This window comes from Pimephales promelas, chromosome 9 (genome assembly GCF_988280905.1).
Source record: "Pimephales promelas chromosome 9, fPimPro1.hap1.1, whole genome shotgun sequence".
NCBI classification, from domain to species: domain Eukaryota; kingdom Metazoa; phylum Chordata; class Actinopteri; order Cypriniformes; family Leuciscidae; genus Pimephales; species Pimephales promelas.
The window spans coordinates 29,230,651-30,384,083 of NC_142777.1; the positions used below are offsets into that span (position 1 = coordinate 29,230,651).

The window sequence follows — 1,153,433 nt, forward strand, 5'->3', positions numbered from 1 at the left end:
AATGTGAGCGTGACTGCACTGTAAACTGCCATTCATCAACAGACACCGGCTTTGTATTTCAGACACCGCGTCTGCAGGCGTCTCTCTCTCTGAAATGGTGGCCATAAAGGCTCATGAAGGATGCTTTAAGAAGAACAGACTATGCATAATAAAACTCAAGAACAGTTTCAAGCACCTCTCTGGAGATCCAAATCACTAAATAATTAAGCAAGCTCTCGGAAGTTCTGCGTTAATATTGTGCAATAAGTGAAATGGAGGATGCTGGGAGGTGACGAGACAGATGCAGGGCTGAAGGTGGGAGAATCTCCTCGATCTATCAAAACTCTGCAATTAGAAATGAGTTACAGCAGCTTCCGTATGCAACAGCCTTAGCAGCACAGATGGAGTTGTGAAAATCCTGTCAGGACTTTATATAGCGCACTCAGATTTATTTGATTGTTTTGGTATCAGTATGCATCTTTAAATTCTTGAAATCAGAGTTATTATGACACACGATTATACCAATCGTCCTCTGAATAGCAATAAAAATAGAGTGGGTGCATGCATTTAATTTCAATTTGATGTACATTTATCTGTTTGATTCATTGCCACCGAGAACATGAACACCAAAGAGCCCCAGCTGTTTGTATGTTTGTTTTAAACACTGGTTTGATAATTGGAGCCTCCCACACCAATTAAAATGGTTTTTGTTTTCAGCCAAGTCAATTTAAGCTTGTCATTCTTGATAATATTGTTTTAATGTTACAAACACTTGGTATTAGTGTTAGTTGACAACTAATTGGTAACACTTCACAGAAAGGCTCATTAGTTAACAGTAGTTAATGTAACTAACATGAACTGAGGAATACATTTAATACTGTATTAATTCATCTTTGTTAACATTAGTTAATAAAAAAACAGCCGTTCATTGTTCGTTCATGTTATTTCACAGTGCATTCAATAGAATGGTTAATGCATCTCAAATTTAATAAAAAAAAAATATCTTCATTTGTGTTCCGAAGATGAACGAAGGTCTTACTGGGTTGGTACAGCATGGGGGTGAGTAATTAATGACTTCATTTTTATTTTTGGGTGAACTAACCCTTTAAGTGCCCATCCAAGGAGAGTTTTGTACAATGTACCTACCTTTCCAAGCAGACAGATGGCAACTACAAATTAAAAGTGATTCATGCTTATCATTACCAAATAATGGGGCAGCTTGAGCTCACAGGAATATCATGGTGTGACGACTTTGTGAAATGTGAGTGAGACTACCACCTTGAGATGATACACTTTGGGAGCAGATGAAAAACAAGCTTGAAGCTTTTTTATTTTCATTACTACATTGAATCAATGTAAAATCACTTACCACTTTCAACAACACACTCTTTAATGTCTTCTGACTCGATGGTGCTCTAAGTGGAGGCATCCTGCAAACTGAATATGCAATCATTTAACATTTTTATGTTATTTTGCATTTTAATTGTTTATTAATAAAGATGAAGTTGACGATGCTGACTCGCGATCTTCACAGTAGGCTAGTGAATGCGCCAGAGAGTGCAAATGCACATTTCATTTCATAAGCAGAGAGCAATCTGTTTGGTTTAGTTTCTGTTTGAATTTGTTCTGTTAGCAAGTTGACATTTCAATATAGACATACGTTTCAGGTCTGTGAAGTAGGCTATACTTATACGCTGAGTTTATGTTTATGAGACACGCTCCAGTTCAGGCGCCGGCGCCTGCGTGTCGTGATTATCTATAATTGTTTGCTTTTACTTCTTGTATTAAATCCAGGCAATTGGTTGATGAAACATTGATTAAAATAAAGATAAAATCGAAACGAAAATGAAATTCACTTTAAATAAAGGCTTTGTGCTTTTCTCTTTGAGGTCTGTTTAAGTTTTAAATCCATCTTTTAGTGCCACTTCAGAGCACTCACGTCCGAATAACGGAGCACTGTCACGTCTGTAACATTGTTTTTTCCTCATAAATGCAAACACGAAAATTAAAATACAATGAATATTTTATGTTCTGTGGAGAGCCAACCCTTCCTCATTGTATTTGCGCAGTGTAATTCACAGAATTACAAAAATATATATTTTGCCTCCTAAAAGTTTAAGATTTTTTGTCACACATGGCTACCATTTTATTTTGCATATTGGCCTGGGACTGACTTGCTACGCCACTGGATACACCATAACGTATAACAAATTCATTGTAATTAAGAGTTATCACAAAAGTATATAACAATAAACCAGTTAACAACATTCATTAGAAGGACCCATCGCCCAAACAAGAATGATAAAGTATAATTAGTTAACAAAAGAAGAAAGGGAAAAAACAAAAAGAATAAAGAAATAAAATCAAAAGAAGTGGTATTTTCATCATAGAGAGACCCAAGGCCCAAAATAACAAACTAAAGCCTCAGTCTAACGATATAAAACAGCAACGTAATTAACCTAACACAAAGGAAAGAAAATAAACTACAATAACGCTTACCTAAATATGCTCTTTAAAAAAAAACCAGGAGAAGCATCCAAAGAAGTTCCCAAACAAAAGAGCAGGCCTCTCCTGCATTACCACTTTCTAAATAAGACACACAACCAAAAGAAACATGGCAAGTATATTTTGATCTGGCAGGAAGTCTGAGTCATTGCGACCGACCCGAAGCTGCGACCCTTTGCTCTGTCAACGCTTTTAAGTTTTAACAGAATCGCCAGCCGATTATCCAATTACAGCTGGCAGGCTGTTAGCAAATCAACGATGATCTGAAACCCCAGAAGAAGAAAAAAACATTACAAAGTATACACAAACAAACGTTATAAAGACTTGAGAACAAACACATAACGTAACAGATGCTTAGTAATAATAACCTACCATTTTGTTGGTGGTTTTCGACAGCCTCCTAGATGTTTTCTTGATACTCAGGTGTAGACTCCCATTCAAAAAATCCTAGAAAGATTAAAAAGCAATAAGTTCATAATCGCCTATTGGGACCTTAATACAGATTGCTAGAAGTTGGCGATCCACTGGGAACCATCACCGGAGAGCAAAACGCTGTCGACCCCTTGCTATCTCTGTATGTATAGCAACATGGTTAGCGTTTGCCAGTTAGCTTAGTATGTTATGACTTTAGAGATGGCAACATGTGTTGATTTGTTGGTAAAATGTTATGCGCTGCTTTCTGTAACAATGCTAGATGGAACCACAGATATTAAGTTCAGTTTTACAGATTTTATAGCCTCCAGTGACCTCTTGCTAAATTATCTGTGTCGATAGCAATATGTGCTTGACAGGCTAACAGCAACCATACAGGATGCCTGAATTTCCTACGGAATAATATCTAATGTTCTAACTTTGCTCATTTCGATAATAATGCTATATAGAATTACAACTGTTAACTTAAGTCCAGTTTTACAGATTGTATGTAATTAGCTATTGAAACTACTTATTGATAATTGACATGCTAAGTTAACTCGCTAGCTTACCTTAGAGCAGACATATGTATGCTTATTAATCTTCGAGGCATTTAGCTGTGGGTGAGGTCTCCCACATTGCTTAATCCATTGTCGGCATATTTCCGCTTGGGTCTTGGGCTTTGGAAAGGTGAAAAAATAACCCCTCCCTCTAAACTTTTGGGTTACCTGGTGTCAGACTTTTAGGTGCCATAGGTGCAAAGTTTCACCATCTTGCTGAAATCGCAAAGTTTGAGGGGGGTTCTTCTCCTTAGTTAAAGACAAAGTTAAATCGTATTAGTAGTATTTTGTTCATTATGTCATCTCAGCAAACAGGCCACTAGAGAGATTCACCGATATGAGTGTTCATCTCATTTTGGATGTGATTGTGCAACTTGCCATACCAGCACTCCACCAGTATAAACACAGCTGGGATCAGACTGTAATATCATGAGCTTTTCAACTCACCCATGTTACTTTCGGTGTCTAATTATAATTTATCGCTCACCTTCTCTCCTGATTACCAACACGGTGGGACTAAGAAAAAAACACTTGATTGATCGGCTCTTAGGACCGTGTTCAGTCAGCGTGACTATTCAAACTAAGCGTAGCACATTACAACTTTCGGTTTAAAGAGAACAAGCTCTAATCTCCATGTTTCTATGAGCTCTGCATTCAGTCTTTCTGTCAGCCTGTCCCTCTCCATTCAGCTCGGGGGGGGGGGGGACGATTGGTCAAAATTGTAAGGCTAAATAAAAGCCATGTTTGGGCTTTGCAGGGGGCGCTTTCGGAGGCAAAACACTATTTGAAGCTGGCATTTCTGTCAAGCACAACAGGGATTAGGTTTTAGGGAGTGAGCTGATCCGACCACCAGGAGAGGAGAGCGAAGCTGCCTGTGTTTAGAGAGGCTGATTTGGGCTACAGAAGCTGATATGGAACAGTAGTCACAGACTCTTAAACGCAAGATGGGGAAACGGAAGGGTTGGGCACCATCAGTATAGTCACTTGCAGAAATGTTACACAACTACAGCAGGCAGGAAATGGGCAGAGGATCATAGATGGAATTTTTAGTGGGTAGATGATTCTTATTGAATGCTGGAAAAATATTCTACACCTGTTAATGAGATACAGATCCATGTGACGATTTGCATAGAGGAAGACCGTGATTCATTTAACTCCTTAATGGTTATCTGATGGGACCTGTGATGGGTTCAAACTGGATTTATTGCCCGGGTGAACTGAGGTTGTGTTAGAAGCTCTTGCAGGCAGTAAGTCACACAGGCTGGCGGTAGTTTTGACAAGCAATTTCTACATTTCACGGGCTTCACTTGCCTCTATAATCAAGACTGAACAGAATATTCACACTGTGTTGCTGGTATCTCAAAGTATGTGATGTTAGTTTTGGCATGTGTATGTTTCATTCGTCAGAATCCTGTTTAAGAGCATTGATCTTGACCTTATAGAGCAATTTCTCAATGCATCTAACTTGACTTAATCTTTACACATGCATTCAAATGCTCAGGCATTTCGTTGGTTCAGTTTTTCAAAATAAAGTAGATATTCAAAGGAAATTTCACAACCATTACAAACATACAGTCGACACTGTTGAACCCAAAATAATTTTTAATGGTACTTTCATTGAAAACGTGGCAATTAGAGCCACATTTTCTTTATCAGACATGAAAAATATTAACAATTTCACTTGTGTAACTTTAGTGTGTAATGTTGCTGTTTGAGCATAAACAAAATCTGCAAAGTTACAACACTCAAAGTTCAAAACAAAGGGAGATTCTTTATTTTATTTTACAAAAATCGCTTTTTAAGGACTACAACAAACGGCTAGTAGGGACTACAATGAGCTTTTTCAGGGGTTAGTGACATCACTAAACCTAAAATATACATAAACCACCCGGGAAAGTGATTTACAGATTTTCATGACAGAATATGATAATCAATGACTAGATAGATGGTAGATAGTTAACTCCACATCAGCTACATTCATCCACTAGCCATTCAGAAATGTCCTGTTGCATTCCACATTTTGTCAATTTTTATCCAACTACGGTTTAATCATAAAAGGCTAAAAGTTTTTGAAATTCTCAGTGCTTGTCTGAATGAGGTAATCAGATCTGCCAACACGGGGGTTCTCAACCTTTTGCAAGCTGGGCGCCACCACCAAAGCTGGTTCATTGCAGATGCATTACAAGTACATACTTCTGTAAGCGTTTCATGAACATTTTTGTTGGCTTCCCACTGCCACAGTGTTTACTTTTCACATCCCTGGACATCTAGACCTGCTCGATCTTTGAGCTTCCTCAAAGCCTCCGACCAGATCTGGTCCTGAAAATGCTTCTTGAACAAAAGACATGACAAAAACCCAGCCTGAACCCTGTCTCACCCCCCTCCACTCTTCCTTTCACTGGAACACCTTGAGTGTAGAGAGAGAGAGAGATGTATAATAGGTGCAAAAGTGAAAAGCTCTTTGACCCCCCGTGCCGCTGACAATCTGCTTGTCTGAGTACGTGTGCGATGAACTACGGCTGCACTCAGACTCTGTCATACAACAAGCCCACGCATTCCCTGCCCCTTTGCTGTATTTTAAATAAAGGGCATCTGGAGAGAGCAGTGACCTGTCAAAACCTCCACAAAGCCACACATGGATGTGACAAACTGCACAAGACAACACTGCCCCCACCAGGAGTCTGAATTCACTGAGTCTGCGAGTAATCCTGAAATCTTTCAATAAAAAAAAATACCGTTTTGCTGCAGGCAGTAGATTATCAGGTCTATGCTATGAAGGCGTACATTCTGTAAGTGGTAGGATAAAAGGATGAGGAGTGTATTAGCCCAGTGTCGGTACAACAATATGTCACAGGAGTGAATAAAAGCATGATTGAATTGTGATCAACTAGGGAGAGAATACTGGAAACACAAAGTAAATGTGCTTGTAATATAATTTCACACAAACTGCAATTGAACACCACGGGAGCATCACGATCTTACTTTTGGTCTACTGAACCATATAATAACAGTTACCAGAATAATATTACAAGTTTAAATAGGTTAACGACCAGGCGGCACACTAAAATGTCTCCCAGACCAGCTGTTTGGCTCGAATTGAGAGTTAGAAAAGTTAGAGTTAGAGAAGAGTATTCCTCTGACTCCCATTAAGGGACACTCAGCCTGAATAGACACTATATCAACCTAGTAGTTTAAAGTAACCTGTGGGCAGAGCTCTTTTGGATAATAAATTACATTCTGGGGAGATGCCCAAACAAATATACGCCAACTAGCAACTGAGCCATTTTGAGCAAACGGGCAGGATTACCTGAAATCTTTCTTCAGATAGAGGTCTAAATTCAGGATTTGGGAGGAGCTTGTTCATCTAATCCTGTTAATCATGGATTAGATGTAAAAATAGTTTTGTTCTGTCTTACCATCAATTTACGCAGGACATTTTTTAACATCTATACTCCCATCCCCTTGCCAAAACTAGTCCCCAGTCACTCTCTCCATCCTCCTTTACTTCCTGCTTTCCGTTCCCAGTCTTTCAAAAGCTTTGTCTTTGATGCTGCACACGTCACATGCCTCAGTTTCCCCGGAACAGTTAGACAGACTGCTGTGAGAGACAGAAACAAGAAGAGAGAGAAAGCTAGAAAGTAGTAGAACGGAAAAACTGGAAACGATCCCAAACTGCAAGTTGACCACGTCCAAATCTTGGAATTTCTGTACTGCTTGAAGATCTTTAAAGGGTCATTCCACCTCTGGGAAGATGAATATGTATATAAAATGGGTAATTTATGTAGAAAAAAGTGAAATTATTTTTGAATTTGGAGCTTTCTAGACGTATTTTTGCCTTATGTGGATGAAAGACAACAACTCCCAGAATGCACTTGCTTTGCTGCCCTAGGAAAAGCAAGGCTGCCCTAGGAGGCCACGCCTACCGGTAACCACTCAGTAGATAAACAACAAGTCTAGGCTAGTCTAGTGAGTCGCCGTGATGAGTCTGCCTGAAAATGTGTTTTGAGATCGCCCAAAATGTCCGGGATTCGGCTTTTGCGTTCTACAGTCCTCATTTATCATGTTTACTGTGGCAAGCAGGACGAGTGAGTACCGTGTGGAGAATGACGCGACGTCGGTGGCGTGATTACCGATGAGCTACTCCTGTGAGACGTAAGTTACTGGTCTCATATCTCTCACGGAGGAGCGGGAATTTTCTTAGCAATGTTAAAACACCAATCAGAATGAATTCAGTTAGATTGCAACAAAAGCTGTGCAAGTAAACATGCATGGCGACTGCAGAAAGCAAAAGCTGAATCCCAGACATCGAGGGCCGGACATGTCTGGGGAAAAAGAGGATGGTAACCCATAAAGTTACTACTCTGCTTTTTCCACAGAACTAGAGCCTCCTAGCTTAGCTTCCAAAAAAGATGGCTGACACTATGTGTAATCCCAATCCTCCATAATGCATCCGTCTGCGTGTTCAGTAGCTTCGTCCATATTTTCAAAAAGTTTCTGCTGGTGAACTCAAACGCACTGGCACTGATCTGTGATTGGTCTGTTAGCGCATTGGGCCCAATCCCCTCTGGGCGGGTTTGAAAGGGTGGGATCTAGTGCTTGTAGTCTTTACAGAAATCCTTACACTTCCCCCTACAATTTGGCGTAAAATGACGATTTTTGTGTCATTGTAGGAGGAAGTGAAAAAGGTAAATAGCAGATTTCTCTCATCTCAGGGGAAAATGAGAGTGTTGCACGACCATTCAATAGTATGACTGGGTTTCTAACAATGGAAAACAAATGCGAATGGGTGGAGTGTCCCTTTAATATCGGCAATATAAATAGAGCTCATGACATTTTTTTTAGTTGGCTAAACAGTGACATAGACTAATTATACTGATTCTATCAAGCATCTGAGGAATAGATGGTGATTTTGCACTAGGATGTACTTAATGATGACCACTATAAATCTTTTGTCATAAAATCTTTTGTCTTTTGCCTTGAAACGAATCGATGTGATGTGAAATTGCATTAGAATTAAAAGCATTAGACAGTATCTGCTTTGGCAATGTAGACTGCCACACATGAATTACAATGAGATCTTGGCAAGCCACGTGTTGCTCAAGCATTAAACGGATAGTTCACCCAGAATATAATGCTGTCATTATTTACTCAACTTCACCTTGTTCTTAACTTTTTCCATAATGGCAACAGTTCGACTGTCACTCACACTATCCACTCAGCCATCAGCACCAGATCAACCCACTCGTTCGTCATCACCCGAATTCTAATCACCTGCACCTGTTCACCCTCATCAGCATCACCATATCAAGCCTGTACTCCCTCCAGTTCACTGTCTGGTCTTGTTATATGTTAGGCACAATTTTAAGCTCTCCTCTTTTTCTTCGCCATATGAAACCATTGTTTTGCTTATTTTTTGATGACTTTTCATAATATTGTGGAAAACAAAACACTGCAAAATTTTATTTGCATCTGCATCCATTGCATTTCATGCTGTTTTACTCCCTTTACCGCATCAGAACATCGACATTTGGTAGTTTCAGGAGTGTGTAGTGTAAATGCAAAAATCGGACACAGGTCACTTTTAAAAGATGGTGTAAGCGGGGTGTCAAAAAAAATTGGATATAGTCAATTTTTATACAGACCTGCAGTGTATATGCAGCCTAAAAAGTCAGACTTGCAGCTTAGAAGACTTACCATCTTACAATTTTTACTAATATCATAGTTAATAATATTTTGACTGAATATTTTAACACTATTCCCTCAAAATGTTTTTCCCCCTGGTGTTTTTAGGAGACTCGATATGAATTAAATCAGTAATTTGATTGACAGCTTGTAGCAATGCTTTTTGTGAGATGACAGCTTGAAGAGTAGATGATAGGTGTGCAAGCATTACTTCTGTCATCAGACTGAGAAGCCAAAGGTGTTTTGACACATAAAAACAAGACATAAAGGCTATGAGACAAACAAGAAGACAAACAAAACAACCTCTGATAGCACTGTGATCCAGAACTCTCTTGCCCGGAAAGACGCTCCTCCTCATGTTTTACCAGCACACAGAGAAAAAAAATCTCTGAAATGCTCATTATCAAGTCTGCAAACCGACACTGATTATGAAGGTCCCCACTGTAAACAGTTCAAATCTATTGTAGACATGTGTGATTCCTGATTCGACCCACATGAAGCAACTCTTTCTGCTGCATCCACTGCGCTATCCCTCCGCAAACATATTCTGCATAATAATCATGCAACGAGTATCATCAGAGAGGAGCAGGCTGCTTTCCAGGTTCGAAGCTGCGTAGGCCAGTTTTTTGCACTTGAAAACAATCTCAGAGGAATGCCTAGAGTAGCTAAGATGATGCAAGCTGTACATTTCAATGATTTCCAACAGGCTTTGATAGCATCTACCATGACAGTCCCTAGAAGAGCAGATCGAATGCCGTCGGAAATCAACAGCTCTGAGGTCAAATCGGGAGATTCTCAAGGAAACAATGTTTGTTTGCACTCTATCAGAAGAGCAGACAGACTCGCGATGGATTTATGTCAGCATTCACAGACGTTGCAAACAGGATTCTCCACATCTGACAGGACTAGCGTGGACTCTCCACTGTCCAGAGTGTGTTCAAAGGTGCCAGTCAGCCTGCACGTGCAGAAGAGCATCTGAAGGGCAGTGGATAAGGCGACTACACCTCTCTATCATTGCGAGAGGAAATTGGATGGCAGGGTGTGAGATGAGCCATTTTCCAGCCCAATTGTTAGTCAGTGGCTGGAAGGGCAGTGTGTCAGTGGCAGCAGGTAATCCTGCCTGGCCCTTCCTGCAGCATCAGGCATTATTCAAGGCTCTGGGGGATCAGTCATTACCAGTGGTAATGTCCTTCCTCTACTTCCTGGCTGCCAGCAATGAACATTAACATGCTCAGGGGCCAAGAGACCTGATTGCTTTCCATTTCTTTTCCTCTGTCTTTAAGCCTGCAATTTCTTTATTTAATCTTTACTTCATTCAGTTTTCATTTTTTTTAGGTAGATGTAACAATAGACATTTTCCTTTCAACTTAATGTCGCTCACGCAAAAGCTTTATTTTAAGAGACAGAATGAAACCTGCATTTGTTCATTCTTTCCCTGTTTGTTTGAAGAATTAAAGGGATAGTTCACCCAAAAATGAAAATTCTATCATCGTTTACACACCCTCAAGTTGTTCCAAACCTCTATGTGTTTATTTGTTCTGCTGTACACAAAGGAAGATATTTGGAAGAATGTTTTAATCAAACAGATCTCAATCCCCATTGACTACCATAGTATGTATATGGAAGTCAATGGGGATTGAGATCTGTTAAAACGTAAAAAAGATTTTAGCGGATGTGCCTTTTGTTTTGGGGGCTTAAAGACGCAAAAAAGTGAAACCACCCTCCAGAGTGAAAATCTCGGAAAGCTCACAGTGGCTCTCGTCACGTATGCGTTTACATCACATGCGCCAGTACAGGAAAATAACAACCAATATGTCCGATTATTTCCATACGTCGGGCCTTCACGTTGCCCTAGCATCTCTGATATACATATAAGAGTCTTTTCAGCAGTTGTACAAAATAATGTCAGATATTGCTGTTGTTGAGGTAGCTAACGTTACTTTCTAATAGTCAATCCGTTTCCAGTTCACACCGGCACACGCATGCCCAGTGTTGGTGAATGCTCACGTGATCTGCGTTTTCAGTCGTTTTAATGTGGACGGAGATCAATTCTAATACGCAGATAAAACACTGGTGTAGACTGAGATCGAATTCATTTTCATTCGTTTTTAGCATGATCATATTTGCCTTTGTTAGAGATTTCTGCTAATGTTGTACTGTTTTAACCCTCCTAAAGTTGTCCTGGTAGATGTGACATGTTTGTTTACGGTCTGTTTATGTAGACAAACTATGCCTGCTGTATCTTTCACACTGTGAACTTCACCTACAGTTACACATTGCATGGGTCTCACACAAGACCGAATATGCAGCAGGAGCCGAATGTAATACAAGCAGTTTCTCTACACGACAACTGTCATAGCTTAATCTGACATGTCACTCCTGTTCTGTTCAGGCATCTGCTGAGAGGGAAGTCAGACAGGTGGGCCTTAGAAGACAGAGGTCGAATCTGACACAGACAGACAGTCAAGTGAGCACCAGTGATGTCTGAGAGAAGCAGCTGTCTTCTTGTCCTTGATCGGTATGGTTCATACTCAGATAAAACTCAACCAAAAACAGGAAATTAAAGGAAAAGTATTTGGGTAAGAGAAAAGCAAATTCTATAAAATGTTTTGAAGTGAATCAGTGAATCTTGAATAAGCAAATTACTTAGCAAAGCTTGTAAAAAGTTTTAACTGTCAGTATTTCACTCAGCTAAGTCTGAGCTTCTTAAAAGTGGAATCCACTAGAGTCTTGCAGGAGAGAACAAAACAATTGACGACACACGAGGGAGAATCACTGGAAAGTAGCCTACGCTAGAGATCCTACAGGCAAACAATCAGGAGATCACAGAAACGTGTCCGTTGTTCTTGTTCAAGGCCAGACATTGCGGGAAGTGAGGTGAGTGCAAGGTCTGCGCGTAACTGTTTCGTCCCGCTAGGTTCTATTCCACACTCTGTGTTCACCAGCTCTCTGCTTAGAGTGATTTTATTCAAGAATACTTCATTCTTAACTTATTTAATTTTGTTAATTGCCAGGGAAACATTTAAAGTGTTCGTGCAAGTTTTTAAAAAAAATCAAATATGTATATTTTATTTTATTTCAGCTTTATTTCAATTAAGGAAAACAATAGTAACAGTTTTAGTTAACAATAACTACACCGGGCCCGCCCAAAACTTACACCAGTAGTTGAGTGCCGACAATTTGTTTTTATAACACCACAGAGTCTGTACACTCACCTAAAGGATTATTAGGAACAGCTATTCAATTTCTCATTAATGCAATTATCTAATCAACTAATCGCATGGCAGTTGCTTCAATGCATTTAGGGGTGTGGTCCTGGTCAACACAATCTCCTGAACTCAAAACTGAATGTCAGAATGGGAATGAAAGGGGATTTAAGCAATTTTGATCGTGGCGTGGTTGTTGGTCTGAGTATTTCACAATCTGCTCAGTTACTGGGATTTTCACGCACAACCATTTCTAGGGTTTACAAAGAATGGTGTGAAAAGGGAAGAACATCCAGTATGCGGCAGTCCTGTGGGCGAAAATGCCTTGTTGATGCCAGAGGTCAGAGGAGAATGGGCTGACTGATTCAAGCTGATAGAAGAGCATAGCATTTGTAAAGCCACAACACACACAACCTTGAGGCGGATGGGTTACAACAGCAAAAGACCCCACCGGGTACCACTCATCTACACTGCAAATAGGGAAAAGAGGCTACAATTTGCAAGAGCTCACCAAAATTGGACAGTTGAAGACTGAAAAAAAGTTGCCCGGTCTGATGAGTCTCGATTTCTGTTGAGACATTGAAATGGTAGAGTCAGACTTTGGCGTAAACAGAATGAGAACATGGATCCATCATGCCTTGTTACCACTGTGCAGGCTGGTGGTGGTGGTGTAATGGTGTGGGGGATGTTTTCTTGGCACACTATAGGCCAATTATTTTGCCAATTGGGCATTGTTTAAATGCCATGGCCTACCTGAGCATTGTTTCTAACCATGTCAATCCCTTTATGGCCACCATGTATCCATCCTCCGATAGCCACTTCCAGCAGGATAATACACCATGTCATAAAGCTCCAATCATTTCAAATTGGTTTCTTGAACATGACAATGAGTTCACTGTACACAGTCACCAGATCTCAACCCAGAGCATCTTTGGGATGTGGTGGAATGGGAGCTTCATGCCCTGGATGTGCATCCCACAAATCTCCATCAACTAAAAGATGATATCCTATCAATATGGGCCAACATTTCTAAAGAATGCTTTCAGCACCTTGTTAAATCAATGCCACGTAGAATAAAGGCAGTTCTGAAGGCGAAGGGGGGTCAAACACAGTATTAGTATGGTGTTCCTATAATAATCCTTTAGGTGAGTGTATTTTGCACTGCTGTGGGAATATTATACAACTGTCTGTCATTCCAAATTAAAATGGAATAGAAGAAAATTATTATTGTAACATAAAAAATATGCACTTCAGCTCATTTACTAACTTTTACATCGACTCTTTAAGACACAAAAATGGCTGACAGCATCACTTATATTGAATACGCTCCATCACAGCATTGCTGCAGAGGAGATTTGAAGGAGAACACCACCGGCTGGCTCGACAGATTTGCTTCCAGTTTATCTTAGTCTCAGTTAAGTGGGAGAAATGCATGTCCCACATACCTCACACAGTTGCGTGACGACATCCAGATCTCCATTGTGATAAATTATGCCTGCATCCTTTAATGCATTCTTGTGTCTTGATTTATTTATTTATTTTACTTCAGGAGGCGAAATGTGTGCTCCCTACACATTCCTCATGGTGAGCTGCATTAGCATAAATCCATTATGCAAGCAAGGTGGTGTGGCTGGGAGTGCATCATAAGAGAGGAGCCCTATTTATCTATTTATAGCATGTACCTGGCATCTGTACGACCAGCCTGATCGCTGTCTGCCAATTAACTCAGTAGTGAAGTCCGACTGCAGTTGCGGTACAGAGGGCAACCTGCAAGGTAAAAGTTAGTTCTGAACTGCTTGAAGTGCTAATGACAAGTACCTTCACAGTGATTACTGTCTGATGTAGCCAACATACTAATAGCAAATATCCTCTGTGCATACAGATACGCGAGACCATCTTTATTGGTTTAGGGTGGCATTAGGAGTAAATTAATAATCTCACATCACTGAAAAAAGTTGATGCTCACTCATCAAATGAAAATGAAGAGAAATAGCAATAGCAAAAATATTTCTTATTTTCAACAAATACAATGAATCTTGTTCATGAAATTAACAGACAAGCCCTAAAGTCAAACAAATATTGGTGCAGGAAATGCTAAGTGCATGTGCTGGGGAAACAGCAATGAAAAGAAAGTTGATTAAACCACAAATCTGAAAATCTGAAGCAAATCTCTGGCTAGTCAACCAGTGAACTTGCAGACCAACCATGGTGGAGGAAAATTAAAATCAGTTCATCATTCATTCGTTATTAAATCGATTATCACAGTTAACAGGTGGTTGCTAGACACTATTGCTGTGCTTTCCTTCACTGTCCATTTGAAACAATGGTCATTAAACACGGCTAATTGTGCAGAAATAATGAATGCCTATTTTAGAGTTGATAACTGATGCTATATTCACTTGTAATGTTTAGTTACTATCATCTAAGTTCGTTCATGTATGACACGTATTCCCTATATTTTTTGTTCATAATATTTGCCCAACAAGCTTAAATATTAGTTCAAAATTAAACATTTTCTATTAAGAATATTTAATGCTCTGATGGTGTGTGTTTTGTAAACATTTTGCAATTGTAAAAATAATGCCAAAACTTTGATTAAATATCAGATCAAAATATTTTAAAAAAAATATAAAATTTAAAGCTGAATAATTTGTGTGACAGTGATTTTTAGTAGCCTTCACACCACTTAATTGACTTAACATAGCAAATTGGAAAGAAAGAGAAGGAAGTGATATAATTTGAGCTTTCAAAAGTTAGCAAATGCTACTTTAATTGACCAACTAACCATTTCCTACTGTATGTAGAAACATCAATTTGTGGACTTGCGCAGCTATTTTGAAATATTTGACGTAACAATTTTAGTATATCTCAACATAATATTTGCAAGGTAATTGCAAGGTTGCCGAGAGACAGATGAAGATCAGGATAAAGTTCAAATGCAGGGTTAAATAATAATTCAACAGGCAAAATAACAGATGGTAGTAGCAGCAACAAAAACAAGACCAGACAAACACTGAGTGGTGCAACTCTTGAAGGGGTGTGCACAAGACTAACATGACACCTTCATAATCATGACGTGACATATGTTATATGAAGGAAGTTTTATGCATGTTTGTGACAAATGTCATTAAGTGTCATTCACTCAGTTATGCCATTTTAATGCAAATATGACATTGTTTGAGATGTCTTATGTGTTATGACAAACCCTAACCCTAACTGAGTAATACACTGGCTTGACTTACTGATGCATAAACAGTATTGAACGATTTAGAGAGAAAGATTAACTGTCTGAACTTGAACAATAGGCTACACATCAGAACTTGTTGCTTGGTAGCCCAATCGATTTATTTCCAGACATTCCTCGAGGCCAGTTCTGTATTGGCCCAAGTTGAGAAAATAGTCGTAGGTGAAATGTTTGGACCATACAAAACTTTGGGAAGTTGTGTTGGCGCATTTCCAGAGAACATAAAAAGAACCCATTGTTTCTTCAGAGGCTCGGATGAAGGAACTAAAAAATACTTTTGTGTTGATTTGTACATCCGAACACTGATCAACTGCCATGCTTCGCTCATTTGCAAGCCATGATGTCTCTTGAGTAACTACTCAAATCGTAATCGTACATCCAAACTCATTTTCTCATGGGTGAGCCAAAGTCTCTGGGCAGGTAAAGCAGAGAAAGAGGAGGTTACCTTTCCTCCGTATGACGTCATACAGGGGAGATTCAAGATCAGCCCGTCTGAGCTTTCATTTTCTCAAAGGCAGAGAAAGATTAGCCTGCTGTGCCCTCCTACGCACTTCCGCTCAATTTCATTTTCCTCAAATGAAACGTACTAGAGTCTGGTTGAACCAGGCTAGAGAAAGATAGCCAACGCTTATGAATGTCTAGCCACGGGGGACCATGTACAGGATAGGGGAACTCATGCTGATTTAAAAAAAAAAAAAAAACTCAGAAAGTGAAAATTTCATGTCATGGGACCTTTAAAAACAACTTTCCAAAATAAAAAGACTCCATTGCGGGGTTTTTTTTTTAGGAGATTAGAATGGTAAAATTAATTCTTTCCAGTGCCAGGCTATACTTGGCATGCAACTGGTGACATTGGTACGCTGGGCCTGGTGCACTTATTACATGCAGCAGAGTTGTGTGCTCCACAACCTATTGAATATCTTTCTAGCAATTTCAGGGGCGTCAGACAAGCTTCCCTGCATAAAGCAGAAGCAGCCTTTGACTGACGTTATCTGAGGCTAACACTGTTCCGCACTCTGCAGACTGCTATTGAATTTCAATACAGCACGGTTCTCCTTGCCATTTTGTCTGGTCCGATTTAGTGTTGTGGTGGTATTTGTAATCATGAGCAAACAAACAATATCACAGGTAATTGTGTCTGGTGAGTTATGGAATTTTTTCACTTGTCTAACTAGAGGGCCAGTGCCTGCTTATGACTATTTGCATATAAGTGAGTTGTGCATTTGTTTCGGTTAGGTTTCACCATGCTCAGAGCGGCTAACAAGAGAACCGATATTTATCTGCATGATGGATTACTCTGTGTTCAAGTGGTTGAGCTACAGGAACTTTGTGAGTGAAGGATCAGATAGGCACTTTGGCCGTCTAAGTAATGGGAAGTCAGTCAGGTTGAAAGTGTAAAGTTTTTCGAAGTACCCAGTGATGGAAATGAGTGACCAGATGTGTCTTAGTGCAACTGGAAGTTCTAAAGCAGGGGTTTTGAACTGGTTTTACATTGGACACTCTAAGGCCGTGTGTCAACCAAAGCGTTTTCAGCCAGCTGAAAACGCCAGATGCTCTGCTGAAGACAACCGTGCTTTGGGCACTTGAGAGCGTTTTGGCAGCGCAGCGTTTTTTTCCATTGAGACGTTTCGTTGCTATGATACAGAATATCTGCAGAACACTTGTAACTGATTTCGCAGAAAATTTGTTTCATACTAAAAAAATATTATCCATGATCCATTTTGTTCGGTTAGCCCTGTTGGTTGATGTCGTTGTACATAAAGAATGTTGTGACAGTTGGTCAGTGTGGTATTAGTCCCTCCCCTCCTCCACTGTGATTGGACAGTTGGGTAAAAAGTGACAGTAATGAGCACTGCGTTTTATCCAAAGTTGAACATTTTTCAACCAGAGCGTTCAGCGCTTCAGCGTAAAAAAAAAAAAAAAAAAAAACGCTCAGCGCCTCATAACGCTCAAAGCGTTGAAAAAACTAGGCGCTCCTATTGAAAACGTACGCCAGGCGCGTGGAAAAACGCTTTGGTGGATACACAGCCTAAGTGGTGATCAACATCAAAATTGTTTAATAGTAAACAAAAATGTATTTAAAATCAAACATGTATGCATATTACCATGAACTGCATAAACCTAACAATATGCAAAATGTTTAACATGACATACACTACTAGCATAAAGAAAAGTTAAAATATTTATAATGTATTTGAATGAAGTTTCTTATGCTCCCCCGCCTGCATTGATCCAAAATACAGTAAAACACAATTTATTTATTTTTTATTATTATTATTATTTATTATTATATTTTAAAATTTATTCCAGTGATGGCAAAGCTGAATACTCAGCATCATTACTTCAGGATCACAGGATCCTTCAGAAATCATTCTAAGCTGATTTGGTGCTTAAGAAACATTTATTATCATCGATCAATCTAGAAAAACTGCTGTGCTGCTTTTTGTGGAAACCATGATACTTTTTTCAGGATTCTTTAAATTCAAAAGAACAGCATGTATTTGAAATCTTTTATAACATTATAAATATCTTTACTGACATATATATATAACATATTTAGATAAAGCCTCAAAAATATAAGCAGTTTATTCTGTCTTTTAAAATTATATTAATATATCACAAACCCATACCCACACACAATTAAAGTTGCATGTTATTATTTCCATTTAGCATTGTTTTTTTCCCTGCTGTCTGGGACCTTATAAGAAAAAACCTCGGGCCCATTTTGGGTTATGACCCACCAGTTGAGAATCATTTCTAAAAGATTGCAAACTACCCTCAGGTGCCCTTGCATTAATTCCAGACACAGGAAATGCTTCATGAATGTCTAAACTCATAAATAAACAATGTCAACCTATGCCGTTTTACTTGATACTTCATTCCTTACCTTCGTTTGCATAATTGAGTTGCATGATTGTGATATGCTTGCTGGAGGCTCAACTTCTATACATCCACATTTTTTAAACGAAATCCACACAGCTATAGCACAACAGAACAAGTATCCAACGTGTAATCTGGCATTCTGTTCCCTGATGCCACAAAACATTCTGTTTGTAATTAAAGTCTAAATAGATGGCACTGCGGAACAACAAAGTCCTCATTTAAATCCTAACTAATGACATTGCAGTTAAGTGGACTCAGAGCCCCAGAGGTATCACAGCAGGAAGAAAAAAAAATCTCATTTTAAAAACGCTTATACTTCTGATGCTCTTTTTCTGCTGCTCACCATTGAAATGCTTATCTTCCGATGTGGATATAAGTGCATGCGGGGAACATTACATCAGACACACATTTTGGAGACAAAGCACAGCAGGTGCATCTGCAGGGCTATGCAAATCATCCCACAATGTGAAGACGAAAGGATCAAGGAAGCTCAAGAGCGAGTTTACACGTACAATGATGGTGGAAAATATGTGCATTTGCTGTCGTCTTTGAGCTATGGTTACTAAGCAGGCATTCTTTTGAGAATCCAATTACAGCTGAGACACTTAATGGCTTTAGGTAGTTAAAAGTAAACATCTGATTTTGTCTGAATCTTTGAGGTGTTGGACATTTTATTACACACTGTGTTTTTCTCAGTATGAGAAACGAAAACGAGGCTTACGTGATTTTGAGTCCATTTTGTTTTTGTCTCTCTCATCCATAGTCTATAATTCATGAGTGAAATAAATAATTTGTCATCTAGGTGGTCTGAAAAAGTTGGTTTTAGCTGGGGCTGAACATTGATCCTCGGCATTGATCGTGCACCAAGGTGTCGAATTTAATTGGGGGGAATTCAAGTCGATGTCAGCTGGATTTTACTCTCTGGACAGAAGTCTATCATGCATGTAAAGTTATTGTTTATTAGACATATACAATTGAACAGGGCTTTTTGAGTTTAGTTTAGCTCAATCACACAGTTTAATTTTGCTGCTGGACTAAAAACACTGAGCCTTTTGAGATATATGCATTTTGCTATATATAAATTTATGTGGATTGTGTACTGGCTCATACAATACCCGTCTCCATTCCTCTATCTCTCTCTCCTTTAGAATTGATTTATCATTGTAAAGGTGCTAAATAATAAATCAAATGCTGACCGAAGGGCTCTAAAAGAGATCCTGGGCAGAACTGATCGAACAGGGTTAGAGAAGCTTCACTAACACTAGAAGGATACAGGACAGGATTGTGTCTGGGTTAATGTTGACTTGGTGAAAGAAAGCATGTTTTGTATGCTATTCAATCTTTTTTTCTACAATCAGTGACTCTTCATATAAAGAAATTGGTTTCTGTGCATCACAAGGCTGCATGATTTGTTATTCCAGGAATTGTAAGCTTGTAATTTTAAAGGGAATAGATGGGAATGTGTATTTTGCCTTTTGAGTCGGTTCTTTCAATAAGTCCATCTGCAGTTCGCCCTGTGTTATTTCAACACATTCTCATCCTTTGGCGTCATATACAAGATTACACAAAAAACGGACACTTTTCAAAGTCTGTGAGTGTAGCACCTCTTAGCGGCCAAAGGGAGCAAATACACCTCAACTTTTACCGCCGCGGCAAAACTGCGGCGGTAAAAACCACATTCTAGTTGTCTACCTACTGTGGGTGACGCCATATGACATTTTATCGAAATACCACGCACATGGCACCCTTTAGCGTCAATATAACACGCACTGTTATAGGTTTAGGTCTGGGGTAGGGTCTGCGTCTCATATTGACGCTAAAGGGTGCCATGTGCGTAGTATTTCTACAAAATGTCATATGGCGTCGCCTAATTGACGCCAAAGGATGAGAACGGGCTCGTTATTTACAGCATTAGTAGAAAAAGATTTTCTTTCTTTATGTACTGTAAGAATATGGAAGCACTTTATAATGAAGAATCAAATCGAATTTAAATCTAATCAAATAGAGAGCTTGTATAAATAGAATAAATTCATGACAGGAACGACTAGTGTATTTGAATCATAACTATTTTATACTTGGGATCAAAACTGCATATCTCACTTGAAACATTATCCAAGTATGATATGATAAACTTACCGATTCACTTTCCAGTGTCGATAGCGTAATGTTGTACGATATGTGTGTTCTTCCGAGATTCTTTTGTTCGCACTTTGATCCAGCTTCAAGCTTCAGTTTATGCGCCTGTAAAAGCCAGATGGCGGTCATTGTGTGGAGAGCAGTCTCTGTGTTGCTTGTGCTGGGGCTGATAATAATGTCATTAGCTTCTCTAACACACGCTGGAATAGTTTGTTGTATCATCTCCCCACTTCATGCCCATTCTAATGTGTTTTTCTAAGAAAAGTGCTGATAGTCGGTCTTATTACAGCCATTCTTCTGATGTGACTGAATGGATGTCAGCACTCCCTCATCACAGCAGCCAGACAGACGTGCTTATTTTCTCAACACTCGAGGCGGAGGATGGCGAGTCTGTCCACGCTAGTCCAGAGGTATTAATGGCGTTCATTTTGTGACCGGTTGCGTACATGACAGTTCATTTTCTGCATGGTCTCACAAAAGTCGATACGATCTTGTAAAGACAAATACCAGATAGCGCCTTCCCTAACTGATGCCGTTTTCAGAAGAAACATTAATCAAAGAGGTTGGATGTGGAGGTGCGCAGCCCGCCCAGTAAGTCTTTACGCATTAATAAAGGAAGCAGATGATCTATGAATGAATTCACAGCAGATGCTGCTTTCATTATTGTTGCATGCTGCCAAGTGCCACTAGGGCCGGAGATGAAGAGGGGGGGGGGGGGGGACGACGACTCTGCCGAGGCCTCTGTGGAGCTTATTCCTTAGGAGCTTATTCCAATACTGGTCAGAGTAATAGCTCACCGCAATGTTAATCTACAGTCGCGCTCTCTTTTAAAATGGATGTGCTCTTCATTTTCTGCACTTGTGAATTCCGCAAATTTAACGCCAAGAAGAAAACCCTGATGTGTAGCGTGTGGATAATCATTTTTACAGGGCAAAATACCTCTCTACGATTCAGACAGCCTCCATCTGTCTCGACTTGCATGACTGTAGAAAGGCTAAATGAGATTTCATATTTCAGGCAATCAACAACATGACATAGTTACTAAAGACTAATGTTACACATCAAGATATTTTGTCTGCAAAACCTTGCAAACATACCTTAATACAGGCAGCTACCTTCTAAGACAGCATTCTAACTCAAATGCAGTTTCATTAATGACTGATTCATACATTGCTCTCAAAAAAAGCCTGACTTGAGCTATTTGCATGACATATGGAGCTGCCGTCTATGTTGCTAAACTAATGCTTTGTCTAAAATAGCCTACATACTCATAAATATTGGGTAAACTAGTCCATTTATAATTAGTCCTATTAGACTTGGAAACCACCCTTTTAAACTTTTAAACACGACTTTGTCATAACACTTCACTTGAAGGGGTGTGCATAAGACTAACATGCGGCACCTTCATAATCATGACATGACATATGTTGTGAATATGAAGGAAGTTTTATGCATGTTTGTGACAACTGTCATTAAGTGTCATTCACTCATTTTGAATGCAAATATGACATTGTTTGAGACCTTGACGTAAATCAATACATCATAACCTGTCTGTGTCTTTGTCATGACAACTTGACATTACTAAGACAACACAACCTGTCATAAACATGACATAGCCGATTAATTATGAAACTTAAGAAACCACCTAGCTTTATTGGTGAACATTACATTAAACTGTCAGGTGGTTGGTTTTGACATTGGCTGCCATGAATCCATTGTGACAAATTCAATTAGTAGGTCACGAAAAATATTCATGACACAGTTATAATGGCCTCATGACACCCAATGTCAAAGCCAACCACATGACAGTTTAACTTAATTTTATGTGAAGTTGTCATGACAAAGACACTGACAGGTTATGATGTTATGGTTTATGTCAAGATGTCATAACAAAGACATCTTAAACAATGTCATATTTGCATTCAAAATGTCATTATTGAGCGAAAGACTCTTAATGGCAGTTGTCATAAACATGCCCTACTTCATATTCAAGACGTCTTGTCATGGTTATGAAGTGTCATGAAGAAAATTGTTTTTTTCTGCCAACTGTTTAGCCAAATTACTTCTGTACATGCACAAACGTAAATCTTTGTCAAAGCAAAGAGCTAGACAAGAAAAATACATAAAACTGTTTTCCAGGAGAAAAGCTACAACAGAACTTTGATATTCTCGATCGATACCTTGAAAACAACCTGGCATCTCAGCACCACTCTTGGCTGAAGCATAATGTGGGCAATTTAAGGATGTGTTATTTTTAGTCTTCTTCCTGTTTTTCTTTCCTTGAGTAAAACGTATTTTTCCCTGTGTAAAATCTTTGACATTATGTAGCTGTTTTCCTTGTAAACTATGCTAATTTAAAGAAGATTCTTTTTTGATTTCCTGTAAATGGACAAAGACAGCTGCAAACGTAGTATAAAAAGGCATTGTGAACAGCCTGTGTACTTATCTACAATAACTGACAGGCACTCCATTCTCCACATCATCCATATGCTCAAGTACACTGACTATAACTAATGCAACATCTGTTATTTACAAGCAAGTATTTTGTGTTGTTAGCCAGAGAGTCAAATAAGAGAAAGCTAGAAGCTGCAGTTTAATTTGTCTGCTGTTCTGTGAAGTAGACTGTCATGATGCTGATACACAGTAATAGTGTGTGCGTGTGTTTGCGTGTGTGTGTGTGTGTGTGTCTTTCATTCTTAAGATTAGTGTCTTGGCAATCTGAAAAGTAACAATCTTCATGGGGTTCTGTATAACAAGGACGTTTGAAAATGTCTGATGTGAATGAGCTTGAGCACACAGGAATGGTTTCTGAATACACACATTACCATGGCAATATAAAAAAAGACGTGTGCGTCTATAGATCTTTCAAGAAGCCCGCTGTGCAAAAGAGCCACGCATGACAGTATTATAATGACGATGACTCATCAAAAGATTTAAAAGATGTCTGAGAATGTACGTGAAATGAAGACACTGACATCAAACTGCGTCTTAATCACCATTTATAAAGCTTAGAATTAATATTTGGCATCAAGACCGTCATTGGCCTTGATGTTTTCGCTTTGGGATAAGAATTGGTATTATAGTCTTAATGGTTATATTTTAAGAGGTATTACTGAAGCAAAAACGGAAGAATGTTTTGCTAAAATCAAAACAAATGTTTTATTCTTTACACATTCGTTTCCAATTAATAGTCTAAAATCCAGATGGATGGATGGATGGATGATATTGTTTTTAATGTACAGAAGATATTGCATGATCCGTACTGATGAAGCAAAACAATGCGCAATACTGCTCTGACCATAATTGCTGTTGACGTGATACCCTTGGTGAACCAGCATCCTTGCCAATGAGCGACCAATCTCACAGCTTTAACCTTATCACTCTGATAACCTATAGTGTATCAGATCCAACCTCCAGGCCACTATCTGTCCACAACCATGACTTAGTATTACACGGCCCAATCCTGCAGCCGCTGACCGGGAGGCCTGGTTTGGAACGTAATGAAAAAGTGATAAGAGTTCTTTATTATATCTCTGCTGGCTGTTACCATTCAGAAGGTCTAGCATAATTAATGAGATGAGGAGAGATGAAAAAGAAGGGGTGAGAAAGGGAATTAGAGATAGTTTATCGGAAAGGTACGGTTTTGCTAATCTTCAACAAACTGACAGTAAGCCACAATTGGCCTATCACAGAGAAAAGATCAGGAGACAGCTTAATGTGTCATAGTTTCCATCTTGTGTGCATCCTTAACTTTTATACAAGTTAAACTCAGTCAACAACATTTGTGGTATAATGTTGATTACCACAAAATATTATATTGACTTTTCCCTATTTTGACCATACGTAAATATTCGCCTTTTTAGGGCCCCCTTAAACGTCGGTAGATGAGGTTATGGGATCCTAACTCTACCCCATACCTAAACCTAACCCTAAACCTAACCCGTCACCTGACTGACGTTAAAGGTAAAGCGTCAGTTGTATGACGGCCCGGGATCGCCATCTACCGACGTTTAAGGGGGCCCTAAAAAGGCGGATATTGACGTATGGTCAAAATACGCCCCAAGACGTCAGTTATATGACTTTTTGGGATGAGACTGTGTTACTCCACACTGCCCTGGGAACGCCTCGGGATCCCCGAGTCAGAGCTGGCAAATGTGGCTCGGGAAAGAGAAGTTTGGGCTCCCATGCTGGAACTGCTGCCCCCGCGACCCGACCATTACTTTAGGTTACCATTGGTCGGTGACCATCGGTCGGTCATGTACGTAGCACAAACATTGGTGAAACTGCATCTCAATCATTACCCTCAACACTACGGCAACAGCCAAAGGACAGAGAAGAACTTGCTTGTCAAAAGTGGCTGAAAAAATGTAAACAACTTAAAAAAAATGTAAATACACAGATGATTTACAGAGACAATTCCTGTGTTCCTGTAGAATGCAAAGCTGGCACGTACGTGTCAGTGTCAAATAAAGGTGCTAGCGACCTAGATACACATAAGGAATGTATACAAGAGAACATCAGGAAGACTGAAATATTTTTTTTTTACTGAAATAGTGATTTTTATATGGAAACTGATTTTTTTTTTTTTTTTTAACCCCAGACAAAAATATTTCACAATTAATTTAGAGGGTAGAATTTTCATACGGTTAGACTTTGTGAGAGGACTTTGTGGACTACAACTCTTCGCTGCTTTCGACGCGTTTGATATACGACACACGAATCAAGAAAGAACAGCCTGTTTTAATGGTGACATTTAGGTACAAAACACACAGGCATCTCGATCTAATTCCTTAGATTATCTCACCGTAATTTGTGGGGGGGAAATGTGTTATGAACGTCACATATGCGACGTGTAGCTAGTCTTTTGTTATGTCTATTCAACAACTGCTAGCCAAAGAATCATACAATATACTGTCAAACTCGTTACATGAGAAATTATGTGTTCACATTCATGGCACAATTCAAACGGGATCAGAAAAAATTATTTTATCTTATTCACTTGCATTGACGCGTTTTCAACCTAGAGGTCCACTTGGAGTTTTACGGATGGGCGGGACTTACTAGCTCTATGGAGTAAACGGAACAGCAGCATATTTGCATTTAAAAGGACACACAAAAATGGCGTTTTAGCTCGACAACGTTTTTTGCGGTAATCAACATTATGCCATATTCTGTGCATAATCTGTAATAAATATTCTTATAAAAGAGAGAGCTAATACTGTTGCTTTGTGAGTCTTCGCTTTTAAGTGTCAATTGGAATATCCTGTAGCGCAAAAATAAACTTATAGACAGCTGTCAAGAGGAAGCTGTCACAGTCTTCGTCTGCACCATTCTGTCTTCGTCATCTTCACTACACTTCCCAGCATCCTCTTGTCTCCACACCTGAACTCACTCCCTCAATCATTCCCCTGTTCATCGTGATTATCATCTGTGTCACCTGTCTTCACCTCGCTAGTGTTCATTTGTATCAGTATTTGGTTCTCTGTTTGTTCAGTCCGTGTCGGTCAATGATAATGTTACCATGTTTTTGTGTGTGTACCCGTTGCCTGCCTGAACCTGTTTGTTGTTTTATTTTTGAGTAAATCTTTGAAGTGGAGCCTTTTTTGCATCAGTCTTTCTTTATCTACACCACATTCGTGACAGAAGCGGTTTGCAAGCATGATTTGTTTGATTTATTTATTTATTTATTTTTTTATCTTTTGGAAACCATTTGAAAATGACAGTTAGCCACAGGGCATGGAATAGTCATGGAATAGCCTTTCCCCAACCTACAGAGGAATAAATGCACACTAGTCACACCATGTTGTTTCCGCTCGTGATGTTTTTGCATAAACACGTCCACAGGCTGCTCTCTCAGAAGCTCCTGTTGATTCATACAACCAGTTACCACCATCCCCTATCATCCCCTATCATCCTCCTGTCCAGGCATTGGTATTTATGCACAGCCAGGAGAGTGTGTGCCCAAGGACTCTTTGAACCCCCAGTTGATTTGGCTCATATAGTATTATCATCACTGAAGAAGACCTGTTGTTAAAAGTAGCTATTGAGGGTGAAAATGCATTCCCTGGGGAAAACTTTCACGGAGCTTTCCAAGATACTCACACAGTCATTCAGAAAGTATTTCTTTTTTGTGTTGCACACACCTTTTAGAAGACTTTGGACATGTGCGATCGATAACCATTTTCATTTTCGACAAGCTGCTTCAAATGTGAATACAAGTGAATCTGTACAAGCCAGACACATAAATACTTTTTTTTTTTTTTTTTTTTTGACAAAACTTGGCTGTTTTTGATTTTTTCAAAACAGTTACAGTTCGGTGAATAGAGGCTATAAACAGATCTCAGTTCTTTGAAACTGTTTCTCAGAAACAGTTATTTTTCTCTGTTGGTATTGTTCCTGATGAAGACCTGAATGGACGATATAATGCAATGTTTGGTAGATACATTCTTGGAGCTGCAGTTTCGATGTGCGGGCCATTATTTTTCTTTGCTCTTCTCTCTCATACCACTGGAAAATCTGATTAATTGTAGTCAATCAGTTAATTCAGATAGTTGTAAACTTATTTATCTGTTCAAGTTTTCACCTTAATTAGATTTATACCTAAAAAAAAAACTACATATACACTACCATTCAAAAGTTTGCATTCAGTGTTTTTTTTTTTTTTAAAGCAGTTACTTTTACTCACTGATCATAATCATTTATAGTAAAGGCATCATAATGCTACAAAATGTTTCTTTTTAAAATAAAATGTATAATGGATTAAAAAATAAACATATTTAGGAGAAAAGTTTCTTGAAGATCAAATCAGCAATTATAAAGATTTCTGGAGGATTATGTGACACTGAAAATCAAATTACATTTTCAAATATATTCAAATATTTTGAATGGTAAAAAATATTTCACAGTTTTTACTAAATGTTTTATCAAATAAATGCAGCCTTGATGATCGTAAGAGACTTCTTTCAAAAAGATCAAAAAAAATCTTGTCAACCCCAAAGTTTTAAACAGTAACAGATTTAGCTGTTTTTCATTAATTGTTTGTAGTGTAGCTAACTAATTCTAATAACTAATAACTATACAGTAGTTAAATTTTCAGCAGCTTATAGCTCAAAAAGCCAGCAATGTTTCAAAGTGAAGACTTGCTGTATAGTAATTATATTTCTGAATTAGCCCCACCCCTTTGCCCTTTCATTCCCAACCATAATCATCATCTAGCATCCACCTGCATTAGCAATCCATTCCCTGGCTAATGCACTGACTGGTTAAAAGATTCTGACTGTGACAGGACTTTCAGCAGATGGCAGTTACACTGCATTTGTGCAGCAGTGCATGGAGGAGCTGCAGGGTCTTGGATAATGGCTAATGGTGAGTGCCAAACACTGCTAGTCTGGCACAGATGAGGTGCCGGTGTGATCTCAATCATAGCACAGGAAAGCTGGCTCCGACTAGACAAGCACAGATGCCTGTAAGCATTGATCTCATGTCACATTACACTGGGGCTCTTACAGCTGCCTATGAGTTAATGCTCAAAATTAGCGCCACACACCGATGCAATGGCATAACAACTCCATCATAGACAAAATAGACTTGGTAATTCATCTCTAAATAAGGTTTATGATGCCTCCAGCAATCCTCACATGACATGTCGTATAAAACCCATTTGCTAAAAGTGATGTGGTAAATGTTTTTGATAAACCCGACACACTGTCATAGCAACACTGAATCTACTAATGGGGTCAGTCTGGGGGTGGGGTTTCTGTTTGTTTAACCAATGGTATGTGAGTGTTCAGGAAACATGTTTGAAAACAGTCATTGGCTGAATACAGATTAGCATATTAGCATGCAGGACTTGTGTTTAAGATGTTTAAGAATGTATTTTTTATTTTATATTATGTAAGGGATAATGTAGGCTACATCTAGCCTGTTGTTGTTACCCCTGACAGGGTGTTTGAACCCCTCTGAATGGGTTTATTCTGTGATAACAACCTGGATCTTATTACATGGCTACTTCCCACATAAGTTAATAATTATACATGAACTATTGCTTTGAAATATTTTATTAGGTATTTAAATGCGAAGCTTTTAAAAGCAGAGCAGTTGCTCTCTAAGTTCAAATGGACAATTAAGGGATACAGTGGCATTTCGCACAATAAATAATTATATAACAAATAACACAGGCTTATCCTGGTTACTGAAGTCAGCAGGACTATAGCCTACTCTTTCTATGAACGTTTTTTCTTAGTGGAAGTTTTGCATTTGGTGAGCTAATAAATTACTCAGTCGAATCAATATTTTGTGTACAATTTTTTAATTATGTCATCCAGTACTCGCTCTCTGGTTTCATACAAATGCAGCTGCTGCCAAAGGCTATTGTTTTGTAGGCCTACACTGTTGGATTATAAAATACAAACAGGTGCGATTTTAAAACAATTGAATCTAAAAATCAATATCTCATCTCCAATTATATATGTGGCTAAATGCTGTGTAATAAGTGGCATGACTGCATGCCATATCTTTTAAATCTCCGTCTATTTTGAACTTGCCACGCTGCAACTGCTCTCTCCACAGAACTTTTGCGTTTTAAAGACCTAATAAAATATTTCAGCTCAGATCAATACTCATGTCTAACTATTATAAGAGAGATATTATTAGGCTATCCTCCACTTCGAGTCAGAGTCCTCGTCACCCTGTCGGGAGTTTATTTTGAGAGAACAACTGGCTGGATACGTAGGCCTATCCCTTAGCTACTTAGCCATATTACTCAGCGATAATTTTAAAGTTGGATATATAACTGTACATCCAACTGAACCTGAGTACTGTGTGTACAGTGGTAAAGCAATACCATATAGCAAATCTTGGCAATGTGATTGTTCATATTGTCGCAAAGTGTAACAATTTTATCGCACAGCACTCTATTGGATATCCGACTGAATATAGCTATACTCAGGTAAAACAATATATACTAGTAAATCTCAACGGCTCAATTGTTTATATCATCACAAAATATGAACTTTATGTTATTGGCGACTATTTATGAAGTTGGACATAGAGTATTGGGCTAGTTAATATATCCAAGTTAACCCGCATACTACTCACGTAAGGTGATGGTCTAGAAAATCTCAGCTTCTTGATCTGCTAAATGTGACTATGATGTGAGTCTTGCATGATATGCTAAAATATTCTAAATATTAACATACATTTTCTGTAAATCTGCTTTGAAACAGTAGTTTGAAAAGCACAATACAAATAAAACTGACATCTTTTCTTCAGTATTGTGAATATATCTGACTGGATTTTTGGAAATCTAAAAAATGTTGAGTGTAGGTATAGGGACTTGGTTCTGTCCATCGGTTGTTGATTGGATGGAGGCAGATCTGAATGTAAGCTTGCAGTCGACTGTAAAAAAGTGTTTATGTTGAATAAATTAGAGAAATCATCGTTTCACCAGAATATCCAGTTCCAAGGATGCACACATGAATCTTTCACAATAATCTTTCACAAGAACACATTTAGAAAATAGAGTGAGTATTAATTTCATATGGCTAATTTAGTAAGAGTAGTATATACACTCACCGGCCACTTTATTAGGTACACCTGTCCAACTGCTCGTTAACACTTAATTTCTAAGCAGCCAATCACATGGCGGCAACTCAGTGCATTTAGGCATGTAGACATGGTCAAGACAATCTCCTGCAGTTCAAACCGAGCATCAGTATGGGGAAGAAAGGTGATTTGAGTGACTTTGAACGTGGCATGATTGTTGGTGCCAGAAGGGCTGGTCTGAGTATTTCAGAAACTGCTAATCTACTGGGATTTTCACACACAACCATCTCTAGGGTTTACAGAGAATGGTCCGAAAAAGAAAAAACATCCAGTGAGCGGCAGTTCTGTGGGCGGAAATGCCTTGTTGATGCCAGAGGTCAGAGGAGAATGGCCAGACTGGTTCGAGCTGATAGAAGGGCAACAGTGACTCAAATAACCACCCGTTACAACCAAGGTGGGCAGAAGAGCATCTCTGAACGCACAGTACGTCGAACTTTGAGGCAGATGGGCTCCAGCAGCAGAAGACCACACCGGGTGCCACTCCTTTCAGCTAAGAACAGGAAACTGAGGCTACAATTTGCACAAGCTCATCGAAATTGGACAATAGAAGATTGGAAAAACGTTGCCTGGTCTGATGAGTCTCGATTTCTGCTGCGACATTCGGATGGTAGGGTCAGAATTTGGCGTCTACAACATGAAAGCATGGATCCATCCTGCCTTGTATCAACGGTTCAGGCTGGTGGTGGTGGTGTCATGGTGTGGGGAATATTTTCTTGGCACTCTTTGGGCCCCTTGGTACCAATTGAGCATCGTTGCAACGCCACAGCCTACCTGAGTATTGTTGCTGACCATGTCCATCCCTTTATGACTACAATGTACCCAACTTCTGATGGCTACTTTCAGCAGGATAATGCGCCATGTCATAAAGCTGGAATCATCTCAGACTGGTTTCTTGAACATGACAATGAGTTCGCTGTACTCAAATGGCCTCCACAGTCACCAGATCTCAATCCAATAGAGCATCTTTGGGATGTGGTGGAACGGGAGATTCGCATCATGGATGTGCAGCCGACAAATCTGCGGCAACTGTGTGATGCCATCATGTCAATATGGACCAAACTCCCTGAGGAATGCTTCCAGCACCTTGTTGAATCTATGCCACGAAGAATTGAGGCAGTTCTGAAGGCAAAAGGGGGTCCAACCCGTTACTAGCATGGGGTACCTAATAAAGTGGCCGGTGAGTGTAGTATACAATGCTAAATTCAGCTGTTTTACCTTAACTGTTGAATCTTTGTAGAAAAAAAGAGTAGAAACATGTTCATATGACTATCATAAGTTCATACGCTGTTTTTAAAAAAAAAAAAATAAGTTCAAGTTAAGGACAAAAGAAAATTGTTAGGAGCCTATTCCCTTGTGTGTCTTACTAAAAGCCAGCAGTCTGAGAAACATAAACGCTTGCCCTATAGACATACAAGCCGTTATCATAATAATTGTCGTTATCAAAATAGCAATATCCTTTTTAATGGCATATTAGCTGGATAAACAGGCAGAGTAGCATTGAAATGATTTACATCTCCATTTAACTAAATGTTCCCTCGTTGAATATTTAAGTGCAGAATCTAAGTTTGTTCGGTGACAACGCATAGAAGCTTTTGAAATGAGCAAATCTCATCCTCACTATCTCAGGCGTTGATAAAGAGCTCATTTTCTCATCACCACTCCAGCACTCAGTATCTGTCAGAGCCAACCAGGCCTCATTTAATCAGATTCTCAGTTAGAAAGGAAGAAACTCTGGGTTAGGTGTGTCCAATGCTCCCCGCGAGCTGAAATGCCAGGATGAAATATTTCTAGCCGTCTGTGATAGAAAGCTAAATACTCTATCCTCACAGGAGGCACATGGTGGCTGCTGTCTTTAATGAAGCGTGCTTACTGCATTCAGCCCCACCTGAGAAGAGTTAGGGGCTAGAAAAATACACTTTTTGGTCTCAGTAGGTGGGAGATACATCTTCCTTTGTGGTGGATATAAAGGTGAAGTAAAAAATAGGTCAAGCACGATAACATTAATCTCGAAGACAATAATAAACAAGTGAGGGCGCTTGTTGTATTATATAGTGCTCCCTAGCACTGTGCCACACATGTGACTTGATATCCAGACTTTGAATTTCATGTTTAGGTTTACGCTGTGTCAAAGGAAGATAGCTTGTGTTATGCTGGAGTCTAGTGTTCAAAGAGATGAACTGCGCCTTGTTTGTGTTCACTAACGAATGTATTGTGGAAGCTTTTGGGTTTGCACGGACAGACATTACTCTTATTTTCTTTAGATTTCTTTAATTTGTGATCAATTTAATAGAATTGTCCAACATTTATGTAAATGTGGAGAAATAGCAACACTGGCTCTGCCGATTAGGTGAGTCTGAGGCAGGGCTTTCAATTTGTTTAACCAATAGAAGAACGAGGTTGTGTTCCAGAAACATAATTGGCTAAAGTTCGATTAAGTTGGCTGAATTTAGAATAGCAAATTAGCATGCAAGGCTAACTACATCTTTTTTGGCAAGAATTTCACAAAGTAGCCTAATGCATGTAAACTATATTATTGCACAGCTCTATACAAGTTGGATAAGAATATATAACTTTATATGCATATACTAGGGTAGAGCGATGTATGCTATTATAGTAAATCATTCTCAACTGCTCAACTGTTGCCAAAATGTGGCAAAAGGTTCTATATATATATATAATACTGGCTTATTTCATTTTTTTTTCCAGTGATAAAGTGTTTATACGCAGTTTAACATTTAACTAAAATAAAAAATTAATTTAAAAAAATTAATTGAAATTAAATCCAAAAATTGATCCCATGATGGTAACCAGTAGCGTCTCCTGGCTGTAAATATATGTAGAGCAGAGTTAATGGCATTAATGGTGCTTTTTATTTATTTATTTTTTTTGTCACTTTGTTTTTGGCTCTAAAAGTAAGACTGGTGCCAATAAGGTCTCTTTGCACCAAATTGCAATTGAATCTTGGCTGCCAGCTGTGTTTATAACCCTTATGTGCGTCATAATAACTGAAAGACTCACCATCAGCCAGCTGCTTTTTACATGAATAGAGTTACTGTGCTCTCAAAATTACCATTAAAGCTGAGCAAGTCATTTTAAATAGTTATAGCAAACACTATATAATATGTAAAATACAGTTTTAATAATGGCATTATGACTAATGAAGCCTGAAGTTACTGAAGTTAGCTTATGATCTTACATAAGATATTGCATCAACTCATTCACCTCATGAAAATTCACAAAGAACAAATAAGCGGCAACCAGTTTCTCCACTCCATCTTATTTCTCCAGTCTGACAGCAGGCGTCTGATTCACACAGGATCTACGTAATGAATGATCAATGTAAAGCTACCTGCTGAGACTGATAGAGGAGGGGGAGTGTGAACAGCCTCTAAAACTCCATACTCGAACAAACTTTAACAGGAGCGAGTAATATTTAAAGTAAGTTGAAAATAACATTAGCCCCTTGTCCTTTACAATTTCAATATTCCATTGGGTGGATTTGAACAGATTTATAGTTTTAGTCTTACTTTTTATTGTAAAAATGATAAAAAGGCACCAAAATCAAACTAATACACATTCAACAGCAATGTACTATAGCAGTACAAACATTGTTGGAGTTCAAATGTTGTGCACAAAATCAAGCTTTACAAGTGTTACATGACAGGAATCTAAAATACAGTATTTTCGTGTTATGTTTTGGTTCAGAGCAATAACTGAGGCTGCAGGATCGCTTATAGCTGTTTGTCATGCAAAACAAATAAGAATCCATACTAGTAAAATAATAACATTGTATATCTATACTGTAATTCACTGTAACAAGCACAAAACAGAAATATACAGTCATAAAGGCACATATGTCAGTTGGTATCACAATATGTTAAAAATGACATTGTAACAAGGAAGAGAAATGTCTAGGTTGTGCTAAAAAAAACATAGGATTGGTCTGTGCTTTTTTAGTTTAGATGATACTGGCCAACTCTGTCTACCCAGAATCCTCAGAGACAATCAAGAGAGCTGACAACTTCCTGGAATACCTACAGGATAGGGAGGGAAAAGACAGAGTTTGAAGGCAACACTTCCATACTTTAGGCTAAGTAAATGGATATATCATTTTATATACATTTTAACATTACACTCACCTGCAAGTTTGTAAACAAATAAGAGAGTGCAATGAAAAGCTTTTGCTCACGTTCACTATATCGCCAGCAATGAATCGCTTGACCTATATCCACAAAAAGAGATTCTCTTATTAGTCATTTTAATTACCCATAAACTGATCATATTATTCAAACTCACTAATGAGACCTACCTTGGACTTTCTGTTGAAATCCACCTGCTGCATTGCCTATGCAGAAGCATCCCTGCTCAAAGCTGATCTGATCATATTTTTCAATGTTGGCTAACAAAGTGCCATTTACAGGCAGGTATAAAGTGCTTCCATTGGGCTCCCAGCTCTCAGAGTAGTACACACCTCTCTGGCCATCAATCGAGACAAAACCACCTGGAGGTAAGACAACTCGCAGGAGTCAAATTCATTACATTTACGATTAAATGTAGACTTACAATTCTTCCTAAAACAAATTTTATCAATGTAGTAAATCCTATATCAGAATAATCAAATTTTAAAAGGATCTCTCTGCTAAAAAGCCAACTGGAACTATGAAATGCCAGATTGATGCATGTTCAGTTGGAAATACTTAATACATATTGTATTAGCAATTGTATGAGATAAAATATGTATGTACAGATTACAGAATAATCTATATACAGATAAAATTAGTTTTCCATTTGTATTTAATGTAATGATTTAATTTAAATACTTATATTTATATTAGTGTTTTAATTATTTTTAAGACTTGGGAGACCTACTGTAAGTTCAAAATCTTTTGTATGAAACTCGACACATAACCGTTATGTGTCGAGTTTAATACAAAAGATTTTGAACTTGCCTCAACTCACTTAGTTAGACTAAGAGAGTCATACTTACGTTTCCTCAAGTTCTCTTTGGAGGGAAAAACTTTAGGACCATCCTCCTCGTTGCCATTAAAATTATTCCCATCATTTCGTTTACGTTTACTGGGTAAACAGATGGGCGACATTTCAGTAAATCCATTAATCGATTTCATATGTGTCTGACAAACGTTATTCGACAGTGGTCCATTCGGGTCCATGATTAACAATAGTTTACAATAATGCGGACTTTTTGAATGTACTAGCCTTTAAATTACTACAGTAATTTACATGCAACTACAATATTCGTGCATTTGAAGCAGTCCGTGCTACACAGGATACTAAATATAAGACACTGTGACAGTGTCTATATGAAATAATTTAAAAACGACACAAAGTAAATACTGTTTATAGTTTACTAGGATGTGAGAAGCGCGAACCAAAAATCAAAACAATGAGCCGCGAAGGAGTGTTCTTTTAATTTTTGCCTGATTTAAATTGTTCATTTTTAGTGTTTTTTTCTTAAATATATGTGATAAATATTTGAATATATTCACCTTGAAGTACTATAACATGTTATAATAAAAGGAACGGATTATTCTTAATCATGTATTGATTGTGACAATACCCAATTTACTATCAGGCACAACGTCGTGGGCTAACAGCGAGGGTCCTAGCAGCAGATCCGATGTGACGTATTTCCCTTTTTCGCATGCCTCTTGGATTGAATGTGGCTCGGAGCTATCATTTGAGTCACAAATAATATTTTATTCCAGCTTTAACATGTTTAAAATCGAGGGACTTGGGCCGAAGATGGACCCGGAAGAGATGAAGAAGAAAATGCGCGAGGATGTCATCTCGTCTGTTCGCAACTTTCTGATTTATGTTGCGCTTCTGCGAATCAGTGAGTATCAATGCGGTTCTTGCACGTATTTGGTTAGATTATGCACGTGTGTTCGTAAAAACTGAAATCATGTTTGTTTCTTTTTGCTGAGTTTCCCGAGGCACTGTTTGAGACGTTTTGATTGATGATCTATCAATTAACGTTATATGTGGTCACTATGGATATGATAGAGGTCACCTTTGAAGTATATTATAGGCAGTGTGTACAGTAAGAACTGATTTAACTCTGAAGCAAGTAGAGCCACGTCTATCCATGTCGATCAAACGGTTTATGTTAATAAGTGGCTTATTGTTTTTCAGCACCGTATGTTTTGAAGAAGCTTGACAGCATATGAAACTTAACCATGGACAGAAACATTCCCTGTACAGATGAGCATGCAGGACCTGGACGATGCTGCACAGTCACTTACAACGGAAGTTACAGTTTAATGATGAGACATTGTAACTTAATGTTCTTTTTATTTTCTTTTTCTTTTTTTATTAGTTGCAATTGAATGTACTTAAATTTGTTCTCATCCAATCTCAATTGCAAACAAGAGATGTCTACCAGAATGTTGGCATGTTCACTAAGGTCTAAGCAATAAATTGTTCATCAGTTATTCGCTTTGACAGAGTTGCAATTTGAACTTGGATCATAGAGCTAAGATTTATATGATTTGCTTCAATATAAAAAAAAAAAATTCCTGTGGTACATTTAGATTAATTCTTACACTCGTAGTGGAAGTGTTATATAACAGAAGTGTAAAAAACTGAACATGCATTACAAATGATTTCATTTTAAAAATAAAATTATTTAATAACTATGTCATTCACATTGTATTTAATTCCTGATGTTTAGAAAACGTGACTCAGCTACTTGAAATGTGCTTCTCCATGAGATGCCAAATACAGGAGTTTCGATAAATCTATTATTGTTGCATAAATAAAAGCCATAAAATTAATTCAATGTATTTAATCAACAATTTGGAGGGTATAAATGCCATTTGAGTTGAATGACTTCAAATGTGAACTACCATAGTAGAACAAATGGGCAAGATAAACGTATCAAAGCATGTTATTCCAGTAATAATAGAAATTATCCAGGTGAAATAATTCTAACGTGTTTTATCCACTTTAATTTCATTAACGTTCATGTAGTGCATTTAATGGTTAGATGTCACAGTACTGGCTTTTTTTCCTGTTAGTACAAGGCACAAGCAAGAACACTACATTTTCAGTTCACTGGGCATTTCAGAGTCTGTCAAGCCTGCCAGCAAGTTGTTTGCAGTGAGTTCACTCATGACGTCACGTGTGGAGTACGTAGCGCTTCCGATGTGAGGGAGGACCACTGCAAAACAGAATACAAACCAAGTGAGACCATGTTTTTATTTTTCTTCAATATGACTTACTGAGATTTAAAGCTCACCACAGTTTTTAAGAGTTAGAAGTGGGTGTCCAGTGGGCAGAGGTTCAGGGGTTGTGACGTCAAGCCCGGCTGCTGCAATCTGACCACTGCTGAGGGCTTCAAACAAGTCCTCTTGATTCACAACTGCCCCTCTAGAGAAGGGAGGATACAGTAGTTTTCAGGTTATAGCAATAATGAATCAAACAAGTTCCACTTGTGCTGTTTTCACTAGTGAGGTATACCTGCTGGTATTGATAAAGATTGAAGTTTTCTTCATCTTGCTGAAGAAGGTTTTGTCACAAAGGCCCTGAGTGTCAGGAGTCAAAGAACAGGACACCACCACAAAATCACTCTCGCTCACCAGATTGTCTAATGGCACTGCAAGAGAGAGGGGAAGATGAGCCGAGAGGCCATGATACAATCTTCAGATTCCTTCTAAATCATTGATATTCTTAATAAAGGCTAGATGTCTCGTCCACACTGCTGGCCAATGAAGGTCGACGTCCGCACCTGGAGGCCATTTTGTCACAAGCAGTGCGCACATATGGGCAGCTCCTGTAGCGGCAGCCAATCATTTTATTCGTTCCGAATGGAATAAGTAGCTGTGTTTATTGCAGCCCTGAGAGGACTACAGACACTCGATTTTTTATACTCTCCTTTTCAGAGTACTTACATTTTAAATATGTATTTAAATATAAAAAGAGTTTAAACAAATTTGGGGAAACATGTTTTAGAAAAAACCTGCCTACCCTGCCTTTAAGTTAATTCTATTAACTGACACAACTATTTATAATGAATTATACGAAGTTATGATTAATTATTCATATTTCCCTTTTGAGCTAATCTGCAAATATGAAGCAATTTCTTTTCCTACCATATTCCCCATCAACCTCTTGGGCCTGAGGTTTGGGCTGTCTGCCAGTGTACAGCAGTCTCTTCACACCAAACGGCTTAAGTCGTCTTGCAATGGCCAAACCTACAAATCACAGATTAAAAAGAAAATCTGTCAGGTCCAATAGACAGAATGCTTTTCATTTGTGAAAATGTATTTCTCCCTATAATGATATTGGCAGATACAACTGGTCTAAAGTTTTCACCTTCATCGTTTTAACAATATAAATAGGGCGATGTCTTCAATTACGAGAGATTACACTACATATGGTGACGAGGTTACCCATGTTAAGTGACTTGTTTGCACTATAAATGCCATTGAATTTGTCACTGAAGGAAAACAACAGATGGTGTATGAATCAGAGCAGATGCATTTGTAGTTTATTTATGGTACTGAAGGGAGGAAAAAAATGCATCCTTCCTGCCGTACCTATGCGGCCCAATCCAATCACCCCGACAGTACTGCCCGAAAGACCATAACCACACAGCCACAGAGGCTTCCATGTACTCCAGCCGCCACTGAGAGAGATTGGGAAAATATGAATATTTAATTAATAAAATAATAGAAAAATTAGATATAGGTAATAAATTATTACTGACTGCTTTAAATTCCAAGATTTTGGAATAAAGTCACCATAGTAATTATTTTATTTATTTATTCATATTTATGTGCCCTCATAATCTTTATTCTAAATAACTTCCCCATCCCTCTTGCATCTTTTCTCTAAAGACTTGTTAACTGGGCTGGCACGACGACGGGACAACCTGTCACTCACATGAAATCACGGAGAAAAACACTTTGTTTATGTGTCTGACTTACTTTTTCACTTCTTCTACACCCTCGGGAAGACGTCGGGCAGTGGTCAAAAGCAGAGCCACTGTTAGCTCAGCAGTAGCATCCGTCAAAACATCAGGAGTGTAGCCTACTCTTATACCTCTGGAATGAAGAAAGAGAGTATTTGCGTTAAAATTGTATGACCATTCTTACTGATCAATCATAATTGATCCACTGTGTCATCCTGTCACAAACTCACCGTTTCTTTATCTCATCTATAGCAAGGTGGTCAAATCCAACAGAGAATGTGCTGATCACTTTCAAGTTGGGACCTGAGCATATTTAATATGTGTGTTATCGATATTACCTAATCAGTATCTTCACCTACAGTTGTTCTAGGTTTGCCTTACCAGCAGCATCCAAGACCTCAGTATCAATTTTGTCTGAGAGTAAACAGAGAATCCCGTGAGCACCTGCCACCCCCTTCAGAAGTTCTGCCCGGGGCACAGGCTCATCAGAGTCCCACACTGACAAATTACACCTGCACATAGAGGGGAACAACACTGGCGTAACTTTACGTTAAAACTCTTGTAACTGCCTTCAAAGATCATTGAGGTTCACATGCTGCCAATGAACACGTTGTTTTGACGAGACAGTACACTACATCCTCCATAGAGAGCATCTGAGATATTTAACACATACAAAATTTGCATATATTGCATGCATGCATACTACTACTAGAGAATATAAAGTTTCGTACAGGCCGGATTTTTGGAGTATTTTCATGCCCTCCTGGGGAATGCGTCTCGTGACGAACACTTTCAGAATCTGCTGTGCGCTCATCCTGCACAATTAAAGGTTAAACGGATGGAATAATCGGATATAATTCACTTCGAAACTGGTAACAACAGAAATCCAGGACAGACTTCCCTTATATTTACAAAGGTGGGGAGCACTAACGTGACAGTGAGCTAGAGTCTAGTTCAGCAGGCTTTAGCGCTATCTAGTGGAGCGGATGGACAACGCAACGTGCTTCTCTGAGGGACTTTCATTCGGATGATAGTTTGATAGGGTTTGAAAATGTACTGTAAATTGCGACAGGTACATTTAACGTTTTGTCTTTTTAATGTTAAAAAAGTTGTGTTTGTATTGCTGGACATTTATTTTTCTCATAGGGGGTAGCTAGGCTACGTTTCGTTTCGCCGTGTATGTTTTGTGGCTATGTGTTGGGCTTGTTTAATTTTAATTTTCTGCAGGTTTTGAGGTGTTTGTTGACTTTAGTTCATCGGGAGTGTGGTGAGTGTAAACGGACAGGAGGTTTGATGGTTGTCACGAGGGCGCTCGGTGAATCTGCGGCCATTTTAACCGGTAAAAGCGAACAAACTAAAGTCATTTTGACTTATTAAACAAATTTCATGTTGTAAGCTTGATGAATTCATTTTATAAATTGTATTAATGTTTTATTCATCGTGGCAATCGTTGTCTTTCACAGTATCTGCTGCTGGAGCTTGGTGTAGCAAAGTTTCTACTTCTGCTTTGAAGGGTACTAAGTGTGTATTAGGCCTATACACTGATATTGTACTTGTGAATAGGTTCAGATTCACGCTGGTTCTTCTGTTTTCCCTTTTTAGAGGCTGTGGAAAGACTTTCTTTACAGGTCCCACCTTGTGAGTGTGTTCATCAAGAAGAGCTTCAGAGGTTCTCTGATAATTTTGGCCCTTTGTTTTTCACCTATTCTTTTCAAGTAAGTGCTTCCTTACTGAATAATCCATCAGTAAATTTGTATTTGGTAAAATAAATTTGGCTTTAATTCTTACAGTATTACGGTGTTGACTTTTTTCATGTATACTGGTAGTCACAAATTATATGTAATTTGATTTATCTTGGAAAGGCTTCTAGTCAGTCAGTGGAGGAAGAGCAGTCAAATATCCAAAAATGTCTGCACAGACTCAGTCTTGTTCATGCACAGGTGAGACCAGTGGTGTTTATTTGATACATGCTTATTTCAAGTTTGATCATTCATTTCCTACAAATATTGAAATAATCCAAAACATTCACCATTAAAGGATTAGTTCACTTCAGAATTAAAATTGCCTGATAATTCCCTGGTAACCCCAACGCATCCAAGAAGTTATTGTCTTGCTTTCTTCAGTCGAAAAGAAATGAAGGTTTTTGAGGAAAACATTCCAGGATTTTTCTCCATAGAGTGGACTTCAATGGTTATCAACTGTTTGTAGGTCCAAACTGTGGTTACGGTGTAGCAAAGGGCTCGATATCTAGCGAAAAGATTGGTCGTTTTCTAAAAAAATATACATACTTTTTAATCACAAATGCTGAACTAATTCTTTAAGATTAATTATGTTTTATAAATTTAGAATTTTTAATTAATATTAATAATGAGTAAAACTATTAATATTTTTTTATGTTTTAGGTGGAAATCAACTTTGAGATTAGGACAGATTCAACAACACACAAGCAAACGTTCAGGTTAACTGAGTAAATATTTTCACTTCCATTCAAAAGTTTGGGATCAGTAAGACTTTAAGATTATTATTTATTTACCTTTATAAAGCAATTGGATCCGTTAAATTTTTCATGTTTCTAAATGCTATTCTTTGGGACTTTCTATTCTCTTAAAATCCTTTAAAATGTATAATGATTTCCACAGAAATATTAAGCAGCACAAGCATCTTCAACATTGATAATGATAATAAATGTTTCTTGAGCATCAAATCAGCTTATTAGAATGATTTCATTTGACACTGATCATTTGAGTAATGATGCTGAAAAATCAGCTTTGCCATCATATAAATAAATTACATTTTAAAATATATATTGTAGAAATGGTTCTTTTAACTTTTACACAATATTACTGTTAGCTGTCATTGTGATCCAGCCAAATAAGAGACTTTTCAAAACCAATCAAATTTTACAGACCCCAAATAATAATAATAAAGCTAATAAAATAATAGCTTATTTTTATGTTTTTGTTGCTTTTACTCATTGATGTCCTACAGGTCTACTCATATAAACCTTCTCATTATTATTATTTTTTTTATAATAATCTTTATTTGTTTTGTTTTTTTATAGTGGACAGAAAGGAAGTAAAGTTTCAGTGATGGATCACAGCATTCAAATGGACGCTGCCGCATACGGACAGTCAGTTGTGAAATTTGTATTGAACAGAACAACTTGGTTTCAAGCAGAATCAACACACCTGATTGGCTATTCTGTTTTAACACCTTGAAAATCTGTCTTTACTTGCATTTTTTCTCTTCACACTTTGCTTCTGTAATTTTATTATGAAGGAGTCCATTCTCTGTGCGGTGTTTTCCATCCTGTCCACAAATGCACCCAGTATTAGGAGACACACTGAGTTGTGTGCTCCCTTCTGACATAATAGAGGCTGGACTGTGTGGAGAACTGCGCATGGTTACCATGGCAACACTTGCACCCTGTATGGTGCAGTATTCCAACTGGCCCACTCAGCTCTCATGCATACGGATATCCTTTGTGATGGTCACATAATAATCGTTACTGTTATTTAAGAGCATGCATATCATTTTAGGCTGCTTGCCTTACAAATATGCTTGGTCTTTTTTGGTAAAAAAAAAAAAATATTGTGATTCTGATGCATTATTCATATTAATGAACAAAATAGATATTTTCCTTAACATTCATCACACATGCTAGTGTACAGTCCATGTGGGATGCCTCTAATGCAACAGACACAGATGAGTTTCCTCCAGAGTTTGGCTGCTTCACTCTCCTGGGCAGATCTCGGCCTTTCTAAAGTCTGTTGCATGGAAGCACAAAACATCCAGGGTAAATGACAGGGTTAAATGGGGAAACTGAGAGCCAATTTGATCACTACGCTGTAATTTTATGGATGGCAGCCTTGCTGCAAAGCATAAAGGGCACTGTGCTACAAATCACCATTGGCTTTGAGGCTAAATTTGTTCAGATGGCTATCCAACATGTGTATATTATATTTAATTCTGGCTTTTCCCTTTTATAGGCTGTTTGTGTTCTGATGTCGAATTCTCTGTTGAAACTGACTGCAGTGAGGAAACAAGATGTAGTAATGCTATAAAGCAGAACATTGAGCCAGAATTGAGCGGTGCTGTAGAACAGACTCTGACTGTCTTCATTTTCACTCAGTACACTGACCCCTTCCACTCCCAGATCACTGACTTTATAAGTGTGTTTCATTTGCTTGGCCAGTCATGCAGACATCTTAAGGTTTTAATATTTTCTGCTGAGGTTCTGCTTTTAAATATGTCAGTCAGTGAGGAGGTTTTCGAAGGAGAATTGGATGCAGTTCTTTGGTACAACAGAGATCAAGTGAGGGCGACTCTACAGTCTACCATGAAAAAAACGCTGAAAGGATTCCAGCGGAGACGCACAGTAAGATTTGTCTGCATGGAGTTTACGTACACTACAGTTCAAAAGTTTAGGTCAGTAATTTAAATATATATTTTTCGAAAGAACTGATGCAGCCGCTCTTGAGAAGCTGCGCTGGCTGAGTTCTCCGGCTACTCTCGAATCGCTCTCGCGGTACTTTGATAGCATACGTCACAGTCATGTGGAGTCAGCGCTGCATCAAGTCAGACAATATTTCTAACCGGCATGCACTGCTTCAAGTCAGGCACCGATCGGTCTGCACAGAGCTGCATGAAGTCGAATAATTTTTTTACAGTGAACTTTCATATATAAAAAATGCGCAGGATGTGCGTGTTCACTTAGATCTGTTACACGCTACATGAAAGATAATTTCCAAAATTCCATAATTGGTGCGATTTTGAAAGACGTTTATAATGTTACAACATTATTTCTGTTTCATATAAAGGCTGAAATGTTGATCAAATTGAAAAAAAAAAAATATCACGGTTTTCACAAAATAATAAGCAGCACAACTGTTTTCAACATTGATATTAACAAGAAATGTGATCACCAAAACAGTATATTGGAATATTTTCTGAAAGTGAGTGAAGTGAAGACTATTGTAATCACTCCTGAAAATTCAGCTTTGCCATCACAGGAATAAATTACATTTTAAAATATATTAAACCAGGAAACATTTTTTAAATTGTAATCATTTTTCACAATATTACAGTTTTTACTGTGTTTTTCTTCAAAAGCATGCAGCCTTGGTGAGTATAAGAGACTTTCAAAAACATAATAAAATCTCACTGACTGTAAACTTTTGAATAGTGTTATACATGGAAAAATTGTGACACTTGTTGAAAAAATTGTGACAAAATTGTGATTTTTTTTTTTTTAAACACGACTGATCCATACATATTTCTGTGTGTACTTCAGGCCAGGCAGAAGTTGGATTCTGCCAAATCCATTGTCCTGAGCTCAGTGAACAGTATAATTGCCAGCAGCAGCAGTGAAGAGTTTCGAAGAGCCTGTTTTGATAGCATGCGGGTATAATATATGACAATAGCTTATACCGGTTCCCAAAACACCCTATTTTATGTGTCATTTCACTTCTTATTCTCAAGAACAGTGCTTTATTGTTTGTTAAAGTTGTTTAAAATGTTTTGAACTGGGTTTGTTTTAGGTCAAGAGCTCCTGCGAGCTACGTGTATCTCTACAACAGTCGCTTCAAAGCATTGTGGAGGGGCTCTTTGCTGAAAAGCGCATGTGTAACAATGGAATGGTGCTTTTGCAAACCTTGTTTTAAACTATTTCATTTCTGCATTCTTGACTTTGCCGCCTTTATGAATGTTTGTGATTTTAAACTCATCAGAAAGTGGTGGCGGCTGTTGGCCCTGAACAAAGTGGTCTTGACAGCTGGGAGGAAGGTATGTTTTCATTCATGAGTTTAATAGCACCACAGAAATAATTAATAGAGTTGGTCGAGATGATATTTGGTTGATTCATTTTATTTTATTTTTTTTCTTCTGCATTTGAAAATCCATCAGAACTGCCTTCTAAGAGGGTTTACTGTGACCATGAGTCCTTCAGCTTTATCCCTAACAAGAGGGAATGCTCAGAGCCGTTCTCTGAGAATTCAGACGCCTTCGTGAACAGTGTCTTTGAAGCAGAAAACATCCAGAGAAGTCCCCTGTCCTCTATACAGCATCCACAAAGTCAGCTAACTGGAATGATCACAGACATACCCTCAGCGCTGAGCCTGGCTAAACTAAATAATGAACAGGTGGATAATTATTGTAAATACTGCATGATGCTTATTCAATCTGATAGTTAGCCCAGAACTCAATCACAAAAGATGTGTATACTGTGCATATCCTAATTGTTTTGTTATCTCCATTTGTAAAGGTGGAGAAGCAGTGGCTTCAAGAGCTTGAAAACTTTTCTGATTGGGACTGACAAAAAAACAGTTGCTTTGTTCACATCTTCGAAAACATGTTGAAAGAATTTTAAAAACTTTGTATATTCTATACCACTATGTTTAAGATACAAGTGTTTGTTGTAATTTGTAATTTAATTGTATTTTATTTGTTAATTTTTAGGCTACATTAAACGCGTCAACTGTTTTTAACAAATATATCCTAAATGCTTGTTAATTTTATGTTAAACTTAGTAAATCTAGGATTGTATATATATATATATATATATATATATATATATATATATATATATATATATATATATATATATATATATATATATATATAAAGAGTTCAGATGCAAAAGCCTCTAAGTGCCATTTGAAATTTTCTTCTAGAATGATCATTTTTATCAAGCTTGTATATTTAAGTTCAGTAATTTCACTTAAATGGCAATTATAATTACATATTAATTGATATTTAAGTGAAATTACTGAACTTAAATATACAAGTTTGATAAAAATCATCATTAAAGAAGAAAATTTCAAATGGCATTTAGAGGCTTTTGCATCTGAATTCTTCATATATACACTGTAAAAGTTGACTTAACTTTAAAAAAAAGTGAGAACCTGTTACTTGTTAAGTAAATTAATGTGACTTCATGCAATGGGCTATATGCACGCATAAGTTCCGCATTTGACGTAAGGATGCTCGTCCATTTCCGGTTGTGTAGATTAAAGCGGAGGAAAACCGGAGAAAACGGGATTATGGCAGAGTCTTCAATATTTACTGTCCTCCCGTCTTTGAAACGAAACGTACATACGTTTAGATGTAATTTTATATATAGTTATGTTTATTTAATATAATTTTAAAAAGAAGCATAAACACAACGAGGGGTGTCTGTTTTATCTGTTTTTGTGACTAACGTTTCATTAGTATAACCATGGAGTATAAAATTCAATATAAATTCTCGGTATTGCATTGGACTCTATGATCGGCGGAAGTTATCGAGCATCCCTAATGCTTCACCGGAAATAACGCCGTGCATAGAGCCCATTGAAGAAAAAATCTATGGAATTGTCAAGTCAATTGTCAACTTAATTTTAGCGTGAGCATAAGAAAATTATTTTAAAAACATTACAAATAAAAATTCTACCATCCCAAACTATCAAAAGTTTGGAAACATTGCTATTTTTATTGTTTTTAAAATAAGTCTTATGCTCATCAAATCTGCATTTATTTAATAAAAAATACAGGGGAAAAAACGGTTGTATCGTAAAATATTTTAAAAAATATTGTTCTTCTGTTTGAATATACTATAAAAATATAGTTTATTTTTTGTGATGCAAAGCTGAATCGTCATCAGCCATAACTCCAGTCCTCAGTGTCGCATGATCCTTCAGAAATCCTTCTAATATGATTTGATACTCAGTTATTATTGTTTGAAATAGTTGTGCTGCTTAATATTTGAATAGAACGTTACCAATTTTGAAACCATAAAAATATAAAATGGGTTTGAATTTCTTGACAGCCATGCTCAAGCAATGAGCTCCTCCACTAGTAGACCGTTCTGCTAGTCTGCAGACACAGTGGAAATAACGCTCTCTCGTCCAATCACTCAGGATCTCGCGAGCTCTCCGTCTTCACTGAATTCAGTCAGTGTTGTACTGTTGCTTTTCGTTATGGACTGTGTTGAGTTAACCGAACACCACAAACACATAATGGACTGAGCTTTATAAAGGTAAAGCATGCTTAACGAAGTGTAATTTATATCCGCTTCTGTGTGTAACATATATGTAAATACTACTGTAGCATCTTGCTAAGCTGTAGCTGTCAGGCTAGGCTATCTCTATATGGCTCTGGGCTAACTGACACCGGCTGCAGTCAGATTCAGTTAGCAGTGTGTGTTGTTTACTGAACGGCAGTCTTCACTAATCTGATAGATATTAAAGTAGTCGCAGGTTTAGACATCTGCTGCTTGACTCACGGACGGGGGATATCTAGCCGGGTAATTTACTGATATCATTGGGGGATAATTCTAAGCTTATGCTGATCTAATTAAGCATGTTAGTGTTTATACTGTCAGAACTGGGTTTAAATATCGCCCTAACTTCGACTTTTACTGAATTGAAAAGGTATTTATGTAACTGTTCTCTTGGATCCCTCTGTCACATTTAGCTAATTAGCTGATTTAGTGTCGATAGATAGATTCATTGATTCATTTCAGCAAGTTATTTTAATATCCAGTGATGTGTTGCATTTTGTTCATAGAGATCTGACAAATGTCATGTGGTTGTACACATGATGATCATGTTGCTCTAATTGGCTTAATCTAATGTTTTAAGACCAGTGCACAGTCCTTTTTTAACCATTGATATTCTTTATTTTGTTGTACATGCATTCAGGGCCATTAATTTACTAACATCATATAATGTAAATGTCCAGCAGGATTCAGTGTGTGCATCTTCAGGATTTGCCACAGACAGGATGTTCCCCTGCCTGGCCCATAGACCATGGAAAGTCCTCTGCCGGGTCTATCTGCAACAACGAGCTCCTCTGTCTCAGAGACCCTTCAAAATAGCTAAGCCATGTTTTGGTAAGTAAAGTGTTGTGACTTGTGTTTATTTTTTCATTCTTGGTTTCATATCTTCTCATTCAACATTGGTTTCGATTAGATGCAATAATCCTAGACTAGAGTTTAGATGATTCTGATTACACAACTGTGATTCTCAATAGGTTGGCAAACTGGAGGACGGGTGCACAAACTCTGGTTTAGCTTTCCCGATTCCAGAGTCACTTCCTTAACATGGACACAGGTCCAGAACTGTTCCACATCAAGCGGTGGTAAAGACGGATCTCCAGCAGGCCCTGTAGAGCCAAAACCCACTGAGAAAGCACAAGCTGCACAGCCCTCTTCAAAAATAGCTGGTAATAAACTGATAGTGATTCCGCATCATCTAATGTTTCTTCAAAGGCATTTGAATGGTGTCTAAAATTAGCTAATTTATATTTATAGAATATTTGTTTTCTTACGTTTTAATGCACTTTGATTACATGTAAATAATGTTTTTGTAAAAAAAAAAAATTTAATATATATATATATTTTTTTTTTTTTTTTGGACCTCTGCTAATTTATACTGGTATTGTCTTTGCCCTTTTTAGGTGCTAAAGTTAGCTCTGGTAAGGGAATATAATATATGTGTGGAAATTATGATTTAATATAACATAATATAATAATATAATATTTTTTTTACATTTGAGATTCCAAACCTCAAGGTCTGACGAAAGCGGAGAGCATTCAAGTGAAAGGTAGTTATGTATTGTTTTACTCTCAGAAAATCCAATAAGAAAGTATATCATTATTCTATTTATTTTAACTATCACTCTATGTTTCTTGTGTTTTTAGTACGGGCTGTCCTGAAAAAAAGGGAATATGGCATCAAATACACCCAGAATAATTTCATCACTGCGGTTAGAGCTATGAACGAGTTCTGCCTCAAACCCAGGTACCTTTATCAAGTGGAAATTTTGTAGGTTGCAGTTTGCTGTCCTTCCACCATGTTTACATGGGAGTCTATGCTTTTTTGTGTGTGTTCAAAGTGACCTTGAGCAGCTTAGGAAAATCCGCCGTCGTAGTCCCCATGATGACACAGAAGCATTCACTGTCTTCCTGCGATCAGATGTGGAGGCAAAGTTTGTACAACTATCTTACACTACCATTCAAAAGTTTGGGGTCTGTAAGATTTTTTTTTTTGAAGTAATTCATACTTTTATTCAGCAAAGACTATGGGATTCTATTTCAAATAAAAATACATTTCACGGTTTCCACAAAAATATTCAGCAATACAACTGTTTTTCAGTGTTGATGCTAATGTTGAGCACCACATTAGCATATTAGAATGATTTTTGAAGGATCATGCGACATTGAAGACTGGAGTAATGATGCTGAAAATTCAGTTTTGCCATAACAGGAATAAATTACATTTTAATATAGATAGTAAAATAGAAAAAAAAAAAATAGATTTCACAATATTACTGTTTTTACTGTATTTTGATCAAATAATTGCATCCGTGATGAGCATAAGAGACTTCTGTAAAAACAATCAATTGTCGTACTGACCCCAAACTTTTTTATATGATTAATTAAATGGTAATTTGTATGTATTGGGCATCAGGTGTAAGTATCTAAAAATCGTTTGTAGAGAGGTCAATACACATATTTTTGGTCTTCTCTTTTAGGGCGCTGGATGTATGGGGAAGTCAAGAGGCACTCACTCGAGAGAGGAATCTCAGGAAAGAAGTGGAAAAAGAGTACCAAGAAAGTATGTCATTCTCTCATCTCTCACTACATGATTTGCATTCTGCTGTTTTCATGTCGTCTGTTGACTTAATAACCATTTGTACTTATGTTTATCATTCAAGACACATTTAGAAATCAGCAGTTGTTGAAGGAATACAAAGACTTCTGGGGAAACACAAAGGTAAGAATAAGGTCAAACCTCTCACTAATTTTTTATGTTTTGTTACTATTTCCCCTGTCCTCATGATTCGTGATATTCGTAATCTTCTGTCCCTTTCTTGGTCCTTTTCATATTTGTCTTGTATGGTCATGCTGCTCTTATTTAATCTCAAAGGCAAGCAGTGAATATGATGTGTGTACATTGTGCTTTCAGCTAACTATGTTTTTGATATTGTGTGTCTCCTTTAGCCTCGGTCTAGGAAGAGAGCAACATTTCTTGAAGGGCCTGGAAAAGTGGTGATGGTAGCTATATGCATGTAAGCTTAAGTTTGTGTTACACCACCATCAATATCAGGGCCATCCACCTAGAACCAGAAAATGAAGGAGTTCTATGCATAAAAGAAAGGAGAAGCCAATCCAATGCTCAATATATATTAGATTAGATTAAGAATATTGAATTACATGGCATGTGCTCTCACATGATGTTTAACACACTCTGTGTTGTCTTTCAAACAACCAGATACGTGTCTAGACAAATTATGTGTTGCTTGTGGAAGCCATTTTAGTGTTTTCTGTGAATTTTGTAATCTGTACACCACCGTTCAAAATGTCATTTAATGTTTTTATGATTTCTGATCTACTGCAGCAATTAGTATCCTCAATTCCCCCAAATTAGTAAAAAGTCTCACTGAAAGGAAAGATGATGTGACACTGGGATCAAAAATACAGAAAAAAATAATATTGTGAAGAACTGTTTTTGACTTTAATATATTTTAAGTTGTAATTTATTCCTGTGATGATATAACATAATTTTCAACATCATTACTCCCCAGATAGCACACATTAGTATGCAAGATGTCTGTTAAAGATCAATTCATTACAAATCATTTTTTCATTATAAATCATTACATCTTAAAGACATCTTCTAAACGTATATTTGACATCTGACAGGAAACGTCCTATGGACGTATTGCAGATGAGCAAACACTAAAAAATATATCTTCCAGATGTAAACACACACATCATGTACGTGTGCTATCAGGGTCACATGATCCTTCAGAAATCATTATAATGCTGATTTTCTACTCAAGAATGATTTATTATTATCAATGTTGAATACAGTTGTTCTGCTTAATATTTTTTTGTGGAAACTGACAAAATTTTCACAATTCTTTGATGAATGGAAAGTTTGAAAGATCAGTGTTTATTTGAATTAGAACATTTTTGTAATAATGTACAAGTCTTGTCACTTTAGATCAGTTTATTGCATGAATAAACTTTTGAGTGGAGATCTAAATGTCTAATTTCACTTTTGTAATCTGCAGAAATGGACTGAATTTTTTCTTCAAGCTGTTGGCATGGGTATATACAGGTTCTGCCAGTATGTTTTCTGAAGCCATCCACTCGCTGGCGGATACCTGCAATCAGGTGAGGTGGAATTCATGTTTGTCTTATCACCTTGGACCTCTATGACATTGCTACAAAGGATTATTTAAAAATAAATGAAAGACATATAAACATGTTCCTTCTTTTAATGAATGCCTTTAACTCTTAAATCTCTCACAGGCTCTTCTTGCAATAGGCATCAGTCAATCTGTCCGTAACCCAGATGCCATCCATCCGTATGTATAACTTAAGCAGTCTGATGCCTCCATGTTGACCTCCATATCCACTGTTGATGTCTAAGCCTACATTCCTTTCTTTATAAAGGTACGGCTTCTCCAACATGCGTTACATCGCCTCTCTCATCAGTGGAGTGGGCATCTTCATGATGGGGGCTGGCTTGTCCTGGTATCACGGCATTATGGGACTCCTGCACCCTCAGCCAATTGAATCGCTGCTCTGGGTTAGTAGAGTCCGGTTAGAACTTGTAGATGTGCATTTATTTGATCAAAAACAGTAAAATCAGTAATATATATGTTTTATTATTTGGAAAAATCTACTTTTAATATACTATCTATTATTTTTGTGGAAACCCTGAAACATTAATTTTAGGTTTCTTTGATGAGAATAGCAAGTCAAAAAGAACAACATTCATTTATTTAAATTGAACTCTTTTGCAACATTATAAATGTTTTTAATTGATCAATTTTAATGTGTCCTTGCTGAATTGAAATGCAATTTAAAAAAATCTTATTGACCTCAAACTCTTGAACAGTAGGGTATATAGCTGTTTGTCAAATATTTTGTTTCTTTTGTAGGCATACTGTATTTTAGCAGGATCTCTGGTGTCTGAAGGAGGTGAGATGTGGTGTCTTCTGTCACGTTTTTATTAGCTTTCATAAAGGTTTGACTGTCACTAATATCATCTATCTGCTGATTTCCCATAAAGCTACACTATTAGTGGCCATTAATGAGATCAAGAAGAGTGCACGTGAACAAAGCTTGTCCTTTTATGAGTACGGTATGTACCTTTCGTTGACTATTATAGCTTTGACACAGTTTGGAGATGATCAGTTTTGATAGTTTTTGTTTGTTTGTGGACAACAGTGATGCAAAGTCGAGACCCCAGCACTAACGTGGTCCTTTTGGAGGACGCTGCCGCTGTGCTCGGAGTGATGCTGGCAGCTGGATGTATGGGACTCACGTCTCTTACAGGTAAAAATAAACTCAATACATGTATTAATAATACATGACTTTTGAATTCAGGAAAGTAAGCGTCATTGTACCAGACCTCCCTGTTTCATGCCAACTGTCATTCTTCCCTTTTTCTATTGTCTCGACCACAGGGTCAAGTTTAATAAGCCTATGGGATTGAGCTTTATAACCTTGTAAGAGCAGTTGATGCTCTTTTTAAGCTTTGTAAATCCACCTCTCTATACGCACTACTCGCACTCTCACAAAGTCAACATCTACGGCTGCCCAGAAGCTGGTTCCTCTTGCCCTGTGGTTGTCATGGCTTTGTGGGAAATGTGTGTAAAGATCTGGAAAATACTCTATTCAGTAAACTTCCTTTCATGCTTGAGAACAGCCCTGATGGCAAGTTTGGCTCATTTTATTATCTGGTGCTTTACTACAGTATGTTATTGAAGTTTAATCAACCATGAAACTAGCAGTGTTATTTACATAGCAGAGTTTTTTTAAATGGCACTTTCGTTTCTACCACTAGAGGTCTCTATTTTGCATCCCATTTCACATTAGTTCAAGGTTTGAGATCATAAGAGTCTTATGAATGTCGAATCAATATTTATTTGATCAAAAATACAGTAAATGCTGTTAAATTCAGAAATGTCATAAATGTAATTCATTCCTGTGATGCTAAGCTGAATTTTTTACAGCCAGGATGCTCAAAAAAACATTTGAAAATTAAACCATTGTACTGTCTATCCCCAAGAATTTTTGGATGAATAGAAAGTTCAAAAGACCAGCATTTATTTTATATAAAAAAAATATTTTGTAACATTACTGTCACTTTTGGTCCTTGCTGAGTAAAAGTATCAGCAGAGAATGTCTAATAGACGGGCTCTGGTATCAGTTTCTTTCAAACAAACAAAAGAAATCGTACTGACCCCAAACTTTTGAATGGTAGTGTACTTCTGCGTACTAAAGAATTTACTTTGCTGTTGATGATACATAATTTTGAGAAAGTCGTACGATAGAATGGCAGTTAATGTGTCAATGTTATCATCTAGCCAAATGGATTATCTTAAGATTCATTATAGTTCATAATTGTAAAAATCTGCTGGTGCCATTGCAGCTTATACACAGTTTAAAAATGTTTAAACAAATACCAACTGTTCCATAATGCAATGGTCTGTGAGGTAATATATCTTATTCATAGTAGATTCTATATTACTTTGACAGTATATCATCAGCACCTTTGGGTTTTACAAATACTTGTCTCTCACATTCTATTTTCAGACGGATAGTACATGACTTGCAGACAATGCAGCTCATGTCAATAATTGCCACTGTTTCATTATTACCTGCATTGATCCTCTCTCTCTCTTTCTCCCTCTACATAGGTAGCCCCTACTATGACAGTCTTGGTTCTCTGGGTGTGGGCACCTTGTTAGGAACAGTGTCTGCGTTCCTCATTTACACTAACACTGAGGCTCTGTTGGGCCGCTCCATCAAGGCTGAGCATGTGCAGAAGCTCACTGAGTTATTGGAAAACGACCCTGTTGTCAGGTCAGTCCTCTGTGTGTACCTGCAGTCTACTGAAGAAAAGCTTAATCAGCAAACAAGCTGCCATCTTACAGATCATAACAGTACTTTAATTCGGCATGAAATGGAAGATGCAATAGTCTATTGTTCACCATTGTGACTTTATTTGCATGAAACGGCTTTTCAAACATGAAAAAAAATTGACGGGACTTGATTTTGTCCATCGGTTGTGGTTTGCTAATGAAGTCATGTGAGTGACAGGTCCTGCTTTTGTGTCAGGAAACACGTCGTCAGAAGAAAAGGGGTTTCGCTTAATCAAGTTATTTTGATTAAAGATTACAACATGAATTACAAAAAAATATTCGGAAAAAATAAATAATTTATAATGAATGAACACTGCATTATTCCATTAAAAAAGGACTTTAACGCAGAAGCAACCTGCTTCAAATGCTTTTCAAATTCAGGCAAGCATGACATTCTCAAATATAAGCTTGCTTGTTCAGATTTACATCAGTGTACGTTCTTGCTTTGATGGAATTAGATTTGATGTCCTCACTGCAGGTCATTTTGTCTCCAGGGCAATTCATGATGTCAAAGCCACAGATATGGGGCTGAGCAAAGTGCGCTTCAAGGCAGAGGTGGACTTTGATGGGCGGGTGGTGACGCGCTCATACCTGGAGAAGCAAGACATTGAACAGATCCTGAACGTACGTGCTGAGAGACAAGGCTTCTGATCTGATTCAGATCATCTGACATGACTGTAGTGTTTGCTTGAGGTCTATCTATGGTTGCGTAGAAGCTACAGTAACAGCAGTTTTAACAATTGATGGTAGTTTTTTGCTTAAACTATTTTTGTGACCTCTGCAAATCAATTGTACAATCATATGTGCTTAGAAATGTGTGTTTTTGGCCTGCAGGAAATTCAGCAGGTGAAGACACCAGAGGAGCTGGAGAACTTTATGCTGAAGCACGGGGAGAACATCATTGACACCTTAGGAGCAGAGGTGGACCGTCTGGAGAAAGAACTTAAGGTATCTGATGAGACTATTGTTCAAAATCTCTGTATCTCCATCTCTGTAACTCTCATTAGACAACCATGATGTATGGTTAGCTGTCAGAATAAATTCAATGGATGTATGTGGAATTTGTGATCTTTCTTTTTGCTTATGAATGCATTTATAATTTGTTCGGATATTGTTATAATTAACAAAAAGGAGATGTATTTCTAAACCATACACTTCCATTCAAAAGTTTTTTTTTAATGTTTTTAAAAGAAGTCACTTATACGGTATTTTTTGTTCAATAATACAGTAAAAAACAGTAATATTGGGAAATATTATTGCAATTTATGTTTATGTTCATAACAATGACTGTTTTAATTATTCTTTAATTTGAATTTTCAGCATCATCAATCCAGTCTTCAGTGTCGCATGATCCTTTAGAAATCATTCTAGTTTCTTTATTGTTATCAAAACTGAAAACAGCTTAATATTGTAGTGGAAACCACAATGTATACTTTTTATAGGATTCTTTGAAGAATAGAAAAGTTCAAAAGAACAACATTTAGTTAAAAAAAAGGAGCATTTTTGTAACTATATAAATGTCTTTACGGTCACTTTTGATTAATTTAATGGATCATTGCTGAACAAAAGTATTAATTTCTTTCAAAAATATATATATATTACTGACGTCAGACTTTTGGAAAGTAGTGTATGTGATGGATCGAATGTCTTTTAGGACAAGTTATTACTTTTTTGTCTTTATTTTTCCTCGACTGACTCCTGCTCTGTATCTTCAACAGCAACGTAATCCTGAGGTGCGGCATGTGGATCTGGAGATTTTATAATGCCATGATATGGGGATCAGGATGAAGTGGAAGGAGAACCAATCTAATCTCAAGCAACCTCCCGTCCCGTTCTCTCCCAAATAGCAGCTGAGCTCTTATGTTAAACCTATCCCACATCAACAAAGCACTAACCTGTACATGGTTTGTTGCTTGTTAAAATAGCAACACATGGAGACATGGCCAGTCATTGGATAATAGGTCTAGATGGTAGTTTGTACTACCAAAACCTTAAAAACATGTTCATGATTATAAAAGGACCATTGTCTTGTTTCATTTTACACTTTGCTAACGAAGCAGCATAAACAACAGAGATCTCGCATAACACCAAGCTATTGGTGAAAAGGATATCTCTATAAATAGTTCACATAAAGGGTAAATTGTCTATTCTATTACTCTATTGCTTTCTGGATTCCCAGAGATGATGGCATGTTCAAGCAATGCCATTATCATTGAATGAAAAGAGATAATGTGTTGAATGCGAGTAAGTTACAAAAAGGATAAACAGTCATTTTAATCTACTGAAGAGGAAAAAAACAGTTTAAATAGTTTAAAAAACTTTAGATTATTTTGTAATTTCCGATTTGAATTGTACTAATAACAGATTTAAAAACAAATGTGTATTCTAAACTATATTGATATATTTATCAGTAATGACAGAACTATAGAACCAAATAGGGATCTTTAGCCCACCTGATGAAGACTGCTCTGATCTTCACATCCTTCCTATGCTAACAGTACTGATGTCCTTATGCTGCTTTTGGGACATTGTTTACGCTCTATTTCTGTGTGAATGAATGAAGAAAACCATTGTAGAAGATCAGCAAAGACCGATCCATGTTTTTAAAGCCACTAAAATACATTCTGGGTGTGCATTGTTGATTTGTCACCTAGTTTGTGAACACTATGGGCCATATTTTTTTTCCATTCGAAATAATTCTTGACTGTGAAAATACAATGGTTTTAATATATGAAAAAGAAGCATTCAGCCCATTGAAATACCTTCATTACACATGCAAACAATACATTTTGTGGTAGTTATTTCAAGTAGTTAAGTCTAACCTTGGGGGTTTTAAACATTGTAATGTGATCAGACATCAGAGCTTTGAAACTTTCTCAGCTCCCCTTAGGGAACAGTCATCTAATGCAGGTTGGATGAACACCTTCAAGGTTAGAAAGTTCACAATTGTTTTTGGAAAAGGCTGTAAGACTATATATATTTTTTAAATATGTTTATTTGATTTGATTGGATCTTTGAGCTGTTTGGAGCTACTGAAGAAAATTGATTAATAAATTGCAGTTAATTTATTAAACCACTGAATAGCTGTCCTTTTTATGAATCTGCACTAATGTGCACCAGTTTGGGGTAAGATTTCTTTTTATGAAAAGATTTAACACTTAAGAAAGGATGCAATTAATTGATCAAAATTACATTAAATGCATAGTGTTTTCAAATAATTGTTTGTTTTGGATTTTCCTTCACAGAATTAATTACATTTTAAAATATATATTTATATATATATTAAAAATCTGTTCTTTATGTAGGCTGTAATTTAACATTTCTCTTCAAAAACACGTCATTGGCCAGCAGACTTATCAATATTCCTGTCTTATATGTTGATTGAAATAACATTGGCACTGTAACCTTCAATTACAAAGCCGTTTCTAAAAATAATGGAGCCATACTGATTTCCACACCTCAAATGTAGCATCAGATAGGCAACCTTGTTTTCAGTTTGCAGTGTACATGATGCATCTAAGCAGCAGAGAGGTTGTACATAGGCTGTGTGTCAAATTTTTATTGAGCAGCCTACCTAGACAACATTTGCGAGAGCACTGTGAACATTTGTCTCGATTGCACCCTCAGGTTCCAAAACTGCTTTCTATGTAGGAAGCTGCACACAAGGCATCGAGACACAGCCATGGACATGTTAAACGTGCGGCGCATCTGTGATGGTGATCATGAAGAAAAGGTAGAGACACTGCGGCTGAACATCGGATGAGGGTAAAATCACGTCTGTGAAGGTATAGTGTTTTTTTTTTCTTGTGATCAAATGGATGTTTACTCGACAAATCGTAGAAAAAATATATACATTGTCGTTGACATGCTTATATATCATATCAAAATAAATCACTGATTCTGCGGAGGTTCTTTTGAAATGTGGCGATTTCGTACATGGCGCCCAATGTTAAATTAGCTTTTTATTTGTAAAACAGATACGATATATTTGTGTTTTGCTCACAGTATCATGAATATGTCAGGCTATTTAAAATACCTGAATATTATATTCCGTTTGAGTTTAACTGATATATATCCCGTTTGTATACGCTTGTATCTTTTGAATTGTTTATCGACTGTCTATTTGATAGATATTCGTGTGAATATGCCTATTGTTATTGATGTTTGTTGTAGAAAACACAACAATAGGGGGCGCTATCGGTCTTGTCTTGATTGCCAGGTCCTCCTTTAATTCAGTAATAATGAAAGAATGAATGAAAACATCACGCTATGTGTCTGTTATTTTACCTTTCAGTATTGTCATTCGGCTAACCTTAATGTGTCACTGGCTGTGTCTGGAATACCTAACGAGCTGTCTACCTAGACAGCATTAGGGGCATCATATCCACATTATGAGCCATTTTATGATGCTCATACAAATGGTGTCAAAAAATGCTGCTCTTGCTCGCTAGATTTTGAGAGACAGCCAGTGTTTTTTATGTACCCTCAGTAGACATCACGCACAGATTGTTTACTCTGAGCTTTGAGCCTCTTTACAATGCTGCCTTGTAGAACCCAGAATCAAGCAGCATTGTACAGGGCTATGAAAGCTCAGAGACACACTTCCATGTCAGCCTGGCTGTTTATGAAGGATTTCTGCCAACCTCGAGTATATTTATTGGTGATTATTTTGTATCATTGAGATTTACACTTCTTTTAAATATTAATAGATTTGAAGCTATGTTTAATCAGCCCTGTAATTGAACTGAAAAGTGATATTCGTACACAGACATTAGCTCATCCTGTTTCGATGTCTTGCAATTTGATTCCTGCGTAAGTTTGAATAATTAAATATACCGTACGTAATTAGAAATCTCTGATTGGCTGGAAAATAAAAACACTAATATATATTAATATATATATATAATACGTTACTAATAATATCTTTTATCATGTGGTCTTTTTTGTTGCTCCTGATCTTCTCAGTGGGGAACAGCATCATTCGTTTTGAGGTTTACCTGATAATGCTTTGAATTTTGGTTCATGCTGGGATCACATGACTCAGAAAGATGATATGCCTCTCTGAACCAGTAGTTAATTTACTTAATTGCTATATTTATTTACAGCAACAGACAGCGTCCATGCTGTTGGATTGAGTAATGTTGCCAGACATCTGTTGGCATGTGACAAAAAGCCTTCGCTGTAATAAATATTCAAATAGCAAATATGGTTAAAAAAACTCTGTAGACACAAATTAAGTTTTCTAACAAAAAACAAAATGTTTTATTCACAAATAGCAGTTCTTTCTGCATCTCTTGTTTTATACATGGCTTATGGGAGTGGAGATGGTGTTGGGAAGGGGTTGCAGGCACTTGAAGAGGACCTCAGTGAGAACAGCTGGAGCAGGGCTGGAGACCGTTCTCGTTGCACGCTGTGCACTTCAGAGCTTTGAAGGAGTCTGTGAAGCAGTTGCGAAACACAGACATTTTGCTGCCATGGCACATAGGGCACGGGACAAAGGCAAATCCCCCACACGTCTGGCATGTGTCGGGGTGCTGAACCCTCTACGATTGGACAGAGAGAAATGGGAATGAATTTTAATTACACGCTGGACCCGTGTGCAGATGCTCTTTATGATACAATCTGAGTGATGCTTTATTTATATATTATAAAATAAGTAGGGCTGTCAAACGATTAATCGCATCCAAAATAAAAGTTTGTGTTTACATAATATATGTGGGTGCACTGTGTATAATTATTATATATATATATATATATAAATACACACACATGCTTGTATATATTTAAGAAATATATATATAACTAATATTTTTTTCTTAAATATACATGCATGTGTGTGTGTGTATATATATATATATATACTTTTATTTTGGATGTGATTAATCGCGATTAATCATTTGAAAGCCTTAAAAGTAAGACAAGTACAAGCTTGTATTTTGGGCTGCTCTGCACTGTATGTTTTTTATTTTATTTTACTAAAAAGTGTATGTCATTATTGACACTTTGTTTGAGAATAGCATATAGAAAGGTATTTAAATCTATACATTTGTAGAAAGTGTAATGCAAATAATATTAATCACTGATATAGTTGAATGACAATGAATGACCAGCAATAATAAACATTTCCTCTCATAAGTGGTTCCGTTTTCCTTGATAAAATAAACCATGGCAATAAACCAGATTTGGCTTTATACTTGTGCAATTAGAACCAACACTTTAAACAATGCTGGGTTGTTTTAGTCCAAATCTGGATCAAATTATGGATAAAAATATATACATAATTCAAAATTTGAACCCAACTTTCACTTTCAACTGTAATTTTTTTAACCCAACATTTGGGTTTGTCCATATTAGACCCAAATTTGGGTTGAAATAACCCAGCACTTTTTAGGGTAAATTTCTGTCTTGTGTAAAAACATATGAAGAGTTCAGATGCAAAAGCCTCTAAATGCCATTTGAAATTTTCTTCTTTAATGATGATTTTTATCAAACTTGTATATTTAAGTTCAGTAATTTCACTTAAATAACAATTAATAGGTAATTATCATTGCCATTTAAGTGAAATCAGCAAAATTAAATATACAAGCTTGATAAAAATGATCATTCTAGAAGAAAATTTCAAATGGCACTTAGAAGCTTTTGCATCTGAACTCTTCATATATGTAGGCTATTGGTCTTTACTACACTTAAAAATGATGGTTCTTTATTGAAATTTATGGTTGAACCTTTAACATGGAATGTTTTAAATGCAAAAAATGTGCCTTATGGTGACATTTCACACTACACCCTTAAAAATAAAGGTATAGGGGTTACTGCAAAGATGCCATAGAAGACCAATTCTGGGTTCCCCAAAGAAACGTTCAGTGAACAGTTCTTATAAGAATCTTTTTTTTTTCTTAGTGCGTGGAACATTTTAAAAAAATCTAGGTTAAAAAAGATTCTTCGTGGAACCAAATGCCAATAAAAAAAACCCTTTAATTATTTTGGTTCTTTTGAGAACTGTTAACCCAAAATGGTTATTCTCTGCAGAAAGTCCCTTTTGGAACATATTTTAGTGTCAAATATCAATATGTACCTCAATTTTGGTGAGGAGATCCTGAAGCTCCCCTAATTCATTCATTGAAAGTATTTTCTCTGCACCCTGGATGTGCAAGACATATGCAAATCATTATCCAGAGTTCAAACATTAGCATAATGATGTTCAGTATGAATAGTTTGAACGCTGACCCCTAGGTAATGTCCATCAATGAAGACCACAGGCAGAGAGGGAGGTTCACCCACTCGTTTGCAGCGTGTCTCCAGTTCCTTTCCGTATTCACTGTCTAAAGCGATGTTCTTCTCTATGAACTTCACCCTGTGGTTCTGAAAGATCTTTCGGACCAGCTCGCATCGCTCAAACGTAGTCCTGACCACTCGAAAACTGGTGGTGTAGATTACAATTCGCCCGAACTCGAGAGTCAGTTCTGGCTGAGAGAAAGAAAACATAGAAGTCTAGTGTTAGACAAGAGTCTCTCTCTCAAAGTTATCCATCACATCTCATTGATTCAATGAGTGAGCAAAGGAATTTGCAACAAAACATTCAGAATTAAAAGAATAGATCAGTTCAATATCTTTAAAGCTGCAAATGAATAGTAAAATCAAAACTATATTGTGTGTACAAGATTTTCAGCAGCTTTAGGTAACATGAGGCAACAGCTGAACATCTATTGATTTTGTGAGTCACTGTTCCTGAGATTTACCTTTCTTTCTTGGAAGAGTGAAGCTGTTTTTTTCCTTTGCAAAGAACAAAAATAGACTCAACCTTCACACATTTTAAAGTGAGGATGGACCTGCGCTGTCTTATGTAACGTTGTGTTTGGCTAACGTGATCTTACTAGCGGCTTTTAGCCTACTAGTTGAGGAAAAATTCTCAAATTACAAAAACAACACTATTACAAGCATAGAGCAAAAGTCAAGCTAATCAAAGCATGACGTGCCAATAAATAATTTAATTTATAGTGCACTTTGATCTACAGCGCATATTAAAGATATTGTCACACTGATTTTTACCATCCTTATCTGACATAGCAGCTTATAAATCGTTTACACATATCAGTCAAAGGTTGTGGTTTGCTTTAGCTGCTTTGATAAATAAAGATTCAATGTTGCAGGAGAAGAAAATACAGTGTCTCCAATGCATTTGGACAGGAAACTTAGGGCCTGTTTACACGTGAAATGACCAGGGCCTGTATCAGAAATGCTCTTAAGCTTTGACTTAAGTGTCAAAAAATTCCTAGTAAAAAGTTGGACTAAAGAGGGTAAGAGATTTTATAAAGAAGGTAAAAGCAACTTGCAGTGAAGTCTCAGACTGATTCTTAAGTGCTGACTGAGGTGAAAGTTAAGTGTTGCAAACTATGGACTACAATGACGTCAACCCAAAATGGCTGCCCTCAACCACTGAATCACCCTTTATATTCTCACGTTTACATTTACAACTTGCATTTATTCATTTAGCTGGCGCTTCCATCCAAAACGATTTACAATTGCTATATATACTGTATGTCAGAGGTCGCAGGCCTCTGGAGCAACTAGTTTAAGTCTTGATATATTCTTAAAATATATTTATACAGCCCCAGAGGTTTAAATAGCAATATTTTGGCACTAACCACACCAACATGGCCAAAAGTGATGTGCAAACATTGTTGTTGTTTTTTATTTTATTTTTTTTTTAATTTTTATTTTTTTTGCTTAAACCATTAAAATGTTAGGGAAATATATATATATATATATATATATATATATATATATTAAAATATGAAGAAGGAACAAAACATCATTGCATCATTGCTCTAACTATAAATGAGGAGACATATCAATATAAATGGATTCCGTAGCATCAACACTTCATTTGTAACAATTTTGCACAATGCAAATCCATTTTTTTTTAAATAAATGTAAATTCAGTGTCTTAAATAGCCTAAAGGATTTTATAAAATACATAAAATGATTGTTGTCATGCTGCTGTGACTTTATCCTTGCAGGCTCATTATTGGATGATTCACAGGTTGGGGGAAGCCATTTTGGGTTGACATCATTGGTTGACAATACTTTTTTTTGGAAATAGGTTCATTTTACAACTCCCCCAGAGTTAAACGATTGAGTTTTACTTTTGATTTTTGAATCCATTCATACTGCCATAGATGATAGTTAATGAGACCAGAAACTGTCTGGTTACTGATATTCTTCAAAATATCAGAAAATCGGATGAATGGATTCGAAAATGGTAAAACTCAACTGTTACTCTGAGGGAGTTGTAAAATGAGCCTATAGTTCCAAAAAAAAAGAAAAAAAAGAAAATAAAAGTGGAGTATATCCCTTTAAGAATCAGTCTAGACTTTGCTGAAAGTTGCTTTTACCCGCTTTATAAATGTTTCCTTGTCTTAGACAAGTCAAGAATTTTTCCTAAGAATGTTTTGACACTTAAGACTATTCTTAAGACCATTTCTGTGAAGTTTTATACATGCCTTGGTGTAGGCTAAATCCTCTCCGAAACGCATTTGAGACGGATTAAAATCCGATCGCTCAAACCACTTCAGGAGTCTGAAATGCATTCCGGATAAAACTGAACAAGTCTAATTGCATCTGCTCTGCGCAACAATCAATGCAAAAATAAAGTGTGTTATAGACCATTTTGCAAGATGTAAACACTGGTCCAGAAGCACTTCCTGTGATAAAATACAACTAACAGAACATATAAAACTTCATCAAAAAGTTAAACAAACATCTTTAAGATGTTTTCTTTACATGTGAAATAATGAAAACAGTTACAAACTGAAACAGGAAGTGTTTCTGGACAGTGTTGTTTACATGTTGCAAAATGGTCTTATGACGTGTTTTAGCCTGATCATGTGACAGCACGCATTGCCGCAAACGAGCAGCTGAGCATCTCTTCATCAAGCCACCGCGCAAATAAAACTGAAAGTAAGTCGCAGACTCAACACACAAACACACAATCCTCTTCATTAAAAGTAAAGAAACTAAATTATCTTACCAGTGCTTTAATTAGAACATTTATGTAGCTTTTATAAACGTGCTTCAGAAAAAAAGCAGCACTGGTTTGCATCTTGAGAAAAACAATAGCACTGAAATATTTTAAGCTGTCTGTGCAAATTGATTTCAGTTAAAACAGCTCAAACATGCATTTTAGTCTTGGACTAAACATGCCTTGTATATGAAACTGGGGGTATATGTTGTTTTCATTGGATTTATGAAAGTCCGTTTAATCCCTGTTTACCCCCTGTTAAAAATGATATAGAATTACAGCACTGTTTTAGTGCTCAACAACAAAGCATTGGTCCAGAGAATACATTAAAATGATTAACTTAGCCAAAACACTTAAAGAAATGCATCATTAATCTTTAATCGTACAGTGATCTTGCTTAGTGGGACAGCTTGTTTGTCTGACCAAAACCTGAGAGAAGGTAACAGGCTCTGTAACCAATAGCGGCTCAGGAAAAGGGTTCTGACCCTGTTAAGGACACACGAAAAAATTCTTGAAAGCTTTTGAGCAGCTGTCGATAGTCTGCTAATGGCAATGTTAGCTTTTAATGTGCATTGACATCCACCGTCAGGGATTAAAGATTTTAGAGATGCTTGAGAAAGCTGTCCCTCTATGACTTACCCCATTGTTTTTAGCCAAGTTATCAAAGCGTATTTGGCCAGCACTGACTTTGTGCTTGACTCCTCGAACCGTTCCATTTTTACTGAGGATATTCACTCGTTTGGTACCCAACACTTTGTCTCTTCCCCCTGCAAACATCAGCAAGTCATCGGGGTCACTTCCGCTGTCATCCAGCTCCGAGCCCAAGAAGTGTCCGTTCGCCTCCCCGGTGGTGGATGGAGTGCTGGCCCGGTCTGCCTCGGAGCAGCTGGTGCAGTCTGAATCCAGGGAATCCGATGGCCCTTCATCCTTGAACATCTCTTTCAAAACCCGCCCGCTGTTCCCCGAGGCCACCCGGAATCTCACCCTCTTCTGCCTCTTTCCATCCTCCGGTGTCAACAAAGCCTCCTCCATTGCGTCGACTTACATGGTCCAAAAAGAAAAAGGCATTTTAATCCCTCGGATTCATGGGTGGATGAATATAATTAGCCCCGGGTTTGCTCCATGATGTCCCCTGGAGCCCAGGCACAGCGAGCAGATCTGGAAAGAGGCAGATCTGTGCGTTACCGTCAGCCTCACCACCCGTGTTCCTGTACATGTTAATAATGCATGTGGCCTTGCCATGGTTACTGAGAAAACCGACCATGAAGAAACTGATAGTCTTTTTAAATAATTTATCACGCCATAGATTTGTCTCTTTTTGACAATGAATAGCCTTGACTCATGTCTATGTCATGTCAAACGTGTGCCTGTCTTTGTGACCTTTAGGTGTAAAGAAAAAAATCTTTCATTTGCTCACACTCATGTCGTTTTTAACAGGTAAGTCCAAAACATCTTCAAAAAAAAAAATTCTACAGTAGAAAGAATCGGTCCCACTTTAGATAGGGTCCAGTTCTCACTATTAAATTACTATTAACTGCAACTTTTGCCTCAATAAACTCTCAAAAACTGCTTATTAATACTGTAGTTAGTACACTCTAAAAATGCTGGGTCATTTTAACCCAACTTTGGGTCAAATATGGACAAACCCAAACAAAATGCAGTTAAAAAATTTAACCCAATGGCTGTGTTTGTCCATATTTGACCCAAAGTTTGGTTAAAACAACCCAGCAATAGTTGTTACATTTAGGTTTTGGGTAGGATTAAGGGATATATAGAATAAGGTCATGCAGAAGTCATTGATACAGTGTGAGATTTATAAGTACTAATAAGTAGACAATATCCTAGCAATATGCATGCTAATAAGCCATCTTAATAGTTAGAATTGGACCCTAAACTAAAATGTAACCAAAGAATCATATTTGACTTGATGACAGAAGATTCATGGTTGAATGTTTTTGGTTGAACATTCCTCTTTAAAAATTGTTTTATGTTTGTTAGTTGAGACAGCAAGTGCATATATATAAATTGAGAGGTGCATTGATTTGGTTTGGAAATTTTCACCAGTTAGACGTTCTAAATCTTTTATGATTGCTTGTCAGGAAGATGGAGAGACTTTTTTCTTTTCAATTATCTACTGTGGTTCCCAATGGAGCTCAGAGCTTCTTAATGCACTGCAGTTTCATGCCACTTAGAAGATTGCGCTCGGTCTGCATGCAAACACCTGCTGTGCTTGAGCATGAGGTGAAATGGAGCTCAGCTGTCATTGGCTGGCATTTTTGCACCCATCCGCCCTCCAGTGGGGGCTGCAGGAAGCATTTCGGCTGTTGTGTGAGTACTACAGCACTGCAGAAGTGGGCCGAGCCATATTGTGTGTGCCAGAGCGCTAGGCCGACTCACACCTTGTGCACAGTGACAAGAGTGATGAAAAATGACTTGTGATGAAAATGTGATACATTTTCTGTACTAGACAAAAGGCCTTTTAAGTGAGCATGTTTTAAAGAAATAAAAATGTCACATATAGCAAAGATTCTTTTTCAAATCATTGATGTTAAAGGTTTGTGGCTTGTTTTCATCTATTACTTTAGAAAGTCATATTTGTGTAAATGGACAATTTTAAATTGAATGAATTGAATGAATTTTCAAGCTTGGGACCAGTAAGATTTTTATGTTAATGTTGTATTTGATCAAACGTAGAGTCAAATCAGCTGTAATGTTCTGAAATATCGATACAATTTTCTTGATTCTTTGATGAATAGTTGAAAAGAACAGTATTTATTTGAAACATAAATCTTTTGTTACAATATAAATGTCTTTATTGTCAAATTTGCAATGACACCAAACTTTTGAACGGTAGTGTTTTAATGTAGGCAACCGACTGACAAGCAAGTGTAGGAAATCATAGTTTGTGACTGTAATGTAGCACAATTGGCTCAAAGACTGAATATGTTCACTGTAAAAAATAATCCTGTAAAAAAAACAGTAAACTACTGGCAGCTGTGGTTGCCAGCATCATACCATTAAAATACGGTGTGTTGCTGATTTTGTGTTAGAGAACATATAGCTGTTAAATTAAAGTTTTAAACTCTAGCTGACAATACGGTGTTTGCTGTTAATTTCAAAAACAGTAACACACCGTATTTTTACGGTATGATGCTGGCAACCACAGCTGGGAGCGGTTTACTGTTTTTTTACAGGAATATTTTTTACAGAGTTGAATGTGTTTCAACAAGAAATACATCAACACAGGAAAGGAGCATTGACATGTATCTGATTATTTTAAGGGCAGATTATTTATGTAACACCTTTTAAATTTCACATTCTTACTTGAGCATCATATAAGATTACAAATAAGTTATTTTATGAAGTAATGGCTTCAAGAAACTATAATTGCAAATGACAGACAAACCTCTTGCAGTGGCCTCTTTGTGCCCTCTCATTTATCATGCTTCATCTGTCGGTTCTTACGAAGTCTATCAGCCACTCCCTAAAGGAGTTATCTGAGTTAAACACAGTCAGATGAGATATGCATTGCATTTCAAACAGTAGCATGACAGTTTAAAAGAAAGTCTCATTTAGAAGTCGCAAATGAACCAGTGCCTGTGTAACCCCTCACACCCGGGTCCTACTCGCCCCGCTCCAAGCGGGCCTCGAACCCGGGTCTCCGGCATGAGAGTCAGGCGCGCTAACAAGGAGGCTAAAGACTGCAGCCTCTAGCGTCTGTCGCTAGAGCGCCTATTGAGATCGGGGAGTGAGGTTTACTCGCGCAGCAACTACTAGCTGGCCTCCGTTACACTCACCCCCCTAAACCTCACTCTCATCCGGGTCACGGCACCAATGTAACCCCTCACACCCGGGTCCTACTCGCCCCGCTCCAAGCGGGCCTCGAACCCGGGTCTCCGGCATGAGAGTCAGGCGCGCTAACAAGGAGGCTAAAGACTGCAGCCTCTAGCGTCTGTCGCTAGAGCGCCTATTGAGATCGGGGAGTGAGGTTTACTCGCGCAGCAACTACTAGCTGGCCTCCGTTACACCTGTATATTCATGCAGTAACTTGCTTGTGACTGATGAATATATTGGGCTGCATTTCATTTTGAAGTTCAATATATCATCCGTTTCCAGCCATATGCCAATATACTCAGATAGAGGAATACATTTTATTCATGGGCTTTTACGATTTCCTCAAGACTATATGGTGAACCATGATCTGGTGAGCTCATCTAAAGTACAGTAGGTCTGCCCATGAACATTTAAATCCATCCCTCATTATGCTCCAGCTCAGAGTTTTCTCTGAAGTCAGTGTCAGTTTTGTATGTTCCCAGGCATCTTTCACTCACTGATCTCTCACAAAATGATATGTTATGTCAGAGTTTGTCAGTGTCAGTGTCAGTGATTAGTGCTCAAGCCTCACCATGTCTATTATTAATGTTCCTGAATCAACATCCTTGTTGATATGGCAAACATTGCTAACCATCCAGTCAGGCTGGTTATGGTTAGCAGTTGGGTTTGAAGTATGATTGTTTGATCGGATTGAAGATTGAAACTTCAAGATCAGGACATTGACAAAAGAATGCATACTTGAAGAAATCCAAAGAAAGGAAGGTCTCTTGTTTGGGGAATTCTTCAATAGGGAAAGGATTGAATGTTTTGTATATATATATATATATATATATATATATATATATATATATATATATATATATATATATATATATATATATAGACACACATAGTTTTAAAGGATGCATTATCAAATTTTATTTTGTTTATTAAAATCCTGTTTTCAACACCTGTCGTCACCATTGGACCAAGCATGATTAAGTCATGTCCATGCGTCACAGAGATGATTGACCCAACCAGCTCATCATTTTTATGAACAATGCAGATTAATATAAATCCATGTTGTCTACTTATTTAGCCTTAAATCCAATTCAGTGGAGCATTTGATGTGATTTGTACATATGGTTTAATAAACAAAATAAACGAACTTCAGAGTCGCTCAGGATTTTATAAGAGGATTGTTGAATTGTATGACTGATAAATAAGTTGTAGGCCTTAATATGGTTTAATAATTGAAAAGGTGCTCTCAGGCAATTCAAAATGTGAGGGTTCAATCTTTCACAACAAGTCCAACACCAGCAGGGGGCAGAGTCTGAACTTACTGATTAGTGAATTGCTACACTTAGCCTACTCTACTTATTCTTAACTCGATAGGTCAGGGGCTGGATTTATTAAAAACATGTGGGAGCCGAGTTGATCATAGAGACTATTGGTGCTAATGGGAAATGCGTCACGGCCTAGAATGTTTCCTCATTCAGGTTGCACTCAGTATTTTTCCTAATTAACAGTTACAGTTTAACAATGAATTAACACTTTTGCACTACTGTTAAAATCACAATTATTTTTTACAGTGCAGGCTGAAATTTGGATTGGACTCCTTAATTGATCAGTCTCTGTCTGGGTTCATGAAAGGGATCAATATTCATCTTATTCTTTTTTTTTTATTATTGATTATAATCACCTTCTCAATAATGACAATCTAATACTATTTGAAGAGTTTAGATGCAAAAGCCTCTAAGTGCCATTTGAAATTTTCTTCTAGAATGATCATTTTTATCAAGCTTGTGTATTTAAGTTCAGTAATTTCACTTAAATGGCAATGAAGATTACCTATAAATTGTCATTTAAGTGAAATTACTGAACTTAAATATACAAGTTTGATAAAAATCATCATTAAAGAAGAAAATTTCAAATGGCATTTAGAGGCTTTTGCATCTGAACTCTTCATTTGTTGATTATAATAAAGCGTTTGATACAGTAGAACACAAATTCATGTTTGCAATATTAGAATATACTTTAAATTATACTTAACATTAAAATATATACTTAAAATTACAACCATGTACACCGAATGTAAAAGCTCTGTTAAAATGGTTAATGGGAGTATGGTTAATGGTTAATGGGATTCAGGTAGGTTTTTTTTTTTCTTTCTAGGGGCATCAGACAAGACTGCCCAATCTCACCGTTTCTTTTTCTGCTCCGCTTAACTTTAATCCGATTATCAGCAGTACAAAAAGAAAGGTTGACTCTTGGTTGCAGAGAGATTTATCCATTTATGGTCACGTCTTATTGTCTAAATCTGAAGGTTTGTCAAGATCTGTGTATAGCTCTATTTGTACCCAAGACATTTACCAAAGAAGTTGACATGTTGTTATTTGATTTTTAAAAATACTCAAAAATATATTATGCACTTTTAAAATAACTTGGCTTAAAAAAATAATTGCTCTATGTGGAATATTTTCCTTAACCATTTAATTAATCAACTTGGTGGTATACATTTGTTTTCCTTAGATGCAGTTTTAATATAAAAAACACCTCTTTCTTTATCTAATTTTCACAAGCAAGTTTTTTTGACATTGCTTTTAAACTTCTCTCCTATATAGGTATATTACACACCGAAGAAATACATTACTTTTAAGACATTGGTTTCAGTCTGATATACTATTAGTTAGTCAGTTGTTGAATTCTGATGGACAAACTGTCCTGAGTATTACTGTCTGAAACTTAAGTGCCATATTTCTGTTAAAGAATATGGCATTGTCATGAAGTCTGTTTCTGCCAAAATATTATCTCTATTCAAAAATTATAGGATTAACACTGCAAAGTCTCCAAACATTTGTTTTTAGATCAACTTGATTTAAATAAGGATAAATGCAGTAACCAATTGAGCAGATCTCAGTTCTAAGTCGGTATTGTGTATCAAATAAAACCAAAGAAGTGTCTTTTAAAATTACTCACAGAATATATGAAAGACACATTAGCGTTTTCATCGGGATATTGTGAAAGAGTCTTTAGTGCACTTATTTTTTGAAAGTCACTGATCTTCAATCTTTTGTTTCGGTATGAGATGTATCGATTTGGTGTTAAAATGAACTGCAACCTTGTCTTAAATTTGAAGAGTTCAGATGCAAAAGCCTCTAAATGCCATTTGAAATTTTCTTCTTTAATGATGATTTTTATCAAACTTGTATATTTAAGTTCAGTAATTTCACTTAAATAACAATTAATAGGTAATTATCATTGCCATTTAAGTGAAATTACTGAACTTAAATATACAAGTTTGATAAAAATCATCATTAAAGAAGAAAATTTCAAATGGCGCTTAGAGGCTTTTGCATCTGAACTCTTCATTTGTCATCTGCCTTCATTGACTTTTAAAATTTGTTAGTTAAAATGTATGTTATCGATATGTTTCTATTATTAGGAAAATTTCATATTCATCAAACTAAATAGAGTAACTCAAAACCTAACTTTGCTCATTTTAAATCAGCCTTTAAAATGCATTTTGAGTCTGTAAAGTAAAAAAAAAAATCGAAAGGCCCAAAGATCTCTCCTATAAAGGAATTTAATAGCTATGCCCTGTTTCAAGTTATACTTACCGTATCAAATGTGAAAATGTGTCAAGAACTTGATGTAATTTTTTCATTGGCGCTAGTTCATCTGTGTCGACTTGGTGTGGTGTGTTCCAGGCTTTAAAGGTACTATATGTAGTATAGCGGCCTGTATCGATGATGTTTCAGATTGCAACCAATTTTTACAAGAGCACTCGCACGTGGTTCACAAATATGCACCTAGATACAGCTGTATACTGACCAGCACAACATAAGCCATTTAATAAAGGTACCTTTATTAATTCAAATGTATTTATTTGCTATTTGATCCAGTCTTTTCCAGATAACATAAAATACCCAATCGCGCAGCACGCCACACCATGCATTATAGCCTTATATGAGTAAAAATAAATATGCATGTTTTTAATTCTAATTCGATTCCTCGATCAATATCTGTTGTGCATGCTGTCTTTTCACCCAGGCTTTAATGTCTCAGAATCCTCAGCTATTGTTAGAAGATCCATCAATTCCAAGGGGCCTTTCTTATTGAATCAGCTGATAGGTTGCCAGCGCTGTTCAGGACAGATGGTGCCACCGACTGTTGATTGAGTGACAAGCATTGCTCTTGGTACTTTCATGAGTCCTATTCTAGTCCAGTCCATCTCAAACTCATATACTGATGCCGTTTAAAACTAAAAGTATAATCTCTTTCTCAATTCAGACATTCAACGAATCAACCCAAAAGAATCAACATGTTATTCATAAATACATTAGGGCTGTGCAAAAATTAATTGCGATTAATCGCATCCAAAAAAAAAGTCTGTGTTTACATTATATATTTGTGTGTGCTGTATATAATAATTTTGTATATATAAATAAACACACATGCATGTATATATTTAAGAAAATGTGTTATTCATATATAAAATATTTAAATTTATATAATATAGATTATGTATTTATAAATACAGAATTTAAGCGCAAATAATTCTTAAATATATACATGCATGCATAGGTATTTATATATACAAAATAATTATATACAGCACACACAAATATATTATGTAAACACAGACTTTTATTTTGGATGCGATTAATCGCAATTAACTTTTGCACAGCCCTAAAATACATACATGAGCATTCCTTTGAATATTGAATGGTCCCAAGAACATGCAGTGAGAGACTGTCAATAAGTGTAGATGACACTCATAGCCTCCAGTGAGTGCAGATGTTGTGTGGTCTGACAGGAATAGAGTATTTGGATGGCTCATGGGCTCATTTATCACAGAGATGGCCTCTGACCACATGCTTTGAGCACAAATGATTCCAGGCCCTGTTTACTGGAGAATAAGATGTCACTGTGTGGCTTGAACTTTAGTGCATGTAATATGAATGAGTTATGAGGATTTAATGTGTTGAACTGCTTTTGTGGGTAGTGTTTTTCCCTTTACTTAATTTACATCTGATAGATAGATAGATAGATGGATGGATGGATGGATGGATGGATGGATGGATGGATGGATGGATGGATGGATGGATGGATGGATGGATGGATGGATGGATGGATGGATGGATGGATGGATGGATGGATAGATAGATAGATAGATAGATAGATAGATAGATAGATAGATAGATAGATAGATAGATAGATAGATAGATAGATAGATAGATAGATAGATAGATAGATAGATAGATAATCACAACATTTTTTTTCTTTTGTCAAATCAACTTAAATAATTGATGTAGTTCAGATAACATAATAGTTTGAGTTTCTGATGCTTAAATCAATCTCCTTCATTGTATTAACTCAATTTTTCCAGTTCAATTAACTCAAAATTTTAAGGCAACCAGGTTACTTCATTTTTTAAGTTAAACCAACAATATTTTTTTTACAGCATAGTTTTTTTTAGTTTATTTATATAAGAATATGGTATGTACAGTGTCAATGCAATTTTCATATTCTAAATGCACCGTTTATGCAGCTTTATTCCCCCAAATGTTCCTCTGATCATTTTTGAAAAAGAAGAAGACTGATCTATTTATATCTGTCTGTGAATGAGGGAGCGCGTGTCTGTGTGTCTATTGAGAGAAGTCATTATTTAGACTGATATGTGCTCAAAGATAAAACCACAGCAAACATAATCAAAGAGGCAGGCATCTTGTCTCTGTTGCTAGGCAACCTCAGGAGCAATAGACCCAAATCAATGCAGGCGGGTGGATGCTTGATAGAAAGCCCAAAAACCTTTTGCAATAGGGGCAAGAAATGTTATTATTTGTGGGTTGAAATATCATAGATCTTGTATTATCAATACAATAGTGTCTGCAATAAAAGAAAATTGAGATAATACTCAATGGATGTGGATGCCTTATTCGGATATTTAGGGAGTGATAAAGGCAGAAAATGTGTTTATAAAAATTGTAACCATTTGAGTGGTGTTCTTTATTTATTAATTTAACTGTATTCATTTAATTATAACAACAGCAATGCTATCAAAACCAGTGGGCCTAAGGAACAGGAATGGAGAATTCTGCAACATGTGGCTTGTTGAGAGCAAATCCTCAGAATTCAGCAGCAAACCCATCATGTTTTCCGGCTGAAGGGTAATATGGGAGGCAATTGCAGAGTCGTGATTGCTTCAGGGCCTAAAATAAAGAAATAGTGGGCTGTCATTGTCTCTGCAATCCCCCTTCGAAACAATGAGAGTAACTGCAGCAGGGAATCTCCTGAAGACCTTTCCACACTGAGATCATATTAGGGGACAGTATTTTCGATCAGTTTTTATTTAGCATGGTAAAACTCGCATTTTGTATATATATCAAAACATGCTTGCATTTGTTATATAGGAAATATAACTTATTTAAGATATTGATGGTTTTCAGAGTGAGAACGACTAGCTTTCACGCGTTATTTCGAGTCGACCCCCCCTCTGCGCTCTTAGTTGGCACGGTCCAATTTGTGAATCGGCAGAGCTCGCTCACATTCAGTGTTTCAAGCGTATCGATTCCTGTTCGTGCTGGAGAGATTTCGCTTTCAGCTCCGCGCGCTGATGCTGGAGCGTGTTATCGAGTGCGGAACTGCCGCGGTTCATCAACAACAACATGAATTCTAACCCTAAATAAATGGTTACCGGTCACGGGAGTGGGGGAAAGCTACTTTGGTTACTGTCACCGGCGCTTAAAATCCCTAGACGGGTGAAGAGAGAAACGCAACTGGGAGTTTTAAGCGTTTAACGTTAGTTGACAGGTGGACCAATGCCGCCAGTTCAGAGAACTATGTCGGATCTCCGTTCCCGTGCTGAAGGTAAAACACGTTTAATTCGCCGATCTGTGTCAATCTGTATCTGTCATCTTGAGTTTCTTGACATGTGTACAATCTTTCTCGTGCTCGACAACTGTTGCGAGAACACTTACTGAAGATTGCTTAGGGATTCATTGCGTGATTCTAGGTTACAAATAAGTTCTTTCACAATTGCTTTCAAAGGCAGTGGCAGCATTTTGTGAATGTGAGATGCATAAAGGATCGCTTGCGACATTTACCCATATGGTTAATATAATAAACTGTGATCAGCTTTTATTATTTATCTACATCCATAAGCGTTTTTGTTGACATTCTGTAGGGTGAAGTAATAGGTAATGTACAGGCAGTTCAGGAGTGTGTGTGTGTGTGTGTAATTATTATGTAGTCTAACCTTATTTATATTATATTTGTGTTTTAGTTTGTCATAAAGTTTTAACTTAACGGTGTGTAATGTCAGATTAGTTGTTTGTAGCTGTTTTCTTACTATCTGTTTGTTACCATTTTCTTCCTGGTCCTACTTTGCATATTAATTCTCCAATGAAGATGATGCTCTCCTAGTCCATATGTTCACAACATCAACCCCCAGTTTCACAGACAAGGCCTACAGTAAGCCTAGTTCAAGACTAAAATGAATGTTTGAACTATTTTAACTGAAAGCAACTTGCACTGACATATCGTAAAGGGTTAGTTCACCCAAAAACAAAAATTGTGTCATTAATGACTCACTCTCATTTCGTTTAAAAGCCCGTTCATCTTCGGAACACAGTTTAAGATATTTTAGATTTAGTCCGAGAGTTTTCTGTCCCTCCATTGAAAAGTAGACCATGTGACAATGACATCAGTGGGTTAGTTAGTATTTTTTGAAGCATCGAAAATACATTTTGTTCGAAAAATAACAAAAACTATGACTTTATTCAGCATCGTATTCTCTTACGGTTCTGTTGTCGAGCCGCATTCGCGAGTCCGCATTGACGCTGATGACGCAAGACGCTGCTGACGTCTATCTGGTATTATAAAATTTAAATGCCCTAATTGAACAAAGGCCTAATCCTGGCTTAATTTTAGCCCTGTCTGTGAAACCGGGCCCAAATGTCAATATCACATGTCTTTAAAAAATACCTACAGGTAGTGGGGGATTTTGGCTTTTAGTTCCTGAGTTTTGAAACCTTAAAGGATGCATCTCAGTGATTTTGATTCTTTTGAATCTCATGTTTCGGCAAGTTACATTACGCCAGTTGGTGGAGTCAAGTGATGTTTTTTATGTGAATTATTCACTCAACCGATTCGTTCACGTGCAACCTTTATAATAATTTGAGTAAAATTGTACAGCCATTCTAATATAACTATATAAAAAGACAACTACAATAAAATAGCCTGTGCCTTGTATTTAATGTTAATTCATGAATGTGATTCGGCTACATAATAAGGAGCTTAAATTATTATTATTATTAATAAATGTCGTCTTTTTGTGTTGTTGGGTGCAAGAATCAATGAAAAATTAATGCTGTATCTGGAATTACCTTACATTGTCGTCGTCTTGGCGCTGGCTATAGGCAGAACTGTGGATCGTACCACACAAGTCTTCCAATTACCACATGGGTTTGCCAATCTGGTTCTGTCCGTTACAATTAACTTCTACAAATGAGTGTGTGACCTTGCACATTAAGATATAATCGGATTTTCTCCAGTCATTGTAAAAAACAAGCTAACAAAACTTTCAAACTAACGTTAGGGAAGCCGCAATAGGTATCATGCTGCCTCCACCTAAGCTCCGCCCACAAAAAAAGGTCACCGTCAACTCAAAATTGGTCTATTGATGAGGAGTGTTTATTCAGTAGGTCTACTGTCTATCCAATGAAATGCTCCATAACAGCTCGCGCTCAAATCCTATTGGCTCGTGTTTTAGTCACAGTCTTGCAAGGCAGGACAGCAGTCTCGCACTTCGAAAGGGAAAGACTGAAGTGAACGGAATATGAATCGGCATCAGCAAGTTGCTCGCTCCGAAGTGCTTCACCTGCAGTATTTGGGTATGACGGAGACTTTTTCTCTCATGTATTTGTTTAATTTGTTTTTGAAGAATAGAGATGTGAAAAGGTGTGTGTAAGCCGGGCGATGTTCTTTGCCTGATGTATATTGACAGACTTGACTCAGTCTCTCGTGCTTGTTTGTCTGCATCCTGGATAAAATATCATGCTTCCAGTGACCTCCCTTGTCAACAACCAGATTGCTCGCTTGTATCAGAGTTTGATTTGCAGTCAACGGGCTGACTAGAAATAATGTTTACTGATTGGAATGTCAGCGTATTTGAACAATTTCACTTCCTTGTGCCACTGACTTGCTCATACTTGGGGAAAATTAGGTTGGGAAAGAGTATTTCTCCAATGCATCCTGTTATGCTGGATTTGTCATAGATGTGTGTGATCACTACAGTTGGAAGAGAGTCCATACACTTTACTTTAATAATTTAGCAGGCTATGGCTGATTTCACTCTTTTCACAAGTGCTGGTGAAAATGCAATCTGGAAGACCGTAACCAGCTCTCATCATTTTTCAGTTTAAAAAGCGGCTGGCTGGTTTTAACCTTGGTTTTAGAGAACGTCATGTCTCCTGCTGCCACATTTACCGTGTTTGAAAAGTATCCTGTTCGTCAGTGCAAGCATTTCCCAGCACTGAGCGATCAATAAGCCTGCATGTCCGTCAGGCCTGTGACCTACGCCATACCAGTTTGAATGAAAGCAAGAGACCAGTTTTGAACTGCATTTCTTATTGCTGCTTGCTCTGGTTTCGCTTTCTCCACAGACCTTGCTGTGCGGCACAATGTGTGCATGTCGTCGTTGTCTTTTTGTAATCACTGCAGTGCATCAGGCTGGCTCGTGGCAGGGCAGGGCGGGACCTTGGCAGAACATCGGACCAATCCGCTCATACCCTGTTTCACCCTCCCTCCCACTCCACCTTCACCACCTCCTCCTCAGCCTCCATGTGTCTCTTTGCTTTGGGTATGTCAGAGCTCTTGTCGGACCTGGCTGGGGCGTTTGCCAAAGCAGCCTTATCTGTTGCGGTCGGTAAGCGGAGGTGGCGCGATTATCGGATTGTAGGCAAAGATCACAGAGAGAAGCCCACACCGATGGCAGACCTGCTGGGGCTTTTTTTTAATAGTCTGATCAAATTCATGTCCATAAAAACTTATTTTATGGTCCAGCCCAGAGCCCAGCCAGTATCTGCAATGCAGCTGCAACTTTTTTCCTCGAGTTAGACAAGACAGGCTTTTTAAAGGTGGAGTTACGGTAATGATTACCGCTGTCAAAATAGTTCCCATCATCTTCCATCGATTGAACAAAAGGATAGCCCGCCTGACAGGCTGAAATTCGTGTAACTAGCACAAACACAATAATTTATGATTATGGCTTCTTTAAAACTGTCTGTCTCTCACTTCTGCTCTAACTACTCTTTTGTTTGCCTCGGCCTACGTCGTATGACGCGTTGCTTGCTAGAGGGAAAGGCGTATTCCAGAACCTTGCACATTTTCATCAAAATCTCTACATCAAATTAGATTTCATTAGTAATTTCTACTTATGTGTTTTTAAAAGACCTCTGCAGACAATTAAAAATATTAATTCAGAAATAAATTCAACCTGCATGTTGCTCTTTAAATCTGCTGTCTAAACTTCTAATTGTATCTCTATCTGTATCTCACAGTAATGTTATTTAACAACTCTTTCTCACACACTCAACTTGTTTGTATTGTTAAAGCACCTGGGATTTAGGGCTGGAATGGTGCGTCAACATTATCGATTACATCAATTAGTCGATATGCTTATTATGTCGATATTTGGACTAGTACAGTCAAATTTTACACAGTTCTAGAATACGGTTTTCAGTCCCATATTTTGTGCTTAATACGGCTGCGTTCATTCTGCGTTTCATGAGCTCCTGTGGCTGTGAGGCACACGGCTCAAACGTACTCTCTGCAGACATTTACAAAGCATTAACAGTCTTAAATACACTGTTGGTGGTTATTTAAAATATCTAATGGGTCGTTTCAATTGTGATAAAACGTCACAATTTTATGGACATGTTTGATATTGCTATGGTTAGTTAGAATGTGGTTGTGATTTGAATGATCATATTCAAGCAGTACTATACTTTAATCTAATGACTGATCAAAACATTTCAGGATCCACACTTGTAAGCAGTGGATGCTGTAAATCTCGCAGCCATAGTAAACAACTTTGCTCATTAGGCCTAGACATAAGCTTTTTATGATAAATAATATTAGGTAACGCTCATACATCTAGGTTATGGTTATTATTTATTGTAAAAATTGTTGGTTCTTCTTATTTACTGTCTGTAAATTAACAGGATTAATAATCTATTCAGAACAAAAAAAAAAATTGAATAACTGGGGAGGATTTTTATTTTTTTTTATTTTTAGATTATTTAATCAGGAAAAAAAAATTATTGATAGATGAATCGATTTCAAAATAATGGTTTGTTCCAGCCCTAATGGGATCGTTCAGATCATTATTGGCCTTTTTAGGCTGTGTTCATCATTTGTGCAGATAATGGCTATAGAGTTGGTGTCAGACAGTCACATCGTCTGTGTCCAGCAGACTGAGCGTGTTTCACAATGCGGCTGGTTTGCTATTTTTACCCTGACACATTTGAAGATGGATGTTTCAGATCTGTCAGTACATCTAATGATCCCTCGTTCAAGAGGCCTGAAATAGCCACATTGTATTTGACAATTTACACTCCCAGTAATGAAAGCAGTGTATGTAACCATATTTGAAATAGCCACGTACTGTGATGACGACTTTATTGGTTTGTCCTCTCTATGACTTAATGGCCATGCAAATCATTATGGAGAATGCAGTGTTACGTTTTTGTTAGCCAGCCACACAGATGTTTTTGTTCTTCTGTGTGATAAACTGTGACGTTATGGAGAAGTTGAAGTCACAAGTAAACCTATGCACTAAACCATTCTGCCTACCGTGATTTTGCCATTAGCTTTAATTAGAAAATCCTGCTTTTCTGTTCTCAGCAGTTAAAATGTTTGCAATTTTGAGATGTTCAAGCCATGTAGTTAGTCTTTCTGTAAATAATATAGACATTGACTAACTTATTCCATTCTTGAAGGGATAGTGGACCCACGGTAGGGTAGTGTATGTACTGTAAGCGGTAGTATGTCCTCTATATAATGAAAGTGTTTGTTGCTGTTTTGGACCCCATTGACTTTCACTGTAGGCAAAAAAATAAATAAAAATTGTTTATTTATTTGGCATTTCCCTGTGCTGATTTTGTGGGAAATTCTGTGAGATGGATTTAAATATGCTAAACCCATTTATTGGCAGCTGAAAACAAATAATTCTTAAACATGCAAATCTGCTGAGCTTTCAGCGAATAGTTCTGCAGGCACTGATTCCTTATTTGACTGATTTTTATGCTGCATTAAGATTAAATGTTTGGCCATGTGCTGTTTAAAATATTTGTAATTGGAAATTTATTATAAGTAGTGATCATTATTTGGTTACATTACATTTTGGGTTTTCAAAAGCTAATAATATTGGATGAGAATTGAAGAGTCTGTCGGGATTATATGTAGTGCTGGGTGGTTTGACCAAAAATTTATATCACCTTTTTTTTTTTTTTTTTAAATTAAGCCGGTTTTCCGGTTTGTTTGTTTTTTCCATGCATAATCAGGTGTTCAAAGCATTTTCTGGTTAAGAGAGGAATTACTGCAATAAATTGACTTCGGATGGTCTATTTTATTGTCATTTGTTAAGAGTGTAGAATAGAATAGCGCCCTGTATAACCTAAAATTGTTATTAACGTTTTAATAACTTTCTTATAACCAAGAAATAACGTTTATACAACGTCTAAAAAACATTGTTTTGTTGTTGTAAACATCTAAAAAACATCTGTAAAAAACATTTGTAAAAAACATCTATTTTTGTTTTGTTTTTTTGTGAATGGATTGTACACATAGTGCATGAAAACATGCTTCATCATTCATGAATCTCTTCCTCTCTCTTTACTGATCACCATGTTAATCCTTCATTTTTCCCGCCCCTCCTCCCTTGCCTCAGACAGTCCTAGTTAGCTTCAGCTCAGCCTCAAGGGAACAGAGTGAGCGAGGAGAGGGATTCTGGGTCTTAATCATTATTCAGTCGCCTGGCTCTTGCTGGTCTAGGATGGATATATAAGTTGATTCTTCATTTCCACCTGATAGTTAATTCAGCCGTGGATGCTCATCAGCGGTTACATGTTATCTGTTCATAGAGCAGTTAAATTCTCTCAAGATGAGAATGCGGCTTCATGAATGCATGTTATATAGCATGTGCTAATAAATATTAATCCAGGCTAGATGAATGATGCAGATGTGGGAGATGCCTTATTTGAAGCAGTCGTATGGATTTATTTATTCATGTTGAAGCATGCACACACACACATGCACTTTGTCACACATTCATACTTGACATTTTAACCTATTCATCCACACATATTGAGCAGAATACATCAAGACAGATTTGGTACTAAAGCACATGGCTGGACCAAATGTCAACTCATATGTCCTCATTACACCATCCCTGTTTCTTGGGGAAATAAATTACAGTCTCTTTAACTGCTTAAACAGCCTCAGTATCTTGGTGTACTGCGATTAACTTTAAGTCAGGTCACTTTCCCAGGAAAACCCCGCCGGGATTACCTAGCGTTAACTGTGCTTACCAAATGGCCGAAGGAGCTGTTATGTTTTCAATATATGTTAATGTAAAAATTCAGCAGTTAATCTCCAAATTAATGTAGAAACAACATATAGATATACACTCACCGGCCACTTTATTAGGTACCCCATGCTAGTAATGGGTTGGACCCCCTTTTGCCTTCAGAACTGCCTCAATTCTTCGTGGCATAGATTCAACAAGGTGCTGGAAGCATTCCTCAGGGAGTTTGGTCCATATTGACATGATGGCATCACACAGTTGCCGCAGATTTGTCGGCTGCACATCCATGATGCGAATCTCCCGTTCCACCACATCCCAAAGATGCTCTATTGGATTGAGATCTGGTGACTGCGGAGGCCATTTGAGTACAGCGAACTCATTGTCATGTTCAAGAAACCAGTCTGAGATGATTCCAGCTTTATGACATGGCGCATTATCCTGCTGAAAGTAGCCATCAGAAGTTGGGTACATTGTGTTCATAAAGGGATGGACATGGTCAGCAACAATACTCAGGTAGGCTGTGGCGTTGCAACGATGCTCAATTGGTACCAAGGGGCCCAAAGAGTGCCAAGAAAATATTCCCCACACCATGACACCACCACCACCAGCCTGAACCGTTGATACAAGGCAGGATGGATCCATGCTTTCATGTTGTAGACGCCAAATTCTGACCCTACCATCCGAATGTCGCAGCAGAAATCGAGACTCATCAGACCAGGCAACGTTTTTCCAATCTTCTATTGTCCAATTTCGATGAGCTTGTGCAAATTGTAGCCTCAGTTTCCTGTTCTTAGCTGAAAGGAGTGGCACCCGGTGTGGTCTTCTGCTGCTGTAGCCCATCTGCCTCAAAAGTTCGACGTACTGTGCGTTCAGAGATGCTCTTCTGCCCACCTTGGTTGTAACGGGTGGTTATTTGAGTCACTGTTGCCCTTCTATCAGCTCGAACCAGTCTGGCCATTCTCCTCTGACCTCTGGCATCAACAAGGCATTTCCGCCCACAGAACTGCCGCTCACTGGATGTTTTTTCTTTTTCGGACCATTCTCTGTAAACCCTAGAGATGGTTGTGCGTGAAAATCCCAGTAGATTAGCAGTTTCTGAAATACTCAGACCAGCCCTTCTGGCACCAACAATCATGCCACGTTCAAAGTCACTCAAATCACCTTTCTTCCCCATACTGATGCTCGGTTTGAACTGCAGGAGATTGTCTTGACCATGTCTACATGCCTAAATGCACTGAGTTGCCGCCATGTGATTGGCTGCTTAGAAATTAAGTGTTAACGAGCAGTTGGACAGGTGTACCTAATAAAGTGGCCGGTGAGTGTAGATGAGATACTTGTTTAATGGAATCTGTTTCCTACAACTACTGATGTATGGATGAAAATGACCCCCCCCCCCTCCCAATTTAAAACATTTATTAGGCTTCAAGTGAACTTAAAGCAATCCTCACATGAACCCTTAATAAATGTCATATTTACATGTGCCCTTCCTGTCTAATAGGTAGGAAATGTACAGAATTGAATGAAGTTATCAAACTTACTTTTGTTCTTTGACTGTTGTCACTTTAAGACCTGCAGCTGCTTACAGAGACCAATCTGACACGCTTCTCATTCTCTCATAACTCTTTACTTTCATTTAAGACAGTATTGAACTCATTTAAGACTGCTCATGTGACGAAACTCGACAAAACATACTTTTTGGGATAATTGACTTCATGCACAGCTGCACTACTTCCTGAATTTAAGCCAGCTCCTTGTTTCCTGTCTGCCAGTATTGGCCAAATTGATTAATTCAGGTGTGTTTGACCTCAGCAGGGGCGGAGTGGGACCAAAAAATCTACCGGGAAATTTCGTAGACCACTGGCCCTCGTCGCCGGCACGATTAGCCAATAACATTTACAGTTTTACTGATTTAAAGGGAACTTTGTTGTACTAGTATGCTGGAGTAAAGTTCATAAATGGTCGTTCTTTCCCATAGTATTTTCTAAACGTAGTTGGGTGGACTCTGTGCCTCTAGGGGGGTTCGGGGGCATGCTCCCCCGCAAGAAAATTTTGGACATTTTAAGGTTATAATGCATCAATCTCATGCTCTCTGAGAGATCGAAATTAAGACCCATGAACTGCTCGTTGAACAAAGAAAAAACATTAATTTGTACCAGGACAATAAAGAGGGCTCAAATATTTTTTTAGTTATGAGTCTCAGTTTGCATTACATTATCAATGGTGTTTTAGGATGCCAAACAAATGAGTATTTCAAAAGTATATTTTAACCTACATTTCACTATAATATAGGAAAATTAAAATACTTTTGTCCTAATTTCTTCACTTGCAAGAAATAAACCCTTGAGCTTTTATTTAGGAGAAAACACCAGATGATCGCGAGAGCAAAGTAATCACGCAGAACAAACTGGATGCTATTCTAATGTCAGTTATTATAATGGCGCAACGCCATATGGTTTCAATTTTAGTTCGTTGGCAAAATATAACATAAAATATAAAATTAGGTTAACATTTTACATCTTTACATATCTGTGTTGGGAAAAGGGAGAAGAGCGAGTTCGGCATGGCGGATTCGAACTCGCGTTCAGCGCATCAAAAAGCTGCATTCAAACACTTCACGCCCTACAACCTACGCCACTGAGGCTGTTCTATGACGGGTGTCGTTTTGCTGTAAAGATAGGCATTTAGTGCAAATATATGCTCAGTTATAAAAAATGTAAAAAAAAAAAAAATTATTTTCCTCCCTTAGCTTGGGCCATGGCAAACTTCCAATAAATAAATTTTATCAGACCGGGCCGGCCCTCGCGGCCTCGTAACACTACCGGCCCACCGGGAAAACTCCCGACTCTCCCGATTGCCACTCCGCTACTGGACCTCAGTAGTCACGGCAACAATAATCAGACACACCTGAATTAATCAAATTGGCCAATAATGGCAGACAGGAAACAAGGAGCTGGCTTACGTTCAGGAAGTAGTGCAGCTGTGCATAAAGCCCATTGTGTGTGTTATTGTTCGTTCAAACACGAAATAGGCTAACTCTCTGCACACGATACTGATATCTTTCTGTGCATTACGTGTGTCAGGATATTCTTGTCACACTTTAATGGTTTAAAAGCATTTGCATGAATAAGAGCGCGATGTAACGGTAGCTTAGAATGATAGAAAAACGAATGCTGCCTGTGTTAAATATTTAAACGCATTAAACTAGATAAAAATGTATCGCATTCCGTTAACGTTGACAACCCTACTTTTAACACGGCAGGAGTCCAATAAAGCCACCAGTTTATCTGTCAAATCTTTATTAACCAACATTAGCGTTTATATCGGAGCGGATTGTGGAGCATTTAAGTCGCACGGTGTAGCACACAACTGACAGGAACAGCTGACAGGTGGAGAACAGTGATTGGATCTAAAACACTCTTATATCCATCGTTGTAATTCACCAGACAACCAGATGAAAGCCTGCAACACACAGTAGACACGCATTTGTGCAGTGCAGAGCTGCTTAAAGAATATTATAGATTATAGAATTGAACTCTGTGTGACCGTAACCGTATCAAGGACTCTGATACAGGACTGATAACCCACAGACTTAATTGTTTCTTCTAATTATTGGAAAAAAAAAAAAACAGACTTTGTATAAATAAGCTTGTTTTCATGGAGGTCTGAGGGTGTCAGATTTCAACAATCTTAGACATTGTAGTTCTTTACTGGGAAAAAATCCCTTCAATGCTGTGCTCTGTATATATTTTTGATCTAGTAGCCCAATTTCATAGCCTGTTACAAAAGCCTCGGAGACTTGAGTGATAGAAAGCAGTGATTTTAGCCCATCACCCTTGAGGACGTAATCAATACATGGCGCCATGCAGTGAACTACCAACATAAAGCCATGTATTTGCTGTTTTCTCCTCTCTGATCTCTCTGTTTCTCGCTCGTGTTGGTGTTGATGTCCCCGATCAGACATGGCCTTGTGTCATTCAATTCAACAGATGCCCCCGTCAGCTGTCCGGCCTGCCAGAATATGTCTTTTTTTACGCCTTGAGTGATTAGAGCTCCAAACAGGTGGTAATGGCATTCTTTGTTGTTTCTGTCAAAATGCCACTGCATCCATTTAATATCACTGGTGTTGACAGCCGCACCTCTAATCCATTCCTTCCTTTTAATGGAGATCAATGGAAATGAAGACAAACTAAAATGTAGGAATGGGTTCATAATTCATAGCCAAGATATCTTGTTTTTTCCTCCTCCTGTATGTCATGTGTGGGGATCTGTACACAAGAAAGGACCATGGTTTATATAATCAATCATTTAAAAACATTATTGAATCATTCTGATGAATCCTGTCCTGACTGAACCCTTGAATCTGTCAGATTGGTTACAGATTCAACATCTGACCACAAGATCATTTTCCCGTTATTACCAATCACACATAAAAAAAAAAAAAAAACGTTGACCAAAATCGTGTTTTTCATGATCAATCTGTTTTTTTTTTTTTAGGGTTGACATATTGCTGCCAAAGTACTCGCGGCACTTACCCACACCTAAAGGAAACTTTAATTATCACATTACGCAAACGCAACATCCAGTTATAGCACTGGTACAGTTCCATAAGGAAACGACTGTCCTGCATTTTGATAAGAAGCTTTCAAAGGCTTGTTGCCTGCATGCTTGTGTGCTCAAAGAATGGAGTGACAATGCACTGGAAGAGGGATTAAATGGAAACGCATCTGCTTATGTTGATATCCCAGCACAACTCAGTGTGTCAAAGGTTCTTCAGAGTCAAAGACTGACTGAGTATTTAAAGCTCCGTTGAGAGGCACTAGCAAGTATTGTCAGTGTTAACTGAAACTACAGCTCATTTTCATTCATTTAAATAAAGCTGAAATACTGTAAAACGTCAAATAATAGCCCGGGCTTTTATTTTCCCAAATCGTCAAACTGCACCAGCTTGTATTTTTGAGACTGGCGTCTATTTGAGACCGGCCTTTATAATTTAGTGTCGAGATGTTGAAACTGCGGAAACTGCGGTCTTCGAACCTTTTACTATCTTGTCTATTGATTTTGATTAATATGCTCACGAGAGAAAGCAAGACAGCGAGCGCTCGTTTTGTTTGAAGACGCGAGAGTGCACGGCCGTGGCTCTCTCTCCCTCTCTCTCTGCTGGTTATGCGCCCTGTCAAGCACAGCAGTCCTTCTACTCTACATCACTCACCAATCAAAAAAGGCTTTGGCGGGGACGAGAAGCGGACGATCTGACGGGTTTTAGAAGATTAAAAACAACCCTAAACTAAAAAAAAGTAACTCTATTTGAGACCGGCCTTTATTTACCCAAACCTGTAGCCACACCAGGCGTTTAAAAGCGGTCTATTTGGGACTCGAATACTATTTGAAGTTTTACGGTAAAATAGTAAAAAAAAAAAAAAAGTACAAAAAAAGTTTTGGAACTCGTCAGTTTCAGGTTGATGTTTTGGTTTCTGGTTTGTTTCATTAGTTATCATCATGAATTGATGGGGACTAGATATGTTGAGTCTTTTTGATATGTTGAGTTTTTTAATTTTTTTATTTTCATCCTTTCGTGGAGGGGGCAGGAAATATAAGATATTCTTCATCCTGCCTCCTTTTCATCATGGTTTATAAATTACATAAATGAGAATGATGAAGTAAGCTAATGGAAATATCCATGAATGAAATAAACATAAACTACTACTAAAATAAATTAGATGAAAAACTTACAAATCCTTAAAATGGTTGAAATTCTTAATGGTTGAAGTACTAAAATTAATAAAAGTAAACTAAAATAAATAAAAGCATAATAGAAATACTATTAAAAAAAAAGAACAAAATTACTAAAAAACAAAACAAATGAAATTACATTTAAATGAGATTTTTCAAATGCTAAAATAGTATAGAAATAATACTAAAACAACATAGCGGAAGCACCAGTGGGATTAAACATGACCAAGAGGAAGCTCCATGTTAAACAGGAAAGGCCTGTTAAGGTGGCCGAGTAATTAAAACCACAACAAGCAAAAATAGCATCACGAGAAGCTTTAAGAACATGAAAATAGCACAGTTATGTAGCGGGATCCTTTCTTCCATCCCCTCACCAACTTATTCCAGGACTGAAATATATTTTCTCGATCAAGCTAATAAGCATCATATGAAAGCACCTCCAAATTCCCTATCAAAATTCATGTAATTACACCATTTCACTGCTTGTATTGCTCATTTCCTTTGACACTATATGTTTGCTCTCTCTCAGCTATAGATGAAGGTTACTAAAAATAGTCATCTCACCTCCACCCTCAATGTTTTGATCAACAAGCCACCACACGATCCGTGCCTGGCCATCGCGGGTGAGTTACGCAACAGCCCACCCAATGACCGCACAGGATGAAAGGCTTATTGGATTCCCCGAGGCTCAGGAGGAACTCTCCAATAGCACAGGCTTATATAGGTAGCCCAGCTGGAGCCTGAACTTCATCTGGCGTGATACCGGTGCTAATCTTGCTAGTGCTGGTTATATGAGGCATGACTGGCCGCTAAACTGCAGCAGATGCTAGCTCCAACAGTGCTAATGTAATTCAACCGTGGGAATGAAACGGGACCAAATGATACACACTGTTGCTATTTAGGCTAAACTAATGGTCACCATGACGACAATAGCAGCAAACATTAAAATAGCTAGTATAAATTTCACAGGTGTCCTCTGAATCTGCATGCGAGTCTTAAGGGCTTCCCCTGGTTTGCCATCTATTCTTGTTGAGGTGAGATGTAAATAAAATGTAAATAACCTTATGCAAGGGCAAGAATTAGGTCAAACTATTTTAGGAAAACTGTACGCCTCAATCACCACCCTTGTTTGCGTAGGCAGAAAACTGAAAATGAATGCAGTGCAGAGGAAATTTTTGTCATCTCTTGGCTTGGGCAGGGCAGCCGGGGTCAAGACTCAACCTGAACACTAGCTGAGACAGCTGGCCCCGCATATACGACAGCAGGAACTGGAGGTGAGACGAAGGGCATGACAACGGCATGCTGAGGGCAAGTGCCCTTCTTTCCTGTAAATAAATGGAGACCAAAAGAACCCGGCATATCATGGGACACAACTGCAAAAAAAGATACTAAAGCCTAGTTCACTCTACGTGATTTTAAGCCCGATTTAAGCCTGATTTGCAAATCGTTGAGTCGCCGACAAGTCAGGGTGTTATCGCGTGCAAATTGCGGGCGATTAACGCTCGCCAATCCATTAGTGTGAAAGAGCCAACAACGCACCAAAGACAGCTCGCAGACAGGTCACCGAGCTCAGAAAAATATCTAGCATGCTAGATATCTCGAGCAGTCGCGCGACTCAATCTCAGTGATGTCATGAGTACAGCCAATCATAGCAACGCATGGGTTGAGGACACCAGGTAAATCTTACTTTTTCTTTTCTTTTTTGCATTTTTTTTTCTCAGAGCAGATCGTCGAGCAAACAGTGTGCAGCACTAGTTTCTGTCTGACGTCCATATTCGTGTGTTGTGTTCTTCTCTGCAGTTTCGCGTCATTTCTGGTTTGTTTTATTGCGTGGTTTTTCGTGACAAAACATGGTTTCTAGACCAGATAGAATCGTGTTGTCAACTCGTTATTTGTTTGATTATTTTCAGGATTTAGACCGTACTATAGTACTGAAACAGCTCTCATTGAGTCACAAATGATATGCTCTTATCATCCGATCGTGGTTGTATCTCTATGTAGTGTGTTGTTAACTCGTGTAGTGAGTTACCTCCTGTTGTGGATCAATCACGTTGTGTTGTGTGGTGTGAACAGCTAAACAACTTGAACACTCATGATTTCACTGAGAGCAAGTCATGTAGTGTGAACTGCACAGTTCAGCCCGACATTTTAAAATCATGTAGTGTGAACTAGGCTTAAAAGGAGCACTGACGCCTATAGTTTTGGGGAAGCTACTTCGCTGCTGTAGCTTGACTATTCCTAATTTAAAGACGTTAAAATACAATGACTTGAACATACAGGCTTAAAATAAGTACTAAACAGAACTAAAAAAAACCCCAGATAACTATACATTTAGCTCCAAAAATGAACAAGTGACACAGCAGTGTTCATAAAGGTCCCTAAGTAATGAATCCGTAAATCTACTTTTTGGACAAAACTATGTCTGGGATCAGTTTTTATTTATTTTTTTGTTGTTGTTTCTTTGTTTTCTATTCTGTTCTGCAAAAATGCATTACATTGATCAGTGAATAAATTTCCATTGTTGCAGAAGATTTCTATTTTAAATGTTCTTTTGAACTTTCCATTCAAAGAATCCTGAGAAAAAAAAAGTCTACAAAAACATTAATTAGCCCATTGGTTTGCAAAAATAAAGACATGTTTCAGCATTATTATTTTAAAATATATTAATAAATAAAATAAAAAAAAACAATTAATTATTGTTTAAAAAAAGACACTAAACACATTAATGGTAGTGTAATTAAAATGATCAGACCATTTGTACAAAGTAAATCAGTTCTCTAAAGCGTTTTACAAAAATCCATCCACACATGAACCAGTAAATAAAACCGTAGCAAAATTCCATGAAACACATTTTAAACAGATGTTAAACATTCTTCAACATCTTTGGCTAGAAATAAAACAACATAGAGAGTCAGCAGATTAAGAGGGCTTCCCATTTGATCAAATGTACTACCACATTAAGGACAGAATCCTGTATAATTAATGACTGCAGATGGAGCTGGGAGAAAGGAGGATCATAAGCTCGGAGTGAGGAGATAGTGTCTGATGCAGTGACTCTGTATTTCACACACCTACTGAGAAACCAAACTGAAGAATGCAGTAAAGGACAAAGTCATGGAGACACCACTAAAATGAACCTAAATAATCCAAACTCAGTGCAGCAGTTATCAGAACAACCAGAAAGTCCTCCTCTTGTTTAAGAGAATGCTTTGACTTCAATGGTGCAAGAGGTCATTATAGTAGAGAGCCTCAGCTCGGTTGGCTGTAAAGTTTGCTTGCACAATGCTTAAGTAGTACAATACAAAACAATAACACTAGCATGTTGGGGGGGAGTCTGTATCTGTGTATTATTAATACTGCACCATAATCATAATGGAGCAGAATCAAAATAATTTTGTTGAAACCCATACTCAGTTCCAGGAGGAGATTCCTGATAAAGTAATCTTGCATTTCACAGTGCAGAGAGTGGCTTTCATTGTATTCTGCTCCTTCCGTTTCACATCTCTTTTCCTCTAGAGACAGTGACGTTCAGGTTCAGTGTCTGACACACATTTCTCTATGTGATCTTCTCGTAGTATTCCCTCATCGGCGCGCTGCCTCCCTCTGCACTAATTTCATTAACTCCAGGCTAGTTACGCCTCAGCTAAACAGATGCCAACAGTCATCCAGACACAAGATCAGCCTCCTGACACCTCTTACTCTTCCTGTTTTAGCCATTTCTAATCGTTTTACTGAATGTCACCAAATCTGCATTTTGACCTTGATATAGTCTCTTCTCTTCTGTTATTTTTAGTCTTTTTCTAGTTCTTTTCCATTAATAGTAGGGGTGTAACATACACAAATCTGACAGTTCGGTACCTCGGTTTTGACGTCCGTTTTTGGTTCAGCAAAGGGAAGGAAAATAAACAAAATTGCATTTTTTTTATATTAACCCTTTCAGAATTAAGTTTCTGAAAAATATAAAAGTACATTTTCTCAGCTCATGAGGCTTCTATATAGACCATTTTGCAAGATGTAAACAACACTGGTCCAGAAGCACTTCCTGTTTCAGTTTGTAACTGTTTTCTTTATTTCACATGTAAAGAAAACATCTTAAACATGTTTGTTTAACTTTTTGATTCAGTTTTATATGTTTTGTTGGTTGTATTTTATCCCAGCTTTTATGTAGTGTTAAAAAACTGAAACAGGAAGTGCTTCTGGACCAGTGTTGTTTACAACTTGCAAAATGGTCTATATGAGACCAAATGTCAAAAACTTTCCAACAGTACCATTTCAACTTTCATTTTGAAAGTTGTTTTACAGATTTTGTTTTACAGATTTTGCACATTGTTTGTCACAAACTAAATATCTTCGAATCAATCAATATTAGAGTTATTTTATTTGTGTGCACCTTTCTTGCTTTTTTGGATCAAAACTTTTATTGGAATGCTTTTGCTTTATAGATTGCAAATTTGCTTATTTATAACAAAATAACCCTAGGAATAGAAATAAAATGAATATATAAGCTAATATAGTGCATCAATTTAGCGAAATAGTTCATTTCTCTGACTAACAAGCGGTGGACACTGAATGACTTGCCTGAGGTAAATGAAATGCTACATTTGTGGGATATTGTTCACAAGCTGGTTTAGTGATGTCTTTCCACTGTTGAAACATGATTGAGCGATTGCACGTGATATAACACGTTTCAGTTAATTCAACATAACTTCAGTTCATTCATGTTTAGGAAGAGTTGATCGCGTTCAAACTGTGGCGTCTAGTGATCTGTCACGCCACATTAAAGAGCGTCAAAACGGCATTTATTGCTTGAATTTCGTGATAAAATGAACAATTCGAAAAATGACACTTTTCTTTCTAATTGAAAAAAACAAAATGTGGAGCATATAGCGATTACTGGTGGTGATTAAGCTACAAATCTGTATTTGTCTTGTACACACGTTTCACCCCTTTTTAATCAAATGTCAAGGAAGAAAAATTTGTTTTGTGACCTAAGGTTAAGGGAGGTCAACATTAACCATGGGTTTGGGCTGGGGGCGCTTGAGAGTATCACGATACATAACGGGTGGTGTATCATGGTTTTTCAGTTCAGTTTGAATATCGCTACACCCCAATTAATAGTAATTATAATTCATAAAGAATTAGATGTCAATATTTAATTAATGTAACTGATGTACATGAATATCATACATGCACAACTTGCTCTTCATTTAAACAAACAATGAGCTATCCAAAGAATTAAAACTCATGAGTTGCAACATAGGATAATGAAATAATCTTTATAAAAAAAATAAAAAATCTTTAGGAAAAATTGATGTTCAAATAAAAGTTGAATTAAATACAATCACAATATTTGCAATTTCGATATATTATCATATTGAATATATCATCCAGCCCTACATCAGCCAACAGGTCTGCTTTGGAGGTCACAGGCAGCCCATGGTTGCCAACGCCATGAATATAAGAAGGAATGAGAACAGGTGCCGACAGAGTCCCCTCTCTCTGAAAGAAAGGACGGAGAAACAACAGGAGAAAGAGAGAGAAATGACAAACTGTGAGAGACAAAGAGTAACAGCAAGTGAAAAAGGAAGCCATTGGGGAGGAAAAGAAAGAGAGCGCGAGAGGGAAGTGTCACCAGAGGGGAAGCCTCCGGGGCAGGATCAATGGTGGCAGGAGCTGTAATGAGGTTGGAGGGAGGCCAGATTTCAGGATTATTGCTTGTGTCAGCCAACAGACAGGCAGCCAGAACAATGGCACAGGGGTCACACACTCCAGAGGGGTGCCCGCTGGAGGAAGAGGGGCACAGAGTCCCTATTCTTGACTTGGCACTCTCTGATATGGCCCGAAAGACTATTTGTGTGTGTGAGAGACTGGCCAAATGCAGTGGGAAAGAAAGATAGCAAAAGGGAGACAAAATGTGTGTCATTCTTCCTTTGGCACACAGAGACATTTCTCTCCAAAAAAAAAAAAGGGACATTATGTTGATAGAATCACTTCCTGACGGCAATGCCTTATTTTGACATTCTGTCATGAGTGATTTCAAAACTCTTGTATTTAGATATTGGCACACGTTTGCCACATGACAACTTTACTGAAAACTAGGCTGAATAGGCTATACTAAAATTAAATGAAAAAATAAAAAGTAGTTAATCGAACTTGAATAATGATTCTGAATGCACAATATTGCTACCATATTGGCTATGCTCTGATATTACAATTTTTATTTATTTATCAGCATCAGACAATTGAAATTGAATGGTCGTTTCTCCTATTTTTACATTCAAGTTACCATTGCTGTCATATGCTCACTTAAAGTTTAAACAGGTGAACATAGATCCATTAGCAACATGACATCATGACTTTTGCGTAAACATATACGCCACTTTCGAGTCAGGTGGCGTGTTAACTCTACGCATTTTGAGCTATCCGTGTGTATCCGCGTGTATGCGTATATGTCTACGCCATTAACGTCCGCGTCATTCCGCGTGTCTGTACACGCAGTCAAATCTCCAGTCATAAATGCCATTAACCCCAGTGACGGTTAAGTTTAGGGACGGGGTTGAGGTAAGTCATATCTTTTTTTTTTACCTAGGATGGTGAGGGAACAGTCATAAATGCCATTAACCCCAGTGACGGTTAGGTTTAGGGACGGGGTTGAGGTAAGTCATATCTTTTTTTACCTATGGATGGTAAGGGAACAGTCATAAATGCCATTAACCCCAGTGACGGTTAGGTTTAGGGACGGGGTTGAGGTAAGTCATATCTTTTTTTACCTATGGATGGTGAGGGAACAGTCATAAATGCCATTAACCCCAGTGACGGTTAGGTTTAGGGACGGGGTTGAGGTAAGTCATATATTTACGTATATAACGTTAAGTCAACGGCGTTCATAAACACGCTGAAAGGCGATTATGCGTCTTGATAGCACGCCAAAAATGGAAATACGAATTGGCGTGTCATACACACGCTACTTCATGAGATCAGTCTGCCATTAGAGAGTAAGTTTCTCATGCAGACCATGTCACATGTCCAGACCAACATCATCCTCAAATGGATTACAAGTTGGCTACAATTTACCCACAAAAAAATAAAAAATAAATGCTTTAAGCAAACGTGGCCACTGTTGATCTAAAACATGGAAATTCATTTTAAAAATGCTGCTACGAAATAAGTTGAGAACATTCTTTATTCATGCATGGCCACAAAATATATATTTTTTGAGTGAATTAGTATAACCACAATGAGCATCCTCTGACATTGCCTCCCTCCTCACTGTCTTTGCACTCTGAAACCTTAACCTCCAAATGTGAGAGAGCATTGAGATCAGAGCCTTTGGTCACCCGCTAGACCCGCTGACTCATAGCCCACGTGTGTCCGTGCCATCCGGAATTCCTCTTTTCACGTTTTCTTCTCTGCCGCTGTATGTCACGTATCTCCTCAGCTCTCCATCCGTTCCGCTCCACTGGCCACTGTACTACGCCTACAGAGAGCTCCCTCCATCTCAGCAGGGATTTCCCTCCTGTTTGATCCGGACTCTTTCAGCCCTAAAGAGCAAACAGTTTTGGTTTTAACTCGTCGTGTTTATAATCCCTTAAGTACTTGTGCTTAATTGAAAACCCTTGGCCTTGATCACCCCTCTCAGCTCCTGCCCTCAGCACATGTCATTATGTATATTGTGAATCATGGCTTTCAGATTAATGATTCATGTCTGTGTTATTTTTATTTATCGTCACGGCTGGCTAGATAACAGAATGTGATCATGAACGTATCAGTTGACTCACAACGCAAAACAACAAGGGATGTGCAAAAGCATGTGGATGAGTGTTTTTGTATCATTTGGACTGCGTTTATATAGCGCTTTCAGTCTTGAAGGTCTCTAATAAACAGGGTAAATGTGTGCAATAACCCCCAAACGCACCCCTCGTAGAGTCTGCATGACACAGTCATGTTTATTTCGTTGGCGTCTGCCACCCTTATTGTCTGTGCTGCCATGGGGGCGGCAGTTATCTGATCAATTGCTGCTGTTTTTAGTTTGGAGCTCGGACAAAGTGACCCAAATTTACAGGTTATTGACGGTGCTGCCTGTCTGTAGTATTAAGGTTAGCTATAGCTTACCAAAACTGCAAGCAGTTTACATTTATTCATTTAGCTGACACTTTTATCCAAAGTGACTTACAATTCCTATAAATGTCAGAGGTCGCATGTCTCTGGAGCAACTAGGGGGTTAAGTGTCTTGCTCAGGGACACATTGGTGTCTCACAGTTGATTCGAACCCTGGTCTCTCACACCAAAGGCATGTGTCTTGTCCACTGTGCCATCACCACCACGAATTATAATAGAAAAAGTAATCAAAAAAATCAAATCAGATAAAGCAGAATTAATTCAATTGACTGTCAAGAAGTAGTGACTTTGATTCTGAGGACCCTCCTAAAATGAATTTGAATTGTTCTTGAATGAATGAGTGTCAGATTTAGGACCGTTGCTGTGCTATAATAGAGCTTGACTGAGATGGTGAACCATCATAGGCATATCTGACTTTAATTCTAGAGGTCAAGTGGTCAGTGAAGTGAAGGTTGGTACTGAAAGCATATCCTGACAGCACAACATTGATCATATGATGAGAGTAGCCAATTTACTGTGTGCCATCTAAATTATTAATCAGTGCAGTTATTATTTATTTATTAGGCACTGTCATGAATGGGTCTGTTGTGTTTACACATGGAGAGTTGTTTCACTCAGTAGGGTATTGTGTGGTGTTAGCCCTAGATGAAGTCAAGCTAGATCTTATTCTTATTAATATTGAAGGTTAAAGCTATAACTTTATTTTAGATAATAATAATACTAATAATAATAACTTGAAAAAGTTGGATAGAATCCTTTACTGTTAATATTACATTGTACTATCTGACAGGGTTTCCTGTATAGTTTTACAGCATTTTTTATTTTATTTTATTTTATTTTATTTACTAGACCAGGTTTTTTTTTTTTTATACCAGATCTCAACCCAATAGAGCATCTTTGGGATGTGGTGGTGGAACTTCATGCCTTCGATGTGCATCTCACAAATCTCCATCAACTGCTATAAGATGCTATCCTATAAATATGGGCCAACATTTCTAAAGAATGCTTTCAGCACCTTGTTGAATCAATGGCACGTAGAATTGAGGCAGTTCTGAAGGCGAAAGGTATTAGTATGGTGTGCCTAATAATCCTTTAGGTGAGTCTATAGCTTAAGCAACCTTAACTGTGACAAGGGAAACGTTATAAGATAGTTGTATATCTCTGGTGTCCAAAATCCTGCTCCATATCATGTGTGCATGTGTCCACATTACACAGCATTTTCACTTTCTAATGGACATTCATCCATTCCCCAAAACAGTGGAGAACAGTGTACTACCTACTTCCTAAAATACAACATTTTTAGCAAAGCTTTGCTAGAATAAAACCAAAATGTTATTTACCTCATTTAAATAATTTAGAATGTACATTATGGGCACATGGGGATATTTTGTCAAATGTTGCTAACCTCTGACATCAGTTTCCTCCCCAAAGTAGCTTTAGTCAAGTAAAACCACTCACAATCACACATACAGCGCCAGCTACACTTAAACGTCTCACTTCCTCTGTGTCTATAGGCTGTCACTTTGCAGTTATTTTAACCCCTTTAGTGTCTACGTCTTAGTTACGTCTCACTCACTCTCTCTCTCTCACACACACACACACACTCCAAATATGTTTTTAGCTTTGACCTCTTTATTTAGTATGCCACAGACATGTTCAGTATGTGAAGCATTCAGTCTTACAGCTTCAGCTGTGTCGTGTCAAATACATTGAACAGGTAAAATAGCTCTTTGAAGGGAAACTCCTTTAGGGAGTGTAGTGTTAATAGTCTTAAGCTATTAGACATTTTAGGTGAAATGTGTCTTGTATAAAACTCTTGTTGCATTGCCATGTTTAGACTTCACACCCTTCATTGAAGATAATGACTGTTATAATGACTGTATACGGGTGTTTCTGTTGTGTTGCTTTTGGTTTGGTTGTTTATGCACAGGAGTAGTTCACCCAAAGTGGAAAAAGACTGCTTTTATTTTACAAACTTGTATACTTATGCTTAATGATGATGATTAGATGATTATTATTATTACTATAATAAATACTGGCTTACATGTTTGAAATGGGCAAGTAAATAGTTTTTTCTTCATTTGAACTATTAGATTTCTGTTGATGTACATGTATATGAGACTGGATTTTGATGCCAGCTTTTATCCTTTTCCAAGTTGTGGATTGTTGATTTACAGCCATTTCCACTGGTTATTTATTTTCATTAATTTTTTTTTTTTTTTTTTTTCAAAACCAAGTTTCTTGTAAAGCTTCTAGGTTTGTATATTGCAAGGATACCACAAGTTTATTTGAGTGTGGCCTGTAATAGACTGAGCCACCAGTAGTGTGTGTGTGTGTGTGTGTGTGTGTGTGTGTGTACTTGTCTACCTATCTAAGAGGGGACTTTGGTGTCGTTACACACTCACCAACAGGGGACCGCCGAGGGAAGTGGGGACATTTTTCAAGTCCCCTGTTAGTTATGCCTTAAAACATGTTAAAATCAACAAAAAAACGCTCTGGTGAATTTTTTACATTTTTGACCAAGTGGGGACTTGCGAGTGTGTGTGTGTTTAAGCCCATACTCAGCAGCGCTCCTGTAGGCTGGAGCAAGAACTGCAATGGCCCATTAACACACGTCGTTCACACTTCTCTATTGTCTGAATGCCTTGCTGTCCCAGAGGCTCTGAGACTGTAGAGCTGCTTGTGAACTGGCTGCTTATAGGAACTTTCAGTAACTTTATAATAACTGCATGGTATTAATCATTAGTTAAGCATTAGTGAACTGATAATTCACCATTTATTAAGCATTAAAATACATTAATAAGCAGTATATATGTAAATACAGCTATAAATGTTTTTTTTCTTGTTTTAATAGCATATCTATAATGTGTTTAATAATTGTATTTTCATACTTTATTAATGATCAATTTACATCTAAATGAAGTATAGCATTATTTACAAACCAGTTATTTAGGAGTTGTCAGTGGTTCATAAGATCACTTAGAATGTGTGAGTAAATTATATATATATTATTTTTAGGGCCGGGACTCGATTAAAAAAAAATCTAATTAATTAGAGGCTTTGTAATTAATAAATCGAAATTAAGCGCATTTTAATTGCATAAATATTTGAACTGAGAACAGTGAGAAGATTTTTTTTCACATGGATTTTTAGTATATCATTTAATAATGACTGAATACATAAGCTTAAGCAACAAAATATTGTTTATTTTTGTTCAACCAAATCCAACAGACCAGTGCAATTGTATATGTTTTGCGTTGAGGTGAAACTTGAGGGTCGATGTGATATGCGAATTCCTTGTTGCATAGCTTGCACACAACAACCATGCTCTTAATGACGCTTCCATCGGTTCATTCTTATAACTAAATTTCCCATCCACAGGACCAACCGAAGGGGTCTCGTCAGCGTCTTCGTTCATGTTCACTGCTTTTTTTTTATTAGCTGAGGCATAGACTGTAAAAAAAAGTCATGAACGCTAGTTGGTGCTCCAGTATTATCAGTCCGCCCAGGGCTGGACTGGGACAAAAAAATCGGCCTGGGCATTTTGGCCCAGACTGGCCCACTACATATGAACATACACACAACTGAACTGTGTACGCCCTTGAATATGTATACCAACAACTCCTATTAAAACCACCAACCCCATCTAATGAGTGAGATGAAATAACTACTAAGTTTAAAATACAATTCTCCAATTGCATTGGCAATACCAGTCTTTCTCACAAGATGTTTATATATTAACTGTATATTAACGCCACATTAATTGTGGCGTTCCGCAAGGCTCTGTTTTGGGCCCTAAGTTATTTTTGTTATATATAAACGATATATGCAAAGTGTCGGATGTTTTAAATTTTATTCTTTTCGCGGATGATACAACAATTTATTGTTCTGGCCCAAATCTTACAGAGCTTGTGTTGGTGGTAGAGAAAAAATTGTATAAACTAAAGAATTGGTTTGATTTAAATAAATTGTCACTAAATTTAAATAAAACGAAATTCATGGTATTTAGTAATAAAGAGTTAAATAATGAGATCAGGATTACTATTAATAAAAATATTTTAGAAGAGTAAATCATATAAAATTTCTTGGAGTAATTATTGATTGTAAAATGACATGGAAACCGCATATTTTTAATGTTCAGAAGAAAGTATCTAAAATGATTGCAATTTTGTACAAGTTGCAGTATATCTTGAGTAAAAATGCATTACATTTACTTTATACTTCACTTGTTACACCATACTTAACGTATGGTATTGAAATTTGGGGAAATACATACAAAACTAGAACTAATCCAATCTTTTTATTACAAAAATTTTATTAATACTTTATTTAAATAGTCGAGACCAATAGCGTTTTAAGGGGAGATGTTTAAAACCAATCTAATATTGCCAGTTTTTGTAATTTAATTTAAAAGCTATTTTAATCTATGAAAAACAATTACTTATCTTGACAAATAATCAACCATATACATAAGTTTTCAGTGCATGTTTTTATTTTATCTTATGAGACCAAACAATGCTAAACTATATTAATATATAGTTTGTGCCATGGCAAATTGTTTTGGCTGAGGGCAAAGTGAAGTTTTATAACTTTATTATGTAGGCTATTTAACTTTAACTTTGTAGCCTATTAGAGAGCCTACTTATGTTTAACTGAATTGTTTGCTTTATTTCTCATTGTATAGCTTATTATAGCCTACCTATTAGGGTACTTATACCTTTGAACGGGATATTAGCATTAAAACTGACATTTAACAAAAAAAGAGACATGGTTGTGTAATTTTATATATTCTAAAATATATAAAATATTATATTACTATTCATTCTCTTCACTGTATGTGTACGTATAATACAATAAAACGACACAACCCTGTCTGTTTGTTAAATGTCAGTTTTAATGATAAATAATGTTATATATTTTTAAAATGAAAACAAAAAGAAGCAGGTTTGTGTTTTAGCTATATTTCGTGTTGTTATAAATATATTATAATCAATGTGCGTTGCCTGAACCACATTTGTGTGGCCATTTATATGTTTTTGATAATAATTATGTTCATTTATAAATGAAAAGAGGCACAGTGGTGTTGATGAAAAAAGGCCGAGTTGATAACCGGAGTAGCCGCGTGCTGAGTGACGCGATCAAGAACGCGCTGTTAGCAGCGTCCTCTCGTCCTCGGGAGTTTGTTCTCTCGAGTCGAACTTGGCAAGTCCGAACTACCAAGGACGCAAGTCCGAAGTTTGTGTACTTGGTATTGAGAAACGACCAATATTGACCCACGTTCTGTTTTCTATCATGGGACCGCAGCAAACGAGCTGTGGCCTCGCCTGACAAGATTGAGTGAACAGGGTCCAGGGAGCAGTTTTTCCGTGAGCGGGAATTGAAAAACCGGAGTGGACCATGAGCAAAGTGATTACAGAATGCTTAGAGTGGAGAGAGTAACGTGCTTTCGCTCCACTCCAGGCTTTATCACATCCCCCCTCGGCAGGGTGAATACGCATCATCTTTCCTTAATTTAAGACCTATTCAAACTAAAAATAAGACATTTATCACACTGTTTGCGAAATGAAAGCCTATTTACGGCCTTAAAATTATGAAAAGTTAATTTAAGACATAAGGACAGACGGGAACCCTGCAATTGACGGATATCCGTCATAGACCCGCTGCAATTAAAGGAAATCCGTCGAAGCGACGGAGAACTTTAATCCCTGTTTATGTTTCGAATGTTTTGATTGATTGATTGAATGATCTGTAAATGACCAAACCGAATAAATGAAATATAGTATTGGTCAGCGCACCTCTGTCCCTCTAGGGGGGTTCGGGGGCATGCTCCCCCGTAAGAAAATTTTGTGCTTTTTAAAGGGTTAGCTCACCCAAAAATGAAAATTCTGTCAGTATTTACTCACCCTCATGTTGTTCCAACCCCGTAAGACCTTCGTTCATCTTCAGAACACAAATTAAGATATTTAAGATATTAAGATCGCTCCTGCATACTAGTCCATAGGCTTCTTGAGGGAATGACACTTGCTGTCCCCGAAAATACATTAAAGACATCGTTAAAATAGTCCAAGTGACTTCAGGGGCTCAATCTTAACTTTATCAAACGACGAGAATATTTTTGTGCACAAAAACAAACAAAAATAACGACTTTATTTCAACTATTCACTTCCTTCTCCATGGGCCTGTAGTCAGTTAACGTAGTGTGATTGCGTAGAGCTACGTCACACGAAGGCTCACTATTGGCCGACGCTGGTCATGTGTGTGATGCGTGTGACGTATAATAACAGAAGCTTACGCTATTAAACTAGTAACCTGACTCGCGCAGAGGGAGAAATAAACGAATAGTTGAAATAAAGTTTTTAATATCTTATCTTCTCCTCCTTCAATACAGCAAGGTTCTAACAGAGACAAACACTTCTAAAAGACATGAATGAATGTGCTGTGATTATATCCCACAACCCCAACCAGCTATCTGGACAGTGATTGGGTCTCCAGATTACTGTTGCTACAGAAATGCTAATTTCTCTTTGGAAACAAACAGACGCCTCCAAATATGTTAAATGGGGTGGCTGTCAGTGATGCGCGGGTCAATGTATAAACAACCCGCAACCGACCGACGTTTTCAACTACCCGCCCGCAACTCGGACCGCAAAAAAAAAGTAAAAAAAAAATTCTAACCGACCCGCTTCCTGACCGCATTTTTTAAAAGTAGTAAATGCTCATCGGAGCGTTATTGGGCCATAGACGTGTAACAACAGCATCGCAAGAAGACGCAGGCCTACACATAACAAAGGCAAAGCCAGCACTTTGGTCATCATCTTTCATTATTTCAGCAAATGTCTTCCACACTTTTACTCTTTCTATTTGTGTATTTGCGGAGCTTCCACTCCCAGTCTTCACCTTTTCTCTTGCCGCCTCCATCTCTCTGCAGACTGTAGCGATCATAGATATGGCCGGTTCGTGAACGAATCGTTCTTTTGAACCGGTTCTTTTTAGTGGACCGGTCGAACCAGTACACTAAATCGAACTGAATCGTTCGAAACAGTTCGCGTCTTGCGTCAGTGCTGATCCACAAGTTACTAAAGTTACTCACTTTCAGACATGCCTGACAGTCCCTCCGAATCGAAGTAAATCAATATCCTGAATTATATTTTACTCCAGTAACTCCAACAGTTCACTGAACCGAGACATGTTGGTGCCACTGTTGAGAGAAGTGATGAGATGAGCACAAGCAGCTGATACTGCACATACCGAACCCACAGAGACAACAGTTCTCGAATCACCGGTATAGAACCGACTCCGAGAACTGTTTGGACTGAGCTTGTGTGCTATCTTCGTGCCAGTTATTCAGCCAATAATGTGTAGGACTGTATGTTTCATCAAAAATTGTGTCTAGTACTATATTAATACAAATGTTTAATTGGCTTTTTTTTTCAAACGACCCGACCGACCGCGACCCGAATATCATTAAAAACATTTTTGGGTGACCCGTAACTGCGGGTAACCGCGGGTGACCGCAGGCACCCGCTCATTTCGGATCAACCCGCGCATCACTGGTGGCTGTTACTTACATTGGTAAATACTGCTGTTATAATAACACTTAATTTTGACCTTATACACTGCAAAAAACAAAAGAAACAAAAAAAAACAAATATAAAAGTAAATTTAAGACTTAGTTATAACATAGATTTTGTGATAGATCTTATTATTTACTTCAGATTAGTTTTAATAAAATATATTTATTTTAAATGTCCCAAAGAAATAAACACCATATAACTTTCAGATTATTTTGTCTGCAACATTTTATGTAAGTCATTAAAAGTCCTGTTACAATTCCCGTTTAACAATTAACAATACATTTTTACTCCTGTTAATTTCATATTGGTGTATTTCACCTGGGGTAGTCTTACACCAAAACAAAACAACAGCAAAAATTAATTTAATTAAAAATCTAAGAAAATTATGTACATCGAGCCACATTTACACCTGTTATTAACATGAATTTTCATCAATCTGATCACAAGAAATTAAAAAGACAAATGGCTGTTTACACATAGTCACTTTAAACGTGTATGTCACCATGTGTGATTGGATTTCAACCTACTTGAAAGTGTTAGGTTTCTGTCTGTGTTTTGTTCCTTTTTTGTCGGTTCTTATCAGTGTATGGTTTTTCAGCTCATTGTGGTTTTACCAATGTACTTTAAATAAACTGGACTGCTCCATTTAAATACAGCTTTTATTTCATCCTCGTTTTCAATCATCATGGCCGAAAGTAGACAAGATCAAACTCATTCAGATCCTGATTACATCTGTATATCATTGTCCCAATATGATTGTATCTAAAAAAATATATATAAGTTAATGCCAAGTGTATAGGACCTTGTTTATTTTTTTGAATCAGTGAATATTTACATACATACACATTCAATCACTAGTTTTTGTTGCTGAGAGGTAGACAGTAAAACAACAATATGGTAATCTCTACAATATCCTCGTTTATGTTTAAAAATATAAATAAGTTAAAAGATAGAAAATCATATCATGGTTTTAGCTTTGTTGTGTTCCTAGATCCATTTACCACATCCATGTTTTAGACATTCCAAATATGTATTATCAAGTATTATCAATTGTATAAGTTTTTGTATTTGAGCTAACATATCTGTTTAATACTAACAGTCTGAGTAAGTAACATTAAGCTCTCAAGTGTCTGCTTACTAAAGCAAGATTTATGACATACTCATCATATTTCATTTATTCCCCACCTGCTAAAACAAGGGCTGTCTTAGAAAATGTTAATGTGTTTAAGTATAAACATTGATATATAAACGTGTAAAAATACATGTGGTGTGATTTGACTGTATTGTAAACAGCTCTGCTAAATTACAGAGCTGAGGGCTATTTCATAAAACCAAGATAGTGGATTAAGCCGGGATTTTCCAGATATCCTGGCTGAATTAAGCCGGGACTCGGTTTCACGAAAGCAGTAGCACATAAGTTACCATGGCGTTTTATTCTGTGCAGCTAGCCTGCTCCAGACCAGGCTAACAGCCAGGCTCAGTCAATCCTCGTGCCTTATCTGTTCAGTCAGCGGTCACGCCGATCAGAATCCAATGTGTTTTGTCAGTTATTCCGTTTTGTCATCTATAAGTTCAGCGCAATTTTATCAGTCTGCATTAAAATACCTCAGATACATATTGGCATTCAGTCAAGCATAGCCTATTATTGTAACATTATGATGGTAGCCTACCATTATTAACTATAATAATAATTATCCATATGGGCATTGTTACTATTCAATTGTGTTTTTGAAGACAGATAGGTCTTTAATAGTCTATTGTATGTGATGATGAGGGAATTAGAGAAATGGCTGATAAAGAAGCAAAAGTTTTGTCAATGAAGTTTTGGCATGCCCATTTTTGGATGACATCTGATGAAGCACTTATATTGAGAAGGCCTTTCAGACGTGAAAGAGTGTTTCGGGACAGGTCCGACCCATTGGCTTTTCCCGACAATTACCTGCAAGAGCAATAGGGTAGAAGTGGAGGAAAATGCCCCCCTTAAGGAAAATGTGACATTACTGTAAAGCAAAACATAAATGTGACTAGAATTGCCATCCCAGTTTTGAGTGTCTTTGGCAGGAGTTATTTACCAAATATTAAAATTGCTCAACCTTCATAATTAATTTGTTTTTTGACTGAAAATATTTTTGTACAAAGAGGGTGTTTTGCCCCAGCGGTGGGGTAAAACACCCCCCAAGGTGGGGTAAAATGCCCCCTTTCTTACCAACCAGTTTCCTTCATAGATCAACAGCAAAATGAACATAGTTTTTAATCTCTAAAAGTAAAAGACAAGTAATGCAACCTGTAAGACGTAATGAAACGACGTCTCTCATGACATTGAAACAACGTTGATTTTGCTCATCGAATTAACGTTGAACCAACGTCAGACGCGGCATTCTTCAAAGCTAAATAAAAATCGAAAATTGGTTCGCTTTCATAACGTTGAAACAACGCGTTGATTTCAAGTTGATTTTCCGTTAGTTTTGAAAGAATGACGCGTCTGACGTTGGTTCAACGTTAATTCGATGAGCAAAACGATGTCAGATCAACGTTGTTTCGATGTCATATTTCCACGTTGATTCAATGTCAGTTTGCTATCTGGGCTACATTTTGATGTTAAACCCACTACTGTTTTATGTCTGATCTCATGACATTTCACACTTTTTTCATACATATTTTACAATAATTCATACGAGTGCGGTCGTAATATTTAGATTCCTCATAAAATGCATACGAATCGCTGAGTTTTTACCTCAATTACATCAGAAGTAACTGTAAATAAATTACAGATAAATTAAAAGTAATCCCTTACTTTACATTTTCAAGGAAAAGTAATGAAATTACAGTAACTAATTACTTAGTAATTAGTTACACCCAACACTTGAAGTATGGCGCACGCAACTTATCCATTGTAGCATCAATGAATCTGTGATGGACTGTGTGGTCTGTTGAAGAAAGCTGTTGACTCCCACTTATCTGAATTACTTACACCTGGCTTGACATAGCCGCTCCTCCTGAGCCTGGTTTGGCCTTTGTGAAACTGATAAAGCCAGGATGCACTGATCACACTAGGTCAAGCCCAGCTTTATCTCTTATCCTGGATTTCTAAATTCTGCTTTTGTGAAACAGCCCTCTGATTGAAACATATCCCAATGGCTGTGATCGGACGCTTTCTCACTGTGTTTTCAGTCCCTGAGTGGACTGAGCTGCAACCCCCACTACCTGGAGGACATTAGCATCTCTATGGAGAACGGCTTCAAAGGCCAGGCTGTGAAAGTTTACCTTAGACCTAAAAATACACATGCTTAAACAAGTCATCCTATACTTAAAACACTCTGAGGACTCTGCATGTATTTTTTTAGAGATTCAACAAGAGGAACTATTAATATGAGCTTTCGTTTCAGATGTGGTATAAAGGTTTAGTTAAACCAACAAAAATATGAATGCCCATGGTAATCTGCTACATCCCTATAACATCATTTGATTTATAAATGAGCAGATTTTTTATTTATTTATTTTTTTACATTGTGGTAAATTACTTTTTTCTGTCTTTTAAAATCTTTTAAATAGTAAATTAATTGGGGTTATACCAACGTATTGGTGAGTAAACAGTGAACTAGATTAAATATGCATGGAACTCCAAATAAACAACACATGGTCCAGTACTTTCTTAAAGGGATAGTTCACTTTGAAATTAATTTTTGATGTGTTTTATCTTACCTCAAGGGCATTCAAGATGTAGGTGTCTTTGTTTCCACAGTATTTTCAATTTTGACATTTTTCAGTCAAACCGTTGTTGTCTATCAGTCATACACTGGAGGCTAAGGGGGTCCACCAAAAAGCATGCACAGAGAAGTCCAAATTAAACATGATTTAATGACTCGTAAATGTAAGTACACATTGATGGCCTAAGACACGAAACGAGCGGTTTGTGTGAGAAAACCAACAGTATTTATATCGTTTTACCTCTTGTAATCACAGTGATCTGAATCTGTTGTTCAATGTCCAACTGAACCGAACTGAATCAGTTCAATGTTACGCCGGAAGTGATCGCTTGCGTGTGACGTCACTCAATATTTACACAGAGATTTCGGAAGTTTTACCTTTTACTAAACATATTTAGATATCCCGAAATCGTCTTCCATTGCGGTTTGGACTTCTCTGTGCTGCTCTTTGGTGGACCCCCTTCACCTCCAGTGTATGACTGATCAACCCGATCTCACGACCAAGTCGTACGAATTCGACGAATGATTAAAAAGTGGCTAATTCGTAACAATTCATACGACCTCACACGTACGAATTAATAAGATTTTGCTAAATCGTACATATTTTACGAATTGGCCAATTCGTATGAATTCGTACGAATGACCCACCCCTGACCCCACCCCTAAACCTAACCATCACGTGGGTTTAGACAAATCGTAGGAATTAGTACGAGTGAGGTCGTACGAATTAGTACGAATTAGACACTTTTTAATCATGCGTCAAATTCGTACGAATTGGTCGTGAGATAGTGTTGGACTGATAGACAAGAACGGTTTGACCAAAAAATGTCAAAATTGAAAATACTGTGGAAACAAAGACACCTACATCTCGGATGCCCTTGAGGTAAGATAAAACATATCAAAAATTAATTTCAAAGTGAACTATTCCTTTAATGTCGGTAATTTAATGCATTCAGTAATCTGAAGTAACCAATGCTATTATAATACATTAATTAAGTGTATTTATCTTATTCATATGAGCTCATAAAAACACAACCGTTTATAAGTTTATAGTAACTCTTAAAAAACACAACCTCATTGAAAATGGGTAGCACTTTATAAGTTTCCATTTATTAATATTGTTTTTTAACCAAATTAATGAAAATGAACCAACCACTTATTTTTTTACTAACATTAAGTTTTACTAACTTTTTTTTTGTTGTTTAAATAATTTGTTGGTTAGTTAGTAAAGTGAGTAAGGGATGTAGGCTACATCCAGCCGTCTATTATCGCAAAATAAACACTGAGAAGGGTGAATGACCCAGATGTGAAGTAGCCATATAGTAGCAGCTATTCACTAGTGTGAATTGAGTTGTTTTAGTTACAAAAAACAGCAATATCCTTTCATTGACATAGTGCTTAAAACTATTCTTTTGGAATGTGTGGTTAACGATTTACATTCAAGCTAGGTAAATTTGCCTTTACATATGATAATCACAGGTGATTGCAGTTTAGTAACTTCCTGCATGTTTTTATCTCGCTAGACCAGGTGTTAATAGACTACATTAAATGCTTCAATTCACTAGCAGATATACTAGCAGTGAAACAATCAGAGGCAGAATTAAGACAGAAAATCATATTGTTGTTGTAAATAAGCTATTCATCTAAGCGGATTCATTCATCAACTATTTGTAAATAACCTGTTCAGTTGTAACAAGTGTATCGACTGTTTTTGCTTCGGCACTTATTATATTGTCTGCTCTACTCTTCGCAAAAGCTGGAAAAACATTTTGGCCACAACTTAGGGACGTGAAAAGGGCTGTCACTCATTTACTTCACCTTACTTTATAGTTAATTCAACGTTTACATACTGGTGGTTGATGTAAAACGTTAAAAAAGTTCAAGTAAATAGGATTTTTAAAAGTAAAATACTTTTGTTTAGGTTCATTATGTAAAAAACAGGAATTTTACTTTTTAAATGGTTAGTTCTGTGGATATCTTAATAATATGTTATCTGTTTCTCTATGGCATTTTATTTAAAAATCTTTAATCCCAATCAGAGCATTTGAGCAAAGATTGCATTGCGCTCGACCCAATCCAAGCAAACGTTCCACTTGTGTGCCGCTCACACTCACATCTGATCAAATCCCGCTCCTACAGGTTGTTTCTCTGTGCTAGATATATCGTTCTCTTTGTCATAAACTTCTTGATCAAATGTCTTAATTGCAGTTGGCTTATGGATAACAGTTAAGATATTTGTGGATTTAACATCCTTAGCTCTTTAACCTAAAAAATTTATTAATCTTTGTGAGGAGCGCATGTAAGCAACCGGTAATTATGAATATTTTTTAACTGGAAGTTATTACAAGCACTCACTTACGTTTTCTTATTTTGGGACAAAAAAACAACAACACAAAAATAACATAAACATGCACTTCCATTCATCATCTGAGCCACACCAAATAAAAACAAACATACATTAAAAAATACACTGTGGATATTTTGAAAACATCTTAAAAAATTGAATTAGGGACTGACTGGACATGTAAGGGGTGCAATTGTTAGAAATTATTTTTGACAGAATCAAAATGGTTTCAGTAATGGTTTTAGCTTTGTTGTGTTCCTAGATCCATTTACCACATCCATGTTTTAGACATTCCAAATATGTATTATCAAGTATTATCAATTGTATAAGTTTTTGTATTTGAGCTAACATATCTGTTAAATACTAACAGTCTGAGTAAGTAACATTAAGCTCTCAAGTGTCTGCTTACTAAAGCAAGATTTATGACATACTCATCATATTTCATTTATTCCCCACCTGCTAAAACAAGGGCTGTCTTAGAAAATGTTAATGTGTTTAAGTATAAACATTGATATATAAACGTGTAAAAATACATGTGGTGTGATTTGACTGTATTGTAAACAGCTCTGCTAAATTACAGAGCTGATTGAAACATATCCCAATGGCTGTGATCGGACGCTTTCTCACTGTGTTTTCAGTCCCTGAGTGGACTGAGCTGCAACCCCCACTACCTGGAGGACATTAGCATCTCTATGGAGAACGGCTTCAAAGGCCAGGCTGTGAAAGTTTACCTTAGACCTAAAAATACACATGCTTAAACAAGTCATCCTATACTTAAAACACTCTGAGGACTCTGCATGTATTTTTTTAGAGATTCAACAAGAGGAACTATTAATATGAGCTTTCGTTTCAGATGTGGTATAAAGGTTTAGTTAAACCAACAAAAATATGAATGCCCATGGTAATCTGCTACATCCCTATAACATCATTTGATTTATAAATGAGCAGATTTTTTATTTATTTATTTTTTTACATTGTGGTAAATTACTTTTTTCTGTCTTTTAAAATATTTTAAATAGTAAATTAATTGTATATCGCCTACTTTCTTTAAATGCTGCACCATCCCATAGTTTGATATTATTTTTGAACTTTTCCTTTATTAACTTTATCATGTTTTATCTGCCATTGATATAGGTTTGTGTTCTGTGCTCTATTTAAAATGCATGCAAAATAATACTAATTATGAAAAGTACTTTTTCCTGATCCAGTTGATGTTTACAACTGGATTTAAAACTAATTTACCAACAGATTCTACCCTTATGTTAATCTAGCTATTTGATTTCAATCACAAAACATTTGCATAACAGAACCAATAGTAATGTTGGCTAACTGTGGTTTATCCGATGGCCCAATCACTGCTCCGATAGCAGAACGTATATCTCTCTATTCCAGGTTCCTAATTCACACTTCATGTTTGGCATTTGGAAGAGCACAACTTTAGAAGACTTCAACGAGATTGTTTCCTACATTGGAGAGTTATCTTTCTATTATAGTTTAAAGATTTATCTACCTACAAGATCCCAAGATCCTAAGCGCACTGAGCCATTTCTCATCTCACTTTTTTTCTTTCCGAAGTAAAAGGTAAGTTGTACATTCTAACTTCATTTTATGATGATTTGTAAATGCTAACATTATACAATGTTTTTGCATCCTCTTACAATGTAAATGTGCATGCAGATTGGTATTATTGATATTCAGTTTCTTTTTAAAATGATTTTATAAAAATACTTGATATAAAAAGTATAGTAAAAATGTAGTAAATTATCAGCCACATTGTCATCTTTTCAATAAGTTATTGTCTACACAATTCTAAGGAGTTTTTTTTTAGAGTATTTTCTATTTTTTTTTTTTTTTTTACTTAGCATATGCACTATATCCTGCATAAAATGTTCTTATATTTCACAGGAAAATGAGACCCAAAAGAGTTTCTCCTGAAAAGGAAGCCTTGTACTTCATTGCTTCGGGGAAAGATAAAGACACATTCGAGAAAAAATTAATGTGTGAAGAGAAAGGTAAGTTACGGCATTCAATTCTGCCATCAGTATGACTTTGCAAAACTTAATTAAAAGCTAAGTTTGGTCTCTAAATAATGTCGAATGGTTGGGTTTAAAATGTGTAGCTAAAAACAACAGGCTGTTAAAAAAAAACACAAGAGAAACAAAAAAACATGATTGAATCAGTTAAAGGTGGATTTATATCTGTTTTCCTGCCTGTATTTATGCTAGCTGCTGATGTCCAAATTAAACTCCATTGTGTAGATGTGCGAGTGATCTTGATATTATTTGTATGTAACTGCCAGTTAGACTCCGGGGGCCTGTTTAACAATGGAAATTATCAATATTCAGTGTCATGATACATATGAGTTTTGTAGTTTTGCACTTTTAGATGTAGATATCGTATTTGTTTTCCAAGCAGGGCTACCATTTAAAACAGTTTAGACAACCTTAACAACTTTATGAATCTTTTCTCATACTTAATTTACACTTATTTATACCCAATTTATTAGGTTTTGGAGTAATCGCCACAAAACATATTGAGCCAGGAGAATTCCTACTGGAGTATGTTGGAAGACACATGGCTGGATCTGAAGGAGAGACCCTGCTCAAAGACTACTCAGCTGAAGATGCAGTTTTTTTTATATTTCTACTCCTTTCAGGGACAATCTTACTGGTAAGATTAAATTAATGAATGTTCTAATGAAGTATAATTACATCATATTATGGTATGTTTATATACAGTGTTTTTAAAATATTTCACCATACAGTGTTGATGGCAGTAAAGCTACAGAAAATCTCGGACGATACATAAATGATGACCACATCAAGCCAAACAGCAAAATTAAAATAGTAAGTCTGTATTTAATGTTTTCGTATTGTTTGTCTTATTCTTTGTTTTAATTACTCCTTTTATAGAGCCTCATCTTGATTGTAGCATTATTTGACATTACAAACTAGACAGTTGTGGGTCTTTCAAATGTTGTTGTTTTTGTTTTCAAATGTGTGTTTGTGTACTTTTGTGACCAACAGATAATGGATGAAAACAAAATGCCACATTTGTGTGTATTTGCGTTAACAAAAATCAAGCCAATCATACCAAAGAAAAAATCATACCAAAGCCTATGGACTAGTATGCAGGAGTGATCCAGCTCTCAGATTTCATAAAAAATATCTTAATTTGTGTTCGGAAGATGAATTAATGTCTTACGGGGTTGAACAACATGAGGGTGAGTAAATACTGACAGAATTTTCATTTTTGGGTGAACTAACCCTTTAAATGCTTTGCTTAAGTTGATGAAGACCTCCACTGTGTATTGCTTTATCCTCAGTTGCAGATGTAATTTTTCCTATGAGTTCAATTAATGCCAAAGCAGTTAATCTTTTTTATCTCTAAAGCCATATTGTTTTTCATTGAATAATTTGTGTTTTTCTAAAAAAAAAAATTAATTTTTGAGCAAACAACTTTTCAAGGATTTTAGAAAACCGAGAGAGCAATGACACTGGTCTGTAGTTGTTAAAGTGTAGTTATACATTTCTCCCAGCCCTGCAAATCTGGTCCTCTAGTTATAAAGGAGCCCAAAACCCTTTAAAATCAGCAACAGACCAGTCTGACCAGTTAGACAGTCTATCTCAAACCAATAGACTATCTAGTTTAAGCCCCCCCCCCCCCTTTCTAATAGATTGATCAGATAGCGCCCCTTTAATCTTTTCTATTTTACCTGTTCATAATCATTTTTGCATGAATTGAAACGCATGATTGTTCATGATTTTCATGCATGATTTAAATTGTATTATATTACATTATTATTATTCATGTATTTAATTTTATTCATGTATTTAAATGTATATATGTAAATGTAATGTGTTTGAAAATACACAATAAACCTTGAGCAGTTAAAGCTTCAATTGTTCTTTTTTCTATTTCCTATAGTGCTACTGTGCAACCTGTAGAATATGTAGAAAATCCATAGAAATATTATTTTAACTGTTAAATAATACTCTATTTCTACGGATTTTCTACATATTCTACAGGTTACACAGTAGCACCAAATAAATACAATAACATTTCATAACTTTATAATACTATACAGTATTATTAAAAATTAACAGTGTAATACTGTACTTTAATATGGTAAGAAATTACAGTAAAATAATGTTATTTGATTTTACAGTATGCTTAACAGTACTGTAGTTAGTGTTAAAGTAATTTTATTGTTGAATGAAATACAGCAAGTACTGGATAATTGTTGCCAGTAAGTTACTGTTAATTTGACAAGACATTTTTTTACAGTGTATTTTATACAGAATATAAAAAAAGGATAAAACATAATGGACAGATGTGTTGGGAAATGTCAGTTGTATTAACAATATGGCATTAAAATATATTTTGAGCCACCAATCCTACTCCTACCCCTAAACCTACCCCTAACAATTCGTTAAAACTACGTAAACTAACGTTACAATTATGAAGAAAAACGTGACTAACAGAAAAGTATAATCACAATAATATATTTATTGCGAAAATGTCAAAACCGCTACCAAAAGCCGTTCACATGAAGATGCTTTGCAGTCGCAGTCCTCTCTGGCAACATTGTAATAGTTTTGTATGAAGTACAGAGCAGAATTTAAATTAATAATCAATGAAAATGTTCATCCGGCTTCAGTTCGCAGCTTCGCACTATTTCAAAAGAACTAAACCAACCGTCACAGTCCTTCATGTCTCAATCTGTGATGAGGCAGGGAAGAGCCAATGACCATTTGATATCTCTGCCGTAAAACACGACGTATCGCTTCTCAAGGGCGTGATTTTTGAATTTGAATTCATCACCAGCGCGGGATTTGACGTGTACGGTTGCTGCTGAGAATGGAGGCGAAGATCACGACTGGATAAAAGGTTGAATTAGGATTTTTTTCTTGTAAACAACGTAGGCTATGGATTCTAAAGATTTGGATTACATCAAACTAATAAAATTGATGTCTTTTGTGAATTTATGTTTTGTTTTATAGGAGAAAACACTTTCTGTGCCTCACGGCAAATAAACTATATTACAAAATGGTTAAACGAGTAAAGTTAAAGAATGTATTTTTAAGGTTTTATAGTGTATTGTTTAACACCATGCAGGCGAAACGAGCAAAATGTTAATATTTATGAGTATTATATCAATAAATGAGACTGAAAACGTAATGAATAAGACAGTTGAATGCAATAGAGTCAAAACATAATGCTACGATTTTAATATGCATAAATTGTGATATGTACAAATGTGTACATCGGTGGATTTGTTCAAATGTAAATAAATTACGTTTTTGTGCTGTCAATAACGTAAATATTTTACATTTTAGTTCTGTAAATACGTCAGTATTATACGTTTCTGCGCATATAAAACGTAATTATATGTACGTATGATAGAACTACACTTTACGTACAAATGCATACGTATTCTCATGAGATCACATTGGATTTTAGTCGACTAAAATATAATGGGTTTAGTTAAATTGTAATGCGTTAATTTAGAATTTAGAATAGAATAAAATGTACAAACCCATACACTCCCGAAGAAAACATCTATTAACCTATTAATATAAATGATTTAAAAGTCTGAACATGCAATACAGATACGGATTTAACTACTGTGATTTAAAAAATATCTTAAAATTAAATAAAAACCACTTTTCCTAAAGTACAACACAGCCTTTTCAATGGATGATATACAGTATGCATTCTTTATAACCATGCATACATCCTTCTTTATTCTTTCAAGCAGAAATATTCTTTGTGTAAATTAAATATAATTAATCCTTATTATACTAAAGCTATTAACAAACTGTGATTGCTTTTCTCTTTTTCTTTGGTTGCTTGATCAATATTAAGGACACAGACCACATTATGTTTGATGCCACTTTCACTTTAAGATGTCGGATTATTTCCAATGACATGCGGATCCAATTGCACTGATGCACATCCGATACACTCACAACTGTTTAAGACATAACCGACATAATTTACATGAATACTGTCCAAAGCGGACATTTAAAGCACTCAATAACCTTGCCCCTTCATATTTATTGGACCTTCTTAATATCTATATTCGATCTCGGACTTTAAGATCGTCTTCCTCGCTCACTCTTGTTCTCCCTAGAACCCGCACTACTTCTATGGGGTCCCGGGCTTTTAGTTTTGCTGCTCCTTATTTATGGAACCTGCTGCCACAGGATGTGCGAAACAGTGAAAGTATTCATGTTTTTAAATCTTGCCTTAAGACCCATCTTTTCCGGCAGGCTTTTATGTTTTATGTGATTTATATGTGTGTTAGGGCTGGGCAAAAAAAATTGATTTTTCGATTAATCGTTTTTTAAAATGTGGCCGATTCAAAATCGTTTCTCAACGGCCTCGAATCGATTTTTTCCATATAAAGGGCTCGCGGACGCGGTGCGGCGTCTTCTCGTCTCACTGCACTAGGCAAGCACTAAGCTAGGGTTGAAACGATTCCTCGAGTTACTCGAGTTACTCGATTACAAAAATTCCTTAAGGCAAAAAATCTGCCTCGAAGCCTCGTTAAATGACGCAGTTCCTATGGCGCACGCAGGGATCTGATTGTTTCACACGGACCGTTATTCAGGAAGCACACCACAGCGCATGATACATATGACTTCATAAATTGCAGAGAATGTCTAAAGTTTGGGATCATTATATGTTTATAAAGGGAGAGAACAAGATGCAATGTGTCTGCAAAGTAGACCTGGCAGGGCTGCCAACTCTCACGCATTCAGCGTGAGACTCGCGCAATTCGATTTTTCACGCTGCGTGTATATCCCTTCGGTCAAATGCCTGAAAGATGAGTTCGTCTATAGATCTACCTGTTGAGCCACTCGTGATCGACTAGTTTTACCGCCGCATATTAATTCGCAAGTTAAAATATCCTGTAATCTAGTGCGAGCGCGCATGCGAGATGTTGAGCTCCTAACCGCGGCTCGCGCACGACGGCAGAGAGGTAAGCGAGCGCGTGCACCCATGTCTCTCTCACGCGCCAGTCAGACCAATTGCGGCAATTCATCATATGCTTAAACTTTTATGTAGCCACGCAACAAAAATTTCAGCATACATTCACCGGGACGTGATGGAGGAACAAATATTGTGAGACACACACACACACACACTCTGATGTTTGTCTTGAGATTACAGTTGAAAAAGTCTGATTCTTATTTATAATTGTTTTATTTCCATTTATTTATTTTTTATAAATTGTACACATTTGTGTACCTGTTTGGGTTGATATTTTATATTAATATATTTTTGTTTCCAGGTGGGTAATTTGCAGAAGGTGCAATCCTTTTTTTGTAATGTTGTATTAAGAAGACAAAACTAAGGCCAAATGGGCTTTACTATTTAAGTTTGCTACATGTAACAGGTTTTACAGTAAATTGTTTTAACTGTATTGTTATATAATTGTTGGCACTGGCACTTATAAACACGGGTAAAAATTGCAATAATTAGTTGTGGAGCCAAATGTTGCAGTTGGAATAAATACCTCTATTTTCTTTTAAATAAATAAAAGCCAAACACCTTATCATTTTCGTAATACATTATTTGTTTTGGTTGCTTAAAAACACACATAAACAAATTATCCGATTACTCGATTAATCGATCGATTAAGTGCTAGATTAATCGATTACAAAAAGAATTGATAGCTGCAGCCCTACACTAAGCGCTGCAGCTGTCGATACACACTTGCGTTTAGGAGTCGGGACACGACGAAATATTCACTTGCACAATCGGGCCAGCATTGCATCGTAACCTATGATGGTAACTAACGTTTATAATTTTCACGTCTTTTTAAGTTTTAGTTTAAACATTCAAGCAATATTAAACCATCCCGTGCTCGCGCACTCTCAGAGATGTCTTTCACTGCGTGCACATACAGTAAAGCCAATCTGCCTCAAACAGCTCGCCTGAAACAAACGTTTTATCCCTGGATTATATCGCTTTAGCAGTTAAAAACACGCAACATTATGTCAAAACTCTGGTATTGGTGAGTAACCTCGTAAAGACAGTCTAATGTCTTAAATAAGCATTAAACGCGTGTGACAGACAGACAGTACAAATGAGACAGGGATCCGTTCTTAAAGTGAACGCAGCCATATGTGTCTGTCATTAATTCTGTTGAATTAAAACAACAGAATATAGCATTAATTCTAAGCAATCAGAATTAATAGCCTTTGTATTTAATTCAGTCTGGACTAAAAAGACTATCCAGTGTTATTTTACATTGGATTACTTTATTCAGTTTCTGTAGTATTTCTGACATACCAAAAAAACTCTTTATTCTATTCTATTTATTTGCTACTTTTTTTCAGTTTAATTCGAAGATTGAAATCAAGCTTCCATGTGTTACTTAAACTCTTAACAAAAACAAAAACAAAAAAAACCAAACATTTAGGTAAGATCAACGTTAAAAAAAATGTCTAAATATTTATATTTTTATTTATCTATATCTATCTCCAGCCCATTCTCACTCCCAAGGCGTCACCTAACTGACGCCTTGGGAAGCATTTGGACATGCTTCAATATCTGACGCTTTAGGCGCCCTTTAGCGTCAGTTAGATGACGCCCTAGGATCGCGTGTACCCTACCCCCACCCCACACCTAAACCTAACCGCGTCCTCTAACTGACGCTTTCCTTTAGCGTCAGTAAGATGACGCTGTAGGATCGCGTCATGTAAGTGACGCCTAAAAAGGGCGCCTAAAACGTCAAATATTGAAGCATGGTCAAAGGTGACGCCTTGGGGTGAGAATGCGTTGCTATCTCAAACATAAAATAACATGATCCTGTTTGATCAAGCTGTGTGACTGTTCTGACTTTTTTTGCATATTGCATCAAAATCCTGTCTATTCTTTGTATGCATTTAGTGTATCTAGAATAAAAAGAGTTTTATATACAGGTTTGTGGCTCTTAAAAAACTTTTGCTGGTAATTTACTCACCCCCATGTCATCCAAGATGTTCATGTTTTTCTTTCCTCAGTCGAAAAGAAATTAAGGTTTTTGATAAAAACATTCCAGGATTTTTCTCCATATAATGGACTTACATGGGAACCAGACGGTTAATAACAGTTTCAGATGCAGCTTCAAATGTCTTTAAACGACACCAGACGATGAATAAGGGTCTTATCATGCAAAACGATCGGTTATTTCAAAACTTATTCCAAAAATGTAACTTTTCTAAGGACAAATGCTAGCCTTGCTCTATTCTGTCAGGCGCGTTTGTAACGTCACGTATTACGTAATTACGTTCAAAAGGTCACGGGCGACGTAGCCGGAAGTACAGAATCAAAATCGTCCGACATCGTTGTTTTACCTTTTAATTACTTTTTTTGTAAACAGCGTTTGAGTTAGTTTGCACGTTCAACCTATGCGTTCAACTTGTAAACACTGACTCTGTACTTACGGCTACGTCGCCCGTGACCTTTTGAACGTAATCCTGCTGCCGCCACAGAGTGCCATTTAGTTTTATATAAAGTTTAAATTATTTTATTGTCTCAAATCATTGATAATGTATACTGACTTTGCCCTATGCTGCAATAAATTTAGTTTTGCATTCATTTACATAAATCAGCTGCTTGAATGACAATTGCTGATGTAATTGGGTTTTCATGTGAGATTCTCAATTCATTCAGTTAACTGATGCTCTGAGGTAGTTTTCAGACTGCAGACTCAGCAACGATTGTATTTAATTGTACAGTACAATTATAACATAGAACAAACATCTTCATTTCATGTCATTAAACATAACAATATTGCTGCCCATACACTGATGAGAAAGTGTGAGTCCGGTGTGCGATACTTGGAGTTGTCCTAGACGTGGCGCAGCGCTGCGCTTCTCATTCGGTGTGCGACCCCCTTTACGGATGTGTATTTCACTGCCACTTCAATTCACTGTTCACACACACACACAAAGTCCCCACTTGGTTGGATAGATATCATTCAGAAAGTTCCCTCTTGGCTAGTGTGCAGCGACACTTCTGTGTTAATACATGTATATGTTAGTAATATAGACGTGTGTGTGCAATGGCACATAACTATGGCAAGTAAATTGTTAGGGACTGCATAACAAAGCATAGAAAGTATATGAAGAGAGAGCGTTAAATAAGAAAAATAGTATATATATATACATAATGTATATAATAGATCAACGCATTCTCATCCTTCAACGTCATATAGAACGCTAGTGACAAAACGGCGCTATACTACGCACATGGCACCCGTTATCGTTAATATAACACGTGCTGTGAGGGCTAAGTTTAGGTGTGGGGTAGGGTGTACGTGTCATATTCACGCTAAAGGATTTATAACGTCTTGGGTTCGCGTGTTATATTAACGATAAAGGGAGCCGTGTGCGTAGTATAGCGCCGTTTTTGCATATAGCGTTCTATATGACGTTAAAGGATGAGAACGGGCTGAATAGATATATAATTTAACTGTAATGAAGACATATTTCACTGCCAGTTCACACACACAAAGTCCCCACTTGGTTGGATAGATATCGTTCAGAATGTCCCCTCTTCGCCAGTGTACAGCGACACTGCTGTGTTAGTAATATATAAATATATAGTTTTAGATCGGTAAAATTGTTTATGTTTTTAAAAGAAGTCTCTTCTGCTCACCAAGGCTGCAATTATTTGATAAAAAAAACAGAAATATTGTGAAATATTATTACAATTTAAAACAGTGTTTTTCTATGTGAATATATATATATATATATATATATATATATATATATATATATATATATATAATGTATATAATAGATATATAATGTAAGCGTAATTAAGAAAGATTTCACTGCCAGTTCACACACACACACACACACAAAGTCCCCACTTGGTTGGATAGATATCATTCAGAATGTCCCCTCTTTGCCAGTGTACAGCGACACTGCTGTTAGTAGTATAGAAATATATAGTTTTAGATCGGTAAGATTGTTTATGTTTTTTAAGAAGTCTCTTCTGCTCACCAAGGCTGCAATTATTTTTTTTTTAAAAACACAGTAATATTGTGAAATATTATTACAATTTAAAACAGCGTTTTTCTATGTGAATATATTATACACAGTATATATATAAATATATATATAAATATATATATCTATATATATATATCTATATATATATATATACATATATATATATATATATATAATAGATATATAATGTAAGCGTAATTAAGAAAGATTTCACTGCCAGTTCACACACACACACAAAGTCCCCACTTGGTTGGATAGATATCATTCAGAATGTCCCCTCTTTGCCAGTGTACAACGACACTGCTGTTAGTAGTATAGAAATATATAGTTTTAGATCGGTAAGATTGTTTATGTTTTTAAAAGAAGTCTCTTCTGCTCACCAAGGCTGCAATTATTTGATAAAAAAAAACAGAAATATTGTGAAATATTATTACAATTTAAAACAGTGTTTTTCTATGTGAATATATATATATATATATATATATATATATATATATATATATATATATATATATATATATATATAATGTATATAATAGATATATAATGTAAGCGTAATTAAGAAAGATTTCACTGCCAGTTCACACACACACACAAAGTCCCCACTTGGTTGGATAGATATCATTCAGAATGTCCCCTCTTTGCCAGTGTACAGCGACACTGCTGTTAGTAGTATAGAAATATATAGTTTTAGATCGGTAAGATTGTTTATGTTTTTTAAGAAGTCTCTTCTGCTCACCAAGGCTGCAATTATTTGATAAAAAAAACCAGTAATATTGTGAAATATTATTACAATTTAAAACAGCGTTTTTCTATGTGAATATATTATTATATTATATATATATATATATATATATATATATATATATATATATATATATATATGAAGAGTTCAGATGCAAAAGCCTCTAAGTGCCATTTGAAATTTTCTTCTAGAATGATCATTTTTTTCAAGCTTGTATATTTAAATTCAGTACTTTCACTTAAATAACAATGAGGATTACCTATTGATTGTAATTTAAGTGAAATTACTGAACTTGAATATATAAGCTTGATAAAAAATGATCATTTTTGAAGAATATTTCCAACGGCACTTAGAGGCTTTTGCATCTGAACTCTTCATATATATATATATATATATATATATATATATATATATATATATATATATATATATATATATATATATATATATATAATGTATATAATAGATATATAATGTAAGCGTAATTAAGAAAGATTTCACTGCCAGTTCACACACACACACAAAGTCCCCACTTGGTTGGATAGATATCATTCAGAATGTCCCCTCTTTGCCAGTGTACAGCGACACTGCTGTTAGTAGTATAGAAATATATAGTTTTAGATCGGTAAGATTGTTTATGTTTTTTAAGAAGTCTCTTCTGCTCACCAAGGCTGCAATTATTTTTTTTTTAAAAACACAGTAATATTGTGAAATATTATTACAATTTAAAACAGCGTTTTTCTATGTGAATATATTATATACAGTATATATATAAATATATATATATATATTTATATATATATATATATATATATATATATATATATATATATATATATATATATATATATATAATGTAAGCGTAATTAAGAAAGATTTCACTGCCAGTTCACACACACACACACAAAGTCCCCACTTGGTTGGATAGATATCATTCAGAATGTCCCCTCTTTGCCAGTGTACAGCGACACTGCTGTTAGTAGTATAGAAATATATAGTTTTAGATCGGTAAGATTGTTTATGTTTTTAAAAGAAGTCTCTTCTGCTCACGAAGGCTGCAATTATTTGATTAAAAAAACAGTAATATTGTGAAATATTATTACAATTTAAAACAGCGTTTTTCTATGTGAATATTTTATATATATATATATATATATATATATATATATATATATAATGTATATAATAGATATATAATGTAAGCGTAATGAAGAAAGATTTCACTGCCAGTTCACACACACACACACACAAAGTCCCCACTTGGTTGGATAGATATCATTCAGAATGTCCCCTCTTCGCCAGTGTACAGCGACACTGCTGTGTAGCAATATAGACATGTATATGTTTGAGCATTATATAATGACACACCCACACACACACACATATATGTGTATAAGTATGTATAAGTTACAATATGAAGACAAGATTTCACTGCCAGTTCACTTCACTGTTCACACAGACACACAGTTCAATTGCAGGCTATATGAGTCCCCTGTTGGTAAGGTAGACATCGGCCAGAGTTTCAGGTCCCCACTTGGCATGTTTTTTTAAAAATAAAAAAATGCATATTTAAAGTTATATTATGAAAAAAGACCTTAAAAGAGAATTTTGTACGTCCTTTTTGTTTCTTCAAAATGACCAGAAACACTAGTCCCCTCTTGGCCAGTGTAGAGTGATAGTCCCCTTTTAGTAATATAGACGTGTATGTGTGTGTGTGTGTGTGTGTGTGTGTGTGTGTGTGTGTGTGTGTGTGTGTGTGTGTGTGTGTGTGTGTGTGTGTGTGTGTGTGTGTGTGTGTGAGTGTGTGAATCGATTTGAGCTGCCCTTCTTTCATTCATCTGTTCCCTTGGGCTCAGTGTGCCTGTAATATCGCACATTTCTTTTTCCACTGGCTGTCACCAGCCCTGATAATGACTTCATCTGGATATCTGGATTGATTGATTCTATTGACCATGATAAACACATATTTATTTATTTATTAATATTTAAAATGTTTATTTATAAAAATGTGTGTAATTTAGTTTTTTGTTATGACCATCTTTATGTTGGCAGCTAAGCTACTCCACACGCTGCACAATGGCTTCGGCTAGAGGTTATAGGTCAAGTCTTAGACTTCTCTGAGTCTGACACTTGGTAAAGACATAATCTTTAATGTAATCTTGATTTGTTTTCACTGTCTGGGATATCTGAGTTTTCATAGCATAAAAAGCCATTGCTTTTATAAAACTAAAGCGGTTATTATTAATAATTATAGCTTAATGCTCCTTTATTTTAATTTGACTCAATTCCTCTATCTCTTCCTCTTTTCTTTGTCTCAGGTTATGAAAAGACCGAAGACACTTCAGAGAAGACTTCTCTAGCAGACCAGGAAGATTCCAGATTAATATTCCTCAATCAGCCCCAGTTTACCAAATTCTGCAATAACCGTGTCAGGTAAAGCCACACTCACACCTGTGCTTCTGAATGAACAGGCCGTCATGGTGAGCATTTCTAGGCGGTGGATGAAGAGTGTTGACTACAAAAACGTATTTTATTCAATACTAAAATATAGTGATTGTGGTGTTCATTAACATGAAATAAATACTATTTTTTATTGAGTAAGGATCCATTAAATTGATAAATATTGACAATAAAGACATTTGTTACAAACTGTTCTTAGATTTTGTTTGCAAAAGGCCAAAGAAAAAAAGTATTGCAGATTCCGAACTATTTTCGACATAATAGTAACAAATGTATCTTGAGCAGCGATATCATATTAGAATGATTTCTAAAGAATCATGTGACACTGAAGACTGGAGTAATGATCGCACAAGAGTAACTGATGTATTGTATGTAATTGTAATATTATTGCCCATTTATTTTTATTTTTTTTATCAAATAAATGCAGCCATGATGAGCGTAAGAGACTTCTTTCAGAAACATTGTTGGCAGAAAAATGTATCACAATAAAACTAGTGTGAGCTGTATTTGACAAAAGAGGAAGTGTTGCCATTTTCCAGCCGCCACAACGGATCACTATGTCCAAGTTACATATACTCATAGTGATTGATAAGGTGATGTATGGCAGACAGAGGGGAAGTTGGGGAAGGTTCTGTGGTTAATGTATGATTTCTGCTGAATCACATGATGAATATGTTAAAGAGAGAGTTCACCAAAATTGTGTCATTTATTTACAAGTTCAGTTTGTGTCAATTAAATGAACTAATTAAGAGTAGGGATGGGTACTGTTCATTTTTGAACATATTTTACTTCAATAACTGTAAATAAACTGTTTTTTCCCGCTTTCAACTAAGCTAATTTGTAGAAGTGTTATTGACATTATGCCAGAGCTGCCTTGGTCACTGTCTGCCATTGTCTGTGATACTTGATTATTAATAAAAACAACCATTTTAGCAATAATAAAAAGATCATTTCTATTAAATGTTTAGTTTTCCAAGTAATCAAATGAAGACATAAAACATTAATTTAATTGATATTTTATACTAAATTAAACCGCGCATCTCCGCCACTCATTCACACAGAGACACGCAGAGCTTGCAGGATTCCTGTTCAAATGGTCTTATTCTCGCGCCTAGATGCATTCTCAGGTACCGGAATTTGGCATAGATTGATTTAATCTGAATATGTACTCGGTAGTACTACCGACGTAATTTGGTTGAGTACCCAACTCTAATTTTGAGCAAATGGTTTGTTTTGAATCTAGTGTGAATTGGTCTAAGATGCTATGTCTTGTCAATTACCATTCACATAAGTTTTTTTGTTTTTCTCCCATCTTGCAGTGAGAGTGCAATCATTCAGATGAGATGTCACTCTCAGACTGCAGATTTTCAGCATTGAAACCCAAAATCTATTTGATCGTTCCATCTGCATCTAGTGATCATAACGGCACTCATTATTAAAGGGTTAGTTCACCCAAAAATGAATTTTTGGGTGAACTAACCCTTTAATGCTGTAGTCTGATTATTGCATTGAATACCAATGCTAAGTTTTGCTGTCTCATGTCTGGACTGTTTATCAGTACTTCTAGCTTCACTGTATATAGAGGGCTGTCCCTTGTGCAGTGGACTGTCAGACCAGGTTAATGTTTGCGTTCCTGCAGCGTTAGAATGGCGACTGGGAAGTCCTGCTTAATTATGTGTATGTGTTTTACGATGTAAGCTGCCATGAAAAGAAAACAGGTTTTAGTTGTAATGGACTTCTGTAATGTTTTGCTTGTAATCATTGTTCATTTAGAAAGATCACACGCAAGGGTCAAGATATTATTTTCATTTCCTGCTGCATTTGTTTGCTTAGAAACAGTAGGCCTATCATTTAATTTAGTATTTCAAATGCATGTTGTGTTCCTTCATAAAACTAGATGTCAGCAATTTAAAAGCTTTTTTTTTTTTAAAGTTTCATGCATTTAAAATTTCATCCCTGACTCAGAAGTCTAAATATTATAGCAAAAGGGGTCAGTGTATAAATGACCTCCTTTATGATTGGCAAACCTTGGCTAATCATGTGTCTGCAGTAAACTGACAATAACTACGCTGATGATACAGTTATTGTCAGTTTACTGCAGAAACATGAATCTCAGCATGTGCCAGTGGTCGACGAGTTTGACAGTTCTTTGCTTAACACCTTTAAAACCAAGGATATGCTTATAGATTTAAGGAGAAAACAACCTGGTTCTCCTCTACCCACCTATATAAACAGAATCGCATAGAGATGGTAGAGCAGTATAAATATCTGGGTATAGTGATAGACAGTAACCTCAAATTTGACATTAACACAGAGATTATCTGCAAAAAGGGACAATGACGATTGTACTTCCTAAGGAAGTTTAAAGGAGTAGTTCACTACTTTTGCTGATAACTTACTCACCCCCATGTCATCCAGAATGTCCATGTCATTCTTTCTTCAGTTGAAAAGAAATTAAGGTTTTTGATGAAAACATTCCAGCATTTTTCTACATATAATGCACTTCAGTGGGAACCAAACCGTTCAAGGTCCAAAAGAGACTTTCAGTGTAAACTGCAAACTGTTCAAACTGGCAATCATTTGAGCTTATAAAACTTAAACTTTCTTAAACTTTGTCTTAAAGTTCATTATATGGAGAAAAATGCTGGAATGTTTTCATGGTTTCCTTAATTTCTTTTCGACTGAAGAAAGAATAACATGGACGTCTTGGATGACATCGGGGTGAGTAAATTATCAGGAAAAGTTTTTTTTTCAAAAGTGAAATACTCCTTAAACTCTCTTAATGTCGATAAGGTTATCCTGTCTTTATTTTATAAATCTTTTATTGAATCTGTTCTTAATTTGCTTTTATTGCCTGGTATGGGGGCATCAGCTTGAGGGAGAGAAAAATAAGCCATATTGTGAAGGTGGTTGTCAAGTTAACAGGCTGTCCACAGGTTTCCTTGATAAATATTTATGAGAGGCAGGTTATGAGGAGAGCAGATGCCATATTGGACTGTGTAAATCATCCCCTTCATTGTTCTTTTGAGGTCCTTCCCTCAGGTCGAAGATTTAAAACTAAGAACTATTAAGAACTATTTTATACCAAGTGCAATTCGGTTGCTAAATTTGCACAATTCTATGACCTAGATGAGTAATAGTGTAAAAGTGTTTTTAATTAGTAGTTTGTGTTGTTTATTGTATGTGGTGCTTACCTTTTGTCATCTGTATGTTTACCTGGCTGCAAGCCAAGTTTCCCTTGGGGGACAATAAACTGACACTGAACTGAACTGAACTGAACCTTGAAACTCTATATTTGTTATTAATCAGTTCAGGTCAGTATGGTTACCAACCATAATGGTGAGCACCACGTACTCTCACTGTGGCCTTACTTCTTTCAATAAAGAGCCTGGCTTGAACCAAGTCACACAGCTTCAAAATGAATCATTAACATCATAAACATTGGGCAAAAAAGAAAAAAAATTACAGAAAGGTTACAGATTTTGTGCTTGGAATGAATTAGAGTATGTACTCCTACCGTTCAAAAGCACTACCGTTCAAAAGTTTGGGGTCAGTAAGAATCTCTTTTATTATTTATTTATTTTTTAAAGGATCTTTTTCAGCAGCGGCGCATTAAAGTGAAAGTGTGACTATTGCTGTATTGCTCAAGTTTGTGGGCACTTTTGGTGTAATCACAAAATCTATGGCCACCTCCAGTACTAAATTAAGTTATTTTTCAGGTCTTAAAGTGACAGCAGCCTAATATATCTCATTAACTATTTCAGTCCTATCCAACTCTTGGTGATTCTATGGTCATCTCTTGCCATTTATGAGAGACTGACCATGAATTTACTTGGCAATGATTTACTTACCATCTCCAGTTCATCGATACTACGTTTTTGAAAGGGAGCAGGAGCACCCAGAGCAAACTCACTATTCCAGCTTCTTGCTGTGAGGCGAGTCAGGCGACAGTGCTACCCACTACCCTCTAAGCTATTGTGCCGCCCGTAGCCTAATATACCTGCTGCCAAATTATGAGATAATATTACATTACATTTACAGCATCTATATGGCAGATTTCCCCCCATGGTATCAATGTCAAAATTGTGGCCTGTAAAAATGCTGAGTAACTTTGCATAACCATTAGCCAGAGTGGCTGGTGAGTGGTGAGCAAGAAAGTTAATGTCAAGCCCTGAATCTATGTATACATATCTATGGTGTTAATTGACCATGTTTTAATCAATATTTCATATTCATTGCATTGTTTGACAATAGAAAAATAAACAATATGTCAATAAGAATAGCGGTATTGTTTTCTTAAAACTAATATGTACTCGATTACAGGCGCGAATCAAACAAATGTAAAAACCTCACTGTACGCAGAATGCAAAAACAACGCAATGATGGCACATATATTAGCATAAGATGTCATCTAACGGGGGGGAAATTTGTATCACAATTTCTACAAAAATATTAAACCACACAACCAAACTCTGTTACTGAGAAATGTTTGAGCAGCAAATCGGTATATTAGAAAGATTTCTGAAGGATCATCTGACACTGAAGACTGGAGTAATGATGCTGGAAATTCAGCTTTGACAACACAAGAAAAAAAAAATAATAAATGCAGCCTTGGTGAACATAAGAGATTTCTTTCGAAATCAATTCTAGTACACAATTCTACTGACCCCCAACTTTTTTTGTCTTATCAGGAAACATCACTATATTATGATTGAACGATACATGTAATTGCTAGCTAATTATGAATGGCATTTTTACTTCTAGAACTCTTCATGTGCTTATGGTTGTGACATTAAGCTGCAAAAACAGGTCACCAACTTTGGCTGTAACAAGTGGCCTGACTTTGTGTGATGAATGATAAATAGTTCCACTTCCTACACACTGCTCTTTTGAAATAAACAAGTTAAATATACCATCATGGACCTTTTTGAGAGCTGTTTGTGTTAGATTAAGCCTTTATTTACATACGCCATTGTGTGGCTGATGTGAACTGTTGGTGAAGTTCAAGTTGTTACTCCTAAGTGCACCTACTATTAAAGCTGATCAGGTAAACAGCTACTGCTATATGTATAGCATAGCTGTCAACCCTCCCGTTTTTTCCGGGTTTCTCACGTATTTTATCTCTGTTCCCGCTGTCTTCCCGTTTTAGTATTTTCCCGTAAAATATCCCGTATTTTTACGCTCTGATTGTGTGAGACGTACAAGTTTGGACCTATATTCGGCTTGACGTCGTTCATATTCGGATGCAGCACTGCGCGCGCTGGCCGGAGACACATTGGCTGCGTGCGTCTCAGCTGCGTGGCGTGGCCGTTTTTATTTTAATGTCTATGGTTTTTATTTCGGCTCCCATGTTAACAGATTAGAGCTTGCACACTGCCTGCGTGACACGCGCAAACGCGTGCATGCTAGAAATAGAACCAGATGCCTATTTTCCACGCGACACTCAAGCGTGTTGGAAGCGTTTCCAGGCCAAAAAAAAACGATGTTCATATGTCAAAAATTTCCATTATTTTTGCCTATATATATTTTCATGTCATTTTTTAAACAATCGAGTCCTGGTGTCCACTACAGAGGTCATAGCATAACATAGGAATAATTTTTTTTTTTTCATTTGTTTCTTATGCTCTTAATAATGTAAAAAAAAAAAATCCCTTATTTTGGCTACGGATTCCGGGAAATCTCCCTTATTTTCAATGTTCAATGTTGACAGCTATGATGTATAGCATTGCTGTAGGCCTTGCAAACCAGTTTAAAAGGAAGAGGGATCACAAAGAATTTATTAACACATGCTTTACCTAAACAAACACAGCCTTCTGGTGTTTAGAATATAGCACACATGCCAAGTTATATTAAATTACACAAATGTACACCTCAAACAAACACATTATTAACATATCTCCTAACACAGAATCCTTCTATTATAAACAAAAAAGAACATATTTGCTCCACACACTGTGTGCCTTAGACCAAACAGCAAAGTGATGCGTTTGCAAATGCTCCACCACCAACAAAGCCGCAATTAAAAGGATTAACATCACGTGGTTAAACCTTGAGGTGCATTTTGATGAGCGGTTACACTAGTCACCCCAGTGACTGCCTGATGAGCCAGCGTCCTGAAGCCCTCTTGTGCGATACTTGTTTGTTTAAAATCATGATGACGCCAAGTAGTGCTAAACGAGCTGAGCGTGTGGGCTAAGCAGCTGGCTGAGGTCTAGAAGCAGACCTAGATCTGGTTTCTGGGGTCGTGTAGAGGAAATGAGAGGAGAGACGCAGGTCATCTCTCTCTCAGCTCCTTTGTGAGAAAGCTATTTGCTGGTATGTCATGTTAAGATTGACATCCACCTAAATATTCATAATTGTATTTCAACTTTGTATTAGTTGCCACTGTCATGAAGATCGAGCTTCATATACTAATTGAAAATGATTCATTTATGCATTTACAATGGTAACAACAACCCCTTGCAACTTTTTTTAACTTTTATAACTATAAAAGGTTGCTGACAGATGAATTTTGCTGGTGTTTTTTGTCTTATGTCGCTTGATTTCTCAACTAGATGCACTGGATTTTTCTTTTTCTTTCTGTGTGCTTGATTGAATATGAGGACAGATGAAGATCTTACTCTTCAGTCTTGCTCTCCTCCATGAATTTGAGTTACCCAGCAACATGGAAATGTGTTTCTTTATCTGAGGAACAGTAAAAGCTACTGTTAGCCACCTGACGCACGCAGCTACACCGTTCAAAAGCTGAAAGCTTGCCAAGAGAAAAGCAAGAACGACAGGCCCCTGACAGAACTTTCCATCTCGTACAGTGCTGCTAATTGCTGGGCTGTGGTGTGCGGTGTGCCGTGGACTGATACACATCTCTGAGAAGACCGGATCAGTGAAACGTAGAGGCAGTGAGAGGACACAGATCAGTTTCCACTTTAAGGACGTTCACACTTCACAGACTGTCAGTCTCCCCAATGTGCCTTTTATTATATTGTGTTGTATTTTATATTACATATATATAATTGTGAGTCATTAATCAAAATAAAATAAAAAATGAATTCTGATTGAAATTTAATATTTTGGTGGGCTGATATTGTATTTTATAAATCAATTAAAAAAAACGAATGAAATTGTATTTTATGTTTTAATGTTAATTTTAAAATGATCTGTTAATGAAATGCTAATTTTTTGGTGGCTGAGAAAATTGTATTGTATTTTTTATTTTGTAGTTTACAATATATCAATTTTTTGGATATTCTAAATGAATTTATATTATATTTTAATTTATATACGAATCATTAATTCATAAAAAAAAAAAATCTATTAATCTGATTCTGTTCCGTGTTCTGAGAATATTGTCTTGTATTATGTTATTTTTTTAATATTATATTTTGTTTTAAGAATTATTGGTGAATACATTTTAAAAACCAATATTCCGAGTGTTGAGTGTTGAATGAGTGTTTCTTGGTGGATCGTTCTTTTGGAAAGTGTGTGGATAAAGAGGCAGGTGTCCGGGTTTAGAGTGGGATGTTTATCTCAGTCTAAAGTGGCTTCGCTGTCTTGGACCTAATGTGTGTGTAAATCAGTCGGCGGAGATGGAGGTTCTGGCAAGCTCCCACCATAGTTCACTCAAACTCAGAGCTCTTTACAGCCCAGTCTCTCTCTCCTCATCAAACTTAGCTGTTCTTTATGGTCATTAACTGCCTCTCTCCATCACTCACTGTGTGTTTGTGCGTGTCTTGGGATGCACTGAAACTGAGTTTGGCTTGGGGGAGAAAGTTTGATTCACTATGTGAAACCAATATCACTATTTTAGTGTAATAGTGACCAACTAAAAGTAAAAACTGAAAATGTGAGAACTAAATGGATAATAAATAAAAAGTCAGCCCAGTCTGCAGATGATCTCAGGTGGTTTTATATTGTGGTCACTGGTCACTGTTGGAATGTAACCACCTTTCTCATTTCCTCTGTCTTTTCTTTCTCTCATACAGCACTGCAAAGTACAACGTTCTTACGTTTCTGCCTCGGTTCCTGTACTCTCAGTTCAGAAGAGCAGCCAACTCCTTCTTCCTCTTCATCGCACTTCTGCAGGTAAGACTACAACGTCAATCCTTCAGGGCAGGAGTACTGATGACAAGCTGGAGAGATAAGGACTGTCAGCTCTCACGGGCGCAGATAGACATCTGTCGGATTCCCTGACCCGCTGTGATCAGATACTGGGTTTCTTAAGTATATAGGACTGATAAAAGAGCAGGGTGAAATCGATCTCTGGTTCAGACCAATCAATCAATCAGACAGACAAGACTGACAGACAGTCAAACCAAGTGTGAAAACCTCAGTGTTACAGTGCATTATATTACACACGTGAATGCCAACGTTGTTTCAAACTCCACGATAACACATTAAATTGATCAAAAGTGAAAGACATTTAAAATTTCCAATAAAGGTTTAACTTTCTATTCTCCTGGAATCCTGAAAAAAGGTACTCAGAGAGCCTTGTTGCCAGTGCCTTGAAGGGCATAATAGAGATTAAAAACACAATAACTTACTGACCCCAAACTTTTGAATGGTAGTCTACTGTACTTGCACTTGTTTCGAAACTTTAATAAATTTTGGCTCCACTGCATCTGTGTAATTACCAGACCGCGCAGTCATCGAGGGCTCCAGAGTGCTATAGACGTGCTGTTCTTTTAGAGACTGAAGAGCCCACGAATCCACCAGCGAACAACCTGACGTGACCCTGTGGATGCACATTAAAGAGCCCCTATCATAGCATTTGAAATGTTCCTATTTTTGTTTTAGTAGTTCCCAAAAATAGTTTAACATGCATGCAAGGATAAAAAAAACACTGTATTTGTCTTATAATAAGCATTTATTTTTTAACTGATTTGCTCAACGACTCCCAAATGATTTGTTCGACGATTCATTTTCCCAAACACCTCCTTTGAGAGACGCGAATCTGCGGCGATTGGTCAAATGACCCAGTCAGTTGTTATTGGTAAACCGTAGGCAGAGACTGTCGGCAACGGAACGCCCATAACCAGGATTATAGCTTGTCAAGTGTTGAAAATTGTATATATTGTTTGAACAAACGTGTCAGAAAAAGAGCACTTTCCACACGGTCCCTTACTCGCGTCTCCTTAAAGAGCGAGCTTTCCCGGCGAAACTCACATTGCAGGGGCTTTTGAGGGGCAGTGCTTATTATATAGAGCGAAGTCATATTTGGCTAAGTCGTTTAGGAGGTAATTTTTATTGATCCATTTTTCAATGAATGTCTGGTGAATATCAAAAACAAAACTAACTTTACCCCGCTTAGAAGCTGTGCGGAGTGTACACAACACAATAACTATATTGTGCATGCGACAGAAAACATAACAGCAAACATTATTAATATAACCTACAGATTGTGATTCGAAGGAGGACGAACCTGATCCATATACAGTACACTGGATTGCAAATACTACTCGTTGCAAATGTGAACTCTGACCACTGATTCTTCACATGCTCGTCCCTGGACAATGGAAACAAGTGGCTGAAATGTCTTTGCAATGTAGAAAACAGCGTCTTCTCGACATGATGCGATTCAGCTGAAGTTTTTGAATGTTTTCTAGACGTCACGATGTAACAGCTAATGACTCGTTTCAAAAACAATTCATTTCATAGACTCAGAGTCGATTCTCACTTTTGAAAGACAATAACTTTATATACGGTGCACTTTCAGATATAAGTCTTTGCAGGATGTTTTCATTCCCTTAGAGCTATATTCCACACTACACGAACAGTCATTTTCAAAAGTCCATGATAGGTGCTCTTTAAATAAATGCCTCTGTTTTAAGGTAGCTGAATCGATGACCTGGGGGGAAAGCGAGATAAAGAAAGAAGAGAAACTGAAAGAAAGGAGAGTAAAACAGAGAGTCAGGTGGCTTCGAAGCGCAGGTTCAGTGTATCTTCATTACGCCTCTGTCAATGCAGTGACCTTGAATGAACAGGCGTACTGTGAACGAGAAAAACAGCAGGGATGGGTGTGTTGTGGCAATAAGGGGGCCAAGGTGAAGTTTCATCAAAACTGCTCACTTCCATCACAATGCTACTTTTGGAAATCCCATCATAATCAAGGAGACATTTTTAAGGTTCCATGACGATCGACTGCTCTACGTCTACGCCACTGTGGGTTGGTTGTGAGCGTACTCTCCTGTTTAAGTGAAACGTAATGCAGAAGGAAAAGTGTGTTGGCATCGGGTTAAAAGGATTCCGTTTCGGGTTTCCTAATGTACAGTATATCTCTGCATTCTCGGCCTCTTACTGAACCGTTCACTTAAAGCTGACACTTTATCTGATAGGGACACTTTCCAAAGACGTTCCGCTTTTTGATATGTAAAAGTTCTTGTGGAATGAATTCTATTATATATAAGCTTGTGGGCCCTATCGAACTGCCTGACCGGCACCTAACCAGCCTGGACTAGTCTGGAAATTCATGCTGGTCTAAGCTGATCTCTTCAGCAGGGTAGACAGATATGTCATATGCCGACTTCTAAACATCCATCAGAGTCACTGCTGCTGACTTTCTGATGGTTATTGCCATTCCCTTAGGTTGCTTTCTTGACCTACCGGTGATAAATACACACACCACCAGGATGTAGACCCTCAGGCTGTGTTATGATTCCTGGGGTACAAAACAAGAGCTGTTTATCAAAAAAAAAAAAAAACCTGAGTGTTTTTTCCCGAGTTCTCCGCAAGGCTTTCATTATTTTGTGTTTGTATTCAGGTCCTGTAGGTGTGTGAATGTCCATGTTTTGATTTTTGATATGGTGGAGGGAGGAATTAAAGAACATAAATTCATGTCGCCATTTTATTTTTTTCTCCGCAGCAAATCCCTGATGTGTCACCAACAGGGCGATGGACAACACTTGTGCCGTTACTCTTCATTTTGGTGGTGGCAGCAGTGAAGGAGATTATAGAAGACCTGGTGAGAGCATAAAAACATTTTTGATGTTACACTAACTTGCTGAATAAATGCAGAAATACATGTGAACTCCTTTATACAGATGGTCAGATGTTCTTGTGCCCACTGATGCTCAAGATGCTCTTTGAATTATCTTAAATTGTGCTTTTTCAGTTTATCTTAATGATTTTTTCTTGTTTGCAGTAGGGATGATTGTTAATGAGTGATTAATGAGAGAGAACTGTGCTCTACTTGTAGATTTTATTCTCCTTTGCCCTCACAGCTGTTATATTACCGTTTTTAGACTTTGTTCAGGTATATATGCTTTCCTCTTCCCGATAATTCAGTCACACACTCTCGTGAATCACGTACACTGCAGAATGGATCTCACTCCCATTAGCTGAAACATTTTCCAGTCAATAAGCTTTTCTTTTTTTCCTGACCTGAACTATCATCTCATTTAGATTGCAAATTATTTCCAAAAACTCTTTGCATAGAAATTTACATAGAGGAGGGAATACTGAGGTAAAACCACCAGCCCAAGTGGATAGGGATGGGACGATTACCGGTTTCACGATAAACCACGATAAAATATACTGACAGTATTATCGTTTAAAATTGAATTATCATTAAATCCGGGTTTGCGCAGCACGCAGTGTTTATTTTAAATTATTATTCGAGAAGGAATGGCGGAAGGCAGTGACCGTGCTCGGGAGATTTTTCAACCTTTTAAGAGGACCAAATCTGAGGTGTGGTCATATTTTAGCTTTTACAAAAGTAGGGAAAACTTGATCGAGGATGGTCACCCCGTCTGTCGAACAAAAAGTCACTGCAATAGAAACACTTCAAATCTGCTGAGTCATCTTGTGTGACCATCACCCAGTGTTGTAACACAAGGCAAGTTAACTTTAACCTCAATAGCAAAACTACGTCTGGGAAACATGAATTGTTCTTTTGAGTCGAATCATTTTGTGAAATAGACGTGAAGCTTCCGCGAAGAAAAGTTCGCAGCAAGTGGCTTTGAGCCAAAGACGGACAACTTCAAACAAGACTATTATTAAGAGTGTCATTTTAAGGGATAGTAATGTATAGATACATCACTTTATGCCGATTTTATTTTTACCACATAATTAAAGGGACATAATTATATTGAATTGATAATGAGATTAGCTAATGTTTTAAATCTTACCTGTTTATAAACTAATTTTCTAAAACAATCGTCCAGACAAGATATTTCACACCAATATTATCAAACTCTGTAAACAATAAATCAACTTTGATTTCATTTTCAATACAATCAATGACGGCAAGTTGTATTTGAATGAAACGAGAACGCGCTTCCGTTGTGATATGGATGTGCGCTGTGTAATAATGCGTTGCTATTGATGACAGTCATTATAAAGAAGGAAATGCCATAGAATAGAGCTGCTTGTTTTATTTGTTTTTTGTTGATTTTCAAATACAAAATTTGTTGAAATGTTTTCAGTGTGAGCATCAGTTCCTTTTTGGAAAACTTTTAACAAATTTTAACAAAACCTTGATAATATTGATAATCACTAAAATTTTGGACACTATAATTGTGATATGAACTTTTCATTCCGTCCCATCCCTACAAGTGGATCCACCATTGTGCATTGAGCCTGAAATCAGAGCCTGCTCTCCCGGCTCCTCTCTAGACAGCCATCCGATCACATCACGTTGGATGCTGTGGTCAGAATAACCAGCTCAGCTTTTTATGGGTCTCTGATGTGTTATTCAAATCTGAGAGGTCAAGCTAGCTCTGGAAGTAAAGGTCATTTGATAAATTCACCACTCTGCTGTCATCTACCGCTCTGCTGTGAATGGTCAGATGACCTTAGCTTTTTTTCCCACTTCAAGTAAAAACACGCTCTAGTATTTAGAGGTGTCCCATAAGGCGAGAAAAGGGCTTCTATTGTTACTAGCTGGCTTTATTTAGCTGGATATATTTGATCAAAAATACCGTAAAATCTGTAATATTTTGAAACTTTATGACAATTTAAAATAACTTTGTTGTAAATTTTACTTTGTTGTATTTCCATCTGTTCTAAAATGTAAATACGACAGTTTCAGCAACCATTCATTCTAATATCATTCTAATATACTGATTTGGAGCATATATATATATATACACACACACACATATACATACTGTATATGTCCCCAAACTTTTAACAGTTGTTTAGTTTAAAGTCACACTTTTTGTTTGGTACTTTCTTACTGTGTCTTTTTATGTGAGTTTCAAAAGAAGCCAGCAGGCTCTGCTATAATCCTTAACTCGTCATAATCCAGCAGCTCTAACAAAGACGAAGTCTAACAAAAAGAGGTGACGCACCAGTGCTCTCCACACCGTGGCCTGCTTATCAGCTGCACCCCACTGTACTCCGTTAATCCAGCTGGGATTTGGTGCTGCATTTTACCACAAACCCAAACTGCTGTCTCCTCTTCCCTTTCGGGCCTTGTTTTACTGTTACCTATTCCTTCCTCTTGCTCTTATGTTCACTGCAGACAAGCCATCAGTTAGATTAGATGCATAATTAAATCATCACTTCCCTCCACAGAGCCTGATCTCTGCTCTGCTCTGTTGTGGTAAAGGAAAGAGTAGGGGAAATGGAAACTGAGGAGAGTGTGAGAAAGGGAAAGACAGAGTTATTCAACGCTGCACCAGAGCTGATCTGGATGATGAATGGGATGTGAGACCTGAGAACTTTTTCTTTCTCCTGCTGAGTCTGAGGGGAGGTCATGTGACATGGGCTGCTCAATAAGCTCTCCAGTAATATGAATGAGGCTGTTTGTCACATTTCATATCCTTTTAATATAATATAAATTTGAGAGAGATGCAAGAAGGGATAAAGGGAAAGGCTGGAGAGACACAGCCTGCAATGATTTTTTTTTTAATTTTTATTAGCAACCATTTTTTTTTTCACGTTGTGTATATACATCAGTGTTATTTTAGTATTGAGTACTGAGATGCTGTTATATCAATATTGAATTATTTTTTTATTTTAAAATTTTCTGTTTTCATTCTAATTTTACAATTTTAGTCATTTAATTTAATTAATTTTTTGTCTAGTTTTTATTCATTTGGTTTTCATTTTAGTTATTTTACATTTCTGCTATTTAGTTATTTTATGCATCAAGTTCTATAAATAAATACAAGCCTAATGGCATATTAACCAGTCATCCTGGATGAAGAGTGGTGACATGGGACATATTTTACCAGTGTTGGCCAGGAGGATGATTAGGCAATCAGAGAGCACTGAAGGCAAGAGCACAGATGAATACAGTATGTTTTGCTTTAAGAGGCTAATCAGGGTTTTCAGATCACTCTCACTCATTTGCATTCACTTAAAGTGGTTCAGTTTAAAGCAGGTCAAACAGCTCTTGTAATCTGGCACAGAAAAAAGTGCTTCAACAGACTCTTCTCTTTTCGATTAGCACGGTGTTATTGATCATTATACCGGTGAAACATCACTCTTTTGCTAAATAGATTTTTGTTTGATATTTTTCTTATGACTTTTTGTTGAATGCATGCTGTAATTTACTTTCTGGTAGTAACTGTGCTTGTAAAAGCCAATATAGTATACTTTTCTTGTTGATGTTTAGGGGTTTCAGAATCTATTCTCTTGGTAAATTATTTTATAGATATATTTCTATTATTTTACTTATTTTATTGATGATTTACACTTTAGCAGACAATTATAAAATCTAAACAATTCCATGTCCATCCATCTAAAACTATTTAAGTTTTTTTCAGCAGTTGAGGCTCATTTGATTTTTTTTTTTAATCATTTATTTATTTTTAATTAGAATTTTTATTTGTTTGTTTTCAGAAGCGTCACAAAGCTGATAATGTTGTTAACAAGAAAGAAACACAAGGTAAGACAATTGTTTGCTCACTGGTCTTCTTTAAAATCCCCATATATTTGTCTGATTAGCTCAATTTTCTTCCCTGATTTCCCATTGAAACAAAGTTGAGATGGGACGTAAACAACTTTTATTTTTTATATAAATGGGCAATAGCGTTAGTTTGCCTTACACGCATGAGCTAGTTAAGACATTTTGCTTCTAGAGAGCAATTGACTGGTCAAAGAATCAGACATGTGCAAGTAGAGGATGAGTCATCATCAGTGATTAGGGACGAGAACCAATGGTGCCAGGACCGTATTGGAATTGCTGATTTATAGGGTGCTTCTCAAACAGAAGGCTGCTTCCTACTGAGGCATCATCCTTCCTAGTTCAGTCCTTCGAAGGCTTGTGGCCTTGAGTCCTCCTCAGCATTAAACGCTTGAATGAGATGGTATAGGAAGTGTGCAATGCTACATCATAAATGTTTCCACCTCGTGGCCACCGCACAAAATTTTTAGCTTCATTTTGGGAAAATGCTTTGTATTACAAATCTTTATATTAACTGGCTTTTTATTAATAGAGTACAGTTAATGGCAACCGTATGTGGTCTCCCAGTGCCCTACATTATTGGCAGTTTAGTGTTAAGGAAAAAATTTTCAGTAAAACAAAAGATAACATCTACAGTATATCCTGTCCGAAAACATCATTTTTGTGTTATATTTCAAAATAAACAAGCTCAGTACCGTCTCGTTTGCTCATTTTAATATGTGCCAACTGGAATGTGGGTGATTTAAGGTGGCAAAGGATATGTCCTTCAAAACCGGCCGAATGAAGGATGCGAATCGAAGGCTGCCTTCCTAGGATGCTTCAAACGGTTGGCCTTCAGTGAGGTTTGATGATGTGGCAGCTGAGATTTGCAGCCTTCGTAGGATACAGCCTTCCGTTTGAAAAGCACCCATAGTGTCATGGTGTCTAAGTTGGGTCTGTCTTTTCTTTTCTTGTTGGTGATTTTCTCTCTCTCTCTCTCTTTCAGTATTGAGGAACGGCGCTTGGGAGATTGTACATTGGGAGAAGGTACTGTAGATGATGTTCCCATCATACTGACTGCTTCAATGAGCTCCTGAATGAAAACAAGTTGACATGTTCTTGGAAAGAGAGTGAGAGAGGGAGTATGCATATAAAGATGCCCTCTGGTGTAAACCAGTGCAGGTTTGGTTTCAAAAACAAATGCTTTGGTGTTTTCTGTAGAGGATACTTCCCTCTCCACTCTTTTTCTTTTCTTGATACTCAGCTCTTTAGGTTGAGTCATAGGGGTAGAATCTAGCCAGGCTGACTCTTACGTTCGGTCACCATAGAGATCTTAATAAAGCCAGACACAGAGCGGCTTTTTAATGTGTTAATAGAGAGTAAAGCTAATTAACTTTATGGGAACACACGGTCCATAATTATAATCATAATATAAAGGAAATGACTGGAGAGTGGAGATGTAATTACCTGGTGACTGGGCACTCTGTTACTGTTTGCTATATTAGTGCACATCTGCAAGAGGGCATTATCTTGTGCCCTGGTGACTTCACAATGTCACAGATTAGGATGTGATGTCATCAACCATGACTTCTCACAGTTCTTTAGTATATTAATTTCTGATGCTGCAATTCTTCTAAGTTCTGCTAGAATGGATAAGAAAGTAAAATAGGTTTCTGCTTTAGTTCTCATTTGAATTTGAAATCTTTATTTAAAATAAAGTAAATAAAGTATATAAAAATATAAAACAATGTTTTAAACATAGGAGAAAACAACAACAAATGATCAGCAAACAAAGTAAACTTCTTTCCTGTTATACTTTTTTTACATGTGCGAAAAGGAGTAGGAAGAAGTAAAACTTATATACTCCTACCCCCCTTAACAGTCATTCAATTTACAATTTTTATATTATTATGTTGTTCTATACATCTACACACACATATATATATATATATATATATATATATATATATATATATGCATACTTGCATACTTACACACTTGCATATATACATACATATATGATATATATATATATATATATTTTTTTTTTTTGTATTTTTTTGCTGCTTGAATATGTACATAATTGAGGTCAAATACATTGTAGTGACCATTGACAAGTATTCATTTATCTAACCTCAATTATGTAGTTATTCAAGCAGCAAAAAAACACAAACAAAAATAAGAAAACAAACAAAGAAAAACAACAATTAATCATTAAATCTTTGCAACATAAACATAATTTATGGAGCTAGTCTTCTTGTTGCCCATCATTTTATGAAACCACACTGTGACAAACTTTTGAATTACAGTGCACAGAATGAAAAATGCATTTTTAATATACTTATACTTATAAATGTATATATGTGTTCAGTGTATATATATATATATATATATATATATATATATATATATATATATATATGAATGGTATATCAATTTGTACATGTTTAAGTAGCTCTCCACTTCGAATCAAAATAGCAGCTATGAAGCAGCGTTCTCCTACTGGATTATGGCTAAAAAGATGATTAAAAATGCTAATCCAAAAAGATAAATTATTTATTTGCACAGAGAATGTTATTGATGAAGGCCTCATTTTAAATGACAGGCTCAAATGAGAGCTTGTGTTTGGATCCAAGCACTTCCTGAATGAAATATGTCAAATGCAAGGTTTTGAATTGATTACTAGTTTGTGTCTTACAGGTTATGGTTGGAGACATAGTTAAAGTTAATGGCAAAGATTTCATACCAGCAGATGCAATACTGCTGTCGTCCAGGTAGACGAGTCCACGTCATCAGAAGGGACCCAGTCCATCCTTATGCCCCTGTCTTACACTCAAAACCCAAAGGAAGTGTTGATTAATAGGCTAATAAGATAACCCTGAGATAAGGCCCAACAGTAAATCAATGCAGTGGCATTATACTGTTAATGGTATCAAATTAGGTTTTTAAGATTCTGCCATTGTTTACTTGCCTTATGTTGTCCCAAACTCAAAAGTCACATGGGTTTAGAATAAATAAATGGCAGAATTTTCATTTTTGGGTTGAATTGAATAAGTCAAAATCAACACTTCCTTTCGCAGATGTTTGCTTATTGGTTAATACTACTGACCTGATGACATTTGTCCAACACTATCCCCTTCACTATCAAAATCCATTTGCCTCAAGTTGTCCCAAAGTTTCGAGAGTCTTTCAGACATGTATATCAGTAAATTGGCATTTTAAACTCTTTTTTTTTTTTTTGACTTTACTGATGGTTCAGCTTGGTTTGAATGGGTTTTGAGCAGTGGACATCGTTTTTTTTTTCTCTCTCTCTGTAAAGATTAAACATTTGTGTGTTTTTGTCTCTTCCCTATGTTCTTCTGTGTGCTCTTCCTCCTCTATCCATCTTATGTCCGTTCCTTCCTGTCATCTCCACCTGTCACCCTCCACTCCCACCTCACGTGATGAACAACCGTCTCCTGACTTCTCTCGTGTCATTCCCCTTGCACCGGGGCTACTGTGTAAATGAAGGTTTCGGTAGGGGAGGTAGTCCGAGCAGCCAATGGAGATCACCTCCCAGCCGACCTCATCCTTCTGTCCTCCAGGTCAGGAACAGCTCCGGTTTGCATGTGGGTCTAGTGGGAAGGGGGTGCACAGGTGGAAAGAATCTGTTACTCTAATATTTTGCGCTCTCCTTTTTTTTTATCAGCTTTTGATGCTATTCTTAATTATACCATGTTTATTTTTATCCATTCTCTGATTGATGTTGGGTTTTAGCGCTGGGTGATATACATTTTTCTGTCTGTATTCAAAAAATTTTGATATAACAATGTATATTTAAGATAAATCTATAAATCTCCACCTCCAACATCCTCACACGCAATATAGCCGACTAGCCGAGACCACTCCTTTATGTGTACAGATGTGACGTAATGACGCAAAGACATTTCCCATGGAAATCCAACAGTCCCACTGGAATTAAAAACATTATTACAAGCTTACTGCTTTGAATCGAGCTACGGCAAGCAGATAGTGTTGAACACTGGCTGGTTGTATGTATTTTCTCAAATATGTATTTTGGTTCAATTTTAACCCCAAAAAAGCTACGGACTGCAGCTTTAAGTATATCGTCAGCCACATCATAGCTGCTTGTCATTCCGGAGGTCACATTTGTTGGCTGCATATGTCATAAAGAATGTCTTATTTCAGAACAATAGCTATGGATATTACGGAGGATGCAGCCTTCGAAATGAGACACGCCTCATGTGTCTGAAAATTGTGCAATCAAATGGCCTATTTACAATATCACGCCTCTGTAAACTCAGATCATTGTTAGACCACTTTTAGGCGTGAGATTCGAGCACTAAAAATGAGTTGACGGGGCACAAATTTCTCAGAGGACAGTTCTGTTCATCTCCCAACAGAAAATACTGATGAAGCCCTTTTCTTTAACTGGACAGTTGTGTATTACAGACCTTTGTTTTATGCTGGAGATGCTTCAGCAAGTGCACACAAGAAAAAACAAAGCGCTTCTCTAACACAGCTGTAGAAAAGGCCCATTGAATGACTGCAAATGTCACAGCTGTTTGCACAATGCATGGTTTCAGCAGGAGCTTGGACTCTGCATGCGCTCACATCACTACAATGTTCAGTATTGTGATGTACCTTTTTAGAAACTTGCATTGTTCGTACACCAAATCTGAGATATAATATTAATGCACTTTCACTCTTATAAACGTGACGTTTTGGTGGGGACTATTGATATCCGTTTTTGTTTTGTATAGACCCAAAGCAGAACACTCTTTTCTGATAACTTGTTTAAATTCTGTATGGGGACCAGCTTTTCTGTTAAAGCTTGCTGTCGTTTATTAAAGGAGAGATGTGTAACAGCTTTGGCCCTGTGTGCTCGCTATCCTGCTTTTACTCTTCTCTGTATTAATGCTGAATGTTCATTTGTCTGATGTGCTGCATCTTTCCTTTGTTGCATGTGGAGGATGTCACTAAAAATAAAAACAGCTGAATGCATGGCCATAAACAAAGATGCATTGACTGAAAGTTTCCTAATGGGTGCAAAATGAAGGTTCTGAGGGTGTCCCATTTGAACAATATTTTTTTAGTTTTCAAGTACTAAAATGCTTAAGTAATTATAATGGCAAAAATTTTAACATAAAACTACTTGCTCTTGAAAACAAAGCATCTTTGATTATAGGGCTTCATTTAGCTGTTTAGTTTTGTATGAGGTGACCCAACTTTTTGTTATATTATATTTTGTTATATCGTCTATTATATTAATTATATATATTAAACTTGATGTAGTTACATATTTTTTGTTGTTTTAGATGATAAATTATTAAGATATACTACCGTTTAAAAGTCTCTTATGCTCACCAAGGCTGCATTTATTTGATTAAAAAAACAGTAGTATTGTGACAGTATTACAAGTCGAAATAACTGTTTTCTATTTTAATGTACTACTGTGCTGGCAAAACTGAATTTTCAGCATCATTACTACAGTCTTCAATGTCACATGATTCCATACACAATCATTCTATTATGCTATTTATATAATTGTTTTTATTTTTTTTATAAAAAAAAAAAAACCTCATGCTTTTCAGTAGTTTTTGAGGAATAGAAAGTTAAACAGAAAGCATTTCTTTGAAATGGAAATCATTTGTAACATTATAAATGTCTTTACTGTCATCTTTGATCAATTTAATGTGTTCTCGGAAAAAAAAAAATGCAGGAAAAAATCTTACTGACCCTAAACTTTTTAACGGTACTGTATAACTTTATATTAATATTTAATATAGTTAATTAAACTTCAAAACATTCTTATGGTAGAGCCATAAGTAATCAATGATTTACCATAATATTGCTGTTTATCCTAGTGAACCTCAAGGAATGTGCTACATTGAGACCTCAAATCTGGATGGAGAAACTAATCTCAAGATCAGACAGGTGAATTCTTTGCTCTTTTCATGTAATACTTGCTGTTGTTTTTCAGGTAGTTTATCAGTCTGAATTGTATTACTTTTTGTGTAAACGTGTTTTTTGTTGTACTCAGGGTCTGCAGATCACTGCTGACATTAAGGACATTGACAGTCTGATGCGTATCTCAGGACGGATGGAATGTGAGAGTCCCAACAGACACCTCTATGAGTTTGTGGGCAATATTCGCCTGGATGGACACAGGTAAGAAAAATGCCTTGTGAAATTTGACTTGAAATGCTGAGGCTGACTTCAGCCTTGTATTTTATTAGTCTGAAATATTGATGAGCTTGAGACAAGTTAATTTCAGCAAGATGGATTCGATCGAAGTTTGAAGAATTAAAATGACTCCCTGATACTTTCGAGACGGGCTATTGAAGCCAGGTTTAAATGTGTATTGATGTTTAGCGAGGAACAAAGCTGTACTTTATATAATCAGAAATTGTTGTGCTTTCATTAAACCTACCTTGGTGCAGTTATTTATATCAAACATCACATTCTCCTTCTGTTATGCTTAAAGGGTCATTCCACCTCTGGAAAGATGAATTTGTATTTAAAATGAGTAATTTATGTAGAAGGAATGTGAAATTATGTTTGAATTTGGAGCTTTCTAGACTGAGAAAAGCCAGAAAAAGTATTTTTGGCTTATGTGGATGAAAGTCAACAACTCCCAGAATGCACTTGCTTCTCTGCCCTAGGAGGCCACGCCTACCGGTAACCACTCAGTAGGTAAACAACAAGTCTAGGCTAGTCTAGTGCGTCTCGGTGATGAGTCTGCCGAAAATGTGTTTCGAGATCGGCCAAAATGTCCGGGATTCGGCTTTTGCGTTCTAGGGTCGCTATTCATCATGTTTACTGTGGCGAGCAGGACGAGTGAGGGCCGCGGGAAAATGACGCGAGGCTGGTGGCGTGATTACCGTTGAGCAACACCTGTGAGAAATAAGTTACCAGTCTCGTATCTCTCACGGAGGAGCAGGAATTTTCTTAGCAATGTTAAAACGCATATCAACCGATCACTTGTTTAGCGTTCATGTAAACACTACATTCAAATTCACCAATCAGAATGAATTCAGTTAGTTTGAAACAAAAGCTGTGCATGTAAACAATGCAGAAAGCAAAAGCTGAATCCCGGACATTCGAATCCCAATCCTCCATAATGCATCCGTCTGCGTGTTCAGTAGCTTCGTCCATATATTCAAAAAGTTTCTGCCGGTGAAATCAAGCGCACTGGCACTGATCTGTGATTGGTCTGTTAGCGCATTAGGCCCAACCCCCTATGAGCGGGTTTGAAAGGGTGGGAACTAGTCTTGTTGTCTTTACAGAAATCCCGCTCTCTTACACTTCCTCCTGCAATGGCGTAAAATGATGATTTTTGTGTCAATGTAGGAGGAAGTGAAAAAGCTAAATAGCAGATTTATCTCGTCTCAGGGGATAATGAGTGTTGCTTGACCATTCAATAGTATAACTGGGTCTCAAACAATGGAAAGCTTAATGCAAATGGGTGGAGTGTCCCTTTAATGTTTTTGGTGGGATTCATTGTTTAAAGTGGACGAATGGCGAAATAGTCATGTTTGCTCTATATTTAGCACTCTACCACTGGGCCCTGATCAGATCTTGCCGCGAGGAGCTCAACTCAGGAACACACAGTGGGTGCACGGTATCGTGGTCTACACAGGGCACGACACCAAACTCATGCAGGTGAGTTGTCCGTTTCAGTCCACTTTAGTCATATCCCAAATCCAGCTTTATCCTGAGAAACCCTGATGATCTGTGTCCACCAGAACTCCACACGCCCGCCTCTGAAGCTTTCCAATGTGGAGCGCATCACCAACTTTCAGATCCTCGTGCTTTTCGGCTGTCTCTTGGCCATCTCGTTGGTTTGCTCCATCGGCCAGACCATCTGGAAGTATCAGTACGGCAATGACGCCTGGTACATGGATCTCAACTGTAAGAACCAGACCCCTCCCTTCCTTCTGTCATGCTAGACCGCTTGCGCGTCTATGTGTGCTTTCATTTTTTTTCGTCAGTAATTTTTGTCTTCCCTCTATGTAACATGCAACAAATATGCATTGCATATGTGAATATTTGTCAATAAAAAGGGAAAGGAGAATCTTTCCCTTTTAGTTCTAATATGCATAGACACGTGAATGTATAAATGGTTGAATATCACAAACGCTGCTGTACTATTTTTCGTTCGTTTTGTTATCAGCTTCCTTTCTAACATTCTGTTTGGTTTGTGTTTTTTGTTTCTTTGTTGTTGTCATTTTCTTAACAGCTCCAGGTAACAACCATTTAAAACCCTTGGCCATCTGTGAATGACCCCTCCTTACTAACCCCTAACTGAAGCTCAGCTTTTGCTAAGCTACCGAAGCCACTTATATGGTTGCCCTACTTTGAGGGGGTAATTGCAGAGGACTGCACACACACACCAGGAATCCAATGATAGGTTTTTCCCCTCCAGCTCTACACTGTGTAGACCCTCTTAATGCCTGATGTCAAAAAACTTGCCCCCCCCTTCCTTTATTTTGGTGACACGTTAAACACTTCGCAAGCTCAGGCTTCGGCCACGCCAGCGTCCTTTTGCTCGTGCCTAACTAATGAGGCATGACAGTAAGCCTCGGACCCAAAGAAACACACGTGGAGAGGAGCAAGTTACCCAAGGGCCTTGTCAGAGCAAGAGTTTGAAATGTATTCCCGTGTGGAAGCAGAAGACCCTGGAGGTCAAACCGTGACATTTTCTAAATGCCCCCCTTTTCCTCTTACCCACCTCCTCCTCGTTCTGCTGCGTTTGTTTTACTGGTGCTGGCAGACGAGGCTGAAAAGGCTCTCTCTGGAGGAGATGAGCAAATCCATGCTAATAGGCTTAATGTTTGGATTGTAAAAGTTTGATATTAAGAAATACAACACCGCCATTCATTTTTAATGAATAGTGATGGGAACATCTGTTGTGTGCCTGGAGCATCGCAGGTGATTTGAAAAAAGAGATAAACAGACAATTTTGCGCACCAACGAGATGCGAAAATGTTACATTTGCGTCAGGAGCCATTTGCAAATTGATTAACATGTCACCACCATCATTATTCTTGATTTAAATAGGAGGGGCTGTTTGTGTCCAAATCGATCGCAGCTTGTTTTATGGCCTACACGGTTCCCTACTTGGTATGCTCTGTGAGTTCTTTGAAAATGTTGTCAAATGCTGAGATGCACCACCGTGAATGCTGGGCTCCATCTGTAATTATTCACATCCACCGCAATCATTTGGAAAGGAAATATCAATGATGTTGGGCGTCATGTGAGGTAACGGTGAGGTCATAAAGCAGGTATCCATCATGAAATTGATTATTCCTCTAAAGGAGGGGGACTTGGTCTTCTATGTTTTTTGTTTGCCGTCCTAGTGGAACCGTAAAAGCGAGAGGTGGCATTGATTTGTTGTTTACATGCTTTTGCTGGTCATATTTACGATATAAACCAAGGACACTTCCTGCTCTTCAGTCAGAGGTATGATCAAGATGGTTTATAATATCTGGAGGGAACTACACTACCATTCAAAATGAAGCTGTGCCATCACAGGAAAAAAAAAACATTTTAAAATGAGATTAAAATATATAAAAAAGAAAATCATTGTTTTAAATTGTAATAATATAATATAATATAATTGCATAAGAGACTTCTTTCAAAAACATTTAAAAATCTTACCAACCTCAAACTTTTGAATGGTAGCAGAGACTATTTATACAGAGACATGCCAAATCTTCAATCCTTAATACAATTATACAGGGAAAACCCTGTATAACCAAAGATGGGTTGTATGCACATGCCCCGCCCCTCCCATTGGAAAGCCAACCGTCTGCTTTTAACAGTCCAGCCGGGAAACATTTAAGCCTATCGTCTGGTTCCACCGACGCATGCGCACAGTTGAGGTTTGCGACAGCGGAAAATACGTTACAGTTTGAAAAGGCGGCAGATTTGATATGCAGTGTATGTGTGTGTTGTGTAAATATCAGACATCCCAAGTCTCCCGGAAGTTCCAGGAGTCTCTCGCAGATTGATAGCGGCAATGACCACAAATTAGTTAAAATCTCCCGGAATCTAGAGCGAGCAGTATAAGTATAACCTGTGGGGGAAAAGGCGTTTTAAACCTTATTTTGGGGCAAAGTCATCAAACTTTTTCAGCGATTTTTATCATATTTTATTACTGTTTGTATAAAAGCAGTTTTTATGTCCCGATGACCAGTGAAAGTGCAGCTGCCCATTCATTTAGATAGGAGCCTGGTCTTGTTAGTCCGAAATAGCTGTCCGGAGGCGCTGCCAAGATGGTGGCCTAGTGGCATGACTTGCCTAAAAGGACTTTGATGGTAGTGTATCTATGTAGTTTAGAGTGCCGAAGTGATGACGTCACTTTGTAAGACAACTCGGAAGTTAGCGGCGCATGGGTTCCCTCGATCGAAAAGCTATGCATTTTCCCCACAGACTTTTGGAAAATCGCAAAAAATAAGATCTGTGTTCAACAAAGGGTTGTGACCCTTACACGTTTTGTCTTTCAAAGATAATCTTAGATAAACAAGTTTATTCAAAATTTATTCATTTTGAAGCCTATATAAAGTTTTTAAAAAACACAAGCAGACCCAATAAAGTTTTTAAAAAAACACAACCTGGTTATAACGGGTCTGTTTTATGTCATAGATTAAAACGTGAAAATATTTAGAGGCTTTGTTAACCACAGACCTTATTTCAGGCGATTTTGCAAAAACCCATTCAAAAATCCCATAGACTTTAGAGCGAGGGAACCGGGAGTGCTAAAATGCTAACTCACTTCCGCGTTTTGGCCTACAAAGTGACGTGATAACTTCAGCACTCTTTTGCCATTCATTTCAGTGCTAGTTGCACAAGTAAGAAATTTGAAAACTATTTAGTCGGAATACCAACTACTTTTTTAAATGGATGTCAATGGAGAAAATCCTTTTTGCATAAAGATGGTGTAGTTACAACATCTGCAAAGTAACTGGGTCAGGCTAACCAGCCAACTCTTGACCTCTTGGCCATGATTGCATCTGTTTGGTTTTGTTCTGCTGGACATCAGGATAGGATTCATCCCTAGAGGTGAAAACAATGCAGTATGCTAAGGTTTCCAGATTGGGTTAGCAGGCGTACACACGATGAATACACACCTTCCACTCATTAATCTAAGCATTGCACACTTCAAGCAGATGAGTAATTATTCATAATTAATAATTCATTTGACTTTGAACCCCTGTGATGTTTTGGCTTTGGCTTCTGTCCCAGTAAGTATCCAAATCAATGCACATGGCTCTATGCAGATTGAGCTACTGTATGGACTAGAGCACTTGAGAGCTGCAGTCGTTTGTTATGCATGCGCACCACCTGCATCAACAGTCACCCATGTTGAACTCCTGACCATGAAATAACAGGTAGCAGGTTTTGTGCTGCACAAATGCTGACGGGTGTCTTGAGAAGTGCTGACCCTACAGCGTGACTCCTTGCTGCACTGATGTCACTGGACCTGCAGTAGTTTAGAGAGATACTGTACGTGCTGCATCTTCCACTGCTTCAGAATGCTGCTGTGAGCATATGTAGATGGGTGGATATTAATGATTAACCTTGGTCTCATTTGAACTCATTTATATTGAATGCAGAGAAAGGATTTATTGCTTCTTCATATATATATATAGCAGTTTATACATAGAAAACAGCTTCACATTAATTAACAAGACTAGAAAAGTATTTTAAGAGTAGATGACTGTTCAACAGTCAAGCAAGAAATAAGTTGTTTAACTTAGTATGTACTCATTTCCAGTGCAGCAAAAATCTTCCAACAGGAAAGGTCTTCTTCAGCCGACAAACAAGAGACCGTTTCAAACCTTCCAAATTATTGAAATATCTCTAAATGTCACATCTCTCTTTTCGGCTTCACATTATGGGAAGGTACTTTGGACTGAGTCCCCCTTCTTTACATTGAAACATCCAAACTGATTGTCTTCCTTCCCACCACTAGCCAAATCCTCTTCCTCTCTGTGTGAGTCAGTTCCAATAGCGGTTGTATGATTGCCCAGCCTCTTTAGTTCTATGATTCTGTATGGAAAAGCACTCCCTCTCCTCCTAACTGCTCAGAAAGAGCATTATTGCACTCTGCGGACCCCTCCCCCTGCCCCCCCTCCCCCAGGTAAAGCTTTTTATTAATACTTAAAGTCAACACGAAATCAAAATTAAACCCATTCACCTTAACTCGTTGGTCTCACCATTTCATGAGTGGTTGATGTTAACCAATAGCCAATTTCTTTTTTGATTATTGATGCACTAAAACAATCTTACAGACCTTTTGAATGGTAATTATTTTGAAACAAGTCTTAAGGATGCATTTATTTGATTGTAAAAAACAGTAAAAACAACATTATTGTCATTACTGTTTTAATATATTTTAAAGATGCTGAAAATTCAGTCTTCAGTGTCACATGATCCTCCAGAAAGCATTCTAATATTCTAATTTGTTGCTCAAGAAACATTTATTATTATCAATATTGAAAACTGGTGGTACTTAATATTTTTGTGGAAACCACGATACATATTTTTCAGGACTCAGCATTTATTTGAAATAGAAAACATTTGTAACATCATAAATGTTAAAGTGCGTCCTTGTTGAATAGAAGTATTTAATAAAAAAAAATACCCCAGTTATTTGAACAATTAGGGTTAAAAGTAAAATGGGTTGTGATTGTTGTTTCATGTTGACTTTAATTCTGTCTGAGCTGTCTTGTGTCTGTGGTCTTGTTTTTATCGAGTACACTTTTTTTTTTCTTTGTGCTGCTCTCTTTGTTAAATTTGGTGTTTAAGATAGGAAATCATGATCACCCACCCCAGTGCATTGTGGGTATTGCTTTGAATTTTGCTCATATTGCCAAGGCTTCTGCTATGTTGTCAAAGACTCAAGAGTCAGCTTAGCTACTAATTAATGGAGACATAATTAGAGAATTGAATGTAAATTCCTAGGTTAGAGTCTTATCGGAGAGATTGGTTGAAAGATTTGAATTTGCTCAGATTAGTGTTTGCACAACGCTCGCACAACGCTAGTGGAGCATTGTGGAAACGTTGCAAATTAGACCCAGATGAGCTTGTGGCATTGTCCTTCCATCATCCCTCCCAAATTCAGCCCATCCCATCATGCCTTTCCTTGCTCAGAAACCTGTCTTTCACCTCACTTCCACTTTCTCCTCTTCCTTCCCTCGCTTTTCTTTTTCCAGATGGTGGAGCAGCTAATTTTGGCCTGAACTTCCTCACCTTCATCATCCTCTTCAACAACCTGATTCCCATCAGTCTTCTGGTGACTCTAGAGGTCATCAAGTTCGTCCAGGCTTTCTTCATCAACTGGGTGAGTGCGAGTCTGAGCCACAGGAGCTGTTCCTGCTTGATGAATCTGCTGTCTTTGAAATGCAGACTGCTTAAACCTCCAGGGCCAATCCTAGAAAACTTCACAGCCCAAATGAAAGTGGAGCTTTATCAAAATAACCCATATGAAGATGCCAAAATTGGATTTAGGGCAGGGCGCTTAAAGCACAGATGCAATGGAGTTTTAAGTTCTCACTGAATGGCAAGACTTTTGAGTGGAGGTTGCTTTGATTGACAGAGTATGAAAATAAAAGAAGTGTTAGTCATGTTTTGGAGTCCAGATGGCAAGGTATTAATAAAAAATGGTTGTGAATATTAATTTACACTGTCATTTAGGACACTGACATGCTGTATGAAGCCACCAACACACCAGCTATGGCCCGGACATCAAACCTGAATGAGGAGTTGGGACAGGTACTGATTGTTCTCAATTTTCAATTTCAGAAATAAACAAAAGTGGATGAATGAAAATGAAAAATAAAACCAATATTTTGATTTGATTTACCTTTGCTGTGATCACTTAAAGGTGCATTGCGCAACATTTCATGTTAAAAATACCCCGTACATGCTTAAACAATTGCCTGATGGGCTGAATGAGCCAGTAAAATAAATAAGAGGGATTCGGGACGGAGTTTGAGACTGGGCGTGATGTCTGCTTACTTTTACCTAATTTACTGTAGTTTATTGCTCTCTTGTTCCTAAAACCAGGTTAAGTACATCTTTTCGGACAAGACGGGCACCCTGACCTGCAACGTCATGCAGTTTAAGAAGTGCACGATTGCAGGCGTGGCCTACGGGTAAGGCTCTGTTTCACATTGCTTTAATAATCAGTAGATTGCACATCTGGCTCTAGCTGTCTTGTCCTCAGCTCCCTTGTTAGCAGCTGCCTCGATGCTTCCCTGCACACCCAGAGTGATTCTATAAATATCAGAGAAGGGGACTCGCAGATTTTCTTCTTTTTTTTACATGCTCAGATAGGAACACAGCATTTCAGGTTGACTATTTGTCTAATTTGGGACGTTTTTATGTCTATTCTAATTCTAGATGTAGAAAATTGTGTGAGGTTTTACATTTATAAGCCTAAAGTTTTGTGAAAGATTAGATTTCCATTGTGCTATGTGAGTGTTTTTGAAGAAACGTTTCTCAGCGTGTGGCAGATGAGACAATGATGGCATAGCTCTCTTCCATATCTGTGTCTTTGCTTCTCACCAGATAGATTTTATGATCACAGTGATGTTTATGGTAAGCAGTTTACGAAAGATGAGGCATATTGGGCAAGGTCACGTCAGGGCCACGGCACTGAGATTATTGGATGTTTACATGCACAAGGTCTCTAGATCTTATCACAGACACGCCATCCATCACAAAATACAATCTTGTATTCACATTCATGCTTAATAGTGCCTCTTTACGTTCTTCTTTCAGAGAATAAAGCACATCTAAATGATCAGCATTAGGAGCAGCATTAATCCCATTAAATCAATTAAAACTCTTCTGAGGTCAGGAGATTCAAGAGGCAGTTCCATTGTGACACTTAAAGGAAAACACTTGGTGGAAATATTCAATTCAAAATGTTGAAATGTATTTAGATTTCCAGTGCTAATGCTTGCAAGACGGCAAACGATTGTATTTATTTTTTTAGGGTTTTAATGCTGTATTACACTCACCTGAGGCACCTGTCACACTTGGAGTTTATTCTCTTTATATTGAGCCAGGAGGTCAGTCTGTGATGTTTAATTTCCCTATTGGTCTAGAATTGTCTTCTGACATTTGGTACACAGAAAAAAATATGTGGCGAGCTTTTTGTTTCTGGTCTTGTTTTCTGTGTGCTGTTCATGAGAATCAACACGCAAATAAATAGAAATCGCGATTCATTATGCCAATGTTACAATGATCTCATCACTGACCGATTTTATATGATGATTTTCATAGTCATTTTATACTTGATCAAAAGTTTGGTGTCAATTTTGTTTTCTTTTTTTTCTTTTATGCTCACCAAAGCTGCATTTATCTGATAAAAAACAGTAATATTGTTTTCTATTGTGATATATTTTAAAATGTAATTTATTCCTAACTAAATTTTCCTTACATGATCCTTCAGAAATCATTCTGATGTACTGATTGGGTGCTTAAGAAACATTTTCTATTATCAGTGTTGAAAACAGTTCGGCTGTTTAATATTTTTGTGGAGACTGATTAAAAAAAGAAGGAATTAACATTATAAATGACTTTTACTGACTTTACTGAAAAACTGACCCCAAACTTTTGAACAATATGTCGTCTGAACGTCCGCACGTTACGTTTAAGAGAATATAATCAGCGAGATCATGCACAAGATCAAGCTCATTCGCTCACCCTCTAATTCTACATCCTTGACCTTTGCACCAGGCAATGCTGATCCCTCCTAAGCCTAGCCTGGGAAAACCCAGACAACTTCCGGCAAATTTAGATTTGCTCTGAAAGTTAGTCTGGCAAAGAGCTCATTCAAGCCCATTTCCAATCCGTCGAAATCGGGGCACCAATCAGAAGCATTGGGGGCGGGCTTTACACGATGACGACAGCGCTGGGAATTTGAAGCAGATTTTGTAGCCTACATTACATTACTTGGATGTCGCGTCGAACATCACTCGTTCGAATCAGCCATCGCGTCTGTTTTAAGCGATTTGAACGTTTCTTTTTTGTTAAAAACCGAGCAAAGAACAACACTCGGAGATGTTTCTCCGCCACTCTGCATATATCATCTCCTTCATCGCTCTGATTGGTTTTGGATCTATCCGCGATGTCCGTTGGTGGCGCCCCTCTGGAAATGATTTGTCTATGACGCTTTGCCAGACCAAAACTCAGTTACAACTGAGAATGGTCTGGTTTTCACCAGGCTATCCTAAGCCAGCATCATTCCTCAAGCCATTCTTCTAGATATTTCTCTCTACATAGAGGGATCCCTCTGCTTATCCATTGGTGAAGTCATCATGGTACCCGTTTATTCTCTCTCAAGTATGTTTTATTTTAAACTGGGCCACTGTATATTTCAGAAGTGAGTCGTCCTCCACCTCCTGAATATTGATGCCATATTTTATCAGCTTCAAATAAACTTGGTCCCGTTTGATGATGCATCCCTCCTCTTCCCCCACATCTCCTATTGCTGGGCATCGGAGCGAGTACAGCCACCAAACCAAGTCATTGATGTTTTTGAAGCGTGACATCTTTTCTTGCAGTGAGTGGAGAAACTTGGCACAAGCCCAAAGGAAGAGGTTGATGTGAAATGTAGCCTAGATTTTTGACTTGACATGTTTGTCGGACTGGAAAAACCTACATGCTGCTAGTGTAGCATGTTGGAGTTCTGGTGTTAATGTTGAGATGAGCTGACATCTTTTCACTAGACCTTGCATTTTATGTCTCTTTTGTGTTTCTGTCCGAGTTGAATTTCTTGAATTTCTCAGATTTTGCGTTCACGTCTTCATTGAAAACTCTCCCCTTTTGCCAAAAAAATCTCAAGGCATCTCCACAGTGACTACACTAATAACACCAGCACACAATTTTATATCTCAATTATGTTCATTTACACTTCTAAACCAATCTCGTTCATTTAGTAAACAAAGGTTTGGTCTGCCGGTGTCATATGTAGACCAAGAGGTCGAAAAGTTGGTTTTGATATAATCTCAGATGTCATATCTTTGAGTTGTTTTATTTAAGCTATTTTAACATTTTTTGGCTGTTTTTGTCTAATATGTTATTTTACTTTTGTTTAAATAAAAAAAAATGTAGTTTTTGTTAAAAATAAACAACATCGTACTGTAGACTTGCACACGTGCTGGTGTCTGTCAACATTGGACCGTTTTCTATCCTCATAGACTAAATTTAAGACATTTAATAGCCATTTGTCTCACGTACAAGGAAGATTTGACATTGTCACAAAAGCGTGCGATGTGTTTTGGCTCCTCATGACTCTTTCCCCCCTACTTGTGTTACGTTGCACAGCTAAGTAGAACAGTAATTAATGAGGAAATCCCTTTGGCTAAAGATGTTAATTAATTTAATGAGATTTCATGGAGACATGATGGCCAAAGTGCTCTTTAGCCCTCAGCACTAGAGGAAATTATTGTATCTGATCTCATTTTTTTTCTTTTTTTTTTTTTCTTAATTCTTTGCTTTTGGAACTGTCATAACTGTGTTTGGGTTGTAAGGCTGGGCAGTCTTGCTTGGATAATTTGCACTTCCTTTTCTTATTTATAGGCCTACATCAGGGTCTCCTCTGGCCCCATCTCCTTTGCGACTTATTAAAAACACATTAATGTGTGGCCTTGATCTAGCTTGGCATATTACCTAATAGCATTATCTAATGTGTGAGTATGCAAGGGATTTAAGAAGAAACCATTGTAGGAGCATAGAGTGTAGTCTCGGGCAGAGACATAGAATGATTAACAAACAAAATGATTATATGGTGCAGTACCAGGAGTTCTGCTTTCGCCTTTTGTTCATTGTTTGTGAATTGTTGTGTGTTAATGTCCAGCTGTACTCACCCCACCCCCAAATATCTCTCCGATTAGACATGATCTCATCTGTGCAACGAACATGGAAACTGATAAACATTTCCCATTTAGGTCAGGTGGAAGTAGGGGGTCTGAATCCATATTTTCAGAATAAGAGAAACATAATATATTCTATTTGTTTATGTTATTGTATAGCTAAATTGCCAAGTATATTCATTTACCAAACAGATTTTTATTGAACAACTTGGGGTTCAACCAGAGTTGGAGTCTTGATCCTTTATAATATGAATGTGACTTCAGTCTTAGTCTCATTACTTTAAAAAAAAAGTTTTTTTAAATGCTGCAGTAATTTCAGCATTTTTTTTGGTATTTTGGTTAATTAATACAAAAATAAAATAGTCAGATAAGATTTTACGAAATGGATTTTTTGGAATATTTACACAAATAAAATGTGATATTTAAATGCTTTTATGATCTAAGCACTGTAGTTTAATTGTTGAGGGCAAAACAGTGCAATGCTACAAATAAACATTTCTCAATATCCCAATACTGTAAGTTGCTCCTAATATGTGTTCATCTTGAAATATTGCTAACAATATACTTACTGAATAACTTATTATTATGTTTACTTCATAAAAAATGTATTAAAGATTTCACAGAAAATAGACACATGCATCACAACCTGAAGGGGAGTGTTTTAGAATACTAAAATGTCTTTTCCTAGGTAATTTGATGACAGAAGGCATGTAATAGATTGTGCAAAATTTGGATTATGTTGGTAATTTAGAGGTCTTTTAGGTAAATTTGATTCCAACTTTGATTTCAGTTCTTTGCAATGTGTTGTTTTTGACTGACAAGGCTGGATTTAAGCCTTAGAGTCAAAAAGTCGATTGTGGATCTGGACTTGACTCCAATTCTGGTTTGAACCTGCAACATTAACAGCCATAATCTTTACCAACTAGGCTGCACCACCTTTTTTAACAAGTACTTTTGAGAGTCTGTTTGAAGGGAGCTGAGGTAGTGAAGTTCTGCAGGGATACTTTGGTGCGAGTCTCTCAGGTATCCTACTGCTTTTCTCTTCTTGTTGCTCTAAGCTCTTTTTCTCAGTAACAACCCAAAAGGCTCTGACACGGCTAGCATTTGTCTTTTTTAAAACATGCTTGTTTTAAAAGACCCAAGTCCCACCCGTCTGCTGAAATCTGTTTTGTTTGGATGCTGAAGAAGTCGTCGAGTTTAATACCTGCAGGACTTGTGTTGGCCTATATTAGTGTAAATGCACTGTGCCCCCCTGCTGAAATGCAGTTCTTATGTTTCAGCGTACTAAACAATTCTCTTGCCCCTGAGGCTGATGGTACAGAGTCAGATATGTGCATGACCAGTCAACCTGCCTTTTGTATTTTGTAGTTTCGGTCAAGTCATAATTCGGGTTTGAAATACGCCACATGAAGCACTAAGGTCAATGCTAATGCTTTTTACCCAATAGGGCAATATTTTGTCAATGTAGGATCATTAATAGCTTATTGGACATTTACAGATTTTTTTTCTTTCATTTTCCAATTTCTTTTCCTTTCACTTTTCTTATTTAATCAATTTTCTGTTTGTTTTCCTTTTCTCTTTTCTTTCTTTTTGTTTTCCTTGCTTTTCTGAATTTATGTATTCCTACATTCATGACAAACCCCATTTAAAAAGTACTATGGCTGCACCATGATAAATTGACCGTATCAGACCGTAGTACTTTGATGTATACCATGATACTGAATGATTTCCATATTCACGGACCATGTAAAGGAGACTTCAAATAATACGTGACATGGTACATGTCCACAAATCTACAGGATGTACTATGGTTGGGACTTCTAATACATGTGACACGTGGCATTTGTTATTATTGTGTTGTGCACATTGCTCTTCCAAAACGATTTCTACAATACACACAACTTTTTTTTTTATTTCCCTAGTGTGCTATTCTCCCGTTGTGTCATAATATTAACTCTGCTCATTCTAACTTTTTCCCTCACCAGTGTCTGGTCCCTAAACACATGGTTAGGCCAATGTCCACTCATATTACAATTAACAAAGCCCTCAACAGCGAATCTGTTGACCTGAGCAAAGATGCGAGAATAATGTTTTCCTGTCAAGCCGGCAGCAGTGGCTGTGTCTCCCCATCCCAGCAGAATCGGTTTAGCAGCCAGCAATTCATCCACTGCCCCTCCGCTAGCACTAGCTTGTCTTAGTCTTTCTAGAAAATGTAGCCATTCCAGTATTCATCTAATTATTTGGCTTACTTTGGATTTGTGCTCTTTTAATTAACTGTAGTCACAGTTCTTGGTTAGTTATTCTCCCTTACCCTTCAAATTCATGTGAGGTCTGTTGCATTAAGTCTGATTATTTGTTAGACAATTAGTATGGATAAATATTAGAGTTTTACCTTGCAGTGAATACATTTTTAATCATTAATTTTGGATTAATGCTTATGCATCTCACAAAATCCCTTTAATGAATTTTTGTCTAACTTTTCTTAACGTGTTGCCAGGAATTAGTTTTGAGAAATATAAATTGGGTTTATTGAGATGCATCTGTTCATGTTAATTATGAATTAAAGCATAAATATAATAATATATTGTCACTGCTTTCTGTTCAAAGTATATCAATAAACCCATTTCTATAGATGTGATGTATTGCACTGGCAGTCAGAGATGGGTAAACGTGGTCATTTGGGTTGTGTTTTTGTCTGTAACTCTCTTCACTCCACCCTACAGTCATGCAGCTGAAGTTGAGGATGGTAGTTTTGCGGAGGAGGACTGGTAAGGAGCAACACCATTGGCTGTATGTTTTATGCTTCTGTGATGTGTTCTTGCTGTGATGCCTTGTGAGGAATGTGGTTTGAGCCCTTTTCTTGTGATGTGGTTGTGTTTGTTGGACTTTGTCTGCACTGTGTCACCCTAAATTAGTGTGAAGACAGGTTCCTGTTGAATGTAAATTAAAAGGAGCTGTTGTCTGATTTTCTGTGGTGTGCTGGTTTGATTGAATAATATAAATCTGTTGTTTTTGGCTGTTCTGTATGGTTGAGACAGCAGCAGGTGTTTTCTATTGTAGAGTTTGTCTTTGATTTCTCAGCTCAAACTTGTTTAATATAGAATATTTTTTTGTATATGAACCTCTCTATGGTGTAACTTTTGCTAAATATATAGAACCTAGTAACTGTCAAAAGTTTGGAAATGTTATTATCTATTGTGCAATGTGGTGCATTGTGGGAGTTGTTGTCTTGGATACAAATGCGTCCTTTCTCATTTTCTGTCTTTTCTCGGTCAAGAGGGCACCAAATTCAAAGATCCTTTTGCATTTCGACTACATATGATCCACTTTCTTTAAAGGTTAATGTTGAAATGGGTGAAATGCTCCTTTAAAAGCTTGTCCAGTAAGAGTCCTTACATGCTGGAATGCCTGATTGGTGTTCATATTTGCAAAGTCCTGCTCCAGTTTGTTTTTATAATTATTTTTCGCTTTAAAGTTTTCATTTTTGATATCCTGATTTCTTTTTTTTAAACCAGTGGAGTCCTTTTGCCTAAAGGCAAGTTTTCTCTTCTTGAAAAGATATTTTATCTGTGGATTAATCCATGGTTTTGAGTTGAAATATGCCTGCTTTGCAATCTCTTTGAAACTACATTGCTTGGCGGAGGAATAAATGTGTTATAACTTTATATTTTTTGTTGCTGGTGTTTATTTTATTTTAGTAATCGTTTTATAAAAGCTCTGCTCTGCCTCGTGCCTAACAACGGCCCTTAGCTGTTCTAAATTCACTGCAAAACACAGCTTTGTATGGCTTATTGCTTTATTCAACATTTCAAAAAAATTGTTTGATCATGTAACACTGAAGACTGGAGTAATGATGCTGTAAATTCAGCTTTCCTTTCCCATCACAGCAATAAATTACTTTTTTAAATGTTTTAAAATATTTCACAATATTATTGTTTTTACTGTATTTTTGATCAAATAAATGCCGCCTTGATGAGCATAAGAGACTTTTCAAAGATACAAAATATTTAATGTTTCAACTTTTCATACTTTTTTGACAGGCGCACTGTATAGCAAATGTTACGCCATTTTGCAAAAGTTTTCTAATTTCAGTCTACTCTATGGTTGATGTCCCTATGTATCCTGTAGTTAAAGGTATGCTTAAAGAACACAGTGATGTACTGTATATAGATTTGTGACCAGTCTCCAGGATTGAACTTTTAGAAAGCAATGCATATCATGACACACTTTATGATTTGTAACTGGAACAGCCAAACTCGTGACACATTAATTTTAGACAACACTACTAAAATATAAATGGAGCTCCAGCTTGAAAATTGTACTTTCCATTTGGACATTACTTAAATCTCCCTCAGAGCATATATGAGAAGCATAAACCCTGACTGACATCACTTTATGTGGTAAAATTGTTCTGGGTTTCACCCCAAATTTCACCCCAAATAAGAAAAAATAAAAATCATATTCTAAATAAAAACTATAAAAGACTGTTCTCATTTGCTGCTAAATATATGAAGAGTTCAGATGCAAAAGCCTCTAAATGCCATTTGAAATTTTCTTCTTTAATGATGATTTTTATCAAGCTTGTATATTTAAGTTTAGTAATTTCACTTAAATGGCAATGATAATTACCTATGAATTGTTATTTAAGTGAAATTACTGAACTTAAATATACAATTTTGATAAAAATCATCATTAAAGAAGAAAATTTCAAATGGCATTTAGAGGCTTTTGCGTCTGAACTCTTCATATATTATTTACATTTATTTATAACATTAATGCTGTACATTACTCACCCTCAAGTTGTTCCAAACCTGTATGAGTTTCTTTCTTCTGCTGAACACAAAAGAAGATATTTTGAATAATATGGGAACCAACAGCTGATGGACCCCATTGACTTCCATATGATAATAAAAAATAAAAGACCATTCTCGTTTAATGCTAAATATATATTATTTACATTTATTTATAACACTGTACATTATTAATATTTACTTTACTGCATTTATACTGATTACAATTTCAATGTATAATATTTTATTTTTACTTTTTTTATATAGTACGCTTTCTAAATGTACATTTATTGTTACAGTAGCAGCGTTATAAATTAAATCAATCTTCCACATCCAGCATGGACCCCATGAGGACAATTTGCACTTAGTGAACGGGGCTCAAGAGATAGTGTCCCTAGAAGAGCAGGATTCCTGTGGAGAGAATTCAAAGTCATATTGTGTGCATTAGATTGAATATCTTCGTAACTCAAATATTTTACAAGCCTATCAGATATTGATATTAAAATCTTTATCTTTAGCAAGTCTGTCAGGTTTATCTAATAAAGCCTAGTAGGGGTTTTATTGCACTCAAACTATAACATATATATCAGAATAATGTTTCTACAAATTGAAAATGGATTTTCGTAAAATGAAATTAAATAATGAATATTAACTCAGACTCTTTCTAGAGCAGAATCCTGAAATTGAGTTTCTTTTGTGGAAAATCCAAAAGAAGAAATGCTGATAACATTGGACCCCATTGACTTTTATTGTAAAGACAAAGGCACATTTTTCAAAACATCATCTTTTTGTGTCCATAGAAAAAAACAAGGAAAGTCATACAGTTTTGGAAGGACATGGAGGTGACATTTTTTATTTTGGAGTGGGCTATTTGTCTAACTAAATATGTATTTTAAAGGGATAGTTCACCCCAAAAAGAAAATTGTCATCATTTACTCCCCCTCAAGTTGTTCCAAACCTGTACATTATGAGTTTCTTTCTTCGGCTGAACATAAAAGAAGATGTGGGAACCAACAGTTGATGGACCCCATTGACTTCCATATGGTAATAAAAATAAACTATGGAAGTCAATGGGGTCCATCAACTGTTTGGTTACTGACATTCTTCAAAATATCTTATTTTGTGTTAAGCAGAAGAAAGAAATTCATACAGGTTTGGAGTAAATTATGATGGTTTTTATTTTTGGGTGAACTATACCTTTAATAACAAAAAAATGAATGTAGTCTCAATGCAGATAGATCAAGCAAATGCTGTTTTGCAAATTTAATTTAACTGCTGAGTATCATTTTTATTAAATAGTTATTTTTGGAGTGTAAACAAGTTGTGTGTGTAAAGCAAGAATAAAAGCATACATAACAAATAATGATGGCTGAAAGGACTGGGTTCCTTGTAGCAAAACAATTGTTTGTTTGTTTTTTCCAGATAAAAGCTTCTGGAGAATTTCATCATTAACTTGTGCACTGTATATGCAGTATCTGTCTTTGGCTGTGAGCATTAAGTCTGCAGGACATGATTGTAGCTTCATTTGAGCGGTGAAGCCATGTGCAGGGGAACAATGGAAGCGTGTTTGCATGTGTCTTGTGGGAGTTGTGTAAGCAACACTGACATATGCCTCGTGCCCTTCCACCTCTGCTGTTTACTTTGTTTTTCCCCTCTCACAAACATGCTCACATTTAAACAATGGTGAACTGCTTACTTTTCAGTGGAGCTGTAATAGGAAATGCTGCAGTGGGCTGTGTGGTGCGTGTGAGAGAGAGAGAAATAACGTGTTTATCTGTTATAGTCCATTATAGTTCAATACTGCAGTAGATTGCGGGAGGGATATGAATGAATGAGCAAAATAGGGCCATCGAGGGCTGATAACTACAGTGTCGCATTCAGTTTCCATGGAGACGATTGTCCGCTGGGCTTTGGATCACCAATAACACAGAGGCACAGAGGCTGTCTTCAGAATGCAGTAGCGTGCACTGTCTACTCTGAATACTGCTTACTACTTCTATAAATAGCATGTGATGCTATATGCATTATGTAACGTTAAGCATTTCTAGCGGTTCTATGCACCATCATTGTCACATGACCTCATTACTTATGTTTAATTGAGCCAAAGTTATCTCGAAAATAACACACAAAATTATGGTGGCACGCTAATTTTGTATTAAAGTCTTGGGAAAGTCAAATGATGAGTTAGGACGTTAAAAATTGCAATAATTATTATAATGCTTCCTGCTCATTCATGATGTTTAATTTGTGCAGTGTTATCTGCATTTATTTGATCACAAATACAATTTTTAAAAAGTACAATAAAATATTATTACAATGTAATAACTGTTTTTCTTTTTTAATTAATTTGTAAATGTAATTTATTCTTGTGATGGCAAAGATTCAGTGTCACATTTTAGAAATCATTCTAATATGCTGATTAGATGCTTAAGACCTTTAAAATATATATATATATATATTAATTTAATTTTTTTGTGTGTGTTTTTTAATAGAACGCTCAAAAGAACAGCGTTAATTTGAAATGGAATTCTTTTGTAACATTAGAAATGCCTTTACTGTCACTTTTGATCAATTTAATGCATTCTCATTGAATAAAAGTATTAATTAATAGGAAAAAGAGGAGATTAGAAATGAATAGGAAGCTGTAAACGTACATTTATTATTTTATAGTATGAAATATGCTGTGTCATTGTATTTCTATGTGTATATGCACCCTAGCTTTTGCTCAAAGCTCTCCGTCAGTGCGGCGGCAGAGATCCTAATGTTCACGTTGCATGGTATGTGGCTTTTTCTGTTCGGAAACTACATTTTCTGCTGGTTGCACATTCGGACTGATGTTTGACCAATGCATTTTGACACGTTTGAAAGCTGAACCTTTTTGTGTGTGAGTTAAAGGAGCATGTCTGCACGTATCGCTGCACGTATCGAGGTGCTGAGAGACAGGAAATTTGAAGTTGGGTTTTTGCTGAGTCAGCACAGTGATAAATTCGATTTTTATCCTCTTTCACAATGCCCCCCTATGATTTTGTCCTTATCTCAGCATGACATCTTCAGTCTATGAGATGAAGCTCACCAACCAATCATCTGCAACATGTTTGATCTAATGCACCGGTGAGGTGAACAATGCTGTACACTCAACCCAGTGGAACGAAACATTGCATTTCCACCGCCAAGCTGCAAATCTCACCCAACAGATTTATATGGTTCTGATTTCTGAGGCTGCCGCTGCAGTCAGATGCTCTGATCAAATGTCCTTTCCGCACTGGCTTGGGAGAGGGTTAATGTAGTATTTGAATTGGTTCTTAAAAATGTCATGTTCAGCATACGGCCATAGATATGTCCACTACTGAGCCATTGATTGGCCTGTATATCACAGACCTACTAATCAATATCCTTCCTAAAAATGCTTTAGTCTGCAAGCAAGGTGTAAATTCAGTGGGTGGTCACATGATGTTTGCATCCACTCTAAATAGATGTTTCATGAATAGCAAGTGGATAGGTTTCTTATGATGCGAAAGCTTTAGTGTGTGATAATAATGTGGGACTAATGTTAAAGTGGGAATCGGGGTGTTTGGGGTGCCAAAGGTAAGGAGCAAGGCATTTGAGGGAATTAATATTAATGTTTGAGAAAGATGAACTTTCCCTGGGCTTTCTCTTTTGCATATTATTAATATTGATGAGACCGCCCTTTATAATCGTCTTAGTTTATTTGCATTAATAAATGTTGCTTAGTCACGTGTGTGCATTAATTATACTTTTACTTCATGGATGCATGCAACACTTGTTGCTTTTGTTAATTTTAACTTAATGTAATTTAGTTGAATGCTCATTTATTTGTTTACAAAAGTTAGATTGAATTTGAAGAATCATTGGCACCCCCTGCAGTACCACTGCAGACCCCCTAGGGCTCAAATATGTACTGGAAATGACACCTCATAAACAAACATACTGATGCTTAGCAATTGGATTGGAGACAGTTTATTTTCCATTATGTTTCAGGTAATTTTTACTGCAAATGGAAAATTGTTGTTTTTTTTTTTTTAGTGAAGGGAGACAAAATGGCCCTTTTGTTTATAAATGAGAGCATTTGCTTCTGTATTTATCTCTGTCTTCCTTCATATCTCTCTTTGTACGCAGTCACAGCACTCAGTCCGCAGAGGAAGCTGGATTTAATGACCCCAGCTTACTGGAAAACCTCCAAAGTAATCATGTAAGTACTGTAATGGCATCACAGCTGCTCAGTCATGCCCAGCCAGCCAGAAATTTACACACAGGCTCTGATATCCACACGCTCCCCACTCCCACCTTCACAGCTCTTCTTGCTCATATCAGCTCTGTTCTGCCCACCTTGGGGGGTTTAGTAGTGTACAATCACAAAACTAGGCCTTTTGTCAATGTTAAGGCTAGTTCACACCAAGGATGATTACTGTGATAAAGAGTTTTAGAAATCGTTCGATATATAGAATAATAGCAGAGTTCACACCACAATTATAACGGTATAGACTCACTTTCAGAAAGATTTTTTTTTTCCAGCTGATGAATGATAAAAAACAACCATTGACATTGACAACCATTCAGAAACTGTCCTAATTTATAGAGCTTGAGCATTTAAAGCAGTAGATGACATAAGTTCAGAGCACGCTTAGAATAAATAGAATGATATTTTGCGTTGGTGTGGACACTAATATAGTTATCGTTATTGTTATCTATAAAGTTATCATTCTTGGTGTGAACAGGCCTTTTATTTCCTACTGACATGAGACTTTTTCCTTGGTTTCACAGATCAGGCTTAACCTCTTAACTGTCATCCCCCCTTTTTTTGAATAGACATGAAAATGCACATTTCGAACTTAAATGGTTGTAATTCAAGAATGCTTTGGAATATAGACATATGATTGGTCTTGTTTTAAAGAAGACATTTGGCAGGTTTTTGTAGAAGTGAAATAAATTAAGAAAGTGAAACAGAAAAAAAGTTATAGAAGTTTGAGTTTATGGAAATGTACAATGTAAAAATATTAATTATTCATATTTTACATAAAATATATATTTTCAAAACCTGGGCTACTCTAGAAAGATCAAAGCTAAAAATCTGAACAAGTTGAGTTTCAAATTTTAGGTTGATATCTCAAAAAATGAGCTTTCAGTAAAATTTAGTTTGTGCGCAGTACCAAACTTTTCCACTAGGGCACAACCAGACTCCATTACTGCCCATATAAGGGCGATTGCATTTCCATTCGTGTTTTGAGTGATATGAACCATTATTTTCACAATTTTCATACAATTTCTGAAGTAAAGATCCTATTCAGAAGTAGCATGGGAAGTTTGGCAGATTTTGAAATGAATTGAACCTCTAAGAAACACATACAAAGAACACGAATGTAAGTCATAGCTCGCTGCCAAGTCACAAATGGTGAATTTATTATTTTTTTCTTGATATTTCAAACTTTTCAGACCTTTTTTTCCAAAATAATTAAATGGATTCTATCTTTTGAACTTTTGGCATGAAAACAAACTGAGGTATCTACCATTTTTTCATGATTTTTCATGTTTACTGCTATTTTTAAATAAAGGTCTGAACACGCCTTATGAGTATGAAAATATTCTTGTTGCATATTGATAAATTATGGCTCCTCTGTAATATATTTTGAAAATCAGTCACCAAATATGTAAACTAGAGATTGTAAGCTTTCAAATGATATATAGTTTGTATGATATATAGCTTGGATAGTTCACTTTTGAAATACATTTTTGGTATGTTTTAGCTTACCTCAAAGGCATCCAATATGTAGGTGTCTTTTTTTTCTGCAGTAGTTTCAATTTTGATATTTTTAGGTCAAACCGTTCTTGTCTGTCAGTCCTATAATGCAGGTCTATGGTCACCACCTCAAAGAGCATGCACAGAGAAGTCCAAATTAAACATGATTTAATTACTTGTAAATGTAAGTACACATTGATGGCCCAAGACACGAAACAAGCAGTTTGTGTGAGAAAACAAACAGTATTTATATCGTTTTTAACTTTTGTAACCACAGCCACAATGCACCCGCGCCATCACTTGGACGTGGCTGTGATTACAAGAGGTGAAAACGATATAAATACTGTTTGTTTTCTCACACAAACCGCTCGTTTCGTGTCTTAGGCCATCAATGTGTACAGTACTTACATTTACGAATCTGACTTTCATTAGAGTCCTGACCGATTATCACAACTTAAGAAAATTACAAGCTGTTCAATTTTGCTTTTCAACTTTTGCTTTCAGTCTGCTAAGCATGCTTGGAGAAGTGAGATCGTAGTGAGGAGTATTACTGTAAATCATCTGCATAGCTGTTAAATAAATTATACTGTATGTTGTTGCAGATTCAAGAGGTAACACATAAGTTGTAACCAATTCATGTCTGTTCAACAAACCATCAAGGATGAGTTTTATTTTAAAGATGAATATGTGTGGTCTTTTTCTTAGTTTCTTATGCTTTCGTTCTTCCTACACAGCCCACTGCTCCAGTCATTAAAGATTTCATGACCATGATGGCTATCTGTCACACGGCTGTCCCTGAACGCACCGACAACACGATCACCTACCAGGCTGCTTCCCCAGGTAAGTCAAAACCATTGGAGCTTTCAGTTGTTCTAATAAAATGAATTATGTGACATGCAGATTAATTACAAATATAACTGTTGAAGAAAAACCCACAGAGGAAGATTTTCCTAATGTATACAGTACCGTTTGATATTTCAATACTGATTTTTTTTCAGTAAAAATTGATTAAATGATCAGAAATGACAGTAAATACATTTATAATCTTATAATTTAATGAAGCTTCTATTAATTGGAAGAGTCCTGATTTGTTCTGTTTTTATTATTATCATACATAGCATTCATCATGGGTAAATATGTTATATATTTGAAATATATTACAATATAAAACAGTTTATTTATTTATTGTGTGTGCATAAGAGACATATTTAAAAAAAATCTTAACCTTATAACCTTAAAAAAATCTTACTAACCCCAAACATTTGAGTGGTAGTGTATGTATTCAATAGATACTTCTTTATATATAGCAAATACATCTATAGATGTAGTTTTACTAATGTGGAAACTGATCCACAAATGGATCATTGAACTAATTTCAGGCTCTCAAACAACAGACAGCTGGTTGCTGTTGATGGAGTACAGGAAGTGAAGAGGGCAGCCACAGCATGATCTTAATTTCCTGTTCCTCTTTCAAATGATTCTGGTTTGGTTTTCCAATCTCTAGCAGACATCAGTGTTGAGCTGAGAGACAGTGTTCAGATGAGACAGATCAGTGTTGTGTATCTGTTAAGTTGCCTGATAACAGATATAATTTGTTCGTAAGACATTCATGAATGTGAAATAATGCAGGCAAGGAAACAGATGAGTTAATTAATGCAGGTTCACTCTCTCCCGTGCTTGCGTTTGACACCTTCATGGTTATGCATAATTTATCTTTTTAGCATTTGTCAGAATTTATCCCTAGCTTTGAGGCTTAGCGAGACTGGTGACCCATTTTAATTTCACGTCTGTGCAGCGGTGCGTTGAATATTAGCCAGACCACGTTTGAGATAAATGGAAAGCATGGCCGGATGATTTTTGTAGAGACAGCTCGCAGGACAAAAGGTAACAGCAGGTTTTAGTAGTGCCACCTCCTCGCCAACAGTTCGTCTGCTTAGTGTGTGAACAAGAAGTCAAATACCAGACGCTTTTATCCAATGTGCCTTAACCGCCACCTGCCTTCACCAAATGCTGTCTTGTTCCACAGATGAAGGTGCATTGGTTCGGGCAGCAGAAAACCTGGGTTTCGTGTTCACTGGGAGAACTCCAGACTGTGTTATTGTGGAGTCGGTAAGTAAAGACGTTGTGGGAATTGATGATGAGTTGCAGTGGGAACGTGACTCGCCCTCTGTCATGCTGCATAGCTCACTCACACTTTGCACTCTGGAGAACTATTAAAGGCAATTTGTGCGCCAAGGTCCCTCTTCAACAGATCCATTATATCCTTATTATAATGTACGATAGAGAGGAAGCCATCGCAGACCTGTGGCAACTTCATTTTTATATACTAATAAATAACAAACATTCTTTCTGTCTGAAACAAATAACCCTTTTACGATCTTTTCTGCACTGCTGATCGGCAAGGATGCTACTGAATCTGCACTACTGTGCAAAGATTTTTTTTATTGAGCAACCGCAGATTTTTACATTGTTACAAAAAATTCTGTTTCAAATCAATTGTTCTTTTGACGTTTCTAATCATCAAAGAATCCTAAACAAAATGTATCACGATTTTTCACTGACAAATAGTAAGCAGATCAACATTCAATATTTATAATATGTTGAAAGTTGACATTTATAATCATTATTTATATCATCATAATCATTATTTTAAAATAGAAAACAGTTAAATTTGAATAATATTGTGTTTTTTCCTTTCATCAATGCAGCCTTGGTGAGCATAAGACAAAAACTATTTTGAATAATAATAACTTTGGAATAATAGTGTATTAGTAGCTGTAGAAATTAAATGTTTTTTATTATTATTATTGTAAATTGTTACCATGATATTTTACCCAAGTTGTTAGATTGAAGACTGAATTTAATATTAATTGAATCTAAATTTATGAACAAATAAGTTACATGAGTTGGTTCTTTTACTGAATTGCCCAAAGGGATATTAATATAAAAACTTGCTGATTGCATCTCAGCAGTTGCTGAATTAACATCTGACCTACTTTACTGGATACAAAGAGTTTTATTGTAGTAAATGGTAACACTTTATTTCGATAGTCCACTTTAGACATTCTACTAACTATAAGTAACTTTTCAACTACATGTCAACTAACTGTCATTAGAGTATTAGTAGACTGTCAGCTTAATAACTGATAACAATTTATTTTGTTGGTCCCCCAACAGACATAACCGAACAGTCTACTGTCAGCCTACTATAATATACTAATACTCTAATGAGAGTTAGTTGACTTGACATGTACAGTAGTTGAAAAGTTTCTTATAATTAGTAGAACGTCTAAAGTGACTATTGAAATATAGTGTAACCCAAAAATATGTAGGAAACACTTCTGTACATCATTAAAGGTTGGTGTGTCTTTAAAACCTTTTTTTAGTTAAAAACAAGTACTTCTGTTGATTTCAAATGAAGGAAGAGCTGAATTAAAGATACATGGTCTTTAGGTTTTATATACCCCCCCCCCCCCCCCTTTTGTTTTCTCACTCTTTCTTTAGTTGTAAAGAAAAAAAGTAAGAAATTTTACAGCACTGGAGGCGGATAGTGAGAGTGACGGCCGACGTGCTTAAGATATCTGCGCAGAGCTCTTAATAGAAACTTGCTGAGTGAAGATTAGAGAGAATTTAATTAGTGAGACAGAAAGCACTGCTGTTTTCTTAGACCTGGGAGCGAGGAGTCACACTTTGCAACTGTAATTGGTTAATCTGATGCCAGCGCCAGGGGAAGAGTGCAAGACTTGTGCTCCCTGGTCTGTTACACTCTCTAATTTTGGCCCTTTAGTGCAAGACAACTCCCATCATCATACTTGCTTACCTCCATAAGTCACAGAGGCCAAAAAAAAAGCAATTAAAAGTTTTAATTTCTTGCTCCCTGCTGTCAAGATGAAGTTCAGTCTTTCAAAATTAGTTAAGAGAATGGTAAAGATCTCCAACTGCTAACCATGCATGACACAACAAGATTTCAATGACAACTGACTTTATTGTAATAGTGTGTGATGCAACAAAATCACAGCCTAGCTATATATAGACCATTTTGCAAGATGTAAACAACACTGGTCCAGAAGCACTTCCTGTTTCAGTTTTTTAACACTACATAAAAGCTGGGAGAAAATATAACCAACAGAACATATAAATATGAATCAAAAAGTTAAACAAACATCTTTAAGATGTTTTCTTTACATGTGAAATAAAGAAAACAGTTACAAACTGAAACAGGAAGTGTTTCTGGACTAGTGTTGTTTACATCTTGCAAGTTAAAAGTTCATATATAACTTGTATTCATGTAACGAAAGTAAAATGGTAAAATATCCATTATGTGATTTATACAGTGTGTTGCTTGAAAAAAAAAAAAAGCTTATTGTCCAGTAATGGAGAAAGATGCTGTAAAACAACATCTGCCAGCAAAGGCTAACGGTACAGGGCTAAACAGTTAAACCTTGACCTCTTGAGACATAATGTTGATGCTTTTCTGTCTTACAGCTTGGAGAGGAGGAGAAATATGAATTGTTGCACGTTTTGGAGTTCACAAGGTAAATTATTGCAGCTCAAGTAGGCTTTTCTGATGTTTTCATTTTCATTGTCAAGTGTTCAGCTCTGCCCATTCATTCTGCTTGATAGAAAATAAAACACCATGATGGTTTTGCTGTATTTCGGCACCATGTTTACTCATAGTGGGGATGATTACGATAGTGTCAGTGGTGATGGATGATGATGGTGTTTTGTTTTCCTTCCCAACAGTACCAGGAAGAGGATGTCAGTCATTATGCGGATTCCATCAGGAAAGATCCGCCTTTATTGCAAAGGGGCTGTGAGTATCTCATAGTCTGTTGCTATGGAAACAAAGAGCCGCCAGACGCTTGCAACTAAACCCTACTGTAGAGTGCTTTTCTCTTGTGAAGAAGTGAAGAGCCAGACAGATACACAAAGCACACTGCCTTTGCACAGACTATTATTTCGGTATTCAAATAATCCATGTTATACATGTTCTGTTAAAACCTGCTAAAACCTTGCTCTATTTCCTTTGAAAATAATTTGTGCAAAAATCGACACACAATTGCACAAAGTTCACAGTAATTGTTAATTAAAAGCTACAAGGCAGTTTAAATCAACATTATAGATAAGAACAGCTATTTACATTTTAGGTTCAAATTAGGGCTAAAACTAAATGTGTGAACAACAACAAATATTTTATATTACAGACAAAGTCTTGACTAATCTAACCAATTTTTTATTCATTTTATCAATCAGTAATTTTATTCCTAAAATAATATTGATCTGTGTATGTGCATGTAGGAAATGTTGAGAGTATGTAATAAAATCTGGCAGATCTCAAATAGAGAATGATGGGAAGATATGTTTTTCCTCCCACATCACATCCCAGCTGTTATGTGATGCATTAAAACCGGATCAAATATTAAAGTGTTATTATAAATGTGTTCATAAAGCATGTAGAATTAGTCGGGCATATGTTATCACTCTCTTTTCCTCTGCGTTTTAGGCAGCACAGAGTTATGAATTATGCCATGTTTTTGTCTCCCAGGACACTGTGATCTATGAGCGATTAGCAGACAGCTCCAGATACAAGGACATCACCTTGAAACACCTGGAACAGTTTGCCACAGAGGGTGAGAGACAAGCACACCTGTCTAGTAGCTGCTTTCTCTCTTCGGTTCATCTGTAATCAAATGTTAGTCTGTTCTGCTCCCACAATCCAGTTAAATCACTGTAGGTGTTGATGGTGGTTGCCAGATCCTCTCATAGTGAGACTGATGTGAAATGTGTGTGCTTGCCTTCAAAGCACTGGCGTACTGCAGTACTTCTCTCTTATGAAGACGCCGCCCCCTGGTGGAACTACTGAGATGTGTCAGCCTCATAGGAACCTCAAGCAATCAGTAGCTTTATCTACCATGATACCCTGCATGAATAATTCATGTTGCACGGAGATCATCCACTCAGCTGTATTAGCATCAGTCTAAAAAACAGACGATGGCTTTCTTCTTCAGAAAGATTAGAAGAAAGGGATTTTTTGAGGGCAGGAAGATGTTGAGAATTAGCATATCTAAGAGAAGCTCGTGTATTCATCTTTGTGCGTTTTTGCAGGTCTGCGCACATTGTGTTTCGCTGTGGCCGACATCTCAGAGTCGTCCTACCAACAGTGGCTCGAGGTTTATCATCGCGCCTCAACGTCTCTCCAAAACAGGGCACTCAAGATGGAGGAAAGCTATGAACTGATTGAAAAGGTGAGGCCGCATACAAATAGCTATTCTAGTGGGAACAGATAAAGTGGTCTCCATACAAAGGTCACAGAACCTTCCAGAACTTTGTGTTCTGCAATACTAAGCCAGAAACTGCAGGGGAAGGGAATGTAGTATCATTTCTTATTTCTTAATTTTTTGTACACAGATGGTTCGGCACAAACAAGTACCAAAATGTTTCATGGTTTACCTTTCACATATCAAACCATAACTTTTTGGATGTGTTGTGGATGTTACCATGTCACCATAGTTTTTTAGAAGTTTGGTGTCAGTAATAATATTAATAAAAATATTATTATTATTATTATTGTGTTTTTGTTTTTGAAGAAATTAATACTTTTATTCAGCAAGGGCAATCGAATTGATCAAAAGTGACAGTAAAGACATTTATAATGTTACAAAAGATTAAATAAAATGATTTTCTATTTAACTTTCTATTTCTCAAAACAAACCTACAAAAATGCATTACAGTTTCAATAAAAATATTAAGCAGCACAACTGACATATTGAAACGTTACATAAGTAATGTAACCGCAGTAATGACTGCTAAAAAAAATCCATTTATATTACAATAGAATGGTTATTTCGCATTATAAGTGTTAAAATTTATATATTTCACAAATGGCATGTACTTCTGAGAGGTTATTCTGAAGTTCAGTTTTCTCCTGTGGGGGATTAGTTTGGCAGGTCCCAGAACAGTTTCTTAGTTTCAGTTTGATCAACGAAGGCTGGGTTGTCTCTGCACGCATGGCATCTGAAGAAGTATACGATTAGGCTCAACCCATGAGGAAAGCGCAGTAGTGGACCTGTGGAAAGTTAGGCTCTGGAAGTGATCGTCAAACATGGCCGACCACCATCATTAATCACTGGCTGTAGCAGCGTTGCCAACTTTTCGGAGATAATGATTCTAATCAATCATTTTACATAAAAGCGTCTCGTTTGACAGCTGTAACTACATCTTTCTATCAGCAGGTGGCAGCGGTGGCACCTTATGTTCCTGTTGGAAAATAAACCCCTGAAACATTCGATTTTCTGTCTTGAGAATAAAATAATTTATGCACAATTTAAATAATAATTTTAAATTAAATTTACATAAAATGATTCTTGACATTCCCTTTGAGGGCCTCAAAATATTAGTTTTTAATACACTCCCATTTAAAAGATTCTTACAAAAATAAACTCACCATGCTCACCAAGGCTATGTTTATTTAATCAGTAAAACAGCAATATTGTGAAATATTACAATAGCTATATTAATATGACAATAACATGTAAAATAATTGTTTTCAATTGTAATACAGTATATGAATTTGAAAATGTAGTTTAATCTTGTTAGAGCAAACCTGAATTTTCATCATCATTACTCATTACATACATCATTACAATTTGATGTTCAAGAAACGTTTTTTTCTTCTTATAAATATTGAAAACAGTTGTCCTGCATAATATTTTGTAAAAACCGTTATTTAGTTTTGCACTTGCCTTAAACATTTTATTAAATATTTTTGAGTTTATCTTCCAAAATTAGCGTCTCAGCTCACATTTTATATTTAATCTCTGCCAAATCTTACAGATTCTCTGAAAAAGAGTATGATATAAAGTTAGGGTGACCATATTTTGATGACCAAAAACCAGGACACTCGGCCCAGCAAACACATGGGCCAACTCAAATGATACTCGAAGTTTACTCAAAGATACCTTATTAATTTCAATACATTTAAAGTAGGTTATGCCTCCTCTGTATGGATAGAAAATTGTTATATTGTTATATGAAAACAGGACATGTCCTGGGAAAACAGGACAGTTGGTCACCCTAATAAAGTATCATATCAGAGCCCCTGCTCACCACATTACGGATCAGGTTTACAGGAGGCCGTTTGCTCTCGCTTTCTTTTTTCCTCCTTTGGTGCAGCTGACTTTCCTCTTCGGGGTCCTGTCAAAATCCTGTCCGCTCCAAATAGGATCACGGCTGGTCAAAGGGCTGGGGGCTTCCTGAGAAAAACACATTAACAGTCCACAGTCTCTCTCTCTCTCTCTCATATACACATAACTGAGTCTTTGTGATCCAAGCATGAGATACATTTCTCGAATGCCCCTCTGGTCCTACATTTGCATCTAACTGTAAGGATCGTCATCTGACTGTAGGAACATAAGGGATTTCCAACAGTGGTTCTAGTCTTTCACTTCACAGTCTCTCTACTCATTGTTTGAAATATAAATGATCAATATGTCATGCTCATTTATTTATTTATTTGGTAAGTAGCTGTGTAATGAGCGAGTTAATGTAAAATCAGCTGGTTGTTATCACAAAATAAACCCCAACAGGGGGATACAAGATCCTGTTCACCGGGATTGTTTTCTAATTATGACTGACTGATTGTACATTATCCTTATTTTTAATCTGCTTAAAAGGCTTTATCAGTTCTTTGAATCTGAGTGAAATGAATGTGTCAAGTCACCTTTATTTAGAAATGGCTTTACAATACATATTTCAAACCAGCCTCAAAACAACAAACGGGAAAACGACATAATGCAAACTTCTTCATAAATTACGCCCGTTTCACACATACTCCGTTTGCAGTGCGTATGCGGTCCGTATTTTTTTCCGTACCCATGTTAACAGGTTAGAGCTTTCACACTGCACGCGGATGCAGTCCGTCGATCCGTTCCAGTTGCGGTGCGTATACAGCAGTGCAGAGATCGTTTCCGTACCGAGTCTATTTCTGCTGTGCTGCAAACGCAGAAATAAAGTGACAGCACACGGTTCGTGGTCAAAATGAACTCAGATTGACCTCGAAATGTAGTAGTTTCACCATAAATGCATTTAATTCAATAAAATGTAGTAATCTCTCCATAAAGGTATTTAATTGTTTCATATTTTTACTTTAAGACATCTTAATATACAAGTAATGCATGGAATTGTATGCATTCGTTGTTTAAATCGTGTTTAAACGAGCATGCGTCCATTCAAGTTTGTAAAAGAGAATCGCAAAGCCATGGCAAAACTTTTATTTTAAAAAAAGTTACTGCATATGGTGAACATATTTTGATTACCAAAAACCAGGACACATGGCCCAGAAAACAAATGATACTCGAAGTTTACTCAAAGATGCCTTATTAATTTCAATACAATTAAAATAGGCTATGCCCCCTCTGTGGATAGAAAATTGTTGTATTAAGACAAAAAATCAGATAGGCTTCTCAGAGGATACTCAACATGTTTTATTATGACAGGTTGGTTTAAAAAATAATGAATGAAATAATGATTAAAAAATAATGTCTCTTCTGTATTAGAAAAATAAATATATCAATTTTAATTAACTAAAAGAAATACCTTCAAATTGAACAAAAATACCTCTCACAAACGTACAAAAACGAACTCGTTTCCTTCCTCTTTATCCTGTTTTTCCTCCTCATCCTCCTTGTCTGCTCATCTCCTATATTTTGCTATAAAGCTGATCTTTTCCAGCATTTTTTTTTTTAAACCAGGACATCACTTTATAAAAAACGGCCAGGAAGGACGTGAAAACAGGATAACGGTCACTGGTCACGCTATTGCTGCATAACTTCTGATTTTGAAATAAAAATAGCGAGTGTTTGTGGTACAGCTCACGCAATGCAAACGCAGCATATGTGAAAGCACTTTAGCGCGTGCGGCTCCTGTACCGGATACGCACCGCAACACTCACCGCATACGCACTGCAAACGGAGTATGTGTGAAACGGGCGTTAGACTATCAAATTCTGCTGTAAAGCAGCTCTACAAAGACAGTATTTCATAATTGATTAACTGTACACACACAGTAATTGAACTGAACTGAATCAGCAATGAACTGACTTGAGTTGCTCTACAAAGACTATAGTGTCAGCTTGAGTCAGTTCAATGTTGTCAAATCAGTTCAGTAACAGTGTCTGTGTTGCAAAATTCATCAATTATGAAACAAATTAGAATGAGCTATAAAGCAGCTCTGCTGACAACAGCTTAAGATTGTTCTCATTCACAGTGTCATTGCAGTCAAATTGATAATGCCTTATTACTGAATATTCAATGTATTTTATAAGCAAACTATAGGTGACAGTGGTAAAGAGCACAAACTTCATCTGATGACAGAAATGGAGAATAAAAATAGCAGGCTCAATCAGTGGGCCAGTGCTCCTCTGGTCAATTAAACGCACATTGTGTGATAATGATTCCAGGCTGTCATATTTGTGGATTATATTATTTAAAGTTTCATCTAGCATGCATCACGGCAGCATTTGATGTTTATTTATATTATTAATAATCTTTTTTTTTGTCTTTTTCACGGCAGAATCTGCAGTTGTTGGGGGCCACAGCCATTGAAGACAAACTTCAAGACAAAGTACCAGAGACCATCGAGACCCTCATGAAAGCCGACATTAAGATCTGGATCCTGACTGGAGACAAACAGGAGACCGCCATCAACATAGGTGAGTAAAACATATAACGGAGTGTTTGTATTGATATACACAGATAGCTTCAAGCATCTAGCGGCCTATACGAGCACTTTCGCAACCTGTGGGCTTCATTTTTCTTATTTTAGTTCTCTTTAGTTCTTACAGACAAGGTGCATCAGGTTTTTCTCTTATATTTTGACATTAACCAGTGAGTATGTTTCTCCCTAATTTAAATGATCAAAAATATACACGATCCTTCCCCAGACCTCTCTCGCTCTTACACTCAAACAAACATAGCCCTGCCTGACCGGCTGTCGCACAGGTACAAGGTGTTTAGTTTCTTTCCTCATCCGAAAGCTGATGCAACGCATGTGTCCTCGACCCGTCTGGCACTACGTAGTCTGTCCCTACAACCACCACCAGCTTTCAAAACAGACTACGGTCCCCCCTCCTATTTTCCTGTGATGTGGCATCTCATATTAGCCCGACAGCTGTGCGAGTCGTGCGACTACCAATGTGGCTTTTGAACGGGCCTCAGGTTAAACGCTACAGTCAGAAAAACAGATCTTGACAGAGCGCAGTCTGTGGCCACCTACCAACACTGATCCTGAATCAGCCCATTGTGCCCACCGGCCAGCTGTGGCGCGGCTTGAAAACGTACACGCTCTGAGAGGAAGGGATTTTTACTGTACCTCTGCTTGGCCCGGAATGCACTGTAAATTAGAGACGCCCATGTCTGTGTTTACTTTGTATTTTTTTGCATTTTTGTAATTTATCATTTGGAGAAATTGGAGGATGACAAGAGTCTTCCAGGTAGAGGTGATGTGGACAAATGGACTACGCTAGCAGTTTTTTTAAACTTAGTATTTTTTTTAGCATTTCTTATATAATGATCTATATACTGTGCGAGGAAATATTAAGCATGAGAAAAAATATTTATTATTTTTTTATATTTAAAAATTAAAAATATAATAACAATATAATGCTAAAAATATAATACTAACTGTATCATTGTACTAAAGTAAATATTGTACTAAAGTAAATTGTTAAAATATCTGAAAAATAGATGCGCTTCACAATGCCATCTTGCACTCTTTAAAAAAAGTTACATTTAAGTAAATTTAAATTGTTGAATGTGAATTTAAACAAAAAAAATATATTAACATTTAATATATCTAAACATTAATTGTAATAATGATTTACAATTTGTCTTTTTCTCAATTTTCGAATTCTCGCCTTTGTTTTTTATATCGCCTGTGCATAAACTCGCTAGCTTCGGTGGTAGATCAAGCTATAACGGTGCTGTGCCGTCTATATTGGATACGCAGACTCTGGGTCGAACATGTATGGGCGAATCATTCCGGTTGCCATTTTACAACATTGGACGTTTTCAAAACAATTTGTCCCAAGTGCATCGACGGGTGAGTTGAAACTCATTATAATATGCAAAACTGTTATCAACTCACGCCCATAAAAACGCTTGGTTTTTCAGCTAGGCTCAAAACTAGTGTACAAAATAGTCTATTACTTATTGCATAGACTATGTTAAATACTTATTAAATACTTTTTGAATGCAAAAACCAAGCGAACGTCATAAGTTGACCTCAGACAACAATATAATAAAATTTAAAAAGCCAGTTCATGACCCCTTTAATGTCCTCTGTGTTTGCTTCCGTATAACAACGTGCTCGAATCGGAGCAATAAATCGGAATTGAGCTCTAAAGCTCGCAGTGTGAACATAGCCTAACCTCTTTTGTCACTTTCAAAACATGAATCCATATGTTAACACCACAGCGTGTTTAAAAATATAAGGTTTCTCCATTTCCCACACGTGCGCTCTTCAGAAACATATGAAAACCTATCAGAAGTGAAGTGAACCCCACCACTGTGAAGTCAAGCGCAGTTTAATCTTGGGTTAGCGGGTACTTAGAGCTGTTTGGCCGCCTCTCGCGCAGAGTACATGAAACCGCTCCAGTTCTTCTCTCCGCACTAGCCCTCTGACGGCCTTATTAATGTATCAGGCCATTTAGCAGAGAGTTGGAGCGAGGACATGCGAGCTATCCACACTGCTGCTACCACTGGGCTGTTGCTCCTGGCCACTGGGTGCCACTGTGAAGCCTCAGAGATTAAAGCCCAAACAAACAGCATGCGGCCAACGCAAACAACTCAACATGCCCTCTTCTAACCCACAGCCGCTGCCAACAGACAGAATGAAAACCCACCCTGCAGCAGCACGGAGCCAATGCAACCGCTGAGTGTAACCTCAGTGCCTCCTTTCCAGATTCATACAGAACTATGCTGCATCATGCAGGTGTCACAATGTAAAATCTATGCTTTCTACCAAGGGTGTTTTAGTTTAACTGGGTTGGACATTCGACCACCAGGAGTTAGAATGAAGCTGAGGAAATATTGCAAGGTTTGGGTCACTGTCAGGAAACCAAATCTGTTTTCCACACAGACAGGAAATTTTGGTGAATATGCAAGTTTGAAATCAACAGGAATGACATGGCAGGACAACGGGCACACAAATACATACTCATTCATACTCTTGTTGAATTTGGTCAATTTTTTAATGGCGCAGTCACATTTCCTTAAGGGTGAAGTGTGTCATCTTTTTTTTTTTTTCTGTTGAAATGTGCAAAGTCAGATACAAGGCAACCATTCACCAACTTGGGGCCTTGTTTGGGAAACCTGTTTTGCTACGGTGTCACTAAATTACATGCCTTGCGTTTAATGGTGTAAATTATTATCTCTTATACTACTAACTAACATTATTATTGGATTTAATGAGTGAAGTTGACATGCACAGGTTTTATAGACCATTTGGGAGCAGACCTCACAGTTACATCACTTGTAGGGATGTCAGAGTCATGACAGAGTCATATTTGTCTAAAATAATTCTGGATTTTAAGCTTCAGGATCATGAATACTTTTATTCTGGTGTCACCATTGTCCTATGCATTGGGTTATCAACACTAAGCCCAAGCCTATTCATTTCCAACCCCGATGATATACCAAATATATTATTTTAAAAAACAGTAAAATAAGATGTACCTTTTACCATGTCTTGGAGTATCACAATAATATTGTATTGTGAGTTCAGTATCGTGATATGTATTTTATCGTGACATGAGGGTATAGTTACACCCCTAATAACTTGTAGCTGTGTGTGCATTGTGGTGGCAGAAAAACAGTGGTAACAAGTGGAGGAAATAAGAAAAAAAATCGGAATGAACATTTTTATAGAATATGAATAATACTTTTTTTTTAATCTCCAGGTGTCTTTTTAAGTTATGATTTTGACTATTTATTTAGAAAAAAGTTAGATAAAATAGAAAATTAAGACATTTTACTTGTATAATGTATAATGGTATAAAGTTCATGACGGCAGCAACATTTATGAATTTATTTATAATCTCCAATCCAGTCTTCTTGATGCTTCCAAGATCAAGTCATTATTGCTGCATGTCAGTGAGCAGCCTTGGTAGGCAGAAGACATTAGGTCAATCCGACACATGATGCAATTTACTTTAACTACTGCTTTTAGACTAGTCTTTTACACTTATTTAACACTAATGTTCCAGTAATTCTTGCAATCTAAAAGCACACACACACAAACTCTTCCCCATGGACATCACTCCCCAAATACTGAGGTGTCGGTAACCTATTAAAACGCAAGACAATGTGTTCCACCCCTTATGTTGTTTAGACAAATCCTGATGGATGATGGGATGCCGTGCTTTTTTTATCGGCCCACTGTCAGCTCTCCAGTTGTGATCTCATACGAACAGCGAACAGGCATGTTAAAAACCAATGCAATTTGGGAGTCTTAAACTCAGGTCTGCTGTAAACTTTAATCACAATATGTGCTTTTCACTCATCAATTAGTCATTTCTTTTATCTGTTGCTATGGTTATACATCGCATATCTTTGGAATGTTGATGTATTGCTAACATACTACGTTGCGGCAAACCATTCGTCATTTGTTCGAATGCCAAGCGAGTTGTTTTTTTTCCCCACAAACATACCATATGTTTTCAAGCTTAGTGAGAGGTTTAAGTAATGAGTTTTCTAACTTTCTTTTCTTTTTTGTCTCGTAGGACACTCCTGCAAACTGCTCACGAAGAACATGGGCATGCTGGTGATAAACGAGGACACCCTGGATGTGAGTACTGAATCAGAGGTGTATGTTTATTTGAAAAACCAGTTACATGTCACCATTTATAACGCAAGCTCTGAGAAGAGATGAAAAAACACGGCAGCTGACGGATCGCTTCAGGGCCCCCCGCACATCAAAGCATGTGACATAATTCCCAGTCCGACTCTCTTCCAGAACAGTTATAGATTTTGTTTTGAGTTTTCATCCAAAGCTTTCCCCTCCGGTTTCGGTCTTTTGCTCTCTCTCTCGCTTGTTCTCTGAAAGAAAGGAGTAAAGAGATACAATGGGGCCAAAAAGTCTGGAGCACTTTTTTGGCATTTGCATAATTTTGATTGAAAAGTGATACTTATTTTGTTTTATATTAGACTAGTGTTCTAAAGTTGGGTCAGTAATGTTCTTTTAAGAAACTAATACTTTTGATCATCAAGGATGGATTCAATTTATCAAAAGTGACAGTAAAGAATCCTGGAAATAGTATCAGTTTCCATAAAAATATTAACACTAGAAGTGCCAGAATTCCAAAACTACTAGAACGGCCACAGACGGTCATTTTGAACGTTAGATTCAAAACACTGTTGACGAATAATTTTCGTAATTATTTTCGTCAACCACATTTTTTCAAAGACGGAAACGAGATGATAACTAAATAAAAACTAGGTTTGAATGACAAAAACTATGACGAAAATGTTAGATAGTGACGATTTGCGAAGCGATCAATAGGCTAATAATAATAATAATAGGACTAGCAGAACTAGTGAACAGCCCGTGCAGCAAAACAAACAGCGCAGGACAGGGCAGCAGAGCTCACCAGGATCATCCGACATGAATGAAACATCTGGATCCGCCGTGTCTGATGATAGCAGCCGTCTCTTTTTCCTTGATTTGGACTCTGACTCTGAATCACTCTCTAATGAGGAGGAAAACTTGCACCCAGGAAACGTCGCTGTCACTTTCCACCTCCGATTGTTCCCCTGCATCTGAATCATCACTCATCAAGTTCTGAAGCATCTCCAGGGCCATGGTTCGAGTCATGTTCCTCCTCATTCGCTCATTTATTTTAGACATTTTAGCCTTGCAATATATATATATATATATATATATAGGCTATATAGCCTATAGGTAACGTAAGTATTATAGATAACTGTAGTCTGGTTTTATTTGCTTATTTCTGATCAACAACTAATGTAGAAATTATTATATAGCAAACACTGAGGTGACCAGACGGACCTTTCTGTTGGCAGTTGAGAGAGAACACGATCAACCGCGGGATATTTAACAAAAAAATACCGCAAAATTCAGTGCGGTCAATATGACCGTCTATGGCCGAAATAGGTAAATATGTTAGTTTTTTTTTTTGTTTTGCCTTACGTTTACGCAACTTAATTTATATGAAAAGCATTTTAAATGAAAATACAGACAATTTTAGGAAAAGTCAGGTACCAACAGGATTTTATTATTTTTTTCAACAAAGTTATTGTAGATATAAAATTCAAAACGGTCAAAATGACCGTTGTGGCCGTTCTAGTGTTAAACAGCTCAACTCGCAAAAAAAGCACAAATCACCAAATCAGCACATTAGAATGATTTCGGAAGAATTATGTGACATTGAACTCATTGAATTTTTTTTGTTGTTGTTGCCTATACATTATTCCAGAGAACTTTATACTAAATAGCTTTATACTAAATCTCGTAACGCCAGTGGATCCTCGAACTGTCAGCAAAACTAGCTGTAGATCCACCCACCTCAATAGTGAATGAAGTGCTACAAATTTTGAAGAACGTCTCTGCTCGTTTCCATTATTTCATTATTACTTTGGGACCCTGCTCTATGTGTTGTTCATATGGCGCTTATAGGAAAGAGAGGGATGTGGTCGCACCGCATGGAGCCGTTTAAATGACAGGAAGGGGCCGTGTACTTAGAACAGAGGTTTGGGACCCTCTTTTATATATACACACACATGCACGCGGTAAAGGCCAATAACTCCCTGATTGGAGAATCTATTCTGTTTGCCGCGAAACCGAAAAGCCATCCGCTTTAAAAGAATGAACCCGTTTGAAATGTGCACACCTTCACTCTACAGGTCAGCTGGCCCCTGCAGGGAGGGTCTTGTCTGTTGTGTGTGGAAGTTAAGGGCTCTAGAAAGCATTTCACGCAGCTTGCACACATGCAACGTAACCCCTGATCGGGTGTGGCCGGTCCCGCTGTGGGGTGGGGGTGGGGTTTAGGCGATGACGGACGCCTCTCAGTCTGTCAAACAGCCGTTTATCGTGATCGATGGAGCGAAAGAAAAAGGGGAGAGAAATAAGAGGCGTTCTCCATAAAGCAGACAGCCGCCATTTGAAATGTCAGCGCCCGGTCTCCCATGCATATGCAAACGCTTATACAACACACGAAAAGAAAACAAGGAGGAATTCTCTGAGCGCTCAGAGGTCCGGCAGTGGTGGGGATTCGCTGTGCTCTCCGATTGCAGGAGAAAACAGTCCACCTCCCTTCCCCTCGGTCCTTCTCTTGTTTTTTTGCGTTTAACAGATTCAACATATTAAGGAAAACAAGATGGATGAAGGAACTCACTCATCCGGCCCGGAGAGAGGGGTTGAGTTCTTCACCGGACGTCTGAGTGGGGTTCATTATCTCAGTGGAGGAAAATGCAAGGCACTTTGGGATAGGTCAAAGAACAGTAACTCAATAATCACATTAAATATGCGGCAGACCGCAGTGCTTTCTGCTGCTCACAGATGAAAGAGAGCTCGTGTTTGCAGATGAGTTGAGAGAATGGAGAGATTGTGGAAGAGCACAAAGGAGGAAAGAAATGGGGGTAAAAATAAAGACATGCACTGAGCATGTATTTTAATTTAATTTAAAATAACCATTTTCTTACCTTTGTAGCTTTTGATTTGTCCTCTTTTGTGGTCCATTAGTGAGTTTCATGAACCAATAAAGTCATGATTTAATTTCAGCCCCTTTATAGGTCGCTGAAGGCGATAACTGTTGGTTGCTAGTTGATGGACACAAACTGAATTTGTGCTTGCAAAATTGTTTTTGTCATTATAATCACTATTTGATTTTTATTCATTCTTAACAATAGAAGTTGTTTTCTCAAGATCTCAATTTAATTTTCTTATGATCTCATAAAAAAGTTCAAGTTAAAAAAGTTAAATTTTTGCTGATAATTTACTCACCCCCATGTCATCCAAGATGTCCATGTCATTCTTTCTTCAGTCGAAAAGAAATTAAAGTTTTTGATGAAAACATTCCAGGATTTTTCTCTTTATAATGGATTTAATGGGAACCAAACGGTCCAAATGAGAGTTTCACTGCAAACTGCAAACTGTTCAAAGGGCTTTAAACGATTCCAGACGATGAATAAGGGTCTTATCAAGCGAAACGATCACTTATTTAAATAAATAAATAAATAACAAAGTTTAAGTTGTATATGCTCAAATGATCGCCTTGCTCTGTTCTGTGATGCACGTTCGTGACTCTCTCTTTCTTCAAAATGAACAAATCTTTTTCCGAGTCATTTAGTTCATGAAATGACTTCATCAACAAATGAAACAAACAAATTGATTTGTTAATTTTAATGAACGAGTTCGAAAGTTATTTTGTTAATCAAGTTTTTTGGCGTATCGTGAGAGGACAATACACACACACACACACAAAGAAACATGCATGACCTCTTAGGGTTTCTGTAGCAAAGTCATAACCCTGATGAGCTTTTTCTGCCATTTAGATTCCGGTCTTTTTTCAATATATGTTACTTAAAGAATAAAGAATCTGACATTTTTCTTGTTCATCAACCAAAATGAACATAAAATCGACATAAAGTATTACAACCATATTCTATTTTTCTTCCATAGCTGGAGAGTTGATTTTATCAGGCAGTAGTGCGCAAGTGGGTGTCCATTTAGGCATATTTATATACATATGTGAGTGTATGTATGCACTTGCAGTCTTCAATCTGTCATTACTTCATTGCATGCAATGGCCTATATGCACATCCGCTCCTTGTTTATAATGTCCGAGATCACGTGCTTGAGTTCAGGCATCTCGGTAAAAGGCTTTTCAAAGCGCCTAAATCAGCTGTTATCTGCTGGATTTTGGCAGTGTGTGGAAGCGCTGATGCACTGTATATCCCTTTGATGCCTTCTGCCCGCTTACAAAGCAAACACTCTTGAGTCATCACGATTCGGTATGCTCACACAACCATAACACAGAGGCCTGTTTAAGCCAAGCTTCCTAAGTGGAGACTGGGAAATGGTGACTTGTGAGGAAATGGATGACATTGTCCTCTCATTAGTCTTCATAAGCCAACTTATCATCTGATTTTATACTTTTGCAGACTTACTTATATATATATATATATATATATGAGGACACCTACGGAATGGAGGCCACATTTTAGAGAAGCTCTTACAGCTGCACTTCTCTCTCGTTCTCTGAAACCTGAGGCTTCTCTCTCTTTAAACCCTTGGCTTCTCTCTCTAAATATTTCCTTTGAGCTTGGGTTTCAGAGTCTTGTTATGCCAGGGGAATGTTGATTGGTCCCCAAGGTGTAATCTCACTACCCTTAGGCATCTGCCCTCCTCAACACACATGCACACACACATTCAGGTGATCATCAGCATTGAACATAGTACTGTTTAGACAACTATAATGGGATCTCCCTGGACGTGCTAAGAACCCAACCGGACCCTGGAAAGGGCAGGACACATTCTCTCACAGTCCTTGTCTTGTTTTGATTCGGGTTTTTTATTTTTTTTTTTTTATTCATTTATCATGTATCATCCAATAGTGGCTATTTAACATTGGTATTTAGTTTCTGTCTAATTTAAGGCTTTGTCAAAAACAATTGTTTAATTAGTATTTATTTAAAAGCAGCAGATTATCCCCATCTTTCACCATTACAGTTTTTAGTGTTATAATAATAAGAATAAATAACTTTTTAAAATAACACTGCTATCAAAAGTAATTATTTAATCATTATTTAATCATTCATTTCTGCATGTATATATATATACATAATGTGTGTGCAATGCATGCATGCGTATATGAATGTATACTGTACATTCAATTTCAATTCACATTCTAACCTATTTGTATTGCACTTTTCACAATACATATTTCAAATCAGCTTCATAGACAATTCATGTCTACATTACATCTTAGATTGATATGTTTTTAGATGTGACTGTGTCCAAGTAATGTATTTCAGAAATACATTCAGTACATAATACAAATCACACAGTTAGCTAATAACGTATTAATTTAAACAATTTATTAATTTAAGACGTAAACAATTAGCTCATTGAAGTAATGAATTCATGTTTTTAAGAAATGATTAGGGTATATAAAAAATGTATATATTTATTTGTGTATATACATATACATATATTACACATCTTTCATTATTGTATGTTTATAAAATATTAAATCTGATTTATTATTCATTATATTATATCATGTTACATTACATTAGTATAAATTTATATAATATACTATAACATTTTTCACTTTTCTGTAACATCAGCAGCTTTTTGTTTTTGGTCATATTTTCTGTGGATGTCTTCTGCGTACTTAAATGACGGGAGTTAACTTCAAATGTCTGTGTCATTAAGCCAAATATGGTGTCATTTAGATTTACTTTTAAATTGTTTAGTCTTCGCTCCTGTCTGCTCAGCATAAACCTTTTTTTTTATTAGTTATTGTTTTATCCCTCGGATACAGAAGAGCTTGTTTGTGTCATGGTCTTCACTTAGTTGGAATTTGAAGCCAGAAAACATGTTAGACAGCTGTTGAACAGGAGCTGACAGACAGAGACATGCACAAGTTTGTTTACCCTCAATGCTCAGGGATTTAAAGCTGTGAGGACCAGCCTCCCTGAGCAAAGACTAAATTTCTGTTGAAATGATTCACATTCACTCATACACCGTGTCTACACCAGAAGTGAGTGGCGCAACGCAACAGAAGCAAGTAGAACCCATTATAATAAGTGATTCTGTCTACACTAAATCCCCGACAGTAAATTGAGGCTTTGTTCTATTTTTAATGAACAAATGCATTTGCAAAAGTCGCTTTGTTGCGTCCGGTGTAGACACTGTGTCAGATCTGCTATAGGTAATATAGGGGAAACCAATTTATTTATTTTTTTGGTAGTTGTGTCCAGATACGGTGAGCGGTGTTCCCTCTACTCCCGGAATTCGGGAGTTTTATGAGTGCCCTATCATTCCTACACATGAGAGCCAGCAGATGTGTGATTTTATGGGAAATTTATATAAAGTACAGCAGCATTAATCCAAACAAAGAAGCGTCCTCCCACACGTCCCGAATCCCTAAAATAACAGCTTCTTACTACGAGGTATATTTTCTGCTGAAAGTACAATTTTCGCCATTAAAACTTCATATAAAACAACAGTCAGGTCAAGTCAAAGATCCCAATTTTTCTTTGGCCCAGTCAGTGTTCATTAAGATCTTCCAGGTTTAATCAACACGCAGAAATATTCCTGGCTCCCGATTTGAGCCCATGCAGCTGGGACAGAACATTCCTTTAAAATAACCCCTAAACCCAGACGTATGCTCTCTTCGATTGCTTTACCAAAACGAGAGTGCGAGAAGAGGGAGGTCTGCAGCTTTGCTAGTGCTCAGGGTACATTCCTATGCTGTTGTGTTTCCTGGTCATGGCCATTGAAAGGCCTTGTTCTAACAAACGAACCATCACACCCAGCTTTGGCTTTACTCTCTCCGTAATGAAGCGTGCCGTGTGTGCGTTCTCACTTTGATGCCCTGTGCATTGACAATAAACAGACGTAAACCCCATGTGCAAAAGTGTCTGGTACTCTGCTTGCAAAATCCCATGTTATTATTGGGATTGATGACCTTGGCGTCGAAAAAGAAAAGGGGGAAATTATCCCAGTGTTCTTGTGTGGTTTCTCATCAGACATCTCTGAACAGTTTTATGATTTATTGCATTACAAATCCCTATCATAATGAATTCATTCTTTTGAGTTGCACGGGTTTCAGAGAAATATTTACATTCCGGCTGATTTAGTCAGTTATACAATTGTAATAATGTCATTTCGCATGAAATGTTTATCAATATTATACGTTATTCTGTTCATGTTTGTGTGCAGGGTACCAGGGAGACCCTTAGCCATCACTGCGGCATTCTGGGAGATGCTCTGCACAAGGAAAACGACTTCGCTCTCATCATAGATGGGAAGACGCTGAAGTACGCCCTCACTTTCGGGGCACGGCAGTATTTCCTGGATTTGGCTCTTTCCTGCAAGGCTGTGATATGCTGCAGGTATGTAACAGTAACAGTTGAAAATCAGAAATAATAACTTACTAACTGTAGCAAACGCTTACAGAGTATCAAATGTTAAAGATCCGTTGAGCCAGGGGTTTTCATAATGGGGGCCATATGGGGGTCCATGAAAAGTTCCATATACAAATAATACAACTACATTTGAATTGAGATATTTCTTTTATATTTTAATATTGGGCATAAAAAAACAAAGAACTTAAGTGGGTACTTGAACGGAAATCGTATCCAGATAATATTTCAGTTACTTTTGGCTTAAGTCGTCATTTAATTAGTAATTTAGTTAGTAATTTAATTTTGGACACCAAGTGATAGTATATTTTAAAATATTTCATATATAATGCTTAATGTTTTTCTTACACAATCTGAATGGCTCTCGCAGCATGAAAATGTCAAGCTCCCTTTCTATTTTATGAAGGAGGTCCATCACAAGGGTGTTATTTGTATTTGATTGTCCTTGACATCAGAAACTGTTGCTACAAATCCAAGTAGAGGAAAAGAAAATGTGGAAATAATGCCTTCGGTTTTCGTACGTATGTATTTTTTTTAATGAAAGAGTCCAGTTATTACAAATTTTCTCTGTAATCAAATTATTTTAAATGTTTCCATTGTTGAACCAAAATACACAGGAAGTTATACTGTCATGCTCTGCTTAAATTTTTACTATTTCACAGGTGGGTGTAAATATCTTTGTGGGTTAAAGGGATACTCCACTTTTTTTGGAAATAGGCTAATTTTACAACTCCCCCACAGTTAAACAGTTGGGTTTTACCGTTTTCGAATGTATTCAGCTGATTTTCTGATATTTAGAAGAATATCAGTGAACAGACAGAGTATATTTTGTTCCTACTATGGAAGTCAATGAGACCAGAAACTGTCTGGTTACTGATATTCTTCGAAATATCAGAAAATCGACTGAATGGATTCGAAAACGGTAAAACTCAACTGTTTAACTCCGGGGGAGTTGTAAAATGAGCCTATTTCCAAAAAAAGTGGAGTATCCCTTTAATTACCCTTTTTGTCCTCCAGGGAACTGACGGCATCACTGACCATTTTTCTACACTTACAAAAACATCAAGTGACTGGCAGACAATTACAGGGAATTGCCGCTGCACTGTTTAAGGAACAAATTACCTTCCCTTTAGGTCACAACCTTCCCAATAAACATAATTATACTAGCTCTCAAAGCAGCAATTTACTAATGAGTGTTATTTTTTATAATAGTAGATTGTGAATATCTGACAGACATTCTGACTACAAAGTTAAACTGTGTGTTAGCAGACTAGAATGAACCATTCCAAAAAAACGCTGCACAGAGAAACATATGAGGAACCAATTGAGCGTGACAAGGATCTGCCAAAAATCAGTGTCAATTTCCAGAAACAACGCACACCACAGGTGTCACAGCCATTATGCAATGCGTGATGTAATCTATCCGCTCTGCTTTTGCTCACTACACACACACACACACACAAGGACAGCCACACGGTGTCCAGAGGAGACCAGATTTGTGGCTGTAGATGAATGAACGTTAAACTGACTCCAGAGGTCTCCTGCTATATCGGCAGCAATCTCCGGTTCACTGGAGAGTCTTACATCACTCTACGTTCATTGCTTATAGGATGACCTGTGAATGTTAAGCCAGGGTAAAACCCCTGAGGAGCTTTTCTAGCCAAAGGCGAGACCTTAATTTCATTTGCTGACATGAATGATACAGTACTGTAATGTGCTGCTAGTATTTGTATATGTTTTTTAAAGGTCAGGGATTCTGGGCTCATGTCGACCATCTTCTTAATCGCAGATTTGCCAGGTTTGGGCATCTTTAAGGTGTGGATTCATCCGTTCCGAAATATTATAGTCCGTTTTCCTGGAAATATCCAACCGGGCTTGGGAAATGAATAAGTCCTGGAACGTTCTATAGTAAATAGACATTTTTCAAGTTTTCTGGTTTCTCTAAAATATTTAAACAGCTGGAAATATGTGCAGAACTTCTGTAAAACTTGCTTGCAGTCTATGTAAATGTTCAATTTGTGAGTCACTTGTTCCTTTAATTCAGTCCCCCCTAAAAAAATGATCCAATTACTAAATAGTGAGTGTTATTTTAAGAATTAATAGGACACACACTCCAATTATTTTAAAGAAATAAAAACTTTTATTCAGCAAGATTCATTCAATTGATTGAAAGTGTAAGTAAAGACTTGACAAAATGAAAATTTCTATTTCTGATGAATTCTGTTCTTTTGAACTTTCTATTCATCAAATAATCACAAATGTTTTTCACAAAAATATTTTTTTATTTTTAAGAGATGTTTCTTGAGCAGCAAATAAGTATATTAGAATGATTTCTGAATGATCATGTGACACTGACGATTGATGGCTTTGCTATATCACAGGAATACATTTTCAAATATGTATTCAAATAGAAAACAAGTTTCTTTCTGTTTTTTAAAGACTAAAAAAGTGTGACATTTTTCTTTCGAAAGACAACGATGGGAAAGTTTTTAAATGGAAAACCAGAAGCTATCATTTTAGGTGCTAATTTACTACAGTATTTGAGCAGTGAATTTCAGTGATGAGAGTTTGAAGTCCTCTTTTTGAAGACTAAATTCATCCTGAAGTTGAAATGTGACAACAGCTGTTGAGGTCACAACACACGGCTAAGAAATCAAATGGTTGTCAGCACTAATAATTGGCAACAAGAAAAATTGCTTCAGATCCCTCTTTAAAGGGACCGTTGCAAATACACAAAAATGCTGTAAATCCCTAATTTATTTCCTTGTGAAAAGATATAAAATGGCAATTTTAGCCATAGAGAAATGTTAAAAATAATGTTTTAACATCAGAGCAAAGTTTACGCAATTTTTATTGATTTATTTATTTATTGCAGGGTTTCGCCTCTGCAGAAGTCTGAGGTGGTTGAGATGGTGAAGAAACAGGTGAAAGTGATCACTCTGGCCATTGGCGATGGAGCCAATGATGTGGGCATGATCCAGACTGCCCATGTGGGTGTTGGCATCTCTGGAAATGAAGGACTACAGGCTGCCAACTCATCAGACTACTCTATTGCACAGGTGAGAAACCATCAAATTACACTTGTAAAATATATATATATATATATATATATATATATATAAGAATTATATACTATATATATATATATATATATATATATATATATATAGTATATAATTCTTCTAAACCTGAAGCAAGTGTCTGTTCTTTATTTAAACTAACACTTCTGTCTCATGTCACTACTATGTGACTCCCAGAAAATGAATCTGGTTCTAGATTATGAATCTAGGTTGAAAAGTTAAAACCTGTGGCTCGTAGATTCTGCAGTATGAGATACCAAAACAGGTCGGTCTGGTCGGTTTACATAGCTGGGGTGTTCTCTTACTCAAACCCCTGCTAACGGTGAAATGAGACCTGTCCTTCTTATGTAAACTTAATTAAAAGATGTTTTGTAATTCACAGATTTTGATACAGCATAATCTTCATTGTGCGTTTAGCAAAAGAAGAGCTCAAGTATCATGGATCGCTGTCAACATCGCTCTCTATCTCTTTCCCTTGTTTCACAATGTTTTGTGCCATTCATGGAAACATCCCTCCTCACACTTGTTTTTCTATACTGCCCCGAGCAGTCCATTCACTGGCCTCTTGCATCGGATTACTCAAGAAAGCATCTTGTCTTTTCTTAAGTGCCTCCGTCATATTGTTGGTAGAAACGGGTGGAGGTGCTGGGGAATGCAGATAGGTTCATAGAAAGTCATTTGAACTGCCTTCCAGCAAAATGGCTCATATGTGATATGCTGGATCAGACGCCAAACTTTTATGTACACTACTGTCAGCTAGTATGCATACATCATCTTCAAGGCTTTTCACAATGTTGCTTCTCATCAATTGTTAAACTAGATGAAGATCTATCTGCTATTCATATATACAGAGTATGTACGTGTATGTGTGTGTGTGTGTGTGTGTGTGTGTGTATATATATATATATATATATATATGAAGAGTTCAGATGCAAAAGCCTCTAAGTGCCATTTGAAATTTCACTTAAATGGCATTGACGATTACCTATTAATTGTCATTTAAGTGAAATTACTGAACTTAAATATACAAGCTTGATAAAAATGGTCATTTTAGAAGAAAATTTCAAATGGCATTTAGAGCCTTTTGCATCTGAACTCTTCATATATATATATACACAGATATGCACGCTGCCCTGGAAAAATAAGTTGCTGTTTGGATTTTAATGGCAAATGCTTAAGAATCTATGATTGGATCATTATTGCAGTAATTATTGTGTGTCTAGCATGTTATGTGTTTGGCAACCGTTCTTTTTAACCCTAATTGATGGTGTGTGTACCATTTCAGTTCTTAAACAACCATGTAGAAATACACATCATGGCCATATTCCAGGATGACAATGTCAAGACTCATCAGGCTCAAATTGTGAAAGAATGGTTGGGAGGGAGTCCAGACCTTACATTGATTGAATGTCTTTGGGATGTGCTGCAGTAGACTTTAGAGAGTGCTTGAGTTTGCATTTTCAATACAAGATATTGACCAAAAATGAATGCACCTCTTGATAGAAAAATAATTGTTGTGATGTTATTTCCAGGATGTATGTATGTAATCTCAGAACGGAGCTCTTTCACAGACTACTGGTGCTCCACCATCACTGCTGTATTACAGTAATTTGTTGAACAGTGTATCTTGAGTTTTGTTTGAGGTGTTCTTTTGAAGATATGATTATATTTGATTTATGTGCAGTTCTTTATACTGTGCTTCAACCCCACATCAGGCCCTCTAAAGATCAGCAGAATTTAAGACTCCACTGTTGTCTGTCTGTCATCAACTCGCTCTCCTCACATCCAGAGGTCAAACACCCCCTGTGCCCCTCAAAAGCCCTCCGTACCCCTTACATTCCACCCTGCCGTTCCCGCCTTCATCACCCAGCAGTTTGTTTTACAGGAATGATGTTTATAGCATTGTCACGTTCATGGTGCTCTTGAGGAAATATAACATGGCATCCCTAGATCATTGATAGCGCCTTTGATCATGTTTACATGGAACACATTACTTGTTTACACTGTCATGGAGGGTCCAGTAAACCAGTAATCTTGAGCACCTGTACGAGTTCATCTGTTTGCATTTCACATTTATGTCTGCAATAGATTATAGTGAGTGTGTTTAACACGCACAAACTTACATCCGTTTACACTTTGCAACTGATAACATGTCAGTTGCGTTCTTTTATTGGTTCAATTTCAGAAACTCAATTTTTAGGGGGGCTTATTTAGTGAGCAAAGCACATCTCTGCACTGTAAAAAATATTTTCAAGATTTGTTATCACAACATATTTTCTTTTGTCAAATCAACTTTATAATAATTTATTTAGTTGAGATAACTTATTATTTTGAGTTTCTGATGATTAAATTAAACTCAATCAATTAAATTAAACTTAAAGTTCAATCAACTTAAAATTTTAAGGCAAGTTACTTACTTTTTTAAGTTAAACCAACAATATTTTTTTTACAGTGTAGTAATCACAACATTTTTTCTTTTGTCAAATCAACTTAAATAATTTATTTAGCTCAGATAACATATAATTTTGAGTTTCTGATGGTTTCCTTCATTGTATTAACTCACTTTTTCCAGTTCAATGAACTTAAAATTTTAAGGCAACCAGTTTACTTACTTTTTTAAGTTAAACCATCAATATTTTTTTTTACAGTGTTTAGATTTTGACGATTTTTTGAATTTTCTGCGTACTATTGTTTTGCATGTAAAATCATGCAGTGTTCGCTCTCTCTCCACCTAAGCAGACGTGAAGCAAAAGTGGCGTTTTGGCCTTTTGGCATGTGGTGTGCTAAATTTAACCATTTATGAAGCAACATTATAAACTGGAGTGATTACTCATTTACTGTTTGAAAAAAGACATCTTTCTGGCTTGGTGAAAGTTAAACACTGTGACGGCAACACAAACAGCACTTTATATTCAGTAAATCTGAAATCAGAATCCAGATGATTTAAGTAGTTTGTATCTACAGTTTGGGTGTTGGGTTTCGTTCTGATTAGATTACGTACCATTTGAATCTAAATTTTTCTTTCTTAGATTTCATGACGAGGAGATTTACAATCATTTTCATTGACCAGCAGGTCAAGCTAATAAACTTTTTATTATATGAGGCAGATTTAAAAAAAAAAATACTTGGTGTAGTAACCCAAAAATCACTTTGTTTTCTTTTAAAGCTGCAAAAGCTTTTCTCTATTCCTCTGCTTTTCAGCAACTAACAAAGTCTTACAAGACAGATTGTTGCTGGAATATGGGTGAGAGTGTTAGTCTTTTCCCTGAACTCCAGGCTTCCTGTTGCCCAGCATGGAAGATTGTCTCTTTATTTTCGAATCCAAAAGAGCTGTCTGTGTTGGCTGGGGAACTGCAGATCTTGTGTAAACGATAGGCCTTAATGAACTTATCTCTGTCCTCCCTTCTCTCTCGCAGTTCAAGTACTTGAAGAATCTTCTGCTGGTTCACGGTGCTTGGAATTACAACCGCGTTGCCAAGTGCATCCTGTATTGCTTTTACAAGAACATTGTGCTGTACATCATTGAGGTAAGAAAGTATGAAATTAAGTTGATTTTCAACTGTCTACTTCACTCATGTTGTTTCAACACTCATGCAACATACAGTACAAAATGGATGACTAAGCAGCACCATGCCTGTTATTGTATTAACCATTAATGCCTATTTCAAGGAGATTGAATGACCGCTCTTTGATGAAATTAACTGACATTGAATGCATGTCGGTAGCGGAAAGTCTCCGTCCTGCTGTAGGAATGCGGGGTCTGTCGATGTGAAGCCCACAGGCCATCCGTCTGTGATTAGTATTTGACAGTTTCCAGGCCTGGTGCTGATAGCCGGTTCAGAGACCTGACCTGACAAGTTAAAGGGCTGCTATCAGCACCAGCTTTATCATGAGGGGTGTTTGGCAGTTTTGATCTAGAACACATTTGTTTTAGGAGACATTACACCTTGAGGACAATCTTTAGGTTTCCTTGAGCTAAAGAAGAGATACTAGTAGACTAACGGTCTGGAAGCAACATTAGACCATTTAAGTCTCTTTATTTAATGTCACAGGTCTCTGAAATGCATTAAATGGACCTTTGCTCATGCTAGCAGGCAAAATGTAAAGCATATGACCAGATGTAAACATCTTATGTTCCATTTTCCTTGGTGGTGTTGGCTAATGAGTTTGAAAATCATAATTACAATATGATTTGGGCTTGATTATTGCTGAGCAATTAATGGACAAATACAAGACACTTTTTAATCTCTAATGCTACACTGTAAAAAATATTTTCAAGATTTGTTATCACAACATATTTTCTTTTGTCAAATCAACTTAAATAATTTATTTAGTACAGATAACATATAATTTTGAGTTTCTGATGATTAAATCATTCTCCTTCATTGTATTAACTCACTTTTTCCAGTTCAATGAACTTAAAAATTTAAGGCAACCAGGTCACCTACTTTTTTAAGTTAAACCATCAATATTTTTTACAGTTTACCAAGTAAAGAGTAAAGCATTCACATTAGCTGTGCAGTTGATGCTTTATCCATGCATTTTATCATTCTTGCAACTCACTAAGATTTGAAACATGCCAACACCAGTATTCATGAGCTACAATCCCAGCAGAAACATGAGCACTTGAAAAATCTGTCTTTTTTCCCCCTCTGCCCTGTTGCTTTTGTGTGCCATTTGACCCATGGACCCCTTTCCCTTCATCTTGATTTTGTTTTATGGGCTGTGGTTAATCTCTGAAAAAGCCCCTTAGATTTCTCTGTGTTGGCATCCAGTGCTGCTGTAGATTGTGAGAACAAGAATGAGGAGATGAATCAGGACTTTTCTTCTACCCTCACTGAATGATACAGGCTTTTTCCTGTTTACACACTTCTGTGCTGCTTAGATGTGGGAAGCTGCTGTGGTCTTTGTTCTTAAATGTAGTGAAGTCATGATGCTTTTTTCCTTTATTTTAAAATTCAGTGGATTGAAACCTGTGAGAATCTCTGAGCCCTGTTGCTGTTAGCAATTATCACTCAATGAATATGATATTTTAAACATTTTTTGTACAATTCGTGCAGGGTGGCTTTCATGTACTTTTCTTTTGGGTTTTGCCGTGGGGTTGGTGTATTGTGTTCCACAATGAAAGTTCCCCTTGAACACAAACATTTCTGACTGTGATCGCATTTCGCCCTTGCTCATCAATCAAGAAACAAGCATCGCTTTCCTTCTCTTTTTTTTTTTTTTTCTTCATTTGCATAAGAAGTGGCACAGGAACAGCTAAAATGGCCTTACCCGAACACACCCTCCAAATACTTCTAGCCACTTTTCCTTTTTGTCCTTTTCTCTTTAAGCTCTGCTTTTGAATCTCCTAGAGAACTGAAAAGCACCCAGCTCCTGGAGGTGAATGTATCTCCTTCTCAACCCATCTTTTGTTATGAGCAGAAAATGCACTCCCCTTCTTCATAAGGGGCTTTTTAAATATAATAGGCCAAAGCTTTACTGTTTCCTTGCCTCATACCAAAAACACCTCTGTTTTGTAAGGTCCTGACATTCTAGACACTTGCTTCCCAAGGCTCGGTTAAAGGGATACATTTGTCAGCCTAATAGGTTTACATTTTAGTCCGTGAAGACTTTTCTACATCTCATTTTTTCCAGGGTTTTACCTTATGAAAGTGAAATAAGGATGTTAGCCATTTTAGCCTTCTCAACGTGTGGTTATATGTGCGCATCTTAGATTTCTTTTAAGCATACAGTGTTGAAGTCCTAAATGCTATATTACAGTACTTTTACCAAGGGTTGTCTACCTGCCGAATTCAAAACAAACAAAGACGTCATTTCAAGGTATCATAGCTGCATTTCTGTCACAGAATCGATTTCAAAATGTTACCAGAAATTTCTCAAAGGGGTCCTATTATGCCCTTTTATGAAGTATTGGTTTAGTTTTTGGGGTGAACTAGAATATGTTTTCATGCTTGATTGTTCAAAAAACTAATTATTTTCTAAACGCCGATTTCGATGAAGCCTTCCCGAAATACGAAATGTGCTGTGATTGATTAGCTGGCCAAGGGTGTTATTATTGTCACCGCTTAGTGTCCCGCCATAACTGAGTTCTTTTTAGTGTACATATTAAGGTTATTTCATACCATTTTGAGCCCGATTCTGACCTTGACGTGTAGAACGGTTTTCATGCACAGACTTTGCAAGAACGGATTTCACCAGAAATTTCAGAGTGGTATGTTTTTTTTTGTTTGTTTTTTGGTATGTAATTTTCTTATACATTATAGATACGATGTTATCCACCATTTAATTGTGATATATGTTGGAAAATTAGGTAATACAAGCAGTAATCGATCCAAAACCATGGTTAATTTTCCTAAGGAATGGTGAACCGTATTACAAAAGCAAGAGCTTACAAAAGCAACAGAAAACAAGCTGTTCTCCATAAAATGTGCAGTGCACAGATAAACGTTGGAGTTATAATGTTCAGGAACAATGTTTAAAATAAATTAACCACTCTAAGGCCGTGTGTCAACTAAAACGTTTTTAGCCAGCTGAAAACGCCAGACGCTCTGCTGAAGACACCGTGCTTTGTGGGCTTGAGAGCGTTTTGGCAGCGCAGCGTTTTTTTCCGTTGACACATTTCGTTGCTATGATACGGAATATGTAGCACAGTTTACTTGTAACTGATTTCACAGATAATTTGTTTCATACCAAAAAAATATTTTTCATCCATTTTGTTCGGTTAGCTCTTCTGGTTGAGGTTGTTGTATAGAAAGAATGTTGTGACCAGTGGTGGAGGAAGTACTGAATCTCAGTACTTAAGTAAAAGTACAAATACCCAGATAAATATTTACTTTAGTAAAAGTAGAAGTAACACAATGACAACCATACTTAAGTAAAAAGTAAAAAGTACTTTATTTTAAATGTACTTTAAGTATTAAAAGTAAAAGTACTTGCATAACAATTTATTATCTTAATGTCTATTTTCTAATGATTAATAAAACATTTAATTCGAACTCATTCAACCTAGCCTACTCCTATAATGATGTTCAATAATGATGGAAAAAAATGTCACCATTTCTGAAACAAGCTTGCAATTAGGCAATATACACATCATGCTTATCCTTACTATATGTTAATAACTATGTTTGGCAGTAAACGAGATTAATTTATGGTGTAATTCTGAACCTCTTGGCTTGCCATAATCCAAACCAAACCAAACATATATTACACACGGTGTGTTTCCTATGCACGTAAAAACAAATTTTCGCGTATGAGTTGCACGATAAACACACTGCGTGTGAGACGCATTTAGTGTGACCGGGTTGATACTGTATCTATGGCAACCAAACGTCACTGGTGAGACAAACGTGCAACGAACGGACGGTCAGATTACGTTTTGGCAGGGGAAAAACTGATCAGAAAATGTAACGAAAATGTAACAGAAGTTGTAGAAATGTAGTGGAGTAGAAAGTATAATAATTGCTGCAAAATGTAACGAAGTAAAAGTAAAAAGTAGGCACTATTTATTGTACTTAAGTAAAGTAAAGATACGTGAAAAATGTACTTAAGTAAAGTAACGAAGTATTTGTACTTCGTTACATTCCACCACTGGTTGTGACAGTTGGTCGGTGTGGGATTAGTCCCGCCCCTCCACTGTGATTGGACAGTTGGGTAAAAAGTGACAGTGACGATCACTGCGTTTTAACATAAAAAACATAAAAAAATCTTACAGACCACAAACTTTTGAACAGTAGTGTATCTGGGTGGTGTGCTTATGAATTGTGTTCAGACAGTTCAAATCAGTTTCTTGGTTTCATTTCGGTTAGTATTGTCTCTAAAGGCCAATTAATACTTCTGCGTAGGGTGCGCGCAGCAGGTATGACGTAGCATACGCACAGACGCGTACCATACCGCATACCCTTCGCCGTAGCCTGACGCACACGTCCTCAAATATAACTACACATCGCGACGACGCCGACAGCAAGATCTGTGATTGGTTGGCTTGGTAGCATCGCATTTCCTCCTACGCATTTCCGCACGTACCATCTCCTCGGATGTCTTCTCTCATTTCTGCCTTTTAGTTTTAGTAATTTCACTAAAATTAACTGTTTTTTCACCTCAATAAGCTTCAACTCCAACATGATCCGCTCTCTTTCAGTCCCCATTGCTTGTAGTAACCTAGCCGTGAGGAACCTAAACACAGTGGAACATTAAAACCCTCCGCCGCCAACTAGTGTTTCGGAGCAGCACTGCAGAGCAACCAAGACCTGAACGCAGAAGTATAAATGTACACTACGGCGTACCCTCGACGCAGAAGTATAAATTGGCCTTAAGCTCCCTTAGCTGTCTATGTGGGCAGTAGACTGCACGAAACTCACTAGGTTTTGGAACAGAGTTCTAGAGTGGTTTGTATTATACCATATGTAACCACACCATGGCACATGATCTTACTTGCATTGTCAGACAAATACTGAACGTTTAGGTTAGCTTAAACATTTGACATGCTGGTTTGTTTAGTCCCTGGTTTGTGGTCTTACATTCTTTCAACATGAGCAAAAATTAACAGGGGGGAAAAATATTTCATTGGATTAGCCACTTTGAGACATGCAAAAATCCTCCCTTACACCCAAATTGCAGCGCTTGCTGTCATTATCCTGCTGGGCTCTTGAGAGCTTGATTGACAGCTCTTCAGCAGGCACCAGCAGGGCTGACAGACAAGTAGCATTTCTGAGGTAATTACAAGAGCCTCATTCAGGCAGAGCAGCCGGCTTAAGAGAAAGACTGCAGGCCTGAGAAGAGGTAGTCTCACTGGTGCCATCAATATAAAACACCCAACTGGTTCTTTCCATTCTTCTGTCACTCACACTTGCAATTCAATTGGCCATCTTTATTGTCTTGCCTGCATTTTCTTAGGTTTTCTAGAGATTTTGGGGGTTTTATACTACTGTTCAAAAGGTTGGGGCTATTTTCAGTTTTACGTGATCCTTTTGAAATAATTCTAATTTGCTGATTTGGTGTTCTTATTGGTGTTGAAAACAGTTGTTCTGCTTAATATTTTTGTGGAAAACCTGATGCTTTTTCCAGGAATCTTTGAATAGAATGTGCTGAAGAACAGCTTTTGTTTTGAAATAATGTTCTATAATATAATAAATGGTTGGAAAGCTTTTGATTGGTAGTGGGACATGAAAAAAATCTACAAAATGTATAGAACTTATGTAGCCCCGCCCCCTTTCAGTGCTGCGCTCGTTGTGTTCTGTCTTCCGGTTTGTATTTCCACAGCATGAAGGTAAGATCTTGTGGATTTATGAATGAACAGCTTAAAAATGTTCCCCATCTACTGACATTTGTTATGACATCCGCTTCAAACATTACAATTCCAATGATAACTTTCGTTAGCTCTACAAGTAAATCTACTTCACCAGCTAATTACTCAACATCGATGCCATAGAAATATATAGAGCTACCGCAAAAACGAAAGTTCAAACACAAAAATTCTTAAGATTCGTGTGATCTTGTTTCTCTTGTGCTTTTTTTAACATTCAGTGAATTTGATTTTGCTATTTCATTCTGCTTTAACAGACTTTTAAAAGACCGATATCATGAATTTATTGACTTAATTTTTTGTAATTACAGCTATCTTTTTTTAAACCAAGAACAAATATCTTAGTCTTTAAGTAAATATAAATTGTTTTTTTATTATTATTTATCTATTTGCTTTAGGACAATGGTGACACAAAATCTGATAATTTATTTGGAAGCACTTTACCCTGTTACTGTAAAATAAACCCTATTTTACTAACCCTGAACCTACCTCTAAACCTTAAAGGACAAGTTCAGTATTTTACACTTAAAGCCCCGTTTTAAGATCATTTCTGATGAAATATAATGGTTAAGATTGAAATTTGGACACATGCTGCTGGCCTGAGATTTTCGGTTTCTGTGGTTGCACCCCACCTCCACAATGGTTGCATTGGTGCACTGATACAATCCAGACCTCTCTGTGAGTTTCACGTCTTTTTAAACTAAAGTTTAATGCGTTTTAGAAAGGATTGTTCCCGTAAACCAATGCATCCATTGTGGAACCACAGAAACTGAAAATTCTCGGGCCAGCAGCATGTGTCCAAATTTTAATCTTAATCTTTCCATTTCATCAGAAATTATCTTAAAACAGTTACCATCTTAAACAGTTACCATACACTACTCAGTTTTTTCATGGGAGAGTACACTTTTAAGTACATTGAAAGTGCACGCTGTTATTTTTAGATGACGTTGTTGCACGTTACTTTCTTGTACTTACTATACTATAACAGTAAATTATGCACAATTACAAGTAACTAACCATGAATGTAACTCTATACTAAGCACTATATACTATACTAAGTAGTTAATTAATATTGCTCAGTATTTAAGTATGAAGAGTTCAGATGCAAAAGTCTCTAAATGCCATTTGAAATTTTCTTCTAAAATGACCATTTTTATCAAACTTGTATATTTAAGTTCAGTAATTTAACTTAAATGACAATTAATAGGTAATCTTCATTGCCATTTAAGTGAAATTACTGAACTTAAATATACAAGCTTGATAAAAATGATCATTTTAGAAGAAAATTTCAAACGGCACTTAGAGGCTTTTGCATCTGAACTCTTCGTATAACTCCTTAACAGTAACTCCTTACATTTCTTGTAAATATTTATTTGATTTTGTTGTTGTTTATAATATTTCTTTTTCATATTTTTCTTGCACAGTATAAATTGTGTTTTTCATCTTGAAAATATGTAGCTGCCTTTTATGTTTTATGAAGCTTTTGTTTTGAATAGGGAGTTTATGGTTTCTAGCCTGATGGGATAGCCAGTGGGGACCTTTGTGAGATACCAGGCTATCTTGAATAAGCATCCTACTAAAAAAAAAGAGCTAATACTAGTTTAAAGTGATCAAGCTGGGATTTTTACAATGCAGTAGTTTGTTTATTGCTGGTCTAAGGTCTGCCAGATTCACACTGGACCAGCTGCCATGTTCGAGAGGACAGCTAAGCTAGTTTTAGCTGGATTTTCAAGTAGAGACATGGTAAAAGAGCAAAGAGGTGCTGTCTTTCTTCCCGCCCAACCTTGTACAGAGGACGCGGGTGGAATCACTGATTTAAAAATTCCCTGAAAAATACGGCAAGAGCCCCTCTGGACAAGTCTCATGGGGACACACGATCTCGCTCTCTCACACACACACACACACACACACACATCTTGCTTTTTCAGATTGTGCAGCGGAGGGTAGAGGGCAGTCACACCTCCACGCCAAACCTCTCTGAATGAGCCAGAGGAGGAGAAGAAAGAGAGAACCCTCCACACTATGTCCTCGCTCCCTAATGAGCAAATCAATGAATCTGTCTCATTGAAGGAAGCTGGAGAGGGGCACTCACAGGACCCTGAGGACCAGGCCAAAACGCTCTCTCATATGCATGTACTGCTGCTCATGAATAGAGGCTTTATTTTGACTTAGCACAACAATATCCTGCAGCCCGTAGCCCCTCAATGAAGCAGACTCTCATTAATTCAGCTCTCTGACCCACCTGTTTGACTACCAGCATGCTGTTGGCCACTACTATGTGGTGTTTCGTGCGGCCTTTGATCAAATTGTGTGTGTGTGTGTGTGAGGGATTTCTCAAGTCCAGAATTTGCTTGAGGACGAAAACAACATAGTGTGTGTGATGTGACATTGGTCATTTATTCATGTTGCTGTGTGCAAAAGGTTTTCAGAAGCAGCAAATCTCTTTTAAAAACAATATCACGGTAGAATGCACCTGATGGAAAGGAAAATGGGAGTCGGATCGGGGGAGTGCGGCCAATCCTCCTCTCTTCCTCTCGAAGCGAAGCGGCCTGAGGGGAGGGGTGACAGACATTTGTTTTGGGAACATTTTCACGCATTGGCTCGCTCTATTAAATGAGGGGCTGGTGTATGAGGACCGGCGGGAGCTGCAGTCGGAGGGGGTCCTGTCAAAACCCCCAAAAATTTGTAGCAATTCACGCTTTCATAATGGAGTTAAATGAAGCGGGGAAATGTCCGCCTGCCCGTGGCACTGCGCAGTAATCCTGGGGTCTGCTCAACAGTCGAGTCTCTCACACACATCCACACAGATATTTTCACAATAAATGTGGTCCAAAATACAGCAGAAAGCAAAAGTTGAGCGGGCTTTGACTCAAGTAACGGATCATCACTCATCACTACTTTGTATTCATGGAAAAATCCTAAAAAATAATTATTGGTTTCCACTAAAAGATAAAGCAGCACAACTGTTTTCAACCTTTTTTTAGCAACAAATCAGCAGATTGGAATGATTTCTGAAGGATCACAGAGAACTGGAGTAATGATGCTGAAAATTCAGCTTGGCCATCACAGAAATAATGACCTTTTAACTATATTAAAACGATGTACTAATTTTAAATTGTAATAATATTTCATAATACTTCTACCCTATTTTTGATCAATTAAGTACCGATTTGGGAAGCATAAAATTACACACCCCAAACTTGAATGGTATTTTAAAATGGTGAACATATTTGGAGAACTGTCTTATTAAAATTGTATATATCAATGACCCTTTGTTCTGCCATATCTGATTTGTCTTCATTTTTCCATTCTGACACTGGATTTTTTACTATGATTGTTTTTTCCACTCTAAATTGCTGTCTTTATAACAGCTGCTGTGGGATATTATCACATTCTCCAGTTTCTACATGACTATGACAGAGTTATGTGTCAGACAAGTTGAACTGATAGAGGTATTAAGTGATGAACTCCATGGCATATGGTTTAGATATACATTTTTCTCTCTTCTCGTTTTCATTTGTGGTCTTCTCCCTGGTCCACCCTCAAACTCAATAACTCACATCTTTCCTTTTTTTAAATTGTTAAATCTAGTCATTTTGCGCTGTTTTTGTACTGTTGTAATTTGTGCTATGTGATAGAAAGTCTGATCTGTGATCAGTTGTTTCTGCTATGAAACACTGGGTGGGAAAGCTGGTACGTTCTGATCCCCTCTTGCTGAATTCATGGGATCTGTTGAAGTCCTCCCCCCCCCCCCCCCCTCCCTCTCTCTCTCTCTCTCTCTCTCTCTCACTCACTCACTCACTCACTCACTCATACACACACACACACACACACACACCCCTCCAGCACTAACGCCCAGGGCTGTCCGCTGAGTAATGATGTGATAAGTCCGGGTTGTGGCTTCGCATGACAAGATAGTGGAGCTTCTCTATGTTTAGATGTTTTGAAAACCGTAGCAGTATATTTGCAATAGCAGGAGCTTAACTGTTCTTACATATCTCACATATCTTTACATCAAAATATACTGTAATATATGTTATTCCATTCATTTATTTAAATGTGTATCAAAAAAGTAGGCTATTGAATACATTTTTTTTAAATCTTTTTATATTAATAAGTTTATTTTTTATGTAATAAGTATTTTTTATTTATTTTTATTGGTCTATATTGGGTTGTTTGTATTTCTTTGCTTCCTTGCATTCAAAAAAATATTATTTTATAAAAATGTACAGCAGTATTGTTTTCAAGAGTGGTCTCTGACTTTTGGTCCCCAATGTATGTATGAAAAAGAGACCCAAAACTTAATTTTTCCAGCAAGACTGATCTTGGAACAAACCATTTGCAGTGATCCAGTGTATGAGACTGTAGAAAGGCCTGATGGGGTCAGTTCACTGCCGGTTTCATGAGAGATCACTCTCTCTTGGGTAATTTCGAGCACCGAGAGGCCCCACAGAAAACAACAGCCATCGCTCAACCTAAATTAAAATCCGCTTGGAGCCAGAGTTAAGCTCACACAAAGTGGGGAATATATGATTAATGATGGTATATATTTACCTTTTAGTCACACATTTATGTAGTAATGATTATCATATGGTCTGTCATTGCCCTTTTAATATGTTACCATTTCCTTTAGGACAACCTGGGAAGCATATAGTTACTTTTTTTTTTATTTTGGGGGGGTGGGGGTCAATGCATTTCATTATATGTACTAAACGACTGGTTTTGTTTCTTGTTTTTGAATGCTTTTTTTTCCTCCGTTGGTTTCATATTTATATATTTATAAACTAAATATTATTAGTGTTATGTTGTTATTATTATTAAATATACATTTTTTAAATAACATTTTTGTCATTTTTACTTCTTTTTCTCCCTTATACCTAAGAGTAAAACTGTGAATCCTGTTCTAAATATTGACATGGGTCATTTACCAATTGATATATTTTTGTCTTTCAGATCTGGTTCGCGTTTGTGAACGGCTTCTCCGGTCAGATTCTCTTTGAGCGCTGGTGTATCGGCCTGTACAACGTGGTAAGTGTGTGCGTGCATGTGTTTGCGTTCGCACATCTGTGTGTGTGATTTACTCTCCCCTCTTCATTACTGTGAGAGGGAATGTGTTAAAACACCTCCCCTGTATCGCTCAGGCAAGAAACTCATTAGCCGCGGCACCCCAGACGGCTCCTTTGCTGCGGCCCATGTCAGCGCCATCATGAAAAATCTCCCTCTTATTTATGACCGCTTGTCAAGTCCATATTCCCTCCGTGCGCAGAACTATGTCCTGAATGTGCTGCAACAACAGACTCTCATACCCGAAAGAACCGAGTTAAACAGGTCAGCGGTGGATGATAAAGGAACAGGTTGAATCCAGCCACATTTAAACACACACACATGGCCGTTTGGGTGGAGTCCGATGAACTGGGCTGCCTTAGGGTTTAGTGATAGGAATTGATCATGTTAATTAACATGTTTTCAACAGGATGGAAAGTTATTCCGAAAAAAGAAGGAAAAAAAACGCTTCGGGTGGAGGAGATTTTTCCACCTCGCATAAACAATCGAAGATACGCAGCAGGAAAAATGACTTGGCCACCCGACTCGCTGATTGTCCCGAGAAATTATTTCTTTACGCCTGAACAAAGAACAAAATTTGAACACGGCTTCCCGTCAGACCCATGTAATGGATCATTGGCGTTGTGAGGCCCGTAACAACTCGGACCGGTGCATTCTCTCTTTATCTGAGAGAGGAGGAATTCCATCACGTCAGAGAGGGTCTGTCGGATGCAACAGGCCGAAACCACCCCTGAATGGAGAAGCCCAGCAGACCATGTCAACCACAGCCAGGCAGCTCCAGCTGGGCCAATGAGAGACACTTACTTTAGCCGACCCCGCAACCCTCCCTGGACCATAATACCACCCCTCTCGCTTTCAACAGCTGCTGCATGAAGAAACGTTAGAGCACCGCAGATAAATGAAAGCATCCAGGAGATCTGCTAACAGGCTGCAGGCACAGTGGCAGATGTTCGTTCAGAATCGTTTTTGCACATGGAGCGCAAATATGATAAATGCCAGAAAGTTACATGCTCATTGAGCTGCACCAAGCAAGCAAACGAAAATGTCTGGTGCTCAGGCTTGGAAATAGTCCTTTTTGACTGCTTTGAATTTTTAGGTGTTTATTTTTGGGGGGGGATTTATTTATTCACTTGGTTTTCATTCATGCATTTTTTTGTTCTTTAATTCGTCCATTCGGTTTTCTTTCGTTCATTCATTAATGTATTTAGTTTTTATGTACTGTATTTCTTCAGTTTTCTTTCATTTACTCATTCGGTTAAGTTTCATTCAGTAGGTTTTCTTTCATTAGTTAATTCGGTGTTCCTTCATTCATTCATTCGATGACAACTTTTGACTAATATCTGAGGATATCATCTCAGTGGTGGGGGGAAACAGTAGTCTGAGGTCCCGTCCACACTATTGCGTTTTCGTTTAAAAACAGAGAATTAAAACGAATATGGTCTCTGTCCACAACACCGTTTTATCTGCGTTTTAGATTTGATCCACATTAAAACGACTGAAAACGCGAATCACGTGACCATTCACCAACAGTGGGCATGCGCGTGCCGGTGTAAACAGTGGCTGACGAATCAGGGAAGGACACGTCATGACTGATGACAACCAATCATAGAGCCGAGCGTCAGCCTCTGCGTCATCGTTTCTAAACTCTTCCGTTTTGTCCCGTCTACACTAAAACCGGTTTAGTCTGGACGGGAGGTGCAAACATAGCAAAAGGTCTCATAGCAAACATAGCAAAAACGCAGTAGTGTAGACGGGGCCTGAAACTACTAATGAATTATTGTTTTACATTTTGGAGTACAATTTATTTTCATTATAAATTATATAATATATAAGTTATATTATTTGCATGATTAAACATTGTTTCATTTGTTTAGTTTCCAGATTTTTTTATTTAGTATTTCAATTCTTACATTTTCTGTGATTGTGTATTTATTAGATCTTTACGGCTTTGCCTCCTCTGACCCTTGGCATCTTCGAGCGTTCCTGCAGGAAAGAGAACATGCTCAAATACCCTGAACTCTACAAAACCTCCCAGAATGCAATGGGCTTTAACACCAAGGTAAGTACACAAGTGAAAAAGCATGCCATGTAAATCTAAGTTTAGCTGAACCTCCATTAGGGATTGTGCTGAAGAGATTAACAGAGCATTGATTGGGGAATGATTTTAATGCCCGATAAACATATTTATAATTGTAAAGTATTAAAGATTCTTAAAACATAAAGCACAAGGTAGTGATTTTGTGAATTTTCATTGCTGGCGATGACCCTGTAGACAGGTCATGCTGTGTAGGACACTTTGCTGGCCTGTTTGGTGAACAGTTTGGCACCCTGACTAAAAGCACCACTGAACAAACAGATCCTCTTACGACTCTCCCCACCGTAAAAAAAGCAGGTCAACAGCAGGACCATGTTGGTTTATGCATCCATTAAACTCTCCCTCTCTATCAGCCTTTCTGCTTATCTGAGATGTCTTTGAGTGTTCATCTCCCTTTTTAGATGGTCATAAACTCTTCCAAGCCAGTAATGAATGTGAAGCTTTATCCACAGTGTCTAATATGTTTGCATATGAGGATACTCCTGATTTAGTCTTTCAAAATGATGAACTCCACCTCTATAATGTGTGAAATGTCAATGTGAGAATAGAAGAGTCAAAGTTTTATCACATTTCTACTTTTTATGGACATTTACTGGATCTGTAAAGTAGTTTCAATTGTGATATTTTTAGGTCAAATCGTTTATAATGCAGGTCTATGGTCACCACCTCAAAGAGCATGCACAGAGAAGTCCAAATTAAACATGATTTAATGACTCGTAAATGTAAGTACACATTGATGGCCTAAGACACGAAACGAGCGGCTTGTGTGAGAAAATAAACAGTATTTATATTGTTTTTACGTCTTGTAACCACAGCCACATCCAAGTGATCTGAAGGCGCTTTGTGTCTGTGTTAACGAGAGGTAAAAACAATATAAATACTGTTTGTTTTCTCACACAAACCACTCATTACGTGTCTTAGGCCATCAATGTTTACTTGCATTTACGAGTCATTAAATCATGTTTAATTTGGACTTTAATTTTAATTTGAGGTGGTGACCATAGACCTGCATTATATGACTGATAGACAAGAACGGTTTGACCTGAAAATATCAAAATTGAAACCACTGCGGAAACAAAGACTCCTACATCTTGGATGCCCTTGAGGTAAGCTAAAACATATCAAAAATGTATTTCAAAGTGAACTATCCCTTTAAGTCTATATAGGACAATTATCCTATATAGGCCTCTCTAGGTGTCTGTGACTGCTGGCTTTGCGTCTCTCTGTGTTAATAAAGCTGTCTGGTCTTCAGCCCGGCATGTCTGCGCTGGTGTCACCTCACAGCACTGCTCCACAGGCGTGGAGACCCATTTACCACCACACTGTCACGGATTACACACAACACAGCCCCTGGGGTCAGGAGGGAGAGAGAGCGAGAGACAGATTTACTGGCCATTTGTAACACAAACACCATAATTCTTACTTTAATTGTTCAAAAGGGAAAAAGCTTTAATTTCAAAGACTATAATATACAATAAAATATACAATTCTTTCCTATTTATATATTTAAGTAAAAATCTGATTTACAAATAGAAGTGTTCATGTAGATTTTATTGGAAACATTAGACATGTCCGCCTTCCCTGTTTCAGATTTCTATGTCATCTGTGTACAGAACAGACACTTTATTTGTTAGTCAAGGTCAGTTTTTGCGAATGACTTGTCTCGAAATGTCTCGTTCACACAGAAACTTACAATAGCATCTGTATGAACGTGAATGCACTGTGAACGTAGCCCAAGTCTCTGTGGAAGCAGAGAGAGAAGATCATGTATTAGTTTGGGGAGGAACTGAAAGGATGTTAAATATTTAGGTTTTTTACCCACAGTGTCCCTTTTCACTTTGAATTACTAAAGTCTCCCTAATAACGGCAAAGCCCCTCGGAGACCCCTGGATGGCTGTTATTGCACTCATTCAATGCACTGCGTTCTCCATCCTCTTTCTCTCTTTCATTCCATCCCCGTCCGGCATTATTTGTAGCCCAACATAGTTGGAGAAGGCTTATTAGGGCGTTTGGCAATAGTTGCCGTAAAATAAAGTTTATCCTTTCATGCTAGTTTAAGCAATTAAGCTGTCACACAGAACGCAGCGCTTAGCTTCAGGCAGGACAGACGGCCATTCACACCTACATTCTTAGGAACATGCTTAGAAACGGAGGAGTTTGGGGCCTCCCTGTGACAAACGATTATGAACGTTTATTGATTTCATTAGCATTCATTGCAGGACTGTGTGTGTAATGTACTGGGCGAGGGAGAACAGGTTGTTCCCCATGTTACTTGGACCGTGTTTTGTTTGGGATTGTTTGCTTGGGCATTGCTATGTGGTTGCTAAGGTGTTCTGATTGATTTTTTAATTTCTTGAATGAATGTTCTAGGTGGTTGCTAGGTCAGAAGAACAAAAGTATTCTCAAGTCCCACTTTTAATGTAAAGGTGTGGTCACATTTACAGCACTTTTTTGTGGCCAAAATCCTGTCATTTCAATAGGATTCCACCATAGACTGTAAAAAATATGGACAAAGCGTCTGTGACGTCACCCATAGACTCTCTGAAGAATGGGTTTGAAGCTGTTTATGGGGGGTATGGGCGGCGCCATACTGGAAAATCTTGGAAAAATACAAAAGTTTCAGAAAGGATACAGAGGTGGTATGATGTGTCATGGCCAAGACGTCAAATTCACTCGGCGCAGCCCGTTATCAGCTGTCAATCAAAGTTAACCGCCCTTATTTGTCATACGTTTTATATCTAAATATGATCTAAACTAACGAATTAGAAAAAAATTAACCCCCCTCACAGTTGTCAGGCACACGGAACATATTGAAGATTACAATAAAAGTCCATGGGACCAAACTGTAAACATATGAATTTATGCTGTGAAAACAGACATCATAACATGACGTTTATGGATATTTGCTCCCTTTTGGGACCGGCCTCTAGCGGATTTGAGATGTATTGCAGTTTATCGCACTTCCGGGTAGGCTTCATCTTTTAGATTAGAATGTTGCCGCTTGGATTCCACGCAAACTGGATTTTTGCCACGTAATTTTTGCAACAAATTGTTAATGAGAATTCGGACTTGTTGATAGAAAGCCGCTTTGTTTGTGCTTCATGCATCACAACACTGTTGACCTTTTTTTGCCTGAAAATGTATCTGCGTTAGCTCACCACGATTTTATTATGTGTGTGTGTGTGTGCATTGATGTTTATTGCTTACTATGAGAAAAACTTAAGTATGACCTTGGCAAACACCACTAATTCTAAAGAATAGGAGGGGTGTGCCACAAGTGACCTTCTGTGGGTGTAGGAACGGCCCGACTGTCTGCGGGCCAGGGCCCTGAGCTTTGTTTTGCCGATACCGGAGGTGAGAGGGTCAGGGCATGGAGGCCAAGAGGTCGTACAGGGCCTCTGTGAAACAACACGGAACAAGACAATCTCAGGGTATTTCTTTTTTTTTTTTTCTCACTCTCTCTATTTTCTTTCATTTCTCTTCATCCCATCCCCCTCAAGAGATTTCATGGCCTCCACACACTGTTAGCTTTGGAAAAACTTGTGGTAGTGGTGTTAGCGCAAAGAAACTGAGTGTTAACGTACAGATTTTCAAATTCTGTATTTTTAATCAGTACATTTCTGCTAGACTTTGGGTTACCACCTAGTGACAGTGAAGTAATGGCCGCTGGAAAAGCACAGGAGATTTACAGATCTCATAGTTTTGAATGAAGTGTGTGAGAGATTTGATTTTGTTTGAGTAACTTGTTAACGTTCTCATTTGTCCACAGGATTGTTTATTTAACATTTGTTAATACAAAATTACATTCTATTAAATGCTGCTTCTACTTTACAGTGATTTTAAAATTATAGTTCATCACTTAAAAATGAAATTTGTGTTGGTTTCTCGCATAGTTTCCTCGCAGAAATCTATTATATGGGAGTCCTTAGTCATAGAAATAATAGTGTTGGAGGGACATTAGTGTAGAAGTTGACACAGTTTCACTTTATTTTGATGGTCCCTTTAACATAGGGTGACCAACAGTCCTGTTTTCCCAGGACATGTCCTGTTTTCATGGTTGTTTTTATAAAATGCTGAAAATTTCAAAGATCAGATCTACAGCAAAATATAGATGGGCAAACGAGGAGGATGAGGAAGAAAAACAGGATAAAGAGGAAGAAAACTAAAGATATAAATATATTTTGTTAGTTCGTTTTTGTAAGTTTGTGAGAGCTATTTTTGTTCAATTTGGTGGTATTTCTTTTAGTTGCTTAGTATTTATATATTTATTTTTCTAATACAGAAGAGACATTATTTCTATCATTATTTCATTCATTATTTTTGAAACCTGTCATAATAAAACATGTTGCATAACCTCTGAGAAGCCTATCTGAATTTGTGTCTTGTAATATAACCATTTTCTATCCATAGCTTACTTTAAATTTATTGAAATTAATTAGTCTTCTTGGAGTAAACTTTGAGTATCATTTGAGTATCTGTTTGCCGGGCCGAGTGTCCTGGTTTTTGGTAATCAATATATTCTGTTAACTAAGTAATGTTGCACCTACATGTCTACTAACTTTAATAAGAGTTTTAGTAGTTCGTAGGGTTAGAATAAGTTGACATGTACTTGCAAGTTACATATAGTCAGTAGATTGTCTGTTGGAGGAGCATCACAATAAAGAGTTAGCAGATTTGAAGCAGACAGTCTGAAAAAAACTCTAACGGCAGTCCGTTGACATGTAGTTGCAAAGTTACTAATAGTCAACAATGTTTAAAAGAGAGAGACCAAAATAAAGTGATACCGTTAACGATTTAAAAAAAACTATTCCTTTTTAGCAACTGTGAATCATTTTTATTTTAATTAGAAAATAACCAGTTAAAAGGATGAATTAATTCATAAATTGGACCTCACTGCCATGCAAATTTTGTTTATTACATTTATTACAATAAAATGTAAAAATCATATGGAGAAATGTATTTTTATTTATTTTTTAGTGAATTAATGTTAAAAAGAAATTGACCTTTTAATTCCGTTGACTTTCAGAACAAATATTATGCTGTTTTACTTATAAATATAGTGGTAATCTGTTGTGTCTCTGGGCAGTGAACAGTCTCAGTCTTTGCAGAGGTGAAAAGAGCAATGCTGGGGGGGAAATACAGGGTTTGGAAACTAGACCTGTGACGTGCCTGATTTCATTTCACTGCTGTTTCATGCTACATCGCCCATTAGTGTTTTGATTGGCCTTGTCTTTGCATAATGTAAATTCAAAACAAGGCGGTTTTGGAGAAGGATATTTGTTTAAATGGCACATCCAAAGTCCACACGCCCATGTATACAGACGCGGACACTCAAAGACTTCATGTCGTACCTGTGTAAGCGATAGTTTTTCCATGCTCCCAAATAACCATGCACTGTAGCGACACACTCATACATCTTAATTTCTTAAACTTGTCTGTGTTTGTACTAAAATGATCCATGAGGATTTGGGTTTTTTTTTTTTTTTTAAGAAATTCGATGAGGCAACTAACTGCTGGGAAAAAGAAGGGATGGCGGAAAAACACCCCTTACTGACATCTCTCATATAGTTGGCTTGCCTTCCTCTCCCTCTTTCTTGGTCTCTCCACACTCACAGGATATACAAAGTGTCTGTCAGCGGGGTAGCCATTGAGCAGGGAGGCCTGACAAACCTTCCACTTAGCCTAGCGCTGAGAGTGCACAAAGGCCCAGGGTCAGGGGTCACCGACAGGGTTAGGGTGGCCATCATCTTTCTCATGCCTCTCTTTTTTTTTTCCTCCTCCACTCTGCTGCAGGTCTTCTGGGCTCATTGTCTGAACGGCCTGTTTCACTCAGTCATTCTCTTCTGGTTCCCCCTCAAGGCCTTCCAACATGGTAAGCACACACACACACACACACTACTTTTAGTTTTGTTTTTTTGTTTTTAGGTCAGTGGGTGTCATAGTGAAAGACTGGCCTACTCTCGCTTCAGCTTAATTGCTTCTCATTGGCCACCATGAATATCTCAGATCATTCGCTCCTATATACACACACACACACACTTTCTCCATATCCACATACTCCGTCAGCAATAGTTAATGGCAGTGGTTTTAAAAAAATATTCTGATAACTTTATTAATATACTGTAATGAATGGGAATGAGGGATGGGTCTGTTAAAGGGATACTCCAATTTTTTTTGTGGGAAATAGGCTCATTTTACCACTCCCCCAGAGTTAAACTGTTGGGTTTTACCGTTTTCTAATGTATTCAGCCGATATTTTGATATTTAGAAGAATATCAGTAACCAGACAGTTTCTGGTCTCATTGACTTCCATAGTATATTTTGCTCCTACTATGAAAGTCAATAAGACCAGAAACTGTCTGGTTACAGATATTCTTCGAAATATCAGAAAATCGGCTCAATGGATTTGAAAACGGTAAAACTCAACTGTTACTCTGAGGGAGCCTATTTCCAAAATAAGTGAGGCTTCAATAAAGGATGCTTGTTAAACTTGAGAACTAAATCAGTCTGGATTGTGAACAAATCATTCATAAGTTTTGTGAAATTGATCCGCTTATTTAATTTAAAATTTCAACTCAACAGAATGACTCAAAAATCACTATTCCTCTTGCTAATGTGCAAAAGAGAGCAAGGACAGATATTGTGATTTTTCAGTCATTGACTTGTATTTTTGGTGTTTAAATTTACCCAAATATATCATACACTTTTAAAGACTTGGATTGTAGCTTTCAAGTCATATGGACTACATATATGGTGTTTTTTTTTTTTTTTTTTATGTCATTTCAAAGCTTGACAGTAAATAATGAGACCATTCTCTCTCTTTTTTTTGTATAGTTTAATAAATTGCTCTATGGTCTTTACATGTCTTCGTAAGTGTAAGCATGCATAAATGAGTGTCAAGTATGTGAACCGAGTGTGTGTGTCAGCACAAATATCTGGCTGACTGCAGGACCACACAGTCAGAATCAGACCTGCTCTTTAAACAAAGCACAGGAGACTCTCTCTGACTGACAGTCTGTCAGCACCACACACACATACACACACCTTCCTGATCCACATGTGGTGTCCGTTGTGTTTCGTTGTGCCAGAGTGCTGATGGTTTTGGATCATCCGGAGCGGAATCAAAGAACTTTCAATCAAAGTTGACTAATGCTCCTGCACTAAACCACACTGGCATGTGTGCACTTTTGCGTACGAGTTTCCCAGATTTTAGGCAACCTTTACTATTTAATCGGAAATGTTTGCTGAAGCAGTTAGCACGAGCCAAAAACTATCATCCTGAAAACTCGAGAAAACCAAGCTTATCTATACGGTCAATTAATCCTCAATGGTTTGGGGAAATCCTCTCGAAAACCTCTGTATACGGCTGTCATCAGCTCTTTTAACACCCGCCATTACCTTTTATTCACATGACCATTGGAGCACAGGTGTGTCATGTGAGAAGGATGCTTTGTTACAAGCTTGTTGGTACAGATTAAACTTACATAAAAGCTTTTTTGGTCTTTTGCCACTCAGTATGGGAAATGGAGAGAAAGAGTGAATTCAACTAGACCATTGATCTGACCCTCGATGTGCATAAAAGCTTTGAAGAGAATTCAAATAAAAAAATTGTAACCAATGTTAAAGAAAAAACACGCCATCAACAGAATTTGTAGCATAATGTTTTTGCTTTAATTCTTTTTGGGTGGTTTCTTTCAATGTAAACAGTCTTTGTCCTGGTATTCTTGTCTTTAAACATGTGCGTTAGAGCCCTCTTGAGCTCAACATCTTGATGGAGTATTATCTAGCACCGTCCCTCTGACCTGTGTATGTACGTATGTGTGTTAGCATGTGATCCTTCACTCTAAAAGCTTTCTTGTTGATTCTCCTCACAGATACCGTCTTTGGAAACGGAAAGACACCAGACTATCTCCTCTTAGGCAACATGGTTTATACAGTAAGTGCATTTTGGCCCTCAGATCCTCACAAAGCACTGTCTGTGTCCTGCCCGTCGCCCGACACTTTGTCCCGGTTGTCCTGCTGTGAAATGTTCCTTCTGTGCTGAGTCTGGCTGCACTGATGATTTTCACTCTCTTTTTGCCAACTATTTATGCTCACTGTTTGGAAGTTCCTGTCAACCGACTGTCTCTCATTAGGTCTTGGGTCTTTATAATCTAATCTGTTTCTGTGTGTATGCAAACTCAGATAAGAACATGTCTCTCTCTCACACAGTTTGTTGTGATCACGGTGTGTCTGAAGGCTGGGCTGGAGACGTCGTCCTGGACCATGGTGAGCGTTTGGATGACTCTTTCCATGCCTCTCTCTCTTTTGTGTCCCATTTCACTGTGTCCTCCCATTTCCTTTCACTTCATTGTCCATCCATCAGTAGAAACACGGTCCTCCACCCCTTCTCACTCCTCTCAGCCACCCTTTTCTTCTGCAGCTGATGTCATGGAAAAGTTCAGAGAATTCAAGGATGATGTCATGTTGCATCGCTAATGAAAACATTTTATTCAGATATTCAGTTATAGTGCAGTGCTGAAATTGTATTACTATTAGATATTGTATTACTATTATTACAGTTCTTGCGAGCCAAAAACTCAGCATAAAATGTAATCAAAAGCAATGATGTCATCGTAATGCAGTATTTGCATGTTGAATTTGAACTTTTTTAACCAAATGTACTCGCCTTTACAATCTGGCCTTGTGCATGTGAAAAATGTGCACGATTCAGATGCGGAAAGGTCTTTTTCACTTTATTTTGCGAGTGTAATTTTCTCAAAATCACATGTTTGTGTGGTTTTGGAACATTCACATGTGGTACCAATGTTTCACATGTGCAAATTTCAAGCCTCAAATGCTTACTGATCATGTGATTAAACAAAAACACATGGGTGTAACATGCTCCCATATGTGCACACATGTGATTTAGCATGTGTGTGTTAAAGGTTTTTGTTATGTATGTTACTCGTTTCAAATTATAATGCATCACTCAAATGAGGTTTTGTTCTGTCTTGAGTATCAGGCATTAATATCAGCAGAGTGATGTCTCTCCTCAACTCGAGTGTTTTCTCTAATCTTTTCTGACTTCTAGTTCAGCCACATTGCCATCTGGGGTAGCATTGGATTGTGGGTAGTCTTCTTTGGCATCTACTCCTCTCTCTGGCCTCTGATTCCTCTTGCCCCGGATATGTCAGGAGAGGTAAGTCCTTACAGTTACAGTACAAGTGACAACAAAAACTCTACAAACCTACTCTTAAAAATTCATCTAAGAAAGAATGCTGAAAAAACTTGCAAAGGTTTCCACAAAAATATTAATTATCACTTCTCTGTTTTCAAAATTGATAAAAAATAAATGCTTCCTGAGAACCAATCAGGACTGTGTGACGCTGTTGACTGGAGTAATGATGCTGAAAATTCATCTTTGCCATCACAGGAATAAATTATGTATTATATATATATATATATATATATATATATATATATATATTAATACTGTAATAATATTTTACAATTTTACTGTTTTTACTGTGGTTTTGCTCAAATAAATGCACCATTAAAAAAAAACTTCAAACTTTTGAACAGAAGTGAATGTTTTTTAATATCCCCTTTTTTTGTGCGCACTCTCGTCACTCAATAATAAATACATAAAATCAAGCTAGCTTAAAATCAAGTATCTTTACTTGAAGTATATCACAGCCTTTAGTAGGTTTTAGCAAATTATTGGGATGCATTTACAGTAACAACTAAAAAAAGTACTGCAAGTTAAGAAGCAGACACACATTTTAATCTCAATAATTTAAATCTAACAAATAAATCTGTATTGATGCTTTGTGTGTTGCTTTTAAGGATTATATTAAATTGATTATAATTTGACTAAGTAATTTGAATGTAGTTATTTGATTATTTTTATGAACAACTTTTTTCTTTGCACTTTCGTTACGTATTTATTTATTATGTATATATATTTATTATTATTAGTTTGTTTTATTCTAAATACAGCTGAGCTAAAAAAAAAATAAATAAAAAAAAAACACACACACACACAGCCCATCCTCACCCCTGGGGTTCTTGGATGTGTCAGGTGATTTAAAACACGCACAGACCACCCTCTCTCTGGCCTGGGGCTCTACACTATCTGTGCTATAATCTGAGCATTAAGAGTTTGTGTGTGTTCATTAGGGGGAGCAGGACTCAGGAAACTCTACACCTCCGTCAGGCCTCGGGGCACCACAGGTCTCGGCTCTTTTCTCACCTCATAATCTCCTAATGGGGTCTAATAAGCCCTATTTGTGTCACCTGTGAGGAAGAGCAGTATGAAAACATCAACATCAGCTTGTGTGAGAAAAGAGTCCTGGATTCCAGACTGAACACTTATGTGTTTTTGTATGGGTTTTGTTGATTTTTGTTATTTATTTACAATCTGGACATCAATATGAGAGCACTCTGTTCGCACACGTTGTTGCTGTTTTCTACATACTCCCAAAAGAAAAAAAAAAATTATCCCAGCATCTGGCTTTGTGAAACAGTAGCCTCTTCCTCTCACGTGTGTCCTGCACACCCGTCCTGAATGGCCAGTCAAGTGGGCTCTTTTATCAGCTCTTTCACTCTACATGTAGGGTAGTAGAGTAGATCAGACCCCAGAGGCTCAGGGTAACTCAATGCCGAGGGGAACCATAGCAACAGCACTAAAGCAGAGCATGGGGGACACCTGAGAGAGGGCGCACCTGAACAGACCTGAACCCTGGGCCACCTCACAGCCATCTCTGACTGTGGCCACTACTCGCTGAAGAGAGAGACTAAGAAATCGAAAAATCAATAAATGACATGTCACACTGTTAAACCTATTTAGCTGAATTGCCACACTCACACATCATTATTTGGACATTGTTTTGAAGTGCCATGGAGCCATAAAATTACCATAGTATATGTATCAATTATTATGGTATAGTATCGTTCAGAAATTTGGGGCCAATAGGATTTTTTTAAATGTTTTTGAAAGAATTTTCACCAAGGCTGCATTTATTTGACCAGCAATGCAAAAGACATTTAATATTGTGGAATGCATTTTTACAGTTTAACATACCCGTTTTCTATTTGAATTGTATTTTTATCCATACAGTAATTTATTCCTGTGATGACAAAGCTGATTTTTCAGTATCATTATCCCAGTCTTCAGTGTCACAAGATCCTTCCAAAATCAATATAAAAATAAAAAAATAGTTATGCTGTTAAATATTTTTTTGTTGAAACTGATAAAAAAGTGCTGCCCAGAGACCGAGAGAAACCATGAAAGTGTGGGACGTGTTTTTTGCACCGTTCATGACATCATTGACAGCATCTCATGTGTCCAGGCTGCACTTTATTGTCAGTTTAGTAGAATCGAGTTGCTGTACATCCTCAAATAATGAATGTTAACAATATACTCTGCCGCAGCAGTTCAGATCTTATCACACCATGTCCCACTCAAGTCAACTTAAGATACTGTGCTCGACATCAAGAGCCTACCGATTAACCAACTATCATCTCCCCTGCCATTACAAAGCTCTTCTCTTTTCACACACCTGTTAAAAACACACACACATTCAGCCAGCCATGTCATGAATGCATTTCTGAATAGATGCACATAACATTCGGCATCCAAAGGCATGCAGGATTTAGATAACACTCTAAAGAAAGTCGCAGCGGATAAAACAAGCCCTACAACGATGCATAAAATAATCTATAGGTGGCAGAGACGTGATGTAACCGTTAGATGTAGCTGCATTGAAGGGGTTCTGTGGTGCATTCCTCTCCATTCTTCCATTGAATGCAGCAGACAGGTCTGTTTTATTCAAGTGCACCTGGTATCTGTGTGAGACAGGCCATTCATCTTGTTCCACTCTCTTTGATGTACGAGATTTCACCTTTAGAGCCTCTCTCTCCCTATCAAAAAACTACTGCTGCTCTTGTTACACTGCTTACTGGAAACAGTGTGTATGTGTGTGTGAGCCCGTCTTCTCTTTTTGAAACTTCATGTTCATGTCATTATCATTATATTTACTAGGGCCCAAAAGAAACACATTTATACATTATATAATTATTTTTAGTCATTTCCTCCCTAAATTAAATTATTTTTCATTACAAAATTATATTATATTTTTGAATTTCAGAATGACTTTTTTTTTTGGTTTGCCTCTGTTGCTTTAATAACAGTGGCACTCAAGATGCATCCACAAGTTTGCATAAGACTTTTTTTTTTTCCCAGCATGATTTGATATGATCCAAATAGCATCTTATGATACAATGGAAGTAAGAATATCTAAAATGAGTTCACATGATCTGATCTGATGCCACAGATTTGCTTATTTAATTATAGAGACCTAGAAATAGTATATAAAATGTTCTTTATCCTTTTATGTCATAAATTGATTTTACATTTTTTTCCATAGGAGTCCTAGAAGTTGCTGTTTATTTCCAGGTATAAATTAGATCCTGGTTTAAATTAAATTGGGTCCTGGTTAACCCTATGTTGTGGGGAATACCAAATGTCCAGTAGTTTTTGACCTTGTGGGGAAATTGTTTGCTCCGAATGAGGAAAACAACTTATAAATCATACAGAATGATGTCTTTAAAAAATTTTTAAAGAGTTTTCTGTGATAGGTAGGTTTAGGGCCAGGGGATAGAATATACTAGCCTAGAAATCTAGACGCACCCTAGCGGCAGCAAAAATTATTTCGCAGCCAGTGTGGTCTAGCAACTCTCCATAGACGTTTTAGCTGGAAAAACCAAACTCTGGTCAGGCCAATCACATCGTGTCTAGAGTTGGCGGGCGGGCTTAACATAATGACGTCAGAGTTGCGACGGTTCACTGCTACTTGAAAACAAAAAATGTCTGCTGCTGGCGAACAGCTGTCTTTCGATTCGGCTTTTGAATTTGAACTTAAGCTTTTCTTTGAAACCAGAACAAAGAATAGCACTTGAGTCATTTTTTTTAAAGATGTGTGCTGAGTTTTGCCGACTAGATACGTTAAAAGTTTAATACATCAACTTGCTCCGCTGGTGGGAAAACACATGGGACTCAGCCGTCACCTTCTTCGTTGCTCTGATTGGTTGTAGCGCTATCCAATTGCGTGCTGAGAGAATTTGAAAGACAACCGTTTATCCCGCCCATCGGATTGAGCCCTGTCAATGATGAGTTCCCAGACCTAACATATTGATGTAGATCTGGTATGCCAGGCTAAGAATATAGTTTGTACAGTAAAAAAAAAAAATCATTGTCAATGGAAAATCCCTGTAAAACCCAACGTGTGTGTGTGTGTGTGTGTTTGTGTGTGTGTGTGTGTGTGTGTGTGTGTGTGTTGTGAATAAATGGTTTTCCCCAACCGAGTGACTAATTTTCTACACACTTGTTTATTTAAGTTCCTTGTATTTTCTGATTTTTTTTCCTAAATTTCCCTCAGTCCATGGTGATTGTTCCATGCTGAGAGTGGAACATGGGGGTGATAGGATATTAGATTGTTTTCCATACTGGACTCTCAAAGACCTTCTGATGTAAATACTTCCATCTCTTATGCTTTGAGATGACAGCAGCCAAGAATTGGTGTATTTGCAGGCCCTATTGGAATTAGATATCTCTTTCTTGCTTTTCTTCTCGCTCTTTCTCTCTCTCTCTCTCTCTCTCTCTCTCTCTCTCTCTCTCTCTCTCTCTCTCTCTCTCTCTCTCTCTTTCAAATACCACAAACATTTAGATGGGAATCCAGGCGTGTATTTCACCATCTGGTCCATCGGGACTTTGCTCTACACATTCAAAACCACAAACCGTCCAGAGGAACATTGATAAAACATTTGCAATTCGGTTGTTTATATACACAAGTTGACAATAGACGTTTTGACTGACTTGGCTTATATTAAAAGCATTTTTGAATTAATTGCAAGTGGAATATTTATTTTTTTTGGGAGAAAAGGCCAAAACATTCTGTATTCTTCTTGCACATGACTTTGTGTGTGTGAACGTGGATAAAGCCGGCTTGGCGCAGGCGTTAGTATTAAGTCCCTAAAGCCAAAGGGCCAGGCTGAGGGTGAATGACCATGTCTGAATTGTTCTCATCTCATATTTACCATCACAATGGATGGTATTAACATTCTTCGGCCAACATTATCACTGGCCGGCATGAGCAGCCAAACTCTGCTGTTTCACTGCACCACTGATTAGTGCACCCAGGCATTGTTAATCCATCCCGTCAATCACCAGAGGAAGTCACCACGTGGGTCTGAATGATAAACAGCCAGATTCAGTTCCCCTGTTTTAAGCGCTAATAGAATCTGTCAACGTTTGCTTTCAGGTTTTGAAAGACCTGATTGAAGATTTTAAATGGTCTGTTAGTGTGTACTTTTGACAAAGCAATTTAATGAAGATTTGTGTACATGTCAACTTATTTACAGTGTGTGCTTATAATGAGTTTGTTTTTGTCTGATTCCCATTTAGCATCAGTTCTTGTCCAAGTTCCAGTTACAATATGGCCAAATCCTACAGGGTAACATTATCGTCTAATCCCATTCAGTGGTACCTTTGATGGCTGTAGTCAAATCCCTTCAAATTGCACAAATGCCAGCTTTGGAGAACTAATTCAGTGCTTTGATTGCTTTTGGCAAAGGATGGGAACTTTTGTGTGTGAGTGTGCATATCTTTGCACAATTGAGCATAATTTTTTAACTGTTTAATAGTTTTGAAGCATTGGATTTGTTGCTGGTCCTAGATGGTCTACCAGCTTGGACCAGCTAAAAACAAAGTCCTTCCAATTTAAACTGCTTTTTTTAACATGGCTTGCTAATGGCCTCATAGAAACTACATGTAACACAGTTACCAGCTTAAACTGGGGTTTTCCAACAGCGAAGTTGCATGATGTGGGCATGTTTGTTTGAGAATTTGTCCGGCCGACACAGAGGGAGTCGATGTCCTGTCAAAATAGTCGACGCGGACACCCTTGACTGCCAGTCGAGACTAGGCCACTGCGGTTTATTATTCTGTCCTAAAAATACACCTACGGCCTGCAGTGCACGATCCCAAAACCAAGCTGGATTTATTGTATTTGTTCCAGAATTTATTCTACTTGTTCCATAGAAATTGTTGAAGAAAACCAATATACTGCATGAAAATATTGACTTTATCATTTTAAATTGTAAAATTAGTGGTATAATGAATGTATTTGTTGATTTTTAATAGTATTTATAACACACAACTTAACAGGAAGTTTGACCTTTTACTTATATAGTTAATGTCTTTGAGCCCCTCAGATCGTGTCTGTTTGTTCAACGCATTGGCCTCGAATGAAAATGATTAAACTGCTATTATCAAAGAGAAAATTACATGTTATACCTCTGGGACTGTTGGATTTCAGCACGACATGAATATCTTTTCACCCGTGCACAATTTTCTCTAATTCCTCTTGGCAACACCGAACACTTGTTTCATTCAGGGTCAAAGATGACATTAATAGGGTAGAGGAAGCCATTTTGATTTCCAGTCATTTGAGATTTCCTGCCTCCCTGATGTTTTGTTTGACATCAAAGTCTATTTTCCTGTAATAGTGAGTAGATTAGCTAATTTGGGAACACCTGAAACTTTGGTTTAGATTGCTGCAGGCAGGTGTGCCTCTCGGCTTTGTGCTAGGTCCTTTACTGGTTTAGATTACAGGAAGATGATTTGTCTTGGAGCGCCGAGTTTAAACAAGTGGCACAACCACGTATGTTGAGTAGCATTGCAAGGGGGCGGATCGGTGCTCTTTGACATTTAATGACAGGTATTTTCAACACAGCTGGGCCAAAGCAAACAGGATAAGCGCAAACGACTGCATCTCACACCCCAGTAGCCTACGCCAGAATATCCCTGTCTTGTGAATCAGATTCAGTGGAACCACAGAGAACCCTTTCTTCTCTCTCTCTCTCTCTCTCTCTCTCTCTCTCTCTCTCTCTCTCTCTCTCTCTCTCTCTCTCTCTCTCTGTCTCTCTCCCCAGTTTCCTTGCCTGCTCACTGGCTTTCACACTGTTCAGTTTGGATGTTTGTGTTAAGATGTTTTATAATTATCGGATAGATTGATGTCTTAGAAGATTTTAATATCATTACCTCACTGTTTTTCTCGGTATCACCCAGTCAAAGACAGATGAATCTCTTCGCTGCATGTTTATTTAATTCATGGGTATATTTTGGCAGATGAGTGTTTTGAGACTGCCTTGCTTTGGCTCTCGTTTAGGATTCATTTGTTTTGGTTGTGGAAATTTTTGAGATAACAAGTTTATTCTGTTCCAATTTGGAATTTTTGGGAAATCTATCCTGCTCCAGATATGAACTGATTCAAGTAATGAAGACTTATGTGTCTGAGTTTTGCACTTAGTACCATGCAGTGCTTTCTAAGACTTATGATGGTAACATCCGGTAATCTTGACCGTGATAACAGATAGTGCTGTTTATGCATACCTGAGTTCATCTATTGTTTTTTTTTTTTTTTAATATGACACTAATAATGGCCTGAAAAACATTTTTTCCTAACCACTTATTCTCAGCCCGGGTTAAAATAGTTTAGCAGAAACATTAAGCACTTTGAACTATTTGCGTTGGTATCTATGCAGTGATTAAGTATTTCTTTAGTTTTACTTTCATATGCATTTCATATTGTCACACACATTTAAGTAAGATGTCATTTTCACCCCCTTATTTATACTAAAATGCTTACTTATATTTAGGATATGTGCTAACCGCTTGAATTTGAAAGAAAGCTTATATAACATAGGGATATATATGAAATTATATAATGCTACACATATGCTTTGAAAGATTCTTTGAACTGTTTTGAATTACTTTAACTTTACTTTTGTAAAATTATGAATTTCTTTACTTTCACTTTTGATCACTTTTAATAAGTTCTTGCTGAATAAATGTATTAATTTATTATTTTTTATTTTTTTTAAACTGTACTGACCCCAAACTGTTTATTTGTTTTTATATCGCTTTACGTTGTCATTCTTGACAAAAATTCTTGTCAGTTGTTTCTTTTTGTGTCTGTGTGTTTCTGTCAGTCACACACAGCCAAGTATGATGAGCCCTTTTTAAAAATATGGTGACATCTTACTCCACTGCCTCCCATGTATCATATGAAGCAAAGGCATTCTGACAGGTCAGGTCATCATTTGGGAGCAGGGCTTTAGAAAGGTGATCTGGGTAGTACCATTAGCAGTTGAGATCAGTACTTTAGATGACTGCCACTCTCATCTGGCTCCCATTCCTCCTTTCTCATCTGTCACACATACACTTTTAAAGTTACATCAGAATACATCTAGTTTTGGTCAGATTGTTGGTTGAAAGCTGAGCTCTTTGTAGTACTGATGTTCTGAGGGTCCAGCTAAACGGTTTTAGGTTTAGAAATCAGTCTCAGATTCTGTCTGGTGCTCTTTCTCATGTGTCTGTCTGTGTGCTCTTTCCAGGCGGACATGATGTTCAGTTCAGGAGTATTCTGGATGGGTCTGATCTTTATTCCCATCACCTCTCTGGTGTTTGATGTGGCCTACAAAGTGTGAGTTGAGTTTCTTCAATGCCAGCCATGCAACCCTTAACTTCCTCCTATATGGTCACCAGAGGTTGACCCTATATTTTTCTCATGTATAAAATGTTAAAAGCATTGATGTGTTATTTAAAATGCTTACTATTTGTGCATAAAAAACAGACAAAAATTATGAGTGCAATTACTAAAATTAAAAATGGTAAACAAGAAGAAATTGTTGCCTCCAAATGGATTAAAAAAATAATAATTTTGCTTCATAGAGCCAAAAAAATACATGGTGCAAAATGTGTAAGGTGCACTTGAATTAAAAGCTAGCCAAGCACAAGCAGATGTTCTACAAAATAAATATATATTTTGCTTTTAGGTCAAATGGGGATGTTTGGTGATAGTCTGATACCCCTTTGCTCATACCACTAAACATTACTACAAAATGCTTACTATCGTTTCAATGGATAAAAACATTTTTTGTGTGTGTTCAATTTTCCTCAGTATGAAAAGGTTGTGCTTTAAGACCCTGGTTGATGAGGTGCAGGAGTTGGAGGCGCTTTCCAAAGATCCAGGAGCTGTGGTGCATGGGAAGAGGTGAGGGCCATTCCTCGTGAATTCCTAATAAAACCGAACAAGCAAAAATTGCGGTTTAGCAGGGATCACCTCCAAGTGTAAACGATCCTACTGGCTGCTCTCCCGGCTCATTCTGTCTCCTCTCACTGGAGACACATCTGTCCAGCAGGAAGTTTGTCTTTAATTCAATCGCTCTTCTGTTGGAAGAGAAATTAGACTTATGCGCATAATAATGTCTGTGTCTGTGTTTCTCTTTTGTTTCCTTCCCTGTAGTTTGACCGAGAGAGCCCAGCTCCTGAAGAACGTCTTTAAGAAGAGCACTGTCAGTCTGTACCGGTCCGACTCCATGCAGCAGAATCTACTCCGTACGTCAGCGACACTCATGTGCTCCGCCACGCACAGCCACATGGACACAGACACGCCAACATGTTCTCCACAATGCAAACATCACAAACAGACTCATGCAGAATCACTGATGCACACACACCCCTCCATTCCCATCTGCAGCATCAAAATGCAGGTTCACTCTCACACGCAAGGGTTTATGGACGTGCAACTGCAGGCACTTACTGAAGGACAAACCTGAACCAAAGCCCCTAAAAATTTAGGATGGTTGTTCTTGACAGCTGCAGATACCAAGTAATGTAGCCATAATATCACTCGAAAGGAACAGCTGCAAACAAAGCTGGAGCTAGACAGTGAGATGGCACCACCTCAGGCTGTTTTTGGGCACAGGAACGCGAATCGCATGCTTTTATCAGTTCATAAAATGGGCCTTCCGCGTTAAATCTGGAGAATTTTGCTGGGGATATTGCAGTCCAAAACTGACTGATTATTAAAGCTGATTCATGAGGTCATGCATGTACAGTCACAGAGTTCACACATACACACACTGTCTTATTACATTACTAACATTTTCTCTCTGGATATGCTGTTGTACTACACTTTCCATGTGCTTCCTTTCAGTGGTTTTCAACTGGTCAGGCAAATCCTAAAATGCAGCTAAGAATAAACAATCATGCATATTTAGGATAGAAAAATCAGGCAAAAATATATACGTAAAAAAATATATATATATAAATAAATATTTTTATTATTATTATTTATATATATATATATATATATATATATATATATATATATTCTAAATTGTTTACTTTTTGTATCAGACAGTTATTACTGTGGATGATGTGCAAAGTGAAGTCTGCCTCCTGAAGCTTAACCAGTTGAAACCCCTTGCCTTTTCATTTCTTTATGGTTTTACATTCATGTTTCTTTTCTGTTTGTTGCCTCTCTTTATTTGCTCTATTTTTTTGTGTTTGCTTTTAGGTGAGGATGGGGGACGTTCTTTGATAGTCTGACGTTATATGCATTCTTCCCTTTAGCTCATACCGCTAAACATTATTACAGTTGCCTTAACAAAAACAATACATATTAACACCATAATTAAACCTGCATTGTCCATCACGTCTTTCCCATTCTCCACCTGTGCATGTGCTGCTGTGTTTTGATTGACAGGCAGAGTCATGTTTAATCATTTCAATTTGCCACTATCATTCCCTCAATGCATTGCCCTCCTCGGCCTCTTGCATGTGCCCCCTCAGGCCAGCAGGTAGAGGTCGAGTCGATTGAGACATAAGGTGAGTCATAGAACAAAGAGCCAATCCCAGTGTGCAGTGCTCTAGAGACAATAGCGCTAGTTATGAGTGACAAAATTAAAATGACTAGAATTTGAATAGATAGTGTATTCTACTTGGAGTTTTTTTTTTTTTTTTTTTTTTGCTTCAAAGACTTCATTGACCGCATTTGATGAAATAAGCCACATATCTTCTTCGAAAAAGTAGTTGATTCTTTTAGGTAGAATCAATAATCAGACATTACAACACTCACAGTGTCTTATTTCCTGCCAACTTCCATTTGGAGTCTGCCAAGATAATTACTATTGACTACCCCAATCATCCCAGCCAGCCCACCCACAGTGCCATAGCACTTCCCAAGGTCCCCTCTGAGACCGATTTGAATTTTTTTGTTTATTTCTGGAAGCAAGCAGTGAGGACGTCTTGCATACTGATGTCTTTTTGTTGCGTCTCCCTGCAGACAACAGACCTCATTTAATTTGGACCAATACAACTACTTTCAGCCATTTTGGTCCCATTAGTTTATGTAGGTCATTGTAAGGCCTTATTAGACCCCCCTATTAGACTCCCAACAACAGGACACTCTGTGAATAATCCACACAGCCCTTGAATTCTTTTTTTATGAGTTTACAGACAATGTTCCTTCTATGTTCTTGGTTTCCCTTTGTTTTGATGGTTCCTTTAACACATTCTGTTGACTATAAGTAATGTTGCGCCTAAATGTCTACTAAGTTTAATTAGTGTTAATTGAGTAATAGAGTAGACTGTTAGAGTCCAAAATTCTCGTCCGGTATTTTTTGCACATTGGAAAAAAAAATACAACCTCACGGTTTGTCAATCACGTTTACACAATGCCTCCGAATTTTTCATCCGCCATTAACAAAATTCGGATCAGGTTCGGTTTTCTGGATTTTTCGCATCCATAGCAAGCATTTTGAGGTGTTTTGAGAATTCAGAGCCACCGAATAATTTTTAATATAATTGCATAGTACATAAAATAAATAAACATTTTAGGGCTGTCAAACGATTAATCGCGATTAATCACATCCAAAATAAAAGTTTGTGTTTACATAATGTGGGTGCACTGTGTATAATTATTTTATATGTATAAATACACACATGCTTGTATATATTTAAGAAATATGTTCATGTATACTGTATATAGATTTATATTTATATATAATTTATTTTATATATAAATAATATTTTTTTCTTAGATATACATGCATGTGTGTGTATTTTTATATATAAAATAATTATACACAGTGCACCCACATATATTATGTAAACACAAACGGATGCGATGAATCATTTGACAGCCCTAAAATATTTGTATAATTGATAATAATATTATTTAGATATATAGAGACCTTATATTGTTATTTATTTAAGGAGATATAAATGAAACGCTTAAAATACTTTTTGTGCTGTTCTGCACGCATTTACCTTATTTTCTTCGTCAAAATATGACCGCGAGTTGTCATATTTATTTAGTTGTGATGTTAAGAAATATTGTCTTTTTCTTTTTTAGAGCACACCTAGGTATTGGGGTTATGATTTAAGAGAAGGCTTGTGCTAAAGAAACACAAAATTAGATTTTTTTTTCTCATGCTTTAATGTTTTTATTATGATTTAATTTGTATCACTTGTCCCCTAAGATTTCCAGCAGAATGTTTAGTCGAGTGTATTTATCTGATGCATGTTTTCTGGGTCCTGTTTACAGATGGCTACGCATTCTCACAGGATGAGAACGGAGTGCTCTCCCAGTCTGAGGTCATCAGAGCCTATGACACCACCAAGCAGCGGACCAATGAGTGGTGAGCTCCGGCTCGCTGGACCCCGCCCCTTCTCAGCGGTCACTCGACTTTTTAAAGGCTGACAGAAAGCGGAAGCCTGTCAGTTTAACTTTGGCCAGCCTAGGGCACCCTGGGCAACAACGGATAGGACAAATGAAGCGGTATGAGAAAGAGAAAATCAAGTTCTGTTGTGCTGTAGTTGTATGTTCGACAGCACACACTAGCACTGTGCTAGCATATTTTTGCCCAGCCTGCGGTCAGTATGGTTTCTGATCTGTAAAACAGAGGAGAAGAGCATCAAAAATTGACTCTCCTCTCTCCTATGAGTGTTACAGCCAAAAATGTGTTGGTGGGGGTGGTGATAACTTTTGTGGTAATGGTCTTTGACTGTGACTTCCTAATCATTAATGGCACATAAACACTCCCTTTTGGTTTTTTAATGTTTCGGTATTTTATTTTCATCAACAACAACAAAAAAAGACCTATCCCAGATCACTGGAAACTTTCAAAGAACATTATGAATGCAGTCCCTCTTTTAAAAACAATATGTATTTAGAAATAATAATTAAGGGTTAACCGGTTGTTTTTACACTCCTCAAATGCTTTCTGCACTAATGAAAACTGTTTTTTATTATTTATTTATTTTTAGATTCATCTTAACTCTCATGTACCAAGGCCTTACATTTGTTGTTGCCTTCAGCCAATTATTGGGAATATATTTAGTTTTTGATTTGTTTAGATTTTGGCTTTATCGTGCCTGATTCTTCAGACCTTTTTAGCTTGCACGTTTTAGCGTTAGTTTTTACTTTAGTTTAGCAGCGTTTCAATGGCTTTCTTGAACACGTTTCTGCATTCCACGTCTTACACGGCTGCAATGATCACAAAGGTGCCTAACAGGAACTCTCTTTTTTCCCCCAGTGAGATAATATTTTCCGAGTCTCTATCTAGGCAGCGTTGTGCACGTTAGACCAAAATACTGATGTATCAGGCTGCTACGCGAGCGTAATGAACCTCGGCCCCGCTTATGCGTCCAGCTCCTCGAGTGAATCTCTTTTAGACCATCAGACGTTCACCATAATGTTTATTTGACTTAGAACACAGTGATAATCCCTCAAGTATAAGTGCCATTCGCATAGAGGAGGAACGGAGGATTTCGCCAGACCCACACAGTATCGATCCAACTTTGTCTGTATAGTTATTTTGTGAATTTGTATTTTTATATTGGACTGAGTGTGACTTTTTTGGACTGATCTGCTTTGTAATGAAAACGTCGTCCCTCTTTTTTTTGTGGTTCTCCTTCAGAAACTGGTCGTGGTTCATGAGCTTACGTCGCCTGTGACTTCAACTGTCTTGTTCGTGCGTTGGTTTTCTTCTCCCTGTGGGAGAGCACGTTTTGTATAGTGCGTCTGCGCAACGTGTGTCGTCTGCATGTGCATGTGTGCTGCGTGACTGCGTGAGAGTTTGTGGTCCCGTCGGTATGCATGTCCGTTTAACTGTATTACAATAGTTCTTGAGAGATTTGAATGAGGATGTGTGTGTGTGTGTGTGTGATGTCCTCTTTGTCCGGTTGTATGATGCTGCTTGTTTCGTCCGTCTGCACGACTCCAGGTATACTAACGGTGAGCTGTATGCCATTGCATGGCCCTGTACATCAGCAGGCGTGTGTGTGTGTGCGTGTCTGTATGTATCGGTTTGTATGAAGCTCTGCTAAAGCTTGACCAGAGATGTTGCACAATGCACTCTTTTATCTTTTATGTGATGAATATTCTCTTTATGTAGTTCATATCAGTTGCAGTATTATTTATCTGGATGGATGTACTGTACGTGTTCTTAATTTAGTTTCAGATCTCAGTGTAACTCTTCTTCTTCAAGCCGAAACGTCTTTTATTTAACTCGACAAGAAAACATTAATGGCTCTGTGCATTTCGTTCCTTAAGCTGTGCTTTTTTCTGTGGGTCATCATCCGACTCGAACACTGGAAATATGATGTGACGTTGGTTAAAGGCTTGGACTGTTGCTTTCCGAATTTCCCGTCTGTCAAAGTGACTGATTGCATGAGTGGAAAAGTTGTTCTTGGTTTAGCCTAAATGTTAATCGTACGCTGAATCTCTCTAGTGTTGGTCACTTTAAAGAATGAAAATGCACTTTGATATGGTTTTGAAGTCTCTATTGGGTGTTTTCCTTTTTTGTTTTCTTTTGGATCTTTTTCTTTTGTCTTTTTGTTAAATGATTGTTTAGCATGTTGGAACTGCAAACTTTTTAGTGTTTTGTCTTTTAACTGCCATGAAGGACTACTGAAATAAACTTTACAACTGAAGAGCTCTTCTCTCATGATTTATTTTTTTTTTCTGTTAATTATATCCTGAAGAATCCTCAAGGCTATCCAAGATATATTAGCACTGGATCAGTATTGTAGGAGGCATCAGGAGGATTTGTCAGTACAGATCGCATGGCTCTCCGTTGGGGATTCATTGAACACAAAGTCATGATTTGGCAATAATCTGTTTTGTTTTCCGCACCATAAACTTCCAAGAGCTTATATCCTGTCTAGACCGATGCATTTCTAACTTTAGCAAACATTTCCCTACAAATACAATCATAAATCTCTGCTTCTGGCCGCTATAGTGTTTGTGCCTTAAAAAGCGAGTAACCCGTTTAATACGGTGCATTGGTTTTCATGTCCTCTTTTAAAACACCTTTGAGATGTTTCACCAATCTGCACAGCATTTGTTAATACGTTCTTCTTCAAAACGCGTGCACACTGCTGTGCCCGTCCTCTTGAATGGGCAGTTAGGGCGTTAAAATTGACCTTGATGTCTTGTTTACAGCTAGCAAAATCTGTTTACTGTTTAATCATGAGAAAATTCTGGCTCAGCGCTTCCCATGAACACCCAGTGTATTCAACAAATGTTTGTATGTTCAGAAAATATATTGTGCAAAATATGTTTTACTACTGTTCACAGGTTTAGGGTCAGAAAGATTGTAGCCCTCAAACCGTATTCACTTTACAGCCCTTAATCCTGTAATTGTGAGCCTAACTTTTATTTATTATAAAAAAAAAAATTATATGTTAAATATAATTAAATTATATGTTTTTTTTATTTTGGGGGTATTTTTTCATTTATTTACTTCAAAAAGTACCACATTTTCTATGTAAATTAATTACTAGTTTTATTTTATTTATTTTTTTAACTACATTAAAATATCATCAATAAGTTCTTAGAGCTAAAACCTAAAGAGGAAGTGACTTTGCTGACTTTTTGGCTCATTTTAGAATGCTCTAAATTGCAGTTTTTACCATTCATTTCTATGGGTGCCCATTTTTGACCCAAATACAAGATTAAGGAGGGTTTTTTTCACCCACTTAACATTGTAGAATTGAGTCAAAAAAAAATTATGTTCTGGAGGCAAACTTAGGAAAAGTAGCCAAGTCTTGTACCGCTCAGATAGACGGAAGTATTTTTTTTTAAATAAATCAAAACTATTTTGCCCTCATTTGTCCAGAATACGGTTTTAGGGTTAAATAAGTGTCTGATTTCTGATTATTATATTTATTATAAGTGTCTGATTATTTGGTGAATATAAAGTTTAAAAGAACGGCATTTATTTTATTTTTTGTAATATTATAAATGTCTTCATAAATTTAAAGCATCCTTGCTGAATAAAAGTATTCATTTTTATTTATTTTTTTATCTTACTGACCCCAAACGTTTATTATGTATATTAAAAATCAAGCATTTTCGGTGTCTCATGCAATGCACGGAATTTAGCTTTCAGTGAGGACAGAAAAATGACACTGAATCTGGTCATCTTGTGTGGCATTAAACAGGATGCGATATCAATCTAAACAGGACAAGGCGGAAATTCGTCAAATAAATTACATTTAGACATTTTACATGTTCTCTCGGTTAGTGACATTAATAGAGTTGTTATCTATTACATATTTTAATAACAGGCGTATATTTGTTTTGGCCACGGTTTATGTAAATGAATCCACTGCTAGGTCCCTAGAAGGAATTAGTCCATGGATTAAAACAATTTTTCCCGTCTTTGGTAATAGTTTTCTGGAATGTCACATATTCTAAATCATCCTGTTCTAAAATGGAACGTCTTATGTCAGTGATGTCATACAGTTTCTTGAATGTGTCATTCAAATCTAATGCATTACTGTTGTTGGGGAAACCAACTAAACACAGGCGAAAGATAAAACGGTTTAATTTAGCTCAAAAACACTGTTGGTTAGAGACCGTAATACTTAGTTGAAGGCCGTCTCGTCACATGATGCGTTTCCAGCTGGACTGTACATTTAGATACACCTGATCATTTACAAAAAAAAAACATCTGGTATCAAAAATAACAACATACAAACCGTTTAAATCTGAGCCAATAGTGGCTTTCAGCTTTCTACAAATTATACAAAGAATGAATGCTCTCCAAACATTAAAAACAGAAGTTTCCCCAAAGGTAGCTGTGCATTCATCTGACGTTAACATGTGTTTCTAGTGTGACTGATAGTCTATGTATTAATAGCGAGAGTAACACATGATGAATGCCTGTTTTAAACATTATGAACTATCTTTGTCTCAGTCTGGCAATTAAACCTTTAATCTAATACCATTTCTATAAAACCCTCATTCATACATGGCACTATTTGTGTGCACGACCCCTAAAATGGGACTGAGATTGTCATTGTCTTATCTGGCGTTCTTCCTAAGTGTGTAATTATATAAAATGACCTCAAATACAAAGGCTGAGTGTCAACTGTCAACCAGCTGGAGTTTTCAAAAATAAGACGCCTTTTATCATAGAAGCGGATTGGAAGTGCATACAAGATATGATCAATTGTAGATATAGGTGCTTTGAAGTAGGCGTCCATGTTCTGGTGTGTTGTGTCCAGCACTTGAGTGTCTGTCAGACTGATCGTCCACTATCTCAGCAGCTTAAGCGCTCCACACGGCTCTCGAATTCCAGCTGCGGTCTCGCAAGTGCCAGTCAAGCTATTAGTGCCTGTTTCCTTGTGCGGGAGCCCCTGTAATACGAGTCTACAACAGGGCATTGTGAATGACCGGCTCTTTGGTGTCCGTCTCCTTTTCTTTTGCGGTCAGCTCTGGCTGAAGTCAGCAAATCCCTTGTTCCCAGAGAACGGTTCCTGCGGGAGAGGAAAGAAGTATTGTTGTGGCAGGAGGAACCCGGAGCTTTGCAGGGTCTGGTGGTGCATCTGTAACTGGCTGTGACCGTGTGAGTTACTGGCCTGCTGGGAGGTGTAAGGTGGTGGAGGCAATAAGGGCTGCGTCGGGGTCACGGACACAGGAGTGGACGCTGCGGAGGACGAGACCATCAGGAGCTGCTGTTGCGAACACTGCCCCAGCGTGTCGGCCCGGCCCAGGGAGAAGCGACGGACCGAGCTCCCTCCTCCCGCTGAGCTGGAGCTGGTGGTGGCCGTGCTGGACTGTCGGGACGGCGTGCGCAGGCTGGGAGGAGCCGTGGTGAAGATCATGGGGATGGTTTCGCCCTGACTGCGCAGTGAGAAGCGGATCGGCTGCTGGGTGGGTTGCTTGGGTCGCAGGCAGGTGCAGCAGTACACGGCCACCAGAGAGCCCACCACTACAAACGCCACGAAGATTGAGCCCACCATCAGAAAGGGCACGTAGATGGGCTCTGGAAGAGAGAAACGGCACGGGACACTTAAAGGAGTTGTTCGCTTTTCAAAAAACTTTTGTTGATCATTTACTCACCCCCATGTCATCCAAGATGTCCATGTCTTTCTTCGGTCGAAAAGAAATAAAGATTTTTTGATGAAAACATTCCAGGATTTTCCATATAATGGACTTCATTGGGAACCAAACGGTTCAAGGTCCAAATCAAAGGGCTTTAAACGACACCAGACGATGAAAAAGGGTCTTATCTAGGACCCTTCGAGTCATGACTCGAAAAAAGATTTGATGAACGAGTTTGAACAGGAGAGTCACGAACGCTCATCTCAGGACAGAGCAAGGCGAGCATTTGTGCTTATAAAACGTAAACTTTTTTATTTATTTTTGAAATGGCCGATCGTTTCGCTAAATAAGACACTTATTCATCGTCTAGTGTCGTTTAAAGCCCTTTGAAGCTCCACTGAAACTCATTTGGACCTTGAAGTGTTTGGTTCCCACCGAAGTCCATTGTATGGAGAAAATCCTGGAATGTTTTCATCAAAAACCTTCATTTCTTTTCGACTGAATGGATATCTTGGATGAAGTAAATTATCAGCAATTTTTTTTTTTTTTAAAGAGAACTACTCCTTTAATATTCAGTCAAATTAACAACTTTTATTATACATATATATACAAATTAACAATCGGATTTATTATACAAAATCGATTAACACCGCAATGCTGTCACTGTTTTGAATCGACTGAATTGAATCAACGTTATACTAATACAAGTATACGACCCCATAGAAATCAATTTGACTTTACTTTGAATTTAGTATTGTCATCTAGTCTTATAAATTATGGTTTCACATTTTTAAATTCCTTGTTGCTTAATATTTCATCTATTGCTTGTTATTAAATGGAAGGTTTATTTAATAGCGAGCTGAATAATGTCAATGAAACATTTTCTTTAAAGGGAATCTTTTTACAGCTTAATATATTTTCTATTTATTCACATTAATTATCTTTTCAATATATAAATTGGCAGAAACCTCATTTTAAATATTCAAAGCACATGTTCCCGCTGTTTGCTTGAGATAATGGCATTAAAACTCACCAAATGAGTTTGTTTACCCAGTTAAAGTCAGTGTAAACTGAATGTTTAATCATATTAAGACAGCTGGACTGTAAAATTAGGAATGGTGATCATTAGGTCAATACAGTTGACCGGTCTAAAAGATCTAAGTCATTAATGAAGCCTTTATCAAAATATAATGATTTGATGAAACAATATTTACTTTGTTCATGAATGTGATTAGATGTGTAATGTATACATTTCTTCTTAAAACACTGCAAACATTTCAGGTTTAATTGGCTTCCTGCAGTGCTTGCACTTTTCAACCACTTTGAATTGAACTGATGAGTAAGAAATCAAAAAAAAATTGGAAACTTCTAAAACTGAGTAAAAACTACAAATTATTGTGACAGAATACAATGATGAGAACATTTTCTCCATGCTGTGGCTGTATAGAGAGAGTGCATGTGTGTCAGGTTAACCTCTGCTCTGCTCAAATAAGTCTGTCAGACATTATAGCAAGTGCTGGCATATGAGATCCCTTTATGGCTGCTGGTATTTTATCTGAGTAAAACATTGTGTAATCTCACTCTTCAATCTTAAAACCCAAAATATCACTGTTATGAAATTATGTAATGTAATAATTGTGCAGGCAACAAGTAAACTATTTTAAGTAGGCTAATTCAACCAGATGTCAGTACTGATTGATTTAATATGCCCATTTATCATAAAAAAAAAAGTTTTTTGTTGTTTTTTTTTACAAATTTGTTTTTAAAAAGTTAATAGTTAGAGGAACTACTTTCAGTACTCTTGCAGGAATAAAATTTTTCTACTGAGAACTTAATAGTAGACTTATGTTTGTTCAGTTTAGTTGTCTGAATCATATACACAATGACGAATCTTTTTATTAAATCTGTGGTTAATTTAACAGCTTTTGATTTATAAGTTTATCTGGGCCCTACGTGCAGCATATTGCGTGTCGTTCTCCACTTCTCTGTCGTTCGTGCAGGTTCCCTGATCGAGACGCGCATCCGGGGCCGCGCAGCAGTAGCGCAGCGAGCAGCTCCCGCAGCACACCGTTGCGTCCGCCGTATCAAAGTCCTCCGGACACTGAAAACCCTCATGGTAATTCCCAATGCTGTCTAGCCAGCCGTGACAGTACTCTCCCCGGGCATCAGATATCCGCAGATTCCATGTCAAGTACCCCAAGACTAGGCAGTTCAGCAAGCGCACCATACCGGCAAGATGCGCTTTAATTATGCCGGTTCCTCTCAAACGGAGCGCGCCCGATAAACTGGCGTTCTGGGGTTAAACGAGCTTTAAACGAACTAGCAATGATTTGGGAAAATACTCCATTAGCTCATAAGATTTAAATCAGTCACTGGGATTAAATCCAAGGATTGTTGTCCAAATCCAATATTGGGAATCATCCAGCTCCAATCAGATTGTTTTAAAATAGGCAAGCGTTATCACTTCCAGAAATTCCATGATTCTGTCCGCATTTTATCCGCTCCCGCTGTTTACTGACATTTTAGTCTTGCAGACTTCTCATCAAACAGGCGTAACGTTGCTTTTAATATCCACCTATGGATTTAAAAACAATTAACTGTCACCTAGACGAGCTGTTATTTATCAAGGACTGGTAAAACACTTTGCTGTCTTGCAGTTCTTCCTCGAGAAGTTGTGACTGCTCAGAAACGCGCGCGCTTGCTCTGAAGCGACTTTTCAAATGTGCTGCTCTGCTCTCGTAAGTTTGTTTCAGACTCGCACACGCTCTGTTTCTGTGACGCGCGCGCAGTTGGCTGGCCGGACGCGCGCATGGTTTCTGCGTCCTGTTGCCCGGGGAGCGCAAGAGTGACAGAAGTGTCTCATCTGGACCTGATTCATGTGTAGTCTCTGTCCAATATCTTTAATCTTTATAAGAAAGGTCTGTTTCTTTCATTTTGTTTGCCCAGGTTTTTTTTTTCATTACCAAGATGTTTTTAGCTTAGTCTTTGGAGTTAAAAATCAAATATTTCATATTTGGTAGGCTAATATGTATATTTTTGGTTTTCATTTATTTAGATGTTTGAATTCACAGAATTATGGGTTATTCGCTCAGTCGTTTGGAAAGCGGTGATCGTGAGCGGAAACGTTATGTTTTGCTGTTAAATTTGTCATGTTGTCGCCCTCTTCTGGCAATTTTGTATTTTCTTATAGTTTTTTTTATTTTTTATTTATATATGTATAGGCCTATTCCTCTCTATGGGCTTAAATTGTCATAATCATTTTTATACATAGGCTTGCATATAAAACAAAATTAATGAATGTAGTGAACAATGAATTGCCAATCAGAAATGTGTTTGGCAAGTTCAGTGACTTTTATTACAGTCTGTCAATAGATGCTGAGAATGGAAAAGTAAAATGAGAAAAAAAAAACGAATGAATGAAAATGAATTACTAGTGTTAATTATTCAATCAATTCCCCTTTTCGCCTATTCGTTTCTGCATTGTTCAGCAGAGACCCCCAATATGTCCATAGAAGACTTGGAAATGTTTGGTGCCAAAAAGGTATAGCCTATCTTATGTTTTTGACATATTTTAAAATGTTGCAGAACATGTTCATTGTGGTAATATTAATGTCAGACGTTTTTAACTTCATACTCATTCAGTGTCCCTGTGGTTGCAATGTTTGTGGTTTAAGGTTAATAACAGGTGATTGAAGTGTGGTCAAAATTTTGTTTTGTCTCACATGTTAAGCCACTTACGCCCCTTTAGCTTCAAGCCCTTTATATACACATATGTATAGCCTATGATACACAATTACAAATGTAGTTCACCCAAAATTAATTATCTATTTTGAAGAATGGTGATTTTTTTTTTTTTTTTTTTTTTTTTTTTGCATGGATATGGAAGTCTGGGCCCATCAAATGTTTGTTGGTTACCCCATTCTTCAAAATATCATCTTTTTTGTTCAGCGAAAGAAAGAAATTCAAACTTGAGGGTGAGTAATGACAGATTAAAAAAATTCTGGGTGAACTAGGCTATCCCTTTAAAGACCAGAGTAATAATTGATTCCATTCTCACACTCGCTTGATGTTCATGTTGCCAAATATCATAGGCAACATCACGTCATCTCTAAGAGTAATTAATATCGAGTATGTTTTAGATTATTTATGGCCAGTTTAGCTTGGCCAATATTATACCGCTGCAAACGAAAATAGTTCTTCCAACAAAGTATCAAGCTTTAGGTCCCGCCAAGTAACGCATGAAAAGTGGAACGGACTACCAGCGTTTTCCCCTTCTGCTCAAAGCGCTCTATACTCACTTGGCTCCAGTCCAGCTCCACTTCGGCTTTTTCATTTCCCGCTCCCTGCACACTAGTAAGAGAAAACAGCCGCAAAGATAAAGTCTGTTCTTCATTTGCTTCTACCCAGCATTGGAGAAATGATACAGTAGCCCTGCTTCTGAATCTCGGGCAATTACAGTTAAAAAATATATTTGTATTTATTTCATAACACAACATAGGACATGTAGGGCCTACTTTAAATTAAATTACATTAAATTTAAATACACATTTGTTTGTTTTTATCAATCTATTTAGGCCTACCCATTATTTTATTACACCTTGTAAATGTGAAGTTTAAAAATTAAGTTTAGTCTATTGCTTATTGCATTTTTTTTTTTTTTTTTTTTTTTTTGTATTTCCAATATATAAGTCCTAATGTTCAGTTTCAGTAAAGTTCAACCTAAAACAACAACAAACACCTAAGAATACCCAAAATAGACAACATGGCTATGCGAAACAACATGGAGGGGATCTTGAACACCTCTAAATATCATCTTGCACCTGTCTCTTCTGACGCTCCACTGATGGGAGCGCGAGCCTGACACGCACCGAGTGGCAAGGCGCGCACGCGGGTGCCGCCGGTATTCCCCTGTTGGTAGAATAAAGCCAGCGCGTGCTGTTACCGCCAGGGGATTGGAGCAATGACTTGTCAGTAAAGTCACCCACCCTCTGAGTATCTCAGACAGAGTTAGAAGTGTTTGAGACACAGAGCAAGGCGGCGAGACACTGGGATAACCGATATAACCAGACCGGGACAGAACGACACCCAAGTCCCAGGGAGATGGAGGAGGAGATGCTACCAGCAGACGAAGGTCTCTCTGCGCCCAAAATCTGCAGGCAGCAGCAACACAGAAGCCCGTACAGCTCCCTCAAGACCTTTCAGAGCAAGCGCGCGGCGGGCAAGGCGAGATATGACAGACCCACAATGGTGGACATCCCGCAACTCGCAGAGCATCCTCATCACCTCAGTCATCATCATCAGCAGTATTCACAGCGGGCGCCGCTTCCTCAAGCTTGCCTCTCCATCAGTAGCAGTCAGCAGCACCGTCTCCCCTGTGAAGTCAGGCCCAGCAGCAGCAGAGTCGCGACATCCAGCGCGGCGGCATCAGCGGTGAGCGCCGCGGCATCATTCGGCTGCCAGAGGAGGGTCGCCGGCCAGGAGTCGGGCAGATACCCGGCGGGTCGCGCCGAGATCAGCCACCAGTCTCCAGACTGCACGTATGGAATAAGCTCAGGTAAGTGAAGTTTGCCTAAGAAACTTTTATCCATGAATTCATCACGAAGCTGCAACTTTGAACAACCGAATGGGAAAAGGGATGCGTGTACATTTTCCTTCAAATAGTAATTATTAACGCATCTCACGCGAGTGCATGGATATTTTGAGACCCACGCCCATATTATGCGACTTATTCGAGCATTGTCGGCATGATTAATTTCACAACATACGAATGAAAACAGTGAATGTCATAATACACCTGCACTAATGTGTTCTTAATATTTCATGGCCTACACGTTGAGATGACATTCTGAGACTTCTGTATATTTACCAAAATCTTGCTTTATATCTTTATATCACTAACACAAGTGGTTGACTCCTGCTTGGGTAATTCCTGATTTTAAAAATAGAGCATGAGTATTAATAAAATAAATACGAGCATAATGAGTATCAATAAAATGTAAACACTGGTCTTATGATGATAGAGATGATCTATATATGAAAGTCTCATCAAGTACTGTTAGATTTCTTTACATGCTGCATTTATATTCTCCCTGCATGCATTTGTGGAGTGTCTTGTTTTTCTCACCAACTTAATTGAGTTACCTAAACTTCAACTTCAGTAATTGTTTTTTTCTTTCGTTTATTTGTTTTTTTTTTGTTGTTACAAGAAGTTGTTTTCATTCATCAGAGCCTCAGGCCTTCCCAAATTATTTTACAGCAGGGTGCCTCAAAGTCTGTGCAAACATTCAGCTGATATTTATCTCCACACAAGTTATTAAATTACATATGGAAAGGTTTAAGATCAACCGCGAACACTGTTTGTCTTTTAACATAGTGTTTAACATGCATTGTGAAATTCACCTTGACATCAATAAAAGGGTTTCAGGCTGTCCACTAAATATTAAATGCACTTGTTGAAGAGACGACACAGTGTTTGCAATCCAGATCAGAGTATAAACAGTACCTTCTAATTTCATACCAAGCCCTTTTGGTTTATTGTTATAGAATATCCACTGCGAAAATAATCCATGGGGGATTTTTTGGCCAATCAGACAGTGCTAATGGTTTCGTCTTTCTAGCTTTGGGGAAATGAGTCGTAGACACCCAAGGACACAGCTCTGAGATCAGTGCAATAATCCAAATTGCATTTAAAAGCTCCTCCAAAGGGATTGTGATTAAAACAAATGTGGCTCATAAATTTGGCTCTGCGGCACATGTTGTGTTTAATGAAATTTCATGAGCCTCACTCTGCATGGCATAACAGAGGAAGAAAGAGAGGGAGTGAGAGAAGGGGGGAAAAGGGGAATGAGGGAGCGGGAAAGATAGAGGAGAATGATATCAAAACCATCTTGCTGGGGGTAAACAGAGAAGCTGCGCATGTTAATAAATGGCCACATCTGCTTAAGCCTGATAGACACATCCAGGCGACGGCAGAGGCTGGAGCCCGTCAGTCACACGGCTGCCACTGCGACTGCATGAGCTGATAATTGTCTGCCCTGTGTCTTTGTGTGAGGGGGGCAAATTCATAATCATCCTCTTAAGATTCTGCATCTGGGCGCGGCCAGAAGGCTGTGGGGAGACAGAGTAATTGAATGCGGATGGTTGGTCAGCATTTTCCTTTTATTAATCTCTCTGCTTCTTCTCATCATATTTAGAGGATTTGGAAGAAATTAACAGTGTTTATATGAACAGTGACACCATATAAATTAGGTGGGTGGGTGTGTGCAGATTCACAGCGTCCTTATCTTTATCTTTATCTCCTGAATCTGTAGGCATGCAGAACCTAGTTGCAGATTTTAAATCCAAATGATGGAAAGTGTAAATGAAGGACAAGAAGCACATAAAAAAGACTAATAGATCATGGAACATAAAGACACTGTGCAAGCATGCTGTGGTGATGTTAGGCTAAATTGAAATATGAAATGGTTTAGTAAATTAATAGATTATTAGTTAACTCTAAAATAGATTGTTATAACTATTTGATGTGGAAAAAAAAACAGAATATTACAAAAAACATTTGAGGAACTAGCAGTAGCCCTCAATTGGGTCATGGGGTCTATATGACCCCAATCGAATTTTACTTAATAAAACAAAAAGCTTCCCTTCATCTCAGTGGAATAAGATTTTGTGACTTTTCATACATTATCTATCTATACGCACACAAAAAACTGGGCTTGATTTGGTTGTTGTGAAGGTATGTAAAAAAAAAAAAAAAAAACGTTTACACTTCTGGTCTTCGGGCTCAATATGACCCCACATTGAAATGAATGGGAAATGTGAAAAACTAAATATATTTTCTTCATGTGTCCAAAAAAAATCAACAAATAAAAATACGGCATAAATCTGAAATTTTTTACACTGAAATGAAGGCCTAGTACTAGAGCATAAATGCAATGTATCATAAAAAAAATAATATTTCACATGCATGCTAATGGTGTAGTTGAGGAATTGTGTGGTATATGGATACAAAAGTACTTTATATCTCCAAAAACACAGCATTAATGAATAGATGAGAAGTAAACAAACAAAAAAAAAGATATATTATTTGTATGATTAAAAATGTATATTTTTTGTGCAATTACTCAGTCATTTGTTGGGGTCATATAGAACCCAAAGCCCAGAAGTGTAAACAGGAAACGAAGACCATTTGAAGGTTAAAAGGATATTTTATTTCTTCCTAAGAAAGAATATTAGGAGAATATATGAACATTTTGCCTAAAAAAAAAAACCTGTGGTCAGCATTGTATAAAAGTTATGCTCTTCTTTTATTCTTTATGCATGTTTTGAATCTATGGTTAAACTATTTCTTTGAATATAGAAAATGAAAATAAATCCGATGCTTATTTATGTGTAATTTCGATCTCTCCTCAGAAAACCGGCTCATATTGGATGCGTTTGCCCAGCAGTGCAGTCGCGTGCTCGGCCTCCTCAACAGCAACGGACGGCTCCTTGAGCCCCAGCCTTCCCTGGCCCATCCATCCTCTTCCATCTCCACTCTCATAAAACAGGAGGACAGCTGCCCATCTCCCGCTTCTAAGCCCAGGTCGGAGGACTCATCTCTGGAGAACGCAGGTGAGGAGACCCAACGGGGCAACCACTGGAACCAGCAGCAGACTTCCGCTTTCCTCCGGATTTTCACAGAGTCGCTTCAGAACTACCTTCTATGCGGACCCCAGTCATCGGACAGTGAACGGGGTCGTGCAGTAGACGCTGAGCCGGTAGCATCGGGGTCCCCCAGGCAGAACATGGGTGGCTGGACTTCACCAGCACCGTCAGAGTCCTACGGACATCCTTCGTCCACACTGCCCGAGGAAGACGAGGAGGAGGAAAGTTGTTGTCCACGCTGTATGGAGCTGGAACAGGAAGTTCTTAGTCTACAGCAGGACAATGAGGAACTGAGACACAAACTGGACAACATACCAGGTATTAAGTGTTATTTGATGATTTAGTTTTACTTCAATCCTGATCTTAGACACAGAATCCACTACAAGATTTGATAGAATATTTTTGTAAGAATATTCACTATATTATTATTACTGTCCTTAGCTACTTTTAAAATTGCGTAATGTAACACGCTAAATATTTATTGCATTTGCTGGAGACAGTAGATCGTGGTTATATCAGTAGATTACATACATTTGTAATAAGTATAGTTTATAAATCTGTTTTAAGGTCTTTTTTTTTCCCAAAAAAAAGTTTTATTTAAAAAGTTTAACGTTTGAAAGCAAAGAAATCAGGACAGTCATAAATAATGTTCTGTAAAATACAACTATTATTATTATTAAATATTTTCCTTTAAATATAATTTTACATTACAATAGTATTATTGCAACTATATTTTCTTAAATATTATTTTTTTATGATTTAAATAATAACAATAATAAATAATAATTTTTAAAATAAATGTAATAATTATTATTTTAGTCATATTAAATGGAGGAACGCATGTTTTCCTCTTTTTTGTCCTTAGCTGTTTACATACCTGGCTTTAATGGAATAATGGAAAAAAATTCAGTTTTGGATGCTTGATGCTTTTGTAAAAATACCCTTTTCACAATATATTTGTCACCTGATTCATTTATTTCACTACTGAAAGTGTCCAAAAAGGGTCATCAAGACAATGATGTATGTACTCTCATAATTTCCACTATGAAGGGGGAAACCCCAGCTTTTTCTAAGCCACGGATAGTATCAATGCATTGCATTCATTAATTTCATAGTTGAATTGTTTATTTCATTTGGTACAAAACTAATTAAAGACATTAATTAAAGACTAATTAATTAAAGGAAATTGCACATTGCACCTTTAACAGTTCATTGTATTCATCTTATGTGCAACAGCTCAGCTTGGTTGGTTTAAATGAAACTCAAAGTTCTTCAACCAACATTTTTTTGCTGGTTTTGCCTTCGACAGCTCCTTGCCAGAATGTTTTGGACTTCTTTAAGACTGTTCTTCAGCACTACAACCAATTTGTGCAGCCCCAGTCCGAAGAGCAGCTTACCGAGGTGAGCCTGACAGAAAATTAAAATAGTCAGAGAAACCACAGTGAGACAAATTTATGAAAGACACTGTTACCATGGAACATGAACTGAAACTGTCATTCAAATGAAGGTCTAATCTGGGGTTATGAAAATATCACTTTGACCGACTGTTACATAAAACTATAAGCAACAGAATCTTTTAGCATTCCAGTAAAGTTTCAATTCTTGTTGTTTTTTTTTTTAGCTACAATATTTAGTGCAGTGTCTGTTTAAATGTTAATGCATTAAAGCACATTAAAGATTAAAATCAGCATTAAAGATTTTTTTTCCCTCTGCCATCTATAATCTTATAATCTCTGTCTTCTCTAAATAGGGCAGTAAACAGCTACTGGGGAACTATCCTCTTTTCATCACCAATAAGCAGTGGGACGAGGCTGTCAACTCCTCAAAAAAAGATGGCCGGCGGCTCCTGCGTTACCTTATCCGGTTTGTGTTCACCACAGATGAGCTGAAATACTCATGCGGTCTGGGGAAGAGGAAACGTTCGGTACACACAGGGGATACGGGACCGGAGAGACGGCCTCTTAACCCCGTCAAGGTCACTTGTCTCAGAGGTAGTGAGCGAAAAGAATTTTTAGAGTGTGTTCACACTTCGCAGGTTTGCTTGGATTAAAACGAACTCTGGTGTGATTGCTCTGTTAGCACGATTCTTTTGATTAAGTGTGAACGCCGTCATCCTAACATTGCATGCACCAAACAAGCTGAAACCGTGGCTCTCGTCGGCTTCGGTGGGGTTTGTTTGACTGAAATATGAACGCAACACAGAACAAAAACATCCAAATGAACCAAAAACTGGATGTGATGTGACCCTTAAAGCTCAAGCATATACTAGTTGAAACCATAGTTGAAACCACGTCGTCTCTGAGAAGATCCTTGTTGGTGTATAATGGAAGAATTCCTGCCGCTGTTTTGACACCTTTACTAATTTATAAGATGTTCGTGAGTTCACAGCTGGTAAAAATAGAATCATATGTGTGCACATACAATGAGCACATTTAGCCCAGATCACCATTGTATTGGATGTTCATTAACAAAATATATATTATGAAAAAAGGTTTTTTTTTTTGCTTTGCTTGTATCTTTAGGTTCGGTGTTTAAAATAACAGTATGAATGCTAAGTGAACCAGGACTTAAAGGAGTAGTTCACTTTTCAAAGGGCTTTAAACGATTCCAGACGATAAATAAGGGTCTTATCAAGCGAAACGATCACTCATTTAATAAATAAATAACAAAGTTTAAGTTTTATAAGCTCAAATGCTCGCCTTGCTCTGTTCTGCGATGCACGTTCATGACTCCTGTTCGAACTCGTTCATCAAAATGAACGAATCTTTTTCCGAGTCAATTCGTTCGTTTCGTTTGTTGAATGAACCAATTGACTCTGAAAAAAATTGACTCGGAAAAAGATGAACGAGTTTGAACAGAAGAGTCACGAACGTGCATCGCAGCACAGGGCAAGGTGAGCGGTTGAGCTTATGAAACTTAAACTTTGTTATTTATTTATTAAATGAGCGATCGTTTCGCTTGAAAAGACCCTTATTCATCGTCTGGAATCGTTTAAAGCCCTTTGAACAGTTTGCAGTTTACACTGAAAGTGTCTTTTGGACCTTGAACCGTTTGGTGCCCAGTAAAGTCCATTATAAGGAGAAAAATCATGGAATGTTTTCATCAAAAACCTTCATTTCTTTTCGACTGAAGAAAGAAAGACATGGACATCTTAGATGACATGGGGGTGAGTAAATTATCAGAAAAAGTTTTTTTTAAAAGTGAACTACTCCTTTAATGTATCATTTTCTTTTTTTGGTTCGGACCAAAAAGAACCAAGAGAACCGAACTACAAGTGTGAACACACCCTTTTTTGATTTTAGTATTTGGGTGGCATTTATTTGAATCAGATTATCAATGTGATAATTATTCAAACTTAATTTTAAAATCTCACATGTTCTGTCTATCTCTCTCTCATCTCTGTCCCGCGGTGTTCCCTCTCTCAGAGTTTATCCGGATGCACTGTGCTTCTAATCCTGACTGGTGGATGCCCTCTGAGGAGCAGATAAACAAGGTCTTCAGTGATGCAGTGGGGCACGCGCGGCAGGGCCGTGCTGTGGGCACTTTCCTGGGCAACGTGGGCAGCGGCAGCAGCAGCAGCGGTAGTTTATACATGGAGAGCTATGACGGGCAGCTCTCTCAGGATGATCTCTATCTCAAGGGCACACAGAATGGCCTGGGGGACTAAAGAAGACATACATCCAGTGTTTTCAGCACTCAAGTCGTGGATCAAGATGAGGAGTGAGCCCTACTGTCAGTCCAGATCAGCTAAGACAGAGATTGCAGCACTTACGGATAAATATAATCCTTATTTCTTCCTGTCAATACATTCCAGGGAGTTCACACCTACCCGGTGAATTATGTGGGATTCTTCCATGCTTTGTTGTAGAACTCTGTGTTAAATGGTTAGTAGTCACTAGAAAGCAGAGTTGGTTGGATGCTTCAAAATATCAGGTTTGTTATTTGCTCCTTTTCCAAATTCGTTCCATCGAATGTGATTAAGAACATGATCCACTATAGCAACATGAATGTATCCGTTCTTGTGTCAGATTGGTCAGAAGTTCATAAAGACGGCCTATAAATGAGGTGCTGTTATGATGTTCTGTTATTCTGTCTGATAAGGTTGAATTTAAAGTCGAGCACCCTATTTTATTATCATGTGATGTTGAATAATCTGTGACGTTCATAAAAAAAAAAAACCTCTGATAACGCAAAAATCAGTTTCTTAGTGGCTGCAGGATGAAAATACTCAATTTGTCCGCATCGGTGACTGCAGATACACTAATCTGTCATAGGCAATTATTTGTTGTTTGGCTTCCTTATCTTTCCTCTGACTTTAAAGGTCCAACAAGGAGGCAATGCTGTTTGGAATTTGTGTTGCTGCTAGTTCAAGATCATGTTTAAAGGATCAACCCGACATCATTTATTTATATTCTGTGTGACTGCATAGAAACTACATGAAATGCCTTAAAAAGAGACACCATCTACCACTTGGAACTACAAATACTGCCAATTCAGACTGTTGATAATCTCTTGGTGTTCATGTTTATTAGTGGCCTCTGGCTGTTTGGGTTTTCAAACAAAAGAAAAATGGGTTTGAGAACTGACCATCTTTCTTTAATGCCTTAGACAAAATTTCCGTCTGTGAAAATGTTTATACATCCAGGTCATTGTGTAATGTCTGGTAGAATTTAGTCAAATGTCATTTAACATTTTGAATTCATTCTCCATGGCACTTCATCAGATATCAGATGGTTGGAAATCCCCAGCATTTAAACCTGTTCACACATCAAAACTCGTAAACATTGAGGGAGTTTCTTATCTAAAGATCTGTGGTCTTGTTCATCTGCTACTAATGGCTACTGAATCGCAGTACAAGTTCACATGTTCATGTTTCAGCTTCATGCCAGCGATTCACAAACATTAAACGGCTGATAACGAGATGTGTCGGAGTGGTGTAAAGTCTTCAAAATGTGTTACTACCAAGTTGCTGTTGCCTTTGACTACCAGACATACAAAAGCTTCTGTTGTTGTGAAATGTAGCCTGTTGTGATTGTACAAATCCATGGTGATTGGAAATTGTTAGTCTTCTAGTCTATTCAAAGAATGTGTCAACACTGTGAACCCCACCAAAAGTGATGAGACTGTTTCCCCCCCTACTTATTAATGATATTTTCTTTTGAAACAGATGCATTTATGTAATGTGAACAAAAATGAAAAAAAGAAAATGAAACAAAAAACTGATTCAGACAATGCCATCTGTGTTGTTATTCAATAGTAGTGACTCTATTAATTCCAGAAATTGAACAATAGATGGCAGTAGACAACAATAAAGCCATTGCAACATTTCTTTGTGAAACCAATTCAAAGCCTGTCAAATTCACTTCAGTGTGGATAATTGCAGATGTCTGCTGGATGAGCATGCGCAGAATTGATTAAATCATTCAGAAGATGTAGCGTATTATTCATGATAAAAAAAAGATTGCAAAATTAGGTCCAAAATGAAAAGTGCCTATTAAACCAGCCAGCTAACAAGAGGGAGCAAACCATTTTATACTGGTTTAAACTCTTGTTGTTTTGAACATGTGTTATTCAGCATCCACTGTTTGTAAATTAAGTCCAGTTATCTTTTCAACTATAGTATGTTGTTGTGTAATGCAGGCATTTCCAGGCATTGCGTAATATGTGGCTGAAACAAGATTACGTTCTGCCATTGGGAAAAAATTTAGGATACTTTAGCAGAGATAGCATCAAACCCCACCCCTACACACTGACCCATCATCACTGTCCTGCATAGGGTTATGGACTTGAAATGGTTTACTAACAGAGTGGTTGCATCCGAAATCGCATAGGCCTACTTACATACTATATAGTCGGTGAAAAACAGAATGTGACAAAAGAATGTGAAATTCATTTTTGGTATGTTTTAGCTTACCTCAAGGGCATCAAAGATGTATTTTTGTTTCCACAGTAGTTTCAATTTTGATATTTTTAGGTCAACTGTTCATGTTTGTCACGGAACGAGCGGTTTGTGTGAGAAAAACGAACAATACTGTTCGTTTTCTCACACAAACCGCTTGTTTCGTGTCTTAGGCCATCAGTGTGTACTTACATTTACTAGTCATTAAATCATGTTTAATTTGGGCTTCTCTGTGCATGCTCTTTGATGTGGTACCATAGACCTGTATTATATGACTGACAGACACAAACGGTTTGACCTAAAAATATCAATTGAAACTACTTCGGAAACAAAGACTCCTACATCTTGGATGCCCTTGAGGTAAGGCAAGCTAAAACATAACAAAAATGTATTTCAAAGTGAACTATCCCTTTATATAGAAAACGTTTTAGTAGTCGTGAAGTTAATAATTAAACATACGTACCTACTTGAGAGTATGCGATTTCAGACAGAGCCATTCAGATTCTTACTCGTTCAGTGATATTTTTCATCATTATGCCAGGTAAAGACATTGCAAGTCATTGTATCATTCACCCATTCGATTTACTCAGCAGTCTACCGGAAAATGCCTTTATTAAAATTTGTGTGCATCCAGAAATTTAAGCACTGTTCAACAATGACGTTTTCAGTTCTGAAACTTACAGGATGTTCTTATAATATGATGACCTCGTAGATGTCAAAAGCTCAAGGAAAATTTGATTTCTCAGTTCATCACCCCTTTAATATTCCCAGTTCATTCAATTCATTCATGAAATATGCCTCTATCCTTAAATAATAAAAAAAAATCTTATCAGACCTTGATAAAAATCTCTGTAGAATGCAAGTAACCCAGAGTGCAATCTCAGTCAAGGGTTACTCAGGGGCCGTTTCCCAACAGTGGGTGTTTTCAAACCGATGGGCGTTTTTCAACCACTTAACTCAATTTGCTCTAAACCCCGTAGAGTAAGGGTTTAGAGGTGGGGTTCGAGATTAACCTTCATATTTTTAGCAAATCGAGTAACGTTGTTAAAACGCCCACTGGTTGGAAAACGAAGACACCTGAAACTACTTAAACCTCCGACTCGTTTAGGGAAGGGACGTGTTCATTGTCCAACAAATGAGATGCTCCTTTGCAAGATCCATGAAAGTGAACGAGTTAAGAGAATTAAAAAAAAAAAAGGTTTGTTCAAATAACCGATTCGCTCACCACAAGGATTCACTCAAAACTCTTGCACGAAAGAAACGCCACATTGGAGCTGCTTCAGCGTTTCTCCGTTAGGTTTTCTCACATTCTGGCGTGCTCTCTGATTCCATGTCAAGGTAGAGCTCAAACTAGTGATCTCTGCCAGATTATTCATTATGTTTTAATATGAACCATTCCATAACGGATTTGAGCTGCCTTTCTCTTTAATTCTGCTGAACACTTTATTGCGGAGCCCCCACAAAATGTTGGAGGGCGGGCCGCGCAGCAGCAGCGCAGTGAGTTGTCAAAATCTTGTGGAGGTGACGCCGAGGGTCCACAACGCCCACTAAAGTAAATTGGTGTGGTTTGCCTCGCGAGGGATTATTTATTATCATCAGCGTTGCGATTGTGGTTGTCTTTTTGAATTGAGCTGAATGATAATGCAGCGATTTCGCTTTCTGCAACTTCGGGCGGCGGACAGGCGCAAGGGCGCGAGCAGTGCATAGATATCCAATGCGCAAGTGTCATTCTGTTGGATAAGCCCAAACAACTGCGTCTCCATCTGCACCGGGATGCCTCTAATCAGCCTGGACGACGATGATCAGAGATGGGTCCCGACGCATGTCAACGTGACCGTGCTTCGCGCGAGGGGTCTACGGTCGAAGGGCAAGCAAGGCAGCCGCTATGTTTACACTATCATCCAGGTCGGCAAGGAGAAGTACACCACCGGCCTGGTGGAGAAGGCTGAGGAGCCGCAGTGGAACGAGGAGTGCTCGTTTGAGCTCCAGCCCGGGCTGCTGGAAGCGGGTGGGACGAGCGCGTACCCGCCCGGGAGCAGCAACCTGGTGCTCACCGTGATGCATAGAGTGCTGATCGGGTTGGACGTGTTTCTCGGACAAACTATTGTTCCTCTCGACAGAGTTTTCCAGGAAGGAATGTGTCCTAGAAATGAGTGAGTAGAGCTAATAATAGGATCAATTAATGGGCCTTTTTGGTCGAGGGCCTCTTAAGACTTTTGTCCGTATGGTACAGTGGCATCAGTTACCAATAGTACTGCATGATTACCACATTCACGTGCCAAGGCATTTACACGAGATTCCAATGGTTTGCTCGTCTTAGCTAGTTTGAGTTGGTCTCTCCCAGTGAACATGAGTATCCAAAACCCTATTAAACATTGCAATTTATATATATATATATATATATATATATATATATATATATATATATATATATATGTATACTAAAATATAGGCTACTTAACTGAAAAAAAAGAATTAAAAAATTAAATAAAAATGGTACCAATTTTAAATAGAAGTGGGAAACATAAAAAATGAATTCAAAATATTGATAAAAACAACTATCTCAATGATACTATAATTACACGGATTTTGGGTACATGACCTTTTAGTGTTGTTTTACTGCTTCTCCGTCATTCCCACATGACAGCATGAAAGAGTGATTGTAAAAAAATAAATAAAAAAGAAACAAAGTGTAGCCTTATGTTCTATATTTATAGTTATCCTAGCCTTACAAGTTAATGTAATTGAATGTACTTTTAAAGCATAAGAGCTTTCCTTGTTTTCCAGTTGATATAGTCCTGGGATATTTGACACAGTCATGCCAAAACCGTGAGCCTGTGATTTTTGGATGGAAGAAATTCTGTGCTCCCATTTCCCAGTTGGACAGACGTTCACATTTGCAACATAATAAAACTGCAGGAAGATTCTTTGGCCTGCCACCAAAACTTAACCTAAACTACTGATGTCACATGCAATATTAAACACACGCATGGTGGTCAAAGCCACACAAGCAATCTATGGGAAGTGCAAAACCAACACTGTTTTGAATTCCAGAGTAATGGGATATGTTTTTACAGACACAATAACAGCAACATACTTGGAGGGGCATGCTGCGTCTAGTCCTCACCAGTACTGGCACAGAGTCATGCCTGCACACAGGGTAGTACCAGTGTGTGTCAGAATGGTCACAGAGTCCGACTGAAGCTCAACAAACACACGTTTCACTGCAGTCCAAGACAGACGTAACCTTTCCGGAATCTTGGCCTTTTTTCAATGTTCATTTTATTTGAAGATCTTGTTTAGAAGCTTCCACATCTAATGCAGATGTAGTTGAACTACATATCTAGCAGTGCCATCATTAGGAGTAAATCATTTGTCATGGGAGAGGAGGGAGAGAGGTAGGTGGGGGCCACTTGACTAAAACTCTATAAACAAGTGAGGGAGGAAGTCGCTGAGCCATGCTGAGCAACAATAACAAAGTTATTTTCACATTCGATACATATCCTTTATCCTCACGTCCACCATTCAACTCTCAAATTCACACAATGTGCAACTAACAAATCGATTTAATTAAAAAAAACACCTTCAAGATGTTAGTAAGCACCAAATTGTAATTGAATTCAATTTTATAATATATAAACATATAATATTTTTATCAGTAGCATGTTACTTTTTGTTTTGTTTTTTGCATGGTTTTTTTTTGTTTTTTGTTTTTTTTTAGCCTGTGCAAAACATGCTGCAACAATTTTTGCCTGTTGTCCTTGCAACCATTTACATCTTCGGGAGCCACAGGACAACTTGAAAGTATTTAAATGAGCTAGAGGAGATACAGTAGGAGCTATAATGTAGAATAACGACTATAATCTAAATCAGTTTCTCAACTTTGATTAAACTCATTCTGCCTCAACTTTTTTTTGTTTTTAAAGATCTTCTACCGCAACCACCTTGAACATCACACTGCTAAGGTCAGGTGGCTGGATTTGTCTAGTAACAACATAGCAAATGGATTTGTCATGTCAACGTTCAATATTTATCTTGACGAACTTCCATTTTCTAATTACTGTTTGCACTGCCATGTAGGCCTCAGTATTTCAGGTCACATGGAAATGGAAATGTCCATCTCTACACACACTATTCTGAATCTGAATCATCACATGTCATTGTAGGCGTGAGGCTGTTCTGCACATCTGGATTTAATTGAGCTCGGAGTTGCACCTCTTTCTCCCGCTTTTTCTCTCTCTTCTGCTGTCTCCCGGTTCAAGGCGTTTGTCTTGGCTCTCTGCACGTGTGCGCACATGAGGTGCTCTGTGGTGTAGCGGAAATGGAGGAAATAGTTTCACCACTGGTTCTCTGTGAGACAAAGGGACGGCGCTATCCTAATGCAGCAACATTCGTTCAAGAGCCCCCCGCTTGTGTTTGCACTCCTGTATAGGTCATAGCGGTTAGCTTTAGTGTGGTGCAGGAAATTGTAAGTTAATGTTTTAAAAGATGAGGCCATCAGTGAGCGCATCATTTTAAGTGTAAAAGTTCAGCCCAAAATTGTTGGGGTTTTTTTATCACTGATCAAACATTTGGGGTCCATAAGATTTTAAAAATGTTTTTGAAAGAAGTCTCTTATGCTCACCAAGGCTGCTTTTATTTTATCACAGTGTTGCAGCTTTTACTGTATTTTTTTTTTAAGTATTATTATTTTTATTTTTTTTATCTAATTAGAATTTTAATATAATCTGGATATTTTCTTGACTGCCTTAATGGGATTCTTATTTATGTTTATCACAAAAAAGTAAGAAATAAGAAAAATATAAAAATAAGAAAAATATTAAATAAATATAAAATATAAATAATATATAATAAATATTATAATAAATATAAAAATACGAAAAGTAGGGATGATTGAACCAGAGAACCAAAATTTTCTCTGATATGGTTTTTCATCTAATGAACCATAACTGATAAATTACCAGTATTACAATTCTATAATATTTGTCTAAATAATTGAAAACAGTCATTTTTAATAATACTGTACAAGTTCATTTATTTATCAAAGCATTAAAATGTACAGCATTTGCTTGAGATACTTATTAAAGCAAACTGTATTAAAATAGTGTGTTTAAACATTAAAGTGTGCATTATTAGATAATATAAATTAGCTTTTAGATCATGGTTTTCTTTTTTTCTTCTTTTATGCTTAAGATGGTTCAAGCTACACTCCAAGGCTGGTCGAAAGGAGAAGGAGCGAGGAGAGCTGCAGGTCACCATCCAGTTCACCCGCAACAACATGACCGCTAGTATGTACGACTTGACCGTAAAGGACAAGCCTCGTTCTGCATTTGGGAAACTGAAGGACCGCGTCACAGGAAAAAAGCGAGGAGATATGGAGTCCTCCTCTGCCATTTTACCCGGCCGCTACGCTGCCATATCAGGGTCCGTAGGCCCTCCGTTTGCAGGAGATGGTGGACCCGATGATCCAGGCGAGGAAGAGGTGCTCGATGAACACCGAAACAAGGTAAAAGACTTCTTCTTTAAAGGGAAACTTCGCAAGAATTCAGACACACGGTCCTGTTCATCACTGGCTTCAGACAGTAGCATGGCATCGTCCGCTGGGGATCCATTCATCCCAGTAGAGCTTTCCAGAACACCTGTCTACAGCAGCAGAGTGATGGAGCCCTTCCGTATGGACACTGAAGCAGGGATAAAAGGTCAGTCAGCTAAAAGAATATATAAACAGAATCATTTATGATTGATCATTTAAATAATATGGCCTCCAATACAGTAGTTTATGATAATTTACTCGCCCTCATGTCGTTCCAAACTTATATTATTTTCTATACTCTATGGATCAAAATAGGATATTTTAAAGAATGTTTCAACATCTTTTTGTCATAAAGGTTCAAAACAACATTAGATAGCATTTACTTTAATTGTGTGGATAAAGCTATTTTTTTTCCTTTAAATATCTTCTTTTGTGTTTCACAGATGAAATAAATTTGGAACGACATGGGGGTGAGTAAATTAAGACCGAATTTTCCTTTTGGGGTGAACTATCCCTTTCAAACACTCCTCAAATGTCTGCTGGACGCCTACCGATCTAAATTCTGTGATTTGTGTCTTTTAAAGTGATGACCCACAAGCGTGCACACAGTGATGAAGCCAGTAAGATCACGGGTGTTCCTCATCTAATCCCTGCTGTGGAAAACCTAAAAGGTCAGAGCATGGCGCTCTCCAAATCAACCCTCTGCATCAACGGTAGCCATATCTACTCATCCGAGCCTGCAAGCCCCAAGAGTCCAAGCACCATCCCGGCCAAGCTCTCCCTGCTGGAGAAATGCGCACCCCTTTCCCGCTCTCTCCAGAACCTGACCCGACGTGGCGAGGACTCACAGAAGAGCGACGGGAGACGCTGGTCCATTGAAAAGACCAAGAAGGAGGACGGGGAGATGGATGGAGCTCAGAGTCAGACCCATGGGGCCGCCACTCCAGAGGGGAAGCCAGTGCAGGCCGCTGGACCCGTGGAAGTGGTGGATAAAGGGAAAAAGCTGAGGAAAACTCTGTTTTCTAGCGGGAGGAGTGACTCTCTCCCAGCCAAGCCGGAGCAGAGCCAGATTTCTGCTCCTCTTGAGGGCAGACGCAGAGGATGGTTTGGCTCCGGTGACTCGCAGAACAAGCCAAGGTGAGTGAAAGCACGGCTACTAGGTTTTATGTTACAGTACAAAAGATGTCTGACTTTGCACATGTATCAATATCATCAATAGCCGGCGCCGCTCACCATGATCTGTATTTGACTGTCAGGCGTTCTTCAAAAGGGATACTTTGTTTTTAAGGGAATGGCTTTGAATGTCAGCCTTCATTTTGGTCCTCAATGAATATTCTTAGAAAAAAGAGCCTTTCAAATTTGCTGATACAACAGTTACTGCAGGAGCTTTTTCCATTTCATTCCTTTATATTGCTCTTGGTTTGCAGAACATAGGTCAAGACATTTTTCAAAGAAGGGCTTGTTAATGTGTGTTTTCATCCATAAAAATTGTCAAGTTCCACAAATTTGTTGAAGCATTCTAAATCATCAGCTCTTTTCTTTCTTTTTTTTAACGAAATGTCCTCTTATATTAAATTGATTTTATTTTATTTTACCTTTCAGTAATTTCATCTTTTTGTTTAGCAGCATGTTTTTTTTCCCCAAAACATCCCGTTTTATTTTTATTAGTTAGAGTTAGGGGTGGGTGTTATGGCACATCTTATGTCACAATAGGACTAAATTTATTTCACAAACAATGTCTCAATATATAGTTATTTTTGCTGGAAGAAAGATTGTTACAAAAATATTAAACTAATATACAAAACTTGTATAACTAATGTAAGTCAAATGTTCTCAAGATTGCTGAAGACAAGTAAACAGTCAGTACTAAAATAAGAGCTAAGAAAAACTAACAAATAACTACAGTAGAACAAACCTACACATTAAATAAACAGTATTTTTTTTAGGTTCAGCTTTATTCAGTTTCTGTATTTCTTCTATTAGAAAGTCATCAAATGTGAAATATTACACTACATTAAGTACACATACAGCAGCAAGCGTATTACAAAAGGCTGTTAGTGTTTTAAGACCTATACAAATCTTATTTTCTCTCAATTGTTTATGTTTGCGTAAGACACAACCAATTGTGTTTACCCAAATACATTTTGACAAGCACAATAAACCACGAAAAAGTTCTGAATTCATTACTTATGTTGTGTGACAGATAGCTTTATGTGTGCGCACAGAAAACCGTCTGTCAAAATGCAAATACCGATTTAAATTATTTTGTCGCATCTTATTGTGATTAAATGGTTTAAAATCGATACGATGCAACGTCAAATGAGCGATAGGGCTGATAAGCCAAAATTTCAAGTCAGATTTCTACCGGTTTATCGTGTCTACTGAGTAAATCAGCCACCCCTAATTAAAGATTTTAGGATGAAAGAAAACACCTTTTCCCACCCCTATTGCTCTTTTTCAATTGTTCAAGCTAAACCAACAGTATTTATGTTGGAACACAGTTTGCAAGCTTGTCAAAACATGCCAGACACTTCCGCATCAAAACATGAACAAATTTGAATCCAAAGGCAGTTTTTCTTCTATAAACGGGTGTCTCTGTAATAGAGAAGAACTGTCTCTCGCCCCTCACCCATAGTTAGGTGATATGGCCCATTACACACTATGACTAAGAGGACTACTTGTGCCTTCCCTCCACAGGCTGGGAGTCTCTCCTAAGGTAGAGAGCAGCTCAGACACCCCCTGTCAGATCCCTTTCTCCCCCAGTCAGCCCCCATGCTCTCTTCCCCTCAGTTGCACTACTGGCTTGGTGTCTCCCCCTAGTGGCAATCACACCAACCCATTCACCCACTCTTCCCCAACACCCCCTTCCATCTCTCCCTCCAACCCATTCCTCACGCGACTACAGCAAAACCCTTTTTTTGAGGATCTTATAGCCGAGGAAGCACTGACGTCTCCGACTGCTGGTTACTGTTCTCTAAATTCCAGTCTTTATCATTATCCAGTCGGATCCAGTCCCCTCCGTAATGGATTGTCGAACAAAATGTCTGCAATAAAGCGGGAAAGACCCAGGAGTATGTCCAGGCAGAGGTCTCTTCCGGCCATGATGCTTGAGAACCCAGAAGCAAACTCAAACATTAATCCGAACCACTCTCTGTCTGAGAGGGCTGGGGAATGGGATGATTTTGAAGCATTTGCCTCAAGCCGTCTCAAATCACCAAGTGGAACTCCAACAAGACCTCCATCAGCACTGTTTCTTTCACAGGAACCAAATACAAACCAGATGGTGTTTGTAAATGATAAAGCGATTGGTTTAAGAGTTGGCGAAGTTGATATGGGTATTTCAAAGCCATGGGATCTGCCTCCTCTACCACCACGTAAAACCATGAGAACCCAAGTGATCACAATGGACAGCTGGTTAGAGAGAGCCCAGGAGCTGGCTGTGCAGAAAGAGGCCTGCTTTCTCTCCCAGACTGACTTTGCCTCCCTTCAGCGTGTGAGAGACGGAGACTTGAAGAGGAGCTCTCAGATTGTATGTGCAGATAAAGAGTTGCATCACATTTCTTCAGTAGGGTATAACAAGATGGAAGCAGAGTTGAACAGTGATACCAAACTGAACCAATTCATGTTTGAGGAAGCTACAGGGCAAGATTTCCCTACAAACAACGCTTGTGGCTCTCCAAATGGTTTCGGTGAAGATGCACTTGGAAGCTCTGAATGCGAGAACACGGTACCTGAAACACTTTGTTTTCCGTCTGATTGGGAAACCACAGTGACGGAATCACTTTGCAGTTCACCTCAGACCCAACTCAAACACAATTCAGAATTGTCCTGTGAAGTAAAGGTCTCCAATGAGCAACAACTACAGACTAAAACCAATGGCATTGGTTTGTTGACCCTCTCCCCTAGAGATTCGAACAACAATACAGATATTACTTCTGAGTTTGCTTTCATTGATTCTGAAAGTTCACATTCGGACTTGCAACCACCTTTTGAAATGAATAAAGAAGTTGAAGCATCCAAGGTTTCTTCACATTTGCACTCTGGCTTACCTGAGGATATATCATCCAGAATGGCATCTGAGTTGAAGATGTTTTCACCAAGGAACACTCCTAATGATAGCACAACACATTTGTCTGACTCGCAAAACCATAACCATTGCTCATCACCTTTTGAGAGATCTCGTGAAGGACTGGAAGGACAAAAACCCGACCCCTGTGAACACCAGAACACCGCTTCAAAGTGTAACTGTGACTCTCAAGACGTGGCTGATGTTCTCTTCAGAAACGACATCACTGTGATCACTCAAACATTCTCCAGCACTGCGACAACTCAAATCCAACCAGAGATGGTGGAAGACAGTTGCATCTTACTCACTACGCCTAATGAGCCTAATGTTAATTTAACAGAAGGTAACCTAAACTCTGAAGTCTGCTTCTCAAAGAAAAACGAGGTCACGTTGGATGAACAAATCAGCTTTGAGGACTTGCATGCTAGAGTAGCTCCAAGAAATTCCAGAAGCCCCTATTCAACAGAAGTCAGATCAGCCCGCATCAGACCACACTCAACCACAAGCTCACCCAAAACTGTCTCTTGTGCTGACTCGATCCCAGGCTCTAATAATCCTGCATCAGACCTCATTTTGCATGATCTTTCCTCTTCACCCACCCCATTAGCTGGTACTAATTCCTGTCTCCGCCTTGACCCTTCCCTTCCGGCAAAGCCCCCAAACGAGATGCCCAGCATGAGTTCCACATGCTCCTCCACAGCCCAGTCCCACGTTGATGCACCGCTCTCCCTCTCACCTGAGGAGACACAGCCAGCAAACGTCCTCCTGCCCCATGAGGAGAGCAGGTGAGACCTCACTGCCTTTAAAAGTGCACTCACCTCTGCTCTCACCTGAGAAATGAATTCATTCTCTCTCAGTTTGCACTCACAGCTTGCTATAATTTGGACTTTGACAAATGTGCACCATCTCTTATTATGTTTCCTCCTGGTTTGCTCATGCTGTGTTACCTTAGTTATTTCATTTTTCATCTTTTCTGTTGCTTTATTCAGTCTTCATTCTGTTTTGGTAGACACACCGCAACACATCTTTCCTTGTAGAGGAAACTAAACTTACCATAAAAATAGTATATGTGACAGTGTTGTATTGTTTGCATCAAGTGTTTATGAGAGGTTTGATGTGAGATATGTTTACTCTAGTATCATTGTTTTTTAGTTTGTCAGTATTGTAAATGAGAAATCATCTTAAATATCTTCTCCTTGACTCCTTTTTTTCTTACACTTCTAAAAATCTTCTACGAAAATCTACTTCTACTGAAATTCAGTAATCTCACGTCACCTTTTAGAAATGACCTCAACAAAGTCTTAGTGCTCATTTGCCAAGATGTGACTTTTAGGAAATATTTGATATTTTTTCAGTTTTAGTTTTAAATCAAGGTTTAGTGATTTTTGTTAGTGCTTTTGTATTTGTATTAGTGCGCATTTTATTCAAAATCTATATAGCTTTATTTATTTATTTAAAATTTGGCTTTAGTAATTTTTGTACTTATAAAACTTAAAAATTAAAAATGCTATTTTGGCAACTAACTAAAACAAAATAAGTTGAAGTTTTTCATCTAATATTTTATATTGTGATTTATTCCATGTTAATTTCAATTTACGAAAAAGGATTTTTAACTCCTTTTTTTAATTAACTCTCCAAACAAGTTGATGCTTAAAGGGTTAGTTCACCCAAAAATGAAAATTCTGTCAGTATTTACTCGCCCTCGTGTTGTTCCAAACCTCTATGTGTTTATTTGTTCTGCTTAACACAAAGGAAGATATTTGGAAGAATGTTTTAATCAAACAGATCTCATTCCCCATTGACTACCATAGTATGTATTTTTTCCTATGATAGTCAATGGGGAATGAGATCTGTTTGATTAAAACATTCTTCCAAATATCTTCCTTTGTGTATAGCAGAACACAAACACATAGAGGTTTGGAACAACATGAGGGTAAATAAATACTGACAGAATTTTCATTTTTGGGTGAACTAACCCTAATGATCTCAGTTTTTTTATGACACAGCAACTCTTGAAATTGTTAAAAAAAATTGGCATTGCTAACATGATTTTACAACAATCAGCTCCTGTCATTTTTTTTTTAAAGATAGCATGATATTTTGCACAGTTGGCACATGATTCTGGAACGTATGTCATTGGAAAAGTTTTTGTCTAAAGTATATGTTACTTTTAACCATTACTTCTTCAACTATTCGCTATTGCTTGTGCTATACTCACTAACTCACCAGGAATTGCATAACCAAAAAACATGAGATTTAGTAAGAAAGTAGCTGAAAGTACAAAATGTCAACAGAGTACTGGTTAAACCATGCTAAAGACCTTAGGTCTACATAAATACTTAATTTATCTCCTTTTTGCACCGCTGCACAGCCCTCACCCAGTGAAGCCGTTGACAAACACGACTGTGCAGGGAGAGAAGAAACCTGAAAGCCGCTCAGTTCTGGAAAAACTCAAGTCCACCATTAACCCTGGAAGATCTGCACCAGTAACCACTGCTGAGGATGAGCAAAACCAGGTACTGAAAGTTTCATGAAGTAAAGGTGCTTTAACCAAACAAGGTTAAACCAGTAACCTATTATTAGATGCCTTAATAGTATCAACAAACACACAAGATGTCTCTTCTACTCGACCTCACAGATCAATTTTTGCTTAAGTTTTTTATCAGTGATATCTGTTGTTTAGGTTCTCAGTATATTATATATGGATTGTGCTGAGTGCACTGTCAAGATAATGAAAGAACACAAGTGATCGAAAACCAGCTGAAACGCTTAGTTTCACAAGTAGTTTTAGTTCATTATGCTACATAACATTACTGTCTTTCTCTTGTAAACATGACTGTGTTTCTGTTTCCTGTGCAGCTGGCTCTGATTGAGGCCCGGGCTCAGTATCAGAACATGACCAACATGGAGCTGATAGCTTTGCTGCTTCAGCAGGAAATGGACGTCAAGAAGCAGCGAGCTGAAACTGAGGTGCAGGAGGCGTTATTGGAGAAACGTGAGGCCGAACTGAAGAAGATGAAGGTTCAGGTCAGAGACCTGGAGGACTACATTGACAAGCTGCTGGTGCGCATTATGGAACAGACACCCACCCTGCTGCAGGTACGCGCAAGACCAAAATGACTACGGTGACCCGCTCCGTTCTGAAAACACTATTGATCTAAAGCCATTTGTGATGCTCCATTAAATTTCAAAACTGCCAGATTCACGTAGACACGATAAAGCTTTGCATGCTTTTTACTGGACTTCCAAATCCACAGTCATTGACGTTTAGCATACTACTAGTCATTATATGAGCACAAGACAGTGGTTTAAAGTAAAAAAAAGGATCTGCAATATTAAATGTCTTCCTGTTCATGAATATGCTAATTTCCATCATAAGGAATAATAAGATCTGGGATCTTTACGCATCGGTATACCAAAATGTTATACATATTAAACATAAAAAAATGTCTCACGAAAGTTATGAATCTAAAAGAAACACTGACTTATTTAAATATCACTTTAACACCCATAATTTGAAGTAAAATAGAATAATAAAATTATACTAAAAAACTGAAATTTCTTATCTATCTTTCAGTCCTCCAAACATTTCCAAATCTCGAGAAAATATTGTTTATTTGACTACGCATTGTATTGAAACGAATATGTTACACTGTTCAGTATGAATCAAGAGATTTAAAAACATTAGTAATATTTAATACATATGTAGCCTAATACACCTTGTGTCAAAGTTGATGTAAAATATTTCTTTCAAAATATTCTGTACTTGTAAATAAATGTTACTTCTTGATAGCTTTAAAAGCACCTTAATGCGCATTATGGAAAACCGTTGTGCTTGAGCCAGTCGGCTTTACCACACTGAAGCCGCTGATATCAGTGCATGCTCACTTCCATCAAGCACAAAAGCAGAGATTGTTTCTGCAAACATGTACACTATGCAATAAAACAAACTGCTAAGCTTTAGCTTAAGTTGATATATGCGCCACAAAATATATTCATGAAGCCTTAGCACTGCTGAATACTTTGATCATCGCTAAAGTAGCAAATTTAGTGATATGCAAATGCCTAAGCTTTCTAAACCACAAAAGCAATGTTTATTTTTAAGTTAAAAAAAAAGATCTGTTTATGTTGTATTGCATTGTAATTTCATTGTGTTGTTGTGGCTTTTTTCAAATATATATTCCGGTGGTGTCTTATACCATTGTTTTTGTTCCGTTTTTAAGGTTAAAGTGTGAGATTTTTATTCCGTATTCAGTGTTTCCTCATTTATTCTTCTGATGAAAACTATGAGGTTTTGTCACACAAGATCATCAGTTCTATGTCTCAGTATTGGATATAAAGAAAGTACAGGGCTGCAGTTGATTTTGTTGACTCGCTGCAATCAAATTTGTATTTGTATCAAGGAAAATAAACATTTTTAGTTCTAGTTATACAGCCCTCAGTGTTCCCCTGTGTGTTTGAGGAAAAAACATGTTGCACTGTGACTCTTCATTTTTCTTTTTGAACACCATATTGCAATGTGCCTCTGGATTTTTCTTTTTTTTTTTTTACAACATTCACATTTGTAATTTCTTATTTTATTTATTGCTAATTATTTCAAACAGCTTCATTTTCAAAGTTATTTGAAAATAAAGTTATAAAATCATTTGGTGTCTTTTGGTTTGAGTTCTTTATGGAAGAGACATGTAAATACCATTATGTCTAAGAGATTTAAGCTTAATCTTCAGGGTTTCTCAAAAGCATCGAGAGCTAAGTTGATTGTAGAGAGTAGACCATTCGTGGCAATGGTTCTACTTGGGCCGACGATGCGCACTCACTTCCACGTCACTTCAACTATCACGGTGATGCTTTATTTGATTGCCACTGGGTGGCACTACTGCGCTTTGAAGATGATTTATTGTACTTTGTGCTGAAAGGGATTGTTCAACCAAAAATGAAAATTGTCATCATTTAACTATCCTTATGTTGCCCAAACCTGTATGTACGGAAGCGTTTTGCATTCACTTGAGAAAACAAAATCTACTCTGAATTTTTATGAATTAACGAGTTAATTATCTCAGAATTAAGAGATTTTTTTTTTCATGGAAAAGTAAGTTTTTGCTCTGTTTTTTTCTGAATTAACGAGTTAATTCTCACAATTATGAGAATTTTTCATGGAAAAAAAGTTTTTGCTCTGTTTTTCTGAATTTCTGAGTTTTTGAGATAATCAAGTCATTAATTCAGAAAAACAGAGCAAAAACTTTTCCATGAAAAATGATCTCGTAATTCTGAGATAATTAACTCGTAATTCTGAGTTAATTCAGAAAAACAAGTGAATGCAATACACTTCCGTATGTACAGGACATTGTACCAACATTCTTTAAAATATCATTGTTCAACGGAAGAAAGAAACTCGCATTACATTATTGGTACAACATAAGGGTGAGTAAATGATGACAGAATTTACATTTTTGAGTGAACTATCCCTTTTTTCCTTTTTTTATATTAGGCCTACATTAAAACAGCCTTTTATAGTAAAAAGTACATTATTATGGATTTTACATAGAAAAAGTTTTACAGTTACCTGATTCCTCACAGCAGCATTTCTCATAAAAATGTGTGCAGATGGGTATCATAAAATATTAATGTTGTGGGAATCCAAGTTTAAACTGACAGTGTATCTGCTTGCATTGTTCTTTGAGCTTTTAACATGTCACAGTAAGGCAAATTTGATCATAACAATTCCTACAGGAATAGTGGAAACTGAGGTTTACATTCCTGGTTTGGGACAATTATCTCTGGTGATGGGACAAACATGAAGATAACCCAACTAAGGTGCAACAACAAAAAATACATTTCATGTCCCTATATATATATATATATATATTATATATATACCCTGTTTGTAGTTATGACATTTGATTGGCAAAGAGTTAAAAGGCTTTACTATTTAAGAAGGAAACAACAAATATTAATTATAAAAATGTTTATTTTAAATTGTATATCATTCAACACAGATTTGTCTGAAGATTAAATGTTTGGTTAAAATGTAATATGAACCATGAATCTCTTGAATGTATAAAATTATTATGATTATATGTAACTATTCAATACTGTTTATCAGTTAACTGTGGTTAAAAACCTTTTTAAATTCTAATATCTAGGGCTGGGGGTGGAAAAAAAATATATCATATTTTAAGAATCATTTGAATATTGTTACATATTGAGTACATTTCTTCCTACAAAACATTAAATGGTGTTTGTGCCTCTGTAATATAAGCACAGCATGCATGACATTTGGAGATAATTCATTAGATCTGCTCTGAATGATTAATTATTCTATTACATGCACTGTCCCAACCAGCACACTCTTATCTTAAATGCTGTCAGCCAGGTGGCACCATTTATTATTGGTTTCCAAATTGTTTGTATGGTAAAAATTATTCAAGAGATGAAGAGTTCAGATGCAAAAGCCTCTAAGTGCCATTTTTTAATTTCACTTAAATAACAATGAAGATTACCTATTAATTGTCATTTAAGTGAAATTACTGAACTTAAATATGCAAGCTTGAAAAAAATGGTCATTTTAGAAGAAAATTTCAAATGGCACTTAGAGGCTTTTGCATCTGAACTCTTCAGATATACATTTTATGATTAATTTATTTAATTATTAAAAATAATAATTTTTCAGAATCATTAATTTAATAATTTGTGTGCCTGTGGTTTACAGTATTAACAACTTAAGGTCTATTTTGTTAAACTGTAGCTATTTTTCTAGATATGCAAATTATTTTGCCCAACTTCAAAGTTCTCAGAAGCCAGGAGATTGTTTAAAATGCTGTGAAAATTTTTGATTGAACATTGTGATGTAAATATGTCAGACTTTTGCCATAATAATGTGCTCTATCTGCTTTGTCCTGAGTTCAACAGGAAACTACCCTTCCCATGAACCTCTGCGAGCTATTGCTTCACTAGTTTCGTACCCGAGTTGACTATTCTTACAAATTCTGACTCATGGACATTTTTATTATTTAACATCACTCCACCGCTGCTGAGATGGCGGAATCTGCGTCTTGCCCGGTGTTTCAGCTGGGAAAACCGCGTTACGAGCAGGTAAAGAGTTTGTCGCTATCTCAAAGTGCATCTTTGTCTGGTGAAATTTGATGGGCGTTGATAAACAACATATGTGTGCAGATGCCTTTGCATTGCTCCAGCACTGGACTACGAAAGTCACCCGTTCCTCGCGCTTTTTTGTGCGTTTTGCCTTTTGTCCATGGCATCATTGCAATATTGTTGGCCAATGCAGTTGTTCGTGATGAGCGAAACTGGTTTTTGCACCGTTATAATGAAACCCTTAACAGATGTCAGATGCATGCCCAATAGCGTTTCTTTTTATTTGCAAACAAAACAGAAATTGACTAGGGGAAGATTGATTTGTTTTTAAAACGCGGTTGAATACAAATTCACTAATCACTTTTATTTTTGCATTACGTGGGAGTGATTTCGCGGAACATTATTAAAGTTCACAATTTTTTCTTGAAAGCTGAGAAAAAAATGCCATTCCTCCCTGTTTAATTTTCTTTCTAAAACATAGCCTATGTGATTATACACCGGACCGGATGAACTCAGACTTTCAAGTTTTGCCTTTTAATAGTGGAGCATGTTTTGCAAAACGATTACAAATAATCGTCTCATCAATTGTATTATTTGCGAAATCTCACGCGCTCGTGTCGGTCAAATGAATGACCATCTATTTAAGTCCTGTTGCCTCCATGGAAACGGTCATCCTAATTAACCCGTTCAGACCCAAATTGTGTTCCACGGAGTAAGGAATATGACCAGTTTATGTAAACTGTGAATACTGCCATAAATGATATAATCAATCAAAAAATAGTTTATGATAATATTTTAATAGTTGTTTCTGATGTCCATTCTGGATAATCATGCTCAGTTTTTGATGGAAGTTTCAATAAGACTTAAAATAAAATATGCTAATGCAGAATTATAGTAGATTCAGGTTGTTTTTTAACAAATCAAGTTATTTTCTAATAGCCTATCTCTCTATTATTAGACTAATAGCTTGAATTCCTTATTGATTTTGAATTAATTTCTATATATTATAAATGTCAAGTCGTCACCTTTATTTATAAAGTGCTTCAGAGAGTTTGGAAGCAGCTTTACAGTGATAACAGGAAAATGATGCATGAAGTTGGTTGATTCAGTTCTGTTCGAAAGATCATATTAAAATATTATATAAAGTAGTTCTTCAACAAAACAAAGCAAAAAAAGTAATCATCTAGCTCAGTTCAGTTCTCATAGAACAGCATCAGTACAGTCAGATCAATAATATTGTTGAATATTAAGTGTCCCCCATAAATGTTATAAATGTATCAAATTGTAAACATTTAGTAGAGACAATCACCCACATCTACCTGCACATTATCTCCTTTGCTTGCAAAAACAGTGATGCAAGTATGGTGCAAAAATGATTTCGCTTTTTTTAAACAGGATACAAATATTAGTTGATTATTTCTGAAATCACATGTGTTTTGCAGTAGTACATTATACAACTGTTTTCTTGCATTTAGACCCACTGCCCATTACAGTGTGCATTACAGTACAAATAGTTTGTATTAAAAACAGTTTAGTAAGATGACTGCACTGATATTAATCTAGGAAAACCTTTCTTTCACATTGCATTTAATAAAGGGCAGGATGGTATGGTATAATTTGCCTTTCCTTTGTTAGTCTCCCGGTTATATATGTTGTTTCTGAATGCATCTCAATAAAATATTGTGGTCAGTGTTTATTTTAGTGTAATCATTTGTTTCATCTGATTATATGCTGTCCAAATGAGTCTGCTTTGGGTCTTCAGGGAATACTTCTAAAACAAAAGCTCTGAAAATACGTATGGTAATATGCATTCTTTTGCCTAAGAAAGCTCCACTGAGTATTCATTATATTTGTGCCTTTCATCACTCTCTGCTAAGATTGGATCACAATCTAATTGATTTTTGAGATGAGCACATGCGCATTAATGCACAGTTATCTTTTTTATTTCTGCTGCCTTTAGGTGAAATCAATGCAGCTGAAGGATATGGGTGTATGTTTTCTGCCTGCTCCATCTCTGCTAACTGTGTTGCATATTCTCTGGGGAGCAGAATCACATGCATAATTAACAAGTCTTCTCCAGCACACATGCGCTCGCATAGCTCTCCGCAACCGCTTTGAAGCAAGTGTCTGTAACCCAGAAATAACGTTATATCCAAGTCCATTCAGATCAGCAGTTTTTTTGCTCTCTTCGCCTTATATTGCAAGATAAAATGGATTTCAGCTAGTGAGATGAGCCACACAGGAGCTGTTTTCTCATGTAGGAGCAGTTGATTGAGGCTTCCTTTTTTTTTACTCTGTTCTTTGCCAAATAAACCCTTGGCATGCTCAACCATCGGGCCTCTGAAACAGTTGGCTCTCAGAAAAGCGCTTGCATTGCTCTCCGGGGTTCAGAAGCAGTGGGAATGTTGATGTAGGCAGTCGTCGCTCCGCACAAACTGCCAGTGCATTGTCATTACATCCCTTAGATATTTCAGTCTAACTCTAAACTAAAATTAGAATACAGTCTCTTGACAATTTATGGCACAAAGCAGACCGTTTTAAGCATTCTTTGCTTTGTGCTGTCAGCAGGTTGTCCTGTTTGCATCTTTTCTTTATAGGTTCTGGCTGACAGTGTAAGTTTGTTAAACTGAAGTAATGTTTTTCTTCTTCAGAGCACATTTCTTGGCAGGTTGAGACATTTCATTGACATCATTGATCCTTCAACTTTGTTTGTGACAGAGGTATGGGAATCTTTTCTATGTTATTGTAATTGAGGTTAATAAAACAATGAGTTGCGTTGAACTTTTCGTTCTTCTATAAAATATACTGTAATTAAGTCATGGCTAGGGCTGAAACGATTAGTCGACATTGTTGACAACGTCGACAATAAAAAAATTGTCGTCGAGTAGTCGTTTGATCTAACGCGACCTGTTATAAGGGCATGCAATATCGCGATTTGACCGCTACGGCGCTGTGGCGCTAGAGTGTAATGCAGCCCAAATGCAAAAAGCAGTGGAGCTATTAAACAATGCTTAGAGAGCATTTGTAGGCCTATGTGATTTGAGTTGGACTGAAATCTGAAAACTTAAAGAGAATGACCTGTTTAGTTGGCTCAAATTTCATTAAAACATCTATTTCAAAACCTGAACTGATTTTCTTTTTTCATATTATAGTAAGAATATGTATGACTCAATGTTTTAACTAATTGAAAAAGCTGAATAACCGTTCCAAACTTACTGATTAGCTGGCAAAATAATTGACGATTAATCGTTCGAATAATCGTTAGATTAATCGATTATCAAAATAATCGTTTGTTGCAGCCCTAGTCACGGCTAAGAAGAATGAATGCTGATTCTTATCAACTAATGAATAATTCTGGATAAGTCTACGGTCATATACCTTTCGGATTTCTCTTTCATCTCTATAGAGTCGTTTAAAAGAATGTATCAAACTCCTGGATGATTTCAAGCAAGGGAATCTTCCTTCAGGAATAACAGATCACCAGGTGAAGTCGGTTAACGCATGTAGTTGGCCTGGCCCATATGTGGTGCAGTGTTTTATAACTGCTTGTGTTCTGTGTTCAGCTCTGGGAGGCTCAGAAGGTAAAGCAGGTGAGACTTGTGCTCATTGCTCACTTTCACTTTTCAATGATGGTTAAAATGACAGGCACTGACTCATCTACTTTCAGGCCATCATTCATCCCGACACCGGTGAAAAGATATTTATGCCTTTCCGCATGTCAGGTAAGAGCATATGAGGAGTCCAGGGAATTGAAATCCTTTACCGTGCCTTGCATTTCTAAAAATAAATTCTATTTAAAATAAATGCTGTTCTTTTGAATGGTCTATTCATCCAACAAATATCACAATTTTTTAAGCAGCACAACTGTTTTCAACATTGATGATAATAAGAAATGTTTCCTAAGCACCAAATCAGCATATTAGTACCATTTCTGAAGATCATGTGACACAGAAGACTGAAGTAATGATGCTAAAAAAAATCAGCTTTGGAATACATTTAATCTTATAGGAGTAGTTCACTTTAAAAAAAAAAAACTTTTGCTGATAATTTACTCACCCCCATATCATCCAAGATATTTTTCAGTCGAAAAGAAATTAAGGTTTTTGATGAAAACATTCCAGGATTTTCTCCATATAATGGACTTCAATGGGAACCAAACGGTTCAAGGTCCAAATGAGAGTTTCAGTGCAGCTTCAAAGGGCTTTAAACGACACCAGGCGATGAATAAGGGTCTTATCTAGCGAAATGTTCGCTCATTTCAAAAATAAATAAAAAAAGTTTAAGTTTTAAAAGCACAAATGCTCGCCTTGCTCTGTTCTGTGATGAGCGTTTGTGACTCCTGTTCAAACTTGTTCTTCAAAATGAACAAATCTTTTTTCGAGTTATGACTCAAAGGGTCCTAGATAAGACCCTTATTCATCGTCTAGTGTCGTTTAAAGCCCTTTGAACCTGTACTGAAACTCTCATTTGGACTTTGAACCGTTTGGTTCCCATTGAAGTCCATTATATGGAGAAAATCCTGGAATGTTTTCATCAAAAACCTTAATTTCTTTTCAACTGAATTAAGAAATACATGGACATCTTGGATGACATGGGGGTGAGTGAATGATCATCAAAAGTTTTTTTAAAAAGTGAACTACTCCTTTAAAATGTATATTAAATAAAAAGTTATTTTAAATTTCAACACATTGTCACCTCCTCCATTGTAGTAGAAAACCTAGTTTGACTGTAACCATCAGTTAAGATGTATAACCATTATAGATGTAGTTATGCATGTGTGCAACAGTGATTGCCTATATTACAACTTACACCATAATACAACTGCACCATAATAAATTTAAAATTAAAGTATATATATTTTTTTAATTAAGTCAGGTTATTTTACTCTGATCTGATTTGTTGTTGCTCTTTTTCTTATGGATGCATTTCACAGGCTATGTCCCGTTTGGAACGCCAATCGTAAGTCTTCAGTTTGCTTGTTAAAAAAAACGATCAAAGTGCATAAAGACCACACATATAGAGAAGCCAATCATTATTCTTTTGCAAGTGTTGACACAATCAAATCCATCCAAAGCATGAGAGGTGTTGCAATATATTGAGTTTCTAAAGTCTGTAATAAACCTTTGGTGTAAATTATTAACCAGCCTATGGCAGTATGCCATGGCGTCGGTTGCTAGTTCAATTGTTAACATGAATTGTTAAATTATCCTTAACTGATTCTCTTGCAGGTTGTTGGTCTCCTCCTTCCAAACCAGACTTTGGCCTCGACTGTGTTCTGGCAGGTAAAGTGGCTTGTTCCCATCATTTGAGCCTCTCAATGCCAGGAAACATAAAAGCTGCCTCTCCATCATCATCAGTATCCCAGCAGCTACTGTTTCACAGAAATACGTAATTAGTCTAAAGTAGTCCTAGTTAATCCGATTTCCTTTATATATTTCAGAGAAAGTAAAACATTTTCATCAACCACTAGTTTAAATGTCAAGCTAACCCCAAATTTTTCTCTTACAGTGGCTCAACCAGAGTCACAATGCCTGCGTGAACTTTGCCAACCGCAATGCCACAAAGGTACGGTTTGACACGGTCTTGTAATTCAGGTCAGGTTTTTGAGGTCTAACTATTGCAATGCCTTTGCAGATGGTCATTCAGTGAAGCGTTTCTTCTTCTCGATTCCATTTGAATGATCATTGTTGTGTCCTGAGGGCCAGGCGTCTGTTGCTGTTCTGCATCTGACTGTTGTTCAAAACCATCTGAGTTTTTTTTTTCAGTGCACAGCTTTCTGTGGGACATTTGCTGAATCTGAATGTTGATGATTGTTTTCTTTTCCCCAATGTCATCTTTAGCCAACTCCAACCTCAAAGTTTTTTCAGGGATACCTGGGAGCCGTCACCAGTGCAGTTTCAATTGCAGTACGTATATGATGTGCAAGTTTTGTCTGAGATTCATTTTATGTGTGATTTACGATGTAAATGTACATGTTTATTATTGTGAAGTAACCTCTAAATGAGCTGTGTATAAATGTTTGCCCTTATATGAAATGAGTAGCCTATGAAAATAATTTTATATATTAGAAAATTAATTTATGATTATATAAAAATAGCTAATACCCCTCAGTGGTAGTAATGTTCTAGTATACCATAACATCTTGATAACGTTGTACAGTTTCACATGCAAATGACATTTAAATTCTCCTGTAATATTCTTTCTTGTAGGTGGGTCTGAATGTACTTATCCAGAAATCCAGCAAATTTAACCCTGCCACCAGACTGTTGATACAGAGGTTTATCCCCTTCCCTGCTGTAGGTATGTCCTTATAAATACACTACACTGAGCTCCCCCTGCTGTCAGTAAGAAAGCATGACACACATATTTTGAGGTTTGTAAGTTACATGATGTTTTTGAAAGAGGTATTTTATGCTCATCAAAGCTGCATTTATTTTGTCAAAAATACAGTAAAAATAGTTATGAGATAGTATTACAAAGTTAAACAACTGTTTTCCAGTAGCAATTACTCCAGGCTGTAGTGTCACATGATCATTCAGAAATCCCTCTAATATGCTGAATTTCTACTCAACATTTCTTCTTCTTATTATAATTATTATTATCAGTGCTGAAAACAGTTGTGCTCCTTAACATTTTAGTGTAAACTGTGAGAATTTTTTATTGATTCTTTAATCAATAGAATGTTCAAAACAGCATTTAATTGAAATATAATTTATGTCTTTATATTGTTACTTTTAATCAATTTAACACTTAAATTATTTCCACCAAAAAAGGGTAGTGTATTTAATCAAGTACATTGCCGAATAACAGACAAATGGAGATTATATCAGATTATTTTCACCAGTGCAAAGATGAACAATTCTCCTTTCACAGAAACCGGATGTCATGGTTTTGTTCATCATTAAGATCTTTGTATGTTTTACTTCTCAGCCAGTGCGAACATCTGTAACGTGGCTCTAATGAGACACAATGAGCTGTCTGAGGGAATAGATGTGTTGGACAGCAACGGGAATGTAGTGGGATCCTCACGGATAGCTGCCAAACATGTACGTATGTTAGTTATACAGTTGGGACACCCCAATTTCATATGAAGAGTTCAGATGCAAAAGCCTCTAAATGCCATTTGAAATTTTCTTCTTTAATGATGATTTTTATCAAACTTGTATATTTAAGTTCAGTAATTTCACTTAAATAACAATTAATAGGTAATTATCATTGCCATTTAAGTGAAATCACTGAACTTAAATATACAAGTTTGATAAAAATCATCATTAAAGAAGAAAATTTCAAATGGCATTTAGAGGCTTTTGCATCTAAACTCTTCATATGTTGATGGCACTTTTGCCTTGAATGTGTTTTTTTTTTTACGTTGTTTTATTTTCAAATCTTATTATGTAGCTATTAGTATATATATTATAGACATATTTTTAATCTTACAAACCATTTTGCACTGTTACATAAATTTTCAAAAGTAATCTTTTTTTTTTTTTTAAATATGCATTTTTAATCAGGCACTCATAGAGACGGCTCTGACGCGTGTAGCTCTACCGCTGCCAATCTTTGTCCTTCCACCAATCATAATGGCCTTCTTGGAAAAGTATGAAATGACTTGGATTTAAATTAAACTCTGAACAGGAATGAATTGTTATGAATTATAATACATATTATTGTAATAGTAATTATGTTATTATGAAATAATTGTTTAATTGAGTCATGAGAATGTGTTTTCACTGTCCTCCACCAGGCTTCCCCTGATGCAGGCCCATCGCAGGATGATGCTGCCTGTGCACAGTTTAGTGTGTCTGGCTGTCTTTGGCCTGTCCTTGCCACTGGCCATCAGCCTCTTCCCTCAGATGTCAGAGGTACTGCAGCAACACCTGCATCCCTTCAACACAATTGCTGCAGCGGGTTTCATTTTGTCTGTCGACCTCTTGCCATTAATCTTTGTGTGTGTGCTCTGAATAATAAATGTTTTAGCAGGGAATTGCTTGCTAATCATTCTTTGCTCCTCACAGATCGAGGCATCTCACCTTGAGCCGGAAATTGCCATGGCAACAGATTGCAAGGTGCTGACTTACAACAAGGGACTGTGATGAAAGAGAGAGAGAAGTTGAATCAGCTGTCTGAGATTCCCAAGGATGTGTAACATAACAGGTGCAAACAGTATTGAGGAAAAAGCATTCTGAGCAATAGTAACCCTTCCTTAACTGCTGAGCCATTTATCTGTTTTTAAAGAACTATTAATGAAGTAATAATTACAGTATTTACCATTTTACTGACAACTATGACAGGGAGGAAACAAGGCCTTATATTAAATGGTTTTGTAATATAATAAAATAAAAGATTATATATTGATGTTGATAAAATTAATGATGACTAATTATAGTAAAGTGCAGCTTTAAATTTTTAATTATTCTGTTATTATATGGTCAGTGTGTGCACTTTAATGAAAAATAATTGTAATTACTGTTAATTACTATTAACTGTTTATTTGAATGTCACACTTTTTTCAGGGTTTTGAAAAATATAATTTTTTGTTATTTTTATGTGTACATGGACAAGGTTTTTTGTCCGTAAGTATTAACATTTTAAAACTAATTATATTGCAATATTACCACAATTATATGATTGAACATTGTACTATTTCTAAGGCTATGTGGTCTATTGAAACATTGAATATTTTTTATAGTTAAGTATCAACTTTGAATAATTTTTGATAAATATAATTTTCTTTTAGTTTGATTTCTCAATTATTATTATTTTCTTCAAATGATTTTCAATATATTTTATTTTAAACTTATTGACTTAATATCAAAACACCATGTTGTATTATCTTTACTCAAGTGAAAAGAGCTTATAAATAGGACATTCTGGATACAAACAGCAGTATAAAACACACATCAAAAATAATCGCATTTCCAAACCATAAATCAACATTTCTCACTCATCTCCATCCTGTTTCTTACTCAGCCGTTTGTGTTTCACAACAGTCCTCCAGGTCAAAGGTTCACATTCACAATTCAAAAAGGATGAGCAACATTCTTGACATTCCTTCTCATGTTTTTCCAGCTTATCCGTCTCTGGATTGCAAAAGTGGATTTTGAACTAGGAGGTTGCATCAACACAAACGGCTTCATATAAAAAACCTTCATCGGATTAGAAAAAGAATGTCTGGCTTGAGCGACGGTACCATTCGGTATGCAAAAAGTCACGCTGTACATTCACAGTACAAAAAGAGCATGGGTCTGACTTGAGCACATGCAACAGGCTAGTCCTTCCTTCCCATTCACATAAAATTCACATTATATGGTTGAACATACAACGTTAGACAACATCTTGTATATGCAAAGGTGATGCATTAATAATGCAATATATATATATATATATATCATATATCTATTTGAGGATCCTTTGACATCCGTTATGGCAAAGACTGGGAGTGCACAAAACATTTTACCTCAATGTAAGCACTACAAGCTACATGATAAATACTTTTCAACAAGTGCTTAAAAATAACTAATGATACCCAGGATAATTCAGATGACTGAGGTTATTAACATGCATGACAACTGTGGGGACTTTGAGTTTAGAAATTACTTCCCTTTTACGCTAATCTTGGACCAATCTTGTTCGTTCTTTCCAATCAATAAAACTGACCTTAGATCAACCTCAAAGTGCAACTTCTATGAATACTGTATGACTAAATAAAAACACTGGGAGAGTGTGAAGGGTGCGAGTGTGGATGCGAATGTTGAATGGGACAAGACACTGCTTGAGTTTGCCCCAGGAGGAGTTCCTTCTCCCTGGATAAACATGGTCTGCTGATCTGCTGACTGTGGGAATGGTAGAGCCTCATGAAGGACAAAATAGAGTGAGCCAACCATAAAGTTGTTACACACCACAGAGAGATCTGCAAAGAGAGACACATTTAGGATAATGCATTAACATGTAAAATATGCATATTATGTTGAACTGTGATCTCAGACCGAAATACAAGTCACTTGCATTCAATTACTTCTTTACCTGTGCACAATTGAGCTCAGAGTAAAACGAGGATGTCTCAACATCCAGATATAGAGGAACAGACTGTGACTCAGCACAACTGCAGAGAAAGAGAATCAGTGAATATTTCACTATGTAACGTTATATAGTTTTCACTATGTAACATTATGTCATTTAGTCCAAGTCAAAAGTCAGGTCAACTTTATTTATATAGCGCTTTTAATAATACAGATAGTTTCAAAGCAGCTTTACAGTGACAGCAAGAAAATAATGGAACAAAGTTTGTTTCTAGAAGAAAATCACATCATAGTCCAGCTTAAGTAAGTTCAGTGAATGCTCATTTTTGTTGTAAAAAAGTTATTAATTTATTTAGTTAATTTAAAGCTGCTCTGGAGAAAACCATGACGTCATCATCCAGCTCAGTTCAGTTCTCATGTCATTGCAGGCAGATCAATAATGCTGTTGAATATTACATGTGCAAACTTGACATTAGCTTGCAGATTCAAGGCATGCTGTACCTGTAGGGTCTGGTGTTGTCATCCGTAACAGTGTTGCACCAGGACACCAGACCCAGGGTGAGGGTGACACTGGCCCCACCAGAGAGGAACAGCACACATAGACTCAACAGCAGTGTGAGGAAGGCAGAGAACAGCGTGCTGCAAGAAAAAAAGGGAAAATAAAAACCTATGAATAACAGTTTAGTTTCTGATATGTATAAGGCATAATTTTAAATATTATAATTGCAAGTTTTGTTTTATACTCATTATATTTTAAACTATATATTATTTATATTATACTAATGCAAGTCTCAGTGTGCAGAAATAATCGTGAATCGCTACTTTTTCAAATGAATCACTGCTTTTTTTTTTTTTTTTCAAAAAGGAATCGCTAAGTTTTTCAATCCATTGGTCGGTTCGAGAGATTCGATTAAAAGACAGACACAGACAGACGTTCCTATAATAATAATAATACATTTTGAAAATAAGTATAATTACTTGTGTATGTGTTCATTAAAAAACATTTTAATAAGTTAATTTAATGTTATTTATACACGAATATATTAAATGTATATAGCTAATTTAATATTATTTAGTTAATAATTTAAATATTGATTGTTTTTTTTTTTTTTTTTTTTTGCTCAGATATAACAATATATAGTTGCATTTATTTTTGATAGACATGCCAAATCAAGTTTCTACTTTTATGTAGATATGTAATTTTATCATATAATGTTTTTTATCATTATTTTATTTTCTGTAAGTCACATTATCACTCACTCGTCATGCCGTCGAGTGAGGTAGAACAGGCTCCTCCAGCCCTGGACTGCGCCATACAGCACCGTAAACACACCGACAAATGTGGCAAACTGGCAGGCGGCCAGTGGACCCCATTGTTGCACCACCAGATGAGTGACCGCTTTGGACTCTCCTTCGCCCACCGTGAGGTTCTCCGTCCTCCAGAAGCCTTGACTAAACAGCGCGCACCTCCCCTTGAAAGCAGATCCGTTGAGGGCGAGCGGCACGACCACCAAGAGCCCAGCGATAACGGACAGGGTGTGGGCGGCGCAGTGAGCCAGCAAGAGTCGCCGATCCAACTCCATGTACCCGAAGATTAGTTTAGCCTGTGGGTAGAGGAGTGTAGCTTACCTGTGGCAAACTCGATGTTTGTTCTCGACAGTAAATGTAAACTGTACAGTGGAATTTTACAGCACAACAACACAGAGAGTGTATTTGTGTCTGGACTCCTCCCCTCCGGCGGCGGGACGGTTACACAACGGTTCTTCTCTGACTTTTGAGTGTGACGGCGGGCTGCGCGTGACGCTGATGACGTACTCTCTCATCACCACAAGATCCGCACGTACGCGTAAAATACGAGGTGAAATCTTAGCTGACTTTGTGTTGTATCAAATATGTGTGTAATTTATTTAATTCAACGGTATATTTGCAAATCTCAGCAAAAGTGGGTGTGGGGTTTTTTCATAATATTGGAAGCTTAATAGTCAGTGGATCAGCGCTGTGTTATGTAAGGCTGATGACAGCCCAAACGTACAACAACCCAAAAATGGGTCATCATCATTCGTCATGCAAAGACTCTCTAAATCTAACGTCACACTAGCTGTTCTTACAAATGGAAACGGTCAGACCCACTTTATAATCCAAAAATGGCAAGTTTAAAACCCACCTATGGGCTGAAATATGTGCCACCAGAAACTGAATTTGAACCATTTATATTGGAATTTGAATGGCTAAACTTGAATAATTGCATTGAAAAGCTGAATTTAAATCACATAATTTGAAATTGTATTGTTTAATTAAAATTGAATTTATTCAAAAACTGAATCTGAATTGTATAATTTGAAATTGAATTTATTTGATCCTCACTGAAAATTAGTGCGGAAGGTGTGAATCTTGGTTTGTAATACAATAATATTTATATTGTACATTTTGAGATTGTCATACGTTCTTTCTTTGCTAGATTTCTTTATTGTTTATTGTAATAAGAAAAAGTTAAATAAAAAAACATTCAGTCATATTAGACTTTCTCAGACTTCCTCTGCTTTCTCTGAAGTTACTGAGACAGACATCCGGGTAGTTGGAGGATAAAGGAAGAGCAATGGAGCGCAGATCGATAGATAGGCGCACAGGACTCCTCTTGGGCCAATCAGCACCAATGTTTTGGAGCACAGTCGCACAGTATGTTACTATCATAGATATCATATAGAGACTAGATACCCCATTGCCCGCTGGAAAACGAGAAATCCGGTCGCCATCTTGAACCGGTCGTATTCCTACTAGTCTGTTGCGTGGCTGGCAGCAGATAAGATGCCAGAGCACTGTGGAGCATTTTCCTGTTCTAATCGCCGGACCACCGAAAATAGTGATTTTCACAAGTAAGTCTTAACATTACTGTACTATTGGTTGTATTTTGTGAATAGAATATTACCAGATAATCGAGAAGGAGCAAGGATATTTGCTATTATTGTACTGAAATCGTTGTGAAATGCTGTTTACTGCATCAGCCTGTGTTCACCCGGCATGGAGAGGTGGGGTAACTGTTAAAGTAATTATTACAAGAGCTTCTAGGTTATCAGATAAGCATTCAACTGCCCTGTAGGTTGTTTGTGTGTGCGCAGATCAGGAAGCAACGTAATGTACACGCATGACAGCGATGCGCAAGTTGAGTTACCCCTCCAACTTCTAGTTTTATTGATAACCTATATCTTATCACGTGCGACTTGGCTATTGATATTACAGAAGTCCTGTGGTAAAATTACATTAACTTACTCCATCTACCCTTGTAAAGTTAATCCGAATAGGGCTTTAGTCTCGACATTTTACCCTCCCACATCCACATACAATAAAGAAGGTATAGGCTTAATGTTGTCCAAATTTAATTTTTTAGAAATTACTGATACAAACATGTTGAAAAGCTTCTTCTCAATTTTTATTACAGGTGGCTGCGTTCGGTGGATTCGGTGGCTGCGTTCTGTACGTGTGTGTGTGTGTGTGTGTGTACGTGTGTGTGAGAGAGAGCCTCCATTTTTGCACTCAGGTCTAAGTCTCATGGCCCTCTATCAGAATCCAAAGTTTTGAGAAGATTGAAGAAATTTAATTTCTCGCCCAAAAAAAACGACTGTCGTTGAGAGATATTTATAATGGCATAAATGCTACGTGGGATCTCAATATCTCAGCTCAGGAAGGGTCTAGAGCCTCCATTTTTGCACTCAGGTCTAAGTCCCATGGCCCTCTATCAAAATCCAGAGTTTCAAGAAGATCAGAGAAACTCAAAATTTCGACCCAAAAAAAAAAACCCCGCAGTGTTACCCCTGTCGTTTTTTTTTTGTTTGTTTGTTTTTTTGTTTTTTGGTGCGAAAAAATAAGTTTCTCCAATCTTCTTGAAAATCTGGATTCTGATAGAGGGCCATCGGACTTGGACCGGAGTGCAAAAATGGAGGCTCTAGACCCCTCTAGAGCTGATATATTGAGATATAATGGCATTAATGCTACGTGGTATCTCAATATCTCAGCTCTGGAAGGGTCTAGAGCCTCCATTTTTGCACTCAGGTCTAAGTCCCATGGCCCTCTATTAGAATCCAGAGTTTCAAGAAGATCAGACAAACTCAAAATTTCGACCCAAAAAAAAAAAACGAGTGTTACTCCTGTCGGGTTTTTTTTTTGGTGCGAAAAAAAAGTTTATCCAATCTTCTCGAAACTCTGGATTCTGATAGAGGACCATGGGACTTAGACCTGAGTGCAAAAATGGAGGCTCTAGACCCTTCCAGAGCTGAGATATCGAAATTCAAAATTTCGACCCGAAAAAAAAACGACAGTGTTACCCCTTTCGTTTTTTTTCATTTTTGGGTGAAAAATTAAGTTTCTCCAATCTTCTCAAAACTCTGGATTATGATAGAGGGCTGTGAAACTTTGACCTGAGTGCAAAAATGGAGGATCTAGACCCTTCCAGAGCTGAGATATCGAAATTCAAAATTTCGACCCGAAAAAAAAACGACAGTGTTACCCCTTTCGTTTTTTTTTTTCATTTTTGGGCGAAAAATTAAGTTTCTCCAATCTTCTCAAAACTCTGGATTATGATAGAGGGCTGTGAGACTTTGACCTGAGTGCAAAAATGGAGGCTCTAGACCCTTCCAGAGCTGAGGTATCGAAATTCAAAATTTCGACCCGAAAAAAAAACGACAGTGTCACCCCTTTCGTTTTTTTTTTTTTCATTTTTGGGTGAAAAATTAAGTTTCTCCAATCTTCTCAAATCTCTGGATTCTGATAGAGGGCTGTGAGACTTTTACCTGAGTGCAAAAATGGAGGCTCTAGACCCTTCCAGAGCTGAGATATCGAAATTCAAAATTTCGACCCGAAAAAAAAAACGACAGTGTTACCCCTTTTGTAATTCCCTCGAAGCACTGGCAGACACAAGTGGTTTTCTTGCTACAGGTTTATTTGAAGCTTATTCTCCAAGTTCACCGTGAAAACTAAACACAGTGTAACGAAAAAATAAAAAACACATTAGCTTGGAATGAACATGCAATGACATGCGTAGCATGTAAAATAACGTTCACCAAAGTAAAATACAGACACAAAACATACCTCGTTGGCTGCATGCCGTACACAAGGGAATAAAGAGTTTTCTTAGATAGCTGACATCCACTTATAACAACTTTAACACCTTTATCAGCACATTAAATTGTCCGTGCTTCACTTGCTGTTAGCTTGCGACTCTCACTCACGAGTGTCCCAAAAGGCTTTGCGAAACAGCGCGGAGACTTCAAAATAAAAGCACTTGCAAAACAGCGCAGAGACTTCAAAATAAAGGCACTTTACTCTTACCAAATAAAATCACTAAATGATACTAAATGCAATTTATAATTCTAAATTATAACATTGGTTGAAAACAAAGTGTACATTATTATAATGTTGCGACAATTACACCTTTCGTTTTTTTTTTCATTTTTGGGGGAAAAATTAAGTTTCTCCAATCTTCTCAAAACTCTGGATTCTGATAGAGGGCTGTGAGACTTTGACCTGAGTGCAAAAATGGAGGCTCTAGACCCTTCCAGAGCTGAGGTATCGAAATTCAAAATTTCGACCCGAAAAAAAAAACGACAGTGTTACCCCTTTCGTTTTTTTTTTTCATTTTTGGGCGAAAAATTAAGTTTCTCCAATCTTCTCAAAACTCTGGATTATGATAGAGGGCTGTGAGACTTTGACCTGAGTGCAAAATGGAGGCTCTAGACCCTTCCAGAGCTGAGATATCGAAATTCAAAATTTCGACCCGAAAAAAAAACGACAGTGTTACCCCTTTCGTTTTTTTTTTTCATTTTTGGGCGAAAAATTAAGTTTCTCCAATCTTCTCAAAACTCTGGATTATGATAGAGGGCTGTGAGACTTTGACCTGAGTGCAAAAATGGAGGCTCTAGACCCTTCCAGAGCTGAGATATCGAAATTCAAAATTTCGACCCGAAAAAAAAACGACAGTGTTACCCCTTTCGTTTTTTTTTTTCATTTTTGGGCGAAAAATTAAGTTTCTCCAATCTTCTCAAAACTCTGGATTATGATAGAGGGCTGCGAGACTTTGACCTGAGTGCAAAAATGGAGGCTCTAGACCCTTCCAGAGCTGAGATATCGAAATTCAAAATTTCGACCCGAAAAAAAAAATGACAGTGTTACCCCTTTCGTTTTTTTTCATTTGTGGGCGAAAAATTAAGTTTCTCCAATCTTCTCAAAACTCTGGATTATGATAGAGGGCTGTGAGACTTTGACCTGAGTGCAAAAATGGAGGCTCTAGACCCTTCCAGAGCTGAGATATCGAAATTCAAAATTTCGACCCGAAAAAAAAACGACAGTGTTACCCCTTTCGGTTTTTTTTTTCATTTTTGGGCGAAAAATTAAGTTTCTCCAATCTTCTCAAAACTCTGGATTATGATAGAGGGCTGTGAGACTTTGACCTGAGTGCAAAAATGAAGGCTCTAGACCCTTCCAGAGCTGAGATATCGAAATTCAAAATTTCGACCCGAAAGAAAACGACAGTGTTACCCCTTTCGTTTTTTTTTTTCATTTTTGGGCGAAAAATTAAGTTTCTCCAATCTTCTCAAAACTCTGGATTCTGATAGAGGGCTGTGAGACTTTGACCTGAGTGCAAAAATGGAGGCTCTAGACCCTTCCAGAGCTGAGATATCGAAATTCAAAATTTCGACCCGAAAAAAAACGACAGTGTTACCCCTTTCGTTTTTTTTCATTTTTGGGCGAAAAATTAAGTTTCTCCAATCTTCTCAAAACTCTGGATTCTGATAGAGGGCTGTGAGACTTTGACCTGAGTGCAAAAATGGAGGCTCTAGACCCTTCCAGAGCTGAGATATCGAAATTCAAAATTTCGACCCGAAAAAAAACGACAGTGTTACCCCTTTCGTTTTTTGTTTTTTTTTCATTTTTGGGCGAAAAATTAAGTTTCTCCAATCTTCTCAAAACTCTGGATTCTGATAGAGGGCCACGAGACTTTGACCTGAGTGCAAAAATGGAGGCTCTAGACCCTTCCAGAGCTGAGATATCGAAATTCAAAATTTCGACCCGAAAAAAAAACGACAGTGTTACCCCTTTCGTTTTTTTTTTTTTCATTTTTGGGCGAAAAATTAAGTTTCTACAATCTTCTCAAAACTCTGGATTATGATAGAGGGCTGTGAGACTTTGACCTGAGTGCAAAAATGGAGGCTCTAGACCCTTCCAGAGCTGAGATATCGAAATTCAAAATTTCAACCCGAAAAAAAAACGACAGTGTTACCCCTTTCGTTTTTTTTCATTTTTGGGCAAAAAATTAAGTTTCTCCAATCTTCTCAAAACTCTGGATTATGATAGAGGGCCGTTAGACTTTGACCTGAGTGCAAAAATGGAGGCTCTAGACCCTTCCAGAGCTGAGGTATCGAAATTCAAAATTTCGACCCGAAAAAAAAAAACGACAGTGTTACCCCTTTCGTTTTTTTTTTCATTTTTGGGCGAAAAATTAAGTTTCTCCAATCTTCTCAAAACTCTGGATTATGATAGAGGGCTGTGATACTTTGACCTGAGTGCAAAAATGGAGGCTCTAGACCCTTCCAGAGCTGAGATATCGAAATTCAAAATTTCGACCCGAAAAAAAACCGACAGTGTTACCCCTTTCATTTTTTTTCATTTTTGGGCGAAAAATTAAGTTTCTCCAATCTTCTCAAAACTCTGGATTATGATAGAGGGCTGTGAGACTTTGACCTGAGTGCAAAAATGGAGGCTCTAAACCCTTCCAGAGCTGAGATATCGAAATTCAAAATTTCGACCCGAAAAAAAAACGACAGTGTTACCCCTTTCGTTTTTTTTTCATTTTTGGGGGAAAAATTAAGTTTCTCCAATCTTCTCAAAACTCTGGATTCTGATAGAGGGCTGTGAGACTTTGACATGAGTGCAAAAATGGAGGCTCTAGACCCTTCCAGAGCTGAGATATCGAAATTCAAAATTTCGACCCGAAAAAAAAACGACAGTGTTACCCCTTTCGTTTTTTTTCATTTTTGTGCGAAAAATTAAGTTTCTCCAATCTTCTCAAAACTCTGGATTCTGATAGAGGGCTGTGAGACTTTGACCTGAGTGCAAAAATGGAGGCTCTAGACCCTTCCAGAGCTGAGATATCGAAATTCAAAATTTCGACCCGAAAAAAAAACGACAGTGTTACCCCTTTCGTTTTTTTTCATTTTTGGGCGAAAAATTTAGTTTCTCCAATCTTCTCAAAACTCTGGATTATGATAGAGGGCTGTGAGACTTTGACCTGAGTGCAAAAATGGAGGCTCTAGACCCTTCCAGAGCTGAGATATCGAAATTCAAAATTTCGACCCGAAAAAAAAACGACAGTGTTACCCCTTTCGTTTTTTGTTTTTTTTTTCATTTTTGGGCGAAAAATTAAGTTTCTCCAATCTTCTCAAAACTCTGGATTCTGATAGAGGGCCACGAGACATTGACCTGAGTGCAAAAATGGAGGCTCTAGACCCTTCCAGAGCTGAGATATCGAAATTCAAAATTTCGACCCGAAAAAAAAAACGACAGTGTTACCCCTTTCGTTTTTTTTTTTCATTTTTGGGCGAAAAATTAAGTTTCTACAATCTTCTCAAAACTCTGGATTATGATAGAGGGCTGTGAGACTTTGACCTGAGTGCAAAAATGGAGGCTCTAGACCCTTCCAGAGCTGAGATATCGAAATTCAAAATTTCAACCCGAAAAAAAAAACGACAGTGTTACCCCTTTCGTTTTTTTTCATTTTTGGGCGAAAAATTAAGTTTCTCCAATCTTCTCAAAACTCTGGATTATGATAGAGGGCCGTTAGACTTTGACCTGAGTGCAAAAATGGAGGCTCTAGACCCTTCCAGAGCTGAGGTATCGAAATTCAAAATTTCGACCCGAAAAAAAAAAACGACAGTGTTACCCCTTTCGTTTTTTTTTTCATTTTAGGGCGAAAAATTAAGTTTCTCCAATCTTCTCAAAACTCTGGATTATGATAGAGGGCTGTGATACTTTGACCTGAGTGCAAAAATGGAGGCTCTAGACCCTTCCAGAGCTGAGATATCGAAATTCAAAATTTCGACCCGAAAAAAAAACGACAGTGTTACCCCTTTCATTTTTTTTCATTTTTGGGCGAAAAATTAAGTTTCTCCAATCTTCTCAAAACTCTGGATTATGATAGAGGGCTGTGAGACTTTGACCTGAGTGCAAAAATGGAGGCTCTAGACCCTTCCAGAGCTGAGATATCGAAATTCAAAATTTCGACCCGAAAAAAAAACGACAGTGTTACCCCTTTCGTTTTTTTTTTTTCATTTTTGGGCGAAAAATTAAGTTTCTCCAATCTTCTCAAAACTCTGGATTATTATAGAGGGCTGTGAGACTTTGACCTGAGTGCAAAAATGGAGGCTCTAGACCCTTCCAGAGCTGAGATATCGAAATTCAAAATTTCGACCCGAAAAAAAAACGACAGTGTTACCCCTTTCGTTTTTTTTTTCATTTTTGGGCGAAAAATTTAGTTTCTCCAATCTTCTCAAAACTCTGGATTATGATAGAGGGCTGTGAGACTTTGACCTGAGTGCAAAAATGGAGGCTCTAGACCCTTCCAGAGCTGAGATATCGAAATTCAAAATTTCGACCCGAAAAAAAAAACAACAGTGTTACCCCTTTCGTTTTTTTTTCATTTTTGGGCGAAAAATTAAGTTTCTCCAATCTTCTCAAAACTCTGGATTATGATAGAGGGCTGTGAGACTTTGACCTGAGTGCAAAAATGGAGGCTCTAGACCCTTCCAGAGCTGAGATATCGAAATTCAAAATTTCGACCCGAAAAAAAAACAACAGTGTTACCCCTTTCGTTTTTTTCATTTTTGGGGGAAAAATTAAGTTTCTCCAATCTTCTCAAAACTCTGGATTATGATAGAGGGCTATGAGACTTTGACCTGAGTGCAAAAATGGAGGCTCTAGACCCTTCCAGAGCTGAGATATCGAAATTCAAAATTTCGACCCGAAAAAAAAACGACAGTGTTACCCCTTTCGTTTTTTTTCATTTTTGGACGAAAAATTAAGTTTCTTCAATCTTCTCAAAACTCTGGATTCTAATAGAGGGCTGTCAGACTTTGACCTGAGTGCAAAAATGGAGGCTCTAGACCCTTCCAGAGCTGAGATATCGAAATTCAAAATTTCGACCCGAAAAAAAAAACGACAGTGTTACCCCTTTCGTTTTTTTTCATTTTTGGGCGAAAAATTAAGTTTCTCCAATCTTCTCAAAACTCTGGATTATGATAGAGGGCTGTGATACTTTGACCTGAGTGCAAAAATGGAGGCTCTAGACCCTTCCAGAGCTGAGATATCGAAATTCAAAATTTCGACCCGAAAAAAAAAAGACAGTGTTACCCCTTTCGTTTTTTTTCATTTTTGGGCGAAAAATTAAGTTTCTCCAATCTTCTCAAAACTCTGGATTATGATAGAGGGCTGTGAGACTTTGACCTGAGTGCAAAAATGGAGGCTCTAAACCCTTCCAGAGCTGAGATATCGAAATTCAAAATTTCGACCCGAAAAAAAAACGACAGTGTTACCCCTTTCGTTTTTTTTTTCATTTTTGGGGGAAAAATTAAGTTTCTCCAATCTTCTCAAAACTCTGTATTCTTATAGAGGGCTGTGAGACTTTGACCTGAGTGCAAAAATGGAGGCTCTAGACCCTTCCAGAGCTGAGATATCGAAATTCAAAATTTCGACCCGAAAAAAAAACGACAGTGTTACCCCTTTCGTTTTTTTTCATTTTTGGGCGTAAATTAAGTTTCTCCAATCTTCTCAAAACTCTGGATTATGATAGAGGGCTGTGAGACTTTGACCTGAGTGCAAAAATGGAGGCTCTAGACCCTTCCAGAGCTGAGATATCGAAATTCAAAATTTCGACCCGAAAAAAAAAAACGACAGTGTTACCCCTTTTGTTTTTTTTTTCATTTTTGGGCGAAAAATTAAGTTTCTCCAATCTTCTCAAAACTCTGGATTATGATAGAGGGCTGTGAGACTTTGACCTGAGTGCAAAAATGGAGGCTCTAGACCCTTCCAGAGCTGAGATATCGAAATTCAAAATTTCGACCCGAAAAAAAAACGACAGTGTTACCCCTTTCGTTTTTTTTTTTTCATTTTTGGGCGAAAAATTAAGTTTCTCCAATCTTCTCAAAACTCTGGATTATGATAGAGGGCTGTGAGACTTTGACCTGAGTGCAAAAATGGAGGCTCTAGACCCTTCCAGAGCTGAGATATCGAAATTCAAAATTTCGACCCGAAAAAAAAACGACAGTGTTACCCCTTTCGTTTTTTTTTTTTCATTTTTGGGCGAAAAATTAAGTTTCTCCAATCAAAAAAAACGACAGTGTTACCCCTTTCGTTTTTTTTTCATTTTTGGGCGAAAAATTAAGTTTCTCCAATCTTCTCAAAACTCTGGATTATGATAGAGGGCTGTGAGACTTTGACCTGAGTGCAAAAATGGAGGCTCTAAACCCTTCCAGAGCTGAGATATCGAAATTCAAAATTTCGACCCGAAAAAAAAAACGACAGTGTTACCCCTTTCGTTTTTTTTTTTCATTTTTGGGCGAAAAATTAAGTTTCTCCAATCAAAAAAAACGACAGTGTTACCCCTTTCGTTTTTTTTCATTTTTGGGGGAAAAATTAAGTTTCTCCAATCTTCTCAAAACTCTGGATTCTGATAGAGGGCTGTGAGACTTTGACCTGAGTGCAAAAATGGAGGCTCTAGACCCTTCCAGAGCTGAGATATCGAAATTCAAAATTTCGACCCGAAAAAAAAACGACAGTGTTACCCCTTTCGTTTTTTTTTCATTTTTGGGCGAAAAATTAAGTTTCTCCAATCTTCTCAAAACTCTGGATTATGATAGAGGGCTGTGAGACTTTGACCTGAGTGCAAAAATGGAGGCTCTAAACCCTTCCAGAGCTGAGATATCGAAATTCAAAATTTCGACCCGAAAAAAAAAACGACAGTGTTACCCCTTTCGTTTTTTTTTTCATTTTTGGGCGAAAAATTTAGTTTCTTCAATCTTCTCAAAACTCTGGATTCTAATAGAGGGCTGTCAGACTTTGACCTGAGTGCAAAAATGGAGGCTCTAGACCCTTCCAGAGCTGAGATATCGAAATTCAAAATTTCGACCCGAAAAAAAAAACGACAGTGTTACCCCTTTCGTTTTTTTTCATTTTTGGGCGAAAAATTAAGTTTCTCCAATCTTCTCAAAACTCTGGATTATGATAGAGGGCTGTGAGACTTTGACCTGAGTGCAAAAATGGAGGCTCTAGACACTTCCAGAGCTGAGATATCGAAATTCAAAATTTCGACCCGAAAAAAAAACGACAGTGTTACCCCTTTCGTTTTTTTTTTCATTTTTGGGGGAAAAATTAAGTTTCTCCAATCTTCTCAAAACTCTGGATTCTGATAGAGGGCTGTGAGACTTTGACCTGAGTGCAAAAATGGAGGCTCTAGACCCTTCCAGAGCTGAGATATCGAAATTCAAAATTTCGACCTGAAAAAAAAAACGACAGTGTTACCCCTTTCGTTTTTTTTCATTTTTGGGCGAAAAATTAAGTTTCTTCAATCTTCTCAAAACTCTGGATTCTAATAGAGGGCTGTCAGACTTTGACCTGAGTGCAAAAATGGAGGCTCTAGACCCTTCCAGAGCTGAGATATCGAAATTCAAAATTTCGACCCGAAAAAAAAAACGACAGTGTTACCCCTTTCGTTTTTTTTCATTTTTGGGCGAAAAATTAAGTTTCTCCAATCTTCTCAAAACTCTGGATTATGATAGAGGGCTGTGATACTTTGACCTGAGTGCAAAAATGGAGGCTCTAGACCCTTCCAGAGCTGAGATATCGAAATTCAAAATTTCGACCCGAAAAAAAAAAGACAGTGTTACCCCTTTCGTTTTTTTTCATTTTTGGGCGAAAAATTAAGTTTCTCCAATCTTCTCAAAACTCTGGATTATGATAGAGGGCTGTGAGACTTTGACCTGAGTGCAAAAATGGAGGCTCTAAACCCTTCCAGAGCTGAGATATCGAAATTCAAAATTTCGACCCGAAAAAAAAACAACAGTGTTACCCCTTTCGTTTTTTTCATTTTTGGGGGAAAAATTAAGTTTCTCCAATCTTCTCAAAACTCTGGATTATGATAGAGGGCCGTTAGACTTTGACCTGAGTGCAAAAATGGAGGCTCTAGACCCTTCCAGAGCTGAGGTATCGAAATTCAAAATTTCGACCCGAAAAAAAAAAACGACAGTGTTACCCCTTTCGTTTTTTTTTTCATTTTTGGGCGAAAAATTAAGTTTCTCCAATCTTCTCAAAACTCTGGATTATGATAGAGGGCTGTGATACTTTGACCTGAGTGCAAAAATGGAGGCTCTAGACCCTTCCAGAGCTGAGATATCGAAATTCAAAATTTCGACCCGAAAAAAAAACGACAGTGTTACCCCTTTCATTTTTTTTCATTTTTGGGCGAAAAATTAAGTTTCTCCAATCTTCTCAAAACTCTGGATTATGATAGAGGGCTGTGAGACTTTGACCTGAGTGCAAAAATGGAGGCTCTAAACCCTTCCAGAGCTGAGATATCGAAATTCAAAATTTCGACCCGAAAAAAAAACGACAGTGTTACCCCTTTCGTTTTTTTTTCATTTTTGGGGGAAAAATTAAGTTTCTCCAATCTTCTCAAAACTCTGGATTCTGATAGAGGGCTGTGAGACTTTGACATGAGTGCAAAAATGGAGGCTCTAGACCCTTCCAGAGCTGAGATATCGAAATTCAAAATTTCGACCCGAAAAAAAAACGACAGTGTTACCCCTTTCGTTTTTTTTCATTTTTGTGCGAAAAATTAAGTTTCTCCAATCTTCTCAAAACTCTGGATTCTGATAGAGGGCTGTGAGACTTTGACCTGAGTGCAAAAATGGAGGCTCTAGACCCTTCCAGAGCTGAGATATCGAAATTCAAAATTTCGACCCGAAAAAAAAACGACAGTGTTACCCCTTTCGTTTTTTTTCATTTTTGGGCGAAAAATTTAGTTTCTCCAATCTTCTCAAAACTCTGGATTATGATAGAGGGCTGTGAGACTTTGACCTGAGTGCAAAAATGGAGGCTCTAGACCCTTCCAGAGCTGAGATATCGAAATTCAAAATTTCGACCCGAAAAAAAAACGACAGTGTTACCCCTTTCGTTTTTTGTTTTTTTTTTCATTTTTGGGCGAAAAATTAAGTTTCTCCAATCTTCTCAAAACTCTGGATTCTGATAGAGGGCCACGAGACATTGACCTGAGTGCAAAAATGGAGGCTCTAGACCCTTCCAGAGCTGAGATATCGAAATTCAAAATTTCGACCCGAAAAAAAAAACGACAGTGTTACCCCTTTCGTTTTTTTTTTTCATTTTTGGGCGAAAAATTAAGTTTCTACAATCTTCTCAAAACTCTGGATTATGATAGAGGGCTGTGAGACTTTGACCTGAGTGCAAAAATGGAGGCTCTAGACCCTTCCAGAGCTGAGATATCGAAATTCAAAATTTCAACCCGAAAAAAAAAACGACAGTGTTACCCCTTTCGTTTTTTTTTCATTTTTGGGCGAAAAATTAAGTTTCTCCAATCTTCTCAAAACTCTGGATTATGATAGAGGGCCGTTAGACTTTGACCTGAGTGCAAAAATGGAGGCTCTAGACCCTTCCAGAGCTGAGGTATCGAAATTCAAAATTTCGACCCGAAAAAAAAAACGACAGTGTTACCCCTTTCGTTTTTTTTTCATTTTAGGGCGAAAAATTAAGTTTCTCCAATCTTCTCAAAACTCTGGATTATGATAGAGGGCTGTGATACTTTGACCTGAGTGCAAAAATGGAGGCTCTAGACCCTTCCAGAGCTGAGATATCGAAATTCAAAATTTCGACCCGAAAAAAAAACGACAGTGTTACCCCTTTCATTTTTTTTCATTTTTGGGCGAAAAATTAAGTTTCTCCAATCTTCTCAAAACTCTGGATTATGATAGAGGGCTGTGAGACTTTGACCTGAGTGCAAAAATGGAGGCTCTAGACCCTTCCAGAGCTGAGATATCGAAATTCAAAATTTCGACCCGAAAAAAAAAACGACAGTGTTACCCCTTTCGTTTTTTTTTTCATTTTTGGGCGAAAAATTAAGTTTCTCCAATCTTCTCAAAACTCTGGATTATTATAGAGGGCTGTGAGACTTTGACCTGAGTGCAAAAATGGAGGCTCTAGACCCTTCCAGAGCTGAGATATCGAAATTCAAAATTTCGACCCGAAAAAAAAACGACAGTGTTACCCCTTTCGTTTTTTTTTTCATTTTTGGGCGAAAAATTTAGTTTCTCCAATCTTCTCAAAACTCTGGATTATGATAGAGGGCTGTGAGACTTTGACCTGAGTGCAAAAATGGAGGCTCTAGACCCTTCCAGAGCTGAGATATCGAAATTCAAAATTTCGACCCGAAAAAAAAAACAACAGTGTTACCCCTTTCGTTTTTTTTTCATTTTTGGGCGAAAAATTAAGTTTCTCCAATCTTCTCAAAACTCTGGATTATGATAGAGGGCTGTGAGACTTTGACCTGAGTGCAAAAATGGAGGCTCTAGACCCTTCCAGAGCTGAGATATCGAAATTCAAAATTTCGACCCGAAAAAAAAACAACAGTGTTACCCCTTTCGTTTTTTTCATTTTTGGGGGAAAAATTAAGTTTCTCCAATCTTCTCAAAACTCTGGATTATGATAGAGGGCTATGAGACTTTGACCTGAGTGCAAAAATGGAGGCTCTAGACCCTTCCAGAGCTGAGATATCGAAATTCAAAATTTCGACCCGAAAAAAAAACGACAGTGTTACCCCTTTCGTTTTTTTTCATTTTTGGACGAAAAATTAAGTTTCTTCAATCTTCTCAAAACTCTGGATTCTAATAGAGGGCTGTCAGACTTTGACCTGAGTGCAAAAATGGAGGCTCTAGACCCTTCCAGAGCTGAGATATCGAAATTCAAAATTTCGACCCGAAAAAAAAAACGACAGTGTTACCCCTTTCGTTTTTTTTCATTTTTGGGCGAAAAATTAAGTTTCTCCAATCTTCTCAAAACTCTGGATTATGATAGAGGGCTGTGATACTTTGACCTGAGTGCAAAAATGGAGGCTCTAGACCCTTCCAGAGCTGAGATATCGAAATTCAAAATTTCGACCCGAAAAAAAAAAGACAGTGTTACCCCTTTCGTTTTTTTTCATTTTTGGGCGAAAAATTAAGTTTCTCCAATCTTCTCAAAACTCTGGATTATGATAGAGGGCTGTGAGACTTTGACCTGAGTGCAAAAATGGAGGCTCTAAACCCTTCCAGAGCTGAGAAATCGAAATTCAAAATTTCGACCCGAAAAAAAAACGACAGTGTTACCCCTTTCGTTTTTTTTTTCATTTTTGGGGGAAAAATTAAGTTTCTCCAATCTTCTCAAAACTCTGTATTCTTATAGAGGGCTGTGAGACTTTGACCTGAGTGCAAAAATGGAGGCTCTAGACCCTTCCAGAGCTGAGATATCGAAATTCAAAATTTCGACCCGAAAAAAAAACGACAGTGTTACCCCTTTCGTTTTTTTTCATTTTTGGGCGTAAATTAAGTTTCTCCAATCTTCTCAAAACTCTGGATTATGATAGAGGGCTGTGAGACTTTGACCTGAGTGCAAAAATGGAGGCTCTAGACCCTTCCAGAGCTGAGATATCGAAATTCAAAATTTCGACCCGAAAAAAAAAAACGACAGTGTTACCCCTTTTGTTTTTTTTTCATTTTTGGGCGAAAAATTAAGTTTCTCCAATCTTCTCAAAACTCTGGATTATGATAGAGGGCTGTGAGACTTTGACCTGAGTGCAAAAATGGAGGCTCTAGACCCTTCCAGAGCTGAGATATCGAAATTCAAAATTTCGACCCGAAAAAAAAACGACAGTGTTACCCCTTTCGTTTTTTTTTTTTCATTTTTGGGCGAAAAATTAAGTTTCTCCAATCTTCTCAAAACTCTGGATTATGATAGAGGGCTGTGAGACTTTGACCTGAGTGCAAAAATGGAGGCTCTAGACCCTTCCAGAGCTGAGATATCGAAATTCAAAATTTCGACCCGAAAAAAAAACGACAGTGTTACCCCTTTCGTTTTTTTTTTTCATTTTTGGGCGAAAAATTAAGTTTCTCCAATCAAAAAAAACGACAGTGTTACCCCTTTCGTTTTTTTTTCATTTTGGGGTGAAAAATTAAGTTTCTCCAATCTTCTCAAAACTCTGGATTATGATAGAGGGCATTGAGACTTTGACCTGAGTGCAAAAATGGAGGCTCTAGACCCTTCCAGAGCTGAGATATCGAAATTCAAAATTTCGACCCGAAAAAAAAACGACAGTGTTACCCCTTTCGTTTTTTTTTTCATTTTTGGGCGAAAAATTAAGTTTCTCCAATCTTCTCAAAACTCTGGATTATGATAGAGGGCTGTGAGACTTTGACCTGAGTGCAAAAATGGAGGCTCTAGACCCTTCCAGAGCTGAGATATCGAAATTCAAAATTTCGACCCGAAAAAAAACCGACAGTGTTACCCCTTTCGTTTTTTTTTCATTTTTGGGCGAAAAATTAAGTTTCTCCAATCTTCTCAAAACTCTGGATTATGATAGAGGGCTGTGAGACTTTGACCTGAGTGCAAAAATGGAGGCTCTAAACCCTTCCAGAGCTGAGATATCGAAATTCAAAATTTCGACCCGAAAAAAAAAACGACAGTGTTACCCCTTTCGTTTTTTTTTTCATTTTTGGGCGAAAAATTTAGTTTCTTCAATCTTCTCAAAACTCTGGATTCTAATAGAGGGCTGTCAGACTTTGACCTGAGTGCAAAAATGGAGGCTCTAGACCCTTCCAGAGCTGAGATATCGAAATTCAAAATTTCGACCCGAAAAAAAAAACGACAGTGTTACCCCTTTCGTTTTTTTTCATTTTTGGGCGAAAAATTAAGTTTCTCCAATCTTCTCAAAACTCTGGATTATGATAGAGGGCTGTGAGACTTTGACCTGAGTGCAAAAATGGAGGCTCTAGACACTTCCAGAGCTGAGATATCGAAATTCAAAATTTCGACCCGAAAAAAAAACGACAGTGTTACCCCTTTCGTTTTTTTTTTCATTTTTGGGGGAAAAATTAAGTTTCTCCAATCTTCTCAAAACTCTGGATTCTGATAGAGGGCTGTGAGACTTTGACCTGAGTGCAAAAATGGAGGCTCTAGACCCTTCCAGAGCTGAGATATCGAAATTCAAAATTTCGACCTGAAAAAAAAAACGACAGTGTTACCCCTTTCGTTTTTTTTTCATTTTTGGGCGAAAAATTAAGTTTCTTCAATCTTCTCAAAACTCTGGATTCTAATAGAGGGCTGTCAGACTTTGACCTGAGTGCAAAAATGGAGGCTCTAGACCCTTCCAGAGCTGAGATATCGAAATTCAAAATTTCGACCCGAAAAAAAAACGACAGTGTTACCCCTTTCGTTTTTTTTCATTTTTGGGGGAAAAATTAAGTTTCTCCAATCTTCTCAAAACTCTGGATTCTGATAGAGGGCTGTGAGACTTTGACCTGAGTGCAAAAATGGAGGCTCTAGACCCTTCCAGAGCTGAGATATCGAAATTCTAAATTTCGACCCGAAAAAAAAACGACAGTGTTACCCCTTTCGTGTTTTTTTTTCATTTTTGGGCGAAAAATTAAGTTTCTCCAATCTTCTCAAAACTCTGGATTATGATAGAGGGCTGTAAGACTTTGACCTGAGTGCAAAAATGGAGGCTCTAGACCCTTCCAGAGCTGAGATATCGAAATTCAAAATTTCGACCCGAAAAAAAACCGACAGTGTTACCCCTTTCGTTTTTTTTCATTTTTGGGCGAAAAATTAAGTTTCTCCAATCTTCTCAAAACTCTGGATTATGATAGAGGGCTGTGAGACTTTGACCTGAGTGCAAAAATGGAGGCTCTAAACCCTTCCAGAGCTGAGATATCGAAATTCAAAATTTCGACCCGAAAAAAAAACGACAGTGTTACCCCTTTCGTTTTTTTTTTCATTTTTGGGGGAAAAATTAGGTTTCTCCAATCTTCTCAAAACTCTGGATTCTGATAGAGGGCTGTGAGACTTTGACCTGAGTGCAAAAATGGAGGCTCTAGACCCTTCCAGAGCTGAGATATCGAAATTCAAAATTTCGACCCGAAAAAAAAACGACAGTGTTACCCCTTTCGTTTTTTTTCATTTTGGGGTGAAAAATTAAGTTTCTCCAATCTTCTCAAAACTCTGGATTATGATAGAGGGCTGTGAGACTTTGACCTGAGTGCAAAAATGGAGGCTCTAGACCCTTCCAGAGCTGAGATATCGAAATTCAAAATTTCGACCCGAAAAAAAAACGACAGTGTTACCCCTTTCGTTTTTTTTTCATTTTTGGGGGAAAAATTAAGTTTCTCCAATCTTCTCAAAACTCTGGATTCTGATAGAGGGCTGTGAGACTTTGACCTGAGTGCAAAAATGGAGGCTTTAGACCCTTCCAGAGCTGAGATATCGAAATTCAAAATTTCGACCCGAAAAAAAAAACGACAGTGTTACCCCTTTCGTTTTTTTTTTTTCATTTTTGGGGGAAAAATTAAGTTTCTCCAATCTTCTCAAAACTCTGGATTCTGATAGAGGGCTGTGAGACTTTGACCTGAGTGCAAAAATGGAGGCTCTAGACCCTTCCAGAGCTGAGATATCGAAATTCAAAATTTCGACCCGAAAAAAAACCGACAGTGTTACCCCTTTCGTTTTTTTTCATTTTTGGGCGAAAAATTAAGTTTCTCCAATCTTCTCAAAACTCTGGATTATGATAGAGGGCTGTGAGACTTTGACCTGAGTGCAAAAATGGAGGCTCTAAACCCTTCCAGAGCTGAGATATCGAAATTCAAAATTTCGACCCGAAAAAAAAACGACAGTGTTACCCCTTTCGTTTTTTTTTTTCATTTTTGGGGGAAAAATTAGGTTTCTCCAATCTTCTCAAAACTTTGGATTCTGATAGAGGGCTGTGAGACTTTGACCTGAGTGCAAAAATGGAGGCTCTAGACCCTTTCAGAGCTGAGATATCGAAATTCAAAATTTCGACCCGAAAAAAAAACGACAGTGTTACCCCTTTCGTTTTTTTTCATTTTGGGGTGAAAATTAAGTTTCTCCAATCTTCTCAAAACTCTGGATTATGATAGAGGGCTGTGAGACTTTGACCTGAGTGCAAAAATGGAGGCTCTAGACCCTTCCAGAGCTGAGATATCGAAATTCAAAATTTCGACCCGAAAAAAAAACGACAGTGTTACCCCTTTCGTTTTTTTTTTCATTTTTGGGGGAAAAATTAAGTTTCTCCAATCTTCTCAAAACTCTGGATTCTGATAGAGGGCTGTGAGACTTTGACCTGAGTGCAAAAATGGAGGCTCTAGACCCTTCCAGAGCTGAGATATCGAAATTCAAAATTTCGACCCGAAAAAAAAACGACAGTGTTACCCCTTTCGTTTTTTTTTTTTCATTTTTGGGGGAAAAATTAAGTTTCTCCAATCTTCTCAAAACTCTGGATTCTGATAGAGGGCTGTGAGACTTTGACCTGAGTGCAAAAATGGAGGCTCTAGACCCTTCCAGAGCTGAGATATCGAAATTCAAAATTTCGACCCGAAAAAAAAACGACAGTGTTACCCCTTTCGTTTTTTTTCATTTTTGGCCGAAAAATTAAGTTTCTTCAATCTTCTCAAAACTCTGGATTCTAATAGAGGGCTGTCAGACTTTGACCTGAGTGCAAAAATGGAGGCTCTAGACCCTTCCAGAGCTGAGATATCGAAATTCAAAATTTCGACCCGAAAAAAAAACGACAGTGTTACCCCTTTCATTTTTTTTTCATTTTTGGGCGAAAAATTAAGTTTCTCCAATCTTCTCAAAACTCTGGATTATGATAGAGGGCTGTGAGACTTTGACCTGAGTGCAAAAATGGAGGCTCTAGACACTTCCAGAGCTGAGATATCGAAATTCAAAATTTTGACCCGAAAAAAAAACGACAGTGTTACCCCTTTCGTTTTTTTTTCATTTTTGGGGGAAAAATTAAGTTTCTCCAATCTTCTCAAAACTCTGGATTCTGATAGAGGGCTGTGAGACTTTGACCTGAGTGCAAAAATGGAGGCTCTAGACCCTTCCAGAGCTGAGATATCGAAATTCAAAATTTCGACCCGAAAAAAAAACGACAGTGTTACCCCTTTCGTTTTTTTTCATTTTTGGGTGAAAAATTAAGTTTCTCCAATCTTCTCAAAACTCTGGATTATGATAGAGGGCTGTCAGACTTTGACCTGAGTGCAAAAATGGAGGCTCTAGACCCTTCCAGAGCTGAGATATCGAAATTCAAAATTTCGACCCGAAAAAAAAAACGACAGTGTTACCCCTTTCGTTTTTTTTCATTTTTGGGCGAAAAATTAAGTTTCTCCAATCTTCTCAAAACTCTGGATTCTGATAGAGGGCTGTGAGACTTTGACCTGAGTGCAAAAATGGAGGCTCTAGACCCTTCCAGAGCTGAGATTTTGAAATTCAAAATTTCGACCCGAAAAAAAAACGACAGCGTTACCCCTTTCGGTTTTTTTTTCATTTTTGGGCGAAAAATTAAGTTTCTCCAATCTTCTCAAAACTCTGGGTTATGATAGAGGGCTGTGAGACTTTGACCTGAGTGCAAAAATGGAGGCTCTAGACCCTTCCAGAGCTGAGATATCGAAATTCAAAATTTCGACCCGAAAAAAAAACGACAGTGTTACCCCTTTCGTTTTTTTTCATTTTTGGGGGAAAAATTATGTTTCTCCAATCTTCTCAAAACTCTGGATTATGATAGAGGGCTGTAAGACTTTGACCTGAGTGCAAAAATGGAGGCTCTAGACCCTTCCAGAGCTGAGATATCGAAATTCAAAATTTCGACCCGAAAAAAAAACGACAGTGTTACCCCTTTCGTTTTTTTTCATTTTTGGGCGAAAAATTAAGTTTCTCCAATCTTCTCAAAACTCTGGATTATGATAGAGGGCTGTGAGACTTTGACCTGAGTGCAAAAATGGAGGCTCTAAACCCTTCCAGAGCTGAGATATCGAAATTCAAAATTTCGACCCGAAAAAAAAACGACAGTGTTACCCCTTTCGTTTTTTTTCATTTTTGGGGGAAAAATTAGGTTTCTCCAATCTTCTCAAAACTCTGGATTCTGATAGAGGGCTATGAGACTTTGACCTGAGTGCAAAAATGGAGGCTCTAGACCCTTCCAGAGCTGAGATATCGAAATTCAAAATTTCGACCCGAAAAAAAAACGACAGTGTTACCCCTTTCGTTTTTTTTTTTTCATTTTTGGGGGAAAAATTAAGTTTCTCCAATCTTCTCAAAACTCTGGATTCTGATAGAGGGCTGTGAGACTTTGACCTGAGTGCAAAAATGGAGGCTCTAGACCCTTCCAGAGCTGAGATATCGAAATTCAAAATTTCGACCTGAAAAAAAAACGACAGTGTTACCCCTTTCGTTTTTTTTTTCATTTTTGGGCGAAAAATTAAGTTTCTTCAATCTTCTCAAAACTCTGGATTCTAATAGAGGGCTGTCAGACTTTGACCTGAGTGCAAAAATGGAGGCTCTAGACCCTTCCAGAGCTGAGATATCGAAATTCAAAATTTCGACCCGAAAAAAAAACGACAGTGTTACCCCTTTCGTTTTTTTTCATTTTTGGGGGAAAAATTAAGTTTCTCCAATCTTCTCAAAACTCTGGATTCTGATAGAGGGCTGTGAGACTTTGACCTGAGTGCAAAAATGGAGGCTCTAGACCCTTCCAGAGCTGAGATATCGAAATTCTAAATTTCGACCCGAAAAAAAAACGACAGTGTTACCCCTTTCGTTTTTTTTTTTCATTTTTGGGCGAAAAATTAAGTTTCTCCAATCTTCTCAAAACTCTGGATTATGATAGAGGGCTGTAAGACTTTGACCTGAGTGCAAAAAATGGAGGCTCTAGACCCTTCCAGAGCTGAGATATCGAAATTCAAAATTTCGACCCGAAAAAAAAACGACAGTGTTACCCCTTTCGTTTTTTTTTTTCATTTTTGGGGGAAAAATTAAGTTTCTCCAATCTTCTCAAAACTCTGGATTCTGATAGAGGGCTGTGAGACTTTGACCTGAGTGCAAAAATGGAGGCTCTAGACCCTTCCAGAGCTGAGATATCGAAATTCAAAATTTCGACCTGAAAAAAAAAACGACAGTGTTACCCCTTTCGTTTTTTTTCATTTTTGGGCGAAAAATTAAGTTTCTTCAATCTTCTCAAAACTCTGGATTCTAATAGAGGGCTGTCAGACTTTGACCTGAGTGCAAAAATGGAGGCTCTAGACCCTTCCAGAGCTGAGATATCGAAATTCAAAATTTCGACCCGAAAAAAAAACGACAGTGTTACCCCTTTCGTTTTTTTTCATTTTTTGGGGAAAAATTAAGTTTCTCCAATCTTCTCAAAACTCTGGATTCTGATAGAGGGCTGTGAGACTTTGACCTGAGTGCAAAAATGGAGGCTCTAGACCCTTCCAGAGCTGAGATATCGAAATTCTAAATTTCGACCCGAAAAAAAAACGACAGTGTTACCCCTTTCGTGTTTTTTTTTTCATTTTTGGGCGAAAAATTAAGTTTCTCCAATCTTCTCAAAACTCTGGATTATGATAGAGGGCTGTAAGACTTTGACCTGAGTGCAAAAATGGAGGCTCTAGACCCTTCCAGAGCTGAGATATCGAAATTCAAAATTTCGACCCGAAAAAAAACCGACAGTGTTACCCCTTTCGTTTTTTTTCATTTTTGGGCGAAAAATTAAGTTTCTCCAATCTTCTCAAAACTCTGGATTATGATAGAGGGCTGTGAGACTTTGACCTGAGTGCAAAAATGGAGGCTCTAAACCCTTCCAGAGCTGAGATATCGAAATTCAAAATTTCGACCCGAAAAAAAAACGACAGTGTTACCCCTTTCGTTTTTTTTTTCATTTTTGGGGGAAAAATTAGGTTTCTCCAATCTTCTCAAAACTCTGGATTCTGATAGAGGGCTGTGAGACTTTGACCTGAGTGCAAAAATGGAGGCTCTAGACCCTTCCAGAGCTGAGATATCGAAATTCAAAATTTCGACCCGAAAAAAAAACGACAGTGTTACCCCTTTCGTTTTTTTTCATTTTGGGGTGAAAAATTAAGTTTCTCCAATCTTCTCAAAACTCTGGATTATGATAGAGGGCTGTGAGACTTTGACCTGAGTGCAAAAATGGAGGCTCTAGACCCTTCCAGAGCTGAGATATCGAAATTCAAAATTTCGACCCGAAAAAAAAACGACAGTGTTACCCCTTTCGTTTTTTTTTTCATTTTTGGGGGAAAAATTAAGTTTCTCCAATCTTCTCAAAACTCTGGATTCTGATAGAGGGCTGTGAGACTTTGACCTGAGTGCAAAAATGGAGGCTTTAGACCCTTCCAGAGCTGAGATATCGAAATTCAAAATTTCGACCCGAAAAAAAAAACGACAGTGTTACCCCTTTCGTTGTTTTTTTTTCATTTTTGGGGGAAAAATTAAGTTTCTCCAATCTTCTCAAAACTCTGGATTCTGATAGAGGGCTGTGAGACTTTGACCTGAGTGCAAAAATGGAGGCTCTAGACCCTTCCAGAGCTGAGATATCGAAATTCAAAATTTCGACCCGAAAAAAAACCGACAGTGTTACCCCTTTCGTTTTTTTTCATTTTTGGGCGAAAAATTAAGTTTCTCCAATCTTCTCAAAACTCTGGATTATGATAGAGGGCTGTGAGACTTTGACCTGAGTGCAAAAATGGAGGCTCTAAACCCTTCCAGAGCTGAGATATCGAAATTCAAAATTTCGACCCGAAAAAAAAACGACAGTGTTACCCCTTTCGTTTTTTTTTTTCATTTTTGGGGGAAAAATTAGGTTTCTCCAATCTTCTCAAAACTTTGGATTCTGATAGAGGGCTGTGAGACTTTGACCTGAGTGCAAAAATGGAGGCTCTAGACCCTTTCAGAGCTGAGATATCGAAATTCAAAATTTCGACCCGAAAAAAAAACGACAGTGTTACCCCTTTCGTTTTTTTTCATTTTGGGGTGAAAATTAAGTTTCTCCAATCTTCTCAAAACTCTGGATTATGATAGAGGGCTGTGAGACTTTGACCTGAGTGCAAAAATGGAGGCTCTAGACCCTTCCAGAGCTGAGATATCGAAATTCAAAATTTCGACCCGGAAAAAAAACGACAGTGTTACCCCTTTCGTTTTTTTTTTCATTTTTGGGGGAAAAATTAAGTTTCTCCAATCTTCTCAAAACTCTGGATTCTGATAGAGGGCTGTGAGACTTTGACCTGAGTGCAAAAATGGAGGCTCTAGACCCTTCCAGAGCTGAGATATCGAAATTCAAAATTTCGACCCGAAAAAAAAACGACAGTGTTACCCCTTTCGGTTTTTTTTTTTCATTTTTGGGGGAAAAATTAAGTTTCTCCAATCTTCTCAAAACTCTGGATTCTGATAGAGGGCTGTGAGACTTTGACCTGAGTGCAAAAATGGAGGCTCTAGACCCTTCCAGAGCTGAGATATCGAAATTCAAAATTTCGACCCGAAAAAAAAACGACAGTGTTACCCCTTTCGTTTTTTTTCATTTTTGGCCGAAAAATTAAGTTTCTTCAATCTTCTCAAAACTCTGGATTCTAATAGAGGGCTGTCAGACTTTGACCTGAGTGCAAAAATGGAGGCTCTAGACCCTTCCAGAGCTGAGATATCGAAATTCAAAATTTCGACCCGAAAAAAAAACGACAGTGTTACCCCTTTCATTTTTTTTTCATTTTTGGGCGAAAAATTAAGTTTCTCCAATCTTCTCAAAACTCTGGATTATGATAGAGGGCTGTGAGACTTTGACCTGAGTGCAAAAATGGAGGCTCTAGACACTTCCAGAGCTGAGATATCGAAATTCAAAATTTTGACCCGAAAAAAAAACGACAGTGTTACCCCTTTCGTTTTTTTTTCATTTTTGGGGGAAAAATTAAGTTTCTCCAATCTTCTCAAAACTCTGGATTCTGATAGAGGGCTGTGAGACTTTGACCTGAGTGCAAAAATGGAGGCTCTAGACCCTTCCAGAGCTGAGATATCGAAATTCAAAATTTCGACCCGAAAAAAAAACGACAGTGTTACCCCTTTCGTTTTTTTTCATTTTTGGGTGAAAAATTAAGTTTCTCCAATCTTCTCAAAACTCTGGATTATGATAGAGGGCTGTCAGACTTTGACCTGAGTGCAAAAATGGAGGCTCTAGACCCTTCCAGAGCTGAGATATCGAAATTCAAAATTTCGACCCGAAAAAAAAAACGACAGTGTTACCCCTTTCGTTTTTTTTCATTTTTGGGCGAAAAATTAAGTTTCTCCAATCTTCTCAAAACTCTGGATTCTGATAGAGGGCTGTGAGACTTTGACCTGAGTGCAAAAATGGAGGCTCTAGACCCTTCCAGAGCTGAGATTTTGAAATTCAAAATTTCGACCCGAAAAAAAAACGACAGCGTTACCCCTTTCGTTTTTTTTTTCATTTTTGGGCGAAAAATTAAGTTTCTCCAATCTTCTCAAAACTCTGGGTTATGATAGAGGGCTGTGAGACTTTGACCTGAGTGCAAAAATGGAGGCTCTAGACCCTTCCAGAGCTGAGATATCGAAATTCAAAATTTCGACCCGAAAAAAAAACGACAGTGTTACCCCTTTCGTTTTTTTTTCATTTTTGGGGGAAAAATTATGTTTCTCCAATCTTCTCAAAACTCTGGATTATGATAGAGGGCTGTAAGACTTTGACCTGAGTGCAAAAATGGAGGCTCTAGACCCTTCCAGAGCTGAGATATCGAAATTCAAAATTTCGACCCGAAAAAAAAACGACAGTGTTACCCCTTTCGTTTTTTTTCATTTTTGGGCGAAAAATTAAGTTTCTCCAATCTTCTCAAAACTCTGGATTATGATAGAGGGCTGTGAGACTTTGACCTGAGTGCAAAAATGGAGGCTCTAAACCCTTCCAGAGCTGAGATATCGAAATTCAAAATTTCGACCCGAAAAAAAAACGACAGTGTTACCCCTTTCGTTTTTTTTCATTTTTGGGGGAAAAATTAGGTTTCTCCAATCTTCTCAAAACTCTGGATTCTGATAGAGGGCTATGAGACTTTGACCTGAGTGCAAAAATGGAGGCTCTAGACCCTTCCAGAGCTGAGATATCGAAATTCAAAATTTCGACCCGAAAAAAAAACGACAGTGTTACCCCTTTCGTTTTTTTTTTTCATTTTTGGGGGAAAAATTAAGTTTCTCCAATCTTCTCAAAACTCTGGATTCTGATAGAGGGCTGTGAGACTTTGACCTGAGTGCAAAAATGGAGGCTCTAGACCCTTCCAGAGCTGAGATATCGAAATTCAAAATTTCGACCTGAAAAAAAAACGACAGTGTTACCCCTTTCGTTTTTTTTTTCATTTTTGGGCGAAAAATTAAGTTTCTTCAATCTTCTCAAAACTCTGGATTCTAATAGAGGGCTGTCAGACTTTGACCTGAGTGCAAAAATGGAGGCTCTAGACCCTTCCAGAGCTGAGATATCGAAATTCAAAATTTCGACCCGAAAAAAAAACGACAGTGTTACCCCTTTCGTTTTTTTTCATTTTTGGGGGAAAAATTAAGTTTCTCCAATCTTCTCAAAACTCTGGATTCTGATAGAGGGCTGTGAGACTTTGACCTGAGTGCAAAAATGGAGGCTCTAGACCCTTCCAGAGCTGAGATATCGAAATTCTAAATTTCGACCCGAAAAAAAAACGACAGTGTTACCCCTTTCGTTTTTTTTTTTCATTTTTGGGCGAAAAATTAAGTTTCTCCAATCTTCTCAAAACTCTGGATTATGATAGAGGGCTGTAAGACTTTGACCTGAGTGCAAAAAATGGAGGCTCTAGACCCTTCCAGAGCTGAGATATCGAAATTCAAAATTTCGACCCGAAAAAAAAACGACAGTGTTACCCCTTTCGTTTTTTTTTTTTCATTTTTGGGCGAAAAATTAAGTTTCTCCAATCTTCTCAAAACTCTGGATTCTGATAGAGGGCTGTGAGACTTTGACCTGAGTGCAAAAATGGAGGCTCTAGACCCTTCCAGAGCTGAGATATCGAAATTCAAAATTTCGACCTGAAAAAAAAACGACAGTGTTACCCCTTTCGTTTTTTTTTTCATTTTTGGGCGAAAAATTAAGTTTCTTCAATCTTCTCAAAACTCTGGATTCTAATAGAGGGCTGTCAGACTTTGACCTGAGTGCAAAAATGGAGGCTCTAGACCCTTCCAGAGCTGAGATATCGAAATTCAAAATTTCGACCCGAAAAAAAAACGACAGTATTACCCCTTTCGTTTTTTTTTCATTTTTGGGCGAAAAATTAAGTTTCTTCCATCTTCTCAAAACTCTGAATTCTAATAGAGGGCTGTCAGACTTTGACCTGAGTGCAAAAATGGAGGCTCTAGACCCTTCCAGAGCTGAGATATCGAAATTCAAAATTTCGACCCGAAAAAAAAACGACAGTGTTACCCCTTTCGTTTTTTTTTTCATTTTTGGGCGAAAAATTAAGTTTCTCCAATCTTCTCAAAACTCTGGATTATGATAGAGGGCTGTGAGACTTTGACCTGAGTGCAAAAATGGAGGCTCTAGACACTTCCAGAGCTGAGATATCGAAATTCAAAATTTCGACCCGAAAAAAAAACGACAGTGTTACCCCTTTCGTTTTTTTTCATTTTTGGGGGAAAAATTAAGTTTCTCCAATCTTCTCAAAACTCTGGATTCTGATAGAGGGCTGTGAGACTTTGACCTGAGTGCAAAAATGGAGGCTCTAGACCCTTCCAGAGCTGAGATATCGAAATTCAAAATTTCGACCCGAAAAAAAAACGACAGTGTTACCCCTTTCGTTTTTTTTCATTTTTGGGTGAAAAATTAAGTTTCTCCAATCTTCTCAAAACTCTGGATTATGATAGAGGGCTGTGAGACTTTGACCTGAGTGCAAAAATGGAGGCTCTAGACCCTTCCAGAGCTGAGATATCGAAATTCAAAATTTCGACCTGAAAAAAAAACGACAGTGTTACCCCTTTCGTTTTTTTTCATTTTTGGGCGAAAAATTAAGTTTCTTCAATCTTCTCAAAACTCTGGATTCTAATAGAGGGCTGTCAGACTTTGACCTGAGTGCAAAAATGGAGGCTCTAGACCCTTCCAGAGCTGAGATATCGAAATTCAAAATTTCGACCCGAAAAAAAAACGACAGTGTTACCCCTTTCGTTTTTTTTCATTTTTGGGCGAAAAATTAAGTTTCTTCAATCTTCTCAAAACTCTGAATTCTAATAGAGGGCTGTCAGACTTTGACCTGAGTGCAAAAATGGAGGCTCTAGACCCTTCCAGAGCCGAGATATCGAAATTCAAAATTTCGACCCCAAAAAAAAACGACAGTGTTACCCCTTTCGTTTTTTTTCATTTTGGGGTGAAAAATTAAGTTTCTCCAATCTTCTCAAAACTCTGGATTATGATAGAGGGCTGTGAGACTTTGACCTGAGTGCAAAAATGGAGGCTCTAGACCCTTCCAGAGCTGAGATATCGAAATTCAAAATTTCGACCCGAAAAAAAAACGACAGTGTTACCCCTTTCGTTTTTTTTTTTTCATTTTTGGGGGAAAAATTAAGTTTCTCCAATCTTCTCAAAACTCTGGATTCTGATAGAGGGCTGTGAGACTTTGACCTGAGTGCAAAAATGGAGGCTCTAGACCCTTCCAGAGCTGAGATATCGAAATTCAAAATTTCGACCCGAAAAAAAAACGACAGTGTTACCCCTTTCGTTTTTTTTCATTTTTGGGGGAAAAATTAAGTTTCTCCAATCTTCTCAAAACTCTGGATTATGATAGAGGGCTGTGAGACTTTGACCTGAGTGCAAAAATGGAGGCTCTAGACCCTTCCAGAGCTGAGATATCGAAATTCAAAATTTCGACCTGAAAAAAAAACGACAGTGTTACCCCTTTCGTTTTTTTTCATTTTTGGGCGAAAAATTAAGTTTCTTCAATCTTCTCAAAACTCTGGATTCTAATAGAGGGCTGTCAGACTTTGACCTGAGTGCAAAAATGGAGGCTCTAGACCCTTCCAGAGCTGAAATATCGAAATTCAAAATTTCGACCCGAAAAAAAACGACAGTGTTACCCCTTTCGTTTTTTTTCATTTTTGGGGGAAAAATTAAGTTTCTCCAATCTTCTCAAAACTCTGGATTATGATAGAGGGCTGTAAGACTTTGACCTGAGTGCAAAAATGGAGGCTCTAGACCCTTCCAGAGCTGAGATATCGAAATTCAAAATTTCGACCCGAAAAAAAAACGACAGTGTTACCCCTTTCGTTTTTTTTCATTTTTGGGCGAAAAATTAAGTTTCTCCAATCTTCTCAAAACTCTGGATTATGATAGAGGGCTGTGAGACTTTGACCTGAGTGCAAAAATGGAGGCTCTAAACCCTTCCAGAGCTGAGATATCGAAATTCAAAATTTCGACCCGAAAAAAAAACGACAGTGTTACCCCTTTCGTTTTTTTTTCATTTTTGGGGGAAAAATTAGGTTTCTCCAATCTTCTCAAAACTCTGGATTCTGATAGAGGGCTTTGAGACTTTGACCTGAGTGCAAAAATGGAGGCTCTAGACCCTTCCAGAGCTGAGATATCGAAATTCAAAATTTCGACCCGAAAAAAAAACGACAGTGTTACCCCTTTCGTTTTTTTTTCATTTTTGGGCGAAAAATTAAGTTTCTTCCATCTTCTCAAAACTCTGAATTCTAATAGAGGGCTGTCAGACTTTGACCTGAGTGCAAAAATGGAGGCTCTAGACCCTTCCAGAGCTGAGATATCGAAATTCAAAATTTCGACCCGAAAAAAAAACGACAGTGTTACCCCTTTCGGTTTTTTTTCATTTTTGGGCGAAAAATTAAGTTTCTTCCATCTTCTCAAAACTCTGAATTCTAATAGAGGGCTGTCAGACTTTGACCTGAGTGCAAAAATGGAGGCTCTAGACCCTTCCAGAGCTGAGATATCGAAATTCAAAATTTCGACCCGAAAAAAAAACGACAGTGTTACCCCTTTCGTTTTTTTTCATTTTTGGGCGAAAAATTAAGTTTCTCCAATCTTCTCAAAACTCTGGATTATGATAGAGGGCTGTGAGACTTTGACCTGAGTGCAAAAATGGAGGCTCTAGACACTTCCAGAGCTGAGATATCGAAATTCAAAATTTCGACCCGAAAAAAAAACGACAGTGTTACCCCTTTCGTTTTTTTTCATTTTTGGGGGAAAAATTAAGTTTCTCCAATCTTCTCAAAACTCTGGATTCTGATAGAGGGCTGTGAGACTTTGACCTGAGTGCAAAAATGGAGGCTCTAGACCCTTCCAGAGCTGAGATATCGAAATTCAAAATTTCGACCTGAAAAAAAAACGACAGTGTTACCCCTTTCGTTATTTTTCATTTTTGGGTGAAAAATTAAGTTTCTCCAATCTTCTCAAAACTCTGGATTATGATAGAGGGCTGTGAGACTTTGACCTGAGTGCAAAAATGGAGGCTCTAGACCCTTCCAGAGCTGAGATATCGAAATTCAAAATTTCGACCTGAAAAAAAAACGACAGTGTTACCCCTTTCGTTTTTTTCATTTTTGGGCGAAAAATTAAGTTTCTTCAATCTTCTCAAAACTCTGGATTCTAATAGAGGGCTGTCAGACTTTGACCTGAGTGCAAAAATGGAGGCTCTAGACCCTTCCAGAGCTGAGATATCGAAATTCAAAATTTCGACCCGAAAAAAAAACGACAGTGTTACCCCTTTCGTTTTTTTTCATTTTTGGGCGAAAAATTAAGTTTCTTCAATCTTCTCAAAACTCTGAATTCTAATAGAGGGCTGTCAGACTTTGACCTGAGTGCAAAAATGGAGGCTCTAGACCCTTCCAGAGCTGAGATATCGAAATTCAAAATTTCGACCCGAAAAAAAAACGACAGTGTTACCCCTTTCGTTTTTTTTCATTTTGGGGTGAAAAATTAAGTTTCTCCAATCTTCTCAAAACTCTGGATTATGATAGAGGGCTGTGAGACTTTGACCTGAGTGCAAAAATGGAGGCTCTAGACCCTTCCAGAGCTGAGATATCGAAATTCAAAATTTCGACCCGAAAAAAAAACGACAGTGTTACCCCTTTCGTTTTTTTTTTTTCATTTTTGGGGGAAAAATTAAGTTTCTCCAATCTTCTCAAAACTCTGGATTCTGATAGAGGGCTGTGAGACTTTGACCTGAGTGCAAAAATGGAGGCTCTAGACCCTTCCAGAGCTGAGATATCGAAATTCAAAATTTCGACCCGAAAAAAAAACGACAGTGTTACCCCTTTCGTTTTTTTTCATTTTTGGGGGAAAAATTAAGTTTCTCCAATCTTCTCAAAACTCTGGATTATGATAGAGGGCTGTGAGACTTTGACCTGAGTGCAAAAATGGAGGCTCTAGACCCTTCCAGAGCTGAGATATCGAAATTCAAAATTTCGACCTGAAAAAAAAACGACAGTGTTACCCCTTTCGTTTTTTTTTCATTTTTGGGCGAAAAATTAAGTTTCTTCAATCTTCTCAAAACTCTGGATTCTAATAGAGGGCTGTCAGACTTTGACCTGAGTGCAAAAATGGAGGCTCTAGACCCTTCCAGAGCTGAAATATCGAAATTCAAAATTTCGACCCGAAAAAAAAACGACAGTGTTACCCCTTTCGTTTTTTTTCATTTTTGGGGGAAAAATTAAGTTTCTCCAATCTTCTCAAAACTTTGGATTCTGATAGAGGGCTGTGAGACTTTGACCTGAGTGCAAAAATGGAGGCTCTAGACCCTTCCAGAGCTGAGATATCGAAATTCTAAATTTCGACCCGAAAAAAAAACGACAGTGTTACCCCTTTCGTTTTTTTTTTCATTTTTGGGCGAAAAATTAAGTTTCTCCAATCTTCTCAAAACTCTGGATTATGATAGAGGGCTGTAAGACTTTGACCTGAGTGCAAAAATGGAGGCTCTAGACCCTTCCAGAGCTGAGATATCGAAATTCAAAATTTCGACCCGAAAAAAAAACGACAGTGTTACCCCTTTCGTTTTTTTTCATTTTTGGGCGAAAAATTAAGTTTCTCCAATCTTCTCAAAACTCTGGATTATGATAGAGGGCTGTGAGACTTTGACCTGAGTGCAAAAATGGAGGCTCTAAACCCTTCCAGAGCTGAGATATCGAAATTCAAAATTTCGACCCGAAAAAAAAACGACAGTGTTACCCCTTTCGTTTTTTTTTCATTTTTGGGGGAAAAATTAGGTTTCTCCAATCTTCTCAAAACTCTGGATTCTGATAGAGGGCTGTGAGACTTTGACCTGAGTGCAAAAATGGAGGCTCTAGACCCTTCCAGAGCTGAGATATCGAAATTCAAAATTTCGACCCGAAAAAAAAACGACAGTGTTACCCCTTTCGTTTTTTTTTTCATTTTTGGGCGAAAAATTAAGTTTCTTCCATCTTCTCAAAACTCTGAATTCTAATAGAGGGCTGTCAGACTTTGACCTGAGTGCAAAAATGGAGGCTCTAGACCCTTCCAGAGCTGAGATATCGAAATTCAAAATTTTGACCCGAAAAAAAAACGACAGTGTTACCCCTTTCGTTTTTTTTCATTTTTGGGCGAAAAATTAAGTTTCTCCAATCTTCTCAAAACTCTGGATTATGATAGAGGGCTGTGAGACTTTGACCTGAGTGCAAAAATGGAGGCTCTAGACACTTCCAGAGCTGAGATATCGAAATTCAAAATTTCGACCCGAAAAAAAAACGACAGTGTTACCCCTTTCGTTTTTTTTCATTTTTGGGGGAAAAATTAAGTTTCTCCAATCTTCTCAAAACTCTGGATTCTGATAGAGGGCTGTGAGACTTTGACCTGAGTGCAAAAATGGAGGCTCTAGACCCTTCCAGAGCTGAGATATCGAAATTCAAAATTTCGACCCGAAAAAAAAAACGACAGTGTTACCCCTTTCGTTTTTTTTCATTTTTGGGTGAAAAATTAAGTTTCTCCAATCTTCTCAAAACTCTGGATTATGATAGAGGGCTGTGAGACTTTGACCTGAGTGCAAAAATGGAGGCTCTAGACCCTTCCAGAGCTGAGATATCGAAATTCAAAATTTCGACCTGAAAAAAAAACGACAGTGTTACCCCTTTCGTTTTTTTTCATTTTTGGGCGAAAAATTAAGTTTCTTCAATCTTCTCAAAACTCTGGATTCTAATAGAGGGCTGTCAGACTTTGACCTGAGTGCAAAAATGGAGGCTCTAGACCCTTCCAGAGCTGAGATATCGAAATTCAAAATTTCGACCCGAAAAAAAAACGACAGTGTTACCCCTTTCGTTTTTTTTCATTTTTGGGCGAAAAATTAAGTTTCTTCAATCTTCTCAAAACTCTGAATTCTAATAGAGGGCTGTCAGACTTTGACCTGAGTGCAAAAATGGAGGCTCTAGACCCTTCCAGAGCTGAGATATCGAAATTCAAAATTTCGACCCGAAAAAAAAACGACAGTGTTACCCCTTTCGTTTTTTTTCATTTTGGGGTGAAAAATTAAGTTTCTCCAATCTTCTCAAAACTCTGGATTATGATAGAGGGCTGTGAGACTTTGACCTGAGTGCAAAAATGGAGGCTCTAGACCCTTCCAGAGCTGAGATATCGAAATTCAAAATTTCGACCCGAAAAAAAAACGACAGTGTTACCCCTTTCGTTTTTTTTTTTTCATTTTTGGGGGAAAAATTAAGTTTCTCCAATCTTCTCAAAACTCTGGATTCTGATAGAGGGCTGTGAGACTTTGACCTGAGTGCAAAAACGGAGGCTCTAGACCCTTCCAGAGCTGAGATATCGAAATTCAAAATTTCGACCCGAAAAAAAAACGACAGTGTTACCCCTTTCGTTTTTTTTCATTTTGGGGTGAAAAATTAAGTTTCTCCAATCTTCTCAAAACTCTGGATTATGATAGAGGGCTGTGAGACTTTGACCTGAGTGCAAAAATGGAGGCTCTAGACCCTTCCAGAGCTGAGATATCGAAATTCAAAATTTCGACCCGAAAAAAAAACGACAGTGTTACCCCTTTCGTTTTTTTTTTTTCATTTTTGGGGGAAAAATTAAGTTTCTCCAATCTTCTCAAAACTCTGGATTCTGATAGAGGGCTGTGAGACTTTGACCTGAGTGCAAAAATGGAGGCTCTAGACCCTTCCAGAGCTGAGATATCGAAATTCAAAATTTCGACCCGAAAAAAGAACGATAGTGTTACCCCTTTCGTTTTTTTTCATTTTGGGGTGAAAAATTAAGTTTCTCCAATCTTCTCAAAACTCTGGATTATGATAGAGGGCTGTGAGACTTTGACCTGAGTGCAAAAATGGAGGCTCTAGACCCTTCCAGAGCTGAGATATCGAAATTCAAAATTTCGACCCGAAAAAAAAACGACAGTGTTACCCCTTTCGTTTTTTTTTTTCATTTTTGGGGGAAAAATTAAGTTTCTCCAATCTTCTCAAAACTCTGGATTCTGATAGAGGGCTGTGAGACTTTGACCTGAGTGCAAAAATGGAGGCTCTAGACCCTTCCAGAGCTGAGATATCGAAATTCAAAATTTCGACCCGAAAAAAAAACGACAGTGTTACCCCTTTCGTTTTTTTTCATTTTTGGCCGAAAAATTAAGTTTCTCCAATCTTCTCAAAACTCTGGATTATGATAGAGGGCTGTGAGACTTTGACCTGAGTGCAAAAATGGAGGCTCTAGACACTTCCAGAGCTGAGATATCGAAATTCAAAATTTTGACCCGAAAAAAAAACGACAGTGTTACCCCTTTCGTTTTTTTTCATTTTTGGGGGAAAAATTAAGTTTCTCCAATCTTCTCAAAACTCTGGATTCTGATAGAGGGCTGTGAGACTTTGACCTGAGTGCAAAAATGGAGGCTCTAGACCCTTCCAGAGCTGAGATATCGAAATTCAAAATTTCGACCCGAAAAAAAAACGACAGTGTTACCCCTTTCGTTTTTTTTCATTTTTGGGTGAAAAATTAAGTTTCTCCAATCTTCTCAAAACTCTGGATTATGATAGAGGGCTGTGAGACTTTGACCTGAGTGCAAAAATGGAGGCTCTAGACCCTTCCAGAGCTGAGATATCGAAATTCAAAATTTCGACCCGAAAAAAAAACGACAGTGTTACCCCTTTCGTTTTTTTTTTTCATTTTTGGGCGAAAAATTAAGTTTCTTCAATCCTCTCAAAACTCTGGATTCTAATAGAGGGCTGTCAGACTTTGACCTGAGTGCAAAAATGGAGGCTCTAGACCCTTCCAGAGCTGAGATATCGAAATTCAAAATTTCGACCCGAAAAAAAAAACGACAGTGTTACCCCTTTCGTTTTTTTTTCATTTTTGGGCGAAAAATTAAGTTTCTCCAATCTTCTCAAAACTCTGGATTCTGATAGAGGGCTGTGAGACTTTGACCTGAGTGCAAAAATGGAGGCTCTAGACCCTTCCAGAGCTGAGATTTTGAAATTCAAAATTTCGACCCGAAAAAAAAACGACAGCGTTACCCCTTTCGTTTTTTTTTCATTTTTGGGCGAAAAATTAAGTTTCTCCAATCTTCTCAAAACTCTGGGTTATGATAGAGGGCTGTGAGACTTTGACCTGAGTGCAAAAATGGAGGCTCTAGACCCTTCCAGAGCTGAGATATCGAAATTCAAAATTTCGACCCGAAAAAAAAACGACAGTGTTACCCCTTTCGTTTTTTTTCATTTTTGGGGGAAAAATTAAGTTTCTCCAATCTTCTCAAAACTCTGGATTATGATAGAGGGCTGTAAGACTTTGACCTGAGTGCAAAAATGGAGGCTCTAGACCCTTCCAGAGCTGAGATATCGAAATTCAAAATTTCGACCCGAAAAAAAAACGACAGTGTTACCCCTTTCGTTTTTTTTCATTTTTGGGCGAAAAATTAAGTTTCTCCAATCTTCTCAAAACTCTGGATTATGATAGAGGGCTGTGAGACTTTGACCTGAGTGCAAAAATGGAGGCTCTAAACCCTTCCAGAGCTGAGATATCGAAATTCAAAATTTCGACCCGAAAAAAAAACGACAGTGTTACCCCTTTCTTTTTTTTTCTTTTTTGGGGGGAAAATTAGGTTCCTCCAATCTTCTCAAAACTCTGGATTCTGATAGAGGGCTGTGAGACTTTGACCTGAGTGCAAAAATGGAGGCTCTAGACCCTTCCAGAGCTGAGATATCGAAATTCAAAATTTCGACACGAAAAAAAAACGACAGTGTTACCCCTTTCGTTTTTTTTTTTTCATTTTTGGGGGAAAAATTAAGTTTCTCCAATCTTCTCAAAACTCTGGATTCTGATAGAGGGCTGTGAGACTTTGACCTGAGTGCAAAAATGGAGGCTCTAGACCCTTCCAGAGCTGAGATATCGAAATTCAAAATTTCGACCCGAAAAAAAAACGACAGTGTTACCCCTTTCGTTTTTTTTCATTTTTGGCCGAAAAATTAAGTTTCTCCAATCTTCTCAAAACTCTGGATTATGATAGAGGGCTGTGAGACTTTGACCTGAGTGCAAAAATGGAGGCTCTAGACACTTCCAGAGCTGAGATATCGAAATTCAAAATTTTGACCCGAAAAAAAAACGACAGTGTTACCCCTTTCGTTTTTTTTCATTTTTGGGGGAAAAATTAAGTTTCTCCAATCTTCTCAAAACTCTGGATTCTGATAGAGGGCTGTGAGACTTTGACCTGAGTGCAAAAATGGAGGCTCTAGACCCTTCCAGAGCTGAGATATCGAAATTCAAAATTTCGACCCGAAAAAAAAACGACAGTGTTACCCCTTTCGTTTTTTTTCATTTTTGGGTGAAAAATTAAGTTTCTCCAATCTTCTCAAAACTCTGGATTATGATAGAGGGCTGTGAGACTTTGACCTGAGTGCAAAAATGGAGGCTCTAGACCCTTCCAGAGCTGAGATATCGAAATTCAAAATTTCGACCCGAAAAAAAAACGACAGTGTTACCCCTTTCGTTTTTTTTTTTCATTTTTGGGCGAAAAATTAAGTTTCTTCAATCCTCTCAAAACTCTGGATTCTAATAGAGGGCTGTCAGACTTTGACCTGAGTGCAAAAATGGAGGCTCTAGACCCTTCCAGAGCTGAGATATCGAAATTCAAAATTTCGACCCGAAAAAAAAAACGACAGTGTTACCCCTTTCGTTTTTTTTCATTTTTGGGCGAAAAATTAAGTTTCTCCAATCTTCTCAAAACTCTGGATTCTGATAGAGGGCTGTGAGACTTTGACCTGAGTGCAAAAATGGAGGCTCTAGACCCTTCCAGAGCTGAGATTTTGAAATTCAAAATTTCGACCCGAAAAAAAAACGACAGCGTTACCCCTTTCGTTTTTTTTCATTTTTGGGCGAAAAATTAAGTTTCTCCAATCTTCTCAAAACTCTGGGTTATGATAGAGGGCTGTGAGACTTTGACCTGAGTGCAAAAATGGAGGCTCTAGACCCTTCCAGAGCTGAGATATCGAAATTCAAAATTTCGACCCGAAAAAAAAACGACAGTGTTACCCCTTTCGTTTTTTTTCATTTTTGGGGGAAAAATTAAGTTTCTCCAATCTTCTCAAAACTCTGGATTATGATAGAGGGCTGTAAGACTTTGACCTGAGTGCAAAAATGGAGGCTCTAGACCCTTCCAGAGCTGAGATATCGAAATTCAAAATTTCGACCCGAAAAAAAAACGACAGTGTTACCCCTTTCGTTTTTTTTCATTTTTGGGCGAAAAATTAAGTTTCTCCAATCTTCTCAAAACTCTGGATTATGATAGAGGGCTGTGAGACTTTGACCTGAGTGCAAAAATGGAGGCTCTAAACCCTTCCAGAGCTGAGATATCGAAATTCTAAATTTCGACCCGAAAAAAAAACGACAGTGTTACCCCTTTCTTTTTTTTTCTTTTTTGGGGGGAAAATTAGGTTCCTCCAATCTTCTCAAAACTCTGGATTCTGATAGAGGGCTGTGAGACTTTGACCTGAGTGCAAAAATGGAGGCTCTAGACCCTTCCAGAGCTGAGATATCGAAATTCAAAATTTCGACCCGAAAAAAAAACGACAGTGTTACCCCTTTCGTTTTTTTTTTTCATTTTTGGGGGAAAAATTAAGTTTCTCCAATCTTCTCAAAACTCTGGATTCTGATAGAGGGCTGTGAGACTTTGACCTGAGTGCAAAAATGGAGGCTCTAGACCCTTCCAGAGCTGAGATATCGAAATTCAAAATTTCGACCTGAAAAAAAAACGACAGTGTTACCCCTTTCGTTTTTTTTCATTTTTGGGCGAAAAATTAAGTTTCTTCAACCTTCTCAAAACTCTGGATTATGATAGAGGGCTGTAAGACTTTGACCTGAGTGCAAAAATGGAGGCTCTAGACCCTTCCAGAGCTGAGATATCGAAATTCAAAATTTCGACCCGAAAAAAAAACGACAGTGTTACCCCTTTCGTTTTTTTTCATTTTTGGGCGAAAAATTAAGTTTCTCCAATCTTCTCAAAACTCTGGATTATGATAGAGGGCTGTGAGACTTTGACCTGAGTGCAAAAATGGAGGCTCTAAACCCTTCCAGAGCTGAGATATCGAAATTCAAAATTTCGACCCGAAAAAAAAACGACAGTGTTACCCCTTTCGTTTTTTTTTTTCATTTTTGGGGGAAAAATTAGGTTTCTCCAATCTTCTCAAAACTCTGGATTCTGATAGAGGGCTGTGAGACTTTGACCTGAGTGCAAAAATGGAGGCTCTAGACCCTTCCAGAGCTGAGATATCGAAATTCAAAATTTCGACCCGAAAAAAAAACGACAGTGTTACCCCTTTCGTTTTTTTTTTTCATTTTTGGGGGAAAAATTAAGTTTCTCCAATCTTCTCAAAACTCTGGATTCTGATAGAGGGCTGTGAGACTTTGACCTGAGTGCAAAAATGGAGGCTCTAGACCCTTCCAGAGCTGAGATATCGAAATTCAAAATTTCGACCTGAAAAAAAAACGACAGTGTTACCCCTTTCGTTTTTTTTTCATTTTTGGGCGAAAAATTAAGTTTCTTCAATCTTCTCAAAACTCTGAATTCTAATAGAGGGCTGTCAGACTTTGACCTGAGTGCAAAAATGGAGGCTCTAGACCCTTCCAGAGCTGAGATATCGAAATTCAAAATTTCGACCCGAAAAAAAAACGACAGTGTTACCCCTTTCGTTTTTTTTTCATTTTTGGGCGAAAAATTAAGTTTCTCCAATCTTCTCAAAACTCTGGATTATGATAGAGGGCTGTGAGACTTTGACCTGAGTGCAAAAATGGAGGCTCTAGACCCTTCCAGAGCTGAGATATCGAAATTCAAAATTTCGACCTGAAAAAAAAACGACAGTGTTACCCCTTTCGTTTTTTTTCATTTTTGGGCGAAAAATTAAGTTTCTTCCATCTTCTCAAAACTCTGAATTCTAATAGAGGGCTGTCAGACTTTGACCTGAGTGCAAAAATGGAGGCTCTAGACCCTTCCAGAGCTGAGATATCGAAATTCAAAATTTCGACCCGAAAAAAAAACGACAGTGTTACCCCTTTCGTTTTTTTTCATTTTTGGGCGAAAAATTAAGTTTCTCCAATCTTCTCAAAACTCTGGATTATGATAGAGGGCTGTGAGACTTTGACCTGAGTGCAAAAATGGAGGCTCTAGACACTTCCAGAGCTGAGATATCGAAATTCAAAATTTCGACCCGAAAAAAAAACGACAGTGTTACCCCTTTCGTTTTTTTTTCATTTTTGGGGGAAAAATTAAGTTTCTCCAATCTTCTCAAAACTCTGGATTCTGATAGAGGGCTGTGAGACTTTGACCTGAGTGCAAAAATGGAGGCTCTAGACCCTTCCAGAGCTGAGATATCGAAATTCAAAATTTCGACCCGAAAAAAAAACGACAGTGTTACCCCTTTCGTTTATTTTCATTTTTGGGTGAAAAATTAAGTTTCTCCAATCTTCTCAAAACTCTGGATTATGATAGAGGGCTGTGAGACTTTGACCTGAGTGCAAAAATGGAGGCTCTAAACCCTTCCAGAGCTGAGATATCGAAATTCAAAATTTCGACCCGAAAAAAAAAACGACAGTGTTACCCCTTTCGTTTTTTTTTTTCATTTTTGGGGGAAAAATTAAGTTTCTCCAATCTTCTCAAAACTCTGGATTCTGATAGAGGGCTGTGAGACTTTGACCTGAGTGCAAAAATGGAGGCTCTAGACCCTTCCAGAGCTGAGATATCGAAATTCAAAATTTCGACCTGAAAAAAAAACGACAGTGTTACCCCTTTCGTTTTTTTTCATTTTTGGGCGAAAAATTAAGTTTCTTCAACCTTCTCAAAACTCTGGATTATGATAGAGGGCTGTAAGACTTTGACCTGAGTGCAAAAATGGAGGCTCTAGACCCTTCCAGAGCTGAGATATCGAAATTCAAAATTTCGACCCGAAAAAAAAACGACAGTGTTACCCCTTTCGTTTTTTTTCATTTTTGGGCGAAAAATTAAGTTTCTCCAATCTTCTCAAAACTCTGGATTATGATAGAGGGCTGTGAGACTTTGACCTGAGTGCAAAAATGGAGGCTCTAAACCCTTCCAGAGCTGAGATATCGAAATTCAAAATTTCGACCCGAAAAAAAAACGACAGTGTTACCCCTTTCGTTTTTTTTTTTCATTTTTGGGGGAAAAATTAGGTTTCTCCAATCTTCTCAAAACTCTGGATTCTGATAGAGGGCTGTGAGACTTTGACCTGAGTGCAAAAATGGAGGCTCTAGACCCTTCCAGAGCTGAGATATCGAAATTCAAAATTTCGACCCGAAAAAAAAACGACAGTGTTACCCCTTTCGTTTTTTTTTTTCATTTTTGGGGGAAAAATTAAGTTTCTCCAATCTTCTCAAAACTCTGGATTCTGATAGAGGGCTGTGAGACTTTGACCTGAGTGCAAAAATGGAGGCTCTAGACCCTTCCAGAGCTGAGATATCGAAATTCAAAATTTCGACCTGAAAAAAAAACGACAGTGTTACCCCTTTCGTTTTTTTTTCATTTTTGGGCGAAAAATTAAGTTTCTTCAATCTTCTCAAAACTCTGAATTCTAATAGAGGGCTGTCAGACTTTGACCTGAGTGCAAAAATGGAGGCTCTAGACCCTTCCAGAGCTGAGATATCGAAATTCAAAATTTCGACCCGAAAAAAAATCGACAGTGTTACCCCTTTCGTTTTTTTTTCATTTTTGGGCGAAAAATTAAGTTTCTCCAATCTTCTCAAAACTCTGGATTATGATAGAGGGCTGTGAGACTTTGACCTGAGTGCAAAAATGGAGGCTCTAGACCCTTCCAGAGCTGAGATATCGAAATTCAAAATTTCGACCTGAAAAAAAAACGACAGTGTTACCCCTTTCGTTTTTTTTCATTTTTGGGCGAAAAATTAAGTTTCTTCCATCTTCTCAAAACTCTGAATTCTAATAGAGGGCTGTCAGACTTTGACCTGAGTGCAAAAATGGAGGCTCTAGACCCTTCCAGAGCTGAGATATCGAAATTCAAAATTTCGACCCGAAAAAAAAACGACAGTGTTACCCCTTTCGTTTTTTTTCATTTTTGGGCGAAAAATTAAGTTTCTCCAATCTTCTCAAAACTCTGGATTATGATAGAGGGCTGTGAGACTTTGACCTGAGTGCAAAAATGGAGGCTCTAGACACTTCCAGAGCTGAGATATCGAAATTCAAAATTTCGACCCGAAAAAAAAACGACAGTGTTACCCCTTTCGTTTTTTTTTCATTTTTGGGGGAAAAATTAAGTTTCTCCAATCTTCTCAAAACTCTGGATTCTGATAGAGGGCTGTGAGACTTTGACCTGAGTGCAAAAATGGAGGCTCTAGACCCTTCCAGAGCTGAGATATCGAAATTCAAAATTTCAACCCGAAAAAAAAAACTACAGTGTTACCCCTTTCATTTTTTTTTCATTGTTGGGCGAAAAATTAAGTTTCTTCAATCTTCTCAAAACTCTGAATTCTAATAGAGGGCTGTCAGACTTTGACCTGAGTGCAAAAATGGAGGCTCTAGACCCTTCCAGAGCTGAGATATCGAAATTCAAAATTTCGACCCGAAAAAAAAACGACAGTGTTACCCCTTTCGTTTTTTTTCATTTTTGGGCGAAAAATTAAGTTTCTCCAATCTTCTCAAAACTCTGGATTATGATAGAGGGCTGTGAGACTTTGACCTGAGTGCAAAAATGGAGGCTCTAGACACTTCCAGAGCTGAGATATCGAAATTCAAAATTTCGACCCGAAAAAAAAACGACAGTGTTACCCCTTTCGTTTTTTTTTAATTTTTGGGGGAAAAATTAAGTTTCTCCAATCTTCTCAAAACTCTGGATTCTGATAGAGGGCTGTGAGACTTTGACCTGAGTGCAAAAATGGAGGCTCTAGACCCTTCCAGAGCTGAGATATCGAAATTCAAAATTTCGACCCGAAAAAAAAACGACAGTGTTACCCCTTTCGTTTTTTTTCATTTTTGGGTGAAAAATTAAGTTTCTCCAATCTTCTCAAAACTCTGGATTATGATAGAGGGCTGTGAGACTTTGACCTGAGTGCAAAAATGGAGGCTCTAGACCCTTCCAGAGCTGAGATATCGAAATTCAAAATTTCGACCCGAAAAAAAAACTCTGGATTCTAATAGAGGGCTGTCAGACTTTAACCTGAGTGCAAAAATGGAGGCTCTAGACCCTTCCAGAGCTGAGATATCGAAATTCAAAATTTCGACCCGAAAAAAAAACGACAGTGTTACCCCTTTCGTTTTTTTTTTTTCATTTTTGGGCGAAAAATTAAGTTTCTCCAATCTTCTCAAAACTCTGGATTATGATAGAGGGCTGTGAGACTTTGACCTGAGTGCAAAAATGGAGGCTCTAGACCCTTCCAGAGCTGAGATATCGAAATTCAAAATTTCGACCCGAAAAAAAAACGACAGTGTTACCCCTTTCGTTTTTTTTTTCATTTTTGGGCGAAAAATTAAGTTTCTCCAATCTTCTCAAAACTCTGGATTATGATAGAGGGCTGTGAGACTTTGACCTGAGTGCAAAAATGGAGGCTCTAGACCCTTCCAGAGCTGAGATATCGAAACTCAAATATTCGACCAGAAAAAAGGTTTTAGGGAATGTATTCAAATATAAAGTAAGGTTATTTTTAATACATTCACATTGTGCTGTTAAAATGACTGCTTTTGTGTAAGGTTTGTACATTTTTGTTGGATTTGAAATGTCTGCAGACTGGTGTGAGCACTAAGGATGAGGAGCCCAGAGCTGAATCCTGGAAGTGGTCCCATGGATGAGTCCCTCCATCTCTCCAACTGCCCTTACGAGAACCTCGATGGCTCCATCTGCCCTTATTGCCTCAGATTGAGAAGCGCTTGCAGTAGCACGTGGTGTTCAGCGCCTGTAAATACATGCTTGTAGTTTGAATAAAGCTTTGTTTAATGTGTTGTTGACTTGTATATGTATTTGTTTGTGATGGTTATTTTTATTTTTTGGACATTTAATTGAAGTTTCCTTCATGATAAAAACTACTTTACTGCACTCAGCTGGGGCCCCTGAGTCCTTAGCACCAAGCGCCATCCCATAATTCCACCGCCCACGAACCCACTATTTTTATAATGGCATAATGCTACGTGGGATCTCAATATCTCAGCACTGGAAGGGTATAGAGCCTCCATTTTTGCACTCAGGTCTAAGTCTCAAAGTTTCTCCAATCTTCTCAAATCTCTGGATTCTGATAGAGGGCTGTGAGACTTTGACCTGAGTGCAAAAATGGAGGCTCTAGACCCTTCCAGGGCTGAGATATCGAAATTCAAAATTTCGACCCGAAAAAAAAACGACAGTGTTACCCCTTTCGGTTTTTTTTTCATTTTTGGGCGAAAAATTAAGTTTCTCCAATCTTCTCAAAACTCTGGATTATGATAGAGGGCTGTGAGACTTTGACCTGAGTGCAAAAATGGAGGCTCTAGACCAGCCTTTCTCAAAGTGGGTGCCGCGGCACACTGGGGTGCCCCCTGACTGTGTCAGGGGTGCCGCCAAAAAATTACGTAGGCTAAAAAAAAAATATATATATATATATATATATATATATATATATAATAATAAACATATTTGAATTTACATATTTACATTCTTCTTTTTAAACATATGAACGTACATAAATTGTAAATTCATTTTAGATAAATATATAAAATGAAGCATAAACATCCGTCTCACAAGACCGAAGCAAGACACAAACACAACTTGACGCAAGTGACGGAATCCATAGCAACGCGTTATAGCAACAACACTTCAGACTGACAGAAACGTAAAAATAAACGTGAATTTAGGCCACTTCAGTTACAGCATCATGGATCGTTTTTTGAAAAGAAAATCCCCACAAGAACCGGACAGTTTTTCTGTGAAATGGAGCCTCAGCCTACTACTTCCTCCTCCAGCTCTGAATCGGCACCAAAGGTCGCAAAGGTAACGTTAGACAAGGCTAAAATGAGAACATACAACGACAGTTAGGCTACCTAAAATTTGGCTTCATCAGTGGTACTGGGGATGCAACATGCCCTCTCCGTTTGTGTCTAACTTAAGACACCTGACCGTCTCTCATCCATCCCTGCCTAGATAGGGCGGCTGTGTGCATCGCACCAGGCTCACGTCTGGTCACCCCCACCGCCGGCTTGTGTGAGCGCGTATGCGCGCTGCATGCACGCATGTAGATCTTTCTCCCTCTCTCGTTGTGGATTATTGTTTGTGTGTGTGGGTGTATGTGTATGTGGGTGTGTGTGCATGCGCATGGCACGGATGAAAACAAGCACTATATGGTAAAACATTCTTGCTTATCTCTGGTGCATTTTTTTAACATGCATATTTTTCTTATCGCATTGTATATATATATATATATATATATATATATATTTTTTTTAAATATATATATATATATATATATATATATATATATATATATATATATATATATATATATTAATGTCTGCCCCTTTTTAATTTTATTTTAACTGCATCCTGCACTTCATTTGAGTTCTCCTGGTCTGGATTTGTTATTGGGTTCTTGTATTGGGTGGCCCACCTCTTACGGTTTTATGGCATTTGTGTCTCTGATTAGTTATTTTGTGAATTACTTTGCAAACCTGTGTTTTTAAAGTTTTTATTATTATTGTTATTACAGTTCATATTATGCTCTGTTCATTGCTGTTCTGTCTAACTAAACAAGACATTTGCATTTACATTTGGGTTATGCAGTGTTTTTAAATGATATTTTACACTGGGGTGCCTTGTGATTTTATGCACTTTTGAAAGGTGCCCTGACTGAAAAAAGTTTGAGAAAGGCTGCTCTAGACCCTTCCAGAGCTGAGATATCGAAACTCAAATATTCGACCAGAAAAAAGGTTTTAGGGAATGTATTCAAATATAAAGTAAGGTTATTTTTAATACATTCACATTGTGCTGTTAAAATGACTGCTTTTGTGTAAGGTTTGTACATTTTTGTTGGATTTGAAATGTCTGCAGACTGGTGTGAGCACTAAGGATGAGGAGCCCAGAGCTGAATCCTGGAAGTGGTCCCATGGATGAGTCCCTCCATCTCTCCAACTGCCCTTACGAGAACCTCGATGGCTCCATCTGCCCTTATTGCCTCAGATTGAGAAGCGCTTGCAGTAGCACGTGGTGTTCAGCGCCTGTAAATACATGCTTGTAGTTTGAATAAAGCTTTGTTTAATGTGTTGTTGACTTGTATATGTATTTGTTTGTGATGGTTATTTTTATTTTTTGGACATTTAATTGAAGTTTCCTTCATGATAAAAACTACTTTACTGCACTCAGCTGGGGCCCCTGAGTCCTTAGCACCAAGCGCCATCCCATAATTCCACCGCCCACGAACCCACTATTTTTATAATGGCATAATGCTACGTGGGATCTCAATATCTCAGCACTGGAAGGGTATAGAGCCTCCATTTTTGCACTCAGGTCTAAGTCTCAAAGTTTCTCCAATCTTCTCAAATCTCTGGATTCTGATAGAGGGCTGTGAGACTTTGACCTGAGTGCAAAAATGGAGGCTCTAGACCCTTCCAGAGCTGAGATATCGAAATTCAAAATTTCGACCCGAAAAAAAAACGACAGTGTTACCCCTTTCGTTTTTTTTCATTTTTGGGCGAAAAATTAAGTTTCTCCAATCTTCTCAAAACTCTGGATTATGATAGAGGGCTGTGAGACTTTGACCTGAGTGCAAAAATTGAGGCTCTAGACCCTTCCAGAGCTGAGATATCGAAATTCAAAATTTCTACCCGAAAAAAAAACGACAGTGTTACCCCTTTCGTTTTTTTTCATTTTTGGGCGAAAAATTAATTTTCTCCAATCTTCTCAAAACTCTGGATTATGATAGAGGGCTGTGAGACTTTGACCTGAGTGCAAAAATGGAGGCTCTAGACCCTTCCAGAGCTGAGATATTGAAATTCAAAATTTCGACCCGAAAAAAAAACGACAGTGTTACTACCCCTTTCGTTTTGTTTCATTTTTGGGCGAAAAATTAAGTTTCTCCAATCTTTTCAAAACTCTGGATTATGATAGAGGGCTGTGAGACTTTGACCTGAGTGCAAAAATGGAGGCTCTAGACCCTTCCAGGGCTGAGATATCGAAATTCAAAATTTCGACCCGAAAAAAAAACGACAGTGTTACCCCTTTCGTTTTTTTTCATTTTTGGGGGAAAAATTAAGTTTCTCCAATCTTCTCAAAACTCTGGATTCTGATAGAGGGCTGTGAGACTTTGACCTGAGTGCAAAAATGGAGGCTCTAGACCCTTCCAGAGCTGAGATATCGAAATTCAAAATTTCGACCCGAAAAAAAAACGACAGTGTTACCCCTTTCGTTTTTTTTCATTTTGGGGTGAAAAATTAAGTTTCTCCAATCTTTTCAAAACTCTGGATTATGATAGAGGGCTGTGAGACTTTGACCTGAGTGCAAAAATGGAGGCTCTAGACCCTTCCAGAGCTGAGATATCGAAATTCAAAATTTCGACCCGAAAAAAAAACTACAGTGTTACCCCTTTCGTTTTTTTTCATTTTTGGGCAAAAAATTAAGTTTCTTCAATCTTCTCAAAACTCTGGATTCTAATAGAGGGCTGTTAGACTTTGACCTGAGTGCAAAAATGGAGGCTCTAGACCCTTCCAGAGCTGAGATATCGAAATTCAAAATTTCGACCCGAAAAAAAAACGACAGTGTTACCCCTTTCGTTTTTTTTTCATTTTTGGGCGAAAAATTAAGTTTCTCCAATCTTCTCAAAACTCTGGATTATGATAGAGGGCTGTGAGACTTTGACCTGTGTGCAAAAATGGAGGCTCTAGACCCTTCCAGGGCTGAGATATCGAAATTCAAAATTTCGACCCGAAAAAAAACGACAGTGTTACCCCTTTCGTTTTTTTTTTTCATTTTTGGGCGAAAAATTACGTTTCTCCAATCTTCTCAAAACTCTGGATTATGATAGAGGGCTGTGAGACTTTGACCTGAGTGCAAAAATGGAGGCTCTAGACACTTCCAGAGCTGAGATATCGAAATTCAAAATTTCGACCCGAAAAAAAAAACGACAGTGTTACCCCTTTCGTTTTTTTTCATTTTTGGGGGAAAAATTAAGTTTCTCCAATCTTCTCAAAACTCTGGATTCTGATAGAGGGCTGTGAGACTTTGACCTGAGTGCAAAAATGGAGGCTCTAGACCCTTCCAGAGCTGAGATATCGAAATTCAAAATTTCGACCCGAAAAAAAAACGACAGTGTTACCCCTTTCGTTTTTTTTCATTTTGGGGTGAAAAATTAAGTTTCTCCAATCTTTTCAAAACTCTGGATTATGATAGAGGGCTGTGAGACTTTGACCTGAGTGCAAAAATGGAGGCTCTAGACCCTTCCAGAGCTGAGATATCGAAATTCAAAATTTCGACCCGAAAAAAAAACTACAGTGTTACCCCTTTCGTTTTTTTTCATTTTTGGGCAAAAAATTAAGTTTCTTCAATCTTCTCAAAACTCTGGATTCTAATAGAGGGCTGTTAGACTTTGACCTGAGTGCAAAAATGGAGGCTCTAGACCCTTCCAGAGCTGAGATATCGAAATTCAAAATTTCGACCCGAAAAAAAAACGACAGTGTTACCCCTTTCGTTTTTTTTTCATTTTTGGGCGAAAAATTAAGTTTCTCCAATCTTCTCAAAACTCTGGATTATGATAGAGGGCTGTGAGACTTTGACCTGTGTGCAAAAATGGAGGCTCTAGACCCTTCCAGGGCTGAGATATCGAAATTCAAAATTTCGACCCGAAAAAAAACGACAGTGTTACCCCTTTCGTTTTTTTTTTCATTTTTGGGCGAAAAATTACGTTTCTCCAATCTTCTCAAAACTCTGGATTATGATAGAGGGCTGTGAGACTTTGACCTGAGTGCAAAAATGGAGGCTCTAGACACTTCCAGAGCTGAGATATCGAAATTCAAAATTTCTACCCGAAAAAAAAAACGACAGTGTTACCCCTTTCGTTTTTTTTCATTTTTGGGGGAAAAATTAAGTTTCTCCAATCTTCTCAAAACTCTGGATTCTGATAGAGGGCTGTGAGACTTTGACCTGAGTGCAAAAATGGAGGCTCTAGACCCTTCCAGAGCTGAGATATCGAAATTCAAAATTTCGACCCGAAAAAAAAAACGACAGTGTTACCCCTTTCGTTTTTTTTCATTTTTGGGGGAAAAATTAAGTTTCTCCAATCTTCTCAAAACTCTGGATTCTGATAGAGGGCTGTGAGACTTTGACCTGAGTGCAAAAATGGAGGCTCTAGACCCTTCCAGGGCTGAGATATCGAAATTCAAAATTTCGACCCGAAAAAAAAACGACAGTGTTACCCCTTTCGTTTTTTTTCATTTTTGGGGGAAAAATTAAGTTTCTCCAATCTTCTCAAAACTCTGGATTCTGATAGAGGGCTGTGAGACTTTGACCTGAGTGCAAAAATGGAGGCTCTAGACCCTTCCAGAGCTGAGATATCGAAATTCAAAATTTCGACCCGAAAAAAAAACGACAGTGTTACCCCTTTCGTTTTTTTTCATTTTGGGGTGAAAAATTAAGTTTCTCCAATCTTTTCAAAACTCTGGATTATGATAGAGGGCTGTGAGACTTTGACCTGAGTGCAAAAATGGAGGCTCTAGACCCTTCCAGAGCTGAGATATCGAAATTCAAAATTTCGACCCGAAAAAAAAACTACAGTGTTACCCCTTTCGTTTTTTTTCATTTTTGGGCAAAAAATTAAGTTTCTTCAATCTTCTCAAAACTCTGGATTCTAATAGAGGGCTGTTAGACTTTGACCTGAGTGCAAAAATGGAGGCTCTAGACCCTTCCAGAGCTGAGATATCGAAATTCAAAATTTCGACCCGAAAAAAAAACGACAGTGTTACCCCTTTCGTTTTTTTTTCATTTTTGGGCGAAAAATTAAGTTTCTCCAATCTTCTCAAAACTCTGGATTATGATAGAGGGCTGTGAGACTTTGACCTGTGTGCAAAAATGGAGGCTCTAGACCCTTCCAGGGCTGAGATATCGAAATTCAAAATTTCGACCCGAAAAAAAACGACAGTGTTACCCCTTTCGTTTTTTTTTTTCATTTTTGGGCGAAAAATTACGTTTCTCCAATCTTCTCAAAACTCTGGATTATGATAGAGGGCTGTGAGACTTTGACCTGAGTGCAAAAATGGAGGCTCTAGACACTTCCAGAGCTGAGATATCGAAATTCAAAATTTCGACCCGAAAAAAAAAACGACAGTGTTACCCCTTTCGTTTTTTTTTCATTTTTGGGGGAAAAATTAAGTTTCTCCAATCTTCTCAAAACTCTGGATTCTGATAGAGGGCTGTGAGACTTTGACCTGAGTGCAAAAATGGAGGCTCTAGACCCTTCCAGAGCTGAGATATCGAAATTCAAAATTTCGACCCGAAAAAAAAACGACAGTGTTACCCCTTTCGTTTTTTTTCATTTTGGGGTGAAAAATTAAGTTTCTCCAATCTTTTCAAAACTCTGGATTATGATAGAGGGCTGTGAGACTTTGACCTGAGTGCAAAAATGGAGGCTCTAGACCCTTCCAGAGCTGAGATATCGAAATTCAAAATTTCGACCCGAAAAAAAAACTACAGTGTTACCCCTTTCGTTTTTTTTCATTTTTGGGCAAAAAATTAAGTTTCTTCAATCTTCTCAAAACTCTGGATTCTAATAGAGGGCTGTTAGACTTTGACCTGAGTGCAAAAATGGAGGCTCTAGACCCTTCCAGAGCTGAGATATCGAAATTCAAAATTTCGACCCGAAAAAAAAACGACAGTGTTACCCCTTTCGTTTTTTTTTCATTTTTGGGCGAAAAATTAAGTTTCTCCAATCTTCTCAAAACTCTGGATTATGATAGAGGGCTGTGAGACTTTGACCTGTGTGCAAAAATGGAGGCTCTAGACCCTTCCAGGGCTGAGATATCGAAATTCAAAATTTCGACCCGAAAAAAAACGACAGTGTTACCCCTTTCGTTTTTTTTTTCATTTTTGGGCGAAAAATTACGTTTCTCCAATCTTCTCAAAACTCTGGATTATGATAGAGGGCTGTGAGACTTTGACCTGAGTGCAAAAATGGAGGCTCTAAACCCTTCCAGAGCTGAGATATCGAAATTCAAAATTTCGACCCGAAAAAAAAAACGACAGTGTTACCCCTTTCGTTTTTTTTTTTCATTTTTGGGGGAAAAATTAAGTTTCTCCAATCTTCTCAAAACTCTGGATTCTGATAGAGGGCTGTGAGACTTTGACCTGAGTGCAAAAATGGAGGCTCTAGACCCTTCCAGAGCTGAGATATCGAAATTCAAAATTTCGACCTGAAAAAAAAACGACAGTGTTACCCCTTTCGTTTTTTTTCATTTTTGGGCGAAAAATTAAGTTTCTTCAACCTTCTCAAAACTCTGGATTATGATAGAGGGCTGTAAGACTTTGACCTGAGTGCAAAAATGGAGGCTCTAGACCCTTCCAGAGCTGAGATATCGAAATTCAAAATTTCGACCCGAAAAAAAAACGACAGTGTTACCCCTTTCGTTTTTTTTCATTTTTGGGCGAAAAATTAAGTTTCTCCAATCTTCTCAAAACTCTGGATTATGATAGAGGGCTGTGAGACTTTGACCTGAGTGCAAAAATGGAGGCTCTAAACCCTTCCAGAGCTGAGATATCGAAATTCAAAATTTCGACCCGAAAAAAAAACGACAGTGTTACCCCTTTCGTTTTTTTTTTTCATTTTTGGGGGAAAAATTAGGTTTCTCCAATCTTCTCAAAACTCTGGATTCTGATAGAGGGCTGTGAGACTTTGACCTGAGTGCAAAAATGGAGGCTCTAGACCCTTCCAGAGCTGAGATATCGAAATTCAAAATTTCGACCCGAAAAAAAAACGACAGTGTTACCCCTTTCGTTTTTTTTTTTCATTTTTGGGGGAAAAATTAAGTTTCTCCAATCTTCTCAAAACTCTGGATTCTGATAGAGGGCTGTGAGACTTTGACCTGAGTGCAAAAATGGAGGCTCTAGACCCTTCCAGAGCTGAGATATCGAAATTCAAAATTTCGACCTGAAAAAAAAACGACAGTGTTACCCCTTTCGTTTTTTTTTCATTTTTGGGCGAAAAATTAAGTTTCTTCAATCTTCTCAAAACTCTGAATTCTAATAGAGGGCTGTCAGACTTTGACCTGAGTGCAAAAATGGAGGCTCTAGACCCTTCCAGAGCTGAGATATCGAAATTCAAAATTTCGACCCGAAAAAAAATCGACAGTGTTACCCCTTTCGTTTTTTTTTCATTTTTGGGCGAAAAATTAAGTTTCTCCAATCTTCTCAAAACTCTGGATTATGATAGAGGGCTGTGAGACTTTGACCTGAGTGCAAAAATGGAGGCTCTAGACCCTTCCAGAGCTGAGATATCGAAATTCAAAATTTCGACCTGAAAAAAAAACGACAGTGTTACCCCTTTCGTTTTTTTTCATTTTTGGGCGAAAAATTAAGTTTCTTCCATCTTCTCAAAACTCTGAATTCTAATAGAGGGCTGTCAGACTTTGACCTGAGTGCAAAAATGGAGGCTCTAGACCCTTCCAGAGCTGAGATATCGAAATTCAAAATTTCGACCCGAAAAAAAAACGACAGTGTTACCCCTTTCGTTTTTTTTTTCATTTTTGGGCGAAAAATTAAGTTTCTCCAATCTTCTCAAAACTCTGGATTATGATAGAGGGCTGTGAGACTTTGACCTGAGTGCAAAAATGGAGGCTCTAGACACTTCCAGAGCTGAGATATCGAAATTCAAAATTTCGACCCGAAAAAAAAACGACAGTGTTACCCCTTTCGTTTTTTTTTCATTTTTGGGGGAAAAATTAAGTTTCTCCAATCTTCTCAAAACTCTGGATTCTGATAGAGGGCTGTGAGACTTTGACCTGAGTGCAAAAATGGAGGCTCTAGACCCTTCCAGAGCTGAGATATCGAAATTCAAAATTTCGACCCGAAAAAAAAACGACAGTGTTACCCCTTTCGTTTTTTTTCATTTTTGGGTGAAAAATTAAGTTTCTCCAATCTTCTCAAAACTCTGGATTATGATAGAGGGCTGTGAGACTTTGACCTGAGTGCAAAAATGGAGGCTCTAGACCCTTCCAGAGCTGAGATATCGAAATTCAAAATTTCGACCCGAAAAAAAAAACGACAGTGTTACCCCTTTCGTTTTTTTTTTTCATTTTTGGGCGAAAAATTAAGTTTCTTCAATCCTCTCAAAACTCTGGATTCTAATAGAGGGCTGTCAGACTTTGACCTGAGTGCAAAAATGGAGGCTCTAGACCCTTCCAGAGCTGAGATATCGAAATTCAAAATTTCGACCCGAAAAAAAAAACGACAGTGTTACCCCTTTCGTTTTTTTTCATTTTTGGGCGAAAAATTAAGTTTCTCCAATCTTCTCAAAACTCTGTATTATGATAGAGGGCTGTGAGACTTTGACCTGTGTGCAAAAATGGAGGCTCTAGACCCTTCCAGGGCTGAGATATCGAAATTCAAAATTTCGACCCGAAAAAAAACGACAGTGTTACCCCTTTCGTTTTTTTTTTCATTTTTGGGCGAAAAATTACGTTTCTCCAATCTTCTCAAAACTCTGGATTATGATAGAGGGCTGTGAGACTTTGACCTGAGTGCAAAAATGGAGGCTCTAGACACTTCCAGAGCTGAGATATCGAAATTCAAAATTTCTACCCGAAAAAAAAAACGACAGTGTTACCCCTTTCGTTTTTTTTCATTTTTGGGGGAAAAATTAAGTTTCTCCAATCTTCTCAAAACTCTGGATTCTGATAGAGGGCTGTGAGACTTTGACCTGAGTGCAAAAATGGAGGCTCTAGACCCTTCCAGAGCTGAGATATCGAAATTCAAAATTTCGACCCGAAAAAAAAAACGACAGTGTTACCCCTTTCGTTTTTTTTCATTTTTGGGGGAAAAATTAAGTTTCTCCAATCTTCTCAAAACTCTGGATTCTGATAGAGGGCTGTGAGACTTTGACCTGAGTGCAAAAATGGAGGCTCTAGACCCTTCCAGGGCTGAGATATCGAAATTCAAAATTTCGACCCGAAAAAAAAACGACAGTGTTACCCCTTTCGTTTTTTTTCATTTTTGGGGGAAAAATTAAGTTTCTCCAATCTTCTCAAAACTCTGGATTCTGATAGAGGGCTGTGAGACTTTGACCTGAGTGCAAAAATGGAGGCTCTAGACCCTTCCAGAGCTGAGATATCGAAATTCAAAATTTCGACCCGAAAAAAAAACGACAGTGTTACCCCTTTCGTTTTTTTTCATTTTGGGGTGAAAAATTAAGTTTCTCCAATCTTTTCAAAACTCTGGATTATGATAGAGGGCTGTGAGACTTTGACCTGAGTGCAAAAATGGAGGCTCTAGACCCTTCCAGAGCTGAGATATCGAAATTCAAAATTTCGACCCGAAAAAAAAACTACAGTGTTACCCCTTTCGTTTTTTTTCATTTTTGGGCAAAAAATTAAGTTTCTTCAATCTTCTCAAAACTCTGGATTCTAATAGAGGGCTGTTAGACTTTGACCTGAGTGCAAAAATGGAGGCTCTAGACCCTTCCAGAGCTGAGATATCGAAATTCAAAATTTCGACCCGAAAAAAAAACGACAGTGTTACCCCTTTCGTTTTTTTTTCATTTTTGGGCGAAAAATTAAGTTTCTCCAATCTTCTCAAAACTCTGGATTATGATAGAGGGCTGTGAGACTTTGACCTGTGTGCAAAAATGGAGGCTCTAGACCCTTCCAGGGCTGAGATATCGAAATTCAAAATTTCGACCCGAAAAAAAACGACAGTGTTACCCCTTTCGTTTTTTTTTTTCATTTTTGGGCGAAAAATTACGTTTCTCCAATCTTCTCAAAACTCTGGATTATGATAGAGGGCTGTGAGACTTTGACCTGAGTGCAAAAATGGAGGCTCTAGACACTTCCAGAGCTGAGATATCGAAATTCAAAATTTCGACCCGAAAAAAAAAACGACAGTGTTACCCCTTTCGTTTTTTTTCATTTTTGGGGGAAAAATTAAGTTTCTCCAATCTTCTCAAAACTCTGGATTCTGATAGAGGGCTGTGAGACTTTGACCTGAGTGCAAAAATGGAGGCTCTAGACCCTTCCAGAGCTGAGATATCGAAATTCAAAATTTCGACCCGAAAAAAAAACGACAGTGTTACCCCTTTCGTTTTTTTTCATTTTGGGGTGAAAAATTAAGTTTCTCCAATCTTTTCAAAACTCTGGATTATGATAGAGGGCTGTGAGACTTTGACCTGAGTGCAAAAATGGAGGCTCTAGACCCTTCCAGAGCTGAGATATCGAAATTCAAAATTTCGACCCGAAAAAAAAACTACAGTGTTACCCCTTTCGTTTTTTTTCATTTTTGGGCAAAAAATTAAGTTTCTTCAATCTTCTCAAAACTCTGGATTCTAATAGAGGGCTGTTAGACTTTGACCTGAGTGCAAAAATGGAGGCTCTAGACCCTTCCAGAGCTGAGATATCGAAATTCAAAATTTCGACCCGAAAAAAAAACGACAGTGTTACCCCTTTCGTTTTTTTTTCATTTTTGGGCGAAAAATTAAGTTTCTCCAATCTTCTCAAAACTCTGGATTATGATAGAGGGCTGTGAGACTTTGACCTGTGTGCAAAAATGGAGGCTCTAGACCCTTCCAGGGCTGAGATATCGAAATTCAAAATTTCGACCCGAAAAAAAACGACAGTGTTACCCCTTTCGTTTTTTTTTTCATTTTTGGGCGAAAAATTACGTTTCTCCAATCTTCTCAAAACTCTGGATTATGATAGAGGGCTGTGAGACTTTGACCTGAGTGCAAAAATGGAGGCTCTAAACCCTTCCAGAGCTGAGATATCGAAATTCAAAATTTCGACCCGAAAAAAAAAACGACAGTGTTACCCCTTTCGTTTTTTTTTTTCATTTTTGGGGGAAAAATTAAGTTTCTCCAATCTTCTCAAAACTCTGGATTCTGATAGAGGGCTGTGAGACTTTGACCTGAGTGCAAAAATGGAGGCTCTAGACCCTTCCAGAGCTGAGATATCGAAATTCAAAATTTCGACCTGAAAAAAAAACGACAGTGTTACCCCTTTCGTTTTTTTTCATTTTTGGGCGAAAAATTAAGTTTCTTCAACCTTCTCAAAACTCTGGATTATGATAGAGGGCTGTAAGACTTTGACCTGAGTGCAAAAATGGAGGCTCTAGACCCTTCCAGAGCTGAGATATCGAAATTCAAAATTTCGACCCGAAAAAAAAACGACAGTGTTACCCCTTTCGTTTTTTTTCATTTTTGGGCGAAAAATTAAGTTTCTCCAATCTTCTCAAAACTCTGGATTATGATAGAGGGCTGTGAGACTTTGACCTGAGTGCAAAAATGGAGGCTCTAAACCCTTCCAGAGCTGAGATATCGAAATTCAAAATTTCGACCCGAAAAAAAAACGACAGTGTTACCCCTTTCGTTTTTTTTTTTCATTTTTGGGGGAAAAATTAGGTTTCTCCAATCTTCTCAAAACTCTGGATTCTGATAGAGGGCTGTGAGACTTTGACCTGAGTGCAAAAATGGAGGCTCTAGACCCTTCCAGAGCTGAGATATCGAAATTCAAAATTTCGACCCGAAAAAAAAACGACAGTGTTACCCCTTTCGTTTTTTTTTTTCATTTTTGGGGGAAAAATTAAGTTTCTCCAATCTTCTCAAAACTCTGGATTCTGATAGAGGGCTGTGAGACTTTGACCTGAGTGCAAAAATGGAGGCTCTAGACCCTTCCAGAGCTGAGATATCGAAATTCAAAATTTCGACCTGAAAAAAAAAACGACAGTGTTACCCCTTTCGTTTTTTTTTCATTTTTGGGCGAAAAATTAAGTTTCTTCAATCTTCTCAAAACTCTGAATTCTAATAGAGGGCTGTCAGACTTTGACCTGAGTGCAAAAATGGAGGCTCTAGACCCTTCCAGAGCTGAGATATCGAAATTCAAAATTTCGACCCGAAAAAAAATCGACAGTGTTACCCCTTTCGTTTTTTTTTCATTTTTGGGCGAAAAATTAAGTTTCTCCAATCTTCTCAAAACTCTGGATTATGATAGAGGGCTGTGAGACTTTGACCTGAGTGCAAAAATGGAGGCTCTAGACCCTTCCAGAGCTGAGATATCGAAATTCAAAATTTCGACCTGAAAAAAAAACGACAGTGTTACCCCTTTCGTTTTTTTTCATTTTTGGGCGAAAAATTAAGTTTCTTCCATCTTCTCAAAACTCTGAATTCTAATAGAGGGCTGTCAGACTTTGACCTGAGTGCAAAAATGGAGGCTCTAGACCCTTCCAGAGCTGAGATATCGAAATTCAAAATTTCGACCCGAAAAAAAAACGACAGTGTTACCCCTTTCGTTTTTTTTCATTTTTGGGCGAAAAATTAAGTTTCTCCAATCTTCTCAAAACTCTGGATTATGATAGAGGGCTGTGAGACTTTGACCTGAGTGCAAAAATGGAGGCTCTAGACCCTTCCAGAGCTGAGATATCGAAATTCAAAATTTCGACCCGAAAAAAAAACGACAGTGTTACCCCTTTCGTTTTTTTTCATTTTGGGGTGAAAAATTAAGTTTCTCCAATCTTTTCAAAACTCTGGATTATGATAGAGGGCTGTGAGACTTTGACCTGAGTGCAAAAATGGAGGCTCTAGACCCTTCCAGAGCTGAGATATCGAAATTCAAAATTTCGACCCGAAAAAAAAACTACAGTGTTACCCCTTTCGTTTTTTTTCATTTTTGGGCAAAAAATTAAGTTTCTTCAATCTTCTCAAAACTCTGGATTCTAATAGAGGGCTGTTAGACTTTGACCTGAGTGCAAAAATGGAGGCTCTAGACCCTTCCAGAGCTGAGATATCGAAATTCAAAATTTCGACCCGAAAAAAAAACGACAGTGTTACCCCTTTCGTTTTTTTTTCATTTTTGGGCGAAAAATTAAGTTTCTCCAATCTTCTCAAAACTCTGGATTATGATAGAGGGCTGTGAGACTTTGACCTGTGTGCAAAAATGGAGGCTCTAGACCCTTCCAGGGCTGAGATATCGAAATTCAAAATTTCGACCCGAAAAAAAACGACAGTGTTACCCCTTTCGTTTTTTTTTTTCATTTTTGGGCGAAAAATTACGTTTCTCCAATCTTCTCAAAACTCTGGATTATGATAGAGGGCTGTGAGACTTTGACCTGAGTGCAAAAATGGAGGCTCTAGACACTTCCAGAGCTGAGATATCGAAATTCAAAATTTCGACCCGAAAAAAAAAACGACAGTGTTACCCCTTTCGTTTTTTTTCATTTTTGGGGGAAAAATTAAGTTTCTCCAATCTTCTCAAAACTCTGGATTCTGATAGAGGGCTGTGAGACTTTGACCTGAGTGCAAAAATGGAGGCTCTAGACCCTTCCAGAGCTGAGATATCGAAATTCAAAATTTCGACCCGAAAAAAAAACGACAGTGTTACCCCTTTCGTTTTTTTTCATTTTGGGGTGAAAAATTAAGTTTCTCCAATCTTTTCAAAACTCTGGATTATGATAGAGGGCTGTGAGACTTTGACCTGAGTGCAAAAATGGAGGCTCTAGACCCTTCCAGAGCTGAGATATCGAAATTCAAAATTTCGACCCGAAAAAAAAACTACAGTGTTACCCCTTTCGTTTTTTTTCATTTTTGGGCAAAAAATTAAGTTTCTTCAATCTTCTCAAAACTCTGGATTCTAATAGAGGGCTGTTAGACTTTGACCTGAGTGCAAAAATGGAGGCTCTAGACCCTTCCAGAGCTGAGATATCGAAATTCAAAATTTCGACCCGAAAAAAAAACGACAGTGTTACCCCTTTCGTTTTTTTTTCATTTTTGGGCGAAAAATTAAGTTTCTCCAATCTTCTCAAAACTCTGGATTATGATAGAGGGCTGTGAGACTTTGACCTGTGTGCAAAAATGGAGGCTCTAGACCCTTCCAGGGCTGAGATATCGAAATTCAAAATTTCGACCCGAAAAAAAACGACAGTGTTACCCCTTTCGTTTTTTTTTTCATTTTTGGGCGAAAAATTACGTTTCTCCAATCTTCTCAAAACTCTGGATTATGATAGAGGGCTGTGAGACTTTGACCTGAGTGCAAAAATGGAGGCTCTAAACCCTTCCAGAGCTGAGATATCGAAATTCAAAATTTCGACCCGAAAAAAAAAACGACAGTGTTACCCCTTTCGTTTTTTTTTTTCATTTTTGGGGGAAAAATTAAGTTTCTCCAATCTTCTCAAAACTCTGGATTCTGATAGAGGGCTGTGAGACTTTGACCTGAGTGCAAAAATGGAGGCTCTAGACCCTTCCAGAGCTGAGATATCGAAATTCAAAATTTCGACCTGAAAAAAAAACGACAGTGTTACCCCTTTCGTTTTTTTTCATTTTTGGGCGAAAAATTAAGTTTCTTCAACCTTCTCAAAACTCTGGATTATGATAGAGGGCTGTAAGACTTTGACCTGAGTGCAAAAATGGAGGCTCTAGACCCTTCCAGAGCTGAGATATCGAAATTCAAAATTTCGACCCGAAAAAAAAACGACAGTGTTACCCCTTTCGTTTTTTTTCATTTTTGGGCGAAAAATTAAGTTTCTCCAATCTTCTCAAAACTCTGGATTATGATAGAGGGCTGTGAGACTTTGACCTGAGTGCAAAAATGGAGGCTCTAAACCCTTCCAGAGCTGAGATATCGAAATTCAAAATTTCGACCCGAAAAAAAAACGACAGTGTTACCCCTTTCGTTTTTTTTTTTCATTTTTGGGGGAAAAATTAGGTTTCTCCAATCTTCTCAAAACTCTGGATTCTGATAGAGGGCTGTGAGACTTTGACCTGAGTGCAAAAATGGAGGCTCTAGACCCTTCCAGAGCTGAGATATCGAAATTCAAAATTTCGACCCGAAAAAAAAACGACAGTGTTACCCCTTTCGTTTTTTTTTTTCATTTTTGGGGGAAAAATTAAGTTTCTCCAATCTTCTCAAAACTCTGGATTCTGATAGAGGGCTGTGAGACTTTGACCTGAGTGCAAAAATGGAGGCTCTAGACCCTTCCAGAGCTGAGATATCGAAATTCAAAATTTCGACCTGAAAAAAAAACGACAGTGTTACCCCTTTCGTTTTTTTTTCATTTTTGGGCGAAAAATTAAGTTTCTTCAATCTTCTCAAAACTCTGAATTCTAATAGAGGGCTGTCAGACTTTGACCTGAGTGCAAAAATGGAGGCTCTAGACCCTTCCAGAGCTGAGATATCGAAATTCAAAATTTCGACCCGAAAAAAAATCGACAGTGTTACCCCTTTCGTTTTTTTTTCATTTTTGGGCGAAAAATTAAGTTTCTCCAATCTTCTCAAAACTCTGGATTCTGATAGAGGGCTGTGAGACTTTGACCTGAGTGCAAAAATGGAGGCTCTAGACCCTTCCAGGGCTGAGATATCGAAATTCAAAATTTCGACCCGAAAAAAAAACGACAGTGTTACCCCTTTCGTTTTTTTTCATTTTTGGGGGAAAAATTAAGTTTCTCCAATCTTCTCAAAACTCTGGATTCTGATAGAGGGCTGTGAGACTTTGACCTGAGTGCAAAAATGGAGGCTCTAGGCCCTTCCAGAGCTGAGATATCGAAATTCAAAATTTCGACCCGAAAAAAAAACGACAGTGTTACCCCTTTCGTTTTTTTTTCATTTTGGGGTGAAAATTTAAGTTTCTCCAATCTTTTCAAAACTCTGGATTATGATAGAGGGCTGTGAGACTTTGACCTGAGTGCAAAAATGGAGGCTCTAGACCCTTCCAGAGCTGAGATATCGAAATTCAAAATTTCGACCCGAAAAAAAAACTACAGTGTTACCCCTTTCTTTTTTTTTCTTTTTTGGGCAAAAAATTAAGTTTCTTCAATCTTCTCAAAACTCTGGATTCTAATAGAGGGCTGTCAGACTTTGACTTGAGTGCAAAAATGGAGGCTCTAGACCCTTCCAGAGCTGAGATATCGAAATTCAAAATTTCGACCCGAAAAAAAAACGACAGTGTTACCCCTTTCGTTTTTTTTCATTTTTGGGCGAAAAATTAAGTTTCTCCAATCTTCTCAAAACTCTGGATTATGATAGAGGGCTGTGAGACTTTGACCTGAGTGCAAAAATGGAGGCTCTAGACCCTTCCAGAGCTGAGATATCGAAATTCAAAATTTCGACCCGAAAAAAAAAACGACAGTGTTACCCCTTTCGTTTTTTTTTTCATTTTTGGGCGAAAAATTAAGTTTCTCCAATCTTCTCAAAACTCTGGATTATGATAGAGGGCTGTGAGACTTTGACCTGAGTGCAAAAATGGAGGCTCTAGACCCTTCCAGAGCTGAGATTTTGAAATTCAAAATTTCGACCCGAAAAAAAAACGACAGCGTTACCCCTTTCGTTTTTTTTTTCATTTTTGGGCGAAAAATTAAGTTTCTCCAATCTTCTCAAAACTCTGGGTTATGATAGAGGGCTGTGAGACTTTGACCTGAGTGCAAAAATGGAGGCTCTAGACCCTTCCAGAGCTGAGATATCGAAATTCAAAATTTCGACCCGAAAAAAAAACGACAGTGTTACCCCTTTCGTTTTTTTTCATTTTTGGGGGAAAAATTAAGTTTCTCCAATCTTCTCAAAACTCTGGATTATGATAGAGGGCTGTAAGACTTTGACCTGAGTGCAAAAATGGAGGCTCTAGACCCTTCCAGAGCTGAGATATCGAAATTCAAAATTTCGACCCGAAAAAAAAACGACAGTGTTACCCCTTTCGTTTTTTTTCATTTTTGGGCGAAAAATTAAGTTTCTCCAATCTTCTCAAAACTCTGGATTATGATAGAGGGCTGTGAGACTTTGACCTGAGTGCAAAAATGGAGGCTCTAAACCCTTCCAGAGCTGAGATATCGAAATTCAAAATTTCGACCCGAAAAAAAAACGACAGTGTTACCCCTTTCGTTTTTTTTCATTTTTGGGGGAAAAATTAGGTTTCTCCAATCTTCTCAAAACTCTGGATTCTGATAGAGGGCTGTGAGACTTTGACCTGAGTGCAAAAATGGAGGCTCTAGACCCTTCCAGAGCTGAGATATCGAAATTCAAAATTTCGACCCGAAAAAAAAACGACAGTGTTACCCCTTTCGTTTTTTTTTTTCATTTTTGGGGGAAAAATTAAGTTTCTCCAATCTTCTCAAAACTCTGGATTCTGATAGAGGGCTGTGAGACTTTGACCTGAGTGCAAAAATGGAGGCTCTAGACCCTTCCAGAGCTGAGATATCGAAATTCAAAATTTCGACCTGAAAAAAAAACGACAGTGTTACCCCTTTCGTTTTTTTTCATTTTTGGGCGAAAAATTAAGTTTCTTCAATCTTCTCAAAACTCTGGATTCTAATAGAGGGCTGTCAGACTTTGACCTGAGTGCAAAAATGGAGGCTCTAGACCCTTCCAGAGCTGAGATATCGAAATTCAAAATTTCGACCCGAAAAAAAAACGACAGTGTTACCCCTTTCGTTTTTTTTCATTTTTTGGGGAAAAATTAAGTTTCTCCAATCTTCTCAAAACTCTGGATTCTGATAGAGGGCTGTGAGACTTTGACCTGAGTGCAAAAATGGAGGCTCTAGACCCTTCCAGAGCTGAGATATCGAAATTCTAAATTTCGACCCGAAAAAAAAACGACAGTGTTACCCCTTTCGTTTTTTTTTTTCATTTTTGGGCGAAAAATTAAGTTTCTCCAATCTTCTCAAAACTCTGGATTATGATAGAGGGCTGTAAGACTTTGACCTGAGTGCAAAAATGGAGGCTCTAGACCCTTCCAGAGCTGAGATATCGAAATTCAAAATTTCGACCCGAAAAAAAAACGACAGTGTTACCCCTTTCGTTTTTTTTCATTTTTGGGCGAAAAATTAAGTTTCTCCAATCTTCTCAAAACTCTGGATTATGATAGAGGGCTGTGAGACTTTGACCTGAGTGCAAAAATGGAGGCTCTAAACCCTTCCAGAGCTGAGATATCGAAATTCAAAATTTCGACCCGAAAAAAAAACGACAGTGTTACCCCTTTCGTTTTTTTTTCATTTTTGGGGGAAAAATTAGGTTTCTCCAATCTTCTCAAAACTCTGGATTCTGATAGAGGGCTGTGAGACTTTGACCTGAGTGCAAAAATGGAGGCTCTAGACCCTTCCAGAGCTGAGATATCGAAATTCAAAATTTCGACCCGAAAAAAAAACGACAGTGTTACCCCTTTCGTTTTTTTTTTTTTCATTTTTGGGGGAAAAATTAGGTTTCTCCAATCTTCTCAAAACTCTGGATTCTGATAGAGGGCTGTGAGACTTTGACCTGAGTGCAAAAATGGAGGCTCTAGACCCTTCCAGAGCTGAGATATCGAAATTCAAAATTTCGACCTGAAAAAAAAACGACAGTGTTACCCCTTTCATTTTTTTTCATTTTTGGGCGAAAAATTAAGTTTCTTCAATCTTCTCAAAACTCTGGATTCTAATAGAGGGCTGTCAGACTTTGACCTGAGTGCAAAAATGGAGGCTCTAGACCCTTCCAGAGCTGAGATATCGAAATTCAAAATTTCGACCCGAAAAAAAAACGACAGTGTTACCCCTTTCGTTTTTTTTCATTTTTGGGCGAAAAATTAAGTTTCTTCCATCTTCTCAAAACTCTGAATTCTAATAGAGGGCTGTCAGACTTTGACCTGAGTGCAAAAATGGAGGCTCTAGACCCTTCCAGAGCTGAGATATCGAAATTCAAAATTTCGACCCGAAAAAAAAACGACAGTGTTACCCCTTTCGTTTTTTTTTTCATTTTTGGGCGAAAAATTAAGTTTCTCCAATCTTCTCAAAACTCTGGATTATGATAGAGGGCTGTGAGACTTTGACCTGAGTGCAAAAATGGAGGCTCTAGACACTTCCAGAGCTGAGATATCGAAATTCAAAATTTCGACCCGAAAAAAAAACGACAGTGTTACCCCTTTCGTTTTTTTTTCATTTTTGGGGGAAAAATTAAGTTTCTCCAATCTTCTCAAAACTCTGGATTCTGATAGAGGGCTGTGAGACTTTGACCTGAGTGCAAAAATGGAGGCTCTAGACCCTTCCAGAGCTGAGATATCGAAATTCAAAATTTCGACCCGAAAAAAAAACGACAGTGTTACCCCTTTCGTTTTTTTTCATTTTTGGGTGAAAAATTAAGTTTCTCCAATCTTCTCAAAACTCTGGATTATGATAGAGGGCTGTGAGACTTTGACCTGAGTGCAAAAATGGAGGCTCTAGACCCTTCCAGAGCTGAGATATCGAAATTCAAAATTTCGACCCGAAAAAAAAAACGACAGTGTTACCCCTTTCGTTTTTTTTTTCATTTTTGGGCGAAAAATTAAGTTTCTTCAATCCTCTCAAAACTCTGGATTCTAATAGAGGGCTGTCAGACTTTGACCTGAGTGCAAAAATGGAGGCTCTAGACCCTTCCAGAGCTGAGATATCGAAATTCAAAATTTCGACCCGAAAAAAAAAACGACAGTGTTACCCCTTTCGTTTTTTTTTCATTTTTGGGCGAAAAATTAAGTTTCTCCAATCTTCTCAAAACTCTGGATTATGATAGAGGGCTGTGAGACTTTGACCTCAGTGCAAAAATGGAGGCTCTAGACCCTTCCAGAGCTGAGATATCGAAATTCAAAATTTCGACCCGAAAAAAAAAACGACAGTGTTACCCCTTTCGTTTTTTTTTTTCATTTTTGGGCGAAAAATTAAGTTTCTCCAATCTTCTCAAAACTCTGGATTATGATAGAGGGCTGTGAGACTTTGACCTGAGTGCAAAAATGGAGGCTCTAGACCCTTCCAGAGCTGAGATATCGAAATTCAAAATTTCGACCCGAAAAAAAAACGACAGTGTTACCCCTTTCGTTTTTTTTTTCATTTTTGGGCGAAAAATTAAGTTTCTCCAATCTTCTCAAAACTCTGGATTATGATAGAGGGCTGTGAGACTTTGACCTGAGTGCAAAAATGGAGGCTCTAGACCCTTCCAGAGCTGAGATATCGAAACTCAAATATTCGACCAGAAAAAAGGTTTTAGGGAATTTATTCAAATATAAAGTAAGGTTATTTTTAATACATTCACATTGTGCTGTTAAAATGACTGCTTTTGTGTAAGGTTTGTACATTTTTGTTGGATTTGAAATGTCTGCAGACTGGTGTGAGCACTAAGGATGAGGAGCCCAGAGCTGAATCCTGGAAGTGGTCCCATGGATGAGTCCCTCCATCTCTCCAACTGCCCTTACGAGAACCTCGATGGCTCCATCTGCCCTTATTGCCTCAGATTGAGAAGCGCTTGCAGTAGCACGTGGTGTTCAGCGCCTGTAAATACATGCTTGTAGTTTGAATAAAGCTTTGTTTAATGTGTTGTTGACTTGTATATGTATTTGTTTGTGATGGTTATTTTTATTTTTTGGACATTTAATTGAAGTTTCCTTCATGATAAAAACTACTTTACTGCACTCAGCTGGGGCCCCTGAGTCCTTAGCACCAAGCGCCATCCCATAATTCCACCGCCCACGAACCCACAATTTTTATAATGGCATAATGCTACGTGGGATCTCAATATCTCAGCACTGGAAGGGTATAGAGCCTCCATTTTTGCACTCAGGTCTAAGTCTCAAAGTTTCTCCAATCTTCTCAAATCTCTGGATTCTGATAGAGGGCTGTGAGACTTTGACCTGAGTGCAAAAATGGAGGCTCTAGACCCTTCCAGAGCTGAGATATCGAAATTCAAAATTTCGACCCGAAAAAAAAACGACAGTGTTACCCCTTTCGTTTTTTTTTTATTTTTGGGCGAAAAATTAAGTTTCTCCAATCTTCTCAAAACTCTGGATTATGATAGAGGGCTGTGAGACTTTGACCTGAGTGCAAAAATTGAGGCTCTAGACCCTTCCAGAGCTGAGATATTGAAATTCAAAATTTCGACCCGAAAAAAAACGACAGTGTTACTACCCCTTTCGTTTTGTTTCATTTTTGGGCGAAAAATTAAGTTTCTCCAATCTTTTCAAAACTCTGGATTATGATAGAGGGCTGTGAGACTTTGACCTGAGTGCAAAAATGGAGGCTCTAGACCCTTCCAGGGCTGAGATATCGAAATTCAAAATTTCGACCCGAAAAAAAAACGACAGTGTTACCCCTTTCGTTTTTTTTCATTTTTGGGGGAAAAATTAAGTTTCTCCAATCTTCTCAAAACTCTGGATTCTGATAGAGGGCTGTGAGACTTTGACCTGAGTGCAAAAATGGAGGCTCTAGACCCTTCCAGAGCTGAGATATCGAAATTCAAAATTTCGACCCGAAAAAAAAACGACAGTGTTACCCCTTTCGTTTTTTTTTCATTTTGGGGTGAAAAATTAAGTTTCTCCAATCTTTTCAAAACTCTGGATTATGATAGAGGGCTGTGAGACTTTGACCTGAGTGCAAAAATGGAGGCTCTAGACCCTTCCAGAGCTGAGATATCGAAATTCAAAATTTCGACCCGAAAAAAAAAACTACAGTGTTACCCCTTTCGTTTTTTTTCATTTTTGGGCAAAAAATTAAGTTTCTTCAATCTTCTCAAAACTCTGGATTCTAATAGAGGGCTGTCAGACTTTGACCTGAGTGCAAAAATGGAGGCTCTAGACCCTTCCAGAGCTGAGATATCGAAATTCAAAATTTCGACCCGAAAAAAAAACGACAGTGTTACCCCTTTCGTTTTTTTTTTCATTTTTGGGCGAAAAATTAAGTTTCTCCAATCTTCTCAAAACTCTGGATTATGATAGAGGGCTGTGAGACTTTGACCTGTGTGCAAAAATGGAGGCTCTAGACCCTTCCAGAGCTGAGATATCGAAATTCAAAATTTCGACCCGAAAAAAAAACGACAGTGTTACCCCTTTCGGTTTTTTTTTCATTTTTGGGCGAAAAAATTACGTTTCTCCAATCTTCTCAAAACTCTGGATTATGATAGAGGGCTGTGAGACTTTGACCTGAGTGCAAAAATGGAGGCTCTAGACACTTCCAGAGCTGAGATATCGAAAATTCAAAATTTCGACCCGAAAAAAAAAACGACAGTGTTACCCCTTTCGTTTTTTTTTCATTTTTGGGGGAAAAATAAGTTTCTCCAATCTTCTCAAAACTCTGGATTCTGATAGAGGGCTGTGAGACTTTGACCTGAGTGCAAAAATGGAGGCTCTAGACCCTTCCAGAGCTGAGATATCGAAATTCAAAATTTCGACCCGAAAAAAAACCGACAGTGTTACCCCTTTCGTTTTTTTTCATTTTTGGGGGAAAAATTAAGTTTCTCCAATCTTCTCAAAACTCTGGATTCTGATAGAGGGCTGTGAGACTTTGACCTGAGTGCAAAAATGGAGGCTCTAGACCCTTCCAGGGCTGAGATATCGAAATTCAAAATTTCGACCCGAAAAAAAAACGACAGTGTTACCCCTTTCGTTTTTTTTCATTTTTGGGGGAAAAATTAAGTTTCTCCAATCTTCTCAAAACTCTGGATTCTGATAGAGGGCTGTGAGACTTTGACCTGAGTGCAAAAATTGAGGCTCTAGACCCTTCCAGAGCTGAGATATCGAAATTCAAAATTTCGACCCGAAAAAAAAACGACAGTGTTACCCCTTTCGTTTTTTTTCATTTTGGGGTGAAAAATTAAGTTTCTCCAATCTTTTCAAAACTCTGGATTATGATAGAGGGCTGTGAGACTTTGACCTGAGTGCAAAAATGGAGGCTCTAGACCCTTCCAGAGCTGAGATATCGAAATTCAAAATTTCGACCCGAAAAAAAAACTACAGTGTTACCCCTTTCTTTTTTTTTCTTTTTTGGGCAAAAAATTAAGTTTCTTCAATCTTCTCAAAACTCTGGATTCTAATAGAGGGCTGTCAGACTTTGACTTGAGTGCAAAAATGGAGGCTCTAGACCCTTCCAGAGCTGAGATATCGAAATTCAAAATTTCGACCCGAAAAAAAAACGACAGTGTTACCCCTTTCGTTTTTTTTCATTTTTGGGCGAAAAATTAAGTTTCTCCAATCTTCTCAAAACTCTGGATTATGATAGAGGGCTGTGAGACTTTGACCTGAGTGCAAAAATGGAGGCTCTAGACACTTCCAGAGCTGAGATATCGAAATTCAAAATTTCGACCCGAAAAAAAAAACGACAGTGTTACCCCTTTCGTTTTTTTTTATTTTTGGGGGAAAAATTAAGTTTCTCCAATCTTCTCAAAACTCTGGATTCTGATAGAGGGCTGTGAGACTTTGACCTGAGTGCAAAAATGGAGGCTCTAGACCCTTCCAGAGCTGAGATATCGAAATTAAAAATTTCGACCCGAAAAAAAACGACAGTGTTACCCCTTTCGTTTTTTTTCATTTTTGGGTGAAAAATTAAGTTTCTCCAATCTTCTCAAAACTCTGGATTATGATAGAGGGCTGTGAGACTTTGACCTGAGTGCAAAAATGGAGGCTCTAGACACTTCCAGAGCTGAGATATCGAAATTCAAAATTTCGACCCGAAAAAAAAAACGACAGTGTTACCCCTTTCGTTTTTTTTCATTTTTGGGGGAAAAATTAAGTTTCTCCAATCTTCTCAAAACTGTGGATTCTGATAGAGGGCTGTGAGACTTTGACCTGAGTGCAAAAATGGAGGCTCTAGACCCTTCCAGAGCTGAGATATCGAAATTCAAAATTTCGACCCGAAAAAAAAAACGACAGTGTTACCCCTTTCGTTTTTTTTCATTTTTGGGGGAAAAATTAAGTTTCTCCAATCTTCTCAAAACTGTGGATTCTGATAGAGGGCTGTGAGACTTTGACCTGAGTGCAAAAATGGAGGCTCTAGACCCTTCCAGAGCTGAGATATCGAAATTCAAAATTTCGACCCGAAAAAAAAACGACAGTGTTACCCCTTTCGTTTTTTTTCATTTTGGGGTGAAAAATTAAGTTTCTCCAATCTTTTCAAAACTCTGGATTATGATAGAGGGCTGTGAGACTTTGACCTGAGTGCAAAAATGGAGGCTCTAGACCCTTCCAGAGCTGAGATATCGAAATTCAAAATTTCGACCCGAAAAAAAAAACTACAGTGTTACCCCTTTCTTTTTTTTTCTTTTTTGGGCAAAAAATTAAGTTTCTTCAATCTTCTCAAAACTCTGGATTCTAATAGAGGGCTGTCAGACTTTGACTTGAGTGCAAAAATGGAGGCTCTAGACCCTTCCAGAGCTGAGATATCGAAATTCAAAATTTCGACCCGAAAAAAAAACGACAGTGTTACCCCTTTCGTTTTTTTTTCATTTTTGGGCGAAAAATTAAGTTTCTCCAATCTTCTCAAAACTCTGGATTATGATAGAGGGCTGTGAGACTTTGACCTGAGTGCAAAAATGGAGGCTCTAGACACTTCCAGAGCTGAGATATCGAAATTCAAAATTTCGACCCGAAAAAAAAAACGACAGTGTTACCCCTTTCGTTTTTTTTTATTTTTGGGGGAAAAATTAAGTTTCTCCAATCTTCTCAAAACTCTGGATTCTGATAGAGGGCTGTGAGACTTTGACCTGAGTGCAAAAATGGAGGCTCTAGACCCTTCCAGAGCTGAGATATCGAAATTAAAAATTTCGACCCGAAAAAAAACGACAGTGTTACCCCTTTCGTTTTTTTTCATTTTTGGGTGAAAAATTAAGTTTCTCCAATCTTCTCAAAACTCTGGATTATGATAGAGGGCTGTGAGACTTTGACCTGAGTGCAAAAATGGAGGCTCTAGACCCTTCCAGAGCTGAGATATCGAAATTCAAAATTTCGACCCGAAAAAAAAACGACAGTGTTACCCCTTTCGTTTTTTTTTTCATTTTTGGGCGAAAAATTAAGTTTCTTCAATCCTCTCAAAACTCTGGATTCTAATAGAGGGCTGTGAGACTTTGACCTGAGTGCAAAAATGGAGGCTCTAGACCCTTCCAGAGCTGAGATATCGAAATTCAAAATTTCGACCCGAAAAAAAAAACGACAGTGTTACCCCTTTCGTTTTTTTTTTTTCATTTTTGGGCGAAAAATTAAGTTTCTTCAATCCTCTCAAAACTCTGGATTCTAATAGAGGGCTGTCAGACTTTGACCTGAGTGCAAAAATGGAGGCTCTAGACCCTTCCAGAGCTGAGATATCGAAATTCAAAATTTCGACCCAAAAAAAAAAACGACAGTGTTACCCCTTTCGTTTTTTTTTTTCATTTTTGGGCAAAAAATTAAGTTTCTCCAATCTTCTCAAAACTCTGGATTCTGATAGAGGGCCACGAGACATTGACCTGAGTGCAAAAATGGAGGCTCTAGACCCTTCCAGAGCTGAGATATCAAAATTCAAAATTTCGACCCGAAAAAAAAACGACAGTGTTACCCCTTTCGTTGTTTTTCATTTTTGGGCGAAAAATTAAGTTTCTCCAATCTTCTCAAAACTCTGGATTATGATAGAGGGCTGTGAGACTTTGACCTGAGTCCAAAATAGGAGGCTCTAGACCCTTCCAGAGCTGAGATATCGAAATTAAAAATTTCGACCCGAAAAAAAAACGACAGTGTTACCCCTTTCGTTTTTTTTCATTTTTGGGCGAAAAATTAAGTTTCTCCAATCTTCTCAAAACTCTGGATTATGATAGAGGGCTATGAGACTTTGACCTGAGTGCAAAAATGGAGGCTCTAGACCCTTCCAGAGCTGAGATATCGAAATTCAAAATTTCGACCCGAAAAAAAAACGACAGTGTTACCCCTTTCGTTTTTTTTCATTTTTGGGGGAAAAATTAAGTTTCTTCAATCTTCTCAAAACTCTGGATTCTAATAGAGGGCTGTCAGACTTTGACCTGAGTGCAAAAATGGAGGCTCTAGACCCTTCCAGAGCTGAGATATCGAAATTCAAAATTTCGACCCGAAAAAAAAAACGACAGTGTTACCCCTTTCGTTTTTTTTTTCATTTTTGGGCGAAAAATTAAGTTTCTCCAATCTTCTCAAAACTCTGGATTATGATAGAGGGCCGTTAGACTTTGACCTGAGTGCAAAAATGGAGGCTCTAGACCCTTCCAGAGCTGAGGTATCGAAATTCAAAATTTCGACCCGAAAAAAAAACGACAGTGTTACCCCTTTCGTTTTTTTTTTTTCATTTTTGGGTGAAAAATTAAGTTTCTCCAATCTTCTCAAAACTCTGGATTCTGATAGAGGGCTGTGAGACTTTGACCTGAGTGCAAAAATGGAGGCTCTAGACCCTTCCAGAGCTGAGATATCGAAATTCAAAATTTCGACCCGAAAAAAAACCCCACAGTGTTACCCCTTTCGTTTTTTTTTTATTTTTGGGCGAAAAATTAAGTTTCTCCAATCTTCTCAAAACTCTGGATTATGATAGAGGGCTGTGAGACTTTGACCTGAGTGCAAAAATGGAGGCTCTAGACCCTTCCAGAGCTGAGATATCGAAATTCAAAATTTCGACCCGAAAAAAAAATGACAGTGTTACCCCTTTCGTTTTTTTTTCATTTTTGGGCGAAAAATTAAGTTTCTCCAATCTTCTCAAAACTCTGGATTCTGATAGAGGGCTGTGAGACTTTGACCTGAGTGCAAAAATGGAGGCTCTAGACCCTTCCAGAGCTGAGATATCGAAATTCAAAATTTCGACCCGAAAAAAAACCCCACAGTGTTACCCCTTTCGTTTTTTTTTCATTTTTGGGCGAAAAATTAAGTTTCTCCAATCTTCTCAAAACTCTGGATTATGATAGAGGGCTGTGAGACTTTGACCTGAGTGCAAAATTGGAGGCTCTAGACCCTTCCAGAGCTGAGATATCGAAACTCAAATATTCGACCAGAAAAAAGGTTTTAGGGAATGTATTCAAATATAAAGTAAGGTTATTTTTAATACATTCACATTGTGCTGTTAAAATGACTGCTTTTGTGTAAGGTTTGTACATTTTTGTTGGATTTGAAATGTCTGCAGACTGGTGTGAGCACTAAGGATGAGGAGCCCAGAGCTGAATCCTGGAAGTGGTCCCATGGATGAGTCCCTCTATCTCTCCAACTGCCCTTACGAGAACCTCGATGGCTCCATCTGCCCTTATTGCCTCAGATTGTGAAGCGCTTGCAGTAGCACGTGGTGTTCAGCGCCTGTAAATACATGCTTGTAGTTTGAATAAAGCTTTGTTTAATGTGTTGTTGACTTGTATATGTATTTGTTTGTGATGGTTATTTTTATTTTTTGGACATTTAATTGAAGTTTCCTTCATGATAAAAACTACTTTACTGCACTCAGCTGGGGCCCCTGAGTCCTTAGCACCAAGCGCCATCCCATAATTCCACCGCCCACGAACCCACTATTTTTATAATGGCATAATGCTATGTGGGATCTCAATATCTCAGCACTGGAAGGGTATAGAGCCTCCATTTTTGAAGCCTCTCAAAGTTTCTCCAATCTTCTCAAAACTCTGGATTCTGATAGAGGGCCATCGGACTTAGACCTGAGTGGATCTAGACTTAGACCTGGAAGGGTCTAGAGCCGCCATTTTTGCACGCAGGTCTAATTCCCATGGCCCTCTATTAGAATCCAGAGTTTCAAGAAGATCAGAGAAACTCAAAATTTCGACCCAAAAAAAAAAAAACGACAGTGTTACCCCTGTCGGGTTTTTTTTTTGTTTTTTGTTTTGTTTGTTTGTTTGTTTTTGGTGAAAAAAAATAAGTTTCTCCAATCTTCTTGAAAATCTGGATTCTGATAGAGGGCCATCGGACTTAGACCTGAGGGCAAAAATGGAGGCTCTAGACCCTTCTAGAGCTGAGATATTGAGATATTACGTTACGTGGTATCTCAATATCTCAACTCTGGAAGGGTCTAGAGCCTCCATTTTTGCACTCAGGTCTAAGTCCCATGGCCCTCTATCAGAATCCAGATTTTCAAGAAGATCAGAGAAACTTAAAATTTCGACTGGTGTTGAAGGACTAAATTTGTAACTGAAATCTGGTAATGTGGCAGCTTGAATGATCATTTTAATGCACTTCTAATGCATTGTAGTCTGGTTTTGTATGGCTAATGTGCTGTCAAGCAGCTTCTTTGATGCATTCAGTTTTTTTCATCAGTAATCAAAAAACATGTTAAAAAGCTGTGTTAACATAAATGGGATAGGGGAGATAAAGGGAGGGTTTTTTTACGTGATAAATCCTGAGGTTGGTCAAGGTCGTCTGGTTATAAGATGTCGAAGAGAAGAACAAATTCTTACAAGAATGAGAATAGGACATACTGGACTAAACAAAACATTACAGCTAATAGGAAAACATGAGTCAGGAAATTGTTCGATATGTAATGTGCCAGAAACACTGGAACATGTTTTTATGATGTGTAAGAAATTTAAGAGAGAAAGGGTTTTAATGAAAAGGAAAATAGAGAGTAACACCAGGATAATTGAGCGAGTGCAGGTTTTTTTTTTTTTTTTTTTTTTTGGAGCTAGTGATCATCAAGCACAATATATCTGGAGGGTGGCGGTAGTGCGCTAAGTTAGTCCGCATCCGCCGTTAAGCAGTCAAAGAGAAAGAAGAAGTATTGCCGATTGTACAGCAGCAACCAATAGCCACGAAGAAGAGTGTAAGAATTGTTTCTTTAGCGTCCCAACCAAATTTTCCTCATTAAACTGGCTTCTCAAAGTAGACTGCAGCGATTTTAAAGCTTTAACTCTATGGACGAAACGGTAAAAAAGACATTTAGCCTGTGTTGTTTCCTTTTATATGAGATAAAAGCGGGGCAATTTACTGATGCATGCTGTGATTGGGCGCAGTTTTAAGTTCAATGAAAAGATCTGGTTAGATTTTAAAAAAGTTATGTGACTTTAATTATGTAAACTCGTTTGCACGCCCTAATATTTTGTGTGCCCGTTTGCTTGGATTTATTTATTAGAAAGAGTTTAGATGTGTGATCACTGTTAAAACTCTGATTGATTGGTATAACAGCTAAGACCAGCCTAAGGTGCTTTGTTGGTCTCCCTGCATGTTTAGGCTGGTCCGCTTGTGGTTTTAGAGTGTACTGGGAGGGTTTTTTTTACCTGGTCATGCTGGGAGACCAGCTACACCAGTTTGGCTTGGCCAGGATGGGAGACCATTCTAAACCTTCTTAAATCAGCATGCATTGTTTTGACAGATTGATCTCCTAATGCAGAGATTGTGGTTACATTAAAGTGTCTATAATGCAGTAGTTTTATGTTGTCATCACTTACAAAATGTGTGGCAGGCTTTAGATCCTACTGCAGGGGACGATGGGTCAGAGGCAGCGGCCAGTGCTTCGTCATGTTTGGGTGCCACCGGAGGATCATCTCGTTCCCGTTTGGACTCACAGCTCCAGGATGCCATTCGGTTAAAGACAGAGGGGAATGGATTATACCGGGAGAAAAATGTGAGAGCTGCCATCGGACGTTATCATCGTGCCTTGCTCGTTCTCCGTGGCCTGGACTCAGAGGTGAACTCTGTCCTGCAAGGGTTTGGGGCTCAGGTGCCTAAACTGAGCCAGGAGCAGGAGGACCTGCTGAGGAGCACTCAAGTTGACTGCTATAATAATTTAGCAGGTTTGTAATCCTTACAAAGAAGTACTTTGGCAGTGTGGCATGGCAATGCTGTGGTACTGAATATCACAACACTAAAACGTTATAATTTTGCAGACAATTTTATCCGAAGCTTCTTTCTAAGCATGTTCACAGAATTTCTTATTGCACAGGAATTATCATAGTATTATTATTGGTCAGACTTTATCATGCCATTTAGGTTATTCAATTCCCATTGGTTTAAATCCTCCAAACCAAATGGAAATGATTTGCTTTCAGCCTTTCCTGGTGCTTTTCATATCACTTAAACCTTTAACCCTAGCATTTTTTCCATGTTAGTCATACAAGAAACTGAAGATAAGAGTCCTACAAACTTAGTCCTACTACTACAAGATTTTGCTTTATAATACACTACATGTTTATTTTTTTTATTTTACTAAGAAATTAGTACTTCTGTTCAGCAAGGACACTTAATTTATTCAAAATGACAGTAAATAACATTCCTAGCAAAGCTTTCTATTGAAAAAAAAATTCTGTTCTTTTTAACTTTCTATGCATCAAAGAATCCTGGGGGTAAATGTATCACTGTTTCCACATGTTTGGAGTAATGGCTGCTAAAAAATCAGCTCTGCCATCACAGGAAAACGTTACCCTTTTTAAAATATATTTGTAAATTTTAAAATTTTTACTGTTTTTTGACCAAATAAACGCAACCTTAGTGAGCATAAGAGACATCGTATACATCTTTAAAAACTTACAGACCCAAAACAAACCCTTTTGTAATGTATGCAAAACTTATCTGGAAAGGCATTTTCAGCTTGACCTATTTCTGTGTCTCACAGCATGTTTGCTGCAGCGAGAGGTGGTGGACTACACCCGTGTGCTAGAGTACAGTCTGAAAGTGCTCCATTGGAGGGCAGGGGACATTAAGGCCCTTTACAGAGCTGGAGTGGCTTCATTAGAACTGGGTGATGCTCCGGCTGCTCGACAGTACCTCATTCAGGCCAGCAGAGGGAAACCGAATGGTAAAAATCAACCATATCCCACACCTTTTTTTGTCTATTTCATTCTTTTCTAATCTGCACCATGGTTTGATTTTCAGGCAAACTATTTGGAGTGCATCTATTAGTAGTAAATTGTGACCGAAACTGCTGTGGACGTTATTGAGTGTACTCATTCTATTCCACATTGGACCAGCCAATGTACACTGAACGGCTGTTAGTGGATTAACGTAGGTTGTAGTGATTGATGGTTTAGGGGGCAATTTCAGATTGGCCGTTATAAACTGACTGATACAGTTATAAACTGAATGATTATAAACGCACAGAAATCTAATTGAGAAAAAGATTTTTCTTTTTAGAGAGAATACTAGGCTACTTGTTGCAATTTAAAGGAGAACTCCGGGGAACAATGAACCTTTGATCTAATAAAACATCTGTACATAGTCAACCGTTCTCTGAGATTTGTTTTCATGATAATCGATTGTAAAGAGTTTTATCTCGAAAAACTGTTTAGTGTATAATGCTAGTAATGGGGGCATTGACTAAGTAAAAAGAAATCGCTAGTTTATACCACTAGCAAGGCTCAAAATAGCCCCACACTAACGCAGTAACATAATGAGGCTCCATACATGCAAAACGAAGCATTGAGAACTTTTTAAGTGTACAGACCGTTTAATAAGAAGATACTTTATGAAGACAGTTCACTTACGTGAAGCCATCTTAGGAAATAGTCTTGATAAGTCGATCCCCGAATGCCGTTCATACAGTTCAGAAGTTCGTTGAACTTCATACAGTTCAGATCACTCAGCACGACGTTCGTGGTTTGACTTATCGAGACAGATCTCATTCCCCATTGACTACCATAGTAGGAAAAAATACATACTATGGTAGTCAATGGGGAATGAGATCTATTTGATTAAAACATTCTTCCAAATATCTTCCTTTGTGTTCAGCAGAACAAATAAACACATAGAGGTTTGGAACAACAAGAGGGTGAGTAAATACTGACAGAATTTTCATTTTTGGGTGAAATAACCTTTTAAATTATTTGCCTGGTAATTGAATTAACCAAACAGTCAACAGTGCTGCTGTGTAACTCAAGATTTATTTACTTTGATTTAAAAGGCATATTTACATTATAAGTGTTTGCATGTCCTAGTAGATAAATGTATGTGTGAATACTACAGTATTTGAAATACTTTTTTGTAGGTGTCAAGAAGTGTGCAGTAAAAAAAAAAAAAAAACTCCCTTAAAAAAGTTTTGGAACTACTGGTCTAATTAATATGCTGCCAGGGAATTTCTGATACAGTTTTCTCAGGGGATTCAGCATATGTTGAATTTTGAGCCTGTTACGTAATGTAGTGTTGTTACGTTTTGTGGATTGATCCATTTTCTTTCAGATTTAGTAAGATCAAACGCTTAGGCAGCTTTCGATTGAACTGCTCGGTTTCACATCAAATTCATGTCAATGCTTTGATTAAAATTATAATGCCATTAATTTTATCCTGTTCTTTATTTTTAGATGCCGATGTAAAGAAACAGCTGCAGCGGGTGGAGGAGAGACTCAGCCTAGACTACCAGAAAGAGAAGGCACTGTACAAAGGCATGTTCAGCAAACAGAAACAAGGCGAGGAGCAGTTAGCAGAGGAAAAGACACAGAAACTGGTCTAAATGTACTAATACATCAGCAGGAACATATGTCAAGTTAAATGAACTTCGAGTTGACCGCATCTTGAAGGAAGTGGGATGTTTTTCCTCGGGGCATGGTTAATTTGCTGCATATGGCATTTACTGGTGTTGAAGGACTAAATGTGTGACTGAAATCTGGTGCAATGTGGCCGCTTGAAAGATCATTTTAATGCACTTCAAATGCATTGTAGTCTGGTATTGTACGGCTAATGTGCTGTCAAGCGGCTTCTGTGATTCATTCAGTTTTTTCCAGCTCTAGTATGTTACTTCTGATCTTTTCATTTTTCAGATGAAAGTTGTCTTGTTTTTTGTTTGTTCATCCTAATAAATATTTTTGGAAGAACCCAAAGCCTAATTTGTTTGCCATTTGAAATTGAATACTCAAACAAGTTGTTAGATTGTTAATGGATTATACTAATATGATTAGAGAAATGCTGTGATAAGACATTTATTATAAGTCTATGGCAGCAGAGTTTTGTTTGTGAGATACACTCACCTAAAGCAGGGATTCTCAACTCCAGTCCTCGCGACCCACTGATCTGCATATTGTGTATGTCTCCCTTATTTAACACACCTGATTCAGATCCTCGGCTCGTTAGGATAGACAGAGTCTATCCTAACGAGCTGAGGGTCTGAATCAGGTGTGTTAAATAAGGGAGACATACACAATATGCAGAGCAGTGAGTCACGAGGACTGGATTTTAGAACCCCTGACCTAAAGGATTATTAGGAACACCTGTTCAATTTCTCATTAACGCAATTTTCTAATCAACCAATCCCATGTCAGTTGCTTCAATGCATTTAAGGCTATTTTTACACGGAAACGATTCTGAAAAGAAAACGCAAAAGTGTCGTTGCGTCATCACTTTTTATTCTGCGTTTAGACGAGCGTTTTGTGTGGGAAATCCGCATGCAAATGGTGACGCAAAAGTGTGTGAAATTCAATGTAGTATGCAATTCAGGTGGCTAGGAGTGCATACTACAACAACACCAAGTCCACGCGCCTGCGTACAACCTTCACTGTCATGCAGACTTTCGTGTTTTTACCGTTTACACGGGAATGCGGCGGTGGAGCGTTTTTAAGATTTCCACTCTGGAGGGTGGTTTCACTTTTTTGCGTTTTTAAGCCTCAAAAACGCCGTCGCCATGTAAACGAATGGCACATCCGATAAAGCGTTCCGAGCGTTCTCGTGTAAACGTGGCCTAAGGGTGTGGTCCTGGTCAAGACAATCTCCTGAACTCCAAACTGAATGTCAGAATGGGAAAGAAAGGTGATTTAAGACATTTTGAACGTGGCATGGTTGTTGGTGCCAGACGGGCCGGTCTGAGTATTTCACGATCTGCTCAGTTACCGGGATTTTCTCGCACAAAAATTTCTAGGGTTTACAAATAATGGCGTGAAAAGGGAAAAACATCCAGTATACGGCAGTCCTGTGGACGAAAATGCCTTGTTGATGCCAGAGGTCAGAGGAGAATGGGCCGACTGATTCAAGCTGATAGAAGAGCAACTTGGACTGAAATAACCACTCATTACAACCGAGGTATGCAGCAAAGCATTTGTGAAGCCACAACACGCACAACCTTGAGGCGGATGGGCTACAACAGCAGAAGACCCCACCGGGTACCACTCATCTCCACTACAAATAGGAAAAAAGAGGCGACAATTTGCAAGAGCGCTCCAAAATTGGACAGTTGAAGACTGGAAAAATGTTGCCTGGTCTGATGAGTCTAAATTTCTGTTGAGACATTCAGATGGTAGAGTCAGAATTCGGCATAAACAGAATGAGAACATGGATCCATCATGCCTTGTTACCACTGTGCAGGCTGGTGGTGTAATGGTGTGGGGGATGTTTTCTTGGCACACTTTAGGCCCCTTAGTGCCAATTGGGCATCGTTTAAATGCCACGGCCTACCTGAGCATTGTTTCTGACCATGTCCATCCCTTTATGGCCACCATGTACCCATCCTCTGATGGCTACTTCCAGCCGGATAATGCACTATGTCACAAAGCTCGAATCATTTCAAATTGGTTTCTTGAACATGACGATGAGTTCACTGTACTAAAATGGCCCCCACACTCACCAGATTGAGCATCTTTGGGATGTGGTGGAAAGGGAGCTTTGTGTCCTGAATGTGCATCCCACAAATCTCCATCAACCGCAAGATGCTATCAAGATGCTAAGATGGGCCAACATTTCTAAAGAATGCTTTCAGCACCTTGTTGAATCAATGCCACGTAGAATTAAGGCAGTTCTGGAGGCGAAAGGGGGTCAAACACAGTATTAGTATGGTGTTCCTAATAATCCTTTAGGTGAGCGTATTTAATCCTATTGTACCACAGAACTCTTCACTCAGCAGCAGCAGTCATTGCCAAGCAAATCAATCAGGATCATGTTAAACTTGAAATATTTTTATTGATATTTCATCATGTTTCAGCACTTTAACAATCTTTTCAAATTATTTAATATTTTTTTTCAAAGTCCTGAGCATGAGTTTAAACAACATGTTTTTGGTCGGTATATACTTTAATGTATTTTTTTAAGCATAATATATGTTCATAGTAAAAACAACACCAGCACCACTATGACCATAAGAGTGCACAGACCACAACACAGCATGGCATGCAGGTTATAAACAAGCAGAATGAGAGTAAATTGTAAGTTTGGAAAAGTTGGCAACATAGTTTCTCCCATTTTTAAAATGTTCTCACTATTCTTTCTTTTTTGACTTGTGATTTTTATTGAAACTGAGGGACCTCATAGAGCCAAACACTTTCCTTCCAAGGTCACGGAACGACCTGGAACGAGTGAGAGGAGCTGATGGCGGTGGCGAGGGTGAGAGGGATGGAGACGAAAGAGGAGAAAGGGAGTGACTGCTCCCCTCCAGGCTCTGAGATCGAGAGAGATGGAAAAGACTGGCAGTTGAAGAATGATGTTTCTCCTCCTTTCGCACCAGATTGCGAGCACGTTCAGAGCCTCGTCCTGCACGGCTGATCTCAAATGAGGAACACCACTGATTGCTTTCTCGTTTCTGAGAATATGGATCGAGAATTCCCTGAGACTCACTTCGAAATAATGCTCGTCTGGACAACCGTAGGCTGGAACTCCGACTGTCCCAACTTGTTCCTTTCTTTTTCGAGTTGTTCCCTCTTTGATCTTGCCTACTGGACGATGTTTCTTTCAACGAGGTGTGCCTCCAACCAAACCCTCCAGCTCTCTCGTCATCCTCCTCCTCCTCTCTTCCCCAAAAACGTGTTTCTAACCCCTTCCAAAACTTTCCACCCTTTTTAGGTGTTTGAGTGCTCATTTCATCCTCCCATCCGGTGCCATAGTCTCTGCCCGAATAGCTACTCACCGTAGATGCACGGATGAGTTCTCTGGAGGCATGTTTGCCCTGGTAGAGCCTCTCTCCATCCCCACTCCTCCTCCATCCTCTATCTTGAGGCCTCCATCCAGCCCCTGCATTCTGCCTGAGAGACCCTCCACGAGGTCGAATGGGACCCTCCAGTGGGGAACTACATGGATGAAAGCGTGGAAGAGAGCACTGAGATGGGGAGTCACGCCGAAATACTGACAGCTGGGCAGGAGTGAAGGGGGAATTTGAAAGTAGCCGAGGAGGGGAGTGGACTCTTGTGTGGGAAGAGCCAGGAGATTCAGCGGGATCTGACTGATTATGTGGGAAAGGTAGGATGGGAGAAGAACGAGTAGGCGTGGGTCCAGAATTGTCCGAATGAGGGCTACCTGACTGCGATGTCATTGCCGAATGGCAATCCGAGTGAGAAACTTGTAGGCGATGTTGTTGAGATATGTAATCCTGTCCTGTGCCTGCACCTGTCCAGGCATTTGATGGTGGTGTCAGATTAGTTAGTTCTAATCCAAACGGGTGCTGAAATGAAGACCGGGAAGAGTGCAGAGTAGAAACGTTACTTGGAGAAGCAGAACCTGCACCTCTTTCTCGTTCATTCCTAAAACATTCTGTATCCAACTCCACCCCCTCCTCCATCAAACCAAGCACTACAGATCTTGGCAGTCCAGACACACGAGAGATCTCACATACAACTGCAGAGTCCTCATTCATTTTGGGAGGGCTTTCTGGAGATTTGACAGGAGGACAACCCTCTGCCTCTTCCCTTGAGGCTCCACTCCAGTCTAGAGATTTGGAGAATCCCACTGGACCAAAGGTCTTTCCAGTTATCTCCAGAGACCCACGATGGTTCACTGAGGAAGGGCAGGTGGAGATCCTTGGTCTCCTACTCCAGTTTGGAGTGCTGGTGATGGTGGAAGTCGAAGAGGAAGGGGAAGCAGTTGGAGTGACTAAGTTGGCGGAGAGATGCCCACATGATCCTGAGACCTCTTCTTTCAACTTTTTAGCATCAAAACTCAAAGTCTTGTTCAGGTTTGGATTTAGGTTCAAATTCAGATTCAACTGGAAACTGATGTTGAAATCCTCCCCTGTCACGGAGGGCAAGTTTCCAAGGTTGATGGAATTGCGATTTGCATGTTTACCAATACTGCTGAGGCTGACTCTCGCTGAATTACCCAGGATAGACTTACAAGGAGTCGCACTACCTCCTGATAGGCTGGAGGAGGAAGCACTTATTGGGTGGAGTCCCTCATAACCTGCAATGTTTATTTTTGGTCCACGATTGGAAGTTTCAGCAGCCACCCTGCAGTGATGCTGATGGACTAATCTGTTGATGTACTTCTCCAGCTGAGTAAATGAAGGAGAGGCTGGGGGCTTTACAGGAGGTTGATCAAGCCCTGGCTCCACAGGCTGCTCACTCTCTGGACTGGGCAAGAGGTGGGTGGGGTAAGGTTCCTGGCAGGTCATGAACAGGGGGCTCTGGAGGGCCACAGCATGGAGTGGGCTAGGGTAAGGGTACACCTCTTTTGTCTTTCGAGAAACTAGGTCAGAGCAAAATTTTGGGTCCAGCTGAATCTGTGGACTGGAGTTGGAAGAAGGTAGAAGAGAGCCTGGGTGAAACCCTCCCAAACTGGAACAAAGGTCTGTTAGGAGCATGAGGCTATTGAGCTCAAGATCCCCTGTTCATAAAGAATAAAAAAGTATTACTATTTCCATTCTCCTTATTTACTATACAAATAAATGATCTTCTTATTTCAATTAGTGGGATAAAAAAAACACCAAATTATAACAAAAAGAACCTTTGTATATTTAGTATATAAATATACATGCGTGTGTGTGTGTGTGTGTGTATACTATAAATAATAATTGGGCGTTTTACTTATTTGTTGTCCTTTTGTTTTGAATTCCTATTCTCATTAAATGCTTATTACTGTTATATAGGATTTTTACAGTATGATGTATAATATTTAAATTACATTAAATGAAAATATACAATAATAATGTACAACAAATACTATATATACAATAATAATGTACCACAAATACTATCATCCTGTGTAAGTATTTTTAACAAATCTTGCTTATATAAATAGGCAAATCTTTTGATTTTTGAATAAAACAAACAAAGACCTCTTATAGCACAGATTTAAGATCATACCAGTCGAAAAGGGCCTCCTTTCTTGTTTCTCGACTGTGCCCCCAGGACACTCTGTACCAAGAGATTCAGCCTCCCTCCAGTGATTGGCACTATGATCCAGTGAGCGAGGCCTACGACTGACTTTCACTGACCCTCCAGGAGCCGCCTCGCTGGATACAGAGTAACAAGAGTCTGACAGAGAACTTCCACTGACCGAGTAAAAACCTGTGGACAAGAGAATGATAGATGCAGTTAAGAGTGTTAGGGGGTGAAGTGCTTCAGGGGTGACACGTGATATAAATGATGGGATTGCCATAAAAAGCTAGGGTTAATGTTTGCCAAACTAAAGAGAACTCTCATAAACTCAGAAACTGTGTGCCATGTTGAAGTTAAGAGGTCAACACTGAATCATTTGTTTCAAATATAGCCCCAGGCCATTCAAGCTATGAGTCATATGCTTCTGTGAAATGTGTTGCAATTTCATGCAGGGCTCATTCTTCAGAGATGGCTTAAAGGATAACTGCTTTTGATTTAGACATATCACATAGTTTCACTGATTGATGAATCTCTGCAAAGTTTATCCAAACAGGTTCCAGTGTGTTGTGTAAGTTTAATCTCATCACGTAGAGCTAATGTGTGTGTGTGTTTTGTATGTTAGAATATAGCCTCCTATCCCATTTTATTAGCAGAGACAATTATAATTGAGTCATATACCGAACTATTAAAACTTAAAACTTTTTTTTTTGTCAGGGCATCTAAACAGTGATTTATTCTCTATTACATTAATATATACACTCACCTAAAGGATTATTAGGAACACCATACTAATACTGTGTTTGACCACCTTTTGCCTTCAGAACTGCCTTAATTCTACATGGCATTGATTCAACAAGGTGCTGAATGTTTAGAAGTGTTGGCCCATATTGATAGGATAGCATCTTGCAGTTGATGGAGATTTGTGGGATGCACATCCAGGGCACGAAGCTCCCGTTCCACCATATCCCATTCATTTTAGTACAGTGAACTCATTGTCATGTTCAAGAAACCAATTTGAAATGATTCAAGCTTTGTGACATGGTGCATTATCCGGCTGGAAGTAGCCATCAGATGATGGGTATATGTTGGCCATAAAGGGATGGACATGGTCAGAAACAATGCTCAGGTAGGCCGTGGCATTTAAAACGATGCCCAATTGGCACTAAGTGGCCTAAAGTGTGCATATAAAACATCCTCCACATCATAACACCGCCACCACCAGCCTGCACAGTGGTAACAAGGCATGATGGATCCATAAATCACCTTTCTTTCCCATTCTGACATTCAGTTTGGAGTTCATGAGATTGTCTTGACCAGGACCACAGGCCTAATTATTAGATAATTGCATTAATGAGAAAATGAATAGGTGTTCCTAATAATCCTGTAGGTGAGTGTATATATATAATTGAATATAATAAATACATTTATTAAGATTCAATTAATTCTAATTTGCTATAGTTGCTATAAGTTTTGTTGTAAGCATTGTGTACGTCTAAGAACTGAATAGTTTTTTTCTATACAAGAAGATCCTCAAGTTTAGGATCAGTTTATTTTTCTTTTTTGTACGTTGATTCAGAAAGGATACACTTGACTTTTACATTGTCACAAAATTATACTTTTGAATGTTCTATTCATCAAAGAATCCTGAAAATAAAAAAAAATGTTTCATGAGCACTAAATCAGACTATTCGAAAATTTCTGAATTTTTGATTGGAGTAATGTTGCTGAAAATTCACTTAAATAAATCACAATTTATAAATTGTAATAATTCAAGGTTTAACATCTCTTCATCCAGGTTTTGACGAGCACTGCTGTGCTGAATGTCATGCAACACCAAATAGCCGCTGTGACTAAATAATTATATAATGAACCAAAAAAACAAATACTAAAAAGGGGAAATAATACTGTGGAACAGTGACTAATCACACAATTCTCTTTCAGTGAATATAAACAGCTTAGAGAAGCACCTCTGTTAAATGTCCAAGTAAGCACACAAAAAAATATTTTGAAGTGCTCTTTACAAAACAGCAAAAAGTTTTTTTTAAATGAGGAATTTATGGTATCAGCACCTGAGCTGGGTCTAGAGTCGCAGTCAAGCGGTGTAGTGCCAGGGAAGTCTGGGGTTTGAGAAGACAGCAGATCAGATGGGACATCCCAGGACAACGTGGACCAACGTGAGCTTATCCCCTCTCCTGAAGTGCTGAGGCAAGACAGATCAGGGTTTGCAGAGGACAGGCTCTGAAACAGATGGAGGGTTCATGTTACTACAAGATACGGTGATAACCCAAAGACCCTGTTTACACCTGGTTTTAACATCATGAATGTATTTGTAAATTGTACTTGTGTCTAAATGCTAATTCGTCATGATGAATCACAGACAGCAGCAAAGCAGCAAACCTACTCACCTATCATTTGACTATTTCAAGAATGGTATTAGTAGAAATTACCATCTGATTGAATACATACATAATGCACACATCACTGAACATCAATGCCTAATATAAACAAAGTGACAAACAGATAATGTGCAATTCGATTTTTTGCACTTTATCAATTGTAAAACACTGACGTAATGAATGATTCATTTAGTCCTGAAATCAGAGATCCTATCCTCGAAATATGATCACAGCTGGTCACTGGAGAAGATGCATGTAAACCAGGTGTAAAAACAAACATTTGTCTCGGCTGACCAGATCAACCCAGACCCATACAAGGATCTGTGATGTATATATTTACAAAACAGTACACCTAAGCCACGTTGTTAGCTGGTAACTTTATGATGTCTAAGCCTGCTTTTCTGAGAGGACTTCTTTAAAGGACTAATAACTGAGAACAAATCAAGGGAATGCTTTTGCTAAAGTTAAGTTCACTTCTGCTCAGAAGTTTTAAATCGCTTATCAGCATGAAGCTACTGGGTTTAGCTGTTTGTGATCCCCAACCTCCCCCCATCACAAGGAATCTCCCCTTGCTTAACTTCTGAGGAATCCCATCAAACCAAGTGACTATTGTGCATATCCTGTTAAGTCCGATCAACCTTCTGTCAGACTTTAACCCAGACAATGCAGGTGATGCATTGACGAAATGAAAAAAACTGGGGGAGGGCGGTTAATAAGCAGAGAGTGGAGAAAGACAGATGATGAAACAAAGGAGAAAAGGAGAAAAGAAGGGGGGATAATGGGTACTGAAAGGCAGACTTTGACCAGGCTTATCTCTGCTCCAGCAGTTAACCCACAATTCCTGGCTTGGACTACAAAACTATATATGGAAGGTAAAACATATGTAAAAGTGAGCAGGATATTCGGGAGGGGGGGTGAAGGTGGAATACTCATGGAGGGGAGCATAAAGCATAAATAGAGTGATAAAATGAAGAGTTTGGAGAAAAGTAGAGAGCACGGGGGATGGGTTGCCTAGTGAGACAAACAGCATGAAGGAGGCATCTCTTATGTGAGACCCCCACCACCACCACTCCTGGATATAACTGCCTCCCCCACTTCACTTCAGAGAACTGTCAGGCCTCTCTTCTCTTCCTGCCCTCTCTCTACGTCTCTTTCTCGCTCTCCTTCTCTTCTCCTCGCCCACACATCCGATTCAGCAGCAATACTTTAACTCTCTCTTTACTGATGGAATATGAACGAACACGTGAATTGACACTTCCACGTGCATTGGACAACAAACACTTATTTCTCACTTTGGTAGTCAGGTCAAATTTTTCGAACGCAGAGCAAAACTGCTTTGAAACGATATGCGTTGATTTGACTATCACAAAACATAAATAAACTTAGAGTGTAAATTCCCTCTAAAGTCCCTAATTCGTTCACATAAACATCTAGACAGAATCTATACTGCATTATCGTGGTATACAGTTGCAATTTATTTCATTTCACCGGGATGGGGCTTGGAAGAAGCATTTGCTCAATAGGGGAAACCTGATATGGGTCTTACACAGGGTGCATTGGCCATTTTCCAGCTACCGATCAATTCATGGAGTGCTCTGGCACATGGAAACTGCATTTCATGAGGCTAATGATGCAAATGGACATAAAATAATGAAAATAATGAGGTGAATGGCTATCAGCTCCATTGGCAGAGGAGTTACTCATTCAATTCCCTCACTGACACAGTAAAATGGTTTAACGTCATATATTATAAAAACAAGGTGAGTCTTGAGGGAAGAAGATGGAAGGCACCCTTTCAGCCTTTGACTGAAAAACATATCATATTGTCATAGGCTAATAAAACAACGCCAGTAAAATGAAAGACTATAGTAGCTGTGAAAACAGATACAGCATTCAGCCATAGCTCAGCAGTCCATCCTAGTGAGGGGTTAACATTTCAGTTGCTCTGCATGGCACACCCCCGTTCTACATTTCTCTGTCCATTTCCCTCTATCCGCTCTTTCCCTCAGCATGTATCAGAGGAGAGGTGATATCTGTGACGCCCGACAACAGTAACATTTTTCCATGTGGTGTTTATGCAAATGGAAGTTACGTAGGTGGAGAGGCAACAACATTGCCCTGATGATGACTCACACTTTTGTCTCATGATACATATTGCTGTTTCTCATCCGCATATTTTGCTAGACTGAATGACTACTTGTAAGTGTCCTTTAAAAGCCTTTTGAAGTTACGAAAACAATTTTGTATGCCATGAAAGAAAATGCTCTTAATCACATCACTTTGATCTAGGAGATCATGGGTAATTATATAAATGTCCAATAATAAATGAGGGACATGAAAAATGTGAGATATTTATGAGCTAATTGGCACTATTAAATGCATTTCAAATTGGTGGCTTCACTTGAGTTCACTTGCACACTGCCCCACTGTCCATTATATAAAAACCCACAATGGTGCTTCTATTGTCAACTTCTCCCATTACACAAGCACATACCTAAACAGCACCTGTTATGTGTCCTCCATACCTGGTCAAGAGCTCTGCCACATCACCATAACAAAATCAACATTTTGTTATTAAAACATTATGCCTGTCCAACATACAGACAGTGCGTGTAGATTAATCTATACCCTCTTAATCTACAGTGCATCATTTGTCACATGACCATATCAATTAAAAAGAGCCCTTTCACATACAGCTGCCTACTTTTGAGATGCATATGAAAAAATTAAAAAGCATTTTTATGCAAAAAATGTCATTTGCATGCCAAAGAAAATTCATTATTTAACATCAAAGCAAATTTATACATATCTAAAAATATAGCATGTATGTTGGTGAATTGCCAATGGGGGAAAAAAAGTTAAAAACATTTTAAAAACGTATCAAATTATTTAATTTTTGAATAAAGCGGTTTTCATAAAATGGGAAAAAATTGTCAAAACATTTTATCATTAGGTTACTTAAAACTACAAATGCAACTACAAAATGTTGAATTTAGGGATCCACTATCGGTTATCAGCTTTCAAATATAAAGAATTATCAGTATTGAATTACAATGAGAAATTTAGAATATTAAAGAATTTGTTCACCCAAAAATAAAAATTCCGTCGTTAATTACTCACCCTCATGTCATTCCAAACACGTAAGCTTTCTGGCCCCTCCATAGACAGCTATACAACAACAACTTGTAAGGCCCAGAAAGGTAGTAAAACATTGTTAAAATGGTCCAAACAATTGTGTTCCGATGACGAACGAAGGTCTTACGGGTTTGGAATGACATGAGGGCGAGTAATTAATGACAGAATATTCATTTTGGGGTGAACTATCCCTTAAAGCATTTGCTAGTTTCTGCAAAAATGAACCATTGGAATGCGAGAAAACATTTAAATAAAAAGTATGAAAAAGGAATGAGAAAAATATATTAGTAATTTAGTTGTGTACATTAAAAAACGCATATAGATTCAACTTACCCCCAACAAATATCTTTTCCCCAAAAAGTCATATTTCTATATTTTATGGATGCTTGCTAACTACAGTTGATAACCACATTATTAAGGCATATTTTTTTTAATTTCTCTTAGAAAAAATTACACAGCTTACCCTACTGTCCCCCACATGACTCCACTAAGAGGTATTTACATTTTTCAAAGGTGCAAATAATCTGCATTGTGTGTGCAGTAGAGCAGTGGCCTAAAATAGCAATGCACTCCAACTCAACCTTGACACGTTGAAGAAAAAGGTGTGTACAATTCTGAAATGTAAACACAGTCAGCAGCAGCTCCTGTAGGTGCTCATGCAACCTGAGCTCCACTGGATGCCAGTGTCACCAAAACGTTTAGCAAGTGCCACCAGCAGGGTTCCACCTCGACGACGAGATCAAAGTTACAATTACAAGGAACATTATATTCCTGTGGTATTTTCCCACGTCCCCACTGACCTGTTGCCTGCGGGAGGTTGCGGCACCATCCTCGGCGGCGCTTTCCAGTCCTTCCCCCTGGTGAGCGGGCGCTTCATTCACGTCCAGTACCGCATCCACCATCTCCAGTTGTCGTCCTCTGAGAAGGTCCAGCTCCATTATGCCTGCGAGAGTGGCTTTCAGTCGCTCTCCGATGCGAACCCGATCGCTCCCTGACCATAGCGAATTCACACAACCGCGGCGTCCGGCCATTGTGCGCGCAAAATCGGTTTTCAAGACAGACACTGTGGTCGCCGTTGAACGCGGAGAGCTCACTCACAGCTCGCCTCTAGCCAGAGTCCCGACTACCGACTGTCAATGCAGCGTGAACGCTGTGCGACATGAGCAAGCACCAGAGCCGATGCTTAAAATTCAGAGTCCGTAACAATGTGTCTTTGCTGCTCACGAAAATGCAGAATGGAGGCGACTCAACTTTCGCTAGGAGGCACATGTAACAAAGGCATACTTTCAAGGTCTTAATTTATTTTACACCCCCGAATAATCCGTCCCCACCTAACCATTTTGAGGCGCCAGAATCATCACGTCAGCTATCATTCGGTTCATGATGATGTGGATTGAATCATATGCGACAGTCTTGCACACAGCTCATTGCTGTAAAGAAAAGAGTATGAATAGGGCGGAGTTAGAACATGAAAGCTCGCTGCTGATTGGCCGGGGAAGTTTTCGAACAGAATGGACTAGTTTTTTTAAGAGGAATGCGAATCTAGTAGTTGGTACGATATAGTGTAGCAGCTAGTAGGCTTCTGAATAACATTTACACGCAAAAAAAATATTATATATTTTGTGTTTTTGTATTGTGTTTATTTATTAAATTGAGGGACTGAACATGTGTGTTGTACTACAGATTGATTTATTCAGCCCAATGACTCGATTCAATTTGAATTCAAAGATTCACGCGCTTCACATGCGAGAAAAATGATTCAGTGCATGAAAAGATTCGATCATTTAAAACATTTCACGTTCTCTTATGAATCACTAGTAGTTTAATTATGGGATCACTTTCAAATACGCAAATAAAGAAAAACAAGTGATGACCCAGATTGTGATTTATAACGAGTATGCTGTTACTTTAATGACGTATTAGCCTACTCTGTGTGTTTTCCCAAAATGATCAAATATCCGCTTGCTTTGGTTGGTTTCAAACATAGACGGTTTCAAATAGCAGCTCCTGTCGGAGACAGAAACAAACCAAGACTTTCTAACCAGCAGGTGACAGTATCTGACTGCCTGTCAAACTGCGTCTTTACTAACAAGACCTCCTTCGGCAGGGTAGCCTACAACGAGCCTAAAGGCACTCACTACTCCCATTTGGTATGATTGCAGAACAAAATATGATTTTTTTATATATTTTTTTTATTAAAAATTGATGGAGCAACATATTTTGTGTGAAAATTAAATATAAAATTGATTTATTTTGTTAAAAAAAAACTTGTTTCTTCTGGTTATTTTGATATAATAATTTATTTATTTTTTCAATGAATATGGCACTGTCATTAAAATGTTCATTTAAAAAAAAACAGAAGCAAAATTATTTTACATTCTGAAAGCGAAGAGATCCTATGAAAATTTATTATACATAGCTTTACAGTTGTAACAAATAAATATATTTTATGTAGCCGTGTAAAATCAGTTTGTGTTTGTAAAACAATTCCAATTCCAATTCATCTGACTGCAAAAATGTACTATTATCTAAGAAGTTCAAAAGAAATATTTATTTTATTAAACAGGCATATAACACAAAATGTTCTTTACATCCAGCTATTCCTTTCCTTTTTCATCACTATGTATTAAACTACACTAACTATTATAGGCAAACTTCCTCCTGAAACCATGAACTGAATGTGAAACCGCAAACTCCAGCAATTCTTATCCATTTCACTTTCTTCCCATCCTCTTTTCCCACAGATTTACTTTTGTTTATAAAATCGGCTATTTTGCCTATAGGCTACACTGATGAGCACAGTCAAGTCAGATCCATCAAAACGTATTTTTCACCTGTTTTCAACCTGCTTTGAAATTTTAAGGTATAGATTTAAGGCAACCCATCTGAACCAGTGAGATGTGTTTTGTTTAACAAAAGAAATTCTGTGTTGTTTCATGTCAGGCACATAATATTGTACACTGTTTCTTTTGTATCTCCCTGACCTCATTGAGAAAGGGGGCATGGAGAGGATGGGCCTTAGGGTAACTAGAAAAGAAAAAGTGGCTTTTGCTCCAAACTCTGAGGCGCTTGGACTCCGTTTCACTATGCAGCCTGTAACCATACTAACCTCATTGTGTTTGGGGTTCAGTCATCTCACTCAAAAAACAAAAACAACAAAAAACAAAACAAAACAAGAGATAGTTCATCTAAAAATAGAAATTCTGTCATCATTTACTCACTCTCATGTCATTCCAAAACATTCCTCTCCGGAACATAATTATACAGGCTGTTTTTATTGTGTTTATTGTTTTTTTTTGTTTTTTTATCAATAAATGTTTTTATTTATGTTAGTTGTTTTAGATTTGTGTGAAAATAAATCATAAAAGTGGTAAAAATCTTACAAATCTACCCCACACGTGAAGTAAAAGTTCATCAGCATGGGGCAAAAGGCACATTGATAAAAATACTCTCTAACATGTTTTCAAAAATGTCTAAGTTAATAAGTTCAAACCAATCACTTTAGCAAAGTTTACTATTTTCGGTTTATTTAAATAATTAATTTTTGTTCAGTAAATATACTGTCATTAAAATGTTAATTTTAAAAATACATTAAAAAAATTAAAAAAAGGAAAGTATCTGAAAGCATTGAATGAGGTCCCATAATACTTTAACAAAGCTTTCCAATAGTAACAAATAAATATGATATTTTATCATATTATATATAATTAATATCATATTTTTAATAATGATAGTTTCATTATAAATTTGGTGATTATCTTTAAGGTGGAAACACCAAACTTGATATATTTACCATCTGAATCTAACCATGTCATGTCAACAAATGGAAAAGTCAACCAGCTGTTTTTGTGCTATAGTGCTTAAACAGACCGTCAAATGCAAAATTTAAAACCTATTGACCTCCATTGTGGCCATATATGTAACCCCTCAGGTCCTACTCACCCCACTCTGTGTTCGGGCCTCAAACCGGGGTCGCCGGTGTGGGAGGTGGGCGCGCTAACAGGGACGCTAAAGACCACTGTAGTGTCAGTTGCTAGTGCGCCTCTTGAGATCAGGGGAGTGAGGTTCATCAGCACAGTTTACACTCACCGTCCTAAACCTCATTCCCATCTGGGTCACACTACCAATGTAATCCCTCAGGTTCTACTCACCCCATTCTGTGAAGGCCTCGAACCCTGGTCACTAGCGTGGAAGGTGGGTGCACTAACCGCAGTCTCTAGCATCAGTCGCCAGTGTGCCTCTTGAGATTGTGAGCTTTACTTGCACAGCTCTCGCTCTGTTACACACACACACACACACACACACACACATATATATATATATAGCCTACAAACAATGGAGATCAATTGGCTTCAATTTTATTTATTTTTTAGTTTCCACCATTATACCATTCATTAGTTCCACACCTTCAAAATATCTTTTGTGTTCTGCAGAAGAAAGTCATTCAGTTTTGGAATGACACGAGGTTGAGTAAATGACAGAATTTAAATTTTTGGGTGAACTGCCTATCCCTTTACATCACACATATGCTATATTAAATGTATTCAATATGAACTGCAATAGTTGATGGCCAAAACAATTTATAAATATCTAAATAAAATTACATTGTATTTTATGCAGGCTATAGGCTTATGTTTAAAAATAAAGACATAAAATAACAGACTGCAATTCTGTTAAATCTTTTTCAATACTAATAATAGCCTATATTAAAAACGAGGCATACAAGGTCTACGTGTTTGTCCCGTTACTCCAGTTCAGTGAACTCTCAACAGTCACACGTACATCAACACATCTGTTGTTCATGTTCACTGTGGTGGTGTTACACAAACGCTGATGCCGTAATTATTAATTGAGCTATCAAGGCACAAAAAAGCGGGCCTGAACTTCAAATAGCCGGTGTCTATGAATGTTGCGTTGCGTTCATTATTAAACCAGCGCGAGGACAGGAGAGGCTGTGAAGAGGTTTTGAAGAGCTTATGTAACGGCTAATATCATCACAAGGTCTTTAAATACACAAGCACTTCTCATCTTTTCACACTTCAGACTGTCCTCCCCCTACCCCCCTACACACATGTATAAAGCCCGAGCGCCGCGAACTGAAAGTAGGCATTCGAGACAATCTTCATCCGAGGGCACTTCGTCAGCCCGGGCACAGCCTCCTCCTACCACACCATCGTACACGTCTCCATTCTCGTCAATCCAGTCAGAATGCCTCCCTACGAGAAATCCATGGAAATTATGCCTTTCAAGCAAAGGAAGTGCCTTGGTAGGTCATGAATTGACAACAACATTCAACTTTTTAGATTTTACTAACTCCTACGTCGCTTGTTTTACATTGTTGGGAATGTTAATTTCATGTTTTCTAACTTTATATCTTTTTAGCTAAAGATAATTTTCCACAACGCAAACAATTGCTATTTAGGCCTTTCTCATATTATTTTCTTATTTATTCTTATTGTTTTATATTTATCTTAAGGAAAGCTATTTTCAATGATTAGAAAATAATAATAATAATAATAATAATAATAATAATAATAATAATTGTTCTTCCAATGTAGAAACAAGAAAAGATGAAGTCTGCACAATTCGGTCTAAGTTCCCCAACAAATTACCGGTGAGGTGCCTTTTTGATTATGGAATGTTTAAACAACAATAAAACAGCGTCTATTTTTAACATTATAAATGTGTATGTTTTGTATTTTAGGTAATTGTGGAGCGATACCTTCGGGAGACAAAGCTTCCCCTACTGGACAAAACCAAATTTCTCGTCCCATATGAGTTGGCATTAGGGCAGTTCCTCAGTCTACTCAGGTGTGTAAACTCTCTCAAAAATAAAAGTACATGCAGTTTTGGACTTGTCATCTGACTGTTTATGCAGCAGAGAATGAGTCAATGCATGTTTTCTTAAGTCAGTATTGAATACATGTTGTGTGAACAGTGAATCATGAATGTTTTGCCCTATTACCACGTTGTTTAGGTCTTTGGATGTCTGTTATGAAGTTTCAAGCAGAATCATTTTCTGTAATGCCAATTTTATGTTTTGCTCTTTCTCTTACAGAAGTAAGATAGCGTTAGAGGCATCTCAAGCTCTGTACCTACTGATCTCAGGCAAGAACATGTCCTGTTTGTCAACCAGCATGGGAGAAGTTTATTCACAGTTCAGAGACCCTGATGGCTTCCTATACATAACCTATGCATCCCAGGACATGTTTGGGTGAAAAGACCCTCCAAAATGACCATGTGACAGAGACTCCAGACGGATGCCTTTCTGAAATCATAACTCTTGCTGCTATAAATGAAGACTCTCACTGTGCATTACACCTAAAACAACACAGTCCACCAATCACACCTGGCCGAGAGGACTCTTCTGACCTCATTTCTCAGTAGTTTAGTTTTCTTTGAGGCTAATGTCGAAGTAAAATCCGTAATTTTGAAAGAGATTACAACTGAGCCGTGTTATGTGAAGAGTGATGGCACTTGCACTACTCTTCAAGCTGCTCAGTTATTAGGCTCTGATTTCTGAAAGAACACAAAAAAGGATGTCCTGTTCCTCAAAGGATCTGAGATGTCCTGTTACAATGAGACTGGGTTTGTTTCTCCCCGTGCTCTTTCTGTGACTGCACGTCTGTGTTTCTAATACAAACACAGAGGAGACGGATAAATAAACAACTATTTGAGCACCTACTCTGGATGAAAATGAGTGCAAACAACACAGTCGCTATGTACTCAGCTTCAACTGCGGTTTATTCTCAATAAATCACTTTAGTTCTTGAATGTCTGATTTTATTTGATTTAATGGATTCTGTTAAAGTGGTTTATTCTGTTTAACATTTTACTAAGATTAACATATCTAGTGACATGTACCATCAAAAAAGAGGAACCTACTTTGCTTATTTGTCATTTGGTTATTTCTGCAGTTTCAAATAAAGAATGTGGCAAGGGAGTGACTTATAAACATGTACACAGCAGTGAAGCAATTCTATGCTAAACATTTGAGTCAGTGCTTTATAGTTTCACACCACTTCTAAAGATGCATCGCCTTCTTACACGTGGCTGTTATTAACCAGCATCTCTAATAGAAGGGTTTAGGTTACTGTGTCAGTAAGAAGTCACATGGGGAGGTGTTAAGCAGGTCAGGTCTATCACTCTGTATAGCTATATAAACAATTTAAAAGACTGCTAATTGCTTATTAGTTTCCCTCAAAATGCAACTAACTATCATTATCTAGCAAAGTGGTTTAATTTAAGATTAAGTGCAGCAAATATAGGGTGAGTTGATGGAGGTAATTTTAAAACTTTCACATCTGCATTCTTACTGTCACTTAGGATATTACTGGGAACTTTAGCACCTTCCTGTCAAGTGTGTACTGAGAGCAGAATGCATTAACCGAGAAATGACAATTAAAAAGTTCAAACGGTGCTAAATTGAGGTCTCTACTGGACAGAATGCACATATCATTGCCAAAACAAAGTACCGGTAGTTGCACTATTGTTCAAAAGTTTGTTTTTGAAAGAAGTCTCTTAGGTCACCAAATGTTTTCAACACCAAATCATTCAACATAGTTAAAACAGTTTTTTATTTGACAATAATACTTTTCAATCTAGTTTTAGAACTGGCCATAGCACCATTACTGTTACTTCGGTGGTGATAAACAACCTCATTGGTGCCCTAAACAGAAAACAGCACTGCGCTGCCTTATTATATGTGGATTTATCCAAGGCGTTTGATTCAGTGGATCATGAATTGCTGCTGAACAAACTTAGCAGTGCATGTTTTGAACATGGGACAGTGAAATGGTTTAGAAATTATTTGGCAGCTCGGATTCAGTGTGTTCATGTAGAGATCAAAAATCTGATTTTCTTAACATATCTAAAGTAAAGGGGTCCCCCAGGGGTCCATTTCGGGACCTGTTTCTATTTATATAAATGATCTGGGTAAGGACATTCAAGCAAACAAACACATATGATGACGATACTAATTTATACACTTGCTCCATCCATAACACAGGCAGAGCAAGGGCTTCAAACTGCATTTCAGTCATTGCAAAGTGCTTTTGTGAGCTTAAAATACGTTTTTAAATTCACAGAAAACAGTTTATGGGTTTTTTTTCCAAGTACTTGATAATTTTAGCATTTTTACATCATATGGTAAAAATTTGAATGAGTATCTTACAAATACTTGGGCATTTGGATGGATTTAGACAGTGCTAATGAAGGTTTGTGATTGTTTTTGTTGAGAGGATACTATATATATATATATATATATATATATACTGTATATATATATATATATATATATATATATATATATATATATATATATATATATATATATATACACACTTTTACTTTTTAGCAGTATATCAAAGATAAGATCTTTAGATGAATCTAAAAGATGCATCTTGAATACTGTAAACAAATATTTTAGACATACTTAAAAAAAACTTCATTTGACAGCGAGGGATCACGTTACAGTAAACTAAGAAAGTAATAGATGCATGACAAGAAAAAAAAATCTGTGATCAACTCTCAATAGCTCCCAAAGAAAACAAGAAACTGTACAGTACAGCACCTCAACATGCCTCAACAAAACTACTTGATGAGCAGAGAGAAATATGACGCCGTCATTGCATTACTTCCATTCCATGAAGAACGCAGTTTTTCCACACAGATTCAAACGCTCTATTGATGCAAGTACATAGTTCCCGGTCATCTTTCACAACTATTAATGTTGGTGTTTGTTTCCAAAGATTTCACTACATATTTCACTACATATTGCAATTTGTAGTGTCTCTAAATGCAGAAAACTCTGAAGCGCATGTTAACAAATAAACTCTTTTATTGGTCAATGAAATTGCTGAATTAAAATAAAGGTGAGGGTTTCAGATCACATAATCCCAATAGAAAATAAAGATACAGCCTCAAAATTACAGATTACGTATACGGATATAGTTTAGAGATTTTAAATCAGAAAACAGTCATCAATTTTCAAATTTGAAAATAAAAAAATACAGATATAATAGCTTTAAAGAAAAAGAATAAGTTAAGGACATCTTTCAAAAAAAAAAAAAAAAACCCAGAACAGCAATTATGTTTGGATATATCATATATGGAATATTTTTCACATTTTTGTTTCTTTAAAGAACCCCCTTAACATCCTCTTTGCCTGCTGCTTTACGACCTCAATCCAATGTCCATTAAACACAACAGTACCATAGAAGTGTTGCAATCAATTTAATTTCTTAGTGGTTTCTCCATTTCTAAACCATATTAAAAATGAAGAAGAAAGAAAGTCACTCACTGGCACATAAGTTCTTCTTGGTTGGTCTCTCTCAGTCCTATCATTCTAAACCAAGCATTTTTGATTTATTACCCTTCTTGCAAATGTATGTTTAAGACAGAAATCCAGTTCCTGATGACAAGTTAGTTAACTGAATGGCCAAAGAAGATGGGCAATTTGGCTTGGGCAATTTGGAATGTAGCTGAAAGCCACTGAAATCCAATCAACTCGAGCCGGCTCTTCAATTCTGCTCGGCCCGTTTGGAAGGTGGCACTAGGTGAGCGGGCAGTTTAGCTGGAAGCTCATGCCCCTCTAGCTTTACCTTGATCAGATGATTCGCCAGCGCAAACTCTTCGTCGTCCAGGTAGCCATCTTTGTCAACGTCTGCCAGAGTCCAAATCTTTCCGAGCACTGTGTTTGGCAGCTTGGATTTCACCAACTCCTTCTTAGCCGTGGCACCGGATACCTTCCCATTAATTGGCGAGAGGGTGTAGAATATTTCGTCATAGGATGGCTTATCACGTCCCACGATCCACTCCAGCTCGTCAATGCCTTCCCCTGCACCTTCTCCATATCCGTGACCAAACGGCCCGCTCATGGTTCCCTCAAACGCACCACCCTTCACTGACTGGCTGGGCATGGCGGCCTCCTCCTTACGGACCAGCGTCATGAGCTTAGCAATGTCATTACCTAGCATGTCTTCCACTGACTCCATTAATTTTGGTTTCATGGCAGGAAATTTGGTGAAGTCATGACCAGCTAGCAACTCCTGTAAAAAAAAATTATTGTGTTATGTTTTTATTTTAAAATGAAAAGCTCTTTATGAAACTTTCATTTATTGGATAAAAATGTATAGCTTCATACCTGCATTTTCTTTAGGTTAGGAAAGTCTCCAGGTGAAATGTTGTGCTCTTTCTGAATCTTTTCATAGATTGCACCCAAGTTGGCAATAAGCTCTTTCTTTTTTGAGTCTTTGCCAAATACACTAGGCATCTCTTTCTTTAGAGAACTGATAATGTAAGCATGTACCTAGAATAAAAGTATTCAGAATTGACTCAAATTAAATACAAGTATCATTGTTGTTCAGTTTAGCACTTCTCACAAGTATTAGGTTCTTTCAGAAAATGAAAATAAGACTTGAAACTTTATCTGTGAGATCAAACTACTGTACACACTCAATGAGGATTAAAGTTGAAAAGATAAAAGTGTCCAAGTATAAGGCATTTTCGTGGATCATCCACAAAACAATATCATATATTTATTTTAAAATAGCTCTCAAAAACTTGGGATTGTTAAGATTTTGTTTTAGAAATAGATCTATTATGGTAGCCAATCCAATTTTCTAACAATAAAAAAATCAGAATTGTAAACATTAATACAATATTTAATACAATACAACTCTTTTTCTATATTTTAAAATATGAAATCATTCTAATATGCTGATTTTATCATCAATGTTGAAACCAGCTGTGCTGCTCAATATTTCATAGAAACCCTGATACCATTTTTTTCAGGACCCCTTAATGAATAGAAAATTCAAAATAACAGCATTTATTTAAAATAGAAAATTGCTGAATACAAGTAACAATTTCTTAAAAAATAATAATAATAATATATATATATATATATATATATATAAATATTGCTGATTCCCAAACTTGAACTATGGTGTGCGTGTCAGTTTTACCTTAGCGAGACGTGCTCTTTTGATCAGATCATTGAGCTTCCGTAGGGCTGCATTCCTGGGAAGACTTTGAATATCGCTGAAGAGGTCCTTCTCCTCCGCTTCAAACAGCTTCCTGTTATCTGCGATGAGAAGTGGCTGAGCCCAAAATGAGCCGATATACACTCTGACCACCTCGGGGGTGTTTATGATCTTCCCCAGTGACCACATGAGGGCACCATACACCCTCATCAGCTGCTGGGTGCTGATCTGGTCAGCTTTGTTCAGAACCACACGCATCTTGTCCTCGTGGTTTTTCAGGGCCTTGATCACATCTGAGAACTCATCAGATATGTCCAGCTTGTGGGCATCAAAGAGCAGGATGATTCGGTCCACTCGTTCGGCGAACCACTCAAGAACTGCTGCAAAGTCATACCCTGAAATTGAGATAAGATACAAAGAGGTGCATTAGATTGGGTCCTAAATCAAAGCTCTGGAAAGAGGGAGTTAACAGTGCTGCATGCAACATCTTAGAAAAGGAGGTCAGGGATAATGGATTTGATTAGCGACAACGTCATCTGATCTCAGTGAATTCAGATAATTATAAACAGCAACTATAAAGCTGTGTATTCTGAGAAAGGAGATATGCTGCCTGTGAAATCCCTGGTGTCTCTGTACGTGAATAGAAAGTCAACTATTGCCATCAAACTTTGTCATCATTTACTTTTTCTGTAGAGAACCAGTGGCGGTCCTGGCTCAGTCATAATCAAAGAAAAAGGACATTTTCAAGTAAAGAATATGCCATAGGAAGTATATTAAACAATAATTATATTAAATAAAAATGTGCCAAAGAAAAAAAAACAAAGCTATTTTTAACCTACAATGATTGTGATTTAAATGATTGTTTTTGAAATAAAACTGGGAAAGAAAAAAGAAGGAAAAAGGCATTTCAGAAAAACTACACAGAGAAAGTTGTTTTTAAATGAGGTTACAGTAAAGTGTAAAACTCTAAAGACTTGAATATAATAAAACTTTATTACATTTTTAAACAAAATCAGCAGTCAGGCTGTCAGAACTATAAAAAAGTCAATTTTAATAATAGGCGTTTTTTAATTAAATCAATTAAATGTTTATATTTATTTTCGATTCTTACATTTACTTTATTTAGTTCTAACACTTCTTATTTTAAATAAATAATATTTTTACATAATTAAATTATTATTACATTTTAAATTATTATTAAAAAATAATAATAAATGTACCAAAGTATTTTTTAACAATAATCACAATATAAAACGTTTTTTTGAAAATCTACAAGCCCCCTCACAGTTTGATAAGGCATTTTACTTCTGACCCAGGAAAACATTTACGAAATTCAGAAAAATCACATAATCAAAAAAACAAAACAAAAAAGAAATTGAAAACAGTCAGTGAGAGGTGCTTCTGGGAAACCTGCTAACATTTCAGAGAAAAATCTCACATGACCCTGTACCACAGAGGAACTTTTGGTTCCACATTTCATAAACTCTTTGCCATTTCATGACCCCATTTCCAGCAATTCCGCGTAAACACTTTCACACATGGATGAATTCCAGTTGCAGTAGTAAACGCAAACAGCAAGATGACATCATAATGGCAACCCACGGCATCACTAGAGCACAAAGGCTGTTTTAGCTGCAGTCAGACAGAAATACTCAAACAGCCTTTCATGCTTAGTCCCACACAGCCACAACTGTGGCACACTCTGTTTGTGTCTCTACTGGGACTAGTGGTGTGGAAGCGTCAGGCCAGGGTCTGTGGAAGCGCCATGACTGCTGCGTGTCTATGGTATGCTGGGGCACCTTGATCTCAGTGTCTGGTTACCGTCTCCACTGGCCCCAGAAAGGACAAAAGGGTCACATGACTCTTGAGACATATCCTGTAACAATGCTACATTTCTGTTTCTTAACAGCTGTCTCTTTGTGATGTTGCTATCTGTATCTACAATCGTACTCTGCAATAAGTTGACACATGGGCCAACTCAGCGTTTCCTTCTGATTCTTCCTGTTCACAGATGAACGAGAATGGAGCGTACATCAGTGACTGTGTGTGTGGAATATCAGGCAACTCAAAACACACATGCAAGCTACCAGTCATATGACAATAAAACACTTCTCGACCCACAAAACCTCTGTAGTGGTATAAAAAGAGGAAACTGGGAACAGTGAGTGTGGTCAGGAATATTTTTGGCACAATAGTTTTTTCCTTTTTAACATTAGGCCAGTTCGACTGCTTTTATGTGTGGAAACAAACTTGCCGACATTCTGCAGCTCTGACATCCTGTTTAATTTTTGTTACATCTTCAGCAAAAATGACTATTACTAGGGGATAAAAAGATATTCAAATACTTCCTTTATTAAAGGGATTGTTCACTTTGAAATACATTTTTGATATGTTTTTTTAGCTTACCTCAAGGGCATCCAAGATGTAAAAGTCTTTGTTTTTGAAGTAGTTTAAATTTTGATATTATTATTAGGTCAACCCTTTCTTGTCTATCAGTCATATAATGGAGGTCTATGGTCACCACCTCAAAGAGCATGCACAGAGAAGTCCAAATTAAACATGATTTAATGACTTGTATACGTAAGTACACATTGATGGCCCAAGACACGAAACGAACAGTTTGTGTGAGAAAACGAACAGTATTTACATAATTTTCACCTCTTGAAACCAGGGGTAAAAACGATATAAATACTGTTCGTTTCGTGTTTAGGCCATCAATTACATTTACGAGACATTAAATCATGTTTAATCTGGACTTCTCTGTGCATGCTCTTTGAGGTGGTGACCATAGACCTCCATTATATGACTGATAGAAACAAAAGTTTTGACCTGAAAATATCAAAATTAAAGCTGCTGCAGAACCAAACACACCTACATCTTGGATGTTAAAATTAATTTCAAAGTGAACTATTCCTTTAAGGAAATCCACTTAAAATTTCATACAATAGTGTTTAGGAAATGATGTCAGACTAGTTTTATTCACTTTTCTTCTTTCAAAAATAAACAAAAGTGAATTTACAGGAGGTCACAATAAAGTCAAACTCCAAACAAAGGCTTGAATAGGATCAATGCAAGTATTACGCAAACCATCACTGACTAATAGATCCATAAAGGAAAGTCAAAATAAACTAAAGAAGAGAGCACACGTCATATAATTATGTGAAGTGACAAAAAAGAAAGAGCAGCAAAAAAAAAAATAGGATAAAAGATCAATAATACGAATGTATAAAATAAAAACATTGATAATATTATTAGCATTATTAAATTATCGTGACATTTTGTTATACATTTTAATTTGTAACATTTTAAAATAATAAAATTTAATAGAAAATAAAAATTTAATTATTGTTGTTTTATTATTATCATTATTAAACCCAAGGCTGCTGACCTCTGCTGATCCTTTGTTTCTCCCCTGACAGGATTCCTGGAGTATCGATGATACTGATGCTCTCCAAGACCGGGTTGTTTAACTGAGCACACATGAACCTACAGGTACAGAGAGAGAGAAAGAGAGCGAGTCAAACAAGGAAAGTACAAGAGACTGTAACAGGTTTGGAAAGTTTTTCTGAAGCCAAAATATAGCACAAAATATAGCTCTTTCCCTTCTTTTTTTTAAATTTCTGAAGATACCTTTAAGAGCAAAAGTAAATGCTTAGTAAACAGATTTTATTAACATCTGGAAAGAATATCAGCCATTTTAAAACCACACAAACAGTTTACTTCCTTTTGTAACTACATAAATGTTTCAGTAAGCATGAGAACGGGACTAAAGTTGAAATCTGTAATAACACAATGAACTTTGGCTATACAAAGACACAGACTGTTACAGTGATTTACAGTCTTTTCCCTGTCCGCCTACAGCACTGCCCAGCTGCTTACCAACACGCATATGCGAATCTCTGTCACAAGGCCGATGCTTACAGCTAGAACTTGCTTAATGAAGCATAGAAACCACTAGAACAAACCGGTTATCCACAGACATCAAGGACAAGATATAGGTTCCCTTAAAAACATGTTAAAGAAAACTGTCGAAAAATAAAGAGGCCTCATGATCACATTTTATTTGACTTTTTGTTTGACTGTGCTCTTTTGTGTCATCTAATAACAAACCTTAAGTAACAATAACTTAAAAAGGACAGAACATTCACTACTAAAGCCTTTTTTTACCAAGCCAAAAAAAAAAAAAAAAAATCCTGGAAGACAGTGTAAGGTCATAAACTGGGCTGATAAATAAGCAGGTATCTCTCAGAAAGAAAGGATAGGCAATCTTCTCCCTTTTTCTTATTAGAATACTCACATATTATATATTGTGAACAGTCTACACATTAAAACTTTTCAGACATTTTTAACATTGCAATATGCACGCGAGTTTCACATTGTGAAATATTCAAAAGTCTGACAGATGGAACCAGTTTACACTGCTTATAATTTCATGATGACCACAAATAATCATGTGACCAACACCAAAAGTGGGAAGAAGGGAAATATATTCAGAATAAAATACCATTATTATTGTATTGTGGGTTTTATGGTTCTCCTTTTGGGACCAAACATTTATTTCAACTGAATTAGCCTTGAACCTTTTTCCACTAGCATATGGCAGTCCACTGGTAATCCCAGCCAGTTTCAATCCGCTTGTGTAAACTCAACACCTGACACACACCACCCAGGAATCTGTTACCGCTATTGTACAGTCAATGTGGAAATTGTTCAGACTGGCATCACACTGTGTCCTGGTTAAGGTGTTGCCTCTACTGTATGGGAGGTAGCTTAAAAAGTTAGTTTGGAAAAGGAGACGAATAGACTAACAGGTCAAGAACAAATGTCTGTGTGACAACTCACCATATGCAATGATGACTCTAACACACACAGATGGAAATGATGACAACTCTTTAGAAAGCGAATAATGACTGAATAATTGTGAGGTCATAATTAAAAAAAAACGGATAAAGTAAAGCTTCTTTTGTCCATCAATTAAGTTACTCAAAATACATTTTATTATAAAAAGACTTACATCTATATTATGATGAACATTTATAATGAACATTATGGGGGAAAAAATGTTAGGAAGGAATTATGTTTTAAAATATTAAAACGAAAAACTATTCACCACTTTTCTTTTTACCAATGTCAGTGTGGCATAACCAACAAGCAGAAAGCAATACATTGCCATGCCACGAGACAGGAAAGATTTATTAAATATATAATTATATTTGATATATTTCACATAAAAACGTATACATGTTTTTTTATGAATAACCTATCATAATTAGAAAAGACAGTTTTGTTCAGATCAAAAGAAGACTCAAATGAATGATTGTTGTAATATATGTTTATGTTTACACAAAAAAAAGGTACACCAGTACTTTTTACTTAACTCTTACATGACTTCATATTTTTTATATTTATTCAAAATATTTGTAGAAAATCTATGAATGTTTTATTTTTATTACAAGAACTAGAGACGTGATTTAAACAAGCAGATCATTTTAATTTGTAATGTGTTCAATAATGTGTGGGATTCTCAAGTCTGCATCTGCAGCATTTGTAAGTTAAGAGTGAGAGAAGTGCTACGCACTTTAGCGTATTTCCCATAGGTATTTCCTGATTCATTAGCATAGTTTACCTCCAACCACCACACCTGTCAATTCATACAGTGACACTTGAGGTATTTATCAATGGACCATCTTATGCTACATAATAAATGTTGTATTACCTATTGAGGAAAGCGTTACCAAAGGCGTTGAGTTTTCGGAAAGGCTTTTTTGGATCGACAACCAGCGCATTACCAGGTATCATGCCTTCCTGTTCACCGTGCATAACCGCTATGAAGGAATCCGTCGTCGGCTCGGGGCCTATTCTCATCCCGGGGAAATCCTGCTCCATTAAATGCCTAATGAAGGTGGTTTTCCCGGTCGAGTACTGTCCCACCAGAAGCACCATGGGCTTGTTATCAAAGTCGGCATCTTCCAAAGCCGGTGAATGGAAGTCGTGGAAATGATAGGAGTCCTCTAAAGGAAAGAGTTTGGTGCGGTAGAGGCGCTTCAGTCCCTCCGATACGTTTTGGAAAAGATCTGGGTCTTTCTTCCCTTCTCTTTTAGACCAGCTGAACATGATGGTCGTTATGCGACGATTCTAATTCTGAAGGAAAGAACTCGAATCTACGTTCGTACCAAGGCGATGTCCTGTCGAAAGTTTGACTGTCTCACCCCTCCCTTGTACAGTCAGTCACCTCTGCGTTATGACAAGCAGCACTTCCCTTTTTGGCAAACCCCTGAACTGTAATGCAACGCGTATATCTGAGGCTTGTTGCAACACTCCTCTATGGCCGTGCCTCGTTCAAAGTTGCAGTAAGTTAATTCTAATCTAATTGGATCGGATCTCTTCTGAACTTTCTGCAGGTAACGTTATCTAAACCGTGTTTTGTATGCGGAACTTATGCATACTTCATAATAAAAGCCTCGATTTCGTTAAAACAAACAATGGAATTTATTCATGCTGAGGTACCTAAAGCATTAATATGAGGGCGGATAGCATTAGATCACGCATAATAAATACTTTCTTGAAGTGAGATCGACAGTTATGGAACATAATGACCTAATTACTGTGGCTACGTGGCTCTTACGAATCCTGAATGAATCTAGTTTAAAAATATATATATATATTATTATTATGAATTTAGTTAATATGCATGTTTTCTTTTTAAGTTTTATGTTACTATTCTGTAAAAATAGTTATTCAAAAAATATATATATAAATAAAACAATATATATATATATATATATATATATATATATAAACTATATAAATATATATATATATATATATATAGTTTTTTTATTTATATATATATATTTTTGAATAATTATTTTTACAGAATAGTAACATAAAACTTGAAAAACAAAACATGCATATTAACTGAATTCATAATAATATATATATATATATATATATATATATATATATATATATATATATATATATATATATATATATATATATTTAAACAATATTCATTCAGGATTCGTAAGAGCCACGTAGCCAGAGTAATTAGGTGTGAAAATGTGTTTGCCTTCCTTTTTATTTATTTATTTATTTATTTTATTTTATTACGGTCTGTTGTCTATTTAGATAACAGTGAACCCTTGTGGACACAAGTGGCAATTACACTCTAAACATCAGCATACTTTTTCAATTTCTGTCATAGAAAGATATAGTAAAAGCAGTTCTGTACTCAGCAAAAATTATTCTGCAGCCAGTTTCAAAGCACAACCGGATGCAGTAGAATATTTCCTATTAGTAGAATAAATATTACTAGAATATTAGTAGGCTAACTGACAGAACTCACATGAATACTTTATTGTATTTTATTGTTAAATAACACATATCTATTTATTTCTAAATGTATTTTAAAAACCACGTTCTTGTATTACCAGTGATGATGACATTACCATATCACATATTTGTAAATGTATACAAATGCATTATAATTGATACATTATAATAATGTAGATGATAACTTGAATGAGCAGGATAAGGCATGGAGGGGGTAAAGGATCCACACATGCAGCACTTCCGGCTTCTGTCACATGTGACTCTCTGCAGGTAACAGCTTCTCCACTGGCACTTCAATAGTTTTCCACATGGAGTGGCTGTTACATCCAGTGAGCACCACAGCTCTTAACACGTCCAATGCTTGTCCAACGTCCAACCATTTTTTCTGTTAAAAAAGATATGATCAACAGTTAGAACACCCGTCTTGTCTACCCAACTAGAAATCGCATTATGCCATTTCGAAGATAGTCGTTTGATTTGAAGGACAGAGAAACATGCAGGGTTTGAATATGATCTTAGTATTGATATTTATTTAACCTGTAAAATCTGTATTTATATAAACTGTAAATCTGCACTGTTAACCATTCATTTGCTGATCTTTTTCTTATAAAAGAGACTTTGACATGTTGAACTTTACACCTTGACTCTCCTGAAAGTTATAAAGCCAAAGTAATAATTAAACAAATTTGTTAGAATGAAAACTTCTCTGTCTGTTCTTTGTGTAATGTGTTGACTACATTTAGAGATGTTTACTCTGTCATTTGGTAATACAAATCCTTCCAAAAAAACAAACCTGCACTATGCCTGTAAATAAGACTTTCCATAATCACAAAAATAAAAAAGTAATAATAAATTGTTAAATATAACTCACCTCTTCTGTTCTCCTTTGTATCAGAAGGTGGAAATTATGGTTGATGGAGTGCTACGATATATTTAAGCACTCAAATGACTGGAAAAAGTGCGAAAGAGAAAGAAAAAATAGAGGAGCATGTGTGAACTTCTGTCATTCAGAAGAAGAATGTCATAGAGGACTTTGTTGGCAGATTAATTATTATACATTCATCCAATAGGTAACAAGCTGGCCCATCCCTGCACTGTTTGCACATCACCTGTACCATCATATCTTCACATAAACACTTTGCAAAAGGACATTGGACACTTTGGATGGCATAGGTCTACATTGAGCAACTTGTGCTTATATTGTCCTTAAAATGAAGACTGTTTTTTTTTAAAGTATTTTGATATCTAAACATCGTTGTAATGTTATAGGGGGAAAAAACAGCCCTGAGACAAGAATTACGGTTAGATGGTTTTATTTGAACCGATGCTGGATGTAAATATATTATTATTATCCCATGCTTCACTTCTAATTCTTTTAGAAATAAAACCGCGCACAAAACCTGTTTAAACATGCCATTTTATATAGACCTATATAAATATAATGTAATATATATCTATACTACTAACTAAAACGATTTTATAAAATTCGAAATAATTGCTTTTATTTTGTTTGCTTAACCCCTAATCATGTGGTAGTGGACCATGAGCGGGACACAGGTCAGAGAAAATCGCATTTTCGCGAATTGGCCGTCGCGGGATTCCGTAGTGTGTGGAAGCGTCCCAGTGCTGATAACAAATGTAAGTAGCTGTTGAACGATGTACAGGGCTAATTAATGATGAAATTAAGTAAAAATATCGTACCAGATATACTGAAGCGCTATTACTTAATAAAGAACACTGTGAACAGCTCTCTATAAGATATATTAGCAAGGCAAAAAATAATTAGCTGTTGCTGGAGCCTGATCAGTGTTAGCCTGCCAGCTAGCTGAATTTGATCATGTAACTTATTTATCAGCGTAAATATTATAATTACACTGTAACGGTTAGATATGATTGTTATGTTGTGAGAATATGATCATGTGACAGTCAGAAAAATAATATAATTGGATAATCTCATTGTTTCGAGCTGGTGTAACGAGTCCATACCCAAATGTATCACTTTGTAGTATTTTAAATTTTACATCTATAAAGTATTTTAAGTTCTTTTTCAGTAGAGAATAAAGAAATCGACCATAAAACAGCCCTAATTCTATAAAAGCTTTTGAACGAGCAAGAAGTGTTTTATATTTATTTTGTCTTTAATTGTGAACTTTAAAAATGCCATGATTTTTATTGTTGTAATACATTTATTTTCAGCACAATGGCTGAGTGCACTACCTTAGACAGTTTGCTGGAAATGGGCTTCGACAGAAACAGAGCGTAAGTGATGTTTTTACAGGGATGTTTACACCCTAATCCAGTATTTTGCATTCACCCAGTGATTGTTTTGTAGGGAGAGGGCAGTAGCACATACTGGAAACCAGGGCATTGAGAGAGCAATGGACTGGTGAGTCATCATGGACACATTTTGGCATATGTAACATGTTTATACGGTCATGATTTTTGATGACCTAGGTGAGATTAGGCATGACTGAAGGGAAACCCCCCCACAATTTTCATGATTTAGTTATTTTTTTTTTAAATAAACTTCAAATTTATAAAATTGCAATTTTATAAAGTATATAATTAATAACAATAAATATATATATTTTTTTTTTACAATTCTGTAACTCTATAGGTTAATGGAGCATGAGAATGATCCAGATATAGATGAGCCATATGTTCCACCTGCTGGGAATACTCTCGGCTCAACAGAAGGACAGATCCAGTCTCCTACAGAAACCTCTGAATGTATGTTCTCCTAATGCTCCTCGCTCTCAATTTCATGAAATCATTGTGGTCACACATCACAAAATGTTACTTTCTCTTTCACTTTTGATTTGAACTAAAACAAAAAAACAGCTATTGAAGTTATAGGCGAAGAGGGAGACTCCAAGCAACCTCTGACAGAGGAAGAAAAGAAGGAACAAGTAAAACGGTTTGTGCTTTGTACAAGCTGATCTTAAAATGTAAAAAAGCTTACATTTAAAAGTTGACAAAAAGTATTGCTTTTCTTCTAGACTGGAGGAGTTGATGAAGGCGAGGCAGGAAGAGAGGAGAGAGAGAGAGCGACAGGAGGAGGTAGATAGAGAAAAGCAGAGAAGGAAACACGGCCAAGAGCTGCTGCAGGTTAAACAAAAGCTTCAGGACGACGAAATGAAGAAGCTGGCGGAACTGCGCAGGAGGGAGAAGATGGAGGACAAGCTTGCCAAGTAAGACGAGCATGGATACAGTGCGTGTTGGTGTAAAGTGTTAACTTCAATTCAGTAGTTCTCAATCGATTTGATTCCAAAGCCCCCATTGTCCACAACAATATTCAAAGTCCCCATGACTGTGATCTACAGGATAAGGATTAAGGGATAATGATTTTTTTCCCCCCATTTACAGCTTGGCATATCTAAATATTTATGGTATGCCCATGCGGTTTTAAGATTTTATTAATATCTATTTAAATTTAATTGTTTATTCATAGAAATGTTTTTTAAATAAATATGGAAATAAGAAATAAATAGATTTTTAGTTGTTTTGGCTTTATTGAGCACTTTAATCAGCCCAATGCACACAGCTGTATTGCGCCATCATCCCATTTCACGGCCACCACAGAGGATGCGGTGATATTAGAGGTATATTTCCCTAACGAAAGCCAAATTTTGAGCAAATTGATCTTTAATTCATCCACATTCTCATTTTCGTCTTAGTGAAATGGCAGTGATGCACAAAGGAAATTGGGTATAGTATACATAAACTGGAAATTGTTATGCGTGAGAATGCAAAAAAAAAAATCCTGTCCACACCCAAATGTTTCTCGCTAAAGTCTGTATACTTTTTAGTTTTGCCAAGGTACCTTAAGGGGCTTCATACATTGAGAACCACTGCTTTAAATGAAAGTAATAACCTGTGATCCTTTTGTCAGGCAGCGGGTTAAAGAAAAGATTGCACGAGACAGAGAGGAGAGGGCACGAAAGGTATTCCTTTACATACAATGGTTTTACGTTGCTAAGGATACACTAATATTAATATTTATCTCATGCTTAGTACAATATATATCAAGTTTATAAATAATAAATGACAAAAACCTCTGTTTCTTGGCAGTTCGGAGGCGGTTCAGCAAGCACGGGGTTGTCATCTCCCCCCTCTGAAGCCCCACCACAGTTTCCACCTGAGAACCAAGGGGCACCTCCTGCTAAGAAAGACTATGATGACTGTCGGATACAGGTACTGCCTCAACACATGCAAGGATGTTGACTTGTTTAATTGAGCTGATAGAAATTATTTTCATATATGTTCTTATGCGCCTGAATGATTCCTAGAATACATCACCATATTGAAATGACTCCCTTTGGTCATTAGGTGCGTCTTCTAGATGGAACCACCTTGAGTACTGTCTTTAAGGCTCAGGAACCTCTGGCGGCTGTGAGAGTCTATGTTCAGATGAATGGGGCAAACGGAGAGGATTTCAACCTCATCACCCCATACCCTAGGCGCGTGTACACAGATCTAGACATGGAAAAACCCCTGCGTGAGCTGGGTAAGAACACTAATATTAATTAGGTTGTTGTTGATCACAGTTCTTTGTCTCCGAGGAATCAACCTCAGACTTTGTTCTCAACATCAGTCATTTATGGAGCTTTCGTTTTACTTGACAGGTCTGGTGCCTTCTGCCGTCCTTGTTGTCACCAAGAAATGAGGTGAAACTATTCTAGAAACAAACTGTTCTTCCAGACATCAATGCAAGATCAAGCAGGCGGAGACTATGTATCAGTGGACTTATACTGCAATGATTTCACTCAACAAAGCGCCAAATATACAATGCAACGAGTTGAAAAGTACTTTCATCAAATGTAAACCTGCCGATACCGCTAAATAAAGGGCCAAGTGTGTTCTCACAGTAATGAACATTGAGAAGGTGGTTGTTAACTTTGTTTCACATCATGGGAAAATATGACATTTTTAACAATAAAATTGTTAGTTGTAAAACTCTTAGTTGTATGATTTGAATTTTATGATGCTTTGGAAGTGAAGGGCAAAATTTGTAAATAAGAGCTTTTTCAGGGACATTCACGAGATGTTAGATATAATATTAGTAAAATGCTATATAGAAATGCATGTCCTTCAATAAAAACCCGTTATTGAGTGGGATGGGGAAGATATATGAAATTTAAAACTTCATTACAATGTTTTATGTAGATTATATTTTATTAAAATTATAAGAGAGTGACTGCACAGAATAAACCGAATTTTAACTTGGTACAAAATGGTCAATGGAAAAATGTTCACAATCCATTTTAGGGAGTCAGTAAATGTAACTTAATTCACAGATAAATTACTTCAAAACCAAGTATGAACCACTATATATATATATATATATACACACACACACACACATATGCATTTTAAGTTGGAAGGTGGCACACAGTATAAAAGTGTAACAGTATAGAGAGTGTGACAGCCTTTAAAAACAATAAGTTTGTACATTTTATCCCTGTCTTTTGACACTGGCTCATGTTTTGGGGGATTGAGTATGTGTGAGTGGATCACATAAAGCAGCACCCTGGACCGCTGTCTCTGAAGAGATTTAGCTGGGAGGGTAGTACTGATTATATTGGCTCCATGGGTTTTGGTAGCTGCCATAGCCTCCATACTGCTGCTGAGACACAGGGACAATATTTGTATACAAAACACATTTTAAATCACCAATGCACCAAAGTTTAATCTTTGAAAGCTCTAATTGCCTGCCACTGGGTAAATGTAGTGCTTCAACAATACACCATTTGTGTGCAAATTCAATTCTTTACCTGATACCAGTTGCCATAGCTTCCATACGATCCACTCATGTCTCCGCCCATCATAGAGGGAGGTGGTGTCGTCATAGGAGCATGAGGCATTGTGAGTGGAGCAGTCTGTGGAGGCACCGTCAAGGAAGATCCATCATCCATTTTGCTCATCTTTTCTGGATCATCATAATCGCTTGAGGAATACACAGAAGCGCATTAAAAAGTCTTACACACAACTAAAAGTTGAAAGGAGATCTCTGGGTTTGTTTATGGAGGTCACCTATTCTCTGCTTCTCTCTTTGCATTGTGTTCCTGTAGCAGCTTCTGGTGCTCCTCATACATGCTCAACACACTGATAACATACAAGCAAAACATCTAAGTAATATTCAAGTAAACCTATTAATGCAGAATACACAAAAGAAAAAGTAGAATCAATGTACTGAGTAAATAGAAAAGTAATATATGACCCTGGATTACAAAATCAGTCGCATGTTGAAGGGGTACATTTCTGGCAATAGCCAGATAAATTGTATAGGTCAAAATGATTGATTTTTCTTTTATGCCAAAAATCATTAGGATATGAAGTAAAGATCATGTTCCATAAATTTCCTACCGTAAATATATAAAAACATTTATTTTTGTGAGTGAATGCAGCACAATCGTAAACATAAATGGAGAACTTTAAAAGTGATTTTCACAATGTTTCGATTTCATATTCCAGATTTTCAAATAGTTGTATCTTGGCCAAATATTACTAGCAGACGTATTTAATAATCTTTCAGATGATGTATACATCTCAATGTAAGAAAATTGACCCATGTGACTGGTTTTGTGGTTCAAGATCATATATATATATATATATACTGTATATGCAGAATAAATATAGTACTGTGCAAAAGTCTTAGGCACACAGTATTTTCACCAAAATAAATTATATCTTTTGCTGTAGTGTATCAGTAGGAAAAATCAGTTTACATTTCCAAACATTCCTTTTGCCGTTAATTGTAATAATCCAGTGAGATTTTTGTAACGCTCAAGGAGTCTAACAAAAACCAGTAAGCTCCTCACAGAGATCTGATCTCATCATCATCAAGTCTGATAGAACATGAAGAAACCCTGACCTAACTTACCTGTTTATCTGATATTGCCTGTTGACACACTACAGGAAAATAAATAAATAACTGGCTTAAAACCACTGGGGTGAAAATACTAATGTGCCTAAGACTTTTGCGCAGTACTGTATATCACTTGTGCTGAAGCAACTTCTTCAATGGTCCAAATTAATTCTGACCTCTGTACTGTGGTCCCAAAGTCCTCAGCAAACTGCAGGCCACGCTGGGAGAAAAGGATTTTGGTCTTTGGGGAGAGAGGAGCAGCAAGCGCTTTGGCTACACACTGCTGAATCACACCTCCATTAGCCCGCAAGTCACCTGACATCTCCAGTTCCAGAAGGTTCTGGTACAATCTGCCGTTATCCTGAGGAGCCAAATGCCAGAAGATTTAAATGATTGAGTCATGAAATATTGGTATTGTGATCAGTCTCAAGAATAAGCTTTGTAAGGGCCAAGGGGTAAACCAAGCTCTTCCATGTCACAGTAAGATATAGTCTGAAATTCACTACTGTTCAAAAGTTTGGGATTGTTAAGATTTTATGAAAGGAGTCTCTTATGCTCACCAAAGCGGCATTTATTTGATCTAAACATACAGTAAAACAGTAATTATGTAATATTAATACAATTTATAAGAACCATTATCTATTTGAATATAAATGAACAAGAAATTTATTTCTATGATGCATACATGAATTTTCAGAATCATTACTTCTTGAGTGTCACATGATCCTTCAGAAATCATTCTAATCTGCTGATTTGTTGCTTATAGATTTCTTATTATTATCAATGTCAAAACATGATACTATTTTAATCATTCTCAGATGAACAGAAAGCTCAAAAGAACAGCATTTATTTGAAATAAAAATCTTTTGTATTGTGTCCTTGATGAATAAAAGTACACTTTTTCCCCCCAAAACAAAAGAAAACAAAATAAAATCTTACAAAACCCAAACTTTTGAAACGTGCTGTACGTAAAATGTCTAAAATGTCAAAAGCTAGTGTTTTACCGGACTCAGCTCTATGGCTTCCTGTAGAACAGTGCGGGCCCTGGCAGGATTCTTGCACAGCTTGTGAAGGAAACGAGCCAGTTTGATGGAGCAGAAGGCATGGAGAGTGGGGTTGTCTTTACTCTGGTCCACCGTCTCCTTCAGAAGTGACTCTGCTACATCTAAACGCGCTGCTCTCCGCTCCAGACCTACCCTCCTCAGACGCACCGCAGCCAAACCAGGCACTGTTTTCTCAAGGGATTCTAGAATACGCCGTGCCTCTGTAATATTACCTATGGGAATGAAGAGAAATGTAGTGACAGAATGTAAAATACAGTAGCTGAAGACAAGAAATAAATAATAACCAAATCCTTATTTCAATGAAAAAGTATTAAAATGTTTAATATTTTAGGTTAGTGTATTTTCTATGCTAAACTGACTTTCTCACCATGTTTTTCCTCAAATGAGGCCCAATGAAGGTGGATGCTGTGTTTGTACGGAAGATGGATTTCACAACCTCTGCGGTACACATTACGCACCTCCTCCAGGCCGTGTGGTTCCAGGTAATGCACATACTGCAACGCACATGAATAGATTACAAAATGCAACGAGTCTTAACAAACATTGCAAAATAATAATGCAGATAATTATGACATTGAATATATGAATAGGTTGTTTGATCTCCTTTACACTTACTTTAATCCAAAATTCCTCATAGAGTGCACAAGCAATGAGACAGCGCTCAAACAGAATCAGTACTCTCTTGTGCCCTGCTCCACACTCTTGTTTTGAATCTTCATGGGCTTCCACAGCCGTCACTTCAGCGGTCATTGCCGCTGTTTCAGCTTCTGCTATCTCCCAGTCCAGATAGCTATGCCAGGCTTTCAACTGGGCTCTATCCAGAGGCTTCACATGGAAATAAGGCCTTTTAATCTGGACAAAAAGGGAACAGGAAAAACTTCATACACAGTTCAAAGGTTTTTGATAGAAGTCTCTTATGCTCACTAAGATTAAACATACAGTAAAAACAATGATATTGTGAAATAATATTACAGTTCATAGAATCATTAATTCCAGTCCTTGATGCTGATTGGCCAACAGCTTAATCCAACTGTTCTGTGTATCACTGTGCAACGGCCATAGCAACAACCCATATCAAGATATACATGTTTAAAGTACATTTTGATCTATTAGCCAGTATGATAATAGATAAGTGGTTTGAGAAACAATTTGAAGACTTCTGCTAAAATGAACTATCATGCTCCAGTGCTGAAAAACAACATTGATACATTTGAGAAAACTTGAGTCGTGTTGACAAAAATACCTGGCATGCAGCAAACCAAAGTGACAGTAAAATGCACTGGTTTGATGAAAAGGGTTACAGCATTGATTTTTAAACAAATTACCATACTGATTTTTTGCTTAAGAAAAATTTCTTATTTGCAATGTTCAATTTCTTTTATTTTAAGGATTCTTTAATTTAAGAATGCAAATGTCTTGACTGTCACGTTTGATCAATGTAATGCATCCTTGCTGAATAAAAATATTAATTTCTTTGTTAACTGTAAAGCATCTTTATGAGAAACTGTTCAGGGACTTACAGATTCCTCATAGTTCCATCTCTTCCTGACTTCTGCCTCATTTTGTTGGTAAATTTCCTCTCGGCTGACCAACAGGAGCTCCTGCATTTTCTGCACGGCTTCTTCCTGCATAAAAACATATTAAAGATTAAAACGATAGCCTCCAGTCTTACATCAAAAGTGGTGTTTGGGTTACCGAGTCGCTGTCTGCAGGCTCTTCCGCCCCTGGCGGTCTCTCCTCTTCATCTGCACTGATATCAGATCTCTCTTTTTTGGCTTGAATCTGGCTCTGTTTGTACTCAGTCCTCACCTTACTGTACTCCTCAGGAGACAGGATATCCTGAGGCAGGTGGGAGGTTAGGTGAGTTTTCAGTCTGAGAGAAGAGACAGAAATCCAGAGAACATCAGCCTTGTGTAACATAAGTCATCATGATTTTTATGGACTCTGAAAGCAAAAGAATTTTTGTGATATTTTGGTGATCTGGATTTGTGTTTAACTGCAGGTGTTTGACAGTTTACCAATTAGGCTTTTGTTGATGCATTCAGCTGCATCTAAATATAAAGGGGGAAAGAGATCACAGAATATCAGCGTGAGAAGAAATGGTAACAAATTCTCACAAATCCATACGTGTGTTTGTGGTATGTGGATTGTGTGCCTTGTGTTGTGCGAGGAAAAAAAATGTTAAGACAAATAACACATGGTCCACGAGCATAGCATACTTTTCATAATGTGTGTTGTAGAGCTGTGTGGGGACCCTCAGTACGCGGTCATAGACATTGGTCATGAACTTCAGGTTGGCCTGCTCCTTTTCCCACTCGGCGAACAGATCCCACAGCCTGTCTGAATTGAAGTCCCAGCCTGTGGCTGCAACCGCCTCCTCAAACACACTGAGGAAAGGACAAGACTTTACTTTTCATGTTATATTGTTTCTTGGGATGTTTTTTTGCTGTAAAGGATCATATTTAAAGTCATTATGAAGCATACTGCAGTGTTTATTATATAAATGACTTATCCATGCATATAATTGTTTTCTATTTATGTGCCCTCATAATCTTTAATCAATAACATTAATGCCTCCTACCCATCGCAACGACATCTCTTCTCTGATGAAATCCTCAAATCAATCACTCACATGAGATTACAGCAATAGCAAACAATAACGATCCAAAAATCTGTTTTCATTTTATGCTGACTTTAAGCTTTAACTAAAGGCTGGAATATACTACACATTTTCAAACACAAGTCATAATACACTTCTTGACTTTGTGACTGGTAACAGAGAAAAACTGGGCATCATACACTAAATAACTGAGGACCCATTCCAAACAACACATTCTCTCAGAAACTCGTTGATACGAGATGCACGCCAAAAGAAAAAAAAAAGTGTGTTCTAAATGAATCTCAAAGTATTAAACATGTTTGATTATCTCCAACTTCTATTAAATCTGTCAACTCAAATTTACAGACTAGCTCTGACTTTTGTCAACTAGCATCGAGTCATCCAGAAAAAAATGTGTAATGTGTTCAAGCACTAATTTGTACATCTTTGCTGCAAGTGCTAAGGAGAATAACTGTATCATAAAGGTATTTAAACACTATTAAGTAGAATTAAATAAATATAAATGTCTTTTTGTTTAAGAGCCCTTGCTGAAATTAGTGCTGGTTAGACAGAGCTTTGACAAAGATGATGCAGCTAAAGTTATTCAATAAAATCTGCTAATACATAATCACCACTTCATCTCCTGCCTCTTTCTCTTCCCCTGATTCTGTCTCTTAGTTGGTAGAGTTATAGTGGCATCAGTGGCGACAGACTTTCAGACAAAATCTGACATTTCTGGAAGGAAAAAGAGATCTAGTAACAAACGGGGTCTGACAACATTATATAATTAAAATAGATGCTGCAACTGCATCCTGGGGGAAAAAATGCTGCAAGGTAAGAGTTCTCATTCATACCTGCGAATGCGACATATTGAATCTGGCAGGTTCATGTTGAGCGTTCCCAGCAGCAGGTTGATGTAGTGGATCCAGAGATCAACACTGAGAGGAATGGCCTTCAAACCTCGTTCACACACCTGTCACAGGAACCAAATAGAGCTTTACATCTCCGCTGCAATATTAGGTACAAATCATTTTTGAATATTGCAAATATCAGAACAGTTAATATAATGAAATGACTATGTCAGAGGATTTTTATTTGTTTTTAGATTGTTCTTTTGTATTTTCATACAATGACTGAACTGTCAATCTATGCCTGACTGTTCTTACTTCTTCAGCCTTATCGTTGTGTCCGGCCCGTCTCTCAAGATCCACAAACTTTTTCCAGTAACCATAGCACAGTGGATACCTGACCAGAAATGCATTCAGGGCTTGACGGGAAGCTTGTATGTGGCCCTGCAATAAATAATGAAAAACATAAAACCAAATAACATTTTAGTGTCGACCCAAAAACAAAGCAATGTGATCTGTTTTCAGCCCATTCACCTCTTGTTCACAATACTGCAGAAGGTCAGTCCAGCTGTTAAAATCTTGAGGATTGTCGATGGTGAGTTTCCAAAGTCTCTCAAAATCTGTCGGCATCCCTCCCCCCTCCTCCTCTTCTCCTTCTGCTGTGTAGGATGCTGTTGAGATGCCTGTATCTCCTCCATCAGCACCACTCTTCACTGACTCCTCAACATCTGGTTTAGGAAGGTCTGCAACCTCAGGCTCATAAAGCTCTGTCACTGAAACCAATGTGTTTGATTAAATACATATTGCAGTGTACTTGGGTCATACTGAAGTCAACTTATGTAGCAGTGGCGGCAGCTAAAACTGTAATAGATTATGAATTTAGCTAACGTTATCTTGTTTTTGTTTTCTTTCGTACATATTTCGTTGACGACATTTGCTTTAGAATATTAATTATTAATTTATAAATGTTAGTCTGCAATTTAATAATCGTATTAAACTTGACATTAGTGTGTCAAACAAATATTACAGTATCAACATACTCAAGTTCGAATCAATAAATCACTGGTTAGTTAGCTCGCTAGCTATATTGAAGACGTGCTCCTGTAACTAATGCATTAGCAAACCTTTACGAAATTAATACGACAAACCAGTCATACATGCTTACGAACTCCGTATTTTATTAATTAACTTTTAAAGGGAAACCTGGGAGGTTGTTGCTCGGGTCTTCTGTGCCTTCCGCCGCCATTATTGACCACATAACAAATGACGTATAGAATGTGCGACCCCAGATTTTTTTATTTTACTGTCGCAGTAGATTGACGATGGAAAGGCCGCTCTAAAGCTAAAATCTCAATCTCATACAGAGAAAACGAAACGGTAACCTAACGTAATACGAGAGAACCTCTCGTAAGAGAACAAACATGTTAAACTATTGTTTTACAATTACAACTGGGTGGGACTCGGGAGTGATATAATGATTTAATATTAAACAAATTCGTCTGACACCGCTACAAACAATATTAGTTTTAACAGTAACGTTAGTTTTATGAATCCACTATTTATTTAATATTTATTGGTAATTTCATTTAATTTCAAGCTGGCAATTTTAAATGGAATTAGCAACCATCACGCTATAACAATTACAATGAGAGAAAACAAACAAATGCAGTTGGGAATGTACTGTTAATCTTTATTACCATCTCATTTGAACATCCATTAATCAAAAATTTAGAAATTACATTTAGTCAAACATTTCCAGAGCTTTCAGGGTCACCCTCAAAAATGGAATGAAACCAACTTGAAAATCAGCAACACAGAGCAGTAACAGGATGGTCAAATGGGAATGTATACAAAGGCCTCCTTCGTCAGAGGCCCTGCCTAAAACACCTACCCTTTAATCACTTCGACAAGTCATCAATTTGTAGTGGATGACGAAATTAACTTCACAAATAATTTTCCCCATCACAGCTGAAATACAGACTGTTTCATTCTGCTTTGCTGGCTCAAAATGAAAATCACCCTACCCACATATACCCAACATACTCTACATAACAATAATGGCAAAAATTAAGCAATATGACAAAATAAAGTCACAGATTCAGTCAGTGTATATCCCTGTTAAAGAATCCAAACCCAAGAGCCCCCATCAAATTAACAAGGCCATAGAGCTTAATAGTAGTCTCTAAATCCCCTGATGTGCAAATGTGATCATAGATGAACAATTTTCTAAAGCTCTGTTGTTTTTAAAATAAGAAAAACAGCAAAGATTTGTGAACATGATGTGGTGTCTTCCTTGAAAAAGAACAAATCTGTTAAAACAGATCAAGTTCCGGAATTTAAACAATTTCCGCCATCATTTGCAGCCCTGAAATAATTTAAATCCACAGCATGAATCAGTTAATCTGACTTTATCACTACTTTTTTACTATGTGAAATTAAAAAACAAAGCTTTTGACTTGTGATTGACATTACTTTTAAAATGGAAAGCATTCACTATCTGACCCTGCCATTTCTTTTTAGCACAAAAATCTCTGACCCATCGAACCACAGTTCGCTTCTAAATTGTCACAATGATTTTGGAAGTGCTTATTGTGTTTATGAATTAAAAGTGAATTTTTCAATTTTCTTTTTGGCTGGTTTTCTTTTTTTTAATAGATCTTGTCATCCGACCTGTAGAGATCTGGTGAGCTACTGCAGCAGCAGGGTCCAGTCGTGCCCGGCGTTCATCCCAGGTTTACGAAGGGTTAGCACTGACATGGAGGCATCAAACTCAAAATCCACAGGGGTTTCTTTACCTGTTTGAGAGAGTGTGGGAAGATTACAATACATTATCTCAAAACTGAGGTCATTTCCATCAGAAAATATTTAATTATTTTCTGATATTACAATGTTGAGCAGACCTGAATAAATATCTTACCATCCATTTTAAGAAGAACCTTTCTGGGCTTGCTGGCACCCAAAATGAGAACTTTTTCAATCCATGATGAAGTTAAGAACTTACAGTCTGGGCACAGGTTGCTGAGATTATAAATTAAAGTTTTTTTCAGTTAAAAGTTCTGCAGTAAATTATACAGAATTGAATCCAAAAATGTTTAGACAATGACAGATTAACAAAAATACCTGGATGTGAGAGCATTTTTGGCAAAGGTGAGTTTCCGGTGAATTAATTCCGTCTTTGTTTCATAGTTAAAACTATGGCCATCATCAATGTAGAGCTCACCTTCTGCAAATTTCTAAAGAGGGAGAAAAAATAAGTTAAATTAATCCGACAAATGGATTTTATTCTGTTATACAATTTGTTTAAATGGTCAACAAAGAGAACTAGCTCTTTACCTTAGGGTTAAGGGCCACATACAAGGTGTATGGGTCATTTTCCATGCAAGCAGATGACCTTCGAACTCTGTCCTTCCGAGGGATGATAGAACCACCACGCTGGAACACTGGGATCTAAAAAAAAGAAAGAAAAGGAATTATAGTGGATGTAAAACTCAAATAAACATTCTTTTTTTTAAAACAAGGAAAGCCTCTTACAGAGCTAAGAGTGACCGGGATGTAAAGATTCTGCATGCCATTGTGTTTTTGAAAGGTGTGGACATCATACCAAACCTGGATATGGACAAGAAAAACAAGAACTATCAACATTGTGAAAGTATGATATAAGTAAATTAACTAGAGTTAATCTTCCATAATATAAGTTTTATATAAATTGCCTTTCATTCTAATATTAAAGCTCGTATGATGAGCAGAGTTTTGACCTAGACACATTGATGGATTTGTCACTTTTCATGTAAAAACAAACAAATAAGCTCTAGTTTACATCTAGTTTACATGCAGACAGGGCAATGACCTACGACTTACTACTTGCTATGACCAGTTGGTGGCAGATTACAAAGACATTTTGATGCACAAATTTACATAATTGCCAAAACTGCAATACTCATCCGTATTTTTCAATCATTCAGTCTTTAAGTCAACAGTGTTACCTCTTCGGCTCCAGGAAGATAAGCAGTGACTCCACGAGATCCTTCCTCTGTGACTGGGTGAACCAACAAATCCCTTCCTAAACAACAAAAAACAGGAACAGACTTCATCAAATACTCCTTTATAAATTATAGACTGAATTATATTAGACTTTAACTAAAAATCTCACCAATTAGGTATTCGTCATCAATGGTGAAAGTTGCTGTATCCTTTGGATAATCAACCCAAAGAGGTCTGAGATATGACAGAAAAGAAAAAGATCACCAACGTAAAATGGAACAGTACATTTGACTACACAAACAATCCAGTCTACTTGAAATACTGAACAATATTGTAAATAAGCATTCACAGGGACTCCGCTCACCTCATGACTGGCATTCCGGTTCTGTGCGCATGGTACATAAGCTGGTACCAGTATGGAAGAAGAGCGTAACGCTGTCGGATTGCCTCACGGATGAGGGCCGTGTTCTCTGGACCAAACAGCCAGGGTTCCCTACGTGTGGTGTCTAGATGGGCATGAGCACGGAAGAATGGCTGATATGCACCCGTTTGGTACCAGCGAACCAGAAGCTCAGTGCTGGGATTCTTAAAAAAGCCCCCTACATCAGCTGTGTGCATGGAGAGATCAATAATTAGCATGATTACAAAATGCAGAAAGATAGTTACAGACATGTACTTTGTATTATACATGGAATCTGTCTGCAGACTTGGTGTTCGAAATATACACATACAGTTTTGCCAGATTTGATTGTGCATTCATCTATTTGTGAAAATCTAATACTTATTTTAGCATGTTAAAATCCATTTCTCCCCAAAAGCAATACAGAAAATTAATTCATCATCACCTCTACAAAGTTAATTACTGACCTCCACAAAACGAGATGCCAACAAGCCCAAGACTGAGACACATGGGAATAGAAATCTTCAGATGTTCCCACTCAGCTGCATTATCACCAGTCCAGACAGCACCTGATGAAAATACACAAACCCAAATGTCTCTTGCACACATCATATACAATAAAATGATGATGGTGTTTCAGGCTTTAAGTTTAGTGTGCACAAACAAACACATGAATTCACCATATCTCTGTGAGCCGGCAAAAAAGGCTCTGGTCAGCACAAAAGGCCTTTCATCTCCACCAGTTCGTTGAACTTGACCTTCGGCAGTGGCTTTTTGCTGCAAAATAGGGGAAATTAAGGTGAAGAAGGAAATAAGTATTTATTTTTGAAAAACATTTAATGCAGTAGGTAGTGTATAAAATAAAATATGTTTATCCTTATATAAGAAGTTATTTATTATAAGCTACAAAATACTCTACATGTTAGTTCTTATACATCTTGCAGAGTTCCTCACCACATAAAGTCCATAGATATTGTGTACATCTCTGTGCTCCCAGTTTCCATGTAGCGCATCTTTGTGCATAGTGACCTCTGGGCCATTGAACACGGACGGCTCGTTCATGTCATTCCAAGTAAAGAGGTTCTCCATTGAGCCCTGAAAAGCAACATGTAGAGTTGTGACAATGCGATTTGTTTTGTCGTTTTCACTTTTAACTGTGTCTCAACCAGATGTGAAGCAACAACTTCCAATTAAAAAGAAATTCATTTCTTCACGCTGAGTGCAAAACTGCACAAAACCACTAGGAAGATATAGTATATTAATGTGTAATTATTAGGAATGGGAGAGATTAGACCATTGAGATTTCACAGTGAGAAAGACCACCTAACAGAAACCAGTGATTTATGTCCTTCACATTTTGGTGTACAGCCTTGATATAAACACGTCTATGTGCAAAATCTGTTTGTATTCCGCTTTGAATTTATTCTTGCGCTCCGATTTTGTGAGCGTAAACACTTCACACTCTTCATGAACAGTCATATGCAGAGGGGAAATGGAGCATAAGACAAAACCATCACCACATCCTGTCTGGGTGAGAATGCGGGAGAAACAGGTAGAGACACTTATAACATCTGCTTGAATAATTTTTCTGCGACCATTAGAACGATAAGGAAATCATTCAATCTAACACTCTTTTTGGCCTAGACTGTTATGATTCAACAGTTTCAGATCCTTTTTTTTAGATCAGGGATTTTACTTTTGAGTCTCACCTCATACTGATCATAGGAGAACATGCTGGCCCACCAGGCCCGCATTTCTGGATTTGTAAAGTCTGGGTAACCAGAGTTTCCTGTGATAAGACCATGTCAAAGCAATGAGAGATGCATTTAAACAACAATAAATGTTTTATTAAGCACCTTATCACAAATACCAAATATATGTTTTTAAGTAATAGTGAAATTACTTAAACTACCATATTTAAGAGTTTAGGGTCTTTAAGATTTTCTTTTTTAAAGAAATTAATACTTTTATTCAGCAAGGATGCATTCAATTGATCAAAGGTGACAGTAAAAAGAGGAAGTGGTGCTGCTGAAAATCAGCTTTGCCATCATCACAAAAATAAATGACATTATTATAAATAAATAAATAAATAATTATATTAATATAGAAAACCAGAAGAGATTTCATTAAAAAACAAATAACAACCTCAAACTTTTAAGTACTAGTACTATAATGACATTCCATTTAAAAACAAACTTCTCACCTGGCCAGCACCAGCCTTCATAGTTTCCACCATTTTTGTTCTTAATGTAGAAGTCCTTAGAAGTAATCTCATTGTGGATCTTGTAGCCACTATCAACCTTAATGTGAGGATCTACTATAGCCACCATCTAAAAAAAAAAAATTGTCATTACAAAATCTTTCAGAAAAATCATACCATACTACAGTTATACAAACAACTGTGGCGTGGCTGACCTTGCGTCTCTTGTCCATTAGGCCCTGAAGCATCTCTTTAGGCTGAGAGAACTTGTGTGGATCCCAGGTAAAGTAGCGCTTGCCATCGGCATGCTCGATGTCAAGCCATATGAAGTCATAAGGGATGTCATATTGGTCAAAGCCTTGGTCCACTGACTTCACATCCTCCTGGTCGTTATAGTTCCAGCGACACTGGTGATAGCCCAGACTGGCCAGAGGAGGGAAGGACTGGGTGCCTAGATATGACAAAACACACACAATATACTTGATTCAGATCTGTACAGGGTTTTGAGAATTGTTTGGTTAGTTAGTTTGGAGCTCATAGCTTGCATCTCATAGCTTGCATTTACCTGTGAGAGAGGCGTACTGTAAGAAGACATCTGATGGTTTTGGCCCAAGCATGATGAAGACATCAATGATACCACTCTCAGAGAACCAACGGATGTCCGTCTGAGGAGTCTCACTGGAGCCTTGAACAAAGTCTAGCATCTTACCAAAGACAGTCTGAAAGGAATTACAAAATTAACCATTGAAGAGTTTTAAATACACTATAATAAGAGACAACATAAAAGCCCTAGTGACCTCTTACCTTTCCTGCTGTATTAGAACTGATGTCAACCCAGGTCTCAGCTGCGTTAAGCCAGAAAATACCCATTGTTCTCTGTGTGTTATGGGCTAGCATGACAGGTACAGATCCATACAAGGCCATAGGGTTATAAAGCTCATACTGAAACACATCTAAGTTATACAGTCTGTATGGATCACCACCACTAGAAAAAGAAAAGGGAAAAAAAAAACATTGTGTTTACCGTTTTTATACGGTATATTTTTAATATTAGGTATATTTTGATTGTGTACTAAGACATCTACTCACTCTGTAGTTTTGAGTTTTAGGTTGTCAGCATGCTCTGGAATACCGTATACATGTTCTACACCAGGCAATGAGAAGTCTAAACTTATTGATGTTGGACCTAAGGAAATAACAAAATCAACACAGATGATAATCATTAGTATGTAGTCTTAGTGAACTTTTAAATATAATTATTAACATTTAATTGTGTGAAAGTAATAAATCCAGTAATCAAAATGTAAGTCCACCTCTGTTAGCTTTGAAGCCATCTATATGCTCCAATATGTTATAATGTACTCCAAAAAGTTGACTACATACCATTCAAAAGTTTGGGGTCAGTAAGATTTTTTTAAAGAAGGATGCATTAAATGGACCAAAATTGACAGTAAATACATTTGTTGTTATATTTTAAATAAGTAATGCTATTTTGAACTTTTTATTCATCAAATAGTGCTGAAAAAAAAGATCCCAGTTTCCACAAAAATATTCAGCAGCACAAATGTTTTCAACATTAACAATAATATAATGCATATTAGAATGAAATTCAGATTTTAGAATAAATTACATTTTAAAATAACTCAAATAACAATGAATTTTTGATCAAATAAATTCAGACTTAATGAGCATAAGAGGCTTTCTTTCAAAAACATTTCAAAATCTTACCAACCCCAAACTTTTACATGGCAATGTTCACTTTTAAAACGTAAATTTTCTCTTCTGGGAAATCAGACCAAAAATATTAATGACTCATATAAACTAAAGTCAATTGGCAGCTTTAAAAAAAAAGAAAAAGGAATAAACCCTTTGAGATGCTTCACCAAAACTCTGTTTTTATCTGAAACACTTAAATACTGATGAGAAAACTGCATTAGTCTAGCAGTTTCATGGGTCTTTTAACTGACATAGAAACATACCATTTGGTTTGGTATCTGTATGAGCTTTAAATGTCTCTTCCCACAGACCATCTTCCTCTTTCTCCTCTTCATCCTATTGTGTGGGAAAATATGACAAAAAAAAAGAAAAAAAACTGCTTTCAGTTCTCAAATGCATAAAGTTGCATTGTGATGTTCATCAAGTAATACTTCTTTAGCTACTGTTGTGCTTTCACACACATCAGTGTTGCATAACAGCTACATTTAGCTGCTAAACCAGATCAGGTGCAGCAACCGGATGTGTTGGTTTTAACTGAAGACGTGGAAAGATGACACTCACTCATTTACCTGAGCACACCCACAAATGCACACATATAGCTACTGACCCTCTCGCCTTCATCTTGCTGTTGATCTCCATCGGCACTCTCTTTAACCTCAGCACCATCTGGTTGTGCTTGCCTTTAATAAAACACCCACACACACACACACACAAAAGAGAGACTAATAGTCAGGCTTGGGCACATGATTTAGATCCAGTAACAAAATCTAATTTGCTCTGGAACAGCAAATCAGCAGATTAGAATGATTTCTGAAGGATCATGTGACACGTAAGACTGGCGTAAATTTAGATTTGGCATCACAGTAATAAATTACATTTTAAAATTATGTAAAAATAAAATAAAAAATAGGGAAAAAATATTAAATAGCAATTATATTTGACAATATTTCTATTTTCACAGTATTTTTGATCAAACAAATGTAGCCTTGGTAGAAGATACTTCTTTCAGTAGAAGATACTTCTTTCAAAAACATTAAAAACCTCACCAACCCCAAACATTTTATCGATAATGTATGCTTTCCAGCATCCAAATAGGAGAGAAAAACTCAATACTCACGTGTCCTTCCGAAGTCGTAGGTGCTCAAAGGCCAGCAGGCCACGAGAGTTGAGGGATAGCAGCACCTCTGGTCCCTCCATGATGTCCAGCCTAAATGGACGGGCACTAACAATCAACCTCTGGCTCTCTGCTCCCAGAGACAACACAATGCCATTTTCATCCTTAGACAAAAATGAGAGACTGGGGAAAGAGATACAGAGAGAGAAAAAAATTAGGTAGACAGGGGAATCAGAGTAAAAGGAAAGAAGCGGAGACGAGTGAGGTTACTCAGAGGAACACAATAAATCATGCATTGTGTTTGACTGTTTTCTGAATTTCATTGTGCACTCTCGGATAGAGACACACTCACGGCTCAGTAGGGGGCTCTGCTATGAGCACGTCTGGAACCTCAAAGCGAGGCTTCAAAGGTTTCAACTCATTTATCTTCACCCGCGTCATATTCCCCTGCAGTCTGTAGAGCTCCAATAGCAAGTGCACCTGCAAACAGCAAGAATGCAGACCAAATCTTGACTTTTGTAACTAAACATTGTAACAAGAGGGGCACACTAATGTCGACTATGGTTTGACCATAAAATAAAAAACAACCCTGAGCAAAGTGTATAAACTACTGAATTTCAAGAAATGCTGCAGCTCTTTTATATTAAAAAAAAAAAAAAAAACACTGTGAAAGCCCTATTTTGAGAGGTATCTCTTAAAGGAGAGCATGAAACAGACCTTGTTGTTGTCATTGATAAGCTGGAGGGTCAGTCGGGAGTCACTGAGCTCCAAAGTGTCCAGAAGAGCGCGATATGGGGACTGACCCGATTTGAGCGCCCGTTGACGTCTATGGACAATCAGATACAAAATTCAATGTTTATGTAGTCTTTGCAGATGCAAGTAAAGCACTCTCTAAACTACCACAACTGAGTAAAGGGTGGATAACCTTCATTTTAAGTATGTTGGAATACTACAATAATGAGTAGGAGTGTAACGATACCCTCATGTCACGATTCGATACATATCATGATACTGAACTCACGATACAATATTAATTGTGATATTCCAAGACACATGGTAAAAGGTTAACAAAAAATGCACTATTGATTAAGATGCTAACTTTGATATTACATTGTGGGTTTAAATGAATAAGCTTGGACTCGGTGCTTGTAATTACCCAAGGACAATAGAGACACCAGAATAATAATATTCATGATTCTGAAGCTGAAAATACCGATTTATTTTAGACGAATATGCTTGCACTCTTTCACGGACTAGATATATTTAAAATCATGTAGCCCACTATTTCCTGGTAACATCAGACATTTGGCATTATCAGGACCCCCATTGCATTACTATACATTATAATCAACATTATGTAAAGTAGTTTAATGTAGTACTGACACTAAAACTCTGAAAACTTGAATTTTTTCTCACACAGTATTTTTTTATTTTGGGGGGACTATCCACGAAACATATTGTCACTATCCACAATACATATTGTTGCAGTTTTGTATTGCGATATATTGTGGCACGATATATTGTTACACCCCTAATAATGAGTATTTGCGATCTTTGACATGATTTTTAAAATGCGATAGTTGTACACTGTAGACTAGAGGTCATCTTTATGGTCCTGGTTTACAGTATAACTGACATACTTGCAGAAGGCACTCTGATCGCAGGTTTTAAAGTTTCCCCGATCCACAGCAAAGGCGGTGCTGAACAATAGACACACACAAACCACTGACAGCAGCCCCATCCTTAAAAAAGAGAGAGAGAGAGAGAAAGTAGGTTACTGCTATGGATCAGGTTTGAGTAATGAATGAGCAGGGTGAAGTAACAATAAAAGAGTCAGTGCTATGTTCACTTCCCTTTTTGCCACCCTTAAGGATTATTTCCTCGTCTGTAATTATACAGATGACCAGGGTGGAAAACGAAAACCTGCAGCCACCTGAATGCATGTTCACAGTGGCTGGTAATTGTGCTTTATGCAAATGACCTCCTCTAACAACCCCCAGACTCAAATTTGTGCCACAGAACAATCACTTAAAAATGGCATCAAGATTAAAAAGGGATTCATATGACATTTGTGCAATTTGAAGGATAACAAAGGGGGAGAATAACAAAATCTAATTTCATACATTTCAAAAAAATGTTACTATAAGTAAAAATGTAAATTAAATACTCAAAACGCCATATCTGCAAACTGTTTGGATTTTATCATTGTAAGTTACACAGATCGATCAAACTAACGTTACAATCTCAACCCCGAATTGCATTTATCTAATTCGTTTTTTTAAATGTAAAGATGTAAACAATCAATGCAATAAGATATTCGCTTGGACTAAATTACATCAACCCTGAAGGTGTATAAAAACACCAATTTCCTATAAATTAAAACATGACTCGTCATAATAATGCCAGCGATAGCTCAGCCACGCATTCACATCTACTTTTCGCTTCCTCTCTCAACACCTGCAGCAGATTTACAGCCCAGCGCCCACACTAACTGCTCATCGATTAGCTTGAAATGAAGACAGATAAAAACTCAAACAAGGCATGAAGATAAACTGATATGATAGCCAAAAGTCTTTGTTTTACCTTTCAATGGAGATAGCCGCCATCTTGGACTGACACACAGCATTAAGCCCAGCCTTCCGGAGGTTGGTTAGTTAGCCTGTGTGCAAGAACACTATTGGGTGACAACCGAGTCTCTTCAGACCACTCTTACCATGGAAACGAATCCATCTGATATGCATGCTTGTGTACACCAGATAATTGTGTGATGAAACTACATACTGTTAGGCATTCAGCACAATTGCAGGTCTCTATTTCATCATGTCGTTGTTATGTTATGTATGAACTGCTTCTGATGATTAAGACAATTTTGACCTACAGCACAAAAGCTGTATGCCACTGGTTAAAAGGATAGTTCACCCAAAACTGATCATTTTGTCATTAATTGCTCACTCATGTTGTTCCAAACCTGTTAGACTTTTGTTTTGGAACACAAATTAAGATCTTTTTGATGAAATCTGAGTGCTACGCAACTACCACTTTGACATCAAAAGGTTCATAAAGAGATTATAAAACTTCTTCATAATAGTGTGATTTAGTCCAAATTTTATTAAGAGACACAAATGCTTTAAATTATGAACAGACTGAATTTAGGCTTTTACATTCGAACATTCGAAACCAGAAAACATTCAGACCAGTACCTTCAGCATGCACTGGGACGGTTTGCAGCCAAGTGTGAGGCGGCTAGGATGAGAATCAGCACCTCCAAATCCGAGGCCATGGTCCTCAGTCGGAAAAGGGTGGCTTACACACTTCAGGTTGGTGGAAAGATCTTTCCTCAAGAGGAGTTTAAGTATCTTAGGGTTTTGTTCATGAGTGAGGGAAGGATGGAACGGAAGATTGACAGACGGATCGGTCCAGCTTCTGCAGTAATGCGGTCGATGTACTGGTCTGTTGTGGTAAAGAAGGAGCTGAGCCGCAAGGCAGAGCTCTCGATTTACCGGTCAATCTACGTTCCTACTCTCACCTATGGTCATGAGCTTTGGGTCATGACCGAAAGGACAAGATCCCAGATACAGGCGGCCGAAATTAACTTTCTCCGCAGGGTGGCTGGGCGATCCCTTAGAGATAGGGTGAGAAGCTCAGTCACTCGGGAGGAGCTCAGTGTTGAGCCGCTGCTCCTCCACATCAAGAGGGGTCAGCTGAGGTGGCTCGGGCATCTGTTCAGATGCCTCCTGGACGCCTTCCCGGGGAGGTGTTCCAGGCACGTCCCACTGGGAGGAGAGCCCGGGGAAGACCTAGGACACGCTGGAGAGACTATGTCTCCCGGCTGGCCTGGGAACGCCTCGGTGTCCCCCCCAGAAGAGCTGGAGGAAGTGTCTAGGGAGAGAGAAGTCTGGGCATCTCTGTTTAGACTGCTGCCCCAGCGACCTGGCCCCGGATAAGCGGAAGATGGATGGATGGATCGATAAACATTCAAACCTGTTTAGCGCGCAAGAAAAAACCTCTTGCGGAAGTTCAAACATGCTGCATAACACACGTGAATGAACCTCACTGGTTCTTGCACGTCAAGCGAACATGCTTGAATTTCTATTTACCACAACTGCTTTGAGTTGATGAATATTTATTTGCAGATAAAAGCCTTAATTCAATCTGGTCATAATATAAAGTGATCGTGTCTCTTCAGAAAATGTGGACTAAGCCACTCAATTCAAATGGATTAGTTTATGACCTCTTTATGAACTCTTTTGAGCTCAAATTGTCAGATGTGCATCTAAAAATGGAGCGACAGAAAGCTCTCAGATTTCATCAAAAAGATCTTTATTTGTGTTCTGAAGATGAGCGAAAGTGGGTCAGTAATGACAGAATTTTCATTTTTGCGTTTAACTAGACAGACTTGTTTGGTTTATGTGGCTTTGGCTTTACTTCTTATTTTATACCTATTTTTTGTATTTCTGCCAAAAAACAAACAAACAATCAAACAAACAAAAAACAGAACAGGCATTTTTATGCAGTTTCATTTATTTTAATTTTTCCACACAGCAACAAAAAGAAAATAGGGAATTGCAAAAACAGATTTTTTTTAAGTGTTTTACGCTGATATAAGCATAAATCTTTTTTTCAGTGCTTCAAAAAAACCTCTACAGAAAGCTAGACAGGACACAAAAGGATAAAAAGCTAAGCGGGGGGGGGGGGGCTGGGGGAATTATCTGGTTAGCTCTTTCTAATACATAGAAATATCAACTTCACACCCAAGTTAACAATATGTAGAAAAATATCTGAATACAAAAAAAAATGTCTGTGACTCTGGAACCAGGCGTTTTAACACAATTTCTCATAATTTGACAATCCATCAAACTTGAAACCTCCAGCAAAGGTGTCCTAGTCGGTCAATGTTCTTATGCAGAACACTGTGGATGGGTGCAATATAGCGTGCAACATCACCATCCCGTGAAAAGTCACGAAAAAAAATTCCTTGGTCAGCACAGAAGGTAAATTTCTGCGGCATTGGGCTGTTACCCCGCATGTACTCCCATACGCCTAACAGCAGTAGTCTAACTTCAAAGGGTGAGAGGAGAGGGAAGACCTCATGGATGTTACTCAACACTGGTGGTAGTAGCTGGCCTTCGCCCATACATGATACAAGCAAACATGAGGTCTGAAGGTGCCAGGGGGAGTCTGACACTGCTGGTTCCCTTGATGCTTCCCAGTGAGCCAGTAAGGTGGAAAGTAGAGCCCTTAAAATCACAGAGCAGTAGCACAGAGCAGGACGTCCAGCTGCGACTACCCGGAGGAGGTGGAACAGCACAGGGTTACTTTCAAAGCAGCGACGAATGTGTATGTCTCGCTCAACTGTTGTTTTCGCATGTTCTTCTGGAGGCCAGGACAGTTCTCCATTTGCTACATCTGGGCAGATGTTCTCTACCAGGGTTACAGCAATTACCTTTGCAGCTTCAGCATTAATTGGGGGAAGTTCATCAGATATGAGAGGTTCACTAGAAGGGAAGCTGCCATTACTGGTACCTACAGCAGAGCCATTTCTAGCATTGCCAGAAGGGCTTCCTCCACCTGAACTACAGCACCGAACCATGACTGCAAGCAAAGTCTGCATATTCTGATTGATTCTATCTGGGTCTGGTTGTGAGGGAGTATACGGAGGTTTCAAACCCTTTCCAATTACTCCAGCATGGAAAACGGACCACACATTACCAGAGAAGTTAACAGAAGTGCCAAATTTGCAGTTGACATCCAATAGGGAGATGCCCAAGTCTGGAACAAGGTTGGGCGACTGTGTGGTGTCATCACCTGGGTTTTCCTGCAGACCTCCAAACAAATTCCGGTTGCCTTTGTGCAGGGCTCCCTCAACCAGTTGTTGCAGCACAGCTTTTTGTGTCAAAGAAGAGTAGACCGCAAGACGTGACAACAGTCGCATGGAGTAGCCCACTTCCTCTTGTCCAAATTTAAGGCTCTCACCTTGCAGTCGTAAACACACAAAGAAATGTGACACTGCTGCTCTACATATCAGCAACAGATGAGCTGGAGAGCAAGCTCTGGGAAGCTGGCTGCACGAGAGCAGACGGACAGCTGCCTTGGAAACCATGTTGTCGCCATGAAGAAGCAATGGGCAGAAATCCTGAAGGTGGCTGGAAACGGCGACTCTGACTTGTGCGGCCATCGATGACTGAGATGAACTCCCCGTTGTAGCCCCTCCATTTTTACGATCCTCCTCTTGACTCTGTACTGCAGTAGCCAAGTTGTTCAGGAGTTGAGCCAACTCTTTGTTGTCAAGGGTTTGAGTGTGGATCTGGGCAACACAGCGGGCTACTGTTGAGGGAAGCAACCCAGAAAGTGAAGTGGAAAGTGGGGTGTACAATTGTGAGGCTAGAGCGAGCTCCTCTGGGTTTCGGGCTTGAGTGAAGAGCTGACACAAAGCTTCAGTGGCCACGCTCGGGCCGCCATACACCGATAGCAGATACAGGAGCTGATGCAACCATAGGTGCCTCTTCCGCTCAAGCCGGAGAGTTTCAGCACACAGATCAGCAATGTGTCCCTGGAGCTCCTCTAGAAATGGGATCACTTGTGGCATTGCTGAGGCAGCAGAGGACTGTGGGAAGGGTTCATCACCCTCTGGACGGTTGTGCACCAGCTTGTGAAGATGTAGCAGAAGCATTTGCAGTAAGCGGTCACAGGCTTCTCGAATACTATCATGGGGAGAGGGTGTAGGGCCTGATATAATCACTGAAGATGGTGTGGCAGTGTCCGTAAGGAACTTTAGAACCCTTGCTCCACCCAAAGGGCTTTGGCTTATGAGATGCACCGCTAGACCCAACATATTCTCAACTTCCTCCCGGGGCAAGGCCTGGAACTGAGCCTGGAGTTGAACTAGGACAGGCGGTCTGAGAAACTCCACCAGCTCTGCAGAAACGGCACCCAGGAGAGTAGGGGAAAGAGCAGCCAGTTGAAGCAAGAAAGGCACAGTAGCCCTACGGAGATGAGGGGAGTTCTCCCACCCGCCTGCCCCGGATGAATGTGGAGCTACATTTTGAGGGGGTGGAGACAGACTATCCTGAAACATCCTGAGAAGCTCTTTCTTGATGCTATCAGAATGTCTGGAGGCCAAGTGCCCAAGGATACCAACCACTGAGCCTATTTTGGGGACTCTACAGCTCTTGTCTATTGTCTGCTGTTGGTTGACCTTCTCAGAGGAGGAATACCCATGCGCATAAAAGTCTTTGAGGCCACAAGCCAGCACTCTGCTGATAATAGTGCCAGGAAAAGCTGAACCAATGTGAGCGACAACCCAGTCAAAATGAGGGGAGTGTTGGACAGAGGTATCCAGCAAGGCATCCACACAGGCATCGGGGCACCAGGCCAACATGGCTGCTAGACACTGAGAGTAGCACTCCATAAGTGAGCGAGTGGCTGCACACGACATCCAAAGCTGCAACAGCTCATTCAGGCTGGACGAGTGAGGAGCTGCCCGTCGTCCAGCATGCTTGCTGCTAAGCTGGCCAAGAAGGTCTACGGCCCATGTGGACACAAGGGGAGCCCAAGCTTTAGGACTAAGCTTGATAAATTCTGAAAGGACTGCATGGACTTCTTTAATAACATCTTCCAAATTGGTTACACTGGTGTTGCCTCCTCCACTTGTACTGGTACCTCCATTTTCACCCTCCGCCTCCAAATCTTGAAGAAAGGACGCAACATATTCATCATAAACTCCCCTTAGGTGCTCCAAGACAGCTCCACGGCAGGCTGGCACAGTTCGAAGGAGCCGTACTGCACAGCGGGCATGATCCCGGACACTGAGTTTCCGTCCCTGAGTCTGGTCGACGCCGCTGATGAAAGCTTTAATTTCTAAAGCCAGCTCTTGAGGGCTAATGGAAAAGGGAAAAAAGTACAATTGGTACAGAATTTTTTACAAAGAATTAGAATTTTTAAACACTAATGCACATATCTTAACATAACCCAAATTTCTTTATGCAGCTTATACATCATGTCAAGCAGTAACAGCAGTGAGACATGCTAGGCTATATTTTATCCTGTACTACTTTAAAATCATGCCATTTTATGACCATGTACTTACTGAGAAACATGGAATGTGTACTTTCAAAAATGTATTCATAAGATATTTTAAATGTTTTAATTTAATTAAATTATTAATTTTAATATAATATAGCAAAAACAATGGTTTGAAATATGTTACATCTGTGCTGCTTAATGGATTGTTTTACATTTGTAATAATAGGCTATTTTAGTTTCCTTTCCAACAAATCATATACAGCATGACAACAGGCCACTGTTAAGGCATATTGACACAAAATGTTTAATAACTCTTAAATGTTTAATGTATCCTTTTCTGGGGTATAACTGTGGAAATGTTTATAAATATACTACTAATAAATATATGTTAATTAATTATTTAGAAATTTAAAGCTGTTAACAATTACCATGATTGTTTTTTATTTATCTGAAATAACAGAAATGCAATGACAGAAGGCAATGAATGGCACTGTGTGCAACCAAAATGGACATACAAGCATTTTCTAGTAGCTATGCCTTAACCTGTACTGACCTATTAGACTGAAATTGCAAACAGCCTGCAGGCTATATATAAATTACTATATATAGCCTACTTAAAGACGAGAATAAGAATGAACAAATTACCTTAATGACAGTAAAATGAAAACGACGTCGTTCCTTTATACAGATTAGTTAATGCAATTAAATGCAAACTGGAGTTTCTTCCATAACCTGAAGCATTATTGTATGAATTAGTGGCAACATGTATGACCATTATATTATTGCTCACCTGTAATTGTTTAGAGAAGTGTGGGAGTGAGACTTCTGCATGGCTGACATGGTATCCCCCTCGAATATCGCGGACATCGTTAATATTCTTCAGCAAAATACACCATGAAAATATTTTATTTACATAAAAAATAACAACTACAATAGCAAATTGTGAGTGAAAAGTAAAGCCGTTGTCACTTTTAATCAACACCGTTTCAATAAATGATACACCAACTCACTCACATTCTTTCGCCACATGGGAAATGACGTTGTGGCTACAAATATCGCCCTCTGTCGTTTAGGAGAGCTCTTTTGTTTGAAACTTCCCACAGCTTCCGATAATATTGCAGGAATATCCATCCGTCTCAACACCGAGTAAATAAATATGGGGGTCAGATTTATGCAGAAATAAGGACAATTCTCAAGGTTCACAAAGTTTCAAGCACCACTGAAAGTGTCAAATTAAAAATAAATCACAGGATTACAGGACTGTATAATTATTAAAAATAAGTTTTTAGGAACTTATCACACAATGTTAATAACAATGCTAATTGTCACAAAAAAAAAATACATATACTTTCTGTTTATTCTTATAGGTGTGACAAGCAGTGGAGATTGGTGGTTCTGCAGTGGCTGGCTTTGGAATTATTGCTGCTGTTGCTGATTTTGCTTTTTTTGGTTCAAAAAACAAAAAAAAGCAGAAACACTGAATATTGGGTAATGAAGAACTGAAAGCACAATTGTGGAGGTCTTTTGGAAGTCAGTAAATTATTTGATGCTAATTATTTAATGATTATTTTGATATTTTAGATTTAGTTTTCTATTAAGCTTTTAAGCACTTTTATAATATAATCCAAATGCAAAATTTGACCATCATCTTCAAACAAACTGCTGTGTTTCATAAGACATGGTGTTTCAAATTAAAAAACAACAACAACTGATTAACCTGAAAACCTGCAGACTAGCACAGACAATCAGAATGACTGAACAAAATTTAAAGTTGTTACTTTTTTAAAAGAGTGTCAATCCAATCTTGGTGACAGATAATAATAATAATAATTTGTTACATTTTACAAAGCTCTTTTTTTGCAGGTACTCATCCACCTGAATGATGCGATGGCAGCCATACTGCGCCAGAACGCTCACCACACTTATTGGTGGAGAGGAGACCTTGATGAAACCAATCAGTATATAGGGATGATTAGGGGCCCATGATGGACAGTGGCCAATGGGCAAATTTGGCCAGGATGCTGCTTAAACCCCTATTTTTTTCTGAAGGACATCCTGGGCTTTTTGGTGTCCACAGAGAGCCAGGACTTTGGATTAATGTCTTTTCCAAATGACGGTACTCTTTGACAGTATTGTCCCTGTCACTACACTGGTGCGTTAGGACCATAGAGGTTAGGACCCACACACAGACCACAGGGTGAGCACCCCCTACTGGCCTCACTAACCTCTTCCAATAGCAACCTGGTTTTCCTAGAAGGTCTCCCATTCAGCTACTGACCACCTTAAACCCTTCTTAGCTTCAGTGGGCAACCAGTCTAGGGCTACAGGATGATCTAAGGCTGCTGGCAAGAAAAGACTTTACATAGACTTGACACACACGCACGTCACTACATAATTATGCCAGCATACATATATTAATCAGCATAATGTTGTTTAATCGTTTTGACTATTTCAAAGGAGTATGATACTAATTTTTCAAAGGAGTATGATACTAATTTTTCAAAGGAGTATGATACTAAATTTTTGGCCAACATTTTGTTTAGTTAAAAAAAGTCACAAACCAGTTTGTATTTTTGTAAAGTTATCTTTATCACACTAAGATTGTGTGAACAACAACTTTTGAAACAGTGTAACTTTTAAAGTTTATTTTTGCATTGCCTCAGATTTCTATTGTAAGAGCATTACTGTAAACACAATGCACATTCATACCGTCACACCGCAAAACATAATGCCACTCCTAAACAAAACAAAACAAAACAAAACATTTGAAATGGATTAACTGGATTAAATTATATTAGCCAAACAACAATTTTCCAGTCATCTACGTATATCTTATACAGTAATTCAAGTCTTAGCCAAATAACCTAGCTTAAATTGTTACAAAAAATAATTTAGAAAGATTCATTTAGAACTTAAAAGTTCTTAGGGTTTTAATATATTCAAATGTATAATGGGCCAAGACAGCAAACATTCAAATGTCATAATTTTAATTGTTTGTTGCATTGTCATGTTACCCTGATGATTTCTTTCTGTGATGACCCTGTGCACCATGTGTATTGGCCTTGTTTCATGAACAGTTCACTTATTAACTCGGATGCATGATGTGGCTTTCTATTGTGCCTGTCTTGTGATCTGTACATTTTAAACTACAGTAGTAAAAAGCAGATTGTGGTATTTCAATTAGGTATAATAAACATCATATTACTTAAAATGAATAATCAGTTATGGGTTTCAAAATAAGGCAACAAAAAAGTTGCCTTATTTTGAACATATTTGAAAAACATTTTTACAGTGAATTTCTGGCAATATTTTTTTACAGTGTAGCCTAGTGTACAGAAGATTGTACAAAGTTTGATAAACTGAACTTGAGAGTAACAAGTAACCACACTGTCATATATAGGGAATGAAAAGGAGGTTTGAGAGGGATGTGCAAGTGGCTGGCTTGAGACCAGAAATCACACTGGTAACTTCTATAACAAAGTACAATCTCATAAGCCTAGAAAAGTAATTCAACTCGTTTGATATTTAGAAGGAAAGATATTGATTAAAACCTTATTATAATCACTCATTACATATACATTGAATCAGCAGTGGATTCCAGAATACACCCAGAATTCAATATAATAAAAGTGACTTGACTTGCTTGACAACAATCAACACAAAGGTTTTGTCATAGTTTTAAAACCAGCAGATCTAGCTAAATATTGTTTAGCTAACTAGCTAAATAAGGAAGTTATTTTTACTAGCTACACTGTAAAAAATTTCTTGTCAAATTAACAGTAACTTACTGGCAACAATTATCCAGTACTTGCTGTATTTCATTTAACAGTAAAATTACCGTAACACTAACTACAGTACTGTTAAGCATACTGCAAATTAAATAACATTATTTTACTGTAATTTCTTACCATATTAAAGTACAGAATTACACTGTTAATTTTTAATAATACTGTATAGTATGAAATGTTATTGTATTTATTTTATAGTGCTACTGTGTAACCTGTAGAAAATTCGTAGAAATATTATTTTAACTGTTAATGGGAAATAGAAAAAAGAACAATTGAAGCTTTAACTGCACAAGGTTTATTGTGTATTTTCAAACACATTAGTACATTTACATAATATACATTTAAATACATTAATACAATTAAATACATTAATAATAAAAATGTAATATAATACAATAAAAATCATGCATGACAATCATGAACAATTATGCATAAATGCATGCAAAAATTATCATGAACAGGTAAAATAGAAAAGATTAAAGGGGTGCTATCTGATCAATCTATTAGAAAGATAGTTCATAACAACTCATCCACCCACTCCCTGCTGGGGTAAAACAGCTTAAACTAGTCTAAGATTGTCTATTGGTTTGAGATAGACTGTCTAACTGGTCACAGTTGCTGATTTTAAAGGGTTTTTGGCTGCTTTCTATCTAAGGGACCAGATTTGCAGGGCTGGGAGACACATAAACTTATAAACTATAAAAGCTTTGACGAGTAAACCACCAATCCAGATGAGTATTACAAAATGACAAGTTATCCAGTGTCCTTTTAAAAAAAAAACTAAAACACAAAACAACCTCATCATGCACATGTGCCATGAAAAACTTGCATTACGGTATCAATAATTATTTATATGCAGACTTATGTTCTAACTTTTGAAATAAGAAGTTGTCTATCCAAGCTTTTATGCAATTAAACCTTAAACTGTACAGTAACGTTTATTTTCACACAACAATTCTAAACAACTTGCAGATAGACAAAATTCACAGATGGATAAAAATCCGTTTAAAATGTTCTCAGTGGGTCAGTACTGGACCAAGGTAAACGTTAGTAGTTAGATAAATAGAATAATTAAATTAGATTAGATTTACAATTCATCGGTCGTCAAGATGGATAGGGGTCTTCTTAACATGCACAGCTCACACCTGTGGAAAAGGAGAACAGACAAGACAGTTAAAATATAGTACGTTTTTGTTGTTGTTTTGGCTAAACAGCAAAAACAGACAAAATGATGTCTAAAGTGTAATTCACTTAATACTAAAATCTTGTTTGTTGGACTGTTGTTTAAAATCAATTCATTTACGATCACGTGAAAACGTAGGCTAAATCTTGCTTGTGTGATACTAAGTTACATGACTTAAAAAAAGCTTGACAAGGCATCGTTCCCTTCAAATGAGTACATGTCAGTTTACACATAGTAAAAAAAAACAATGATATTATAGCCGACAATACTGTAGTATATGCAGTGAATGGTTCCTACCGGAACACCCCCAGGCAGTTTGTGTAGTTGGTATGACCCGGGTTTTTTTTGTTGTTGTTGATTCTAAGTTCGCTAGTAAAGTGTTCAACACCAGGCTAACTCCCTCGTGTATGTGTCGTTAATGATAACCAAAGATTAACAAAGACCACAACAAATACTGTAAATGTCACACATAGCTTTGTATTTTGGACAAAAATACACCTTGGGCGCTTTCCGCGGTCCAACTTTATCACTGAGGTAACGTTAAGTTAACGTTGAACGCCAGGTCAGGATTTACACGAAAATAAGCGTGAAAAAATCAATAAGAGGAATCGGCACTTTAATTTTATAACAATAAATCCGAATCCTAACCTTGGATGTCCGATTTCAGGATACATTTATCGATTATCAATTCCTAACCCCTGTAAGTCATAAAATAATGAACGTGCAGGCGCTTCCACCGACTTAACGTGGTAAATAACAAAATGATTAGACCATTTTGACCGTATAAGAGGTTACATATGAAATATATGTTAATAAAATCACATTTAATCAAGTAAGGCTATCAACATAAAAGAAATCCGCGTCTGACTTATTATAGAACATTCCGCGGCCACTTCTTTCTAACGTTAATCTGTTAACGTAAGTAACTCATATGGTTTGCATAAAAATATGAATTACTAACCAGATGTATGGCGAAAACGTTGCCGACCGACAGCGACGCGATGCACGGCCTGCGTGTTCTTACAGAGGGAAGGGAACTGAAGAAGAGTCGAGTTCTTCATAAAATGGCAGCTTGTTGTGGTTATATTTTTCGCGGTCATTTCGTACTAATGTATTTGAATTTACAGTAACATCCCAAATGACTACATTGAAGAGTAGCCTATTAAAATGTCTAGAATAGATTAAATTGAATATAGAAATCGTGGTCAGCTATTCTAAATAACTTTAAAGTTATTAGCTAGAATCCGTATGCATACACATTATAAGAATTATTACTTACCAGATGAAGAAGTTGCAGGTCGGCAGAAAAGACAGCAGCACCACTGACACGACAGAGAAACTCTTCCAAAGTCAAATATGCTCTCATGCACACCCCACTGACATAAATTATGTCATAAATTATGACTGTTAATGGTCAACCAGTGCTACATTTTTATTTTAAATGTAAGAATAACATTAGTAGGCTAGCAATTTTACCCGTGGAACTGTGTGTGGTGTTTTTCGCGGTCAATGCACTGCTGTATTTAGATTAACAGTAACTGATAATTTCCCAGAATGCATTGCAATTCTACAGTAACATACTGTCAACTGTGTGCACAGTACATAACTGTTGAAAAAACAATTTAATACTGTGAAAACAACTAAATCTACTGTAACTTACTGTACATAGATTATACAGTAAGAAACTGTTGAGAAAAACAGTATAATCCTGTGAAAACAACAGAAATCATTTACAGTGTAACTAGCTAAATAAGGTAAATTAGCTTATTACTAGCTAACTAGCTAAATAAGGAAAAATATTGATTTAATACCTTATTATAATCCCTCATTATACATATACATTGAAGCAGCAGTGGATTCCTCCCCTTCAATATAAATAAAAGTGACTTGAATTGCTTGACAACAATCAACACAAAGGTTTTGTCATAGTTTTAAAACCAGCAGAACTAGCTATTGTCACCATGGCATCAATCAAGGTAAACATTTTTATGCAGACTTGAAAACAATACACTGAAATAGAAAATGGGTAAAAATAACAATTGTATGCTGTTATACTGATGATGGGTTTTGAAATGCTTTTGGCTTGCTTTGAGCTTGCTCAGTTGGGGTTATTTATTTAGTGTTTAGCAATGTTGTTGATCTGTGTTGTGCTACTTACATGTTATCACTGTGAAGCTGCTTTGATACAATCTGTATTGTGAAAAGCGCTATATAAATAAATGTGACTTGACTTGACTTGACTTGAAATAGCCTATTTTAAACAGGACGGCTATTGATTTTTATTTTACTTTTCAATTCTGCATTTTTTTTTTTACCTTAAAGTATTGATAAGGCCATTATATAAATAAACATATTTAATGTACATATTTGCATTTTAAGAATAATTTATAGTGCATTAGAAACCTTGTAGTTTTGTATATTAAATGTTGTTAAGCTAATGTTCATGGTGTTATTTCAATTTTGTGTGATGTATTGTTTTTCACTGTACTGTTTAGATACTGTTTTTGTGGAAAGGCCACATCTTTTAGTTTATTTCTGGCCAATTCAGCAGACAAATTTAACTAAGGGTAATTGTTAATTGTTTTCAACATAAAATGCAAGCTTTTCACCTATGGCTTTATTATTATACAAAAATATTGAGTATTTATAGAGTAAGAAAATGTTCTCTGCTTTTCTATTTCACCATACTATGGTGACCATAGCTGCAACTGGTCAAGCCATGGTGAAAGAAACTTATGGATGTAGCTGGTGTTCAAGGCTCAATGTCCAGCTATTTAGATTATAAGTATAAACCTCGCCTTTACAACAAAAGCATTAAAGCATTAAACCGGAGCAATGTCCATAGTTGTTAACATAGAATATGCAACTTCGATATAACTCAGATATACATGTGTTTTGTATTAGTAATGTATTAGGTTTACTCCATGTAAATCAATGAGTTAATTCATTGATACAGAGCAGCATTATGATAAATTACTTGACATTATTTTCTCTCCCTTTGCATAAGCAATAAAAGCAGTCATTGGATTAATTCTTAGTAGTACGTAGCCTACTTTTTTTAAATGACTCGTGGACTATGAAAGCAGCATTGTTCAAGATAAGAGAAAGGTATCACAAAAGACAGCAAATTGTTGGATTCCTCATCCAGAGATTACTGTAGATTATGTGTCAAGACATTGTACTTGGGACAGATTCCAGTCACTGCATGGCACAACATGCTGAAATTTCAGCTGACCATAATTTACAGACTTCTAAAGATTTTGTTCATTTCCATGTCTTATCATATTATTAGTTATTAGCTTCTTGATATATATTTAGAAATTATGACAACTGAATAAATGTTTTATTGGATAAAAAAACAAACGAAGTTTTGATACACATATCGCTTTAGGTGCCAAAAATATCCCACATCCTCCTTGACAACAAGGTGTTAGACGTTTGTTAGATGTTATGACAGTTGACTGAACATTTTTTCAACTATTTAATACATTTTATTAGCCTAAGGAAGTCAATACATAGACCGTTGGTGCTATATAAGAAAGACAAGTTGATATATAAGAAATATGTGTCTCCTAAAAAGTACAAAAGTAGTATTCCGGATGAAAAAAATAAAACGGCAGTAAAATTGTAGATAGATAAAACCATCATCAAGGACGTCATGATGTCTACGCTTTAATGTCCCTCACGCTGATTGGTCGAATTCGCCCTGTCAACAGTCACCATCATCAGCTGATGCATCGCTTAGTCTCTGATGTTATTTTTTACTTCAGACAAACACGGATTGGGGCTCATTGAAACATATACATAATTGTAAGTATGATTTCTTAATTATTTAGTTACTTATGTGCTCGAGTACGCAATGAAGATCGTGTTCAAAGCATGGATCAGAGCAAGCTGTTTGTTTATTTATTTGTTTTTAGCTACTTGTCGAGTTGTTCCTATGTGATGTTTTACCGATGTTCCAACTTTTTTATTTCTTTTATTTTTTGTGTATAATCGCCTTCATATTCACGTAGGCTACATTGGCTATAATATGAATAAATTCACAGAACGTTCTTTTACGTAGCGGGTTATATTGTCGCAAATTTGCTGCCCTCTCAAGTCATTGTTGCCTATAATGGGAAAATAAACGATGTGCATAAATTCAACGGTAAAGAGTTCCTGTGATTTGATCACCAAGCACTGATATTAGCACTTTATGGAAAATGGTGTAACATGTATTTATTGTGTGTGTTTCTCATAGGATTAGAGTATAGGTTGCCATGGCTTCGACAAAGGTAAAACTTTTTTTATTGCAGTTTGGTAATTATGTGTGCTTATTGCTCAAGGTCTGTTCAGAGGAATTGTATTAATGCAATAGAGATAGAATGTTGTTTTCCAAAGCAACAGAAAAGGCTAGATGCATTTCTGAAACAAGATTGCGCAGATACGTTTAGGAAAAGTCAACCAATACTTCAGCAAGCACACTTTCACTTTCTTTTCTTTTTTTATCTATTCACAAGTGGGAAACACTATATTTTGTCCGCTGGCAAGCCGCAGAACGCCGATTTAATGCAACACAAATACAGTAGTAAACTCAAGTATCGTTTGCATAGCGCATAATAGCATCATATTAATAATTTAAAAAGACCCTTTCATTTATAAAACTGTGTGTAGGATCCTTAAGGCTATGTGCCCGAAAGCCATATGGCGTGGTAAAACACTCATAAAACTTAACTTATACCGCGCGTAGCCTACACTATAATCTAAGCAAAATTTTTCTTATAAATTAGTTAGCGGAAGATTGTGCGCACATCCTGTCTCCTCCCCGAAATACCCATATATGGATATCCAAAAATTAATATGGCCTGTTGAGGATGATGACAGAGTATATTGGCTTTCACTTCTTGTCAATACGTTCTTTGATGATACTTCATATCGACCCGCGCCCATCACTAGTAGAAATAGTCATCGTGTTAAAGTGACCATCAAAATAAAGTGAAACCCACAAGTGCAATATTTGGTTGAGTTAAACAATATCATATATTATTGAGAAGATAAATGGTTCTATCAAAATGTAACAATATGTTGTCTCTTAGCATGATAAGAAGCCGGAGCCTGGAGACCTCATTGAAATCTTCCGAGGCACATATCAGCACTGGGCTATTTATGTTGGCGACGGTTTTGTGATTCACCTGGCACCACCCTGTGGGTTATTTACAATTACATGCTGCCTTTTGAGTTTATCTTGAATTTAATCAAAAAAAAAAATCCATTTAAGTGACAACTTTTTGAACATGTAAAGGTTAGGCATTTTATATTTTTTGTTTTTACTTTTCCATTTCTTTCTCTCTAGCTGAGCATGCTCAAGCTGGGGCCTACAGTATGATGTCAGTACTATGTGACAAAGCCACAGTGAAGAAAGAAGAACTGTATGAAGTAGTTGGCAATGATAAATACCGCATCAACAACCTTCTGGATGACAAATACGAGCCACGTGCCGTTTGTGTTATTCTACAGGAAGCAGAACGTTATTTGAATCAAGAACTTCCATATTGTGTCTTTAGAGGGAACTGCGAGCACTTTGTTACAGAGTTGAGATACGGAAAGGCACATTCCCGCCAGGTACAGTTTGAACATTCAGAAAAATTCATAGAAGTATGAATTGCAGTGCCTCTAAAATTTGCAGACTGAGTCCGTTGCTTTGGTCAGTTACCATTTTATTAACATTTTAGCTTTTCTAGTAAACCTGTATTCACACTCAATGAAATTCCATATAATAATACTGAAGTGATTTTATAATGACTACAGAGAGAAGCAAGCATGCAACAGTGCTAGCTAGTAACTGATTACATGTAATCTGGATTATGTAATCAGGTTTCAATAATTAAGTTCATGTAATTAGATTCTATTATGTCTAAAAATGCTTATACTCATCAGACTACAGTAATTTTTTGATTACATGTTATTCTCGCAATGGCAGTCAATTATTCATGATTCATCGATTCTCTCCCAACTACTACTTTTTTATCTTTTACTTATTCCTTTCTAAAAAAAAAAAAAAAAAGGTCTACTGCTTCTATACATTCAGAAGTTCTTTCAGGTTTGTGGAATTGCACACACAGACCTAGCAGCATTTGATCACTGAAATTATTTCCATTTTAAGAAGTGTTTCTCAGTATTGCAACAATGCATATCTAATAGACTCCTGATGAACACATTTATTATCTGAATTATCACAGTGAGTCATTTAACCATGCATTACTGTCATTGGAAGGCTTTTGTCTTTCAAGCACATTCAAATGTACAAATTCAGCTGAACCTCCTTGACCTTATATATAGTTAAGTTAGTTCAATAGTACAATTAAGCCAATAGTAATAATAATACTTAAGTTCACAATTCTCTAAAGTTGGTTAATAGTCACATGACATCCAGGTAAAATTTGTATGATTTACTAAATAGCTTTTTATTATACTGCACAAAGTCTGCTTTGCTGCATTATAGCAATAGAAATAGTTTAAATGGCACTATAAACAACATTTTAAAGAAGGATTTAATTAAACAATGCTTTGAAATGGACATCTGGTGGGCTGTTATCTGTAAATATGCACATTCAGCATGTGGCAACTTTTTTTTTTCTCGCAAATAAGACCAATTAGTAAGTCTAATTGGATTTATTTATTTATTTACAAAATAAAAATTTGAAATTTATTAAAATACCAACATTATATGCATATTTACTTTTGAGTTGAGCCCTGCATACTACGCCATGATTTCAGGGCTGTTTAATGGTTAAATATTTAATGTAGGCAACAGTGATGGGCACTTAGATGGGCACTTAATTAATATAAATGCTTTCTTTCCATTCTAATAGGTTCGTAAAGTGGTGGAAATTGGTGTTGGAGTTGGACTCTTTGCAGCGGTTACCTTTGGAGTTCTTGCTGCTGCTTCAGCTTTTTTGGGTTCAAATGACAAAGAAAAGCAGAAAAAGTAAGGACTGAGAAATGCAAAAGTGCAATTGTGGAACCCTTTGACATTTCAAGTCAGTTAAAGTCTATTGCATTTGATGTAAATAATTAAAACATTTAATGTAGTAATTTGGCAGGCTTAGTTTTGTGAGCACAACTTGAAATATTCACAAGCCAAACATTCCACCTGTTCTGTTTGAGAACAATAGTGTATTTCCCAACTTATAAATCTAAAATGATTATTTTTTTCTACGGGCTTCCAAATGACACTTCCAGCACTCTAGCTGAATATTTAAAACAGCAAGCTAACTGTTTGAAAAAATCCTAAAACAAACTGCCACATTTATATTTTTGTGCCATTAAATATTACACTATATACTAGGTGTTTGTGTGTTTTTATTTGTACATTTTGTGGTGTTCTATAATCTATACCAACATATCGGAGTGAAAAAACATGCTATTTATCAACTCATTTCTGTACTTTCCATTGTGCAAGATCACAATATACATCGGAGGTTTCTGTATTGCTGGCCTGAATTTCATCTGCTCAATGAGACCTTTGTTCCCATTTTCTGGCAAATACCAAATTCTTGCAACAACAATCAGTGGGAGGCACTTGAACAACCCACATCAGTGACATCTTTCTGTTGAATATCTCCATTGAAACAAATTAAAGTATAGTTCACCCAAAAATGATAATTGTCATCATTTACTCACCCTGTATGTATTTCCTCCTCCTGCTGAATATAAAATATGATGTTTTTGGAGAAAATGTGTTAGTTGATGGGCCCCATTGACATTCTTTAAAATAACTTTTTCTTTTGTGTTCAGCAGAAGAAAGAAATTCATACAGGTTTGAAACGTCTTGAAACAAAACATTTTGGGTAAACTATCCCATCAATGACTAAAATCATAAAAAATAATCCTTAATTTTTGTCTGTTTATTTTCATACCATATATTTCTATAATCATTTTTTTCCTCCCCAAATTTGAATCACATCCTTATGATAATAAATAAATAATAATAAATCCCAGTAGTTCATCATTCCTGCACAAGGTTTTTTAGGAATAATTTTAAAGATACTATAGAAATGATTTATACAAAATGTAGCCAATTAAATATCGGCTGAAGCTAAGGACAACCTTTTTTCTAACGCCTTTTTTGACATGACTTAAAAATAGGAATTGAACCAAATGTGTAATTATAACACTTCCCTTCCCCCATTTAGTCACTGCACCATCTGAAGCTTGTTCTATTTTAAATCTGCACTTTCTGGGTGCCATCTCACCACTGACAAACAAAAAAAATGAAAGGCAACATCAGTTCAGTTGGACCTTCGTTGTTATTTGATGGACTAAATTCTGTGAAACATTGCAACTAAGCAACAACATTGATTACAGCACATCTCCAAAGACAGGCTCCTTTTTATTATCATAAATATGAAGCTGAATTTTGCATGTGTTTATACAGTACATGAATGACCCCTTCTGAAAATATTGCACCAGATCTCACAGACTGTCTCATTTACTAAAAACAAAATTATCTGCTGATTAGTTTATTTTACAACATAAAAAGTAACGCCTACTAGGAATGAAAAAGGCACAAACCAGAAATAACATCCACCTCACCCTGTCGTATGGCAAGAAAAAAACCACAATGTCACTCATGAGTTGCAGTGAATTCTTCCTTTGCTTTGAAAATATTCGTCTGTTTATACATGCTCTATCAATGACATTGTTCCACCTAGGATCATGATTAAGTTTCTCTACATCATCCATTTTCAAAAGTCCTTCAAGTCCACATTCAGGGCAAATCGGTCCATATTTAAAGTATAATCACTGTGTGTACATACAAAGATTTCTAGGATTATATTGTTCAAATTTCCCTCGACTCCCAATACTTCTCAAAGCAGTGAGTTCATGCACACTCAGTAAACTATGATATTGTGTAATATAAAAATCATAGTACTGTGAGGAGAGTAAAGGAATATCATAGTTTATGGTGTCAGCTGTTCCCCAGAAAGATTTGCAATTCTTCAAAGTTGCCCAACATACAGACAGCTGTGAGGCTTCTCCTCCTTTCTGACATCACGGAATGTTTCTTTAAAATAATCTCGCAGTCCTTTCATCTTCAAATAGTCAATGTTCTGCTGTACCTCCAGTGCTCAGTCCAGTTTGCGTGCGCCCAGTTTCAGAGGACCCTTTGCTGCCTTGCGCTCTGCACGTTTGGCCTCCAGCTCCTTCCGCCTTTCTTCTCGTTTCTTCTTTGCCAATTCTGCTTTACTTAAACCTGAGGGAGAAAGAGAAAGTGATGTTATTTGGGCTTTACTTTGAATTTCCTCTAATTGGCAACACAAGAATGAATCTGAATTTTTAAAATACGCTTCAATGTGTAACCTGGCGAAACAAAACTACTCTGACCCTGATCTCCATCCAGTGACTCCCAGTTTTCTTCTGTTCCCCAGTCTCCAGCACTGTCTGCGTCCCAGCCATCAGACTTCTGTGGACCAAAAACACACATCTTATTTAAGTGACCTGCAGGGATAAAACTGGGCTGGAACTGTAATGTGAAATGGAGTTCCACCACCTTTAGCAATTCACAATTAATGAAAATATGACCTACATTTCCTCCACCAGAGCCTTACCATAGTACTTCGTTGTGACACATTGGAGAACAGATCGGCTGTTGTTGACTTTCCTTCTGCTCCATCCCAGTTATAATCGCTGGCCAATCGTACCCCTTCTTGCGCAGCACTTATGCTGGCACCCTTTGGAGCCCCAGTTGAGGATTTTTTTTTATGTGTTGGCGTGAAACTCTCAGCTAGACCACCATCATCATCCCAGTCGTTACCCCAGCCCTCATCAGCAGGTGAACTTTGACCCTGACCATCTGCATCTTTCTCATTAGACCAGCTGTCGTCGGCATCCCAGCCTGAGCTCCAATCAGAACTCTGCTTCTTCACTGCCTCAGTGGACTTCCGACCCACCTATGGAAAGATATCAAGTGTATAAAAGATAATAAATAACTTTAAATAATTTCTTTCTTTATTTGTGAAGTGAAATATGAATAAATAGTATTTTAATGTCAATTGTCAGCATTATATTGCAATACATATAAGCATATTATTTTTAATAGCCCTATTCGCACAGGCTTAGTGCTAGTACTAGTACTTTTCTGATGATTTTCAGCCTTATCTTTCTGCAATGTGTAATTGTATGGTGTATAGCGATATGACCCAGCACCCAAAATATTATCAAAACACTGGATAAAAAGGCGCACATGAAACAAAAACCTTGAAAAAAAAAGATATACGATCCCGCCAAATCACAGAGATGCCGATTCGCGTGGGACTAATATTATCACAGGACCTCGGTGTTCGGTGAAATATGGTAGGTTATTTGCAGGGGGATTTTTTTACTTTACAAATTACAGACATGGCTGAGTTGCACAGGATTAATATCAAAGACAACCTCCACAATTATTACAAATGACTAGAGGTCACCATGTAATATTAATATAGTCAGTAAATAGACATGCATGCAAAATCACCTACACTGCTTTTCTTCTGTGTTGAGGACACTGCCGGCCAATCGGAATTCAAATCGTCTGGATCTGTTTGTACTTTCCCAGGATCCTGTAGGCACAGAGATAAGGAATTATTTACATTTCTCAGTATTCATTTGTATGCTATGTTTTTATAGTATAAAAGGTCATAATTTGAATAGCCATCAGTCACCTCAAGGCTTCCCCAATCTTCATCATCCCACCGATCTCCAATTGGCTCCACTGTTTCCTCATTCGATGTCTCTGATTGAATCCTACGTGCACTGGAAGTCTGTGCTCTCATTTCTGGGCCTAAAAGGAAAAGAGGAAGTTGATGAGATGATAACTCAACACATCTCATTTCAAATATTTTTTTCTGCTTAAACTTTGTTTGTTTTTTAATGAATATTTGGCTGATTTGTAAAAAAAAAAAAAAAGTCAGATTGGAGAATAAAGCTGTTTGGAAGGCTGAAAACTAGGTCATAAAAGATCTAATTAACCATTCAGAAATATGTATATTAAATATTGTATATTAAAATCTCTTATTGAAAAGTGATAACTGAATATTGCAAATCACACTTCAATATCTCTGCATAAAGAGAAAATAAAATATAAATAATGTAAATAAAATATGCATAAAAATGCAAAATGTATTTTAAAATCTCAGAATGAATTTTTTTGGAAAGGTAAATTTGTTAAAACGTTTTGTGGCAACTGGGTTATATAACTCACGTTCTTCCTATTCAATATTTACTTCCTTGATAATCTTCATTACACTTTCTTTATTTTAGGTCACTCTTTTCTGAAATGCGACATCCTTGATGACTTATGTAGCCAACAAATGCGACCTTCAGAGGTCACCCTCTCTGAAATGGGACAAAAGGGGCTTTCACCCCGGAGGAACCTTTTCATAGTTCCTAGAACTATTGGCGAATGTTCCCGGTTTTTGGCGCATTCGCACTGCAGGAACTAGGGACGATTTTAGTTCTAGAAACTCTATTTAGAGAAACTAATTTAGCACTAAAGGAACTATCCGTGATTTTAGTGTGCGCTGATTGGCCAAGCGCAAGCGAAACACCAGCACCCGCCATTTTTAAAAAGGCTGTGTAAACACCGATACAAACATGAAAAACAGTGATAGGTGGACCTCTAGGGTACCAAGCCAAACATGATTATGGATTTCTGCTCAGCTACCAACTTTTCAATACTGTCTACTTTCTATGCATAAAAGTTCTATCTAATAACGTATTATACAGGATACTCTGGTTCCTAGAACTAAGTTTTCTTGCAGCACACCTTTGTTTTCATTATTTGTGGTTACTGGTGCAGCAGAGGGTAGAGATGAGGTGCTGTTTTCAGCAGGCAGTGCTTCCGAACCAGCCGGAGCATTTCGGATGAGTTTGGAGGTGAGAGATGAGACGCCTGTTACCGCCCATCCTGCCCATGTAGCAGCTGACCCTCCTGTCTGCGCTGATGCAGTCACATCCTTCTCTGCATTTGAACCATTTAATTACATTACCATTACATCATTTGAGAACTGAAAATTTTAGTGAGCAATCCTTTTAACATAAGGGACAACACATGCTATACCTATTTCAGATAGTTTAGAAGGGTCTTCAGAAACCGTCTCCAGCTTACTGAGGAAACTTTTTATGGCTTTGAATGCCTACAGAACAAAAAACTATTTTTGAATTGTAATTTTCAAAAAACAGATTAAACACCAAACCACAGAACATATCAATAGATACTGTGTCATTGTGTACCTCAATTCCTGCAGTGCATTTTTCTTTACCTGATCTCTGACGTTTTTGTCTGGATCCACAGTCAGTGTGCACAGTGTGGGCAGGATACGATTGGAGCTTTCAGCCACACTATAGTACTGATGGGTGGCAGCGAATCCTAGCACGCCTGCTGCACGTGAGGCAGGAAATGGATCTTTAGTTGCCCGTGAGAATGCAGAGATTAATACACGCTGGCGCATCTGAGAAAAAAAAAAAAACACAAAGGAAAAACAATGCAAGATTGACATTTAGAGAAAAAAATATGCCTAAACAAATAGAATATTATAGGTTGTTAGTTGAAGTTACCCCAGCATTGAGGTAGGGGGCAATTTTGCCCAGGCAAACAGTGGTGTTGCAGCGGATGGGGCCTTGATCGTCCCGGGCTTGCAGTCGTGCAAAGTGACGCATCAACTCTTGATTTAAATTGGTCTCGTTCAGTTTAGGGGCCAACAGAAGCATTGACTATAGGAACGAGAGAAATTAAGTCATTAAAAAACATATTAAAGACTAATAAGCATGGTGCTTGTAATGCCATGGACATGAGTTCACTTCCCAGGGAAAGCATGAATGAAAAGTAAGTTGCTTTAGATAGATCCATTTAAATGCATAAATGTAAATGTATGCCACTATCAATTACACTAACTGAGTGTCAAAACACTGGAGACAAGACAGAGTAAACAAATACCTTTACAGTCTGCTCTCGAATGGCAGGGTTTGTGTCTGTGAAACCATGAACCACGTGTGGAAAAATCTGAGAGTTAACAGCTGCTTCATTCAAATACTGAATAAACTGCTCCATCTGATAAAAGAAGAGACAAAAAATCATTTAGAATTGTGAAAAAGTCTATGAAAGAGTTGGGATAACTCTTACAAAATCTACAAAAAGCATTGAAGTCGTGTATACCTGCTGTAGCAATCGTATCCTCATGGCACGGTCAGTGGAAGAGAACATCTTCACTATGACTGGGATGATTTTCTGCTGGTACTCCTCAGCTGACAAATACTTTCCTACCTACCACAAACAAAATATCGCTATAACGGTATTAAAGGAACTTGCTGCTTAGGATGCCAACCTTCTCTTTACAATGAACAACATGGGTAAGAGTCAATGCAATACCAAAAATGTCTTTTACCTTAAATAGTGGTGTAAGAACGACAGCGCCAGCATTGCCAAACTCAAAGGCTGTAAGGAGTTGAGGCAACACTTTATGTTTACAGAAATCTTCAGGGAAAGAATCAAGATTCTCACTCAGGTCCTGGAAAAACTGCTGCTTCTCTGCAGGTTCTTTAATCTACATAAACACACACACACACAATACTGACCTAAATATATATTTACAATTTAAAGGTATTAATGAAAATACATAAAACAATAGAAAGCAATATACAGAAAACCAGCAAAGTAGTCTGAACATTCAATACAGAATTTGCATTGCAACCTTTACACTGTAACATGCAATACAAATAGTAAAAGATCACCAAAAACAGTCTGGGTTAGTAAGATTTTCTTAAAGAAATTAAATAATTAAGTGTCAATAAACACTTACAATGTTGCAAAAGATTTTGATTTCAAATAAATGCTGCTCTTTTTAACTTTCTATTAATCAAAGAATCCTAAACATGTATCAGTTTCCACAAATATATGAAGCAGTACAACCAATTTCAACATTGATAATAAAAATAATAATAATAAGAAGAAATGTTTCTTGAGCACCAAATAAGCATATTAGGAATGATTTCTGCAGGAAGTAATGATGCTGAAAATTCAGCTTTGAAAATTCACAGAAATAAATTACATTTAAAATAATAATAATAATTATAATAAAGAAAAGAATTATATTTTAACTGTGATAACATTTCACAGTACTAGTGTATTTTCAGCTTTGGTGAGCACAGGATACTTCTTTTAAAAACATACAAAAATCTTACCAACCCAAAACTTTTGAATGGCACTGCAAAACAACACAATACAGGCCCTTAGAATAAGCTTAATAGACTGATTGAAATACCTGTATCTCTTCCAGAAACAGACAGCTCTCCACAAAGCTGTTGTTCATAAAGCCTCCAGGAGATTTACAGTTCAGTAGGAACCGAGCAGGGTTGGGACGAATCTTTGGGTTTGCACCCACTAACTCACAGTAATGTGGCACTAACTGCTTTGGGATCTGTGAGGGGTAAACAAGGTGGTTTAAAAGACCATGAGGATACACAGCTTTTAATCTGTTTGTCATAATAAAAACTACTAAAACAAAGCTATAATTGCAGTTAACACTAATCAAAATTGATCTGGTACCTTGCCCAGAGATCGTAACGAGGAGGCACGTGGTAAAGTTCCATTAAATACTTCCCAAATGAGACAACCGAGACGCCACACATCCCCTGTCCTGAGATCATAAAGAAATGCACAACAATGAGCTATGGCTGATTACAAATGCATTTCAGGACCAGTGGTCCAGTACCAGTCTAGGGTGGCAAAGAAATCCTCATTATTCAAACAAAAAAAATAAGTTTGACTATAAAGTAGTACCTAAAGTGCCTAAAACACAACAGAATACAATTAATTGCACTCAATTGTAATTGAGGTAGTGGTGGTCAAATATACGTATCAAGTAACACTGAGTGAATTTAACTTTTTTTTTACTAGACGATCCGTTTCAAAAATTGCAACTGAAAAATTAAACACTGAATTATTAACACTCAATTGGTCGCCAAAATAAATTAATTGCAACAATTAAACTCATTACAATTACAAATTACAAAACTCATTACAAATCCCCATGTGCAACAATGCGAATATGATAAATGTGTAAAACAAACACCAGAATGTACAATTGATATACACATCAATTAAATGCAATCCATTTCCATTTGTACTCTTCCCAACTTGTGCAAAAATGTGCCAGCTTTCAAATACAATGAACAGGACTCACATTCACCAATGAAATCTGACAACTGTACAGCCTCATAAATTTTGTTTCTAAAAGCTTGAATCATGACAAAAATAATTCAGGCTGGACCAGCCAATCCAAGTGCAGCCATAAGCACGTGTCTCACATTGAGTGCTGCACTTTCTCCCAATCAAAGTAATAAGTGCACTGTCTTTGTGTATCTAAAGTATTTGAAGTCCATTCAGAAAATGTAAATAGCATACAGGGAATAGTTGGGCTGAAAATGAATAAAGAGAACTAGAAAACAAGAGTTTTCTGTTTGTACAAGTTACCATTTTTCTCCACCACTGCCGGGGCTCTCTGGGGGATCATATCTCTCCATGTCAGGGTTGATCACTTTAGGTGGTGGTAAAGTGATGGAGTCTCCCTGATCAGAGCTCACATGATCCAACCCTCCAAGCTTCCATTCACCAGCACGGTCCACAAAGACGGCCCACACGCCCAAGTTATTATGGTTGAGATGGCAGTCGTTCACCAAGAAGCTCAACGCTTTCTGATGGGAAAGGAGTGACAGCAAACTGTACAACTGAACTAATGAATGATAGATTTATAGCCAGTGAATTTACTTCAAAACTAACCACAATTTGATGAAGGCCCCATGACACCTCTAAATCACTCGCACCAGTCTTCTCCGCCTGGACCTTCAAGTGTGCAGCCAGAGGGGTCACTGGCTCTGTGACGATGTACAAGCTTTTCTCGGTCTGATGTCCAACAGGAAAATAAAGTTTTAATAAAGAGTTGTAATAAAAATGCCTTTTCAATAATTACAATTAGGATACATCTAGAACGTAAAAAGTTTGTGTAAAATCCCCCACTAACATACACGTGTCTAAAATGATTCTAAATATTTGATTCGGGGATTATTTCTTATAATAAGAGTCTGGTATTGATAAGGGGTTACATTCACAAAAACCTCACCTCAACCTGAATAATCAAGATGAAATGAGAGCACAAGAAAAGATGAGGCATTGTTTGAAGAGAACAATCTTCCTATGATTCACAATCACAGATCAACTTCATTTAATCCATACAAGGTCCTTACCTCCAACCCATCTACGTAGGACAAGATGTTGGGATGTCTGAGAGTTTTGGTGCGTTTGAAAGCCGCTTTGGCAAGCTGCGTCTGCTCCTCCGTTCCCTGGGAAACCTCATACACAAAGACTGACACCAGCTCACCAGTGGTCTGGAATAAGAAGGGGGTACAAGTTGGGTTAAGTTACAACTCATCTGTATACTGCAAAGAAGAACAGTGCAATTTAGGAAGATTTGCACAACCAGAATGTCCTGATTGACTACGGTAGTTTTGAAATAAACCAAGCCACCAATACAGCCCAATATCAACAACTCAATATTTTATGCCGTCCTGGTGACTGATCTGTCATTATAATGTATATAAGAATATGATCAATAATTATTCATGCATCCAAATAAATCTAACAAATTTATAAATATAATATGTCAATAATTCTGGTAAATGGAGATCAGATACAGATATGTCAGGAGGACACGTGTACAGTACACAATAACAGTGCAGCTTTTTTGCTATCATACATCATCATACAAGTGCTGGCAGTGTAATTATCGATACAAATAAAGTATCACATAAATAGATTAATGCACACCATTGTGCTTAGTACCACAATAATATTTCAGCTATTATGTGACAGCAGTTTTCTGTTGACGTGGCCACAGTAATGTTACGTACTCTGTTAAAAGGATGATCAAATAAACCTATTTTCTGCATTTAATAGTCTTAATATCTAACCCATATGACTCAAAGGATATTGAGCCATGAACATAAAAAATATACAAGCTCACAAAGAAGTTAAATGTGTTTTGAGTTGCTATTTCGCCTTTGCTGTTTTATTCGCTCATGCGTAATGCGTGAGCGGGATGTTGCTAAACTTTAGACCGAGGACTCAGCGGCCTGCTGCGACACTATGTGCTTTTATATTAATATGTCAAGTAATTTTACCTTGCGCTTTCCCCGACTAAGGGTCCATATGCCTGACTTTTCTTGATTTTCTGGTAAAATTTCATAGTTGAAGTCTTTGGTAGGATCCCGTGCGAAAAAGGACCACATCCTTCCCCGTCTAGTCCAGCACACGGTGTTGCTGTAGGACGGACAGCAAACCAATAGAGGGCGCAACTGTTCCGACAACCGAGAGAATCTCGAGAATCCGCAAACAAATGTCACGTGACCCCTAGCATGCGCTATGCTATGCTTAGTTCGGAACAGCATGCTAGTGAGAGTATTCACTGGTTTATTTTGTACGTGCAATTTTTAGTTCCGTTATTATCTTGTTCTAGTTATAGTCATAGGTTATAATGTTGGCATGAATTCCAATGAAGTTGAGATAATCCAGGGAAGACCGGGTCTTTATAACGTAATTTGATCCAAGAGTCTAATTCCAACAAAATGTCTAGCACTTATTTTTTGTTGTTTTCTCTTAAATTTGAATATTTTTCTTTCGGATAATATTTGTTGATTATGTCCTCCACACTAACAATCATAGATTATATTTTTACGAAAGCTGGGTTAGACTTAACACAAAACCACACTAACGTAACATTCAGACGATATACGATACAATCGAGTTTGTATTTGAAATATCATTCAAATCTGTATTTTTAATATAATTTTGTACAATCTTTGACACATTATCTTAAACAAAATATATATATTTTTTTAAAAATCGCTGGCTGATAATGGAGGATAAAGAAAATGTAGCATCATAAAAAAAGAAAAGTCATACTATGTATTTGTTAAAATATTTCGAACCCAGACAAAGATGAAGTATCAGTTTTGAGACTTCGACAATGTGATTTATCAATGCAGTGGACCGTTTGTAACAAGGTCAAAATGATAAATGAATTGTGGTGAACTAAGTTACACTTTATTTTCAGTGACCATGTTATTGTACTTTCGGCAAGCAAGATGGCGGCGCCCATAGAGTTAATTTATAATAATTCAATGCATAATTTATAGTTATTACTAGACTAAATTTAACAGGTGTAACAATGGCACTGTAAAATAGTGTTGCTGCAAACTATTGTTGGGAAAAAAAAAAAAACCATTACATCTGTAGACTGTCAATGGGCCTAATACAATTCATATTTATTTGTGTAGTGATTTCACAATACACATCGTGCAAAACAGCTTTACAGAAATGCACTAGTCCACATTACCATTTAGATTTATATTTCAGAAATGTACATACAGTTAGCTAAAAATGTATTAATTCAAAGCTGAATGGATTAACTCACTTGAAGTAATGAATACTACTTAGTTAAATTATGACAGAAAATTGTATCAGTACATTTTGATTGTTATTCTAGTAGTTGCTGGCCAAAATTGTATTACAGCATATTGCCACAATTATCTACAGTATAAATTAAATTAGAAAACATTTGAGTACTGATCATGAACTTGGATGTACAAAATTAAAGGACACAAACCATTTGGCCATTAGCAATAATAATCTTTATTTCACAATCATAAACAAGGGTTTACAACAATTTCACTAAAATATTTAGAATTTACTACATATATATATATAAAAAAAAAAAAAACACCAGAAAACCAAACTTAAATGAACTACACATTATATTCACTAAAAAGTATTGTTTGAGCAGAGGTTAGAAAGCAAAGACGCCGCAGGGAATTGAACCCCGTCCTGAGAATCAGGAGTGCCAACCACCAGAGTCTTTTGCTTTTTTTCTTATGAGGTTAAAAGCAAAACCTGAAGGAACAATCCCAAGATTGTTCCTCAGGAAAAGAAAAACCTCAAACCTGCTGCTCTACAATATTCTGGTCTCGAACAGCTCTTCTTTAGCCTGAAACTACACAAAAGACTGCAGGTTTCCCTCCCAAATCCCCAGATAAACTCTTCAAAACATCCAAAATGCCATTGATATTACTGTAGTAATTTTGTCCTCACAAAAAAATTCAATTTTAATATTCTTCTACTTGGAAGATCAAATCTGACCAGTGAGGTCTTGAACAAGGCTGCACTTGCATTCAGGTGTGACTCATTCCTATTTAAAAGCTGAAACACAAAGAGAAGAGTTTAGAGCCCCCCCCCACCCCACCCAGTATCATAACCAATGTAATACAAGTGTCATTTACCACCAAACAACGGTCCAGGTCAGGAAATCCCACCAAAACGGCCAGAACAAATCGGTGCCTTTGTAAATCACCATTCCTGTAACTAGACAAGATTCTGGGTTTCCACCCCACCCCCCCACCCCAAACTATTTTTTATAATCTTTAAAGGCAAAAGTATACGCTTAAACTTATCTCCAGCCAGTGGCGCTTTACACCCAATTCTTCAGAGTAAAGAATTAGCAAGTCTACAGCTGCAATGAAAAAGAGCAAAAAGTTTACAATCCCTCACCCCCCTCCCCCCTTACCAAAAGCAATTTAAATCAATTTATAAACCAATGTAAAAACTGGTTACTCAATTGACGCAAGCACATCCATCCACTCCCATGTTACGGCTCAGTCTCAATTTTAGAAGTCACAACAGCATACCTGAAAAGAGAGAAAGTGTTGCCCCACCCCTCCCCAAAGCTACCAAACTCCAAACACTGACATTGGATTTGATTGAAATTGTAGTGCAAGTGTTAAGTGCATGCATATTTTAAGATAAGTGCGTGTTCTGCCCATACACAGGATTAAGACCAACTATGTGTACTTAACTCAGCAGATAGCAGCAGAGGGATGCGCGATTAGCAGCATAACAATGACGAATATGAGGTTGATCAGAGCGACTGGATGTTCCAGCGTTACATCAGGCAGTTAGGGCTCTCCCAGATGACAAGACAATTTTGCGTCCTAAGTGAAATTGACCTAAGAAAATGAAGAATTGGAGGGGGGAAAAAAAACAGGAAAGACGCGCAGACACACAGAAGGACTTCGACGAAGGGCTTCCGAGGTTTGGACAAAGCTCTCAAGCGCACAGAAGGGGGATTCGGATCGCCATTCACTCAAGTGAAGACATTCACCGGGGTTACTGCTCACAGACAGCCTTGCATTCAGATGCAGTCGAGAAGGCAGGGGGACAAACGGGTAATCTGAAACAAAGAGCTTCTACACACAAACACTACCACCACACCAATTGCAATACTAACTGTATGATTCAACTAAGGAGTTAAGAGATGTAAAAGAAACTTAAAGTGCATGAAGCATAAAAAAATAAGTATAGCTTCTGAAGCGTTGATGATTTAAGTTACTGAAGTTTACAAAAAGTTGTTGCATGAGGTTTCTAATCAAGTTTAATGATTCAGACACCTGGTAACTAGATTCCACAGGGCGACATCATGTAACATTCACCACAGCTGGCTGAAGTAATTTCTGCAGAAGAGAGAATAAAGTGCATAGTCCCCCCCCCACCCCAAACACATCTTTTCCAGGTAATTTACGTCTGTACAGGAAGTGCCAAATAAAGCTGCACAGTTGCGCAGCTACTCCCAGCCACTCTAAATTTGGAGATTGGAGCACAGTTGTGCAACAGTTGGAAGGAATATTGCTATACATTTGTAAAGCAACTCGGTCACTCTGCACAGTTGCACAGAGTAGTGGCTAGGTACTTATTAAACATTTTAAAAAAAGTTTCAAATCTATTGTAGCACAACGAACTGTCCTGCCTGTCGAAGCGTTCAGTGGAACCGGGCGATTTCGGGTCATAACTTCTTCTGATAGGTGGCATTCTTCATGAGGCTTTGTAAGATTCTGCAAGACCAAAAATGGCAAAAACAAAGACCCCTACGCCCACCCTTCATAAAACAGTCCAATGTCCAAATAAAACCATAAAGTCTGCAAGATTCATGTATCAAAAGTGTAGGCTTATAGCCAAAGAGACTACAACGTAATGCATAATGCATATCTCTTCAAGTTAAATTAATAAAATTTGCCTTTCCTCCTTGGGCCTGATCAAGCTGTAGGACTGGACTGATCTGCCTCTCCACCTTGAACAGAGTTGACTGCAAGCCCTGGCATCCAAGCTCTACAAAAAGCGCCAAGCTTTACACTCATACCTGGAAAAGCATAAAGAAATACCCAAGAAAGCCCCACACATACCCCAAGAAACAAAATGCATACCAAAATTTCAATCACAACAGGCTATGGATTTATTAACTGAAAATGGAAACAGTACAGAATGTACACTTACATAGAAATTACAAAGCTAATTTGTAAAATGTGCTCGACGACAGATCTTACAATTGTAACGCTATTAATGGAAAAAGGTTAGGAACAAATGGGCTTGCTTAGTGACCTTACGTGACCAAAAGAGGCTGAGGTTGATTGATGCGAAAGAAAATCTTTACATACAATGTTAGGATGACATCTTCAGTGGAAAGCATTCAGGGACACAGCACACTGAAAAATGCAAAAGGGGGAGGAAAAGAAAGCCTACACACATCCCCACTCTTCAAAATACAAAAATTAACCAAACAATAAGCAATACAACTACTGCTTAGACACTAAGCCATCAAATTGTATTCAAGTACAATACAATGAAAGACAAAAGCAAATGAATGCCATTTACATGAATATCCAATTACTTGCCATTAGAAAACGTTAAAAGCGCCTTGGCCTCTATTGAAGTAGCTTTGCTCCTTAAGTGGGGAGAGGGGAGCAGATATTGGTTGGACCACCAGCTTTGTTCTTTGAGGGTTTGTTTCAATCTGTAAGAGTCAAAATTAAGCAATCCCCCCCAGATCCAAACCCCATAGACAATATTCATACATACAACCAATATCCATATACCATTCAATAAAGAGACAAGAGTGCCATGATGTGTTAAACAAAATGAAAGCGTTTGATCCCATGCCGCGTTACCCAAGATGTAAACGTTGGTATAGCTGCCATGGAAGGCTTGTAACTGGGCCAACTCATCCCCTGGCAGACACACTGGTGGTTCCTTCCCCCATACAGCGCTATTTCAAGCCACCCTTAATAAAGCTGCTTTCACAAGCTGCAAAGTCTAGGAAAAGATTTGGGTTAACTGCCCACACCCCTCCCGCCCCGTGACAAACCCCCGACATTCAAAACTGATGAAAGTGTATGCTTCAAATATCCAAACAAGATTTAATACAAATCCAATGAGGTACCTTCCTATATCCCATCAAAGCAGAGGCTTTCCTTGAAGCGTTATAAGAATCGTTACAGAGCAGTCAACAATATGACTCTAAAAGGGTCCACGCAACATCCTGGAATCCCTTTTGGTTCTATCGCCTCTAATGTGACCAGGGCCTGTGGGAGAGAGAACTCGAGAAACGCATTTGCCCCTCCCCAATCCCAAGAACACTGTGCAATAACATCACAACTATTCAGAAACTGCATTTGAAAAATCTGTCAATATTTTTACTCAATACTTTTGCAATAGCGCATTTAATTTTACAAAAACGTTTTTTTTTTTTAAAGGAACAGTTGCTCCAATTTATCATTAAAATTCATGCATGAACTCGTCAAAATTTTTACCGGCAGGCAATACGCAGCTGCCCTGGCATCATATGTCGGACTGACGCAGCGGGTGTGGCAGTAGAGGTAGTTGTGTCGTTTAGGGACGCAGGGTAACCAACTCCGAAAAGCCCTTCATACGTGGATTGCTTCCCAGGACAGACCTAATGGATTTAAGCGGATACGGAGACGACTTTTCCACAGGCCTACAGCCGAAACGCAGCGGAGGCGTGGTCGATTAAGGACGGTCATCTCCACAGCACACTAACAGCATTCATCAGACTTGGCCAACAACAGGAAAGATGTAACATCGGAATTTCAAACAGTCACTCACCACGCCTGAAAAGGAAAGAACAGAACTTCGCGAGCAAAAGTGTTCTGGAATGCAAACTACTAAAATTATGACTTTTCATTATTACACAGGATACCTCTACCCATACAAACCAAATGCCCTCCTCATGATTTTTCTATGGAGACGACCCCTGATACTCTCTGCTTGTGAGCCCTCTTTCTTTCTCTGCTGCTGTTGGGACACCCATCTTTGGCTTGCTCTGATCTAGACCAGCTGAGCTCCCCCTGGTGGCCAACGTTGTACGCTATTCTGCCTTGTAGATCTGGCTCCCCCTTCTGGAAACTGTTGTTGCTGCTCTTCCCCCTGCTCTGTGCCCTCTGATTCTCTCCTGTGTCCTGCCTGGCTCGACATCTGGTCCTGGCCTCTGCTGTAGATCTTTTCTTCCATCCGTAGTCATCTAAGAACTAGGTTGTTACTGGATAAATTAAACTCAGTCCATTTCTCCTTCCCTCGGTACTTCGGTCTTCTGCTGATTTCTCACATCACGAAAAACACACTAAGCTCCCATTTCACAGCTGTTACGCAAGTACGCAACACATGACTCAGTCCATAAGGAGTTAAAATATTCAAATGTTCGTCATTGTAGCTGATTAAAAAAAAAAAATCTTCTAGGCTTATGAATTGATGATCAAAAATACTCATGTAGAATCTTCGAGAAAAAAAATAAGGCTGCGTAATCGTTGTCTTTCAAACTATGAACTCAACGTTCAGTTATTTCTTTCTTAAAAAACAAAACAAGAGCGGCCTATTTTTAAAGGCTTAAAAAAGAAATAAAAACTGAAAACTTTCGATTGTCTGGTGTGTTTTTGTTAAGTTTTAAAGACAAAAATACACTTCTTAAACTTAAACTACATAACTAGAACATGTGCTGTAGTCTTCTTTTTTTTTTTTTTGCTGTAGTCTTCTTGTAGATATGCTAACTAGCCCCCACTGTCGTAACTTGATCGTTGTCGCGACCGCCATTTTGTTAAGGCGTTAAAGTCGAAAATGAAAATAGAAACTATTTGAAATTAAAATAAAACACGTTGAAACAAAATTTAACTTAAACTAGCTTAATAGACTAGGGTAACACGGTCATTTTTGGCTGTGCTTCACTTCAGTTCTTGGTCAGCTGGTAAAACAGTAAGCTAGAAAAATATTCATACTCTATTATATGCAAGTTACATGTTTTAAGCTAAGTTATTTCAGAAAAACTTAATTGAAACAAATATATTTTCAAAACTAGCGTAATTGAGTAAGATAACATGTTCTTTTATAACATTAGCAGCTAACGTTAGCTCTGCCCAGTGCCCTTTGTTCAGACTCTCTCAGCTGGTTAAGTTAAAGCTTTGCTAGTTGTAAAATAGAATCTTTTATACTGAACAGTATAGATTTTATAGTCTATCGCCTCGTTGGGAACAATATAGGTCGAATATTTCTTGAAAAATCACTTTAAAAGATAGGCAAGTTAATCTTTCGATGTAACTTCAGTACGCTGAAAGTAACTTATTAAAAGAAAGCCTTGACATAGTCAACTGTAACCAAGTAACTTGTACACTTAAAAGCGCAAAACGTAAACAAAAAAACGGTTTATCTAAATAATCGTCAAACAGAATAATACAAAGTCACATCACCAGCTCAACGACACCTCCCCGCCTTTCTGTGCGTCTCAACCCCGTCTTGACGAACTGTGTTGCTGGTGGGGTTTTTATAGACCTCCGTGACGCGGTCAGCTCCTTCCGACGTGTGATTAAAAAAAATAGTACCTCTAGAGCGCAAACTTTCCCCAAAATTACAAGAAGACTAGTGCAAAATGCCCGTGCAAAATATTTGTGTATGTGTGTGTGTTTTTAGCAATTGTTGGTTTGGTGCTTTTGATGTTTATTTTTAAACCACAAACCTCTCTAAAGTTGGAATGTTTCTTTTTAAACCACAAACCTCTCTAAAGTTAGAATGTTTATTTTTAAACGACAACTTCAATGTGTGCTTCTATTACAGATATATTTACTGATATCTTTTGCATTTCTAATCCAAACAACGTCAAACTCGGCACAGCACTTACTCGTGCCCGTAGCAAGACACTTGTCAAGTTTGAAATCCATCGGACTAACTGAATTTGGGAAATTGTATAAAAGTATTATTCCTCCACCAAGTGATCTTTCCTTAAAGGCAAACGGTCGGTTTCGTGTCACAGTTGCCTAGAACCGCAGCGTGATTCATCACAAATGCACTTAGCATTTTTCAAACAACAACAATTACGTCAGAAGCGCAGTGCGGAGGAATACAACATGGATCTAAACCCCCTCTTTCAAACCGACTCAAACCGGTTTCAGTGCACGGATCTTCTTTTCTTTTTTACTGCAGTGTCATAATGCGCATGCGCGTACCATTTCCTAGTTTAAAAATATAATAGATCAACTCGAAGAATTACCAGAATGTTCTGGTTTAACCCGGATTGAAAATTATACGAAAACATTCCAGGTTTGTCGGAGGTCAAGAAGTACTTGCAAGTTTAAAACAGTGGCCCATCGTGACAAATTAGATCCAATGTCAAATGTTTTTGATGTGATATTCCTCTTTGACTGTACTTTTACAATCGATTGCGATAAAAAAAAAAGGTTAATAAACGTACATTTAAACGGAATTTGAAAGGTTAATGCATACGTTAAATGGGAATGTGTTTCTTTGTCACATTGAAATGGTGGGTGCGGGGCAAACGAGGCCTCCAGCACGTATCCTCTTTGGTATTTGTGCTCAGCTGCTGCTGACGTTGACAACGGCACAAGGCTGAGCCTGCTACAAGTGAGAAGGGGGATGGGCAAAACAAATACACGTAAAACACGAAATATCTGCGGATTGCCTGTTTGGTTCTAAACATGCAACATGCTAGGCCTATGTGTCAGTAGAAACCTGTTTAGTGATTTCAGTTTTCATTTAGTAAACATCACTTCATCTTTTAAATGGTTTTATATTACTCTATACAAACCAAACACGTTGTTTGTGGGATTAAGTTTTCAGGTACAGTGAAAATTAAATGACTGTATTTAATCTACAAAAAATAATTGCTACAATTTGTTTCACATTCCTTTTTTTGGAACGCTTTATTCAATAACAAAACATACAATAATTCAATTATCAGATCAATTATAATAATACAAATTAATACAACAAGATATACATATAAAAAACTATATACATAGGGGTATTGAAATCAACTCCAACTCCATTTCTTTAATTACAAAATAATACAAAGGCCCTTTGTAAAAGGATAACATTTCAAGGCTTTACAACAGTCTAGTCTTTTTTTTGCCTTGTGTTCCTTACACCCTCCAATGTTTTAAGGTACTGACAAATCTCAATTAAATTTAAATTGTATAAAACAAGGTACAGTTTTTGCCCATCGACATTTATGAATGTGATATTTACCTAAAATAATAAACAAATTAAGGACAAAACCAATTTCTTTTCTAGAGGCTTATCGTAAAAAAATATATTATATCCTTATCCTCCAAAATAATGTCAATTCCAGAAATCTCCTTCAAATCAATCAAAGAAAATATGACAAATAGTCTCAAAATAGACATTTCAAATCGATATCTTTCTTAAATCTTTTTATGACCTGATTAACTGGATAAATACCATGAATAATTTCAAATGAAACCTCACGAATCTTATTAATGACAGTATTTCCTGGATTGTTTTACATTCCTAAAGATGTATTATGCTTAGGGGCTGACGTCACGTCACGTTGTTTGCGCGTCAGCATTTTGAATGAATTGCAGATATAAACAAAATAACTTTCCAATTCACTGCTAATGAAAACATTGTTTTATATACCTCATAGGTTAGTTTTGTGCCATAACATGATTTAATTAAAATAAAAACCAAACGTGACGAATGTGGCAAAGTGTGGAAAGATCTAGATGTTTCCGCATTGATTTCATTTGCAAGTTAACCACAAGGTGGCACCAACCTTACACTAATCACAGAACGTGCATGAAGGAAAGTCTAGTTGAATAAACTACCTAACAGTCATTCTAATTATGTATGGGCCAAATGAAAACATCCTGCCAATGAGTTAATCAGACTTGTTTACACATTTCCTCTTCATCAGCATTATCACACAAAAGGCGGTTTCAGTGGAATGAATCGCCCATTTCAACAGTCTCTCAAAACATTTCAGTTCTAAAGAGATAATGCATAATAGAGACAAATGGGATTTAAGAAATATATTTGTTGTAGTTTCACAGCAACTATTTTCCATATGATGAAATATAATCTTTAATAATTTATCTACAGAGCCAACTAGAAAGTATGAACAAATATGTGCATGTTACTGAATGCTAACAAAGCTGATTGGCTGGGAATTTGGAGATAGAACTCATACAAAGGTTTAATAACATGAAACAGAAATTATACTGTATTGTAGTCTTTAAATATCAGAGCATATAAATATTTAAAGCATGACAAATCAAAGGTGATTGACATGTCATGTTTTTTGGGGTAAACACACATCCTGTTATTATTATTTTTTTTAATCAGCATCAATATTTTAGGTTAACTTCTGACTATAAATAGTCATAATTTGGTAACACTTAACAATAAGGTCTCATTTGTTAACATTACTTAATTTATTAACTAACACAAACTAACAATGAGCAATAGGCCTACATGTGTTATGTTATTAATCTCTGGTTATGTTTATACCAAATAATAAAAAAAAAAACAGTTGGTCTTGTTTGTTCATGTTAGTTCACAGTACATTAAATGTTAATTATTAATTAAGATTTGTTAATAAATGCTGTAGAAGTAGCTATTGTTCATTCTTAGTTCATGTTAACTTTTTTGTTAACTAAGGAAACCTTATTGTAAATTATGACCCATAATTATTTTCTTTCTTTTTTTTTCAGATTAAATGATCAGGTCATAAAAAAGAATGATAAATAGAATGAACAAAATGCTCATGTTGGATGTGCTTTTTAAACAAAAATTCAGCTGTTGTTTAAACTTCGGGATGGGTATTGGTGCGATATCAATGTTGTATAAGAAGTACAAGAAAAAAAACCTATTTCTATGTCTGCGTATAAATGTCTTCCAATAAATCTATTGTGATGTAACGGAGTACCCTTATGAGTTTCACATACACATGCAGTTTTGTGTATGTAATCCAAATAACATGTGATGGAATGTCCTTTCACCAAATTGATCTCCCAAACGACCAGATCAATTGTGTTCCAGCATCCAGCTGTGTTTTCCCCATGAGGGCGGGTTTTTATTGAGGTCAATGTGGAGTCATTACATCAGAATCATATGGATATTGGGTGATAGAATGCCTTGGCAGCATTAGACTTGTTTCACTCCTGCTGCTAGCCTGGTGGAGAATCTTCTGCTTTAACGGATTCACATTTGAATGTATTTCTTTAGAAGATAATTCTTTCTTCAAACTTCTGGAACTTTACATTTTAAACAGACTCCAAAAAGCTACAAGGATAACATATTATTATTAGTTTTCTCCAGAACGTACAAGGGAGGCATCAACAGAGTAACACTGCTAAATACTGATAGTGTAGGGATAAGACATGGAAAGATACTTCACACCCGTGCGTGGCTCCTCAGAGGATGAGGTCAAAATGTACAAAAATTCTCATCACTTACCTCATCAACATCCTCATTACCATCCTCTCAACCATCATTACCAGCATGGATCACACAGGTATGTGCTTAAACTTTGTTTGGAGGACATGTGTCAGTGTTGTTACTATTAACTAAAACTAATTAACCAACCAATTTTGTTAACTGAAATAAAATATAGAGGAACAACTTATGCTGTCTTGGCAGCTTGCTAACTGAAATAAAATAAGTTACAGTATTCAATTGTAATAAATTTACTAAAATTGAACTGAAATAAACATAAAACAAATCCACAAAATTAAAATTAAACCATAATTCAACAAATGTTTAAATACTATAATACAACAAAATACTAAAATAATGTTTAAGTGAAATTCAATATTGCTCTTTTTATCATTAAAACTTTATTATAAAGTCAGTCCCTTCAAAAAAAACTTCAAAATTGCAGCTAAAAATAAAATAAAAGTCACATAAACTACACAGCAGACGGTCCAAAATTTCAGTTTAAAAAGTTTTTGTGATTTTAACTTTAATTTTAGAGTTTTTGAGGTATGTTCAAGATGAATGGGCAGCGGTGGCTAATGCCATCTTTCCATATTCATACTTTTTCTTTGGTCACGTGGCACATTTTTCAATGATCAGCAGGTAACTTAACTATATTTGAATCTGAAGATATACTGTAGGATATGAATGCAGCATCAATATGTATTTGTACTTTTAAATAAATACCTTTAATTTTCTTTCCTCCAGATTTTCAAATTTTCAACAACTCATGGTTGGAAAATTTGATGGTTACTTTATTTTGATGATTGACTTTAGACATTCTAACTTTGCAACTTCATGTCAACTAATTCTCATTATGTATTAGTTGACTGTTAGGTTAGGGTTCGGGTTAGTATAAATAAGTTGACATGTTGAAAAGTTAATCAGTAGAATGTCTAAAGTGAACCACTGAAATAAAGTGTTACCAAATTTGGCCTGTAACAGAATATATATACTGGAAAAATGAAAATACTGGCACTATGTCTGTTTTTGACAAGAACAAATCACATATGGTCAGTATATTCATTTATTATTAATTTAATTTTCTTATTTAACCCCTCTTAAATCAGTCGCAGCTCTTCAAGCAGTCATGGAAAACACAGTGATAGACATGCTCACCATCACCACGATAACCAGCATCACGCTTATCCTGCACACCCTAAAGCGTCTGAAGAACACCACAGATTCAGTAAAAGGTCTTCCTCCAGCTTGTCCTCCTCCTCCTCCAATTCTTCATCTGCGTCTTGGACCTCAGATCCCAGCTTGGATGATGAGACGTATCTCATGCACAAACCCCAGCATTCCCTGTCCTGCTCCAACATCCCTGAGGTGCAAAGGAAGAGCCACCGCAGAGAATCTGAAGACTTTTTTGATCACAGCCTGGAGAACTCTGTCGAACTGCTCCCTGCTTCTCAGCATGATAATCGGATGGCAAAACTCTCCAGGGGCCATAGCAAAAGCGAGGAGGCCCTTCAGCAAAATAAAGATTGTTACTCAGCAGGATCTCACCTCATAGATCATGAGCCACTTTACAAAACTGCGAGCCTGGGACAAAGCCTTGGCAATGTCAACAACGCACTCAGAGACAGGGCAGTTCCCAAGAAGGCGGTTTCGACAATTCAGCTGCCCAGCAAAGGTATTCTGAAAAACAAAGATGAGGGACAGAAAGGAGGCAACTTCAGGAAAGCCAGGTCCATGGAGGTGCTCTCCACCAGGGTGCAGGTCACAGAAACATCCAAGCAGATCACTATGGAAACTGCGAGGGATAACTTTGTGAAAGGGAAGCTGCAGTTCTCTGCATTTCTTGACGAGATCACCAAGCAGGTAATCAGTCCCTGTGCACTTAGCTCTTTTGGCTTAAACACACCAACGGCCCTAAAATCTCCGAAAGAAGAACGCATAAACCGCAGAGGCAAGCAGGAGAGCGTTGTGCCGTCACCAAAACAGCAGCCCATCAGAGCCGAGAGACCCGATTCAGGAAAAAGCGGTGTGGATTCGAGCTCATACTCTCGATCACATAAGAGACCAAGCAAACAGCATCAGGACCACTACCCCAACCGAAGCCTGACCGGTCCCATACCACCACCAACACCACCACCGCGCCATCCTTCTAAAGCTGAAAGACAGGGGGCTTCCTCAGGTAAACAGCACCAAAGGCAATATTCTCAGATGCTCACTGACGGTACCAGCACCAGCCCTGAAACTATCCGCAGCCACCTCTCTAAACACAAAGTGCGACATCAAAGTAGTCACGGGCCATCCAGGCACTTGGTTCCTAAGCAGGGGAAGGGATCGCCGCCTCCTCAGCGAGCCCCAGGCCTGGAGTCAGAGTCTCAGTCAAGTAAATCATCCAGCGCTAGCTCAGAGAAAAGCGACAGATCCAAACACATGGGACACAGGAGGCAGTCTAAAACTCACAGGGTGAGTTCATCAAAAGCTGAACAAATGTTTCAGGGCCTGAAATGTTTTTAGAAAGCTTCAAATAAAAGAAAACTAATAAACAAACTAACAAATAAATAGTCAGTTCCAATCATTTAATATGAGTTTGGAAATCAGTTTTTAAGTCAGATTTTCTTTTATTTAGCAATAATCATTTGATAAACTTCAGATTGAATACAAATTTAAATAAATCTAAAAATTGATTGACAATTTATACAATTTACACAATTACAAATCAATGAAAATCTACTTTTAACAAAATTAAGCTATTACTCAGTATGTGTATCAGACCAAATGTTGTTTTGTATTTGATGCTAAATTTACACTAATATTCAAAAGATTTTGAGTCAATAAAAGTGTGACGGTAAAAACAAAATTCTACTTTGATTAAATGTCCTTCTGAACCAAAGAATCCTAAAAAAGAAGAAAAAAAAGACACCGTTTCCACAAAAACATTAAGCAGCATAACATGTTTTCAACATAGTAATAAATGTATCTTGAGCTAAATCACCATATTAGAATGATTCTTAAGGATCATGTGACATTTTCAACAAAAAAAAAATAGCCAAAGAGAAAATTTATCTTTCACAATATTACTGTTTTTCCATAAATAAATAAAAACATTTATCCTTTTTTCTCACAAACACTTGCAACATGATTCAAAATTTGATCTTGAAGAATAAGTCATAATATGCCATTATAACAGGCATAGCTTGTTTAAGGTTTTTAAAATCAAATCAAATTTGGCATTGGGTTAACCTCTAAAACCGGAAGCATGAGGGATACCCTTCACTGTGTCCATATCTGTTGATTAACACAATTGAACCAGACGAGTCATCAATCAATGTTCTTTCCTGGAGCGTATCGCTTCAAAATCAATATTCTATTTTGCACTGTTCTATGATTACTGTTTCACCCCCTCGCTTTTTTTCTCTTGCCCCCAGGATTCGGTCAGTTCCATGGAAAGAGTTCAGTAAGTGGTAATTTTACTCTGCTCAGTTTCCTAAAAGTCTGTCATCCAGCCTGAGCCATATCAATTGCTTCTATTTTCATCTCTCTGTTTATCTGTTCATACAGTCAGAGTCATGATGCTTTTTTTGCTAGTGATTTATGATACCGAGTCTCTAGAAAATCAGCAGTTTACCTCCTGACAGGAACACATCGATCTGTAATATATTGCAGGATGCTGGAGGAGTACAACAAAGAGCTGCACGAGAACCTGTTGCAGACGGTGGCATGTATTGAGAACATGGAGACAGAATTGCAATGTACCAAGGCAGAGTTAGTCAGCTGCAAAGAGAAATACAGAAGGTCAGCATTTAAGCTTTACATGCTATGCTACCATGAAAAACAAACATTTTTGCATGTAGTTCCTAAAAATGACAAAACCCCTCTCTCTCTCTCTCTTTGTCTAATGCCTCGTTTGCAGACTCCAAGAGAGCTATTCTGTTTATCAGCAAGCAAACAGCGTATTGGAGCAGAAACTCAATTCTGCGGTAAGATTAACATGAGTTTTAGGAGGCACTGTCCACAAAATCAGAGCAAAATAGGATCAGAAAGGAAAATGTGTTAAATGTGTTAAAGGTCTGTGAAAATGTTTATTGTCAATGTTAGCTGAGTGGTTTTATTCTCATTTTAAGTTAGTTAAACCTCGTTAAAATCAAAATGTATGACTTTACAGTTTAGACCCTTTTTTTGTAAACGTGTCAATGTCAACATTAAATATTTACTGTTAAAAATAAAACTTAACCTAAATTGTTAAAATGAGCTAATAATTCAATTGTGTTTTTTAAATTGCAATTAATTGTAAATCAGTACAATAGAACTATTATGATATTTTACAATTTTACATGTTGGATACAGCTGAGAAGGTCAAGACTTCCAAGGTAGGACCAAATCATATTTTTTAGCGTAGATATGAGATTTGTGCTTAACATCAAAATCAACCATCTGTGGAAAACACTAGACAGATTTATAAAATATTAACAACAAGAAAAGACTGGTTGCTGAAAAAGATACATACAGTATGATCCTTCTACAGTGAATGTTTCTTTTCTTTCTTGTATTAAGTGATCTAAAATATATCTATAAAATATAAAATATATGATAGTGCTGTTTTCAGGCCTTTTTATGGCTTATCAATTAAAGCACCTGCTTTCCCTTACGTTTGGCTAATGTAAATTCACATCTGCTGAAATGTCTCTAGTGTTACATTTCTCACCTGTGTTACATTTAAGCAGTATTTTTTTTTTGTACCGTATTTTGACAGGTAGACAGCTTGGACTCGGAGAGGAAGTTCCTCACGCAGAGAGTTGTGGATCTGACTAAACAGCTGGATACCGCTCAGAAAACCATCAACTCTCTGGAAAACATCAATGTAGGTGCAACACACAGATACAACAAACAGATGCTCCACGTCTTCCATTTTTGGGCAACTAGTCAATTCCACACTAAACAGCTTATATATAGCCTAAGCCTAAAATGTTTTACTCAATAAAACTAAAAAATGACACGTGACAAGCCACATGTTGAATGTTAAAGTATATATGTTAAAGATACAAGTTTTTTCTACCTTATTGTGACGTATACTGAATGAAACAGCTTCTTGAACGAGAAAAAAATTTAGAAAAAAATGGAAATGGATTTTCTTTAGCGAAAATGTAAAAAAAATCTTTAAAGACAGCCCATCTGTAAGCTACGACGTTGATAATCGATGGCTGTAGCTTTGGTCAAAGCCAGCTGTTCGCATTATTTCAACTTATTTGAAAAAAAAAATAAAAATCATATTTTACATTGGAATTTGTGGGGAAAAACTACATCAGCCATGATGCTACAGAAAATTCCACCAATCAGAGAGCTATAGCCTATGACAAGCAAAATATGTCAAAGATCTTTATATGCATTTTGCAATAAACTGATCCGCAATAAATGAATTTGCAACAATTAAACAAATTTGCAATAAATTTGATCCGATCTGAATCCGATTCTGGGATTTTCAGAAAAGAGAATTGTGATGCTTATAGCCTACATTATGCTATATATATATATATATATATATCGATTTTGCTGTTCGCAATGCTTTGTGGGATTGTTGTTCTTTTCCTCATTAAAGCTATTATGTAGCCTACACAGCCTTGTCTTGGTTTTCAGTTTTTTCTTTAAATAAATGTCTAATGTTGTGATTCACCTCACAGCTGATTTGGTTAATAGCTTACAACGCTTTAACAAAAACGTATAAATGTATGTAAAAAATAATTCTGAAACCAACATTACTGAAAAAATTGGCGGGCACTGATGCTGTGATGATGTGAGAGACAGATTATTTCATGGTGATTTTCTCTCCGCAGATTCACTCATTGATTAGTGAGTTGTTGAAAAATCACTTTGACACTCCGAAAGGACTGGAACAGTTCTTATGTCATCGAAAATCCCCAGGCCAACCTGATAGTGGCCAATCAGACGCGCAAAAGCTCAGAAATGAGCAATCATCTGGAGAAAAAAGGGAAGTTTTTGAATGGCCGCAGACTGGACAGACATGCTCAGGTGCCAGACAACAGCCTGCCACAGCCTTTCTGCCATGGAAACATGATCAGGATCCATGGGCACGGTCAGAGCAACTTGTGGTTAAAGGAAGTGACTCACAACTTCCTTTTCTTTTCGCTGATGATGTGCCAATCCACAAAACGGCCGCAGATTTAAACGCCCCAAGTCATCAAATGCATCAGTTAGCCGTGAACACAGAGATCCACATTGTTCCCCCAAACCCATATAACCAAGATGAGATGAGGCTCAGCAGACAGACAGGTGGAGAAGGAACTGTCACGGTAGGGAAAGACCCTGATCTCAGATCTCTCACAGCTCAGAGGATGCTGAATGAGCTTATGAACCAGATTCCTCCTCCAGCGCATGATGGTAAAGGGAAGGGTAGTTTGGAAGCAGTGATGGGGGCCAGAGAACTAATAGAATGAAAACAGTAACATTCAATCTGAAGTTTATATGGTAAATTATATAAGAACTGGATGAAAATCGCAATAACGTCCCCCATTACCATGTTGTTCATTTTGAAATGCACTTCACTTCAATTTTCACAAGTACAATTGCTGTATGCAAATATAAGTAGACCCATGTATACCATTTGGTTTTGTGCTATAAATTAAAATTATTTAGTTTTCAGGTTTCCTGCTTTGATTTGTGGTTAAATACATATGTGAAAGGCATTCTCTGTGTTTTTTGTTTTTATACCTGCTTGCACTTTTTGCTCTTGTATATTCTGAAAAGCTCAAAACTGGTAATCAATAAAATAATATGGCTAGAACAATGCGTTCCAATCATATAATTTTATTGATAACCAAATTTACTTTTAAAGAGCTGCTTATTCAATTATTTTTGACTGCTTAATGTTTTCCTGTAAAAAATTTAAATGGAAAGTGAAAAGAGCTTCTGTGAAATATGTAAATTAACGTCTGAGACCATTAATGTGTCCATTTATTAGCAAAGTATTTGTGGTTGTGATTCTGAAATCTAAGTGTATAACTGATAGAATGCAAGTTATAATTTCTGCAATTAGCCATATAGACATATTATTTTATTATATAATATCCTGAAATTAATAAAGTCTTTGTTGTACATTTGATAATGGTTTATATTTGTCTATATTATTTTTTGAAAATATGGCGTCTTTAAAACAGTGTCATCAGTTATGCCAATTTCTTCAAGGGATTTTAAGTTAAAATCACCTGATCAACACACCACAACAGAGTTAATACACTGCTTTGGTATATTTCAAATGATCCAATCTTGGTTTTATAGAGTATTTATATTATGCACTCTAAAAAATGCAACCAATTTTAGGTAAAATATGAACAATGCAAACATTGGGTTAAAAAGGTAATTTAAAAATGTAACCAAAGGGCTGGGTTTGTCCATATTTGACCCAAAATTGGGTTAAAACAACACAGCATTTTTTAGAGTGTGTATAGTCACAGTAGGTTTAGATCTACTCAATGTTTCACTGTTGAGAAACCAACATTAGACACACATTAACACCTCTGAGCCAGCAAAGATAGCACTGACACACCATACGTTCCCTGGAAAGGCAGTAACCACTCCAAGATTGGCCTACAATAGAATATGAAATATGTCAGATCATAAAATATTTTAAATTTTTGCTACTATGTTTTTAATATCAGGATTGTTTTTGTCACTTTGGTGACATTTTTGCCCTAAGCCCTCATTTATTTCTGGCCCTGCCATTTATCAATGCTCGCAGGGTTAAATGTGTGTCACATTTTTTATTTTGGTTTCACAGTTTCTCAGTCCATTACATGGCACCGAACCCCTCCCTCTGGCACTCTTTCTGGACCTGTTGAACAAGGGCAGGTTTACTTAGAGGACACTGGCCTGGATTTTCATTGGTGGAGTTGGTCTAATAGGATCAGACATGATGACAGGAGATTATGACACTCAGGCCATAATACTCAATATCATATTTTTAAGCCCTAATCAAAATGGCTGCCAAACTGTAGGAGGCATATTGAAGGCTCAGGGTCTGAAAAAAAGGGCACTCAAACAGGTAATTCATATATATTTTCTTTTACACAAATTAAAATCAGATAATCTTGGACACAACTGTAATTTAAATTCAACATCAAAACATTTTTTTTTTGTCTCACTCCCTTTGTATTAATTGTTTCCGAAGTATTTTGGAGATTATTTCTGAGTAATCTAATGATTCTGGATTGCACACTTTACCTGCGAATGACAGATGATTTGCTGAGCTGGATACTGATACTGTATGGCCTCTATTAAAATCCTCTTCGGCAAACTAAACTTCCCTTTCTCCCTATCCTAAGCCTCTTCTTAAGCAGCATGGCGTTGTTAAAACTAAAGTTCCCCTTCCAAAAGAGGGTGCGTCTGGCCCAGGGTCTCTGGCTGCTTTCATGGCTGTCTATGTTCTCTGGAGTCATCACTTTTGTTATGGGAGTATTCCTCAAAACTGAGCTACATCGCAGATCGGAGGTAATGAAACATTTTCTTAATTAATAAACACAAAGATAACCTACAAATGAAGAATGAGATGTATCCCTAGATTCATGCTTGTTTGCTAAGAGCATAAATGGAAACATATAACGTTGAAGTGTGTAGTTTGCCTGCCATTACAGTCCATTCAGTGTGTGAAAGGATCATGACAAATGCGACCAGTGCTTCAAAACATGATAAACAGTTTTTCAAAGTACTGTTTTTACACTAAGCAAATGCCATTAAAAAATAAGTTTGGTATTTTTGCAGATATTATTGTACAATAGTATTACATTGTCAACACACTTTATAAAGTCAACACAAGTTTAACAGGCCTAAGCTTTGTCTTGTTGAGAGGAATAATCTCACATAATCTGAGGATTGGCCCTCACACAAGGTCTCTATAGCGTGCACCAATAGCTCGGCTTGAGTCTATATGAAGATGATAAACCTCACAATTAAAGCTGATACTAAGAGAAAACCATTATGGTGAAAACGATTAGTATCCCACACCTGCTGAACAGTTAAACAGAACAGTTAGCTAACAAGTCTGTGCTATGTGAAAATGCAGTTGCTGAACCTTTTTCTTATACTGGATTCATTTCGGGTTCAAGTTTTCAGTTGAAACATCATCCTGAGTGTAAATGGAACATTGTTCTGGGCTTTCATGATCAAATGCTGCAAAAAAACAGGTTGCAAAAATGTAATCTTTCTCACTCTATTCAGGTGATGCACAATATGGACATCCATATTGTGCCAAATCTGCTGATGGCAGTGGGGTTAGCATCAGTGGGCATCAACATCTGTGCTAGCAAAGTCTGCCAGGACTCACTGGACCCCACGCGTTTCCCACGCTGGAAGACGTTTCTTCCTCCGTTCTTCATCGTCTCGGTCTTCGTCACCTCCTTGCTGCTGGTCGCCATGATTCTGAGCTTCGCCCTGCAGCCCAGCCTGGAGGAGTCTCTGAAGATCGGGCTGAAGAACGGCATCCGCTTCTATAAGGTTGGTGAGAGAAAGACGATTAATAAAATCATTTAACAGCAATCAGTTGTCCTATATATTCATGAATTCTCAGTGTATAATAATATTAATACTACATTTAATTTGTAATGTACTTTATATTTTTTATCATGTAGTACTACATGATAAAAACTGGTAAGTGCTAAAAATATAAACACATGGAGAGCATGAAGATAAGAAAAAATAAATAAATATGGAATTTCAGAGAATGCGATATTTATTGTATTAATGAATAAATAGATGTTTTTAAAAAGTCCAGTAATTAAATAATTAAATAAATATGTCATTTCAGAATATTATACACAATAAAAAAAAAGAAAAAAGATCATAGGGTGCCTACAGAGACGTGTTTCTTTGACAGCCTGCTTATGGGGCGGGCAGTTAGCAGATCGTTAGGAAAGATTTAGATAAATGTGATCATTTTTGTGTGGGCCTGAAATCGCTGATACAACCTTTAATGCTTTTGAGTAGCCTACAGAAAAATATTGCAGAATGGCTCGCTTTCCACAATTGAAAGGTTCTTATCAAAAGAGGAATGAGATGTTATTTTGTTCCAACCCAAATTGCAAAGACCACCAAGAATTGGCTTGAGAACAAGTCCATCAGGCACATGTTTTGGCTAGATTTGAACCCTATAGTGGTCTCACATTAAACTCACACAAACTGGAAGACATTTTTCAAGTACTAATGAACTGTTTGAAGCCATTAACATTGAGTGGAACCATGACTCTTCTTTCTTTATCTACAGTATTTGTGCAATTCTTGCCAATTTCTTGACCAGTGTTTTGTGATCAGGCATTTTTTGAGTATGACATTTGTATATAGAGTCTAGACAACACTTGATTCAAAGAAATGTTTCCAAAGGCAGGACAACTTTATTTACGTTTAAAATCAAAAGAATTTAAAGATTTTAATATTGAATTGAATAGAGGGATTTCAATTACAAGTCAATGAACTGATGTTAAATATCTCTATAGGACACAGACACACCAGGCCGTTGTTTCCAGAAGGAAACCATTGACCGTTTACAGATTGAGTTCCAGTGCTGTGGTAATTCTAACTACAGGGACTGGTTTGAGGTGCAGTGGATCAGCAACCGCTACCTGGACTTCACATCCAAAGAAGTGAAAGAGTGAGTCCAAAAATTTTCAAAGAGTGAGTCCAAAAATCAAAGACCCCCCCACCCTTAGCTTCCAAGGTTAATTTAGTAGCCTATGTCATGCTCTGAAACAGGATGTCATCACCAGATGAAGAAGGGCCAACCCCTATACTCGCAAATCAATTATGCATGTGCGCATGAGCCTGGCACATTGATCAGAAAGTCAATAAAGACAGTTGCAGAGTCAATGATGTAACAAAACTAGGATATGTATAACTGTAATTGCATTAGTCTTATGATTCTCTCTTTTACATTTTGTCGACAGTCGAGTGAAGAGTAACGTAGATGGGCGTTATCTGATGGATGGGGTCCCATTCAGCTGCTGTAACCCCTCCTCCCCCCGGCCCTGCATCCAGAACAGTCTCCGGGACAATGCTGCCCATTACAACTACGAGTATCAGACTGAAGAGCTGAACCTGTACAGCCGAGGTTGCCGCCAAGCCCTGGTCAGCTACTACATGGGTTTAATGAACACCATCGGCCCTTGTGTACTGCTTTTTTTCCTTCTCCAGGTATGGGCTCATTAATGGGTTTAATGAGTAATTACAGACCACTGATCCTCATCTTCCAAAAAGGAAAAGAATTTGCGTTTCTGAGCCATATTCTTTCAGGAATCTCTTTTTTTAATGGAAGTTTTGGATTTATGAGTAAAATAAGATCTGTGTTAGACGTCATATGAAGCGACTTTCATGTTTTGTTGTCCAAAATAAATAATATTCATACCTCAAACGTGAATTCTGAACAGCCTAATTAAAAAAGTTGCAATATAAGGACTACAATGGTCAGCAAAACACTGCAGTTTGAGGTCAGTAAAAAATATATATATATTCAATGAATACTTTTATTAAATTAAGAAAAAACATGAAAGGCTCTTATAGTAACGCTAACCGCAGAACTTATTTTATTCAAAGCACAAAACCAATATCCTTAAAAAAACATTTTAACTTCCTAAATTAGCCTAAATTGACAGCTCTATTGGATGATCATTGATCTTACAGGTGAAGTGTGTAATTAGTGGATCGTTTAGTCACCTAACAGTCACACAAAATAATGTTTTTAACCGAACAATGCATGAGCTTAGAATTATACGGTTCTATCTCCACTTTTGGTCAAAATTTAGTTTTTGACATAATCTGATCCATTAGGTGTTTATTAATGCCGGTGTGGTGTTATTTTTGTAAAAAAAAAAAAAAAAAGATTAATAGATAAAGCTATAATAGAAGATTATATTACATAACAGTTTTGCCAGCTGGATGTAAAAACTTTGATGCTCAATATCTCAGAACTACCCTAAACTGAGATAATTTTAACCTTATAATTCTAAGCTCACGTTTACATGCATAACATTAGAGTTGCTAATCACACCAAAATTAAAAAATGCATGCAACTAAAAAAAACATGTGATAATATGTGCCAGTTGCATCAGAGGACTGTCTTGTGTGGACCCCCCACCCCCAAATAACCACATGATTTTAAGTGTCAACCGTGAATAACACACGGATGTGGGACGCATGTTATAATATGTGCCATTTGCTTCAGATAACTGTTTTGTGTGGACCTCCCACCCCCAAATAACCACATGATTTTAAGTGTCAGCCACGAACAACACATTGTATAATCTAATGTGCGCAACACATCGAACCGTTCACACACTCAATCACTCAGTTAATATCGACACTCTTCCGGAAAGGCTGGCAGAAGAGTTGTGAATTCTCTGTGAGGTGTCAATATTCATTATTTAAGCATTAAAATAACTTGCATCCAAAATCACAACAGTAACATAACAGTCACAGCTTTTGTAACACTAATGACTCATCATGACAATAATTCAATAATCAATAAAACAACTTAATTTATTATAAATAAACTTGATTTCAGCTGCCAGCACCAATAAAACTAGATTTGCTTTGATAAAATAGATTGTAATAGTATGATATTTAATTTAATGTTGTATTAGCACTGACTTCAAAAATTCAAGTGTGGTTTGTTGTTGTTCAAGCCACAAATTAGTATACAATGGAATAAAATGTTGTTTAAAAGAGAGAAAGAGAGAATGGGTTATAACTATTAACATTAAGTTACCCTTTACTCACCCTCATGTCCTTATAAACATGACATTCTTGCTTCAGTAGATCACAAAAAGAAAAAATATATTAAAAAATATATTCAATGATGCAATGAAAGTCAAATAGGTCTGATGTTGTTTTGGACCCCGATGCTCTTCGAAACATAATCTTTTGTTGACAGGTAACAATGACGGTGAGCAAATGACAGGATTTTCATTTATGGCTAAAATATGACTTGATGAAGTCTCCTTAAGAAAAAGTAATTTGAAGAAATTTGATGAAAAACCCCAATGTCATTTGAACTCTGACCTCTATGTCTCCTTGGTCCTCAGATGTCCATTCTAGTGAGTCTGCGCTATCTGCAGACTGCAATGGAGGGTGTGCTGGGAGAGGAGAACGTGGAGATCGAGACAGAGGGATACATCCTGGAGAAGGGAGTAAAGGAGACATTGATGGAGACAAAAGAAAAGATGATGAAATTCCTGCAGTTCGCTCAGGTGGGCGACGCATCCGCTGAGACCCAGGCCACCGAGCCAGAGGCAGAAAAGCCAGCCACAGCCTAAAAGACCAAGTGTATTTGTTTAAAATCAGTGCTCATGTACACATGTGTGCTTACTGTCCTTGATTATCATCATCCAAGGGAAATAAAGTCATCATAATTATAATGTAACGTTGCTACTTCATTGTTAAATGAAGTCATCAAGTTACCCAAATATTTGAGGTAAAAACCAGTAACCTCTCAAAATGCTGGAAATCTGAAAAATCTGATGGTACGAAAATACTCCTTTCTCCCATGACAATTATATATAAAACGAAGATGTCTGAAGAAGAGTTAAAGAAGAAAATTCCAAGGAAATGAAGGCAATGAAATAGTACATTTCATCACATGAGGTCTGTAGATGTTTTGCTGCTTCATGCTTTGCTTAAATAGACAAAAGAGAGCTGAAATTGCAGATGTATGCGACAAATAAAGAGTTTTTAACTGATCTGTGAAGTCACATGTGGTCATTGTGTCTCATGAGCTTGTGCTAATTTTTGTTTTGTGTTGAAATGTGTTTTTCAGTATACTTCTTCCCTCACACTAGCCTTATCTTAACTTCTCTTGTGAAATGGTGATGTGTTAAATCAATTTCCTCTTCTTCTGCCTATGCAGAGAGCGAGAGAGAGAGAGAGAGAGAGAGAGAGAGAGAGAGAGAGAGAGAGAGAGAGAGAGAGAGAGAGAGAGAGAGAGAGAGAGAGAGAGAGAGAGAGAGATGAATAGGATTAAGCTGACTGAATGCGGCAGGCCATATTGTTATGTGCCCTGTTCTGACACCTGAAATCTCTTTATCCCATGATGATGGTTAATACTATGACTGCTGCCAAAGCACTCACATGCAAAAAAAAACAAAAAAAAACAAAAAAACAACACTAGGCCAATACAAGAAATGCAACTGTGTCGTGGATCTTATATAGAAGCAATTAATTTTGCACTATAATCACATTAGGTTCAAGTAATGCCGTTTTAGTGGATCGGTCATTGCGGGAAAAAGGTCACATGTATAAAACAAAAACACGTCTAAAGTCAAAGTGCCAAGAAAGACATTTAAGGTTACAAAAGTCCAGATGATCTGATAACGCATTACACCCTTCCACCACTAGAGAGCACCAAAAACTCATTTTTGCTCCTCTGTCACTCCCAATCTCTCTCAAGTCACCTTGCAAATCGCGCATTGCTGTATTTGCAAGTAGTTTGTTTTAATTATTTTAAGTGCGTTATATCGACTTCCACTGACATGAATAGATTTGATTTCATGTGTTGCTCACACTGTGTGTATCAAAGCATAATGATCAGCCTTTTTAGATTGCAGTTGGGGTCAACAAAGGGCGTAATGCATGCATTTGTTGACAGCAGAGACTCGTTCATGGAGAGTGGCTGTGAATAGATTCTCAAAGTGCATCACAAAAATGCAGTCTAGATAGGCAGCCTGCTAGGTTTTGAGAAACATCCTTCAGTTGTGGTTTTGCTGTGCTCTATGTGGAAACGCGCGTCATATGCTGACACGAGGACGCGCAGAGGGGAACAGACCCAATGCAATGCAACTCTCTAGATTCCGGTGTGGTTTCGTAGTGTGACTAATGAGGGAAGGTACAGGCACAAAAAGCAAAGATGTTAACAGTTAAACAGATCTATCTTGACAGTCTATTGTCAAGAGAATTACGGTAACCATGAATGTACTCTTCAAAGTCTGTTATTTAAATAATCTATTGTGTTTTATGGAATAAAACTGATCTGGTACGGTACAAAAGAAGATGGACGTAAACGTTTCGGAAATGTTAGAAGAGTTTATGGGAAGTGCACTTGTTACATGGGTAGGTGGGACGCAAAAACAAGTTCTTCAATAGTTTTAATTTTGTTCGGTAAAATGTTTTGTAAACTTTTTAAACGAGTTAAGAAATTATAAATCAAATTGGCTAAACTAATCATTTTCAGAAATTTTCAGATTTTTTTTGTTTTTGTTTTGTAAATCTAACCATTAACAAACAAACAACTGATCAACATGTATGCTGTTTCCAGCTGAAAATGTAGGCTAATATTACACAGTTAACCGTGTTTTCCAATATTGTAGTTGGTTTCTGGGCCAAGTTGATAGACCATCTTGGATTAGCAACAAACTGGCTACTAGCTGGCCACAACTAGTCTATATCTGTCTGTTTTTTGACCTGCTTGGATCAGCTAAACACAAGCTAACAAGTTTAAAAAAACACAGCTTTCAACAGCGAGAGACATCTTAAATATATATTTAGAATTTAAAAGTCATAATGAAACTTAAAATTCTGACAGACTCAGTATTCACAACAGAGAACAAAGAACATCTATACTCAAATCCTACTCAGTTATTCTTCGCACCTTGATATGAATTGTTTTTCATTGTCTGTAAGGTGCATCTATTTGAGGGTATTGTCGATGAGGAGGAGACTGGATCACTCTATCAGGAATACATGGAAGTAAACTTCAATTCCCAGAATGCAGTGAGGCAGTACCTGAAGCTTACAAATGGAGTCTACCTCAATGAGGTCATGAGGATCATGTAAGAAAGACTCAAAAGTGTAAAAATTCAAATCATTTTTTCTATTCTGTTTTGAATTATGTAGTTTGATAAAAAAAGGATTAAATGTTCATTGTTGGTAGCCTTGTTTCAACAGTGACTCAGCTAATGGCAACATTTTTGTTGTTTGTTTGGTTTCTTTAATCAGTGATCCCAATCCAAAGGTAGAGCAAATCTACCACAATGTGGGTGATGACAAAATTCTCAGAGTGCAGAACTTTTCCATCCTCAATCGACACCTGAGATCATACTATCAGGTACTGAATTAAAGCATCAATCAATTTACTATGTCAAAACATGAGAAATGTCTTTACAAGAACATTCCACAAATACTTTGCTTGATTAACTGCAAAATCAACTAGAATCAAAATGCTGCCAGCACCTGATGGTAAAGTTCAGGTAAATAGTGTACGAATGGCTCACTAAATAGCATGTGCTACGCTTGTTGCTGTGGAACAAGTTGGCCATGTTTTTTTTTTTTTTGTTTCTGTGGTTTCACTTCTTGTTTCAAATGTCCTTGCTGTGGACATGTTTTTGCACTCTTTTTTTCACTCATAGCATGTTTTGGTCATTTTCAAATGAAAATGAGAGACAAAAAGTAATAGTCGTTAAATAACTGTAGCAAAAAAAAAAATCTGAATTATGATTTTGCTTATGTAATGACCTGCATTGTCTTGATTTTTGACATTAGTCTTTTAAAAGTTCAATTGAAATGTGCTTTCCAACTCCACAGTAGTTGGTTTATCTATGAGAAAACTAGCTGATTAATAATTACACTGAATGAAGGCAGGTGATGCATACATTTCTGTATTATAGTAATTACAATAACTGGGTAATAACTAAGTACTAACCACAAACTACACTGCAAGCGCATGTTCTGTAAAATAAAATATGTGTGTGATATAAGAACATTTACAGAGCATGTAGCATTTTACAGTTTAGCTAAATTATTCTACATACACTGACAAAAAAAGTACCATGGTAATTGCATGGTTTTGAATTTTGTTACAGTGTTCTTAAAGTACCTTGTTATAATTGTAAATACCACTGTATATGAATTTGGTTATCATGAGGCATTACAAAATGACCTACTGTAATAACAGGATCATTACTCATAATGAATAAGATGTCAGATGTCGCAGATTAAATAAGCCTATTTTACACAATCTTGTTTGTTTCCTTTTGGCCATGACTGCATATAAATAACAATCTTCTGTGTGCCAATGTGTGTCACACTTGAACCTCTTACTTGTGCATTGTCTGGGATGACAGTAAAGCAACAATGGGGTTTTAATGGTTGTCGTTTCTCTAATGCGCGTTTCTCTTTCAGGAGAATCTACAGCAGCTGGTGCTGATGCCACTACCAAATGTTGCTGTTTTAGGTAGAGATCCCCTGACAGGTGTGGTTCTGTTTATTACATAAACATAAACGAGCAATAAAAGTAGACATTTTTAAGTTAATATCCTTTGTTGGTGTCATGTCAATAGAGGGCGCTGTTGCAGAGCTCAGAAGACTGCTACTGTTATTGCTGGGTTGTGCAGTACAGGTAACGAAGCACTGTGAACAGAGTTCCAGCACTGTTAAATGGATCAGAGAGAATAATGTTGAATTTTTACAGTGTGTGATTAATTTCTCTGTTCCTATGACTCATTTTCACCCAGTGTGAAAGGAAAGAAATGTTTATTCAGCAAATTCAGTGCTTGGACATTGATACACAAGCAGAGATTGCACTTTGCATACAAGAGGTCAGTGATAACCTGAGCATAATCTCAAACTAAAGCGTGTAGTGTCACTAACCCTGTGATCCATCATGTTCCAGGTGACCCAGGACCCGAGCGCAGTACTTCCTTTGGAGTATGGAGACATGTGTGGGCTGAATGGAGTCGAGCTGCAGACTCTCTTCTGCTCCATGGCCAAACAGATCCAGAACCTGCTAAGCCAACGAGACACACACTTGGAGGTGAGAGAAGAACATTTTCTTGTGCTAGTAGGTGAGGATAGATTTGAAGTGGTGTTCAGAAAGGGTGTTCTTTAGCTTTGGATGTCTCTGTTATCTCTTGATATTTAGAGGATAGCAGAACTTATTCAGGAACGGGAATCATCTTCAAGCCATATAACCACTTCGAGTGTGTTTGGTGATGGACCGCCCGAGGGAGTGGCTGTGCAGCTAGCAGAAGGCAAAGCTAAACTTCGCAGACTCAAACAGGAACTGTGAGTTGTTTTGCTAATGCATATGTGATGTTTTAATATGTGGATGGACAATGTACACTGCCGTTAAAAAAAAATTGGGGTCTGTAAATACATTCAATTGATCAAAAGTTTTACAAAATATAATGTTACAAAATTTTGATATATAATAATATATATAAGGGCTGTGCAAAGATTAATTGCGAAGATTAATCACATCCAAAATAAAAGTTTGAGTTTACATAACATAATTTACAATTATTTTGTATATATAATTTATAAATACACACACGCATGTATATATTTAAGAAAATGTGTTGTTCATATATAAAATATTTATATATAGATTATGTATTTATATATACTGTCTATACAGTATTTACGTGCAAATAATGCTTAAACATATACATGCATGCATACGTATATACAAAATAATTATACACAGCACACACACATATATTATGTAAACACCATCTTTTATTTTGGATGTGATTAATCGCAATGAATCTTTGCACATCCCTAATATATATTTTATTATAATATATTTAAACATGATAATTAATGCAGTTCATCTGCACTTTATATTCATCAAAGAATCCTGAAAAAAATAATTTATCACTGTTTCCACAAAAATATAAGCAGTTTTTTCAACATTGATAATAATTAGTAAGTCCAAATCAGCATATTAGAATGATTAATGAGTAATGATGCTGAAAAGTTTCCTAATCACAGGAATTATATTTCAATTTGTAATAATATTTCACAATATTACTGTTTTTACTGTATTTTTGATCAAATAATTGCAGTCTTAGTGAGCATAAGACACTTCTTTCAAAAACATAAAAAAATCATATTGACTCCAAACATTTGAACTGTAATTTCATTATGTACTTTAATTTTATTCAATTCAAGTCCCCTTTATTATTAGAATTATTAAAAGTAATGTGTGTGATTCTTTTTTGTTTGAACTTCCCAACATAATTACATTGGATTGTGAATTTCAGGTGGGATTTCTACTTCTCAAACAAATGAAAAACAGTCATTATTTTTACAATTTAGTTTGGTTACACTAGTCTAAAGGCACAGAAATTACGCTTCACCATTAAAGATATTTACAAATCAAAATGCTTTACAGGGAGGACACAGCTGATCAACTACTGGATTACAAGCAAGAAATGCAAACTATGGAGGAAGAAATAAAGAAACTACAGAAGGAAGTGAGCATAATACACTGATAATAAACACTGTATAATGATCATTAAAACGTGTGTATGGACACTGGATAGATCCTCATTTCACTGACATACCATCCTATGTTTGGTTGGCTCAGAACCGATCGTTGCAGGTGGAAGTGCGTGTGAGCCGGGGTGTGAAAGATGAGTTGGACTGTCTGCGTGAGCGTGCAGCCAGAGTAGAGCAACTGCAGGCGGAGCTGAAAAACAGCACACATCGGCTCCGCAGCATGGAGCTGTATCGCACACAGTTGAAGGTAGAGGAGGAGATACACATCATGCTTTGGAATGAAGAAGTGGAGCTGAATATGGAAATTATATTACAATAGGATTATTTGTGCTACTTATGACAAATAATCAGTTTAATGAAATGAAAGTTGTAGAAAAGCAAACCTAAAGATACATTAAATTGTATGAAGTTACGTTTAAATTCATAGTTGAAAAAAATGAAATTTATGTAATCCACTCACCCTTCATGTCGTTCTGAACTCACAAGACTTTCTTCTGTTAAACACAAAAGGAATTCTGCATATTTAAAAATACATTAGGTTGAAAGAGCAAAAACAATACAGTTTAAGATATCATGCATGTATTTACATTGTATTCCAAGATACTTAAATATTGAAAATACTATTACAATTAAAATTTGTTCTAATAAATGAAATTTTAAAAATGTATGAACATAGTTGCAATTACTCCAGTCTTCAGTGTCACATGATTCTTCAGAAATCATTCTAATATGCTGATTTGATGCTCAAGAAACATTTATTATTATCAGTTGAAAACAGTTTTTCCTAATAAAACACTTGACTGATATTTTGGTGGAAACTGTGATAATTTGTTTTCCCCTTGATATATCTTACTAACTGCAAACTTTTGAATGGAATTCAGATTAACCAATTGGAGAGCTTTAATCTGGAAATAACATTAGCTTAGTTATTGGATAATTAGTTATATCATGCATAGAGGTAAATAATCAACTTTCTGGAACAAAAGTTGTGATCAGTCATAAAACATAATCATAAATAAATAGACAGACAAGACAGTCTCTGATCAGCAGAGTGAACATTCTGCAAAAATATCACAGAAGAAAATAAGTCAGTCAGGTTTAGAGCAGCATAAAGATTGGTAAAATATTTTTCTGTGGTCCTACAGGAGCAGCAGCAGTACTGCGCTTCGCTGCAAGAGAACAAGGCTCTTCTGGATGAGCAGCTGGCTGACGCTCGGGCACGCTGCACTGCTCTGCGGGAACTGGAGAAGGAAAATCTTCTTCTCAGGCAGAAGCTTGTGGATATGGAGGGTGTATGAATGACATATTTATGAACTTATAGAGCTTTATTGCCATGAACTCATTTTGACTGATTGTGTTGAGCTAGAAGAAAACTTCTAAAACTTACTTTGAAATGTATGAAGTTAAATTAAAGAATTGTATTCTTCTGAAATGTATGATGTACATTCATTATGCTATATCGGTATGTAATTGGATTTGTGTAGGAGCGGGATGTTGAGAGACAGAGGGTAGACGAGCTGTTGGAGATGAATATGAGTCTGCAGGTGGATCTCACGAATCAAGTTCATTCTGTGGGTGTCAGTCATAGAGAGACTCATCAGCAATTCCTCCATTCAGACCTAGAGTCCGACGAGGATGTTCAAGAAATAATGCCTGAGATTGGTAGGTTTAATTATGCATGATATTATGACTCACCTGTCACAGCTAGATGACTGATTTCTTGATTTCATGTGTATGTATATCAATCAATCATATGTAAATCAAGCTGTCATGTTTAGAAATAGACATTTATGAATACATTTACATCCCATCCCATCACGCCGTTCCAAACCTGTTTGTTCTTTTGTCTGTAAAGCACAAAAGGAAAAGATTAGCATTGTTCTGGATGCTCCTTTCCACACAATGAACATGAATGGGAACAGACTGTGCTGAGCTCCAAAAATGATGACAAATAACACTTTCATGTTGACAGATTTTTTTTTAAAGCTTTGGCAATAGAGATAGTTGAAAGATAAGTTCTTAAAGGGAGGAATAATTCTTAGTAAGACTATCCATTAAATGGATAGTTCTCCCAAAAATAAAAATTCTGTCATCATTTACTCACCCTCACATTGTTCCAAACCCATAAGCCTTTGGTTAATCTTAAAAGCACAAAATAAAAGCCTAAATTGAATCTGTTCATCATATAAAGCGATTGTATCTCTTCACAAGACTTTAAACCACTCAATTGATATGGATTCATTGTATGATGCCTTTATGACCTTTTTGGATCTTCTATGTTTTGGCTACCTGGATTTCTTTCACTAAAAATGTCTTAATTTGTATTTTAAATATTAACCAAGTCTCATGGGTTTGGAACAATGTGAGGGTGAGTAAAAATGACCGATTTTTTTTTAAATTTTGGGTGATCTATCCCTTTAATAATGTATCTACATGTCTGGTCTCTTTTACTGTCATTTAGATCTGAAGCCTCTGAGTGAGGAGGTAAATGAGGCTTCCTCACTGAGGCTTCTGGGAGCTGAAAACGAGAACGCTGAATTAAAGAGGCGACTAGAGCTTCTGCAGGCTGAACAAGAGGTCAGTGGGTCTTTCGCCAGTTTCATCCTGATTTGTGCCAATTCTCATGTTTCCCTTGTTCCCATCTCTCATGTAGTCTCAGCAGGCCAACTCACCGGAGATGACTGAAGAGCTCCAAAGACACATGGACCAACTCTCACAAAAGCTTGAAAACACCCTCAAGGAGGTGAGGCCCTTTAGATGGATTTAACGACATTTATTCCAAGAATTTTGTCATTTTGTCCTCATCTCAACTCAATGAATCTGGCTCTGTCATTTCTCTTTCAACTCTTAGCTGGAGTGTCTAAAGAATGAAAATAGCAGCTTGAAGATAAATCTTGAAGAGCTGAGGACAAAACAGAAAGACCTAGAGGAAGAGAGAACAGCCTCGGAGGGAAAAGATGAGAAAAAGACAATAATCCGAAGAGGGGAATGCGAGGGAAATGACACCAGAAGAGAGAAACATGATGGAAAAGAAGGCCTAATAAAAGCCCAGAGAGAAGATGGAGAGGGGGGAGAGGGGGGCAACGTAATCCTCAGCGAGAGAAAAAAGAAGGTTATAGATGAAATGAATAGCAAAGAGAGAGGAGAGGCAGAGGGTGAGAAAGAAATTGAAAGGAAGAAAGACATCACAGAAGAGACATCTCAGACATTCAGCGCCGAAGCCCAGAAGTCAGAAGAAGATAAATTCTCCCAAGACGCTCTTGCCCTGCACAACCAGCTTCAGCAGGCCCTGGAAGAGGCTGACAGACAAACCACTTTAGCCCAGGATTTGCGCTCCAAACTTGCAGAGCAGACTAAGAAGGTCTTGGAGGCAGACCATAAGCTGGTTTTCCTGGAGACGGAGAACCAGCGGTTGAAGAAGGCAGCAGAGAACCTTATGGGGGCTAGGAAACAGATAGAGGTAATGAACCATCATGTTGAAAAAAAATTACTACCTCACTGCACAAGTTAACAATCCACTCAAAGTAAGACTCACCAAGTATAAACACAACTCCCTGCCACTAGCAATTAAGAAAGACATACAATATGGTGACTCTAGACCCGTGTAAAACAAAGACTATTTCTCACAATAATTACTTTTTCCACTTTTAGCCATTGTTTCATATGGCATAATGATCTGGCATTGTAATTCTAAAAGACGCCGGTTTGATTTCCTCGAGGGCCGATCCATGAATCATCACCATTGTGCCTTCAAGCAAGGCTTTTCACTTTGATTTGCTATGGATAAAAGCGTCTGCTTAATAACCACCTAATGTGTTTATTTGTCAGGTGCTACAGGCTGAATCTATGCAGCAGGAGGAGGAGCTGATGAGTCTGCGCAGTCAGGTGGAGTTCCAGAAGATGGAAGCTGCAGTGATTGCTCAGTTAGAGGGAGAGAGAGCAGCCTTGGAGAGGGAGAGAGAGACTCTCAGAGGCAACATAGACTCACTCAGGGCTGCGGTACGCAAGGTGAGGCAGGTTATTTGTTCAGGATTTTGCTGTACTACAAATTATGGATTACATGACTGGGGTAACATTAATATTAATGGTGCCTACATTACAATTATGCTGTAACAATGAGTGGATATCAAAAAACACAATGGGCAGAGCATCAGTGGAGGTAACAGTAATGAGGTGTCAATAGTTGTTGGTAATTGGTCTTTAAAGTGGTAGTTCACAAAAAAAGGGAACGTTCTGTCATCATTTACTCACCCTTATGTTGTCCAGACTCCAAACCTACTTGCTTTCTTCTGTGGATACATACAATTAAAGTAAATAAGAACTTAGGCTGTTAATCTCCAAAAAGGACAGAAATAACCATAAAAGTAGTTCATGTGAATATATTAGTCCATATATGCTGCATTATATGGATTTGTGTGAAAAACAAACTCATAATTCTCTTATTTTGTATGTAATGTCAGTAATGCCATTGGTTCTTCATGTCTCATGACTGAACAACATATGCCAACTTTAACTATTTAGATTTGAGAGCTGTTCTGAAAGGGGAGTTTTTCAGTGAAAAAACATTTGAATTAAAATTAACTAAAAATTAAATTCATATAGGGGTGGTGATGGCGCAGTGGATAAGACACATGCCTTTGGTGTGAGAGAACCGGGTTCGAATCCACTGTGAGAGACCAATGTGTCCCTGAGCAAGACAATTAACCCCTAGTTGCTCACCCCAGTTACTCTTGAACACTAAATCAGCATATTAGACTGATTTCTGAAGGATTGTTTTGCCATCAGAAGAATACATTACATTTTAAAATACATATTAAAATGGCACAGGTATGATTTTTGCCTTTTGAATGCTCATTCTCCATTCACAAAAATCTTCTTTTCTACTTCAGGGAACATTAACAGCATACAAGTTTATAGAGATATGAGCATAAGTAAATTAAAAATTAAAAATCAGTTTTTAAAAATCAACTTTTTCATTAAATCTGAAGAAAAGTGAGTGTGTGTTTGTTGATTAAGGGCAATTATTTTCTCATAGGGTGATCAGTTAGAGCTGACCAACCAAAACCTTAAGGCTGACCTTGAAAGATTGGGTCGGACCTTGGAGTCTGCCAGGCGGCATGAAGAAGAGCTACAAGCTGAACTACGTGAATCCGGCGTGGAGGCGGAGTCTTTGACTAGAGGACGGGAAGAAGCTCTGCTTGAAGTCACGCGACTGGAGCAGGAGAAGGAAGCGTGTCAGGCAGAGCTGGACAGTCAACGGCGTGAGCAACGACAAAGAGAAAGAGAGATGGCCAGACTTAGACAGCAGCTGGAAAGCACAACATCTGCCCTAGAGCATGGCAACAAGCGAGCCTGCAGTCTAGAGGCACAAAACAGGTATAGATATACGTACATGCAATAGGACCTTTTCATTTAAAGATAATAAATATGGGTCATTATTTACTCATCCTCATGTTGTTCTAAACCAAATATTGTTTGAACTTTATGCTTTTTTCCATTTTCAACTTGTTTAACAAGCTCCAAAAATGACCAACCGCCCTCCCCACAGTAGTTATGACTATATTTTAGCACTTCTGACCTAATTTACTTACCCCCTTGTCATCCAAGATGTCCATGTCTTTCTTTCTTCAGTCGAAAAGAAATGAAGGTCTTTGATGAAAACATTCCAGGATTTTTCTCTATATATAATGCAATTTACTGGGCATCAAACGGTTCAAGGTCCAAAAGACAGTTTCAGTGCAAACTGCAAACTGTTCAAAGGGCTTTAAACGATTCCAGACGATGAATAAGGGTTTTATCAAGCGAATCGGTCATTTAAAAAAAAATTAAAAAACGATCAATCGAAAATGATTGGTCATTTTAATTTTTGGGTGAACTATTCCATTCACACCAAACCCTTGACAGAGTCCTTATGTCTAATCTTATGAAACAAATAGCATGGATGGAATAATAATAATAATAATACATGTATCACTCACTACATCTGTCATCTGTCTGCCCACAGACGCATGTGTCAGGAGCTTTCTCAGCTCAAAGAGACGTGCGCACAGTTCGAGGAGCTGCAGAAGGAGAATCTGCAGCTCGGTACACTCAACGCTGAGAGCAAGGCCCAAATTGACACTCTAACAAAGGTCTGTGCAGTATTCAAAGTGTTTGTATTCGATATCTGAACGATAAAAGCAATTAGTATAGCGCCTTGGTGCACCATATTTCTGCAATTATGTTTGCCTGGAGGTCCCATTGAGCTGAGATATTGCAAAATGGGCCACTTTGAATATTTCCTTTCAACCAGGTAATTGTTTTCAAGTTGCTTTCTTATCTGAAAATCCTCAGTGCAATTAGATTTCCCCTCCTTGGACAACTGTGCTGAAAATGCATCTTTGTGAGATTAATGAAAGCTCTTATAGCTCAGGTTTTCCTAAAAGAGGCACTTGGTTGGTTCTGGATGAAGCTGACTAGATGCAGCACTTGTCTAACTTTAATATCCCACTCACAACCAGGATCTGGCTAATGAGAGCGCCCAGTCCCAAGAGTTATCCAATCAGATCACACAGCTGACCCGAACACTCGAAGAGCTGCAGAGCAAGCTTGAAATGGCAGTTACACAACAGCAACAATCTGCTCCAGAGGTTGCCTATTCACCCCCTGACTCGCACGCACAGAGGATCGAGGGTTGTCTATCAAACAGACAGTCTCCACCGCTGGCAGAAGGCCCCCAGGAGCCCACTGTCAGTATTGTAGATAAGGATAAACACAACCAGGACTCAGGGCCCACAGGCTCTATCTATGCAGCACAAGACACTGAAAACGCACTGAACAAACAACCGCACACAACGGCAGAGACGGGCTTTGGAAGCCAAGAGGCACTGAGTCAAAGACTGATAAATACGGAGAGGGAGGTGAGATAAATTTCCAAAAGCCTACTGAAATGTTATTACGTTTTGGGCCCTATGGGGCCATTTTACGCATTTCTTTATTTAAAAATCATTAACGCCATTCAGGGATTCTGATTACATTTTAAATGAACTGATAACTAATAACTTGCCGGCTCTGTATGCTGAATTCTGTGCCTATGGTTGTATCCCAGAATGCAATGTTGCAGCGAGAGCGGGAGGTGTTGCTGTCTCAGCTGACTCAGTCTCAGTCAGCCTGTGCTCAGCTCAGGGAACAGTTGGACACCCTGCAGCGCCACTCCATCTTGCTGCAAGAGAACTGTGCTAAATTACAGGCCCTCAACACCAAACTACAGGTGAGTGCTTGATTGAGTGTGGGTTGCTGGTCTCAAAATGGTCCTTGACGTTGAAATAAAGGCTAATGGTATTTTACAAACTGTAAAACCATATTAGTTTTATAGCGGGCGGAGCCAGACAATCATGGGTTTCAATCATACTACTGGATGGATCATAAATGTACAGCACTTGAAATTATACAGGCTTTTAATAAACGTGTTATTTTCACCCGAATCACCGCACTCTCATTATATCTGCCTTATTTCACCCTCTTTCTCTCACTCAGGTGGAACAGGCGTCTCTGAGCTCCGAACATGCGTCTGTGTTGGCACGTTGCAATGAGAGTGAACTGCGGTGTGCGGCTCTGGAGGCCGAATCGAGGGTGTGGCTGAAGGAGAAGGAGGAGTCAGTGATGCGCCTGGAGGCTGTAAGGCGGGATCATGAGAGATTGACAGCTCTGCAACAAAGACAGGAGGCGGAGTTAGAAGAGTTGTTGATCAAACACAGTCAACTGAAAAGCAGCAGTCGCAGTCTAGAAGCTCAATATAAAGACACTGAGGCCAGGTACAGTGCCTCAGACATTTCATTTCATTTCATTTTACAATTACGAACTCCCGCACACTATCAGTACTTGCAAATAAAACTTTAATTTAGCGGCAAAGTTTCGGTCTTACGACCTTGCCGTTAAATTGAATTTTTATTTGCAATTACTGATAGTGTGCGGGAGTTCCTAATTGTAGATTGTCGAGCATTCTTGGTCTTCCTTTCCTACGCACCTATTACCTACAGGTGTGCGATGGCGTTTGTTTATTGATTTCATTTCATTTAAAATAATAATTTATCTATTTAAAAAGAAAGGAATTTATAATAATGTATTTGATCAATAATAATAAAAATATTATTATTTAGCTTGTTCACATGCCTAAAAGGCCTAAGAGGAAAAATAATATGAATTAAATAAAATTAATTAATTAAAAATAAAAATTTAAGATTATTCACATAATCTTGTCATGATGATATCATGAATACACATGGCTATAAACTGATATAACATACAACTACAAAAATTTGTGAAATCAATTAGTTAAAGTGTAGATTCACTGTTTGCTCAAGAGTCTATGATTGGATCATTATTGCAGTGATTGTTATGTTTCTAGCATGTTATATTTTTGGCAACAGAGCGTGTAGCTTTTTAGTTCTAAAACAACCATGTAGAAATACACACTATGGCCATATTTCAGGATGACATTGTCAAGATTCATCAGGCTCAAATTGAGAAAGAATTGTTGCGAGGGAGTATTTTCACAGATGAATTGGCACCTCTGTGTTCAGACCCTACATTCACCGAATGTCTTAGGAATGTGCTGGAGTAGACTTTACAGAGTGTCAATACAAGATCTTGACCAAAAATGTATGCACCTCTTGATTGAAATAACGTCACAACATTTATTTGTGACCTTTTTTTTTTTGACTGGGCACTGTGTAATTGATTACATATTGTAAAAATTTATATATATTATAGAATTTATATATATATATATATATATATATATATATATATCTTCTTAACCTTTATTTAACTAGGAAAGTCACATTGAGGTTAAAACCTCTTTTACAAGTGAGACCTAGTCAAGAAGACAGGGTCGGATAGCAGGATTAAACAAATTAGAAGCAACAATAAGAAAACAAGCACAACAACGTCATTAGATACAACAAAAACACAACAAACAAATCTCCATGACAACATATTATACAACACCATGACACAGCACAAACTACAAACATTTAGGTACTGCATAATGCCCTACATAATGCTATTCACAGAAACAATTGGCATAGCAAATGCAATTAATAGTGACCACCTCCTGTATTCTATGTTTAAAATCATTTAGAGAAATGTAGGATTGTAGTTTCAGCTTGGTCTGCAAATCGTTCCAAGACCAAGGGCCGTTACTTATTCACGATACAGCACAGCCTCTCGTACCTCTTGTATTGCTTACACACACATATATATATATATATATCTTTATTATCAAATTAAACTGGAACTTAAATTGACATTAGCTAAAAAAAATGCATTCTCTTAATTTATGATTTTAAATGAACTATCATTTAAAGTTTATAAAATGTTCTAAAATACCACATTTGTCTAGATATAAGGAGCTGCTGGAGCGAAAAGCACAGTTGGAGGAGGCAGAGGAATCAATACGCATGGAGAGACAGAAAATGGAGAAAGTGACACAAGGGCAGGAGGAGAGCGAGAAGGAGCTGGAGAGATTGAAAATTGACAGTGAAAGGTGAGGGGGAGTCATAATTGCAGTGACCACAACACTGGGTTAAAGTAACAGTTGAACACACATTCATAGAAAAGAGAGAGGAAGTGATGCTAACACCCACCACAAACTGCATGTCACCCAGTGTGGTGATGGTATTCCCCACCAAACATTGCACCAGCCCAATGAGTCATTTTAAAGCCCGCTTTCAAACAGTTGTTGCCATGGTGTGTTTGCTTTTGGCTTGCTTAGTTGGGGACATTTAATGTTCAACAACATTATTGATATGTGTTGTATTACTTTCATGTTATCACTGTGAAGCTGCTTTGATACAATCTGTATTGTAAAAAGCGCTATATAAATAAATGTGACTTGACTTGACTTGACTTGACTTAAAAGCCTATGAAAAATATTTGTAAAGTTTGTTGCTTTGGTGAACAGGATGAAAAAAACGTACATAACCTTTTTATGCAGTATGTATAGTTAGTTGGATAACTTTAGATTGGGGCTTTGATTACTTTACTAGTCTAGATGAGTAGACAGACAGTTAGATTCAGACTCACAAAAACATGTTTGGGTTCACCTCAAAATAAAAAGAAATGGAAATTTTGGCTCTAAAATAAGACTTTGACCTTTGTGAGATTCACCTGTGTAATGTATTTTTTATGTGTAGATATCAGAACATGCAGAAGGAGTGGGTTCAGGTACAGTCCGAGCTGCTGGCTCAGAGTTCAGTTCTGCGGGCAGAGTTGAGTACGGCTCAGCTTGAACGGACTAGGCTGGAGGGAAAACTCAACACTCTTAAAGAGCTGAACCAAAAGATGGATCTCAATAACGTCCGTCTCAGCAGCCAGAACCAGGTCAGAGCACAATGCAAAAACATCTAATGTTTTTAAAAGAAGTCTCCTATTTTTGCCATTTATTTAGCTGCATTTATTTAATCAAAAATATAGCAAAACAGTAATAATGTGAAATATTATAACAAAAATAATATATAAATATATTATTAAAAAATAAATTCTATTTGAATATATCTAAATCAGAGATCATTTTAATATGCAGATTTGAAACTCAGTTATTATCAATGTTGGAAACAGTTGTGTTGTTTTACATTGTTGTGGAAAGTTGATACTTTTTTCAGGATTCTTTAATGAATAGTTTATTAAACAGCATCTATTTGTATTTATTAAATTTATTTATTAAATGTAGTTATTAAATTAATCAAAGAATGTATTAAATAGAAATCTTTTGTAACATTATACATGTCTTTACTGTTGTTTTTGGTCAATTTAATGCATCCTCATTCTTCTTTCAATCTTAACCACAAATGTTTGAATGGTATTGTTGTTTCCACAAAAATGTTAAGCAGCAAAAACAGTTTTCAAAAATTGATTTTTTTTTAAATAATCAATAGATTTATTTAGCAAGGACGCATTCAATTTTCAGTAAAGACATTTATATGATATATGATGTAATATATACAAATATGTGATGTCTAGAAAAGATTTTGATTTCAAATACATTACAAATTCATCATATAATCATGTAAAAAATGTATTCCAGTTTCAAAAATCTTGTTAAATATTGTAATATTGTAGTAAAGATTAGATTATTTTATAGATATATTATTTTATAGATTAGAATAGATTTACAACTTTATTGTTCTCATAAAATAAATGTAGCCTTGGAGAGAAAAAATATATATGTGTTTGTGTGTGGTTTTGTGATTTGTACTAAATATTTTCATGCAAACATGATCATTTAAAATTTAAACAAATAACAACTATTATTTAAAAATGATTGCAGATTAAATTATTATTCATTTTATGTTGTTTATTTTTTTGTGTTCTCAGACTTTTGGATGCAATTTCATTTCATTGTGTCTGAGATTAATCACAAAAATAAAAAACAACAACACAAATTTACTGTATACTTTGTTGCCCTAATATTTATGTGTGTTATAGCTCCTTACCCAGTTGAAGGCAAACATGGAGGAGGAGAACCGACATCTAGTTGAGCAGAACCAGAATCTGGCTAAAGAAAACAAAGCTCTAATGGAGAGCAGCCTGGAGAGCCGAGACCAGCACCACAACCAGCAGAGAGAGTACCTGTACGAACACACACTAATAAAATGTGTAGCTCGCATTTGTCCACTACTAGTCTAGAGGTTCCACCTGCATCAGTAAATAACTCTTTCTCTCCCATCTGTCCATCTCACTCCACCTCAGTGACAAGTTCAACGAGCTGCGCAGGGAGAAGCAGAAGCTGGTGGAGAAGATAATGGATCAGTATCGGGTTCTGGAGCCGGGTCTGCCTGGGATGTGTCCACCTAAACAACCAAAGTTAGTCAGGCTTTAACATCTGTTTCTAGCAGACCTGTCACCACAGACGCATTGCTTAACTCATTGCATGCTCTATTTCACTCTCTTGTGGCTTCAGAAAGTCAAACTGGATAGCGGACCGCATGAAGAAGCTGATAAAACCTAAAGGTGGAAGCAAAGAAGGCCGCGCTCATTTTGTTGCTGCTGGCAGTATCGAGAACCTTGCGGATGCTGTAGACGGTGCGCCCATCTCTCCAGCCCCAGTGCCTGGTGAGACTGCAGGGCTGTATGACCGGTGTAATAACATTAGATATATTGTACAGAGATTGAGAGTGCCAATAAGTTAAGACTGCAGGGTCCCCTGGACTCTGTAAAACAGAAAAAAGGTCCCCAAAAGCCCATAACAATGAATTATGCTGTTAGCCTTCCACATTATGCTATTCCCTTGGATCATAAACAGAACAGTTATTCTGTGCAGAATTTGCAGATCAAATGAATATTGCAAAGAGTGTATACAGCATTTAAATTCATGGTAATGTAATGCTAAGTAGCTTTACAGTACTTATATATTATATTTTCTATGTATGGTAGATAATATTTAACATGGCATTAACTCCCTAACATCAATGTTTAAGTATATATAAATATTTCAAATTTGCCTTTATTTTAATTATAGTTTTTCATAAAGAGAATTTTGACAAATATATAAATGTAACTTTTTTTTCAGTACAATTTAGCACTTTTTTCTCCAAATTCAAATTTTCCAAAATGTATCATCTGGATGCACTGTATTTTTTTCTAATTCTCATGTTTATTTTTATTGATGATTCTGATTAGGTTCGGATTGCATTTTTGAATCGCCATATATTATCAACAAATTAAAAGTAGCACAAATATTAATAATAGTGTATAAATAGTACAAATTAAATAAGATTTTTTTGTGTATGTATATATAATTTGTATTTTGCATTATTATAATGAGAATTTGGGTGGATAATATGCTTAATAACTTTAAAAAAAAAATGTATCATAATTTTTATGCTCTTCATCCATAATCTCATTTTTGTTTTACAAAATAACACTATTCAACATTTCTCCCCTCAGTTCATGTGGATCCCATCAGTGCACCAGTCTCCCCGAGTCTACTAAGGAGAGTTGCATCTCAATCTCAGGGTGAAGATGAGCAAACCAAAGCTAGTCTGCGGACTGGTCGGCGCAAGCTGGGCTCCCGGCACGGCTGGGCTCTCGGCAGGGGCAAGGGAGGAATTTCACAGTCTTTCAGTCCAGGAGATCAGCGCATACTACCTCGTACCCGCCTGCGCTCTTCCCAAACAGGTGCCACGGCCCTCTGGGAATATGACGGCAGTCCTACACCCAGCCAGGACAGCCCAAGTGAGGAGGGGAGAGGTGAGTAATATTAATTTATTTGCTGAAGGTTGTAAAATAACTTGGATTTGTTTTTATTTTGTGTTGAAAATAATATGTGTATGTGTGTTTTAGTTGATAGTGAGGAGAACATCTCACCTGCACACTCAGATGTCAGCCGTGTATCATCTGGAACTGAAGGTCAGTCTACAGCAGTGGTTTTCAACTAGGGAGTCATAACTGATAACATTCTGATGCATAGTGAGAATTTTAAATAAATAAATGCATAAATCATATAATTCTATATAGCATAGATAGATTAATAGGCTTTAAAACAGAGGACCTCTTATAAAACTTCATGATATTTTGGAACAAAATTAAACAAATTAGGTGGATGGCGACATACATGATCATGACATTATCTCCTGATCAAAACTAGGTAAAGTTAAAGGTAAAAAATAAAATAAAATATGGGTTCACTTGCAATTAGGATAAACAGATTATCTCACAAGACTTTGAAGTCAATATAAAAACAACCAGTCTATTCTTTCCTATTCAGCCTATGTCATTGTCTTTATTGGAAATTAATGTTGGGCTTATTTATATCGTCAATGAATATATACATTTAACATACACATTTAACATATATATATATATATATATATATATATATATATAAATAGCCACTTAATCTCTGTAAAATAAGATCTTGAATTATGCCTTGATTTCATTAACAAAATCTTTTCTTTCTATCCTGTAGATTTTCACTCCAGTTTTGACAAGCCTCAGGACTCCGACAACAAACAAGCTTAAAACATAGCTCAAATAATACTCATTTAACTATTTTTTTAAACAATGTTTCACACAAAGGATATAGCAAACACTTACAATACATAATGGTTAAACAGCACAGCAGTACATTTATTTTGAGAAAAGAAATAAATGGATTTAAAGCACATGTATGATACAGCCATCATATTTATAGGCATGCAACTGCCACGAGTTCACTGAAATATTTATTATACTAAAATAATATATAGTGGAGAAGGTTACAGTTCCAATATCTCACCGCTATGTGGCACTATAACGCCCAGTAGTTGGGGTGCTATTGCCTTTGTATCTGTATATTTATTAGAGTGTCTTATACAAACTGATGCTAACAAGATATTTATGAGAGCAGATTAATTCATTCTGTCTCGTTGGAAAGAAGCTGACACTTTGGAGACTTTGACATTTAGGAAGGAGGCAGAAGATGACGGGGGTCTTAAAACAACAGGGGTGCAGGCGAAGATTTTTTTTTTTGACAATCCTTGGCTGGGGTTAATCATAACTCAAAAACGACAAATGGAACGCTAATACAATTCATGAATTATGCAGTTGTCATGGCAACATTAATCAAAATGCGTCAGTCCGCAGACCTTTTTCTCGATGAATTGATGATATACTGAGAACGACGATACATATGGCGTTCAGAGACCACATTTTATGCAATGTCTTAAAGATGCAGCATTCAAAATGTTTAGACCAAACACTTTAAATCAATTTATTGTCATGAAGATGCCAAAAACACTTTCCAGCCATGCAATGGCAAACAAAGAAAAGGAATTTTGAGGTTGTCCGAATTTCGAAAATAGGTGCATTAAACAAGGCAACCAGATTTTTATACGTAACAAATCATATGGAGCTATTGCGAGATGAGAGGTGTGACCTCCTGACTCCCTGGGGTCTGTTGAAGAGACCAAGACTTTGTTGGGATCATCTGAAATGTGGTCACCGGTGATAGCATCTTACAGAAACACTCTCATCTAACCCCATTCGTTCCCGCTTTCTCCTTCCACCAACGGCTCCTGTCATGCTCCTTTCCCCTCCCTGCGCGCTCTCCTCCTCTCCCTCACTTGTTTCTCCCCCAGTATATTAAAGGCTTTGACGCTCTCAGTAAAAAGCTGATTTATTTTGTGGAGGTATCGATCGCTCTCTGCATTAAAGATTATAATTCATTACCCCGGCCCTTTTAATACATTAAACATTCAAAATAAAAATAAAATAAAACCGAGGTAGGTGAGAGGAGAGCACTCAGACACTGTCCACTCACACATGTACACACGCTCTCCATTTCAATCATGGATTAACACTTAAAAAATTCAGCCACCATGTATGTTTGTATGCATGTGTATATATATATATATATATATATATATATATATACACACACACACACACATGCACAAAAACATTATATATATATATATATATATATATATATATAAACATTCCAGGAAATCTGAAACATTCCAGGATTTTCTCCATATAATGGACTTCATTGGGAACCAAACAGTTCAAGGTCCAAAATGAGAGTTTCAGTACAGCTTCAAAGGCCTTTGAACGACACCAGACAATGAATAAGGTTCTTATCTAGGACCCTTCGAGACACGACTCGAAAAAAGATTAATTCATTTTGATGAACGATTTTGAACAGGAGAGTCACGAACTCATCACAGAACAAAGCCAGGCGAGCATTTGTGCTTATAAAACTTAAACTTTTTTATTTATTTTTGAAATGGCCGATCGTTTCGCTAGATAAGACCCTTATTCATCGTCTGGTGTCGTTTATAGTCCTTTGAAGCTGCACTGAAACTCTCATTTGGACCTTGAACCGTTTGGTTCCCATTGAAGTCCATTATATGGAGAAAATCCTGGAATGTTTTCATCAAAAACCTTAATTTCTTGTCGACTGAAGAAAGAAAGACATGGACATCTTGGATGACATGGGGGTGAGTAAATTATCAGCAAAAGGTTTTTTAAAAGTGAACTACTCCTTTAAGTTACTACAACATTTAATAAAAAATAATTTAATTACAACTACAAAATGTTACAGAATAATGTAATATATAAATGAATAATAGCCGAACCTTTGTGCCAAAAGGGTTCTTTCTTGTCATTATAGAACCTTTTTTAGCATACAGGTTCTTTGGAGCTGAGTAAAGAACCCATGCTTCATATAGAACCCCAATGAACCCTTTTTCTATTATATAGAGTGTAGATTGATCGCTGCGCTATCGCTGGTTTTTCTGCATTGCGCACGAGCGCTGTGTTTCTAAGAAGTTAAAGTTTTAATAATTGTTCTAATTCTACGACAATATGTACGTCCACTCCACAGCTATAAAGACAACAACTGAGGAACAGCATCGCTGGAATCACTTCAGTAGGATTTTTTTCCAAATGATAAAAAAATGGACTGCAAATCAAGCCTATTCCGACGTCAAAGAGCTCGAGAATATAATAGCCTACATGCATAACAACATAAGCCCACGCGTATAATACACAGAACTTTATTGTCTGTTAGTATGGAGGCAAATAGCCAAGTATCATTAAGCTATTTTGTTCGGTGTGAACGAAAAAACAACAACATCTATGAACTGTTTTTTTTTTTATTCAGCTGCGCTGCATCTTGACTTTTTAAATGCGCAAGATATGACAGTAATTTTCAGCACCATGTTTCTGCAAAGTAATGTGGTAAACAAACCCATAATGTTATTTTAACTGCCCCCATGTGTTCTGGGACTTTTGCAATGGTTAAATATTATATTAGTAATATTAAATTAGATATACGCTACACACACACACACACACACAAAAAAAAAAAAAAAAACCCTCTCTCACACAAAACAGTAAGTCAAGTCAAGTCACATTTATTTATATAGCGCTTTTCACAATACAGATTGTATCAAAGCAGCTTCACAGTGATAACATTAAAGTAGCACAACACAGATCAACAACATTGCTAAACACTAAATAACCCCAACTGAGCAAGCTCAAAGCAAGCCAAAAGCAAGGCGACAGTGGCAAGGAACCAAACTCCATCAGATTGGATGGAGAAAAAACCTTGGGAGAACCCAGGCTCAGTCGGGGGCCAGTTCTCCTCTGGCTTACATTCATATTGTTTAAATATAAATATTAAATATAAATATTGTTTTTGTAAGGTAAACATCTTTAATATTTCAGTAGACACCAACAAAGAGACACACACAGGCTGAAGGTATATGCTTTGCAGGAGATGCAGCTTAACTTCACTAATGCTTCTCTAAAAATAATTCTCTCACAATGTGTCATGCAGCGGCAGTGTTTACTGGAGAAGAACAAAAGTAAACAGTGTATTTAATAAAGGAATCGTATTGATGCACAGAAAGGCTGTCACCTAAATCCAACTTTACTTTGCTCCTCCGAGAAGAAGAACAAATTCTGGTACATTTGAAAAGTTAGACCTGTATCATGATTACCAATTTTTGATGAACATTCTCCTCATGTGTAACACTACTTAAAAAGTCCTGAGGTCATCTCCTTCCCCCTGCCTTCGCTCCACCCGAGTTTATCATCTACTCTCCTTAACGCTGGTGTTTCTGCCTCTGACAGGCTTTCAGCTTGTAGTAAATCAGTGAATTGATCTTGAGGGGCAGCAGAGTGTCCTGGGTTCTGCTAAAGATCCATTTTCATTTCACAAGCAGCCCCCCACGCCAGCATCCCCTCCAGCATCCATAAACATCAGCAACCAACCCCTTCTAAAGCCATCCGACTCAAACACTGACACTCATTTACAGGCTCGTCCGCTCTCAGTATCCCGCAGTACTGCATTACTTCCTATAGGTGAGTTTATTCATGGATAGTTATCTTACAGACTAACGGATGCCTTGGGACTTGTGGGGCCTAGCGACACAATCACACTTTATTTTACACTAAGGAGCCAGTCTTTCCATTTATGTGTGAACAAATGCAATAGAATAATAAGAGCCTGTCAGAAATGTAGTATATAATATACCTAATGGTTCCATTGGTCTAGTCTAGACCATTTCATCTTCACTTTTTGGTGTTTTTTTTTAGCCTACATTACACCTTAATGTCAGCATGAAATGGAAGCTAAGGTAGTATTTTCTTCTCTATTGTGATGTATAAGAGCGAAATGGCTTCTTGAATAAGAAAATATGTAGAGCAGGATACATGAACAAAAAAAATAACGATAAAGCATTTATTATAAACTGATTTATTATTATTTAAAAAAAATTGCTGATGTACTACCAGTAACTCCGTATAATGCCTTTAAGTAAACATATAATTTAACAATAACTTTACAACTTAACTTAGTGCCAATTGCAGTGTATATTAAAATAAAACAGAGAGAGAGGAAAAAGTACTTATAGAAAACATTTAAATCCTCTTATATAAACACCTGAAAAAAGGGTGATTTTAATTCACCTGTGTTCCAGCATGTTTGTTATAGAGCTGTAAAGTGTGTAGTCATAAATGCCAGAATATGAAGCTTTTCGAATCAACTGTGTAAACTATGTTTTAACTATGTAACTAGGCGTTTTGACCTTAACTGTCTATGGTTTTGATTGGTTTTGACACAACCATAGCACGTATATTTTGAGGGTATATGTCTCTGAGGGCACATCTGCGCAATCGTAATCAGTTTGAACCGGAGTCGCACCCGGAACAAGATGACGGCGGGCAGGCCAGGATTGGCTAATCGGGAAAAATTTCCGGCGGCCTGTTGTCACGGCACTGGGTTTAATGCTTTCCCTATAGGCTCCAGTCACAACGCAGCCCCACAATTGTTTTATTATTATTTCCTCACAGCCACCCAAAAAAAAAAGTCAGTTGCTAGAGATGTGCGAACAAAAAATATGAGATACGAAACATGGACAATAGCGCTTACGAGTCAGGGCCGTACATACAAGACCCCTTCAAACCTTCCATAATAATGCAACTTATAAATCAAAAAAACACAAAATATATTTGGGAAGTCACAATTAAATTCCACTTGGCTCTAAAAACCCTATGACACTCCTGGTTTCACCCACAAGATTAAAGTGATTGCAAACTGCGACAGAACACCATGCAGGATGAAATGGCAGGGCCGCCAGTGATAGCGAGCTCCGTTTGACTGGCAGAATCTGGGGTTATGAGCCTGACGATATACACACAGAACGCAGCTGGAGGGAACGAGAGAGAGAGAGACACGATAGGATCATTGAAAACGAGCACACGAGGGCATGGGAGAGAGAGATAAGGGGAGAGAGCGGCAAAAAAGAGAAGAGGAGCTCTCATCTCGCTGTGGTTCTGCTGCTGGCGTATAAGATGCACTCCAGTGTAATCGTCACTGAAGGGTTACTATTTCCGAAGCGGCCCCACACTGGCTGCTTTCACTGTGCCAGTACAGCAAATTAAATAACACTTTACTAAGAGGGCTAGAGAGAGGGACAGAGCTGGATTGCAAGAGGGAGGAAAGGAAGAGAGAAGTGCTGATGGGACGGTGATGAAGTCTGGATTTAGGATAATTACTCTGCTGAGCTCTTCCTCCCTCTCTCTCACTTGCGCTCCCTTTTTTCTCCTCCGCTCTCATTATTTGGAGAAGCTTGCCTGATGACAGTATCTGAGCTGACTGTCGCTTATTAAAAAATGAAAATTGCTTCAGATGAGTTTATTAAACTCATCTCTCCCTCTCGCTGTTTTTCATCTGACTCCCTCACTCTATCCTTTCTTTCACAGATACAGCAGCATGTTCAGTCGAGATGAAAGGATACTCATCTTTTTTTGGAAAGGGTTATGAAAGATGCCCGAATCGTATGATACGAGTGTGAATGATTTTTTCTTCCACATAACAATTAGGAGTTCTCCTTTAATGAGGAATTTGACTAAATCAATCTGCATTAATATTTCAAAATATTTCATTTGTTCTAAATCCATTTGCTGACATTATACTATTAACTTGAAGGCTTACGGTGTAATTAATGAAAGTTGCATTAAGAGCAGCCCCAGCCATTAGTTCAGAGAGAGGAGTTGACTTTAATGAGGGTCTTTTATCATAGAGGAACACAGAAAGTACATTGAAGAAGAACAAATAGTGCACTTTCATTACAGGTTAAGTGTTACAACCATTGACATACTCTTTTGGTTTCTTTTATTGCCTTAATTCACTTTTTATTTAACTCTATGAACAATATTAACGTAGGATATCTTCTATAATTTAAACGTTAATGCAGTGCAAATTACAGGAAATTGTTCCTGGGAGGATTAATAATGAGAATATGCCATATTTGAGACATTCTGAAATTCTTTTCCCCCCCACCTAATTCAGTAATCATTTGCTCATTCTCATGTCGTTCCAAACACACATACATTTGTTGTTCTTGTGCTGAACGCAAATAAAGATATTTGGAAGAACACTGGGGTTCAAACAGCATTGGACCCCACTGACTTCTACTGTATGGACAAAAAAAACAAAAACAAGTAAGAAATGGATACATGAGGGTAAGCAAACGACAGAATTTAAATTTGTGTGAACTACCACTTATAAGCATACATTGTTATTAATATTAACCGAAATCCAATGGCAATATGACCCTCAACTTAAAGCAGATACCAATCACAGAAATCCAAGTAGCACTGGTTAGGTGATATGAATAAATCAGGTGGTGTCAGACAGATGTTGTTGGCTGTAGGGGCTGCATCAGGTAAAAGCGAGACACTGAAGCCGGTGTTGTGGCGTTTCCACAGCAACTATGACATCTTCTCATAATTTGCTCTTTGGCGGTGAACCTGGAGGTGAAAAAACGGGTCTAATAGAGCACAAACACACACAGCACCAGACGTCTACAAGAACACTAATGCTTAGAGAGTTCAGCCACTGTGTGAGATCTCAATAACACCATTTCATAACTGTGATTATTAGAGCAGGGTTCGTCATGCAACATGTTAATACACATAAAAAAAGGTGCAAACAAGTCGATATGTTTGAGGATGTTAAAATATGAAATGCTAAATTAGTGTGCAGATTTTTTATTCATTTATTTTAACAATGTAAACACTGCATCGTTTAAAAATGCTAATGTAGTCAGTGTTAGTTTGTTATCAGTGCAGGCTACACACGTAGAGTTATCACATAAGAATAACTTTAAACCACACTAGTTGGTACTCTGTGTCCGAGAACACGGGAAAAAACAAACACAAATACATTGGTCTCACTTTCAGGAATAACAATTACCTGTGCTCTCACTAAGGAAGGGATTGACGGATTTGATGGTTAAAAATACTTCTGATTCTTTTGATTTTTGAAATGTACATGCAAACTGGGAAAACTTTGTTTAGAAAGAATTAACATTTAATCAAGGGTAATAATATAATAATTGTAAATGTCACCTAACTCTTAAGAAAATCGAATCAATGTTAAAACAAAGTGAAAAAGGCACAGTAAAGAATGTTTTTGGGTGAATTCACTTCAACAGCCCTTAAGCAGAGTGTGTGTGTGGTCCTGGTAATACATAGTGGAAATAAAATGTCCCCACAAAGATTGTAATACCAGTAATATGTGGAGGCGCTTTTCCCAAAATCATAAACAATTATTTTTTTTAGAAAATGTAAAAATGTAGAAAGTATATTATGTGATAGAATATACAGTTTGTATAGTATAACACTCTTTATGTCTCCATAAAACATGGAAACCCAAAATTTTGTTTGTGTGTGTGTGTGTGTGTGTGACAGACCTCGTGGGAAATATGCAGACAACATTGTTTCGTAGAGCTCTTTGTCAGACTTCAGAAACACACAGAAGATGACCCGGTCCAGCTGACAGCAGACACAAACAACAGAAAAAGAGACAAGAAATAAAAAATAAATGACCATAAAGAATATCTCTTTTGAGCTGATTTTGCTACTGCACAGCAGAAACACAGCTACACAAATCATAGCTGTAATAATACATCACAATATTCACCCAAATGATTTCCATTACACATGAGTAGATGTTAAACTTTGTGCTGATTTGTACTCCGTTTTCGCCAAGATAAGCATAAACTAAGACGTAGCTTTACAGTAACCTATACTTCATCCGTTTACGCTTCTTTCCATATGGTGGTGTGACTCCCCTTCTGTCCGGCGTTAACGGCTGCAGTGTACTTGCCACGTCAGCACACACGACGGCTGCAACTACAGTGTGGTCTCTCTAGTGGACCAGCACCACAACCGTCTGGATTGAGCCGAGTAGGGGACATCTCTAGGGTCTTCAAGTGGGCACCTTCCATCCTCAGTGTTTCGTCGACTAGCCCACGACACCTCAAGAGGGCTCGACAGTGACTCTGGCATCCCAGAGTCTCCCTCCTCCTTCCCCCACTCAACTTAGATGCGTGCTGATCCAGACCACAAAACAATATCTGGTCGTAGGTTAGTGGTGGCAATCTCAGGTGGAAAATCTCAGCCAGCAGCTTCCAGTTGTCCTGGCCGAGAATTGGTTTTAACACCCTTTCTTGGTGGTTGCTCGTCTGGGCGGAGGAATTTTGTCTTCTGTGTGTAATGTTTTGCTAGAACAGGTGGCAACTTATTGGTCATGTTACGCTTGCCTTCCAATGCTAAAGCCAAAAACATCGCAGTACTTGGTCATGGCGCCAAGTAAACCGACCTTGGCTAAGAGCCACCTTACATCCTGTCAAAATGTGCCTTAATGCATTAAATGAAACTATACTCTTTTATCCACACCACACTCTAAAGCTATAGCAGGAATTCTTGAGAATAGAGTTAAAGAACGGAACAAAAGTGGCTGATTCCCACCGAAAATAAAAGAAACCTGCACATCTTTCCCTGCAAGTGCATTTCTGGGAAAGAGTTCATTTAGTTTGTTGTTACAACCTGAGATATGTGTCAATTTTCCTTTTCTGTGGTGTGAATTTAACTTTGAATATTCCGTATAACTAATAAATAATTCACAGATTTTGACTAGTAGCCTCTCAGTCTCGTGTGAAGAGAGGGTCTGCTGAAAAAGGACACTTGTGTGCAATCGGTTAGCATTCTTTTAATGTCTGGGTCTTTCTAGCCGGAGAGGCGCAGTGCCAATGACCTAACTGTCCTTGACAGAACACCAGCACCAGTCCCAAATGCTTCATGGCAAGCAACAACATAAAAAGAATACATTGAGATCCGTGCCAGCATCCTAGAACCTCCATTTCCATGACAACAGTGGTGAGGGCAGGTGGGCTGTTCCTGCTTCTAATCATGTTCCTGTAACACATCATTGCATCCAGCTAGCACTCCTACTCTGCCACTGAAATCTCTCTCTCACTCTCATTTTTCTCTCTTTGGTGTCTACATTGTCTTTTTTCCATTCCAATTTGCCAAATGTCACTCTTTCTCTCTCTGGCTCACTCATGCTGGGTCGCTTTTTCTGTCTGATTAAGATTCAAAATAAAGCTTTATATAGCCAAAGCATTTGTAATATTATGAACATACACATATGAAGTGAACTACAGAAAGGAGGAGGTTAAGTTTTCCATTCGATGTTTATATGGTTTCTGGGTTAAAAGCACATGGCAAACCATTTTCCACATACACTATCAATAAGAAAATATTACCACAATGTTTGTTATTATTCATGTTCAATTTTATAAGTTTTTAAAAATGTTTCAGGTGCAAAAAGTCTATTTTGAGTAGCTTTACTATAATGTTGGCTATTATTATTGTTAACAGTAGCCATCTTTTGGAAACACGAGTCCTCAGTAAACATTGTAGGTGTCATGAGGGTTACAGAGCACATTGACTAAGCTAAGTGTTTAGTAAAAAACGGCTCATAATTTCAAGTTAAAGTTGAATCGGAGACGAGTGGTTTTGTCTAAGTGAGTGAGCTTTTTAGTCTGTAATTAATTAGTCCGCCCATTTCTACCGGCCTGACACATTCAGATCAATGACAGAGTAATCAGCCAATCACAGCGACGCGAAGGCACTTAGTTTTTCAGTTACCCCTAACATTCACTGTTAAAAACCTTTATGCTAATTATTTTCTGAATTATGAATTTAACTTTGAATATCCATATAACTGATTAATAATGTTCATTTATTCACAGATTTTGACTGGTATCCAAATATTTTTGATCTCCTCAAAGAAAATGATTATATCCACATATTTTATTTAAAAGAATGAAAATATAAATATAAAAATATACTAAAAAAATAGATAATAAAAGATTCAAACCAATAAAAGTACTCTCTCTCTTTCATTCTCCACTATTCTCTCGGTGCGTATGGAAAGTGTAGAGGTTAGCAAGCACCAAAGCGCTGGTTAATTAGTGTGCTGTAATTAGAGTGTCTCTGTCATTTTGTATATCTATAGCGTAAAAGAAGGCGAGAGCGACTGAACACGTGGCGCAGAGTGAGATGAAAGCTCAGGACAGGAGAGACACATCAGTGAGAGATGAGAGAGGGGGGAAAATAAAGTAAGAGAGAGAGAGAGGCGCCGCAGTTTGGGATGTGCAGAATTTTTGTCAAAGACATCCTAATGGCTCATTTCCTGTTAAATTTACTCTGGACTCACATTTACTCACAGGGGCCAGAGATTGTGTCAATTCAGTTGTGAATTTTAGTATTTGTACTGTTCTGCAAAGCTTATACAAGCTCCGTTAGGAACCAATTAAAACTGAGGTTATGTGTGTGTGTGTATGCTGACTCAGAAAAGTAAGTCCCTATGCAGCCACCATCTGTTTGCCATGGCGTGCTCCTCATCGAACAATAACAACAATGGCAAGAAAAGAACACCAATGGGGAAATGACAAACTCACATACACACCTTCTCGTGGTTTTGCTCCAGGTATTCTCTCACTGTTCTCAGGGCAACTTCGACTGCTTGTTCAGGCGGGTATCCTGCACCACACACACATCAGATTTACACTAGGGCTTTCAATCAATTCAAATGTTAAATCACGACATAAAAAAGTGGTTTAAATTGCAATATGCTGATTGACTGATTACAATAATCACAACTTATCCAAATAAGATCATTAAAAGCACTGAATAAATGTTGGGATTTTTTTTTTTTTGCTTTATAGATTTTAATTGTTGGGCGTACACATACATTTAGCATCTTGCCATTTTCAGCGTCTCCTGTAAGATCATTTTATTGTGTTATTTTATTTATAACTAATCACATTTAATTGATGCATTAAACTGAAAGCCCAAACCAATTAAATCCAACAGAGCAACACAACCATATATTATTACGGATACACACGGCACCATATTTTCTGCATGAACTTGAAAACGATGTACTGATGGTGGTTGTTTTCAAACTGAAGCTGTTTGCTAGGCTCATTTTTGAGTTTAATCTCAACACATATAGCTAAGAAGGGGGATTATAATCACAGTGACATGCTTTCGCACCTAATCTCTCCTAATCTGACCGTCTAATCCCAGACTTAATCTGGAAATCCCTCTTACTACTGCAAGTGATATCCACTCCTGGAATTCCTAAAATGACTTTCCTACTAAATAAACAACCACAAGTAAAAACACATGCATGAGCAGAGGTCACAACATAACCGAGGTTCATAAACGTACCATTTATTTGGTTAGATAGAGCGTTATAAGCACAGGGAATGAAGTTGATGTTCTTCATAAATGTGGTAAAACTTTAGAATACTGTATCTTACTTACTGAATAAACTAATAAGGAATTATTGAAGAACTAGTAGGTAATTCTTCATTAACTTCTTCACTGCTGTTAACTACTAAGGAAAATGTGTTCACTAATCAGTATGTAATAGAATTTTATGATTGTGTTAAATTACAGTAAGTTAATCAATAACTAATGAATTCTGTCATACCTCATAAAGCAATACTACTAATTTTCTACTAATTAAGGTTCAAGAAACATAACTGAAGTAACTAATGAACATTCATACACAGTATAGTTACAACAATAATCCAGTTTTGTAGTGGTGGAAGAAGTACAAAAATCAAGTGCTTAATTAAAAGTACATATACCCCAATAAAAATATTACTCCAGTAAAATTATAATTAGGCAATTTTCAAAATTACCTTAGTAAAAGTTCAAAGGTAATTATTTTTTGTTAAATTAATTAATTTAAAAAGTACTTAAAAAGCATATTATTATACTTAGTTATTTTACATTTTAAACTTATTTTGCAGCACCATTCAAGTTCCGGCAATATCACGGTAGCCCGCGTTTTACAGTGATTTGAAGATGCAAGAGCGCGGGCTCTTGCTCAGCGCTGCCGATTTGGTGCATTTCTTCTGCGAGATACAGGCTTTTGTACATTTTATTTAATCTAAAACATTATTACTGTGCTGTAAATCTTATAAATTTAATTTTATGCAAGGCAATATACAAGGACGTGATGTCAGCTGAGTCGGTCTTTTTTGCGTGATGAAATCGCCTGATCCCTTGCATAAAACAAATGATTTTATTTATAAAGATAGTAAATCTATTTGCATCAGATGTTAAAATATGTTCTTAGAGCTGTCACTGTTTGTTTATGGGCAGGTTATGGAGTCAGTCACAGCATATTTCGGCTATGAGTGAAATGCAGGGCGGCGGTCTGAGCCCAGCTTCCGCAAGAGATCCAGCAACACTATCGTGAAAACGAGACCAGTTGATTAGCTACTTGATTTACTTTAACTGACTTCTCAACCAAACGGTTTAGCACATATTTTATTGAGAGGAGTACCTAACTTAACTCAAACTGATTGAGTCATCTCTATCATCTGGTTGAGGTATATTATGCCAAAAAAAAAAATCCAATAGATTTCACAGTGTCAATCAACAGCACCTGTCACAACACTTCTTCTAACATGGATGTCAGAAACAAATAAATCACCCCAGCCGTGAACTGTTTTTGGTGAAAGTTTGCAAGCTAAGCATATATTTTTTTTACATATTACACTGTAAGAGCCTTAACTTTACAAAATGATGTTACTCGTTATGATAAAACTTAAGTATATTTTAATAATTTTTCAAAAACATGCTCAACCAAACGGTTGATTTTGGCACATAACAGTTAATTGTCACCCCCTTTTTGAGAATTACTGTACTACATAAAATATAAAAACTAATCTAAGATTAGTTAGTTACTTCATAGTTATTTTTCTGGAACCTTAATAAGTAGATAATTAATATAGTTGTTCATGACAGAATTCGTTAGTTATTGATTAACTAATTGTAAATGAACACAATCATAAAATTCAATTAGTGAACACACCTTCCTTAGTAGTTAACAGCAGTGAAGTAGTTAATGAAGAATTGCCTACTAGTTCTTCAATAAATCCTTATGCAGTAAGATATTCTAAAGTGTTACCATAAATGTAATTCATTGATGTTAGCTCATAAATGCGGTTAATGAACGATTATAGGTTTTAATAATAAATGAGTCTATTGAAGACTCTAAATCAGCCAACCTGTAATCAATTACACAAAGTCATTTATAGACTATGAATATAACGGAAAAATAAATATAAATAATTGATGCGAGACAAAACAATTACAGATGAAAGTAAACATTGATTAAGAGAAACCGCTGCAATTTGAGCCTACCGTATACTCCAGTAGAGATGCAGGGGAAAGCCTAGACATCAACATCAAAGAGACATAAAACGAAATAGACTTGAATGTTATATAGTTAAAAGTGTGAAAAATGTGTTTTCTTATCTACAAACTACAAAATGCTCTCTAAAATAAATGTGTTGTATTGAGAAATTAAGGTTTACAAAGCACTTACTGTTGGACCTTTTAGTACAAAACCACAACAAAGACAGCTTTTACAAGGGAGGTTGAAAATAAACTGATTAATTACAACCCATTAAAGATACAATCCTTTACTAATGACAAACGAGCCACTTGTGCCCCAGAATTAAGGACCTGAGAAACAAAAGCTTTAATTTAAAGCAAATGGACAGGTCACAGTGAACTGTTGCTGCATGCTTTTAAAGGCATGTTTAAATCAATCTGATATCAATGACGGGAATGAAAATTCTGTCATTTACACACCCTCAAGTTCGTCAAAACTTTGGATTACTTTATTTATTTCATGATGTAACACAAAAGCAGCAAATGTAAACTGCAAAACGTTCTAGCTTCCACTTTTCCATACAAAATAAGTGAATGGATATGGGGGATGTTGAGAAAATTATAATAAAATAAGAGCTTTGTGTTCATTTGATTCTGTTTCAAAGCTATCAGAACACTTGTAATGATATAATAGATTACTTTTAATGGCAGGTCTTTTTTAGCTTAATTATCATCTGTGTCAGTTCAGTTTTAATTTTATTTTTTTGCATCAACTATACGTTCCATGGCAAAATTATGGGTTAAATTTACTATGATTGTTACTGTGTTAATAACGTTTTTAGGTAATTGAAATAAAGCTGAAATAAAATGTTGGCTTGGCAACTATCTGAAATGATTAAGTTGAAGTACTAAAATTACTAAAACGAAAATAAATGACCAAAAGATATATAAAAAATATTTAAACAAAGACTAATAACAATGACAAGAGCACATAAAATTACTAAAACAAACTAAAATTAAAATGTAAAATAAAATTTAGATACAAAATATTAATAAATACTTTGATAGAAATATAAAAAAAATAATACAAGTATTAATAACACTGGGAATGACATGAGGGTGAGTTAATAATGAGTGAACTTTTATTTTTTAGACAAAGTACTCGAATAATATTACACTTAAAGGTCTTTTTTTCACAGCAAAAAACAGTTACATAAAGATAAACAGGAAGTCCTCATTAGACAAAATGATGCTGCATCAATCGCTTGCTCCTTTTTGAGAACCTTAACGATAGATCATAGCTGTGCCTGTGTGTATTTTTATCCTTACTGGTGCACTGTGTTAAAATTTTTTATATATGCAGTAACCTGTCTTCAATAAATCATTCCCTGAAAGAAATAAAGCCGAAACGGCTCTCAACTGTTTTAGTAGATTCATATAAAAATTGTTAGGGCAGCGGTGAAGTGCGAGTTGTCTGCTGTGTTATGACTGGACTGCTGGCATTTTGATTCTTGTACGTTGAGGCAGCCGTGAGGTGTGAGTGATACAGGGTGAGAGTTTAACATGTTAACAGTATGTACCCGAGTTTATGTGCATGCAGCGTGTTAGGATCGAGACTTTCGGTAAGCTGTTAAAATTGCATACAAGTAGTTATATCACTGCCAAGACATGAAGTCTGAATCTGTTATGATTGAGTGTGTGTGTGTGTGTGTGGTGAGACTCTCACCACAGTCCGCAGGTGGTTCTTAGTTGCTGTGTGCAGACAGTTATAATAACAGTTTCTTAGCGCTTGTTCCTCTCTCTCTCCAACTGAATCGTGCACTATCGGCCCCACGGTGTGAATAACATCTGTGAAACAGAGAGATAGAGCCAGAAACAGAGAAAAATCATACAAAAATATCAGAAAATATGTTAATCGGTTTAACTTCAACTTTCTGTCTGCCCCCGTCCCGTTCATCTATCCATTTCCATAAATTAAAACACAAATAAGTTTTTGATACACTATCAAGCAAAAGTTTGGGATCAGTACGATTTGTTTTTCTCCAAAAAATGTATACTTTCGTTCAGCAATGACAAATTAAATTTATCAGAAATGACCGTAAATACATTTATACTGCCATTACAGCTAGGAATAAATTACATGCATTACAATTAAGTTATTTTAAAGACAGAGTGATTTGTTCCAGAAACATTTTTTTGTTGTGCTGATTAATCCTGAAAGCAATCACTAAGTTAAGTGGCCTAAATTTATATGTATATTTATCACCTGTGGAATGCATAGGAACATAAAATGTTCGTCCAATCATTGAAATTGGTCCGAATGCAACAATACAATGTCCTACCTGCCTGTCAACATACACTCACCTAAAGGATTATTAAGAACATCATATTAATACTGTTTGTCCCCCTTTCGCCTCCAGAACTGCCTTAATTCTATGTGGCATTGATTCAACAAGGTGCTGAAAGCATTCTATAGAAATGTTGGCCCATACTGATAGGATAGCATCTTATAGCAGTTGATGGAGATTTGTGGGATGCACATCCAGGGGACGAAGCTACCATTCCACCACATCCCAAAGATGCTCTATTGGGTTGAGATCTGGTGTGAGGGCCATTGTCATGTTCAAGAAACCAATTTGAAATGATTCGAGCTTTATGGCATAGTGCATTATCCTGCTGGAAGTAGCCATCAGAGGATGGGTACATGGTGGCCATAAAGGGATGGATATGGTTAGAAACAATCCTCAGGTAGGCCGTGGCATTTAAACGATGCCCAATTGACACTAAGGGCCTAAAGTGTGCCAGGAAAACACCACCACACCATTACACCACCACCACCAGCCTGCACAGTGGTAACAAGGCATGATGGATCCATGATCTAATTCTGTTTACACCAAATTCTGACTCTACCATCTGAATGTCTCAACAGAAATCGAGACTCATCAGACCAGGCAACATTTTTTTCCAGTCTTCAACTGTCCAATTTTGGTGAGCTCTCATCTCCACTACAAATAGGAAAAAGAGGCTACAATTTGCAGCCTCTTTTTCCTATTTGTAGTGGAGATGAGTGCTACCCGGTGGGGTCTTCTGCGGTTGTAACCCATCCGCCTCAAGGTTGTGTGTGTTGTGGCTTCACAAATGCTCACAAATCTTGTATATCTTTGTAAACCCTAGAAATGGTTGTGCATGAAAATCTCAGCGCGTGCTTAAATTCTGACATTCAGTTGGGAGTTTTTATTTCCCAATTTTTTAACAGCTCATATATTTTAAATGTGCAGTTATTTTCCTAGAGTAACTAAAAATAACAAGAGCAAATGCGCTTTGTTTAGTCCAAACATCTGTGCAGTTTGATATACTGATACTCTTGATACTGCTGTTATATTAAAACAATTAATTCACCTAAATATATGGATCTACCTTTTTAAGTGATTTACAAAAGGTTAGTAAAGTCAAGTCATATTAAAAGTTTAAACAAATGTCATTCAAATATATTAAAGGGCTATAAATTATGCATTTTAAAAATGTTCCATTAATAAGTGGTAGCAGTATATCAGTGATATTGGTCTTGGCAGAACTTGGCTTTTGCAACACAGTCTAGCTGACTAATAGAAATAACTAATGGCTGTTGGAAGGGTCTTTTGGCTTGTTTCTCCTTATGACATGACAACACAACATTGAAAAATCTCTACACAGTAACTGCTGTACTGATAGGCGCTGTCAACAGCTGAGTTGATAAGGATTGAGAGTGTTTAGTCCTTTCTACGGTAAGATAAATAAACAAGACAGTAAATCCCTATGGAATCAGCAGGATTTAGCAATCCTTTTACTAGCATTGATTATTACTATAACTATATTGGAACATAAGCATAAGCATAACAGGAAACAACTGAAAGCATCAAAATAAATGATGTTTGATTACTTTTATTTGTTCAAAAGTAAAATTCGGAGTGTGCATGTTCAAATGTTTAATTGAAATGCAGTTACCCAAATGATTGTTTTTTTTATGTAATAATAGAAAAATGGTCTCTATGGCAATTGTCAATAAAGCAAGCGCAATACTGTACATGCTTTTGTAAGGTCTTTTTTGGAAGAGAAAAGTGATGGAACCCCTGATGTGTTTTTAATTATTTCTATTAGACTTCACCTATACCAACTACACTTTCTGTTTGTGGTTCCCATTTCTGCTACCTGACTGTTTCTTGATTACTAAAGACCCACTTGTCCCCATCCAGCACCCTCTCATCGCAATTTCCCGTTTCCTCCTAACATTGACACTCAGCTCAACCAGACGGCAAGTCCGTTTCCCTTGTCCTCCTTTTCTGTCTGCGTCTACCTTCTGTCTAAAACATTCATCCATCTGTCTTCTCAATGTCTTATGTCCTTGTGTGGCATGTCCTCAATCTTTCCCCTTTGCCCCGCTTGTCTTTTGGACGTCCAGCATCCCTCCGTCAGTTCCACTCCCACTCCTCTTTCCCTCATCCATCCGCCCCCCGACACCTCTCTGCGCTGCGTGCTGTCCGGCTGCGTTTATTTACCGCTGCACTCTGCAGTGTTTACAGCATCGATCCACCTCTGTTTGTTTAGTCCAGCAGCACCATCATACATCAAGTCAGGCAGAGACATTACTCACACACAAACACACACACACACCCAGACGCTTGCATATGAAGTGCAAAGGAAAACAATGGACAGGGGAAAAACAAACTGAGAACACTGGGCATATGTTTGACTGGAAGTAAAGTGTTGTCATGTTTGTGGCACAGCATGAACTGATAAAGCAGGTGTAGAAGGAAGACTAAGACACGATGACATAATCACCGCAGACACAGGAGCTGGAGGTTAAAGCAAACTACAGAAAACTGCCGGGAGGTGTAGATATCGCACTGCTCAGCTCCCTCTGTTTGCTCTCTAAAACAAACACACACGAGCGCACTTACAACAGAGTGAGCACAGGGAAGAAATTAACATTTTCTACAGATTTCAGATGTTTACGATGGAGCATAATGGAGATCCGGGACCTTGTAGCTAAAAGATTCAAAGAAATTGATCATTTTAGCTGTTATAAAATATTTGTCATATAATCATGTCATTTTTTTATTTTTATATATACTTTAATTTTGTGTTGGATCTTGATGCTTGTGTATAAATAATAATAATTAAACTTAAATAATAATTTAACCAAAAGGTTAAGATATATAGATGATAGATAAGACAAGATTTATGTACCGCATTTCAATACTTGAAAATTCACAATACTACCGTATTAGTGGCTTTTTGCTGTAATATATGCTGGGTCACAGTGTGGTCGTACAGCTTGTCTTCTAAACCATTTTTATTTCACCATAACCTCCTGATCTGCTCATGAGAAAACATACCATTCTCTTTCTCCCCACGCAGCTCCCAAAACCTGACAACACCCATAACATATCGGTGAATCTACTCCAAACTTGCTATTATCTGCCTCTAAATCACTCCTCTGTTTGTTCCCCCTCCTTTCCGCCTTCCTCCTACCTCCTCACCTTTCTCTTTCCTCTTCTCCCTCCCTCTCAGTGAAAGATCTTCTGTCTTTCTGCTACCAACTGTTCACTCATCCAGACCAAACCCAAGTCTCCTCTCTCATGCACAAAGGGAGGCCCTGGTCTCTCCCACCAAACCCCCCGGGAGAAAAAGTCAGTGTCTGCAGCAGGGGAGCAGGTGCGTTTATCTAACAAAAGACAGCTGGCTAAGACGGTGCAAGAGATCTGCTTATCATCTGAATGGTCCGAAGGTGTTCGACTCACTTTTTGCGTTTCACCCCTTTTTCTCAAATTCAAATCAGCTAGACAGCTAAGTTACAATATACCCGTAGTCACCAGCCGATCAAGCACGACGGCTCTCACAATAGATCCCTCTCCTTTCACCTTGGCTTTCATGCGACAAAGCTGTGGTTTTAAAGAAAGTTGCAGCTCAAAATTGATTTGAGATAACTGACCTAATATTAGGTCATTGTAAAAGTACAATGTATTTCATTGGATTGTTTAATAAACATAATTAAATAATTGAACCTTGTTATTCTTCCAGTCTATGAGCAAAAGACGGATGAGGGGAGAGAGAAAAAGGATTAATTGTATAGCCGAAGAGAAGGGTGGGTGTTCGATTGGCCTGTGTGGATTTTAATTAGTGTTAATTGGCCACAGAGGGAAATGAAGGCTAAGAGAGAGTGTGTGTATGTGTGTGTATTGATAAATATGCTAGTAGTCTCTTCTCTTTCTCCCTCCTAGCAATGGTTGTTTTGAATGGTTGGGTCCCTAGTCAAAGGCTGTATTGGTACACAGGTGGACTTAGGGACTGACAGGATCTGCACATTCTGCCTTTCATTCCCCAATGAGATCCATTAGGTTTTCTAGTTCACCCCCTCAACCCAGGCAGAGAATGTATTATTAACATACTGAAGACACAAACATACACTCCCCTATCTTCTTCCAAAAAGCAACAGATGTGCGAGCACATGTGCAAACTGCAGCTCAGCCAGTCAAAACATGACAATACTCTATACAAACACACAAAACTCAGATTTTATTTAGGGGCTTTAGCCTGTAATTATAAATGCTTTCTATTACTATCACGCAATTGCGGTTCAAGCTGAAGTATGTAATTTCTCCACCACCGACTGCAAAAACAAATATTGTTTTCAAAAAAGGTTTTCGAATACGCCCACATCAGTCCACTGTTCAGTTGATTGAACAAACTAACAGCCCCGCCCAACTCGCGCCATTGGTAGAGTCAGTATTTTTTTGTGTACGACTAGACGGGTAGCTCAAAACAACTGAGCTACAGAGACAAAATAAATAACCTATGAATAGCTTATTTATAGTTGTCTCTGCATATTAGGATTGGATAGACAAACGATTAAGCGTTTGCGCTTTACTCTTTTTGCTATGGACATGATTCATGATCTTAAATCTTCCAGCATGTTGAGGAGAGCTTTGCTATTATTTTTTCAAACGATTAGAACCTAGAATATAGTGGATGATATAATAAATAAAAATACAATTGATTTACACTGAAGGAGTGACCTGACGCTTGGGGATTGGGCTGAACATACAAGCATTTGTGGCAGCCAGTTTTCAGAAACCTGAAAATTTTCTTTTAGAAATGTTACATTTTAACAGCTCACAAATCACAAATAGTCCAAACACCTGTTCGTACATAGCTTATAATCCGATCAGTGTGCGGTGCACGCAGTCAGACACAGACACACTAATTTCAGTCCTACAATTACTGCTGATATTTACTCTTCTACTCCCACAGTTCGGTACAGTACAGAAAGAGAGAGATGAGAAGAAAAAAACACAAAGTTGGAGAGAAAAATCAACTAAAGACTACATAAAATCAGAGAGCATAGCCTGGAGTTTAAGGCAAATCATTAGTGTGTATCTATCTGTGTGTGTGTGTGTGTGTGTTGGGGGTGGCTTGAGAATCAGCAGCGTGTGCATCTCTGTCTCTGAACAGCAAGGTACGGTGGGGGGGATCATAAATTAGACAAGGAAATTACTGCTAAGTGTGCGAATAAATTAAAGTGCGCTTGCTTCTGTAAACACTGTCTGACTACATAATTACTGAACACTCTCTGGAAGAGTGAAAGTGAGGGAGGGAGATGGATGGGGGAGGGAGGGTTGGGAGGGAGAGTGATAGGCAAAAAGCTTTGCGTTGATGGTTTATTCATTTATTCAATCGGCAGCGTGCAACATGTACGCAACCGTTTGACATTTCGCTAGAGAGGTTGCACAACACCTGCTTACTATCCAAAGATGGGAATATAAAACCTAGCACAAGTCAAAATCAGGTGTAATTCAGTCTACAAAAGTACTGTGCTGACTTTGATGCAATCAAGCATAAACATGAACAAGATTTGCTCTTTGCCTTATCCATTTAGTACACTGGAAGAAACGTTTAATTCATATAAATGATTCTGAATTCATCATCCTATTCCAAAGAGCTCAAACCATTTAGACTGATGTTTATATGGCATTAGTGTGATGATGATGAGTTTGTTTCATGAGCAACTCACATTTTGCAGGCAGACCATAGGCCCCGGTGATCTTGGCCTCCCCCGTTTCGCAGCCGTTCAGAGTGGCACATTCCTTCTTCAACAGAGGACCAGCCCCACGATGAATGGCACCATCCACTGAAGGGGGAAAAGTGTATATCTTCATATATATATATATATGAAGAGTTCAGATGCAAAAGCCTCTAAATGCCATTTGAAATTTTCTTCTTTAATGATGATTTATGTCAAGCTTATATTTTAAGTTCAATGATTTCACTTAAATGGCAATGGTAATTACCTATTAATTGTTATTTAAGTGAAATTACTGAACTTGAATATACAAGTTTGACAAAAATCATCATTAAAGAAGAAAATTTCAAATGGCATTTAGAGGCTTTTGCATCTGAACTCTTCATATATATACACACGTACATGCACAGTTATTTTTGTCAGCTATAGATCTAGCATTCAGCACACTTTTAATTAGATACAGATAAAGTAGTGCGGTAAAGTTACATTTATTAGAATTAATTATAACATTTATTTAAAAGACTGAGAAACAGATACATGCATATCTATATACACAATAAATATAGTTTATGACATATTTTATATTGAAATGTACTTTTTAAAACATTTCATGCATAAAAACACCAGTAACACTTTACAATAATTAACCACAACATGTACGAAGAATGAAAACTACTTTTGCAGCATATATTTAATGTTAATCTCAACATTTACTACTACATTTTTAAGCTCAAAAGTTGTACCTGTTAACATCACTTAATGCACTGTGAACAAACCAAATATTAACAAAGCTTAATCAATGCTGTAAAAAAACATATTGCTCATTGTTAGTTCATGTTAGTTAATGAATAAACTAATGTTAACAAATGAGAACTTATTGTAAAGTGTTACTAAATCACCTGCCACCTCTAAATCACAGGCAGCTGTATATGATGAGCCCTTTCCCATGACAAATATTGTGCAGTTTGGGGGTGACACAGCTTACCTCACTTTAATGCTGAAAAACCCAACCCCATTTATCATTTGAGGACACAAAAAAACTGATTTCTCATAGCGCTAAGGGCAGCAATTTGAGGGCCATAACAGTTTTACTCGAGGGTTCGTGGCACTTTTGCTGATATGTGCTCAGAATCTGCAGGAGCGAGAGATAAGAGTGATAAAAAGATAGAAAGATAGGGAATATATAGTGAGAAATACCAGGGAGTGAAGTGGAGAGAATGATGAGAAAAAAACAGAGGGACAGATGGAGGGAAGTTATACTCAGGGCTTTGGAGTGGAGGAAAGGAGGATGAGAGGAAGAAATAGGGGAAAAGATGTGAATGTGGTGATGAGGTACGCCTATTGGGAATAGCTTGCTTTCCTGTGTAATTGCAACATGCATGCACACACACTTTTTATTTACACAGACATCTTGTTAGCAGATACTAATTGGCTTTTTGCTCACCTGACGGGGTTTGTGACACGGAAAAAAAAACCCATATATATAGGATATTTTCCTATATTGCCTACACGTTTTTTTTTTTTTTCCGCTCTCTGTCATATGTGCTCATAGCATTTAATCCCACGCACGCAAAAATGCATAGGCTCCAAACACACAACATTTTGTGTACAAAAGCATTCATTAACAGTTGTTCTCTATTTCCCATTAAATTAGTTTGGTCTGAACTGGTCAGCAAGTGTTACCGAAACGCACCCTCTTATTGGCTGAGCTGGTCACCATGGTAGCCATTAGTAGGAGCATTTGATTGGATCTGGCACATCTGCTTGCCCATGTCACAAATCCCTTGACACCAAAGCACTATCTCTCTCGAAACACTTGCCTGCCGTTCTGGGTTTTAAACCAGAATACCAACATTCCCTTCAGTGCCAAGTGGAGAACATAACACATTTTCACTCAAAAAATAAAACAATCAATCAATACTTATCCATCCAGGTTGCTAAAAAACAGAAAAACATTTTTAAAAGGGAGCAATATGCCAAAATGCAACATTACACCACAAACACAACAAAACCCCCAAAGAGACTCTGATGTCAGTGTCCTTTTGTATAATCTGGAGCTTTCCCAGCTCTGAGCTTCAGGACTGATGTCTTCTACTGTAATGAACAGAACATTTTGATCGCCTTTAGTTATATGTGCCATTTCCAAGTATGATCCATCTGACCGTGAAACTAGAAAATCTAGCATGAATTATTTCATTCACTTGCAGACTCTCTTCCTTATTTCTTTTTCCATTTGCCTTCCTTTGACTTACTGTCTACACAGCGAAGAAACAATTTTTTTAATTAATTTTTCTTCTTTTTTTCCAGTTAAATATTAAAATACCTTTAAACATACATTGTGTAAGATTATAAGACTTGTTTATAGAGTTCAATTTTGTTTTTACCACAATAATATATAATGAATAAAAGGCCTACGTGGCTAAGTTAAATAAGCCTAATTCAAGAAATTCTCTGACAACCAGCCTTATTATACACATTATCGTGCTCCTGTTATATTACCATTTTGCTTCTAGATATCTTAGACTATATCTTGACTAGATTTCATTAGATTTATCTAAACTAGATTTCAGAGACTATATCTTGAATTTAGGCTTATTTAACTTTACTAAATAGATGTTTTCTTCTTGTAATAAAATAAACTTCATTCAAAATCATTCTATTCTAGTCTAGACATTTTTGTTTTAAGGATGTTTATTATTACTGAAAAAAGAAAAGCCCAGAATACTTAATAGATTTTGCAGTGCATCAGAAATGCTGACCAATAATAAATGGTTCTAGAGTTTGAAAAACTGCATCCGAAACAACGTATATACCACTGAACGACATCCTAACTCTTTTCTTTATTCTCTCTTTTGTTGTTTTAAACACATCCCCTTGTTTTTGCCCTCTCAGCTTTAGTGCTTTTCCTGCTTTAAACACCAACAGGCAGAGACTCACCCCTCATCTCTCTCTCTGCATGCAATGCTCTGAGGCTGTGTCCTCCCTGATGTATAGTTTGTCCCTGCCTAATTATCATCCAGGTTTGCTTTAACAAACCTCAGGAGTAGAGCCAACAAAAAGAGAGGGAGAGAGTGTGAGCCTGAGAAAGCCGATGATATGTTTGCGTACTGCCGACAGAAATAGAGAGAAAAGAGGTGTTGGAGTGTTAGGGAGTGAGGAGAAGAGGTGATGGGGTAAGGCAGTGAGAGAAAGATGAGTGCGGAGTAAAACAGAGAGAAAGAAAGGGACATGGAAGACACGCAGAGGCACGAATGGACGGGAAGGTTTAAATTGAGGGAGGTGAAGGTCAGGCCTAAATCAATCGCTTTTGCCATTTGTGTTTGAGTAACTACAGAAAAAAAAACAGGTCAATATACAGCACTGCGCACTTCTGAATTTGTGTTTGTGTGTGTGAGACGTGGTTCTGATGAGTAGGATTCTCAAGTGCAGATTTATCACTAGTATTGATTAGCTAACGGGCAGGCACTTAACACGGGCAGAGAGCAAGAAAAGCGCACGCTTACAATCGACACATGCATATGCGTAAATACTGAGTCAACAGTTGGACATTTCGGTTCATTTGCATAGCACTCTACTATCGTAAATTATATACCTAAGATCTTGCATTGCACTTTCAAAATGCACACGCACCTCTTACAAAGACCGATTTGTAAACCATTTTTTGGTAACACTTTTGGATTTTCTGGTAACACTTTACAATAAGGTCTCATTTGATAACGTTAATTAGTGCATTAACTTACATAATCCACTGTAAAAAATAATCTAAAAACAACGGTAAACTACTGGCAGCTGTGGTTGCCAGCGTCATACCGTAACTAAACGGTGTGTTACTGTTTTTGTGTTAGAGCATATAAAGTTTTGTTGGCTACTGTAGCTGACAATATGGTGTTTAGCTGTTAATTTCAAAAACAGCAACACACCGTATTTAACAACCAGCTGCCAGTAGTTTACCGTTTTTTTACCAGATTATTTTTTACAGTGTGAGCAATATATTTTTACAGCATTTACCATTCTTTGATAAATATAATGTTCAGAATTTATTTGAAGTCAAAATCTTTTAACATTATAAATGTCACTTTTCTTACTTCTTTACAAAAATGAAAAAATAAATCTTACTGACCCCAAACCCCAAACCATTTCAATTCCAATTGCATTTCCAAAACAATTCTCATTAATAGAGTTGCACATGGCAATAGTTTGATTGTTGTGTGAAATATTTAAGGCCCCAGCACCGATGGTGAGAGGACCTATTGTTTTTTCTTTAAATGGTTCATAATTTAGTAATTTTAAAGAAAGTGCACTGTAAAAAAAGTTTGAGAAAACTTAAAAGTTTAAGGCAACCAGCTGCAGGACATTTCAGGAGTTTTCTCAACTTAGCGTTAGTTGTCCAAACCTTTTCATGTCAAATAGTTGATTAAACTTTAAAAACAGAATTTTTTCAAACAAAATGGAAGTTGGATTTTTTTACAGTGTGGTTTCCTTTGTGATAATGGGTGCATTATCTGGCAAGAAAATAAATTAATAAATAAATACAAAAATGTACATCTTATGTTCATTTATTTACGACATAATAGCCTATTTTATTTATGTAAGAAGAAAAAGCAACGCACTGTAAAAAAATATGATTGAAAAAAAAATGAAAATATGACAACATATTTTTACATAGCTTTAACTCATCAAAATACGTTTTTTTTAGGCAAGGCCTTCTAATGTAATTTAAGTTGAATGGACTTAAACATCCAAGTTGATTGTACTTAGCATCATTTTTTTTCCTTTTTTCAGTGTAGGAAACTGGTTACCAAAACCTACTGTCAATTACACTATATAAAATTACTTAACCAAAGAATGACATGATTTACCAATATTCTAGAGAAGTGAGTCTTTTACTTTGAAATATAGTTCTGAGATTGTTCACCCAAAGATGACCATCATTCACTCTCATGTATTTCCGAACCTTACTTTCTTCTGAGAAGCACAAAATACGATATTCTAAAGAGCGCTGGGGTCTGAACAGCACTGGGTCCCATTGATTTTTATTGTACTGAAGAAAATATTTTCTTTTGTGTTTCACTGAAGAAATACGTGAATAAATACAGGTTTGGAACAACATGAGGATAAGTAAATGATGAGAGAATTGCAATTTGGATGAACTCTCTCTTTAATTCTGTGAAGATGGTTTAGCAGCAAGTCTGGTGGGAACGAGTGTGCTGATACAGTATGTAGCTTCTGTTGCTATTTCAGGTCTAGAGGTGATTTAACACAGTGCACAGTCTATTGGAAAAAAAAGTTGTTACATGTTACACACTCGTTATTTAGAGAACCTCCCGGGAGCAGGAACATAACAGGCCCGTAACTAATGACTAAAAGTGCAACTCTGAGATAATTGCAGATGTAGTTACTGATCCTCAGGAGAAACCTACTTATGTGATGGGCTGTAGTTTATATGTTGGATGTTAAACAATGTCAATATTGCAACATGGAGCATGTTCAAAAAACACAAAGAATTGCCATGGGACCATATCCAGATACCTTTGCAGCTTGGTACTTTTTGTTATATTCCCCTTTAATTTGAGTTAAGACTTAACTGTTTGTGCAGCTGCAATGCCAAAGAGCTCATTGTTTGATGGATATTTGAACGTACAGATAGAAGGCAGGAATCTGAAGGCTTTACTGTATTTCTGAGAAAAGCTACCGTCTTGTCAGATCCAAGTACTTTTTAATACATCACAGCGAGCAAACAGTTTTGAAAAAACACAGTCTCTCTTTAATTTCACCATTATTTTCAGAATCTACAGATGAATTGTTTTTCTTTTGTCGATGTTTGTGGGTAAGTGTGTGTGTGTGTGTGTGTTCTATCAGGGCAGCTCTATCAGAGATGGTTTAAGAGTTTAGCGCTCATTTCTTCTCACTGGGTCTCTAATAGCTCTTTTGCTCCTCAAATAGCGTCTCTGTTCTCACTCACAGAGCTTTCAGTGATTGTCTGCTCAAATTCAGAAAAGTGCAAAGCCTCAGGCTGACAACAGTTCCCATCACACACACGTTCTCACTCTTTCACCTTTATTTCCACCTGCTGATTCTCACTTGCTCTCTTTCACCTTCTAATTCCTCTCACCTCGCCGATGCTTCTCTCCTTTAATGTCTTTTCCCTCTTGAGCTGTCTCTACATTTGTCTCATTCAGCCTCTGAAAAAGAGAGAGGGGTTTGGGGGAGAATTGACTCACCTCCTCCTCCACCCAGAAGTGTCTTGTTAGCTGAAACGACAAAAAGAAAACAGGACTCTTCAGGGAAGATGTCAAGAGACATTACACAAACAGTGACTTAAAAGGAAGTAATACCTTACTGATGACTGACAATACAAATTTAATCAGAGGGGAAAAGGACAAGAATTAAAGAACCTCAACTCAGTTTAAAAACTTCATAATAACTACCGTTCAAAGGTTTGGGGCTGGTTTTTATTGTTTTTGAATAGACTTTTATTATCATAATCTTTATTTCATTACAAATACAGTAAGATAAGAACTAATATGACATATTTTATATATATTTAGAAAAGTAATTTATTCCTGTGATGCAAAGCTGAATTTTCAGCGTCATTACTCCAGTCTTCAGTGGCACGTGATCCCTCAGAAATCGTTATAATATAAATCTTTGTTATTATTATCGATGTAAAAAACAGTTTTGCTGCTGATTTTTTTAAGCATTATACTTTTTTTCCAGGATTCTTTAATCAATAGAAAAAAAAGCATTTATTTAATATCGAAATATCTGCAATCTTGCTGAATAAAACAATTTCTTTACAAATATAATATATCTACTGTATCCAGTATGACAAAAGAGATTGTCCATTATCGGAAGAAGCCTGTTTAAAAGGGTACATATTTCTTCACTTTTTTTTAGAGCTCAGCAGACTATGAAATCATACTGTACCTTTAAGAACTAAAAGCATTAAAATAAAATTAAACATAAAAATATAAAAATTATATAAATAAATACATTTTCTTTTGTCAGATTGTACAGATTTGCCTTATGACACTTTCATATTTCATTGTGAGCCTGGTCGACCAATGTGCTAATTGACATGTGCATCAATACAGTAAAAAGCAGGGTCCTGACCCTTGTGCCATAGGTGAAACGAAAGCCAATTTTGCAAATTGAACTTGTAGAAAAAGATCTGCTTTTTCCATTGAGACATTACTGAGAAAATATTCGGCAAAATATCCACAAAAAGGAAAAGTTGCCTCTGCTCACGTAAAACCATGTAGCACAGATTTGAGTTCAAGTACGAGGCTGTCGCACAACAAAGCAGAAGTGAAACAACATTGTTTCATGGTCAGAAAGTGAAGCTAAAACAAATGAGCAATAAGATTGCTGATCATTTTTTCAGCACCTCTGCACATGGACATTAAATTGCATGATAAGCGACGAGCTCATGAGCCAACAAATAATTTACCAGATGGAGTTAAATGTAAGCCCAGACAAACACTTTTTTTCAAATGAATAGACACCCACAGAAAAAAAGCACAAAACACACACGCACAATTTAGATAGACTGACAAACAGAAAACAGTATGGAGAGAGAGGTAACCATAGCAACTCCAAAGCCCAAAGGTTTGTTACTGAAACCTAGTTAATTACACAGGGAGGGCAAAGGAGGAGAGATGGAGACAGACGAGATGAGAGAGACAGGAGAGACGGAGCAGGAAAGATGTAATTTGCAAGTGGAGGCCGCTTTCTTTCCTGTCTGTCAGAGGGGGAAAAAAAACTACAATTGAAAAGGAAAAAGGGATCAGATATGCACGAGGAAGGACCGAGAGCAAAACAGTGGGAGAGAGAATGAGCGAAGGCTGTAAGTTGATGATACCCCAGGGAGAGAGTTTTACCATCTGCTTAAACCCTGTGTGCGGTGTCTTACCCAGGGGAAGGGTGACAGTAGTACTGTAGAGATGATGATGTTCACACACACCACACACACTCTCACAGCTCTGTGAGGCATATTGACATGATGAGATTCTATGCGGGAATGTGTTCACAAAATGCAATCTTCTTATTCAGAACTGTAACAATTCCTTTCAGGCAGGATGAAATGGATCTGCGATGAAAACAATGTGCATGAACATCAATACAGAGGTTGGGATTGTAAACAAAAATACTGCGCTGATTCTTAGTGTCAATTCAACTCAGCACAGCAAAGCAAACAGCAAGAGGCAATATACACCAAATGACGAAAGTTTACGGGCGGATTAGGATCACAGAGAGGGATTAGAAAAAAACAAAACAAAAGGATGAATAGTTGAGAATAAAAAATAAGTTCAACCAAAGGTTGGGGATGAGAGGAGGGATGAAGGTGGATGAGAGGTAGAGAGAGATGAAGATAAAAGCTGGGCAGTGAATGTGCAACAACAAAAACTCCATAAATGAAAAGATGAAAAGAACAAAAGAGAAAAGGTATTTTTTTCCTTCAAAAACAAATTTCTTTATTTGTTGTTGTATTTTCTAATAAATGCATTGATAAGAAGAGCTGACAGAAAAGTTCCAGCTCATATTTTCTGAAATGAGGCCTCACAAAAAAAATAAAAAAATAAATAAATAAAAAATGTTGTTTGTGTGTTTTCGATTTTATGTTATAAATCAAATGGAAAGGTTATTAATGTTGTCACATTTTCCTGGTTAAATAAACATTATATTATATTACATTCAAAAATAGAAAAAAGGAAACCAAATATAATTATATTATTTATTTTTTACATTAACAATGTAATTCATGTTCTAATTATTCAAACCAAGTATAAATCTCAAGTTAGAATTGAGCCTTTTTGCATTTATTACAAAATAATAACTAAAGGTAGTAACAATTTAGTAAAAACTGTTCAGCTGTTCTTTTTAGGTCCACTAATTTTTGGAGCATTAGTCATCAAGCTCAATAAAAACTGATCACAGACATGAAGATGTACAGTAGGGTACAAGCTATGTGTGTAATGTGTAATGGTCACCAGCTGGAGTGCCCTTGAGTGCACTTCAACCTGGACTATTGTCTCGCTCATAAACATTTCCCAGAACTCATCACTGATTGAATTCACCTGTATCTCATTACCTTGTAAGTATCAGCCTATTTATACCATGTTCACTCAATCACTCACTGCGAAGTTATGTTGTTGCACTGCATTTCCGAGCATTTTTCCTGGTTTCATGTCTCTTGGTTTTTTGGATTTCTTGCCTGTTCCGTGGATTACTCTATTGCCTCTGACTCCTGTTTTGTTTTGTTTGTTTGGTTGTTGTTTTTTTTTTTGGCTGTTTTTTAACCCATTGCCTGTAATTTGGATTATGTGTCTGGATTGCCCCTTCATTAAAACTGCGTTTGGATCTCAACCTTCATGTCTCGGAGCAGTTTGTGGAAAAATATAGCAGGAAAAATATATATGTTTGTATGGAACATTGAGGGAGCAACAGCTTTTGTGTGAAAATAAATCTTAAAAGGTTTATTTTGTTTAAAAATCTTAAATGTATGCGGTGGCATGGTAGGGAAGGCACACAGATTAATCAAACTTAAATTAATCTTTAAGGAAAAAGTTTTTTTAGTCACTTTAGGGCTTTTAGGGAAGGCTTTTTATTTTAACCACACAGTGTTAAAAGGCAAAAGGCACAACATATTAATACAATTACTTAAAAAAGGTAAAGTATGTTTTTAATAATGTTTTAGTTAGTACTTCAAAACAATCATTTCAGCAAAGTTTGTAGGCTACTGTTTTCTGTTTAAAAAGAATTCATTTTTATTCAATATACTATCATTCAATTATAAATACAAATATATAAAAAATATAAAAACTAAATTATCTGAAAAAGTGATAGTAGTAACATTAAATTATATTATATGATTATTATATTATTTTAAATATGATGGTTTTATAATAAATATGGGGATTGCTAGACGCATCTTAATATGTGACATTTACCATCTGAATCGTCATGTCAACAAATGGAAAAGTCAGCCAGATTTGCTTTAATTATCTTGAACAAAACAAGACCTTTGTCTCAAAATACATTAATTTTAGCGATTCTAGCATTTTCTACTTAAAGCTACAACATAAAAAACCCACATCAAAGATCAAATTAGCACAGAATTGCTGCCCGAGAACACGTCAAGGATCAGCCTAAGTTTCCCATGCATCGTGAAAAGCTGATGTTTTGTAAGGTGCTGTTGCAAGTTGTGCAAATCTAGTTCAGAGAAAAATCAAATCAAATGCACCTTTTATCACAGTGCATCTTTAGCCCCGTTGTATATACTTTAATTTCCCCAAACTGATTGCTCACTAAAAAAACCCACAGTCATCATATTTTTAGGCCAATTCAAGTTTGATTTTGACTTGGCAAAGTGATGATAGTCTTCCCATTGACCCAATCATTTTATTAATTTAGACTGATTTATCACGTGAGCCATTCATAGCCGATCATAACAAATCACATCCAAGCATGATGCAGGCATTGCGTCCTCTCACGTGACTTTCCCCCATTTATTCTCAATTAACCCTCACCAATCCACCGCATTCTTTAGGGGGTCAGTTAAAACTCAATGGGCTCAGGGGAGGCAAGAGAGATGCTGCGTCCCACTGTAACTTTATTTTACCTGCTGGTGTCGTTTGTGGACAGTGTTACTTTAGAAAAACTAGTGATTTATACACTTTAGGTTTTAATGACATATTTTGCAATATTTGCATAGTTTAATTTTTGTAATATGGATAATTTTCTCATCCTATTTTTTGAAGAGGCACTGCCTCCCTTGCCTCCTCCTTGGAGAAAACGCCCCTGAAATATACTCATAGCCTATGGTATAGGAGTCATACACAACACAATCAAGTGTGGTGGTACAAAAAAAAGTAATGGTCAAGTGTTTGGAACGGAAGTTTGTGTTTCTGAAATAGCCTGCCACCAGGGAGAGAGGGAGAAACCATGCAGTGAGAGAGAGAGACGTTGTGTGTATGTCTGAACAGATGTCCTTAATGTCTGACACTCCAGAACCCTGCAGACACCTTGGCTTGTGTCCTCAAACACATTCATAAACATGCACTGTATATTACACACATCCTCTCAAGATAGCTTCATAAACATTTACTTCATTTAATGTGCAGGCCAGGGCTACAATAAAATGCAAGTCAAAGTCAACTCACAGTTCAGTGCGCTGATAGCTCAGGACATGCACACTGCCTCACAGTCACATGCAGTCCGAGAGGGAGGCCCTAACAGCAAACTGCATGCCATGCATTAACATTTAATATGACATAACCACAAAAAACAACACTGATAATGCAGTACACTACAATCATATTATGGTGAATCAATTCGCAATGAAAAGGTAAACATTTTCATTGAGTAATAACATCCTTTATATATAGTCCACTACAAAGATAGGTGTTTTGTTCGTAAAGTGTTTATGTCCATGTTAAAATCGGTTGAAATCCGTTACTCCGCTAGGAGATAAACGGGGTGGAGTGGCGCGAAAGAGAGAAGCGAGAGGCGCATCGCTCTGAGTGACAGGAGAGAGAGAGAGAGAGAGAGAGAGAGAGAGAGAGAGAGAGAGAGAGAGAGAGAGAGAGAGAGAGAGAGAGATTCTGAGCGCGCGCGACGGTCACAGTCTCACTGACTTAAGATTGAGACGGCTAAAACATAGGAACGGGGAAATCCAAACCCATTTAAAAAACACACGATATAGAAAAGAAGAAAATAAACATTTCAGAATTAAATCGTGGGAAAGATGCCGTTTACCCAGACTGAGGTATGTTGCTCTAAACACTTCTTCATATTAGCTACTTGTTACCAACGGTCAGTCTGAGTGAGGCGCCTGAGGTGTTTATTCTCTGCCTGGTCTGCTAAACTCTCTATTCGACTGAAAGGAGGAATAAATAAATATGTTTAAGCGCTGCTTTGAGAAAACTGATATATTCTGGCTGAATGCGTAGCTCTTTCGTTTGTCTTTCATTTGTTGAAAGCGCCTGTTTAATCAGTCTGAGGTGGCAGTCACATAGGATTTAAATGCAGGCGCTTAGAATTAAGATCTAGGATTGCGACTCTAACTCGTTCATTTTAATGACCTGTTATTAAAGGCGTGTGTATAGTCCCTAAATGCGATTGTTTGCTCATGATGCCTATTTAAATACTGGTAGCTCAACAATTTGGTGAAAATTTGCATTTGTTTTTATACTTTCAAACCTGGTGCAGACAGGAGTGCATGCGTTTTTGCAATGTAGCCTAACGTTATTCCGTCTCATAATCTAGCGATTATGAAAGAGTGTACAATGCGAACGGACGATATAGCAACCGTCTAATAGCCTTTAATTTGATATTAAATTACACTTATGACACAGGTTACAGACATGTGCATGTAATGTGATTTAAACTGAAGCACACAATTCGTATTTTTATAGTGGTTGTAAACTTGATGCTTGAGTTATGACTTTAAATGAATGTTCACAGTACAGTTCTCCTTTTCACCTCTATTTAGTCTTTCAATAAGGTACATCTTTGTAAGGAAAGAAAGAAAGAAAGAAAGAAAGAAAGAAAGAAAGAAAGAAAGAAAGAAAGAAAGAAAGAAAGAATTGCAGTTTTTGGTTGCATATTATTTATCAAAGCCAAAGGCACTCCTCTATAAATCTTCAGGGAAATCAATCAGTGAAGAGTGAGAGCGTGTGTGTGTGTGTTAACATGGTGGCGACCCTTCTATATTTTATCATATTTCCTTATTTCTCATCTTTTTTTCTTGCACTGTTGGTAACAGCCAGGAAAGAGTGGGGGTTTTATAGAGACACCAGCCTGTGTTCATATCCATGCCAAAACAGTGGGGCCAGTATGTAGCAAACACACTTTACACTGCATGAAAGAAGTACAGCAAGGCCTGCATCATGCACACACACACATACGATACCCTTCAAACACAAGCCCAGCTATACCCCAAACTCATTTTAACCATGATTACCACCAACTACTCTTACATGTTTTATTTCACACAAGCAGCTTTGAGCTATATGCATTATTTTATTGCTTAAAATATTCTATACAAAAAAAGAAAGATTTGTGCCCATCTTGTGGTCACAAAAACTCTACATGAACAACATCAATAGTGAGACATTTGGGATTAGCACAGTACTTCAGACACAACTCAACTCACACAGCAGATTACACAGATTTAGAGAACATCAACTCTAACACAGATTAAGATGGTGGTCAAATGCAGATGCAGAGCTTTGAGAAAAGAGAGCAAAGGGCTGAGAGCAACACAGCTCAGAAAGAGAAATTTAATCTTAAAACAAAATAAACAAAACAAACAAAAATGTGATAATCGTTAATCATTACATTTAAAGACAAACCCGCAAGACATCTTCAGAATGAAGATCTTTCTAATGAAATCTGAGAGCGTTCTGTCCCTCCATTGACAGCCTACGCAACTACCACTTTCAAGCCCCAGGAATGTACTAAAAAAATTATTACATTATGAAAACATTGTAGCAACTTATAAATGTAATCGATTCATTTCCATCCTTTTTTTAATCAGCAGTATTTAAGTGACTTGAAGTGACTTGTGAAGGCCAAATATAATCCATACTCGGGATATGTTCTCTGTATTTAACCCATTCAAGTTAGTGCACACATTAGGAGTAGGGAGTAGTGAACACACACACACACTGCAAATAGTGGGTACACCCCCGGAGCAGTGGGCTGCCATTTTTGCTGTGGCGCCTGCCGCCCAGGGAGCAATTGGGGGTTAGGTGCCTTGCTCAAGGGCACCAGTCATTCCCTGCCAGTCATTTTGAGAATCTTGTAAACTGAATCTGAACGTAATAAAAATATTATAATAATTATAATTGCATGAATATTTAAATCTTAGATTTAGATTTGGATTTAGATAAATACCTTATACTAATACTATTTTTTATGTTTTAAAAGCTATTACAATTATATGACAATGCAATACATTTTTTCATACTTCTCATAATGTAAAAAATATTACATTATGAGCTCAAGATTTTAAGTTTTGAGAAATTATTACATTAAATAATAATGTCACATTACATTATGTGCATTTTTTACATTATGAGTTGCTACAACATCATTAAAATAATCCATGTGACACGAAGAAGTGATAATGAGTCCTTTGTTTGCAAAAAAAGAAAAATGTGTGTGACATTGTCACAAAGACTGTGTTGTAAGAGCATACATGAACACGACGATGAAGAAAAAAGTAATCTTTAATAAATCCACAAGGCAGGTAAATCCAAACAGAGAGAACGGCTTTCAACACAGGCGCACATAAACGAGACTCGACAACAATGAACAGGAACTTAAGTATGCATGCAAACTGAAAAACAAAGTCCAAATGGTTTTTGACTGTGACAGACATGACCAAGTATGGAAACTAGTGCTGTCAAACGATTCAAATATTTAATCGCGATTAATCGCATTAATGTCATAGTAAACTCGCAATAATCACACATTTTTATTTATTCTAAATGTCTCTTGATTTCTTTTTGTCCCATTATTTTTTTTCTCATTTTAATGCTCTTATTAACATGGGAAATTGGCTTTGTGCAAATGTTTCTTTTTTTTTTATTGAAAACAACATTGGCATATACTGTGTTCAATTTCACACTAACATTCTCACTTGGAGCAAATAATCTCTCACATTGTAACACTGGCCATCAATAAAAGGGTAAAAGAAATACTGACGAGGTCCTGATATTGATGAGGGGGCGGAGAATTCGCATCAGCTGTGAGTGTGCTAGGCTATCAAGTGGCATTTCAGACTGGACGTGCTACGATGATGATAGCTCAGTTCACAGTGACAAAACACACGGATCACTTTGGTCTTGTGAATGGAACCATTTGGCAACTTTTTAGAAGTAAACTTTCCCTTCAGAATCTTATTGGCATCCAACTCAAAACGTGACATTAAAGTTCTATTTGGCCAGCTCGCAAGCTCAAACAAGTGTGTGTAGCGTGCCTGTTGTTTTGTCGCTTTGGTCGACGAAGCAACAAAATGTCCTCACAAGCCATTAAAATGAATGGGTTTCATAGCGCCGCGGTGGTATTAAGAATTTAAAAAATGGTAGCTGTGTAGTGTCAACAATCCATCAGCCGGAAGTTGAAGCCTCGCGGGAGCCGCCATTGTAGCAGAACTTCACCTGCTGTTAGCATTCCATTGACTTTGACAGCGAATAACTTTACATCTGAGGCGTCCAAAGAATTGATTTGTCCACTATTTTTTTCTAAAAAAGACAACAATGTATAAAAGGCTCCATTACTTTGTATCTTACGTTACGGCCCTGTGGAAGCCGTTTTTTTGTTTGTTGTAAAAATAGGCTAATGATTGCATCATAACCATGCAACTTTCTATCGCACAATAGAGACATCACCGTATAGACGGGAGGAGAAGCTCGCAGGCAATCTTTTAATGTCTATGAGGCAATCAGGGAGACATGGAGGCATAAAGTCAAGGGAGAAGCCCATAGATAGAGAGTCCATAAAAGCAACGGGACAAAATATTTCAACAACGTTTTTGGGGAATTAGGTGATTCAGATTTGTCTTGGCACAGCTAATAGAAGATTTACAACTGTCAATCCAACACTATCTCACGACCAATTCGTACGAATTCGACGCATGATTAAAAAGTGGCTAATTCGTACTAATTCGTACGACCTCACTCGTACTAATTCGTACGATTTGTCTTAACCCACGTGATGGTTAAGTTTAGGGGCGGGGTAAGGGGTAGGTCATTCGTACGAATTCACACGAATTGGCCAATTCGTAAAATATGTACGATTTAGCAAAATCGTATTAATTCGTACGAGTGAGGTCGTATGAATTGTTACGAATTAGCCACTTTTTAATCATTCGTCGAATTCGTACGACTTGGTCGTGAGATCGGGTTGGTCAATCTGTCGTCAAGCTCAGTTTGAGCGTGTGTAGTCGCTCAGACAACAGGCAGGAAGTGCAATAATCAGGCTTCAGTCTTCTCCGATGAAATCAATGGGGTCGCTGTGTCCATTTCTTTTATGGGTGTCAATAGAAAGCTCTCAGATTTCATTAAAAAGATCTTTATTTGTGTTCCAAAGATGAACGAAATAAATAATATTTTAGGCTGAACTAACTCTTTAAGAATAAAGAAATTCTATATATTTGAAGGTGTAGTGATTTTTGTTTTTGTTTTCACTGATTTTATTTGCATTGGCAGATCTCTAGAGAGCAGCTTTATTTCATAATTCACAGTTGGGCCTGTGAGATTGGCGTGTGTGTCAGTGGGGTCATTGCAGTGGGTGCATTATAAAAACACCGCTCTACAGATTACAATAGAGAATAAAGCTGCTTCACACATGACTGCTTTTCTACACATCTTTAAATATGTCAGAGAAAAAATGCTAACAGATGGCTATATATTGAAGTCATCACTGTCAGCACCTACAGTCAAAAGACTGTTAGAAGTAGCAGAAAACGTAGTGCACAAACAGATTAATAAATATACACACAATGAGCCTTCTATACACTCCGGATTATTACAGCTAGTTCACTATAAATTATTGACTATAACCTTTGTTTCTAATTAATTGTTTTGTCATAGCATCTAATGTATTCTGCACACACAATAGAATAAAGGAAGTAGAGGAAGTGGGATAGTTGAGTGGTTTGAGGCTGGCAGACAGACTGAGCATTTCATGATCTAACTATCCCCACTGTTGCTAGAGCAACTCGATATTGGGGAACAGAAAGGTTTTTTTTTGTTATTGTTTGTAGTACAAAATGGCAAACAAATAACACCTTGCCACATTCTTCTTGTTCCATGAATGGAACATTCATTCACTCAGCTTTTTGGTATACGGTGTTCTAGTGTTCAATCAATATTAAAGTACTTCTAAAACTACAATAATAGTGTGAGCTCATGTTTTTCTGGCAGCTGTAATAATCTCACACTTGATTTCCCAGACACCATAGCATTATCAAACACAGTAAGCTGGAGCTTTTACCTTGTCAACAACGCAGTTACAAAATGTACATAGATGTTTTTGAAAATTATCAGACTCAGTTGAACAGGATCTCTCTACATTTTCTGGTAAGAATGGTTCTGTTCAATAACCCTGTAACTTAATCTTACTTGCATTTAGCTGTGGGTAAAAGGACCATCATTGTGACAAATTAATGATGAGTTATTTTATTTCATGTTTATATATATATATATATATATATATGATTATTAGAAACACCTGTTAAATTTCTCAATGCAATTATCTAATCAACCAATCACATGGCATTTGCTTCATTTGCTACAGTATTACCCATCCTCTGATGGCTACTTCCAGCAGGATAATGCACCATGTCACAAAGCTTGAATAATTTCAAATTGGTTTCTTGAACACGACAATTCACTGTATAAAGATGGCCCCCACAGCCACCAGATCCCAACCCAATAGCACATCTTTGTGGAACGGGAGCTTCGTGCCCTGGATGTGCATCCCACAAATCTCCTGTGGGATCAACTGCAAGATGCTATCCTATCAATATGGGCCAACATTTTTTTAAAGAACATGCATATGCATATATTTTTTTGCTGGAAATAAAATTTACCAAAATTGTACATACCAATGAAATGCCACAATTCTTTAAATTTCCACAATTCCTCTCTTTTCACCAATTTAGATACAAACAACTCTTCTACCTCAATACCTTTAATTATGGGCAACGATGAACAAAACATGACAAACACATCACTACAACAATTCTCTTTCCTTTTTTTCATTCATTGAGCACTTCTATTTCCTACTCCATGAAAGTGAGTGTTTGCACAACATCAATGAAAATCAAACCACTTCTGGAAAATCTGAGAAAGCTGAACAAGGTTATGACACCAATACTCTTCTTTTAAACCACTTACTCTAATCTTATAAAATACTCCAGCTGAATCATAATTTGTAAGTTATTGATTCATTGTATATTACAGTAAGAAGATTGATGCACAGCTTCAGATAGCTCTCTTAGTAATGTCCTTTTTAAGGGCGGAAATGCAGACAGACTTGTCTTGCTCTCTTGGAGGGGGAACAGCACCCACACAACAATGAGTGTTTTGTCTTATCCTCTGCCAGGCCAGGGTTGTCATAGACACAGGACCTACGTCAGAGTCATTTATTAATCAATGTGGCCGTTTTGGTCGTTGACACAAAGTAATTTTTTATTTCGTCTGAATCAAACGCTCTTCTGTTAGACATAGAACTCTAGATGTGCCTCGCCTGCCATGAACCAGTCAAGAAAAGATAGCGTTGTCTGAAAGAAAGTATGATAGAGGAGATTGTGTCTGGGGCAGGCAGAGTTTATAGGTAAAATGGGTCTCGAAGAGTTGCCTGTATAGCTCTAGAATCGATGAAATGGAGGCGATATGAATAAAGTGAATGTGAACTAGATCTGAAAGAGGCCCGGAACAGATGGATTTTATTATTTCATACAAAAAAACAGCTGCAAGCTCTGAACTAGGCTTTGATAATGCAACTAGATTTGTGCTGCTATTTTTTTTTTTAATTAATAAAAAAGTGTGAGTACGAACATACAAAAGAACTTGCATTATGTCAAAACTGACAAAGCATGCATATAGGCTGAAAGTCTAAACCCTGCAGCCTTCATTGACATAGCTTATCAAACACATGCTTGTTAAATCATTACAGCTCATTTATAATGTACATGCAGAGAGACCCATTCAAGCAGAGCTACAACTTTTTATATTTGTGCTCCGTTATTTAAAGTGATGTGTAGTGTGGGAAGAACGCAAAATACATTCACGTGTTCGTGCACAGCATGGTGCCTTGCAGTTTGGCTCTAAATGAGCTATAAAAAAACAAACAAATGCACAGGCCTCCCATAGGAAGCCAAACAGCGCTCAGCTTAGTAGAGATTGCTTCTGAACATGGTTCGTTTCACTCTCCGTTCTGTGTGTGGGGTTTGTCGAACATGTGGGCAACTTTGTTCACTGACCTAAATTCATAAAAAAAAGTGCCACTTTTTATTCAGCCCACAGTGAGGGCTGTTTATTATGAAATGTAGCTCTTTCCTGTTATGCGAAATGCTGATAATAGAAATTTACCCATATTAAGTCAAGCCTAGACAAACCTAATTATTTTTATTCCTGTGTGCACGCTCTGATTTTGAGTGTTTGATGTTCATAAGCACTGGCTGAGGGACAGCAAGAGGTATGTTTGGTTGTTTATATGTAATTTTGTGTGTGTGTGTGCGCTTGAAAACAGAGAGAAAGTGAGCACTGAAGTCTTCAGCACTTAAATTGTCTGCTTATTTCCAGGGACTGCATCATTTACAAAGTAACTGGGAGCATTAGAAAGAGAAGAAAAGGGCAAAAGAGAAATATGTCTGAAATAGTAATCCAAGGGAGGAATATAATTTGAGAGAGACAAAGAGCTAGTTGAAATGCATCACCAGAAAGTGATTTACGTATATGTCAGTGTTCATGTACAATTCTAATAAAAGCCCATCTTATCCAGCTGGAAGGGTAGGGTAATATTGGCTCAAAAATATTGGGATCACAAATGGAAAGGGAAATGGGAAAACAAAATAAATGTAAACAAATTAGAAGACAAGTGAAGAAAGGAAAATGACTGGAAGTGGTGACAGTGATATATGGCTGTCATATATTTACAACATTGATGAGATACACACCTCAAGAAAAGTAAACATAATATAAGACAATATTAGAAATGTGACAGCAATAACAACATTGTGCCTTCAAAGAATAATAGGAGGATGAATTTGAAAGAGGAAAAATAAACGAAAAGATTGGTGGAATAATTACCTGTTCATAAGGGACGTGAGAAAGAGAGGAAACATGAGATGTGGAATTTAGAGAGAGGATGAAGTAGCAGAAATGATTTCAGTAGTAAAATACTGCATAAAATGTAATGGTCTGTATTTATAATAGTCAGATATTTCTAAAATAAAAGAGAGAGAATTTGAACCACAGTCACAGACAGTGATGTTATCCCTGGAAATGTCTAAATGTATTTAATCAACGAGGTGACATACCATTTAATTTTCTTTATTCAGACAACAATGAAAAGCACACAAAATACAAGAGTATATTTCACAACAAACCAAACACCAACGCTCTTTTAAACCTCAGGGTCAAGAACATTAATTCTAGTCCATTAAAATGATTTTATAGGAGATGGCTTCTTAGTACACAATTTTATAGACAGAAGAGATGTGCAGCTAGCACTGTCGGAGTTATGAGGGGTAGGGTTTCATTCGCATGTTGCAGGTGCAGATGCACAACTCCAAATGCATTTGACTCCGTCTTTCATGATCAACAGAAAGTAAATAAAGCTAATTCATTCTCCACTTTCTGTAGGCTTTCAAATCAATTCATCTATCTTCTTTGTAACTTATGAATTACAGTACCGCCATTCATGACATCAAACACAAAGAAAGGTAAAGAATATTGAATATTGCGGCATGTCACTCAAAATACATCAAATTAAGATGATCAGAGAATTTTTATGTCACATAGAAAACCCCATAACATAATTATAAGGATAAATGCCTTGTCAAACGTACACTCTTTGTCCTTGTATCCCAGTCATACTTTGCCTATAATGCAATCAGCCTTAAGACTAAATTATGCTTGTATGCATTTATAAATACCAGTAAGCTTTGATGTGTTTTTGTTACGCATACATTCAAGAGTTCTGTGTTACTTCAATGCATTAGACCTCACTCTCTCTCTCTCTCTCTCTCTCTCTCACCCTGTGCCACTTTAGTGCATCTTTATCACATTCACAAGCCACTGGCTCTGTTCAGTGCACAAACACTGAATATAATAAGGACATAAATCAGTATAGGCATTTATGCATTAATGGTTCACAGATTACAGTAAATGCACTGGTGAACATCCAAGAGGATGGGAGCCAAAAGAGAGAAGAGAAGGGAAGCGCACAGGAATAATACAGGAAAATGGGGATATGGGAAAAACAAGGTGCATCCCCCTCTCTGCTCATCCACGCATCCGTCACACTTAGCCCTCATCTCTGCTTCTCCCTCTCATTGCTCCTGGTTGTTCATGCTAAAAGGCTGCAGTGTGTGGGTGTGTGTTGAGAGGCTGGTCACATCCCTGTGTCTCCTGCCACTTTCACTCCCGTTGCTGAATTACCCCTGATTACCTTTAGCTAATTATCATTAGATCTTAGAGAGTGAAATACACACGCACACACATATTACTACTCAGCTCTGCAGAGCCACTGGCAGTTAAAGATCTGAGATATCACTGGACTGCAGAAAAAAAAAATGAAACAGAGAGAGATAGAACGTTACCTAGGCACATCTCATCAAGGTGTTTGTACTCCACTGTCAAAACATTTCTGTGTAGCAATTATATATATTTTTTCTTTTCTTCACTGAATAGTACGTAATTACAAAGAGTAGACTGAGCAATAAATTAGTTCACTTTCTGAAAAGAAGTTTTAAGGGCGTCATTATCCGAAGATAGATCAGTCGTTTCATGAATGTGACAATTGTAGAATTTTCTAGAGAGCACTTACAATTCTACAACGCAGAGTTGCATTGACGAAACCTGCACTGTGGACTATCACTACAACAGTGTAGCCTGGAGGCCTACAGAACTAGTTTCAGAGGCATGTGCTGATATGGGAACTGAAAAATATCCTGACACACAAGTATGCCCTCCAGCCAATGCTCTGCTATTAGGGCGTCTATCTTCGTATCCCCAATGAAAACCACATACACACATACAGACACTGTTCAGTAAAATACCACAATTCCTGAGGGCCCTACTGTGCACCAATCATGTCATATTAACTGAGTTTACTGCTCTTATGTGCAAGGGACCAGACAGTAACACAAAGCTCTCCAGTTGTTTACACTGTTAGCCAGCCAATACAACAACAACATTGTTCATCAGTGCTTGTTGTGAATTAATAATGAACTGGATTTGCTGGGGAGTAATTATTTCATGATGTACTTGAGTAATATTTTATGACAAAGCTGTGTGAGGAACAAGATAGACCATTAAGATTTCATGCTCCTTCATGATCCTAAGACAAAGCCCAGTGAGTCTCAGTGTGTCAGTGCTCTGAATGTGTGTCGTGGATACTAGGCATGACAGTCATTTCTGCCACCAAATTTGAATCCAATAGGTTCATCAATCTTCCTTCTTTCCTTTACTCGTCCATCTGCCACTCTCTCCCTTTTCCATTCTTTCTCCCTCGCTCAGTAAATGCGAAATTGAAAGGCAGAGATGGGTACTGTAGGTTACATGCACAGGATGGCAAAAATGCTTAGCATGGACACAAACGCATATATATATGCAGCGACACACTCACCCACAAACGTGCATGGGCATACAAAGCGAAGCAAAGATGCATCACAATTCTAATAACTTTAAAAATGGAGGACATCTGTACCATTAGCAATATTAACAGGCCCGGAGCATTGGAACTGCACAACCCTACTCCAGGTGAACATTATTACTGTCCATTTTCAGCATTTACTCAAGTACGTCGGGGGATGGAGGTCAGTGCGAGCATGACAGCGGCACTGATATAACCTCTTATCATCTACCATCATAATCTCTTCCCTAATGTGACTGCCCCATTATACCGTACGAGAGACCGAGTGGCAGGGTGAGAAAGGTGACGAGAGAAGGGCAGCGGGCTGTGTATTTGTCTGGTTTTATTCCCGCTAGACATTTGAATAGCCCTTACGCTTTTTTCACCATCTACGAGCATTGATTGGCGGAAAATCCCCAATACGTTTATTGATTTTAATTAGCCATCTTTGTCCTTATTACTCCTCATTCTGCTCAATTCCCTTTACATTAGCTGTGTGCCTTGGAAATGCTCCCTGTCTCCTCTCACACGCGGTACTATGGGCCTCCACTGATCCATCTTCAGGCTGCTACGTCCACATGGTGCATTATATTTCTGCAATAATGTTTTTGATCACTCCCAATCTCTGACTGGACCATGAAAAAGCAATTAGACTGGGAGTCAGTGGGACCCAGAGGAGACTTTAAACACCACAAACACAAATCAACCACGTCAGGCCAAGGAATTTAAACCGATTCAGCACACCACGATACAAAGAGAGTCAGTTGCTGGTTCAGAGGCTTAGTCCCAAAGCAGCAGTTCTAGTAAACATAAACAACAAACACTCACAGTGGAAATCTAAACATGAAAATTATGCATAATTTAAAAAAACTGTCTCAGAAATCCCTTTACCTAATATAGATTATTAAGTTGAAAAAGACACCCATCATTTGTTGCCCTTCCTCAGTCTTGTCAACAGTGTGACCCAGTTTGCAACAATACGTGATTCGATTTTTCCGTTTTTGGTCCTGGCTATGGCTTAAAGCAGCCTGTAAAAGAGATTTTCCACTTAATTCTGCACACTGAACTTGACTTCACTATTTTCAGAGTAGATATTCTTTGAAATAGTTCTTTTTAGGTCAAGCCAAGTTTAAAGATAAAATGACCCACTGTGAATATTAAAGTCTTTCCTGTCCTGGTCCTCTAATTCACTGAAAATGTTTTCTTCACAGGTAGTACGGTGTCAAAGATGAGGGGTTGCAACATCCCAGACATCCATCTATTCTCATTCAAAAAAACAATATCAACATGATGTCAACTTTGATGGACACACTGCAACTTGAATACACATCATCGGCTCGGATATTCTCTTGGTGTACAGAAGTGATGAAAATTTTGGCTGTTTCTATTGATTGACACTGGAAACAATTCCCAGGGTTTTTCTGGTTGACGTTATGCTTATTTCAGTGCCTACAATTTATAGGAATCCAACAAATAAAGGGCTGCAATTTTCATTGATCAGTTCATTGAAGTTAAAGGACATAAAGGATCAAGAAGAAAGACCTTGAGCACTATCAGTTTCCTATCTTAAATCAAGAGGACGAGTCAACCACCGCTCAAACACTGATTGTTCAGATACCAACCAAAGGACAATGTGGGATACCCGCTAGATGGTAAGAAAAGTTATTTTTGTAAAAACTAGCCAACTTAAAAATGATTGGAATTCTTGAATGCCTACATACTGTGGGATGAATTTAGTGTCAAAATGAATGATTAACACATGCAAGCACAAATATCAATGAACTTGATTAATGTTGCAGAAATGTTTTTCCATCCACAACTAAATGTTTTTCCAGTGTGTGCAAAATTCAAAATTGAATGAATGTGTTGCAATTTGTACAAATAGAGACTTTTTCTTTTGTATTAGTGTATCATAATTTGAGCATGCAACAAAGAAGATGTGCATGTGTGGATCAGGTAACGCGTGCATTCATTGATGTCTTTTCTGAGTCAATCTCATTTGATTTATTTGGATTTTGAGACTTTCTTTTCACGGTTTTTAAGCATTTCACAACCCACACACAAACAACTACAAATGAATAAACCTGGTGCTAGTTATTAATGTGTGCACAACTACCCATCTATTTGACAAATTCGCAAATGTGCGTCACTACATTTAAACTAATACAGTACAACTTGTGTGTGCAAAATCCAGAATCACGTGAATGTGCAGCATTTTGTACAAATAGACACAGTTGTTAATTCAAAACCTCGATTTTGTATTAATGTAGCTCAGAATTTGCACATGCAACAAGTAAGATCTGCTATTGAGGAGATGGTAGAGTCAGAGTTTTGCACAAACAGAATGAGAATATGGATTCATCATGCCTTGTTACCACTGTGCAGGTTGGTGGTGGTGGTGTAATGGTGTGGGGGATGTTTTCTTGGCACGCTTTAGCCCCCTTAGTGCCAATTGGGCATCATTTAAATGCCACGGCCTACCTGAGCATCGTTTTTGACCATATCCATCCCTTTATGGCCACCGTGTACCCATCCTCTGATGGCTACTTCCAGCAGGATAATGCACCATGTCACAAAGCTCGAATCATTTCAAATTGGTTTCTTGAACATGAAAATGAGTTTACTGTACTAAAATGGCCCCCACAGTCACCAGATCTCAACCCAATAAAAAGCACCTTCAATTTTGCCCTATTTAAATAGTTACATGAGTAGTGTAACTCGACCAAGAATGGTCACACAAAATAAACTTTGCGCTTTTCTAAGCGTGTAAAGTGGATAACTATAATGTATGGCAGAATACCACAGCAAGTGCTTGGGAGCACTTCGACTCGGCGCATATATATCTATGGACTCGGCGCAGTAATATCATCACTTGTGAAAAATCCTCTCCCACTCCGGAGTGATGATATTGAGCCGAGTCCATAGATATATAGTCAAAGTGCTCCCAAGCACTTGCTGTGGTATTCCGCCATACATTATAGTTATCCAATTTACACGCTTAAGAAAAGCGCAACGTTTTATTTTGTGTCACCATTCTTGGTCGAGTTACACTATTCATGTAACTGTATTTAAATAGGGAAAATGTGGAGGTGCTTGGTCGCTTCTCTGCTTGTATCCTATTGAATGAACTGGGCTAGTTAAGTGCTATCAAAGTGTCTCGCGCACCAGAGCGAGTGCACGCACTGAGACGAGAGAGGTATGTATTAACTCGCCTTAGTTAAGGGAATAACAGTTTAATATGAAAAAACGGTGGAGTATCCCTTTAATGTGAGTGAATGCACAAATGAATGCACAAATTCTGAGCTACATTAATACAAAATCGAGGTGTCTATTTGTACAAAATGCTGCACATTCACGTGAGTCTGGATTTTGCACACACAAGTTGTACTGTATTAGTTTAAATGTAGTGATGCACAGTTGTGAATTTGTCAAATAGATGGGTAGTTGTGCACACATTAATAACTAGCACCAGGTTTATTCATTTGTAGTCTGAGTGTGGGTTGTGAAATGCTTAAAAACCATGAAAAGGAAGTCTCAAAATCCAAATGAATCAAATGAGATTGACTCAGAAAAGACATCAATGAATGCACACGTGTCAACTGATCCACACATGCACATCTTCTTTGTTGCATGCACAAATTATGATACACTAATACAAAAGAAAGCCTCTATTTGTACAAATTGCAACACATTCATTTAATTTTGAATTTTGCACACGGAAGTTGAAAGGCATTTGGTTGTGGATAGTAAAACATTTCTGCAACATTAATTGAAGTTTATTGACATTTGTGCTTGCACATGTAAACCATTTTGATACTATATTCAACACATAACATCCTGTCCTAATACAATATGAAATGTGTAATGAGCTGTGTGGCTGGATAAAAAAATAAAATTGTCCATCAGAAATATATCTTTCTATATTGTCAACAGAATTGAAGTAGAAACTAAAAAGGAAAGGAAATAAAGACTCAAGAGAAGGATCAGTTTTAGACAGAATGAAAATGCAGGATTGACACAGGAGGATCAGCAGGATATACAGAAAAGAAAAAAAAAACAGTACGATTAAAGAAGTGTATAAGAAGAGATTATAAGAGATTAGAGATGCACAGTGGGCGGTTACAGAGATGGCCGGGATGAAAACCTTCTTCAGAGCAGAAAAACATTTGAGTGAAGAATAGAGAAACAGACTAGAGATGCAGAACAGAGGGAAAGTAAAGGTAACCTGCCTACATACAAATGTTTCAAACTGTGTAGAAGGCTAGACACAGAGCTTCTCGCAGTCACTCTGCCATCTAAAGGCAAACTCACAAGTTGTTTTACACATCAACTTCTCAGGGCTTAAAAACTAAAATAATCAATTTGTTCATCAGTATTTTTGCATTCCTTCTGTAACATTAATGTTCCAAAAACAGTTTGATTAGAAATCAAAAGAGCCCTATAGTCGGAGCATCTCTATAGTCAAGTTATTTTTTACCAAAGGCGTTACTTTACATACAAATCAGAAAACCACACTATAAAACCCCATTGGAAAATCTGAAAGAAACCAGCACCAATTTGTCTTCCAGTTTCTGACATCATACTCATCATTCTATTATCATACTTGCACCATTCTATTAACTGGTTAATCTCGATTGCAAATAAGCGTTTCTTTTCAGAACTATTTTTTTTTCTCTGTGTCCTCAAGCTTCCACCCCTCTTTGTGAAAATACACTGTCAGGGCTAAGAGACTGCTGATTTTTTTATTTCTAAAAATACCCAAATGTATACACACTGGGAGAGCCATTAAATATGACATTTAAATTGCTCCCATTTTCATGCAGCCTGCCTCATTTAAAAAGAGAGACGGACTTGAAAAGGAGTGACAACAATGATGTCTGATTATTAAAAAAATACCATATTTTTTGCTAATTGTTTCCTTAGAATGTTAGAAATGTTGTCTGAAATCATAACAAACAAGATGAAAGTGTTTCCAATAAAATGGGATCATTTCCACAAACAAGCTTCCAATATTAGCTAAGCTCTATTGGTCAGTTTAGCATGGGTACTACAGTTTAAGGGTTTGTTTTGCATGTAGTTGCTGCCTAAGGTAACAACGTTTGTAACCAAGAGACAGCCAACCATTTCCCATCTGGCCTGGCCTGCAACACAAACAACCTTGAGTCCAATCCCATAGGATGGAAGGCAGCAAAAAGAATGAAGCCCCAGCACAGAGTCATACCAAACCTTCACACACAAATACTGGATTACTGACACAAGTATGTTAATGTCTCAAAATTGTTAACAAAGAATATTTCTTAAATTCCTTTACAAAGAGAAAATGTGTAACAAGTTGGAAATTCTCAATGATGCTTTCAAAACTAATCACACATCATCAATAGCAATTTTTGATTAAAAAATCATCCTTGATGTCGAGACAGATAACATTTATATTGGTGGCACATAATCAATCAATTTGTTAAAAAAATTGGATGTACAAGATCAATGAATGTAAATATATTTAGTGTAAATGCAAGTACTGACCCGGAATGAACATGATTTTTCTGTGCAGGGGCCATTCTTATTGATAAACCCTGATGCAAAAACGTATTGTGATTTAAAAACTATATCTGGCTGTTTTTGTTGTTTTTTGTCACAATAATGCTGAATGTAAACTTTTTTACTTTGATACATTTGATAAAGCTGTCCCCTTAGGTCTTTATCAAATGTATCAAAGTAAAAAGTATAATTCTATATGTTGAATTATTATTTTTTTTAAATTTGCCGCTAAATTGCAAATATTCTTTGCCTTCCTTCTCCTATTTAACATTGATAAGAGTCACAGAGAAGGCTTGAAGAGAATACATACACAGGAAATTCACAATCCCCGGCCATCTAGTCAATGATTGGTTAAACAGAGTGAAATCTCTGTTGGGTATTCCATGTAGTCTCTCTGAATAATTCATGCTATTTTGAAAACAATAACAACCAAGAAACAGCATCCATTATGCATGTCAATTTGTTGTAAACGTCTGTGGTTTTTCATCTAAATCTCAATTGCAAATCAGACCGAAAATGAGAGCTCTATCTGACCCTTCCGTGAACTTTCCAAAAATTGAGCTAAAATTGAACTAGTGATTTATTCAAAAACTGTTCCTTGTACCATTTGAATTGAAATTATGACTTAAGGTCAATCCAGGAATAAACCTGTAATTGTTTTTTCCAGAAATTCAAATGTCAATCACATTATAATACAAGTTCAGAACGACCACCTCAACACCTACCATTCTCAGTGTATAATGTAGTAATCTCAAAGTTACATTCAACTCTTTCCACACTACTTTTATGCTCAACCTCAATCCATTTACCTTTTTCTTACAGTCCTTTTTTATTTTAATGTTTCTGTCTAATGCTTCCTATCTGTCAGTCGCTCTGCCAAGGTTATCTAAAAAGTCTTTCAGCTTGACAGATTTTCTTTGCACTTGCTTACTAACCTCTTACCACTTTGCAATGTTTTTCAAATTTAAGCAGATATCCTGTAAAAGTCAGCACACTGTATAACATAAGTGGGCATAATTGCATTGAACTCTAAACCAAATGTAACCTCTTTTTTTTTTTTTTACTTTTCAATATTTCCCACAGGGCTTGTGATTGGAAGCAAAGAAGGACAAGAAATACCTGCGCTTACCCAACTACAGTGACAGACCAAGAATATTGACTTGAGGCATTGGGTTAAACTAAGTCTGCAGAGAGAGTGGGGTACATTGCCTGGAATTATGGCCACAGAGAGCCTTGTTGAACTCCGCGATTGGTTGTTCCTACTTCTTCTATGCCTGACATTATTGGTTGAAGTTCTCGAGTTTGCAGCAGCAACTGCTGCCGCTGCAGAGGCAGCTCTCGGGGAGGCGGAGCTTCAGGGAGACGTGCCATGCCCCTCAGCTTGCAGGTGTGATGATGGGTTCATTTACTGCAATGACCGTGGCTTGAGCATCATTCCTCCATTACCATTAACGGCAGCTGTGCTATATCTCCAAAACAACCGCATAGACAATGCTGGGCTACCAACATCTTTAGAGCGAAGACTGACTGTGAGAGTAGTTTACCTTTATGATAATGAACTTGATGATTTCCCAACACATCTGCCCCCATCACTACGGGAACTTCACCTACAGGACAATAATATACGAACTTTACCCCGCTCCGCTCTTGCACGGCTCCCCCTGCTAGAGAAGCTTCACATGGATGACAATTCAGTTTCAACCGTAAGTATAGAAGACAAAGCATTCGCCAACAATCCGAGGCTGCGTCTTCTTTTTTTGTCACGGAACCACCTCTCAAGTATACCATCAGGACTGCCTGCATCACTTGAGGAACTCCGACTAGACGACAATCGGATTTCAACTATTCCGACGCATGCATTTCGAGGTCTCTCGTCTCTAAGACGTCTCTTCCTCGATGGAAATCTGCTGGCAAATCAACGAATTGCAGATGACACATTCTCACGGCTGTCTAATCTCACAGAGCTTTCTCTGGTTCGTAACTCGCTCCAGGCACCACCATTAAACCTTCCAAGTATGCATCTCCTTCGCCTCTATCTACAGGACAATGCAATAGCCCACATGCCACGCGGCTCCCTGGATGGCATGCGAAGACTACAGAAACTGGACCTATCAGGTAACAACTTAACGACTCTTCCGAGGGGATTATTCAAGGATCTAGACAGCCTTTCACAATTACTTGTCCGAGGAAATCCCTGGTACTGTGGCTGTAACCTCCGCTGGCTTCATGACTGGTTGCATGAGCGAGGTTCATCAGTGACTGTGAGAGGTTTAACTTGCCATGGACCAGAGAGACTGAGAGGCATGGTACTAAGGGACCTTACCAGTCAATTAGAAGACTGTGAGATCAGTGTAGATACTGCAGGAGGAGTGGTTGGAAATGATGGAGCAAAAAAAGAGAAAGGTTATTTTCCAACACAGCCCCCAGTTACAACAACCCCTCCACTTCCACAAGGATCTCTCTTTACCCTCAGATCCAGACGACCAGGACACAAGTATTCTGATATGGGCCAGGACAGTCTTGGAGGCGGAAATGGGGTTACTGATAAATTGTTGCTAATCAGTGTAAAACCTCTCACACCAGAGACAGTCCACATTACTTGGCAGGCTGCACAGCCAGTTCCCTCTTTCAGACTTTCCTGGTTGCGACTAGGCAACAGTCCTGCAATGGGGTCAATCACAGAAACACTTGTGCCAGGGGACCGCCGTGAGTATTTACTTACGCAACTACAACCCCAGTCAAGTTATATAATCTGCTTGGTGCCTCTCTCTGGAAATGATGGTAAAAGAACCTCTTTCACGGCAACTGGTGGGTTAAACATAAACACAAACTCAGAGCATGAGCCTCCAGCTTGTGCCAAAACAGAGACAGATCCCCTAGAGCAGCCTATTTTAGACCAGGACAGTGATCGGGGAAATGACCAACTGTCAGCGCTACCACTTGCTGGAATTATTGGAGGTGCAACAGCATTGGTGTCTTTGTTCTTAATTTTTGGCATCTTCTGCTGGTATGGACACCGTGCAGGGTACCTTGCACCAGGTGATCACTCTATATACGGTAGAGATGTAGTTGGATCAAGAGGTGCCAGCAAACATTACGATGACTATGTTGAGTCTGGAACCATAAAAGACACGTCCATCTTAGAAATCAGGGCTCACGGCTTTCAAATGACACCAATGTCTGCCCAACAGCCTTTGCAGCCCAAGGCAAAAGTTGAGGATATGACATACATCCATACTATCTTTCCCTCTAATAATGCAACTCTATATAGGAGCACCCTGAACCACACAGGAAATCCAGGCTATGGAACAAATCGAGGATACAGAGAAGGGGGAATACCAGACATAGATTATTCATACACGTGATAGCCTTTTTTTATAACCCACTGCCTATTCTGTTTCTTTCTTTAGGTAAAGCAGTTGGGTGAGGGTTTCTTTTCCCTAGGTTCTAAAGTAGGGGTGTGCCGATTCTAAGGGGACCATCTTTCCCCATTCATCACACACAAAATGTTTTTACTGGGTAGAAGATTTCAAATAGATTTGAAATGAAAATATTTATATTTAAAATGTCAGTTTTCATATACCATTGGAGAATTGGACATTACAAGAAAAAAAAATTATTCACTGTTCAAAATCAGGAGTTAAAGGAGTAAGTTCACCCAAAAATGATAAATCTGTTATTAAGTACTCACCCCCATGTCGTTCCAAACCCGTAAGACCTTCGTTCATTATTGGAACACAAATTAAGATATTTTTGATGAAAGCCGATGGCTCAGGAGGGGCTCGATTGACGGCTATTTAATTAACATTTTGAAGGCCCAGAAAGGCAGGAAAGACATTGTTAAAATAGACCATGTGACTACAATGGTTTAACCTCGATGTTACGAAGCGACGAGAATACATTTTGTGCAAGTATTCTCGTCGCTTCATATAATTAAGGCTGACCCATTGTAGTCACATAACCTATTTAAAAAAAAAAAATTCTTACCTTTTTTCTGGGCCTTCAAAGTGTTAAAGCGATACTTCAGGATTTAGCATTAAGCTTTGTATTCGTAGACAAAGGTTTGTTTTAAACCTGTAGTATTTTCAAAATACCATGCTTTCTACCCTCATATCCTCGTGAGACGAGAGATTTATGTATTTTTTGTCTGGAAAAAATCCTCAGATGACGCAAAAAAACCTCATTTGTTTGTGTTCCAAAGATGTACGAAGGTCTTACGGGTTTGGAACAACATGAGGGTAAGTAATTAATGAAAGAATTTACATTTTTGGGTGAACTATTCTTTTAAAAAGCTATATGGACAGTGTGCTGCAGACACTGATGCGAAACATTAACATAGTTACGTAAAAATTTTCAGATTGGAACACCCATTCTGAATGAAGCAGGTTTTCTTTCGGCACACCCCTATTCCAAAGTACCCTTTGTGCCTCCTTTAGTCTGGTTTCAAAACATTGTTCTTAATGGGCAAAAAGCCCTCTGGAACATGCGTAAAATACCTATAATAGTCAGAAAGTGCCAGGGATACCACTCTTGGTGTTGATGTTATCCAATATTCAGATGATAATTGAAGCTGTTTTTGCATCTTAGGGTTAGTATGACGATGATGATGTTGACATCTGGGAACAGGTTCATTTAGATATAGTTTTGCTACCTGGACTTTACTGTGTATATATGCACTGGGGGAACTGATGCCTTTCCGTTCTGGGGATACTGATGAAAAAAACAAACAAAAAAAATCTTTTGGGGGAGTGTTATTCAAATTCTGATTCTCCGTTCTCTCTCCCTCCTTTTATGGGCTTTTCCTTTATTCTCTCTATTTCTTTTGCACGCAGCACGAGGACTTTGTTCCCAACCCAGGGAGCTGACAGTGGTGATAATAGTTTTGACAATGAAAGACCTCAAATTGCTTCTGGGTTTCTTTTCTTTTAATGAGAGTGAGAAAAATGGGGTAGGAGGAGACAAAAGGAAAGTGAGGGAAGGAGATGAAGGCACAGCAAAAAAAGGTTTCATGTTCACAAAAAAATAAGACACTGAAAAAGTGGATATCTTATGTCTGAGAAAAGAAAAAAATAAAATTTTATCAGTAGTTTCACCTGCTCAACAAAAAACAACCACATTTAAATTATGATGGAAGATATGACATTAAAATCTGAGGTAATTTAATCTAAATAGAAAGAGGCACGACAATCATGAAAGGGGGCAACCCTAATTGATAAATGAACCCAAACTGACAGGCTGACACAGATAACACAGTCAATTTAGCATGTAAAAAAAGTAAACTAAAGGGCAAGGCTTGTTGATACAGAACACACTAGAGAATATCGTGGCGACTAAATCTATTAAAGTAGATGACAAATGATCGGACAACATTGACACATGTCAGCTCATTACAGTCTTTGTGTGTGTAACGCTGAGGTGCAGGAAAAACAGAAATCAGGGATTAATAAAATATGTAACACTGTGAACCTCTGCATCTCGTGTGTGGGCTAAGAAAGAAGAGAGAGAACAAAGGTCTTTAACTGATTAAAGACAATCCACTTTTTTTCCACACTTTGACTTTGTGTGACTTAAACGCAGCATTAGCCGGGAGAGTAGAAAGGTAGGAACACTAAAAGGATATGCGTACCGGATCTGCAATTTTCCAGCCTTTTCTGATGCATTTTAAATGTGAACTATTCAAAAAAGTAGTACATGTAAATCACTTCTTTCTCTCATTATAGATATGGAATACCATCATGATGAATAGTAAATAAAGCTTGTTATCTTTTTCATTTATATATGTGTCATTAAAAGTTGTGATGAAACACTTTGTTGATGTGTACGCAGTTAATAGAAATAAATGATCTATATACGTTCTATCATAATACATAATCTATCCAAGCAAAAAAATGTTTGCCCAGTCCTTTAAAATAATAACGAATGCACCCATCTATTCTCTTCTCACCCAATCGTTCATGTGTGAGGCATAACCCCCTTTGTCAGTTCCCTAAGGGTCTGATGAATTTGAACAATTTAGAGAAAATCTCCATGGTGGCATTGATAGGCATATCTGGCACAGGCTCATCCTCTGGAAGAGTGAATAAAGAAAAGAGTAGCCAATTGCATAATGTCTGTTTAAGCGCAAGCATGCCTCCAATCTGGATAGTGTGGTAATGCCTGTGTAAGCAATGCAGAGATCAATATAATGAGGGGGGGGGGGCTTTAAGCACAAGCTCTTCAAAATCTTAATGTGTTCGTAAAAGAACTGCCATGTCCTCAGTGTGTTTTCTCCGACAGTGTAAAGTTCAATTAGTTATTTGCATCTGTTCCCCAACCCAGTTCTCAAATGAATGTAATTCTAGATAATTGGAAAACAGCACCTTCTTCCATAGCGATTTACGATTCACAGCAACATCAAATTATTGAGTGTTATTAAGCATATGACTGCCAAAGAGGCAGTGTAGACATTGACATATGGAAGAAGGCACAGATGTGGCATCCATAACGAACCTTAAAGTAGCTTTTGCCGCTCAAATCAGCAGTTAAAAGGCCAACTTGACAATACCCAACAATTATCTTGAGAGTTTGACAAGTACCAATTACTGGTAAATCCAAGAAGCTACACCTATAAGGACTTCAACAGTGCCTCTCACATTGCACCTAACGCAACCAAACGGAGAATTACAATTACTGCAAGCAATTGCACCAATCCAAACAGCAGGCAGAAACTCTCAGAAGTCGTCCCTGATGAACCACATGCCTCTTTACCCTGCATTTACTACATTGGGTCAATTAAGCTAATTAGACCAGAGAGGAGACCAACAAATTCACATTCCTTCATTGGAGCTAAAGTGGCGATTGATTGTGAGAGAATGGTATGAGGTGGGAGGCTTTTAACGAGGGCTGAAATAATTGCTAAGGGGCTGCCATTCTGCAAACGTGCTCAGATTTTTTTTTTAATCCTAAATCATTCATTCAAAATCCTAAATCGTATCATTAAAGGTTCAGTAACTGAAAGATGATTCCAAAGCCTCAGGCATCAAACAGAATTCTATCACGGCGGCACTACGTTTGGGAATTTCCGGACACTCTAACTGTATCTGAACAGTTATATTCTCATTCATTGTTCACATAAATGCTTACATCTTTTTTTTTTCCAAATTGCCTCAGTTTTCAACAAAACAAACTAAATTGGTTAAAACGCTGCATAAAAAAGCTATTGCACTAAAATGAAATTTTCTAAGCGACGCAGACGGAATGAATTTATTAGGGTTGTGTGTGTGACAACCATTTCTCTCCAACAAGCTTGGTTTCCAATTAGCAACAATGTGGCATATGCTGAGAGATGTGAGATTTCTCAGTGTGAACTCATTTTAAATTCGCCTACGCTGGTGAGAGGGGTCTGAACCACCAGCTAAGGATGCTGAGCTTCATTTGCAACAGATAACAGATTTAATGGCTTATGCTCTTTGACAAATAAGCTGCATTTTCAGACCTATTTAGAGATGTCTACACATTTTACATACGCCTGTGTGGCGCTATCCACACTCCCTGCCAAAGCTGTGTGAATATCACAAGCTTTCTGTGAAAGGAAGACATATCCGTGTGAATTATGCATTCCGTTTTACAGTGAAGTCTAAAACTGCGCAGGCAGAAATGCAGCATTACTCCCTTCATTCTTATCCTCTTTCTGTGGGGCTATTTTTCTGGCTTAGGGTAAAGATTGAGTTCTGTACAACACATCTTGGGGCTTTCTAGATTTTTCTGCTGTCAGTAAAAAGTAGACATTTAAAAAAACGAGTAGCCTTCAGCTCATTCACAGCAAAAATAAAATCCATCCCATTTCTTTTTCCTTTTCTCAATTTTTGAGAAATTAAAGGAAAACTCTTTGTTTCATTTTAATCTCTACAGCATGGCGTCACTCATATCTGGGATCGTTTCTGTATCTGTGTCTGAAATATCAGTCATCTGTCTCCGAATATTGACACTTGTCCTCATTTCCCAGAAGAATATGAATAAACATGAAGGGCAAAAGCAATTTCTTCCATGAGCAAACATGGTGCAGAAACACAATCTTCATCAAACAACACTTTTGATTATTTTTTGCGGATAATTTTTTTTTTTATTCATTCATTTAACCGACAAGGGCATGTGTTTTTTTCTCACAAACTCAATCACAATACACTATTCAAAATGTAATGCATCTTAATAAACCAATACACGACAGTATATCCTCTCCCACTAACTAGATGGATGGGTGGATTGACAGAGCGATGGATGGCTAGTGGCATAAAAAGGATGTTTATCCCTCCCTCCACCCCTGCTCTCGGAAGGACAGTTCTTAAGTGCTTGTGGATTTTATGTTTACGGTGTTTTATAGGGCAGATCCAGGAGCCAAGAGCAGTAAAATGTTGTGAGAGGGAGGAGAGAGAGGACAGGGGGTGGAGGCAATGTTATTGTAAATCCAATCTTTATTGAGAACAACAGACAAACAGTCCTCCCCACTCCAGCCCAACTCTCCATCACCACTGACTGATGAGATGAGTTCTCAAAGTTTCAAAGACTGTGCATTCGTACGTTTTTGCTCAGTTCGACTGTTCTTTAAATCTGACATTCATAAGTCTAGCAAAGACACGGGAGAACTACGACCCTCAACGTGGTTTAATTCAGCCCACAGGTCAATTATCCTGAAATTGTTTCATAATTCGATATAGCTCAGTAGCACCAAACGAGCATCCCCAAGCATTTAACATGGTCAGGTTTGCCAGATTCCCATCCACACCAAAACATTTAATCAGAGCTTCAAACCAGCAGAATTTGTCCAATATTTGGCTCAATTTGCCCAGCAACCATGAGTATGTTCTCTCCCTCACACTTTCCATTGTGAATGGTGCTATCAAACAGCATGTTGGAGATTATCGACCTCCATAGCTATTTTCTGTTCAAAGGAAAGTCACTGCTTGGTGCTAATTCCATCTCGGTGATAAACTTTAATAAAATACAGATCTGATTCCCATCCCTGCTCCTATAGTACCTCCAACATTCTGTCTCCCAGATCAAACACAACTGATTCAATTCATCTGCTCTTTAGTAAAGACTCCAAAACCAGAAAGGGTTACATTAAAACTTTACATGAACAAATTCAAAAACAAAATCAAATAGTGAACGGAGTGGCCCAATCAGTCACAGATACACTTCAGAAAATTGTGCATCATAGAATAAGTACATTACCTTCTCTCAGAACTAATCGAGAACAACATTGTATCTCAAACGTAATGTTATTCATCTATGTGAGCCATGAGCCAAAAAATCTTGCCCACCCCTGGTCTAGCAGCCTCCACAGCTGAAAAGCTACAGATAAACGGATTACAAATAATCACTGCACTGTAAAGTAAAGTAAAGGCATGATCACTTAATAGTAGGGCTGTCAAACGATTAGTCGCGATTAATCGCATCCAAAATAAAAGTTTTTGTTAAGTTTTTGTTTACATAATATATGCACGGTGTATAATTATTAATTATTATATATATATATATATATATATATATATATAAATAAACACACGCATGCATGTATATTTAAGAAAAAATATTATTTATATATGAAATATTTATTTTTTTAGATAATATAATTATATATAAATCTATATACAGTGTATACATGAAAATAAATATATACAAGCATGTGTGTGTATTTATATATATAAAATAATTATCCACAGTGCACCCACATATATTATGTAAACACAAACTTTTATTTTGGATGCGATTAATTGTGATAAATCGTTTGACAGCCCTACTTAATAGTATACACTTAATAATATAGGTAAGAGTGGATTTCATTGAATAGTTTTTCCACATAAGTTACTATGAAATCTAAACTTGCTCTTCTAATCCACCTTTTCTTGCAATGTGGAAGTAAGCTACTTTCTGTGAATCAGAGACTTCCCTCTCATTAGGCATTATAGGTAAAGAAGAAGTGAACGGTACAAGCAGTGTGTTTATAATTACGACAATACAATACGGTAAGAAATATCAATTTGCAATACCAAGCACCATAACAAAGGGGTTTCTACAGCTAAAAAAAGAACTAGAAGTAATAACGGGCTCCTCATCTGAAACTCCTCTTTTTTTTAACGGTTGATGTCACCAAGCCCTCTTATTTTTCAACCTGTCATAGGTAAAATCAATGCCTCTCTTTTTTCCATTTCACTCATTAATGTCACAATAAGTTGCAAATGCCACTTCAATATGTAGGTATATTACAAGTAAGTTACATTATACCCGCAAAATCTGCTAAAGCAACATGGTATAAAAAAAATGCCAGATACAAAAAGTGCGTGCTTACACTCAATTGGGTACTTTGGTAAGTGAGATGCATATACTTAGCAGTCCCGAGAAGTTCATTCCAACCTCCAAATTAATGACCACTGGACAGTCTGTTAATCCTCACGCTTTTACACCGAGACCTACGGCCATCCGATCAATGCGTCAACTGGGAGAGATGAATCAATGCCCTGTCAGACAAACTCCTCTATCTCTCTTAATGCTCACTCTCAGTCCTTTGCCTTTTCAGCTTCTTTTCCTCCTCGCCCACTTCCTTCCTTTCAACTCATGCATTGCATACCTGTTTAAATGAGCTCCATTAGGCCATCTAGCAGCAAGCGTCCTATGTGGCAATATGATTGCTAAAACATTAACCAGTCATTGCTTTGCTTTATGGCAGCTTAGAGGTGATGATGGAGAAATAATAAACCTGAGCACTCTACTAACCCTGTATGAATATGCTAATGTCAATATGCTAAATATCTGGAATACGCTGACTCTAATAGCTGTAGATTAATTATGAAATTGTTTTGTTCCCTGACCTACAACGGACCCGATTCAGGTTAGACGGCATATTTATTTGAACACAAATGAAAACAAGGCTGTGAGAGATGTACAGTCCTTATATCCCATCACATTTTACAGTCAATCTTTCGTAATGATGTACTTCAGTGTTGAACAACTGACACCAAGGCACACATTACGACAGTAAATCTGTCCCTCATATCTTTGTTTCTTTTGTGCAAAATTAAATATGGCTACTCTGACTAAAGTTTGCATGTTTTGCATTGGCGTAGAATACGCAAGGGCCGTAAATTCGTCCCCCACATTTTTTTTCAGGCAAGTGTCTTCACGTAGAAGTTTTAATAGGTCAATGAGAATAAATCTAGATTCAATTCAGGGTCAAGATAGTCTATGCATGACCAGACGTTTTATTCTTATCTAAAATGCGGCAATGTAAACATTATGGAGGGCTAAACACTCATGTAATGCATGTTTAATACTGGAAGACAGCTCTCTCACAGAAAGCCCACAACTGACTCGTAGAATTAATAACTTGTTTTTCCTGGAAATAATTTATATGATGTAAAATTGTCATTATTAAAATATAGGAATACATATTATAGAATATAAATAACTTTGATCTCTTAGCCAATAATAGCAAGAGATAAGACAAAATAAAACCTGTCAATTAGACAATTTTACCTTTTAATACACTAGTGACTAGGCATTTCTGTTTCCCTCACTTCTGGAAGGATGGCTACACCCCTGGTGTTTTTAGTCTGTCATCATAGTGCTTGACTTGTCTCTTTAGCTATTTAAAGGATGCAAATGTGAAGCTTGAAAGCTCCTGAAAGTCACTTAACTGCCAAGAACACACAAGCAAATGCAGATGAATGTTCCCAAACTCTCAGGTGTGTCTACAAAGGGACTGACTGTATCCTAGAGACAGAAAGTAAGCTCTACCTCCACATGATCTCTACTGATGAGGACCGCTGACAATTACTGTTCAACTTTATTAAAATAGTACCGGAAAAAGAGTGACGCGGCTGAAGAGAGGGTTTTTGTTGTTGTTCTCTATAAAAGTATTGAATGCATTTGCTCTCTAAACTCAAGTGGACATTTAGTGCTGAGAAAGGCTTATAGAGGAGAGTTAATTTTAGACAAAACAGGATTACAAACATCCAAGGACAATTATGCCAAATCTTCCTGCAGATTGTACATTTTCAACAAAAATGAAATAAAAAAAATGGCCAAAAAAAGGAAAAACATAAACATTTTTACAATAAACTGCTGAATCTGTTTTAAATTTATGACGACCAGGCACACAGACTAACACAAGCTGGTAAATGTAGACTATAATTTTTCCTGTACTTCGACTCTCACCTGCATTGGCAATCGAGTCGATCTCCAGTTTAGTGATGTCACCACTGAAGAGGGATATTTTCTTATTCAACTCTTCATTGACTTGGTACTGAGGCTTACAAGAGGAGTCACCTAAAGAGGAAGCAAACAGTGATGTTAACATATCAATTGTTTTACACAAAACAACCCCAATTTAGTCTACATCCACTTAAAAAAAACATATTCATCCTTCCAACACTTTCTGACAACAGACAGATCAAAACAAAGAGATTCACTTTTGCTATAATTATACATGATGAGTGTTTTGTTCACCTGATGGACTCCAGACAGGAATCTTCTCCAGAGGAATGAAGTCAACCCTGTACATTTCCCTCCTCTTCTCCTTATCCATGGAGCAAAGCTTATCTACAAAATAGAAATAATTTAAGTCAAATCATACCAAAATAAATGAATAACAAAAATGTTACGTTTTTATTTTGTTCACAAGTGAATAACTACATTATTAATTATTAGACGAGTAGCGTTAAAGTTTGTAAACAAACTTTGTTGTTGTCATGTCGAAGCCTTCTGATAGATAGATAGATAGATAGATAGATAGATAGATAGATAGATAGATAGATAGATAGATAGATAGATAGATAGATAGATAGATAGATAGATGTTGTGTCATTCTTGCGAATTAAGGTGGCTTAATCACTTCAGAAGATGGCGTTATAATATCATAATTAGGTTAGTTAAATTATATTTATTTCTGTTCCTCTGTTAATGAAGGTTAACAGAGACGGGTGAACGGGTGTGTGATATCAACACACTCCAGGGAGAGACTCACTCTTTGCCTCTTTCCAGTCACTGTTCTCCGAGTCCAGGTTCAGGCCGGGCCGCGCGCTCATAGCGTGTAGCGTGCTCGTGCGCAGAGACGCCAGCAACGCAGCCGAGACCCCCACGGCGCCTAGGACAAGCATGCGGGAGCGAAGTGGCTTAACGGCCCCTCCACTTTGCCAGTGGATAGACTTTGAGGCTGTGGAAACATTCTCCCACCTGCCTGCATTACGTAAGACCCCCTGGGAGGGTAGCACTTTGATACTTGCAGACCCTCTGCCTTCGCTGCCTAGTGCATGAAAGAAGCGATGTGCAAGTCTGCTGATGAAATTGAGATGACTCGGCCATCTGTTTTCAGTGCCGGGTATGAACCCAACACTCTTAGAAAGTGGAACTCGAGCTGCAAGTCTTGACATCTGAAACACCATGGTCTGGTCTGAGTTGACAGTTGACAGCTGGCAAATTAAACGTTTAAAGCCCGAATGACTCCCGCCTGCGCCTCGATTTTATCCTTCTTTCGATTTGAAGACGGTTGTAAGAAAGAGTTTATAAATTAAAAAGTGAAATTGAAAGTCAACTGTAGAGACAATTCAAGCAAATGGGACTGTACCAATATGTAGGGGTCCATGAGTTAATTCAAGCGCTTCTCGGCATGATGTCTATGCTTCTCGGTTTTTGGATTGTCCCGGATCAACATAATTTATCCTTTACTGACATCTAGCGGCAAGACGCTGTAAGCGCAATATTTAGTCTTGATGGTCCGCTAGAAATAATTTTGGTTTGACAAGTACCATTTTCAATGTCGTGATTTTAAAATAAACTTGATATAAATTAGGACATAAAGCAGTCTCAAAAGTTTGGAAACGTTATTATTTTTTTAATGTTTTTGAAAGAAGTCTATGCTCGTCCAGCCTGCAAAAATACAGGAAAAAACAAACATAAAAATTGTGAAATTTTATTACAATTTAAATAATGGTTTTCTATTTTAATATACTTTAAAATATAATTTATTACTGTCACACGATCCTTTAGAAAACATTCATTCAGCAAGGATGTAAAAAAGTGATGGTAAAATGTATATTGTTAAAATATTTCTATTTTGAATAAATGCTGAATGTTAAAATGCTGATTTCATACTCATAACACATCCTTGCTGAATAAAAGTATTAATTATCCAAGGTTTATATATATATATATATATATATATATATATATATACAGTATATATAATATATATAATAATAAACATTGATAATACAAATCAGCATAATAGAATGTGTGGCACTGAAGACTGCGTAATAGCTGATGAAAAGTCAGCTTTGTATCACAAAAATAAATTATATTTAAAGTATATTCAAATAGAAAACCATTATTTTAAATTGTAATAATATTTCACAATATTTCTGTTTTTCTGCATTTTTGATCAAATAAATGCAGGCTTAATGAGCAGAAGAGACTTAGAATAGTAATGTTTCCAAACTTTTGACCGTATAGGCCTACTGTGTGTACATATAATTTTTTTTTTTAAAAAGTACAAATATTGCATGCACTCTCTCAATTAATATGAGGTCTTATAAAACAGATTTATTTAAAGTGGAACTATAGAATTGAAATTCAACTGATCAAAATTATACATTTTACGTTGGAACATGTATAGAAGTGCTTTAGTTCTCCTTTTGTGTGTGTGTGTGTGTGAGAACAACCAGTGTGAAAAGAACATGGTCATGCAGTTCCGTTATACGGAAGCTGAGAAAAGAGGAACACCCTTTTTTGTCAGCTCTGACATACTCTAAAAACCACAACTGATTTTACACAGCAGAGGGGTCTTGCCCATATGAGTGTGTGTTTGCCTGTGTATCTCATAAAGGGACCTAACAGCTTTTAATTGGCTCCACAAAACGAAGACTCTGTCGGCAAATCCAAAGCACAGAAACAGAAAAGGTAACAAAACATTATTCAATATTTGACTCATATTTTGATCTGTAGACACTTTATTTCAGATCATTAACAAACAAGTAATCATTTTGAAAATATGAATAGTAATAATTTATAGTATAATACAGTATGAAACTGATTAAATTACATCTAACACATTTGATATTTACCCGACTAATGTTGCTGTTCCTAAGTCCATTTCAGTTTTCGGTTTCAGTGAACTATATTCAAATTTATCACACACACCCACACACAGACCAATACACCAAAACACCTTATAACATCCAATTGTGGTTTAGATGCTCGATTAAAAGAGGAAATGTGGTTCCATGTGATTCGTGTCGTGTGTAAAAGGGAAGTATCGTCCCCAGTAAACATAACTTGAACAAAATAGCATGATTACACTCACAAGGGATGAAGCATGTGCTGGTGATGTGTCCGTGACCATCAGTATGATCCTGCTAAACATGTGATGTATCATGCCTTTTAAAAGTTCCCATTTAGGTCTACGCTCAACACTGAAATAGAAGTATACAGTAAAGAAGTATGTGATATATAAGTACAGTATATAGCTTTTGTGTAATCAAACCTCATTGGTTCCAGCTTTTTTGGGGGGTCTCTTGGCAGCAGAATGGCAGCGTGGGACCTTACAGTCACAGTGGAGGATCTTGGACCGGACGCCCCACCTTTCAAAATCAGTGTGACCTCTGACCTGCACATTGGTGGAGTTATTCTCAAATTAGTTGAGCAGACCAGTGAGTTATATTCTAGATGCTTCAAAAATGGGCTATTATATTTGTTACTAAAAAGATATAATTTTGAAGGGTTCCTCAATCTTTATGTACCCCGTCGCCGTGAGATGTTCTTGGGTCTTATTTCTAGAGCTAAAGAAGGACTGGTCCGATCATGCCCTGTGGTGGGAGCAGAAGCAGCAGTGGTTGCTGCGGACCGGCTGGACACTGGACAAATGTGGGGTCCACGCAGACGCTCGCCTGGTCTTCATTCAACAGCACAAGCCTCTGCGACTGGGCTTGCCAAACGGGGCGACTCTGAAGTTGCGGGCCTGTTTCTCCAGTTCTGTGTTTCGCACTGTCGTGGGCATCTGCAGGGTTCTCAGTAAGTGAGCTTGGATCCAATGTCCCCTCTGTAAGCAATCTGTGTCAGGTGGCCATTTCCAAAATGAATCTTTCTCGCTCTCAGATATTCGTCACCCAGAGGAGCTCTCCTTGCTCCGTCCTGTTGAAGAAAAAAAGAAAAAGAAAGACAAAGATTCCTCAGAAGAGCTGTATGATCTTACAGATGTTCCTCTAACCGCAGGTACACAATACGTTTTTGTTACACTACCAATCAAAAGTTTGGGTTAAGCACATTTTTGTTTAATGTTTTTGAAACCTCTGATGTGGCAAGGCTACATTTATGTGAATAAAAATACAGTAAAACAGTAATAAAAGAAGAACAGCATTTATTTAAAGTAGACATTTTTTTAATATACACTTTTGATCAATTTAATTGCTAAATGAAAGTAAACAAAAGGCAACTTACTGACCCAAACTGGACTTGCATAGGCACAAATTTAGCAAGAATAATAAGTAGTTTTCATTTAGTCAAAGTTTTCTCTTGACGTAGGTTCTGTTCAAGCTCTGTACAATGGCATGCCGGCTCATTTTGCTGACTCTCCTAAGACTGAGGAGGTGTATAAAATGCTGTCGTTCAGTCTGCCCTCACCTGCTCCTGAAGCCATCGCTAAACTCTACCGGCCGGCCAGTGTGGTGGACAAAACACATATTCACACCAGGTACAGCTGAGAAACAAAGATACACATTAAAAGAAATAATATTCCACAATTCACCCTTAATATAAATGCTCCTCTGTTCCCCGGAGGTGGTTGGATTCATCTCGTTCACTAATGCAGCAGGGAATACAAGAGAATGACAGACTATGGCTTCGTTTCAAATACTACACTTTCCATGATATGGATCCCAAGGTAGAACTTTGGTTATGATATGTATATCCATTTTTTTCTAAGAGCCATGAAACTGAACGAAGTGGAAAATTGATTCTCTCTCTGTTATAGTATGATGTGGTGCGTTTGACGCAGTTGTATGAGCAAGCTCGCTGGGCGATTCTCTTGGAGGACATAGACTGTACAGAAGAGGAAATGATGCTGTTTGGAGCCCTGCAGGTACAAAACCAAAATAATACTGCCATAAAATTGATGTTAGCATTAGAAGGAATAAACACAAAATCGTTGGTAAGCAATAGCATTCTTACATCTACTTCTCTTATTCAGTACCACATAGGAAAATTGTCCTTGTCTCAGGACATGGTCTCTTCCAGTCAAGGGATGGATGACTTAGAGTCTGCCCTGAAATCCCTGGAGGTCAAGATGGTGGGAGACAGCAACAGCACAGACATGCTGGTGAGTAAATCTTCTTCACTTTAATAGAACAGCAACAAAGCGACATGGAGTGACAGATTCAGACATCAGTGAACATCTGATTTACTTTCACAGGACAATATGACTGCTCCAGAGCTGAATGACTATTTGAAAATATTTCGGTGAGGCTCTTTACTTTTACTTTAGGCTGTCAGTCCCATAAACATTTGAACTATGATTTTATGGTGATATGAAACTATGATTTTCCACACTGCAGGCCAAAGAGACTCACTCTAAAGGGTTACAAGCAGTACTGGTGCAACTTTCAGGACACATCAATCTCCTGTTATAAAAGCAAAGAGGACCGCTATGGAGAACCCATGCAACAACTGAACCTGAAAGGTCATTTATTTATTATAAATAAAATAATTAAAAAACATATTTTTTTTAATTGCACTTTTGCTACCTGAGAAACACCAATGAAAGTGATTGTGTGAACTGAACATACTGCAGTAGAAAAAGGGAACATAAAAACAATCTCATACAGTATATTTTAAAAAAAAAATTGCTGATCATTTACTCACCCCCATGTCATCCAAGATATCCATGTCATTCTTTCTTCAGTCGAAAAGAAATTAAGGTTTTTGATGAAAACATTCCTGCATTTTTCTCCATATAATGCACTTCAATGGGAACCAAACGGTTCAAGGTCCAAAAGACAGTTTCAGTGCAAACCGCAAACTGTTCAAAGGGCTTTAACGATTCCAGACGATGAATAAGGGTCTTATCAAGCGGAACGATGGCTCATTTAAAAAAAAAAAACTAAGTTTAAGTTTTATAAGTGCTCGCCTTGCTCTGTTCTGTGTGTTCGTGACTCTCCTGTTCGAACTCTTTTATCAAAATGAACAATTTTTTTTTCTAGTCATTTGGTTCTCTCAACGAACAAAATTAATGAATTGACTCTGAAAAAGATTCGTTCATTTTGATGAACGAGTTCTGACAGGAGAGTCACGAACACACAGAACAGAGCAAGGCGACTATTTGTGAACTACTCCTTTAATAAACTGAGGTCATTGTGTCTACAGTCAGATAAGTGCAGATACTTTACTTTACTGTGTGCAGCTCCCCACACTGTGCAGGTGCAACATGTGAATATGTTTTCACACCTCAGTGGAGGCTGAAACCTAAGCAGACTCATCAGTGTAATGAGACTGTGTTAACGGAAACTAATCTGCATGTCCCCAGGCTGTGAGATTGCCCCTGATGTCAGTGTAGCAGGCCAGAAGTTTTGTATCAAACTCCTCATTCCTGCACCAGAAGGCATGAATGAAATCTACTTGCGTTGTGAAAACGTACGTAACTGTCGTTACATTAATCTGTATTCAAAACTCTGTTAAAAAGTGTTTATCTTAATGTTTTGAAGGACATCTCTTCTGACTTGCTTAAAAATAAGCAAGGCTGCATTTATTTGATCATAAATACAGTAAAAACTGTTTTTTTATATGAATTTGAATATATTTTAAAATAAAATAAAAATCTGACAAAGCTGAATTTTTAGCTTTTTACTTTTGAATGGTAGTGTCCTTGCCGAGATTTTAACAATTTTTATTTGATTTATTTATTTTTATTCCCACCTACCCCATCCAATCAGGAGAAGCAGTATTCTCAATGGATGGCCGCCTGTAAGCTGGCGTCCAAAGGCCTGACATTATTGGATAGCTCCTATCAGAATGAAGTGAAGAACATCCAGACATTCCTTTCCATGCAGCGTTCCAATTCTTCAGCTCCTGCTGCACAAACTGATGACAGCATCAACACACACAGCCTCGTCTCACCAAGATACCAAAAGAAATACAAGCCCAAACAGGTAGAGTGACCATGAAAGGTGCTTGCCAGGCATTTGATGTTGTACAATACTGCAATATTTATTTCAGGTCATCTATTCAGTGTTTGTGTTACCTTTATATATATATATATATATATATATATATATATATATATATATACACTGTATACACATTCTAAAAAATGCTGGGTTGTTTTAACTCAATTTTGGGTCAAATATGGACAAACCCAGCCATTAAGTTACATTTTTAGATAGCATTTTGAATCCAAAATTTGGGTTTGCCCATATTTTACCCAAAATGGGGCTCCTCTGAGTGTGTATATATACATATATATATATATATATATATATATATATATATATATATATATATGAAGAGTTCAGATGCAAAAGCCTCTAAATGCCATTTGAAATTTTCTTCTAGAATGATAATTTTTATCAAGCTTGTATATTTAAGTTTAGTGATTTCACTTAAATGGCAATTCTAATTACCTATTAATTTTTATTTAAGTGAAATTACTGAACTTAAATATACAAGTTTGATAAAAATCATCATTAAAGAAGAAAATTTCAAATGGCATTTAGAGGCTTTTGCATCTGAACTCTTCATATATATATATATATATATATATATATATATATATAAACTATAGCCTATTTTGCACTCATTTTCACAACCTCACCTCTTGTTGTTTCCAGTTAACCCCTCGTATCCTGGAAGCCTTTCAGAATGTTGCCCAGCTTTCCTTGACTTCTGCCATTTTGAAGTTTCTGCAGATCTGGCAAGCTCTGCCTGACTTTGGAATTTCCTACTTCATGGTCAGGTGAACAGACTAACCTTACAGGCACAAAAAAGATGGTCAGCTATTGAAGTACATTTCAAACAAGCTTGTTGGATATTGAATATATATGATAGCATATATAAGAAAAAGTAGATATTACGGGTGTAACAGTATATCGTGCCACAATATATCGCAATACAAAAATGCTCGTGGATAGTCCCCCCAAAATAAAAATTACTGTGTGAGAAAAAATTCAAGTTTTAGTGTCAGTACTACATTGAACTACTATATAACATGACATGAGGTTACACCCCTAGTAGAAATGCAGTGGTAGGCTATGGTATAAAAAAAAAAAAAAAAAAGACTTATTTTATAATATAGAGATTTTATAAAAGTCTTCAGTTTCACAATTCAATAATTTTTCAGGTTTAAGGGCAGTCGTAAGGATGAAGTCATGGGCATCGCTAACAACCGTCTGATCCGTATAGACCTGGGAGTTGGAGATGTGGTGAAGACTTGGCGTTATAATAACATGAGACAGTGGAATGTTAATTGGGACATACGGCAGGTGGGTTTTAATCAAATTAATTAAAATAAATAAAGAAATATGTGACTCTGAAGAATGAAGTAGAGGTTCTCATATAGGCTAATACACTGACTTAGAAATTCAGTCTTTTAAATGATCAACACCTGTCTATTTTAAGGTTGCAATTGAATTCGACGGAAACATTAACATAGCATTCAGCTGTGTGAATGCAGACTGTAAGGTTGTGCACGAGTACATCGGAGGATACATTTTCTTGTCTACTCGCTCACGACAGCAAAGCGACACACTGAACGAGGAGCTCTTCCACAAACTCACCGGCGGCCACGAGGCTCTCTGAGCGCAAAGCAACAACTTACAGAGAAGAAAATCTCTGAAGCTACAAATGGAGGAAATTGATAAGAATTCTATGTTCGCACCGCTTAGCAACTGTCCCTTTGTTTTACTTTTACTGATCAACATATTAAGAATGCTGTCTAATAGTGAAGCATGTTTTCCACATCCTGTTACATAAGCACATCTATGATTCTGTATAAAATTATCTCACTTAATATATGACTGCCTAACTAAAATATAACTAAATGAATGCTTTATAACTTTGTAACTTTTTAAAAACTATCTAAAAACAATGAATTTTGGAATAAAACATGGTACCGCAGTGGTCATTATTAGAAGTGTGTCTGTATTTCTGCCATCTAATTTGAGTTAAAGTTCAGGAAACCATTGTCTATCATTGTCTGTCTTATCAGCCAAAGTTCTGTTGGCCAATAGCTCAGCACACAATCTTTGTCCAACAGAGTTTCAGTTACTGTACAAGGGCTATTTTTAAATAGTCTTCAGTGTCATGTTGGGAGGGACAGCTTGGTATTGAGTCACTCAGTTAACAAAGTGTCATCTCTGCATTGTCCTGATGAGTTTCACAGCCTTGCTGATTCTCCATTATTCAGAAGTATAAATGTAATGCATTGGAATATTGAGCATTATGGTACTATATTGAATTCATTTTAACTATAGGCTACAAAATGTTACTAGAGTGTGTATGCAATAAACACATTTTCGAGCTTCTGGTAATAGTAGTATAATTTTAACTCACTTTCAGACTGAAAAAAACCTCAACTTTACCAAAAATGGGGCAACATTACTACATTATTTTGAGAGTTGAGGATGTTTGCATTTCAATATGATGTGTTGTTTATCACCCTTGTGATGCCCTAAGTTGCTTTGGATAAAAGCATCTTTTAAATCACTAAACATAGGCTACAAGGAAACATGTAAATGAAAAGTGTAATTAAGTAAAATAAGCTCATATAACATCTAGAAAATTACAGCAAAGTATTTTTCCCTTCTACAGCATTTGTAATTGTGAGGAATAAGTACGGTAGGGCTGGTACCACTTGAAAGTATTAAACTTCCTCAAACTGGTTCCTGAAACAACACCCACCCAAGTGCTCAGTATGTGTGAGAGTGTCCGGCTGTAAGTTTCCAGTCTTGACCACTGTGATTCTCTTTAGTCCAGCTGATGGCGACACTCGGACACAAAAGTACATGCAGCACGGAACAGCGAGAAAGACAGGAAGTCGTTACCCGGAAATACATGTAGCACGCTTGTAAACAACTCGCGCAACCGACTGATCAGGGTGTAAAATATTGTCATCGTTTGTTGAATTTCACACAAGACATAAGGTAAATTAACGACTTATTGACTTAAAGCTGGACTTGTAAGAGATAACGTACTAGCTATTAATCTTAAAGCTAAGTCTACGTCAAATACAAGAAACGTTAACGTTACACAACTCAAATGGCAGTAACGTTACATATTTCATAACTGTCTGGTGTCTGTTATTTTATACATATATGTCTTCACTGTCACAGCAGTTTTTTTTTTTTTTTTTTTGTCTAATGTCTGTTTTTTGTGTTTGGGTATCACTAGTTTCCCCCCCATATTCACTGTTTTCAAAGATGAATTATTGCTATATCTGATTCTATGTTTTTGAATCTCTTTATATGTAACTTTAGGTAAGTTAAAGCTGAAGATCATGTCAACAGAGGAGCCTAAAGTGGCGGAGGGGATCGTAGATCTCGAAGAGCCGAAGAAAATGACCCGAGAAGACTGGAGGAAGAAGAAAGAGCTGGAAGAACAGAGAAAATTGGGAAATGCTCCTGCTGAAGTTGACGAGGAGGGAAAGTATGTTGAGCCGAGCAAATTGAAATAAAACTTAAGCAGAATCTGAGCAGAATCAATGCACTGAGCCATCCATAGTTATCAGGACTGTTATAGGTCTAAATAAAATGTGTGAATCTGTTTGATTTTATTGCCGTCATAAATCATGTAACTTTTTTCCCTGACCTTAATATTTTGTTACCAGGGATATCAACCCTCATATTCCCCAGTACATCTCATCTGTGCCTTGGTACATCGACCCATCAAAGAGACCCACCCTCAAGCACCAGAGACCACAGGATGAAAATCAGAGTCTATATGCGCCCATTGGAGATTGGTACAAAAGAGGTGTAAAAGAAGTAAGCATGGAAGTTTTTACATAGACATAATTTATGAACGTTATTTAATGTCTAAAACTTTTTCTGATTGCCTCCCTGTCAACTAGAAATCCGTCAGCACGAAATTCAGAAAAGGATCATGTGAAAACTGTGGTGCCATTACACATAAGAAGAAAGACTGTTTGGAGGTGAACAGTTTATAATATGTGTTGTGATGTTATTTATATGTTGGTCACATTCTTATGCTGCCTTCAGAATGGAATACTAGATTATTATTATTACCACTGAATACTATGCAGTGTATATTACCGTTCAAAAATTTTGGGTCAGTATTTATTTAGCAAAGATGCATTAATTTGATCAAAAGTGACAATAAAGACATTTATAATGTAAGAAATGGTTTCTAATTAAAGAAATGCTGTTCTTTTCAACTTTCTCTCAATCAAAGAATCCTGAAAAAAAAGTATCACGGTTTCCACACAAGTATATTTAACTTGAAAATTATAGTAATATTTCACAATATTACTGTATTTTTGATCCAATAAATGCAGCCATTTGTCAACATAAGAGACGTTTTCTTCAGAAACATATATATATATATATATATATATAAAATCATAAAAGTCTTGCCAACCCCAAACTTTTGAATGGTAAACACTTTTGAAATGTCTTTCACAGAGACCCAGAAAGGTTGGAGCGAAGTATTCTGGCACTGGTATGGCACCAGATGAGCATGAACAGATTCAGCTCTCAATGGATTATGATGGAAAGAGAGATCGCTGGAATGGGTACGATCCCGATGAACACATGCGAATTGTAGAAGAATATTCAAAAGTTGATCTGGTAAGTCATGTTGTTGCTGGAAGTGTTTTGTGTATTTATATTTATTCTATTATACTTATAGGCCATTGATGCGAAATCACTCAAGTTTTTTTCTTAGCAAAGAGAAGTTTTTGTCTCGTGACCATTTGCATACATTTTGTTGGAAGGGTCTTATTACTACATAGGCCAGTGGTTCCCAAACTTTTGGACACCCTGAAGCTTTTGTGACTGATGTGACAAATGTCAGATCCAGTGTGTTTTAAAGACAAGAAAATGATGAGGCATATCTCGCCCTCGGATTCACCAGTACGACGGTGGAGAATGAAGAGAGACCACAGAGGGTTGCAGGCCTCAAAATATTAACTTCTGACAGTAATAAGCCGAACAAGTTAAGAGCCACTCGGAGACTTTACTTCATGAACACAAAGTGCAGCCTATTAATAAGTTGCAGTACTGTTTTAATAACATTTCAAATAAATCCTATAGGATTTTGCAAGCGAGGCCATGTCTGAGAGTCTCTTTATGTGGGTGCATATAAAAATATTTTTCTCTACCAAAGTTTGGGAACCACTTGTATAAGCCATAATGCATGCCTAATTTAATATATTATATATAATTTATTTTTTAACAGGCTAAGCGTACTCTTAAAGCTCAGAAACTCCAGGAGGAGTTAGCTTCTGGTAAACTAATAGATGAAGCTGTAAGTATTCACAATTTTTCCATAATCATTTTATAACTATGCGGGAATTTTTTTTTTTACAACGACAAAAAAAAAAGATAAAACATGTCAATCATATACCATGAAAATCTTACTGTATGTTTGTCATAACCTTGTATTTGTTGAAATTAAACGTTAATGTCTTAACATCCTTCTAGAATTTGAGGAAGCATCTTGATGATGATGCAGCTCAGGTACATATCATGTTCAACTTAATCTTTATGTACATTTTGGACTATAAAACTTAAATTGTGGAGCCTCTGCACTCAATAAAATTTTCCTCACCCTGTCCAGGACCACAGCAGTGAAGATGAGGATGAGGACAAATATGTTGATGACTTTGACATGCCCGGACAAAACTTTGACTCCAAGAGACGAATCACAGTCAGAAACCTGAGAATCCGCGAGGACACCGCTAAGGTAAAAACATCTGGCAAATAATTTGACAAACCGATGTTAATCAAGGGCATGACACTATTTGTTTTTCTTTAAAAAAAAAGCCACACTTAAAAGTTCTAATAAAAATATCCCAGAAGTATGATTTATAAGAGGATAAGTATGATCTCCTCAGCATAAGTAGTAGTAGCATATGAGTACACAATATTGTTAATGTAGTGCTGTATCATGTTTTTCCCAACAATTGCTGTCTTTATTTTACAGTATCTCAGAAATCTGGATCCAAATTCAGCCTACTATGATCCCAAGACTCGAGCCATGAGGGAGAACCCGTACTCCAACACTGGAAAGAATCCAGAAGAGTATGGGCATATATATATTTTTTGTGCATGGAATCAAAATAAATGTGCTGATGTGAATATTAATGTAAAGTTGACTGTCCAAAATCATTACTTTTATGTTAGGGAAGTTATAGGCTTCTTATAGAAAGCTTGAACTTAAGCTTGCAGATTGTGTAATAAGTAGGGGTCTCTCACTAACTCAGTGGTTCTCAAAGTTTTTTGGTCACACCCCCCTCTAAACCTTTAAAAATGTTGCTAAAAATGATTAAAAAAAAACTAAATTATTTTTTGAAAAAATTGATAAACGTGACATGTCAAACACCTGTAATAGTTTCACTTTGTAATGTCGTTGAATCATTGAAAAATATAACCGTAAGAGAGAATAATAGTTGGAAAATACATTTTAATTGAAGTAAACAAAAATGTTAACATTCAGTGATGCTTTGGATGAACAATATATAATCAGTGGCTGCAGTGAGCTCGTTTGGTGAGCTCAGCTTCTTGTATGTCTTCTTGCATGTTCACAATATGAGCTTGTGATTCCACCCGCTGAAGAGGTGCTTTTCTATAGCGAAAAACTTCCATATTAGGCTTGTTCAGATGGTGACAAGTCAACGGTCTGAAGAAGCATGATTCAGTGGAATTGGCATTTGGTGCTGGTTAATAAAGGCATAGTACCATCCACTTCACACACTTGATTGTTGCATGCCCCACAGTTTGAGAGGTTATTTAGTTTACAACAAATTATACACCACTAAGACAGACCCAATTTTTTCTAATGGGACTATTAAATATTGGATTGTAAAAATAAAAATAGTCTGCTAGATGCCAAGGAATGATGTTTAACTGATGTTTAACTTGCTAAATTCCAGTAAGCTATTAAAGAAAAAAATCACTAAAAAATATCACCATAGGAGGTGTAATGGAACATTTAACTGTGCCTATTTCTGTAGTTGTTTCTTTGCCTGTTCACAAACTGACGTGTTTGATTTGGCAGGGTGGGCTATGCTGGTGATAACTTTGTGCGCTACTCCGGAGACACCATTTCCATGGCCCAGACACAACGTGAGCAGTTTTGATTTGTCAACTCATACAAAAATTTCTCTTTACCTGATGTTAAAAATGGGCTCCAAACTCTGCTTGTTGGTCTAGCATTGTTTTGTGCATCTCTTCCGCAGTTTTTGCTTGGGAAGCCTATGAGAAGGGATCTGAAGTTCACCTCCAGGCAGATCCAACCAAGCTGCAACTTCTCCATCAATCCTACAGAGTCAAAAAGGACGATTTCAAAGAGAAGCAGAAAGAGACTATTTTGGAAAGGGTACAGTGTAGAATCTCCTTTGTTGACAAGTGAAATAGCAAAATTTCCTGCTTCCCTTGCTCATTTGCTGATGGCTTCATGTTGCACTTCTCTGTAGTACGGTGGGGAGGAACACTTGGACGCCCCTCCGCGAGAGCTTCTGCTGGCTCAGACAGAGGAGTATGTGGAGTATTCTCGTCACGGGGCAGTGTTGAAGGGACAGGAGAAGGCTGTGGCCTGCTCCAAATACGAGGAGGACGTGCTTATTAACAACCACACGGTAATTTAGCTGGCACTACTGGGAGTGCTGCATAACTGGAGAAGCTAATAATGTTGGATTTTGTTTTGCAAATGTAAAATATTTTTTCCTTTTGGCTTTTGCAGTGTATCTGGGGATCGTATTGGAAAGATGGATTTTGGGGTTACAAATGCTGCCACTCGATGGTGAAGCAAAGTTACTGTACTGGTGAAACTGGCAGGAAAGTAGTGGTGAGTATCAAATGTAGTTCCTGTAAATGGAACCATCCGTTCCGACTTGTAATGTAAAAGTTTGTAATGCAGGCAGCAAGAAACTGATTTTTTTTTAATTATGAATTGTGTATAAAAACATGTATGTTATTACTTTTATTATTTATTATGTAATACATACTATTTGTATCACGCAGCTATTTCTATATATTTATCTCACACAAATCTGTTTTTTCAGAATAATTCTTGTGTTCCGTTTGAAGAGGATGAACAGGAGGCCGAAACGAGTGAAGAACCAAAGACTCTTTTACAGGTACGCTAACAGCCATCCCATTTTTGTGAAATGATTACTGTAGAAGAACATGACAGGAAGATGATTGTATTAAACAAAACAAAAAAAAAATACACAGATGCACCAGGACAAAATGAAAGACAAGAAAAAGAAGAAAAAGAGCAAGAAACACAGAGATTCTGACAGCAGTGATGAGGAGGATGAAGCAAAAAAGAAAGAAAAGTTGAAGAAGGTGGGTGGACCGTTTCTTTTTAATGCCACACACACTTTTATCGTCATGTGCTAAATGCATCTGTGCTCTACATAGCCTATTGTAAAGGAAAACAATGTGTCTTTTTGTGCAGGCATTGAATGCGGAGGAGCAGAGGTTGAAGCAGGTGGCTGAACTGATGCAGATTGACGAGAGGAAGCGGCCGTACAACAGCCTAAAGGACGTCCGTGAACCCACAGAGGAGGAGATGGAAGCCTTCCGCATGAAACGTTACCGAGCCGATGACCCCATGGCCTCTTTCCTGGGGCAGTGAATCGAAAAATATATGTCTTTTGTCCCCAACCAGAGATTTCATAGTCTCAGTTAGTGTAAAATCTGTTTTTGCGGAATCGGTGTTATACAAAGAAAGTTGTTTTAAAAAATATGAATTGGAAAAGTCCTATATTAGTAGCTTGTGACAGTCATTTAGAACCAGCAGTTTTTCAATTCTTTTGGCTTTGTATAAATCTGTTGTGTTCTTTTGTTTTTGGGCAAGTTAGTAAATCAAGAATTTGTTTTCTCGATGTCTTCCTAACAATAAGTGTTGTTTTTATCTTGACAGTACATAAACCTTGTTTTATTAGTTGTTTAAGAGCCCAAATAATTACAAATCGATTGTTTGGTGAATCATCTGTTTTGATAGGTTCAATTCTCTCTTTCCAAGGCATTTAAATGGAAGCATGATTCAAATAACCTGAGCAGTGGTTAACATTAAATATTTATACCTAAACATGGCTTTGTTTGGTTTATGCCTTTGTTTATTCCACATGCTAAATTTCTTTAGCAAATACTCGGAAGTGTTTGAAGGCACACTTTACACAGCTCTTTCTTGGAGCTTTTATGCAATAATATTAAAGGGTTAGTTTACCCAAAAATGAAAATTCTGTCAGTATTTACTCACCTTCATGTTGTTCCAACCCCGTAAGACCTTCGTTCATCTTCGGAACACAAATTAAGATATTTAAGATCGCTCCTGCATACAGTCCATAGGCTTCTTGAGGGACTGGCTCTTGCTGTCCTCGAAAAGTCATTAAAGACATCGTTAAAATAGTCCAAGTGACTACAGGGGCTCAATCTTAAGTTTATCAAACGACGAGAACACATTTGTGCGCAAAAAACAACAAAAATAACGACTTTATTTCAACTATTCGTTTATTTCTCCCTCTGCGCGAGTCAGGTTACTAGTTTAATAGCGTAAGCTTCTGTTATTGTACGTCACACGCATCACACACACATGACCAGCGTCGGCCAATAGTGAGCCTACGTGTGACGTAGCTCTACGCAATCACACTACGTTAACTGACTTACAGGCTCATGGAGAAGGAAGTGAATAGTTGAAATAAAGTCGTTATTTTTGTTGTTTTTTTGCGCACAAAAGTGTTCTCGTCGTTTGATAAACTTAAGATTGAGCCCCTGTAGTCACTTGGACTATTTTAACGATGTCTTTAATGACTTTTCGGGGACAGCAAGAGCCAGTCCCTCAAGAAGCCTATGGACTGTATGCAGGAGCGATCTTAATATCTTAAATATCTTAATTTGTGTTCCGAAGATGAACGAAGGTCTTACGGGGTTGGAACAACATGAGGGTGAGTAAATACTGACAGAATTTTTATTTTTTGGTGAACTAACCCTTTAAGATATTTTTCATTGTTTTGTGGCCTGCAGAATTGTAAAAGTCTGACAAGTTTTTCCCCTCCCACAGTTTGTTCAATTACATCATGGATGAACTATCTGGCAGAGCATGTCAGTGCTAAAACTGGGTGGATGCTTGCAAAGTTGTGTGGAGGACATGTAAGATACAAGCCTTGTTTATATTCCCGATTTTTGATTTTGCCAAAAGGGCAGCTGGACCTTTTTTTCCATTGATACGCAAATCTCATTACTCTGGTGAGGGCTTTTTCCAATGCATGCTTTAAATGTGTTGCTAAATTGTGTACTTTGCTCAGTTACTTAGATTTAAAACCTAAATGTTTACTAAGAACTGCATTATTCACAACCTGCATGTATATGATGTGATTATTGGTGCTTGTTTCAGTGCACAACTCTTTATATGTACATAAAGGAAATCCATGGAAATTCCCCAGAACACAAATCTGGCCCCATCTGCTGTTTTTGCAGGCACAGCTGCATCATGCATCAGTTACCACTGGCTGTTTGCCTGCTATCTCTGTTCTCTGTGACTGTAGACTCATCCAAGAAGGGACGCAACTTCACCATCCATTCATCTCAGCTTAGCTGCAGTTTGCCAGGCCCTCAGGGACCTCCAGGGAGTCCAGGTACAGCAGGTCCCAGCGGTAGCGTAGGCAAGATGGGGATGCCGGGGGTTGATGGCCAGGATGGCAAGGATGGTGACAGGGGAGAGAAGGGAGAGACAGGTACTGTATATTTTTCAATGTAAATGTAAAATTATGTTGCCCCTTTTTTTTGACCTGATATGCATTCATTTTGATTTCAATTACTTTTTATTTTTTATTCATATAATTGTTTATTTATAGTGTCTCTGTAGCTCAAGGTTAATTTAAAATATATTTAAGTATAAATATGAAATCACATTTGGATTCTAAAAATCACAATGAAAATCAAATGGGTGAGTTGTATCAGATTAGGTGGTACACATTTTTGAATATTTACTCTCACATGTCAGGTGAACAGGGTCGTACTGGGAACCCTGGAAAACATGGACAACCAGGACGGCCAGGACTTGTTGGGAAGGCAGGGCCAAGGGGCCTAAAAGGGGTGCGTGGGGCACCTGGTGTGTCTGGAGTCCCTGGGATCAAAGGAGAGGTGGGAAATAAGGGGGAAACTGGTGCCCCCGGGGGCTGTGACTGTGGAACAGAGGCACGATCTGCTTTCTCTGTTGCGGTAACTAAGAGCTATCCCAAGGAACGCACGCCCATTCGCTTTAACCGGATTTTAATGAACGAGGGTGGTCATTACAATGCCACCAGTGGCAAGTTTAACTGTGTAATTCCTGGTGTGTATTACTTCACATATGACATCACGTTGGCTAACAAACACCTGGCAATTGGGCTTGTTCACAATGGCCAGTACAAGATCAGAACATTTGACGCTAACACAGGAAATTATGACGTGGCCTCAGGATCAACAATACTCAGGCTGCAAAAAGGAGATCAAGTCTGGCTTCAGATCTTCTATTCAGAACAAAATGGACTGTTTTTTGATCCATTCTGGACTGACAGTCTTTTCACAGGATTTCTTATTTTTGCTGATCAGGTGACACCAAATGAAGCAAATATAATGACAAATTCTGGATCATCCTGAGTGAACTTTATATCCGTCTCATATACATTTAATTAAATCACCCCCAATAATCCAGTGTTTACAGACCCACCACATCAGTATTAGAGCAAAATGAAGGACAAAGACTTACAAGTGATTAAAGATTATTGATTAAATATTGACAAACTTGAGTCAAGACCTTATGTATTATGAAAAACTATTTTCTTACTACAAGTATTTTGCAACCTTGTTCCTAATCTTAGGCCCCTAAAAGTCAAAACACCTTTTACCTCAGTGGACTTTTAGTTCTGTTAGACATACATGACCTTTGACCTTCTAAAAGGCTGATGTTCTGTTAATGATTGTTTTTTCCCCCCTCATTCTATTGTTTATTTACTTTTCACATCTAATCATGTATTTACTATGGTTCAAAGGTTAAGTGTGACCTTATCTTATTGGAACACGCTGTTACTACTAGAGATAAGTGTCATTTTGTCTGAAAATAGCAGTCAGTGCTGCTGTCATCATCTAATCAATTCATGAGCAAAAACACTGCTGACATATACAGTGCAGTAATTAAACCTACGGTAATTCAAGTGATCGTTAAAGGATATGTAAAGACATTATGCTTATGGGTAATGTACAAAAGAAACTGTGCTGCACTAATTACTATTACGATGGCAACCGTTTCAGAGGGTCGATTAACGTTACCACATTTTGATGTCCAATGACCACCAGAGTAATGAAGAGCAAGCAGTTGTACTAAATTGTACTATTTTACATTTAATATTGTTGAATAACAATCATCAAATACACTGTACATGTTCACCAACAAAGGATTAACACAAATGCAAAGAAAATGTACATATGAAGAGCATATGCCTGCACAAAATAAACAGTGAATTATTTCAACAGATTTTAATTTCAAGGATACAGATGTCAGCTTGTCTTGTGAAAAATATTGCAACAATCTCAGGTCCTGGTGTAAATGCAAGTGTAACGTTATAATCTAGGATGTGTATTACTGAATATTTATCTGGCTGATGTATGACTCTCAAATCAATAAATAATGTAAGCAGTAACATATAATTGTATAGCTGTGCAATTAACATTGCAGAGACATTACAGCTCTTAGTTATAATGGCTGATCACATTTGCCACTATTAACATATATTTCACACAATCAGGTAACCGCACTCTCATAAAACATAAAATGTAGTAAATATATTGTAATAAATATAATGCAGACGTACATCACTCTAAACAGTGAATAAGTGACACAATAATAATATAATGAATAACTCAAATGTAACTCTGTAACAAAGTCAATCTGTACACACGAATGTTACACATATTTTTAAAAGAATGATCGGCTTTCGTTTTAGTAAAGCTATAGGCCTAATAACTTAGGCTAAAATTTATTGTAAAAATATAGGATATCAACATGATGTAGTTTATTATATTTTTAGCTTCATTGCAAGTGTATGACATTTGGTATAGAAATAAAAATAGTAAGTTTTTTTCTCCTAAAAATGGGAAAGAAAATAGGTTATTAAAACATTATGAAATACAAATAAAGTTAGTATGTGAGGCTAAACAGAATGTGTTTTAGTCTGAATTAGGTAAGATGTGTGCTTTCAGTTTCCACAAATCCCTTCACTTGATTGGGATGTGCTCTTGTGTTCTGGGCGGCAAGTGCAGTTACTGTAACATCGGGTATATTTTGTAATATTAAACACATATTTATACCGACTTCATCAGGCTCCGAAAATTCTTCACAAAGAACACAGAGAATGGACTTTTTTTTTTTTTTTTTTTCAGAGAATGGACTTATCGGGCTCCATACTTGCAACTCTTGCGTCATCAGAACGGGGTGTTTAACGCATCACCGTTTCTTGCAACTCTTATGTAATCAGAACGGGGTGTTCAACGCATCACCGTTTCTTGCAACTCTTGTGTCATCAGAACGGGGTGTTCAACTCTGTTTAAAAAACGTTGTGCGGACTGAACGCAGCCCTGGTAACTCTCGCTATGACAAGAACCTTATATGGAATGTGCGTCAATGATGACGATGGGCGGGAGTAGCTCTAAGTCCCTCCCATTATCCGCCTTTTACTTCAGAAAAAGCACAAGGTGTTCTTTGACAGTAGGGCTAAACCATTCATTGGTGTGTAGGTGAATATCGTGATATGAAATCTTGCTATTTTGTATCTTTCCTTGGACGAGTTTGGGATTTGTTTCATATGCTGAAGTCTTAAACGTAGCATTAATATTTCATATGTATAATGACTCGATACAGTATCTGATTTTATTAGTACACGAAGACTCAATCTTCGAATCTCCCCAATCAAAATATAGTTCACGTCCCACCCTGGAAAATGACGACACAACACATCTACCTACCGGCTTTTTCCATACAGCGTAAAGACGTGTCTAAGTAATCTCCAAAATGTATTTTACAAGTGTTATATAGTTTAGTAAACTTATTTCTTCCGTATTCATACCATAGTTTGTTTGAGTGAATCCGAACCGAAGTTCGAGGGACTGTCAACTTAAGAATAATAATGCATCCCGCCCGGCGCTGTTCATCGTTGCTTCATCGAGACCTGGCCGCAGTCTGCCTGTCATCACTGGGGACACATCCAAAGAAATCCGGTCCGCTGAAGGAGAGCAGCCTTCCGAGTCCACGACTCGGTGTTCATCCTTATCCAAGGTCGAACTCCTCACCCGTTCTTCTCGGCTATTTACAAGGTAATTTAATTGAAGATTCCATCATTTGCTACTACATTTAACCAAGTAACGTTAAGTTATGCTCATATGACGCACACAATTCTGCCTTGAAAGGCAAAGGAATATTCATGATCGGTTTTGAGAGAGGAGGGTTTTTAAGAATTTTAAGAAACACACGATTAAATTTAAAGAATGTAACTTAGTTGTGATCACCATAGCGTGGCCCTCAGTCATGTAAGTGGGAGTTATGACTTGTCACATAACGTTACTGAGGTGTGGCAACATAATGCAGTTTCCCACAACACATCCCTAATAACCGTTTTGATTGATTTCATTTATAAAGGCATTTTATGATTTTTATTTAGATTCATTCAAGTTATATTAAAGTGTTATTTTTAATTGTCTATCAAATCTGTCAGTGATTAGCCGTGTTTTAGTTTTTAACAGTTGTATTAACAGTTGCTAGTTTGAGTGATTTTATATATATATATATATATATATATATATATATATATATATATATATATTGCTTTATTACCCTAAAAAAATGTTTTTTTTATTTTTTTGTGTGTGTATATAATTTTGTTTTAATAGTATTATATTTAGTTTTTCTTAATATTGTTTGTTGAATTTGGTGTTCTGTACAAGGATCTATTCTAGAGTGCATTCAAGGTAACTTGATAGTCCAGCTAAAGGTCAGTAAACAGTGCAGCATAAACAGCCAAGGGTTCGATTCCCTTAAAAAGGTTTTTCCCTTGCTTATCTGAGTGAGATATATGTTCACTTGACTTGTGTTACATTTTTCAAATTCTTCATCATTTGTGTAGTTTTCTTGTAGCATTAAACAGTAATGACACAATATTAATAAATGTCTGTGTTTAGCTTATGAAAAGATGGAAGGTGACAAGCACATATACTGTAAACCAAAAGTTGTTGTTAACCATCAAACAGAAGAGTGATTCTAGCTCTGTGTGAACCAAGTCCCCTGGAGGATTGCTATTGTGCAAGGGATTTGACCTGGTTTAAGACAATGTCTGGGAACAGTGATGTTATGTAATTTATAAGGTAATTTATAAGATAATAAGGTAAGCAAATATTCAATATTGGCATGGCACATAAAAATAGACATAGATAAATCCTGTAGCAGGTCTAGGCAGGCGGAGCTGGGGGAGGTGGAGGGTTTCAGATGAACTCTGAGGTCATGCTGCAGGTCTAGCTTACAGCAAACAGAGAACCAGACTATTTAAATGTTCAGCATTGGCTGCAGGATCAGCAGAAGCCAATCATCTTGTGTCAAGCGCTAATGATGTGATTGCTTGCAGACTGTAATTAGAGGACCTATCAGCCTGCCTTTGAGTTTCTTAAATGAACTAGATATGTAGGCATAGTTTTTAGGTTATAGTTGTGTGCAGTGATTTATCTTCATACCTAATGAAATTTTCATTGTTTCTGTTAAACAGAGAATAACTTTATATTTGGTCCCTAATTCTCCCATGTAATAGTTTTACCAAGCTTAGTGTTACATCACACTACACACATACAAGTCACGACTCACTATGCAGCAGGCAAATATGAAGTCTTGCTTCATGATCTTACATAATGAATCAAATGAAGGGGTAAAATATCAGAGCTTGGGGAGAGCGCTCAGCGATGTGTAGAATGAGCATTAGTTATGTAATGAGGATTTATAATCTCCTCTTGTGCTTCCAAATCAACTGTAATTTTTTTCTTTGGTTTAGTTGATAGGTTGACATTTTTTAACACTTTAAAATTCATTAGTTTTTAATGCAGTAGGTTTCATAAATTATCATGAAATAAAATTTAATTTTTGCAGCATTTATTAACCAGGTTCATGTTAATTTAGAAATATACTATTGTTCATTGTTATTTCATTATTTTTTTATAATGCATAAACATAATTTTTACAGTAAATTTTTTAATAAATGTATGTATTAGTATATAGTTTGGGGTTGGTAATTGGTATGATTTTTTTATTGTTTTGAAAGGAATATCTTGTGCTCACAAGGCTACATTTACTCAAAAATAAAGTAAAAAAAACATATTATTTTATAATTACAAAATTGTATATATTTTAAAATATCCTTGCTGAATTTTCAGCATCATTACTTCAGTCTTCAGTGTCACCTGATTCTTCAGAAATGACTCTAATATGCTGATTTGGTCCTCAAAAAACACTTATTATCATCGATGTTGAAAACAGTTGTGCTACTTAACATTTTTATGGAAACTGCTACATTTTTTCTGTTTTTTAATGAATGAAATCTCATAAGAACTACATTTATTTGAAACAAATGTTTGTAACATTATAAGTCTTTATTGTCAGTCTTGATCAATTCAATGCATCCTTGCTGAATAAAAGTTTACAATTTGTAATTTCTTTAAAAAACATCTTAACTGACCTCAAACTTTTAACAGTATGTAGAAATGATGAAAGTGTTTTTCGTTTTTAGTTCATGAAATATAAAACATGAACTAATGTTAACGAATTGAACTATATTGTAAAATGTGAGTGAAAAATTGTGACAAACGTGACAAATCCAGACAAATGAGTCACACGGTCTTCCTCAATCCATAGATTAAATTAGGCCTGAACGGTTCTTTACCCACGTGCATGGCTGTGTGCACATGTATGCGCAGGCATGCATCGGGTCCCTCTCGTGATTTTCAAATGAGTCATTGTTCAAATGAATGGTAGGGGAAGCACAGACACACTGGCTCATTCAGGAACCCCTTTGTGTAGTTACACACACGCAGATACACACACGGTCAAATCACAGCCTCCAGAATCTTCGCATACAAAAGCTAAAGAGCTCAAAGGTTGGATGCTAGGGGTTCTCTCCATCTATCAACTTGTATTATTCACTGACCCACTGATCGGATACTGGATCATCATTGAATTAATCCTGGACTCCCAAAAAGTCAAAGGGAAGAGTATCGGGCCTTTAGTTCACCTGCATCGGAGTCATTCAGAGGAAAAGGAAAAAATAAGAGGTAGTTTTAAAGGAAATGCATGTTTCTAAGTGTTATAGACTTAGTCCTAAATGTTTGAGAAAGTGACTGTACGGACCATAGACCCTGAATAGTAATTGATTTAGTTACAGTGAGTGTGTCTAGAGATGGTGAGTTTTATATTAGACTAGATGACAAATCAGATTTTTTTAACGCTGATGCAATAGAAGATTAATGTGACCTACGAATTTAAAATATAATTTGTTGCTTAAAATTATGGGTGCTGTGTGGTTTAAAGGATTGCCAAGCAATGACCAACCTCACCCATGAACAGCCCTGAGTATTCAGTTCTTGACTATTCCATTAATACATGGAAAATCTTTACTTGTCACATATAAATAGTACCAAGATTATGCTTTTCCGATATGACAAAGACATAAACAATCACAGACATATAAGTAGAGAGACACTGGAAGTATTCATTTTTCTTGTGGAGGTAAAGGAGGAAACAGAGGTGGAACAGGATGAGTCAGATGAGATTTGTAAGATGAGATAAATTAATCGGAATCAGTATTTAAATGAACATAATTACACTAAGTGTGATTAAGTATATAAGTAGGCCTACACTATAAATATAAGTACTCTAATGTTCAAACATTTGAGTCAGTAGTGGTTTTTATGCTTATGATAGAAGTCTGTTATGCTCACAAATTCTCATTTATTTAATCAAAAATACAGTAAAACAGTAATATTGTGGAATTATGTAAAACAACTCTTTACTTTATATATATATATATATATATATATATATGTGTGTGTGTGTATAAATGTTTTAAATGTATGTATTTTTGTAACATAAATGTCTTTACTGTCACTTCTGATCAATGTATTGCATCCTCAATGAGTAAAAGTATCTTCAACTTTTGAATGGTAGTGTTAAAATTAGATGAAAATGTGTGCTACTAATGGCTCTTTCAGACTGCACGATTTTCAAAGTAGTCAGGTCGCTGCTCTTTTCACACTGCATGACTATCTTGGCCAGCATTCAGTCGCTGCTGTGTTCACACTGGACGATGGATCGGCGACAGAAGGTTTCACACTGCATGACTTTAGAAAAATCGCCGACAGACTCTGTCTAGCACGCTGCACGCAAACTACATTTTTACAACAAACACGCGTGAGATATGAAAAGGAAACAAGTCGCGACACCACACGTGCAAGACCGGAGTTCTCACGTGAGACTTTTTTTTTCGACCCGGTTGTGGTACAGCTGGTGAAATAGACACGAGTGCTCCTGCCAAATTTCTACTAATTTTTCTTCCATTTATTGTGTCCAAATAGACCAAGAAGAAGCTTTTTTTGTTGAAACAATGCCATATCATGTTGATATGCGATCTATAACTCCTCCCCGAACTCCCTGCTGCTCTGTATCTTGCTCTCTCACTGGCTGCCGGTGATCGCCGATGTAGTTTTCAGTCAAAACACTTTTCACACAGCAGGATTTTGAATCGCCGACAGGTCCAGATATTTAGCATGCCAAATATCTCACGGGCGTCGGCGACTCGTCGGTGATTCTCTCAGTTCGCGTCTTTGTTCATTCACACTGCGTGATTGTCACTCGCGTGAACGAGCGCCGATTTGCCTGTGATTTCGGGCATTTGTCGGCGATTTCTCAAAACCTGTCGGCGAGCCAAAATCGTGGCTAAAATCATGCAGTCTGAACTCGGCATTAGTCAATCAAACCCTGCTCCTGATTCTACAGTGTTTTTGGTGGTTGCCAAGGCGATGGCAAATGTGTACAATGATATGCTGTTGTTGCTAAGGTGTTCTAAGTGGTGTTTAGTATGTGGCTGTACAGTTGCTATAGTATTCTGGGTGTTTGCTAAGCGTCCCAATTCGCTTACTTATACTACGCCACAAAAGTATGTACTCTTTTTGTGAAGAAAAAGTACATACTTTTGAGTGTGTAGCAAAAGAGTAGGCAAGCTTTGGGACATATTATCACATCATCTTTAACAGATTTAGTTTCTCGTGCAAACAGCGAGCACTTATAAAGATCAGTCGGTGTTCCCAGACAGAGCACAGTTTGTTCTCGATATTGTGTCTTCGAGTGAGGCCGAGTTGTCATGACAGACAGTAGCCTGCAGTTTCCAATGGCTGCAGTTAACCCTTTGTCCATTAATAAGATGAATAATTTACAGAATTATCTAACTAGCATACAATGTCTTTGTTTCCATTGAGGTTTGATTTGCTAATGAGGTTATTGAAATGTTGTCTGTAGAGATAGCATACAAGCCAACAAACATGCACAGACTGCAATTATGTTAATTGGTGATTCGTAACTTGTTAAACCTCTTTTGAAGACTAGAAACAAGCACAGACAAATGCAGACAGTCACAGACATCTCTCTAGTTCCCAAAAGTATCAACCATGCAATTTTGTGAACTTATCAATGCTTCTAAAGTGATTTTCCACATTTAAACACTACACTGCGAGGTAGCAAATAACCAAATAATCCAGTTTTGTGCTTATTGTGTAGTCATGCGGCATATTATATTTGCTGTATTTAAGACAAGCCCAGGTAAAACACATTATGAACAACAACAGACAGTTCTTAGGCCTAATATCTACACTTTAAATAACTACCATGTGCTATCATCTCGCTACTGTTTATATTATCACACAGAGTACCGTACACTGTTACTATTTATATCCTCATTGGCTCCTGTTTAGTTTTAGTGTCTTCTTTCACATAGCGTACTCACTGTGAATTATGTAAAAGTGAGTGACGGCAGATTCTGCATTGTAAGTAATTTTTTTTGCATATGTATTTTACATGCAGCATTTACATCCTCATATTATGTGCAAGTTCAACATGTGCCATGTTTGTAAAATGTATTTGTCACACTGAAGGACTTTTAAAGTGAACTGCAAAACGCTAAAAATGATTTAAAAACATGAAAAAACTATTTATTTAGTCCAATTAAACCACCTAGAATATACCTATTTGTTATTATGAATCTGTAAAGTTTTCCAAAAACTGTGTAACATGTTGTGTGTTTGTTTGCAGTGTGTCAGATGGGCAGTAGCAGCAGCAGTAGACTCTTCAGTACTCTTGCCCAGACTTTGAGCAGCGCTGCATTGTCAGACCCACAAGTGGATCCTGACGACTACGAGTATGAGCCGGCCGACCCAGACGCGCTGTTGCGTGAGTGTGAGGAGGTTTTGAGGAACCGGCCCCCTCGACTGCACCGAGACTTTACTATGACCAGAGCCTGCTCGGTGCAGAACGCACCCCTCCGCGTCATGCAGTGGAACATCTTAGCACAAGGTACAGAGACTGTCTGCTGGTGTCTTGTATTGATTCCTTTTTTGACTGACAAAAATCATTTATTTTATGGTGGCGCAATGAATAAGACTCATGCCTTGGGTGTGAGAGACCCGGTTCAGATCCACTGAGACACCAATGTTTCCCTGAGCAAGACACTTAAACCCTATTTGGTCCTCTGACATATATAGCAATTGTAAGTCGCTTTGGATAAAAGCGTCAGCTAAATGAATAAATGTAAATGTAATTATTATTATATATTTTTTCAAAATTCCTGAGGAGACCCTAGTTAGTACCTCTACAGTCCTAGTATTAATCTAGGACTGAACACACTTCACCTTTAACTGCAATGCTACCATACGATGCTCATAATTCTTCATTTTTCTTGTGTATCCGTAGCTCTGGGTGAGGGCAAGGACGGTTTTGTGCGCTGCCCGATGGAGGCGTTGAACTGGTCTGAGAGGAAGTATCTGATACTGGAAGAGATCCTTACCTACAGGCCGGATGTGCTGTGCCTGCAGGAGGTGGACCACTACTTCGACACTTTCCAGCCCGTGCTCGCCAGCTTGGGCTACCAGAGCAGCTTCTGCCCCAAGCCGTGCTCTCCCTGCCTGGACGTTCACAATAACAACGGCCCCGACGGATGCGCTCTGTTCTTCAACCGCCGTCGCTTCCAGCTGCTCCACACCACTCACCTCAGGCTCTCCGCCATGATGCTCAAAACCAACCAGGTGGCCGTCGTGGCGACGCTTCGCTGCCGGCTCACAGGTCGAGTCTTCTGCGTGGCAGTGACGCACCTGAAAGCGCGGAGCGGCTGGGAGGCGTTTCGTAGTGCACAGGGGGCTCATCTCCTCCAGCAACTCCGCGACATAACCGCACAGTCATACCCAGAGATGGATCAGGAAAACCGGACTAGGGTTGGGGAAAGGGAAGAGGGTATTCCATTGGTGGTATGTGGGGATTTTAACGCGGAGCCGAGCGAGGAAGTGTACAGGCGCTTTATGACTTCTCCGCTGGGGCTAAACAGCGCTTACAAGAGTCTGAGCGAGGACGGGACCACAGAGCCGCCCTACACCAGCTGGAAGATCCGGCCCAGCGGAGAGAGCTGCTCCACTTTGGACTACATTTGGTACTCGGAAAGAGCTTTCCAGGTGGACGCTGTGCTCAGGATACCGAGTGAAGAGCAGATCGGGCCGGACCGGCTTCCGTCGTACCATTACCCCTCTGATCATCTGTCACTGGTGTGTGACCTTAGCTTCAGTCAGCAGCCTCATAGGCTCTTGTAGCTGTCAATCATTAGTGCTCTCCAATAGGGATCTATTGTATGAATGTGAGAATGGATTATTTGTATTATTGCTCAGAATGTAAATTATCTTATTCACATAAACTTTATTTTTACCTACTTGTGTAGGTCTTAATGCACCTGTGCACATTATTTTCCTTAGAGATTAATTATTATCATGCTCTTGTTTGTTACACAGAGGTTGTGCAATTTACTGTAATTTATTAAGTGCTAAAGGATGATCTCAGGAAGAAGCACATTTTCAATTAAAAGATTCCAGAAGTGAAAGAACGTTAAGTTGACTGTACTTTTTTTTCTTTTAGTAGCACTGTAATCATCAATATGTTTGCCACTTACCAATAATACAAAACATAACAGTGCACTTAAATTGTGTGGTGTCTCATTCTTTAATGATAAGCAAAACTGAACTGTGTTGGGAAATTTAGATCGGTCCTCCTGACACTTTGCTGTAAGTATTGTCCTCTTAGCAGACTTAAAAACTAAAGTTTTATTCAAATTGTATGATCAAGTTGTTAATGTTAACCATTTTACCATATCTGATATGAATACAATTGTTATGTCTAATGTCACCTTTAAAGAACTTTTGTAACGTTGATTTTAAAAAATCAACAGCATATAAACTTACTTACCTTACTGATCATAAGACATTTTTGGAAATGTGTCTTTCTTTTGAATTTTGATTCCTTTGCTTTGAACTTTGAGCGTTGTTTATGCTCAAACAGCAACATTACACTCTAACTAAAGTTAGAAAAGTGAAATCATACTTTTGCCACCCCTTTAACATTGCTTCACGCTGCCTTTTAAATCTGTCCTTGCATAAGTGAAAACTTTTATGATCCGGATTCAAAGATTGTCATCCTTTAAGCCAACCTATTCTGGCCAGAATCCCTCAGAGCCAATTAGTGGAAATATAGAGCAAGGCTACAGTGATCCCTGTACATCCCACAGACTTAAGTCTCTATGGTAGAGCATCTAATCTCATACAGTATATGTATACTTAGGGAACGTTTGTTGATATTTATTTGGTTGTGTGCAATGTTTTCATAATTGACCAAACTAAAGATCAAACTTCATTCCTACACTTTGACCGATGAATTTCCATCTTATCCATGTCAATTGTGATTTCTGAGTAAAGTTTTTATTTGTTTATAATTCGATCAAGATTACATTAACAGAATTTCTAACTGAAGAAATACCGACCTTTCTTTAAAATATACAGTACTGTGCAAAAGTCTTGGAATGTTAGTATTTTCATCCCTAATATTTATTTCTTTTGTCAATAGGAAATATCAGTTTACATTTACAAATTCCCTTTGCCAGTAATTGTAATAACTGTATGCATGTATGTATGTATATGTATGAACACATATACATATATATATTATTCCATTTTTATTGACTTAAAATTCCTTGATATTATCAGATTTTCCATGACTGTGGGAACCCTGTAAGGACTAATGAACAAAAAGTACCTTTTACACATTAATTAAAGAAAGAAAAAGATCATTTGAACCAGCCGTTTGCATAATTCTCTATATTTAAATCTACTTGGATACATTTTGGGAGTAAGAATACAACAAAATATATGCTTCATATATTGAATATTCAATATATTGTATCAGACATTCTTTCCCTTTTTTGTACACATGAAAAAGCGGTGGAAAACACAAAGCGATAAATGCACAGAAAAGAAATTTTAAAAAGTCTGAGATAACAGAAAAAAAAGATTTAAATGTCCTTCAGAAAACAGTTTCCTTTAAACTGTACAAAAAAAAACCAACAAAAAAACACTTTCTGGTACAAAATATAAAAAATAAATCATATTTACAGAAAGCATAATCAATTACTTTTAGTAACGACTTGAAAAAGCTGACCTAAGGCTGCTTGTTTAATTTATCATTAACTACTGCAAAGTTACATCTATGCACAGATTCTTTCATGATCCCAATTAGCAGGTGATCAAAACGAGCATCTTGGCTGTTTCTCTTCACCCATGACTTACTCTCAAACTTTAGCACCAAGTGAGGTTCGTTCCTACTGCATTACAGCACAGATGGTCAACTATAACGAAGCATGATTTGAATAGATTATTACAAGAAAAAGAAAGGAAAAAAGGCCTTCCAAAATCGAGATTTGAGGCTACACGTGGTGGTTACAGTGTAGGGAGTGAACAAGCATCTGATCTGTAGTGCTGGTTTCATCTGTTTCACAGAAGACAGCCAGTCTTTACATCACTCATTTCATTTGTATCCGTCACAAGTGTTGATGTCGGTTCCTGTGAGTGCAGTGACATTTGACGTTCGCTCAGCTCTGTGTGGTCGTGGGGTTTGTCTGTGTGCTCGACGTGTTCCCTGCAGCACTGTTAACTGTCTGATCCACGGAAATCTCAGGAGATTCAACCTTAATAATAGTCACATCCTGTAAAGACATTGCTGGCTGTATGTTCGGCACCATGGTCACCCCTGGCTGCGAGGTCACCACGGTTACAGGAGCTGTGGAGGTGGATGTGGTGATGTTGGAGGGGATGGCGAGCTTCAAGACTTGGGTGTTGCTGGTAGGCACGGTGACGGGGGAAAACGTGCTCAGAGTGATGGGAGTGCCGGGTTTTCCGGGCATGGTGGGAAGGGTGATGAGCTGCAAGGTGATTCTTTCACCGCTTTGCCCCTGAGCAGGCACTAGCGTTGGCACGGCCTGAAGAACCATTTTGCCGGCGCTGTTACCCCCAGTGACAGAGTTGGGCATGGAGAGGACGGATGAGCGGACGGAGGGTGAGTTAACAGTTACTGTTGAGAATTTCTGACCCTGTGTCGTCATGAGAACAGGAACCTGCATGGCCAGCCTCACTGTCCTGGAAACAAACAATAAGAAAGCATTGTGATAGGTGTGGGCCTGCTATTAGCAGTAGAAAGGTTCCAATTTAGACATTTTGATATCATACCCAGGGGTTGTTGCTGTGTTTTCTGGTGACTGTTGCACGGTCATGAAGGCATCTTGTCCTGAGGATAGATTGATGATTTTAGATACAGCAGCGGAGGGAGAGACTGGTGCCCCTTTGCCTTTTGGATTGCTGCGATTAGAGGCGGCTGGGGTTTCTTTCTTTCCCTCGTCAATGCTTTCGTCCATATTGTCATCATCTATGAAAACAATGTCTTTGGGCATCTCCTTAAACTGGTACACAAGTCTTTGGCCTTCCACTTTTGATAAAATGCCCCGTTGGTAGTAGTACCTACACACACACACACACACACACACACACACACACAATAAAAAATAAATAAAAATTAAAATTAAGACAAGGGTGCTGGAACATTTTCTGCTCACTGGTTGATTAAATAAATCTAAAATGACAGGCAAAACATTACCTAAGCGCTCTCCCCATTGTCTCATAGTTCATGTCAGGTTTATTCTTATGTCGGCCCCATAATTTAGACACCGCTTTGGAGTCCACAAGCTTGAAAATGCCCTTTTCCTTTTGAGTCCACTTAATGTACTTTGGACAGGTTTCCTTGTCCTGCAGAAGGTCCAACAGGAACTCCCACAGGTAAGTAGTTGAGCCTGTAAGACTCTGACTTAAAATTTGTGGCACCAGGAAAAAATATTTTCTTGCATAATTAAATAAACAGAAACTCTCACCCTTGCTGTCTTTCGATTTCCTCTTATAGACCAGATCCAGCGAACCATCACAGCAATTTCGTGGAGTTCTGGGTTTTCGTCCTGCTGGTGAAGATCACGCAAAACAAATGAATCTCTTCTTTTTCCCAACGTTGCTATAGTTAATTAATTGTCTCAAAGGGGGTAATAGCAAACTGTGGTTCACCTCTCTTCTTCTTCTTCAGTAAATCTTCCTCCTGCAGGACAACAGAATCCATTTCCTCAGTTCTCACTTCCACCTCCATCTCAGACAAAAGCTCCTCTGCAGAGAATGAGAGAGAGAGAGATCTATCATTCGTGTTACTCTTCATACAAATTTGTTTTACAGAGGTGTTCAGTAGTAATTTGTTAAATTAGGACAGCACAAAAAGCCTACGAACAAATAAGACATGAGGTACATGTTAACATGCTGTGTTTAATCACACACCTGTACTGCGATCCCCCTGCAAGCTGGCCGGTGAATCCATGTGGAGCAGCGCTTCAGCTGCCTCGATAGTTTTATCATGCACTGAGACCTCCACTAAGAAAGAGGAAAAAAGTTGTCTGTTTTACCAAGTTTGGCAATAAAAAAAGAAGCAGATTCTGATACAAACAAAGAAATAAATGCCATAAATAATATCATTTAACATGTTCTAATCTAAACAATATAAACGCCTTTTAGAATCAGTTGTAGTGTAAAAACAGATGCTACAGGGACAAAAACTAATACAGAAGATTTGAAATTGAGCTTACTTTTGATTAAAAGAGCATTCTTTGTTTATAACTATTCTCATGCACATAAACCCATAACATTGGCGGTACACGTAAAATATATTTGCATTTCGATGTGTTGATTGGCCACACTGCAGCTTACGAATCACTCAATGCTAAGCGCTGAATGGCCAGGCGTCCTGTCACTCAACGCCTAATACACTTCCGCCCTAAACTTCAAAAACAAAAGCGTATTTTTAATAAAATGTTATGGATTTCACTTAACGAAAGTCTTTAAATAGCTCTATACATCACATAAAATAAGTCGAAACGTTATTAGTTTATAAAATCACAGAGTTGCTAACGTTACGTTTTATGCAACGATCTCAAGCAAATCTGATAAAAACAAAAACTATCAATTCAGATTTCTTGCATGTAGCTTATAATGACCAAAAACCATAACCGCACCCGTTATACTTTAATATTTTTTAATATATTACAACAAAACTCTTTATTATCGTTTGCGTCAATCAAAACAATAAAGAACAGAACCGTTAGCTGATTTAAACAACCTACCAGATCGTACAAATATTAAACTGCTACTATTAAAACATTTTTAGCTCCACGCTTTAACACAAAACCATATTAAACGGTAAATCATGTTATAAACAATATATCAGATAACGTGGCCAAGACGGAAAAAAAAGAAAACAAACGCACTTCCTGGTTTCTGCCAACCACCATCAATCACCTAAAATAAATCGTAACTCTCCAACCGACAAATAGTAATAAAATACACACAACACCAATGCCACCTATTACTCTACGAACACAAAATAAAATTGTCGCTAAAACAAAATAGCAAGAAATTATTTAATATTACTTAAACTTGGCGCAACGGGATAACGACAGCTCTTCACTTCCTGGTTGTCAAGCGCTTTTGCATCCTTCACTTTAGCAGTAGTCGCTCATTACCTAAAATCACGTGATACGCTATTATGATGAGTTATGCATTTTATATTATTATTATTGTTGTTTATAAGCTTTGCAGAGTAAATCGAACTGGTGTTCAGATACATTGCGAAGCGGAGTAGTCTTATTAGTAAACAAAATTACTAATAATATCTGCACCATGCATCTCTTTGTTTTACAAAGACTACACTCTACCTCCCTTTCTGCTTTAAAAAAAAAAAAAAAGTCAATACAATAATGGGCAGCTAATATTGTATTTTGTATCCCTGAGCACAGAAAATATATTATAAAATCATTATTTACATCCACCTTAATGTTTGTGCAATCTATATAACCTTTTTTATTTTTTTCCTACACAAATTCTTCTTAGTGAAGCAAAAGCTTTGATTTTTTGTTTTTAATTTGTGTCTTTTATAACTTCCACAAAGCCACCACAAGATGTCTCTCTTTAGCTGTTCCTGCTGTTAAAGGAAAACCGGAAAAAGCTCAGACTACTAAAAAACAATATGTGCATTTGGAAATCGATCTAAAATTACCAGTCCATGCAATCATACTATTTCAGGGTATTCAGAATTAGGTCTATTATTCAGTTTGGCAAAAAACGAGACCACCTTTTGACTACCTCAGATTGGTCTTCCAAGCAGATATATAACAATATTTTCCTTCCATAGAAATATAATCCTCTATGAACTGTGGAATTATTGCTCACCTGCTCCCATCTCCTGCAACTCAGTCTCCACAACTTGTTCCTCAGCCACGTCCTGCACCAGGTAGGTATTCTGATCGTCATAGACTAGCACCTGTGCAGCATAGCACTGCTCCAAATCGGCACTATTCACCTGCTCCACTATCACTGCAGGACAGTGCTTTTCTCCGTCAGGCTCCACTCCATCAGGACAAACCTCCTGTCAAAAAAAAAACGACAATAAACACCTTGAGTTGCCTAATTTTAATGCATTTAGTTCATGTTTCAGACCAGGCCGACAATCTGACGCTTTTGAGTGTCAGCCGACTTGTGTTCTGCACCGTTGCCTCTAGTCGGACGCCGTCTGGGTTTTTTTTAGGCCGATTCAGCCTGTAGAATCAGCCTCGGGCCATCAGTGAGAGAGAGAGAGAGAGAACTCTGATTGGCTGTTCAGTTTAGTGAATGTGTCAGTGCATGAGAATAATAGCAAAACAGCAAGCAAAAAAGTCAAGACGGAACAGACAGAACTGGCTGTTGTAATTTTACATCATCTCACCTGAGTGTTCCTTGGCGAATATTTTAATAATAGCATGAGATAGAAATAAAGAAAGTGTTCAGCATGATTGACATTCAAAACAGTGAGCACTCGCTGCTTTGTTTACGGATTGTGTATCTGCAGCCTGCAGTTCAGGGCCTGTTTCCCTTTTTGAATGACGAATATAAACAAATATATCAGCAGGAATAGACAAATATCTCCTTTTCACTGAGGCGCAGAACACACGTGCTAGCTGACCGTCGGCTGTAGTCCTTTCGGTGTGTTTAAGTGCAGCTTTTTTACCCAAATGCAAGGTAACAGCAGTTGGACTTCATCAGCGCTAGTTCTTTGGCATCAGTTTGGTGTGCCCCTAAGTTGCTAGCTGTTGCATTCTAATATGAGTTGTAAGTTGCATTCTAATATGAGTGTGCAGACTTCACCTGCTGTGCTTCCTCATCTCCAGTGACATACTCCAATATATTCCCTCCTCCATCTACTATCACCACAGAGGTCATGACTCATTCCTCTGTGTCAGAACCGAACTTATCCACTGTGCCTCTGCTAATGACCTTGAGTGATGTCACAGCCTGAGAAAAGAAAAAAGCCATTAGTAGATGCACTGCAGTATGCAACATTATGAAATTAAAATGTACAAAACTCCCAAAGGCATTTGCCCTTTACAATCATGTGATAACTTTGGTTATTAAGCCATGTCCGGCTATCATCTTATGCCTTTCAGTTTGTATGGAAAAAAAAAAAAACGTAATATTGTCTAACAAAGATCATGAGCAGAGCTTTAGGCTTAAAAAGGAACACATGCACAAGCAAAACAAGAAAACGGAAGAGGCCTGTATCCTGTAGGCAAAACTGATCTCAGCCCAGTCATATTCACTGTTTAAGGTTTTTTTTGTTTTGTTTTTTTTTTAAGTAGAAAAACCGCTACGGTCATGCCCATTTTATGTCCCCTTATCCCACATAAAAGACTCTGAGAGACTGAAGAGAGAACTAAGATGATTAAGAACTATAAATGAGTTACTTATTCATACCTCACCTTACACAAAAGTGAAAATGTAAAGTTAATCTGGCACTTCGTGAGGTTTCTTAAGCATTCTGACAATATGAATTGTTTTAAACTATGTGCATCAATAACGATCAAAGCAAAACTGCAAAATAGCAAAAGGCGACAATTGATCAATAAAAAAGGGAACGTTTATATTAAACGGCTTAATTTTGCTCGTCTGTGTTATCCGTCAACTCTGAGTCTGACACAAGACCGATAGACACTGACAGACAAAATGCGCGTCGGGGGGGTCTGCTAATATTGACATTAAAACAGCGCTTTCATTCTCCATATTGTTTCAACTGATTTATCAACAAGGAGGTGCCAAAACGTAAATAATAACCGTTTAAAGAAAAAACAATACAAACAAATGATGAACTTTTACAAAAACTGTAACTTATCTCGAATAATTAGATGCGCAAACAAACAGCTTGCTGTATAAACACAGCCACACTAAAACAAACTACCAACCTTCTGGTGAAGTCTAAACGAATTAACGTTAACCTCTAATGTATGTATAGATGCCAAATATAAGATTTCTCACCGTTTGTGGTGATTTCTTGTCGTTTGGTGAACCTCAAGACAGTCGAATACACCCTGTCATAAGGTTAGCATGCTAACCATGCTAATGACAGATTGACTGGCTGATGTTAAAGCGGGTCAACTTGCGCGAACTGCTCGCTGATAAAACGCACGCATGCAGGCGATAGAAAAATGTCTATTTAGTCGATGTAAAATACAAAAAGTATGAGTTTTGGAAGGCTGCGTTAGTGTAGTAGTTAATGTTTTGCGTAGCTGCTGGTTTCGGGCCTCCCGTTAGCAGGATCTCTGACTGACGAAATGCGCACTGTGCGCAGCAACCGTAAGTGACGTCACATACACCCTTGTCAGGTGGCGCGCGCTTAAATTATAATAAACAAATATAGCTTGACTATGATGACACGAGTTAACTATACAATCACACCAAATAATATCAAAATAATATGTTTAAGTCAGTGTGCAAATGCTTCAGGGGGAGCCAACATATTGGCATATTGATAATAATGTAGGATAGGCTTGTACAGACCAGTCGTCTCATCTTGTTATAGGCTAATTATGTTTCAAACAATGCAGCTCATCCAGTTTACCAAAATTGGGTCTTTGTCAAATCCAATATATAAACAGCACTGTACAGTGCCTGATTATTAAATCTGATACTCTAAATCTTAGTCACACACAATCACACCGAAATGTGTTTAAACTCTTTATTTTCTTTGATGTACAGTACATTCACAGTTTAAAAACGCCAGTTCAGGGCCTACAGTGAAAGTGAAACTTCAAAACGGCACAAGAATATTACATCCCTAACAATTAAAACAGACAAAAGAAACTGTGAACAAACCCTTTTTGATACGGAAACATACTTCACATTATTCCCTCGCATTCACATTATTAAGTTGTAATCTTACTCATAATACTCAAGGTCCCTTTTCAAAAGTCTAAAGAAATAAAAGACAAAACTGTTAGGTCAATTGTTAAGTATCTTTCTGATTTATCTGACCTTAACTTCCCTTGTGAATCAATTTAGTATGTCTAATATCAGTCTAAAGTTTGAATGAGAGGAGAATAGCATATAATAAAATCAAATAAGAATCAAATATGATGCTTATCGTTATCGTAGAAATCGTAACTTTGGCATAACAGGTGGGGACATTGCCTTTGACACAAGGAAAGTACTTTATGCACTTGTTAAGCAACAGGTTTTATAATCACTGGTTTGATGATGATGATGACTAACTGACTCATGGATCAATACAACAAACTAAGAGAGATGAGGAAAACAAAGAAAGGATGCAGCAGTGTATTTAGCCTTTTGGCCTTTAGAAATTAATTATGAAATTCTGACTTGGCATGGCATAATATTTTATTGATTATTTTGATAAATGCAATTCGTTTGTCAGTTGTTTTTGGACCTAGTCATATCACATTTTAAATGCAAGCCGGTTACCAATACTGCATGGTTACTGTTAATGTGTAAAAAGAACACTGTCATTTTAAGCTGAGGTAGAAAGGTACAAATCAAATTTAGTGTAAGTTCATAAATATTGGAAATGTAAAAATAGCATAGATAGGAGGACAACCTGAAGTTTAACCAGAAAACTGGTGGCCAGCATGCAGGCATGGCAGTGTTTGTGGCAAATTTGTATCATTGCTGGTACAGTAACTATTGACACTGCAATTCCTACTAATGTGAGGTTTGAGGTAGGATTAACTATAGGCTATGCTTCAATGTGCAGTTGACTTAAAGACTATAAATCCATTTATAAAGGCTAAAAAGATTGGTCACAGCATTTCATGCATATTATAATTGTCAAGAAACCTGTATCTCTCATATCAGAGAGGAGTGAATGTTCACATGTAACCAAGTAACCAAGCTTCCGTGGAAAGAGAGGTGTACTTAGAGCAGAGTGGGAAGGATCAGCATTCTGTATCCGGTGTTATTGAAATCCAGAGGGTCAGATTGTTGGTGGGCTCAATGTGGACGCAGGCAATAGGGAAGGCACATCACTAATTCTTTATCAGGGAATTGGTTTACTATCCCAGGACATCTGACACTAATAAACTGAGAAAAGACAAAATAAACCAAAAATTGTCATGTTAATGTACACTATCATTCAAAATCTTGGGACTGGAAAGATCTTAAAAAGATACTGTGTTTTTGATCAAATAAAAAAACGTAAGGACCATAATATTGTTACAGTTTAAAATAACTGTCTTCCATTTCAATATATTTAATAAAATGTAATTTATTTCTGTAATGGCAAATCTGAATTTCCTCTAATCTTCAATGTCACAAGATCCTTTATGCTAATTTGGTGCTCAAGAAACATTTCTTATTAGCCTATTATCAATGTTGAAAGTAATTGTGCTGCTAATACTATTTTTTTGAATACTGCGATTCATTTTATTACGTTTTTTTTTTTTAGCATTTTTTAGCACTTGTTTGAATTTAAAATTTTCTTGTAACAATGTAAAGGTCACTTTTGATCTCTTGTAATGCAATCTGAATAAATTGGATAACTATAAAAAAAATCTTACTGAACCAAACATTTGAACACACACACTATATACAATATAAATTATGTTTTTCCACAATACGTTACCTTTTTAGTTGCTGCTAATACATCTGCACTTTAAGCAAATGGCGCTTGCCCTATGAATGAAATAAAAGAGTAACATTTAGATCATAAAAAAGGAGGTTATCATGAGCATTCATTAAAAATACATGCCCTGGATGTCTTCAAATACTATATAGAAAAATGTGTATTCACAACTTTCTCTTTTGAATCCCTATTCAGCTAGTTTCAGGTCAGGTTTTGGTTAAACTACATTTTTGCTATCATCATGATTAAGTTAACTAGTTAACTCAGCATTGCATTGTTAAACCAGATTACCTGTTACCTGACCCGATGGCTCTTCACCATCATCAGGGGGTGGGATAATTCTGCCAGTCATGGGGGACACACCAAGCACCATTGGCTTCTTTTCTGTTTTGGGACCTCCCTCCAAGACAACCACAATGAATTCTCGTTTGGGGTCTTCCAAAGCTTCAGGTGCACTTGATGTTTCAGCTGGAGAAACCTCTTCTGCCACCACTGTGCTCACAACATCTGGTTCAGCCATTTTTTCTGTAACATCCACAACCGGACTTGCTGCTTCTTCCTCAACAACATGTCTTTCTGCAATCACCTCTGAACAAGCTGCTGCCTTCACTTCCTCACCTTCTTGTGCTTCTAGGACGACTACTGGAGCAACCTCATCTGCTACTGTGGCTGCAGGTGTTTCCTCAGGTTCTCCAGTTACCAAGAAAACTGGCACCTCTTCTGAAACAGGTGCTACATGCATCTCTTGTACCAATTCAACTACCGGGGCCTCTTCTGTCACAGGGACATCAGATGCTTTTTCTGAGGATACTGGTGAATCAACTGGTGTCTCCTCTGCTACTGGAGCCTCTTCTACCACTACAGTAACAGGTGGCTCCTCAACAACTGGGGAAACTGGTGCTTCTTCGGCCACAGCAGCAACAAATACTTCTGCTACTGGTGAATCAACTGGTGTCTCCTCTGCTCCTGGAGCCTCTTCTACCACTACAGTAACAGTTGGAACCTCAACAACTGGGGAAACTGGTGCTTCTTCTGTCACTGGAGCAACAGACACGTCTGCTACTGGTGAATCAACTGGCGTCTCCTCTGCTACTGGAGCCTCTTCTACCACTAGAGTAACAGTTGGCTCCTCTACAACTGGGGAAACTGGTGTTTCTTCGGCCACTGCAGCAACAAATACTTCTGCTACTGGTGAATCGACTGGTGTCTCCTCTGCTACTGGAGCCTCTTCTACCACTACAGTCACAGGTGGATCCTCAACAACTGGTGAAACTGGTGCTTCTTCTGTCACTGGAGCAATGGGTGTCAGCTCTATTATTGGTTCACTTTCCACTTTATCTGTTGAAGCCACCTCCGTGGGCTGCTCTGGTACAGCTTCAACTGGTACGTCTTCCACAGCCAGAGACACCACAGGAAGAGCATCGACCACAGAAGCAGCAGCCAGCTCTGTTTCTGCATCTACTGGGCTGGGCGACTCTGACGGGGCCACTGCAAGACACAATCAAGCCATCCAATAAACATACAAAAATCTGATGTTTGAGGTGCCAAAATAATTATTTAGAGGATTTAGTTTAAATATTTTTTTTTTTATATTGCATTGTGTGTAGTTTAAAACTGCAGATGGATCTATATGCAGACACAATGGGAAAGATAGAAGAGTGCAGAGGTTCATCCTCACTCCAGTAGAGATAGGTCTAACAGCACGGAAAAGAGCTTAAGTAAAGTTCAAGTCCATTAATATGTGATCTATGGTGTGTGTATTTTCACAGGATGCAAGAGATTTTCTACAAGAATCATAATGTGTGTTAGCACCATGCAGGAGTTTCGCCATTATTCAAAACATGCAGTACATGAAGAGGCTTTACTGCCAAATATCACCTAGAAAAGGACACACCACATATTCGATCAACACAAAAATTAAGATTTGAAACGTCTAACATTTCTAACATTTTTGAATTTAGGGATGATATCATAGACTATAATGTTCAGCATCAGGACACCAACGATCTTTACACTAATTTCAGCTTTTTTTTATTATAAAATATTACTTTTAAAATAGAGGATGAACTTGCCAATGTTCAATGTGTAATATTTCAGTTTGTAAATGGAGTTCAGAAAAAAAAATTAAACACAGAATATCTTTTTGATATTTATCCATAACTTTATTAAATGGCTTCGAAATCCCTTATTCAGTTTTATTACACAAATGCATTTTTTCCAAGTATACGAACAATTTCATTGAATCACATACATACTTGAGCTCCTTGGTAAGTTAACCGGGTTCCTTGTCAGATCAGTCATACAGAGGAATATAAAGGGAAAACTAATACAGAAACACAGCTGGCCTAGTTTCTAGGGAGCAAAAGACTCACAGATTTCACAATATCAACTGGCGTGTACCAACTAAGTGATATCTGGCAGAGAACCACATGTTTGGACAAATCCAAAAATCAATAACTGCACTGTTAAAGTTATTACAGAACAAATAACAACATACAGCAGTACATTTGCAGCTTTTCTGTGTCTTGGCTAGCAGTTGTGCCTCAAAGAAGAGGTAAGGCAGGATAGAAGTTAAAAATGACAGGAGGCTGGCTCAGATTTTGAGAGGTTGAGAAGACAAGAGAGTGAAACTGAGTGTAAGAAACAAGAACAGGAGTAGAAAGTCTGAAGTGTGTCCACTGGAATGTTTGGTCACAAATGTAACAGAAAGCAGCAACTTTGGATTCTCACAGTGGTTTCTACAGTTATCATTATATAAGTTCATTAATATAATTTAAAAATTCCAGCAAACTCCAGGAGTATAATGAAAATATAAACAATCAGCTGTGTGCTGTTTAGTGTGATTACATTATTGCACCGCAAGGATCAAATCCTGTTCTATAACTCAGCAATAGAAACAGAGGAAGTACAGTGTCAGTACGATGAGGACTATACAGTCAATCACATACACTATCATTCCAATAATGTCACTGAGCTCCTTACAACTTCAGTTAATGACTAAATCTAATTGGAAGGGAGGAAAACTGAGGATTGATAGAGAGACCTGCAGGTCCGCAATGAAATCTAGCAAGTCTCTAAAATTGTTCAAGTGCCATATTTTGTTCTTTCTTGAGATTTAAGCATGACATGTTCGGATTAAGTGAGACTATAGGACATTTAAATCTTCTGTTTCTTGTGTGTGTAGGTGAGTGTTTGAGTACCCATGAGCCTTTTCAGGCCTCTGTACTACTAGCCTCGGCTACTGCCTCCTCTTGGGAGGCTGGTGGCGTACCGTTGCTCTCTGACACCGTCTCTTCACCTTGGACGACCGGAGTAACAACAGCCTCAGCTGCTGCCTCTACTTCCTCTGCAACCTTCTGCACTTCCTCTGCCACCGCTGCCACCTCCTCTGCCGTCTCGGCAACAACCCCGGCCACCTCAGCAACCACTTCTGCAGTCTCTGCGACCATCTCGGCAACCTCCTCCACAACGGTCTCTAGGGTTCCCGTCTCCTCTCCAGTGGCCTTGGCTGTTTCCAGCAAGACCTCAGGTGCTTCAGCAGCTACATCCTCCTCGGCTGCGCTCTCTACGCTTTCTGCCACCTCTCCTTCCTCTGCACCGGCTTCTTCTAAACAGACAATAAATGAGGAAAAATTAAGCATTTAGCTACGTTTTCATTTATTGTAGCATTCTTCTAGTTAATTTTGAATCTCACATAGCAGGTCATATTTATCCCCAACATAAAAAGATATGAAATTATATTTTTTGCCTAAAATTTTTCTCAAATAAAATAAGATTATTTTTTACTTTTTTGATTTATTTAATACCGTATCATTATTGTAAAGTAATTCAGAACACCCTGTCCAGACAAAATGATTTTTTTCATCAATTAAATTCAGTTTAATTAATACTACCATGATGTGTTTTTACAAATTAGATAATTGTATTTTTTCTCAATTTATGACTTCTATAATAAATAATTATTATTTAAATATTACATAAATGTTTTCTTACATTACTAAAAAAAAAATATTACATTTTCTTTCAGGTTATTTGTTGCAATTAGCACTATTTTCAATACAGATTTTTCATTTATGAATATAGAGAAGTAATAGAGCTTGCAAAATAGCAATACCTATACATTAATATCTGGACAGTTTTTGTAAGGTGGTACTAGAATTTAAAATATCTATGATGACTTCCGTATAATAAATTCCAATAAATTGCAACTAATTACTATTATTATAAAAATAATAATGATAAAACAGTAATTATTTAATATGTCATGTATGGTAATTTCCCAGGAACATTTGCATAGCTAAGAAACATTTACTTTGTCACCATGCCTTTCTCACATACACAACATCCATCTTACCAACCCGGAAATACCTCATCATATCAAGGAATATAAATCCAGCTTTGTCAAAATCACTCACAACATAATCACTGAAGGCAGCATGCAAAACCCAAGAATGAGGAGGGAGGGAGTAAGGAGAAATGGGAGAACAGAAAAAATAGGGAGAAAGGGGCTAGGAGGACAAGTGAGGAGAAGGAATACAAAGATGGCTGAGCCTTACCATCTCTTCAAAGCTAGCAGTGCCAGCAACTCTGTGAATTCCAGCAACACAGAATGACAACCAAAGGGTTTTGTTGTGCGTGTTTAATAAGTTAACCCACAGAGGGATGCTTTCTTTTACATGTCTTCCACCATTTTTTACTGTATTACACCATAATAAGCATTGATTTTAAAAAAGTATTTCAAAGCCAATGGTATGAAGAGGAACTTAAAAAGATAAATAGTAGTTCAATGAAATAGCAGGACTCATAATGACAATAACTCAGGAGAGAATCGTCCAAAAAGTCCTGACTGAAGACTATAGGTGCCCAGCCCCGACTGTCCAAATTAGTTTACTCTGGAAAGAGTCAGAACAAAGACACAGTTAGGAAAGTAAGGAAAGAGATTAGTTAAGAGTTTTGAGTTCGTTGTTCAATATCATGATTTCATAGCTCTGTTTTAGCATTTGACAGACTCAATATGTGACCGCAGAAGCAGAAGACCACTGCGCTTAGTGCTATTAGCAGGCTAGTCTTTTTGGACTGGACTGCAGTGATAATTAGATGATCACAGGTAGGGGAAGAGGGTCGTGACTCGTAAGAGAGAATGGGAGTGCACAGGGGTGCAAACGGATCATATAAATGGTTTATTCAAGAGGAGAGTGACACAGTGTCAAAGAGAACAACACCCGGTTCTGATTAACAGGCTTTCTGACAAATAGGATCAGGGGATCAGGTGGGTTAGAAGGGTAGGACATGAGGACAACTACTCAATCCAATCTCAACGACACCAAGAGAAAATGTACAGCACTTCTTCAAAACCAATAAATAAGGCTTCCTCTGCCTTTTTAGCTCACCTTTCTGGTTTTCTATTCTAAGCTCTCAATAAACAAGAATTTTGTTTTCACAGTTAAGCCATGAGATAATCTACCCGCCCATTGTAGTGCTATTATAGGATATTTGTAAAAAAAATTAAAATTAAGTTGATCCTACTTGGCATAGAGCAAATATTAATCAGATCAGGTCATAATCTTTGTCCAGTGTTTTGCAGCTATCACCCAATAAGATATCAGGATTGATTTAAAGGGAGGAGACGAGTGTGTTCGGGGGCGACCATTTAGTTACCCTCCGAGTCTGACCCTCAGAAAACAAAGCTATAATACATTTACAGATTACTCATAAATAACTCAAACATACTTGTTATGCAGCAGTTCAGACAATGCAAGTTAAAGCACAAGTTAGTTTTAGCAAAACAAACTAAATGGATTCCACTAACAAACAGATGTGTTGCATAGACCTTTAAGTTAATTTAAATATCAAAGTTATTTATTATGGTAGATCATGGAGAGTTTATGACAAAATCACATATAAACTCACCATCACCATCCTCCCCACCTAAAAAGAACAACAAAAACATAAAATGTTACATTATAATCTGAAATCTGAACCCTGAAGTTGCTGTATAAAGCTTTCTGTCAACAGTCACTTGCTCACATTAGACCGTTGTGTCCGCTTATTTAAAATACTTGAATGAGAGAGTGTGTTTTAATGCTGCAGTCATTTAGATAAGACCGTTTAATAGTGTTTGGCTCGGACGCAGGAGTGTTAGAGAAGCTTGGATATGATACAAATATTCAATGTGGTGGATGTGGTTTTGGCAAGACTGAAATGTGTACTAAGATGGCAACATGTCTTTTGTTGTGGTTGTAATTATGTGTTGGAAGGGCAACAATGGATTATTTATTGGCACCTGCAGTGGATCTCGTAGATAAGGTGCAGTAAATAAGATCAGCAGTCCTGATGCCACAGAGAATGACACTTTTAGGGTTACTATCAGTGATATGTGAAAAAAAGCATTGGTTTTCATTTAATATCCACAACAAAAGGCCAAAGATTATGTAAATGTATCTTTCACCTTCACATTTCACTATAAACTACTCATCCGAATACTAAAAGACAAGTTGCAATGCTGAAAGCAGAACTGACTCTGTGAAAGCAAAACCAAACTTACTCTTGGGCGGCCATGGTTTGGGTGTCCATTCAGACTTGGGTCGAGCACTAATTTCAGAAATACGATCAGCAAAGCGTTCTTTGTCCGTTACAACTGTTTTGTAAACCTATCATAGAATTGAAAAAGATATTAATTCAACAAATTTATGATCTGACATCAATCTATATCAATGGTTTGAGCTTTTTCCATACTTACATACGTCAAGGAACCGGCGAAGGCTCCACCACAGAGGATGGCGTACAGGATATTATCACCTGAGCCACCAGGAACTGAAGACATGAGCCTCCGTGGAACGACTGCATAGACAACAGAGGCATAAGGGAACAATTTTAGAACAACATGTCCCCCGCAGGGCGCATGTGTCGGCCACATTTCTCTAACTCTCTCTCTCTAAGAGTTTTAATAGTTTAGGCTAAAAGAACCAAAATAATATAAAGCCTGGCACAGAGATGACCTCCATGGCATTAATATGGAGGTCCTGAGCTGCTTCCTGACCAGTAGGTCACTGCCTGATTGGATTCCTGTCAATGGTTTTAGGTACCTATAAATATGCCTGTCAGCATTCATCTGGATTATTAACTGCATTAAAAATTGCACACTTCCCTACTACATAATTGGTGAAAAACAGTATGTGACAAAAGTAGTATGTCCGAATTCACAGTACTCATAAAAGAGTAGGCAAAGATGATCTACTTCTTCCAATGAGATTTTGAAGTGTGGATATGACACTTCACTATCCCATGAGGCCACAGGAGAGGATTTGTGAATGGCAGTGAAGAGACAACTGACGCTGGTATGTTGCATGATAATGACAACATGGCGAATATACGTCCAGATTACATTCATTCTATATAGAACGTACTTTTTTAGCGGCCGTGAAGTAATTACTTATTCAAAATAAGTGCCTACTGCCTACTTAGAGTATGCAATTTTGGACACAGCCATTATGTTTTTGCATTTCCATGACTTTAAATTCAGTAACTCTGAACTACTTTTTACCTAGATAATTGTTTAATAACCAAATATTCTATTTTATACACTACAATTGAATGAATTGATCTTAGTTCAGACAGTTCCTTGTCCTAAAAAAGATTTAGAATACCATCAGTGCAGTACAATCATGATGATTGAAACACTGACATGGTAGAGGAGCTTTTTTTCAGGAGTGTCTTCAATATTCTCATTAAGATAATCCAGTCACTTGTGTCCAGCTAGAGTAAATGGGTTCTAGACACCTCCGGGTTATATATACCATCTAATCTGTTAATCTTTCCTAGGAGTCAAAGGGTAAAGAAAAACTGAAAGTGAGACACGCTTAGTTAGACCACTGGGAACCAACTTGAGTTTTCCAATGTCAGATGTTGGTCAATATCTAGGTTGGTTATGACCAATACAATACCTATATTTCCAATAAAACAATAAGACACAACTGCTGAAATTAAACAAACATTTTTTTCACACAATAATGATTTTCACAATATGTTCATCTACTGTAGGTCTTATATGGACACCTGGTGGTGTGGAATTGGATGCAGCATCAAACAAAAGGCTTTCAGTTACAGATGCTACTAGAAATGCCCTGTTTGCAGAAAGTCCAATACTATTTTTATTTTTAACAATAGGCCTGCTATATTAAAATGATAGTTCTCCATTTTACAACATTATCATCATTTACTCAACTTAATGTTAGTTATGTTAGCATGATCTGTTTTTTTTTTTAAACGTCTATCCTGCAAATCACCCTCCAAAAAAGATTAATCACAGCTTGATACTGGAACGGTTGAGCGGACAAGAATTAAAGTGAAAGGTTTTAAGCAAGTGGTGTCTGACAAGTCCAGCTGTTAATGGCTATTTGAGGAGATATTTAGTGGGTAGGACAGACTAAATCTATGCTTATGTTGCTTTTTTTCAACAGATTTCTCATGATGTCTGCATTACAAACATGCTAACCTAGATTTTCACATACATTGATTCATCTAATACAGTCCAGCAACAACAAGGGCAGACAAGCGTCTTGCTTTAAGAATGTGTCTTTGTTTATTTAAACAACTAGGGTTTACCAACAGGGGGAAAATGCAAGAGCTAAATTCCTTACAATAACAATAAAAGCATAAATGTTTAAAAGAATGGGAGTTTGAGTGACAAAAAAAAAAGTAGAAAACCCTGAAGCAATCATTAATTTGGGAATAGCATACTACTAGAGCTAGCAAACAAAAATTCTGCTGGATGAGTAGTATCTATTTATCTAATAAATACGTACTAGTCACAATTGGAATACATATAGCTGATATCTGAATGATACATCTCAATAGAAGTCAATGGCAAAAATTAAGAGTGTTACTAGTAACAATTAAATGGTTCCTAGTCACTACTGAAATAAGTACAAGCATTTAATAAATTAGTAATACTAATAGTATCTATTTAAAAGTTACTAGTATCCACACTGAAAAAGACTTGAAACTATTTTCACTCAGAGATTTACAAAGCCCCTAAAGGGCCATTGTGGAGAGGGGAAATGAGATGATAGAGAAAATAATAAGTCAATGCTTTTGTGTTCTCTCTTAAATGTTTTGGGTTTCCCAGATTTCTTTACAAGCAAAAGCAACGTTTCTTTGGGGAACACTATTTTATTTTTATTTATTTTTTGCGAGGGAATGCAAAGGTTTTGCGAGATATACTGTATACTTTATTAGTACTGTATACTTTATATTTATTATAGAAATTGATAGTAACTTTTAAAAAATTATTACAAAGAAATAGAAAAACTGAAATAGTAGCCTATGTTCTACTTCACATTTTTTTGTACTGAATAGGTGGCCATCTAATAAATAAATAAATAAATAAATAAGGTACTAGTACCTAAATAATAACCTAATAGAATTGATACTAGTAGAATAAAAAAATATTTTTTTAGATAGAATAATTGTTAAAACGGCTTGCCATACACAGCCACCGAGTTCCATAGGTCCGCGTTCAGAACGACCACGTACACAACCACGTGAGCTATACGTGAAACACATAACACCCTTAGAACACTGAAGGTCAAAAATCAAGCGGAGTGTGAATATTTTTAAACCATGATGTCCAAAATAAAAATTCAGCCGATTCCCTATTACGCAAGTTTGTGTTTCATAATCCATTTAATGACCACAGAATGAATTTGACAGACATTAATCGAATCATATTCAAGAGTGAAGATTCCACAACTAATCTAACTTTTCACAACGTTTAAAACGCAGAGATAGTTCGTGCATTTTGAATTACAAATCTGTACAATATTAATATTACTGCAGATTTCCAGTTCCCAAGATGGCTACATTGTGAGCTTTGTGCCAGGCTGCGGTTTAAGATGTGTACATTGTGTTCCCTGCAAATAACACGGCGAACATGTGTTAGTAGTAGTAGGAGGTGTGTAAACGACTGGCAATAAAACTTGACGAATTATCTAAAGAGCCATTAAAAAAACAAAAGTGAAGTACCAATAGGCTCCGACTGACCTTCATGTCCCCTTAACCCTAAACTACATGCCATCGGGCCAAGCAATTGTAACGTTACATTATAATACAAATAAGCTCAAACACATTTGCAAGTCGAAATGCGTGAAATAATACAAGTAGCAGATCACGAAAGCCCAAAACACACCGAATACACTGCAAATTATATGACTAATAGACATAAACAAAACTTAGAGACAGATAAGACGGTCCTCACCATCTCTGTAGAGGTGAGCACGGTTGATGGACAGTCGTGCCAGAGATCCACCACACCTCTGCCAGGATGCTCTGCACGCAAACATGGTACAAACTGCCACTGCCACGGGAGGAAAGCAGCGTGAGAGTCCAATGGAGACGAAATGAATGACTGTGTGATAGTGCAGAAAAATGCAGAGGCCAGAGGGGGAGGAGTGAACTTAAGGGGACGTCTCCCCCTCCCTCTAAACAGGATTTACTGGCACGATAGAAGAGCCCGGAGATTTTTAAATGTAACTCCGATTGTATTCATCTGAACGAAAAATGTCATATACACCTAGGTTGGCCTGAGGGTGAGCATTTTTGGGTGAACTATCCCTTTAAGTTAGTAGGCTATATGGTTTTGGTTATTTTCATCCCAATTCGTATCTTCCAAGAACATTCAAATGGAGATTTAAGTGACAACCTAATAATAAATACATTGTCTAATGTTTTTGTTAAAGTTTCATAACCGAAAAGTGTTTCCAGAATGTTGCAGAATAGATTTTGTGACAACCATGCTACTTTAGAATGTTTATTATATTATTCTGTTGAATATGTCTAAGTACACAATGTACCAGGAGACAAAAACCAGGGGACAATTAGCAAGAATGATTCTGTTATTGCTTTGCGTATAAACCACATCATTACACTGAATTGAATGGAACAAAGGGAAGCCATATGTATTTAATATAAAACATCTCTACAACTCATGTTCACTGGAGCCAGGAAAGAGTGTCTAGAGGCAAGTTACATATACACAACTTTATTGTACAGCAGAGGAACATTGAAACAGGAAAAACAGAAGATCCACGAAGCATAGAGCAATTAATGCCCTAAAAAGGGGAGAAAATACATTATAATTGATTATTACTTCATTAGCATGGCATTATCTTATGTAAATATGGATCAATTAACAGGCATGTTATTTAGTTATATATATACTTCAACAACAGACATGCATTTTAGATAACTGCTTCAACAACTGGAGTTAGATGAAACTGAAAAAGAAATTGGTAATGGTTTTACTTACATAGCTTTGTGAATTACTCTAACCCATTCCTTGTTTTGTACTCACGCACATCAGTGCTGTGTTGCTTGAACAGCTGGTGGGGAACAGAGAGGGTATTTAGGAAACTTAAAAGCAGGTGTAAGTTAGTGTGCATGTATGAGATATCATTTAAATGGAGTTACCAGTGCCCACAAGACAGCTGTACTTCCAAACGCCAGTCCTACTCTCAGCATGTTTGGCTTGGAGGGATCAGGTTTGGATGCTGTGTAAGCATTTCTACTAACCACTGAAAAAAAGAGAAAAGCGATCATCAAAACAATCTATATTTAATGCAGTCTGATTTTTAAGACAATTTCAGTACCTGTTATATCTAAGTTGATAGTTTGTATATGATTGGATTTATTATCAAGAAGACAAAAACAAAATTTGTGGAAACAAATCTTTGTCCTTTGCTTAAGTTAATTTACCAACACCTAAATATATATATATATATATATATATATATATATATATATATATATATACCTCATACAGGCATTATTATTACAACTAATGCATTGGGTGCTGTGTTGCTAGTCTTGCTAAGCTAAGAAAGGTCAGGCCATAACGGTTAACGTTACTCCTTTGCTAAGATAAGGCGAGTGAACCAATTTACCAAGTAAATGTACTCGGACTATAATGTACGCCGAGTATAATTCGCATTGCTTAACTCACTCTTGTTGACAGTTGATGTCCGCAGTAATAACCGGCCGAGAAGCATTTTGATGATGTTTGCCTACCAGACAAAATTCGATCTGTGCTCGATTGTATTTCCTTCCTGCAGCAAGGAGGACTGTATGACCTAGTGGCACGTAGAGTAATCGATCATTGCAGCAGTGTAGACACTGCTGAGCGTTTTACTGCCCTCCACAGATCAAAGTTTTAACTAAATTCTTTCATACAGTCCTGTGCCATGCAAGAACTGAATGCTCGTCGTCACTGTGTCCAAACAAAGATAAAACAGAAAAAGCCTTGACTCCAAGTCCTGCCAGTTTAACAAAGAATATACTTCGTTCTGTCCTATACTTTCTGCATTCCAGGAAACAATGTGTCTCAAGACGCCCACATTCACAAGCCAGAAACATGCTACACTGCACAAAGAATAATTTAACCCACAACCTTAATCTACACATTTTAACTGAGTCCCTGTGGGACAAAAAGTTACATGAACATCTTTTCCTAACTTTTCCTAACTTTTGTGCTTGGAACAAAGTATACAGCAGTATACAAAACTATACAAATGCATAAGCTACACCAGAGTGAACATAACAACATTCAAAACTCTATTTCATGAAAAATATTAAGTCCTCTCTGTAATTTAACAATATTTTTGTGAATGAGAAATTCAAAACAATTCAATTCAAAACAATTTCCCAAAACAATAAAAAGGGAAAAATAATTGAATAACTTGAATATGTAAAAAATGAATATTAAACTTTTAAATAAAAAATAATTATTTATGTTTTCATTGGAATAATACATGAATATATCAAAATATTGGCACATTTTAAAGTTTTCTTTCTAATTCAAATTTTCCATATTCACTCAAAAAATTATTGGGTATTCACAAATAATAGACAATAGATTGCTTTTTTGTTCAACAAAATCTCAGGAATAATCAATATGTAAACGAAATCCCCCAAACACTCTTAGCTGTAAATAATTTTAAATGTAACCTTTTTTACTTTATTATTTAAACAGCCAAGTTAACATTTCTAAATACATTCGTCCACAATAAGCAGTTATGGGTAGTTGTTTCACCTATAATATGTTTATTTTAGTATGTAAGAATAAAAATATGTCCTGTCTCAGAAACATTGATTAGGCTATATTATAATTATAATAAATTCAAAAGGCAAACTGTCATTTTATTACACGTTGAGTATTTATTTGTGTTTTAATTTTATAATATATTAAAATAAAATAATATATTCATCCCCGCCTCGGAAATGCTGCACACTCGACGCATGCGCAGTTCAGCGTTTGACCCGGGGAGAAGCACCGTCGCCATTTTGGTTCTGAAGGGGGGCCTGCTGTCACCACGTGAAGTCGAGGAGCCCCAGACAGCGAAGTTCGGGGGGGCTTTTACGATACAGCAGACAATCCGGCCAGAGGATCGCGGATTCCGATTCATGATTAGAGCAAAGTCACGGTGATCAACACTCAAAAGCTAGAAGCATGCCTTCGATAACTCTACCGCCGAAGGAGAACGCTCTCTTTAAGAGAATATTGGTAAGTTGGGGGAAATATATCTGCAAACGAACGCTGGATTGTTAATAATAGAAATGAAGCGTGTGCCAGTCGCCTTCCTATTTTAGCCAGGATCTCTTTCTGCTGGTCTCACGAGAAACCTTCTAAGAGTATTTTGCAAGCTAAGAGAGAGCATTGGCGTTGCTTTGAACTCGTAACATGACTAATAGCTCATGCACGTTCACGCACTTTGAGAGCAGATTAACTTGTCTGACACCGAGCAGCTAACTACCTTAGCACGTTAGGCGCAAAGATCAGTGATTTGATTGCTGTGGCCGGAATAACCATTAAATAGTGCTATAAAGTCGCTTTATAAATCTGTAACGTTACCAATAATATCATGTGGTTTGAGAGTTACATGCTTTGAATTATGTCAAAACTCGGTAGTTAAATCGATTAGTCACCACGCAAGTTAACAGTATTAAAGTTAATGTATTTAAAGCAACACCAGCCCCCAAATAATAACAGTGCAGTAAGGCAATATTGCAATACTTAAATTAGTGTGTACAGAATTGTTACGCAAATGTTATAATAAAGTAAAAAAAATATTTTTAAATACTTTAAATCCATACTTTTATTATTGTGTATTGACACTTTTATTAGTACCTGAACACTACCCCTCAAAAACTGCTGTCAGGTGCTAACTGGACAAACTAACTCATTAACGTTAATTGTGTGGTGGTTATATCAGGGAGTGGGACGTTATCATACTTGATAGATTTTGGTTAACACAATTTTGTGTAATGCTAGATGAGTAATTTTTTATATTAAGTGCCAGCAATATTGATTAACCCCGTTAAAGGTAGGGTTGACAATTTGTTTTATAAACATTTTTGTTATAATGGTTGAAATCTGTCTTTAAATCCTGATAGCAATCAATAATAGAAGTGGTCTTAATATTAAAACGTGTACATATATCTTATGTGGAAGTCTCAGAAGTCAGGACCAAAAAAAAATGTTTGTCCAATCATAGCATTCGGTCCAAATACATTGATATGATATCCTACCTGCCTGTCAATTGCATGTATTTCCATACTTCCAAGCACCCTCATGCAGACATGTCATTGCATTGTAGACACAGTCACCGGGCACCGTAAACAAACAGCAGTCATCTTTTATAGTTCCACCTGAACCAAAACAATGAGCTTTGCTGCTTTCACGCCATGTCGTAACCATAATTATAAGATGGCAACCTGTGATGTTTTACCCGGAGCTGTTCACGTCCCTAGACTCGGATTTATGCGTTTCTATGTCAACACTATCAATGCCGAAATGAAAGTGCAGCAGTCAGGTACAAGTAAGTGTTCTGCAAGTTAAGTTTGTTATTATGGTGATGTTATGTGCTTTAATTAAGATATGAGGTAATTTCACGCTGTTTCTTGTCTCTTTACACCTTGGAGAATCTGCTGCGCATGTAAGTGTTTTGGTGCTGTTCTGTTTTGATTCGTCCACATGTTTTTGAAGAAGTGGCTCTGAAGAATGGGATTTCATGCTTTCAAAGCTAGGTTAAAATTAAGTTTAAATGATTATTAGTTAGAATTTGCTTTTATAAATTTGAAATTTATCATTTGTGAATAATTATAAGAGTACACTTTTATATAGATGGACACAAAGAAACTGATACTCTTTGGCTAAAAGCTATAGAATCTTAATTGTGATTTCATAAGTTTTTAATATAGTTCATACAGAAACCAAAAGCAAATGTGTTCTGGGAGACTAGCTTGACAGGTTGGCTGTGTCTCAAAACCTATTACGCTGTACACAGTTAGGTCTAGTTTTAAGTCTAGTTAGGGTTTGAGACAAAGCTCGTCATGTAGAGAGAGAACTAATGGAAATAGTCTCATACATCCATCCTAGTGTAATGAGGCACTTTTGTTCTTATGAACTTCTTTGTGCTTCTGGAAATTGTATTAGGTTATAGTGACTCAACAGCTGCTTGTCCAGTCTTGGCTCTTAATAATGTGTATTAATGACCAATCTTGAAACAGCCCCAAGTAGTTGTCATTACTGATTATTAGACTATCCTGATTTTTCTTGTTCCAGAATGCCAAATATTAGACTTTTTTTAATTTTCTAACATCTGTTTCTCTTCTGGCACATGGAGGGAGCTTGAATTGCTAGAAATCTTTATTGCCATTACAATTCTTTCCAACTCATACATAAATTTTAGTCATGATAATGTGAACAGCAGCGCCTAATGAGCTCTGTCCATTAAACATGCTTATGTTAGAAGGGCATTCCTTCACGTTACTGTTATGTCGATATTTGGCAGACAGCTTTCATGGGATGTCAAAACTGTTGTGGTGACCAAAGTAGATTGGAATCTGTTTGTAATCAATGTCTCACCATCATAGCCTTTTTTCTTCTGAGCCTGCCTCAGGGGTCTTAGTAGCATTGTCATGATTCCCAATTTGCTCTTTGTACAAGTATGGAATTTAATTTGAGTAATTTCCAGGTCTGGATAAGTACAAAATCAGGAATTTCTCAAATTTGTAGTATGCTTCCCATTCAATAAATCACACTAAGTTTTTTGCATTGTTACTTTTGATGTGACACAAAGTCTCAGTTTTCAAATTATGTCCATTTTATTACAAAATTCAAACTATAAATACAGTTTTGGTGCTCTTTAATGTTGTGTGATGGTCAGTTTGTCTCTCCGCCTCAGTTCAAGCGAAGCAGAAGCACGTGAACCGATCATTAACGAACATCAGAAGGAATGTCGAAAGATACAGTACAACTTGCCGAAATCTGTATCATGTTACATAATCGTTAAGTGTTTCAACTGCAAGAAGACATCAATAAAACAGTTTGTAATGTTACATTTACCTCAGAAAAGCCTTTCAATGACCATAAACTTGTTAGTCAGCTTGAAAAATGAACGCTAGAGGAGCATTTTGCTAAATATAATTCACTACATTGCATATTTATATCAAATCGTGTAACGTCAATATCCAGTCCTAAGTGCAGAGTGTTTTCATGCTAAAAGTTTAGTGATTACTGATCACCTAAATCAGACCTAAATCAGTTATTTCGAGAAAAACATATTTACAGATGACTAATGTTTACCAAAAATAATGTTGTATATGAACCATTTGTGTTAAATGTGGTGTGAAAAATAGTTTGGAGGTGTGGAAATTTGTGTCTGGAAAAGTATGGATTTTCGAAATGGAAAATGTGTAGGAACTTTGCATTGTGAAGTACTTTACTTAGTTACATTAAATATACAGCAGATCTGTAAGGGGGACGTTGTTACAGAAGGTGTAGCCGCCGCCTTCTCACATTTTTTTCTTGATTATCCAGCACGTCTTTGCAGGAGTTATCATAGAGTTATCATAGTGTGCATTGGTTATGCATCTCACACCTACTTTCGGTGAGGTTTTGGCTTGATGTTTCTGGTTTGAAGTGTTCAGAAGCTGTACATCTCTAACCACACACCTCTACTGTACTTTCATTTTGCCTAATGCTCAATGAAAGTGTTTTTAGTGAGCATGCTTTTCCCGTTTTATGTCTTGCAGAGATGCTACGAACACAAGCAGTACAGAAATGGCCTCAAGTTTTGCAAACAGATCCTGTTCAACCCGAAGTTTGCAGAACACGGAGGTAAGGCCATTTTCGGACATTAATTACTTCATTTTCTCAGCTTTTTGAATAATTAAATTGGTTGAGCACATGATCATCTCTTTTTTCCCCTCATCCCTCAGAGACCCTCGCAATGAAGGGACTGACTCTGAACTGCTTGGGCCGAAAGGAGGAGGCGTATGATCTAGTGCGACGAGGTTTACGAAACGATCTGAAGAGTCATGTCTGTATCCTTAACACCTTTCCCATTGACGGTAGATTCATGAAAAGCATTGTCAAAAGAAGTATTAGTCATTTTTGCGTACGTATGAACGTACGTAACTACTAGGGAATGAAACCCAGTTTGAGGTACTTTGCATATTTTAATTCCTCAACCTTAACCTCAAAAAAGTTATTTAAAAAAGAGTTAAGCGTCACCGTTATTTATTATTTTTCTTCAATTATTTATTTATTTTTTTTACATGTAGAATATTGAAAATATTGTAGATATTTCTTGTTGTTAAATTTATCGATCACACAACTTAAAATAAAAGTCATATTGATGTAATCATAACATTTTGGCTAGACCTACATACAAGCACTGCAAACCTTTTTTTTTTTCATTTAAAAAATAGCAATCACAATTTTTAGTAGAAAAATTGATCAGAATTTGATTCCTACACCACAACCCCCTAAAATAAAAAAGAATTCAGCAATAGGCGCTGTGCAGTTTCCTGTCCTTAACTCTTCTTCAGGTTGGCACGTGTATGGTTTGCTTCAGCGCTCAGATAAGAAGTATGACGAGGCCATCAAGTGCTACAGGAATGCTCTTAAATGGGACAAAGACAATTTGCAGATCCTCAGAGATCTCTCACTGCTGCAGATCCAAATGAGAGACCTCGAAGGTTACCGGGTAAGTTATTTTGAATGGAAGTGCTTGTATAACTATGTCAGGAAATTACTATGTTCCATGGAAAAAGCCAGTTAAAATAGTGTTGATTTTATATTTTTTCCAAGTCATCCCTTCACTTAAATTGTTACGGTGATATTATGAACATTATAAGAAGTGTCACTTCTCATTTCTCTCTCACAGGAGACCAGGTACCAGTTACTGCAGTTGCGTCCAGCTCAAAGAGCCTCCTGGATTGGATATGCCATTGCGTACCACCTCCTGGAAGATTACGAAATGGCGGCTAAGATAGTGGAAGAGTTCCGCAAAACACAACAGGTATTTTTTCATCACTTCCTTACAGTTATGTCATCTGACTGTTTATTAATGTGAAATACTTTTTTGTATGCCACTGAGGATTGTGGATGGTTGTATTTCAGACGTCTCCAGAGAAAGTGGATTACGAGTACAGCGAGCTTTTGCTGTATCAGAATCAGCTGTTGAGGGAGGCCGGGCTTATCAAAGAAGCCCTTGATCACCTGACCAACTATGAAAAACAGATCTGTGACAAACTGGCTGTAGAGGAGATACGAGGTGCGTTTTTATAAATGTGTCGGGGATGTTCTGTTTAATAATATGTCAGTTATTGGCTGATATTGGTCTTGTATTTATGATTTTTTTTTCAGCTGATTGGATGTTTAACTTTGTATGCTTTCCTTTTTTACTTATAGATTAACATCTAATGCAACACTGTTAAGTTTTAGCAAATCTCAAAATGTATATTCATATTTAGTACTTATACATTTTCTTTTGTTATTTATTTGTTCAAAAGGGGTCAGTAAGATTTTTTGTAATGTTTTTGACGCTAATCGAAGATGCATTTATTTGATAACGATACAGAAAATTAATATAATATCGAAAAATATTATTACAAAATGAAATAAAATTTAAATTTTCTTTATTCCTGTGATGCAAAGCGAAATTTTCAGCTTATTACTCCAGTATTCAGTGTCACATGATCCTTCAGAAATTCAATTCAAATTTATTTGTATAGAGCTTTTCACAATACATATTGTTTCAAATTGCCTTTCAGAAATTTACATGGAAAACTACATTTAGTTAATCATGTATTGATTAATTAATCATTCTAATATGCTGATTTAATGCTCAAGAAACATTTCATATTATCAATGTTGAAAATAGAATCTTTGTTGAATCGTATGATCAAAGAACATCATTTATTTTAGATAGAAATATTTTGTAACATTATTATCTGTATTGCCCACTTTGATCAGTTGAATGCGTCCTTGCTGAAAAAAAGGATGAAATTCTCTTTAAAAAAAATCATACTGACCCCAAACTTTTGAATGGTAGTGTATTTAATTTATCTTGACAAAACAACACCATTTAATATGAATCAGTATATTACCGCTGTTAGGGTGAAGCATCCTTTTGTGTGTTGTCTGGGGACTCATTTATCATGCGCTGTCGCAGTTTCTCTAAAGCAAAGTGTGTTGGTATATGTGTAGGAGAGCTGCTTCTGAAGTTAGACCGGGCTGGTGAAGCTACGGAGGTTTACCGCCGACTGTTGGAGAGAAACCCTGAGAACTGGAGCTACTATCAAGGGCTGGAAAAAGCACTCAAACCAAGTAAACACATTATCCTGAACCCAGCAAACCTTGTCTGATTTTCATTTCTATTAGCCCTTATTATGTCATGCTGCTTTCAGAGAGTGTCGAGGAGAAGCAGAAAATCTATGAAGATGCCTGGGTTAAGTATCCTAAAGGCCTGGTGCCAAGAAGACTTCCTCTCAGCTTCCTCACAGGTCAGTCTTGTCAAATCAATAAGGCAGTTATGCTCTCATAATGTGTCCATGTATATGACCGCTTTTTTGTTTATCGCAGGTGAGAAGTTTAGAGAGTGTTTGGATCGCTACCTGAGGATGAACTTTAGCAAAGGATGCCCTCCTGTCTTTACCACACTCAAATCACTCTACCACCACAAAGACAAGGTGAGATGACAAAATGACCTAGAGAAGTGTAGACATTTGTGCACTTCAACAAATTCGAAAAATTCTTTCCGTCTTTTGCAGGTAGCGATTATTGAGGAGTTAGTTGTGGGCTATGAAAAAAGTTTAAGAACCTGTAAAATGTTCAACCAAAATGGTGAGTACTTGCAAACCGATTTTAATGACCGATGGCAATTGAAGTAATAATATTATTGGAATAGTATTTTAGCCTATAGTTAAATAACTGTTATGCACATGTTGTGATGTAAAGCCCTTTGAATTACAATTGTGTATGAATTGTGTTGTATAAATAAACTTGCCTTGTAATGGTGTGGACGGTGCAAAATTTCTCACTGTGGACATGTTGCTTAATTTGTAGATGATGGGAAAACAGAGCCACCCACCACTCTTCTGTGGGTTCAGTTTTTCCTGGCTCAGCATTTCAACCATATCAGCAAACAGACGCTTGCCCTCGAATACATCAACGCAGCCATTGAAAGCACCCCAACCCTCATAGAGCTCTTCCTCATCAAGGCGAAGATATACAAGGTAAAACACACTCAGGTCGAAGAAACAAACCGAGGTACTTTGGATCAGGAGTTAAATTAACACGGCGACTTTTTGTGACTTTGTTATTAATACATATTGTGACTATACAAATCACAACAAATAAATAGGAAAATGAGCAGTATGCTAGCTGGAGCCATTTACTTCCAGTCTTTGTGCTAAGCTAGGCTAGCGGTGGGTGCGTCAGAGATGGAGATGGTAAGGGTATGTATAGACTTATCTAGCTCTGGGGGGATACGGGAAATAAGCTAAAGTCCCAATAATTTGTCGTGCTTCTTTAACGAAATGACACTCCTTTACGTTTGAGAAGTGTTTCAAAATATTCTCGAAGACAGAACCTGAACCATTGAACAGAACTTGAGAGTGACTTATTTTCCACCTCGCTCTTGTTCTCTTGAAAGCATGCGGGTAACATCCGTGAAGCTGCTCGGTGGATGGACGAGGCCCAGGCTCTGGACACTGCTGACCGCTTCATCAACTCTAAGTGTGCCAAGTATTTGCTCAAGGCTGGCCTTATCAAGGAGGCTGAAGAGATGTGTTCCAAGTTCACACGGGTTAGTGTGGTTAAGCTCAAATGATACTACTTATTGCTTATACACTACCAGGGCTTGACATTAACAGCTGCCAACCCGATTTCAGGTGTATAAAGCAGTCGTTCCTACTAGCCACTTAGGCAGACTAGCCACTTAGGCGAGTTAAATTATATATATAATAAATATGTACATTTTTAAATTGTTCTCTTTTAAACTATTGTGCGTTATTTAACTAATTCTCGCATAATTTCTGTTCTCACCACACATAAAGCCACCTCTTAGTACTAAATTGAGTGTTTTTTTTTTTTGCCCTGCTTATTGTGCTTAAAGTGTCAAATACACACAAAGTAATGTCAAAATGCCGGTCTTGGCGAGTATTCATGTAAACAGTCAGGTATGTTTTAAGTAAACTTAAAAAGTTGAGAAAGGAAATGCAGGTGTAACAGAATGATAGACCTGTGCCTCAGGTTTTAAAGTGATGGAAACCTAATGTACCTGCTGTGAAATTGAAAGCAAGCAATATGGGAAAAGCCGTTTTACACCCTTTTTTTTGCTGGTGAGCAAAAAAGTTAATGTCTTGCCCTTTACACTACAAGTAAAAAATTTGGGGTCTGTTAGATTTTGTTCAAGACATTAATACTTGTATTCACAAATAATGCTTTAAACTGACCTTAAGTGACAGTATAGACATTTAGAAAGTTACAAAAGTTTTTTTTTTTTTTTTTTTTTTCAAATAATGCTGTCATTCTCATTAATCAAAGAATCCTGAAAAAAAATCTATCACAAATTCAACTTTGCCTTAACAGGAATAATTTTCCTTTTAAAATTTTAAAACAGATAATCATTATTTTAAATTGTAATAATATTTCCCCGTATTAGAGTTTTCACTATTTGATTGGTTAAATGCAGCCTTTATGAGCATAAACAACTTGAGCATCAAAAATCTAAAATCTACCCAAACTTTGAGTTCTGAGTATGTTCCTTTAGCTAATATATAAAGTCCCATTAAAAGACAAGTTCATTCAGTTGGGGGAAATCCTGGCATTTATCTCGGGAGCTGTTTTTTTTTTTTTTTTTTTACTAGTAGTGCATCGGAATAGAGAGAGTCAATTACGTTGAAAGAATATATTTAGTAATGTTTGAGTGAATTTTTTCAGAAATTTCTTACCAAAAATAAAACCATTTTTATGTTAATGCCCACTTAACATAAAATCTGACTGGTAATGCTTTAACCGGTAATTCACTTAGCGCTTGTAACTAACTAGTGGGACTTGCTTTCGTTTTGACCTCACATATTGACCTTTTTAATTTCTCATATTTATTTTTCCAGGAATGATCTGTCTTAGTGCCAAAAACACATATTTCTGAGTGTATCTTATCTTTGTTGTTTCCTGCAGGAAGGAACATCTGCAGTAGAGAATCTGAATGAGATGCAGTGCATGTGGTTCCAGACAGAATGTGCTCTGGCTTACAAGTCCTTGAACAAATACGGAGAGGCGCTGAAGAAGTGCCATGAAATTGAAAGGGTAAATCCTACAGCATTAGACACTTTCAGATGTTTACTTCAACTTTGCATCTGTAGTTTAATACCTCAATGCTAAATCAGTTGGTTTGACACAAAGCTGGTCTGAAATATCCTGACACTTTCATCCTGCTGTTCACAGCATTTTGTGGAGATAACAGATGACCAGTTTGACTTCCATACATACTGTATGCGGAAGATGACGCTGCGCTCCTATGTGGATTTGCTCAAACTAGAGGATGTGTTGCGTATGCACCCTTTCTACTTCAAGGCAGCATGTACGGCCATCGAGATCTACCTCAGCCTTCACGATAACCCGCTCTCTGATGACAACAAGGAGTCGCAAGCGGACAACGGTACCCTCATCCAAACTCGACACACTCAAACCTCTAGAGGCCCATCCTTTCCTTTTGGAGAACGTATACAAAAATATGAGGTGGTTTTGTTTTCTGAAAAATTGTTTATTCTGTAGCCAACCTGACAGACAAGGAGCTGAAGAAACTGCGCAACAAACAGAGACGTGCCCAAAAGAAAGCCCAGTTAGAAGAGGAAAAGAAGAATGCTGAAAAAGAGAAACTGTTAAAGAACCAAAAGAAGAAAAAGGAAGAGGACGAGGAGGAGATAGGAGGACCCAAAGAGGAGCTCATACCAGAAAAACTTGCAAAGGTGTGTGTTGACATAGCCACTTGTTCTTTACAGGATAAAGTATTTAGATTTTTCTTCACATCCTCATGCTTTTGTCTGTAGATTGAGAATCCTCTAGAAGAAGCGATTAAGTTCCTGACTCCTCTTAAGAACTTGGTAAAGAATAAAATAGAGACACACCTGCTAGCCTTTGAGATCTACCTCAGGAAAGGTGACTATACTGATGACCCCAACATAGTGATCCTTAACGTTTCCGGTTCTGTGATTTAAAACTCAAAATGTGTGTTTGTGTTTGTAGAGAAGTATCTTTTGATGCTGCAGTCGGTTAAGAGAGCTTACTCATTGGACCCCGATCACCCCTGGCTCCACCAGTGTTTGGTGCGATTCTTCAAAGGAGGTACATAAAGGCGGACATACTTTCCTCACATAGGACAAACGCATACAAGTCCACTAAGATTGTTTGTTTTCAGTGTCGGACAGTAAGGACATGCCTGAGGCAGTGCAGACGGTTCTGAAGCAGGAGATCACAAAACTGTTTGGCGAGAGTGACCCAAAGACTTTCAACAAGAACTTCCTGAGCAAACATGCAAACTCAATACCACACAGAGTTGCAGGTACCCACTTGTGATTTTACTGATCTTTTAGAAAGTAATATTTTGGAAAAAGTACAGCATTCTTAGAAAAAGTACAGTTGTAAGTATACGATATCATTCGAAAGTTTTGGGTCTGTTTTTATTTTTAATCTTTTTAAAGAAATTAACAATTGTATTCAGTAAGGATGCAGTAAAATGAACAAAAGTGACAGTAAAGACATTTATAATGTTACAAAAGATTTCTATTTGAAATGAATGCTGTTCTTTTGAACTTTCTATTCATGAAAAAAAGTATTAGAAGTTCCACAAAAATATAAAGCAGCAGTTTTCAACTTCGATAATAAATGTTTCTTGAGCACCAATTGACCTTTGGCTAAGCCACGACCCCTCCACTCACTCGGACACACAGTCGACATTCGGGGACAGGTGCTATTGCAGCTGTCACAGTAGGAGACATTTTACAGTTGGTGATTTTTGGAGACAGAAGGATTATATATCATCTCAAAGTCACCTAAAGGGCCTTAACTATGCATTGGAGGGTTATATTAATATTTTTATTGTTGAGAAGGTTGATGAAAAGCTCCAGGCAAAAATGTACAGGTCAGAGTGTAAACGTGATAAACCGCATATCGTTGCCGTCACCGTTTGGTGCTACAGTATTTACATGAATCATTCAGCACAACATGGCTAACATTTGTTATCTCTGTTATTCACAGATACGTTAATGAAGCTAAGTGACATGATGTACAATGCAGTTAGAAGCTAATGTTAATGTTTCTAATGTTAGGCTAACGTTAGCCTTACGTTACGTTAGAGATTTTAAAGATAACATTCAAATATGTTGTTGACTTAACTTAGAACAAATGTAGACATCCTTGTTTAAATTTATCCACGTTTAGTTGGTGTTGTGGTCTACCGCATCACTTAATCCAGAGCAGACACTTATCTTGGTTGAGATGTGGCTTGGGAAAGGGTGGCTTTGACCATTTTAAACCTAAAATGACAAGAAAAATCAAATAAAAACTGACTAACTGCAATGCATTTCAATGAACGTGGAAGCAGAGAATGTCCGAGTGTATTGGGTTAGCTGCATTACGAGTTACATTTAAAAAAAAAATCTGTAATTTTAAAATAGTTTTTTGATCAAATAATTGCAGTCTTGATGAGTGTAATGTACTTCACAATACTTTTGCATTTAGAGTCTGCTTGTTTTGTATGCAGCTGCCAAGATGATGGTGTTTCTGGACCCGTCCTCTGAGAGCATGGCTGCTGAGCTGGCTACTTCTTTAAACGAGCCCCTAACAGGCAGTACCATTCAGGTACAAGAACTATTTCAGTGTACATTTGGTGATATTTCACAAGGAAAGAATGATGCTTCATCTCTCATTTGTATGTGACTATTAGACGTGCACCGAGGCTCTCCAGGCTTTGAGGGACGGCAGTCTGGGCTCACAGCAGGAGAAATTTGTGGAATCGTACCGTGTGGCTTGCCACGGTGTCTATCCCTACGCTGTAGCCTTCATGCCCCCCGGTTACCAGGACAACTCTGCGGTGACCACCAACGGAGACCTGTCCCCCTGCGACCACGAGGACATGCCCAATGAGATGTGAGCATTTCAGGAAGTGAGCAGGGTGGCCGTTTTATGGCCGTCAGCATTTTGAGACCAGACGCCCCACAGAGGTTGAGACTCCACTGCACTAACGAGACCAGTTACCTTCTGCCTTCGCATCTAATCACAGGAGCGAGCGAGCGAGCAAGCAATAGGGGAAAACCCCGTTTTACTCCTTTTTTTTCTTTCTATCTTGTTTTTTTTTCTTTTTTATATGGCCCATGGCGTCTCTTATGCTAGAACAGAATAAAACGGTATTACAGAGAAAGATTGATCAAGACGGTCCCAGTGAACTCATTGGGCCTAATTCCTGTTTATCAGACACATGCATCTTGCTTCTCATGTTTTTAAAGAGTAATTTATATAAAATAATATTAAAGAGAACCGATTAATATCAGGAGGAGCAATACTATTGGTCCTGGTTTGTCTTGCGTGGTCGTGTGCCAAACCTGTGGGGCGGACCTTTTAGATGCAGATGATGGCGCCTGGGGGCGGGGGGTGGGGGAGTGTGGTAGTGAATTAATGTGACATTGTGTTGCTGGGCACAAAGCAGTTCCAGGATCAGCCACCAGGCGGAGGCAGCAGTCGAAGACTACCGTGTCAATCGGGAGGTGACTCGGCCAATTCAGCCGATTTAAAGGTCACCTGGAGTGCCGAGGAGAGGCAGACGTGCATCTCTTTATTTTTTTTCTTCTCTTCATTCTCTTCTGCCTTTCGGTTATTCAGTGAACATCTAAGAGGCGGCAGTGGCTTCTGTTGGACCTTTTACTGTGACTGTTTCTTTTGGGTTTGTTTGGCTTATTTTATTTTTCTCCCACTTATTGTTTGGGTTCTCCTTATGCTGGTTTCAACCTTTGTTTATGATCCTCCCCCTCCATCAAACATACCACTGTCTGAATCCTAAGAAAATGTCCCATCATTTGACATTCACACAGTTACAAATAAAACAAAATAACATAACAGTGATGCACTTCTCTTTTTGTTTTTAATTTCTATATTTGGTTGTACACTGTAAGATGTAACCATTTCATTTCTTAGAAAATACAGACCACAAGAAACACAGAGGCTGCTGAAGTTAAATTTAGCATTCCAGTTGGATCTGGATCCAACTCCTCCCCCTGGATTTCGTGTTCTGCAGTGAGGACTATCTCCCATATTTCGAAAAAAAATATTGTATGGTAGTCAATGGCGAGAGACAACAGATATTTTGACCCCTGTGGTGGAGGTTTCTCCAGATAGCTGTTGAGGGAGTGAATTGCGATTTGACACATCTTGAATTTTAGTTGTTTTTACTTATTATTTTAAGTCAATTGTTCGAGTACTACTGTGCTGTTGTTATATTGGAAGTATTTTTACACTCCGTTTTGACCCATCTTCATAATTATCTGTAAATCTAGGTATGAAGAGTAGTTTCACAAATGTTACGCCAACATATAAATGCATTCATGGATGTATTGTTTTCCTTGTGATGTAGAAGTAATTTTAGACTTAATCCCACACTTGTTTAGAGTCTGGCTTTGGGCACCGCATCTGTTGATCCGTTCTCATGTTGGCTCTGAGAGCTGAGGAAAGTGTGGTCCAGGTTAAGGTATGTAGTGATGAACTCTGGGAAATCATTCTTCTGCACTATCTCTAGAAACATGGACACAGCAGTCATCAACCTCTCTCTGTCTCTAAAGAGGGTGGAAAGAGAGAAAAGGTCAGTATTTCTCAATGTGAGCTCTTGGGCAATCAGAGGTGGCATAGCTCTAAAACAGAATTACAATGGTAATTTAGACAAACTACTGTATTTTTTTAATACTGCATTTCTCTGAGATATTGTTAAAGACCCTTTACATTAAATAAAATCCAATAAAGCAGTATTCATTCAGCTACCTACTGTATATATATGACTGAATTCTGATTGGATGAGACAATCAGGCAACAATGTGAAACAGCCTACAGTTAGTCCACTGTTTTTTAATATTTATTAAATGCTAATATTGTATTTTTTTGTAAATTGGCTTTTTTATATTTTCAGTTTAATTTTAGTTTAAAGCTGTAGTAATTTTGTGCTTTTGCCTTTTTATTTTTCTAAAATATATCTATTCCTGAACTTCAGCCAGCTCCTTAGTTTCCTGTCTGCAATTATTGGACAAACTGATTAATCCAGGTGTGTCTGATTATTGTTTTTGTGACTACTGAGGTCAGGCACACCTGGATTAATCAGTTTGTCCAATAATAAGGCAAGCAGATGGCATTAAACACTGGTTGGTTATGTATTTTCTCAAATATGTATGTTTAGATCATTTTTAACCCCCAAAAAGCTATGGACTGCAGCTTTAATATTTATGTAGTACTTTACTTCATTAGTATATATAGTGAATTTTATATTTATATATTGCATATATTATTTATATATATTATATAATTAAACAGTCATTTTTTCATATCGTCCACAAGAACATCCTATAACCATTGTAAAAGCATTGCACCGCATGGTCTCTTGTTGCTTTAATCCCATGTCATTTTGTGTGTACATTTCAACTGGTATTTCATCTATACAGCATTCTCTACCTGTTTGTTTGGCAATTTATGGCTGCCTTCAGATCTCCTATCAGATCTTCAGCCAAGCCGCTGACTAGAGCTCGTGTCACCACCATCCCATCATCCTCCAGTCTCACCTGGTGCCGGATCCACTGCCAAACCTGAGAAATGCAGGCTGTTAGAATAAGAGATGGTGTTGTATTGTACCATGTGAGCTGGGCAGTGTGGTGACCTGAGATCTGGATATCTCTGCAGTTGCTGAATCCTCAACCTTCCCCAGATAGAAGAAATGACCTCTGCCTGTTGTTAAAAGTCAATATCCATAAAACCTCAAATTCTCAGAGAACAAAGCATAAAAGTGTTGTTTAAAGAAAACAGTTTGGTACCTGAAAGCCAGGCTTCAACGAAGAGGACTCCTACAGCGATGTTATACCTCAGTCCATGCAATGTTACTCCTCCCTATATAGAGATTTAAGAAAATAAAATAAAGTGGCAACTGCAAACTTAAACTTAAATACAAATTTGCAAGACCTCACCACACCAAAGACCTTGAAAGGAACTTTGACCACACATTTATTAATAAGTTGACCGGGTTTGTAGTGATCGAATTGAACTAACTGCAGGCATAATGAGCAAGTCCTCAGGGGTCACATTGATGTCTTCACGCAGCTGCTTGAGTTGGTTCTGACCATGAGAGTGAAGCTGGAACAGCTGTGTGAGATAAAGAAAGAGTTTTATTATGTAAATATTTTTTATATCCATATTGCTGCTAGTGATGTGATCATCAATTAATAGACCTATGATGAACAGTCTGTTATAATAACTGGGACACTCACTTTCTGCATGGGCTTAATCAGGTCCATGTCGTAAACCATGAACCCATCAACTCCTGCTTTGATCTCCAGTAACTTAAGCCTAAAGCAACACCAGAAAGATAATTTGTAGTGAGAACAAATACAGAAGTGAAATTGGATGAGCTCTATTTTTTGATCAGCACAGATACATTATATGTAGCCTAGGCTTTAACATAACTTCTGTTAAATTTTAAAATTAATGACTGATCAGGCAATTCAAATATGGATTACAGCACTGAAATGACATAAGTACAGTCTCTGATGAACTTGACTAGAGTATACCTGAGCAAAACAGACCCTTACAATTGTAATGGTGTTGTGGGTGGTTTGAAGGGCAGCATCACATTCTGAATGGCTGTATAGGACTACTATATGTGGTTGCCAAGGTTGGTGGTTTCCAAGTCTAAAGAGTCTAAAAAGTCTCCATTATACTTGGGAGGCTGGACCTTATATATGTTTTGTGCTCCTCCTTCAATGTCAATAGCCCTATAGGCCTATTTTATCATCTGCAAGGGAAAATTGTCAGCCTAATGCTTTGATCATCTCCAAAATAAAGTGCATAAAGTCATTCCAAAAAGAATCCCCATGATCGAGAGTTTCGCGTGATGTGGGGTTTGCGTTCCCCAAGTGGGTTTTGCTCATGTTCAAGCTGGTCATGTGAATTTGCAGCGTGGTTTTACAGAAAGCAGTGCTTCATACATCTCTGTGCTATTGAGCTGTTTTTGCATGGGAAATTTCTCTAATGTGACCTTAAATCGCAGCCCTGATCAATACTTATAGTGATGCTGCCTTATTATAGCATAATAAAAATATATGATATCCAAAATAACACAAGTTAAGGCTATTTCATGTTTATGTCATATTTGGATTTATGTGCCACTGCATTTTATTGTGATTATGGATTGGATTTGCATCTTGCCTGGTGACAGTAGCGAGTACAGTCTTGTGGAGGTCACTCTCTTTGTCTCTAGGCAACAGCAAAGCTGCCATGCCACCTGTTGCTAAGGCACCCCTGCGGTGACACGTCTGCACTAGAAGGTCCATGTAGCTGTGCAGAAAACGCTTCTCCATATCTACATACTTACTGCGGTCAGGGAGGAGGAAATCTGCCCGATGACCTAGAAAGCAAACCAGTGTCACTAACACTAAGATTTGATTGGGTTTAAACTCGTCAAATTTGTAGAAAGCATATGAGCTGACCGAATTTGTTGACAAATGAAGCTGAGTAATCCCAGATGCCACAGTTGAGACCAGCAGAGTGTTCTTTGAGCTCATACAAAATCTCCTCCATCTCGAACGATGCCAGGACACACTCAATCAGCACGGTAGCCTTTATACAGCCCGCGGGAAGGCCAAGCTACAAAATAATTCAATCAATTTAGGAATATAAACTGCAGTGTAGTTAAAACTGCAATGGTTCATATGTAATCTCGATCTGCACCTTCTTCTCAGTCCAGAAAAAAATCTGACTCCACAATCTGGCTTCCATGTAGCTCTCAACCTGTACGACAAAACATGAAGATATTTTCGGACATGTTTGATAGACACTGAAGTTCTGTCCTAGTAAATGAAGTAAGATGATCAGACACTGACCTTGGACAAGTAGAAAAAAGGACCACTCTGGTTTTGAAGAAGCAGTTTTGCATTATGAAACATCAGCAGACCAAAATCAAACAATGGACCAGGAACCTCTCGACCATTCACCTACATGGAAACAATGGGATTTTGCTAAGTAAGACATGTTCCTGGATAAACATTGTTGATCCAGGAACAACATTCCTGTCTGAAAATTGAATAACCCTGTCTCTACTTTTAAACCTAACCATACCCATACGCTATCCCTAAAATCAGAGGAAAAACGATAGGTGAATGATAATGGCGTTGAAGCCCTTAACCCTTGTTGTAAGCCTACACTTGACAAAACCAATTCCTCAAAATCAAATCTGATTGGTTGATTGAGATGTTGTTCCAGGATTAACAAAGATGTTGTATTTGGTAAAATCTCATTCCCCCTTTCATTTTAATATCAATTAAAATCTTCGATTTTAATCAGAATCAGATATTTCTCTAAAAAACCCATTTGGAAATATGTAAATAGACACAATTTTTTAAAGAGTTTATGATGAATGACTTTCGTTGATTGTCCCACGCAAGGTTGATCATATGTGGCGGTCTGTGACCTCTAAAAAGATTGAAAACTCACGTTCACTGCTGAAATTTTAAATAGATGGCATTTGTGGTTGTAAGTTGTTATAATTTTAAATACCAGCTCACTATAGATCCATACCATTATGTTGTGCTCCACCATGTTCCACGCTCGAGGACGGAGCATCAGTACTGGAGCCTGAGAAATGGGTGGTACATCTATTTATAAGAAATGTGACAAATTGTTAACACATGCTTTCCAGATCACAGTTTTAATAAAAAAGTAGCAAGAGATGGCATAAGACTCACCCTGAAATTGGTTGTGCACAGCCAGGTAAACATTATAAATGCCCTTTATTTGATTGCGATATGTTGGACAGTTGCCATCATCAAAATCAACCTACAACAGAGCAGAACAATAGTACAATTGCAACCAGGAATCCGTTTTTTCTCTGGTCTGTATTCAGTGCATTTATATATTTGCCACTATAATTTTCTGTCTATGACCACCATCATATTGACACAACTAAGTCCTACCTGTAACCCTTGGGCAGTAGATTTGAGTCCCATTATAAGACGTTGTGTATCACAAGGTGACAGGTCACCAATGTCCACATGTCTGCAGTGTAATCTGTCTGGAACTGGGTTAACTCTCCAGCTGGGATCATTTCGGATGTGAGCTGTGTCCCGCAGAAAGCCTGGTAACTCTCCAGTAAGATCCAATTGAACTTTCCGGAGAACTCTCAAGTTCAAAACCTTGCAAAAGAGTACATAAACGTTGTTATGAGTAAACATGCAATCTATATTGTTAGTGACTATTATATTTTGATATTTTAAAACAGAGTAACAATCTATAAAAACTATTAGAAATGATATATAGTGGGTACCTTGTCAACCTCTGGTTGGAAGGTAGAAATGAGTTCAGACAGAAATTGCAGAGCATCAAAGTTAAATAGAGTATTAAACTCTCTCTCCAGTCCTGAGGGAGGCGTTTCCAGCTCAACACCTTGATGTACCTATTTTATCAGCAAATTAAATCTGCATGATCTCCAGACAGACACTGATGCCGAACAACAGTTTTCATCATATGGGCTACTGGTGCTGCACGTTACCATTGAGTGACAGTGTGACACACTTAAAAGTAGGCTATAAGTTCAAACATATATTTGAACATGAAAACATTTTAGTAATAAAAGTTTAACATTTAATTGAGTGTTTTAGGCTACTGTTTTAAATCAGTAACACATGAACTTACCAACATTTTCAGCAGTCGTCTAGTAAATCTAGAGTTGGACTTTGGTAAGTGTCAGTGTTTACTTGAAGCCACACAGACTATGAACATTGAGGTTTCACTCGTGAACAGATCGGTGTTTTTGACCAAAGCTTTAAAGCAAACAAATCAGTGAATTCAAATGAATCTTTTTAGTCCATTCTCCATCAATGTTAAAATAACAAATTAACAATCAAATCATCACAGGAAAGAAAGTGATATAATCTTCCACCCCGTTGTTTACACAATTAATTGATTCAATGTAATTAACGTTACTTTTATATTTATTTAGTCTCTGTGTGTGTTTGTTTGTTTGTGTGTGTGCTCTGTTTACAAAAGTGTTTCGTTTATGTTATGTCTTTTTTCTTTCTTTCTGTGCATTGTTTGTTTGGAACAGGGTAGCCTACCAAACAAGCTCTCTGTAACTTCTCGCGAGATTACAGTTATGTGCCAACGTCGTACGTACGTACTATGTACGTGGCTACATACCCAAACAGACAGAGGACTCCGCCAGGGATGCATCAGCAAAATGTACAGTGTACCGGTCAATACGTCAAATACACTCACCAACGTTTAAATCTCCGAGTTTTGTACATGAAGCTTGAGGTGAAGGGCTGAAGGTTAAGCGAAGCCTGCGTTTGAATCACTTATCTGACCCGTTTGTACATTTTCACTCTGTCAGTCTGCAAGAGGCACTTGTTTCTCTATAGGAAGACAGCATGGCAGATATCGAGTCCTCATTTGAATTTAGCTCATCTTTGACCAGCTCTTCGCTGCCTCCCCCACGGACTCGAATCTTTAAAATCATCGTGATCGGTGATTCTGGAGTTGGCAAGACTTGCCTCACCTATAGATTCTGTGCGGGCAAGTTTCCCGACAGGACTGAGGCCACTATCGGGGTGGATTTTCGGGAGAAGATTATTGAAATAGACGGCGAGAAAATCAAGGTGAGGATGCTTTAAATTTTATAGGGTTTTTGTTGTTGTTCACTCCACTGTGCGTTGATTTCACACAGTAACCTGACACTATTTTTTTAATGGAGCCGAACAGTTATTTGCACTTGTGTTTTATGTTTTGTATCATATTCTATTCTCTTAGGGAGAAAAAAATATACCTCAGTTTTATTCAGAGGCCCAAATTGAGCACAGATATGCAATTTGGAGCAGTTATTTTTATGCACAAAAAGTAAGTTCTTCTGATAGCATTTAATGTTAAACACAAACAGTGTTTTTGGAAATTTAATTGGCTTTTTTAGAAGGAAAAAAACATTACTGGTGTGCATCTTTCTTGACACAAAATAAGATATGTCAGTGCAAGTTGCATTCATTTAAAACAGAAAACCAGAGTTGCATGTACCACAAGTGCTACAGACTATCAATCATACCACAGAAGGCATGTAGTAGATTGTGTAGAATAACATTTGATCATGTTGAAAAGGTATAGTCCTTAGAAATTCAAGCATCAAATATGATACAATTTGAAAGACAGTAACAAGACAGTGAAATTAAATTCAGTGTTAGACTTGTTAGTGTGGCAATGCATTGGTGTAACAACTTGTTCTTCCCCAATGACGTTCCCAGCTGTCATAGTAACCTCCGTATAGAGCTCTGTTGCACACTATATGTCATTTTTGAAAAACTCTCATGCACAAGACCCACGCTTCACCATTCACATAACACCTGCCTGTGTTGTTCATTTAGGCATGAACCCTGCATTCTTCTATAACATTTAAAGAACAGATATGTGACAGCTAATTGCTCTCCCTTTCCCCTCTCCAGGTCCAGTTGTGGGACACCGCAGGCCAGGAGCGCTTCCGTAAGAGTATGGTGCAGCACTACTACCGCAACGTCCATGCTGTTGTGTTTGTCTACGATGTCACTAATGCCGCTAGTTTCCGTAGCCTTCCGGCATGGATTGAGGAGTGCCGTCAGCATGCCCTGGGGCAGGAGGTGCCCAGAATCCTGGTCGGCAACAAATGCGACCTGCGCCACGCCGCACAAGTGAGCACTGACGTAGCACAGCAGTTTGCCGATGCACACTCAATGCCTCTGTTCGAGACCTCTGCCAAAAACCCCTACGGAAACGACGATGGCAGTCGGAATAACAGTGACCACGTCGAGGCCATTTTTATGACTGTGGCGCACAAGCTGAAATCTCAAAAGCCGCTGATATTAAGCCAGCCGCCATGCGGATCAGGAGATACTGTCACTCTCAGGAGGCAGGATGAGGAGGACAGGGGAAGTTGGGGCTGTGGTTGTTGGAGGAGCTAATGACGTACACGTTTAAAGGAAGAGGCACCTCTTTACAGAACGGAGATGATGAAAGGTAAAGCACTTTTCAGAGAAGCGGATGTAAAGGTGCTTTTGTGTTCTCTGTGAAGCGGAACTCCAGGATTGAGGACACAGGAGCATTTATTCTCAAGATTGGCCAGTAATATAATATGGCCATTATGTAAAGGGAAAACGTTTCTACAACACTAATCAGAAGCTTTGACAAGTTGCATGTAGGCCAACCTTACATATACAAGCTTCATATGCCACTGCCAAACACTTTCACTAGATTTGCCTACTAGTTCAATTGGTTATGCAGTTCCGCAGTGAAATTGTCATACACAAGATGTGGCCTTTTTCATCATATCTTTGAAACAATTTTCTTGCCAAAATTAGATTAAACTGTTCTGTTAAATCACTTCAGCCTCCCAGTTGAAACGCCGAATCTGGTTTAGTGTGTGTGTTTGTTGTTTGTTCTCTCATTCTCTCTCTCCCTCCCACCCACACACACATGCAGGCGCTTCCTGTGAAAGTTGGGAGGAAAAGACAAACTGGCAAACACTCATTAAATGCAGGTTATTTATGATTAGAGTGGCTAATAGGTCTTGGATCATGAATTGAAAAATAAAATAAAGCTGATATCCTTGCCTTTCCTAAAAAGTCTTAAAGCCAGTCCATGTCCCACTGTCAGTGTTTTATTTATTGCCAATTTCTTATTTTTGTTTTAGCATTCATTTATCTGAATAAAATCAACTGTAAGGAGTTATCCAGTCCTCCTTGTGAATTGGTTTGAAATTTCAATTTTTTGTAAAAAGGGACAATAAATTCACTGATGATATTTACGTCAGTGTTTAAGGTCGTGTTTGGTATGTAGTACTGCTTAGAAATGATCTGCACTGTATAATCATAGATTAGTATGATACCTCATATTATTCATGGCTCTGTGCATGCATTATCTGAACAAAAGGTCTGATATCAGTCTATATTTGAATGTGTAATCTCTTAGTAGGAAAAGATATACAGACTCGCTAATGGCTAAATTATCTCTTTCCCTTTGGCTATTTTATTTCCCACACTAATATGCGGCACAGAGTTGAATCCATTACGAAATATCCATTCATGTCTTTAATGTAACCACACAGCAGGTCCTGTGAAGTGCATGAAAGAATCTCAGGCATGACATGTTTTATTTATTTTATGGGGAATTGCCAAAAATGTATGTGATTGTGAAGTGGGTTAGTTAAGGGCCAGATTAGCTGATGCGTTCCATTGTTTGATTGGGGTACAGTAAGGGAGCATGTGATTGGCTGAAGAACTGTGCATGGTATGGCCAATGCATAGTAAAGAGTCAAGACTTTTTGTGCTTTGAACCCTGGGTGATTACAATAGTATTATCTCATCATTTATCTGCCAGAAACATCATGAGAATTCATACTTTTTGTAGGTTCGTGCTGAATTGATCTCCAGATAAACGCTCTTGGTTTGGGTTGTTTGTCTATTTATGTATTTATGTTTGCATTAACACATTAATATGTAACATTTAAGCAGATCTCAACATGTTCATCTCGAATGTTACAGATTGAAAATTACAAATGCAGCAACTATATGGAAGATTTTTGAATGTGAAAGTGACACTTTATTATTACATGTAGGTTAATTATGTAGGTTATCAGGGGTCAACAGTGAAATGCCAGAACTCAAGCATGCACAACATCTTTACTAATCATTTTTCTGATACAACTTAAATCTTCAATGTTGGATAGTGAGTTGAGTGAAAGTGATAGCCATGTCAACAATATAAACAAACCATCCATCTACTGTAATCAAAGGAGTGCAAAAGAAATCTTGCTTGTTACGGTTTTGATTTTAACAGGTAATGTTTTACTAAGAAATAAAGTCCCACATCTGAACTTCAGAAGAATGTTGTGCCTTATTTATCCAATTAAAGAGTGCATATGCGAAATCAATTCTCGTTAGACTATGAACTTCTTTTTAAAGTAATGAACTGAAACGCATCTCAAAAACAATACTGTTTTGTGTTTGAGATGGGTGCCAACATGAAGTGCATAGTCCAAATGAAATTTCTGATTAGTTTTATTAGTCTGAACATCCATTTAAAAGCAATAGGTTGCAGTTTTAGATCCATAAAGAGGCAAATAGTATAGAATTCTTAATTTGTAATAATTGTTTATTGTAAAATAATATATATTACAGGTTTATTTATGCAAAAAATATCAGTCTATGATGTAAAAAAGTATAAAGCGATGGCATATGTGTGTAGAAAAAAAACATTAAAATATAATTTAAAATCGATATGGCACTGATAATAACTTAAACATCAAGAAACACATTTAAGTAGAATTGAAACAAGCAAGCTCGATGAAATTTGGACATTTTACACTTTACACACAAATTAGTGAACTGAATTTCCCAGTATTTCATATTTTGCCCAGTCACACACATAATAAAAAATTTCTAAGTTAGTCTGCTATATGGTGGAAGTGTGGAGAGGTCTTGCTGTTCCTGCTCAGGACAGCGATCCATGAATGACACGGGGGAGCTAAAGATTCGCTCTTCTCCATCTGCATGAGAAAAAAATTAATTCATTATATTCAGCCACATCCTCACCAACATCATCATAATGAAATACATTTTGGCTCATGTGGAAGATGTCTCATGAAATATGATTTATCTCGGTGTACAAACCCAGTTCAACAACACGTACCTTGCCAAGTGCATATGAGTTCAGTTGGAGTAACAGGATCATTCTGAGGAACTAGAAAGTCCTGTAAAATACCCAACCATGAAGTGATTAACAGCTCAATATTGTGTACTGTATATTAACTTTTACTGTACATATTGCAATTTTCTAATGAACTTCCTTGTTTTATGAAAGACTTCACCCACCATGCCATTTGCCGAATTGTAGCAGCCGCAAAGCGGCAGACTGCGACAGCCAACGTATATAATCAGAGAAGAAAAGAGCAGAGACCCCGTGCAGGCCACCAGAAGGGTGCTGTTTGCGCCTTTTACCATCCGGCTGAGTACAACCCTCTACACAGGACACAGCTACATCAATTATTTCTATATTTTAAGCTAAAGGGTATAACATAGCAGATTAAAAAATGATCTGGTGTGACTGTACCACTTCAGGGATAGGATGGGCATGGAAGATCTCATTATCCTCCTCTCCGTAGCTGAGAGTGATGCAGGCATAAACAAAGACAATCACAACAGCAAAAAGCGACACCACGGAGGAGACGATCATGGCGTTTACCTTAAAGTATTAATGAGCGTGTGTTAATCAACAGGTGGAAAGAGACAACTGTCTTGATAAATTCACAAAAAAAAAAAAAATATTACCAAAATAGGGTTTTTCTTCTGAGATGCAAAAAGGGCAAGTACACCAGGTGCAGCCATAATCTAAAAGAGGAGGGAAGAGTAAAATGAGCTTTACAGAATCAGTGCCAATAAGGTGAAAGCGGTTCAAGTGAGCCACCTAAGCCTAATCTTCTTTATGATCATGTGCATAATCTTCTGTTACTACAAATCAGTATTACGTTAATTCTAAACCACTTTCACAGTGGCTCAGTCAGTGGGTAGCACTGTCACCTCACAAAAAAGGTCCCTGTTTGAACCAGGAGGCCTTTCTGTGTGGCGTTTGCATGTTCTCCCTGTCTGTGTGGGTTTCCCCTGGTTTCCCCCACAAGGTTGAATTGAAGACGCTAAATTGTCCAAATGAATGTGAGTGAGTCCCAAAACATGTAATGGGAAGGGTTGGGGAAAGACCTGGCAAGGCAAACTACCCCGGAAAATCGTTTATGAAGTATGGTGGGCGAGAAATGGCCCTTAGAATTGGGTCTACTGAAATGGTTAATAATGAATAAATGGTTCATAAATTAATGAATGAAACCCCATTCAGCAGCAGTGAGAAAAAGAAAAACATGTTAAGGTTATAATATTGTGAAATGTGATTTATTTTGAAAGGCATTCGACAGAACTCATTTTTTACGTGACCTTCTTGAGACGGAACATGATAATATTCTGGCATACTGGGGAAGCCATTTTAGAATAAATAAAAATAAGTGTTTAGCTTTCTTACCAGTCCAGCCCAGAGTGGAGCCCTAGTTTCACTCAAAGTAGTGCTCTTTCGGAAAACTGCGTCCATAAAGCCGCAAACCACGCAAAGCCCCGCGCACGCCACCTGAAGGATGCCGAGGACCACCACACTCTTCTGATTGAAGATGAAATACCTGTAACGGTCCATCTCTGGCCTTCAGCGGGGACAGAAGAATCAAACAGTAGTTTTAGGTCCATAAATATTATTTAAAAGAGAAATGTCTTTAACTATCATGTCTCTAAACGGAGTTGGATCCTTATACTATCCCTAAAGTTACTGACTTGCAGTAAGTCACTATCGCTTTCCACGTTTGGGTTGATTCTGGGACTACAAAACCACTTTATTAACCTAATTATGCTAAACGCTATTCTGAGGCAATTCCAAGCGCAATATAAAGTCATTTATAAATTCTTTAAATTAGAATATATTGCGTATTTACCTATGCCGTTTTCCCTGTATCACTTCCGGGCCGCTTTGTTAAGAAAGCGGTAAAGCCGAGCGTGTCACTCATTTACCTGGGGCGCGCGCAGGTGCAGCACGATGACCACGCCCCCATTGTGTGGACATTTACAGCGAGTGTTGACCTGATTACTTTGGCATTAAATACTCCTGCATTTTGGCATAAAGAAAATATTTATTATTATTTAATATAGTTATATTTCATACATTTCATAACATCCCTCCTATATAATAACTAGGAACGTTGAAAAGATGAGTCAAATGAACTTGTGCCATATGTTGGAGTTTTATTGATAAATCATTGTTGGTAGCTTTTGCATAATAAAGGCTGAAGTTCAGATCAGTAGAAAGATTTCTCTCCACCTTGTGCCTCAGATACACTCTGTTCTGTCTTTTCCCAACATACAAATCACAATTTACTTACATTTTATTTTGTGGTGTAGATTTTTCATTGTACTCTTGGTATGTGAAAAAAACGTAAAAATATAATAAATAAATAAAGGGCCTCGTCTGTATAACACTGTTCTTCAAGACAACTAGAGCCTATATGAACTTAACTGTAGCTGTTTGTACATGATAATAGAGACAATAACAACAAATTTATAATTGTACTTTGTGGGGGAAACATGAGCCGAGCAGCAAGACACTATATAATACTGCATGGTCAACACAAGTTGTGGCAAAGAGGTTGAATACTTCAAGAAATAGTAACAATAACATATGACATATGAGACATATGAGTCTTTAAAACTTTCCAACTCTACTCCATTTCATAGATTTTAGTCAAAATACCTTTAAAATCACTTGCTCTTATTTATGCAACCAACTCGGTCACTAACTGACACATACCAGGTCCTTCCACAATGTAGAACAGTAGAACCAAATAATTGTGACGCCTTGAGGAAGGATTTCAGTTAAAATACTTGTAAATGGATGAGGATAACAGAAATCAGTTCAAAAGTGCAATTATTTCAAATTGTTAGCTTGTGATAGTCAAAGGACAAAGTTAGAGTTTCTGGTGGTAGGTGCAGGCTGTGATGGGAGATAACATATTTTTCAGCAGTGGTGAAAAGGGTCTTAGTAGGTCTCGTCAGCCCCTTTTCCTGACACCCTCTGTTGAAACTCCAGCAATTGCTTTGTGTACCATCCTGGTGCTTCTGGATCAGACTTCCCTGATGGCTCATGGTCATAACCATAAGCAACAGTGAGTTCTTCATCCTTCTCAATGGCACGGATTGTTCGGATGCATTTTGAAAGGTTTCGGAACATCAATCACAGTGTCCTCATCCAATGAAATAGTGTTCCCATTTAGGGACCAGTCCCGACTGTCCACCTGTTAATTAAAACATTAGCAGATTTTAGATTTTTTTTTTTAAGTATTACATTCTGGCATTGAATAATGTAAGTTGGAAACAAACAAACCTCTGAATGTGTAATGCGGACACCGTTATAAAAAGCCATCACCGTGTTAGCCTCAGCCTTAGTTTTTGCAAATAGCCCTTCTCCAGCTCCGGAAATAAGTGAAAGTCCTGCATACACACTGTTAAACCGAAAGAAAACCACCTTTCAGCTTCAATCAACAAGATGAAAACATAAGAAATAATGTATTGAGACTAGAGAACCAACTGAATCTCCCCCACTGAAATGACAAGACCAGACAATCCATCACTGGAACAAACAAGTACATGTTTTCTGTTCAAAACAAGATTTGATAGCTTGAGGTTTACATGGTTGATCACAGCTTGCACCAACCGTTGACTTTCGTAAGGGTCAGGCAACAGTTTATGGCTGGCGATACACGACGAGGTGGATTTGTCATAACAGTAAACGGGACCTAAGAGAGTCAGAAAAGAAAGGTTATCCTATAACAATTTTAGATTTAGAGCTTTTAATTTGCATCAACGGGTAAACAGTTTCAGATAAGACATATGAGGGTCTAGATAAAAGTACTACTAACTGTCTGGATCAATAGTGAACTGTGGTCTGCCATTCTCTTGAGTGGTAAGAGTGGCAAGTTGGGCCTCAATCAGTTCTCCATCAACAAATGAGCCATACAGAGCTGTACGCCCATCAGGGTAAACATAAGCCACTGCCTTTCCTGTCATCTCTCCATCTTCATTCACTTCCCCCACCACGCAGGCGCCGTCCTTTAGACGACAGAAAAGAAAACTATGAGCTTTTCAATACTGTTCATGTTCCTAATTTAATATGTTATGGAATAATAACAAATGTTCTTGACAGAATTAACTGGTTCTTTAACATGTTTGATGTAGGGCAAAACAAACCGGGTAGTAGACCCAGCACATGCCACAGCGAATGTTGTCCTTGTATTGGCCCCTGAAGACTAGTTGACCATCTGGATTGAACTCTTGAGCAGGTCCATTGAGCTCGCCATCTACATAAGTCCCATGTAATGCTCCTCCATCCTCGTAAGTATAAATGCCCTGCCCCTGCAAAGCATCGTCCACATAGAAACCCTCCAGCATACTATAAAGGGGAAAAAAAGGTAATATGCAGGTGAAAAATGATTATATTTAGTTATGTGCTATAATTAAATTGATCCAAATAAGCTTTTTAGTATGTAATTGTACAAAAAATAGTACACCAAAAAGAAGCAAATAGAATCAGGAAAAGGAAATTCTGAAACTTATTATCTTTGACAGCTTTCAAGACTGCTGGTGATGATGCATGTGCACTTAAGGAATAGTTCACCCAAAGATTCTCATAATTTATTCCGCCTTGAATTCTTTCTTACAATACATTCTTATCAATAAAATCCCATTATAAATCTATTTCGAGTTGGAATGATTGAGATAGTTAAATACTAATCAAGTGATTAATATTCCATAATTTAAATCATACAGTGAAAAAAATCAATAATAAACTTAACAATGGTGCCAACATACACCACAATTCTCAAACCTGCCATCAAAAAAGAAGAATTTTCCTTTTCCATTCTTCTCCCCATGAACAAAGTGTCCCTCAAATCTGTCACTGGAGGAGTAGGTCACAGTACAGAAACCATGAGGCTGGTCATCCTCATCCAGTGGCCCTAAAAATTCATGACATGGTAGACAGAGAGAAGCAAAATAATAGATTAAAGGGAGAATGTGTACTTTTTTATGTATTTTATTATTTAAAATCAATATTTTTATTCATGAATATGTCATCAATGGTGTACAAATACATCTGACAATTATTTGACCTATCCTCGTAAACGAAGAATTTATTATTTTTATATACATGGGACAGGTAGGTCCACGGAGGTAAGTGTCTTCCATGTAGTTCTGCCATCTTTTCAGAGAAAAAGAGTTCAAAAGAGATGCTGAAGTCCAGCTTTTTTCTCGACAGGTATATAATAAATAAATATAATAAAGAAGGCATAAATAATTATTACAATAGATCACGTTTTTCACTGTCAGTAATTCATACTGTAACATTCGTTTGTGTCTAGTTGCTGTTTGTTTTAAATAACAAACCTGTTCACCCATAGGAATACTCGACGAAGTGCTATGAGAAGACATCATGTCATAGCTTTTAGGTTCATAATGGCTAGGCACTGGAGAGCACAATTCATCTGAATGCAAAATACATTTTCACTGCTAGATGGGAGAAATTCCTACACATTGTCCCTTTAATGAGTAACTAATACACTCTATACCTAAAAATAACACTAATAGTAATGTCCCAGGTTAATCAGTACTTGACATAGCAAAATCTCTGGATTGTGTCAACACGACACTTACTTACATCCATGCAATTATAAATCCAATTTATATATAAATAAAAAGAGTATATATGAATTGTACAAAGTGTAAGTGAATGCAATAAAATGAAAGATATTTCAAGTAAACATAATTGACCTAACTAAGTTACATGTTCTTCTACTGTAGTATCTCCGTTCATGGGATTTCAGAAGGAATCTTAACTAAAGAGCCTTAAGCCGAAATAGGACTCGCTGTAATTTGGGGGTTTTAAAAAATCCAAACGCTTACGGGCCTCGTGTGTTTGACAGCTTGTGTACATACAGAGGACAGGTGTCGGTAGGATACTCTTCGGAGGAATGAGAATGCATAAAAGTTCCGCCTGAGGACGAGACGACAAAAACAAAGTTACGCACATCGCATCGTTTGTGAATACGCTTGTCGTACCTTCCACCACTTCTTCCATATTGTCATCATCGCTGTCCATGTTTGTGCTTCCTCTGTTGTTTATTAGAGGTAAAGCAAGCTGTTTTATTTGCCTGTCTATTTGTCGCAGAAGCTACAGCGGCGCACAGTGTCTGACGTCATCAACGTCGAGCGCCAGCACCTATGGCCAGCACTGATTTCAGAGCGCTGGGAAGTTTGAATCATTTGAGCGAATCGGTTCACTGGTTAACTTATTTGTCAGTTGATGCGGACTAAAATACTCGTGACAATTTCAAGAGTCTGGTAAAGCTGAAATTGTCACGTGTCAACACTATGCGTTTGTGCGTTTTGTTGTGAAATACTGTTTAAAGTATTACTCCCAAATGACATCCTCAGATGACTCTTCGAACGAACGAATCGTTAAAAACACTGTCTGTGTTCTCCATGCTCTCTAAAAAAACAAACACCTGTTGTCTTTGTAAATTTTAATCGAATGGAAGTAGATCAAAGGTCCAAACGCCCACGAGACATAGGCTAATGCAATCCTTTCTTCTTAATCCCAACTCATACTGCTATTTGTCTGGAAAGGCGAAGTGCATAGTCCGACATGAGTCATGATGCAACACCTTTTGCAGACCAGTAGCCTACTTCCTGGTCTTAGAAACAGGAGGAGATCTGCAACAGGCGATACACGGATCTAACTCCACATCTCCGTGCTTAACTCTATCAAAATAAGGAACTGTTTCGAACCACAATTATGACTTCGGATCTGCCAGTTCTCCTCGCCGGAGTGACAATGCTATCTGCTCTCCACATGGGTAACGTTAAGTAGCTTAACTTCTGCACCATACAAAAAACAAACGTGCACTGCAAGTGACCTAATAAAAAAGACACCCTTAAAAACTCATAAAGGTTATTATATACATAGTGCTTTAGAGGCTGATATATTTTCGGGAATCCCGCGGGAGGGGAAACAAAATCACTATGGGATTCGGACGGGAAAGGAAAAAATGTCAGGGGGAGTGGGTGGGACCGAGAATCGTGGTAAAACTATGATACCCAACTTTTTATAGAAACTGTATATTTGTGTGTGTATAAATAATAATTAATAATAAATAATAATTTCTCGTATCGTATGTTTGTATGATTAGCAAGCTAATACTTTATATTTGAAATCACATGTCATATGTTTCATTCATTTTTTTTTAAATTTGTTATAATGTGGTAAAATGGTGTGGCTGAATAACAGTGATTTGAATATTTTAGGATTTCAGGCAAGACGTGTGGGGTGGTCGAGGATGAAGCATAAAATTATGCCACCCACTGTTACTGGACCACCTGAGTTTGAAAGGACATTTCGTGCACAGTAAGATCAAAGATCATTACAGCCAAACTGCTTCAATGATGCCTCTACACACTTCTCACTCACACAATTTCATTCATTAACAGTCAAATATGAAATCTACTTTGGCAAGTTGTCACAAATATGTCTTTCCACCATTTCTTTAGCCAGAATAGTGTAGAGTTTTATTCCATTTTCCTGGCGGTATTGTGGATCTCTGGCATCTTTTGCAATGAAGGTATGTTAGTATATTATGTGTGTATATTTATATATTTATACAATGATATAGTTACACAAAATGTACGGTGAAATAAAAATAAGAAACCATTTTATAACTAAATGAAAAGGTCATCATTTTCCCCTTTTTTATAGTGTTTGCTGCTCTTGGAGGAATCATATATATTGTGGGCAGGGAGATGTACTTTACTGGCTATATCAGGGAATCCAAAAGAAGGTGATAATCAAAATATTTGATAATCAAAACATTTGTTTATATAGTATTATTTATATTCTGTCAAGTCATAATATATTACAGACCATTCTTGCTGTTGTTTCTAGGTTGCCAGGGTTTTTCTTCATGCTGTCTGTCCTGTTATTCCTAATTGTGATGGGTACCATTGGAATCATTCAATCATTTTTGGACAAATATCTCAACATCAGACTTTTCTAAAGAATTTGATTCTTAATTTAAAAAAAACAAAAAAAAAAAACTGTTTGCATTCATTTATCAAATGTATACATTTTATGCATGTTTCAGGTAGTTGATTTTTTTGTGTGTCAGCTCTCCTTCTAAGATTTACATTATAGCATTAATTTAAAGGATCTACTCACCCCTTAATTTCTACTATTGATATGTTGAAAACGCGATCTTTAGTGGACATCATGTGAATTGAAATGTTGGACCTCGTCATACTTCACTGGAAAATAGCAAATGCAATTCTCGAACACTCTAACAATATGTCCACTCCAGCACGTCAATGTTAATAAACCAAGTGCAGTTTATTGTAAAGAGATACGATTCATAAGTCTAATCTTAAAGGGATGGTTCACTTTGAAATTAATTTTTGATATGTTTTAGCTTACCTCAAGGGCATCCAAGATGTAGTCTTTGTTTCCACAGCATTTTCAATTTTGACATTTTTTGGTCAAACCGGTGTTGTCTGTCAGTCCTATAATGGAATGGAAGACGATTTCGATATATCTAATATGTTTAGTGAAATGCAAAACTTCCGAAATCTCCGTCTAAACAATGCGTGACGTGAACGCGCGAAAGATCACTTCCGGTGTAACGTCTGGAGACGCCGGTGTTCTGTCGATTTTTGCTGCCTTGTCGAAAAATGCTACCGTAGCGCGAATTGATCACAGAATGCCGATTAAAGTCGTATGAAATACAATTCTAATACAATTCTAAGTTATGAGTAGCTACTGGTTCAGTTGGACATCTGATTCAGATCAGTTCGACGGCTGTTAACAAGAGGTAAAAAATATATAAATACTGTTCGTTTTCTCACACAAACCGCTCGTTTCGTGTGACCATCATTTGTACTTATATCATGTTAAATTTTGACTTCTCTGTGCATGCTCTTTGAGGTGGAACCCCTAAAACTGAATTATATGACTGACACACAACAACGGCTTGACCAAAAAATGTCAAAATTGAAAATGCTGTGGAAACAAAGACACATACATCTTGGATGCCCTTGAGGTAAGCTAAAACATATCAAAAATTAATTGCAAGACACACACTAAAAGATGCAAGTTCTATGCAAAAGCTAGACCACAGACAAGAGGAAAATTAGGGTTATATACAAGAAATAAAAAACTAAAAATAAACCAGTGACACAAGACTAATAAACAGAACAATATTACAATTACAAGATAGGAAGATAATAAACTTAATTGATTTGATTTAAATGATTATTGCTGTTTGTACAATTTACTTGATTAAAATGAGTTAAATGAACACTAAACACTGTGTTAGTAGCTACTTATTCTGTTCAATCCATTTAAATATGTAATGTTACTTAATCCATTTGTGTTAGGACTACCTAAAGCATTTTTGTTGCATTAACTGAAACTAGACAGTGGTCTAAAACTTTTATTTAGTTGAAATTAAGAGTTTCTGAGTAAAGGAAAATATCTTTGTATTAGGGTTAGGTGTGTGATTTTTAAAAGAGTTTCTGTCATGTTGAAGTTTGTGGTTACCATTGTGCTGAAGAATAGGTGGTTGGGTTGTGGATGGCACATGAGTAAAGACTAATATACATATATAATACTCAATGAGCAGCTGTGTTAATTCTATTGTAGTGACAAGTAACCTACTTGTTGCAATGTGATATATACGATACAAAAACAGTTCAAGATACATTGACAATCAAGACTTAAAGTGCTAGATCCCCCAAAATGAAAAGTCTGTCTGTAAATTACTCACCCTCATGTCGTTCCAACCCCGTAAGACCTTCATTCATCTTCATAACACAAATTAAGGCGTTTTTTATTAAATTTGAGGGCTGTCTCACTCGTCCAGAGGCTTCTAAGAGATCGAAACTTGATGGCCCAGAAAAGTTAAAGATATTGTTCAAATTGTCTGAGTGACTACAGTTGGTCAATCTTAAGTTTATCAAGCGACAAGAATACTTTTTGTGTGCAAAAACATGTCACACTACATGTCATGTATTGTAACCCTATGAGAGAAACTGTAACTGCGCAAAGCTTCTAGGTTGTATGTCAGATTGGTTGACGCTGGTTATGCTAATAAGGTAGGGATGGGACGATAACCGGTTTCACGATAAACCGTGATAAAATGTACTGACGGTTAGTATTATCGTTTAAAATTTAGTTATCATTAAAACCGTGTTTGATTATCGCGATTTTAATAACTCACTGAATCCTGTCGGCCAGTCTGACGCAGGCGCGCAGCACGCAATATTTTTTTTTAAATTACTATTCGAGAAGGAATGGTGGAAGGCAGTGACCGTGCTCAGGAGATTTTTCAGCCTTTTAAGAGGACCAAATCTGAGGTGTGGTCATATTTTGGGTTTTACAAAAGTCCTGAGGGAAACTTGATCGAGGATGGTCACCCTGTCTGCCGAACAAAAAGTCACTGCAATAGAAACACTTCAAATCTGCAGAGTCGTCTTGTGTGATCATCACCCGAACGCAAGGCAAGTTAACTTTGACCTTAATACCAAAACTACGTCTGGGAAACAATTGGGCACGAAATGTTGTTTTGAGTTGAAACATTTTATGTCACTCACTTGAAATAGACGTGAAGCTTCCGCGAAGAAAAGTTCGTAGCAAGTGGATTTGAGCCAAAGACGAACAACTTCAAACAAGACTATTATTAAGAGTGATATTTTAAGGGATAGTAAAGTATGGATACATCACGTATTAAACCGATTTTATTTTTACCACATAATTACGGGGACATATTGAATTGATAATGATATTAGCTAATGTTTTAAATCTTACCTATTTATGAATTCATTTTGTAAAACAATCGTCCAGACAAGATATATCACACCAATATTATCAAACTCTGTAAACAATAAATCAACTCTGATTTCATTTTTGCAATACAATCAAAAACCGGAGACGCAAGACGGCAAGTTGTATTTGAATGAAACAAGAGCGCGCGTCCGTTGTGATATGGATGTGCGCTGTGTAATAATGTGTTGCTATTGACGACGGGCATTATAAAGAAGCAAATGCCATAGAATAGAATCTTGCTTAAAAAAAACTGCATAGAGAGGCTTGTTTTATTTGTTGTTTGTTGATTTTCAATTATAAAACTTGTTGAAATGTTTTCAGTGTGAGCATCAGTTCTTTTTGAGCACTTTCATAAATTTTTAACAAAACCGTGATAATATTGATAATCACGATTATTTTGGACACTATAATCGTGATATGAAATTTTCATACCGTCCCATCCCTATAATAAGGTAAAGCATATTTGGCTTGCTGTCTGCAGTGGCGGGGCTCGAGGATGTAGCTTCAACTGGAGCTTAGAGGGGTTGCTCCTTTTGGGTTGAGCTTTCCGCGACTGCTCAACTGGGGTATAGGTTGCCAGGTTGAGATGACAAACCATTTTATTGAATATGGTGGGTGGGTGGATCTGGATTGTGTTAATATAATGCATTTAATACAAGATCTGGCAACTGGTCAACATTAGACACAAAGTTATCACTTTCTTTGTAGGCCAAAACCCGGAAGTGAGTTTAGCATTTAGCACTCCTGGTTCCCTCGCTCTAAAGTCTATGGGATTTTTGAATGGGTTTTTGCTAAATCGCCTGAAATAAGGTCTGTGGTGAACAAAGCCTCTAAATATTTTCACATTTTGATCTATGACATAAAACACACCAGTTACCTGCTTGTTTTATTTTTAAAACTTTATGTCTGCTTGTGTTTTTTTTTTTTACTTTAAATTAGGCTTCAAAATGTTTAAAATTTGGATTATCTTGTAAATATTATCTTGATAGACAAAACGTTGAACACAGATCTTAATTTTTGCAATTTTAAAAGTCGGGGAAAATGCACAGCTTTTCGATCGAGGGAACCCTGCGCCGCTAACTTCCGAGTTCTCCTACAAAGTGACGTCATCATGTCGTCACTCTATTCATAAAGGAGTTTAGGTCATGCAAATTACGTGACTTTACCGTGAGAAATAACAAACCGGGAGGGGTCCGGGAGATGGGGCTAAAAAACGGGAGATACCTGGCAAAAACGGGAGTGTTGACACTGGTATGAATACCCCCGGGGACTAGCCTACTGCTTGGATGATGAGTATGTTAGCAAGATGCCTGAATTATATTTGTGGTGGAGGTGGAGGGATGTGAATACAGCCAGAGCAAGGTGGTTGCTTATATGCTTCAGCAGTTATTTGAAAGCTTAGATGAGTTTACTCATCCTCCTTATGTTGTGAACTTCACTAAGTAGAATACAATTTAGAAACAGACTGCTACTTTCACAAGTTTGTCTTTATTTCCTAATGGTAGGCTACAGCAACACAAATAGTGGAACTACATGAATGCAGAAAAAGAATTAGAATAAATTAAAAATACTGGCAAGGAATCACATTTTCATGTATTATTATGGCATTCATCAAAGCGTTGACTTAATGATGTTGACATCATCAAGTACTTTAACTGTAGCCTACTTAAAAATGCATTGTCAGAATAATTATACAAGTACATTTTTCATGCTACGTAGCTACGTACACCTCAGAACAGCATAAATGCCATCAGTATTGACCAAAAAGACATTGTTGAGGTGCGATGAGAAAATTAAAGTCATAGCCTGACACGTTTTACAATAACAGGACACTTTCCTATGTTTCCTGCTTTGTCCAGCACAGAAACCTCCACTTCGTCAAGGCAGCAGATCCCAGAATAATGCAAAAGGGTTGCATTGTAGCCATTTTCATCTAGTCCATCATATTGAGTAAATATGCTAGAAGCCCCACCCAAGGAAGAAACACGGGTGTGATCTATTCCTGAACCAGGTCCATCTGTCATGATATAGGTCACTTCCATACTTGTATTTCCACATGATAAAAGGCAGTCTGAAGTGTCATTTACCACATGGCACACTGGTGGAGTAAAATCAGTGACCTAAACAGAAACTAAATGTTATTTGTTTCAATTAAATACCATAGTAATTGCTAACTTGGAGCAGTATAATGAATTGGCAGGAAAGTGTACTGAAAAAAGTTAAGATGCACATTTTGCAGCAGTTTAAAATACACATACAACAAACAAATGTACTTACATTTAGTATAGCATCTCTTTGTTCTCCATCTACCCTGTCCGCATCTTTCATTGCTTGATTTTCACTGGTGACATCACGGTGTGGAAAAGCCTGTGACCATCCAATCAGCATGCAGAGAAAGATAAGCGTCTTTGCAATCTGAACCATACTGATCAGCTGTGGAGAGGTTTGAAGAAATATTTTAAAAGTGAATGCTTTTATTGGCAGGAGAATTAATTTATTTAACATTAAAACATTCCACATGTGCTGTTAAAAATCTGTTCTGTTTCCTCCTCTTTTCCTAGTTTTTTAAATCAATTTTATTGATCAATAAGTTAACTTTTTTAATTTTAACATGAAGATATTTAAAAAAAGATAACTTTAACAAAATGCGATGTTGCGTGACGTCTCTTCTTGTTGACGTTCGAAGTATAGGCATAGACAGTAAAAGATACTGTATGTAATATATTACCATATCTGGTACTCCATGTGTATGGCGCATATAGCCTACTATTTAATAAGGTTTTTAAAAATGCCCCAGGAAATCAATTTAGCGGAAATATCACCTCTTTATGGAAAAGTTTGTTGCTGTCAACATTGTTTTTGGAAGATACATTAAAAATGCAGTTAGCATTTTTACAGATTTTAACACAGTTAACAGATCTACAATGCATGGCATAACATTTTGTTGGATAATTTGACGTGCTTTCGTGTAAAAGTGTCTGTTACCCCCCCCCCCCCCCCCAAATATTAGCATACAGAGCAATACATGTATAAATAGCCTACATTTATAAATAAATAAATAAATGTAGACATGGATGCATAATATATACATAAATAAAAGTGAAAATAAATAAAAGTGAAACAAAATCCATTTATTTCATACTAACTATGTACTACAAATCCATTCATATATTTACTGAAAAAAATCACTTGACGCTGATAGGCCCTACAAATATTACAATTAAAATGTATTTGGGACATTCTGAATTATACACTGGAATGCTATTTCCAGCTTCACCATATTATGAATAACAGGTAATAACCTAAATCACTTTTCATAAGAGATCTTTGACTTCATAAGTGATTTTTCTATTTAATTTATCATTTTTAAGCCTTAAGTAGGGTTATCAATAAAATATTAAAACAAAAATAGAATTGCACACTATATTCTAGTAACCTAATAAAAAGGCATCAGTTGCCTATAATATCGTTATTGGTATACATGACATCCCGTTGAATTGCAGTACTTAAGAAAAAAGTAATTGACTTAACAAAGAGCACCTGTCTGTTATTTTTTACTTACTGTTATAAACGATGAAACCTCCAATGGAAAGTGAAATCTCAGGCAGCAGATCTGTGTCCTTTCTGAATTATTTTGTTGAGATGTTTCAGTCCTGTTCAGACACACTATTTCAGTGGAGCATAACTTGCACAACACTGAAACTTCAAATCAATACTAAACCTGTTGTCAATGTTTAACACATTCAGACTCTGGGTTCATTGTAACAAATCGCACTTGCAGTAGTGTTTTAGAGTGTATAGCAAGCCTATTATTAGAGTCAGTGCACACTGCTAAGTATATCTATGAGTTGCTCCTAGAAATTAACATTAAATATTATTCCCAAGTCCAACTCGATACGCTTTCCGCTTAAGTTTTCAATAGGGTTCAGGTGCATGGCAGATGATTTTTTTCTTGTAACCTCCCAAACAACTTGTGGTGTAGGTGATGTGTGATGTTGGATTTTGTGCTGTTTTCTTGACCTTCTTATTTGTGAATCTCAACAATCTTTTGCAACAATAACTATTCGAGCCTACTCTGGCTTAATTTATAAACAGTATGATTACCATCTTAATCTGTAGTCATAGTCATGAAGAGCCGAAGGACAACCAATTGAATGTTTTTTCCACAAAATGCATGCATGCATTGTTTTAAACCGCTGCTCATCCAGGGGACCAAAAGTTACTTTACCATAACTAAATAATGCATTAGGACCTAAATTAGATTTATTGATATTAAACAGAAACATAAGGTTTAGTTTTGATGATGTTAATTAAATATTTTTTTATTTTTATTTTTTTAAATATAGGCCATAGGGAAATAAATGATCACATCCTTATCACAAAAACAATAAAAGATCTTTGTATAAATAAACTAAGCAACCATGCACTTGCTTTTGTAAGCCTTGCCAGGACCATCAGGTCAAGATTGCTAAATGAAGGTATGTTTGACTTTTTCCTGCTATTTAATAGCACTTTTTTAGTTTACTTTATCTATGTGAAACTCTTCAATCAATGGACACAGAAATACTTAGTCGGGCTTGGCCACTTGGAGGCGCTATAACCCAATAAAACACATTTACTCTAAATACGAAAAGTTGAATGAAGTAGGCTTATCTTAATCCAAGAGGGCAGTCATGTCTCTTTAACATCATTCAATTAGCCTATGTTTGGATGATCTTTTAATTATGTTTGGACAAATATCACAATATCAGACTTGAAATTACATTATTTTGAAACTGTTTTTCTTAGGGTTTTGTTGGAACCTGAGAGTTTTGTTCCATAGAACAAGATTAAAATACAAGCCAGGCTTATTTTGGTTTGTCAGACTTATTTTCGGTTGATTTTGTTTCATAAAGCAAACTTAAAATAGTTCAAACTCAGTTACTCTTGCAACTTATGCTGGGAAACTAACCTGGTCCAGGGCAAGCTAACAAGTTGTTACACAATGATATTACCAATGAAACTCTCATTAAGGTTTATTAAGTTAGTCCTTTATACACCACTGAAAACATAGTTATGAATGTCATATTGCATTTCTGTTAATACTCCATTTTTTTTACATTGCACCTTTAAACCACTGGATTCCGATACTGCCATGACTGAGTACTTTATTTGGTACGTTCTTTACCAAAATCTCTAGTTCTTCAGACCGATCATGTCAAAAAGGACAGATATATTGTTTAATTTTGACAAACAAAGCATGGCAAAGGAAGGCTGAGTCTTAACTAAGCATTCTGAAGTTCACATCATCAATTGCTTGTAATCTAAGGTGTGTGATCCTGATTTTATTATATTTTTGGACCTTTAGCAGGGCAGGGAGAACTAGGACACCTATAAACTAAAGAATATTTTAATGATTATAAATTACAACAGTGTTTTATCATGTGATGCCTCATTTAGCTGTATCTTAAACGTATGAACTTTGTGATATAACATGCTTAAAGTAAAACTTTATAAAGTACAACAAAAATTAGAATGTATAAAAGTACTGTACACATACTTCCACAAATTTGATTTTATTCTCGAAAGCTACAGTACAGCAACATAAATAGTGAAACTACATGATTGCAGTTAGATAAGGAATAAAAAGTGTTCTATTGTCACAGTTTACTATACCATACAGCAAGCCATTGTCACATTTACAATGCACATCCATGTTAAAACAGTAAAGATTTTAGTGCCATCAGTGTTAAACTTGACCAAAGAGATATGGTTGTGGTAGAGCTACTGGATGTGGGTTTGACAGTCATTGGACTGATTGTGGAGATACATAGTTGGATTGTGGTCACATCAGGGTGTTTTATATTAAAAGGGCACTTTGCCTTGTTTCCTGCCTTGTCTGTCACACTAATCTCCACATCTTTGAAGCAACAGGAACCAATATATTTCACAATGGTTGCATTGTAGCCATTTTCATCTACAGTTGTATCAATGTAGATGAAAAAGGTAGTGTTGAATTCACTGGAGTCAGTGGCAGAAAAAGAGGGGTGATCAATTCCTGATCCAGCACCATCTGACATGATGTAAGTCACTTCCCAGCTTGCATTTCGACATGACAACGGACAATCCAAACTCTCATTTACCACACGGCATACTGGTGGAGTGAAATCTGCGACCTACAGAGAAATAATAGCTTAATGATATTTCTTTCCATTAAATATGTGTTTAACTTACACTGTAGCATAAAACTAATATTGAGTAGGGAATCAGCATACATCAGTACAGATGAAATGAGGAAATGAGGCACTTACTCTCAGTATAGCATCTTGTCTTTCTTTCTCTACCTTGTCAACATCTTTCATTGCTTTATCCTCACTGGTGACATCATTGTATGGAAAGGCCTGTGACCATCCAATCAGCATACAGAGAAAGACTAGTGACTTTCCAATCGGAACCATTCTGATCAACTGAAGAGATTTTAAGAAAAGATTTAGATGGAAGTTCATGGTCATAATAATGATACTGGCAGGAGTATTCATTTCTGTGAAGCCATTCTAAGGTATCTCCTTGTGTTTTCATGTACAAACGTTGTCGAAAAGATCTCTGTTCATATCCACAAAAACGACTAAAAATGCGGTGTTATGCCTCCCAGGCCAGTTGTTGGCGATGTCACTTTGTAAAGGAACACGTAATGCGTATGCACGTGACGTTACCGTTTCCACAAATTCGGGCTTTTGTTGTTTAGACAGAGACAATAACGGTATCGTTTTCAAAAACTTGCACTTTGAAACACATTCTCAAAAGCTTACATTATTCAGATTCATTTGAAAACGGTGTATTTTTGCTGTTTTATCTGTGAAAGTGTACTGTAAAAACAGTTTACAGTAAGTTTCTGTAAATTTTATAGCTTTTATAGTATTATTGATGCATTTCCAGCTGTCATACTGTTGAACTATTTACAATTTATGCTATTCTGTGAAGAAGAAAAAAAAGTGGGAGGTTATTTACAGTAATCCTTATATTACTGTTAACTTGATGATGTAACAGATTGTAGTTAGTTGTGTGCATATGTGTATATGTGAATATAAAATCTACCTATACTGCATCATAACAGGATTTTAAAATACAGTACAAAAACAAGAACTGTAATTAATTTTACAGTATAAATATACTGTAAGTTATTATACAGTATGCTGTGACCTACTGTAGTCAGGTTTACAGCAATTTTACTGTGGAATAAAATACTGAAGCTTGCTGGATATTTGTTGCCAGTAAGTTACTGTTGATTTTACGTTAAATGTTATCCAGTGTACTGTTTCCAGTGTATATTCTCAGCTTTACAACACTTGATTACGCAACAAAAAATGTCACAGCAAAGTCAAGAACTTTTATCATAACAGATTTCAAGACGTAATCACTTCCTGAAAGCACACACACACACACACATCCTGTCGGGGTCATTTTGGTTAATAAGTAACTTCGTAATATTTCTCACGCGAAAGAAATGGAGAAGGCAAGCTAAAAAATAATGCAGCAAGAGTAGCTAATCAACTACCATTATGTACCGTTTCCCACTTCGTCATGCATTATGTTCGTCTTCAATGACAGGTAATAAATGTCTTTGAAAAGAGACTTGTAACTTTATAAAGGTTTATAATCTTTCTTTTTTTATTACCTGTTTGTTTTGTCAAGTGAAATTATCAGTTAAAAACAATGTCAATATTGTATAAATACAATATACTTTTTTAATGTGCATTAATATAATCTTTTATAGGCATGAAAACATATTACATGTTGTTCCAGCAATTAAAAGCCACTATAATGTTGCTTAATATGGAAATACTTACTTACCGTTATAAGCGATAAAATCTCAGTAATTATATCTCAGGTAAGATTCTGCGCCTCAGTTTAGGTCCTTCTTTATTAATTTGGAGACAGATTTTTTTGTGTTAGTAAGATTTCCTATACTCTCAAGCACACCCAGGCATGTCAACATGACCCATTTTATAGTCAGAGCCAGTCAGTGGAAAATGGGTTTGCACAATAGGAAGTGATTGGCTGCGTTGTCAAGCTGTAAAGTATTATTTAAGTGGATATTGTCCTTTCAAGTACATATTGTTCCTTTGAAATTAAGCATAGGAGCATGTGACAGGGTGAGGGATAACTTATAAAAATATTTTACATACACAATACAAAGCATACATGCGATAAAGAAAGTGATGAGAGTATCTTTTTCTTTATCGCATGTATGGTTTGTATTGTATTTGTAACTTAATTTGCTGAACACAAAAGAAGATATTTTGAAGAATGTCAGTTTCCAAACTGACATTTGGTTGACATTGGACAAAATTTAATGGGCCCCATTGACTTTCATTGTAATTTTTTTCAAGTCAATGGGGTGTCTGGTTTCTGACATTCTTTGTGTTCAGCAGAAGAAAGAAATTCATACAAGTTCATTTTCGTTCTTCTTAGAAGTAAAAAGAAGGTGTAAATCTAAGATGATCTCGTCCTTGGCCCTGGCAAGACCAAGGTGTTAGCTGGCCTGTGTATATAACTTGAAATCTCATCATAAAGCATCACAAAAAATCCTTTCATTGTTTCCTAAATGTTCAAACATATTTCCTTTTGGAATTTTAAACATCAAATAACTGGACTTTCTGAGATTTCCTAATTTTCCTGAAACTGTGTGTTTGCATCTCTTTGTCACTGTCTCAACCAGTACTTTCTTAAAGGTTCAAACTGTTTTATTAGGCCTATTTGCTAATAACCTACATTTTACTAATTAAGCAAGAAATAGCCAAATTATCAAACAATAAATTCGGACTAAAGCTGAATCAGGTCCTATGTGTAAAGTAGAATAATAGGTTAAATAATAAAGGGACATTAACCTTTTGTTTGTTAATACATAGATTGAAGATAAAGAGAGCTATTTGTCTAACTTAATGGTCACAGAGGAATCGAGATTGCAGTTCAAGCCTCCACACGGCAATAGTTCACCTAAAAATGAATATTCTGAAATTTATACAGCTTTGAAATAACTTAAAAGGCAAGTAAATGAAGGAATTTTCATTTTTAAGTTTTAACAAGAGATCACAGCTAGCAATAAAAGTACATCATTAGTGATGCGTCCTACAGCCATGGACATCTTGTGTTTATTCCTTCGTTTTGTTTGTCTTGTGAAATCAAGGAAATTGCGCAATCGTCCGGGAAACTCCAGCCCGGTATATGACTCCAGTAAACTCCAGAATGTGGACACAGTCTTAGTATTGTAATCCTGGAGTGAAAGTAAGCAAATTCATTTGGTCCTCCAATAGGGGGAGATAAAAGACAAAACACACAATTGTGGTTTTGATTTAACTTGTGGAGTTTGATGCTGCTTCCTTTACAACAATCTGAATATTAAGTCTGACTTTAGTGTAATGTTTGCAACTCAACTTCTGACTTTTTTTTTTGGTTATTCAGATAAAACAAATTGTAACTGAAACATTTTGCATTAAAAAAAGATACATAGTGTGTATAGCTAGTTGACCTAGTTGATATATATATATATATATATATATATATATGTATATATATATATATATAATTTTACTTATTAGTATTGATGGTAATGTTAAAGGGAAAGATGACAGTATACTCTGCATCACAGATTCATTCTCAGTGTATCACATTATTTTTCACCTATTTTTCTGTTTTAGTGTGTGATTATCTGAACTGTAACCAGAAAGATTATTCATTCAAAAACAAGAAAGCATCTGAGCACATTTACTGCTCTCAGTGGTGAATCATCAGGACAAGTGATCTCTAAAGAGTGATGTTTAATTCATCTAAACGAGACAGTTCACCTGCAAGCATGTCTGGGTCAAGATATAATCTCTGGCCTGAACGTAACACGAAAGAGAATAATCCAATCAATTGTCATTATTATTATTATTTCATATCTTTAAGAAACGGCATATGGTGCTTTCCACAAATAGGACACAATTAGACCTTAAACTATGACAACTAAAAAATATAGTTAGAAATTGGTTTAAAAAAAATTAAACCAATGGTTAGGTTTGTCCATATTTGACCTACACTGACAACCCAGCATTTTTAAGAGTGAGAATAAAGAAATAAAGTTTCCATAAATTCTAGAAAAATTGTGAATAAGTCTTCATTTTAATTTTAAAACTTATTTTTCTTTGTAGCACGCAAACTTCTTTGGAAGCATGCAATCTGTCAGACACTGCTGTAAATTATTTTTTAGATAAATAATATATATTTAAATAATTATGCAATATCATTGCAACAGATTATTTTAAAGTTATAAAATTGGTGTGCTGTCACTGGTATACCTTTTCAAAAGGTACATATTTGTTCCTTTTAGAGACTTATATGTACACTTTAGTTACTAATATTTACCTTTAAAGGTATGCCAATATGCACCATTTTAAAAAGGTGCCACTCCAGTCACGGCTTTTGTTCCTTTATTTCTGAGAAGTACAGTCAAGAAAGGTCAGGACTTCTGCAGTGAGAGAGGCCAATATTTTTGTTTTCCAGAGGAGAAACAGATATCTTTGTACACTATTTGTGAAAAGTGCATGGTTGTTTTCTAAAAAACAAATGGTATGTGGAAAAGGAATTAGATGATGATACTTAATGGTGAATGTGATCTAAACCTGATCAAACGGATATAAGGATTTATAATATTTATCAGTTACATGTGGCATTTAATATGTATGACTGATCTATAAGCGATATATCCTTCTATGTTACAAGATCTAATTTCTGTTTTTCTTATTTATAACCTCTTGCCCCTTACCTTACCCTTTCTGTCTCTCTCTCTGCCTCAACCTCCCTAACATCCCTCTCTCCTCCTACCTTTTCTTAACATTTGATAGATTGCAATTAGATATCCTTGTAAAATCAACAGGAGTCGTTACTCAATCCTCCAGTTTACATTTCGGTTTCGTCGTCAGTCAATGGCATCCCCTCTTCTCCCCTCACCCTGAGTTCACTGCGTCTGACGTACAAATACTCCCCTATTTTATCTCCTCTTTCATTTTCCGTTACTGAGCTTTCTCTTCTTCTGTAGCTCTTTATCCATAAATTATACATCAGGTGAAGGGGAAATGCAGACAGAGAGAAGATTTCATGCTATGATCATTAAATCTATGTAAATATGAAGGGTTAGATAAGCTGAGCATGAGTAGATGTGTTAGGAGATACATTTAAATGCACTGATCAAATCTGAAAAGATTAACCATGCTAAACACAAATTTAAACTGTCTACAATGAGGTCACCATTGTTTATGTCCTATAGAAATCAGTGAGATTGGATCTCAAAATATTGAACCTTTTCAAATATATATACACATACACAGTTGTGTATATATATATATATATATATATATATATATATATATATATATATTCACCTAAAGGATTATTAGGAACACCTGTTCAATTTCTCATTAATGCAATTATCTAATCAACCAATTTAGGGGTGTGGTCCTGGTCAACAAAATGAATGTCAAAATGGAAAAGAAAGGTGATTTAAGCGGTTTTGATCGTGGCATGGTTGTTGGTGCCAGACGGGTATTTCACAATCTGCTCAGTTACTGGGATTTTCACAACCATTTCTAGGGTTTACAAAGAATGGTGTGAAAAGGGAAAACATCCAGTTTGCAGCTGTCCTGTGGGTGAAAATGCCTTGTTGATGCTAGAGGTCAGAGGAGAATGGGCCGACTGATTCAAGCTGATAGAAGAGCTTTTAAAATAACCACTCGTTACAACCGAGGTATGCAGCAAAGCGTTTGTGAAGCCACAACATGCACAACCTTAAGGCGGATGGGCTACAACAGCAAAAGACCCCACCGGGTACCACTCATCTACACTACCAATAGGAAAAAGAGGCGACAATTTGCAAGAGCTCACCAAAATTGGACAGTTGAAGACTGTAAAAATGTTGCCTGGTCTGATGAGTCTCGATTTCTATCGAGACATTCAGATGTTAGAGTCAGAATTTGGCATAAACAGAATGAGATCATGGATCCATCATGCCTTGTTAACACTGTGCAGGCTGGTGGTGGTGGTGTAATGGTGTGGGGGATGTTTTCTTGGCACACTTTAGGCCCCTTAGTGCCAATTGGACATCTAATTGGGTTTAAATGCCACAGCCTACCTGAGCATTGTTTCTGACCATGTCCATCCACGGCCACCATGTACCATCCTCTGATGGCTACTTCCAGCAGGATAAGCTTGAATCAACCCAACCCAATAGAGCATATTTGGGATGTGGTGGAACGGGAGCTTCATGCCCTGGATGTGCATCCCACAAATCTCTTCTAAACAATGCTTTCAGCACCTTGATGAATCAAAGCCACGTAGAATTAAGGCAGTTCGGAGGGCGAAAGGGGGTCAAACACAGTATTAATATGGTGTTTCTAATAATTTTTTAGGTGATATAGGTTATTTTATGGTTGCAAAATAATAACCTAAAAATCATAATTAAGTAACGTTCCGTATAAGTTACTTGAAAGTCCTTGCCACATCTCTCCAGTAACAGAATCAAATAGAGGTTGATTGCTGTGGCATCAGATAAGAACATATCCAGGTTTAGACAACAGGATGATAGAGATCACAAACGGTCATGGTTCATAGTTGATGTTTGCTACACTAATAATATTAAAATAATATAAATTAAAAAAAATTTCAAATAAATAAATGAATGAACATAGAAACCCCTTATCTTACCAATCCAATGCACTTTAGAATGCAGCCTAGAACTCAGACCGAAAAGGGCAAATGAAAGATAAGGAGAGAGAGGTATCGGATGGATAGAGTGTCACCTGAATGTTAGAAGGCCAAACAGCAGACACGGTATCCTTCAGTATTTCTTTGCCCTGTTGGATAAAACACACCTGGGCAGAGAGAAGGATGACAAACTGTGGACTTCTACAGAGGAGCAGATCAGACCGAGTCAGATGGAGAGAGACATATAGGCATCAATAGAATGAAAGATGTGGCAAAGCAGAAAGAGGTTTAAATTGATTTCTTTTGACTTTTGAAAAGAAAATTACCACATTTATCCAGCCTTCCTAATTCAGCTTGAGTTACTGAATACAGTTCTGAGAAATTCACAGGAGAGTAACCTCTGACAGGCCCATACTGGGAGGGGTAAAACAGGTGTTGTCTTACTGAGAGAGAGAGAGAGAGAAGAGGAAGAGAAAGAGAGAGCGTGCCATTGTTGCAAGGATGTTCATGATTATTCGAGAGGGATCAGCAGGAGGGGCAGGTAGTACCGGCGGCATGAGCGCTCCACCGGAGAGAACAGCGAAACAGGTAGAGTCATTCATGTGTGTGCTTATTATATGAACTACACAATTTTCCCCCCCCCCCCAGATTCATAGAGAGTGATTTTGGGCTTTAAAATATTCTGCTCTGAATAAAATCAGCTTAAAGGTAAATTGTGATATTTGTAATGTTAAAATACCTTGTTTTTCCAGCTTAGTATGCACAGACACCTAAACAGATAACTATAACTATAAAAACATTTCTCTGTTTGAGCTCAGCCTGGCATAGCAACATTTTGGCACAATCGATGACATAGGTTTTGGGGCGGGGCTATCTATTTGACCGACCAATGGCAGATTGACGGATTGTTCTGATTTGATAAAAAAACTATCTTTTTTTTGTTTGCTGCATTTTAAGACTGAACCTAAGCCAGAGACACACTTAACGATTGGAAGGCTGAATATGAATGTAATTTGATACGACTGATCACAAACGCACCGAGTCAGAGACAGTTGCGTTTAGTTGGTGTTCTGTTCACAGTTGGTTTTTAAAATCTGCTACAGTCCTTGGAAAGTCTGTAGGTGTGTTCAGATCACGGTTTAAGAATGTTTCAGCAAGTCGTGTCGCTAATAGTCGCTAGCTAACTGTGTCCCCAGCATTACACATCACTGTGAACATTAAAGTTTAATATGAGCACAGCCACTGTATTTATGCTGAATGAATATTAATTTTTTAATTTTAATGAAATTGTTTATCTGTGTTTACATTAGGTGTGTTCGACTTGAAGCGGTGCTGCATAGATCGAACGGTGTATGACAAAAATTACAGCGAGAGCGATTAGCATGCTATGGCGGTACTTTGATGTCATACACCGATCGGTCTGTGCAACGTAGAATCAAGTCGAACAGACCTGTCTACATTACAGTACAAACAATACAGTCAACTTTGATTGGCTCCAGGCTCATTTAGAAGATATCAGTCAAATCCACAATTACCAGCCAGTGCTCTGACTCCACCCACTTTTCTCTCTTGGCCCGTTTACACGAAGGAAAAACGCAGATATTTCCCTGCGGATTAGCTTCTGGTTTACACGAAAACACAGTTTTTATCACAGAAAACGATTATTTCTAAACACTCTGGGAAAAGTGGAGATTTATGAAAACGCCAGTTATGTGTTGTCATGTGAACTGGGAGAAACGGCGTTTTAGGTTCTCTCTTGTCTATTCTGAGGATTCTGATTGGCTTGCATGGCTTTATCCTTCTCCCTACACTGCCGCCAATAGGTTTGGCATAGTTATTATGGCGCTCGATGGCGTATTTATGGGGGTGTGTGAACGATGTTATTTTTTGAAAACGGAGAGGGCGAAAATATTCGTTTTGCTAAATACCCGGCTTTGTGTAAACGTGGCCTTAAACACAACCCACATTGTAATAAAACTGTATGTGTGTCTCACTCCCTTTACTCATTTTAGTAAGGGTGGTGCCATATTTAATTTTACATGGATGAAAATGAGGCTGAGGCATTTGTTTCTATTATATCACATAGTAATTTTTACAACTCTCAAGTTTCAAAATGATTTTATGAAGTTTTTGAGTCTTAATAGGTTGGTAAACAACACCAGTAGCCTACAGTCTTTGAACACACTTCACAGGTTTGTTTTCATCCCTGTCTAAAATTAAACATGGTGCTATACCCAGTTCTATGTAGCTTATAATTGCAATTAACTTTAAAATTATTACGTCTGACCTCCTGTGCCTTCTGACAGGTCCAAGCCGCAATCAAGAAGAAGGTGGAGAAACAGAAGAAGCAAGTTGAAATGGGTGTGGTGGAGGCATTCAACAACAATGCAAAACCTAAAATGGGACAGCGAAAGAATCAGCCCATCCTTCCTCCCAGCAGAGGTGGAGATGGCGAGGAGGACGTAGAAGAGGAGGCCGCAGAGACTGAGGAATCGAAGGAGAAGGTGGAACTCGACCTCGTACCTATCGTTGAGTCTGTGTTTGGCCAAGTAAGACAACACAAGAGCACCCTCTGCAGGCCACATATCCCAAACACATATTGCCATTTCATACCCTTTAAAGGGACACTATGCAGCTTTTTAGCTTAACTGAACAGCTTCAGAGTTATTGAAATGGTTATATGACTTCTTTCGGGTTGAATTGATATACAATCACTAATAAACAATCGGTTTTAATGAGGAAAATAAACTATTTATAAACCACTTGTACGGATAAACTACTTGTACGGATTAGAACCCAGAACCTCTGACAAACTTGGTAAAAATGTTTTTTTTTTTTTACGTTAAAAACAAATACTCCACAGCGACTCCAGGGGTCACTGTTTGACAAAAACGGGATTCCTGCCTGGTGTCCCGCAGTCTTTCAGTGGCCCACTACTACTGAACCTTCAATTCTGCTAAATAAATGGATGTACATTTCTTTGTGAAGTATAAATATCATCATGTTATCTAAGTAGTTTAACTGATTTTATTTTAGTAAAATAGATATAGCGAATCATATAAGAAATGAAATGCGCGTCAAAACATCAGTTTAATGGTAGTTTCTTGGTAAACTTTTTTATGTAAGTCTAGAAATCATTATCCAATATGTTCTATTCACATTTTTCCACCCGAACTGACCCTCAAAATTGACTTTCATTGGAAATTTTACTTGAGGTTGTTATTTTAGTATTATTTATATGCTATTATAGTTTTTAGTTATATTTTGAATAATCTTTTATGTATTTATTTCAATTTTAATTTTTAGGTAATTTGCAATATTTCTCATACCTAAATTTCATTTTATTTCAGCTTTTAGTTTTAGTTTTTAGATTTATATTAATTTAGATGCTAGCACATGAAACATTTTTTAATTTTTTAGATGCATGATGATGGGAATGTATACGTGTGTCCCAAAGTGACTTACTTCATTAGCAGATAGATGGTTAGGTGACTGTCAGGCATGAGACGACGGGTAAAGGAGCTGTCCTAACAAGCACGTACCTGTCCCCTGGTGGTTCATCCGCTCATGACTCATGACCTGGTCTTAGCCATGTAGTGTTGCATTCCCACACTATAGGATAACCTTGCGTCCAATGGTAATCACCTGATATCAAGCTTGAATCACCAGCGGTGAGCACACTAGAAACACAATCTTGCCCACTCACCTTTCTGGAAGAGGGATCATTGTTTGTTATTGTCATAATTATTTAATTGGCTTGGAGAAATAGATAGCAAAAAACTCATTTAGGATGATGAATTTACTGAGTCATGGCCTAAGCTGAATTTAATAGACATCTTTTCTTGCTTTTGTTTAGTCAAGGATATGTTGGTATTTACTATTTTGTAGCTTACATTTGCAAAGTAATTTTCATTAGAGCATTCTCTGAAACTCTATCCATTAGTTACCTGAGAATGGGTATTGTAGATAAAAGGGTTAACACATGGCTTGACTAGTCTGACAATAGATTATCTTTAAGTCAATAAATAAAGCAAAGAATCTGAACTTGATACGTGATTAACTCTCCACTTAAATGGGAGGGTAAATCGAAAATCGATTTTATAATAAATGAAACCCCTGCTGAACATATGGCATTTTTCAAAAACAAGGAACTCAATCTACCGAGAGGTTCATAGATAGGTTTTGTTTTCCATCTCAGGCCACTTGAACTGTTTCGACATAAAAAAGTGTTTTTACAACCATGAATTTTTTTAATGAATTCTGTTTATTAGTGCAGCTTTAAAGATTAAAAAACAGCTTTCAAATGTTTGATGCCAAGGACCCCCAAATAAGTAATGATTGTTATTTTAAAAAGTAAGTAATTATTTACTATTACTTCCAGAAATAATTATTTTGAGGGACCCAGTTTCTAAAACAGAAAAGCATCTTTAGATTTTCATGAAATCATGTAAAGATCAATTTATAATATGTGAGGGGTAAAGTTAAAGACAACTTTTTATTTTTAAAATGATAATGCAGTTGTTGTTGGGTTTTTTTTTTAGTTCCAAAGAATGTTTTTAAATATTTGCGTTAAACATATTTGATCATTACTTTAAGTTAACAGTCCTCAAAAACATATTGTAAAATCACAGACCTCCAGCACCTCCTTGCGGCCACTTTTAGATCCTTGTTCTAAAACAACCACTTCCTGTATATGAGCATCTGTGTGTATGCTATTGCTTTTTGTCAACTCTGATAGCAAAAAAAAATACACTTATTATAATAGCAGCATAACCTAAAAGCATTTCCCGTCATGTTTCTCTGTCAATACACACAGAGAACACCATTGCTATTACTTATGCAGTCTGCATGTACAGCAGCTGGTGAACCCAAACACATCTGGCTCAATAGTCCCACAATGCTCAGCTGCTCACAAAGTGACCTCGTTTGACTTGACTCTAATCTGTTGGCTCAAACATGCAGATTCAAACTCTTCCCCATACACACCACAAATGCGTCATAATGTTTTTTTTTTATTCACTATACAATAAACTGTAGCATTTATCTACATTTGCTGATCTTTTTTTTTTCAAACAACAATGTTGGCTCAGAAACACTGTTTCTGCTTTCACAGTTTCAGCGTGTACGTGTGATTGGATTAGAGTAGATTATCATTCTGACAGGCTGGCATACACAGGGCAATGACGCAGGGTTTTACTAAAATATGAGTGCGGATTAAATTGTGGTTCTCTGTTCATCTGCCCAAAGGTGTGTTTTGATTAGACTGGGATTATCACATGCACACACACAACTTTCACCCGTTGTTAAAAAGACAACCATTAGCTTTTAACCTCCTGTATTTTTCATTTGACTAAATTACAAACTATGCACTCTTTCTTAGTGGTCTACCAATATGTATTTTATATGGCTGATATTGATGTATACCCATTTGGCTGATATAATAGCTGTGCAATCTGAAACCACTAATGAAAATGCTGCAATTTTTCATAGAAAAAATCTGATGATTATGTTTTAGCATGATTTGAAATGATCCAAAAATAGTATCCTTGAGTGGAAGAAGAACATCTGATATCTGTCTTTGCAAAGGAGATCACATGATCAATACCATGCATTTTATAGAAGAAATAGTACTCTAGAAATAGTACGGAATATTAAACATTTTTATTTTATTTTATATAATCCTACAAAGAACCCCAGTTAAAATGTTGAATCCCAGATTTTCAAAGTGTTGTGTGACATCATAGCATATTGAATTTTTAAATGTAATAATTTAATGTTGAGCAAACAGAAATGGAGTGAAATAAATGCACAAGATCTACTCTAAAAAAAGAAAAAGGAAACATTAGTTTCCAGTCATTGGAAATAAAAATATGCACAATATATGAATATTTCCTGGTTAATCGACCACTGCTCTTTCTTGTTTCTCAAATCTCCTTGTTCTCTCTGTACATCATCCCGTGGCTCTCCGTCTTTAATCTGAAATAGGGATTAAAAAAGCTTCTCATTTGTCCCTCTCCCGCTCGGCCTCTCTCTCTTTCAGCTTGTGAACGAAATCATTTGCATTGGACTGCAATCTGTGAGGAAAGTGAGTGGATCGGAAAGAGATTTTTTAAACGAGATGTGAAAATGGCAAGAATAGGGACAAGTATGCTTGTTCTATGAAACAGTTGTTTGTAGTTTGCTTTGACTGATAGTTATAATGAGAAAAATGCAAAGGTTTAAAGAGACTTTTTTAGAGTAACTCAACAACATGGACTTTAAGTAGCTTAATATGGAACCAGGCGGGTGTTATATTGACATACCACTCTATAAATTAATTATATAAAAAGACATTGGAAACGTCTTCAGTGAGGATTAAGACATGGGAAACTGCACCAAACCATCCATGAAAAACAAAATGAAGAAGGTAAGAGAAACTTATTGAGAGGTCAGGGCCTGTATCGGGAACTGTGTTGAATGTTTAATCTAGATATTTTGTTATCAGTATTTAAATATACTTTAGTTTGGTGTCTGTATTTGAATATACTTTAGTTTATAGACATGTCAAACAAATTGGCTAAAATGTGCTTAATTAGATTATGTCTCAAGTCAAATTTGGCCTCACCCCAAGGGTGTGTCTGAGGGTAAAGTGGCTGGGCCAGTGGCGCCAGGGCCCCGCCCACCCGGAGACGCCGACGGAGAAAATGAAGTAACTTCTGAGTTTAAGGGGCCCCTGAATGCACTGGTCCAAAACTGCACCATGCTACATAATATCGTCGGACCCGCATGCATCTTCCTAAGACAGGGCTTCGCAAAGTCACAGCTCGTATGTACTATGCAAAACTAAAAACATAGTGTCTCAGCATCTACATTCTCCACTTGCATTAATAGAAAATATCACATCATCATCATTGTGAACCATCTACTACATTTCACTCCCGTCCACTGGTTTGTTGTTAAAGATCATGCAGGGAATTCTAAAGATAATTCATCCTAAAGTGATTTTTGCAGGTTTGTTTCATTTTCCTGCTTAAGCTTATTTGTATACAACCCCCATCAAGAGTTGTCCAAAAGTATCGCTCAATAGTTAAGGATCAGTAAGATTTTTTATTTTTTTATTTTTGTCATTTATACTCACCCTGCAAGGCTACATTTATTTGAGCATTTATTTTGATAAGGACAGTGATATTGTGAAATATTATTACAATTTAAAATAACAGTTTTTAAAAAATATATATATTTCATATTTAATTTAATATACTTTATTCCTGCCATTATTCTTAGTCTTCAGTGTCAAAGTTGTGCTGCTCAATCTTTTGATTCAGGATTCTTTGATGAATAGAAAGTTCAAAAGAACCCAAATATTTCAACGCATTCTCATATAGGGCGTCATCTAACTCAGTGTTTCCCAACCCTGTTCCTGGCGGCACACCAACACTGCGTGTTTTCTTTGTCTCCCTAATCAAACACACCTGACTCAACCCATCAGCTCATTAACCCACCTGATTATGAGCTGATGGGTTGAGTCAGGTGTGTTTGATAAGGGAGACAAAGAAAACACGCAGTGTTGGTGTGCCGCCAGGAACAGGGTTGGGAAACACTGATCTAACTGACGCTTTTTACCATGCGTGTAAATCCGACGCACATGGCAACCTTTAGCGTCAGTCAGATGACGCGATAGGTTTAGGTCTGGGGTAGGGTTAGGGTTAGACCACTAATCTCATTTTGACGCTAAAGGGTGCCATGTGCGTCGGATTTACACGCAATTGGTCAAAAGCGTTAGTTTAGATAGATGTTAGTTAGATGATGCCTTGGGATGAGAATGGATTTGTTATCACAACTTTTTTTTTTCCTTTTGTCCAAATCAACTTTGATAATTAATGTGGTTCACATAATATTTTGAGATTCTGTTAATTAAACCAATCTCCTTTGAATTAACTCAAATTTTAACTCGAAATATGAAAGGCAAAAGCAACTTTTTTTTAAGTTAAACCAACTGTTATGTTTTTTACAGTGCATTGATTTGAAGTAAAAATCTTTTTTATACAATAATATTTACTGCAACTTTCAAAATGCATTGCTGAATATAAGTATTATATAATGTTTGACTAATGGTTCAGATGAATGAATGGATTTTTAACATTGCTTTTTTAGTTTAATAAATATTAACTGTGAGGATATGATATTCAGTTAACTGAGAAATGATTCTCCGCTGCATTTGCTGCATATGCAATCCACTGGTTTATAGTATGCGTATGCATGTTTTTATTATATGGTATTGGGTATTATAGATAAAGGTGTAAATGGAAAAAATAGAATCATCTATGGAATTTTCTCATGGCACTCTGGTTAACCTCATCCACTCTTTTGGTTTCTCTTGGCCCTCCACAAGTTAAACCCCCCAAATCTCCTTATCTTTTAGCTGCTGCCGGGCAATGTAATCTAGTGACTACCCATGTCACTATATTATCACACATTGGAATCAGTCCTCAAACTTGCATTTTGTCCCAGTTTCTCATTTCCACATACCCATGTGTTTTGTCTGAGTCGTTTTGATGATTCAGAGAGAGAGAGATGCATGTCTTCAAGTGCATCAGTGTTTAACGTCATTTTTATGTCTCTTGATTTAACAGGACAGGGAACTGCGGCCAGAGGAGATAGAAGGTATCACAGAAACCACACTCAAGAGTCAGATTGGTAAACACCCTGTTCCTGCATTTCAACGTCTCTTTCATTTTTGTATTTATGCAGAACTAAGAGAAGCCTTTAAAGAGTTTGATAGGAATAAAGGATACATCAACTGCAGGGACCTGGGCGAATGCATGCGGACGATGGGATACATGCCGACAGAGATGGAACTCATTGAACTGAGTCAGCAAATAAGTGAGTGACATCACTGAGAATACCCATATAGATATTCTGGTACTGAGACCATAAAACAAATCTGGGATTTTTAATTAAATGAATAAATTAGTTTAATAAATTAAACTTTTATTATTATTATTATTATTATTATTATTATTAAATGTAATAATAAAATTTATAGACAAAAAATTAATCTGTATTTTCTGTATTTTTAAGGATAAAATAATTAAATGTGATTTAAAATAAAGTTGTATTTAACATTTATTTAACATTTTCAATTATTTTACAGAAGAATAAAACGTAGAAAAAATCTGTTGCGTTTAAAGTTGTGTTCTCTGTATTTTTTAAGGTGGGGGTAAAATCGACTTTGAGGACTTTGTGGAGCTCATGGGCCCCAAAATGCTGGCAGAGACAGCAGACATGATCGGAGTCAAGGAGCTGAGAGATGCCTTTAAAGAGGTACACACACACACTCACACACACACATACACACACAGCCATCAGTGGCGTTATCAGCGTTTTACCGGTTTGCAGTTTGACTCCAATGGTGATGGGCAAATCAGCGTCACTGAACTAAGAGAAGCTATGAAAAAGCTGATGGGAGAACAGCTGAAACCCAGTGATATTGACGCTATCCTTCGTGATGCCGACCTCAACGGGGACGGACTGGTTGACTTTGAAGGTAAAAGAGCAAGGTTTAGCCTACAAATAAGGATGAATAATATTCTCATTTCTTAGCATTTTCAGTTTACCTCACTGAATATACTGTATTTCTGTTTCCTTTTTGTTTTCCTCAATCAACCTTACAGAGTTTGTGAGGATGATGTCACGTTGACGGAAGCCATACAGAAATTTTACAGACTTTATTTTCGTTATTAGTCGATTGGATCCCCAGTGGATGAGAGTTTTAAAAACGTTTGTGATGCAGATCTTAGTAGCCTATGGTTGAAGTGGAAAAAGCCACAAATCACCCGGTTCAGATGGATTAACGAGTAACTTCTATTTTTGGGAGTATATTAAAGACCTTGTTGTTCATAGAAATATCTGAATCCCGCATTCTTCCAACTACTATGAAACAAGGGATTCTTCTCATCCCAAAACCTGGGAAAAATCTGAAATTAATAGACAACCTTAGACCCATAACCCTGCTTAATAATAACCAAAAAAAGTTTGAAGCCAACTTCAATTTTATCTGGAAAAGAAAAGCACACTACATTAGAAAAGGAATCTTGGTTAAGCAATAGACATTGAATGTATTAAAGGTACTGTAAAAAAAACGAATTTTAAAAAAATGAAAGTAGTTTTTGGTTTCATATCCCCATGCAGTCAAATCTTTATGAAATTAGGAGGTGTCAATGTTCTCCTTAGATGTGATTATGACCTTAAGATACTCCCTGTTAAGTTATCAGTGTTTCATCAAACAGGTTTTACTTTACTGGAAAATGATTTACAAGCATAATTTCAGTCCTCACAACATTCCTTTGTGGAACTAGGTATGTGGTATTGAGGAATAAGTCTTTATTTTACAAATATTGATGGAAATACTGGAGCCATTGTCTTTTGACACTTTCTGTTTAAAATGTAATTTATTTGACAGAAAACAGTATGATAACATGATCAAAGCAACCCCACAATCTATAATTCAGATGTATTTCAACATAGTTCAAATATAATGTAACCCAATGTCTTCCTAAGCTTTTGGTGAATGGAGTTTCTTTATATAACTCCATTTACCCAATATTACAATTGGCAAAGCCTTTGTGAAGGAATTATATCCTTATTCTTCAAATAAGGGTCTTGATGCTAATAGTTGCTCCTTTGATGAGATTGAAACAACAGAACATCTATTTGCCTATACCTTTTAGGAGGATTTGCATTACTGGTTATTTGGTAAATTTAAAGATTTACCTGCGGAAAATAATTTTTTTGGTATTTTTATGAAAGATGAAACCCTTGGCTTGGCAGTAAACACATGTATTATTTTGGGGAAATTCTTTACACAAGAATATATTCAAGATGAGATGAGATTGAACAACAGATGAGCAACACATTTTTCCTATGGGTAGATTCCTGAAAACACCACCAAACTTTTACATTTTTCATAAAGACATTGTGTCATTACTTCTTAACACTAAAATTGATGAAGAAAAAGAATGCCTTAATCTTATCTACTTTGATAGAGGATGTGAAACTTTCTGAAAACCCCTAGTCTTTTATTTTATTTCATTAATTTATTTATTTTATTCATTTTATTTATTTATTTATTTATTTTTACCTTATTTGTATTTTCTATATTCTATGTTATGGTCTGTTGTCTGAGAAGACATTTCATATGTTGTACCAGAACAATCATGGTAATTAATATTGTTTTAAAAAATCGTCATAAGTCACTATGAGGGACACATGGTGCAGCTATCTGAATGTTTTTCGATAGGCCTCAAGAGATAAAATTTGTAAAAAATAATTTTTATATTTTAAGTATTATTGAGCACTAGCAGTGTTTAATTTCAGTATAGTAGCCTAATGTTGTAATTGTACTGTTTAATTGGTATTTTCAGAGATTTGTCTGATTATTACGAGTTTATTGAAGTTGTGTAGTGTGCTTACTTTTTTAAATAAAATAATTCGATAACAATGGTTTGATAATTACCCGTTCACGTCTCTCCTCTTTGTGATTTTAACACATTCACCCAGAATGAGAACAGTGCCACCTACAGGTCATACTTTTTTCAAAAGTATATTTCTTTTCTCATAACTTTTGAACAGTTTGTCAGAAAATTGTAACCTTGGTGTTTATGGATTCCTTGACTCATGCCTAATCAGAGGATTTTGCCTGGATCGGACGAACCGGGACGAACCATCAGTCCGCCATTTTGAATTTTGCCAGAAATTGCAATATATTTTCATCAGCATGTCCTGAAGGTAGGCCAAATGGAAAGTTTGAACACAGTGACACGAAGTGTTTCAGAGATACGTTTCTTTGTAGCAAAAACGCTATTTGAAAACATTGTTTTTTTCTCTGTGTCCTTAATTTCCTTGGTTTATTATGCCGATTCTGATAGGCCTATGTAATTTTTCTCTTTTCATCATTTTATTTGGCCACCATTGTTTTCCCCCCGCTAACGTTACTCCTACAAACTTTGTCCAAAATCAGATCTTTGGACCGAGCCACACGTTAACCTTTCACGTTTGTTGTCTTATTCAATTCAATTCAATTCAAATTTATTTGTATAACGCTTTTCGCAATACATATTGTTTCAAAGCAGCTTTTCAGAAAGTGCATTTCAGAAATGTACGTGGAAAAATACTTTTATTAATTATATAATTATAAAAATACTTTTATTTAATTATATAATTTAGGGCATAACATTATGCTAGTTATCTTTGTATGCTAAATGGTTAGCATGCTAACAAATTGCCATTCTTTTTCTAATGTGACTTTTCAGCTTAACAGGTTAACCGTAATCTACGTTAGCATGAAGTTATTTTAGCATGCAAATCTGGTTAACATCCCAAGTAATGCTTTTGTTTGCTCATTCTCACTGAAAGCTCTTCTCAGAAGTTTTTATTGTATGAGTAGCTCAATATGTTAAGCCACAGGCCCTGAACGTTTTACATCGTGGCTTCGAATCCAGTGTGTACCATATCCAGACCACAGGAGGTAAGCTACTGAAATGGTGCAATAGTTTTTTTTTTATGTTCCAGATTTCTATTATCTCATCTGCATACAAAATGTAATCTTCTGTTCATTTTGAGTTTATCCTACCTATAGGCTATCTGAACCGCAAAAAATATAGCCTGCATGCGCTATTCAACATAGGCTACTATTACTTTAAATATATTTTAATAATCTAACTTTATTAAAATGCTTTAAAAATCACGATGTAACCCTACAAGTTACAACACATTAACTGACATTTCACATTCCTGTGAAAATACTCCAGTTTTACTTCATAATGCACATGATTATTATTATTAGGCCTCATGATTATTATTATTAACAGCCATGATTATACATGCATGACATGAACATAGACGAAAGTTTCTTATCAAGCTTGTAGGTTTTTATTGAAAAGGTGACCAGGATTCTGTACAGCAAGCAAAGAGAGGTTTCTAGGGCACAGGAGCTTCTCTCTCCTCATCCCTTCTTCTCTCCCTCTCTCTTTCCATGCTCCTGGGATAAGAGGGATGTGGGCAGGGGAAAGAACGGATGACAAAAAAAAGTAAATAAATTATGGAAGGAAATAAAAGAACCCGTGATGCAGGAGAGAAAGAGAGGAGAGGAACTAGGGAGGAAGAGGGAAGTGTGTTTATCTGTGCCTCCATCCGACACAGAGACACTCAGAGGCCTGGGAGAATCTGGACTTTATCAGCTCGACAGACACAGACTGCAATGTGAGTCAGGGTGTCTGTCACCCCGAAAACATCCGCCCCTCATAACGGCGGCACGGGGAAGATGCAGCCTCTCAGACGTCTCTCCTCCTCTCTTTCCTCTTGCGCCCTTCTCCCTCTACTCCACCTCTCCTCTTCCTCTCCTGGACTGGCCCTCACTTGCTGGCCATGGTGTAGCAGCCGTGCGGGTGCCACTGCATGTCACGGATGCGCCTCACAGACTGAAACTGAGGGCAACGGGCGCCGTACTCGTTAAAGTGTCTGTATTCGCCCTTCTCCAGCAGGTACTGGCTGCCACGGTATCCGGGGTACTGATAGCCAACCCAGCTGAGAAAAAAAAAAAGACACTGCAGGTTAGTTTGTGCACCCTTGATATTCAACTAGCATAAACTCATTTATATATTTCAACCAGGGTTGTTATAGTAAACTAAAACCATTTTTTTTTTAATTTGAAATAAAGTAAAGGTTAACCGAAACATATTTTGATTGTAAAAAATGATCGTGATTTTAACGGTAGGAAAAACTGTTATTTGATTAACAGAAAGTTTCCTTACTATATGCGGTATAATGTGATATATATATATATATATATATATATATATATATATATATATATATATATAATTGTACATTTAATGTAATTTTACTTTAAAATACCGTTCAAAATACAGTTTTTGGAAAGTCATTGTATAATTTACAGTGAAAAAATGTAAGTTGACATTCCCACAATTCCTTGTGTGACACTTCACATTTAATGTATTTTTTTAAATGACTGTTTCTTCATAATTTTCTTAGTTTTTTTTCTATTCAGTTATGTCCATTAGGGTTTTATTTGACATTTAATGTTGTTAAATTAATGCTTATTGCATTTTTTAAACTTCAACATGTTACCATGATGGTGTTTAATGTTTGTGTAAATCACACTGTGATCTATTTTTCGTATGATGAGCTTTGATTGATCAATTGATTTTCTTTACTGCTGTGATGGGTGGCTGTCAGTGTATTACAATGGAACAGAACAGGTCAGTAAATTAACATTATATCAAATAATGAAATACATTTAATTGCTGTAAAATTCTATACGGTTAAAAGTCTGTAAAACCTAAAATGTTGCTACCGTATTTTTAACAGGAAAGCTTCCCTTAAGTAATTTTCCTGGTTAACAGTTTAATACGTTTTTAACAGCCACATTCGTCAATGCTATCAAGATTTTGGGAAGTGCACAGAGTTTGTCCAAGTGAATCCTCAGGGGTCACAGGTATTTTTCACTTACGTTCCACAGGTGACCATGATGCTGCCAACTCTGTCGGTGAATCCGTAGGAGAACAGGCTGGGAACGTCATCATCCATGATCTCCATCTTGCGGCCCTTGTAATGACCAACCTCATACAGGCAGATCTTGTGCTTCTCAGGGTCCTGCGGGATCAAGAAAGTGATCAGTGTCATTCGAGTGCATTCAAATAACGAGCCTGAAGGTGTTAGCGCATTGTCTGCGCATTTACACACCATTCTGACGGGTCTGAAGGAAAGCAGGTAGTCGTTCTTCTGACAGTTGCTCCAAGAATCCCAACGAGGATACTCGCCCTTCTCCAGGATGTACATCTCACCGCAGAAGTTCATCTGCTCAAAGCCCACAAAACTGCAGAGGGCACATGAAGAGGTGAGTGAGATCGGTTATTCTTCCTAAAACGTGTCTTTTACATAGATGCAGACTTTACGGTGATGCTTACGGTCCACACTCCACACGTAGTGAGCGAACTCTGTCCATGCCCATATCACAAACGTTCATGCACTCGGCGTTAATCTCAATCATGCGTCCCTGGAAGTTCTCCTGGTCGAACACATGCATCTAATGTAGAGAGAGAAACCTGTTAGTGTAATGTTAAATCGACGTCCAAGTGTAGGAGATGTTGTGCACATGAGGATTTTTACCCTGTAGGACATCATGCCCATCTCGGACTTCTTGCTCTGGGCTGCCTTGCCGTCGGTCTGGGAGGCAGTCTTTTTTTCTGCACTGGAAGACATGATGCCTGGGGTAAAATTAAGAATAAAGAATTAAGAAAAATAAACTCGTATAACTGTAATATAGCTCAGAATTGTGAAAATGAGACTAAGAAATGGGAGGGGCAAACACTAGTTTACATAACATGTTATCATATCTATGCTGGAAGAGAGGGATACAGTGTTTTAGGAGATGAAAAAGTCAACACACATATGTTTGGAATTGATGTAGGGGGTCTTTGGGGCAAACGATATAAAAGTGGTATAGTGACAAAGTGGAAGTGCGGGATGGACTTGCAAAACCAACTCTCTTATACTCTCCAAGCTGTTAGGTTAAAGTTTTATGTGTATGTGAGTGGATATTCTGCTGTCTTACCTGTGTTCAGTGAGTGTGTGTCCGTACCCAGGGTTCACTCTGAGAGTGTTTGCGTCTGGCCATGCCCACCGCTTTTATACCCTGGCGCTGAGTCTGTGAGGATTACACTGACACAATGAAACATGCCGTGTTCAGCAGACTCACAGAAAAGAAGACCCACATCATCAGCACAGAGTGAGAAATTGAGTATATGTGTGTAAGAGACAGAGAGAATGAAATAGAAATAAATTAAACTCCAACTAAATCACTACCCAATATTGGACTTTCAAGCCTAAAACACATGCAATATGGGGGCAAAAGTTTATTTATAGGGACTGAAACTAAACCAATAACTTTGATGGTGAAGAAAACAATGTATAATGCTGTTTACTTTATATGAGCAGATCGTTTTCATTTAACGTCATTGTATCAGGTTTCTCTTTCAAACACGATTAATTAAACCAATGAGTGTTTTACACATTTTTTCATTTCAATCATATATTCTGGATTTGGGGACCGAAATAAAATGAAAATGAAATTAGGATTGAAATTATTTAAAAGTAATTTGTCTTGGACTTGTAGTGCTGTGCACACACAAAACTTGTTCTCTTACAAATAATTTTATAAATAAATAAAAGTACATAATAATAATAACAATCTAAAATAAATGGCAACAATAAAACATTGTGTCACTGGAAACATTCAACAATTAACCATTAATCTAATATGAATATTGGGTGGACATGCCCACTGTAATGTTCATTATGAATTATATTGATAAAGTAAAATCACTATCCACCTACTGATCTTGCAAAATGTTAAACTTTCATTATATAAATTACATAAATGTCTTTATATCGATCCAACCATTTATTTATATATCATCGATCCAAATATTTTTTTTAAATTTTTCATACATTGTAACTTATAGGTTGGTCCCACAAATCTTGACTTGCATGAAAATCAGCATCAACTTTCATCACTGCACCCACGGCAGCTCAGATACATCGTTTGAAAACCACACTCAGTTGGAGCAAGTTCCCTCAGATAATCCCAGCATTTTGGTCTCATTGTGAGCAGGAGTGCTGACCTGCACGAACACACTGGGGCCAAACCCTTTGTGTCTCCAGCTTTCACCCAAAACGCACTGCACTTGTCAGTGAATGGGCTCACAACACCCATGTGGGACTTCTATAGTATGTGCTGAGCTGGCGACCCTGTGGCCTGTCCGACAGACCATCAGAAGGCAGTCCACGCGCACCGCGCGCACAATGGCGTGAGCGCGCATAAGAGTGCGCGCACGCGGAGGTCGGTATAAAACTGAAGCGCCAGGTTCTCTCAAAGCTCCACGCGAAACAGGCGTTAAGGCGCGTGCCACTCTCTAGCTCAGTGACTAAAACGGTAAGAGTCCAAATTACATCTCAACGAGCTCATGGCACAATTATAAACTTATTCTGGTCTAATTTACAAACATATTCTTAGTATGGCCACATTATGCGAATGGTTTTCATTTAAATCTAACATTTTATTATCAATAAAATACCTAATTAATCGATTACATCGATTATTGGGTGTTTTAAGTAACTGTATTTATATGTAATAATGATAAAAACGGTTTACTTCTAATACTAATTATTTTAAATGATATTTAATATGTTTTTCTGTTTTTCCCCCTTGTTTGTTTTTAGAAATAAAGATGTATAGGTTCAATCGATCCGCCATGATGCAGCCCATGATGAGCTATGGCATGGGAATGGCTCCTTTCTTCAAGGTAAACTGTCATTAAATACTTGCATTCAATCTCTTTTGAAATTACCCATCTTTAATCCCCAAAAATGATTTGTTGTTATAATGATGCATCTGGATCAATAGAATAAGCTGTCACTTTTATTTCATATAGCAAACAAACCCATTTAAGTCATTTATTTGAGTACCTTTTGCATATATATTATAAGAAAACAAAATTTTCACACACTTTACATTTGTGCTTCCGCTATCCTAGGTGACTGTGTTTGAGCAGGAACACTTCCAGGGAAAATGTCAGGAATTCACCTCAGAATGCTGCAACATTCAGGAGTGTGGCTTTGACAACATCCGTTCTATTCGTGTGGAGAGTGGCGCGTGAGTTGTAGTGTCATTGGTCAAATAAATGTGTGCAGCGAATTCAATGTGCCCATGTATGACTGGACGTTGTTTTTCCATAGCTGGGTGGGTTATGAGCACCATGACTTCCAGGGACAGCAGTTCATCCTGGAGAGAGGAGAGTATCCTCACTGGGACGCCTACTGTGGAAACCTGTCCTACCATGTGGAGAGACTCATGTCTTTTAGACCTGTCTACTGCGCTGTGAGTATTATTTCCTTTCTTGTACTAGAAAACTTAATAGTACACAGTATTTTGTGCAGGCTGACATTTAAGAATTATTCGTCAAGTCTCAACACCCAGATAAAGCGGTATGCCTTCGACTGGTCATGCGATCTCAACATATCATCCGCAATGAGACGAGCCGCTCCATGTAAAAACCAAAATCAATAGTCAAGTCAAAATTATTTGTTTAGCGCTTTTCAAAGTATACATTGTTCCAAAGCAGCTTTACAGAAAATTATAATGTCAATATTTATCTTAATATCTCCAAGCCTTATAGTCACATTTAACAGATTAGAGTTGCGTGATTATATAGTTTACATTTTGCAACGATACACATATAGATTTGTAATATAGTATAATTACCATTTTGTGACAACATAAACAATCACACAATAGTAAACTGCCTTATGTGAGTGTACAGTAGGTAAAATTGGATGTACTTTATTATATATTGCTAGTCTATAATATAGTTTACATTCTGTGAAAATATAAACAATCAAGCAGTTGAGATTTGTTGTATAGTAAGAATCATTTTACTTGACACAAGGTATCAAGGTGAAGTTGGATATACATTAAGGTTTTATTAGACTACTGACTTTATCTCATTTAATTTACAACATATTTATGCAAAATATTCACCATTTATTCTAGCACTATTTATTCATCTTCAAAATGAATGCCTGCTCCAATATATAATCACTTGAATATGTGGCTATATGGGGTCAAACTCTCTCGCTCTCCCCACAGTCTCACCAGAGCAGTCGCATGATGATCTTCGAGAAGGAAAATTTCCTGGGCCGCAGTGTGGAGCTGTGTGACGACTACCCCTCTCTGCAGGCCATGGGATGGTGTAGGCCTGAAGTGGGCTCCATGCATGTGCAGTGTGGCGCGTGAGTCTCCTCTTTATATTTTCCCTTTATCATTTCCTTTCAGCACAGAAATTTTAATTTTAGAAACCCTAATTTCCCCATCTATGTGTGTAGTTTCGTTTGTTACGAGTTCCCAGGATACAAGGGAAGGCAGTACATCATGGAGTGTGAGAGGCACAGCGGAGACTATCAGCACTGGAGAAACTGGGGTTCCCACAGCCAGACCCCTCAGATCCAGTCCATCCGCAGAATCCAGCACTAAGAGCTCAGCCTCACCAGGGGACACTACACCAATCACCCTGCCGCCCGACAAACACGCTTTACAAAAACTCACACTGTATTTCCTAACGAGTGTCTTTTTATTGCTAGGAACACACACATATCATCGTGTCTTACACGAGGGTGCCAATCAGTTTCTGACAATGACTAATGTCAGGTACTAAACAACACCTTCCTGAGGTGCTCAACACAACCAATGCAAACTCATGCTAAGTTAGGCCATGTCTCTGGATGGGGACTGGCTGAGAGCAGCTCAGGTGTAATGTGTAGGAGGACAAAAACATGAATAAATGCTTAATAAATAACCTGTCCACTTTAGTGACTGTGCAGTTATTGTGTGTGAAGATGTTACTTTAAGTATATTCATTTCTTTATAACACAATCTGCAAAATCCAGTTCCTTACACAACATTATATTTTCTAATAAGGTGCCATTTGGAAAGTTTATAACATGCAATTTATAATAAATCACTGCTGATGCTTCTAATTAAAACATATGCGATGAGTTTCTCATATTCATATCAAAATCTCTGCACTTTTTGTGTGGTTTTTGTCATACGACAGTCAATAATAATGGTGAAGTTGAGAAACAGAGTTGATTCTTAATACATGTAAACTAATGTCAAATATGCCGGAAGTATGGTAGAATTTCTCTAGTTGACAGGTGCAAGTCCTAGACTGTCAAGTATATGAATTTATTCTTTCACTATGCATTATTTAGTATTATCAAACATGTAGATTTGTATTTGAACACAAGAACAACTTAAGGTCTGATCCATGTCTTTTTATTCAGAACATGGGAAACGACAAGAAAACTCTGCGGACATTAATAGCAGTCTCATTATTTATAAGAAGGCATGGTTGTCACACAAATAAACAACTTTAACATTCAGAACTTAAAACTATAAAAAATTTCTGATGCCTGAAACTGAAGCCACCAAAGTCAAATTAGCAAATACTGCCAACTGTCACATTTGTGTAAACACTATTGAATTATATACAGGGAAACGGTACCATGTACTACAAATAAGCATCGGTGGTCATTTATTTAGTACTAAAGCTAAATGGTATTAAGCAGTAACGGAAATTTGTCCATGTTTAATTGGATCCTAAACTTGTCACATCAATCTCTAAGTCTTCATCATCATCGTCCTCCTCCTCCTCTGTGCTGGGCACAATGTCCACAGTGACCGGCAGCACAGAGAAGGACTCGGACAAAGAACTAGAGACCTCCACGACATCAACATCCTCATCTTCCTCTAAACCGTCTGTTTCCCCTTGTGTATTTAGGAGTTTCTCAAGAGGCACGGTGGGATCCAGTGCACGCGAGACAAAAGGCATGTCGGACATGTTTTTAAACATGACGCCTTCTGCGCTGCATCTCTGAAAAGGAGCCTCATTGGGAGAGTCAGCAGTCTCAAGTCTTGCTTTGTTGTAGTAGCTCTCCATCAGTTTCTCTGCATTTGACATTCTGCAATCTGTGAATAAATAATAATTAGCAGAGAAAAGTACTAATAAAAAACTGATCATTATTTTCATGTTATTGCTAATTACCAATAATTATGGAAGCTTGTTTCCGCCACGGAATAAAGCAATTGAAAGGTAATTGCGACTTTTTAGCTCACAATTTTGACTTCATAACATGAAATTGCAAGTCTACATTTTTTTTTTTTATTTAGCGGCAAAAAGAAGCTTTCATAAACAAACTACCAATAATAGATTATCACTCTAATAAATCTATGAAAACTTTGTCTAAATGTTTAAAGTTTGGGTGGTTGTTGTAGTTTTGCTAATTGAAATAAAATAAATATAAATATTAAACAAAATACGAAATGCATTGGGAACTAACTGAAAAAAACATAGCCAAGTAGAAATATTTTAAAAACTAATAAAGATGATAAAAGCACAAAACATTTATACAAATTTAAATATAAAAGCTAAATCAAAATATTTAATAAATAAATGGTATAAATTATAACATTGCTATACATTAATTTAGCCAAAAAAACAAACAAAGAAACAATATACAGTAAAAAAAAAAATCATTTTGAGATTTGCTAAATATTGCATTTAATTAAATTAAACTAATTAATTTTAAGTGAGCAATGTAAATAAATGTAAAATAGGGGAAATGAGCATGACCAATTACACATCCAATATAAGCCAAATCATAACAAAAATCTCTATCATCGACACTTACCTTTAGCTGGCGGCAGAGTCTGCTGAAGGCACATGGTCATCTGGTTGCCAACCTCCTCCATTCTCTCTTTTGTTTCCTCATGTTTTTGGTGTATTCTGCTATTATTGTGCTCTTCGACCATAATTGTATCATCCATCTCTGTGTTGTTAGTCATAAGTACCTCAGCTCCATGTACTTGAGTGTTTTTTTTACGCCTCCTGTTTCTTTTCGGTTTCATCACAGTTCTGTGATATTCTCCCTTTCGCTCTTCCTCTCTGTTCTGCTGATTTTCCAAGATCTTTTTCATTAATTCAAAAGCAGACAGGGCTGGACGGGTTTTATTCCCAGCGGTTTTGTTCTTTAAGACTTGCCGTTTGGGTTGTGAAGTCCCTGTACTGCTCTGCACCTTTAACGTTCTTCCTTCTAGAAGAGTTTTGCTCGAGTCTCTTTTAGCATGACCCGCATGTTTCCTTTTTACAAGACTGGTCAACTCAGAGGATTCTGACCCATCTAAAGTCGTTGTTTTTGTGGAACATTTCACATTGCGAGCACTGGCTATGTTTATGACTCTCCTCAATGCGCTCGCAACACTGCAGGTTGAGTCAACTGTGCTGCTGGTGCCTTTTTGCTCACCGTGCGGCTCTCTATTTCGTCTTTTCTTCTCCCTCGGTAGAGAAGCTTCCACCATAGGCCTCTCTAGTCGTTCTTTTTTCCTTTCTCTCTTCGGTTTTGCGGGGAGCTCGTTTCTCCTAGGCAGTTCTTCGATAATTTCCAGCTTCCTCTTCCTACTCTGGCTTCTGGTCATCCTGACATTTCCAGGCTTCTCTTCACCTTGCTGTGCTGGTGATATCTCCATTGTCAAATCTGACACCTGCCAATAACCTGATGGTTTCTGCGGTTTAGGAACAATTGAGACTTGTGGTCTGTTCGTGTAAAATGAGGCATTTTCCCCCTGAGTTGTTGTGTTCATAGAAGTAGCATGTGCATTTGATGTGTTTGTATGTTCACAGGTCTGGCTACCATCTGTTATGTCGTCTTGAACATCTGATTCACTTACGCCAACGTGTTGCTCAAACGTTCTCAGAAAACTATCAAGTATGTCAGTCAGCTCACCTTCAGACTGTGGCTGGACTACACCAAGATCTGTGAGCTTAACCGGAGACTGCGATCTTGGATGATCCACATTAGAATCTACATTGACAGGGCTTGTTATTGCGTGCTGATTGGTGGGCATGAAAGGGAGCTGTGCAATGACGTCATCTATCAGCCAGTCCATTGGCTGAGTGAGGCCGGTGTGATTGACGGCTGGGAGAGGTGCGGTGTGCATTAGGAATGGAGCTGGAGGGGTCACGGTTTTCTGCTCAGGTGCTGATGTTCCACTGAAATTTCGGGAATCATTTTGCTGGGGCAAGGGACGTTTGCGGGGGCGACCTCTTCGTCTTGGGGGTGGAGCGGCATCCTACAGAAAAAGTTACAAGTGTTTTACTTCAGTGAATATTTCAGTGACTGCTTTGTTGCTTTTGTATTTGAAGGGATCATATCACGCATTTTAGTTCACTTTAAAAAAAACTGTTGCTGATAATTTACTCACCCCCATGTCATCCAAGGTGTCCATGTCTTTCTTTCTTCCGTCGAAAAGAAATTAAGGTTTTTGATGAAAACATTCCAGCATTTTTCTCCATATAATGCACTTTACTGGTAACCAAACGGTTCAAGGTCCAAAAGACAGTTTCAGTGCAAACTGTTTAAAGGGCTTTAAACGATTCCAGACGATGAATAAGGGTCTTATCAAGCGAAACGATCGCTCATTTAAAAAAACAACAACAAAGTTTAAGTTTTATAAGCTCAAATGGTCACCTTCCTCTGTTCTGTGATGCACATTCGTGACTCTTTTTTGGTTCATTCAACGAACGAAATGAACAAATTGACTCGGAAGAACATTCATTCATTTTGATGAACGAGTTCGAACAGGAGAGCCATGAACGCGCATCACAGAACAGAGCAAGATGAGCATTTGAGCTTATAAAACTTAAACTGTTATTTTTTTTTTTTAAATGAGCGATCGTTACTTTTGATAAGACCCTTATTCATCGTCTGGAACCGTTTAAAGCCCTTTGAACAGTTTTCAGTTTGTACTGAAACTGTCTTTTGGACCTTGAACCGTTTGGTTAACCAGTAAAGTGCATTATATGGAGAAAAATGCAGGAATGTTTTCAAAACCTTAATTTCTTTTCGACTGAAGAAAGAATGGCATGGATATCTTGGATATCCATCTCCATCCTTGGAAGCTTTTTTTAAAAGTGAACTATTCCTTTAATAATTTTATATATTTTTTAAATCAAAACTTTGGTGTTGGATGGAAAGATCTTTTTTAAATGTTTCTATAAAAAGTATGCTCTTATAAAGTCCCAAGGCTACATTTATTTGATCACAAATACTGGAATATTATGAAATAATATTACAATTTTAAAAAAACTGTTTTCAAATTTTAAAATGTAGTTTATTCTTGTAACGGCAAAGCTGAATTTTTAGCATCATTTCTCCAGTCTTTTTTATTAGACCAAAGTTTCATTTTGCGCCGGAGATCTCCTTTAAGCAAATGCTCTTTAATTTTCTTAAAGAGTATCACTTTTTAAGCACTTTTTCCACAAAAGATCAAGGGAATTTTGATTGATCATGATATGAATCATTTAAATTGTTTATTCAAACTTTAAAGTGTATAAAAATCAAGGATTTGTGTTATGTTTTATTTATAAGTCCTTATATACCTTCTTTTCTGAAGATGTTGTGAGACACCTACCTGACACACTGGTTCTACCAATCTGCCTCTGCTCCCTGTCTTTCTCTGTCTGGCCCTTGATGAAGACTTGCCTTTCTCTCCTTCCTCTTGCATCACTCCTCTGCCTTGTCGTCTCCGCCTCACTTGATTTTTGAACGCTTGTCTCAAATTTAGCTTCCTGCCAACCCTACCCCCACCTTGCCCCATCCAGGCTGACGTTGGTACCCTTCCGAACCTATTCATATTTTGCTCTCTTTTACAAATATTCAATACTTCTCCCTTCAGAGCGAATCCTTCACTTAACCCTGCCCTTCGCTCCCTTCTTGCCCTTCCCTCAGTTTTAATGTACCCTCTCGTCCCTCTCTGACTCTGCTCCCTTTGCCCTACGGCCTGCATGCTGTTAGTGTCAAGGAAGTGGTTGATAAAACCTGGGATGTTGTTCTCAAACTGTGCAAATGCCTCTAAAACACACTCGTCGCCCTCTAAAATGCTCCCCAATGTTACTCTGTCCTGATTAGCCAATTGCTCAACAGAAGTACTATGAGAAAGGTGAGGGTGAGTTGGCAGTGGGGTTGGAGGCTGCTGGTATGAAGCTGCAGGGGGACATACGAAGACCTGAGGCAAACAGGCAGGTCCACTCACTGAGGGATACATAGGGGTTTCAGGGACCACATCCATGACTTGAAAGGAAGGAATGTTCTCTGGATTACCCTGGCCATTGTTAAGTGTTGCAAGGGTGATATCAGAGCCATCGGTATATGTGCAGAGGCCCTGATCACTTATACACGACGACGGACCAATTACAGCTGCAATCGTTTCTTTATGGTTTCGATATTCAGAGGGGAGTGTCGGAACAGACTCTGTCTGGCACTCTCTCTCCGCCACCTCTTTCATCCACTCCGTCTGTGTGTTTTTCTCAGTTGCCAACCTCTTTGCTTCTCGTTGAGGTATGTTGATGCCTAGTTTGCAGGCTGCTAATAGGACTTCCTCTTTGTCCTCCTTGAACTGACCTGAGTACAGCAGACTGACCAGACTGAGCAACGTGCAGGCCTCTACGGCTTGGACTTCAATCAGTCGTCTCTGTCCATTTAGGGGCGATGGCATGGCTGACAGAGTTCCACAGAGCTTTGGGCTGAAGGCAGACAACACACAGCTGTGCACTGGCACTGAAACACCTGGACAGGGGTGGAGAGAGTACAGTAAACATAATGGAAGATGGAAAAGGATTGACTAATGAGCAGAGGATGGACTGAAAGATGCCTAACCTTGAGTTTGCAGCACAGTATCACAGAACTCTGCCCTGCTCTGCTGTTTTTGCAGCTCTTTCACGAGAAGCGCCTCGAACGTCAACATCTGTGACAAACGCAGGCATACACACACAGACACAAATGTAGAGGATTATAAATATGGAATTCCTGTTTAGCGTGGGAACCGTGCACGCTGATCACATGGGATGTCGCGAGACAGATAAACATTGAATTGTGGTTAGTCGAGGTTTGCATCGTTCCATGCTTGATATTGACCTAGTGGCAGTCGTCAACAGTCAAAACAGTTTCAGCGAATAAAAACTATTTACTGACCTTCTGCTGTTATGAGATGAGAAACAGAACCTGCAATAACGGCTGTCTTTTATCCAAAATTGTCTCTCCTGTGTGTGTCGAAGTCACAAGACTTTAAGAAAGTTCGCGCGTGCATCACTACAAACTCGTGCAGCTCAAACAGGCTTGCGCACAACTGAACTGACTGAAGCATTTCCACAGTGGCTCTGATTGTCTGTAGGATGTAGCTTTCCAACTAATCGCGTTCTGTCGTATTTTTTTATTGTATTATTTTTCAAATGTATTCATATATTATTATTATTATTATTATTATAGATGTAGAGAAATAAAGACACATTTTATGCGTCCGCGTGAGATTTTTTTTTTTTTTACATTTTCAGAATAAAACGTGCAAAACTGGACACGGTCTGAATTATTTTTATTGTTTTTCTCTTGGGGAGGGGGTGGGGGTCATAGACAGTTATTTAAAGTTGTTTATGTTGTGGTCACACACACAGATTTTATTATCATTATGATTATGTAAAATGTTTGTTATTATTATATTGTATTATTATGGAGTATGTGTGAAATATTTTGGGCAAATATTTGAAATAAAAAGCAAACAACACTAAACTGACAGTTGTTGAGCAAATCTTATGGTCCGAAATATCGCGAGATTTCGGGAATCTGCAGAGTTCACGAGACGCGAGGTCGCCTCTGCTCGCTGACCAACCTCCAGTGCATTATTCCAGAGTCAAGCGCGTGCGCCCCGAGAGGTGAAATAAAGCCGATTTTCCTCTCAAAAACTGATAATTACCGGTATATCACAGGTATTTAATATTTATCTCTCATCTATTTTTGGCAGTATTAATACGCGTACAAGTTAGCGGTATTTCAGGGCTGTCAGTGGTTGTAGTCGGGTTGTGTGAAGTGTTAGCTTGTCGGCTAACGTTACATTGCTAGCTCCTTTGGGTAATGAAGAGTGTTCTAGATTTTTCCAACATATTTCAACTGAAGTGAATTGGCTGCTTTATAACTACCTAATGGATCAAACTTTTAATTTATTTACGTATTTATAAAACTGTCAAGTGCACTGTAATATTCACAAATCTGTAATTTGCCATGATGACTAGTCAGCAGTTAACGTTACATTGAAAAGTGTAACGTTAGTTCTGGTTTGAGTCGATAGTATGGAAGTAACTAATTCTTATTATTGCTTTGTGGTAGCGCCTCGGTGATAAACAAGACGAATATTTGTTCTCCCCAATAATTTGTTGTAAAAAAGCTCCATGTTATTCTAATGCTTAGTATAAGTAATAAACATTGAGGTTGTTAGAGCTAATGTTCTTGTGTCTATGCCCCACCCCCACGCACCTGACAACCACTGCAAGAGTAACTGCTTAAAATTGTTTCAGGATTTAGAAAGATTAACTAAAGTCATTTTGTCTCTTCCTTCATTCCAAGAGTTAATAAGAAACCTGGGTGCATGATTGTCCTAACTGTATCTAAACTATTACATGCAATGCAAGCTTATAATGTTATTTCTAGCCTTCTAGTAAGAAATACTTTTCTTACTTTTCTAGTAAGAAATCTAGCCTTCTAATATTTGAAAGATGGCAGACACAGAGCAAAGGAGTCCACCTCCTCCCCCTCAGGCTGGACCTGTGGTAAGTACTAATTTTATTTATAGACTTTTGATATTTCTGTGCCTTTTTAATTGCTTCATTTGAGAATGTTATGATTTATTATCATATCAATGTGTTTCAGCAATTCCTCTTGAGTAATAAGCTAGAAACGGCTATGTGGCTGTCACGGCTGTTTACTGTCTACTGTTCCATCATGTTCATTCTGCCTCTGCTTGGGTGAGTCATATTCTTTTGCAAGGCATTTTCACAAGCTTCTTAACTGTCATCCCCCTTTTTGAGCATAGATGAGCACTATCCAAACTTGTAAAGTACTAAACTTTTATTTTATACAAATTATGTATTTTATAGATCATTTTTAATCTAAAAATGCTGTGAAACCAAAGCCATATGTCTAACCAAGTTGTGTTCCAACCTGAAGTCTCTATCAGATTTTTATGCGCTATACCAAAAAATAGCCACTGGGTGACACCCACATTCTATTGAATTTTTTTCTGATGTGTTTTCCTGTCACAAATTATTACATTTTGTCACAATATTACTTCTATCACAAAACAATCATCAAATATGGCCCTTGAGTCTCAAACCTTGTGTTTTGTCAAGATTAGAACAGATTTGATTATAAAATATGAATACATGACACTGCCCACAAAGGGGAGGAGCCTGCTAAATTTAATTTAAAGGGTAAGTTTACATGATAAATGGAAGTTGGTTGTTCCATTGCTGTCTATGGAGGGGTCAGAAAGCTCTTGGATTTCATAAAAAAATATCTTTATTTGTTCATCAAAGATCTTACTGGTTTGGAGTGACATGAGGGTGAGTAATTAATGACAGAATTTTCATTTTAGGGTGAACTATCCCCTTAAAGTACCTGGAAGCACAATGTTTGATTTCAAAATGGTTTTCACAGGATAAATATGGAGGGTGTAAGCTTTGAATACCTAATTTACAATGATTTATAAAACATGTGAAAGGAAAAAAGGCAAGTTTCCCGCTAGCGGGACGGTGACCATTAAGGGATTCAAAAAAATGATACTTTGTGGAATTGCATTATGATCATGAGGACTGTTTAGGGTGGTAAGGACACATCCACGCTCATACGTTTAAAAAGAAGTGAAAGATTGGGAGAAGAATAATTGTTTTCTTTTTCCAGGCCCCAAGCAGCTGCTAACTTCTATCAGAGGGCGTTGCTGGCAAATGCCTTGACCAGCGCTCTGCGTCTGCACCAGAGACTTCCTCACTTTCAGCTAAGCAGAGCCTTCCTGGCTCAGGCCTTACAGGAGGACAGCTGCCACTATCTCCTCTACTCCCTCATCCTAGTCAACTCCTACCCTATCACAAGTATCCTTTCCTGACGATATGTTGAAGAATATTTAAAAGGAAAATATCTCTTTTTCTTTGTGTTATGGCATCATTTTGTCTTTATGCAGCCTTGACTTGTGTTGTCAGTGAGCATATTTCCTGTGTTCCTCTTCTCACTTCTCCACGCCACCACCTATACTAAAAAAGTCCTTGATGTGAGTCTCTGCCCTTCTTATTTGCACAGCTGAGATGTGTTTTTGTTGTAATTCCAGTCTGATTTTGTTTTGTTTGTCATCTGTGCTCAGACCATGGGCCCAAACAGCCTTATGTTTGTGAGGAACTTTCTGAACAAGCTCACAGCCAATCAGCAGAACATCCTAAAGTTTATCGCGTGCAATGAGATCTTCTTGATGCCAGCCACAGTCTTCATGCTCTTCAGGTAAGGATTCTTAACCCTGTAAAGCCTGACATGACATAATAGTCAGAAAATCACATTTTTCTTTTAAATGAAACCATTTCTTGGACTTTTAGACAATTTTTTTTACTTAGATTTCTGTTGAGTATCATAGTTAATGCATCTGGCCTTTATAATTCAGATAGTATGATATACTGAGAATATGAAGCTCATGCTAGAGCTAGTATACATTTTATTCGAATGCCCAAACTGAGCAAAAATATGTAATCTGGTGAATTTATATGGCCAAAAAGTCAAATGTAATTCTGATATCTTGTACTGTCAATCAACACAGTAAATCAGTCTTAGTAAGATGATATAAAAATGAATTTTTATGATCAAAGCTCTGTAGTTACTATTGTGGGAGCAAAATGTGTAATGCAAAACAATGATGATGTTGATCTGTACAGATGTACAATTAAATGTTCCTCAAAAGCCTAATGATCATATTTGATACGCACTTTTTAACATGTTTTTTCTAAAACCATCATGTATGGATAATCAAATAAACTTAAGTTGCTTCAGTCCTGCAAATGTTCATCTTGAAATATTACAAATAATATGATATATTCTTATGTTTACGTTCTAAAAACCTGTAAAGATTTCACAAGAAAAAAACATGTACCACAACCTTAGAAGGCATGTAGTAGATTGTGTACAAGTTTTTTGCTAAATTAATTTTGAACATGTTGAAAATGTAGTGGCCTAAGAAATGTATGTATTAAATATAATACAATGGTCTTTATAGGGTGAAAAAAAAAAAGTTATTTTGTACTGGTAAAAAACTTGATTAAAGCCAAACTGTGTTTCTTGTAATAAGATGGAATGAATTTTGCTTTGTGGTTCACAGTGGCCAGGGCAGTTTGCTTCAGCCCTTCATCTACTATCGGTTTCTCACTCTGCGCTATACGTCAAGACGCAACCCATACTGCCGGTAAGAATCATGTACACACGGACTAGTTTTATTTGTACACATGCACACTTTACCCAAAATAAGGGGATAGGGGAAATTTATATTGTTCTCATTTTCGTGGAAAATTAAATATTTTGAGCAAGCTGAACTATTTAATCAGATCATTGATGTTTAAATGTATATTTAAACATGTTAAAAAAAAACATGAGCATTCTATCAGTGTTTGATTTTTGTTTGTCCTGTCAGGACTCTCTTCACCGAACTGAGGATTTTACTGGAGCATTTTGTGATGAAGCCCATTTGCCCTGCCTTCTTCAGGAGGATGTGCCTCAACAGCATTGCCTTCATTAGCCGCCTTGCTCCCACTGGCGTCTAACTGCTCTCTCTGAACATTCACATATTACTACAGTTCACAGATTGGGACAGTTTCAAGATTGACTTACAAGCAAGATGGCCAAGTTTGATTGCTCAGAGATGGTTGTCCTCCTCTGCACTGAGGCGTTTGCTCTTTGGAGAGACTATCAATCTGACTGCTTCCAAAAAAACAAATCAGCCAGAAGATGTATCTCTGCACTGTTGTCTGTAAAGGGGGTACAACTTTTTTTCAGTTCATTAGAGCTTTTATATTGATTTTTTGGGGGGTAGAGAGGATCCCTTGAGATATTTGAATCTTAAATGCTAGGTTAAATAGATATTGCTCTTAATAGCTTGTCTTTCTAATGAGATTGAGTCTGGGAACTCAAATATCAGCTGTCGTTATACTTGTCTGTTCTTCAGTTTGATTCCATTTTTATGTTCTTGCTAATAATTTTTTTTTTTATATTGTACTGGATTACCCTGAAAATCTTAATGTACCTTGCCCCCAAGTTTTTCCCCAATATTTGACTTGAATGCCATTGGAGTCCATGAAGTTTTAAATGTTACTTCAGGATGCCTTCTTCATATGAACAGATGACTAAGGTGTAAATATCCTGTGATTCTCATCTATCACATAGAGAGCCCTATACTATTAACTGTTCTTTGCCTTCAATGCTATTTATTGTTAGGGCAAGTTTTTTTTTTTGCATTTTAGAATTTGTCAATTATTTGCTTGTTCAAGGCATGTTGTCTGTATTTATTGCCACTGTTTATGATAATGGTCTGTGTAGATGAATAAAATCTATGATCTAATAATAAATTCTAACTAACATTGGTGATGGTTTAATTTCAGTTTAAAACCATTAAACAGTTGTTACTGAACAAGATTACGTAAGCAATGGCTTGCCTGTGTGTAACCGATCATTTAATATATCAAGACTAGTATAAAAACGATTGGATCGTTCAAGGATATCTGTCAGTGACAATTTATTTTGTATGTATTTTCTATTGTTTTGAGCCGAGACACAGAAAGTTGCGTGTTCTGAGGCAGTTAACACAGTCAGAGCGTAAAAATACTGATATTTTTAGGGATGGCTGACGCGAAACAGACGTTTCGAAGCTTTGAAGCGCAGATGATTCGAAACACTGATCCGAATCGTGATTGAAACACCTACGTCACGTGACTACAGCTAAACGAAGCTTAAGTGTTTCATCAGGTGGAGTGCTCCGCCGAATCAGGGTTGAAACCCGATGGTGGGCCAAAGACGCTTACAAAAGTGTTTGGGAAGTTTGGGGGATCCAGAAGGATGTCTTTACATTGATCTTGTTGTTACACTCGAGGCCCTGAGCGAGAAAGACAATATGAAGCCGACTGTGCGTGCGAAGACCGACGGTTATGCAGAGGCTCTGCTGAAATGCCAAACCATCCTCACTGCCCAGACGTTTTTACGCATCTTCCAACAAACAATTCCATTTTCCAAGTAATTGCAAACTAGTGGGATGGATTTGCTCACGGCCCATCGCTTTGTCACAAGCACACAAGACAATCTGAAAAAATATGCAAGGGATTTTAAGAGGGTAAAGACAGCAACAGACGCACTTGTGCAATGGGCCAATGGAGAATCAAATGTGTGTATGAGACAGACGCAGAGGTGGAACACGCGCTGCCAAAACGGAGACCAAAGAAGACAAAAAAGATGCCAGGCGAGTTATGTGATGACACAACCATATCAGATGCTGACAGCAAGTATGAGGTACAAGTGCACAATGTCATTCTGGATACCATCATCGAAAGTATTTCCCGACGTTTTGCTAAAAGCAGAGAACTATACACAGATTTCGCCCTGCTTGATCCCCAGAATTTCAATGACTTGAAATGTAACGGTGTACCTGCAGGCGCAATCAATGCCCTGAGCGCCAAACTGATCAGACACGATAGCAGAACAACTCCTGAGGCCTTACAGGGTGAACTACTAGCCTGGCTACGCACTGGGACAAGCTGAAGGTGTCTGTGCGCGAAGAGTATCTGACCAAGATGAGTACTGGGGATGGAGATGATGAGCAGAGTCCAGATGAAGAATGGATGTTGTGAACAAAACCTGCCAATCTTGCAGAAAATGTCCCATCTGTTGTTATTATGTCCTACAAAGGTATAACCTGCTCACTGACTCCTATCTAATCGGACTTCAATCGGATACAAGTTTCTTACTCTGTGACACAAGTTGCATATGGAGCGAAGCTTTTCCACGCTAAAATTCATCAAGAATCGATTAAGGAGCACAGCGGAGGAGCATCTTGAAGCCTTTATGTTGATGGCAATCGAAAAAGAGACTGGTTTCTTTGGACACGGATTGCATCACTGAAAGGGTAGCAGAGAAGAGCGCGCTGATGCAACGGCTGCTGATTTAATAAGGTAGGCCATGCTTCTTTTTATCATACCCGTATTTTCCGCACTATAAGGCGAAAAATGTTCTAAAATAGGCCATTCGTTGAAGGTGCGCCTTATAACCCGGTGCGGATTATATTTTTTATACATTTTAGAACATTTTTCATATATAGGGCGCACCGGATTACTATAAGGCGCATAAGATACCGTGCAGTCATACGTTCGACTGGGTTTGCGTTATGCATCCACTAGATGGGCATGTGCTAAAGGGAATGTAGCGAGTGCGCGGCGCCGGAGGTGATGCGTATATTAGCAAGCGCGAGCGCGCTGGGGGAGATGGTGCTCGATGCAGAGCCAAATGGGAGGAGCTAGAGCTCAAGCTCCCCCTTTTCTGGAGCTCCAGCTCCACCTCGCTAAATTTAGTGGGCGGGGCTTCGCTGCAGCTTCCAATGGGAAGAGCTAGAGCTCTAGCTCACCCTCGCTGGAACTAGTGGACAGAACATAACGCGCTATCAAGCCTGTTAATGTTAGTGCGAGTTTCACCCGTGATGAAAGGACAAGTTTGTTTTGATGCGCAAGGTGCTGGCAAACATAATATTATATTTTACTCTAAGATTTGTCATGATTATGATAAATTATACAATGATTTATCGTTTCTGTGACAAACGCTTAAACACTTAGAACATTGCTCACACTATCTGTGCGTGTTTCTAAAAACTGTTGAAAACTTTGTATCTATGTATTCTTTTCTCTTAATTACGATGAACAGTTTCGTTGTTTTCCTCACTTTTAAAGCCGCTTTGGACAAAAGCGTCTGCTATATGATTATGTAAATTACTAGACAAAGGCAATGTGTGCACGTTTATTTTGTCCACCGCAGTAACGCGAGTTATTTGTTGTAAATTAATCTAAAAAAAAGATTGTGTAAATAAATCATCTGATTAATTCATTAAATAAAAAATAAGACCAGGTTACCTAATCTGCCCTTTTTTACGTTAATGTAAAAGCATAAGCTACTCCAATAGGCCAGTTGTATTTTTATATATATATATATATATATATATATTGTAAATTAAAGTGTACAATTGACTGTATTGGATAGACTCAACCTTCATGTTATAGGCTATGCATTAAGCTATTTTAATGAAATGGAAACAAGCAGTCCAGTACTCTAAAACCAGCTGTGTGACTTCCCACACTAGTCTAGAGGAAAAACAAGATAACAAATGTGCTGAGATTATGCATCCGCTTCACATTTTAATGGTAGCCTATAATAAGAAGTACATTGAAGTACACACTTCATATAACACATAACATTTCTCTTCACAGAACTCAACCAATTTTTTTTTACATAGTACTCCCACTGGTAGATAAGATTCAAGTTCAAGTTGATTTTATTTATACAGCACATTTTATAACTGCCACTGACTAAGTGCTTTAAAGAACTACAAAAATAAAAAAAATTAAGAGAGCTAGCCCATACTGCAATTCTTCCTTCTATTTCTTATCCCGACATACGTTCAGATTGTCAGCCCAGAAAAGCACATGAAATCCGTTTCAAGGCAAGCTACATCCATATGTGGTTTAAAATCCTATACCGGGACATATGTCTCAGTCTGAACGATCGGATTTCGGGTGGTGTGTGACTCTCACGCCACATAAAATGAGATGGTGCTCGATGCAGAGCCAACTCTTGCTAACTAACAGAGTATTTTTTTTTGTGTGTGTGTTCAATAAAAATCAAGCTGGCGCTGAAATATGTTGCTTTTGAAATCATGCCGAGTGCTCGGAAGTTAACCTGCGCGTGCGCGGTGAAGCTGGAGCTCCAGCGAGGGGAGGAACTGGAGCTCCAGCGAGGGGAGGAGCTAGAGCTCCAGCTCCTCCCATTTGGCTCTGCATCGAGGACCACTTGCGCTGGGGCGGAGTGGAGCAAAGTCTGGTGGCCTAATAGTTAATTTACTTTTTAATTTAACACGTTGATGTCGGCCTATAGCCAAATTTTTATTTATAAAATTAGGCCCATTGATTCGTTTAATTTTACAATTATTTTTTGTGTGTGTGTGTACAGATGATATAGGCCTAAGCCAATTTAAATTTAATAGTGCGCGCGCAAAAGGCTTATCAAAATCTGGCCTAATAATTAATTAGCCTACTTTTAAACATTATGTATATATATTTTTACGTTTTTGTTTATATAATTTTTAGTTATATTATTAGGCCCATTTAGGATATTAGTTTAATTTTACAGCAGTTTGTGTGTACAATGGTTATAAGCCCATTTAAATTTTTATTGTGCGCGTTGAGCAAAAGTTCAGTTATCAAAATTCTGGCCTAGTTAATTTAGCTACTTTTAAAACTTTTATGTAGCCTATATTTTTGTTTATATAATTTTTATATTATTAGGCCCATTTATTCGTTTAATTTTACAGGACTTTTTGTGTATGCTCCATTCCTGTTCTTATAGGCTAGTCCTAATTTGTAATTTGAAATGAAACATTTCTGTTTGGAAAATGTTGTTGTTGGTCTTCAGTTCTTTGTAAGGTAAGACTAAAACAAAAAAAGTGAAATACAAATAATGCAGGTTTTTTTTTTCCGTTTTTTGGAGCGATCGGGGGGCGATTTGAGTGGAGCGTGAAGCATGCGCGAAGCGTTGAGCTTGTGACAGAGCGGGCATAAGATGGACAAGAGCACGAGTTCGCGGGTGAATTTCGCGTTATTAACCATATCCATATTATCCGGCACTCCGGATTGTAAGGCGCACTAGCTGTTGTTTTTTGAGAAAATTAAAGGCTTTTAAGTGGGCATTATAGTGCGGAAAATACGGTATATATTCTATTGTGGTTTGGTCATGGTCCTTTTTCTTTATTAAAGCAGTTGTGTTGTCACAGGCCGTCAGGCCGCTGTGCCATGCTCGTGTGCGTGTTTTTGGCCGCTGTGCCATGCTCGTGTTCGTGTGTTTTTGGCTGCTGTGCCATGCTCGTGTGTGCGTGTGTTTTTGGCCGCTGTGCCATGCTCGTGTGCGTGTTTTTGTCCGCTGTGCCATGCTCGTGTTCGTGTTTTTGGCTGCTGTGCCATGCTCGTGTGTGCGTGTGTTTTTGGCCGCTGTGCCATGCTCGTGTGTGCGTGTGTTTTTGGCCGCTGTGCCATGCTCGTGTGTGCTGTGAGGGTCCTAAATAATTTTTTTGGCTCACCTGCCACGGGGACTGGTAGATGAAAAAAATCCACCAGCCAAGCATATTTTTTTTACCGGCCAAAATAATAAACAGCCTTTTTGTGTCATATAGGCCTACATTAATTTATACATAGGCTATATTTAAAATTTTTTGTCATTACAGCCTATTTCTGGTCTATTATTTTCCATTCTTACTTTTATATACACAGATATTACACAATTTACACACATTAAAATAATATTTTTGTTGTGGTGCCTATTAAAATAGGCCTAGTTCTATACCAATTAAATGTATTAAAATATTTTGAATAGGAAATAAATCCAGCCCTCTAGTCTAAAGGATTAAATGTCCATGAAGCAGGTTAAGGGCAAAAGTGTTAAAGACTACATATTAGTGGAGTTTGCTATTCGTATTAATAAATACATTTTTGTGGCAACAAAACACTTAAGGACATACTGTATATTAAGAGACTATCATATTTATCTAATGTATTAAAAAAAAAAAATCCCACAACTTTCCAAAAGAAATTAATAATTCAACCCCATCACAGCAGCATTTACCTTTTATGTATTTCCAGGATAAAGCACATTATAAACTGGACTTTAATTTGTGAACATTAAGTTGTACCCAACAATGAGCCATAATGCTGCAGTCTCTATACTATAGTTCCTTGTGTAGTACTCAGAGGCCTTCAGCATTTCATTTATAACATCTTACAGCAAGGACCAATTATCAGCAACTATAATAGCATTTCATTCTTTAAATATTAAAGCTTAATGTTAACATTTAATTGGCCTGAGTTAACCACCAACAATAAATTGTATTTTTACCTATGCATTTTAATAAGTACACACAGCAATGTTTTCTGCTTATTGTTAACACTAAGGCCCAAAGAATCAATAAAACACAATGTTGGTAAAGAAAGTGTTGTCTGTCAAAACCAGGTTATATATTACACAGCCCATGAGACCTCCTCAACTTCTACAAGTATGATAAACAAAAACAAGACAAAGCATAAAGGCCAGCAGGACTTTTATTAAGATGTAAAAGGGGAAGGTCACTTTAACAAGAGTAAAAAAAGGATAAAGTGCACTGCTGGAGTCTTTCATAAAAATAGAATACAAACACTGAAATATAAGAACAATGCTTGACTACCTAATGTACAAATATCTGGTTGTTTCAAGCATTAAAAAAAGGCTCAATCCTTCAGGACTGCTTATAAAAATGTACATGTCACTAAAATCTCACCATTCCCCAAAATCGAGGCCATGGCTTCAGTTATTGGAGATATGGAAATAAAGCATCAAAGGTGTGCACAATTCTCATGGAGGTATGGAACCAATGAACAAAGTTGATGGGGTGGTTAGTTCAGCATTAGTTTCTCAGGAGGCTCAATAAGAGAGACTTCATGGTACCTGGGAAGAAAGAATAAAAAAAAAAAATCTTTAAGCAATCTTCTAATACTTATGCTAACACACAGCCAAGTGCTCACAGTTAAGCAAACTTACTTTGAGCCCTTGTACTTCTCCCTAACAGCCTGCTGTGCGTGCTGAGCAGCATTGAGGTAGGTCTGATGTAGATCCTGAATGCACGGCATAAGATCCTCCAAAGTGTACCCGGTCATCTCAACAAGCTCCTTTGACTGAAATAGAAAGTTGAAGGGTATAAGTTATAATCTAGATTGGTCTAGTTTGACACTGAAAGAGTAACTACCCTGTGGCTAACTGCTAGTTGGTCACACTAATTTTTAAAACAGTCTAGTTTAAGATATTCATATTTTATGAATATTCAGAATTGTGCAACCTTACCCATGATCCACCTGCAAGCGTGTAGTTGGCCAAAATGAAAGCCGCAGCAGCCGTTTGAGATGGGAGGTACTTCAGGGAAGGTTCACAATCTATCAAACTCAGCTCACCAAGAAACTGGAGGGCAAACAAAAAGGTGTTAAATCTATTTTTGGTTATAATGGGCAGAGGCCACACAAGGAAATGGTCTCACCATTGATAAGCTCTCCACTTTGCTGCTCACAGGCTGGTGCAAGAAATACTGGGTGAGGAACTGATTGATTGTTGGAGCAGCAAGATCAAACGAGAGCACGGTCAACACCAGATGCTCCATTCTCAACACTTGTTTCTTTGTGTAAGTGTCGTCAGTGATGTAAACAAATTCTGACACCTCTGGAGGGTAGATCTCCTCAAACTTCCTACAGTCAAACAGGGAAAGGTGAGCGTGGAGAAGGGGGGTGGTGTGGAGTCGGAGGCTTTAAGGCAAAGATACTTACGAAGCCAAAAGCATAGCAGCTGTGCCCACCAGCTGTAGTTTCCCTCTCAGTACAGACATGGAAGACAGAAAGCGATCAATGTAGTTCACAGCCAGGTAGAGGGTCTCGTTCTGCAGCTTGTACTCTTCTCCCACCTCCACTAACCAGTCCACTAGGATGGCACGCATGCTGTTTGTGATGTCAGGTTGTTTCTTCATGTAACCCGCTTTTGGTTTTGACTTGACCTGGATGAAAGGAAGCACAAGCAAACACTTTAATGGATATCCTCTAAAGCATTCTCTTTAGAAAGTAATATCATATTCAATGAATCCACTTCCTCACCTCCATTTCCCGCAAGTGCGTGTGTATTTCTGCGGCATAATCTGAGACTTCATTGACATTTGTGGGCCTCTCCTCACCATCAATTACTGACATATCCATTGGAGAATCTTTATAAAGAAAAAAAAATTATTAAGTTATTTACAGGTTTCATATAGAGAACTACAAAACAGGCAAAGAATTAGAAACGCATCTTACCAAAACTAGCTTCCAACTGATTTGGCAGTTCGATGGTGGCGAGGGGCTGCCTTAGGCGGGTTACGGTGGGATTTAGAGTAAGTGGTGAGCAATCCATGGTTGCTTTTTGTGTAGACAGTTTCTTAGCGCAAGCACCATCAGGCTCATCTACATGAATCTGAAAAGCTGGTGGCTTGGTGGAGGGCTTCTCTCCAAAGCTCCTGCCATGTTCATCAGATTTGCATGCAGTTATTTGGGGACCAGAGACCTAAAAAAAAAAAAAAAAAAAAAAACTGGATTAGACGGCATGTAAAAAAAAAGAAGTAACCTTTAATATTATGAAGAGGGGTCAATCTGACCCATTTCAATTCGATGGAAATACTGGTTAACCCATGTTGTTTTTCTTAACTTTCAGGGTGATGTAGAGTTTTGTGAATGATCAAGAGCATGTACAGAATGTCTATTACGATTATAAACTAATTATTAAAGAGCAGCTGCACAGAGAACAGAAAACAATTGTTAGTTTCTGCCATCTTTTGAGAACACTTACATTTATGCATATGGCACAAGCTTTTGCCTGAAGAAACTTACAGCACTGAAGACATTAATTGCTTTATGCATATTTATTTCACTTGGAAATTACACCCATGATCTTAAGGTTGCAATGAAACACTAAGAAGAAAAGAAAAAAAAGACTTGAATACAAGTACAAGTATTATTCAAGACCATTTGTTTTTACCTTGTGATTTGTGTTAAACAATTAGGGTTATTTTGACCCCACAAAAAATAAAATAAAAATAGAACCTGAAATGGGTTGGGCATGCACCTGTTGAAATATTAACGAGTCTAATATTAAGTGTACCTAAACTAGTAATCCTGGAGAGATGTTAGGTAGAATGACAACCTCAATCACAAGCATATTTTGTGCACCAGATAAAATGTAGTCATAAGACTGTATATTATCAGAGGACGTGAAAAGGTCATTTTTGGTGAACGACCTAGTTTAATAAAGCAGCAGTGAGTGGGTTTGTAAAATGGCGGTCAGCGCACTGGGAGGGAATAAGCTACGGGCATTTAACACTGCATTTCATTTTAACCTCTGGCGCCATAAATGCCGTTTGACAAAAGGGAACACGGATTAGATTTATATTCGTGATTCAAAGGAACAAAACCTGCGAGTTGTATGCCTGATTAAACTAAAGCAACTTTCAGTCTATCATTATGCAGTTAGCAATACTTAATTTAAAGCAGAACACTGATTAAAGACTATCATGCATAAACGATACATCATGAAGCAGCCTGTAACGTTAAGTTATGAAGAGATCACACTTTATAGTCATGTGTCCTGCATGCTCGAACCTGTTTAGCGGCGCGCAGGACGGGCTGTCTGCGCTGATTGTTCTCCAGGGCGCCCAATACAGTCCTGTTGCCTGGTTTAGGGTTGACATTTTCTCGGTTTTCAGTCCGATTCTTTGCTGCGCCGCGTAGTCTTGAAAGCATGTTTTCCTGGTTGTGAATATCGGCTCCTGAATCATGAAGCGCGCTTCCTTGTGTTTGGCCGACAGATGACATCCTTCCAGCGGTAACGTTAACGTTAGATCAGCTCAAGACGCCCTGCACAAAAGATCGATTGTTGAAAACACTTAAAAGCAGATTCTGATGTTGTTTTAACACGTTTATATCAAACACACGCACGTGGACATCGAATAAACACAGACAATCACACTAACCAGGGGAACTGGCAGAAGTGATCTGTTGAAATCCGGACAAAAACAATGGTATAAACAGTTGCCAGCGGCGTCTTACAAAACCGAGATTCAAAAATAAATCATGCAACTATCCTACAGAAACCGCGCCATGCCGGTGTGTAAACGCCTGCAACACGCCTCGGCCAGCTCACAAAAGATACTTATATGAACTCAAACGGCGCCTTGTTGCTTTGCAGCTGCCTGGTTTGATATTGCTGCTGTCCTAGTTCAAGTAGCCCGCGACTATTGAAACGGTCCAATCAGAATGCAGCAAACACAAACGTCATTGATTATACGGGAACCCGTAAAGCTCAAACTGCGATTCCGCTTTTACTTAGCGAGCCGTTGAGAGTTGCTTTCATTGGCTCAAAGGAATTTTTAAACTGTTTGAGACGAATGTGACTAAAGATGAATAAGGGCACGTTAATACGTAATTTACAAGCTCAGAAATGACAATACGAGCATTGGGGCAATTCTTCAATTTGTGGAACTTCCGAATTATTTCATTACCAACACAATAAAAATCTCCACAACATCCATTATATCAGTAATCACTAAAAGCTATATATATATATATATATATATATATATATAGGTACATGTACTAAAAGTAGCTTTATTAAGGGCCATCATTACCAAATCAGCTAACGTTAGTATTTGAGAATTATTGCTTGTGTAAGACTTAGTTTTGTTTTTGTTTTTCAAATTATTTAATTACCATCAAACACAACAAAACTCTCCACATCATCCATTATATCAGAAATCACTAAAAGCTCAAATCTTAAAAAAATAATAATAATAATAATTACACACACACACACACACACACACACACACACATATATATATATATATATATATATATATCAAACATATGCCAAAGCCAAACCATACGGAATAGGAAAAAAAAAATACAGACATTTTTCACAAGTTTTTTATTTATTTCTGTAGAAATGCATCTAGACAATGGATTAGTATATAGTAAATAACTGTAGTCACACATAGTTTATCAATGTAATCATTACATTGTACATTTTAAATTTAAATCTGTATGGTACAATATGTATCCCTATAGTATAACATATGTTTACTATAAAAACTAAATTCACAAACACATTACTTAATAGTGATTGTATTTTACATTCCATTAAGCTTTACTGAAAAAATCCATCAATGAATCAAGTTCATAGTTGTTCAAAATTGCAAGCAGCTGTGAAACCTTTGTTTTGACATTCTGTCCCTTAAATTTGAACTTGTCAATGAAAAGATCGGTGATCATACCTGTGAAAACAAAACAAAATGGTTGGTTTACTTATAGATGTGTCATTATTTCATTTGCAAAGACCTCATTGGAATAAACAGGGTTAAAATACAGTCTCCGGTGCTCATCTGTGTTCACTTACCGTACAATCGTTCTAAGTGAGCAGGTTGTTTCTTATATTCTTCTAAGAGCTGGGCAGATTCATCCAGTATACTGCGATACTCTGGAATCAGAAAATCAGCATTCCCCTCATGCACCTGCAGCTCCTGCATACAATACATGCACACGCACACACTTAGTAGGCTTGTTTTTTAGCAGACTTTTTTGTTTGTCTTTTTAATGTTTTACCTTTAAAGCATCAATAAGCTGAACTTTTTTGGCCAAAATCAGCTGATACTCTAGCTTGGGATGAATCATTCGAAGAGTATGGCTCACAGAGTCTTCACTCACCTCTGAAACCAACATAACAAACACAGAAAGCACTTATCACTCATATTTGTTGCATGAATAATTAAGATCACTGTAGTCTGACAACATCCATCAGTCTGTGAACTCACCGTAGGATATATTCAGATTGATTTTTCGCTTAGTGGCCTCTTTGGACAAAACATCCTTCAGTATGGATATGGTAGAAATGTTGTCAGATTTGAAGTTTGCTTCACCTTTACTGGAATCCATTAAAATAAGGAAACAAAAACTATTATAATGATTAATCACAACACTTCCTCTAATAATGCAATCATCTAGTAGAATCTTTATCCAAATGTTATAGGCAAAAATCGATATATGTGAAATCAACAACAGCTATGTTTCCTTCCACTTATTTTGATGCGAATTTCTGCATAACAAAAAAATGCCAACATACACATACACATAAATAATGTATGTGCACTGCTTAATTAAGGTGGATAATATTTGGATAAAGGTGGAAAAAAAGCACATAAACTAAAATGGAAACACGTTTACCAGATAAATGATGTGACGCACAACAAAATGACTGCCTCAACAGAGGATGTGATTGGATAACTGGTCTAACCATTGGAACAATTTCATTGCACACCATCTCAAATGTTGTTTGGGTCATTCTGAAATGCCTGACTCAAAGCCTGTCATCAAAATGATTGTATTTGTCATCAAAATGATTGTATTTGTATTACAGATATCTGTACCAGTTTCCAAGAAGCGACAATCTTGTTCTCTAAAACACATGGGATGAAAAGTGTGTTTTATGCAATATTTCAAGTTCCAATGGAAAAATAGCTAATGACAAAACATAATCAGCCCTTTAACATATGCAAACATAGGTAGAATTTATTTATGGAAACATTTCATTAAGATGCATTTGGATATTAAACTGGTTGGCCTCACCAATAGGTGGCTTCTAGCTGTGTTCCCAAGAAAGTGTTCTGAAAGTAGAAAGTGATGCTGTCTCCTGCCGGAGTTTTCTCTGGGACCTCAGGCAAACAGAACACAACCCAGGAATGGATCTCAGCAAAACTGAACTGTCCTGTCAGTCTCAAGGTGTTCACAGGCCTAGCAATGAAGAGGGACAATCATGTTAATATCATTTGGCAGGATAAATGCATGAAATGCAAGTGTGTCTTCGCTCACCGCTCCTGGTCGATTGAGTGTGTCCTCTGGTGGAGGGAAAGTGGTTTGATCTGGTACTGTCGCACTTGGCAGGTTTTGGGCTGAAGCCTTGGCGTCACGTAAGCCTGAAGGGTGCCATACTGACCCTCAATAGACCTCACCTTAGAGAAAAATCAGGACAAATGCTCAAACGCAGCAATTTAAACAAAATACAATATATGTTATTATAATGGGAAACAATCCAAAACAAAAAAATTACAATGAAATAGAAACCTTCAGTTCCAGCCTTGTGGTATTTGCTTGGCACCTGTAGGTGGCGAGGAGGAAGTTCCCATTTGACTGTGGGGTTAGATGAACAAATAAAAACAGTTTGGCAAACACATGTGATGTGATCATTAAGTAAGCTTAATGATATGGCACATAGGATGGAACCCATTACCTCTGAATCACATTCGCTGAAACTGACCACTGCTGAATTCTTATCAACATCCAGCAGGTCAATAGGAACATCACTCTGACAGAGTACAAAACACATGTAAATGAATGCAAGGAAACTTCAGTCTCACAATGCTGAAATTACAACATATGTAAAAACGAATGCTGAATTAATAAGGATGAGAAGAGCTTTGGTTAAAATACATTTTTAATTAAAATGGGTATTTCTGACTGCTTATACAGAAATCCAGGCATGCTAAAATATACTATATAGCAATCAGGACCAATAGAATAACATTCTGTTCATATTTACATGCCATAGACTATCTTCTAATAAATCAATAAAGTGCACCTTTAAGCAAATACTAAAATACTAGCATGGGGTTATTATTTACTAAAAGAAATTAATACTATATATATATATATATATATATATATATGAAGAGTTCAGATGCAAAAGCCTCTAAATGCCATTTGAAATTTTCTTCTTTAATGATGATTTTTATCAAACTTGTATATTTAAGTTCAGTAATTTCACTTAAATAACAATTAATAGGTAATTATCATTGCCATTTAAGTGAAATCACTGAACTTAAATATACAAGCTTGATAAAAATGATCATTCTAGAAGAAAATTTCAAATGGCACTTAGAGGCTTTTGCATCTGAACTCTTCATATATATATATATATATATAGACCATTTCACAAGATGTAAACAACACTGGTCCAGAAGCACTTCCTGTTTCAGTTTTTTAACACTACATAAAGCTGGGATAAAATACAACCAACAGAACATTTAAAACTGAATCAAAACGTTAAACAAACATCTTTAAGATGTTTTCTTTACATGTGAAATAAAGAAAACAGTTACAAACTGAAACAGGAAGTGCTTCTGGACCAGTGTTGTTTACATCTTGTGAAATGGTCTATATATATGAATGATTAGCCACACAACCGGTTTTAACATTGATAACAATAAAAAATATTTCTTAAACACCAAATCAACATATTAGAATGATAGGATCATGTGACACTGGAGTAATGGCTGTTGAAAATCCAGCTTTGCCATCCCAGGAATAAATGACATTTTAAAACATATTAAAATCACAGGTGTTTTAGAATTATAATAATCTTTCACAATTTTACTGCTTTATGTATCTGATCAAATAAATGCAGCATTGGTGAACATAAGAGACTTAAAAAAAAACATGAACAATTCTTACCAACCCCAACACTAGTGCACACAACTGTAATCAGGACGAATCAGTGTATTTCTCTAACCTGTAGCAGCAGGTTGTCAATGGCGGTCTGCACCTCAAGTGTGAGGCTGTAGCTGGCATCATCCTGGCACAATGTGAACTTGTCATTGATGCTAAAGACTGGCACAGCAGACACAGCCGTGCTGGACTGAGAGCTCTGCTGGTATTTTTCTCTCCCCTGCAATACTTTCGCCTGCAACTGCTCCAACTCAGCCCTAAAACATGCACGAGCAAACTAGGCATGTCAAAAGGCATTTTTAGTTAGCAGATCTTTGCCGTTTTCTTAGTGAGAAACAGCTGGATGTGTAGTACCGGAGTGCAGAAACCTTGCCCTGGGTCTCCCGGCTCATCTTGATCTCATCCCCTGGGCCTGCTACCATCTGCTGAGGCTCTGTGGTGAGACCTGACACCCATCCTGGAAACCAGCCACATGACCACAAATTGCTTATGAGCTCTCAGATGATGTAAATTTTAAGAAAATGTTTTTTTTTGGACCTGGGATGCATGTAAAACTATTGTAGAAGACTTTCAAAACAAATTTAGGAAACTTTAAAGCTGTTAATGCTAATAATAGGGTCACTTCAAGCACTGACATCATCCACATAGTATTGTTGTCATAAAAGACATGGTAAAATGGTTTTTATCTAACTGCAAACCTGTGTAAGTTGTTGTAAGAACTTCATCATACATTTCCTTTCCGACGCAGCCACCCTGGATTGATGTGACGCTCTCAGACAAAACCTTGAAAACACAGAAAGACAAATTTAATTTAATTTAAGACAACATCTTTCTTGCTTTTCAGAAACAAAACAAGGGTTTTTCATGCATCTCATATGATTTATTTGACACTCACATTCTCAAATCGCAGTGCTGGTTCATTTGAACCATCCAAACTGTAGACCTCCATAGTCCCATCATCCCTTCCCACCAGGATGTCCTTTACACCATCGCCAGCAATGTCAAATGTATCGATGCAAAGCACACCTTGAAAAGACCAACACAGACTAATCTGAGTACAATTATATGATAATAAAACAGACATTATAGCTAAGCTCACCCAAAATGTTACAACATAAAGGTTTGGTAATGCACTGCAAATCGATAAATATGTCTCAAATAATAGTGCAGGTAAAGTAAATATTTCAATAAGCAATCCGTTTTCAACATTTTAATTTCCTACCTCCTTTTTTATTCTCATTATCCAGTTCCCAACCGGTAATGGGTCCAGATTTGGTTATTCGCACAAGACCCAGTTTCCCATCAGCTGTTCCATAAAGAACCTCTTCACCACCTTTTCCTATGGACCGAGATTTTATGCATTATCAAATTCTTAGAACAAACCAATACACGCTTTCACACTAAAATGAACGATCATATTTTTAGCACATACCTCCATCTCTGTTAAGGAGTTCTAGAACAGTTGGAGGTCCGGGCACTTCTACGTCATACTGAAGGTCAGATCCCTGATGGAACACAAAGTGTAAAATGACTGTTATGTATATTATTATGACCACAAGCGATTGCTGAATTATAACTGGGTAACAAAGAGCAGACAAAGGGTGGCAAATATGGACAGGACTGACTACCTGCAATACTCTAAGTACTCTGTCCTGGCAGGCCAGGATGGGTACAATGCGGCCCACGGTCTCCACAGGTAAACACAGGACGTCATTGATCTTGTCTCCTGAGAGGTAGTAGTCCTGATCCTTGCAGTCACAGTAATGGTTATAAATGTAACTGGCACACACAAAAAGATCTGCCCCTGAGACATGCCTGAGGAAAAAAGGGGCAAAACAAGAAGAGATGGATCCAAAAAGACACTGTCAAATCTGCTAATCATTAATATAGATATAGACGCAGTCGGAAAAACAAGAAGCAAGATCTCACATGGCATTGATGCTCTCTGTTAGGTTGGCCTCAAATGTAAGGAACTGTTTGCCCTTTTTAGTGTATCCCCTAACTTCAGACCCAGAGCTCACAAAGATCTTTTCCTGTGGGGTGCCCAATGCCCCTCCAAGCTCAAGTCTGGAGATCTTCTGTCCTGGGAGCGATTTGAACACAGGCTGACAAAAAAAAAAAAAAAAACCCAGACATTTATTCTTCCCTTGAAGAAGTTATTTTATGTGTTAACATCAATTTATATTTATTGGTAACACTTACTACAATAAGATTCCATTCCATTATGGTTCTATTTCAATTTTTTTGTGAATGTAATTTATTCCTGTGATGCATTTCTGAATTGTCAGCATCATTACTCCAGTATTCAGTGTCACATGAACCTTCAGAAATTATTCTACTATACTAAATTTGGTGTTCAAGAAACATTTATTATCAATTTTGAAAACGGTTGTGCTGCTTAATATTGTTGTGGAAACAATGTTTTTTTTTTCAGGATTCACCATTTTTATTTCATATTTGAATTAAAAATCTTTTACTGTCATTTTTGATAACTTTTAATGCATCTTTGCTGAAATTAAGTATTAATTTCTTTAAAAAGAAATCGTACTGACCCCAAACATTCGATCGCGATTGTACATTGAATCAGGAAACACTTCTGATACATACCACAGCCTCCCCTTTTTTCATTCCAAAACAGGTCACAACACCATCATGATCTGCAACAGCCACCTGAAATGAGAAAATGACAAACCAGAATGACAAAATACACCAACAACTTCGTTTGTAAAGCCGGGGGGAAATGTCACGCACATAGATAGGATAGGACTTGTTGCATGCTCTTCCACAAGTGGGGTCTAATCTCCAGCTTACCTAGTTCTATACTTTCAGTCAGTTTCTATTACAAGAATATTCCCTGTTGAATTTGATAACTGACAATGTAATTTAATGTAGGTAAAGTGGACTATGATTAATATGATCTGTGTTAAGAGGTATGGTAGTAACTATTTACTGAGAACAGATGATGCAGATGAGCTTGATTTACACTAAACCTGGAAAAGTATTTCAAAAGGGATGTAGATATACCTTCTGAGTTGCTTTTCGACCAACAGAAGGGAGGAGTTTCATGGTTTTTTGAGATGTCACTCCAACCTGAGAAAACAAAGACGGCATAACCATACATTTTCATTCTGATAATTAAACTAACAAAGCATATATCAACTTTGTCAATAATCCACTCAGCCACATGACTCACAAGTGTGCTTTCTATGTAAACCAATCAAAGACCAAATTCATATTTGCCATCACTGTAAATCACAGCAGATGTACAGTAGTGCTGTCCATCCTTGGAAAAATGACACCTGGAACCTTTATGCAAATATTACTAAAAAATTGTAAGCATATTTGGTAGTTGTGCTTGGGGTCAGTTTTTTAATTTGTGATGATAACGCAATGAAACATGTGCAGGCATAATGTTTGGTCAGGCTGAAACTAACAAAAACAAGAAAGACCAACTAAATATTAATAACTGATTATCTTAAAGTCAGTGTATGCTTTTCCTCCTGTAAGCTTTTTTTTTTTTTTTTTTTGCATTTTTTTTTCAAAAATAAAACCTGTGGCTTTTTTGTGTCAAATAACTGTCCACATATTTAAAATATACATATAAAATATTTTCCTCATGTTTTGATGTTTTGAACGAACTTGTAGGGTCATTAAAAATATACCCTTCGTACATTACTTTTGACCACTAACGTTACTAAACAAATGTGTGCATATAGGAATGTTTGAGGTCTTACCTGGAGATAATCAACGTGGTTTAAGTTTAATTCCATTTCGTTTGTTAGAATAATCAGTGCACAGATCCGATTGAATTATGACAGTTTAACTGTTGATCATTTACGATGTTCTATTGCAGTTCCCTGTAATTAATTCCCTAAGATGCATTGAAACAGAAATATATTTATTTCGTGCTTTTCCGACCGACATATAACACAGTGGTCCCGCTAGTAGTCACAACCGACTGGATTATCCTGCGGATTAGTTTGTTAGTGGCTGATTCTGCTGCAGATAAGACTGGCTAACGTTAGCTGTGCCAGTTTGTCCACTTTACAAGATGATTCATGTCGCGTTAATATATATAGCAACCCCCATCCCGTATATTTGTAGACATTTATCCGAAAATATGCTTTGATCCGCAGATTAAAAAAATAAATAAATTCGACTAAGTACACCAGCAAAACTGTTTTTGTTTGCAGCTAACACGTTTCTTCTGTAGCGCCGCCGCCATGTTTGCCAGCCACCCAAACTATCTCTGGTTACCATGGTAACAGCAACGAGATTTGTTCAAAACACTATTTTTTATTTATTTAATTAAAGTCAGAAGCATCTGAACACAATTTTATCTTAACATTATTTTCCCCTGATACCCTAAAAACCTGATAATAGAGTCTTGAAATGTGGATAAAGTTAGGCAGTGTTGGGGAAGCTACTCTGAAACTGTAGTTTGACAAGCTAAGCTACTCGTACGTTAAAGTAGTTAAACTACAGTCAAGCTACCCTTTTGGAAAAGTAGTTAGCTACACTACAAGCAACTATCAAAAAGTAGCTAGCTACATTGAAACTACTTTTACTTTTTGAACAAAATATTATAAATATTACCTATTATTATTATAAGATGTTATAAATTATATAATATAAATAACTGAATAAGTTTCTGATGAATGTTTTAATTCAAATATTTAGTGTTTAAAACAATGCAATACAATTATGATTTCATAGAGTATTGTTTTATTACACACAACACTCAAATATCTCAGACTGTTTGTCAAAAGTGCAAAATTGCAACAAATAGCCTACAACATTGCAAGAACGAAATATACATTCAACATAAATTGCATTTAGAACATTTTCTCAAAAATAACGATTGAACTTGGACAAATAAGACCATGGGTAATTAACGTTTGTTTCTCCATCCTCAAAATCTGCCATCACCTGGGTGTGTCACTGTCAACCCACTTCTTTACGTCAGTGAACCGTTAGCCGCAAGATGCGTGATTAAACAACAGGTGGCGGTAATGGCAAAAAATGTGTTTGTAATCTAACAAGATGAAGAATATCCTTGCATCGGGCTGATTCGCGCAGGCTCGACAATGTAGCAATGTAGCTTTTGCTCGCGCTACACCGCTACTTGCTGCAAAAAGTAGTTAGCTACTGGAAAAGCTACACTGTTTAAAAAGCAACTGAGCTACTGCCAAGCTACTGAAAAATGTAGTTAAGTTAGTAGCTTCGCTACTTGTAGCCTAGTTAACTACTCCCCAACACTGAAGTTAGGATTCAGGAAAGTATTTACAAGGGGAAGAATAGAACTGAAGTTATATCCTACTGGAGTTTCTTTTTCATTTACCAATGAATGTTTAGGTTTGTTTAAAGATAATACTCAACTGGATGTGTTATGAAAGATACGGAATGAATAAATAAATAGGCCTACCATTCATTTTGATAATATTTTTGCCATTAAATACAATAATGTTTCTATACTGAATGGCGTAGAAAGAGAACTGGGGCCCGTTTCAATAAGGAGGTTCAACCAACTCTGAGTTAAAGCTTGAACTCAGAGTTGACTTACCCTGAGATGGGAAACTCTGAGTTTTCGGTTTCAGAACAGCTGAAATGAGTTAGTTCAATCAACTCTGAGTTGACTGACTCTGAGTTAAGCGCGTGCACCACAGCTATAAAAAGCCATTATCAATGGAGCGCAGATATTACGAGTCACCATGGCAACAGCGCCAGACAAAAAGAGGTGTTGGGTATAATTAATTACCAAGTAATCTAAATATTGTAATTTAATTAAAGGGATTACTCTTAATTCTTCTTTAATTTAAAATAAAATATGATGCAATTACATTAAATAGGCTACTGCATAAACTATAGAACAATTCAGTATAAAACAATAGTGCATTTAGCATACATTTTTAAAAGGTATATTTTTATATAACCTTCTCCCTCTACACTCTTTGATCAATTCAAGAATAATTCATGCAATTGTATATTGTTAATTTGAAAGCATTAAAAGTGCAGTTTCTTGTCTCTCCTCCTTGTATTAATCAAGTGGTTGAGGTTGATATAGGATTTAGAAATATGTAGACCAATACTTTCTAGAGATAGTAATTATTACATTAATCTAACTACACCGTTGAAGATGTCATTTGTTGTTAATAATTCATAACTATTTTAGAGTAACTGTTATAATATCAGAGGTGAAACTGGAAGAATGTTATTCAACCTAAAGTAGTCTACTATTACTTTGATACATTTTTACTTAAGTAAAAGTAAAAATACCAGTCTAAAAAATCTACTCAAGTAAAAAGTAGTTAATTTAAAACATGAGTAAAAGTTGCTGAGTAACTTGTTTAACAGCGGGGGTGGGGTGGGGTGGGGGGACTCCCCCATGTGGGGTTGTAACGTATGAGAGTTTCAGAGTATGAGAACCGTCTCAGAAAATATCACGGTTTATGGTATTAAACAATTGTTAAATATATAAACTGCATTATTAAATTACGGTTATTATTTTCATCAGTTAAAATGACAGTTAAATAAATTAAACATTTGTTCAATAAAACATTATATCAACTAACTTCAATAATTGATTATGATTATGATTGACATCTTATTTTTTATCATGAATAACTTATTAAATTTTATTACAATTTTTTCAATGATTTAATAGAAATATATTATCCAAAACAGTGGTAATCAAATAAAAGTTTAGCAAATGTTTTAATCCTTTTATTTTTTGGCAAAGTGCTGCAAAACAGATTTAGTCAATTAAACCATGGACAAACAATATATATATTCCTTAAAGAATGTGTAAATACATTTTAGTATTATTGTTGGTGTTTAAACAGCACTTCCTCTTTAAAAAAGGGGAGGAGACCGCAAGAAACTCTGGGTTTACCGAAGAAAACCTGCTCCCGACCAGGTTAGGTTCACAGAGTAAGTTACCATGGTAACTGACTCTGAGTATAAGTTACCTCTCTTTCAGAAACGGGCTTGACTTACTCTGCTTTCTCGGGTTTGATATACCCCCCTTTCTGAAACGGAAAACCCAGAGTTTCCCTCATTTCAGGGTTAACATACTCAGAGTTTTCACTTAACCTCCTTTCTGAAACAGGCCCCTGGAATGGGGAGGCGTGAGTGTATTTCATTGGAATATTGATGTTTTTTCCCCCCGTGTATCTCAAACAGTACCTAGCATTGACGCTTGCAACGCCAGCGTCATTGGTTCAATTCCCAGGGAAAGCAAGAACTGATAAGAATTTAAAATGTGTACCTTGAAATGTCATGTAAGTCGCTTTGCATAAAAGCGTCTGCCAAATACATTAATGTAAATGTAAATAATTTATTTCCCTATATTCACTTGCCGTCTCTCCCCAAATGTCTGATTCACATTTTTTTTCTCATTTTTTATTGAACTTTTTCTTATTACAATAAACAATAAAGAAATCATATGACATTCTCAAAATGTACAATATAAATCTTATTGTATGATGGTGTCCTAAAAGTGGACATATGAAATCAAAGTAATATTTTGATTAAAAAACACATAACCCTGAAATGTTGATGTATGACAAACAATTAGACAATTGGTCAGATTTAAATAATAATTACAAAATATAATTTCCATAAGAGTGCAAAATTTGATCACTAAATTAATATCAGTCATTTTAAGGACAAAGGAGAAGTTGGTGTCATTGTGAAACCTCCAAACATTTGCTATCTCTGAAAAGACATGAATGTGCTCTTTACAAGACGACTTAAAACATACGACATGTTGTCAGAGAAATTCACTAAAATCTAATATCCACTACAGAGGACAAAAGTCTATTCCTGTAGGAGGATATTTCATTCCTGAGGAATATAATTCATTTACATGTTTATAGTTTTAATTTTATGTAGGCCTAGTTTGTTATTGAAACGTAGGCTATATGTTTTGTGGGGACAGCCCAATAAAACAAGGAGGAAGACCTCTTCTGACAAACCAGTCTGACTGTAGGTTAGAACAGTGAAGACCAGCAAACCATTTTAGGCTGGTTTTAAATCGATCCATTGAGAATGCTTTTTCAAAAGCAAAACACATACATTTGTTTTCATTTTCCATTGACCTCTGTTGTTTTGGCTATTCATAATTTATTTGTTTTATTTATGACCTCACTCAAACAAATCTTTCTGAATTTTTACATTTTCATCCGTTGTTGCACAATATAGTGTAGATGATTTTAGGAACATTTGATCATCATAATATAGTCACGCACACACACACACACACACACACACACACACACACACACACACACACACAATGGATGAAGGGAGTGGATGTGACTCAACAACAGCAGGAGGGGGTGCAGCTGCAGAGAGGACTTCAAGCATCATTCTCATTTTGCACAACACCAAAGAGACAAAGCATGCTTCTTTCTGGATTACAAATTAAGATTTGACATCGGGACATCAAGGACCTGTCATGGATAAATCTTGCAAACCAAGTTACATTTCCCCTGGCTTCAGCAGAGGATTCCCTGAAGTGCTGTAGTAGTTTAATGCAATTTTATTGCAACTGATGCCTTCCCCAAGGAGATTCCTGGTGGCGTCCACAGCCTTGCCTCTTATAGCGGGATGGGGCTGGAACCTAAGTGTGTATGTGGGGCTCTTCACAGTCCTGCTGGTTCTGATGGGACTTCTTCTGTGGATGCTGATGAAACAGCTCGGGAACTCTGTAGGCAAAAGCACCCTTCAGCCACATCTGGGTTCCTGCAGACGTCAAGTGTTCTGAGGGAGAAACGTCGGATAAAGATTCAGCTCTGATTTCTGAAACAGCTGCAAAGATGTGCATGGGAGTGATGAAAGAATGCAAAACAGTGTTGAGGACTTTTAAAGCTTTTGCAAAGGAAATGTGAGATGTATTTACTGGCTTTTATCTAATGCGTATGCAGATGCTTATGTTCCAGCACACACAATTGTGTTTAGGAAGCACACATTTTCTCTAAGGATTCAAATCCAAAATATCAAATTGTTATTCTGACATCAGTTCTTTGTAACACAGATACACACAAATGAATTTACTATGCAGAGTTTTAATGAGATTAATTCAATTTATATTATATTAGAACACACACACACACACACACACACACATACAAAAAGATTAATTGAAAAGTCAGTCAGTATGTCTGCTAATATTTTCAGAATAAATATTATTTCATAATATAATAAATATTACCCCCCACCCCCCACCCCCACACCCACTGTTTGTCCTTGGCAGGAAGAGTGTAATTTATGAATGAAAGAGTGAAATCAATTATGTTGCATATTAAGAAAATGTCTAGAATGAAAAATGGCTTTCCATGACGCAACCCTTAATTCCTTCAGGAATTGCTAATTACAAAGGGACCTGTTGCACTCAATACTGTTCAAACATGATGTTTGTGTTACAAAATATTCTGATAGCTTTGTAAAAGAAAGCGGCACATTTTTACATAATTTCCCCCTGTGTCCTTTCAGTGGTCCTTTTATTGTTGTTTCTTTGGTAGACTGAGTGAGGTGGATAAAGTTAATATAAACATGATGGAGACGGAGAAAATAATATGTCTCTCAAAATGTTAAATGTTGTTAAAACAAAATAAAAGCTAATAAGTTTAACTGGCAATGTTCACACCTTGATCTGCACAAGGATGAAAGATTTAAGTACCATCTAAACATGCATTTGCATATGCGTAAGACACCGCTCAGAGGGATACGGCGATGTTCTAATCAGTGGTCTAGTAAAAAATCTTCATCCATTAAGTCAACTCTGTTGATTTTATTCCACCGTTCACAGGGCAAGACACGTGTGTTTGTGTGTGTGAGGCAAGGGAGAAAATTAAATTCACACCACACTGCATGTTGAGCAGAAACACAATCAGCATGGGTTCTTCTATTTGATGAGTGATATTTACATACGGTATGATTGAACTTAAGTGCACTTCTGCCACTGACACATAATTATATGAATGTTCCTGGCTTGCTTGGCAAGTCTAAAAACAATCCATTTTGCAGGAATGAGCATGATTTATTATATTACCTCAACACAGCAAAAATAAGTTGCTGGGTTGAAGTGATGTACTATAAATAAAATAAGCATCTCATTAAAAGTCTCTGGAAAAGCATAATTCTTTAAGGAAGGCACTGGCAATAAGTCTACAATTGCCCATCATTCACTTTTCGGAGAGGGCTGTTCGGTGCTCTGGTTATTACATCTGTCACTGCCTGAAAATTATAAAATAAATAATATTCAAACTATTGATTAAGTTCAAATCCAAGACATGAAGAAAAGACAAACTTCATCTAAAGAAAACAATGATAATTTAGTCCACACACAAACAACAATTTCAGTTAACAAAGTTGTCAAAAGTTGCTTAGTGTACTATTTTGTCAAAGTACACCAAAAAAAAAACCCTGAACATAGTATTTATATTACATATTATTGCATAACTAATTTGTTATTTTTTTATTACATAACCATTTTGAGAGTTCTTATCTGAGACAAGAGTAAAAAATTTATTTAAAAAATGTGTAATTTTCACTGCCCTGAGTTTTACAGTTTTTTTTCAATTGCTAAACGCCAGTGAGCACAACTGGAGCTAAATGTGCAGTCTGCACTACCAACAGTCACCTGAGGACAACTCTTAACACACGGCTCAAAACAGGCTCAGTGTGCACAACACAATACACAACACTCACTGAGATAACACACTCAGAACACACTGAGAGGAAAAACAGTAGCATCAAACACCAATACAGAAAATCCAAACTTTTCATCTTTACAGTTTCAACAATTTCAGTGACTTCATACAAAGTAATATTTTTTTCAAAGAAAAGAGTGACATTCTTTCACATGATTTACAGTATTTAAATTTTTAGAACATAACAATTCTTTAAGGAAAATGAAAATTAGCAGTTTGCTTCAATAGTCTGTAGTAATTTACAGAATTACAGTAATGAGAAAAAAAGGTAGAAAGTAACTATAAGTGCATATAATTCGAATGAGGGGCTAACCCTGCCTCTCTCAAGCATTAGGCCTCAAGTTTTCAGCCTTTCAGCCGAAATTGTTTGAAAATCAGCAGTGTGTGTCGAAAAAAACTGTAAACTACAGTGGAGCACAACTGGAGCTACATGTGCAAAACTCTAACTCCAATCTGCACAGCAGCAGTTCATGCGGACCAAACTCTAGTTTGTTTTTCATTGCTTGAACACAGTTTTCGAAACTCTACACACTTATCCCATGACTTAAACACAACCTGCACAACACTGTGGATTTACAACACTTTGTTCAAATGCTAACACACTGCTGTCAAAATTGAACCACACATTCAAAACAGAATAAATTTCAGCCTTGTGCCTTTCACACACTGCTGATTTTCAAACAATTTCAGCTGAACGGCTGAAAACTTGTGGCCTGATGCTTGAGAGAGGCAGGGTTACAGTATTACAGTATGTACTTTTAGTTTCTACCTTTTTTTTCTCATTACTGTAATTCTGTAAATTACTACAGATTATTGAAGCAAACTGCTAATTTTCAATTGTTATGTTCTAAAAATGTAAATATATCAAATAAATTATTATAAAAAAATATTACTTTGTATGAAGTCACTGAAATTGTTGAAACTGTAAAGATGAAAAGTTTGGATTTTCTGCATTGGTGTTTGATGCTACTGTTTTCCCTCTCAGTGTGTTCTGAGTGACAGTGTGTGTTATCTGAGGGTTGTGTATTGTGTTGTGCACACTGAGCCTGTTTTGAGCCGTGTGTTAAGAGTTGTGCTCAGGTGACTGTTCGTAGTGCAGACTGTAGTTAGAGTTTTGCACATTTAGCTCCAGTCGTGCTCACTGTCGTTTAGCAATCGAAAAAAACTGTAACGTGCATCACTGATTTCATAACGAGTTGTCCAGATAAACTCCTGCTGTGTGGAAAGATTGTTCTTTGATGGCTTTCTGTATTATTTGTTCACAGTTTAAATAAGATTATTTTCATCCTACTTAAAGAAATGATGTGAACTTGATATTTTAGTCACTGGCTTGACTTACTGATGCATAAACAGTATTGAACGATTTTGAGAGAAAGATTACCTGTCTGAACTTGAACAAATATGCAACACATCAGAACTTGTTGCTTGGTAGCTCGATTTATTTTCAGACGTTCATTGAGACCAGCTCTGTATTGGCCCAAGTTGAGGAAACAGTCGTCGGTTAAATGTTTGGAACATAATGTTACAAACTTTGGGAAGTTCTGACTCGGGCGCCAGAGTGCAGAGTAATTTATTCTTTAGGAATTTGTCAAAATAGGCAATAATATCTGTCTGCAGAGCATGTGCTTGTTTTCTTGAGTATGGAAGCTTTCTCATTTAAAATAAATCAATATAACAGTTTAGAGTTTTTTCTTAGAATGGTTCTGCTATTGTGGTGTGACTGACTTTTTTTTTTTTTTTTGCAAAACAATGAACTATTAAAAAAAGAAGCAACCACTTCCTTTATATCTGTTTGTAGCGATGCAAAATCAGATGCACTGACAGACCATTTGATTTCACAATGCCTCAGGTCTAGTTCATCATTTCAGAGTAAATGAAACTTATGATTCTGTTTAAACAGGTTGCATCATGTCCCATACGGTGTGTAGGGTTAATACTGAACTGCAGCATTTCACTGCTCACTGAATGGTAATCACTAAAGACTTTTTATTTGAATGTAATTTCCTTTTGCAGAAAAAAAGAAGATACTTCTGTATTCTACAGAAGAAAGAAATTCATACAGGTTTTGAATGACATGTCACATGAGGATGAGTAATTATGACAGAATTTCCAGGTTTGGGTCAACCATCACTTGGTTGGTTCAAGTATAGGCCTATACATTTCTTGCAATTCTTAAACTTTCCTTTATCTTCAATTGATAAGATTAGATATAATAAGATTAAATTTCTTTTTCAAGAAATGTTTCACTTTCATTTTCTCATGAAGACCCTCCTTTTTCGATAAACTATAAATGGCACTGAAACAAGACACGCTATTTCACTCACCTCCTGATCAAAGATGGATCTGCTAGTGTTTGTGATGTTACTGGGTCCAAATACAGATAATTGATGACATCTCATTCTCTCTGTTTTATAGGACATTCTCTCAGCTGTTATGAGTGCATGAGTATGACGGGTTCTTGTGCAGGACAAACAGTTAAAACATGTCCTATTGGAACTTCTCGGTGCGAGAGTGCAACAGCTGTAACACAAATTGGTAAGTCCAATATGATTGAATTTGAAATGTAGTTATTTGACTAATGGAGATGGTGCCATGACTGGTTCTTTGAAATGACAAAAATGCAAAATTTTGACATTTATAAATACATTTACGATTAAACTAATATCCAGTTGAATTGGTCTTTCCTCATTCATATTTTTAGGTGCCATAACTTCTAAAGTGAAGTCTAAAAATTGTGCTGCTGCCTGTCAAAGTGGGTCAATGAATATCGGCATGGTGCGGATGACTTCTTCCTGCTGTGGCACAGACCAGTGTAACGCTCAAGATGCTCCAGGTATCGTACTTCAACGATCATACAAATATATGTTCTTTAAAGTCGACATTCAATTTACTTCCATATGAGATTCAATCAGAAAATAAAATTGATTGAATGATTGAATGGAGCTGCAAAAAGAGTGTTGTTTCAGTAGATATTTTGTACAGAAAAATAAAATGAAAAGGATACTTGTTTTCCTCCTGTAGATTCCTCTAACATCCCCAATGGAAAGCAATGTTTCTCTTGTGATGGAAAGAGCTGCTCAAACACAGTGAGCTGTTCAGGGACTGAAGATCGCTGCATTAAAGCAACAGGTGAGAATCTGGAAACGGAAGAAGACTAAAATAATTATCTTTTAAACTGTCTTGGGTTTAAACATTTGACAAAGATCACATATATCAATGTCCAGCTTAGACTGAATCAACCTTTGTTTTCTTTCGTTTTATCAGGGACTTTTGGAGACCAGTCAGTGGTTGTAAAAGGCTGTGTATCTAAATCCATTTGTGATGCCACATCCGTTAGTAATGTTCAGGGCATCACATGTTGTGAGGGGAACCTGTGTAACGGGTCTCAGAGTGTCACCCAGAGCTTGCTGTTTCTCTGCGGTTCTCTGCTCTCCTACTTCCTGATGCACTGAATACAGCAGATCTTCACATTCTACAATCAGACATGCTTTACTGAATATACAACTTGGATTTCTTTGTACTATACCATTGACGTTCTGATTGTTATTATTTGTTTTGCTGTATAAATCTGATGTGACATTTTATGAAATAAAATACTACATCACCTTTTTTCTGCAGTCATATTTAATAAAGCATGTCGTGCTGTAAATAATTCTGATAAAACCGCAATAAAAATATCTCATTTCTTAAAGGGGTAGGTAGTTCATAACATGAACATCATTTACTCACCCTGGTGTTGTTCTAATGAAGTCTGAACACTGTTCACAGCATTAGTTGAGATTTTTTTTCCTTTAGAATAATTGACATATAGCTAATGTTACCTGAAATATTTCCAAATGAATCAAAATCGAAGCAATGTGAATGGAGATCGGAAGTGAATCAAAACAAGACCTTGTGAATCTGAATTGAATTGCGAAATCTGGATCAAAAGCTAGACCTTCATCGCATGACGTGTTACGCTTTTACCTCTGCTTGCTAGTTACTCACTTAAAACAAAAAGTAGACCATTTCACAAGATGTAAACAACACTGGTCCAGAAGCACTTCCTGTTTCAGTTTTTTAACACTACATAAAAGCTGGGATAAAATACAACCAACAGAACATTTAAAACTGAATAAAAAAGTTAAACAAACATCGTTAAGATGTTTTCTTTACATGTGAAATAAAGAAAACAATTACAAACTGAAACAGGAAGTGCTTCTGGACCAGTGTTTTTTACATCTTGTGAAATGGTCTATTGAGCAAAAGTAGGCCTATTCAGCATTTTATTTTTTATTTTTTGCATTTAGTGGAAATTTTAAACCAAAACATAACTGTTGAAAATGTTCCTTTTTGAATAATTTAATAATATATATATATATATATATATATATATTCTGGACTTTCTACATCATGAAGAATTAAAAATGAACCGAAATACTGTATATATAATAATAAGTGCGCATTTGGTGTTTTGGTGTAAAACAGCTGTGCCCCGTCATATGACTATTTAGCTTATACATATTTTGACCAGTAATTTTTTTATAGCTTTATCAACTAAATGCTAAAAAATATAAAGTTTGTCACGTCACGTAAAAGAATACGAAGCCCACAGCGCATTACACTGTTCGTGTTCTCCGCGTGGGCGTGTCCTACATCCAGCTCCAACTCCCTCGCTGTTGACGGGCTAGAAGTCTGACCTCTCGCGCACAGGTGACAGAATACATCAACACTCAACAGGTACGTTCGCTGTGTTCAATAGATGACGTAGCCTACTGTTATTAATGTTATGTAGCCTCAGTCATTTAGCTATTGAACTGTCGATTCATTTCACAGTTTCCGTAATAGCCTACTGAATTGGTCTGATAAAGATAACGTTATATATCCTACTCTTTCTTTTCAGAACTTCACATATTGTACTTCCTGTACCTGCACAAATGGTAAGTGATGAGTTGCATATGTATTAACATTAACATTTTAAATGGTCTAGATAGCCTACGTGAAATATCAGGCTCTTTTTAGGACTTGGTCTTGTGTTGTTTTGCGTGTTTAACTCCGGTCTAATATGTTTGTTATAGTTTTTATCGTTTGAACATTACAAAAAACAAGTAGTATAATGACTGTGATAATCATTAGTGTCATCAAAATATAGAAAAAAAGGTGAAATGTGATTGTTTTTCACGTAAATGAATCCCCAAATAAGAATGTATGAGTTGGTGATGGATGATTGGATTACAGATACCTGTATGAGGAAATCCACTGAATAGGTCACTGTGGCTTTATCATTCCACTCCTGCCAGAACCAAGTAAACCCCTATACTGTAGCACATAGATTAGTAATGCTTGGGCTGGCATGTTGATATCGTGTGTTGTTTCTTAAAACTTTAATGCTGTGACACAGGCAGTTTTACAAGATGAAATTATTCCAAGACATAGGCTAGTTCTACATGTGCTTTCTTAGCAATTCATTATAGAAACCATGGGATTAAAGCTACTGGTTTTGGTATCGAATTGGACTGAAGGTCTCAGGGTTAACTGATCCCCAACCTTCCACCTGAACTTGAACCCCAAACCCTATACCTTATCTCATCCTTCACCACAGCACTATCATTAACCTGAGCCATAGTCCTGCTCTATCTTTAATCAGTTGTGTGTGGATTACAGACACTCTGTATGTGTGTGTATATGTTGTTTACAGAACTTTTAAGTGGCTACCAGAAAGATTACAATCACATTTCTAACAAGAACTTGGGAACTGTGGATTTGTTTGCTTCCAGCCTTTGAAAGGTCATCTATAGACTGAGAGCACATTTATTTTATACAGTTTACAGAATTATTGGTTCATATGAGCAGTTGTCTGCTATTTGGTTAGTAATATTTAGTAATTCCGATATTTAGTAATTCCGTAGGATAATAATGAACGGCATGAGACATTGCATGCAGGTTTAATAATGAGGTTGATGTTTCTCATATTCTCAAACATCTGTGCTCTCTAATTCATTCAGAACTCACTCACTACAGATGCCATCAGATGTTTTTTATTGTCTTGAATTATATTGCTGAATTATTTTTGTTTGACATTTTCCTATTTAGCCACAGTAATAATAACAAAAACCTTGCAAAGTCAAACCTGACGTTCTACTTTTCTTTCAATATAAAAAATATTTTGCTCTGCAAACTTTAAAAACTTGCCATCTTTTTTAATGTGAGTTCATATTTGACAAATAATTCATGATACTCAGAATATTGTTGAATATTCAAATTATATTTGTAGTTACCCTGACACATTATGCAGTTTAGTTGTGAAGAACAGAATATTATATACTGGTATTACAATGATAATTCTTTTGGAATACATTCAATTTCATTTTGGTTTTGTATTTTCTGCAGGCAACCCGAGGCAGTGTGAAACCCTTTGTGAACTTCAATGCAAAGCATGATGCAGACGTTTTGCGCAAGGCCATGAAAGGAATTGGTGAGTTAAACAAATCAGACCTTTAACACACTAGAGAGTTCACCATTTGTTTGATCTAGGTGTTTTTTGCTGCTGATTTTGAATGGTCGGTGGATAGAAGTAAACCATCTTAAGCTCACACCTACACACTATCTCACTCTTGCCCTCTTGTCTAAGCTGGTGTGGATGCTTTGTTTTCAGGCACTGATGAAGATGCCATCCTCATGTTACTGGCAGCTCGCAGTAATGCCCAGCGACAGGAAATAAAAGCAGCCTATAAGAAAGCTCATGGCAAGGTGAGTGAGTGTATTACAGTGTATTATCTTGTGCCAGACCAGAAATAATATATTTTTTTTAATCTAATTTTGTGTCTTTTAACTCTATACATTCTTATACATAAAGTATAGATATGTAAAGTAGGTTTAAAATGAAAACACAGTAGAAATGCTGTTCAAATGAAGACAAAATCTATTCAAACATGATTGTTGTTCCATTCAATTGCTTAGGAACATTGCTGTGAATCAATAGCAGTACATCTAGATTACTTTTTTCTTTTTGTCCGTCGTTTTGCACACAACCATTTATTGATGTTGATATAAATCAGTGCTGACATGATCTAAAGTGATGTTAAAATGCTAATGAGCTTTGCATCATCAGTTTGATGGCCATTATACTGTATATTCTTTATGTTCTCTCTTTATTTCTCTCATGTTGTCCCTTTCTACAGGATCTAGTGAAAGACTTACGATCTGAGCTTGGAGGGAAGCTAGAGGATCTCATTGTGGCCCTCATGGCTCCACCCGCAATATATGATGCAAATGAACTCCATAAGGCCATCAAGGTAACGTCACCATTTTCATCATCTATGGGATATAATTAAAATTAGAAAAAAAGGAAAAAAATGAAAGAAAAACATTTCCCATTATGATACACTTGAGCTGATTGGTTAACTTTATTTTTTTTTATTTTTATTTTTTTTTAACTTATAGGGAGTAGGTACTGAGGACCAAGTTTTAATTGAGATTCTTGCATCCAGGACATGTGATGAGATGAAAGATATCTGCAAAGCTTACAAGAAAGGTAATATTCATTGTGCAGGCACAGGTTTAGACTGAATTGAATTTTTTTAACACTTTACTTGTATACTTGCATAAGACTGACATGATACCTTCATAGCCAGGACATGACATGTCTTGAATATGAAGTAGGGTTTATGCATGTTTATGACAACTGTGACAAATTAAGTGACTTTTGCTCAATAATGACATTTTGAATGCAAATATGACATTGTTTAAGATGTCTTGACATAAATTTAAGTTAAACTGTCATGTGTTTGGCTTTGACATTTGCTGTCATGAGGCCATTATAACTGTGTCATGAATATTTTTCTTGACCTCAACTACAGTGGTACCAATTGAATTTGTCATTAAAAACATCTCAAACAATGTCATATTTGCATTAAAAATGTCATAACTGAGTGAATGACACTTAATGACAGTTGTCACAAACATGCATAAAACATATGTCATGTCATGATTATGAAGGTGTCATGTCAGTCTTATGCACACCCCTTCAGGTAAAGTGTTTCCGATCATAATTAATGCAGGGCATCACTGTTACAACTGATCACTTCCAATTAGACTCAGTTGTAACCAATAAGCAGCAATTGTCGAGATAAGTGTGAACTGTCAATAGACCCTGTCTCATGTGTCTTGACCTAGAACATGGAGGAAAACTGGAAAAAGACATAATCGGTGATACGTCAGGACATTACCAGAGGTTGCTGGTGATCCTTATACAGGTAAAAAAAAAACCCAGTGGGTTCTCAGTTTAAAAGGAAATCAAATAGAGAGGCTAATTAAGTTAAGTGTTAAGCAGTAGGATGGTACATTCTCTAAACAGAGTATAAAGAATAATTTCCATTATTTCCAATCAATATATCATTATCAAGAGCCTATATAAAGTGACTTATACTGTGATATATGAGTTTGGTCATCGTCTTGAATAGGATCAGAGATAAGGGAAAGATACTAAAAAAGGTAAAGAAACGAAACCGAGCAGCTTCCTCTTGGAATGATAACATGAGCACCCGTGAAGTCATCCTCAAGTAATTAAAACAGCTCTTGAGTTAATCTTGTGGAGAAGATTAAATGGTTCTCAGGGGTAAAGTGTAGGTAATTCAATATCAGACTTTAACAGGTTAGGAGAAATTCCACACCCGGTCCCAGCATAAGTGGTTGGTGGAGGAGGGCTGAAGTTTCTCTGATGTTCTCTCACCTTGGTTATGTTTCTTTTCCTATAACAGGCAAACAGGGATGAGGGAGTGGATGAGAGCAGAGTGGAAAAAGATGCCAAGGTAAAGTTCAAAACAGTCACAAAAATGACAATTCTGTATTTTACAATACCTCATTCCAAATCTGTATGACAAAGTAAAGAAAATACAATTTTGTGATTTACTCACTCTCATAGGCAGAATATCCAAGCTTCTGTTTCCTTTCAAAGTGGATGGTGATTTATACAGTCAAGCTAAAACAAAAAGACAAAGAAGCACCATAAAACTAGCCCTTATAAATTATTCACTATATTTCAAGTCTTCTGAAACCATACAATAGCTTTGTCTGAGCTTGTATGGTGCTTTTGCATCGCTTTTATTATACTGAACACATGCTTGGACTTTGTGTTTTGATTCTATTGTTATAAATTTTGCCCGATGGTATTTGATGAATCATTAGAGTCGCGTATGTACGTTGATGTAAAAAAGACGTAACCAGATCCTCGGGTTTAAGTTGCAAACATTAGAAGTGTTTGTTTGTTGATTGTATTTCAGGAGCTGTTTGCTGCCGGAGAGGAGAAATTCGGCACGGACGAGGACAAGTTCATCAATATACTTGGCAACAGGAGTGCAGAACACCTGAGAAAAGGTACACGCTTGTATATGTGTGTTCAAAGCCTTTTGATGCATTCAGAATGGACTTGAAGGGCCAACCTAATGGCTTTGGTGTTCTTGTTTCAGTGTTTGATGCCTACAAAAAGATTGCCGGCTGTGATATTGAAGAGAGCTTAAAAGATGAGTGCACTGGGAACCTGGAAGCACTGTTGCTGGCTGTGGGTATGAAAATTCCTGCAGTATGGCTATACGTACAGGATTAAAGGGATAGTTCGCCCAAAAATTATGTCAGTATTTACTCACCCTCATGTTGTTCCAACCCCGTAAGACCTTCATTCATTTTCGGAGCACGAATTAAGATATTTTTGATGAAATCTGAGAGCTGGATCACTTCTCCATACTAATCCATAGGCTTCTTGAGGGATTGAAACTTGCCGCCTCGAAAAGTTATTAAAGACATCGTTAAAATAATCCAAGTGACTGCAGTGGCTCAATCGTTATCTTTAGCAAGCAATGACGAGAACACGTTTTGTGCGCAAAAACAAACAAAAATAACGACTTTATTTCAACTATTAATTTCCTTCTCTTTGGGCCTCTAGTCAATTGAACGTCACACGTAGGCTCACTATTGGCCGACTGGTCATGTGTGTGACGTACAACAAAAGATCGTCCAGAGAGAAGGAAATGAATAGTTGAAATAAAGTTTTTTTATTATTATTTTTTTTTTTAATGCACAAAAAGTCTTCTCGTCGTTTGATAAACTTAAGATTCAAGCCACTGTAGTCACTTTTTGCTACTTGCTATTTTGCTATTTGGATGGACTGAACAAAACTCAACTTTTAATGAAAACTAAAAGAAGAGTTCACATTTAATTTTAAGAATAAAAAGGCAAACTATGATGATCAAAAGATCCAAGAAAATGCAAATTAAAGTATTTTGTAAGTAAGTTGTCTTTTTTTTAATGACTGATAAGGGATTCATTTGGAGACAGGCTAAAGGTGCTTTTATGGTCACTATTAACTATAGTTGCATGACAAGAGCTGTATAACTAAAAACATAGAGGTGAAGAACAATATGTGGGTGAGTAAAACCCTTTTAACTGAAATATAAAACTGATTTTTCCTCTCTCTCTCTCTCCACTCAGTTAAGTGTGCAAAAAGCGTGCCTGCTTATTTTGCTGAAACCCTCCGAGAGTCAATGCGGGTATGATGAAGGCTTATTTCCATGAGATTCTCATCAATTTCCCCCCTCTGACAATCATGAATTGGATCATTTGGTGCTCATTTAAGATTATTAAACGCTGACACTTCAGGTGGAAAAATAAAAACAACTTGTGGCCTGCTTAGTAAATGAATGTGTTGACGTGAATGATAATTGAACAGCAGATTTCACACATTATTGGTTTGTTTATTTACAGCGTGCCGGCACTGATGATGAGACTCTCATAAGAATCATGGTGTCAAGGAGTGAGCGAGATATGCTGGACATCAGAGCGATATACAAGAAGAAGTATGGAGAATCACTCTACAGCACCATACAGGCAAGTTATGCGTGCACACACACACACACGCACACATATTCTCTCTCTCAGACAGAAATCTTAGCATGGCTTTTGTACATATTTTTAGGAAGACACTGACGGAGATTATCAGAAGGCCCTGCTATACCTGTGTGGTGGTAATGATTAGAAATAGTTCATATTTTGTGCTTATTCATGTTAGTTTAAAAGCCCTTGCACACTGAGCTCGAAATTTTCGTATGTGTTTTTTTTTGTATTCGTGATTCGGTGGCTCCTAATTGTCAAAACACCATTCAAACCCCATTCAAACTGCTTGCTATGGATGCAAAAAACGCAGAACGCTTTTTTTTATGATGGACTGAAGTTTCGGAGGCGGTGTGCAAGCTTGATTGACATAACATGAGGTCGTATTTATTTTTTAACGTGTGAAAATAAGTCTTTATCTGATCTTCAGCTTTCTCATGTATATTTTCTCATTTGTGTTTACCTTTACATATTTATGTTTTATGGTTTGAGAATAAGTTGTCATTATTGGAGAATAGGAGGTTATTTGATGGGTTTGATGTGATGTTTGATGTATTGATTCTTTAACAGAATTTGGTTGTTTAGCTTGAATCATTGTTTAAAAATAGAGACTATGAAAATAAAATGTAATGGACTATATCAATGTTTTTTTTTTAATTCTTATGTAGTTCTTCCCTTGCTCAAAATAATACTTTTTTAATCAAATTATTGTCAGTAGATGGCAGTATTGTTTTACAAATTCTTTCAGGTTTACTCAGCCTATTTTGACCTATCAAGCATGTTTTTTTCTGCTTAATTAAAGTGCTTGAGATTATTTCCTCGTACATACATGTTAACATTCGAAAGTAATTTATACTCAGGCTTAAATGCATTTACAGTACTTGATTAAATATTTCAAACAAATGCTGTTCTTGGGAATTTTCTATTAATCAATGAATCCTGAAAAAAGTTATTGCGGTTTCCACAAAAAAAAAAAAAATTAAGCAGCAAAACTGTTTAAAATTATAATTTTTCTTGAGCTCCAAATCAACTATAATGATTTCTGAAGTATCATGTGACTCTGAGGACCGGAGTGATGATGTTGAAAATTCAGCTTGGACATAACAGAAATAAACTACATTTTAAAATCATACAAAAAAAAAAGTTATTTTAAATCGAAATAATATTTCACAGTATGACTGTATTTTATTTTTGACCAAATATTTTGATCAAAATTTTTTATCTATTTTGATCAAAAACAAAACTTTTGAACAGTATAGTGTAAATGACAGAGAACTTACACAGTTCCCTCAAAACTTTATACTGTAACTTATAGAATGTAAAATTGATATCTCCCCATGCTGTATATATTAAACGTGGGTGAATTATATGGTAGTGAACACTTTTGTTTCATACTGTTATCTCAACACAAAGTATGGTAGATTTGACTGTTTTTAATTTAAAAAATAAAATAATTTATCATCTTATTTTTTAAATAAAGATAAAGAACTGGTAATATTATTAAATAAATCTAATAAATGTACTCATCCAAGTCCAGTGTGTTGTATTTGTGTTTTCTAGATGTAATAAATAGCCTACATACTCAGCCGGCAGGTCAGGTGCACAATGCAATGTGTCTTGTGTGACTTATGTAAAACTCTATTTATAATAGTGTAAAAAGACAGGAATTTTGACCACGTAATCATTCGGTCGATTGTGGAGCGCACCTATAATGAAATGTGACAGTACCCAGCAGGCTGTAGACGGCAGTTTTCTTATTCCCAGCGAAATAACAATACAACCTGTCATTAAGAACATTTTGTTCGACTGGGATACAACAACTCTCCTGACCTCCCTCTCCTTCGTTTCATGGCCTTTCTGGTACCTTGATTTATATTTTCTTTTCCCCATCAGTTAGTCTCCTGCTCTTCCACCAAGTTCATTGTTAACTTCAGACATGCCGCCTCCACTTTGATTGCTTCTGTTCACGAGCTGGGGTGGGACTTACCATTTTATTGTGTTAGATCGGACTAAAACATTTTTATGGAGGGAAGAGAAGAAAATATTTGGAAAAATGCATGTTTTTGTGGTTTTCATTTAAATCTCAGGCACACGACTAATATAAATATTAAAATAATTCATACAACAGGGGCCTATGTAGTAAAACTGCTGGATTTTGTTGCCCCCACACCCCACCCCAATCTGTATAATGTCCAATTATAGGCCCCCTGACCTTTGATTATCACCACCTTTCACCCCACTGCGACTGCCTTGACTGCAGTATGAGCTACAAAGATGTTGAGACTCTTATAAGATCACATTGTTTTACTATGCGTGGTATGTGGATTGTTTGTGTGTGTGTGTGTGTGTGTGTGTGTGTGTGTGTGTGTGTGTGTGTGTGTGTGCAGATAACAAGCTCTAAATCGCTTTACTAAATCCCAACACTGGCACTCTCAACACAAAGCCCTTAATTTCTCGGGAGGACTCCACTATTTCCAAGATGGAATTTATTAAGGTCATCATTTCAGCCAATCAGAGTTCAGAATGTCAGGGTGTGAGATCAGGCCACCTCAGTCCACATGGAAACCATTCATGAAGCCCCACCCACCCCACAGGAGCCACCAGGATGTAAAGGATCCCCTTGAGAGGTTACACGAGAGGAGGGATTGAATTAATCACATGTGGGAGATGAAAGCATCAAGAATATTAAGTGACAATTTGGCATCACACACACAAGAAAACACCACACCTTCATTAATCTATGAAAAGATCAATATTTCATATAGTTGGTTCTATCGAAACATGTTATTGTTTCAAAGAGCTGAAATCTAAACAATGGTCCTTCTTTTATTCCAAAATGTCACGCAACACAGTATTTATGGGAACCGTATGAGCAAATTGATTCTTCATGTGAATACCTGATGAAAGCGTATCCTTGGGCAAAATAATGCGGTTTTGGGCGCAGTCATAATTCCGCTAGATTTTCCTGTTGCTGTTTTCAGTTTGGTAATCACGTTTCAATGAATGTTCCTCATTGGTGCTTTCTTTAAATTACATAATGAAAAAGTCAGCAAACAGCGATGTTGTTTTTGGAAAAGAGAGGCCACAACATATGTGAGCGTGTTTAATGTCATAACCATAGGCTCTTATGGTTACCAGAAACCCACAAGATGCTAAAATCAGTTTTGTGTGCTTGAGCGTTTTGGTTCATGACTAACCAACGTATTATAGAAAGAGCCGCATCCTAGAATATGTTTATATTTGAAGCTTCAAAACAGTAATTTAATGCTTTCATAGAACATATTCATACTCTTCATACTCTTCATGATTCAGAGAATTTTTGTAATTAGTAAGAAACAGTAAAACTGTAAAAGCATATTGTAATACATCAAAATTAAAGATTTCCAATTGCAATGAGGGTATTCCAAAAAGGGGTGGATAAAAAAAATAAAAAAATAAAATCAGAGATTGAGTTTGTTTTTATTGATCAAGTTATATTGACATTTGTCCAGGTCTAAACATGGAGTTAACATGCATGGCTCTTTTCTGGAATTATATTGGTGTATTCTGACCTCAAAATTTTATTACACATCATAACTTGAGGAATAATTTCTAAGACTTCATGGTATAACTAGTATGAAAGAACATGGCTTTATGGAATGTAAGGATCACTTTTGGAGTAATTAATCTGGGTTTTAAACAGGAGATCTAAAATTATTCAATGGTTCTATTTGTGAGGAAGAAACAGCCACTCTTCATCTGAGCTAAAGCTACAACTGAAACAACAGGAAAAGGATCTTTCTAGGTCAAAGTAATAAGAGCAAAGTAATTAGTTCCACACTTGCCAGTCTCCATGCAAGACCCAAAACCTTTCCAAACTGTAATGAACATTCTTTTGAGGATACGATTACAGTAAACTGAAAATTAAGGCATTTTGTTCCAGTGACCACTCAAGCAAACACACATTAAGTATGAATTCTGCCTCTATTACACAGGTTTTTCCTATAATGGCAAGGACTATTGAAATCTAATGTTTCTAAATGTTGTAGGTATAGCCTACATAATTAGCATCCATATTTGTTTTCTTCTTGTGGAACTATGATCCATTTGAATGGTGTAGCTTTTGGATTAATGTGTTTTGGATGAAAGCCATATAGTTTAGCCTAGATTATGGAATTAATTGAACCCTACAAGCCAAGGACCTTATGAGTGCAGAAATGACACAACAAGAAAAATACAAGGGTAACGAAAAATCAGAAAATGTCATATTTTTATTCCCAATAGTAAGAGAAAACATTTTATAGAAGAACTGATTTCACAAAAATTAATCTATAGGCTATATCTTTTGGAATATAAAATAGTTTTGTCAAAGTCAGTCATGAACATTCATCATTCTCAAGCATCAAGAAGAGAAATGTACACAGTGAAGACCAGGAGCTACTGCAGTATTCCTCGGCCACTTTCAGTCTCTCGATCCGGTCAGGGCAGTGATTGTTCCCCTCGGGCGACGGTAATGGGACTCTGGAAGAGGGACGCCTGTCCTTCAGTCTGAAGTGCGCATCCGCGGGCGCTCTCCTGCACATACCGGCTTTAACCATCGCCGTAGAGTCGCGACACAATCTCTTCTGCTTTTTCAGTGAGCGTGCGATCTGTTTCCAGTAGGCTATGGCATTGGATGCGTATTGCTGACATGCGGTGGGCTCTGCTTCATATTCGCAGCCGAAACTCTTTGCCCCCTTTTTGCAGGTGACTCCCAATACAAACGCATCACGCTCGCGCGCAGCGAGCCACGAGCACCGCGCTCCATCCTTCAGTGAGAATCTCCCTTTTAGACCATTTTCATTTCGTTGACCTCTTCCCCTCCCCTTCCCATCGGTCTGTGCTCTCCTCCCTCTATCTCTCAGGCTGTTCACCTGAACGAATTGTTGCAAAATACAGGAGAAACTCAGAACGAGAGCAATGTTTGTCACACGCATCATGTCCTTTATAAAAATAAATAAATAAATAAAAAAACTTAAACGAAAACCGTTCGTGGCATTTGTGGTCACAGATGATTTAATAGAAAATAGATAAACTCATATGGTAGTATAATGCACGAGAGCAGCGAAATGTTTGGTTTTGCACCTGCTGTTTCTTTGTGTGACATTTATAGAGCATCTCGCACACGCACCTCCCTCTTCACTCTATCACGACAAGACGTGAAATAATCACGTTGGTCCACTTTGGAAAACGTGTCTGTCACGGTTGAACCATGGGTTTAAACTTACACGTTTGCGTTAACACGTTCCAGTGGACAGATACCCGGATGTTGACCTATTCTACACGCAATCGCCTCTGACCTATTGGTTTTCATTAAACCGAGAAAAATTGAATTATTGACGATCACTGAGAAATGTTCTATTATTTAAAATGCAAAAAAACAAACAAAAACATTTATTATTTTCAAGCAGGCCCGGATTGACCATCTGGAAATTCTGGCACATGCCAGAAGGGCCGGTGTGATTTTCTATTGTTTTGGGCCGATACACAGATAGTTGCGTGTTCTGAGTCAGTTAACACAGTCAGAGCGTAAAAATACGGGATATTTTTAGGGATGGCTGACGCGAAACAGACGTTTCGAAGCTTTGCGAGATCCCGAAGCGCAGATGATTTGAAACATTAGGCTTGTTTGAGATGAGCAAAATTTGCGCAGAATCGATCACCGGTGATCAATCGATGATCCGGTGACCGCAAGATGCATGCCGGTTAGAAATGTGTCCGAGAGCGGGCTCTGATATGTCGACGTATGTCAAAAAACTCTCGCGAGCGCAAGGCGCAACTGCAGTCGCGCGCAGTTGCTCTCCACCGACTGCGCTGATCAAAAGCACGATGGGAAATGACTTGCTGACCACACAGCTTTGCTCATTGGTTTAAACAACCGGGATGTATCGTTCTCTTTTAAAATGTTTGATTTTAAACCTGATATCATGTTTTATGTGTATACATAGGCTATGGGTGAATAAACTCTCTGACAGTGTGATATGGGTTATAATGTGATGCCATTTTTATTAAAACAAAAACACGTCTGTATTAAAGAAAAGATGATTGATAAACACATACTTTGTTGATAAACACAACAAGTACTTTGGGTGTCTTGTTTTCATTAGCCTATTTTTTTTTCATATAAAAGCAACAGAACTTAAATCACATCCAGTTTATTAGCAACACGCGCACGAGCGTGAATCCCGTTAATCCCGCGATATTAGACTTATCATCTCACAGGTGTCTGATCCTATACTGTCTATAGTCTGATCCACAGCGAGAACCGAGATTTGTTTGGCCTGCCTGCGCTTTTTTCACTCCTCCGCTTGCTGCAGCCGCCTACTCTCGACTACATTTCAGGCGAGGTAAGGCGCATCTCAAACAAGCCTACTGATCCGAAGCGTGATTCAAAACACCTACGTCACGTGATCACGGCTAAACGAAGCTTCTAAGTGTTTCATCAGGTGTGGAGTGCTCCGCAATCAGTAGAATCAGAAACCCGATGGTGGGCCAAAGACGCTGCGCTTACAAAAGTGTTTGGGAAGTTTGGGGATCCAGAAGGATGTCTTTACATTGATCTTGTTGTTACACTCGAGGCCCTGAGCGAGAAAGACAATATGAAGCCGACTGTGCGTGCGAAGGCCGACGGTTATCTGCTGAAATACCAAACCATCCTCACTGCCCAGACGTTTTTACGCATCTTCCAACAAACAACTCCACTTTCCAAGTAATTGCAAAAATGGATTTGCTCACGGCCCATCGCTTTGTCACAAACACACAAGACAATCTGAAAAAATATGCAAGGGATTTTAAGAGGGTAAAGACAGCAACAGACGCATTTGTGCAATGGGCCAATGGAGAATCAAATGTGTGTGTGAGACAGACGCAGAGGTGGAACATGCGCTGCCAAACCGGAGACCAAAGAAGACAAAAAAGATGCCAGGCGCGTTATGTGATGACACAACCATATCAGATGCTGACAGCAAGTATGAGGTACAAGTGCACAATGTCATTCTGGATACCATCATTGAAAGTATTTTCTGACGTTTTGCTAAAAGCAGAGAACTATACACAGATTTCGCCCTGCTTGATCCCCAGAATTTCAATGACTTGAAATGTAACGGTGTACCTGCAGGCGCAATCAATGCGCTGAGCGCCAAACTGATCTAACTGAACTACTTAGCCTGGCTACCCACTGGGACAAGCTGAAGGTGTCTGTGCGCGAAGAGTATCTGACCTAGATGAGTAATGAGGATGGAGATGATGAGCAGAGTCTAGATGAAGAATGGGATGTTGTGAACAAAACCTGCCAATCTTGCAGAAAATGTCCCATCTGTTGTTATTAGGCCTATGTCCTACCTGCTCACTGACTTCTACCATCTAATCGGACTTAGATACAAGTTTCTGTTAACTCTGTCTGTGACACAAGTTGCTTGTGAGCGAAGCTTTTCCACGCTAAAATTCATCAACAATCGATTAAGGAGCACAGCGGAGGAGCATCTTGTAGACTTTATGTTGATGGCAATCAAAAAAGAGACTCTGGTTTCTTTGGACACGGATTGCATCATTGAAAGGGTAGCAGAGAAGAGCGCGCTGATGCAACGGCTGCTGATTTAATAAGGTAGGTCATGCTTCTTTTTTATCATACTCGTATTTTCCGCACTATAAGGCGAACAATGTTCTAAAATAGGCCATTCGTTGAAGGTGCACCTTATAATCCGGTGCGGATTATATTTTCATATATAGGGCGCAGCGGATTATAAGGCGCATAAGATACTGCAGTCATACGTTATGTATCCACTAGATGGGCATGTGCTGAGGTGAGGCGTTTATTTGGAATGGGGCGGAGTGGAGCGAAGTCTGGTGGCCTAATAGTTAATTTACTTTTTAATTGAACACGTTGATGTAGGCCTATATCCATTTTTTTATTTTTTATAATTAGGCCCATTGATTCGTTTAATTTTACAGGACTTTTTGTGTATGCTACATTGTTCTTACATAGCCTAGGCTAGTCCTAATTTGTATTAGTGCTAGTCCTGTTTGGAAAATGTTGTTGTTGGTCTTTAGTTCTTTGTAAGGTAAGGACAAAACCAAAAAGTGAAATACAAATAATGCATTCATAATTATAATACAAAATAATAATAATACAAATAATTTCGATTTTTGGAGCAAGCGGGGGCGATTTGAGTGGAGCGCGAAGCAAACTGCGTTGAGTGCTGAACGGGGAGCGCTTTGTGAACATTCTGTGACGCGAGCAGCGCCGGGGACAGTGATTTGTACCAGGTTGAACTGGCCGTGTGACAGAGCGGGCATAGGATGGACAAGAGCGCGAGTTCGTGGGTGAATTTAATAACGCGGAGGGGAGCGTTATTAACCAATTGATCCATATATAAGGCTTTCCGGATTATAAGGCGCACTGTCATTTTTTGAGAAAATTAAAGGCTTTTAAGTGCGCCTTATACTGCGGAAAATACGGTATTCTATTGTGGTTTGGTCATGGTCCTTTTTCTTTATTAAGCAGTGTTGTGTGCATAGGGCCGCTGTGCCATGCTCGTGTGCGTGTGTTTTTGGCCGCTGTGCCATGCTCCTATGCATGTGTTTTTGGCCGCTGTGCCATGCTCGTGTGCGTGTGTTTTTGGCCGCTGTGCCATGCTCGTGTGCGTGTGTTTTTGGCCGCTGTGCCATGCTCGTGTGCGTGTGTTTTTGGCCGCTGTGCCATGCTCCTATGCATGTGTTTTTGGCCGCTGTGCCATGCTCGTGTGCGTGTGTTTTTGGCCGCTGTGCCATGCTCGTGTGCGTGTGTTTTTGGCCGCTGTGCCATGCTCGTGTGCGTGAGTTTTTGGCCGCTGTGCCATGCTCGTGTTCATGTGTTTTTGGCCGCTGTGCCATGCTCGTGTGTGCTGTGAGGGTCCGAAATAATTTTTTTGGCTCACCTGCCATGGGGACTGGTAACATTAGATGAAAAAATCCACCAGCCAAGCATATTTTTTACCGGCCAAAATAATAAAAAGCCTTTTTGTGTCGCATATTAATTTATATATAGGCTATATTTAAAATTTTTTGTCATTATATTTCTGGTCTATTATTTTCCATTCTTACTTTTATATACACATCATATTACACAATTTACACACATTAAAATAATATTTTTGTTGTGGCGCCTAAATTGTTCTGTACAAATTAAATGTATTAATTGTAAATGTAAATTAAATGTATTAAAACATTTTGAATGGGAAATAAATCCCAGCCCTGTGTAGCCTATTTGAAAGATCTTTCTCAGGTATGAAATATTTCAAACACAAAAGCGCCATCTTCTGCCACGCTCATGTAAAAAAAAAAAAAAAAACTGCCACACAAAAAGCTAAGGTAAAGAGCCCAAATTTAATCAGAACATACACAAAACATACAGCCTATAAACTTGTATATTACAAAAACATATATAGCCTGAGTACCTCACTATTAAAATGCAGTAAACAGAGACATGTTCATTGTGAGTTTTCATATTGATATATTACAGTCTGAAGTGACCTGTGGTTCCAACTTTCAGAAATACTGACCCATAATTGGTCAGCAGTCAGCTACATAACATAGCAAGGATTAATACACATGTAGTATTCTGTACACATGATAAGATGAAGTTCCTCATCATATAGTTTATGGATTGGAAAACAACAACAGTATAACAACAGTTGGCAGCATTATGCTCAACACCCAAATTCATTGCTAGTTTTGTAATCCTGACTATTCTGATACATTGTACATTAGAGTCTGAACATTTGCAAACATAAGAATATATTTTAGAGAATGGTGTCTCTGTCAGTCCGAAACCTTCACGTTAGACATTTTAGAGTCATCTTGAATGGGGTTTGTTATCTGCAGAAATGTGAGTGACTGCAGAGAGGACACACTTTTTTAAATACAGTTTTCAGATTTACACTTACTCATATTGTGTTTGGTAATTTAAAAAAAAAGAGTCCCACCTTGTCCTTAATTTCTGAACCACCCAATGACCCAGGAACACACACCATTAAAAGAGCGCCAGCAGTAATCCTGAGCAAGTTTCTTGGCCTCACTCATGGGTACCTGTGTAGTTGGTTGTGGCACAGTTGGTTTAGGTGTAATAACTTTCCTCTGAGTGTTGGATTTGGAAGCATTGGGCTCTCGTCGTCTTTGTTGAGGTCTCGTCTGCTCGGTTCTGACAGGGGCTGGTCTGTAGGGCCTGTCCTTTGGGTGGGTGTCTGCTGAGGATGCAGTTGTGAAGACCATCTGGGCCTCGTCGGATGCTCTCTTGCACATCTGAGGCTTTAATACACTTTGGCCCTGGCAAGCATTCGGCAGCTTGCGGAGGTTCCACATGATCTGCCTGAAGTAATGCTGTGGATTTTTGTTGTACGATCGGCAGACCTGAGGCTTGCCCTGGTACTCGCACCAGTATGAGTGCTCCAGGCCCTGGCAAGAGATGCGGAGCTTTGTCAGATCCCCATGTCCAGTCACGGTCAAGTAGCATTCATCTTTGGTGCCTTTGGTAAGAAACTTAATTGCATCCTCCCAAATGTTCCTCCTGCCTCTTGGTTCATCATCGTCGCGACCCTGTGTTTGAGCGAGAGCCGCCTGGAGGCAGCATGTCAGCAGGAGCGTGCTTGTGATTGTCCACATGTTGTGAGTCGCTGGCATTGGTGGAGAGACTTCTGACTCCACTATTTAAAGGCTTTGTTTGCCCCACATGTTGGCTTCTTGCCTGGGGTGTGTATTGTTGGCATGGCTATCTGGCGAATGTCAATGAAAAGCAGGCACACATATGTAACCAATTGAGAAAAATGCTCAATAAAGTAAGTGACAAAGAGAGCAGCCATTTACACACCCAATTCTGGAACTTTCTCCGCATTTGTTGCATAATTCTCAATACACCACAGCTATATTCGTTTAGTGATTGTGTTTTTGTTTATGATGTTGGGAAACAATCTGTCCATGCTCTCAATCAAGAAAACCTATTCTTGGGTTATGCAAGTACTTACAAAATAACCGTTTAGTGGACTTCATTGCAAGACCGTATGCCAGTCAAGTTGGTTTATGTGATAAAATGTGGTCTGCTTCGGTCACTAAACTATTGAAGCCTTTTCCACCTCAGTGTAAAAAAAAGGTAATTGCGTGAAAAAGTTAACAATAAAGGTCACATTGTGAGATATTAAGTCACAATTCTTGGCGTAAAGACAATTATTTCTTATTTTTTACTTTACAGGGCTTCCATGAAAAAAAAAATATAGTATTAACCTTAATGCTAAAAAAAAATATTTTGACAGTTCTGCATGAAGGATCACAATCATGTCAAGCACACGAATAGATCAACATATGAACATTTATATTATATGATGATTATATGATCCCTTATAGAGACGAAGCATGGAGAAAATGTTGAGAAAACACCTGAATTACAGCAAAACATTTAACTAATCGCATTTTTATTTTTCAAGCCATCAATCATATCTAGGAGAAAATGCGTGAAATTTATTAACCTAACAAATGGGGACAACCGACAGACACAGATGACATGTGTTATAATAATAAATAAAGAAAACGTCTTGGATAGAGCAAAATCAGGTGAGAGGTGGACTGTAACAAAGTACATTTACTTTTTTTTTCTTGAAACTTCTCTACATTTGAAAGACAAATATCATACTTTTTACTCCACTACAAATCTGTCATGGTCCTTTAGTAGAAAGTAGGAACGTCAGTCTGGGGATGATTTTGGATGGTTGCATTTTAGTTGTCAGAACGTCAACCTGACGTTGGGTTGAGTTTGGTCTTCTAAATGCAAATTTTGTCGTTGTTTTGGAGCACACTAGCTTGAGAACAGTAAGGCTAACATATTCATAGTAAAAGACAAAAAAAAACTTTGAATAGGGCAATATTTGAGGGTACAGCCAATTGTTGTCCGAAACCATTGTGGACATTATTGAGGCCCTGTTTACACAAGAACGCTCGCGGATGAAAACGTAAAAATATTTTATCTGATGCGCCTTTTGTTTACACGGTGACAGTGTTTTTGGGGCTTAAAACGCAAAAAAGTGAAACCACCCTCCAGAGTGGAAATCTTAAAAACGCTCCACTGTCGCGTTCCCGTATAAAGTGTAAAAACCAGGTAAAAACACAAAAGTCTGCTTGATAGTGAGGGTCGTACGCAGGCGCGCAGACTTGGTGTTGTTGTGTGGCAGTGCTCCATATTGCCACCTAGCCGCCTGGAGTGCATACTACATTGCATTTCACACAGTTGCGCGTCACCATATGCACGCGGATTTCCACAAAATGCTCGTCTAAACGCAGAATAAAAAGTGATAACGCAACGCCACTTTTGCATTTTCTCTTCAGAATCGTTTCCGTGTAAACATAGCCTCAGTCACACATTCTCACAGTCACACATTCAATCACACTACTGGAACTGTGTTCTAGAAATACATTTCATATAGGCGTTAGGTACTTTCATAGAGGCGTAAGGTACTAAGTAGGCTATTCCATACAGCATTGCCACAATAATAAAAAATAAAACAATTAATTTACATTTACTTTTGATACTTAAATACTTTTAAAAACATAGTACTTTTACCTAAGTAAAAATGGGTCTTTTACTTGACCAATTGTATCTGTATTTTCACTCAAGTGAGTGTACACTCTTTCACCAAAAGTAATAAAAAATGTCCCAGATATTTTAAATGTAAGGCAAGAAACATTTGTTACAGTTCACAATATTCCATTCTAGGCCTATAGTGTTGGTGTTAGGCACACTTTAAACACATTTTAATTAAGTGATGCAGTATTTGACAATTTTTCTTTTTATGTTATAGAAAACAAGTCCTTGTTAATAGTAAAAAGGCACCATGAAAACCAATTCCAGTGGGCACATATTGCCCCTTTAAAGTAAAGATCCAAACACTGTTTTTGTGTTTTTATAACATTCTAGTCTTTGTAAGTTAGAACTTCACCTCTTGAGAAACAGTCTGTTTACAAAAAGAAGTATTTCCCTTGTTTTCATTTTAAAACCTCTGACTTTATTTTGCCACCAATCTTATATTGTAACTCGATTTGAATGCTATGTACAGTGGTTGAATTCGGAATTTACAACACCAGAGAATGTTATTTTCATCTGAAATTTTATTCACAATATTTTACAGTTTTAGCCAGCCTAACCACAAGGACTTGAAAACCAACGGCACTGACAACCAGGCCCACCACAACTAACATCTTTGAGCAAGCTTGAACACCAAGTATGCGCATGCTACGAGTGGTATGGCAAAACAGTGAAACTGTGAGGTGAAGGGACCTTTCTGGGTATAAATCAAGTACAACATTTTACCTGAGGCCCTGATAACACTGTCATATACACAATGTGTGAAGGATCTGAGCAACAATATGTAGCACCTGACATGTCTCTAAGATTAAACAGCTGAAATATTTGGTGGAGTAATTGTCAATGACTATGACAGCGTTATAGGCTCTGTAAAAGTCGTCGTGAAGGGGCTCTGTTGTCTTCCCTTGCTCTCGTACCAGCAAATGTCTCTGAGGTACATTCACTCGCTTTAAAGCTGACTTGACAATAAGTTCACATAATCAGCATATGTCCACAAATATGGTTATATCAAGTAAACAAAAAGCCCTAAGACCTGAGACCTACAATGAAACAAGATTTGGTGTCAAAAAGCAATTTACAGTAATCCAACAATGTGTTGGAGAACAACTGTTAGTACAGTCAGCAAAATTAGCAACCGAAATATCATTAATAAGTACATAAAGCTACCAAGTTCTTTTTGTGATGTTACTAAATCCAAATGGATCATATCTTAAATTTCCAAGTACAAAAGAGAGCATAAACACATAAAGACATCTTAAACGGCTAACCAGAGATCAGAATCAAATGTGGGTTTGCGTTCTCAGTCTCAATAGTCTAGGTAAAACTAATCAAAGACCTTGCGACTTGTGGCATGGCTTACATGTACCACGAGCTAAAAATCTGAAAAAGGCAACAATGCATTCACCCTTGAAATGGCTTGACAACATCTATCTATTAGCACTAGTTAGCACTTAGCATGTTTTTCAAACACCTAAACACATTGTTTATGTTTAATATTTGAGGCTCATGGGTGGCTGGCTTGCTCTGTTTCAACAAAAAAAATCCCTTCGGACTCTCAGTGGTCTCGACTCCACAATGTTAAAAAGCACTATACAAAGAAAAAAGAAACACAGCATTGTTATGCCCATCACATGTGATTTATGACTGTAAACAAAGACACATGTATTAGCCGTATACATAGAAGCCTCTCTGACTGACAGGATGTGACATCGGAGAACAGCTCATTAAGGGGACAGTCCATAAGACTTGAATCATAGGGGTGCAAAATAGCCAAAACAACAACAAATAAAAATTCATCTTGATCGATGTCATGGGCACATGGACAGCAGGTCCCAGCTTCAAGTATATGAGTTTCCTTTTTTAATGTCGTCCGTCTGAGCTGATCCTGCTGTTCACAGAGAGAGTCTGTGGTAAAGAAGAAATTCACAGCGAGAGAAAATCATTAGTCTTGTTCAATGCATGCAGTATTTTTGGTAGATTTTATACAAGCTTTTTTATTCTGTTTAGTGCAGTGGTTCTCAACCAGGGGACCGGAACCACACCGGATCTCTACAGAGGGGAACACGGACTTGCGGTTCACTACTGACTATAGGGGGCCTCGAGATGATTTAAAATTAGACTAAACAAGCATTTAAATAACCAACCAAAAATCAAGATCTTATTTTAATTCCCCTCAACAACTGTTTTTTTTTCTTTTCCTTTTTTTCCTCCCAGCTAACAAACACATGTTCCAAGAACGTTTGGTTTACTTTAAGTTATGCAAACGAATGTTCTCTGAAGGTTCAAAACATACAGGTTTTTAATTTTTTGGTTATGTGAATGTTAAAGAAACATTCAATTTTATCATTCTTCAGACATTACCGGAATGTTACTTTTGAATGTTCTTTAAACATTCTGAAACAAAGAAGTAATAACATGTTTGACGAAACTAAAACTTTTCAGAATAAAACGCTCCATGGATGATGTATAAAGAAAGTTTTTGTTTTAACGTTTTGAGAATATTATTATGAAGCATAGACCTGATAAATTTGAGCAAATGTTCTATAAATGTTACAGGAGGAATGTTTGAGAAGAACATTTGAGATAACCTTGTCAGAACATTAGCTAAAGTTCTGAGAACGTTCCCTGTTAGCTTGGCAACTAGCTTGGATATATGAGGAAGCCTATTTGTAAAAGTATGATTTTCAGACCTGGTCATGTAACAAAAAAACAAAAACCAAAAAAAAAAAAAAAAATGGTATAATTATGAGCGCGTTTTTATAGAATATACATTTTTCTATTTTTTTTTTCATAAAATATTTAATCAGGTCGAAAATGTCCAGTAAATCACAAACTTTATCCAGTAAATCACAAACTGGAAAAACAAGTGGGCCTTTAAATATTGTTGTGGACAGTGGGTGGCCTTGGAGTCAAAAAGGTTGAGAAGCACTGGTTTAATGTAAAACAAGGCCAATTTAAACAACTTACAGTCCACAAAGGTTCAATTCCAGTTTCCAATAGCACTGTGAGAACAAAATAAAGAAACAAATATTGCAAGATTACACCTGCTGCGTAGTTTCAAATGAACAATAAACGGCAAAGAGTGATACGGATGAACTGGTGGACATGAGACGTGAGAGGGGAGATGAGATTTTAGACCAAAGTAAAGAAACAAAACACACAGTGAGCGCTGGCATCTATCTGTTTGCAGAGCCGCCAGGAATGTTTGAAGTCAAACATTGGCGGATCACAATGATACGGGCAAGTGGTTAGTGATGGACCCTAAGAAACACAATTCACACAAAGCTTGGCAGAACTGTCCGCAGTTATCCAAGCCGAATGGTTCTGAAGATGGAAAGAGAATGCAAAAACGAAACATGCTGTTGGTGTAATGACAGACCACACAAGATGATACATAATCAAGAGTGAAAGGTTAGAAAACAAATGCATACTAAAATGTAATTAGTTGAACGGGAGGAAGATGCACATGCTTGTTAGAGAGGAAGAGCAAGTCCACTTGCTCTTATCAGCAGCTCCCAGTACCTTTCTGTTGTTAAAAAACAGAGCGTCCTCCTCAGAGTCACCAGTCGGCATGGCGCGGGGGCGCAGAGGCCCGTGGGAATCGAGTCATAGTGTCATAGGTAGGGATGCTTGAGGCACAAAAGGAAAAACCGTCAGGGTCAGAGTGTATTAACATCCGCACACAGCCCCATCATCTCTCCATCCATTTTAACCCAAGAGCAGGACGAGGCTTTCAAAATGACACGTATAGCAGTAGTACTAATAGTTAAAGGTGCTTTAAGTGATTTTTGATTGGAATGTCACGCAAACAATGTTTCTTGAACAGCAAATCAGCATATTAGAATGATTTCTGAAAGATTATGTGACACTGAAGTAACATTTTAAAATATATTTTAAGAGAAAATAGTTATTTTAAATTGATTTATTATTTAATTTTAGTTCTTGTTTTAATCAAACACATGCAGCCTTGTTGAGCACAAGAGACATCTTTCAAAAATTTTTAAAAAATCTCCCAGACCTCAAAAGTTTGAATGGTATGTATGAATGCGTTTATGCTCTGTGTCATTCTAGCCCACCGTCCTGACCTTTCTTACATGTTTTGTTGCTGAAACACATGCCATTAGTGATGAGTTCGAGAAAAAGACCATGCACAGCCATAGCAGCCTAGTGAGAGATTCAAATTTAGCCAATCAATAAATTCAGCAATATCATGCATGCATTATTATACATTCAAATATTAAATGCAAAACACAAATTCTAAATGACTGCTATTGAGTTAGCCAGCATGCAAACACAACCGTAAAAATTAGAAAAATGAAATATCCAATTCCAAGGGCACCTTTAAATCACGCATGCATCAGACCTCTGACATCTCACTAATATAATCTCAATCAATTTGTACCTCCAATGCATGCAATTTTATTAAGCGTGGATATGGTTCTGATTACCTTGCCATTACAGGGTTTTGGATACCTTCTAAAATGTTCATTATAATAACCATTTTTACCAATTTCCGTACTGAAATAAAACATTACATAGATAAAAAAAAACCATGATGTGACATGAGAGAAAAGGCATGCGACTGACTATAAACAAGTCTTGAAAAATGTACACGCAAGGTTGTGCAGTAGAATATGATTCGACATAAATTGCAATCGTATCTTGTAAAATGTACAGCAATTCGTTTCAAGTGTGCTCTTAAGGTTTCTGTTTTAACAGCCCTTCATGTTAAACAAGGGAGCTTCTCAAAGATAACACACCAACACAAACAGCGCCCTTCCCCGAAGAAGCATTCCAAGGCTTAGAGCTTAAACCAGCACCATTAAGCAGAAAGGTTTATGTACAAAACAGGAAAGGGAAGTCGTTTTAGCGGGAAAGTCGAGAGAAAATATAAGGGGGAAAAACAGCTTACGTTTTCATGGGAATTGTCTCAATGCTAAAAAGATACAAGACAAGCAAAAATGTTATAGAGATGCACTGTAGTGGCGTACACATGGATGTCAAAATGGACGTCTTTGGTCAAGACACTTGGTGACTTGTCAATCGCAATGATCTTTGACTGTAAACGTATGAATGCTCGAAAAAATGTTAAAACAAACACATTTTGAACCATATATACAGGTAGTTCTCATAAAGTGCAAAGTGCTGGACAGAAAGACGAAGAATGAATTAAGATGGAAATAGCAAGAATGGTTATCATAACGTGAAATGCCAAGTCCCCGAGACAGAGGAACTAGAAAGAACAGAGAAAAGAAACAGAAAAAGAACAGAGAGAGAGAGAGAAAAATTACTAACTACTCTGAGGCAACGAAAAGAAAAGAATGAGGCATTTGCACTTTCATATATTAATGCATATTATTAATTATACAACATTTAGTGCCGGCCCTCTCATCTGACTGAACAACTGCGCTTTGTGTTTCCGTTAGCAGAGAAAAACAATATACAAACGATAAAACTTTGTTTAAAGAACTGTAATCAGTGGGGTGATGAACAGCAACCACAAACTTGCCATATTTGGGATACTTACTCGTCATAGACATCCTCTGTGTCCATTCTGCGGTAGAACTTGGCGAGCTTGATGGACAGGATAATGCTAGGGAGCAGAAACAAAGAGGAGCAGCCCAGTCCAAACCAGAACGTGTTCTGCAACAAATAAGCACAAGATTACTTAAAGCAACCCAAAAACTGCACTCCACTTAACCATAAATGACATGTTTGATCAACATACTCAGCATGATTGCTTATGAAAAGTATTTTTTCCAAAACACAGAAAGTAGTATTCCAGCATGGGAAGCTTTCTACATAAAGGGTTATTCACATTCCATCAAAGTGGGTGATCTGGTCCAGCCATGCAAGATGTCGATAAAAGTTGAACTTTATACAAAGAAGTAGAAAAAAAGGATGCAATGACTACCAACATGAGTAAAAATAAAAGAAAAACCAGATAAAACAACCCACTGGCCCATAAGTATAAAAGTACAAACGGAATTTGTTTTTGAAATTTGTATCCAGAAGTGAGCAAAATCGGACAAAACCTTTATTCACTTTGAATAAGATGGACATCCAAGATGTAGGTGTCTTTGTTTCCACAGTATTTTCAATTTTGATATTTTTTAGGTCAAACCGTTATTGTCTGTCCAAATTAAACCTGATTAAACCTTAAAGAGAAGTCCAAATTAAACATGATTTAATGACTCAGTTTGTGTGAGAAAACGAACAGTATTTATATCGTTTTTACCTCTTGTAACCACAGCCATGTCCAAGTGATCTGAAGGCACAGGCGCTTCGGTCTGCGCAAGCGGCGGAAAGCGCCGGAAGTGATCTCTTGCGTGGTTGCGGGAAAAAGAAAAACGTTGTCTGTTGATATATTGAAATTGTCTTCCATTGAAATTTCCTGTATATCTAAATATGTTTAGATCTTCACAGTGAAGGATAGCACTTCTGTAAACAATGAGTGATGTACACGCGTGAGAGATCACTTCCGGGGCTTTCTGTCGCTTGCGCAGACCAAAGGGTCCACGCCCTCAGTTCACTTGGACGTGGCTGTGATTACAAGAGGTAAAAACAAAATAAATACTGTTCGTTTTCTCACACAAACCGCTCGTTTTGTGTCTTAGGCCATCAATGTGTACTTACATTTATGAGTCATTTAATTATGTTTAATTTGGAATTCAACAAATCAACTCTGTGCATGCTCTTTGAGGTGGTGACCATAGACCTCCATTATATGACTGACAGACAAGAATGGTTTGACCTAAAAATATCAAAATTGAAAATACTTGGATGCCCTTGAGGTAAGCTAAAACATATCAAAAATGTATTTCAAAGGGAACTATCCCTTTAATATCATATTATTGATAATTGGGAACTCTCACTGTGTGCTAGGACGCGATGCCTTCTCAGGGAACCATGGTTATATTTGTAACCGGAGGCGTTTTCTCATCCCACACTTAGTTTTTTTTGGTTAAATAAGGGCATCATCCGGGTACTTAAAGTGCACCTTTTCTTTTTAGAATTTTTTGCAGTATTTGCACTATTTATACTGCAAAACGGCATAGAATAGTGGAACAGTATGCAATTTGGGACACACCTATATTGAAAGTAGTTTTTGGCTGTATAAATCACCATCCACTTTAAATGTATGGAAAACACTTCTGTATTCATGGATGTCAGAAAATTGGGGCTTGGTATGAAGAAAATGATTTTAACTATTTATTTCAATGATTTGCATTATAGTAGCAACGATTCTCTCACCATTGAATCCAGCAGGAAACTGCAGCCCAGGATCTCGGCAGTGTCCACAATGTTGCTGAGCGGTTTACAGGTAGCGACCTCCAAGGCCAGCTACAATGAGGCAGCAAAACAAACGGGTTTCAACCCAACAATAATGCACTATAACTGATCGATCGCCAGCAATCAAACATTGATACTACTACAGGTGCATAGTTAAAAATACTCACAGACGTTCTGATCCAGTCCATATACTGCTTGAAATAGCCAATGATAGTCTGCTTGTATTTCTCGGTTTCCTGTTTAAGCATATATTAACCATCAGTACAATACAACCAATGCACCAATCATTCTTACATGGTTTTATTTGTTACGCTTGAATTACCTGGTTGATCAAAAATGTTGCATTGTGGGAGATAAGGAACTGGGCGGTATCGACGGCTTCTAGTACATCCCTAACTCTGAGCTAAAAAGCAACACATTTACTGCTAATCAGAAAGCATGTTTTGAAATGCGTCCGTGATGATACTTTTGAACTTTTAAAATGAGCAACTTACAGGCAGGTCCGAGGACGTCCTCTCCAGAAGTCTGATGCTCTGATTCAGCGTGCTCTTTAATAAGGAAGATAATGGAGGTATAAAAAGTATGAATCATCATGTTCAAATTATCTCATCTATAATGGTGCAAAAAGTACTGTAAATGACCATCTTGGAAACAAACTGACAGCTCAAGGGAACCAGAAGGGTGACAGAGAGTCATGCAATCTGACAGTTGCATTACATGCATTTCATGCACATCATGTCATGAGAGAAGTGACACAAAATAGTTGGACTAAATTATAGATTTGTGATAAAGGGGGAGATTCATATTTCACATCTAGTATGGATGAGAAAATAAAAGTCCTAGTCCTGAAAATGCATTTTGAAAAGTTAGTGGCAACCCTAGTTAATCAACTCTCATCATATCAGCATTGGCCAAATATGAAATGGTGCTTAAATTGCATAGCTACATTGTTTTTTAAAGGTGAAGAGTGAATATTTCAACGTTAAAAGCTTTTTCTCATTCCATGAATTTCTACGTTGATTTCTCCGAATGTGTAAAAACAGTGACACTGTTCTTTTTTTTTTCTTTTTTTTAAGCAAATCAGCAAAGCTTTAACCAATGGTCTGCAAACATCAGGAAGGATTAGAAAACATCACTATTTTCTTCAATTCTGTTTGATGCCACTAGAGGGACAGAATTTCCACACTTCACTCTTTTGACCAGTTTATAAATCTGTATATATTTTGAAAAAAAAAACCCTTAAAATAATAAGAAAAGGATCAATAGGACAAAGACAGGATGACGTTATTCTAAAATGATGCTTGTTTTTTCATGATGGCAACAGAAAAAACTAAGTAGAAACCAAAACGAGCAAACAACTTGTAGGTTATGTAGCCATTACTGGTAGGCTTACCCTTGCTTTCACATATTTCTTCGAAGCCATAAATCAAGTTGAATGTGTGGAAAATTAAAAAAAGATCATTGAAAACAGGTGTGAACAGCAATATAAACATTATTAAAATGCTTTCCATTTGCAACCAATCCAACCGAATATAACTGTTTTTAGCAGAACCCTTCATGAAAAAGGAGGCAAAGAATCAAAAGAGAATCTATGAGAAATGAATAGATTACCATGGACTGCTCCAGCGGGATGACTTGCTGGATGTGGATCTGCCTTATAGTGTTAGCGTGTCCCTTTAATGAAGTCTGCAAGGTCCCTTTAGACTGCAAAAGAAAGAAACAGTTATTATTAGAACAGAATATATAAGTTATTCACATTGGTACAAACTAGTAACCATGAGAGTGAATTTCATGTAATAGCTAAAATTATTGGGATTTTTTTAATTGAACCAAAAATAAATGTCTTACCAACTGATCAGCTTGAGCATCAAGTTGACTGGCAAAATCAACTAGATTAACGCGAGTCACTCCTTTATTAACCTGGAAGATAAACGGAAACACATGAGAAGCTACAGGACGCAGTTTCTCTCTAATCTTGGACTGTACATGCACCGAAGCCCGCGGAGAAAACGTTTCAATCAAAATGTGTATGTGCTTTTATGTATGTTATGTACCTCCTCCAAATAAGCAGCAAAGTCAATATCATTAATGCCAGTTTCAGTAAAGCTGATTAGATTCTGTTTGCCTTCTGACTCCAGAAGAATGATGCCACGCAGGTCCACCTTTATCCCTTCAAACTTCTTTGACACATCCTTGGAGTACTGCAGAAAGAAAAGAGGCTCTGTATCTGATTCGGAAATTGGTATGGGTTGTCATAAGGAAATATTCAAGACCACTAGTAAATAAAAATAGTAACACTTTGCGATCAAATTCTATTTGTTAACATTAGTTATTAACTGCATTAGTTTCTACAAGTGAACTAACAATGAATAATTCTTCTTAAGCATTTATTAATATTGAAGTTGATGTTAATTTCAGCATTTACAAATACATTATAAAAATCAAAAGTTGTATCAGTTAATATTATGTAATGGATCAGAGTTAACATGAAATAACATTGAACAATTGTATTTTTGTTAACTGAATGCGTTAGTTAATGCATTAGCCAATGTTAACTAATGGCACCTTGTTGTGAAGTGTTACTATAATAATAATATTGTTTTTTTATTTTTACTAGTGGCTCAGATTATATATATAAAATAAATATATAATACGTTATTATTACCTAATACATTATTATTATTATTAATATAATACATTATTGATTTGAGATGATCCAAAGTACATATTGTGCTTCAATAGATGCAAAACATCTGTCTGTCTATATAATGCAGTTCACAACATTTTCTTTATTTTACAAAATCCTAAAATGTTCCATTCGATGTGGTCTCAGATTTCTGAATCCCATGTGACACTGGATAAAGAATGTTGGCTTTCAGGATTTTAACTGAAAACAAAAATCATTCTGAAATGAAGGGATTTATAGACGCTGTATATAAAAGTTTCAAATGAAATGTTTTGCGATATTCTGCCAATTGCAGAGAACAGAGAGAAAAACAACTAACACTGGTCTGGAAAAACTGCCTAACCACACCACATCAGAGCTCTTATAAAACTGTATTTCACAAGGAATATATCTAAAGTTGGCAAAAATCTGCAGGAGAAGAAAAACAAGTATCATCTGCTTCAGATAAAAAATAAGATTGACTCAAAAATGACAAACTAATTTCTGCTTTCATGTAAATCTGTGTATTTTAATGCAATAACTCATAGCCAACTTAAATTAGCCCCAATAACCAAATTTGTTAGATAGTTATCAGTTCACACCAAGCACTCAAAAATGGATTAGGAAGTTTGCATATCACTCATTAAACATTTCAATATACCCTCTTGCACTTTGAAAGCTACAGCACATTTAGTTATGATTTGCGTGTTCTCGTGAGATCAGCCTTTGATCCACTCACCATACTGGTGTTAAAGAAGGCTGAGATGTTGAAGATCTTATCCAAATGAAGAGCCGAGTAAATCCCTCTGTTGTCCTTACAGTTACTAAGAAAGGAGAGAAAAAGGGAAAGCATTCAAACCATACTCTGCTGCCATCTGCTGGACTACCAACAAAGACATTTCTAATATTGTAAGATGGCTCAGAAAAGTTGGTTCTGAAAAAATGTCAAGCATCATTTGTTTGCATATGCAGTTTGATTTAATATTTAGTTTTTAGTGCACTAAAATTCATACATTTCATCAAGACTGTTATATAGATTTGGTCTGTTATATTGAGTTTAAAATTTGAATATTTTGAAATAAAAATCTTTACAGCACTTAAAGGGATAGTTCACTTTGAAATTAATTTTTGATATGTTTTAGCTTACCTCAAGGGCATCCAAGATGTAGTGTCTTTGTTTCCACAGTATTTTCAATTTTGTTATTTTTAGGTCAAACCGTTCTTGTCTGTTAGTCATATAATTTCAAAGTGAACAATCCCTTTAACAGCACTTTAAAAATGTTGTTATTAGAGTATGATTACTCTTCAGTTTGATGAAAATATTACCTGTAAAGAGAATATGCAGTAAGGTCAATCTCAGGGTCATTGTACAGGTATCCTGGTATGAAGTTTCTCCAACCAGAGTTGACAAGGTTGGGTGTATCCAACACCTACAAACAACATGACCACACTAAATGAGACAGATTTTTTTCTTGTATTTATATGTCCTTATAGTTTTGTATTTTACAGATTTTTTTTTCTTGTATTTATGTCCTTTTAGTTTTGTATTTTACTCATTTAAAACAAATTTAAACTAAATTAATCACAAATTATATTATCAACATGAAAAAAATAACAGAAAAGATTAATCGGAACATAAATAATATAATATAAAATAAAATGATTGGTAACCTTTACAATAAGGTTTCATTCATTAACATTAGTCAACTACATTAGTTAACATGAACAAACAATTAAACAATACTTCTACTGCAGTTATTAATCTTAGTTATTGTTAATTTTAGCATTTACTAACAAATTATTAAAATCCAAAGTTATATTTGCCAGCATTAGTTAATGCACTGTGAACTAACATGAACAATTTAAACTAAAATAAACTAATAATGTAAAAAAAAATATTAACCAAGTATTGAGTAATGCTAATGCTTCCATATTGCAAAGTGTTATAATGTAATAATACTATATAATATAATATTTACTATTTTTTTATTTTAGGGGAATGATGAACTGAAAAGATGAACATGAATTTCAGAATGTAAAAAACATCTGACAGTCAGTCATTTATTCGATGAGTGACCTAGAAAAATGCAGAATCTCGAGTAATCCTTAATCATAACTTAAATGTTTTAAAATTCTAAAACACCCACAATCCAAAAAATCCTTTTTATTTCCTGGTTTTAAATGAAAAACCTCAGATTTTCACTGTGGTCTCAGACCTTTATTATAAATGAACCGTACAGCGAGATGCGTTGTCATTTCTCTTACCTTGAACAGCTGTCGGGTTTGGAAGGGTTCACACACAAGCTTCTCAAGATTCCCCCCTGCTAAGAACAGAGCTGTTATCACTCCCATGAGCGCCCAAGAGAACAGGAAGCTGAATCCCACACCACTGAGAAACACAGGAAGAGTGTGTGAATGAGTGAGTGCAGACAAGTCTGTTTTATACCACATCCATTTGATGGGTTTCGAGACTCAAACTCACGCCATGAGCAGGTTTCCTCCCGTGTTAGAGACACATCCACGTGTGGTTGGAGAAGCGTGCCTGTCAAATCCCAGAATACCACACAACAATCCCAGAAAATTGAAGGCAAGGATAAGCACAACCATACAGCACAGGGTAATACAACAGATCCACCTGAAGAAAAAACATTATGAACAATGTCATGGTCACATGGAAGACTTTTTACCTCGAAAACAAAGAAGAGAGAGAGAGAGAGAGTAATTTAATTTGAACAATATTATTGATCTGCATTGACACCATTATATGAGAACTAAACTGAGCTGGATGATATCACAGTTTTCTCCAGAGCAGCTATATACAGTATATATTATAAATTAACTATATTATTATCTTTTTTACAACACAAATGAAACATCACTAAACTCACTTAAGCTGTACTGTGACGCTTTTTTCTTCTGGAAACAAACTTTGTTTCCTGTTATGTCTGTAAAGCTGCTCGTAAAGCTATTGTAAAAAACGCTATATAAATCAATGTGATGATGATGAGAGCTTGTGAAGTACCTGTAGAAATCCATCTGATCGATCTGTGGGTATATGTCCTCGATCTGTGAGTGTGTGTGCGTAATCATTTTGGTGAAGTTGGTCAGAGAACTGTGAATCGGGAAGAGCTTGGTGAAAGTGGTGATGTTAGATCCAATGTCGTCCAGCAGAACCTTCACCCCTACAGGAGAACAGACACAACCGTATGTTTAGTATTTGTCAAGTGCTTCTCATAATCCATGGTATTTTCAGAGAATTTTGTTTTATTGTCTGTGTCTGGGTGAGCAAGCCAAAGGTGACTGTAGCAAGGAATAAAACTCCCTAAGAAGATCATCCTCAGGCCTAACAAAGAATGAACATGCTAAATATTATCTAGGTACATTTTATTTGTAATTCAAGTCATGTGTTAATTAAATCAATGAAATTATTCCATTTTCACTATGGCAATGTTTAAATGATAACATCTTACAATAAGTTTAAATTTGCTAACATTAGTACAATTTTCTACAGCGTTTAATAATACAATTTGAACTATTGTTACAAAGTTTTGGGTCATATATAATAAATATTATTTCTATTTTACTGCTTTATATACTGTGTGTGTATATATATATATATTTCATGTAATTTATTCCTCTGATGTAAAAGCTGAATTTTCAGCATCATTACTTCAGTCTTCAGTGTCACATGATCCTTCATAAATCATTCTGGTACACGGATTTGGTGTTTAAGAAACATTTATTATCAATGTTGAAAACAATTAAGCTGCTTAATATTTTATGGAAATCATGTTTTGATAGATAAAGTTCAAAATAACAACATTTATTTGAAATACAAATTTTTAACAATATAAATGTTTTTACTGTAATTTTTGCTGAATAAGATTATTAATTTCTTTAAAAAAGTTTTGGACAGTAGTGTGGTTAACTTCAAATGTTAAAAAATGTATTAATACAGTACATGTAGAAATGAACATTAACCTAGATGGTGCCTAAATTATATAAAAGGATCCTTCTTTGTTAGTTCATGTTAGCTATTGTAAAGTGTTTAAATTTATTAAAAGTCGAAAAATACTTTTTCAAATTATTGAAAGGAGATTTTGTATCAATCTTTGGAGAGATCTGAATTCTAATCTGCATTTGATCTCTGAACTCACCTTCAACAATATTTCGGGTTTGATCTGTTACCATGGTGGGAGTGTCATTGAATGATGTAAATCCCTGTGTAGCACAGATGAAACGCAAAGCAGATCATTCAAAACTGACATTATTTATTTCTATATACCTTCCTGGTCTTGCTGTAAACAATTAAAAAATGTATTTGTAATTTTGTACCAAAAAAATACTGAAAGTACATATAATACTGTTCAAAAGCTTGGGGTTGGTAAGATTGTTTTGTTCAATTTTTTGAAAGACGTTTCTTTATTTATTTGTTAATAATGTAATTTATTCCTGTGATGCAAAGTTTAATTTTCAGGATCATAACTCTTCAGTCTTCAGTGTCACATGATCCTTCAGAAATCATTCTAATATGCTGATTTGGTGCTCAGGAATTTTTTTTATGAAAAATTGTTTTTGATCAACTGAATATGTCCCTGTTGAATAAAAGCTTCAATTTCTCAAAGCTGCAGTCTTTGTCGCCATCTCTGTTCAAAATCTGCAATTGCAGATTTTGTCATTCGCGGATTTATCAACTTTACTCCAGTTATCACTGGTGATAGTTTTCGTTTTAACCTTTCTGGATCCGCTATCAAATCGATACGTTTAATTATATCAAATGCTGTGAGAAAAGGCCAACATCCTCACACACAATATCGGCTACTAGCTGAGGCTCTTCTTTATGTGTAACGTTATAGATGTGACGTAATGACGCAAAGATATGCTCGAAACTCCACCAGTACCACTGGAATTTAAAACATTACTACACGCTTACCACTTTGAATCGAGCTACGGCAAGCAGATAGTTTTGAACACTGGCTGGTTATGTACTTGATCAAATATGTATTTGGGATATTTTTTAACCCAAAAAAGCTATGGACTGCAGCTTTAAAAAAAAAAATACTGACCCCAAACTTTTGGACAACATTAAATTTTTGTCTCTTGTTGAATATCCTATTGTACTCTGAAAATATTATACTTTCTTACTTTCTGAATTTATGCAAACAGCTCATGTGAAAACTGGAAAAAGTACCTTTTCCACAATCTGGCTGAGATCCGTCTTCATAACTTCATTCACTTTGTCTAACTGTTCGGTCACATCAGGCAACTAAAATCAACAAAAAAACAGCCATGCGTTTTGGTTTTCTGCTTATTTTCTACTTTTAAAAAAACTTGTCAACCATTGTGGTAACAGTACGTTGGGAAAAAAAGATGAGAAATCATTTTCATACCGATGAGTAGTTGGCTGCAATTTCTAGCCTGGGAAGGGTGACAAGTATGTTGCGACAAATCTCTGACGAGCGCACATCTTTGCAGAGAGGATCGTTCAGGACGTTGCTAAGGCTTCCGCGCACCAGGCTTAGGTTAGCCTGCAGTTTGACTGTTCCTTCCTGCAAAGTCTCCAAGGTCAAACTCACGTTCTCTAGAGCATCCTTGGTGTCTCGCATTGCTAAGAGAGGGAACAAATGAGCAAAGAAACACAAATGAACATTCAAAATAGAGACTGCACAGTAACCAAGGCACAAACAACTCTGAAGATTTTGGACACAATCCCACACGATTCTTTGATTTAAAGGTGACATTATGCCCCTTTTCACAAGATGTAATATAAATCTATGGTGGCCCTAGAATGTGTCTGTGAATTTTCAGCTCAAAAATGAAAATACCACACAGATAATTTATCACTTGCCAAATTTGCCTCTTTTTGGGTGTAAGCAAAAATGTGCAGCCATGACTGTTCCCTGTTGGTGGAATGATCTGCATAACTTTAAAAAACTTAAAATTTTTAGTTAAATTTAACTGAGAGGGGTCATAGCACTTTGTTGTCCTACTGTTAGTTTAACTGCTTCTATTGTTCTCATTTGTAATTCGCTTTGGATAAAAGCATCTGCTGAATGAATAAATGTATATGTAAATGAGTTACATTGATGAATCTCATCGACTTGCATGTACTGTCATGTTTAACTTTTACACAAGTTGACAGTTCCCTGAGGTCTTTATAAGGCAGCTGTGACATTTTTTGGTCATATAGTGTTATGTGCTCGTCTGTGCAGCAACAACGGGAGAGTTTGCATGCTTTGCTCGAACTTTCGCCATTGCGTTTGAAGTGATTACACTGCTCCGCTCTGTGGTTGGAAACGTGCAGTTTAACTGGTGGAAATATTATAATACGATCCCCTCACGTCAGAAGGGGAGCTAAATATGATCGGCTTACTTTTTGACATGCTTGCAGAGAAAGGCTTACAAAAACAAAGTTATTGGGTTGTCACTTTTCAAGCTTTCTGGGTTGGTAGAAGCACCCGGGACCTGATTATTGCACTTAAACGTTGACTTTAAAAAAAGTCAAATTTTTACGATATGTTTTCTTTAATAATGCTATAATAAATTTTATCCATTGAGGTGAGATGACATTGTTGGCTTTGCATCTTTCAATGTATTTCATAGCCGTTCAGATATCTTGGTTTTAAGACATGGGATGGGCAGGTTCCACCAAGGAAGGATACAACAATACACATGGGAAAATAACTGGGCCAGGTTTTGTTGGGAAAGAAAAAGGAGTCAATCACAACTTTGTTACATATAGAAGGTCACGGGAAGGACCAGTCAGGGTGTATTACCACTTTACCTTTAATGGCTTTCTCCACTTTGACTAACAAATCAAAGACAAAACAGTGAAATAAGACACTACCAAAACCAACGTATTGTATATCAACATTATATTCTTATTTGATATATGATATATTACAATATATATACAGTTTTCATAGAAAAGGTAAAAAGAGGAGAAAAAAAAGAAAAAACAAAAGTGAGTGACATACTTCCAGTCATGCTGAGAGCAGAGTTGAGGGTGGGCTGCACGTCTTTCCCCAACTCCTCTTGTATCCTTCCACCCAGGAGAAGACCTACATCTGAAAACGCACCACAACATCAGTCCTCACATCAGCAACACCTTCTATTCCTCTAAAGAGGACCTGTAGCATACTTACTCTCCAGGTCATACAGCACATGTTGCTTCACAGTGCCATACTGAGAGATCAGGTAATCAATTTGCTGTGGAAGACATTAACACATCAATATATTTAGCTGTCAAGTCCTCACTCACCAATACTAAAACATCTACTAAAAGAATGCTTTCGGTCAATGGCAGCAGTCTGAAATGCTCATATAATCTCTGAACTGTTCAGTTGATCATTGTTTCAAGCAACCAGATCCATCATCAATTTATTGATCAATCAATCTGACTGTCATCCATCCGTCCATCCATCCCAGTATAATAGTGTATGTTGTTTATGGTTGTATTACTCACTGCAGGGGTCTGATTGGCGAAGGTGTGCAGGTCTCTTAGGTTACTCTTCACCAGCTTCCTCACACTCTTCAGCTGAGAACTCAGGTTCTGATTGGCTGCATATGCACAAAGGACCCCTGCCCTGATGAATAAACAACACAAACCATATCAGGCTAGAAAAGGAAAAATGGGACCATAATATGTAAAAGAACATGTCCCTCCCCCTCCATGTCAATAGTTGTCTATGGCTGTAACTCTCCGGAGTGCCAGTAGGGGGCAGCACTACAGCACAATTACAAGATGCATATTCCTCACAGCTGGGTGAGGATCCTTCTGTTTGGATGCTTTAATTGGCTATCTTTGGGAATGTTCTCTTACTCTTGCATAGCTTTATTGAGAACTGCAAGGCAACATCATACTGCTGCAGGTCTATACAGGAAGACAGAACTTTTGTTATGTAACTCTGTGAGTAAATCCAAAGAAACCTTCGCCTGACACAGTTGGCAAAGCATTTCAAACAAACAAGGGTGACTGTGAGCTCTCCTTAATTAGACTGAGAGACACTTCAAGGAAAAAACAGCCCTCTGTTAGTACCTTTTTATGATTCACATATCCTAATTGGTCTTTCTTCATTTGGTGTGCTCATGGCTACTGTGGGAGCAGCCGAACATTGGCAGCACCGTCTTCTATCATGCTAGGCTTTCACTGCAGTCTGGGACAAAAGCCATGATTGACTTATGCAACAATAGCGCAAACAGGAAGGCTTTTTATCATGATGCATCAAAATGTGTGAATCACTCTTTTGGTTTTGTGCATAAATGCATGTACCATACAAAGATAAGTTTGTGGGTGCTGCTGCATATGAAGAGTATCAATGCTTCAAAACTCTTCACACAGTGATCACAACAGCAGTCTGTGGGCTAAACTGTGTATCATTTATCACTACTTTGACACGAAATGCATTGAATGATTACATATTTCAAATTACATCAATTATTTTTCTCACTTAGACACAAACACAGCAAAAACGCTATTTACCAACAGGCTAATTTGCACGTGTTTACATACTCTTTTCAAAACTCTAAGACTAAACTTAAGTTCAAAACCTAGCATTTCATTTCTACAGTAATACCATATTTAAACATATTGTGAAATCTGAAACAATAAGACAACAATTAGATTGTTGAACACTTACACAGGTATTAGATTTTCAATTTCATTAGCAATTATACAAAAGGAGCAACATGGGAATAATTTTGTACTGTAACGTTAAACGTGGGCCGTGTAACATATACTGCAGTGAATTTTAAATATTGTCATTCTTGTTTTGTAAAGAAAATTGAACAAAAGAAAAGATGATATAATGTTACCCATTTTTTAGGGTGTAACTTTATGATTTTTTATTGAATTGTAATTTAAATACATTCATTTAGTATTACATTGCTGCTTACTGTAGTGGAAGACATAAAAAGTAACATTTTATATTATATTCAACATTAATATTGATCTGCCTGCATTGACACTATTATTTAAGAACTGAAATATCAAGAAATGGTTTACTCATGGTTTATATATTTATTAACTAAATTAATAACTTTTTTTTAAACAAAAATGAAACATCACTGAACTTACTTAAGAAGGACTGTGACACTAATTTCTTCTGGAAACAAACTTTTTGAATTACTTTCCTGTTATCTCAACAGTATGTATAGTAAAAAGCGCTATTATAAATGTGACTTGACTTGACAGTCAATTGACACACAACCAAGGAATTTCATTAGAATAAGCAAACTGGCCAAATTTTAAGATGTGAAATCACTTAATTGGGATGAAATGTTGTGCTTTATATGCAGATATGTGCTATATACTGTATACTGTGCAAAATGATCTCAGGGCGGGACACAGACACAGACTGAAATGGGTGGCTGGCTACAAAGCACCATTGTTTTCCTCTTTCTCACCCCCTTATTCCCCATGTCCTCCTCTCTCTGTCTTCACTGTGTGTTGGTAAGCTGCTATCTGCTCTGTTCTGTAAGGTCAGGGAAAACATAGCAGGCAATGAACAAAGAGGCTTTGAAGATGGCGAAATGCATTCCACACAGAGGGCGATGAGATGGCCTAAAACTCTGCAGGGAACCTCATATGAAACGGCAAAGAGAAGACTTAGGATCTAAATTTCTGGTTTAAAAAAAAGAAGAAAATTCTTTATCTTTTAAATATAAAATAATATACATAGCATACATACCAACATGTGTCGACAACAAGTGACAACAAGTTACTTAGATAGATATCTGAGGTACAGATAGACGGTACCAAAAGAGATTTATGTTTGAGTTTTTAAACTATTGTGTCGTTAACTACACCTTTATGATATTTAACCAATACATATTCCTAATTAAATCTTTACTTTAAAGACGTCTCTGAGCTCACTTTGGCATCATGGTAAAAATAGACTTTATAACTTGGGTTGGTTCAGTGCACTGAAGAATGTCTCCATAGACTAATGGAGGCAGGAATCGTGTTACTTTCACAATGATTGCTGTATTCATCCAGAGTGGACCCTGGGGCAGGTCCCACAGCGCCCCTGTCTATAAATGCCTCTTAAGGGGGTTTGAGGAGCAGGGTGGGGGTGAGAACCTCCTTGACTGCCTCTTTAAACAGAAGATGACCCACCGGGTTTAATTTCGCCCTGCCGTGAAGGCGTTCCAGGTCTACCTGTTGGTTCCTCAGTGCTCAACAGACCTGTAATGCGATCGGCCCACCACAACGACACCCCCAAGCTACTGACCCAGACAAAGACAGCCACTGTCGAATGGAAAATGAGGGTCAGACGTTTATTTTAGAAGGCTGGACGGAAAGGATGTTATGTACTGAAATACCATGACTGCTAAATGAAACATGCACTAGAAGCAATCAAAAGTTTGGACACGTTTGACAGAATTTATATTACTGTATGTCTCTTCAGTTAAACAACTGAAAATGGATGAATTGCACTGGATAAACAGGCAACAAGTGTGTCCAGCACACATGGGAACCTCTAAATAGTTAAAAAGCATTTCCGTATGGACTTGGAGATTTTGAAGACGCTAAAATGTAAGAATGGAAATAAATTAACAAAGCAAAAAGATATTATATTTTATTGTTGACGACTGGTATTATAATATAAATTGAGTCCAAACTTTTGGCCAGAAGATGAATAAAAAAGCATTTTTTTTTTGCAAATGTTTGAAATGTTCCTTTAAAGGTTTCCACAAGTTTTAAATTGAATATGTTTGTGGAAATGGAAGTGGCAAGCCCCATGTGTGCAGTGAAAGTAGGCCAGATCTGGCGGGTAATTGAAGTGTGAGACAATCATTTCTCTTTTCCATTCAAGTGTAGGACAGAAGGAGGACACATGATTAACCACACAAACAAAAGCATTCTCTCTCCATTCTGTGCTACCAAAATACTGTGGGCGTTTTCTTTCAGCTGAATATTACAGCTAAAATACTCTCATAACTGACAGAAGAAACTCTCGTCAATGACTGATTTTCATTTGTATTCGGTGGACTGATGACGGTAATATCTGATGATGTATCTATTTAAAGGCTGCAATCACAACCCTGTAAATATACTGAGGGAAGTCAACTAAACAGCTATGTGCCAAGGAGAGCTGTACTACTACACACACACACACACACACACGCACGCACGCAGAGTCACATCAGGACATATTGTCACCATAACCATCGTTTCTCCCTTACACAAACACATGTCTCTAACCAGATATAGACAATCCTCAGGCACTAGTCACCTTAAATCAGGGTTTCTAAAATGTATTTACACCAAGGACCCCTTTCATAACTCTTTGAAGATCTCACAATAAGCCAGTGTGATTTCAATTTTCCAATTCTAACTGAAGTATCACAAAATCCTGAAGAGAGGTCCACCAATCAGAGTAGTCGCTGTTACTATAGAAACTGAGAATGAAGTCATGAAATCAGACTCCCCAACATTCAACGTTGCAGTCATGTGTTTATACGTTAAGTTTTTGCAGTATTTTACTGACAGCTCATGACTTAAAATCTGTAGTTATCTTCACTGCTCAACTACAATGGCTGGTGTGGTAAACAATACGCATGAACAGGAAAATATTCAAGGGAGTCTTTAATATTGATCGTTAGAGATGCAAACACAAAAGACGATAAAGAACCCTGAACTGAGAGGCTAAAAGGCGTACACTCATGCTAACTGTCTCTGATCACACACACATGCAAAAAGGTACAAGCACTTACACATACAGTATGTGCCTACAACGATTAGTTTCCAAGACTGAATCAAGATCTATTCAAGCATTATAAAATTTCAAGGATGAACAAATCGAAAACAGGCTAAACTGACATTTAACAGCACAAATACTGTGTAAATGTAACATTTCTATGATTAAACGTGGGTGGTTTAATGAATGAATGTGTGAGTATTGCTCAGCCCAGCTGCACTATGGATGTCATGTGGGTTCGCAGGCTGTACTGTATTGAATTTGACAGGCCGTCTCTCCAAGCTGAGCCCCGGGGTTGGCAGAGGAGGTGACCTCCAGTGCCCTGAGCATAACACTCCTTCTGAGTAGCAGCCGGGTTTCTGCTCTATATCCAATCACAGCTAAGAAACAGTCAGCCGAGAGAGTCCCTCACGCATAGAGCACCACACAGAAATGACAAATCACAAGTTAGACCACTTTAATATCTCAATGGTTTCTACTAGATAGCAAATGGAAATATTTGCTTCAGATTTTCCTCAGATTGTCCTGCTATAAGCTTACATACAGTATGTCTTCCCTAGACACAGTCTCCAACTGCGCATCTTCAAAACCAAGAGATTTCAATGTCAAAATCAAATATTTCTCATCTAATTGTTCCAAAGAAACAATTATTTGAGCTTTATAGCCCCTACTTTACTTCCCCTAATATAAGGACTTTCAGGAAACATCTGAGGAAAAGGTTGATCCCTTAAGTCTCGTTGGCTTTAAAATTCAAGCTAGTAGCAACGAAATGTGTGTGCGACTTTACATTTAGCACCACGGTTAAAGATTATTAATTTAATGAACGAATCTGCCAATTTAAATGTATGTAAACCCTGATGTCTTATCCATGTCAATGCTAAATGTATGACCCATGTTTTGTTAAACTATTACTTTGATTTAGGACCGTTTAAATATAAATGCACATACATAATTAAATAAATATATAATAAAAACGGAATGCAAAAGCATCAAAGTGTATCATTATGTTTTAAAGAGCAGCCTTCCTCAGAACGAGGACACAATTTATGAGAGCGGTCATTTGTAAATAACAGCAATAGCATCTATTTTTAACATAATGGCACATGCAGTATACATAAGACATAGTAGCTTTGATTCTTCAGAAAAAAAAATATTACTGACTCAACTCTCAGCTTGGAGAGACGGCCTGTCAAATTCAATTCAGTAGAGCCTGCGAACCCACATGACATCCATAGTGCAGCTGGACTGTGCAATACTCACACATTCATTCATTAAACCACCCATCGTTTAATCATAGAAAAGCTATATGTTTTATATATTCAGTAATATTTTTTTTAAAGAAATACGTATTCAAGAAGGGACAAAATAAATTGATCAAAAGTGACAGTAAAAACATTAACCATGTTAATTTCCATTTAAAATGTGTCACAGTTTCAACAAACATATTCAGCAGCACAACTGTTTTCAACATTGGTAATGACAAGAAATGTTTCTTTAGCAGCAATTCAGCATATTAGAAAGATTTCTGAAGAATCACGTGACACTGAAGAATAGAGTAATGATGTATTATCATTAATAATGACAATATTACTGACAATATTTTGAAGAAATGACAATATTACAGTTCTTATTGTATTTTTGGTGAGCATAAGAAACTTCTTTCAGAAACATGCAAAAAAAATCTTACTAGCTTACTAATTAGTTACAGAAATGACATCAAATGATCTTTCACTACTTGCAGCATATCTGTCAGTGATACAAAAAGTCTAGAAAACTGTAAAGTAAATGATTAAAAATACAAGTACTAGATCCCTAAAGCTGTTATTTAGCCTGACCATCATCACACCATTGTGTTCATGACTGGGCTGACAATGTCCCTAAGATATACTGTTTTTCTCTTAAAAGTAAGATGAGCACTAATGATGAATTTTCTTTTCATAATTGGGTCACTTTTTTAATTATTCATCAAGCCTACATTACGCCCAATGTTTCAAAAGAAAACCGCAGAGTACTCAGAAAGCGGCCCGAGTTCATCAAGCAATTACATTCAAATTTCTTTGGAAAATATAAAGGACAAGTTGGGTCAACAAAACTCCAGGTTTCAACCCATTACCAAGACAAACACTATTCGTATTCATAACCTACACCCCCGGAGATGCTTCAAACTCAAGAACATTTCCATAATCTCTCTTTGAGAGTCCTTTTAGGATGATCACATAATATCTGATTTTCAGTTAAACTTCCTACAAAGAGACTGGGTGGCGCCTGTCTTGACCCTGAAGAGAGCAGTGTGTAAAGTAGCCCCAGTTAGGGCTTGATCAAAATCATGAAGGTTGAAATCCCAGTTTTTTGCATGAGGAGACATGCCCATCTCCAGGCAGCCAGGCATCTGCTATGGAATCTTTAATAAAGAGCCAGCCAGCTGAATCCATAAAGTAGAGGCACATCAAACACTATTCAGTGTGCTGTTGCTATCCTGGAGTTCCCGCTATTGTGCGATCCTGCTGTATTTCTTTCTGTAGTGTACACTCGTCAACAATATGCTTTTGGGAACATGGCGACTTTAGGACAGGGAGATTAACTGCAAGCTCAAAAGTATCCATGCTGAGGTCTTTGATTGAACTTCTCAGCTTTTGAATTGTCTCTTGATGATTTAAAGTCCTTGCACTTTTGCACGTTAAAAAATAAATACGACCTCACGTTGTGTCAATCACGTTTACACACTGCCTCTGAAACTTTAGTCTGTCCTAAAATTTTTGTTTTTTGCATTCGTAGCAAGCATTTTGAGAGGTGTCTTGACAATTCAGAGTTACCGAATGACGAATACAAAAAAAAAAAAAAAAAAAAACGCATACGAAAATTTCAGACTTAGTGTGCAAGGACCTTTAGGCTGTGTTCCAAAACTACTGAGCTGCCTTTGCTGTCTACTACATACATAGTTTGCTTCCTTTTAAGTGGCAACTCATTCATGACCAATTTGTAATGTTTGCACAATTAGAGACATAATTGATTTCAATAGAGCTTGATGTTAGCATGTTGCTAAATTAAGAATATGACACTCTAAAAATGGGTCACCCTTTATTTTATGTTGATGCAGTTACACATTACTACATGTACTTACTATTGAGTTTAAGTAAGTTCAATGCATCTACGTCACCTTTAAATAAATAAATATAAATTCAATTTTTTTAAATGACCGTTTTTAATATTGTTGCCATTTACTTAATTATATTTACAATCAGCACATATTTAATTGATTTAAATTACCATCTTAAATGCGTTTTATTTTTCACTTGTTAAAAGCATTATGGGATTTAACATTTCATTAAAATTATGAAATGTTGCCAAGTTAAAGGTTAGGCATGCAATTTCACCTGCGCATTCAGGCAAACGCAAAAAACTTACGTGATAATGAAGGTGGTTGTGAGTAACAGTGTGGTCAGCAGTCCTCTAAGGCAGTCTGCGTTCTTCCGCTGTCTCTGGTGCATCTCTCCTCCGCAATTATCACAGCAGCGGCACAAACAAAAGAGAAGCCCCACCAGCGGAAGCAGCACGGTGAACAGCAGGCCCAGTGCCGCACACACCACAAAACCAATCTCATAATAAATCACCTGCACAAAACACAAAGGTTCACGGATTAGAATTTCTTAAATGGTTAATAAATGCAAGAGTTATTATTTGAGATAGTTTTCTCAATGCAGTATAAGCCTGATCCACAATGAATTTCAGGAAAATAAATCTCAGTTAAGTCTTGACTTGCATCCAGGAAGACATCTAAGTTTCGGGTTAGTTCATCCACTACTAAAAGGAAGGAAAGAGTGTAATGTGTGTATGTTTTAGAACTACAATTACACTAAATGACTACTTCAATATAGAGGCATATTATTATATTATAATGTTATTGTTATTATTATAATTATGTTAATCTGTATTTTAAAAGGAAGATCAAGATATATCTAACAAGATACAAAATATTTTCACGGTACACCATTTAAAAAAAAGACAAGCAAAACATTTGCGAGAGGAAGCTTTTTTCCAAGTGAAGTACATATCATTGTCTCAAAAGCCTTCCAAGGAAACTGCATTTCAAATGAAGGAAATTAAACCATGCAAAATTTCCATACTGCATGTAACATGATTGTATAATGTTAAACATTTTATCCATATGCTGCCATTGAATCCGTTTGCACATCCCGAGGCATTATGGACACTTCTGAATGAGCAGGGCTCTCCTCAGGCTAGTCTGCGGATAAGCTTAATCCGCTGAATAAACCAGAGGCTTTGTCTGTCACCAAGAACCCTTGCTTCTCCTCAAGTGTAGAGCCTTTCCATATTAAAAATGTTCTAAAAGTGGTTTTAAAAGCTCATTTCCCATCATGCCTATGTGGGTAAGAACTGAAAGTCTCGCTGTAAATTACACAAAAGCTTAGCCACTAAGGGGGAATTCACACATATAGCATAACACCTATAGGGCATGAGGATACTGACCGTTCTACTCTGAGTCTCACTGGCCCTCTGCTGCACTTCTCTAGTATCAGCATATTCAAGCTTCAGACTGGCTCATCTATGGATGTCATCCTCCCTGTTGGCGCAGCTGCACACCTCACCGGGTCATAGCTGAGCTAAAAACATCTCCGTTAAGTATGGTAACCCTCGTTGCCCAAGTAGGGAACGGAGACTTGAGTCAGAAGTGATTCTGGCGAATGGCGATCGCTATCTACTTCGAGTGAAATAAAACAAGCCAGTGCACATGATACAATTACACCAGCTGCTGTGCATCGCGGCGCGGGCATATAACAATCAGCAGCATTCACATCATTGCTTTTCCACTGAGGAGCTGTGACTGTGACTCGGCCGTACAGCGGAAGCGAGACTCATGTCTCCGTTCTCTACTTGGGGAACGAGGGTTACCATACGTAACCGAGACGTTCCCTTTCGTCAGATCACTCCAACGTGAGTCAGAAGTGATTCTGACGAATATGGGTCTCTACCAAAACGCCACGGCTGCTACCGTTCCAGCGCTCCGCTTGGGCCTCCTGGCCTGACCGAGTGTTGGGCAGCAGTAGGAGCTCTATGCAGAGAAGGTCGAGGTCCGTCGCTGCACGCAGTTCCTGCATAACCCCTGTGTCGGAACTAACTTAGTGCATTTCCTTGAGTGCCTTGGCCTGGTAGACCTGCAGGAGCGCCATGGCATGCAGGGCAGAAGCAGCTTCTCCACAGGCTGAGAAAGCCTTGTCCGCGAGAACGGACACGACCGGGAGGGGAGGTGCGCCAGAGGTAGCGGTGTCTTGGAACACAGCTGCATTGCCACAGACCGCTCCACTGGGGGATCTCCACGTAACCCTTAGCTGCTCCGCCATAGAGGGTAGTGAGGGAGGAAGAGGCACCAGAACGGTTTTGGGCAGAAAAAGGTGCCGTCCATGTTCTGGTAACCTCCTCATGCACTTCCGGGAAGAAGGGCTCTGGGGCGGGGCATTGAAACCAGCACGGGCCACCACAAGATACCAACCTCCAGCTGCAAAGGTTCGGAACACGGTGTAGGGTCACTTCCGGCGGCCAGGGAAAGCATAGCCGTGAGCTCCGGGTCTGACTCGGACAATGCTAGCACACCCGAAGGAGGCAGCGCAGCCGAGTCGTCATCCCCAGAGGACATTAGCTCATCCTCCGATGCAGCGACCTGACATTTGATCATCCGGTGGATCTCCAAAAGAAATGACTGGGGCCCAGCGCGCTCTCTTGGAGGCTCCGGGGGAAGCGTTATAGAGGAGTGAGGGGCCCGAGGAGACTGGCTCGGTGGGTTACCTCTCACTGTGAGCCTGAGGTCATCAAGGGTATAAAACGAAGTAGGCTTCTTCTGCTGGGCAGAATAAGTGCTAAATCAGGGAATAAGCGAAGGGGCTTCACCTCTTTCGAGGTAACGGAGTCTCGACCGTAATGTTGGTTCCCGCAACGAGAACATGAGACATCCATGAGCATCATTTCAGCGTGCCTATAGCCCAAGCACGTGATAAAGCAATCATTCCCGTCAGCATTGTCAAACATTGACCACATCTAGGAACGCACGATCTGAATGACATTTTGAAAAAGACGCAGACGGATCGTGTTTGCTCTTTTAGAAGTGCTCTGAGGTGCTGAACCGTACGGGGAATAGTGCTATCCTGTGTGAGCACTCACTCTCAGTGTCACGCCCACTGAACCAACAAAGCTGTGAAAACAGTTGTTTTTGCTCTCAACTGTCGACACGAAGTGTTCGCAACCAACGCTGTTCGCGCCATGATACCAACACCACACACAGAGGCTTCCTCGCAGAGACTCAATCAACAGTGTAGAAATCTTGCAGGAGACAGGAACAGCATTCACCGTCTGGCTCCAAAGCGAAAGACAAAGATGCGAACGCACCTGCTGCTTATTATATATGCTCGCGCTGCGATGCACAGCAGCTGGTGCAATTAGCACATGCCAATATGCATTGGCTCGGTTTATTTCACTCGAAGTAGATAGGTTCTCGCAAGCGATCCCCATTCGTCAGAATCACTTCTGACTCCCGTTGTAATCTGACGAAGGGGAACTGCCGACAGCACATGAGGAAATCTTACCAATTACTGTGCTATTCTTCTATTCTTACTATTCTTATCTTACCAATTACTATTTGTGATTTTCTTACCATCTCTTACAAGAGATGAAAGAGACATTTAATACCTGTGATTTTAATATAGGATGGCCAAGAAAAAAGTTCAATGAATTCAATTAAATACAATTATATAATATTCCCAATTTTAAAACTGTATTAAAGGTGTGTAATGTTGATTTCGAGCTGAGGTGTAGCAGTTAGCGCATAGATATGTGGTTCTAAGGCAGTCGATAATGTCATGATCCCAGCCTGTGTTCCCCTGTCTTGAGTGAGGACTTTTGTGTTATTTCCTGTCTTGTGCCATGTTTTGTAGTTCTCCCCAGATGTGGCTTGTTAGTTCCCTTGGTTACCCTTGTGTGTTCCCATGACAATTAGCCACTCCCCCTTGTTATCTTGTTAACCTCGTTTTCCCTTTGTGTATATTTACCCCAGTGTTTCTTTTTTTTAGTTCCTTGTCTAGCGTTGCCAATATACAGTTGTATCGTGTGTGTTTGTTGTGGCTTCTTGTTCATGTGCCTGCTGGACTTATCTCATTCCTTGTCTAGATTTATTTCAGTTGTCCTGTTTTAATAAATGTTTGCTGATTTTGGATACAATGCCTCTTGTCTGCAGCAGCCACGTTAAAGATAATACAGTTTGAAGTAGAAATATTCAACTTCTAGTGTGCCTTTTGTAGAAATGAAATATTTTTGTTTGCAAATCATTTGCTGTCCGTTAAATGGAATATTAAACAGCTCTAATTGGTTATTCTTTAATTTCTGTGTCATAATTCCTCCTTCTCTGACTTCCTTTCTCCTTACTATTGTCCCTGTACTTTACATAACATTAAAAACACAAATGCTTTTGTTCATAAATACCTGCAGTGTTATTGATGATGACATGACAACAGTTTTGTTGTCAATGTCCCAATGTGTAGTGAGCCAGGGTCCTTACTGTACTTACCAGTGCCCGGAATATGTGTACACGATATACTGATTCAGGAGCTAGGAAGCTAGGGAGCTTATTGAGTGCACCCTATGTCTATTACAAATTTTTAATCTACCAAATGTTGCGTTATGGATGACACAATCAAAAATAGACCAGAAATTACATTAAAACAAACTTGTAAACTGCATGAGTACAGGGCTGGGTACTGTAAGGGTTAGGAGGAACTAAGGAATGAGGGTGGTCAGTCAGACTTGGGTCCGGTTTGGCCCTTGACACGACTAGCAGGACACACACATTACCTGTAGCGTCAGAACAATGTTTTCTGGCTGGGAGGTGCCAGATGATGAGGCATGCAGAACAGCAAAAATAGAAAAAAAAATACAGAACAGATGGTAAGCCAAATCAAATAAACAGTCAAACAAATAAGCAAATAAAATCACTTAAGGACCAGGAAGAACACTTTAATGGAAACCAGACCCATTTTAACAGCCCCAGGGATTGAGTGAATCATGGATTTGACCGACAGTCGCATCCGTATCCAGCTTTCCATATTCTTAAGTGTTACAAGAGCAAAACAACAAAAGTGAAGTGTAATAATAGGTTAATTGGCTGATGTTTGACAATTTTGAGATAATCATTCTTCAGCCTTATACAATGTCACTAAATACTTTGGTATACTCATTTAAATTAAAGCCAAATTAATTATACATATATGAATTGATTACCCTTGAATAAAATCAATTACTCTTGAATAACCCTAAAAATAAATAATATTAAAAAAATACATCTTCGGTGTCACATGATCCTTTCAGAAATCATTCTAAAATGCTGATTTCTTTATATTGTTGATGTTGAAAACAGTTGTGCCGCTGAATTAATTCAAAAGAACAGCATTTATATGAAACAATTAAAAAGCCTTAAATGTAATTTTAAATCAATTTAGTGATTTAAAATGAAAGTGTCCTTGCTGAATATAAGTGTAAATAAAAATAAAACCTTAAATGATATCCATTATAATATATAATAATTGTATTATATAATAATTGTAATATAATATAATTATTAATATATAATAGAATAGAATATAATAGAATATATTATGACGTAACATAACATAGGCTGAGAAATAAATGTGATAAATTGAAGCACTTTGAGCACTATAATCGGGCTGTGCATATCCAGGATCATATTTCCTCTCAACAACACAGGAAATGTTGGTGAAACCGACTCATTAAGTTTTGCCCCATATGTTTGTTTGGTCCCAAGAGCTGGATGCTGAAACTTCAAAGCAAGAACTGTTGTTTAATTAAACTCATTTTCGTTATTAAAAAGCAACAAATAGTTTCTTCCTCTATTTACTACAGGCCATAATGCCAAAAGCAATTAACAGCTATTCCAGAATAAGAGCATAACAGGGCAAAGCTCGCTCCGTGGCTTTCATACTCAATTAAAATATTGTTTCATAATAGATGCGTTGAGACAATGTCCCCACATCTCAACTGCGGTGGCGGAGCACGTAATGGCATGGAGGTTCAGGTAGGCACAGTCACATGCACATACCTTCTGGTACTCGGATTGTATGGCTCCGAATTTATCCTTCGCCACTCTGATGACGAGATCTGCAATGACAGGGGAAAACAAAGTCAGCATGCTGCGGCCTCGTTCAGTGCCGCCACGTCAGAACAGGTTACGTAATGTTATTCAGCTTCCAGATGAAAAAAAAAAAAACACCAACAACGAGCCTACTGTGGATGAACGTTTCACCGAGTACTTAGCCCCCAGCTGCCCCAGTGCCACAATCTTGAGAGAAAATATTAGTTGTCTTCATACAAACTGACATCACAAAGTGTCCTCTGGGAGCATCTGAGTTTTGTATGACTGTGCTGATAAAATTTGCATTATAATGCATTAAACATTTAGATTACAAGCAAAAGCAATGACAAATCATATTCAAATTACAGTATGAGAAGAAAACAGTTCTCTGTAACATTAAAGTGTATGTGCAATCTGTGCAATGCATCCACAACAGAGACAAAGTACAGGGGGAGGTGACAGACCACTTGTACGAAACAAATGAATGGGAGAAATCTTAACACATAGTAGGTCAACTCGACTGTAAAAACACAAACTTTCAGATTGTATTTTGCAGATTTCGTTTTTTCTCCATTTAAGTATGGTCAGGAGCTGTAGTATCACTCTCTACATTATGAATGCTCAGGTTTTCCATTCCCATTGCACCATAATCTATCAACCAAATCACCTGGATACAACTTCACAAACAAAAGAAGCAATGATGGCAAACATCCCAAAACACTGAATGGAGCAGCCTCCAGTCCCTTAGCTGTACGTAATAATGAATCAGCACAGAGAGGGAGCATGTCAAGCCATTACAAATTAGATAGTAGAATATCAACAATGCAATGTGATGTAATATTTGAACGATATTGTAACTAAATTGGCCTTATAAAAATTAATGAATAAATAAATTAGAAAAATGTTTGTCTTTGTAAAGTGTCATCAAAATGGAATAATGTATGCCTCTTCTTATTTTACAGACACTCCTCTCAAACAACCTGTTCAACCATCCAATCAATTCCCTGCGGAGAAAATTAAATCTCATCCAACATTTCTTTTCTCATTAAAAGTCCTGTTTCAATCAGAAATGCCACATTTGTAGAGGAACACATTTCTGTTAAGATTGAGTCTAAGCCTCATAGTGTATTAAAGTGGGTTGAAAACATCATAAGAAATGAGTGAGAGACAGAGAGCTACATCCTCCATTTGGTGCATTGCAGGGATTTTCAGTCCGATACAAAGAGTAGCAAAGACTCAAAGTATTACGAAAGCTAATTTTGAAATGCTCAGGGCTCTGTACAAAACAAATATGTTTTGTAATAATAATTACTGTACAGCCACCATTACAGTGACAACTTGACAAGTCTTTTGTTGTTGTTGTTGCAATAATATGGGTCTAATTGCTTTTATGCATTTTCTGTAAAACTTTAGAATTCAGTTCCGTCATTAATGAATAACTACACAGGAAGATGAGATTAACTAACAAGAACTGACTCATGAATTGTAGTGCATAGTCGAATGTGGTAATTCAGCGAATCAATAACTACTATTTTTTATTCCACCCAGATGACTTTTTAGAACTACCATATACAAGTTCATAATTAAAATGAATAATGCCTAATTAATTCTGAAGTGAAGGTAGTGACAACTAGGGTTGGGTATCGAGAATCGAGTATCGATTGGAACCGAGACTAACTTTTCGTTTTTCCCGGAATCGTTCAAAAGTGAAAATTTCGATTCCTAGTTTCGATATTCACAGTCCGCCGAGCGGAAGAAGAAACCGCTGAACAACACCAACGAAGAAGCGTCTACCGGAAGTGTTGGCATAACCACGCGAGTCGAACATGAGTACCTTACGTCGGCGATCCAAAGTGTGGCTTCACTTTTCTAAAAATAACGAAATCTCGGCAAAATGCAAAATTTGTGACAAAAGGAGTATTTTTACAGAAGGAGTATTTCTTTCAGAAAGGCCGTTGGTTAGCAAGGTTAGCTAAACTTTTTTGACCATACCTCTTAAAAGAATCGGAATCGAGAATCGTTAGGAACCGGAATCGAAAAGAGGAATCGGAATCAGAATCGTTCAAATTCAAACGATACCCAACCCTAGTGACAACTCACTAGTAATGTTAGTAGTTACCGATTAGCTAGTGAACAACCTTATTCAACTGAGCACTATTACATACTAATTTATCAGAGTTTATTCATAGTTAATAGTAGTAACTAGAATGTTATTAGTGTGAACTCATTTCATTAATAACAGAACAGTATTTTAAAGTGTTACTGCATTTTCTACAGAGACCTCCAATGATTCCTGAAGGCCTACTCGTCTTCAAAGTCAGACAGAAGCAGTAATGTTTAGGGGATCATAGCATGTGGCCATGAAAAAAACATCACCAGTCACTGCATTAGCCTGTCTAGCTATATTTTGCCGCTCCCTATAAGTCCCTGGTTAATTTGCATGACCTTAATTCAAGGAAAGAAATCTTCTTTAAAAATCCCTTGGTACATGATTGACTTACTTTTGCATCATACCCAACAATGAGGAATTAATTATACAGGAAGGAATGACTTTCTCAAAGAAATGTGAAACTCCTTAATCAGTGGCTTGCCGTCATCAACTTCTTTTTTACCTTGAAATAACCCATGAAATAGCTTGATTAGCAGTTTTTGATATATTTCAGACTGATGCCTTCAAACCTTAGCGAGCTTATTTCATGCATTATGAATGTTGTTCTGTTGGTATACCTTGGTTTGGCTTGTTTCTGTTTTATCATGTGATCGATACAACCTGACTTCTTATATTAAGATGACTCCTGCACTGAGTATTGTTTATTAGACATTAGGTGTGTTCGACTTTATACGGCGCTGCTCAGACCGATTGGAGAGAGTTGCCGCTTGCAGTCGGGGTGGAATTAAAAACAGAGCCATCAAGTCAGCTAGTTTCTGCTTCCCGTAGTGACGCGTGGTGACTCACGTGGTGTTTGGGTACTTTCATCACAGATGAAGTGGATTAGATGCAATACTTGTCAAATACACAGACATTTCAGACGTTTTCATGAAGCATCAAAAACATAAGATACTTTAGATATTCATGTAGTCTTTAAATGTATTATTTAATTGTCATGCCAATGAAATATAATCATGTTGCAGGAAGTCCTGCAGGTAAAATCAGCTGATGATTGCGCATTTTTTGTCTAAAATATCAGTCTAAGTAGGCTGTACTACAATATTTTATGTAAAATTTACCAAGGAAAAAAGCATTTTCATTTCACAATATCACCAGGCAGACAGAGAACGAGAGAGTTCAGTGGTCTGTGGGCAGATTGAATTGTGGGTAAGGAATCAGTGGGGCATAGTCCTCCAGCTGTCTCTTCCAGATAGCTACAATTCTCAGTAAAAGGAGAGGACAAAAATGACGAAGAGTGCTGAGAGGAGAGGAGAAAAGGAAGATCAGTGTGTGGAGAGGTGGAACAGAAGCACGTCTCTTCTTATCCTTCACCGATCGATCGGGCTGTCGCATACTGTACACACACTCACACAAACGCACAAGCAAATACACACTCAGAAATATACAGAAGCATATCATCCAGCCACGGTCTGAAAACGCCCTACAATCTCTTGCATTTACAAATGCTATCCACCAAGCCAGCTGACTTCTTAGGGTGCGTGCACTGACAGCGATTTGCAGTGACAAAGCAACTCTTCTTTTTTTTTTTAGTGAGAAAGGGCGATTTGAGGAGACACGACTAGCAGACACTGATGTGGATATGACAAGGTTAAGCAGAATTCAACTTTTCGTGATGCACCTACTATAAATGCATTTAAATGTTTAAAAATTAATCTTGTCATGTGCTTTAATGTAATTGTAGCCACCTGAATAGCAACTTCTTAATGGCAACATATTACTTAGCTTTACTGTGTGTCTACCCTCCATTAATCCCACCCGCAGCAGCTAGTCAGTGTCCAGAAACTTCAAAAAGGCTAAACAAACTGTGCTGGCAGTTTCTCAGGCTAGGTCTATTTCTCATGGACCTCTGTGAGTACATTTTCTCGTTCCTCTCTCTCTCTGACCTGGTTTGATTGGCTGTACTTCCATTCATCTAACAGGAAGTAAACAAGCTACAGCACACAGCGTTAAACAAAAGAGGGGCCAAAGGTGCCGAGTGACTCAAAAAAAAAAAAAAAAAACAGCGCACCGACACACATTTACTTGTGGATTACTTGTGGTTCCCTGAGGTGATGACACACACCTGGTACCTTTTGATAAATATGTACACTACCATTCAAACGTTTGTGGTCAGTATTTAGTTATATCAGTTTAAAAAAACAAACAAACTAACATTTTTAAACGTTAACAATAAGAAATGTTTCTTAATCACCAAATCTGATGATTTTTGAAGGATGGTAAGTCATTGAAATATGAAAATTTAAATGACGGATACATATTATGACAGAATTTTTACGACCCTGTCCGTCAAAATGACAGACAATGAGAAAGTCTAACGTTGCTCTGAATGTAGTTTTGTACTTACATAGCATGTGGAGGAAAATGAACATCTGAGCATGTCTTCGCATGCACATGACTGTTTGTTCACCTATTGGTATGCAATGTATGCCACAGTCCTCTTATGACACAAATCCCTGCACACCATCATCACGTTTTACTAGGCCATAATCAAGATGTTTGCTTTAGACTAATAGCTCCCTTCCTCTTTCTCTCTGTTAAGCTCGTTTATACTCTTTAGCAAGGAGTTGTTTGTAGAAGTGGTTCTCTTTTTTTGTCACACTCCCCATTAAATCTGGAAAAAACTGTTTTTCCAGGACTTTTTATCAGTTGGCCTATATATATATATATATATATATATATATATAATAGAATATAATATATTAAAACAATATATTAAAATATAATAATAAATGTAATTGTTTTTGTCAGTGGACCACAATAGCAGATTAAACAAGCTAAAAGTAAAAATAAACTTTACTTAAAAGTACCTATGTGATTTGTACTTATTTTGAGTATTCTGAAGCTATGCGACAGCTCTGTGTCAGGAAAAGAATTTTTTTTTTTTTAGATTTTATTAACATGCAACAGTGAGCGCACTATAGAGAAATAAGGAGGACAACGGAGCCCATTTGAATTTAAGGATGTTCCTCTCACACTTTGAGAACCACTTAATTATAGATACATTTTTGCCCCGGATAAAACGTGGCACTTTGTGGTACATCACAAAAACGTGTATTAATTCTACCTCACGCAACACATTCTTTCATCAGGGCAACCTTCTCTTTGATGCAGCCATTTTGTATCCATCCTCCACGGCACTCGTTCCTTCCTCCTCTCATCCTCCCAGCAGGACGCACTCTCACACCCACGACTTTGCTTTTGAGACGTTTCTCTGCTAGTGCAGAAGAAAGAAAGAGATTTTCTCAGAAGTACGCTATCCCTTTTTTTAAAGTTAAAAACCCCACCATATCTTCATAAATATTTCATCATGAAATCTCCTCAAGGTTGGCTGTGGAGATAAGCAGCCTTGAATACATTTGTAAGCCACATCACCTCACATTATCTTGGCACGCCAGAGACGCAGAACTCTAAAGGTTTTTACATCTATTCAGTAACACCTAAGACTAGAATCTGCCAAGAGAAAGAAAGTGATTACAAATGCCCTTTCAGGGCACAAGTCTTCTGAAATGTGCCAAGCAATCGCTGAGATGACAATCTTGTGCCAAGAATGTACTGAAAATTTTATATGCAAGTTCTGCTAATGTTTAAATTATTATCTGGCTAAAGACAGCTAAAAATGAACTAACTCTATTATTCGAAGACTGCTTTTTTGTGTTAAAAACAAACAAACAAAAACAGCAATTAGTAATCACTTTCAATTGAATTTAATTGAGAGGTCAGAGTGAAGTAACCCACGGCAAAGTCCCTTTAAGGGGACATAACATAGAAACGTGAAACGTGCTGCTGGGCGTGCTGTATAATGGCTGCGCGAAACACATTAACAGGCAGGCAGGACGTCTTTTAGTAGCCCTCGGAACACGGCCTATGATTGGACAACATCATCCAAAGACGATATAAATTCATATAAATACATTTAGACCACTTAGGCCCTGTCCCATGCATTTTCGAGACATAACGCCAATCAGACTGTTGAAGAAGTCTGCTGTGGAGCTCGCTTCAGTTTGGGCTTGGCAAAAGTGTGCATCGAAGGCTCATATTGCCCGCAAAGGGGGCACTACCGAGCATTCTTCTGAAACATAAAATGTCAAAAGGGGCACCCTACGGTATTAAGGACTTAACGGACACGCGCACACGGCAGCCATTTTAAGTCCACAAGACCGAAATTGCGTATGAAGTTTGCCATTTGGGACAGGGCCTTATTGATTGCTATCAGGATGTGAAGAGACTTTCAATCTTTCATACCAAAAAAGTTTTTGAAGCAAATCACATATCCTGCCAATTTCGGAATATTTTACATTATCTTTGATCATCAAACATGACATTAATCCTGTGGAGGATAAAATGGAGAAGTACAATAATCTTTTTAGAATGGGACTGATGGCAAGTCGATGCTAATAATGAACCAAATGTCTGCAAAGTCACCAAAGATTCCTGAGAGGCATTACTACCATGGTTTACAGAGCTAACAGACGTCCAAGAGAACTTCATAAATAAGAGGATTATACTGTAAAAAAGTAAAAATATCAGAGAGATGCATTTCTATGGGTGTTCTACATTTTGCGCTTGTATCCTGTTTAGTGCGTCAAAAGCCTTAGGGAGATGCACAGAGAGCTGGAGCTGCCAAACGTCTCTTCCAAACAAAGCTATCGGTGCTCAGCAACCAGACTGAGGCATAGCAGTTGGCTAAACATGCTGTAAGTACTATATTAAAAGATTCATTTAAAATTCATTCACGATGAGTCTGCCTTTTCTGAATGATGTGTCTTTATGGGTTTTGAGTCCTCATAAATACATCAAATTACATCAAATTGAGGAAAAATACTACTAATTTATAAAAAACTGATTAGATAACATACAATACCATTCAAAAGTAAAAGGGAGATTAGATTTTTAAAAAGAAAATGTGCATTAGATACTGCTTTCAAAACATTAAAAAAATCTTACCAATCCCAAACTTTTGCCATTTTCAGCAATTATTTCAAATTCTCTTCATTACCTTATAACACCAAGCTGGAAGCGTTAAAAGTCTTAAAGTCAAAAGTTTTTGTTTGAAGCCTCCCTGCTTAAATTTGCTATTTTTTAGTATTATTGCCACACTGTGACTACATTCACACTACAACAAAACATGACTGCCACTCCTAGTAAATGTTAATCCCATTCAGTACAGTGTTCATAAGGTGACAACTGCATTCAACAACAAAAATTCGGTGTAGAGGTAACCTATGTATTACGTTGGAGTGATTAGCAGCTTACACAAAACAACTATAAACAAAACACTGATTTATTAAAAAAATGTCTAATTTTTTTAATTCACATAATATTAAATTGGTGAAACACAGCTAACACACGTGTTTCTTGTATATACTCAAAAGTTTGGGGTTGGTAAGATTTTTGATGGTGTGTTCACACTTGTAGTTTGTTTCGCTTGGTTTGTTTGATCCAGACCAAAAACCCCCCAAAACATTTAGTCCTGGTCCGCTTAGTGTTCACATTGGCCTTTTGAACACTGAACCTAATGATACAGAGCCTAAAGGCATAAGGATATGTTCACAACTTGATTGGTCGAACCAAACTGTGATGGGCCACATCAGCATTCAGTCCTTCTTAGGATCGCATCTTGTGACATCATGTCCTGTTTTTTGTAGGTTTACATGTCTTTGGTTCGTGCAGGGTTCGTTTGGAAGCGGACCAAGACCCATCTTTTCAGCGGTCTTGGTATACTTTTTTGGTGTGCAAATGAAATGAACCGCACTAACAGAGCAGTCGCACCAGGGTTCGTTTTAAATGAACAAAACATGACAAGTGTGAACACCCTTAATGTTTTTGAAAGAAGTCTCTTATGCTTAACACGCCTGCATTTATTTGATCAAAAATACAGTAAAAACATTAGCAGCATCATTACTCCAGTCTTTAGTGTCACATGATCTTTCAGAAATAATTGTAGTATACTGATTTGCGGTACTATCTTTTTTTCTGAATTCTTTGATGAATAGAAAGTTCAAAAGCATTTTTTGTAACAATCTAAAGGTCTTTGCTGTCATTGGGCCCTATCATACACATGGCGCAATGCAGTGCCAGGTGCGAAGTAAGAAAAGTGTATTTTGTTAGTGTCAGTCTGACGCAGTTTTCAGTTTCAAATCCTGCACCACATTGTTTGAATAACAAATGCATTTTACGTCCATTTGTGCACCCGTGCGTACTGGTCTGAAACTGTTGGTGTGTTGCTATTGTGAGGCAACTGAAATAGACTGTGCCATTAACCAACAAAAACCTGGTCTAAAGTCAATAGCATTTAAATTTGTTTGTTATTTAAAGAGTGCGTTAGTAATGTGCGCCTATAGATGGGTCCATTAAGCGCGTATACACACTGCGTATTACACACACAGGGATGTACAGCAGTACACAAACTAGTCAAATATTAAAAATAATAGGATTACAATATAAAAGATTAATATTGCGTACATAAAGATATGTTGGAATCCGGCTAGTCCCGTAGATGATCTGCTTGCACGCTTTAACCTCGCGCAGAGTCAGATCAGTTTCCTCTCTGAAAAAGGGTTCAGTCTTTCCGCTTGCAAATTCCGCAATGTAAATAGCGAATCTGCCATGGTACAAGTGCAACTAGCTTTTAAAGGGAATGTGAAATTACATTCCGATTGTTTTTTGCACGTTTTTTTGCACGTTACGCCCCAAAAATACCATTTACTCATTAAAAGAATATGCACGACCCTTTTACACCATGGGCGCCGAACATTTTCCCATTGTTAAGCTAGCAAAAGTGGATTTGGACACAGCCTAAATGCACTTGTGCCCTGTGCTTTAGTCCATGCGCTTAGATTGTAAAAATAGGGCCCAATGTGCGCAAAATCTAAATCTCACCCCAAAAAATGAGTGCTACACCAAAATTTTGCTATGGTTACAAATGTCAGTGGCTAAGACAGCTTAGCCAATGGTACCACAAGCACAAGCTCAGTCCCAAACCCTTCACTAGCAACTATACTGAGCTGCAGCATACGAACATCTGTTAGTAACAGGACATTACGTGAAAATCTTCTGTTGCAACTTAGTGACATTAGCCTGAGGTTTTTCACACTGTAGCTTTTGCACAGCAGAGAGAATCAGATGTCTTTCAGAATATTCTGAAGGCTTCATAAACCATTATTTAACATGAGTGATCAAGCGTGTCACTTCTCACCGCCTTTTAAGCAAATGCTCATGACTTTTCTCATCTACTCCCTGGTGCCTGCAGAGTCCCAGAGGGTTACAATCTGTACCTGAACATTAACAATAACAATCTGTTGAAGCACACATAAAGCAATAACTAAGGAGTCAGTTACCAAGAGAGAGGAATCCGGTGTCACAATCAGAAAGAATGAATAGGAGGAGGACGTAACCTAAAAACTAATAGAAAAAAGAAAGTGGGGGTGGTATAAAATGTAGTTCTCTCTTTCAAGCCTAGTATTAATAAAAATGGAATTAAATGCATGAGCGAGTTCAAGCTGCAGTGGGAAAAAACTCGTCACAGCATCTACAGGCTTGGACTCTTTTTAGATTAATATACAAAGACCAATTTGAGTTGCCCTGTATTCTGATACTCACTGAGGAAGGTTATTTTGTGGATGTGTAAAATGAGTATGTACATGCATGATATATAATATCCTCACATTATCCCTGTCTTTGTCAGTTGCAGTGAAAAGGTAACAATATGTTCTCTCTAGACAAAATAAAGCCTTCCACAAACATTAAAAAAAATACACATACATGTACAGTGTTGCAGTGGTCTATACGTGTTTTCATCAGGAAGTCAGCAAAAACTAATATATGCCTGCTTCATATGCATGATATATTGATTATGGGCCAATATAGAATAAAATAAAATAAATCCCTAATAATTTATTAACACTGTTGCACGTAATCCTTAGCAAACCTCAAAATGAATATCTAGTTCTAATACCTGTGCATTCTAATAGTGTGATGCCTAAATTCAATTGTACCAAATAAAATTAGCGACTCTATTTTGAATTTACAGTAGTTAGACAAAATAGTATCGTGATAAAGGGCAGTTTTTCTAGTGATAAAGTTTGTTCACAAGCTGTAAAAAAATGTATCCATAAAAGGATCTCATGAACCCCTAAAAAACCCTTTAAGGTTCATTATATATGAAGCAACTTAAAGGTCTAGAACATTATTTTCTAATAATGTACAGTAGAAGTGAATACACCTATACAGCAATTATTGGACTCTGAGTGACTACATTAATTCAGCTAGCTTCCTTGTATGTGCTCCATTTTCTTTTTGCAACATATATCTCACTTGTTTACATCTACGCAATCACTTTTTCAACTTTCCAGGAGACCTGAGGGACAATAACTGTCACTTCCTTGTGGTGAATTTTTTATGAGAACAATGGCTTTTGGGTGGAAAGGAAAAACACTTGCTCGGAAAAGAAACAATACACACTATCCCTGGGCCATCTACTAATTAACGTCCTTTACGTGGTTTTTAACAGATATAATATCATGGTTTATGGCACAGATCCACATTTATGAGTCCATCTGTGCCCATAGCCTTAAACCTATTAATAGGAGATTCACACATTGCTGATGACTTTGCTAAACTGGGCATTTTGTGTTTCCGTTCACACACAAATAAGGTCCAAAACATAAAGAAGTAAACTCTCTGAAAAGTCCGGTTAAATGACATGTTTTCTCCACGGGCCTGTCAATGTATATCAATTTCAATGGCATTCAGAATATTTATAAAAGCACATATTATAGAAAATAGAGACGTATACTCAATTCTATTCTGAGAACAATCATAACCTCAAACTATAATTTACTATGCAAGCTTGAACTGTTCCACAGTTCCTAGCTCACTGTTTATGTCCTTACAAACTGCACAATTCATGAGTCAGCTGACCAGACTATGTGGCCTACTTACATACAGTTTTTGAAAAAATGCATCAGTATTATTTTTAGGTCCACATTCAAGGTTAATGAATTAGGTGGCAGAAACTGTGCTGGTGATCAAATATTATTTTTGTGCACACTTCATATAAAAATCCTTCACTGGATTGTGATGTTTTTCATTGTTAGTGTTTTGGATCTGTAAAGTGTGTATAGGCCTATTCTGTTATGTTCAGTTTGAGACTAGTTTGCTTTGTTCCTGTTTCCTGCCTGTCTGAGTTCTCATTAGTCGCCTTGATTTGGCATTCTGTTCAGCTGTTTTCTAAGTGTTTCTCCAGGGTGTTTGTGATTAAAGACTGTTTATTTTCATTCTCCATCAAGTTTCAAATTTGTATTTAATTATATAGCACTTTTAAAAACAGCAAACAGGGCTGACCAAACTGCTGAACAATAGACAAGATAAGTAACAAGGACAAACCACACATTCATGACAAAAATATCACAATGAATTAAAAGCTAAACAAACAAAATGGGTTTTAAGATAGGATTTTAAAAAACAGTTAGAGATTGAGCCGGTCTGATGTAAAGCGGAAGGCTGTTCCACAGCCTAGGGCCAGCAATCGCAAAGGCCCTTTCCCGTCTATTTTTTAACCGTGATCTGGGGACAGACAAAAGTCTCTAATCAGCAGACCTCAGGTTTCGTGTGGAATTGTGTGGACAGAGTAGCTCAGACAAATAGCTTGGTGCCAGATTATTTACGGATTTAAAAACAAAGAGAAAATGTAAAAAAAATTTAGAGGTAGCCAATGCAGTGATTTTAAGATAAGTGAAACGTGATCAAATTTACATTTTATTTTGAGGAACTTTGCAGCAGCATTCTGTACTAATTGGAGATGAGCAATAGAGTGTTTGGGTATGCCATAGTAAAGAGAGATGCCATAGTAAAGAGAGATGCAATAATCCAACCGCGATGTAATGAGTGCATGGACGGCAATCGCTAAGTTTTTTACATGCCTCTGGTGTGAGAGACCCAGGTTCGAATCCACTGCGAGACACCAATGTGTCCCTGAGCAAGACACTTAACCCCTAGTTGATCCAGAGGAGTGCGACCTCTGACATGTATAGCAATTGTAAGACACTTTGGATAAAAACATCAGCTAAATGAATAAGTATAAATGTAATGTAAATGCAAAAAGAGATTTTAGAGCAGTATCTTTGTTGCGTTTCAGAGGCAAATAAATTTGTGTATCATCTGCATAGAAATGCTACACCATGCTGAAAATGGAGCCCAGAGGAAGAAAATATATGGGAAAAAGAATGGGTGCGAGAATAGACCCCTGCGGCACTCCACAGGAGAGTTGGGCTGACGAGGACGAAAAATTACCCAGTTTGACAGAGAAACTTGTATTTGTTAGATACGATCTAAACCAACTGAGGACAGTTGCCCACAAAATATTCTATTCGGTAAAAAAAGAGTTTTATGATCAACTGTATCAAATGCCGAGGTTAAGTCTACAGCATTAGGATCACAGATTCATCAGCGTCATTCGCTAACAGTACATCATTAATAGAAACACTTAATAAAGCAGACTCAGGGCTGTGCAGAGGCTTAAAACCAGATTGGAAAGTTTCAAGAATATATATATATATATATATATATATATATATATATATATATATATATATACAGTATATATACAGTGAAATGCCTTGATAAGTTTAATTTTCTTTACTACGCATTCCCAAAGCTATGGAATTTACACCCTCAGAAAAAAAAAATGGCAAAAAGTTAGCGGTACAACAGCTCGTCACAGGGGAAGGGACCATCTTTGTTCTCATAAAAGTTCATAGCAGTACCTTAAAGGTGTATACTATTACTACTCTAAAGGACAGCAATTGGGACTCTCTCTCTCTTTGGACACAGAATAAATGCAATCCCTACTTAATATCAGCTTACTGATCATGGCAAAGCTGATATAAAGATAAATAAGGGTCACAGAGGTGTTACTGATTAATACTGATCACATATTTGCCAGTCTTTGTGTGTCCATAGTGGCTTTCCCTGATCTACTTTGGGATGAATTAGTTGCACAATTCTGACATGTGCAAAATCACTCTTCTATCCTTGTTAAACAGAAACTGATTTGAACAGAAACTGAATTGATTTTCCCATGTATTGATTCTAACGAACATTCAAGAAGCACAACTTTTCTTCATGTAAACATTTGCTTACTTTAACAACGGCATGGTTTAAAAAAAATCAAAATGAAGAGCGACATCCAACTGACATACAGCTGAAACAGCCTCAAGGCAATAAATGATGCAAAGAGGCTCATTTCAGCTGGCAAATGCTCGCGAGTCACGTGCCAACGCTATTACGAGCAATTTCCCTATTCCTATTGCGCTTTGAATTTATGGTAAGCAGATAAGCAAGGGCATATATTTTAATGAGGAAACATCTGCATCTGTAGTATTTGTACATTATACTCTAATGCATGTTTTTTTTAAGTACAGCCCACATGGGATAAATGCTTGAAGCAGTGCTAAATTAGATCAAAGCTAGAGGAATATTTGGATTCAGATTGTATCTGTGTGAGCCAAGTTTTCACAAAACCCACAACGGCATTAAAACCTGAACCATCCTTTTGGGAAGCAGCCAAAAGAATAGGAATATAACTTAATAAAGATGCACTACCATTCAAAAATTTGGGGTAAGATAAAAAAACTAAAAAACTTTTATTCAGCAATTAAGTTGATCAAGAGTGGGAGTTGTAATAGTCATTTATAATGTTACAAAAGATTTCTATAAAAAAAACTTTTTATTCATCAAAGAATCCTGACTCAAAGATTAATTGAATAAAAAGCAGATTAACATAAGAGATAGTCTAGCTGCAGGGTCATCAATTGGACACCGCCGTTCATAGATGTTTCGCTCCCTACGACCGGTACATCGCTTTGGTTGAGGAGGAAAGAAATGGGGTGGGGAATCCTCAACCAAAGCCAGTAGCTCTCTTTCTCTGCTTCCACACCCAGCACCCCCGTGGCTTTCCTCAGCCTTGAGCCTGTTACGCCCACTCCATGTAGCAGCTGGACTGCTGCTTTGCCCACGAAGCCTCGACAGCCGATCTCCACAGGGTGAACAGTTGCTTTCCAGCCAGCATCTTTGCACTTCGCTGCTAACTCAGTGTACTTCTGGTGCTTCCTTTCATGGGCTATTGTCAAATTCTCCTCCCAGGGGATTGGTTAGCTCGATGAGGAGGGCTCGCCTCACTACTGTGGACCACATGATTATTTCTGGTTGGAGAGTGGTATTCATGATCTCTCTTGGAAAGACCAGCTGTTTCCTAAGGTCTGCCAGTATCTGCCACTCTTTACCAGGTGCGAGCATGCTGCTCTTCTTCTGAGCAGGAAATAAGTGTATACCGCCAGGCTTTACAAACCCTGTCAGGGCATGCTCTTCAGTTGCTGGTGAATGATTTGCTGCCACCCTCCAGGATCTCGGCCAGTTTTGTCAGGATTGCATCATGGGGCTACCTGAAGCGTCCCTGGGTCAGTGCCACTCTGCATCCCGACAAAGTGTGTCGGAGAATTGCTACGGTGCAACCGCACAGATGATAGCCCACTTCATCACCATACCAGAGTGTGAGGTTCTTAGGGCATGGAAGAGTGTCGTGGACGCCCTCAACAACAAACTAAGCCTGGATTGAGGCATCCTCCAGATATCTTCCCAGGTAAAATGCCTGTTGATGGTAGCATCCCATCTCGTCCAGGCTCCTTGCGTGCCCTGGGATATTGCCTTCAGCGCTCATTCTTCTGTCTTGTGATTTCGTCCACCACCATGGTCTTCTGATGTCTCTTGGTGGCTTTGGACCCGAATTGCTGCACTGCTCCCCAGCCCAGCCCAGCCCAGCACGACTGGTCTGGACAGCCCCCATCACTTCTCGGTGTTGCAGAGTGGCGATGGCGCGCTCCACCTCTGCTAGCGCCTTCCATTTGCGGCCTGTGTGGATGGGGACATTCACACTCCTTATATGAGCGTGTCTGATGAGTTCTTTAGTTCCAGCACAAGGCGAGCCTTCTAGGCAAGTTCAGTCCTAGAGAGCCGCTGTCCTGCAGAGTTTGGCTTCAACAATGAAAAAAAACTCTTCAGCCTATAGCCTTAGTAATCCTGAAGACATTGATTGGCTTGTTCAGATGTGTTTGATTAGGGTTGGAACTAAATTCTGCAGGACAGGGGCTCTCTAGGACCAAACTTGCCTACCCCTGTCCTATATCCTAGGCTGATGGATTTGATAGGGAGATCCAGCATGCTTTGACCGAAGAGACCTGTTTCTAAAAAGCATTGGTGCAAGCCTATCCACTTGCGGATGAAGTTGTTGGCTAGGCTATTCATTCTGCTGACGAGTGATGAAGTGATTTCGCAGACATTAAGGGGCCACGGGTTTTGTTGGTACAGGATGTGCTGATAGCACCACACCTTGTACTTCCCGGGTAGTCGACTCTGCTCAATCTTTGCCAGACCTTCTGCGAGTTGATGCTTGGTTATCTTTCCCATCTGCCTGTCTGACAAGTCTGCCGTGTACAGCCTCCCCAGTGGTTTTTCGTCCAGCCGTGGAATTGGCTCCCCTCCTGCGGCGAAGCTGTCCTGGACTTGCAATATGCCTTTCCTTATCGTCAGGCTTCCTGATTTTTCCGCATTGACCTTCATCCTCGCCCCCGCTATATAGTAAGCTAATATTCACGAAATCTGAACAAACAGCTGAATTCTGTCGCATACAATTGATTTACTGAATAAGGGGATTTATATCATGCCAAACAAAATGAATGCCAAAAATGCATGCAATGTTACGTGACATAGGCACAAGAAATAATATTTTTTCCCCACTATTCTCGAGGCTCTAAAATTACCACAAGAGAAAGAATGCATATCACATTTCTCTCTTATTATTCTCTCTTTTCCTTATTTCACATTCTCTTTTGTCTCTTTCATTTTTTCATTTCATGTATTCTTATTTGAGCTTTTCATCCTCATTATTATACACCCTTATCGTTCTCACTTACAGTCTATATAATCCTATCAGCCATCTCACTCTGCCCATGAATAACCTCTGGATTTTCCCAGAAGCCTTAGTGACGTAGCTTTAGGCACCCTCTCCTCTATTCCCGGCTGGGATGCCCTCTCACCCTTTCAGAAGCACTGCAACTCCCTGACCTCATGTTCGTGACATTCTAGTGTTACCTGGAAATGTCCCAGTATGCTTACATTCTGTTACCAGTTATCTAAGGCCACTTTGCAGGCGTCACCTCATAAAGAGGATTTTTTGCCCCGGTTTTGATTAAAGTGCTCATATGGTGAGGAATATTGGGTGCAACACTTCCACGCCTATTCGGTTATCAGATATTTGATATTTCTAAACTAAACTAGAAAAAAAGAACAAAAAGAGTAAAACCTGCTGTTCTGCAGTACATATGCTTCTGAAAATCCCAATATTAAAAAAGAGCTGCTGAACTTTATTTTTAATGAGGTCCCTGTGTTCTGTGTTTAACAATTTGAATGGTACATTTCAGCACAGAATAGTTTGCGAATCTGTCACTTTGCAAAGAGACTGTTATTGAAGGATGGAGCAGCTCTAAATATTTGACTCAAACCCACGGCCACAGCTTATAGCAAAAATCGCAAATAGATAGGCAATGGTACTGCCTAAACTGATATCAGGGGCTCTTGTGACATGTTTTTAAAAATTATTTAAGTTTTTTCTCCACAAAGAGGGTTGGTCATTTCTTTCTGTACACTAAAATTAAGCCTGGACCACTGTAGTCACATGGACTATTTTAAAGATGTCTTCACTACTTTTCTGGGATGAGAGAGTAATTAATGACAGAATTTGAATTTTGGGTGAACTAACCTTTTAATCGTTTCCTGTTTTGTAATGTTTTTAATAGCATGATAATATTGTATACCATGATGTAATTATTGTGATCGTCACTAGAGGTCCACAAGATATAGGTCTAATGACCAATCCTATCACAGATTCAAAGAAAATACTAATAATAATCATTTTAAAAATATGTGATAAGACAACTTCAACAAGATTTGAACAAACCTTTTGGATGACGCAAAAGTGTTTTTGAATGGTCTGCCTTTGCTAAGACTTCTGTATGTCTGGATGCCTAAATAGCCCCTTTGACTTGGCTAAATGTGGTTGTATAATCGAGGGCAGTATAGCTCAGGATCACTGCCAGTCTTTCATTACTCTCTCTCAGTTTAAGTCTTTGTTTCCCTCTCTAGAGAGAGAAATCCAACCCACACAACATGCTGGAGAAAGAAAGTAACTGTGTGTATGTGTGCAACTCTTCTAAAAATAAGTATTTCATTCAGAGGCTACAGCAATACCACTTTTCTCTCAAAAAATGCTGCAGAACAGAACACCTGATGTGTTCACTGTCTGACATCCCATAATGCCATGCTAACAAGAGGCAGCGGAGGAAAACGCTCACTGGAGTTTAAATGTAAATGCGATCATCACATTAGCAGCAGAAGCAGTTTAGTTATGACAGTCTAAATCTGAGTCGCTCCAGAGAGGCTTACCATCAAGACACAAACTTCACTAACATGTGCGACACAAATACAGAGGTTCCCGTCCCACAACATATTTGGACACTAAGAGACACTAACTGTATGATAGATAGCACAATATCAAACCAAATGGTGTCTGTAAACAAAAGCTTAATTAACATTTTCAGTGTTGGGGGTAATGCAAGTAACATAACTAAATGTATTCTTTCAAGTAACTAGTAAAGTAATTCATTCATTTTAAATTCACAACAAAAGATTTACTTATATATATATAAAAACTTTTCCATTTATTGCCTGACACCTCTCCATTCCCCATGTTAAGAGAAATCGGAAGTGAATGTTTGTGCAAACGTGATGGTTATTGTAGTTCTAGACTAAATGTAAACATTTACTCCTCTCACTAGCACAAAACGGATTCAGAATTACTCAAAAATAATAAAAACAGTGAAATGCAAACTCAGAATATTACACAAACCCGTAATAGATGTTAAATAACAAAAACACTTTATGCATGTAATCACTTTATTAATCAAAATCTTCGCTGCTGACCTTCATTGATCCAATTCAACCATACTAATAAGCAAAAATGACAAACTTGACATTTGTGTTTGGATTGTTTGAGCTGCACCCTCTACTGTACAGGCGTGAATACAAGGCCAAATTCAGACAAAAATAAAATGCCTTTCTCCCATTCTAATAGTTTTCGCCCACAGGACTGCCGCACAGTGTTGTAGTACTCGAGACTCGGACTCGTCTCGGACTCGGTCTCGAGACCATATTTTAATGGTCTTGGTCTTGTCATGGACTCGTGTCCATTTGGACTCGGAATTGACTCGTACTCGAACATTTTTTTTTTAGGACTCGGAATTATTCCCGAGTCCACTCGAGTTCAATTAAAAATATTTTTCATGATTATTAATGTATGTTAATAAAATATTTTTTTAAATTGATTGACACCCCCAGTGATTGGTGATTTTCTAGTGCGCAACTGCGCATGACAAATTGTAATAAAATTACTTTTAACACCACCTACTATGTGGCCTTTTTACCCTAAACTGATCATATTTTTTAAACTCTAAGTAAATTCAGAAAAAAAAAGGATTTCTCTAAGTAAATAAAAGTAAATTAGGTAATCAACCGTCTCTGGTCTCGGACTCGACTCTCTATGGACTCGGTCTTGACTCGGACTCGACTCTCTCTGGTCTCGGTGTCGACTCGGACTCGAGTGAGGTGGTCTCGACTACAACACTGCTGCCGCATACTGGATGTTTTTCCTATTTCACACCATTCTTTGTAAACCCTAGAAATGGTTGTGCGTAAAAATCCCAGTAACTGAGCGGATTGTGAAATACTCAGACCGGCCCGTCTGGCACCAACAACCATGCCACGCTCAAAATTGCCTAAATCACCTTTCTTTCCCATTCTGACATTCAGGATATTGTCTTGACCAGGACCACAGCCCTAAATGCATTTAAGGAACTGCTATGTGATTAGTTGATTAGGTAATTGCATTAATGGGAAATTGGACTGGTGTTCCTAATAATAATCCTTTAGGTGAGTGTAGTTCAGTATGGTTCCTAGATGCGTTGTCACTTTAGACAGTCATAATTTATCTGTTTAGAAGTGAACATATGACCACCTGGTCATCATTATGCAATCAGTCTTTAAGAGTCACACACCACAGAAGCCTATAGCCACACTCACAATATGGCTCAATGGCCACTAACAGTTTGAAATCCTCTTAAAGTGTTCTTGTGAATTGGCTTTCAACCAGAACCTTAGTTAAAGCACACCAAAGGTGACAGAGTGTGAGCGGGTCTATGTGTTGCTGTCTGTCTGAACAGGAGGGCAAGATTTAGGGCAGCTACAAACCCTGCAGTGCTTAAGCACATCCAGACAGGAGTGTATCAGCTCTGAGATAAGGGACTACGTCTAAGCCAGGACCGGTGTTTAAGCTGTAAGCATGTCCAGGCGGAATCAGCATAATTATTCTACGCTGAAGTTGGGGGGAAATCTGCCAGTCTATTGACACTTAAAAAAAAGATTCCCCTGCCTGCTATGAAAATGATAAATGTCCCCATTTTTCCCTGTTTAAATGGGGGGAAAATCGAAGATAACGTCAGTAGACTATGGAGTACCGCAAGGATCGGTGTTAGGCCCTCTGCTATTCTCAATATATATGCTATATATATGCTGCCACTTGGTAATATAAGAAAACATGGAATTAATTTCCACTGTTATGCTGACGACACTCAATTATATATTTCATCACGACCAGATGAAAACACTAACTCATCTAAATTGACACAGTGTCTCTCACAGTGAACGCGTAATTTCCTGCTTTTAAATTCAGGTATTACTTAGTGGTCCAAAAACCTACACACAAAACCTCTTACAAAACAACTTTAATAGAAGGGTGTCCTATTACTTTATCCACTACAGTAAAAGACCTGGGTGTCAAACTAGCCCGCAACTTGTCTTTCGAAAATCATATTTCATATGTTACATGAACAGCCTTTTTCCACCTTAGAAACATTGCTAAGCTACACAACATGCTATCAGTTTCTGATGCAGAAAAGTTAGTTCACGCATTCATGACCTCGAGACTAGATTACTGTAATGCTTTATTAGCCGGTTGTCCTGCATCCTCAATAAACAAGTTACAGTTAGTGCAAAATGCAGCTGCTAGATTTTTTACTAGGTCAAGAAAATATGATCACATAACACAGATTTTATCATCTCTACACTGCTTACCAATTAAGTTCCATATCAATTACAAAGTACTACTACTGACCTATAAAGCCCTAAATAGTTTAGCTCCTGTGTATTTAATGGACCTTCTATCGCCCTACAATTCATCGTGTTCCTTAAGATCACTAAATTCGAGGCTTCTGGTCATTCCAAGTGACAGGAACTTGCTACACTGATGGGGAAAAAGCATGGGACTCAGCCGTCACCTTCTTCGTTGCTCTGATTGGTTGTAGCGCTATCCAATTGCGTGCAGAGAGAATTTGAAAGACAACCGTTTATCCCGCCCCTCGGATCGAGCCCTGTCAATGATGAGTTTCCAGACCTAACATCTTGATGTAGGTCTGGCATGCCAGGCTAATTAATATGTGCTTCATATAGTACTAAGCAACTAGTAAATAGTCAGAATTGGACCCTAAACTAAAGTAATACCAATTAAATATAAACAAATGAAACCACTAATAATGATTTATAACCAATACGGTACTGAAACACCAACATTATTTCAGGAAACAGAGAAATTATCACATTACTTTTTACAATATTGTTAGGACGCCAGCTCATTTTGATAATACTGACAGTTGGGCAGTGGGTTTACTGGAGCTCATGGGTCTCATGCTGGATTAAAGATGCCCCAGGAAATCTAGTGACATGTGCCAGTCCCTGGAGCACCATAGTCATGCTGGAGTCATGAGAACACGTGACAAATCACACGCTCCCAACATCTCCAACGTCCTCCTCAAACATCAATAATGCTCACTACATTCAAATATGTGGGAAGCATTTCACAGCTGTTCATAAAATAACAACCATAGTCTGGCACACACCCTCTGTGTAATTGTAATGTATGAATATGATTTAGTACAACAGCTTAGTTTGAAGGTTTCTCCATTCCATTCTATTCTGAATTAAACATTACATCCAATTGGATTTGTGTCCAAGTCCCTAGCATCAGAATTGAATATATTTGTAATGACTGTCTATTGTTGTTTTTTTTATGCCACAATAACAATAACAGCAACACCCTTCACATATGAGTCCTTTTGAGGAGTTTTGGACATGAATATGTATGGGAGGGCTTGCTGAGTAGAGGCAAGGAGTCGAAAGAAGGTCAAGCAGAATGAGATAACTGGGGTATGGAACGAGGGAAAGGGAGCAATAGAGAGGAAAAAGTTCAATTTAATTTCCCCTCAGCTTCAGTGAGTGTCATAACTGCCTCTCGAGATGTAGAGGAGCAAGAGGGAGCACAGCAAGCTGGCGGCCATCTGCCATCAACACTGCGGCTTCATCCTTCAGCAACCCTGCTGGCTGAATTTTTCAGCCTTTTTTCAGTCTTTTTTTTTGTTTTGTTTTACTTTGAGCTTTTAAAACTTCTTCGGACACTGCAACAGTTGTGATATCATATGATGTCATTTTTTATAAACATGAATTCAACATATAACAATTAGTAATACATTCAAATTGTAAAAATATATAACTGACTTTACTGCAAAAATATTTACGTTTTATTAAATTACAATAGCCCTGGTAGAAGCCCTTTTGCATACTTCCTGGCATTAAAAACATTACTCTAGTCTTGGTTGTCCTGTGGTTAAACAAGGATCTGTTAAGATCTACTAAAGCACTGCTTTTCTCGCAGAAAGCACTGGCTATTCACACCTTGTAACACTACAGCATTCAGACATATGTAGGCCAATGGGAGAAACTTATGTTGCCCTGGCAACTGCATCCACTGCATACGCCTACTTCAGATGGACTCAGTTCATCACCTGGAATGCTAGATTTGGGATCATATAATCTGATGGAGCTTAAGGATGCCCACATTACAATTGCCCACTAATGGAATTCATAATCGACTAATACACAATCTTTAAAAAGTTGGGGGTAGGTAAGATTTGTTTAGTGTTTTTTGGGGGGGGGGGGGGAAATGTCTTTTCTTTTGTTTTAAAACAGTAATATTGTGAAATATCGTTAAAATAACTGTTTTCTATTTTGAAATAATTTAAAATGTAATATATTCCTGTTATGATAACGCTGATTTTCAGCATCATCACTCCAGTCTTCAGTGTCACATGATCCTTCAGAAATCACTCTATTATGTTGATTTACTGCTCAAGACATATTTCTTATTATTTTCAATTTTGAAAGCAGTTTTGCTTCTTAATATTTTTGTGGAAACCGTGATACACTTGTTCACAATTCTTTGATGAATAAAAAATAAAAATTAATTGATTTTTGTAAATGTCTTTACAGCCACTTCTGATCTTTGCTAAATAAAAAAATTCTTTGAAAAATAAATGTCAAAAATATTTACAATTTTTTTTTACAAAAATAAATAAAATTTTTGTAAATGTCTTTACAGCCACTTCTGATCTTTGCTAAATAATTATTATTTTTTTTTTAAATAAAATGATTTTTTTTTATCCATCTCGGTTTATGATTTTTTCTCCGTTTCGGTTGTCCACTGGACCCGTACAGCTTTCATGGTCACCATTCCAAAAGTTGTCGCGTCTCCTTGTACACTTGTCTCTTATTGGCTATTGTGGAAGTACTAACGTAATCAGTCGTCTTCATCCTTATTTAAAATCCGTAAATATCAAACAATCGGAACCGATTGATGCCCTGGGCACGATTTCGGGAGGGGAAATCCCTGTAGTCTGAACCCAGTTTTACACGACCAGTGGCATATGTGGGAAATGTTTGATAAACCTGTACAGAAACAATCATTACTTTAACATTCGATTGGTGACAATAGTGCTATTGAAATGACACACCATCTTTAAGACAAAAATTTGCTTTGAGGAGCAAAATGAGATAGAGCCTAAGGCTCAGGGAACAGAGAGAGAGACCAAAGGTAGCAGTCATGACAGCCAGGTCAATGTCTGGGAACAAAGAAGTGCTCCCTAATATATTTCCTGGTAATATAACTCTGCGAAACCAGAGACCTCCACACTGAGCAATTAATAGGCCATTACCGAACCATCGTCCCCCAGCAAGCTTTGATCTTACAAGTAGTTTTGTAGATCTAAAGTAAAGACACTGTTTCTTTTGAAGGAGACAGAGGGTTACCATCTCACATCAGTGTCCTTACTTTCACTTGTCAATGTCCATTCAGATTTAAGGATCAAAGGATTTGAGGACGTCTGTCTAGGTGTGACGTGACCAGGCTTCTTAAATCAGCCCTGAAAATCCACGCTAAGAAATTACTTCCAAGAATGGCACAAACATAGTGGCAGAGAACAAATCAAAGCAGGATTGGAGTTATGACGAGACTGCCGCAGCTGTCTCTTTACTGCAAATCAAACGCAGCGGGCTGAATTATCATATACTGGAGGCCTGTCAGAGAGCTTTTATCATTCTAATTAGTTTGCCGAAAGGCTACAGCTGTGGCTATTTTTATTTGAGAACGAAGGAGGAGAAATTAAAACAAGATGCTGACAGTGTTGCATGCGTTCAGAAGACGTATGCACGGATGACTTGGACCTACTGCTAGAGGGGGGCCATCACTACTAGATGAAAAATGAACGAGCCGCAGAAAAAGAAGGAATTATAACCTTGGAAATTTAGAATAAAAAAAGTATAATCCTTGCAAAATTATTGCAAGATCTATACACTCAAATGGTTCTTTATTAGCATCTACAATTCCATGATGAACATTTAGCATCAATGGAATCATTCCATTGGATAAAATGTTCTATATAGTGGAAAGCGGTTCTTCTGATTACATGTTCTTAATGCTAAGGAAAAAAAATGTCATCTTCAATGGCATTTTGCAGCGAAAAGCTCTCTTTTGGCACTTTTATTTATAAGAGTGAGGGTGCTTGGTGGCTTCTATTGTTGATTATACCTGCCCTTCCCAACCCTGTTTCTAAAGGATGACCAATAGCACACATTTAGGATGTCTACCTTATCAAGCACCTGATCCAACAAATCAGCTCTTTAGTAAAGTTCTCCAAAATCTACTATGTGTGTGTACTGTGTTTGTTTTGGGTCCCTCCAGGAACCAGGTTATATCCACCTGTGGCATGCTGGAAAATAAAAGCGCAGCAACATATGGCATTCAAGATTAGCCTTTTAGCTCATTAGGATAGTGACTCAACAGGGTCACTCACAATCTTAATCTCAAGATTAAACAAATAATGACGAACACAGTGGGGGTGGGTCGAGAATTTGCCAGACCAGCCAAAGGTAACCCCTCACACCATTTTATTCACCATGGAGAGATATGGCAGCTCTCTCACACTAGACTACTCCTCATGATATGGTAGATGCTGTTGGAGAAATAGTGTGGTAGCAAATGGTAATAACCTGCTTCAAATTAATTAGTAAGTGAGGGAAACATAAAATTGATTCTTAAAAGGTGTCCAAAAGTTCAAGAAAATCACAGGATTGACCTCACCTTCAGGAAATGGGTTAGGCTGAATCACATAGAGGAAAGCGTGCATCATGTTAAATAAAATCCCAATGGCCCCTGGCTCGTAATAGGCGACGGTCTCGTAAACTCCGGAGGGGACGAAGCCGAAATCCAAAGTTCTCCGCGCTGGAGCAGCAGGAGTGCCGGGCTGCCCGTCCTGGAGTTCCCCGGACGTCAAGCCCCAGCACAGAATTATCAGTACTGTTTTCCACAGCATGATTAGTTCTAGTGTTAAAGCAATTCCAGATGATGGAAGTGGAGGAAATTCTGGGTGTACAGAATAAACCGGATAAACCGCAGGTCTCAAGTCCTGCAATCCGGCGAGCGATTCATGATGACCATGGTCCCCCCGTTGCGAGCGGCTCCTGCAGGTTCACCTCGCGTCTCTCTGTCGGCCAGTCAGAGATGCCCTGCTATAATAACACGGCTGGTGAGCGTGAGCCAGTGAGGTGAGAGTGAACACACACTCGCTTTTGCTCGTGCTCCGCCTGCCGGGTGCTAAAGATCAGTGACGCGATGATTTAATTTAGGCAGTTTCTATCATCTTTACCACTTTCAAACACTGATGAAAGACTATGTGACTTTTTAATCACCCCGTTGTCCCCGTTGTCAGTGGTGTATCCTACTGACTCGAGGGATTTTCTTCTTCTTCTTCATAGGCTATTTAAATAATTCCACAACTTTCCGTTATTTTTAATAGCTCCCTAATCAAAAAAGTAATGACATCATCCTCTAAGCAAAGGATTTTTTTTTTTTTAGAAAACGACACAAACATAAATATTTAATAAAATATGTTTTGTGGTAGCCTAGATGGGTTGTCTCACTCAACAAAATAAACATTATGCTTAAAGATCAAAATGAATGTAGTGGCCCTGATAGCTATTTTTTGAACTATTTCATTGTAAAAATGTCTCTTAATTGAACCAAAATAGCATTAGCACTGTTATTATAATTCTTATGTGGAAACTTAATACTCTAAAAATGTAATTAAACAGACTCTGAAAGTTTCCTATTCTGAAGTAAAATCTTAGGCCTATTTACATCTTGGTGGAAACATCATTAATGAAAAACGAACATCTTCCGTCAGGTAGAATATCATCCTGATCAGCATCTTTTGTTGGTCCCAGAACATTGTTTCCTGTCACAAAAATACCGGTAGTCATATCACACATTATAACCCATCACTGAAATCATGAGGAAATGGGAGGGTTAATAAAATTATTGTTCAAGCCCTACAATACAACTTATAAATGGAAATCCTGAAAAATCGGTCCCCAGAGTCAAAATCTGCAGCACAGGGAATATATGAATGGTATCCTAAGCAAAACACATGAGGATGATTATTTCAAACTTATGAATTTTATCTAATTTCCCAGCTTTTCATGTGTTAGCCAAATAAGTTCACCCACTGAGTGGGCTCAGATCTCCAACAATATGACTCATTTGATTTCTCTCAGATTTTATTAAGGCATTAAATGTTTGAAAACAAGACCAGAAAGTACTTGGAAGATATTTGGAAGAATGTTTTAATCAAACAGATCTCAATCCCCATTGACTACCATAGTATGTATTTTTTCCTACTATGGAAGCCAATGGGGATTGGGATCTGTTTGATTAAAACATTCTTCCAAATATCTTCCTTTGTGTTCAGCAGAACAAATAAACACATAGAGGTTTGGAACAACATGAGGGTGAGTAAATACTGACAGAATTTTTTGGGTGAACTAACCCTTTAATGTATTTCATTCATATAAGCCGACACATGGAGAGTACTTTACATTACTCAGCTAACTCATTAATCGATCACCACAGACCAATTTAACATGACAGCATTATGTTAGATAACAGTTATCATTCATAACTGGGTCACCTCTCTAACTGTGCAATTCCAAAAAGCCAATGGAATCAAAATCTACCCAACTAAAGCAAATGGCCTTAAATTTAGCACCAGGAATGTTATTCCTTCACTATACCCTATAGCCTAGGAAACAACTGCTTAATTCATTAAGAATGTGAAGGTTCAGAATGCTGGAACTGGGAGTACATGATATCAGAGCTGGAATCCACATGATTACATTCTCTTTCTTGCAATGGATTAAAGGATTCTGTAAAGAATGCAATGGCTGCAGAATGTTCTGTGTGTCAGACATTGCCAAACAAAGGCAAAATCCAACAGTGTCAAAACCCTGACGATCTGTTTGGAGAAGGAACAATCCTTTTCCGACATGGCAAACAGTAAGATGACAGATTACCATGGTCGCATCAGTGGGCAAATACACTGGGTGGTCCAGCAAAAAAAAAAAAAAAAAAAACTCTCATTAACATACATACTTTGAGATAAAATACTACCTAGGATATTAATATTGATACACAGAATATACTAGATACTCAAGAGTAAAATTACAAGAGGATTTCTTTGTTCTAAAGCCAAATGGCCATACAGTTGCCTTAGAAACAACCTACTGCTCTACCTCCTCCATGTCTAAGCGTCAAGTAGGTATCTGTAGGTCACAAGGGAGGTTTGTGGTGGGTGTAAGGGAGGCGAAAATTACCTCATGAACATGGAGATGCTGGCGACGGCTGAGGGCGGATTTACTAGCTGTCCATCAGTCTGTAAATTCTGTGGGAGTGAAGGTCACAAAGTGGCAGATTACAGTCTCAGGCTCCCTGATACTGTTTAAACCAGAGCATAACATGGACTGACAAAACTAAAAGGTGAATAAAAATGGTATTCACCAAACAAAAAATTCAAGAGATGACTGTCAAAAAAACATAAAGGCACAAATTGCAAAACAACTTTTATTTGCCATCCCAAAAATGGCATTACATAAAAATTTGAGTCGTCGTCACCCTTTACGTATGAAACCAATTTTTAGCGTTATGGTACATTTTAAAAACAATAAGGACAACAACCTGTGCAACCCTGTTCAGAATCTTTTCAAAATTCGTCTTCCAATTTTTACAAGGATAACAGAACAAAATACAATATACTGAAATGAAAATGACACAACTTTCAAAATATGGCAGGAACACTTCTATTAAGTTAATTTAAAAAAGAGTTTCAGTCAAAAGAGAACGACGGAATATCCATTCAAGTCACATGGCTTTGGGTACCACTGCACCACATGACTGTATACAGGAGGTAAATTCATGACAGGCTGCACAGACTTTTGCTCATTTCTAAATCAACTTCTATGCAACATTATAAAATACTATAAACATGTCATTGAACTATTAATCACTCTATAACAATTTACTTACATTTAAAACAACAAAATCATTATATTGGTCAAACAATATGATTGGTCACAGATGAGTTGAAAAAAAAACCACACTCCTATTTTATGTTTCACTTCATATGAAACAGTTATTTGCTCTTTCATAGCTGGTGTAAACAGGTCAATATCATACTCATAAACAAAACAAAAATACTCTGTACCGCTTAAGACAATATGGCAAATCAGTGCAAAGTTAAGTCTGCTGGATTGGCACCTTGTATATTATCCAGAGCTAAATTATCAAGCAGCCTGGTGTTAGGCTAGACAAACCTTCTCTTTCTTTTAAATAGACAATGAAAAAACACACAGTAATCCATCAAACCAAATAACACCTTTACAACTTCTAAAAACAAATATTTGGCAGACTGAGCAAATCTAATGGCAGCATTATTGGCAATTCTGTTTAGCATAATATTCTACGCCAAAAGTGTCAATAAATAGAAATGCATCTATTAAATAGTTTTATATCTATTAATAAGTGTTTAAAAACAAATATATAATTCATGTTTTTAGTTTCTACTCTGACACATTTTGCGTGGGAAGAGTCTAGTTTGTAAGACGTTCATGCCTCATTTATTGTTCAATATGTTCCGTCTCGGATAAAAATCGAGACAAACATATCCTAGAGCAACATTTACTGGATTCTAGTCCATGTGATGTGCCAGCCTGCCGAGGGTGAACAGAGTCTTTGTTTTGATTTGAAGTGCTTTACGTACTCGATCTGATTCCTTAGATATTCCACAGGAATAGAAGTTAGAGATAAATAGTAGCAACCTCTGAAGAACTCACTCGAAAGCCCCTCGCAATTATGTCAGACTCATACTCCTGAGTCTCCTCGACTTTCGTTCCTGAGCAGTTACTGTGGTGATGGGGTTAAAATTCACCCGATTCGGTTGCCGCATATTGTGAAGCGGTCGATCTCCAGCAGATCTTTATTTGTGGTTCTGTGTTTAAGTTCAGTAGATTGTGGTGTCTCGCTGCTGCTCTCCTCTGGTTTAGGGGGAGAATCTGGTGGCGGATCACTGGCCACCACAGTTACAGGGGGTGGAGCCGGGGGAAAAGGCTTCACCCTGGGGGTCGGCTGTTTGGTAATGGAGGTGGAGGGCTGCTGAACTTCAGGTTCAGCTAAAAACAGAGGTAAAGAAACAAAGGAGAAAAGAAACATGATTCTTTAAAAACTCTCCCCAAACATCACGTGTTTAGAACAGAACGACAGAATAACTTGAATAATCCAAACTGGTGTTACCAGAGGGTGGGGGAGATTTGGCAGGGTTGGCTTTCTTGGGAGTTTGCTTTGAGGTTTGAGCAGTCGGTCTTTCAAACAGCTTACCCTCCATGTTAGCTTCTTTCACATATCGACAGGACTTTCCCAGAATAACTATACTATTCAAGACTTTCAGTGTTATCAATCTGCAGAATCAGACCAAACAAGTAAAAAGATTAAAGCTAAAACCTAAAACAAGCTTGTTTCAGGCAGGCTACTCACACAATACTGCCAAAATGTTACAAACTACTGTACTCTACAGAATAATTAGCGAAAGTAGCAGGTCAGACTACATTATGTAGTGAGCTATCCTCCTCACTACATTAGGAAATGTTGTAGTAAAACTTAAAATACACTGACGTGTACACGAAAGTTTGGGGTCTGTAAGATTTCTGTTAAGACAACATTTATTTAAACAAAAATATAGTAAGAAGAGTAATTTGGTGAAATATTACAATTTAATATATTTGAACAATTTATTCATCTGAATTTTCAGCATCATTACTCCAGTCTTTAGTGTCACATGATCCTTCATTTGATCTTTCATCCTTCAAAAGACCAGCATTTATTTGAAATGGAAATCTTTTGAAATGTTAGGAGGATAGTATTTACTATAAATGATCAATTCAATGCACCCTGGCTGAATAAAATTATTAATTTCTTCTTAACACATTACTGGCCCCAAAATTTGAACAATAATGTTTAAAAAACTTTCACTACATGATATGAAAACTATACTGGCACAACCACCTCTACTGAGAAATTGACTTTATATTTGTATTACTGCCCAAAACTGTTCTCAGAATCCGTTCACTGACTATATCCGATTATCCGTACACATCAGGAAAACATTCAAACACTAGGTCTGTCGGGATTGGGTTGCAAGAAGAGTTATGCAGTAAACATAATAGTTTATGTGATGCCTACAATTAGGTAATTGATTTTACCCAAGATAAAAGAGGAGCAGACAGACAGATGAGAGAGCGCCCTGGATCTTCACTGAGCTCATCACCACCCGAATCAACTGAAGGAGATACAGAAAACAAAACCATATCCTCAGTATCAGTAAAATATCATTTGTTGTTTAATGGGTTTGAAATAAGCATGTTGGAAATCTAACAACATGATACTTTAATAAGCATTACAAATACATAAATAATAATTAAAATAACAGGAGTAGCTAAATAAGTGAAATATTTTCTCACCAGTACAGCAAGAGGCAAAGGAATGAAGCCCATCCTTCTCGCCACTGAATCGCTGTAGTCTGTGTAGGCCTGTCCGTAAATAAACCGCATTTGGATTCTATTATTTTCCTTATTTTTTGATAAGGAAACAGATACTAGTGCTGTCAAATTTCTTTTTCAAATAAAAAGTATTTACAAATAAATATAATTACATATTACATTCACAAATCAGACAATAAATGATCACTTACATTTTGTTGTCGACTGCTGACAAGTTCAAAGGCCAAGCTGGCTTTATAGTCACTGTAGACCTAAAGAAGATGGAAATCATGGTTTCACATAATGGTTAATGTGTTGCCTGTGTTTATGTATATTTTAGTGCAATTTCTGGCCATGTCTAGTGATATGTGCATGTGGTCTTGAGATCGATTATCTTTGAAAAACAAATTACATCAGCAGTGATGTCATTGAATTTTGTGATGAAGGCATGCTTGACAATGTCAACCGCAATCTCAGACATGATGACCATGAAGACATCAGGAAGCAGAACCCAGAGGTGATCTGCAAGCAATATCAACACTATTAACAGATTAACCAATCATTTTTTAATAGTAGTTTAAGCAAGTATCACAGCCACTATGAATCTGTCTAGATCTGCCTCATAAAGATGCCAAAGATCCAAAAGCTTTATTCTGGCACAACAATAAACCAATTACTAGATTAAAAAGAAAATAGATTCTACTTTAAAAATGTCTGCCTTTTTAGTCATAATCAAGACCTGAGTTCCATGAAAACTGCTCCATGTTTCTCAGGCACACGATGAGGAGCAATACGTAATTGGTGAACCGTTCCTTGATATCTGCAAGACAGAAATATAAAACCAACACATGAGCAACAATGTCTGCACATCTTATTATATTCTCAAAACCACTCTCCTGCAAAATGTGAGGGGAAACCATTCAACAAATAAAGCTTTTAGCTTGTAAGACTTCAAAGGACGGTAATCCGTACAACCCATGCAGATTGTGTATGAACAGTAACTTGAGGATTTCTTCCATCATGGACGACCACAAGACGTAGTGGCCACTTAAAGGTGGAGAGAGAGTAAACAGCGGAAGGCAGAATAGGTGCTGATTACAGTATTCATAAAAGCTCTGTAGGAAAGAGGACCTCAAACACACCACAGCCTGTCAGCATCTCAGAGCATTATCAGAACGCTCTTGTGAGCTTTGATTAGCATTTCAAAAGGATGCTGTAATATTTCTGAGTCAGCCCACACACAATTTCACCTGCTTGTCGATCAAAGAGTCGAAGTGAAAGAGAAAGAGATTATAATAATGTACAGCTTGGTAGTTATTTTGAATAACCAGAACTGAGGCAGTGCACTGCTGTAATATTTCCTGACTGTGTATAATCCACATGAAAATGTGTTGCATAAATGGGTATGACCATTATGTTTTGGAAATCTTGCATGGTTATAACGAAGTATTCTTTGCAGCAACTCAAATAGCAACGTACACGATGAACATAATAAATCACAGAGTACCAGGACTTACACTACTATTCATCAGTTTGGGGTTAGTCAAATTTGAATGTTTTTGCTCACCAAGGCTGCATTTATTTGATCAAAAATCCAGTTAAAACAGAAATTACCATTTTAAATAACCTTTCTATTTGAATACATTTTAAAATTTAATTCATTCCTGTGATGGGAAAGCTGAATTTTCAGCAGCCATTACGCCAGTAATGAGTCAATAATTTTATATGATCCTTGAAATCATTCTAATATGCTGATTTGGTGCTCAAGAAACATTTCTTCTTATAATCTATATTGAAAATAGTAGTGCTGCTTAATATTTTTGTGGAAACATGGAAACTGTGACACATTAGTTTTTCTATGACGAACATTTATTCAAAATGGAAAATGTTTGTAGCATTATTAATGTCTTCACTGTCACATTTGATTAACTTGATGCACCCTTGCTAAATAAGAGTATACATAAAAAAATAAAAATATATATATACACACACATTTAAAAAAAAATGATACTCTATATATATTTTTTATACACACACACACACACACACACACACACACACACACACACACACACACACACACACACACACACACAATATATATACACACACACACACACACATTTTAATAACCAATATAACTTGGTTTTAAAACTCACCACTGTTAGACATTTGAAAGAGGTTGTTCTTCTCAAACTTCTTAAACACACTTCCCTTGATTTCCACAAACTGAAACATGAACACATGCCTGTAAAAACCATGATTACAAAATTCTAAATGTATAAAGTGACACAATCGTTCTTGAACTAAGATTTGAAAATTCTGTCATTTGCAGAATGAGTTTGTGTGTGTTGTGTGTGTGTGTGTGTGTGTACACTTACGTTGTTAGACATCATAATTGTGAGCAGAGATTTATTATGCGAGTTGAAGGCCACATTTAAAGTAGAGGCTTGGACCATGATGAGGATGGCATGCAGAACTGAGACAAATATTCACTGAGGAAAACAATTATATTGAACTACTTTTGTCATGGATATGTTATGGTGCTACAAGTTGCAATATATTGAATCAGTTTCAACGGAATATTATTCAGATTCTTGAAAGTTCAGGCAGGAAATTCTGTTTTGATAAGAAATATGAACAGGGTTTCATGTGGTGTGTTCAATTACAAACACACCACACCTCTATCAACATTAATATAGAATTAAAGAATAATGAGACCTACACTAAATCATGACACATTTGATCAAATGGGTTCTAATTTGCAATATCAAAATTGTCTCAAGTATCCTAAGCACTGTAGACTGAAAAGGATACAGACATAGAAAACAGCCATGAAAAAATGAGGGATGACTCCAATGTGGGCTCTCTTCCGTGACTTTGGCTCAGTGGCCGTCCAGTAGAGAGCATCCAGAATGTCTTGCCCAAAAGAAGAGAACAGACGGTCTGCCACCTGAGAGATGAAATAACACATATATTTAAAGAATAGTTCACTCAAAAATGAAAATGTGATTAATTACAGACACTGATGTTGTTCCAAAGCTGTATGCTGCTTTTTGTTATATATAAATGCTGCGAGAAAACGTGTCCACAAGTTCAGAATACAGGTTTGAAACAAACCAAGTGTGGATAGAGAATGATTTCTTAATAACATGATCCAAAAGAGCAGCTCGATATACCTCCAGCATGTTGTAGATGATGTAGAGTTTGATGACCGACTGGCCGCGGATCAGGTGGTACATCATAGCATAGTCGACGTAGTGCATCATGGAGTAACAGAGCACCATGATTAAACCTTTCAGCAGGTCACACACCTGAGCCGGCTGCAGGAACCGAGAGCCACTGGTAAAAACAAACAAACACAGCAGAAGTGTATTAAACAGGCCTGAGAGTCAGAACAAACTGCGGAGAACGCTTACTTAATACATTCATTATAAATAAACCTTATGAGTTTACAAAATGAGACCATGACGTAATGCTTTGGGTTTCTTTCAAACTAGAGAAACACACAGATGGGCATTTCTTCAACTACAGTCCAGGGACTAACTAACACACTTGAATGTCACATCAACATATAATATCCAAGACTTAGATTTAAATCATTAAATATGAAAGCCTATTTGAATTTTTACAACGATAATGATGCAAACACGTGAAATATTCAACGATTAGTGTGTGAAAAGGATTTACATGATTGTTTTTCTGTGCATCTTGAAAACAAACCAGGAGTGTGTTTAAAGGGAATTAATAAACATCACAAGGTCAAAAGTGTCAGTAGTTGGAGAAAATCCCAGATGGAGAAAAACATCATGGAACAACTCAAAACCCATGCAGATGTCTGATGTGTGGTCCTCATGTACAGACAATGAGAGTTTAGCACTGACATCTACCACACCCTGCTTAGTTCACAGTTCACAGACACTTTCAGCAGTAGACAAATGAACAGAAGGTATCAGATTTATTTGAGGAGCAGAGCTGTGATTTAAAGCAAAGATTCTGCACCCAGGGTGTGGGAAGGAGAATAAAAAAGGAAAAAATTTTGACACGTTTCATTTTTACTTGAGGCATCACACTCCCACTCACGAGGACGAATCTACATAAACATCCTCAGGAAAATGGCAAGACCGAGAACTGGCAACAGAAAGCTGAAAAATATAAACATATAGATAGATCGATATATGTTTTTAATTAGTCTCTTATGCTCACCAAGGCAGAATTTACTTTATCAAAATGAAATATTTAAAAGGACTATTTTCTATTTTAATATATTTTATAATGTAATGTTTTCCTGAGAGGTGAATTTTGAGCATAATTGATCCTTCAGAAATCATACTAATATGTTCATACTAATATGAACTTCATTATTAATGTTAAAAATAGTTGTGAAAACAGTGATTCAGTACATTTTTTTCAGCTTTCTTTGATAAATATATAAAGTTCAAAAGAACAGCATTAAGACGTGAATACATCCCTGATGTATACTAATTGAGGCAAGGGTGTTGATTACATTCAAACAATTTTAAGGAATGAAGAATTTTTTTCAAGGAAAAAACATTTTGGTAATTTTGGTGATCAATGATGAGTTTTAAGGGATACAATTATTGACTACAGAGGGACTTTAAAGCATCCTTGTTAAATATTAGTGTTATTTATTTATATCTATTTAAAATATTGAAATGACAAAGCAGAATTTGTTTACTTTCTGAGTATAACTGAGATGCTCAAATACTATATTACCAAAATACATAAAGATAAACTATATTTGGACTTTTTACATAAGTTGTAACTCATAGAAAGTACTCAAAGATGCCATCTGGGATATGAAATCTGTCTCTAAGTAAGCAAAGACTGCACACATACTGATATTAGTCTTTTATCTGCGAGAGCTTCTGCTTGTGCTAAAGTGCCAGGCTTAAGTGTAAGAAGGCGTTTCGATCCTAGAATAATGTTGAGGTAATGAGAATTTAAATGTTAAATGGTTTTAATTTTGCAAATGAACAGTAACATCTCAAAGGCTACTGAAAGGTCTCTCTCATCCATTGTAAAGGATCCAAAAAGTAGCAGTAAATTTAACATTTTTTTCAAAATATTTTTTAACAATCTCTTGGAACTGGAGATATGACCGAGAGGTATTAATAAAATCTTAAAGTGTAGCTATGGATCTGATAATCCAGTTAAACCTCTTTGCTGTTTGATAAAGCAAAGGGAAAAGCTGCTATGACTCAAGAGATTGCCACCAAATGCACCAGAGAGAGAGAGAGAGAGAGAAAAAACACATTTTAACTGTATAAACCAGTCTATAGAGGATTGCTGATCTTAAGTTAGTCTAGCTTATTGGTTATGGCAGGTGACTAGACAACAACATACCAGCATAAAGTACTGACCAAACTATATTTTTTCTTTCAGTAGGATGGCATATAATGTAGCACTTCAATGTCATACAGGTACCAGACACACACTCAAGTCACGCTGTACAGAAATGAAACGCAAACACAGCCAGACGAGACACTTAACAGTTCAAAATTCAAGCACTTCACATGCCAGCTGCTGACATTTAAAATTAATATGACTGCACCGTCATATCGTAAGCTAAACCATTCAATGAAGAGAGTTATCATGGGCAGTGACATATACACCCTACCAGGCTGGAAAATGCTACAGTGACATGCTCTTTATATAAAATATATGGATCAAACAGAATGAAGAATGGGTCACAGTCGTTGAAGGCAGGCATCCTACCTGCTCCGTCTGCAATAAGGGCAAACGTTAGCGCTGAAGGGAGGAGGGAGAGGCACACATTAGGCACTTTACTGCACTCTGATTTGAGGAAATGTCAATACACAATTGTTCATTACGAACATGGCATAATCAAAGCAGAATGAGAAAAGAGAGGAAGATTTGGGGCTTCATTTATAAAATGTTGGTAAGAAACTGTCCAACACTTCATCCTAAGATCATTCCTCCAATGTGCGTACATGTGATTCAGAGAACGAACGTACACAAAAAACAAAACAAAAAAACAATCACAATCTGATTCTGATATTATTCACAATGCATCAACAACTTTTATGTTTGATCATATAAATGCAGCCTTGGTGAGCATAATACTTTAAAACCATTAAAAAAATCTTTTATTGGCAGTATATCTTTTTGAAGATAAATGAGTTTTGTGTGTGTGTGTGTGTGTGTTACCCGAGGCCACAGCAGGGTATCGTCAGCACCCTCAGGAAGGCCAGTAGAGTTCTCAGGGGCAGCAGAGTGAACACGTACAGAAAGGCATCCAGACACAGGCAGACCCCGAAGATCATCAGCTATAGGAAGACACAAACAGTGCTGTTAGCACATGCACTCACATATGCAAAATGTTTAGTTGCATTCAGTCATGTTATACAGAAACCACACAGACATCATACTAAGAAACCCCTCAGCCCTGAATCCTGATGCTTTACATGCTTGAGCGCACTGAAGCATGTAAAGTGTTGAAGGAGGCTTTAAATATGTCCGCCAGCACTCCGTAACCTTAAAATATTTTTCATCTTCAGAAGGCACTCCTTCGTTCAGAGAAAGACCATTAGGAACAAATTAAAACGTTAACATACACCACAAGCAACTGGCTCTTTAAAGTCTGAGTGTGAATCCTGAGGGAGCAGCTATAAAATGGAGTGCTTGTTTGGAGATGATACAATACTTTTACAGACCTCTCTCTCAAAAAAAAAAAAAAAAAATGAGCAAATAAATAAAATAAAATATTTTTATTTATATATATTTTGCAATAATACCATGAACTATACAGTTGTGTAGCTCGGTAAGCATTACAAATTTATATATATATATATATATTTAAAAAAAATAAATAAATAAAAAAAAAGATAGTACACCAAACAATGATTTGTTCGGCCTCAATAAACTCTAAATTCCTGCTTATTAATAGTTAGTAAGGTAGTTGTTAAGTGTATGGTATTGGGTAGGATTAAGTGATGTAGAATAATGGTCATGCAGAATAAGGCATTAATATGTGCTTTATAATTACTAATAAACAGCCAATATCCCAGATTCCCTGTAATATGCATGATAGCAAAATATGCATAAACAACTAGTAAATAGTGAGAATCGGACCAAACATGTTGGGTAAACTATAGTGGCAACAAAATACTGGTCAATACAGTCAAGTGCCAGTTTCATCAACCAGGGCCCATCAGCCATCTTTATAGTTGAGCCCTGCGAGATGAAGGAAGCATGAGCCTTACCTGCTCAGAGAAAACAAACTGGCAGGCAGCGATCATTCTGAATGAAGGTGGATATCTATTATGAAGCTCATCATTGACTGAGTGCATGTTAGTTCCAGAAAAGCGTGTAAATCGTCTGTCTGTACTGACCAGGAATCAGTAGTTCCAGATCTAGCCTCTCATCTGTGCACTGGAAACATAATGAACAAACTGGTGTTTGGAGAGTTTGCTGAGCTATTTCTAGGGTTTGAGGGGCGGAGCGACTTCAGGGTCACAGAGCCGTCTTTGTGTGCACATACCTCAGCTGTCAACATATCACACAAACCTGAGTAGTGCGAGTGTGATCTTGGGGTCTTGAGGTGAATGGAAAAATGCAATGAGAAAATATGAAATCTGATATACATTATTTGAATCAGATGAGAAAAATGCTATGGGAAAATATGAAATGTGATATACACTATATGAATCAATACATATTTGACCATCCCTCAATAACTCAATATCTGTTTCCAATAGCTCAATATCTCCACCTGGTGGCAATAAACACTTTTATCGTGTTTGTTAAGAAAAGGTGAAAAATAAAAGAAATTTTCTCTTCAGAAAATTTGGACTGAACCGCTCGATTCATACGGATTAGTTTTACAGACTCTTTATGAACTTTTTGAAAAAGATCTTCATTTGTGTTGAACAAATGACGAAGATTGAGTAAATGGAGACAGAATTTTAATTTATGGGTGAACAAACCCTTTAAATATTTGGAAAAGTATCCATGCATGAAATACATGTGTTGTATTGTATTTGTATTTGAAAATGAAAATTTGTCCTCGGATTTACTCAATTCACATGGATGTTCCTTTGGGTTTACACCTCAAAAGAAAGAAACAGAATTGTGGGACCCACCCTCTCCAGCTCTCTGGGGATCCTCATGCAGGTGTACACCCTTTCCCTCCGCTCCGTGTACTTGGCCTCGTTGTGCTCCAGGAAGTAACCCCTGGTCATCTCGGCACACATGAACCTCAACAGAGACGGCTCGTCAGAGTCATCCAGGTCTATGGGGTACAGACCAAATAAGCGGTTCAATGTTATTAAAGGCTTAACATTTAAAATGGTGATCAACATAGAATCATTTTAGCATTTCTGCAAAATTTTTTTTTGCAAAATTACAAACATCACATATATGCATAACAGACAAAATAATTATTCCAATGAACTGGAAAAGTGACGTGCATGCGAGTGGTGAGAAAACTAATGGTGATAAGCAAAAATAACTATACAGACATTTTGGGTGCAAAGTTTGACAACAGCCTTCTCAACAGATAATAGACATTCTGTTATCTATTTACAATTTTAATAATGTCAATGCTCATGTTTACTTAAAATACAAGCTTATTGAACTTGGATAAACAAGTAAAAACATTATTTGAATATAGAACTTATTGTATTATTTTGTTTGGTGAAAGCGCACACAACATTTTTGCCCCCTCATAAGTTCAAGTACCGAAGCTGGTTTTTGGGTTCTCATATATAGCCTATATATATATATATATATATATATATATATATATATATATATATACAATTTTATATATTTTTTGTAACATTTTACAATAAGGGTCATTAATTAACTACATTACTTAGCATGAACTAATAATGACCTGCACTAATACATTTATTAATCTTTGTTCATATTCATTTAAACATTTACTAATACATTATTAATATCTTGTTAACATTAGTTAATGCACTGTGAACTAACATGAACAAACAATGAATTATACTTTTTATTAACTAACGTTAACAAAGATTAACAAAAACAGTAACAAATGAATTGCTCATGGTTAGTTCATGTGAGGTAATATTAATCCATTTTTACTGTGTGTACCACTAGAATACCATTTGAGGGTTGTGGATCATTGAAAAGATGAGTTTGGAGTGCACTACTGATCTTTTCAGCAACATTAGGCTGCATATGCTGCATTTGCATGATTTATTTTTTAATATTAGATACTTGTAAACATATTTTGGGGGGGATTGATTTTAGGATGCCCAAAATAAAACAATATCACAATAAAAACAACGGGCATTCATGTATCCCCCTAGATAGATAATAAATAAAATACAAATAAAAATTGTCCACTCATTGCAGTACTGTAGCGGTTACATAGGGCAGAGCTAGAGGACATCCTTGGTCAGCTTTTCAGTGCACATTTCTCTCTGGAAGTGTTCCTAACACCACTTTGGAACAGAACCAGGCAGGCTGTTTAAGAGAAATTATTCAAAGACCTCAAATGACCCACTCAGGCTTCCCATGAGCACTTAAGACTATCATGTGGATAGACAAAGTTGATATCTGAATGAATAAAACAAAACAACAAAACAATTTAGAACTGGTTTCAATGACTGCTTAGTAAGAAAACGAAATATTCACACAAACATCATTGTACACACTTTAGCTGTGGCCACATTAATAGACTTAACGTTATACATCCATTTAGTAAAGCAGGTAAACTAATGCCACGTTGGAAGCAAAAGGCGAAGGTCAGTTGTCAGATGCTCAAGCTTAACGTTACCTGAGTGCTCGTGCTCGTCTATAACGGCGGGTTTCTCGTAAAATCCGAGAGTTTCCGTCATATTCGCCGCCGGACTAAATACGTTTGTCTTCCTCGATATCGCTGCAGTTAGTGATGTGACATTTAAACCGAGGCGTCAGAGTTTGTGTCAAGAAAAAATGTTTGTACCAGATGAAGCCGCGATTCCAAGCTTGTGTTGTTAACGTGAAAATGACGTGTCTAATGACAACCGAGGCCTCGGTTTCTGTGAAAACATCATCATCGGTTCAGTCTGAGTGTCGCTTCCGGATTGGGATTGTTCGAAACTCGCGCCACCTTCTGGGTGTTGCAGGAGTAGTAGTGTCAGAGAGTCACTCTGAGAGATAGAAAAATCATTGGCATTGTGTCATATTGTGTCATGTATATTATTACATTATATCAGGTTATAATACGTATAGTATAGTGTTATTAATAACTCTATATTATAGTCGTGTTGTATTAATTAAATTAGATAACATTATTTGGATTGCTTTGGATTTTTGGATCTGGACTGCTTTTTGCTTTGTACTGCCCTTTTGGATTTGTTTGCTTTTTCCTGGTAATGGCGCCTGCAAGAAAGAGGAGATCCTCCCCCGTAGAGGCTCAATAGAAGCATCAGTATCTATTTAAACCAGATGGCACTGGCATTTTTATATTCCCCAGCACCCTCTGTTCCTTATGAAAGGATCTTTTCCAATGCTGGAGGGGTTTTGTCTAAAAAGAGGAATTTTCTAAACCACAACACACTTTTTTTGTATATCGACATCATCAGTTTGCCCGGGTCATTGGTTCAGAATTAATTAATTTGTTTGTTACTTCTTTGTGCTGTAAGCTAGGTGTCACTAGTGAGCAATGCTGAATGAAGCATCGTCTCAGTGGTTCAGAAAGCCTCATTTTGCCTTCACTAACAGATTTGCTAGCAGTATCCAGGGAACATTGGACCCTTTCGTGATTTCGTCATTTTCGGAATCTTTTTCGTCTGACGTCCCGATCGGACCCGGCGAATCCGCCATTTTCGCTGTGGCGTCATCACACATTTTGCACGTGATATTGATAAACAAAGTAACGTTATGCAGAATAAGCAGCACGTTATAGAAATATCACAGAAGTTGCAATAGGAACATACTATACTTTAACTGTAATTAGTCCCCCCCCTATTAATGTACAATATTTACTGAAATAAATTGAAATGTAGCAAAATAATACAAGCAGGAATATAATGGATTTTTAAGTAAAAATATTTCACTGAGTGGTTAGTGTGTGATCATATTGAACACAGGGTGGCGCTATTGGGGCTTTCTTGAGACAAGAGGCAGAACGAAGAGTGCGGTGGATGCGGTCGAGAGATGTGTCATAAGTCAGGTCAGACACACAGACAGACACACAAACACAAAGTTCTTCCTTTCATTTTTATGGCAGATTGCACTCACGAAGTGTGGGACAAAGTAAACCTTGAGTTAGAGGGGGCAGAAATATTAATGCAAAAAGTTTTGTAAGCACAATTTATTGGCACACAAAATGGCAGAGCATACACAGAAGAATTTTTGGATATGACACAAAAAACACTAAATATTTTACAAATTGTGCAGAGTTTCAATAATACAAGGATAAAACGGTGGGTGGCTGATATTGTGTCTTGTTTTGAACATATCTCAGGCTTTGAGAATATTCCGGAAATACTTTTTTTTTTTTTAATAAAGTAACGTTATAGAAACAAAGACACTAATTAAAAAAGAAATATTTGGCTCTTTGTCATCATCATCATCATACTTTTAATCATTAAAGCACACTATGCAACTTTTAAAGGGACTTACAAATCCAATGTACAGTATATGGAGAAAAGGTGCATGTATCTAGCTACATAAATTACATAAAGCTGTATAAACGTGATCACATAACTTGCTGAAAGGGCATTGCAGTTTCTGGAATGATGATTTTCAGATAAAAGGGCTGTTTTCATACATATTAAAAGCATGATATGTATAAAGCTTGCCATATGTTATTTAAACTCATTTAAAGCTAATGAACAGAATATTTATGGCTGGACTTACAGTAATCTGTATTTAACATTCTCATTTCTCAGTATGGTGTTCATTCCTGTGTATGAAATCCATTATATAAAAAAGTCAAATAATTCGTAAATGTCAAAACAGCTGTCGTTTACATCAAGGTTTCACAACATCAGATGAAGCAGAACGCATTTTTATTAACGAAGTTAAAACCCTGGATACTGTGCTTTCAAACTGATAACTGGTCTGGCAATGAACATGTTACAGATTTCAAAATGTCATGCAGAAACGTAACATGGTTCATTTAGAAATTAAGTCAATAGACGGAAGATGGACAAATAATCTTTATGTGCCTGCCTGTCAAAAAACTCCAAATGTACGAGGAGAACACATAATAGTCACAAATTAATAAAATAACACATTGACTCTGAAATCAAATAGGAATATTTGAATTAAAGTACAATCTGTAAATGGTAACTGACTCTTCTATACAAGCGGTCTTTGTTAATACAGTCTGTTGTGTTGAAGAAATGCAAGGCGGTTCACTTTTAATTGAAAGCAGAGGGAAGAAGACAATAGCCAAACAAATTTCCAATAAAAATGCAAATGTTCAGGGATTGGTCTCGGTGGATGCCTCTGCAGTTCCAGTCTTCAATTAGAGGACAGCCAACATGACCATCTCTCCAGCATTGGTTGACGTTGAATGTGGTTGGCAACCGAAGTCACTACGGAGATATGTGATGAACTTCGAGACAGACGGTAGTTTTTGTTTTTACAATGATTATTGGGCCAAAGTTGTCCCAAATTCAGGTCTCTGTTAATTCAGACCTCATTCAGCCTTAATAAAGTCCAGTTCCTCCAAGAGTCACATTACTTACGCTGCTTTGTAGCCTAGCTAGATGATTTTAAAAAAATCCAGTGAGCAAATATTGCTGCCAAAGTTTGGTCAGTGAAGTTCCTAAATGTTACCCAAAATACGGAGAGGAACCATCAGTTTCTGGTGAAAATGGATGACATCATTAACACCATGACATGGGATTAACATCATCAAGGGTAAAAAGTGAGGTCAGAGAGAGGGAGTGCGCCGCCCTGGTGGTTCAACTGGGCACTGCGCATGTTGTCTCCTACTGAGAGGGCTGCGAGGCCGTACTCTCGGGCTTGCTGTCCTGCCCTGTGGGTGGCTTGCTGTTCCAGGGACTGTTGTTGCCGAGCGCCGGCGAGCTCGTGAAGTCGTCGTCATCGTCCAGACCGTTGGTGGCGTCGTATTGTGTGTTTTCTAGCCGCGTGATCAGACGCTCGTCCTCATCGCCAAACTCCCCGCCCATCAGAGTGGGCTCACCTACCACCATCACATCCTGCAATAAATATTTACACAGTCAAAAAAACTGACAAAAGAAGAACAATATGAAAGATAAGTTGTGAAAAAACTAACTAGATCAACACTACCAATGTTGGACGGTGAAGGACCAGTGATCCCTAACCCTGACCTTAGCAAGCACCAGATAAAATGGTTAATATAGGAAATAAACAGATTTATATACATTATTAGTAATACTATATTTAAAAAATAATGTATTAAATGTAGTACATTCAAATTCAAAATATTCAAAATATATTAAATAAGATATATTAAGATGTGATGTGATTAATTGATTGAATTGAGATTAATTAGTTACAACCTTTTTAAATTGTATTTTAATGTTCTAAAAATAATGTGTATGTATATATAAAATAGCAATCAATTGTGTGATTTATTAGTTAAAAATGTTTTTATTTCTTGACAATATCAGACCTGGATGTTTGTTTTACTTCAGCACAAGTTTTCTGTTCTTTACTTTCTCTCTCTCTTTCTCTAGTTGAATTCTCAGGCTCAACTGATCAGTTAACTGGAGCACATGCTTCGTTGATCATGTGTGTCGACACGCTGCAGCATGGGAGCTCTTTATCTTTACCTGTCTGCCTCATTGTCTACTCCTCTAGCTCCCATTGCCAAGAGTCCAATTGTCTCATATTGAAGGGAACAGAATATTAGATCCATATGGGACAGACCTACGTCAGCATACAGAAGTTTAGGAGCTCCGCAATCCACATGAGTGAGCAAACAAAGATGAGATGCACTGATTGAAACTCAAACAATATTTGGCTGAGAGTTCAACAGAGTCCCAGCTTTAGCATCGGGGAAGTGAATTTGCATTTAGCGTGGTTATAGACTGCATTCATATCTGTTGTGCTGAGACACATTAATGTGGGCAAATAAATAATTGGACACAGATCAGTCAAAATGCAAAGTAAATAGGTTGACCAAATGACTGTTGCAATAAGAAAAAGAGTACTAATATATTTGTAGCACTTTTATTTTTGTTATCTTTTTGCACTTTATACTGTTAATCAGAATGTTCTGATGTTAGAAACCTAGTCAAATGGATGTGCATTTTTTTCCACTGGATTTGTTGCTTTTAATTAAAATGTCTAAAATACATTTTAAAATAAATTTATTTTTAATATTTGTTGCTTTTAATTAAGATAAATGTATCTAAAATGCAAAGCATTAAAAAAGTTTCTAATGAAATATTTATGCAGTCAAGTTCTCTAGTGTTATAATTTGGGCGAAGCTAAACTGAAGTGTGTGACACTTTAGTATGACATTAAATTATTTATTTATTTTTACAACAGAAGCAATGAAATTGAATGTCAGTGTGCCTATTAATCATTGTGATTGCATTTCAAATGCAGTTTAGCATTTAATTCAAATTTCTGCAAATGGCAAATGCTATCAGCCCAGTAACATAACAAAATAAGGTCAATTCAACTAACAATAAACTAACAATGAACTTTACATAACTTATTATGTTGGTTATGCATACAGTACCGTTCAAAAGTATGAGATCGGTAAAGTGTTTTTAATGCTTTCAAAATAAGTCTCTCAGCAATGCTGCATTTATTTGATTAAAAATACAGCGAAAACAGCAATACTATGAAATATTATTACAATTTAAAATAGATTTAACATTTTAAGATATATTAATCTGAAGGGTTAGTTCATCCCAAAATTTAAATTCCGTCATCAATTATTCGCCCTCATGTCGTTCCAAACCTGTAAGACTTTCGGAATTTAGTCACATAGTGACTTTTAATTTTTTGGGTTAACTAACCCTTTAACATTAGTAAATGTATTGTGAACAGTCATATATTACCAATTGTCAATGCATACATTTTCCAGTTACTTTTCTGTTTTCCTCATACCCTTCACACTCCTGGAGCTGCTCAATTTGCATAACCTGTCTTGTGATTCAGCTCTTTTACCGTTGCAACTGGGTTTATTTGTGTGCCATGGCTCTCGTGTCGTTTCGTGAGGGGGTTTGGCTGAGACCCCAGAGTCACTGTCAGCCCTTCCCACCCCTCTGCTTCTTAATTACTCTCATTCATTAAGGTGGGCTTTTTGACTAAATAACAATATCCACACACTGATTTGTCAATTTGCATAGCTAATTAAGTCATTAGCTGAAATGTTACCGATTAGAAAAAAAAAAGAAAAAAGAATGGCGCTTGCCAACGAGGCTTGACTTTGCCATCTGTTTTTGAACGGCAACTGTCGCCCTGCAGTCTGGGGTTTAAACCAGGGGCCAGGATCACACACACACACACACACACACACACACACACACACATACAGACGTGCTCACACAACCTACATGTTTCCAGCTGGTGGTTTGACGAAGAGCTCTAATTGCTATCAAATGGAAAGGCTGTCCAGTGCTCTTGTCTAATTAGATGTAGCCTGTGGCTAAACCCACACTGAGCCGCCCACATTTATACAAACAGACTACCTGAATGAATGATCCCACACTGGATCTGAGCTCGAGGAGCACAGAAAGCCCTCATTTGAGCTGGACATTTTTTAAGACTGGAGAAAATTTCAATCCATCCACATATCCAGGCATGTTACACATGCACAGCTATCAATTAAATCATTATTTCAGGACAAAAATATGATCACAAGAGGGCACTGTTGTAATACTGTTGAACACGAGACCCCCTCCCCAACCCGGTGATCACATGATCAGCTCATTGTGATTGGGCTCACGTAGGAGGCTGATCTGGCAGCATGCGATGACTGCACAGACAAAGCCAAGTGGCCACACTACATATGTAACCAGCGTGTTCCTCTCCACGACGCGAGGCAACATTGCTTACAACGAGGCTCACTGCTTCGAATGGGGAGTAAAATGAAGAGTGTTGTGACACAGACCCGTATGACCACACACACACACACACACACACACATCTATATGATAATGAGTGCTGGCACAGAGCCAGTTGCTCACACCAACAATTTTCTCACTGCTTGTGTGAATGTGTCTGCTGTCCTTAAAATGATGGACACTTGCTAGATACAAGCAGGACAAAATATATGCAATTAGAGTTACCTACACAGAGAGAGAAATTCACATTATATACAATTCACTTATACAGATCACGGCTGTTTTGTTAACTAAATCTAAAAAGCTGAAATAAAATATAAATATTACATGAAAGGCCACGCTTAAAAATGAAATTATAGAAATTAGAAAATGAATAGAAATGACTAGAACTTAAACTCAAAATTAAAATATAGTAAGCAGATTCATTATTTTAATAAATAAACATTTTAGTGGTATATTTGAAATACTAAAATAAACCCTGATATAGATATACAATTTAATTTTTTTCATATTTAATGATACGATACATTGAATAATATTATCATATTATTATAAATATATATAAATATTAAATATTATACATTATATTTTATATATATTATTAATAATATTTATTTCATAATAATATAATATGAACATATATAATTTACTATATTTGGCATTGGCCATCCTGTAAAAAAACCCCAAACACTATATGCACTTGTATATTGTTTATCATTATTAAAACGCTGAGCTGAAGAAAAAGTTAAAATAAAGGCTTGATACAATTGTATTTTTTTCCTGAGGATTCTTCTTCTAACGAAGAACAAATTTTTTATCCTTTAGAGCATGTAACCAAACAGCTCTGGTTTTGACAGACTCGGCTGGAACACGAGGGTGTCTCTTCTCTTTAATCTCCTCTTTGGCATTCATGTATCCAAGTGTCCCTGAACTCCAGGGGAAAAGCCACGCACTACAAATCCCATCATCCATCTGCAAACAAATTTACCGCCTCACAATACCACTCCCCAAAACAGCTTTCGCACTCGTGTGTTGTGCGTTTGACCCTGTGTGCAAACTGGGAGAACACATCAACCGCTAGAGTAATGCCTGAAAAGGAAGCCTGGGGGATAAAGAGGCACTCTGGGATAAATGCCTCTGTATTGGGGTTAAACACTGTAAGTGGGTAATATAGGAATTGAAAATGAGAGCTAAGGAGTCTCTCTCTGTGAAGGTGCTGAGTGTTTTTACTTCGGCATTGGCATTGGAATTGAATATGTTTAATATCTGTTTCATGGCCCAAAACTCAAACCATGAACAAACTTCACATTACCATAACATGCCATTACAACACAGTAATGTGTCATTAGTTGTTAAAGGTGCAGAATCAGTACAGACAAAATCAAATTTGAAGGAAAGTTCACCCAGAAATCTGTCTTTTACTCACAATGCTGCAGTTCCAAACCTGTATGAATTGATTTTTTTAAGTTAAAAACACAAAAAGAGAAATTCTGATGGTGCTGTTCAGTGTGCCGTTAATTGCAAACATATCACTGAATCATTGAGTTGACTGAGCAGGCTGACTGAGTCAGATTTATAAACAAATAATTCAATCTGGTTTTATAAAAAGAATCAGTTGATTCACTGAAAAGATTTTACTAAAAATAAAGTTTTGTTTATGAATCAGATGTTTCTACTTTTTTCATGAACGTGCCCAGCAGAGCTATGGCGAATGCCAAGAACATTTATATAGCGCAGAAGTCATATGGACTACTTGTAAGATCAGTTTTTGGTACTGTTAATGTAATTTTGGAACTTGACGGCCCTAGTCATCATTAGTTTTCTATCTATCTATCTATCTATCTATCTATCTATCTATCTATCTATCTATCTATCTATCTATCTATCTATCTATCTATCTATCTATCTATCTATCTATCTATCTATCTATCTATCTATCTATCTATCTATCTATCTATCTATCTATCTATCTATCTATCTATCTATCTATCTATCTATCTATCTATCTATCTACATTGTATATCTATATATATTCATACATATTGAATCAACTGATATAGGTTTTTATACAGTAACCCACCACCCACCAACACCACCCATTGTGTCTAAATATCTATATATATATATACATATTGTGTCTATACTGTATGTCTATTTATACTGTATATATGTGTCTATGTGTGTCTATATATATATATAGATATACAATATACACATTGTCTATCTATCTATCATCTATCTATCTATCATCTATCTATCTATCTATCTATCTATCTATCTATCTATCTATCTATCTATCTATCTATCTATCTATCTATCTATCTATCTATCTATCTATCTATCTATCTATCTATCTATCTATCTATCTATCTATCTATCTATCTATCTATATATATACTGTATATATATATATATATATATGAAGAGTTCAGATGCAAAAGCCTCTAAATGCCATTTGAAATTTTCTTCTTTAATGATGATTTTTATCAAACTTGTATAATTAAGTTCAGTAATTTTACTTAAATGGCAATGATAATTACCTATTATTGTTATTTAAGTAAAAATTACTGAACTTAAATATACAAGTTTGATAAAAATCATCATGAAAGAAGAAAATTTCAAATGGCATTTAGAGGCTTTTGCATCTGAACTCTTTATATACTTTTTAGTGAATCAACTGATATATACAGGTTTTTATACAGTACAAATTGTATATTCTATCCCCAACACTACCCTACCCATGTACCTACCCATCACAGAAAAATGTATGCATTTTTCATTTTCAAAAAACATCACTTGGTATGATTTATAAGTTGTTTTTTCTCATGGGGTCAAAAAATTTCTCCACAAGGACAAGGATTTCGGATATTGAAAATAAACAAATAATTAAGATATTTATGCAAATAAATAATTTTCTCGAAATAAATTCACCTTTTGTGTTTTGACACCCTAATTATAATCATATCCTTAGGAAAGCAACCTGAGCAAAATAACATTAACGTTTTTGGATGGTTACAGTGTGTGTGTGTGTAAATAAGAAGATTTGATGCTTACAGGTACCTGGCTGGCCAGAGTGAAGTTGTTGGCAGGGCTACGTTTCTTGCCGCCAGCGCTGTTGCCTAGGCTACTGTTAGACGCACTGCTGGCAGAGTTCTTCCTCTTTCTTCTCTTGGTCGTGGTCTGTCGAGTGGGCTCTGCTCTCCACCAAGCACACAAGCACACACAGACGAGAAGTATTAATAAAAGACAAACGCACACATCCACACTCACAAAAATGCCACAATGCGAGTGCATGCACACGGAGGAAGAAAAAAGACTTTTCCAACATATGAGAGCATACAAACGTAGGGGCGAATACACAGTGAAACAAATGCATCATGCTTTTTTTCTTTTTTTTTTGAGAGAGAAAGAATCAAAGGGCATTTAAACATCTCCCAAGACATGCACTAGTAAGAAAGAACCTCTGTTTTCATTTGCATAAATGCTCAACAGTGCGCACTGCAGTCTCTGCAGCCATGCATGCACGCTTATATCATTAATGTCTCAATGCTGTTTACTTTCATTAAATATCACAGTCTTTAAAATGAGATTTATAAGTCCTGGATAACTTATGTAACACATTTATGTAACCTGTAATACATTTTAATGAAGAAATGAAACAAGTTTTAGTCAAACAAATTGCCTATTTATCGTGAATACTCAAATATCCACATGCAATATCTCTCTTTTTATGCTGAGCATTCATGATTCAAACAGAGAGGAAAATGTATTTCATAGGTTTCCATTTAGACACAGAATGAGGTTTCCCTGTTAGAAGATGATTCAGAAGACGAGACAAGTACCTTTTTTGTGATTTGAGGGGAAAATTTCTGTTTTGAAGTTCTGTGGATGTCCAGCTGAAACCATATCCAAAGCAAGATTTATTTTCCAGGTAATACTTATAAATAATTAAGTAGTTATGCAAATCAAGGACCAGAATACATATGTACTGTAGAAGCAAAAATGTAAATGGCAAGACTGCTGATAACAGCAGACAAAAATAATAATTATAATATAACTAAATATAATAATTATAATTTAACTAAATACTTATAATAATAAGATTTCTTAAAATAACAATACATGTTTCTTGAGCAGAATGGAATGATTGTGACACTGAGGACAGGAGTAATCAATGATGCTTAAAAATCAGATTTACAGGAATAAATACTATTTAAAATACATTTGAACAGAAATAAATCACATTTAAAACATTAATAAAGAAATAAAATGTTTACAATATAACAGTTACAATATAACTGTTTTTACTCTACCTTTCATCAAATAAATGCAACATTGGTACTTCTTAAATCTTTCCAAACCCTAAACTATATACAATATACATAAAAATAAAAGTTAGCAAATGTTGTAAAGAATGTTCTGTACAGCCATGTATTATAACTATTATTATTATTATTATTATTATTATATATTAATTTAATTTCAGTATAACAATTAAAATATTTGGCACATTGTTAGTCAATGTAAATTTGAATGCAATAATGTCTGAAAATGAAATGCATTTTAGAGGTTCTTTCTAACCACACACAGGGAGATGTGTCCACATTGTTTGTGTATGACAGATTTCACATAAAGACGTATCCAATAATAAACAGCCTGTGCAAGGACATTTTTTTTAGAGAGAAGAACCTTTATTTTTGTATTTTTATCAGTGCAAGTGTGTGAATGACGTACTAAAACGTGCTCATTTCCACACATACACATACATGTGAAAAAAGAGGCAATAAAAAAAAAAACTTATCAGTGTTTAAAGGCAACCTTCTTTCCTTCCTGTTCCTGAACACAAAATGCTCTCCAGATTTTAAAAGAATGGGAGGAAAGAGGGAAGCAAAGCTAATAAGGAAACGACAATTACAGAAGATCCACTTCGATACGAATTGTGAGAAGGCCAGTGCTGACGCCTAAAGAGTGGGCGAGGGTCGTACAGGGTTTCATCCACAGGGAGCGGATGAAGGATGTGTTTTCAGGCTCATACATGTCATGTTGTCACTGTTTAGATCATAATGTAGAGTAAACCCTTTGTGTGTTCTAAAGATGAGTTTAAATCGTTGTTATTGATTGATTTGACCCCCTGAGGAACATATAAAGGCGTCAAAGAAATATCCACAGATGTCTAATCCCTTCGTCATCTGCCAAATGCAGTGATTTAAAAGTCCCCCTGTGGTGAAAATCAAGTTTTGTAATGTTGTTTACGTCTATGTGGTGTTTTTAATGTGCTTTAAAGGACAACTCCGGCGCAAAATGAACCTTTGGTCTATTAACACATTGGTACATAGTCAACCGTTCTCTGAGATTTGTTTTCATGATAATCGAATGTAAAGAGTTTTATCTCTAAAAACTGTTTAGCGCATTACGCTAGTATATAGTGCATAGAGTAATGAAATCCATGGTCGTGGTTTGACTGGTTGAGACTGGTTTTCCAAAGATGGCTCCTGCCTGTATACGCGAAGTCATTATGTTACTGTGTTAGTGTTGGACTATGTTGAGCCTTGTTAGTGGTATCAACTAGCGATTTTGGTAACACTTTACTTATACAACCTTCATTTTACGACCAAAAAAATGAAGTTATTTGCAGGTTATATATCTGCTTGTTACCCCTTTATTGTTCCCTTATACCTACATGGAAGTACACTATAATTACAGAAACGTACAATGTAATTTCGGTGTACTAATGCAGTTGTTTGCAGGTCGTAAAATAAAATGTTACCGCGATTTTTCATTACTCGATGCCCTATATCCTAGCATTATATGCTAAACAGTTTTTAAAGATCAAACTCTTTACATTCGATTATCATTCAAACAAATCTCAGAGAACAGTTGGTTCATTTTGTGCCAGCATTGTCCTTTAAGACAAACCATGTGCAAATTCATAAGTTAGCAACATTGCTAAATATTTTCTCTTTTAAACTGCAATGAAAAAAAAAATGTAAAAATTATTATTAACTGCAATGAAGCAGGGGAGTTATATTTTTCTATTGATATTACAAATCAGGCACATTTAGCAATATAGCGGGTTGATTATGTAAATGATGTATATTACTATGTTATCATACATGCCTATATGCCTTTCAAAGCATTGTTCAAAGCGTTTGTACTAATTTTTAGATGGGAGTTGTAAGCCTCTGAGATAGCAAACGGGAACATAGTTTGTGTAACATAAGCGACACATCAGTAGCTGTTTGATAACGTAGTCAAGCAAAAGGATAATCATAATAATTACCGTTATGTTGTAGAGAGCGACACATAAAATGCAATACCATTCTGATACATTGACATCGAGCCTGTAATTCCCTCTTCCACTTCTTCTGAATCAATTTTTTGGTTCAAACATTTATGGCTGAATTAAACCAGTTATTTCCACTTACCATCGTAAAGCATTTATACAGTAAATCTGACCGAGTGGAGGCGGGACTAATTAGCATATTCATGGTTCCGACCGAGTGTAGTAAATAAAGAAAGGGTGTAGATTTACATTCAAGCTATTTTAAGGCATGAATAAAAAAAATTCACGGGAAAAAAATGAGGGATACCCTGCTAAATGAATTGCTCGTTAAAGCTACCAGTTCGAACTCGTCCATGAGTGTTAACTCAAACGTAAACGCGAAAGGCGAAGCTTGAATTAACGGGTATGTCCCTCTTTGGCTCATGTACTTTCAAGATGGAGGGGCAACATGGCGACCGACATCAGAACCCCTTACTTGTATGTATTTTCAATGGCATATTATACACTCACGAGAATACTTTATTACTTGAACGAAGTAAATATACATTAATGAGCACGTATATTTTTGAAAGAACTAAGTGTTTTTAGCTAAGAACAAACTAAAAGAGTTACACAGTGTAGCTTGTTTAAATACACTACCACAGACACTGTGTTTCCTTTTTTTTAATGCTATGACATTCATACATTTTTAAAGTTTGGCTCAAATGTCCAAACATTAAGGGTTTTAAAACTAGCAAGTCTGTTCCAGTATGATATACAGTCAATAATGATGGAGAGGCTCACGTAAGAGTGTAAAACCACAAAATTACCACTCGTTTTCCCTGATAGGTCCAACCGAAGAGCTGAATATATTCCCTAAGACCATGACGTTAAACACACACACATCCGTGAGGATCAGATCAGATCACAAATTACTGCCATTAGGAGTGTCCCCGTTCCATAAATACAGTGGAGAGGACAGTGATTTGCTGTTACCTGGAGGGGCCACCATTCTTTGCCACTTCTGGAACAGACAGGTCTTTAGACAGTCTCTCGGGCTAAGGTTGTAGGTCTTGTGTCGGGACATTAACTCTTGCATCGGCTCCAGAATGACACACAACTGGAAGAAACACACATAAACATACACATGAAACATCATCAGTTACTGTCAAGTTACCCATTTTAAAGCTTTAACAATATTAGCATTTAAATCCCACAGCGGGTGGCCTGAAATTCACACGGATACGCACACACACACACACACACACACAAATCATTTCCCACTGACAGGATCGTATCCAAACGCTGCTGTATCCTCTCACTTCCACAGGTCCAGAGAAACAATCTCTGGATCCGTGCCCACAGAGCGGGGCTATTTCTAGTCTGAATGTGAGGAAACCTACAAGCTTCCTTGTCCATCTCGCCGGACAGTGGTCTTATTACGTCCGAGCACAGGAAACATCCTCGGTGTGGATCTACTGATAAACGTGCTGAAACAAATGCAGTTTTTTCATGTGATGCTAATGAGTCACTTTTACGAGGTATTTTTTCAGCAAGCCAATGCGAGGATCGTGAGAAATTACCCCGGAGAGAGGAAAAATGATCTTGTTTACGGGAATTACAGTGCACTGCTAAAATCCCAGAGGTTGACCCCACAATTAAGTCAGTAAAAACAATTATGAAATTATTATTCATTTTTTTCAGACCCGAAAGAGTCTTAGGCTTTTTCTTAAATAATGGGAACATGAGATATACATATATATATACACGGTAAAACATAAAGGTAAATACTACTGTATATGCACCATGGCTGATCATGTGCAGTGAAAAAAGCAGGTGCAGATTTAGCTGAGGGTGCATAGACTCGCTGTTACAAGAGCTGCGTATAATCCAAATTTAATTCACAATTCAGCTTAGGCTGCACCACTGCATTTGCGTTTATAAGAGAGACTGTGCGTTTAATGCGAGCAACAACAACAACAACTGAGAAAGACACACTCAGTGGGAGAAAAAACTGCTGTTCCTAAAACCTTGAAAGGGTCTTTTTTCCTTTGCTTCTCCCAGCAGCTCGCGATAAACAAGTTTGTGTTTTTCTGCTGTGCTCGAGCTCAGTGCAGAGAGGGACCCACAATGCCACACCTCAAATGGGAACACTCATTAATGTTATGCTAATTCTCTCTATCCAATTCATTTTCTCTCCCTCTCTTGTTCTCCCATTCGCAAAACGGAGCTGTCACTCACACTGAAATGACGAGAATAAACAAAGCACACCATGAAGCCGGCTAATAAATTCTGAGCAGTGTTAACACACACACACTTAGTCACATTTAAGTGTACGAATTTATATACATATTTTACATGACATTTTTCACTATCTATGCATAGTGTAAAAATAACAGTAACATGCACAAGTTAAAAGGAATGACCATGTTTAATTACCAGGGTAATATCATGAGTTTTTGAACACAGTGGTTCTCAGCCCGTTTGACTTGAAGGCATTCTGTTAATAGGATGGATGTTTGCTGAGGTCCCCTAATGGTCCCTGGCCCCCTGGCTGAGAACCACTGGTATACAAGATACCACAATATAGAAAAGGTTCTATCAGCGCTACGTGTTTGGAACCCCTAAAAGGTTCTATACAGAACCCTTTTTAAGGGTTCAATAATAAGATAAGAACCCTTTAGGGTTCTTTGTAACCAGGAAAAAGGTTCTATATGGAACCTTTTGGGTTCATTCATTATCATTTGTTTTGTCCTTTCCGGATTAAATATTTCATATTATTGACAAACATAAAGACCCTAAAATGTATTTGTGAATGCATGTGAATGATCACAAAATTCATGATATGGGGGTTAGAAAATGTATATATTTATATCAATTTATGAAGTTAATTAATATCACACGAAGAGTGCCATTTCAGTTTTTCTCCTCCAAAAATCAGCATGATTAAAATGTGATATTAAGTTACTACAACAGTTTAATAAACAATAATTTAATTACAACCACATAATGTTGAACCTATAGAAACTATAGAATATAGTATAGAACCTTTTTCACTTTTTTAAAAAGTTCTGTGGAGTTGAGTAAAGAACCCTATGCTTCATATATAGAACCCAAATGAACCCTTTTTTCTAAGAGTGTACCATAGAATTATCATCTGATATCCATCAATGGACCATGGTATCTTCACAATACTTTTTTTTTTGTAAGGGAGACAGAACAAAATAATTTTTGTTCTGCTTACCCTGAGGTAGTTGAGGGTGAAGTTGGTCAATCCCATGCGGGTGATGTTTTTCGAGAGCTGCTCCAGGACTTGAGGGTCTTGTGCCTGTAGGTGGACAAAAAAAAAGGAATGTTATCACTTAATACAACCGCAGCATGTTATTGACCAAAATCAACTCATATGGCTTTTCTAATGCTTCATTTAAGAGACCCCAGATGTAACCACATATTTACGGTTATATTCAGATCTATATTTTGAATATCTGAGGGGTGAGGATTGGGGGACATGTGTCTTTCTCTGTGTCTATGGTGGTTGTAACAGTGGAAGTGCTGTTAATTTTGTGTGCTGTAGAATCACTGTGATTACGCTGAATACATTTTTGATTCAGATTTTGGGCATTGAATCAGGGGTGTGCTGCAGCTGCTAATTAATATTGATTGACTAAATGTAAATTGAAATGTGATAGCGATTTCACTATGAATTGCAAACGAATGCGGTTTTTGTTCTTATGGTAAATTATTGACTAGATTCATCAAGGTAAATTGTGTTATGATTGATATAGCAATGACATCAGCCAATCATTGAGGTCCTGTCACTTGATTCATCTGGGCAGTGTGAACCAGCAGAGAAGAGCAGGGGTATTCAATTCAATTTCCAAGTAGTCTGGTGTCTATATTTACTTCCCAGTGGAGGTCAAGAAGAAAGAATAGTTCTAAATTTCCATCTTGACAGCAGTAATACTTATAGTACTTACAGTAGTAATTATTTTTACACTACAGTGTGTATGGCAGAAGGCCATGTGACAGAAAATAATGTATACTGTATGGGGATTCAGGGTTTTTCTTTTGAAGTCAGGACCATTTTTATATTTAGCTAAAAATGAGTATCTAAAATACAAACAAGCAATGCACATAATAATCAAAAGACTCTCGTCTTGAGCAGAAAAGAGTAATTGTAGTAATTTCAAAGTTTTAGTTGTTTCCTTGCCATCAGCAAATAATTGTCCCAATTCTAACATTGTTCATTATGAAATGCAATTGACAGATTGATTAATACTGCTAAATGAAAAAAAAAAAGTCTTATAAAAACGTCTATTTTATATTGTAAATTGTATTTGCTGCATACTTATTTTCGGCAGTGTTTTAGAGAAAATATCAATCTATTTGCTGCTCACCGTGTTTCTTGTGACAGAGCTCTGACATTCCCGGTTTGTCATGTGTTTGTGTTTAGTCTGGTTTGTTGTGAGCACATGGCTTGTCTTGTCTTTCTTACAAGGGGAGGATTAGTTTGTAGTTTTGTTTTGTTTCTTTACTACTTAATAAATACCCTTACTCCTGCACTGAATCCTCGCTTCACTATTTTAGCATTACGTGACACGCAAAGAAAGGCCTCAAATCAAGCTCTTGATAAAAAGGATATAGCGCCTAAAGATCATTACCATATACAGTACATGACGCCTCTGAGCGCTTGTGTTGTGTACTGCTTATTTTTATTTGTTGCTCACTTTGAAATCTGGAAACGGTTAAATGGTGCTACCGCTGTCAGTATCTCTCATGGTCCGGTTATAACAAGGCTAGGGTCCGGAACCATGCAGACCGCAGTCCGCTTTGAGCATCTAAAACACGGTTCCCCAAATGTGCTCATATTCTCATTAGCCTCGATCAGATGAGTTTGACTCAATTTCTTTGCAGCTTTACCCGTGTGTACAAGAATGAGTTGATCAAACAAGCTGCAGTAACTTTTGCACTATCCTTGTCAAAAATCTTTCAAAGCCTTTCTCCCTCAGTCACTCTCTCTCCCTCTCCACCAGAATACATGGCCCCAAAGGGCCCAATTTAAGAGCATGTGAATTTTATAAGTTGCTGTGAACAAACTTTCTAAAAACTACACTATCTCTGAATCTACAAGGGGGAGTGATGAGTTAAAACTCAAATGTGATTTAAAGCGAAATATATTGCTTAAAAAGCAATGAGTCATTAAAAGTTAAGTTTTAAAATGAGAAAGTATGAACACCTGGGCCCGTATTCATAAAGTTTCTGAGAATCCTCTCAGAAATCTCTTAAGCTTAAAAACATTTATGTAGGAGTCTTAGCTTAAGAGCGATCTGAGAGCAATTCTGAGTAAGGAAAAAACTTTCATCTTAGTGAAGAGGCGGGGTTGACCCCGTTGCTATGTATGACACAATCTTTTGAAGACTGTGATTGGTTGGTTGTCCGCAAAGGAAAAAAGGAGTGATTTTAAGTATAGGGTCTATTATAAGCCTTCACTTTAAAATTACATGCATAATTTTTCCTATTTGACTGTTCTCAAACACACACACATTATATAAGTGAATATAAATCCTTTATTTTATTTACCATGCTGTTAATTTCCTATAAGGTTTACACTGCTGGCATGTCTATTTAAGCGGTGGTTTGAATGTTGGCTTTAATGTAACAAACATGGAATCAAAAGCAAGAAGGATGAGAAAGCCTGACTGGAAAGAGGAACAGTGTTTACTGTCAGCCCAGTTAGTGGATGAACACAAGGCCATCCCTTTATTAACTCACTGTCATCCATTGTGTGCGCTACACATTTCTTCTTCCTCTTCATCTTTCTGCCATTTTCTCCTCTGCTAAAGAAACTCTTAAGCCTCTTAAAAGTCCTTGTTCGTACTCTTAACAATTTTGACCTTAAGACCTCTTTAAATGGTTTAGATACTTTCTGAATTACTTCTTTCTTTACTGGGATATTTTCTTTCATTTTAAGAGTAAACGCCCACATTTCAAAGTCTTTTCTTAGAATTTTGTCACTAGGAGTCTGGAGCTACTCTTTGCATTAAGATTCTTTATGAATACGGGCCCAGGTTTTCTGTTGCTTTATTTCCATAATCGCAGCATGTCTGCCGTTTTCACTGTATTTTTGATCAAATAAATGCAGTCTTGATGAGAATGAGAGCCTTTAAAAAATATTGAAAAAAAATCATAAGTTAAGAACCAAAGATCAAAAACCGCTAAACTAAATTTTATAAGACGAATAGCTTTGCAAAACAGCTGGTAAACTGCACACACACCTCCACCCAAACCATGTGGTAGGACAGCCCTATAGGATGGAGTGATGATATCAAACTCACGTGCATGGCTAGAATGCTCCGTGGGATGAGTTCCCGATACTGTCTGATGTTGAAGTGCCACGTCTTGATCCTCATCAGATCGTCGAAGGCAAACTCCAGAATCAACCTGCCCTCCGTACACACCTGAGAATGCAAACATCGAGAAGTCTATGATGTCTTCAAAGTCTACAGTCTGCTGATATGTCCTTTGTGTTAAATGTCTCTCTCATCGTGATAAATAAAAGGTGTTTATGTTGTACACCTGAACTGAAGGCCAACGAAATGGAAATACTTGAGAAGAGCTTACACAAAAACAAAACAACAAAATGCTGAATACATGCAGAGGTCATAAACCATTGGCAATTACTTAAAAATCAGGATGTGAAAAACATTCTGCTGAATTTAGAGCTGCGCTACTCATAGCCCCAATGTTCTGTTGCTGGGGCAACTGGAGGATGAGGAGGAGGAGGAAGGCGGAGGAAGGGGGATTGGGGGGGTGGGAGCGTCAGCTGATTAGTTGGCATGGCAACGGCAAAGATGTAATCCCGCCAGAGCCACTCTAATCAATGCCCTCAGCACAGATGGTCTCTGGAGGATCAACAAGAAAAGAGGCTGGCGGGAGAGCACAGCGCCATCACATGACCACACTCTTTCACATTCTCTTGCTCTCTCTCCCTTCTGTATGCTTTTCCTACTCTCTGAATCGTTTTTCGCTTGTTTCACTCTTTCCCCGTCTCTCCTTTTTTTGTGTCCATCTTTCCATCCCTTTTTCAACACCGTAACATGCTGGGGGAAAAAATAAAAGACTTTTCGTCTCCCTCTAAAACTGTACTGCTTCATAGCTGTGCTTTAGGATGTGTTTAAAATTTCAACCGGTCTAGCATTATGTCCAATAGAGGATACACGCATAACAGAAAAATACTATCATCATGATCAATTTCATCTCATCATCATTCACTTGTGATGGAAATGACATTCTGGAATCTCCTTAGTCTGGCTAAAGTTAATTCCATAGCTAGATTTTTATGTATCCTTAATACTCACAACAATACAATTAAAAAGCTTGATTGCAAATAAAACAATATGGAATTTTACAAAATTGTTTAAAAAATGTACAAGTACACTAACTTTTCAATTGGGTGAAAAAGTTGTTGACAGCTGAAATGTATGTAAACTAGTTTATTTTCACACACTACATATCCAAATGGCTTATATATATATATATATATATATATATATGTGCAAAAGCCTCTAAATGCCATTTGAAATTTTCTTCTTTAATGATGATTTTTATCAAACTTGTATATTTAAGTTCAGTAACTTCACTTAAATAACAATTAATAGGTAATTATCATTGCCATTTAAGTGAAATCACTGAACTTAAATATACAAGCTTGATAAAAATGATCATTCTAGAAGAAAATTTCAAATGGCACTTAGAGGCTTTTGCATCTGAACTCTTCATATATATATATATATATTAGGGCTGGGCAATGATTAATCGCGATTAATCGCATCCAAAATAAAAGTTTGTGTTTACGTAATATATGTGTGTGTGGTGTGTATAATTATTTTGTATATATAAATACACAAACATGCATGTATATATTTAAGAAATATTTGCATGTATATACTTTATATATATTTATACATAATTAATATTATGTAAAAATATAAATATTTGATATATTAAGAACACATTTTTCTAAAATATATACATGCATGTGTGTGTATTTATATATACAAAATAATTATACACACTATGCACACATATATTATGTAAACACAAACTTTTATTTTGGATGCGATTAATCACGATAAATCGTTGCCCAGCCTTAATATATATATATATATATATATATGAATTTGGTTCTCCACTTGTGTACAAATACACAAATGACTACAAAATATTAGCTATTATGTTTTTGAATATTTCTCTGAATGCAGCACAAGAGTACAGCTGAGATTTTGTAATCAGTTCCTCAAAGACTAGTGGGTTTCTATTCATCTGTATCTGTAATAAGTACATGGGCTCTTGTATGGATTAAAGTGGATTAGTTCCTAACAGTATGTGAAAATAATCTAAAGTGCTTGATGGACAAGGCAGAAACGTAAAATCTGTTGATAAGTGGTTTAACCCGGCTCTGATGCATGATGTCCACTCAAGTCATTTTTTAACCATTCAGGGTGTGACATTACACCAAAACCACAATGGGCTGATGACCTTTCACCTTTTTTCATAATACTATGACTTTTTGTTATTTTTATTACTATAACAACGTTTTATTATTATTATTATTAAGACAGCAGGAATTCAAGTACCTATATCTTATATTCCACTGACCGAGGCATAAACATGTCAACAGGGTGTGACTAATAAAACTAAGTGACTAATAAAATAAAATAATACAATAAAACCATATTCAATCATTAAACAGTTAGCTGACACCTAATTTTGTCTATTTCTATTTCAAATGCAAGTCTGTATTATGCTTGCTTTAGTGTCCTAGTTTTAGTGTATTCAGACCATGCAGAAAATGAAATCTCACCAACTTGATTTTATTGTTTTTTTTTTACCATGACTATGAAACCAGTCAAAAGTATATGACAATACACTGTATACACAGAGTGAGCACTGAGTAATAGATTCATAAAGAGCTTTTTTTTTTTTACCATGACTATGAAACCAGTCAAAAGTATTTGACAATACACTGTATACACAGAGTGAGCGCTGAGTAATAGATTCATAAAGAGCTTTCTCAGCAGAGTCCTAACCTCCATCAGTAAACACTTCTGTTATAGAATAATAGCCGTGATTAAAGTAGTACATTATCAAGCTTGCACACTCACACACACACACACACACCCTTCTTTACCTTGGTGAACATGGGCTTGCCGTGCTGTGTGACCATAGTGCACTGGTCGCAGTCCACAGTGATGCAGGAGTTGTGGAAGGACTCTTTGGAGTGTTTCAGGATGTAGTAGAGGTCTGACACGCCACCTTCAAATACCGTGCTGAAGTAACGAGGGATGAGGGTCCGCCCGATTGCTGAGGAGGGAGATAAGATGTCATTTACATTGCATTTCATTTTAATGCATTACTAGATGACTCGAAATGTCTCAACTTTTTCACTGTTTGTTGCGCTATTAGTAAAGTAAGATGTTGATCCCCCACATTTCTTGCAACTCTTAGTCCTTTCAGTTTCTACAGTTTTCACAAATATGTGGCATCATAGTTCAAGCACACATTTTAATTATACGTTTCTATTTTTAACATTAAGTATTTTTGTTTTTGCAGCATTTTCATAGTATCCCCACTAACAAAAATATGTTCTGAGAATTTTATTCCCATTCCCATTAACGTTAGTAACGTTATTTCTGAATTTAAAAAAAAAAACATTTTTACTTGATTCTGTGGGGGGGAAAAACAGCAAACATTTTGCAAACATTATGAGTATGTTGCTTTGGAATGTTCTATGAATCTTCCGAAACAAGTAGTAACAATCTTTAGACAAACGTCCAACTAAAAACGTTTAAGGGAATATGTTGCATGAACTATGTACAAATAACAATTTTGTGGAGAACATTAATAAAGAACAGATAACTTTGAATGCACATCCTATTACCATACTGGAGGAATGTTTGTTCATAACTTGAGAAGAGAACCTTTCAACAATGTTAGCCAAAGTTCTGAGAATGATCCCTGTAAGCTGGAATGTTCGATTTTGGGGTGGCAAACCCCTGGATTTGACTCCTCAACATTCATAATTGATTTATTTATAAAGCACAATTAAAACAACGTAATGTTGACCAATGTGCTGGACAATCACACAATAAAATGACACAAATAAAATGTATTTCCATACAAATAATGGCAAACAACATCTGTTAAGAGCCTCTTGCCAATTATCCCAATGTATCTGGTTGTCTACTTCGAAAATGCGTGTGCTTTATATATGTACACAAATCACTGAACGTACAATATAGTTGGCCCCCTAAAAGTTAAACTGGGCTCTGTGATGATGTCATGAAGCAACATTGAAAATATTCTGTGACAGAATATAAAACTAATGAATTGAAAAAGACAGATCACAGATGAAAGGATCCTTCATTCCTACACCAAGACTGGGAACTGTTTGTTAACAATGGTTAAAGATTAGTCTAACTGATATGAAGTATGTTAATTTATTTTTGTAAACTGTTTACAGTAACATGCCTGAGGTCTCACAAAAAGTTAAGTTGGAATACTTATTCTTCCCTGCAGCTGGAGATAATTATGCAACCTTTTTGTTGTTGTTTAACAATGAACAAAGACAGAGCCCCTGTCTGGACTTGTGGCCTCGGGAATATCTGCATGGTTCTTCTTATATTCTTGCTTCACTAAATATATATGTAAAAAAAGAAAATCCAGAAAGTATGCCCTGTAACAAATCATTTCAAATCATGGTTTCAACAAACAACCTCAAAAACGTCAATAAATTTAATTGGGAAGCAAAATTGTAAGATTTATATTTTAAATGTATCTAAATAAGTTTTTTTTTTAACTTTAACATAGGTCTCACTAAATTTAGATAGAATTAACTAAATGAATTACAATGGAGAGAGAATAATAAACTTGAATTTTTGGTAAAGCTAAGAAGATTTAGTCAGGGTTATGCTTCTTGGATTGAGTAATAGAAATGGGGGGTAGACAAACTTAATTTATTATATATAATTATATTATATATAATAAATTAAATAATAAACATATTTTAAAATGTCATTTATTCCAAAGCTGAATTTTCAGCATCATTACTCCAGTCTTCAGTGTCACGTGATCCTTCAAAATCATTCTAATATACAGATTTGATGTTCAATAAACATTTCCTATTATTATCAATGTTGAAAACAGTTGTGCTGCTTAACATTTTTGGGAAAACCATGATACAATGTAAAAATCTCTGCTGTCAATTTTGATCACTTTAAAGCATTTGCTGAATTAAAAATACCAATTGCTTTCAAAAACAAAATCAAAATGAACACACAGTCACCTAATGAAAAGCTTTAAAAAAAACATCTTTGGCCAAGAAAGTAGCAGACATGCCCGCAGAAATTCAATTCAATGCAATTCAAATTTAGCGCTTTTCACAATACATCTTGTTTCAAAGCAGCTTTACAGAAAGTGCATAGAAAAAACAGTTAGATAATCATGTGTTAATTTAGGGCATAACGTCTCTTCACAGGCGTTTAGTCGTCTCATCGCAGGTGTTGGGGAATCTGAAGTTTCTGTGAGAGGCTGGATGCAATCTGGAGCTGACGAACGCTATTTACCTCGGGACTAGCGTCCCCACAGAAACAACTTGTAATTTTTGCAAGTGGCTTTGCAGTCTTAACTTATCATTTTAATATTGAAACTGAACGGACGAGCAGCCTTATCCAGCTTAGCGTCTGATTTCAGGCAGAAATAATCCATCTTACAGTCAAACTCCCCTTTGAGAGAAATTATGTTTGTGCCCCCAGCCCTGAGGGAGCGGAACGGGGGTGGTGAAGGGAAGGAGAGAGAGAGAACTTCATTTACCCAGCTTCCCTTAAGACAGATGCCACTGCCGCCACTGGTTAAAACTGCACGGGCAGGAGGAGAAAATGAAACAGCTGCAAACGCGGCCTGTTTCGTAAATTGGCTAAAGTCTGGCATGACTAAATCAACACATAAATACTTGGCAGGGGGAGAGAGTGAGAAAAACGGGAGAAGAGGAAAAGAGGAGAGGGAGGGAGAGCCCTAGCTTGAGCGTATAAATGAAGGTCTCCCTAGTGGTTAAGACACAGAGTGAGCCGACCACGAGAGCTGACTGTTAATGAGAGAGTGCGAGAAAGAGAAAGGTAGAGCGCTTCGAAGGGACAGTGAAAATAAATATGAAATGATCATGAATGGAAAAAAAGGCACACAGAAAGCGCTACAGGGAGGGAAAGAGAGGAAGAAAGTGAGAGAGATGCAAAATGAAAGGCTGACAGGCAGGGTGACAGCGAGGGGTGTCATGCTGAAGGGAGATGTTGTTTCTGCAGGCACACCTGACTGCCTGCTAAAGTTCTAGAGCACTGTGGCATGGCGGATGCAATGCCTAACCAAATGGCATAAAATCACAGACACACTCACACACACCGGCGAAAACTAAAATAACAGACGAGCGTGTGTGTGTGTGTGTATGCATGGTGGTGCCAGGGCAGCTTGAACACACAAGGAGCTCTTTAATTCCTAGTGAAAGCTATCAAGGAATAACTGGATTGTGCTAACCAAACAAACCTTAACCAATTGGTCTATTCTAACATCAAATACATCCAGTCTTTAAATACATGGTATTGCCAGGAGTTCAGGAGTTCAGTTGGTTTTCAACTGCTGACAAATTTTTTAATGAAAATTTCTTGAATTATCCAGGGATTGACATCAACTGGAATAGAGAATTTAAATATTCTATAAATACGACTTAAGTTACTTTTTAAAGTAATGCATTACAATTCTGTGTTACTCCAAAAAAAGTCACTAATTGCATTACATTTTATGGAATGGAATGCGCTACTTTACTTTTGCGCTACTTTTTCTCACCGGGGCATAAAATATATTTGTGTTTTTTTAACATATACAAAGTTCTGTAACTTTAGATGGTGCAGGCTAATAGGTCCTTAACTCAAATGCTTGGAATCATATAGGGCACAGCTGATTGGTTCCTGATGTATCAGTAGCCAATGAGCAAGTGTGTCTTAGCAGTGCAGAACGCTTTCAGAAACTCCTTCCCCACTTCCACCTGTATAGATCTGCTACAGGTGATTCATGTACGCTATATTGTACAGCAGCAGCATGTCTTACTTGTATGTATTGGCAGTAGCGAGTCCTGTACATCATACCACCCTGTAGCCCAAGACTGGTTGCCCACTGAAGCTAAGCAGGGTTGAGTCTGGTTAGTACCTGGATGGGAGACCTCCTGAGAAAACCAGAAGGCTGCTGGAAAGAGGTGTTAGAGAGGCCAGTAGGGGGCGCTAACCCTGTGGTCTGTGTGGGTCCTAAAGCCCCAGTATAGTAATGGGGACACTATACTGTCAAAGAGCACCATCCTTCGGATGAGACGTTAAACCGTGGTATTGACTCTCCGTGGTCATTAAAAATCCCAGGATGTCCTTCAAAAGAGTAGGGGTGTAACCCCGGCATCCTGGCAAATTTGCCATTGTCCATCATGGCCTCCTAATCATCTCCATATACTGATTGCCTTCATCAGTCTGTCTCCTTTCCACCAGTAAGCTGGTGTGTGGTGTGCATTCTGGCGCAATATGGCTGCCGTCGCATCATCCAGGTGGATGCACATTGGTGGTGGTTGAAGAGATCCCCCCCTTCCATATGTTTGAGGTCCCAGAAAAAGCGCTATATAATTGTAACAAATTATTAATTATAATTACTTTCTCTGCAGCAGCAGCAATAACCAACAGTAGCAGCATAGCAGATCTATTCAGCCAAGACCAAATTCTGTATATCAACATTGTCATTTCCATTACCATACCAAACACTTTTAGTTTATTCAGTGTTCCTGTAACTGTAACCTGTAACTTCTTGTGCCAGTAATAACCGATAAAAAGGAAATACTTTCCTTCAGTGAAAGCTTAATCTCCCCGCTCATATTTTTTCAAGCTTTATTCATTATCAATTGTGCCAGATAAAAAAAAAAAAGGGCGAAAGGTCCTAGTGGGATGTAGATTTTCCTTTGCTACCTTTAGAGGGAGCACTTCAAACAGTCTAGCCTCAGTAGGAATCTGACAATAACCCACATGTTTTTCTGAATCTTTTTTTGCCTGAGCATGTGTGGCTCTTTTTGCGTGTTGTGAGGGGACTCCAGACTGATTGGCCCATCTACAGAAGCGAGCACTCCAGAGATTGGATTAAGCAGTCACTTGTTTCGGCTAACACGTCGTGCAACATATGCCTCTCAAGTAATGTGTACCCAAACACGCAATTTACAAATAATTAACGTTGTGTTAATTAGGCACATTAATTCACGCTGTGCGTAAGCTCCAGGACGGATGCCAGCACTCGCAGCCAAAAAGACAGGAGAGGAGTTTCGTTTCAAGTGGCACAGCAGACGGAGAGGAGAGGGCGAGAAGGACAGAGAGAGAGGCATTGAAAGACACAGAGGGTGGACAGAAAGGTTATGCAGAGAGACAGCAGAAGTGATTATTAAAACAAAAACCATTGTGATTATTTTCTCACCCTTATGTCGTTCTAAACCCGTATGACTTTCTGCCCGTACTTGCTTTCAAGCTTCAAAAAGACAACAAAAGCACCATAAATGTATCATAAAAGTGGTCAAGTGAGGTACGAAAGCTGTCACTGGGGCGGTACCTTTTCAAAAGGTACACTTTTGTACCTAAAGGGTGCACATTGGTACCTTCATGGTACACTTTTGTACCTAAAGGGTGCATATTGATACCTTCATGGTACAATATGCACCCTTTTGGTACAAAAGTGTACCTTTTTGAAAAGGTACCGTCCCAGTGACAGCTTTCGTACCTTTTTTTCTGACAGTGTGTGATGCCAAAATTGAAGTCATATTCACTGACAATTTTGACATATGTTCTTGCTGCATTCAATCAGATTCTTTTCAATCAGAACCTATTGAATCTCATCATTTAAATTAATCAAAAATCTTAAAAATGAATCAGACTGATCCAGTTCTTGAATTCACTGTGAATCACAGCTGGTCACAGCACAGTGGTTTCCAGCTCACTGTCATGTGCATCACTTATATGATGTTTTTGCTTCTTTGTTGAAGCTTTAAACCCTCAGGTTTCAATATATGGAAAAGTATGGAAAAGTATAACTATTCAAAACATCTTTTGGTGTTACACAGAAGAAATAAAACATCTGGAAAGGTTTTAAAATAATAATAATAAAGCCACTTACACGCTCAGTTCTGAAACCCATCAGAGTTGTCTTTTGTTGTCTCATTTGCATCATATGATATAGGCAACTTAATTTTGACGCTTCTTCACCATGAAGACAATCCAAAAGGCACCGTGACAAATTCAGTGGAAAAAATAAATACAAGATGAAGGTTGAGAATGTTGACTATAAATACAATTAATTCAACACTAAAAAGTAATCAATTCAAATGGTTTAAAATAAATATTATAAATAATAAAATGATTATTTAACCCAAACTATTAATTTCTACTATTGATATATATAATAGAATTGGGGTTGGTAAAGAATTTTTGTTTTTGAAAGAAGTCTCTTATTCTCACTAATGCTACAATTATTTGATCAGAAATACAGTAAAACAGTAATATTGTTGACAATTACAAATTAAAATAAATTTTCTATATTAACATATTTCAAAATATATTAATTTATTCTTAATTCCTTCAGAAAAGCTGAATTCTCAGCAGTCTTCAGTGATGAGCGTGATCCTTTTTTGGTGGAAATAGATGAATAAGCATTTATTTTTGAGATCAATTTTTTTAAAAAAACAATATATATGTCTTACTGTGGTTTTGGATCAATATTTTTCATATAAATTGTTGTATATTTTTATAAATATATACAGTATATTTTATCCCAAATTTGGTGATCAAAAAGTAGACAGCGAGGCATCTCGCTAGGTTTTGGAACAGTGGCTGGGATGGCTTTCCCCGGGTGAGATCCCATTAAAAAACAGGTGAATATTTTTAGAGCTGAGGAAATGCTGAAAAGAACTGCAACAGCAGCATCATTAATTGTGCTTCAGCATTATGGGAAGGGAATATTGCACCCAGTTTTTAGGTCACACTGTGACTTTCCAAACAGCAGGCCAAAAAGTGCACAATCTAGCCTGCTCTGAGCGAGCTAAACTTTATTTCCACCATTACAAATAGCTTGTTATTTATAAAGTGTGCTGTAAGAACTTACAAGGTTGTAGCAACAAACGTGTAAGCGAGTAAAAATGAAGAAAGGGTGTCAAAGCTCGGCACAACAGTGAACTTATCAAACACCACAACTGCGGTTTTACTTATTTGACTTCAATATTGACTGACTGCAAGAAACATCCAACATTTTTATTTGGCACGAGACACTCACAGTCAGGGTTCCAAAAAAGAATGTGGTTTTAAAAAAGGATAAAAAAAAGAGCAGAACAGCTCTCACCCTGCCCTTCCTTGTCAGTAATTATCTCTCTGGGGACAATCGCTCCATTCCAAAACACAACCCACACTTACATTCTCTCTCTCTCTCTCTCTCTCTCTCTCTCTCTCTCTCTCATGCACATGCGCACTGACACACACACACACACACACATTACACACACACAATAATACTGCAAAAGCAGCTCCCATGACTCCATGTTTTACCCTCTCTGGGGAGACAGTTAGATTCAAAGTGTGAATTATGAATAGGTAACGATCAGGTTTGGGTTCAAATAGAGATTTGAGAATATACAGCGCTGCCTTACCCTCTAAGAGGAGTACTTGAAGAGGTGAAGCAAGAATAATAATATATACCAGAGAGAATAATTTGTCAAAAGATTGTGTAGTGCTTTTGCTATCTAGCTGATCATTTTGCTAGTTTCCAGTTCAATCAACTATTAACCTCTGTTTGAAATAATTGTGCTGTTTACAATATGCGATTCAAAATTTACAGGCATGTCAAAATTATAGTCTAGTAATAAGCCATGCCACTGTTTTCATTTACATAATTAAAATAAATATAAGCAATTGGTTGTATATTTGCTAATATAAATCTGGTTTCATCACCTTGAAAATGTAAAGGCAAGGAAATAAGTGAGGAAATAGTTAAGGAGGAATCTAAATGAACACACAGACACATGTTGGGTGTCCATGATCAATGGGGACTTCATAGACGTAATGGTTTTTATACTGTACAAACTGTAAATTCTATCCCCCTACTCCAACCCTACCCCTAAACCTGCCAATCACAGAAAACCTTCTGCCATTTTAGATTTTCAAAAAAAGAGGAGTCTGCATGATTTGTAAGTTTGCTTCCTCATGGGGACCAAAAAATGACCCTACGATGTCAAAATTACTTGTATTACTATACGTATACACTATAACATGAGAATGGCAACACACACACACAAGCAAACACACACAGCACTAGTATGGAATTCAGTGCCCAGAATATGAAATATTCATCTTTCATAAAACTTTAATTCAATCCCTCTTTCTCTCTCTTCCTTCCTTTCTCCCTATCACTCAAACTTTCGTGCATTGAAGTGCATTGATCTCAGAGAATAAAAAATATTGTTGGCAAAAAAAAAAAAAAAAGATAACATGAAATGATGACATACATAGTTGATAGGGCGAAGAAGAATTTGGTTATGCTCAAAATGTCTGTCTGGAGTGCCTGGACAACCCAAACCCTTGGGTTGGTCTTCCTGCTGATGAGTATGACAGTTCCCTTTCGAGAGGTCTCTATTGCATAAGTAAGCTTACGCTATGGGAAAAACTCCTTTTCTCTTGAATATTGAAGTCAAATTTTTTAAAACAGAGTGCAGCTGCAAAGCAAACATTTACTGTAGCTGAGCGTCTAGTGCTCATTGGATGTGCTGTGGCAACTGCACAAACCTATGGCGAGGCGGCTAAGATGCGTGAACCAATCAGGTCGCTTCGTGCCATGCTTCTAGCAATCGCCTGGGCTGTTGATTTAGTGGCGCTCAAAGCCAGGTCTGTGGCGCTGCGCAGGTCCCTGAAAGCTTCCGGGTCAGGACCAGACTCGCCCATAGAGTGGAGAAGTTATCCTGAAAAACCTAGAGGACAGCCATGGTGTGAAGCGCCGAAGCAACTTGAACAACAGCGGTGTTAGCTCGGCCAGTGAGAGCTGAAGTGGTACGGAAAGGCTCTGGAAGGACTCTCTGGCCTTCCTGGACTCCCCTATCTCCACTACCGGCCTGTTTGGTGGTGGAGACACCCCCTCGACGCTCAAAGTATATGCGCCGGCCATAACAGCACTTCATGCTCATGTGGCCGGGCAGTCATTGGGAAGAAAGACCTAGTCTTGCGCTTCCTCAAAGGGGTCAGAAGGCTAAACCCACCTCGACCCCCCTCTGTACCTATCTGGGACCTCTAAATGAAAGGAGCCCCTTTCGAGCGGCTTCAGTCTGCTGACCTGAAGACTCTTTTGCTCAAAACTGCTCTCTTGCTAGCACTGGCATCAGTCAAGAAAGTGGGTGATTTGCAAGCACTCTCAGTGAGCGCTTCCTGTCTTGAATTCGGGCCCAATATACATTATACCTTTCAAAAGTTTGGGGTCAGTAACTTTCTTTCTTTCTTTCTTTCTTTCTTTCTTTCTTTCTTTCTTTCTTTCTTTCTTTCTTTCTTTCTTTTTTTCTTTCTTTCTTTTAAAAAAACTAATACTTTTATTTAGCAAAGATGTGCTAAATTGATAAAAAAAAAGTGACAATAAAGATTTAATGTTGTCCTATTTAACTTTTTATTCATCAATGAACACTAAAAAAGTATACAAAAAAAAAAACATTATCATAGAAATGTCCAAATATGCAAGTGACGCAAACCACAGCAACACGTTATGGCAACGATACCTTCAGACTGACAGAAACGTAAAAATAAACGTAAATTTAGGGTACTTTGGTCTTGTACATATTGTCATGTTAATTATAATCAAATGCATTTTGTTTTATTGACCACAATATTATCAGTGATATTTGAAGCAGAGACTGTCACTTTGGATAGTTGATGCTATCTCACTGGCTTATGAGTCTAAGGGCCTCCATTGTCCCATAGGCATCAGAGCTCATTCGACGAGAGGCATGGGCTCGTCATAGGCATGGTCGAGTGGAATACCAATTGAAGATATTTGTCTGGCGGCCGGCTGGGCCTGACCATCCACATTTATGAGGTTTTATAACCTAGAACCTTCCCGCTTTACAAGCAAGGGTTCTTTCCGTATAAATAAAGTGTCTAAGCACAATTCTTCACAACTAAAGGGCCTGATGTCTATCTGGTCTTGGGTGAACCTGAATCAAAGGTCTATTAGGACTCATAACTTTTCTCTTCTATGAGCCTCAGGATCTTGGCCCTAGGCACTATTTTGGGTTAGGTTTTAAGCACGCACACTGTTTTGAAAGGTTCCATGGTGTATGCTAACTTAAGCAATACGAGAGACCTCTCGAAAGGGAACGTCTCGGTTACTTAGGGTACTTTGGTCGTGTACACAATGTCATGTTAATTATAATCAAATGCATTTTGTTTTATTGACCACAATATTAACATTGAGATTTGTCTGAGAAGGGCACTTTTGATTAATTTTGAAAAAGCACCCAAAGCACCCACAAACAGTTAACTTACACAATACTTTCCCCCTACTCTCAGGGAACTGAGGTTACCTTAGTAACCAAGTCATACCGACAACTTTTATGATACTTTTATTCTGCTTATTGCTTTTTTTGGAGCTTCAATATGTCCAGACCCAATATGTTCACTATGAACTGAAGTTTCAAGAGCCACATAACGATTCTCAAAAAAATCTCTTTTTGTGTTCCACTGAAAACAAAACAGGATAAAGGTTTGGCACACAAGAGGATAAGTAAATGTTGACCTAATTTTACATTTTAGGTGAACTACTAAAAAACCTCTTGGTCATATCTCAATGTGGGTTTGAGTTGTTTTAGAGGTCAGAAAGTCTCAAATGATCTGTGTGACGGTGACTGATTGGAAAACTGACCGCAGATAAAAATATTGTGATTGTGATACACCACAGAGAATATACTGACTCATCACATCTCGGTCTCATTGCATTGATGTAGTCGTGGAGGATGGGTAGAGAGTGAGAGAGGGAGGCTGTCTGATAGATTCCGAATTCTCCCCTCTTCAGCGGTAATCCCCGAAGACATCCGCGCCAAAACGAGACACAGGCGAACAGCTCCACTCACCCAAAACCGCCCTCACAACACGCTTGGCCTCACACCACTGCCTTTGTGTGTGTGTCTGAATGCGTGCTGTGCTTTTCCCATGAGTCCTGATCCACACCTCCCCCCTTTCCCCTCCATCCATAATTCAGGAGAGGCTGGCTTTGCCCAGCTACACTGCTCATGGGGCACATGCTTCCTCAAGGGCTCCCGGACTGATGCCACCAACACCGTATCAACCAGTATGACTTCCCATCATCTTCCAGATTTGATTTATTGAAATCTCTATCCTCCAACAACATGGAAACAGTGACTCAATAAGAGACAGCTAGAGTTGCACGTTCAGTATTGCAATACTGTATATATGGGGAAAAGTTTTGGAAGTGAAAAACACATTTAACCATGTAAAGCCAGACATATGAAATAATCAAAAAATGGTGCTAAGTATCACATTCAGCGTTTACAGCTCATATATTATGATATAGGAGAATATAGATCTTACAGACTACTAACATAGAATGCATATAAAAACATGGCAAAACATATGATGCAATGGAAAAACAATGATGATTGCGAGATAAGCAAATAAACGTTCCACAAAAGTATGATCACTTTTATTCACAAAATAATCTCTAATGCTTTATTACTGTATTGCTTATTTGCCAGAATTACTTCTCACCTTAAACTTACATATCAGGACTGCGTTTCCCAAAAGCTTTGTAAGCCTAAGTTGATCGTAGAGACCATTGGTGGCAATTGTTCAACGATCAACTTAAGCTTGCGATGCTTTTGGGAAACCCAGACCTGATCTTTTGAGCCTCCATTCTGCAGCTAACTGTTCCAAAATAGTGATAGAAAACTAAAGGCGTACCTTCAGTATGTGCACCAAGGCTTTTGATTACCTTCCCTTTATTCAGGTTTTCTTTTTCAGATATCTGCATTTAAGGAATCTCTTAAAACCTATATTTTCTCTAATATTTATTGGTATTTCCTAGTCTGGTTTCACTGTCTGGTGTTGCTCTTGATTATATTTATTAGATCTTTTCTTATAATAATAGTATTGATTTGTATATTTGTCTTAGTTTTTTTTGCAGGATGACGCTCCATCCTATGTTTTACAGAACTTCGGTCATCATTCATGTTGTTTTTAAGTTGCTAAATAATTGAAATTTGACCTTTATCATGATTGATTCTCACATTTTGCCTTTTAAGCCTTATCAAATACTAAATATGAAATTATCGCAATAACTAAGTTTTGGCATCTTAAATTTGTAAATGCGAAACATGGAAGGCAACAGTTCAACAATTTCTGTCCATTTGTAGAAGTTAATGTAATCCAAAACAAAATTGGACCCCATTGACTTTTATGGCATGGACAAAAACATTTAATCATTTAGCACATGCTGTCATCCAAATCGACTTACAAATGAGGAGAACAAAATAAGCAATCAAACCAACAATAGCGCAACATTATGCAAGTGCTGTGACTAGTCCCAGATAGTCTAGCACAGTACACACAGCAAGTCTTTATATATATATATATATATATATATATATATAGTAAGTGTTAGTATTTACGAACCAAGCTGTTAAAACTGTTTAAACATTTTCCTATTACACAACAAAGAAAGTTTCTGTTTTTTTTTTTAAAGCACCTAGAAACTAAAGAACATATTGCAGAGAATTCAAAGTTCATTGTGGAACATAAAAAGGTTATGGGTTAGGGTTATGCTACAGCATCACACTGTAAAACACCAAGTTTTTGTTCGCAATAGGAGCACATTTACTTTGAAGATATAGGCCCAATGTGATCCAAGATAATCTCTTCATCAAGTATTCCATGTGTCAGAAACATCTCCAAAGTTTCTGTTACACCACAGGACTCTTGAAGTCTGTATCATTGTCACTGTTGGGATTCATTGCAACATTTAAGCCTCTTTTAGCCCTCTGCTGGGCTCAAGATGATGCTGTAGATATGGCCTTGTCTCTGCTGCTGATAAAGAGCATGTGGGAAGTCTTGTTCCAAGAGGTAATTCCTCCCTTTGTGCCACGATCAATCCAAAACCACCCACCCATTCCTCTTGAGTGAATTATGAACTTGGAGGGAAGGTTCCCTTTCGGGTTTGTTTAAATAACCTCTGACTTCACTGCTGTGTGCACCTGACGCTGGACCTACAGGAACAATGCCTCACATCAGGTAGAATAAGAGATGCTTGAGGATGAGATCGACAGAAAATGAGGGTATGATGGAAGGAGGATCAAAAAAGTACAAAGATAAAGGCTTGAGGAATATAACAAATTTGGTTTCTACCACATATTTTACATTTAATTAGTGCTTTTATTGTATTTACTACCAAACCACTGATCCTATATCAATTTATACACTATACTGTTCAAAAACTTAAGGTCAATAAGATTTATTTTAAAATAAATTAATACTTTTAGTCAGCATTAAATTGATCAAATGAAAAGATGTATAATATCACATTAGTTCTTCCAAAAAATCTTGAAATAAAAACGCATCAGTTTCCACAAAAATATTAAGTAGCTTGATTAAGAAATGTTTTTTGAACAGCAAATACATATTAGATGATTTCTAAAGGATCATGTGTCACTGAAGACTGAATTAACTTCACCTGAAAATTCAGCTTTGCATCAGAGGAATAAATTAAATTTTCAAATATAGCCTATTAAAATCTTTTGAATGATTATAAACAAATTAAAAATGTAAAAAAAAAGTCTCAGGTTTATATAACCAGGTTCCCTGAAAATAGGAACGAAACGCTGAGTCAACGCATCTATATCCCTATATATCCCAACCTCTTAATCTCTATAGCGTGTATATGGCTGGAGACATTAGTTGACCAGTTAGTTAAGTTAGTGAAGAAGTTGCTGAAGACTGACATGTCAAAAAGAACATATGCTGGTGGCCATCACAACTGCACTTTTTCACAGAAGAGATATGTTTTAGTCAATGGGGGAAACAGGACTTCAGCAAAAAAAAACCCAAAAAAGGGAGTTCAGGAGTGAACAAAAAGCTGGAAAAACAAGAAGCTTGCGGTTGAACTGAGTCCACATTCGGCACACAACAGCGGTGAGGAGGGGAAACAGAGCTACATAAACATTTAATATCCTGATGACACACATATATATCCTCCATCCATTAGTTTTACATTAGTCCATTATAAAAGGGCCCGACCAAATGCATGCATTATCAATATAGCTAGCTATGTGTCTCTGTGAGAGTTTGTGTACGTCTACAAACTACTTGCCAAAGCTTGTGTGTCCTTTCCATAAGGTCTCTGAGTGTATAAGAAGAGAGCGCCTCACGTTCATTATGCATGGGCCATGTTGACTTTCTGGAAGGTTCTAGGCTCAAAAGTGCACCAGGCTCCTCATAACTCCTAATTTTTTCATGACTCTGTATTTACCAAATCTACCATGCAGTTTGACTGCATGTCTGCCCCCATTCCTGGGTGAAACACTCATGTACACACACACACACACTACAATAACAGTGCCATGCTAATTCAGAGCTTTAATGGACACGGTAAACACTCAACCAGTTTGACATGATTGACCACTTTTCAGGGATACACTTTTCTGTGTAACTGTATTAATATGAGGTTAGAGCAGGATACACACGTGCGTATCATGGCTGTGCATGCATCAGGCACACACTGACGCATGCTCTCACATACACACGCACAAGTCTGATGCTGATCCGGAGGTGATTTCAGACGGACAGTACAGTATTGTTTTGTTATTGAATAAGGAGTTGAGAAGAGAGACAGCAGGAAGAGCAGAGAAAGAGCCATCCTATCACACAGCTGTTCTCTTTTCCTGCTGCCCACACACATACACACATATGCTCAGAAACAGTGCCATTAGGCACACACATGCATTTTCATCCAGTGCACAGATTCATTTAACATCTCAACGGTATCAAACCAGACCCGCAGATATATACCATACGAGAGCGCTCGTATAAAAACACACCGAGACCATCTCGAGGTTGTTTTGAAACTTGGGCTGTCAGTCATCGGAGACCTGTGTCTTTGCCAGCGCCGGACTGCAGCTGAGCCTGCTCAAACCCCCACACTGTCAATCACAGCTTGCTCAGTCTCTGTGTTTTCCTTCACAAGTCATCTTAAACAATAGACTCTCCACCTCAAAAAAGTTTGAGAGGTTTATGTAATCTAGGACTGGCAATTCATTAAAATGTTTCAAATGAATGATATCATTGCAGTCGGGTGATGCAGCACACATCAAGTGCATCACATTACATTTCCATTAACTTATAGGTTGTAAAGTTTATATGGCTATATGTGTGCTTTCTTTGGACAAAATTTCTCATGTTATAAAATTTGACAACAAATACTAGAATAAGGCACTCTTCTCTGGTACACAAATACATAAAACATTAGCCTTTACATAGATGGATAGTGTTTCTTTTTCTTGAGTACTGTGGGAACGGCTCATATCTCATTCTGCCTGTTCTCAGGAGAAGTGTGGTCACATTAGCAAAATTTCAGCAAATTCACATGACCAACTTAAATTCCTATCGAAATGACTGGACTCTGCATGCAAAAAAATCACAGAAGCATAATTGTGGTTTGGGAAAGCATGTAGCAGCAGATGACTGGGATGAATGCAGAGGCAAACTTCCATACTATCTGCTTTAAGCCACGGCAAGAGGAATACTGTTTCCGGGTTCAAGCCTCTACTACTTTCAATTGAGAATACCATCTCAACAGCAATTTACAGTATGAGCACAGTATGTTTATTCATTTCACACATTTTAAGCTAAGCATATTAAAATGGGGTCACTGCCTCCTGGACACCAATAATGTGTTGTTTCATAAAAAAAATGATGAATCCCTGTCTGGCCATTTGAAATTTTAGTATGACGATAAAGGCTTGGATCATTGTATTTGGTGGTATTACAGCACACTGTAAGTGTACATTAGCATAATTTGTTGTATGCTTTTGGCATCTTATTGACCCAGAAACAGTGACGCGTATGCACCGTTGGAATTATGCAGATATTATAGGTGAAAAACACTACATGAAAAGAGCTAAATCGCTTGTAACCCCAAACAAACAAAAAGATGCAATAGCCACCCAGCATAACCATTTTGTAGCAGGCACACCAACAGCACAATTCTAATTAAACAGAATTGTGATCAATTCTAGTTTTTATCAATTCAACTTCATTTTACACAACATGAATCTAACCATAATTTACACTGTACACTGCTGGTGTTTTGATACTGTTTGATAGACAATGTTTTACCTGTAATACAGAAACATTCACAAGTTTCTCATGTATTTGTTCATCATAAAAACTAAATTCAAATCGGGCATCACAAGTTCTGGGCTGAGTTTCCCAAAGCATCGACTACTTAGGTTTTGTGCATCGACAGCCCTGATTAACTGTATATACCAATATACAAAAGAACACGTGTCATGATTGCTGAAATTATTGTCAAGTTTCTCAGGTCGGTAAATGGTGATCATCTTCAAGATCAGTGAAATTTTACTGGGTGCTTCTAACACGTTTGTTATTTCAATTCGAACCCAATTAATGAGTGTAATGTCCTCAGCTTTTTGACTTGAATTGACATTGAAATAAATTCCTGCTAATAAATTCCTCTTTGTTTTGTTTGTTATTGTCTGATGAAGTGTTGCAGTTCAGTGGTGGAAGTTTTCTAGGGTGTCACAGTTGCAGGGGCATTGCATCACGCTTTGAAATTCGCCCTCGCCTTGCCTCAATCAAAACAAGAACAGTGTTTCAGAACAGATATTAATTATTCCCCCGCTAATAATGTCCATGAGGAGAAATGTGAAGAAGAAACTGAAAAAAAGCACTTTCACAGTATAAAAACACAGAAACAGGCTATAGTATCGTTGATGGTCTTCTGTTCGGGTTTAGGTGCTGCAGATCAATGAGCCAAAATGTTCATTTCTAAGATTCCTATCTTCAGGTGATAAATGTGGTGGTATATTTCAAACCAAGTCACATACATTACAAGTCTCTAGCCTACATACTAACATACACAGCTGCCTTCTAAGGCGTAATGGAAATGCACAAGTGACTGATTTGTAATGGTCTACATGGCAGCAGCAACACGGTCCACACTCTTGCGTGAAGCCACTATCCACTACTGATTTCAATGGAGTTTGATATTGTGAGCTAATATCACTCAGCTAATGACACATGTGCATAAAAATAGTATAAAAAAATATTGGGTAAAATATGTTATAGATGTATTATACATAAATATACTATTTTGAATTACTTTATTAAAATAGATATAAATATAATAATGTTAAACAAATACATATACATTATGATACATTATTACTTAAATGAGAGTGAACTAGAAGGAAAAGACTTGTCCTGCAATGAGATTGAGAGAAATAGAAAAGAGACAGAGAAAGTGAGGCCATTTAAACTAATGTATTTCAATAATATATCCATTATCCATCCCAACACAATGGCACTGCGGTGAAATAATGCCCACATCTTACATCGAACATGTTTGTGCATATAAGTGCAAAGCATCTTAAGCTTCAATGCCTCTTGTATTTCTTCTTGTATGGGATATTTTGAAATGTTTTGAGGAAATTTCTCAGTACTGAAAGAATCTGCTGAGGGTTTTTATAACTACAAGGAAATTTTATAACCATCATATTGTTAAGCCTTTACATTTATTCAACAAAGATTCAATAAAACAAAGATATTATTTATATTTTTAATAACATACTTTCAGACTGACACATTCAACCTAAGTTTAAAAGAACAAAACATATGTTCAATCAGAGTCCTTGTTATTACCCATTAACAATATTGACTTGCTCCTGTTTATTCAGCTACTTACCAAATAAATAAAAAAATGTACATAATGATTAAATTATTTTATTAGTTTACTTGTAGATTATCTTAAAGCTTCCGCTAAGGTTACCAGGGACAGCAAATCAATTATACAGGTTAGTAAAACATCTGACCACAGAATCAAGTATTCCAGAGAGTGCATTAAAAATGAGACACTGGATGCGTACGATATGACCTTATTTCGCATAAATAATTCATAAACAGGTAAATACATTAAATCAGGACATGGTAGACAAAAAGTGGATTAGATTATCTTTGATATCTGATATCTTGCAATGTAAAGCAGAGGAATGAGTTACTCAATAAAAACTGAACAGTGATTACTGTAAACATGTCATACAAAGACAAGCAAGTCATACAAAGCTATACTGAAGCAGAAAATCCTTAATGATCCTTGGTGGAGTGAGGATCGAGAAATGTATAAAGGGCCCGAGCAAATGTAGTATGCAGTGCTTGTGTATGTGTGTGTGTGTGACAGTGATGGAGTGAGGGTGTATGTTTGTGGCTGAAACTAAGAGGAGTCATTTCTGAAGACTAAAGATGAGCTGTCACAAGAGACGGACTGAACTCCCCCTTCAATCGATATGGGGGATTGGTTCCCTTTAGGCCTCTTGAGCCCATGCAAGATTTTGGTCTTTACACTTTTAAACACTATAACTGAGGATTACTGAAATATAGACTTAACATTTAAAAAACAAACAAACAAACATTTGAAACTATATTGGGGTAAATACATCTTAAATGACAAATTAAACATTTTAGTGTTTGAATTTTACATCTTTGTTCAATTATAAGAATTCAAACTGCAAAAAATGAATGTCTTGAATATAGGCTAAAGCTGCAGCTACTGTCATACTCATATTCTAGTCATAATGTGAGTCTGATACTGCTCCATAGCGATTTGATTATGAGGCGTTTCTTAACCGAACCAGGAAAAAACCAACAACTCTGCACTCAATTGGATAGACTTACAACCAATCAGAGCAATGCAGTAAGTGAACTCAACAACACGCACACTGGAAGTAGTAGTAAAAAAATGAGCGTTGCTTCTTTTACTTGGTCCTCCATGATTGCGACCAAAGGAGAAACCCCAACGACCACAGGGTTTTCATTGCGTCCCATCTTAGAGACCAATGGAGCCAGCTGAAAAAATAAAGATTTGCCGAATCCTGTAGGAAGGACGGCAAACGCATCTTTCCAATCGACAAATGCCTTGATTGCAGTTCTCTGTTCGTCTTTTAAAGGGATACTCCACCGTTTTTTCATATTAAACTATTCCCTTAACTAAGACGAGTTGATGCATACATCTCTCGTATCAGTGCGTGCACTCAATCGCTCTGGCGTGTGAGACACTTTGATAGCATTTAATTTAGCCCAGTTCATTCATTAGGATCCAAGCAGAGAAGCGACCAAACACCTCCAAGTTTTCCTACAGTATTTAAATACAGTTGCATGAGTAGTGTAACTCCACCAAGAATGGTGACACACACACAAATAAAAAAAAAAACGCTGAACTTTTCTAAGCGTGTAAAGTGGCTAACTACAATACAGCCTCTCCCCTATCTCCCTCTCTGGAGTGATGATATTACTGCGCTGAGTCCATAGATATATATGCACCGAGTCGAAAAGAGGTATGTATCAAATCGTCTTAGTTAAGAGAATAACATTGTTAAATATGAAAAAAACGGTGGAGTATCCCTTTAAAATGAATGCAAAGTCTACTTCTTTTACAACAGACGCGATAGCAGAATCTATTCATTTCAATTCTCCAGCTGCAGTCATCTTTGAGGGAAACCAGTTCAACCCAAGCGTTTGATAACGTGATGATTACGTAACTGCAGATCATATGTCCATCATCGTATAAAGCCCGCCCTGGCAATTTGATTGGCCAGACTAATTCTGAACCGATAATAATAACTCCTCAATGGATCGAGTCCAGTCCGAAATTCCCGACACAAAAATGTTGTGGGCGGGATTCGGGTTGGCATCCAGGCTAAAATGGCATTAATTTGGCATGATAAAAATATAAATCTAGCAGCACTACAAAGACCCCTGGGAAGGGATTGGGCTTCAGTCAATGTTTGACTCACTCATTCTTTGCAACAGGCAGAGTGTTCTGCATGACTAACCAAAAGCAGAGAACTCAATAAGGACAGACAACACAGCTCAAATCATCAGAGACAGAGGTAGAGAGAGAGAGAGAGAGAGAGAGAGAGAGAGACGGACGATTTGGTCTAGTCTCTGTCACGTTTTGGTTTGTTCCAGTCCGTTCTCATCCCAAGGCGTCATATACTGACGCTTTTGGTAATGCGTATACATCCAACGCACATGGCACCCTTTAGCATCAATATGAGACGCAGATATATATGGGCCAGAAGGCGCCTCCTAGTGGTGTAACCCTAACCCTACCCCAGACCTAAACCTACCCATAACCGAAGCCTGTTATATTGACACTAAAGGCTGCCATGTGCATTGGATGTATATGCATTTTCAAAAGGTTGTAGGTTGTTCATGTCATATTCCATGCCTGTCATGTGATTCCCTGTTTGTCATGTGATCCTGCCATGTGCCTTGTCATTGGTTAACCGTCTGTTCATTGTTCACAGGTGTCCCTTGTCCTGTTATTAGTCTGTGTATTTAAGCCCTCATGGTTGCCATGTGTCTCGGTCAAGTATTGTTTCCTGTAATCTCTGTTGCGTGAGTCCATGTCCACAGTTTTGTTTCATGCTTTGTTTTATGTTCTGATCTCGTTGTATGTTATTTTTGAGTAAATAAACTGCACTTGGGTTCTCTATACAACTTGCCTTCAGTGGATCCCTTACAGAAAGTGTGCAGAAGAGAAAAAAAGGCCACCACCACCACAAAAATAAAAATTGACAGACTAGCAGAGCTTTAGCCAAAACTACATTAGCTCACTGAAACATTTCTCTCATGGTATTTAAATTCTAGCAGACTTGCAGATAAAATAATTTGTCAGTTTACCAATTATAACACTAAGAATAGTTCTCAATATGACAAGGGATAGGTTGTTTTCTTGTGACATTTAGGGGCAGTTTCTGAAAACTTTTTCTCTGGAAGAGCAATAAAAGTCAATCAAATCTGGAACTGGCAGGATTAGTTGAATCAAAGTTCTCTACTGATTTTTATAAGACTGGTATCTTATCTTCCAACATTTTCAGACTCCATAGACAATATCACAATCATGTACTCTTTTACTTGTTTGTTTTTTTTAACTGGCACCAGTTCAAGCACAATTGCAGACAAGGCAACATGGGACAAGAAAAAGGTTTAAATCTTACTGTATCTTTTTGGTCCATCCTCCAAACAGAAGGAGAGGGTCAATGTAGCATCCTCCTCAAAAAACTCTGTAGCAAACGCATCCCACCACAGACTATCACTCTCCTGGGGAAGAAGGAGAGTCACGGTTAATTAATGGGAGTTAATTATATGGTGTGATATGCTTTGTCAGTCTTAGAAGTCTATTTAAAAGGAGGAAAAAATAAGATATTCAAGATATTCCAGGAAAAAATAAGATATATCAAGATATTTTTCAATGTCACAATGACAAAATTGCGAATCAAAATGAAATGTTTGAAAGAGATGGTCAAAACAGGATAGAAAATAACAATATGGGTGCACTAATATGCATTAGTTCATGTCACTAACTAATGCACAGACAGTCACGAGTTAATGTATGACTCATGAAGAACTAACCCATTAATCAATTATTACTGCATCAGGAACTAATAAATAGTCTATATGAAGAGTTCAGATGCAAAAGCCTCTAAGTGCCATTTGAAATTTTGTTCTAGAATGATCATTTTTATCAAGCTTGTATATTTAAGTTCATTAATTTCACTTAAATTGCAACGAGGATTATCTATTAATTGTCATTTAAGTGAAATTACTGAACTTGAATATATAAGCTTGATAAAAATGACCATTTTAGAAGAAAATTTCAAATGGCATTTAGAGGCTTTTGCATCTGAACTCTTCATATGATTAATAGATTAAGTAATACATGAATTGCTAGCAATTAAACATGCAATCATGTATTAATTCCTTAATAACATATTTTATTAACTAATAGTGTAAATTAATGTGTTCATTGCCACAATTAGTCAACGCTATGCCCTTCAACTTCCAGTTGTCTACTTTAATTAATCATTAGCTAATGATTTGCAATATCATTATGTTATGACTTTAATTGTTGAGGCATATGACTATTAACTAATTGTTAAGTAATATGTCATTATGGTTATGGGTTTTGTCATCCCCACCAAAGGTCTGTGGGGCAGTTGCACATGCAATGAGTGATATCAGAAAGTGTTTGACTTTGGAGGATTGGGTAAGTTGGGCCACACAAAACTATCAGCAACTAATAGTAAATAATAGTAAACTAATTGTGGTAATTAACACATTCATTTACGCTGTAAGTTAATAAAATATGTTAAGGAATTAAAACATGATAACACGTTTAATTAACAGCAATTCATTTATTACTTGATCAAGTCGGCGTGAAACGGAAGTTGAGATTTTTTCCTTGCCGTGACGTATATCCGAGTGAAACTGCTTCTGAAATTAGAAAAAAATATAGGGCAGAGCTTAATTTCGTCCTTCGGGAATTGATTGGATCGTTGGAGGTTGGGCGTTGCATACAAAATGGAGGCAGATTTGACTGCGATTTTCTGAGAGGCGGTGCACGGATTGCCGCAACCTTTCGCCATTCCACGTGACCGAAATAGAAGAGAGGTCGTTTTGATGGGGGAGGGAAGGGTAATGTCTTTAATTAAAGATTATAAGGGTACATGAATTTTTTAAAAATAATGAAGTGTACAGATAAATCATTTATAATAAACACTACAGTATTACATAGAAAAAGTTTTTTTTTTTTGATTTCATGCCTACTTAAATCATATTGACTCTTTATTAGTTGCTGATGCAGTAATAGTTTAGTTCTTCATGAGTCATAAATTAACTCATGATTATCTGTGCATTAGTTAAGTATGAATTGATGCATATTAGTGCACCCGTATTGTAAAGTGTTACCAAAATAGCTTATTACAAAAAATCTTGATAACATCATAAGTGGACCTCAGAGAACATGCAGTTCATGACCCATTAAAAGCTCATTTTGCATCCATTCTGCGATCTAGCATTGAAATTGCATGAGCCCAGAGCTTATAAAAGATTTTTCCTTAATTAAAGACTGGTTATGTAGAGGGCACCTGTGCACTGTTATTACAAGTCGACAACAACAACAACCAAATTCATTATAAATAATGTACATCCAGGGCACAGAGAAACTCCAAATCCACTGCTAATGGAAATATTTACTAATTCGCTTGAATTAAATTAAGGCCACTCCATCAGATGGGCACGCTAGATGAGAACATCCTCAGCGTATGTAAAATTAGACTCCACGGCGTCCTGTGATTGACAGAGCTCTGATTCTAACAGACGTCGTTTAGCCCAACGTTGCCATCAAGCCGATGTTGCCTGGTGACAGATCACAAGCCCTCTCAGATGTTTACAATTAGGGCTGTCGACTTCGGGCAGCGTCACATTCCACAGTGGCCGACCCTGGAGACCTTTCCACCCGAGTCTTGAATTCGAGAAGCGTTGTTTTCCAGCGCTGAAGAAGCGTTCTCATCTGCTCTGCGTTTTGGGAGTGAGTCAAGGCCCTATTACGATCTGCTGTCTTAGTCACTTGTAAGTGAATGATCAGTTTTGACACCTTTTTCCATTCAATAAGGCAGGAGGCTGATGTTGTCCAACACAGCTGGTGATACACACACACACACAGTTTTGGCTAACATGCTTTTCCTTGCTTTCTACTTTTGTATGTGTGTTTCCATGTGTATGTGTGAGAATAAACCTGTAGTCACACTCAGTAGGATGCATGAATTCATCAGATTATCATGTTTTCTTCATTTTTAGCTTTTTACCCCATCTTGGTCTCTTGTGGATTTGCAAATATTTAAGGTTAAAGGAGTAGTTCACTTTTGAAAAAAACTTTTGCTGATCAATATTTATTTATTAAAAGAGCGATCATTTCGCTTGTTAAGACCCTTATTCATCGTCTGGAATCGTTTAAAGCCCTTTGAACAGTTTACAGTTTGTACTGAAAGTGTCTTTTGGACCTTGAACCGTTTGGTTCCCATTGAAGTGCATTATATGGAGAAAAATGCTGGGATGTTTTCATCAAAAACCTTAATTGATTTTCGACTGAAGAAAGAATGACATGGACATTTTGGATGACATGGGGGTGAGTAAATTATCCGCAAAAGTTTTTTGAAAAGTGAACTACTCCTTTAAAACAACCTTTCTTTTCTCTAATCACTAGGCCCGGACATTGACAGATTTCATGAATCAGTTCCCAAGATCCCCAAGCTGATTCATAAACTATTTTGTATAAACATAGTGTCATTTGTTACATTACTATAATATTAAAGGTTACAATTAACCAGTTCAAATTTAATTTCTCTTTATTTTTAGAGATAATAACACTCACATGTTATGATGTACACTAACATTTAAATTGCACAGTTAAATTGCAGTTTTTATATCAACTTTTTTAATGGTTGTCCAATTCATTTTTGCAATAGAAATAATAATATTTATTAAACATTTTTTATGGTGGCTTTTCTGAGCTAAATATAACATTACTGTATGTGACATTGTTTACAAGCTGTTTTATTGACGTCTAGGTAAAATGATTAAGCGATGACATAAGAGATTTCAATAAGCTGTATTGTCTCTTTCAACATACCTTCTGATGTTCATTCAAGTTTATTTCGTGCTATTACTATGTAATGAGGGAGAGGTGATCGGTTCACGTGCCGCTTGAACTGAGACAATACAGCGATCTGTCATGCCGCATTAAAGATTCAGTGTTTGAATTTTATGGTAAAATTGACAGAATTTGAAAGCTGGGATGGGATGCACGCTACAAATTTGGTGAAGTTTTGTTTACGCATCAACCGAAAACAGCATAGACATAGAAATCAATCTTGGGATTTAAGTATCGATTTTAATCAAAATCGTCATTAATCGTAACGCAGCCCTACAAATCGCTGTCTCTTTCTCTCCCTTTTAGGTTTGAAAAACAGATCTTGTTGGTTTGTATCTTTGGTCAGTGAGTCTCATCTCCTTTTTAGCCATTTTGCATGACAATCATGTATTTGAGATTGAAATTCCACGACTCCCTGAGCTCTCTGCAGTTCAATATCTCTTTGCAGCTCATTGATGGATGCTCTTGAGCTGAGTTTATCGTGTTTGTATCAGCAGGTGTTGACTGCTCTCTTTGAGTGTTCATTGATCTCCTCCACTTCAACATCTTCCTGGTGATGAGGTCAATGGCCCACAGGGGGATTTTTCAATGCTGTACAGTCACCACCAATGACCTCCTCAGCACCTACGATCTTTCACCTCAGATTAGACCCAAATGCATAACGCTGATGAAGTAATAGTTTGAGGTTTTTTTTGTCGTTGTTATGGTCACTGTATATACTATCGTTCAAAAGTTTGCAGTTAGTCAATACTTAATACTTTTATTCAAGGACACATTAAATAGATCAAAAGTGACAGTAACGAATTTGACATTGTTACAAAAGAGTAAATGCTGTTCTTTTAAACTTTCTATTCATCAAAAAATCCTGAATTAATGTATCGGTTTCTACAATTATTTTAATCAGCACAATTATTTTCAACATTTTTAATGTTTCTTGAGCACCAAATCAGCATTTTAGAATGATTTTTTTAAAGAATCAAGTGACACTGATTTTTTTTTTTACTTTAAAACTGCAAATGGGCGATCAATTACATTAGATTTGAAGAAACGGATTTTTAATGTCATTAATAATAATAATAACTTATTTTTTTCTCAGCTTTTTAAAGTTTTTAAATGGTCAGATTGTAATTAAATGCATAACAAATCAAATTATTATTATATGTTAATATATATTTACAATAAATATCTCATGATTACATAATCTATTATCTTTTATCCCTATTTTAGTTGTAAATCCCAATCAACAAAGACATTCCGTGGAATTACTTCAATGCATAATGAAGACAATAACCCACATGGACAAAAATGGTGTAAGGGTCTTCCATTATGCTGAGAAAACAAGATATCGAGCATACAGATTGAGATAACATGGACAAAATATTGAGTTAGCATGTAACATAATTACTTTACACTGTCATTGTTTTAATTACTTTGATATAAGCTAATTACGGAAGAGCATTAATGGCTGCTAACAGCATTATCAGTATCTGCACCAAGACTCCAGAGTTATAGGATTTCATTTATCTGGAAGGCAATCTGCACTGTCACAATCGATAGGAAATCTGATTGTCCATTTGCACTAATTAACCCTATTTAATGCCTCAGCAGCCCTTGCAAACAGTATCCGTAAACTTGCGTACAGCCAGGTGTGTGATGATGTGCCAAAGTTGGAAAGGAAGGACTGGATTTCTAACAGTTGAATAAGATCATTTCTTATACTGTACAAAAGTTCCCTAGCGATGTGATTTGCATTTATAGTGATATATCTGTACCCCCCTGCTGTGCTGTTCTTGTATTTCTTTTTCTTTCTCTTTTTTTTTTTTGCTCTTGACTGACTGATGGAATAAGCCAAAGCTGCTACATTTCAGTGACATAGATCATGTTTGATAAAGATGACATATATAACACTGCAGCCAAGAGAGAGAGTCGGCTATAGATCAGTAATCTGTAGCTGACATAGAAAATGAGAGGTTCCTGCCTCTAGTGCTGATTGTAGCTGTCTAGCATGCTATAGCTGATAGTGAGCTTTGATGTACTGCGCACAGATCAGTCCTTAGGACCTCAGGTGAACTAACATGGGCGTCTGCACGGGCTGCCTGAAGATAAAGCCGTATTGATTGGGATGTCTAAAGGGATTCATCAATGTGCCAATGGTGGCTCTCGACCCAGTCACCGCTCCGGAGGGGCCAAGCAGCTCAGATTTATGGTAGATCCAAGAGCTTAGAGAAAAAACAACGTCCCGTATCCTTGGTAAATAACAATAGCAGCTGCTTTTTACAACACATAGCTGCTGTAGACACAACAACTAACTGAACTTTTTACACACACACACTTGACAGTGGCCCTCCAGGACCCGACCCTTGCTCTAAAACCAAGCCATCACAAAAACTTTCTGCATTTTTACATTTTCAAAGAAGATGGTCAAGGTCAAAATTGTCAATGTAGGGTTTAACACCCACACAGTCAGATTTTGTCAACAATTTCACTAGTTTTATTCTCATTTTGATTAGAATTAAAAAAAAAAAAATTCAGCAAGTTTTAAAATGACTTTAATTTCAGTTTTTCTTACGGGGTTGGAACAACATGAGTGTGAGTAAATACTGACATAATTTTCATTTTTGGGCGAACCATCCCTTTAATAGTATTACGAGAATCAACATTTCTGTTTTGAATTTCTGGTACTATGCTGAAGGCAACCTAATCGCTGACACAACGTGGGAATTGGTGTAAATTGCCCTTATATAGCCACTTCTGCAAACTGACATTTAAAAAGTCCTTAGCCAGGCAGACTCCATTTAGACTCACCTTTCAGGACTCATGAAATGTACACAAGGTCTTTGATGAGCTGTACAGAGCTGTGTGTGGGCAATCACGTACAACTGCCGTTGAACATCTTCCACCTACATCAGTGACAGCCACCGACAGATCTCAGGGAATACTAACTATGTAAACATGCCAAAACCGCAGTAGAAATGGCAGTAAGCACGTAAACAATTCATGCATCAATTCATGATACCTCATTTTAGTAAACAAAGACAGCATAAACAACGTTTATGGGTATTATTTTAGCAAGCTCGTCTGCTTGTCCTTGTTCAGCTGTTGTTTTAAGAACAACAGAATGTCAACAATATCTGAGTATAAGGTTAAGTGCACATGATCTGAATTATGCAAATGCAGTAAAGGCACGGGGAAGTGAACTAACATCCTTCAGTAAGTCCTCACCCTATTTGACACACAGCACTGAAAACAACTCCAGAACTCTTTGTTTATTCAAGCAGTTCTAAAGTTTGGGGTCAGCTTTAAAAAAAGAGAAAGAAATGATTACATTTATTCAGCAAGGATGCATTAAACTGATAAAGAAAAATGACAAAGAAGGAATGGTAGTGTATATATTTCTAAAGGCATGTTGTTGCTATAGTGGACACAACATTAAAGTCGTTTTCAGCCATTTTTGTCCAAATAGGTAAAGATGCATGAAGGTTCACAACCCGTCCGAATATTGATGAAGTGCAGTAAAAACCAACACATGCAGAACTTTTCACTGTTTTATCAATGATAACACATCAGTGGCTCCTCAAAAACATCATCACTCAGGGCTGGACAAAAGGAATCAAAAAATATGATCTGTACAGAAAAAGTCTAAAAACAGGAAGTTGGTAAAAATGGGCGATCCCTCTTTATCTGTTATCAGTGCAACAGTGTAGCCTGGAAGGAACTTTGGGAAAGCCGCAGGAAAAAGGTGGGACTATTGTCCTAGTATCCTGCCAGTTTGAACGCAACCTTATTGTTCCAGAGAATCCTTTTTTTTTTTGTTTTACTTTTTTTTTGTTTTCAATGTAATATGTCACATATCAGCCAGGACCCCATAACCTGTTTTTGCATAATGCAGCCAATTGATAAGGAAGTTGTGCGCTCTATTTGTCCCATAGCGAGAACAAAATAAAGTTTAAGTCCATTGCTACTACAACAACCAAAATGATACATGTGTATTAATCTGAACATAAATTGATACTAAAATAATTAGATAGATCTCAGTCCTATATGGCTGACTGCTTAACAAAACTCTTTTCATGTGCTTTTAAAACACAATCATCGTCCATCACCAGCTTTCTACAAAATCAATTAAGCAGCATGTAATATGAATGATGATGGACATGGTTAGACTGATTTGCCATTTGGTGCCATTTTAAGCTCTAATGGGACTGTGGAAGATCTGTGATGATTGGTTTACCTCGAGGACTTTGATACTGAGTTTCTACAGTGAAATGCATTATCGATCGCCCTCAGATCAAAACGAAACCCCGCTGTGAACTCGCACTGCTCCTTTGCATAAATGCATCCCATTCCAAAAGCATTAGACATATTAATAAAGCTAGTCTTTCATTTGTTGTCTTCCTGGCGACCTCTTCTGTATTTCTCTCTCTCGGAGCTTGTGAATATTAAGATGCATTATGCTAATGATCTAATACCAGCGGAGGTCGAAAAAACTCCTCCTCTGAATGTTAACCAGCATGCTTGTTTGCACATGCTCATGTGGCAGGTTATGCAGTAAACCTTTTAAACGGCAGCAAACATGTTTGATGCTCTTTCAGGATGCATGCCTCAAGGCAAACAAGCAAACTCTATATGGCTTCTGTTAAAGGAGCACACGTTTTTTTGTTTTGTTTATGCAGCGCAGGCTGATATAGCAGTCAAAATTAACCTAGCGGCGTGGATGCAACAGCATGCTATTGTATATTATAGTATTGTCCAGTTCAGTCAGCCATGATTCATTTTTTCAGCAACTAAGATAAAGTCTATACAAAGTATCAAAGTCCATTTCATGGAAAGTCAGTTCATTCGGTGGGAATATTTGCAATAGTGATGTCCAGTTCACAAATCAATCATTCTTTTGGACTGGAAGACTCAGTCCAACTCACTTTCAGATGTGCTTGACTGTCCCTATTTAAAATGAGCTGATATATGATACTATGAATGATTCCCATTTTTGCCATCTCAATCAAGTACTCCAAGAGTGCTCAGATACCCCTTTTCCACCAAAGCATTTTGAGTGCCGGTTCAGAGTTGGTGCCCGTGCTTGAACCAGTTCTTTGTGTTTCGACAGCTAAAGAACCGGTTCTCGGCCTGGAAAACTGGTTCCGAAGCGGCACCAACTCTTTGCTGGACTAGAACCTTTCTTTTACCACGTCATGCTTGCGTCGGGGGCAGGGGCGGGTTTAGATGTGTTCTAAACATCTTTTCCGACCATCACAAAGCCAGGAGAAACATTTGCAGAAATACGATGGAGCCGATGGTCCGCCTTTGTAATGGTTATGCTTGAAGTTGGCGCAAGCGTTTCTATTTTTAATTAATTTTTTATTCAAAACATAATAAGAAAAGAAGAATACAGTCACAATATAGAACAAATAAATGGAAAGAAAAAAAGACTCAAGACAGGGGTACATAACTAATCAGAAAAGATTACATATCAAAGGAATTGATTAAAAGACAGAAGTAATGTTGTACTAGCAAGCATTTCTAGCTAAGACGTTTGGCGACGTACACAGTGACGTAACAACGTTGTTCCCTGGGCGCTCTAGTAAGTGGAAAAACAAACAAGTTCTGAAAAGTTTCGCAAGTTGAACCAACTCCGAACCAACTTTGAACCAGCACCAGTTTCGAACCAGTTCTTTTTTGGTGGAAAAGGGGTAGGACTGAACTGAGAACAGTCTTTCAGACATATCTGAAGGGCTGTCTGCTGAGGTGAATTAAAGCTTTTTTTATGGTTTCTCATGGTTTATGTAAAAAGGTGAGTTGATTATGACTTGTTTATTTGATTTAGACATTTAAACATCTGCATCATTATTAGGTGATTTCATCATAGAATTGCGTGATTACTTAAACAAACTGGTAAATAAGTTATTTTTAACAGGTTTATTGTAACAAACTGTCTGAAAGAACCAAATAGCAGAAAAGAATATGACTTCCCATCAATAGTTAATGCCACTGGGCAGCAAGCATTTTGGGCATGCTAGAACTCCTATCTAGTTGAATGGGGAAATACAATTTACATTGATGCATTTAAATCAACGACAAAATCTGACATGCTTCTAATGGCTACGGTGATGTGATTAATTTACCAATTGGCTATTGGCTCTTTTATTTAGAAGGAAGGCACTGTCCTACAGTAGGCACTGTCCTAAATGGCACCCTAAACACTTGCAGACTTCCTAAGTCCTCACTTAAGTAAAAGCACTTTGACTGTCAGGAAGAAGTCTGCTAGAGAGCTCGCTTCAGTTTGGGCTTGGCAAAAGTGTGCATCACCCACGAGCACCCTTCTGAAATTTAAAATGACAAATGGGACACCCAATGGTCTAATGGACTTAACAGCCATTGTAAGTCCACCAGACCGAAAGTGCGTAAGTGTGCCATTTGAGACAGGGCCATGCAGTCTTTGCTAGTATTGAGCCGTATGTGATCTCAACACTGCACCCCCAAGTGGCGACCCACTCCATGTAAAATAAAGGCGCTTTTATTAGACTACCCATGAGTCATGCGACTTTTAGAAATTACTGCTCATTTTTGCAATTTAAGTTTACACATTTTTCATAGTTAAAAAAAGTTATGTTCAATGGTATTGCTTAAATGTTCCAACAGTTTTTAGAGGAAACATCCAAAGGTTTAACACTTTCCATCAAAAAAAAAAAAAAAAAAAAGGCATAGATTTTCTTGAACAAGTTGACGTTGAAAATTTCCATAAGCAAATAAGTTCTGTAACTAATGCTAACTACTTGTAAAGAGAGTTCGGAAATGTTCAACTTAAAGGGGTAAAACCAACTGTTAACTGGTTGAATATTTCAAGCCAACATACTGAATAGATAGCCTTGAATAGAATAGATAGCACCATAGAATCACATTGTTTACAGAATAAGCCAATAAATGACTTGTCATCTCTGTGAGGCATGGGTTAGGAGAAAGTATTTCAACAAAATATTACAAATTTCACCTTTCATTCATTATCATCCATTTAACAAGCCTTCCGCGACAAACTCTCTGGTGCTCTTTAAAACGCAACACTAACTGTTTTGAAGTTAGTTAGCTGCCAGCACATGGGCTGAACAGCCTTTGGACAATAAAATACATCAATCACCAGCTTCTGTACTGAGAACTCTCAAGTCAAGAGTCGGGACTCTCGAGCCCTCTTGTCTAGCTTTCCTGAGTTCTTCTTTCCTGCTTTTGTCCAATTCTACTTTCACTTCAGTCATGTGATGTGCACCGTGGAGCTTAATTCCAATGTTAAGCACTAACATATAGATTATTTAGTCTTATTGGACAGTCATTAAATGACTGATGCAGAGAAATATAGAGCCAAGTGATTATCAAACACCTTTGTTTGACAGTGGCTATTTCAGCGCTGCGCTCCCCCTGTTGTTTCAGTGTTTGCCTGGAGCTTTTAAACTAAGAAAGTCTGCATGTCTACATGATGGATGGCTGTGGGGGAACTCTCCCTTGTAAAATCTGTGCAAATAACACTGGCTTCAAATACACATCAGCGTGCTTGGCTAATAAATATTGCGCTCATTGTTTGCAAAGATATTAGCAATAGCGTTGTGCTATTATTCCGCTGTGGCAAGGCGCTAGACCTATACGAGCTACAATTTGCAAGAAGGATACAAGATATCAGACCTTTTACAAACATCTCTAGCATCCGTCAGATGGATTTGTGTGCACGGAGCAGAGATGTTTGTTCATTTGAGTCTTAAACAGAATTCTCAATGAAACGCACATGTTGCAGGTATAAAACAGCAAACATGACATCAGAATGTTTGATCAAAATATGTCAAGAACGATGTACTCTCTAAGTGGTGTGCATCATGAACTGACTAGTATTTCATCCAAAGTCTATTTAAGTGCAATGCAATACAATTCAATTATTTGAGTGAGTCAATTATTGATTTCAATATCACTGTTTATTAATTTCCAATATTAACCCTTTGATGAAAAAAGTGATTTTTCTTTTTCTTAATTGTATTTCTCCTTTGGCTTTCTCTCTTTTTACCCCAAGGTACAAAAGCTGTCACTGGGGCGGTACCTTTTCAAAAAGGTACACTTTTGTACCTAAAGGGTGCATATTGGTACCATAATTGTACAAATATGTACCATGAAGGTACCAATATGCACCCTTTAGGTACAAAAGTGTACCTTTTGAAAAGGTACCGCCCCAGTGACAGCTTTCGTACCTTTTTTTCTGAGAGTGCTGCATAGATTGCAACAGTTTCCAGAAACAAATCACATTTGTCAACTAAACTCATTGTTACCCTCACAATGAAATATCTTATCAAGATCGATCTCACAAAGATTTAATCTTAGCAAATGCCCTTTTATGTCAAAGTGAGGTTGTGAAGATTAAAATGATATATTGGCACATGTTTATTAGGCTCTTTGGTAAGTGCCGTTTCAGAGTGGAAGTCTACAGGGTTTGGGCCGTTGCTTATGCATTATTCATGATGTTGTTCCATTGCATCTCTGCAATACAGCCCAGGTCGCCTTAAAGTTACAACACCTCCAACAAACACATGAGCGGAGGCGACAGCGATAGGCTCCAGTGCAAATTCCAGGGAATTGTCAAAAGTTGTTCAATTAATCACATCACAAATGGGCAAGACTGATTGTGATAGCGATAAATGCTATAATTAGATTTATTCGTTTTTTTGACAGTTAAGTGGAATACGGAGGTAGGAGGTCGCAAGACTTGCATTATAACCAGCGGACCTTTGAAGAAAGCATGACTATTTCCCATTAGGATCAGCATTACAGACATGTCCATGTGTCACAGCACAAATATTTACAGCTATTATTTACAGACGTTTTACTGTTATTTTAAAAGTACATTAAAGGATGTAAAATGCTGGCAGTGTTTTAAGTGCATATAGTCTATGTTTTGTTGTCATTAAACTGTTGTTAAAAAAATGTTAGCCTAACAGAGTTTGTCAGAATATACAACTTCATATATGTGAGTTCCCAGCATGCACTGCAGAATAATAAATAATGTGTTTACCGTTATATATTTATTTTTATTGTTTGCTAAATTTATGTGGTGTTTTTGTTGTCACTGTTGTCATTTTTGTGGTGTTACTATAATCGTTTTGCTTGTCCGTTATCACCATTATTTATTAGGTTTACGTGCATCTACGTCTAATTCAATTGATGTCTTCTTTAGAGGTAAAGATTGCAGAGTTCCCTTGATGTTAAGAGTCATAAAGTGATGACGGTTCAAATATTTTGTGTTGTTAATGGGAAATGTGCTGCATGAGAAATCTGTAGTTGCCTTGACAACAATTAATTGGCTGAATGTATGTGACATTTATTTTTAAATTTGTGAACAATAAATTAAAATTGACTATTGATTTTTAAGTTTTAAAAATGGATATTTATAACAATATATTTATAATTATAGGTTGGGTGTGAATGACAACATGCAAACATTTAAGTTCTGAATGCATCTAAAATATTAAAATCAGATAATGCTTTTCATTCCAGTGCTGATATCACTTTTGCAGCAAAGTTTGTCGGACTATTCATTTTCTTTTGCACGCCAAACTGTTCTGATTTGTCATAAAGTGCTTTTGGGATCTTTTATACACTTAATCATTTTCCTTTATACTTTAAATTATTAATCAGGTTATTATTGTAGCCACACTTATAGTTTTTAAAGTAAAAGTTAATTTTCAAATATTTATTTAAAACAGCTGTGTTGCTCTAATAGATGAGCATCACTCCTCTGAGCTCGTGCGCTGTTCATTAACTTACTGCCTTCACGGATTTTAATTAGTGATCAAAGTAGATGTTGCTTCTGTACGCATCACCTAAATGATGTAAATTCAGAAAAGTTCACCATTATATTCTTAAAATGTATATAAAAATGCATTTAATAAAAATAAATAAATGAAGGACCAATTTCATCACAATGCACAGTAGCCTTGTGCAACCATGCAACTTACAGGGATCACAAAGTCAACCAATTGCAAAACTAAAACATAGGCTATAGTTTCATCACTTAGTTCGCCCTCTTAGTTTTGTATAATCAGGTAAAGTGCGAATAATTTCGCAAAAGCACTGGCCAGCATAACTTTTCCCAAACTACAGCTGTCACTGTCTCATGTGGAGCGATGCCAAACTCACCTCTGTCCGGGACTGAAGTCGTTTGTTCATCTCATAGATCCTGTACTCAGGCTGCACCATGTACGGTGAATGCCTCCGGTAGAACGGTCCGAAAGGGGACGAGTAGAACGGGTCGTGCGGAGGGTTGGACATGTTGATTCCGTCGCGTTTACAGCAGCGCCGAAGATTCAGCATCCATACAGCGCGCGTACAGGATCTCCAAACGCCGCGAGACAGCAGCAGCAGTCACTGGCTGCACGCGGAGCGGAGAGATGAGAGCGCGCGGAGGAGGCGGGAGAGGAGGCGAGCAGAGGAGGAGGGCTGGGCTCTCATTGGATAGCCGCAGGCTGCACTGGAACATTGTTGAGGGTGAGCTCAAGCAAGTCTTACCATCCCACCAAAAAGCAACTGGCCTTTATGGTAATGTTTGTGTTCAGTAACATTCACATTACCGTATCAGTGTTGTTGTGCACACCGGGGCTATAGTTGTCTTGTCAGACAGGGAAGTCTTCACTAGTAAGACTTTGTCAATTGTGTGTTGGTTTTAAGCATTTAGTTTAAAACTATGAAGTACAAGGCCTACATGATCATTTGTGAATTATAGGCCTATCCTTCAGATTAACTTTCCATTTTTTTTAGCCTACTGTGGTAAACTTAGGCCCTACATACATTGAAGTGAACACGGAAGTTGCGATAGTACTATTTTCATCCCTACTATGACGTATTTCCAAGTGAAACAGCTTCTCGAAGAAGACAAAAGCTAGGTCAATCACTGATCTGTATAATAATTCTATAGATCAGTGAGGTCAATGTTTGATTTTGTCCATCGGTTGTTATGGTTGATTTTTGGATCATTGTCTTCACAGACATAATAAATACATAGACGCCCCATTGGCCGCTGGAGCGTACTTCAACTTTCTCATACTTCTCATAACAAGAATTGAGAAAAAAGTCTGTTTCGTGTGCTTTCACAAGCAAGACTGAACATTTGTTTCTGGTTGTATTTGGTCATGATGTAGTAATGGAGACTTCAGATGTCCCAACGCCTGCGATGAGAAGACTAAACGCCTCAACACCTGTGAAGAGACGACTCAACGCCGGCGATATGTTTTGCCCTTAATATTACATGATTAACTAATTGTATTTTTCCATGTACTTTTCTGTAATGCACTTTTTGTAAAGCTGCTTTGAAACAATATATTGTGAAAAGCGCTATACAAATAAACTTGAATTGAACACTATTGATTACTATTTTATTTGCTGTATTGCAAATTGACTAAACTAGCTATTATACTTCTCACTATATTTACCATTTGCATTGCACTAGTTGTACCATATCATATTACCATAGATAAAGGATCCATCAGTTATCTTTGTTATTGCTAAAATCGGGTCTATCACAGAAAACCCTTTTTCCACATAAGAAAACTTTATTTAATGTAAAAATGTAATTATATCTTCACAATTCTTATCCAAGAATAAAAAGCCATAGCTTATACATGACAAGCCTTAGCTTTGACAATTCCTTATTAAAAAAAAAAGCTTTATAAGTCTAACTCTCAAGATTTTAAATAACTAGCGATGAAAACATTTTGTACACCACATACAAACCACTGAAATCAGTTGATAAATGTAATTTTTCTTTTTGTTTTTATCCAGAAATACTGCTCACCGTTTACTTGCATTTGATAGAGCAGTCTTGCCCTCGAAATGTCGGACGCCCAAAACGGCCAATAGGGCGTCTATGGTTGTTTTTTTCCTATGGCTGTGATCTCATGTGAGTGACAAGTTGTCCCACCCTCAAGCCAGTAAACACGTCATTAGAGAAGAGAAGAGAAGAGAAGAGAAGAGAAGAGAAGAGAAGAGAAGAGAAGAGAAGAGAAGAGAAGAGAAGAGAAGAGAAGAGATTTGGCTGCAAGAAAGCGGGAAGTTATTTTTAATTAATGATTACAAAGACACATATAATTTAATATAAAAATAATGATGTGCATGAATAAATCATTTATAATAAATAGGCTATGCAATATTCCATAAAAATAAGAATAGTCTATTTTGATTATAGTGACTTTAAGGCCACAAGGCCTTATGCCAGGGCCAGAATGTAATGGGGCTCTAAGCAAACATGCAAAATTTCAAAACGTGGGGATAAAATGTAACCATAATGAATTAATTATAGATATTTTTTTATTTATATTTAATGATTTAATTCAAGCATTCGGCATACTGTAAACTAATGAAAGGTGTGTGAACCTGTGAACCTATATCATGAACCTACGTGATATAAATCTGGATTAAAGAGGATATACAATTAAATGACTTCAGTAAAGAGATATAATGTTTAAAGGACAGCATATGTACATATTGACCCATCTTGAATAAGACAAATGCACTGTAAATACTACTATCAAAACTCTTAATCCTACATTGTAAGGCTTGTGTTGCATCTATGTGATTTTGCCCTTCTGTTAATGCTGCATGGTACAGTATCCTAATACATTATTGCTCCAAAAATAACCTCTATAATTTAAAACCAAAATAATATTGCACTTTTATAGCACCTCCATATATCAGAATAATGGCCACACCTGAGGCTTCTCTTGTGTAGTTGCATCAGTTGTGAATAGAAACTGCACTTTTACAAATATGCTTTGAAACTTTTCATTACATATGTTGCAGGAGTTATTCAGACTTATTCAGAATTGGAAAATTATTCAATGTCTATTTATTTTTATGCTAATGTATTCTAATGCTGATGCTGATACATACATTTTCACATTGAGCGTTAGAGCCTTTTCAAGTCGAGCCCAAAAATGCTTTTCGAAATCCATTTTTCAATTTATGCTAATTAGCTGTGTTTTCTGTGGAAGTATCTGAGGCTCAACCATCTTAGACAAATGAAAGTTTAACTCCAAACACTCCAGGCACAGAGATAGGTAATTATGAAAGTTGGAGTGAAAATCTATTAATAAAACTCTTAATTAAAAATTACATTATTTAATATCTCAAAAACGTAAAAAATTTGAGAAGAAATGGTTGTTTGCCCAAAGCACATTTATACAGTGTGACCAAAGGCTATGCAGCTCCAAAAAAATAAAATAAAAAACTTTTTTTTTTTTTTAATTTGCCATCTACTTTTAATTTCAGGTTTAATTTTATTAATTAGAAGTAGAGCCTGATCGTGGAGTTAGTGGTGTTGAGGGAGATGTGGTAAGGTGAAAGAGGAAGAGGACTTCTGGGGGTAATTGAAATGGGTCAGGACACATATAGACAGTCCTTCGCCAGGCTCCCTACTGTTACTATGGTAACATACCATGGTGCGTGGCGGATGCCGCCTTTTCGGCAGGTTTGAACCCAAACACACACACACACACACACACACACACACTCACATACATAAACACTGCTTTACCTCCAGAAATCTCCTAGCTAGATTTATTGTTTTGAAAATGTACGTTTATACCATTACAGTTTTTTTATGTAAAGTCATTTTTTTTGTTCGTGTTTAATGATCATAGTCTTGCAATGTATTATTTTTCAATTTGTAACTTAATTATATTTATCAATCTTGCATCCATTCCGCTTAATTTTCCAATGCTCCAAAACACATAACAATAGATTATGTTAAACAACAGCACCATCAAGCCTCAAGAACAATTTACTCTATGAAAAAGCATCTCAGTCTTTCAACACAAACAGACTTAGTGAATTTAATAATGAATAATGGTGTGATCTTGTTCATGAGTAATACTTTACAATTAAAGATCTTCACTGCAGGACACTGAGGTAGATGCAATGTGATTTTGACCTAGGACATGACTATCCCCCCACTCCACACACACACACACACACACACACACACACTAATGTTTTCTGAATATGGATGAAATGTACCCCTGTGCTCGAGGAAGAACTGCTAGTTTTGCTGGAGAATCTCATTAGCATCGTAATAGCTTGCAGCCTTATTTGCATATTGCCAAGAGTGATTTTTTTCCCCCTTTGGATAAAGGAGAGAGAGAGAGAGAGAGAGAGAGAGAGAGAGAGAGAGAGAGAGAGAGAGAGAGAGAGAGAGAGAGAGAGAGAGAGAGTGAGTTGGTAAAAAAAGCAAAAACTTTGAAGCTCCATATTTTATTTCATTATTTAAGTTAAATAAATTCTAATTGAAAGACGCCTTTCAATTCTGTTTCCCAGCTCATATTTAATACAAATAGTTGACTTGTTGAGCATTTGCAGAGAAAACATCCATTACTGAGATAAACACTATTAAGTATTTTCTCATTATGAAAAAAATTAACAAAAACATCATAGTTTGTCTCTCAATTAATCTGATACTTCAGGACAACAAATGTGTCACCTGAGGGAAATTTTACCATTAAGGAACCCAAACACATTTTTTGAAGGACTGCAGAAATGATCTCAGAATAAGAATAAAGACAGTAATATTTAGTGTTATATGTACAGTTGAAGTGGAATTTCTTGCAGTTCAACTGTAGGCATGAGAAATCTTTTCTGCATACTTTATTACAGTTGACCTTTCCATGTGGTATTTCATTTCAGTGGCGTATGACATGTTTGTAATGTGAAAGCAAGATTTGCTTAAATACGGTGGCTCTGCTGGTGGTCTCCAAACGCCAGTATCTGTCTCTCACATTCTCATTTTCCCTGATGGGGACATTCTAAAGCCAAACCTAGAAATCTGGAAACCTTTTAAGTTTCCAACTGTAATAAAAAAAAATAATAATAAAAAAAACAGGGGAAAAAAAATCTAATTTCACAGTTTAACATGCTCTGCTTGTCTGACTTGTGTTACTTGAGCATGCAAAACCTAACTGTTGACTTTCCCCGAGTGATTTATGGGAAACAATTATCCTGACTTAGTTTAGTTGCAAGCGGCATAGAATAATTTATTTGTTTATTTTGTACATACATTATATCTTGTGCCTGAGTAGCGAACATAAAAGAAAATTAAGGAGGGCTGTAGTTAAAGAATCAAGGTAATTATTCTTACTAAACCACAAGAGTAAACTAAACTAATTGGTTTTTATACCAAGTGCCCATGGATAAATATCCCTATATCAGAGTAGTATATTGACAAAATATAAGACATATTATACATTTAAAATATGTTTGAAATGATTGTATGTATATATATATATATATATATACAATCATTAATTAGCTGTGCATTAAATGATTTTAATGTGTGACGTGAAGGCAAAGAACCAACAACAACTACAGGGGTTGGACAATGAAACTGAAACACTGGCCAATGTTGGAGGTTTCAGATCTATATGCCTGGCGGCCAATCTTCAGAGTGAAGCACAGGTGGATCAGTGATGGTTTGAGCTCCAATATCATGACAATCCTGATTGTATTTGATGGACACGACACTGCCGAGGACTACCAAACCCTTCTGGAGGATCATGAGCACCTGATGCTCAAACCGTGTATCAGCATGATCATGCACCAACACACACAGCAAGACTTGTGACAGAAGGGTTTGATGAAGATGAAAGTGACGTTGAACATCTCCCATGGTCTGACAGTCACCAGATCTGAATATTATTGAGGTGTTTTGGAGGAGCGAGTCCACCAGCATCATATAGTGACCTGGACACTGTTCTTGAAGAGGAACGGCTCATAATCCCTCTGGTCACTGTGAAGGACTTCTATCTGTCAATTGGTGCTGTATTTGGATGCAAAATGAGGCCCTCACCATTCTAACAAATTATTGTGTAGTAAAACCAGGTGTTTCAGTTTTTTTGTCCAACCCCTGTACGTATATTATATATGATTTATTTATCATGTGTAATTTATTCCTGTAATACAAAGCTACATTTTCAGCATTACTCCAGGCTTCAGTGTCACATGATCCTTGAGAAATCGAGAAACATTTATTGTTATTATCATGTGTATGCAGAGGAAGACGAGAATTCTAGTTTCTAATTTCAATAAACTTTACTTAAAACAATCCCAAACTCAAATACAAGGATGACAGGCAGAACTTTACACACACTGAACATAAGCCATTTATGAACATTTATGTCACAGCTGACATAAACACCATACAGTACATAAATGAGAACCAACCAAGACTAAGGGCCTTTCTAAGTGTCCTTGTGTTCTTGTAAAACGTCATCTTTTGTGGCCCAAGTACTGTCCCAATATACAAGTTTGCATTTTGGCAAAAACGGTTAAAAATCCCAGATGTGTTCTTGACACACCCATTTTACCGAGGATGCATCAGTTGGTAACGTGTGTGAACTTGACGGCAGAAAGTTCCAAGCATTCAATTTGGCATTCGAGGAAGGAGAGGCAGGTCATTACAGTAATTCATTTTTCTACGATCAGCGGTGTGCATTTCAAACATTGGGATTTTTATGAAAATGTATGGCGAATCGAAAATGTGTTTCGGAAGTGGGAATCTCCATAAGCGCCTACGGGTGTTAAATTAGCTAGCGAGCCAACCGGCCAGTTTGATCGGCCAGTTTGGTTTCCCCCTCACAGTCAGAGACAATTGCAGCCTGGCTGTTATCGTCAATAATTCTCGTTATGTTTGGATGGGGTATTGTCTGCAGGGGTATTATTGCGCAATACCAGCAAGAACACATCGTCTCAAACTGTCAGCAGCGTTCTGTGTGCTCGTCACCTTGTGAGCTCATTCTTCCAACAACTAGCAAGAGCGTTCTCCCCAAGAACACAAGTCCGTTCTTTGGATTCTTGGTTTTGAGAAACACCCAAACTGAACAGAAGGAAACTATATAGAGATACTAATTAACAGAAACAGGTGGCACAGATGATGACAATGAGTAAACACAGGTGACGATGATGACGATAAGCAGGTGTGTTGACAGGAAGGATGCTGGGAAGTGTAGTGAAGAGGCGGAGACAAGACTGTTGTGGTTGTGGTGCTTAATATTTTTTTGGAAACTGATGTACATTTTCAGGATTCTTTGATAAATTGAATTTTCAAAAGTGAATTCGGTGAGATTATAAATGTCTTCACTGTCACGTTAGATCAACTTAAAGAATAAGAGTTAATTAATTTCTTAAAAATAATCTTACTGACCTTAACTTTTAAACAGTCTATATATATATATATATACAAAGTATATATATATAATAAATTAGTTTATTAAATTATATATAGGCTGCATATTAAGATAATGGCTACAAATTTGGTGAATATAATTGTATAAATCTTTCTGTTACTATTATTCCATCACTGTACCACTACAGCACTGAACTACACCAACAACTGGCACTGTAACGATTTAGCATTGAAAGACCTTCTGTCTTTCTCTCTTCAGAACTCACAATTTTTCCCTCTCGACATTTTCACTCATTCGCTCTCAGCCTCTGCCCAGTCTTGAAGTCAACATAGATCTGCACCATCATCGAACATCTGTTTACAATTTCAGTCATGGGGTCGAGGCCCTGCACGAATACTACATATCAACTGACACAACAGTCGCTTGGTGATCTGTATCGAAATTGATAAATGACTTTGTCCCAGTGTCCAGTGATTTGATTTCATCATTTCGCACAGGGAAACACCCAGTTTTATTGATGGAGAAAATGTTAGAGGGAGGGAGAAAGAATGTCAAATACAGTACACACATCTATAAAACCAGCAACACACACCGATTCCCTCCCCCATCTCCACTTCCTCTCCTCAAGCTTGCTTCCCATCCCCCTGCAGGTCAGTTAATAAGAGAGGAAGCCTGCCTGAACCTCACAGTCTGACTGAATCACACACACAACACACACGCACACACACACAAAACGAGCATGTGAATCATGGCACATCTTTTAACACCCACAACCATGCACATATGTTGATTGTTCATCTACATAACTAAAGAGTATGCATTCAAATCGTTTGTGATTATGTGCAGTGATTTTTGTATGTATTTGTCTCTCTAGGGCACACACAGTCCAGTCTCAAGGGAATAGTCTCAGGCTGAACATTGCAGGAATGAGGGAGTGGAATTTTACCCACACTCCACCTCAGCATGAGACCCGAACACACACACACACACAGACACACACGCACACGCACACACACACACACAAGCACACCTTCTCTCTCAGCCTGTTTGTCATGTTCTCCATATTTGCTTCATGATTATTCCTTCTATTCCACACAACAGAAAATGACTAACATGTGTTGACAAATGTTTCCACCTCTCTGTGGATTCGGAAGCAGTCCTAATGACTATAGCATCTTACTCACATCTGATGTTTTGATGTTTCACCTGACTATAAGTAATGCATCTGATTGAAGTTACACTGTGTATACCTTCAGCTGATGCACACCAGACGTGACTCTGTGACGATTGAGCAGAGAACGAAACCTTTTAAGTGTAAATGAGACAAGCAACAGATAAATTATGCCAATGTGTTCTCTGCTGTCTTTATAAGCCAAAGATAGTTCCACTGTTTGTAGAGATGCATTTGTCTCTTTTTGCTTTGACCACACTCATGTGCAGAACAAAAATACGAGTTTTTACTGTGGTGAAATGTTTTAAAGGGTTAGTTCACCCAGAAATGAAAATTCTGACATAATTTACTAACCCTTGTGTCGTTCCAAAGACTTTCATTAATCTTGACACAAATAAATATTTTTCTGGGAGATTTCCCTTCATTGAAAACTCTGACACTTCAAAACGCTCATAAAGAGATCGTAAAATAAATCCATATTGAGTGCTGTGATCCAAGTCTTCTGAAAAAAACACGATCGCTTTATATGATGAACAAATTTAATTTGGCTTCTATTCACATATAAACATTTATCAGCAAACATAAACAGAAGCTCAACCATGTTTAGGTCATTTTTGTGTGTACTATTCCTTTAATTAGCAGTATAAATTGATAGTTTATACATGTGCTAGATGTGGTAACTAATTTGGCATCTAAATGAACTGGTTTTGATTAATAATTAAATAAATAAAATAATATGACTGAATCTGTCTGACTAGATTAGGTTACACCAATGAAAGTAATTTTTATCTGTTAGAAAAAGTAGAAATAGATCATTAGAAGAGGAAATGTTCTCAGTTCTCTCAAAGTCTTGAATAAAAAATTCTTTCAGTAACATTCAGTGACCTTTCTGTGACTTAAACGTTATCAAAATTATCTTATAGAACATATTTTTATTAGCTGGGTTACGTTTTAAATGGCAAAAGCACCCCTTGGTGAAATCACTGTAATGCACCGCTTTATTTTTGCATACTGTGTGAATAAAAGACGATGAATAAGGGTCTTATCATGCGAAACGATCGGTTATTTCAATGCTTATTCCAAAAATGTAACTTTTCTAAGGACAAATGCTAGCCTTTCTCCATTCTGTGAGGCGCGTTTGCAACGTCACGTATTACGTAATTACGTTCAAAAGGTCACGGGCGACGTAGCCAGAAGTACAGAGTCAGAGTGTTTACAAGTTGAACGCATAGGTTGAACGTGAAAACTAACTCAAACGCCGTTTACAAAAAAGGAATTAAAGGGTAAAACAGCGATGTCGGACGATTTTGATTCTGTACTTCCGGCTACGTCGCCCGTGACCTTTTGAACGTAATTACGTAATACGTGACGTTACAAACGCGCCTCACAGAATGGAGAAAGGCTAGCATTTGTCCTTAGAAAAGTTACATTTTTGGAATAAGCATTGAAATAACCGATCGTTTCGCATGATAAGACCCTTATTCATCGTCTGATATTGTTTAAAGACATTTGAAGCTGCATCTGAAACAGTTATTAACTGTCTTTTGGACCTTGAACCATCCGGTTCCCATTGAAGTCCATTATATGGAGAAAAATCCTGGAATGTTTTCATCAAAAACCTAAATTTCTTTTCGACTGAGGAAAGAAAGACATGGACATCTTGGATGACATGGGGGTGAGTAAATTATCAGCAAAAGTTTTTTCAAAAGTGAACTAATCCTTTAAGTCATTTCTTTTAAGTTCATACAGACACTGAAAAAAGTAGTAACCTCAGATTGTTATCTCAGAGTTGTGCATTCCTGTAACTCAAACAGTATTGCATGCCACTAGAAATGACAAGGTCATGGGTCAGATTCCTATGAAAACATTAACTAATAACATGTACAGTATACTTTGAATCTGATAAATGTAAAATGTAATTGATCTATCCCATAAAAAGCTATATTTGTTAGTGTATCATAATTTATCAGGTTGATTTAGTCTGATTAAATGACTTAAAAATAAACTCAACTATAAAACCAATGAATAGATGGTCACACATGAAGTGGTCACTCATTTTTATTTTTACTTATTTCACAGTGTAGCACAGGTGTTCATCACATTAGATATCATCAGAATGTATCCATTTGTTTTGAACAATCTATTGTTTTATCATTCAAAATTGAGCAAAAACAAAAAAGTGTGTGTATGTGCTTTCTTTCTACTAAATGACACTTGTATGTTGGGGGAGGTGTGACCATCCACACTACAGTATATGCACATTATTCATTTCAGCATCTGAGCACCAAACCGGTTTCTATCTGTGTTGTCTAAGATGGGCTCCTTTGCCAGACCCATCCCTCCCTCCGTCCTTTATTTTTTGGATTTAAACCTTTAAAAATTCCTTTGGGGATTTTCTGTGGTTTTCTGTGCAGTCACAGTAACACTGCACCCCCCCTTCTCCTCCCTCCCTCTCTCTCTCTCTCTCTCTCTCTCTCTCTCTCTCTCTCTCTCTCTCTCTCTCTCTCTCTCTCTCTCTCTCTCTCTCTCTCTCTCTCTCTCTCTCTCTCTCTCCCTCTCTCTCTATCCATCCAGCTTTTTTGTCTGCTGTATCTCCTTTTCCAGAATTCTAATCTCTCACCCAACTCTCATTTGTTTTCCTCTTCTGTCACATATATCTTAATGTTTTTCATTACTGCCCAGTATGAGCGAGGTGGTCATTTCTCTCTGTTGCTGTGCCACAGTGACCAGCCATGATGTGGGTTTGGCAGGGAGACCACAGACCGCATGACAGGGGTCATTTGAGGGCCATGTTCCACACTCTAGGGGGCAAAAGCCAGCTTGTTAAACTGGCCCCCGGCCAATCACAGCTTCCGAATCGCTCATTTCTCCTAGTTGGAGCTCAGAATGAACCACTTCATCATATAACAACATATTTAACAACTAAGAATTTTGCAATTGCTTAAAATATGACACAAAGTTATTTTATCGTGTGTTAGAATTAGTTCAATTAGACAAGGCAGTCACTGAAGGGCCATTTTAAAATTTAGCATATGACACACATTTGCATCATTAAAAGAAAGGAAAAACAATATGTAGGAAAGCAATGGTGCATCATCATCAGCTCTACTTTCTTTTGTTTATCATCATCAGTTCTACTTCTTTCTTTTGTTTTCTCATCCTTTTGAGTCTGGCTGTGGTCCTATGGCAACACAGATGTATTCCAAATACGGAAAGAGCACAAATAAGAAATGAAAAAAAAAAAAAAAAAAACCCACAAGTACTGGAGGCAAACACATACGATGGGAAAAAAGTGTGTGAGAGAGCAAGAAACAAATTAGCAACAGGCCCACTTTTCCATTTATTTTTTTTTTTACCTGCAAACATTTCTCAGGTTACAATTGTAACCATGGTACCCTGAGAAGGGGAACAAGACACTGCGTCTGGATCAGCGCTATGGGCAGTGCCATCAGTGTGACTAGTGTTTAAATCACTTGTATACACATTTCATTAGCCGACGACAGTCAATGACATCACTACCGGAGCGCCTGTGATTATAAGAAGGCACCTGCAATAAACATCATTAACTTCTTTGTCTGAAGCATAGACTGTTAAAAAAGATGGTCGACGCCCCTTCGCTCTTTTCCATTAGAGAGAACTGAAGCCGCCAATGTCCCGATATGGCGCTGACATCTTGAAACTTGAGTCTGCGCACTTGCGTTTTCGGGACCAGACATGCACAGTCGTAAGCAGGAAGTAAAGCCGCGAAATCAAGGCCGCGCCCTTATTCTCGCTAAATCAAACGCAAGCACACGCCCCGCACTTTTGTTAAGTGGCCTCTGTCTGCTCAGTTCTTCTCCAATGATGTCTACTGATTGCAGTACCTCGTTAAAATAAGGTAAATACAACTACTAACCACATAGACAACATTATGAAAAAAGTCTGTTGGTGCTTCAGTGACTACTTCACACAGAGAACCTGTCAATCACAGCTGTCAATCATGATGTCACAGCACCGTTTTTATAGCATCACATAACTAACTAAAACAAACTTATATAAGAAAAACTCTTGAAATTACATCAACGTGATAGAAACTACAATAAATAAAAGAAACTATCTTTGGATAAAGGATATGTAAAGTGTAATTTAATTGTTTAGTTGGTCGCAAGTCCCATTGAATAACATGGGGAGGTATATGACCTATACTAAGACCAGTCACGGGGGGAGGGGAAGGAATCAAGACGTTTTGGCTTCACTTTTGAGGGCTTGTGCGGCACGCTTGGTCTGAAGCATTCAAGCTCGAGGCATGGCAGCGAGACGCAGTTTCTCGTACCTTTCTCAGGAGACTGTCGTTACAGTCATAACCTGAGCCACTCCCTTTCAAAGTGTAACTCAACATTGCATCTGGATCAATGCTGTATGGAAAAAATACCCAGTCCACCATGCAGAGGGAATGCCTGCCTCATTAGCTGTGCCTATACACAACCACAATGGCCATAATATTTATCTTGTTTAGCGGGAGTCAGATCAAGACCATCAAGTGGTAGTATTCCCTCGACCATTATCAAAGCTCATATGCCTTGTGACAAGGAAAGTCCTGGCCTTTTTCAAACCTCATCCCTTTTGTAGAGGGAGCACACACAGGATTTTCATTTAGAATAAGTATACAGCCTCCTTGTTCCAAAAAAACAAACAAACAAAACACTCTACTACCCCAGAACGATTGGGAATAGAACTCACACCCTGCCTGGCCTAGTCCACGGCCCCAAGACTTCTAGCACCTTACAAAGTTGCTAACTCTGATAAGAAGAACTGCCAGAAGACAAATTAACCTCTATTGTTTTAAGGGACCGATTGATGCTCCAACAGGGACAGGGACCCTGCTTTAAAAACCCTGATATAAGGGAGGGTTCTACTCTACACTCAAACTTGTCCAGGGTCCCAAGACTCCCAGCACCTGACAAAAGGCATCTGATAACAAGAAGAGCTGCTAAAAGGCAATTTGTAATCTCTACTTTTTAGGTTCTCCGGGACCGGTTTAGGCTCCCAACAGGGAGCAGAGGAGCCTATTTAAAACCCAGAGAGTAGGGGAGGGTTCTACTCTACACTCAAGCCTGTCCAGGGTTCCAATACTCCCAGCACCTGACAAAAGGTGCCTGATAACAAGAAGAACTGCTAAAGGCTAATTTAACCAGTACTTGTTAGGTTCTCCTGGATTGCTTGAGCTTAAACAGGGAGCGAAGGACCCTACTTCAAAGTGGATAATGTGATGGTTGAGGAGAGATCCCCTGATATGATTATACAGCGCTTTGGGTGTACAATAGTACATATGAAAGTGCTACTGTATCTAAATGCCTCATTCATTCATGCCTCATTCATCCACAACACTGCTATCCTTCTAAGAGAGGAGCCACCGGGGAGCCATCCTACTTAAAGACCCCTCTTGGGGGAGGCAGCTCAACCCTCTGACAACTCTCCTCTGAGAATCAGTCTTGTTTACCAAATCAAGTCCTCCAATTAATTTCTTCTAGTGTCCAGCGTCTGTGCTCTACTCCTGGTCAGAGGAGGAGCATGAGCAACCACGCTCAGCCTCTGGCCCTGCCTCAAGTCCTAAGCCTCTCCATGGCCCCCATCACTGCCATTAAACCATGGCAGTTTATTTGGTGTGATACGACGTGGCTTTGTGACCACCTAAGGAGACAGTCCCTGCCCGTGGTCCAAGTCTTTAAGCAGATATGCCTGGTAAGCTTGCAACACCAACATTGTGTGTAAGGAACCAACGGCCTGACCTGTTGCCACATATGTTCTGCCATTCAAACGCAAGGTAGTCCTTGACTCAAGGTGAAGTCAGAGAGGGGTGGTGATGGTGGTGAATTGCTCGTCCAAAGTCCCAAGTGCTACCCCCGTGATCGATCCTATCTTGCCGCTACGACAGCTGTGGGACCATAACCGTGGTGTGCAGGTGCTCAACTCTCGTCCCTCAAGAGAGAGTCAAGCATAGGTGGAGCTTTTCACTGCAACCGCATCACAAAGCATGCATTCCCTCAAGAGCCGAACGCGCTCTGTTCAAAGCCCGATTCTTATCACCCAGTCGGGGATGAAATGTGAACAGAGTCTGCTACCACGAATGCAGTGCTATGAGCGCCTTCAATTTGTGAGTGCTTGTGCAACCCCCGGGTAAGAATCAAGAATGAACAAAGCTTCTTACCAGTCTCTTTCAGTCAGTCTCATCAATACATCATAATGAGCACATTCAGCTTCGAGGAGTTGTTTTTTTTACTTGTGCATATAAACAACCATCTCCTGAAGACAAAAAAGTGGATGATCTTTATTGCGGCCTCTTCATGGAAGAAGTTATTCATGGGCGCCCCGGTAGCATGGACTGTGTGTTGTGTGCTTCAGACATCGGTCACACGGATGACATTCTTCATAACATCATTCCAGAGGCAGTGTTGAGTTCCACTTTGAAAATGAACTACTGTTCAAAATACAATAGATATAAAGACATTGATGTATAAAAAAATAACATATGATATCCATCCACATTTTTTGTTGCTTAAATCTTTTGTTTTTTTGTTTTGTTTTATCTTTTTTTTGTGTAATTTAGTGTTTTTATTTATTTTGAAAAAAGTTGACAACATTTTGTACAGTAAGAAAGAAAACTTATATGGCTACTAATTCCCCTCTAACCCACCCCACACCCACCCATTAGCGCTTCGGGACATTGAGCATTATCAAATTATGTTATCTTTTATCTTAAATTAATTTGATATCAAAACATTTCAAAATCATTTAGTCAATTCAACATTTCACTTTAATTAATTTTCAACTTTAATTATATTTTAACATCAAACAACGCATTCTCACCCCAAGGCGTCACCTTTGACCATGCTTCAATATTTGACGTTTTAGGCGCCCTTTAGCGTCACTTACATGACGCGATCCTACGGCGTCATCTAACTGACGCTAAAGGAAAGCGTCAGTTAGAGGAAGCGGTTAGGTTTAGGTGTGGGGTGGGGGTAGGGTACACGCGATCCTAGGGCGTCATCTAACTGACGCTAAAGGGCGCCTAAAGCGTCAGATATTGAAGCATGTCCAAATGCTTCCCAAGGCGTCAGTTAGGTGACGCCTTGATAAGATTACTTTCTGAAACAAAAACAAAAGAAAGAAAATGAATAGTATTTGGGAGAGCACTATTATAACTTTTATGATTTTTATTAAAATCACCATTTATTTTCTTATTGAATTATTTGTCCAAGTAAATTGCAGGTGAGGTCTTGACTCCTCATTATTTAATATTGTTACTTTGTTCATCTCAACTAATTTTCCAATAAAAGTTTGTTCACTGTTACACTTGGTATGGATAAACAAGTTTTCCATATTTCATTGCAGTCTTGCTGTGTCTTTATGCTCAGCACAGGTGCAATTTACCATACACCACCAGGACTCAATTCATAACATCATCATTCATTTATATTGTAAATCTGAATTTTCTAAATGCAGTTTTCTGTGAAAAAAAAAAAAAAGGTTAATTGTAGAAAACAATGCTATTTGTAAGATATAAAAAGATAGAAAGAAAAAAAAAGGACACAGACAGAGGAAGAAAAAAAAAGAAGATTTTCCCGGGTCCTGGATTTGCAATGGCATCCTGTGTTCTTGGATGTGCCGTTGCCAAGGCAACAGTAACTTGGTGACCTCGTTATTTCAGCCTAATCCAGCGCTGAAATTATGGTTGCTCCACCCTTTTGCCTGGCTGCCCTGATAACATAATCATTGCAAATGAGGCACAGGAAGAAGAGGGAGATAGAGGGAGAGAAAGAGAATGACAGAGTTAGACTGAGATCCAAAGATGAGAAGAGAATTGGGGAGTGAGAAAAAGAGAGGGAACCACAGCATGCAGAGAATGACTACATGAGTGAAGGAGTGTTGGTGTGACTGATGAATAAATCAACAGTGAATCAAACCATAGCATATAACTACTATAGTTTTTGAATAAAATAACTCTTGAAATTGCCTGGAGACCAACCATTATCCTGTTTCAAACAAGATCATTTGGCCAGCTTGCAAAAAAAGAAACCATAACTGCACTTAAACTGTAATCTGACAATACACTCTCTTAAAATGAGGAACTAACAAGGTTGCAAATTCACAATTTACATATCTGACATGCATTCAAAATAACCAGACATTGTAATAAAGTTGAATAGGAAGTAAAACCTAAGGCAGTTTTTTATAATCTCAGTCTGTATTATGACATATTTAAAGAAAAGGGTTTTAACGGCACTGATCGACTGTTTCTCTGCTCTTAAGCACTTTCAACTCACATTTTAAATACAAATAAATGGCTCAATAATTAATTGAAACGTAAACTACCATCTAAAGGAGCACATATATGAATGATTAAAAAATATTTATTTGAAATAAACATGGAAACTAATTTGAATCTATTCCTCTTTAATAATTCACCAAATTTGCATTTCATTAACTGCATATCTCATTACCTCTGACAGAGACACTTACATATTCAAAAATATCATTAGGCTTAAATTCTATTGCATAAATTAGCATGAATAATGCAGGGCTGAACTTTAAACTGCTAGATAAAATTGTGCTGATGATTTGGTTTCTTTTCAGATCATCATATAGTATACATTTGATAAAAAGTAGAGTGGCCCGGGTCAGATGTTTCACAGTAGTGTCAATTATCATTTGCTTAAGGGTGCAGTGTGAAGATTTTAGTGACATCTTGCAGTTCGGTTGCAAGTTTCCACTAAGAGCTTGCTCAAACGGGACAAAGCATTGTTTATACTCGACACGTCCGCATGAGTGCAAAAGTGTCGCGGCAAAAATTACGTGGTTGTCAATCAATCAATAAATCAATGTTTTATTTATATAGCGCTTTACAACAACCATGAGTTGATCAAAGCGCTGATCAACCTTTCAAAAACCTTTACAAAACAAAGTTGGAGCAACTTTACTGAATGTAGCATGCATTGTGCAAATGGCAGAGGACAAAAATATGTTTGGAGTGTGTACACACATCTCCACATTATTCATGAGAGGGAACTCCCTCCAACTGACTGGTGAACCAGCGTTCACAATCTGAAACCACTGTTCATACATTCTATTTAAAATTTTGTCTCAAAACAAACAGAAAATGCTCTCAGAAAATGCCTAATACTGCAGTTATACAATAAAACATTTAAAATATACAGAGCAAAAGCATTGAACAGTTCTGGTTTTGACAGTGGTGAGAAAGCAGAGCAGTTTAAAGTTAACGCCTGAAAAACTGATAACTATTCTGAAATTCTTTGGCACTGTCTCTACAATATTATCTGAGGACTTCAGTCCATTTATAGCTTGCCACGCTTATACAGAATCTGTCATTTACTTTGATTGACACTTACACATAAAAGGATGTAACAAAGCGATGTAAAACCTTTTATGCATAACTAGTTACAGTATAGAGAATTATTTTTCCAACCATGAGGCACAATAACACACAACTGAAATAGCTTGAGAAATTATTGATTTGTTTAAAACTGCTCAGCATGTTGACATTCATGTGGATATTGACTCTGTTTGAAAGAGGTCATGGCAACATTAACAAGTAATAATGTCTTTTTACCAGCCCATTTCATAACATTAACAGAAAATGCTTTGCTGTCTTCTTAAAAATATCCAATATAGTTTTTGCCTGTGGTGGATTTCAACCTCATACACTTATCTCTCTTTGATCCAAATATACTGTACAGACAGCCTATAGCAGCCCAGCACAGTTGAAACTACTGCCGAATTTAGCAGAGACATTCAAAATGTGGGAGCAAAACAGAACAAGTACTGTACCCCTAAAAGAAAACAGGGCTACTGTGTGTGTGTGTAGGAACACCTGTTAAATTTTTTCATTAATGCAATTATCTAATCAACCAATCACATGGCAGTTGCTTCAATGCATTTAGGGGTGTGGTCCTGGTCAAGACAATCTCCTGAACTCCAAACTGAATGTCAGAGAGGGAAAGAAAGGTGATTTAAGCGATTTTGAGCGTGGCATGGTTGTTGGTGCCAGACGGGCCGGTCTGAGTATTTCACAATCTGCTCAGGGATTTTCACACACAACCATTTCTAGGGTTTACAAAGAGTGGTGTAAAAAGGGAAAAACAGGAGAATGGGCCGACTGATTCAAGCTGATGGAAGAGCAACTTTGAGCTCTTAAATCAGAATTCATTCTGTTTATACTGTATTATACCATGGTCTGGGTGAATACTCGATTCTGATTGGCTGCAGGGTGACCGTTAAAAAGTGATAGAGGACACCTAGTAAAGTAGTTCTGGTGAAACTGCCTGTTTACCATTCGAAATGAATAAATAAATGCGCTGCCTACAACGGCTGTGAGTAACCATAGCAACAGGCAGTCACATGCTCTATCATCTAACGTTAGATATTATAGCCTAATACAACAATGAGCGACTTCGTGCTATTTCTTTTAACATTTATGGAGAATATGGCAACTTTGACGACTGGTATGCTGCTGAAGAAAGAAAAAATGTAAATAAAACGGAGAAAATTACACCGCTGCTGCACTGCTCCATTGAACACTATTGGTAACGACGTAACTTGCGAGTTGGATAACGATGCTTTCGGGAAACGCACCCCTGAATGAGACCCTGCGGGAGTTTTACGCAGCTGTCCAGACAACCAAGGCAGGAGAAGGCTGAACGTTACAGCGTTTCAAGCCTAAGGAGCCTGAGGCAAATTACCCTCTCTTTGATCTGATTAATTTATTGCCCTCTATAACGTTAAGCGCAAATCGCTGGACCTCAGAGCTAATTGTATTTTTATTGTTGTTTGATTAATTGTTTTATGTGTAATAAAAAAAAAAAAACTATGCCTACCTACCTTTGTGTTTCATGAAAAAAAAAAAAAAAGCATTTGTGAACCTGAAGGGATACGAGCTAAGCGGACTATAGGCTAAATATCTCCGGTTGCTAAATAAACAGTCAGGCAAGGCAAGTTATTATTTGTAAAAACTAGATTTAGCCTAATTAAAATATAAACTAATGTTTTAAAAATGTTTTATTTGGCAAGTGACCATGGTATAAGCGGGTTAATGCCCTCCGAGGTGTCCATTGTCAGGTTTTAATGGACTTCGGCGGAGGCAACCGTCCTCCGCTGCGCGTCGGCCGGTTTACGCCTCGCCGTCGTCCATTAAAACCTGACAATGGACACCTCGTCGGGCATTAACCCTTACTTATTCTGAATAAACAGAATGAGAACATGGATCCATCATGCCTTGTTACCACTGTGCAGGCTGGTGGTGGTGGTGTAATGGTGTGGGGCATGTTTTCTTGGCAAACTTTAGGCCCCTTAGTGCCAACTGGGCATTATTTAAATGCCACAGCCTACCTGAGCATTGTTTCTGACCATGTCCATGATATGGCCACCATGTACCCATCCTCTGATGGCTACTTCCAGCAGGATAATGCACCATGTCACAAAGCTCAAATCATTTCAAATTGCTTTCTTGAACATGATAATCAGTTCACTGTACTAAAATGTTTAAGGCACTATTGCACTATTATTTAAGGCACTGCACTATTATTTAGAAGGTAAATTATAGATATTGTATATATTTTGTGACAATTGTGACGAAAGTCTAATCGTGGTGTGTTAATAACTGACAAGGAGATAAGCAGGATGGCATACAAGGAGAAAGAGTTCAACGTGTTGATTATTGTGCACATAGATATAGAGAAGCTGCTTACTAGTGCCATCTAGAGGTAACTGAGGTCATGGCAAATACTACACAGGAGGTGAATGTTATGTTGTGATTGTTGTGAATTGTGCAACATCAGACGAGCTCGGTTTACATTTGTGAATAGGATCCAAAAATGTGCATTTGGAAGAGGCAATGTTTGTCCTCTGTCATTTACTCTGTCCTTTATAATTCTCTCTTTTACACACAAACGCATAAACAAACACACACTCTCACCTTCCAATGTCCTCACACTCAAGTTACCATGGCTGAACTAACCACTTCCATCTGTAACTGTAAGCTCTTCATTTATACCATCACAACGCTTGCCAGACAAAATGGCTTCCACATGGCAATCAGACAGAACAACAACAACTGCAGGGAGAGAAGGAGATTTAGAAAACAAAATCCAGCACTGCAGAGAGAAACCATCAGCCAGACAAAACAATACAAGACAAGATACAAGACAAAACTTGTCTTCAGCACATCCTGACTGAATACAAACCATCTGTTCAAATAAACAGATTGGCAATATATAAATGAGAGAAGACGCAATATTTTTATAGGCCTAATTACCGTGTGGTTAGTTTTAGATAACTTATCTAAACACAAATCATAAAGACACATATCTGCTAGAACTAATATCTCTTAAAGGGACAGCTGACCTCAAAATATAACTCTTTTATTTTTCGCTCAGTCAATTTTACAAATCCATATGCTGTTATTTTTTGTTAATTGAGCACAAAATATATACATATTTTATCTTCTTTCAGTCTTTTGCATCAAAATACTATTCTGTTAATGTTTTTGCAGCAGTGGTAGCTAAGCTTGCAAGCTAATGGTTTTTAAGAGAAGTAAAAGTTTAGGGTAAGTATTTGTTTATCCACCATCTGTAACTTCTGTTACAACATGATATGCCTAATATTATTGAAAAAAATTGTATATATATGTGTGTGTGTTTTCAGACCAAAGAGAACAACATATACATGGTTTCTGAAGTTGTCATAGCTTTGGATAAACAAAAATTTAAAGTTACATTGTAAAATTTAATGTATTCAATGAAAATTTGTCCCATACTGCAGCTTGTAAATTTCAATCGTGGTTGTGTTCGGATTAAATAAAAGTAAATAAAAATGGTACCTTGTGTGCAAAAAATAAATAAAAATGGTATACATTGTGTGCAAATTTTTAGTTCATTAACACAAAAACACCACTGGTTCTCTGTTGCAATAAACATGACGTGCCAGTTTCAAATATGAGGGTGGAGAAATTTAAGAGCTGCAAAAAATTACAGCATATTAAACTGACATGGGAATAAATTAAAGAAATAAATGTTTAACATCATCCATTCCTGCAAATAATACATTAAAAAAAAACTTAATGTAAATTATTTATTTAAAAAAAAAAAAAAACCTTTTCAAATAATGACTGTTGACATGTTGACAAAATAATGTGTTTATTTGTCTTTATTATGCAAGTATGGTCCATACACATTCAGCACCAATTTAACACACTGGAGAGGAGATACTTCCGAAAGAAGATACAGCATTCGTACATGATTGCATTTGAACCGGTATTCACAAACTAAGGCCACTTCTCTGAACAGAAGACTCACACACGACAGTGGCACATCTTTTTTTGTCAAGAAGGAAGTCACAAACATACAATTAGACATAAACATGTCGAGTTATTACTTTGTTCATTCCGAGATACTGCACTGTGCATTTCCAAAGAGACTGGATAAACGGAAATGCCAGTATTTTGGTAAACATATTTCTCCTCCACTCTTTATCTCTTTGTATTTCTCTTCCCCCTTTACTGGGCCACAGAGGCCACAGTTTTCCCTCCAGTCGTCACCAACTGTATGAGGCTGCCTGAGGCTGGCCGGCCTGACCCTGTAGCCCAGCTGTAGAAGGTTCTGGAACAGAGAGACAGGTGTAAAATGATGATGGTAAAGGATGGATAGTGAGTGTGTGTGTGTGTGTGTGAGAGAGAGAGAGAGAGAGAGAGAGAGCGCAAGATAATGAGAATTGGGAGGAGGGAGACAGAGAGAGGAAATTAAGAACCGAATGGCAAGCCTTGTCTACTCTGAAACATTTGGGAGAAACTCTAGACAATTTAACTCATTGTAGCAACTGAAGTAAGACTACATATTAATTGCCTCTAACACAAAGACCATTCATACTCCTCCATCTCTCTGTGCTTCTCTAATACAGCCGGGTTTTCTGCGGCTCCTCTGGGATTATGGAGTTGCATCAAATCCTCATCTTAATCTGTGCTAACTGGCAGGAGAGATTTGGCTATACATCTAAGCCAGATATTCGAAAAAAGTGCTAAGGGGTCGTTCACACAGAACACTTTTATCCATACCACTGCATGTTTTTCCTATGTTTTTTCCTCTCTTGTTTTTCTATGCATTAGATTAGATGGACATGTTTGACAGTTGCAGTCACATCATTTGCAGCATCTTACATACAGTATGACACGGCATTCTCAAAACGTGGTACTCAAGTTATAAATCCAACTTTTAAAAAATCCTCATTTTTTTTTTTACACTGCCCTGTATCTCACATCAAGAGGCATTTGTATTAATACTAGTTCCACTGAATATACTGTAAATACATGCATTCCTGTAAAAGGTCTGTGCTTGGGTTGATGCTTGACATTATTCACTTAAATTCTGTTGTAATTCAACATTCAAACAGGATGTGTTTGCTTCTAAGAGGCTTCTACAATTGCCTGTGGCTTTTTTTGGTTAATATTACAGATTCAAATCAAATGTAACATTTGAGGAAGGTTTTTAAGACAGTTCTATTTTATGGGAGTGATATTTTGTGTTGAAATCAAATCTGGGATAATAATAATTCTAGGTGGATGACATGAGACCTTCATGAAATAATTCACAACAATGGATTGGGGATTAATAATGTGTATTTCACAATATTCAGATCCCTGAATAACATGAAGCAGGCAGTCTTTCGGAAGAACATCACTGCCCTCTTCTGGTGAGAAATGGATGCTTTTTAGTTTATCCTATTAGTTTATTAGTTTATCCAGTCTATGCTAGACTGTCCTTTGTGGCCGGTAGAGCCATGACATACTGCATTAAATCCAATATGTAGTGGACGTATGCTTTTTATTTCCCAGACCTGTTTGGCGCAAACAGTTGATTCTGAAATTTGCATTACTCCTGTCAATCACAGAGCTAATTTCCTGCAATAGATACTAACCCTTAAACCCTGCACACCCCAACCTTAAACTGTCCACGTATAAGATTTAATGCAGTATGTCATTGCACAACAAGCTGCAGCAAGGACATCTTCTATTGTTGAGGCTTTTTTTCTATTTTTCAAACAGGTCTAATCTGCGATTTATCACATTATCAGCAAACGTAATGAAATATGGTGCACAGTGGACATGGGAAAAGTGCACTTACTCTGCGATGTATTCCAGCGAAGTCCAGCTTCCAAAATCTGCGTCAGGCATGAATTTTCTGTTCATTGGTGTGTCCAAGGTAACCCTGGAGGATGATTTCATAATGTTGTTATCTTGGTGGAAGATGAGACTGTGGAACAGAGCCTGCGGCGATAGCTTAAACTAGCCTGGCCTTTCGAAAACACTCACACCTCATACAGTTAATGCAAACAGACAACAGTCAAATGTGTACCACACAGATCTCTAAGATTATAAATGACAGCAGACGCTCACACACACAGAAACAGAGCATTTATTTATATTATCTATGAACATGGATTAATGGATACTTAAATACAGGCCTTGAAAACAAACTGATTTACTAGTTCCTTAAAGCACATCCACATCCAGTCATTGAGAATGATCTGTTGGTGCACATCATTTTCATTTTTATAGTTTTTTTGTAATCATTTGCAGTCCAGAGTTTTCCCTCTTTGTCGCCATCTCTGTTCGAAATCTGCAATTGCAGTCATTCGCAGAATTATCAACTTAATGTGAGTTGTAGTTTGACACCGCACGGCGTGGATGAACACAATGTTTGAGGAGAGTGTGTGGCTGTCGGTCAACGCGCCGTTGTGGATAATGGCATTTAGAATCACAGATTATTCTTTTTGGAAGTATGACCAACATTTTCACCAGAGAACATCCACTTTTGTTCTGGTTCTGACATTGCAGTAAATCGCGCTGATTAAAACTAAAAATCGCTTATCATATCATGCAAAACTGTGCAAATTATACTTTGTTCTCAAATTGTTAATGTTAACAACGTCAGCATTGCGTGACTACATGTAATGCCCCTACAATATGTATCCTTGTTTTAGCATGGGTCCACTTGCAGTCTCTTTTTCCGAACGAAGTCTTTTACATCACTTTTACAACGGGTGAATCTGTTGTCACTGGTTATTGTCGTTTGAACCTTTCTGGATCAAATTGATAAGTTTAATTATATCAAGTGCTGTGAGAAAAGGCTATAAATCTCCACCTCTAACATCCTCACACACAATATAGCCTACTAGCTTATCTATAACGTTTTAGATGTGACGTAATGACGCAAAGACATGCTCGAAATCCACCAGTACCACTGGAATTAAAAACATTATTACAAACTTACAGCTTTGAATCGAGCTACGGCAAGCAGATAGTTTTAAACACTGGCTGGTTATGTATTTTTTCTATTTTGGATCATTTTTAAACTAAAAAAGCTACGGACTGCAGCTTTAAGCAATGCTCAATATTATATATTTCTACTAAAACAGAAAGATCAGTGATCAGATGATTGACAGATGGTCTTACGGTAGAATGGCCACAGCTCCAGCTCCAGATGGAAGACCGCTGTTTTCGCCAGCCAGACTTTTGCACAACTGATGGACTGCAGCCTTGGCCATGCCGTATCCCACCATTCCTACATCCAGAGAGAAATGCAAAGAGGTGAATGGAGAACAGAAGCCTCTTCACATGCTTTGTGCTACAGCTCTCGCTCCATACAGCAGACTATGGGGGACACAATGCATGCGCACACAGCACTTGAGAGCAAGCCAACTAAACAATTTGCCTAACAATGTCTCACAGAAAACAGCTGTTGCTTTGAGGTTTGGTCAATAATAATTTGGTTGGATGCCTCAAGCAGAGAATAAAAGAATTCCTCCTCCACAGTCAGACTAATTTTTTTCTTACCAATGAAGCTCTATGTGCATAAATACCAGTCTATTTTAGGGATTCACATCATGAGGAATTCAATTTCATTTCCCAATGTATTTTAACTCAAAACATCAGTTCAAAAACACCATCTATTGGAAAAAAAAAACCATCTAATTTGATAATTTCAAAAACTTTTAAATATGACTACCCATATATCACACAGTGAGGTGATAATAATAAGTACGGAAGCCGAAGCCCTGAACTGCAACCTCAAAAAATAAATAAAAAATAAATAAATAAAAATAATCTAGCATTTCGAGATTAAAGTCGAAACATTTCGAGATTAAAGTCGAAACATTTCGAGATTAAAGTCGAAACATTTCGAGATTAAAGTCGAAACATTTCGAGATTAAAGTCGAAAAATTTCGAGATTAAATTCAAAACATTTCGAGATTAAAGTCGAAACATTTCGAGATTAAAGTCGAAATATTTCGAGAGATGAGAGTACGAGAATACAGGCTGCGTGTGTGCTTGCCATTTTCTCACATTGCCGCACACACAGGCATTCAAAATGGCGCATAGCGAGTTTCACACTGTGTGTGTGTGTGTGTGTGTGCTTGTGTGTTTGTTTGTTTTATCAAAGGAAATACAACAGGTGCCAATCTACCAGCATTAGGCTACCATTAGAACATTATAAAATATACTAGGCTATCAGAGAATGTCTCCTCAACCATTAGTGGTTCTTAAATCTGAGGAAATCACAGGATACGGCCAAATGATTGGATACAGAATGATGCACTTAAAATGTATGTATTTACGGTGAGGGAGACAGAACGGTTACTGTTGTGTTCTCGACCCAGATAGTGTTGCCAAGTCCAGTGTTTCCCAACCCTGTTCCTGGCGGCACACCAACACTGCGCGTATTCTTTGTCTCCCTAATCAGACACATCTGATTCAAATCATCAGCTTATTAACCCATTTGATCATGAGCTGATGAGTTGAATCAGGTGTGTTTGATAAGGGAGACAAAGAATACGCGCAGTGTTGGTGTGCCGCCAGGAACAGGGTTGGGAAACACTGGCCTAGACGAGCACGAAAACACCTCAAAAACACTGCCACTAGCACCTGTGTAGAATTTTGTTGAAAGCCCAGATAAAAGTAAGCTTCTATTTTGTGTTGATCCATGGCAGTTCGACTTCACAAGTGCATTTATTTACACACACACACACACAGGCGCGCGCTCTGAGCTAGTGGAAACGCACTGTTATGAATGCACACTTCTATTATCGTAATGTTTTGACTTTATTCTCGAAACGTTTTGACATTAATCTTGACATTTTTCAACTTTAATCTCAAAATATTTCAACTTTAATCTCAAAATTTTTCGACTTTAATCTCGAAACATTTCAACTTTAATCTCGAAATGCTAGATTTTTTTTTTTTACAGATTTTTTTTTTAAGTTGCGGTTCAGGGCTTCCATAAATAAGTAATAATGACAATAATAGTAATAAATAATAGTAATAAAAATAATAAGGAAGAGATATATGATTCAGGACATTCACCTACACAGAATTCTTAAAAAGGCACAGTAAAAAATAGTTCAGTTTAATTTTACGGTGTCAATGAGAGTGTGAAAGTGGTGAAAAGAAAAAGAGGAATATTGTTTTCAACACATTTTGTACAATAGACATTTTTCAGTAAATACTACACAAAAAATGTTTACATCATGGATAGATGGATGGATTATAGATTATTAATGGGAATACTCTGGTTGTTTTCAATGTAGAGATCATGTCTTGCCAGATCCTCCTCTCTAGATGTTTTGTTGGCTTGGCATCTGGATTCTATAACCAGCATACTTGTAATAAGGGGGTTAAATACGACTTTTTTCCAAGAATCCAGTTTTTTTCACACTCAAACCCAAAATGCACGATAGCTGTTCCCAAAAAAAAAAAAAAAAAAAACTTTAAACCCACAGAGCCAATAAAAAAACAGGGGTATTTTTTTCTTTTCAATATTATAGAAAAAAAAGAAAAAGAACAAAAAGCTAGAGAAAATTCCATGTTTTGTGAAAGTTTCAGCCACACTGCATGACCCTTCATGACTGAATGAACATTACAGGTCACAGTTTAATCACATGTTCTGTCTCTCGGATTTGGCTTAAATTCTCTTTGGTATGTCTGATATCCAGAGTGAACTTTGGCTTTGAGGTCAGTCAAACCCACCACACCAGGACTTCGCAGCTATTTCGGCTTTTGAACAGATTTTTATGTATTATAAAGCATTTAAAGTCAATGATTAAAAACATATTTTATTGCAACTTAAACATCTCCATTTTAATTTAAGTTGGACATTACAATTAGGATGTGGTTTCATTCCATTCTTAAGTAAGTGAACATTTTGTTTTTGCATAAATCATTTAATATGTGTAATTACAAAGAACTTTATTTTGCAAAATTGCAAAAACACAAACAAATGCAACATTTTACTCTTTAGCAACTTAACCAATACTACAACTGGCATCTAACATACCGGTGACAACTGATTCACTTTTCAAAACAGAAATCAGAGAACCATTGTTTCAGCTTGTGGTAACTAGTAACTAACTACTAGCACATGACACTGATCTTGTGCGCTTGTAAGAGCTGACAGCCCCATCAGAAATGTTCACCAGAGCTTGCTCCTGTCTCTTTGAACGAGGTACATCAAACGCTCCAACCAGAGGATCCCATCATATTAAATCAAAGCAGTGTTCATCGCTGCAGGGGATTTCCTGTCGAAATCAGTTCTGTGTGGTTAAGGAATTCAAACTCCTAAACACAGGCCACATGTGTTCCCATCTCCAAAAAACCTGCTGACTCATTCACCCTCCCAGGCCTCTCAGCCAATCAGAGCCGTGTGCTGATGTTGGAGGTTTTGAATAGGCTGGAGGCAGCCTCTATTGTGTGCTTTATTGAGTTTTGCCACTAAAGCTATGAACCTAACATTTCACATCTGGGGCACTGAAACGATTTGGGATGTGAGGCAATTTGTAGAAGTAATCAAATACAATGGATGTGACAGCCAATTCAAAACTATATACACTTCCAATGGCAGTGAAAAAACCCTTGGTGTTATAAATGAATGCTATTACTGACTTCACACACCTAAGGGAGAACCTCATGAAGACTGAAGTGTTTTCCTACATAAACAATATTATTTAGCCACTTTGAGGTATAAATGTACCTTTACACAATAAACATCAAATTTTGAAGTATCCTTAGGTAAACCTATGGTGAAAACACATTTACAAGATGGGTTTTCTAGTAGGCGACACATCTCAGGATTATAAGGATGGATGTTACTACTGTACCTGGAGTGCCATCCAGTGATGCCTTCGCTCCAGAGAGAGTCAGCAGGCCTCCTGGCTTCAGATGGAGCGATGCAAGATGACTGGAAATGGTTGAGGTCCAGACACTCTGTTTCCACATCATATCAGTGTTCTTGTACAAGTCTAAAACGAGTAGAGAGAGAGAGAAAGTTGATACTATTCCAGCAAAATCAATTAAAATTATGAAAGAGTTGACTCCCTGACGAAGGCTTATATGTCGAAACGCGTTGGTGTGTTTTAAAGGTTTAAAGATGACCAACCCCTAACAGCGAAGGCTTTTAAATCTTTCTAAAGAGAGTTCCCTTAGAGTTTCCTGAGTTTTTGCTACATTTAATAATCCCATCCAAAGAGCACATCAAGCAAACATTTTGAGTCCTGGAAGCGTTCCTCTACAGACATTTGGTGAATTATGAACCGATTGAAATTTACTTCATTCATAAGTTCATAAGTACAAATCCCCCTTCTGTTTCATTTTTAGCTAATTTGAAAATGTTTTCAGCAACCAATAAGAGTGCAGTACGCTCAGCTATGCTTAAACAAATTTCTTCCGTGTTTAACAGAATTCCACAGAAAATGTAACAAATAAATAAATATAAATACATAAATAAATGTAATGAAATAAAAAAGTACTATAAATAAATAAAGCATGCAAAAGCTGTCTGGGAAGGCAAATAAGGCGTGCTCACCTTTTGAGCTGCAATTTCCTCCAGCCCATCCTCCAGCCACACAAACAATGGCATCAACCTTGTGTTCCCCCAGCACTGTGGCTACATCAGACGTCACCTGACATAACACATTAAACACGTCATGTCATTGAAAGATGGAGGGGAAGTTATTTTGATTAAAGTGCAAAGAAAATAATTTATAATGACTAATGCAATATTTAAAAAAAATAAATAAATAAATAAGAATTGTCAGTTTTCATTTCAGGTTATGAGAGCTGATAGAAAGTTACAGAGAGTTTTTCAAAAACAGACAATCTATCACAACCTGTCTCAGTAAATACTAAATTAAATAGTCATGTGCTTTGCACAGTCCCAAAAACTTTCATGTTATGTCCGAGGAAAACAATGCAAAACATCGGAGGTGAACCCATTATCTGGAGTGATGGGGGTTAAAGGTTACTAACCCAGGGTTAACAATTTCGAGAATGAAAGTGCAATAGTGTTACAAGACCACATAACGAGGAACACAATGCCATGCAACAAGGAGGACAGCTCCAGCGGTGCCATTTAACTGACACTATTATTAACAGCAAATCAATGGCAGACACAATAAGGTCGATAATGAGAAAAGATTGCTTGTCCAGAACACTGGGGATGTCATGGCAAGGCAGGAAATTACTTTGGCAGTGTAAATGGAAAGTAGATGGCAGGATGACAGGCCATTTAATAAGCCCTATGAGCTGACAGACACAAGCAGATGTGACGTCAGGACATTGGCTCCACCCACCTGAGCGGCTTGATCGGTGAATGACTCGCAGACCATCACCAGGACGTTTGCGTTCGCTTCTTCATTCGCTAATATGTCAATGCTGGCAACCCACTTTAATATAAAATAAACACGTTGTAGCTATGAAACATGTTAACAATACATGCTATTAAAATAAGTAGCCTATGCAAGCAATAATGCATTGCAAATCAATATTTCAGGCGCATCAACAGGTGTCAGTTTGAGCACACGCACCAATTCACAGTGACTCGGTTCCTATAGAATCAAATTAAAGAATCGTTTCCACTCACCCAACCTTTCGACCTAAAATATTTCACACACGCCGAGCCAAGAGCTCCTTTTCCTCCGTAAACAAGGACACGGTTCGCAGCTGCCATGGCTTTTCTTCGCTGTGTGAGACGCTTCAGCAAAGATTATGAGTAACGTAGGCTATCCTCTCGTAGAGAGAGAGAGAGAGAGAGAGAGAGAGAGAGAGAGAGAGAGAGGGAGGGAGAGAGGGAGGGATACACACGCGCGCGTGTAGCAGTTAATGATTGGTTTAAACCGGTATTCCGCCCTAAACTCCACAGTAATGCAAGCCATCTTTAAAAAATAGATGCTTAAAATCGGTAAAGCAAAGAAAAGGAAGACTTTTTATTGATTAATATAACTCACATGAGAAAATCAGTATATCCTTTGACTTAGGCGCCTAATTGAATATTTCAGGGTGGATATTTTTTGAAAGTGAATTTCTAAACACGTCTTCGATTTTCACTATTATTACCTAACAACAACAACAACAGCAACATAAATCTTTTGTGACAACATACTGTACGCAGCAAAAGAAAAACTGTAGGTTACAACAATTATGAAGCACAAATAATTTCCAAAAATATTAAAATGTAACAAATCCATTAAATAAACGTTTTGTAATCAATATATTTTAGAAATTGTATATCACGAGCCTGACATTTACGAAAAATAGATCTCATCTATTTTTTTTTTTAAATCACTGCTTAAAACATCCATGTGTGACAACCCGACTCCTAAGAGCTTTATGTAAATTAAAATCTTTTAACATAACAGTTTAGGCTACATAATAGTTTTATTGATTTAAATAGACTATGAACGTATTTGAAACAATACGGTTTATACAATTTGTATATTGCAATGAAGCAATATACAAACTGAACCAACACTATTGCTAATAAGCATGTAGATAATAAAGTACAAAGTCCTCCCATCTCTTTTGCCAAGTCATGGTGATGTAACTTTTGCAAGCCTTGTGGGCTGCAAGCAATTCCAATGCATGTACCTCATTGGTAATTGTGGAATGGATGGGTGTCAAAGTACCCGAGAAACAAAGAAAACGATAGGCCAAAGATGGTGATGAAGAAAAACCCATTGATAATGTTAGAAAGCCAGTGAGTGATATATTGTAGCTTACAAGTGCAAGGTTACTTTGTAAATTTGTACCACAAGAGAGCAGCATACTCACATGAAGAACCAAAGATGATGTGAAAGCACTTCCCATGTGCTCTTAGAAAGAGCAGGGTCGTAGCAAGCAGGGGCAAAGGGGACTGAGTGACAACAGGGAGCCATGGGGCCAGAGGACCTACACCATTTCTACCAAGATGTTGCATATTATGTAGAGCAGTATGTTATCAAATAAGCATAATATAATACAAGCACTATACATTTTGCATTGCAGCCGTAAGTCTAATTACTGTATGCTTTCCAGATGGACAGATGTTCTATACATCTTCAAAAGAGAACCTCAGCAGTATTGTAATGGATGGCTTTTGGTTTCATACTCAAACACTGGGGTCTCAACAGGCTGCGGGGGAGAGTTATTAAGTTTCTCTGTTTGAACCTATGCTCTCTCTACATTCATTCAATATTCACCAAAGAGTTTCTTCAGGCTCTTCAGGTCCCCTGAGTGAGTGAGGAATACATTAGCTGAAAACATTGTTATTTTTGAAAATGACAACAACAACAATAGTGCTTGAAACACTGAAAATCACTGCTACCACCACAATGGCTCTTCTTACAAAACATGCTTTGAAAATTTAGTAAAAAATGTACACATATTTTTATGCAGATTTTTTAGGGATGTCTGCAATACATTTAAGGTAAATGTCAGGGTTATGTTCAAGTCTGTTTAGTTTCATTGTGCATTTCAGTGTGCATCACAATCAGCTCCATATTCAACAGTCAGGGCACTGCATGGATTCATCCATTTTAAAGGATTAGTTCACCTCAAAATGAAAATTCCCTCATAATTTTCTCACCCCAATGCCATCCAAGAGGTTCATGTCTTTCTTTCTTTTTTTCAGTGGAAAAGAAATTAAGTTTTTTTGAGGAAATCATTTCAGGATTTTTCTCCACACTATGGACTTCAACATTAACCAAATTGGTGAAGTCCAAATCAATGCAGTTTCAAAGGGCTTTGAAAAGGGCTTCAAACTAAAGGGCTCTGCACGTTCCAAGCTGAGGAATAGGGTCTTATCTAGTGAAACAAGCGGCCATTCTGTAAAAAAAAAAAAGAATAAGTTAACCACACTTGTTTGTATTGTGCTAGTCTTTGGCGTGTCAGGCAATAATCACGTTGAAAAGGTCACGTTCGACGACGAAGACTGAAGTACCGCCTCGTTGTTTACAAGCGTGGAGAGGGAGGATTTTGCTCCTGTTCAAATTTCATTGTATATTGAATGACATATTTATGTTTTGTGTCAGTTTATTGTTTAAAATGGTCCTTTCGGGTCCTGGATGTTCTTAAAACAATGGGGTGGTACTTCCGTCTACGTCCAGCATGACTTTTCCAACATGATTACGTAATGATGAACGATAGAAAAAGATGAACAATAGAAAAAAAAGAACCAAGACGAACAATTGTGGTTAAAAAGTATATGCATTTGTATTTGTATTTTTTTTTTTTTTTTGGCCGCTCGTTTCACTAGATAAGACCCTATTCCTCAGCTGGGAATGTGCAGAGCCCTTTGAAGCTCCTCAAAGCCCTTTGAAACTGTATTGATTTGGACTTCAACAATTTCAACAACAAACTGAAATGTTTTCCTCAAAAAAATGTAATTTCTTTTCCACTGAAGAAAGAAAGACATGAACATCTTGGATGGCAACGTTTGCTCCCTAAAAAGTCTCACAACACACCATGAAAACCAGGGAGCATCAATGCTATGATTCCTTGACAGAAGTTCTGAAGTGCATAACATAAAACATGTGAGCCAACTCACTACAAGTTTTTTTAATATACAACCAATTATTGAATTAAATTTCAGCAGAAAATAGACAGGTAATAAACATAATCTGGCTAACATTTATAATCTATTTCCTGCTGAAATGTTGCACAGGTATTTATCATAATGTACATTAACATAATGATGTCAGAAAGATATCAGATTTTGATCATAAATTCCAGTAGTGCTGTACAATGAGGATGTTACCATGTCACCAGAAATAGTCATCAGTGTCCCAATATGTAGTGAGACAGGGTCCTTACTGTCCACCAGTGCCTGAATTAGTGAACATAGTATTGATTTATGACCTTGTGGGAGCTGATTGAGGAACACAGTCTCATCCCAAAAAGTCATATAACTGACGTCTTGGGACGTCTTTTGACCATACGTCAATATCCGCCTTTTTAGGGCCCCCTTAAACGTCGGTAGATGGCGATCCCGGGCCGTAATACAACTGACGCTTTACCTTTAACGTCAGTTAGGTGACGGGTTAGGTTTAGGTCTGGGGTAGAGTTAGGATCCCATAACCTCATCTACCGACGTTTAAGGGGGCCCTAAAAAGGTGACGTATTGACGTATGGTCAAAAGACGTCCCAAAACGTCAGTTATATGACGTCTTGGGATGAGACCGGGTGGATTGAGAGGTCACTCTTGGTTTCGCTTTGCCCGTGTTATAGTCCCTCACCTCTTCGCAGTTCTGTTGATTACTCTGTGTATTTAAACCCTTAGTTTCTTCTTTTTATGCTTTCGTGTCATTTATTTTGAAGTGGTTGTGTCAACATGAGTTTTATTCCTGTATCATCCTGCATGTCTTCCAAGATAAGACTTTGCTATTGAATTTTCTCTGTCATGTTCAATTATTACAGCCACCCAAATATAGTAAATGAGAGAAATATGAGTTTTAATTAAAGGTGCTGTATGTAACTTTTTACTCCACTAAAGCTTAAAATATGTTTGCAGATATTTAGGAATCATGTTAAGTTCACATACTCGTTTCTCTGAAAAACACTTCTACAGCCAGTTATTTTACTTATTATGTTACACGTTCCGTGTTGTCAGTCGGGCTCTGTTTTGGTCTGTGTGACTCATTAACTTACAGTCTGTAAGTCTCCTTGGTTTTCATCTTCAATTGCGCTCGCTCCTGTTGCGTCCTCAAACTGGCAACCCGTGTCGAGCCTGAGGGGGCAGGAGAGAAAACGCTCTCTGATATTTTTAATTTGGACTAGAAGAACAATTAAAAGCATACAGGGTCTTCACAAAGTAAAAAAAAAAAAAAAAAAAAAAGTTTACAATGAAGTTTCTAAATTAAATTTCTGTTATTGTGTGTGGCTACATTAGTACTTCCTGTTGCAAGTCAGGAATCTGGGTGTGTCTCTAGAGTCAGACCTTAGTTTCAGTAGTCATGTTAAAGCAATAACTAAATCAGCATACTATCATCTGAAAAATATTGCAAGAATTAGATACTTTGTTTCCAACCAAGACTTAGAGAAACTTGTTCATGCTTTTATCACCAGCAGGGTAGATTATTGTAATGGCCCCTCGCTGGCCTTCCTAAAAGGACCATAAGTCAGACGCAGCTCACTGCAGGACCAGAAAATATGAACATATCACACTAGTCCTCAGGTCTTTACACTGGCTCCCAGTTACATTTAGGATTGATTTTAAAGTATTATTACTGGTATATAAATCATTCAATGGGTTAGGACCTCAATATATTGCAGATATGCTCACTGAATATAAATCCAACAGATCACTCAGATCATTAGGATCGCATCAGCTAGAAATACCAAGGGTTCACTCTAAGCACGTAGAGTCTGCTTTTAGCCATTATGCCAGCCGCAGATGAAACTAGCTTCCAGAGAAGATCAGATGTGCTCCTACAGTAGTCACATTCAAATCCAGACTCAAAACGCATCTGTTTAGCTGTGCATTTACTGAATGAGCACTGTGTCACTGTTCATCCGGCAGTTTTTACTGTACTGCTTTAATTGCGAGCGTCATTAAGGGTAACGGCGGCACTTGGGCTGTGGAGGCCCCGCTGGGCATAACCAACGCGTTCTCATCCCAAAGCGCCATATAGGACGCTTTTGCAAAAGCGTAAATATCCAACGCACATGGCACCCTTTAACGTCTAATGAGACGCTTCGGTTATGGTTAAGTTTAGGTAAGGTGTAGGGTAAGGGTTAGACCACTAGGGGGCGCCTTCTGCCCAAATATATCTGCGTCCCATTTCACGTTAAAGGGTGCCATGTGCGTTGGATATTTACGCTTTTGCAAAAGCGTCCTATATGGCGCTTTGAGATGAGAACGAGTGTAGCACCACCCCAGCAGAGTACATCCCTGGGCTAGAGGTCCAGTGGCACCGTAAACCAGCTCAGTCTCTTCCATCTCAGAATTTATTTTATTTTTTATTCTAAACTTTTTTTGTTATTATTCTTATTTATTTTGGTTATTTTATTCCTTCTATGTAAAGCACTTTGAATTACCATTGTGTATGAAATGTGCTATATAAATAAACTTGCCATGCCTTTTTGCAGGGATGATCATCCATGCTCATGGTCAGAATTTTTATAAATGAAATGTTATAAAGAAAAGCCATACGGGATTGGATTTGCTTGTCTTAGTCATATCTCTGGCCGTCTTCATTGCATTAACAGGCTCATTGCTTGCTGCCATGGCTGATAATAAGATGTCATGGCTGACAGTCATGCCTCACCATTATGAAATTTGATGAATTCAGTCTAGCCAATGCCCACTGAAAAAATATATTTTTTTAATCGAAGGCTGTTTAGATAGATTTTGTTACATATTCTATCCATCAAATCTTAAACAATACCTGAAATTATTTTCTGTTTATAAAATACATACAATACATTCAGAAAATATTCAGACAAATATTTTGACACATGCCAGCATGACAAAACTTGGTGTATTTACAGTAGTTGCTGTTTCAACATGGGCTATACAGAGAAAAAATGCACCAAATTTCAGAAATCTTTGTAAGATATCACTGAACATTTATTTAACCATAGCAAAAGCAAATTTCTTGCTCAAGTTAAATTTTCATCTCTATTTATTTAAAATTAGACAAATCTGATATTATTTTAATCTCCAATCTGTTTTTTAACAGTTAATATAGTTATTTAATGCTTTGCTAGAAGACACTAGCAGGGTTTAAACCCCAGTTGTGCAGTTGGGGCATGTTGTAACACTTGTGCTACAAAATGCCCATAGAAATATGCTATTAAATTCTAGACTTTTCTGAATTCTATTGAGAAAACACGAGAAACATAAATAAAGACTGAGAGTCAATGTTCAAAAATTATTAATTATTATTTTGTTTTGTGCTGTATAGCTGTATTTTCCTGGGTGTTTGTTGTCAAACTAAATTTTTTTTTATATTTTTAATTATTAAAAAAATGCCATTATTTCATATGAAAAAGTTAATAATTTTAATTTCTTAAAAAATATATTTTGGTTTAACTTGTATATATTTTTTGTTGTTAGATGATGATGTTACAATGTACATACATGGGGCATGTTGTCACATTTCACTTTCATTTTTTCAGGGTAAATCAAGAAAAAAGTATACACTGTAGTAATAAAACAAAACCACATAATTTAATTAGACATGTGAGAAATTAATGTGGGAAAAAATAAATACTCCAAACCCCAAGTAGAGTTACTCAAACTGAGAAAGTCAAAAAGCGTTACGTTGTGCCCTGCTCTCCCCCATGTCTTCAGAATTTCAAGGTGTAGTAGTTTCTTTACAGACAAAAAAAAAAAAAAAAAAAACAGGCCAGAGGTAAAAGCGTTCAAAGTACACATTTTGCTGTGCAGTTCTTATTTTTCGAATCCTCTTATCTTTAAGTGAGTGGGGTTTAAGAAGGCCCTGAAATTTTTTCTGGAGATTCACAGCACAGGGGTCTCTTCTATTTTTAAAAATAACTTTGCATTTAATTGACACACCATGACACTTGAGCAAAACAGTCCTCAACAAGCAAAACATTTCTCCAGACTTTCATAGCATAATCGACAGCCTATTTGGGGAGCTCTCTATAGCACGCACAAGGTTGTTAGATTGCAATGAACTCTGACTTGAAGACCGGAAATCTCTCGCTGTGTGCAATCTTAATGGGGCATGAAGGAAAAGAAAGAGGGAGACAATAAAAACAAGATATTTGTCCTCTGCTGCATCTTAAGAGAAACACTGGCCCATTGCACCCCTGCTGTTTGCTGGTGTACAGAGCTCAGAACTTCAAAGAACATCTGCTGCTTGAGTAAACAGTGAAAAGATTACGAACTCTTTATTCACCTTGGTACATTTTAATTGTGTATAGTGGAATTATGTGTGTGGACTGTTGATGATAAGCAATCGGATAATCCTCAGAATCCTCATGTCTGTTATAGCTTTGGCTATAAGGTAGTGTACTCCTAACAATTATACAATTATCAAAATGTGATAACTTTTCTGGCCTACTCCAATTCACGATTTTCACTTCATGAGGTTAAATTTTTGACTTCTAAACAGTCCATAAAGCTGAAAGTGACAGAACATTTTATCCTCCTATCTGACATTGTCCATGCTGAACACTCATTATCTCATGCAGGCAGACTGTTCATTAAATTCATAAGTGTCATGGAACAGGTTGGTCAAATGAGGCCAGAGGTTTGACTGATTTAATGAGTTTGCTGGTGCTGGCGAACGGTGAGATTTAGTGCCCAACGTCACTCATTTCAATGGGGATTAAATAAGACTGACAGACAATAGGCATCACAGTTTTCTCCTTCCAACAGGACAGTGAATGCTGCAAGGCTAATAATAATAAACAATAATATTCACTTATAATTGTTTAGTATTATGATTATTAGCCTTGCAGGATTCGGAAAAAGGGATACAATAAAATGTACTTAGGCAAACTTGTAAGAGCTGTGCATGGACCTCAATCCCCTGGCGGCGACTGACTTTAGCGTCCCTGTTAGCATGCCCGCCTCCCATGCCAGAGACACCGGTTCGATATCTCGCTCAGAGCAGAGCAACTCCAAAATTATACACTATGGCCTGGTTTCACAGACAGGGTTTAGATTAAGTCAGGATTAGGCCTTACACTCTAAAACATGCTGGTTTTTTTTTTAACCCAATTTTGTGTCAAATATGGACAAACTCAAACATTGGGTTAAAAATTTTACTTAAAAATGTAACCCAATGGCTGGGTTTGTCCATATTTGACCCAAAATTGGGTTAACACAACCCAGCATTTTTCCAGTACGACATTCCAGTACGTTCCCATTTTGGAGGTTTTGAAAAATATTCTGAGAAGAGAGGATGTTTTTCATTATGTTAGGACACGATGTTTGATGAGGAAACACTAAAAGACTTAACAGATGGATTACATTTTCAACAACATGCCTTTTTTGATGGCTCTGAGACACAGCAGAGACTCCAGTTATACACTGATGAATTTGAAATTGTAACTCGTTTAAGATCCAAAAAGCAGATTCACAAAATTTCAAGTGTCTACTTTGTTCTGGGAAATATTGCTCTGAAGTTGTTCCAGTCTTCAAAATATACATGTTCTTGTCAGACACCGATTGCTTCAGAAATATGGTTACGAGCCGATTTTGCAACCTCTTCTTCATGACTTTTGTGAACTTCAAAGCAGTCACCCCAGGAAAAGCAGTCGAAAAACTTACCCTTTTCCGACTCTTACCTTTCTTGATTAGAAACTTCGTCCCTCAGGAAAACACTTACTGGGGTCTCTATTTGCAATTGATATCTATGTGTGACATACTGTAGTACTGGCACCTGTAAACAAAAAAAAGTTGGCTGAGTCCACTGTCTGCTCTCATCACAAAATTTTTGAAGAGCTATTATATTTCAGTGAAACAGGCTAGCCAGGATCTCCACACAGGACAGCAAGTTGAGCACAGAGCGAGAAGAATCTGGGAGGCAATTATGGATGACATTCTGTGATGTTTGCTTGGTACACACATCTGAAGGTGGCTCTTCCCTGGAGAAAGGTTAGAAAAGCAGCTCAAACTTAAGCCATCACTCCTTATATATGTTTGCTGTTGTGGATACCACTGACCTTGATTATAAACATGACAGAGAGTTCATCAAGTGTTCATTAGTTTTCTAGTGCGTATGATCTTCTTTTGGCTCAGTTTTAGTTATTAAAGCTGCAGTCCGTAGCCTTTTTTGAGTTAAAAATGATCCAAAAAGCGGCAAGGTTGTAATAATTAAAAAAGTTGCACTGGTGGATTTCCACGGGAGATTCGAGCATGTCTTTGCATCATTACATCAGATCTGCACACATAAAGAAGGAGTCTCGGCTACTATATTGTGTGTGAGGATGTTGAGGTGGAGATTTATAGCCTTTTCTCACAGCACTTGATATAATTGAACTTATCAATTTGATGGCGGATCCAGAAAGGTTCAAACGACAATATCCCGTGACAACAGACTCACCCGTTGTAAAATGCAAAAGACTGCGTTCGGACTTTGGAGTGGCTATAGAACAAAAGAGACTGCAACCAGACCCATGCGAAAACAAGGATACATATCAGAAAGACATCACATAGTCACGCAATGCTGATGTTGTTAACCTTAACAATTTGAGAACAAAGTATAATTTGCACAGTTTTGCGTGATATGATAAGTGATTATTAGATTTAATCAGCACGATTTACTGCAATGTCAGAACCAGAACAGTTTCTTACATGTTCAGATTATATTTTCCGGTGAAAATGATTATGTTGGTTATACTTCCAAAAAGAATAATCTGTGATTCTGAATGACAGTTTACACACCATCGCGACGACTGACAGTTTGACAGTCTTCTCAAACATTGTCTTCATCTGCACTGTGTTGTGTGGAAGTACAACTCAAGTTAATAATTCCGCAAATAACTGCAATTGCAGATTTCGAACAGAGATGGCGACAAAGAGGAAAAACTTACATTTAAATAAGATAGGGTAAATATAAACCATAATTATCCGACCATAACTTCTTTATTAGATGGTCCACTGGAAGTGCAGAGACCACATGAAGGGCTTCAAGCTCCAGCTTCTTCAATTCTTTCATCCTGAAGAGACAGAAACATCCCTCTCCTTCAGCTAAGTATGGAGCTTTGAATGGCCTGAGATAGACAGATAAAGGGACCTGTCTCACTTCTCTCAAATAATCTTTTACTCCTTGAAAATTCTACTTCAACACTTGCAGTCACGGTTTTGATCACCTGTGGATTGTGTGGTACAGAGATCACTGCATTCCTTTTAGTATCATATCACACTGTTGAATTTGTCAGCTGTAAATTTCATTGCATATATAATTAATCCTAAATTGAAAGACGATGAATACAATAATCTTTTAACTGACTGAATGCATTTGAAGAGTTAAAGCACTGCATGTTTTTAGATTGTGGGGTAACCGGAGGAAACGCATAGACACAGGGAGAACTTCATAACTCCACACAGAGAGGACTCCTGGCTTATTTTTTTTTTTAGAATAGCCTATACCTAAAAATTAGTCTGCCTGATGGATATCACTGAGGTACCTTGAGAATTTTTTATGCAAAATAAATATACTTAAAAAAAGAACAATCTCTTGATTCAACATCAATATCAAAAGAACTGATCAAGATATATTCTTTAATTCAACTTTTAGATTTTCAACCCCCTCTCCTTATGCTAATGAGACAGTTAAACTACAGTATAGCATTAAGCACGTAACAGTAGGCATAAATCCACTTAAATGCAAATCTATGAAGATGACATGGAGAACAGAGATGCCTGATGAAAATGAGGTGCTTACTGAGAGTTTTTCTCCAACACACACACACACACACACACAAATTAGGGATTTTCTGAGAATTATTTTTGGCTGGATTGGTGGCTCTTGCTAAACCTTGACAATGTTTTTTTTATCTTATGCTGTTGAATGAGCTCTAAAGCCAGATCTATATCACTACAACACTTTGAAGCCTGAGTTGTGAGGTTTTCAAAAGGCCTATCATACCAAGAGTGCTTGGATGTCTTTAATGAACGGAGATGTCTCAATGAATCCCTCTGTTCTCTGCCTTCATCCTCTCTGCCATTCCCTTTTTTTATGCAGAGCTGATATGACATGAGTCGAAAGGCCTTTTTAGTTTTGATTGTTCCATTTAGGCTAACTATGCTTCTTCATGTTTAGACATGAAATGCTCATCACCATCCTTAACGTGATTAAAAGGACAAATGATAATCAGAATGATTAATATTTTCAGCTCAAACAACCACTTCTTGAAGCTTATATGCAGTTAAACTCAATTTTTCATGATCAAAATTATATAACGTCAACTCGTCACCGTCAAAAATGACATGATTGTAACTAAACAGCGCGCGCACCTCCGTATCCCATAGACACCATTTACTACACACAACAGGCTTTATCCTCTGATTTTGAAAAGTCTTCATGATCGACTTCAAATGCTTCCAAGATCAACTTGACGACTGTGACCGACAGGTTGGTGATTCCTGTAACATACTGTTTTGCGGTCAATGACAAGAGTACTAATCAGCTGTCTCACGAACGTAACCAGCACATTTATCCCCACGTAGCAAAGACATAACACAGCAAATGAGAAGAACTAAGTTACATGAAACAGTCCAAGTACATATTTTACACCATTGACAAGGGAAAAGTCACTACTCATGGTGTTTATAGCTAGCTTCCAGCTTTCTGCTGCTTCTCTTTCAAGGTAGTGACGAAACGCGTCCTGTAGCACTGTTTGTTTGTGTTCGGCTACAGTAGAAACATGACGTCACAATATGTCGACCTTCATAGAAGGGGTGCCTGCGGTTATCTAGATACAAATGTCTCATTCTAAGGCAATAAAATGGTTAATTTCTTTATTTAAGTTCTTTATACACCACTGAAAATATAGTTATAGATGTATTGCATTTCTGTTAATAGATACTCGATTTTTACACATTGCACCTTTAAGTCTTGCTTTAGCTATAAATCTACTGTTTAACATTGTGCAGGAGCTTCCAAAATGTTCCTAGAGCCTCTCCTGATCATCAGTGGATCAACTCATCAGCTGATTAGAAACCGAGCTGGGTGTTCAATAACGGAAACATCCAACGCTCCAGGAACAGTTTGGAAATGTTTTGCCCCACAGATTTCTTTTGTAATTGCATTACTTTACACAGGTTTAAAGTGTAAAAATACGGGATATTTTTAATGATGGCCGACGCGAAACAGACGTTTCGACGCTTTGCAAGATCCCGAAGCGCAGATGATTCGAAACACTGATCCGAAGCGTGATTCAAAACACCTACGTCACGTGACTACAGCTAAACGAAGCTTCTAAGTGTTTCATCAGGTGTGGAGTGCTCCGCAATCAGTAGAATCAGAAATCCGATGGTGGGACGCTGCGCTTACAAAAGTGTTTGGGAAGTTTGGGGATCCAGAAGGATGTCTTTACATTGATCTTGTTGTTACACTCAAGGCCCTGAGCGAGAAAGACAATATGAAGCCGACTGTGCGTGCGAAGGCCAACGGTTATGCAGAGGCTCTGCTGAAATACCAAACAAACCTCACTGCCCAGACGTTTTTACGAATCTTCGTATTTGCAGTATTTGCAAACTAGTGGAATGGATTTGCTCACGGCCCATCGCTTTGTCACAAGCACACAAGACAATCTGAAAAATATGCAAGGGATTTTAAGAGGGTAAAGACAGCAACAGACGCATTTGTGCAATGGGCCAATGGAGAATATATGTGTGTGTGTGTGAGACAGACGCAGTGGTGGAACATGCGCTGCCAAACCGGAGACCAAAGAAGACAAAAAATGCCAGGCGAGTTATGTGATGACACAACCATATCAGATGCTGACAGCAAGTGAGGTACAAGTGCACAATGCCATTCTGGATACCATCATTGAAAGTATTTCCCGACGTTTTGCTAAAAACAGAGAACACAGATTTCGCCCTGCTTGATCCCCAGAATTTCAATGACTTGAAATGTAACGGTGTACCTGAAGGCGCACTCAATGCCCTGAGCGCCAAACTGATCAGACACGATAGCAGAACAACTCGTGAGGCCTTACAGGGTGAACTACTTAGCCTGGCTACGCACTGGGACAAGCTGAAGGTGTCTGTGCGCGAAGAGTATCTGACCAAGATGAGTAATGAGGGTGGATATGATGAGCAGAGTCCAGATGAAGAATGGGATGTTGTGAACAAAACCTGCCAATCTTGTCCCATCTGTTGTTATTATGTCCTTCCTACAAAGGCTCACTGACTCCTACCATCTAATCGGACTTGGATACAAGTTTCTGTTAACTCTGTCTGTGACACAAGCTGCTTGTGAGCGAAGCTTTTCCACGCTAAAATTCATCAAGAGTCGATTAAGGAGCACAGCGGAGGAGCATCTTGTAGACTTTATGTTGATGGCAATCGAAAAAGAGACTCTGGTTTCTTTGGACACGGATTGCATCATTGAAAGGGTAGCGGAGAAGAGCGTGCTGATGCAACGGCTGCTGATTTAATAAGGTAGGTCATTTTTTTTATCGTATTTTCCGCACTAATCTGTATTGTGAAAAGCGCTATATAAATATATTTGACTTGACTTGACTTGAATAGTGCGCGCTGCGCAAAAATCAGTCAGGCTTATCAAAATCTGGCCTAATAATTAATTAGCCTACTTTTAAACATTTAGGCCTATGTATAACTATATATTTTTACGTTTTTGTTTATATAATTTTTAGTTATATTATTAGGCCCATTTATTCGTTTAATTTTACAGCAGTTGTACAATGGTTATAAGCCCATTTAAATTTTATTGTGCGAGTTGAGCAAAAGTTCAGTTTCAAAATTCTGGCCTAGTTAATTTACTTAAAAAAAACCTTATGTATATTTATATAAAACATTTATGTATATTTTTGTTTATATAATTTTTATTCATATTATTAGGCCCATTTATTCGTTTTATTTTACAGGACTTTTTCTGTATGCTACATTCCTGTTCTTACATAGGCTATTTGTAATTTGAAATGAAACATTTCTGTTTGGGAAATGTTGTTGTTGGTCTTTAGTTCTTTGTAAGGTAAGGCCAAAACCAAAAAGTGAAATACAAATAATGCAGTTTTTTTTTTTTTTTTTTTTTCGTTTTTTTTGGAGCGAGCCGGGGCGATTTGAGTGGAGCGTGAAACAAACTGCCTTGAGTGCTGAACGGGGAGCGCTTTTATGAACATTCTGTGACGCGAGCAGCGCCGGGGACCGTGATTTATACCAGGTTGAACTGGCCCTGTTACAGAGCGGGCATAAGATGGACAAGAGCGCGAGTTCGCGGGTGAATTTAATAACGCGGAGCGTTATTAACCAATTGATCCATGTATAAGGCGCTCCGGATTATAAGGCGTCCTTTTTTGAGAAAATTAAAGGCTTTTAAGTGCGCCTTATACTATGGAAAATACGGTATATTCTATTGTGGTTTGGTTATGGTCCTTTTTCTTTATTAAGCAGTTGTGTTGTGTGCGTCAGGCCGCTGTGCCATGCTCGTGTGTTTGTGTGTTTTTGGCCGCTGTGCCATGCTCATGTGCGTGTGTTTTTAATTTGGCCGCTGTGCCATGCTCGTGTTCGTGTGTTTTTGGCCGCTGTGCCATGCTCGTGTATGCTGTGAGGGTCCGAAATAAACCTTTTGGCTCACCTGCCACGGGGACTGGTAGATGAAAAAATCCACCAGCCAAGCATATTTTTTTTACCGGCCAAAATAACAAAAGCCTTTTTGTGTCACATTAATTTATATATAGCTAGGCTATATTTAAACATTTTTGTCATTATATTTTTGGTCTATTATTTTCCATTCTTACTTTTACACACATATTACACAATTTACACACATTAAAATAATATTTTTGTTGTTGCGCCTATGAAAATAGTTCTGTACAAATTAAATGTATTAATTGTATATTAAATAAAATGTAAAAATATAATAAAATAATAAAATGTATGCAATAATAATAAAATACTATAATTATATTAAAAAAATAGTTTTACTCTGCCTATTTTTTACTCCATTTACCCTGACTAATCCGATCAGAAACTGAAGGACTGGGAATATCCATAGACAGTAAAAGGAAATCGGTAAGGAGTCATTAGTTCGCGAATTGGACGTGTCATCATCGGATGTGTACGCGTTGTGTGATTATCCCGGCAGGCAGCTTGGACATCCAACAAGTTTTGTGTCAACACAGAAAATATTTCATCACTGGATAGTTTTTTTGTTTATTTAAAGTGTGGTTTAACTTATGTCCGCTGAATGTGCGAACGCTTTTCAGAGAAGATTTTTTTTTTTAGCACAATTCTCACCCAGCGGTAATGCAGGAAAAAAATATCTCCAAATGCTGAAACTATGGCCCCATCTTTTACCATCGTGTCGATTTGATTAATATGTGCAGGGAGAGAGAGCAAGAAGCATAAACAGGCAAGAAGACGCTTTGGAGACGGTGGTGAAGCCTATACTGTCTATGGGTGAAGCCTTGTTTACACTTTCGCCGGGCTCCAAACAGAAAGAGTGAGTGCGCGCGCTCTCTCTGCTCGTAGTTGCGCCCTGACACATTCAATTCCCATCCCGCAAACACAACAACTGTGTCATGTCCATAGCCATCATGCCAGATATTTTGCAGATAAAATGCAATTGTAATAAACATTTTATTTCATTACTATTTTGTAATGAACTATGAACATTCACTCGCCATGGGGCGGATAGCCTTTTGAGATTTACTCGCCAAACGGAAAATCTACCCGCAATTGGCGATTGGCGGGTGTTCATCACAGCGCGTGTTATATTAACGGTAACGGGTGCCATGTGCGTAGTATAGCCCCGTTTTGTCATATATAGCGTCATATTGTCATATTCTATGACGCTAAAGGATGAGAATGGGTTGGTCGTGTATGCCTACAGACTAAAGGATGAGAATGCGTTGAAAAGTCATTGCTGCCTTGTATGGTGTGTCTCAGTGGGAAAAATGTTCAGATTCTGGGGACGGTTTTTTTTTTAACGTCATCAATTAGTTGGGCCGGTGAAAACCACAAATGCCAGGGCCGAATTTTGGTCCCAGTCCGGTTATTTTATGCTGACTGGTCAATTATTTGTCAAATATTTGTTCTACTGGAAAAATAATTTCCAGTAGAACAAATATTCCATGTTTTTGTGTTGATCGATCACTTTAGCATACTGGCCTTTTTAGGCTGATTAATTCTGCCAGAGCTGAGAAAAAAATCTGATTATAAGCAATTAACCACACATTTACAAAAAGCCGTTCGATAATAAACAAATTAGGGAATAACAGCTTTAGCATATTCCTAGCACCACTGTGACAGTTCTGACGCTAACTTCATAAAAAATTATGAGAATACATAGGCTACTTACCATTGTAAAGATCCTATTTAATCAAAATTATAATTTTTTTATAGCTCTTGATTTTAAGTTAAAAATATTAAATAAATATGCAAATGTAATAAATTAAAATATTAGAAAATACACGTGAATATGAGAAATAGTATTACTATTTATGTAGAGAAGACCTCACAAAATCCATTTGCTGCAAGCCATTTTATTATTTTTTTTGTGCTCTCACACCTCTCTCTCTCTCACACACAATAATAGCTGTTATCATGAGATCATGAAAAATGAGACTTGGAATGATTCCTCTGAATAATGACAGGTGCACCCCAGGAACTCACATAGAAGTGACTTGTTTACCACACAACTTCTGCCATAACGGCCCCATAAAACATCCTCTCAAACCAACCTTGCTGTCATATTCATAGCCTTTAAGATCCTTCTATTTTTCATAATAAATTCTAGGCCCTCCGTTTAGTGCTGAGTGAGACAAAGAAGTGCTTATAAATGTTTGCTCACAAAATCTATGTTGCTCGGTGTAACCTTGAGTACTGCCACGTAATTCCTTTCTTTAGACGCCATTTTATTGAATTCTGTAAAGCCAGATTATTCATTTGCACCCGCCCTGTCTCATTTACCCTGGACCTTTAAGATCTCTCAGTGCTAAAATTGCATTTCTGAAAGAGATGGGTTCCATCCGTTTCTTTGCATTCACGCTCAGCAATAGAATGTGGTGTGGTATAGAAATATAGGGAGATCAGTTTGAGATGTGTCTGCTCATAAGGACACAGCTCAACTCTGTACTTTGGGTACAAGGTGATTTGTACTTAATAGGCCAGTGTTTTCCAAGACAGACAGACAGACAGACAGACAGACAGACAGACAGACAGACAGACAGACAGACAGACAGACAGACAGACAGACAGACAGACAGACAGACAGACAGACAGACAGACAGACAGACAGACAGACTCACTTACTCACTCACTAACTCAACTAGCCTATAACCTGAAACAAAAATCCATATGTCAGTGTTAAATAGGGGTGGGAATCTCTAGGCACCTCACGATTCGATTCGATTATGATTACGATTCAGAGGGCTGCAATTCAAAGCTAAATCGATTAACATAATCTGAATCTTTTTTTTGTGTGTGCATGTGTGTGTGACTATAAATACTTTGCTTTAACAGTACAAATACAAAGTAATGACCCATAAAGAATTTTCTCCCATTTTAACCTCAAAGTTTTGGGTAGGCTGTCATTTAAGCAACTTTAAAAGACTTTAATGGGTAAAGCAAAGACATTAAGGACTGAAAAAGAAATTCTTGATCTCATTAGCGTGTTCTGATGAAGCTCAGATTGTGAAGCATTGTCCAGATGCTTTCTGCACAGGCTCCAGTGCAGTAATTATCACTGGTGTGACCTGAGGGTTTGGCCATTGTCTCTTGTTATTGCAGTTTTGATGAGATCAGACATATGCTTCCTGTAGGGCTGTTCGACACTAATCTACAGCATGTATTACCTTTATATGACAGGAGAATTAGATGAAGGCAATCGTGAAAAGGTCTCCAGGAATAAAAGTCTTTATAGAGACACTCACTGTCAGTAATGTGCACAATTATACAAATACGTTGTTCCATCTGTTGTATTGCATTTCATAAAAAAGGCACTTGTACTTTTCTCCCTGTGTTCAGGGTTGTCAGGAATAAAATGTTAATGGCATATGTTTGATGTTTTGATGTTTACAAGACACATAGTGTTCTCCTTCTGTCTCCGTACTGTGTGCAATAATTATACCATAAATAACAACAATGATCTCAGCCTATATAAAAACACTTTTAATGTCTCAGAAGAAAACTATATAAAAGTATACAGTATTTGCATTTTTTTTAAATCCTGATTCCATATGCTTTGCCTCATTCAAATTTTTGTCGATATTTTGTCATGTAATATTAATTTTGGTAATTCATTTTGAAATGAATATATATTAATTTAATTATATATTATTAACTTACATCTCTTAAAGGAGCAATGTGTGATTTTTAGCGACATCTAGTGGTTCGGTTGCGAGTTTGCACCAGGTTTGCACTAAGGGCTCAGCCCACTGCTCACCCCTCCCTTTCGAAGAAGCTACGGTTGCTAAAACGGGACAAACATCTCGTCGGCTGAGACAGCAGAGAATAGCCAGAGTAAGCCAAGAGTGTGTAACATTGTCACTGTTTCTGTACCACAGTCCATTATAAACCACATCATGAATACTGTTTACAAAGCCAGTCAGGTGAGGATCAAGGGTTTTAATATATAATTTAATAAAATAATATCAATCAGCTGATTGTCTCACAAACGTAACCAGCAGCACATTTATCCCCACATACTGTAGCAAACCCATAATACAGCGAGGGAGCAGCTATATATTTTTTCTAACAGGGTAGTAATAGTTTAGCTGGCTAATATGAGCTGTTACTGTGGCTGAGCTGGGACGCGTCCGCATGAGTCCAAAGGTCGGAACTGCGCGCGCTGTTACAATCATGTCATCTCCGCATCCCATAGATACTATTTACTACACACAATAGGCTTTTTTTCTCTGATTTTGAAAAATCTTCGCGATCGACTTTAGTGATAAAAGACTTTAGTAAAAGTCTCTATCGACGGGTTGGTGATTCCTGTAACGTACTGTTTTACGGTCAATGACATGAATACTAATCATCAGCTGTCTCACGAACGTAACAGCACATCTATCCCCAACATAACAAACCCATAACACAGCGAGGGAGAACTAAGTTACATGAAACTATCCCAACTACATATTTTACACCACTCACAAGGGAAAAGTCACTACTCACGGAGTGTAAGGCTAGCTTCCAGCTTTCCGCTACTTCTCTTTCAAGGTAGTGATGAAACGCGTTCTGTACAGTGGTGGAGGAAGTACTGAATGTCAGTACTTAAGTAAAAGTACAAATACCCAGATAAATATTTACTTTAGTAAAAGTAGAAGTAACACAATGACAACCATACTTAAGTAAAAAGTAAAAAGTACTTTATTTTAAATGTACTTTAAGTATTAAAAGTAAAAGTACTTGCATAACAATTTATTATCTTAATGTCTATTTTCTAATGATTAATAAAACATTTAATTCTAACTCATTCAACCTAATAGCCTACTCCTATAATGATGTTCAATAATGATGGAAAAAAATGTCACCATTTCTGAAACAAGCTTGCAATTAGGCAATACACATCATCCTTACTATATGTTAATAACTATGTTTGGCAGTAAACAAGATGAATTTATGGTGTAATTCTGAACCTCTTGGCTTGCCATATCCTAACCAAACCAAACATATGCACGTAAAAACAAATGTTCGCGTATGAGTTGCACGATAAACACACTGCGTGTGAGACGCATTTAGTGTGACCGGGTTGATATATACTGTATCTATGGCAACCAAACGTCACTGACGAGACAAACGTGCAACGAACGGATGGTCAGATTACGTTTTGGCAGGGGAAAAACTGATCAGAAAATGTAACGAAAATGTATCAGAAGTTGTAGAAATGTAGTGGAGTAGAAAGTATAATAATTGCTGCAAAATGTAACGAAGTAAAAGTAAAAAGTAGGCACTATTTATTGTACTTAAGTAAAGTAAAGATACGTGAAAAATGTACTTAAGTAAAGTAACGAAGTATTTGTACTTCGTTACATTCCACCACTGGTTCTGTAGCACTGTGTGTTCGCGTTCGGCTACGGTAGGAATATGACGTCACAACATGGCGACCTTCATAGAAGGGGATTCCCGCGGTTATGGAGCTATTAATGTCTCATTCTAAGGTAATAAATACATTACGGTTAATTAAGTAAGTTCTTTATACACCACTGAAAACATAGTTATGGATGTCATATTGCATTTCTGTTAATAGATACTCAACTTTGTTACACATTGCACCTTTAACTATTAAAGTTGACAACTTCTGCTATAAATTTTTGCCTTTAATAAACTCCAAATTACTACTTATTAATACTGTAGTTAGTAAGTTGTAAAATGAACGGATGTTGAATGTGGATTTGCAGAACAACTTCAAGGCATTAAGTAAGATTTCCAACTTTCTGATTTGGAAATGAGGAGGAGGAGGAGGAGGAGGAGGAGGAGGAGGAGGAGGGGGTGCGCTACACCGCTACTTGCTGCAAAAAGTGGTTAGCTACTGGAAAAGCTACACTGTTTAAAAAGCAAATGAGCTACTGCCAAGCTACTGAAAAATTTAGTTAAGTTAGTAGTGTCGTTACTTGTAGTTAAATTCTCCCCAACACTGGGGATTTCTGGGGTCAGACTGTGACAGAACTCCCCCCTTTACAAAGGTGCGTCCTCGTGCTGTAGAACATCAATGGGGTGGGTGGGCGCCCTGAAGGCTGGCCAGGGTGTGGCCAAGCAGGAACAGGAAGCTGCCAGGGCGAATCAGGAAGTGCAGGCGGTCAGGGTGGAGCAGGCTGAGGGCGTGGCCTTGGGCGGAGCAGGCCGAGGGCGTGACCAGGGCGGAGCAGATGAACCCTCGGGCGTGGCCAGAGTGGAGCAGGCTGTGGGTGTGGCCGTGGCGGTGAGGATCCTTCGATCGGCCGCGGCGGTGAAGACCCTTCGTGGCTGGGACATTGGCCCCCCCCCAAAAAAATATTTGGGGTGAATGCCTGGATTAGGAACAATTTTGCCCCGGACGGTCTCGGGCTGGACGGTCTCAATTTAAGAGTCAACTACTGTAGCCTACTATGCAGTAGTTTTTGGAATAAAAAGATTCTTAGAGCTAATCACAACAGTGGCCATGTCTAACAGGAACACTAACACAAGCAGTCCATTTCATTTCTAAATGTGAAAAGTAGCATAAAACTAAATATGAATTTGGTCCAATACATCTTAAAGAGTTTCTTCAGGAATTAAATATAAAAAAAAAATCTTAAAAGTGACCAAATATGGCCATTTTTTTGTCAATACTTGTACTATAGTCAAAACCATAGACTGTAAAAAAGTCCAAAACAGATATGACATTATGTCCCAAGTGCATTCAGATGAGGTCGCTTATCTAGAGAGGCGTGATGGAGACTAAAAGTGATAGCAGAGCAGAAGAGAACAAAGAGCAGAAGGAACACACCTCTAAGCTTTCGATCCTGCTGTGAGTAAGAAGCTGTTTCTCGAATTGAAGTCCAGATTTGTTTTTTTTTAGAGACTGTCTTCACCTGGATGACTGCAGTGATGTCCTGCGACACTCACAGAGGCTGTAGATGGTCACGCCTGAAAACACTTCATTCTCTTCTTATATGTGGAATCACGTAACCCGCTGAGAGCTTTAAACCCGACATTAACCCACACACACTTACTAGACTAGACGGATCTTTGGATTGTTGTTGCATTGTTTGTTGATATTTAGTGGGTAAATGAGGCCTGTCTCTCTTTTAGAATATACCCCCAAAAGAGGACAAAATAGGCTCCATTTCTCTTTCCCTTCATCTCCCATCTGCTTTCCTCAGCAGGCTGTTTGTACCTGCTGCGACATCCGTTATTAAGCTTTATAGCAACTGCCTATCGAGAGGGGAAGTCATTCCATGATCAGAACTCGGATGTTTTGCTGCCCGGCTGTGACTGCTACTGTCTATTCTCATTTTCTGAGCAGTTCAGTTAATCAAACACCACCATCCACTATTTGTGCCAGAAACAAAAAAGGGTTGTGCGACAGATAGATAAAGAGAGATGGGGAGAGAGTTCAGGCATATCCATGGCCACCTGTTCTCTAATTCCCAAAGTCATTAAAATTACATCACGTAAACGAGTGCATTCCAGCAGCAACAGTGAGCCCCTGTTAGATTCATTTTATAGTTATGTTATTCTTATTTATAATCATGTTAAAAACTAATAGCTAACACCATAAGCATGATTCACTCTCGCATTGCTCATGAATTGCCACGGACGAAGGGTAAGCTTTAGGGAACAATTGGCTTGACATCGGATCAATGAAGTTTATTGGTATGATATATTGGAGCTTTCGGTGTCACATTATAAAAACTGTATAATGCGTCACCAGTTTATGGTAGACAAGTTATTTTCCAGTGGGAGCTGCCACATACAGTACATTTTTTTTTAATTTATTTTTGTGTCTACCTCATTTTATTAAACAATCAGGTGATTGGTTAAAGAACAACATGGAGATGGACATAATACTCAATACCTGATGCCAGTTTATGATCTCTGTAACATTTTATGCAGTAATTCTGTAAATGCCTTTTTTGTTCCTTCTAATATGTTTAAAGTAATCACTTAATTTAGTAATGCAGAATAGTATTGAAATAGTTTAAAATTCCTTGAAAAACCACACATCATCCTAAACCTTTATAACTTTATTAAACATGTACACGTCGCATGCAAATACAGTGAGATTGAAGCTTTCAAAAACCCACCATAAAAGTATAACAGTATTCCACTTTGACTCGTATGTTAAATTGAAAACTTTTGGTGCTTTTTGTTTGTTGTCATTTTGGAGGTTGAAGCCTCAGTGCTCATTCACTTTCATGATATTCAAGAGAATGGCCAGGAGGATTAAAAATGATTTTTCCACAGATGAAATGAAAAGTCGTACAGGTTTGAATCAACATGAAGGTATATGATCAGTATCTTTCCTTTTCTGGCGAGCAATCCCTTTATAACATTTTTCTTCATTCTTAACAATACCGACCCCAACAAGATGAGACTGTTGGACAGCTGGAAGAGACGGGAAGGAGCCGGACATGAGTCATGACAAGAAGGAAAGGCGGCTTCGCTTTCCCTGGCATCTGTTTTCTGCTGTGCCACATTCAATTCCAGAAGGGAATTAGCCTGTCGATAAGAAGTCATTACTGCTAACTCTGTGGAAATGCACCTTGAATTCAATTGTCTCCTTCGCCATTTATTTGAAATCTTATCTTTCCTCTCACCTTAGTGCATCCAACTGCAGTCATATCAATGGATGCTGATTATGCAGGATGCAGCAGTCTATGGATGCAATATAGCCGAGGGTTAGAGAGAGAGAGGAGGCTAAAAGACAGATGTCAAGCACAAGGAAAACAGTTCATGGCAGAGTAAATGAAATCTGCCTCAATCATTTTGTAATTTTCTTAGTTAAAAAAATACATGCGTATATGTGTGTGTAAATATATTTGTCCTGGTGAAGATATTTGGCTTTTAAGTTTTGTATGACAATGCAACATGTAAGATCCCTGTTATTTCTACAAGGGCAATGACAACTTAGAGCTCCAATAACACATGGGTTTGTCTGTATGAAGTCTGTGTTGTTGTTTTAGTCTGTGTCTAGGTTAAATGGAAAGGAAAAGCAGAGAACAAGTGTAAAACAGTGAGAAGAGATGACAAATGGGCCTGCAGCCTCTCAGTGAAGCTAACTTTGACTGTAGTGCTGCCCTTTGCTCAAGAGACACCTCTCAGATGAGGAGCTATGACTCATGGGAAGACCATTATAGAGCAGCCCGATGTCTCTGGTTAAGAGGAACAATTATAACAGCAGTCCAAACACAAACAGTCATGTCCATTCATTTCCTGACCATTGCAGACCATTTCTTGTTCTGCTTGTCAGATCAAGGTAATAGACAAGCCTTAGAAGAAATCACAAAGCCCCAAATCACCAACTTGATCATTACAAAATTATTGTGATGGTAGCTACTAACAAAGTACCTTCATTTGGACAAATTAAGCAGCATTACTTATAAACTTTGTTTGTGGAGAAGGCAATCCTTTTAGGTCTGTATTAGATTAAATTACCAAACCAATTTGACTTACCTTTGAAATGTTGCAACACTCTGCTTAATCTTTAACGTCACAGCGAAATTAAACGCACAAAATAATGGTAAGAAACATTTAACTAAGAAATATGCATGGGCTTCACTCAAAACAAACACCACAAAATGCCATTTGAAACATGAACATATTACTCTCAAGAGACAAAAATGTGTGACGTCCAATAAATAACAAGTTAATAGGCTATTAAGTAAATTACAGTCAGAGTATTTACTGTTTTTGCTCCTCCAAGTATAGCAAAACGAGTCTCCAAGCTATAGTAGTAGTGTTTCGTTCTGGAATGAGTCATTGAGTCATTTATAAAGGCAATCATGTTTGTTCCTGAATGAACCAGAGTTCATTTAAATTGGTTGAATGACGAATCGGTTGGATAAATTATTCATTGACCCACCTATTGGTGTCGAGTCACTTAACATTTGTCATTTTTTTGTGATATATGATTCACCAACCCGATCTCACGACCAAGTCGTACGAATTCGACGATTCATATGATATGATGATTAAAAAGGGGCTAATTCGTACGAATTCATACGACCTTACTCGTATGAATTAGTACGATTTTGATAAATCGTACATATTTTACGAATTGGCCAATTCGTATGAATTCGTACGAATGATACCCCGCCCCTAAACCTACCCATCACGTGGGTTTAGACAAATCGTACGAATTCGTATGAGTAAGGTCGTACGAATTAGACACTTTTTAATCGTTTGTCGAATTCGTACGAAATGGTCGTGAGAGGGTAGGATTCACAAATAACACAAATAGTCTTTATGAAGGATCGTCTTTCAAAAGAGTTTTGGTAAAGAATACAAAGTTGTTTTTTTTTTCTCAATGGTTACTGTTCAAATTTATCTTATTTCATTTTATATACAGTAAATACTGTACCAATGCTACTCCAGAACATTCCCCCTAACTGCGGAAGAAGAAAAATTTAATTTATCTTCACCCATCCAGTGGCCTTGGGAGGAGTCCTAAGATAGCCATTAAACTTAACAACGGTCAGTGTGTGGAAGCTTATATTCATTGTTAGCGTTCATGAACCACCCACAGGTCCCAAAACAGCTCAAAACTCTTAATTCTCTTCAACCTCATCTCTGTGTGTACGGCAGGATGGAATTAGCATACACTGTAAAAAATTTGGAGTAGGATTTACTTGAAAAAACCTTGCTAAATGATCTCACTCAGAAAATGCTAGTAAATTTACAAAGATTTGCCAAGTAAAAACCTAAACATATTTATCAGTAGCTTTAATTAGAAATCTTTAAGTTAAATTTACTTGGAATGTAGAATTAAGTACACTTTACAAAAAATAAGTAACTTTAACTCGGCTTGTAAAAGGTTTGATTAATACCGATTTCCTTTGCCTTTGTATTACACTTCACTAAAACAATTATCTTGAATTTTATTAGTCATTTATAGTATGTTCTTTACTTAGATCATCTAAGTAATTTATATATACATCATGTCAGACTTTAAGCCTTATGTGAATGCAGACACCTCAATACTTGGTAGACAATACACAATGGCGGTAACATTTGATGGATCGTTTTTGTGTTTGAAATTGAATGTGTCGTTTTAAGCAAAAAATTTACTCGAAATGTCACAAAATGGCAATTTACTAATACTGAAAACAAAAATCAATGATAAAACAGTGTAAATACAGCTGGAAACCAGTGAAAAATGGACCTCATTAATTATTCAAGGTCCAGTGCATGATGGGAACCCCAGTATCAGAAAAGTTGAGTAATTTTTACTTAATTTTATTGAGTTGATATTACACTTTCATTTATACTCGCTTGAAATAAGTACTGATATGGAATTTACTTAGTTTTTTAAATTCTTGCCTGAACTAACTTTTTCAAGTAAATTACATTGGGTTTTTTCACTAGTATTTACTTAACCAAAAAATCATTTTTTACAGTGTATAGCTTCCTCTGTGTTTTACCACATGTCTTATTCATGACTACACTATCTCTTAAATCAACCTCTTGATCATGAGGAGATCCAATAGAGACCTGCCTATTCATGGTGAGGTTTTTAAAGATAACAAGTTATGACTGTAAATGCAAAGAGAAAGCCTCCAGAGACAAGGAACATTAAAGCTTTACATGCAGGTTTAGAGTCTTTCCAGAATGCACATAATGCAAGAATCAAGCCATAAAAGTAAATAAAAAAATGCTTTGTGTTTTTCTGCTGTCTGAGTTCTATTGGTATTGCTCAACAAGTGGCTCTTTCAATCCTCTGTTAATTAGTATTCTGCTCTTTCTTGACTTCTGGAGTCTGACCAAAAAGACAAATAGTCGATCGATCTGATGTACCAAATGGAAAAATAAATGCGCCTCTGGCTCCGGCCGCCATGTGTCACAGCTGACAGTTTAGCTTGTAGATCTATTTCAGAGACAAGCTGATAAAACCCTTTAAATCACACTTATGTGTCATTTCACAAACAACAAACAATTTGATGGCCACTTTATAAAATTAAGTTCATTTTACGGCTCAAGTAACTGCGTAATTGTGAAGCAGAGTCAGAGTCGTGCAAATCCATGTGCAGTAACTTTAATGAAACACACAAGCAGAGCAGACACGGTTTAAGCAAATACTCAAGGGCAGTCCAGAACTCAGAGTTAATACCATGCAAGGGTTCGAGGGCTGGCGGCAAACGTTCAAGATAGGATCGAGGAACTAGGGAATGATGAGTAGAATGTCCAGAGTTGCAAAAACAAGACTTCGCAGGGAACAACGGGGAGAGAGATCCAGATAAAGGGGGACTGAGTGGGAAGAGGTGGGTGAGTTAATGAGAAGAGGCACGGCTGGAATGAGATGAGTGCAGATGGAGGTGATAGGAAATCAAGTCCTAGAACTCAGGAGAGAGGGTTGGGTACCGAAACTCAGTGCCATTTGGGAACCGGTTCTGACGTAAACGGTAGTAACCAGACCGAATAAGAATAAGAATCGGATAAAAACCCAACCAATACCCAACCCTAATTGTCATTATTGGAAATTGACAGTAAAAATCCCTTTCAGGGAATGGAAAAGTGCAGCCAAAGACATTTTGTTGACATCTGGTTTCTTGACTCCGCCTCCTGGCAATTGGATCCATTCCGTCCCCATGACAACGCTGATGAGTGCTCGGGAGCTTGCTTCACTAAATAAATATATATATATATAGCCTTGAATATAATTTTGTAATTCTCTAATATAATTCAATCGGGAGTGAGTGTATTTTTATGTGCTCAACCTAAGATTCATTATCACTCCAATTAACAATCACAGTCTGCTAACATAAGAATAAAATACAGGCAGTGTTGCAATTAACATCAGAATCGATCAGTCAGGCACTTGTGCTTCTAGTTGCTCTTATCAGTCTCTGTTTCGTCTGATAAATGAGAGAATGGCAGGTCTGAAGTTTTATTTCAACCATCATTAGTAACAATTTTTACTAAAAGCATCCAGTTGCCTTCTTTTGCACCTTTGTTTCCAAGACATCAATTCTGGAATTTAAAAACCGACTGTGTTTGAAATACATGTTCTGTGTTTTGTCTGACTGGAAATCGAACCGTAGCAGAGCAAAGCACTACCTTGGTGGCACAATGTGGTGTATTCACTTCAAAATGCAGTGACAAGAACTCATTTCAAGGGTTTTACTTGAAAAGCAAGGCAAAGGTATCCAACAAAGGGTTGGATCCACTAGATCCACAAAGGGTCCACTATCTCAGTCAGAATCAGTGAATAATCCAAAAGCAGGAGGCAAAATATAATCCCAAAAAACAGGCATGTACAGGTCTGTAACAAACAAAAATACTCTGAATATAGTAACTCACAGACCGGTATAGTCAAACAAAACATGGGTTTTAAATAGGCGCCACCTATATAATTTATGACATTCTGTGGCTCTATGAGTGCATAAGCATTCAGCACAGGAATATTTGTGTTTTACTACCTCTTGCTTCTCTATGATTCTGCTAAGGTAAGATGCAATCAGAAGAGGCTGACAGAAGGAGGAAAGTAATAAGAAGCAGAGGGAGAGCTAGAGTCTGATGGACTCAAGCTTCTCATGAGGAAATGGATCTAAAGGATTGGCCTGAAAACATTGATTTGGTGCAGTCTTAATCTTAGAGCAGAGAAAGAGGGAAAAAAAGAGAGATGGCCGGAGTATATCCATTGAGCAAAACCTGGATGAATGAAAAGCTCCGTAGCCAGAGAGAACAGGGAGTCAGAGACTCTAGCAATGCATACTATAGTAGTAGCCTTCCAAGAGGCTCTTCGTTTCTTTATGAAAAGCCTCCAAAAGTGCATGATGACATGGTTTAGCAGCTGAATTTTAAATGCAAAAGTATTCCTCAAACCAGTGGAGAACTTCACGAAAAAGGAAATGTGAGAAAATCTATAGGACTTGACTCCAGTACATTGTTGACCAATCAATAAAAGAAATCAAATCTACAAATCAGTCACAACAAAGTCGCACTTTGTCTAAGTATGAAATGAAGGAAAATTGATTGATTTGAAAACATTGAAAACATGGCTAAACAATTATTTGAAAAAAAAAATGTTATTAAAAATAAAAATAAACTAATTACACTTTAGTTTATGGAAGTGTATATATAATATACCCACAACACAATTGCATGCAGTAGCATATAGACTATACCATAATTAAGTGCTTTTTAATGTGGTTTTATGGTAGAATGTGTCACCAGAACTACACTACCAATCATCCTCACATGTATACCACAACAATTCCTGCTAAGCATTCACATCCTAAATATAAAGACCAAAGTGTTTCAATTATGGCTGTCAACTTAACGTGTTTTGGTGTGATTAATTATGGAAAAATAGCGTGATTTTTATTAGTTATTAATACTTTTAACGCAACCCAGCCTACTCCTTCTTACATTGCATACAGTTTAGTAATGAACATTATGCAGGGCAATGACTGAGTGCATGATGATTATAATGCAGTTAGTAAAATTCAAGATATTAATTGTATGTATGGCGTTTTGTCTTATATTTATATCATATGACATGGTTTAGCAATGCCACAATAAAAATGTTATGGCCACATTATTTTCTTAAATTCTGTTGAATCAAAATATTTATTTCTAAAGCTGTGTTTTGTCATTTCAGTGCTTTTCTCATCTCATAACACAATAATGACTTTAAATGATCTGTTGGGGAGAAGTTTCTCAGCCAAAATTGAAGTGCGATCATTTTGCGAATTAATTCGACTAATTAAACCTTTTAACTGCTTGACAGCGTTTGTCCCAATATAAGTGCACATTATGAAAGTGTCCTCCAAATGCACAATTAAAAATATAGGCCTAAATATTTTTCTCCTAACATGAGTGTGCTTTCAATAGTATTTCAACAGGCTATTTATCAGTAAATGAATTCAATGAATAAGAAATCAATGTGCATTAAAATGTAAATCGGATTTCATAGTGGATTTCATAGTGCTTAAGTTAACACATTAATTTATTTGGAACTTGTCAAACTCAACACTGGACACCAACACATGTGTTAATATAGAGCAGGTGAGCTTCACCATCTCTTGACTTTCAGCCATGTGTGTGTGTGTGTGTTCAGTAAACAGCTTAACCAGAGCTGGGCTGAGATATAAATATTTCCACAGGATTCCTGTGTTTGTTTAGTGTGATTCATTTGATTTTTCATATTCTCTTCTACACCTTCACCTGCTGCTATGAGATGCCCTCTTGCTCTCCGATGTTCACTCTGGACTTGGGTCAGATATAAAAACATTGGAAATGTTTGGCACGGCTTTCTGTGAACCAGTGCAAATGGCATCTGCCATCTGTGCTGGATTCCCCAATAAAAGGATGAATTAGCTTCACAAATAAGGCTGCAAAATACCAAATCAGAGTATTATTAGAACTAAGAGTATTAACAGGTGGGAGGTTCGTAAGTGCGTTCCTGACAGACACGTGGCCACCCAGACGGTCACAGGAATAACACCTGCATGTGTGCATGTGCACGTGGGTGGGTCTCAGTGGGCCTGGCTCTACGATCTGGGCTCCTGCCGGAACTTTTTCGATCTGGGTGCTACGGAACTTTCAAATCCCTCTTTTCTCCTGCCAAACACTGGAGCATCTTGACAGCTGCAGGCATGATAGAAAGTCCAGTGCTGGAGAAATGTATGAGGTCAGGTTAACTGATGAGCGACTCATCCTGTAGAGAGTGCCAAGAGACACTGCAGCTGCTCAGAGCTCGGTTCAGAGATAAGATAAAGGTGTCTTTTTCAGCTATAGCTTTTGATTAATATAAACTGTGGTGAAAAGTTTTGAAATGGAATGCTAAATTGTATGTGATATTTATAGTATATTATTATATCTATCTTTGCATTTGTTTATGTGCACTCATGTAAATTTATAATATAACTGTATTGCAAATGAATAATTACACATATTAAGTAAATTAATAATATATGTCAGAGTATTATGGGATACACACACACACACACACACATACAGCTGTTTAAAAGTTTGGGGTCGGTAAGATTAAAAAAAATGTTTTACAAAGAGGTCTCTTATGCTCAGTAAACATTACAATTTGAAATAACTTTTTTCTATTTTATTATATTTTTTTTAAATGAAATTTATATCTGTGGTGGCAAAGTTTAATTTTCAGCATCATTACTCCAGTCTTCAGTGTCACATGATCCTTCGGAAATCATTCTAACATGCTGATTTGCTGTTCAAAAAACATTTTTTACTATATCAATGTTGAAAACAGTTTGTTATTAAGCCCGTCTTTAAGTTATTAACACCGTCTTTAATCATATTGTCTAAACAAAAACGTAGGAGAACATCTCAGTTACGGATGCATACTTCATTCCCTGAAGGAGGGAACAGAGACGTAGTCGACATGTCGACTGATTGGGATCACGCTTAGGGAGCCTGTGATCTTCAAGTGTTAATAAAACGAGCTAATGCATATTGGTGTGCGAGATTTGTGTGAGATCTCACACTCCACCCCGCGGCGCAGGTATAAATAAGAAGTGGATGCACACACCATTTGTTTTCCGATGAGGAGCCGAGCGGAGCTCGGAGTCAGCGGTGGTCCACCAATAGTGACGACAGGACTATGTCTCCGTTCCCTCCTTCAGGGAACAAGGGTTACATACATACGTCCCCCTTCAGACGCTCACATTCGACATAGTCGATGTGTCGCCTGATTGGGATCCCAATTAAAACGCCACTAGTGCTGCCACCTTCCAGTGCCTAGACAAAAGCCTTCTGATCCCCACGCATTATTGAGGTGGTTAAGTCACTGCTGTTCCACAAGACCACTAAGAAAGCGTTCTCTTTCATTGGAAAGGAATACACTGCGGAAGCCACATCTTGCCTGTAGGGAGGTACTGTAAAATGTGGAGGATACACATGTGGACTGGGCCAAACCGGGCAGTACAACATATGGAATGTCACTGAAAAAAATCAAGCTCCTCTGGCTCCTCCCAGTAGTCCTATTGCCATTTGCAGAAATACACCTATCCCGGTCAGAAACAAGCAATCAGAGCCAGGAGGGATGTATTATCAGTGTCAATCACGCGCTGATCACACACCCTCTTGCACAGCGCGTACCGTCGTTCAAACTCAAGATTGCTGGTGTGCCGCAGCTGTGCTAATGGCGAAGAAACAACCTAAACTGACAATTTCTCGAGTGGCACCTACTCATAAAACAAAGACGGGTTAAAGGAAAAAGACGGATGACAATAAACAAGCGAAAAAGAAAGAATTAGACTGAGCCTATTGACTCAGTGTCAAATCAGTGTCAATAAAATGCCATGCACTGTGCAAAGCAACAATTGAAACCTGCTAATTCACTGGCTTGTCATGTTGCTAAAATAATGTTGTGGCGTGCAGGACGAGGCTGAGGGACGTGAGAGCGGCGCGAGGCCGGTGGCGTTTGTGATAATGAATGACACCTGTGAGACGCACCAGGAGCAGAAACATAAAAGAGGAACGACGACAGTGACTACGTTTACATGCAGCCAAGTTTCGGGTTCTGGTCGGGTTAAGGTCACCATTCGGGTTTCTGAAACATTACGAATAACTCGTTTACATGCGTGAGCAGAGAATGGAATTGCAATATCCCAACGTAAACGGCAAAACGCGGTTAGCGTCTAGACGTATGGACAAGCTTAAGACGCAATATGCGTTATTTCCGATTCTTCTTCCTGTTTCCAAAGACAACAACAGCAGCACACGGATAATGAATAGTTCGGGCAGATAGCGATCGCCTTTGTTTGTGCTTTGATACCGGTTACTAACTTCACTCCAAAAGTATGCTGTGCTGTGTCTCACCATGTTTACTTCCGGTATACAGCACACAGATTTTTATATGCGCAGAGAAGTTTCTCTACTCAAAAGGCCAAGATTCCTTGCGAATAGAACATGCATAGAACACAAATCACTATGGGGATATGCTGATACGCATTTACATGACCAAAAATTCGGGTTAGAAATGGGATACCCCAGGTATAATATCCCGGTTTTTAAAATCCGGGATATGAGAATATTCTAATAGAATGGAATGTTTTTGCCCGTGTTTACATGGCCGGCCGTTCGCGACCGGGTTATTGCTAATATCCTGGTTTTGAACGGGTTATTGGCTGTATGTAAACGTAGTCAGTTAAGATCGAGAGAGGAACAGGCCTGATTTTAAGTTGTGATTTGATGTTCTGTTTTGTGTGCCAGCAGTCGTCCGTGAATTTTGTATTTGTTTAGTTATTATTTAACTTGTTGAACGTTCACTGGTTCCCGCCTCCTTCTTTCCATAACAACTGAACCCTGTTACAAATGTACTAGCAAACCTTATAATAATTACTTACATACTGTTACGTTAGTTACCATTATGTTATCTTACTATAGCTATTTATAAATTGTAGAAAGGGTGCAACGGTATAAAGTTACATTACACGTATTGCAATATAAGTAATGATTTGAGGATCAAGTTTGTTGTCAAAGTAGGTCTTAGTCAATGTAAAGCATTTTGTTGAAGTTTCATCCTTATTAGTGAATATGCCGTAACTGTTTATTCGCCATCATCGGTGGCCCTGCTTACTAGCCTTGGGGGAGGAGCTGTGGAGGGAGGGCTGTAGCGCAGCAGAGAGCAAGGAGGTGGGACCTGTAAGTTGTGCTTGTTCAAATTTTCAGGCTAAGTTAAGTTCTCCAAACTCCCTACTGCAGCTTTAAGGTGGGACAAGACTTATAAGATTCCTCTTCTTATTCTCCATTATATGTGCATCAAATCACCACTTTCTATTATTATTTTATTCACATAGAAAAAAAATCATCATAAAATATATTAAATTGAATTTGAAGAGCCTTCTCACGGGAAAGGTGAAAATATATTTCATGCTTCAGTGGCTTGCTGAATTACAAATTACAATTTACATGGCTGTTCTGTAACTCATGGTGCTCTGATTCAATTAATGTGGCAAGTGTCATTATCGGAATGTATTGTCATTTTCCCTCTTGAGATTTTTTTTCTGAAGATTTTCTCAATTTTGTAAAGATGAAGAGGTATCTGTGGGAAATCTATCACTGAGGACAGAATCTGGGACCCTCTTCATGTTTATTTTATATTATTTTATTAGGTTTATTAATTCAGTCTGTCTTGTTTCTTGTATGTTGCTAACTCTCTAACTAGAAACCCACCAAAGCACACCACATGATTTTTTTTACAAAGAACACCATTATATTTGTAGTTTTTTTTGTAGTGTAATCCAACAGCCAATTGTAGGAAGGTGAAGACCTGTAATGTTGAAAAAAGTTGTCTTTCCTAATGACTTATGAATATAAAATATACAGTATGCCTAATTTGTAGCATCAATGACTTTAAAGAAGTATGAAGTATGAAGAGTTCAAACTAAATTTCTTGGAATAAGATTGGTGTAATCATGATCTAACATTCTGCAGCAAAGAGATCTGATATTGTTAATATCCAAAGAGGTAAAGGGACAATATTTCTATATACATACTTAACAAATGCAAAGAAATGAATGAAAAGGCTTCCAAATAAATCATACCAGGTCTTGACCATGCCATTAACATCTGTTATGAATCACTGTGACATTTGGAACCATCTGATATTTCTGCAGAACTACAGTTTACCAATCAAGCACATAATTACCACTCATGATGAATGTTGAAGACACATGCGGCTGGCACTTAATTTCCACTCTGAAATGAGCCCCCTGAATTAAAGCAAAGTCTGGTTGTACTTTGATCTCACAATAATCCATTGTCTCATCTATGAGCACAAAATAATTGTACTTAAGAGGAGAGATTAGAGAGTGCCAGGCAACACTAGTCAGGAGGTTAATTCCAGTCCGAACCATCACGTCCAATGCTTTGCTCCTTGATGATGATGCATGTGTCTCTGATGGAGAGCCACTTTCTCGGTGACATTAGTATTCAAGATTAGAATGGGGCATATCTATTAGTGAATGTGTGTGCATCAATGTGCAATATCGAAATACTCATGGGAAGGGAGAAAAAATGGACATGGTCAGGATCAGTTCAAGGGCAAAGTAGCCTATATAGAGAAAATGGCAGTCAAGACATTATCAGTCAATCACACCATAAAACACATCATGCAGAGAGATGCAAATTTGAAGTGCGCTGCATTTTACTATATATATATATATATATGCACACATATATGAGCTTCTGCTAAGAAAAAAAAAAGCAATTCATTACAATGCACAAATCACTCGGCAAGGCAATTAGACAAACATCATCAAATCCACTTCCACTCAAGCATCCATTTCCTGAGAGCTCCACGGAGGAGCTGATCTCTCCACGGGGAGGACAGCCTGGGACCGGCAGGGAAATATGAAAACGATTCTGGACGTTAGCTGCTCATCATTTTAATTCCTCAGAATTAAATGCAGCCATAAACAGTGCTGTTCTCAGTGCTATGCAGCGTGGGTGTAGCAGGCACTCAGTGTGTCTGTGTTTTCCGGACCCACTCACTCCGGTGCATTTGGAAACCCTTTCCTGAGTCACCTGTGTATCTGCGCAGCCGTCTGAACTGTAAAAACCTGTTTATATGAGGGCTGCACTCGGCTAGATTGCATTTCTCCCTGTAGTATCCCGAGCCCTATATCACCAAGCATATAAACAAACAAAAAAACAAACAAACCTTTTGTTACTCTTATTTGCAGTTTTTTGTATGAAATTCTGGATGCTACTTTATTTGGCTATAAATGAACTTCTGCTAAACTGAGATACTGGCCTGGAAACAAACAAATAAACAAACAGAAATTATGTACAAAGTGCAGCCAAAAAGTCAGAGACCACTTTTAAAATTGGTTCTGTTTAGCATTTTTCTAATTTAATAAATTTGGTAGATATTGTATAGATACTGTAACATTGCTCATTTATTTCTTATTGGGACAAGAAAACAACATACTGAAAAGTTTGGTTAATGTCTCAAATCTGCTGCTTTGATTAGTGACCTGGTACAGAATCGTACATATTTTTCTTATTAATTTTATTTTATGTCTCTTTGTTTAATTTTGTATAAACTTTCTGTTTATTTACACTTTTAAATGAAATTTTGGAGCTTAGATTGGACTATTGGACCAAGCTGGTAATTATGTACATAATCAGTGCTGCATATGAATAAGCTTTGCTTGCATAATTGCATTACTCCTGATTCAAAGCTCATTCCCACAAGATTTATATATATATATATATATGACAGTTTTCTGAAATATTTATCCAACATGTCGTTTCCAATATTATTTGTGATTCTTTATGCATCTATGTATATCTATTCGCTCTGGCTAAACGTGGCGATTCTACACGTAAGGGAATGGAGATATGCCTCTGTTTGGCAGTGTATTCAGTCTCATAAGTGACAGGATGAGGAACATTTCTCTAATGATAGCACTTTGGCACAGATCCCGGGCTCATATGGATGAAGTGGCCTCACTCTCTCACTCTCTCATGCTTTCTGAGCTCGTACACTCCTGGTCCTTTTGATTTGTGACTCAATTAGCTTGCTTCTGTTCACAGCCATGTTCAGAGATGAATGATGGCGCTAACATGCTAGCTGCAGCAATCTCTGTACGTTCCCACCCCCTTGTCGACAACATATGAAAAATGGGTGGAACATGTGATTTGTAATTATGAGAAAGCTTCTGAAATAAAATGGAGGGGTAGTAGCTGATATATAGCAGATATGTGGCGGGTGTCGGTGAGGTAGTTAGCGGTGTGCTAGCACGTCCTTCAGCAAGGTCCTTTGTGAAAGAGTCCTTTCAACTTCACAAAAGTCTAATTAAGACTCCTCTGCAGACCAAATGAGCAAAGCCATTATGGAAAGTGATTATTTGCCTTCAGTATCACTTCTGGCAGGTGTTTTATTGCTCAAGCTCAGACAGGTACGCTAGGCTAATGACCGTGACATTGACGTGACATTGATGCTAATACACTAGCGCACATTCGCCTGCTTCTGCAACAACAGCCTCGTTTGGAATAAATTTCATGAATGTTCAGAAGTCAATGTTTTGACTTAATTCCAGGGTTGTGGACTCGAGTCGCATGACTTGGACTTGACTTGGGACTCGAGTCCCAATTTTGATGACTTGCGGCTTGACATAATCAAAGATGACTTGAGACTGGACTTAGACTTTGATAACAATGACTTGCAGCTTGACTCGAACTTGAGCCCTGTGATTTGGAAAGACTTGACCTACCTTCTAAAACCAGATCAGTGTTGTAATATCCACTGTAGTTTAGCACTGTATCATGATGCATGATCACAGCACTGCTTTCACACATTTGGCACTGAGCCAGAGAGCGCTTGATAGAGTGCGTTCAGCAGCGCTTGTCAGTTGTCAAGCCCCCTTGGCGGAGCTACACAATACTCGTTCCCTCTCTCTTTTTTTTCAGGCATTTAAATACACAAGTAGCTAACCATTTATAATTTGAGAAAAAAACCCTGATGTTTAAGTAAGTGGAAATAAATAATAAACCTTTCAAATATAATTTTGAGACATGATTTGTCCCCCACAACAAACTTACATTTTAGCTATAGGTACCTATAAAGTTCTAAATAGTACCTGTAGTCACTTGGACTATTTTAACAATGTCTTTAATAAATTTTCGGGGCCAGCAAGTTTCAATTTCCCAAGAAGCCTATGGACTATGCAGGAGTGATCCAGCTCTCAGATTTAATCAAAAATATCTTAATTTGTGTTCTGAAGATGAACGAAGGTCTTACAGGGAGTAAATACTGACAGAATTTTCATTTTTGGGTGAACTAACCCTTTAACTTGCTTAATTCTAACTATTTTCATGCTATGTAAACAGGTTTATTGTGCACACATTCTGCAATATTTTAGAAGGAAAGATTTTGCTAAAAAGTAGATTCAAACCTCAGGTGTTCTGATATACCTTGAGACCACTGACACATTTACATCGTTCCAGACGGCGTTTTGACAGGCTGAGCTGCTGTCTAGAGCTCTGAGCCTTTGTAGTCTGGCAAACAAAACCTATAAGCAGAAGTGTGTTTGTGTGCGGCTTCACTGGTGTCTGTTTACCCGTGTCTCAGGGCGGCGATGGTGTAACCTACTGATGACAGTCAGTGTAATGTGATGATGTGATTTCAATGGACAGTGTGTGTCTCTCTCTCTTAAACACATAAGCTACATTTTCATATATATCCTAAACATTTGTTAACAACATGTTTTCTTTATCTCAATGAGCTCTTTTGTTTGCTTTGTTTAACTGCGTGATATATATAGAGGTATATATCCTCTATATATATCACGCAGTTATATAGAGAGAGCGAGAGCGGCAAAATTAATTGAAAAATGGTGTAAACGCAGCTGTCGTATTTTGCTAACAGCAACAAAAGTGTGTGATAGGTTGTTTTGAGGTTTGTGATATCTATGGTTTTCAATGAGATCAGTAGAGCTAGATTATTTACGGAGGAATTATTATTACTCGATTATCTAAAAAAAACTTGTCTGCTTTACACAATTTAACTACATTTGCCTTGGAGTTAATCCTAGTCCATAGTTATGCAACTAGCTCGCTAACAGACTCGATAGCTACTAGGAAGACCTGGAACTACAGGACTCTACGTTGAAAATACCCGTTTGTTGCCCGCCAGGCATCCATGGTAGTCACGTGACTGCAAAGTTATGAATACAAAGATATCTTAAGAACAGAAAAGGTGCTTTACTTGAGTTATTCATTCATGAAGACAGACATTCTCTGAGTTGCTCCCACAAGCTGTTGTATGAATGGGACTATTTGAGGGTCACATCTAACACTGTCACTGACACTAACACATAACAAACACTGACTGTGTGAATGTAGCCAGAGAGCTGAAAAGAAGTGATACAGAGCAGGAATCAACCTCTGCTGCCTCTTCATCATTAAATCTCTAGAAATCTGAGCTAGCATCAAGGATGGATTACGACTGAGGCCAATGGGGCTAATGCCCTGGGACCTCTGACCACAGAGGCCTGACACCTGGAAACAAGCCATTGCAGAGCGGTACAATTGATGCTGACAGAGAAATAGTGCTTAAATGTGTGGCAGTAAACTGATAAAATACAAAAGATTATCAATTAAGTCTCAAAGATGGGTAATAGCACAGTTACATATAACACAATGAAAAAAAAAATGCTTGTCGGTTTCTCTGAAGCTTCAAATCTCGGTTGAGTACATTTTGCGATTTTAATTAACCAAGTTGTGTGGGCACAATTAATTGCATTTCATTTTGTGATTTTGCTGACTTAATTAACTTGACCTGCACTCTTTGCCGCTATTAACTAAAATTCATTCCTTTTGACACTTTTGGCCTCGAGGTGAGGAGCAGAAGTGGAATGGGTCAGCCAATTTGGTAAGGGAAGTACAGCATAGAGACCTGCTCGCACAATTCCCTTTTATTGAGAAGGGCGTTTTTGATCATTTTCACAAAAATGTCATGCCCCCCAGAACAAGTGGTTGCATGAATATCTGAACATGCAATATATCAAAAGAAAGAGCAGAGCTTCTGCTTTTAAACAATAGCAACAAAAGAAAACTGTTTTGTTCTAGCCAGGCTATCATTCTTATTTTTATTAACATTTGAATGTGGGTAATTTCATTAAAAGCTATATATTAAACAAAAAGGTGAGAAAATATTTTTTAAAGACTAAAAAATTTACAAGCAATGCTTCTATAGCTTGTTTCGGCTTATTTTTTTGTCTATGTTTTGAGATTCAGTACTCTTTCAGAAGATGTGTCATAACGACCCCTACGGTATAACAGTGAAAACAAGTAAAGTTGGAAAATTCCGTCAATAGCGAGGAAAGAGTTAAAGTCATGTGGTTTCAGATTGGCTGTGAATGTTTTTAGCGGTCATCAGTTTGAGGCGATAGTCCAACGATATATTGTGCTGTTTTGCCATCATTACTGTCGTGGTGTGGAATTATAATGATTAAAACTTTATAGTTAACAGGCCTTTAAGGTCACACAAGTACATGCGTTTGAAAAAAGCATGCATTTTCGGGCCATTTGTGAACATGAGTGATGATGATCAGACTTAGAAAAGGAAGGGCATGAACATATTAAACTGTGACCACTAAATTATCCACAAATCTCTCTAAAAATGGTGGGTGTGCGGCCTATAATGAGAGAAGGAGAGAATGGAAGAAAGATAAATGACCGACAATAGATAATTGCAGTGCCGCCTTGGTCTCGTTCATGCAGCAACTTGTGCATTCATTTGGTATTATGAGCGATATTGAAAAAGAAGACTATTAACATAATGGATCCGAGTCAGAGAGGAGGGAAGGAATACAGAAAGAAATAAAGGAAGTCAGTGGTGGATGGAGGGAGTGGAAAAGAGGACAGTAAAATAAACTGAAAACTAACGTTTTTTTTCTGACAGTCATTGCCCCAGATTTATTTGTTCCGCCTGGTATGCAAGTTTTTTACTGAATCCTGTCCAAAAAAAAAAAAAAAAGTTACAAGGTGCTCATTATTTGTGTGGAATGGCATCCTTCGAGCTTTACAAGTTAGTTTTAATAAATGAAGTTTGGCTGTGTAACGGAGCATGATGTATAATTGAATTGTAAATTATGACACTCTGAAAGATAAATAACATTTGCGCTTTGAATGAATCACTTTCATACCGAATCCATCAATTTGTTGATGCACTAATGCATAAATTAACGCAGATTGGGATTTTAATTCATTTTCTGGTCTATTCAACTCGTATTACCGAGACAAAATAATACTCGATACCTTTGTTTTCAAAGTTATAGGCTTTATTTAACTGCCAAAATGTCAAGCATGTTTCTACATAAATAACAACCACGAGAATCAACGTACATGGCTACATGGAGCTTATGCAATCTCTGGATGTGACATCACAATGTAATTGGTCATTTGTGGAACAAAGACAGTGCATTTCTTTTGTCTTAAAAATAAGCGAGGGGAAACAAATCAACCTGAACCGTTTGAGGATGATTTCGACTAGCTATAGTTTTGCATGTGAGCGTAGACCAACCTGCTATTTACAGAACACAAGTAAAAGTCACTGAAAAACAAAACAGTCATGGTTACTCCGGGGATAAGGAAAATACAGTCGATAAAAAGCCATTTCATATACATTTTAACAAAATATACAAAATCTAAACTAAAACATGAAAACAAATGTTACTAATTTGGGGGGGGAAAGCTCAATTCATGCAGCCCATTGGCTGGCGTGTCAATGAAAATGCATAGACTGTCCATTGAGGAAACGATTCAACGTCGTGAGCACACACTTGTGCTTCCTAATGACACTAAAAGATTCCTTTGTTGGTGCTCTTGTAGCATTGTGACTCAAACTCTTAAATAAATGTTTCCCAGCTATATAACCCTTGCAATGCATAAATTATGTCTAACATCACACCAAACAACGCACCAGTTACTGAAAGCAGACTCTATGGCAGTGGCTGTGACTGCTGAGTCAACTAAAACTTGATTCTTTATGTGCCCTTGAAACTCTACATCATCTCTTACTAAGATTATACAGGATCAAACCCGTTCCTATGTATTTTATGGTTTCTATTGTATAACAGACTCATTCTCATTTGTTCACTGATCTAACCAGTGTTGGTTTCCATGTAGGTTTTAATTGGGGCTTCAACACAAAGACTTGACACAATTCTCTGTCTTCATTCTAACGCCCCAACTTTTCATGAAGATTTACAGTTGTCAAACACATCATTACCGATATCTCAATATCCACAGTGGGTGACAGTTTCTCAGCACGATGCTGTTTTAATAAGCCAGATATGCCTCGGGGTCTGTGGGAGTTATAAACAGGTGAAATTTAAGTGTAGAATTCGTTTTCACTCTCTGTGTGAGAAAGCCAAGGATGATTTAATCCACAGGCTCGGGGGGGAATTATTATGTTTGCTTTCTTTTTTAGTGAGAGTTCCCTCAAGGCACTGGAAAAAATGGACCGAGTGGGCTTTGTGTATGTATTAAGTGATAGCGGGAAAATGAGGACGTATTATTCTTAAAAGATGGGTCCGCATCAGCTGAGCTGATCCATTTGATCAGTTGAACTATTCTCACCTTCAAACGAAGTGATACCAATGCTAGTTAGACACCACCTAATATTTTTGGAGAAACTACTAATTAGCTATTTGACTCGAAAACCTGGCTAACTTATCGAAAACAAGCATTTCCCAAGTTCTCTTTTCCAATGCAGAGGTTCGAACAGTCAATTTATTTATTTTTGTTCCAAACTTTGAGAATTAAACAGAGACCGAATTCAGACCTGTTTGTTTGTTTCCCTCTCAAGCCCCTTTAAGACAGCCTACGCCTCTCCCACCCACACCACAGTATTTCCCTGTGGAACATCAGTGATCTCACAGTTGAGTTTATCCAGCCGCCCATCCAGTATAAACAGGGAGCTTTGAGACGGGGTCATGAGATACTGTCCGAATAGCCCGCTGCCAGTCATGACCCTGTTCTGGCGGTTCCAAGGCCACTGCGCCGATGCCGTGGGCAGCTTTAGGCTCTTGATCATTTTGACGTTACCGGTGCTGAGCTCCACAAAAAGAGCATCTGTCTGCCGGCCCGAGCTGCCGAACACGTTATACTGGTTATCCTCGGTGAACGAGGGCATGAAGGCCAGATCGGACAGGTGCAGGTTGGTGTGAATGTCAAAGGGTTGGCCGATCTCGCCCCGCACGGACACGGGCTGCAAGCGCATTAGCCCGTCACGGTCATCTACACTCACTAAATACTGGCCATCAGGAGAGACATAAGGCGTGCCGCTCACGTCCCCATTAGGGCCGATGACTTCGTCTGTTACGCTATCGATGATTAATTGTGGCCGTACCGCACCCGTTGAGTCCGGCCAACAGTTGACGAAGTAGTATCCACCCAGGTGTGTGTAGGCGAGGGATTGTGGGATGCAATCGTACTGCTGCAGACTAATGTTTTTCACAGAGGAGGTGGTTTCCAAGTCGATCTTATGAAGAGATGGTTCATTCTTGTGGAGGATGATACCAAACCTATTAACGAGAGAACGTGTATTAGATGATGTCAGAAAACATTATCTAAATGTGCATTTAGTTGAGGAGTATTTCATTATATTTCATTGGACAATTTACCTCAAAGTCTTTAAAATTCAATCAAACAATTAATAAATAATACTATAATTCAATTTCAATGTCAATATTTGTTTTATTTATTCTATTTATTCTAAATTATAAATGATAATGCATATAAAATATTTGTCTGAATACATTGTGGCGGACACAGCTTGGTGCCCTATGACAATAGTGTTTTAATAGTACAAAATTCTACCTGAATAAATGGGTATAATTAGTCAAAACTAAAGATGAAATCAATTTTGTTTTGTTGTTAAGTTGGTCATCTAATGTGTTGTCATGTCTTAAATTTCTTTGCAAATTGCAAATCAGTAAATTCCTCTTCCAGCCATTCCAAGTCAACACTCACAAGGTCAGTTCAACTCATGAACTGAAAGGAAGCCAATCCAAACGTTTTGACTTTTGCCAACCCTGAGGCTCTGTAATTGTTAAGGATCTATATTGATAAATAAAAGCTCACTCCCAAGTGTGCCTGGAACTGGATCTAACTCCATTGCCCACTTGAGTAATGTTACCCTGAGGGCACTGGGCTTCCAATTAATGAAGTGTAAGTTGCTTTAGATAAGAAGAAGCTGCCACACCGAAAGTAACAAACAAAGCCTCTGAGTGAACAAACCCAGAGTGCAGGTTCAAGTCTAATGAGGAAGATCCAAAAGCTTTAGGGAAGAAAAAAAAGAATTCAATGTCACATCTCTATTCATCAGTCTACACTAAATATCCTCTGCCAGATGCCTGGGTTTCATAATTTATTTCAATTAAAAAATTAATCAGCCACACTTTGTCTTATCCATTGAGAAATCCAAAGAGCACGATAATTGGCTATACAAAATTCTCAGAAGAACAAAGAACAAATGAAGTTGGTGAGTGAAATGAAGGATCTGAGAAAGCTCAATTAAATCTGCATGCTCTCCAATCAGTTCTAGTGCAGACTTCAAACCCTGACATCCATCTTCTTACGCACTTGTGAATGTAAGTCGGCCAAAAGGCCATGTCTGCCACGGACCGACGGGACAGATTATCACCGCTCGTCATGAGCCCTATCAATTGGCAGCCAGTGTCCGTTCATTAGTTACAGCCCAGGCTGTTTTGACTGTGACGATATGCTCTGGGCTTAATTTCTACATTGTGAAGTCCAGGAAGAAGGCCTGGCGACGGATCTGGCAACTGGGGGGTAAGATCATGGAAAATGAACCCAAGAGTGTGTGTGTTTTTTTAGTCAACTCTCCAAGGGTATAGTAAATAAGATTATTTAGCTAGCAAGAAAAATTCCCTCCTGATGAGCTATTTGTGCATCCATTTATGTTAATATATATTTCATATTTTATTTTTTTTTACATCAGAGTGAATGTACATTTCACTCCATGGAAAACTGAACACACCAACATGAAAAGTACATTCAAACTCATTTTATGCACGACAAAATTGTGGCTTTCAGATTATGAAATGCATTAAAGTCACCTTGAAATCAAAATGGACATTTCTTTTTTTATGCAATATTGCAGCATTTATTATAAATAATTTATCTGTGCTCACATTTTTTTTAGCCCATTCTCATCCCAAGACATCATCTAACCAACGCTTTTGACCATATATCAACATCCGACGTTTTAGGGCACCCTTTAACGTCAGTTAGATGACACTACCTAACCTTAACCCTACCCCAGACCTAAACCTACCCGCGTCATCTAACTGACACTTAAGGTAAAGTGTCAGTTAGCTATTCTAGGGTGTCATCTAACTGACGTTAAAGGGTGCCCAAAAACGTTCGATGTTGATGTATGGTCAAAAGCATCAGTTAGATGACGTCTTGAGATGAGAATGTGTTGGTTTGGTTAAAAAGTCCCCTTATAATCTTTAATCGAAATAACTTCCTTTCAATTTAGCAGCGATATCTCTTCTCTTACTGGCATGAGGATAGGACAACCTGCCACTCACATGAGATCGACCAATAGCAAACCACAACCGTCCAACGATTCAATCAATTCCCGAATAAAGCTCTGCCCAACAATTTTTCGTGTTCAAGAAGCCAATTCCACTCAGATGTGTCGCATTAAGCAAGAAAAGGCTATTGCAAATTCTGTTTCACGCTGACTTTAAAACGTACCTACACTTTTTTAAGAAACGCATTTAATGAAATGCACGGGTAGCCATATCGATGGGAAAATCTTTATTATTCTTATTATTATTGGGAAGAGGTGGAAGAGGAAAGGAGGAGGAAAAATCTTTAAAGAAATGAATACCATAAAACACTCCATTTTGGTTTTTTTGTGTCTTTTTATGTGTATTTGTATTTTGTATTGTCTTTGTATGTATGTCTTTGTACCACCTGTTTTCATGTCATGTAATTCATTAAGTCTGGTTCACTCAGGATACACTTGGCGCCTCATACCTTGCATAAACTGAATTAAACGTTCTGTGCGCGTCAAGTTTTGGTGGTAATTCCAATGCGGCAAAACATGAATAAAACAGTGAAGATGGCTGCCGCTATAAAACTCACGAGCACTCTCACATCGATGACCCAAAAATAATGCATTTCAGACACAAAAATACAACTGGGGTGTTGTCGAACTTGGCTGTGATGTTATGGGGGTTGGTAAAATGCTTTTAGAATCAGCATTCAGCTTTGTTAAAAAAGATGTATGTTTGATACGACGCACGAGGAAACCTAAATCACTCAATGACGATTACAAACAGGTTCTCTAGTGCTATATATTAAATAATTTCTACAGGGGCATGTGATGATGTATCCCTTAGTACACAAGAAGAGTATACTGTAGTGTCACATACATCTTTTTGAGTTGGCGCACGCAGCTCTGTCTCCGAGATATATCTGCAGCCACAAGAATAAAGCTGTTTTCATTACTCTATAAAGTTTCTAGCCTCAACCCATGCAGTCAATATACAGGACAGCTTTGTAATATGATAATAAAAAACACAACACAAATGGGTGGTTTTGTGGCATTGTGTATACTTTGTGAATAGAAACACTTTCCTGTTGTAAAATCAATGCGGTTCTCCACATGCACCTTGGGCATCGCTAAACAACCTTTCTTATGAACAAACAAAACACACTCACTTATTTTTATTCTCTGTATTTACTCACTCATCACAGCACATGCATTTATATAAATGCATTCAATATTAATTTGACCAAACCCTTTAGACCTGTAACATGTAATTGGCATTAGCAAAGGGTTTACTGTATAATTAAAAGAAAAGAAAATAAACAAATCAAGTTCTGTATTTATTTTTCCTGTTGAAGCGTAAACATATTTGCCCACAGGCTGGTTGCAGATAAAAGCATGACAGAAAGTCAATGAATTCTGTGAATAGGATTCCTGTAGGCTGTTATTTTCCCAGTGTGAAGGTGTGTAAATGCTGAAATAATTTGACAACCTGACTAAAATGTCACATGCAGTCGGCTCCCTTGTACAAATCCCTCCTCAACAGTTCACTGCCACAGGTGATGTTAAAGCATATGAGGCATTTCAAAATGAGAAACGAATGAAGTAATTATTGGATCACGGATCACCAGACATTCCTCCTTACATCAGTGTTTTGTACAAATGACATTGACGCTGTTTACCAGTCACGGATCTCATTATGTCAGCATATTTTTAAAAATCAATATCCTCCTGAGAATTAAGTGAGTATATTCATATAAATTTATAAGGAACATTGAGCTCTCGGGTTGAATTTATTATTCATGGGTATTCATGCGTACAGTGTGGTTCTAGCATGCGTGTAGGTTTAGATAAACACTCACATATATAATATCAACATGCAATGCGCTTCTAAAACATTATGTGTGACATGTTTATATGAATCATTTGAGATTAATAGACTTCATATTGAAATAGGTTGTATAATATATATATATATATATATATATGAAGAGTTCAGATGCAAAAGCCTCTAAATGCCATTTGAAATTTTCTTCTTTAATGATAATTTTTTATCAAACTTGTTTAAGTTCAGTAATTTCACTTAAATGGCAATGATAATTACCTATTAATTGTTATTTAAGTAAAATTGCTGAACTTAAATAGACAAGTTTGATAAAAATCATCATTAAAGAAGAAAATTTCAAATGGCATTTAGAGGCTTTTGCATCTGAACTCTTCATATATGTACACTCTAAAAAATGTTGGGTTGTTTTAACCCAATTTTGGGTCAAATATGGCCAAACTCAAACATTGGGTTAAAAATGTAACTTAAAAATGTAACCCAATGGCTTTGGGTTAAAAAAATTGGATTAAAAAAGCATTTTTGCCCAGCATTTTTTAGAGTATATATATATATATATATATATATATATGTGCTATATATATATATATACCAGCATTTTTTAGAGTATATATATATATACTCTAAAAAATGCTGGTATATATATATATATATAGCACATATATATAGTATATATATATATATATATATATATATATATATATATATATATATAGAGCAGCACAACTTTTTTCAACATTTTGATCACCAAATCAGAATTAGAATGATTTCTGAAGGATCATGTGACACTGAAGACCGGAGTAATGATGCTGAAAATTCAGCTTAATTCCATAACAGGAATAAATTATATTATAAAATAAATTAAAGTTATTACAAATATCAGAAGATTACCTTTTTACTGTAGGCTATTTTTGATCAATTTAATGCAGCCTTAGCAAGCTAATTTACTTAATTTGACAGTTTAATTATGTTCGATGTGATTTCTGAAGACTGATTGAAGCCTTGTGACAACACACCAATCAGTACATGAATTAAACACACCAAACATGTTTTTTTCTCATATTTCATACTCTGTAAAGCTTTGATTCAAATTAAAGAGTACTAATTAATTAACTAAGTACGACTGTGTTGTACATTATCCGTCTTATATTACGGTTTTAAATTTTATATTCTAAACATGTATGTATTGTGATGTTTTATGTAGTGTATATGCAATACATGTAATTTTATTTGTTTACCTGCCCAGGGACAGCAGATGTAAACTAGCTATTAGCTAATTCTGGTGCAATTAATTTTAATTGTGCATTGTCCCTGTACAAATAAACAATAAAATGAAAAAAAAAAAAAGTCAGTAAAGAAACTCACCATAAAAAAAGATAGTTTTCAGGCAAAGTATCTCCAGCATCATTTACTGAATAGAGTGTGGAATTCAATATTGAGCTTAAGGTGCTGTAAAACCAAATTAAGAGGATTTGTAGCTCTCTAAAGTTGTGTGTAAAAGAGATTTAGATGGTGGGATTTAGATTTAGAGGGGTTTCAAATGCTGTCAATAATTCTGTACACTTTCCATACAAATGCCCATGAGATCACCGTGCCTGGTCTTGATCTGTGAGTCTATTCGCTTGCATAATCACCCTCATTCCCTTTAGATCAATGATGTAATCAGTCAAATAACAGGTTACATCACAGCATTTCCAAAGAAACACAACTTCACTATTCAAAAGCTAATGTCATGTGCTACAGTAAATCCAAATTTCTGCCAAATCATTTTAATTTCTTCTATGTAAAGCACTTTCAATTACCATTGTGAAATGTGCTATATAAATAAACGTGTCTTGCCATGCAGGCGAAGATCAGAGAGTTACAGTTCTTTACATTGGAGTTAACCTTATATAGAGCGCTGATGTTGCACTCCGTTGACTCGGAGCACTGAAACACATTACTCCATCAGAGAGCAGACAGCACTGCTAAATGTCACCAGTCTATTGGGGCGAAGCGCCAAAAAAGTGTACATACCCTCAGCTGACCAGCCTGCAGTTTATTCAAGAAAAACGAGACTGACACGCAATGACCTCCGCTGACAGGAACTGAATTGTAGTGCAGAATGCATCTACTAGCACAGTATTACTGCTAGTAAATATTAGGGAGAAATCAAACCGCTGGGTTCAGTGACTCCTCTATGAGGAGAGAGTGTGTATTTTGTGCGTGTGTGTGGTATGCGTGTAAGCCGTATTATTTCGGACACCGAAAGGATTGAAAATTAAACTGGTCTTTGTGCATTACGCAGTATCCTCTGGATGAACTCTCTTTTGTGGGACTAAGATCATGTCTTTTAATTTATATATTACTATATATATTTAACTGTAAATTGTTTCACAGTCAGTCACCTTTGAATGGTTTTCAAATACGTTTCTCGGTCAAATCAAAGTTTGGAATGTTGTGATTCACTGTAACTGTTTGGTTTGCTTTATAGACCCCTTTCCAGTTGGTAAACACGGTGACACTTTTTTTGTGGGTGGAGCTTAGGTGGAGGCAGAACGGTCCCTCTGGCCGCTTCACTAACGCTAGTTAGCAAGTATTGTTAGCTTGTTTTTTTAACAATGACTGGAGAAAATCCGATTTTATCTTAATGAGTAAGGTCACTCACTGTCCAGGACTGCGATTGTTTTTTCCAAAAGTCATTTTTTAACGGACGGAACCAGATCCTACAGCCGCCTACACGCTTACTCAATGCATGGACGATCTGACAGGATTAAAGTTACGTTACCTCGGTTGAGTGGCCTGACTTCTGCACATACCTTATAGAGAAACCGATCGTAAAGAGAATGGATGCCTATATGGTCCTGTACAAGACTTGTGTGGTACGATCCGCAGTTCTGCAGAGCCAGCGCCGAGACGACAACAATATAAAGAGTGACATTACAGTGCGATTTTAATGATGTGAATATTTTCTAGAAATAAAAATTCCAGATACAGCATATTCATTTTTAATCAATTCTTGCACCAAACAACACAACAAGATGGCATTTAATAACAGTAACAATAATTTAAGCTCCTTATTATGTAGCCGAATCTGTGCTGGTTTGCATTGGCCGCCTCCAGTTTTCACTTTGTTTTGCCTCCAGCTAGCGCAGTGACGTAGCGGTGACGTCGACGCAAAAGGGGTCTATAGCTTAAAACTCTAACAAAGACTTTAAAAAAAATTCCTATATAAAAAATACTTGTTCTAATCACTCGCTGTGTATGTAGGCAGCAGACAGCAATGGTTCAGAACAGACGATTTCTTGACGACCGTCACATTTGTAATTTTCATAGGAACATTTTTAAATTGTTTGCCACTGTGTTCTCATCATTAGCACTGACTTGCTCTCTTGACGAAGAGAACAAGTAAATCTATCTAGCGTTTGGATTTGAGACATTTTTTTTCTTCATATATTAGCACGGCATGATAGGGTAAGTAAACATCCATCTGCCAACAGGGGACAGTAAGAGGTTCAGGGCATGCTTGGTAATCTTCAACTCAGATTTTAATCAATTCAAATGAGATTTCCATATCCACACAGCATCTCCTGGTCTGTTTGTTCAAGGTTTAAACTCTTATTTCCCCCTCGACTACCTCTAAATGTACTTCCCCATGTGAGTGACTATGAATGCACAAAATGGTTTATTAAGATCTAAATGTCAGTCCCTGAATGTAATTTACACACTATCCAGAGCCAGTACTGTTTTCTCTGGAGTTATAATCACAGTCAGTACGTGGTCATACATTGCTCATACATACTATATATGGTGGAGGTCTCGCTCTCTTTTACCTGATGTGATTGATGGTGAGGCTAATGGGAGGAATGAAGAAATCCTCCACCCGGTCGAAGCGGTGGCCAACTGGTTTGGTGTGAATGGTGTGATGGGACACACTCTCGCTGGCCTGGCTGATCACCTGAAGAGTCACATATTCAACAGGAACATGAGTTTTGCAATTTCATTAGGGCTTTCATGCATCCCTTGTTTTGAGGAGCTCAATGTATTCTGTCTGTGATTAACCAAAGCTATGGATTATGGGGGACAGCCTGTGCCAATTATGCGAAATGGAACCCCACTGAGACTCCTTGCTGTGCTGGTTCAACATTACATCACTTGGGAATGCTCCAAAAAATGTCAAATCAAAACATAATTAGGAGGGCCAGATCATATACTTGAATAATCAGATGAGAGAAAATGTTAGACAGAATGTCCCAGTTCTCTTGTTTGTGAGCAGCTTTCAGAAGTAGCCATCAAGTGGTGATTAACACTCAAAGATGATCCTAGGGTGATTTGCCTTACCTGGAGGGTGGGGAAGTTTTTCTCCAGATCTCCCCAGCTCAAGATCCACACCTGGTCATGAGACTTGTCATAGTGGAGCTTCACTGGAACCCGGTCTGTGCTTACAGTCTGTTGACAACAACAGATCAACTCTTTCCATTTGCTCAGCAAAATCAGATATTGTAAAATGTAATTTAGTAAGCAGGGTTGGTCAATTCATAGGATGAAATCTGAACTGAATTATCCACACAGGATGTTAAACTGGGATGGCAGGAAGAGATGTGTACTAAATGCAATTCAAATAAATTAAGCACATTCACACAACAGAGGAATTTCATTAGTCCAACAAAACAACAAAATAAGCAAAAACAGAAGAGTTGCTCTGTTTAAGGAGTTTCTCTTTAAATTGGCTTCATGATTCATTAAAAATGCATTAAAGAAGCATTAAATTGATCAAAAGTGACAGTAAAGACTTTTACACTGCTACAAAAACGTATTTTTCTATCCATTAAAGAATCCTGAAAAAAATCATGTTTTCCACAAAAAAAAAAAAAATATATATATATATATTTTTGCTCAAATGTAGCCTTGGTGAGCATAAGAGATTTATTTTTATTGATTAAATACACATTTATGAAATCAATATAATTTAATGTACATTTTCATACTCAATTCACTTCTAAATGGCACACAATCCAACTCAAAATGAGCTAAACAGTATTCATTGGAGTGAAATTGTATATTTATCTCATGCTAGGCACAATTAAGACAGACGCTTCAGCATTTTTGCCCCTGGTCAGCAGAGTTTCTTTGAAAAATTGATCCATTTTCCACATTGTTTGCTTCTAAAAAGAGTCCCTTGTGAGAATTCAATGAAATCACTGGAACTCATTATATTAATTCAAGAGGCTGATTCACACCATGTGCAAAAAGCTCAATGAATTTTGAGATTCTACAAAAGTCACAATAAAAGTTTACAAGTCCACCAAAGCAACCATGACAGAGAGAACGTGTGTTGCTTCCGAAAACACAGTTGTACGTTTTTGTAGAGTTTGGTTATGGGTGTGCATTTAAATGCAGTGCTGACAATAACAGTAGCTCAGCCAGTTTGCAATTATAGCTTTGCATCCATATCCATTCTCGGTCACCTGGCTGGAGATATTCCACTGGGAAACAAATGATTCATTTTGTGCAGCGATAGCATTACTGTGCAATTTTCACACCTCATTGTGCTTACATGGATGAACGCGAATACGAAAAAAAAGATGTCAATTTGTATATTGAACATCGCAAAAATGATTATAGTCTGTCTGTGGAGTGGAGGTTTTTTTTTCCCTCAAAATGTCTCCAACATCAGATGAGTGTTTAGTATTCATCTGATGCAGCATTCCCTGTTAAGTTCTCCACAATGTGAGCATGTGCACAGCTTGTTCCGACAACACACGGCTTTAAAAGAAACCAAGAGTGAAGCAGTGTTCGTGTTTAGCTATGATGAAGGAGGCTGATTGTTGTCTTCAGCGTCAATCTCCATGCGTGCAATAATCTGTGGGAGCAGATGTGCACATTGAATTTTTATCCCAGCACAACCCTCCCCTTCTTCCGAGGATTAGATTGAATAATAGAAACTCTTCAGCACATATAAACGAGTTCTCGACACCAAGTTGTAACTTTTTACATTTTCGGCTTAAAGCGTTTTGGTTGATAAATAGTGAATGCTCTGGCTTAAATGTGATTTGTAGACAAATATTGGATTCTTCTCTCATTTTCTAAAAGATCAGGTGGCTATTTAGCACTTGCTAATCTGCATGGGGTAATGATAACCAAACTCCCAGATGACGTGCCAGTGAGTGCCAGTGCATCATGAGGCATCATGGAATACCCAAGTGAGGCCTGGCATGGAGAAAATGTCTTGCTGGCACTTATCCTGGCATTCCTGGCAAACCACTTTTCAGCCAGGCACATGAGCCGTTCACTGCAACTCATGTCTAGATCATAGGTCAAATTGTAGAAGGTATCCCCTTTTGGTAACAATTAATTTTACGGTGTCTGTGATACAGTGTGATTATTTAATTAATTACTTAGTAGTAGACATTGTAATAACATGTAACAACGTGTAATTAACATGTAACTAAGTTATGGAACAACCTGTACTTACAGATTATAATTAGACGCATATATTAGGCAGCTACTGCTACACATGTAACAGGCCGAGTCGGTTACATACGTGTTACCGACTTGGTACAACGTAATTATATAAGAAAGTACTTTGTACAACTCAATGGCTACTACTACAGTAAGTAATTAATTAAGTAGACTAATTACTCTATCATGGACACTTTAAAATAAAGTGTTACACTACTGGGTAACAACTGAATTAATTATTCACTCAAAAATAAAAATGACAATCTTTTACTCAGTTACTTTATCGAGTTTTTAAATCTTATTTTTATAGGTTGGTGATGTGTTCACATGATATCACAGCAAAAGCAAACTACAACCATCTAATCAGTTGCCAATGGACAAAATCAAGTCGCGCCCTACATTTTTTCTTGTTCGAGAAGCTGCTTCCCTAAACATCACAATATGGAAGAAAATAATATTATAACTTTAAATTATAATAGTATAACTTTCCTATAGTGCCGACTTTAAAATATGCCAACTAGAACTTGAGGACTATGAATTACGCAGTACACATGCCACATTGCAAACCTTTTTCAAATTTGACCATATGGTATGTTCACAAGAATAATGTTTTGGTTACTGATTAACTGGCTTACCTGAACGGCCTTCTGGGATTGGATGTCGACAATGAGCAGCCTATTCAACAACGGCTGTGTGGCGTAAATGAACTTGTCCTTCACATTGACAGCTGATGTCCACATACATTTTTGATCCTTCTCTCCCTCCACTTGTGGACAAACCTCCTCCTTCAGGAAGAAAAAAAGGTCATATGGAGAGTGAATGCATTTAAACAATGGCTAATTTCTGAGTTCAATGTCTCTTTTCTATAGAACACTGCTCACCAATACCATTACACTTCAATGAAGCCACATAGCATATATGAATCAGTTATTTAGAACAAATTCAACTGTGAAAGAAAACAGTGTAAGACTCTGTAGCATCTGCCACAGGGGAAGAGACTGATAGTGGGCAGACGTGTCATCATGAAGGCAAGCTCTGTCTAAATGTGAGTGTCTGTCAGACCTGAGGCTGAATGTGCAGTGGTTAAAGAGCTGAGAGCAGGGTTGATGGATGGCCACAGAGGTTGTGCAGAAGTAGGCATCTCCTGTGGTGATGCGGTTGACTGGGCTACTCAAGGGCTGCCAACGACAATCAAGACGGAGACTCAGACGGGTGTGACTGGGTTCGTGACTAGCGACACTCTTGCGAGATTCAAATACAGATTTAGTTGGTCCAACAGCCACTGGCTTTTAAGGTTTTTTTAAAGCTTATAAATTACAAAGCTCGCTCATGAGATCACAAAGAATCTTTTTTGCCTTGGTTTCTTATGTCCTAGTTTGTTTTAGTTACCAATTACACTCATCTGATGCTAGTTTAGTTACTGGTTTTGTCCTCTGTATTTATACCACTTAGTTGGGGGTTGTTGTTATTGTTAATGTATAGATTAGTTTGCATTGTTCCAATGTTTCTTCTGTGCTCCTGGGTGTTTTTGTTTTATTAATTTAATAAAGACTGCTGTAAATTGATCCATACATGCTCTCTCACTCTGAAACAATTTTTTTTTAAATAACTGATTTCTATGTGAACATATTTTAAAATGGATGAAATGTATTCCTGTGATGGTAAAGCTGATTTGTTTTCCGCATCATGACTCCAGTCTTCAGTGATGCTTCAGAAATCATTCTAATATACTGATTTGGTGCTCAAGAAATATTTCCTATCTTTATCAATAACCAGTAATTATCATGAATCATTTTAATATTTATTTTGTGAAAATTATTTAGATTATATATTTGTTTTTCAATTGAGGTGTCATTTTAACTTTTAACCAAAAATGTTGCACATTTGCTATTGAAGTTTTATAAAAACATAGTGTTTATCAATTATAAAATAGTGTCAGCTGCCACTATTTTAACTGCAATGATCACCAGTAAGATCTTTAAAACAATCAGTGAATATTTTAAAAAGAGGGAAGTACATGTAACAGTGATTTTCCACAAGCAGAGCATAGGAAAAACATATCGTAATGCTCTCTAAATGTTCTTCCCCAGACAGAGTTTACACTGGGGCTTGCCGTTATGGCCTGGCATTTGATTGATGTCCTAATAGAGGCCTGTTGCGTCTCTGGAGGCTGGAAACTCAAGCTCTCACCGCCCAGAGCTCCAAACAAACACAGCTGTCTCATCAGCATACCCAGCTCCAATGGAACAGCAGAACAGAGGAAGGCAATCATTTAATAGCTTGTGTAAATCTAGCAGCTCCCTATCAGAAAGAGCCAAGAAATTGAATGCACTCTCGGATGTAAGAGATGGAGGGAGGAGCTGAACTGATGTGTGTGCTGAGAATCAAACTCTACAGGGTTAAAGCACTGAGTATGGCTGAAAAGAAAGTTCAGTATTGCTATTTATACTGATATGCAAACAAGAAGCAGCAGAGGAATTACGGAAAATAAATGATGGATGGATGGAGCAGGTAGAATGAAGGATAGATGGGTGAATGGAATGAAGGAGAGAAAGAAAGAAAGAAAGGAACAAAGAATGGATGGAAAGAAAGGAAGGATGAAAGAAACAAAGGATGGATGGAGAGATGGAAGGGAAGAAAGCGAGAAAGAAAGAACGGGTGGATGGGTGAATGGAATGAATGAGGGAAAGAAAGAAAGAAAGAAAGAAAGAAAGAAAGAAAGAAAGAAAGAAAGAAAGAAAGAAAGAAAGAAAGAAAGAAAGAAAGAAAGAAAGAAAAAGGATCGAAGGAAGGTTGGATGAATGAATGGATGGAAAGAAAGGATGGATAGATGGAGAGATGGAAGGAAAGAAAGAAACAAAAAAAGAGAAAGAAAGAAAGAAACTAACTATAAATAGATGTATAAGAGAAGAAAAGAAACAAAGAAAGGATGGATGAATGTATGTATAAAAGGATGGAGAAGGAAGGAAGGAAGGAACGAACGAAAAAAGGAAGACATGAAGGAAGGATTTCTTTCTTCCTTCAAGTCTTCCTTTTTTCTTTCCTTCCTTCTATCCACCCGCCTGTCTTCCTTCTATCCACCCTCCGTCTCGAACTGGAAAGAAAGAAAGAATGGATGGATCGAATGAAGGATGATGGATTGAAAGAAAGGAAAATTGAAAGGCTGGATGGAGAGAAGGAAGGAAAGAAAGAAAAAGAAGGAAAGGGCCCAGAACGGAGCCTTGAGGCACTTCACATAGCAAGTCTGCAGACTCAGACCTTATTTGGTTAGCTGTGACACTGAAACTACGCCCAGATAAATATGTGGTGAGCCACTGCAGAACTGACCCTGACAGCCCGACTTGATCCCTTAATCTTTTCAGCAAAACCTGGTGGTCGACGATGTCAAGGGCTGAGGACAGATCCAAGAGAACTAGAACAGTGTATTTTCCAGAATCAGCATTCTAGATCTTTCATTGATAGGACAGCTTACCTGTAGGCCAAGAAGCTTCTCGCTGGGTTTGATGTGTCTCTGAATCTCACAGGCCACTGGCTGGATGACTTTAATACCGTCCTCATAAAACACATAGAACATGTTTCCAATCCCCAATCCTGTAATGGGACAAAAGTGTGTTCAGGGCTCAGATCCCCTGAAAACATGCTGGACCGCAGCATTAACACAGTCCAGACAAACACTTCACATTAATATTGTATTAAAACACCAGGCTTACCTTCCTCTCTCCACAGGATGTTTGCCACTGTAAGAGAACACAAAGAAAACTAACATGAGAGAGTTGTGAGGCACTTTACTCTTCTGAAAGTTTTAAAATCCAATACACCAGAGATAAAAGATGAACTCACACTTCTGGCTATAAACCTCCCACGGATTATTGCAACAACATTTGTAATTCTGGTTGGTTTTTCGAACGTAGTTTGAAGCTATGGAGAGTTGTATTTGATTTGGCCAAGTAATTATACTCTGCAACCCGAGGAGTTTATTGATTTGACTCGCTCATGTGTAATCAATACTGTGTCGGCATTATGCATTGAGGTCGGCCTGCAGGGATTTATACACACACGCAGAGCCACCAACCACAGAGTTCACACAGAGGAAACAATGTGCATAAGGGTGAAAAGCAGAGCTTATCTTTGCATTAAGCATGATTATTTACCCATAACTGCTGTGAATGGTATTACCTTTTAAAACACTTAAACTTTGGAGATTGAGATCAATGCCTTACTAACAATGATCAAATACCTTTAAAATGGGTCTTATGGCCATCAAGCAGCTTAGCAAAGCATAACCAAAAAATATCACACAATTAATGGCAGAATAATTCCAAAAGCATTTTAGAGCAGAATAAATGGGCTAATAACTACAATAAAACCCCTCTATTAGAAAGAAATCATCCCTGATGGCCCCAGCATTTGTGCTAAAAATAACAATGATGCCATTACCTTCAAACAACAGATATGCCATTCATCTTTGCAAAATAATTGTCACCCAGGAGGATCTATTGATAAATATATTAGCATGCAAGAACAGCACATTATGCCAGTAACAACCAAATTCTCCTCCTGATTACGTTATTACTGACTGTACACTAGTGCAGTCTGTAGTGAAGATGTGACCTCTAACCGTTCCTCAGCAATCTGATTCAATCTCTCAAAGACTGCCAATCAATCTCCCACAATCCACCTGTGCTACAATCCCTACGCCAAGCGATTCTCATTCTCCACACTCACTTCATCAAGAAGACAGGGGAGCAGAGTAACGCTTTCAAGAATAGTGAGTTCATCTTCAAAAAAGTCCTTAGTCAAGTTCTTTTTCAGTTAATGTATCGGCGCAATCTAAAAGACTTTTGTGAAAAATATTGCCACTGCATCAGCAATTGATGAAGAATGTAAAAAAAGACTGGGAAAACACGGAGCTCCGCTACAGAATGAAAGGAGAAGGGAGTGGTTTGGAAGAAGCCCTGTGTCTTCCAATAACACAGTGTACTGACACAATCTCACCGAGCAGGGAGAATAAGAGGTTCATTCAGTGGAGTCACTCTAGGTCAGGGTTCAATTAAAATTCAGACTCAACATGCAACCAAAAATACCATAACATTTTGTATGTTTGTGCTAAATCACTTTTTTTTTTTGGACATTCTCAGAACCTTTACACAAAAAAATGAAGGGCCAGATTGTAAGAGCCTCCTTACACATCAAAAAAAAAAAAAAAAAAAAAAGCGCAGATGGGAGTGGAAAGTTCTGTGCGTGATCTACTGACGAATTGACACAAATGCAGCCACATCATTTCCATAAAGGCCAACGCAGCTCAAATTAGAGTCTGGTTTAAGTGCTGTTTGTGGGCATACAGTAGGTAAATTGACTGGTATGATTCATTTAAATGCTCTCCTCCCATAAATTTTGCATCTACAATATAAGCAATAAAGTCAGCTGCAAAGTCAGCTGTTTTTTCACTGTTTGTCTTCAGTTAAATCCCAACAGTAGTTCTTTAAAGGGGACATATCATGCAAAATCCACTTTTTTTTAGCCCTTAAATGTATTTTGTTGTATATTTGGAGTGTTTATAAGTACAGACAAGTTATTATTCTCTTCAGGTGCTTTGTTTATATCTTTATATTCTGTTTTGGTCATATTTTGCAACCTGTTCAAATTTTTCAGTTCTCTATGACATTTTTTTGAACAATTACGTCACAGTATTTGCAGCGGAACTGACAAATAAGGGCATTGACTATCGGCCCAAAACTTCAAGCAATCCGCCATTTTTAATTCTCGCTCCGATTTTGTAGTCCAAGCTCAATGATGCAGAAGTTACGAGAGGGCAAGTCAAAATGTTTGGATGTAGTGACCCGAAGCACTTCAAGGATTTTGAATCTCCGCCAGTATAAAGAAGGGTTTGCCGATCGATTTCGTCTGAATGAGGGGTCAATTCCTTCCATCTTTGGAGAAGACGAAAGTAAAGTATTTTACTTTCTTAAAATACATGGTGGTCATGGTTTAGCAGTACCTTTGTCTTTCTTTGTTTTTCTTTTGAAGTAACATTACATGAAGTGACATTACACGTCATTTAGCTGCTGTGATGGTTTTCTAAACGTATCATATTATCAATCCAGATTTTTTGTGGTAAGATTAGACCGTAGTCATTTATCTTGTCAGTGTGCTTGTTTTAACAAGAGAAATAATCGACTTTCACTTATAACACAATACAGTTACATACCACTGAAATACATCCATATGAAGACGTTGTTCTGCAGGTTAGTCGTCGTCTTTTTCAAATCGCTCGCTCTAGCTTGAACATGTAAGGCTTGATGGACAAGTCTTCCGTTGTTGACATTTTGTGAACGTGTGAACAAAAATGTTCTTTGAAGCTATAGTATATAATCGTATATCTCTAATCAAACTACAAAAATGGCCGAACGGGGTGGAGTTGAACCGACCGTGAACTCAGCGACCTGGAGATTGGGCGGGGTATGACACATCTCATCATTGTCACATTAAACAAATCAGTAGTTTATTCACTATTTGACGTTGATTTTTGTATAAAAAGCACGGATCATTATAGAAAAAGCCCATACAAAAGCCCAGTTTGAACATTATATAACATAATTGGTTTCATCCATCAAAACGGTTCAGGTTAGTGGAACAGGGCTGCTGTGAGAAACCACAAACTCAAATGCACTCTGACCGAAGCGCTATGTTCTCGACAGCTGAGTCACATTTCAAGCTGCCAGTGGGAGATAAAGCAGTGGTACGAGTCGATTGCGATAGTGTAACAGGTGAAGGCCAGTGTTGGTCTCTAATTAGGTCTCCAACACAATGGAAAACTTATCAAGACAAATGCCTGGGGTGCGCATTTCAGCTTTGCCTCTCTGAATCATTCATGGACCTATCAAAGCATTCATGAGTTGAGAATACAACTTTGCGCCTATCGCGGAAATGCTCTGTTATGCAAATACCCCTGGTGGTCCTGCATAATTAAAAGAGCAAACATGATTTAATTATGACAATTATGAAGACTCAATAAGTGAATATTCTATACTATGAAGGAGTTGTTGAAGTAACCCTTCCTACTTTCTACATAGTGTGTTTTGTGTATATGGAAAAATACTGTGTATTCAGTAGGTTTGGAAGGTCATGCTACCTACAGTAACAGATGAGTGCTATACCTTATTTTGCTGGTATTGCTTTCTTTAAACTTTAATACAAGCTCCTACAGTCTTTTGGATATTGAGGTTAATGCCCTCAGGTATAGGGCAACACCTCAGAGAGTGGTTGATGCAGAAATAGACTCCGGAAAATACATTTGATGAAAGAAGGAAAAAGAAAATAGCCACTAATTTCTGCCTTAGAGCGGTAATATGTAATTTAAGGCTAAACTGTCCAAGAAAACAGGCCTTAAGACACAGCTTTGCACACACAAGGTTAATCTTTGCACATCATTAAATAGATTAAATTAATAAGAGAGAAAAAAGGCAAGTCTGTATGAAACAATATGCATATACACAGTTGGTGTCAGAAAGTATTTCTTGTGTTTTTGAAATGGTCTCTTATGCTCATTATTTATTTGTATTTATGCAATAAACAATACATTAAAAACAGTAATATTGTGAAATCTGTTATCTTTTTGAATATATTTTAAAATGTATTTTATTTCTGTGAGTCGCATGATCCTTTGGAAATGTAATATGCTGATTTGGTGCTTAACAATCATTTCTTGTTATTGCTAATGTTAAAAACAGTTGTGCCGCGTAAAGGGTTTGTTCAAAAATGAAAATGTTATTTACGCACGCTCATAAGACTTTTGTTAATCTTCGGAACACAAATGTTCTCAATCTATGAGATTTCGGTCTTTCCATTGTCAGCCTACGTAAATACCACTTCAAAAAGTTTTTAAAGCTAATCCGAATTGAGATGTTTAGTCCAAATTTCAATCAGATTTCAGTTTGGGAGATAAGAGTCTTATGGGTTTGGAACGGCATGAGGGTGAGTAATTAATGACATACAGTGCCCTCCACAATTATTGGCACCCCTGTTTAAGATGTGGTCGAGGACTTTTAAAAATTCTCCCTTTTTTTTAAACAACATAGAATCCAAATGCAAAAAAAGAGAAAAATCCAACCTTTTATGTAAGTACATTACTTTGGTGGTAATTTTTTTTTTTTAAATTTAGAAAAATAAAAACTTCAAATCCTGTGTCCCACAATTATTGGCACCCCTAACAATTCTGCTGAAAAATGTAATTGATTTAAAAAAAAAATATATTTTCTGTAGTTGCTAATGTTGGTCAGGGTATCTAGGAACTTTTAATTAGTAATTCATGACTTCCTATTTCCCTGGGGTATAAATATGACATGACACAGAGGCCTAATTCTCTTACCCATTTGTCAACATGGCAAAGACAAGAGAACACACCATTCAAGTAAGGCAGATGTGTGATGACCTTTATAAGTCAGGCAATGGCTACTATGAAAATAGCCACTCACCTTATATTGCCCGTATCTAAAGTTAGAGGAATCATTAAGAAGTTTAAAACAACAGGAACAGTGACAAACAAGGCTGGAAGAGGTCCCAATTTTATCTTGCCACAACGCACAGTGAGGAGGATGCTAAGAGAAGTAAAAAAAAGTCCTAGGCTCACTGTCACAGAATTGCATCAAATAGTGGCATCTTGGGGTCACAAAATCTCCAAAACAACCATCAGACGCTCTCTACATGCCAACAAGATGTTTGGGAGGCATGCTAGGAAAAAGCCTTTTCTCACTAACACTGACAAACGTAAACGTCTGGAGTTTGCCAAGCGGCACTGGGACTTCATCTGGGATCGTGTGCTTTGGTCGGATGAGACTAAGATTGAGCTTTTTGGCAACAAACACTCTAAGTGGATCTGGTGTAAAACAAAAGATGTGTATGCCGAAAAGTACCTCATGCCCACCGTGAAGTATGGTGGAGGATCTGTGATGCTGTGGGCCTGTTTCTCTTCCAAAGGCCCTGGGAACCTTGTTAGGGTGCATGGCATTATGAACGCTTTGAACTACCAGGACATTTTAAATAAAAACCTGATGGCCTCTGCCAGAAAGCTGAGGATGGGCCGTCATTGGGTCTTTCAGCAGGATAATGATCCAAAACGTGAGGCAAAATCTACACAAAAATGGTTCAGTCACAAACTCAAGGTCCTCCCATGGCCATCTCAGTCCCCAGACCTCAATCCAATCGAAAACCTGTGGGGTGAGCTAAAGAGGAGAGTGCACAAGAGAGAGCCCAGGATACTGGATGATCTAGAAAGATTTTGCAAAGAAGAATGGTCAAAGATCCCTCTCTCTGTGTTCTCCAATCTTGTGAAATGTTATAGGAGGAGATTAAGTGCTGTCTTGTTGGCAAAAGGGGGTTGTACAAAGTATTAACATCAGGGGTGCCAATAATTGTGGGACACATGATTTGAAGTTTTTATTTTTTTAAATTTTAAAAAAAAAATTTACCACCAAAGTAATGTACTTAAATAAAAGGTTGGATTTTTCTCTTTTTCTGCATTTGGATTCTATGTTGTTTAAAAAAAAGGGAGAATTTTTAAAAGTCCTCGACCACATCTTAAACAGGGGTGCCAATAATTGTGGAGGGCACTGTATATGTAACTATAGTTACTATAGTTTTCATTTTTGGGTGAACTATCGATAACCCTTTAATATTTTTAGGAAAATCATATATATATATATATATATATATATATATATATATATATATATATTAGGATAATTTGATGTATAGTTAAGCATTTATTTGACCACTTAGTAAAAATATATATAATGAATTCTTGAGTAAAAGTATTAATTTCTTTAAATTTTTTTTCTTTTTAATGGTAGTTTAAATGAGCCTGAATCATGCACAATAAGACAAAAATAGGGTTAATTTAGGTATTTCATTGCAAAAATATGCCATCTTTGTGTTGCTCAAACTCAATGTTGCCATCTTTATACAAAAATATTTTGTTTTTGTTAATGGATAGTAAATGAATATTTCATTAAAAAATGACAATTTTTCTCATAATTTAATCACCCTCATGTTGCTCCAAATCCAATGAATGGAGACTAGAGGTTTCAGACCGAGTCTATGTGACATATGCTATGATCTAACATTTCTAAAGTAATAAAAAAAAATCCCTGTGTGAGAAATAGACCAAAATAGACTGAAGCCTGCTGTGTAATGGCTGAGAGTGGTGAACAAATTCTTTAGACAAGTTTTCTGAACTGGGACTCTTTTTATTTTCTGAACAACTTGTCATTAGAATTAGAAAGGAACAAAGGAATAAATGGCCGCATACAGTTCAACATTTCTTCAACATAGATCAGAGGTGTCCACACTTAAGGGACTGTTCATTATTTATTTAAGGGGCCACCGGAGGAGATTTGAGATCTGTAGTCAAAAAAGACTTGACCAGCGATATTTTTTTCTATGACCCTCCAAAATGATTGTGAAAAAAGGCATGACCCTCCCCGATAATTTATTACTTCTGTACTGGTTTGCGCTTGGCAAAGATGTTCAGATAGCCATTCCATGATAAACGACTAAACTCCTGCTGTCTCATCTTGCTAAGGCTGTAACGATAGACGAAATCTACAATTCGGTTTGTAGCACGATTTTTGATTTGAAAAAACATTAATAAAAAAAATCATGTTTTTGGTGCTGATGCAGTGGTGACGTGGCACTGCAAATAAAGTATTAAGACTAAAAAGTAATAAAGTAATTAAGATACAATTTATACAAAATTAAATTCACTTTAAAGAAAGGCTTTCTACAAAACAGAAAGTGGTCAAAAACATGCCTGGCCATGTCTCCTGATATATTGCATAAGCTATAGTTTTCATTATCAACATAGATGGAAAACAAAAAAACATTATAACAAAGATGAAAAAAAAATGTTTGTTTTAAACGATGTTTAAAAATTATCGTGAGGTCGAGAGGTTCAGCTCGGCTCGTATCTTCCTAGCACACGACACAAGCCACAACATGCGAGCACAACGATTTCCACGCGATATCTCCCGAGAGAAAAAAAAATCATCTGCAAGCTTGTAAAACAGAAAAAAAAAATAAAAAAATCACACCGTGTAAGCCCACCTTAAGGGAATATGAATATATAAACAGACGTTTCAGTATTAAATATATTTTCTGAGAATTTGTATTTCATTGTTTCATTGTACTAACATTGTTGTGGAAACACAATAGAAATGGAAACTAAAATATGGTAGTATCGTGCTACAGCGCACATTATATCAGCTGCAGTTCCTACCCTATCTCACGACCAATTCGTACGAGTGATTCAAAAGTGGCTAATTCGTACTAATTCATACGACCTCACTCGTAGAAATTTGTACGATTTGTCTAAACCCACGTGACGGTTATGTTTAGGGGCGGGGTCAGGGGTAGGTCATTCGTACGAATTCATACGAATTGGCTAATTCGTAAAATATGTACGATTTAGCTAAATCGTACTAATTCGTACGAGTGAGGTCGTACAAATTGTTACGAATTAGCCACCTCTGGATTTTTGTTGGGTCAGACCCATTTAATGGCAATGGGGGGCCGAGACCAAGAGAGCTATAATAGCTACATGGAAAAAATATGCACCAAACAAGCCACTTTGAAATTTACCTGTTTTGATGAATATAAAAGTTGGGTGACCCTCCCCTATAGACTAAAAAAAGTTGGATGACCCTTCCCTCAACAAAGAATGAAAAGATGACCCTCCCCTATTTTCCTCCGGTGGCCCTTTCCATAAATACAGTCCCAAAGTTAAAAACTTTTTTAATGGCAGTAAGTATGTAAGTAAGCATGATCACTGGCATAACCCAGCATGCAACAGCAAAAATATGCCTCCATTGTTTTGATGGGCCTAGTGTATGACAGAGAAGAACACAAAATTACAGGGTGTGAAATGATAACTCTGACAAGCTGTCTATAGAGTTAGAGCATAATTCCTGATCCAAAAAAAAAAATCTGACAATTGGACAATAACCATCCCATTTGGCTTTTGGCAAGGCACTTGCCAACATATGAGAGTTTTGTTTGACTGAGGAAATGTGGGTACTAAGACACATTTTGTTTCTCTCTGCATCTGTTCCTTTATTTCCATTCCCCATCTCTCATGATAACACCAGAGCAAACATGGAATCCCATAATCCAACAAGAACACAGCTGCGAGAGACCACAGAGATCAGCACTACTGTTGTTTGTATGTTTGCAACAGGTGGTGTTTATCCGACAGCCTTAAATACTTGTCCAGTACTTTTCCCCTTGACAAGACAGGAAAGGCTTATTGTCTCGTTTCTTCTTATAGATGATGAGCACAAATCACACTAGAGTGCTTCGCATCACGCCAGCTTCAATTCACTCGCCTGTTTAAATCCCTCTCCCATCGCACACATCTGCTGACATTCTCATGGCAAATACATCTTTTAGGACACGAGATGTACTCAAATATTTGATGATAGCAGTATACCTTGCGACAGTATTTGCTGTCTTAAGTATTCATTGAATTAGGGTTTTTGCACCGATTTACAAGGGAGATTTTTGGTGTGGGACTGTTATATTCAGCGTAAAGGCCTGTTCACACTGGAAACTGAAGACTGGAGTAATGGCTGCTGAAAATGCAGCCTTGCTATTGCAGTAATAAATTCATGTTTTAAAGGGATTGTTCACTTTGAAATTCATTTTTGATATGTTTTAGCTTACCTCAAGGGCATACAAGATGTCGGTGTCTTTGTTTCCACAGTAGTTTCAATTTTGATATTTTTAGGTCAAACTGTTGTTGTCTATCAGTCATATAATGGAAGTCTAAATGAATATAAATGAACTATCCCTTTAATCTTCACTTCGTCTTCTAATTTTCACTGTATTTCTGATCAAACAAATGCAGCCTTGGTGTTAAGAGACTTTTCGAAAAAACATTGAAAATCTTGTCGACCCCAAACTTTAATGCAGTAGTCTATATGCAAAAATATATTACATTTGCAAATAGCCAAATCCTATTTGTCAAGCCAGACATGTTGTGCCGATTTTATAAACAACAATATTTGAAAGTGACACCTGGCCAAAGTGTTCAGCAACACAGTCTGTGGAAAGTATGACAACAAGGGAAAAAAAATAAAAAAATTCACATTTTAATACCATTAGAAAAAAAATTGGAAGATAGTGTACTTCCATTGTAGTGGACTTTTACTCAGTGGCCCTTGAAGATAAGAATTTCTTTGACAGACACCTAATTTCATGATCTCTAGAGCACAGTGGCTGGGCCGAGGGACACTGTCTGACCTTTAAATCTTGGGGAGAGAGAGGGATGGGACCAAGATCATTATCTCCCCTCCGAGTGTTGTGTGTTTTCCCCCGCTGACCTGTAGAACGGCACTGACCCCAACTACTGATGGCTAACCACCAACCTCACCTTGTTTTGCCCTTTAGATGTACGATTACTTTTATCGCACGCCCCTTGCAACCTTTCAGAAGCTGCAATCCTTACTTCACATTCAAAAGCCAACACACAACTTTGCTATAGTTCTAGCTATTGCTGATCTGTATCAATGGTCATCTTATAACCATCTGTATTTTCAGGCATATAATGTATAGAAAAGATATTTCACATAAATAAGTTGGACAAATTCATTGCAAAGGTTTGTTGATATCCATATAGTCATTGGGCACAATATGGAAATGTATTTACCAGGCTAGTGCGTTCTGTGGAAGCAGGGAGCCGTGTATCATCCCAGGCTTATGAGTTCAGACCTGCCGTTCCAGGACTAATGTGAGAGGAAATCCCAGCTGACAGTGCAGGATTGTTCCTCTCATTCACAATGAAAGCAATACCACAGACTATCAAATCCAACTATTTAGCCTGGTTTCAACAAAAGAGACGAATCAGAACTATTAAAGGAACAGTTAACCCAAAATGAAAACATTTGCGCATGTTGATGAAAACCTGTATGACGTTCTCAAAATGAAAATGTATTCTAGAATACAAATGATTCGAGACGCCTATGAGAATATTCTCACACGCAGAGACATCGATCTATGAGATGGTCTAAAGCGAGTGTTGATCCAGACAGCTGGAGGAGTTGAAGGAGCAGAGATCAAAGGCTCTGGATGAACTGACTCCAGATCTGTGGGCATGCTGTAGTGAATACTGTCAGCCTTTATGCATGCAGGGAAAACACAGGCAGCACTGGCTCTGGTTGTATGACCTGTGAGGAAACTCTAGCCTTCTGTCTGTGCAGTGCATTGAGCGGTCACATCTCGCTAAACTACAATACCCAGACCTCTGAACTATGCATCCCAACACCTTCACAAAACTATTAGGAGAAACATGACCGATGACTGTATGGTGACCTTTGACGTTCCTTTGAATCCTTCACTGCCCAGAACTTCATGGCTTACAATACAATGAACCACCAGACTGAATAAACAAGCACATAAAAACACATACTCAATCATTCAAAAGTTTGGGGGTAAGTAAGATTTGTTTTTACAGATAAATGAATACTTTTATTCAGCAAGGACACTTTAAATTGGTCAAAACTGACAGTAAAGACCTAATGTTATAAAAAAAACACTTTATTTGTCTTATAATATGCATTTATTTTTAACTGATTTGCTCAACGACTCCCAAATGATTCGTTCAATGATTCATTTTCCCAAACACCTCCTTTGAGTGACGCGAATCTGCGGCGATTGGTCAAATGTCCCAGTCAGTTGTTATTGGTAAACCGCAGGCAGAGATTGTCGGCAACGGAACGCCCATAACCAAGATTATAGCTTGTGTTGTGTTGAAAATTGTATATAGTGTTTGAACAAACATGTCAGAAAAAGTACACTTTCCACACGGTCCCTTACTCGCGTCTCCGTCAAGAGCAAGCTTTCCCGGCGAAACTCACATTGAGGGGCTTTTGAGGGGCAGTGCTTATTATATAGAGCGAAGTCATATTTGGCTAAGTCGTTTAGGAGGTAATTGCCATTTTTCAATGAATGTCTGGTGAATATCAAAAACAAAACTAACTTTACCCCGCTTAGAAAGCTGCGTGGAGTGTACACAACACAATATAACTATATTGTGCATGCGACAGAAAACATAACAGCAAACATTATTAATATTACTCACAGATTGTGATTCGGAGGAGGACGAACCTGATCCATATACACTGGATACTGAGCCCTCCTTCCGGAACAACTGGCTTGCGAATGATTCGTCATTAAAATGATGAGAACACAAGGTTCGGGCTATACTGTTGTGGTATCATTGCAAATATGAACTCTGACCACTGATTCTTCACATGCTCGTCCCTGGACAATGGAAACAAGTGGCTGAACTGTCTTTGCAATGTAGAACACAGCGTCTTCTCGACATGATGCGATTCAGCTGAAGTATTTGAATGTGTTCTAGCGCGCGCAGTTGTTGGGAGCGGCCAATGAGCTCTCTACGTCACGATGTAACAGCTAATGACTCGTTTCAAAAACAATTCATTTCATAGACTCAGAGTCGACTCTCACTTTTGAAAGACAATCACTTTATATACGGTGCACTTTCTGATATAAATCTTTGCAGGATGTTTTCATTCCCTTAGAGCTATATTCCACACTACATGAACAGTCATTTTCAAAAATCCATGATAGGGGCTCTTTAAGTCTTATTTTCCTTTTATTTCAATGCAGAGCACCATAAAACTCCTGACAAATATTGAAAAATCAGGCCGCTGGGATTCTTCTTCCATTATTTTATCTCTTTTTGGTAGCCTACTATTATTATCTGAAGTTTATAAACTATTAATGTTCAGTCTGATGAATAATGCATAGAAACAGGAAGTGAATTTCCATCATAGGGAGGGATGGACTGCACATCATGACTTATACATACACGTTTTTCTTGCGGAGTCCTCCACGAACAGAGAGGAGATGTCCTCGTCCACACCCGCCTCGTTACGCGCAATGCAGGTATAGGCGCCGGTGTCCTCAAAGTGAACATTACTGATGTGCACCTCGCTCCCGTTAGCTGGAAAGAAAAGAAAGAACGAAGGAAGGACTGAAGTGAACTTTTCCTCCATCACCTCTCTAAATCGATTGTGAAGGAAACGGCTCCATTTATGCAAGCGCCTCTAATGGGATCATGAAAATGTGTTTGATAACGGCTGAAACATTTATAGTGTTCTCAAGTTGTCATGTTAGCTTTAGCTGACTTGAGGAACATTTGTTGATGAGAGGCCCCACAGGGGGGATTTGTGGGATTGAGGAAAGATCTAGATTATGACAAACACGTCAATCACTGCTAGAGTGGAACCAGCAGGCATCACGGCTATATTAAGCTCCTTCAGAACGGCAAGATCATTGTCTGCTTGTGTAAAGATACAGGCACTTTTTCCCAAGGTGAAATCAGCTAGTGTAAAGGCTTTTGTTGAGAATATAGGATTCTACTGCCTTTAGGGTTGGGAATTGCCTGAATTCCAGAACTGGTTGCTTTGATAAAAAAAAAAAAAAAATCTGTTAACGCTTCTCACACATGCATTTTTTCTGGAATAGATAGCCACCCATTTAACCTGAATGGTAAGGAAGAGGTCCAGTTATCCTGTGCCAGGAATTCTGTGTATAATGCGTGTAGTGACATCGCCACTCTGGATTGGTCGCTTGTCTTTTGCTTGGCTAACAGTTTCTCAACAGAAATGTGCACCAGTTGAGCAAAGTAAACACAAAAATAAAAGAATACCCGATCATCTTCCACAATACAGTCGCTATTTACATCTCATACAGTCTGTAATGTCTTGACACATTTGTATTACATTCCAAAGAGGTTTAGAACCATATCCGGACAGGCCGGGCCAGATCGACACGAAATGGAATGGTTAAGCAATGAGAATGGTGTGGCTCAATGGTGAAAAAGTGGCTAATGACTTTTGAGTGATTTTTATCTCATCATTTGGCAGTGAATTCCCCCCCACAAATATTACTTCTTAATGGCACTAAAAGATTCTTTACATGAAAGGAACCAGAATGAAAATGGTGTAATTCTTTAAGATTGACATCCATAATTGTCCTATAGAGAGGACATGTTTAAATGCTTGTATCCTTAAATGTAATTTCTGTGCCATTTGCAGCATTACAATCAGAAATCAGAAAAAGATTCAGAAATTTCCTATGGTTATTTGTTTGTACCCTGAAGTGTGAGTTGTTTGGAGAGTTTTGTGGTTATGTCCATGCCGTTCTTCAGCCATGAGAGTTGTGGGTTGGGAATGCCTTCAGCGTAGCACCGCAGACTGGCCGTGACCCCTGGCTCGCGCGCCTGGCTCTCTGGATACACCCGGATAACAGGGGGGACTATGAATAATAAAAAAAAAAAAACAGAGGGAAGGACAGAGTGTTAGCAATAATGATAATGAATGAACAGTCAACGTCCTGGGCAAAGCATTGTGAGCCAAGTTGATTGTAGAGACCATTGGTGGCACTGGTTTTATTATTCAATGCTTTTGGGAACTAAGAGTTTTTTTTAATTCTACAAGAAAGTATATACATATATAATTTTGCTTTATTTACTTTATTTAGAACTCTCTAAGTGAGGAAATGGGAGAAATGAAAGGAAATGTTTGGATAGTCCCGGCAGGGTGACCAATTTTGTAGCACACAAGGGGGTTGATTTAATGAAATGCTTAGCTTCAAGGCACAGGGAGTGAAATAAGTGCGTTAAGCTCCCTGGGACTGTGGGGTTCAACTCAACTCATGAAAAGCAGAAATCATTTAGTGTAAAAATCGCGAGCTCAGGTCCTTGTGGTGTTCCAAGATCAGCTCATTGCTAATGAGCAGATTTTGATAAACAGTACACCGTGTGAAAACAAAGCCATGATGCATGAAGGAAAAGTAGGAAAACGTATAATCTTCTCAGTGTAATTCTGAGTTTGAGAAAGAAAGTTAAAAATCAACATTTTACCCTATTTCAATATTAATATTTCATGAAAAATGTTGCTTGGTGTTCTGAAAAGTGTTTTGAAGCTATTAAAATAGATTTGTGTGAGGAAGTCATTATTCTCCTAATATATTCCATCAAAACAATGTTATATGGATGTGTGTCAATGTAATTTTTAAAGCTTGACAGATCTGGTTTCCTTTCATTTTTAATATTTGGAAAAAAAAATGTAATGTAAATATAAATTGCACAGACAATTAAAAAAAAAAGCACTAATTTTGAAAACAACAACAACAACAGGATAAATCAGATTCTCCTTAAATTCAACAGTCATTCTTAAATGTCAGTTAAATGCTCTTTAATACTTGATTCTAATTGGTCATTAAGTAAGTGTGAATATGCTTGTATATTTAATACTTTAATTATATGGAGAAAAATACCAAGGATAATCTTCAAAAACACTCATTTTAGGGGGAAAAAGCAACCACATAAAAGTTGGCAAAAATGACAGTAAGAATTAAATTTTGTGTGAATTATCCCTTTATTTATCCTTTTTTTAAATTATAGCAAGGGAATTACATTAGAAAAACCAAGTGACAGAATTGGTTAAGTGGGACTATCACATAACCAGCTCTCTCTCTCGTTCTTATTCGTCCCTAAGCTTAACCTAGAAATGATATAAAATCCCTACGAAATGACTTTTCTTTCTGTGTGTGTCTACCTTGATCTGTCTTTGTGTGTATTTATTACCTGGGGATCGACTTGAGATTGTCCCCATGTGTGAAACACATCAAAGCTGACAGCTCTATCACAAAATTCTCATGGCCCCTCGTCTCCTCCAATCTCACTCCTTTTTCTTTGTTTTCCTCTGTGTTGTTTTTCTGTGCGAATAAGCAAGTGTTTTGGCCTGGTAGTGTGTAAGTCCGCCATCACTGGACCGGATAAATTCTCTGTGTGTATTTGTTCCTCCGTGAAATTGAGAGTCAGATTTATTAGTTTATGTTTGTCTTTGTCTCTCTTGGTGTGCAGACGTGTCCATTACATGTGGAACAGAGAATTGTGTGTTTTTCTAGTGCTCCGGTGTGTGCGTCGGTGCTGATGAGCTTTCAGTGTCCTCGATTAGAGTTTCCTCTCCATTTCACCATCTCGGAGACAGCAGGTCTCTGTGAACCTGTCCGACCCCTTTCATTTTCACAGCTAACACTGCTCTTAAACAAATAATGACACCCACACACACACTGTATACATACGAATCACAGAGATGGTTATTAATGTTTCTCTTTTTTTGCCTGTTTTTTTTTTTAGCCTTGGATAACCATCAGGTGAAACCCTGCCTTAAAAATAAAGCAACAATTATGTTATATCATGTTAACGCAGGAAGTTAATTAAAAATTCTTTGAGAGAAATGCAAATGTTTTAGCTTAAATGAATGTAATAATAGTAAAAACATTAGAAAACTGACTGTGGATTGTAAAAAGTTAAAAAGATCAGGCAAAATTCCATTGCTCTTGGTCATCAGGAAGCATAATTAGGTGAAGGGGAGCACTAGTGCCCTTGTGGCTCAAAACACAAAAAGGGAACATGCGTCACCACTTAATTAATTTCTCGTTTTCTCCCAGGTCTGACCACGATTAATTGCTAGGCAACGGCTCCAGAGGCAAATTCAATTGTTTTTCATTCAATTGCATTGTGATCTTATTATTTAGTGCACATGTGCTTCATGTGTCAATGAGAAAAAACAAGGAAAAATGTAGCAGGAGATCAAGGAATGGTGAAAATCATACAGTTTCACCTGCAGAGAACAAAAACGATGCAAAAGACATTATTCATTATTCATTATTCATTATTATGTTAGAGTACTCCTCTAACAACAATATTATTTATTAATAATAATGTATTATATGATTTTTTATGCATAAATCTCTCTATAACATAAGTAAAAATTATAATGATTAATTATGTCATAATTACCCTAAGTAAAATATATAATACAATTACAAATTATGATTCATATATGATGCATTTATTTTATATACTATTCATAGCTGAGTTTTTTTTTTTTTTTTTTTTTTTTTTTTTTAAATACAGATGTAAAGGCCTGTACATAACAACAACTATATTAGCTTAAACAACTGCGGACGATGACGTTTTGATTGGCTGTCATTGTTTTTATTGTTCATCAGCTAAAAAAAAAAAAAATTCGTTCTGAAAGTGACAAACCGTTTCTTTGTGCCTTTATAGGTGTGGTGTGGACTCTGCTATTCTTTTATATTTAGAAAAATTTTTAGAAATATATTTTTATTATCACCATAGTTATCGTCCTTCGTGTGAACTTTATCAATATGTTTCAGCTATTAACTTTACATACTCAAGCTATATACGTACTTTTCACTTATTTAAAGCACGTAACATAACATGCCACCTACAGTATGATATGTGAGATGATAATGCTTGTTGTCAAGTACTATTAGTGTTTGCTATGAACATATACTACATTGCACAAGCTACTGTACAGTAAAGTGCATATCAAATTTTGGATTGAATTCATGCTCTCTTGAATACTTGATTCTGACTGCTAATTACACAAGTGAATATGCTTGTATATTACATACCATTAACCTGCAGGATGTGTGTTTGGAATAGCTGTTCGTAGCCGTCTGCATGGCAGGTGTAGTTGCCCATATGTGTAGTGGTCACTTTGGTAATGTACAATGATCCATCATCGCCGAAATCCTGTTAAAAATACACACAATTACATTAAAATTACCTTAAAGAGTGAGAGATTATGACACACAAGTGGAAACAACAGCCCAGAACTGGAAATACCACAGTGAACCACTATAACCAATGTTAGTGGGAGTGCAATCAAGCATCCAGATACTGGATTGCAGAGAGAAAAGAAACCAGCTTGCTGTGAAACTGTTCTGTGACATAGTGAAAAGAAAATACAGAGGGATTGAGAGTGAGAGAGAGAGAGAGAGAGAGAGAGAGAGATGGAGAGAGAGAACGAGAATGGGCACAGTTAAAAACAAGGTAATCAATAGGAGCAGATTGTAGCGTACATTTACATCAGCTCTGCTGCAGGCTGTCATTAAAGCGCTACACACACCATTTATTCTCAACACACTGCTTCTGAGAAAAACAACAAACTTAAAGGAACAGTTCATTCAAAAATTCAGCATTTTGTCATAAATTACTCAACCTCCCTTTCTTCTAATTTCGTGTATGACCTTTTTTTTTCTTTTGCTGAACACCAAAGATGATTTTTGACACAAAAGAAAGATATATAATATATATGAAAGAAAGTACATACCGCGTACTTTCAAATTTCATGCTAGTGAGTAAATTATATAATTTTTATATTTGGGTTAACCATCTCTTTAAAAATGACAAAAGAATTGACAAAAAAAAAAAAGAAAGTATTTATGCAGAAGGTATAGAACATGCATCTAAACTCCACAAAAAATGTGCAAATAATTAAGGCTGTCAACTGTTGAAAGAGTTACATGATAAACAGATGAAATTGAAATGAAGATAATTCAAAGACTACATTATCAAGTCATATAGCATTAACAGACATTTAATCTACTGTACATACCCACATAGTTCTAACAGAAAAGGGGTGTGCAAGGGGGTTAGATTTGATGTTGTAGACACACCTGGGGGCCGGATACTTCTCCTTCATTATTTATAGAGTTCAAACTAATATTCGACACCAGTGGCACCAAAAAACTAACTATAATATTTCCATGGAGTGGCTTTATCAGAAATGCTCAAAACTACTAGCTTATAACAAAAAGTCATGTATTTTGGCCTATATCATTCCTCCTTTAATAGCCTACATCTCAGTATGTCAATATAATAAATGTCAATATAATACATTTTTATATGAATATCCCACATTTCTGCTACAATCTCATGATTTCAGTTAGTGTTACCACAGTAACCGGCCACATATACAATATATGTTAATAGACAAGCTGTGGGCTGTAACTGGCCTTTGGACATACCTGGAATGGAACAATCAATGAAAGAACGTCAGTTTAGCTGTGTTAATATGCACTAATAAGGATGCAAAACTGCTCACTACAGCCCACGACCTTGATTGTGCAAAATCAACAAATAAACAAGAGCTTTTCACCACAACATGCTCAAAACCGCAGTACAGTAAAAAGTGCTTTATAAAGAGGCAAAACAGGGGAGCCTCTGAATATGAAACGAAATCAGATCGTACCAAGTCATTTGAAAGTCTAATGATAAGAATAGAAAAAAGAAGAATCAGCAACAAGCAGCATCAGAGATAAAACAAAACAAAGGCTGAAGAGAAACGCCATGGATGTCCAAACAAAACCCCATGAAGCTAATAAATTCACGCCACTGTTTTTACAAGGTTCATTGGCCTTTTTCTGTCACCCTGATGCTCGGGAACATGAAAGTGTTCCTTCAAGGACGATTCAGATGGTTCTGATTAAATATGTAAATTTTGATTTGATTAGGCTGCAGAATCCAGATCAAACCAGAATCATGCAGTAAGATTGAATATACGTGGACACTCACATGTATGCACACAAACCCACAATTAATGTGTACTAGAGATGAGCAGTTGGCGGTTACAGCCGCGGATAAACCGCGTATCGGGCGGATGACGTGATGAAAATTGTTTTTTAATTAAATCCGGGTGGGTGGCGGGCGTTAGAACCAATCAAATGAAAAATATATGTATACATTGTTAAATATTGTTATGTGACTATAACTACATCCAAAAAAATATAATCGAGCACACTTTGAAATAGTCAGATTTTCATCAGGCAGCAAGTCAAGTCTATGCAAAGACTGCTTGTTATTATTAGAGATGGCAACGCCGTCGAAGAAGGTCCGTGACAGACTCAAAAAAGAAGAATTAAAAACAAAGGAAACAGAAGGTCTGAAAAGTGTTGCCTGGAATAAGTTTTATCAGGATGACAGTGCAGGCTCTGTAATTTGCAAAACTGGCAAAGCAGTTTATGTTCATGACAGCCACAAGATGGGTACGTCTAATATGCTGCATCACAAGTGTGCTGCTAAACCTCGAACCTCCACGAACACCTTGACAAGTTTCCTCCGTTAATTTAGGCTATTTATTTATTTTTGTCCCTGTGCGTCGATTGGAGACGGCGTTCACTGCTGATATTCTGAGAGCTTTCTAGTCTCGCGGCTGTCATTAGCAGCGCCTTGTATCGCCCAATCAGCAGATGACGGGCAGGTGCGGTTTTGAAAATTGTTCAAAAACATTGGTGCGGATGGATGATGAGTTTTGTGATGCCATTGTGTATGAAATAATAGCCCATCCGCGCATCTCTAATGTGTACACCAGAATTGTGGAGAATTTAACTAACAGCACTGATGCTTTTAACTTAGCTCAGTTTTCTACTTAATGATCTACTTTTACAATGAGTGCCAGCATGATGGTACCTTGCTTTTATGCGACATTATATTGTGCATACAGCTTTAAAACCTGACAAACTGAGGCAATAATCAAACCCATACTCTCTCTCTCTTAAGTTCTGTTGAGAAGTGTGATTCATTTATGGGAATTCATTCAGATGATATATTTGATTCCCTGACTGATTCTAACTGTATCTATCAGTTTAATACAAAAATCTATTCATTGATGAATTTTGTTAGTAACTTGTATTGTAACTAATTTTTTTCTTAAGCTTGACTGGTAGCTTGAAGATTGGAAAGCTAAAGCATTTCCCCAACACTGATGTACAGCATACTATAAGGGATATGACATAGAGCACACCACTGCAAAATATAAGTCTAGCATATGCCATCATAAAGCTCATGGTAAATGAACAGAGAAATAGGATGTCTTGAAGAAGCATTGAAGAGTGCAAACCATCAGCTCCTTCATTTCCCTTGACTCTGAACCAGCTCAATAGTGCAGGCACCGTAACCTAGTCTCCAGATTTGTGAGTCACCAAGGGTTAATTGTGGTGTTAGAACTCATTAGCTTTAGGGTTTTCAGAATCTAGCAGCTTATAGGCATGCAAACCCAAAAATATGAACCTACCTGAGAGGGGATCTGCAGAAAGGAAATCAATTGAAACAACATTTCAGTTTCAAGAATCATATTAGGTGCAAAAGAGAAATTCAACATGCAAAGATTTATTTTGGTTATCAGATTTCTTTTGCATAGGAAACAGCTGTCACTTTTTAATGATTAGACATCTACTTTTTTAATTTGATCATTTACCTTTATAGTCCATTATACACTATTCAACAGTGTGAGACCATGTTCTTCTTGCTAATCCTTAGTAAAGTTTTACCCACAGTTTCTACTTTAGTCTTTAAATCCTCTTCTTTTGTTTTATGCATTCAGAGAGCCGCTTTATAATGGTCATGTGGTGATCTTAGTAGCATCCCATGATGCAACACTCAGCAAGAGCCTTCATTTTATCACAGTAACGTGCACTAGATGCTTCCTAACTTGAGAAAGAGATTCACTGATCTTAACGATATTACCTCTAACTATACTTGCATTAATGAGGTTCTATCTGATGGCAGACTAAGAAAGAAAGAAATGCATAAAATAAAATATTTATAAAAATAAAATGAACTGAACTCAACAATATAACCCCAACTATATTTGGATAATGGGGTTACAGAAGACCAAAACTAAACGAAACAGATTGAAACAAAACAAAAACCAAACAACTCTAAAATAGATGAGGGTCTTTGAAGGCAGACTAAAAAGTAGTGCAATGAAAATAAAAATTCACTGAACTTAACAATAGCTCCAACTATACTTGGATAAATGAGGTTCTATCTGATAGAAGACTAAAAAGTAGACAGGAGAAAGAAAGAAATGCAAAGAAAATATAAAACAGACCATACACCATAGGTTCGCGTGGGACGGTTGTGACTGACATGATGACATTAATTGCTCTGGGAAAGCAGGACGCCCCAACGGTGTGTGAATGTTCTGGTGTAGGTCAGCCAGCTTTGCTGTCCTAAAGGATTGTCTGTAGAGCTGCTGACATTTAAACAAGCTTTCCTCTGAGTCTGTAGATTATTCATATAGATGCTACCGTCTTGTGAGAGTGTGTATGTCCCCGTCTGGCTGATATTGTGGAAGGGACTGCAGGGTGAAGGTTCTAGAGATGGATCTTGGCAGCCACGGACTCCCTCCTCATTTAAAGGCCTCATAAACATTTAATGAATCGAGGATGACAGAGAGGCTAGTGTTGACTCAATTGAATAAATACCCCAGTGAACAGGCTTTTGACTGGTCAAATATATACCCAGTAATAGAAATAAAAATACAGTGTAACATACAGAAGCATGAAAAGCTTTCTTCTACATAAATATATGTGCAGTCTGGCAGAGAAACGTTTTTTTTTTCTTTTCTTTAAAATTTATTGTATATTTTTCTTTAATATATATATATATATATATATATATATATATATAGGGCTGTCAAACGATTAATCGCGATTAATCACATTATTTTGTGTGTGTGTATATATATATATATATATATATATATATATATACAAATACACACACATGCATGTATATTTAAGAAAAAATATAATATATATATATAAATATATATAAAATATTAATATTTTTATATAACATAAATTATATATAAATCTATATACAGTATGTACATGAAAATATTTCTTAAATATATACAAGCATGTGTGTGTATTTATATATATAAAATAATTATACACAGTGCACCCATATATATTATGTAAACACAAACTTTTATTTTGGATGCGATTAATCGCGATTAATCGTTTTATAGCCGTAATATATATATATATATATATATATATATATATATATATATATATATATATATATTTGTAAGGGTTGTATTCCCAACACACTACAGTTTATCCTACAAAATATGATTATTATTTTATTTTTTTATGTAAAAATACTAGGGCTGTGCAAAAATTAATTGCGATTAATCGCATCCAAAATAAAAGTCTGTGTTTACATAATATATTTGTGTGTGCTGTATATAATTATTTTGTATATATAAATACACACACATGCATGTATATATTTAAGAAAATGTGTTATTCATATATAAAATATTTATATTTATAAAATATAGATTATGTATTTATGTATATATGCAGAATTTAAGCGCAAATAATTCTTAAATATATACATGCATGCATAGGTAATTATATATGCAAAATAATTATATACAGCACACACAAATATATTATGTAAACACAGACTTTTATTTTGGATGCGATTAATCGCAATTAATTTTTGCACAGCCCTAAAAAATACACAAAAATGTATTATTTCAGTGTGCATAAATATTTAACACTGCGTTTAATGAATTTGTACTCATTTATTTTAGACACAGCACATCCCACTAGAGAAATACCGTATTCTCTATACTGCTTTCATTTATTTAAGTACATCTGCTAAATTCTTTTGTTAACTATTTTTTCTTAAATGACTTCATTTCATATTGGCTTAATCAACCAAGCATCATAACAAATTGCCAAACCCATTTAGTTTCTCTTGAGTATTTTCTCTCTCAATTCTCATTTACACTAATGTGCTTTCTATTGAGTTGTAGCCGCGTTGAGTGATGTTGCGTTTCTGTGCGAACATTTAAAACATCACTCATATCTCAATTTGGTATCATGGGGCCATATTTCATCATCTTGGGTTGGTTAAAGTTGCTGTAATAAATATATATTAAAGCTGGAGCGTGGAACAACTGTGGAACATCTGAAAACTTTATTTGGAGACTTTAATTTGAGCTCTTTTAGTGTTATTTATAGGTTTCTTTTGTAAAATCCCATATGGCCTGGCTTTGTTGAATGTTTCACTCCAAACTCCATTACGTTAAAAGCTTAACTGAGCAGAAAGCACAATGAGAAAGACAAAGTAGATTAGATTGAACATAGAATGATCTCACACCATGTTGTATCATTTTAGAAACAAGCTCGCTGTTGAATGTACGTTTGCACTTGTGTCAAGCAATTTATTGGCTTGAAAATGCTGCCGCTCACTTTTCATCAGCTTTAAAAGGTAGATGATTGCAACACTTTCCAGATGGCTCACACACACACACACACACACACACACACACACGCGCGCGCGCGCTTGACGAGTAAAAGCAGAGTGTGACGGAGACAAAATCAGGGTAAAGGCGCATGTCACTCACGTTAATGTCCTTCAGCTCCAGCATGTTGAGGGCATGGTTGTTGCGTCTCCAGATGATTGGCGGCAGCTGGTCTCCAGTGATGGCACACGTGAGAACAGCGCTCTGACCCACCGTTACCGTGGTGACGGTCAGCTTTTGATCTTCGGGAAGGCTTAGCTGATAGACCTCTGAGAAACAAAGGGAGAGAAAGTGTGGTTGATAACGACTTGATTTGTTTCTTTTCCCAGTAAATTTGTTCACTAAGTGTCAACATCAGTCATTGAAATATATTTTTAAAATAAGTTGCAGCCTTACATTTTTATAGCACAATCCACTTGGATGTTAAAGTAATTTCAACTTAAATTACATTAAACTGACTTAACAAAAATGAGTTGGATCTTGTATAACTTATGACTACATGTGATTTCGAGTGAGAACATCATCTAGTTTTCTCAGATGCCACATTACTGGTGTGAATGTCATTTCCTGTGACACATAACATTCCAATAAAACAATAAACAGCACTGCAGACACTTAAATGGAGGTTTAAAAGTCGACTTCTAGTTTTATAAATCAGGCTGGTCCAAAGGTAACACAGAAAGAGAATAAATACAGAGCCGCTCCTGGACCTGACCATGAACCAAGTCCAGACCAGCACTAACCCCCCCACACACAGCCTCTTGAGGGCAATATGTCTGATCTCTTTATTTGTTTGTGAGTAAATTATTGGATAAAAAAGATAGCACAACATTTCAAATGTCATGTTTTTTCTTCACATTTTCAGCTAATAGTCAGCATTCAGTCCAGATTTAATTCAAGGCTCAATTTTTGTACAAAAATATTCTCAAAGGCCATGTTTTGCTAAGATGAGGTATTGTAATTGCACAAATGTGCAAATAGATCATACCCATTTTTAAAGGAGGCTTTTGCATGTTGATGTTTTTTTTATGTGCTACTATTAAAAGATAGCATAGCATTTCCATATTAGAGTTGTTGTTTTGATTGCACACTAACTACAAACGACTACCTAAAGTCTGCTTTTTCTGATGGTATCAAGTTTACTTATGATTTTATACCATACACTTTTGTTAGCTAAAATTAAAACCAAATCTAAAACTATTAAAGATAATTTTTGGTATAATTAAAGCCAAAAGACTTTAATCTGACTTTAATTCTGGCAATTTTCAAATTTATATCTTGCAATTCTGACTTTTTTTCTTGCACTTGCTGGAAGTAAACAAGTATTGTGAGATAAAAAGTCACAATTATCTTCTTCTTTTTTTTATTCCGTGGTGGAAACAAGCTTCCAGTAAATTACACTTAAAAAAAGGTAGACAAAAAAATATATATAAATAATATAAATATGTGTATATGTGTATGTATATGTATAATAAATGTGTAATACAATTAAAACAGTAGACAAAAAATAGAAATCTATGCATATATATATATACACACACACACACACACACACACACACTTATTACATGTATTAGTTGATTTTTAAATATCAACTAATATATGTAATAATAATGTATAATAAATGTGTAATAAAAGATAAAAATGACAAAGCAACATACAATTAATACAATTAAAATGAATACTATAGAAAAATAAAACCTAATTAAAATTCAAAATATTAATAAATACTATAATAGTATATAAATAATACTAAAATAACACTGCACTGAGCTTGATGCAATGCATTCTTATGTTTTTGTCACTGTGAAAGATATAAGCTAAGTTGCATTGGAAATGAGCCAAAATTGGAGCATGCATATAATACCTTAAAATGCTGCCTTCATAGGCAGCTTACTAGATTTTGTGACAGATCATGTGTGCAACGAGCCACTATGTTTTCTACTGTAGCTCTGAAATGTCACCTCTCTCATAACATAAAAGCAAAAAGACACCTGGAACGGGACAAGGATAACAAATAAACCCCAACACCCAATTCTATTTATGAGCCCCATCAATCAGCTCCGACTCTTTAGAGAATCTGATGAGCATCTAATACGACTGAAGTCGCTGTACTGCCCAAGGCGAGAGCTGAGATTGCTTTACAATCTGACTCAGAGCTTCACAACACTTTTTAGAATGATCTTTATAGGCTTTGTGTTACTTTAAGTACGCATCTCCTGATAGTTTCACTTAGTTTTGAAATTAAGATTTTAATGACAGTGAGAACGAACATCTGTTCCAACAAGACTCTCAGCAGAAAGGCTGACCAAACACGGCAGTTCATTATGAAGGCTTCTTTTCAACTAAAAAATACTCAACTTAACATCTAGTTTGAATTTAATTATCTCCACAGCCAAGACTCATCAGTGTCATTCAATCATTATAGGATCGCTGTTGAAAGATCCTCAGATATCATATCTCAGTTTTTCGACAGTGTGAGAGGAATAATAGAGCCAGGTGCCAAACACTTCGGTTGCTCTAATTAACGGTAAAGTCTCTTCATTTGCGTTTCAGTCGAGCTATACCCTGACCTTTTGGGTTAACCAAGGCCACCTGCTAATAAAGCTGACAGCGACTAGCCTTTAAATGAGGAAATTCAGAAAAATGTTAAAATTAGATCTCTAAGAAAAGCGTCAACACTCTAAAGTAGTTATGCTCTTAAGTTAAATACATTTTTCTGTAGAGTGAGAGCAGCTCATTTCATTCCAAAAAGAGACAATTAACCAAGGTGAAATGTATTAATTTATTTAACTGATTTCTTCCATAGGGGGCTAACTATTTTTTTTTCAAGACTACCTTTACAGCACTTTAAAATACCATTTCATATAGCTACTTCTTTGCAGTGTAAATCTGGCAGCAGACAAGTTAAGGCACGCCGTTTCTGCTCAAAATTCAGTGTAAAGATGCAATGCCACATAAAAGCCAGCATAAATTGTGCTTGCTCTGATCCAACTCATCTCCTAATATCAAAGTTGCAATTGCTGTGTAAATGCCTTTATGCCACCTCTGAGCAGCATTACACAGTCTGTGCGAAGACACTTAAATGCCACTTCAGAAGCATTTATGTGTCACCTTTGCAGTGTCAACTCGGCAACTGACAAGTTAAGGCTGTTTCTGCTCAAAATTCAGACTTAGAAATAAGCAAACTCTACACATCTGATCTCTGGTTAAATACATCAAAAAGTGACACTCATGTATTTGTGCAATGGTGCAGATCCTCTCTCTTTCTCTCCTATAACTGTTCCACAACAGTATCCCCCTGAAATCACTCATGAATGCAGAGAGTGCCATGCAGAATGAATCTGACATTAAATGAGGGTTGCTAAAGGTGCACCAGCGCTACACTGCTGTTATATGAGCTGAGAGCAATGCAATGAATAAGAGACATTACCGACTAATTTGGTAAATTAGCTTTAAATGAGAGCACAGCGCTGAAATGCGAAATTGCCGCTTGCGAGGCGAGAGGCATGTTTGTCTTACGTGCAAGCTGGTTATAATTCCCAGGATCTTTAATTGCATAATCATTTGAGATATCCCAACCCATGTACTCATTTGTTTTGCCGCAGCTTGATTATGTTTGTCACTTGTGTGCTTCTCTGTGCATGGCTGTAATTAAAATAACTGAAAAATCCTTTTAGATGTCACTAACATGATCATGGGAGGAAGATCAAATCAATCAAGATTCGGTGCAATTGTATTGAGGAAGCTACTTTACAACTAGCTCGTCTGCCTGGCATAAATTCAAGTTGTTAAAGGGATGCTCCACCATTTTCTTTTCTTCATATTATGTTATTCCCTTCAATAAGACGAGTTGATGCATACCTCTGTCATCTCAGTGCGTGCACTCAATCACTCTGGTGCGCGAGACACTTTGATCGCACTTAACTAGCCCAGTTCATTCAATGGGATACAAGCAGAGAAGCGACCAAACACCTCCACGTTTGCCCTATTTAAATACAGTTACATGAGTAGTGTAACTCGACGGTTAGAAAAGCACAACGTTTTATTTTGTGTCACCATCAGGTCGAGTTACACTACTTGTGTAACTGTATTTACTGTAAATAGGGGATGTGTTTGGTTTGCCCTAGGATCGCGTCATGTAACTGACGCTAAAGGGTGCCTAAAGCGTCGTATATTGAAGCATGGTCAAAATGGTCAGTTAGATGACGCCTTGGGATGAGAATGTGTTGATGTTTCTCAAAATGAGTTTCTCACACTCCCAGGGACGGTTTTCCACTTTTGTAGCACCTAAATACTAAGTCTTATTCCTACCTATATAGTGAAGGTTTGTCCGGAGGGATTTGTTGATATATCATTCTTGGCCTGATTTTTATGACATTTTAGGCCTAAAAATAGGGCAGAAAACAATTTTTTAAGGCTATAGGCCGTATATTCAGTTTTACAGTGTAACAAAAAGAAAATTTTCATAATCCCCTCTGGCAATGTATTTTCATTGAAAATATCAACAAAATGCAAACATAATTTTGAACCTTGTTTTTTTTCAATGGTCAGATTTGTCACTTCAAACTATATGCACATTAGCACAATTGGATATAGCCTGATTAGCATATTTAAACATAAAATTAAAGAAAACTATACAATAAGCAATACCTTTTTTTTTGTCCTATTCTCCCAACTGGTAAACAACATAATGGGTTGTTCTGCACTAAACTCTTCTCTTTTATAAGCTAATTAGTAAATAAATGTAACGGGCCAGCTACACTCAAAAAAATGCTGGGTTGTTTTAAAAGTCAAATATGGACAAACCCAGTCATTGCGTTACATTTTTAAGTTACATTAACCCAATGTTTGAGTTTGCCCATATTTAACCCAAAATTGGGTTAAAACAACCCAGCATTTTTTAGAGTGTGGGTAAAAGACAACAAGCCTAAGGTAAAAATCAGGAAAGCTTGTGGCAGTTACTAATTCTTTTGTCTACTAATAGATGAGGATAACAAAAAATAAACAATGACTAAAAATCCATAACAAAAAAATCTGTGAGAAAAGCAGAGGTGTGCATAGTAGCTGACATATTGAATGTATAAACATAGGTGTTAACCATCAATTCTCGCCAACCAATCGATGCTAACCTAGCTAAAATAGACTGCATGAGCTAAAGATTGTTGATGTTGCTGTCTACAAAATTGCGATGGTGGTTTAATTTCAATAACATGAAAAATTAAGATAGTTTTTTTAAAGTAAACAATACATCAATATGTTACTTTTTTAAATATGAACATGTGGTTAGTTTTTAACTGTAATTATCTTATTTTAACAAGCCTTCAGTTTTGCTACAATCAGCAGACAACAAAATTGGAGAAGTCAGACATGAGGAGAAAAGAGGAGACTTCTTGTGGGAGTGTGGTACCAACTTGATCCCACGGTTCCACTTCAATTCAAGTGTTTAAAGGAACATATTTATTTGTCCCAGTCTATCCTGGGATTTTATAAGCCAATACATTAATGCAAGGTTCATAAATTGATTGTGAAAAATATGGGTTCTAATATGTGAAAATATTACTTTTTATATATTCTACACCAGAGGTTGTTCATTAGAAGTAAGGACCCCATGTATTTGCATTTCTTTTGTGAATTACAGAAGAACATACAGTGAGCCATGGAAAAACTAGACAATGTGGAGCATGTGTCTGAGCATGTGAGAGCAACATTTGACACTGTTGTTTTCCACTAAGAATGCACTGACTCTCAGCAAAACACTTAAAATGTTCCATTTCAGCACCACAAACACAAAAACAAAAAAAGACAAGCTTTTCAAAATGTGGTGTGGACAAAGAGAATGGACTCTTGCTGACTTACCAGATTGGGGCTTTTAGAACAGGATGGGGAAATGAGAGAATAATGTGAGGTACCCAGAAAACAGAACTGAAAAAAGCAGACTGAATTTGGAGAAACTAAACAGCCAATCTTAGACAGTAAATTTCCAGTGTATCAAAACCTATTTATTTCTTTCCTAATCACCTGACATCTGTCAGCCATTCATTTTATGGTGCTGTCAGCGCATGCCATATTATATCAGGAAATGCCAGTAATGTGTGGGGAATTTGCATGAATATCAAATTTCTATTCATGAGTATAGCCTTCTCATGAAGTGTATACTGAAAAGGCAACAATGGGCTATATGCACGCATAAGTTCCGCATTTGATGCAAGGATGCTCGTCCATTTCCGGTTGTGTAGATTAAAGCGCAGGAAAACCGAGGAAAACGGGATTATGGCAGAGTCTTCAAAATTTACTGTCCTCCCGTCTTTGAAACGAAACGTACATACGTTTAGATGTAATTTTATATATAGTTATGTTTATATAATATAATTTTAAAAATAAGCATAAACACAACGAGGGGTGTCTGTTTTATCTGTTTTTGTGACTAACGTTTCTTTAGTATGTATAAAATTCAATTTAAATTCTCGGTATTGCATTGGACTCTACGATTGGCGGAAGTTATCGAGCATAAGTAATACCGCCGTGCATAGAGCCCATTAACTCTTGATATATTTTTCTAGGATTCTTTAATTCCATTGTTGTCATTATTTTTTTTTTCCTCTATGAAACATAAAATTTGATTTTAAAGAACATCTGAGCTCCTGACTTTTTCTATACAAAAAGTAGAAATTATTTCTGCCAGACACCATAAAGGACAAAGTGACAAAAGTATCATGCAAGTGGTCCTTGTGACTTTAGATACACAATCCTGAACACGCACATACACACACATGGTGCTATATCATGTCCTTTTTGGACCTTCAAATTGGGGTGAACTATTACTTTGAGGATGGCTACGTGTTCATCTTTTTACACTATTGCTATTGGCAAAAATTAACCTGAACTCTTATGAATACAAAAATAAAGCCTGAATGCTGTAAATCTGTACAAATAGCTTTCAAAAGAGACCACGTGTATGAGTGAGCTCTAGAATTCAGTAATTCCAAGCCATTCAATTACACTCTTTTGTGTCTTAATAGATTTGGAATTTGCTCCAAGGCACTGCGTTTTGCAATTCCCTGTAGGATTGAAAGACAAACGTATTTTTAAGAACAAGGAATACAAGTGAGAAGAGTATTTGTTTAGGTGGATGTCAGTGTAGGAAACAGAAAGATAGTTTATGGTAGAGACAGAAAAGAGACTATGGTATTAAAAATACACAGATGCAGCCTAAGCAAATATGGTGAACCAATCACAAGGCAAAACTACATAATGTGGAATTATTATGGCAGGTGCTGTCCAGGCATTTAATCCTGAGTCAACATTTGTGATTAATGACATGCAGCAAGTACAGGTTTTGCCCCCTCATTTAGAGCATGTGTAGTAGATGAAAGACTCTCCCTCAAGGCTCGACCATCTCTAACAGTCTTTCGCATTACAGAGTGGTGATGCTTCTACTGCAAGCAGAGCTACAGTTAATCTAACTCAGTGAAAGAGATCCTAAGCACACAGCAGAAAAATATGTTTTTTTGGTCCTCTTTTAGGGTGTTGATTATTGGAGGGCCCCCAACACGCTTGCCTGTTCCCCCAAACTTTTTAACAGTAGTTTAACTTTCTAGCTGCAAGTGTCAGTTAAGGGGATTTCTTTGAAGTTCAATTTATTTAAATTTCTCGGTTACACTATATGGACACCTTTAAAAATTCTGTTAGTGTTACTAAAGCCACGTGTCTCCCGAAATTACCCAGAACAATTTGTCCCAGGAACTTTTTGGCCCCAGAACTGTTGCTTTCTGTTTCCAACATTGTCTAAAGCACTGCGAATTAGTCCACTGACGTAGGAGAGCATGCACCACAACAGATTTTTAAAAATGGTGGTTAAAATCGAATGCTACGTAGTGTCAACCAATCAAAATGCGGCATTAACTCAACCAATCAGCATGTTCAGCGCCCAAGTCCCACCCCCTTGAAAGTTCCCGAACTTCTACCTACTGTAGCAAGCAGGGACTTTGAGGGGGAAATTGTTGCCCAGAACTTCATTTAGACCCTTGTTCCTGTGGTCAAAACACACCGAGTACCACCCTAAAGTTCCCAGTTCCAGGAGAAAGTTCCTACGGTGGAAACATAGCTTAAATGTTCTATTTTACCTCCAAATTTGAAATGCTTATCAGCATTAGTTTGTAACCTCAGTTTAAATTAAATTCATATTCAGGAATTTAACGAGAATGAAAAAGGCATTCTCAGTCAATCCATTTCTGAATGACACACAACCCTGGAATTAACATAACAATTTGAGAATCACACCTGGCAAGTCAGTCCCAAACACTATGTTAACACGACTAAAGAGAAAACCAAAGGAACACCAATATAGCAGTCATTAGACTTTAGAACTGATAGTTTCAGATTGTTACAATATACAATATAAAAGCTCAAGAATACCAACAACAGACCCTTTCCAACAAGCAGCGATGCCATCAACGGTCTTCAATCATAATTACCAGCTGCCCTTCCATCAAAAGTCATGCTCCGCTCTCTGCCGCCTATCCACTACTACATTTATGAGTCTGTAAGGCCTCTGTGATATAGCTGCAGAATCCTTTAAAAGTTGAAGTCATTGAAGTCAGATGGAATAAAACCTTTACTGTGACCCAATCAATGTGAGAGACAGGCAGTAATAGAAGCTGAAGAAAGGCTGACTTCACACCACCTGTGAAAAACACCATCTCCACAGCACTTGTCAGTAGAGACACGGGAGATGCACTCATATTAGCATGCCATCACAGTACACATACTTCTAATTGGGGTAATTGGAGCTCGTATACAAGAGGGACTTTTCAAATTTATTTCATAGACTTCTGGTTAAATTTAATCAATTAAAGTCCATTTCACACTGTATTACAGAGTTGTGATTTTTTAAAAAAAATCTATCTTTCTCTAACTCTCCACCTTTTTTCCCCTCACTTCTCATATAGCAATCTTTAAAGGTCTCTATTGTCTTTCACCAAAGTCAATTTTGTTTCAAGTGAGGCCCTGTTTCTTATCACACAATTCTCCACTGCCAATGATATTGAGCGGATCCTGTATTTCTGTGTGTGTGTGTGCGTGTGTTTGTCTGTTTAGCAGACAGAGCAGTTGGATTGACGTTCTCTCTGGAGGCATATCAGCCCTGACAGGTGAAAGGAACGGCATTGTGGGCCGGCGCGGCGTTAAGTAATTGCCTTCTGACTCCACTGGGGGATGTAAATAGTTTGGAGCATGAAGCATACAGATATGCCAACTGAACAAACCAATCATGAAAAAGAACCGCATAGACACACCAAACACAAGTAGGAGCATGAGTAAACAAGAGTCAAAGGCAGAACAATGACAGGAAGACACATTGTTGGCTTCAAAAATTTCCCCAAACAGTATATACGAATTTTACACAAATCGTGAGCTTAGAATTATAAGGTTCTATCTCCGTTTAGGGTAGTTCTGAGATATTGAGCATCAAAGTTTTTACATCCCAGCTGGCAAAACTGTTATGTATCTTCTATTATAGCTTTATCTATTAATCTTTTTTTTTTTTTTAAATAAGACCACACAGGCATTAATAAACACCTAATGGATCATATTATGTCAAACTCAATTTCGACCAAAAGTGGAGATAGAACCTTATAATTCTAAGCTCACGAAATGCAACTTTCTTTTAATTTGTATTTCAGACATTATAAGAAACCCTGAAGTAATTCCTAACTTACTAAAATCTGATTACCTTAAGTCAAGTATATTTTAGCAGTACAAGCATGTTAAGGCACCAATTTGTGAACTAATCTTTTTGGCTAAACCAATTCACAAAACCAGACTAAATTATTTGCTCGCAAAATGGATTGGCTGTTTCAACCCAATCGTTCCGTCCAGTTTTTGGTTCAGATTTGGAAAACTTATTTCTAAACTGATGCTGAAATATATACAAGATATTACCAGTTCAATTTTCCTCATGCTCGCAGAGCCTGTGAGATTCATGCATGTTGGGAACTAAGCGTCATAAAAATAAAAAAAAACATGAGTATACATTAATTATCATTTACTACTATGAATAAACGAGTCACATGTTGGGCCTTAAATGTGTTGAACTACACAAATAATTGAGGAGAAATGAAAATACTCTCTAGTGCCAGAGAAAATGGGCAGAATTTGAGTAAACACATTTAGCATGTCTCTAAAAACTCATAGACCATGTGCTAATTGCTGCAATATGGAATCGAGAGGGCATGAAGAACCCAGATAGCATCTTTCGGTAATGTTCTTAGATGCAGTGCAATTAGAATGTTTTTACGCTGCATAATTTACTTAAACACCGCATAAGATGCCTTAGATTCCCTTGCCCTCTATTTTACTTTAGGAAGACCAGAGACTCTCTAAACCAAAATCAAACCGCTTAATGCTTTCATGGCCTGTCACCTTCCATCAAGACTGAGATATATAACCATGTGACTGATGTACACCCGGACAACACAAGTCAACGCTGACAAGCTCTGTTCACATCAGCAAACCCCATCAGACCAGAGTCTACTACACCATAGTGTACATTTGCCCCCATATCAGACCACCAAGATCAAAATCATGCAAGAGTAAGTCTGAGATAGTCATGTGACACAAATCATGTTGTTTACAGATTTTCAACTGCATCTCATGCATCACAATATCTCACAACAGACAAAGCCAGATCAAATGTAACAATGAATACTGGAGAAACAGCTGCTTGACGCACACACAGAGTGATTTTATCACTGGAGGTCACCATAGCTGTCTTATTGACCGTTTTTGTAATACATTATTGATGGGCTGTATATAATTAGCAATAGCTTTTAAAAATCTTGTAAATGATAAAAAATAAGATACCAATCTATTTTCGAATCAATCAATCATTTTTTTTTTTTTTTTGCTGCAGTGTTTGTGTTTAGATTGCGATACACAATACAGTACATCACATCATGAACAAGATTAATGAGTTTCACTCTACGAATCAAACTCACTCAGAATACCAACAACATCATTGGAATCATTTTGTATTATGCTATTATTGCTGTATGTGGGCTGAAACAAATTGCATAGAATGGTGAAACTGCGCACTGTAGCATTAACCTCTCCATCTTGCCTACACTTGACTACTACCTCACAGGAGACAGACGGACTTTGTTTCTATCAAAAGTTGCCATATTAAACCAATGCTCATTTGCATAAAGTTCAACTTAACTTTGTTGGACATGCCTACATTAAATGGATGATTTCGTGTTGCTTTAATGCTTCAGATCGTTAGTGTGAATATACATGGAGTTAACAGGGTCTGAGAAAACATATTGAGAAAATATGTGCCCATGTGATGGAAAAAGAAGCCAGGATCTTATCATATCAGTGGGTAAATTTCACACTGAAGGTCGAACTGACAGAACGCATGGACATATTCACATTCTCATACACGTTGTGGCAGATATCTAAAGCACCAGCTCACAGCATGAACTCTAATGCTGTTGGTACAACCAACATGCACTGTTTATAAAGTAGTATTCTTCAAACTCTTCAAAAACATTTGTTCAAAGCATCAGGAGCTGAAAACAGTCAGTGTGAAGGAGTTCTCTAAAGGTGTCTGACAAAATGTCTTGTAATCTTTTTATCTTCAAGTTTAGAAAAATAGCAAAAGTAGCAATAACATTTTTTTTTGCCCCGTAGGGCTGTTCCCGCCTCATCCAAACTCCCACTGAGATCTGAGTAAATTACGGAGGCAGACAAAGGCAGTGATTCTCATTTTAAAACCTACTTCCTATATGAAAAGCTGCTTTTTGCTCAAAAAACAGCGTGTAACAATACGATTTTTGGAAAAGTGCTCTATGATTGTTGTCCCCCCCCTTTTTTTTTATCCCATCCAGACCCTTTGGCATCCATTGCTGAATGTCAGTGCAAATTGAGTCAAATTGAAATGTCAGAATGAGACTGAGTAGACGTGCTGAATGTTAGAGTAAAAGGTTGGAACACATTTAGCAAGCTTTGCTTTAACTTCGAATCTTTCAATATGTGTCATTTGCTTGGACATAAGGGAGCATCCATAGGGAGCTTGTATTAAGAACCAAAAACTGGTTGGTTTTGACATTGGCTGTCATGAGGCCATTATAACTGTGTCAAGAATATTTTTCGTGACCTCAACTACAGTGGTACTTACTGAATTTGTCAATGTCAAAACCAACCACCTGACAGTTTAATGTCATGTTAACCCATAAAGCTAAGTGGTTTCTTAAGTTTCATAATTAATCTCCTATGTCATGTTTATGACAGGTTGTGTTGTCTTAGTAATGTCAAGTCAAGACAAAGACACTGACAACAATATATCATAATTGCATAAAAATGCCATAATTGAGCGAATGACAGTTGTCATAAACATGCATACAACCTCCTTTATATTATGAAGGTGTCATATCAGTCTTATGCACACCCCTTTAAGTAAAGTGTTACCAAACAGGTAAAGACCACAAACTTTTGAACAGCAGAGTGTGTGGTTGGTCCTAGTAAACTTTACGTTTTGAGGACAAAATGTCACCACGAAGATGACAATTTCCAAATTCCTTGTCCTTGTTCGACATCTTTTGGTCGCCGTGAGGAAAACAGTTTATAAATAATTCTATATGATCCTCTCTAGAAATATAAAAACGTTTTCTGTTACTGTAGGTTTAGGGTTAGAACATTCTTTATATGGAATGTCCCCATAAAACATGAAAACATTAGAAATATATTTCCATAAAATGGAAATGAAGACCAAGAAGACCTCCTCAGTGTGGTGAGGTCAGTCATGTCCTCCCCTTTAACATAAAACATCTTGGTAACACTTTATTTTACAGTGTCTTTGTTACATTTTACATGTACTTACCATACTGTAGTAATAACAGTAAATTTTGCATAAGTACTTGCAACTAACCTTCAACCAAATCCTAAACCTACCCTAACCCTATAGTAAATACATGTAGTTATTTATTATTACTCAGTACTTAAATATATAAATACACAGTAACAATTACACCTTAAAATACAGTGTAACCAACATCTTTTATCAGTTTGATTACTATGGACACTTCATTGAGCCTGGTTTCAGCTACTTTCGCAATAACTTAGTTTCCAGGCTGACACAAATGCTCTATACCAAATGTTTCTTGCATCTTGAGTCATGCAGTTAATTAGTGTGCCTCAGTTTTTCTTTAACAAATCCTTTAATGAATACATAAGAGAGGAAAATGGTACTCAGGCCGCCACTGTTCAGTGGCTTACTGAAGAATATGACTGCAGACTTCAATTAGAGCTTAATTAGGACTCATTCACCTTTACGATGACCGCAAGATCTGACTTTCTCACAGTGTGTTGTCAGAGTCACAGTCTATTTCAGAGGCTGGTGACCCTGTGGAATGGACTAGCAGAGAAATGTCACTTCATTATGTCATGGCAATGCTTCTGAACTTGCCATGAAGAGCAAGGCTGGGATCCAAGAACCAGTTCTGGATATTACAATATTTTACTGGAACCTAATGATTTTCATGATGTTTGGCTCTGTTCACAGCTCTTTAACACCTACCTGTACATTCTTCCACATGCTCAGCACTGTAAATAACAATCCTGTAAAAGAACGGTAAACTACTGGCAGCTCTGGTTGCCAGCATCATGCCGTAAAAATACGGTGTGTTACTGTTTTTGAAATTAACAGCTAAATACCGTACTGTCAGTTACACTATAAAACTTTAATTTACCAGATCTATGCTCTAGCACAAAAACAGTAACACACCGTATAGTTACGGTATGATGCTGGCAACCACAGCTGCCAGTAGTTTACCGTTTTTTGTTTTTTTGTCCTACTATGGAAGTAAATGGGGGCCATCAACTGTCTGGTTACCGACATTCTTCAAAATATGTTTGTGTTCAGCAGAAGGAAGAAATTCATCCAGGTTTGAAACAACTTGAGGGAGAGTAAATGATGACAGAATTTGAATCAATCAATGAGCTGAATCAATCGAACATTCTTACAAATCTGTCAACAACAACAAAAATTAATCTGTCAAGTTAACAAACTTAACTTGACTAAATTAGTGTTTCTCGACTTACTGAACTGCAAGTCATTACATTTTATCATGTCCAATTGGAATCAGAACTAGAATAGTTAACTTCCTCACATGTCGAATCACTAATAAAAAAAGAGACTAATCTACTTCCTGTGAGAATGAACACATATCCAAACATGAAAACATTGCACAATGAAATTAAAGCTGCTCACATCTGTAACCGAGATTGAAAATGTGTTCAGTTTCTTCACGAAAATACTGCAATTATCCATTGTGCCATTAACAAATGACACTGAAAATAAGTGTCACAGTTACTGAATGTGCATTCAGCCATGACGGAGCTAATTATACAGCTGGAAATTTCTCTCAGCTTTGTTCACTTTCATCACTTTATCAAAACGCAACACTCACCAAAAGCTGCGTAGAACTCCTCTCTAGTTAGGTGTTCGTCACCGGTGACGTCGTTAAATTTGAACAGGTCGAACAGGGTGCACTCTGATACAGTCCTGCTCAGACCTTCCTGCTTGATGACCTGCATGACAACAAGATTAAAGATATTAAATCCAGAGCAGGACCTACTGTATGACACTTTAAGATGATTACTTGCCAGAGCAGATGTGTTTTGTGCAGTGAATGTAGCTCAAGGAAATACTAAAAAGGATGTTTAAATTTAAGGACATGTTTGTTTACAACAATTTCGGTGCCGTCTTGGGCCTCCGCATGACGTCTGATGTAAAATCTCCATCCTGGAGCAAAACTTCTCTAGTGTACCATTCTGAATAATTAAAGTTGTGATTCTTATCTGCATCAGACATTGTGCATTCTGTCGGCTGGCAAACATCCAGAAGTGAGCAAGATTTTATAACAGCCTTATGCTGGAAAACATGAGGGATTACTGTAAAATATTCTATCATACATTCATTGATGCCAGAAATATCTGATGGTAATTACAGTTAGAGAAAGAAAGCTGGAGGGATTGGTTATAATAAATGTTAGGGTTAAGATTTACTGTTAAGATTTGGAAAATTCCTTGAGCGTATGTGGTATGAACAATCATATGTAACTTAGTGACTGGTGGTCAACGGATTCGAAACTTACTGAAAGTGCTATAACTACACATAATATATATATACCATCTCCTGAAGCCACACTGACTTATTACTAAAACCAGATCTGTGTTCAGATTCAATCCTGTTCTTTTATTATCTATAGCAAACTCAAATCTTATAGAGATTTGATACCGGGACAGAAACTGACTCAAAACCTTTACTTTCACCTCTTTTGCTTTGCAGGCTACAGGCGATGTCAACAAAGTTTTCCATAATGAACAACTCTCTACATCCGATCCACCGTGCTAAATGAAATCCCAGAACAGCTTTAGGCATGTGATTATTCAATCACTTTTTAAATATAAACACTTCTAGATGCACAAAAATGCAGGATAAAGTTAGTTTGGGAGAAAAGACTTTCAGCATAATTTGTTTGATATTTTGCATTGGATGTAGTGATGCACATATTTTTAAAGTGTCTTAAGCATCCAAATATGTTGCATTGAGTGGTTTCCAGAATGTCACTGTGTAATATTAAATATATTGCCAATAATAAATATATGATATATCAATAACAATAATCATTCATTAAGCCAGAAAGGGTTCATGGACTGTCCCTTTACTTTCGGCATAAAGATCATTCCAGGTGTACCAGAAGACCTACAGAGTTGAGCAGAATACTGATAGTGTTTAATTGCTCAATTAGAGCAGAATGGTGTGATTTTGCTCCAAGCCATTTCACTGTATGTGCCTATTCCTCCAACACCTTTCCAACCTTGCGGTAGCTTCATGTCAAAAGGCCAAGCTTTTGTATTCAGGGCCGGTCCGAATTTTCACTTTTTACATTGTCTTCGATCTGCCATGCATGAAAAGAGATCTATTCTTCTTCCACTGAGAATGAAGAAATATGCAAATGACATGAAAATATTGCACAATGAAATTGAAATGGCTCACGCATGTAACCGAGAGTGAAAGTGCGTTCAGAGTTTTCTCTCTGGAGAAATATGAATAAATTCATATTTTGCTCATTTTGCTATGCACAGTATGGACAGGTGCAATCTTTCTGCCGCAGGACAAGATAAAGCCCAACTGACCTGGGATCAGTTTATGAACGAGTTATTAAAATAAGAGACAAGCTCGCCAGCTCATTTGCCATTTCGAATTAATGGAATAGAACGTGGGGAAAAGTGATCCCCAGTTATTGCTTATAACATATCAGATTCAAACTTTAGATATTGTATTATTGTAAAAAAACAAAAAACAAAATAACACGCATTCGCATGAAGGCTTATATTGGACTTCATAATTTCTTTTCCCTCTTTTTTTAAAACTTAAAACTTAAAATAGTTTTTTTAACCGAAAACACACTTGCAGCGCAGCCAATGCACAGCACTTTGATGGACATACGGCTATCGTTCTACAGCTGCGCGCTTGCCCTTTGGAAAGAAGTGCCCTTAGGACCATATAAGGAAATTCCAGCGCATCTGACGTCATACGCGCCCGTACTCTAAAAAAAAAACTTTCCGAAACTTGTGACAACCAGGAAGGAGTATTTTGAGAACAGAAATACTCAATCAAACGTACAACTTATTTTTTGAAAGATTGTCCATGTTTAGCATGGGAATCCAACTCTTTAACAGTCTAAAAAACTCACTATGCATGAAATAGCATTTCATTCAACATGTTGATTTCATTTGTCAACAGATGTTTTCATTTGCAAGGCAAGATTTAAACGACAAAGGTTTAAAAAGATAAATGACAGCTTACTCAACAGGCCCAAAACACTCTGACTCTGGCCCCAATCCATCCTTATTGTTAAACCCAGCAACATCTCTATTTTTCTCTTTTATCAGAAAACTGACCTCTTCTGTTGGTTTGAAAATGGCCAGTAAGATGACAGATACACGTTAAGGGGGTGTCAAAACACCCCACTTAATTACGTCAATTAAACGGGTGAAAGAAAAGAGACTGATTTTGGTCTGCTCTTGTTCGGTCTTACCTGTGAGAGCTCACTGCTGTCAACTCTTCCGCTCCCATCTGCGTCGAAGCGCTTGAACATCATGTCCACCAGATGCTTCCTACTTGCCATATCCTTCTCGTGGCTGCCATGGTTACCAGAGGTCAAGTACCTCTGAGCGTGTAAGTCCAACATCTTGGTCTTCAATTTTTTATAATCTCCCAGACGACAGTTATCATCTGTGAAGAGTGGGAGAGAAATGGTGGTCAGATCAGTGAGGGATATGGAGATGGATTCAAGGTTCTGCAGCATTACTAATTCATCAATACTGAGCAATATGAAGTTCTTTTTTACAGTACAAATGGTCATTTGAGGAATTCTAACACGTCTGTCATGTCAATAAATGATGAGAATTTAAAGATTTTGTGGATCTCACAAGAAGAATCAGACGAACTTGAAGATTTTCAAATGTATTCACATGTACTTGGTAGGCTCTTTCATCAAATGTAAATTTTTAGTGTATTCGAAGCAAATTCTGCATTCCCTGGGAATCAAACCCTTAACCTTGGTGTTTTTAGCACACTTTACTACAAGATACAGGAATGAAAAATGTTTTTATGCATCATATTTGATACATTACACTCCCAGAGGATATGAAGGAACAATTATTTTTAATGAATGATTCAATGAAGACTACCAACTGGTGTAACTTGCAGAAAGAGTCAATGAACAACCCCATCACTAACATACAGGCTGGAACGGTTGTACTGAACTGTTGTTGATTTTTTTTTTTTTAACTAAACATTCAAATTATCTTTTATTTTACAAGAATTTCCTAATTACAAGAACAGAATGCATATGGCAATGCTAACGGGCTGCAGAAGAATCGCTCGGTGTTACGCAAACACAGCAGAGGAGGACAGACTCTGCGTATTATTCTAGCAATTATGTCAGAGAAAGCACCGGAAAGGTGGCATAGGGACTTAAAACAGTTGCTGGAAACAATGGCTGGGAAGTCTTGTCAAAAGCATTTGACAATGTTTGAGATGTTTTTGTCGTTATATGTAGCTCAGGTGCTGAAGTGTGGCTTCTTGTGAGAATAGCAATGTTGTTTCTGGAGCATAAGAGATGGATAATAAAAGGCAGAAACAGAAATGAAAGCAAAAGAGGGAGAAAGAAAGAGGTTGAGGAAAAGCAGCTGGTTTTAAAGACTGTCAAACTAGTTTCACTGACAGATGTCAAGTCATCCACAGCTCGTCTCCACATGACTGCAATATACTGAGATATAAGAATATACGTGTCTGAGCCTGCTGTTGTGTGCATGCGTGCTGACCTCTACTATGACAAGCCACCATGGCAGAAAAGCTCCCTTCCCTAGAAATGGCAGAATGAATAAAAGATAAATGTCTGTCTACTGACTACCTTGCCCAGAGGAGATGAAGGTCAGTGTCGTCAAACCTATGTGTGTGTGTGTGTGTGCACGTTGGCACACACGGCACATTAGCATTCCCATATTTTGGCTTGTGGCAAATGAGGAACTGCATGTCTTCTATCATATTCCAGAATTGCAGATGTGTGACTGGGGGAATATTTATACTTCATCATCCACCTGTGATTTGACAACCGTAGACTTCCAGCAACGTTGTTATACCGTGCAGAAGGCAAAACTCTGAAATGTGTGGAAAACCTGAGGTTTCCAGAATCAGAGCTACATGAATGAGCAGCATTTCCACTGGAGCCCATCCACCTATCCCCATTTTTAGTGCGGACTGTCACTGAAACTGTGAGAAACTGTGTTTGTAAAACAAGAAAAGAAATGCACCAAAGATGAATTTGCAGTACATATATTATAGTGACACAAAAACAGAAACCCACAGTATTTTTTACCAAAAGTACCATTGCCATGACATTCTCTGTTCATGAGATTGTGCATCTTTTCACGGCATAAGCAATTTTAAATGCTCGTGGACACAAAAATTGGGTTAAAAACATAATAAACTAGATAAATAATCTGTTCTGCATTGGATGCTTGATGGCTTCATATTTTGAAAAGAACACCGAAGCGCGAGCCAGCACATAAGGTATGTAGGGTGTTATACACAAGGTGGATGAACATCTACAGAAATAGAATTGCTTGTACAACAACAGAGGAGCACATTTACAAAGTTCTTTAATGACCTTCCTGTCTTTATTTGTTCAACCTTCATCCCTCAGAGAGTTTCTTATGGATGAAGGCTATTAAATATATATCCGTCCTCCACTGTACGATACACCCGAGGCCTCTAGTACTACAGAAGGTCACTGATAATGGACCCATCATGCAACTGTTTCTCATCTCAGTAAATACACGTGAGTGCCAGGTCTGTTGGTAATAGCACTCCATCCATGTCTAACAAGAACCCAGATTCATCCTCTTGTGTGTTCCTGAATAAATGATATAGTATGGTGCTATTGCTCACATATGGATGTGGAGTTGATGGTTGTGACCCGTGGCCTTGCAGCAATAAGCATGCTATGGCTGGTTGCCCATTCTGATGGCAATTTTGGGTCATCATATTACTTTGCAAAAGTGAGGAGCTGCGATAAACAAGTTTGTGATGGGCAATTCAAGACACGTAGACAAACAAAAGTGTTAGGCTGTGGCAAGCTTCTGTTAATAATAATTGGGGAAATGACGCCACAATAAGCATTCACCTAAATATAGTCATGAACAATGATAGCTCAATCCTTAGACCATAATTCTTTCATTTAAAAGTCCAATTTTTACGAATTTTAAATTTTCTCGCCCTCATGTCATTGCAAATTCGAAAACCCCTCTCCTCCTCACCCCCAAATAAATGTTGTTTTTTTTTAGCACAAAACCAACATTTTATAATGACTTTAAAACAAGGCTTTGCCTAGCCTATATTCAAAGTTCGTCCTGACATTTTTTGTAAATAGCAGTCTTTGAAGTTAACTTTAATTTTATGTCTTTATAAATAATATCCTGACTGCTACCTCAATTCAAATTCAGAAAATAAATTGGAACATAAAAGCATTCTCAATACAGTTTAATGTGACATCAGCATACAACACTGCACCTCACAGCTTGCCTATGTGCCAGAGCCTGTTTAGAATATCCATTTTTTTGACAAGCATTACACGAATGCAGCATTAAGCGCAAAGCCATTTAGTACAAGCCATAAAAGCACTCAGGTGACCTGCGTGGTTCACTTTGAAGCAAAACTTGACATGTCCAGGCTGCCCAGAGGAATGGCACAGGGAGAGCAGGTTTGATCTTTCCCCGTTGTAAATTGGTTTAGACAGCCACCTGCATTCATATCTGCATGTTTGATCCACTTCATGTGATGGGACCCTGAGTCACTTTGAAAACCACACTGGTAGAGCTAGATCAGATGAAATCCAGTCCTGTCAGAAGTTTTAATATGGTGGCATTAATAAAAACAGCTTGAGGGCTTGTTAACGTTAACAAGCCAGTTTTATCATTTAGATAATTCAAGACATAAAAAATAAAATGGGTATAAAATAAGTATTGGGGGGAATATTACAGATAAAATATCATTACTCAGCAGCACCTTTAATGTTTTTTTTCTTTTTCTTGGCCTTCTACATTGTTTCATCATTTACGCACCTTCAGATCTTCAGCACTGCTCCAGGGGACACATGCACTGTCCTGCAAAGTTTAGCTCCAGCCCTAATCAAAGTGACTAGAAAATCAAAGCATTCAACCAGTAGTTTTTCTTGGTTTCATCAACTTATCTGTCACACTAATATTTAGTTTGCTAGCACCAGTGAAATTTTTGCTCGGTTGAATTGTTGCCATATGATCATCCCAAGTGATCGGTAGGGGTGTAAATCGGACAGTTAATCACGATACGATTTGATATCGATTCTCTCAGCCAGCGATACGATATTTGCGACACCTCAAAAAATTATACGATACGATTACGATTACGACGGTTTTTTAGGGCTATATCGATCGATTAAACGATATTTAGTTATAATGTGCCAATAATTACTATTTTTTTCCTTATACGAGCCGAAGAAGATATCACAGGTTCATCAAGTTTGCTGAAATGTCAATCTTGTTAGGCGTCTATTTCAGCGGAGAAAAGTTCCATGAGGATGTGTCAAAATAAAGGTACCCTATATCGATATTTTATGTGTGGTATCGATGCGTCGTATCGTTTGACGTTTGATCGATGCATCGATCCATGTCGATGTATTGTTACACCCCTAGTGATCGGTGCAACAGCAGTAGATCAGGGTCTCTGTGTGCTGACTTGCCTCTCTGTGTTGTCAAAGTACATGGCTCTACATGCTCTATATATCAAATACACAGCCGCCTCGCTCTCTGCTTCAGTCTGAGGTCACTGATTCCAGTCTTTAAGGGCACAGGGCCAGTGCCATTGCTGTCAAGTTCTGGCGCTGCAGAAATGGACGTGTGAACGCAGTGGGCTGTGAAGTCTGCTCTCTCTCTCTCTCTCTCTCTCTCTCGCCTGACCACCTAACATCTCGCTGGAGAATTTCACAGCGAGCGCATTCAATAACAATCTACCTGCTGCTGGATATCCATATGAGTTGTTGCAATGACAAATTTACAACTCTCTGGCAGGCTATTATTCAGGCTCTCCCAGTGTGATGTGCGAGGGAAAACTTTGCATTTGCCTTAGTGTTTTGTCCTTTTTCTTCTTTCATTTCATTATTTTTGTCTCTCTCTCTGCGTCTCAGTAGAGTTGCGTTATTCTACATGAAGTAAGTCATCTTCTCCAGCTGTCTACCTCCCGTTTCACCTCTAATTTGATTTCCACACTCTCTTTTCTCCTGTCACAGGTTCTTTCTCTTCTTCTTTTTTACCCCTGTCCCTTTATCTCTGATTTCTCACTTTGGCAGGCACTGGTACAGCTTTGAGGAGCTCATTACTTGCCGGTAGACGCGGATGTGGCTTCTCTTCAGGCTGGAGGTGACAGTGACATTAAAACAGCTCAGGGTCTTATTATCACTCTTCTAAAACCGCACAGAACAATCTCTCTCTCCTCCCTCTGTCTTGAGCTGTGTAAGGACAATTTTAAACGTTTAATTATTTTTTGAATTTGGAATGTTCTGAATGTCAGGTAGGCTGCACACATAGGTAAAAGTAAATTGATTATTTTGACAAATATAGTAACTGCAATAAAAAATATGATAAACATGTAAACATAAATGAACTTAAATATACAATTTAAATACAATAAATGGGGTGGTAATTGTGCAGTGGATAAGACACATGCCTTTGGTGTGAGAGACCCGGGTTCGAATCCACTGTGAGACACCAATGTGTCCCTGAGCAAGACACTTAACGCCTAGTTGTTCCAGAGGCGTGCAACCTCTGATATATACAGTATATAGCAATTGTAAGTCACTTTGGTTAAAAGCGTCAGCTTTTAATGAATTTTAATGTAAATGAAATATTATTTATTAAATCGAAATATAAATGTATTTTGTTACTGAGTGAATCAGTGTTTTTGTACTTTTTAGTTAGTCGACCCTTTTCCTGTTTTTGTTTAGTCAAGGTTTAGTCGACTCTTCTTTCTTCGTCAATGATGTTGCATGTTGATATAAGCACACAGTTATCATTTATTTTACCAGGGTGTCGTCATCTCAACTCAGTCATGGGAAAAAAAGGGAAAAGTTTCCATCATATTTTCTGTTAATGAAATAAACTCTAGAACAAACACACTTGGAAACCTTAGATTTCTTTAGAAACTTTAGCTAAATTGTTTGTAATGATGCAAAAGTGAATGAGATTTTACAATAGAATTCAAGGTCATAGCACCTGCTGAGATGGTTTGAGTGGGGCATTCAACACCATATACCTAAACAGAGCTTAATTTTGAAGCATAATTTCAAATTTTTATAATTCTGCATATCAATTTTAATTTGATTGCAAAGCGCCAGACTCAAGTAATGGATAGATATACACTCAGTTTTAGCAAGGTCGGTGGGAACGAAACTCAGTTTAAGTACTGAAGGTCCCGTACACACTTGGAGGAACTGACTTTGACAGATATAATGAGTGAGAGGCTGACAAGGCCATCTCGTCAAGAAGAACAATATTTTGGCAAGGCTCGGCTGAGCCGGCCACCCTGAGGGGCAGTGACAGAGAGAGACTAGATATGAGAGGAGGACGGAGAGATTTCTTAAGGCTCTGACACTCTTTTCTTCTTTTTTTTTTTGGCACTGGTATCAGACTGAGTCGTAAAGAGTTGCTGTTGGTAGTAGCTACCATCGAGGAACAGAGGAGATATAATACCTGATAACATCAGTGGAAGAGAGGATAAACAAGACAAAGACAAAGAAAGACCGTCTATTGAACTTAGAATGCATGTTTGACAGAACAAGCAACAAAACGCATCCAGATCTTATAGTTTTTGCCAGCAGAAGGAAAGAAACAATCATTATGAATGATCAGTGTGTCAAACCAACTGTCTTCAATAGTATAATATTCACTTGTAGAAATATTTATGCAACTGTAAATGCTCATTTTGATATTAATTAACACTAGTACTTCTTACATTCACAGATTTACAAAATAGTGTTCTTAATATATGTTAATCAGCAGAATTTAGAATTTTGAATGGAAAGTAGCATAATAATTTGAATGGGAATGACAGGAAAATGAATTCATTGAATTGCAATTCACAGAAATTCCTGAGCATTCTGGGAAATGAAGAGTTACTCTACACTGGTTTACAAACATGTTTATGAAATTTAATAAATAATATAAAAGTCGTACAAAAAAAAATCTATATTTAAAACCGTTATCTTTATATATATATATATATATATATATATATATATATATAGTATACAATTTTTAATTTTAATTGACTTTTTTTTATTGAATTTTAATATATATATATATATATATATATATATATATATATATATATATATATATATATATATATTTACCATGAGTGCAATCAATCTCTCTACCAGACGGCCATGTTAGGGGGGCTTGTAACACAAAATCAATATGTGGTTTATGGGGATAGGCATAATGTTTTTTTTATACTGTATAAACTCTATATTCTATCCCCTAAACCTATTTACCACACATAAAGCGTTTGACATTTTTGAATTTAGTTTTATGGGAACATGTTTACATTGTAATACCCATGTCATCGTACATATTGTCCTCATAAACCATATAGACCATTTCACAAGATGTAAACAACACTGGTCCAGAAGCACTTCCTGTTTCAGTTTTTTAACACTACATAAAATCTGGCATAAAATACAACCAACAGAACATTTAAAACTGAATCAAATAGTTAAACAAACATCTTTAAGATGTTTTCTTTACATGTGAAATAAAGAAAACAGTTACAAACTGAAACAGGAAGTGCTTCTGGACCAGTGTTGTTTACATCTTGTGAAATGGTCTATATAAAATCACGCACACACACGCACACACAGACATGTGCTTCATTAATATCCACATGCATCCAAGAGAAAACTGAAACAAATATTTTAAAACGGTCAGCAGTTCTCAAGCTGTCACGAAATCTTTGATTGATGGTTCATATCTCTAAAGATGCTATTCAAAACTTCTATTGTTATAGGTTGTCATTGTTTTACCTCTAAAACTAAAGCTGACCTAAAAAAGTCACTATGTATCTCAGCATTCTTGACGATCACAGGACACCGCATTCATTTAATGTGTGTCCAAAAATGGGCTCAGCCCACTGTGGCATTGGGCCTGTGTGTAATCAGACTGCTGGTGATAAACGAAGTAATCTGCGGTATTGGCAACCCGCTCACTCATGCTTTCTTTTTGTGTTGGCTGGTTGGGAAGGACTGTCAGTCAAACTGATAGGGCTGTCCAGCAGACACTCTTCACAGCGGCCTTATGGGAGAACCGAAACACACATCCAGGGTTTTAATCAAAATATCAGCCACATTGCTTCTTTGAAATGTAATTGACATTGTGTGCCTAACAGTCTTATGTGAAATGTGAGAAGTGGCTAATAATGAGGTTGATATTAGACACAGTTGCTTTATATTCACACCATCATTAAAAAGTTTGGAGTTGTGAATTATTATTATTATTACTATTTCAAATAACGTTTTTCTATTCAATATAGGAAGCGCGGGGCACAACCTAACACGAGGTTAAATGTTACACAGACCTTTTACATAGTCAGGATCAAGCAGGTTGTGTTTCCGCTCTTTTTCTCTTGCTGCCAGAAGATGGTCTCCCGCAAAGTTTTGGAAAGTTTTGATAATATTTCGTGAATATACTGGACAAAGAGTGTTTTGACACCATGTAAGTACATTTTTTCCTCATAGGTTTTTTTCAGTTTCTTAGTTGGGTGTATACGTTTCCAAATCTAACATTAAATTGCCTTAATCACTGTCTTGTTTGCTAAAACATTGCACCGTTTTGAAACATGCAGCAACTCCTAGCAACTGTTAATATCTTTTACACCAACACAGCGGGTTAGTTGTAGCACAGTGTTATAACTAAGTGTACAATGATAATCAAATGGAAACAGGGAGCCACACAACTTTTCAGTTTTGAGAATTTATACATTTAATTTTATTGGACTTTTACAAACAATGTTGGAATTTAAAATGTTTAACATTTAGTTTACTATACTTTGATCCCTTGTTTATTTATTAAAAATATGTCCTGTTTTTAATGCAATAAACTCTGATTTTAATCAAATTTGATTTTAAGCTCATTTGCATTATTATTACTGTTATTATTAGTTATTAATATTTTACATGCAGCTGCCACACACAAATCTAATTCAATTGCAATTACAATATTTTATGATTTTATTTATTTATTGCAAAACTGTGCAGCCCTTTTCTGTCTCTATCCATGATATTGATCCATAATCATGATTGGATGAGGGATAGATGTATGGAAATCTATCTATACAGATTCACAAACAATATCAGAAAATCCTTTAGCGTAATATGAGACTACCCTACCCTACCCCACACCTAAACCTACAGTACCCATCACAGTGCGTTATATTTACGATAACAGGTGCCATGTGCGTAGCATAGTGCCGTTTTGTCATATAGCGTTCTATATGACGCTAAAGGATGAGAATGCTTTGGTATGTTGCTTGTGTGAAAAAAAAAAAAATGTGTTAGGTTGTGCCCCGCTCTCCCCTATTTTAAAATAGGGCTGTGAAACGATTAATCGCGATTAAAAGTTTGTGTTTACATAATATATGTGTGTGTGTACGTATATAATTATTTTCTAATAAATACAGACACATGCATGTATATATTTAAGAAAAATGTATTTATATATAAAATATTTATATATAATATCAATTATATATAAATATACACAGTACATACATGCAAATATTTCTTAAATATATAGATGGACGTGTGCATTTCACACACACATAAATTATGTAAACACAAAAAAATTTTATTTTGGATGCGATTAATTGTTTCACAGCCCTACTTTAAAATGAATATTATTCCTGTGAAAGTAAAGTTAATTTTTTAGCAGTCACTATTCCTGTCTTGATTTTTTCCGAGCCTTTATTTGTTATAATTTTGAAGATTATGGCTTAGAGCTTATGAAAACCCCACATTCAAAATTAGAATATTATGAAAAGGTTGTCATAGCTTTAAGCCATAATCATCAAAATTATAACAAATAAAGACTTGAAATATCCCACTTTGCATGTAATGAGTCTAATATGTTAGTTTAAGAATTACTGAAATAAATGAACTTTTGCACAATGTTCTAATTTTTCGAGTTTCACCTGTACAGCTTCATACTTTGCTCTACAGAAATTCCATAATGAGTTGTGCTGTTATTTTAGGGTCCATGTTGACCTTTCTGCAAAATAATTGCCCATACGGACAGACCAATGAATACGACGTGACCATTAATGCACTCTGAAGGCTGCCATAAAAACATGAAATAGCAGATACAATCAAAGGGGAGCAGAAGTGTTTTATCTCAGAATATCAAAATAACCATGTCACGTGTCAAAGTGCTTGATATCACCTCATAAATATTAAAGGCTATACAGTATTTTGATATTCAGTTATGTGTAATGTGCCGAACAATGTTTCTTTGGAAAAAGGAAGGGAGTGAAACATCGAACGGCGGCCATTACAGAGTGACGGTGGAGGCCATGCTATAAGAACAAAGGCACACAGTCACCAGAAGATCTTCTACAGTCCTTCTTACAATGGCAATTTAGCGATCACAGCAAATGTTATACTGACTGACGTGACTGATAACAAAACTACAATCCCTTGCCCTTTTAAAAATAGTGTGAAAGTTTTATCTAATCTGAGCTCCGCCACTCCATATACTGTAGGAGGACAGTTTGTGATTCTATAGATAAAAAGAATTGCTTCCCTCCCTCAAATATACATTCTCTCCTTGAACATTTCTGCACAATCTGAGAGGTTAGTGAATGCCTTCGAGCACTTAGCATAGCGTTGGAGCTGCACAAGTGCAACAGCAATTTACTGAATTGTAAGAAATGCAACACATTGACACAACAGAGAGACTTGAAATGTCTGATTTGAGATGTGTCAATTTTGAAGACTTGAGAAGTACAGTGTACAGTGCCTGATATTGGCGCCCTTGGCAAACATGATCAAACAGGGCTGTGAAAACAAATCTGCAATGTTTATCCTTTTGATATTTCATTGAGGGTTTATGCACACCAGGAAAGTCAGATAATTCACTTTCTTTTGTTTTGGACCAAATACATGTTTTTTTGGTACGGTTCGCTAGGATTCTGCAAAAAAGTGCAAAAAAGGCTCAGCAAGGAGATATTTCATACTCCAATATTTGTTCTTTTACTAATTTTGTGTTATTCTGTAAACGCAATATGAAGAAACTAATGAGTATCATATGATACAATGTCATCTATACAATGTTGTAATTCGGATTTTGAGAAGACGACGATGTGCTGCAAGACGGAGAGAACATGCTCTCATGTATGCCTACCATGGCATGCTGACAGTGGCACTGCGCCAAAGACGGATATGATATAAAGTTTTCATTCATAGAGAATGTAGTAGGTTACAACAGATCACTTTCCCATAACGCAACTCCGACTACGGAAGTCGGAGTTGCGGACTCTGACTACGGAAGTCGGACTACGGAAGTCTATTTTTTTGCTGGAGGTCCTAGACATCTGGTTCAGAAAAGCCGCGTTTCCACCGCAGGAACTTTCCCCAGGAACTAGTAACTTTGAGGTGGTACTCGGTCTGTTTGCGCCGATGGAACCAGGGTCTAAGTGAAGATTCATGTAAAAAATTCCCCCCAGAAAGTCCCTGCTGGCGAGGTAGTACTTTTTCAGAGTTCAGGAACTTTAGGGGTGGGACTTGTGCGCTGGAAATGCTGATTGGTTGAGCTTCTTGGTTCTTACCAATCTTGTTTTTTCTGCCCGATCCATCTCACAGTCAATGTCCGCTATAGCTGATAACAAACGTTGTCTACTTTTATATTTCGCATTACGAGCTTTCTCAATACGATTTAGTATTAGTGCTCGTCTCTTTTCTGCCATTTTGTTAATTACCTCGTCAGTAAACCAATAGATCGCACACAAAAGCTTGAATCTCCTCCCTACTTAAAACTCAAAACGCACTCAAAAAAAACCAAAACAAACACGCAAACTGGGAGGAGCAGTCACACACCGTTCAACGTCACCAGACTAATCTTCAAAACGTAGAAAGCAACCGGTCTGGGGCAAAAAAAAAGTTCCAATGAAAAAAGTTCCTGGGAGAAATAGTTCCTGGTAATTGCGGTGGAAACGCAGCTAAACATGGTATTACGGATTCTAGCAAATACCAACAAATACAAAATCAAAACTTGACCGCTTCTTAGAGAAATCTTATAATGGGCTATGGTTGGATCTTCCATCAGGACAATGATCCAAAACAAATATCAAAATCAACATAAAAATGTGTCACTGAGCACAAAATGAAGCTTCGGCTATGGTCGTCCCAGTTCCCTGATCTGAACTCTACAGAAAATGAGTGGGGTGAACTGAAGAGAAGCACCACTTACATAGAGCTGCGAATCTGAAGGATTTAGAGAGATTCTGAATGAAGGAATGGTCTCTGCGCTCTTGTCAGGCCTTTTAGATAAAGATTACGAGCCAGTAACTTGTAAAAAGAATGTTGCAATAATCGGGTGCCAATAATTGTGGCCAACGTGAACTAAAGAAAAACATTTATTTCATAATGAGACCCCCCCCCCCCCCAACACACAAATACACAAACATACATAATTAATTGTTTTACTTCAATTAAAGGAATTTATTGGATTTTTTTTAAATGAAATATCTAAAGGATAAACAATGCATATTCATTTTCACAGCTGCCTTTGCTCATATTTACAAAGAGTGCCAATATTAGTGGAGGGCACTGTGTTAAAACATAATATAATACATTTAGTTCATTAATGCATTAATTATATGCATGTTAATCCATTCCAAATTCAAATGTTTCTTCTTTGCAACCTCAAATCAAATTCTGGAAGGGATTAAGAATTTAAAACGTACTCCCAATTAAATTCTGCATAATGCTCTACTCTTAGAACAATTCTGGATTTATAGGTTTTGCACAGAGAGCATTGACACTTAAAAGTGAGATTATTATACAATAAAGACATTTTAACAAGTCAAGCTCACAATAATCCCCAGACAAATCTCCAGAGGTTTCATCATCTGACAGTCATGTGTAACACTCAGAACATTTATCTTTCCCACTGATAAGCAGGGTGTTAGAACATTCTAGCTAGGCAGAAGCAATTGTCCTCCCCAAGCTTATTTCGCTGTTTTGCTAAGATTGATGACAGCAGCCGTCGGGTTCTAGACGAAAAGATCCATGAGACAATTCGAACCTCAATTCCCCATATGACAGCAATTCAACACAAAATGGGCCATTGAATTTTTTTCCTTTAAGCGGTCCAATTCAGCCAAACATCACCATGGCTAAATGCACAGAATTCATCTTCATTCCAGCGCAATAAGAGAGGTGAGATGTCCCATCCATCTAACCGTAGACCAAAGTATGTCCGTAAAAAAAAAAAATATCATATTCCTTGGGCGGCTAACCAAATTAGGAGATCTAAATCGGGACAGAGCTTCTCCATCAAGACAATGAGTCAATTATCATGAAAGTTATGTCTCCACTAACTATGCCATCCATCTTCTTTCCACTCCTTTTGTCTTATTAAATAAATCACAAAAAAAATTTAATAGACCAAGACTTTTCCTCATTTTCCTACATGTTTCATCATAAGGCGCACACCAAGGAGTCCAGACTTTCTCATGCCAAAAAGTGGACACTACACTTGACTACACCTCCCTTATTAAAAGGGAAGCTTGATTGGTTTGAAGCCTCCAGAATCAGATGTGGAGAGAGTACTTCAAAAAGCAGATGACATTCAGCATTATCATTAATAGCTTGAGCTGAGGATGAGAATTATACGTACAGGAGATCCTAGAAATTCCTTTTACGTGAGCTCACATTTAGGCTAATGTTATTATATCCTCATTAAATAGCTTACTGCATATATACATTTACATTTAAATTTAGTCATTTAGCAGACGCTTTTATCCAAAGGGACTTACATATTAGGACTAAATTAAAGGGGTGATGAACTGAGAAATCAAATTTTCCTTGAGCTTTTGACATCTAAGAGGTCATCATATTCATACAATATCCTGTAAGTTTCAGAACTGAAAACATCCTTGTAAGTCCAATAAAAGCTTTTATTGACTCCAGCCCCAGCAAACGACAATAATAATAGACAAAATAAAGAAAATTAGAAATTATATATATATATATATATGAATTATTAATTCAGAAATATCATGTTTTAGGAAATCACACTTCACCTACAACCTTAAATAATTTGAGCAAATGCTCATCATAAAAGAGCTGTATGCAAGTAAAATATGCATTGAATTCATTGAATGTATTTTTAAATAAATTAATAGATTTTAAGCAAAAATGTGTTTTATATCATTGATCGCAAAACATTTGATCTTCAATAAATTGCACATTTTGTATATACATAGCAGCATAGTTATAGTTGTATATTTTACACTACCAATTTAACATTTTTACCTAATTTTCTTTCAAATTATCACTTTCCCCAACAAGCCTTAAAAAAACAAAAAACTATCCTTTGACTATAGCTGACTTTCTAATTATATTCTCACTAAATAGCTTGTAGAATGAAAAAAAAAAAACATCTTCATCAAGCTGCACCAAACAAAGCATCAAATCTTGTCAATCTACATTCATGATTTTAGGCTCTTAATAAGGTTTCTGTGTCTCAGTTTTCGGTGCATGTGATTGTGATGCTGCTCTAATCCTGCGCACGCTGCATGCGGATGATCAGATAATCCCGCGGGGGTGGGTTGAAACGTTTAATCACGCCTCCTGGAGCTTCGCCATGCATGACCTCATCTTTACCTCCCCAGATTCACTAGAATTACAGTGCAATTAAAATCGGAGTACTGCTTACAGTGCATCTTACATATGCTATTTACCCCTAAAATCTTGACTGTTGAAAACAGTTCTCTAAACCACAAAATAACAGTTGGTATAAAGGGGTGAGAGGTTGTGTTTACATCATAACATTTCTAGATTCAATAGTCTGGCTGTGTGTAAAGGGGATCTTGTAACACAGACGTATAGTTTGCTAAAGGATGTCAGTTCTCTTTCAGTAGACATCAGTCATAAACTCTATTGACAGAAGTTCTGTTTTCTTAAAATTGGAAGCTGTAAAGTTTGGGATGGTACAATGTGAACCACATTTCATCCCAGAACTTCCTCAAGGGCAAATAAATATTGGACAGTACTGGAAATAACATAATTTATTTTGAGCCCCACCAAAAATTTCCCACTTTATTATTTGTACTGTGATTTTGTCCATGTTACACAAAAGAATAATTTTGAATAATATTAACACAGATGTTTTTACAGTTTATAGTTTATCTATAAAACTAAAAAAAAAATAAAATAAAAATAAAACACCAAAAATATAACTTGCATGCAATATTCTGTGCCTTCTGAATATTTATAAATATTTTATATATTAATATAAATTATTATACATTTATTTTTAATAAAATAATTAATAATTAAAACAATAATAATGATTTTATTGTGCATTTTTGTGGCTTTTTTGGAGCTTGATGTGGTCGTATGAAAAAGCTCCTTGAAATTATTTTTAAATTAAAATTTAGCTCACAATTAGTCGACTGACTTAAAATGTGAGTTCCTTCAAATTTACTAAATGTTATGGATAAGTCATTATGAAAGTAGGATAAAAGTATGGAGACACTTCCCATCACCAAAAAAAAAAAAAAAATCCAAATCCCAGACTTTTGAACAGTATGATTTCTGAAGGATCATGTGAAAATTCAGCCATCACAGGAATAAATTACATTAAAATATAGTAAAATAGAAAAAATACAAAAAAAAAATTAAAAAAATTTTGAACTTTAGTGTAAAATCTAAAACATTTTATTTAGTCAGTAATGTGAGGCACAATTGGTCACTTTTTTGTCTATTAATTTCTTCAAAAATACAATACAAATTCAATGCACACATACAGTGACTTGAATACAACTATTAGATGAGCATGTGACGACTTCCTAAAATTATAATGATAGTTATGAATTATTAGTAATTATACTTTTTACATATTTAACATGTTTTTAGAAACATGACGGAGATGACGTTCAAATGTGTTTTTTTTTTTCATTTCTTTATTGTTTGAGCCCCATTTATATAGTGTAGTTACATTATTTATTGCAAAATAAAACCTGTTTACCCAGCTACATTATCACAGAAATGAAATATTCGAATTCATACATGGCTTGGTGCACCTGAGCAGACATGTCAGTTGTTTCGAGTGTCAGCCTATAGCAGAGAGTAGTGCGAGAGTATGCAGTGTGACATCTAATTAAAGCTCTCTCTCTCTCCCTGCGGGACAGCTGTGGTGTCCTCTGAGAGAGACCCACCCTGGACATCCCTCCTGCTGCAGCCCAGACTGCTAATGAGCCTATTAGGGACCCCACTACCTGTTGGAGCCCGAGACGTGGCTTAAAGGGATAAACTGAGAATTAGAAGAAGAAAAAAAAAAAAAAGAAAAAACACTAAGGGCATGAGGAAATGAGAGGAACACTTGATTTACTCTAATGAGTATGCACTGATGATACATGTGCCTTCCCTGTTCCCTGACACCGACTTCAAAAACAGACAGCTTCATTAATTATCCCTGATTAATTATTTTCAGACATTTTTTATTTGTTTTGTTTTAAATATACTCATGCCATTATTTACAGGTAGATGCTGTTTGAAGTTGAGACACTGTCGCACCTCATTTGGCTCTTTACAATAAAATTGTTAATTGAATAAACTCAACAGGTTTTCTTTCTCTCTTTTTGTTCTGGAAGCACCTTTTAATATCTTGTGTAACACTAATGTTAAAAGTAACAACCAGAAAAACCAGGACGATTCAGTTATTTTTTCGTCATGTTGTTTTAAACCTGTGTGCTGTTATTTTTCAGCTCAACACAAAAACACAAGACATGCGAAAGACTGACTGAAGGCTGAATGGAGTTCCATCTGACAGACCACATGCGCCATTAACTCTTCATTCTCATAAAAGAAATTGAAGTAATGGGGAGAAAGAATGAGATGAATATATCATCTTCAAAACAACTGGAACTTACACAGTGTGTGAAGCAAAGTGCAGAATTCTGAAAGAGCCATTTAATTTCCCCAGTGCAAATAGTCATGTGGCGGGTGAGTCACTGGAATAAGCGACATAATTGAAGCTTAACAGACAGGGAAAGCTTAATGGGGGGATATTTTTCCCTACCACTTTTTTGCCCCGCTCCGACTGACAGAAAAGCTGTCTTTTGAGACGTCTGATGATTATTCGTCATAAATACTTTGAAAGTTTAAGACTTTGGCGCATGATATTTTCCATTTGTTTGAGGTAATAAACAGGAGCGGCGGGGTGCCATACATCTTGGGTGTGCAACTTAAAACTATCTGAAACTGCTTACTTTTTAAACTTTTCACTTCTGATTTTCTGTTCGTCTTTGTAGATTTCTGTCATTTAGAAAGTGTCAGTCTGGTGGGGAAATAACTGTTGTGGATGAATGGACATGAAAAAACACATTAAACATGAAGTAGAAACACTGAAATTGAATTTTTATTTACAACTTTGAAAAAACAATTTTTTAACAAATGTAATGTTGTGATGGGTCACGGCGGGCGTTCCGCTTTGTAATTGCACGAGATGTACTGCTAGGCTCGAATGTATGCTAGCAATTAGACGAGCATTTACAGTTTGCTTTTGCCAACCCAACGGCTGGCATCCCATCGTTATCCAAACCCACTGCCTCATGCCAAACCACACAGCCCCACAGGCACACACAATCTGAAACCTCTTCCTTGGCCAGAGAGAACTCCTTCATCGACTTCCCACTGGGAAATGGAAGTTCTGTAGCCTGCAGCATATGTTCTGTGATGTTTTATTACTTAGCATTACGGCATCTACCCTGCTACTTATCATCTTTGCCCTGGTCAGCACATAGTTTGGGAAAAAATCAGCAGTCTCTTGATGTTCCGTGAGGCTTTCATCCTGCTGTTTTTGGTTAATTTGCTTTGGCGTATGCACGGGCCCCAAATCACTCGAGGACTCTGACAATATCAGTATTTGTAAACACCGCCTAGCCAGACAATCAAAAGCCCTGAGAGACAGGAAAAAAAAATATTGGAGTGGCACAGCGAAAGAAACGTGGAGAAATGAAGCATTCACGAAGAATAGTATGCAGACTCTGGCACTTAATTGGGCACTGCTGTGTGCAACTAGCACAGAGATGATGGATTTCTACACTTCTTAAGACGACAGACACTATTTTTGTACTTACAATAATCAGTCTACTTAATTCTGAAAAGGTACAAATGCTTCTGCATTCATTGATCGCACATTAGATCCAATCAAATCCAATGCATTTACTGTTTTCTAGTAAACAAACAAACAAAAAACATCTAAATATTTGTAGACGAAATACAATATCGTCGGAGAATCGTAATCTCCATTTTCTCAGGATTCTCAATTTATCCAGAATCGTGCAGCTCTAATATATTCAATTAAATGTGTATATATATATTAAATTAATTTATAATACGTTTAGTTTAATATATATATTAGAATCTGATTTAATTCTGAACGCTCTACTCTTATTTTCATTTCAAGGGAGAGAGAGAAATAAAAGCATCTTCCACCCCCAGAATTAAAGCCTCCCTTCAAAGTTCATCAGCCTACTTTGTCTCTTTTTTCTACTTTTGTTTACAGGTAAAAAACAAACAAAAAAAGATGCTTAAAGGTCATTTAATTGTCACCAGTACAGCATGTTATTTTGCTTCCAGAATGATAAGAACACTAACATTTTGCCTAGCCTGGATAACAACCCAAACCCCGCCCACAACATTTTTTGGTCGGGAAGTTGGGTCTGGACTCGATCCATTGAGGAGTTATTATGATCGGTTCCGAAATCATCGGGCCAATCAAATTGCCAGGGCGGGCTTTATACAATAATCAAAGCTCTATGGAGCAGTATCAGACTCACATTCTGACTAGAATATGAGTAAGACGAAGTCAGGCTACATTTTCCCACAAAGCTCTTAAATCTCCTGAAAATAAGCACAAAAATGATGCTGTGACTGCACCTGCCATTTTGCAAACCATTAGGGCCTATTTGATACAATTCTGATAATTAGAAGGCCTAATTATCCAATCCAATCCAATCACCGCTCTAGTTATCAACTTTCTACAGTTTAATATTTCAAATTTTCAACTGAGAACAAACCAACCAATTTTCTAAAACCACAAACATAATTGACAGTAAAAAGACAAAACAAAAACGAATTAGATAAATATCCTGTAATTGCGTGTTAATGCACGACAAACAAAACAAAAAAAAATCTTTAGAGGGTTTTGCCATCCGACATTGTGTTGTCAGCAGGACAATCATCTATTTTACACTAACCATCCATCTCTCTGGCTCCCCAAACTTACATTAATTGGCCCAAGCATTGTCTGCTGGCCAAATGCTTTGATTTGAGAGGGCATTTAGAGGTTTGATTTCTTGGCCAGAATGTAGAAGTGGAGAGCTGAAGAGTTTGAAGAATTTTCCTGCACATATATGAAGTAGTTAGGGTGGTGTATTGCATTGGGACTGTCAGGCCTTAGTGAACTTGACAAAACTCTACAAAAAAGAGATGATATACTGTGGGATGGGAATGTACAGTTTCAGCATTGTTTTGAAATCTTTCATAGAATCACAAGTTTGCAAACCAACCCAGCCTCTCTCTTTCTTGGAAAATAAATTTGTCAAAAACAAACCCTTTGCCACACTGCACAGTGCACACATCAGGATGTGCTGTTCTTAAAACTCCACACCATTTTCAGAATTTACAAAATCGCATCTTTAAACAATTAAAGATGATTGCTGCAAGCAAATAAAGCACTAAACTGCTTAATATTTAACTAAACCAGTACATTATAAATGTCTTTCACTTTTGATCAGTTTAATGTGTCCTTGCTGAATAAAAGCATGCATTTATATATATAAAGTGTGTAGTTAACATAAAAAGTACTCATGCAGCTGCAGCTGGACAATGATGGACAATATACCGTAACAAATCATAATGGCTCTATACCTTTGTAGAAGCATTCCTCGCTGTGCATGATGGTTATTCTCTGATGGGCCATACAGGAAGCTTTGTGAAGCTCACAGTGGTTCTGGTAGAGTTTGCCGTCAGATCCACACACAGGTTTGTAATGTGGTTTGCAGCGATCCAGACACTGACATTCTCCTTCACCTGTTTCACGATCAACCACACAGTGCTTCCCCAAACCACAGTACTTATGTTCACAGGGCCCAGGAAAGCCATTCTGACCAGGAAACCCTGCAAAGACACGGCAAATACAAGGGGAATCATGTTAATTTGTAATTTTACACGTAACGAAACATGCCATGTTCATTCACTTTACTTCATTAGAAGTCAATGTGTTCTTTTTCATATCATGGAATCAAAGTACAGTCACCTAAAGGATTAGTATGAACACTATACTAATACTGTGTTTGACCCCCTTTTCGCCTTCAGAACTGCTTTAAGTCTACGTGGCTTTGATTCAACAAGGTGTTCTGCATTCTTTAGAGGTAGGTTTTAGCAGTTAAATGATGCCCAATTGGCACTAAGGGGCCTAAAGTGTGCTAAGAAAACCCCCCACACCATTACACCACCACCACCAGCCTGCACAGTGGTAACAAGGCATGATGAATCCATGTTCTCATCTGACTCTACCATCTGAATGTCTCAACAGAAATCAAGACTCATCAGACCAGGCAACATTTTCCCAGTCTTCGACTATTCAATTTTGGTGAGCTCTTGCAAATTTGTGGCCTTTTTTTCCTATTTGTAGTGGAAATGAGTGGTACCCGGTGGGGTCTTCTGCTGTTTTAGCCCATCCGCTTCAAGGTTGTGCGTGTTGTGGCTTCATAAATGCTTTGCTGCATACCTCGGTTGTAACGAGTGGTTATTTCAGACAAAGTTGCTCTTCTATCAGCTTGAATCAGTCTCCTTTTAACCTCTGGCATCAACAAGACATTTTCGCCCACAACTGCCGCATAGTGGATGTTTTTCCCTTTTTCACACCATTCTTTGAATGAGTTTTGTGTGAAAATCGCAGTAACTGAGCAGAAAATTGCTTAAAACCTCTTTCTTTCCCATTCTGACATTCAGTTTGGAGTTCAGGAGATTGTCTTGAACAGGACCACACCCCTAAATGCATTGAAGCAACTGCCATGTGATTGGTTGATTAGATAATTGCATTATTGAGAAATTGAACAGGTGTTCCTAATAATCCTTTAGGTGAGTGCATAAATATGTGTTTCATCCCACACCCAACTGAGCAATGAACTTACTGTATTTTAAAACACAAACTTAACAAAGCACAGTAAAAATAGCAGAGCTAGAGAAATTATGAACATGTTATACAATAGCTTTGTATTAGTGGTTTTGACAATGCTGGCAGAAAATATTTATGACTGGTAACAACCATAGCCTGAACTCGCACGCTTCCACTAATTATCAATTACAGAGATGCGAGCTCCTGCAGCTGATCATTTCATAAGAATAAGAATGGAAAATGCACGGCCATATTTTTGATCTCAGTTCCTGTAAAAGCCATCAAGTCTGTAAAAAAAAAAACTCAGGGATTCTATTAAAAAGAAAAATGAAAGAAAGAAAGAAAAGTTAGAACATAGTCTGAAATGTGCATGACAGCTACAGATTCATAAACATTTGCTGGTAAAGGGTGGCATATTCTGCTAAATATAGTCATTTCTGTAATTTCAACAAAACTTTACAGGGTATACAAAATGTTTTTAAAAAGAGATGCTCTCCCAACAAAAAAAAGGAGGTGCAACCACAAATCAAAAATTCATTAAATTTGATGAATTTAAATTTGAGAAAGGTGCAACACTCACTCTTAAATCCAACTTTATTGATTAAAAACGTGTGACGTTTCTCCACGGCCAAATTCCCAACGCCAAACTCTATAGCAAAATTTACAACAATCATGTTCAATACATCACAGAAAAACAAGTAAATAGCTTTTAGGCGCACTGTCCTTTAGAGAGTTAGAGACCTTTCAGATGTGTGTAATTAAATGACGACTTCTTTCATCAAGTACCATATAATGACGACCTTCTCCCAGCACACTGTTGTAGTAAAAAGAGAAAATTGGCTTTTGCCAGCAGGGTGGACAGAAGCCAATAGTGTCCGATTGGTATGCACACAGTGCCTCGCCGTGACCACGGTGACATCAAAGACAAATGACTAATTCAGTCGCAACGATTTGTTATTGATGAGTCAGCTTTTCAAAGAGAAAAGAGAGAGTCTGAGAGCGAGAGAAGGAACGCTTGATTCTGATGAAGGGTTTGGGTGAAGGTGTAGTGTCCGGCTTTCATCTGCCCGCCATCAAACGTGGACTTTTCATCCCGCTAAAAGCCATCGCGAGAATCCGAAACAGAGTGCCACATAAAAATGGAAAAATGATCAATGTCTGCACTGAAGTAACAGTACAAAAGCATTACAGTAGTAATCAAAAAGGTGAGCCAACGAAAAGTTGACAGCAGCAGAAACAAGACAAATTCTGATGACCTGAAGATGTCAAAGCAATGCAGCGGTCTTCACCGCCGAACGATTCCTCTACCTGACACTGACAGCAAAGCCATGACTGAGCATTAACTGAGCCCCGTGAACCCAGTGTCAGTCCTTAGGTGCTGATTATAGACCATTTCACAAGATGTAAACAACACTGGTCCAGAAGCACTTCCTGTTTCAGTTTGTAGATGTTTATAGATGTTTGTTTAACTTTTTGATTCAGTTTTAAATGTTCTGTTGGTTGTATTTTATCCCAGCTTTTATGTATAGTGTTAAAAAACTGAAACAGGAAGTGCTTCTGGACCAGTGTTGTTTACATCTTGTGAAATGGTCTATAGCAGTTCCATGACATGCATGATAACTAATAAGAGCACAGCACAGGGCTTCAGAGACAGATATAGTCATATCTATTCACATAGACGTACAGCCGAAGACTGCAAGACAAAATAAAGGACGAGCGCGTGTATTTGGGAATATTTTCTATTAGCTGAGAGAGCAGCACAGTGGAAAAGAGTCGTGATTGCTTGTCATATCTTAGCTATTGTAATTGATATCCGTCTGCACAAAAGCCATTTGTGATGATAAATTGAGCACCGTCTGGTTTCAGAAGAAAAGAAAATCCCATTCTTTTTCTCCATAGAGAAAATGTTTTTTAACCATTCTGTATAAACATTTCAAGGCAGACCTACCATGGGTTCCGAGGTTATTAATCAAATGGACTGTAAGACAATACATACAAATTTAAAATGTAATATATACATCTTTTTGATAAAATAAATGCAGCCTTGAATAAAAATGTATTGTATATAAAACACATACCAACATACAATTATTTATGTGTGTGTGCGGCCTGGTAAACCCACAAAGACTTTGAATCTTTGAATCTTTTTTGAGGATAGCATTTTTGGTCACCATGAGGAAATCGGCTTATAAATCTTACTATGATGTTTTATCTTACTTTAGTGTTCTGTGGGGTAGGGTTGGTTAACACAGTCTCATCCCAAAAAGTCATATAACTGACGTCTTGGGACGTCTTTTGACCCTACGTCAATATCCGCCTTTTTAGGGCCCCCTTAAACGTCGGTAGATGGCGATCCCGGACTGACGCTTTACCTTTAACGTCAGTTAGGTGACGGGTTAGGTTTAGGTCTGGGGTAGAGTTAGGATCCCATAACCTCATCTACCGACATTTAAGGGGGCCCTAAAAAGGCGAATATTGACGTATGGTCAAAAGACGTCCCAAAACGTCAGTTATATGACGTCTTGGGATGAGACCGGGTTGGGTTGGTGTATGGGGATAGAAAACATAGCTTGTATACCATTATGTCAACGTAAAGGCTTTCAACTAAACATCGCTTGAATGAGCGGGAACACGCCAAACTTTCAGAGCCTTTGTTTAAACACATGGGTTTTGTCTCTTTCTTCTTAACACTGCATCATCGTTTCATTCTCTTGTCACCACCAAAGGTGCGAGTCCCAGACCATCTGATGTTTTCCAGCACAGACTCTAGGGACTCTGTGTAATGTAGTAAACAACACTCGGCAGCTTTCAGCTCGGCTCGCTGCAGCCCTTTAAGAAGCCTCTGTGGACTCTGCTCCTCCAAAACAGAGGAAACATCCGGATAAACAGCCTTCAAACAACGCTTCAAACTCCTCATGAAAGACGGGAAATAAACCTGCCTGCCATTACTCCTCCATCTGCTCTCTCTTTACCAACTACTCTGCGATTCCTTTAAACAAACCAAATCTGTCCCGGAGTCGTTGCCGGAGTGCAGACTGACATATCACAAAACGATGGGTTCTCATCACACCTGGCTGAGGAGCCGTATTTATAGACCGCTTCGCTATGGAAAAGGTGGAAAAACACTAAGTTTGATGTGCTCCCAGTTTTCATTCATTAAACGTGCTTCTGTTCAATCACTATGCACAACGATTCACGTCTCAGCACTGGCTAAATGAAAGTGAGACAGCGCAGCATCTCAGGCGTAATGATCTGCGATCTGTTTCCTCCAAGGCGCGTCACTTTGAATCAGTTGTGGCATTATTTCTCATTTCTCATTTTATTTTCCTTTATTACCTGACACTGATCAGCTCTAATAAATCTGTCGAAAGGAACGAGAGCAGCTACCAAACACAATAACAAACTGCAACGAGATGCCTCAGAAGGACAAAAAACGCAAGAAGTGTGCTACTGCATGCACTGTAATTCGCTTATTTGAATTATTAATAAACACAAATATAACTCTACGATGAAGTGCTTCAAACAACAGTTCACAAGTAGTAATTTTAAATCAAGCTCATTTTTGATATATCAAGGAGATGTTAAGATGTTCTCTCATGCATCGTAATGCTGGTATATTCCAGTGATTGAACAGAGTTTTCATGTAGAAATGAAGAATTCAATAATGTTTCCTCATAAAGGGCTTTAATCATACCCAATGAAAGCAACATTCTGTGACTCATAGAGAATAAACTTCTCAAAGGGAACTAATGCAGAATTTTAAGTTCATTTTCATCCTTTTAACTTAAGATTGAACCAAACTCAAAGTCAATCATGTGAATGTTTCTATGTGGACTTAGAAAGTGTGAGAAATTGCAGGGATGTTTTCCTTATATCCAATGAGAGATTGCATATTCTACACACCTTTATATTTTTTACATTAATAAACACATTATCATTATAAATATGCTTATATATTATTTATAACTGTATATACATTAATGCACAATATATAAATCATATTGCCAAATATAGAACTTAGTTTCAATGAATTGTATGATGCTTTAAAGGGTCATGAAACCCTAAACCCAATTTTCTGAGATTTTAACAGAGGTATGTGTGTTGAACATCATTGAAGACAAAGTTAGCATCTGTTAGTAGGGGGAAAATAGTTACATTTAATTTTTCTCTGCTATTTTTGTCTTCCGGGTTTAAAATCTTCATCGTGTCCACATTACAGTGACGTGACAGTGCACTGTAAGTGTTTTGATGAGACGAAGTTTTCACATCCTTAGAGAAGACACTGTCTCTTAATTATTCATGACACCACGTGGATCTTTCCAATGACAGAAATCTCAAACTGTGATACCGCGCAGTAGATGAGCAAAAGTTCCAGTGCATTGCATATCTTTCCCCATGATACTGCCAGGGCTAGACTGGCTGCGGGCAGTTGGTTGGCCATCAACCACGGACACATCTAATCTCTGTGTGTGTGTGTGTGTGTAGCAAGCATTTTTGTAGCGAGAGAGCTTTGAGAACTGGAGAATGGTGGACCTTGGCCTTGTTCACTAATCCAAGTTGCGTCTTGCGCAGTGATGCAGTACCAAGTCCCGAGGACTTTTCTATCCTATCAGAGGTGTGTGTGTATCTAAAGTGTAACCTTGACACTTTTACTTGCCTCAGTTTTGTTGAACCTCTGGGGTCGACTAACGCACCGCACGTTTTACTGGATAATTTTCACATAGCAGCAAATAGACTAAAAATACTTAAAGGTCCCCTGACTTGAAATTTTCACTTTCTGAGTTTTTTATCATTAAATATGTGTTCCCTAGCCTGTATATGGTCCGCCCCAGTGGATAGAAATTTCAATCGGTGTAAACCAAGCTTTGGACTGCAAACACAGGGAGACTAAATAGGGAACAACATAAGAGGGTAACGAGTAAGGCAGGTAGGACAAATCAATCAATCATCACATTCCAAGATGGAAGGGTTTAGAAAATGACACAAGCCCATGATGGCCCAAAATAACAAAACACCCATGTGCAGCACAAGACAGGACAGACATGTGACATAAATAAAACTCAGAGAGTACTATTCACCCAGGCAAGAGCAGTATATCTTGACAATCCTTTAAAATGAATTATTTTCAAATATATGCTTTTATAGTGTCTATATAAACAAATATATATATATATATATATATATATATATTTATAATTGTACATGTGCATTAATATGTTTTAACTAGAATTACAATTACTGTAGGCTAATATAGTCAGGGCATTAAGTTACAGCACAAACATGCCAGTGTATTTCATTAGACTTTAACTTTGCCATGCAGCTATAAAAAAAATCTAGCATTTCCTCACGTTTTACCACTGACTTTTAGTGACAGTAATGCATGGGCCAGTGGTCGATGACAGTTATCCCGCCCTCCCTTCCCCTCACCTATAAAAACAATGCAGACCCAATGACTGTTTGAATGCAAATTTAGTCCAATTGACTTTTGCCTGAACTTTAAGAAATTACAAACTGAATATAAGAGTGTGAAGGCATCCTACTGCTAATGGCTAGCCAGGTGCCGTTATAGACTGGTTCCCACAAAGCAGTGTTCAATAGAAAGCAACAGTGGCAATGGTTACAAGATCGATTCAAGCTCAGGAGGTGAAATCTGTAAGATCAGTACAGCGAGTGGAGTTAAAACACATTAAAATACAGCAGTCATTAAGTCCCACTGAGTTACACTATTTATGAGGCACCACCATGCTTCAGTAATTGTACACCCCGCAGAAACCTCACCCTGCTAATTCGTATAGCATTAAACCATTTCTGTGCCATTGAACAATTCCACCGACTATCACTACTGTATGCATCATCTATACTCTTTCAGGGTGTTTCAAGAGTTCCCTTTCGTAGTCACTTCGAGTTACGTCAGAAGTGACGGAGATTGGGGGTTTCGCATAGAAAGCCAATCCTCTTCGAGTATTAAAACACGAGCCAATGGCATGCAATGCCTTGGGGCTGCGGAAATTTGCATAGCGTACTCCGCCCTACTCCGTGAGTATAAAAGGAGGAAGTGAACGCAACCGCAGTATGTTTTTCGCTTCGGAGCCAAGAGAACCTCTTCACTCCTGAAAGCACTGTTCAAGACTCTTCGAGACGAGCGTCCTCTTCAGTGTTGGTGTGACGGCGGTACCCAGCGAGATTCTGCATCGCCTGCGATCTGAGCAGTGGTCTGCCAGACTTTGCGCTTCTCCCTGGTCGCTTCAGCGCTGAAAGAGTGAATTTCCTCCTCTCATTGAAAGAGCTGCACGCGCACGTCTTTTTAAAGACGGTTCGCCCGTGCTCTTCTGGGTGTGATTGATTTCTGTCGTCATCTGATGGTCACGATCGCTGCTTTGTATGCCTGGGCATTTCAGCATGCAGCAGCAGCGTTCGTGGATGACTCATTTTCCTTCTGTGGGAACATGACCATCTCTACACTGAGGTCGAGACTCAATGATCTCACTTGAGTGAGAGTCCCGGTCCCCCCCGCTCGATCGGTTTCCTCCATAGGGGGCCCGTCGACCCGGGGACCTGGTGATTTACGGTGATGGTGTGGGATAAGCCCCGACGATTCCTCGGGCCACACCTCCCGCCTCAGTGCGAGAGCCAGCGAGCGTTAGTTCGATTCAGTCGGTTGCTTCTTCGGTGGCACCGGCTGCTTCGGGCAGCGCTCCAGATGATGATGCGATGTCGATCACAGCATCACTAGGCGGGCTTGACTCCTCGGGAAGTGAGGATGCGGCCGCGTTGCCTCCCTCGGGAGCGTCAGCGCCGCCGTGTCTGATCCCGCGATGATGGCCGTGCTATCTCGGGCGTCCGTGAGCATCGGGTGGGGGTGGAACTCCGCCCCTCCCCGATCTCTCGCGGCTGAATAATTGGTTTTTGGGTAACGCTGCCGCCTTACGGCCACGGCCAACCCCAATTTCCTTTTTTCCCCGAGTTGCATGCGGAACTGACACGCACTAAAAAAAAAAATAAATAAATAAAAAAAAAATAAATAAATAAAAAAGCGTGCTTAGTTCCCCGCCCTTCCTCCCCTCGGCGATGCGGCTGTCTGTGGGTACGCTGGGGCTCCCCCGGTCAACCGGCGGTTGCTCTCAGATGCCCCTCCAAAGCCTATGGGTTCTCGTCGTCTATGGCGGCGCGATTCTGTAGAGCGGCGGGACAGGCGGCCTCCGCCCTGCATATGATGAGCACCTACAAAGCTAGCTGCTCAGGAATGTGCACGAGGAGGTGACGGACCGAGCGAGCTGCGAGCCTGTCGCCTACCTTGTCCTTAAACGGGTCACGGAGGCGGTCGCTCGCTCCCTTGGTCAGGTGATGCCCACCGCTGTGGTCCAGGAGCATCATAATGTTCGGCGGTGCGGTCCAGGACTTTGCCCAGCACTTCTCGGCCGCCTAGGAGCAGACGAAGGCGGTTTCTCTGCCCCGACGGCCAGCTGCTGCCTCCAACCAGCCGTCGGCTCGGACGCCTCCGCCAGCTCGCCGCCGAGGACGCCCCCCTGCGGCTCCCTTCCCTCCCACGCGGCCCCAGCAGCAGCCTTCAGCCGGTTCGCGTCGCGGAGGAGGCCACAGGTAAGCGTCCCAAGAAAAGAGCCCCCCTCAGGCCGCGTGCCCCGCTAGATGCCAGGCGAAGCGATGTTCCTGAGGCGGGCCGCTCAGTGATAGTGTCATGGTTTTTCTCAGGAGGCGGTGGCAGGGCCCCTCCTTCCCCGGTGGAGGGCCGGTGGAGAATCTTTTGTTCTAGCTAGCTCCCTGAGCTGGTTGAGGAAAAGCTGACACTGTCATTGAGCACACAGACTGGAATGAGCGCGCACGACGTCCAGTGCGTCGCCCCGTTCATTCCTCTCTGTCTCGGAGGGCGCGGAAGGGTGCGTGTGTCGTCCCCGGGCTACGCCAATCCCTTCCCCCTCTGTCGCCAGACCCCCGGCAGAACAGACCCCCGTGGAACGCTCTGCCTTCCCTGGTCTCTTCTGTCGGGGAGCGGGTTTCGACGGTGCATCCGGACGGGGTAACTCCTGCACGCATGCCGGTCGACCCGCCTCGCTGCCCCTCCGGGGGGACGTCTGTGGTTCGCATGACCCCGTTGGCTCACTTCCTGGAAGCCTGGCTAGCGCTTCCCGGGGTTCCCGCTGGGTCATCAGAACGATCGGATTCGGCTACGCGATTCAGTTCGCACGGTCTCTTCCCCGCTTCAGGGGAGTTCGCTCCACGATGGTTGGTGGCAATGCCCCAGTCTTGAGAGCGGAGATTGCGACCCTGCTGGCGAAGGGTGCAATCGAGACGGTCCCTCCAGCCGAGGTGAGGTCCGGGCTTTACAGCCCCTACTTCATTGTCCCCAAGAAAGACCGGTGGGTTACGACCGATCCTGGACCTGCGCATTTTGAACCGTTCTCTCCATCGACTACCGTTCAAAATGCTCACGGCCAAACGCATTTTCGAATGTGTTCGGTATCAGGATTGGTTTGCAGCGATCGACCTGAAGGACGCGTACTTCCATGTCTCCATTCTCCCTCGACACAGACCGTTTCTTCGGTTTGCCTCGAGGGCCAGGCATACCAGTACGCCGTTCTCCCATTCGGGTTAGCTCTGTCCCCTCGCGTCTTCACGAAGATCGTCGAGGCAGCCCTTGTTCCCCTTCGCGAACACGGGGTTCGCATCCTGAACTATCTCGACGACTGGCTGTTACTAGCACACTCTCGAGCTCAGGTTTGCGAACACAGAGACCTGGTGCTACGGCACCTAGCCCGTCTGGGCCTTCGGGTCAACCGGGAAAAGAGCAAACTTTGCCCCGTGCAGAGGATCTCTTTTCTCGGCATGGAGATAGACTCGGTCGCCATGTCCGCGCAGCTCACGAACGAGCGCGCGCACTCACTGCTGGCTTGTCTTCGACAGTTCGAGGGCAAGAGTGCGGTTCCACTGAAACTATTTCAGAGGCTCCTGGGGCATATGGCATCCGCGGCCGCGGCAACGCCGCTCGGTTTGCTTCATATGAGACCGCTTCAGCTGTGGCTTCGCGATCGAGTCCCGAGGTGGGCATGGCATCGCGGCTCGCTCCGAGTTCCAGTGACTCCGACGTGCCGCCGATCCTTCTTCCCGTGGTCGAACCTCAGCTTTTTACGGACAGGGTCCCTAGTCAGCGAGTTTCCAGGCATCTCGTTGTCTCCACGGATGCGTCTACCACGGGTTGGGGTGCCATGTGCAATGGGCATGCAGCCGCCGGTTCCTGGACAGGAGCCCAGCGCCTCATGCACATCAATTGCCTCGAGCTGTTGGCAGTACGGCTCGCCCGGCACCGCTTCCGAGCGTGCTCTAGGGCCAGCATGTGCTTGTCCGCTCAGACAACACTACGGCAGTAGCGTACATCAACCACCAGGGGGGGTCTACGCTCGCGCCGGTTGTCGCAGCTCGCCCGCCACCTCTTGATATGGAGTCAGAAGCACCTGAGGTCCCTTCGTGCAGTTACATTCCTGGAGACCGGAACCGGGCAGCCGCGAGCTGTCCCGGGCCCGTCCCATCTCCGGCGAATGGCGACTCCATCCCCAGTCGGTCCAGCTGATTTGGGACCAGTTCGGGGAGGCACAGTTAGACCTGTTCGCCTCTCGGGACTCGTCCCACTGCGCCCAGTTTATTCTCTGACCCGCGGCTCTCTCGGCTCGGATGCGCTGGCGCACAGCTGGCCACGGGGCCCACGCAAGTGTGCGTTCCCCCAGTGAGCCTCCTTGCACGGGTGTTGTGCAAGATCAAGGAGGACGAGGAGCAGGTCTTGCTGGTAGCCCCCTACTGGCCCACCAAGACGTGGTTCTCCGAACTCTTGCTCCTCGCGACAGCACCTCCTTGGCCTATTCCTCTGAGACCGGACCTACTCTCTCAGAGACGGGGCACTCTGTGGCACCCTCGTCCCGATCTTGGAGGCTGCACGTGTGGCTCCAGGACGGGACGAGGCAGGTTTGAGTTCGCTGCCACCTTCGGTGGCGGCAACCATCACTTCCGCAAGAGCGTCGTCCACGTGACACCTTTATGCGTTGAAGTGAAACCTCTTCGTCAATTGGTGTTCTTCTCGCTGAGAAGACCCCCGGAGATGTTCGATCGGAGTCATGCTTCCTTCCTGCAAGAGGGGTTGGAGCGCAGGCTGTCGCCCTCCACCCTTTGGATTATGTCGCGGCCATTGCCGCGTCTCATGATGCAGTGAAAGGTAAGTCTATGGGAAGCATGACCTGGTCATCAGGTTCCTGAGGGGAGTGAGGGGGCTAAATCCGCCTCCCTCCCCTCCTGCCCTCTGGGGACCTCTCAGTAGACCTGGGTGCTCTGCAGAGGCCTCCCCTGGAGCCTTTGCAGTCGGTAGAGTTTTTGCCCTGTCCTATGTGACAGCACTCCTGATTGCATTGGTATCCATCAGGAGAGTAAGGGACCTGCACGCACTCTCTGTTGACGAAGTGTGCCTGGAGTTCGGGCCGGCTTACTCTCACGTATTCCTGAGACCCCGGCCTGGATATATGCCCAAGGTTCCTACCACTCCCCTCCGGGACCTGGTGGTGAACCTGCAAGCGCTGCCCCTGGAGGAGGCAGACCCAGCCTTGGCACTGCTCTGTCCGGTACGTGCTCTCCGCACCTATGTCGACAGAACGCAGTGTTTCAGGACCTCAGACCAGCTCTTTGTCTGTCATGGGGGGAGCCAGAAGGGAAGGGCTCTCTCAAAGCAACGGCTGTCCCACTGGTTAGTGGATGCCATTGCTTTGTCTTACCAGCAGCAAGGCCTTCCGTGCCCCCTTGGTGTGACGGCCCATTCCACTCGGAGTGTAGCCTCCTCTTGGGCTTTAGCGCACGGCGCCTCGCTAACAGACATCTGCAGAGCTGCAGGCTGGGCGACACCCAACACCTTCGCCAGATTCTATAATCTGCGAATTGAGCCGGTATCCTCTCACGTACTCGTTTCGGCCAGTTCTGGATCCGCTCAGGTGTCTTCGCTTGCTCGCCACTCCACTCCCCGGACTGGATAAGTGCGATATTTCCTCAGTTCTTCCATTGAAGTCTTGAGTCCTCCAGCACCGACGATGCGGGCACCACTGCGTGGCTCTGGATGCTAGCTAGGTGCCTCCATGCGCACGGTTCCCCATGGTAACCGTCTCATGTGTATTATCCACTGTAAGCCTCTCTGAGCATGTGTCTTCCCTTGGCAAGCCATCTGCCACCCCTGGAGTTTAAATCAGTAGCCACCTGCGGTTGGTACTCCAGTGTTCCATATGCGTTCCTATGTGGCCATATGTGTATTCTTAAGTCCTCCCTTCGGTAGGCAGCTGGTAGCATGTCCCCTTCGGGATATGTTTCCCAGTGTACCTTGGTAATCCTGTGTCAAAGTCGGATCCCCAAAAAAAAAAAAAAAAAAGAGGTAAGGCTCGGGGGTTCAGTCTTTCGCAGGGCACTGGAAGACAGCTTGAAGATGGCGTGATGGCACAGACCCCCAATCTCCGTCACTTCTGACGTAACTCGAAGTGACTACGAAAGGGAACGTCTCGGTTACGTATGTAACCCTCGTTCCCTGAGTAGGGAACGGAGACGTTACGTCTCCCTGCCACTTCTGCTGTATCGCTGGGTAGAGGCCGAGTTCAGTCTTGGCTCCTCAGCGAAGACATACTGCGGTTGCGTTCACTTCCTCCTTTTATACTCACGGAGTAGGGCGGAGTACGCTATGCAAATTTCCGCAGCCCCAAGGCATTGCATGCCATTGGCTCGTGTTTTAATACTCGAAGAGGATTGGCTTTCTATGCGAAACCCCCAATCTCCGTCACTTCTGACGTAACGTCTCCGTTCCCTACTCAGGGAACGAGGGTTACATACGTAACCGAGACGTTTCTTGTGGAACATGACGTGGGAAAGAAAAGTTATGCAAAAAAAAATAAATAAATAAATAGATAATAATAATACATACTTAAAGTAAATACATTGTAATGAGCGGGGACAGGAGAAGGCAGGCAGAGATGAGGATCTAACTGCAGTGGTTTTAATGTAAGAAACAAGCGGAAACAAACAACACCATAACAAGCTTAACAATATAACGAGGATAACTAATACAAATATTTAAGTAAATAAATAAATAGAATAGTATGTAGGCCTACAGCAGATAAAAAATTTTTAATATACTACAATATACATTGTTCACAATATAAAATGAGATTTTATGTGTAAAATGTAGGATGGGGTTCCCTCACACAAGGAATGTTTGTTTTATCTAAATGAACGCAAACCCCTGATGTCGAGCAGTGTTTCATCTGCCCTAACCTAGACAGATTTATCATGATGAGAATAAAATCTAAAAAGGGGTAAAAACAAAGTGAGCAAAGGAGTGACAGAGTGATAGGCATGAAAAGAGCAGCAGTCACCCGTTACTACCGTAAAAAAAGTTTCGATTTCTGCACTTTCAGCCACCACACAGCAAACCATTCTCAGCCTTTGTTCTAAATGAGCAAATATCACTATCTTCTTTATTCATATAGTCTACCATTAATTTAGTTGTCTTTCTTATAGTATGTTACGACTGCAAATTATACTGAGTTGGCAAGATTCAGTCCAGGCCAGATGCACCAGAACTGCAACAATAGAAAATAAAAAAATTTCTTTTTTAAATCCAATTTGTCTGAAATAGTCTTATTTGTACTCCGTGAAGGGATTACTTCTGCTCTTAGCTGAATACTAAATAAGCATTAAAAGGATAGTTTTGTCATCATTTAGCCTCAAGTTGTTCCAAATCTGTATGAGTTTCTTTGTTCTGTTGAACACCAAAGAAGATATTTTGAAGAATGTTGGTAACCAGACAGTTGACAGTAGCCATTGACTCCCATTGTAGAATACTATGGAAGTCAATGGCTACCGTCAACTGTCCGGTTACCAACATTCTTCAAAATATCTTCTTTTGTGTTCAACAGAACAAAGAAACACATACAGGTTTGTTAAAACTTGAGGGTGAGTAAATCGTGACAGTTTTCATTTTTGGGAGAATTATGCCTTTAAATAATTTATCAGCATTATATGTAGATGGACTATTAATAAGAACCGCTAAAGTGGGGCTTTTAAAAACACTCTCAGCAAGAGGTGTCTAGTTTTTCTGCCGATGTTGCTGAGACAACATCTGTTAAGAGCAACAACAGAAGCGTTAATATCCCATACGAGTCTTTTTAGATTCATTACCTTCCATGTGCAAATCCCTTTGTTGAAATTAGACACCCTCATGCTTCATTGGCTTTTTCTGCTAATGAATATTTATGAGATTCTATATTAACCTTTCCTGCTGATTTTAACACTTATTCTGGAATTAAATTAAAGGTCTTAATTGTCGAATACCAATTTGAGAAATAATAGTGCTCAGTTTAATCTGTGATATAATATAATCTGTGATATAATTTTAATCTGTGATATAATATTAATTAGCTCACAAAATAATTTATTTTAAAAAAGTATCGAGATTACAGTCAGGCACTTACAATGAAAGTAATGGATCAAAAATGTTATTTATTTATTTTTTGGAGGGGGGGGGGGGGGGTTAAAAACAGAAATGTAAAGCTTAGAATTTTATAAAAACGTGCACGGTAACTTTTCTGTTAAGATGTGTGCATTATCTGAATTTTTACAGTTAGTTTAGGGCCCAATTCAACAAATTAAGTAGGTTATTATTGCGTTTACAGATTGGCCCCCATTCATTTCCATTGGAAGTACTTCACTGCAACCCAGATTGAAAGGCAACCAGAAATTGTTCTTTGCGGAAATCAAATGCTGTTGATTTGAGCTTAACTTGTACTGAACCCAGAATATTCCTTCAAGCATCCAATTACAAAATATCATCTTCCTCTCCTCTTTAGGCATGCAAAATAATTAAGCATTTAGCAAAAATCTGCATAAATAGAATTCAGTTACATTAAGTGATCATGAACAAGTACACATGGGATGTTCAGTAGCTGATGTATGGTGGGAAGTTGCCCATAAGAGATTTTGTCAAGTAAAACTACTACAGCCTGACAGTACGTCTAGCACCATTCACACCAGTCACAATGAAAAGTAAAAAGGAATCCAGAAGAAGCTAAAGAGATTTCAGGATTAACAGGCTAAAGCCTTTTTTTGAAAATCTTTCATCGACTGCAGGCCAATGAGGTGTCCCTGCGTGCATATTATTATTTAATCGTATCGTAATGACAAAGTTGAGGCGATATATTGAAAGCTAAGATCAGGGCACCAGGCCTGCTTTTGTGCTATGAGCATGCTAAGAGCTATGTTCGTATTTGGAAAAAATAAAAAAAGGAAAAAAAGCTTTTGTCTTTAAAAAAGCTTTTGTGAGAGAAGTAAATACTTGACTGCATGCTATGAGAGCTGGGTGTCGAGTGGCAGGTGGTCCAAATACACTACCTCAAATTTTCATGCTGTTTAAAAAAGCTATTTTTCAAGCCAAAAAATGTGTATTTTCACTCTCAGAAGTAAGATATTTTGAGTTCAGCTGGATATGCCAAGCACTTCATTTAAGATACCAATTACAGGCCATTCTGCAATGCACTTGTGCAGTCTTTCTTAGTTTTTCTCTTTTCCAAATTCTGACAGATAATTTCAGTTGGCTTCATATTATTTCCAGCTATATTTTATATTCTGCACTCTAAATTCACAAAGCAGGCAACATTTGTCATGCCACAAATTTAGCCGAGAGCAGTTTGTCTTGATTGTCTGTATTCACCACAAAAGCTTAATGTACTTCAAAAGGTGAAATAATTATTCAATGGTTGAGTTCATCAAAAGAAATAAATCAACTTCATCAAAAGACTTTCACACTGTCACAGGAGGAATCTTCCAAAACCTCCATTAAGTTAATATACCTAAGTCAGAATTTAATCCACTTAAACATGCTTAGCCTGAATAATTAAAATGATTAATAAATAATTTAAACGGCCCCTCAAAAATAATTTTCTAACAGAATCTTAATTGGAATCTTAATTAATCTTAATATAATATATATACTATTTCAAGTATTTGTTAGGGTTATGAAGAATCTGTTTTGTTTGGCTAATGAAGATTTTCATGTGTCCAAAATATATGCACTAAGTATTAAATTCAAAGTACATTCTTGTTCACAACCCATTTCACTTCAGTTCTGTGAAAAATAGGGGCGGGGCTTGATTTTAATAAGTAGCCATTAGGTTGTTGGCCAACATTATCCAATTGGTTGTGTGGTGTTGAGGAAGAGTAACTTGTTCAATTTAAATTCAAATTCATGAAGAACATTTTGATAACTAGCAAAGATTAACCGTTCACAATAAGGAACATGAAAGGAAAAAAAGTAAATAGGGTCAATGATGATTTAACATTGAGTATGTTTACATGCACATTCTTAACCTGATTATGCTTAATAAGCCAAAATTTGTGTGGTCATGTAAACGCATTAACCTGCTTACCTCTTTATCGGAGTAAGGTCATAAATGGCTTAAGCATAAATCGATCAACAAATGCTAGATTTTTTGCCCCATACCCGATTTCTCCTAGTATTTGCACACATTAACCTGAGATCTTTCGGCTTATGAATTGTGCTTGTTTGATATGTGAGAGAAAAGCATCCTTACATGTGGATTTAAAAGGTTAGAACACAATATACATATATATTACGCTTTTATTGACATATAATCATTCCTCAGCGGACGTAAACAGAGGCTAAACCGAACCTGCTTGACACGAAAGAACAAACCGGATTCAGGTGGAAGCTCATACATGCTGCGTAACACACAAAATCGAAGCTCATTAGTTATCCCACATCAAGCAAGCATGCTTGAGCTTCCATTTACCAGAACTGATGTGTGTGTTGATGAGTGATCATAAATAAAATCCTAAATTAAATCTGTTAATTTGGACTAAACTGCTCAAATCATATGGATTGGTTTTTATGAACTTTTTGACGCATCAAAGTTGAAGCTCAGGACAGAAATTGCTCAGATGTCATAAAAAATATCTTCATTTGCATATCGCAAACAGAATTTTTAATTTTGGGTGAACTAACCCTTTAAGCGCATTCAGAGTATTTCAAGGAAATATACAAACTCTGACTCTTTCTTGACCCAAGTAATTATAAAAATGTGTTGAAGTACTAATGATTCTATCAAAATTCTGCATAAGTAACTGCCTGAGAGGACAATAAATGAGTGTGTTAGTTTACCACTGGAATACTCTTCAGTTTATAATGATTTATTTAACATCATAACTGACATAACATAAGGAATTCTAGTCACATTAAATAATGATTTTTCACAATAGCGAAATAACCTGATTAATAATAAAGTCTTGTAAACAAAAAAAAGTTATTTCCATACCGCCTCTGCCCTTATTATATTCAACCTCCCTCACTCCTTCATACCAGCTACACTGGCTCCTATCGCTCTTTATTTAAATTCCATACGCTAGTCTACAAATCCCCCCATCACATCTGGGTGCACTTATTACCTATGTTCCCTCCCGTTGCTTTCGCTCTCAATCTCTCCTGTCCCTCTCGGTCCCACCCTCACCCTGTGTTCAATCCCGTTTCCGTTCCTTCTCCCTCCTGGCTCCCCCTCATTGGAGTAAACTCCTACTCCATATAAAAGTAGGAGTTTTCCCTCCTCCAGTCAGGACTGCTTGCTTGCCATAGCCTCTGTTCTCACTGTAGCACCACCCTACTTACTCACCCTTGTCCAACGAACGTACATTCTTCCTTCAGCCTTTTCTTTTCGATGTACCTCTTAGTTTAAAAATTGTTCAGTGCCACGGTTAAAGGTGCTATATAAATATAAATAAATACAAATAAGCTTTTGGGAGTTTTCAGCATATCGATGTGCATAAACAAGCTCACTGACTTTAAAAAGGCAGAGAAGACAAAACAAAGTGCATCCATTTGATTGAACAGCGGTAGATACGTGAGATCATTTCTTTTATCACAATGCCAACTCAGCTTTGACCTTCTGCAGTAATACAGACTACTTCTCTATTAAAGTCTGATTATAGCTGTAGCCAAAGGAGCTGCTAACTCAAGCTTTTGAGCTGACCTGAAATAAAATTTATAGTGGGACTTCACCTCACACAGAGTCTAAGGAGTGAGATGGATTTTTCACATCTCAGCGCTCTCTGTAGGTTCTTGGCATCATCTGACAGACTCTTGTGCCATCCAAATTACAGATGACTGCTGGGCAATAGCCAACACATGATTTACACTAGCATGATAATTAATGAGGCTAATATATGCTGCCTGCTTGAGTACACAATACTGCTCCACACATAATAAACATTCATTCAGTCCAAATACTGGCATCATGCAGCTTTTTTAAGGGATACATGAATTAATACATGAAGAGTTCAGATGCAAAAGCCTCTAAATGCCATTTGAAATTTTGTTCTAGAATGACCATTTTTATCAAGCTTGTGTATTTGAATTCAGTAATTTCACTTAAATGACAATTAATAGGTAATCTTCATTGCCATTTAAGTGAAATTACTGAACTTAAATATACAAGCTTGATAAAAATGATAATTTTAGAAGAAAATTTCAAATGGCACTTAGAGGCTTTTGCATCTGAACTCTTCACATACTCTCCGGTTCAAAATGCTTACAAATTCTCAATACAGGTACTGTATAACAAAGCATAAAATCATAACCATATTCACTTCAAAGGACTTCAAAAACCACAATGGTAAAATAGTGGTACCTTTTGGTCCTTTTTAAAATATATGGTAACACTTTACTTGAAGGGGTGTGCATAAGACTAGCATGACACCTTCATAATCATGACATGAGATATTAAGTTTTATCCATGTTTTTGACAGCTGTCATTAAGTGTCATTCACTCAGTTATGACATTTTTCATCAAAATAGGACATCGTTTGAGATGTCTTTGTTATGACACCTTGACATAAACCAATAAATCATAACCTGTCCAAGACACAAGACAAAGACACTGACAGGTTATGATTTATTGGTTTATGTCAAGATGTCATAACAAAGAGTGAAAGACACTTAATGACAGTAGTCATAAACATGCATAAACCCTACTTCATATTCAAGACATATGTCATGTCATGGTTATAAAGGTGTCATGTCTTATGCACACCCCTTCAAGTAAAGTGTTACCAAATATATTTGATTTGTGAATGTCTAAAAGGGGTGGGAAGAAAGAGTAGTGTCGATTGTACATACCTTTAATCCGTAAACTCTCTGAGATCCCATCCTGCTGGAACAAGAACACAGAGAAAAACAGTACTTACAATACATTCACAGTAAAGAATGTCATTTGAGTCCTGATCACAGACATCCACACACTTGATATTTAATGTTTTACACACCCTAAAATTGCATTATTACATTAAAAAAATTGACTTTATTTAAAGCAACACCAAGGAACTTTTCCTCTGCGGTCGCCCTGCAGGTTGGAAGCGGAATTGTCCATTACCGCTGTCGTAAATAATTTAGCCTACCGTAGCCTACTGTCGTGTACGCACGCTCACTGTTTATCCAGCGCCCGTGTGGTGAAGAGATGAGTCCCACTGAAGAGATGGGTAAGCAATTCGATTGGTTCAAAGCTAGTTTTATTGTATTCGCTTTAGTGCCTGGTTACAAATCAGAGAAAATCATTTATTATAGAAGACGTATGAACTAAGTTATAACGAGTCATTAATGTTTTTAAACTTTAAATATGTGTAAAGTTCTCGACTGAAAAACTTTTCAAACTAAATTTCGTGACACAATAAAAGTAGTATTTTTAAACTTCGCAGAACCTATTATGACAAGTGCTATACAAATAAATGTGTTACTTGATGGCAACAAACTGCTTTTATCTTATCTTGCACATAGCAGCGGGATTTAGCAGTCAAGCTACACATTACACCAAAACCTGAAGTTACATAGTGAAAGTAAAAGCGATACAGAGCACCTCAGGCTATGGCAGACGTGTCATTCAACCTATTGTAAGTCGATGTTGGATCTCGGAAATATACTGTATTATGAAGGTTGAAAAACTACAGAGTCTTACTTTAATCGACTGCTGCTCCTTCCTTTCTTTAAAAGTATGTTATACATAATTTCCATGGCATATTTCCATAGAAAGCCTAAATATTCTTTTAAAATGTTGGTGCCTGAATTATTTGTCAGTATGAGTTAAATGATTCATTTATTCAGACCAGCCAGGGCACGGCAGTCTCTCAACGAGTCTATTTCTAAAGGTTAAAGAATGCCGTATTCCACCGTTGGAGACAAATGGGAAATGCTAATGTAAGCTATCATTTTGCTTCTAAGAAAGACACACAACAGTGTCATAAGATGGAAAAGAAAAGGGGTATCAAAATTCGAAACCAGAAGCTTTAGCCGACCCAAAATTAAAACTTGGTCATCATTTACCCTTTCATTTTCCTTTTCATGGCATTTCATACCCGTTTCATTTTCTTGTAAAATACAACATGAGATTAAAATATACAAGCTGTTCCTTTCAATACAATGACAGTTGATATGCATGTTAAGTATTTTATACTGCCACTAACATCGTGTCTACATCGGACACGACCGTTGTTGCTCACGTCACACTGCAACAGCTAAAGGCTAAAGCACCAGTTGCAGAGCATTTGTCCTTCATGTCAGTACATCATTCTGTCGAAGATTGTTGCTTGGGTCGCGCCACATCTACTGTAGTGTCGACAGAATCACCATTTATATTAAATTTTATTGTTTTTCTATAGAGGGAATACGCGTGACGTCACTGTCGTCCGGAGTGCCAGCACTTACTCACAGTGAGTGGCAAAAAGACTGTGCGGTTGTATTTGTTCTCAGCGTGAATGCCACAAAAAACAAACACAACACATATAAAGTGGGAAAGAGCTTTGCGATTGACTGTACAACTAGATTTGACCAAAAAATCAGAGATATATTTTTACAGACTGCTATAGAAAGAGGAACAAAATAAAAAAACAACAACAACTGGACTCCAGTCAGCGAAAGGTGGATTTGCAGTTATCATTTTGTGTCAATATGCCGACTTTAGGTGTAAAACCATACATATTTTGTTTTGTTATATATATTAACAATTTATCAATTAAATATTTATCATTGCATATTCTGCATTATTGGATGTTTTTTCACTGTCCAAACCAAACACTGACACTGACCAAAAAAAAAAAAAAAAACAACATAAAGTTTTAGGCCTGGACGATATGATGATATACAAAGTATATAACACTGATATAAGTGATCACGCGGATTAGACCTACCTATATTGCATTAATATAAAGCATTCGCAGGCAAATTTGCGTTATGTTTAGGTCTATACTGCTTTCATTTCCCGGTGTCGAAATCAGTCAAACATAAATATCAGGCAACGCGATTCCTGGCTGCATGTCAATATCCATGTATCACTGGATCTTTAGTAAGTTGTAAGGAACACTATATTGAGTCCAACATTGAGTTTAAATTGATAAAATTGTTCGTTTTAGTCGCATTATCGCAGTTTGCCCCATTAAATCCAGTCACGCAGCAGATCTTTTGCCTGAGAGGGGGGTTGTTCCGGCGGGAAAGTGACGTCAATGCATTCCCTCTATAGAGTGCCGAAGTTACGACGTCACTCTGTAGGCCAAAACGCGGAAGTGAGTTAGCATTTTAGCACTACGTTTTCCTCGCTCTAAAGCCTATGGGATTTTTGAATGGATTTTTGCTAAATCGCCTGAAATAAGGTCTGTGGTGAACAAAGCCTCTAAATATTTTCACGTTTTGATCAATGACATAGAACACAGTTATAACCTGCTTGTGGTTTTTTAAACTTTGTTGTGTCTGATTGTGTTTTTTTAAAATCTTTATATACGCTTCAAAATGTATACATCTCGGATTAACTTGTAAAGATTATCTTGCTAGACAAAACGTGTAAGGGTCACAACTCTTTGTTGAACACAGATCTTATTTTTTGCGATTTTCCAAAAGTCTATGGGGAAAATGCATTGCTTTTCGACCGAGGGAACCCATGCACCGCCGAGTTGTCCTACAAAGTGACGTCATCACTTCGGCACTCTATTGCTTCATGAATTACAGTGTGCGAGTATGTATGAGGAAAAATGGTGACTACATAAACTTGTCTTGTGTAGTCGAGCATTGAAATCAGTAATCAGTCGATATATCAGTAGTCTTGATATAAATAGATCAACCAGATGATTTGGATATCTAGAGGGATTATTCATATAAGATGGATAATTGGTGAAGATTTTCATTTCAAATGATTGCCATGAGGAAGCAAATTACAAGCTTTCTCTCTGTTTTCCAAGCACTTTGAAACCATTTGTCCAATCTGTCCAAAATTAAACAAATGTTGTTGTGCCAGTCACAAACACAGTTTCACAACAGCAGCTTCTTAACTCGAGCATAAAACCTTCAGTTACGCACTTAAAATGGTGTATTTGAATGGTTCCTGTCCCCAACACTTCTCTCCAGATTTGTCTCCTTTATTTACCATTTTAGTTCCTTTTTTCACCATCTGACCTTGCAGTTCTTACTTAAAATGTAAGCATACAGTGGTTGTTTCTTGATTTAATGTATCGAGGAAGACGTATAATTGCCCTGAACTGTTATTCATTTCATGTTATCTTAAAGTCACATTCCTGCAATGGTCGAGAGAGCATTTAGCTCATTCATTCCTCTGTGACTCTCTGAAGACTTTTGAGGCTTGGTGAATAGATTAACTTCCTGGAATCAATTCTACATCATTTACGCAACTGAACTACAGAAATGAAATCACAGCTATAATAAGATCCTACAAGTCCCCGCCCTGCTTGCTTTATCTGCATGTGCTCCATCTGTCACTCAAAAATCGAGTTTTTTGATTGGTCTAAATGTGGGGTGGGGCCAAAAATGGGCTATAATCTGTGTGGAGGTAGAGGAAGGATGGGGCTACTGTGAATTAAACCTTTGGCTTTAACAGGAGATTGGCTTTGCAGAGCAGGACAAAGCTTCATACTATAAGCTGAATTACTCATGATGATTGAAGCAGGGCGAGTTGAGGGAAAGCTAATGGGGTCACCGCTTATCTCTGTGCCCGTGCCAGAAAAACAGGCTCAACTCTGCAGCCCCTGTCCAACACACCTCCCCCCTTACCCTAGCCAGCCATCTTTATGATTTCATATTACTGAAAAACTCCATAATAGCCCCACTCATATGACACATATAACATAACCGCTAAACATTATTATAATTATTAATTACTATTACTAGTATTCTTCCTGGTTTGTGCCATCAAATACATTCTTATCTGATGCTGGAGTTTGTTTGTTTGTTTGTTTTGCACTTAATGGATTTTCCACACACTGTGTCTGATAAGGAAGTTATTGTAAGAAAAATGGCAACTACGTGTTCCCAAAGTTCCCACATTTCAACTATGTATGCCTTCTGATATATATGAGAACATTAGCAATTAATAGTGAGCGAGAAGAGCGAAGGGCATCTTCATTCATAATATCCAGCTTTATTAAATGCATGTCAGAAGGTTGCGAGTACAGTATTAGCAGACAACACTGATACTTGAGTGGAGTGGGATGTTCAAGGTAACCTTCAGATAATTAATGACAGTGTCACAGGTTAAATGTGCACTTAAAACACATTTATAATTCACTGAACTGGCTGACGTGATATTGATGCTCTAGTATCAGTTCCTTACGAGAAATAAAAACTCACAGGAAGCTCGTCCTCTATGAAACACTGCATATCTTATTTCTAATGAAATAATATTTAACACCAAAGCTCATGCATGAATTTAATATTTTGATAGCATGACACTACTTAAAGCTGTCTGAAACGGTAACACGTGAAAAAATATTCTAAAAGCTTAGGTGTGTTTTTACTCTGAGGCTGTGTTTTCACATTTGGTTGAATTGCTTGGTTCTTTCCACAATGTACATTTGGGTCAGGACAATGGCTTCATTGCATCATCTCTAACAGTAATTCCCTGTAGCTAGGTAATGACTCAGGAGGAGAAGACACCAGTTTCTACGTGTTATTGAAGTACAAGCACACAACACCCCTTCAGTTTCTGTTTGTAAACTGCAAGAGATGAAAATAATGAAAGATGCTCTCTTTGAGAAATGCATTTTAGTGTAATAATGAGTGTGACAGTGAGCATGTAAAGGTGTCAAATTTACATAATCAATAACGATTTATTTCCTCAATTTGCTCCAGACCACATTTCCAGGCAGAGCTCTCTCGTGTCAAACGTCAAACAGACTTTGCACCAAAGGTTTAGTATGAAAACGCTCCAGGAGTTCCAGCAACTGAAAAATAAACACGTCTTAAAGGGACAATTTGCGTGACCTCCCTGTCCAAGTGTTTATTGATGGTATAAAAGGAAAGTGTTCCCACGAGTCCCTGTTCTGTCAGTCAGTGCCCTCCCTCAGTCGGAGTTTAATTGATCTGTTACATAATATGAACATTTCCTCATGGAGGTGATGGAATAAAAAGAGAAGAGGGAACCAGTGGAGCTTGTTAGTGCTGCATTACACCTCAATTGCTGGTATCTTACTGTGTGTGTCCACAAAGCTCTCTGCAACAGCCAGTCAATAAACATTCAATTACACAATCACGCTGTGCTGTTTCATCATGATGTCAGCGCAGCTGGAGTTTTCGCCAGAAGTTCGAAATGTCCAGTGGCATAGATCCAATAGTTTTTAGTTGAAACTTTATTATGCATGTCTGATATTTGGTTTTATGAATTATGAATTGTCATGGGACAGTAATCAAAGCAGAAGCGCTCGATGCCATGCGGATTTCCATAGTAATTAGCGTCGTAACACAGGAGTCTCCTCTTAGAAAGGGATGGCTAATGAAATAGGAAAGATCGATACCTTGTGACGGAATCTGACGAGAGGTCGATACGCCAGCGGGCTGAATTCTTCTTTGCCTGGACGTGCCTCTGCGATCAGCGCTGCTCCCCAGAGCAGGACGGCTGGCCACCATGTTTTGGAACTTCTCATTACCCTCCTGTAATAAAACAAAGGACATGAAAAAGCAAATAAACATCGAACTGTCTAGGTTAAGTCAAGCGGAGCATTTGAAGCCTTTTTGAAACAAACAATGCATCACAGCTCAGCTAATTAGAGCAGACAAAGGAGGATGCCAATCTACTGTGGATTTAAAACTAATGCTTTCAATAAGAAGTCCACACTCAAAGGCAAGATTAAATCTACTTTGAATCAATTAAGGAATAATGAGCACCATGAGGAAATAAAGATAAAGCTAAGAAAAAACGATCCATACATTGCCGTGATGACGGAGAGTGTATTAGATTGCAGTCAGGCACACACATCGAGCTAACATTTAGATTAAGATGTGTTATGGAACAGGGCTCCAGACATATTTAGATATATCAAAATCATCTTCCATTGCGATTTCCCGTATATCTGAATATGTTTAGTGAAAGGTAAAACTTCCGAAATCCCTGTGTAAACAATGCGTGACAGATCACTTCCGGCGTAACGTTGGACACGGTTCAGTTCGGTTCAGTTGGACATCTGATTCAGATCAGTTCGACATAGCTGTTAACAACAAGAGGTAAAAACTATATACATACTGTTCGTTTTCTCACACAAACCGCTCGTTTCGTGTCTTAGGCCATCAGTGTGTACTTACATTCACGAGTCATTAAATCATGTTTCATTTGGACTTCTCTGTGCATGCTCTTTGAGATGGACCGCCTAAACCTGCATTATATGACTGACAGACAACACCGGTTTGACCGAAAAATGTCAAAATTGAAAATACTGTGGAAACAAAAACACTTACATCTTGGATGCCCTTGAGGTAAGCTAAAGCATATCAAAAATTAATTTCTATGGCGAGTCACGCAGGCACTAGGCAACTCCGCATCCAAGACACAGGATAAAATAGTCAAAATATAAGCACTTATTATAGGCGTATCATAGTGATTCAGGATAAGTCAAAAACACAGTTTGGAAAATGGATTCATGACGTAGCCTACTCGTTCATTTCGAACATAAGTTACGGACTGCAGCAGCTGATAGAACGGCGTTCTGTTGCGCGACCGTCCACTCGCACAAATGCGACCTCACCACATACAAATTTTACTCGCAGTCGCACATTCTCAAAAAAAATGACGAATTTTCCGAAACGACGAATTTGGTCGCAGTCTGGAACCCTGTGGAATATTTTCATGCGTTAAATTTAGTGGTTTTTAAAAAAAAATGGGGGTCTGGAGACCTGGAGACTTGTCTGTGTAAAAGTTTAGAGAAAAAAAAAGATTAAATTAATTAACTATAGTATATAAATAAATAAATAAATATAAATTCCTTAAAATAAACAAAATTATAAAACTTATTAATAAAATGACATTCAAAAAAATAAAAATGTATTAAAACATTATTTATAATAAATAATAAAAATGTCTTCAATAAAGAAATACATTGATTAAAATAAAGAAATTATTTAAAAAAATAAATAAAATCAATCAATCAATCAATCAGTCAAAGTTCATTACTAAAGTCGAAAGAAAACCTAATAATGCAATGAAATAGAAACTGTTATTATTGTACACCTATTTACAATGAGCATTTTTTTTTTTTACAGTTGAATATTTGGGGTTCAGTGGCATCTAAAAGACTGAAAACCCCTTCCCATGTGACAAAATAAGGCATCTAAAAATATATCAGAATTCACTAAACACAAATTTTTGCACACAGTATTTCAATGCAAAAAAGAAAGAGTGTTTCTATCAGAGAAAGCAATGAAGCAACAAAATCAGCTCATAAACATAACAAATATATATAGAAAAATAAATAAAACAAATAAAAATGAATAAATATGGCTGAGAGTACAAAGCAATGGGACCAGAGCAGTTTTGTTATGAGTTCAAATGAGAAACGACGATTACTGTGTGATAGAGTTGTCCTGCAAGAGTTCAGGGATTTGGAATCGAAACAATGTTAGAATGACATGGCACTGGTTTTCAGAACTAAGCAATTCAGCAGAGATCTGTCCAAACACCATCCATATTTTACATCATCGGTTTGAAGTCGGGCACATGACTGGCCCAGAAAATGAGCAAGCGTTCTCGATGCAAACCGGTGCTACCCATCTGTGCTTTTATTTCAATCTCACCATGCATGACTGTCATATTTCAGGCTGCCTGTATGCCAAGAAGAGAGGGAGCATTAGAAGGAAGATTGAAAGCTGTGCAACCACCTATTGGGACAGTCATCATAACTTTATCAGGTGGCCATAAATCGTCTACGCCACATCCATGCCAAGTGTCTTGGCTTTGACTTTCAAATGAGGGCTGTCTATCACTCGCAATGTTCACAATAGATCATCGTGTGACAGTCTCCCAGCAGGCAGAGTGATGTGATTGTCTCCTTCTGCATCTAAACTGTACCTGCAGTGATTGTTTACTGATCAGCTCTGCCGTGTATTCAGAGCATGATCTTCTGAACCGTTCTCTCTTTCCATCTCACGGTAGACTAGTGTAATAATGCTGTGTTGGTAACACTGGTAATGCAGTGTTGTACTGCACAGCATTTTCCCCCCTTGTCCCGCTCATCGTATATTGAGGAAATGTCCCGCATTTTCATCAGTCTATTGGTTTTTAATTATCATATTAAGAAAACGTGTATGCGTTCTTTTGCCTTTTTTAAGAAAGCATTACTTATTACTTTTGCTGCGTAGTTTTCAGCGCTTCGTCATAAGTACAAATACAACAGCTGTGTTTTATATACTATCCAATGGTTGAAAAGAAAGGAGTAGCCACGGTCACTCGTAGGTTGTGACGGCTGTCAATCAATATGTGGACCGTTGATTCGTTTCATATGTTCCCTGTCGGAAAACAAATGGATAATTCGGTAAATGAAAATTTTAATTTAACGGAATTTATCTATTGTTGTTTAACCTGCCGTGGTTGTTTTAATTCATATCCTTTCTAAAAATATGAAAGTTTTTAGTTTTGGTTTTTTAATATATTCTTAATATATAAGACTGTCTATCTAATTTCATGTTGTTTTATACTTTATTTGTTCATCGTTTATTTTGTTGGACTTGGTCAGAACTGTTTCTAAAATATTTATATACGACTTCTGCTGCCTTTGGGCTCAGTGATGTTGAATTTAAATGACATGTAAAATAAAGATTTTTTTTTCTGGAAGGGACTAAAGAAAAAATCATTTTTATCTGCTGAAAGGCAGAATATAAATGTATTTATCAAGTTATATAGACATTATATAACAGTTTCAGGGTATATTTTAGTGTTGGTACATGTCCCACATTGTCCCACACAAACTTAAAATTGTCCCACATTTGGTTTGTTTGATGGTGGTCACCCTATTACAGACATTTAAAATATAAAATAAGTATTAAATTAAATTAAATTAAATTAAATTAAATTAAATTAAATTAAATTAAATTAAATTAAATTAAATTAAATTAAATTAAATTAAATTAAATTAAATTAAATTAAATTAAATTGTTGGGCACAGTGTGAAGCTTTTTGGCCAGAAATCAACGTGAAAAAAAAAAAAGGTCTGGCTATAAAAGACAATCTTAACAACAAGTCAATATTGTAATTGTTGCATAACTGACTTCATGATATATTATGCACCCCACACAGATTTCAATCACATTTACATCAGGGGGACGTGGAAAGAGTCAGTTCTTGAGAATTCATTTAAATAAACAAAGGGCAAAAAAACCCATCTCCAATTCCTCTGGGGGCTAAAATATCTGGCCTACATCATGACAAAAAAACATCACTGTCACCTTTTGCAGGTGATGGCCACAACATATCCCCTGATGGCTATTCAGCATTTATATGGGTCAACTGCACCAGAACATGTACATTTAAGAAAACAGCAGAGCTTGCAATTGTTTGTAATTCTCCTGTAAAAATCTCGGACTATTTGAATTGTGAGACAAACCATGCAGGGCAGCAAAAGATACATGAATATTTGGATCACACTGTACATCACAAAAGGAAAGTAATTAGTATACAGAGGTTCAAGAAATACAGAAAAAAAAAACAAAAAAAAAACTATGTTATTGTTGGGTAAAATCTGTTCAGCAGTCCCAAAGGTCTGGTTACTCGGTTTCATGGCTGGCAGCTACAGCAATAACAGACAAAGCATTCTATTAGCACTTACTGTACATACTTATTTCTTGCTTTGGGGGAGAAGAAAAAACATTTATGTGTTGATGTCATTTTTGCAAATGTATTTTCAGCTGAAATGGTCTTTTCAACATCAAACTAAACTGACCAGCTGGGGTGAATTTGAAGACTTAATAAAACATTTATCATGCAAAAAGGCGTACAGAGAGTCCCCAAAAATCCCTAGCCTGTTGCATGTGCATTTTAAATGTATATGTTGGACAAAATTAAACTCGATTTAGGAGCAAGCCAACCGAGAGCATCTTCTGAAATCGAACGAATGGACACTTAATCCTAATGTGACACCCTTTTACATGCTTTTCAGCAAATCAGTCACTGACAAATGCATAATTGTACTAATTCATATGCATAATTGTTTCCTACACCCCTGGTGACTGCATGCTATTTTTTTGTTCTCAGCAAATTTTGACAGTGGAATTGTGTCATTTATTTGTATATTCATTAGAGCGTAACCTAGATCTTTCTGCAATCTTGCTCGTCTCATCCTGAGAATTTGAGATGCAACAGTTCACAGTGCCATATTGAGAGAAGTGACAGTGACTGTTAAAGTCTGGAAATGCTCCATACAAATCCCTGTGAAAATCTCACCTATATTTCGCAGTCTGTCATAGCGTTGGGCTGTGGGCAGTGACAGATGTTGGCCACTTGTGTCAGCGTGACTTTTCTATCATCGTGTAAACTGTCAGCAGAAACTCTAATTATACTGGACTGTACAAAAACAGCTTGCGTTAAAAAAAAAATATTGAGAATTTGCCTGCAATATTGTTAAATCTAATGAGTGCCCTAAAGGTCATGCAAAATATCTTTCTCCACAGATGTTTCAATATCATTAAACTACAATCAGTTTAAATGTCACCTCACAAAACCTGAAAAACATCATCATGCCGAACAGGTAAACTCATACTCACTATAGTCCAGTTTCACAGCCTTGTTAGGGCCTGAGCATCGATGGTGTGAGGACCCTATTGGAAATGCACTGTTTATTGTGTTTCTAATCATTTTCTTGCAAACTATCTTAACTCACTTTCAGGGAAAAATTTTTTTTTTTATAATAATAATAATAATAATAATAATAATATATATATATATATATATATATATATATAATCACGAGTAGCTCAACAGGTAGATATAGGTAAATATATGGAAAAACTCATCTTCCAGGCATTTGACCGACCAGCAGTGTGTTTCCCGAAAGCATTGTTAGCCAACTATTGAACTCTATTGGTAACGACGGAACTTGCGACCATAGTTGACTATCGATGCTTTCGGGAAACGCACCACTTCAGCGTGAGAAATCGGGGGTGTGGCGTGTGAGCGTAAGAAACCAATCAAATGCGGCTGTCTCATGGCCAATGCGCGAGAGTTGGCAGCTATGTAGCTTACTATGCTATGCTAACACTAACACTGTAGTTTACAGCATGGGTGTCCAATCCTGCTCCTGGGGGCTACTGTTCTGAAGGGTTTTGCTCCAAGCCCAATTAAACACACATGAAGCAGCTAATCAAGGTCTTACTAGTCATTTTAGAAACTTCCAGGCAGGTGTTTCGGATGTAAACTCTCCTGGACAGTGGCCCTCCAGGACACCTCTGTATCCTTTTTGAAACATTTGTATTTTGTATTTCTCAAGATTTTCTAATATGGCGCTGCCCATACCCCCCATAAACAGCCTCAAAACTGTTCTTCAGAAAGTCTATGGGTGACGTCACAGACTTTTTGTCCATATTTTTTACAGTCTATGCTTCAAGCTTTTGATAAAACTAGAGAACCCTGCGCAAAATGCTTCTGAAACTTAAAATGACAAGGGATGGTTTTAAACAAAGTCATGACTTTAAACAGAGTCATGTACTGTGCACTGTTTTTATTAATAGGAAAATCTGTGTGCACAAAACATTTAAGAGTTGCGTGTTTAAGAGTTGCGTGTTCCGTCTATAATTCTCCATAATTATTATTCCATCTGTACATTTTGTTTCTTACAATACTGAATTTAACAATCGGCTTAAGGCATATATTTGAGTTTCCTTCAAATAGAAGACAAGGGACTAACAAGGAGATCATTTCTTTATCAATGAGTTAAATATTTTTGATCACATCCCAAATTTTGCAAAAACACTCAAGTTTACACAGAGGACATCATGTGACCAGATAAACATCACATGATCAGGGTTTAGCCGGGCAGGTCAACCACGTGCTTGTTCTTTAACCAGATTATCATGAGGGGACAGGGGAGTAAGCTTTATCCATCCCAGGGTAAGCCTATAAATATCCCTGACTCATTACACCCGAAGTTCTGCTGAAAAACAAAGATAAAAACACACTGGTAGGAACATGCAATCACAGATGAGAAAAGAGATCAGGACTTGTGTAAACACTGCTCTGCACATGTGTACCTGGTGGCGATTTGTATTGTTGCTCATCATTTTCATAGACGTGTTATCTTTTTACACAGATATCTCTCCAAATGCAGCACCGTACTCACAAAAAGCGTGAATTGCAGCATGATTTGAACACAGTGCTCTATTGCATATCTCCTAGTAAGTCATTTGTGGATTAAAGAAATGTCACTGATAAAGAAATGTCAAAAGTTGAGAAGGTGTAACTGCGTGTCTGCTCATGAATGTATCTGTGTGCCAACAGTGGGCTGTTTTTAAAGCACATTTTGCATCTGAAAATATCCAATGAGCGATATTCTATCCCAGATTCCCATTCGATCTCATGCAAGTGCTGACCCAACACAGTACCAAAATGGTTTAATAATAATAATCAATTAATAAACTAAAATACATAATTATCTCACCATACCATAAAGGGAATAAATGTACACAAAAATACCTTTAAACTCAAATTTCATTTTATTTAATTTTATGCTTTGCCATTTTTTGCATTTAACATTGTTTTCCAATGAGAACCATAGTTTTCTGTCGAGCCCCTAAAGGGATATGGTAATGGAAAAATATGTTTTAATGCATTTGCATTCATTCACAAAAGTTTTCAGTTTTCCTGAGAAACTTTGCATTCCCTTGCAAAACTTTTGTGTTCTTTGGGATTGAACGCAAAGTTTCTCGGGGGAACGTGAACATTTTGCAAGCGAACGCAAAGTTTCTCAAGGGAATGCAAAATATTTGCGGAATAATGCAAAAGCATTGACAAATAATTATGTTCCCTTCCCCAAGTCCCTTTAGGGGCTCTTTAGTTTTTAAACCATTATGTGTGCGTGTGTGTGTGTGTGTGTAAATTCATTATAAAAACATGTGCATGACAACAGAAGAAGAATTTCTGTGCAAGAAATGGGGAATCATCAACCATTCAACTATTGTAGGTATTTAAAAAAAAAAAAACAAGTTGAACATTTTCAAGTCTTTCAAGAACTTGATGTTACTTTTCCAGTTTCCTTTCTTGTTCAGCTCAGAAGGGTCTAACACGGAGCGGAGACACGCATGCTTAAATCCTTCCCGTTTTATGTGGAAATTGAGCTCAGAGCTAAATCACTCTTTAGAGGTAATCCTTCTCGAAATCCAGCACAGACGTACATATCCAGGAGGATAAACAAGTTTCAAATCAAATTCAGAATTGAGGCGATTGAGCCACCAACTTCAGATATCACAACTGCGCTACATTTCTGAAGGGAGAACAAGTACAAGGACTCGCGTCTCACATCCCTATTTCTCTTGATAAAACCATTTGGTCCCTTTTGAAGCCAATGTTCAGCTGGACTAAACCCAGATTTATACTTATGAGCATTCTGGAATAACTCCCATAAGGGTTCTCCCACCTTGAATGACTCACTTTCCAGTCTCCCCCACCCACTAACATGAGTTCTCTGAGCATGCTGGGGAAAATGCTAATCAGCCTAGATTGTAAGACAGTCCCCTGGGCAGAGCATAAGGATTTCTCTAAATGGTTCTGTTTTCGTTTTGGAGCATGTGTGGTCTTGTTCTTTGAAATCTAATAAGATGAGAGGCGTAACAACGGGACCAAACAGTCGTAAAGTAGTCATGCCTGAGGGAGCTCTCTTGCTTGCACTCCCCCTCAAGTGCTTTATCCTCTAACCGAGAACATCCCAAAACGTCCATCTCAACCTACATTTCACTAAATTCACTTGAAGGGTGTAGCCTTATGGGAAAGATGAGATTTTAAAGTGATAGTAGTCATTTACTCACCCTCATGTCATGTCATCAAACCAATATGACTTTCTATTAGATATTTTGAATTACATTTTAAGAAATAAGTTTTAGAAAGGAAGCAAAAATACTATATAAGTAGTTCAGAAAAGCAGTTCATGCAACTGTGATTTTCTGTGCGCTGTTAACCGGATCAGTGAGTGTTTGAGAACCGAACAGTCAACATTTTTAATTCAAAACAAACGGTTCACTTAAAGAGATACTCCACCCAAAATTAAAAAATTCTGTCTTCATTTACTCACACTCAAGTAGTTGCAAACCTGCATGAGTTTCTTTCTGCTGCTGAACACAAAGGAAGGTATTTTGAAGAACAATTGGAACCAAATGGTTGTTTGGCATCATTGACTTCCAAGAAAAAAAAAATACTATGGAAGTCAATGGTGCCAAAGTTCCAATCGTTCTTCAAAATATCTTCCTTTGTCTTCAGTAGAAGAAGGAAACTTATACAGGGTTGCAACAACTTGAGGGTGAGTAATTGATGACAGAATTTTCATTTTTGGGTGGAGTATCTCTTTAAAAAGTACCATTATTTAGCATGTGGACGACAATCCCAAAAGCCATAATAATTTGTCAGCCAAGAACCTGATTAGGGGAAAACTAATTTACCAGACACGCTTGCTCAAAGATCAGGAATCCAAAGACTGCTTTTTGTAGATTTATTTGCTTTAGAAAAATAGTTTTTACAGTGGTCAACAAGATAAGACTTCCTCCGTCAGCCTCTCTCTCCCTCTGATGAACCAGAAGATGATATGTTCTGACTTCCTCCACCACCACCAGGTTAATTACCTTAAAGGGTTAGTTCACCCAAAAAGGAAAATTCTGTCAGTATTTACTCACCCTCATGTTGTTCCAACCCCGTAAGACCTTCGTTCATCTTCGGAACACAAATGAAGATATTTAAGATATTAAGATCGCTCCTGCATACAGTCCGTAGGCTTCTTGAGGGACTGGCTCTTGCCGTCCCCGAAAAGTCATAAAAGACATCGTTAAAATAGTCCAAGTGACTACAGGGGCTCAATCTTAAGTTTATCAAACGACGAGAACACTTTTGTGCGCAAAAAAACAAAAATAACGACTTTATTTCAACTATTGGTTTATTTCTCCCTCTGCGCGAGTCAGGTAACTAGTTTAATAGCGTAAGCTTCTGTTATTGTACGTCACACGCATCACACACACATGACCAGCGTCGGCCAATAGTGAGCCTACGTGTGACGTAGCGCAACGCACACTACGTTAACGGACTATAGGCTTATGGAGAAGGAAGTGAATAGTTGAAATAAAGTCGTTATTTTTGTTGTTTTTTTGCGCACAAAAGTGTTCTCGTCGTTTGATAAACTTAAGATTGAGCCCCTGTAGTCACTTGGACTATTTTAACGATGTCTTCAATTACTTTTCGAGGACAGCAGGAGCCAGTCCCTCAAGAAGCCTATGGACTGTATGCAGGAGCGATTTTAATATCCTAAATATCTTAATTTGTGTTCCGAAGATGAACGAAGGTCTTACGGGGTTGGAACAACATGAGGGTGAGTAAATACTGACAGAATTTTCATTTTTGGGTGAACTAACCCTTTAATTACTGCAAGTGACAGAAAAATATGTTTAAATTAATAGAACCATACCAGGCTCTTACAAAGCATCTGTATTCCATGATAAATATTCTGCAAGTAACAGTGCAATTTAAAGAAATGTATTTTATTCATAGTCTGAGTCAGTGTCATTATCACATTGTGACCTACAGTACAACGAAGCATCCTGATCTTCTAGTTTAGTTTGTCATGACATGGCTGGGCTGCTTAGCATTTCTCCCTGGGTAATCTGGACCCATTAATTGTGGTGCACACACACAACCTTAGCAGCCAGAAGGGGTGAGCGACATGTTTCGTTATGTGACAGGTACACCGCGTTCTTGAGCTGTCCCTGTGTTTTGGGACAGATGCTACCATATGAAACTGGCACCTGTATCTATTATAATGTGACAGCTCAGGAAGGCAGCTCAGACTGTCATACATAGGCTCTGTGTATCCCACAACACACACACACAAACAGAGAGAGAGAGTGAGAGCGAAATACACATAAAACACAGGCAGAGTCCAAGAGAATATGACCTCACTGACCAGAGTTTAAAAACCAGTCCTCCTTCACAAGACTGGTCCTTTGTCTGTGCGCAGACATGCTCCAGAGCTCACACCTAGAGCAATGTGGGCACAACACACACACACACACTGCATCAGCAGGATCAGCCAGCCAACACACCAATCTAGGAACAAGCCTGAGAACAAGCTGAAAATATCCTGACAATTTCCATATGCGAGTTCAAATCACTTTTCCAAGCTTGACTTTGTTCTTTAATCTATTCAACTTCAAAACGGTGGATGCACAATCTAATTAATTCCTCCAAAGCCAGATCCAGTATGTTGTGACTATGCCCTGTCAAACCCAAATCTTCCCTATCAAGCACAATTCAAGTTGGTTATACAGATTTGCCTAGCCTGGTTAAAACCAGACCATTCTCAGTTGTAACTGAGATATGATCTGGTAAAGCATTTCCAGACGCGCGGGTAGACGTTTGCAGAGCGGCAGCCGGTGGAGAAACATCTGAATGTTGTTCTTCACTCGGTTTTTAACAAAAAGGAAACGTTCAAATCGCTTAAAATCAGACGCGATGGCTGATTCGAGCGAGTGATGTTCGACGGCGGCGTCCATCTTTGTAATGTAGGCTACAAAATCTGCTTCAAAATCCCAGCGCTGTCATCATCGTGTAAAGCCCCCCCCCCCCCAACGTTTCTAATTGGTTCCCCGATTTTTGACAGATTGGAAATGGTTTTGAATGAGCTCTTTGCCGGACTAACTTTCAGAGCAAATCTAAATTTGCCGGAAGTTGTCTGGGTTTTCCCAGGCTAAGATTTGCCATAACTCAACATTGAAAGTTGATGGAGACGATCGCCCTATAGATTTTAAACTGGGTTCCATAACTTCGATCAAAACTTAACAGAAATCCAACAAAGTTGCCCTAAACCCAAAGTTCACACTTCTAGATGGATACATCGAGCAAATCAGAAAAGCCTTTTGTGAGCTCAGTCTTTGAGACAGCTCTATGTCCACTGAGCAGTGAACTGTGTTATTCGCTGGTCACGGAGGATTGCACTGACCTGTCCAATCTGTGGGCAGTGTCAGGATTCATTAGCGCAACAGTAGAACTCACTCAGGTCTGTGATGAACATATCTATGGACTGGGGAATCTACAGACACCAGGAACAAAAGTTTGCTCGGCACATGCATCTCAGCGGCATTGTGTGAAAATAATGCTGCTGTTTTCTTTGGATGTGTATCTCGGGGTGATGCTATGCACGTCGAGCCTGAAAAGGCAAGGCAGTCATTTGAGGAGATTAATTATTGAAAGCAATTAGAGTGTTTGTATTGCCCCTCTTCATTTTTTTTTTTTTTTGTATCGTGTGAGTGCAGTGCCTTTCAGGGCAGTAAACAACTGCAAATCTCAGACTACTATTATACTCACACAATAACGATTCCAAGAGTTGTGATGAAGGCTGAAAATGAGAAAAGCAGGACGACGATTATGGTGATGATGATGATGATGATGATGAAGACGCAGCTATGGCTGACAATGTTGCTGATGATGATAAAGAGGAGAGTGATGATGGAAATGCAAAACAAGGCTGTTGATTAATGCCTCATGCTGATCCATTACTGGCATGCATGTTAAAGGGACAGTTCACCTATAAAAGTAAAAATTCTGCCATCACTTACTAACCTTCAAGAGGCCCTATTTTAACAATCTAAGTGCATACCTCTGCGCAATGATAAAATGTGCATGCAGACCACCTATGGGACAATCCAGATTCCATCATATTTTACATTGTAATCCTTTTATTGTTTAACATTTGGCTAGTTTGTGTGCTGCTGCTGCGTCTGTAATAAGCAGTGGACGCACATTGTGGATCGCGCACATTACTAATACACTGTTTAAATAAAGAAATTACTGCACCATTGACTTTAGACCAGGTTTTTGTTGGTCAAAGGCACAGTCTATTTAACACACCTCGTTTTCAGACCAGCATGGGCGCACGCATAGGTGCGAATACATTTGCTATTTAAACAATGTGGCATAGGACGTGAAAATGATAACATCGTTGGGCTGAAATTAGCAAAAAACGCTTGTGTTCTGTTATAACAAAAAATAAGATATTTTAAAGAATGCTGAGGTCCAAATATTTTATGGACAAAAACATTTAGCAAAACCTTCTCAAGAAAGTCATTCAGGTTTGGAACAACATGAGGGTGATGTTTTCATTTCTAGGTAAACTGTCCCTTTAAATAGTTTCCTGTTTCAGATGATACATCCGAAGCCCTCCCATCTCGCATGCAAAACCACTCTCATTGGTAAGGTGCCGACATTTATTTTCACTGTGAGCAGCATTTCTCACATCAGTGCACAGCATTACAGCAGCTTAGCTGCTGCTGAAACATTTATAATAATTGGGTGAAACTCTTAAAGTGGAGAGTTGGAGAAAAGTGAGAGGGTGAGGTCTTGCTACAGAATGAGGATGGGGAATGTGGTCTCCTGTACACGATCGAGTACGCAGGATGCTTGCAGTGATTTTCCCTTCTGCTGACGTAAATTGATATATTTCCAATGAATGTTTTTTTTCCCCCTCACAGATTTTCTTACAGTTTTTTTAGGGACATGGCCTACTCAGTGCTCTTTAATATGTGTTTGTCAGATCTGAGGCTTCATTCTTTTGTCTATGTGTGCGAGTATGCATGTTTGCATCTTGTGGGAGAAGGAAATGTTTGTTGTTCCTCTCGCTTTCTGCACAGTGTGAGTTCCCTAGTGCCTTTGTCTTCAATGCATCCTTTGCTACTAAGCGCTATAGGAAAAGTGCCAGGATTGCACCTATACTTGTTTAATGGAGAATTTGGTGTGCATTAGAATCACTCCAGCAGAAAAGCAATGGGAGCTCATACTGACCCTTACTGAATTCTCATACATTAACTATGAGCCTCATCAGTCATACGCTGAGAAGGGGGTGCCGTGCATTTCCACCCACCTTTCTGTTTTTACTCTCTTCTGTGATTTTTTATAATCTAAAGTCAAGTTTAGCATTTATACCTTTCACTTTATAAATAAACTGGAGTAAAACAGTGTACAGAAAGCACTGGCTCCACAAAGCTTACAAGAGCAAATATCAATGCTTGACTGCGAATTCAAGGACAAAATCAAAATATTCCTTGCAAAGCCAAACCAACAGGCAATAACAAAACTGGAGAGCACTTGAGAATATGGCACAGTCTAAATGGTGACAACTTAGCTTCAAATCTAACTAAACTGTTGTCTCTTGAGCTGTTGTTGTCTAATGTTGCAGCAATACATAGATACTATTTTAAAATGACACCTGCAACCAACTTTGAAGAAGACAAGAACTATTGATCGATAACCTGTTTCGATTAAAAAAATAGGCAATTTAAAAAAAAAAAAATCTATATCTACCTTGTGAACATGGTGATACATATCTTACAGTGTTTAACCCATTTAGACCCAGTGTCCATTCTAATGGACATCATATTCAAATGTTTTTGAAAGTTTTGCTTATGTCATTTGATGCCAACCAAATTATCAGGGTTATTAGATGCTGCTAATGTGATCTATGAGTGCCATATAACACAATCTGAACAACAATATTTACAAGGATTTTGAATTCATTTATAATCTACATAAAGTTTATTGTAGTATCTCAAGTGCAAACCACAACAATTTGGATGTTGATTAGAATGGGCATTATATATAACTGTAAAAATGATAATGTACTGATTTGTCATAATTTATGGCTGCATCCAAATAAAATATGGTCATCTGTGTAACATAATTCGAGTCTGAACACGTATAAAACGTTTGAACCGTTTACACAAGTATTAAATCCTTGCTGTTTTCAAACAATCGAATTATGTCACAAGCTACGTTAAGCAGGTCTTTGTTCGCAGCATCATCCTGCTGTCAAGTTATAACAGTTAAACAACTTAAAAAGCGTCTGGAGAGCCCTGCTCTATTGCGATGCGCCCCTTCGATGATTTTAAACGCAAGAACACGTCCGGAATGAACGGCTCCGTATAATTACACACTACAGATACCAATTTGTCGCCCGTCTCAAGCCAGCCACGTCAATTACCAGCGATCGCCATACACACACACGCCAGATTGAATCTGCACGAGGCAAACAAGAGTCTAATCCCCAGCGCGCACGGTGTCACTCAAGGATTTGCGTGCTAAGAAAAACAACTTGCTAAGTACCCCGCGGCTAAATTAATCGGCCACGAGCTTTGCCCAGGGTCCCTTACGATCGCTTAACATTTACTTTATTCATTTGAGGAATATCGCAGCACCGTTTGAGGGAGCATGACATCGGATCGACCGATGAGTGAACTTAAAGCGTCCCCGATAACGGCTGCTGGAAAAAGCTCGTCTAACTTCATCACCCTCCATCAAGCACAGCTACTGGCATTCAGTCAGTTATGCCCGCTACGTACGTTGAATGTCACTGCACAATATGCTAAATTATTCACACTCCACAGCGAAAGTGGTTTCCACAGTGCCTCTCTATAAAATCCCTTTGAAAAACAGCACACCAGTCCAAAACGAAGCACGTAATAGTGAGAGCGTCTAAATCACTATCAAATTCATCCGTGCTGTATCCACGGACCTGAGGCTTGATCTTAAATCACAACAGGATATGCATAGAAAACATACCTGTGAATCCAACTACAAGTCATCCAGAAAGATATTTCCGATAGAGTTTTGAGCAATAATGTTGACTGCGAAGTAAATCCAATCCCGTTTTGGTTTTGCTGTAAAGCGTCCTCGGAGTTAGTGCATTTCCTCCAACTGTCGGTTGACGTGAAAATCCTGGTTTCAGCACCTCCTGGAGTGGACAGCTCCACAGAAAGCGGCTTCACCTCGCGCTTCTGGTCTCGAGAGCCACACCAGCGCGAGCCTTTCACCTACTGGCTGCAAGCCCGACCAGATTTGCATACAATAATACAATCAGCCAATCAAAAGCTCAGCCGCAAAAACCGACGAGTGGAAACAGCCAGCCTGCTTGTCTGAGCTCATCCGTTTAGATGAATTGTCCTTGACAAAGATGAACAGAGTTTGTGTGCAGGCTGTCCTGTCCTGTCCTGTCCTCTCCCTTCCATACGGGGCATTTGCGTGTGCTAGATTGATTTATATTGTAGTCAGTACATGTAAATGATTAGATCCACATCCAGCATTGATTTGTGACCTTTGAAAAAGGTGGGGAAAAAAATATTAACAACTGCCCATGTTATTAAATCATATTTGAATTGTTAAATTGGTTTGTTACTGTAAAATGCAATAACATCATACATAAGGTACAATGAAAAGCAACATACATTACACTAAAATAATATATAAACATACAAAAAACACTCTCATGTACAGTACATACCTGCGTAATCATAAAATATAAATATCATTTTTAAATGAAACCAGCTACACTGTAAAATCTAACATTGTTCTTACTTAGATTTTTTTGTTAACTTTACTTAATGTCCAATAATTTGTTGAACTTACTTAAAATTTATTAGTACCTGTAATCTGTACTATGCCTTAGTAACTCAGAAAAACCTTAAACATTACTTGACTGGTTTGACACACACACACACACACACACACACACACACAATATATATATATATATATATATTATAATTTTTTAATGATTTAATTAATTGACCCTTACAATTTATTTTTTATTTTTTATTTTTTTTTGCAGTCTCTTGTAAGTATAACCCCAATAACGATGGCAAATTAAATTGTAATGGTAAAATAAACTTTGCCAAAAATAGAAAAACAAAGCAATTAATTTATTCATGCCACAATGCACTCTGGGAGACGCTTCCTCAGATCACAGACAAAAAGTTAAATGTTAAAAGTTAAAAGTTAAACTTAAATGGATTAAGTATGCAATTAAGTTATGTTTACTTAATGAAATTAAGGCAACGATTTTGCATAATAAAATTAAGTAAACTGAACAAATTGGTTTTTACAGTCCAGCTCCAGGACCATGACTGAGAACCATACGATATATAGTGTTGCTCAGCGACACTTTCACTCAGGATTCCACCCATGTTCTGTACTCACATCTTCACATCTGCTGGGACTCTAATATCTTTTTCAAGTATCTCTATGATTTCTACACTCATCAGTTCATCATGCTGTCAAAAATTATGTGCCTCAGAGGGGCTTTGTCGAGCGAACACGCCATAAAAATCTGTCACTTATTTCACTCACTGGATTAGAGTAAAGTAAACTATTCTGCATTTCCACTCAACAAATCAGCAATCTTCTCTTTTGATAAATTGCTATTCTGTCTATCTCTGTAGTGCTATTGGACACAAAATATTAACACAAACGCCTCAGCCATCACATCTATTACACTATGGTGTACCATTTACACTTCGCAGACCTCATGTTAGGTGCAGCCAGTTGACATGGAAAAAGTTATTATGTTTGTGACTGTACATTGGAGTACATATCAATCAGACAATGTATCCAACTGGGCTCCAAAAGGAACAATGACTCACAAGCTACCTTACACAGACAATGAGAGAGGGTTTCTGAGGGCAACTACTATGGAGGGTAGAGAGCCAAATATCTCTGCCGACTATTGGAAGAGCTCCAAAAACAGAGGGCTTGCAGAGCGAGAGAGCATCTTTATATAATTGTTTTCACTACAGACCCACTTAGCTGTCTAAAAACACCTACTGTAAAAATGACGGAGAGAGAGCTGCAAAGACAAAGCCCATATGGCTCAAGCTGATAGGCTGAGGAAACAGTACTCACGCAATAAAGCTGATAAAAGCACTCACAGAATCAGAGTGATGCAGACAGAGGGGTGCTGTGTATGGATTTAACCACCCATATTACCGAAGAAGCTAATTGCATTTGTACAGTATCTGAACTGTAACCGGCGTGTTATAAAATAAAAATTACTGCAAGGGGTGAAAAATTATTCAGTCTTTTACCTTAAAACGCATGACCTGAAGAGTTCATGTATGCATAAAGGGAGTCAAAATGACCCGTACTGGATATTTAAGAATTGAATTTTGTTAAAATAATTTTGTCAACTTGTTTTACCAACCCTAACCTAAAATAGTTAGTTGACATGAATGTCTAAAAGGCACTATTGAAATACAGTTTAACCCATGACTCAATAAAATGTATTATTATTATTGACAAAAATGTTACCTTTGTGAGTCAAAATTCCCCTGACAATTCCTACATTTTGACCCCCATTGTGATGACTGATACAAAATATGTTATCTTCACTGAAAAAAATACCATGTAGGTTCAGTTTTTTCCTCTTTACGCATGTGATGGTTAACTGCTTCATTAAAACACCTTTCTTTTTTAGTAACTTCAATACCTCTGATCTATAAATATCCAGGTGTTTAATTACATTTTAAACCGAGTTTTGTTCTGAACAGTGCATATCCATGAAGCGATGCTTTAAATTACATCAGCCTGTGACTTTCCAGGTTTTCACTTTGCCCTCTCTCACCCAACCTGAGAAACATAACAGGTTTAACAACAAGTGACATGATGTCACCTCTAGCCTAACCCCTTCAGGATCAGTAAGTCACCAAAGCAAAATAATTATCAAGAGACACCATTGCAGTCAACAGCAGCAATTATTCAGGTGTAACCTAGGAGACAGGACAGGTAATTAGACCTGGAGGAGTACTGTGGTTTTAAATCAGGCAAAAAGGAACAGCGAGAACAGTGAAATATCGATGTTAGGTGTTGTATGATGCACAGCAGATTCTATTTGATTTATATTTATGCATTTGGCAAATACTGAGATGCAACAATATTGACAGGCAGTACATACATACATACATAAAAGGTTCGCCCAGTCAGTCCGAATGCAATAATATAATGTCCTAGGCCTAGGCCTTTTGTTTGGGCCATGTGCTTGTGTTGTCTCATTACTTAACCCCATCGCCTTGTTATTATTATCTAGTCTGCATCACCTGTTCTCTTCATTAGTTTCTCCCTATTTTATCCCCTTGTGTTTGCTGTCCTGTGTCGGTTCATTGTGATTCCTACCTGAGTGTTATCTTACCTTGTCAAGCCTTGCGAGTATCCTGGCAAGAGTATTTGTCTATAGAGTACTGATTCTTTATTTGCTGTTTGTTTATCATCTACTGTAGTTACTTGTCAGGTCATAGTCTAGTTCACTCACTTACCCTGTCCATGTTTTGCCTCCTCGTGGGTTTTGTTGTCCTGTTTTCGTCCATAAATAATGTTTTCGTGTGCCAAGCATCCTGTCTTTCATCTTAAAGATCATAACACCATCCTATAAGTCAGATACATGTTATTTCATGTATCAAGCTCCATTTATAAATGCATAAATACATCTAGTAAATATTACTATTATATAAATAATAATAATGGAGCACAATTCATTTCTCTTAATATAATTTGTATCCCCAGGAAAAGGACAGATTATGGCCATAAGTTAAAAATCTCTCCATAATCCTGTTTAAGGGACACTGCTCGGAAGCTGACCCACTTCAGAGAGAGAGAGAGAGAGAGAGAGAGAGAGAGAGAGAGAGAGAGAGAGAGAGAGAGCCAAGTCTACAGCGCTCTCAGGCTTTACCGCAAGACTTTCAACATTCACAGTAAAGCCAAGTTCTAGCCATTAACACCCATAAGACAGTTCTCCACGGCCCCCAGCAGTTTACTTATTCTACCCATGAGTCCCTAGTGCTGCAAAATCAGAGCATGTTCAATAGCTTTAGCTTTCTGTAGACATCTCTAACTGCTGATAATAATGTACATCTAATAATGTAAACATGTGCTGAATTTAATTTACACTGAAGTCTAATTCAGCCAACGTGTATGAATTGCTAACTTCTCGTTGAAATGAAATGTGCAACCGCTGCGAGCCATAAATTGTAGAACAGGTGGAGATGACCTGCTGATTCTCACATGGCAATCGCACTTTAGGAGAGCATGCTGAGATCATTCAGCAGCGTACTCGGAAATCACAGACAGTTTGTTTCATGTAGATTTAATGGCTAGATGCAAGGCTATTTTTGCCCTTTTAAAAATGTTACACCAGCATGACTGTAAAACACTTTTGTAATTGACTTCTGTAAAGCTACACTGTGGAACTCTTAGCTAAAAACACATAGTTCTTTCAAAAATATACGTGCTCATTAATGTATATTTACTTCGTTCAAGTAATAAAGTATTCTCGTGAGTGTATAATATGCCATTGAAAATACATACGGGTAAGGGGTTCTAATGTCGGTCGCCATGTTGCCCCTCCATCTTGAAAGTACATTAGCCAAAGAGGGACATACCCGTTAATTCAAGCTTCGCCTTTCGCGTTTACGTTTGAATTAACAATCAAGGACGAGGTCGAACTGGAAGCCATGCTAATCTTGGACTACATTGGCCACTGTAGGAGTTAAAACGAAATCGGAAAACTAGTATGCACTGGATGGTTATATACCTTTTCACCGCTAGATGGGGGTAAAAATCACACAGTGTAGCTTTAAGAGTTTTTGTGGTATATAACACTGTTTCTCAGTCCTTTTAGTTATATGTACCTATAGGGTATACCCAATCCAGAAATAGGTTGCTCTAGTTGGTGTGAAAATGAACTCTTATGATGGGTACACACTGCACTATTCAAGCCCTGATTACTTGCTGTCAGTTTTGCAGAAATCGCAGTCAAATTCGTGCTTGTTCATGTAAGTGGCAATTGTGTAGAGTGAATGAACAAAGATGCAATCTGAGAGAAGCGCAGATGTGTGGCTGATGCCTATGAAATATTTAGCATGCTAAATATCTGGACCAGTCTACAGTGTAATGATGTTGCCTATGATGGTATCGTTACCGCGGTAGAAAATGCCACCTCAGATTTGTTTTATTCTGTGTATACTGCCACACAATTAAGTGGGCGTGGTTAACTCGCGTGCAGCGTGCGTGAGACTGAGACACTGAGATTGCATGGAGAAAGCAGGTCAAGAGGATCCACAAAGGAATTATAATTCGTATACGGTATTTCAGAATTTTGTAAACAATAGGCACCGAGATACTTCCGGGTGGCAGAACGCGAGCAGCTTCTACTGACTAACTGAAGAGATCCAGCCGGTAACAGTTACATAGTTAAACACATTGTTGTTGATCAAAGTTGAATCGATGATGAAAACGTCTTGTGTTTGGGGTTGCGCTGGCAGATTTACAGCAAAAGGTGTAGGGGTTGTATCGATTTCTTGAGGGTGAGGAGATTATAGCGGGTGAACGTTGTGTCGTCAAACGTAGGAAATCTTAATGATGTCCTAAATTATATGATTCATCCAATGTTTACATTTCTGCTGCCAACCCCTTCAACTCTGCTTCGTGTATTCTCAAAACGGTCCATCTACAAAACCATTCTATCATCAGACTATCATTCGAGACTAATATTAGTAAACTTGTCTCTTTTGAAGATCAGACTCCAGTCAGTGATTACCAGTCACTGCCTGAAGAAAAAGAGGGCTGCCCACTCTCATGCATTGACCGTGAGACTCACGCAATTGTCACTTTTCACATGCTCTCACACGCCACACATCCATTTCTTCAAACAACTTACCGAAATGTATATTCCTCATATGTAATATCGACCAATCAGTGTTTTTCAACCACGCACACAGGTTAATATAACATTTACCTCAGGTAAGCCATCTTAGCCCATGGCCACAGGTAAACCATGATAGGCTATAGCACGTTATTTTGGCACGTCAAAAATGAGCTAGAGAGTATTTTACTAATTTTGTGTAGGCCTACTATGACATATTTATTATATTTTTTACTTATATCATTAAAAACAGTTGTTATTATGATAAACATGAAAAAGAAAACAAAGCAAGAAAGAAATATATCAGGACGTGTGGTGTTAAATGTGTTACTTATCACCTTTGATTGTAACCAAGAGCCTGCAGCAGCAGAAGTAAAGAGTGTGAGCTAATGAGCAGTTTGATGCTGGCAAAACTTAACATGTGCAATTGCAAATTAATACTGACAGAACGGAAATACTGTGAGTCCTCTCTGTGTCCTTCAATCTCACAGCCTTATGATGAAGTGAAACTCAAACCTTTGTAGCTACAGAACCAAACAAAAAAAGCCCTTAACATCAGTCACCTCTTGGCCATGTTATAATGGATCATTGGCATGAGGAGTGGGTTAGGCTACAGCAAACCTCCATCCATTTTCACCTTAAATCAGACATGACTTGCAGCACAAGTCCACTCATGAAACCACAAAGCAGAAACGAAAACTAATGTTTAAACATTTATACTTTTAATTGTTCATTTTGTGCTGGTCGGCGACGCATTACGTAATAACGTTGGAAACGTTTTATTATTTTTTTAATAACAATAAATTAATACAAAGATGTCAGTTCAGATCAATTTTATAGCACATTTAAAAACAATCGTAATTGACCAAAGTGCTTCACAAGATCCAACACAAGATCTTAAAACTGAATTATTACACAAACCATAGCACTCAAAGTACAAAAAAAATAAATAAAAAAAAATCAGACAATTTTGGAGGAGAAAACAGGAAAAAATGAGATGGAATTTTTCACCCAATTCCCTGCCTTTTGAAATGGAGTACACAGACAAATAACTTATTTGGAGGACGTGACACGTCAACGTCGTTACGTAATGCATGGCATGTCACAGACCAGCACAAGACGAACAATTGTGGTTAAAAAGTGTATAAATGTTTTCATTTATTTATTTATTTGTTTTAAATGACCATTCGTTTTGCTAGATATGACACTATTCCTCAGCTGGAATTGTGCAGATCTCTTTGAAGCTCTTCAAAGCCCTTTGAAACTGCATTGATTTGGAGAACTGATTCTGTCCATTGTGTGGAGAAAAACCTTGAAATGTTTTCCTTAAAAAACTTAACTTCTTTTCCACTGAATAAAGAAAGACATGAACATCTTGGATGGCATTGGGGTGAATAAATTATCAGGGCATTTTCATTTTGAGGTGAACTAATCCTTTAAATGCATTAAAACTGGAAAAAAAAGGTTGCATGCATTAACTTGAGATTGACCTCACTAAAATAAATACATCCCAAGGTAGAAGTAACGAAGGAAGGAAGGACTAAATAAATAAATTAGTTATTTTTTAAATATATTAAATAATAAAAAAATGTTGAGATAGTCTTACTCATATCAATATCATAAATCAGACTGATGTAATCAGCATCAAAATACTTGTATGCATTACAAGGAAAATCTAATACACTCAGTTTAAGATTCAATTCACTGAAGCATATTCAGTAAATTCTATACAGTGGTACTTATGAAACATATTCTTCAGCACTTCTGTGCATTGGGACATGGAAACTAGTCGGCCATCTGTTCTCTCTCTCTCTCTCTTTCTCTCTCTCTCTCTCTCTCTCTCTCTTTCTCTCTCTCTCTCTCTCTCACACACACACACACACACATACACACACACACACACACACACACACACACACACACACACACACACACACACACACACACTTGTGCCAAACTCAATCATACCTCACTTTACCCATTTGCAGATGCGCTGCTTTTTAGTAACACTATACAATAAGGTTCATTAGTTAACATTACTTAATGTACAGTATTAACTATGGAATCTCTGGATTAGATCTTTTAATCATATTCCCTGTAATAATTAACATGATCAGGAATCACCTACAAATTATAAAATTATTATAAAAGGGAATAAATTGCCAATGTTCTGTGTGATCAATTGGATGCAATGAACAATTGCACTATCAATAATCAATCACAAGAATTATAATTAAATATGAATATGTCAATTGTCTAAAACAGATTGATTGTAAGGATAATCTTTAAGGGGATTCATTTATGATCAAATCATCTTCTTGTCCAGCAGCAAACCTGATCATTCGATCTCCATCAAAACCTCAATTACCCTTATAGACTTTCACAATAGTTTTGTTAACAATAGTTAAAAAAAAAGCTGTTCATTGTTTGTTCCTGTTAGTTCACAGTGCATACAACCTTTGTTTTCAATAATGTATTAGTAAATGTTGAAATTAATATTAACTAAGATTAATAAATGCAGTAGACGTTATGTTCATTCTCACTAAGTTAACTGTTAACTAATGAACCTTATTTTAAAGTGTTTTTAAAGCTTTTCTTAATATAAGCTTCTCTCTGTAAAACATTTGCTGCTTCCTCTTACAATAATCCTTTCTAACAGTGTTCACACAAATTTGTTCACACTTTATTTCAAGAAATGTAGACCATATAGACCACATTCTATGACTATCACATGATGTGTTTGGTATTAAATTAATGATAACCAGAAGTTTTCGGTTATTATTCCATCTATTTATAGATGCCTTTATATTTACTAATTGAAAAGGCCATATGTGCTTTAAAACCCATTATTGTTACTAAACGGAATGTGCTTCCACGCAACAAGCTTGAACAATTTAAAAACAAAGATCTGTGGAAATCCAACAGGTATGGCACATTGAGATGAGTACTGCATACTCAGATTTATCACTCTTTTCTCTGCCGACTTTCTGCCATGAAACACAGTGTGAGAAAATAAAAGATAGATGAGCCTGCTGTCTTTAGAGAGTGAGAGAAAGCCAAAGGGAGAGAGAGGGAGAGCACTAGGAGGTATTTACAGAGTTCGAAGTAAAAGAAATATCTTTGGTAAAGTCACTTTTTGGAGGCAGAGGCTTACTTTGAGGCCTTCACATCTGACATGGTTATCTCTATCCAGAGCCCACTGTAATCTCTGAGCAACAGGAGACTTAAACAGACAACCAAATTGGACTACAGCTCAAATTATATACTTTATGAAGTACAGTAGACATAAGAGACTGGGGCTAGTTGTCACAAAGGGCACATTTCAGGGACAGAAAGCTCTCAGACTAAATCTAAAATATTTTAAACTGTGTTCCGAAGATGAACATGATTCTGGAGTGTGAGAGTGAGTTCACATTCTGAAACCTCTGTGAGTGAGACTACTCATCCGCTTGCCAAAAAAAGGTACAACAGAAAGAGAGACTGAATCGGATGATTTTCAGTAAACTAACCATGACCTGCAGATATTTTCTCCATTTTCCTCTTAATGAAATATCTGTCCTTGGTAAAATGGTGGTGTGATAGGCTTTTTTAGAAAGTTAAAATCATCTATTTGAATGGGACCGAAAAATGTTGGTAGGAAATGTATTGAGGAAAAATTGCAATTTACCTCAAGTAGTCTTGCACTTTGGTCCCTATCTGGTTGCCAGTTATGTATCCTCTTTTATTCGTTCAGAAGTTTTTATGTTTTTATGCTGTCTATGTGCACTGTAAAAATGAATATGCTTCATCTAATCAATAAAATTGTGGCAACAGATTACAAGCAATATTATTTATTAAATTGAACAAATTAGAATTGAGTAATAGTAAATCAAATTAACATTCTAATTAATTCTAATTTCTACAATTTAATTAATAATATTGCTTGTAATATGTTGCCACAATTTTATTGATTAGATAAGCATATTATTTTTTTCAGTGTGTTTTATGTGTTTTATGTTTGCTTATGCAGCAGTACCATGTCTCTAAACCGAATTTTTCCCATGGGAGACAAATAAATGAACTTGACTTGACTTGACTTGACCGCTCTTAACAATATCAATTCGTTGGTCATCGGAAATTTGATCTGGTCTGTCTTTGTGAATGGGGCTTTCTCCCTGACATCTTCCTCACCTGTCTCAGTGGTGTGAACTTCATCATCATGTTCTTTTCCAACAAACAATGTTTGGTCATCATTATTGCCCGCAGTTTGATTGGAAGACGGATAATCTGAATTTTGGCTAGCATCCTGTGACGGGGGTTCGGCCGCTATTACAGATGCTGGACCAAAGAAAGAGGTCCCTTTTGGTAGAGTGAATAAAACTTTTGTTTTCCAATATCTTACATTTTTCATCAACACTGGCATGTGTACATTGCATTTTTTCTCGCTCAAAATAACTTTTGAACCTAACCGCACAAATAAACTACGGGTATTATACCTCAGATCAATTCAGCCATTCGTGGTGTAGCGTTGTATTTTTGTGGGTAGCGTTATATTTCTCCAAAAGATCGCAAATAAAACACATTTTTCTTAAAACAAGGTTGTTTTCATACTGACTTTTGATTTTTATAGGAGCAGAAACTTTCGTTTCACAACCTCATAGACTGTGGTCTACCTCGGATGGTTTAGAGATTATGGCTGAAAATCAATATCCTACAGAGAAAGTGAATGGGATTTTTGTGGTGTTTTGGGGGCTCTCTTGGAGGGCGGGGCCAGTTTCATTTGAAAATGGTGAAACCAAGGAGGTAATCCACCTGAAGTCTCCCCAGGGGCCGCTAACAAGCCTTCACCTGCTGTTAGTAATTCCATTGACTCCATTCATTTTTACAGCAATCACTTGGACAGCAAATTTTGTGAACTTTACTTTTGTGACAAAGGGTTGAGTCAGGCGTCTATTTCAGCTGAGAAAAGCTACGTGAGGATGTGGACAGTGTCAAAATTGTATCGAAATTGTATGTGTGGCATCGATGCATCATATCGTTAAACGTTTGATCGATGCATCGATCCATATCGATGTATTGTTACACCACTACTGATAACCTATTCTATTAGCTGTATACCTGAGCTGATAGTATTGTTAATTAATCATTGTCAATACTACTCATTGGAGACTACAAAAAAAAGAATAAAACTGAACTGAAAACTTTGAAATCAAAAACTTAACTGAAACTTCACTAAGGCTAAATGCTGACTTTCGTTTCACCCTGACTACTTGAGGATTATGTGTGTGTGATCCTGATATGGCAATAATATGTGGCTGTGTAATAAACACCTTTAGGTCACACATTCATCAAGTTTATGTAGTAGTGCCAAGGAGGTTTATGATACCTGGAGAAAGCTATATTAGCATTCTCATCCACCTAAAATGGCAGTAGCTGTGCTGACGCAGTACACAACAAACCCGCATGCGCATGCACACACACACACTAACAAACACAAGGACTACAGCATTTTCACGCAGGTGATCAGAGACCCTGCGCTTCTTACTCCTGGTGTTTAGCAGAGTCAGTAGAAAGGACTCTTTAGTGCCCACAGGCAATAATTATGGTTCATTGTGCAAACACAGTGCAGCGGTCCGAGTTCCTCGTCAGAATGCGGGCTCATGATTGGCCGACGCTGTTCACGTGATCACCACGACACACGAATAGCGTAGAAAAATGACATAGAAGAGAAGAGATTGTAGTTTACAGTAAACTACAGCTTCCTGTAGTTTACTGTAAATTAACAGGGACATGTTTTGCAGTCTATGGTTGAAGGTGCTTTTATATGTTGTTACTGACCAGCCAAACCTTATTCCCTTAAGTAATGCTAATTCCTTCCAGAGTGACTAAATTCGGGCATAATGCTATTGCTAATAAATACAGTTTATGAACATTTAACATTATAAATTTTAACAACTAAAGCATATTTTACCACTCTATTGACCCTTTGAAACATGCCATTTTTTGCATGCCGACTCATTCAGATATCATTTTTTTTTTTTCAAGGAAGTTAACTCATTCTTAATTAAAAGAGTTAGCCGAATAGCAGAATGAGGCTCCCAATTTGTTTAATTTAAAAAGAGATACCTTATGCTTAATCAAGGCAACTTCTAAGTGGGTATAGGATATATTGTCTGTATAGCTCATTTAAATAGAGAAAAATAATGACAATTAGGTTGGCTAACCTCAGCGCACTTTTAAAACCAACTGAGAGCATAAGTACTGAATAAAACAGATTGCAATATTAGAACAAATGCAACAGTCGTGTCTTTGGAACAGATTATGAATGAATTTCTTGGCCTAAAAACCATTGGACTGATTGTTAGTAGTAATGTGCACCCTTTTATTTGGTATAATAAAATAAACCCACATGATCTTGACCCCCTCGAGGCACAAGGCTTCGTGTTTATGTGTGATGGGTTTGGATGATTAGGTAGAGACAGTGCAGCACAGACAGTTGTATAGTTGCCTGTGTCTTTCTGTCCCCTGCTGATAACACTGATGAGCCTTTACCTTTCAGCCCGTCTGTCAAAGCTGTGTGTCAGACACACAAAGGAGAGAGAATAAGAAAAAGAGTGAGAGAATTTTTGGATGTGAGGAAAAAGGAAAGACAGAAAGTGAAAGATGGATGACAGACTGACCTTCTATTTGAAAAAATGACCTCTTATAATCTATAAGATTGCAGTTGATAAGGCAATTAAACGGCTTCTTTTTTGTTGTTGTTGTGGAACAAATGAAGCCAGTCATGTCAACATGGCGATCAAAATGACTATCAGAAAAAGATCCATAACTATCAGAGTTTAACTATTGCTAAAATGGTAAAATTACAGTTTTGTGCAGCTATAACAATTAGGGTTGTTTAACTTAATTACAATTTCAAAATTAATGCAATGGATTTCAAGACTCAATTCTCAATTCTCAATACTCACCCTCAAGTTGTTCCATAAGAATATATTTTGAAGAATGTCAGAAACCAAAGTTAATGGTCACATTGACTTCAGTAGGATTTTTCCCATGCCGAAGTCAATGAGGCCCGTCAACTGTTTGCTTACCCGTATTCTTCTTAAATGATGACAGAATTTTCATTTTTAGGTGAACTATCTCTTTAATAAATCACACATAAATTGTCTTATATTTATACATTTTTAGTCAGTCTGAAGCTTCCCAATACTAACTGGAATAGCGCCCTGCATACATTTCTGCTGAAGCCAAAATATGTGGCACTGGGTACTTTTTGCTGCTCGTTGCAGGTTTCAAGTCCACAAGATGTGCTATAGGTGATTAAATTTTTTTCTCCATTGCAGATGAGGGTTTATCCAATGTCATACAAATGTATCTGTTGTTATACTTGCAGCGTAGCAGTTTCAAAGTAGAATATACAGAGACTGGCTCTCTAAATAATGTGTTCAATATTAAAACAAAACACTTAAACGTCAATTCAAAACACTTAAATGTGACTCTGGAAACATTTTATGTTGGTTTTTGTACTTATCCCGACAGGTTAGATATAAACTGTGTTCTAAAAGGCTAATACTCAAGTACCCACTAAACCCTACCCACATCCTAACCAAAAGCAAAACCTAACTTGAGAAAAAAGACAATTGCTGAAGCAACCCTGCATTTCATTCTGAGGCTTTGAGCACTTTTATCGAGTGTCGTGACTCGTAACTCGTGTTTCACAAAACTCGTAACTCGTGTTTCGCAAAACATTGCAAGTGCAAATCTGTACCTACCGAGCAAGTTTACAACATCAGAAAAGCCATTTGGAGCTGATTATGTGATGAAAATGTCTATTAGTTTATAAATCATGCATATTGTCTAGGTGTTTCGAGGTAATAAGATAGCATTGTGAATCACTGAATCAAAAACCCTTGACATTTCTTCATCTACCGGTGTATTTGAATGAATCTTTTGAGTGAATAAAATCAATAATTCACTCACCTTTTCCTGCCAACTTGTATATGAAGAGTTCAGATGCAAAAGCCTCTAAATGCCATTTGAAATTTTCTTCTTTAATGATGATTTTTATCAAGCTTGTATATTTAGGTTCAGTGATTTCACTTAAATGGCAATGATAATTACCTATTAATTGTTATTTAAGTAAAATTACTGAACTTAAATATACAAGTTTGATAAAAATCATCATTAAAGAAGAAAATTTCAAATGGCATTTAGAGGCTTTTGCATCTGAACTCTTCATATGTAACCTACAGAAAGAGAAACTGAATGAATCAGTGAGTCTTTTGATCAGAATCAAGAGATCTGAGTCACTGGGATCACTCAAATCCTAATCTAATCCATTCTACTAACTGTTAAGGCTCTAAGTATAAGTCAGGAATTTGAAGTAAACTCAATTCCCAACTCCTCAAAGAATTAATTCTTTTTAGCATCATCTCAAAATCCTATCACTAATGCAATAATGAACGAAAAAAAAAGAAACATAAAAAATGAAAAAAAAAAGGACACTATTTGAAAAACAGCAGAAGAAAACCTGAGAATGGCACATGCAGAGCATTGCTTCAGTGTGTGAAACAGCCTGATAGAATGTGAGTGAGCAAGTCTCTCACAGAAAAACGTACTCGGTTACCTAACGTAAACTCAGTTCTCTCTAGAGAGGGAACGAGTATTGCGTAAGTTTAGCTTGCGCTACGGGGTAAAGTAATCTGTTCTCGAGATATTGAAGACAAAAATTATCCTTCATTTTGCATTCTTTGTCAATGCTGTGCGTGCCAAGCATCCACTCTATGAGTCCCAGGGAATCCCGGGAACACTGAAAAGTGGGAAGTCGGGCGGCGAGCAAAGCGGCCCGACACATGTATATATAAGCACCCGTGGGAAATGTAGAGTGCCGCTGCTGGTCTGCATTTACATATCAGCCCATATTAGTGCAGCTCAACCAGGAGAGCTAATTAGTTGAAAGTAGCCTGCGTACAAGCATGTGGGCAGAACATACATATAGTCTGACACATATAGTACATAATCTGACAGAAGTCTAGCCTGCAAGGTGGGAACTTCCATGTTATAAAAACCTCACGAATGTAGACAGGGAGTCCCAGCCTGCCGCCATACAGATGTTGTGAATGGAAAATCCGCTGGACCATGCCCACAACAAGGCCATGCATCTAGTGGAATGAGCCCTGATGCCCAGAGGGCATTGAAGACCTTTCGGCGCATAAACGGCACCAGTAACGTCCACTATCCATCTGGACAGAGACTGTTTCAAGGCGGCGAGACTCTTGGTGCGCCCTCCAAATGAAATGAAAAGCTGCTCTGAGCATCTGAAAGAGGCGGAGTGCATAATGTAAGCTCTCAGCGCCCTAATGGGGCAGAGGAGGCTGTCGGATACTGGTAGAGCCGACAGAGAAATAACCTGCTCTCTGTAGGAAGTGCCAATCATCTTCTGGACATAGCCATGTCGCCAATAGAGCCAAACTCGATCAACTGGACTGTTTGGGGGTGTAGAGACCACTCCCCGGGGGGAATATTGTCCCTAGACCGTGTGTCTGGGCCCATGCGGAAAGTGCTGGGCCCAAACAAGGAGACAATCCGTCAGATTACAGAGCCTCCTGGATCTGATACCACCCTGACAGTTCACGTGGGACATAACAGTGATGTGCGAGCTGCGCTGGGGACAGTGTGTCTGTTAGTATGCGTGAGCGCTTATTAGTGGGCATGTGACTTATATAGTCATAACCTGAATTATATGAGGCTGATCTGGCCGTATGATAGAGCGGGCAGGGGATGGACGCAAACACAGATTCGTGGGCACGTTTTCTACATCTAGCACTCAAGCGGGATCTGCCAACTTTATGAGAGTGTGCTCTGTGGGCCTGAGAGACACAGAAGTCATAGTGCTTGTGTGTAGGGGTAAACACAGGGGTGTGGGTAACATTACCGACTTGTTGGCTGGCAAATATTGCATTGCAGTAGTAGAGATGAAAATCAGGCAAGCAGCCTCCGAACCGTGCTTGTATATGCTAAGCCACAACCACTTTTGCGGGCTGTGACACGTAGTAAGCGGGAAGCGCCACTATTGGGCGTGATGTCATGCCAGGCTCAGTGGTAGGCTGCTGCAGTTGCCACAGAGCATCCAGTGAGCACGCTAGACAGCCTGCTTTAGGTCTGCTAGCTGCTGCACTGCGTTGACAAAGAATGCAAAATTAAGGATAATTTTTGGCTTCAATATCTAGAGAAAAGATGACTTTACGAAAGAACGAAAGAACTTCTCGTAAGAGAACCATTGTAACTCTCATTAGTTGAAATCACACTTCTGCTACTTCATATGAAACACATCCTGATTCCTATTATATCCATAGTCTATGTGTCAGCATTGTTGTGGGAGAGGTTATATGCGTCCTGATGTTAACAGGTATTGTGAGCTCTTTCTATGAGCTCTTTCTATTACACCAATGTGGGCCACAAATATAGAAGACAGGTGAATTTTCCTGATGGGAAACTTCACCTCAATTATTTTTTCACACAAGTATGAACTTTGTTTCAGTGGTTTCAATAGGAGAAATAAAAGTAGGAACAAATGAGACAAGGTGTTCGAATATAGAGCTATAACGTTAATGTGCAAATTAGCTTTAAACATGTTTCTTTTGAGACCCTATTAATCTACAATTTTGCCTTTAGAATCTCAGAAAATATTTAAAAATAAATCAAGTCATAGATTTTAATTTAAGTTAAGTTTTTCTACATCAGTGCGGTGTACTTATCATTTCCCTCTAATTTTAGGGATGAATTATGGGTAAAGCTTAGGTTTAGGGGGGTATGGATAGGGTTAGCACAACATTTTCAGACAGAAATGCTGTTCCAGGATCAACAAAATATGCAGCCCATTCTCACCCCCAAGGCGTCACTTAACTGACGCCTTGGGAAGCATTTGGACATGCTTCAATATCTGACGCTTTAGGCGCCCTTTAGCATCAGTTAGATGACGCCCTAGGATCGCGTGTACCCTACCCCCACCCCACACCTAAACCTAACCGCGTCCTCTAACTGACGCTTTCCTTTAGCGTCAGTTAGATGACGCCGTAGGATCGCGTCATGTAAGTGACGCTAAAGGGCGCCTAAAACGTCAAATATTGAAGCATGGTCAAAGGTGACGCCTTGGGGTGAGAATGCGTTGAAATATGTGTCTTACTTGAAAAAATCATGGTGATCAATAAAAACAATATAAAGACTTTTTTTTTTTTTGCTTCAGCAGCAAGTACATTGGTCAATAAAGTTAGATTAAATGCATAGAAATATTTGTTTTATTTAACATTTACTTATTGGAGGTTTGCATAGTCTGATTTTGCATTAACTAATTTTATTCATTTTGAGAAAGCAAGTGAGAGTAAATGAATACTGACATTTAGTCTAGAACTAACCGTCATTTTTACACGCAAGGCCTCTGCACTTACGATTTTTCTCAGCATTGGGACAAGAGCTGTCAGTCAATAAATGGGAAAACTAAGTAACTATTTGAAAAACAACTGAGATAAGTTGTTGTAAATAAAAAAAGAAGTAATGTATTAAATTATTAGTTACTTAAAAAAAGTAATCTGATTACATAACTCAAATTACTTTCATGCATTTTCCCCAACACTGGTCAGGAGTGACTGTGATGTGAAATGGTCAACGCATTCTCACCCCAAGGCGTCACCTTTGACCATGCTTCAATATTTGACGTTTTAGGCGCCCTTTAGCGTCACTTACATGACGCGATCCTACGGCGTCATCTAACTGACGCTAAAGGAAAGCGTCAGTTAGAGGACGCGGTTAGGTTTAGGTATGGGGTGGGGGTAGGGTACACGCGATCCTAGGGCGTCGTTTAACTGACGCTAAAGGGCGCCTAAAGCGTCAGATATTGAAGCATGTCCAAATGCTTCCCAAGTTAAGTGACGCCTTGGGGGTGAGAATGGGCTGAAATGGTTGGCCAGCTACACACTGACTGCGAGTCCTCCTGGTCCCTCCTGCCCTAACAAACATCCATTAATGACTAAATCACTGTCCTGCATTAGTAGAACACTCTCTCATTATCTGCCCAGGAAAGCAGATCCCATTAATAAAATTTTACCATGCTGGCATCTCGTCCTGCATTTCATTTGCTTGTCCTCCTGCTGTTCCAATCCTGTGTGATACTATAGAAGGTAGGCTATTTTGAAATGCACCTCACTATTTTTTTTTTTCATACAATGAACAAGTTAGTGGGGGTCCAGTGACATTTAGGACCATCAGGCTATGAACAACATAAGGGTGAGTAAATGATGACAGAAATTCTCAGGACCATCTGCTTGTTGTACCTACAGTACAGTATTTTGCTTGCTCATGTTTATTGTGCTGAATCAGGATTTTGCACTTTGTTGTTCCCTCAGCTAAAAATATCAGTGGGTCATTCCATGTCAACTCAACCAAAGATTCTTTTTTAAATTAGTTTTTTTTTATAGAAAGACAAACATAAATTGTGATGAAAGCCAAAATATTAAATTTCACGGATGTTGTTCTGATTGTTTACTGAGTAATCCACTATGGGGCTTAAAAATTACAATTTTAACCAAATTACAAGGGGTAAAAATTACTTTTTACAATTTTATTTTTACACAGAGCTTGGTTGGTCTTAGTTGAATCTGTTGACTTTAGCAGTCTTTGTTTCATACATGCCAGTTCAAAAATGGCAAAAATCACTTGTGTTTTTTTTTGCCTCAAGTTTGCATACCTGTAAAGAAATATTAAATATATTTTAATATTAAACTGGTTCTTAACAAACTTTCCTTATGGTATCTTAATTTGAAAGTTCCTTAATGTTTCAGTCCAAGTGATATGGAGATTTTAAATAGGCTCCATGAGTAAATTGGTCAATTGGTCAAAAAAATCAATTGTGGGTCACTTTGAATACAGCTGATACTTTGAATGTTTAAACTAAAAATGTATCTCGTTTTCTATCAGCTCAATTGCATTGACCATATCTGTCTGAGTGCCATAAATATTATTTTTCTAAAGTTGTCATGCTCTAAAAGTATTCTCTTCTAGATTCTCATTCTTAAAAACAAAACAAAAAACAAACAAAAAACAAAACTTTTCTTTTGAAATCTTCAAGGCCATATATAGTTCAGTCCCATATTTGGGGATCAAAGTCCAAGTCCAATAGACCAACCAATCTTTGTGTAAAAATAAAATAATGATGCTGCCATCTTTCTAAAGTGTTTTACCCCCCTGTAATTTAGCTCGAAATCTTTGGTGACAATTTTTATTTTGACCCCTTTCTACAAATAATTTGATTTCTCAGTAAATATACATCAGTGACATTTAATCCAAAATTTGAGCCAGTGAAGATTCCAAACTTGTTGATTTGACACAGAATGACCCCAGTTCTTCCTAAATTATCCCTTGTACTTTTTTAATTCAATTAAACAAAATGTTTCTAGCCATTCTTGCACATCCAATTAGAAATAGAAACCCCTATTTGAAATGGATTGTAACCATCATCCCCGTAAGATAACTGCTTGATGCAAGGCCACTCGACAGTCTGCTGCAATCTTGTTTAGAGCTGAAGTGAGCTTTGGGCCATTGGCTCCTCTGAGCGCAGGACTTGGCAGAGCTTTCGATAGAAATGTGTAAGTGGGAAGTTTCTGATAGTGTGAATCCCTTTGTAGTAAACTAGAGGAGCTTTATTGGAAGTGTACACTGACAGCTCATGCTTGCGGGTGGGGAAGAAAGCAAGACGAAAAGATGGGTTTGCTGTTCGGAACTACACATCTTAAAAACTAAAGATGCCTCAAATATCCTGTTGGATACTCAAGGAACTGCAAAATGCAATTTAAGTGCCTCAAAGCTCTTTCTCTTATAGGGTTACTGGAGGAGCATTGACAATCTTTGCGGTTCTTGCTGGAACTTATGGGATCCTTTAAGCACTTTTGTATTGAGTTCAGAGGTTCTGGAGTCACCTTTTCACTACCATGAGACCTTAAAGCCACAATATGTATTTTTTCTGCATTAAAAATAGCACAAATAATTGTATCTATGTTATATATTTCTGTTAGATGTGTACTTACATTATCCTGACAGTTTCCACCAAATTTCAAATATGGAGAAATTTATAGTTTAATTCGAAGACACGGGACGTTTCTTTATTTCCGTTTCGTCGCCCGTCTATGGCGTCATATAACCTTTGACTCCTCTATTTTCTCGAACTTCCTTGCAGAACCCAGCGAAACCGCCAAACACAAAGGGGAACACTGGACTACCGCCAATAAAGCAAAGAAAATGACGAAGAAAAAAAAGTAGTACGTATTTTTATGTGTGTAAATCACGTGCCCGCTCACGAGCGCTCACTCTTAACAGACACTGTCCCCGGTGCTGCTCCTCGCGCATAAAGCGCTCCCCGTTCACAGTAACCGTGTCGTCTCATTCAAAACAGCCAACTGTTGCTGTTAGTGAGCCTCGCACATTGAATACTCATATGAGTCAGGCTGCGAATGTATGTGGCCGCTTCAGCTCTCTCATGCTTACTAAAAAACGCCTCACCTCCGGCGCCGCGCACTTACTACATTCCCTTTAGCCTTTAGGATGAATAACGCAAACCCAGTCAAACGTTAGACTGCAGTATCTTATGTGCTTTATAATCCGGTGCGCTCTATATATGAAAAATGTTCTAAAATAGGTCATTCATTGAAGTAGTAATATTAATATTTATATTCGTCTGTATTATAGTTATGGACCACGATTACGCTTTGCCTGCACGTTCTGCTGCTACAGCCAGCTCATTAGCTAAAGCTCAAACGTACCTGAAAAATATGACCCGAGAAGGGTTTGGGACAGGAGAAGCATGACACAGGTAAACATTGGGGTAGCATTTAAAGCTTCTTGACAAGCTAAATCTACAGAGAGATGCCGTATATCCGTATATTTTGTGAAACGATGATGTCATGAGCTGAGCTGGTTGTCATTGACAGCGACAACAACTCCCGTGAGCCCACGCTCTTTCCCGACGTCATCAAAGTACGTCTTTTGTTATTATTTTAAACGAGTGACCCCTGGTGGCCAAAAATCGCATACTGTACGTTTAAAGGAGTAGTTTACTTAAAAAAAAAAAAAAAAAAAAACTTTTTCTGAAAATTTACTCACCCCCGTGTTATCCATGTCTTTCTTCAGTTAAAATAAATTAAGGTTTTTGATGAAAACATTCCAGGATTTTTCACTTTACTGGTAACCAACAATTCAAGGTCCAAAAGACAGTTTCAGTGCAAACTGCAAACCATTCAAAGGGCTTTAATTGATTTCAGACGATGAATAAGGGTCTTACCAAGCAAAGTTTTATAAGCTCAAATGGTCGCCTTTCTCTGTTCTGTGATGCCCGTTCATGACTCTCCTGTTCAAATGCGTTTATCAAAATGAACAAATCTTTTTTCGTGTCATTTGGTTCATTCAATGAACGAAATCAACAAATTGACTCGGGAAAAGATTTGTTCATTTTGACTGATTTTGACACATTGACTAAAGAAAGAATGACATGGATATCTTGGATGACATGGGGATGAGTAAATTATCAGCAAAAGTATTTTTTTTTTTATTTTTTATTTTTTTTTTTTAAGTGAACTACTCCTTTAAAGTGCTTTGGAGGGAAATAGAGGAACTTGAATGCTATAAAACAGGTTATTGGGTAAGATTTTTTAACATTTAAGTGGTTCCAGGAAGATCTCTTACGTTATACAGCAAGTCAGCATCTGGGGGAACCCAATGGTTCTGGAGGCCAGAATAAGATTATTATTATTATCCTATTTTATTATTATTATGCTTAAATTAAAAAAAAAAATACAAATAAAATATATTCTGATTCAACACAGTCTCATGAAGATGCGTATCTATACCACGAGTGTCATTTCTCGTGGCATTTACACGCCAAAAGTGTTTTTTTCGTTTATATGGTACGCACTAAAAAACCCTGGGTTAGGTTTAGGGGGAGGGGGGTGGGGAGTTCGTGCGTATTATACGCAAAAAAGTGCGTATCATATGTACGCGAAAATCGCGTGCCAAATACACGCAAAAAAAACTGTTTTTGGCGTCTGATTCAGTATACAGGCTTACATTTATTTAGTATAGGCCTATTTTATTGATTAATTGAAACCTTGAAGAAGAAGAAGAAGAAGAAGAAGAAGAAGAAGAAGAAGAAGAAGAAGAAGAAGAAGAAAAGTTTTATTCTGTCACGATTCACGAAACTGCTGCTAGTCATCATCGCTTCAGTGAGCGAACCTCGCGCAACAAAGATCAGCTGATCATCATCCAATTTGAAAGTACTGCTCCTCTCATTAAAGCTTCAGCTGTTTGCTCGACTCTCAGTTAACGTTACAAGGTTTGTAAACTCGCCAAAGAAATATAAATATACTACTCACTAATGTCTACTCACTATATATTAAAACACATACATATAAACTAAATTAATTTTATTTATTTATCATGTTTACAGTGTTGCACAGTCACGGCCGCATTAACCATAGGGCTAGGCGGGGCTTAAGCCCCGGGGCCCAAGCAAGGAGGGGGCCCGTGATTGGCTGTGGAGCAGATACTGCAAGCCATCTGATTACCAAAGCCTTACCACGCAACGTCCCCCACAAATTATCCCTGTTATTTAGTTGCACTTTGCCTTATCATGGAATCATTATCATTAATAGAGACGTTCGCAAAGACCCGCCTTTTTTAGGTACTATGTGACGGACGGGCCACGAGCCAGGCGGCTCTCGCGAGTCACGCACATCATGTTCTCATGCACTCACGCAGTGAAAAATACTTCGCGGGGCAAAGACTAACGTTACACCGAGTGATTACGAGAGAGAGTTCAGAGCAGCTTACTGTTGATATGAAACAAAGTCTCAACTTTTAAATATTGTCATTTAAGTAATTTAAACATTACCGTTTTCAAGTTCATGTCCACCGACTGACAGCTTTGTTGTCGGACAAAGTTGCGTATTCGGCGTTATGATTGGCCAGGCCACCTGTCAATCAAACCCCCTAGGCATGCAGGGCCAACGGCTCTGAGCAGGGCATGGTAAATTGAAACGTCAGGTTTTAATTTGATATGACAAATATATTTATTCTATATTTAACTTGTGAACGACCGACCTGCTGCTGCACGTAGGCCTATAGATGATTGCTGCCTGCGCCTTATTAGAATAGGTTATATATCAACCAATAAATCGCCTTTACTCTTCTCTTCATTCTAGTCTATTCTTAAAACACAGCGTCATCATCGACCCCACAAACTTTCGGTAAGTTTGAATATTAACTTGATGGATGTATAATTTTGCTTTTTGTGTTTGATTAAACTCTATATTCGCCTAAAGGACTGGCGATAATATATCCGGTAGAAATATTTAAATTTTGCTGCGCCATCATGATGTAAGTTTATAATTTAAACGCGTTTTTAAACGTTGTGGTTTGGATACAAAATATTTCAAACTGCTCAGGCACAGTGAGCAGCGGGAGAATTTATTTTGTAAATGCTGGTTTTAAGACCAAGATGAACCATAGACTGTGGTGAACTTGAGACGGTTTTGCACAGCGCACTTGAATCCGACTCTGAGGTCTCAAAGTGACAGACGCCGCTAATAAAGCTGCTGTCGCCATGTGTGTCAATAATGTTAATCAAACATCAGAAAGAAAGTAATTTACTGCATTTGACTGAATTACTTTTGCAAAATTAACAAGAATGAATGTTGAATTTATAGTGAAAACCATGTATTGTATATTTGATACTTTATATAATATTATTCAGTGCTTTAAGTTTTTCATAGGTCGATTTATTGTGCCTTTGTTCTATTTTAATTTGTGACTCTTGTCATCAGTAAGCTTGAGATTATTTTCTTAAGCTACTATTATTTTTTGGTGATATTGAAATTGGTCACAATAATTATGAAATTTTAGTCAATACATTTTGATATGATAAAAAAATCATGTTAAAAATAACATAACTTAACTGTGAAGTATATCATGGATAAAATGACTCGTAGGCTATAATAATATAACATTTAGCTCATGTAGTTGGTGACCTAAAGTGGTGGGGGGGGGGGCCCTGCAGTAACTCATAGCCCCGGGGCCCAGTGAGCTCTTAATACGGCCCTGTGCACAGTGGGATGACGGTTTTAGCCGCGATGCTAACTAACTTAATCTAATGAACTAACGTTAACGTTTATGAACAAATGGAAATCATTGAGTTATTGTATTAGATTGTTTTAGCTATTCAATTCAATGTATTCTGTTCAACTGTGTCGACAAATTGCTGATATAATAACGTTAGTTGATTCCTGCTGACATCATTGGCTTTTGTTATGAATAACACGAGATAGGTAATGACAGTTTGGTCTATTTTTGTTCATTTAACGTTACTATAGCCTAGTATAGGCTAAGGTGCCCTGTAGTTTATTTACTACAGGCATTCCTTCAAATACCATTTTTAAAGCCAATTACTGGTCAATAAATATTATGTTGTGAATGGATAATCAGCTTTGTTCTTTTGTTTCCCCAGAACAACCACTGTATTTCTACAATCATCTGAACATTTCAGGGGCAACATGGCATAACAGTAAGTTACCTGCACCACATGCAAGTACTTTATTGAACGTTTCTGTGTGAAATTGTATTGTTTGATTGTGTACTTGTGTTATTTGGTCTAAGGTGTTTTTGGGGTCTTTTTTTTCGTATATTAATGGCAAAGGTGAAATTACACTCTATTTAGCCTAAACAGGGCTATGCAACATGTTTGTATTTTTGAGAGAATATTGTTTATGCATGGCTATTGAAAAAGCTAAAAATGAAAGTTTCTGAAATAAGGCCACAAAACACATAATACATATTTGCAGGGACCTCAGTAAGCTGAAATACAAGTTTGAACAAAAATAAAACAAATTGATTTATTAATTGGAACATATGTGTTTCTATGCATTTTGTTGAGATGTCTTTTAGTGGATCCGGACGATATATCAGCCGCCAATATAATATCGGCCGAAATGGTGCATTTTTTACACATCAGTATTTTACACCGCCAAAGCCTTATTTGAACAGTGAGTGATGTAGATGACTGACTGATGCGCTTGTAAACTGAAAGAACGAGCAGAGAGAGTGAAAGCCCCGCACTCTCACTGTCTTCAATCTGTCTTGCTCTCTTTCCCTCCCTCGCGCTTATTAATAAATTGAGTTGACTGAATATCTTTGAGAATACACAATGGTAAAAGTTTGGAAGACCAAAGTTTTTTTTTCCTGGTCTACCACTGGTTGTGAAGAAAAAGCTTTCCAAAAAGCTTTCCACACATTCAGATGACAAACCACACTTCAAATATACAACAACAACAGCAACAAAAAAATCTATCTAGTGATGAAATGTTTTCTGTTTTGAGACAAATCTTGTGCAATGTCTTAAACTGCCTGGATAATCACACAATGTGTGCCGTGGTCCGTTAGTGACACATCCATTTCGCAAACTAATGGATTTTTAATTTGGATAATTTTGATTTTTTTTTTTACCTTGTGGTTCATTTATGTTTTGTTTCTTTTAATTAATATTCCTTGTTTCATTGATTAATAACTGTATTTTTATTTATTATTTACATGTTCAAAAGAAAAAAAAAATAATGATCTCAATTCAAATCAAACTAATGACTCATTTGAACCAATTCACTTTAATGAAAGGTTAAGACAACAGCTGATCTGTCCAACAATGAACTCAAGAGATATAAATAGGAAACACGTCACAATAAGGTTCCATTTATTAAAGTCCAGTTAACTACATTAGTTAACATTCTATTAATATATTTTCTTTGCGGATTTACTCCATGACAAAACCACCCCAGTCATTCTAAGATGATTCATTCTATCTAAATAGAGCTATTCGAGTCATCTGGTGAAATCGTTTTTATTATCGCAAAATATATCGCAGAAAAATAAAATATCGCAATGTGATTTTTTTTTTTACCAATATCATGCAGCCCTAATCCTCGCTATGTGTTTTCTATACAGAGATATCTAAAATCGGTAAATATCGGTATCGACGATAACAGCAATATTAATATCGGTTATCGGTATCAGCCACAATTTTCACATCTGTGTATCACTAAAGTCTTTTCTTGTATAGCCTGTTGTATATACTGTACATTGTTGATTATTCACGTTGCGTAAGTATTAAACTATTTGTTTGTGTATTCTATTCATTGATATTAATCTATTACTAGCTTCTTTTCTCAAGTGCATGGAAGTGTATGTATTAAAATAGATCTAAAATATTTAATAAACAATTCTTATTTTGTATTTGGTTCAGTTTGTTTATCATAATAGAAATGTACAACATGTAATAATAATAAATAAATAAAAATTGGTTCTTGGAGGCATCCAAAGCGGTTCCACAGAGTGCCTAAAATAAGAGTTCCTCTGGAAACCTGGGTGGTTCCTCAGAGCACTGCCCCTTTTTTAAAGGGTTCCTAGAGGATCTATAGACGGTGTGGCAAAGTGACGAACTCCAAAAGGTTCCTCGAGGCACCTTCTCTTTTTACAGTGTATGCCATTCAGTTTCATTATATCAAATTTCCTCCTTGTAGTACATCTTTAAAATCCGATCCAGCTTAAATTGTATGTTGCAGAGATTTATGAACAGTGCTTCTGAATTAGTTTACCACCTTGCTAAGCAGTGTTCAAGAAACCAAATGTCCCCCAAGGCTCTTGATTCAAACACAAAGTATACAGCTAAGCAGAAATGCATTTAGTATTTAGACGTTTAGGGTTATTTTAACAGATGGAAAAACAGAAAGGGCTTTACAGCCTCATCATTTGTTTTCATACCTGTCTCTCAGTTTAATTAGCATCGCAAACCGTGTGTTTGCTAGCTGTACGGCTAACTAGATCACATCTTGTGTGATCTCAAGCATCTCTCAAGCTGAAAGTAGCGGCTCTACCGCAGGAGATTGAGGGATCAAAACATCTTAAGTGATTTCAGAGGCAGCAGGTGCTTTTGAGGTGAGGACCTCTGATGTGTTAGAAGTGACATAGCCATGTCACCTGAATGATTATAGCATCCACCGACTGCTTTCAAAAATCTATGCAATGATTTAGTGTTCGTTTTGTACGTTTCAATAGACTCCAACCTTAGTTTTCAATTTTAAAATCTCAATATCAATTCCACAATTTAATTTTTTTTTATGTGCTCACTGCACTTTGTAAACATGATGGCTACTGTTCTAGACTAAATATGAGCATGCATTTCCTCATCTCAGTTGCACAAAAACAGATTCAGTATTTCTCAAAATGTAAAAAAGCAGGTGGAGTGAAATCTCAGAATAATATACAAAACTGCCTTATGTTAAATAATACAAATATACTTTATGTATTTAATCTTTCTTTAATAAGGTTTTTGCTGCTGACCTTCGATGATCCAATTCCACTATAATAATATAATAAGCAAAAACAAAGTAATGCATTACTGTCCATAAAAAAAAATATCTCAAATAAAAGTAAACTCAATTAGTTACTTTTCTTAAGGTGTAATGCATTATTGTAACGCATTCTTTTTAAAAGTAACCTTCCCCAAAACTATATGATGCTTTCTGCAGCCAGATGGGATTAACTACTAGTAGGGGTTAATGCGGGACCATGCTTTTTGTAGATTAGAGTTCACTTTTTCTCATTCACTTGCTAAACGTAATTTTTAGCATTTAGACAGACTGTAAATCTCACATTGTTCATATAGCTCAAAAAATAAAGCACATGCTTAAGGTCATGCAATATCATGCGATTCCCTAGCAATGTATGAACTGAAAAAAATGAATAATTTGAATGCAAAAGTGGCTACTGATTTTTTTCTTAAAATTAAACCATTAAGAAAATGGAAAAATTTGAAATTAATAATGATAAACAATGATTTTAACTAACTAAAAATCCAAGGATTTACTAAATAAGTGACGTGTATGGCTATATGATGATCATTCAAACATATTTGATGTTAATTTTTAAATTATTAAAGAAGTTCAATAACACCTCATTGCTGCCATTGTGAATAATGTTATCAACATGAACATAAACACCGGAAGCTCTCTGCTAGCACTTCAAATGCTCTTCCACTCCAGGAAATTTCAAAGTGCCCCTGAATAACAGCACCTGCTGGAGTTGGTCTATGAGGTCAGGCTGTGTGGTCAATATCTCATAAAAGCCCAGGGGAATTTTATTTTGCTTTGATTGTGCATGAAGTGGTTGCCTTTTGAGGTGCCAAAAAACTCGATAGGGTAGTCTAATCAATTTCCAGGTCTGCAGACACTTGCTATACAGCTCTCTGAAGAGGTCTTTTGAGTGTCCACATACAAACAGGTCTTGTCACATAAAGCCAAGCTATATGTCTGACCAACCCAATTGTGAGGTATTGCCCAACTTGCTTTGAGGATAAGGGTAGACAACTAGAGAGCTGAATGTTGCTACTGATTCAGAGTAAACAAGGCTGATAAGAAATACCTCTTTCCAAGAGGGAGTTTCATTGCAGCCAGGGGTAGAGTTTAGAGTACAATGAAAGGAAAAAGAGGACATCTTTATGTACTAGAATACAGTTCCCTTTCGTATGGGAACTCCTATGTCTCGTCGGAGGAGTTTCCAATGAATTGGGATCATGCTAGGGAGACTAACTGCCTTCGAGTGAATTAAAAACGAGCCAATGAATATTGGCATGTGGGACTTGCATTCCGCGTCCCGCCTATCAGTGCAGGTATAAAGCGGAAGCGAGCGCACACACATTTGGTTTACGCCGAGGAGCCGGACGGTGTCCAGTCCTCCGCGAAGGTACAGCAAGCAAGGCGACCGAACAAGACGTCTCCGTTCTCTACTCAGGGAACGAGGGTTACCATACATAACCGAGACGTTCCTTTTCGTATGGGAACTCCTATGCCTTGTCGGAGGAGGAAACTCCTCTAATAAGACGTCTCTGTTCCCTACTCAGGTAACGAGGGTTACCATATGTAACCGAGATGTTTTACTGTACAACCATCATGTGTGTTTATATAAAGCATTATATAAAAGCAAAATTATATAAAGCAAAAATAAAGCATTTTCACTTGTGGTCTCAGACTTTTGGACCCCATTTATGAGGTCATACGCTTGCATACATCTTTTCCAAAACGTACAATTGCATATAAAAGCATAGCTCTTTCACCTTTGTATATATACAAATGTATCTAGACACGCTTCTGAATTTTTAACACTAAAACATTAATATGAGCACCATGAGTATGAGTATGAGTATCATCCAAAACATGCTTGAAAGTTTTAGTGAAAAGTCAAAGATGATCCAGGATACTAACTGATGTATCACCCCATTTACAGTTACAGAAATAAATATGTTTGCATGAATGTACTGTATGTAGCTCATCATTTGAAATGGAGCGGAAATTATAAATCAAATATAGATGTGGTTGATGCTTCAGAGTTCAGAGAGGGCACAGACTGATTCAAAAGGGTAGTTTGAGGTTCAAAGTTGCCCTGATTAAACTGACATGTTTGTTTGTTTGGTAATGCCATGCCAGATTTTGTGGCTATTTTCATTTCGGTATAAGGTTTTATTTACAATTTTTTTTGCTTAAAATAAATACATCTAAAACTAGCCTATATTTTGATTACCTTTATTAAAAATGTCCTCCGACGTATTAACAGAATAAAACAGGTTTATTACGGAGTTAAACCCAGCCCAATCTAATGAAATGTGCTTCAGGGATAAAGGATTTTTTATTTTATTTTTATTAGCGCTCATAATAATAAGGGAGCTCTGGAGTGGTAACTTGTTAGAGAATAGAGCTGAGAAATTTGATGATTAGGATTGATGAAAATTGATGATCTGAAAAAGAGTTTGCTAATAATTTCAAAGTCACATAAATAATAAAGGCTGCTGTACATTTTCAAGAGGCTCATTTCTATGCACAAACACACAGCAACTCATTCCGAAATGCACTCAGCAAAAGATCTCTTAAACTGTTCTCAAAGGGTTAAATCTGGCTATAATCTATCGCTATGCCTTTATGTCAGTGAATTAAAAATGGCAATCTAAATTGTAAAATAAGTGGAAACAATTAAATATACAATACTGACTGATACAAATAAATTAATGAATAATAAAGCCTCAGTCTCCCTTGGCCGTCAGATGCCATCAGAATAGAAAATATTTAGTTCCAGTATTAGCACTGTGTCTGTGTTTGAATAAACTGGAATATATGGTTAAACATTTGATGGCACTATACAACATTGATTATTCATACATTACTGCTGCAGAAGCACACAGAAGTCACAGAGTTTGTTTATTATCGTGTATAGTTTAAGGTGTATTTACGTCATCAACAGGCAAATCTTAAATGGTAACCATCATAACAACAAGCTGTTTCAGTAACAATCTCAGCAGGAAAGTTAAATTATTCCTCATAGAGATGAACGAAATCATTCACTAGCCTGTTTCTCACAGCAGGTGGCAGAACACACGATATATTTCATATTTGATTTACACAATTTAACTTCGATATAAACTCCACAGGCATCTGGTACTCCACTTAAGAATTCATTCTAGTCTTTCTGCGCTTGCATTGAAACTAGCTAGCCAATTTGCAAAACAATAAATCAAGAGGTGACAGTGCTTTACAAAACACCAACAGTGGAAAAACTTGGTAATAAGCTGGACTGTCACTCAAAGTTCCCGAAGTGAAATTTGCAATTTGGTATCTGCATGCTTCATCTATCACATTTAAGCCAGACGTCTATTAGTGCGCTGTAACTCGTTCGAGATAAGCTCTCATCTAATTGCTCACACCCTTAAGTGCTTCACATCACTGATGACAGCATAGCCATCTGCATTTTAATGTGTTATCATGATAAAAGTAGTAGTGTAGGGTCCTATATGATTATGAGTTTGTCTGTAGTCAGATTGAGTTCTTTATTTTGCATTGAACCTCAGAAGATTAGCATCCAGTTTAATTAGCAGGATGCCCTAAGGAAATATACCAATATCAGAAAATGTAGTTTTTGATGTAATTGTTACGGCCTGTTGTTATATTGTTATAGCCCCCTTCGTTGCATGAGATAAGAACATGGTACTTGAGAACTTTGTAACATATCAAGGTTATGATATGTGTGTTTACATGCAACCGTGGTTTGGAAGATGTTGCTTTTATATTTCTCATCAAGAAAATTGCCTTTCAAAAACCTTCAAAATCCAGGAGATTTGCATAAAAGAACAAACTAGCATTTTACTTCAAACTGTCTAACATTTTAGCATGTTGGTCTGTGCAGTGAAACTCTTGTATCCGTGTCTCCTGCTTCAGTCGTTGGATGACAGCTAGCTAAACTACATGGTGATCGCTATCCATCACAGGGGTTCACGGTTATAATTCTGTGTTCTATACCCCTGCCTTTCATTACTCTGACTTACAGAGTGAAAAGGGAGGCAGCGTTGAATGATCCATGCTGTTAATTCTCTCGTCCGGTGCTCCTTTATACCCTGTTCTCTCCATCATCGAAGTAATTACACTTCCCGTTTTCCCAAGCTGAAGGTGTAAAATTCAATCAGCAGTCAAGCAAATTTAAATCCCCAGCTCCCATATGTAGTGGCAACAGAGCACAAATTATTGATTTATCTGTTAAGCCCCGTTTTGCTTGTTGTACCCGTTTTGTTTGCTGTGCCTGCACGTGCACATCTACGGCCCAGACATTGCCTTCCTATTCCCTTTATTTCTAAAACAATGAATTATGCACCAGGCAAAGCATAAAACAAGCAGTTTTTTTTTACTGCACTTTATCATTATTTTAAGGGTTATTGACTTCAAGTCTGAAGTTAAATGCTCTCGCAGGTGCTTTTTTTTATTTAAAAATATTTGATTGATTACATGTAACTATTTCGTTTTTTGTGTGTAATTGAAGCTAAAATATTCAGGCACTGCCCTGAGCATATAAATGAAACTAGCATGATTTAGCCAATATACTGAACAGAAAATGGGCCAGCATAAAGTACAGTGGCCAGAAAGTCACCCAAAAGTATCAAATGTATTCACTCAGCATTTTGTGTGCTTTACATTCTACCGTGCCGGGTTATTACTGCAACTAAAAGCATAAACAAATCTAATTCTTGAAATAAAATAAACATTAACAGTTTTTTCTTTCAACTTTCTCATTTTCATTTCATTTCACTGTTTATTCTTTAGCGATCTAGCGGTTCGGTTGCGAGTTTGCACTAAGGGCTCAGCCCACTGCTCACCCCTCCCTTTCGAAGAAGCTATGGCTTATTAGCTGGCTAATATGAGCTGTTATGCTGTAGGGCTGTGGCTGAGCTGGTTAAAGCGTAAAGCATTGTTTATACTCGACGTGTCCGCATGAGCGCAAAGGTGTGCGCGGCAAAAATGACGTGATTGTAACAGCGCGTGCGCCTCCTAGACACCATTTACTACACACAACAGGCTTTTTCCTCTGATTTTGAAATCTCTCCGTGATCAACTTAAAATGCTTCCAAGATCGACTTATCGACGGATTGGTGATTCCTGTAACATACTGTTTTACGGTCAATGACAAGAGTACTAATCAGCTGTCTCACGAACGTAACCAGCACATTTATCCCCACATAGCAAAGCCATAACACAGCGAGTGAGAAGAACTAAGTTACATGAAACAGTCCAACTACATATTTTACACCATTGACAAGGGAAAAGTCACTACTCACGGTGTTTATGGCTAGCTTCTAGCTTTCTGCTTCTTCTCTTTCAAGGTAGTGACGAAACGCGTCCTGTAGCGCTGTTTGTTCGCGCTCGGCTACGGTAGAAACATGATGTCACAATATGTCGACCTTCACAGAAGGGGGTGCCCGCGGTTATCTAGATACAGTATAAATGTCTCATTCTAAGGTAATACAAACGTTTATTAAGTTCTTTATACACCACTGAAAACATAGTTATGGACGTCATATTGTATTTCTGTTAATAGATACTCGAAATCTTTACACGTTGCACCTTTAAAATACAAAAAATAACTAAAATTTAAAACTACATATGAAGAGTTCAGATGCAAAAGCCTCTAAGTGCCATTTGAAATTTTGTTCTAGAATGACCATTTTTATCAAGCTTGTGTATTTAAGTTCAGTAATTTCACTTAAATTACAATTAATAGGTAATCTATTCCATTGCCATTTAAGTGAAATTACTGAACTTAAATATACAAGCTTGATAAAAAATGATAATTTTAGAAGAAAATTTCAAATGGCACTTAGAGGCTTTTGCATCTGAACTCTTCATATACAGTTTAAAAAACTAATTACAAAATGACTAAAAATGACTGAACCTAAAATCAAAATTGAAAATCTAAAAATAAAACCTAATTCAAAATACACGAAATACATTACTATTATTTTATATTTCTATTCCTGTTTTCTTCATAATAAAACCTATAATATAAAATATAAATGTTAAAGTATGCTATTGAATAATATTGTCATATGATGATGAGCTTTTTATTGATTGAGCAAAGTACAACAAATACAATACTTTGACCTGTACTGACTTCTAGCAAGAGACTTGTCAAGAGCAGACCGCTTACCCTATTTTTTTTTTTTTAAATGCTGATAGATAGCACAAGTAAGAGGGAGGTGGATGGAAAAATGTTACGTGATGGGTCACAGTTCATTTTCAATGAAAAGGGTGAGCATAACTGAGAGTGGGTGTATCATGAATTAAGTGAAGTGAACTGTATTTCTTGTAAGAGCTGCACCGCACGGCAACCCTAAGTGACTGGCTAGCCTATGGCAGGTAGTCTGTTTCACTCCATCCTTCCATATGAATTTTTTTATGAAAATAACTAATATCTTAAAGATTCTGTGATTTCTTCTCCTTTCATGTTTTGTGCAAAAAAAAAAAAAAAATCATTGTTATTTTGATTAAGGATTACAAGGACACATGATTTAAAAAAAGTGCGCAAATAAATAATTTATAGTAAATACTGCAATATTCCATAAAAAGAAGATTTGTCGATTTTACTTTAATGGTGACTTTAATAAAGTGGATTTACTTATTATTTTTTTCAAATCAACTTATATGCCAACTTATATGGCAACCATATGGTATAGTTCGCTGGGCTTAGTTGGTTTAATCTGGTCTAGTTGGTCTCCCAAGCCTGGAAAAGATGGGGTTTAGTTGGTCAACAAGCTGGTCTCCTTAGCCCTGAACCACAAGTGCCCAAAAGCCCTCTAAAATCAATCAAAACAGACTAATGTGACCAGCTTATCCAGTCGATGTCAACAGCTAACCACCTTAAAGGGATAGTTCACCCAAAAATAAAAATTAGCCCATGATTTACTCACCCTCAACTTCAAGTCATTATATATGACATTCTTCTTTCAGATGAATATAATTGGAGATATATTTAAAAAATGTCCTGGCTCTTCCAAGCTTTATAATGGCAGTGAATGGCTTTATATTACATTATAAGTCCATAAAGTGCATCCATCCATGATAAAAGTGCTCCACACGACTCCGGGGAGTGCTCCAAAAGTGCTCCACGGCTCTGGGGAGTGCTCCAAAAGTGCTCTTGGGAGGTTAATAAAGGCCTTCTGAAGTGAAGCGATGTGTTCGTCTAAGAAAAAATATCCATATTTAAAACTTTATCGACTAAAATAACTAGCTCCTGGCAGACGGCCTACGCAAGTTGACTTGCGCCAAAAGAGCAACACTTGAAGATGTATGACATAGGTTGTAGGAGTAGCGTAAGCCTCTTGTGGTTCAAACAAACAGGGCTGGGCAACAAACTCGAGCTCCTCTAATATTTCTCTTTAAAAATGCTTGTTTTAGACTTCTAATACTTAACTGGTGATTTGTTTTGCTCTATCCTCTACAGTTCCACATACATCAATGCGTCGTGCGTCAGGTCAAGTGTTACTCTTCCACCGTAAATGGATGTGTACAGCCGTCTTTTGGAAACTAGATATTTTAGTCGATCAAGTTTTAAATATGAAATTTTTCTAACATGAAACACATCGCTTCACTTCAGAAGACTTTATTAACCCGCCTGGAGCTGCATGGAGCACTTTTATCATGGATGGATGGACTTTGATGGACTTAACAGCCATTCACTGCCATTATAAACCTTGGAAGAGCCATGCAGGGCATTTTTTAATACACTGAAAGAAGAATGTCAATGTATACACCTTTGATGACTTGAGGGTGAGTAAATCACAGGCTAATTTTCATTTGTGGGTGAACTATCCCTTTAAGGTGGTTTTCTCAGCTGGGATGTATTAACTTGTTTATCTCTAAACATTGTGAGCTAAACTCCATATACGACACAACTTGAGGCTAATGTTGTTGTATTGCTAGAGCATTAAGAGCATTAATCTTCATATCTCTCTCTCTCTGACAGATTCATTTGGGACAGGTGGGGTGCTTGAGGTGCCGTGTTTGCTGTTTCTTTTTTGTGTACTGTATGTTTGCCAAGGCAAAAACAATGACTCATCAGTCATCACACAGGTCCAGCAACAACTTCCACTCCGTCAGCAGCGCTGTAACTCTCATCTCACTCTTTCTTCTGTTACTCTGTTTTCACATTTTCACAAAACCCATATTTGTGCTCAGTTTACAGAGGAGAAAGACTGTCAACTCCAGTCAATGCAATTATTATTACAGTTCTTATTTTCAGGTACATTCCTTTAATACATTACTAAAGTTTTTTTTTAATTAAATTTTCATAAATGAAGAAATCACTCTTTTTTCACAAAAAGAAAATATGCAATATGACAAATTATTTAGCTAGCCTATATTTTAACTCTATAAATTGAGGATGGCAACGCAATGATGGCATATGATGCTAATGCTAAATATTTCTGGTTGGTTTGTATTTTTCAGGACATACTTACTGATGCTTTCAAGACTTTTTAGAAGTAATTTTTGCTATTGCACCAAAACTTTTATCTATTAACCAGCGGGATAACACTGTATTGGTTGGAAAAACAAAAAAAAAAAACAGAAGAATTTGCAGCAAAAACATTTTTTTTTAAGTGCAAAAAGACTTGTTGGAATTATTTTCTGTTGCAATCAATATAATGCCAGAAATACTGCTGATTTATCTTAAATGTGGAACCCGAAACATTCCATTTAGAAGGTTTTGCATACCTGAAATTAATATCCTCCAAAAATTTAAGCTAAGTGCCATAAATTCTCAGATGTTTTGGCTCACACAAAAATGAAAAAGCAAGAGTCCTTGAGGATTAATAAATTATCCACTTATGGAGCCACTTTCAGTCTATGTTTGTCTTTAAAAAATGTTTCTAGTCTTCACCATCCCTCTCTCAGCATGTCTGTGGTGCTGTTCTCTCTGAAGGAGAGACTGTGAGCCCATTACAGCTCTGTGCTGTTGATTTACTACAGTCCCGACTAAGAGTGCCGCACACTTCTGTGTGTGTGCAGGCACGTGTTGCACTCCACTGATATATGGCCAGCTGTTTGCCCACGATAAGGGTTTTGCAAGGAGAGAGAAGAACCTAAGAGAATTCCATTAATCTGAGAAAAGCAGTGTACTCTGTTGGTAAGCCGTATCAGTATAGAAAGAAAACATCTTTCAGATAGGGTTAAATCTATAAGATTGAGTCGTAGTTTAGATACTGATACATATAAGTGGTCCTCACTGTGATTACATTACAATGGTGATCTGGATAGATTTTGTATAGATACTATACTAGTCAGGGCTCAACGCTAACATTCAACTGGTCCGATAAATCTCCCCCGCCAATAATGTCACAATTCTCTATTAAAAATTCCAATTTTAATACCACAGCAAAAACTACTAAACAAACTACTAAATATCAAACATTATTCATTACATGTAACAAATTACAAGTAATAGCACAACATTTAAAGCAGAAAGAGAAATTAATTCAGTATTTGTGCATTGCCTGAGAAGCACGAGAACCAAATTGGGTTCTTTTTCGAGTCTGCTTGTGCTTGAAAGGTGAGGTTAAGGCCGTGTGTCCACCAAAGGGTTTTAAGCTGGCTAGATGTTTGAAAGCGTTCGGACAGCGCGGCGTTTTTTCCGTTGAAAATTTTCATTGCTGATACAGATATCTGCAGCACAGTTTACTTGTAACTGATTTCGCAGATCATTTGTTTCATACTAAATTAATTTTTTATCCATTTTGTTCGGTTAGGTTGTTGTACAGAAGAGTTTTGTGACGGTTGGTGTGGTATTAGTCCCGCCCCTCCTCTACTGTGATTGGACTGTTGGGTAAAAAGTGACCGTGATGAGCGCTGCGTTTTACCCAAAGATGAACATTTTTCAACTCTCTGCAACTAGCAAAAAACACTGGCACTTTAGCGTGAAAATACTGCTCAGTGCCTCATTATGCTCATGGCATTTAAAAAAAAAAACACCGCGCTCCCATTGAAAACAATTGAAAACATACGACAGGTGCATGAAAAAAACAAAAACGCTCAAAGGTCGATATATTTACACAAAGGTGAATTTCTTAAAAATGCTGTTGAAAGTGGATTGAGCACCACAACTGCTGACAGCAGAAGTGGGTGTATACACATGATGGGGGAGGAGAGAGAGTGAGCAAGAGGGAGATTTAAAGAAAGTTAAGAATAACAATTAAGAATAAAAGATAAAGATAAATAACAGTTTAATTAAAAAAAAGTGTAAAATATCAAAATGTATAATATTGATGAGATGACATGACATGGTGGTTCAGTGGTATCTATGAATGATGTCTGGATTTTGAATCTCAGCCAAGTGAAATTGTGTATGTTTATCAGCTGATACACCACCATCTGCAGCCAAGGCACATTTTATTTTGTAATTCGATTAACTTGACCTGTACTGTACAGTGGGAAGAAAGATCTTGTCATGGGTAGATTGCATTGGTACTGACAGATAGCAGCTGAAGTGAGAGGGGGCTGAGAAGTGTATACCACAGGAAGCTGTTCAGACAAATTTTCTCCGTAGGTCACGGTTTATTTTCAATAAGTGCACTTGGGAGTGAAACAGATACTATTCCTTGAATCTGCTGCGATGAGAGATAGGATGTGGAGTGCACATCTAAGAGCGGTCTGCTAGAATCAAGCTTTTAAAAAACAGACAGCAAGATACCAAGAAAATCTGTATTTCCTTTGTTAATAGTATTTTAATTTATGCTAGTACAAGCAGCTCTTGTCTGCTGTTTATGTTGACCCTAAAAAGCAATCAGAGGTTTTAAGAGTGTTTTTATCTGTAAATAAATTGAGTTTCTTTCTGTCTAACACTGGTGATAGAAAAATGTGTGATGCTTGGAATTGTAGGTCTGTAAATCATCCAAAACTCTTACTCTGTCTGATCACACGCTTCACAGGTTTGGGACACATTGTCTTTCAGGTGTTATTTCCATTGCATGGTTTAAAGTGAAATCGCAATTAACCACCCCTTTAATTAATTGATCTATATTTTATAAATGCAGAATATAGATCTTATTGAGAACTAATTATCTTTGCATAAGTTAATTCATTTTAAAATTTGAGTTGTTCTTGGAAGAATGAGCTCACAAGGTGACGAGCACACAGAACGCTTCTGACAGTTTGAGACGATGTGTTCTTGCTGGTATTGTGCAATAATACACCTGCACAGACACCTTCTGCAATACCCAAATATAATGAGAATTATTGACGATAACAGCCAGGCTGCAATGGTCTCTTTACTGTGGGGGGAAAACCAGTCTGTGTGAACCAAACTGGCCGGTTGGCTCGTTTAGCTAATTTAACACCCGCAGCACAGGCGCTTATGGAGATTCTCACTTCTGAAAACATTTTGAACACATTTGCGATTCACCATAAATTTTCAGAAAAATGCCAATATTTGAAATCTACACAGTTGATTTTTTTTTTTTTCGCATCAAATGTTCTCAGAAGTGAATTTAGTGATGATGAAGTATGAAGTATGAAGTAGCATATGTAATTGTAAAAGAACTAATTGCTGTATTGACTTGCCTCTCCTTCCTCGAATGCTGCATTGAATGGTGGGAAATATCTGCCATCAAGTTACCAAATGTCCGCCCTATGTTTTATCTTCGATTATCTATTTCACTTGGATGTACATCAGATGGACACAATACAGATGAGCTGACTGTAATCACATTTTTTTTTTGTTCTCGAGTTGACAGTGTGCTGTCCGGAGGCCATATTCTGTGCATATTCTCTCTCTTTCTATAAATATATAGGACTTTCGCTGTGTTTTCATTGACATGTTTGCCTGCAGTACAGCGTCATTCACACAGTGCACATGGAGGTCTTGAACTTGTCGGTGGTAAAGACTATATTCATTGCTGACACACAAATGGATGGATTAGCAGGTGGTGTTTCAGTGGATTGACGGTAAATATCCTCTTAATCCAGTGCTCTTTTTGTTCTGTGTTATCCTGTTTAACAGAGTTAGAAACACCACAGAGACGATTCTGTGAGTGAGTGAGCTCAGCTGTCCGCATGATTCATTTTGAATAGTGAACTATTTGAGCTAGACACGTGCAACAACAGAGTGTGTAATATTTACAGAGAACTTTAATCTCTGTTTCATAGCCTCTTTTTTATAGCCTTTTATGCCATATTAAATAGTTATGGTTAGGTTAGCTGACCTAATAAAACATGTGGCTATTAACTTAATCTAAAGAAAAATCTTGCTTGAACTTAGGGTAAGAAGTGAGTGACAATTTGAGTAGGACAATGTCCGCTCCAATTCTTTCCATTGCAATGACCCACAAGTGATACAAACTAAATTGTAGCATCTGCATTTAGTATGCCAGATTGTACCAAAATGGGCTTTAAAAGAAACTTTCAATGAATTTATAATAAAAAAAAAACAAAAAAACTCCCACACCATCAAGAGTTTAAAATATCAACATATGTCACTGTTACTGTCATTCTCAACTCTCAACTCCAGAATGTATCACATACAGCAGAGATTTTTGTTGAATTATGCATAAAACACTTTGATTTCAGTCTGATCTCTTTATTTGAATATTCCTCAGACATGAGAGCAGGTGACGTTTAGAACCTGAACCCAAATTAACATCTGCGAGGGCTGTAGAAAGTGAGAGAACAAAATTCTTTTCATGTTGCACCTGGCATTAAATATACAGAGTGGAGTCCATAATTAGTAGATAACATTTAAATAATACAAATTCGTATGCAAGTAATAGCTTGTTTTCACGTGACGTCACGCCACTGCGTTGCCATGGCGCGAAATGCAGATGGAGGGCAGGAAGTGATTTTCTATATTTAGGAAGCACTATAACGCACTCAAAATGCCTATGTTTTGCGTCGTTTATGGTTGCTCAAATCGATCAAACCACGAGGAGTGTTTATCGTGTGCCAAAAGTTGTTGTTCATAAGGGTGGAAAATACAAGAAATTGACAGAAAAACACCAGGAAAAATGCCTTGCAAACCTACGTCTGCGGTCGGGAGGAGCCGAATGGGAAAATGCCTGTGTGTGTGTGCAGTGATCACTTTGTCAAATGTGATTTAATACATTATTTATGTGGCTTATAATTACATTATTCAGGTGTTTAAATACACGTATGTGGCTGTTCGTGTAACGTACCAGTTTCTGAACTTTGTAAAGTCAAATTATGTCTGTAAGACGAGTTAGTTGCTGATATCTACAGCCTCGATGGCAGGCAAATCTCTCAATTCATTTGAAAATCGGTCCTCTTCATAACGTAAGGATCACGTCCAACATATGTTTCGATTTTCTGTTTATATATTTCTCTTGTAATAGCGTCTAAAGTAGTACAGGACAGATTTTCCTCCATCTTGTCCATTGCGCTCTTCACTCCTTGCCCTCCATCTGAATTCCGCGCGTCAACACAATCACGTGACTGCAAACCACCTATATAATTAATGAACGCTGAGTATTGAATTGGAATGTAAAATGAAAGTATTTTCCCTAGCGTTCTCAGACTTGCGGGCCTTGTGTGTTTGTTATTTGGGCAGACTGCATTCAGTTTTGGTTTTAGCATGGATTTCTTACAGTATGCCATTGTTTTTGCTATCAGCTATTTCCATTGTTTGTTTACATTCATAAGCATAATTTGCTAAAGTTTACCCATAGCAATAAATACAAATACTAAAGGGGAGCTTAAAAAAAAACTCTTTCGACAACTAGTAAGTCACCTCATCTCTATTGGAGGCATGGTACAGTTGTGTGCATCATGATCAGTTAGTCGCCTCTCCACACAACAGCAAGTGCTTCTTTGAATGTGATGGGGGACACTCTTGCTGTTCTGTCTGCAGGCAAAATGTCACCGTATGATGTATTGTACACACTGAGCGGCAGGAAACCGTCATGTGGAAGTCAATGCCATAACATTTTAGATGTCCCAAAGAAAATTTATGGCCACCAGGTAAAGTTATGATCACTAGCCCAATAGGCAATGACACAACGTTCCATTCACGCTCCACTCACTCACTCACTCACTCACTCAAAACAATGCATTGCTTTAAATGGACAAGACAAATTGTGCTCTCAAGTGCCTCGCTTTTTCAAATGTACGGTAGCTATTATGTACAAAAAAGCTTTAACAGGATGTCTTCTAATAGCACTTCGTCAAGTGTTCCTTCAGGTGAACAGGTTTGTTATTTCAAACAAACAGCAACTTGACACAACGAACAAAGGAATGATACAGTATGAATTACTGACTGTGAAAAACATGAACTATTGTAGTTTTGCCTTCTCTATTCGTTATATTTTCTTTATGTACATTGTTAGATATCATCATCAATTTTAACTATAAATGTTCATCTGGCTATAAAATAAAGCACACAACCAACCAAAGAAAAAAAGCTTGTAATTAAGACTGTAACATTGTTTTACCTGTCGAGAAGAAAGCAGGACTTCAGGCGTCTCTTTTGAAAAACTTGTACATTACAGGGATAGTTAAGTCACTTGTACATTAAAGGGATAGTTTGGCCAACAATTTAAATTCTGTCAATGAGCACAGAATTTTCGTTTTGTGTGAACCATCGGTTTAACCAACAAAAATTTGTCGAACATACTAAAAGAAAAATGCATATTTATGGTTTAGGTCTGGGGTAGGGTTAGGATTCGATAACGTCATCTAACCGACGTTAAAGGGTACCCTAAAATGGCGGGTGTTGACGTATGGTCAAAAGACGTCCCAAGACGTCAGTTATATGATGTCTCGGGATGAGTCTCTGTGCAGTAGTTTGATGTGGTGATAGTGTGCATTCAGTTTTGAGCAAACTAATTGAGCTGTTGTTGAGTGTGACGATAGAATCCCCCCCCCCCCCCCACACACACACACACACACAATCAGACTCAGATTTAAAATTATAAGATTGCTTAAAGGACAAAGATTAAAGCTGAGACTCTATATTATTATTATTGTGCCTTTGACATTTTACTATTTTTCAAACACTAGAACCAGATTGTGTTTTATTTTTTTCTTAAGTTGTGCTTTTGACTGAAGAAAAAAAAGGCAATATAAGATGAAAATATGCACTGTCTTTTCGAGAGTTATATATATTATATGTTGCGTCTTTAGGTCTGTGATGGTTAACAATACACATAATCATGACATATTGTCAGTGGGTATTATTAGAGTGTTCATTCTTCATTCTGGTTTGAACAAAGAAGATTGTAGCATTTATTCACCATTTCTTTCTTAAATCTGCTTTACTGTCAGTAGTGTTGTGTTTGGTCTACAGCAATGAGCTGTCATTCCGTTCATTATTTTCATATTGACTGTTTTTTCCTGCATCAATTTTAATTTCTTTGCCATGACCATTGTTCTTTAATTGACTCCGGATGAGATTTAATCTTGCTTCTCAGTGTGGGCTTATTATTAGATGCATCGGTTTCAATCCACATTGCATGCATTTGCCTTCTGTGATTATGGAATCTTAGGGGTGAACAAATACATATTAGAGAAATGTATCATAACATTTTACGCAGAAGGGACTTTTCTAGAGCCAAAAAACACTATTTATCAGAATCTTGTGCAAGAGCATTCAGGCTTAAGCAGGTGAACTGTGTGTGATCACTTGTGTGTGTGATCTATTTTTGTCAACAAATATAGGAAAAAAAATCCACATCATACAACAATATGTAGTCTACAAGAGAGGACAGAATAGCCAATATCAAATTTAATTGTATGTTAATTATACATTTAATTTAATTTATTTGTTAGAATACATAGAAATACTTCGTCATAATGGTCACTATATCTTGCTAACAAACAAACAAACAAAAAATCCTAAACTAAACATGTTTAAAACAAAAGAAATTTATTTAGGAAGATAGATTGTGTAAGATTTCAACTCAAAACAGTTGATTATGAAACATGTCATGACACCAGGACACTTGCTAATCAAATTAAGTCAAATTAGACAAACAAATCAAACAAAAAATCGAGGTAAAAGTGGTGAAGTTATATTACCGGGTTTATCACAGGGAGGAAAAAGCAGCGAATAAGATCAAACTTCAATGGAGATGAGATGAAACATTGGGCTTTATCTGCCTCCACACCAACAGACAGTGGAAATAATTACTGCATCGATCTGATTGGTGTAGAAGGAGGGGTGATCGTGCCATTCAGGCCAAGTTTACACAAAGCCGGGTATTTAGAGAAACAAATATTTTCCCCCTCTTCGTTTTCAATAATAACATTGTGCACACACCCGCATAAATACAGTACGCCGTCGAGCGCCATCATATCTATGCTAAACCTATGGGCGGCAGTGTAGGAAGAAAGATAAAGCCATGCAAGCCAATCAGAATCGACAAGAGAGAACCTAAAACGCCGTTTCTCCCAGTTGACATGACAACACATAACCGGCGTTTTCAGAAATCTCCACTTTGGCCGGAGTTTTTAGAAATAATCGTTTTCTGTGATAAAAACGGGGTTTTCGTTTAAATGAGAGGCCAATCTACAGGGAAATATCTGCGTTTTTCCTTCATGTAAATGGGGCCTCAATCTTTCACAAATTTCTTACTACCACTTCTTACTACCAGAGACGTGAACTTTTTTGGATTTTTACTCTCCAGACTTTATCCCCCAGAGGAATGAACGATGAAGCATTGTTTAGTGTGATGTTATAAATTATATTGTACTGTTTTTATTTTTATTGCCTATTGTAATTGTATATAAACATGTTGATGTGGTGATAATCATGTGCCCACAATTTGTTAAAGTGGTTACAGGTGTAGCCCGTTTAGTGGTCATGTTTTTTTGTCTTCAAATGTGATGAGGTTGTGAATAGTGTGTACCTGATGAAGGTCGTGAGACCGAAACGTTGAATAAAAAGTTTGTGATATGCAAGTTTTGATAATATATGCGGGATCTTCTCTTGGCACATTTTCGACTTTTTTGGTCGTTTTTTTCCTACGGACCTATTGCAGGTGTGCGACAGATTTTTCATTTTTCATTTTACACGGCTTGATTACTGCAATTCTCTTTTCTATGGCTTACCCGGCTCCTCTATAAATAAACTCCAATACATACAGAACTCTGCAGCTAGGGTCCTTACATACACAAAGAAATCTTCCCACATCACTCTGATTTTACGCAGACTTCATTGGCTACCGGTACGTTTTCGAATTAACTACTGTACAAGATCCTCCTTATCACATTCAAAGCACTCCATGGTCTTGCCACTTGATATTTACAAGCAGATTAGATTAAAAAGATGATTTTGAAATTATTCACTGAGCATTTTCATTATGCCTGTGTTTTTCTTGTGTAACATCCACAAGAGGAAGCTGAGCTGACAGTGAGACAAAAACAACCTAACAAGCAAGTTTAATTGAATGTTTTTATCGACTATAGCAGTGGGGGATCTTAGTGACCAACACAGTGAGACGCCATGGGTTTTTTGCTCCCCCAAGAGGCACAATAAAGCTCTAATGAGCTATTCCATTTCCCCACGCCTCCCCTTTTATTGTCACCATGAGCTGGAGCCAGTCACACACAGAGGGTCTGCATTATGTGACCGATCATTTAAACCCTGACTGAGGCAAGGCACGCACTGCTGTCAAGGTTTTGTCTCATGGTTACACATTCCCCCAAATCTCTGTACAAACAATTAACTGAATTCATCAGGGTCCCTTTAAGACATTTCATCTGGCTGATTAATGTAGTTGGTCAGAAAACAAACTCCACTGTGTGATTTTCATATATCTGCAATGCAGACCTGAATTTTCAACAGCCATTAGGCATTGCCCTAATCCTTAGTGTCAAATGATCCTTCAGAAATCTTTCTAATATTGTACATTTGATTAATTTGATTGATGTGTTCCACAGACTTTACTCCCATTGGTAGTTGCTCATTATTTGCAGAAATTGAAAATAAATGGCTTCTATAGTCTCTTTTTCACTGTACATTTTCATTGTATTTAACCGTTTTGAACACAAATTTACACATATAAAATATATTACATATTGCAATAAAAAGCAGACAAGCATAAAACAAAATTAGATGCATCGATTTCACATTTGAAGCATGTGAATTAATGAACCCGATCTCATGGCAATTCACCACCTTTCAATCACTCGTACAAATTCGTATGAATTGTTATACGATAGCGTTGAATTCATTACTTATTAATTGTTAATTTCTGTTTTCCTATTCTGGTTTGTAATTGGAAAGCTAGCTAAACTTGGGTCAGTCCGAAATGCACCAAGAACCGTTAATTGTAGACATATGATTGCTTTTGAAAATACTCTGATATATCAGGCATCACTGTAATGTTGTACTCTAGATCATTTGGAGCGCTGCATAAAAATCATTGACGGGTGGATTTGTAATCCATGTAACCCAGCAGTCTGCATTCACTGTGACATTAACCATAGGTTCCTGCTATGATTGACAGATCAAGAGTTGATCAATTATTGATTTGGTCATTTGCCCAAGGCAGTCTGGTGTGTCAACCACCTGATGACCTCCAATGTTTCCTCTTTCTTTGATTTATATGAATACAATCATTTCAAACCAGCATGTATATACAAAGTATATATATATATATATATATATATATATATATATATATATATATATATTTTAGTGCTATAAATCCAGTGCCATGTCCTCTCATTAGTCTCTGGCTAACCCTTGGCCTGGCTGTCAAGACATGTAAGAACTGTTGTTCAGAGCAGCACCTGGTTTTATTAATGGTGTTTTTAAAGTAAGAATAGCAATAATGCCTGAATAATCTCCAGACAAAATGTCTTTTCAAGCAGCTTTACAATTCAGTGTATGAAATTGTATTTGCATGAAAGGAAACAACAAGACTACTAGCTATTTTTTCACTCTCTGTGTTTGGGTAAACACACTGTTTTCCCAGAGGGTCAAAATGATTCACATTTAGACCATAATAAATTGAAATGGTCTTTCATTTGCCTTCTGAGCAACTGCTCGGTGACACACGCTCCTCATCTTCAGCTCCATTTAAAGCACATCCAGATCTGTTGTATAACAGCATTGAAAATAAAAGAACAATACATGAGGAATACAAATAAATACTACATTCAATCTCACCGAACTGATCTGAATCAGATGTCCAACTGAACCGAACTGAACCGTGTCCAACGTTACGCCGGAAGTGATCTCTCGCGCGTCTACGTCACGCATTGTTTACACGGAGATTTCGGAAGTTTTACCTTTCACTAAACATATTTAGATATACGGGAAATCGCAATGGAAGACGATTTCGATATATCTAAATATGTTTAGCTAAATATATCTAAATATGTCAAGAAGATGATGTCGTCTCTGTGACACAATGAAGCAGTTTGTTTATACCTATGGTTCAAACATGACAGCGGACGCGAAGTTACCTTTCGATGCAGCCTTAGATATTGTTCTAAGTAGTTTAGAACGCAAATAAATCTCTGACCCATCGTCTTCTTTCATTTCTAATTTCTTTCGCTCTACATACATAATCTGGTATAATTGAGACGATTGGCTATGAGATTTGTACAGGCGCAATTGATAGACATTCATAGCACCCAATAAACGGCTCTGGGTATTCGTAAACCACGCCTCCAATACGAGAAAATGAACGTGTTTGTGGTGTTGTGAACTTTTGTGGCCGTTTCTGTATTTGGTGGTGTTGACAACTTTTTTAGCGTGTTTCTGTATTTGGTTGTGCTGTGAGTATTTTGGAGCACACATATTTTGTGTTGTAAATCTGATGAGGATGTTTTCTTATTTGCTGGTGTTTTTCTATTTGCATGTGTTTTTGCATGGTGTTTTTCTTCAGTTGTTGCGCGTTGAGTTCTCTCGGCCACTGTAGGTTTTCCTTCATCTGCCATCAGTTTCTCAGCTCACCAGTGTCGCAAACTGCTTTGTCTCCAAAATGTACGTACGCATGGCTCACAGTTTACTTACAGGTGCACACATTTTCCCATCAACTTTGTTTTTAATAGATCACAACCTTAGCCTGGTAAGTGGCATGCACACATTTCCAGCCCCGTTTGGTGCACATGTACACCACATTTATAAATGAGACCCCTGTGCATTTGCATACAGTAACTTCTGTTTCATGGACTCATGAGATAAAGTAGTAAAGTGTGGCTTTTTTCATGTATGGTTTTTGAATTCCACATCCATACATTTCTCTTTCTGACATATACTTGTCGAAAAAATAATAAAAAATGTGGCTAAATATTCCTCACAGAGTGTGGATTTATCTTGAATGAGAATTATTTCAGGAGTTTAGATATAAAAAAAATTATTATAATTAAATAATTTCAGAGATTGGTGGGTTGCTGAAAGCACGTAAAATGACTTGGAAAAATTCACTAATTTTTTAAACATACTAGCCATTCTGACTTTTTCTAATAATGCATTTTTAATTCTAACAACACTGTTAGCAAGTCTTGTCAGACCGTGAGAGAGAGTGTAAGTGGACATTGGAGAAGAGCAGTGGTCACGTTAGGTAACTAAGTACTCGGCTACATTTACATTGGCAAGATAGATTAGCATCAGATAAGCTCATAGCGAGTGCTGATGCCTTGTCTGAGAGGGTGCTCTGGTGTAAAGCCTGTCTGGGATTCTCAGATAGATAAATATGCTAGCATGAGAGTGGATGGCCAGTGGCCAGTTTGGTTTTAGCTTGGCACACAATGTTATAGCGTGGTGCTTCAAGCGCCCATTAAAATGGCCAAAATGATAAAAACCTAAAATATTATTCACCCAATTTTTTTACATCTTGACCTCTATATGACTTTATTAAATAATAATTTGTTACATTTTAAATAGCTCTTTTCTCAGCACTCAAGACACTTTACATAAGGAAGGTGGGAATATCCTCAACCACCACATATGCAGCATCCACCTGGATGATGTGACAACAGTAGCCATATTCCACCAGAAAACTCACCACACACCATATTATTGTTGGAGCGGAGACGGTGATGATGCTAATCAGTATGATTAAGAAGCCTTGATGATGGGCAGAGGCAAATGGGCCAGGATGGTGGAGATAAACCCATACGTTTTTGTTTTGTTTTTAATAGATCCTGGGATTTTTTTATGACCACAGAGAGTCAGGACCTCGGTTTAACATCCCATTTGAAAGACGGTGCTTTTTGACAGTAATAGTGTCCCCATCACAATACTGGGGCGTTAGGAGGACCCACACTGACCACAGGGTGAGCACCCCCTACTGGCCTCACTAACACCTCTTCTAACAGAACTAATAATAGCAGAAGGTCTCCCATTCAGGTACTGACCACACTAAACATGCTTAGCTTCAGTGGGGCAACCAGTCTTGGGCTACAGGGTGAGAGTTGCTAAATCTGATCTGTGGTGATGCAGACTATTTTACATTCCAAAAATTATTTGGTCAACTTAACTCAGTTGTGAATAGAGTTTCCACTTATGAAATTGGTATACTTAACATTAAATAAACTGGAGTCAATTGAAATACTTGATAGTTTTCTCTTCACATAAAGGTTACTTCCTGACAAATAGAGTGGCTTTTGTTTTAAGTACACAGTATTTATACATAAAGAACTTAATTGTTTGCTTTCTCCTCATAATATTAAAAGTGTGTGTGTGTGCACATCTCTGCGCCAGAAGCAGCCCTGTGTGTGGGTTTGACAACAAATGCTGCCCTATGTGCTATTGGAAATGTTCTACTTGTGCTCAATTTTTTACTTGAGAGGGTTCTCATGTCCCATTTTTGAACTAGGGGACTATTATTTTCGTTAATTCCGATGAAGGCAGCATATAGGGGCGAGATTAGCATGAGCGCAGTTTCACGCTAATCGGAAAGTTCTCCCTGTGATCTACTGACGACGTGCAAATTAACACAAATGCTGGATCATTTCCATAATGACCAATGCAATCTACAAAGAGCAGTGCAAATTAGTGTCTGGTTTAAGATGTGCTTTTTTGGGGGCCATTAAATAATGGAGTATACCAGTAAATTAATGCAAACCTTATAAATAACCTTGCGTGATTCATTTAAATACTCATCTCCAATAGATTTAGCATATCAAGGTAAATTCTTCAAATCCATATGCAATTAGGTCAGCCACAAAAATAACCCTGTCCACGCCTTTTCAGCGCAAATTTTTGACTGTGTCTTTAGTAGATCCTGACAGTCTTTTAACGTCAAAAGAGGCGCAGGCTGTAAGTAAATCTGGCCATAAATCAGGCCATAGGTCCTCTACCTCTACATTGTGATGACATCCACCTCTCCCCATACTTTAAATGGCTAAATAAACATACTGAAGTTTGTATTAAAAATGTAAAAAGGCTAAATGTTTTCTGTTAGGGTTATGTTTAGGGGTGGGGGTTAGGATTAGGAGAAAGACAATATCATTAGCACAGTATAAAAACCATTATATGCTATGGAAGCTCCTCATAAAAGTACCTACATAATAGCAAAAAGTGCTTACTGGTAATCATATTTATAATACAAACAGAGTACGCCATACCGCATGGAATGCATGCCAATAGAAATGCTTTAGCCTGGTGTCTGGACTTCAAACATCATGTATCATGCCCATTATGACAGTCTGTAGTGAGTCCTCCTCTGCCCAAAAGCCTAGCAGAAACATGTACAGGACTCCTAGCGATCTATGAAATATTCATGGAGGTATCATTCCTATTCATGGCTGGCAGAAAGCTGGTTTAATCGTGAACACTTCTTTTCATCTAATAACTTTGCACTTTATGCTTTCATAATGGCTGCTGATTGTCAATAGACATGAAATACTGATCACTTGGAGTTAAATGATTTGCCAGTTCCCCTTTGATATTTCCTGCACTGACGCAACCCCCATTAGCGGTCTCCGTGAGGTGAAAGATTGAGTCATTTCAACCTCGTCTAACCTTTTAAAATCTTTATGGGAGATATCGCTTTTCTCTGGACTCGCTGGGAGAAGAGCCAGAATCCACTCAATGAGTTCAAATGACTCGTTGGAATGCATGCACATTGCCTGAAATTAAATACAAACTGATTTAAATCATTGTGCAAATAAGGCAATATACTGTACCTTTACTATAAAAAAATGCAATTTTTTTTCTCTTCTTGTTTCTTTTCCTAATTTCCTCATTGAAAACATTTCACTATACATCAAAGCAAAACATGGTTAATTTATAGGTTAACTCAAGTTTATATGACATCTCACCCTGTTTGTAGATTGTGGACTATTGATTTTTGTCTGCAAAACACAGAGAATCAAACCGTACACATCTTGAAGTATCCATTTACAGAAAACACATTGCAGTACTTATTACCTGTTTGGTATTGCTTGTGGGCTTCTATCTGTCTGTGTGTGTAATGAAGCACTTCAAGTGTCTCGGTGTAAAAATATATATATATATATATATATATATATATATATAAACCTAGGCGATGACAGTGGGATTTTATTCCATTTAGTAGAAGAAAAAGCAATAGAGGTTACAGCCATCAATACGGACCAATTATGTTCAAGACGTGAGGCATACAGTGTGTTAAAACATGGCATTTACAACATACCTCTTTTAAGCAGGTCTCTAGTGTATAAATTAATATTAAAATATAGTTTCAGATCTTTTCTCCTTGTATTATGTCCTCTCTCTGCTCCATGGAGACAAATGATGGCATGGGAGAGGATGGACACTGCTGAGTAGAATGTGTTGGCAATTTCTTTCTTATGGTTGAACTAACTCGCTCTTCTCCCAAGGGAAATAATATGTTCCTGAAAGGCAGAGAAAGCTGGGAATAAGTGGGACACAATTATGCCGTGTAAAAAGTCCACAAACCTTTGTTTTCTTGGGGCCAACCTTGTTTTTGGCCCCAAGTCACCTTTGTTTATAGCGCTTTATACAATACAGATGGATTCATAAACAGGAAAATACTGTAATAATCGATGTAAACATAATTCAGTTCTCAATTCTTCAGAGTTCAATAACTGTGTAAAGTTCATTATGGATTGAGTTCAATTCAGCTATAAAGCAGCCCTGGAGAAAACAGTGATGTTGTCAGTGATGTCATCATCCAGCTCAGTTTAATTTCCATCTAAATGTCTCAGTGCAGTCACATCAATAAAATTGATGTCCCCAACTAAGCAAGCCAGAGGCAACGGTGACAAGTAACATAAACTCCTTCTCTCCATTCTGTCACCTGATGAAGAAAAAAACAACAACCCCACAGCGCTGATAGTGATCTTCAGTATGGTAAAACTAGGGGGAAATTCGGATTTAGTCTAGCCTGGGAAAACCCTGACAACTTATGGCAAATTTAGATTTGCTCTGCTAGTTAGTCTCATTCAAGCCCATTTCTAATCCGTCGAAATCGTGGCACCAATCAGAAACGTTGGGGCGGGCTTTACACGATGATGACAGTGACGGTGAAGCCGATTTTGTAAATTTACAAAGATGGATGCCGACTAGGGGCGTGACAGTTATAGTAACATCTTCATTAGAACATTAGAACTGCCAAAACCATATTATAAAAATATACTGTATATATGTTTTTTTTTCCACAAAAAATGTTATCATAGAGAATGTTTAAATACTAATATCAGCTTACACGGGAAACGAAGACGAAGTTAGTGGTGCTTTGGAGGCTGCTACTTCTGGAGATGATTCAGGTCTGTGCACCCGCCCTGCCAAGAAGAGAAATCATGGAGATCTCCCTAATAAACGAAGGTCTGAAATCTCTGCCCCTTTACCGATCAGAGCACACGCTGACACGGAGTTGTCGGTGTCATGTACCGTTGCCTTGTTTATACTCGACGTGTCTGCACAAGTGCAAGGGTGCACGTGGCAAAAATGTACGCAAAGGTGCACGTTCGGTGCGCAAGACCGGCAAGACCCCATTTCGCTCGGCTGTGCACAACTTTTTTTTTGTTTTCCGTGGATGAACGACTTCAAGCCGAATCTGTCCGAGCATGTACGTGTCACTCTCACCTCACCGGCACCCAGTTTGTAAGTCTAAATTGCAAAGTTCATTGCAAAGCTTTTATGTAGAGACGTAGAACAAGTAGCTAATCAGTGTCTGCTCGTTTATTCCTTTATTCAAGTTGTTCTATAATAGACGAACGTCGCTCTGCATACGTCATCATCTTTATCGCTCTGATTGGTTTTAGGTCTTTCCAATTGCGCCCAGAGGCATTTGAGCTACAGTACGTCTGTTTGTGACGCCCCTTTGGAAATGATTTGTCTATGAAGCTTTGCCAGTCCATAACTCAGTCACAACTGAGAATGGTCTGGTTTTAACCAGGCTAGGTTTAGTTTGCCTATAAATTAAAATAATTATTATTCACTCGGTCTGATGATGTTCTAAACCTTAAATATTTTTTACTTAATTTTTTATTGTTCCAGCTCAAAAAAAACAACAAGAAAAAAACACTAAAGACAGTCCATACAACTCATTAAAGTCTTCACTGATTCGATTCTATTCAAGTTTGTGAATGAACTGAGGCCTGAATACATGATCTTTTAACTAGGGCTGGGCGATAAAACGATAACGATAATTATCGCGATATAATTTTCCTCGATAAAACGATATCAAGAGGTCGATAAATGTTCGATAATGTTTATACGTCAAAAGCGGAACGAAACCCATTAAACTGCGCGCGCCACACGGAACATTTATCCGCTCGGGTCAAAGTCCAAATGGCAGCGCACTGAGTGCAGCAGGAGCTCACGCAGACGCGCCTCTGATCGTTTTGCTCACGAGATCCAGTGAAGAGAAGCACTTGAGTTCAGCGAAGAACACAAACGTCAAGTTTAAACCAGTTTAAAGGCAGATGAAACACCGCTGACAAAAAGGAGAAACACTGCGTGCAACGATACAGTCAGAATCTGTATTGATACTGAATCCATTTAGCTTCCCATGGATTTACTGTAAGGTTAGCCTGGTAATATTAACTGCACCATGAAATGTGGGATATACATATTGTATAATATTATTAATGTAGACAATGTATGACTAATGGAATATAAGTACATTATTTAATGTATTTAACTGTTAGGCTATTGTTTTTCATACAAAAAATACAGAAACCATAAAGTAATGCCATTATAGTGAGGAGCTAAGTTATAGGCTATAACTGGTTTTATCTGTGGTTATCATGATCTAAAAATGCATGATACTGGATGACCAATGGTTAATTTGAATACAACTCAAACAGTCAGAATATTACTTTTTACCACATAAAAATATGGTTGTTGCATAGGAAAAAAAAAAACAAAAAAAACAGATGTTACTGTTTTTGTTAATGAACATAAATTTAAAGAGTAGTTTAAAATCACAATTAACACTCTGGTTTATACAACTTTCACTTAGTTACAAAAATCTGCCTTTAAACTTATATCGTGATAATTATCGATATCGACTGATATAAAAAAAATTATCGTGATAATTTTTTTGGGCCATATCGCCCAGCCCTACTTTTAACTGACTGAAATTTTGCTCTTGCCATTTATACAAATAAATTTGCATTCCTCATCATGTACTGTACATAACAGCTCTTGGCAATTAAGCAGACTGTGTAACCACGCTAATTTTTATGCAAGCAAACTGCCATGCATTGCATTTAGTTGTAAATCAAACACAATGATATCCGTTTCTCAGCAAGCAAGTGTAATTAAGATAGCACAAGAGTTTGCTGGATGATGCCAAGCACATACAGAGAGCACCGAGATGAAAAATCCATCTTGTTCCTCAGTCTCTGTGTGGGGTGAAGCCCTGCTGTAATAATGATCTCCGGTCAGCTCAAAGATGCTTGTGCCAGCAGCACCTCTGCCCAAGGGTGCTTTTATGAGACTTTGATAGAGAGTTGTTTTTTTCTTGGCTTTGTTTTATCTTTTTATTCTTTTTCTCTCTGGACAGCAGAAGGTCAGTGCTGTAATTGAGCCGGTGACATTATCATAAGCACAGGGTCGCTTTCATATGCCCTTCTTTTACAATATCTCTCCATCTGCACTTTAGGAGACCACAGACCAGCGGTCCATGAAGTCAATAACAAAAAAACAGGGACTATTATAGGAATAATAATTAAATAAATTGTTCTGTAGAATGAGGAAAGAAAAAAAAGGGGAAAAAAAGGCTAACGGGTTTCAGGGACTGTATTGCATTTACACTCTGTATAAACTTTCCTTTAAAGGTGCTAAATGTAACTTTTTTTCTAAAATGAATCCTTTTTTTCATGCCTGTGTGTGAAGGGGTTGTAATCACACATTACAATGATCCACTTGTCGGGTTTTGATATTACCTCTGAAGGCCAGTATTCCTATTTCTATGTGAAGTCTCCAGTCTACCTGTTCTTGACTTCAAAACAGTAATGCGATTGGATGTGTCCTGCATTGGGCTCACGGTGTTTCCATATCACAGTGGCCTAATTTCCTTATGAATTCTTATGAAAACCTAACTTCCCTTGAACGTTTCTCCACAGCGTCCCAGCTTTATTACTCTATGCATAGACAGCCCCCTCGGCTGAGGGATCTGAATAATTCAAAGTGCTATGGAGGTAGAGATCTAAATTGTACATTAATCCACAAATCTCCCCCCACCTTCTTTCCAGGACTCCATTGCACTTTTAAAGCTACACTAGGGAGTTTTGAGAAAACGTTGACCCCACAGCGGAGCCTGCCGTGAACACGCAGGCTTGTAAGCAGGGCCACCATGACGGCGGATAAACAGTTCTGGCACATTTAGGGACGAAACATCAACAATATACTTTACATTGACTACGGTTTGCCCATACTGCAGCATAATTCAAGTAGGCCTAATAATAATAATAATTTTTTTTTTTTTTTTTTTTAACATTTGAATTGTTTATTAATAAACTAGTGTTTTCTTTTTTTTATTTTTTATTTTTTTATTTAACAGTCAGACATACATACAAACAAACCAACATAGTGCAGTAGTGAGCAATCTTGTAAATCCATAATTCCAGCAGTGGCAAGAGTGATTTAAGTGTTTGATCTAAGTGTGTAAGTGAGCGTGTATGAGCGTGGGTATGTGTATGCGTGTGTACACAAAGTAACCATTTATTATTTATTACCATTGTCCTTACCATCACTCCCCACTACCACCATACTGCCCATATTGTTTTTGTAGATTTTTATTTCCATCCTTCCTCCTATGTAACAATTGCCATTGTCAATCCTGTACAAAATATGATAATATAATAATATAATAATATAATATAATATAAGACCACCTTCCCCCATATCTCATCAGTCCCTATCTTTTCCTATTTTTCTGTTTTTTTTATTTTTTTTATTTTTTTTTTTTGTGTGTGTGTGTGTTATGTGCAATGTCTAAAGTGCATTAAAAGAGGGAGTACAGTGCGAGAATGCCTCAAATTGGGCCAGAGATGCTGTCCCGTTGAAACTACGTCTCGCCTGTCTTGCCTGCCTTGGTGTTTGCGATGTTTTTCCAAATATACTTATTCTTTTTTTTTTCCCCCTTTTCTATGTTGTGGTGCATTAAAAACCCATGAAAAGATAAGGGGGAAGTTATTGCATTAGTGATGACAATGACGCTTAATTCTAGTTCTACATTCTAATTCTACAGCATTGACAATGGCAATATAGATGATAATAATAATAATAATAATAATAGTAGTAATAATAATAATAAATGACAATGATGATGGCAGTGGTGATCACAACGGTGAGAGCAAAAGACAGCAACAACAGCAATTACAACAATGAAACAACAAAAAATAAAATAAAAGTGAAAATAGTAATCATAACAGTGACAGTAAAGATAGCAATAGCAATGATAACAAAAACAAGTTCGAACAACTAAAATGCACAAATATTCGTGGGTTGGTTATAGTCTGAGTTAAGAACAGAGAAGGGATTCATAGCTGTAAGAGGTCAGAAAGTGTTGGACGGTAGAGGTCAGTTTCAGATGTGTAATTATGAAGGGGAGACGCCAGTTCCATTGCAATGAAGTCTGTAATAAGATTTTTCCAAATGTTAATGTGTAATTTATTTCTGGTTTTCCAGTTCATGAGGATAGTTTTCTTGGCGATGGTTAGCGCTATGAGGAGTATTTTAGAGTTTATAGTTTTATCAGTGATTATTGTGAGGTCCCCCAGCAAGCAAAGGGAAGGCGACAATGGGATGTGGCAGCCAACTATAGTGGATAGTGATTGTGTGACCTCTTCCCAAAAGTGTTTGATTGGAGTGCAGTGCCAGGTTGCATGGATGTATGTATCTGTAGAATTTTGATTGCAATGTGTGCAAACTTCTGATGTGAAACCCATTTTAGCTAATCTATTGCCTGTGTAATGTGTTCTGTGAAGTATTTTGTATTGTATTAACTGAAGATTCGCATTTTTGGACATGAGATAGACGTTTTTACAGATTTGGGTCCAGAAGTTGGCATCAGTGGCTATTGAAAGATCATTTTCCCATTTTATTGTTGGTAAGTATATAGTCTGAAGTTGATTTGAGATAATTTTGTATATTTTAGAGAGCAGTTTTTTTGGAGAGGAAATGTTGACCATGTCTGATATTGCCGGTGGAAGTTCTAAATTTGTATCTCTGATGTTTATTTTTGCCAGGACAGAAGATTTGATTTGTAGGTATTTTAAAAATTCGTTGTTCCCGATGCCATACTCCTGAGCCAGTTGTGGAAATGGTTTAAATGTGTTGGATTTGAAAATATGCTTAATGTGGGTGATACCCCTTTCCGCCCATGTGTGAAAATTCAATGTTTTTTTATTGCTTATAAAATCACGGTTGTTCCATAGTGGAGTGAGGTTAGATGGAGCTAATGTAGAGTTTGTGATTTGGTAAAATTTCCACCAGGCTGTCAGAGTGGAGGCTATAGTTACTGCATTAAAACATGTGTGTTGTTTAATTGATTTGGTGAGGAACGGTATGTCAGCTATATTTAATTCTTTGCATAGTGATTGTTCTATATCTAGCCATATAATATCAGATTGGGTGGGGTAAATCCATTTGTATATGTATTGCAGTTGGTTAGCCATTGAGTAATATTGGAAATTTGGTGCTTCTAGTCCTCCTTGAAACTTACTCTTTTGTAGTGTAGTGAGTTTTATCCTTGGCGTTTTATTTTTCCAGTAGAAGTGAGTTATAATGGAGTCTAGTGATTTAAACCAGGTGAGTGTGGGGTGGGTTGGAATCATTGAGAATAGGTAGTTAATTTTTGGTAGAATCGTCATTTTTATTGCTGCTATCCTGCCGATTATGGAGATTGGGAGAGTGAGACATAGAGTGAGATTTTATGTATTTGTTGTGGTGTTTCAATACCTTTGATTGCTGGGTTTTGACGGATAGCTGCTGCTAAAGGTTCAATAAAAATGGTAAATAGGGATGGAGAGAGTGGACATCCCTGCCTCGTCCCCCTATGCAGTGCGAAGCTTTGTGATGTTAGTCCATTCGTTGTGACTGTGGCCGATGGTGATGTGTATAAAATCTTGATCCAGTAATAATAATTAATAATAATAATAATAATAATAGTTTATTAAAACACACAGAAACTCAAATTTCTTTCTGACAACCCACCAAAATAAAAGTTTGTAGAGAGAAAGAAAGTAACTCGAAGAAATTATGAAAGAAATTTCATAGTAAGAGCTAGGCCTACTTTTTTAAAATATTAAAATAAAATCTATTAAAACATTGTTTTAAAGGAATATCACAAAGTTTTTATATATGTTTTAATTTAAATGTTTTTTTTTAAATCCATTTTAAAAAGTAAATTTGTTTTTGTACTGATAGCTCTTTACTGGCTGAGTTAGATGACGATTAAGGCCCCATTTACACGAAGGGGTCAGAAAGTAAAAGCCCTGCCATATGTTTATTCCACCCATGAACTCAGCCAGCTGATTTCACTAATTAGTTGAAAAACTGTGCTAATTAGCAAATCCGGGTGATTGGGTCAAAAAACTGAGGAGGACTTTATAAATACTGAACCTGGACTTTATACCTCTGGCATTGTCGTTGATATAATTGGTTGTGAATCAACTGATGTTTGTAAATAATGACAGAAATTTTATTTTTGATTAGTTTCTCACCCTCATGTTGTTCCTAACATAAATAGCTTCATTAATTTCTTAGTTGAAACATTCTTCAACATGTTGTGTTTCAAAGGTCTTTACACAATGAAAGTCAATGAAGTCCAAAAAAAGAAAAAAAAAAAGATCATTCAGACTGGAACCACATTAGATTTTCCGTTTTTGGGTAACACTTTAATTGCAACCTTTAAGGAGTGGATAAATGTCACAAATCAATTTTAATATGGACAATTCTAATTGAATCCCTTTAAAGTCTATTGACGGTTATAAATCATGAAATTTCCCTGCAGGAACCCATGAAACGGAGGAATGACTCATTGTGACAAATTATTTGTTGTTGAAATGTAATGAATTCAAATACTCCTGAGAGATATTGTCAGTTTTGTTGGTACTATTCCAGCTGTTCAACCGGCCACATATGTTTTGGAACAAGAACAAGATTACCAGCCTCAGTGTATGCTAATGTGCTCATAGCACATTACCAGAAAGCTAAAATCATTGATTTTTTTAAAGGCATTTAAGCTATGCTGTAACTGTTGTGGAATGATCCTAAAAGAGCTAGCCTGACCCCAATAGCCTCTGGCTCTATTCCCTCCTGCAGCACTTCAATTTTGACTCTAAGGCTTGAAAGAATTTCCATTAAATTATTCTGTCTCTCCATTTGACGGTAGAATTTTATTACAACCACAAAACTGAGAAATACAAAGCTCTGTCATGAAACTCTAGATGGCACAGGTTAATTGGTCCTTAACTCAACCAGTTGCAATCAAATCAATCTCTATAGGGCACAGCTGATTGGTTCCAGCAAGTGGTGGTAAGAGTACTAAAAAAATGTACTTAACTAAAAGTATTGCTACTTAGGGAATAATTTATTAAAGCTATGGTATACGATGGTAAAAATCGGTCGAGACGGTAGGGAAGTTTTAAAAAACTCATCCCGCCCCTCCACACACACCCCCCTCCCCTCTGTGCTACCTGATCCCTGACGTATGTCACGTTTGAGTTCAACGCAAGATTAGCAACACATGAAATGTTCTAAACTCCCCACCACCATTATAATACTACTAGTATTGCTAAGGTTTTCAGTAATTGTTATTGCAGCACGCAGCGCATCTTGTTCAAATTCCGATCGGCTCAAACAGAAACCTCGAACAAGAAATATAATTACTTTGAACCGCGATCGGCGATGCTAAACGGCTAACGTTCCAATGCCGACCGGCAGCATGAGCAAGTTGTCAAACTGATAAAAAGCCACGTAACACGTCACACCATAAAAGAATAAAAAAAATGTTTACCTGCTCAACAAAAAGTCATCCGTGTCAGCGTCGTTTTCAGCCCCAGATCTCCCTGAAGCTTTCTCCAATGGTCAATGAGGGACGCTATATTTATCCTACTTAGAGTCCGGCGTTCTTCACATTTCTTTTTAATCTCTGATCTTTCCTCCAAAGACTTTCTCTTGCGTCCAAACTTTACAGTAGAGGTAAGCAGGGGCCGCTTGCTGTTGTCGTTTATATTTTTATCCATTGCTTTATCCATTGCTGATCTGACGCTACTAGCTAGCTACCATAGACAGTCTGTCAGCTGTTTGCTCACGCACGGAGGGGGGCGGGGGCGGGTGCGGTTGGGTTGGAGACGCGAGCGCCAGGCGGAGTTTCAAGTGGAGCTGGTGATTGGATGAGAGCAGTTGACCAATATAAGCTGTGCGGCCGCACAGCTTACATTGGTCAACTTTTCTGCGGCTGTCCAGCCAATAGAGTGAATGGATTTTTTTCGTTCTTTTTTCTATTCATATTGTTAGGATTGTACTATATAACCATAACCAGCATCTAAACGAGGATATTAATAATGAACAATCTTTGAAATCGTATACCCTAGCTTTAAAGTCCCCGTGAAATCAAAATTGAACCTATTTACTTTGTTAGCGCATATTACTAGTCTTGTGGTGAACAATTAATCCGTGCAAGTGAATATATATTAAAAAATTGTTTTACCTTAGTAATCTTTAATCAAAATCTGAAAAGTTACTTCCGGTCTGGAACGGTTTCTTTTTCTGATGACGTAGGTTTCACAGTTTGGGTGGGGAAACGCTTAACCACTCCCCTCAAACCGTTAGTTTGCTATGAGCGAGAGATGGAGAGGAGGAGCGCTAGAGTAAAACCCTGCCCTCTGTTCAATATTCCGTTTCACTTGGAAATACGTCACAGCACTGGAGAAAAATCGTTTGCAACTTCCGGTTCACGGGGACTTTAAGTAGACGTACTGGAAAATAATATGAATCGAGTATAAGTAAATAAGTAGTTTGCTAAAAATCTACTCAAGTTACTAGTATTTTAGAATATTTTGTTCTATTTTTATCCAAAATGAGCTGATGTTTGCAATAAGGAGTTTAAATACTCTAATGTAATGTCTGTTTCATTCATACTGGAGGCCAGAGCACCAGGGGGCAGAGTTGGATCCAGATCTAAGGGGTGGAGATGGTTAGGATTTAGGGGTGGGGGTATGGATCAGGGGCAGAGATGGGTAGGTTTAGGTATATGTAAGGTGGATCTAACTCCTCCCCCTGGGTTTCGTGTTCTGCAGTGAGGACCATCTCTGCCAGAGGGCGCTCTTATAGGAATTCTCTTAAATGGACATCCGATATTGCTACAGCTGAATAACATGCAGATAGAGAAGCTTTTGACTGATGAAACATGAAGACAATAAACAGATTGCAAAGATCTGTGTTTATATGTGAAGAGTTCAGATGCAAAAGCCTCTGAATGCCTTTTGAAATTTTCTTCAAGAATGTTATTTTATCAAGCTTGTATATTTAAGTTCAGTAATTTCACTTAAATGGCAATGAAGATTACCCATGAATTGCCATTTAAGTGAAATTACTGAATTTAAATATACAAGCTTGATAAAAATGATTATTCTAGAAGAGAATTTCAAATGGCACTTAGAGGCTTTTGCATCTGAACTCTTCATGTGTTCTTCAAGCCATCTCAAGTATTTTCGTAAGAATGATGTATATCTATAATGCAACACTAATTAACATAGCCTGTATCAGGTTTTTTTTAAATACATTTTTATAAAATTAAGTTTTCTGTCTCACTCTGTATTAAGAAGCAACATGGAACCACAGAAGCAAGTTATTTTAAACATGACTGACGTTTGATTTTGGAGAAAAACACATCAATCTCATTAATTGTTGTGTTTGTCAAGTACAGGGCCGGCGCTAGCCATTTGGGTGCCCTAAGCACAAATGCTTGGTGGTGCCCCCTTAACAATCACCCCCCCCCCCCCCCCCCCAACCCACCCACCCACCCAAGGAATAACAACCATTCAGAATTTCTTAGTTAGGTTCTCTTTACTTCCAAAATAACTGCTGCAAATACATACATTTACATTAACAATGGCACCAAATATGAAAAGAAATAAATAATAAAAAGGTTAAAATTATAAATACCAAAAACCACCACAATTACTAAAAACACATATTTGGAACTGGCTACAACTGCTGGTTGATGGTTCTTCCTCCTGGCCTTGAGTTGCTCCTTGCATGTATTTTAGCATTGACCCTGCATTCAGAAATACAAGACAAAATATTCAGGGATTGTACTGAATCAATAACCATCAAAAATATTGCACACATTAGTCTTTTATATAATATAAGCCTATGTGTCACTGGAACATTTAAAATTCAAAACTCTATTCTACCTTTAAAAGAGGTCTGATGAGGCACAATGTAATAATTCTGTACATAATTTGTAGGGCTGGGAAAAGATGAATCGCGATTAATCGCATCCAAAATAAAAGTTTGTGTCTACATTAATGATATAGGCCTATGTGTGTGTACTCACTGTGTATAATTATTTTGTATATGTATTTAAGAAATATTTGTTATTTATATATAAAATATTTTAATTTATATATATATATATATATATATAATATAAATTATCTATAAATATATACAGTATATACATGCAAATATTTCTTAAATATATATGTGCATATGTGTGTATATTATATATACAAAATAATTATACACAGTACTCATGTAGAAACTTTTATTTTGGATGTGATTACGCTTTTCCCAGCCCTAATAATTTGACAACTCCATATGAAAATATACAAACAGTGAGATTGTGTTTTTTTTTTCTAATTGCAGTTTCACCAATAGATGTCGCCCTTGGGCCTTTGACCGCATTATCCGATAGAACAACAACGGAAAAAACATATCTAAGCGATCTTCCTTTTCTTCTCAAACAAACGAACTGCATCTTAAACAGCCCAAGTAAAAAAAAAAATCCCAAGGAGAAACCCCCGGACCCCCGTTAAAATAAAAAATTCTACATGCAGGGCAAAGCCCTGGATCATTTGCACAACTAGCGACGCCCCTCTGGACATGCATACACGAAGCAAGGGTGCCTACAAAACTAACACTTTTATTTAAAACATTGTCTTACCTGCAAACGAGTATCATCCCACTGTCTCTTCTTTTTCCTTTTTTCCGCCCCCGACTCTTTCGAGGCCATGTCTGATGTCGATCAGGTGTCTGCCAAATTTGACACTGATTGAGGAACAGACCACTGCGAGGTGGGGAAGGGGGGGCACCAGAGGGAGAGTGGCACAGGAGATTCACCTTTTTCTCCACTAATTTGGTCTAGGCCTATATTACTTTTGTATTGCTGTTGTATATTAACATGCTTTAGACATATTGTATTTGTTATTTATACTAGTAGCCTATTGTGATGATTTTTCACCACCCAGATTTTTTGGTGCCCCCCCAAGCACTTGGTGCCCTACGCGCAGTGCGTGATGTGCGTGTGCGGAGCGCCGGCCCTGGTCAAGTATGTTAAGCAAATGTATTAGCTATCCCTGTTGCCTAAAATGATTGTTTTATTGCTTAATTTAAAAGTAACATCATTTGAATGGTTTGAACATCATTTTTTCAATCATTTGAAAATAATTTTTTTTTAAGAAGGGTAAGTGAGAGGTCTGATCAAAGAAATGTAGATTTTAAATGGATAAAAAAAACGCAGGTAAACAGGGTGCAGGTTTACAGACCTGTCAGTTATTGGCTGAAGTGTTTCAGACCTGTCAGTTATTGGCTGAAGTGTTTCAGACCTGTCAGTTATTGGCTGAAGTGTTTCAGACCTGTCAGTTATTGGCTGAAGTGCTTCAGACCTGTCAGTTATTGGCTGAAGCGCTTCAGAGCTGTCAGTTATTGGCTGAAGCGTTTCAAACCTGTCAGTTATTGGCTGAATCGCTTCAGACCTGTCAGTTATTGGCTGAATCGCTTCAGACCTGTCAGTTATTGGCTGAATCGCTTCAGACCTGTCAGTTATTGGCTGAAGCGCTTCAGACCTGTCAGTTATTGGCTGAAGCGCTTCAGACCTGTCAGTTATTGGCTGAAGCGCTTCAGACCTGTCAGTTATTGGCTGAAGCGCTTCAGAACTGTCAGTTATTGGCTGAATCGCTACAGACCTGTCAGTTATTGGCTGAGGCGCTTCAGACCTGTCAGTTATTGGCTGAATCGCTTCAGACCTGTCAGTTATTGGCTGAAGCGCTTCAGACCTGTCAGTTATTGGCTGAAGCGCTTCAGACCTGTCAGTTATTGGCTGAAGCGCTTCAGAACTGTCAGTTATTGGCTGAATCGCTACAGACCTGTCAGTTATTGGCTGAGGCGCTTCAGACCTGTCAGTTATTGGCTGAATCGCTTCAGACCTGTCAGTTATTGGCTGAATCGCTTCAGACCTGTCAGTTATTGGCTGAAGCGCTTCAGACCTGTCAGTTATTGGCTGAAGTGCTTCAGACCTGTCAGTTATTGGCTGAATCGCTTCAGACCTGTCAGTTATTGGCTGAATCGCTACAGACCTGTCAGTTATTAGTTGATGCGCTTCAGACCTGTCAGTTATTGGCTGAATCACTACAGACCTGTCAGTTATTGGCTGAAGCGCTTCAGAACTGTCAGTTATTGGCTGAATCGCTACAGACCTGTCAGTTATTAGTTGAAGCGCTTCAGAACTGTCAGTTATTGGCTGAGGCGCTTCAGAACTGTCAGTTATTGGCTGAATCGCTTCAGACCTGTCAGTTATTGGCTGAAGCGCTACAGACCTGTCAGTTACTGGCTGAAGCACTTAAGACCTGTCAGTTATTGGCTGAAGCACTTCAGACCTGTCAGTTATTGGCTGAAGCGCTTCAGACCTGTCAGTTATTGGCTGAAGCGCTACAGACCTGTCAGTTATTAGTTGAAGCGCTTCAGACCTGTCAGTTATTGGCTGAAGTGCTTCAGACCTGTCAATTTTAGGCTGAATCGCTTCAGACCTGTCAGTTATTGGCTGCTTCAGACCTGTCAGTTATTGGCTGAAGTGCTTCAGACCTGTCAGTTATTGGCTGAATCACTTCAAACCTGTCAGTTATTGGCTGAAGCGTTACGGCACCTTTGTCAAAGTACTTTTGTAGGCTACTTTTGTTTGAAAATTAATGTAGCGAAGTTGAATACTTAATTTTTATTCAACTCAAGTAAATGTAAAAGTACCACAATTTATTTATAGTACTAATCTGTAACGAAAATATTTGTAATTCCTTTTTACCTCTGGTTCCTGCTGTATCAGTAGTCAATGAGCTTGTGTGCTCAAAACTTTGTTAGTATTTTCCTTATCAGTGCAGCACACTTTCAGAAGCCCTCCACCTTCCCTATCCCCACCTGTACAGATTTGCTACGGATAATTAATGTCTATATTGTACTGTATGGTATATTGTACAGCAGCAGCATGTCTTACTTGCTCACGACAGCGTGTTGTGTATGTATTGATGGCAGCAAGTCCTGTTCCTGTACTTTCTCTGTAGCAGCAGCAATAACCAGCAGCAGCAGATCTATTCCAACATGACCAAATATATCAATATTGTCATAAGTAAGCTAAATATAAATATATTATGTAAAGTGCACAACCTTCCTAGTTCACTTTTTTGAGTGAATTTTATTCTTTCTTATCATCAGTGTGTCGATCCAAATCTTCTGTTTCTGGTCCATAATTTTGATTTTATAGGATCTAGCAACTGAGCTGTGTTCTACACTCTATTCAAAATGCTTTCTCCTGTAGAGTGACTCAGCTTGGCTTGGGGAGATCCAGCTGTTAGACAAGCTGTGAGGAGAACTTTGGCTCTTAACAGCCTTTCCAAGCATCTGTTAATAGAAACATGTATATATATATATATATATATATCGCCGATCGTAGAGTCCAATGCAATAGCGAGAATTTATATTGAATTTTATACTCCATGGTTATACTAATGAAACGTTAGTCACAAAAACAGATAAAACAGACACCCCTCGTTGTGTTTATGCTTCTTTTTAAAATTATATTAAATAAACATAACTATATATAAAATTACATCTAAAGGTATGTACGTTTCGTTTCAAAGACTTGAGGACAGTAAATATTGAAGACTCTGCCATAATCCCGTTTTCTCCGGTTTTCCTCCGCTTTAATCTACACAACCGGAAATGGACGAGCATCCTTGCGTCAAATGCGGAACTTATGCGTGCATATAGCCCATAGAGGGTTTTCACAACGCGTCATCAATCCGGAAGTCGGCCATTTTGGAGGCACTGAACATAAACAATGCCATTAAACTGAACAGACTTGCAAATTATGTGGAGTCTTATGTGGAGTTCGAGCCCGAATCCCTCTTATTTATTTCACTGTACAGGATTATAGAGGCAATCGCAGTGATCAGAGAAGGGCTCATTCAGCCCATCAGGCAATTGTTGAAGCATGTATGGGTTAGAAAAAGGGTATTTTTAATATGAAATGTTGCACAATGCACCTTTAAGAGTTTCAAAATAGTAACAGGGTTTATTAACAGAAGGAAAAAACAAAACAAAACAAAAAAAACTCGAGACCGAGTGCATAGCAAATAGGGGTAGGCGATATGGTAAAAATGTCATATCACCATTATTTTTTGCATGTTGGTTTTAATATTTTGCAAGTGACTGAGCATTATAGCCTAAAATGTAAATGTCCCTATTTTAAAAACAATGCCTTACAAGGTCACAAAATATAAAATAAAAAAGAATGGCTGACATTTAGGCCAAAGTGGCCAGAACTGGATGATGACAAACTCCATAACAATGTGTTAATAAAATTAATATCCATGATAACAGATGACTGACAGAGTACTGCTTTGTTTTTGAGGCTTTGAATGTTAAAATATGTTCTCAAAACACAAAGTAATTCAATTCAGTGTTTTCCCAGCTAACAGGGAACGTTCTCAGAACATTGGCTAACGTTCTCTGAAGGTTCTCTGAAAGTTATCAAAAACGTTCTTGCTGTAACGTTATTATAACGTTTTGCCAACGTTATATTACATTGATAAACGTTCTAAAGACGTTAGCATTAAAACGTTATCTTCACGTTGTTATTGGAACGTTTTAAAAACGTTATTATGTTAAACATATATTAGTCATTACAAATTAGTTATACAGCTTTTTTTTATTCTGCAAAGCAACTTCCTGCATAACGTTCTCTGAAGGTTCTCTGAAAGTTATCAAAAACGTTCTTAAAACCAAGAAATAACGTTAATACAACGTCTAAAAAACTGGACGTTTTGAACGTTCCTAGAACATTCAGAAATAATGTTTTTATAACTTAATGGGAATGTTATGAAAACGTTCTTAAAACCTAAAATTGTTAGTTGGGTTATTTAATCAAGAACAGCTTTTGGTCACATTTCTAAACGAGGGTTCCTGGTCATGGTTAGGCACAAGCATCCACACACTTTTAGTTCAAAAGCTTCTCATTCATTTATAGAATTTGTTAAATGAGCCCTCTCCTCTTTTCACATCCACTCCACAGAGAGGGATCGGTAGCAAAATGAGCACAATTGTGAAACATTCGTTTTCCAGACTGTCACAACCAAAAGAGCATACTGGCTGTCTGCCATATTGTAAGGCAGCTTTATGCAGTGTAAATGAACAGGACATTTGTAGTGGTGTTAACTATTCAACACATTTGACATCCTGGTGTGAGGGTTCTCTGCAAACTGTAAAATAGATATGGGAATGAATTTGATTTATGAAATAGGAGAATACTTTCTTGAACTTCCTCTGGTATTGGTATTGTAAAAGAAGTTTATTTTTATTGTGCTTATATTACATATATATGTGTGTGTATATATGTATGTGTGTATATGTGTGTGTATGTGTGTGTGTATCGATATTCTATAAATAGTCAGGTGTAAGAAACCCACCACTACCCACTTTGATATCTAATTCTGCTCTCCACCAGCAAATTTGGGAGATATTCAAGTTGTCTAAAAGAAGACCGCTACGTTAGGAGAGATGGCATACAGGTGGAGGCAGTGCACAGCTGTGTTGTCTTTGGCAAGGTGTTTGAATCCATTGTTCGCTGACTGTTTACCTGGATTTGCTTCCTGTTATTTGGAGCTGGCAGAGTCCACAGAGGTTTCTTAAAGGGTTTCAGTGAGCAAAGCTGAAAGTTGCTGACTGTTGTGAGCTGTTCTACATTACCCAGAATCCCTAAGGACCTGCTACTCTGGAAAACATCAGACAGACAGAAGCTTCACCTCGGTTGTGTCAAGTGGGAATGAAAATAGGATTAGGTATTACAAAGAGAAATATGACATCTTCCTTGTTGAAAATAACATTTAAAATATTTTCGGTATTAAATATGGACCATTATTAAATATAAAATTGTGTGTGTGTGTGTGTGTGTGTTTGTATGTATATATACACATATATATATATATATATATATATATATATATATATATAAGGGCTGGGAAAAAACACCTATCTCCCAATTCGATACTATCACGATACTTCTGTGATATATGTTATCGATAAATGCGTTTTTAAACATCATCCAAAATAAACGTTTGATCAAGTTCATAACCAGTGTTCAAAACCATCTGCTTGCTGTAGCTCAATTCAAAACGGTAAAATTGTAATAATGTTTTTAATTCCAGTGGTACTGGTGGATTTCTGTGGGAGATTCCAGCATGTCTTTGCATCATTGCGTCACATATGTCCACATAAAGAAGGAGTCTCGGCTAGAAGGCTATATTGTGTGTGATGATGTTGGAGGTGGAGATTTATAGCCTTTTCTCACGCACTTGATATAATTAAACTTATCAATTTAATGGCGGATCCAGAAAGGTTCAAACGACAATCACCAGTGACAAGAGAAAATGAAAAGACTTTGGAGTGGCTACAGAAAAAAAGAGACTGCAGCTGGACCCATGTGAAAACAAGGATACATATCGGAACAGCATTAAAAGTGGATGTTACTTACAGTACTTGTTCAGATGACATTTTTCGGTGAAAATTCTTACGTTGGTCATACTTCCCAAAATAATAATCTGTGATTTTGAATGGCAGTATCCACACCAGCGTGGTGACTGACAGCCTCACAGTCACCTCAAAATATTGGATTCATCAGTGCCGTGGCACAACCCACGTGAGGTTGATAAATTCCGTGAATGACTACAATTGCAGATTGCAGAGATGGCGTCAAAGAGGAAGAACTACGGACTGCAGCTTTAAGCACCAAGTTTCTATCAAAAGCTGATTTTGGTATCGTAGACATCAGTGTTCATATTTGAACTTTAAACTTTTATCCAAGTACTTCTATGATCATTTTAACTATTGCATCACGTAAATAATGAGACTGTGAGGTTGAAAAGACTGTTTGTGAAGCCGTTTCATTACAACTCTCTCCAGGTCAACGGCAGCGCCAACACAGCTTTGAATGTTACGAAATTGAAAAGTGAATTGAAAGATCGCGTGAGAGTTTGAATCGAGATCAGTCTTTTAAAGATGAATCGTGTAGCTCTACTGTCTTATCTCTCTCTCAGCATATGAGTAGCGCGAGAACCATTCAGACTTGCGTCTTTTCCACTATATATATATCCACACTTTGGTTCTTAAGCCAATTTATGACCCAACCATCTGAATGTCTTATCAGACCAGGCAACATGTTGCCAATCTTCTATTGTCAAATTTTGTTGAGCCTGTGTGAATTGTTGCCGCAGTTTACCATTCTTAGCTGACATGGCACCCGGTGTGTCTTCTTCTGCTGTAGCCCATCTGTTTCAAGGGTTGATGTGTTGTGTGTTCAGAGATGCTCTTCAGCAGACCTCACTTGTAACTGATTGGTTATTTAAGTTACTGTTGTCGTTCTATCAGCTCGAACCAATCCAGCTAATCCAGATATTTTCTCTTTTTCTGATCATTCTTTCTAAATCCTAGAGATGTTTGTGCATGAGAATCTCAGCAGTTTCTGAAATACTGAGACCAGCCCATAAATATTTAATCTGAAGGTCAAATGGCCTGCGTATAATCAGTGCAGTGAGATACATGGTTCCTCGACTCCTGCCAGGAATTGATTGGCACGTTTAAAAAAAAAAAGAAAAAAGAATGAATAAGCATCTCTTGTTTTGTTCCTTGTAAAATTTTGCCTAATTTCAAAGTGCTTTGATAAACAGTAATAGCCACAAAATGTAGCACACACTTTTCTAATGAAGCATTAAATGAAGTACTTTTACTACATTTTCAATGATATATTTTATCTTTAAAACTGCTTTAAAACAGTGTGTATTGCGAAATAAATTTGACTTTGACCTCATTGTATTAGTAGGATACTAATATACTGTATATATTTTTTTTATAAATACGTTATAATCAATATCATAGAAATGCACATGAAACCAGAAAAGTTATGGAATATGCAAATCTTGTAGGCATGATGCTTAAGCAAGGTGCAATACTGTCAACACAAACTGTTTCTGTCTTTATTTTAGGTGCACCATCAGTGGACCCATGCCATCCAGATTACGTTCCATCAATTTTCGCTCAAAAAACACCATTGATTGTTCACAGAAGTTGGAGCGATACCAGAGGAGACCATCTGTTGGTGAGTCTATTGATTCACCTTCCTTCAAGGTCACTCATGCTGACCCTAAAGAATGATGCATTACTGTGGGTAGAGAATTTAAAAGAAAAATGTCCTCACTGGAGAAGAAACTGGAATCTTAAGAAAAACGACTACAAGATCATATGTTTGGCAGTCCGTCCAATTTTATTTTAAATGATGGCTTTAATTTCCTGAATATTTTGCCACCAAATGTGTTCGTCTTCATGCACGCACGCATCTACAAAGGGAAGTAAACAATTGACAGGATTAGAGTTGGCACACTATAGAGAATTGTCCCGAATGAGAATCCACGTGGAAAGGGCCATAGGAAAACTGAAGTCATTCAGAATTCTGCAGAACACCCTGCCAGTTAGTATGGTCAAATGGAGAAATGATTACAGCACAATAGATAAAATATTAATTGTTTCTGCAGCACTTTCAAATCTGGGGAAACCACTTGTACCAATACTTAACCACAACTTAAAGAGGTTCACCTAAAAACCCTCATGTCATTCCAAACCTGCAAGACCTTTGTTCATCTTCGGAACACAAATTAAATTAATTATTTTTAATTGCTTGGGATGTCAATGGAAGGGCAGAAAGCTCTCGGATTTCATCAAAAACATCTTCATTTGTGTTCTGAAGATGACCGAATGTCTTACAGGTTAAGAACAAAATGAGGGAGAGAAAAAATCAATGACAGAATTTTTAATTTTTGGGTGAACTAACCCTTTAATTTGATACTTTTACCCACAGGATTACTTTTTATTATTATTAATTATATTAAAATATCAAACACATTCATTTTGATATTTGTTGTGATGCACTTGTATTACAATCTTTCACGTGGATTATAAAAGGAAATTATATATTCAGTAATGAACACCAACAACAACAACTGGCAAAACTCTGACAACACTCTGGAGTCCATCCTGAACACACTGCTCCACAGCAACCAACATCGTACCCACATGGCTACACACTTCTCCATTGCTGTATAGATCCAGACATTTTAGCAAGGGGATAAATGGAAGTATTGAAAAAGTGTATCTAAATGCTATTATAAAATGTAACGTTAGCTAGCCAGCCAAACTTACCCTGCCATGCAGGTGCAATGCCCACTCTGGATTTTGCTGGAATTCATCGCAATGATCCGGGCGGAGTAGGTCTTTGAAATCACCTCACCCGCCTCGATTTCCCTGTAAACGACACAGGTTCCATTCGTGTATGTTTGAATTTTTTTACTTTTCCATAATGATAATTGGCCATCACCGCCATCCAAGCGGTGATATTCCTTGAATGCCTCCCTTGTGTAAACACATTCCTTCTCGACTAAGTATTCAAAGAAATTTACCTGATGACCTCCAGTAGAAAAAAAAAATGTTTGCCTCAAAATTGTGTTGAACGGGTCTGTAACGTTGTCACATTTAAGTTTGGCCAAGTAACGGCTCTTTACTTCTATTGGTAGTCCCAATTCACAATACTGGCTAGACATAATTTGCTTGTTTCTACAGATGAACTCTGTTGTTATTTATTCTACCGGAAGTTAAGTTTGGGCCACAAAAGCATGCATGCGCAGTAATGTTTGTTTATGTTGTTGCCATTGAAACCGTCTATAGAGGTGTTCCCAGAGGGCAAGAAAGCTGATTGGCTGGTGAACTATGTTTGAGATGGCTGCCATTGATGTAGCTCTCTACTTATTATCTTGCTTGAACAATCTCAAAGCTAGCAAGCTTCTTGTCTTGTCACAACTGTTTTCAACTGATTGAGTCTGATGCTTCCAGTTCAATAAAAGCACTGGTTTTAACCTCCAAATGCTACACTAAGCCCAGAACCTTGAGGCAAAGTGTCTGAAAGCATTGGAGCCACTTGTACTTTCTTTTCTACAACTTTTATAAACTATCCACAAGTTTCCTACGCCCCATGAGGCCTTGCGTCAAAAGTGGGCGCGACTTCCGGTAGGAAGTAAACAAAGCGCGATTTGACATGCTTGACACTCGTTCATTCAACAGTTGACAGTCATTCAAGTTATAGCGATCCAAACTAGCTAACGATGTGGGAACACAACCTCAACGAAATTCAAAAGGGTGAAATAACAGTACCTTTACCCTCCGCAGTAGTTGATTGGGAGTATTATAATAACATTATTAATAATCAATACTCATCAAGGCATGGTGACAGACAGTTGTGTGAGCTGACAAACAATAAAAATAAAAATACACACTTAGTCATTGTGCTTTGGAGTTTATTCAAAATTATAAATGAATGTGCTACTTGAATACATTAACTGGCACATTTGGTATTCTGTCAACTCCTGAGTTTAGCTGTAACATCAGTAGTCAAACACATGCTGATAGAGTTTATAGAATATTAAGAATTTAAACAAATGTACACAGGAAGATTCGTCGTCTTTTGGGAGGTGATGGAAACTACAGTCGTTGGCAGGATCAGAGACGGGCTCTGGCAGGATCACTGTGATTTCGTTTTCAGCTTATGTTCAAAACAATCACATTTAAGCCACTGAACTAGTTTAGTCTGGTTATACATACAACCGCGAACAGCACATGTTGTCCCTGAGCTCCGTAACAACATCTCTCATAAAGATTTGCGTCTTTAAATAGTAAAATAATTCTCCGAAAAACAGCTAGCCTCTTCGCTAACTAACACACAAAATACCATTGGAATGCTACTTCCGCCGCGTCACCGGAAGTTTCACCCACTTTATTTTTTACAGGAGCGCCCCTCGGAAACTTGTGGATAATTGCTGTAGGTTTTAAGATTTCTTTACCTACACTACTGGGGAAAAAACCCCTGCACTTTATTATTCATAACTATTGTCATAACACTCTAATGGCTATTTTATTACTGCATTTTACTGTACATGCTTTGCTTTTTTTTCTAAAAATCGCTTTCTAAGCTAATCATATTGACGGAATTATACAAAATATTGTCACCTCAAAAAATAGTTGCTTTCTCATGAGAACAGGTTGATTTTTGTCCCTACCTTGTGTTGCAATTTGAATTCAATTGGCCCCACCCTTACAGCTGAAATGAATAGAGAAATATTCTATTTATCTAATTTATGTGTCTATAACCCTGATATTCTCAATATGTTTCATTATAGTGTTTTCAGAAATAAATAAATAAAACAAATTAAATCGTAGTTCAAAAGTAATTTGCTGCTTGTTGTTGCTTTGTCTTCATACTTTTTTCATTTATTTATGTGGAAAACTGGAAACTTTTAGACAGAAAATAAAGCAAAGAATTGACTATAGGCTTTATGTCGAGCGTCATGTGACCAAACCGGAAAACAGGTCTTATCGCACCCGCTTGTCAGAGAAACTGTTAACGGCCGTAAGAACTGACTACGATATCTATGGATATTTAAGGTAATCAGCTAACCTACCTAGTTCACTCTGTTATTGGCATTTTATTCCATTTAAATATCTAAACGTTACTGTGAAGAAGAAAAATATAAAATGTTCAAATATCAATCTGCACATGTGAGGGACATTGGTTATGCAAATCTTTGCTCGCTCCTTTTAAGTTATCTCGAGTAAAACCGCAAAAAAATCATGAAGCACATAAAAAAGACCTGGACTGGAAGCGATGCAACCTGTTTTACAGAATGCGGAAGTAAGTTGTGCATATAGCCTATTGCAAAGAAACTCTACTATATAGTGTGCCATATTTGACCGCACAATGTCCACAATGGAATTATGCATTGTTTGATATCTTTGATATTTTATTCAATAAAGAACTCAATGGCAGATGGGAGAAGGTCTTTTAACAAAGTTTCCAATATGAGATGGTACTTTAGCATAAAACATAAAAGGTACACCACAGAACTGGATTGTTGCATTCTTCAAGGAATGTACCAATGATTGTGCTCTAAAACTTTGCAAAATTGCAGCACAAGCTCAGAAAATGGGTGTACAAATTAGTGTTTTTGATATATATATATATATATATATATATATATATATATATATACATCTGCTGGAGTAAAATGGAGGAAAAACTGTAGTGCCAGAAATTCTATGAAGCCATCTGCAATACAGCACTACTACTGATGATTTGGCAGAACATGACTAAAGCCTTTTTTTCCCCACACCCTTCAAAATGAACACAACTGTTTCATCATGTTTTCCACTGCAGGTCTGATTCATTAGTGCACACTTTATGAAAGTTAGTGAGAATGTACTTCAGATTGCATTAAAAGAAAACATTGCTTATTAATTCTCCAACTTTTTCATGCTGAAAAAAAAACCCATATTAAATCCAGCATAATTATAATTGGTAAAAGTGTTAATAATTCATTAAAATAATGTCAAACAAATCATGTAATTTACTATTTAAAGAACTACAAATGTAATACTTCCTGTTCCATACTTGAGGAAATATGCAATTAAGATACCATCAAATGCAGACTGCAAAGTCAGCTGTTACATTCCAATAGATCTGTTCTAATAGTCACCAACAGATGGTGTGCAATGTGACTAGAAGACAATACAGTGTGCCACAATCAATCAGTCTATCAAGTTTGCTATCAGAGCCACTGGGATTTGACTTTACAAAGGACAATGAAAGTCAGAAACACCAAACAATATGATAAAACCTTACTGTGCAGTACCCTGGGATGTATACATGATTTTGATCATTCAATAGTGTACAGCAGTTTGCTGTCATCCATTTGCAACACTGCAGTTTGGATCTTAACTAGCATTATTTTCATAAATATTAAAATCTCCTTCTATAAGAAACATGGTGGATTAGAATCTGATGGCAAGCAATCGTTGTTGCAATCAGTTTCCCCACACCTATGGTAAGATGATGTTTTAGTGGTTTAGAATTTGTTGATTCCAACCTAGTTATGGATCTTAATAAGTATCAGATCAATTTTAGCACCTCCGTGTTATTATTTTGCAACATGGACGTAGGGTATTTTCCGAGACTTGTGATTCATAGCCACTATAGTGCAGTAAACGGAATATATATATATATATATATATATATATATATATGTATATATATTTGAGTGTTTTTTTTCATATATGTGTGTGCAATAAACAAATGTGTGTTTTATAATTATGATAATGAATTCAAATGTTAAAGGGATCATCAAAATTCCTCAATGGTTGTGTAAAACAAACTTTTTACCTCAAAAATAGCTCTGTTCACAGCGACCCGTTTCTGTGCATGTCTCTTTAAATGAAGCTCACCACACCCCTCTCTTCCATGGGGGGTTTGGAAACAACACATAAAGTGCTGCCTTGGTGGACAGCTTACAAATGGCTGAGGGCAGGCATATGCTAATACTGGACAGTCCGTCAGCTGTTGTGGGCGGAGCATTAGCATATGACATATTGCTCAGAAAATCCAAACAGCTTGACTATTGAGAGTGTTTTTGAGGATAAAAAGGAGTGATTTTTTTCATTGTATGGTAGTTGCACACACTGCAAAGACACATTTATATGCAAACACCATATAAAAGTGAATTTTGCATCCGATGACCCCTTTAAGGCAAAACTTCATTAGTTAACAGTGGTTAATGTATTTACTAACTTTAAGTAACAATGAGTAATGCATTTGTTATAGTATTTATTATTGTGTTGATGTTGGTTAATAAACTAATAAACTGTTTGTATATAATAATATACTTTTTTAAGTAGAAGCTTTAAAATAATACAGGTAAGATATTTAATCATTTCAGATCTATATTTCATGTCCACATATTTATTTGGTGAGCATTATGCTACCGTGCATGTCAACCAGGACTTAATTTTATGCAGCACAGACTAAGTCCTTTTTCTCTCTAGCAGTCAAGGAGCAAGAATATGTAGTTTCTTATGACTCTTGGTCTTTTTTTTTTTTTTTGTCTATCAGCTTAGATTATTAATATGATCACATGTACTTCTTATCTTCTCAAAAGAGCTTCATTAATATGTTGCAGGTGTTAAAATGTTGTATTTAAAGGAGCTATATGCAATAAATTTATTTAAAATAATCATAATGGCCCTGATAAGTCATTAGACATTAAGAAATCATGTTCATTTCAAATACTTATATCACTTACAACAGTAGTCCAGCCAGGATATTGTCATTTAAAAAGTGAAGTTGCAGCCCTCAACTGATGTTGATGTTGTCATGTTGTGTTTGGTCACCCAATGAATTAAGAGGCATTCTCTTACATTCTAATTACATGTACAATCAAGGCATCAGATGAAAGCTTATCTTCCACTCTTTTGAAAGGTATGCTCAGTTTGTTTCTAGCATATAATATCAGGGAGGTATGGCTCAGGATTCGTGAATATAATTAAACCTTTTTAGCATGTTTGTGTCATTCCGGGGAATTAAAGCAGAATTTAAGGTAGCATCGTTTTGACCCTTATTACAAGTTTCCAGCAGCTTGTTGACCGGGTTGTCCATCAGAGTTGTGATCCTCAGACATCATAGATTTCATTTTTATATGACAATCTTTTACAGCAGCCCATGTTTGCTAAACCCCCTTTGCCCCCTGGGTAAATGGTCATTTTTAATCATGACGAAGTAGCTTTTTGAAATATGCCACAGGTGTTAAACACAAGTGCCACTGCCATGCGTTTGCTATTTGAAAGCTTATAAGAAATGTGAACCTCATACACAGTAGGTTGACAGACTGAGTTCAAAGCAACAGGTTGACTAAAACATCTAGATACCCACAAAAAGAGACTCAACAGTCATTAAGCAACAGGAGTTCACCTAAAGCAACTGCTATGGTGTCAGTCAGTTCACATTTAGACTCTGTAATCAGTGAATCTGCATGCAACCTTTCCCATGCTAAAGCCACACTCAGCTGGAAGTCAAAAATCAAACTCCAATCAGAAAGATGAAGGAACAAAGGTAACACTGACTAGCAATACTGACTATTCTCTGAATAAGTAATGGTATCTTCAAGAGGACTCAAATAAAATGTATTTTGAAATGTTATTTGAATTTTTTTATGCTGTGCCTAATTAACCCAATAAAAAAAAATAAAACAATATTGAAACATTTATAGAAAGGGTATACTAGGCTTCCGGAATGATAAATGTTAGCCAATATCTGTTGTTATTTCTTAAACTCAGTTTATTAATGATTAATTTATATAATTATAAATGTGTTTATGCAATGAAAAGGAAATTTTCGGGTTTATTTTATTTCTGTTTGGAATTCTCCTATATTTCTTCATTCTTCAGTGAAGGATTGGCTTAATTTACATGCGGGTTATGTCATGAGTTTAGTCTATGTTTTTGTCTTGTTTCATGTGTTACAGCCATAGACATACTGTACTGGGCACAAGAAATGCGGCCGCCATCTTAAACTGGTCATACTACTATTGCGTTGCATCGCTCGGGAATTACTTTTCACAAGTAAGATTTAACATTACCGTACTATTGTTTGTATTTTGTGAATAAAATATCCCATGCGTCCTGTATCATAGCAACATGTATGAACTTTTCAGCAAAAAAAAAAAAAAAAAACCTGTGTGAAAATCATTTCGGTATTCAGTGAGATAAGATTAATTAAATGTGTTGACAGATTACACTGATCGGATTCGGAGCGGTTGACCGGTTTAAGACGGCGGCCCCACGGCTCGTCCGTGCCAATAGGTAGTAGCGGTCGATAGGGCGTCTATCTCTATATGATGTATATGGTTACAGCTCTCTGTCATATTATTAGTGTTCCCAGGTGTTTCCCATTAGCCACACCCTCTTGTTATTTTGTGTAGCTTGTCTACCCTTGTATTTACGGTGTGTGTGTGTCGTGCAGCCTTTGTTGAGTTCTTAATGTTATGTGGCTGCTTGTTCAGTTCCAGAGTCCTTTTTCCTGTTCCTGAGTTTTCATGTGTGTATTTGACCTTGTATAATTGAAAATGTAATATTTTATCCAGTATTTTAAGTCAAAGGTGAAAATGATTGACCTGTTTGGAAATTATTTTAACATTTCAAGTGAATTTTAACATTGTAAGACTATTTGATCAATTATCATTCTGCCGAGGACTTTTGCAAATCTGATGTTGTTTGTTTCTAATTGGAAGTAATTCATTTCCAGTCAAAATACAGCAACTGTCGGCATGTTCTGCAATGTGACAAAGTAAAAAAAAAAAAAAAAAAACTATGCAAATGAGCACCAATGTAATGCAACGGCAAGTTGCCTTCCTTATCACTGCACTTCTCTCTATCTTTAACTTTTGTTTTGTTTTTCTTCTTATCTATATTCAAGCAGGTTCATGGCTGCTGTTTGTAGAGTTAAACCAGATGGGAAATTAAGTGGTATACAGCTGCTTGCCGATGTAAGAGACAGACTCTTTCCCATTATAGAAGTCAGAGATTCCTATTGCAGTCAACTGACACAGCAGTAGACAATTAAGAGTGTAACCACAGCATACTAAACAGCCAACTCTGATACAACACAGCCATCCCTTACATCAGTCGTTCCACTCTCTGTCTCATTTGTGTTTACCAGTGTCTCTAAGGGCATTCGATTGTATGGCCAGCCGGTGTGCGCAAATATCGACATTGACATTGTTCAGCAATCTGAGGTCCTTGAATATGGCAGAGCAAATTAACCAAAAGCAGGATGGAAGCTTCGAAGAACAGATCAAACCAAACTTTCCAAGACTGCACGCTGGCACATCAAAGAGGAAAACGGTATAAGCTCAAATAGCCTGAGAATTTTAGCTGTAGACTGTTCCACTTTTGGCCTTGGTGGGTAAGATCTGCATATTTTGACTTTTTTTTTTTACATGTTTGGTTTAGTATGAGCCAGGGTTTGAAGAGTAACAAGCTGTAAACTCTCAGAGATAATAATTTAAGATCTACAGTCAGCCAGTCTTTATCTCAAAATAAAGTCAGAGGCGATGCTGTGAGGTCTTATATCACCAAGCAAATCATTTTGCCGTAATGATCAGCTGATTGTATGTTATCCTGCTTAAAGCTGCAGTTGGAAGTTTTGAGAAAACGTTGACTTAGCCTGAAAGCTCCTCCCCCACGGTAACTAACATAACAGTATGTAAGTAATTAATCTAGCGATATATAGACCTAATGCTAGGTTTGCTAGTACCTTCGTAACAGGGTTCAGTTGTTATGGGAAGGAGGCGGGGATTGGCAAACTTTCAACAAGTTTAATAATAACTAAACAAATACAAAATGAAAGTGCTGGCACACAAAACAGAACATCAAATCACAACTTAAAATCAGGCCTGTTCCTCTCTCCATCTTCACTGTCGTCGCTCCTCCGTGAGAGATACGAGACAGTTTTGACACTGAGTCAATGGGCTCTGTCTAATTCTTTCTTTTTCGTTTGTTTATCGTCATTGTTTTTTTTTCTTTTTACCCGTCTTTGTATTATGAGCTGGTTCCACTCGAGAAATTGTCTGTTTAGATTGTTTCTCCACCATTAGCACACTGCGTCAACTCATTGCAAGTTCATGTTAGTTAGTTAGTTAGTTAGTTAAACTACCATTAACAAATTAGACTTTACTGTAAAGTGATCCCACAGTTTTTGATAAATAAGTAATATATTTGTACTTAAATTTGTGATAAAGCTAATTTGTACTTACTCATTGCTCACAACCAGCAGTGCTCGTACTCAAGAAGTAGCATAACATTAGACCTGTTTGTTTGGTGCAAGATTCAAGATTCAAACAACTTCATTTATCCCCATAGGGCAATTCAGTTTTAGCCTTCCAGTCGTTTTAAACAAGTCAAGAAGACAACAATCAATCAAACATTCAGAAACACTGTCAGTGATATTGCATTTGGGCACCAGAACAAAACAGTAAATATTAAATAATATGCAGTATTATAGTTCACATTTATGCTGACATTTTGATAAGAACATAGTCAACATTTTTTAGGAAAATATACATATTTTTTGTTGACTCATATTTATATTCATACATGGAAATATAACCACCCACAGTACTTGCCACCCATGACCAGTCACGTCAGTTTTGTAGAAGCTCAGCCAAGCCCTGTACCGTAGAGTATTATTGTAAAGTCTGCATCTCCTCAGCTGTGTTGACATCTAATTAAAGCTCTCTCTCCCTGTGGAGACAGCTGTGCTGTCCTCTGAGAGAAACCCACCCTGGACTTCCCTCCTGTGTGCTACCTGGGAGATGCTCAGATAATGTTTGAAGATAAAGAGAGAGACCCTTTTGTCTACTAGATTTTGCTTTTAATTTCCACTTTTCCACAATTTCCATTATTATTATTATTATTATTATTTAATGAACTGATTGTGCTGTAAACCACTTACACTTCCTGTACTGCAACACAACAGTGGTTTTACCAAGTCTCTGTTTCTAATGGCTGCTCAGAACCAGACTGTCAGTCAAGCATATTTTTATCCTCTGACCTTTTTCCTTTTGACATTCTGCGGGAAGACGTCATGGGAACAAAATTTGCTGTACTGACAATTTTGAATAAACCTTGTAAAACTGCATCTTCTAAGGCCATTTCACACCAGGATCAAGAATTATAACAATAACTATATTAGCGTCCACACCTATTGTTCTGTTTTTTTAAGTGCACACTGCTATGTCATTTCACACAAAACACAAGATATTTTGAAGAATGTCTGTTACCAAAAAGTTAAAGGAACCCATGCATTGGCTTCCATATATATATATATTTTCATACTATGGCTCGTTTGGGTACAGACATTCTTTAAAATAACTTATTTTGTTAAGTTAGAAAGAAATTCATACAGGTTTGGAAACTTGAGGTTGAGTAAATGATAACAGAATTTTCATTTTTAGGTCAACTATTTAAGACCTTTAAAGTAGAATGGGTTTGGATTGGCTGTTAATGTTTTTAATGTTCATCTGCTGGAACAAAATTGTTGATTTGTTGACATTATAACGATTTTTAAGACATCTTTATTGTTATCGACATCATTATATTTATTGTCCTTTGGTGTGATTGGGCATTTAGTCATATGTAGGATGCATTTGGTTGCATACATTTATTTCGTTGCAATTGAGGGAATCTCAGATAGTCATTTGTGCTGTCATCAAGGACCTTTCACTGACTAGAAGGGAGAATATTACTTAATATAATGATCTTTAAAGTTTGTTTAACAACTAATAAAGGGAGGATTTAGAGGAAAGAATCTCAGAGTGTTCACTATAGCTGCAGTTTTCAGTAAACATGAGGAGAGATCATAAAATCATGTGGTTTTTATGAGGCTCTGATGCCCATAGGATTGTATTTTTTACAAGGTTGAGGTTTGAGATAATAGATAAGGGCTCTAAAGCCTTACTAAGTAGAGTCTAGAATCACCTGTGAAATGGAGAGTAGAAATCCTCCCTCAATCTTTCATACAGAAGTGGATAATGGATCACTATTGAATAATGAGCACTATAATGTTTGAGAGAAAGGGGGTCTACAAAGAGGTTCTTGTTATTCAGTGCTTAAACCTGTAACTTAAAATAGTAGTAAAAAAGCAGCTTATTTCTGATTTATTTCTGTAAACGCATATGCCAAATTAATTCTAAGCATGCAAGCACTTAAAGTTCATTCATTAAAATGGAAAGAAAAGGATAAGTTAATTTAGTTTTTTTTTTTGTAATCTATTAAAATGTTGATATCTTAAAGATTTCTGTAATTTTTAAACAGAATGGATTGTATCAAAGTTTGAGAAACATCATGGATTTTTTAAACACATTTTTAATGCCTGTGCTGCTTTTTTTCCCCATAGAAAGACCCCCCCTCCCCCAACCCCCCATAGAAAGAAAACATTGGTTACAAATTAAAAAAATATTCTCAAAAGAAAATGTTTTCAGCATCAGTGTTGGAGAAAGAAAACAATCAAAAATCAACACTGAAGAAACATTTTTAATAAATATTATTATTTCTTAAGAAATTGCCAGATGTCATCTTAGAAATGAGCAGCATGTAAGTAGTGCCTAAGTAGTGAAATTATTCAAAAAGGACCTTATGTGTTGCAGTTTAATATATGTATCCATTATATTATGAATATAATGGATAAATATATTAAATACATTTATATTATTATATTATGGCATGAAAATGAACTATTTTAGGGAAATTGAATGGTAGGAATGGCCCAAAACATTCCATATAATGGACTATGATAGAGACCTATTGTAACTTAATTTTAATAGGAAATGAATACAGCTTGTTCTGTTACTTATCCTACTTATTCCAACAGATAGCAGGAGTGAATAGTGAGAGAAAGCACAGCATTGTACTATTGAAATAATTTATTTATTTCCTTAAAGCTGAAGTCTGTTGCTTTTTGGTGGTTAAAAATGATCCAAAATATATTTGAGAAAATACACAACCAGCCAATGTTCAAAACTATTTGCTTGCTGTAGCTCGATTCAAAGATACTGCTCGATTGATACTGGTGGATTTCCACGGGAGATTCAAGCATGTTTTTGCGTCATTACGTCACATACACATAACAAAAAAGTCTCGGCCAGTTAGCTATTGTGTGTGAGGATGTTGGAGGTGGAGATTTACAGCCTTTTCTCACAGCACTTGATATAATTAAACTTATCAATTTGATGGTGGATCCAGAAAGTTTAAATGACAGAATCTATTTAAAAATGAAAAATAGCCTTTTGGCTAATTCTGGCTTTTTTTTTTTTAAACATGTTTAATGAAATTGCACTGTCCCCTCTTAAATAAACCAATTTACAATTTACAATCATCAGTGATAACAGATTCACCCGCTGTAAAATGCAAATAAAATGCAAAAATACTTTGTTTGGACTTCGGAGTGGCCAACATACAACGTACAGAAAACAAACAAAAAACAAAACAAAAAAAAACATATGAAAACAAGGATACATTTCGGAAGGACATTTACATGTAGTCACTCAATGCTGACGTAACATTAACAATTTGAGAACAAAGTAAATTTGTATAGTTTTGTGTGATATGATAAGAGATTGTCAGCTCTAATCAGCTTAATTTAAAGTCAGAACCAGAACAAAAGTGGATGTTACTTACTTGTTCAGATGACATTTTCCGGTGAAAATTCGTATGTTGATCATACTTCGAAAAAGAATAATCTGTGATTCTGAATGACAGTATCCATGGTGACTGACAGCCGCACACTCTCCACAAACATTGTGTATAGATGGAAGGCGTATCTCGCCCTCTCTATTGCCATGGAATTTAGATCAATTCTGGGTATTCTTTAGTCATGTCAAGAATTCATCAATTCTTTAGTCATGGAATTTTATTTTGTGTAGAATTTTATTTGAATTCTGTAGAATATTGGTTGAATTTTGTATAGAATTGATGTCACATTGGGACCTGGACCAGCAAATTGACTCATGGATCTTTTCGTCCAGTCGCTGATAGCTGCTGTCATCAGTCTTGGCAAAGCAGTGAAAATGGCTTGACTTGCTTGTTCCATCTCTCTGTTATTATCGGGTGATATGTAAGCACGTCTAGATATTTGTGGAGGATTATTAATCAAATGTGTTAACTATGATATATTTTGCAATGGTGTTCTTAAGAATAACAACATGAAATGAGCTGAAAGTTATTTTTAATTTCACAATGAAGTCTTGCAGTTAGCTTTTCTATTTTTTCATTTGCTATATGCAGTCTGAGAAAGATGTGGTGATGTGATCTTTTCCATCACTTCCCCTGATACGAACCAGTAGTTAAATGCCCTAAGGCATTCACTGACCACTCAAGCAAATCCTCAAGGAGAAAGGCTTTACTCTGAGATCAGCTGAATGTACTGTATGTCCATTTTCTGTGATGTGCATGGATAAATCATTTAGAATTATGGGAATATTCCATACATTTTTTTTTTTTCATAGTGATTTTAGTGTGTTACTTTTTAAATATAAATTCAGTCAGACTAATTCAAATGAGGTTGTCTCTTTTTGAATGATTCATCAAAACAACTGGCTCAAATGAGTAATTTGTTTGTGAACAGGACTGTTGTGCTGTATGTTTTTGATTTACTAAAAAGAACCATTTCTTAAGAGTCACAGTGAGTGAATCGGACTACCATGCAGTACGAAATAGCGTTTTCGAACAAATTAATAGAAAGAATTATTTCCCGGTGTATTTTTGCCTAATCAGATTACATTCAGACCTCAAACTCTGCATTTATCAAACTTTTAGTTTGGTGGCAAAAAAGAAAAAAAAAATCTTTGAAAAGCACCAAAGTCTTCCTCACAACTGTATCATAATTGGGTTTCTAACTCTAAGCTTTTTAACATGGTGGCAATCTAGTGGTCAAAACTGAATAAGCACCTTCTGCTGTCTGGCTTCACATTCCAGCAACTGATTCTTCATGAATATTTGGTTTTGTTTGGAAATTCATAAAACAAATGTAATTTATTATGAAATTTAATATGACATTTTTATGACATTTTTATATATATATATATATATATATATATATATATATATATATTCTTTTGTACAATAAACAATTATGGTTCTGGTCACCACTTGGTCTCCAATGTAAAATCTCGTTCCTCATAAAGTCAGTAGAGAAGCTCTGTTGTATTAGTTGGCCCATTAGCGTTGTACTAATTAATATGCATTCCTAAAATATCAACCATTCCGTGTATGCATATCTTTATATAAAAAAGACTTTGTTCTGTGTCACAGTATGTTTGCAGCAGCTAAATACAAAATGAATAAATCAAATGAGGCCACTGCTCCCCAGCACCCAGCACCTTTTTCTTTTAAAGCACCCAGACTGTGCTTTAAAAGAATCTTTTACAGGGTGTTTGCCTTTCTTCTTTCATCATGGCCTCCACTGTCACTTTGTAATAGCAGTCATTCACTGTCACCATTCTCCTTTATCCATCAAAGAGACAGCATTCAGCACATTATGGCTTGCTGAATATTAAGTGTCTGGGTTTAATAGCCACATGAGAGCTGAGCCCTTTGATATAACACTGAGATATTAGACAGTGTGATATATGACAAATCATCTGTGACAAAATACATTTTGATGTGCAAGGCTGTTTACAGATTGTGTCAGATATCAAATTCCATTACTTTCATTTTACAGAATGAGCAAGACAGACAATTAACAAACCATGTATTAAATTATATTGATGTATTATATGACCTATATCTATATGACCCCAACAAATTGTCATTTTCTTAAACTTAAAAATCTATAGTATCTTTTTTTGCCTTCTAAATAATAGCCTTATTTATAGAACAGTGGATTAATAATTACAGGCCTGTATTTATTTAGTAGTTTCTTTCTTGTTTATTTGTGACTAATAATCCAGGTCATCGTGTCACTAGTTTTGGGTCTTATTAAGCCACCTTTTAAAAATGTGAAGATACATTGTGATTTTCTTGCTCATGGTTTCCTGTTGATGGTTTGAGGATTAATGCATGTGCACGGTGTGCTGGCACATTGAAATAGACCTCCTAAATATCCTCTGATGTTACATTTTCTAGATGTCAATAAGTCAATGAGACAATTTGATTTCTTTAGAAGAAGAGGTTCCTAATTTCTTTGGATTGATGTTAAATGTTGTTATATGTTGATTATAAAGTGAGAGCCAACTGGTGATACATCTTATTTACCAGTCACATTTGGTGGCTTGCGAGTGTTCATTTTGGTGTATTGCTTGTAAGTTTTTCCTCTTGGCTTATTTCCTAGTTTGTGCACATAAACTGTAATAGTTTGTGGCCTTAAATGCGTCCAAAGAAAATGAAAAAAATCTGTTGAGTGGAAATGAGGGACAGAAATAAGGGACAATCTTAGAAGAAAGACCGAGATTGGTACAACAAACACAAGGGCAATTCACATTCAGCATATGACACAGACAATCATGCCGAACCCTTTACCATTATAGTCCATTAAAGCCTTAGTAACAACACTGAAATTGCCATTGATTTGTTTTCATTTTTATCTTTCTTTTTTCTTCTTCCCTCAACCACAGTCTATACATTGCCTGATTGCCTAATATTGCATCGACCTGTTCATACAACACCACATTCGGTTAGTGAATGGGGGGAAAACAATCAATTACAACGATTGTAGCTGATTTAACATTTATACAATGTCACAATGTGTTTTAATACAGATTATGCTTTGGTAGTTCTCAATGCATGTAATTGTAATGACACATTTTTGAAAGGTCACCTTTCACATGAAACCAATAGAGTTACATAATTCAACACAATAATAATTCCACAGCCTAATTGCTATATCGTGATACCAAATGTGAATTCACAATGTGTGTGATGAGTGAATCCAATTATTGAGTTTTGTTGAATGCAAATGTTCAATCAATCTACTTAAATGCAACTTTTTATTTATTTATTGTTGTTGTTACGAACTCTTATGATCCAGTTTCATGACATTGATGTTGGTGTGATTGAGTTCGGTGGCAAGAGACAACATCTAACCAAGTAATGTGAAAGAAAAATAATTTATTATCCATAACTGAAATAATTATACAAAAGGATGAATAATAGTCATTATAATAATGGTGAATATAAGCAAGGAGAAATAAGCAAAATATTTGCAGATCAAAATTTAGGAGATAAATAAATAATTCAAGAGAAAAAGGGACGTAATTAGTGAAACCTAAGAAATGAAAAGAATAAAACTCATTAAACCTTTAATCTAACTAATAAAAGGAAATACATAAAATCTCCAGTGTCAAATGTCCTAACTTAAATACTCTAACAAATACAAAACATACCGTGGGTGGCATTCACTTTCTTACCTGGGGTATACATATAGTTACTTAGGTGTTGTTTTATGTAAGTCACGTGACATTTAACCTGCCGACTTTTTAACTCTTGGTCAAACAATGCCATCAAAAGGCAGAAAGAAAATGTAAAAGTATCAACAATATTCAAAAATGAGATGGCTACTTAAAGCAACAGGGTTACGACCGTTACAGAATGAGCGTAAAAAGCAACAACAAAGCAGAGCGGCAAGAAAACAAATTGCTTTTCTCGCGTTCTTTTTCAGCGTCCTTATAACTGCTGGTCTGGAAACTTGATTGGATGTGGGGGAGGTGACGTCACACCATCGATAGAATCTCCAGAGCCCTCCAAGCAATTGTAAAAGGACTCGTGACACTTGTAATAGGACCCTTCTTGAAATCTATTACACTGAATTGGAGCTGTGTCATGTTTACAGTGGCCTTTACAAAGTCCTGTCTGCTCTTGTCAGCTATTCTTCTCCTGTCATAAACGGGTCATAAATCAATGTTGACCAGGTCTGCAGAATCTGTTGGCTTTCTGATAGCCTCTCTCCTCTAGTCCCATAACCCCCCCTCTCTCATGCACCAGTTCACTGCAGGAGTACCATCTCACTCCCAGGATGAGCATATTTTAGCATATTTCTCATATGTTTTAATGTGGCCCCTCTGACATATGCAGTATTTTGTGTCGTGTGTCCTGAAAAAGGCTGTAAAGGAGAACCAGTGTGGAAATTAGGGAATAAAAGCTAAAGAAAATGGCATTCAAGCATATGTGGAAGACATATTGCTCACCTCTGGATTCTGGACAGGAATAATAAGAGACTGTTTACTGTCATTGTCACCTCTGGTCCGGAGAGAAGCCATGTTCTCATCTAATGAGTCTGAGAAAGTGAGAAACTTAGACTAGAGATAAAGAGTAAAGAGTACTAGAGTAAAAAAAAAGTGACAAGCGGGGAAAACGTCCAGAACTCAAGTTAGAGGTGCTACAAGAGCAGTGAGATTACAGGAAAGAGAGCTGATGTAGAATACAGGAAAGCAAGACGTTATAGCATTGTTTGATGTTCAGCAGATCCAGTGATAGTCAGATGATCTTTTGTTAATGGAAAGGCAAGGCTGCAGCCTGGCACAAGCTTGGGAGTCCTTGAGGGACTTCTAGTTCAGCCTCATCTTCACGTTACTTCTCAAGAAGGACCAAGAGGACCAGAGACGACAAGCAAAGAGGACACAAGAGAGCTGGTCTTGATGATCACTGATTTTTAAGCGTGAAGATGTCACATCTGAGGTGTGTGAACCAATGCAAAGCTGGAGTTGGAGGGAGTTTTTACAACTCATTGTCTTCTAGCAGGGCATTTTAATGTTTAATCTCATTGGGTGAGTATAAAAAATAATCTATAAGATTCTTATAATACTAATGTGCAGTGTTGGGGAGTAGTTAACTACAAGTAGCGACGCTACAAACTTAACTACATTTTTCAGTAGCTTGGCAGTAGCTCAGTTGCTTTTTAAACAGTGTAGCTTTTCCAGTAGCTAACTACTTTTTGCATCAAGTAGCGGTGTAACGCGAGCAAAAGCTACATTGCGTTTGTCGAGCCTGTGCGAATCAGCGCGATCGCCGCGATGCAAGGATATTCTTCTTCTTTTTGGATTACAAACTCATTTTTTGCCATTACCGCCACCTGTTGTTTAATCACGCGTCTTGCGGCTAACGGTTCACTGACGTACAGAAGTGGGTTGACGCACCCGATTATATAGCAAGACGTGACGGCAGATTTGGAGGATGGAGAAACAACATTAATTACCCATGGTCTTATTTGTCCAAGTTCAATCGGTATTTTTGAGAAAATGTTCTACATGCAATTTACGTTGGATGTATATTTTGTTCTTGCAATGTTGTTGGCTATTTGTTGCAATTTTGCACTTTTGACAAACAGTCTGAGATATTTGAGTGTTGTGTGTAATAAAACAATACTCTTTGAAATCATAATTGTATTGCATTGTTTTAAACACTAAATATTTTACTTAAAACTTTCCTCAGACACTTATTCAGTTATTTATAATATACGTTGTTCAGAAAAGCAAAAGTAGTTTCAATGTAGCTAGCTACTTTTTGATAGTTGCTTGTAGTGTAGCTAACCACTTTTCCAAAAGAGTAGCTTGACTGTAGTTTAACTACTTTTGCTTATGAGTAGCTTGTAGCTTGTCAAACTAAAGTTTCAGAGTAGCTTCCCCAACACTGCTAATGTGTCACAAAATTAGCAAAATGTAATGTAAATTAACAAATGGGGGATGAAGATTGGAGTTTATAGAGACTAAATGCTACACAAATGATTTTGGGTTAGCCATATAGTATGGAAATCATGTCTCAAACCAAAATAGTTTAGAGAAGAGAATGATTACATAGGCCAAACCACATACAAGGAAAATAATGAGATGAAAAATTAGATACATGGTGATACATTTATCACATGGTTATATATATATATATATATATATATATATTTAGGATCGAAAGGGTTAATTTCTTCTGCAAGAATTAAGAGTGTCACAAGAGGGTCGTAAAGCTTGTTATCAGTCTTAATGTCAGGAGGACACCAGGATCTGCCAGTGGATTGGCTTCATTTGTGGGGGAAGTGTCATAGAACTTTGTTGGAAGAGGGATTTTGTTGGATTCTTCATTAAATTTAATGGCTAAGTTGTGTGTGTCTGATTGGTCCAGACGCTACACAGGAGTGGGTAAATGTAACCTCTTAATGCCAAGAGAACTGCATTCGTTATGGAAGAGGAGACCGTGTCTGCTAATAATGAGAGCATTCTGGTTTTGTCATGTTTATGTGCTGTGGTCATGTTGGAAAGAATGCTAATTATTCTTAAAGGTATAGCGGAGGATTTTCTTTTTCCGGGTGGGTAGTCTATACTATTGGTCCACCTAAGTGTCAATCATTCTGGTGATATGTTTACGTATGGCCGTCGTACGTGCTCATCCCTATGTAGTTTTCACTTTCAGGTGTATTATGTCGGAGTTACGGTTTCAGCCATTCCTTTGAAAATGGCTGAGGGTCGAAAGAGAAAAACTGTTTACGAAGTTTATGATAAGAAGAGAAAGGCCGCAGAATATAGAAACAAGACCAGAGTGATTTTGGGTGAATATCACACGCTGGCGTGCGCTAAAAGCACAGGTTGGGCTTCTCACTGATGCCGCAGTCGCGAAGATTCTACTAGACAGGTAAAGTTTGGCACGCTATTTGGAGAAATCCATTTAAAATCACTAGTAAAAGTTAATGCAAGCTACTTAGCAATGCTAGCCCTGGCACGAGTCATGCACCGCATAGACACGGTAAACATCTCAATTTTTCTAAAGTAGCCTTTTGACCAAAATGGTAAATGGTATCACGCTGAAATATTCTAAAATCTTGTGTGTTCATATTCTAAAACATTGTGTGTTTATTATTACACAAATGCAACAAGCTACTTCTCCATATGCAACTATGTATAAAAATAACGTATTAACAATGAGAGATATTAGGTTAAGGACCAACGTAATAGCACTGCTTATATGTTGCTATGTAACGTAATTGCGATTTGCAAAATAGTTTCCTCAGAACGTATTTCGTGCGATACAGGGTTGCAAATACCATGTCTTGAGTCCTCGGTCACTCAATTGATCAGTGTAAATAAAACACGGTAGGGCATTTGACATGTTGTCTTTTTTATGAATATTTTTGAGTTAGTTTAGAATTTGCAACATAATTGTGCAAGGCGTAATAGACGTTCCCTCTCGGGAGCAAGAGTGTTGTGTTTGTGCATGTGCATTTTTTTTTTAAAAAATTGGAGAGGGCGGGTCTTCTCTAAAATTCGGAAAGATCCTCCGCTATACCTTTAAGAATAGCTTTCTTCAGGTATCTAACACTGATTGTTATTGAAACATGGCAACAATAACAATGTTCATATGCAATGAAAGACTAGTGACCTTGTGTTAGAGGCCTTATTGTGTGTGTGTGTGTGTGTGTGTGTGTGTGTGTGTGTGTGTATTTAGGAACTACTGTCATGTAGCTTAGAATTAAACTGCGAAGTAAGCTGATGTGGGGTTGCAGATGGGGAGGAATTTGATATCAAGGGATATTACTGGCATCCTTCCTGTTTGGAGCATATTATATTAATTACAGTGAGTGGCCTTCTCCAAGCAGAAAAAAAAGATCAAGCTTCTGTTCTTCTTTTTATTGCATTCTTTTTGGCAACTGAATGTGTTAATGTGTTTGTGATGGCTCATGTAACAGTATAAGATCGGGAGGATTTAGATTTAATGTGTCAAGTTCGCAGATACAATTGTTGTTTTTTGTCAATCACATGTGTCAATACAGTTAAAATTGTGCAAGGACGCATACATTTAAGTTTTCAATCTGGATCTATTTATTTCTGTTTTATTTTGTGTCCCTGTAGGTAGGTTTTTCTTTCTTTTTTTCTTTCTTTTTTTTTTTGCTGTCTGCACATGAGTTTCCTCACCTACTAGAATCCAAAGATGTGGGAGGTTGAATTTAAATAGCACCATACAATAAAGGTCAAGTTAATCAAGTCAGTAAATTACTAAATAAATGCAGGAAAATCATGCACCCACACTTCTTGTTTTCTGAAAGTTAGTCTAATGACATAGGGCCTGAATTTGGTTCTATATAATCCCTCTGAGACATTCTTGTCTTGATCATCGATTAGCATTAGAGATGCACACAACTGTATCATTACCATACCTGTCAATATTAGATTTTTTTTTTTTGTATTATTATTATTATTGGCCAATTTCCCTTGTTTTTACATTAAGATTCCTTTGCCATCATCAAACTTTCACCCTAAAGCTAATCTTAAATGTATTTAAAGGAGCACGCCAACTTTTTGGAACTTTAACTTATTCACCCTATCCCCCAGTGTTAGATAAGTCCACACATACAGTACCTTTTTCATTTCCGTGCATGCCGTAACTCTGTCTGACGCACCCACCGCTAGCCTAGCTTAGCACAAAGACTGGATATAAATGGCTCCAGCTAGCATACTAATCCCAATAAGAGACAAAATAAAGCAAAAATTTTCCTATTTACATGTTGTGAAACATCAAGGTATTACCTGGTCTTCCCTGTTTATTGTCACAGCTCTTTACAATACAGCGAACACCCATGATTGTAAACTATGCTTTTACTAGTAAATCCTGACTCTATTACTCCAACTCTGAATGAACTCTCTACTCCTCACCAAGGTGTGTGTCACGTGCTTTGCTAATCACTCCGCCAAAGAAACAGTGCTTCGCCTTCTGAGTTCCCAATATTTATACAGTTAAAAGATGGTTGTGTCTCACATGACCTTGTTATTTGATTACTCTGTGACTATACATGGAAACAACATGGAAATAGGAAAATGTTTGCGTTATTTTGTCACTTATTGGGATTAGGATGCTAGCTGGAGCCATTTACATCCAGTCTTTGTGCTAAGCTAGGCTAGCGGTGAGTGCATCATATAGAGTTACAGCACGTGTATGGAGATGAAAAGGGTATGTATGGAGTTATCTAACTCTGGGGGATAGGGTGAATAAGGTCCCAAAAAGTCGGGGTGTTCCTTTAACACTGTCAAATATAGTATTCGGCCAAAAAAACAAAACAAAAAAACCCCCATTATTTTCTATTGGTTTATATGCCTAATTCACTTGTAAGATTTAAAATGAGGTGCAATAGGTGATTCTCTACTGAAAAATGTTTTGTTATGCTGGTTGAAGGTCTCCTCATATCCTGCAATCACTATGTTAAGTGGTCTAAATGTATTTTTATAAATGTATATCATCTATGGAAGGTGTAGGGCCATAAAATGTTCATTCAATCATCACATTAGGTCCGAATGAAATGAAAGCATGTGTTCTCTGTCTGACATCCCACTGCTCATCCTGTTCACACACACATAATACGTTACAAGCACGTTAACACTGTGCAGATAGTGCAAGAATGGCAGGCTAACAGTTGTTTACGTTCATTATTGTAGTATTTTTACTCACTGTACTGTAATTTTTTTCTCCCCGGTGAATGACACATGATGTAATCCAATAACATTGTCTCTGGTCATCTCGCTCCAAGAGGTGTGTGCTTTCATTTGTTTTGAAGGAGGCATATTTTTGGACGGCGGGATCGTATGCTTTTAATGCCAGCAGGCTAAAATTAGCATTTCGTTTTTACTTATTTGTTTTTGAATTATTTTTATTTATTTTTAGAATAGCATTTTATTATAGCATTATATATTTATTTTAGCATTTTATTATCTTACTGTATATAAAAAAATAATTATATTAATTGAAAAGAAAAGAAAAACTTCAGAGAAACCTTAATAAAATAAGCATCATCATATATATTTTAGTGGATTACATCCCCTGTGGGTTTGATGGGGTGTTATATGTCCCTGGCTAACCAGTAGTACCAGTCACTCCCTGTCACTATATCCCTGCCCACAGAATCGAAATCACCGCTTGCAAGCTTGTACTTCCCACCGAGTCCTTTCAAAGCAACATGATGACAGGATTCAAATCAGGACAGCCAACCTACAGCACGGGTCAATAAAAGACAAGCACATGTGTCCTCTCTGAGTGGCATTCTTATGCAGGAACAGACCCCAGGGTGAGGCAGGGCTCTAGTTGAACATGGGCTGAGTGGCATGATTATTAGGGCTGCTTCATCTCCTGCATGTTTATTGAGATGGTAGAGAGGTGAGATACTTGTTCACAGTTCTTTCATGAAGCATGAGACTAAACGGCTTCAAGTGCATTTTAAATCAGCTTATATTAATGCAAATTTACTCTTAAAAAGATGCAATCACTGAACAGAGCATCTGAACTGTTTTATTTTGAAGTAGTAGATGAGAAATGGGTGGCTTTTACCTTGATATGAAGCACTTCTCGTTTGACTTTACAGTTTTTGTGTATTACTTTCATGAATTTCAATACAAGTAAATCCCTCTACTTCAAAACAGCGTATATCCGCTTATCCCTCTGGATTTAAAGATGAATTGAGTCATTTTTGCCCTACTAGCATCACCAAACTGAACTGTTATTGTACACAGTTATACACAGAATGAAGTCAGAAGGAGGGACTCAATCTCTTACAAAGGCCCATAAAAGATAAGCTGGCAACATTACGCAGAGCTGAGCGGATACGGAAACGCTACAAAAAGGAACGTGCGAGGGCTAATATCTATAAAGACCCAATAAAATTCATAAAGAAGTTATTCACCAGTGAGAAATTGATGAGTGGCATGGGAAAAACAGGTTGTTCCTAGAGCATGGCGCAGAGCAGGTGAAATCTTTAAACCTAAAGAAAAAGATGCTACAAGCATCAGTCAGTTTCGTCCTATTTTACTATTAAACGTTGAAGGTAAGATTTTCAGCATTATTGTCCACCTACCTATTAAAGAATGGCTTCATTGACACTTCAGTTGAAAAAGCAGGCATTCCAGGGTTCTCAGAATGCTCAGAACACATCAATGTTATCTGACAACAATTTCAGTCTAAAAAGGAGAGAAATGAGCTCCATGTGACATTCCTGGATTTGGCTAATGCATATGGTTCAGTGCCACATGAGCTTCTTTGGGCAGCATTTGATTTTTTCAGAGTATCAATGTCAATAACAAATTTATTGAATCCCCATTTTGGAGATTTGCAATTTTGTTTCTCAACTCCAGAATTCAGCACTACATGGCAATGTAGTTGTCTTTATAGTGGTACCTTTCTTTATAAAGGTGCTGTAATTTTCCTATTTTGTTAACTACCCGACTTGGCAACTGAATTAAACCCACCCATCTATACACACTTTACATGCTTTTCTGATTGCCTTGGTGGTTTTTTTTTTTTCTGTTTACAGACACTATAAGGCTGTCTCAGAGACAGTTGTGATTTCTCAGGACATCTATTTCACTGATGTCTGTCAGGAAGTAAGGACATTTTATGTATGGACATGATATTAAAAAAAGCTTACAGCACCTTTAAAATTGTTATGCACTACTGCATTTCTCTACCGAGTCTGATGATCTTACTGCAGCGAATAATCTGATGTTACATCCCTTTGAGTAGTTTGAAAGAAATGTTCTCAAACTTTAATGCTGAAATGGCTTCTTTTTTATTTTGTTTAAATGGAGCTCAGCAAAATGAAGGACCTCAACTTAACTGAGTTTTTGGGCACAGTGATTAAAACAATGTAATATGGGCTTAGATTGTATGATGTAAATTAGGATTGTATAGTTAATTGCAATAACGTTTCCCATTAGAAAAGGCCCCTAGCAAGAATGAGAGTTTATTCCCTGACCACCTTTTTAAATATGTCTCTTTTCATACAGTAAGATCAGCAAAGAGGGCTTCATTTGAAATACCACATGTAATTAAAAATGCTCTGTCTTTTAGAACGTCCATTTTTTTTTTTTTTTGCCTTTTAAGTTCTCAGTGGTTTAGCATTTGCATATATTGTTGATGGTCTAGTTTTTTTCACCCCAGGGAGAGCTCTTAGATCATCAAATGCCAACATTTTAAATACTCCCAGTGGGAAACATTTAAATTCGAATGTGTCCAAAATACATGAAGAGAGCTCTGCTTTCAGATTTAATCCCCTTCATTGAATTGGTTTGTCTGTTTATTGCGATGTATTTATTTGTCAGTATAGACAAATATGAATCACTCTGCAATATAATTTCTGTTCCATAAGTCCATTGTTTGTGTAGACCGTTTTTATGTTAGCTGTATGCACTCTGACATTTTACAACGGTAATTATCATTATACCTAGTATGCTGATTGAAATATAAATTATGATACCATTTTTTAATGACCACTAGTTCATAATAGAACAAAAATCATTAATAAAACCATAAACTGGTTTCCATAAAGCTAAGTCATTGCATACAGTGGAGCTGCAGTGGACCGTGCACTTTTTCGTTCATTCATTATTTCGGAATGGATGGCATTTCCGATTGTTTTTTTAATTCAACCTGACTTCATGACTTTTGTGTAAACATACACGCCACTTTCAAGTCAAGTGGCATGTTATTTATACGCATTTTGAGCTGTCCGCATGTATGCGTGTATGTGTACGCCGTTAAATGTCCAAGTGATTCCGCATGTATGTACATGCCGTTAAATGTCCGAGCGAAAGGAAGCAAAATGTGGATCTACATCTGGGGAGCGATATTTTTTTCCTAGGATGGTAGGGGAAGACTCATAAATGGTATTAACCCCAGTGACGGGTAGGTTTAGGAATGGGTTTGGGGTAGGTAGGTCATATACTTATACTGTATATACATGAATGTAACGTTAAGTCAACAGCATTCATAAACACGCTGAAAAGTGATTATGCGTGTTGATAGCACGCCAAAAATTCAAATGCAAATTGGCGTGTCATACATACGCCATTTCATGAGATCATTTTGGTTAATGAGGTGGCGGCAGCCGAGTCCTGATGAAGGGGGTGTTCACATTAACGCACGTCACCGCTTTTTTGCCATGTTTGATATTCTCCCCACGACTTTTTAAAACATCTTCGCGGCACATATGTCCAGTCCAGTTAACTATCAGACTGTTCAATTTGGCCATTTGTCAAATTAGTTATTCTAGCCCTGAAATGTGTGGGTTTTTTTTTTAAATCAAGTGATCAAAGTGCTCGTTGGCAAAGTAATGATTATGAATATGTCAAATATAACAAGGAGACATTTAAATTGTTTATAAACAAGTGTTTTATGTGTCAGTGTCGCCTGCAAAGATGAAAAACCAAGCTGCACCCTTGTAACTGTAGATTTACAAAACACCCTTATTTAAATTTTTTATCTTTTATTCTGAAATAGAATAATGAATGAACAAAAAAAATACACGGACCTGCAGTGGTACATGAAAGGACAACTTCAATGATCTTCAGTTTTTACATACTCTTCAATTGATTTTTCGCTAAAAAAATTTGACATCAGTTTTCCAAGTATTACTGAAGTAGGGATAACAGTTTATTCCTTGTGCACACAAGCACACTCAGTTTTGACAGCACTGACCTTCATCTCCTCTGGGCAATGTAGACAGACATTTATCTTTTATTCATTCTGCCATTTCTGAGGGTGGCAGCTTTTCTGCCATTGAGGCTTATCAAAGAAGAGGCCATTTTGTGATGTGAGGAACTCATGCATACAAACTTGCCTCATTTACACATTGTATACACATACAAAAGTGTAGATTTATGCATGCACAAATACAAAGATGCAGTTGTACTGGATGTGATGTCTGTCAATAAAACCACTCAAACATGCCATAGAAAGCAGCTGCTTCTTTTCAGTCTTTGCTGTCATTGACACTGCATTTCTAGACCTTCTCTTCTTTGACAAACAGACAGAGTAGTAAGTGTGAAATGACACCAGCCAGTCCCCCCCTCCCACCTCCTGCAAGACATTGTGCTACGCCAACTGACAAAATCATTGCTTTTGTAGCGGTCTTGACAAGTTGTTCCAATCGTTATTTTTGGCAGGCATAAGGATTGTTTCAAGTCCTGAACACTTTCATGTGCTCTCTCTCTGACATGATTAGTCGAATAATCCTTCCCTGTTTCCCTGACACCAAGCAATGCTTTTGCTCACTAGCATTGCAGAGTTAACTCTGATGTGTGTTTTTGTCATTCTGTGATATGCATCATGATCCATCCTTGTTTACATTAGTGGAAAGAAGCCTGTCGAAAGAAACTCTTATCTTTTTGAGCTGAATTGTTCACAATTCGACAGCTTGCTGCACACATTGACTATTAGCATAATAATACTATGTGTAAATATAGTACATTTTGGTTATTTAGTTTATGGCAATTGCTTTTCAAGCATTTTCACACATTACTGATTCTTGAAACTTTGGCAAAAACATGTCCCACTCAAAAAAGTGCTAATTCTGTTGGAAATTAATAACATTTTCATAAATGAAAAGAATCAAGTTTATAATCAGGGGGTCCTTTGCACATATGTAAGGTTCTTTTATAGGTTTATTTTTCATTTTTATTATTTTAATGATTATATGCTGGCCCATTGCCTACAAAATCAGCTGTCCTCGGATAGGAGATAATCATTTCAACTTGATTAAAAAAACAAAAAGGAATAATTGAATTGAATAATATATTTACCACACAAAAGAGTACATTGTAATATGTATTAAAAACTACAAACAGTGAGTTTTGAACAATATTTACTATTATTTTGTGGTTGTTCAAAATGTGTCCCACATATTCGTCACCACCGTCAGATATTTATAAAAAGCAATAAAATCAGGCAACTACAAGGTCAACTACATTCCTCCATACCCCATTTTCAAACCTTCAGCTTTACAGCATGCTTCAAGATCACTCAAGCTCCCGTAATTTTGCTATTTTCTCTTAAACTTGTTCATATATTTGGGCACTGCTACTGTCACAACCATAACATGTCAACACCGTCTCTTTTGTATAGAAAATATTAGATTAGATTATGACATAATTGTATACTTTTTAAGAAGAGGTCTGAAGTAGCTAGCAACAGAGGGGAAACAAGATGGCTATAATGTGAACAACTCATGCATATCATGTGAAAGAGTAGGTTTTGTCACCACCGTCAGACGTCACCACCGTCAGGTTTTCTATCTGACGGTGGTGACATACCGTGTGACGGTGGTGACAAAACCCCCCAAATGGTCTATAACAGAGGCTAGAATATAATTGTTGATCACAATAAATACCAATATATTATCTGTAATGTTCCATTCACCTCTTTAATATTTTTATTTATTTAATTCCCTTACACTGCATGCTACTATTAGCGCGAGTGAGAGTGAGGATGTTTCCTGATATCCTCACGGCTGTGGTTCAGCTGCAGGAATACAGCAGTTCTAATCTGAACACGTTTGATGCGATTAAATTGTGTTTCATGACGTTCATTTAGATTTTTGCCCACACTAAAAATTTGTTAAAGCCTAGCATGGATAGGAGCAGCAATAACCCCCTTGGGGTAAACAGAACAGAACCAACATGAATGTTTTGCAGATTATTTCAAAATTTAAAGTACAATATAATGCGAGAATTTATTCAGATTCTTGGGGAATCAGAATGTCAAATCCTGACTGACGAGTGGAGCTGGGGAGGGAGGAGGGTAATGAGCTCCTGAGAAACGTGATAGCTGCTGATAATACTGAAGGAGCTTGTATGTGTACAGTGATAGGCATCATATTCCTATAGGGGGAGGTTGATCAGCTAATAGTCGGCTGATGCGAGCTTGACTAACGTGACCTGCCAGAACTAACCAGAACTAAGGATGCACATAGTGCAGCTACTGCCTACCTACACAGCACATAGTATGCACTATCCATTCCAGGCTATGCATCTCCAATGACTAAAGCCAAATGAAAATGGCATGACATCATTTAAACAAATCTAACATTCACTGTAATTACCCCCAATTTCATAGTCATTACACTCAACTTTGACTTTATGTATTTTAGAAAGTTATGGCTAGGCAGCAGCTATCTGTAGAGGAGAGAAGGAGAAGAAACAGGGAATACCAAAAAAAGCTGAGAGAGAAAATACACAGTGAGGCAGAGTTAAATGAGGAATACCTCATAAAAGGAAAAAAATGTTTATCACAGTGCTCAAGATTGTCATTTTTTGGACCAAAGAGTTAAATGAAGTTGTTAAGCAAGAATTGATTGACTTGAGTGGTATACATTGTGGAATTGTATGTTGTAAAGAGGCCACAGTCACCACCGTCAGATTAATGTCACCACCGTCAGTTCTAAAGTCACCACCGTCAGAGGGAGTTTTATTGGTTTTAAATGAATATACTTGAAATATGATTCTTCAGTGCTGATGAGTTATTAAAGTAATAGTCTCTTTTAATACAAAAATATGTTTGTTAAATAAAACAACATTAATTTTTCTATTTAGGCTTAAAGTAAATGTTGTATGATGTTATATCTTTTAAAGGAGTACACGCAAAACAGTATAAAAAATGAACAAAAGTGAATATTCAACATTTAACAGCATATATGTGTACCAAGAATGCCAGATAATGATTTAAAAACTCTAAATACATATTAGACCAAACAAATAAAAAATAATTTGCTATTCATTTTGTCTGACGGTGTTGACAAAAACAAAGTGATAACTGAAGAAACGCCTATTTTATGAAAAAAATACAAAATGAGGAGGTTGCACCGGTGCATTGCTGAACAGCCAAGACCTTGCTTTATAATGATATACCTTCAGATTTTGTAATTTAACTAAATTTTTATTTTCAAAATTAAAACCTGTTTTATCCAAATTCCCAAGAATCACTGACATGTAAAAGGATCAAGATTCAAAGATCCAGAGGTCACACATTCTTGCACAAACATTGTGCACATTGACTGAGAAACAAAACGTAAAATCCCTTTACACTTTTCAAAATAAAGGTTTCAAAAGAATTTTCTCGGCAGCGATGTCATAGAAGAAGCGTTTGGGTTCACCAGAGAATATTGGTCTTTTCAAATAAACCTCTCATGATATGCTGAACATCGTAGATGGACTATTTCAGACTTCAGATTTCTAAATACAGGAGCATGGCTTTTATGTGAAGCTACAGCAGGCAAAAAGGTGACTGAGCACATGGGAATAGCCATTGGTTTCATAAAGCAATTAAAGTGGAGCGTTCTTCCATTTCAGGCTTTTAGTGAATGATTTCCAAGGATTAAGGCAGCAGACATTTTTCCATCTTCTCTCGGATTATTGATATATGGAAGAGAGGCAGGCCTTCACAATTAGATTTTGCTGTTTTGGTTGAATGGCGTGCAATATCCGTATTTTGTAGGAGTTTAAATTTTAAATTTATACCGCCTCTCTTCAGGTGTGTCATTAAGTCTTTAGAGGCTAATGTGTCAGTAATGAAGATGTATTGCCTCTTCTTGAACCTAGGATTACTTTTTGTAGAAGCAAAATAAAAACCATGCATAAATCTGATTTGCAATAAATCCAAATGAAACGTATTGCAATTACTTATAATTATTACATTATTATTTTGTCTATATGCACAGTGTACTAATAATCTTGTTATTTTTGTGTTTTGTTATTTGCAAATTTTTTGGAAGAATTTACACCAGGGTCCAAAACTCTGAGACCACTATTGTAAATGTGTAATATTAAAGGTGCTGTATGTAACATTTTTATTCTACTAAAGCATAAAAATACCATAATATGTTTGCATGTACTGAAGAAACATGCTGAGTTCACACACTCGTTTCTCTGAAACACACTTCTACAGCCGGCTATTTTACTCTGAAATGTGCGTTTCCAGGCTGGAATGTTTAATATTGTTTTGGTCTGTGATTACGTTGCCAATTTTCATTGTCAATTGCGCTCGTTCCTGTTGCGTGTATCATCCTGGCAACCCGACGGAGAAACGATGATCTCAGATATTTTGAATTGGACTGCAGTGCCTATTTCGACCACTAGTTGTCATTCTTACGGACTGCACCTTTAATGGTATTACAGTATAAGCATAACAATATGAGTAAAAAGTTTAACTGAAAAAAAAAAAATAGAAAATATATAATGACAAACAATCATGAGCTTAAAACATTTGTGGAAACCTGAAAATCATGTTCGCATCAATGTCAGAAATGTTATTACTGACCTAGGAACTTAATATATATTTTTTTTATGTAATTACATTTACTCAAAATCCTAAAACACTATTATTTCCAGGTTTATATTAAATTTTAAATTCCAAATTTTAGTCTCTGACTTTTGGTCGTCTTGTTAGCGGGTTGCTACTTATTGTTTTCTTATGTTTGTGAAACAACACACTACCTTGATGTAATTATTTTACACTCATATTTCTTAAGCAAACATCTCTGTGAGCATTTTCCACTTGTGTGCTAAGGAGAAACAGAAAATCCCAATAGCAGAGACCAAACTCAATATTATCCTTGTATGCGTTTAATCCAGCTTCTGAGTTTCAACTTGGCTGCCATAATGTTTACACTCAACATCTGTGAGTCAACATATAAAACCACAAACACATTCACACAATATGCTCAGATCCATATACTCTGAACTATAGTGATTTGTTTTATTCACAAGTAATTTGTTTCTCTGAGAAATTAAATACCTGCAAGATCCTCACATTTTGTGGGTAATATGATTAAAGCTTGAAGTTTAATTTACTGGGAGGATTCAGTGAGTCCAGTGAAGTGTAACATGTAATGGATGCAGCATGTCTCAGCAGTAAATATGTAATGAGTCATTGAAATGAGTCATTGAAATAAAGTTAGTGGTCTTGTAAGCAGACAGGTCTTCAAGACCTTGCAGACACTTTAAAGGTGAACCAAGTGTAATTAAGATTTAATTGAAGTCTGAAGTAATATCTTCTAAAAGATCAATTACATCAGCCTAAAAATCTCTGCTTATCACATGCTCATTAGGGCTTGTAGACAAAGACACGGTGCATTAATTAATGTAATGGTCTAAGATCAAGATCTATATCTGCTAGATTTCTGTAAGCACCAAATGATATATTTAAATACAGAATGAATGTGAAGAAATGCACATTATTGACAAAAAAATTAGACTTCTTGTACTGATTAAATAGATTGCAACATAGAACCTGGTCCTTATTGCAGCTTATTCTTGGCAAGATCCTTCATTTAGACAGGAAAGAGTCTGATTGATGTAATGTGACCAATTAGTCTACAGATTTTATAATCTCTGAAATCGATTATTTTACAATTTTAGTTTGAGTAATTTGAGAGCCTTAAATTCCACTGATCATCTTTCAAAGATTTGGTGCCGATAACTTTACAAACTTTCAAATCTGGTGAATAGTTCTAGTCCAATGGTTTAGTTCTAAACAATTACTTTCTGAACACGACTTTCAGACTTCCAGACTCCTGGAAATTGCTAATTCCTGATGTGCATACAAAACTTGTGTGCTCAACTGTTGGAATTATCCGATGCATGCTCATAAACTACAATGGAAACACATTCACCAAAATACGCATTAAATAAGACATGTGACTTTGCGATAGGAAGGCAAAAGTGGTTCGGTATAATTAGCTATTATAACAACTAACTATGACTTTTGTCTCAAACTTCTAATTGTGGCTTATTTTTAAGGAAGTTGTTAAGTTTAGGAATTGGGTAATATGAAAGGAGGTAGAATATATCCTAACATGGATGCTAATATGCAACTTGTTAATAATGAGAATTGGACCCTAATGTAAATTGTTACCATAATTATATATACAGTGGTTTCTCCTACTTAATCAACTTCCATTTTTCTTTGTGGCAATTATCGCTAGTTAATCAGGAAGTGATGATTTTGTTTATTTTCAACTTTGCTGGATGGAAACGGTTCTTTATTAGCAAAAAGTTACTTTCGCAACTGTGGATGTAAACATTTGCGTATTGCATATAAAAGTGTCAGGCAATTTCTCAATAGCTGTGGATGTAGACTAGTTAAAACCATGGTATACTTCACCATATGCAGGCTTCATCACTTGTTCTGCACTAATGCTGCTTATAATGACAACTCTCCTTGCATTTTCTTCTATGAGCTTTAACATGCTCTGACATTTCAGATCCGCTCAGTTTCCACTGACATTCAGCAAGACACATTGTAATTTTTCAAAGGCCTGAGCAGGAGAAAATAACAACAACAACAAAAAATCCATAATTAAGAAAAAGCACTCTTCCTGAATTTGCGAGTTTCTCTGTTGCTCATCTGTTGTCGTGTGGAAAATTTTGATTTTTTTGGGCGGAGAAAAAGATGACATTTGAGGAGCGCTTTACAGTTGAAATCTTCCTTCTCATGTCTGCTTTCTCATAGAAGGGGAGTAGGGCCCCTGTCAACCAATCACTGCAAATATGACAAAGCTGAACGCAAATTCTCCTTAAGGAGTTGGTTCTCTCCTGTTATGCTTTATTCCTTGTTTTTATGTATTCTCTCACTTCTCTTGTTGTTAGCCTGTCTTATTGAATAATAATGAAGCTCTATTCATGATTCTGATTTGTGAAAGAAAACAAGCCTCTGGTAAAGCTTGGATCTTTTTGTATGGACTTCACAAAGACAAATGTTAAACTATCTTTTCAAAAAGAACCAACCTGGTTTGCACAAATGCTTTTCATTGAATAATTCAGTTTGATGCAATAATAAGCCAAATATGACATTTTGATTCTGGGGCTGTCAAAACTGTTTTTATGTCCAGTAGACTGTCACTGTTCACAATAACTATATGTCCAGAACAACGCACAATATTGTTCTGTTTATTCATCTGCGGTTCTGTCGTCTAATGCTTTAAATGCTCAAGCTCTTTAAAGCAGGATGGATTCTGATTGGCTGTCATTTTTTTAATTATTCATCTTCTGGAAAAAAAAAAGAGCAGCTGTTTATGCACTTCAACCCTTCTACTGCTTGTTGTCTAACTTCTCCCACTCGAACTGTGTCCTTTAGATCCCCATCGTACCATCGGATGCAGTTTAAGCCCTCTAAATTAAGGAGCATCTCGATAGTTGTTGCTTAAAGTATATGACAAGTTGCTTAAAATCTGTGGAATGTCTGTTGGAGGAGCATCACAATAAAGAGATATTAAACAGACAGTCTACTAATACTCTAATGAGAGGTAGTTGAAAAGTTACGTATAGTCAACGGAAAGTTTATACTTTGCAGATGTTGTTTATGCTCAACCAGCAACACACACTAACTAAAGTTAAAAAAGTGAAATCATAATCAACCACCCCTTTAACATTATCATCATTTGTGTGAACAGGACTTTATGCAGCCTCCCAAATAACTGAAAATTGATTCCAATAGAGGTTGTTGTTGTTAGCATGTTGCTAAGCTAACAGTAACCTATAGTAACACTAGTTTTATTTTTATTTTTTATGATTGTCATTATTCCCCATGCATACTTTTATTAAAAATGCAGACTCACAGCTTTTTTTTGTTGTGATTATTCAAATAACACACTGTGCCAATGAATTATTCATTCTCGATACCGTTCTAACTCTCCCCACTCTGTCAATAAGAAAAACACTCTGTGGATTGGCGATTTAATTATATAGTCACTTACATGAGTAGTGATCATTTATCAAATTGACATCTGACAGTATCAAAAAAACACTAACTGCTTATATAATCACAGTGCTTATGAGGTCACAAACAGGCCTGTTTCTGAAGGTTTTAGTGCACTATGATTTTATTGAGGTTAATACTCCAAATGCTGTTTAAGACTCTCTAGCTATAAAAAGTCAACAGAGGTTGTCAATACTGGCTTGCACTGCTTAGACTGTAACGCTCTGCCAGTGTATGAGCACTCCATGTGTACATCTGATGTGGGGTGACAGACCATGAGAGCATGAAATACATGCAGTTTTGTTTTGCAAAGTCTCCTGGGAGCTTTGGGAAAGAGGCAGGGTTGAAGTCTTGCATAGAAAGAGGAACATTGCAAGGTACCTCATGCTGGTTTCTTTAGCTAACAGTGCAATAAATAAATGCATCCTTTTTATGCAGGTTTTTCCTTGTAGCAATTAGAATATGGTATATGAGAGGCTTTTGAGACATGCTAAATCTGTTTATATCAATTCTGGCCCTGGTCTGTGGCTTTAGAGACAGCTTGATTGCCATAAAGTGTTGCTCGTTTATCCATAGATGTGTGGTGACAATTAGTGTGTGTGTGTGTGTGTGTGTGTGTGTGTGTGTGTGTGTGTGTGTGTGTGTGTGTGTGTGTGTGTGTGTGTGTGTTTGCATTAATCAGGCTCAGCTCCTGATGTGCGTGAGCCTGGCTAGCTTTAGGGAGCCCTTAGAAAAATGGACTTACATATTCTTTAGCATCAGTTAGGTAATTTTCTGAATCTGCACTTCAATTAAAGGGAGATTTTCACAGGTTCCCTGGTGACTGAGAAAATAGGAAAGTGGTTTTGCTCTGCAGATGCTTATATTAGTTATTTGTTGAGTGATATTGTGTCTACAGAATAATGGCATTTACAACTACCCCCCCCCCCCCCCCCACACACACACACAAATGAACAAGTTTAAATCTAGTTTATTTGCAATACATTTAGGAGTTTTACAAGGACAACTGAAATTGCTTTTTTGTATGAAAAGTGAAAGTTAAACCAGACTTTAAATTTGTGTAATCAATAATGAATTAATTTAAAAAACCTAAAAAAAAAGATAGTAACTTGGGCACAAAATAAACTTAGAAAATAGAAACTAGATGGTGTGTGATATCATTCTTTCTCGCAGAGTGTGTGGAAAGAAGTATAGATATTCACTGCAGGCTTTTTAAGATTTGCACAGCAGTTTATAAATCTCAATCAAGTGAGTTATACCATAATTAATCCAATTACACTAAGCTAGCATGCTAATATGTGCATGTCATTTGGGTCCAGGCTGACAAATGCCATGATTACTCTCCATAGAGGTCTGCAATAGCCAGAGAGAGCTGGTGCTGAGGGTACATAAAAATGCAACATATTTGCTCCTAGCTTGTGACACTGAGATCTACGGTTCATTTCACGTATTTATTACAAGTTATGTAATATGTGAATATTTCAAGTACAGTTAGGGTACATGAAAGGGACAAGAACAATAGGAAGAGAGGGAAGGGTTTTTAAAACAAACTGATTTTTAGGTATTTTTTTATTATTTATTTTTCTGTTTACACAATATAACATTTCAATGTAAATTTTAGTCGTGAATTGACAGATGCTTTTTGAGCCCAGATGCACTTACAATGTACAGTACGACATAACCAGCATGTCCCAGGCTGGGTCATGTTAACCAAATTTTGGCCCCTTGTTACACTCAAAAAAAAAAATCAGCATTTGCGCAGCTTGAATTATTGCCATCTCTCAACTTAACTGGGTCACAGTAAGGAGTTTGTTTTTCCAAAAAGGTCCATTGTGCAATGCACACAATATGCAGCCCGATTAGTCCCCATCAAGTCAAATAGACGTAGATGCAATCTGTTTCCTGCCAGGAATTATAGAGCACTGACAAGTAGGTCAATCAAATGACCAGAAATAAAACTGCAAGGGCACATTAAGGCAGTTTTGCTTATACCATCTCTCCACCAAGTTTGATTTAGCTCCTCTTGCAGTAGAAGCATCACTATTCTGTAATGGGAAAGAGTGTGAACTGTGAACTAAATCAAAACTGCAGTCATGCACTTCAGTTTTAATTCCACACTGCTTCTGTAAGAGATGGTCGAGCCCTGAGGGAGAGCCTACTCATCTGCTACACACACTCTAAACGAGGGGGCAAAACCTCCACTCACTGTACTGTCATTAATCACAAACATTGTATCGGGATTAAAAGTCTTGACAGCTCCCGCCATGCCTTATATTTCTCCATTTTTATTAGATCATCCCTTTTGCAAGATCTGCATGTGCAACTGTTTCTCTCACACTTTTATGTTAGAAACACATTTGGGAATTTGACAGCTTGACCATTTTATTAGGTCATATTCTTTGAGAGATCATATGGAATATTATTATTTCAATCATGACAACTCTTGGAATAGTTTTAGCATGTTATTGAATATGGCAATGTTAATGTGTTTCACCTTGGCGTACTAGGACTATGTTCAGACTCGATACGATTTTTCTGCATATCTGATCAGATCCGTGAACATAGTGATGGGCGGTATACCGGTTCATACCGAATACCGGTGTTTATTTTTGGTATGATGTGGTTTTTTAATATACCGCAATACTGTATGAGAGGGTCGCGACGCAACACTGTATGAGAGGGTCCCATTTCACCTGTGCACTCTGTGTTACTTAGCGTGACTATGACGATGGATAGGTTAAACTATAATTGATAGCTGTCAAATTATATTACAGTGTTGCCCATACATTGGTTCACAATATCAACACAGCCTTTTGGAAAATCTATTTGTGGTTGGCATTGACATGGTTGAATAAACATGAGCAATGCAGGTTTCCAATTCAAAACGTGCGTGTGTCTTTATATGAATGTATCTGAAGTGAACTAACAGAATCTTTCTTTATCGTTCTTTACCGTGAAAAAACAGTGTACAGGCGTTTACGGCCATTTCTGCCGCTCCTAAAGCGCCTCCTGCTGGCACCTATTTGTAAATAGGTATGCCTTTCAAACCTGTATTATTACTAGTGTGGATTTGTTTTTGCAAAATTCACTCATGACAGTAAAATAGGTAAAATATTTTAAAATATTCTAAGTCAATCCTCTGCAATATTTCCTCTACTCAGTAGAAAATGTGGTTAACCCAGTCACGCTTAGGGTTATACCGTCATATACCGTGATACTTATCATACTATATCATATTTAATGGAAAGCACATGATTTGGAAAAAAAGGGTTGGGGGGAAAAAGGTACCTTGAGCAATAAGGCTTTGGGGTCCATCTACATCAAACTTGACTTTTAGGCATATTAATCCAGGTCACAATCCCCACCCAAGTAAATAAAAATAAATGTGCTTGTTTAGTTTTTTTAGTTTACTTTTGTTTTGTGAACTAAGCACATGACATCTGAAATAAAAATGCAACAAAACATATATACATACAGATACATACCTAGGTTTAATAGGTTCTCATCAGATGTCCATGCTGTTTTAAATTTTTGGAGCAGGGTGGCAGCAGCAATAAACTCTGGTTCTGCCATCATGTCTTTAAAGCGCTTTTGTTGTCCCTCTAGGGCTGCATCCAACAAAGGTTTGCAGTACCTGTAATCAGAAGTCATCCCATCTGAACATTCGTCTCAGCTTGAAGGATGTTGAGGGCTTTGGTGAGAGGACCCATGGTTCTGGCAAATTCCTCCAGAAAGGAAATTTCAACTAAAACTGATATTAAACCTACAGTAACAAACATAAAGTTCATACAGGGCCCCTCCTCTTTCATCTTTGATTATTCTCACGATTCTTTCAACAGAGAGAAATAATGAGTTCCATCATGTGTCGTTTGGCCGGATCAGTTGTATTTTGCATGTTTCCTCTATGATGTCTGAAGCAGTGGAGGATCGATATGTCTTGTTCCATAAGACACTGCATTTCGCAAAAGCTGATCGTGACAGTCTTTTATAGGAGTCATTGGAATTGGCCTTGGCTGCAGCAACTGTGGCAACAAGGTTTAATAGATGACATGCAAAGCGATGATGGTTTGGAAGCTGAAATTGTAAGCCATCATCTTCCATTAAGATCGGTGTTACCTCAGTGAAGTCAACATCAACACCTTACTCTTCCTGTTTACCATCATCACTGCAAGCATCCTCTTCAGTCTCACTGGAGGTTGTTGTTGTTCTCTAGATTCTCTAAATGCCTTTATGAAATTGGACCCATTTTCTGTGGTGGTTCTAACTATTTTCTTTCTCAATACCAAACTCAGAATGGATGTCATTCAATGCAGTAAACAACACATCAAAAGTGTGTGGCCCTTTAATCTGCCTGCAAGCAAGTGCCACAGAACACCTCTTCAATGAATCTCGACCCACTCAGTGGGCAGTGACCCTGAGAAATCCTCTCCTTCTTGCACTCCAACAGTCAGTCATTGTGGCAATGAATTCAACACATTCTATGATCAAGCTTGACAAGTAAATGGCATTTTTAGGGGGTAATGTTGCCTTGGTATTAATGAGCTTAGTTTATGTTACTAGTCTGAAGTTTCCTAGCTTAACCTTGCACAAGGCAACTGTATGTCAACGTTTATTATTATTAACACCATTAATGCCATAATATATCCAGTTTGGGTAAAACAACAGGTCAATTAGCCTTTAAATAATTTCACAGTCAAACTGAGAATTACATACCTCAATGTGTTTCTTTAGATTGGATTGCGAATTCTTGAAAGAAAAAATTATATATGCTTCTGAGGCAGACGGAGAAGGCACTTAAAAATGAACGATTCGTTCGATTCGTTTTAAACTTCTTCAAATAGTTTGCTTAAATATGGCCATGGGTGCTCAATTTCAAAGTCTGGCGATTACTCCATTGTTGTGTTGGCTATATACCTGACAGCGGAAAAAAATTGACTGATTGACTGACTGATGCTTGTAGTATCTCTTTGTTTTGGTATAAAGACTCAACCTGCTCTAAGGTACAACCCGTTTTGGTTACACTTTATTTCGATAGTCACTTTAGACATTCTACTAATTATAAGTAACTTTTCAACTACTGTACGTGTCAACTAACTGTCATTAGAGTATTAGTATATCATAGTAGACTGTCAGTAGACTGTTGGGTTATAGGGATAAGTTTGGGTTAGTTACTTAGTTACTTACCAAGTTACTTATAGTCAGTTGAATGTCTGTTGGGGGACCAACAAAATAAAGTGTTAGCAGATATTAAGCTGACAGTCTACTAATACTCTAATGACAGTTAGTTGACATGTAGTTGAAAAGTTAATTATAGTTAGTAGAATGTCTAAAGTGGACTATCGAAATAAAGTGTCACCCGGAACTCCATTAGGCCCTGGAGAGGATGAAGCCCTTGCCTTTCTCACAGCCTGCTCTACCTCTTTCCTCTTAGATTCACAGTCCTCCATTTGGTATTCTGGTGGATTGATAGGTGGGATGTCTAACGGAATTGACATGCCTCGTGGCTCATGCCTTTTTGCATGTGTTTCCTCCAAATATCTCTCCAGCTCAACCATGGATGCTTTTATTGTACCATTCTTATCAATGGGGAATAACTTCTTTATGAATTTGAATGGGTCTTTATAGAAAATAGAATACAGAATACATTTATAGAATACATCTACATAGCCTCTTCTTTTTGTAGAGTTTCCGTAGGCGCTCAGCTCTGCGCAACGGTGTAAGGTTATCTTTTATGGCCCTTTGTAAGAGGTTGAGTCCCTCCTTCTGCTCTTCTCCATTGCTTCCTCAGCTGTCTCCATTCTCTAATTAACCCTTCAATCTTCTGCTGCCATCTAGACTTTCCAGGTGTAGTTTGTAGTAACTAGATATCTTAACAACTCATATGTCACATCAGGACTTTTTACAATAAAATATTGACAGCAAAAGGCTGTTTAAAACAGCGAAAATGGAAATGAAAATGACGACACCAAAAAATGTATACATCCATGTAATTTTTTTATCTAAAATCTTGATGTTGATTAAAAAAAAGTCCGCATTATGTGTAAACTGTCTCTATTTCCGTTTCTCTTCCTTTTGTTCTTGTCACTTTAACGTCCCCTAGCTTTACTTGAGATATACTGTCTTCCAATATTAATGAACTGGTTTGCTCTAAGGAGATTCCAAAGCCTTTTTAAATAAAAAGAAGAGTAATTGAAAGGTCAGGGGTAAAGGAATCAGAACTGTACTAATCTACTGTCACACATTTTCTTTTCTGTACACACTCAGTAATATTATAGGCTAGTTAATATTTTATTAGTCTCTACTTATTAGATGCTGTTGATGTTGATACTTATTAGATGCATCTCTGAGGCTATTTGTACGTAATATAGAACATAATATTGTTCTAAGAAGTTTATAATACCTTGATGGAGCTGCCACTTAGCACTTCCATTCGTCCCAATGGGCAAAGAGGCCTACAAAAAATGTGGTGTTTAGAGAATGAGGGATCTTTTTTTTTTATTTTCAGATGAAACTTCCTTTCCAGCTCTAGTCTAATGTTACAGTGTGTGGTCTTATATTAATTATTAGATGAAGAAATGTTCTGTTGCCTTCATTTAACGGTCTATGAAACAACAGAACAGGAAAGTCGTGGCCAACTTCAATGTTCTCAGATCTAGTGGTCCATGTGATTCAAATCATCGAGTTAATAGTTGTTTCCTGGCAACATATAAAGTAATAGCCTAGAAATGGAGACTCCCCCTTCCAGTGTATTCTAGCAACAATCCATTGATTTTCGAGCTGGAAAAACCAAACTCTAGTCAGGCCAATCACATCGTGTATAGAGTCGGGGGTGGGCTTAACATAATGATGACAGAGACATGGTTCAGTAATACTTGAAAACAAAGAATGGCTGCTGCTGCTGGCGAAAAGCTGTCTTTGTAGATTCAGCTTTGGCCGCGACTCTGGATGATTTAAATTTAAACTTTTCTTTGAAACATAAACAAAGAATGGCACTTGAGTCATTTTTAAAAAAAGAGAAATGTGTTCTGAGAGAGGATGTGTGAGATCGCTCTGATTTTGTCTCTTCTTGGTTACTCTGGTTGGTTGTAGCACTATCCTATTGCACGCAGAGGGAATTTGACGACGAAAGACGACCGTTTATCTTGCAGACCTAACATCCTGATGTACGTCGGGCATGCCAGGCTAATAAAACAGTGGAGATGAGTGAAGTTCATAGAGGTAATCTGTGTTAACTGATGTGTTTTTTGCAGCATGTTTTCTTCCAGTCTGTTGTTTACGCATTGCACTTGACAGTATCCATTCATTATCTGCTGGTATGAATATTTTACAATAATTACAATAGCCCCAAATCCAGCTAGATTTGCCCTGGTGAATGCTAGATCGCTAGCAAACAAAACTTTCATTTTGAAGGACTTCTTCGAGTCGCGTGATCTGGATTTTCTCTGTATAACGGAAACGTGGATTCCGGTGGGTGAGTCGAGTGCTTTTTGTGAACTTTTACCGTTTGACTGTTTAACTCCCCGAGGACGTCAGGTCGTGGAGGAGGACTGGCAACAGTCTATAAAACAAATTTTAAGTTTAAACAGCTCACACTCGCTGTATTCTTCGTCACTTTTGAGGTGAATTTGTTTGAACTGAACGGTGCATCAGTATGCTCAGTACTATGCGCACTCGTATACAGGCCACCCAAATACAACAAGGATTTCATCACTGACTTTTCTCATTTTTTGGCCGAGTTTGTGCCAATGTATGACTGTCTCCTTATTGTAGGGGATTTTAATATTCAAGTTTGCTGTCCTGAAAGGCCAATGGCAAGAGCCTTTTTAAATGTCATTGAGTGTTTTAATCTTGTACAGTGTGTATCACACTCTTGATCTGGTCTTAACCCATGGCTTAACTGTTTCTGATCTTGAAGTATGTGATGCTTTTTTCTCTGATCATATGCCTGTTGTATTTGAAATTTCCCTCCCTGGTGTCTTAGCTAAACCGTGCGGTCCTGTGCGCCGTGGTCAGATAGTTAACCCTTCCACTGCTGATCAGTTTTCCTCTGTTTTTAATTTAAATCATGCCTCTTGTTGTCCTAATACAACTGTTGAAGATCTGTGCGCTGGTTTTAATGCTGCTTGTAAAGCAGCAATAGACACGGTAGACCCCGTAAAAACCAGGCTGTCAAAACCGAGACCTGATCCTTGGTTGAACGATGTCACTTGCGCAGCCAGACGCGAGTGCAGAAGGGCAGAATGAATGTGGAAGAGTGATAAACTCCAAGTATCATTTCAGATACTTTGAGAGAGTTGGTGTTCTTATCAAAAAATTGTAAAAGCTGAAAAGACCAAGCATTTTTCTAAAATTATTTCTTTAAATGGTCACAATCCTAGAGTTCTTTTTAATACCCTCAAACCTGTTTTTAATGTTCCACAAATTCAGTGCTTGGAAAACCCATCAAAAATGTGTGAGGAGTTTCTGTGAGAGTTTTTAAATCTCGTCTTAAAACGTATTTATTTTCTTTGGATTTTAAAACGGTTTGAGGGTTGACTTTTTCAGTTTTGTATTACTGTTATTGTTTTATTATTTCTTTGTTGTGCCTTTGTTGTATGTTATTGGTCAACAGTGTTGTTTTTAAGGTGCTTTATAAATAAAAGATTGATTGAATAACGTTTTATTTGTTTAGTGGCATCTATGCTGTGAGTCTGTGCTCTCAGAAAGTTATATATCGGTTAGCATTTATTGTCTTTGGTAGGTTACACATTTTTATTACTGAGCCCTATGTCATGAGGGTAATGAATGCATTTAGAACACTGCTATAATAATCCCTGCTATACGGCCATATTAGTCCCTCTGGACAATTTATTTTGCAGTTGGTTTACTGTGCAGTTAGTTTGGAATGGGCTTTGCATAAGTGGACCATAATTTAGGAGTTAATAGTGTTATGCTTTACTTATTTGCATTTTTGCATTATTTTGCTGTTATGTTGCTGAATGATGTTGATCACTGTACTCTTCAGTGTTTGTAATTTAATTAAATTGATATCATTGAGATGCATTATGGGGCATTTATTAGCATGTTAAAAAGTGATATAGCATGTATAAATGTAAGGAGTTTTGTATAAATGTTTAGTAATTCATTTAAAATATGTATGTGAAGTCAAATATTTGTCATATTATTTATTTATTTATTGTTTGTGTCATGGCTCTTTTCATTGTCAGGTCTTAGTAGCTCAGGCTACAATTGTTGTGACTATTATATTACCATATCCTTAATTATATTATATTTCCACACCTTAATTAGTTAGAGTACATGATGTCATTTATTTGTCATTATTAATCATCACCATTAGTCATTGCTTTCACTTTCAAGATCTCAGGTACTCGTGCCCATCCTTACATTGGATATATTTATAATTGGTTTGTTAGGTAGATGATCTTGGTGTTGGTGCAGGTGTTTAGTGAGGGTATTAAATGGTTCAGCAGACTTTTTGAAGAATATATGAAGAAACAGAAAAAGAAAAATAACAAGTGTTAATCGTATCTCCATAAATTTAACTCTGGTGTTCCACTACTGGTTACACACACATTTAAAAAAAAAAAAGTTGGGACAGTCCCACAAAAATATAGGTATCTTTTACAACTATGTACTAACATTTAAATAATTTGATAGTGAGATGTAACTGAATAAAGAAATAACTGAATGTAGTTGCAGCAACTACATTCAGTTATTTCTTTATTCAGGTACATTCAATTTCATAAATAAATGATTTATGTAATTAATTACATCTATAATTGTTACACATTACACATTAACCCACCCTTAGACCTAATCATCCCACCAAACCTCTCACTAACCTTACCCATATCCCACCTCTTGCAAAATTGTTTTGCAAAACAACATGAAAACAATAAGTATATTATACTTATTTTTTGATGCAAGTCTGTTTGTTTGGATAATTGTCGCTAATCTTTGACAGATTTACACTGGTGTGATAATTCAGACATGTGAGGCAGATCCATTTGCAACAATTTAATAAGCAGTCTCAAGCAAACATAAAGTGTTTCAGTAGAAAGATAACACAAGGCAGATATACTTGTAAGGACCAGACAGGAGCGAGGGGCTGTGGCCAAAACTCAGGGTCAGAGACAGGCTTGGGCAGCAGACAACAGGAAAACCAGAGACAGGCAACGTTTAGAGCTGGCGGCGAGAATCAGGGTCCAGGTACAGGCAATGGTCACTTGCCAGGCTGCAGACAGTCAGAGAGGTTAGTAAGAGGCTAGGCTCAGTAACACAGACAAACTAGAGAGCACTCGAATATGTAACACGGGGTGAGACATTACTTTGCACGGGGTGCCTTTAACGAGGCAGATATAACTTAGGGACCAGAGTTCACACAGAACAGTTATAATGCAATCAGAGCGTAACAATTCCTACTAAGCTGAAGTATGAGACACTTAGTATTCAGGAGAGAGAGCACAAGACTGAGAGTGCAAGGAGTCTCCAGGGCTAGACGCCATAACAACTGTAAAAATCCAGCAAATATTGTTGTACTTGGGTGAATTCGTTATCTGAAAATTATCCTATCTATTTAAAATAGCCTTTTTGTATACTAAGACAACCTGCACATGCTCAGTGATGTTAATGCGATTCTAATCTTACTCAAATACATGTTGGACCAACTATACTTACCTCAATGATGTCCCATAGCCTGAATGAATGAACACTTTCAGTCTGAACAATGTTTGGCATCATTTTTTGTTTGTGTTTTTTTTTTTTGTTAAATTTTTTTAAAGCTTAATCTGTGAGTTCCCGGCATGCACTGTGACATGAATACATTATATAAAGTTACGGTACAAAAATATTGTTTACTGATTGCAGTTTTTAATTCATGCTGTCATTCCTCTCTCATTGTGTGATGATCTTTATTTTTTATACTATTGATCATCTTTATACTAAAAATCATCTTTAGTCATCTTTCTTTACTAAAGACTATCTTCTACGGAGGCGTATTGCATTCACTTGAAGAAAAAAAAATCTACTCTGTTTTTCTGAATTAACGAGTTAATTTTTCATGAGAAAAAAAAATTTCTCTGTTTTTCTGAATTAATGAGTTAATTTTTCATGAGAAAAAAGTTTTTGCTCTGTTTTTCTGAAGTAACGAGTTAATTTTTCATGGATTTTTATTTTTATTTTTTTTTGCTCTGTTTTTCTGAATTAATGAGTTAATTTTTCATGAGAAAAAAAATATTTTGCTCTGTTTTTCTGAATTAATGAGTTAATTTTTGATGTTTTTTTTTTTTTTTTGCTCTGGTTTTCTGAATTAACGAGTTAATTTTTCATGGAATTTTTTTTTTTTTGCTCTGTTTTTCTGAATTAACTTGTAAAAAAAACAGAGCAAAAACTTTTTTTCTCACGAAAAATTAACTCATTAATTCAGAAAAACAGAGCAAAAAAATTTTTCTCATGAAAAATTAACTCATTAATTCAGAAAAACAAAGAAAAACTTTTTTTCTCATGAAAAATTAACTCATTAATTCAGAAAAACAGAGCAAAAAAAATTCTCATGAAAAATTAACTCGTTAATTCAGAAAAACAGAGCAAAAAAAATTTCTCATGAAAAATTAAGTCAGAAAAAACAGAGCAATTTTTTTCTCATGAAAAATTAACTCATTAATTCAGAAAAACAGAGTAGATTTTTTTTCTTCAAGTGAATGCAATACGCCCCCATAATCTTCTAAAGATCTAAATCTTTATTTTTTATACTATTGTATACTTATTTTATAATTAGTTTATTTTATTCTGTTATTTTTAAAGTGCAAAGTTTAACAATTTACTTCTCTGAGGTACTTTTGTTGAAATCTGAGATGTCAAAAGGCTTTTATATCATGTTGCCTTGACTTTTCATCTTTGACGTTTGGTTGTGTGGTTTTGGAGAACCTCTTACCGTGCACTGTGAACCAATTTAAAATGCAAGCTGAATGCCCTGTGGCAACCACTGTCTAAATAAACTCCAACAATATTCTGAAAGGATTCTATGGTTTAAACTATATTTGGGTGTTGCAGTGAAACTCTTGCTCTTGCACTGAAATTCAACAGTACCTCACAGTTCAGTAAAAATGTCCATATGAAATAGAATGAGGTGCTTCAGAAGAGCAGGACTGCTTGTGAGATGCCTGGGGGTTATACAAACATCACAGAGAAGATGATGAAAGAGAAAATGAAACTCTAAGCACTTTTCCTTAGATATGGTGGGATAACATGTTGATGCCAATAGCACCCATTCGTCTTCTCGCATGTGTGTTTTGAGAATTTAGTTGTGTGATTTTGATTTATGATTCTGTGCCTGATGATTGTGTTCCAGAGCATGCCAG

General features: G+C 37.4%; 55 protein-coding genes, 7 long non-coding RNA genes and 2 pseudogenes across 95 annotated transcripts; 30 read left to right on the forward strand and 34 right to left on the reverse strand.

Annotated features, from left to right (window-relative positions):
• Positions 1 to 33,717: 33,717 nt before the first annotated feature.
• Positions 33,718 to 35,610, reverse strand: LOC120460690 (uncharacterized). The gene is made up of 4 exons (XM_089134956.1): positions 35,197 to 35,610; positions 34,519 to 34,710; positions 34,349 to 34,431; positions 33,718 to 34,243 (listed from the first exon to the last, which is right to left on the reverse strand). The coding sequence occupies exons 1-4, from the start codon at positions 35,378 to 35,380 to the stop codon at positions 34,205 to 34,207; spliced, it is 498 nt and encodes a 165-aa protein (XP_088991082.1). The 5' UTR covers positions 35,381 to 35,610; the 3' UTR covers positions 33,718 to 34,204.
• Positions 35,611 to 35,842: 232 nt separating this feature from the next.
• tomm5 (translocase of outer mitochondrial membrane 5 homolog (yeast)) lies at positions 35,843 to 36,661 on the forward strand. Its single transcript, XM_039648609.2, has 2 exons — positions 35,843 to 36,063; positions 36,363 to 36,661. The coding sequence occupies exons 1-2, from the start codon at positions 35,943 to 35,945 to the stop codon at positions 36,395 to 36,397; spliced, it is 156 nt and encodes a 51-aa protein (XP_039504543.1). The 5' UTR covers positions 35,843 to 35,942; the 3' UTR covers positions 36,398 to 36,661.
• Positions 36,509 to 40,075, reverse strand: grhpra (glyoxylate reductase/hydroxypyruvate reductase a). Its single transcript, XM_039648606.2, has 9 exons — positions 39,873 to 40,075; positions 39,523 to 39,653; positions 39,372 to 39,444; positions 39,158 to 39,274; positions 38,768 to 38,856; positions 38,321 to 38,422; positions 37,689 to 37,824; positions 37,468 to 37,598; positions 36,509 to 37,389 (listed from the first exon to the last, which is right to left on the reverse strand). Exons 1-9 carry the CDS (start codon positions 39,953 to 39,955, stop codon positions 37,268 to 37,270), a joined length of 984 nt encoding a protein of 327 aa, XP_039504540.2. The 5' UTR covers positions 39,956 to 40,075; the 3' UTR covers positions 36,509 to 37,267.
• Positions 40,076 to 57,136, forward strand: slc30a9 (solute carrier family 30 member 9). The gene is made up of 34 exons (XM_089135191.1): positions 40,076 to 40,213; positions 40,369 to 40,480; positions 40,605 to 40,655; positions 40,744 to 40,856; positions 41,004 to 41,081; positions 41,544 to 41,608; positions 42,203 to 42,271; positions 42,421 to 42,616; positions 42,799 to 42,937; positions 43,131 to 43,313; positions 43,398 to 43,519; positions 44,435 to 44,545; positions 44,682 to 44,780; positions 44,871 to 44,924; positions 45,027 to 45,294; positions 47,112 to 47,155; positions 47,860 to 48,010; positions 48,151 to 48,342; positions 48,676 to 48,723; positions 48,821 to 48,920; positions 49,015 to 49,107; positions 49,654 to 49,736; positions 49,837 to 49,895; positions 50,123 to 50,190; positions 51,199 to 51,301; positions 51,440 to 51,495; positions 51,584 to 51,719; positions 52,075 to 52,114; positions 52,206 to 52,277; positions 52,364 to 52,471; positions 53,839 to 54,004; positions 54,558 to 54,687; positions 54,898 to 55,011; positions 55,782 to 57,136. Exons 1-34 carry the CDS (start codon positions 40,193 to 40,195, stop codon positions 55,824 to 55,826), a joined length of 3,489 nt encoding a protein of 1,162 aa, XP_088991317.1. The 5' UTR covers positions 40,076 to 40,192; the 3' UTR covers positions 55,827 to 57,136.
• A 1,888-nt stretch (positions 57,137 to 59,024) lies between these two features.
• Positions 59,025 to 65,116, reverse strand: grxcr1a (glutaredoxin and cysteine rich domain containing 1 a). Its single transcript, XM_039648607.2, has 4 exons — positions 64,724 to 65,116; positions 61,291 to 61,530; positions 61,139 to 61,204; positions 59,025 to 59,606 (listed from the first exon to the last, which is right to left on the reverse strand). Exons 1-4 carry the CDS (start codon positions 65,114 to 65,116, stop codon positions 59,427 to 59,429), a joined length of 879 nt encoding a protein of 292 aa, XP_039504541.2. The 3' UTR covers positions 59,025 to 59,426.
• Positions 63,814 to 65,495, forward strand: LOC120460693 (uncharacterized). Its single transcript, XR_005617996.2, has 2 exons — positions 63,814 to 64,023; positions 64,865 to 65,495. It is a non-coding gene; the product is annotated as an uncharacterized LOC120460693 (long non-coding RNA).
• Positions 65,496 to 74,445: 8,950 nt separating this feature from the next.
• On the forward strand, positions 74,446 to 231,983 carry atp8a1 (ATPase phospholipid transporting 8A1). Of its 5 annotated transcripts, none has more exons than XM_089134960.1 (37): positions 76,701 to 76,794; positions 123,040 to 123,154; positions 131,161 to 131,260; positions 134,037 to 134,135; positions 137,963 to 138,008; positions 139,012 to 139,052; positions 140,706 to 140,779; positions 143,873 to 143,942; positions 144,049 to 144,176; positions 145,559 to 145,670; positions 145,754 to 145,919; positions 151,229 to 151,356; positions 151,710 to 151,787; positions 152,082 to 152,170; positions 158,623 to 158,667; positions 164,827 to 164,899; positions 167,179 to 167,284; positions 168,471 to 168,553; positions 170,930 to 170,979; positions 171,188 to 171,257; positions 171,990 to 172,074; positions 172,550 to 172,689; positions 177,014 to 177,152; positions 181,221 to 181,285; positions 188,408 to 188,580; positions 191,486 to 191,669; positions 195,107 to 195,217; positions 205,951 to 206,025; positions 207,998 to 208,120; positions 213,950 to 214,028; positions 216,031 to 216,092; positions 216,368 to 216,424; positions 217,230 to 217,337; positions 225,596 to 225,684; positions 226,162 to 226,254; positions 226,507 to 226,598; positions 229,594 to 231,983. In XM_089134960.1, exons 1-37 carry the CDS (start codon positions 76,740 to 76,742, stop codon positions 229,689 to 229,691), a joined length of 3,501 nt encoding a protein of 1,166 aa, XP_088991086.1. In that variant the 5' UTR covers positions 76,701 to 76,739; the 3' UTR covers positions 229,692 to 231,983. The 5 variants fall into 5 exon arrangements, with proteins under 5 accessions (XP_088991084.1, XP_088991086.1, XP_088991085.1 ...); XM_089134959.1 differs by lacking the exon at positions 140,706 to 140,779 and adding an exon at positions 141,516 to 141,589; XM_089134961.1 differs by lacking the exon at positions 158,623 to 158,667.
• LOC120489662 (uncharacterized) lies at positions 109,644 to 111,988 on the forward strand. Its single transcript, XR_016169710.1, has 4 exons — positions 109,644 to 110,542; positions 110,867 to 110,973; positions 111,468 to 111,631; positions 111,726 to 111,988. It is a non-coding gene; the product is annotated as an uncharacterized LOC120489662 (long non-coding RNA).
• A 1,882-nt stretch (positions 231,984 to 233,865) lies between the features above and the next one.
• Positions 233,866 to 238,206, reverse strand: shisa3 (shisa family member 3). Its single transcript, XM_039649117.2, has 2 exons — positions 237,337 to 238,206; positions 233,866 to 235,324 (listed from the first exon to the last, which is right to left on the reverse strand). The coding sequence occupies exons 1-2, from the start codon at positions 237,608 to 237,610 to the stop codon at positions 234,768 to 234,770; spliced, it is 831 nt and encodes a 276-aa protein (XP_039505051.1). The 5' UTR covers positions 237,611 to 238,206; the 3' UTR covers positions 233,866 to 234,767.
• A 1,922-nt stretch (positions 238,207 to 240,128) lies between these two features.
• On the forward strand, positions 240,129 to 249,258 carry bend4 (BEN domain containing 4). Its single transcript, XM_039649116.2, has 5 exons — positions 240,129 to 240,937; positions 243,793 to 244,344; positions 245,336 to 245,427; positions 245,777 to 246,017; positions 247,452 to 249,258. The coding sequence occupies exons 1-5, from the start codon at positions 240,484 to 240,486 to the stop codon at positions 247,691 to 247,693; spliced, it is 1,581 nt and encodes a 526-aa protein (XP_039505050.2). The 5' UTR covers positions 240,129 to 240,483; the 3' UTR covers positions 247,694 to 249,258.
• Positions 249,259 to 251,001: 1,743 nt separating this feature from the next.
• Positions 251,002 to 264,169, forward strand: rab11fip5b (RAB11 family interacting protein 5b (class I)). Of its 2 annotated transcripts, XM_039649218.2 has the most exons (7): positions 251,002 to 252,078; positions 255,119 to 255,624; positions 255,902 to 255,928; positions 256,043 to 256,595; positions 258,156 to 260,309; positions 261,896 to 262,040; positions 262,384 to 264,169. In XM_039649218.2, exons 1-7 carry the CDS (start codon positions 251,699 to 251,701, stop codon positions 262,642 to 262,644), a joined length of 4,026 nt encoding a protein of 1,341 aa, XP_039505152.2. In that variant the 5' UTR covers positions 251,002 to 251,698; the 3' UTR covers positions 262,645 to 264,169. The 2 variants fall into 2 exon arrangements, with proteins under 2 accessions (XP_039505152.2, XP_039505153.2); XM_039649219.2 differs by lacking the exon at positions 255,902 to 255,928.
• A 2,290-nt stretch (positions 264,170 to 266,459) lies between these two features.
• sfxn5b (sideroflexin 5b) lies at positions 266,460 to 276,283 on the forward strand. Of its 2 annotated transcripts, XM_039648438.2 has the most exons (14): positions 266,461 to 266,616; positions 269,268 to 269,336; positions 270,023 to 270,100; positions 270,180 to 270,206; positions 270,284 to 270,338; positions 271,550 to 271,575; positions 271,845 to 271,898; positions 272,125 to 272,181; positions 272,457 to 272,522; positions 272,826 to 272,916; positions 273,547 to 273,662; positions 274,128 to 274,213; positions 274,361 to 274,478; positions 274,632 to 276,283. In XM_039648438.2, the coding sequence occupies exons 1-14, from the start codon at positions 266,560 to 266,562 to the stop codon at positions 274,707 to 274,709; spliced, it is 978 nt and encodes a 325-aa protein (XP_039504372.1). In that variant the 5' UTR covers positions 266,461 to 266,559; the 3' UTR covers positions 274,710 to 276,283. The 2 variants fall into 2 exon arrangements, with proteins under 2 accessions (XP_039504373.1, XP_039504372.1); XM_039648439.2 differs by lacking the exon at positions 274,128 to 274,213 and having other exon boundaries at positions 266,460 to 266,616.
• LOC120460598 (transmembrane protein 179) lies at positions 275,436 to 278,377 on the reverse strand. The gene is made up of 4 exons (XM_039648440.2): positions 277,896 to 278,377; positions 277,137 to 277,274; positions 276,640 to 276,718; positions 275,436 to 276,526 (listed from the first exon to the last, which is right to left on the reverse strand). Exons 1-4 carry the CDS (start codon positions 278,216 to 278,218, stop codon positions 276,317 to 276,319), a joined length of 750 nt encoding a protein of 249 aa, XP_039504374.2. The 5' UTR covers positions 278,219 to 278,377; the 3' UTR covers positions 275,436 to 276,316.
• LOC120460600 (uncharacterized) lies at positions 278,378 to 323,496 on the forward strand. Of its 2 annotated transcripts, XR_016169712.1 has the most exons (4): positions 278,378 to 278,493; positions 279,187 to 279,508; positions 320,999 to 321,167; positions 323,283 to 323,496. It is a non-coding gene; the product is annotated as an uncharacterized LOC120460600 (long non-coding RNA). The 2 variants fall into 2 exon arrangements; XR_016169711.1 differs by lacking the exon at positions 323,283 to 323,496 and having other exon boundaries at positions 320,999 to 321,211.
• A 19,030-nt stretch (positions 323,497 to 342,526) lies between these two features.
• Positions 342,527 to 351,658, reverse strand: LOC148977572 (uncharacterized). Its single transcript, XR_016169713.1, has 3 exons — positions 351,521 to 351,658; positions 349,236 to 349,430; positions 342,527 to 342,663 (listed from the first exon to the last, which is right to left on the reverse strand). It is a non-coding gene; the product is annotated as an uncharacterized LOC148977572 (long non-coding RNA).
• ttc9c (tetratricopeptide repeat domain 9C) lies at positions 350,832 to 354,874 on the forward strand. Its single transcript, XM_039648427.2, has 4 exons — positions 350,832 to 350,998; positions 351,535 to 351,865; positions 352,684 to 352,866; positions 354,365 to 354,874. Exons 1-4 carry the CDS (start codon positions 350,987 to 350,989, stop codon positions 354,511 to 354,513), a joined length of 675 nt encoding a protein of 224 aa, XP_039504361.2. The 5' UTR covers positions 350,832 to 350,986; the 3' UTR covers positions 354,514 to 354,874.
• Positions 354,875 to 356,925: 2,051 nt separating this feature from the next.
• Positions 356,926 to 367,028, reverse strand: LOC120461061 (uncharacterized). Its single transcript, XM_039649161.2, has 4 exons — positions 366,399 to 367,028; positions 362,137 to 362,305; positions 360,053 to 360,256; positions 356,926 to 359,573 (listed from the first exon to the last, which is right to left on the reverse strand). Exons 1-4 carry the CDS (start codon positions 366,627 to 366,629, stop codon positions 357,241 to 357,243), a joined length of 2,937 nt encoding a protein of 978 aa, XP_039505095.2. The 5' UTR covers positions 366,630 to 367,028; the 3' UTR covers positions 356,926 to 357,240.
• A 3,620-nt stretch (positions 367,029 to 370,648) lies between these two features.
• map1lc3cl (microtubule-associated protein 1 light chain 3 gamma, like) lies at positions 370,649 to 372,575 on the forward strand. The gene is made up of 4 exons (XM_039648796.2): positions 370,649 to 370,864; positions 371,157 to 371,212; positions 371,303 to 371,409; positions 371,657 to 372,575. Exons 1-4 carry the CDS (start codon positions 370,807 to 370,809, stop codon positions 371,814 to 371,816), a joined length of 381 nt encoding a protein of 126 aa, XP_039504730.1. The 5' UTR covers positions 370,649 to 370,806; the 3' UTR covers positions 371,817 to 372,575.
• A 1,844-nt stretch (positions 372,576 to 374,419) lies between these two features.
• Positions 374,420 to 383,077, reverse strand: ehd1a (EH domain containing 1a). Its single transcript, XM_039648795.2, has 5 exons — positions 382,300 to 383,077; positions 379,972 to 380,069; positions 376,566 to 376,978; positions 375,743 to 375,907; positions 374,420 to 375,647 (listed from the first exon to the last, which is right to left on the reverse strand). The coding sequence occupies exons 1-5, from the start codon at positions 382,695 to 382,697 to the stop codon at positions 375,120 to 375,122; spliced, it is 1,602 nt and encodes a 533-aa protein (XP_039504729.2). The 5' UTR covers positions 382,698 to 383,077; the 3' UTR covers positions 374,420 to 375,119.
• Positions 383,078 to 385,442: 2,365 nt separating this feature from the next.
• Positions 385,443 to 388,876, forward strand: ubxn1 (UBX domain protein 1). Its single transcript, XM_039648776.2, has 10 exons — positions 385,443 to 385,556; positions 386,115 to 386,177; positions 386,251 to 386,304; positions 386,536 to 386,648; positions 386,760 to 386,835; positions 386,918 to 387,109; positions 387,811 to 387,862; positions 387,990 to 388,112; positions 388,248 to 388,425; positions 388,544 to 388,876. Exons 2-10 carry the CDS (start codon positions 386,119 to 386,121, stop codon positions 388,582 to 388,584), a joined length of 888 nt encoding a protein of 295 aa, XP_039504710.1. The 5' UTR covers positions 385,443 to 385,556; positions 386,115 to 386,118; the 3' UTR covers positions 388,585 to 388,876.
• Positions 388,877 to 389,397: 521 nt separating this feature from the next.
• Positions 389,398 to 396,724, reverse strand: LOC120460811 (pre-mRNA-processing factor 39). 3 transcript variants are annotated; one of them, XM_039648774.2, is made up of 14 exons: positions 396,501 to 396,724; positions 395,832 to 396,070; positions 395,616 to 395,741; positions 395,304 to 395,422; positions 394,070 to 394,237; positions 393,546 to 393,723; positions 393,371 to 393,475; positions 392,466 to 392,702; positions 392,218 to 392,344; positions 391,791 to 392,062; positions 390,963 to 391,147; positions 389,952 to 390,023; positions 389,693 to 389,864; positions 389,398 to 389,544 (listed from the first exon to the last, which is right to left on the reverse strand). In XM_039648774.2, exons 1-14 carry the CDS (start codon positions 396,553 to 396,555, stop codon positions 389,473 to 389,475), a joined length of 2,127 nt encoding a protein of 708 aa, XP_039504708.2. In that variant the 5' UTR covers positions 396,556 to 396,724; the 3' UTR covers positions 389,398 to 389,472. The 3 variants fall into 3 exon arrangements, with proteins under 3 accessions (XP_039504708.2, XP_039504709.2, XP_088991090.1); XM_039648775.2 differs by having other exon boundaries at positions 389,398 to 389,541; positions 396,501 to 396,722; XM_089134964.1 differs by having other exon boundaries at positions 396,487 to 396,509.
• An 828-nt stretch (positions 396,725 to 397,552) lies between these two features.
• ganabb (glucosidase II alpha subunit b) lies at positions 397,553 to 407,425 on the reverse strand. Its single transcript, XM_039648772.2, has 24 exons — positions 407,292 to 407,425; positions 406,349 to 406,450; positions 405,426 to 405,534; positions 405,061 to 405,188; positions 404,712 to 404,891; positions 404,202 to 404,274; positions 403,858 to 403,930; positions 402,968 to 403,064; positions 402,683 to 402,863; positions 402,444 to 402,597; positions 402,094 to 402,329; positions 401,882 to 402,008; positions 401,388 to 401,467; positions 400,633 to 400,773; positions 400,359 to 400,455; positions 400,146 to 400,247; positions 399,643 to 399,886; positions 399,448 to 399,512; positions 399,281 to 399,357; positions 398,829 to 398,903; positions 398,631 to 398,744; positions 398,418 to 398,530; positions 398,215 to 398,315; positions 397,553 to 398,092 (listed from the first exon to the last, which is right to left on the reverse strand). The coding sequence occupies exons 1-24, from the start codon at positions 407,312 to 407,314 to the stop codon at positions 397,986 to 397,988; spliced, it is 2,799 nt and encodes a 932-aa protein (XP_039504706.2). The 5' UTR covers positions 407,315 to 407,425; the 3' UTR covers positions 397,553 to 397,985.
• A 1,773-nt stretch (positions 407,426 to 409,198) lies between these two features.
• Positions 409,199 to 413,853, reverse strand: ints5 (integrator complex subunit 5). Of its 2 annotated transcripts, XM_039648770.2 has the most exons (3): positions 413,745 to 413,853; positions 413,521 to 413,607; positions 409,199 to 412,585 (listed from the first exon to the last, which is right to left on the reverse strand). In XM_039648770.2, exons 2-3 carry the CDS (start codon positions 413,595 to 413,597, stop codon positions 409,561 to 409,563), a joined length of 3,102 nt encoding a protein of 1,033 aa, XP_039504704.2. In that variant the 5' UTR covers positions 413,598 to 413,607; positions 413,745 to 413,853; the 3' UTR covers positions 409,199 to 409,560. The 2 variants fall into 2 exon arrangements, with proteins under 2 accessions (XP_039504704.2, XP_039504703.2); XM_039648769.2 differs by having other exon boundaries at positions 413,521 to 413,776.
• A 7,524-nt stretch (positions 413,854 to 421,377) lies between these two features.
• Positions 421,378 to 425,025, forward strand: rarres3l (retinoic acid receptor responder 3-like). The gene is made up of 5 exons (XM_039648777.2): positions 421,378 to 421,511; positions 421,945 to 421,978; positions 422,780 to 422,888; positions 423,037 to 423,305; positions 424,556 to 425,025. The coding sequence occupies exons 2-5, from the start codon at positions 421,964 to 421,966 to the stop codon at positions 424,673 to 424,675; spliced, it is 513 nt and encodes a 170-aa protein (XP_039504711.2). The 5' UTR covers positions 421,378 to 421,511; positions 421,945 to 421,963; the 3' UTR covers positions 424,676 to 425,025.
• Positions 425,026 to 426,056: 1,031 nt separating this feature from the next.
• Positions 426,057 to 435,068, reverse strand: scyl1 (SCY1-like, kinase-like 1). Its single transcript, XM_039648773.2, has 18 exons — positions 434,898 to 435,068; positions 433,965 to 434,105; positions 433,501 to 433,623; positions 433,195 to 433,415; positions 432,268 to 432,358; positions 431,984 to 432,139; positions 431,108 to 431,266; positions 430,879 to 430,986; positions 430,660 to 430,773; positions 430,281 to 430,436; positions 429,986 to 430,174; positions 429,784 to 429,859; positions 429,490 to 429,684; positions 428,387 to 428,505; positions 428,204 to 428,284; positions 427,295 to 427,636; positions 427,071 to 427,149; positions 426,057 to 426,939 (listed from the first exon to the last, which is right to left on the reverse strand). The coding sequence occupies exons 1-18, from the start codon at positions 435,003 to 435,005 to the stop codon at positions 426,815 to 426,817; spliced, it is 2,583 nt and encodes an 860-aa protein (XP_039504707.2). The 5' UTR covers positions 435,006 to 435,068; the 3' UTR covers positions 426,057 to 426,814.
• Positions 435,069 to 446,297: 11,229 nt separating this feature from the next.
• LOC120460611 (uncharacterized) lies at positions 446,298 to 452,961 on the forward strand. Its single transcript, XM_039648455.2, is given in 7 exon segments — positions 446,298 to 446,431; positions 447,462 to 448,812; positions 449,775 to 449,803; positions 450,013 to 450,141; positions 450,260 to 450,326; positions 451,100 to 451,207; positions 452,178 to 452,961. Coding segments are annotated over 7 exon segments (2,448 nt in total). The 3' UTR covers positions 452,808 to 452,961.
• A 1,565-nt stretch (positions 452,962 to 454,526) lies between these two features.
• rom1b (retinal outer segment membrane protein 1b) lies at positions 454,527 to 460,059 on the forward strand. The gene is made up of 5 exons (XM_039648552.2): positions 454,527 to 454,848; positions 455,575 to 455,850; positions 456,846 to 457,000; positions 457,293 to 457,539; positions 459,426 to 460,059. Exons 1-5 carry the CDS (start codon positions 454,699 to 454,701, stop codon positions 459,654 to 459,656), a joined length of 1,059 nt encoding a protein of 352 aa, XP_039504486.1. The 5' UTR covers positions 454,527 to 454,698; the 3' UTR covers positions 459,657 to 460,059.
• Positions 460,060 to 461,153: 1,094 nt separating this feature from the next.
• ccdc88b (coiled-coil and HOOK domain protein 88B) lies at positions 461,154 to 479,758 on the forward strand. The gene is made up of 29 exons (XM_039648906.2): positions 461,154 to 461,445; positions 462,016 to 462,164; positions 462,331 to 462,439; positions 463,513 to 463,582; positions 463,671 to 463,729; positions 463,845 to 463,928; positions 464,003 to 464,143; positions 464,252 to 464,394; positions 465,506 to 465,587; positions 465,701 to 465,859; positions 466,758 to 466,904; positions 467,097 to 467,274; positions 468,074 to 468,189; positions 468,266 to 468,355; positions 468,464 to 469,072; positions 469,441 to 469,620; positions 470,648 to 470,988; positions 471,617 to 471,743; positions 472,113 to 472,511; positions 472,700 to 472,861; positions 473,128 to 473,405; positions 474,995 to 475,138; positions 475,788 to 475,974; positions 477,079 to 477,224; positions 477,343 to 477,456; positions 477,554 to 477,705; positions 478,540 to 478,842; positions 478,936 to 479,001; positions 479,561 to 479,758. The coding sequence occupies exons 1-29, from the start codon at positions 461,386 to 461,388 to the stop codon at positions 479,611 to 479,613; spliced, it is 4,848 nt and encodes a 1,615-aa protein (XP_039504840.2). The 5' UTR covers positions 461,154 to 461,385; the 3' UTR covers positions 479,614 to 479,758.
• A 6,467-nt stretch (positions 479,759 to 486,225) lies between these two features.
• Positions 486,226 to 542,710, reverse strand: macrod1 (mono-ADP ribosylhydrolase 1). The gene is made up of 10 exons (XM_039648805.2): positions 542,106 to 542,710; positions 541,589 to 541,681; positions 541,298 to 541,408; positions 507,415 to 507,444; positions 501,185 to 501,301; positions 494,861 to 494,982; positions 493,162 to 493,192; positions 490,403 to 490,476; positions 487,338 to 487,419; positions 486,226 to 486,393 (listed from the first exon to the last, which is right to left on the reverse strand). Exons 1-10 carry the CDS (start codon positions 542,521 to 542,523, stop codon positions 486,368 to 486,370), a joined length of 1,104 nt encoding a protein of 367 aa, XP_039504739.2. The 5' UTR covers positions 542,524 to 542,710; the 3' UTR covers positions 486,226 to 486,367.
• On the forward strand, positions 512,776 to 534,911 carry flrt1b (fibronectin leucine rich transmembrane protein 1b). The gene is made up of 3 exons (XM_039648804.2): positions 512,776 to 512,960; positions 524,779 to 525,219; positions 530,189 to 534,911. Exon 3 carries the CDS (start codon positions 530,323 to 530,325, stop codon positions 532,468 to 532,470), a length of 2,148 nt encoding a protein of 715 aa, XP_039504738.1. The 5' UTR covers positions 512,776 to 512,960; positions 524,779 to 525,219; positions 530,189 to 530,322; the 3' UTR covers positions 532,471 to 534,911.
• A 1,208-nt stretch (positions 542,711 to 543,918) lies between the features above and the next one.
• On the forward strand, positions 543,919 to 550,253 carry fermt3b (FERM domain containing kindlin 3b). Of its 3 annotated transcripts, none has more exons than XM_039648999.2 (15): positions 543,919 to 544,036; positions 544,634 to 544,785; positions 544,913 to 545,146; positions 545,231 to 545,347; positions 545,657 to 545,825; positions 545,912 to 546,014; positions 546,105 to 546,212; positions 546,321 to 546,449; positions 546,543 to 546,589; positions 546,685 to 546,809; positions 547,653 to 547,759; positions 548,059 to 548,274; positions 548,953 to 549,077; positions 549,462 to 549,603; positions 549,740 to 550,253. In XM_039648999.2, exons 2-15 carry the CDS (start codon positions 544,662 to 544,664, stop codon positions 549,917 to 549,919), a joined length of 1,926 nt encoding a protein of 641 aa, XP_039504933.2. In that variant the 5' UTR covers positions 543,919 to 544,036; positions 544,634 to 544,661; the 3' UTR covers positions 549,920 to 550,253. The 3 variants fall into 3 exon arrangements, with proteins under 3 accessions (XP_039504933.2, XP_039504934.2, XP_039504935.2); XM_039649000.2 differs by having other exon boundaries at positions 543,945 to 544,036; positions 544,658 to 544,785; XM_039649001.2 differs by having other exon boundaries at positions 543,945 to 544,036; positions 544,661 to 544,785.
• An 872-nt stretch (positions 550,254 to 551,125) lies between these two features.
• On the forward strand, positions 551,126 to 557,392 carry slu7 (SLU7 homolog, splicing factor). The gene is made up of 16 exons (XM_039648733.2): positions 551,126 to 551,262; positions 551,596 to 551,764; positions 551,946 to 552,099; positions 552,186 to 552,266; positions 552,757 to 552,921; positions 553,532 to 553,600; positions 553,777 to 553,812; positions 553,913 to 554,038; positions 554,279 to 554,376; positions 555,353 to 555,420; positions 555,534 to 555,673; positions 555,771 to 555,932; positions 556,037 to 556,141; positions 556,359 to 556,433; positions 556,531 to 556,644; positions 556,757 to 557,392. Exons 2-16 carry the CDS (start codon positions 551,616 to 551,618, stop codon positions 556,934 to 556,936), a joined length of 1,722 nt encoding a protein of 573 aa, XP_039504667.1. The 5' UTR covers positions 551,126 to 551,262; positions 551,596 to 551,615; the 3' UTR covers positions 556,937 to 557,392.
• Positions 557,393 to 558,263: 871 nt separating this feature from the next.
• On the forward strand, positions 558,264 to 560,833 carry c1qtnf2 (C1q and TNF related 2). Of its 3 annotated transcripts, none has more exons than XM_039648743.2 (3): positions 558,264 to 558,549; positions 558,781 to 559,037; positions 559,307 to 560,833. In XM_039648743.2, the coding sequence occupies exons 2-3, from the start codon at positions 558,794 to 558,796 to the stop codon at positions 559,942 to 559,944; spliced, it is 882 nt and encodes a 293-aa protein (XP_039504677.2). In that variant the 5' UTR covers positions 558,264 to 558,549; positions 558,781 to 558,793; the 3' UTR covers positions 559,945 to 560,833. The 3 variants fall into 3 exon arrangements, with proteins under 3 accessions (XP_039504677.2, XP_039504676.2, XP_039504675.2); XM_039648742.2 differs by having other exon boundaries at positions 558,264 to 558,453; XM_039648741.2 differs by having other exon boundaries at positions 558,264 to 559,037.
• Positions 560,834 to 562,009: 1,176 nt separating this feature from the next.
• nocta (nocturnin a) lies at positions 562,010 to 570,594 on the forward strand. The gene is made up of 3 exons (XM_039648737.2): positions 562,010 to 562,653; positions 568,673 to 568,933; positions 569,330 to 570,594. The coding sequence occupies exons 1-3, from the start codon at positions 562,467 to 562,469 to the stop codon at positions 570,214 to 570,216; spliced, it is 1,335 nt and encodes a 444-aa protein (XP_039504671.2). The 5' UTR covers positions 562,010 to 562,466; the 3' UTR covers positions 570,217 to 570,594.
• A 1,158-nt stretch (positions 570,595 to 571,752) lies between these two features.
• elf2a (E74 like ETS transcription factor 2a) lies at positions 571,753 to 578,656 on the reverse strand. 2 transcript variants are annotated; one of them, XM_039648735.2, is made up of 9 exons: positions 578,371 to 578,656; positions 577,207 to 577,353; positions 576,256 to 576,451; positions 574,312 to 574,404; positions 574,051 to 574,146; positions 573,867 to 573,947; positions 573,596 to 573,788; positions 573,172 to 573,459; positions 571,753 to 573,081 (listed from the first exon to the last, which is right to left on the reverse strand). In XM_039648735.2, exons 2-9 carry the CDS (start codon positions 577,279 to 577,281, stop codon positions 572,538 to 572,540), a joined length of 1,566 nt encoding a protein of 521 aa, XP_039504669.2. In that variant the 5' UTR covers positions 577,282 to 577,353; positions 578,371 to 578,656; the 3' UTR covers positions 571,753 to 572,537. The 2 variants fall into 2 exon arrangements, with proteins under 2 accessions (XP_039504669.2, XP_039504668.2); XM_039648734.2 differs by having other exon boundaries at positions 573,867 to 573,950.
• A 400-nt stretch (positions 578,657 to 579,056) lies between these two features.
• Positions 579,057 to 591,421, reverse strand: mgarpa (mitochondria localized glutamic acid rich protein a). 2 transcript variants are annotated; one of them, XM_039648729.2, is made up of 8 exons: positions 591,225 to 591,421; positions 587,709 to 587,809; positions 587,514 to 587,619; positions 586,880 to 586,897; positions 584,241 to 584,576; positions 581,268 to 582,457; positions 580,970 to 581,019; positions 579,057 to 580,428 (listed from the first exon to the last, which is right to left on the reverse strand). In XM_039648729.2, the coding sequence occupies exons 1-7, from the start codon at positions 591,307 to 591,309 to the stop codon at positions 580,984 to 580,986; spliced, it is 1,872 nt and encodes a 623-aa protein (XP_039504663.2). In that variant the 5' UTR covers positions 591,310 to 591,421; the 3' UTR covers positions 579,057 to 580,428; positions 580,970 to 580,983. The 2 variants fall into 2 exon arrangements, with proteins under 2 accessions (XP_039504663.2, XP_088991091.1); XM_089134965.1 differs by having other exon boundaries at positions 579,057 to 580,430; positions 580,971 to 581,019; positions 581,261 to 582,457.
• Positions 591,422 to 591,991: 570 nt separating this feature from the next.
• On the reverse strand, positions 591,992 to 593,125 carry ndufc1 (NADH:ubiquinone oxidoreductase subunit C1). The gene is made up of 4 exons (XM_039648732.2): positions 592,968 to 593,125; positions 592,436 to 592,539; positions 592,275 to 592,347; positions 591,992 to 592,077 (listed from the first exon to the last, which is right to left on the reverse strand). The coding sequence occupies exons 1-3, from the start codon at positions 593,011 to 593,013 to the stop codon at positions 592,288 to 592,290; spliced, it is 210 nt and encodes a 69-aa protein (XP_039504666.1). The 5' UTR covers positions 593,014 to 593,125; the 3' UTR covers positions 591,992 to 592,077; positions 592,275 to 592,287.
• A 1,129-nt stretch (positions 593,126 to 594,254) lies between these two features.
• naa15a (N-alpha-acetyltransferase 15, NatA auxiliary subunit a) lies at positions 594,255 to 607,433 on the forward strand. Its single transcript, XM_039649096.2, has 20 exons — positions 594,255 to 594,524; positions 598,058 to 598,142; positions 598,244 to 598,348; positions 598,856 to 599,013; positions 599,194 to 599,328; positions 599,430 to 599,583; positions 600,519 to 600,638; positions 600,719 to 600,814; positions 600,894 to 601,000; positions 601,082 to 601,154; positions 601,377 to 601,546; positions 601,966 to 602,118; positions 603,495 to 603,623; positions 603,762 to 603,975; positions 604,092 to 604,285; positions 604,367 to 604,475; positions 604,563 to 604,661; positions 604,735 to 604,878; positions 606,079 to 606,176; positions 606,262 to 607,433. The coding sequence occupies exons 1-20, from the start codon at positions 594,471 to 594,473 to the stop codon at positions 606,466 to 606,468; spliced, it is 2,604 nt and encodes an 867-aa protein (XP_039505030.2). The 5' UTR covers positions 594,255 to 594,470; the 3' UTR covers positions 606,469 to 607,433.
• ugl (ureidoglycolate lyase) lies at positions 607,434 to 613,394 on the reverse strand. The gene is made up of 15 exons (XM_039649097.2): positions 613,248 to 613,394; positions 612,880 to 613,008; positions 612,530 to 612,748; positions 612,302 to 612,392; positions 612,135 to 612,211; positions 611,441 to 611,551; positions 611,289 to 611,348; positions 611,048 to 611,204; positions 610,767 to 610,965; positions 609,830 to 609,908; positions 609,612 to 609,704; positions 609,380 to 609,452; positions 609,226 to 609,293; positions 609,024 to 609,154; positions 607,434 to 608,140 (listed from the first exon to the last, which is right to left on the reverse strand). The coding sequence occupies exons 1-15, from the start codon at positions 613,251 to 613,253 to the stop codon at positions 607,972 to 607,974; spliced, it is 1,662 nt and encodes a 553-aa protein (XP_039505031.2). The 5' UTR covers positions 613,254 to 613,394; the 3' UTR covers positions 607,434 to 607,971.
• A 334-nt stretch (positions 613,395 to 613,728) lies between these two features.
• Positions 613,729 to 616,298, forward strand: rab33ba (RAB33B, member RAS oncogene family a). The gene is made up of 2 exons (XM_039649102.2): positions 613,729 to 614,209; positions 615,041 to 616,298. Exons 1-2 carry the CDS (start codon positions 613,982 to 613,984, stop codon positions 615,530 to 615,532), a joined length of 720 nt encoding a protein of 239 aa, XP_039505036.1. The 5' UTR covers positions 613,729 to 613,981; the 3' UTR covers positions 615,533 to 616,298.
• Positions 616,299 to 617,608: 1,310 nt separating this feature from the next.
• On the reverse strand, positions 617,609 to 620,235 carry LOC120461022 (uncharacterized). Its single transcript, XM_039649103.2, has 7 exons — positions 620,092 to 620,235; positions 619,635 to 619,806; positions 618,896 to 618,955; positions 618,678 to 618,809; positions 618,440 to 618,586; positions 618,258 to 618,318; positions 617,609 to 618,114 (listed from the first exon to the last, which is right to left on the reverse strand). The coding sequence occupies exons 2-7, from the start codon at positions 619,797 to 619,799 to the stop codon at positions 618,008 to 618,010; spliced, it is 672 nt and encodes a 223-aa protein (XP_039505037.1). The 5' UTR covers positions 619,800 to 619,806; positions 620,092 to 620,235; the 3' UTR covers positions 617,609 to 618,007.
• Positions 620,236 to 620,378: 143 nt separating this feature from the next.
• On the reverse strand, positions 620,379 to 624,636 carry setd7 (SET domain containing 7, histone lysine methyltransferase). Its single transcript, XM_089134966.1, is given in 8 exon segments — positions 620,379 to 621,363; positions 621,365 to 621,444; positions 621,534 to 621,651; positions 621,864 to 621,945; positions 622,069 to 622,258; positions 622,397 to 622,598; positions 623,034 to 623,163; positions 624,263 to 624,636. Coding segments are annotated over 8 exon segments (1,017 nt in total). The 5' UTR covers positions 624,303 to 624,636; the 3' UTR covers positions 620,379 to 621,188.
• Positions 624,637 to 624,717: 81 nt separating this feature from the next.
• On the forward strand, positions 624,718 to 626,596 carry mgst2 (microsomal glutathione S-transferase 2). The gene is made up of 5 exons (XM_089134967.1): positions 624,718 to 625,059; positions 625,508 to 625,607; positions 625,751 to 625,821; positions 625,956 to 626,037; positions 626,142 to 626,596. Exons 1-5 carry the CDS (start codon positions 624,999 to 625,001, stop codon positions 626,251 to 626,253), a joined length of 426 nt encoding a protein of 141 aa, XP_088991093.1. The 5' UTR covers positions 624,718 to 624,998; the 3' UTR covers positions 626,254 to 626,596.
• Positions 626,597 to 630,541: 3,945 nt separating this feature from the next.
• On the reverse strand, positions 630,542 to 632,775 carry LOC120460806 (uncharacterized). Its single transcript, XR_016169714.1, has 3 exons — positions 632,635 to 632,775; positions 631,350 to 631,505; positions 630,542 to 631,192 (listed from the first exon to the last, which is right to left on the reverse strand). It is a non-coding gene; the product is annotated as an uncharacterized LOC120460806 (long non-coding RNA).
• Positions 632,776 to 634,889: 2,114 nt separating this feature from the next.
• On the reverse strand, positions 634,890 to 637,062 carry LOC148977573 (uncharacterized). Its single transcript, XR_016169715.1, has 3 exons — positions 636,903 to 637,062; positions 635,363 to 635,518; positions 634,890 to 635,227 (listed from the first exon to the last, which is right to left on the reverse strand). It is a non-coding gene; the product is annotated as an uncharacterized LOC148977573 (long non-coding RNA).
• Positions 637,063 to 641,584: 4,522 nt separating this feature from the next.
• Positions 641,585 to 652,694, forward strand: cabp2b (calcium binding protein 2b). The gene is made up of 7 exons (XM_039648764.2): positions 641,585 to 642,377; positions 644,096 to 644,338; positions 650,402 to 650,432; positions 650,520 to 650,651; positions 650,983 to 651,092; positions 651,168 to 651,315; positions 651,443 to 652,694. The coding sequence occupies exons 1-7, from the start codon at positions 642,291 to 642,293 to the stop codon at positions 651,466 to 651,468; spliced, it is 777 nt and encodes a 258-aa protein (XP_039504698.1). The 5' UTR covers positions 641,585 to 642,290; the 3' UTR covers positions 651,469 to 652,694.
• Positions 652,695 to 655,175: 2,481 nt separating this feature from the next.
• On the reverse strand, positions 655,176 to 657,050 carry crybb1l1 (crystallin, beta B1, like 1). Its single transcript, XM_039648767.2, has 5 exons — positions 656,958 to 657,050; positions 656,756 to 656,874; positions 656,532 to 656,664; positions 656,299 to 656,441; positions 655,176 to 655,352 (listed from the first exon to the last, which is right to left on the reverse strand). Exons 1-5 carry the CDS (start codon positions 657,048 to 657,050, stop codon positions 655,181 to 655,183), a joined length of 660 nt encoding a protein of 219 aa, XP_039504701.1. The 3' UTR covers positions 655,176 to 655,180.
• Positions 656,546 to 661,214, forward strand: cryba1l1 (crystallin, beta A1, like 1). 2 transcript variants are annotated; one of them, XM_089134968.1, is made up of 6 exons: positions 656,546 to 656,685; positions 659,070 to 659,152; positions 659,384 to 659,502; positions 659,586 to 659,727; positions 660,496 to 660,638; positions 660,732 to 661,214. In XM_089134968.1, exons 2-6 carry the CDS (start codon positions 659,078 to 659,080, stop codon positions 660,877 to 660,879), a joined length of 627 nt encoding a protein of 208 aa, XP_088991094.1. In that variant the 5' UTR covers positions 656,546 to 656,685; positions 659,070 to 659,077; the 3' UTR covers positions 660,880 to 661,214. The 2 variants fall into 2 exon arrangements, with proteins under 2 accessions (XP_088991094.1, XP_039504696.1); XM_039648762.2 differs by lacking the exon at positions 656,546 to 656,685 and adding an exon at positions 658,070 to 658,782.
• Positions 661,215 to 661,664: 450 nt separating this feature from the next.
• Positions 661,665 to 667,629, reverse strand: LOC120460801 (uncharacterized). 2 transcript variants are annotated; one of them, XM_039648760.2, is made up of 5 exons: positions 667,434 to 667,629; positions 667,119 to 667,206; positions 665,875 to 667,028; positions 663,096 to 664,533; positions 661,665 to 662,373 (listed from the first exon to the last, which is right to left on the reverse strand). In XM_039648760.2, exons 2-5 carry the CDS (start codon positions 667,204 to 667,206, stop codon positions 661,994 to 661,996), a joined length of 3,060 nt encoding a protein of 1,019 aa, XP_039504694.2. In that variant the 5' UTR covers positions 667,434 to 667,629; the 3' UTR covers positions 661,665 to 661,993. The 2 variants fall into 2 exon arrangements, with proteins under 2 accessions (XP_039504694.2, XP_039504695.2); XM_039648761.2 differs by having other exon boundaries at positions 666,496 to 667,028; positions 667,434 to 667,627.
• A 461-nt stretch (positions 667,630 to 668,090) lies between these two features.
• On the forward strand, positions 668,091 to 672,895 carry tmem33 (transmembrane protein 33). 2 transcript variants are annotated; one of them, XM_089134970.1, is made up of 8 exons: positions 668,091 to 668,221; positions 668,940 to 669,058; positions 669,159 to 669,253; positions 670,188 to 670,375; positions 670,484 to 670,551; positions 670,642 to 670,775; positions 671,641 to 671,724; positions 671,950 to 672,895. In XM_089134970.1, exons 2-8 carry the CDS (start codon positions 669,005 to 669,007, stop codon positions 672,077 to 672,079), a joined length of 753 nt encoding a protein of 250 aa, XP_088991096.1. In that variant the 5' UTR covers positions 668,091 to 668,221; positions 668,940 to 669,004; the 3' UTR covers positions 672,080 to 672,895. The 2 variants fall into 2 exon arrangements, with proteins under 2 accessions (XP_088991096.1, XP_039505137.1); XM_039649203.2 differs by having other exon boundaries at positions 668,975 to 669,058.
• Positions 672,896 to 678,634: 5,739 nt separating this feature from the next.
• On the reverse strand, positions 678,635 to 682,357 carry ccna2 (cyclin A2). Its single transcript, XM_039649232.2, has 9 exons — positions 682,126 to 682,357; positions 681,755 to 682,009; positions 680,417 to 680,663; positions 680,222 to 680,328; positions 679,901 to 680,124; positions 679,618 to 679,822; positions 679,428 to 679,541; positions 679,128 to 679,261; positions 678,635 to 679,034 (listed from the first exon to the last, which is right to left on the reverse strand). Exons 2-9 carry the CDS (start codon positions 681,965 to 681,967, stop codon positions 678,983 to 678,985), a joined length of 1,296 nt encoding a protein of 431 aa, XP_039505166.2. The 5' UTR covers positions 681,968 to 682,009; positions 682,126 to 682,357; the 3' UTR covers positions 678,635 to 678,982.
• A 706-nt stretch (positions 682,358 to 683,063) lies between these two features.
• bbs7 (Bardet-Biedl syndrome 7) lies at positions 683,064 to 690,892 on the reverse strand. The gene is made up of 19 exons (XM_039649258.2): positions 690,382 to 690,892; positions 689,672 to 689,737; positions 689,255 to 689,317; positions 688,577 to 688,752; positions 688,276 to 688,462; positions 688,080 to 688,152; positions 687,870 to 687,986; positions 687,543 to 687,673; positions 687,346 to 687,430; positions 687,002 to 687,104; positions 686,712 to 686,904; positions 685,434 to 685,508; positions 685,268 to 685,333; positions 685,016 to 685,155; positions 684,773 to 684,937; positions 683,962 to 684,071; positions 683,753 to 683,856; positions 683,547 to 683,670; positions 683,064 to 683,424 (listed from the first exon to the last, which is right to left on the reverse strand). Exons 1-19 carry the CDS (start codon positions 690,415 to 690,417, stop codon positions 683,291 to 683,293), a joined length of 2,148 nt encoding a protein of 715 aa, XP_039505192.2. The 5' UTR covers positions 690,418 to 690,892; the 3' UTR covers positions 683,064 to 683,290.
• An 8,861-nt stretch (positions 690,893 to 699,753) lies between these two features.
• On the forward strand, positions 699,754 to 700,958 carry LOC120460635 (urokinase plasminogen activator surface receptor). The gene is made up of 4 exons (XM_089134971.1): positions 699,754 to 699,897; positions 700,064 to 700,195; positions 700,384 to 700,491; positions 700,627 to 700,958. Exons 1-4 carry the CDS (start codon positions 699,804 to 699,806, stop codon positions 700,812 to 700,814), a joined length of 522 nt encoding a protein of 173 aa, XP_088991097.1. The 5' UTR covers positions 699,754 to 699,803; the 3' UTR covers positions 700,815 to 700,958.
• A 1,023-nt stretch (positions 700,959 to 701,981) lies between these two features.
• On the forward strand, positions 701,982 to 709,140 carry anxa5a (annexin A5a). The gene is made up of 13 exons (XM_089134972.1): positions 701,982 to 702,081; positions 702,245 to 702,281; positions 703,732 to 703,816; positions 703,997 to 704,091; positions 704,523 to 704,636; positions 704,785 to 704,875; positions 705,517 to 705,596; positions 706,101 to 706,151; positions 706,623 to 706,716; positions 706,809 to 706,904; positions 707,827 to 707,885; positions 708,100 to 708,226; positions 708,315 to 709,140. Exons 2-13 carry the CDS (start codon positions 702,279 to 702,281, stop codon positions 708,368 to 708,370), a joined length of 951 nt encoding a protein of 316 aa, XP_088991098.1. The 5' UTR covers positions 701,982 to 702,081; positions 702,245 to 702,278; the 3' UTR covers positions 708,371 to 709,140.
• A 3,307-nt stretch (positions 709,141 to 712,447) lies between these two features.
• On the reverse strand, positions 712,448 to 713,183 carry fgfbp1a (fibroblast growth factor binding protein 1a). Its single transcript, XM_039649209.2, has one exon. The coding sequence runs from the start codon at positions 713,181 to 713,183 to the stop codon at positions 712,581 to 712,583; it is 603 nt and encodes a 200-aa protein (XP_039505143.2). The 3' UTR covers positions 712,448 to 712,580.
• A 4,404-nt stretch (positions 713,184 to 717,587) lies between these two features.
• On the reverse strand, positions 717,588 to 719,599 carry fgfbp2a (fibroblast growth factor binding protein 2a). Its single transcript, XM_039648659.2, has one exon. It carries the CDS (start codon positions 718,897 to 718,899, stop codon positions 718,213 to 718,215), a length of 687 nt encoding a protein of 228 aa, XP_039504593.2. The 5' UTR covers positions 718,900 to 719,599; the 3' UTR covers positions 717,588 to 718,212.
• A 2,868-nt stretch (positions 719,600 to 722,467) lies between these two features.
• prom1a (prominin 1a) lies at positions 722,468 to 777,123 on the reverse strand. 11 transcript variants are annotated; one of them, XM_039648848.2, is made up of 28 exons: positions 776,459 to 776,864; positions 751,626 to 751,684; positions 750,365 to 750,391; positions 745,913 to 746,118; positions 738,271 to 738,391; positions 737,951 to 738,014; positions 737,783 to 737,872; positions 736,196 to 736,413; positions 735,997 to 736,071; positions 734,963 to 735,026; positions 733,828 to 733,987; positions 733,288 to 733,440; positions 733,071 to 733,194; positions 732,132 to 732,235; positions 731,545 to 731,629; positions 730,195 to 730,341; positions 729,989 to 730,060; positions 729,752 to 729,844; positions 729,534 to 729,551; positions 728,635 to 728,688; positions 728,463 to 728,543; positions 728,308 to 728,376; positions 728,102 to 728,191; positions 726,375 to 726,490; positions 725,760 to 725,783; positions 724,370 to 724,476; positions 723,815 to 723,849; positions 722,470 to 722,752 (listed from the first exon to the last, which is right to left on the reverse strand). In XM_039648848.2, the coding sequence occupies exons 1-26, from the start codon at positions 776,688 to 776,690 to the stop codon at positions 724,407 to 724,409; spliced, it is 2,616 nt and encodes an 871-aa protein (XP_039504782.2). In that variant the 5' UTR covers positions 776,691 to 776,864; the 3' UTR covers positions 722,470 to 722,752; positions 723,815 to 723,849; positions 724,370 to 724,406. The 11 variants fall into 11 exon arrangements, with proteins under 11 accessions (XP_088991099.1, XP_088991100.1, XP_039504782.2 ...); XM_089134973.1 differs by lacking the exon at positions 725,760 to 725,783 and having other exon boundaries at positions 722,468 to 722,752; XM_039648854.2 differs by lacking the exon at positions 750,365 to 750,391 and having other exon boundaries at positions 776,459 to 777,123.
• A 2,135-nt stretch (positions 777,124 to 779,258) lies between these two features.
• Positions 779,259 to 792,331, reverse strand: tapt1a (transmembrane anterior posterior transformation 1a). Of its 2 annotated transcripts, XM_039649050.2 has the most exons (15): positions 792,035 to 792,331; positions 790,365 to 790,513; positions 788,431 to 788,549; positions 787,978 to 788,010; positions 785,418 to 785,580; positions 785,056 to 785,191; positions 784,620 to 784,717; positions 784,398 to 784,467; positions 782,978 to 783,058; positions 782,651 to 782,760; positions 782,451 to 782,510; positions 782,221 to 782,289; positions 781,963 to 782,039; positions 780,998 to 781,161; positions 779,259 to 780,876 (listed from the first exon to the last, which is right to left on the reverse strand). In XM_039649050.2, exons 1-15 carry the CDS (start codon positions 792,093 to 792,095, stop codon positions 780,632 to 780,634), a joined length of 1,635 nt encoding a protein of 544 aa, XP_039504984.2. In that variant the 5' UTR covers positions 792,096 to 792,331; the 3' UTR covers positions 779,259 to 780,631. The 2 variants fall into 2 exon arrangements, with proteins under 2 accessions (XP_039504984.2, XP_039504985.2); XM_039649051.2 differs by lacking the exon at positions 787,978 to 788,010.
• A 1,479-nt stretch (positions 792,332 to 793,810) lies between these two features.
• On the reverse strand, positions 793,811 to 848,844 carry ldb2a (LIM domain binding 2a). 3 transcript variants are annotated; one of them, XM_039648722.2, is made up of 9 exons: positions 848,569 to 848,841; positions 834,914 to 835,016; positions 813,716 to 813,888; positions 810,861 to 810,983; positions 807,770 to 807,853; positions 805,522 to 805,645; positions 802,106 to 802,159; positions 801,324 to 801,457; positions 793,811 to 795,416 (listed from the first exon to the last, which is right to left on the reverse strand). In XM_039648722.2, exons 1-9 carry the CDS (start codon positions 848,740 to 848,742, stop codon positions 795,186 to 795,188), a joined length of 1,200 nt encoding a protein of 399 aa, XP_039504656.1. In that variant the 5' UTR covers positions 848,743 to 848,841; the 3' UTR covers positions 793,811 to 795,185. The 3 variants fall into 3 exon arrangements, with proteins under 3 accessions (XP_039504656.1, XP_039504655.1, XP_039504657.1); XM_039648721.2 differs by having other exon boundaries at positions 801,318 to 801,457; positions 848,569 to 848,840; XM_039648723.2 differs by lacking the exon at positions 802,106 to 802,159 and having other exon boundaries at positions 801,318 to 801,457; positions 848,569 to 848,844.
• Positions 848,845 to 869,949: 21,105 nt separating this feature from the next.
• qdpra (quinoid dihydropteridine reductase a) lies at positions 869,950 to 878,893 on the reverse strand. Its single transcript, XM_039649231.2, has 7 exons — positions 878,724 to 878,893; positions 878,434 to 878,526; positions 877,668 to 877,764; positions 876,964 to 877,104; positions 873,266 to 873,374; positions 871,935 to 872,018; positions 869,950 to 870,416 (listed from the first exon to the last, which is right to left on the reverse strand). Exons 1-7 carry the CDS (start codon positions 878,808 to 878,810, stop codon positions 870,314 to 870,316), a joined length of 714 nt encoding a protein of 237 aa, XP_039505165.2. The 5' UTR covers positions 878,811 to 878,893; the 3' UTR covers positions 869,950 to 870,313.
• A 40,265-nt stretch (positions 878,894 to 919,158) lies between these two features.
• fstl5 (follistatin like 5) lies at positions 919,159 to 1,036,342 on the reverse strand. Of its 2 annotated transcripts, none has more exons than XM_039649087.2 (16): positions 1,035,924 to 1,036,342; positions 1,020,661 to 1,020,796; positions 1,014,995 to 1,015,025; positions 995,532 to 995,780; positions 975,822 to 976,018; positions 973,185 to 973,305; positions 958,819 to 958,985; positions 952,238 to 952,358; positions 948,881 to 949,042; positions 947,592 to 947,726; positions 935,419 to 935,445; positions 935,181 to 935,299; positions 932,344 to 932,493; positions 929,588 to 929,695; positions 929,080 to 929,204; positions 919,159 to 921,421 (listed from the first exon to the last, which is right to left on the reverse strand). In XM_039649087.2, exons 1-16 carry the CDS (start codon positions 1,035,944 to 1,035,946, stop codon positions 920,719 to 920,721), a joined length of 2,574 nt encoding a protein of 857 aa, XP_039505021.2. In that variant the 5' UTR covers positions 1,035,947 to 1,036,342; the 3' UTR covers positions 919,159 to 920,718. The 2 variants fall into 2 exon arrangements, with proteins under 2 accessions (XP_039505021.2, XP_088991106.1); XM_089134980.1 differs by having other exon boundaries at positions 1,014,995 to 1,015,028.
• A 61,330-nt stretch (positions 1,036,343 to 1,097,672) lies between these two features.
• On the reverse strand, positions 1,097,673 to 1,099,170 carry LOC148977574 (uncharacterized). Its single transcript, XR_016169716.1, has 2 exons — positions 1,098,794 to 1,099,170; positions 1,097,673 to 1,097,902 (listed from the first exon to the last, which is right to left on the reverse strand). It is a non-coding gene; the product is annotated as an uncharacterized LOC148977574 (long non-coding RNA).
• A 180-nt stretch (positions 1,099,171 to 1,099,350) lies between these two features.
• LOC148977575 (uncharacterized) lies at positions 1,099,351 to 1,100,612 on the forward strand (annotated as a pseudogene).
• Positions 1,100,613 to 1,137,941: 37,329 nt separating this feature from the next.
• Positions 1,137,942 to 1,146,629, reverse strand: LOC148977576 (uncharacterized; annotated as a pseudogene).
• Positions 1,146,630 to 1,153,433: the final 6,804 nt, after the last annotated feature.

What these genes read in the sequence shown, in the direction of transcription:
- grhpra (XM_039648606.2), bottom strand. Translation starts at nt 39,955, where the DNA reads ATGAGCGCACAGCAGATTCTGAAAGTGTTCGTCACGAGACGCATTCCC. An exon ending in GGTGTAGAAGAAGTGAAAAA is followed by an intron (nt 38,857 to 39,157) that starts GTAAGTCAGACA and finishes AATCTCTCTCAG; the next exon opens with TGGCGGCTGGAGTACATGGA. An exon ending in AGAGGTTGATGGGGAATATG is followed by an intron (nt 37,825 to 38,320) that starts GTAGGAAAAGAA and finishes TCTCTCTTGCAG; the next exon opens with TGCCATTAGACAATCTGGTG.
- LOC120460801 (XM_039648760.2), bottom strand. Translation starts at nt 667,206, where the DNA reads ATGTTGACGTTCGAGGCGCTTCTCGTGAAAGAGCTGCAAAAACAGCAG. An exon ending in TGGTAGAACCAGTGTGTCAG is followed by an intron (nt 664,534 to 665,874) that starts GTAGGTGTCTCA and finishes CTTTTTCTGTAG; the next exon opens with GATGCCGCTCCACCCCCAAG. An exon ending in GACTCTGCCGCCAGCTAAAG is followed by an intron (nt 662,374 to 663,095) that starts GTAAGTGTCGAT and finishes ATTTATTCACAG; the next exon opens with ATTGCAGAATGTCAAATGCA.
- LOC120461061 (XM_039649161.2), bottom strand. Translation starts at nt 366,629, where the DNA reads ATGGCCGGACGCCGCGGTTGTGTGAATTCGCTATGGTCAGGGAGCGAT. An exon ending in CAACCTCCCGCAGGCAACAG is followed by an intron (nt 362,306 to 366,398) that starts GTCAGTGGGGAC and finishes CATCTGTTTCAG; the next exon opens with AGCCTGTCCTCTGCAAACCC. An exon ending in CGACTCTAGACCCAGCTCAG is followed by an intron (nt 360,257 to 362,136) that starts GTGCTGATACCA and finishes TCTTGTCCACAG; the next exon opens with GTTTTTACTCGGTCAGTGGA.
- tmem33 (XM_089134970.1), top strand. Translation starts at nt 669,005, where the DNA reads ATGGCAGACACAGAGCAAAGGAGTCCACCTCCTCCCCCTCAGGCTGGA. An exon ending in ATACTAAAAAAGTCCTTGAT is followed by an intron (nt 670,552 to 670,641) that starts GTGAGTCTCTGC and finishes ATCTGTGCTCAG; the next exon opens with ACCATGGGCCCAAACAGCCT. An exon ending in AGACGCAACCCATACTGCCG is followed by an intron (nt 671,725 to 671,949) that starts GTAAGAATCATG and finishes TTGTCCTGTCAG; the next exon opens with GACTCTCTTCACCGAACTGA.
- ganabb (XM_039648772.2), bottom strand. Translation starts at nt 407,314, where the DNA reads ATGGCGGCTATCTCCATTGAAAG. An exon ending in GCAGAGCCCCCTACTGAGCC is followed by an intron (nt 404,892 to 405,060) that starts GTGAGTGTGTCT and finishes CTCTTTCCCCAG; the next exon opens with TCTCTCATTTTTGTCTAAGG. An exon ending in TCCCGGTCACTCTTAGCTCT is followed by an intron (nt 398,745 to 398,828) that starts GTAAGAGGCTTT and finishes TCTTTTTTTTAG; the next exon opens with ATCCCAGTGTTCCAGCGTGG.
- rab33ba (XM_039649102.2), top strand. Translation starts at nt 613,982, where the DNA reads ATGGCAGATATCGAGTCCTCATTTGAATTTAGCTCATCTTTGACCAGC. An exon ending in TAGACGGCGAGAAAATCAAG is followed by an intron (nt 614,210 to 615,040) that starts GTGAGGATGCTT and finishes TCCCCTCTCCAG; the next exon opens with GTCCAGTTGTGGGACACCGC.
- macrod1 (XM_039648805.2), bottom strand. Translation starts at nt 542,523, where the DNA reads ATGGTGTTTCAGATGTCAAGACTTGCAGCTCGAGTTCCACTTTCTAAG. An exon ending in TCCTGTCTGGAGTCCATCAG is followed by an intron (nt 541,409 to 541,588) that starts GTGAACAAAACA and finishes CTTCCTCTTTAG; the next exon opens with GTGACTCCTCTTGTAAGCCT. An exon ending in TGGAGCAAAACCACGAGAAG is followed by an intron (nt 487,420 to 490,402) that starts GTGTGTATGTGA and finishes GTCTGCTGTCAG; the next exon opens with CTGGACCGGGTCATCTTCTG.
- fgfbp2a (XM_039648659.2), bottom strand. Translation starts at nt 718,899, where the DNA reads ATGCCAGCGACTCACAACATGTGGACAATCACAAGCACGCTCCTGCTG.
- crybb1l1 (XM_039648767.2), bottom strand. Translation starts at nt 657,050, where the DNA reads ATGTCTTCCAGTGCAGAAAAAAAGACTGCCTCCCAGACCGACGGCAAG. An exon ending in TGGGCATGATGTCCTACAGG is followed by an intron (nt 656,875 to 656,957) that starts GTAAAAATCCTC and finishes TCTCTACATTAG; the next exon opens with ATGCATGTGTTCGACCAGGA. An exon ending in CTACGTGTGGAGTGTGGACC is followed by an intron (nt 656,665 to 656,755) that starts GTAAGCATCACC and finishes TGCCCTCTGCAG; the next exon opens with TTTTGTGGGCTTTGAGCAGA.
- sfxn5b (XM_039648438.2), top strand. Translation starts at nt 266,560, where the DNA reads ATGGCGGAATCTGCGTCTTGCCCGGTGTTTCAGCTGGGAAAACCGCGT. An exon ending in CAGGAATAACAGATCACCAG is followed by an intron (nt 270,101 to 270,179) that starts GTGAAGTCGGTT and finishes TTCTGTGTTCAG; the next exon opens with CTCTGGGAGGCTCAGAAGGT. An exon ending in AGGCTCAGAAGGTAAAGCAG is followed by an intron (nt 270,207 to 270,283) that starts GTGAGACTTGTG and finishes ATCTACTTTCAG; the next exon opens with GCCATCATTCATCCCGACAC.
- bend4 (XM_039649116.2), top strand. Translation starts at nt 240,484, where the DNA reads ATGGAGGAGGAGATGCTACCAGCAGACGAAGGTCTCTCTGCGCCCAAA. An exon ending in CAAACTGGACAACATACCAG is followed by an intron (nt 244,345 to 245,335) that starts GTATTAAGTGTT and finishes TGCCTTCGACAG; the next exon opens with CTCCTTGCCAGAATGTTTTG. An exon ending in CCGAAGAGCAGCTTACCGAG is followed by an intron (nt 245,428 to 245,776) that starts GTGAGCCTGACA and finishes TTCTCTAAATAG; the next exon opens with GGCAGTAAACAGCTACTGGG.
- map1lc3cl (XM_039648796.2), top strand. Translation starts at nt 370,807, where the DNA reads ATGCCTCCCTACGAGAAATCCATGGAAATTATGCCTTTCAAGCAAAGG. An exon ending in CAAGCAAAGGAAGTGCCTTG is followed by an intron (nt 370,865 to 371,156) that starts GTAGGTCATGAA and finishes CTTCCAATGTAG; the next exon opens with AAACAAGAAAAGATGAAGTC. An exon ending in AGTTCCCCAACAAATTACCG is followed by an intron (nt 371,213 to 371,302) that starts GTGAGGTGCCTT and finishes TTTGTATTTTAG; the next exon opens with GTAATTGTGGAGCGATACCT.
- tapt1a (XM_039649050.2), bottom strand. Translation starts at nt 792,095, where the DNA reads ATGACGGAAACTCTCGGATTTTACGAGAAACCCGCCGTTATAGACGAG. An exon ending in AGACGAGCACGAGCACTCAG is followed by an intron (nt 790,514 to 792,034) that starts GTAACGTTAAGC and finishes TGTACCCCATAG; the next exon opens with ACCTGGATGACTCTGACGAG. An exon ending in GCAGTTTTCATGGAACTCAG is followed by an intron (nt 782,761 to 782,977) that starts GTCTTGATTATG and finishes TATTGCTTGCAG; the next exon opens with ATCACCTCTGGGTTCTGCTT.
- scyl1 (XM_039648773.2), bottom strand. Translation starts at nt 435,005, where the DNA reads ATGTGGTCCTTTTTCGCACGGGATCCTACCAAAGACTTCAACTATGAA. An exon ending in TTCGAGAGCAGACTGTAAAG is followed by an intron (nt 430,437 to 430,659) that starts GTATTTGTTTAC and finishes TCGTTCCTATAG; the next exon opens with TCAATGCTTCTGTTGGCCCC. An exon ending in AAGATTGGGGAAGCCTTGAG is followed by an intron (nt 428,285 to 428,386) that starts GTGACTGATGGC and finishes CTGTGCCTACAG; the next exon opens with GATCCTGGGAAAGTACAAAC.
- elf2a (XM_039648734.2), bottom strand. Translation starts at nt 577,281, where the DNA reads ATGACCTCTGTGGTGATAGTAGATGGAGGAGGGAATATATTGGAGTAT. An exon ending in GAGATGAGGAAGCACAGCAG is followed by an intron (nt 576,452 to 577,206) that starts GTGAAGTCTGCA and finishes TTTTTTTGACAG; the next exon opens with GAGGTTTGTCCTGATGGAGT. An exon ending in ACAATGGGGAGAGCGCTTAG is followed by an intron (nt 573,460 to 573,595) that starts GTAATGTTTTGC and finishes GTGTGTGTGTAG; the next exon opens with GTACTACTACCAACGGGGCA.
- cabp2b (XM_039648764.2), top strand. Translation starts at nt 642,291, where the DNA reads ATGTTCATGATTATTCGAGAGGGATCAGCAGGAGGGGCAGGTAGTACC. An exon ending in CGGAGAGAACAGCGAAACAG is followed by an intron (nt 642,378 to 644,095) that starts GTAGAGTCATTC and finishes GCCTTCTGACAG; the next exon opens with GTCCAAGCCGCAATCAAGAA. An exon ending in TGAGAGATGCCTTTAAAGAG is followed by an intron (nt 651,093 to 651,167) that starts GTACACACACAC and finishes ACCGGTTTGCAG; the next exon opens with TTTGACTCCAATGGTGATGG.
- ccdc88b (XM_039648906.2), top strand. Translation starts at nt 461,386, where the DNA reads ATGGACGTAAACGTTTCGGAAATGTTAGAAGAGTTTATGGGAAGTGCA. An exon ending in AATGAGGTCATGAGGATCAT is followed by an intron (nt 462,165 to 462,330) that starts GTAAGAAAGACT and finishes TTCTTTAATCAG; the next exon opens with TGATCCCAATCCAAAGGTAG. An exon ending in AACCAGCAGAGAGAGTACCT is followed by an intron (nt 477,225 to 477,342) that starts GTACGAACACAC and finishes ACTCCACCTCAG; the next exon opens with TGACAAGTTCAACGAGCTGC.
- naa15a (XM_039649096.2), top strand. Translation starts at nt 594,471, where the DNA reads ATGCCTTCGATAACTCTACCGCCGAAGGAGAACGCTCTCTTTAAGAGA. An exon ending in TAAAATGTTCAACCAAAATG is followed by an intron (nt 601,155 to 601,376) that starts GTGAGTACTTGC and finishes CTTAATTTGTAG; the next exon opens with ATGATGGGAAAACAGAGCCA. An exon ending in TCAAGGCGAAGATATACAAG is followed by an intron (nt 601,547 to 601,965) that starts GTAAAACACACT and finishes TTCTCTTGAAAG; the next exon opens with CATGCGGGTAACATCCGTGA.
- grxcr1a (XM_039648607.2), bottom strand. Translation starts at nt 65,116, where the DNA reads ATGGAGGAGGCTTTGTTGACACCGGAGGATGGAAAGAGGCAGAAGAGG. An exon ending in TTGATGGACATTACCTAGGG is followed by an intron (nt 61,205 to 61,290) that starts GTCAGCGTTCAA and finishes TTGCACATCCAG; the next exon opens with GGTGCAGAGAAAATACTTTC. An exon ending in ATCTCCTCACCAAAATTGAG is followed by an intron (nt 59,607 to 61,138) that starts GTACATATTGAT and finishes GTCCAATCGTAG; the next exon opens with AGGGTTCAGCACCCCGACAC.
- rab11fip5b (XM_039649218.2), top strand. Translation starts at nt 251,699, where the DNA reads ATGCCTCTAATCAGCCTGGACGACGATGATCAGAGATGGGTCCCGACG. An exon ending in CACTGAAGCAGGGATAAAAG is followed by an intron (nt 255,625 to 255,901) that starts GTCAGTCAGCTA and finishes TGTGTTTCACAG; the next exon opens with ATGAAATAAATTTGGAACGA. An exon ending in GACTCGCAGAACAAGCCAAG is followed by an intron (nt 256,596 to 258,155) that starts GTGAGTGAAAGC and finishes TTCCCTCCACAG; the next exon opens with GCTGGGAGTCTCTCCTAAGG.
- tomm5 (XM_039648609.2), top strand. Translation starts at nt 35,943, where the DNA reads ATGTTTAAAATCGAGGGACTTGGGCCGAAGATGGACCCGGAAGAGATG. An exon ending in TGTTGCGCTTCTGCGAATCA is followed by an intron (nt 36,064 to 36,362) that starts GTGAGTATCAAT and finishes ATTGTTTTTCAG; the next exon opens with CACCGTATGTTTTGAAGAAG.
- fgfbp1a (XM_039649209.2), bottom strand. Translation starts at nt 713,183, where the DNA reads ATGATGCGTGTGACAAACATTGCTCTCGTTCTGAGTTTCTCCTGTATT.
- slu7 (XM_039648733.2), top strand. Translation starts at nt 551,616, where the DNA reads ATGTCAACAGAGGAGCCTAAAGTGGCGGAGGGGATCGTAGATCTCGAA. An exon ending in TGCTTATTAACAACCACACG is followed by an intron (nt 555,933 to 556,036) that starts GTAATTTAGCTG and finishes TGGCTTTTGCAG; the next exon opens with TGTATCTGGGGATCGTATTG. An exon ending in AAACTGGCAGGAAAGTAGTG is followed by an intron (nt 556,142 to 556,358) that starts GTGAGTATCAAA and finishes CTGTTTTTTCAG; the next exon opens with AATAATTCTTGTGTTCCGTT.
- bbs7 (XM_039649258.2), bottom strand. Translation starts at nt 690,417, where the DNA reads ATGGAATTAAACTTAAACCACGTTGATTATCTCCAG. An exon ending in ACCACGTTGATTATCTCCAG is followed by an intron (nt 689,738 to 690,381) that starts GTAAGACCTCAA and finishes TTGTTTTCTCAG; the next exon opens with GTTGGAGTGACATCTCAAAA. An exon ending in AGCTTATTGATGCTTTAAAG is followed by an intron (nt 683,671 to 683,752) that starts GTAAAACATTAA and finishes TATTGTATGCAG; the next exon opens with GAGCTGCAGGTGCATGAGGG.
- ints5 (XM_039648770.2), bottom strand. Translation starts at nt 413,597, where the DNA reads ATGTCCGCGATATTCGAGGGGGATACCATGTCAGCCATGCAGAAGTCT. An exon ending in ACTTCTCTAAACAATTACAG is followed by an intron (nt 412,586 to 413,520) that starts GTGAGCAATAAT and finishes CTTTTCCATTAG; the next exon opens with CCCTCAAGAGCTGGCTTTAG.
- qdpra (XM_039649231.2), bottom strand. Translation starts at nt 878,810, where the DNA reads ATGGCAGCTGCGAACCGTGTCCTTGTTTACGGAGGAAAAGGAGCTCTT. An exon ending in TCACCGATCAAGCCGCTCAG is followed by an intron (nt 877,765 to 878,433) that starts GTGGGTGGAGCC and finishes GTGTTATGTCAG; the next exon opens with GTGACGTCTGATGTAGCCAC. An exon ending in GGAGCTGTGGCCATTCTACC is followed by an intron (nt 872,019 to 873,265) that starts GTAAGACCATCT and finishes ATCATCCTCCAG; the next exon opens with GGTTACCTTGGACACACCAA.
- fermt3b (XM_039648999.2), top strand. Translation starts at nt 544,662, where the DNA reads ATGGCAGCGTGGGACCTTACAGTCACAGTGGAGGATCTTGGACCGGAC. An exon ending in TCTACTTGCGTTGTGAAAAC is followed by an intron (nt 547,760 to 548,058) that starts GTACGTAACTGT and finishes CCATCCAATCAG; the next exon opens with GAGAAGCAGTATTCTCAATG. An exon ending in ATTTCCTACTTCATGGTCAG is followed by an intron (nt 549,078 to 549,461) that starts GTGAACAGACTA and finishes ATAATTTTTCAG; the next exon opens with GTTTAAGGGCAGTCGTAAGG.
- rarres3l (XM_039648777.2), top strand. An exon ending in GATTCACCTGGCACCACCCT is followed by an intron (nt 422,889 to 423,036) that starts GTGGGTTATTTA and finishes CTTTCTCTCTAG; the next exon opens with CTGAGCATGCTCAAGCTGGG. An exon ending in GAAAGGCACATTCCCGCCAG is followed by an intron (nt 423,306 to 424,555) that starts GTACAGTTTGAA and finishes CCATTCTAATAG; the next exon opens with GTTCGTAAAGTGGTGGAAAT.
- ehd1a (XM_039648795.2), bottom strand. Translation starts at nt 382,697, where the DNA reads ATGTTCAGCTGGTCTAAAAGAGAAGGGAAGAAAGACCCAGATCTTTTC. An exon ending in GGTAACGCTTTCCTCAATAG is followed by an intron (nt 380,070 to 382,299) that starts GTAATACAACAT and finishes CTGTACCTGTAG; the next exon opens with GTTCATGTGTGCTCAGTTAA. An exon ending in CTAACCTAAAGAAAATGCAG is followed by an intron (nt 375,648 to 375,742) that starts GTATGAAGCTAT and finishes TTTTTTTTACAG; the next exon opens with GAGTTGCTAGCTGGTCATGA.
- LOC120460598 (XM_039648440.2), bottom strand. Translation starts at nt 278,218, where the DNA reads ATGGAGTTGGATCGGCGACTCTTGCTGGCTCACTGCGCCGCCCACACC. An exon ending in CTCACTCGACGGCATGACGA is followed by an intron (nt 277,275 to 277,895) that starts GTGAGTGATAAT and finishes TTTTTCTTGCAG; the next exon opens with CACGCTGTTCTCTGCCTTCC. An exon ending in GACAACACCAGACCCTACAG is followed by an intron (nt 276,719 to 277,136) that starts GTACAGCATGCC and finishes CTTTCTCTGCAG; the next exon opens with TTGTGCTGAGTCACAGTCTG.
- mgst2 (XM_089134967.1), top strand. Translation starts at nt 624,999, where the DNA reads ATGACTTCGGATCTGCCAGTTCTCCTCGCCGGAGTGACAATGCTATCT. An exon ending in GAAAGGACATTTCGTGCACA is followed by an intron (nt 625,608 to 625,750) that starts GTAAGATCAAAG and finishes CCATTTCTTTAG; the next exon opens with CCAGAATAGTGTAGAGTTTT. An exon ending in ATCAGGGAATCCAAAAGAAG is followed by an intron (nt 626,038 to 626,141) that starts GTGATAATCAAA and finishes TGTTGTTTCTAG; the next exon opens with GTTGCCAGGGTTTTTCTTCA.
- flrt1b (XM_039648804.2), top strand. Translation starts at nt 530,323, where the DNA reads ATGGCCACAGAGAGCCTTGTTGAACTCCGCGATTGGTTGTTCCTACTT.
- rom1b (XM_039648552.2), top strand. Translation starts at nt 454,699, where the DNA reads ATGGCGTTGTTAAAACTAAAGTTCCCCTTCCAAAAGAGGGTGCGTCTG. An exon ending in ACATCCAAAGAAGTGAAAGA is followed by an intron (nt 457,001 to 457,292) that starts GTGAGTCCAAAA and finishes TTTTGTCGACAG; the next exon opens with TCGAGTGAAGAGTAACGTAG. An exon ending in TGCTTTTTTTCCTTCTCCAG is followed by an intron (nt 457,540 to 459,425) that starts GTATGGGCTCAT and finishes CTTGGTCCTCAG; the next exon opens with ATGTCCATTCTAGTGAGTCT.
- nocta (XM_039648737.2), top strand. Translation starts at nt 562,467, where the DNA reads ATGCATCCCGCCCGGCGCTGTTCATCGTTGCTTCATCGAGACCTGGCC. An exon ending in TCTTCTCGGCTATTTACAAG is followed by an intron (nt 562,654 to 568,672) that starts GTAATTTAATTG and finishes GTTTGTTTGCAG; the next exon opens with TGTGTCAGATGGGCAGTAGC. An exon ending in GTGGAACATCTTAGCACAAG is followed by an intron (nt 568,934 to 569,329) that starts GTACAGAGACTG and finishes GTGTATCCGTAG; the next exon opens with CTCTGGGTGAGGGCAAGGAC.
- ccna2 (XM_039649232.2), bottom strand. Translation starts at nt 681,967, where the DNA reads ATGTCATCTGTCGGCCAAACACAAGGAAGCGCGCTTCATGATTCAGGA. An exon ending in CGCTTGCAGGTGGATCATGG is followed by an intron (nt 679,262 to 679,427) that starts GTAAGGTTGCAC and finishes TTTCTATTTCAG; the next exon opens with TCAAAGGAGCTTGTTGAGAT. An exon ending in GAGAAGTACAAGGGCTCAAA is followed by an intron (nt 679,035 to 679,127) that starts GTAAGTTTGCTT and finishes CTTTCTTCCCAG; the next exon opens with GTACCATGAAGTCTCTCTTA.
- slc30a9 (XM_089135191.1), top strand. Translation starts at nt 40,193, where the DNA reads ATGTACTGTAAATTGCGACAG. An exon ending in CAAACGTTCAGGTTAACTGA is followed by an intron (nt 41,609 to 42,202) that starts GTAAATATTTTC and finishes GTTTTTTTATAG; the next exon opens with TGGACAGAAAGGAAGTAAAG. An exon ending in ATGGACTGAGCTTTATAAAG is followed by an intron (nt 47,156 to 47,859) that starts GTAAAGCATGCT and finishes GTAAATGTCCAG; the next exon opens with CAGGATTCAGTGTGTGCATC.
- mgarpa (XM_039648729.2), bottom strand. Translation starts at nt 591,309, where the DNA reads ATGTTTGCGTGCAGAGCATCCTGGCAGAGGTGTGGTGGATCTCTGGCA. An exon ending in TGCTCACCTCTACAGAGATG is followed by an intron (nt 587,810 to 591,224) that starts GTGAGGACCGTC and finishes TTGTCTATGCAG; the next exon opens with TCGTTCCACGGAGGCTCATG. An exon ending in TCGCCGGTTCCTTGACGTAT is followed by an intron (nt 587,620 to 587,708) that starts GTAAGTATGGAA and finishes ATTCTATGATAG; the next exon opens with GTTTACAAAACAGTTGTAAC.
- ugl (XM_039649097.2), bottom strand. An exon ending in TGTGCACAACCAATTTCAGG is followed by an intron (nt 612,212 to 612,301) that starts GTGAGTCTTATG and finishes TCTTATAAATAG; the next exon opens with ATGTACCACCCATTTCTCAG. An exon ending in ACTTGCTCATTATGCCTGCA is followed by an intron (nt 609,453 to 609,611) that starts GTTAGTTCAATT and finishes ATCTCTATATAG; the next exon opens with GGAGGAGTAACATTGCATGG.
- LOC120460690 (XM_089134956.1), bottom strand. Translation starts at nt 35,380, where the DNA reads ATGGACCCGAATGGACCACTGTCGAATAACGTTTGTCAGACACATATG. An exon ending in CAAAGAGAACTTGAGGAAAC is followed by an intron (nt 34,711 to 35,196) that starts GTAAGTATGACT and finishes TCTTACCTCCAG; the next exon opens with GTGGTTTTGTCTCGATTGAT. An exon ending in ATTTGTTTACAAACTTGCAG is followed by an intron (nt 34,244 to 34,348) that starts GTGAGTGTAATG and finishes CCTATCCTGTAG; the next exon opens with GTATTCCAGGAAGTTGTCAG.
- anxa5a (XM_089134972.1), top strand. An exon ending in AACTCCATAAGGCCATCAAG is followed by an intron (nt 704,637 to 704,784) that starts GTAACGTCACCA and finishes TTTAACTTATAG; the next exon opens with GGAGTAGGTACTGAGGACCA. An exon ending in CCCTCCGAGAGTCAATGCGG is followed by an intron (nt 707,886 to 708,099) that starts GTATGATGAAGG and finishes GTTTATTTACAG; the next exon opens with CGTGCCGGCACTGATGATGA.
- ttc9c (XM_039648427.2), top strand. An exon ending in CTGCTATAATAATTTAGCAG is followed by an intron (nt 351,866 to 352,683) that starts GTTTGTAATCCT and finishes TGTGTCTCACAG; the next exon opens with CATGTTTGCTGCAGCGAGAG. An exon ending in CAGCAGAGGGAAACCGAATG is followed by an intron (nt 352,867 to 354,364) that starts GTAAAAATCAAC and finishes CTTTATTTTTAG; the next exon opens with ATGCCGATGTAAAGAAACAG.
- ldb2a (XM_039648721.2), bottom strand. Translation starts at nt 848,742, where the DNA reads ATGCTGAATCTTCGGCGCTGCTGTAAACGCGACGGAATCAACATGTCC. An exon ending in GGAGCATTCTAGCCATGCAC is followed by an intron (nt 807,854 to 810,860) that starts GTGAGTTTGATA and finishes GTCCACCTACAG; the next exon opens with GCACAAGACCCTCAAGTCCT. An exon ending in TCACCCTCAACTACCTCAGG is followed by an intron (nt 805,646 to 807,769) that starts GTAAGCAGAACA and finishes TGTTTCTTCCAG; the next exon opens with TTGTGTGTCATTCTGGAGCC.
- prom1a (XM_039648848.2), bottom strand. Translation starts at nt 776,690, where the DNA reads ATGCTGTGGAAAACAGTACTGATAATTCTGTGCTGGGGCTTGACGTCC. An exon ending in TTGCAGCCAACTACTCATCG is followed by an intron (nt 736,072 to 736,195) that starts GTATGAAAATGA and finishes TGTTGATTTTAG; the next exon opens with TTGCCTGATGTGACCGAACA. An exon ending in ACTGCATATTCTCTTTACAG is followed by an intron (nt 731,630 to 732,131) that starts GTAATATTTTCA and finishes CTCCTTTCTTAG; the next exon opens with TAACTGTAAGGACAACAGAG.
- LOC120461022 (XM_039649103.2), bottom strand. Translation starts at nt 619,799, where the DNA reads ATGGACCGTTACAGGTATTTCATCTTCAATCAGAAGAGTGTGGTGGTC. An exon ending in CTCCACTCTGGGCTGGACTG is followed by an intron (nt 618,956 to 619,634) that starts GTAAGAAAGCTA and finishes CTCCTCTTTTAG; the next exon opens with ATTATGGCTGCACCTGGTGT. An exon ending in ACAATTCGGCAAATGGCATG is followed by an intron (nt 618,319 to 618,439) that starts GTGGGTGAAGTC and finishes GGTATTTTACAG; the next exon opens with GACTTTCTAGTTCCTCAGAA.
- ndufc1 (XM_039648732.2), bottom strand. Translation starts at nt 593,013, where the DNA reads ATGCTTCTCGGCCGGTTATTACTGCGGACATCAACTGTCAACAAGA. An exon ending in GACATCAACTGTCAACAAGA is followed by an intron (nt 592,540 to 592,967) that starts GTGAGTTAAGCA and finishes TCTTTTTTTCAG; the next exon opens with TGGTTAGTAGAAATGCTTAC. An exon ending in CAGCTGTCTTGTGGGCACTG is followed by an intron (nt 592,348 to 592,435) that starts GTAACTCCATTT and finishes GTTCCCCACCAG; the next exon opens with CTGTTCAAGCAACACAGCAC.
- fstl5 (XM_089134980.1), bottom strand. Translation starts at nt 1,035,946, where the DNA reads ATGACTTGTAGTTGGATTCACAG. An exon ending in TCGTCAGATTCCGTCACAAG is followed by an intron (nt 1,015,029 to 1,020,660) that starts GTATCGATCTTT and finishes TTCTTGTTCCAG; the next exon opens with CAGGATGGGATCTCAGAGAG. An exon ending in AGAGAGTTTACGGATTAAAG is followed by an intron (nt 995,781 to 1,014,994) that starts GTATGTACAATC and finishes GTGTCTTTGCAG; the next exon opens with GGTTTCCTGGTCAGAATGGC.
- c1qtnf2 (XM_039648741.2), top strand. Translation starts at nt 558,713, where the DNA reads ATGTACATAAAGGAAATCCATGGAAATTCCCCAGAACACAAATCTGGC. An exon ending in GGGAGAGAAGGGAGAGACAG is followed by an intron (nt 559,038 to 559,306) that starts GTACTGTATATT and finishes CTCACATGTCAG; the next exon opens with GTGAACAGGGTCGTACTGGG.
- LOC120460635 (XM_089134971.1), top strand. Translation starts at nt 699,804, where the DNA reads ATGAGTATGACGGGTTCTTGTGCAGGACAAACAGTTAAAACATGTCCT. An exon ending in AACAGCTGTAACACAAATTG is followed by an intron (nt 699,898 to 700,063) that starts GTAAGTCCAATA and finishes TCATATTTTTAG; the next exon opens with GTGCCATAACTTCTAAAGTG. An exon ending in TAACGCTCAAGATGCTCCAG is followed by an intron (nt 700,196 to 700,383) that starts GTATCGTACTTC and finishes TTCCTCCTGTAG; the next exon opens with ATTCCTCTAACATCCCCAAT.
- shisa3 (XM_039649117.2), bottom strand. Translation starts at nt 237,610, where the DNA reads ATGGTGCGCTTGCTGAACTGCCTAGTCTTGGGGTACTTGACATGGAAT. An exon ending in CGACACGCAATATGCTGCAC is followed by an intron (nt 235,325 to 237,336) that starts GTAGGGCCCAGA and finishes TCTCTCTTCCAG; the next exon opens with AGCCCATCTACGTGCCCTTT.
- atp8a1 (XM_089134957.1), top strand. Translation starts at nt 76,740, where the DNA reads ATGAATCGGCATCAGCAAGTTGCTCGCTCCGAAGTGCTTCACCTGCAG. An exon ending in TCTTCATCGCACTTCTGCAG is followed by an intron (nt 131,261 to 134,036) that starts GTAAGACTACAA and finishes TTTTCTCCGCAG; the next exon opens with CAAATCCCTGATGTGTCACC. An exon ending in TAACAAGAAAGAAACACAAG is followed by an intron (nt 138,009 to 139,011) that starts GTAAGACAATTG and finishes TCTCTCTTTCAG; the next exon opens with TATTGAGGAACGGCGCTTGG.
- LOC120460811 (XM_039648774.2), bottom strand. Translation starts at nt 396,555, where the DNA reads ATGTGGTCAATAATGGCGGCGGAAGGCACAGAAGACCCGAGCAACAAC. An exon ending in ATGAGGAATTTTGGATTAAA is followed by an intron (nt 392,345 to 392,465) that starts GTAAGTGTAAAG and finishes TGTGCGTTGCAG; the next exon opens with TATGTGCATTACCTGGAACC. An exon ending in AAGCCATAGAGCTGAGTCCG is followed by an intron (nt 391,148 to 391,790) that starts GTAAAACACTAG and finishes TTGGCTCCTCAG; the next exon opens with GATAACGGCAGATTGTACCA.
- cryba1l1 (XM_089134968.1), top strand. Translation starts at nt 659,078, where the DNA reads ATGTATAGGTTCAATCGATCCGCCATGATGCAGCCCATGATGAGCTAT. An exon ending in GAATGGCTCCTTTCTTCAAG is followed by an intron (nt 659,153 to 659,383) that starts GTAAACTGTCAT and finishes CCGCTATCCTAG; the next exon opens with GTGACTGTGTTTGAGCAGGA. An exon ending in ATTCGTGTGGAGAGTGGCGC is followed by an intron (nt 659,503 to 659,585) that starts GTGAGTTGTAGT and finishes GTTTTTCCATAG; the next exon opens with CTGGGTGGGTTATGAGCACC.
- ubxn1 (XM_039648776.2), top strand. Translation starts at nt 386,119, where the DNA reads ATGGCTGAGTGCACTACCTTAGACAGTTTGCTGGAAATGGGCTTCGAC. An exon ending in ATTGAGAGAGCAATGGACTG is followed by an intron (nt 386,305 to 386,535) that starts GTGAGTCATCAT and finishes GTAACTCTATAG; the next exon opens with GTTAATGGAGCATGAGAATG. An exon ending in AAGAAGGAACAAGTAAAACG is followed by an intron (nt 386,836 to 386,917) that starts GTTTGTGCTTTG and finishes CTTTTCTTCTAG; the next exon opens with ACTGGAGGAGTTGATGAAGG.